At 37.5% G+C, this 1,153,433-nt stretch overlaps 4 protein-coding genes and 2 pseudogenes across 21 annotated transcripts; 4 read left to right on the top strand and 2 right to left on the bottom strand.

The window, feature by feature from the left end:
* Positions 1-490,359: 490,359 nt before the first annotated feature.
* Positions 490,360-491,175, top strand: LOC119530462 (annotated as a pseudogene).
* A 67,624-nt stretch (positions 491,176-558,799) lies between these two features.
* On the bottom strand, positions 558,800-803,972 carry C3H4orf33 (chromosome 3 C4orf33 homolog). Of its 8 annotated transcripts, none has more exons than XM_037830658.1 (11): positions 800,087-800,326; positions 791,381-791,568; positions 772,965-773,025; positions 768,209-768,260; positions 767,891-768,090; positions 761,749-761,848; positions 758,854-759,000; positions 735,012-735,095; positions 730,510-730,567; positions 725,593-725,773; positions 558,800-558,948 (listed from the first exon to the last, which is right to left on the bottom strand). In XM_037830658.1, the coding sequence occupies exons 1-7, from the start codon at positions 800,152-800,154 to the stop codon at positions 758,980-758,982; spliced, it is 690 nt and encodes a 229-aa protein (XP_037686586.1). In that variant the 5' UTR covers positions 800,155-800,326; the 3' UTR covers positions 558,800-558,948; positions 725,593-725,773; positions 730,510-730,567; positions 735,012-735,095; positions 758,854-758,979. The 8 variants fall into 8 exon arrangements, with proteins under 8 accessions (XP_037686586.1, XP_037686585.1, XP_037686587.1 ...); XM_037830657.1 differs by lacking the exon at positions 558,800-558,948 and adding an exon at positions 702,207-702,257; XM_037830659.1 differs by lacking the exons at positions 558,800-558,948; positions 800,087-800,326 and adding an exon at positions 803,886-803,972 and having other exon boundaries at positions 724,328-725,773.
* LOC119530461 lies at positions 594,988-596,209 on the top strand (annotated as a pseudogene).
* On the top strand, positions 770,056-802,107 carry LOC119529855 (regulation of nuclear pre-mRNA domain-containing protein 2-like). 3 transcript variants are annotated; one of them, XM_037830665.1, is made up of 2 exons: positions 770,056-770,471; positions 801,992-802,107. In XM_037830665.1, the coding sequence occupies exons 1-2, from the start codon at positions 770,137-770,139 to the stop codon at positions 802,062-802,064; spliced, it is 408 nt and encodes a 135-aa protein (XP_037686593.1). In that variant the 5' UTR covers positions 770,056-770,136; the 3' UTR covers positions 802,065-802,107. The 3 variants fall into 3 exon arrangements, with proteins under 3 accessions (XP_037686593.1, XP_037686594.1, XP_037686592.1); XM_037830666.1 differs by lacking the exon at positions 801,992-802,107 and adding an exon at positions 799,896-799,935; XM_037830664.1 differs by lacking the exon at positions 801,992-802,107 and adding an exon at positions 770,914-771,094.
* A 113-nt stretch (positions 803,973-804,085) lies between the features above and the next one.
* SCLT1 (sodium channel and clathrin linker 1) lies at positions 804,086-1,082,544 on the top strand. 3 transcript variants are annotated; one of them, XM_037830653.1, is made up of 21 exons: positions 804,086-804,615; positions 821,443-821,510; positions 858,981-859,039; positions 859,573-859,645; positions 864,054-864,109; positions 875,143-875,278; positions 882,633-882,755; positions 884,428-884,493; positions 894,721-894,791; positions 924,192-924,282; positions 940,408-940,499; positions 976,125-976,302; positions 979,310-979,408; positions 1,007,779-1,007,850; positions 1,011,392-1,011,466; positions 1,013,363-1,013,508; positions 1,020,563-1,020,755; positions 1,029,811-1,030,007; positions 1,075,920-1,075,998; positions 1,078,289-1,078,384; positions 1,082,016-1,082,544. In XM_037830653.1, the coding sequence occupies exons 1-21, from the start codon at positions 804,582-804,584 to the stop codon at positions 1,082,076-1,082,078; spliced, it is 2,067 nt and encodes a 688-aa protein (XP_037686581.1). In that variant the 5' UTR covers positions 804,086-804,581; the 3' UTR covers positions 1,082,079-1,082,544. The 3 variants fall into 3 exon arrangements, with proteins under 3 accessions (XP_037686581.1, XP_037686582.1, XP_037686583.1); XM_037830654.1 differs by lacking the exons at positions 804,086-804,615; positions 821,443-821,510; positions 858,981-859,039; positions 859,573-859,645; positions 864,054-864,109 and adding an exon at positions 872,671-872,762; XM_037830655.1 differs by lacking the exons at positions 804,086-804,615; positions 821,443-821,510; positions 858,981-859,039; positions 859,573-859,645; positions 864,054-864,109 and adding an exon at positions 872,929-873,155.
* Positions 1,082,545-1,091,715: 9,171 nt separating this feature from the next.
* On the bottom strand, positions 1,091,716-1,148,958 carry JADE1 (jade family PHD finger 1). 7 transcript variants are annotated; one of them, XM_037830646.1, is made up of 11 exons: positions 1,148,717-1,148,958; positions 1,131,125-1,131,202; positions 1,120,119-1,120,204; positions 1,116,764-1,116,921; positions 1,115,152-1,115,339; positions 1,112,322-1,112,533; positions 1,109,635-1,109,802; positions 1,108,233-1,108,349; positions 1,104,534-1,105,055; positions 1,099,108-1,099,225; positions 1,091,716-1,095,573 (listed from the first exon to the last, which is right to left on the bottom strand). In XM_037830646.1, exons 2-11 carry the CDS (start codon positions 1,131,174-1,131,176, stop codon positions 1,094,663-1,094,665), a joined length of 2,532 nt encoding a protein of 843 aa, XP_037686574.1. In that variant the 5' UTR covers positions 1,131,177-1,131,202; positions 1,148,717-1,148,958; the 3' UTR covers positions 1,091,716-1,094,662. The 7 variants fall into 7 exon arrangements, with proteins under 7 accessions (XP_037686574.1, XP_037686579.1, XP_037686576.1 ...); XM_037830651.1 differs by lacking the exon at positions 1,148,717-1,148,958 and adding an exon at positions 1,148,304-1,148,427; XM_037830648.1 differs by lacking the exon at positions 1,148,717-1,148,958 and adding an exon at positions 1,147,244-1,147,309.
* Positions 1,148,959-1,153,433: the final 4,475 nt, after the last annotated feature.

The following is a 1,153,433-nucleotide window of genomic DNA, read 5'->3' as shown; positions in this document are numbered from 1 at the left end:
TTTTCCCTCAATGTAAGGTGCTGGGAATACAAGGGAAGTACAGTAGACAATGGGCATTCTTTCAAGGAAATCATGCAGGTGGGGATACGGGAAAGTGAATCATGAAAGCAAGTCAAATGAGATAAATGCCATGAGAAGGGGTCTATGGAGGAAATTAACACCTAATCCAGACTTGGATAGTCGGGAAAGGCTTAAGAGAGGCAGTGACATAAAAACTGAGGTAACCCTTCTTAATAAAGGTAAAATAATATTGCTGGAGGATACAATTGTGGAAGAAAGTGCAGATATGCCCCCAAGGGTTTGTCCCTTGGCTTAATGTGAGACACACTGATAGGTCTGAGTAGGGAAAAAGAGGTTTATTTACACCAGTGAGCAGTCATGGCAAACTTCAGAAATCTGCATGCCCACAGTGATTTTTCAATTGGCATTTATACACATTAAGACAAAGAAAGATAATCACCTTGGGTAACAGGTAACAGGGTCTGGAGAACTTCATTAGTTCCTTATCTCAGTCATTTACTACTTCCTTTAGGATTTACATCCTCTCTGATACCTGGTCATGATCCTCCAAGTCTGGGGCAATAGATAAAGCTTATTAATATCTGGGGGAAGACTTTACGTTTACATATTGCTCCTTTGTGAGACTAAGAGCTCAACTTCACAACTTGCTTGCAGTTTTAAGGTTATATTTAAAAGGCTACTACTATAAAAATAGTAGAGAAAAAGGCTAAAATGTAGGCAAGGTTCAGAGGATGAAGAATATAGAAGTTGTGTTCAAGAGTTTGGATTTTTATCTTTTAGACAATCAGGAGCTGTCTAGTGATTTTAAATTAAGGAATTGCATGATCCTATTTATATATTAGGAAGACAACTATAGCTATGATACCAAAGATGAACTGAAGGGGAGAAGATGAGTGAGAAAGTATGGTAGTAAGTGATGCTGAAGTTTGTAGTGGTCTCAACAAGGAGATTGGCAGTAAGAAGGTAGAGAAGTCAATGAATTCAAGAGATGTGTCAATTTATAACCAACATGAACAAAGATGAGGAATCCAGGATAATACCTAAGTTTCTGAGTTTGGCATCTGGATGGTATAATTCTCTAAGATAAGGAATAATTGAGAAAAAGTGACACATTAAATTTGATATTAGGGGTACCCAGGGGAAAATATCAGACAAGAATTTGAATATATACTCCCAGAATTCAGTCCAGGATATAGACCGTAATTGAAACTGAGTGGTAGATGAAAGTATCCAGGGTCAGAGCACAGAGTAAGAAGAGATATGGGTATAGAACCAAATGCTAAGGAGCTCTATTATTAGAGATAAGTAAAGGAGAAAACCCTTGAAGATGACAAAAAAAGAGCCGGCCAAATAGGAGAAATGCTATACACATGTGCTGTCAGAGAAGTTAAAGGAACAGAGCATTCCAAGCAGACTTAAATAAAAAAATATTTGGGTGAATCAATTTACCACAAGTTGTAAAAAAGACCTTATGAGTGAGTGGCAAACATAAAATAAAATGACAGGAATAAAAGCAATATTCAATATTCAAATAATTGTAAATGGATTAAATACCCCACCAAATAAAAATATTTTCATTTTAAAATCCAGCTATATGCTACTTATCAGAAATGCAACTAAAATATAAGGAAACAAAACTTTGAAAATAAGAATATAAAAAGACACAGTAGGCAAGAAGATAAGAAAGAAAAGAGTATCAGCAGTACTAACCAGCATAAAGTAGAATTAAAGGCAAAAAGTAATAAAGATGAATATTTTATACTGTTAAAAGTTACAAGTCTTCAGGAAGATAAAACTATAATGAAAGTTATCCAGCACACATTATAGCATGGACATATGTCCAATATAAATGATGTATTAGAAAAATGCCATCATAGTCAAATACTTGACAAGCCTTTCTTAGTAACTAACAATTTATAGAAAAAAAGATAAAACTTGGTTGAGTAATGTAGATAGCTGTGGACAAAAAAGAAAGAATACAATATTTTTTCAAATTCCCAATAAATATTTTTAAAGTGAGCCTATATTAGCTCAGAGAAAAGAACAGCTCTACAATTTTCAAAAAGTGGAAATCACCCGTACCACATTCTTTCCCCACAATGCAATATAATTATAAAATAACAATAAAATGTGCTTTTAAATAATTCTTGGGTCAAAATTGAATTCAAATTTTGAATTATACTACTTATAACCAAAGCATGACCAGAGCAACATATGACTATCTATGGAATCCGATAAACAGGATTCATGGAAAATTGTATACCTATTGTTCCAGTTTGCTAATGCTGCCATTATGCAAAATACCAGAAAGGATTGGCTTTTATAAAGAGGATTTACTGGATTACAAATTTAAGTCCTAAAGCCATAGAAGTGTCTAAACTAAGATATCAACAAGAGAATGCCTTCACTGAAAGAAGGCCAATGGTGTCTGGAGCACCTCTGTCAGCTGGGAAGGCATGTGGTTGGTGTCTGCTGGTCCTTTGCTCCCGGGTGGCATTTCAAAATGGCTTTCCCCAAAATGTCTCTGGCCTTCTGTCTCTCTTAGCTTCTCATTTCTCTTAGCTTCTCGGTGCTCTGCTTAGTTTTCCTGGGGCATTTCTCTCTAAGCATCTGGAAGTACTCTTTTAGCCAGAGCAAACTCTGGGCTTCATCTCTTAGCTTAGGATCTCCAAACATCCTTCTGTCTGCATCTCCAAGGGTCTCCAAGCATCAGCAAGCACCTGGGTCTGCTCTTGAGCTCTCTTTAGTCCAGTGAACTAATCAAGACCCATCCTGAATGGGTGGGGTCCACACTTCCATGGAAATAATTCAGAGGTTCTACCATAATCAACAGACTAATCAGTCTGCCCCTACAAGATTGCATTCAAGATTATGACTTTTCTGGGGGACATAATATATCCAAACCCACACACCTATTAAATACATTTATTGAAAACAAGAAAAATTAAGAAAAAATAAAGAAAATTAAAGTAGAAAGTTTATAAAATTAAGAAAAAATAAAGAAAATTAAAGTAGAAAGTTTATAAAAGATAAAGACCCAATGTAATAAAATGGAAGACAAAAATAGAAGATAAAACAATAAATAATAAAATAGAAAACAAAAACAGTATTAGCCAATCCACATTTACTAAAATCTGATTTCTATTGGCTTGTGATAAGTAGCCAGTTCCTGTCCTAACTTAGCCCTGGAGAAATTATTAGCTCATTAGTTTTTGTTTCTATAATTTCATTTAAAAGTTAGTTTATTCCCTGGTAGGATTCATTAGATGCACAGGTATATTTCTAAAGTGAGCCAATATGAACTCTTAAGCTAGCAGGGTTCATCCATCAAACCCAGTGGAGATAAATACTGAATCTATTCAAACATTATGAAAATACAATAACTATAAAAACGGTAAATTCTTTGAAGGGACAAATTCTGGCAGAGTATGAATATTTCTTGTTATTAGACAATGCATGGAGATAAAATAAGTGATGTCCAGGCAGAGCAGTTGTTTCCAAACCCTCTCCAAGTGTCCTGCCCCACCCCACCCCACCCCACCCCCCCAAAAAATCACAAAAGCTTGGGAAGCATTTTCAGCCATTTAAAATAGCTCCAATGTAATTACAGTGAGAAATGGGGTAGCGAGGACAGGGTAATTGTACAAAGGAGGCTTTCTCTGACATAGGGTGATATATTTTATAAATAAAACCTTTGTGTACCTTCATAAATAACATTCTCAGGTGGGACCTACAAGAAATCTGAAATAGGAGGCAGATTGTTGTAAAGGAAAATAGTACAGATTTTTTATTGTGGTAACATAGATATAACTCAAAATTTCCCATTTTTAACTATTTCCAAGTGTGCAATTCAGTGGCATTAATTAAATTCCCAAGGTTGTGCTATCATCACCATTCATTACTAAGAATTTTTCATGACCCCAAACAGAAACTCGGTACCTATTATGCAATAACTCCCCATCTTCCTCTTCCTTTGTCACCTGGAAACCTATAATCTACCTATAATCTACTTTCTATCTCTCTGAGTTTACTTTTCTAGACATATTATAGCAGCAAAATCACAATATTTGCCCCTTGTGTCTGGATTATTTCATTCAACATAATTCTTTCAAGTTTAAGATCCTAAATATATAAGGAACTGCTGCAACTCAATGACAAAAAGATAACCAACCCAATTTTTAAAAATGCACAAAGGATGTGAATAGACATTTCTCCAAAGAAGATATACAATTGGTGAACAAGCACATGAAAAGATGCTCAACATCATTAGCCATCAGGGAATGCAAATGAAAACCACAAGATACCACTTGAAACACACTAGGATGCTTATTATTAAAAAATAGATAATAATAAGGTTGACAAGGATGTGGAAAAACTGGAAACTTTGTAGCTTGGTGAGATTATAAAATGATGCAGCTGCTAGGGAAAACAGTTTGGTGGTTCCTCAAAATTTGTATATTGAATCACCACATGACCAGGGAATTCTCTCCTAGGGATACACGCAAAAGAACTGACAATAGGAACATGAACAGATACATGCACACTAATGTTTGTAGCAGCGTTATTCACAATAGGCAAAAGGTGAAAACAACCCAAGTACCCATTAACAGATGAATAGATAAACAAAATGTGATATATACATATGTGCCAGTTTGAATGTATTATGTCCCCAAAAATGCCATGTTCTTGTGGGGGGAGACATATTAGTGTTGATTAGGTTGGAATCCTTTGATTTGTGTTTCCACAGAGAAGTGACTCAATCAACTATGGGCAAGGCATTTGATTGGATAATTCCCATGGAGGTGTTACTCCGCCCATTCAGGGTGGGTCTTAATTACATCACAGGAGCCATAAAAGAGCTGACAAACAGAAAGAACATAGAGCTGCAGCTGAAGGACACATTTTGAAGACAGCCATTGGAAGCTGACACTAATATTTTGGAGAATGCCATTTTGAAATGCAACCTGGGAGCAAGCAGATGCCAGCCATGTGCCTTCCCAGCTAACAGAGGTTTTCGGCGCCATCAGCCATCCTTCAGTGAAGGTACCCTATTGTTGATGCCTTACCTTGGAAACTTTATGGCCTTAAGACTGTAACTTTATAACCAAATAAACCTCCTTTATAAAAGTCAATCTATTTCTGGTATTTTGCAAAATGGCAGCATTAGCAAACAGGAAAAACATACAATGAAATAGTATTCAGCTATAAAAAGGAATGAAATTCTGACGTATGTTACAACATGAAGAATAGAGCACAGAAATTTAGAGCCAAGCAGACTTGGCTTTGAATCTCAGTTCTGCCAGTTATCAGCTATGTGATGTTGGGCAAGTTTTTTTAACCTCTCTGTCTCAGTAATTGCACCAAAACAATAAAGACTATAGTGGTCCTCTAGCAACATTCGAGTTTAAAATTAATGCAAATAAACCAATTAGCGTGATGGCTTGTACTCAACAAAAAGGAATTTATTATATACTATTTACAAATTCTCAACAAAAAGGAATTTATTATATACTATTTACAAATTCTAGTATTTAAATTATAATATTTGTATAAGTACATTAACATAATAAATAACATTGAGTGTCTACTCCTAAACATGCAATGTGGTGGCACTAGCAATAAAGTCTGAACCAGGCTGACAACGCCTGTCACTAGTAGGTTAAATTCTAGTCAACTCTCCCAAATCTGCAACTCAACTCCTGCTCCCAAATAACTAAACATTTTCAAAAACTAAACATTATGAAAACTGTATTGGCCTATTATAAAGACCAAACTTAGATTTTATTCCATAAGCCACAGAAATCCATCAACAGATTTAGGCCTCACAGTGACAGACCCATATCTGCATTTTAGAAAGATTATTCTAGCCGTGCATAGGGGACCAGCCAATACAGCTTTGCAATATTTGACTGAGAGATGAGATGGCCATGGGAAGGGAGAACGTGTACTGATGTAAAAATGTGTCAGAGAGAGATTCAGGAGGTCTGGTTTTTGTTTCAGATAATGGGTGGCCAATTTTATTTCCAGCCAAGGTAGTAACATAAAAGGAGGCACTAGATGGAGAGGGAACTGGAAACAAAAATTTTTGTTCTAGCAGAATGTGTTACTTTGAATTATGTACACCAGCAAACACTCCCTTAATCTTATTTTGCATTCCTGGGGATATGAACCCATTGTAAATAGGATGTTTTGAGGATGCTATTTTTAGTTAAGGTGTGACCCACTGAATATGGATGAGTCTCAATCTGTATTGGTGGAGGTCTTATAAAAAGCATCTGGAAGTCACAGAAGCTGGAAAGGAGAGGACATCACCATGTGATGGGAGGTAGAAACACAAGCCAAGGAATCCCAATGATTGTTGGCAGCCAGCACCAGAATGCTACCAACCCCAGGATAAACTGTGGTTTTGCCAATGCCTTGATTCAGACTTCTGGCCTCTGAAACTGTGAGCCAATAAATTCCTGCTGTTTAAGCCACCCCATTGTTTGGTATATGTTATAGTAGCTTGGCAAACCAAGGCCCTAAATTTCATTTGCTTTTCATTCCATTAACCCAAGAAACTTGCTGTTTTCTCAGTAAATTTAAAACTCTGTCACTTCTTTGTCTTTCCTCAACTTCTCACACAAGTTCTCCATGGTCCATCAAATTACAATTCAGATACGACATTCTCCATGAAGCCTGTTCATTCCTTCTTGAGTAGAAACTTCCCTCCTCTGAGTTCCTTGCATATTCCTTAATTATTGGCTTTCTCAATACATCATATTATATAATGCATCTTTCTGTCTCTCCTACTATACTACTGTGAGATCAGGTCTAATGTTTCATTTACACCTGTTTATCCAGTAACAGCAAAGTGCCAGGCACATAGCAGGCAATTTATAGATGCTGAATTGAATTTCTTAAGATAATTTCATATAGATCAAGATTATAATGTCATACTTACATAACTAAGTTTACCAGTGCTCTCAAAATAAATATGCAAGTGAGGTGTCTGTGGAAACTTTAGAAAAGATTTGAGTCAAAAAGCTTCATTCAAGCCACAGCTCCATCAATTTCTAGTTGTGTGACATTGAAAATATATCTTAACTTTCAGAGTAAGATTTCTCATATACAAAATAGGTATTATGATACTTGCTCATCTCATCAATCATTGTGTGATTCAAAGGAGATATCCTTAAAAGCAGTCTTCAAACCATAAACAGGCACAGGCATGAAAGCTATATATTATTTTAAAGAATAATGGTTAAAACCACCTTAGGCAATCTTTGAATAATTACTAAAAGATCTGCAATATATACATATGTTTTTGCATTTTTGTATCTAATATGCAATTAAAATTTAGGAATGACAAGAACCAATATTTGAAGATCCTCTATTCTTCATTCTGCATTTATTTCTGTAGTGAATCTGCTCTTTTATCATTGAACCTGCTAGTATGTACATATTTCTACAAAATGCAAATATCATCATGAGTGGACTTGGAAAGAAATGCAATTAATTACCACTGAAATTTATACTTTCAAACCGTAAATACATTAATTAAAACAATGCCTTTAGAACTTGATGGTATTCATTCTTTAATATCTGAGCTTTGCATCTAAAAGGAAATTATTCAGAATGTTCAATAAGAAGATGTTCAACAATTTCCAATCCCCACTGAATAAGAACTACTACTGGGTCCTTAAATTATACTTTCTATAAAGCTATTTAATTTTATCAACAAAATATAAAAATGAAAGCTATTAGCAACATCTGATTAAAATAATGGTGCAGCATACTTTATTGCATTTGCTCATTACTTTTCTTTATATTTTTCCTTGTTACACTATGAAATGAAATAGTCATAAGGGCTGCATATGAAAGTTGCAGTTAAAGGTCAAGGCTTCTTAAAATACCTTCAGTAAACATTTCTTAACGTAGTACAATTTCTTCCTTTTTTGTAGAGATTTAAAGAGACAGGTTGAGTGGAGCAATAACCATAGTGATGAATTCCCTTAAGAGAGACAAAGTGCTTTGAATTTGTTAGAAGTGTATTGAAAATAAGCTTGAAGAGATTTTTTAACCTATAAATGCATAGTTTCTAATGCCACTTTAGTGTATCTAAGAAAAAAGACATGTTAGATAACTACTTTTACTTTTGCAGTGTGCACAGTGTCCCCCAAGTAATAATTTTTCAAAGTACATTTGATGAGGAAGATAAAAGTCTAACCTTGATAATAAAACATTTTTATCAAGGCAGATAATGCTGTTCATTTAAATTGAAGGATTATCACTACTAAATTGCCCATGTATATTTCTGTAGGAGATGCATCATCTCCTATTTTTGGAACAATGATTTTCATCTTTATTTGCCTGTCAAACATCTTTGATTCAGATTAACTTGACAGCTTTATGAGACATGATAATTCTGTACAATTGAATGCAACAAGGGCAGAGATTTTCTACCAAGAAGCCATAACAATATTACAAATATCATTGCCATATGCAGCTATCCCATTAATGATATTATTTTGTTGCTAGATGACTAGATTAAAACATTGTTATGTATTTATTAACAAATAATAATACTTTCCAATAACAAATGAACACTGACTTTAAATAACCCTTCCCATCTTTCATTTTATTTGGCCTGGGATGAGAGCTACTCCTTTGGCATACTACAGCATGCAACTGCTAAAAATGAAAGGTTACCTGGAAACTTGGGCACAGGTTATGTCCTAATATGCAGAGTTGTGTCAAACCACAAGGAAGCAAATTATCCCTCACCAGGATATAGAGATTTTGCTGATCTTCTGGAAATTCTGTTTATAAGTGACATCAACAGACTTCTCAGGTGCTAAAAATACACTTTCTTATGAAAAATTTTCCTAACAGAGGAAAAATGAAGTTTTTATTTTTAAGTGTTCTTGAAAGATACACAAGTGTTTAAGACAAGATTGACTTTAGAGCTTGGTGCTTTACCTTGGCTTTGATGAGGAGTGTCAGGGAAGCTTCTCCAATACTGGCTGGGAGGCAATCAAGCCAGGACAGGTGAGGCCAAGACTTCAAAATGAAGAGCTGGTATAACTCCAGACAGATGGCCACATTGGATGGAGGTAATGAGTGACAGTGTCCTACAATGGTTACTGTTATTCTTGATGATTGTGCATCAGCCAGTATTATGGAAATAAAAGTTGCAGAGGTATTGAGAGCACAGACTTTCAGAGAACAGTAGGAGACAGGACTCTTGAGTGCAGTTGGTGCCTCCTGAAGGGTCGTCACAGTTCTACAGACAAAGAAGACAGTGGGTGGGAGTGCAAGCCTTTTAAAGACTGGTGGGTACATGGTTTCGTTCTCCTTTCCCTTTCTTTAATTCCCTTTTAGTAGTAGTGAAACAGAGTTTAAGCTTGCTAAAATATTAATATTATTAATAATAATAATAAAGAAATCCTATCAGATTGCATATTCAGATGCCTTTCCCCGGAGAGAGAACTGTTTCTAGAAACAAGATCACCTGTTAAATTGTTGGTTGTTATTAGATAAAGGGCCTATTTAGGTTTACCTTTGATGTTATTATCAGTTTTGAGAATCCATCTTATAGTGTGTGCATGTTTGTAAATAAACAATAGGATGTTTAGTAACACATCTAAGAATAAAATGAAATTTTGTAATTATTACTTTCCATTTAAGAAATTGGAAGCATTTTAGACCTATTTGGTAAAATAGATAAAAGCATTTTATTAATATATTTGGCTGAGGCCTATTTTAGATCAACCTTCATTGTTTTGAAATTTCCCATATTAAGTAAAAAAGAAAACAAAACAAAACACAAAAGTTTATAAAAGGCAACTGTATCATTTATAGAAAAGCATATCTGTTATTTTTAAATATCATTCACCAATTGTTGGTATATCATTAGCCAGTTTGAATAAGGAAGTAGTCTCACTATGTGACTAATACTGCTACCATATAATCATTTTGGTCACAAAAAGATGTCACATTCTAGGCTGAAAGAAGTGATGAGGTAATGGTCAATTAGTTTTAGTTTTCTGCAGTTGTAAATTTAAATAACATTCCCTAAAAGCATTTAAACTATCTATTTAAAAAGGAAAACATAGTAATTTTACACAGTTGGGAAGAAATTCCAAGAAAATAAGAAAGCAAGCAAAAATAAACAAACAAAAAATCCAAATTAGAATATAAACTTAAAAACAAGTCTATCCAAGAAAAAAAAATGAGCAATGACTATTTTGTTACTTAAAAAAAGTCCGTTAAATAATTCATGATCCTGAGATAGCACATCTTGCTCTCAGACTGGCAAAGAGTAAAAAACATTCATAACTGAAATGAAATGGCTGTGAGAGTGATGAATAAAACTTTATTGGAAAATAATTCGACAATATGGACCAAAATCCTTAAAGGAAAATAAAATTCTGAATACTGTTTCTCCAGCAATTCTTTCAAGAATGTATCCTGTCATAGGGGTCAGTCCTGATGCTGTCTGCAGCCTTTCCCGTGGACCACACATACATCCTGTGCTCAGGACCAGGTGTGTCAGCCTGGAGAAATAAAACACAAACCTCTAGCAGATAAGGAGACTGCTGGTACATTCCTTCCCCTATTGTCCCAAGCCTATAGAAATATTCACTGGTGAGAGTCTGGTTCTGGTGGGCATGTTTAGTGACATCCAGCTCCCACCCTCGTTGGGAGGCCATGGGGTTCCTCCACTATGGCACACAAACACAAGAGAGGGCTTCTGCATGTAATACATTTCCCAGCATTGGCCATAGGTTGAAACCCACTGGCTGTGGGGAACCAGGAGCCACTAGTAAAGCTGTCCTTGCTTTGTCTCTTCTCTATGTGAGCAAAATGTTGTCCCATCCAGTGTTCTGTGATTATTGCTTCTGTTGACGACCCCTGTATTGGAGTGGGGTGACATCTCGTTAGGTGTCTTTCCTTCTGACCTACAATTTGGGGTAGTTGGCAGAATTGCAAAATAAGCACACCATGGCACGGTGGCAGCATAAGAGGTTGTCAGTTCAGACATCCAGAGTGGTGCCGTCTCCTGAGCGGTGACAGACTAACTGAGGTGCTGGCCCCACTCTGGCCACATGGGGACGAGTGGGAGTAAGCAGCCTCCCTCTCCCTGTTAACAGGGGTGGATTGGTGTAGTGGATAAAGGCAGAGATGAGGGAGGTGGGGATCAGGAAGAGTAGGGAAACTAATAGCCCATTCTGCTGTCACTCTGGGTTGCTGGGAGCATAAACGTGGTATTTCCAACTCCAGAAGACTACACCAAAAGTAAAACCTCATGAAAAGCTGTTCATGAGGCTATAACCACCTTGACAGTTAAGGCAATAGACAGTTGGCTATATGGCCCTACCCTAGAGCAGGCCATAGATGAGATGGTCCTGTCTTAGATGCATTTGAGGGGTTCATGAGCAGGGGCCTCCCCATGGAAGACACCTTGTCCATTTTGTTGTCCCAGGATGGCAGTGGGGGAGCAGTAGAAAAGCTGCATCCTAACGTCCCACTCTTGGGTGGAAATAGCAGGGAGGAGTCTGCTATCTTCACTGAGGCCCAGCAAAGGGGAGCTGCTCCACCCAAAGACCATTAGGAGAATAAAAAGAGCTGCCACGGAAAGACAAAGGAGGGGGCAGAGCCTACCTGCTGGGCGATGTGGATTTGGTTTCTAAAGCAAAGAATAGACAGAAGCAGAAATTGATGAGATTCCTACAGAACTCTGCCGGTCCTACAGGGTGGAAGGGGGTTCTTCTAAGCTGGGGCTTAAGTCCCTGGGGTGAGGGCCATAAGGGAGCAGGAGGAAGAGGACTCATGGGACTGGAAAGATTTTGAATCCTGCATTGCTGCCCTCTGAGTAGGGAAGCAACAGTAATTAAGGTCTCCTTGTGCCCTGATCAGGACAGTGAGGAAGACAATTCTGATGTGAGCATGATGTGTCAGATACAGAGGATGATCCCTTTCACCTGTACCCCAAAATTAGTCTCTTTATGAAGAATGATTGGGGGGGGGACCAAGGTCTGGGATCCCTGCCAGGGAGATCATATATTATGGGTTTAATAAGAAAGTTGATAACTGATTATTTCTAGTATTTAAATCAGGCCAGCACTCATACCAGAGATAAATAGTGTGTATAAAAGTTGAGGTTAAAGTCTCTGGCTATCAGATAGCATCAGTTCAAATTCTAGTGTTGGGTAATTTAGGCAAATTACTTAATTTTTCAGTGTTCCAGTTCACTTATCTATAAAATATGACATTAATATTTTCCTATCTCATAGGTTTCTGAGGACAAAATAAGTCAATGTCATAAAGAACAATGACCTATACCTGGTTTGTGGTGAACACTACATAAGGGCTACAATTTTTATTCCCCTCAGTTTAATGCAGGCTCAATAAAGGCAAGTATTCTCATCTGTTCTGTTCACTGCTAGATTCCCAGAACATAGAACAGTGCCAGGCAATAGTTGGAACTAAATAAATATACAATGAATGAACACAGGGAAGACAAAGGAAGAGAGGAAGGAAGAAAGGAATCCCTTGCTTATTACTTTAGTAAGAATTATAATTGACACATAAAATCATTGAGCATTCAGATGTGGCCCTCTCTCTCTGGCTAAGCCAACTTGAAAGGTGAAATCACTGCCCTCCCCCCTACGTGGGATCAGACACCCAGGGAAGTGAATCTCCCTGGCAATGTGGAATATGACTCCCAGGGAGGAATGTAGACCTGGCACCGTGGGACGGAGAACATCTTCTTGACCAAAAGGGGGATGTGAAAGGAAATGAAATAAGCTTCAGTGGCAGAGAGATTCCAAAAGGAGCCGAGAGGTCACTCTGGTGGGCACTCTTATGCACACTTTAGACAACCCTTTTTAGGTTCTAAAGAATTGGGGTAGCTGGTGGTGGATACCTGAAACTATCAAACTACAACCCAGAACCCATGAATCTCGAAGACGGTTGTATAAAAATGTAGCTTATGAGGGGTGACAATGGGATTGGGAAAGCCATAAGGACCAAACACCACTTTGTCTAGTTTATGGATGGATGTGTAGAAAAGTAGGGGAAGCAAACAAACAGACAAAGGTACCCAGTGTTCTTTTTTACTTCAATTGCTCTTTTTCACTCTAATTATTATTCTTGTTATTTTTGTGTGTGTGCTAATGAAGGTGTCAGGGATTGATTTAGGTGATGAATGTACAACTATGTAATGGTACTGTAAACAATCGAAAGTACAATTTGTTTTGTATGACTGCGTGGTATGTGAATATATCTCAATAAAATGATGATTAAAAAAAAAAAAAAAAAAAAAAAATCATTGAGCATTGACGAAGCTTATTAGTTTTGATGAATGTGTACTTATTCAGGTGTAATTAAATGCCTGTTGTCTAATTCAGTTCCTTTTTTAAATTAAAGAAAATATAGAGGCGGGGCAAAATGGCGGAGTGGTGAGGAGCAGAATTTCGTCTCTCCCCTAGAGCAGCTGGCAATTACCCAAGAACTATATGAAACAGTGTTTTCGGGGTCTCCAGTAAACAGTCACACATTGGACACAAGTTTGGAATTGGAGGAAAAGCTGAGATCGCAGCGAACATTGTAAGTTCCCAGAACCAGGGGTCTGGCGCCCCTCCCCACCCAGACCTCACAGACTGTCTTGCTGCCGGCTCCCTGAAAGGAGGGAAAAAAAATCCAAAAAACAGCAATCTGCTGAGGGCAAGAAGGGAGGCTCAACCCAGCCTCAACTGCAGAATTAATTAACAAATTAATTAACTAACTTTGGGAGCTGGGGTGCTAAAGAAGGGCTGGGCTCTGAGAAGTGGGGGCACGAAAAGCGGGCACCCATTCCCAGACTCCAAAAAAGCCATTTTTTTTTCCCCTACATTTTGTCCCTTCTGGCTTCTCACTGATCCCTTATCTTTTTGCATTTCAATAGCCCCAGGCAGGGGTGGAACTGAAGGGGTTGGAGAGTAATTATCAGACAATAGCCTAAAGCATATCTTTAAATGCTCTATTCTGACACTGACAAAACTTCCAGGCTGGGGAAAGACTTTTAAAAGAGACTCTTTTTTTTTTTTCCTTTTTTCTTTTTCTTGATTTCTTTTCTATTTTTTTTTTTTTTTTAAATCTAAAAGTAATATATGTGGTTATTTTCTATCGGAAAGCCCAGGTTGAGGGACTAGGCTGGGCTTGGGGGAGACAGAGTACCCACAGTGTCTTTGAATTCCATATTCACTACTGAAGGCCTCCAGCCCCTTCTTTAATTGGCAACTCAGGTTGACCAAGGAATCTACCTGGAGAGGCCCCAAAGAGGAGAGGGGAGAAGGGAATAGTGCCCCTGAGAGACAACTGGAGTTCTGAGGATTGGGAGAGTGGAGGGAGGTCCAGCTCAACTGGCAGTCCTCCTTCTGGGAATTCAGACCCCAGGGGCTGGAATTCAGATTCCGGCTTCAGTCAGCCACGCCCCTGACAGGATCAGAGTTACCAGGAGAACTAAAGGCTCCATACCTCCTTACACTGGTGGGGGAGCTGCGGGCTGGCCAGCGCCACCTGCTTGACAGGAGAGGAAAAGCACCAATTCTAAAGGCCTCATAGGAGGGTCTCATTCTCAGGAAAACTCCATACCCTCCCAATGAGACCTGGGCCTCACTAGACTGGGAAAATCTGACTAGCATCGACCATATCTGAGGAGACCCACTCACAAAAAGGTTACATAGAGGCAGAGCAAGAAACAGAAAAAAACAAGAGGGGAAAAATTCAGATCAACTAAATAGAACCTAAGTTAGAGGTTTAGAATAAGTTGAACTGAGTAACAGAGGACAGAGAACAAAGCCAATCAACAAGAAAACCACTAAGTAAAAGACAGAAAACAAGCTCCAAAATAAACTAATCAAGAAAATCAGATGCCTAGACAACTTAAGATAACAAGTCATACCAGGAAACACGAAAACATGGACCAGCCAAAGGAACAAACTAATAGCTCAGCTGAGACACAGGAGTGGAGGCAACTAATGCTAAATAAATTTGATGAAATGAAGGAAGATATAGCAAAAGAGCTAAAGGATATAAAGAACACTGGCTGACCATAAAGAAGAATTCATAAACTTAAAAAAACAAATGGCACAACTCATGGGACTGAAGGCCACAATGGAGGAGATGAAAAACACAATGGAGGGACATAACAGTAGATTTGAACAGGCAGAAGAAAGGATCAGTGAACTGGAAGACAGGTCATTCGAATTCATACACACAGAAGAACAGATGGTGAAAAAAATGGAAAAATATGAGCAGGGTCTTAGGGAGCTGAGTGACAACATGAAACACACAAATATACGTGTTATGGGTATCCCAGAAGGAGAAGAGAGGGGAAAAGGGGCAGAAAGAGTAATAGAAGACATATTCACTGAAAATTTCCCAACTCTTATAAAAGACAGAAAATTAGAGATTCAAGAAGTACAATGTACCCTAAATAGAATAGATCCCAATAGACCTACTCCAAGACACTTACTGGTCAGATTGTCCAATGTCAAAGACAAAGAGAGGATTCTGAAAGCAGCAAGAGAAAAGCAGTCCATCACATACAAGGGAAGGTCAATAGACTATGTACAGATTTCTCTGCAGAAACCATGGAGGCAAGAAGACAGTGGCATGATATATTTAAGATACTGAAAGAGAAAAACCAAGAATTCTATATCCAGCAAAACTTTCCTTCAAAAATGAGGGAGAGATTAAAACATTTTCAGACAAACAGACACTGAGAGAGTTTGTGAATAAGAGATCGGCGCTACAAGAAATACTAAAGGGAGTGCTACAGACTGACAGGAAAAGACAGGACAGAGAGAGTTGGAGAAGAGTGCAGAAATGAAGATTATCAGGAAAGGTAAAAGGAGAGGGAAAAAATAAGATATGACATATAAATTCCAAAAAACAAAATGGTAGTAGAAAGTACTGCCCTTACAGTAATAACACTAAATGTAAATGGATTAAACTCCCCAATAAAAAGACACAGACTGGCAGAATGGATTAAAAAACAGGACCCATCTATATGCTGTCTACAAGAAACTCACTTTAGACACAAGGACAAACATAGACTGAAAGTGAAAGGTTGGAAAAAGATATTTCATGCAAACAACAACCAGAAAAAAAGCGGGAGTAGCTATATTAATATCAGAGAAGTTAGACTTCAAAAGTGAAACAATTAAAAGAGACAAAGAAGGACACTATATATTAATAAAAGGGTCAATTCATCAAGGAAACATAACAGTCATAAATATTTATGCACCAAGCCAGAATGCCCCAAAATTCATGAGGCAAACACTGCGATCACTGAAAGGAGAAATAGATACCTCTACAATAATGGTTGGAGACTTCAATACACCACTCTCATCAATGGATAGAACATCTAGACAGAGGATCACTAAAGCAACAGAGATGTTGAATTGCATGATAAATGAGCTAGACTTGACAGACATTTATAGAATACTACATCCAACAACAGCAGGATACACTTTTTTCTCAAGTGCTCATGGAACACTCTCTAGGATAGACCACATGTTGGGTCACAAAGCAAGTCTCAACAAATTTAAAAATATTGATATTATACAAAACACTTTCTCAGACCACAATGGAATGAAGTTGGAAATAAATAAAAGGAAGAAGGTCATAAAATTCACAAACATATGGAGGCTAAACAACACCCTCTTAGAAAACCAGTGGGTAAAGGAAGAAATTACAAGAGAAATTAGTAAATACCTCGAGGCAAATGACAATGAAAACACAACTTATCAAAACTTATGGGATGCAGCAAAGGTGGTGATGAGAGGGAAATTTATTGCCCTAAATGCCTATATTAAAAGAAAAGAGAGAGCACTGAAGAGTTAACTGCTCACCTGGAGGAATTAGAGAAAGAACAGCAAACTAACCCCAAAGCAAGCAGAAGGGAAGAAATAACAAAGATTAGAGCAGAAATAAATGCAATTGAGAACAGGAAAACAATAGAGAGAATCAACAAAACCAGAAGTTGGTTCTTTAAGAAAATCAATAAAATCGATGGACCACTGGCTAGGCTAACAAAAAAAAAAAGAGACAGCAGATGCAAATAAATGCAATCAGAGATGGGAAAGGAAATATAACTACTGACCCTGCAGAAATTAAGGAGATAATGAGAAGATACTATGAGCAACTATACGCTAATAAACTGGACAACTTCAATGAAATGGACAACTTCCTAGAAAAGCATAAACAACCAACATTAACTCAAGAAGAAATAGATGACCTCAACAAACCAATCACAAGTAAAGAGATTGAGTCAGTTATCAAAAAGCTCCCGAAAAGGAAAAGCCCAGGACCAGATGGTTTCACAGGTGAATTCTAGCAAGCATTCAAGAATGAATTAGTACAAATCCTGCTGAATCTCTTCAAAAAAATTGAAGAAGAGGGAAAGCTACCTAACTCTTTCTATGAGGCCATCATCACCCTAATACCAAAACCAGGCAAAGATACTACAAAAAAAGAAAATTATAGACCAATTTCTTTAATGAATATAGATGCAAAAATCCTCAACAAAATACTCACAAATCGAATCCAGCAGCAGATTAAAAGAATTATACACCATGACCCAGTGGGATTTATTTCAGGTATGCAAGGCTGGTTCAACACAAGAAAATCAATTAAGGTAATACACCACATCAATAAATCAAAGCAGAAGAACCACATGATCATCTCGATTGACGCAGAAAAGGCATTTGACAAAATTCAACATCCTTTCCTGATGAAAACACTTCAAAGGATAAGAATAGAAGGGAACTTTTTCAATATGATAAAGGCAATATATGAAAAACCCACAGCTAACATCACACTCAATGAGGAGAGACTGAAACCTTTTCCTCTAAGATCAGGAACAAGACAGGGATGCCCACTATCACCATTGTTATTCAACATTGGGCTGGAAGTTCTAGCTAGAGCAATTAGGCAAGAAAAAGAAATAAAATGCATCCAAATTGGAGAGGAAGAAGTGAAACTTTCACTATTTGCAGATGACATGATTCTATATGTAGCAAATCCAGAAAAATCTACAGCAAAGCTACTAGAACCAGTCAATGAATACAGCAAAGTAGCAGGCTACAAGATCAACACGCAAAAATCTGTAGTGTTCCTATACACAAGTAATATGCAACAAGAGGAGGAAATCAAGAAAAATATCCCATTTACAATAGCAACCAAAAGAATCAAGTATTTAGGAATAAACTTAACCAAAGACACAAAAGACCTTTACATAGAAAACTATAAGAAACTGCTAAAAGAAATTGAACAAGACCTGAAAAAATGGAAGAACATACCATGTTCATGGATTGGAAGACTAAATATAGTTAAGATGGCAATTTTACCTAAACTGATTTACAGATTCAATGCAATACCAATTCAAATCCCAACAACTTCCTTTACAGAAATAGAAAAACCAATAACTAAATTTATTTGGAAGGGTAAGTTGCCCCGAATAGCCAAAAATGTCTTGAGAAACAGGAATGAAGTGGGAGGTCTCACACTACCTGACTTTGAAGCATATTACAAGGCTACAGTGCTCAAAACAGCATGGTACTGGCATAAGGACAGATATACTGATCAGTGGAATTGTACTGAGTGTTCAGAAGTAGACCCTTACATCTATGGACAACTGATCTTTGATAAGGCAGTGAAGCCGAAGCAACTGGGAAAGAGCAGCCTGTTCAATAAATGGTGTTTGGAGAACTGGATATCCATTTCCAAAAGAATGAAAGAGGATGTCCATCTCACACCTTATACCAAAGTTAACTCAAAGTGGATCAAAGACCTAAACATTAGCACCAAGACCATAAAACTCTTAGAAGAAAATGTAGGGCAATATCTTAAAGATCTTGTGAAAGGAGGTGGTTTCTTAGACCTCACACCCAAGGCACGAGCAACCAAAGAACAAATAGACAAATGGGATCTCCTCAAAATTAAACACTTTTGTACATCAAAGGACTTTGTCAGAAAAGCCAAAAGGCAACCTACACAATGGGAGATGATATTTGGAAACCACATATCAGATAAGGATTTAATATCCCGAATATATAAAGAATCCTGCATCTCAATAACAGAAAGACAAACAATCCAATTAAAAAATGGGCAAAAGACATGAACAGACATTTTTCTGAAGAGGAAATACAAATGGCTCAAAAGCATATGAAAAAATGCTCAACTTCACCGGCTATTAAGGAAGTGCAAATAAAAACCACAATGAGATATCATCTCACACCTACCACAATGGCCATTATCCAAAAAACAGAAAATGACAAGTGCTGGAGAGTATGTGGAGAAAGAGGCACACTTATTCATTGTTGGTGAGAATGTAGAATGGTGCAACCACTCTGGAAGACAGTATGGAGGTTCCTCAGGAAGCTAAATATAGATTTGCCATATGACCCAGCTATTCCATTGCTGGGTATATACTCAGAGGAACTGAAACTTAAGACACAAACAGACATTTGTAAACCAATGTTTATTGCAGCATTATTCACAATTGCCAAGGGATGGAAACAGCCCAAATGTCCATCAAAGGACGAGTGGATAAACAAACTGTGGTATATACACATGATGGAATATTATGCAGCTGTAAGACAGAACAAAGACATAGATCATGTAATAATGTGGATGACCCTTGAGGACATTATGTTGAGGGAAGTTAGCCAGAAACAAAAGGACAGATTCTGTATGGTCTCACTAATATGAACAGACATTAATGAACAAACTTTGGGAGTTAAAAGCTGACAACACAGGCGACCAGGAGATAGAAAGAGGGCAGAGATCAGCCATTTGATGCTGAAGGACTACAGAATGTTTAGGATTGATTGCATAGATCCAGAAATAGATAGCATAATACTGTGTGATGGTAGCACGGTATTGTAAGTACACTGAACAGATGTCTGTGAGTAAAGCTGAAAGAGGTGGGATAGGAGAATGTATGACACCAGAGGTAAAGATAGATGATAAAGACTGGGACTGTATAACGTAGCAAAAACTGGAGTGGCCAATGACTGTTACTAAATATACAAATATAAAAATGTTTTTGCATGTGGGAAAGCAAATGAATGTCAACCATGTAAAAATTTGAAAAAGTGATGGTATTCAGGAAAAAACATAATCAAAGCAAACTGGAGTCTATGGTCAACAGTAACATTGTAATATACCTCCATTAAATGTAAAAAGGCAATATGCCAATGCTAAATGTATATGAGAGGGGGATATAGGGGAGTAATATGGGATTCTCAGTAGTGGTGTTATTTGCTGTCCTTAGTAGTATATTGTATTGTATGACATGTTATTTTTTCTTTTTATCATTTTTTCTTATTGCTAAAAAAAAAATAACAATTTTTCTTGTAGTAATCAGTATGTTCAAGTGCTGATTGTGGTGATAAATGTACAACTTTATGATGATATCATGAACAACTGATTGTACACTGTGGATAAATGTATGGTATGTGAACATAACTCTATAAAATTGTAGGAAAATATATATATAGGAGTAAAAGTGTTGGAGAAAACATGGTGAGAGGGATGATGCCTCACCAATATGGACGAACTATAATGTGTAAACTCAGAATTGAATCTTAGAACATAGCCTAACTTGGACACAATAATTGTAATAGTCCCTAGACTGTAAGCTTTTACAGCAGTTAACTCTATCCCTGAATTGTAAGGCCTATCTCTAAAATTTGAGATGCTGATCCCCTAGTGTATAACCTGATTGGTCTCTGGAACAATGCATATCTCTGAGACACCTGAAACTCAGAGCTAGAGCTCGGCAGATATGAATGTCACTATTAGTGCATACAGCCACTGTCAAAAAAAAAAAAAAAAAAAAAAGCTGAAAAAGAGCCCAGACTTCAAGTAGTGATATGAATGAAGCAGGTCTGGTTAAGACCAGGGCAAGCCAGGCCAAAGGGTAAAGGTTGAAACTGATTGTGCTTTAAAACTTCAACTTTCATATGATACCAAGGGAATAGATATCTATTTGGTACAGGATCTAAATTTTCTTAACAGTACAACTCTACAGTCGATTTGTTCAAATACCACAATTGCATGGAACTTTGAATAGGAAGTGAGATACGGTAGGTTAGTATAGGCTGGAGTGAAATAGTGACACATCCCAGAGTAATTTGGGCAGATAATAAAAAATATATTTACAGCCTCCCCCTCCCCAGCCCCAAGGATCTGGGGGAAGGTACGGATGTCTTGGACATCCTCACCTGGACTGGTGTTGATGTTGTCACAAACATTGGGACTGGCAGTTTGATGTGCTGAGCCCTCGAGCATGGGACTTGCCCTCATGAAGCTCATTACCACAAAGGAGAGTCTAAAGCTGTATGTAATGGTGCCTAAGAGTCTCCCCCTGAGTACCTCTTTGTTGCTCAGATGTGGCCCTCTCTCTCTCTCTAACTGAGCCATCTCGACAGGTGAACTCGCTGCCCTCCCCCCTACGTGGAACCCGACTCCCAGGGGTGTAAATCTCCCTGGCAACGCAGAGTATGACTCCCAGGGATGAATGTGGACCCGGCATCGTGGGACTGAGAGTATCTTCTTGACCAAAAGGGGGATGCAAAATGAGACAAAATAGTTTCAGTGGCTGAGAGATTCCAAATGGAGTCGAGAGGTCACTCTGGTGGAGATTCTTATGCACTATATAGATAACACCTCTTAGGCTTTAATGTATTGGAATAGCTAGAAGTAAATACCTGAAACTACCAAACTCCAACCCAGCAATCTGGACTCCTGAAGACAATTATATAATAATGTAGATTACAAGGGGTGACAGTGTGATTGTGAAGACCTTGTGGATCACACCCCCTTTATCTAGTGTATGGATGAGTGGAGGAATGGGGATAAAAACTAAAGGACAAATGGGGTGGGATTGGGGGATGATTTGGGTGTTCTTTTTTCACTTTTATTTTTTATTCTCATTCTGGTTCTTTCTGATGTAAGGAAAATGTTCAGAGATAGATTGTGGTGATGAACGCATAACTATGTTATCATACTGTGGACAGTGGATTGTATACCATGGATGATTGTATGGTGTGTGAATGTATTTCAATAAAACTGAATTTAATAAAAAAAAAAAAGAAAGTATAAATTTTGTATCTCTTGGATGGATATCTTTATGATTCCCTCTCCCTCATGCATTCAGGTAAATGTTGACAAATTATTGATTAAACTTAATTTTAATTTTTTTATATTATCACCAGCCTCTAGGTTCATATTTACTATTTTACTTACATGGAGATATATTTATTTTAGAGGAGAGCCATGCTGTATGTGAACAGTTAGGAGAATAAAAAGTAACATAGTGGAATTCCCTAGGAAGCAGAATTTGAAAGGTGAAGAATATTTCATGTTTTCCTTAAGGATAGGTAAATGCCTTGAAAATGTCATGAAATGATTGTCTTTGCTGGAAAGGCCATTTTCATTATTGATGAATGGTGTGTTAGAATGTTATCAGGCTAGTCGGCCTACTTTTTTATAACATTGTCAAAGAAATTAGTCATCAAATAACGATGAACCATAAGAAATCAACTGTGGACTTCCAGTTTCAAGGTGATGCAGTAACGATATTTCTGTACCTTTGCCTTAAAAATCACTACTAAAACAGGAGGAACACAAAACAGAAACAGACTCTATTTTTGGTAAAAACAGGTAGACATGCAGAAACATCTGTGACCCTGAATCCCAAACTATGAAGACTAAAAGTGGAAGGAAGTACAACTAGAAAGTACGAAATTTATATTGAAATGTCAGTGACAAAGGTACCAATGAGGAGCAAACCCATTTGCCATGGAAAAACTCCTAAAAGATTCAGGACTATAGGCCTGATGAATTTAAGGTTGACATTGGAGCCTGAAAACTGAGAGGCTTTATTGGTTTGTTTGTTTGTTTTAAATAACTGCATAAGGATCAGTTAGACACCCAAATTCTCACTCCCAGTTTGTTTTGTCAGGCAACTACCCCGACTGTCAGCCCTAAGTGAAACCAGCGATGTATAGTTTGGATCTATACAGATTCCATACTAAAGTATTCAAGGCAGGGGAAAGTACAAGCATGGAAGATTAAGTGCAACCCTGCATCACCCAGAACAGTGAAACTGCCAGTATGCATTTGGGTGAAATATCTACATAATTTTTTGGAATTATTCGCACATGAGATTTGCCTCTCCTCCCCCAATAATTTACTTAATCAATCTTTTATTTGTAACACTATGAATTCATGAATATGTATTTGATACTTTGGGTTATAAGCCAATGTTAGTTTATTTATTTTGTCTGTCAAGTTGTTCCACCTTTGGTCGTTGAGAGCCCATTCAGTTGGCTCCAGAACCCCTGTGGCATTCCTCCATCATAGGGTTGCTGTCTTTAGCACATCCTTACCTTCTGTCACTACGAGATATTCCAGACTCATCTTGTATATCCTGCCCCTGTCCTAGAGTCAGATGTTTATCCAAAGATCCCTGTTTGCTTTTATACGTGAATTGTATTAGAAACCAAGATCCAGGAACTAGTTATACCATCTTTCTGTCATTTATTTCTAATTTATTTCCATTGTGGTACAAGAACATATATGCATGATTTCTAATTTTTGAAATTTTTTAAGGTATGTTTTCTGGCCCAGAATGTGGTCTACCTTGGTGAATGTTCCATGAACACTTTGGAAGAATGTGTATTCTGCTGTTGTTTGATAGAGTATTCTGTAAATATCTATTATACCAAGTGATCAGCAATGCTTTCTTAGGTTAATCATATCCTTATTGGTGTTCTCTCTGCTTTAACTTTCAATTACTGACAGGAAGTTGTTGACGTTTCCAACTATAGAAGCGTATTTGTTTCTCCTTTCGATTCTAATAGCTATTCAGTTCAAACATACTTTGATGTGTTGTTGTTAAGTGTGTATATGTTGAAGGTTGACATGTCCTCTTGGAGAATTAATCTCTTTATTATTATGTGGTATCACTCTTTATCCTTAATAATTTTCCTGTTTCTTAAGACTTCTTTTTTAAAATTAATATAACCACTGCAGCTTTGCAGCTTTAGTTTCATTAGTGTTACCATGGCATCTTTCTATATCCCTTTACTTTTTATTTCTTTAGATATTTATATTTATATTGGGTTTCTTATAGACAGCATATAGTGGATATTTTATTCTTTTTAATAAATCTACTCTGACAATCTCTATTTTTTAATTGATGTGTTTAGACCATTCACATTTAATTATTGATACATTTGTATTAATATGAGCCATGCTTGTAACTGCATTCTACTCATTATAAGAAATTTCTTTCCTGACTTCTCTAGTTTTCATTGAACATTTTATATGATTCCATTTTTTTCCTCTCTTATAGGTCAATTATCCTTCTTTAAAAAAAGGAGTGTAACATAAGTCTACTTTCAAATAACACCCTTTCACTTAGCATGTACTGCACGTTCCTTATAACAGAATATTTCCAATTCTTCCTTCCCATCCCTTGTGACATTTTTGTCATTAATTTCACTTATCCATATAGTCTCATCACTCATCACATTGCTGTTATTTTTTATTTAAACTGTTATCTTAGATCAATTAAAAACAATAAAAACAAAGTAAATAAAACAAAAAATAAAATAAAATGGGATTATAAGTATCAGAACTGTATTGAAGGCAAATGGATTGAAAGGGGTTGTTTGGAGGCATGTGTCCCACAGATCAGCACTGCGGATGTGGATGGGTGTTTGCATGGTGTACTTCTGGGGTGTGGCACTGGTGCAGAGAGCTGAAAACAGAGTGGCATATGGAGGGGTCTACTTTTTGCATACTAGGGACTATAAAAAATTCTAAAAAAATGAAGTATTTATTTTATCTTAATTTAGTCCTCTGATGCCCTTTTTCTCTTTATGTAGATCCATATTTATTACATATTTTCTTTTGGTATTAAATTTAATATTTCTTGCATGGTAGATTGGCTGGCAATGAATTACCTCAGTTTTGTTTGTCTGAGAAAGTATTTCTCCTTCATTTTTGAAGGATAGCTTCAATGGAAATAAAATTATAAGTTGGAAACTCACTACTTCCCCAAAACTTCAAATATTTCACTTTACTTGCTTCTGGCTTGTGTGTTTCCTGATAAGAAGTCTGTAGTAATTCTTCTCCTTGTTCCTCTGTGTGTGCAGTGTTTTTTTTGTTTGTTTGTTTGTTTTTCCTCTCTACCTGTATTTAAGATCTTTTCCTTGGTGTTTAGTGTTCTGAAGTTTGAGTATGAAATACCTAAATATGTTTCTTTGTTTTTTGTTTTTGGTACTTACTCTTTTTTGTGTTTTCTCAGAGCTTTTTGGATCTGAAGTTTTAGTGTCTGTCACTTTCGGAAAGTTTGTGGCCATCATTGCTTCAAATATTTATTCTGCTCTATTCTCTTTCTTCTCCTTCTGATATTGCCATAGTAACATGGTAACAATGCAGATGTTACATATTTTGAAACTGTCATATTGTCTCTATTGATTCATATTAAAGCTCATTGATTCTTTCCTTGACCATGTCTGTTCTACTGATGAGCTCAACCAAAGCATTCTTCATTTCTGTTACTGTGTTTTTGGTTTCCGAATTCCATTTTGATTCTTTCTTGAAAGTTCTATGTTTCTGCTTGCATTACCCTTCTGTTCTTGCATGTTGCTTACTTTTTTTTACTAGAGCCCTTCACATAGTTATTTTTAATTGCTTTCCTGTTAATTCTAATATCTGTGCCATATGTAGGTCTGTTTCTGGTGCTTACTTTATCTCTTCAGACTGTGTTTTTCATCCCTTCTGGCATCAGGTAATAGGAAATAAGGTATATAGGACTCTAGTGTGAGGACTTATGTTAATCTTGCTAGGACTTGGACTGTATTTAATGTATGCTATAGCTTTGGTGCCAGAGGGTTCAAATTCCTCTATTTTCCTTGTTTTGTCTCCCCTGTTGACTGTGGCCTTCCCTAAGTGCTCCTCCTCAGAGATCTTCTTTGTCTTGCAGTTCTGTCAGCTGTAATCCACTATCATGGTACTAAATCCTTCTCAGTGTGGTGGTAAAGCGTGGGGGTGGAAAGCTTTCTATATAATCTTCCACTTAAGTCTTATTATTTCACTGGCTTGTGTATCTGGGCCTGTGATCTTCACAAGGTTTCTTCTTTTGTAGCTTCCCCTACCCATTTGTAAGACAAGAAATCTAGAGAGAAGTGGGGTGAGAGGAATGCCCTTTCCTCATGGCCCTCAGATAAGGCTCTTGTAAAATCTTTCACCTTGAAAGTCAGCCTTTGTTATGGTGAAGCCTCTTGGCACATTTCACAATGATTATGCTTTCCCTCCCCTTGCCAGAAATAGAACATTTTTCTCAAATCTTCACCATGAGAATCAGGTAGGGTTCTTGGAGCTATAGCCCCCAATGTGTGGGGGCTCCCTAAAGACTATGGCTCCCAGGAGACTTTCACTTGCATGTTAGTCAACACTTAACCCCCAGTGATTTGCCAAAATTGTCATTCAAATGTTCCAATCAGTTTGGCTCTAGTGGCTTCAACTACAGGAAAGCTGGTCTCAGCTGTTATTTTGCATTTGCCTTGCTCCAGATTTTGGGTTGGCAGTTTGCCCTGAAAACTCAGTTCTTTCATGGGTCCAAAGAAAAGCCATTGATAAGCCATTGGTTTTTAGTTTGTTCAGCTTTTTATTCCTACAAGGACAGAACCAACAATTTTCATACCCTTTACATGTCGGAGCTGACATCAGAAACCTCAATGTAAAATTTTGATGACCAAAAGTTTACAAATTAAATTTAAAAACATTCACTTCAAAATAAAACAGTCAAAAAACTATTCCTTTTGATTTTGTAATCTTGTGAAATAAATGATACGAAATAATATGCAGAAAAATTTCTACCTGCCCTAAAAATGATTTACTACCATCCCAATCACATCCATCTATTCAATTCAAATTACCTCTTGAGGAATAAAGACAGCTACAATGCTGAATACAGCATAAGCTTAAATTGTCCAATCACAAATTATAGAATAGGAGACATTTTTAACTTTTAGCAAAGTATGCACAAAGAGCAACTGATTTATGAGCACCAGTTGACTGCTTTTAGTCATTTTTATATTAGCACTTTTAAGGAAAACATATTATAAAAAATATTCCTGAAGCAAGTCCATATATCTCTTTCAAGGCTATTTTTTAAAGTTGATGTACAACTTTAGCAATAACTAGCTGATGTTAATTTTTTTATTAATAGTGGAATGAAACACTGCTAGTACAAGCATACAGATTTTCCATGATTCATTGATAGTTATTTAAGTAAGAATTATGGTACTAATTGATTACTTTTTATATTTTCTCAATGTGCAATTATGAAAAAAATAATATGCCACAATGAATCAATGAATAATGCACATTTATGACTAATATTGACACATTGGTATGCTAATGATAACAGGTAAGGGAGTAGCTATTCCCACCTATAGAAAAAACTAGTACAGATGATTCGGCAAGCTTATATCTTTAGCTTTCATATATAAGAATACTTTCTCCAAAAATACTTATGGATACAGTTAATATATAAACAAGTTACTATATTCCATCAGACTAAAAAATTCTGAACCACAAGCATTTACTAAATGTATCACAGTGTTAAGAAAGATAAGACATTATAGAATGGCACATTCCCCGTCATAAATGACCTAAAGTGCTTGGAAGATTCTCCAGTCTCTACCTTTTTTTGGAACAACAAAAAATTAATTTTGGAGAGTTTTATTTGAAAATCCAAATCGTCAGCATCTTTTGAGATATCAGAATATCAGACCACACTAAGTCAGATTTTCTGGATGGTAACAATTATCTAGAGCTGAATGTAGATCCCAGTCTATACATACCAATTTTTGAGCAGACAGTACCTTTTTTCCCAAAAACTGCCACCAAGAGCCTTTTAGGTTGTTCAAATGCCAAGTTTATGTTCACTTAGTTTTCTTGCATTGACCTGAACTGAAGGCAAGTGTTTTTGACAGATAATTTAGGCCTTGGTTCTTAGTAAAACTGAGTACGTTCTTCTTACAGAGCTATATACTAGAAGACTCAATTGTTTCTTTTTGAAAAACATTTCTTACTCTAAGCTTGTATCATTTTCTTACTTTAGTTTCCTGTCCTCTGAGGCCATTTGCGGTCAGGATCCCTGCTTTACAGTCAGAATAAACTAGGTTAAATCACAGTTCTGCCACTTACAAGTTGTAAAACTTTGGGCAAATCAATCAACCTCTTTGAGCTTCAATATAAAAAAGAATAATAAAACTGCGTCTGTCACTTTTTGGTCAGGTAAAGAGACTCTCTGTGAACATAGTGGGAATAAATCCCTCACACTTAATAGTGGCAGACGAAGGGGTGGGAAATGAGAATTTAGAATGGGAAACTGGAAAATGGAGACAATCACTAAATAATTAGCCTAAGCACTAGAATCGGTAGGCAAGTTGGAGCTCACTGGAAAATCCAAGAGTCCAACCATGTCCTGCTGCCAAAGTAGGACTATAAAGGGGGGTTTCTGGAGAGGTCTGTGAGAAGCTGTGTCCCCTGTGTAGCAGCTACTGCTTTTGTGCATCCATAACCAAGTATTTTGACATGGACCTAGTGCCACTGTTGGCCAGCAGGTCCATGAGACCAGAGACAAGTTCAATGCAGAAGGAAAGCGACAATAAGCAGGCACATATCAGACACTTCCATGTTGTCATGACCCTATGTTGTCATGACCATATCTGACTATTAAAAAAAAAAAAAAAAAAAAAAACCTGTCTCTGAGTAATGGCTGCTTCTTATACTTCTGTCCTCCAAATTTCACCCAAGTTCCTCCTTCAGCAAATTCTAACCCAGAACTGTGAAGAGAAGGGAGGAGGTTCAGAGAACATAAATCCCAGCTTAATCAATTTGACACAACACATCCAGCACAAGAGGCTACCTCATGGAGTTATGAAAATGGTTAATGTAATATTTTGTGTATAAATCCAAGTATCACTTGTATCAGAGTAATTCCCACATGTCCCAGTTTGCTAAAGTGGTTGGAATGCAAAATACCTGAAATGAATTGGCTTCTATAAAGGGGGTTTATTAGGTTAAAAATTCTAAGGCCATGAAAGTGTCCAGACTCAGGCATCAACAAGAGGATAACTTCACTGAAGAAAGGCCAGTGACATATGGGGTTCCTCTGTCACATGGGAAATATATATATAGGAGTAAAAGTGTTGGAGAAAACATGGTGAGAGGGATGATGCCCCACCAATATGGACTAACTGCAATGTGTAGACTCAGAATTGAGTCTTAGAACATAGCCTAACGTGGACATAATAATTGTAATAGTCCCTAGATTGTAAGCTCTTACAGCAGTTAACTCTATCCCTGAATTGTAGAGCCACAAGGTTTTAACAATCACATGGTAACACAGTAGAAGCTATAGAGTTATATGACCATCTTTAAGAATCAAGGCTACTGGGGTGCTTTTCAACAGTTTCAGGTATTTCCTTCTAGCTATTCTGATACACGAAAAATTAAAAAGGGATATCTGCATAATGTATAAGAATAACCTCCAAAATGACTTTTTGACTCTATTTGAAATCTCTCAGCCACTGAAACTTTATTGTGTTTCATTTCTCTTCCCCTTTTTGGTCCAGAAGACCTTATCAATCTATGATTCCAGGTCCAGGCTAATCAACCCTGGGTGTCATGTCCCACATTGCCAGGGAGATTTACACCCCTGGGAGTCATGTCCCACCTGGGGGAAGGCAGCAAGTACACCTGCTGAGTTGGCTTAAAGAGAGAGGCCACATATGAGCCACAAAAGAGGTTCTCTGGGGGGTGACTCTTAGGTTCAACTGTAAGTAGGCTTAGCCTCTCTTTTGCAGTAACAGTTTCATAAGGGCAAGCCCCAAGATCAAGGGCTTGGCCTACTAAACTGGTAATCCCCAGAGAATATCAATAATTCCCCAGGTGGGGAAGTTGAATATTTCCACATTTTCACCAGTCCCTCAAGGGGCTTTGCAAATACTTTTTATTCTCTGCCCAAATTACTCTGGGATGCACTGGGGATTCATACTAATCTGTACAAACCAACCAGATGTCACTTCCTATTCAATATTCCATGTAATTATGGTGTTTAAATAAACTGACCATACAAGTTAAATTATTTAGTGTGCTACAGAAAATATAGATTTCAAAACAAGCATCTCTTCCTTTGGTCTCACACAGAAGTTGAAGTTTTAAAACGGTCAATATCATCCTTTACCTTTTAGTCTGATTTACCTTAGTCCTAACCAAGTCCATTTCATTCATATCTCTATTTGAAGTCTGATCTCTTTTTCAGCTTCTTTAACAGTTTCTGTACAGGGTAATGCTGACATTCATACCTGCCAGACTCTGGCTCTGACTCTCAGGTGTCATAAAGATATCTGATGTTCCAAGGACTGGCCAGGTTATACACAAATAGTTCAGCATCTCAGAATTTAGAAATAACCATTACAACTTACGAATAGATGTGACTGCTGCAAGAGCTTACAATCTAGGAAACTTTACCATAAGCCTTCCCCTGAAAACCTGTGGTCTCAGATTCAATTCTGAGTTTTCACATTATAGTTAGTCCATATTAGTGAGGCATCATATTTGTCTTTTTGTTTCTGACTTATGTCACTTAACATACTGTCCTCAAGATCCCTTCACCTAATTGCCTTCCTCACAACTTCATTCCTTCCTGCCACTGCTTAATATTCCATTGTATTTATACATCACAGTTCACCATTCCATTTATCAGTCGATGTACCCTTAGGCCACCTACATCTGTTGAAAATCATGAATACTGCTGCCATAAACACCAGTTTGCATTTGTTCATTAGTGTCCCTGCTCTCAGTTTTGCCAAGTATATACCCAATAACAGGGTTGCAGGACCATATGGCAACCCCATACTTAGCTTCCTGTGGAAGCACTACACTGCCCTCCAGATGGGCTCCACCATTCTACTTCACCACCAACAGTGAACAGGTTCATACTCCCTCCATATTTTCTCCAGCACTTGTATCCTTCTGTTTATTTTTTAAACAATTTTATTCACCCACCATACAATCCATCCTAGGTAAACAATGATTCCCAGGATAATCACATAGTTATGCATTCACTACTATAATCTATATGAGGATATTTCTATTTTATTTTTTCTTCAAAGAAAGAGGAAGAGGAGGGAAAAAATGAGGAATAATACAATAAAAGATAGAAGAAAAATAAAAATAAAGACATAAAATGTAATGAAAAGTTCAGGCAACACCACCATGAATCCCATACCACTCCCTTATATTCCCCTCTTATAGACATTTAGCTTTGGTATATTGCCTTTGTTAAAATTAATGGAAGCATATTACAGTGTTACTGTTAACTATAGACTCTAGTTTGCATGGATTGTATTTTTCCCCATGCCATCCAATTTTCAACACCATGAAAAGTTGATATTCATTTGTTCTCCCTCATGTAAAATCATTCTTATATTTGTAGATATAATCACCATGATTGACCACTCTAAGTTTCAGTAAGTTATCCCAGCCCAGTCTTTATCTTCTATCATTCTTTCTGGTATCATATATGCCCCTAACCTTCCTCTTTCAATCATATTCACACTCATTTTTGTTCAGTGTACTTACAGCATTGGGCTACCACCACAGAGTATTGTGCTATCCATTTCTGGATCTACACAATCAATCCTTTGAACATTCTGTACTCTTCAGCATGAAATGCCCTATCTCTACCCTCTTTCTATGTCCTGATAACCCATGTTTTCAACTTTAACTCCCAAAGTTCACTCATTAATGTTAGTTCATATTAATGAGACCAAACAGTATTTGTCCTTTTGTTTCTGGCTGATTTCACTCGATGTAATATGTACTGTCTATCATTTTTTCTTTTGGGTTTTATATGTCATAACTTAATTTATTTTTATTTTTTCTCTCTCTGTTTCTACCCTTTCTGATAGTCTTCAGTTCTATACTCTTCTCCAAACCTCTATCCTTCTTTTCCTATCTGCCTGTACTGCTCCCTTTAGTATTTCTTTTAGAACAAGTGTCTTGTTCACAAACTCAATCAGGGTCTGTTTGAAAATATTTTAAACTCTCCATCATTTTTGAAGGACAGTTTTGGTGGATACAGAATTCTTGGTTTGCAGTTTTTCTCTTTCAGTATATTAAATACATCATACCACTGCCTCCTTGCTTCCATGGTTTCTACTAAAAATCTGCACATAGTCTTATCAAGCCTCCCTTGTATGTGATGGATCACTTTTCTCTTGCTGCTTTCAGAATTTTCTCTTTGTCTTTGATATTTTATAATCTGATTATTAAGTGTCTTGGCATTGGTCTATTCAGATATATTCTGTTTGGGGTATGCTGTGCTTCTTGGATTTGTAATTTTATGTCTTTCATAAGAGATAGGAAATTTTCAGTTATTATTTCCTTGATTATTCTTTCTGCCCCTTTCCCTTCTCCTCTCCTTCTTGGACACCCATGACATGTATATTCATGCACTTCATGTTGTCAGTCAATTCTCTGAGCCCCTCCTAGTATTTTTCCATTCTTTTCCTTATCTGCTCTTTTGTGTGTAGGACTTCAGATGTTCTGTCCTTTAGATCTTGAATCCTTTCTTCTGCCTCTTCAAATCTGCTGTTGTATTTCTCTATTGTAGTTTTCATCTCTTCTATTGTGTCTTTCATTCCCATAAGTGCTGCCAATTGTTTTTTCAGCATCAAATGTCCAGTCTGTCCCTCAGCCACTGAAAGCAGACTTTTGCTGACTACTTGGAGATACTAGCCCAGAGTTTGCCCCAAGAAGCTAAACTGAGAGACATTTTGGAGAATGCCATTTTGAAATGCAACCTGGGAGCAAGCAGATCCCAGTCATGTGCCTTCAAGCTAACAGAGGTTTTTCCGGACACCAATGACCTTTCTCCATTGAAGGTATACTCATGTTTATGCCTTTGTTTGAACATTTTTATGTCTGTAGAACTGTAAAATTATAACCAAATAAATCCCCTTTATAAAAGCCAATCCATTTCTGGTGATTTGCATAACAGCAGCATTAGCAAACTGGAACAAAGTGTAAGCTTGTTCCTCTGACTAGGCCATATCTTCATTTTCCTAATGCACTCTATTTTTTTGTTGTCTAGGCATCTGGTTTCTTTGATTACCCCACCCATATTTTCCTAGATAAGACAGGCCCAGATTTCAGGAGGAAGGTGTAATCAGTATCACGTTTCCCTGAGGATGAGAAATAGCAGGCCATCAGACTTTCTGATAGGACTCTACACTCTGTGCTTTTCCTATCCTTCCCGGCAGGTTGGACTTGTCAGCCTGCAGCTCCCCACTGGCATAAAGAAGTGTGATACCTTAAATTCTCAGCAGACCCTGTCCCTGCACCCAGGGTGACTCAAAAGCCAAGCTTATGCTGTTTCTGTTTTGTTTCCCCACCCCCCAGCTCTTTGTTTTTTGTTTTTTGTTTTTTGTCCTAGGCTCTGGGGTGTAAATTCTCTGAGAGAGGGCAGCCCCTTGATCTGGACCCCACCCCCTTCCTCTTAGGGATGATAAGCCCTTAAGGGAATTATCTCCTTCACTTGACTTCTTCGTTTGTCTCTTTGACTATCTTAACTCCACCCTTGCCTTGATCAGCACTGTCAATTGAAATTGCCTAGGCTTTCTCTAAAGAGCTACTTAGAATGAGAGAAAAAAAAAAGAAAAAATAAGGAAATTCCCTTTTCAGAGCTAGTCCCCAGCCCCCCAGTTAAGAGCTGGAATTAGTACCTGGTTCTATGAGCCCCTTTTCTTGGGACACAGCCCTTTTTCAGTGTTCTGAGCTCAGCTGACTCCCAAAGCCTTTGTTTTTATTTATTTATTTTTTCCATCATTCCAACCTCCTCTCTGCCAGAAGTGACCTCAGGGTTCCTTTCCTGCTCGTTCTGGGTTTATCTGTGCCCACAGCTTGTATTCAGTAGTCCAAATTTGTTAATTAAAACTGCAATCTGAACTTGGTTGAGCTATCTTCCCTTACTAGTAGAGACTACTTCTTTTTCCCACAGGGAATGTTCCAACTCAGCCTGCCATGCCAGTGGGTGAGGTGTGCCAGCCTCTGTTGTTTGGAGGGCTTTACTTACAGTTCTATGCCAGCGTCTCATCCTTTTTACTCAGACTGGTGTATGATGTGTGTCCATCACGGATATTCCCCCAAAATTGTTATAGTCTATTTACAAGTTGTTCTTGGCTATTTGCTAGTTGCTGTAGAGGACTAACTAAATTCCATACCTTCCTATGCTGCCATCTTTCCCTGCCTCCACTACCTTGACCCACCTAGACCCTCTTTTTAAGGACTTTCTCCTAATAAAGTTATGACCAGTCATGGTAATCTCTCTTTGGATTAAATGAAAGCAACTAATTTGGAAGCTGAATTACATCTGAATTAAACCTCCTTTGCTAAGTAATCTAATCAAGGGAGTGACTATTCTATTGGCTAGAAGCAAGTCACAGGTTCTGCTTGCCATTAAAGCTTGGGATTATACAAGGAAAGACCCACTGGGGTTCACCCTCTGGTGTTTCTTCCACAGAGGCATAAAGTGACTTGTCAGAGTCACTTTGAACTCCTTGACCCCAAAATTCTCTCTCTAAAAAAATGTATCTCCAAGAAATAACTAGCTATGCATCATCATGTTTTTATCTCTTTATGTTGTCAAAAATTAAAATCAATAATATGTTCAGAATAGAGAGTTGGTTAAACACATTATGTTCATCCATACTGTGATATACTGTGATGCCATTACTATATCACATTATAGAAGAGTATTTAGCTTAAGGCAGAAAAATATGTAGATATATTTCTAAGTGAAAAAGAGACTACAAAACAACATATGTAATTTCTTACCATCTAGTTTTATATATATATGAAAAACATATACAAAATATAAACAACTGTAGCATTAAGAAATATACAAGTAAAACTTGTAAAATAAGGAACCAGGGCATAAAAAGAATCTGCTGTTACATTGAACTCAAAAATCAACTGAGAGTGTCACTGCTGGGGAAGTCACAAACACATGCTTAGCAGACATCTCCCAGCCCTTGCCTACCCCCTACTTCTTTTCTATTTGTGTACAGATGTTTCGTTCTGTTTTCCATTCAGCAGCCCAGGGAAGATGTTAAGTCTAATGAAAAGGCCCCATAAACGGGAGACAAGCAACATCAGAAGCTTATCAGGGTGGGAACTTTCAGTGGAAGGTCCCCTCCTCTTGAGGCTGCGTAAATACTCAACAGTCAAATGGCAACATGGTTTCTCCTTTCTGATGTGAAGTTGGGTGTTCAGAACTGCCTTCTACCAGCCCTGACCTAAGCAGTTGGCCTCCCCAGGGGACAAACCATGATAGAATTTCTTTCCCTGCTCTTTTGGACCCTCTGTGATGTGTAACTCATAAAGTGATCATTTGCTGAAGGTTTCTGTTGTGCCTGAGCCTGTATTCCCATGGAGCACCATGTAGCAACTTGCTCCACAATCATTGGGACAGAAAACTGGGTGACTTCTGAGAAAAAGCAAGAATTGGATAACAAAGGTACTTACATATGCCTTTACCTAAATCTAATGGCAAAGTTTTCAACTGCACCAAAATTTCACACTTGAAAATTTAATGTGTTTTGCATTTGATAGATCACTGTTTGCTTTTTTAAGACCTTAAATATGCAACTGTATTCTGGCTCAGAGTAGACATTTGAGGCTTCATGAGGGATTGGAATCATTCTGTTCATGAACAACCTTTCCAAAACCAACAAAAATCACTTTTTCCCATATAACTACAAAACTTATCTCTTTTTTTTCCCAGTATTCTGCATCCAGTGAGTTTCTTTGCTACCTACAGTGAATAAGTGAATAATGCAAACTGGACTCTTTCTCTCAGAAAATCTTTCATCAACTTTTGGTCACCACCACTAGATTTTAGGCTGTATAAAAATAATGGATATATAAAATAAAAACACAAATGATAGAGATGTTTGGCTTTTGTGCACTTTATGAACTTGAAGGGAATTAAGAGCATAATATGGAAACTAGATGTGTGAGGAGAAGCAGTAGGGTGTCATTAAAAGCTCCCTGAACTGAGGTCAGAGCACCCACTTTCTAGCCTTCCACCTTCCCGGATCAATCTGGGATGGAAGAATCCATGTGACTCTCTGCAAACTGATAATATGAAACTAGAAGATCTCAGCATCATCTAAAATCCCATGAGATGATATAAACAGAGTATTCAAAATGTTAATATGAATTTAGACAGGTAAATGTAGTCATGAAATTTCTTTTCCTGGAGAAAAAAATGAGAAGCAGTTGAAAATGGAAAGTTTTGTGTAAAACTGATCAGCTAATCCTGGCTGCAAATATCTACTCCCCTAGAAAGGCTTCCCAACGCTCTCCATCACATCTCTCCCTTGATGTGTCTTTAACATTTTAGACATGTGCCTATTATGATACATATCATATTGTGTAATCATCTCTTACAAGTTGCTGCCCTCACTATGCTGGGAGTCCCTAAAAGCAGAACTCTTTTTTGTCTTCCTTGCAGAGTCAGCACCTAGAAATGGACATATAACATACAATCAATACATGGCCGCATTCATAAATGAATGAATGAATTATTTACTCATGCTTAGGACAATAAATAGCTACTGAGGAACAAAATACATCAATCTCTTTCCCTTCCTCATTATGTTTATTCAGAAAACAGCAAACTAGGTTTCCAAGGAATTTCATTTACTTTCATTCTCTTGATATATTATTATGCATTATTGGGTGTATATTTCTTTGACCAAATGTTTCTTTGCATGTCAGTTAAAATAATGAGAAATAAATAATCACTGCTGAAAATGTTTCAGCATCAAATATTACTGTTTTAACCCAGAAAGAACATTTAGCAACCTGGGATTCTCTTTGTACAATTTGATATTAAACAGATAATTTTCTACATCTAATTTATAAAGATAGAATGTTCCAAAGCAAGTTAAATCTTATATTTAAAAAATAGATTTTAATATCCAGTCCTGGTTATCTTGGAAACAAATTTGTAGTAGCTGGTAGTCATATAAAATATAGAGATATAGAAATACATAATGTGATTATAAAAATTGAATTTGTGAAAATGAAAGAATCATAGACAATAAAAATAATCCCTGAGCTTACAAAATTCTTTATACTATATAAGGCACTTTCTGATGCATTAACTCTTGATCTTTACAAGAATTTGGGGCATTATTCTATTTTGTCAATGCATAAACTGAAACTCAGTAATATAAATGACTTGTTGGTTTTCATGCAAATAATAGGTGGATAGTTGAGGGCTCCCGATTCATAGGTCACTTCTCTTTGCACTGTACAACAGTATATCTTTATTAAATATCAGTTATGGTAAACAAATATTTTTCAAATATGCAAATATTCTGCATAATATCACTACTAATAATCTTTCTATTTATAATACTTTCCCTGAAGAAATATTAGAATACATGAATGCTAAGTTCTTTTGGTGTAAACCAATATAAGTGCAAAGCAGTATTACTGAAACTCACAATAATAGGGCATTTAAAAATTGATTTGTCTCAATTGACAGAGAATCCAATTTAGGTTAAATAACTATGTTTATGAAATTATTTCAGAATTTAATGCCTGAAACATGATAACTCATCAACTACAGTAGAGCTTGCAGGAATTTGAGCAGAAAAGTTAATTAACAATAATTTTTAAACTGCCAAAAGCTGCTGCAAGTTCACTCTGCACTCTGTATATATAACATGTGCTGGGCTTCAAAAAGAAAGTCACTTCCTAAAACTGTTTGCTCTTATGTCATTGAACTCATTATTAAAAATAAGTGAACAGTATTGATTTGGATAGTTTAATAATTTAAAATGGTTAAAGACAATAACAGCACTGAACAGACAAATATTTCCTATTATTGTTTATTACCAACTTTAGATATAATGACTCAATTAATACAGCCATGGTTTCCCAAAGTGAATTGAAGTGCAATTATCAGACCAATAAAATGCTAGAGTCTGTAAGTTAAACTTCAGGTAGAAGGTTTTAAAAATGATATAATCAATACCACATTCAAGATGGTATAAAGCGTTGTTAATTTGCCACAGAAAAATATGGAAATTCCATTACCTTTTAAAAATTAAAATAAAATACCTCACAGTCTACTTCTGTGATATTGGTTGCACTTTGCACAACTATTTTATAGCATATATACTGTAGTAAAAAAACACCCTACATTCATATACTTTGAATGAGGACATCTACAACTGTTAGATAAGAGAACTAATCAGTCAGAAGGGCTTGGGTTTTAGAGGCATTTAATAATAGGAAAATAAGTTGCTTTATCAGTGTAAAACTACTTTTATAAATCTCTTGTATAGGAAGAATATCTGTGCATGATCCTTGCTCATAAACCCACTCATAGCCATCACATTTATTCCCTTCAATATAAAAAAGCCATTGATTCTAAAATCAAAGTTGTTTTGATTTTCGTCTATCATAAATCTTTTTAAATTTACAAAAAAGCAGAAGAATTTGAACATACCTTTGATAGAGAAAATCATGCTGTCTTCTTGGCATCTGTTTCAGTTGTCCACCTTGAGTCATGACTAATATTTTCCATGAATATTTACAATCCTCCAATTCAGAATTACTGAGGCTTAAAAGAAATGAAATGCACAAAGCTATAAATCTAACTCAAGTAAGAATTGAGACTTGATCAGGAACTACCAAGAGACAAAGAAAAATCTATTATTGGCTAACAGTGCACTAATTATTTTCCCCCAATATGAAAGCACTCTTACATCAAACCATAGAATAAGAATAACCACTAATTGGTTTTCTGCTTAGAGAGGCTTATCCTTGGTTGGCAACCAAGATATCAAGAATAGTATATTCTCCCACACACAGCTTCAAAAATGAGAAGGAAATCTGATGCACTGAATATAGATAAGAAAATCTTTCAGATTCAATAAACTAGTTGAAGAAATATTCTTATTTCCCTTTAAATTCTGATTGGTATGATGATGATTAGCATCAGATGAAAAAAGATTGCTGAAATTAAAATACCATTTCAATTTTTAATGAAGATTGGTTTAATTTGTAAAGTATGATATAATAGAAAGATATATAAATACATAATTAATATTTCCATCATGCAGCCCAATTCCAACCTCCTGAGGAGACCTATATTGGACTTTCATGTATATACTTCTGTCACTTTCTGCATGTCCATACAAACATATACTTATATATAAGGGATGTTGTCTTGCACTACCACATCCCCTTTCAGGAATGGAGGACTTATTCTCCAGCTGTTGGAAGTACAGCTGAAAAGAGAATCTCAGCTATCCGTACACTTTGGAGATTCCCTTGGCTGTGAAAATTGCCTTTTCCAAATCTAAAGTCCCATGCCAGCTCCAAAGTGCCCATGGGGTGGACGGAGCCCTTCATGGGTTTGGCATCACAGATCTCCCTCTTCCCAATCCTGTCCCTTCCCTTTCACAGGTGTGGATCTCCAGAGCACTCCTAAGAAATATCCTGCTCATTTATCCCCATCTCAAAGTCTGCTTACAGAAACCTTCAAAATATTATACTGCTTCACAAACAGGTTAAGAGCCTTAAAACAGTATGTTTTCAACAATCTGTCCCTTGTCTTTGTGCTCTTTTAGTTTTATATTACACTACCACATATTACCACAAACCATAATACCTTGTTCTTATTTTTCCTTTGAGTAGTAAATAGTCTTAAAGAGATAAAATTACACAGTAAAGACCTGTGGGAGAGAGAGGAGCACTTGCTTTGCAACTGGGAAGTCTAACCTGTCATACGAGCCCACATAGGATCATTAAATGTTGATTACAAGTTTGGCTGGTTCTTCCTTTATGGGTCTTTGGTGCATTCCCCCTCTTTCAACAGTCTTCCAAAGATGAGAGTAGCTGTAGTTCTCTTCTCTTCTATAAAGGGCTCCACACTTACTGGATTTATATTCGTTTGTATTTGTCTCTGATGGGCTTTAAAAACTATTAGTTTTTAGGCTTATCTTCCTTTTTTAGGATTGTTTGCCAAAAATGAGTCTCATGATTTTTTTACATCTATAGAGCTCTTTTTCTATTAAGAATATTAAATCTTTGTGAACTGTCATTTGAACAGGTTTTAAAGTTTTTCAAGTCAATCTGTATCATATTGATTTAAAAATGTTTAAATCTTCAATTATTTCTCTTGTTTCCTTTAATTTTCAAAATGATAGAATGATTAATTTCTTATCTTTGGAACAAGTTATTTCATTACTTAAGGAAACATCACTCTCAATAAAATAATTGTTGTCACTAAATCTGACTTATTGAGCAAAATATACAAATAGATTGTCTATATTTATGCCAGGTCACAAGACATTATTTTGGTGTATGTTTTACTGAAAAGTATTCTATGCTGGAAGAAAAAATATAAGTAAATTCAAGATGTTCTGAAATATAAAAGTATAGCCTAGTGTGTCTGTCCATACATAATGATCACTTATCTAGGGTATAATTTACACCAACCTCAGACTGCTTAAGATCTTAAGGAACCAATTTCTTGTGCTTATTAAATTCTGCCAAAAGGAATCTCATCAACCAAGTTCACTAGCACCTCAAGGCACATCATATCACAAACTCTCTCCTCCATTTAGCATGAAAGTTAGCATAGATTCCAGCAATCACCATGAGACATACTGTCCAAGTTATAAAATGTCTGCAGGCTGACAAAAGTAATTTCCTCTTCACCCACATTAACGTGAATATATATCAATACCCTTAAACCTTTCAGACACTCTAACCATAAGAAGTTCTGTGTTCCATGTATTTGTATTAGCCTTGTAACTGGAAATATACAAAAAGCATGTATGTTGTAATTTTGTTAATTTTATGTCACTGTCACAAACCGGAAGGTAAAGGTACTTCGAAATTTGATGAAGATTCCATATTCTATTAATGTGTTCCCTCAAATTATTAATACCTAATGATACAAGTCTCTTAGTGTGTTCTGGAACAAATTTGAAGCATTTCCCTTAATAGGTAATCTGTCATGGCTTTCTCCCATGTACTAATCATATACAAAAATATTTTGGCTCTGTACTGAGGTCTCTCCTAATTTCCTTCCATTAAAGAAGCAGGATTTGTCCACAGTAAAAATTCCTGAACTCAGTTAATGAAATGTCCTATGAAAATGCCTCAGTAGGAGGAAAAATAAATTTAAAAATTTGTTTCTTTTCCTACTGCTCTGACTTTTTTCATTTTGTTAGATACAAGATGTTCTAGTTTGCTAATGCTGCAGAATGCAAAACAGCAGAGATGGACAGGCTTTTATAAAACGGGGGTTTATTTCACTACACAGTTACAGTCTTAAGGCCACAAAGTGTCCAAGGTAACACCTCAGCAATCGGGTACCTTCACTGGAGGATGGCCAATGGTGTCCAGAAAACCTCTGTTAGCTGGGAAGGCACGTGGCTGGCATCTGCTCCAAAGTTCTGGTTTCAAAAATGGCTTTCTCCCAGGACGTTCCTCTCTAGCAAGCTTGCTCTTCTTCAAAACATCACTCACAGCTGCACTCTGTTCAGTCTCTTTGAGTCAGCATGTTTTATATGGCTCCACTGATCAAGGCCCACCCTGAATGGGTGGGATCACACCTCCATGGGAGTATCCCACCAAAGTCACCACCCACAGCTGGGTGGGGCACATTCCAAGCAAATCTAACCAGCACCAAAACGTCTGTCCCACAAGACCACAAAGATAATGGCATTTGGGGGACACAATACACTCAAACCGGCACACAAGACAAGTATGAAAATGAAGTTAAATACCTGACAGCAGCCTGCTGCATGAAATACTGCAATGACTAGACTTAAGATCAGTCCCACAACATAAATTCAGAAAACACAAACCCTCCTAAGTGCCTCTCTTAAGTGTTTCTTTTCCTTTAACAATCTCTTTTAAATTTTTAAATTTATAATGTGGATAAGCTTCAGTACCTAAGGGAGACAATTCTATTCAATAAGCAACTGGTGTGTCAGATATTGTTCACAAAAGGTTTGAAAATTACTATCTGAGGCTTAGGATTCAATATTTTATAAAAATTCATCCTTGTATACACCTAACATTCACATCTCTGATGTTCCCATCAATTCTAAGAAGAAAACAATACATTTTGAACATGGTTGGGATCCTTTTTGGTAACCCCATTATCTTTTTCTGACTTCTCCCATCTCAACTTTAGGTTTTGGGGGATGAGATGATTTCTTTGATGTATACCACAGTGGGATCATTATCCTCTGTAGAAGGCATGTTTCTCTTTTTGGCTGTTCAGTAACCAATATCTCCTCTCCTTAACACCCTGATCTCCCTTGAGATCTGATTGGGAGGCGGTGGCCATCTCTCGCTTCTGCAGGAGCCAGATTCTCCATCTCATTGTCCTGATACAAATCAAGATCACTTACTTAAGAACAGTTAAAGTCAGATTCATGGCCTTTAGTAGCAGTAACACACAAATCTACCTGTTCTTGGTCTATTATATACTTGGTCTGATTTTTATTGCCCAGCTTTTCAGTTGGTGCATAATCCTTCCCTGTATTCCAGCTCATTCTTCAAATTTGCTCTGATACTATGAGCTCCAATATCCTTTAAATAACTTTCTTTCAATTTTTAAATTGATTGTAAGAGCTAGTTTGTATTGCTTGCAAATAAAACGTGCCAATTCAGTGTGTTTTGAAAATTTCTCTATCCATAATAGGAGGCCCAACTGATCCAACTCCAGATGCTTCTAATGTTGATTGAGTTGCTCTGAGGACTTATATAAGACCTAGATAATGAATACAAGGACGTCATCTACATCTACTCAGCTTCAGGAGTGTAATGTAGACACCCTTCTTCTTTCTAACAACTAACTAGATTAAAAGTGTTATTTAGAGTGGATTCTATTTTTCCTTACTAGTTATTGAAGACTTAAAAAACATTTTGCTATAGATTGTTATTACTTCTACTGAAAATAATTTCTCTGCTTCTAGTTCATTGGTTGAAACATTCAGTAAATATCTATTAAGCTTATATATGTTTCCAAATCATGATTAAAACTAAGAATATAGTGAATGGGTACACTTTGATACTTCCAAGACATGCTCAAAATTCACTCAATACCTGACTTTGTTGAAACAAAAATTTAATGAATACATATTATGTATACTTAAAAAATACCCAGGGTTGGAACATACAAAGTTAAAGAACACATTCTCCTTAAGGACTTCAGAATATACAGGAGATGATGGTAGAATTAAATGATTAATTACATAATAATGTTAAGAATACTGTGATACTCATAAGACTAGGGATTTATGGCAGTAGAAGGGAAGTGAAAACACATCATGGAAATTACTCAAGAGGTGATGATACTTAAACCAAATTTTGAAGATCGACTAAGCCTAGAATGCAAGTTATTATAGCACAAAACAGGACATATGAGACATAAAGATATGACAGATGCACATGGGTAGAAATAACTATAAGAAGTTTTATGTCCACAAAGGCCTTGGGTGGTAGCAATGAAGGATAAGGCTAATGAAGACGTCCTTCAGTCAGCTGAGCCATCTGAAAACGAAGGTAAATTTCTTTCAATAGACAACAAAATCTCATACAGATTTGTTTTTATAATCAAAACGATCATACATGTAAGAATTACTTGGATGTGATTTTGGAAATTTGCCTTTATTGCATATTAAGTGCTTCCATCAAAGCCTATAACATTTTAAATATCCACCCACAAAACACAGAATATCTCTTTACCACATGTTCCTATCAGCAATAGGTATTAATACATTTATCTAATTTTTGGTAATCTGCCAGGAGAAAAACAATATTTCATCGATGTTTTAATTTGCATTTCCCCAATACTAGAGAATTTGAGTATCCTTTAAAACGTTTTTCACAATTCATGTTTTCTTTTCTGTGAATTTTCTAATTATATCCTTTGTTTTCTCTTGAGTTAATTGTATTTTATGACAATTGATAGAGCTCTTTTCATTTATTATAAAAGTTAACCCTCTGTCATCATATGCAAATATTTTTCCATATCTATCATTTGAACTTTTTTGTGTTAGCTTTTGGAAAGCAAAGGAGCTTTTAAATACAGTGTGGTTACATATGTTTTCTTTCTCTTGCAGCTTCTGTGTTTTTGGTCTCGTTCTTTTTAAAATTAATTTATTTTTAATTGTGGTAAAATATGCATAAAATAAAGATAATTTCAACAATTTTAACTGGACAATTCCTTGACATTATAATACTGCATTGATAATACTATGTAACTTTTCACCAGTATCTATTTCCAGACTATTTTCATAGAAAGTTAGCAATAACTCCCAATTTCCCCCTCTCCCTACTCCTGTTAACCACTATTCTGCTTTCTATCTCTATGAATTTGCTTATCTTTAATATTTCATATAAAAGAAATACAACATATTTTTTCTCTTATTCTGGCTTATTTCACTCAATATGATGTCTCCAAGTTTCACCTATGTTGTAACATATACCAGCACTTTGCTTCTTTTTACAGTTGAATATTACTCCATTGCATGGATATATCCATTCATCTGTTGATGGACACTTAGGTTGTTTCCACTTTTTGGCCATTGTGAATAATGCTACAATAAACATTGGGGTAAAAATATCTGCCCAGGACCCTCCTTTCAATTCTTTTGGGTACATATATATGTGTGGAATTGATGGATCATACAGTAATTCTATGTTTAATTTTCCAAGGAACTGCCAAACTGTTTTCCAAAGTAGCTGCACAATTTTACATTCCCACCAACAATGAACAAGAATTTCTATTTCTCTACATCTTGGTAACACATTATTTTCAGTTTTTTTAAAATGATAACCATCTTATAGGTGTGAAGTGGTATCTCCTTGTAGTTTTAATTTACATTTCTGTAATGGCTAATGACTTTGAGCATGTTTTCAAATACTTATTGAATATTTGAATATCAGCTTCAGAGAAATGTATATTGAAATCCTTGACTGATTTTTCAATTGGGTTATCTTTCATTTTCTTATTGAATTGTAAGTATTCCTTATATATTCTAGATATTAAACCCTTATCATATATATGGTTTCCAAATATTTTCTCCCATTCTGTAGGTTATTTTTTCACTATCTTGCTACTGTTCCTTGATGCACAAAGGTTCTTAATTTTGGTGAAATCCCATTTATATATTTTTTCTTTCGTTGCTACTGCTTTTGGTATAAAATCTAAAAATCTGTTGCCTGCTACAGGGTCCTGAAGATATTTTCCTATGTTTTCTTTCAAGTGTTTTATAGTATTAGCTTTTATATTTAGGTCTTTGATCCCTTTTGAATTAATTACTTTTTGTAAATTACAAGAGGTAAGGCTTAGCATTCATTTATTTTTGCATGTGGATTTCCACTTGTTCCAACACTATTTGTTGAAGAGACTTTTCTTTCAGCACTGAATGGACTCAGCACCCTTGTCAAAAATCAATTAGTCATAGCTGTGTGGATTTAACTCTGGACTCTCAATTTTTTTCCATTGATCTATTTGTCTATCTTTATGCCAGGACTACATTGTTTTCATTACTATAGCTTTGTAGTACATTTTGCAATCAGGAAATGTGAGTCCTCCAACTTTGTTCTTTTTCAAGATTCCTTGGCTATTCAGGGCCCCTCGCAATTTCTTATGATTCTGAGGATCAGCTTTTCCATTTCTGCAAAAAAAGACTGCTGATATTTTGATAGAGATTACATTGAATTTGTAGATCACTTTGGGCAGAATTAACGTCTTAAGAATATTGTCTTCCAATCCATGAACATGGGATATCTTTCCATTTATTTGAGTCTTCTTTAATTTCTTTCAGCAATGTCTAGTAGTTTTCAGTGTGTAAGTTTACTTTTTAATCCTAGTTTGAACAGGAAGTCTCCATTTTAATTTTCTTTAGATAGTCAATTATATAAACATTTATTAACTAGTCATTATTTTCTTTCTGAATTGAACTCTAAAATTTTCATATTTTACTTTTTATATTTTCATATTTTTACTATTCTTTTTCTCTAACATTGGATTGATTATTTGTATTCCATGATGCTTTTTTCCCTCAACTTCTTTGGATGTCACCCTAGATATCTTAGCATGCATACTTATTGCCATTTTTACTCTCCTCCCAAACTATACATCACTGCCCAATTTAGTCCCTATTTTAGTGTATTTTAATTTGCTCTTATCATTATTGTCTTTTTATCCTGACAAGACATTATTAATGTGCTATGAAACCAAAGTTTGCTTAAATTTTCTCATATATTTAATACCTTCTTTACTCACCATTTCTTCTGACATTTTAGATCTTCAATAGTTTCCCAACCTTATCTGTAAATTATATTTTTTATGATTTTTTTAGTGATGTAATTTTTGTGTAATTTTTCAAAGCTTTTATTTCTATGAAAATGGCTATATTTTGCCCATATTCCTAAGGGCTATTTTCACGTTATAAAAACCTGAGTTGTTGGTTCTCTATCTTTAAAAGACTGAGTAAAATATTTTGCTGTCTTCTGTGTTTTATTTTTACCACTGAAAAGTTGACTATCACTCTAATTGCCAATGTTTAAATGTATTCCATTATTTTAAAATCTAGCTTCTTTTAAGGTTTTCTATAATGGCAATAGTTTTAAAGTCTCATTTAGCTACATCCAGGTTTAGGTGTGCATTTCTCTTTATTTATATTGGGATGCATTGAAATTCTTGTATCTGTAGATTTTACAGATCTGGAATATTGTTAGTTTCTCCTCAGTAATTTCCTCTGCTCCATATTCATTCTCTCATTCTTCTGGGAATCTGTTTAACCATATGGCAGACATTCTCACTTGTTCCTCCATATCTTTTATACTTCCTTTAATTTCCACCTATCCTTATCTCTATATATTATATTCTATATCAGAGTTTCAGCTCCATCATCTAGTTTACTCATTATCTCTTTAGCTATGTTACCTTTGCTTCTTGACCCAATCATTGAAATTTAATTTCAACTTATATTTCACTTTAGGGTGTCATATCTGCTTGCTTATTTTTATTTTATTATTCTATGCTTATATTTTAATCCCTTATGTTATTAACTTAAACATATCAAACTTTATATTTTATCATCAATATTTCCAATATTTGATGTCTTTGTGGGCCTTTTTTAAGGTAATTTCTTCTTGACTGTCATTCGTGTTGTCTTTTTTCTTTGCGATTTTATGGCTTTTATACTATAGCTCATATTTCTCAGAAATTTTTTCTGTGGGAATTATTTGAGGACTTTGAGATGGATTTCTTTAGAGAAAAATTAGCTCTTTGTCAAGTGCCTGGGCACATTAAAAATTTAAGATGATTTCAAATTAAATTCTCAGCTTGAGACTATTTTGGACCAACCATGTAAAATGAATTCAAGCTATAAACACATGTAGGCCCCAAATAATTTTCAGGGAATATTCATTCCTCCCTATACTTGGTATCATGTGAGAATTAGCACTTTGAGACTCTAACTTTATTCAAGGGAATCTTCAATTATACTTCCTTCCTTAGTCAGACTCTCAACTTTCTCTCCTGTTTTCTGAATCCCTGAAGACATGAAAATCACAGTCCACTAAATATTGGCAGAAATAGAAGTGACTTTGAGATTTTACTTGCAATTAACATTAGAGAACATAACAGTGATCATCTCTCTTTTTATCTTTATAGAATTTTTCAGTTTGAAAATCATTTTATAGAAGGGCTTCTTTGTATTGCACTTGGGTCTAATTAAGTGATTTTTGGTTTTTGTTGTTTTTTTGTTTGCTTATTTGGTTTTGGTGTTTGTCTCCCCCAGGAATCTGTGTCCCAATCAGCTTATGTTTTCATTGTTTAACCTGTTCTTCCTGTATCTTGATGTGTGGATACTTCATTTATGCAGCTATTTTCCTTTACAGTGTTTTTGGGGCGAGCATACATTTCACTTTAGACATCTTGAATAATTAAAACACAAGGGAGTTTCTTTCTACATCAGAAAAAGAAAAAAGATCTTGTTATCTTTCCGATATTGCTTATCTGTTCTCTGACCTCACCATGTTCTTCTTAATTCAAAGATAGAATAGATAGAATAGAGTCAGCCCATCTAATCAGCTCCCTTCATAAACTACTCTGGAACTGATTTCTTATCAGTTATCTATTGTTTCACAACACACCACTAGAAAGCTGAGTGGCTTAACACAAAACAAGGGATTGTTTCTCACAAGTCTGTGGGTTGCTTGTACTAAGCTGGGATAAATGGTATTAATGAATCTTTCTCTCAATGAGTTTCTTTATATTTATTTAGACTAAACAAAGCTTCTTTACATGGCAGTGTCAAGATGGCATTCCAGAAGGCCTAGTAAGAGAATTTATCAAGTTTCTGTTTATGTCTCAGTTGCTGATGTCCCATTGGCTAGAAGTCACATGGCCAAGTCCAAATTTGATATGGGAAGGAACTACACAGTGCATGGGTAACAAGATTCAAGATTCACTGGAGCCATTAATGTGGCAATCTGTCATAGGGAAATGAGGAAGACTTAGACTTCAAACAAATATAACCAAAATATTCCTCTAAAGTTGGAAGATATCCCAACATCTGGTTCCTCAAAGGATCTGCTAATGTTTATTAGTGCTTTTTTTTTTTTATTTTGTCATCAATGACCTTTTTTATTGTGAAATATAATGTATATACAGAAAAGTGATAACTTTCAAAGTACATTTAACAAGTAGTTAGAGAGCAAATTTCAAAGAATGTTATGGGCTACAATTCCACAATTTCTGTTAATTCTTTATTGTGAAATATAACGTACATACAGAAAGATGATAACTTTCAAAATACAATTTAACAAATAGTTATAGGGCAATTTTTTCCCTTCATTTGAGCTTATTTTATTGATACTCATTTGTGGATAAAATTTTGTTACGGATTTTTTGATGCATTATAAAACACTTTTTGGTAGCAGTTGCACAATGTTTATAATTTATTTGTTTACTATACTAAATATGGCAATTTCCAAATTGCCAATGTTTATACCAGAATTTCCTTTGTGATGATGAGTGGCTCCTCTTTCTGAATTCATAAACTGGTCCATCCAGTCCATATTTTTCATGTTCCTTTACTTTAAAAAAAAAAAATCAATTTTATTGAAATATATTCACATGCCATACAATCAGCCACAGTGTATTATCGATTGTTCACAGTACCATTATATATCTGTGCATTCATCACCACAGTTGATTTTGAACATTTTCATTACCACACACAAAAAAAGGATAAGAATGAAAGCTGAAGTTAAAAAGAACACCCCAAACATCCCATACCCCCCATCCCTCCCTATTATTCATTTACTTTTTGTCCTCATTTTTGTAGTCATCTTTCCATACACTGTATAAAGGGAGTGGGAGCCACAAAGTTTTCATAGTCACATGGTCATACAGTGAAAGTGATATAGTTATATAATCATCTTCAAGAATAAAGGCTACTGGTTGCAGTTCAACAGTTTCAGGCATTTCCTTCTAGCTATTCCAATACACTAAAAACTAAAAAGGGATATCTATATTATGCATAAGAATAATCTCCAGAATGACCTCTCAACTCTATTTGAGATCTCTGTCACTGAAACTTTACTTTGTTTCATTTCTTTTCCCCCTTTAGGTCCAAGAAGTCTTTCTCAATCCCATGATGCCAGGGCCAAACTCATCCCTGACAGTCATGTCCCACATTGCCAGGGAGATTTATATTCCTGGGAGTCATGTCCCACATACTGGGGAGGGCAATGAGTTTACCTGCAGAGTTGGCTTAGAGAGAGGTGGGGTGGGGGGGGAGAGAGACCACATCTGAGCAACAAAGAGGTTCTCTGGGGGTGACTCTTAAGAACAATTTTAAGTAGGCTTAGCATCTCCTTTGCAGTAACAAACTTCATAAGGGCAAGCTCCAAGATCAAGGGCTCAGTCTTCTAAATTGGTAGCCCTCAGTGCTTGTGAGAGTATCAGTAATTCCCCAGGTGGGGAAGTTTAATATTTCCACATTTTATCCAAGTCCCTTAAGGGGGCATTGCAAATACATTTTTATTCTCTGCCCAGATTTCTCTGGGATGTATTGGGGCATTGCTTTACTTTTTATACAGATTAAATAGTAATTAAACAGATTATGGGGAAAGACATTCATTATCAGTTTTCTCTGCAAAGGAGCCCAAGGCTTCATCCTCACCTGATAGCCCACCTGGTTTAGGGGTATGCAGTAATTCAAATATGGGATTAAATCAGAAGGGGGCCACTTTCAGGTCATCATAAAATCATATTTCAGAGAATCATATTCTCTGCTGAAAGCAAGGACTTTATAAATAGCCATTTTACCAAATCCCCATTATAGTCCTATAGTTGTTCAGGTAGATTTCTCACTTATTTTAGATAATCATATCATCTTTAATCAGGATAAATTTTATTTTTTTCCAATCAAAATATCTCATCATTTTTGTAGCTTTCTATTAATCTATACAATCATTTGGTATTCTCTCCTCTAATAGGGAATGCTTTGACAACATTTTAGATTTTTTCAATAGTTTGTGGAATTTTCAGATTTTATTTTTTCCATGGTCTTCATGAAATATTTCTGATCTGAAGGATTCTTTCTGGTGAAGAATGCTTTAGAGGAAAAAAACCCTTTTTTATTTCTTCCTCAGTTATGTTTGGAATACCCATGACATTGTTTCCATTTTCAAATTGGTAGTAGGTCAAAAACTTTATTTTCATCTCAGTCAAATAAATTCTGAAAAAAAAAAAAAAAATGATCCGTGAGACTTCCAGAAAGTGTTATGAATAATTGTAGCTAATAATAAGATGGGCATTAAATTTGAAATCCTTATCTTTGAGAAAATCCCCTGGAAAGGAACAAGAATGAGACATATTCAGAACAAGAAGAAGTGGCAGCATTGAACACTGTTCCTGAGTATGGGGCTCTGTAGTAGGTTTTTTCCTCTTGGGAACCATACAAAGCAACACAAGAAACAAAGGACTGAGGGTAAACCCATGGGGAACTTAACCCAAAGAGGAGAACCTGGAGTTGGATTGAGAAGGGCAGGAAGGTAGGAAAAAGAGCAAAAGAGAATAGTGTCATGGAACCAAAGTTGACTAAACATATAGCTTCTAGAATATTTTAATAATAAATAGTGAAAATATTGCACAGAAAGCAAATAAGATAAGAGCAAAAAGTGTGCCCACGGACTCACAATGTGGAGTTGATTGTTGATATTAAGAGAACCATTTTAGTGGAATGGTAGAGGTAGAGGTTATATTAGGAGTAAATTATTCCCAACTTGACCTACAGATTCAATAAAATCCCATTAAAAATGCCAGCAAACTATTTTGTAGATATTGAAAAAAAGGTTTAAAAATGTATATGGAAATTTAAAGAACCTAGAATAGCCAACAAAATATTGAGGAAGAACAAAATTGGAGCACACACACTACCTGATTTCAAGCCTTACTCAAAACCTACAGTAATCGAGGCAGTATAGTTTCATGAAAGAATAGATGTATACAACAATGAAACAGAACATAGAGTCCAGAAATACACCCACATAAATACAGTCAATTGAGTTTTGACAAAGAAGCAAAGGCATTTCAATGGAGAAAAGAATAATATTTTCAATAAATGGTTCTAGAACAATTAGACACCTATATTTTTTTAAAATGTGAACCTATACACAGATATTACACCTTGCATAAAAGTTAACTCAAAATGTTCATAGAACTAAATATAAAATATACATCTATAAATTTTGTATAATAAACATAGAAGAAAATATACATGACCTTGGATCTGTTGTTAAGTTTTTAGATGCAACATAAAAAGCATGATCAATGAAAGAAAAATTAAGTTGGGCTCTATTAAAATTAAATACCTGTACTGTTAAGAGAATGAAATTAGAAGTCACTACTGAGAAAAAATATTTCAAAATCACATACCAGATGGACTTGTTTCAAAAATATACAATGAAGGCTTAAAACTCTAAAATACAAAAACAACGCAATTAAAAACTTGTCAAAAGCTCTGAAGATATATCATATCAAAGAAGTTATACAGTTGACAACTGAGCATACAAAAACATGCTCAACATAATTCATAATTAAAAAATAGAAATTCAACAATAATGATTCTCTACCACATACCTACTGAGAATGGCTAAAGTCCAAAAACTTGACAATGTCAACTGCTGGTGAGGAAGCAGAGCTATAGGAACTCTCATTCATTGCTGGTGGGAACACAAAATTGCACAGCCACTTTGGATGACAGTTTGGAAGTTTCCTACAAAACTAAACATAATCTTATCATATGATCCAGCAATCCTATTCCTAGGTATTTCTAGTTTGAAAACAGGCCCACACAAAACTTGGTGCAAATGTTTATAGCAGCTTTATTCATAATCATCCAAAACTTGAAGCAACCAAGAAGGCTTTCAGTAGTTGAAGAGATAAAAAAAAAAACTGGTACATCCATACAATGGAATACCAATCAGCAATAAAATGAATGAACTAGCAAGACAGCACCACCACCACAACAAAAAAGCATGGATGCATCTAAAATTCATATTGGTAAGTGAAAGAAAACAGTCAGGAAAGGTTGCATGCTATATAATTGCCCTATATGACATTCTGGAAAAGGCAAAACTACAGGGAGAATAAACAGATCAGTGATTGTCAGAGAGGATAAGGTCAAATAGAAAAGGACAGGGATTTTCTGGATGGTGAAACTAGTCAGCAACATATTGTAATGGTAGATACATTTCACTACACATGTTTCAAAACCCACTGAACTTTATAGCACAAAAAGCGAATCTTAATGTTTGAAAATTAAAACCTATTTTAGGAGGTTGAAAGATCCCAGGATGGGACGCAACCTGTGACCAAAGAATCAAACTGTGTTGCTAATGTATAAAATAGCCTCACTGAAGAGTATGGGGGGAAGGGTGCCGAACTAAGTAACTTTAGAAATGAGTGGAGTCTGTAAAACTAAAGGCAAAAGGAACTGCAGAGAAGCAAATTACTCTTCTTGGTAAAGTTGCTTCATGGAGATACAACTTAAAAAATTCTGAATCCTCCATATATGTATACTGAAATTGAATAATTAAATAAATGGATTGTGGATGTTGGGAGCCATGCTTCTCACTGTTGGAGTGGTAGGTCAGAAAAGCAAGGGGAAAAGGCTAGAATGATCCATGTGCTACTGCATTAGAGTTTAGGATATCAGTATGAGCTCGTTTAGCTTAACATAGACACAAATAGATACACATATAAATAGTTATAGATATGTTTATATAAGCCAATTAGGATCCACACATGTGTTTCCTTACTTTATCAGCCTTGAAGGCCTAGAAGCAAGAACACCCAGTAGGAACAAAGACTCCCAGAACACAACCTCATTTCTAATACCATTTTCCCATAAAATAAATAAGGCTCCTTGGAGAAATGGCTAATCCCAGGGCAGGGGCAGGAAATACACAACATGAACCTATAACATTACCTAGTTCCAGAAAGTACATGCAACAACAACAAATAAAGTGGACACAAATACAGACACACACACACACACACACACACACACACACACACACACACGATGATGGGGTATACTAAAGGGACACAGAAGCCAGCTGAAAAAGCTCTCAATGACAAAACTGGAACAATTTGAGCACTAAAATAAACAATGTAGTGTTAGATTATAACCCAATGTGTAAAATAAATATCCATGAGTCCATATAGTTATAAACAAATTACTGAATAAATAAACAAATGGGAAAGAAGTGACAAATCTCACTTGCAAAACAATTTCAAATACTTTGTGTTGATACATCCCCACTCAAGGAGATGGAGCATTTCTCGCTACCCCTTCATTGTGGGTTGCATGCAGTGACTTTCTTCCCAAGAGTACAGTATGAAAAGGGGGAAAAAAGTAATTTACAGTTAGAATTACCAACACCAGACAAACACTAACTCAATCAGGTGATTATGTTTCACTTAAATAATAAAAATTCATGTTCATAGTATGTACCCTTGATATGATAAGAATGACACGTTAGCTCTGCAGTCTTCCTCCCAAATGCCTGCAACCCCAGTGCAGTCATGCTCTACACTTTACAAAGTATCTGTAAGGTCCTCCACAAAACTGTCAAGATCATCAAACAAGGAAAGTCTGAGAAACTATCACAACCAAGAGGAGCCAAAGAACACATGACAGCTAAATGTAATGTGACATCCTAGATGGGATCCCAGAACAGAAATAGGGATTTAGGGAAAAACTGAGGAAATCTGAATAAGGTATGAACTTAGGTAATAATATTGCATGAATATTATTGGTTCATTAATTGTTGCCAGATGTACCTTATTAATTTAAGATGTTAATAAGATGTTAAGATGTTAATAATAGGGGAAACTGGGTGTGGGGTATATGGGAACTCCTTGTACTACTTTTGTAATAATTCTGTAAATGCAAAATGTAAATGTAAAAAGTTTACTAAAAACTAAAAACAAAAAATGAAAATATTCAAAATAAATAATCAATAGTGCTCTAAAGATTAAAATGAACACATAAAAATTCAGGTAGCATATCTTCCCCCATTCCCACCCTCATCATATTTTACAGAGACGATTTTCAACCTTTTGGTTGTTTTTTTCTAATACTTAACCACATATTTCTAAATAATATACAAATACTGCAATCTCATGATTCATAGACATTATCAATTGACTTCTTATTATTTTACAAAGGGATTTTCATTTACTTGCAACTGGCAGCACTTAGTAACTTCCCTCCAAAGAGTACAGGATGGAAGGGGAGTTGCAGAATAACATTACAGTGGAGAAACCTGACAAATACCATCTTGGCCAAGTGAGCAAAATTAACTTAAATAGTGATGTCATGTTGACTGTATGCGGTCTTAATATATGATAAAAATAGCAGTTTACCTCTGTGGTCTTCCTGCCAAAATCCCATAATATTTGACTACTCATGAGAAAAACTCAATTGAAAGACATTCTACAAAATAGCTGATCAATAATACTCAAAATCACCAAGGTCATCAAGGGGACGTCTGAGAAACTTCCACAATCTAGGGGAACCTAAGAAGACATCATGACTAAATGCATTGTGATATTCTGAATGAGGTTGTGGAACAGAAAAATGACATGAGACGAAAACTAAGGATATCTGAATAAAATATATGCTTCAGTTAATAATCATGCCAATTAATTGTATTAATGTAAGATGTTAACAATATGGGAAACTTTGTACAGTATATACGGGATATGTGGGGACTCTCAGTATGTTTTCAGTTTGTCTGTAAATCTAAAACTATTCAAAATTAAAAAGTTTATTAATAAAACCAACTGGAGAAAGGAATACAGTGGAGAATGTAATATGGCAGAAGCAAGAAAGAATGGATGTTGGGGTCCATGAAGATCAGTCCAGGTCAGACATGATGGTGAATTGGACTAGTTGGGTGGCACTGGGGATAGAGTGAAATCATTACTGGTATGAGGCTTCTTTAAGAAGACATCAATAGGAATTGGCATTGGAAGTTCAAGAGAGAAGTATGAGCTAGAGATTTATATTTAATTGTAATTGACACATAGGAAGTAATTGAAATCTGGCAAGAGGATGAGATCACTTAGAAGAAGAAAGTAAAGTAAGAAGAGAAGTGGTCTACAACTGAGTCACAAGGAATATTAATATTTAAGGTTAAGTAGAGAAGGTATAATTAACAAAGAAAACTTAGAAGGAGCATCAAGAGAGTTATGAGAAATACTAAGATATGGAGTAATCTCTTAAGATATGTGCAAAGGGATGTGAGGATGAAATTGAGAGGATGAATTGAGGGCAAAGATGGAGGGTTTTGCCCAGAGGAGAGGAGATGTTTATTCTATTGTAACAGGCAGATGTGTTGATGTCAATTGCCTTAGAGTATGAATGCAGAAAAGTTGAGGTAATTCCCATTTGTGATATCTATTTTCCTTCCCTTTTCAGAAGGCAAGGAGGTCATCTGTTCTAGGTAAGAGAGTTTGAGGGAGCTAAGGATAGTATAGTTTTTTTTTTTTTTTTGCTTTTTTTTTTTAATCTTCATTTTATTGAGATATATTCACATACCACGCAGCCATACAAAACAAATCGTACTTTCGATTGTTCACACTACCATTACATAGTTGTACATTCATCACCTAAATCAATCCCTGACACCTTCATTAGCACACACACAAAAATAACAAGAATAATAATTAGAGTGAAAAAGAGCAATTGAAGTAAAAAAGAACACTGGGTACCTTTGTCTGATTGTTTCCTTCCCCTATTTTCTACTCATCCATCCATAAACTAGACAAAGTGGGGTGTGTTCCTTATGGCTTTCCCAATCCCATTGTCACCCCTCATAAGCTACATTTTTATACAACTGTCTTCGAGATTCATGGGTTCTGGGTTGTAGTTTGATAGTTTCAGGCATCCACCACCAGCTACCCCAATTCTTTAGTACCTAAAAAGGGTTGTCTAAAGTGTGCGTAAGAGTGCCCACCAGAGTGACCTCTCGGCTCCTTTTGGAATCTCTCTGCCACTGAAGCTTATTTCATTTCCTTTCACATCCCCCTTTTGGTCAAGAAGATGTTCTCCGTCCCACGATGCCAGGTCTACATTCCTCCCCGGGAGTCATATTCCACGTTGCCAGGGAGATTCACTCCCCTGGGTGTCTGATCCCACGTAGGGGAGAGGGCAGTGATTTCACCTTTCAAGTTGGCTTAGCCAGAGAGAGAGGGCCACATCTGAGCAACAAAGTGGCATTCGGGAGGAGGCTCTTAGGCACAACCATAGGGAGGCCTAGCCTCTCCTTTGCAGCAACCGACTTCCCAAGGGTAAAACCTATGGTAGAGGGCTCCACCCATCAAACCACCAGTCCCCTATGTCTGTGGTCATGTTAGCAACCATCGAGGTGGGGTAGGCGAATACCCCTGCATTCTCCACAGGCTCCTCAAGGGGGCACTACATCTTTTTTTCCTTGTTTTTCTTTTTTTTTTTTTTTTTAACTTTCCCTTCTTTTTTAAATCAACTGTATGAAAAAAAAGTTAAAAAGAAAACAAACATACAATAAAAGAACATTTCAAAGAGACCATAACAAGGGAGTAAGAAAAAGACAACTAAACTAAGATAATTGCTAAACTTCCAACATGTTCCTACTTTACCCCAAGAAAGTTACCTAATATAGCAACATTTCTGTGAACTTGTTCCTACTATATCCATCAGTAATTAACAGACCATAGTCATTCCTGGGCATCCCCAGAACGTTAAATAGCTTATCTGTTCTTCTTGGATTATTGTTCCCCCTTCCTTAATTGCTCTCTATTGCTAGTTCCCCTACATTCTACATTATAAACCATTTGTTTTACATTTTTCAAAGTTCACATTAGTGGTACCATATAATATTTGTCTTTTTGTGCCTGGCTTATTTTGCTCAGCATTATGTCTTCAAGGTTCATCCATGTTGTCATATGTTTCACGAGATCGTTCCTTCTTACTGCCGCGTAGTATTCCATCGTGTGTATATACCACATTTTATTTATCCACTCATCTGTTGAAGGACATTTGGGTTGTTTCCATCTCTTGGCAATTGTGAATAATGCTGCTATGAACATTGGCGTGCAGATATCTGTTCGTGTCACTGCTTTCCGATCTTCCGGGTATATACTGAGAAGTGCAATCGCTGGATGGAATGGTAACTCTATATCTAGTTTTCTAAGGAATTGCCAGACTGACTTCCAGAGTGGCTGAACCATTATACAGTCCCACCAACAATGAATAAGAGTTCCAATTTCTCCACATCCCCTCCAGCATTTGTAGTTTCCTGTTTGTTTAATGGCAGCCATTCTAATCGGTGTTAGATGGTATCTCATTGTGGTCTTAATTTACATCTCTCTAATAGCTAGTGAAGCTGAACATTTTTTCATGTGTTTCTTGGCCATTTGTATTTCCTCTTCAGAGAACTGTCTTTTCATATCTTTTGCCCATTTTATAATTGGGCCGAGTGTACTACTGTCATTGAGTTGTAGGATTTCTTTATATATGCAAGATATCAGTCTTTTGTCAGATACATGGTTTCCAAAAATTTTTTCCCATTGAGTTGGCTGCCTCTTAACCTTTTTGAGAAATTCCTTTGAGGTGCAGAAATTTCCAAGCTTGAGGAGTTCCCATTTATCTATTTTTTCTTTTGTTGCCTGTGCTTTGGGTGTAAAGTCTAGGAAGTGGCCGCCTAATACAAGGTCTTGAAGATGTTTTCCTACATTATCTTCTAGGAGTTTTATGGTACTTTCTTTTATATTGAGATCTTTGGAACATTTTGAGTTACTTTTTGTGTAGGGGGTGAGGTAGGGGTCCCCTTTCATTCTTTTGGATATGGATATCCAACTTTCCCAGCCCCATTTGTTGAAAAGACCATTATGACTCAGTTCACTGGCTTTGGGGGCCTTATCAAAGATCAGTCGGCCATAGATCTGAGGGTCTATCTCTGAATTCTCAATTCGATTCCATTGATCTATATGTCTATCTTTTTGCCAGTACCATGCTGTTTTGGCAACTGTGGCTTTATAATGAGCTTCAAAGTCAGGGAGTGTAAGTCCTCCCACTTGGTTTTTCTTTTTTAGAGTGTCTTTAGCAATTCGAGGCATCTTCCCTTTCCAAATAAATTTGATAACTAGCTTTTCCAAGTCTGCAAAGTAGGTTGTTGGAATTTTGATTGGGATTGCATTGAATCTGTAGATGAGTTTGGGTAGAATTGACATCTTAATGACATTTAGTCTTCCTATCCATGAACATGGAATATTTTTCCATCTTTTAAGGTCCCCTTCTATTTCTTTTAGTAGAATTATGTAGTTTTCTTTGTATAGGTCTTTTACATCTTTGGTTAAGTTTATTCCTAGGTACTAGATTTTTTTAGCTGCTATTGAAAATGGTATCTTTTTATTGAGTGTCTCTTCAGTTTGTTCATTTCTACCATATAGAAACATTACTGACTTATGGGCATTAATCTTGTATCCCGCTACTTTGCTAAATTTGTTTATTAGCTCTAGTAGCTGTATTGTCGATTTCTCAGGGTTTTCTAGATATAAGATCATATCATCTGCAAACAATGACAGTTTTACTTCTTCTTTTCCAATTTTGATGCCTTTTATTTCTTTGTCTTGCCGGATTGCCCTGGCTAGCACTTCCAGCACAATGTTGAATAACAGTGGTGACAGCGGGCATCCTTGTCTTGTTCCTGATCTTAGAGGGAAGGCTTTCAGTCTCTCACCATTGAGTACTATGCTGGCTGTGGGTTTTTTATATATGCTCTTTATCATGTTGAGGAAGTTTCCTTCAATTCCTACCTTTTGAAGTGTTTTTATCAAAAACGGGTGTTGGATTTTGTCAAATGTTTTTCAGCATCTATTGAGATGATCAATTGATTTTTCCCTTTTGACTTGTTAATGTGTTGTAATACATTGATTGATTTTCTTATGTTGAACCATCCTTGCATGCCTGGAATGAACCCCACTTGGTCATGGTATATGATTTTTTTAATGTGTCTTTGGATTCGATTTGCAAGTATTTTGTTGAGGATTTTTGCATCTATATTCATTAGGGAGATTGGCCGGTAGTTTTCCTTTTTTGTAGCATCTTTGCCTGGTTTTGGTATTAGATTGATGTTAGCTTCATAAAATGAGTTATGTAGTGTTCCATTTTCTTCAATGTTTTGAAAGAGTTTGAGTAAGATTGGTGTCAGTTCTTTCTGGAAAGTTTGGTAGAATTCCCCTGTGAAGCCATCTGGCCCTGGGCATTTATTTGTGGGAAGATTTTTGATGACTGATTGGATCTCTTTGCTTGTGATGGGTTGGTTGAGGTCTTCTATTTCCTCTCTGGTTAGTCTAGGTTGTTCATATGTTTCCAGGAAATTGTCCATTTCTTCTACATTATCCAGTTTGTTGCCATACAGTTGTTCATAATATCCTCTTATAATTTTTTTAATTTCTTCAGGATCTGCAGTTATGTCACCTTTTTCATTCATTATTTTGTTTATATGGGTCTTCTCTCTTTTTGATTTTGTCAGTCTAGCTAGGGGCTTGTCAATCTTGTTGATCTTCTCAAAGAACCAACTTTTGGTGATATTTATCCTCTCTATTGTTTTTTTGTTCTCTATGTCATTTATTTCTGCTTTAATCCTTGTTATTTCTTTTCTTCTACTTGGTTTAGGATTGGTTTCCTCTTCATTTTCTAACTTCTTCAGTTGATCCATTAGTTCTTTGATTTTGGCTCTTTCTTCCTTTTTAATATATGCGTTTAGTGCTATAAATTTCCCCCTTAGCACTGCTTTTGCTGCATCCCATAGGTTTTGGTATGTCTCTATATATTTAGCAATTTCTCTTGCTATTTCTTCATTAACCCACTGATTGTTTAGGAGTGTGTTGTTTAACCTCCAGGTATTTGTGAATTTTCTAAGTCCCTTAGGGTTATTGACTTCTAATTGTATTCCATTGTGGTCAGAGAATGTGCTTTGAATAATTTCAATCTTTTTAAATTTATTGAGGCTTGTTTTATGTCCCAGCATATGATCTACTCTGGAGAAAGTTCCATGAGCACTAGAAAAGTATGTGTATCCTGGTGATTTGGGATGTAATGTCCTGTATATGTCTGTTAAATCTAATTCATTTATCAGAGTGCTTAGGTTTTCAATTTCCTTATTGGTCTTCTGTCTGGTTGATCTATCTATAGGAGAGAGTGATGTGTTGAAGTCTCCCACAATTATTGTGGAAACATCAATTGCTTTCTTTAGTTTCGCCAGTGTTTCTCTCATGTATTTTGTGGCACCTTGATAGGGTGCATAGACATTTACAATTGTTATTTCTTCTTGTTGATTTGCCCCTTTTATTAGTATGTAGTGGCCTTCTTTGTCTCTCAAAACATCCCTGCATTTAAAGTCTATTTTATCTGACATTAATATTGCTACACCTGCTTTCTTTTGGCTGTAGCTTGCATGAAATATTTTTTTCCATCCTTTCATTTTCAATTTCTTTGTGTCCCTGTGTCTAAGATGAGTCTCTTGTATGCAACATATTGATGGTTCATTTTTTTTGATCCATTCTGTGAATCTATATCTTTTAATTGGGGAGTTTAATCCATTTATATTCAATGTTATAACCATGAAGGCATTTCTTGAATCAGCCATCTTATCCTTTGGTTTATGTTTGTCATATTTTTCCCCTCTCTATTAATATCCTTTATTGTACCCATACCGAATCTCTTTAGCACTGAACCTTTCTCCAAGTCTCTCTGTCCTTTCTTTGTTTCTCTGTCTGTAGGGCTCCCTTTAGTATCTCCAGTAGGGCAGGTCTCTTGTTAGCAAATTCTCTCAGCATTTGTTTGTCTGTGAAAAATTTAATCTCTCCCTCAAATTTGAAGGAGAGCTTTGCTGGATAAAGTATTCTTGGCTGGAAATTTTTCTCACTCAGAATTTTAAATATATCGTGCCACTGCCTTCTTGCCTCCATGGTGGCTGCTGAGTAGTCACTACTTAGTCTTATGCTGTTTCCTTTGTATGTGGTGAATTGCTTTTCTCTTGCTGCTTTCAGAACTTGCTCCTTCTCTTCTGTGTTTGACAGTGTGATCAGAATATGTCTCAGAGTGGGTTTATTTGGATTTATTCTATTTGGAGTTTGCTGAGCATTCATGATTTGTGTATTTATGTTATTTAGAAGATTTGGGAAGTTTTCCCCAACAATTTCTTTGAATACTCTTCGTAGACCTTTACCCTTTTCTTCCCCTTCTGGAACACCAATGAGTCTTATATTCGGACGTTTCATATTATCTATTGTATCCCTGAGGTCCATTTCGATTTTTTCAATTTTTTTCCCCATTCTTTCTTTTATGCTTTCATTTTCCATTCTGTCATCTTCCAGGTCACTGATTTGTTGTTCAACTTCCTCTAGTCTTGTACTATGAGTGTCCAGAATCTTTTTAATTTGGTCAACAGTTTCTTTAATTTCCATAAGATCATCCATTTTTTTATTTAGTCTTGCAATGTCTTCTTTATGCTCTTCTAGGGTCTTCTTGATATCCTTTGTATCCTGTACTATGGTTTCATTGTTCATCTTTAGTTCTTTGATTAGCTGCTCTAGGTGCTGTGTCTCTTCTGATCTTTTGATTTGAGTGCTTGGGCTTGGGTTATCCATATCGTCTGGTTTTTTCATATGCTTTATAATTTTCTGTTATTTTTGGCCTCTTGGCATTTGCTGAACTTGATAGGGTTCTTTTAGGATTTGTAGACCAATTGAAGTCCTTATCTCTAATTTATCAGATCTACAACTTCGTGGAATACACTTTCTCTAACTAACCAGCAGGTGGCGTCCACGAGCCACCTGTTCTCCACAAGCCAGTACTCCCCTGCTTAGCCTTTTTGGTGAGTGGGGGAGTGAGTCTTGTGGGGTCCAATTGGTGTACCAAGCTTGCGTGTGTAGTTGGTGTTGCCCGCCCTGTATATGGGGCGTGTTTCTGGGCAGTCAGGGAGGGGGGTGGCTCTAACAATCAAATCTCCCTGGTGATCCTAGAGTTTTGAAGCTGCTGCAATAGTCTAATCCTTCAGTTCAGTCCTGCCACAGTTTGTCTCTTCCACTGACCCACAAGTCCTTGGTATTGGCGTATGGCTCCTGAGACTTGCAAGTGGGCCCCTCTTCCAGGCTGTGCACCCTGGGTCCTCTGTTGAGGGATGACTGTGCTATGTCACAGGTGAGTGCCGTCCCCCCAGGGCAGTTCTGGGCTGCTGGGCTGTGTAGTGAGTCTCCCAGTCTGCTGAAATGATGACTGAATGGGCTTTGTTAATTTACACTGCTCCACCTTCCCAACTCTGGGACAATAAGCTGAGGTTGCAGGGAAGGCTAATGTCCACGCCCAGTTTTGTGGTGTGTGCCTGTTATTTGAAGCACTTCCGTCACACTGGGTTGTGTGGGGCAGCTCTGGTCTATGAAGCTGGCGATGGGCAGGAGTGTTTCCTGTCCACCAGGATGATGGCTGTGAGCGGACACCCCCCTTTTCTTGGGAAGTTGTCGTGTTTAGTGAATTTTCTCAGCCACTGGATTATTGCCTTTTGTCTCAGAGCTCTCTTAGTTCTGCTCTTGTCTTGACCTGCCCAAATTGGAAGTCTTTGAAGCTTTCTGTATTGGGCTTCTTAGAGTAATTGTTTTAGAAAAAGAAAAAAGGATTAAAAAAAAGGGCCCTCTTCAGATATCTAATGGGCTATTGAAATGCTAAGAGACAAAGCACTTAGGGCCATTAAGGAAAGGTCCACAGGGCAGAGAGATCAGCTTTTCTTCGGGATTTGCATATGTGCCTCAGGGCCTGAGCTCTGCCCTTCCCCTTTCTATGTTCACCAGAACTCCAAAAATCCTCCGCTTTTATTTTGGAGTTTTTCATGTTGTTTTTTTCTATGCCTGTCTCCTCTCTGCTGGGCTGGCTGCTCTCAGGTTCTCTGGTGTCTGGTCTCAGTCTATCTATGGTTGGAGTTTGGATCAGTAGAATGAGTTTCTGATAAGGGCTGCCACTGCAGTTCTCCCTTCTCCTTCCCGGAGCTGACAGCCCCTCCTCCCACGGGACTGAGCCTGGCAGGGAGGGGTGCGGTCCCCTGGCCACAAAAACTCACAGATTTCGCTGATCTCAGCAGTTCCACGTTTTCATGAGTGTTGTATGAAGTATGCCCAAAGTCAGATTGCTCTGTGGTGTCCAGTCCACGCAGTTCCTGGCTTTCTACCTACTTTCCTGGAGGAGTAACTAAAACATACAGCTCACCAGTCCGCCATCTTGCCCCGCCTCAGTACAGTTTTAAAATAATTGTCCTAGAGAATAAGAGTAAGCCAACATAATGTCACAACTCAGCAGGTAGGAAGTTTATATTGCAGAAAATGAAAAATAATTGCCCCTATCAGACATACTAGGCAAGATCTTCAAATAAGAAACCATCTGGGAACACAAGCTTTAGGTAGGTGGGATAGGAACCTCTGCTTCCCTATCCCAGCTTTTGCTTTGTTTTTAAATTATAAGTAGTTTAGAAATTGTAGGACAGCAATACCAGTTATTTTACAGTGGCTCTGGGTTTGCTGGGTTGGAGGGATACTAGAAATAGCTAGTCATAAGACCACCAACTCAGTAAGTGGAAAGCTATGAATCAAGGCTTCACTGAAGCAGTCCATAAGCTAAAAATAAGCACAATCTAGAGTGTATGGTGAATATTATGGTTTTACCCAAATATGCATTGTATCATTTCATCTTGAGTATCTGCCTTTAGATTAGAGTAGATTAACTTCTTGCCTCAGCTCCAGGCACAGACTTTGATTAACCTAAACCAATCAGCACATGACATGCTCCAGCCCACAGCTAATGTTCACAGTCCAATAAACATGCCCCATGGTGGTGATGGTGGTGAGGGTGATCACCAGGGGAAGCCATCCTGAGAATGGAATTTACATAGAGCAGAGGGCAGAGCTGAGAGAACAACAGTGAAATGAAGAGAAACTTCTGACAGAAGCATAACTGAAGCATGTCCCTACCCATCTGAACTTTTCCATCAAGAGAGCCAATAAATCTGTTTATTTTCTAAGCCAAGTGGATTTTCTTTAACTAACTATATGCATTATGACAGATTTACCTTGCAAACCACATTTTATCTGGATAATTTCCTAATGTTTATTCCAAATTATTCAATGGAAAAAGTTAAGTATACAAAGAAGTGTAGGAAATAATAAATAATATATTTTCCTTTTGGAAAGCCACATAGTAAATGCTCTAAAAAATATAGCAGTAAATAAATCTGCTTTTTAATTTTACCTAACCTAAAGTTCCTCAATCTTATCTACCCATACAAATCCTGTTTATTAACAGATAAATTTTAAGATATCTGTTAATGTCTTCTCGAACACATTTTTGGGAAAGGTTGGCCTATATCCATATTAATATGAGTATTTGATTCCTTTTTTAAAATACACCTAGTATTTACTTGGTTCTGAATATACAATACAGATATATCATATACAATTTTGTTTTTACATTAGTATTAGAGTTCAAATCTTGGTTCAGCTATTTAGATCATCCTCTGTGATCCTGGAAAAATTGCCTAAACTTTCTAAATCTGTTTCCTCATCTGTAAAATGAAAAGTAATACAAGTGCCCGATAATAGCAGTGCCCAACTCACAGGAACAGTGCCCAACTCAGGGTTGTTACGAGGGTAAAAGGAATAATGTATGTAGAGTGCTTAGTGGACACCTGGCATGTAGTAAGTAATCAATAAATGTTAACTATTTCTTTTAACATCATTGCCATCTTCATTATTGTTAATACAAATAAAGCAAGAGTGGCCATTCTTGCCGCTCTCTCATTCTCACCTTTGCTCTTTTCCCACCAGCCCCAATGTCTGCTTAATAATAGAGGAAGAGGTAATTTCAGGAAGAACCAGAAGGGGACATCCAATCTCAAGAACCCTAAACTCTCAGAAAAATCAAGAGCTTTCCATTAGAAGCCTGAGTGATGTTTTTATACCCAACTTTATATAAGAAGAAAATAGCATTTGATTACTAAATTTTAGGATTTTATTCAGATTTTTTGGTAGGAAATTATATAAGAAAAATAGTTCTTCTCTGTCTCCTCATCTGTGCTTCCACAGCACACAGCATCATACTTGTATCATGTTTATTTATAATAGACTATGACCCTTCTATGGTGAGGGGCTCTGTATAAGTAAAAAACTCAGTATTTTTTCAACTCAATTGCAGCTGTCCTATAATTTCATTGCTATTTAAATGCTTTCCGTGAATAGCAGATCTTTGGACTGCATACCCACTTTTGGAGGAATCTTGAGCAACCCTCAGAAAAGAAAATCCACAGTGAATTAAATGGTATCCTGGTGGACTATAAAAGAGAATCTTTCAGCTGAAGTGCTCTGACAGCAGCATATTGTGGCTGACCAGGCCATTTCAAATGTGTGCCTAACCATTATTTTAAATTGGAAGACATACCACCATCCAACTATAGAACCCAAGAATCAAAAGTGGCATAGGAATGTTAAAAGAAAAACCATTTTAGAGAAGGCAAACACCAGTGACAATTTTATCATTTGTTCTCAGTGAGTGTCATAACACAGTGGTATCCCATAAATAATTTTTTACTCATAATCCTAAATATACCAAAATTTGTGAGATGATTGGCTTTATTTTAAAACATTGTTTTATGCATGGGTCAAAGTTATTCTTATATATCACTCTCCCTTGGTTGTGTTACAATTTGTTCTATGTGATGGGGAAAAAAAGGGACTGAATATCTGGGTACTGCTTGAGAAAATTGCTCTAAACCCCAGTTTACAGATTCATCAGTCAAATATCTTCTATGTCACGATAAAGAAACTTTTGAACTACAGAATTATGCATATAGACCATAATGCTTTTGGATTCCAGTGCAAGCAACAATAATTATTCTGATTAATAAAAGTAATCAGAAATTTAGAAAATTCCAAAGCCATTTCTATTCATTGCCGGCTTCTATTTCAGACTTCATAAAAAATTATACCATTACACAATTACTCTATCATAGTACCAATAAGCTGAGTAATGGAAGAAAACATTCCAGCTATGATCCATTCATGTTAATTGAGAATTTTTTTCTACTTTCAAATCAGGTGTATAAACCCTGGTGTTGAATATATCATAGCTTTAGCAAATCAGATGTTAATTATACATAATAATTCAATGTTTAGGAAATGAAAAAAGTTAAGTGCACAAAGAAGTGCATGAAAACTTGCATAATATTTTCTGCTCTTGGAGATCCTCTTGGAGAAATGTTCTGAAAAATCTAGCAGTAAATAAATCTGTTCAATTTCATTAAGCTAATGTTCTCCAATCTAACTTATCTATACAATAAGGGACTGATATAATTATTTATATTTTTATGCAATGTTCAGTTCACACTTAAGAAAAAGAACTGCCCAATACTTCAAAGTAACTTGGGGAATGTTTACTAAGTGAATGTATAAATTCTAGACAACAACTTGTATTCCCAATACACCAAACATTAAAATACAGAGCAAATAGAGCAAGGGATGTGTACCCTAATGAAACATTTTTGTTTTAAAAAAATTTTAGAGCAGCTTTAGGTTTATAGAAAAATTACCCATAAAGTACAGAGAATTCCCATATCCCACCCCACCACACACATAGTTTTCCCTGTTATTAACATCTTGCATTGGTATAGTACCATTGCTACAAATGATGAACGAATATTGATAATTATTAGTAACTAAAATCCACATTTGTATATTGTTGTTCACTCTTTGTATGTATAGTTCTATGGGTTTTGAAAAATGCCTAATATCATATATCCATTATTACACTATCATGCAGAACAGTTTCACTGCCCTAAAAATGCCCTGTGTTCCACTTACAGAAAGTATTTTTTAATGGTATTTTGCTAAATTTGGTTTTACATTTTTAAAAGAATACATAGAGATATCTTTCAAGAACCTAAAGGTATTTTGCAAACTGAACTGCCACAATGGGCATTAATTTCTACCACCCTCCACAAGTAAAATACCTTTAAAACTAAATTTAAAGACTTTCCTGCCCCCCTCCACCCCCTGGAATATTTGTTTCTATCAAAATTGAAGATGATTTTCTGTTCACACAGAACACTTGTTAATTGAATAAACATTTATTTATATAATGCTTCAGTTTCTATTTTCAAATGTGGTGCATCTTTCAAATATAAATCAATGTAATGTTCACTAATACCATATTTAAAAATTAATGTAAATGAAAATCATCTAAATACTGTGTTATTCCTAGCTTTTTCAATTACTTGTCACTGAAACTGTAAATATCTCATTGTAACTGTTGTATACTTAAGTGTTAAGAGCTCCGCTTTGTCTGGACATGTCTTTTTGATAGCAACCTGGCTTGATTTAAACCTCTTTTTACTATTTCACGCTGCTGTTCACGTCTGTGGCCAGGATTGCACAAAATATAAATTGCCACTTCAAATGTCCCCAGCTGCTCTTTTATATTTTGATAAGTCCAATCATTCTCAACAGGAATGCTTGATAGCTTTGGAAACCTCAGTAATACAGTGCCATATTCTTGACTTTTTTATTATTTTAAACATGACACAGGTGCTTCATTTTTTACTGGTTAAATCAAAGAATGACATTTCAATATTTCATCCTTTTCCTGTTTAGGTTAATTCTTTGATTTCTTCATAAAGTTTGTAATGTTTAATTCACCTCAGTATATATGAGCATACATACATATGTGTACACCACAAATATGCTATGAGCTAAGAGGAAATTTGTGGCAAAAAAGCTTTTGAATTGTAGGATTGAGAAATGGACCAACAAGACATAATTCCCAGAGTCACAGATTCAAGCACTATAATCAACAAGAGACCCTATTTTAAAAAAATCATATTTAGTAATATTTTTGCTTATAAATGAAAACTATGTAATTTATTATGCCCTTTAAAATAGTGATCTGCTTAAGTGGGCTTCAAAATGTGGGAGTTTCTAATTGAGATATGATATTGGAACCAAGAATAATAGTAATTATTGTTATTATTGCTATATTTTATGTTCAGTTATGTTTGTTTCCAGTGTATTATTTTGATTTAACAAAAAAGTAGCATATGGATGATACAGAAGATGTATGTGGAGTTGGCTTTTCCAGATGTGATGCTAAGTAACCCTAAACCACACTGTTTCACCTGATTTCTTCTGCAGCCAGTAATGCTAATGTCAGCAAAAATGGGCACATGCCTGCAATGCAACCAAGATTTTTCCATAAGAGAAATAAGTGAGCAGGTACGTCTGATGCAAGGATTTAGACTTATTCACATCACAGTATAAACATCCGAGCTAATAGTAGCCATGTTAAAGTGAACATTTTCTAAATCTTGATTTTTCCTATTATATATATCACAGTATTTCCTTACTGTCCTAAGTCATCATGCAACCCTAAGATTTGATGGTACAGAGAAAGATTTGAATACTACTATTTTATCCAAGGGTCTATCTTGATAGCTACAAAAGGCACACAGATACACTATAAGAAAGGTATTATTATATTCATTCTTAAGAGTGTTTGTAGCATTTCTTACGTGATACAGAGGTGCTTAGTAAAAGCCAGGCTCAAAGAATGTTTCAGATGGTGCTGACGATACAGAATTTTCCCTTTAAAAATTACATTTCTTCTCCTCTCCATTCCTTTACCCACTCTCCAGAACATTATCAGTTACATAGTTTTACCCTGGAAGTATGTCTATCAAAGTAGTACAGCTCAGTAGGTAACATGCACACAATGACCTTTCCAAAGAACATTTGTATTTGTCATAAAAATACAGTGTAATCTAATTGCCAATGCATTCTATTCTTAGAAAAATATCAATGCTCAGCAAACCATTACATTGAAAAGAACATATTTGTGATGTGCAGAACAGATGTTGGTTTGTTACTACATTAAAAACAGAGCATAAAAGAGAAGGGTATTGTATCATATGCTGTGAATTGATCATCTGCAACTGCTTGGCATGTTTGGGTCTCGATGAAGCAAGTTGAGTTTCCAAGGGGGTATCCATTTACTGCCACATAGTCAAAGCAGTTACAGCTCTCTCCTGCTGCACTCATCAGTCCTAGAACAAGTCAAATATTCTCCTGGCAGTTTAAGCAAGAAGACCCAAAGGAACCAGGCATCACACACCTCAGATTAAATAAGTATGTGAATTGCTAAAGCAAGAAGCTGAGCAATGCTGAAAACTGAGGGTAAAGGGAAAGCCTTTAAAGCACTTGATTGCACCAAGTCATCTTGTCACTTTTCCATAGAATTAATTTAATTAGCCACTCCACAGTATGGGGTATTGCTCCTAACCTTGAATAGTCGCTGATGGAAGTATGTGTCACTGCTGCCCTTATTCAATGAGCACTCTTCTGTTCTGTAATGGTGATTTGCCGCAGGTGAAAAATAGGATCACTCTCTTTTCCTATTGATTTCTGAAAAAGAAAATGCTTCCTCCCAGCCAGCATTGCACTATTATTTTTGTTATCACCTTTCATGGAGCTGAACTCTTCTCTACATAAAATTGAAAGGAAAAAAAAAAGTATCAAATTCTTGTCCATGCCCAGAGATAGAAACTAAAATCCAATTATCTAACAGATAGAAATACTTATATTATATCTTTAAAATGAAAAGGGAAACATTATTTAAAAAAATAGAATGCTATTGCCAATGATTAGTACATAATTTGTTTCACAAAAGAAATGTAAAACCACTGAAATGTAAATTAAAGTGAAATGTAGTGTTTTTATCTAAACTTACATTTTTATGGCTAAAATATTTCAATAAATTTCTACCTTCATATCCATTCAGTTTATAAATTAACAGAACTTTTGATCAATGAATCTCATATAAGAATTATCTATGAAAATAATCTAGTTCCTGGGCTCTAGATTGTTCCACATTTACTCCTGAAACAAATCTTATCTACTGTGCTGGTTTGGATGTATTATGTCCCCCAAAACTCCATGTTCTTCAGTGCAATCTTTTTGGGGGCAGACATATTAGTGATTAGGTTGGAAACTTCTGATTGAATGCTTCCATGGAGGTGTGGCCCCACCCATTCAGGGTGGGCCTTGATAAGCTCACTGGAGTCTTATAAAGGGGCTCACAAACAGAAGAACCTCAGAGCTGCAACTTAGAGAGACATTTTGAAGATGGCCATTGAAAGCAGACTTTTGCTCCAGAAAAGCTAAGAAAAGACAAAATGCCCCCAGAGCAACATATTGAAGAGTGCACCGCAGCTGAAGGACAAGCTGGAACACAATCTGGGAGCAGCAGATGCCAGCCACGTACCTTCCAAGCTTACAGAAGTCTTCTGGATGCTTATGGCCTTTCTCCAGTGAAGGTATCTTGGACACTTTATGGCTTTAAGACTGTAACTCTGTAACCAAGTAAGCCCCTTTCATAAAAGCCATGCCATTTCTGGTATTTTGCATAATGACAGCATTAGCAAACCAGAATATCGGTCTTCAAAAAAAAAAAAAAATTCTGCTACTTCAGAAATTTTGGTTAGAAAAACTGATCATTGAAAGATTTATGTATACATAAATGCAGTGCTTTACACAACAGTTAATTAACAAGTTATAAAACAATAAATTACCAAGTTAAATTGACATACAATTCAATTATCTTTATAAGAACTATAAAACCCCTAATAATTATGTGAACAAGAAGTTGTATTAAAACAAATAAGTTAGACTTTGGGTTCAAGACGGCAGACTGGTAACCGTGTTTACTTTCATCCCTTCCCAAAACTTATCAAAATGATGAAAAATAGTACAAATTAAATAAACTCCAAAAATCCTGTAAACAAGTTGGTGAGGCCATGGGCAGAGAAAAATTCAATTTTCTGGAAGATAGCAAGGGAATGGGATCAGGATCACTGTTAAGCAACAGCTCAGATAACACACCTGTGAAGACTATAGCCAAGGTAGGAGCCATTCAACTACTGGCCTTGGCAGGACTGAGGGAGGAGGAGGAAGAAACGGGGCAGAAACTAATGTGATTAAATTAAAAAGTAATTTTTGTAGAATAATCATATGAAGACTCAAATTAAAAACAGTAAATACCAGGAAGGGTTCAGCTGCAAATAGAAGAATCTCTCTTGAACAGAAAGAGTATGATACGGGAAATTAAATGGTTACAATACTTGAAAAGGGCTGGAGAGATGGGCTCAATCCCTGCTTCCAGTAACTTCCCCTTCAGGCTCCCTTGCCTAGACCCACACCTTCAAGTACAACAGTGGCATTTACTCCCAAGTTGAACCGGAGAAATTTTCATGGAATAAAATGATCAACTGTCAGGAATAGACTTGCTTAACTTTACTCTCTCCACTAAATTCTTAATTTTACAGTATAATTTTGAAAATAAATTTATATTCAAATTATTGTATATTATACTATTTAGTACCACCTAGAAGTTTTATCAAATTCCCCATATTAAGCTACTGTATCTTCTAAATGCATTTGACAGTAAATAAAAAGTAGAGACTATTGTCTGTAGCATCTCTATCCTGAGACCATTAAAAGTCTTGTGATAGACAATGTCAGACTATCTTGTTTCAGACCAAATTTTCTGCTGAGAATAACTAGAAAATCTAGACAAAATATTTTTAAACATCTTTATGTAAGCATTGAAAAGATACTAAGTCAGTAAATGTGTCCAGGTCAAGACTAAAGAGGAAGGGATCCCAGAGTGATAAGTCCAGAATTTGATACTTCTTTTTTGCCTCAAGGCTTGTGTAATTTTCATAACGAACAGAACTTTCAGGAGTCTCAAGAGAAGAGGGAAAATTTGAGGATGAATCCACCAAGGAGGACAGGGCTTGAGAAATAACAAAATGCCCATGCCCTAAAAGTTAGAGTAAACTGAAAATAGACCAGTCATCAAGGGGACTGAAGCCCAGTTTCACATCATTTCAGTCCACAGTTACACTAAGGTCACCTGAGGAATCTCAAGCAGTTAGCCTAGCTACATAGCAAAAGCTAAACCAAATTCTCTTAGAATCATTACATCATCAAAAGCCTCAAATTACCTCTACAGTATTTATATACAATGTCTGGCTATATAAAAATAAGTTTATATAAAATTTATATAAAACATAATTTTATATAAAATAACCACACATACAAGAAGATATTTTGTTGCAAAACAATAGAAATAAACCCATGAGAGATCTAGATAATGGAGTCATTTGATAAGTACTTTAAAAAATAAAATGAGTATGATTAATATATTCAAGGAATTAAGAGGCAAAGTGGAGAATTTGGAAGGAATCTACAAATGTATAAATTAACCAAATAGAAATTCTAGAACTGAAGAAATGAGTAAACGAAATGTGGTTATATACATACAATGGAATAACATTTCACGTGAAAAACACAAAGTTCTGAAACAACATGGATGAACCTTGAAGACATAATGTTGAGTGAAATAAGGCAGACAGAAAAAGACATACATTGCATCATCTCACTGATATGAAGCAAATTCATAAGAGTCTGAAACTAGAATACAGGTTACCTGAGGTCAGGGTGAGGATAAGGAATAGGGAATTAATTCTTAATTCGAGTAGTTTCTGTTTGGGGTAATAGAAAAGTTTTGGTAATGGATGGTGTGATGGTAGCACAACATTGTGAAAGTAATTAATGGCACTGAATTAGATGTTTGAATATGGTTAAAAGGGGATATTTTAGATTATATATATGTTGCTAAAATTAAAATTTTTAAAAAGATATAGGACTGAACATCACAGTGAAACCTAGTGTAAGCTATAGACTATAGTTAATAGTATAATTTTAATAATATTCTCTTATCAACTATGACAACAAAGGTACCACACAAGTGCAGAATGTTAAAAATGGGGAGTGTATATGGCATGATTTTCTGCAACCTACAACTTCTCTAAAAAAAAAAGTCAGAAAAATAGATGGAACATATAGGAAAATATATTAATGTATGGGACATTGTGAAAACATTGGATATTTTTGTAATTATATTCCCAAAAGGAAAAGAAAGAGAAAAAGGTTTAAGAAACATTGAAAGAGACACTAGCCGAGAATTTTCCAAAACTGACAAAAGACATAAGGTCATAGATTCAAGAAGCATTATAAACCTCAAGCAGAATAGTTATAAAACAGGAAACTGAACCCAGCTGCTTCATGCTAAAGCTGTTGAAAACCAAAGACAAGGAAGAAAAAATTTTTAATAGCCAGAGGTAAAGAAAAAAAAAATATGTCATCTGCAAGGAAGCAACAATAAGACTGAGAGCTGATTTCTCAAATAGAAATATTAATAATAACAATGCAAAACAGAAGACAATGTACTAATATCTCAAAAGTGCTGGAATTAAATAGCAAGTTCAATTGTAAAGATTTGTCAACATCAGATCCATTCTGTGGAAAATACTAAAGGGCATTTTGTTGGCAAGTAAACGATCCCAGTAGAAGCTCAGAAATGCAAGAATGGATGAAAATTTAAAAGGATGTAAGTATGTGGATCAATGTAAACGAATATTGACTGACTAAAACAACAACAGTAATTTCCTGTGTGGTTTAAAGTATATGTAGAGTTAAAATACGTGACAAAATGTCACATAAATTGAACTCAGAAGGGACATAAGTGAAGCTAAATTATTCTAACCACTTTGTCTGGCAAGGAATAAAAGTACTAACATGTAAGAACTCAAAGAACTTAGATTTAAGAACTTAAAAGATGTAAGTTTTAACTTCTAGGGACATCACCAAAAGAAATATAAAAAATAATTAAACTAGCAAACTAAAAGAAAGGAAAACTGGAAAAATAACAATAATAAATAATAACAGTAATTATAACAAAACTATTCCAAAGAAAGGAAGAAAGGAAAGAAAACAAGCAAACAAAAACCTCATACAGGCAGAATGGAGAGACTTAAGTTGTTGAATTAAAGGATAAACATCAACAAATTATATGTCCAACTATGTTATTAATAAAAGGAAGCATTATATATAAAAGGTACAGAAAGATTGAAGCAGGAAGACAGAAAATTGCACCATGCACATAATAAGTAAGATATAAAAGTTCTAAATTTGTATGTATAAAATTACAGTAGGTCAAAATATTTAAAATAACAGAACTGGAGGGAAAATAGACAAATCTGTAAACATATAGGAGATTAAGCACACCCCTCATGGTAACTGACTTTATCAATGTGTCTATCCAAAAAAACACAAAAAGGAATAACAGTATAGATAATTATACAAATAGATGTTGAGGAATCCAGGAGCAAAAAGGAACACTGCAGTAAGATAGATAACTGCAGAGGGCAGCTACTCTCCCTAAGGCTGGGGAAACAAAGGGAAGAAGTTGTAGTTGTCAGAACCTAGAAGCCTGGAGAAATTTGGAGATAGGGCCACATGGAACTAGACCCAGACCTTTGAGGAGAGGGAACTGCCAAGTTTCTGGCAGTACTTCAGAGCTTGGGAGAAAAACCTCACAAAACAGAGACCACCTCTGAGGAGGGAGTACAGTCCAGAAGCAACAGTTGTTTCAGGTGTTTTCGCAAGGGACTCCTGGAAAAGGAACACAGACCTATGGAAAGAGAATAGGCTAATTGCTGCTGGAACCTCAGTGTTGGTTGCATGTGGATGACTCTGGAAGTATGAGAAAAGGCTGAAATTGCAACCAACTGCTGTTGGAAGCAATTTCTGCTGCCTGGGTGAAGACAGGTTGATGGAACACACTAAAAGGAACAATCACATAGGAAGGCACCATTCCCTTCTCCCTCCTCCTGTCTTCCAATCTTCCTTTATTCTCTCCTATTGGAAAATCTAAGAGAAAGCCAGGAGGAAATGGTAACAAGTAGCTTGCAGAATCTCAGCCCAGGATTATAGAGAACAATTAAGTAGTGTTTTTGTTCTCCGAGATGCAACTACCTATTATACGATCAAGGCCATTCTCAACTGCTCCCTAAAAATGGGAGACAAAAATTCCAACTACTCACTGTATCCATTTCCGGTTACTCCTCAAATCCAGCCACAGTCACATCTGAATATTCTGTAAACCAAAGGTTGTTTTAAAGGGTAACCCTGGACAGGTGTGCATGCTCTCCTCCCTCTCTCTCTGTCTCTCTCTCTCTCTCCATTTTTCTCTCTCCTGCTCACTCTCTTGCTATATATGTTACCTAAAACTGCTTGAGGTAACAACTCTTTAATGGATTATAACATTTTATGGTGCTTTCCCTGAGTCAAAACGTCAACTGCTCAGGGTTCTTTACCTTGTAAGTTGAACCAAACCTCTATTTGTGAGGGATATGAATCTTCTGTAATTCTGCTGCTTTTTGGTTGCTCTGATAAACCTTATCTTGTAGGACATGAAAGTACCAGTAGGCACCTCAGACAATTTCCTGTGTTACAGATAGAATCTTTCCAATCTTTCCAGTAGAGTAGTCCTTTTACTTTTCTTTCTTTCTTTTTTTTTTTTTTTTTTTTGGCATGTGGGTTCAGTGGCATGAGATGTCCATATACAGGATTCAATGTATGACTGTGGTTGCATAAGCCAGAGAGAGAGCAGCCACCATGCCTAAAGACAACTAATGGACTTTTGTGCAGTCACCCCCTCTGAGAGTTTAAGGCACAGTATGGCCTTTTACCACTAGCCCATGGGACTAGGCTCTGTGAGTGGTGTGCTTGTCAATAGGAAGATTTACTCCAAACAGATTAGATGCTTTTCTGTTGGACAATTATTTATGTTGAATAGGCTATGTTGGGCTGGTTTCTGCTTAATAATGCAAAATCAGTGGAATGATTTTAGCATGGTTCACCGTAGTTTGTAGGTCCATCCTTGCAGATGCATACACCTTAGCATCGACACATCACAAGCCCTGAAATAAGTATTCTTTGTCTCCTCCTGCTTCCTCTAGTCTAGCCTATTTCTATGTAGCAGAGCAGTGAGAGCCTTTCTGGTTCTTTGTTCTCAGACTAAGGCTTGATGGTGCATCGGGGCAGGTTGATCAGCTAGGACCACAGAGTGACGTTTATCATCCATTCAGAGAGCAACTCAAACCACAGGTATAGAAAGGCCAGAATAACCACAAAAGCACCCTCCGCTGAGCATCCAGACAAGAACTTGTATAAAGACATACACACACAAACAATATTCACACAGATAGAGTCCCCAGTTGATGAGCTTTTTGTATATAACTCATGTGCTTTTAATAACATCTCCATAAGCAATCGCTGTCAACAAGAAATTTCTTTACTAATTTTAGTTTTTTCTAGTTGCCTGTGTCACTTCCATTTGGTCATTCATTAATTTATGCAACTAACAAATATAGAGCAGCATATTTATTATAAAATGTAATCAAAGTTTTAGGGCAAAGATGTTAACTCTTTCAAATTGAGTCACTGCTTCTTCTAGTGGCTTAATGAATCTTTCCCTGTGGTGATCCATCCTCTTTTCCATCCTAGCAGGACATTGAGACTCAACAAAATGTTTGCAGTAATAATAGCAAATCATAGATTTTCTTCAATTTAAGGAATATTAGAATACCTATCAGGTTACTAAAGATTTCTACATCTCAAAAACATATTGTGTAAAAACAATATTGTTTTGTAATAACAGAAATTTTTAAGAAAAGTTAAAATAAACCTACAGATTTTTTTTAACTCTTAAAAAATATTAATTTCAAAATATATTCATAGTTTATTAACATTAAGTGGTCCATTGAATGATCTAACACAAAGCCATTTACCATTAAATATGTAAAGAGAGTTAAAAAGAAAGATGTGTATCTTCTGTGTTTGAAGATTAAGTATTGTGCCGGTTTGGATGTATTATGTATGGCTTCCCAAATGCCATTATCTTTGATGGAATCTTGTGGGGGCAGATTGATTAATATTTTTGATTAGGGTGTGACCTTTTGATTGGATGTTTTCATGGAGATATGACCCACTCAACTGTGGGTGATGATGACTTTGATTGGATAATTTCCATGGAGGTGTTACCCACCCTTTCAGAGTGGGTCTGAATTAAAACACTGGAGCCATATAAATGAGCTGACAAACAGAAGGAACTCAGTGCAGCTGAGAGTGACATTTTGGAGAGCAACTGAGAGTGACATTTTGAAGAGGCACTGCAGCTAAGAGAGGACAAAATGTCCCAAGAGCAACATTGTGGAGAATGCAATTTTGAAATGCAACATGGGAGCAAGCGGACGCCAGCCATGTGTCTTCCCAGATAACAGAGGTTTTCCGGATGCCAATGGCCTTTCTCCAGTGAAGGTACCCTATTGTAGATGCCTTACCTTGGGAATTTTATGGCCTTAAAACTCTAACTGTGTAACCAAATAAACCCCCTTTATAAAAGCCAATCCATTTCTGGTGTTTTGCATTATGGCAGCATTAGCAAACTAGAACAAGTAGTTATGCTGAGGTCTTGTGGGATGGAGCTTAAAGGCCTGCATAAGTGGACAGTTATTTTCTGTTTGGATTTATACTTTATTCTATAAAGAATACTTCATTCTATAAAGAATATTTTATAAGGAATAACGTGCTTTCATTAAAAACATTAATCAAAAGGTAACGAAAAGAAAATGGAAAAATTGTTGACAAATCAGCAATAGGAGAAAATTTATCATAAACAACCTAATAATGGCTCCAAGATATTTTTAATAACAGCTACCTAACTAGTGCATCCTGAGGAAGACTGCTTACTTCAATTATTTTTGGGGAGGTAATGGTGTATTTGGAGGCAAATGCAATTACAACTTGACATTTTAATCACTATTAGTTTCTTTGGCTCCCTTGCCACTGCTAAAGGTAAAGTTAACTTTCTATGGAAATTCTGACATATCTACAATGGGTTTTCTGGGTGTTCTTTGAGACTGTCAATGATCCATATTGTTAAATGTGTGCAAAAAAATCAGGTTTAAGATGTAACTACAAGTGGTAAATAATAAGACCTAAAGTTACACTATAAAAGTTACATGCCTTTAAGCACTAAGCTAATTTTTATTATAAATGTATTCCATTTTTCTAGATTATAACTTTATATGATCTCAAAGAGTTAATATTCCAGAAAAATCTTTTTTTTTTAGGAATTACACAAAATGGCAACTAACTTTTGTATTTATACTTTAGTCTACTTTCAAATTAAGTCTATCAAATCTTTAGTCAATTTTCATTTAACATAGTTCTTAACCACAAATCAGCTTTTGTTTTCTTTTAGTAATTAGATTTTTAATTAATATTTAATTATCAACTGTGCTGAGTTCCAAATTTAAAATGGTAGACTATGTATGGCAGTTTTTCTTGCTCTTTTAGAGATCTCCTCTTACCTCCAAGAGGAATTAAAAACAGAAATGCATATTTTGTCTTTTATGAAATAAGGGGTTATCTGAAGCCCCAAAACACAAAACAGGAGGATGGACTGCCAAAAGCAGTGAAGATCAATCAGGAGAATCAATGTCTTATCATTGTCTGAATTTGTATTTCCTTGATTATTTCAAAGATTATGCTTAAATTCATTATGCTTTATAATTACTCCTGTATGTATTTGTTTTATTTTTGTTCACTTTTCTACTTAGTTCATAATTCCTTTGTTGATTTGAATGAAAACTTTATGTATACTAGATAATAATATCAATACTGCTTTTTGACTAGTTTATCTTTTTTAATTCCTTTGAAAGACTATCTTTATTAGTTACTAAATCCCACATATTTGGTTGGTTATTTCTGCACTCATATTTGTGCATTGTTGCATCAATGTTGGTACTATTATACAGTTTTAGGAAATACTTGGATTTTAGTAGGCCATGCTTACAAATAAACAAAACATCATTTTGTAATTATTTTAGTTATTGTTACATATTTATTGTTATAGTGATTTTAGAATCAATGTTCAAGTTCCATGAGGATTCCTGCTCTTACTGTTCTTGGAATTGAATTAACCTTACAGATTAGTGGGAATAGTGATTCTAATAATTAGCCTTCTTATCTGTAATGATACAATGTTTTTCCATTTATTTACAGTATTTTTTAGCTATGGGTAATATTTTGAACTTTTTCCATCATATTCCTGTACATTTCTTATTAGGTTTACTCCTAAGTATTTAAAATGTTTGATGCTATTGAGAATGCAATATTTTTCTACCATGTTCCTAAATTATTACCATCACTATACATAGAAACCTAATTTTTATGTGTTCATTTTATATTTTTCAATCTTGAAAAACTTTCCTATTTGGTTCCACAGCTATAGAATAATCCTTTTGGTGTTTTCCAGCTGACAATAAAAACATGCAAATAATGAATTTTTTTGTTCCTTCCCAATTCCTATATCAACTGCTTCTCTTTCTTGTGTTAATGCATTGGCTAAAATTCCCACTATAAGGTTGAATGGTGCCAATTTTACCAGGGATTCTCATCTTATTTCCTACTTTAATTAAAATTCATTCAATACATAAATATTTATTAGGTGTTTCTAATGTGCCAGAGTATATTCTAGACCTGGGGATAAAGTGGCAGAAAAGACTGTTGAAGTCTTTAGTCTTGTGACACTATCTTTAGTGGAAAAGACTCAGTGCACAAGTAAAGAAAAAATGTAAAAGTTAACATAACCTCAGATAGGTTAAAATTCTGTGATGAAAATAAAGCATCAATGGAATAAAGAGATCTGACAACAGGCATACATATCATTAGAAAGTATAGTCAGAGAAGACATTTATCAAATGATATTTAAGCTTCGATGTGAATGGTGAGAATTTAGCCAAGTTAAGATCAGGTGGAAGAATGTTCCGGACAGGCAGGAGGAGGAGCCAGTGCAACGGCACCGAGGGACTGGTACACTTGATGGGGATGATAGTAGGTGTTTAATGGTATTTTCTGTTTCTTTTATAGTTATTACTCTATGTAGATCTCTAATTTTGTTAATTTGTATTTTCCGACAAAATTTTTCATTTTACCTAAAATTTCAAATTTTCCACTTTAGATTTTCAAATGTGTTAAGCTGACATAATATCTTCTAATATTTTTAATCTTCTCTGTGTATATTTATTTTCCCTTTGTGTTTCTAGTGTCTTATTTCCCTCCACTTTTATGTTTCTTACTTATTTCATTAAGCTTTGCATTATCTTTGTATATCTTTAATGATTTTAAATTATTTTAAAAATATTTTTATCAAGATTTATAGTTGATAAAAAGAGTATATATAAGAAAGGAGAGAAGAGTCTAAAATACCCATTTCACTACTATTGGAAGCAAAAGTCTTAAATCATTTTTGGAAAGATGCAGCCTTCTAATTTCTTTCAATGATTTTTGACATAATTTGTGGAATGAGTATACAATAATTTTATATCAATAAAATATCAAGGAACTCAAGTGTTTGGTAATAAATAGAAAAGACTAAAATGTGGACTTATTATATTTTTAAGATTACATTTATTCATTCATTCATTTAACAAGTATTTATTTACCAAATGCCTGACTGCAATCATTTAAGCATTATACCTTTGGAAGTGTCAAAAGAACCATGATCCCTCTCCTCAAGTTATCAGAAATGAGAGACCTAAAATTGAGAGACTTGATGTAAATCATGTGTACCCACTGGATTTTAACAGAATTCAGGGAATCCTGGTGGAAGGAAAGCTTTTTGAACCTTACCCCTCCTAAAAGAATGTTTGGTTTTTAAATACAGCTTTGTTTTATTAGTCCTTTTTCCTCTGTTGTTATTACTTTATAATATCTGAACTACAGTCTTTATTTTCAACAGCCATAGGGTTTAGGAACCTCTGATGTAAAATCAGAGACTGCTTCTCCTGAATGTACGAAATGTCTTTAAATCATCATATCACAATGAGATCTAAGGGGATGGAAAGGAAAGATGATAAGATCTAGGACCAGACAAACAGTAAGAGCTTCCCCTCAAATCTCCCTTGAAAATAATTGCATCTATTAGAGTAAAGAGAAGCTGTGTAATTGGGAGAAGAATGTAACATTGGATAAATAAAATTTGAGTGACATTAATTTTTTCAAATCAGACTTATACCATTATTATACAATCACAAGGAATAGCAGACCTCATGAGCTCTGTAAAATTCTTCTTTTATTTCTATCTTACTTAAGACTCAAGAAGTCATTACAACTACAGGGATGCTCAATCTGGGCCACATAACACACTCTAATTAATAACCAAAATATACTGAGTTTATTTAAAATCTATTTACAAATGTTATATAGGAGAGTGATATCATCAACATGGTGACATAAGACATCCCCTGGAAAAATCTCCCCTCAGAATCAACTAATAAAAGGACACATCTCACTTACTTGGAACTCTGGAAGATGATAGAGAAATTTACCTGCAGAGTTAACACATCAAAATAATCACATACCCAAATGTCAGCAAAAAATTACAGGCCATGTATAGAAACAGGAATATATGGCTCAGTCACAGGGAAAAAATTAAAACTTCAAAGGAGACTCAGAATTTGGAACACTTAATCAAAGAAATTCAAGCAAATCTCCTAAATCAATTCAAAGAGATTAAGGAAAATATGGAGATAGAGCTAAATAATATTACGAAGATAATATATAAGCCTCAAGAAGAATTTGAAAGTTTAAAAAGAAGCATAACAGAAATTATGGAATGAAGACACAATAATAATGACTAAAAATACACTAGAGGCATACAACAGCAGATTTGAACAGATAGAATGAAGAATTGGTGAACTAGAAGACAAGATAACTGAAATCATACAGTCAGAAGAGATAGAGAAGAGAATAGAAAAAATTGCACAGAGTCTCAGGGCTTTGAGTAACAGTATGAAGTGCGTAAACATGCATCATCAGTGTCCCAGAAGAAGAGAAGGGAAAAGGGGCAGAAAGTATATTTGAGGAAATAATGCCTGAAAGCTTCCCAACTCTTGTGAAAGACATAAATATATATGTCCAAGAAGTACAACATACTCCAAAAGAATAAATCCTAATAGTCTTATTCTGAGACACTTACTAATCAGAATGTCCCATGCCAAAGATAAAGAGAGAATTCTGAAAGCAGCAAGAGACAAGTGATTCATCACATGCAAGGAACTATAGGACAATTTCTCATCAGATACCATGGAGGTGAGAAGGCAGTGGTATGATATATTTAAGGTGTTGAAAGAGAAAAGCTCAAGCCCAAAATTCTCTATCCAGCAAAACTGTCCTTCAAAAATGAGAGAGAGTTTAAAATATTCACAGATAAACAGAAACTGAGAGAATTCATCAATGAAAGACCTGCCCAGCAAGAATTATTAAAGGGAGTTCTGCAGGTTGAAAGGAAGAGGCAGGAGAGAGTGGCTTGGAGTGGTGAGAAGAAATAAAGATATTCAAGTAAAGGAAATTAAAAGGGTGAATTCAAAACCCAATAGTTCTGTATCCTCAATATAAAACTCTGCTGTTTAATTTCTATACCAGTTTGTATATATTATGGCCCCCAGAAAAAGCCATGTTCTTTGATGCAATCTTGTGGGGACAGACATATTAGTGGGGATTAAGTTAGAACATTTGGATTAGGTTGTTTCCATGGAAATGCACCCCACCCAACTGTGAGTGATAACTCTGAATAATTTCTATGAAGGTGTGGCCCCACCCATTCAGCGTGGGCCTTGATTAGTTTACTAGAGTACTATATAAGCTCAGACAGAAGGAGCAAGCTGTTTCAGCCAAGAGGGACACTTCGAAGAATGCACAGGAGCTGAGAGAGGAACTACAGTTTACAGAGACATTTTGGAGGTGGCCTTTGAAAGCAGACTTTTGCTCTGGAGAAGCTAAGAGAGGACAAATGCCCCAAGAGCAACTGGGAGTGATGTTTTGGAGAGAAGCTGAAGCCTAAAGAGGAACATCCTGGGAGAAAGCCATTTTGAAACCAGAACTCCAGAGCAGATGCCAGCTTTGTGCGTTCCCAGCTAACAGAGGTTTTCTGGATGCCATTGGCCATCCTCCAGTGAAGATACCCAACTGTTGATGAATTAGCTTGGATACTTTGTGGCCTTAAGACTGTAACTTTGTAACCTGCGGTCGCAGTTGACTCGTCTGGGAGGGGGTGGCAGCCGGTTGCTAAATCCTAGGCTCTCAGGATTGCTCGGAGGGTACCGGCGGCAGGGGCTCTTTCCCGGAGGCGAGGGCGAGGCGGGGGACTGGGCCCGGTCCCCGGCGGTGGCGTGCAAGGTGTGGAGGGCGGCGAGAAGGAACAGGTGGGACACGTTTCTTTGAGGGTGAAGAAGCCAAGAGAGTTTATTAGGGGAGAGTACAAGCTTATATCGGGCGGTTTAGAGGGCGGGGTAGCTGTAGGGGTTAAAGGCTTGGATTGGTTCTGAGAGGGCGCGGAGGTTGATTGAAAAGGAGCGGGAGTTGCTCCGGTAACGAAGAGGGTGGAGAGTGCGGGTAAGGCACGGGGGGGGGTTTTCTCCGGCAAGCCCTCCCCAACGGTTGTACTTTGGGGTGAGGAAATGGGGCCTGCATTCGGCTCCACTTTCTCAGGCCCCGGGGGCCGTGGAGGGCGCTACCACCCGTGCCCCACTACCTTTCCTAGGGGCTGATCAGTTCCCCTGGCCCAGGCCCGCCAAGTCGGAACTCGATAACAGTGTCCCGCATTTCCCCCTTCTTTTCTAATTAGAGGAAGAAGCTTACCGGAGAGATCCGCCAAGGGATGAGGGAAAGGGGAGGTGGGGGAAGGGATAGGGGTAGATGGTAGTTAGAGAGGCTGGAGCTCAACGTTGGTGTGGCGCCCGGGCGTTCGAGAGGGGCCTCACTGCTTGCGGGATGGACGAGGGTGGCGACGCTGCGGAAGGTCAGCTTCTTCAGTGGAGGCAAGTTGTTGATACTGGACTTGCACAAATGATGAAAAGACAGCATTGGCTTGGTTCTTAGCAAGCTGGACAATTCTGTGGATAATGCAGGGCCCTAGGGTGAGAGCTAGAATAATCATTAGTAGGGGGCCGATGAGAGGGAGGAGGTATGGGAGGAGGGGGGTAAAGATGTGGGACCAATAGTTGGTGGTTTCACGGTTTCTTTTGCGTTGTTCTAGTCCCTCTCGGACCTTTTTTAGGCTGTCTTCAGCGAGACCTGTGGAATTGGCATATACACAGCACTCTTCTCCTAGGGCGGCGCAAAGGCCTCCTTCTTTGAGGAGGAGAAGGTCGAGACCTCGGCGGTTTTGGAGCACGACCTCAGAGAGGGAATTGACAGAATTTTTAAGATGGGAAATAGCGTCTTGTAGGTGACGAATGTCCTCGTCAACAGCCGCCCGGAGGTGAGTTAGGGCGGAGCCTTGACTGGCTAATGCAGCGATTCCGGTGCCAGCGCCTGCAAGACCTAGGAGGGAGGCAATTGTGAGGGCGGTGATGGGTTCTCGCTTTTGCAGAGTGGCAGGAGCTGCAGTTCTTTCCAGGCAGAGGAAGAAATCTTCCTCGCTGTGGTATAGGACCCTAGGGATAAGGACAATTAGGAAGCAAGTTTCATTAGTTGTATTGAGGGTTTGCACATTAAGGCAGGGGGTAAGTCCTGTAGAGGAGCAGAGCCATAGGGAGGAGTTGTGAGGAATAAGAAATTTGGCAGAGCTGCTGGGAGATGAGTAGTTGGCACAAGCTGTGAGGTTGGGAGAGTTGTTTAAGCGAGGGCGGATGCATTTTCCTGTGGAGGAAACTGAATGAAAGGTTAGGGGGAAGGTTGAGGTATTCCAATTGCATTCCGAGGGGCTGTCCTCTGTGTTTTCTGAAAAGGAGAGGTTGGAGGCGACGGGCTCATACAGTGAGGAAGAGGTGGAGAGGCAAAGCCAACAAGAGGAGGTAAGATTGGGGTAGGAGACATTTAGTGAGGTGAAGGTTGCTTGGATAAGGTCGAGGAGGGGAGAGGAGTAACGAGAGGGGGGCAGAAAAGGTTGGGGTGGTGGTGTTGGCGATGCGTTGTTTGCAGCTGAGGTGCGGCTGGTTGGAGCTGAGGTGCGGCTGGAGAGCTGTGGAAAAGGGGGGTTAATGACTTTATTGGGGCCAATGCCCGAAGATGAATGTTGAGCTGCTTCCTTTTTTATGAGAATAAGGGATCCCGGATCGGACCCTGCTAGATAAATTCGGAAGCCCCAGGTTCGACCCATGAGCCAAGACGTATCGGTAGGGTTTTGTACGGTGAGCATTAGCCTTTTAGGACAAAGGTACCTGTCGAAATAGCGATTGCCTGAGTTTAGGCAAGTATAAGGGATTACTGTAAAATTTAGAAATTTGTCAGGGACAGAAGGTTTCCAGCCAGTGTCTAATGTTTCACACCCCCAGTATGCACAGTAGTACTCATAGGGGGAATTGCAGTATGATTTTCCAGGATTTGAAAATGGACACATATAATAATTTTGTATATTTAGGCTGCCTGGATAACCAATAGGTTTTGAATTAGGAGGGGGGAACAGATCAGTGGCATTAAAAACAAAGGAGGGGGATTGTGCAGGCTGCGGGGAACCCATGGGAAGAATATGCTTATTGATCTCCCGCAGATCATGGAGGAGTCTAAATTTCCAGAGGGCCTGGCGCGGGAGTGGGGGTAGGGGCAGCGTTGCCCCAAGGGTTGCCTTGAGGTGTAGAAGGCAGCCAGGGGTTGTTAGTCGGCAGGGTGGGAGGAGCGGCGGCAGCTGCCGGTATCGGCTCTGAGGGGGAGCTTGTCGAAGGGCGAGGCGGAAGTGGGAGGCCCCAAGCGTCGCAAGATGGCGGCGCGGTGGGCGTGGCTAAGACACAAGATGGTGGACTAGCTCCGCCCTGTGAAAGGGCGAGGCCTAAGGCATAAGATGGCGGACTAGCTCCGCCCTGTGAAAGGGCGGGGTAAAGCGCATGCGGTTTCCGGCCCGGCTTAGGGCTGACGTCATCACTAGAGCACTTCCTCCCCTCAGTGGAAGAAGAAGGAGGAAGTTCGCCATTTTGGAGAGGCTTAGTATTGCTTTGTTTTTGGGGGGCGACTTCGAGCGCGTTGTTAATCTGCTCGACTAAGGATTCTGTGTCCGAATCGTGGTCCACATTAGTATCGCTGTCTGAATCTGTTGACTGGGTTGATAGGGCCTCCTTGGATTTAATGGGGCCTCGATCAGCGGGGAGGGAGCCTTGAAGGCAGGAGCAGACGGTTATTAAGGTGGGGAGCAAGCCGGGAGGGAAGCGCTTGCTCTCATGTTCCATGGCGTTGGTGACCCGATCAATAAGGCGATTATAAGTAACAGGGTCCCAAAGATGGCAAGTGGTGAGCCATGGGTTAAAGGGCAGCAGGAGGTCCCAGTATACTTGCAGCTGCCGGACAGACACCTTACAGCGATGTGTGTCTAGGAGACCTGCTAGAGCGCGAACTTGAGGTGCTTGGCGTGCAGATAGACGATTACCCATAGCGGAGGGAGAAAAAAAACGGGGGGGTTGTTTATTGAGTAAAGAAAATGAGGTAAACCGTGGCCGCGAGGCCGAAGGAGACGACGAGAATAGAAAGCAGGACCCTCTGGTAGCGAGAGCAGTTTGGGGGGGGCGGTTGCAAAGAGGCACACGGCGCCAAACAAAGAAACAAAGACACAAAGGACTACAGCAAAGTGATGGAGGGGAAGAGGGAAAGCTACTGGAGGAAGAGTGTTAGGAGGAATGGGGGGACATAGGAAGAGAAGACGAAAGATAGTCGGGGGCAAAAGCCGGGTTAATGCGGGAAAGGAAGAGCAGCCCGGGCGCGGAGCGGCGTGGGAGAGGCGGCTCCGGACGTGGAGCGGTGAGGGAGAGGCGGCTCCGCGGGGCGGCGAGGGAGAGGCGGCCCTTACCTTGCAGGCGAGCAGAAGGGGAGTTGGAGAGGCGTCCGGGCGAGCGGGTGGTTTTACTGGACCGCTGCGTGGAGAGGACCGGCCCCACGTTGGGCGCCAGTTGCGGTCGCAGTTGACTCGTCTGGGAGGGGGTGGCGGCCGGTTGCTAAATCCTAGGCTCTCAGGATTGCTCGGAGGGTACCGGCGGCGGGGGCTCTTTCCCGGAGGCGAGGGCGAGGCGGGGGACTGGGCCCGGTCCCCGGCGGTGGCGTGCAAGGTGTGGAGGGCGGCGAGAAGGAACAGGCGGGACACGTTTCTTTGAGGATGAAGAAGCCAAGAGAGTTTATTAGGGGAGAGTACAAGCTTATATCGGGCAGTTTAGAGGGCGGGGTAGTTGTAGGGGTTAAAGGCTTGGATTGGTTCTGAGAGGGCGCGGAGGTTGATTGAAAAGGGGCGGGAGTTGCTCCGGTAACGAAGAGGGTGGAGGGTGCGGGTAAGGCACGGGGGGCGGTTTTCTCCGGCAAGCCCTCCCCAACGGTTGTACTTTGGGGTGAGGAAATGGGGCCTGCATTCGGCTCCACTTTCTCAGGCCCAGGGGGCCGTGGAGGGCGCTACCACCCGTGCCCCACTACCTTTCCTAGGGGCTGATCAGTTCCCCTGGCCCAGGCCCACCAAGTCGGAACTCGATAACAGTGTCCCGCAGTAACCAAATAAACCCCCTTTTATAAAAGCCAATCCATTTCTGGTGTTTTGCATTCTGGCAGCATTAGCAAACTAGAACAGATTTTGGTACCAGAGAAATGGGGTGCTGCTGCATTTACAAATACCAAACATGTTGGAATGGCTTTTTAAATGGATAAGGGGAAGGTTCTGGAAGAATTATGAGGAGCTTGATAGAAAAGGCCTAAGCTGCTTTGAAGAGACTGTTTGTGGAAACATGGACTCTAAAGATACTTCTGATGAGGACTTGAGCAGAAATGATGAATGTGTTATTGCAAACTGGAAGAAAGGCAATCCTTGTTTTAAAGTGGCAGAGAATTTGGCAAAATTGCATACTGGTGTTGGATGGAAGGCAGAAGTTGAAAACAAGCTGAGATACTAGGCTGATGAGATTTCAAAACTAAAAGTTGTGGATATAGCATGTCTTCTCCTTGCAGCTTACAGTAAAATGTGAGCAGAGAGAGATAAACATAGAACTGAACTCTTGGGTTCAAAGAAACCAGAAACTGATGGTTTGGAAAATTCTGGGCTTCCAGGGGGTGGAACCCAGAAGCTACAGCCCAACATGAGGATATAACACAAAATAGAACTTGACCACCATTCCAGTACAAGCCAAAATTGGAGATGGAGTTATCCAGAAAGGATTTGTGGAAAGTCTTATTGTCTGACAACTTTGAGCACTGTGTGCTTCATATGAAGCCAACAGAATTTTTGTGAGATCTTTATAGGTGGAGCTGCTGCTGGTCTGGACTGGAGGAGACAGACAAGGAACAAATTGAAGGAAAAATTTCTTCAAAGACAGCCATGGAGGTTGAGGTCTGGAGTCAACCGGTCTTGGGCTGGGAGAGCAGAGTGGCCCACAGGCATGGAAAGGGTGAGTTTGTCCCAGAGGTCGAGGGTGGTCCTTCCACCTCGATGTTCAGGAAAGGTGTTGCCACTTCAGGCCTCAAAGAGGGTGGAGCACATTCCCAGGGGACTGGGGAGAGCCTGGCTGCCACCCTGCTGTTCTGAAGGGGTTGAGTGTGTGCCACAGAGATGGAAGAGAATCTGGGTGCTGCCCCAATGTTTGAGGAGGGTGGAGCCGAGAAGGTGGTCTCCCCAATGTGCAGTTATGTTGGAGCACTCACCCCAGTGTTTGGAGAGAAAAGGGCTGCCATAAAGGCCCTTAGGAAGGGTTAGACTCCAGCTCTCTCAAGCCCCAAGGATAAAATGTCATTCTGTAAATTACTCTCATACTTTGAAATCTAATGGAGTTTGTCCTGTGGGTTTTAGGAATTGTTTTGGTCCCTTAAACCCTGTTTTCCTTTCAGTTTCTCCTTATGGCAATGGGAATGTTTACCTTGTGACTGTCTCTCCTTTGTATATTGGAGGCACATAACTTGTTCTAAGTTTCACAGGTAGAGAGCCACAGGGGAATTGTGCCTTAGGACCAACCATGCCTGGAATTGATTTTAATGGGATCTTATACCTAACTATTGTTACTGAAATGATTTAAGCTTCTGTGATATTGTGATGGGATGAATGTATTTTGTATATGGAAAGATCATGTTTTTCTGGGGTCCAGGGGGTGGAATGTACTATTTTGTATACATTATATCCCCCAGAAAAAGCCATGTTCTTTGATGCAATCTTGTGGGGACAGACATATTACTGGGGATTACGTTGGGACATTTGGATTAGGTTGTTTCCATGAAAATGCACCCCACCGAACTGTGGGTGATAACTATGACTGGATAATTTCCATGGAGGTGTGGCCCTTTCCATTCAGCATGGGCCTTGATTAGTTTACTGGAGCACTATATAAGCTCAGACAGAAAAAAACGAGCTTGCTGCAGCCAAGAGGGACACTTTGAAGAATGCACAGAAGCTGAGAAGATGAGAGACAGTTTGAAGATGGCCGTTGAAAACTGCCTCTTGCTCCAGAGAAGCTAAGAGAGGACAAACACCCCAAGAGCAACTGAAAGTGATATTTTTGAGGAAGCTGCATCCTAGAGAGGAACATCCTGGGAGAAAGCCATTTTGAAACCAGAACTCCAGAGCAGATGCCAGCCTTGTGCCTTCCCAGCTAACAGAGGTTTTCTGGATGCCATTGGCCATCCTCCAGTGAAGATAACCCAACTGTTGATGAATTACCTTGGATACTTTGTGGCCTTAAGACTGTAACTTTGTAACCAAGTAAACACCCTTTTATAAAAGCTGATCCATTTCTGGTGCTTTGCATTCTGGCAGCATTAGCAAACTAGAACAATTCCTCTAAGAGTCAGAATGCAATTGAACAAGGAAAAGCCATATTTCTTGAAAATGGACATGAAATATATAAGAAGGTAATGTGGGACAAAAATAGCATAATGATAAGAAACAGGGATACAGGAGCAGAGAACATGTATGCTATTGAAACTATGTTATTATCTTTTCAATTAGAGGTTATAAATGTAGGTTGTATAACCACAAAGAAAGAACTTTTTAATGCATGTACAGAAATGAGAAAAGGAACAGTCAGATATATCAAAAAAGATCAATTATGCAGAAAAGGAGGATGCAATAAAGGAAAAGAGAGACAAAAAAAAAAGATATGACATATAAAAACCACAGGACAACATAGCTAAAGTAAGCACGGCCTTTACAGTAATAATGCTGAATGTTAATGGATTAACCCCCCAATTAAAAGACACAGATTGGCAGAATGGATTTTAAAAAGCATGCTCTGGGGGAACTAAGATGGCGGCTAGCTGAGACAGGACAAAAAAAGCACCTCTGTGAAAAACACTAGCTAAAAACCAGAAAGTGACCTAGAATACTGGTTACAGTGATGCACCAACTGGATGAGGGCTCCTAGCTCCAGAGGGGCCATATACTTGGTGAAACCGGGAGTCAGCATTCTGAAACGAGTGAGTAAGCTGGCTGGAAGACCCGCAGCCGCGCGGTGGGCTGGGGAAGCCAGCGTTCAGTGTATGGAGACCAGCTGGCTGCTTAAAAAAAAAAAAAAGGAGTGGCTCCAGTAGCAATTGTGGGAACAACACAGTAAAACATAGTAAGAGGGGGCTGGTCTGGCCTCTTCCTGTCTGGCCAGGAAGATAGCCCGCAGCAGATACCCTTGGGTTTGGGGGAATGGAAGGGAGAGCCAGAAGCAGAAAGAAACCCCGCGGCTAGCAGCTAGCCCCCGGAGAGCTGGATAAACTCCTGCCCGGGGCCGTGCCCACAGCACAAAGCCCCGCCAGTTATCCCGGAGCTGGGAAGGAGGAACAGTGCAAGGAGGAGGGAGCTGAGATGCCCCGCTTGGCCATTTTTGCTTCGGGCTGGGAGTGCACCGCCGCATGGCCTGGCGGCCCGGGGCTTCCCTTGTGGGATGGCGCGCACTGATGACATAGCACAGCCTTCCCTTGGCTGAGCTACTGGAGGAGCATGGCTGGGAGGGGGGATCCACTCGGAGAACCCAGGGACGCTACGCCAAGTCCAGTGCTTTATGGATCAGCGAGAAAGAGAGGCTGGGGATGAACTGAAATGAAGGCTTAGACTTTTGCGGCGGCCTTGAATCTCTGGGATCCTGGGGGATTTGAACATTAGAACTGCCCTTCCTCCCTGGCTACCCATACACATGCCCCACATTCAGGGCGGACAGCTCCAGCAACACACCCAAACTGAGTTCTTCAACTGAACCCACAAGAATCATTTCCCCACACAAAGTGGAAATAAGGTTGAGAACTGACTCGAGGGATATAGACGACTCACAGACGCCATCTGCTGGTTAGTTAGAGAAAGTGTACGTCACCAAACTGTGTTCCTGAAAAATTAGATTGATATCCCTTTTTTTTTACAACTTGAAAGAGCCCTATCAAGCAAAACAAATGCCAAGAGGCCAAAAACAACAGGAAATCTTAATGCATATGATAAAACCAGAAGATATGGAGAATCCAACTCCAAACACACAAACCAAAATGTCGGAAGATACAGTATACCTCGCAAAATTAATCAAAGATCTACAACTGAGGAACGAAAACATGGCAAAGGATTTAAAGGACATCAAGAAGACCATGGCCCAGGATATGCGCTACATAAAGAAGACCCTAGAAGAGCATAAAGAAGACATAGCAAGAGTAAATAAAAAAAAAAAAAAATAGATCCACTATCAATATAAGGACATCTCCATTTCTTCCACAAAGAAGGAGGAAGAGTCAAAGAAGTTAGTGAGACAAAAGAAAAAGAAAAAGGAAAGAGAAAACAAGCAAACAAACAAAAAACATGGCAGCTAGGAAGCAACGAAAGGAAAGATAGTGTGCCAGTTTTAATGTAATATGTCCCCCAAAATGCCATTATCTTTGATGCAATCTTGTGTGGGCAGAGGTATCAGTGTTGGTTAGATTGCAATTCTTTGACTGTTTCCATGGAGATGTGCCCCACCCAACTGTGGACGATGACTCTGATTGGATAATTTCCATGGAGGTGTTATTCCACCCATTCAGGGTGGGTCTAAATTAAATCACTGGAGCCATATAAATGAGCTGACAAACAGAAGGAACTCAGTGCAGCTGAGAGTGACATTTTGAAGAGGAGCTGTAGTCAAGAGGGACACTTTGAAGAAAGCACAGGATTTGCAGATGAGAGACATTTTGAAGATGGCCATCAAAAGCAGACTCGCTCTGGAGAAGCTAAGAGAGGACAAATACCCCAAGTGCAACTAAGAGTGACATTTTTGAGGAACTGAAGCCTAGAGAGGAACGTCCTGGGAGAAAGACATTTTGAAACCAGAACTTTGGAGCAGATGCCAGCCACATGCCTTCCTAGCTAACAGAGGTTTCCTGGACACTATTGGCCATCCTCCAGTGAAGGTACCTGATTGCTGATGTGTTACCTTGGACACTTTATGGACTTAAGACTGTAACTGTGTAACCAAATAAGCCCCCTTTTATAAAAGCCAATCCATCTCTGGTGTTTTGAATTCTGGTAGCATTAGCAAACTAAAACAGACAGCATTAAACTAAAGTAGAATAAAGAGTCAGACAACATCACCAATGCCAAGAGTCCCATACCCCTCCCTTGTGTACCCCTTTTATATGCATTAAGCTTTGGTATATTGCCTTCATTACATTAAAGGAAGCATAATACAATGTTTCTGTAAGCTATAAAAAAAAATAGAAGATCTTATGGAAATAAAAGAAACTGTTGGCCAAATTAAAAAGACTCTGGATATTCACAATACAAGACTAGAGGAAGCTGAACAACATCTCAGTGTCCTAGAAGCCCACAGAACAGAAAATGAAAGAACAAAAGAAAGAATGGAGAAAAAAATCAAAAAAATCGAAATGGATCTCAGGGATATGATAGATAAAATAGAATGTCCAAACTTAAGACTCATTGGTGTCCCAGAAGGTCTAGAAAGAGTATTCAAAGAAATTGTTGGGGAAAACTTCCCCAACCTTCTACACAATATAAATACACAAAGCATAAATGCCCAGCAAACTCCAAATACAATAAATCCAAATAAACCCACCCCAGGACGTATTCTGATCAGACTGTCAAATACTGAAGAGGAGCAAGTTCTGAAAGCAGCAAGAGAAAAGCAATTCACCACATACAAAGGAAACAACATAAGATTAAGTAGTGACTACTCAGCAGCAACCATGGAGGTGAGAAGGCAGTGGCATGACATATTTAAAACTCTGAGAGAGAAAAATTTCCAGCCAAGAATATTTTATCCAGCAAAACTCTCCTTCAAATTTGAGGGAGAGCTTAAATTTTTCACAGACAAACAAATGCTGAGAGACTTTGCCAATGAAAGACCTGCCCTACTTCAGATTCTGAGGGGAGCCCTGCTGAAGGAGAGACGGAAAGGAGAAAGAGATAGAGAGAATTTTAACAGACATATATAGTACCTTACATCCCAAATCACCAGGACACTCACTTTTCTCTAGTGATCACAGATCTTTCTCCAGAAGGGACCATAAGCTGGGACATAAAACAAGCCTCAAGAAATTTAAAAAAAAAACATTGAATATACTCAAAGCACATTCTCCAACCACAATGGAATACAAATAGAAGTCAATAATTTTTGAACTGTAATTCCACTAGTCACTTCCTACATGATAGAAAATACACAAACTCTAAGGACAAATCAGTGGTTTTGAACTCAATGTAAAATATGTAATTTTAGACAACTATATAAAGGTGGGGGAATGAAGGAGTATAGGAACATAGTTTATGTGTCCTATTGAAGTGAAGGTGGCATCAAAGAAAAACAAGATTGATATGATTTTAAGAGGTTAATTTTAAGCCCCACAGTAAACACAAAGAAATTATCAGAGAATATAACCATAGAGATGAAAAGTAGAGTTTGGGTTAAGAGAACTGGGGGAAGGGGCAATGGGGAGTTAAGAAATGAGTGTAGGGTTGCTGTTTGAGGTGAAGGGAAATTTCTAGTAATGGATGGTGGGAAAGAGCATTACAACATTCTAAATGTGATTAATCCCACTAATGGAAGGCTAGGGAGGGAGTGGAATGGGAAGATTTAGGCTGTATATATGTTTCCACAACTGAAATTAAAAAAATAGTCAGTCTAACTAGATGACAATTGAATACTAAGGATGAACTTGGATGAGACAGGAGGATAGAGGACAGCTGGCTCAAAGGAACACAGTTGAGACATAAGGAAAAGGAAATATAGAATGTAAGCTTTTTATCATTGTTGAATCTATTGTACTTCTTAGCTGCGCTTAATGGGATTGCATGAAAGAATGTTCTTGTTCATGGGAAGTGTATATGTGAATTATAGTGAATGCTCAAGGATGTGTGCAGCTAACTCTCATACGTTCAGATGACAGAGCAATAGATGATGGATGATAGGGAGGGAAAGAAATAGCAATGTGACAGCAAGTTAAAGTTGGTGGATTGAGCTACCGGGGGAGAGGGGGTCAGGGTATGATGGAATTCTGTGTATGGGGCTAGTATTGTTTTTGCAACTGTTCATATAACTTTGAATTTATTTCAAAATAAAAAAAAAGCATGCTCTAACTATACATTACTTACAAAAGACTCACTTTAGACACAAAGACATAAATAGATTAGAAAGCAAAAGGATGAAAATAGCTATTCCAGACATATAGAGAACATTGTACCCCAAAACTGTAGGATATACATTCTTTGCAAGTGCACATGGATCATACTCCAGGATGTACTGGATGTTGGGCCACAAAACAAGCCTCAAAACCTGTAAAAAGTTTGAAATTATACAAAGCATCTTCTCTAACCATAATGGAATGAAGCTGGAAATCAACAGGCAGAAAATGGAAAACAAAAAATCCACAAATATTTGGAAATTAAATAACATACTTATAAACAATCAGTGGGCCAAAGAAGAAATAGGAGAAGAAATCAGTAAATATCTTGAAATGAAAGAAAACAAGAATACAACATATCAAAATTTATTGGATGCAGCCAAAGCAGTGCTAAGATGGAAATATACAGCCCAAAGTGCCTACATTAAAAAAGAAGAAAGAATAAAATCAAAGACTTAACTGCACACCAGGAAGAACTAGCAAAATAACAACAAACTAACCCCAAAGCAAGCAGAAGGAAGGAAATAAAAAAGATAAGAGCATAAATAAATGAATAAAGAAGTAAGAAAACAACAGAGAACATTAGCAAAACTAAAAGTTGGTTCTTTGACAACATCGATACAATTGACAAACCCTTAGCTAGACTGTAAAAAAAGAGAGTGAGAGGGAAGACACAAATAAATAAAATCAGTAATGAGAATGCGGACTTTATTACTGACCCCACAGAAATAAAAAAAGTATCATAAGAGGAGACTATGAACAACTAACTGTATGACAACAAATTAGACAATCTAGATGAAATAGACAAATTCCTAGAAACATATGGACAACCTACACTAACTCTAGAAAAAATTGAGGATCTACACAGACTAATTACAAGTAAGGAAATTGAATCAGTCATCAAAAACTTCCAAGAGTGGTTCACCATAAGAAAATAATGTAATTTGCCACATTAACAAACATAGGAGGAAAAAAACACATGACCATACCAATTGACACAGAAAAGGCATTTGCCAAAAGCCAGCATCCTTTCTTGATCAAACACTTAGAAAAATAAAAATAGAAGGAACTTCCTCAAGATGATAATGGGTATATATGAACAATCCACAGCTAACATCATGCTCTATGGTGAAAGATGAAAGCTTTTCCTTCAAGATCTGGAACAAAACAAGGACGTACACTGTCAGCACTGTTATTCAACATTATCCTGGAAGATGCAATCAGAGAGTTAGGCAAGGAAAAGTAATAAAAGACATCAAAATTGGAGTGGAAGAAGAAAAATTTTCACTATTTTCAGATGACATTATCTATATATAGAAAGTCCTGAAAAATCTACATCAGTAAATGAATTCAGCAAAGTGATGGGGTTCAAGATTAATACATAAAAATCAGTAGTGTTTCTATACACTAGAAATGAGCAATCTGAGAAAGAAATCAAGAAAAAAAATCCAGTTACAATACCAACTAAAAGAATCAAATATCTCAAAATAAATTTAACCAAGTATATAAAGAACTTATAAGCAGAAAACTACCAAACTTTGCTAAAAGAAATGAAAGAAGATCTAAATAAATGGAAGTTATTCCATGCTGAAGAATTGAAGACTAAATATCAGTAAGATGTCAATTCTATCCAAAATGATTTATAGAATCAATGCAATCTCAATCAAAATTCTGACAGCCTACTTTGCAGAATTGGCAAGCAAATACCAAATTTGTTTTGAAGCGTAAGGGACCCCAAATAGCCAAAAACATCTTGGGGGAAAATAAAATGGAGTCAGAGGATTCACATTTCCTGATTTTAAAATATATTACAAAACTCCAGTGGTCAAGACAACCTGGTACTGGCAAGAGAATAGATACATAGATCAATGGAATCAAATTCAGAGTTCATAAATAGATCCTCACATCTGTGGCCAATTGACTTTTGAAAAGGCTACAAGGCCACTTATTTGGAAAAGAAGAGTCTCTTCAACAGAAGGTGCTGGAGAACTGGATATCCATATGCAAAAGAAAAAAGGAGGACCCCTACCTCACACAATAAACAATAAATTAACTCAAAATGGATCGAAGACCTAAATATAAGAACAAGGACTGCAAAACTAGAAGAAAATGTAGGGAAACATCTTCAGGATCATGTGTTAGGTTTCTTAGACTTTACACCAAAAGCACAATCAAAAAAAGAAATAAAGAAATTTCTATTTGGACCTTCTCCAAATTAAAAACTTTTTTTCATCAAAGGACTTTATCATGAAAATAAAATGACAACCTATTCAATGAGACAAAATATTTTGAAACCACATATTTGAGAAAGGTTTAATAACAAGAATATAGAAAGAAATCCTACACTCAACAATAAAAGACAAACAACCCAATTAACAATGGACAAAAGACTTTAATATACATTTCTCCAAAGAGGATATATGAATGGCTAAAAGGTGCATGGAAATACATTCAACATCAATAGCCTTTAGGGAAATGCAAACCAAAGCCACAATGAGATACCATTTCCACCCACTAGAATGGTTACTACTTAAAAAAATGAAAATTACAAATGTTGGAGAGGATGTGGAGGGAACACTAGTTCATTGCGGTTGGCAATATAAAATTATGCAACCCCTGTGGAGATAGTTTGGTGGTTCCACAGAAATCTAAGTATAGAATTACCATAGGACTCAGCAATCCCTCTACTAGGTATATACCCTAAAGAATTGAATGCAGGTACTGGAACAGATATTTGCACACTGTTGTTCATAGTGACATTATTCACTATTTCCAAAAGATGGAAGCAACCCAAGTCCATCAACCGATGAATGGATACTAAAATGTGGTATAAACATACAGTGGAATATTATTCAGCACTAAAAAGAAGTGAAGATTTGGTTCATGTGACAATATGGATGAACACTGAAGGCATTACTTGGAGTGAAATAAGCCAGACCAAAAAAAAAAGGATAAATATTGTATGATTTCCCTGATATAAAATAATGAGAATAAGCAGAACTCTAGGGTGAGAATCTAGAATATAGGCTACCAGGGGCTGGTTTGGGGGTAGGGAATTGGAAGTGAATGCTTAATCTGTATAGAATTTCTATTTGGATTAATTGTAGAGTTTTGGAAATGGATGGCTGTGATGGTAGAACAACATTGTGAATGTAATTAACAGCATGGAATTATATATGTGAATGTGGCTAACAAGGGAAATTTTAGGTAGCATATATGCTACTAGTATAAAAATTAAAAGATATAACATAAGACTGTACAACACAATGAACCCTATTGTAAATGATGGACTATAACTAGTTAACAGTACAATTATAAACATGTTCTTTCATGAATTATAGCAAATGTACACACTAATGCAAGGTGTTAATAGTAAGATGGTATAGTAGTTTGGAGCTGTTATGTACCCCAGAAAAGGATGTGTTCCTTTAATCCATCTCTGTGGGTGCAGATCTATTGTGGGAAGGATCTTGTAGCTCAACTGAGATGTGACCCAGCCCATTCAATGTGGGCCTTAATCCTTTACTGGGGTCTTTTATGAAAGGATAAAAGTCAGAGACATTTGGAGAGAGCTTAGAGAAAGAAACACCCCCAGAAAAGCATGAAAGAACCCACAGAAACTGATAGAGCCAGAACCTAAAAGCAATGATACCTGGGACAGACGGATCAGCAAATGCCAGCCATGTACCTTTCTATGTGGCAGAGGAACCCTGGATGCCAGCAGCCTTTCTTCAGAGAAGGTATCCTATTGCTGATGCCTTAATATGGATATTTTTCATGGACTTAGAATTGTAACTTGTAGCCTAATAAATCCCCATTGTTAAAAGCCAGTCCATATCCTTTATATTGCATTTCGGCAGCTTAAGCAAACCGAAACAAATTTTGGTAACAGGAGTAGTGAAGTGCTGCAATTTTCAAATACCAAAAATGCTGGAATGGCTTTATAAATAGGTAAGGGGAAGATTCTGGAAGAATTGTGAGGAACTTAATAGAAGAGGCCTAGATTGCTTCGAAGAGACTGTTGGTAGAAATATGGACACTATAGGTACTTTCAATGAGGCTTTAGATGGAAAGGATGAATGTGTCATTGCAAACTGGAAGAAATGTGACTCTTGTTTTAAAATGGCAAGAATTTGGCAAAATTGAGTCCTGATGTTGGATGGAAGGGAAAGTTTAAAAGTGACAAACTTGAATATCTAGCTGAGAAAGTTTCCAAACTAAATGTGGAAAATGCAGCCTGGCTTCTCCTTGCAGCTTATAGTAAAATGCTTATAGTTATAGTTAAGCTGATAAATGAACTGTTAGATACAAAGAAACCAGAAATTAATAGTTTGGAAAACTCTGAGCTTTTCAAAAATGAGACCCCAGAGAATACTGCCCCATGTGAAGATTTAACCAAACCTGGAACCAGTCAGCCATTACATGACAAGTCAGCATTGGAAATGGAGTTATCCATAAAGGATTTATGGAAAGTCCTATTGTCTGATGGTTGAGACCCCTCTGTGCTGCATACAAAACCAACAAGTTTTTTTTGCAAGATCTGTAAGAACAAAATCACTGCCAGCCTAGACTAAAAGGGACAGAAAAAGGACAGATTGAAGGAAAACTTACTGCAAAGGCAGAATCATGAAAGCTAAGTTCTGGAGCCAATAAACCTTGGGCCAGGAGAGTGGACCCACCCATGCACATGGTAAGGATGAGTTTGCCTTGGACTTTGCAAAGGGTGGGCTTTCGGCCCCATTGTTCAAGAAAAGTATTATCATCCCAGGGTTCTCAGATACCTGGGGAATTGAGAGGAGCTCAGCTGCCCCATTGTTCAAGAAGAGTGCTGCTGCCCCAGAGTTCAGAGAGAATGGAACACACTCCCCAGGGATTGGGAAGAGCCTGGCTACTTCCTCACTGTTCTGAAGGGGTTGATCCTCTACCCCATAGATGGCTGAGAGTCCAGGTGCCACCCAGATGGTTAAAGATTGTAGGGCCAAGAACACAGTTGTCAACCCAAGGCTTGGAGATGTTGAAACCCTCACCTCAGTGTTTGGAGAGAAAGGATGGGACTTCCACTCTCTCAATATCTGAGAATAAAATATGGATGACTTTCAAACCCAGAAATCTAATGAAGTATGCCCTTCAGGTTTTTGGAACTGTTTGGACCCATGACCCCTGTTTTCCTTCCAATTTCTAGCTACAGTTATAGGAATGTTAATCCTATCACTGTCCTTCCTTTATATATTGGAAGCAGATAACTTACTCTACATTTCACAGATTCAAAATCAGAAGAGAGTTTTGCCTTAGAATAGACCATGTCTGTAACTGATTTTGAGGAAACTTTGTAATTGACATTGTTATTGAAATAATTAAAGGCTTTTGTGATATTGTGATAGAATAAATATATTTTACATATGGAAATGGCATGTCTTTTGGGGGTCCAGAGGGTGGAATGTAGTAGTTTGGAGCTTTTATGTACCCCAGAAAAGGACATGTTCTTTTAATCCATCCCTGTAGATGCACACCTATTGTGGGTGGGACCTTTTAGTTCAATTGAGATATGACTCAGCCCATTCAAGATGGGTCTTAATCCTTTACTGGAGTCCTTTATGAGAGGATAAAAGGCAGAGACATTTGGAGAGAGCTTAAGAGAGAAACACCCTGGAGAATCAAGAAAGGACTCACAGAAAGTGAAAGAGCTGAAAAAGCAATGAAAAAGCAATTGAAACTGAAAACTGAATTAAAACTGAAAACCAAATTAAAACTGAAAACTGAAAAAAGCAATGAAACCTGGGATAGAAGGACCAGCAGATGCCAGCCATGTGCCTTCCCATGTGACAGAGGAAACTTGGATGCCATTGGCCTTTCTTCAGATGCCTTAATTTGGACATTTTTATTTACATTTATATAATTGTAACCTGTAATCTAATAAATCTTCATTTTTAAAAGCCAGTCCATTTCTGGTATATTACATTTTTGCCACTTTCACAAACCAAAACAGATGGCATAGGGGATAAAAGATACTCTGTAATGTAAACTATGGACAATAGTTAATAATACAATTATAATATTATTTCATTGATTGTTTAACAAAGGTGACACTAATGCAAAGTGTTTTAATGGGGTATGTGTTGTATATTAGAATTCTGTATTTTTACATGGTCTTTCTCTATACAGTTAATTTCTTTAATTAAGAAAAATAAACTAGAAACGCTATATAGGAGTAAGGAGAAACCTCTTTCTGGTGGAATCCTCTCATGGAAGAAATAATATTTAAATTGATTCTTGAAGGATTAGTTAATCTTAATTAGGAAGAAACTAGAAAGAAGAGCATTCTAAGTAGTAGGAACTTTATAAAGGCATGGAGATTTAAATGATCACTTTGTGTTGGGAAAATTTAATGTTGGGAATTGGGGCTAATTTAGGAAACAGAATTCATATTGTTAAGGAAAAAGAAAGCCAGAATATAAAGGTTAAGAATGTTACTCAGAAAATGGGATCAATCCCTGAACCCACACCCTAGGAAAACATTTTGTGCATCAATCATGTTAAATAATGAAATATTGGCGGCAAGGATATTGCTTAAGAGGTTGTTAAATTTTCCGGGAAATAGCAGTGAATTTGAGAAGAGGAAAAGGATTGATAAATATTTACAAGGTGGAATTGATGAGATCTCTTTAAATAAAGCATTTATTATTGGTTTACAAATATTTCAAGTACCTACATGAGCGTGGTTGATTTCAATGCATCACAGAAACAAGAGGGCATATACTGTCAAGGATAAATATGATTAAATATGTAAATGACATATACACAATTCAGAAACTAGAAATAAAAATATTGAAATTAGCTTTTGAATTCACCAGCCTAGTGAATGTAGAATAACAAAAAAGTTTTGAAAAAAAAATTACTTTTAAAGTATGATGACAAACAGACAAAGAAATAAAGAAGACAGATGAAAGAGAAAGAAAGAAACAAGGAAGAAAGAAGTAAGGAAGGTGGGAAAAGATACACATCATTGGAAAGCAAATGACAAGACTTTAAAATTCTATTTCTCTAGGTGATAAGATTATAGATTTTTACCTTTACAAAATTATCTATCATGGATAAGTTCCATTCATTTTCTGATTTTCTATAATAGAATTCATTTAATAATTAGAGAATATATTATAAAAAGAGTGACACTACTAACTTCATTCACTCCAAAGAAAATTTACTGAGAGTCTACTAAGTGCTGGGCCCTCTTCTGGGGGTTGATAGCATGTAAAAATGAGGAAAACATAGTCTTTCTCTTCCTAGTTAAGAAGGTAGATTATATACAATTAATTGAAATAAAGTGAACTGTATTGAACCAGCTGTAACAGAGGGTGAATTCTGCATGGTGACTATAGGGAAGGCTTAAGAAGACATACTTTATTTGGATTTTCAAGAATGAGTACAAATTAATTAAACAGAGAAGGGAAGAGGGTATTTCAGAAAGAAATAATTGGATGAGCCAAGATTACAGGCATGAGTACAAAATAATTGTTTGGGGACTGGAAATCATCCAAGAGCACCAGTGCATTACAGCCCTATAACAATGTGGGAAATGATGTGGGAAAGGTAGGTTGGGGTTAAACTATGAAGGGCCATTGAAAGTTAAGCTACAGAGTACTTTTATGTATTTATATGCTGCATCTTTCTGAAACAGAATTACATGTAATCACATCTTCTATAAGCTACTTGGGTGATTTTTTTTCTTAAATAGAGATAAGGACTAAAATTTGTCTATAGGAGGAAAAAGCAAATATGAGTTCTAATAATTACTTCCAGTGGGCTTAATTTAAAAATTTTAAATATTAAAAATTTTAAAGTTAGTCTGAGCTCTCTCCATGTCATGACAGAAAGCAAAACTGCAGCTATGTAAATATCTAACGATGCACTCAAAAAAATAAGGCTAGCATATAAAGTACCTAAAGGACTGATTCCCAAATGTGGATTGAGGACTGACTGCAGACTGGTCACATCAGTTTTTCCTGGGGAGCATTTTAAATACAGATTCTGGAGGCCCATTCTCAGTGATCTTGCCACCAGGGTATCTGCCCTCTGACTTTAACCTGTAAGAGTGAGAAGTTTTGTTTGTTTGATTTAACTGTGAAAGATTAATACCAAATCTGTTCCTTACAAAGAGAATTCTGATATACAATCTATAACTGCCCCCACTTCCAATCTAGGCACACACATGCAGGGGTTTGCATTTTGTCAACCACTTTTGAAGGGTCATCAAGCCCATGATACAAACTTTTTGAAGCATGGAAAGGAAGATAATATAAAATCTAATAAAATCTATCTTAGAAAGTATCAAGCACTATTTCTTCTAAATGAGTTATTTTACCCCATTTTAAAGATTTTCAAGAGAAGACTAAATTACAGTAAACATTGCAATTTATTCTACTCTTTAGGAACCTCAAGTGGAGGTACTATTTTAAGATATTTAGGTTTACCAAGGATATAAAATCCATCAGAATATTTATTTGGTAACCAACAGGAAATTGAAGAGAATGCATAATACTCATGGAAAGCTCAGCTTCAGAAATCTAAAATGCTCAGAGGTTTTCATAAGCTGTTTGTTCTTATTGACGTTTTATGACCCTGTTACAGAGATTGAGAAGCCATGCAATTTCAGTCAGTTTACCTTCTTTGTATTTCTCTGTTACTACACTGCATTATTTTACCTTGTTCATCCAAATAAGAACAAATACTCAATTTCCTTAAACCCATGACCCTTTTGTATACAGGAAATTTGGGATTATTTTTAAGAATCAATCAAAATAATCTAATTTTTGTTTTGGAGAATAATCATAAACATGTGCATAGGTATGTATACATGCATGTAATACATATGTATTTCATATAGGTTTGCGTTATTGTGAATAAAATATATGTATTTACTTTCAAAAACACATGTATTTTAAACTGATTTCATCTTTCCTAGAAATGTTCATTTCAAATAGAAATGACAATGGTAAGCAGTGTGTGGTGGTCAGCAGCTAGTAGCTCAAAATAGCAGCTGAAAAGGCATGAAAGAGCTGCCTCAATCATATGGTTTATTCTTTCAAAGAATCTCCCACTATAATATAAATTCCTTCAGGACCGAAACAAGACAAAACAAAAACTAAAACTAAATACCAAACCTGAAACTTTTGTTACTCCTCATGCTTCCTATCTGAAATCTAGTTGAAATTTATAAATGTAAGAGCTTTCTACCAGTGTCAGATGAATGAGTTCTATTAGATTAATAATATGAAAATCTCAAAATGTTCCATACTGGATTTATATGAAGGTTATATTCACATTTCTTGTTTGGAATATCACTTATCATTATTTATTTCTATTTTTATTATTCCATAGTTAAATGTCCTCCTCAAAAACTCTCATGCATATTTTTTCTAAGACTCACAATTATAACTCTCATCTTTTACAACTTTCTCTGCATGTATCATAAGAGCTTTGAGTATGATAATGTAAAACTATGATAATGACAGTATTGAAACAAAAATGGGAATGATGAGGAATCTGAGTGCAATCAGAATACCAATTACAGCATGCTCTCATATACTCTCAATTAGATAGGGAAGGGGAATATTTTTAGACACTTCTTTCACCAAGAAGACATGACATCTAGGCAGAAGGAAAAGGACAACTTCATTTGAAGTAAGCGTTTAAATATTTCATAATGACTATAATAAGGGAACAGAGGTTACCTTGCTAGAGTTTGCCTTTTTTGTAGCAATTTTTTATGGCTTTCTAAAGAGATAAATACATATCATTCTATAGTTAAGATGATTTATATTTATAAATGTTTAAATGTTTTCATTTTAACTTAAAAAAGAAAACATTGCTATTCTATTATTTAATATAACATCATCCCTTTCATATAAATACATTAAAACAATGTTTTTCAGTGCAATATGTAGTGCTCAGCTGAAAGCCTAACTTAATTTCAGGATAAGATGTATTTTTAGAAATAATTGCCATATCTAGGTAATGCTAAAAATCATGAGGAAAACAATTTATGCCATTTAAATAAACTTTACCACAAAACTTCCTAACATAACATATTGACTTCTAGCATTAACCTTGGTTGACTTTAATTATTATGTAGATTTCCCTATCCATTCCAATGTTGATTAAGACTGCAAATTCAAAAAGATCTCCTTGACTTCCATCGAATACTACAACCTACCTGACATAAATGGTTGGTTGAATATAAAGAACAGATTAATTCTCAACCCATGTTTTCAGAACTGAATAGTGTAAGTTAAACAAAACTTTACAATAATATTTTTAAAAGAATAAAGAATTTCTGTTACCATTGGTGGGATTATTCTTGTAGTCTCTGATTTGTGATTAAAGCCAAAAGCTACAAATAAAAGATGCTAAGTACTCCATGTCCTAAATTAACAGAGTTCTTTAGGGTGAGAAGCAGCCTGCCAGCTTTAGTTTTTTCCTAGCCTTTAAATCAGCAAAAGAAATATAATGCAAGACACATAGGTAACTTAAATTTTTCAAGCAGCCACATTAAAAATGTTAAAAAGAAACAGGTGGAATTAATTTTATAATCAAGTTTAACCAGATATAGCCAAAATCTTTTCACCATGTAATTAGTATAAAAATAGTAATATTCTTTTGCTCACATCGAGTGTGTGAAATCTGTGTGTTTTTACACTTACAGCATATCTCAATTAGGACCAGTCAGATTTCAAGTACGCAGTAGCCACATGGCTATTGGCTACCAAAATAGATAGTGCAAGTGTGAACCCTCAGATTAGGGAAGAGGAGGTCCCCTTTTAAAAAAGTAGTGCTCATGAAGAGAAGCTATCATAGGGCCAAGGAAAGCTCTAACTGCTGTTATAATTTTGAGGGTGCCAGTATCCTTGCCACACATCCTCTGTCCACATAAAATTGTGATACAGGCTTTTTGATCACAGTTAGCCATTTAGGAAACATGGGCCACATGCCAGTCTCCCTCTGCTATCCAAGCAGAGAATAAATAATTGGAGAGATATGGTACAGGAAAGACTGTCAGGCAATGAATAGACCAGGCCACTCTCCCCACGGGTACCCTCAAGCCTGAGAATTGGACCTGGATGGTAGACCTTATTGGGGTCACTGGACTAGTGGAAGAATGAGCCTTGCATTTCAGCAGACTGTATCACAATGATGCCCGCAGTCAGGAGTCTGCCAGAAGATGTGGCCAAATCTTCCAAGGGACTGCAGATGCCTAAGACGCTATTCTGAAAGCCTCATAGATAGGTCAGGCTAAAGCCAACACCACTCAACAACATAAACAATGAGCCAAACAAGGAGAAGCTTCTCTGACACAATTAAGGGGATGTATGACTTTTCCCTCTTGCTCTTCCACTCCACACTGTAGGGAAGAAGCAGAGAGAGTGGGGGAGGGAGTATATAAAAAGCAGTCTTCAAACCAATCCTCATTTCCCTTTGCAAGTCGCAAGAGTCAGGGTTTTATCCTATGCTGGGAAGATGGAACTTTGGTCAGGATTGTGTCTTAAAATAAAATAAGGTTGTTAGAAAAAGAAAATAACCCAAAGTTTTGGAAGTCAGTTAATGTTGCTAAGGGGGCCGGCACCCCTAGATTAAGAATGGTTGGGGAGAGAACAATTGAGAGCATGACTGGGATTAAAAATAAATGAAGCCATTCCATCTTCATATCCCAATGAGATGCTACTTCTCAATAAACTAGCTAAATATGTTTTACTTCTCATGTAAAATGTCGTGGATGAAATGGTTAGAGTAGAACATGTGTATAAAAGTTGGAGGTAAGAGGTGGAGTTGGGAGAAAGGTAGTTAGTGGGAGATAACCATAGATACATATGTAAAGACAGATTGTGAAGGGCCTACAATACCAAGAAAAAAGAGCATGGGCATTTTTCTTAAAGACAAGGAGAGGGTAAAGTGTTTATTCAGGAAAGTGACATGATTGGATCCCTTAGAAGCATTAATATTTTGGTGATGTTGTGGAGTTTAAAATAGAATGGGATAAATATTAGAGTAGGAAGCAAAAAATCTATTATTTAGCAGTTATAACAAGCAAGACAGGATGAGTGATTGCAAAAATGAATGGAAAAGGGATGGCAGATTTAAGAAACGTTTCTGATAAGGAATTTTCAAGACATGACAACTGATTGGGTGTGGGTAGTACTTTCATGGAAAAGGGAGGAGATAAAAGCTTTTTTGTGGTCTCCAGGTTAAAAGTGCAGGAGGATAATGAACACTTGAAGCAAAAGTGAAGAGATGGTGAAATGGCAGGTTGGACATGAGAGCATACAAAGGTTTAGAAGTTTGAGGAACATTCAAGAGCCTGTATCCATTAACTAAGCATTGTAACTAAAGGTCTGAAACTCAAGAAAGATTACAGCAGTAGAGATAAAATTTCTGGAATCAACAGCATATAATGAGGGTTGAAACCATGGCAATGGATGAGAGCTCTCTAAAGGAGACTGAAAAAGAATAATCCCAGCAGGGAAAAAAAAAAAAAGACGTCACTGAGGCCAGAGCGGGGAGCATAAAGAAGAGGAAGATAAATGGTCTCAAAGCCTGCAAAGACATACTAGGATAAGGATCAGGAAGAAGTCATTAGTTTTTTGGCAAATAAAAGGTTATTTGTGACTTAGTGAAATAGTTTCAAAGATATTACAACAATGAAAAGATAATGGAACAGATTAGGAAGTGATTGGAACATGAAGTGGAGGCAGCCGTGATAGAATAACTCAGAAAAGCTTTAACAGTCCCAGGAGCTCAATTGAAAGGAGAACTTACAAGGTTCTTAGGAAATTGATCAGGGCACTAATAGAGGCTATGAATTTTAGACTAGAAATTGTCTGCAATCCAAGTTAGCTAGACATAATCTTGCCTAGAAACTGGAATGCAGAACATTTTGCTACCCATTCTAAAGCAGTGATAAATATATCACAGTCATACTAGCTTTGTTATTACAAATATGGTATTTTTTTAAAAAAGCATCTCAGATTGTATTGTGATCTGCAACTCTTAGAACTCCTGAGAACAATTTAAGTACATTTCAAAATCACTAAATTGATGAAAAAATTTGTATCGCTTTACATTAAGGACATTTCAAAAAATTGAATAATCTTCCTTTCATTCTCCCAAGATAATTGTTACTTACCTACTCCATTTCAGGCTCTATAACCAAAGTACAAAAGTTTGATGCCAAAATTTAAATAAATCAAAATTGTTTTCCTTTGTGCTACAATAATTTGAGAGAAAGAGGTGAATCATGAATTGCTTAACCTTTTATATTTTACTTGATTTTAAAACATGCCAGCTTGAATATTTACTCGGAAGGATCACGGATTTTAACTTTAACTTCTAAAAGGGAATATTTTCACCAATCTTGCTGATATTTTAAAATATTAGATATTTTAATGAATGTTTTTATTCTTTATAATTTCTGTATAAGAGAGATTACTTTTCCAAAGAATGAGATAAGTAAAAATCTAAGATAGATGTATGCTTAAGCTTTTTACTTCTAAAAAGCTAAAAGAATAGCAAAAAAGGCTTTATTTTCTCTAGTAAGAATATACCTGCATTTGTACTAACCATGACCATCCCTCTACAATAATTTCAAAACAGAAGAGAGAGAGGAACAATCAATTCAAAGAAAAAAAAATTCCAACACAAATTTGAACCATTTTAAACAATAGTCTTTTCCTTCTTACATCATTTAATGTTGTAATTTCATAGGCACTCATCTTAATGTTTCTGTTTAAAGAGATTTTAAAAATTGGGACTTCTCAAAGTAGAAAAAAAATTCAGAGCAAAGTCCAGTTCACCAGTAAATGTGATACTTAAAGCTAAAAGACAGCAGTGCACAAAAATGGGTAATTGCCATCTGTCTCATAAAAACACAGAAGCCTACACAATGCCAACCAATATGTTCTGTCAAAGAAGTGACTTAAATTATGTTCTGCTAACACTAAAATGGCAATAAGCAATTTGAAAGGAAACGTATACTTGACCAAATTGTTCCCCACAGCTCATAAACACCTCTATTTGTGCCCTTGGAGTTTATCATGGCTGTGGGAGACATTTATTGACTTTTGCTTGATCTCCTATTGCCAAAACACACCAAGGTTAACACAGTTACTCAACACCTTTGATGCAGCCCGGAAAATGTTTGACTGAAAAATGTGTGCAATTTAACAAAGCAAGCAGCAACTGCCTGCAGGAAGTTCTACAACCACAATCATTTCAAAATGTCACAGTGAACCTGGTGCCATGACAGCTGTGCCCTGCAAGCATACCTCAAGACTGTTAAGGAGATAAGTCAGCTTTTACGTAGAGTTTATTTTCACTCTTAAGTTATCCCTGGAAATTAGATCAAATATTCTGTGTAAGAAGTCGTGGAATAAAATGTGTTAGAAATAAAGCACATATTTCAAATTATTTGTATCAGATATTTAAATAATTTGGTAACTTCTCTATTAAACTAAAATCATTATGTAAGACTTTCTGTTTGACCTACAAGAAGGATAATGATGCAGTAGAATGCATATTATGTAAAAGTCATGCAATAATGTAATATTATATGAATATATAACATAAATAGGAAATTATATACAGTATATATAACCAATTCAAGAAATGAATCAGAATGCACACTAGAAAGCCTTCTAACATAGAGTGTTTGCTTATGATAATTCTTTGGTCTCCACCAATTCTTGGTAAATGACTTGGTAATTAAAACATACACACACCACCTTTCCATCGCTAATTAAGAAATCACAAAATATATGTAAATTAATAATTTTTTAAGCAACAAAAAGAGACTCAGAAGCCAAGAATTTGTTGCTACTGACTTAATGATTGATATTGGGTATATCAACCAAAATTGTACATACAAGCAGTACCAATCACTGAAGATGATTGTGGTTCAGTATTTGCACAATATATTGAATGTACTATTTTTGTTGCTACAGATGAACCTATAATGAATAATTCTGTTTGCCAGTGATTAAAGTTGATTTAAATACTAAGTGACCCTATGCCAGACAATAAGGGGTGGTTTTCTTCTATTCATGCTTATTTGCTTCTATTTCACATAAGCAGGGTAACTCATTACTACGATCAATTTAATTTAGTTTGTTTGCCTACATGTTACTGAAGACATTTTAGTCCTTTTTGTTAAGGTGTAAATTATTTGGAATTTATGCAAGAGAACTGGTAGAGTTGATATGCATTGCAATCATTTCTCCCTGCTCCTCCACTCCCATTAAAGCCTCACTTTGCAAAGAAGCCCAATTTCTAAAATAAATATTATCATTGTATAATGCATAACCTAATCCACTATATGCTAATTCCAGCAAATATTGATACAGATCCCTTTACCAGTTTCAGATGAAAGATGCTTCTGCTAAGCCATTTTTCCTATTTGCTGATGCACTAGACATAAAAAATGTTTAAGTTCATTCCTAATAGAGTATTTGAAAATTCCTAGGTCATACACTAGCAAACCACCTCGGTAAATTGGGTCAGGTTTAACTCAAGCAAAAATAACACATTCTGTTGAATGTCAAATGTTGGCGGGTTTAAGAGATTTATTAATTAGTAAGCTCATGTAAATAAAGTGGTATGAGCAAATTTAAATATTTATTTTTAGGCCTTAATGTAATATACTGGTGAAAAATATTAAAGATACACCTCATTTTATTGACTTCTATCAATTTGTTCCTATTAGCCAGTTGCATAACATCAAATCAAAAAATACTAAAACATGTTGTTTTTAATGTCTTTATTTGTCAGAGAGCTAATTAGTTGCTTTACATTCATATATAGCTGATTTCCTCTGGAATATCTTTTGTGCCACTAAAGGGAATATTGTCTCAAGTTGAACCAAAATATAATATTATATATAATTAGCCAGAGCATATTTTTAGAAAAAAAAATCCCTTCTCAGTTAGAACTGTTTTAAAAAAACACATACACATACACACAATGCACTGCCTACACAAAAATACATTCCTCTACAGGAACTGTTTCAGCCTTTCATGTGAAATTCCTGTTATGTATTAACGCATTCTAGGTTAGCAATATAAAGTATGACCAAATATTCTCCATCCCCATCGCCTAACAAGAAGAACATATATATTAAATAAACCAATGAATAAACAACAAAAAAGCAAGCTGGCAAAAATTCTTCTGTAACAACCAAACAGGCTTATTTCATAAGTTTGAGGAAAAACAAAAGCCAAAACAGAGCAACCAGATATTACTTGAAGCACGTTACGTCATGTGGCTTTCAACTATCATTCCCCAGAGCTAGTAACAAGGAAATATGGTTTGTTTCAGTAATGGTCTGACAATGTTTATTCCTATCTTCCAATTTGAGGATAAACAGAGTAAGTCAGTGATTAAGCAATCTTGACACATCAGAGAAAACTCTCCAAAGTAAAAGCTCTTATGTATTAAGGCAAGACTACCTTAAGGACATAGATTGGCAGGAAGGGCCACCAAGAATTATCATCTCCCAAGGTGCTGTGCCATAATGGATAAGCTGTTAAAAGTCATAGGAATAGGATATCCCCCTGAATCAGGACATGAAATGGATTCTCAGAAGAGAACACAACCCAGGTCTGCTCCTACCTAGGCCTGCCTCAGCTTCAGCTAAATTTTCCCTTCCCCACCTCCATAATCTGAGCCTTAGAAAAGTATACTGAAAGCCTCCAGCTTGAGAGGGAAATGCATACTGGTTCCAAATAAAGTGAGAGGGTGTATTAGTCAAGTTTTAAAGCAGTGATGCTGAGTGACAAGCTATTCTAAAACCTCAGTGACTACAAAAGACATTTATTTTTCTCACTGATGGATCTGTGAAATGGCTATAACACTTCTGGACTAAACTAGGAGATTCTTGAATTGGATCAAGGATGGAGATTAGATTTAGTTCTGCTCCACATATTTATTCTTTCTGGGACCATCAACCACACAGAGCATGTTCTTCTCATGGTGTGGAAAGTGAAAGTACAGGAGATAAAGCTGCCATGCAAACACATTTAGAGCTCAGGTCATCTTTGTCCAAATTCCACTGGCCAAAGCAAGTGGAATAGCCAAGCCCAAAGTCAGCAAGGCAGAGAATTATAATTCTCATGGAGCACAGGAGAGAGTGAACATTTGTTAACCAATAAACTGATCAATGTCACAAGGACATCAAGTTTAAAAGAGAATTAACTTGCAATATATCAAAACACCAAGATCTGGATGCAGATGATTCAATGCATCATGCACAAGATGAAAAGAAATGGTGTGAAAACTATACAAATATATGATAGAAAAAATAATTTTGGTAGGATACATAACCCAAGGGCACTGGTTGATTTCCTGAAAATGCATTGTGCTATAAAATACTGTAATAAAGAAATTCTTTTAAACTTTTAGAGATGAGTGAAAATGTGATAATTCAAAGATGAGGTGACATAACAATAGAATATAAACACAATGGATATGTCAGAACTTCAGAAATAAATTGAGAACCAAAACACAACTTTTAATAAAACTAACCTCTAAAAAACAAGAATCAGAACAGGCATGGCTAAAATCAAATAAAATCAATGTTATAGAAATGACTTGAGAAAATAAAAATGAATACAGAGAAACAGGCAAGGAGATTAGAACAACTAGAGCTATGATGATGGACATGAAAGATAGATAAAGAAGAAACAGGAGCAAGATGGCGGACTGGTGAGCAGTATGTTTTAGTTACTCCTCCAGGAAAGTAGGTAGAAAGCCAGGAACTGCGTGGACTGGACACCACAGAGCAATCTGACTTTGGACATACTTCATACAACACTCATGAAAATGTGGAACTGCTGAGATCAGCGAAATCTGTAAGTTTTTGTGGCCAAGGGAACCGCACCCCTCCCTGTCAGGCTCAGTCCCGTGGGAGGAGGGGCTGTCAGCTCCGGGAAGGAAAAGGGAGAACTGCAGTGGCAGCCCTTATCAGAAACTCATTCTACTGATCCAGATTCCAACCATAGACAGACTGAGACCAGACACCAGAGAATCTGAGAGCAGCCAGCCCAGCAGAGACGAGACAGGCATAGAAAAAAACAACACGCAAAACTCCAAAATAAAAGCTGAGGATTTTTGGAGTTCTGGTGAACATAGAAAGGGGAAGGGCAGAGCTCAGGCCCTGAGGCACATATGCAAATCCAGAAGAAAAGCTGATCTCTCTGCCCTGTGGACCTTTCCTTGATGGCCCTAATGGCTTTGTCTCTTAGCATTTCAATAACCCATTAGATCTCTGAGGAAGGCCCTTTTTTAATCCTTTTTTCTTTTTCTAAAACAATTACTCTAAGAAGCCCAATACAGAAAGCTTCAAAGAATTGCAAGTTGGGCAGGTCAAGTCAAGAGCAGAACTAAGAGAGCTCTGAGACAAAAGGCAATAATCCAATGGCTGAGAAAATTCACTAAACACCACAACTTCCCAAGAAAAGGGGAGTGTCCGCTCACAGCCATCATCCTGGTGGACAGGAAACACTCCTGCCCATCGCCAGCCCCATAGCCCAGAGCTGCCCCACACAACCCAGTGTGACGGAAATGCTTCAAATAACAGGCACACACCACAAAACTGGGCGTGGACATTAGCCTTCCCTGCAACCTCAGCTGATTGTCCCAGAGTTGGGAAGGTGGAGCAGTGTGAATTAACAAAGCCCCATTCAGCCATCATTTCAGCAGACTGGGAGCCTCCCTACACAGCCCAGCAGCCCAGAACTGCCCTGGGGGGACGGCACTCACCTGTGGCATAGCACAGTCATCCCTCAACAGAGGACCCGGGGTGCACAGCCTGGAAGAGGGGCCCACTTGCAAGTCTCAGGAGCCATACGCCAATACCAAGGACTTGTGGGTCAGTGGCAGAGACAAACTGTGGCAGGACTGAACTGAAGGATTAGACTATTGCAGCAGCTTTAAAACTCTAGGATCACCAGGGAGATTTGATTGTTAGAGCCACCCCCCTCCCTGACTGCCCAGAAACATGCCCCATACACAGGGCAGGCAACACCAACTACACACACAAGCTTGGTACACCAATTGGACCCCACAAGACTCACTCCCCCACTCACCAAAAAGGCTAAGCAGGGGAGAACTGGGTTATGGAGAACAGGTGGCTCGTGGACGCCACCTGCTGGTTAGTTAGACAAAGTGTACTCCACGAAGCTGTAGATCTGATAAATTAGAGATAAGAACTTCAATTGGTCTACAGACCCTAAAAGAACCCTATCAAGTTCAGCAAATGCCAAGAGGCCAAGAACAACAGAAAATTCTAAAGCATATGAAAAAAACAGACGATATGGATAACCCAAGCCCAAGCACCCAAATCAAAAAATCAGAAGAGACACAGCACCTACAGCAGCTACTCAAAGAACTAAAGATGAACAATGAGACCATAGTACGGGATACAAAGGAAATCAAGAAGATCCTAGAAGAGCATAAAGAAGACATTGCAAGACTAAATAAAAAAATGGATGATCTTATGGAAATTAAAGAAACTGTTGACCAAATTAAAAAGATTCTGGACACTCATAGTACAAGACTAGAGAAAGTTGAACAACGAATCAGTGACCTGGAAGATGACAGAATGGAAAATGAAAGCATAAAAGAAAAAATGGGGAAAAAATTGAAAAAATCGAAACGGACCTCAGGGATATGATAGATAATATGAAACGTCCGAATATAAGACTCATTGGTGTTCCAGAAGGGGAAGAAAAGGGTAAACGTCTAGGAAGAGTATTCAAAGAAATTGTTGGGGAAAACTTCCCAAATCTTCTAAACAGCATAAATACACAAATCATAAATGCTCAGCGAACTCTAAATAGAATAAATCCAAATAAACCCACTCCGAAACATATTCTGATCACACTGTCAAACCCAGAAGAGAAGGAGCAAGTTCTGAAAGCAGCAAGAGAAAAGCAATTCACCACATACAAAGGAAACAGCAGAAGACTAAGTAGTGACTACTCAGCAGCCACCATGGAGGCGAGAAGGCAGTGGCACAATATATTTAAAATTCTGAGTGAGAAAAATTTCCAGCCAAGAATACTTTATCCAGCAAAGCTCTCCTTCAAATTTGAGGGAGAGATTAAATTTTTCACAGACAAACAAATGCTGAGAGAATTTGCTAACAAGAGACCTGCCCTACTGGAGATACTAAAGGGAGCCCTACAGACAGAGAAACAAAGAAAGGACAGAGAGACTTGGAGAAAGGTTCAGTGCTAAAGAGATTCGGTATGGGTACAATAAAGGATATTAATAGAGAGAGGGGAAAAATATGACAAACATAAACCAAAGGATAAGATGGCTGATTCAAGAAATGCCTTCACGGTTATAACATTGAATGTAAATGGATTAAACTCCCCAATTAAAAGATATAGAGTCGCAGAATGGATCAAAAAAAAAAATGAACCATCAATATGTTGCATACAAGAGACTCATCTTAGACACAGGGACACAAAGAACCTGAAAGTGAAAGGATGGAAAAAAATATTTCATGCAAGCTACAGCCAAAAGAAAGCAGGTGTAGCAATATTAATCTCAGATAAAATAGACTTCAAATGCAGGGATGTTTTGAGAGACAAAGAAGGCCACTACGTACTAATAAAAGGGGCAATTCAACAAGAAGAAATAACAATCGTAAATGTCTATGCACCCAACCAAGGTGCCACAAAATACATGAGAGAAACACTGGCAAAACTAAAGGAAGCAATTGATGTTTCCACAATAATTGTGGGAGACTTCAACACATCACTCTCTCCTATAGATAGATCAACCAGACAGAAGACCAATAAGGAAATTGAAAACCTAAACAATCTGATAAATGAATTAGATTTAACAGACATATACAGGACATTACATCCCAAATCACCAGGATACACATACTTTTCTAGTGCTCATGGAACTTTCTCCAGAATAGATCATATGCTGGGACATAAAACAAGCCTCAATAAATTTAAAAAGATTGAAATTATTCAAAGCACATTATCTGATCACAATGGAATACAATTAGAAGTCAATAACCATCACAGACTTAGAAAATTCACAAATACCCGGAGGTTAAACAACACACTCCTAAACAATCAGTGGGTTAAAGAAGAAATAGCAAGAGAAATTGCTAAATATATAGAGACAAATGAAAATGAGAACACAACATACCAAAACCTATGGGATGCAGCAAAAGCAGTGCTAAAGGGGAAATTTATAGCACTAATCACATATATTAAAAAGGAAGAAAGAGCCAAAATCAAAGAACTAATGGATCAACTGAAGAAGCTAGAAAATGAACAGCAAACCAATCCTAAACCAAGTAGAAGAAAAGAAATAACAAGGATTAAAGCAGAAATAAATGACATAGAGAACAAAAAAACAATAGAGAGGATAAATATCACCAAAAGTTGGTTCTTTGAGATCAACAAGATTGACAAGCCCCTAGCTAGACTGACAAAATCAAAAAGAGAGAAGACCCATATAAACAAAATAATGAATGAAAAAGGTGACATAACTGCAGATCCTGAAGAAATTAAAAAAATTATAAGAGGATATTATGAACAACTGTATGGCAACAAACTGGATAATGTAGAAGAAATGGACAATTTCCTGGAAACATATGAACAACCTAGACTGACAAGAGAAGAAATAGAAGACCTCAACCAACCCATCACAAGCAAAGAGATCCAATCAGTCATCAAAAATCTTCCCACAAATAAATGCCCAGGGCCAGATGGCTTCACAGGGGAATTCTACCAAACTTTCCAGAAAGAACTGACACCAATCTTACTCAAACTCTTTCAAAACATTGAAGAAAATGGAACACTACATAACTCATTTTATGAAGCTAACATCAATCTAATACCAAAACCAGGCAAAGATGCTACAAAAAAGGAAAACTACCGGCCAATCTCCCTAATGAATATAGATGCAAAAATCCTCAACAAAATACTTGCAAATCGAATCCAAAGACACATTAAAAAAATCATACACCGTGACCAAGTGGGGTTCATTCCAGGCATGCAAGGATGGTTCAACATAAGAAAATCAATCAATGTATTACAACACATTAACAAGTCAAAAGGGAAAAATCAATTGATCATCTCAATAGATGCTGAAAAAGCATTTGACAAAATCCAACATCTGTTTTTGATAAAAACATTTCAAAAGGTAGGAATTGAAGGAAACTTCCTCAACATGATAAAGAGCATATATGAAAAACCCACAGCCAGCATAGTACTCAATGGTGAGAGACTGAAAGACTTCCCTCTAAGAACAGGAACAAGACAAGGATGCCCGCTGTCACCACTGTTATTCAACATTGAGCTGGAAGTGCTAGCCAGGGCAATCCGGCAAGACAAAGAAATAAAAGGCATCCAAATTGGAAAAGAAGAAGTAAAACTGTCATTGTTTGCAGATGATATGATCTTATATCTAGAAAACCCTGAGAAATCGACGATACAGCTACTAGAGCTAATAAACAAATTTAGCAAAGTAGTGGGATACAAGATTAATGCACATAAGTCAGTAATGTTTCTATATGCTAGAAATGAACAAACTGAAGAGACACTCAAGAAAAAGATACCATTTTCAATAGCAACTAAAAAAATCAAGTACCTAAGAATAAACTTAACCAAAGATGTAAAAGACCTATACAAAGAAAACTACATAACTCTACTAAAAGAAATAGAAGGGACCTTAAAAGATGGAAAAATATTCCATGTTCATGGACAGGAAGACTAAATGTCATTAAGATGTCAATTCTACCCAAACTCATCTACAGATTCAATGCAATCCCAATCAAAATTCCAACAACCTACTTTGCAGACTTGGAAAAGCTAGTTATCAAATTTATTTGGAAAGGGAAGATGCCTTGAATTGCTAAAGACACTCTAAAAAAGAAAAACGAAGTGGGAGGACTTACACTCCCTGACTTTGAAGCTTATTATAAAGCCACAGTTGCCAAAACAGCATGGTACTGGCACAAAGATAGACATATAGATCAATGGAATAGAATTGAGAATTCAGAGATAGACCCTCAGTTCTATGGCTGACTGATCTTTGATAAGGCCCCCAAAGTCACTGAACTGAGTCATAATGGTCTTTTCAACAAATGGGGTTGGGAGAGTTGGATATCCATATCCAAAAGAATGAAAGAGGACCCCTACCTCACCCCCTACACAAAAATTAACTCAAAATGGATGAAAGATCTCAATATAAAAGAAAGTACCACAAAACTCCTAGAAGATAATGTAGGAAAACATCTTCAAGACCTTGTATTAGGCGGCCACTTCCTAGACTTTACACCCAAAGCACAAGCAACAAAAGAAAAAATAGATAAATGGGAATTCCTCAAGCTTAGAAGTTTCTGCACCTCAAAGGAATTTCTCAAAAAGGTAAAGAGGCAGCCAACTCAATAGGAAAAAATTTCTGGAAACCATGTATCTGACAAAAGACTGATATCTTCCATATATAAAGAAATCCTACAACTCAATGACAATAGTACAGACAGCCCAATTATAAAATGGGCAAAAGATATGAAAAGACAGTTCTCTGAAGAGGAAATACAAATGGCCAAGAAACACATGAAAAAATGTTCAGCTTCACTAGCTATTAGAGAGATGCAAATTAAGACCACAATGAGATACCATCTAACACCGATTAGAATGGCTGCCATTAAACAAACAGGAAACTACAAATGCTGGAGGGGATGTGGAGAAATTGGAACTCTTATTCATTGTTGGTGGGACTGTATAATGGTTCAGCCACTCTGGAAGTCAGTCTGGCAGTTCCTTAGAAAACTAGATATAGAGTTACCGTTCGATCCAGCGATTGCACTTCTCGGTATATACCCGGAAGATCAGAAAGCAGTGACACGAACAGATATCTGCACGCCAATGTTCATAGCAGCATTATTCACAATTGCCAAGTGATGGAAACAACCCAAATGTCCTTCAACAGATGAGTGGATAAATAAAATGTGGTATATACACACGATGGAATACTACGCGGCAGTAATAAGGAACGATCTCGTGAAACATATGACAACATGGATGAACCTTGAAGACATAATGCTGAACGAAATAAGCCAGGCACAAAAAGAGAAATATTATATGCTACCACTAATGTGAACTTTGAAAAATGTAAAACAAATGGTTTATAATGTAGAATGTAGGGGAACTAGCAGTAGAGAGCAATTAAGGAAGGGGGAACAATAATCCAAGAAGAACAGATAAGCTATTTAACGTTCTGGGGATGCCCAGGAATGACTATGGTCTGTTAATTTCTGATGGATATAGTAGGAACAAGTTCACAGAAATGTTGCTATATTAGGTAACTTTCCTGGGGTAAAGTAGGAACATGTTGGAAGTTAAGCAGTTATCTTAGGTTAGTTGTCTTTTTCTTACGCCCTTGTTATGGTCTCTTTGAAATGTTCTTTTATTGTATGTTTTCTTTTTAACTTTTTTTTCATACAGTTGATTTAAAAAAGAAGGGAAAGTTAAAAGAAAAAAAAAAAACAAGGAAAAAAAGATGTAGTGCCCCCTTGAGGAGCCTGTGGAGAATGCAGGGGTATTGGCCTATCCCACCTCAATGGTTGCTAACATGACCACAGACATAGGGGACTGGTGGTTTGATGGGTTGAGCCCTCTACCATAGGTTTTACCCTTGGGAAAATGGTTGCTGCAAAGGAGAGACTAGGCCTCCCTATAATTGTGCCTAAGAGCCTCTTCCCGTATGCCTCTTTGTTGCTCAGATGTGGCCCTCTCTCTCTGGCTAAGCCAACTTGAAAGGTGAAATCACTGCCCTCCCCCCTACGTGGGATCAGACACCCAGGGGAGTGAATCTCCCTGGCAACGTGGAATATGACTCCCGGGGAGGAATGTAGACCTGGCATCGTGGGACGGAGAACATCTTCTTGACCAAAAGGGGGATGTGAAAGGAAATGAAATAAGCTTCAGTAGCAGAGAGATTCCAAAAGGAGCCGAGAGTTCACTCTGGTGGGCACTCTTACGCACACTTTAGACAACCCTTTTTAGGTTCTAAAGAATTGGGGTAGCTGGTGGTGGATACCTGAAACTATCAAACTACAACCCAGAACCCATGAATCTCGAAAACAGTTGTATAAAAATGTAGCTTATGAGGGGTGACAATGGGATTGGGAAAGCCATAAGGACCACACCCCACTTTGTCTAGTTTATGGATGGATGAGTAGAAAAATAGGGGAAGGAAACAAACAGACAAAGGTACCCAGTGTTCTTTTTTACTTCAATTGCTCTTTTTCACTCTAATTATTATTCTTGTTATTTTTGTGTGTGTGCTAATGAAGGTGTCAGGGATTGATTTAGGTGATGAATGTACAACTATGTAATGGTACTGTGAACAATCGAAAGTACGATTTGTTTTGTATGACTGCGTGGTATGTGAATATATCTCAATAAAATGAAGATAAAAAAAAAAACTTTAGGTAGGAAACACAGTGTTTACTAAGGTGAGTGGGGAGGAGCAGGTGATTTTTTTAAATGTAATACTCTCAAAAGTGTGACTTAATGTTGAAGTAACAAACCTGTCACTTAAATAAGAAAATGTACTTGGCTTAATCAGTTCTAAAGTGAAGCTATCACTGCCTTTTCAACAAGGCTTAAATCAAGGTAAATTATTTTCCAGAAAGCCAAATGAGACTCAGCTTGTACTGTACCACAATTTTCAAGTACATATATAGTTAGATTTCTACTCTTCCAAAATCTAAGTTGACCCCTACTCCTCCAGCTAATTCTTAGTTTTTCTGGGTCTATTCTTTTCTTGCCAAGCTGTCTGCTCCTTGCATTTTTTTTCCCACCTATATTCTCCCTCTATCCCCCCTCCCTCAATCCATACCTAGACTATTGCAAGAGAGAAGATTGTTTCTTAGCCACATGGTCAATTATTAACCAATAACCACTATAATGCTTTGAATTTCAAATCCTATTAGTAAAACTGATCAACTGTCATGTTTCTACTGGTCATCCCCCCAAAACTTCTACCAAGTGTCATGACAATAATAATAAAAGCACACTGTTTCAGAGTTCCACAAACCTAGAAGCTACCTGGAGGAAGAGTTCTTAAATGTTTGAGCCTTCTAGTTTTATGTTCTAATTTATAGGTGAGACATGACATGCCCAAGGCTATGTGATTAACTGGAAGCCGAATCTAGACCTATATTTCAAACTCTTTCCACTATACCACCACAACCACACATAGATTTAAAAAAAACCCTAGGTTAGGGTAAGAAAAAAAAAAAAAAAGAAGAAACAAAAGAAAGATAATTTGTATTCCTTAAGTAGAGACTCCATAAAGAATAGAAAACAAAAAAAAATAGAAAAAGCATTCATAGGTATAATATGAGAAAACATCACTGAAGGATAGAAAGACTTAAATCTGAAGATTGAAAGAAATATTCTTTATTTGGAAAAAAGTTATTTAGAAAGACTTAAATGGAAATACATCACAGTTAAAGAATATTAAGAATAAAGAAAGAATTCTTCTACCATGGTTTTTTTTTTAAGTTACTTATAAGGGAAGGAAATGAGATCAGCCTCAGGATTCCACAAAAATATTCAACACTAGGATAAATTAAAGGACTATATGAAATCCCAAGGGAAAGAAAGTGTTATCTAACAAAAGTTATTACCTATTTATCATTGAATTACCAGAATGGAAGGCAGGTATTCTCTATAATGACAAACTTAGAGAATGTTAACACTCATGAGCCCCCCTTGAAAAAATATAGTATTCAGCTATGAGATACGGCTGACAAAAATATGAATCAAATAGGAGGTCAGGAATGGAGAAGCCCTGGGAAAGGGGGTAGTGGTAAGCAGTGAATTCATTTGCATATAAAACTATGGCCAGACATCCAGGAGAATTATGGGGCAGAAAAGAATGCAAAACTATGAACTTTTTAAAAATAAAAAGTATAGGGTGGGAAGAAAGTGGTCAATGCTATTTGCTTTCTCCTTCATAGTATTATCTCTAAAATTGGAACATTTAATTATGAGAAAGCACAATGACTTAAATATTTTATTTTCTTAAATATTTTCATAATCATTCTAAGTTTAGGGGAATTTTTAAACACCTAATAGTTCTTGTGGCAAATTTTTTCCTGAAATTTAATTTCCTTCAATTTCCTTGATTTATCTTTCCTTCAAATGAATTGCAGAAAAAAATAAGATTTAATACATATAAATTTTAATAGTGTGAATATTAAATAATAGCTATTATTACAAAATTATTTTTCTACATATGCACAAATCCCTTCTATAATTCTCTGAGCTCTGCTTCCGTATGTGTGTCAGCTTTGTTTCAGACTGGCTTTACTCATGGTCACAAGATGGCTGCCAGCAGTAACCAGGGCTTCATCAGGGCCTCTGGGTATGATCATGCTCATTAGATGTGGCGTATCTATTGGGGGTACCATTCACGTTGTAGTCTATTCTTGCAGGTTGTATCAAGGTCCTAGGCTAGGCACTTCATTCACATTCAAAGATGGGGAAGAGATATTTGCTTCCCTTATCCAAAGACCACCTGAGGCTCGTATTAATTGAGCCAACCTTGAATCAAGCACTCCGGGCAGGAGAGCACCTTATACCATTAAGCTCAGAACTAGGTCACAAGCTCTTCACTGAACTGACCACTGTGGGATTGACAATCAAGGTTGAGTTAATTTCACCCAAATCATGTAAATGCTAGACAATGGACAGGGGTAAAATATATGTTTAGAAGACAATCACGATGTCCACAACAGAGGCATTTTCAGTCAGTTTTGACAACAGAGAACTGTATAGAGCATGAATTCTGTTGATTCTGTCTTTACTAAATTGAATTATCCTTTGTGACTGAAATACCTGTAACAGATGTACCTGATCTCTAGTACAGTGTAATTTTCTGAGATCTATGGATGTCTATTAGGAACAGATAAATGTTCACAAACAATCTAAGAATCAGTTAGCGCAATAACTTATTGCTAAAGGCATACTGAATACAGGAACACTGCATGTATTGATTCATGGTAAATAATCCCCTAAAGGGCTGATATTTTTGAAAGTTGAGTTTTAAAGCATAGTTCATAGGTAAATCCTTACCTGTAATGTAACTATTTTTAGGCACAAGTGCTATTTGTTAACATTAACACAAATATGCGAAATGGCAAAACCCATAATTAAAGTCTCGCTGAAAAATCCATAATCAGTCTATATACTGGGTGGCAATGAGACAAATGGAAGCAAACCCACTCTAGATCTAAAAATAAGAATCAGCATGACAGCTTTTTAAGAAGTAGCACACACACCCTCAGCAGGATGGAAGGAAAGGGTCTCAAATGACAGTGATCAATTTTGGAAAAGTGGCAGAGCAAATGACCTAGAATACCATTCCTTTTGGGAATATGCAGTTTTCAGATTTGGTAAAAGACTCATTAGCTCACTCTATTGTTCTTCCACTAGAACAATTGTGACTGAAACTAAACCATCTGTTTCTTAAACTCTTTGAGGAGAGAATGGATAGACAGGATACAAAAATCTCAAATTATTACATGACCTACAATTCTATTTTAAAATAGGATAAAAAAGGTAAAGAATGCATTGAACAGTTAAAATAACTAAATATTAAAAGGCATTTTTGTTACTATATGTTAAAAATGACAAAATTTTCTGTCAAAAAATGTACCAGGAGTTAAATGACTCATCTTACAAGAACAGAAATCTTTACCCTGCTAAACTTAAAAATGGATACAGCTAATAAATTGGGGATCCTGGAAAGAGAATCCATATTATGAGTGATAAAAGCTGAACATATTTCAAGACAGATGGTCAACATTTCTGGGAACTGATGATCTCATGATGTAATAATGAGTGACATCATCATTATAGCATAGTTACAATCACCTCTGAAACCCATCACTTCCAAAGGGGAAAATTCAATATGCATCTTTCCCATTGTCAATTTTTGTTTTGATCTTAGATATGTACTATTCAGTGTAATTATTTCTTTGTGATTTGAAACATCGGGTAATGGTTAAGCCTTGTTTGGGAAAATGATCTATATTTAGCTAATTCCTAAGTCTCTATGTGTTTTCCTTTATCATTTGCAAGGAAAAAGAAATGTCAAAAATGATTTAAAGCAAGGGTTAAATTACCTTCATATAGTTCTGATTGTTAACTGAAATTTATAAGCTTTCAAAGCATTTTATAAATATTAAAAGGGGCCATATAGAATGTTTTCAATTTAAATGGATTGAAAGCAAGCATCCACTTAAAAGTTGACTAATACTTACAGTGCATTTTTCCATAAAAACAGTATAAGGGTGTGAAACCATGCACTATACAGGAAAGGGACATGCTTAAGTTACTTATATTTTAATTTTGCTACAAAAATAACTTTGCCTAAAGTACCATAGATTATTGCTATATGAAAACCTTTTACGTAAAACAGATTCTGGCACAAAATAGATGTTCAGTAAATATTTGATTAGTAACCGTATGTTACAAAACACCTGAGGACCAAACCAGCTACACTGAATCACAGGTCCAATTACGTTACATAAGAATGTTTCTCTTAACTGTATTGTTAAATTGTCAATTGATTATATACCATGGACATGCATTATGATAAGCATTAACCCTTGTGCATAAAAGGAATTATAATCTAAAGAGAGAAGACATGCAAAACAGTGATCTAGCATTTAGGAGGGAATAAAACAATTAAAAAGAAATGGAGAAATTCTGCTAGGGTGACACACAAAAAAAATGGTGACGTAGAGAACTCCAGGACTACATCCCTCCACAAAAACAATAAGCTGGAAAAAACTGTCAGAATCAATGTTTATGGATCTTTGGAATCTAGTCAGATACTTAAAATAACCAGGACAAAGATTCATGAAAAAAGAAACAGCTGCATTGTGGTGAGAGTTGTGGTGTTTTACATCAGTTTCTTATCAGATTGTCATGAAGATGGCAGCCTGCACTCCTGGTATACACTGTTAGTACCAGAGGGAACAATATGTACCTTATTCTCAAAGAATTGTAGCTGTGTCCTTCAATCTGTCTGGCAGCTTTCTCAAAACATTTGTTTCACCTGAATCAGCATGTTCCCAGGGCTGGGTTGCCTTCCAAAGTGGATTTTGCAGAAAACATTTAAAGGCAAACATATTGGTCACAGTAGCCTGCAAGAAGGGAAAAAAAGTTGATACAAGCAGCAGACAGACTAAAAAGCCTGGGAATGAATAAGTTGGGAAAGGACATATTTGGGGAAACAAGGGCTTTCAAAAGCATGTTTCCATGTATACCAGGAAATCAGAAAGTCAAGTCCACACCCAGGAAAGACTCAAACACAGATAAAGCCTGGTAAGATGCCATGTTCCCACCTCTGGCTAATTCTCAGTTTCCATGCAAGTGGGAAGTGAAGGCTAAGGCATATGTGAACAGTCTAGTTAAGCAATGAAGGTGTACCCCAACACAGAGCCAATAAGCAAAGACTGGGAGAGGTTTTTTCTGTTCTGTTTTGTTTTTTCCTTATTCTTTTCTTGGCTCCAGACATTTAAGGAAAATCTGCTGTGAGACTAGAACCACCAAGCCAACAAAACACAGATTTCAGTGGCCATATGCAGCAAATAATATAGACTTTTAAAATAGTTTAGAAAATCACAAAACAAACAAACTGCAACAACTCTCAACAAATTGCATGAACAAGCCTAAGGGAGGGATGAGAATCAGATGTCAAGAATTGCTGTATTATATTTAAGATGCCAAGTTTTCAACAAAAATTACAAAGCATGCAATGAAGCCAAGAAAATATGACTTCATTCTATTAGGAGAATAAAAATAAATTAATACAAACTGCCCCTGAGGAAGCCCAGGTATTGGATTTACATGACAAAGATTTTTAATTGACAGTCTTAAGTATACTCAAATACCCAGTGGAAACCATGGACAAAGTACTAAAATAATGAGGAGAAAAACGTCTTATAAAATACAGAATATTTATGAAGGGACAGAAATTATGAAAAAGAACTAAATAGAAGGTCTGGACCAAAAAGTACAACAACTGAAATGAACCCAGAAGAATTCACCAGCAGATATGAATAATCAGAATCAACAATCAGAGAATTGAAGATAGGACAATTGAGATTATACAGTCAGTGAAGCAAAAAAGATAAAAAAGTGAAGAAAAATGATCAGAGCCTAAGAGAATTGTGGGACATCACCAAGCGTACCAACATATGCATAATAGAACGCTCAGAGAGAGAAGAGTGAGAGAAAGGGGAAGAAAGAATATTTGAGTAAACAGTGGTCAAAAAAGTCCCCAAATTTGATGGAATACATGAATCTGCACATCCAAGAACTTCCATGAACTCCAAGCAGGATAAAATCAAAAAGATCCATACCAAAACATATTATTGCCAAATTTCCAATATCCAAAGTTTGATAAATGGTCAGTCCATAAAAAATATATAACAAGTATAAAAATATGCACACCTAACAACAGAGATCCAAAATATATGAAGCTAAAACTAACAGAATCAAATAGAGAAATTGGTCTACAAAATATCTGGGGACGTACATTTTTCCTTCCTTTTGCTTTCTTTGAATTTATTTTGCTCTTTTTTTCTAGTTTTTTGAGGTAGACTCTTAGATTGATTTGAGATCTTTCATTACCTTTAATGTAAAGCATTAGGTGTTACAAGTTTCCCTCTCAGTGCTGCTGTAGCAGCATCATATATATATATATATATATATATATATATATATATACATATACATATTTTATTCATATTTATTGAGATATATTCACATACTATGCAGTCATACAAAACAAAGCATACATTCAATTGTTTACAGTATGATTATATATTTGTGCATTCATCAACAAAATTAATTTTTGACATTTTCATTACCACACACAAAAAATAAAAAGAATAAAAATTAAAATGAAAAAGAACAATTAAAGTAAAAAAGAATACTGGGTGCCTTTTTCTCCTTTTTTTTTTCTTCCCCCATTCTTCTACTCATCTATCCATAAACAAGACAAAGGGGAGTGTGGGTTGTAGTTTGATAATTTCAGGTATTTACTGCTAGCTATTCCAATTCATTAGAACCTAAAAAGGGTTGTCTATATTGTGCATAAGAGTGCCCACCAAAGTGAACTCTCAGCTCCTTTTGGAAACTCTCTGTCACTGAAGCTTATTTCATTTCCTTTCACATCCCCTTTTGGTCAAGAAGATGTTCTCCATCCCACGATGCCAGGTCTAGATTCCTCCCCAGGAGGCATATTCCACTTCACAAGGGGGATTCACTCCCCTGGGTGTCAGATCCCACATCGGGGGAAGGGCAGTGATTTCACCTGCCAAGTTGGCTTAGCCGGAGAGAGAGGGCCACATCTGAGCAACAAAGAGGCATTTGGGAGGAGGCTCTTAGGCACAATTATAGGGAGGCCTAGCCTCTCCTTTGCAGCAACCGTCTTCCCAAGGGCAAGCCCTGTGGTAGAGGGCTCAACCCATCAAACCACCAGTCCCCTATATCTGTGAGCACATCAGCAACCACTGATGTGGGGGAGCCCAACACCCCTGCATTCTCCACCAGCTACTCAGGGGGGCTCTGCATATTTTTTTCATTGTTTCTTTTTTGTTTCAATTAACTCTTTTTTTAAATCAACTATATCAAAAAAAATTTTTAAACATACAATAAAAAAATAAAATTTCAAACAAACCATAACAAGGGAGTCCAATTGTTCCTACTCTACCCCCAAAAACAACCAATACAGCAATATTTCTGTGAACTTGTTCCCACCACACCCACCAGAAATTAACAAACCATAGTCATTCCTGAGCATTTCCACAATGTTAAACTCACCCAGGATAGCTTATCTGTTCTTATTGTCATATCGTTCCCCCTTTACCAATTGCTATCTCTAGTTCCCCTACATTCTACATTATAATCCATTTATTTTAGGAGTGTGTTGTTTAACCTCCAGGTGTTTGTGAATTTTGTAAGTCTCTCATGGTTATTGACTTCTAATTGTATTCCATTGTGGTCAGAGAATGTGCTTTGAATAATTTCAATTTTTAAAAATTTATTTAGGCTTGTTTTATGTTGCAGCATATGGTCTATTCTGGAGAAAGTTCTGTGATCACTAGAGAAGAATGTGTATCCTGGTAATTTGGGATGTAATGTTCTATATATGTCTGTTAAATCAAATTCGTTTATCTGATTATTTAGGTTATCAGTTTCCTTATTGGTCTTCTGTCTGGTTGATCTATCTATAGGAGAGAGTGATGTGTTGAAGTCTCCCACAATTATTGTGGAAACATCCATTGCTTCCTTTAGTTTTGCCAGTGTTTGTCTCATGTATTTTGTGGCACCATGATTGCGTGCATAAACATTTATGATTGTTATTTCTTCTTGTTGAATTGCCCTTTTTATTAGTATGTAGTGGCCTTCTTTGTCTCTCATAACATCCTTGCATTTAAAGTCTATTTTATCTGAGATTAATATTGCTACTCCTGCTTTCTTTTGGCTGTAGCTTGCGTGAAATATTTTTTCCCATCCATTCACTTTTAATTTCTTTGTGTACCTGTGTCTAAGATGAGTCTCCTGTATGCAACATATTGATGGTTCATATTTTTTGATCCATTCAGCCAATCTATATCTTTTAATTGGGGAGTTTAATCCATTTACATTCAACATTATTACTGTGAAGACATTTCTTGAATCAGCCATCCTATCCTTTGGTTTATGTTTGTCAGATATATTTTTCCCCTCTCTCTCTTATTGTCCTTTAATGAACCAATATTGAATCTCTTTAGTACTGAACCTTTCTCCATTTCTCTCTCTCCTTTCTTTGTTTCTCTGTCAGTAGGGCTCCCTTTAGTATCTGAAGTAGGGCAGGTCTTTTATTAGCAAAATCTCTCAGCATTTACTTGTCTCTGAAAAATGTAAGCTCTCCCTCAAATTTGAAGGAGAGTTTTGCTGGATAAAGTATTCTTGGTTGGAAATTTTTCTTTCTCAGAATTTTAAATATGTCATGCCACTGCCTTCTCGCCTCCATGGTGGTCGCTGAGTAGTCACTACTTAGTCTTATGTTGTTTCCTTTGTATGTGGTGAATTGCTTTTCTCTTCCTACTCTCAGAACTTGCTCCTTCTCCTCAGTATTTGACAGTCTGGTCAAATATGTCTTAGAGTGGGTTTATTTGGATTTATTCTATTTGTAGTTTGCTGGGCATTTGTGCTTTGTGTATTTATATTGTGTAGAAGGTTTGGGAAGTTTTCTCCAACAATTTCTTTGAATACTCTTTCTAGATCTTTACCCTTCTCTTTCCCTTCTGGGACACCAATGAGTCTTATATTTGGACGTTTTATTTTATCTTTCATGTCCCTGAGGTCCTTTTCAATTTTTTTTATTTTTTTTCTGCATTCTCTCTTTTGTTCTTTCATTTTCCATTCTGTGGTCCTTGAGGTCACTGAGTCATTGTTCAGCTTCCTCTAGTCTTGTACTATGAGTATCCAGAATCTTTTAAATTTGGTCAACAGTTTCTTTATTTCCATAAGATCATCTATTTTTTATTTACTCTTGCAATTTCTTCTTTATGCTCTTCTAGGGTCTTCTTCATGTCCTTTATATCCTGTGCCATGCTCTCATTGTTCGTCTTTAGTTCTTTGGTTAATTGCTCCGAGTACTGTGTCTCCTCTGATCTTTTGATTTGGGTGTTTGGGTTTGGGTTATGCATATTGTCAGGATTTTTCATATGCTTTAAAATTTTCTGTTGTTTTTGGCTTCTTGGAATTTGCTTTGCTTGACCCAAGTTTGGGTGCATTGTTGGTACTGTCCACCCTGAATGTGGGGCGTGTGTCTGAGCAGTTAGGGAGGGAGGGCAGCTTTAATAATCAAACCTCCCAGGTGTTCCTGAAGATTTAAGGCTGTTGCAAGAGTCTAAACCTTCATTTCAGTCTCACCACAGATTGTCTCTGCCACTGACCCACAATCCTTGGTATTGGTGTATGGTCCCTGGGATCTCCGAGTGGGTCCCTCTTCCAAGCCATGCCCTTCTAGGGCCTCTGCTGAGGGAATGCTGTGCTACGTCTCAAGTGTGCGCCATCCCTCAAAGGAAGCTGTGGGCCGCTGGGCCATGTAGGTGTGTTCCCAGCCTGCTGAAAGGATGGCTGTATGGGACGCGTTAATTTCCCTCTTTTTGCATAGCTCCACCTTCCCAGCTCTGGGACAATTAGCTGTGGGTACGCGAAAGGCTATTGTCCATGCCCGATAATGTGGCATGTGCATGTGTTGCTGGAAACACTTCTCATTGCACTGGGATTTTTGGTGCAGCTCTGGGCTGTGGCTCCAGTGCCAGTCAGGAGTGTTCCCAGCCCGCTGAGAAGGTGGCTGCAAGGGGCATGGTTTTTTCCCCTTGTGGCTCACCTCTGTCTTCCTCACTCCAAGACACTTAGCAGTGGGTACATGAAAGGCTATCTTCCATGCTGGCTATTGAGGTGTTCGCACAGCCGTTTCTGCCACATTTCACTGTGCAGTTCTCAGGGCCGTATCTGCAGCTGCTTTTGGGTTTTTTTTAAAAGAACTAGTTCACCTCCAAATGACAACCCATGGTTTCCCCACACTGCAGTGTGGCTGCTGGACATTCAGCAAGCTTACTCACTGATTTCAGAATGCGGACTCCCAGTTTCACCAAGTACACGGTCCCTGTGGTTTTAGCAGATCTTGTCCAGCTTGTGCATCACTGGAACTGATGTTCTGGGTCACTTTCTGGCCTTTATCTAACATTTTTCATAGAGGTGTTTTTTTGCCCTGTCTCTCCTAGCCACTATCTTAGGTTCTGCTCCCCCCATCATATATTTGATATGCTGAGTTTTCATTTTCTTTTATTTCTTCAAATAATTTTATTTTCTTTGAGACTTCCTCTTTCGTCCATGATTATTTGTAGTTATGCTACTTAATTTCCATGAAATTAAAGACTTTCCTGTTATCTTTCTGCTATTAATTTCTAGTTTACTTTCATTATTTCAGAGAAATCAGTATGAATTTGATTGTTTTGAAGTTGACATTTGTTTTAAAACTCAGGATATTGTCTATCTTGGTGAAAGTTCCATTGACAGTTGAAGAAGTTGTGTAGTCTGCTGTTGTTTGGTGAAAGGTTTTTATATATAAAACATGTGGATGTGTGTTTTGTTAATTGCATTGTTCTAATCTTCTATATTCTTGTTGATATTCTGTATAGCAGTTCAATTAGTTGCTGAGAGGGTGGTGATGTTCCACAACTGTGGATTTTTTAAATTCTCCTTCCAGCTCTATCAGTTTTTGCTTCATTTATCTGGAGGTTGTGTTGTTTGTTGCCTATAGGTTTATTGTCATTTTGTCTTCCTGGAGGAGTGATCCTTTAATCATTAGGTAATATCCCCCCTTTGTCTCCAGTGATATTCTTTCTCTGAGCTCTACTTTATTAGATTTTAATATAGCCACTCCCCCTTTCTTGATGAACATTTGCAGGGTATATTTTCCCCATCCTTTTACTTTCAACTTACCTACATAAACTTTGAAATGAGTTTTGCAAAAATAGCACATGGTTGGGTTGGGTTTATTTTTTAATCCATTCTGCCCATATTTTTCTTTCAACTGGTGTATTTAGAACATTTACATTTAAGGTAATTATTATGTTAGTGCTTAAGTCTGTCATTTTTCAATCTGTTTTCTTTTTCTTCTGGTTCACATTCCTCTGTTATGCTTCACTTGACTTACTGTGGATTACTTAAATGTTTTTCTGGATTCCATCTTGATTTATTGATTGTATTTTGAGTGTATGTTTTCTCTGGATGTTACAATGTGCATATGCAACTTGTCAGCTATACTGGTGTCAACATTTTACCACTTTGAGTGAAGTGTTGAAACTACTTCCATTTCACTCTTTAACTTTTACACTTTTAAATATCATGCCTTGAATGTCCTTAATTTTTTTTTCAGTCATAAAGTATGACTTACAGAATTCATGAGGGAAATGTTAGTCTATTGTATGTAGCCATATTTTTGTTCTCTCCTTTGTTCCTTCTTTCTTCCTGATGATTCAAAATTCTTTCTTTACCCCCTTAGTTTTTGTTTGAAGAACTTCCTTTAGCCAACATTTAAGCATAGGCCTGTAAGTTACATATTTTTCCCCCTTTGTATCAGGATGTTTTGATTTCCCCTTCATTCCTGCAGGAATGTTTCATTAGATAAAGAGTCTGAGGTTGGCAGTTCTTTTCTTTTAGCACATGAAAATGTTTTGCCACTTCCTTCTGGCCTCCACGTTTTCAGATAAGAAATAAATATGTTATCATTCTAATTGTCATTCTCCTTATATCCTTATATGTAATGCATGCTTTTTCTCTGGCTGTCATCAAGATTTTTTTTCTTTTTCTCTAGTTTTCAAAAATTAATTATGATTTGTTTTGATATGAATTTCTTTGGGTTTAATCCATATGGGGTTTGCTCAACTTCTAGGATTTGTAGATTTCATGCTTTTGGCAAATTTAGGAAGTTTTCAGCCATTATTTCTGCAAATATTCTTTCAGCTTCAGTTTAATTTTCATATCCTTCTGAAACTTTTATGATATAAACATTGTATCTTTTGTTGTCTGAGGTTCGATTCAATCATTTTGCAGTCTATTTTCCATTTCTTATTCAGATTCGGTGAATTCTTTGGATTTTTCTTCAAATTCACTGACTTTATCCTCTTTCATCTCCCCTCTACTATTGACTCCATCAGCAAGTTTGTATTTATCTAATTGTGTTTTTTGGATCTGTAATCTCCATTTGATTCCTTTTCATAACTTCTATTTCTTTTCTGAGATTTTATATTTTTTAATTTCTTTTAGGAAATTTTATATTTCACTAGTGAAGGATTATTATGATAGCTGCTTTAAAATCCTTGCCAAATAGTTCTCACATATAATTCATCAAAGTATTGGTGTCAGTTGTCTTTTCTCATTGAAGTTTTTTTTTTTTTTTTTTAGTTCTTCATATGACGTGTTTTTGTTTTTGGTTTTGAGTTTTGTTTTTTGTTTTTTGTTTTTTACTATAGCCCAGATATTTTGGCATTATGTTAGGAGACTCTGGATCCTATTTAAATCTTTATTTTAGCTGGCTTTCCTGATGTTTAAGTTTAGCACACAAGGAGTCTGGGCTAATTTTATAGGCTGTAGTTCCAATGGCAATTTATTTTCAGAGTCTCTGCCATGTTGTTTTGGTCTGATTGGTATATCTGTACAGTGGCTCCCACTGGTGTCTGCTGTTGCTGCACAAGAAGAAGGATGGTGTTTCTCTGTGCTGGGCTACTGGATGTCTGTCAGTGGGGTATAGTTGTCTTATAATCCCCCTATTGGTGCCTCCAGCTGTCCTGGAATATCTGGGCAGGAAAGGGTAGTGTCAGGTACTTGGGGTCAAAAGACTTGCCAGTCCAGGATCCTTGTTTCACCTGCTGGTTCTGCCCACCAGTTTTAATGTCTCTCAGTTAATGAGTATCTCAGGCCTGGCAGGGAATGAGATTGCTCTCTGTGGTGGCTTATTGTTGGCAGATATCCCAGTTGATTCTCCTTCACCCTTGATTTCACATTGACTCACGTTCTATTTGTGTGTATGTGGGATTCGACCCTACATGGGCTGACTTCTGTTGCTATATTGGGGGTCAAACAATGCTGGGTCTGGTGCCATATCTGTTGGATTGGGGGGGAGGGACATAAAACAGATTGCACTGCATTGTTCCTCCAGTCCCAAACCAGTTTATCATCTTACTGCCTTTCTTGTTTGGTTTTCTCTGGTTTTATGTCCACAGTGTATAACTGTCCTTAGTGGGGAGGAGTAGGGAGAAACGGACCTACACCCTCTTGTCAGGTTGTCTTCAATTTGCTAATATTTTGTTTTAGATTTAAACCATGTATTTGCACAAGTCAGATTGTCCTATAATTGACCTGTTTGCATTTCGTTCAGTTTTAGTATCAGTTATCCTCATGGAGTGAAATGAGAAAATTCTCACTCTTTGTTCTGAAATGGTTTCCAAAACATATTATTTGTCCCTTTAATTTTTTCTATTAATTTCAGGCTTTATATTTTGAAATATTTTTAAACTTACAGGACAGGTAAAAAATATCTCAAATTGCATACAGAGAACTCCTCCATACCGCTATCCTTCCAGATACCCAGATCCACCAATTTTAACATTTTACCACTTCATTCCATGTATCTATCCACCAATCTATCAACCCATCTATCTGTCTGTCTGACTATCAATCCATTTTCTGGACACTTGAATGTAAGTTGTAAATATATATATATGTAATGCTCCTTGAACACTTAATACTGCATGTGCATTTCCTTAAGTGAAGTTGCCAATTTAAAAATATTAACCTTAATATAAAGCTCAAAGTCTATATTCCAATTTTCTCCTACATCAGAGTAATGTCCTTTTAGTCTTCTCTCTTTCCTTGTTTAATCCCATCCAGAATTGTGTATTTCCTTTAATTGTCACTGCATCTTTAATTGATTTGTGTGTGTGTGTGTGGAACAAATATACAACATAAGGTTTCTCATTTCAACCACTCCCAAGCATACCACTCAGTGGAATTAATCACATTTGATATGTTTCAGTGCCCTCAGTACCATTCATTACTAAAATGTCCCATCTCCTTAAATGGAAATTTTATACCTACTTTGCATTAGCTCCCCATTTTCTTTGGTGTCTGCCTCTGGAAACCTGTATTCTCTGAGGTTGTATATTTTCTAATATTTTCTTTCCAGTTACTATGTGTATTAGTTAGGGTTCTCCTTGGAAACAGAATCAATGAGAGATGTCTCTTATTATCAAATTGTAAAAGTGACTCACGCAACTGCGGGAGCGCACGAGTCCAAATTCTGCAGAGCCGTCAACAAGCTGTCAACTCCAAGGAAGACGTCCGACGAACTCCTCGGGAAACGAACCGACAACTTTGACGAACTCCTCAGGAAACGAACCGGCAACTTTGAAGAACTCAGGAAACGAACCGACAACTTTGACGAACTCCTCAGGAAACGAACTGGCAACTTCGACGAGCTCCCCAGGAAAAGCTTCACTGAGCAGCTGAAGAAGAAGTGAAGGTTCTCTAACTGTCCGGCTTATAAGCCTCCAACTGATCACCCGGACCAAATCCAGCCAATTGCATTCTCTCACTGTGGAAGCACGCCCCTTGATGAATCATCAGTCAGCTGCAGTCAATTGACTGATGATCCCACAAACCAACCAGCCTCAAATAGCCTCACAGGAATCGTCAGGCCAGTGCCCGCTTGACCAGACAGCTAGGCCACCTAGCCAAGTTGACACATGAACCCAACCATCACAGTCCACCCCTTGTCAACTTGGCAGTCGTACACATCACCCAAAACCATATCTTCAAAATGAACGTTACAGCTTATGCCATATGATAAGGGGATAAGACAGAGAAGAAAGCAAAAATATTTTCTTCACAGACAAATACAAACATAATCATCACAAAACGAGGAGGAAATATTCATATCATCATAGTCCTCGTTTCTGTAACTGGTCACGTGGCCGTAGTTCATATTTATCACGACCTTCTTCCACTACCCATTCCATGTTCCCTTTACCCTCAGCAAGCACTTCAGCTGGCCGTGGTTCTTTGCCTGGTGGGGTGACCCAAACCTTCATTCCTGAAGTTTCTTGGCCATTGGTAGTCCTGCCTGGATTGGGTTGTTGCAGTTTTCCATTGACTTGAATCACGGGGCATGGTAGTACTAAGAGACGCCCCAGGGGATCTCCTGTATTCCAGGAAAACTCTTCTTTACTTCTATTGTGTAGTTGCAGTGATATTTCCCCTTGATAGTCAGGATCAATCACCCCAGCCAGTACAGTAATCCCCTTACTTGCCTGTTGATTCAGAGGCATAAGAAGCCCAAAGTGGCCAGGTGGCAGCCTTAACTTCCAGTTCAATGGGATTATTGTTGTGTTTCCTGGTGGAAGCACTCCTCCTTTTGGAACCAAGACCTGTAGACCAGCAGAGCTTAAACTTGCAGGGACAGGAAGCAAAAATTTCCCTAGTGGATCACTAGGAGTGATAGTGAGTGGTGCTACTCCTGTTTCCACCCCTTGATTCCTGGACCCATGAATCCTGGCTATGGGAGAAACAGCACCATAGAGTGGACGCTGATTCAGAGCATACACAGCCTCCTGGAGAACACTGCCCCAGCCCTGCAAGGTATTGCCACCTAGTTGGCGCCGTAATTGAGTCTTCAATAGGCCATTCCACCGTTCTATCAACCCAGCTGCTTCTGGATGATGGGGAACATGGTAAGACCACAGAATTCCATGAGCATGTGCCCATCCCCTCACTTCATTTGCTGTGAAGTGGGTTCCTTGGTCCGAAGCAATGCTGTGTGGAATACCATGACGGTGGATGAGGCATTCTGTAAGTCCACGTATTGTAGTTTTGGCAGAAGCATGTCGTGCAGGGAAGGCAAACCCATATCCAGAGTATGTGTCTATTCCAGTAAGAACAAATCGCTGCCCTTTCCATGATGGAAGTGGTCCGATGTAATCAACCTGCCACCAGGTAGCAGGCTGATCACCCCGAGGAATGGTGCCATATCGGGGACTGAGTGTGGGTCTCTGCTGCTGGCAAATTGGACACTCAGCAGTGGCTGTGGCCAGGTCAGCCTTGGTGAGTGGAAGTCCATGTTGCTGAGCCCATGCATAACCTCCATCCCTACCACCATGACCACTTTGTTCATGAGCCCATTGGGCAATGACAGGAGTTGCTGGGGAAAGAGGCTGATTGGTATCCACCAAATGGGTCATTTTATCCACTTGGTTATTAAAACCTTCTTCTGCTGAAGTCACCCTCTGGTGAGCATTCACATGGGACACAAATATCTTCATGTTGTTTGCCCACTCAGAAAGGTCTATCCACATACTCCTTCCCCAGACTTCTTTGTCACCAATCTTCCAATCATGTTCCTTCCAAGTCCCTGACCATCCAGCCAAACCATTAGCAACAGCCCAGGAATCAGTATACAGACGCACCTCTGGCCAGTTCTCTTTCCAAGCAAAGTGAACAACCAGGTGCACTGCTCGAAGTTCTGCCCACTGGGAGGATTTCCCCTCACCACTGTCCTTCAGGGATATCCCAGAAAGGGGCTGCAGTGCTGCAGCTGTCCACTTTCGGGTGGTACTTGCATATCGTGCAGAACCATCTGTAAACCAGGCCCGAGTCTTCTCTTCCTCAGTCAACTGACTGTAAGGAACTCCCCAAGATGCCATAGCTGTGGGCTGGGCAAGAAAAGGTAAGGTGGAAGGAGTGGGGGCCACGGGCATTTGGGCCACTTCCTCATGTAACTTACTTGTACCTTCAGGACCTGCTCGAGCTCTATCTCGTATATACCATTTCCATTTTATGATGGAGTGCTGCTGTGCACGCCCAACTTTATGGCTTGGTGGGTCAGATAACACCCAGCTCATGATAGGTAACTCAGGTCTCATGGTAACTTGGTGGCCCATGGTTAAGCGTTCTGTCTCTACTAAGGCCCAGTAGCAGGCCAACAGTTGTTTCTCAAATGGAGAGTAGTTGTCTACAGAGGATGGTAAAGCTTTACTCCAAAATCCTAAGGGCCTGCGTTGTGATTCTCCTATAGGAGCCTGCCAAAGGCTCCAAACAGCATCTCTATTTGCCACTGACACTTCCAGCACCATTGGATCAGCTGGATCATATGGTCCAAGTGGCAGAGCAGCTTGCACAGCAGCCTGGACCTGTTGCAGAGCCTCATCTTGCTCCGGTCCCCACTCAAAACTAGAAGCTTTTCTAGTCACTCGGTAAATGGGCCGGAGGAGCACACCTAAATGAGGAATATGTTGTCTCCAAAACCCAAAGAGGCCAACTAAACGTTGTGCCTCTTTTTTGGTTGTAGGAGGGGCCAGATGCAGCAGCTTATCCTTCACCTTGGAAGGAATATCTCGACAGGCCCCACACCACTGGACACCTAGAAATTTTACTGAGGTGGAAGGGCCTTGTATTTTTGTTGGATTTATCTCCCATCCTCTGCCACGCAAATACCTTACCAACAAATCTAGAGTAGTTGCTACTTCTTGCTCACTAGGTCCAATCAACATGATATCATCAATATAATGGACCAGTGTGATGTCTTGTGGGAGGGAGAAATGATCAAGATCCCTGCGGACAATATTATGACATAGGGCTGGAGAGTTGATATAACCCTGAGGTAGCACGGTGAATGTAAACTGCTGGCCTTGCCAGCTAAATGCAAACTGTTTCTGGTGGTCCTTGCTGACAGCAATTGAGAAAAAAGCATTTGCCAGATCAATAGCTGCATACCAGGTACCAGGGGATGTGTTGATTTGCTCAAGCAATGATACCACATCTGGGACAGCAGCTGCAATTGGAGTCACCACCTGGTTAAGCTTACGATAATCCACAGTCATCCTCCAAGACCCATCTGTTTTCTGCACAGGCCAAATAGGAGAGTTGAATGGGGATGTGGTGGGAATCACCACCCCTGCATCCTTCAAGTCCTTAAGAGTGGCATTAATCTCTGCAATCCCTCCAGGAATCCGGTATTGCTTCTGGTTCACTACTTTGCTAGGCAGAGGCAGCTCTAGTGGCTTCCACTTGGCCTTTCCCACCATAATAGCCCTCACTCCAGGAGTCAGGGAACCAATGTGAGGATTCTGCCAGTTGCTGAGTATGTCTATTCCAATTATGCATTCCGGCACTGGGGAAATAACCACAGAATGGGTCCGGGGACCCACTGGACCCACTGTGAGATGGACCTGGGCTAAAACTCCATCAATCATCTGACCTCCATAAGCCCCAACTCTGACTGGTGGACCAGAGTGACGTTTTGGGTCTCCGGGAATTAATGTCACTTCTGACCCAGTGTCTAATAATCCACGAAATATCTGATCATTTCCTTTTCCCCAATGCACAGTCACCCTGGTAAAAGGCCGTAGGTCCCCCTGGGGAAGGCTGGGAGGAAGAGTAACAGTGTAAATTTTTGGCAGTGTGACAGGGTCCTTCTCCAAGGGTACCCTGCCTTCCCTTCATTCAAGAGGCTCTGGATCTGTAAACTGTCTCAAGTCTGGGAATTGATTAAGGGGCCGTGACTCTCTGTTTTTGTAATTCAAGGGAGACTTTTGTTCACGTGGCCTAGAATTCTTCTGCTTATATAGTTCAAACAAGAATTTAGTCGATTGCTCATCTATTTTACTACTTGGTACTCCATGATCCACTAGCCAACGCCATAAGTCTCTGCGAGTCATATTATTTTGATTGCTACTTTGAGCCTGTTTTACATTATGGTAGCCCTGTCCACCTTGTCTGTGGCGATTAACTGCAGCCACTTGGCTTCTGCTGACTCGGGACCCGATTATCCCCATTGTGTTTAAGGATTCCAGCTCAGTGACAGCAGTTCCTACAGTAATATCTGACCTACAGAGAAGGGCGACTACAGAGCTCTTCAGGGATGATGGAGCTAGTTTCACAAATTTATTCCTTACAGTCCTGGTAAAAGGTGTGTCCTCTGGACATTCCAGGACTGTGTGAGCAGGTTTTCCATGATAAATCCACTCTAACATTCCAATCTCTCTAAGCCTTTGAATCCCCTCCTCCACATTATACCAGGGCAGTTCTGGCATTTCAACTTCTGGTAATGCTGGCCACCTTTTGATCCATGTTTCAGCCAGCCACCCAAACAAACTGTTAACACCCTTTCTAACCCCTCGAGCTACAACATTGAATGCAGAATCTCTGCTTAGTGGGCCCATATCAGTAAATTCAGCCTGATCCAACCTTATATTCCTTCCACCATTATCCCACACTCTCAATATCCATTCCCACACATATTCCCCTGGTTTCTGTCTGTATAAGTTGGAAAACTCATACAGTTCTTTTGGAGTATAGCGTACTTCCTCATGGGTCACACTTTGTACCTCACCCTTTGGGGCTTGTTGGGACTTGAGCCTAGTTATAGGTCTTGAAGCAAAAACTGGTGGTGGGAGTGGGTCATAAAAAGAGTTAGAATTATCTCTCAAGCCATTCACCTCAGGGCACTCTGTTGCATTTTCATCTCTTAAAACAGGATTAGTCTCTCCAGACGAAAGAGTGAGGGCTGCTTCCTCAGGGGAGGTGATTACAAGATTAGCAGGCATTGAAGGGTCAATCTCCTTAGGTGGGAGTTGCGTGGCAGGCTCCTTAGGGCAGACTGGAGGCAGAGAAGCTGTTTCCCCAGGACAGCCCTCTACAGGTAAATCTAACAATGACCCAGCAGAATCCAGGGTTCCAATGTCCTCACTGTCATTATTATCAATCCATATGTCTCCATCCCAAGTTTCTGGGTCCCATTCTTTTCCAATCAATGCCTTTACTTTAACAGCAGACACCCTGAGAGGTTGAGATTTTAGTTTACGCTGTAAATGTGCTACTCGCACAATAAGAGACTGCGTCTGATTTTCAGAAACCTCCAGTCTGCGGGCACAGGAAATAAGATTTTCTTTCAGGGCACAGATGGAACTCTTTACATCTGTCATACGGCATTCAAGTTTTGAATTTGAAGCCTTTAGCTCATCCCTTTCTCTTACAACTGTATCCAAAGTATCTAAGAGCAGCCAGCCAACATCATTATACTTCTTAATACTGCAAAACTCTGTGAAAGTGTCGAAAACGCTGTCACCCAGAGCCTCGCTTCGTACTAGAGCACAATTAGGAGAATCAAATGGTGCTATTTTGCGTATTTCCTTTGCCAACTCCTGCCATGGACTCTTAGTACCCTCTTGATTATTGGAAATAGAGTCATTAGTGCCTCTGAATCTAATCAGAGTAGAAAACAAGTTGTAAAAGCCCATTTTAAGATTCCGTTTCTCAAGAACCACTCTCGGTACCAAGTTGTATTAGTTAGGGTTCTCCTTGGAAACAGAATCAATGAGAGATGTCTCTTATTATCAAATTGTAAAAGTGACTCACGCAACTGCGGGAGCGCACGAGTCCAAATTCTGCAGAGCCGTCAACAAGCTGTCAACTCCAAGGAAGACGTCCGACGAACTCCTCGGGAAACGAACCGACAACTTTGACGAACTCCTCAGGAAACGAACCGGCAACTTTGAAGAACTCAGGAAACGAACCGACAACTTCGACGAGCTCCCCAGGAAAAGCTTCACTGAGCAGCTGAAGAAGAAGTGAAGGTTCTCTAACTGTCCGGCTTATAAGCCTCCAACTGATCACCCAGACCAAATCCAGCCAATTGCATTCTCTCACTGTGGAAGCACGCCCCTTGATGAGTCATCAGTCAGCTGCAGTCAATTGACTGATGATCCCACAAACCAACCAGCCTCAAATAGCCTCACAGGAATCGTCAGGCCAGTGCCCGCTTGACCAGACAGCTAGGCCACCTAGCCAAGTTGACACATGAACCCAACCATCACACTATGGGACTTAAATTTAAAATCCTAAAGCTTTAACAACCTTGATTGCTTTGATACCATCTTAACTTCAATCATATTCACAAACTATTTTTCTGAACCTCTCTGTCTCCCTCACCTTTAGTAGTTATTGTCATAAATTACGTTGAGTCCAAAACCACTGATTTATCACTGCTTTCTATGCATTTGTCTTTAAGATCCTGTAGGAAGTAAAAAAGTGGAGTTACCAACCAAAAATTCAATAGTACTAGCATTTATATTTCTCATGTTGTTATCCCTACTGGAGAAACTTTATTTTCTTATGCAGCTTCAGCTTATTGCCTATTGATTTTTTTCCTTCCAAACTCTCTTTACCATGTCTTTAGGGATGGTCTAGTGGTAATGAACTCACTCAGCTTTGGTTAATTTGGGAATATATTCATCTTTCTCTCATTTTTCAAAGACAGTTTTGCCAGATATGGAATTCTTAGTTAGGAATATTTTCACTTTCAGCATTTTCAGTATGTCGTTCAACTGCCTTCTTGCCTCAATGGTTTCTGATGAAAAATCAGCATTTAATCTTATTGAGGCTTCCTTGTATGTGATGTGACATGTTGCTTCTCTCTTACGGCTTTCAGAATTCTATATCTTTGGCATTCAACAGTTCAATTATCATGTGTTACAGTATGGGTCTGTTTGAATTTATCCTGTCTGGAATTCATTGACCATCTTAAATATGTATAGTCACAGCTTTCCTAAAATTGGGGAATTTTTCAGCTGCTATTTCTTTGAATATTCTCTCTGCACCTCTTTCTGTTTTTCTTCTTCTGGGAACCCTACAATGTGTGCAATGTTATGCTTGCTGGTGTCCCACAGCTTCCTCAGGCTTTTTTCACTTTTCTTCATCCTGTCTTCTTTCTGCCCTAAGACTGGATGATTTCAATTGTATTCTCTTCAAGTTCACTGATTCTTTCTACTGCCAGCTCCTATCTGCTATTGAACCCTTTCCGAGAAGTGCTAATTTCTTTTACTGTGGTCTTCAGCTCTGTTTGGTTCCTTTTTATAATTTTTGTCTCTCTATTGTTATTCTTTTCTGTTCATCTATAGTTTTCCTGACTCCTTTAGTTCTTTTCCATGTATTCCTTTAGGTTTTTGAACATATTTAGGGCCATTTTAAAAAAGTTTTTGTCTGCTAAGTCCCAGATCTGGTCTTCTTCTTTGATGGTTTCTAATGTTTTAATTCTGTCCTCTGACTGGGTCATCATTCCCTGTATCTTTATATATTTTGTGGTCTTTTGTTGAAACCTTGGGTATTTTGATATTTAATGATGTATTGTTGCTAGAATTTACACTCTGAGGCTTCTATTCTGTAAGATTGTATCCAACTAGTGTTATGACAGTTTTCCTTAATCACCAGGATCTAACCAAAAACAAGGAGAAGGAGAAGGAGAAAGAGGAGACAGGGGAGGAGAAACAAGAGAAAAAGAGAATACCTTTTCCATTCTTTGCAGATTGACCTGTGCAAGTGTTTTTCTTCAGGGATTACCCATACAATAATTTTAGAATAGCTGTGCCAGTTTGAAACTGTTATGGACCCCAGAAGAATCATGATCTTTTAATCCAATCTTTTTGGGTGGAACCTTTGGATTGAATGTTTCCATGGAGATGTGACCCACACAACTGTGGGTAAGATCATTTGATTTCCATGGTGGCGTGACCCTGCCCATTGTGGGTGGGTCTTAGTTGGATCCCTGGAGCCCTTTAAGAGAGCTCATGGAAACAAGGTGCTCAGAGAAGCTGAGAGAGACACTTTGGAGAGAAGCTAAGGTATGTAATCCAGAGTTTGCCCTCAGGAGAAGCTAGAAGCTGACACAGACCCAAATGCTTAGAGATGCAGAGAGATGCAGACAGAAGGACATTCAGAGATGCTAAGATAAGAGATAGAGCTGAGAGTTTGCTCCAGAGAAGCTAAGAGAGGACTCTCAGATGCTTAGAAAGAAATGCTCTGGGAGAACAAGCAAGGATACACAAAGGCTGAAAGAGAGAAGCTAAGAGAGATAGAAGCCCAGAGACATTTTCGAGAAAGACATTTTGAAACCAGAACTCAGAAGCAAAGGAGCAGCAGATGTCAGGCAAGTGCTTTCCCAGCTGGCAGAGGTGTTCCAGATGCCATCAGCCTTTCTTCAGCAAAGGTATCCTCTTGTTGATGCCTTCATTTGGATACTTTTATGGCCTTAGAACAGTAAATTTGTTCAAGATCAAGGATCCATACTGGGAGCATGGGATGGCTCTGCACCAAGCTGTAGATCTTTGATTGATTATTCCATTTCTTTAATAGTTACCATTCTATTTTTAATATTTTCTATTAAAGTTTTCAATTTTTAATTCAATATTTTGAAATAAAAGACTCAAAAAATTATACTTTTCAACCTTATTTTTCAACTTACTGGCCTAACATTTTACATAGTATTTTCTCAATCTCAATGTTTTTCTTTTTTAAATTTGTGTCTTTTCCATTTTTTCTCCCTGTCTGAGTAGGTTTTTACTTATTAATTCTATTTTTAGTTTATTGATAAAATCTGAAAATGTTTGCTTGTCTGCTTTATATTTCACCCATTTCTGCTTTTATCTTCATTGATACCTTTCTACTTCCTTTTAAAGCTTTTAAAATAATTGGTTTCATCTCTTAACTTTGTGAATATCACATTTATCTCATTTGTATAATAATCTGGGTTCACATCACTATCTTAGAGTAGAACTTGACTCGTGTATCTTTTGCTTCTCCCATTTATCATTTTCTATGTTATTAGGAGGTTCACAAGGTAAAATCCTTGCCAGAGTGTTAAGTCTTCTTTCTCAGGAAAGTACTTCCCAATCAAAAGCTCTTCATTAGCTAGTCTTAAATTCTGTTCCCATTCTTTATCAAACATAGCCAACCTTGGCATAGCTGACCTACATTGATTTGACATTTAACCTTTTTGGAGCTCAGCTACTCTGTCTGGGATTTGCCCCCAGCTTTCTCTGCCCTCCTAAAGCAGGAGATGAAAGCATCTTTATGTACTACAAAAGTGGACCTCTGCCTTTCACATTTGACTTTCAATTGCCTATTAATCACTCTCTGTCTATTTTCTAGAGCTTCAGTACAGATTAGCAGTAGCCATTCAATCTCATTGTTCCTATGGATGCTCTTTTCATCTTATTTATCAAATGCTTTATACATTGTACCAGCTAATATTTTCCTTTTCACACATATATGAGACCAAATTCATCACCTTTGAAACTTTTAACAATTGAACTACCACTTGTACCAGGGGCTGTCTTTCTTCCACCTACCACTAGTGATGGGTGTCACTGTAAGCTCTGTGGTTACTCATCGAGTTCACAGTCCCTATATTTTACTTGCTTTCTTGATCATTTCTGGCATAATAGTTTATTCTGGGTTCTATAAGAAGTAGACTCTGAGGTAGAGTTTAGTGTTCAGGTTTGTTTATCAAGGAGGACCCTTGGGATCAATATCTATTAAAGGGAGAGAAAGGGAGCAAGTTTGCACAGTTGAAGTTGAGCAACACAGCAGTCCTATGGATTCATCCAACCCCATGGAGAGATCTGAAATTAAAATGGCTCATCAGAGTTGTTCCAGAGTTAGCCAAAGCCCAATCCTTTTTATTCCACCTCTACTTGTCTTTAGATTTGAACCAATCCTGGAAGGGCTTGACTGTGGGCAAGGAGACTATCTTTAGTAAGACAGTTTCTGCATGGGCTGTAAGGTGAGATCTGTTAATTGAAAGCATTCCCAGCTGCTAGTGCAAGAGTCTTTATTTGAAGGGAGAGCAGGGTGGCACATCTCATTAACCTACACAAGTGGCCAAACCAAATGCCTAAATGTAGGAGAGTTTACTCCACCCATCCAGAGTCCATGGCAAGAGTTGAGGTGTATAATGCCAACAAAGATGGACATAAAGGCTTGGGACAATTAATTCAATGTACTATATCTGTGTTGGTGATAAAAGTTTAGATTATTCTGGCCTTGAATAGAGAGAAATATCAATTACAGTGTCAGTGAAAAATCAAAGCAGAGGAAAGGAAAAAAAAGAGAGATAAAATGCCATCTAAAAGACTCTGTGGAGGAATATGACTGAAAATTATTAACTGAGCCAGTTAAATATTTATTAGCATACCCAATGGCAACTGTCTTCCTCTCAGTTTATACCCAAATTATGATGTTTTGCACTTAAGCAATTCCTTTGAGGCACCAGACCAAAGGACAATTGAAATATTGGCATTGACACTTATGTTTTCTTAATGAAAACACCATAAATGCAGGAGTGAATTTTGTTTCCTTGTCTTCTGTGAAATATGGTATTAGAATGCTCTGAATTCAGCTATATTGTAAAGTAGAGTAGTGAAGCTAATAAAGAAATTAAATTAATAACTTCACCTTACCTATCCTATCCCTTTCTTATTGTCAAAAAATGCATTGCTCCTGATATTGAGTTTCATACAGTAAAGCAATTATTATCAGTAAGAAATATTGAAGATGACATCCCTTATTTCATTTAGGAGCAAACTTTTGTCAAGGACCCATTCTTAAACCATCTTTGAAATCAGAAGATAGTTTTCACAGTAAAATATATTAACATATTTATTGAATTAAAAAATAAAACCAAAATTTTCTGGCAGGAAGTAAGTCTGATGTTGTCAAAGAGATTGACAATGAGAAATGGCTTTGTCAAATAGGTTTTATAAAAAACATTTTCCAAATTTGAATAAACTAAATCTGAACCCCTAAAAGTTTTACAAAAGTTTGTTCAATAATATAATATTATTTTATCCAAATATTATATTAGCAAGTGTTTGGGTTTACAAAAGCTGCTGGAATGCAATATACCAAAAATGAGTTGGCTTTTAAAAATGGAGATTTATTAACAAGTTATGATTCTAAGGTGGTGAAAATGTCCAAATTAAGGCATCAACAACAGGATACCTTCTCTAAAGAAAGTCTGCTGGCATCTGGGGTTCCTCTGTCACATGGGAAGGTACATGGCAATGTCTGCTGGTCCTTCTCTCCTGGGTTCTGGTTTCAGTGGCTCTCTTTCTCAGCTCCTTTGGGTCCTTCTTCCTTCTATTGGCATTTCTCATCTCTCTGCTCTCTGTGTGTGTGTTTCTACCTTTTGTCCTCTCATAAAGGACTCCAATAAAGGATTAAGACCCACCTTTAATTGGGTAGGTCACATCCCAACTGAAACAACCTAACCAAAATGAGAGGTATAATTAAGTCATGTGCTACATTTTGGTACATAACTCTAATAATTTGTAATAATTTTTTCTGGAAAGCAAATGGTTTCTAATTCTTTTCTTTGACAAAAAATAAAGGAAGACCTAACCAAGTTTTTAATTGATCACGAAAAACTTTTTGATAACAAATCTTTAGGTGGTTTTGTATTTGGCATATAATACAAACAGAATTCAAAGAATTATGTGAAATTTTTCCTGAAAAACTCTTTGTGTTCTTATTTAATTATTTATCTAACCAAAATTCCCCACTATTTATGTTGACAGTTGTGAAAATAGCATATGAATTGATGCTGACCTGTTTCATTATAGCAAAAAATAATATTTATTTGAAAAATAAGATGATGGCATCTGTTATTTTAATAAATGCATTTCCAATAAAATTTTATTGTATCTGTTTAATAAAATTTATTGATATGTTAATAAAGAACTGTTTTAAGTAGTTCTTTAAAAATAATTGTAATAATCAATCTAGAAGAAATTTAATATCTAAATCTTACATTGCCCCCAAATAAAATTCTATATGCATCTATTTGCATTTATATAAGCTCCCTATGTGTAATTTTTAAACTTTTTTTTATTTTTGTCTGTGTTAATATTAATATAGTGATGAATAGCATGTGAATATTAAGAGTTTTTACATTAAGACAAGTTCTAAGAAACATGGAATAAAATAGGAGGAAAAGGAAGAAAAAGAATGATGTAAATGATTGATAAATAAAGAAGAGCTTATTCATTTATTTTAATATAAATGATGTAGTATCATATCCCTATGATATTTATATTCCATTGGAGATATTTAAAAGAATGATGTAACCATTTTATCTTATAAGATGAATATGCAAACTGTGCCTGAAGCTATGTCTTTTGCAGCTATTCAAAGTTATAATAAGGGATTTTACATGTTAACTTAAAAAAATTTGGGAAGGATACAATATTTTTCACAATTCTTTTAGGTGGCATGTAAGCAACAAATATTTGAAGACCACTAAATTGAAACATCTACAGGGAAAAGAGTAAAGAAATTATTACAATCTAATAAACAATGAAACTAATATTTTTTGAAAGATAATATTTGGTCAGCCAGAGCTTCATTGATAATGGTGCAATTCTGAGGAAATAAATGTCAGAAAAAACTGGCAACTCATTTACTACCAGAAAGTTCCTTAAAAAGGTGTCCAAAGAAATCTAAATATTCCCTAATATTGCTAATAGTATGTTCAACAATTAGAGAAAAAAATTAACTTTCTGATATAACTAGATTATTCTGTTTAATTAAATCAAGGGAAATTGTGAGAGGTTTGAAATTGATTTAAATACACTGGGGATTGGGCAGCATGTTAGCATTTGAAAATCACAGTTGAGTAAGTGTAAGGTAATTGCACATTGTCAGAAAAAAGTTCTCTGATTCTGACTGGAAATAGATTCTCTTTGAAAACATGCACTAACCTATGTTCTGATTTTAAGTGGTTTCTGGCAAATGTTAGAATTGTAGGTAAAGAGTATTTTTCTCCAACTCTTATGAAGTCTCAGCACAGTCTAGATATACCATGGGTAATTCCACTATTTAAAATGTTTCTTCCCTCTTCCTTGCTCTTCTCCTTCCTTTTTTAGGAATCATTCTGAAATGTAAAACTAAGTTGAGTCTAAATGCCTTATCAGGCTGTTGGGAAACTTTTACGGAGAAGAAAGTGTTAGACTATGATTTTATGTGTGTGTGTGTGTGCGCGCGTGCGTGTGTGTCATATACCTAAGAGCTGGAGAGGAAGACAAAAAAAGAATCACTGCATGTTTAGAACAAAGTCCTTGAATAAGACAATAAAAGAAATAACTCCTTAATTCCTTGTTACGTATTTTTATGCATTCCGCGATGTCATCAGTCAGTCTTCCTGCCACCCCTTTTGGGACCAGAAACTATACCAGTTCATTTTGCATATTACTCAGTAACAAAGTAACAAAGTAAAGTGGAATCCTAATGAATATTTTTGGCAATTATCATTATTTAGATATCTCAGAGATCACTCAATTCCTTTTATAAAATGTTGAACTTAGTTATACTAGGTTTTTATATTTCTTATGTTCTGTTTGAAATCTTGGAGAAAACTATTTGTAATAAATAAGGAGTGTTAATTTTTCCAGATAATCATTAATTCACCAACTTTTATTGAGTCCCTTTACATGCTAGGCCACCTACAAAGCACAGATTATTATTGAAACCAAACAATGGTCTTTCCTCAAGGAACTTGCAATCTAGTGGAGAAGAAAAGCAATAAAGAAGGAAAAGCAAAATTAAACATATTGCATGATTTGTAAGTGCTATAAGAGGATCTAGCCAAATAAAGTATTCAGGAAGGGCATTGAAAAAGTGCCACAATAGGCCCAGATCTGAATTACCAGAAGATCCCATCAAGTGCTCAAACCAAATCAGACCAGCATGGCCAGAACTTTGATGGTTACAAGGAAAGTGTGAACAATGAGTTTGGAAACTAGACAGAAATTAACTTTTAAATGATTCATTTAAGAGTAGGGATTTTATCTGAAGAGTACATAAATATCATTGTAGGATTTTTAAATAGAAGAGAAAAATTATTCAGAATTATCTTTCAAAAATACTTTTCTGCTGAAATTGTGAAAGATATATTGGAGGATTTTTCACTTGAAGTACCAGAGTTGATAAAATACAAATACCATGATGCACCCACACAGTGTATGACTCTGGATAATGAATATTTCTAATGCATTCTGGGCTTGCAGAAAACAAGAGAAATCTCAAAGGGCCAAAAAAAAGGGGGGGGGGGAGCTGAACTTGGAAAAAGGAGCAGAGAATGGAAAACTAGCTTGGATACAAAGAACGCCGCTGAATAAACAAGGAGTTCCTTTTAAAACGAGAGTTTTCACCCTGGATTTGACATATCAAACCACTTACCATAAGGGTTCTGCTTTTTTTTTTCACAACAGCCAGAGCTGTTGTGAAAAATACCACACAATGTGTTGACTTAACAACTGGAATGTATTGGCTCATGCTTTCAGAAGCTAGAAGTTCAAAACCAAGGTGTCAGCAAGGCCTTGCTTTCGCCCAACTCTCTGTTGCATCCTGGTGCTGGCTTGTCACAATCCTGGATTTTCCTTGGCTTGTACCTGCTTTCCATCCTATGGCAATCTCTCCTGGGTCTGCTCTTCCAGTTTCCACTGGCTTCTGCTTCTGCTTCTGGCTCCTGGTCTTCTCTGACTGCTTCCCAAATTTCTTATGCATAAACAGGACTCTATTAACACAGATTAATACTCACTCTGATACAATTGGGCCACATCTACACTAAAAATGACATCTTCAAAAGGTCCTATTTACATGTGAGTTCACACCCATAGGAACACAGATTAAGATTACAAACAGTCTTTGTCAAGGGACATAGTTCAGTCTACCACAAGTGGTTAAAGTGATTAAAGGGATCCTGGGTTGGTAGTATAGCCTGTCACCCAGCAAAAGAAAAAGAAATAGAAAACCTCTTTGGAGTAAAGCATTCCAAATCAAATTTCTTTGTCTCTATAACTAAGCTCAGAACAATTAAAATGCAGATTTCACATCTCTGAATTTTTTGGTCCTCTTGTTCTCCACCAGAAGGGGCTTGATGCCTGGGTGGAGCTGGGCCTCCTTGAGCAGCCCGCAGCACCCCTGGCTTTCTCACTAATAGAGAAGCCCTTAGAAGTCAAATTAGCCTAGTGCCATGACTCTCATGAGCTTAATTCTTAAAGAATCTGAGAAGTTAATGGAATTCCATAGTCACCAAATGGAGAGAACAAGCCAATTCCCAGTGCTAGAACAGCTATCCCAAATAGAATGATTTTCTTAGATCCCAGAGCTTGCATTGCCAAAAACTTTAGCAGATACTCAGTTATCTAAGCAGGAAAGGGAGAGAATGAGAGAAGAGAGTGACAGAGACAGAGAATATCTTGGTTTCAGTCTCACCAGGATGCCAGTTGTTCAGAATCTGTGACCTAGAAATCTGAACTGAAATGGGAGAAATTGCCATAAAAGGTTAATTTTAGCATTATGTCTCCCAAATTTGGTAGTTAGACAAAGTGGAAAAGGGGTACAATTAAGAAATAGTTTTTTCATTCTTATGAGGTTTAGGAATTTGAAATGAGGGCGGCCCTCAATACCGGATCTTAGCTGAGGAAACTTTCTTTTTCATATAGAGTATTCCATATGTCTTAATTTCCACTTCATGGCTGAAGACTTTTTAGAGTACTACACTGCTAAGTTGGCTGGGAGTTCTCTCCAGTGTTATAATCTCCACCATTTCCCAGAGCAAATATCTTTGATCCTATGTACTGAGAAGTTTCCACTGCCTATTGATATGGAATTACTTAGATCTATGGAATCTGATCCGTATGTAAGGTTTCTCTATCATAAGTAGTTAAAAAGTCCAATGACAACTTGAGAATACATGTCTCTTGGGATTTGGAAAAATCACATGAATTCAAGTCCAGGTCTTTCCACAGTTCCATCTCTCAGCTCTGAAAACAAGACAAAAAGACAAAAAAAAGCAACAAAATTGGAGCAACTTATCTACAGCCTCTACCTAGGCCTGTAGCTAACAATTTAGATCTAGACACTCCAATCCTGGTAAGATCTAAATGCCTGTGCAGTTTAAACTGAATACTTATAGACCTGGTTGAACAATGCAGTAGGAGTGGCAAATATTATTCAGGACCCTAATATCATAATGGCTGTATCTGGAAAGACTCTTTTCCTTAGAGTTGAATCTTTGCCTTAGATGGGCTTGTTGACGGAAGTGTCCATGGCACTTTCAGCAGCTGCTGAGGTCCATGAGCAATCCAAGCATGTAGGTAGGTCAAACTGCAGCACGCTGTATCTTTTTTAAATTCAATTTTATTAAGATATATTCACATACCATACACTCATTCAAAGTGTGCAATCAATTGTTCACAGTACCATTATATAGTTGTGCATTCATCACCACAATCAATTTATGAATATTTTCATTACTCCAAAAAAAATAAAAAATAAAAATAAGAATAAAAAATAAGTAAAAAAGAACACCCAAAACAGACCATCCTCCACCACCCTCCTTTCTATTCATGCTCATTTCTCAAGATTCCTGGACCCATGCATTAGATAAGGGATCTGCAAACATTTTTTTGTAAAGGGCTAAATAGTAAATATTTTAGGCTTTATGGGCCACCTAGGTCTCTGTTGCATTTCTTCTTTGGTTTTGTTTGTTTGTTTGCTGTTTTGTTTTTAAAAACAGCCCTGTAAAAAACAAAAAAGGCCTAGGGACAGATTTGGTCCATGGGCTATGGTTTTCCAACCCCAACTCTAGATGGTAAAGTCATTGAGCCAGAGACACAAATCTGAAAATTTTCCCAGCCCCCCTAAAGGTGTAGAGTTTGTCTTATACAAGAACAGATGGGCCCTTTAAAATTAATGGCAAGGGGAGACAGAAGAAGATGGCAGCATAGAGAGGAGAAGAAGCTAGCTTGTCCCCCTGGAACAACTAATAAACAACCAGGAACAACTAGTAAATAATCTGGAATAACTGCAGGGGGACAAACATGACTGTCCACTCATCATGAACCAACCTGAATTGGGAGGAATTCCCAAGATCACAACATAAAATCTGTAAGTAAAAACTGCTGATCCAAGCTGGGATCCCCCTCACCCCATGGCCAGAACTGCAAAACCTCGAGGTGCTAGAGTGGCATTCTCCCAGCAAGTGAATATCTCTCAGCTGAGCTCCAACTGGGGTTTTAATTAACAAGTGTGGACTCCTCAATACAAGCTATGACTCCCCAACAAGCAGACAGAGGCTTTTGGTGATGACTGACCTTGGAGAGCTGGAAGGTGGCCGTGGACTGGCCCCAAAGGGGACTTTCTGTCCCTTTTTCAGCTCAATGGAGAAATCCTCAGCGATTTTCAGTTCCCAGTGCGCTGACCCAGACAAAAGCACAGTGACTTGAGGCCTCACATGGTATATCAGTCTTCTAAAACACCCTCAGGGAAACTGGCTACTATTGCCTCCTTCCAATACCTGAGCCTGTTCTGGTCCGGGAAAACCTGATTGGGGTAACCAAGGAAATCAGATGCCTAGAGAACAGAAAACTACAGCCTGTACTAAGAAAAATGAAGTTGCGGCCCAGTCAAAGGAACAAATTTGCACTTCAACTGAGATACAGGAATTTAAACAACTAATACTAAATCAATTCAAAAAGTTTAGGGAAGATATGGCAAAAGAGATGAAGCGTATAATGACAACACTGGGACACACATAATGTAGAAATTGAAAGTTCGGAAAAACAACTGGTAGAATCTATGGAAATGAAAGGCACAACACAAGAGATGAAAGACACAATGGAAACATATAACAGCAGATCTCTAGAGGCAGAAGAAAACACTCAGGAACTGGAGAACAATGCATCTGAAAGCCTACATACAAAAGAACAGATAGAAAAGAGAATGGAAAAATATGAGCAATGTCTCTGGGAACTTAAGGACCTAATCAAATGCAGGAATGTATGTGTCATTGGTGTCCCAAAAAGAGAAGAGAAGGGAAAAGGGGCAGAAGCAATAATAGAGGAAATAATCAATGAAAATTTCCCATCTCTTTTGAAAGATATAAAATTATATATCCAAGAAGTGCAGCATAACCCAAACAGAATAGATCCAAATAGGCCTACGCCAAGACACTTAAAAATCAGATTATCAAATGTCAAAGATAAAAAAAGAATCCTGAAAGCAGCAGAAGAAAAGTGATCTATCACATACAAAGGAAGCTTGATAAGATTATGTGTGGATTTCTCAATAGAAACCATGGAGGCAAGAAGGAAGTGGGGTGATATATTTAAGATACTGAAAGAGAAAACCACCAACCAAGAATCCTGCAGCTATCAAAACTGTCCTTCAAATATGAGGGAAAGCTTAAATTATTCTCTGACAAACAGACAATGACAGTTTGTGAACAAGATACCTGCTCTACAGGAAACACTAAAGAAAGCACTACAGACAGAAAGGAAAAGACAGGAGTGAGAGGTTTGGAAAACAATTTGGGGAGATAGTAGCACAGCAATGTAAGTATACTGAAGATGACTGTGAGTATGGTTGAAAGAGGAAAGTTAGGAGTATGTGGGACACCAGAACAAAAGACGAAAGATAAAGACTGGGACTGTATAACCCAGTGAAAACTTGGTGCTCAGCAGTTATAAAAAAAGGTACAAATGTGTTTTTACATGAGGTAGAACAATTGAATGTCAACATTGCAAGATGTTAAAAATAGATTGGGATGGGGGGAACATACAATCAATGCAAACTAGAGACTATAATTAACAGAAACATTGTATTACACTTCCTTTAATATAACAAAGGCATATACCAAAGCTAAATGCATGTGGACGATGGGGGGCATAGGGGAGGGGTATGGGACTCTTGGCATTGGTGATGTTGTCTGACTTTTTATTCTACTTTTGTTTAATACCATCTTTCCTTTTGTTGCTTCCTAGCTGTCGTGTTTGGTTTGGTTTTTTATTTCTCTATTTCTTTTCTCTTTTGTCTCTCTACCTTCTTTGACTCTTCCTCCTTCTTTGTGGAGGAAATGGAGATGTCCTTATATAGATAGTGGTGATGGTGATGAATACATAAATACGTGACTATACAGGGAACGAACGATTGTTTACTTAAGACGGAATATATGGTATGTGAACAAAACTATCTTAAAAAAATGGGTTGATGAAGAAGTCTTGAGGGCACTATATTGAGTGAAATAAGACAGATGCATAAGGACAAATATTGTAGGGCCTCACCGATCTGAACTAATTATAATATGTAAATTTCATAGACATGAAATATAAGTTACCAGGATAAAGGCTAAAAATGGGGAACGGTTGCTTATCATGAGCAGAATGTTCAACTAGGGTGAACTTAAATGTTTGGAAATGGACAGAGGTGATGGTAGCACATTGTGAGAATAACTAACAGTGCTGAATGGTGTGTGAAGGTGGTGGAAAGAGTAAGCTCAGAATCATGTATGTCACCAGAAGGAAAGCTGGAAGTTAAAAGATGGGAATGTATAAAACAGTGAATCTTGTGGTGGACAATGTCTGTGATTAATTGTACAAGTATTAGAAATCCCTCTCATGAACTAGAACAAATGTATGGCACTATAACTAGAAGGTATTAATGGAAGGGCATATAGGAAAAAAATGCATACCTATTGCAAACTATATACTACAGTTAGTAGTATTTTAACATTCTTTCATCAACAGTAACAAATGTACTATACCAAAACTATGAATCAACAATGGAGGGGGGGGTATAGTTAGGGGTATGGAAGGATTTGAGTTTTCTTTTTTTGTCTTTTTTCCTGGAGTAATGAAAATGTTCTAAAAATTGAAAAAAAAAGTAATTGTGGTGACAGATGCACAGCTGTATGATGGTACCATAGGCAACTGATTGTAAACTTTGGATCTTTGGATAATTATATGGTATGTGAACAATCTCAATTAAAAAAATTAAAAAAAATTAATGGCAAGGTTATGGGTACTTCTCAAGAGGGAAATAGGAGGAAGAAAGGGTTGAATAACAACCTTGGGGGTTGGACCTGAGTCCTAATGATTTATGATAAGAGAAACAATTGAGAACACTTGCTTGGATAGCCAAGTGCACTTTGGAGATGAAGGAAAAACAGGAAGGAGCTGAGGTACACATGTCCTGATCAAACTTCATAATCATTCTTGAGGAGAACTGATGGTATAGAAAGAGCCCAGGAGTTACACTAATAGAAAATGAAAAAAAAAAGAAAGAAAGTAGGAGTGGAGAAACATTCTCCCTTTTAAAATAATTATCCGTTGACGCTGGCTATTAATATCTCAAGTCTACGGTTTTTGCCTTGCAGATATTATTACAAGTTGCAACTATCATATTTGCATATGTTTTTCTTTGTTCATCTCTTCTTTATCATATGAGTTTATTGAAGGTGAGGACCATGCCCGTGTTATTCACTGTTATTCCCAAGACTTTTAGCACTATGCCTGGCACATAGTCAACCCTCAAATAGGGAAAACCAGGGAAGAGAATAGATGTTAGGAAATAGAATTTGGATTTGAATATGTTAAATTTTAAAAGCATGAAAGACATGTTTGTGAAGATTTCAAGTAGGCTATCAGAGAGACAGTGTTAGAACCAGAGGAAAGATTTGAGCTGCATTCATAAATTTAGAAGACATCAACATACTTATGGGATTATTTTGAGGGAGTTTATTGGCAAAAGATACAAGGATCTGGTACTACCTAGAAGAACTGCACAATTTTTATGTATAGGATGATTTTAAGTATAGGATAAAGCAAAGAAGATGGAGGAGGAGTGATTGATCAGAAAGCTGCTAGGAAAATCAGTATGGTGCAATGAAGAATAAGAAAAAACAGGGAAGCATTCCAAAAAGGATTGTATGGTTAGCTATGCTGACTGCCACTGAGAGATCAAATGGAATAAGAACATAATAGTGACCATTTGATTTAGTAATGTAGAGGTCAATGGCAGGACGGTTTGGGTGGAGTGGTGAGGGGAGAGGGCTTATGTATGGATGTAGTTTGGAGATTTGGAAGTTTGGAGGTCTTTAGTAGGTGAGCTTTTGTAAGCATGTGTGATAAGCAGGCACAGAAAAAGAAGGAGCAACGGATCTCACAGCTGACAGACAAAAGTTTACCTTGCATTGTTCAGAGATTACTTGAAATTCTGTCTAGAATTTAATCTAGAATTTTAGTTCTTCCTCCATTTCTGAAGAAGATGTGGTGACCACTTCTAAATGTCAGACCTCAGTTCATAAAAATCTTGAGGGATATACATATATATATCTTTATTCAAAGGATACAGTCAATGAATGGAAATTGCTCTAACTGGAGGTTACTAAGTCCATTTCTAGAGCTACATGCTTACAAAGACCTCATTGATTTTGTGAGCACTAACAACTATATTAGGCACAGAAGCTCATATAGGAGTAATTAAATTTCATGCTTCAGGGTATGAACTGATTACCTGCAGGGATAAGGAAAGAATTTTTCTCTTGGTCCCTTGCATTATCTATAGCCCTGCTTACTTGGGTAGACACATCGGAAGGGCTGAGGAAAGAAGCAACAAGGTTCACAGTCTCTGAAATGTGAGGTTTGGTCATTGCAGAGTCAAGATGCTAAACCATCTGCTATAAAAGAGCTGCAATTTCCGATATGTGAGCTAATATGTTGAAATATGCAGCAATAAATCTCCAAAAAGAGCAAACATATAGCATTGCATAATCACTTAAGAAATTTCCTCATTAATAAATAAAATTTTTAAAGCAGCATGAACAGTGAGAATCAATAATCCCTTCCACTATGGTTGTTTCTTAGCTATAAATAAGCAGTGAGGTTATAGTTGATTAGTTTCAGGTAAGCTCTGGAATTGTAGGTCAACTTAAAAGTTGTAGGTCAACTAAGTAAATCAAGGTAAAAGAAATGAAAACAAAAATTGAATTTAGCACATGCCTACACAGGCAATTGAAATGCATACAGCTTTTTTCTCTGAAATGTTCATTTCTTCTGTGAACAATTCTTTTAATGATGAAAAAATGGATTATAAAGACATTAATCATTGTCCTAATCCTATTAATATAGTTACTGTTTGAAGGTTATATGAAATATTTACTAGTAACTTTTTATTAGACTGACAATATTCAATATTTCTAACTACTACATCACTTTAACCTATTTTCTGAATATTAAAAATACATTTGCTTGTGTGTACATATTCCTGACCTTTTGTGAAATGAAAAGGATTTGACAAATACCTGAGGTATTGGAGCTGCCATTTTATCAAACCAATTAGTGAAGCTGTGCTTTCCATTTGCAGGATCAGAAATGAAATCTTATTGACACTGTGTAGGCATAAAAACAGATTACCTTAGTTTGATGCTTATAAAATTAGCAATGCACTTTGACATAAAAAGAGGAACATGAATAACAATTTTTACTTGACTGACAATTTAATAATTGTCATAGTCATCTCAAAATATAAAAGAATAATAATATAAAATATACAAGAGGGACATATCTCCTCATCTTCCTTCTATCTGATCAGACTTTTCCTTAAGCAAATTACTGTCAGTTGAAAACTAAGGAATCCAAGGGTTTTTGTGAGTGAGATTATATATTGAACAAATGTAATATAAATTGATTGCTAATGCTGTATTCTATTAATAGCCTAGGCCTGCAGAAGCGAATCATGTACATGAAGAACATAAAGAACATTGCTTTTCGGTCTCAGAAATTTTTCTCAGTTGAAAATTATGATGTGTGTCTATGATTTCCTGTTGGAATGAAGTCCTAAAATAAAGTTGAAAGCCAATACTTTCTAACTCAAAGTTGAATGCATTGAATGTTGAGATGCCAGATGGTAGTTTCAAGCAAGGGAATCAGATACCACAAATTCTGTGAATCCATCAGTAAAGATTAACTACAAAATTATATACCTAAAATTGTGTTTACTAGAAACAATGTAAAGTGAAAATTCTAGAGAATGATTAAATACTCATTAATGACTAAATCATGAAGCCATTGTTTATGTGTATGTGTGTGTGTGACAGAGAAAGACAGGGAGGAAAATAGAAATTATTATTCTAATGTAAGCAAACAAATAGGGAGCTACTTGATGGGTATGATGAAGATACTGCTGGACTAGGAGTTAGGAATGTTGAGTTCAAACCTCATGTTTAGAACCTATCTCCATAGGTTGTGTCATATTGAAAAAAATAACTAAACTTTCTCCCCTGTACACATAAAGAAAATAAAAGCAACCTCACAAGGTTACTGTGAGTGCCCAAGACATAATGGCCACAGCATCACTGGACACAGCTTCTGCCCCACAGGAGGTACCAGATGTGTGAGTCAAGTTCTCTTACTGGAAATCTCTTTCCCATGTCTTCACTCCTTATTACTGTCAGGCTCTCCTCCTATGTTCACCTATATGCCCAAAGTGAGAATTTGTTCTTCTCCTGAGAGGAAACATATTAGGGTAAAAGACACTAACTAGCTCAGGCCAGGGTCCTCTTTGATATTGGTGGCTTCTTGTGGTGGTGTATTCCTGCCTGCATTTTTAACCTGTTTCTATTCCATTTACAGAGAGTTTCGTGGTTGTAGCTACCTGGATGGATGCCTTCATCTATCTTTTTATATTGGCTTGGCACCACAAGTCTAGTTTACAGCCTTGGCCTGACACATTTCCCAACTACAAATTTTTTAACATAAGTGTATGTTGCTGCTTCTAGATCACTGATTGACAGTGCAACATGGTCTCCTGGTATGCAGAACTAAAATATTAGTACTTTTTACTATATCATTTTAAAATTCTTTTCTGTGTATAATATTAAATGTACATAGCAAATGCACAGTGGTATGTATATGGATACATAAAATACATAAATAAATTAATATCGTTATAACACTAATGAAGAACTTATCATGTGTCAGGGACTCATCAGAGCGCTTTGCCAATATTGCCATTTAATCTTTAGGACAATTCTGTGATCAGTCCCACTTTAAAGATGACAAAGCCAAGCCATAGAGGAGAGTTAAGTAACTTGCCTAGTTCACACAGCTACTATTGCAAAACACAAATTCAAACCTAGGCAGTCGGACTCCAGGCTCTAAAGTTTGTGTTCTTTATCATTATGTCAAATTATCTTTACATATAAAGGTTATAGGTTTAAAAATATATGTATATTGCATATAAAGAGAAAATATGTATGTCCTCTGAGAGGAGGCTGTGGTGATTGCCCTGTCCCTCTACAGGGTGGGAAAAAATAATACGAATTTCAGAAAAGTTTAGCCAATCAGAGAACAGAGGGGATGTGTGCTGTTGTTCTGGATATAGCTCTACGCTATGGCCTTTTCTCTCCCACAGGCGTTTGTTCTTGTTTTACATGTGCAAAGCCTCTTAAGTATCCCCAGAATCATAAATTCGATTAATTATTTATGTTTTCTTCCTTTTCTTACACTTTGTTTTCTCTATGGTTATTTTCTGTTTAACTTGGTCTTTTGCATCATGTTATTTAATTTCTTCAAATATCTATTTATCATTCTGCCATTACAGCTTATAAAACATGACTAGGCGAACTGAAGAACATAGAATATAGTACAGATCATTGGCTTGTTTCCTCAGCAGTTGGAAGCATTTTCTACAAAAGTCCTTCCCTGAATGAAAGTTCTTTCTTAGAGTGTGTTTTATTATGATTCTTAATTTATAAAGAATAAAAATTAGTTCTGGTTGGTTTACCATAAAAGTAATTTGCTAAAATGATATTAATTAAATCTCTTCCTCTTCCTTTACCTCTTCCCTTTCTTTCCCTTTCTTTTTCTTCCTGAGTAATTCAGTCCAAAAGCTATTAGGTGGAACTGAGCAAGGAAGGTACCCATGCTGGTGGACCAATAAAAGGTGCCAAAGTGGAGGTAAGTGGGCAGCGGCACAGGAGAGCAGCTGGCCTGGGTTCAGGACCTGGGCAGGGTGAGGAGGACATCCATGTTGGGAAGCAATGGAATTATCTCACTGACAAGTTAAGCAGGATTGCCCTTTAGTGAGAGATTGAGTGTGGGGCATCAAAGCCTGATGGCTTGAGAAGGGTGTCCACACAGAGGCTGAGGTGGGTGGGTACTGTCAGACTCAACCCAATGTAAGGTTTGGAGACTGAGTGAAGTGAGGAGGGAATCATGAGAAAGGAGGCGGCCCAGGACTTGGTTTTGGAGACCAAGCAAAGAGTAGAGAGTGTCTGCACCATGTGACAGCTTGGGTTGTGGTGTTGGAAACCAAGCAAAGTAAGGAGGCCATCTGTGGCCAAGGATTGGAGTGTGATGGTAGTAATGGTTAAATACATGGGAATTGATTTTAAAAATTAATATATGAGGAATAATGGGAATCAGATTTCTCACTGCTCATAAGTAGCAATATGACAGTAGCAATGACTACATCTACTTACCAAATTATTGGCTTGTAAATACTATTCCCACTAAAGAGAACAAGCTCTCATTGAAGAAAGAGCTAATTCCAAGTTTGTAACTGGTAAAGAACTAGATGAACCTGAAATCCCTCCTTGTGCCAGAAAGGAAGGAAAGGCTCAAATAATAATGGAATCATACCCATCTTACTGAAAGAGCCACCACCAAATCAGGAACAACTTGATTATCAAAATGAAAGGTAGAAAAGGTTACAACTCATAAAATACAAAGAAAGCCATGAGTCCATACTAAAATTAATACATGAAAAAAATGAAAATTTGAAGGGATCTTTATGAAGTCTCCCACATTAAATATTTATTAATTTCAAATGGTAAAAACGGAACTTCATAATGTCTGACAGACAGTACTTTATTTAAGTGTTCAAAGTTAATCTCACCAATAATGGAACACATCAAGATTGTGTGCCTCCAACTAGAATGTAAAAAGAACATAGCATGATATCAGTGATATCCCAAGAAATATACATAACATGAATCTAATCTCAAGGAAAAATCAGACATATTAAAGTTGAGGAGCATTTCTGCATAGCAATCCATTTATTTCAAAGCATCAAAATCATGTAAGCCAAAATATATATATTGAGAAAGGGTTATACACTGAAGGTGACTGTGCTGGTTTGAATGTATTGTGTCCCCCAAAATGCCAATATCTTTGATATAATCTTGTGTGGGCAGACATATCAGTGTTGATTAGATTGTAATTCTTTGAGTGTTTCTATGGAGATGAGACCCACCCAACTGTAGGTGATGACTCTGATTGGATAGTTTCCATGGAGGTGTGGCCCCACCCATTCAGTGTGGCCCTTGATTAGTTTACTAGGGCACTATATAAGCCCAGACAGATGGAGTGAGCTTGCAACACCCAAGAGGAACACTTTGAAGAATGCACAGAAGCTGAGAGACTAGCTGCAGATGAGAGACAGTTTGAAGATGGCTGTTGAAAGCAGACTCTTGCTCTGGAGAAGTTAAGAGAGGACAAACATCCGAAGAGCAACTGAAAGTGACATTTTGAAGAGGAGCTGCAGCCTAGAGAGGAATGTCCTGGGAGAAAGCCATTCTGAAACCAGAAATTGGAGCAGATGCCAGCCACTTGCCTTCCCAGCTAACAGAGGTTTTCTGGACACCATTGGCCATCCTCTAGTGAAGGTGCCCGATTATTGATGCATTACCTTGGACACTTTATGCTCTTAAGACTGTAACTGTGTAACCAAGTAAACCCCCTTTATAAAAGCCAATCCATTTCTGGTGTTTTGCATTCTGGCAGCATTAGCAAACTGGAACAGTGACTAAAGAGAAAGGGCAACTAAATGTGAAATGTGATTCTGTAAGGTATCTTTTTTCCTAAAAGGATGGGGACAATGGATAAAAGTTAAAAGGGACCTGAGTATTAGATGATAGAGGCAACCAATGCTAGTTTCATAATTTGATGGTTTTATTGCAGTTATTTAGAAAAATGTCCATTTTCTCAAATAGTGCAGGAAAAATACATTGTCCACTTCTTATAAGATCTTTTGTTTAGTTTGAGACTGCTTCAAAAATCAAAAAAGAAGAAAAGAAAGGAAGGGATGGAGAAAGCAAGGAAGGAGGGAAGAAAGGAAAGAAGGAAGGAAGGAAGGAAGAGAAAGAGAGAGAGAGAGAGAGAGAGAGAGAGAGAGAGAGAGAGAGAAAGAGAGAGAGAGAAAGGCCCTAAAAAAAGATATTAGCTGAAAAACCAGGCTGAAAGACAAGGAAAAACAATGCCCTAAGAAATGGCATAAAAGTGGTCTGGTGAGGACATCACTCTGCCACCACCAAGCACTAAGCCTTGCATCTTGCTGCAACACTGGTTGCTGGGTGTTTCCTGGCATATCTCTTCCTCTGCAGACACCTGACACCGGCGTGGCTGCAGTTTCCACTGTGACCTAAAAGGAGTGTGCCCAGTCACTGTCTTTTGTTCTGTTTCAGTTGGTTGGGTTTTTGTTTGCTTACATTATTTTGTTTTGTTTTCCTTTGCTTTCTGCACATTATCACCTACTTCAAAATACAATACGGCTGTGTTAGATTTGCTAAGCATAAGTTACAAGTGACTAGATGGAAGGGAGAGTAGGAAAGTGAGCACTTTTTATTTTTATTTTTATTTTTATTTTTTGGAGTTTTAAAACAAGAGGCTTTCATTGTCCCCCCTCCCCAAACCCATGAAGTGGGAAATTTCCTGAACATTGGTTGGAATTTTGAGCAGCCAAAAAAATTAAAATTTTCCAACAAAGGCCATTCCTTTTGGTGCCTAACATCACCATCCTTCTTCCCACATAAAAATTATTTTTAAAAAGCAATCCCACTTAATGGAATCTTTCAGAGTCAAACAAAAACACACTTTCCCTAAAAACTACATTGGTTTCTGCATCCAGTTCCTAGTCCAGGATCTCTGAGTGATCTCTATTCAGCCTTTTACTTTATTACAAACATGCCTTGATTTTCTCAAACCTGGAAGTGAAATTTAAAAAGTCAATTCTACCAATGAAGCCTATCTAAAATAGTCAAGAAGATGGAGAAGAAAGAAAATAAACAGTTAAAAATATGGACATGTGCATGGCACAGCAAGGGATAAAAATTTGATGTTACAGTTTTTGGCTCTGCATCTGTTATTGAACACAGAGTTGGCATTTATGGCTTCTTTCCTCCACTACCCATTCCCTTGGCCTCTTTATCTTCAGCCTGTCCCTCAGCTAGTAAGCTGATTTACAGGAGGGACTAATTTAATTTTCCTTCTGGAGGGCCTTGAGTCCTTAGTGCTTCCAACAGGATAGAGTCTGTAGTATCCAACTAAACTTTACTTTAGGTTATGAATTCTAACCAAGAAACTCACCTTACTGTGGAAGATCAAAGGCAACCGTATTTTAAGGCAGGGTGCTTCTCAGTAATGAGGTACATGATAAAAGGAGTGAATCCTATCAATAGTAATCTATTGTCTTAATCTCAAGCTTGTCTCAATCTTTTGTGTGGTGACATGACAAGTAGGAGGGATTCAGGAACTCCGTGGGTGATGAGGAGGACAAAAACATAGCAATCAAGGAAAGAATTTAGAATACTGCCTATTCCAGGGAGGACATATCCCTGCCCCTTCCTTTCTGGAAGAGAGCCAATGTATTCAACTTGAAACTAGGAGACTACTTAATACCCCTGCACATTTCACTAAAGAGAATGTATTTGTGACAGTGAACTAATTGCATAGTTTTGTTTTATGATACCTTCTTCCTTGTGTGAAAACAAGCAATGAATCTTCAGATGATCAACTAAGCTCATCAAGTTTATTCTATATTTAGAAAGTTACATGCTAAAGTGGACATCAGTGGGAAAAAAACAGTCCCATTTTAGAGGGGAAATCATGACATTTGGTCAACTAAACAGAAGAATATTTGAAACTTCAATACAATATATAAAATTTACCACAGACAGAAATAATTTTCACATTACTATAAAATGTAGACACAAAAATAATATAGAGAGACTTAAAAAATGAGATAAATTCAATGAAAACATTTAGCTACTGCATATAAACAAAAATACTAAAAATGCAGAAGTAATAATAATCCCATAATCCCACAGCACAGAGATATGACCTGCTAGGAAAAGTGGCATGTTTTCTTCATACACTTTACAAAATGACATTTTGCCATGTATTCTGGTTACAAAATGTTTTTCTTATTTAATGTCTAGAAAATCTCTCCTTATCATTAATAGCCTTTCAACATCATTTTAATAGTGGTCTGTTACTCCATTGTATGGTATCATATGTGCCTAACTAAATTAATATAATTTAAATAAAATAATAATTATTATGCATTGCTTCAAAAAATCATTTTAAATCATAAAATGTTTGCAAAAGAATGTTAAAATTAAATGTAGAATAAATGTAAAAACTACAAATTTTCTCAAAATCATAGACATTGAAGTGGTAATTATTAAACTTCCAACTTTCAAAGGCCTATTTTTAAGTAAGTTATGCATTTATAAGATCTCACAGTAAGCAATTATTCTGAACTAAGAAAAGGAATGCATTAAAATAGACCCCAAAATTATTACAGTTGCCATTAAGAAAGAAAAATGACATAGCATTCTTGCTAAGTAGGAATTTGGAGTCAGTGTCATGATAGGATGCTACGAACTGAAAATGTTGGCTATCACAGTAAAATGGTTAAACAGAGACTCAAATCAAACGAAGAATCAAAATCTATCTGTGTGACACACAACTGGCATTTACAAACATAAATATATCCCAGAAAAGAGATCATCCTGTTGGCATGTATTTATGTTATCACTACTTGTTTCACTCCTTACTAGTTATTCAAATTCCTAGGATAAGCAAATGGAGTTTCTCAGACCACTGAGAAAAACGGTTCTTTTCTACATTATCAAAATCTTTCCCATTTGATTTTGCCTCTCTATCGTTTCTCTCTTCAAAGTTCACTTCTTACGGAAGTAAGCCAATAATTTCATTATTGTTTCTTCATTGGATTTCAAAGTTAAAATTCCATATGGCTTGTAATTAATGATGTGAGATTACCATTCCTTCAGGTAAATTTTGCTGGGGTATAGTTTTGCCCAATCTTAGTTTTTCTTTTCTGAGAAATTTCCTTCATCATTCATAGTCCTGTCTCTTATTTATCAGCAATCAATTTTTGGACAACCAACACCTGCATCTGGTAAAGGGTAATTCCTACTAAACCAGAATTCCTCAAATTTACTTAGCTTACAAAATATCTGGGAGACTTGTTAAAAGGCAGACTCTGATTCACTGGGTCTTGGAAGGGCCTGAAATTCTGCATTTCTAACAATTCCTAGATGCTGCTGGTCCATGGACTATACATTCAATAGCAATGGTATAGTCATAAAGGAAGAAAGAGCAGCATTGTATTATCTATTCTGTGTAATAAATTGCCCCAAAGCCTAGCAACTTAAAACAGCAAACAGTATAATTTCAGTTTCTATAATTTAAGAATCCAGATATGGTTTAGTCAAGTCCTTTGGCTCAAGGTCTTTCAAAGGCTGCGAAGTGCTGGCTGAAGCTGCAATCATCTTGAGTCTCAACTGGAGGTAAACTTCTTCTGCGCTCACTCTTGCGGCTTGTGGCTGGAGACATCAATTCCTTGACACATGGGCCTCTCCAACAAGACTGACCACAACATGCAGAAAACTTCCCCCTGAGTAAGGGATCTGAGAGCGTGATAGAGTGTCCCCAAGAGAGAACTTGCTGTCTTTTCATAAACTGATAGCTTCTGCTACATACTATTCACTAGAAATAAGTCTTTAAATCTAGTTCCATTCCATAGGAGGGTACGACACAGGAGTGTGAACGCCAAGATATAGGGATCTTTGGGGGTCACCTTAGAATCTGCCTACAACAGGAGTCAAATACTGTTGTCTTGCCTTCCATTCTGAGCCTAGTCTAAGTCATGTTGGAAATAAAGGAATCTAATACACATGTTCCAGAAAATTGCTGGGGAAGTCAAGACACACACTAAGCAGCCATCTCCCAGCCAACATCTACCAGACACCACCTCTTTTTCCATTGTGTGCAGATGTTTTCAGTCTGTTTCCATTCACAGCCCTGGGGAAGATGTTAGGTGTAATGAAAAGGCCCAACCATACCTTAAACCCAGAAACTGGGAAAAAGCAGCATCAGATAACTTGCCAGGGCAGGAACTCTCACTGGAAGGGCCCCCTACCTCTGGGGTGTTTAAATACTCAACACACAAGCATCCAGGGTCTCCCCTCTCCTACACAAAGTGGGGAATGCGGAGCTGCCATCCATTGGCCCTGACCTGAGCAGTTGCCTTCCCCCCAGGGAACTGGCCATGATAAGATCCCTTCCCCTGCCCTTTGGGATCCTTTGTGCTGGGTAAGTAACAAAGTAGTCATTTTGCTGAAAGTTTCTGTTGTGCCGAGCCTGTGTTCCCATGACACATCTTGAAGCTACTTGCTCCACAAAAGTAATTGACATCTTTGGCACTAAGTGTGCACAGCCACAAATTCCAATCCTATTGCACTCATCATTTCTATTACATCAATAAATTGTTTTCAAGCTCTGTTTAATTTACGTTATAATTTTTAATTGAAATTGCAATGTCTCTGTGCTTAAAAATTCAATTTTTTATTCTCCTAAAGCAAAGTCTGTGAAGCATACATTGCCTCAATAAAGTCATTCATTCATCTTGTAAAATATAACTTTATAAAATTATAAAATCTAAATTCCTACATACTAAGTGCTTCCTTTTTCCTTGAATTAATAAGCACAACTATTTACCTTGTCTTATTTTCCATAAAATGTGAAATTCATTCTAACAAGCTATTTCAGTGCAGATGCCCATATGTTATAAGAAATATCTAAGATAGAAAAAGCATTCCTTTTAATTTCATTTTAAATATACAATTTAAACTAAATGAAGTGTTAATTTTAGCTGGTTTGAAAAGGCATTCTTGAAGTTCAGTGGCTGATGGATTAGATTTTGTTATACCCTTTCCAAATAATGCTTTAAAAAATAAAGTCTTTGATAAATGAAGAAATGGAAAATATACCTCTTTTTATTCTTGCTGAAGCTGTTAGTGAATTACTTGTGAAGGAAAAGAAATTTATAAAGTATGTTATGCAAAGATAAATGTAAAAGAAGTATCAATTCTTAAATTTATTTAAGTTTATGCACATAAAGCATGATATTTGATGAACTCCACTCATTTTACTCATTTCCCTGATAGTATTGACAAAGTATAGAAAATCATTTGATTTGCATACACATGAATCCAAGCAGAGGCCTATTTTTCTCCTTAAAACTTCAATAAATACCATTCTTCCCCTCAACATCATTTCCAAGAAATAATAAAAAAAATTAGAAAAGATATGGCTAGGAACACATATAAAACATATATGAAAATGTGAGACGAATCTGAGGTGGTATTATGAGCCACAAGGCCAGTAAGAATACACGTATTCAAGAATGTTGTTTGGAAAATTTGTCATCCAGTAGGAAAAAATATATATCTTACTCAAAGCCCTCAACAAAATAAATTCTGTATGTATTAAACACCAAAATGGGAATGAAAAATATTAAAGATTTTGGAAGAAGTTATACAATAAATCATAATTCATTTCACTAATACAGCACAGAAAAACAATTTATGAAGGTAGAGAATACTAAATTAAATTTGATTGCAATAAAAATATAAAATTTATGCATCAAATTATAGCATAAATAATTTGAAATTGCAAGCCATGAAGGAGAAAATTATTATGACATAGATAATTGACAAATGATTGATACCCAGAATATATATAAAGAATCCCCAAAAATCACTAAGCCAAAGACAAATTCAATAGAAAAGAAAAGTGAACAAATGATGAGACTAGGTAATTCATACAATCCCATTTACCAGAAAAGATATAAAAATATGTACAATCTCACTGGACAGCAAGAAAACCCAAATTAAAAAAGAGATCCTATGTCACACCCTTTTGACTGGCAAAATTGGAAAACCTTAGTTCAGAGAATTTCCACTGAGATATAAGTTATGCAATGGACTTTTCCTTTGGAATAATTGAGTTGGACATTCATGTTGAATTTTGGAAACTGTATATAAACTAAATGTATTCATTTTATCTGAAATAATTTTTCTTTTAGGCAAAATGAGGATCATTGGGAGTTTAATGGAAAATACAGGTAAAAATTGCATAAGATCAGTATCTTAGGAAAATGAACTAGTGGCATTTTATTTAAAATGGGCAAATCTGGTTTAGTGTGAAATTTTTATACTAATGAGCTAATTTTAGTGAAATATGTATGAAACTAATGCATTAAATTGTCTCATCTGATAATAGCATTTATATTTCCAATTATAGATTTTACTCATGACATATTATCAAGTGATAAAGAGTAAGTTATCTAGTTCATAAATTGAGGAATATTATTGATATCATTTTGAACAACCCAAATAAGATATTTAATATCTACTAGTAACTAAACTTAAGTCCTTATATTTACTTAAAATAATAACTTCTAAATTATATCTGCAGTATACCTTAGCTAAATTCTCTGGAGGGTATCGTCAAAATAAAGATTTTAAAATTGTCTATACACTTAAGATTTATTTCATAACAATTAACATGAATATTTAGATATTATTATTTATCTTTTTTATCAAATATTTATTACATTAACAGTCTAAGAAGTGTGAAGATATTGCTAACTATAAGAACTAAGATAAGCATAGTTTAAAAAGATAGCAGCCAGCTATGTACCTTTTGATCTTTCCTCCAAGTGTGCAGATTCATCTGTTTAAAACTTTAAGATTTTATTACACAAATAGTGCATGAATATGTTCTTTTCATATGAAGCTGAAACTTTACGTAATGATTAAAATATCCTTGACCACCATAATTAATCATTCCTCCAATTTACCTTGAAACCAGTTTATCTATCATTTTGTAAGATGTATCATGAAGAGAATATTTTGGTTAATGTTTTTTCTCCTTTCCTCATTCTCAGATAAGGTAGTTTTTAAGGCTATTTACAAATATTCAATCCCTTTCTTCTTCTGGGCACATTATTGTATCATAAACCTTGCCTTCTTAAAGATATGCATGACCACATGGCTGGCTTTAGCCAAGGAAATGTGAATGTAAGTCATTTGTGTCATCTTCAAGCAGAAACTTTAAAAGCCAGAACTTGCTTAAAAGTCAAGTTTCTTATTCTGCAATGGTGAATAAAGACCTAAACAACTTATTCGTCCATATAAAGCAACTATAATCTCTGGATAAAATATAAAAAGCCAATTATCTGAAAGCTCTGGAGTATGGAAAAAAAAAAACAGACACATTTTAGGGGGGTCAAAACAAAAGAAAGGACTAGAACAGACTGTTTCCTATTTTCATGATTTTAGACTTTGCTCATACCACAGTCATGGCACAGTGCAAAGAAGCTAAAATTTGCAGAGAAAAGACACTATATTTCTGGCCTAAAAAGCTAGAGGGAAGAACCTAAGGCAATCATAGCCGATTGAAAGTAAAAAGAAAATCTACAAAAATAGAGAAACAAATAAAGGAAGTTTTAGATTCTGTGAACAAATTCTCTAAGTCCTTGTCTAATCTTTGAACTATGAATGAATACAGTAGACTTAAAGTCAGTTTATATTTAAGGCTAAAAAATAAGAGGCAGAAATTTGGGCTTAAATACATCAAAAGCAAGATAGAATTTTCTGCTTTGGTCCAGGAAATTATGTTCTGATAAAACAAAACACTGACACTCTTTGGAGCAATATTATAGAATCCAGAGTCTTCACAACCTAACAACTACAGTTTCAAGGAAAAAAGTCAAAGTTACTTGAAATATGAAGAATCAAAAAATAAAAAAATAAAAAATCACCCAATTTCTAAGGAAAAAGACAACCAACGGAGACTAAACCTAGAGATGATTCAAATATTGAAATCATCTGACAAAGATGATAATGCAACTATCATAACAATGAACATCATATAAAATAAGATTAAGAAATATGCACACATAATAAATATAAAGGTAGGAAATAACTGTATAGAAATAGAAAATATAAAAATAAACCAAATAGAAGTTCTGTAACTGAAAATTAGAGCCTCTAAATTTTTCTATAAAACATCACTAGATGGTCTTAAGGATATAATGGATATGATAAAGGAGAAAAACACTTGAACATAAATATAGGTGTTAGAAAATATCCAACTGAATGACTAAAGAGAAAAATGTTGAAAAAAAATAAAATCATAGAGCATATGAATTGACCTCAGCTGACAACATTGTTTAAAAAATGTAATATTAAGACAATATTCACAAAGTCTGGCATACATTTAACTGGAGTTACAGAATAAAAGAAGAAAGAATTGGGAGGAAAAATACATTGGAAGAAATAATGGCTTAAAATTTCCCAAATTTAGTAATAAAAGTAAAACATAAATTTGCTTACTCAAGAAGCTCACAGAACAACAAACAAGGTGAATATAAAGAAAAACATACCCATGCACATCAATGTCAAGCTACTGAAAACCAAAAAAATAAAGAGAAAATCTTGAACACAGCCAGAGTAAAGAGACATATTATGTACAGGAGGGAGCATTTTATTTTTTGTAGACATTTCATCAGAAACTATGGAAGCCAGAAGACAGTGGAGCAATACCATTAAAGTAATGCAACAAAAATCTGAAAAACAGAAGTCTATACATAGCAAAGGTCTCCTTAATGAATGGAAACAAAATAAAGACATTTTCAAATCAAAGAAAACTAAGGTAATTCATCTCTAGCAAAATTGTGCCAAATAAGTGCTATAAGAAGTTCTTCAATCTAAAGAGAAATGATACCAGAGAAAAACTTGGATCTTCAAGAAGAAATGAAAAGTTTTGAAAAAACTAAATATAATAAAAACTATATTTTACTCTTCATTTCATTTAAATACATATGAGTGTTTAAAGCAAAATTATAATATTTTATTATGGGGTTAGTGATGTCTGTAAATGTAATACTGTATGACAACATAAAGGACAGCGGGTACAAAGATGTAAACAGATCTCTATGAAAACTCATTTTCTACATTATACGAGAGGTATTACAATATTATCTCTAAGTGCACTATGAAAAGTTAAATACATGTATAGCTATCTTACAGCTATCACTAAAATGCAAAGAGATATATCTAAAAATTTATTAGAAATTCTTGACTATGTTAAAATAACAAGAGGCAGGAAAGAGGAAACCAAAGGACAGAAAAAAAAAACAGAAAACAAATAGATAAAAACTAAAATAGACAAATCCAACAATATCAATAACTACATTAAATGTTAATGGAATTAACCATATCCTTTTAAAAGGACTTTTTCCCTAGCTGGCAGTGAAACATCATTAAAAACATGTGCACACACATACACACATACACACACATGTTCTGTAACAGATACACCAAACACATATTTATGCACAGGAACTAAGATGGCTTGACCTAAGGATTAAAGCAAAGAGCTCTATCTGACGAAGGTACTCAGTGACACAGCGGTGAGAACAAAATCCCATTATGAAAAAGAGGTAGGGAGTCTGAAAGATGAATTGAAGAGAGTGAATTACGAAGCATCAGCAGACAAGTGTCCCATGCCCGTCGAGGCCCTGGAGGTAGGCTCTTCCTACAAGGGCTCTCTCAGCCCAGGACTTGTTCACATGCATCAGTCACTCCAACTGACCAATAGGTTTCCTCCCCTTACTTTTCCTTAAGACACCAGAGTCCAAAACAGCTTCAGGTACATACAGCACGTCCCACCACTCCTCACTGCTGGCAGTTACTGAAGGTGCCACCTTAAGCCACGCAGAGGAAACTGTCTGCTCATCTGCTTAAATTTATGACAGACTCACACAAAACTGAAGTGACAGAAGGAGGTCTCTGTTGAGAGCCATCTCGACAGAGGTCTCTGCAAAGATAGATTACTGAGGAAAATTTCTAGTTGCCTGGTTTCTTCAAAATCAGTCAAGTAAAAATGAATGAAACCAAAATAGCTGTCAATCATATATACTGCTTTTTACATGATTATTCTTTAAGATATCAAGAGGTCTTGTTTTTAATGTTTCTACAGTGCAAATTTTTAAAAATGTGAATACCTTATAATAAACTAATTCAAAGAAAGTTAATGAAATTAAGTGCTTCAAATAAAAGGCAATGATTATTAGAATGTATATAGCAGTAAGACCCCATTATATGCATTTTGCAATAGATACACTTTAAAAATAAAGACTTAGATAGGTTGAAAATAAACAAATGAGAAAAGATATACCACATAAACAGTAAACATAAGAAGCCAAGAGTGTCTATATTCGTATCAGACAAAATGGATTTCAAGAATACCTGATTTGAATACAGCATTTTGTAATGACAAAAGCATCAGTCAGGAAGACATTACATTATAAATGTATATGTATCTGATATAAAGCCTCAAAATACTTGAAGAAATCTGACAGAATTAAAGGGAGAAATATGCAATTTTACAATTAAAGAAGGAGATTTTAATACCTCTCACTCAGCAGTTGAAAGACTGGCCAGACAAAATTAGTAAAGGCAGAGAAGATGTGACAACACTACCAATATCCTTGACTCAGTTAAGAGGATAGATGATACATAGATATAGATATAGATAGGTAAATAGATACACAGATACATAAAATACTACTCCTAAAAACTGCAGAATACAGAGTCTCTTCAATTATGTACGGTATATTCAACAAGCTACCTCCATCAGGCCATAAAGTAAGTCTCAATATACTTAAAAAAATTAAAATCATAAAGCATATGAATCTTGACCTCAGCTGACAACATTGTTTAAAAAATGGAAAACTAGGTAGTAAATTTGAACAGATACTTAGCTTGAAAATATATATGAATGTCCAATTAACATGTAAGATGTTGAATATCATTAATAATCAGAAAAATGCAAAATAAAACCACAGACAGATACTACACACACATTACAATGATTAACATTAAAAATACTGATGATATGACATTTTGGCAAGGATGTGGAAAAAACTGAAACTCATTCATTGCTGGTGAAAATGTAAAATGGTAAATCACTTTGGAAACTGTTTGGCAGTTTCTTCAAAATTAAACATACATCTATCATATGACTATACTATTTCACCTCTATTTACCCAAGAGGAAAGAAAACATATGTCCATACACAGACTTGTGCATGAATGATCATAATAGCTTTATTCAAATTAGACAAAAACTGGAAGCTACCCAAAGTTAAATAGATAAACAAAATGTGATAAATCCACACAGTGGAATACTATGGAGCAAGAAAAAAGGAATGAAGTATTGAGATATGTAAAAAAATGGGTGAACCACCAAAATCATTATGCTAAATGAAAGATGCCAAACACCAAAACACACATACTGAATAATGACACTTACATAAAATTCTAGAAAATACACATTAATTTATAGTAGCAAAAAGCTGATCAGTTTGTTACCAGGAATAGGGAGTGGAGAGAAGAATAGATAGTGAAGGGTCAAAAGGGTTTGATGGAAATGTTCTCTATTTTGGTTATGGCAGAAAGTATACTGGTCTAGACATTTGTCACACATTTCATTTAATACTTCAAATGGATGTACTTTATTGCATGTAGCACATACCTGAATAAAGTTTATTTTTAAATAAAAGCCCCTGTGTTTCACTATAGACAAGCACCGTTCCAGATAGAAGCTGTTCTTTGAACATGACAAAGCCAATAATGTGTAGCAGGTAAGTGGGGGCTGGGGACCCCAACTTTAGTTTTAAGCTCCTGAGATTGTGGAGTTATCACGGCAGAATTTAATTGCCCCAAATTGCTACAGATTTGTTTATTTATTGCCAGGGAATTCAGCTCAGGTATGGACCTAATTGATGTCACGTTAATTCCATCCTGCACCCATTTTGATTCAAGAATGATTATGTGTCTCAGCTGTGCCCAATATCAACAAAGGAAGTTTTTTAGAGGCTTCTTAGTAACCATGCCTTGATCTTAAGAGGGAATCACTTTTCTTCCTTTGGACTGTCCTATGCATAAATATAAGGCTAGATTAGCTGAGACCATCTTGCTACTGTCTTGAAGACTAAAGAAAATATGAGGGTAAGCTGAATTGAGTCACTAATTAAGGCAGTTAGGAAGCACTAGCACTAGACTATCAAATTTGTGAGGCAATAAATGTCTTTATTGTAGAAGTCAGTTTAATTTTTTTATTACTTAATAGCTAAAGGCACCCAACCAATTTATATATACAAGCAATGTTTGTATAGCTTCTCAATAAAATGTCTCATGCTGCCAGATGACTTCTATAGAACACTCTTACACTCTTGTCTTTAACATACTTCTCCTTCCTCTTTCAAAATGTCTTAACTCTGGTGGATTCTCTTTCCAACATCAGTATGTCTAACTCTGGTTGAAATGACATTTAGTTCCCATGCTTTCTAAAATGATAGCTAGTTATTACAGTCATTTTTTTTTTTAAACTAACAAGCCTTTTCAGGCTGGTATGTTTCAGCCCTGAATATTTATCCTATTGTTCACTGAAAATTTTGAAGCACAAGATAGAAACTACACTTTTCCCTCCAATATCTACCCAGGCCAGCTTTCTCCTCCTCTGTTCCTAATTTTGTTGTCATTACCACTCAATTCTCTCATTTTCATTTAAAATATTCTGCCATCATTTGATATATTGCCAAAATTTTTAGTTAATAGTAAAGCTGTAACTCAGTTGTCACAAATTTTGTCAGGCTATCATCTCACATATAAGACCTAGCTCATTTTCTGCCTACTCCAAACCCTTCTTTAACAAGGCAAGAAGAATTATAGGTATTTCCCACTTGATTTGTGTGATATCGCGAGCATTAATTTGTAGTTAAATTAGTTATTATTTCAATTATACTTTCCATATTATATTGTGACTCTTCTGTTACTACTGCCTGTAGTGTAGTTGTGATTCTAGGACAACTTAAATGAAGGCAAAGAGCAATCTGAATTGGAGTAACTTTGGAGATTTTATTAACCTCTAGCAGCCAATGAGCATCTTGTAAAACAGACAATGCAACACCTCAGCCTGTCTCAAAGTAAACATTTTTTATGAAGACATATGGATTCCAAGAAAGCCCTTTCTCCTCAACTCAGCCTTTCAGACTATTATCCAATTTCAGCTCCTTCCCAAAACAACACATTAATCTATATTATAGGACAGGAAGGTGAAGAAAACATTACCAGGAGAAAAGGTATTCATCTTCTTCTTGTTTGCTCTTGGCATCCTATGACATTTTAACCATTAATAAATGGCCTTGGCTAGACATTTAAGAATGGGCAACCTCTCCTATGTCCAAATACGTTTAATTGCAATTCAAGGCAATTAGTATAAATTGATAAAGCAGAATCCTGAATCTACCCAAAAACCAAAATAGTAAAAAGTGTATGAACCAGTTATCAAAAGAAAGTTCAAAATCACAGACAGCCCAAGGTTATAGAACTTAATAATAACAGGTTATATAATAGCCCCATCAAAACCAATAGCAGCGGATAAAGTACCATTCAAAAGGCAGCAGGGACCTACCAAAAAATCAACTCCATTTCTTCTGAATTTAGCTTCAGAACATCTTAGAAATTCAGGCCTAAGTGTCAGCTAGGCACCTCATCAAACCAAAAATTGCTTTTCTTTCCCCCTCCTCCAGGTCTGTTAAGATGAAAAAGTAAACCTGCACATCATCAGTCCAACAATGTTAGTTGAAATTATGGCTCAGCAAGATTGTCTCTAATGGAGGCACAAGCATACAGGACAGCATGGGTCTGGAGTTTTACTCTGTATGACTCCAAAGAGTAGTTCAACCATTCTAGAGACAAACCCACCTCTAAAATAAAGTCAGGTATGTGAAGCATGAAATAAAACTGTCACTATTTTAACAGTGCATTTGTGTGAAATGTATCCAAAGAGATCTTATCAGAACAGATGGATGCAAAGGAAAAGTCAGGATATTTTCCTAAAAGGCAATATTTCTATCTTTTAAGCAATATGAGAAACACTAGGGATAAAATTACAAAATAAATCCAAACAGTTAATTTTTTGGTTTTGAAACCCTTGTAGTTCTATTTACCAATCCTCTGTAATAAATGCTGGAGTAGGGAACAAGATCTTCATGTGATGTTTGGAATTGGGAAAGAGTCATAACATCATTAAAGTTTCTCTCCATTGAGAAAGCAGATCTTGCACAGCTAGTCCACCATTGAATACATCCCATTCTTGCTAATCTATATATGTTTGAAAAGAACAATAGATGCATGCAACCACTTAAAGAATACTAAAAATTTTACCTTTTATGACTATTTACACCATGCATAATTTTTATATGTTTATGTGTGTGTGTGTGCACATGTGAACAAGAGAGAGAAATGGAAGCTAGAGTAGTATTAAGGCAATTTCCCTACAATCCCAGTTGAACATATACTTCTTCCTTTTCTCTTTTTCATGCTCCTTGAAGCAGGAACGGCTTTCTGTTCACCCAAGAGCCACTTTCTCTCTTCCCTTACCTTTCCTCTTGATCATACATTTTGGGGAGATAGGTGCCACCTCAAAGCCTGAGAAGAATTATGATTGATATAATCCAACTATGGTGGCCCCATTTAACTTCCCAGGACTGATAAGCTTTCAGCCTTATCACAGTTAAGCAAAGGATTTAGACCATCTGAATGTATATAAACTTTTAAATGCAATTTTGGGATTTTACCTTTGATCATAACTATACTCTAACATGAATGCCTAGTCTTATTCTCATTATAGTCCATGCTGATAAGTCTTTGGTTTAAAATAAGTTTGGTTGCATTTTATCCCAAGGATCATTTAAGTACACTAATCCCTGAAAATTTTCCAAAAGGAATTAATGGAAAATAGGGGGATTGTTTGAATGACCATAAATTTATAGCTGCAAGAACATATTTTAAATATGCTTTAAAATCACAATGATTAATAAATAATAATTATTCACAAGAATAGTATTTTGTCATATTTATTTTTTATCCCAAATTATTGGATTTTCGGAAAAAGTATCAACACTTGGACTAATACTATCATTTAATGTTTGCTTTGACAATTTTGCTATAGCATATTTTTAAACTGCTACCAAATTATAAGAGCTTTGTGCAATAGTTACCAAAGATACTCATAGACATTTTGATTCATATAAACACAGTATGGAAATACTTCTGCCATGAGGCAGAACATAAACACAGTTTACAATTCACTGAGAATGTCAGCTTTGAAATGACAGATTTTTAGTATTTTTTGAATTGAGAGATGTACATAATTTCAATTTCTTGCTAGAAGTAAAATTTTAAAATATTTTATATTTCCCTATTTTAAATGTGTCCTATTAATTTGTATAATGTGAGACTGCATGCAAATTAATAAGATGCATTGAACAATTGAAGAATTTTTCTGAGACTGCAAAAGGAGGATATAGGATAATGCAGAATTACTAGTAGTTTAGCATTCACAATCAAAAGAAGATAAATTTTTTGTACAAAGATTAGCATAAAATATGCTTTTTTATATTTTGGTTTATATTTAACATAATTTTAGTTTTTCTGAATGTTTATAAATATTTCTTGACTGATTTCATGAAATACTTTTCCACTTCATGCATTCATGTGTCACAAGACAGCAGAACATTATTTTAGTTTGCCTGAGCTACTATCACAATATCACAAACTGGTTTTGGCTTAAAGAACATGAATTTATTGTCTTAAAGTCTCAGAGGCTAGAAGCTTGCTTCCTTCCTGGGTGGGTAATGTAACAGCGCTGGCTTGCCACAATCTTTGGGATTCCTGGCCTGAATTCTGCTTTACATCACATTGTTATGTCCTCTCCTTTCTTACTTCTGGGACTATCGGGTCTTCTTTTAAGCCCTCCAGTAATCCAGATTAAGGCTCACACTTTTTCAGATGGACAATACCTTAACTAAAGATATCACCTTTAATAGGGCCCATTCCCAGAGGAATGCAAATTAAGATTAAGAACATGTATTTTGAGATGGTACCTAACTCAATCTTCCATAATATCTGAATGGGGATTCCATCTCATTGAACTGCTCTCTTACTAACAGGTCCAAGTAATGAGAAATCACTGTATAAATTAATATAACTATTACCTTCTTTTATTCTGTAAAGTTCTCTAAGACGTATCTTCATTATTCTTTCCCTTGGAACACTCCGCTAGTCTTTTAGAAGGCTGACATCTGCTGTCAACCATCCAATTAATCTATAATAAAAATTTGTTTTCAACTCTTGAGTTTTGGAATTTTTACAGCCCCAAATATATATATATATATATATATATATATATACACACACACACACACACACACACACACAGACATACATACACATACATACATCTATATATACACACACAGACACATATATATAAACTGGAATATATATGTATATTTTTTTCCTAGTTTTACATCCCCAGTAAATTTTTCCAGTTCTTAACATGTTCCCAGAGTAAATATCTACTGCTTATGTTGGTCAAGAACCTTTATTTCCTGTGGGGAAAGCAATACATAAATATAGGAAGTAGATAAAATATTAAAAACTTACACAATATAAAAAAAAAACAAGATAGAAATATTTTGGATGGGAATATGCTGTCAAAAGCCTGATCAATAACACTGCCAGAGGATGCTTCCCAAGAAATTACCTCATTAGCTTTCAACAGTCTCCAGAATCAACACAGTGCATAACTTTCAATTAATCTACCAAGTTCTATATTCATTTCCTCAGGTCATCCTCCCCAAATTTGCCTTAAGGCCCATTCTTCCCAATCTGAAAGTGGCCAGTCTCTAGTTTGTCTTAGAATTCAAGGAGTTATTCCCATAAATATACTTTGACATACAAAACTTCCTTAATAATTTGGGTTTTATGTAGCTCTAATTTAACCATTTCAATATACACAACCTCTCAGGTGATAAAAAGTAGCTGTTGTTTTATTTTTCTTCTTTATTAGAGAAGTTGTAAGTTTATAGTACAATCATGCATAAAATACAAGATTCCCATATACCACCCCACCACCAACACTTTGCATTGGTGTGGAATATCTGTTATAATTGATAATAGCACATGTTTATAATTAAAGTCCGTGGTTTAATTTGGGATTCCGGTTTGGGTAGTGTAGTTCCACAGATTTTTAATTTTTTTTGTTACTGTATATACAATCTAACATTTCACCTTTCAATCATATTCAGACATACATGTCAGTGTTATTGTGTTTCCAATGTTGTGCTACCATTACCACCATCCATTACCAAAACATTTCCATCATTCCAAATAGGAATCCTGTACATTTTAAGCCTTAACTTCCCATTTCCTATCCCCACCTCATCCCCTGATACCCTATAGTCTAAATTCTGACTCAATGAGTTTACTTATTCTAATTGTTTCATATCAGGGAGATCATTCAAAGTCTGTCCTTTGGTGTCTGGCTTATTTCACTCACCATGAAGTCTTCAGGGTTCATCTATGATGTCACATGAATCAGAACTTCATTCCTTTTTATGGCCAAATAATGTTCCATTGTATGTATATACCACATTTTGTTTATCCATTCATTGGCTGATGGGCACTTGGGTTGCTTCCATCTTTTGGCAATTGAGAATAATGTTGCTATGAACATTGGTGTGCAAATATGTGTTCAGTTGTTTTTGATTCTTTTGGGTATATGTCTCTAGAGGCATTGCTGGGTCATATGATACTTTTATACTTAGCTTTCTAAGGAAATGTCAAACTGTCTCCCAAATGGGCCACAGCATTTTACATTGCCACCAACAATGAATGACTGTTCCTATTACTCTGCATCCTCTCCAACATTTGTTATATTCTGTTTTATTTTTTTTAAATAGTGGCCATTTTAATGGGTGTGAAATGGTATCTCATTGTGATTTTGATTTGCATTTCCCAGATGGCTAATAATGTTGAGTATTTTTCATGTGCTTTCTGGCATTTTGTATATCTTCTTTGAAGAGATGTCTATTCAAGTCTTTTACCTATTTGTTAATTGGGTCATTTGTGTTCATTATGTTAAGTTGAAGGATTTCTTTATATATTCTGGGTAGTAAACCTTTTTTGGATATGTTGTTTCCAAATATTTTCTCCGATTGTGTATGCTGTTATTTTATTTTCATGATAAAGTCCCTTGAGGTATAAAACATTTAGTTTTGATGAGATCCCATTTATCTATTTTTTCTTTTGTTGCTTGTGATTTAGGTATAAAGTTTAAGAAACCCTTACTAATATAAGTCCTGAAGATTCTTCCCTATGTTTTCTTGGAGGAGTTGTACAGTTCTAGATGTGATATTTAGGTCTTTGATCCATTTTGAGTTATTTTTGTATAAGGTGTGAGATAGGGGTCCTTCTTCTTTGGCCTTGTAGGATGCGTTCGAGTGTGTTCCTCCCTCTTCAATCTTTTAGAAGAGTTTGTGCAGATTTTTTTAGAATATTTGATAGAATTCCCTTGGGAAGCCATATGTTCCTGGGTGTGCTGGTTTGGATATATTGTGTCCCCCTAATGCCATGTTCTTTAATGCAATCTGAGAGAGGAGCTGGAACACAACCTGGGATCAGCAGACACCAGCCGCGTGCCTTCCCAGCTAACAGAAGTTTTCTGGATGCCATTGACCTTCCTTTGCCGAAGGTATATTTGTGTTAATGCCTTAATTTGGACATTTTCATGGCTTCAGACTGCAAATTTGTAGCCAAATAAACCCCCTTTATAAAAGCTAATCCATTTATAGTATTTTTGCATAATGGCAGCATTAGCAAACCAGAACACTGGGCTTTTCTTTGTTGGGAAGGGTTTTGGTTACTTATTCAATCCCTTTACTAGTAATTGATTGGTTGAAATCTTCTATTGTTCCTTGGGTCAATATAGGTAGTTTATGTGTTTCTAAGAATTTTCCCATTTCATCAGTGTTCTCTAATTTATTGGCATGTAGTTGTTCACAGTATCCACTTATAGTCATTTTTATTTCAGTAGTAATGCCCTTTTTCATTTCTGATTTTTGTTATTTGCAATCTCTCTCTCTCTCTCTCTCTCTCTCTCTCTCTCTCTCATCAGTCTAGCTAAAGGTTTGCTGATTTTGTTGCTGTTTTCAAAGAATAAACTTTAGGTTTTTTGATTCACTATTTTTTGTTATTGTTTTCTATTAATTTATCTGGGTTTGAATCTCTGTTATTTCCTCCCTTCTGCTTGCTATGGGTTTAGTTTTCTCTTGTTTTTTCTTGTTCTTCCAGTTTTGAGGTTAGGTCTCTGATTTGAAGCCTTTCTTCTTTTTAATGTAAGAATTTAGAGCTATAAATTTCCCTGTCAGCACCACCTTTGCTGTATCCTGTAAGTTTTGGTATGTTGTATTTTCTTTTTAATTCTCCTCAAGATATTTCCAAATTTCACTTCTGATTTCCTCTTTAATCCACTGGTTGCTTGACAGTATGTTATTTAATTTCCATATATTTGTAAATTTTCCATTTCACCCTTTATTATTGATTTCCTAATTGCATTATGGCTAGAGAGTATATATTGCATGATTTCAATATTTTTGAATTTCTTGAGACATGTTTTGTGACCAAACATATGATCTATCCTGGAGAATGAACCATTTGCACTCAAGAAGAAATTGTACTGTTTTCATTGGGTGCTGTGTTCTATGTATATCTGTTAGGTCTAGTTGGTTTAGTGTATCATTCAAGTCCTGTAATTCTTTATTGATTTTCTGACTAGATGTCCTATCCATTATTGATAGAAGTGTGTTAAAATCTCCTACTACTAATGTAGAACCATCAATTTCTCCCTTCAAATCTGTTAATATTTCCTTCATTTATTTTGGGGCTCTGCTGTTAGGTGCATCTATACTTGTAACTTCTACATCTCACTGTTGAATTGTCCCCTTTATTAGTATATAATGACCATCTTTGTCCCTTGTAACTGCTTTTGATTTAAAGTCTATTTTATCTGATATAAGTATAGCCACCCTAGGTCTCTTTTGGTTACTACCTGCATGGTATAATTTTTCCAACCTTTCACTGTCAACCTACTTGCATCTTTGACTTTAAGGTGAGTCTCTTGCAGACAGCAGATAGTTGGGTCATGTTTTTTTATCCATTCTGCCAATCTCTGTCTTTTGCCTGAAAAGTTTAGTCTATTTACATTTAAAGCCACTACTGATAATACAGGTATTTCTTCTGTCATTTTGCTATTAAGTCTTTATAACTCTTGGACCTTCTTGTCCCTCAAGTCTGTTAAATCCTACATTTCTTTGCTTCCTGTGTTCTACCATATTGAGTGCCTTCTCATTTCTATCTGGATATATTTTTCATGTTTTCCTTATGGTTACCATAGGGTTAAAATTTGACATCCTAAATATATAACAATTATATTAGATTTGATATCAATTTAACTTCAATAGCATGCATATGTACTTTTCCTTTACCCTTTTGTTCCCCCATCATTTTTTGTACTCATAACCACTTGTGTCTTTGTATTTGTGTATTTGTTATCCAAAAACCCTGATTTACCATTACTTTTTATGCATTTGCATTTTAGCACCAGTAGGAAATAAGAAGTGGAATTATATACCAAAAAATACAATACATTAGTACTTGCATTTATAATTACAAAAAAGGTTACTTTTACCGCAGGTCTTTATTTCTTTATGCTGCTTTGAACCATTGTCTAGTGTCCTTTCCTTTCACTCTGAAAAATTTCCTTTAGCATTGTTTGTAGGGTAGGTCTAGTGGTGATGTACTCCCTTAGCTTTTATCTGAGAATGTCTTAACCTCTCCCTCATTTTCTGAAAGAGAGTCTTGCTAAACACAAAAAAATTTGGCCAGTATGTTTTTCTTCAGTATTTTAAGTATTTCAACCCACTGCCTTCTTGCATCAATGGTGTGCCAGTTTGAATGTATTATGTCCCCCAAATTGCATTATCTTTGATGTAATCTTGTATGGGCAGACTTTATGAGGGATGATCAGATTGTAATTCTTTGAGTGCTTCTATGGAATGCGCCCCACCCAGCTGTGGGTGATGACTCTGATTGAATAATTTCCATGGAGGTGTTGCTCCACCCATCTAGGGTGGGTTTAAGTTGACCAGTGGAGCCATATAAATGAGCTGACATAACAGAAGGAACTCAGTGCAGCTGTGAGTGACCTTTTGAAAAGGAGCAAGCTTGCTAGAGAGGAACGTCCTGGGAGAAAGCCATTTTGAAACCAGAACTTTGGAGCAGACGCCAGCCATGTGCCTTCCCAGCTAACAGAGGTTTTCCGGACACTATTGGCCATCCTCCAGTGAAGGTACCTGATTACTGATGTGTTACCTTGGACACTTTATGGCCTTAAGACTGTAACTGTATAGCCAAATAAACCCCCTTTTTATAAAAGTCAATCCATCTCTGGTGTTTTGCATTCTGCAGCATTAGCAAACTAGGACACCCCTTTTTATAAAAGCCAATCCATCTCTGGTGTTTTGCATTCTGCAGCATTAGCAAACTAGAACAAATGGTTTCTGATGAACTATCAGAACTGAATCTTATTGGGACTCCCTTATATGTAATAACTTGCTTTTCTCTTGCAGCTTTAAAAACTCTCTCCTTGTCCTTTATATTTGACAGTATAATCAATAGATGATTGGATGTATTATTCTTTTTGTTTATTTTATTCTATTTGGTGCTCTCTGAGCTTCTTGGAGGTACATATGCATATCTTTTGCTAACTTCTGGAAGTCCTTTGTCATTGTTTCTTTGACTATTCCTTCTGCCTCTTTCTCTCTTTCTTCTCCTTCTGAGACTCCCATAATGCTTATATTGGTGTGCTTCACAGTGACTGTGCAGGTTTGAAACTGTGATGAACCCCAGAAGAGTCATGATCTTTTAATCCAATCTTGCTCAGTGAGACCTTTTGATTAGATTGTTTCCACAGAGATGTGACCCACCCAATTGTGGATGGGAACTTTGATTAAAGTATTTCCATTGAAGTGTGACCCCACCATTCAGGGTGGGTCTTGATTAGTTTATGGGAATCCTTTCAGAGACCTCAAAGAAAGAAGATCAAAGAAGTTCAGGGAGACATTTTGGAGAGAAGCCAAAATATGTAATCCAGAGTTTGCCCCCGGAGAAGCTAAGAGCTGACACAGACCTGGGCATTTGGAGGCACTAAGCTAAGAGATGAAGCCCAGAGTTTGCCCCAGAGAAGCTAAGAGAGGACCCCCAGGTGCTTAAAGAGCAACATCATGGGAGAAAAAGCAAGGATGCATGGGAGCTCAAAGAGAGAAGCTAAGAGAGACAGAATCCCAGAGACATTTGGGATACTAGCAGACTCCAGCCACATGACTTGCCAGTTGGCAGAGGTGTTCCAGATGCCATCAGCCTTTCTTCAGTGAAGGTATCCTCTTGTTAATGCCTTAGTTTGGACACTTTTATGGCCTTAGAACAGTAAATTTGTAACCCAATAAATCCCCTTTATAAAAGTCAATCCATTTCTGGTATTCTGCATGATGGCAGTTTTAGCAAACTGGAAAAATGACCCATAGCTGTCTTAGGCTATATTCACTTTTAATATTTCTTTTTACTTTCTGTTCCTCAACTGACACCTGACTCACTTGAAGTGTCTTGTCTTCAAGATCACTGATTCTTTTTTCTGCCAGCTCCAAGGAGTTTTTTTTTTTTTAAGATGGTTTTATTCATGCACCATACCTTCCATCCTAAGTAAACAATCAATGGTTCCCTGTCTAATCACATAGTTATGCATCCACCACCACCATCACTATCTATATAGGGACATTTGCATTTCTTCCAGAAAGAAAGAGGAAGAGTCAAAAAAAAAAAAGTAGAAAGACAAAAGAAAAAGAAAGAATAAAATGACAGCTAAAAAGCAACAAAAGATAAAATTAAAATTCAGTACAATAAAAAAGTCAGACAACATCACCAATGTTAAGAATCCCATTCCCTCCCTTATATCTCCCTCTTAAAGGCATTTAGCATTGGTTACCTTTGTTACATTAAAGGAAGCATAATACAATATTTCTGCTATCTATAGACTCTAGTTTGCATTGATTGCTTTTTTCCCCAATACCACCCCATTTTGAACACCTTGCAAGGTTGGCATTCATTTTTTCTCCCTCAAGTAAAAACATATGTGTACATTTTATCACAATTGTTGACTGCTCTAGATATCACTAAGTTATATAGTCCCAGTCTTTATCTTCACTCTTTCCTTCTGGTATCCCACATACTCCTAACCTTCCTCTTTCAACCATACTCACAGCCATCTCTGTTCAGTGTACATACATTATTGTGCTACCATAACCCAAAATTGTGTTCCAAACCTCTCACTCTTGTCTTTTCTTATCTGTCTGTAGCACTCCCTTTAGTATTGCCTGTGGAGCAGGTATCTTGTTCATAAACTCTCTCATTGTCTGTTTGTCAGATAATATTTTATACTTTCCCTCATATTTGAAGGACAGCTTTGCCTGATTTAAAATTCTTGGTTGGCAGTTTTTCTCTTTCAGTATCTTAAATATATCATACCACTGCCTTCTCGCCTCCATGGTTTTCACTGAGAAATCTGCATATAATCTTATCAAGCTTCCCTTGTATGTGATGGATTGCTCTTCTCTTTTGATAATCTGATTATTAAGTATCTTGGTGTAGGCCTATTCAGATCTATTCTCTTTGGGGTACACTGTGCTTCTTGGATCTGTAATTTTATGTCTTTCAAAAGAGATGGGAAATTTTCAGTGATTATTTCCTCCACTATTGCTTCTGCTCCTTATCCCTTCTCTTCTCCTTCTGGGCCTCCTGTGAAATGTACATTCATGTGCTTCATGTCGTCATTCAATTCCCTGAGAGGTTGTTCATACTTTTCCATTATCTTCTCTATCTTTTCTTTTGTTTGTAGGATTTCAGGTGTCCTGTTCTTCAGTTCATGAGGGAATCTGAGTTCTGAAGGGAGGGCAGCCACTTGCACTAGGCCCTGCCCCTCTCTCTTAGGGAAGATCCACTTGAATTACTCCTTTGTCTCTCTGACTCTGTCAATTCCACTCCTGCCCAGGTCAGCTGGGAGAACTGAAAATGCCTGAGGCTTTCTCCACTGAGCCACCTAGATTGAGAGACAAAAAAAGGAGAAAGAGAGAAAGCCCCTTTTCAGAGCCAGTCCCCAGTTTCCTAGTTTTGTCTGTTGGCCAGAGATATTACCTGGTCCCCCATACTCCTTTTCTTGGGACACAGCTGTCTTCCAGTACTCTGAGCTCAGCCATCTTCAAAAGCCTCTGTATTTTTTCTCCATCAGCCCCACCTCCTTTCCACTGGGAGTGACCTCAGGGTATTTTGCTGCATGTTAGGGGTTTATCTGTGCTTGTAGCTTGTATTCAGCAGTCCACATTTGTTAATTAAAACCACAGTTGTAGCTTGGCCAAGTTATACTCCCTCACTCCCAGGAGGGACTGCTTCTTTCTCCCACAGTGAAGTTTTACAGCTTAGCCTGCCATGCTGGTGGGGGAGGGGCACTGGTTCTGCAGTTTTTACTTACAGCTTTTATGTTGCAATGTCAGCTGTTTCTTCCATTCCAGGCTGATGTGCAATGTGTGAACAGTCACAGTGGCCCCCAACAGTTGTTCCAGACTATATACTAGTTGTTCCTGGCTATTTACTAGTTTCTCTAGAGCTCCAAGTTGCTCTTGAAACTCTCCTGGGAATTTTTCACTTCAGTTGTTGAGGTCTTCAACTCTAGTAGTTCTGTTTGGTTCCTTTTTATAATTTGTATCTCTTTACTCAAACTCTCACATTGTTCATTCATTGTTTTCCTGAAATCCGTTAGTTCATTCTCTGGACTTTCCTTCATCTTCTCAAGCATTTTTAAGATCATTTTTTAAACGCTTTTTCAATGTATCAACAGTCTCATCTTTTTCATTGCTGTGTTCTATATTTTTATCCTCTTCCTTTGGATGGGACATCATTTCCTGTTTCTTTGTTTGTCTTGTACTGCTGTTACACACAGTACACTTTAATAATTTAAAATGTTGACTGTGGGATTTACTCCCTGTGATATCTGTTTCTTGGTCTTTTAACCAGCTGGGGATCAGAAAAGATTTTCTTGAGCTTCAGCCCTTTTATCAGGAAGGACTGCCAGATTCAAATACAGTGTGCAAGGTTTTCACCGTCTTTCTCAGTCTCTGTCTTCTCCTGGACTTTTGCTTGTTGGTTGGTTTGGAGTCCCCATTTTTATAGGAGTTTGGTTGTCCGCTCTGTTTCCTGGGGACAAACCTCCCTTTCTTGGGTATTCAAAGCTGGCAGGCCTTTGGCCCAGACTGTATGCCTCTGTAGTATTTTACAGTCCTTTCCTCATCTCACTCTGCTTTTGTCTGGAGGGCAAATTCTTGGAGAGTCACCCCAGGAAGGACTTTCCCAGGTTGGTCTTTCCCAGCCAAAACATGGTCAGGGACCCATGAAGGGGGCACAGACCAGCCCCAGAGTGCCCTGTGGTGAGACTCAGGAAGGGCACCAAAAGCTTCTCTGATGGTTTCCCACAGCTGAGCTTTCCTGACCTGCCTAGCAAATGTAACCTTTTAGCTAACTGTCCCTCACACTCCTGAGGAAGCATTGTGTCTTTAAATCTCTATTGTATCCACCCCTGTATGTCTGTATGGGGAGGATTGAAACAATGGCCACCACTGGACCTCCCAATGGCTTGAGCTGAGAGTAGAAGATGGGTGCCAGTAGCTGCCTTGCTGTACGGAGTGAGCAATTTACAGTTCTTTATTGTAATTCATCAGCCTCTTCCTCCTGCTCTTCCCTGGATGCTATACAGTGTTTGTCTGGCCTTTGGAGTTTCAAAGTAGTTGTTTCTGACAGTTCCTGGCTGTTTAATAATTGTTTTGGTGGAAGAATTGAGTCCTGGAACTTCCTACTCTGCCATTTTCTCTGGAAATCAAGTTGTTTCATTTTTATCATAAGGATGTTGTCCTAGTTTCCTAGGGCGGTTGTAATAAAATACCACAGAGTGGCTTAAATTTATTATCTCATGGTTTTGAAGGTGTCCAAAATTAAGGAGTTGGAAGGTCCTTCTTCCTGTGAAGTATGTGGGATAGAATCTGTTCCAGGCCTCTTCCCTGGCTTCTTGCACTGGCTGGCAATCCTTGGTAGTCCTTCCTTCACTTGAGGCATAACTCAATCTCTTCCTCCGTTATCATATGGTATTCTTCTCTCTGTCTGTGTTTCCTCTCCTCTTCTTAGAAGAGCACCAGTCATATTGAATTAAGGCTATACCCTTTCCAGTATGACCTCCTTTTAACTTGCCTGATTCCTTCTTTAGGACATCCTTTCTAAATAAGTGTCCAAATAAATTTACATTAGGATTTCAACACAATTTTTCATGTGACACAATCAAAATCCTAACAGATATCTAAATTTTTCATAATCCATTGACATGAGTGATAAGTTTTTCTGAGGTTTTTAGGTACTGGCATGCAGATAGCACCCATTCATAGTTACTGACTCTTCAAGAAACAGGCATCATGAAAATTATCTGTGAGTAGTTTTCACAATAGTGATAGCCATTGCAATACATGTAGTCCAATATCTTTACTGATTTCCCTCCCTCACTTTCCTCCCTGCATCTATTTTGTATCTTCTTCTTCTCTACTTTACTACTAGTAAGAACACTCAAATCCAAAAGCATAAATATCTGGTTCTACCTATCCCCACTCCTGCAATTCCATGCAGAGTTATGAAGAAAAGAATAAAAGAGTGAGTGGCAAGGTACATTCTATTTATTGTATTGCAGCTGTCTTTTTATGATCAGTTTGTCCTTATGCTGTAAGTTGGGAAGCAATAAATTGCAATGATTAAAAGAATCTTCTGACAATTGCACCACTTATAGACCACAAAGCATTGATAAATCTCTCCAAGCCTCAATTTCTTCATCTGTATAATGAATATAATGATACTACCTCCTAAGGTTTTTGTGAGGATTAAAAAAGACAATACCAACAAATGGCTTAGAACAATGGCTGACATGTTATAAGCTCAATAAATTATTTGGAGAAATACTGTAAAGAATACAAAATGCAGCCAGTCTTTTGCTTTTTAAGAGAAATGCCAAGATGCTTTTCAAAAAGGCTATAGCTTCTAGGGCATTTCATGTTCTTTGGAGTCCAACTAGATAGATGGAAAGAGGCTCTCAAAGGAGACAATATCCATGCTTTTCACACTTTTATTATTCTTAGAATTCCTGACATCAAAAAATATAAGAACAGAAAAGCATGTCATAGGTTAACACATCATCTGTAATTCTGGCATTTGAAATGATATGTACAGGAGAGCTTTCTCTATCATTCTTTTACTATTTGATTCCATTTTGTTTCCTTTTTTGACCAGAAATGTAGCACTCTGAAACAAAATGCTGATGTATAGGAAATAAAAATGAAATGATAATTTGAAAAAGGAACAGGAACTATCAGTCAAATTTCTTTTTGAAATAGAGTATTTATTTCAGGCTACATGTTGGTGACAACAGGGGAGAAAATCTTGACTCCAGCACATTCCTTGTCTGATAAGAAGAGCCTGCCTAACTTTGACATCTCACTGAAAAGTAAAAGGAAAAAAAAAAAGATTCCTTAATTTAAATTGCATTGTTCCTCAATGGAAAGAGATTAGCAACATTCCCCTTCGTTTTGATTTCTGATGCCCCATTATTCCCCTGGTTTGCATTTAAGATCAGTCTTCTTTTAGGCCAGAAATTATCTTTCTCCCCAGACAGGTTTGACAGCACTCAATTCTTAACTGAATCTTATAGGAAAAGAGAAAAATTGTACTCTGAAACAAAAAAGCCTCATATCTTCCATGTTAAAACCTTTCTTTATGTTCATTCTTCAGAGACTAAAAGCTTCAGAATTGATTGAGTCTCAAACTTTTAAATGTAGCTGGTTCAGAGACCTTTCCTCGTAGGTAGTTCATCCAGGACCTGAGCAGCCTAAGGAAGCTTTAGTGCCATAGCCAGTGCTTTCACAGGCTTTAAGTGCCTATTGTAAGGTAATAGAAACAAGCTTGGAAAAATAGAAAAGCAATAACTAGAATTCTTCTTCCCAGGGAAGTTCAATTAATTCAGTTGGGCATTCAGTTGCTAAATTTTTACCAGAGCTAGAGTCTCTAACCTTATTTCAATGAAAATAAAGTAGAATACCATTAATTCCTTTTTGGCAGCACATTTGATTGTGTGAAGAGGTTTGCATGTTTCAGCTTGTAACCTATTTCCCTTGATATATGAACATTATTTTCTTCTTATTTTAAAGCTGGAGCTTAAGGCTAGGGTGTCAAATTGGTCTTTTATTTCCTAATTTTTCCCTTCTACTTTGCCAGTAGAAATACCAAAATCAAAACCTGAAAATAGCAAATTTTCCCCCCAAGAATACTTCCAATTTCAGTATTTAACCATATTCTCTCCTGTCCCCTTTTTTTTTCCCCATGGAGCATAAGTAAATGTGGCCTGGATTGTTGAACATAAATGGAAGTGATTGAAAACTAAATGATATGAAGATATTCTAAGTCATTAAGTGAATTCCCTTTAGATAAAGCATTCAATATAGAATTCTCTTTAGTCTTAGGAATTGTGCTGTAGAAGAATACTCAATAATGTAAAAAGATATCCATCACATGTTAAATGGAAGGGCAGTCTACAAAACATCATCTACTTTCTAATTACATTTGTTGTACTGCTCCATCTGCATCATTCTGCTACCATTTTCCTTGTTCTCTTTGCTTTGGCCACAGAATCCTTCTATACCTCAAACACTGGGGCAGCCCCTGGATGGGTTAGCCAAATGTCACTTTCAGCCCTCTTTTCCCTAATATCTCACTAGAAGTGGCCTATGACACTTGGCCTTTGTTTTTCTATTTTCAACAGTCACCATTCCTGCCATTCTTTCCTCAGTCCACCCCAACCTCCAGCCCCCAACCCATCACTCTTCCTTCAGCCTTATGAAATCAGAACTTCAGTGGCAGCATTTTGCTACTATAAAGGAAAAGCTTCAAGAGCAATAGTGTGTTAAATGTTTAATAGGTTTTCCTGGAGAGAATCCCTGATATACAGCATTTGCTGATTTCCATGGCATAAATACTACCACCCTGGTCTCTTTCAAACTACAAATTGAGATGACTGAACACAGAGTTAGGAAGAGATGTGCTGTAGAACACTGTTATATAGTATTTCCATCATACAGATACATTAGAAGTTTGTAACTCCAAGTGCATAAATAACAGTGAAATGTAGTGTAACAATTAGGAAGTGGTGATATTTGAGTATTTCTTACTTTTATTTATAACATAATTTGTTAGTTTATATAATTTCATTTTAAGACCTCTTTGCCTAACCCAAGGTTGTAATGGTTTTAAGATGTCACATTTGATATCTACAGATTGCTAAAATGTTTAATATCTTCCAAATTTTCCATTTTCCACTGAAATTAATATTTGATTTCACAAGTTGATATTTATTTCCATATAATCAACTGTTTAATATGTAAATCATTATATTATCCAAAATCTTTAATATTCCTTTAATTTCAGGACCTCTACATCTGAATCGTACACAAAGTCCACCATGTCACTACTATACTTTTCCCTAATTGAAGGGATACTTCACAGCTTATGAAAGTGCAGCTGGCAGGCCCAGAGGCCAAATATGCAGAGTTGGGAGGAGAATAGTGGAACTCCATGAAAACACAGTTAGGTGAACATGTAGACGAGGTTGCAGAACATGCAGGACTTTGCCAGTGTAGGTTGGAATATAGCAAATAAATAAATTTAATGAATAAAGAAAAATACTGAGGATAAAGGGAGTCATGTTTTTCACTGGCAGAAAGGATATTTATAAACATACAGAAGGCTAAAAAGAACCCAATGTGCTGGAATGAAATAGGAGGTATTAGTATAAACTCATGATTTTATAATACACATATATTACAGATTTGTACATAAGTATTACAGATATATACTGACTATACATTCATGTGTCAGGGTACCGTATATGTATATGTATATATATGTGTGTGTATATATATATTTCCTAGCACTATCCTGAGAAGCCATAGAGGCTATCATACCTCAGTAGCAATAAGCACGCCAAGTTACCAGATCCTGGATTTCCAGTAAAAGGACAGGCATTATAGAGACTTGGATGACTCCAGAGAGAGGATAGGGGAAATGCAAGATGGGCCTAGAATATTTGTTAGTACCAGAAAAGTAAGCAAATACTCGATGGATTATGGAGACAAATCAAAAAGACACAAGACCCAACTTGAAGGGGCTTCATCCTGCTGGTCAAATGAACAACAATTTGAGCAATAAATTAAAAAATGATAGTAATTGGCTACAATCCATTGAATAAATAGAAATGCACAAGTCCATATTGATATAAATAAATAAATAAGGGAGGAAATGCGCTATTTTTTAGTTTGACAGCTAACAAATGTAACAAATGTATGGTAAAAATGATGGTAGCTATCACATAAGTAGTTTATTTGGATGGGAGCTATCAGTGGATGCCATAGCTGATGGGAGGACATTTGAAGAGGAATAGAACATTATCAAAGCCTCAGAGCATCTTCTTCCAAAATGCTAATCAGGGCGGGGCAAGATGGCAGACTGGTGAGCTGTATGTTTTAGTTACTCCTCCAGGAAAGTAGGTAGAAAGCCAGGAACCGCGTGGACTGGACACCACAGAGCAATCTGACTTTGGGCATACTTCATACAACACTCATGAAAACGTGGAACTGCTGAGATCAGCGAAATCTGTAAGTTTTTGCGGCCAGAGGACCCGCGCCCCTCCCTGCCAGGCTCAGTCCCAGGGGAGGAGGGGCTGTCAGCTCCGGGAAGCAGAAGGGAGAACTGCAGTGGCAGCCCTTATCGGAAACTCATTCTACTGAATAAAACTCCAACCATAGATAGACTGAAACCAGACACCAGAGAATCTGAGAGCAGCCAGCCCAGCAGAGAGGAGAAAGGCATAGAAAAAAAACAACACAAAAAACTCCAAAATGAAAGCGGAGGATTTTTGGAGTTCTGGTGAACATAGAAAGGGGAAGGGCAGAGCTCAGGCCCTGAGGCACATATGCAAATCCTGAAGAAAAGCTGATCTCTCTGCCCTGTGGACCTTTCCTTAATGGCCCTGGTTGCTTTGTCTCAGCATTTCAATAAGCCATTAGATCTCTGAGGAGGGCCTGTTTTTTTTTTTTTTTTGTTTGTTTGTTTGTTTGTTTGTTTGTTTTTAATCCTTTTTTCTTTTTCTAAAACAATTACTCTAAGAAGCCCAATACAGAAAGCTTCAAAGACTTGCTATTTGGGCAGGTCAAGTCAAGAGCAGAACTAGGAGAGCTCTGAGACAAAACGCAATAATCCAGTGGCTGAGAAAATTCACTAAACACCACAACTTCCCAAGAAAAGGGGGGTGTCCGCTCACAGCCATCATCCTGGTGGACAGGAAACACTCCTGCCCATCGCCAGCCCCATAGCCCAGAACTGCCCCAGACAACCCAGTGTGACGGAAGTGCTTCAAATAACAGGCACACACCACAAAACTGGGCGTGGACATTAGCCTTCTCTGCAACCTCAGCTGATTGTCCCAGAGTTGGGAAGGTAGAGCAGTGTGAATTAACAAAGCCCCATTCAGCCATCATTTCAGCAGACTGGGAGCCTCCCTACACAGCCCAGCAGCCCAGAACTGCCCTGGGGGGACGTCACTCACCTGTGACATAGCACAGTCATCCCTCAACAGAGGACCCAGGGTGCAAGGCCTGGAAGAGGGGCCCACTTGCAAGTCTCAGGAGCCATACGCCAATACCAAGGACTTGTGGGTCAGTGGCAGAGACAAACTGTGGCAGGATTGAACTGAAGGATTACACTATTGCAGCAGCTTTAAAACTCTAGGATCACCAGGGAGATTTGATTGTTAGAGCCACCCCCCCCTCCCTGACTGCCCAGAAACACGCCCCATATACAGGGCAGGCAACACCAACTACACACGCAAGCTTGGTACACCAATTGGACCCCACAAGACTCACTCCCCCACTCACCAAAAAGGCTAAGCAGGGGAGAACTGGCTTGTGGAGAACAGGGGGCTCGTGGACGCCACCTGCTGGTTAGTTAGAGAAAGTGTACTCCACGAAGCTATAGATCTGATAAATTAGAGATAAGGACTTCAATTAGTCTACAAATCCTAAAAGAACCCTATCAAGTTCAGCAAATGCCATGAGGCCAAAAACAACAGAAAATTATAAAGCATATGAAAAAACCAGACGATATGGATAACCCAAGCCCAAGCACCCAAATCAAAAGACCAGAAGAGACACAGCACCTAGAGTAACTACTCAAAGAACTAAAGATGAACAATGAGACCATAGTACGGGAGATAAAGGAAATCAAGAAGACCCTAGAAGAGCATAAAGAAGACATTGCAAGACTAAATAAAAAAATGGATGATCTTATGGAAATTAAAGAAACTGTTGACCAAATTAAAAAGATTCTGGACACTCATAGTACAAGACTAGAGGAAGTTGAACAACGAATCAGTGACCTCAAAGATGACAGAATGGAAAATGAAAGCATAAAAGAAAGAATGGGGAAAAAAATTGAAAAAATCGAAATGGACCTCAGGGATATGATAGATAATATGAAATGTCCGAATATAAGACTCATTGGTGTCCCAAAAGGGGAAGAAAAGGGTAAAGGTCTAGGAAGAGTATTCAAAGGAATTGTTGGGGAAAACTTCCCAAATCTTCTAAACAACAGAAATACACAAATCATAAATGCTCAGCGAACCCCAAATAGAATAAATCCAAATAAACCCACTCCGAGACATATACTGATCACACTGTCAAACACAGAAGAGAAGGAGCAAGTTCTGAAAGCAGCAAGAGAAAAGCAATTCACCACATACAAAGGAAACAGCATAAGACTAAGTAGTGACTACTCAGCAGCCACCATGGAGGCGAGAAGGCAGTGCCACGATATATTTAAAATTCTGAGTGAGAAAAATTTCCAGCCAAGAATACTTTATCCAGCAAAGCGCTCCTTCAAATTTGAGGGAGAGCTTAAATTTTTCACAGACAAACAAATGCTGAGAGAATTTGCTAACAAGAGACCTGCCCTACTGGAGATACTCAAGGGAGCCCTACAGACAGAGAAACAAAGACAGGACAGAGAGACTTGGAGAAAGGTTCAGTACTAAAGAGATTCGGTATGGGTACAATAAAGGATATTAATAGAGAGAGGGGAAAAATATGACAAACATAAACCAAAGGATAAGATGGCTGATTCAAGAAATGCCTTCACGGTTATAACGTTGAATGTAAATGGATTAAACTCCCCAATTAAAAGATATAGATTCTCAGAATGGATCAAAAAAAATGAACCATCAATATGTTGCATACAAGAGACTCATCTTAGACACAGGGACACAAAGAAACTGAAAGTGAAAGGATGGAAAAAAATATTTCATGCAAGCTACAGCCAAAAGAAAGCAGGTGTAGCAATATTAATCTCAGATAAAATAGACTTCAAATGCAGGGATGTTTTGAGAGACAAAGAAGGCCACTACGTACTAATAAAAGGGGCAATTCAACAAGAAGAAATAACAATCGTAAATGTCTATGCACCCAACAAAGGTGCCACAAAATACATGAGAGAAACACTGGCAAAACTAAAGGAAACAATTGATGTTTCCACAATAATTGTGGGAGACTTCAACACATCACTCTCTCCTATAGATAGATCAACCAGACAGAAGACCAATAAGGAAATTGAAAGCCTAAACAATCTGATAAATGAATTAGATTTAACAGACATATACAGGACATTACATCCCAAATCACCAGGATACACATACTTTTCTAGTGCTCATGGAACTTTCTCCAGAATAGATCATATGCTGGGACATAAAACAAGCCTCAATAAATTTAAAAAGATTGAAATTATTCAAAGCACATTCTCTGACCACAATGGAATACAATTAGAAGTCAATAACCATCAGAGACTTAGAAAATTCACAAATACCTGGAGGTTAAACAACACACTCCTAAACAATCAGTGGGTTAAAGAAGAAATAGCAAGAGAAATTGCTAAATACATAGAGACGAATGAAAATGAGAACACAACATACCAAAACCTATGGGATGCAGCAAAAGCAGTGCTGAGGGGGAAATTTATAGCACTAAACGCATATATTAAAAAGGAAGAAAGAGCCAAAATCAAAGAACTAATGGATCAACTGAAGAAGCTAGAAAATGAACAGCAAACCAATCCTAAACCAAGTACAAGAAAAGAAATAACAAGGATTAACGCAGAAATAAATGACATAGAATACAAAAAAACAATAGAGAGGATAAATATCACCAAAAGTTGGTTCTTTGAGAAGATCAACAAGATTGACAAGCCCCTAGCTAGACTGACAAAATCAAAAAGAGAGAAGACCCATATAAACAAAATAATGAATGAAAAAGGTGACATAACTGCAGATCCTGAAGAAATTAAAAAAATTATAAGAGGATACTATGAACAACTGTATGGCAACAAACTGGATAATGTAGAGGAAATGGAAAATTTCCTGGAAACATATGAACAACCTAGACTGACAAGAGAAGAAATAGAAGACCTCAACCAACCCATCACAAGCAAAGAGATCCAATCAGTCATCAAAAATCTTCCCACAAATAAATGCCCAGGGCCAGATGGCTTCACAGGGGAATTCTACCAAACTTTCCAGAAAGAACTGACACCAATCTTACTCAAACTCTTTCAAAACATTGAAGAAAATGGAACACTACCTAACTCATTTTATGAAGCTAACATCAATCTAATACCAAAACCAGGCAAAGATGCTACAAAAAAGGAAAACTACCGGCCAATCTCCCTAATGAATATAGATGCAAAAATCCTCAACAAAATACTTGCAAATCGAATCCAAAGACACATTAAAAAAATCATACACCGTGACCAAGTGGGGTTTATTCCAGGCATGCAAGGATGGTTCAACATAAGAAAATCAATCAATGTATTACAACACATTAACAAGTCAAAAGGGAAAAATCAATTGATCATCTCAATAGATGCTGAAAAAGCATTTGACAAAATCCAACATCCCTTTTTGATAAAAACACTTCAAAAGGTAGGAATTGAAGGAAACTTCCTCAACATGATAAAGAGCATATATGAAAAACCCACAGCCAGCATAGTACTCAATGGTGAGAGACTGAAAGCCTTCCCTCTAAGATCAGGAACAAGACAAGGATGCCCGCTATCACCACTGTTATTCAACATTGTGCTGGAAGTGCTAGCCAGGGCAATCCAGCAAGACAAAGAAATAAAAGGCATCCAAATTGGAAAAGAAGAAGTAAAACTGTCATTGTTTGCAGATGATATGATCTTATATCTAGAAAACCCTGAGAAATCGACGATACAGCTACTAGAGCTAATAAACAAACTTAGCAAAGTAGCGGGATACAAGGTTAATGCACATAAGTCAGTAATGTTTCTATATGCTAGAAATGAACAAACTGAAGAGACACTCAAGAAAAAGATACCATTTTCAATAGCAACTAAAAAAATCAAGTACCTAGGAATAAACTTAACCAAAGATGTAAAAGACCTATACAAAGAAAACTACATAACTCTACTAAAAGAAATAGAAGAGGACCTTAAAAGATGGAAAAATATTCCATGTTCATGGATAGGAAGGCTAAATGTCATTAAGATGTCAATTCTACCCAAACTCATCTACAGATTCAATGCAATCCCAATCAAAATTCCAACAACCTACTTTGCAGACTTGGAAAAGTTAGTTATCAAATTTATTTGGAAAGGGAAGATGCCTTGAATTGCTAAAGACACTCTAAAAAAGAAAAACGAAGTGGGAGGACTTACACTCCCTGACTTTGAAGCTTATTATAAAGCCACAGTTGCCAAAACAGCATGGTACTGGCACAAAGATAGACATATAGATCAATGGAATCGAATTGAGAATTCGGAGACAGACCCTCAGATCTATGGCCGACTGATCTTTGATAAGGCCCCCAAAGTCACTGAACTGAGTCATAATGGTCTTTTCAACAAATGGGGCTGGGAGAGTTGGATATCCATATCCAAAAGAATGAAAGAGGACCCCTACCTCACCCCCTACACAAAAATTAACTCAAAATGGACCAAAGATCTCAATATAAAAGAAAGTACCAGAAAACTCCTAGAAGATAATGTAGGAAAACATCTTCAAGACCTTATATTAGGCGGCCACTTCCTAGACTTTACACCCAAAGCACAAGCAACAAAAGAGAAAATAGATAAATGGGAACTCCTCAAGCTTAGAAGTTTCTGCACCTCAAAGGAATTTCTCAAAAAGGTAAAGAGGCAGCCAACTCAATGGGAAAAAATTTTTGGAAACCATGTATCTGACAAAAGACTGATATCTTGCATATATAAAGAAATCCTACAACTCAATGACAATAGTACAGTCGGCCCAATTATAAAATGGGCAAAAGATATGAAAAGACAGTTCTCTGAAGAGGAAATACAAATGGCCAAGAAACACATGAAAAAATGTTCAGCTTCACTAGCTATTAGAGAGATGCAAATGAAGACCACAATGAGATACCATCTAACACCGGTTAGAATGGCTGTCATTAAACAAACAGGAAACTACAAATGCTGGAGGGGATGTGGAGAAATTGGAACTCTTATTCACTGTTGGTGGGACTGTATAATGGTTCAGCCACTCTGGAAGTCAGTCTGGCAGTTCCTTAGAAAACTAGATATAGAGTTACCATTCGATCCAGCGATTGCACTTCTCGGTATATACCCGGAAGATCGGAAAGCAGTGACACGAACAGATATCTGCACGCCAATGTTCATAGCAGCATTATTCACAATTGCCAAGAGATGTAAACAACCCAAATGTCCTTCAACAGATGAGTGGATAAATAAAATGTGGTATATACACACGATGGAATACTACGCGGCAGTAAGAAGGAACGATCTCGTGAAACATATGACAACATGGATGAACCTTGAGGACATAATGCTAAGCGAAATAAGCCAGGCACAAAAAGAGAAATATTATATGCTACCACTAATGTGAACTCTGAAAAATGTACAACAAATGGCTTATAATGTAGAATGTAGGGGAACTAGCAATAGAGAGCAATTAAGGAAGGGGGAACAATTATCCAAGAAGAACAGATAAGCTATTTAACGTTCTGGGGATGCCCAGGAATGACTATGGTCTGTTAATTTCTGATGGATATAGTAGGAGCAAGTTCACAGAAATGTTGCTATATTAGGTAACTTTCTTGGGGTAAAGTAGGAACATGTTGGAAGTTAAGCAGATATCTTAGGTTAGTTGTCTTTTTCTTACTCCCTTGTTATGGTCTCTTTGAAATGTTCTTTTATTGTATGTTTGTTTTCTTTTTAACTTTTTTTTCATACAGTTGATTTAAAAAAGAAGGGAAAGTTAAAAAAAAAAAAAAAAAAACAAGGAAAAAAAAAAGATGTAGTGCCCCCTTGAGGAGCCTGTGGAGAATGCAGGGGTATTCGCCTACCCCACCTCCGTGGTTGCTAACATGACCACAGACATAGGGGACTGGTGGTTTGATGGGTTGGGCCCTCTACCACAGGTTTTACCCTTGGGAAGATGGTTGCTGCAAAGGAAAGGCTAGGCCTCCCTATGGTTGTGCCTAAGAGCCTCCTCCCGAATGCCTCTTTGTTGCTCAGATGTGGCCCTGTCTCTCTAGCTAAGCCAACTTGAAAGGTGAAATCACTGCCCTCCCCCCTACGTGGGATCAGACACCCAGGGGAGTGAATCTCCCTGGCAACGTGGAATATGACTCCCGGGGAGGAATGTAGACCTGGCATCATGGAACGGAGAACATCTTCTTGACCAAAAGGGGGATGTGAAAGGAAATGAAATAAGCTTCAGTGGCAGAGAGAATCCAAAAGGAGCTGAGAGGTCACTCTGGTGGGCACTCTTACGCACACTTTAGACAACCCTTTTTAGGTTCTAAAGAATTGGGGTAGCTGGTGGTGGATACCTGAAACTATCAAACTACAACCCAGAACCCATGAATCTCGAAGACAGTTGTATAAAAATGTAGCTTATGAGGGGTGACAAGGGGATTGGGAAAGCCATAAGGACCACACTCCACTTTGTCTAGTTGATGGATGGATGAGTAGAAAAATAGGGGAAGGAAACAAACAGACAAAGGTACCCAGTGTTCTTTTTTACTTCAATTGCTCTTTTTCACTCTAATTATTATTCTTGTTATTCTTGTGTGTGTGCTAATGAAGGTGTCAGGGATTGATTTGGGTGATGAATGTACAACTATGTAATGTTACTGTGAACAATCGAAAGTATGATTTGTTTTGTATGACTGCATGGTATATGAATATATCTCAATGAAATGAAGATTAAAAAAAAAAAAAAAAAAAAAAAAAAAAGACATAATGCTGAGCAAAATAAGCCAGGCACAAAAAGAGAGATATTGTATGTTACCACTAACGTGAATTCTGTGAAAAATGTACAATGTTTTATACTGTAGAATGTAGGGGACCTAGAGATACCAATTAGTGGAGGGGGAATGATAATCTAATAAGAACAGATAAACTATGGAGGGTAATCTCAATGTTATGGGAATGCTCAGGAATGATTATGGTTTGTAAACTTTCTTGGATATAGTAAGATCATGTTGGAAACAATAGAGTTATTTTAGGTTTTTTTTTTTCTCTTATTCCTTTGTTTTCTTAGGGGTTGTTAATTTTCTTGGGGTATGGTAGGAACATGTTGGAAGCAATGTAGTTATTTTAGATTATTTGTTTTTCTTACTCCTCTGTTTGGACATGGTTTATTAATTTTCTTGGGTTATGGTAGGAACATATTGGAAGCAAAGTAGTTATTTTAGGTTATTTGTTTTCCTTAATCCATTGCTTTGTTTGAAATGTTGTGGGGTTTTTTTGGTTGTTGTTTGCCTGTTAGTTTTTAATTTTTTGATAAACAAAGTTAAAAAATTGAAAAAAAATCAGTAGAAAAATGGGAGTAAAAACTAAATGACAAATAGGGTGGGATGGGGGGATGGTTTGGGTATTCTCTTTTCACTTTTATTTTTTATTCTTATTCTGATTCTTTCTGATGTAAGGAAAATGTTCAGAAATAGATTGTGGTGATGAACGCATAACTATATGATCATACTGTGAACAGTTGATTGTATACCATGGATGACTGTATGGGTTATGAATATATTTCAATAAAACTGAATTAAAAAAAAATGCTAATCAATTACAAAAAGATAAGTAATGAATTTACATGGAGAAACCTGCAGACACAAACATGGCCAAGTGACCAAGATTAACATCCCCAGTGTTGCAACAGGATGACATCATGCATGAAGAGCAGCCTCATGTCTGTGGTCTGTGGTGTTCTTGCCAAGAATGTGGGTCCTGAGTCTCATCATGAGTCATTCTACAGAACAAAAGGTAGGTTCTAAAACTGCCAATGTCAAAAAAAAAAAAAAAAAAAAAAAAGGCAGGGAAAGATTGAGGAACTGCTCCAGGCTGAAATAGTCTAAAGAGACATGAAAACCAAATGCTACACATAATCCTGGATAAGATCCTGAACCAGAAAGAAAAAGAAGGCATCTTAGGACAGCTGGTGAAGTTTTAATTGTGTCTTTGGATTGGATGATAGTATTGTATCATCACTAATTTTCTCATTGGAGGATTGTAAGCTGGTTATAAGACAGGGTGTCCTTATTTGGTGGGAGGGAGGATATATAACTGAGTGTTTAGAGGTGATGGGACATATCCATAGCTTATGCTCAAAAGTTTGAGGAAATGACTAATGAATAGATATATGTATGTATCTATTTGTGTGTGTATTATACACATACAATACACATTTGTGTATTTACAGAGAAGGAGAGGGGAACGAGGGAAGGTGTGCCAGTTTGAGTGTATTGTGTCCCCCAAATGCCATTATCTTTGTAGTCTTGTGTGGGGCAGAAGTTTTGGTGCTGGTTGGATTTGCTTGGAGTGTGCCCCACCCAGCTGTCGGTGATAATTTTGATGAGATGTTCCCATGGAGGCGTGGCCCCACCCATTCGGGGTGGGCCTTGATCGGTGGAGCTATATAAATGAGCTGACTTGGGGGGAAGAAAGGGAGTGCAGCTGGGAGTGATGTTTTGAAGAGAAGCAAGCTTGCTAGAAAGGAACGTCCTGGGAGAAAACCGTTTTGAGGCCGGAGCTTTGGAGCAGATGCCAGCTGCCTTCCTAGCTAACAGAGGTTTTCCGGAGGCCATTGGCCATCCTCCGGTGAAGGTGCCCAGTTGCTGATGTGTTGCCTTGGACACTTTGTGGCCTTAAGACTGTAACTGTGTAGCGAAATAAACCCCCATTTTATAAAAGCCTATCCATCTCTGGTGTTTTGCATTCTGCAGCATTAGCAAACTAGGACAGAAAGAAGGTGAGAGAGAGAAGGAGGAAAGAAAAGTAGGAGGGAGAGAGGGAGGGAGAAAGAGAATGTGAGAGAGGGAAAGAGAGCAAACAAATGAAGTCGAATTTTAACAATTGGGAAATCTGAGTGAAAGCAATATGATTCATCATACTCCTAAAATCTGAAATCTTTCCCCAAATTTTTAAACTATATGTTATATTCTTAATATATTCAACAAGTGAAATAATATTAAATTTTGTCAAGCAGCCTATGGTGGCCAACTTCATTAATAATTTCATTTTAGTGGGATATAATTTATATTTAAGGCAACAAGATCTCAAAGCTTTTTGGATTCCTAGTGCCTTTACACTCTTAAAAATTATCAAGGATTCCAAACATTTGGTTTATATAGGCTTTATTCATCAACATACACTGTATTAGAAATAAAAACTGAAAATTTTAAATATTTTTCTAGTAATTAAAATAATATAATGAACCCATTACTTGTTGGCATAGATATGAATTTTTATCAAAAATAATCAGAAAAAATAATTTAGTGGGAAAGTGGCATTGTTTCTCATATTTTCAAATCTCTTTAATGTCTGGTTTAATATACGATGGCTAGATTTTTATATCTGCTTTTGCTTTCAGTCTCTTGCAATATGTTATTGTGGAAAATATGTGGAGAAAATCAACCTCATAAACATATGTACATTTTGAAGGAACATTTTGACAGCCTTTTTAGATAATTGTAGGTATTCTTTTGATATTACACTAAAACTCTTCTAGTGTTAGTTTCTTGAAGGTTTGTTGCAATGTGTAATCCGAAATCCTATCAATGAATGCTATATTTTGTTATATGTCTTGTGCTTTGAATAGATATTTATGTATGTATAATTTTGTAGCATTTGCAAAATATTGATTTATTGAGTTAAAGACATCATCCAAACATTTACATATTTCATTATACAATATCAAACAATAATATTCGTTAATATCACTTTGTTTATACCCAAAAGTGGCAGAGGTTTTTCCAAAAATGAACCAAAAAGAAATGAACAAATTCACTAATTCAGCCTGAAACTCAGTCACACCAGTGAGAAGACAACCGTCATACTTCAAAGTGCCACCAAAATGCTTTTTGTTAACTTCCTATGTTATTACCCCAAATATTCAAAGGCTGTGTACTTGGTGAGTGATCTTAAATAAAATTAATAATTTTTACTACATTATCAAGGACTTTGTTAAGTGAAACAGGAATTTTTTTTTCCTGTTTATAAATGGCCATAAAGAATGTAATGACAACTAGTACACTTAAGTGACACTGCCTTGATTCCTGCTCAGGTGTTGGTGGTTTTACCCACCAGTATTGCTATTGTAATGTCAGCACAAATGCTAATGCAGAAAAAAAATGGCAAATACCATTTTAGCGTCATTATGGAAACAGTTTTGGTCTCTCCCATTCCAAAAAAAAAAAAAAAAAAAAAAAAAAAACGGTCACATAGGCCTGCAGGGGTCTATGAACCACATTTTGCAGCTAAATATGGCTATATACACAGCCCAATCTATATAGCATAAGTACAAATCTGGGAACATTTGGGAGAAGGACTTTTCTACCTCCTTCAAGACAGATGTGAGAGGAAAACTGTTGGCATGGTATCATTCTTCTCTTAAGAGCTGTGCCAGCCATCTTGTGGCCAAATAATGACAAACATAGAAATTAACAGCTAACACTTAATAAAAGTGGTGAAACAGAAAAATAAAGAAAGAGCTTATTCTTGATCATGTTCTTGCATTGTGAGGCCAACCTTTTGGAGTGTCTGCTTTTGCAATTCTTGTTAATTAAACAATAAAGAGCTTCATGCTTTAAGAACACCATTTGTTGGATATTTTCCTTGCAACTAAACATATCTTAGTGGATAAAGACTTCAGTTATCAATTTTGAAATATCACACTGAGAATTAAGGTGAAGAACCATCATCTGTATATCAGATTTCCAGCAGACCATCTCCTGTTATTCAGTAAGCAATAAGTAAATATTAGGCAGGGATCCTAATTATTTTGGGCTGCTAACTAAATTTTACTGATACAATTGTTTCCCTAAAAGAGAAAGTAAACGTGTGTATATTTAAACAAGAAGGCCCAACTCCTCCACAGTGATAAGGCTAGCCCAGATCTGAAGGAGTCCAGGCATCCTTCCACTCTTTGGCAGCTTTCACATCCTCTCACTTTCTTTCAGAGGTGGCTCACCCTCACAGAAGGATCATTAGCACCTGGGAACACAGACTCACATAGGTTCTATTAAAAGATTGCTCTAACATGGCTGATGACTGGAAAATGAAATATGTACCCAAGTCCTATTATCTGTTCACTGAATAAATTCATTGAGAATTTACTGAAGAAAATTAGGTGCCAAGCATGATGCCAAGCATATAACAGTGAATAAGACAGTTTCCTCCCTCTTAATAATAGAAAGAGAAAACCAAAAATGAAGTAAACAGGAAACAAATCCCAAGTAGGATGAGTGTTTTGAAAGGCTGGGAATGAACTCACAGAGGAGGCGTCAGACACCTAAAATCTGAAAAATCTGAACCATGAGGAGTCGGCTGTGCAAAGCACTGGGAAGACAGTGTTCCAGGCAGACGAAAGAGCAGGTGCCAAACCCCCAAAGTGGGAGGGATATCCCAAAGTCAGGAACTTAAAGAGGGCTTTGTCTCTGAAGGATATTTTGGAGGGAGGAAATCCAAACATGAGGTAGATGACCGAGGTGAGGGCCTGGCTTTGTAAGATGCAGTAAGGAGTTTGGAATGTATTTAAAGAGAACTGTGAAACCAATAAAAGGTTTTAAACAGGAAGACACACTGTCGCATTTGATTTTTAAGGAGATGGGAGAATGGAAGAACCTTTCTACTTCATAGAATTTTTAAATATCCCCTGAATTGTCACCTCTTCATGCTTCCTTCATCAGAGGACGGAGGCACTTGGGTGGTCACTAAATCTCGATTGTGTTTTGATAAGAATCCAAGCGAACTTTACAGACTGTGGAAAAGTCATAGACAGGGCCTCAAACTTGCAACAGCTTTTTAAATGATCTGACACTAGTTGTGCTCACGATGCTTGCTGCTCACAGCCAATACTCTTCCATGTTGTAGTCACATCCTCTTATCTATGCTTCTTCTAAACAATAGCAATGGTTTCATCAACTTCCAGGCTAAAAATACTTACAGCCACCTGGATATAACATTTCCCTACCATCATTCCTAACATATATTTCTAACCTGAGAAGTTATTGCTATTATGCATGTTATTCTATGTGTGTGTGTTTGTGTGTGGTGGGGAAAGTGTTGCATAAAAATAACAAAGAAATAAACAATAAGACCTTCCTAAATATTATGCATTTGCTAAATGTATAATAAATTATTTGCTAGGCAAAGACTTTTTCTCAGGTATAAAAAGCCCATCAGCATAGTAGGCAAGAACCCTTATCCCTACCTTCATTCTTGGAATGATAGTTAAAAAAATAGCAATAATAAATAAAGTAAAGCAAAAAATTACCAGCAATTCTGAGGCTGACTGGTTTGTGTTGCTTAGGGACATGGCTTATAGCTCCAGATTTCAGGAACTCATTACATTTTCTTTAGACAGGACTAGTGATAGCCTCTTCCATGGTATGTGAGAATATGCAACACACGGTAAACCACAGCGGGCCTCTTCTTTTTGCATAAATAGCTTTTTCTTATCGCTCATCTTGAATCAGCTGCAGTTAATTTTGCTCCATATTCCAGTGATTACAGCTGGAATCACAGTGGCACTTCTTCAGTTTAGTTAACAACAGAATGCCCGAGGCTTGTGCTCAGTTGCTGTAATAGCAGCTTCGCCAGGAGCAAATATAAGTTTTCCTAAGAAACTTCTTCCAGGAGAGTCTGGGAACTGCAGAGCCAGAACAAAATCTGAGCAGTAAACTCTCTTCCTCTCCTCCTAATTTTATAGTAATTATGAAACTATACCAGCTAAATACTCTTTGTCAAAGTATATTCTTGTCTGCGAAAAGCCTTTTATCAGATTTATCCCTCCAAAGCCATTCAGGCAAATTGGCTTCGTTTTTTTTCTAATTTTAACATCCCAGCTATCAAGGCAGGTTCACCAGCTCTCATATCCAATAATAGTTTGGTCTAACAGACATTTTTCAAGATATACGTGGAATCTAAATTGCTAGTAAATTTAAAAAAAAAAAAGAGGAGATTTTGGAAAATTCCCTGGATGTTACGGGAATATAATTTTTCAATTTAAATAATCATCACAGCAAGCACACCATCTAATAATAAACACCTAAGGTAGAGTCAATCCACCATGACTGTGTGTGCTAATGCTTATAGCCTGAGTAATGGTGAGAAATCTCACTAATAACAATGGAGAAAAATGCATAATTAAGGAACATTACACAAATACAGTTTAGATTACGTGGAATGGAAAGTTAACACACTTGAAATACTTTGGAACGTTCTAAACTGGTTTTCTTTTTCTTCTTTTTTTTTTCACTTTGTTCAAATATGAATTTATCAATGTGTTGAAAGATTTACAAATAATATAAACTGCCAGGTTGGAAAGGATATAATATTCTAGAAATATCTAAATGGCTTCCTTTGCACTCCCTTAGAAGACAACTTTGCATAGTAATATTGACTTTTTGAGGATGCAGCTATTTCTTCACCTCCGTGTATTTTTTCAGTATCAGTCATTTTAATCTCAAGTTTGGAGTATATTGAAGAAGTAATTGACTGAAAAATAAGACAGCTCACCAACTTGGGAAAGTCAGTGGTGAAAAAAAGCTATCAGTCTTTTCTTGGAGAACCAAAATCCTCAACAAATAATTAATGCCTCAAGTTTCCAGATTATTTGGAAATTCCACTGGGTTTTTGATTGTGAATGGGTTTCTGTAACTGATCCCACATATCAATTATATTTGAACTTTGCATAAATTTATTGAGTATCTTTGAAGTCCTAAGATTACTATTATTTTACAAATGCAGATATTGCAAAGTCCTCAGTCTCCAAGAGTTTTTTGTTTATCAGGAAAAAAAAAATGTGGTAAATGTTATAGGTTGGCCATACTCATCTACTCTGGAAAATTCATGTGTTCAAATCTTCAGTTCCTTTTCCAGACTATGCGTAATAATGAGCTTCTTAGTGGAGGAACTAATGTAATAAACCTTCATTTTGCTAGCAGGCTGTAGGAAGAAAGGCATTTTTGGCAAGCCTCCAGAGAAATGCATGTGCATGGCATGTTTGGAAAAAAACTAAGAGTTTATCCTGATTGAAATGAAGAGTGGACCGGAAATGTTTGCCAGAAATAAATGCAGAAAGTTAGGGTAGAAGCAGACTGTGAAGGGCTGTGAGTTTGGACATTTCCTCTGCAGTCAGTGGACAGCCTACCTCTCAAGCTGTTTCTCCTGAGTCCGTTTGTGATGTTCTTCTCTTCTACCCATTCTTTTGTTTATGTTCTTTGGAATTTTTTTTTCTTAACAAATACACACTGTACCCAGTCAATTCCTCCCACTTTTAGTGTCCAGGTTCATAACTGTACTCATGAATCCCAAATCTATTCCTTTGGCCAAGACCCCTCTCCTACATTCCAGTCCTATATATCAAACTGTCTATGGATTATCCTTTTAAATATAGCTAAGTGTCCGGCGCTTCTCCGCCCCGCCTCGAGTCCTCGGTCGGCCGGCGATGGGGACCAGAGAGATAAGGGGAGAGAGGGTGCGGACAACGTCTTACCCGGAGCACTTGTGATCACTCAGGACTCGCGGTGGTAAAGCAGATGAACTTTTAATGGGACTAGGCAATCATCATCTTTACAGGTTCCACCCGGGGCGAGACACCTCGGGGGAGAACAACCTCGATGCGGCCGTCAGGTACGGCTCCTTGTGGGCTGTCTCCCCGAGCTTTGCCCGGGAACTTTCTTATAAACCTTGCGTGTATCCAATGGGCTAACGCCACGCACACAAGCATGATTGGTGAATACAGCGGGTGGTTACATACATCAGAAGCCGGAAGCAGGATGTGGGCGCCATCTTGGCACCACTCGATGGGCGGGGGGAACTCAAGGGCAGGCTGCAGCTTGTCTACTAGGCCAAATCCGGAAGGTGGCTGCTCACATCTCCCCCTTTTTTGTTTTTTATGCCCCAGTGTCTCCAGTGATGAATGTGCTCCCGTGGACCAAGATGGCCCACAACGTATTTTTTGGTGCTTTGGGGAGTCTGGACTAGGTCCCGGCCATACCAAGGTGGGACCTCTGGCACCGACCAGAATGCTCACTTCATATAGAGACCGGAGAACCCGTGAGCCGGAAACCACGTGGCCCTCCTTGCAGTACTCAGTCTCGCAACTGGGGGACAGGAGGATTAGGAGAAGGTAGCCAGTGCCGAGGGCGTCACTAGGAGCCTCTGTGCAAACGCCAAGGGTCCCGTCTGGCCACAACTAGGACTCTGCGTAAGAGGTCCACCTGAGACAAAAATTAGGGCCACTGGTACCGAATGTTTATATACGAGATTTTTTCATATACTTAGCTGCGAACCTTACCCCCGAATGCCCAGCTTCGAGTGGTTGGGATGGGTGCTGGGCAGAGGGACTATAGTTATCAGGAGGGTTACAGGCAGAGGACATGGCCATCATGGCGGTAACACGTAATTGCTGTTGTCTTTGAAACAAACGCTCCAGCAAACTCTTAACAATGATCAAACCTACTAATAACCCCACAGCAAGAAGAACCCAGTTGGTCAGATTAGGCCAAGAGAACCAGGAGGGAAAAAAGGTCAATATTCCTGGCCCTCTTCCCGGTCTGCTGGGGAGTGGTCGACACCGTCGACATCATTTGACCGCTCATCACGCGAGTTGAGGACTGGATCCAACAGGTCACGTTGGGGGTTTAACGACCCGTCAGGCTGCAGTTCTTTGGTGTTCTCAGGCGACTGCACGGTTCTCACCAATCTCTCCGGTACCCACACTGGTTGGCGTCCTGGTTCCTGGGGAAAGACACAAACAGAGCCTCTGGCCCAGCTGAGCACTGGGTCAGGGCCTTTATACTCGGGCGGGGGGTACGGCAAAGGTTGCCCCTCCCCTGACCGACCCATCGGGGTTTCCGGGTCTGGCAGCAAAGGATAATTACATTTACTGGGCATGGCCACTAGAGGGAGCTCTCGGCAAGGTCCTTTGGTGGGACCGCCCAAGGCGTCAGTTGGGAGCTGGGGTGTCCCTGGGGGTGCAGCGGTAGACATTGGCGGGGCGGAAGGCCGCGTGGGTGAGACAGGAGGCCCCTCTAGGTCAATCAGCGGAGGCGCTTCCGGCCCTTCATCTGCCTCACTTTCAGATTCTGAGTCAGAATTATCAGAACTAGCACTCGACTCCGGCGGCTTGCCCTTATGGGAGCCCTCCGCAGATGAAACAGACTGAGCCTCTTGGAGTGCATGTCGCGCCTGCAACAAGGCGGTAGGCGTAGTTAGGCCTGTGGCTGATTCTAACTCAAGTACTGCACGAACAGTCTCCCATATAAGGACTAGAATCGGGTCCAAACAGACACCCGTTTGGCGCGCTCGGTCTATATCACGACCAAGTTTCATCCAAGAGGGCAGATTAAGGCTGCCAGAACAAGGAAACCAGGGGGCAAAAGTGGCCACATCATCAAAAAATCGCTGGAGAGAGCTTCTCTTAACTGAGATACCCCACTGTTTCAAAAGGGTCTTTAAGGGGGTTAGTAGGGGTGAACTCCCGGACTGCCCCATGCTTGCAGCCGGCACTGTCTTGTAATCACTCGGAGAGCTCTTCCGAGTCCCCGGGGCTACCTGAACGCCCACGGGCCCTAGTCCTCGTATGGAAAGGGGGTGCTTACCTTCTCGCGGTGATCAGTCGCGGAGGTCAAACCACGGATCCCGGGAGCACGTCTCCGTCGGGGCGAGGGGAACGCAAATGAGGTTGCGGGTTCGAAGTGTCCCCGTACGGGCCACCACTTGTCCGGCGCTTCTCCGCCCCGCCTCGAGTCCTCGGTCGGCCGGCGATGGGGACCAGAGAGATAAGGGGAGAGAGGGTGCGGACAACGTCTTACCCGGAGCACTTGTGATCACTCAGGACTCGCGGTGGTAAAGCAGATGAACTTTTAATGGGACTAGGCAATCATCATCTTTACAGGTTCCACCCGGGGCGAGACACCTCGGGGGAGAACAACCTCGATGCGGCCGTCAGGTACGGCTCCTTGTGGGCTGTCTCCCCGAGCTTTGCCCGGGAACTTTCTTATAAACCTTGCGTGTATCCAATGGGCTAACGCCACGCACACAAGCATGATTGGTGAATACAGCGGGTGGTTACATACATCAGAAGCCGGAAGCAGGATGTGGGCGCCATCTTGGCACCACTCGATGGGCGGGGGGAACTCAAGGGCAGGCTGCAGCTTGTCTACTAGGCCAAATCCGGAAGGTGGCTGCTCACAGCTAAGCACTTCAATTCCAATAGGATGAATTTGAACTGACCCTCCTCCTCTCACCATCTTAAACCCTGTATTCTCTACTTTTCATGCCCCTAGCTACTGAATGGTGTCACTCTTCCACAACATGTGGTGTCTATCTCACCTACCACATCCCAGGAGTCCCCAAATCTAGCTGATTCTGCCTCCCAAGTGCCTCCATTTGTTCTCTCTATCATGACAGCCATCATTGGAATCTAGATGAATATCATCAATCCTAGAATCACACTGGTTATCCCCTAATCAATTGTAATTTAATGAGTAAATATTAAAAGTTATGAATGAGAGCAGGACAAAAGAAGGTATGAATGATACTAACCTTATATGCTTAGTCTCTAAGAGATAAAGAATTAGCCCAAATCCATCAGATTGCACAGCATCAGAAGTGAGAATGAAATAAAAATGTTAAGCAAAAGAATTTGTGTGAGGATGAGGACTTTATTTTCAAAAGTCTGCAAGTCTCAGACAAATATAAGCAAGGGTGTTTCTGGATTCATGTTCTACATTTTAAGTCTGTCTCTGCACTTAAGGTGCACATACTGCTCTTGGGATTGTATTCCTTACTTAAACGCCTCTAAAAAACATATTAGCCCTGTTTAGGGCTTAAGTTGGAGTGTGAAATTGGAGGTTTATTTCAAAAGAAGAGTGGTCAATTATTAGGTCAATTAACAACTGGGAAAAGGGGATTTTACAGAAATAATTACAAGTTTCTAGAGAACTTTTCAATGTAAGTAGAGAGGAACCTTGAAATGTGGCTGAAAGTAGTGTTTATATTTTTATTATAAGAACCAGATAATATGAGAGCAGCTCTTCTGCTTCTCTATAAGTTTTCTGGTTTAAACTTCACAAGAAGAGTACCTGAATTAGAAGTCTAGCCAGCCAGCGAAAACCACTGTATGGGCTAAATAACAGTTTTATCTGTGCAAAAACCAAGAGCCGTTTGTACTCTCTTTATCTGTTAAGGAGGATTGAATTAGCCACATTGCCTTTTTTTAATTAAATACCATTTTATTGAGATATATTCACAAACCATGCAATCATCCATGGTGTACAATCAACTGTTCACAGTACCATCATATAGTTGGGCATTCATCACCCCAATCTATTTTTGAACATTTTCCTTATACCAGAAAGAATAAGAATAAAAAATAAAAGTAAAAATGAACACCCAAATCATCCCCCCCATCCCACCCTATTTTTCATTTTGTTTTTTGTCCCCATTTTTCTACTCATCCATCCATACACTGGATAAAGGGAGTGCGATCCACAAGGTTTTCACAATCACACTGTCCCCCTTGTAAGCTACATTGTTATACAATCGTCTTCAAGAGTCAAGGCTACTGGGTTGGAGTTTGATAATTTCAGGTATTTACTTCTAGCTATTCCAATACATTAAAACCTAAAAAGGGTGATCTCTATAGGGCATAAGAATGTCCACCAGAGTGACCTCTTGACTCCATTTGAAATCTCTCAGCCAGTGAAATCTTATTTTGTTTCATTTCACATCCCCCTTTTGGTCAAGAAGATGTTCTCAATCCCATGATGCCAGGTCTGGATTCATCCCCTGGAGTCATATCCTGCACTGGCAGGGAGATTTACACCCCTGGGAGTCAGGTCCCAGGTAGGGGAGAGGGTAGTGAGTTCACCTGCTGAGTTGGCTTAGCTAGAGAGAGAAGGGCCACATCTGAGCAACAAAGAGGTACTCAGGGGAGATTCTTAGGCACAATTATAAGCAGGTGTAGCCTCTCCTTTGCAATAACAAGCTTCATAAGGGCAATCCCCAAGATAGAGGGCTCAGCATACCAAACTGTCAGTCCTCAATGTTTTGTGAAAACATCAGCAACAATCCAGGTGAGGAAGTCCAACACTTCTGCATTTTCCCCCAGCTCTTCAGGAGGGCCCTATATATATATATTTATTCTCTTCCCAAATTACTTTGGGATAGCCACATTACCTTTTATAACTTTTACAATATACTTAAATCCTATGAAATGTGCAATATGCTCCACCCATGTGTCATGCCCTTTAGGATTAGTGAATCAACTCTCTCTAATGCAGTTCTTCAAAAACTGGGCATCTGATCAATTTTCAAAATTGTATAGCACTATGTTAAAGAGTCTGACTATATTAAGTATTTAAATTTGGAAATCAAGTTTGAAATAGAAATTGCCTGTTCACAATCATCCACTTGGGCATATTAAGACTCAGAGCTCCAATTCAAGGAAAAATTCTAATTTAATTATTATAATGGTCTCTGTAAATGTGCCCTAAAACCAAATAAAAATTAGGTCTTTAATTTAATGGAAGTGCACAAGATTAAAAATAAATATAGTTACCCATCAATGCTGACCATTTTATTGATTTAAATATAATATTTAACTATTTAAGACATTTCTCATTTTCTACCACAGAGACTGCATTGCTGAAGTATCCATGCAGGGGTTTTCCTCTTCACTAACCACAGCATTAGAAAATTTGAACTGATTAATGACTGATTCCCCACAATCAAAATCTGGAACATTCTTAGTTCAATTTAACACTGTAGTATAATATGTCATAGTTCAGTTGTTAGGCTGGTAGGAACATAAACTTGATGTCTAATATAATGCCAAATTAACTTTTATAAATTTAAATATGTGCTCTTACACCTCAATGTCTTGTTAGCATTTTTACTGCTGTTGTACATTTTGTACCTGGTTAAAAGGCATATGGCACTCCATCTTTTCTCCTTCAGAGATGAGAATCCAAATTTGTGTTGTGCATTGCCTCAATTCATGACAATCGAATGTCATTATTTCCTTAGAAAAAGATAACAATGAGAAATATTAAGGGTTCTGCTATCATGTGGTTCTGTATGCCTAGCATGTGAAACATCATGAAAGGCTACAAATTATTGTTATCATATCTAATGACACTGCAAAGCTTAATTACTGCCATTGATGTGAACACATAATGCCCATTCATTTTCTCTTTGTCTCTGTTCTCTTTCCATTTAAATTCTAAACCATATTGTCCTTTAAACTTTGGCTTCAATCTTTTATTTTTGGCTCCAGAAACTGAAGACCTATTTCACAATCTAGATCTGTTCAAAATATCTAAGCCCATTCTGAGGCTTTTTTTTAAAATGGCCAAATAGATTCTGAGAAATCTTTTCTTCCAAATAATTTAAATGTAAAATTAAAAAAAAAAATGAGTGTGCTATTTATTTTCTTAACATGTCACTTCTTAACACAAAGAACTACTTTATCAAATACCATATGCCTTTCATCACAGATGAGTCTTTTACTTGCATATTAATTGGCTGAAATCCTAGGAGTCTTTTCTATATAATTGCATATCTATTTTCATATTTTTATAATTCCTTAGTCTTTCTTCTAAAACACGTACAATATAACTCTAGATGAACCAGTTCACTGTGCTTCCCAGACACAAAGTAACTTTACATTACAAAAACACAGAAGAACCAGGGACATTATTCTCTAATATTAAGCATTAGAATATTCCATTATCTCCTAGTTCATGTACAAATCATGCACCCTTTTAAATTAAAAATTCTGAGAGGCTGCCCATATTAACTTGTTATTTTTATTATATTTCCTAAGTGAATATAAACGTAAATCCAGCAACAAACTCCTGGTGTTTATAATTCATAGATAAAAATGTAAAAGTCAATTTCTAGCAGAATTATGTATCTAATAAAATTCAAATTAATAATGTTGATTTAATATTTTGAAAAATATTGTTTTGTTGAGACTAAACACTGATCTCCTTTTACGTACTTTCGCAATAGCTTGATGGACCGATCTGAGAGTACACACCGAAAGAAAATTCTGAAAAAAGTTAGAAGTACTATTCCAAAACTTCTTTTTTGAGAATTTACTATTATACTTACTGCTGATGAACCACTTTACAAGTTAATGCCCACAAGGACAGAATTTGTGCAATGCAAATTTGATACTAAATGACAAGGTATGGGTTTTTTGAATTCAACCCAACTAATTCTCTAGTTATTCTTCTACTGCTTTTCACTATTCAAACTAATGTGAAACTTTCTTTTATAAAATTCTTTGGACTTCCTCTTGTGAAAATGCATCATTCTTAAATTTACCACTGCTCTTTTCTCATTAGCCTGTTAGAATTACTCTGTTACACTACGCTAGTTTTGTGTTATTAAATCAAAGTCTGGATTGACTGAATAACTTAAAACTCAAGCCATAATCTATGAAAATAGCTGTTAATTGTAAATTATTGCCAAAATAAGGTTTTCTAATGACTATTACAGTAATTCCATATGTCTGCAATAGTAGATGCACAATATTAGTGATTTAATTTTAGGTTCTGCCAACTCAGTGGCAACCAGATATGCCCTCTAGTATATGAAAAGTGAATATGTTGTCACTTCAAATGACCACTGGACCCCAGTGTAATCATAAACATGAAAGTAAATGCTGGGAATAAAATCAAAAAGGAGTACTTCGTAACAGAGTAGCTGTCCACATTCTAAAATATTCTGCTATAAAGAGTTTGTCATTGAAATGAAAGTGCAAATACAAAAGTTATTTTAGCTAAAATATTTCCCCTGCAATGTAAGTCTTCCTAACATGAATTGGTCTTAACAAAATAGATTGATTTTTAAATGGAATTTGTTTTACAGTGACCACTATTAGTCAGTATCTGATAATTGAGAACATCCATGAAACAAATAGGAAAAATGTCCAGCTTAGTACCACACAATCACTTTCAGAGACTGAGTGTTCAAATTGTATATTTAATGCTTGTTTGCTATTTAATCCACCTTTGGCAATTGTGAACTGATTCCACGTATATTTTTAAACAATATTACTGTATCTTTGTGCTTTGAGGGTGATAGCAATGCATATATGTCATGATGTTCTAGCCTTGTGCTATTATAAAAACCTGCTTCTTTTGAACAAAGTCCATGTTGAAGTTCTTTCTGGGATTTTCTCTTTGGTTGAATTTGATCAACTAAAATGTTATTTGTAACTTGTGATAACAAAATACATTTGGAGCCACAAGATTTACCTCTTACCTTTCTTCAAAGCAAAATAGGTGTATTTCAGATGTAAACTCTTTGGCTCCTAATCCTTTTTTTCCCATTAAAAATGCTGTAACACAACTTTTGATAACATGTAGTTTCTTAGGTATGTAACCATAGAGTTATGGAAGAATAGAATATTGTTCATTATCTTTTTTTCTGCTTGTACATACAAGTGAACATATAAGTGAGAGAATTATTTCTAATTCTGGTTCTGTAATTGACTTGCAATGCCTTCATTTATTAGTTATTCCTACACTATCAAGGAGGAAAGCACAGCATTTTCACTTTGCCATAGAAAGTTTTCATAAAATGTTTCTAAAAATTTCAGAGGAGTTTGGTAACGTGTCCTAATGTTTTTACTTCCTTGATCATATGCTTCCCTACCTCATTTGTTATTGTCATGAGGTACCTTATATATCTCTGAGCACTGAATGTGTACATGTCATGTTCGTTAAAAATTTGTCTATCAAGATACATACTAACTCTGGGGAAATCAGCAGAGAGAAAGTGAGGCACTTCATAATGTAGTTTACATATGCTGAAATTTCCACACTGCAAGACTGTGGCCCAGTTCTAGAGAACAGAGTAACCTTTCATTCCTTCACTTAGCAGCTTAGTTCCCAGCAGAAAACATATGCTCTCTCTATTTGAGGAAGTCCCAAGAGCTTTTGCTCCCTAGCTTTCATTTAAAACTGTAAAACTCTCTATACAGGAAGCTGTAGCACCCTTCTCAGTACTGAGAAGAAAGATAAGAACTTCACTGAGAGAAAGTATAAAAAAAAGAGAGAGAAAGAAAAGAAGAGGAAAAAAAAAAGACTGGTCATTTGTCATCTCTATATTGATTACGATCAAGCTACCATAACCATATAATGCACTGACAGGGAAGAGAGAAGCTTTTACCACATTCCCTGTAGACAAATTCTTGGAGTAGTGAATAGCAATGCATGACCAATTATGTATGTCACTTTGTCAGAATTTGGAAACACATATTTCCCATAAGTGAGTGTTCTGGCAGTTATTATGTTATATAAAAGCTAATTATTCAAAAATGTTGATCATTTCAATTCTATCTTTTGCAAGAAATTTAGATCTTTGCTACTACTGCTAAACTTGTAAATTGTTCATTAATTTTGGCCCTGGCTATGACCTTAAAGCATTAAATATTTTAATGTTTCCTGATAAAAGAATAAATTCCTCTCTACCCTCAAGTGTATGATTTAAAGTTTTCTTCAATAAGCTGAAGAAAACAATTTATTAAAGGTCACTGTTAGAACTTGACTTATTTGTTACAATTGACTTTAAATTTTCTTTTATTGGTAGCAATTGCATATGAATCTGAATTATTTACTTGATGTATAAATAAGATCTTTTCCCTACAGCTGTAAAATAATGGCTGAATCATAATTGTTCTTGTGGCATTTATCATACCAGATTTAATTATGATGAATCAGCGTGCAAAGTGTGAATGTCATAAACTTTTCTCTAAAATTTTATTGTCTTAAAATTATAACTGCAATTTTTTCCCTTTTCTTTTCTTTATTAGAAAAGTTATGAGTTTATGGAACATTCATGCATAAAATACCAGATCCCCAAATACCAATCTGTTATTAGCACCTTGTGTTGATGTTGAACATTTGTTATAATTGATGATAGCACATTTTTATAATTGTGCTATTAACTATACTCCATGGTTTAACTTAGGGTTCACTGTTTGTGTAGTGTAGTGTCATGAATTTTTTTAAAAATTGTTATTGCTATCATATATACAATCTAAAATTTCCCTTTTTAATCACATTCAGATATATGTTTCAGTGTTTTCAACTGCATTCATAATGTTGTGCTACCATCATTATCATCCATTCTCAAAATACTTTCCTCATTACAAATAGGAACCCTGTACCTTTTAAGCCTTAGCTTCACATTTCCTATCCCCACCTTGCCCCTTTATAAACTATGTTCTGATTTCTGACTCTACGAGTTTGCTTATTCTAATTATTTCAATTCAGTGAGATAATATGATATTTGTCCTTTTGTGGTCTGTCTTATTTCACTCAACATGAAGTCTTGAAGTTTCACCCATTTTGTTGCCTGTATCAGAACTTCATCCCTTTTTATGGCTGAATAATATTCCATTGTATGTGTATACCACATTTTATTCATCCATTCATCAGTTGATGCTCACTTGGGTTTCATCCAACTTTTGGCAATTGTGAATAATGCCACTATGAACATCGTGTATCAATATCTGTTTGTGTCCCTGCTTCCACTTCTTTGGCATATGTACCTAGTAGTGGGATCGCTGAGTCATATGGTAATTTTATACTTAGCTTTCTGAGGAACTGCCTAATTGTCTCCAACAGTGGCTGCACCAGCAATAAATGAGTGTTCATATTTCACCACATCCTCTCCAATGCTTATTTTCTATTGTTTCCTTTTTTCTTTTTTAATAGCAGCCATTCTAATGGGTAAATGGCATCTCATTGTGGCTTTGCTTTGCATTTCCCTGATAGCTAATGATGTTGAGCATCTTTTCATGTACTTTCTGGCCATTTGCATATCTTCTTTGATAGATGTCTGCTCGTCTTTTGCCCATTTTTTAGTTGGGTTGTTTGTCTTTTTGTTAAGTGGAAGGATATATTCCAGATAGTAAAACTTTATCAGATATTTGGTTTCTAAATACTTTCTCCCATTGTGTAGGTTTTCATTTATTTTTATGATTAAAGTCCTTAGAGGTACAGTTTTAATTTTGATGAGATCCCATTTATCTCTTTTTTCATCTGTTTCTTGTGCTTTAGTGTAAAGTCTAAGAAACCATTGTCTAATGAAAGCTCCTGAAGATAATTCCCTGTTGTTTTCTTCTAGGAGTTTGATAGTTCTGACTCTTTTATGTAGGTCTTTAATCCATTTGAGTTAATTTTTGTACAGGGTATGAGGTAGGGGTCTTCCTTTTCTTTTTTTGCAAATGGTGGTCCAGTTTTGTCAACATCATTTTTTTAAGACTCTGCTGCTTTCCAGTTAAGTGGCTTTTGCCCCCTTGTCACAAATCAGTTGACCATAAATGTGAGGGTTGATTTATGAGCTCTTAATTCAGTTCCATTTGTCTATCTGTCTGACCTTGTGCCAGTACCATGCTGTTTTGATTATTGTGGCTTTGTAATAAGTTTTAAGATCAGGAAGTGTAAGTGCTCCAACTTCATTCCTCATTTTCAGTCTGGCTTTAGCTCTTTGGGGCTCTTCACCCTTTCCAGATAAATTTGATGGTCAGCTTTTCCATTTCTGCAAAGAATGCTGTTAGAACTTTGATTGGCATTACATTGAATCTAACAATTGCTTTGGGTAGGATTGACATCTTAATGATATTTAATCATCCAATCCATGAACATGAATTTCCTTCCATTTATTTAGGTCTTCTTTGATTTCTTTAAGCAATGATTTATAGTTTTATATGAACAGAATGTTCACAAAAATATTCAAAGGAATTTTGAAAAATAAGCAAATAAAGCACTGAGAACAGAATATTCCCTATCAATATCAAAATATCATTTAAATAATTAAAATATTATATTAGCATAGTGAAATAATTATAGACCAGTAAACCAGAATAATATATATATGGAATTGCATATATGAAAATCAATTTACAAGGGGAATGAACTATGCAAAAAAAAATGCTGTAAAGATAATTGGCTATGTGTTTATTAAAGAATAAAACTAAATTCATATCTAATAAAATAGATGAAAATAAATGAGCAATGGTCAGAAAATATAAAATCATTAAAAGAAAACATAGGCAAACATTTTCATAATCTTTAAGTGGGTTAGACTTTCAAAAGCAAAGCACAACATACAAAAAAACATAAAGGAAAAAAGTAACAGTTTTGAGCACACAAAAATTCTTAAACTTCAATAATTCAGATGATACTATCTCCCCTTGAATTACTTGGAAAGAGCACCTGAGACAAGAACTTCAGTGCAGTTCATTTATTTTGGAAGTGATCCCAGAAAATGAGAATGAGGAATAGGTAGACAGGAAATGAGGAAAAGTGAATATAATGGTATTGAATTTTTTTTGCGGTTGATATGGTAGGCAATGAGATCTCAATTTCCTATAATGTCTCCCTGAATCATTCATGAAAAAGATAGGAGAGTGAGCATTTCTTTACTGTTTTCTTCCCCCTTTGGTTAAGGGTAACCCTCATGGGTACTTACCTTCCCAAACTTCTGGGATATACTTGCACATTTACTGAGCTAACATGACTTCAGAAAAAAAGAGAGAAATAACAGTTCACTCTTAAAGTAACACTCTGTCAACACAAGTCTTAACTTACACAAAACTTTCCAACATACTGAAGCTAAAATCAGATGTGGACCGATGGGATGTGACTCAGCACACCAAAGTATCTGTTACAGTCCCCCTTTTGCACCACTCTTGTCCTTTAATGTCCCCTATTAAAACCATTCTGTCACTAAATGTCCAACTGCTGACCAGCCACAGTCTCTAAAACTGGCATAACACAGAAGGATCAGTGGAAAAAACTAGGGGACATAGTGCTACAGCTAAGTGCAAGGTCATAATTTTCTCTTTCCTCTACCACCATTTCTAGAAATCTAGAAATTATGCCCTACATTCTTGTCAGGCCATCACAAAGACAAACATCAATTACCCACTGATAGTTGTAACTTCAGTTGAGGTGAAACCCTTACTGTACCTCTGATAGAGATTTGTGAACTAGAGGTCTAGTCCAGTAGAGTCTAAAGTTGTAAGGATAGAAAGTGCAAATTTTCAAATTGGGTCATTGGAAGTGATATTAAGAAGGTCCAATCCTACTTCCATCCCTTCAACTTCAAATTGTTATATTCTAATTACCAAAGATATGACCTTAAATAATGGATGTATGATCAATTCACTATACTTTCTAAACATTCAGGCATTCATGCTACCTGAGAGTGGTACCCTGCACAGCAGGTAGAGTAGACAAACTCGTATCTGTAGTGGATGTCAGTTAATCACTGCCCCCAGCAGGCTAGAAAGTGTTCTTGGCTGGAACTTGGCCATAAGTAGAATGCTGGTCTGCTCAAAGATGTGCCATATCACGGACCCAGCATTGGTCTCTACCGCTGATAGGTCAGGCATTCAGAAATGGCAATAGATACATCATTGTGAGTAAAAGGAAGCCCAAAGCTGTTGAACTCCATGCATAGCCTTCATTTAAGTTACCATTGTTATTCAATTCATAGGCCCTTAGGGCAAGCAATAATGTGGCTGAGGACAGAAACTATCTGACAAGTATCGGATGAATCATCCTGTCCACTGGTTGTTTTATGCCTCTTGGGCAGTTAATTCCTTTTTTGGGGAATTGATATGAGACACCAAAGATCGGCAACTATTCCCATAGGTCCATCTGTTTAGCTTTTAAAAACATTTTCTTCCAATCACTTTTCTCTCAAACGCATGACCAGGGGTCCATAAACATTTGTTTCTTCAGACTATGCAGACTCTGCCTTTGTAGCACAAAACAGCCCTATACATTATATAAATGATATATAACATTATACAAATGAATAAGTGTGGCTATGTTTAAATAAAACTTTAATTATGGACATTGAAGATTGGATTTTGTATAGTTTTTGTGATAGTGAAATGTTAGTCTTCCAATCCATGAACATGTGATAGTAAAATATTAGTCTTCCAATCCATTTATTTAGATCTTCTTTGATTTCTTGTAGCTATGTTTTGTCATTTACTGTGTACAAGTCCTTCATCCTTAGTTAGATTTATTTCTAGATATTTGAATCTTTTAGTTGCTATAGTGAATGGATTATTTTTTTATTTCTTCTTCTGGTTGTTCATTGCTTATGTATAAACACTGCCATTTTGGGGGATGTTGCCTCTGCTGAATTCATTTATTAGACCTAGGAGCTTTGTTACTGGCACATGAACAGATACATATACCAGTGGAATGAAATTGAGAGCTCAGACATCAACCTTCACATTTATGGCCAACTGATTTTTGACAAGGTGGCAAAAATCACTCAATTGACAAAGAACAGTCTCTTCAACAAATGGTGCTGGGAAAACTGGATCTCCATTTGCAAAAACAGAAGGAGGACCCCTACATTGTACTTTATACAAAAATCAACTCAAAATGGATCAAAGACCTAAATAAGAGCCATAAACTATCAAACTCCTTGAAGAAACCTTAGGGAAGCATCTTCAGAACCTTGTGTTAGGCTATTTTTCTTAGAATTTCTACCCACAGCACAAGCAACAAAAGACAAAATAGATCAATGGGACCTCACCAAAATTAAAAACTCTTGCACCTCAAAAGACTTTAATCATGAAAGTAAAATGACAATGTACCCAATGTGAGAAAATATTTGGAAACCACATATCTGACAGAAGTTAATTACACAGAATATAAAAAAGAAATATTTAACAACAACAACAACAACAAATACTTAACAACTAAAAAATGGGCAAAAGTTCTGAATAGACATCTTTCTAGAGATGACATACAAATGACCGGAAAGCACATGAGAAGTAGCTCAACATTAGTAGCCATCAAGGAAATGCAAAACAAAGCCACAATGAGAAACCATTTCACACCCATTACAATGGCTGCTATTAAAAAAAAAAAAAAATGAAAATAACAAGTGTTGGAGAGGATGCAGAGAAATAGGAACAATTATTCATTGTGGGTAGCAGTGTAAAATAGTGCAGCCATTGTGGAAGATACTTTGGCGGTTCCTCAGAAAACTAAGTATAGAACTACCACATGACTCATCAACCTCACATAGGTATACACCCAGAAGAACTGAAACTGATATTTGTATACTGACGTTCATTGTGATATTATTCACAATTGCCAAAAAGATGGAAGCAACTGAAGTTTCCATCAACTGATGAACAGATAAATAAAATCTGGTATATACATGCAATGAAATATTCTTCAGCTGTAAAAGGAATGAATTCCTGATACATGCAATGACATGGATGAATCTTGAAGACTTGAGGTTGAGTGAAATGTCAGACACAAAGAACAAATATTGTATGATCTCACTGATTTGAAACAATTAGAATAAGCAAACTCATAGAGTCAGAATATAGAATATAGTTTACCAGGGGACAGGGTGGGATAGGGAATGGGAAGTTAAGGCTTAAAATGTATAGGGTTGCTATTTGGAATGATGGAAATTTTTTTGGCAATAGACAGTGGTGATGGTAGCACAAATTGTGAACATAATTAACCACTGAAATATATATCTGAATGTGGGAAATGTTTGATTGTATATTTGGTAACAGAATAAAAACTTTTAAAAATTAATCCTTGGAACTACACTACACAATGAACCTTATATTAAACTAAGGAGTGTAGTTAATAGTACAATTATAAAAATGTGCTATCATTGATTGCAGAAAATGATCCACACCAATGTAAGGTGTTAATAATAGGGTCTTATATGGGAATCCTGTATAATTTTATATGGGAATTTTATATGGGAATCTTGAATGATTGTTCTGTAAACCCACAACTTCTCTAATAATGAAAAAAACAAGTTTAAATGTTTTTTCCAACCATTTAAAATATAAAAACTGTTTCTAACTTACAGGCCATACAAAAACAGTCAGTGGCCAGATTTGGGTCACAGGGCATAGTTTGCCAGCCCTGCCTTTGACAAACAAGCCAAAACATCTGCCAACTCACAGGAATCAATGTATACTCTTACCTCAGGCCACTTCCCTCCCAGAAAAAGTAGAAAATTAGGCACACTGTTAGCAGCTCTGCCTAAAGAATGATTTTCTCTCATCAGTGTCATTTAGGCTACCCCTGAAGAGTCAGTAGTGCATCAGTATTCCATACTTGACCCACATAACGTATTGAGCCAACCTTCATATGAACTGGAACTGAGATCTCCTCCGCTCCATCAACTAGCTAGAGAGCACATTCCATGAAGTATAAGTTGAAGAAAAGCATTAGTAAAACAGTGGTGTGTCTGTCCTTTGAAACTGTTTGGGCCTAATCCATAATACACAATATCCATCATTCAATGACTTGCTGATGTATCTGCCAGGCCTTATGACTTGGTAGATCTGACAAATGCTGCTCTTACTTGGCAGCTCCTGTCTCATAGTTGCTTGATGTATCATGGTGATGCACTCAGTAACTACAAGGGCCCATTAACTTCTCAGGAGCTGCTTTTCAGATATGAGTAGTTTTCTGCTGCAGAAGGCATCACCTTTTCCTAGTTGCCTAAGAGTATATGCAAAAACTCTCCTGCTGGGGTTTTTTAGTCTCCACATGGTGCCCTTACTTATTTGGTTATATCTACCATCATTGGATCTGTTGGCTCAAACAGTTTAAACAGCAGAAAAGTTTATACAGCAACTGAAGAAGCATTTTCCTTGCTGAAGAAGTCTCTTTTCTGAGTCTCATTCAGAACTGACAGTCTTTCAAATAATCTGATAGTTGTTAGAGGGAATATTACCATTTATGATACACATTGCCTCCCAACTCAAAGAAGTACAAGTGTGACAAGCACTGTGCATTTTTCTAAGTGTTAGAAGGTATATGGTGCAATCATTTGTTCTTTACCTTAGAGGGGAGAATCCAGGATGCCCCCAGACATTTCTCCAAAATTTAATCAATTTGATAAGTTTCTGAATCATTATAGGATTCATCACCCATCCTCTCTTGCATGTGTGTCTTAGTATGGCATCTAGGGCATAGCCACTTCCTTTCCACTAGGTCTTATTAGCATGATATAATCAATATACTGGCCATATAATTTTGCAGAATGTCAAAATAATCAATGACTCTGCAAATTATGTTATGGCAGAGAGCTGGAGATATGATAATCCTGTGGAAAGAACATGAATGTGTACTGCTGTCCTTCCCATATAAACAATTGCTTTTAATCCTCTTTGCTGATATGGATTGAAAAGAACAATTTGCCAAATCAGTCATCACATAACAAGTACTAGAGGCTGTTTTTATGATCCCATAAGGGCACTATATCTCGTGCAGCAACAGCAATTGCTGATATCATTTGGTTAAGTTTCCAGTACCTACAAAGGTTATGAGTCACATGATTTTGCATAAACCATACAGGTATACTGAACAGGGATATGATAAAATCACTGTCCCTGTGTCTTTTAAGTTTGAGGGAAATGTTACTCTCCAAAATACCAACTGGAAACTGGGACAGGATGGTTCGTGGATCCATTTGAATTTACTGTGAGTGAGTCCATATGTCATCTCTAACCAGGGAGACGCAATGACATTCTGAATCAACTAGTATCAGTGCCAGATGAAACTTTGTATCCCATAGCCCTCAAAAGTCTAGGTATCCCCTCTTTCTTTAGTATATAGTTAACCTGGTTAATTGCTACAGGTCCACTGGGGAAGGACTGGGGAATATTTACTGCATTTCTTGCTGTGATGTTGAAGTATCCTCCTCAAAGGGCCTAGACTTTTGATCAATGGATTAAATCTGGATATAAGAACTGGATAAGTTCTTGAACCAGGCTGAGGGATTGGATTTGAATTTTTCATTATGCTGTAAGCAATCAGCTTTCTTCTTGCCAGCTATTTATTTTATATTGTATTATTTTGTTTTACTATTATAGCATTGGATTTGCAAGTCAAAAAACACACAGTTGACTGCCCTTTACTTTCAGCCTGGGAACACCATGATTTAACAATCATTGCCAGAGATCCCCATAGGTTAACACAACATGGTTGTCAATCTATCCTTATTGCCTATTATGGTAATTACATCATACTTACCTTTGATGGGGAAGAATCTCCTCCTGGCCTCTACCATTCCATTAACCTCTCACTGTCAACCCAATTCCATGGCAGTATACTCTACTGTCAACACTAGCCTTCAATGGAGAGCAACCATTGAGCTTCTCAACAATAATTAGCATCCCCTTGACAAGTCTGTTCTTCCTTGTCTCATTGAAGGACATGTCCTCTGCACCCTCTCAGCCAATAATTTATTTAGGAGGTGATCTTAGGAAGCAGGAATGAAGTGTTTGGGAAAGTGAAAAAGGAAAGGAGGAAAAGTAAACATAAGAGTCCATACAGAAGTCAGAGCTGTAGGCAATGAAGTGCCAATTACCCTGGAATATTTAAGAAGCCTACATAGTACCTCCTAGAATTGTTGACTCACAGGAAGGAGACTGAAGAGTTTATCTTCTGGCTTCTCTCTCCCAAGGACTGAAGGTTGCCCTTGGGGACATTATCACTTTTCTAGTTTCTGGGCTGCAATTACATAATGGCTGGGAAAGCTCCATGTGTTTAGAGAGCAATTGGTGTGCAGCTAAAGTGGGACACTGTCCGCCACCACTAAGGGTGAAATTAGGGTTGGACTGAGAGGAAGTATAAAGGGACACCAAAAATGTTCACCATAGACATTATTTAAAAATTACAAAATCTGGTATTGTGTTGGGATAACATATTTCAATATATTTAGTGCTCAAAGCATTTTATCCAGAATATGAGTCCCCAAACCAATAAGAATTGATTGTAAAGATACAAACTTGCAACTAGAGAAAAAGATAAAAATAAAAAATCCACATATGAAAAGATACTCAAAATCATTATTAATTAGGGAACGCAAATTAAAAGAGCAATGTGACATTATTTTCATCCATCATATTTGAAAACAAAATATTGGTATTGAGATTAGGAAAAAAAAGAAGAAATGCACTTCCATTATTGATGAGAGTTTAACTCATGGAATCTTTTGAAAAGGCAATTTGGCAAACATCTATAAAACTTTAAATTTGCAGAGAATGGTCTAGCAATTTCTCTTCTATGAAAACATGCAAAACTACTCAGAGAACTTAATATTGTTGATACAGAATATTTTAATGACAGTATTGCTTATAATAAAAATGGTTAATATTTTTGAGTACTTATGATATGTAGGGTACTGTCATAAATATTTTGTAGGTATTAACTTATTCAACTCTCACAACACCCCTTGAAGGTAGTATTATTTATTATCTTCATTTACTTCTAATTATCTAAAGTCCATAAATAGAGAGGTGGCTGCCTAAATTATCAATACTTTGAATATAATACAGCTATTTAAAAATAAAGTGGCCCTATATGTGTTAGTGTAGAAAGATCTATAAGATATATCACTAAATGAAAAATTAAAGTTGAAAAATATACCTATATTATTCTCCCATTTATATGAAAGAAACAAGGGGAAAGAGAAGGGGGTGTGTTTATATACAGGTAGCTATAGGCCAATGCATAGAAGGAGCATTTTGCAGATGTTACCTTTGGGAAATGCAGTTGAACTTTGGGAAGGAAGAAGGAAAATAGATTTTCATATTCTACTTTGTGAATTTTTATATTGTTTGCATCGTTTGAAAGTAAAAATGTGTTCATGGATTATTTTTATAACCAAAATATTAAAACTATCAGTGACATCCAACTTCTGATAATGAGTTTGCTGAGAACAAGACCGGAGAGGAAGACTGTACAGGTGTAAAATGAAAACCATTCCCTCTCGGCCTGCTCTGCCCTATTTTTTTCTTCTCCTTAGAAAGAGAAACTCACCATGTTTTTTTTTTCAGGAAACCCATTCCTACAAACACAATCTCTGGCCTTTTTTTTTTCACTTGTGTTCGAGCATCTTAGCTATATTGATGTGTATTGATAACTGTGCATGGATACATGCGCACATATTAAGTTGAGCCATATGAAAGTGCCATTTGGGTGTTGGCAATTTCCTGTGGCTTAACCTATATAACATAAAACTAATACCAGAATTGATTTAAACAAAAAGCAGTGTTACTGTCCAGCTTTCCATTTCCAGAAGGAAAGAAATCCAGATATCTTATTCCTTTTCCTAACAGATGTGGTGATCAGCTGAATGATAACCTCCAAAAGATATCAATGTCCTAATTCCCGGAATCTGTGAATGTATATAACAAAAAAGGGATTTTTCAGACGTGATTAAGTTAAGGATCTTTAAATGGGAGAGAGAATCCTGGTGTGCCCTACATGTGTTCACATGTATACTCACAAGAGTGAGGCAGAGGGAGATGTCGCATGCACACACAGAGCAGAAGGCAATGTGGTCACCGAGGCAGCGATTGAAATGACATGGGCACAAGTAAACAATGCCAGCAGCCACCAGAAGCTGGAAAAGACAAGGAACAAGTGATCCCTTAGAGCCTCTGGAGGGAGGATGCTCCTGCCAGCACCTTGGTATCAGCCCAGTGAAACTGATTTCATATTTCTGGACTAAACTGTGAGAAAATAAATTTCTGTTGTTTTAAGCCACAAGATTTGTGGTAATTTGTTAAGGCAACCACAAGAAACTAATACAGATGCCAAGATGCCAAAAGAAATTTCCAATCATTCCTCTTTAATTCATCTGCTGTTCATTAAAGCAGTCTCTAATTTTACCTTATTAAAATGAAAAGTTTATGAAATTATAAGCAAAAATCAAGCTTCAGGGCATGGTTCCTTTTTCCCCAGTTTCCTGTACTCCTCCAACAATTTTGCCTTCTACCCTACCTTAGCCACTCACTCCTGCAATTATACCTGAGACTCCCACCCCTATCTTTCCACTTCACTGCCTTTGGTATCCCCACTTCTACAACCCTTCTATCCAACCGGAATTTCTAATCCACTGATTTTTCTTCATCTCACTCACTGGATGTCATCTCTTCCTTTCTCAGCTGAAGCTCCACAGCCATTTATTATGATTCCCTTGCATTCTCACACGATTACACAAATCTCTTGGTCATTTCTTGCTTCCTCATATTCCTCTGGCTAAACCACAATCTAGGTTAAGTATCATTTTAAGCCTACTTTTTGTCTGCATCCAAGCAGCTTAAAGTGAAAAGAGAAAAATTCATAGCATGCTGTTCTGGTTCCTCTTTAAATTCACACCCACAAACCTCAATAGGCCCTTTCTGAAGCATCTTGTCATTCATGTATTTCCCTGGTCCATTCACTTCTCTATCTTAGCCCAATATTTCACACCTCTTCTGATTCCTCAAATGTCCAACACCTTCTTGTCCTCCATCACTCTCAGCTGATGACTTTTCTTCCTACATCATTGAAAAACAAATTGAGGCAATCAACAGGGAGCATCCACAAAAATGCATCCCTTTATCTACCCACCAACCAGCATCTACCCACATAACCTGCATTTCTGCCTGTTATTATCAATGAGCTCTTGGTGTTCTTTACTAAAGCCAGTCTCTCCACAATCATTCATCACATCCTCTCCAGGAACAGTCCCAGCCATTTTCCTTTCTATCTCTTCCATCAGTAATATTTCTGTTTTTCCTAAATCATCACTATCAGCATAAAGATATGCTGTTTCATTTCCCATATTAAAACAAAACAAACCAAAATTTCCTTTTCAGCCCACTTTCCCTGCCAACCACTATTCCAATTCTCTCTTCCCATTTGCTGCAAAACTCTCGAAGTTTCCTCTCTTACAGCTGTTTCTTATTCCCATTTCTATTATCCCCCATTCCTCATGTCAATAAGGTACCCAAAGACTTCCACAAAATTCCATCAGCCAATTTTCTGTTCTGTCAACATTTGGCAGGATTAATCATACCTCATTCCCTAATAGAAATCCTTCATATGACTTCTGGGACACCACAGCCTCTTGATTTTCCTCTTGCCTCACTTTTTCTCATCTTTTCTCTATTTGCTCACTAATTTGATGATCTCATCTACCTCATGATTTCAAATATCATCTATAAGCAGATAACTCCCATATTTTTATCTCCTATGTTCCATAAATCCCTTGGATTTCTGACAGACATCTCATACCTAACATGCCCCAAACGAAGCATTGAATACCCTCATATCCTCCATACTCTTCGTCTTCCCATCGAGGCAGGTCTGCATCCAGTTGCTCATGCCCCAAACCTTGGAATCACCCTGAATGCCTCTATTTCTCTCCATATATTCAGTTCAGAAGACATTCCTATTGACTATATCTTGCAAATATTTCCAGAATCTAGTGTCTTTCTGTGTGCCTTCACAGATATCACCATGGTGTAAGCTATTATTCTTTAGTTGGATTATTGCAGTAATCCCCCAAATGGCTTCCCACACTATTCTTGCAATGCAATTTGAGTGGATCCTTCTAAAATGAAACTTAGATCATATCACTCTTTTGCTTAACATCCTCAGTCTCACTCAGTTATTAAGCAAAGTCCTAGGGTTGCCTACAAAACTCTATGTGACTGAACCACTCCCCTTACTCTATGATCTCCTCTCCTATTTACTTCTCTTTCTGTCTTGCTTCTCTGTTCTAGGCCTAGAATACTTTCTAGAATACTTTCTAGAATACTTCAAGCACAATCCTACCTCAGGATCCTTGCACTGGCTGCTTCCTGTTAGAACATAGCCCTCTGAACTTCCAAATTATTAAATTCCTTACCTCATTCAGGTCTTTGCTTGGATGCTTTTCAGTGAGGCCAATCCACTGGGCCTATGGAAAGTTGCAACCTGCACTAACTCGAACACTAACCTTTCCCCTGCTCTATTTTTTGTCATCCCCATTCCACATGTTCTGTAATTCTTCTTTGTTTACTTATTGTTCATTATCTAACTCATTTACTATCATAAGTAGCAACTCATATACTACAAAGGGGCAGGAATTTTTTCCCAATTTTTTTTTCACTTATATTACCCAAATGCCTAGAACAGTACATGGTACATAGCAGTCACTGCTCTGGTTTGCTAAAACTGCCAGAAATGCAATATACCAGAAATGGATTGGCTTTTACCACTGGGGTTTATTAGTTCACAAATTTACAGTTCTAAGGACATGAAAATGTCCAAATTAAGGCAGCAAGAGGTAGATACCCTTATAAGGAAAATGCTGATGGAGTCCAGACACATCTGTCAGCTGGGAAGACACGTGGCTGGCATCTGCTGGTCCTTTGCTCCTGGGTTGTGTCGCTTTCAGCTTCTGATTTCCGTGGCTTTCTCTTTGTCTGTGGGTTCTCACTTAGCTTCTCCAGGGCAAACTCTGGACTTCATCTCTTAGCTTAACATCTCTAAACATCTGGGTCTGTGTAGGCTCTGAGCTCTCTTCAAAATGTCTCTCTGCCTTTTATCTTCTCATAAAGGATGACAGTAAAACTAATTAAGACCCACTTTGATGGTTGAGGTCACATCTCCATGGGAACAACCAAATCAAAAGATCCTACCCACAATAGGTCTGCCCCCACAAGATTGCATTAAAGAATATGGCTTTTTATGGGGCACATAACAGATTCAAACCAGCACAGTCACTCAATAAATATCTATTCAATACATGAAAGAACAACTGAAGAGGAAACCTTGATTAATATGTGATATTTCTCCCTACCTCTTTATTCTTAGAGTGTCTTCATATCATACAGAGATAATCAGCTTTTTGAGGCCTGAAATGACGCTTTGCTCAAGACAAAAAATAGTATAGAATAATGGTTAAGAGTATGTACCCAGAAGTCAGAAATGTGGAATTTATACCCCAGCTTTGCTGCTTACTGGTTGTGTGGCCACGGTAAGTTATGTAACTTTTGTGCCTCAGTGTTTCCTATCTGGAAAACAGAGAATAATAATAATTATGAAGGGTTGTTGTGAAAATAAAATCAGCTAATGGTTTTGAAAGCATTTTGAACGGTGCTCAATAAATGTTAGCTGTCATTATTATTGTCATTACCTCTGTACTTCCCCATCCAGCATTACATCCCACATAGTGCCTTGGACTTAAGAGGTGCATAATTAATTGAGTTGAATTTCACCTGTTTATTTTATTTGTTGGCATTTTAAGCCCAGCAGAAAAAAATTCTATTTAATATTTTCTCTACACCATATGTGAGCCCAACTATTACCATGGCATTTTACATTTGTATATCATTTTATAATTACAAAAGGACAGCCAGTAAAATATTTCCATTAGATCTTTCAAACATCTGTGTAAAATCAGTAAAAGTAAGCAAGACACACACAGAATTGAAGGGAGAAAAAAAGCCAGTGAGAGGTTAGAATTGTACCCCTTCTAATACATTATGCTGATTTGATTAAAAAGTGGTAGAAATTCCCAATATCAACATGACTATTCATTTATTCAGCAAGCATTGCATTCATACTACATAGCAGGCAACAGTGTTAGAAAGCAGTGAAGACATGTTCTTCTCCTACTCAATTCATTTTTTTTTTACTGATTAATATTTCAGCACATTCATATACCATTTCATTGGTATTAGATCATGCTCCCCTTCACTGCTAGTTTACCTAGTAAATTCTTCACTTACAATCAAAAACCTTCAGGTCTTCAGGTCTTCAGGTATTCTACTCTGGCATTACCTTTTCCTATCATCCTAGTTGAATAGGTACTCTAATTGATCCAAACCAAAAAAATGAAAGAGAAAAGCCATGCAATCATCCAAATTTGGGAAAAAAATAAAATAAAACTTGTAGAATTAAATACTTAATCCACTACACCATCAAAAAGATTTCATGCATTAGTATGAATATATAAAGTGAGAAGCAGTGTCAGTTGCTTCTCTTCAGACAAACAAATGATTAGCTGCTCCTTACATTTTAGTCGTGACTTGCAACATCGTTAGCCACAGCTGCCCTGCTTTTCCAGTGATCTGACAATGTCATATGATATCCGAGGTACAGCATTCTTCACCTGGGTCCTTGATATATGTGCAAAATGTGTAATCATTCACATACGCATGTTTAATGGAAGAGGATGCTTATATTTCATGTTTCATTTGAAGGGGCCAGGGCCCTAAATTGTTGAAAAATAAACAAGAAAGCCACTGCCCTGTTGATTTAACATATATTGACATGGTCTAAGAATTTATGTTTGTAGCAAATATTTTAAATGGAAGAGTAAATGACAAACAATTCATACAAATAGCATATTAGCAAGCCAGGACACTGAGTTGGAAACAAAAATCAGATTTTACATTCTGACGCTTTAAGTTTTCCACTTAATACCAGGTTTTTACAGTGGTCATTAAATGTGCTATAGCTAGCACTTCAGTGTTCTGACACATCTTTTCTCTTTCCACCAATATTTCATAACCTAATTATTTTATTTAGTCAAACTGAGGGTTAGATATGCCTAATATCTCCACACTCCATTGGTAAATACATTGTATCACTTAAGCTTATTGGTTCTTTTTGTTTAAAAATTACTGGAATTTTAAAAACAGATCTTAATATGGGCTGATCAGAGGCCAACTTTACTGTATATGAAAACCTGCCTATTCCCTTGCTGGATTCAGAAAGGCTGCATGAATGAATTAATATCTTATTATTTATATGTAAGTTACTAAAGCATCAAAGAATTTTTAGAAATAATCTTATTATATCCTTAGAAGACACCTCTCTGAAATACATATTTCTCTCCAAAATTTCAAAAATTTTCTATTTATATTCACCATTAATTTTTACAGGAAAAAAATTTCATAATCAAAACAAAAGTGAAATACTATGAGTCTAATATATTGGCAACTTTTTATATTTAATAATTCTCCATGTTGCATTGTGATGCAAGGAAATAGGCACTCTCTATATTTTTGCTAGTGGCTTCAAGGTAAATTAGATGAAAACAACTTTTGTGGACACTGACCTGGCAATCTTTATAAAAATCTTATTGACCCTGAAATTCCAAAGTGATTTTTTTTATAAGGCACTGTGAGCAATGATGTAGATAAATGTGATGTACAAAGATGTTCTTCCCAGTGTGACTTACTCATATTCATTTTGGAAAATATTAAAAATACAGATGGATGTAAAGAAGAAAGTAAAAATCATTGGTAAGAGGAGCTAAGATGGTGGCATAGAGAGGAGTGGAAGCTACTTAGTTGACCTGGAACAATTAAAAAACAACAGGAGCAACAAGTAAATAACCTGGACTAACTTCAGGGAGACAAACGTGACCATCTACTCATCATACACCAACCTGAATTGGGAGAAATGCCCGAGATTGCCGCATAAAATCTGCAAGTAAAAACTGTGGACCCAAGCTGAGAGCGGAAAGCCGAGAGCCCCTCCCTCACGGAAGTCTAGCAGAGCTAGAGAGCAACACTCTCTAAACAAGTGAATATACCTCAGCCCAACTCCAGCTGGGGTTTTAATGTTAACTGTTCAATACAGACTGTGAATCCCAAACATGCAGACAGAGGCTTTTGGAGATGACTGACCTTGGAGAGTCAGGAGATGGATCTGTCTCAGGACTGGTAACACAAAGGATTGGGTGCTATCTCTGGCTAACAGGTGAATCTGCAACCAAAGATTGACCCTGAAAAGGGGCTTTCTGTCTCTTTCTCTCTCTGTCAACCTGGGTGGCTCAGTGGAGAAACCCTCAACCATTTTTGGCTCACAGTGCTCTGCAGTAGAGAAAGCCTTAGCCATTTTAAACTGATAGCACTCTGACCTGGACAAGGCTGGAGATAGCAGAGTCAGCGAAACAAAGAATCTATTTATATGCAAATGACCTCTCTCTAAGGGGCATAGCTTCCCAAGAGAAAAGACGTGGGGCCCAGCTCTACTACCCGCCTTCCATTCAGGGCCAGACCCCAGAGCCTGGGGGAGGAGAGCTGCGGGCCACACCTCCTTACACCAGTCTGGAGTGACAGGCTGACAAGTGCCACCTGCTGGGCAGAAAAGCACAGGGTGTGTCAATCCTCTAAAACACACCATCAAGGAAACCAGATACCGAAAACTTAATGATCAGTTTATCAAACATCAAAGACAAAGAGAGAATCCTGAAAGCAGCAAGAGAAAAGTAATCCATCACATACAAAGGAAGCTTGATATGACTATGTGCGGATTTCTCAGCAGAACCATGGAGGCAAGAAGGAAGTGGTGTGATATAATTAAGATACTGAAAGAGAAAAACCACCAATGAAGAATCCTATATCCAGCAAAACTGTCCTTCAAATATGAGGGAGAGTTCAAAATATTCTCTGACAGACAATGAGAGTGTTTGTGAACAAGATGCCTGCCCTACAGGAAATACTAAAGGGGGCACTACAGACTGATAGAAAAAGACAGGAGTGAGAGGTTTGGAACACAATTTTGGGTGATGGTAGCACAGTAATGTAAGTACACTGAACAAAAATAATTATGAATATGATTGAAAGAGGAAGGTGAGGAGAATGTGGGACACCAGAAGAAAAGAGGAAAGATAAAGACTGGGACTGTATAACTCAGTGAAACCTAGAGTGCTCAACAATTGTGATAAAAGGTACAAATATGTTTTTTCATGAGGGAGAACAAATGAATGTCAACCTTGCAAGGTGTTAAAAATAGGGAGGTATTGGGGGAAAAATACAATCAATGTAAACTAGAGACTATAATTAACAAAATCATTGTATTATGCTTCCTTTAATGTAACAAAGACAATATACCAAGAGAGAGGGGCATTGTGGAGGGGTGTGAGACTCTTGACATTGGTGGTATTGTCTGACTCTTTATTCTACTTTGATCTAAGGTTATCTTTCCTTTTGCTGCTTCCTGGCTGTCATGTTTTTTTATTTGTTTTTTCTCTCTTTTTTTCTTTTTCTTTTGCCTCTCTACCTTCTTTAACTCTTCCTCCTGCTTTGTGGAAGAAATGTAGATGTCCTTAAATAGATAGTGGTGAGTGTGCTGAATACATAAATATGTGACTACACAGGGAACCATCGATTGTTTACTTAGGACAGAATGTATGACGTGTGAACAAAACCATCTTAAAAAAATGGGTTGATGATGAAACCTTGAGAGCAATATACTGAGTGAAATAAGCCAGACACATAAGGACAAATATTGCGTGGTATCACTGATAAGAACTAATTATAACATGTAAACTCATAGACATGAAATATAAGTTACCAAGATATACAATGAGGCTAAAGAATGGGGAGCAGTTGTTTAGTATGAGCAGAACGTTCAACCAGGATGAACTTAAATATTTGGACATGAACAGAGGTGATTGTAGCATGTTGTGAAAATAACTAAAGTGCTGAATGGTGCGTGAATGTGGTGGAAGGGGAAGCTCAGAGTCATTTCTGTCACCAGAAAGAAAGTCGTAGGCTGAAAGATTGGAATGTATAAAACAGTAAAAATTGTGGTGGGAAATGTCCTTGATTAACTGTACAAATATTAGAAATCTCTTTCATGAACCAGAACAAATGTATGACACTACAACCAGAAACTATTAATTGAGGGGTATATAGGAAAAAAATATATATCTGTTGCAAACTATATACTACATTTAGTAGTATTTTAATGTTCTTTCATAAATAGTAACAAACGTACTACACCAATACTAAGAGTCAACAATGGGGGGGGGGTTGGTTGGGGATATGGGAGGATGTAAGTTTCCTTTCCTTTTTTTTTCTTCTTTGTCTTTATTTCTTTTCTGGAGTAATGAAAATGCCTAAAAATTGAACAAAAATAATTGTGGTGATGGATGCACAGCTGTATGATGGTCCTGGGGCAGCTGATTGCACACTTTGGATCTTTGGATAATTGTATGGTATGTGAACAATCACAATAAAAAAATGAAAAAAAAATCATTGGTAAATAATGTGGGCTGCGTAAGAAAGTAATAGCAATAGCTTTAAAAAAAATAGAAGTTTATGTCTCTCACATACAAAAGAATTCCAGAGGTTGGTAGTTTGCAGTTAGTAGAGCAGTTCCATAAGGTTAATAGACACATGAGACCCCTTCAAGCTCACTACTTTGCCATTCCTGGGTATGATTTCTGGGATGTGGCCTTCAGTACGACCAAGACAGATCCGCAAACTCGAGCCATCAGAAGAGAATGAGTTAGTCCAAGGGCAGAGGCAGGAAAGACACCTCTATTCTACAACTTCCCAGAAGCACCAAATAACCCCTTGTTTACACCCATTGGCTAGAAGTTAGTCATACCCAATTTTAAGGGACACTAGGAAATGCAGTCTTTTTAGCTGAGTGTGTTCACTTAGATTTAGGGATTCTTTTGCAAAGGAAAAGGGGAATTGCTATAGAGAAGGAACTAGCAGACTTTGCCTCAAAAAGTTTTATGTGAAATGAGTAAATTTTTAACAAAATTCCTTCTGTTGGGTTATTTAGCTTTCTTCTAATAATTTTGTTTTTATAATAAAAATATTTTATTTTGTAATAAATATAATGTTATAAAATGAGTTTTCACATCTAAAGCACCTGGTAATTCTAATCATATTGGAAAAACTTAAAATTCAGTACAGATATTGGTAAAGAGTTGTATTTATGTTTCTTTAGGAAAAATACATATCAAGTTATAGAATCAAGTGCAAATTCTATACCTGGCACCATGGTGTTTTATGTTTTTGGAGAACTGTGGAAAGCCATTTGTTCTAGTTTGCTAATGCTGCAGAATGCAAAACACCAGAGATGGATTGACTTTTATAAAAAGGGGGTTTACTTGGCTACACAGTTACAGTCTTAAGGCCATAAAGTCTCCAAAGTAACACATCAGTAATCGGGTACCTTCACTGGAGGATGGCCAATGGCGTCCAGAAAACCTCTGTTAGCTGGGAAGGCACATGGCTGGCGTCTTCTCCAAAGTTCTGGTTTCAAAATGGCTTTCTCCCAGGACGTTCCTCTCTAGCAAGCTTGCTCCTCTTCAAAACGTCACTCACAGCTGCACTGAGTTCCTTCTCTTTGAGTCAGCTCATTTATATGGTTCCACTGATCAAGGCCCACCATGAATGGGTGGGGCCATGCCTCCATGGGAATATCTCCTCAGAGTCATCACCCACAGCTGGGTGGGGCACATTCCAAGCAAATCTAATCAGCACGAAAACATCTGCCCCACAAGACTACATCAAAGATAATGGCATTTGGGGGACACAATACATTCAAACTGGCACACCATTGTATGATATTTTATGTTTCTGGAGAACAGCAGAAAAATCAAAAAAATATAGAGATAATTTGCCCTCATAAATTGTTTTAGATAGATAGATAAATAGATAGATACTGACTTGGCAGATAATTTGCTTTTAATTTTTTAAGAGTTCCAAAATATGTTTTTCTTGTCTCAGCAGACTGATTAGCAGACATTTCTAAGTGACTTTTCTAATCACATTCAATTTTCAGATCCATTCCTCACTCAGATGTATATGAAACCAATATTTGCACTAATACAAGATACTTTCTTAAATCTACATGTTAATATATTTGAAGATAGAGGAAAAAGAAATCTAACTGAAACATTAATGTAAAGCAATCTTCCAAATAAAAATATTAAAATTCCCCAGCTTTTCCAAGTTTAGCAAAGAACAGAAAAGCACAAACAACCTCACATTCCTTGCATATTAAAGGATTTAATTCCATTAGGAAAAAACCTCAAATCAATAACTACTAATATGTTCACCCTGGTTGATAAAATATGGAAAATAAATGAATATGAGAAAAAAATCTATAGTTTTGGTTTAGCTGCTTAAATATTAATTTAGAGCCCATGGGAAAATCCCATTACTTGAACTTTGTACAAAGTTTCATTCTTCCTTTTCCCAATTTAATATCTGGTGGCACAGCCTGTCTTGAACATAAATAGTCCTTTTCATGATGCATTGCTTCTTTGGCACAGTGTTTGATGTTTTAGGATACATGATACGAATCACTACCCTGATTTTGACCTAATTTGAAGAAATTTTTAGTTCTCATAAAGCTCTTTTCATAGGTGAAATAGTAAATTTTATTACTAACTCTTACATCACTTCTCTAAAGAGCTATGATTTTTTCTAATACTGAGAGATTGGAAATTCTGATGATAAACACAAAGTCAAAACATCACTGTATTTCCTTAGTGCTGACCACTTGGGAAGTTCTCATTACAGACTGACAACCACAGGCCATTTTCCCTGTTAAACTCAGATGAAAACTAAGCTACTTTGATCCATTTCTTTTGAAAAGATAAGACTAGTGTCATGGTTAAAACCGCAGCTGACAGATTTCAAATAGGACCACAGTTTGAAGCTATGGGTTTTAAGAGAAAGAAGAAAGAGCATCTGAATCTGCTTATAACGGAGCAGCTCATTTAACGTAATAAACTGCAAGGAACCTACACTTTTCTTATTAAATGAAGCATCCTTTACTTTTGCTGGACACTTTTAATTGCTTGAGCTACTTGGTTAGGATATTTTTCAGGCTAATTACCTGTCAGTTATCATTAGAAACATTAATGGCACTTTAAAAATCACCTATTCCTCAAAGTTTCCTTTGTGGACTGTCTTACAAAATGACATCCACTTGCTGTCCCATGATAAAATGCTGTAGATAATTGTTTTAGGTAGGGACAGAGATAGTACGACCAAGTAACAATAAAATGTAAATACTCAATTTTATGCAAAAACATGTGGCTTGGTTTGTTAGTGATGTCTCAGGAATTCCCACTCTCACTAGCCCCACCATAGTCAATGGTTGCTGGAGATGCAGCCCCTTCAAGAAGGTTCTCACTTTGCATGTCCAGCCAGGGTAGCAGCATCCACCCTTAGCGATCTAATGATCTCCATCCCAGGAGTTAACGAAACCCAGTCCCTTTCCAACAACCTGTACCTAATTGCCATTCATAATTTTATATTCTTTTTTTAAAAGCCCCCACCCCTTCCACACACAAATTATATGTTTCAGGCCAATAGATTTGCTTAGGAGATTCATACATATGATATAAAAATAAAACCAAACTGAAGGTTTAGCTCCTTTAACTTAAACCTAACTTGATGAGAGCTGTGCTCCATGCCTACAAATCATTTGATCTCTGGTCAGATGGGACTGATGGGCGAGGTCTTCCCAGCTACATCATCTAAAGCATCCTCCTAACCACTCTTGTCACTCTCAGAGCAACTTGTTTTGCTTTTTTATTTCATGCTACTTGCCACTAACTAGCATTGCACAAAATATTTATTCATTTTCTTCCTCCCCACTGTGATGTGAGCTTCAAATGGGAAAGGGTGACCATTGTATGTTTTTCCACCACTGAATTCCCAGCATCGAGAATAGTGGTCAGCATATAGAACATCCCTTTCTCCTAGGCTAAGGCTACCATATAACTTATTGTCCAAAGTTTTGAGAATAAAACTTTTGAGAATAAAAAGAGCATTATTAATAATTACATCAAAATATTAGTTGCAAACTAAGCCAGTTTCAGGAAATTTTCTGTCTGTTCCGGTTTGCTAATGCAATTATAAAGGGGGCTTATTTGGTTACAAAGTTACAATCTTAAGGCCATAAAATGTCCAAGGTAAGGGGGTACCTTCACTAAAGGATGGCCATTGGTGTCCGGAAAACCTCTGTTAGCTCAGAAGGCTTGTGGCTGGCATCCACTTGCTCCCAGGTTACGTTTCAAAACGGTGTTCTCCAAAATGTTGCTCTTGGGGAATTTTGTCCTCTGTTAGCTGCAGCTCCTCTTCAAAATGTCACCCTCAGTTGCTCTCAGCTCTCTGTGTGTTCTTCCAAGTGTCCCTCGTGGCTATAGCAAGCTCGCTCCTACTGACTGAGCTTATATAGTGCTCTAGTAAACTCATCAAGGCCCATGCTGAATGAGCAGGGCCACATCTCCATAGAAATTATCTCTTCAGAGTTATCACCTACAGTTGGGTGGGTCACATCTCCATGGAAACACTCAATCAAAGAATTACAATCTAATCAACACTAATATGTCTGCCCACACAAGATTGCATCAAAGATAATGACATTTTGGGAGACATAATACATTCAAACTGGCACACTGTCCATAAGTAAGAGGAAGTAAGAGATGACTTCATATCAGAACAAGCCTCCCCTTATTTATGTTACCTTGAGACCTAGTCTAAATTGGCTTATTTTGCTAAGGGTGAGAGGAATCCTTTTAGCTGGGGAAAGCTCTTCAGTCTAACATTTCTCCAGTATTGCACTGGTTCTCAGCTGAGGCTATTTTACCAGCCCCCACCCACCCAGGGTACATTCAGCAATATTGCAAGACATTTTTGGTTGTCACACCCGGAAGGATGCTGCTGGAGTCTAATGTATAGAGTCCAGGACTCTTGCTAAATTGTCTGTAATGCATAAGAGAGCCCTTCCCTGCCCTCCTTCTGTTGCCCCCAACATCTGGCCCAAAATGTCAATTGTGCTAACAAATCCTGAAGTAACCAAAGAAGAAAAGGTCCAAGAAAATAATTATTACTATTCAGTTCCATTTTTAATTCCATTCTTCTTCCTATTAAATGTTCCACCCCTTAATATTGTTACATAATTAAGTGTCCTTGAAGGCTCCTGTTTGACCTTGACCTAGATCAGAGCTGTTCCTCCTTAGAATGGTTGAGGTAATGGAAGGAGGCAGTAAGGAAACAGTGGGTTGCAAAGAAGGGGGAAAGGTTGGGGATACACCAAATTAATTTATTAGTTTCCTCCCAGAATCTGGAACCTAGGGAATAGAGTGTGACCAACCCATACTATGCCACACTGTCCTTTATACAAAATGGAAATGTAATAATTTTACCAAATAATAGTATTGCATAAGCTTCAGAACGTATGTACACTTCGAAATTTCTTACCATGCATGGTCTCATTTGATTCTCAAAGAAAAGTTCAGGTATTATGATCTCTAATAAACAAGGGAAGAAACTGAGCCACAGAGGTATGATTTACCCAAGTTTGCTTGCTTATTTAGAAAAAGCCAAATCAGTGTAAGGACCTAAAGAAGAAAAAAAGGGGTCTGGTGGGGCCTGGAAAAAAGTTAACTTTTATCTGTTATGCAATATGTGCTCCATATTTCATGTTATTTCATGTATTCCTCACAACAATCACATGAGTTATCATTATCTACATTTTATCAATGAGTCAATGGAGGCCGTGACGTGCTTACCCTGCCCAAGGTTTAAAACCCAGTTCTCCTCACACCATATCTAAGGCTTCTTCTAGAAAATTAGGTTGCTCCTTTATTTAGATGAACTTCCTTTGCTTATTTTTATTCATTTATTCATTCATTTAATTCAACAAGTATTTATTTTTAGAGTACCCCACATTATTCTAGGCACAATCCTAGGTCCAGGGAAAACAGCCTTCAACAAAACAAAGTCTCTGCCTTAAGGGAATTTAATTGCACTTAAAAACAAAACAAAACCAAACAAACTTGCTTAGATATTCATTTCCTTCTCCCAGGGAACTGAGCCATTACCCAGTCGTTCACCCTGAGAATACCAGCTGGCACATGGTGTTGAGGGGTGTTGGGAAATTACTGCATAACTCTTTACAAATTATTTTTGTTGTGTTATGTTGTTTTGAAAGTGTTATAATGTTAAAAGAATGAGGTAAACCTTTTCAGAATTTTTCTGTAAGAATCAGAATGGCTTAGAAAACTAAATTACTGACAGTGCCATAGCTCTTTCTTTATGCGAAGTAAACTTTGAGGAAGGCCTGGGCTGTAAGAATGAGAGAAATGAACCATCAGGTTAATTGTGAATAAGCAGAGTAACCTAAGTAAAAAGTATGGGAAAGGACATGGAAAAAGAGTCTAAATTTTAGCCAAAGGTGGAACCACATAATTAAACCATGTAATCAGTTTTCCTTCAGAAACAACATGCAATCTGTACAACAGCATACATGTTATGCAAAAGCTCTCCGATTTTTGTCTGGTTTGAATAAAGTAGAAGAAAATAGAAGTTTCCTGGATTTGGAGCACATGTTTAAATTCTAATTAGAATTCTGATTGAATTCATGTATGTATGTATTATGTGGTTACTCCCTGTGCTTGTTTGAATCTATGATGTCCCCCACAAAAGCCATGCTCTTTAATACAATTTTAAGGGGGAAAACTTGGTAGTGTCTGGGAGGGACATTTGATTGAGTTGTTTTCGTGGAGCTGTGAACCCACCAAACTGTAGGTGAGACTTTTTGATTAGATCATTTCCATGGAGGTATGGACCCTGCCCAGTGAGGGTGGATCTTGATTAGATCACTGGAGTTTTTTTAAAGAGCTCATGAAGACAAGGAGCTCAGAAAAGCTGAGAGAGACATTTTGGAGAGAAGCTAAGATATGTAATCCAGAGTTTTTCCCCCGGAGAAGCTAGGAACCCACACAGACCCAGATGTTTGGAGATGCTGAGAGATGCAGATAGAAGAACATTTGGAGATGCTAAGCTAAGAATAAAGCCCAGAGTTTGCCCTGGAGAAGGCAAACTGAGAGGACTCCCAGATGCTTAGAGGGAAATACCCTACGAGAAAGAAGCAAGTACACAAGAGGCTGAGAGAGAGAAGCTAAGAGAGACAGAAGCCCAGAGACATTTTGAAGAAAATAATTTTGAAACACAAACCTGGGAACAAAGGACCAGCAGACACTGGCCACATGCCTTCCCAGCTGACAGAGGTGTTCTGGGTGTCATCAGCCTTTCTACAGTGAAGGTATCCTCCTGTTGATGCCTTAGTTTGGACACTTTTATGGCCCTAGGACTGTAAACTTGTAACCTAATAAATCCTCTTTACAAAAGCCAAGCCATTTCAGTATTTTGCTTAACAGCAACTTCAGCAAACCAAAACACTCCCTAAGAAAGAAAGAAAATGTCAAGTGATGATGAGTGCTATGAAGTTAAGGTGAGGGGGTTGAAGCAAGTGTTGGAGAGTTTTATTTTAGATGAGGTGTTAATGGAAGGATTCAAATAAAGTAACACTGAATAGAGACTTAAAAGAGTCAGCTATATTGACATCTGGAGGCAGAGGGTCCCAGAGAATGAAGTGGAATGAACACACAAAGATTTCGAGGTGGGTGCTGCCTTGGAGCAAGTATAGCAAAGAAGTCAGTGTGCCTGGAGTACTGTTTTCTATGTGAGAAAACAGTAGGAGACAAAATCAGAAAAGGCAGCAAGGGAATGACATGAAGGCCTTGAGGTTCAGACTGAGGACAGAATGAAATGGGGAGTCACTGAAGACTTTGAAAATAGGAACAATATTATCTAATGAACTTTTCTAAAATATCACTGTCTGCTGTGTGAAGAACAGGTAGTATGAGACAAGGATAGACTCAGGGAGACCAGTTAGACTGTTTGCTGGACATAGCTAGTGAAAAGTGGCTTAGTTCTAAGATGTCTCAGAATTGGAGCATTTAGGATTTAAATAGATGGAATGTGGGGTGTGAGAGCAAGAGAGAAGTCAAGAATTATTTAAAGGCTTTTGGATTAAGTAACTGGCAGAAGGCAATGGGAAAGACTTCTGGAGGAGCAGATTTTGGGAGGAAATTCAAACGTTTGGTTGTAGATGTGTTAGACTTGAGCTGCCTAGTTGGATGCCTAGATGCATATGACAAGTACCAAGTGCAGATGTCAAGTTGAAAATTGAATAGTCAAGTCCAGGGTGCAGGATTGAGATCAGTGATAGACATAAAATTGGAAATCACCATGGAGTAGATACTTTTTTAAAGCCCCAAGATTTGACAAGAACACATAGGTAAAAAAGAATTGAGGACTAAGCCCTAGAGACTCCAATATTTGAAGTTTGGGAAGTTGAGGCAAATCTAAGAAAAGAGTGAAGAAAAGGTAGGGCGAGACCTGAGAGGCATGGCTCAGAAGTCAAATGAATAAAGTGTTTCATAAAGAGGAAAGGTTGCTGATAATGTACTTGAATAAGATGTGTGGGCCATTAGATTTGCAACAGGTAAGTTATGAAACACCTTGATTATAGCAGTTCCTGTTGAATGTAGGACAAGATGTGGGAGTTGAAAGCATTTTTTTTTTTTTAATGGGAGATATTACAGATAAAGATTGTGACTCCTTAACTAAAATCCAAAATTTCCCAAATGGATTTCAGTATGTTTCCCACATAAACCTGTGCATCTCTATGGGTGGCACCTGTGGTGATTCCCTGTGTTCTTACCTAGGCCAGAAACTGGGCCTTGACCATTGATGTCGGCCTCTCTTTCAATGTCCAGTCACCAAATCCTGCTTATTTTACTCATTCATTCATTCATGCAACAAAATTTTACTGGGAGATTACAATATGATAGAAAGAGTGCTAAGCATTGAGGATAAAGGGTTAAAAAAAACACAGAAAGGGGTGCCTGTCCTCATCAAGCTGGTAGTCTAGCATGGAAGACTGACACTAAACAACAGCAAATCTAGTTAGAAAAGGGGCCTACATGAGACTGTCTCTTACCAGGAGATGGGGGTGGAAATGCCAGCTAGACAAGACGTCATTGCAAAGCCCTGAAGAATGACTTTGAAAAAGCCAGGTAGAGGAGATAAGCAGTGAGATCATTCCCTGTAGCTAAAGAACACCTTCTGGAAGGGTCCCAAGTTAAAGAAGCTTCTCCCATCAGGGGAAGCACAGGAAGCCAGATAAAGAGTAAAGAATCAGACAAAGAGGTAGGGCCAGGAGGAGGCAAGAACACAATTCTAAAAGAGTCTTATGAACCAGAGTAAACAGCTTGAGTTTTAAGCAGAAAGAGAAGCAAACAGATTTTGGTTTTTTATATTGGCCTCTGACAAGCTCTTTCCCACCTCAATTCCTTTGCATGTGGTTTTCCGTCTGCCTTAAATACTCTTCTCCCACTTTACACAAAACTGGGTTATTAGGATCCTTGAATCCCAGTTTAAACATCACTTCTGTGAACACTTGGTCTAATGTTAGGCACCCAGTGATATTATTCAGAACATATCTTTCAAAATGCCTATCATAACATGTTTTCAATGGCATAGTCTTGTAAGTTGTCTGTCTCTTCAGTATGATGAAGTCAGGGATCTCTGTTTTATTCACTACCATATCCTCAGCACTTGGCACAAAATAGGCATTTGATAAATAACATTAAATGTAAGTGAATTTATTAGATGTGTTCACAGAAGAAGAGGGAAAGTCAAAGATGTTTCCAAATTTTCTGGTTTGAGCAACAAGAAAGAGAGACAATGTAGCAAAGAAGCAAGTTTTAAGAGAAAGATGATGTGCTCATTATTGTGTGGAGTGAGTTTTATATTGCATGTTGTGGGAACACAGGCTCAGGCACAACAAAGACTTTTAGCAAATGGTCACTTTAATATTTACACAGCACAAAGGGTCCAAAAGAGCAGGGAAAGAGATCCCATCATGGCCAGTCGCCAGGGAGACCAACTTCTCGGGTCAGGCACCCTGGCTCCCATTGGAGAGGAGAGAAACCCGTATTGTCCGAGAGTGGGTATTTATAACCCAAGGAGAGGGAGGCCCTGCCATTGAGCAAAAAGCATGTATCAATCAACTTCTGTTGAAATTTTCCTGCCCTGAAAAGCAGCTGGGGCTGCTTGTTCCTGGTTTTGGATTCAAGGCAGGATCAGGCCATTCCATGAGACCCAACATCTTTCCTGGGCTGCAAAAGGGAACCATTGAAACTTCTGCACCCAAAGAAAAGGAGGATAGGTGAGGGCTGTGAGATGACTGCTGACATGTCCGTGACTTCCCCAACATATTGATATATCAGATATGAAGCTGCTAGGAGAAAAACAAGGGAAGATTGTACTGGAGGCAAAGATTTCATAGTATTTGGCACATAAATAACAGTTAGCCACGAAAGTAAATAAGCATTACCTTTGGAAAGTACAGAAAGTGAAAACAGGGAAGTACCTAAACCAAACCAATATCTGATATGAAGAGAGAGGAAGAGAAGAAACTCAAAAGTCTGCCAAATAGTAGTATGAATTAGAGGGAAAACTGGGAATATGTGGATAGAGGGAAAAGGGTATTTCAAGTGATAGGAAATGTTCAACAGTGTCAAATGCTGTGAAACCACCAAGTAAAGTAAAGAATGAAATTCCCCATAGGACTTGGGGACATGGAAGCCTTTGGTAACCACTGCTGGGAGCTTTTTTCTTGGACGAAGGCAGATTGCTGCCAGTTGAGGAGTGAATGAATGGCGAGTGTAATGGATTCCATTAAGGCAAGTGTAAGAGCTTTGTGGGTTCATTGGCAGATTAGTTCTTTTCTAAGATTGGAAAGAACAGAGTATATTTAAATTCTGATGGAAAGTTGCCCTAGAAAAAGGAGGATAGTGAAGGTTCAGAATACTCGATGCCACAAGGTCCTTGACAAGATGGAGAGTATGGGGCAAGAGGACAAGTAGGCATATTCATCTCATATAGGAAAAAAGGTACAATGCCAAAGTAAAAACAGGGAAGGAGGAAAAATTGATCAATATGCAGAAATTTTTACAGATCTCTTAGTAGAAAGTGGAGTTACTATCAGATGCCTTCTAATTTCTCTCTGAAGTAGGTGAGTGTACATATTTGACAACTTCTTTACCACTTACCCAAACCATTGCAGTAGTTTCTTAAGGCCTTCAAGCCCCCAGACTTGCCTTCCTGCAAATCAGTCCTCTCCATTTCCTCCAAATCGTCCGTGAGGCTGGCCATATCACTCTTCCACCTCCCATCCTTCTCCCCCTGCTTTATCTGTTTGTCATCTGTCTCTAAAAATGTATGTTGCCCCTATGGTATTATATGGTAACTACCTTATTATGAGGGGTGTAGTTTATTAATTTTCCCCTCCTTGATGCCTAGTCAATTATTCCACACATAACAGTTGGTCAATAGAGGTTTATTAAATATTTCACTTAACACTGAAGAAGTATCATGGCAAATATGTTCAGAAAAACCATTTAACTTGATTAGTAGATATAAACCAACATCCTTTTGTTTCTTTAAATCTTGTTCCAAATTATATTTTTATTTGTCTTTATCTTCTAGGAACTGCTTATAAAAGTTAAACAGTTATATTTTGATATATTAGGAAGCGACATTTTAATATCTACTTATGCAGTGAATTATCTAGGTCAACCAAGCCTGCTGAGGATATTTAAGATCATCTCTGTTACCCAATGATAACACCGACATCTAGTGGTTATTAGTCTGAACTTTGGTTTTCTGTTTCGTTCCTTCAAAGGACAAAACTAGTTAATTTCAAAATGTTGTATAAGCAACATCTCACACATCACAACTATTGTTAGTGTAATTCAAAAAAAAAAAAAAAAAAAACCTGTACCTTGGGGATGGAGAGTACAATTAATAGAAATCATCTTCTAAAGAAACAGAAAACATGAATCCAGAATGAGAGCTTCCCAAGCTTAACCTAGTGAGGGTTCAACTCAGCGTTTCCCAAAGTGTTTTCTGTAGAATTCTGGTGCCAAGGTGTTAATAAGTATTTCTCAGGTAAAAAGTAGATTCTGTGGCCAAATAAATATTCAAATGTTCTACCCTTTCTCCTATACCTTCACTCCTCTATTTATCTCCATAGTACTTTTCACTATCTGATTAATATTTATTTTACTTATTTATGTCTTTATTTTCTGTGTCCCCACTGGAGTGCAAGCTGCATAGGAGCAAGGATTTTATATGTTCTTTATCTTTGCAGTATCACCAGAACTTAGAAGAACGCTCAGCATAAAATTGAAGCTCAGTAAAATATTTGTGATTGAATGCAGTAAATGGAGAAATACTGGGTTAAATAAAGCTAAACAAATATATCTACTGTAAGAATTCTCAGGGCCATTAATATGCTATTGTGCATTGTGAATTCCAAAGGAAGACATATAGCATTTTCCAAATACAACTTCTCCCACCCCCATCCTAGATGTCACACAGCACTAAGGTTATACTGAACACATTTTGGCATAGGCTAGTCTGTCATGAGCCCAACACCCTAAATTCATTCACATCAAATTCAGTGGTTCTTGCCACAGCATGTGGTAGCCATATTTTAAATATTTCAAATTAACACACCACATAATACTTAAAATATACTAAAATGAAAAGAAAGCTCAGAGAACAAATTGCACCTTTGATAGCAAGCCAAATAATGCAGACTTATTCCAGTGAATGGCTCATGACAGACTATATTTAAATGATATTTATCTGAATGTCATCACCTGCTGGCCTCTGGGATTATCAAAATGGAAGTCTGAATTACAAGGCAAATAAAAGAAAGAACTTGCCATGTGGAGAAATAAAGTTTGCATGGAACAGCATACTAAAATAATTGCTCTCTTTCTTCGGAGAAATCATAGGCATGATATACAAGAAAGACAAGTCATATCAGTGGCTATTTATTCAAAGAAGCAAAAACCCTATATGATAACCTTTAGGGGTGATGCTTGCAAGAATATATAATGGAGGACAATGACCTCTTAGCATCTGAGTCCAATTTTACTTTAGCAAAGCCCTTTCTGCTTTATTCCACTCTTATTTTAGTAGCTGCATTGGGATTAGAGAGGATCTTCTAAAAAAGATTGCATGGTGTTGTCATCACAGCATGCTTGTCATCTTTCATGGAGAGAACAGGTCATTCACATAGCCACGCAGTTTGTTAAATTCCTAGGAACACTGGGAAAAGCATCATAATACTAAGGTGGTACTACCCATTTCAGGATAAAACCAAAGTCTGCACAGTGAAGCTAAATTGCCTGCCATCTTTTCACATATTGAGCTAGTCATATAGACTTTGCATTACTATTCAAGACACTGTACATTTAACAGACAGTTTCTCTGAAATAAAATAATTGATTAAAAAAAAAAAAAAAAAAAACACCCTGAACTACAGAAAAGCTGCAGGAATTTCCAAAATATGTCTACTGATTGGAAGGAATGAATAGCCATCAGTCCAGGCTTGCCCTCAAAATCTTCCCAGGAATCCTAGAAAACAGGTAGCCCAGAACAGTTCATCTTTTCCCTGGGACAATCCTCTTCTATAATTGGATGTGTGGCTCTGTGTTTTCCTGGAGAGAACATGTTTTCAAGATTAGATTCCTGGACAACTGTATTGAAGTCTAGGTCAGCCACTAACTAGCTCCCTGGTTTGCCCTATTCACGTAGACTCTTTGACCTGTATTTGCATCTATAAAATAGAAATTGCAATTCTGGCCATATCTTCCTCACAGGGTTATGGAATAAAGACATGAACACATCTTTTGAAACTGTAGATACTATTCAAAGTTCTGTGGTGCTGAGAAGTTAGAGAGAACAGAAAGCCTGTGTGAGGGAGAACATTGGAATTGCTGCACTGAGGTTAGGTAGAGTACCCTAAACAATGCATTCATCATTTGCCCATTCAAATCAATCTGTGAGCACTCTCGAAAGCAATTAGAACTTTTCCAGAGGAAGCTCATCTCCTGCCTGGGTAGCTCCTTACCACCTTAAATAGGCAAACAATGCTAATAAGTATTCCTTGTGTCTCCAAACTGTTAACACAACTACTGGCAATGTCGAAATGTTCATATACAGGATATCAAATCTGAAACAAGTGAACAACCCAGTTTGCAACATTTGACAGACAAAGCTAATTAGTTACTTTGGTGGGGGGAAAAGGTTTTCAAAACAAAATGGTTACATCTGAGCACATTTCAAGAACCTAGAAAAATGTTTTTTTCTTCTGACTCACATTCTCTTCATTCCCCAAACTCTATTACGCTCTTACTAACCTAATACTGACTCTCTCCCTTTTACACTAATCTTGAATAAAAGAGACATTACATTGGTCTTATATTGTTGTGCACATCGATCTAGTTATTTCTTACTCTGCCCCTGCAGGCTTTCTGTTAGATGGTGCCCCCTCATCCTGTAACATTTGTGAACACATGGAATTGTATTCTTTAGCTTCCAAGGCACTCTGCCTATACTACTTGCACACCTGGTTCTCTATCTTGAAAGAATATTTTCTCTGAGCAGCTCCAAGTTATCTTTAACTTCATGGCAAGTGTGCCATGAAACTGCTGCACATTGTCTCCTTTTCACAGACGAAAGCAACTAGGCCAGAGGAAATCCATTTCCTTGGCTTTTCCCCCAGATTTTCTAAGATATAAAGTGCTCTGGATGACTGTGGTTGAGCATAGGGCTGAGAGTTATGGGTCTTTTTGACATGGAGACCTAGATACAAAAGTAAGCACAATAACTGCCTCTGTTGTGAGAAAGTGCTATATTTGCTTGATATAGTGGCGAGTTTGGGATGATAAATTCATCACCATTAACTTCCATCAGTTCCCCCAAACAACTCAAGATAGTAGCAATGATAAATTTGATCTGGGTATCTGATGTTTTCTTACCTTTCCTAAAATATAAATAAAGACATTCCTAAAATTTCTACTTTTTCCATAGACGATCTAAGTCAAAACAGCATGCTTGTTCCATGAAAACACTTAACTTCAAACTAATTCTTCTAATTCCCTGGTCCCCCAAACACATTTCCCCAGGTCCCTTCTATGTATATATTAATTCTGGAGGTCCTTGATGCTATAGAACTAGCTGTGTCAAGGGCCCTTACACTTTGACCAAGAATTGAGTGAGCCTTTCTCTTGGTGTGGTGTAACAAGTGTCTGGGGTGTAGTGTGTGGAGGGAGGGATGACTCTACAAACACTTGAAGCCAAGATGACAATTAGAAAGCCATAACGTTGCCCTACTCAGGCATGATCATGCAAGCTCTCTGAATTCTCATCATGAGAGGTGCAGATCAATCTTTGGGGTCCCCAGGTACCTTTCATATAAAAGAATAGAGCTTTTTTCCTTAAAATATAACAATTGATGTATTAAAATCTCAGTGAGTTTAGTCACTTTTTATCTTTCCCCTTTAAATCTGAATGATTATACAAAGCTTTTAAGGTCTGTGCCAGCTAACTAGGGCATTTTAGTAATCTATTTTTAATATATACCAACTTCTGTTCTTTTTAGTTCTGCCTTAAGACATACTTTTATCTTTACTGGTATGCAGAGATCATCAAAAAATATAAGTTCTCCATTACATGACAACTCATAATGAGTCTTAATGAAGCTTGGGAACAGCTGTTTAAAAACTCCCGTTGAATAGCTTCCTAAGCAGCATTCGCTTATGATGGCCTCTCCGTTGCAGCACGGCCTGAATCTCAGTACTCACCATACATATAATGAGAAGGGTGAGAATGAAATCTTTCTCCAGTTTCATTAAGTATTTTATTTTAATCAGAATGCTAATACACTATTATGAAGTAGTGCATTATGAACCATCAGCTCAATGCCTTTCACCTTTTTAATTATATTCCTTCACGGAGCAGAAAAGAAAGTAAATGTTACTATGCAAATTTTTTTTAAGAATTCATGCCCTTCGTGGAAAATGACAGTGGGAGGGAGAACATAGAACAAACTTACTTTTTAATTATATTGGAAACATGTTGCAATTGCAAAATGTCAAAAATTAAGCTAAGCCCAGATGATTCCAAATAAGATCCACAATTTGAAATTTAAAGGATTTTAACTCCACTATGTAGGTTAATATGTGTGAAGAGAAACTAAAACAAACTTCCAATCTGAACTTAATCTCATTCTTTTTTTCATTTACACTTTCAAATGGACTCATCTAGCTTTCCTACTTTTTCTTCCTACATGTTAAGAACCTTAGAAGAAAAGTCAAGGGTCATGAGTGCCACTCGACTACTTACTTACTCCCTTGGGCCTCATTACTTCCCAAAACCAGTTTTTCTCTACGTGTATTATTTTTAATTCTCACTTTAACAGATTCATTTTATATCAACTGTATCTCTAGTTGAAACTGTTTCCTTTTATCTTTGGTAGAACAGAGTCATCTGCTTGATACTAAGTACAGGAATAAGCTTATAACCAGCATAGTGCCTTTCACAGAGTAGGCACTGATGGTTTGCTGATTCTAATTGAACAAGTCTCTTTATCCCCGATTTTTAGGATATGCCAAGGAGGCCAGTCTGGTGCTCAGCCCTTCAGACTCATTGTTAAGTTGCCACTGCCAACACAAGACCAAAACGTGTGACCTGTCAATGTGTAGCATGATGGCATTAAAGACTGATGCTAACTTGAAAGAAAGAAAGAAAGAAAGAAAGAAAGAAAGAAAGAAAGAAAGAAAGGAGGGGGGAGGGAGGGAGGAAGGAATAAAACGCTGCTTAAAGCATATCATAGATTTTAGTTGGCCAACTACAGAAGGCCCTGATAGATTTGCCACAGGTATGCAGTCACAGTTCCACTGTGTATTTGTTAGATATTTATGAGGCAGTCTCTTAATTGGGCTGTTCATTAACAGTGTGACAAATTTGCTTTCCTATAATCTTTACTGACCAAGTTTATGACTGCCTATTCCTCACCCTATGCATTGACCAAATTTTTTTCAGGCTTCTTTTCTTCCCACAGCTCCCTGAACTCTGCTTGCTTTCAAGCCTGCCCAAGCACAAAAAAAGTGAAATGTGTCCCCCCTTATCAGCTTTCTCCTGGGAATTGGCTGACCACAGCATGATACTTTCCCTGTCAGACCCCACTGGTCATATCCCCTTGCTTGTCCAGCTTCTCCTTAAAAGATTCTGCTTATCTCTGCTTGTTTGTCCTTACCCTATAAAAGAAAAAACTTTTTTCTGTTTGATTCTGAGACTCTTACAGCTTTCTGAAGTTGAGGCACTGTCCCTATTGTGATAGCTTTTCTTACAAATAAAGTCTTTCCCTATCTCAATTTTGACTTTTTTTAATTGAAATTATTATTTTACATCACTTCCTTTATTCATAAAATTTCCTGGATGCACATTCCAAGATAGAGATAATGTATGTCTATAAAACAGAGAAATTCCATTTTTAGTGATGAGAGACTAATGTAGGTGTTTTCTTCCTCTGAGAAATTACACAAAAACAAGAAAGAAAACAAGAAATAGAAATGCAATGCCCCTCTTTGATAAAACCAACTGACACGTGTAACTCAGATAACAATACATGAATAGAATCTACAAAATTTAGTGAAAATTAGAAACAGAGAAAGAATTCATGAGAAGACACACATGGCTGCAAGTCTCAAAGAAAAGCATCAGAGCACTATTCTCCAGATAGTCATGTACACGTATGGGTAAAATCAACAATCCCTTATTTGAGCTAATGTAAATGGGGTGTGTGCTGGTAGCAATTTATTTCCTTGATCAAGTTGGTCAAGGTCTTCAGAAGCAGGAAATACTGAGCTAAGTGATAAAACACGCACCTACACAGGCACAGGCATACACACAGGGCCATATTTAAAGGAGGCAGCCTAAGCTGAGGTAAGCAGGATGAGGAAGATTGCATTGTGAGCCTCTCTGCTGTGCTAATCACAATTTCCAAGGCTAAATAAAGGCTAAAAGTTCATTTGCACAATATTTTGTTTCATAAGGAAAATTGTTGCTACCTGAAACAGGGATTGGCAAACTTTTTATGTAAAGCACCAGAGAGTAAATATATATGCTTTGTGGGTCATATACAGTCCCTGTAGCTGGTTATTATTGGTAGTAGTAGTTTTATTACAACTTTTTAAAAATGTAAAACCTGTTCTTAGCTCACAGGATGTAGAAAATCAAGACTGAGCCAGGTTGGATTACAGGCTCTAGTTCACTGACCCCTGACATAGAACATGGATCTGATATCTCTCTCAAACAAAAACAAGAACAAAACCAGACAAATACCACACTTCATGTAAATAACTAGTCTAGGAAGAATTTGTTTCATTCAAGGACAAGTAATACAGTGACACATAATAGAAATATATACAAGATTGTGCCACCAAAAAAGTAAAAACAAAGAAGAAAATCAAATAGCAAAAAGTTTGAACTCAAAATAAAAATTTTCCATGGATCAGTAAAAATTGTGACCAAAAATATTAGTTGAATTTTGTAGAAATTTAATGAAGTAATCACTTCTATGAAAAAGGATCATAAAATAGAGATACAATAACCAACTATAATGTAAGCTCCATGAGAGAAGAAATGTTGTCTCCTTTTTCATTGCTTCATCTCTTGCCCCTATAACATTGCTTGGCACATATTAAGTGCTTCATATATGAGTGGCAAGAGAACTAAAGTGGAAAAATTTAAGCTTGGAAAGTTCAGGAAAGAAGAAGAAAAAAAAAATAAACTGACCACAGAAAGAAAGCTCACTTTGGGAGAAACAGCTAGGAAATTAGACACTGTGTATACACAGTGAAAAACATGGGAGGCAAAGGATTAAAAAGATTTTAAAAATGATATATATGGAAGACAAGCAAGCAACAGATATACAACACTGCATAGCTGAAGTCCCCAAAGAAATAATTCTAAATAATAAAACTGAAAAATATATAAATACAAAATTAAGGAAACTTTCCTAAAATAAAATATTTAAAACTTACATATTGTAAGAGCACACCCTACCTACAAAATTAAATACATATATACATACATACATATATACTTACATACATAATCAATGCTAAGATTATGATTTGTTGGGCACCAAACATAAAGAAAGAATTTGGGGGCACATCTAGAAAAAAAAATCATCTAAATAGGGAAAAATCAGACTGGTTTCAGATTTCTTTCTGAAAGGTAACACTCAATGATAAAATCCAGTGGAGCAAAGCCTATTAAGTCTTAGAGACAGACAAAGTGTGACCCAAGGATTTAATTCCTATCCTCATTATTATTCAAGTATACAGGTAATCAAAAAATACCACTAAATGTACAATACTTCAGGGAGTATATTCTCCAAGACACCTTCTTAAAGGTCTATTAAAGGCCAACTTCAGTCAGCTAAAGGGTGAATGGAGAAAAAATGGCAAGAGGACTGATGTTGAGCACTAAGTGTGTTTAACTATAAGACTAAGACAATAACAAATATAGAGATCATTGTTACAGAGAGTATATAAATGCTATAAATCCAGGAATAGGAAACATTAGAAATAGCAGAAGTTAGAAGAAGGAGAAGACAAGGTAGACAGTAGTGTAAATATACTGACTTCCTCATTTTATAGCTTGGGGTCCAAAAGCTATATTTCAAAACCTGTAAGTCCAGTTTTGAAGTACAGTATAAGAATATTTGGAAGTATAAAAGTAAATATTGCAAAACATAACATAATAAACTAAAATAATGGAAAAGAGCATAATATGGAAAGCAAAGAAGAGTTAAGTATACTCATTCTATTAATGATTACAATAGAAATGCCATAGAAACTAACAAAATAAGTGGTTAAGTATATTATTTCAAAGAAGAAGTCAATGTTAAAATAGCAATCTCTAGGGAAAGAAAATTAAAACCTTTAGAAATATCAGAAGAAGCACACACAAATCCAAACAAAAGAGACCACATAGTGAATGGTAGTTTTAATACAAAGAAGAATGCATTAAATAAGTACATGAAAATGCTTTAGAATGAAACAGCATGTAATCAACAATGAAGATGTAATAATTCTGAATATATATATGCAAAACTAAAGACCTACCAAAGCATCAGCATTCATATAACCAAAATCACAGGAAATGCAAGGAAGAATAGATAGAACTACATTATTAGTAAAAAATTTTAATTCAACCATCTTCACCCATGCAGATCAAGTAGTCAAAAAACATAAAGACCTAAATGACATAATTAAAAGCAATAATAATTCATAAGTATTGAATTTTGTTCCATGAATACATAGAGCATAACTTCTCAAACGCCCATGGAACTTTTACAAAAGCTGACCACATATAGTCTCCGAAGAAAACCTCAATTAATTACACTATGTCAAACTAATAGATACTGTTCTGTGATCACAATATAATAAAAATTGAAATTAGCCATCAATCCAGAAAATATCTTATCACCTGGGATAAACAAAAACATAAGCAAACCATGTCACCATTCTCAATTACTGGGTCAAAGATAAAGTACAAAGAAAACTGGAGGATCTAGGAAATAGCCATAATAAAATGCTTGAAAGGAAATCCATAGTCTTTAATACTTACGTTAATTTATTTTACAGTTTCATTTAATAAATAAATACATAGTGCTTATTACGTGTCAGTCAATTTTTGCTGACAACATTACCCTAAGATGTAATACAATTACAGCCTCATTTTATAGATGGGAAAACTGAGGGAAATTTTTCTAATCTCCAAATGTCAAACAATATGCCAAAGTTCACACAGTTATAAGCAGTAGAGCCATGATTCAAATTAGATGCTCTGATTCCAGCATAGTTTCTCTAAAGAACTATGCACTGCTAAATGGTAAGAAGCTAAACATCCAAGTCAAGAACTCTGAAAAAGAATAACAATGAACCTACCTAAGAAAATCATAATAAAGGAATGAATAAAGATAAAACCAGAAATAACTGAATTAGAAGACAAGAAACTTTAACTCCAAGAATGGGTTCTTAGAAGACTAAATCAATAGAATAGAAAAACCAATAACCAATTTAATTTGTTTAAAAAAGGAAACAAACAAGCAATTCACAAAACAGGAATTAAAAAATAGGGAAATAACCACAGACTCAGATAAAATGTGAAGAATCAAAAGAGGATACTCTACTCAATTCTATGCCTATAAAGATGTGTAAATGTCTAATAAGAACAATACAACAAAGTAGAAACCTAAAAATAGATAAATACATATAGGAATTTAGTAAAGGCAAACATGGCATTTCAATTCATTGAGGAAAATAGGCATAATTATAAATGATGTCAGAGCAACTGGTTACCATATGAAACAAATAATTGTAACTTAATTACTTTCACCAATAATTGTCATTGGGTTACATATTCATATGCAAAAAAAATTAAGAAAAAAGTAGTTATGAGAAACATGGAAAATTTTTTTCTTATAAAATTAAAATAGTTCTTCCAAGCATGATTCAAAACTGAGCTGTTATAAAAAAGCCTGATATATTAGACTATAAAATTCATATTAAAAAGTTCTAAACAAAGGAAAATAGAAAATTTATGAAATACTTTCATAACTCCTATCAAAGAAAAGGGCCAAATTTGTTAAATATATGAAAAGCCTAATAAGAGAAAGAAAAACAGCCCAATATGTAAATAGCCAAAGAATATGAATGGAAGTTCACAGAAAAGGATTTGCAAAGCATATATACCATATGAAAAAATGTTGCTCATTCATAATAAGAGATATAAAATTGAAAATTATGAGATATCATTTTTCATCTATAACTCTAATGAAGATCAAAATTTTGAAAATGCACCATATTGATAAAAGTGTAGAGACTCAGAGAGTACAAATGGGTAGAACTTCTGAGGGGACTAGCTTCACAATGTCATTAAAAATTTCAAATCCACATTTTTGACTTAGTGATTTTACTTCTAAGACTTGTCCTACAGACATACTTGCACATGTGTATTAGACAAATACACAATAGCATTTAATGCTACATTGTGTGTAATGCAAAATATTGGAAACAACATAAATGAGTATCAATAGGAAATTGGATAAATAATTTAAAGTATATCTATACAAGAAAATATTGTGTCCATTAAAAGAACAAGACCCTCTATGAATTTATAAAGAATGATCTCAAAGACATAACATTAAGTTAAACAAAAGCAAGTTGCAGACCAACATGTGCATGCATATACGCACTTACGTGCATCAGGTTTATATTCTAGACAATGGCACATGTAGCTGACGTCAGTGACTTTTATCAGTCTATAACGTAACTGCCCTCGTACAGAGAATCTTGGAAGCAGGGGTATGGGAATTGGAGAAGACAAGTTTTTTCAATATCCACCTTTTTGTGCCTTTCGAAATTTGTATACTGTGCATGAGCTATCTAGTCAGAAAAAAATGTATTAAATCATTTTGTAAGAAATTAATAGTTAATGCTACTAATACTAGCCCAGAAAATACTAAGATTGTTTCTACAAAATAATTCAGTTTAGAAGTGAGCCACCATGGATGGTTAGTTTGTAGTCAACTATCCACAGATTATATTTGTTGCAAACTCGGGCAAAATTGGTGTTTTAAATTATATGGATAAATTACCTTCAATTATCTACTTTGTTAAGTGGACACAATCCAATTTAGAATCCATTTATATTCCCACAAAAACCTAAAATTCCCATCCAAACTATGTACGTGATATTTAAACGTATAACAAATAAGACTTTGTTTCACGATTTGAAACTTCAGTTTTCAGTAGGGTGTTTCAGCCTGGTGACAAAAAAATACAGCTGAGTGCCTTTAGGCACTGTTTAATTGGGAATCACCAGAGATGGGAGGAATCCCAAGCCATTAGGACAAAACAGGCAGTTTCCATCACCCAGAGTTTTCCAAGATAAAAATATCATTCCCAATGTAGACAAGAAACACAAAACATGGTGGCCAATGCTTGTTTTTCCTGATTCCCCAAATCTTAGATTCCAGTAGTATAGGTTTTCTCCTGCACTTCTGGAAAAGGGTACTAGTCGGGGCACATTAAACTCATAATAAAATGTCCCAAAATGCCAAAGATTAACACTCATGTAGGAGTTCTGGTGGTTCAAATGAGGTCTCAGAGTGAGGAGGGGTTCTTGTTCCACCATCATCAGAGACCCACACTGATCGCTGCCCAGCTTCTGCAATCCATGGCTTCTAGGGATTACCAGGGCTTTGCCTTTACAATCAGCCAGCAAAGGAAAATATCACAAATATAGGGGGGATCTTTACAGCCAGGTCTGACCGTGACATATAAGGAACTCTAACAAATGTAACCCAGCTGTACCCAGGAAGAAAGCAGAATAAATTTTGTTGGACATCAATGTCTACCACCGAAGGTTAGAAAAATACAGAAGATCTCACTGACACCTATAAACAAAGACTTTTTTTTCTTCAGTTCTATTTCCATTGTGTGTGTGTGAACTTTGGCTATGCATCCAAGATAAGGTGAAGAAAGTAAGATAAGTATCTGAAAATAGAGTTCAAAATAACATTGTATGTGTTGTATCTATCCATATCACACCCAGACCCAAACTGAAAAGTAGCTCTACTACAACAAGGCTCTTAGTAAAGTGTGATTTCCCTGGTATGGAAACTCTGGGCATTAAAGTTTTCACTCCTTAATGGGATGAAGTTCTCTGAGAAAACACACTCCAGCTCTACCTCACTGCCTGTTATCTTTATGTCCTAAACTGGGGTCAGCACTGAATTGAATTTGGAAGTTGTTGTTTTTTTTTTTTTTTTTATTGCTTTTGCTTTTAAGATATGATCATGAACATTTTTGCTCAAACATCAGACAAACAGAACAAGTTTTGCCCTGCCTCAGATTAGGCAAATAAATAAGAGGAAGACAGGGACAACCCAGAGGTCCTTTTCTGTATATAATAAGAAGCAAGGAGTCCTATTTGGGAAAAAGTTGGGTTGCCAGGGAAGAGGCGGGGAATGCAAGTGTCCCCATTAGGCAAACATGAAAAATGTCAGGTCGATTTATCAGACAAGCGTAAAACAAAATCCAAATCCAAAGGAACAGACGGTTTCATATTAAATGGATGAACTGTCCAATTTGACACTTTATTTCAGTCTCTACTCATGGCCTAAGTGAGTAGTTGAGCAGCTTGGGGTTAACTGTAGCAACCCAGACAGGTTGAGGGGCTGGAGGGTTGCCTTGATACTGCAATACAAGGAGGCCCTTTTCTATTTTCACATATTTTCTCCTGGACAATTGCCAGGGAAACCAGGCTGGTCAGGCAAACATGACTGTTCAGGGCGGAACTCGTTCCAATTTGTTTGCCATTTCCTTGTATCAAACGTACAGAACTTCTCTGCTTTAAGAGGTTCCATATCTCTGGGTCCCAGAAGGGCTATTTCTACTTTTCATGTTTTGATTGCTGCCATCCAATAAACGACTTTTGCTTTAAGGGCTTTTGTGTCAAATGTTTAATTTGATTGGCTCCTTGTAGGTTAGAAGGAAAAAATAGATGGGATTTAGTGCAAAAAGCTGTAAGTTATCTCAGTAATTCAGAGCTAACTGGCCATCTGTTGGAAAATGCTGTAGTCATTTGGGCCCACTCCATCTCTAGAGGGCTGTTGATTCAGGATTTTATGAAGGTCTGGGAATGATTGAAATCCATTTATGAAATGAAAACTGTGTATATTTTACTATATACAACTTTAATCTAATGACTTAAAATATAAATGAATATGCTGGGGTGGTAAAATAAATATCCAATTTTTATTCATAGAGACCTGATGAATGAAACTCCTTAGTTCAGCTGAAGAATGGTCTTTGGTTTGGTTTTGGTTCTCTCACTTGCACTTTTAATTTTTGCTTTGGGTCTCAGTATCTTTTTGTCCCACCGATATCTACAGTAGTATATCATTTTCTTATACCAGAGATACAGAGACCCTATTACTTAAAAAATAGTTCCTAAAAAAATAATTGGTCTAAGTCAGACATTCTGCATTTGTTGTCCACTTCCTTCAGTGAAATTTCTTGGTGCTCATTCTGTCCTGACAGTGGAGAAGGGAAATATTCTACTCTAGGTCTATAACAGAAACTACTCAATTGAAGTCTAAATTAAAAACCATATTCTCCACAGAGCTGAATTGTAGAGTCCCTTAGACTTCTAAAATGCTTTTACATTTCATGTGTAAAATTATGGAGCATCCTGAGTAATTACCATAAGCTATAATAATATAAAGAGGTTATATAACTATTACTAGTTAAGGGTTTTTTGTTTATTGTCAAAAAAAAAAAAAAAGCTTCCACTGAGGTATTCCATCCTATATGTACAGACACAATCATAGGCAAGAATTTAGTTTATACATATGTTTTAAAGTTTTTCATCTAAAAGCTAATACTTCAGTAAAATATTTATTTCTATTGTATTGGGAAAACTTTTCTACATAAAGGATACTTGCAATAACTATCAAAAGATGTATCCAGTGATATGCAAAGCTTTTCTGCCTTATTTTTTTTTTTTTTTTCAGATTTCCAGATTTTTATTTCTGGAACTGTATACCAGGTATTAAAGTACAACAAATACAAAATAATGCTCAAAAAAATCAGTGTTTATGTACAAATATTAAAATCGATGCAACAATAGCAACTTCCTCTTGAACATCTGATACTAAAACTTGTTCTGATTGTCACTAATTTATCTCAAACTCACAGGGTACTTATTTCAAACTGGAATCACTGGTCAGCTAAGAGAAATATTAAGATCTACCATATTTAACAATAAAACTAACAGTTTCCTCCTTTTAGTGAAAAAAAAATAGGTACGTTTTAAAAAACATAATAACATCAATATTTTTATAAATTTCAATTTCCATTTGTAGACAATGTGCTTTGAAACTCTGGGCAAACAATATCCTTGGTGGTCAGTTTTATTTGTTAGTTTACATTCAGAGTTGAAAAATTCACTAGAGACTTTGGTTAAATTAAATAGTATCACTATGCTCTATTAGATCTGATGTTCTCAAATATTTATGACCCTCAATTTTAAAAATTAAAAAGGAAACAATTGCACAATTCTTTGACCTAACTGTACATACTTTAGTATTTTTTTAAACAGTATTCTACATCTTTTAAGTAAATTCAGCAGTTGACCATGACAAGAGGAAAACTAAACATTTAAAAAGCTAGCATGAAAAAGATGAAATATGACTAACAAAAGTAAAGTATTGCTATAATCACAGCACCAGTTACACTTCTAAATGAATCCACTGTCCTCTCAAATTCCCTGTACATAAAAGATACATCAGCCAACACTGCAATTGCTCATCATGTATTTTTGGTTTGTTCATAAGAAAATATTACAGCAAAGGAAAAAAAAGAATTCATCACAGTTTGTTATAAGAATTGTGCTTAACACTTGATAATAAAGGCATTATTGTTTCTTCATATGATTGCAAATTGGTTGTTTCATGCTCTCTAATGCAATTCTTTTAATAAACAGTAACAAATTCTTTGCTAAGATGCTTAAACAGAAAGAAAACCAGAAAAATCCAACTTTTAAAAAAGAAATACAATAAATAGCTATTTTACATGGATAAAGTCATAATGGTACAATTTATGAATGTCACATCAAGCATGCACAAAAATGGTATTATACATGGCAGAAGTAGTCAGAAAATATTGAATTAGATCTAAAAAGATATGAAGAAATTTACACATACATACAAAAATCTTGCAAATTATTGCCTCATTTTAACAAATAATTAAAAGTAAACATTACCAGCTAGCTAGCACTCTTCAAGAGGCTAAAATCAGACTGGCATTTAAAAATCTATCAAACTAGCTGGAATTTATTTCTCTCATACCATTTTCTGGATTTTGGTCAAAAATCTTTATTAAATAACCAAAGTGTCCATTCAACTTGCTGATAATCCAAACTTTAGATAAGAAACACTGTTTCCATCTTATATCAAGATCCCAGCAATGCATAGATAAACTAAATATATTACTGCATCAGCTACTGAGAATGGGCATGTTATTTAAGTGCAACTGGTATTAGCATTCAGTCATCTTCGTGTAAATTATTTTATACAGACCAGCTACTGTAAACCCAGAGTCAAAATTAAAGTTGTAACAATGGAAGATTATAACCAGTATCTTACTAAATTACAGAAAATGTACTGATTTTTAACAACAACAAAAAAAAACACGGTTCAAAGTTTAGCACAACACAGCAATAAGAAACTGACAACTTGGATAAAGATATTAGAAAGCAACATAGGGCCCAGGCTACCCATCATTCACTGTGTGCATATAGGAATGCTAGACTTTAAATGTATAAATTAGAGACTGATTTTAAGTTATTAACTTAACTACTTTTGTCCACTGGGCTATAAACTAAATTTTATAGTAAATGTGCTACTTCATAAACACGTCAAAGCAATCTTCATTAAATTGCTGCAAACGAAAACAAGAATGCACATCATCCAAAACTAAGGATGTCATTGCAGTTCACAGTTTGTATAATAAATACCCTCCCTTTCAATCAGTTCTAAGGTCCCACTATATTCTATCTACTTGTCAGCACAACCTTGAAGCAACTTATACTTACAAATATCAGCAATGCAAATAACACGTTTTTTGCCAAGCAACACAACTAGTAGAAATAGAGTTTTAATTAAGACAGCAAAAAAAAAGTGAAATTCTGTTTTAACTGTACTACAAAAGCAAAGCTTATTACATTCTAACACTGTAATATATATTGTGCGAATTCACCTTACAACTTAAAGATGCAAAATGGCCAACGTTTATGACAATGGCTTTGTTTTCACAATGCATAGTATAAAAATAAAACTAAGTTTGAGATGCATCTGAAGGTCTATCACTTTTTAAAACTTAAAGTGGTAAAGTACCAATCTATTTCACATAGGAACTCATATTTTTCTTCCAAATGTTCAAGCTAAACAAAAAAGTTTAAATATACTTCAAGGTTCTACTGCATTAGCTATAAAATCTAGAAGTCCCTCCTAAATATTAACACTTTGAACTGCAGTGCTGCAAACAACTTAAGAGGTGTCCCAAAATGTAAACCATTGAGTGGCAACATCTCAGGCTTTGTAAACTGTGCCTCCGCAAGTCAACTGCCTCAGGATAAACTAAATTATACAATGACTGGTTTGATTTTTAAGATTACAATCTTCAACAATGGTGGACAAAACCCCATCTGAATACCATTTCTTCAAATACCAAATTTTTAGCCAATAAATAAAGTTACAGTGAAATCTTCTGGCAGTAAAATGACCAATTCTGTGTAAGGTAGCCCTGGTCTAGAATTTTGAAACAGGAGCCAAGCAAGTGTCTTCATAATTTGCACACAGTTCCTTGTACTGGCTTCCATAAAGATGGACTTGCTGTTTTGTAAACTGAAGTGCTCTAGTTGAATAACATGAGAGAAGTTTCCATTTAAAAAAATCCCTGCATGTTTGTGCAGTTTAAAGAAACCTACCCTGCTTTTATTTAATTAAGAAAATAAAACCAAAAAAATGATATCGAGCAGGGATCAGGATCGGTACCTTTAAACATTGTTATTCCACTGCATCCATTACGGCAAAAGGAATTTATACAAAAAGAAGCCACTCCATTCAGTTCAGAACTTCTGTGCTGGTTTTGAGCTGGTGGCCTGTCTACAGGTTTTAAAAGTGGGAGTGCGGGCAGCAGGGAACAGAAAGTTATAGAAAAGGAAGGGAATAGGGAGGAGGTATTGGGGATAAGGAAGAGAAAAGCAGAGCTTAAAGCTGCACCACAGAGTTCAATCTTAGTTCCCACTCTGCTGATCATAGTTCATTTCCACATTTATGGATTGAAAAATGAAAATACTCTTGATAAATCAAGATATAGTTCTATACATACTGACATCACTGATGTCATAGTGAAAAAGGTTCAAACTTCCAGTGAAAGACGAAGCAAACCCGACAGCTCCCCTCAAGTTTCCTGGTCCTGCACGCCCACTGTTTCTGGGCCCCCGCTTGCTGCACTCCGAGTGGAGGGCAGCGTGCTGATGCGGAGCGTGAGCACTGATGACCATTGGTCTCGCTGGCAGACAAGGTGCCAAAATCAGCCACAGAGACAGCCATTTTGGCACTGGTGATGTGATGTGTGTGATTTTCAAAGTTCACACCCAAATTATTTATAGAAACCTCATTCATAAACGATTCAGGGACAGCAATGTCCATTTTCAATCTCTTCGCTGGTCTTTCTGACTCTTCACTGCACATGTTCATAGGGTTGAGCTCCGAGTGGTAAAATCCAGTCTCAAATAAATTAAAGCAATCACTTTCCCCATTGCTGGGCAGGGTGAGTAAGTCTTCTGTTACAACAATTCTGCCTTATTTTTAACACCTAATCTAGGCTGATGTGTGATATGTTTGCCAATATATATCATCCACATATCTTTATCATAAATATTTATGATCTCTATGCAATATATAACAAAATATTTAGCAACCAAAACCAGAGAATTCTTGTTTTAATTCTTGATTGTTGATAATTCTGTACCATTATGACTTTACTTAACGGGGGTAAGATGGAAATTCAGGCAACAGATGGAAAATACACATCTAACACAGTTGTTTTAATGAAACTTTAACTTGAAAAGGGGATCATAAAAATCATCCTTCCCATCTTTTAGCTTCAGTTTGTTAAAAAAAAAAAAAAAAAAAAAAAAAAAAAAACATGTTTAGGCCTGGCTGTAAATTAAAATGTCTTCTTATATTTAAAAAGAGTAAATTACTTTTTGGCTGAAAGCATTGAATAATTCCTCAATAGCATGTTCTGTCTTTGTGGTGACTTCTTAATATAAATCACACATTTTAATGTGTTAACTTAAATTTCCCTGGTTTATCTTAGTGTGAGTTATAGGAATAACCTGTATTCTTTACCAATTGAAAATCTAGAAGCAGATGGAAAGTTCTTTGAGTGTGTGTATGTGTGTGTATGCAGGTATACATGTGTAGGGTAAAAAAGAGTTTTTAGTACAAATATACATGAAAAAACTTAAATTCTCCTTAAGTAAGATAGTATTAAAGTTAAAATGCTATTCACTTTGGATTCTGACTCAGAGAATTGCTTGATTATCAGCAGAAAGGATACAAGAGTTAAAGCTTTTCAGACTCTGCAAGGAAAATGGAGATAGAGTTATTTCCAACACATATCTATAGTTCTTGAGAGCATCATTCACATCTGCACCTTCTCATTACCAAACATCATGTTTTGCACATAGTAGGCACTTAATATGTATGACAAATAGAGCTAAATATAAATTCTCAGATTCAAGGAGCAATAATGAAGGTAAATTCAGGATCTAATCCTTTCTTCTCTGAACTCTAGTGACAATGACTAATACACTCACTACTAGGAGCAGGGAAGGAAGAAGAAAAAATATGAAGTCACATAGAACACTAAATCAGAAGGAAAGTCTTATGAGAAAATATTATAGGCAGTATACATAAGAAAGAATCAGATTCAAACTAAAAAAAGTCCAAAACTGGATAAATAGCCATTATGAGCCATGATCATAAATAGCCATTATGAGCTATTTCATTAACTTGCAAAAATTGTAAGGTTACTGTGTATGTAAGGAAACATAGAAATTATTATTGAGGCAACATGAAAACAATCTCTATTAAAGGAAGCATTCACTGGTTAAGAAAGGAAAAAAAAAAAAGAGTTGGAAATGTGAAAATTGCAGTGAAATCCTGAATTCAAGAGTTGATTGGGTTCTGTGATTTCCTTACAGACAATAAAACAACTGACTTCATCACATCTATGTGACACCAGTTTGGTTTCCATATTTCTTACAGTGGAGGCATGAGCTATATGGGAAGCACAGAGGATAATCTGAAATGCTATGCTTACAACATAAAGTTATAAAGTTTTTTAATTGTATGTACCAAGAATATTGATGGACAGAGAGAAAAATAAGGATGGATAAGAAGCCAGTCTGTCTAACATGATTTGGTTCTTGGAGCAAATATGTGGAGATTGTTAGAAGACATGTGGAATCTTCTTTCAGCCTTCCAATTCCACCAAGCAAAAATCTAAGAACCAGGAAACCTAAGACTTAAGCTAAGCTCAACTTTGGCATTGAGTCATTGAGCAACATTGAACCTTGCCTCTCTAGTTTTCATCTTTCCTGAAATGAACATGTTGAACAGATGATACTCTACAGATATACTTTCCCTAGCATACAACTTTTCTTATGCAACTTTCAATTACATAAATTCAAAGATGTGGAAATTACAGTAATCATCCAAGTGATTTGATTAATGTTGTCTGCCAGTCTAGGTGGCCTGGGTGGAAATAATTCCATTTTCCAATAGCATTTTTAAATGCTGATGTTTGCCATGTAATTCTTGAAATTATCCTCTTCACTAACTCTGTATAGGCAACATCAGACACAGAGCAGTTCAGCCAAGCAAAAGGTTAAGCTTCCACATGGTCTGCAATCATTAAAAATATATTTTTCTTTTATAAGTGTCTGGAATTAGTCATACTTCCTGTGATATCTACACTCTTATCTTTATATCCACCTTACAATTTACTGATAGTTGCCTTTGAAAACCATGTGGAAGTGACTATCTTCTACATTAATAATAATAATATACCCAACTCATTCATAATTCTCTGTGAAATAGAAATTTCATTTGTAAATAATGCCCAAGTAAAAAGTAAGACCTTTCTTTTTGGTGAGTTCATCACTAACATTATGTTTAATAGAGTGGAAGAGAATTCATGTCTACCAGAATAAAATAATTACCTCAAAGAATACAAAGCTATATATGATTCCTAGCTATATAATGGAGTCTTAGCATTCAATTAATTTGTTCTTTGACTGTGGTTTAGAACTGGTGGATACACTGAAGTAATTAGAGCCTATCTTGAGTAATTAAATGATATGTTCGTTTAGGCTTTTTACTCCCAAGTGGAAGAGAAAGTCAAACTGGAGGTAGGAAGCTACTGGAGGAACAATGTCAGGACAAGTGACAGGAATATATTCTTTCCCAAGAAAGAGATGAGACTAGTGACTGTGTCTGAAGAAAATGGTCTGGACAACCACTGTTCAATGTTCAATAAAAATATAGGGCAAGCCATTTTCACAATTTTAAATTTTCTAGTAGTCAGAAGTAAAAAGAAATAGATGAAACTAAAGTTAATAATATATTTTTATTGAAACTAATACATCCAAAATATTAGCATCACAACACTATCATTTCAATATTATAATTTCATACTTTTCAATACTTTTAAAATTATTGAGATATTTTACATTTTTGTACTGTCTTTCTAACCTAGTTTGTATTTTATACTTGGAGCATATTTTAGTTTGGAGTAGACACATTTAAAGCGCTCAGTAGTCACATATGACTAGCGACTATAGTAGTGGAGAGCAGAGATCCCGATAACAAAGTCAAGATCACACATGCTAATCATGCTATATCTTCACTGAACTACACACACGTACACACACACACAAATTCTTGCCATCTATATCACATTGTTCTAGTGATGTCAATTTGTATTAGATAGATATTTAGTAGACTTTAGGAAGAGAGAAGGAAAAATGAATTGTTTATAGTCAAATGGTCTATAAATTCACTTGACCAGCTCAGTATAACTAAAATAGAAAAAGTAGAGTTCTATTTGGTAATGCATCCAACAGAACTCTCATTAATGCAATATTCTAGAACAATGTAGCATATAGGTTATCCGGGTACGGGATGGGGATAGGGAATGGGAAGTTAAGGCTTAAAATGTACAGGGTTCCTATTTGGAATGATGGAAATATTTTGGTAATGGATGGTGGTGATAGCAGCACAACATTGTGAATGCAATTAACAACACTGAAATATATAGTTAAATGTGATTAAAAGGGGATATGTTAGATTGTGCATATTGTAATAGAATAAAGATTCAATGAAAAGTCCATGGAACTACACCACACAGACAGTGGATCCCAAGTTAAACCATGGACTTTAGTTAATGGTACAATTATAAACATGTGCTATCATCAATTGTAACAAATATTCTACACCAACGCAAGGTGCTAGTGGTGGGGTGGTATGTGGGAATTTTCTATTTTATTCATGAGTGTTCTGTAAACCCACAACTTCTCTAATAAAAACAAAAAAGTTCCTGCTCTCACTCATTGGCCCTGCCTGTCAATTTGATTCATGTAAAGATAGTTTTATTGTTCCATGGGTATGATTTGACTCCACAGCAGTTAGTAATTTTCTTTTCAACTCATATTTTTAAAAAAGTAACTTTATTTTTCCTAATTCATGTATCTTTCTATAGTCCCTATTCCTAACTCATTTGTTTGTCTCAATAAGTATTTATTAGGCAACTGCTATGTGCTAGGTTAGGTTATAAGCCATCAGAACAGTTAAAATTCCCTACTCTCTTGAAGCACATATTCTATTGGAAGGGACACAGATAATATAAACAAAGTATGTATGTCATGGCATACATGACAGAAATTTAACTCTTTCTCACTAGGATGGTATGTAAAAGCTTATATGGAGCTAGGCACTTTCTTTCATTGCCTAAAACATTGCACAAAGCATGACAGGTACTCAATATTTTTGAATGAATAATTAACAGGTTGAGTGAGCCCATCACTTGTCATTGTCTCTCTGCATGGCATCCACTGAAATATAAGCATCACCCCATCTGGATCTCAACTGTGGTCACATCCTCTAAATTGGCACTCACCAAAATATCTGCATTCCTGTCTGCTGACTGGCCATTGGGTCCCTGCTGACATCCACGGCCAAGTCCCCCGTCACAACCATGAGATAACTGCTTCTCACTCAGTTACAGCTTCCCGAGAGCACATGCATACTCAGGTGTTCTTCTGTGACTGTTTGGGGTCATGGGATTTGATCAGGCTGCCTCAGATTCTTTCTCTTCAGGTAACTCCACCCTCTTGCCTCCAGGCAATGGTGCCTCCAGGATTCTAAATGAGAATTCAAACAGAGATTCCTAATTAATTTTGGATCCACAGATAACAGTTGGGATCATCTCTCTCTCCCTTCTCAGGAGATTAAAAGGAAGAGAGGGAGTTATCAGGTCACAGATCTTCTCTCTGGAACCCTCAAATATATTTAACTTTCTTGCTTTCCCATCTTACTTACAGAAGATTTTTATCTCATCTTCCAAGTGGAAAAAAAAAAATGCTGATGGATGACTGACCAAATGAAGCATGTTAGTCCCGCTTCTTATCTGATACACAACAATCTCATTCACCTTATAGGAAATCTTATGCTTTAAAAAATATTACTGGATTTTTTTTCCTGTTTTAATGCTTATCTCTAACCACTGAATTTGTTAATATACTGATAAATAGGAAAATAAAATAACCAAAACAGAAAGCATATTAGCTTGTGCTGATTTTTCACAAGGTGTCTACTTCAAGTAACACTGGGTGAAAGAGAAAAACTATACAGTTGGTTAGTTACCTGCAGAGGAAAACACAAAGCATTCATTTAACTCATTTTCTCTCTTAATCTATTTACCCCTTGTGAAACCATATGAGTGTATATTGTGCTATACTCCGGAGTTTATCTACTTTTCCTGTTAAAAGTATTTAATAAATCAATCCAAACATCATCCTGAATACAAGAATCCAAGTAGTAAATATAACAGTAAACTCTTTGATACATGGGGAAGTTAAAATAACACAGACTTTTGAAAGAAATGAGAGGACATATTGGACAGCTTGAAAGGAACAGGGTAAGGGAATCCATTGTGTGCAGCATCAAAAACAAGGCTAAGAGAACGACTGAAACAAGGGATGGATGCACCACAGTTACCATCTGTTCTGAAGGAGACTGGAGAGTGTTTGCAGAGGACGGGGCTATTGGACAAAGGGCTGGCATCCAGTCTTGTTTGAAGGGACAAGCCACAGTGACCTGTGTCAACTCTAGTAACACTGTTTTTGCCTTAGTAATAATGATGTCCTTCCTTCCATCTCTTCTTGATACCTCAAATACTACATTTCATCACACTTAATTATAACAAGCAAATTACATGTCCCTTTTCAAAACAAGTTCTAATGCTTAACTGTATTTACTCTATGTATTAGGAATATTAATAACTCTGGTAGCAATTGCATATTTTTATTAAGTCTTACTCTTTATAAGACTCTACAGGACTTGATTTCCACCCCAAACCTATTTTTATTGCCTGAAATTCCATAATATATTGATTTTAAAGAACACACATACTACTTTATGGGAGATATGACTCTGTATGTAAAATTCCAATACATTTAATGATTTTCATTTTTCAGCACTATTTTCCCTTAGCTCTGCCCTGTTGGATTATTAAGACATTTGTGTGTCTAAGACAATACTACACAATAAAGCAGTGTTGATTTAATAATAATTATTACCCCATAAAACTTAACTTGTATGGGTAGGACACATGGCTATAAGCTCAAATATTAAATGTGCAGAAAATTCAGCTTTTCAGTTTTCATTCAGATATTTGGTGGTGGTATGGCCTATACATATAAAACAGTTGATTCAGACAACAATAGCAAAAACAAGAAGTTATGCACACCAAACCATAATCAACAAGAATTTTGCTAATCAACCAGTAGTCAAGAGGCCTTGAAAATGCAGCCTAATCAGCACACAGCAAAGTTCTTATATCAGAGATGCACTTGCCTATTTCAAAGAATTCCATAGCAATTGTGGAAAAGAAGACTCTATTTTTGAATGCTAGCATGTATTGGAAAAAAATCCAGGATGATTAAGTCTTCTGGCACGCATTTTAACTATTACAGCTGTTTGCAATATATATGTGCTACATCTATATTTGAAATATCTGCTGTTGCCATTCACCATCTGCCCAGAGATGGCTGACAATGCCTATGTTTTTTGTTCATTTCTTATGAAACCGCACATAGCAATTTGCCAAACCTGTATTATTTTTTCTAGCCTTTTTCAACAATCTAATCAATATCCGTCAAATGGATAAGGTAAAAACCTTCAAGTCTCTTAAAACCACAAGTGTAACTTGAAACAAATTAGAAGACATCTAGGTTCCATCTCACAGTAATTTGACTACCTAATTATTACTAACTATTTAATAATAAGAAAAATCTAGGAACACTAAAGCAGTGCCACAGAATCTCAGTGTCACAAGAGAGTTCTTTATGTATTGGTATTCAATAGTGGAATCCAAACCCCTCCCATTCAGTCCCTTTTCTCTTAAGACAAAATTCTCACATTATTGTTCCCTTGGTAACTAGACTTCAGTGCATTTATGGAGTTAAAGTAGAAAGGAAATAAGGTACTCTGGAATGAGGTTCTCCTGGAGGAAGACATAATGATAGAAGGGAAAGTGGTAGCCCATGGTATGACAGCAAATGAGGAGACAGAAATACTGAAAGGCAGATCCTGAATTTTACAGAGTATGATGATTTACCATAATAGTGGATGCTCATAACAATGCTCCCGAATCGTTTTTAAAAGTTCTTATGATTAGTTACCCCCTTTTTAAAAGTAAAAGAAAATTGACTATTTTAATTTAGAGCTATTTCCATCAAAAATGTTTAAAATATATAAACTTAGGGAATTTAAAGATTAAGCTTCAGGTACCAATAAAATATACTCATTCTTATGGAAAGATAGCTCTAAGGAAATATTGTAATTTTAAATGTAATTTCTATAATATAATAATTATATAAAATATACTGCTATATTATTAATATTCAGAATTTATAACCATATGAATTGAATAAGAATCCAAAATTCCAATCTTCAGGATTCCACCTGAGATGAAAACTTCCCCTACCCACAGAAGATAGTTCTTGCATACTTTACACACAAATTATACCTTTATGAGGCACCTGAATACAACTGAAAATAAAAATCAGAATTTTAAACACTCACTCCCTTCTGTTACTGCAGAATTGTTTCTGAATATATTCGGCAATGACATAATTGCTCTCCAACAACTCAAGTTGATTCTGTAACTTCAGGATTGCATTTTTTTTTTCCCACATCACTCCTGAGATCCATTGTCAGACAGGGCAGTAATCCATTCTTCTCTCTATTCCTTAATGATTATCCATTATTAAAATCTTATCCTTAGATGATTTATGTCCATAAACACTTTCTAATCTTGTATTTGAAACAAACTTCAAAACTTCTAACTAAAGATCCAACATACTTCAATTTCATTTGTAAACAAACAAACCCCTTCTTAAAAGTGTCTGTCATATAATCATACAGTCATAACTTCCACCTTGCCTACAGTGAGTGACATAATTACAGCCTGCAGAAAAAGACAATCAACATTACAGGCACATTTTTCTTCTTTGCCAATTTTGTAAAGGCAAAGGGTTTATTTGGCAATCAGTTACTGACAGGCTATATCTATCTGATAAAGTATAAAGTTAAAACTCGTCATTCTTCACAAAATCCAGGGACTCATTCTTTGAAAGGTCAAGAGAAGTTTGTCCTTTTAAATATGCATTCACATATAACTATATTGTCTTTATAAACCTCAGTTCTAGAATTCTTAAAGAAGACTTGTCCAATAAATAAAAGAAAGTTAAGATCGTACATTAAATATTAAATAATGTTTTATATCAAGCAGGTATAAGAAATAGCTCAGTTTCCTCATGTATACTCTAGTTTTGTCTTGATAGGCAACAAATTAAAATTATTTTTAGTCTCTCCTTTGCAATAATTCAATGTTTATCATAGGCCCCTAAGTCACTTAGAGTATGATGTGGGTATGCATGTCATAGTGCCTACTTCAGTGAGAGTGCTAGATAAATCTTTGCTAAACCAAATTGAAACAACTGTGATATACAGCTCAAAAGAGAAATGACAATACACAGTAATAACTGGTCAAATAGAATCAAATAGACTGTTATGAGAAAATAGAGGATGTAGCAACTAGCAGCGAATATGCAAAGTTGCATCTGAGCACCTTCATAAAAAACACATTTATTTAGAAACTAATAGGAATAAAAACAAACTGTAAAGTATGCCTTCAACTGACTCAGGGTGGAGATTTATTTTATATTTCTGCCTTCAAGCTTTTGATTATCATTATTAACTGCTTTCAAGCTGGTAGTATTACTTGGTATAATTGGAATCATCATTGGAATTATCATTTTAGCCAAGAGGTTGTGAAATGAGAGTCTAAGAACCAAGATGAAGGCAACAAAGGGATGCACTTTGTATTTCTACAAAGCCTTCTCACTTTTTATACTCAATGTCGACTATAGATTAGAAGCAAATTTCATCCTGTCACTCACTGCTTAGTACCTCTGAAGGCAATGCAATTGTTTGGATAAAAACCCAAACTCATCCAAACGCCTGAGCAGGGCTCAGAGGACCGGTGATGGGATGGCAGCTGTCTGCCTCTGCAGCATTTTCACTTACCTTTCCCAGCTGACCAAGCTCCAGAAACGACGGCTTTCTTTCTGTTTCATTTTCTTTCTGCCTGCCTAAATCCACCTTTTCACAAGTATCCTAGAGCAGAGTTAAAGAGCCCCGGAGCCAGACTGCCTGATTGAGTACCTGATGGCATCACTCCCTAGATGTGCAACCTCTAACCACATTAGAGCCAAAGATATTTTAATGAATCTAGTTATTAATTGAAAAGCATTAAAAATGCTGGTTAGACTCCCAGGGGTGTAAATCTCCCTGGCAATGCTGGATATGACTCCCGGGGATGAATCTGGACCCAGCATCATGGGATTGAGAATATCTTCTTGACCAAAAGGGGGATGCAAAATGAGATGAAATACTTTCAGTGGCTGAGAGATTTCAATTGGAGTCGAGAGGTCACTCTTGCGGACATTCTTATGAACTATATAGATAACACCTCTTAGGTTTTAATGTATTGGAATAACTAGAAGTAAATACCTGAAACCACCAAACTCCAACCCAGCAGTCTGGACTCCTGAAGATGATTATATAATAATGTAGATTACAAGGGGTGACAGTGTGATTGTGAAAACCTTGTGGATCACACTCCCTTTATCTAGTGTATGGATGGATGAGTAGAAAAATGGGGATAAAAACTAAATGACAAATAGGGTGGGATGGGGGGGATGGTTTGGGTGTTCTTTTATTATTTTTTTTTTTTACTGTTATTCTGATTCTTTCTGATGTAAGGAAAATGTTCAGAAATAGATTGTGGTGATGAATGCATAACTATATGATTGTACTGTGAACAGTTGACTGTATACCATGGATGATTGTATGGTATGTGAATATATTTCAATAAAACTGAATTTAAAAAAAAGTACTGGTCACTATGCTTTTATGAACATGGCTAGATTAAGCAACATTATGACATGTGCTGGCCAAATGGTCAAGCTCAGAGCACAGTCTGCAATGCTAGCAGTACATTTTTACCGCTGGTAATGGTAAGCCTGTCCTGACACATGTGCCATAATACCCAAGGCTGGGGGAGGGAGAACAGCATTTAAATAAATGCTCTAGGTCTCAATTGCCCTATGCTGTAAAATGAGATGATAATAGTATTGATCTCATATGACCTTTGTGATGATTAAATGAGCTAATACATGTAAAGTACTTAAAACAGTACCTGGCACATCAGCAAGCACTTTACAGAGGTTAGCTGTCATGTTGGTTGCTATTTTAGAAGATAATCAAAAATATTTATTGAATGAATGAATCTGATTATTAATTAGAGAGATAGCCTGGCATAGTGAAACAGGCGTGGGTTTTTGGAGGCTAACAAACATGGATTTGAATGCTAGGCTGTATTTCTCTCTCTCTTTACCTCCCTCTTTTTCCCTCTCTTTGATAAACATACATGCACACAGACACACACATGCACACACACACACACACACACACACAATGCACATACATAGGAACCTTAAAGCATAGGCATCTGGAGTCATTTAGAATCAGAGTTAGGTGTCCTACATGATCTCTTAAGCACCCAAATATGCCAAAGAATACAAAGAGACGCTAATTGTGGATATCGTTTATGTCCTGTAACCTCTGTTTAAAAACTCATGGGATGTTCAACTATTTCAGACTTTCCTGTTAAAAAGTTTTAAATGAATATATTTCAGAGCATAAGGAAGCAAGCCAGACTATTATATTTCTTGGAACAGCTATCACATATCCTCTCCTGAGAAGCCTACCATGAATTGTTAGCCTTCCCCATTGTGCCAGTTTGAATGTATTATGTCCCCCAAACACCATTACCTTTGATGAAATCTTGTGTGGGCAGACCTATCAGTGTTAATTAGATTGTAATTCTTTGATTGTTTCCATGGTGATACACCCCACCCAACTGTGGGTGATGACTCTGACTGGATAATTTCCATGGAAGTGTTGGCCCCGCCTATTCAGGGTTGGTCTGAATTAAGTTACTGGAGCACTATATAAGGTCAGACAGAAGGAGCAAGCTGTTACAGCCAAGAGGGACACTTTGAAGAAAGCACAGGAGCAGCTGATGAGAGACAGTTTGAAGATGGCCGTTGAAAGCAGACTCTTGCTCTGGAGAAGCTGAGAGAGGACAAATATCCCAAGTGCAACTAAGAGTGACATTTTTGAGGAACTGCAGCCTAGAGAGGAACATCCTGGGAGAAAGCCATTTTGAAACCAGAACTTTGGGGCAGATGCCAGCCACGTGCCTTCCCAGCTAATAGAGGTTTTCCGGACACCATTGACCATCCTCCAGTGAAGGTACCTGATTGCTGATGTGTTACCTTGAACACTTTACAGTTAAGACTGTAACTGTGTAACCAAATAAACCCCCTTTTATAAAAGCCAATCCATCTCTGGTGTTCTGCATTCCGGCAGCGTTAGCAAACTAGAACAGATTTTGGTACCACGAGTAGGGTGCTTGTGCTGCTGCGTTTGCAAATACCAAACATGTTGGGACAGCTTTTTTGTTGTTGTTGTTTTAATTGGGAGTGTTCAGATACCATACAATTATCCAAGGATCCCAAGTGTACAATCAGTTGCCCCTGGTACCCTCATACAGCTGTGCATCCATCACTGCACTTAATTTTTGTTCAATTTTTAGAAACTTTTCATTACTTCAGAGAAGAAATAAAGTGAAAGATGAAAAAAGAAAAAAAAAAAAGAAAAGAAAAGGAAACTCAAATCCTCCCATATCCTAACCTCCTATATCCCATATCCCCTCAACTGTTGACTCACAGTGTTGGTATAGTTTATGAAAGAATGTTGAAATACTACTAATTGTAGTATATAGTTTGCAATATGTAAATATTTCTTCCCTATATGCCCCTCTATTATTAACTTCTAGTTCTATTGCCATACATTTGTTCTGGTTCATGGAAGAGATTTCTAATATTTGTATAGTTAATCATGTACATTGCCCACCATAGGATTCAGTTTTATACATTCCCATCTTTTGACCTCCAACTTTCCTTCTGGTGACATATATGACTCTGAGCTTCCCCTTTCCACCTCATTCACGCACCATTCAGCACTGTTAGTTATTCTCACATCTTGCTACCGACACCTCTGTTCATTTCCAAACATTTAAGTTCATCTAGTTGAACATTCTGCTCATACTAAGCAACTGCTCCCCATTCTTAAGCCTCATCCTATATTTTGGTACCTTATATTTCATGTCTATGAGTTTACATATTATAATTAGTTCCTATCAGTGAGACCCTGCAATATTTGTCCTAATGTGTCTGGCTCATTTCATTCAGTATATTGCCCTTGAGGTTTTGTCATCAACCCATATTTTTTTTAAGATGGTTTTTTTCATGCATCATACATTCCATTCTAAGTAAACAATCAATGGTTCTCTGTATGGTCACATATTTATGTGTTCACCACCTTCACCACTATCTATATAAGGGCATCTACATTTCTTCCACAAGGCAGGAGGGAGAGTCAAAGAAGGTAGAGAGGCAAAAGAAAGAGGAAAAAAAAATGGCAGCTAGGAAGTAGCAAAAGGGAAAGTAACCTTAAATCAAAGTAAAGAATCAGACAACACCACCAATGTCAAGTGTCTAACATGCCTCCCCTATCCCCCCCTTATCTGCATTTACCTTGGTATATCACCTTTGTTACATTAAAGGAAGCATAATACAATGATTCTGTTAGTTATAGTCTCTAGTTTACATTGATTGCATCCTTCCCCCCATGCCTCCCCATTTTTAACACCTTGCAAGGTTGCCTTTTGCTTGTTCTACCTTGTAAAAGAACATATTTGTACATTTTATCACAATTGTTGAACACTCTAGATTTCACCAAGTTACATAGTACCATTCTTTATCTTTCCTCCTTTCTTCTGGTGTCTCACATGCCCCAACCTTCCTCTCTCAACCATATTCATAGTTATCTTTGTTCAGTGTACTTACATTGCTGTGCTACCATCTCCCAAAATTGTGTTCCAAACCATGCACTCTGGTCTTCTCCTATCACTCTGTAGTGCCCCCTTTAGTATTTCCTATAGGGCGGGTGTCTTGTTCACAAAGTCTTGCATTGTCTGTTGGTAAGAAAATATTTTGAGCTCCCCCTCATATTTGAAGGACAGCTTTGCTGGATATACGGTTCTTGGTTGGCGGTTTTTCTCTTTCAGTATCTTAAATATATCGCACCACTTCCTTCTTGCCTCTATGGTTTCTGCTGAGAGATCTGCACATAGTCTTATTAAGCTTCCTTTGTGTGTGATGGGTTGCTTTTCTCTTGCTGCTTTCAGGATTCTCTCTTTGTCTTTGACATCTGATAATCTGATTATTAAGTGTCTTGGTATAGGCCTATTTAGATCTATTCTGTTTGGAGTCTGCTGCATTTCTTGGATCTGTAATTTTATGTCTTTCCTAAGAGATGGGAAATTTTCATTGATTATTTCCTCTATTATTGCCTCTGCCCCTTTTTCCCTTCTCTTCTCCTTCTGGGACACCAATGATATGTACATTCTTGTACTTTGTTTCATCCTTAAGTTCCCGGAGACATTGCTCATATTTTTTCATTCTTTTCTCCATCTGCTCCTTTGCGTGTAGGCTTTCAGGCATTTTGTTCTCCAGTTCTTGAGTATTTTCTCCTGCCTCTTGAGATCTGTGGTTGTATGTTTCCATTGTGTCTTTTGTCTCTTGTGTTGTGACTTTCATTTCCATAGATTCTACTAGTTGTTTTTTTGAACTTTTGATTTCTGCCTTATGTATGCCCAGTGTTTTCTTTACAGCCTCTCTCTTTTGTGAAATATTCTCTAAACTTTTTTAATTGATTTAGCATTAGTTGTTTAAATTCCTGTATCTGAGTTGAAGAGTACATTTGTTCCTTTGACTGGGCCATAACTTCGTTTTTCTTAGTATAGTTTGTAATTTTCTGTTGTCTAGGCATCTGACCTCCTAGGCCACCCCAATCAGGTTTTCCCAGACAAGAACAGGCTCAGGTCACAGAAGGAGGAAATCTTCAGTATCTGGCTTCCCTGATGGTTTTTCTTAGAGGATTGATACACCTGGGCTTTTCTGCCCGGCAGGTGCACCTGTCAGACTGTCACTGGCTGGTGTAAGAGGGTGTGGTCTGTGGCTCTCCTCCCCCAGGCTTTGGGGTCTGGTTCTGGTAAGTCGGGCAGTAGAGCTGAGACCCTCCCTTTCCTCTTGGAAAGCTATGCCCCCTCCAGAGATGTCAGCTGCATATCAATAAGTTCCTTGTTTCTCTGATTCTGCTAATCAAAGTGTTTTGATTTTAAAATGGCTGAGGCTTTCTTTACTGCAAAGCGCTGCAGGCTGAAATTGGCTGAGGTTTTCTCCACAGAGAGAGAAAGGGACAGAAAAGCTCCCAGTTTCACCTGTCTGCCAGAGATAGCCCCCGATCCTCTGGGCTCCCCGTCCTGAGACAGATACATCTCCGACTCTCCCAAGGTCAGTTGTCACCAAAAGCCTCTGTCTGCTTGTTGAGGATTCACTGTCTGTATTGAGCAGTTAACATTAAAACCCCAGTTGGAGCTGGGCTGAGAGAGTGCTGTTCTCTAGCACCGCGAGGCTTCCGTGAGGGAGGGGCTCTCAGCTCTCAGCTCTCAGAGCAGATCTGCAGTTTTACTTACAGATTTTATGCTGTGATTTCTGGCATTCCTCCTAATTCAGGTTGGTGGATGATGAGTGGAGAGTCCTGTTTGTCTCCCCACAGTTATTCCAGGTAATTTACTAGTTTTTTGGTCATTTATGGATTGTTCCAGGTGGGGCTAACAGTCTTCCACTCCTCTCTATGCTGCCATCTGAGCTCCTCTGGAATGGCTTTTTAAATGGATAAGGGGAAGATTCTGGAAGAATTGTGAGGCACTCAATAAAAAAGGCCCAAACTGCTTTGAAGGGACAGTTTGTGTAAATATGGACTCTAAAGATACTTTTGACAGGACTTTGAACAGAAATGATGAATGTGTTATTGTGAACTGGAAGAAAGGTGATCCTTGTTTTTAAGGTGCAGAGAATTTGGCAAAATTGAGTCCTGGTGTCAGATGGAAGGAAGACTTTGAAAGCGACAAACTGAAATACTTAGCTGAGGAGATTTCCAGACTATGTGTGGAGGATGTAACCTGGCTTCTCCTTGCAGCTTATAGTAAAATGTGAGTGGAGAGAGATAAACTTAGAAGTGAACTCTTGGGTTCAAAGAAACCAGAAGCTGATGGCTTGGAAAATTACAGGCTTCCAGGAGGTGGAATCCCAGGAGCTACAGCCCAACGTGAGTAAGTAACCAAACATGGAACCCAGGAGCCATTTCAGTATAAGCCAAGATTGGAAAAGGAGTTAAGAAGAAAGGATTTGTGGAAAGTCCTATTGTCTGATGGCTTTGATCCCTGCATTCTTCATGCAAAGCCAAAAGAATTTTTGAGAAATCTTTATAGACAGAGCCATTGCTGGTCTGGACTGGAGGAGACAGACAAGGAACAAATTGAAGGAAAAATTTCTTCAAAGACAGAGCCATGGAGGTTGAGGTCTGGAGTCAAGAGGCCTTGGACTGGGAGAGCAGAGTGGCCCACATGCATGGAAAGGGTGAGTTTGCCCTGGAGGTCAAGGGTGGGCATTCCGCCTTGATGCTCTGGAAGAGTTTTGCCACCCCAGGTCCCAAAGAGGGTGGAGCACATTCCCAGGGAATTAGGGAGAACCTGGCTGCCACCACACTGTTCTGAAGGGGTTGAACATGTGCCCTGGAGATGGAAGGGAATCCGGGTGCTGCCCCGATGTTTGAGGAGGGTGGGGTCGAGAAGGTGGTCTTCCCAATGTGTGGATATGTTGGAGAACTCATCCCAGCATTTGGAGAGGAAACAGCTGCCAAAAAGGCCCTTGGGAAGGGTTAGACTCCCACTCTCTCAAGCTGCAAGGATGCAACCTCATTCTGTTAATGACTCTCAGACTTTGAAATCTAATAGAGTTTTTCCTGCTGGTTTTAGAAACTGTTTTGGTCCTGTGAACCCTGTTTTCCTTACTCTTTCTCCTTATGGCAATGGAAATGTTTATCCTGTGAATGTCCCTCATTTGTATATTGGAAGCACATAACTTGTTATAAGCTCACAGATCCACAGCTAAAGGAAAATTATGCCTTAGGACTGACCATTCCTATAATTGATTTTGATGTAATCTTGTACTTAACTATTGTTACTGAAATGATATAAGTTTCTGTGATATTGTTGTGGGATGAATGTATTTTGTATATGGAAAGATAATGTCATTTTGGGGTCCAGGGGGTGGAATGTACCAGTTTGGATGTATTATGTCCCCCAAATTCCATTATCTTTGATGTAATCTTGTGTGGGCAGACCTATCAGTGTTAATTAGACTGTAATTCTTTGAGTGTTTCCATGGAGATGCACCCCACCCAACTGTGGGTAATGACTCTGGATAATTTCCATGGAGGTGTTGGCCCCACCCATTCAGGGTGGGTCTGAATTAAGTTACTGGAGCACTATATAAGGTCAGACAGAAGGAGCAAGCTGCTATAGCCAAGAGGGACACTTTGAAGAAAGCACAGGAGCTGCAGATGAGAGACAGTTTGAAGATGGCTGTTGAAATCAGACTTTTGCTCTGGAGAAGCTGAGAGAGGACAAATATCCCAAGTGCAACTAAGAGTGACATTTTTGAGGAACTGCAGCTTAGAGAGGAACATCCTGGGAGAAAGTCATTTTGAAAACAGAACTTTGGAGCAGACACCAGCCACGTGCCTTCCCAGCTAACAGAGGTTTTCCGGACACCATTGGCCATCCTCCAGTGAAGGTACCTGATTGCTGATGTGTTACCTTGGACACTTTATGGCCTTAAGACTGTAACTGTGTAACCAAATAAACCCCTTTTATAAAAGCCAATCTATTTCTGGTGTTCTGCATTCCAGCAGCATCAGCAAACTAGAACAGATGGGGTCGAGGATCTCTCCTCTTGAATCTAATGGATTTGCAACTACAGTGTAAGTAACATTATAAGTAAGTGATTTCTGATCATTAAAAAATACTACAGCTTCCACCTACTTCTCTGAGATCACTCACTCTCAGAACCCAGCCACTACACTGTAAGGAAGGTCAAGTAATCTATTAGGAAGCCAACATGGAGAGGAACCAAGGCCCCTGGCCACAACCCAAGCTGAGCACTCAGCTGACTATCGACTTGTTAATGGAAACTCCAGCCCCAACGATCATTCCAGGTGATACCACATGGAGCACTGATGAATCATCCCTGCCAAACCCAGACAAAATTGCAAGTTTGTGAACAGAATGAATGACAGTGGTTATTTTAAGCCACTAAGTTATGGGGTGGCTGATAAATAGCAATAGATAACACAATCTGTAACTATTTATTTGTTCCTTTTCTACATACTGTCTGTCTCACAAGACTATAAATTTCCTGAGGACAAAACCTATCTAGTTTTTCACCACTGCATACAAACATATGGACAAGCACATGTAAGTTTACACATGCTCTGAAATATTTGATAAATGAATAAACACATACATTGTAATCATCTATGTGGAAGTTCCTCCTCGTATCTTGTGAGTCTTAAAATCAGTGACAAGATTGTTTAAATCTTTAAATTCACTGTATTTTAAGAGAACACTGTATATCCTTAATAAATGTTTCATAGATTAATCTATAGATTAATCTAGATAAATAAAATTTTATAACTTTATAACTGGTGATAATTAATATTCTAATGACTCATCTACACTGACAACTGGTTAAAGGATTATCTCTGGAGAATATAAGAACTAAGCCGATGATCTAGGTTAGGGACTGGCAAACTTTTTCTGTAAAGGACCATATACTAAATATTTTAGGCTTTACAGGCCATATGGTCTCTTTCACAACCACTTAACTCTGCCATTGTACTACATATGCAGCCATAGACAATAAGTAAATGAATGAGCAAGGCTGTGTTTCAATAAAACTTTATTTACTAAAACAGGTGGCTGTCAGATTCTGTCTACAGGACTAGTTTGCCAACCTCTGATCCAGATAATTCAATCTGAACAAACGTTTTATTTGATATAAGAATAGCAACTAATTAGCTTGTATTTCTGTTTATTTGAATATTTATACCTTTTCTTTAGTAAAATATACTTGTTACACTCTGCTTATCAAAGGCAAATTTGCAAAGAAACATTTTCACACCTTCATTTTACACTAAGCCAAAGGGTTCATCTGGCAGCTATTTGCTTTTAAATTCCATTTACACAACCTAATACAGGCTTTGGTTTTGGACGCAGCAACCCTCTGCTGAGAGTTATTAAAATGCGTGCTCCTCATCACACCGTTTTCTGCTCACCTGGAATTTTCTAGCTGATGCCTTCTTTGCACTAAAGAAAGAACTATGACATCACACATCTTTTTCTTTTTCTTTTCATTTTTTCTCCACAAAATATCTACATCATTTCTAAATATTCACAGAACATTTGCAGTCTTCCTTCAAGATCATTAAAATATTGATGAAATCAGCAGCAATATTTCAAATTGAGCTTTTGAAAGAAGTCTTTGATTTAAATTTAATAAGACAACTATACTTTACTACCTAAAAAGAAAATCCAATCAATGGTGCTAAGATATAATGATACATTGTGCGGGACACTGTTATCGAGTTCCGACTTGGCGGGCCTGGGCCAGGGGAACTGATCAGCCCCTAGGAAAGGTAGTGGGGCACGGGTGGTAGCGCCCTCCACGGCCCCCCGGGCCTGAGAAAGTGGAGCCGAATGCAGGCCCCATTTCCTCACCCCAAAGTACAACCGTTGGGGAGGGCTTGCCGGAGAAACCCACCCCCCCCCCCCCCCACCGTGCCTTACCCGCACCCTCCACCCTCTTCGTTACCGGAGCAACTCCCGCCCCTTTTCAATCAACCTCCGCGCCCTCTCAGAACCAATCCAAGCCTTTAACCCCTACAGCTACCCCGCCCTCTAAACCGCCCGATATAAGCTTGTACTCTCCCCTAATAAACTCTCTTGGCTTCCTCACCCTCAAAGAAACGTGTCCCGCCTGTTCCTTCTCGCCGCCCTCCACACCTTGCACACCTCAGCCGGGGACCGGGCCCAGTCCCCCGCCTCGCCCTCGCCTCCGGGAAAGAGCCCCCGCCGCCGGTACCCTCCGAGCAACGCCGAGAGCCGAGGGTTCAGCAACCGGCCGCCATCCACCCAGACGATTTAACTGCGACCGCAACATTGCATTTATTTATCTTGGGTGAGTTAACATAAAGGCAATATAATGACACATTTTTTTCCACAGTAAGTTCTAAATAATATTTGCATATTTAAATTAAAGATATATTTAGAAATAGATGTTAATTCTTACAATATTAATTGAGAGGGATCCCTTTTTTTTCTGTCTTACACTGTTATACATTGATTTATACAAAATAAATTTATTTCAAGAAAATCCACTCATAAGATGCTTATGAAGTAAAGATTAAGGGTGATTTTGATTCAGCAGACAACTGCTCCTATATGATTATGGCTGTGCATGAAAAGGCTATTTCTGTTGAGACCTCTCTGAAACACACATACACTGAATGTAAAACATAAATTGGTAAACCACAGAGGAAAATCAGTCAACTTATTTGATATTTCAAAGAAAAGAAAATGCAACCTTATTCTTTGACTGAATATTTTAATATTTGATAAAAGAATTATTTTGGTAGACACTGTGAAATGGAAATGGTGACCTGAGGCAATATAGAGTAAATTATGTTACTTCTGCACAATTGTTCTAAAATATAGTCTAATCAATTGTTGCTATGTATTGTATATAAACATCATCCTCAGTGTGCATTTACAAAGGAAAGTGTAAATTGCCTAAATAGTTTGAAACAAATAACATTTGCATATTTTTCACCTGAATTTTCTACATTAATCATTTATATTTACTGAATTAATCAACCACTTGCTAAGTTCTCCCTTTCCCACAGCGACAAGCTCGAAAAGTTACGTGACTAGTAGTTGATGCCCAGGAGCCTCTTGTGTGAATGTGTCTGTGTTAGCCTAAGCACCACAGGGTGACCCAGTGTTTTTGGAAGTGAAATAAGAGTTAGTTAAAATAGTGGGAACTTCTGGAGATTAGAACATGGCTTTGAGGGAAAGAAGCTAAAAATTTACTTACTAATAGGTTCAGGAAGGTATTGAGGATGGAATGGGGCCATATAATTTATCATCCAAACTGAGTCACTTCTGTAAATGAAAGAGGACTGTTAGCAATTATGTCAAGACAACAAACATAAAATGAGACTGTCCCACACAAACAAGATGTGAAGTCACCTTGGAATAGTTTCATCTCAAGGAGATACAAAGTCAAGATCAGGATAAGAGTAAGTTACAGAAAGCATGGCTCTTTCTCAAATGCTGTCAGATAACAGAGTTCTAAATGGTTTTCTCTAGTGAGATGTGACCGGGGGTGCCATTTGGTGGTGAGTTTACCAGATAATACAGGATTCCAATTAAGTTTGAATTTCTTATAAACAACAAAAAATATTTTAACATAAGTATGTCCTGTGCAATATTTGGTACTTACTTAAGTATTTTTTTAAAGTAGAGTTTATCTGAAAATCAGATTTAATTGGGAGTCCTATTTTTGTTTTTTGGTTTTTGGTTTTTAGATTTTTTTGTTTTTTTTTTGGTTTGTTTGTTTGTTTGTTTTTGCTAAATTTGGAAACCTTAATGGAGGCCCAAAGTTTCTGCTCCTAGATAAATTTCCATGTATGCAGAGATTAACAAGCAGGGCCTATGGATGTCTAAGCTCAAGACTCCTTGCAAGAACTACATGTTTATTTTTAAGACTGGTTTAATCCGTGGTTTAAATAGGAATGTCCCTCTGATTTGTTTAGCAAAAGGTTCAGAGTCTCACAACTGCTGGTCAAAATTTAAGTCTACAGTAAATGCGTTAAAAATGACTTAGTGAGAGTATTCTCTGCTGATATCAGGATTATTTAAGAAAAGACTAGTCTGAAAGTACTCTGAATGCTTGGGAGTAAACTCCAGGAGATGAGGGCTCAGACAAGAGCCAGTACAAACTAGGGCTATGTTCTGATGAGCCATAGGAGACAGAACAAGTTGCCGAGTTCATTCAAGCAGAAAGAACTCCGTAAAACAGAGTCGTGAAGATTCAGCATCCAGGAGAAAATAAAGGCTGTTTAGGAGGGAGCAACAAGGGAATAGGCAGGTTGAGATCAAGTCCTTGACTAGAATCAGAATATCAGTAACTTACTTTTATCAATTATTGAGTGAAAAACTCATGAATATTTCTGAATGACTTTTATTTATCTTCCATCTAATATATTGTGGCTAGAATTTTTGTAAAAGGAGTAGCCAACTCTAATAGTAATAATACTGATAATAGCACTATAGCTAACATGTATTGAGCTCTTATGGCATACCCCAAATGAACTAATCTTAGTTAGATTAGTTTATTTAATTATCACAACCCTACGACATAAGTAATATTGTTATCCCAACATACCTCACTATAATTTATCTTGAAGGTTTCTAGGCAAGGTCTTACCAAGATAAAAATGTAAAAGGTAAATAAGATCCATAATAACCATTGTGTACTGCTATCATCTCTGCCATAAAGATCACCTGGAATCACACTAGCTAGGCTAGAATTTATCCTAGCTCTATTGCTTTCTGGCCCTATAACCTTAGGCAAGTAGCTTAACTAGCTGATAACCAATCACAACTTCTGTGCCAGAGGTGGTTCTTTACTGGAGTATATCAACAAGATATCTGTCACTTAGTATGTGGCTGTTAATGTGGCAAATGTCTTTTTCCTGATACACAACAGCAAGGAGGGCTGGAATCAATTTATCTTTACATGCAAGGATAGCAGTAAACATTTAGAGAAATGCCTCATACCTATGTTAATTCGTCTGTTCTTTGTCTATATAATATAGTCTGAAATAACTGGATTGTCTTTTGATTCCACAAACTATGCCTACTATATTGATACCATGCCAATGGAACTGTCATAGTAAGACATGTGCATGCTGAAGGGTGGAAAACAAGCTCCATGAATCTTCAAGAGTTTACCACATCACTTAAGATTTTAGAAGCTCAATGGCCTGGGTCATACCAGGATATTCCATCTATTGTACAAGATAAGTTAATGCACTTCAAACCTCCTAGCTCTCAGAAAGAGGTACACTGTTGTGTGGGCTTCTTTGGATTTTGGAGGCAGCATTACTTTAGATTTTAGAGTGACTACTCTTCCAACTACTCAAATAATGAACTGGATGTCTACAAAAATCAAATGGATTCCACAAAGATAGAGGGCTCTGCAGCAGGTCCAGTCCAGTATTTTTTTCCCAGGATATCTGTTTTCTGAAGTAAAATCTCAGTGTGCCAAAAAGCATAGCCTAGATCAGATTATCTATCAGTGAGGATCCCAACAAGAAATATATGACACATCCAAAATAGGATAATTCAAAAAGGGTTTGATAAAAGATTTGTTTACAAAGAGTAGCCTGGTTTAGGAAACCAGAAGGGATAGTGCCTTACTACTAACCAGTCACCACCATTAGGCTCCAAGGGAAAAAGGAAGAGAATGACTATTGGAGACCAAAAGGAGAAATTTTGTGGGAAGGTCTACCTTGAGAAGAACAATGATCTTTAAGTCATATAACCAAAAGACCAGGCTGGGAGGGGGCACGGTTAATAAAACCATGGCCTCACTCAGCACCTTTCCTCTTATCCTATGAAGAGACAACTCACTGACTTAATCTAATCAAGATCAGAGAGCAAGGGAGACCATTGATGAGCTCCATACAAGTCAGCCTTCCAAGGCTGGAAAAACAGATGAGAAAGATGGAGAACAGGTTTACAAGGGATCCTAACCCAAGTCTTACCTTTCCTCCCAATGCAGAGTACCTTCTGAGGAAGGAGGTTGGGTGCGGATGAATGAAAATGAAGTATGGGAGGTTGGAGGTAGGAATAGGTTAATGTATGCAATTTAAATAAGAATCATTTAGGATGTTGGGGATCCTGGGATGGACTATGACAAAAGAATCTAAAAGTATTAAAAGTGTATGAAATAACCTCACTAAAGGGGATAAAGGGAATGAGTTACTCAGCTAAGTAATTTTGGAAAAGAGTAGAAACTATAAGACCAAATATAAAAGAAATTGTACATAAGCACCATAATCTAGTAGATACAGTTGTTTCCATGGAGTACTCATTAACTATTCTGAAACCACTATACCACAATTGAATAATTATGCAAATAAATGTCAGATGGTGGGAGTCAGGTTTCTCACTTTTGGATTGCGTGGTTACAACAAACACAGGAGAAAGCTTGAATAATCCATACGGTGATGGATTAGATTGAGACATCTATTTGTATTCATCTTTAGTTTACTGTAAATTCAAATGCATATTTGTGTATACGAGGATTCATACATACTTCCTTGCTCTTTCAACCAAGAGGGCCTAAAAGCAATGACACTCCAGTAGCGACAAGCATACCGAACCCAAAGATCCTGGTTTCTAAAACCATTCTCCAAAATTATAAACCTGGAGAAATGGCTAATTCCAGGGCTGAGGCAGGGATTGTATAAAATGAGCCTGGAGCTTCCTGTAGTGTCAGAAATTAAAGAAGTGCTCAACAAAAACTACAATGATGGGGGTATGTCAAAGGGACCCAGGAGTCAACTAAAAGAACTCCCATTAACCAAACCTGGAAAAATTTGAGCAACATAATAAATAAAGTAGTATTGGGTTATATCTCAAAGTATAACATAAATATCCATGAATCTATACTGCTACAGATGATTGAATAACTAAATAAATGGGGAGACAGACAAATCACCCATGCAAAATAATTCCAAATAATTTATATAGATTCTCCACCCTCAAAGAGATGGAGCGCAAATCCCCAATTTGAAGAGAAGGAAAAGAAGAATAACTTAAGTTGGAAAAATATGACAAAAACTACCTCCTCCAAGTGATCAAGGTCAACATCAACAGTGCTAATCAATATTGATAACATATACCCTTGATACTATGTGATGAAAATGGTACTCTGCTTCTGTGATTTTCCTTCCCAAAACATAGAACTCCAGTCTAATCCTAAGAAAACATCAGATAAATCCAAATTGAGGGACATTCTACAAAACACCTGGCTAGTACTCTTCAAAACTCTCAAGGTCACAAAAAAAATAATAAAGAAGAGTCTGAAAAACTGTCACAGTCAAGGGGAGCCTAAGGAGACATGATGACTAAATGTAATGTGTAATATGGACGGGATTCTAGAACAGACAAAGGACATTAGGTTAAAAACTAAAGAAGCCTGAATAAAGTATGGGTTTTAATTAATACTAATGTACTATATGGTTTTATTAATTGTGACAAATGTATTATGCTGATGCAAAATTTTAATAATAGGGGAAACTCTGTGTGGGGTATATAGAAATTCTTCGTACTATCTTCACAACTTTTCTGTAAACTTAAAACTATACTAAAATCAAAAATTTATTTAAAATAAAAGGTATTATTCATGAACATTGGTTATAAAATACCTTTTTTGTTTAAATTTTACAAACCATCTGTCATCATTTATGTCAGTAGTAAAAGTAATGGTGAACTAGTAATCCACTTTTTGAGTATATTTGCCATACCACAACCTGCTCAAATGCTGGATGATAACCATCATGAAAGAATCCTTCCAGAGCATCATTCACTTTCTTGGAAAGCTTCAGAACATGAATCTCATATTATTAACTGCCTGGATCTGGCCATAAATTATTTTAAGCCAAAAGAAGTGATAAAGGCTGCATTTGAGACTTATAAGCAATGTTATCTTTCAGTAGTAAAGTCCTAAAGATTTTTGGCCAGAAGGCTAATAGTTCACTTCAAGCTAAGGTCTTAGTGCAATACCAGAGTCCTCTGCCTCTCATTTATTTAGACTGCAGGTGAACTCTTTGTCACTGAGACTCTGACTTTTATGACTGTATTATGACCAACAGCACTATTTATATCATACCAGCATAACTCTATAGTAGAGGTATGCTTGGTTTTTGTGTAAAATTGCCATTCACTCATTTGACAAATATTTCTTCAGGTCCCCTTTGTGCTACACTCTGCTGGGTAGTGGTAATAGGAAAGATATCATCCCTGTTTTCACAGAGTTCACATCTATTCAAGAAGGCATACATACATGCTTGGCTTATTAAGTCTAAACTCAATAGATGCAGAAATTGCTTTCAAAGAATGCCTTCATTCAAAAACATTCTATCCATACCCCCTCTCTCAATCACTGCCCAAGACTTCTCAGGTGGGTACATCATTTACTAGTCCCTTGCAATGGCTAGAGATTCTCAATCAAAATTCACACCCAGTTCAAAACAACTACCACCCTATACCTGGCTCAGGCCTGACCTTGGCTTAGGGACCTAGCATGGGAATGGGACAGGGGGCAGTATTTTCTTCCCCTACTCTTCATGCTGCTTCTGGCTTCTTCAGTTTGTGAGGGTGATTAGAGGAAACAAATGTTTTATGTGACCCCATTATAAACTACTCCATGTTGTCAGGCACCCTGCATGACAGGCATTTGGAGGTGCACAAGTATAGGATCTATGCCCTGGCACCACATCATCTCTTACTGCTAAGAACCCTTATCCCATTAGGAGACTCCCTTGGGAAGGAACCTTACAGATATCTTACCAGCCTGGCACCTTTCCATGGTGTCTACTTGTCCATGGGAATCTCACACATCCTCACCACATGAAGCAAAAGGACTTTACACTTCAATACTTCTGCTCTGCCTCCTCTTTTTATCATAGATGACTGTTCCAGCCAAAATCCTGCCTTAAGAATGCTCTAGATACATAGTAGGCATTGGTCTCTTGTTCATCAATGTCCTCAAACTCCAGAAACCATGAGTCAAACTCTCAAGAACTCTCTCACCATGCTCCACTCTGTTGCTTTCAGAGGAGCTGGCAAGTGAGATTTGGCAAGTATTTAGACAATGAATGATATATCAGTTTTCTCTGATTACAGATATTCCAATCTCTTGATACCCCCCTTAAATGGCTTGAAGAGAAGAAGACTGCCATTTTCCTGTCTCACAAATCTGAGATAAAAATCCAAAGCCCTTCTTCCTCTGGGCCTATCTTCCTCTCATTGACTTCCCTGTATCAATCAATTCCTGGTTGAGTGTCAGTGTGGGTTGTAGGAGAGTTTGGCATGCATAGTAAGCTATGAGACAGACATCTGTCATCTATAGGATATAGATGTACCTATTTTCTTCAGCTTTAGGAATTTAGCTGATACTCCCACATGAAATAAGTCCTGTTTAACATGCTGCTATGCAAGTAAACAGGCAATTGCAACACAGTACAGTAAGTGCTATGGTAAAGGTAGTATAGAGTGCATTGGTAACTGTTACTAAGCCAAACTGGAGGACTTGGGAAAGTATCAAGAAAAACAATGATAAGATGCTGAAAACTGAAGCATATATAGGAGTTATCTTGGAACATGGGAATGGAATGAGAGGAGAAGAAGAGAGTGTTCAAAATTAAGGGACCCCACAAAAGAAAGCTTACAATCACAGTGACCAAAGTTAGCTATGTTCATTACGTCAAGAAATACCACAATTTCATCTGGGATTTGACATTAGTAGGTATGACTCAAAAACATATCTGTTTTGTTATTTCAATTGTCAATGGCTATTTAATAAGCATTGGGCTAACCACAATACTTAGAGAATTTACTTTTGCATGAAAGCATAGACTTGAAGCTATGATCTATGAACTTAAATTTGACATAATATCAGTTAAGATAAAAGAAGATTAGCATAAGCCACGTAACTTGCCAAAATCTCTCAAACTTTACGTTAACCTGGAAGTAAGCAAGAATAATTGGTCAATGATAAATGGCTTGCCTGAACTATTCCAGACTAAGAACACCTTAATTTTGGTAAATCTCACCTTAACATGACCTGAAGGGATCTAAATTCTGTTCCAAAGTGTGGCATTGATCATCATCAGTCCTGCATACCAATTATCACCAATACTCAGAATATCAGATATAACTAAGCCAGACAAAAATTAGTTTTAATATTTAAGCAATTTTTCAAAAGGAACTGTATTCCTGTCCTATCTTATCTTGTGCATCCCTTCAATCAATCAGGCTTTGCATCAGGTACTAAACTAAGTGCTAGTGATGCAGAAGTTAAAAGGACCCTGCCTTCAAAGAGCTCACTGTTTAGAAGTGGGAAAAGGACAAACATCCAAACTTAAATATAATTACAAGCTAAGTTCTAAGGAAGGTTCACTTTATTGAGGACAACAGGAAGTTGGAGAATCGCCAGTAAGATTTGTTAGGTTTCTCATTAATCATCCTACTCTTCCTTCCTTGCCAACAAGAGTTGTCCTGTCAAATTTTTAATCCTATTATGGCTTCTTCCTATGAAAACCTAAACAGGTATTTATAAGATAAACTGCAAGTCTTCTGCAGACTGTCTAAACTACTCCATCCTTTTGTAACAAATTACTTATGCTAGGAAGTATAACGCTCAGCCAAGATAGAGTTCTTCCAGTTAAACTAGGTCAAAGACAAATTCCAAAATGTCAATGTGTTAATATTAATGAGGTATCGACCCTTGACCAATTTTTTTTAAAAAAGCCCTTTTTTTCTGAGCATCTTTACTACAACAGAACTACTGGAACCATATCTTTGGAATTAATTGATATTAATTTCTTAGTTATACCTCCCAGTGTTTCTACAGGCGCTCACAGATTGTTTATCTCTAGTTGTCCTAATTGCTAAAAATATTCAAAAGTCATTAAAAAAACATTAAACCAGGCCCTTACTTGTATATATAAAATCTAGTCTTCACCTTCAAAATTCTTAGAAAATTACATCTACAGCAGGCATTCTCTCCACCCAAGGCTATAATATACCTAATTTTTACAGTACTACCATCCTTCTCACCATTTATGCTTTATTTACACACACACAGATTGTGACTGTATGTTGTACCACTTCTGCCCACCTTATGATGCGGTGCCTGTGGATTTTTCAGAAAAACAAATGTAACTGACTAATTGGAATGATCCAAAAATTCATTAACTCATTCCACATTAGGGTCCCCGTGGTTCCTAGGTTCTGCGCTTAGAGCAGTAGCTACTCCAATGTGCAAACACAGGGCTGGTAGTGAAGAGCTCCCAGTGCGGCTGAGGGATAGATGAGGAAACGGGCAATACAGGTAATGTAAATAGTGCCAAGATCAAAGTCAAGCACAGAATACTAAAGAAGCATTTCAACTTTTATTTCTTCTGTGGGTCAAGAGTTTTTGCTCTTCACAGTTTAAGTAATGCCACCTATTACTTCATCCAGAGCTGTCACAAGGTAAACTTGATATTTGAGTGCATAAATGCCACCATTTATCGTTTGAAAAATAGCTTTTCACTGGTCGTTTTCCTAATGGCAATAGAGAGAAGAGAGCAACCTGACCTTTCTTACAATGTCTAAAACATTTACTATAATCCTCTGGAAAAATGAAGAGCAAAGGAACAGAAAATGGTGCAGACACTATAATTGTACGTAAATAAATTGTTTATATAAGATCTCAATATAGGCCTGTTCAAATAGTTCAAAATTGCCCCTAAAGGATTATCTAGCCACAAACTTGGCAAAACAAGAATGTTATAAATCAAGCCCATTTGTAGGCTTTTTAAGTTAATATCATGTTTTAGTAAATTTACAATTAGCATGGCTCAAGGACTAAAAGTGTGTCAAAATTAAAAACAAAATTATAGCTTTCCTTGGTTCTCAATTCAGTAAAATAACTTTAATAAAAAGTATCTTTCCCAGTTTTTTGCAAGGATATTGTCACTTCAAATTGAAATTTCTTTATTTTTTTTAGGTTTGTTTCCAATTATAACTCTAAGAAACGCATTTTTAAATCCACTCTTCTATTTCCAAAGAACATATTAATACAGCACCAAAAATTTAGATGAGACTTAAAACATCCAGGAAAACTTTGTTTTAAAAGATGCAGACATTTGGCATCCATTTCTGGTTTTTACTGATGGCAGCAAAGTGAGATGCAAAAAAAATGAATTTACTGGTGTGTACTAAGAGCATCCGGAAGTGGGTCAGCATATGTTTAATCATGTAAGTAGCCACTCATGTATTGAAATTTTAGAGTCAAAGAAAAATGTTTTTCTTTCCAAAATACCTCTCCCCATTAAACATGCTATTTTGCCCTTGCTTTAAATCTGTTTATCAGTTTTTCAACATAAAGCAGGATCACATAGCAGCAGGACACCCAAGGCTAGGAACATAGAAAGTGGATATATCCCCTGGTGTGTGGAAAGGTTTCAGAGTGCTGAGCAATGGACAGGAGGGAGCAGCATGAGGCATTTGACAAACTTGGGATAACATGGTCTACTTTGTGATTTGTTTAAGGCTGTCTCCAACAGGTAGAATACTAATCTTCCACAAAAGAGAACCTCATGTGGTGGTTCAGCAAGTGAGCTTTGGAGCCAGGTTCAAATCCCAGCTCTGCCACTTCCAAGCTGTGTGACCTATGGCAAGTTCCTGAATATTTCTGTGCCTCATTTTACTCCCTTATGAAATAGAAAATTACAATATCCATCTCATAGTCTTTATGAGTATTAAGGGTGTTCAGATATTCAAAATACTTTAAAAAGTATCTGACACACAGTAAATATTCAGTAAGTATTGATTATACTAGTATTACCAGAATCTTAGCATATTGATATTGGAGGTTAGGTAAGATCGGGGATAAACTGATTCCACAAAATCTGTGGTAAATGACTTGCTCAAAGACACACAGATGGTAAGCAGAAACAATCCTAATCAGGACTACAGATAAAACAAAACACAAAAGCCTTTCCTTTAGATATATGTTTTACAAATCCGCATTTTATTTGTGGGAAGGAAAGCAATTTTGTATACTGGAGCAATTTGCAAAATGAAAATATCTAATTTAAAATGCTACTCAGAGGAAGTATGATCTATGTTCCTAACTTAAGAAAATTGCAAATACAGAGATTAATATCTGGAGTTGCAGACATTGTTCCTGTTCATAGATTTTATGCTAAAGACAGAGGAAAAGAGATCTGGCATGAGCAAATATAGTAGTCTATCCTCTCTCTCTCTCTCTCTCTCTCTCTCTCTCTCTCTCTGTATATATAGTGTCAATTTGCAGGTGTTATAATGAGCCCTCTGGCACCATACAGAAATACTCTATAATACTCCTTCTATACTAAAAAAAGAAGAACCTGAGGAAAGTTAGGTAAATTTTTCCAGGTGGTAGTGTATTCTATCTCCCCAAATCATTAAAGACCCTTAATATACACGCATGTAACACAGGGCTTCTTTTGGACCATGAGACACCTGTCTCCATTTGGAGCACTCTGGTCAAGTGTCTACAAAGTAGAAATATTCCGAAGACTTCAAATTATAGCTAAATGGCATTAGTCTCTTTTTCATAAAGAGACTTAAGTTGAAAATATAGCCCAATTTTTGCTTCTATCTTCTTCGATCTCCCCATATCATATCATTTGCACGATTATAGATGCAGTTGTGTCAGCAATTTCCTTTATGCAGCCTGCTTTGCAAATGTTCATAAAACTAGTTTTTGTGGATGAAAAGTATGTTTTAAGCCAAAACACAGCGAGTAAAATTCTCATCACTTGAGAGCAATTTCTTTTATCTACCTTGAAAACATGTGATGTGAATATATAAAAAGATACTAGCTAATTTAAGGTATAAGACAAGGTAGTATAGAAAATGAGAATAGAGGGGAGGGTAAAAAAGAAATGGATCCAGAGGAGAATTTCTTTGAGATATGAAATTTAATGATGTATAGCAAAAAAAAAAAAAAAAAAAAAAAAAAAATGTACACATAATATTTGGGGACATTGAATTTAATGACATATAAAAAAGAAAGTGTGAACTTAATATTTTGGGTCCACGGAGACAAAGAAGTCTGTAGCACAACTTCCTTTAATAAGCAGACACCTAATTGAGGCCAATGTAAGAACTATTTGAAGCATGACCACATGGACTAATGTCTGTTCACAAGCTTTCGTCACATGCAAAGAAAAAAATCCGAACAATATCCCTATACTACACATATTTCTTCCTACTGCGTATATTACCACAAAACATTTCTGTTCAGAAAAGTGTGTATAAATGCAATTGTACATTTCCAATTAGTTTAAATACAATCTGAGCAAATCTGTGTGAATTAGTTTCTCAACACTAACTGTGTTTAGCTGTGGGAAAAAGGAGACGTATTATCACTATAAATTTCTGAGAATTGTGTAAGGGGGACCACAAATAGTTCAAAAAATATTAGGACTATGGCCTAAGATTCAAAATGAAAATATTTTTCAAAAAAGTTGAAGAGATCTCAAAAACCAGATTTCAATTAAGTAGTAGCAGGTTAACTCAATAATGAAGAAAAACTGGTATTGCCTTAATAAATCACTAAATCTTCTCTAGATTGCTGTTCAATAAGATCATATATTTCAATGGTATTTTTAAAATGGAATAAGGCAAAATCAAGAGAGGACTGCAGACCTGCCAGTTAGGCTGTGTTGTAGGCAGAATAATGGCCCTGAAAAGATATCCACATAGCAAATCCTGGAGCCTGTGAAAATTATTTTGCATAGTGAAAGGAACTTTGCAGATATGATTAAGATTAAGGATCTTGAGATGAGGAGAATATCCTGGATTATAAAGGTGGGCCCAATTTAATCACATAAATCTTGGAAAGTGGAGAGATCTTTTTAGTCTGTGGTCAGAAGGAGATATGACTACAGAAAGAGTCAGAGAGATGTGATGCACAAAGGACTTGACCTGGCACTTCTGCCTTTGAAGCTGGAGGAAAGGGACCACAAGCCAAGGAATGGAGGTGGCCTCTGGAACCTGAAAAATGCAGGCATTCTCCCCAGAGCCTCCAACAAGGAACTCAGGCCTGGCAACACCTAGTGAGGCTGTGCCAGACTTCTAAAGAACAGAATTGTTGGTTAATAAATGGGTGTGGCTTTAAGCTACTAACTTTGTAGTAACTTGCTAAAGCTGTGATAGAAAACTAATACAGGCAATAACCAAATGAGCTGAGGTTTAAGGGAAATTCTAAGAGCAAAGAAGGGACAATTAAAGCTGTTTTCTGGGTAGGAAATTATAAAAATAACAAGTAATGCAAGTAAGAAATAAAGAAAAAAGGAAAATGACAGAGAGAAGTCTGGACTAATTAGTTAAGGAAGTGTATATTAAAATGCTTAGTACAATGAAAAGCATTAGACAGATGGTAGTGCTATCCTTTCACTAGTTTTGGATTTCCTAGAGATCTGTGGCCAAGTCTTATTTGTCTGAATAAAGCCAATGCCTGTCACAAATTAGACACCCAACAATTTTTTGTTAAAGAAATGTTCATCTGGTATTATACTCCCAATTCTACTAGCAAGTAGAATAATCCTCAAATAAAAATCTTTTTGAAAATCATTGTCAAAGTGACTTTAAGTCACAGATCTAAATGAAACAACATCTTCTGGTCTGGTTGAATGCATTATCAGGATATTTAGGGGTCATTCACATGATACCCTTAAGGATATAAACAGAATTGGAGAGGTGGCTAGATGACTGGTTTGGATTTGCAAATTATAAACTGATGAGCTTAAGGTTAATTTTAGAAATGATTCTACTATTGAGCTGTAATCCAGTAGACTTGAATCTTGATGATGATTGTATAACTATACATAGCTTGAATCATGTGACCATGTGATTGTGAAAACCTGGTGACTGACACTCCCTTTATCAAAGTGTATGGGCAGATGAGTAATAAAATAAAGACAAAAATATATATAAATAATAAGAGGCGATCAGGGGTATGGGATGTTTTGGGTGTTCTTTTTGATTTTGATTTTGATTTTTGTTTTATTTTGGAGTAATGAAAATGTTCTAAAATTGATTGTGGCAATGAATGCACAACTGTATAATGATACTGTGAGCCATTGATTGTATACTTTGGATGGTTACATGGTATATGAATATACCTCAATAAAATTGCATTAACAAAGAAAGAAATTATTGTAGAGATGATAATTAAAACAGTTTTGAGTTAAAACATTATAGCATTTAATTATTAGAAACTGAATTAGATTCAGAAGAACAGACATTTGATTTATTTTGTTTTATTTTAGATTTTGGCCAGGTTACTATTCACAAAGTTCAGGGAAATTCTGGAGGCATAGTGTATCTGGATTTCAACAGGTATTTAACAAAGTTTCCCATCTTATGGGCAAGATAGAGAAATAAAGCCAGAGAATAGAACATTAGATGGACTTCCCGAATGGCCATCACAAAGACTAGGAATGAATGGGCACAACCTCCCTTGGAGAGAGATGTCTAAAGGATGTTCAGTAGACAATTCTCATCAAACTTGTCCTAATTAGATCAACATTTTAATAATATGTGAGATGAGGGCATTGATGGCAAGTTGATCAATTATTTGGATGGCATAAAGACTGAAGAGACAGAAAATCTAGCCAAAGGCCAAATCTAACCACATGAATTGTAATAAGAATAACAATTTATAGAAAGACAATAAGCTATCAGGTAAAGAAATATCGTTGTTTGGTTAATCGTGTCATTTCTGCCACTGTTTGGTTATATTATCTTGGGAAAGTCACCTGACCTTTCTTGATCTCAGTTTCCTAATCTATAAAATAGAATTAACAATAATTTCTACCATACAAGTTTCCTTTGATATTAAATAATATCTACATGAGAAAAGCTTATGCTATAAAAAACTAAGCATATATAATTATTGTTATTACATATAATATAACTTGCTTGAAATAAAAACAATAGAAGCAGATTTTATAGTAGTTGAATTTAATACAGTTAACCATATACAAGATAGTTGAATTTAGTAAAATTCAGCAATGGGCTGTGTCTGCTTAAATAGATAATATACCATCACCACTATCCTGAATAGGAATCCTGTACATTTGAAGATGGTAACACAACATTGTGAACATAATTAACAACACTAATATATATATATATGTATGAATGTGATTAAAAGGGAAAATGTTAGATAGTATATACGGTAACAGAATATGTTTTTTTTTAATCCATGGAACTACACTACACAATGAACCCTAAGTTTAACTAGGGACCATATTTAACACTACAATTATAAAAATGTGCTTTCATCAGTTGTAACAAATGCCCCCCACCAATGCAAGTTGTTAATCATAGAGTGGTGTATGGGATCCTGCATTATATGCAGGATTGGCTGTAAACCCACAACTTCTCGAATGAAATAAACAATAAAAAAAAAATATATAGATAATATAACCCCAAGCTTTGGTGATGGAAATACAATGTTTTGATCAAAGGTGGCCGTGGCCTCCTTCTGTGCTGGTTAGGCTATGCCTGGGGAACTGCCCTCAGTGCCAGACACTGCACTTAGGGAGGAAGCCAGACTAATTGTGGATAAGCACTCAGACTCAACTGACCAGAGTGATGAGGACAGAGAAAACACATATTATAAGGAAGATTGAAGCAATAAAGATGTTCACCTCAAAGAAGACAAAAAAACAGCCAAATTCTTACAGTTATATGACTATCATGTTTGGGAAGCTCCAGGAATAGAATCAAAATCAGATTGCAGGTCAATATAATAATAATAACAACAACAACAACAACAATGACAGAAAATACTTTATAATGCCTACTATGTACCAGACAGTGTTCTAAGTACTATATATTAACTCATTTAATCCTCACAACAATCTTATAAGAAGATACTAATATTATTTCAAATGTAAAGCTGAGGATCCTGAAGCTTGCTGAAATCACACTAGTGAGGGGCATGAACAGAATTTAAAACTAGCAGCTGGACTCCAGAGCTGTTTTGCCTTGCTTTGTAAATGTGATCTCTCTGAAATGCAAAGGATTGCCTTAAAAAAACAGTTTCATTTCACTGAAGGTACCAAGCAGAAACTGACCATATGACCTATGACCTTCTGTCCGGTAGTTGAACTAAACGACCTTTAGAGTTTTTTTCTTTTCATTCACCAACCAGTACTTCCTGGATAGCTTCTGAGCCAGGTTCTGTGCTGTGTGCTTAAGAACACCAAAATGAACCCATGATGAAGTCCCTATTGCCATGTAGTTTACAGACCTGTCTAGTATGTAGGCTTTAGCCAGATTATTCATTATAATTGCAACTAGTGCTACTAAGGAGAAGTATGGGATGGCATCAGAACATTTCATGGAGGATCCTTCTTTGCCTGGAATATCTAAGTCAGCATTTCTGAGGAAAAGAAGTTTATCCCTTATTTTGCCATCTATTGAAGCCTTTACCTTGTGACCCCATAGCTTCACTCTCTTGAATCTTGATACACGACCAGAATCCACAGAACCCAATATTAGCTTTTCAGTTTCTTTGATGGACAGTTATAACTATCTGTAAGGATTGAAATTCCGTGACATTTATTCCTTTATTCTTTCTTAAAGGTGTTTAAAAGAACAAAGAAAATTTACTTATGTATTTTAAATGGAATAAAATTTATTCTATCTCACAATTACCAAGGGGGTCCCTTAGACCTTCTTTATAAATCTAAGATACATTATATCTTGAAACAGTTTGTTGTTTATCATACTAAGACTTATTTTATCAGTTGATTTTTTTCAACACTGCTAAGACTGAAATTGTAAGAAAACAGAAACATGAGGAATCATCTAGGATGATGCAACAGTGAAATAAATCATCTCTAATGCACCATCCTTCAATTTTCATATTGAAATGACAAAAATATCATTATCTTTAAGAAGACATAAAAGAAGAATGGAGACTGTAGTCTACTTTAAGCTTTCATCAAACACAGTTATGAATGCAGAATTTTTTGTTTTCTGCTCATACTGGCAAAGTGAAGCAAATGTACGGAGGAAAATGATACACAATTATTAGATGTTTCAGAAGGTGAATGCAAAGCAACAAATAGCAGCTCTCTAGCCTCAAATGATGGTGAAATTGAAGATACAAATGAAATCTCAGCCTATGACTCTTCGGATGATGATATCCTACGCGAACTTTCTCAAACTCAAGATTTGATGAGTGAACACATTTTTAAGGACAAAGGGAAAATGTAGTGTTATTATCCACTCAGTCAGTTAATGGAAAGGACTTCATCACGTAATGTTTTGAGACAAGACCCTGGACCATCCCATTTTGTCAAAAGTACATGTGACAATATCCTTTCATCTTTTTGATGTATGGTTCTAAGCGGACAAATTCTGAACACGTGTGTATACAAAAAGGATTGGAAGAAATAGATGACATAAAATGAAAAAATAAAATGGATTTATCATTATAATTTGTGTTTAAAAAGCTAAAAATGAAAATTTTCTGCAATTAAAGAATAAGGAAGTTGGACAAACACCACAAAAGCAATATTTTGAAGAACGCACAGGAGCTGAGAGGGAGCTGGAACACAACCCAGGATCAGCAGATGCCAGCCACGTGCCTTCCCAGCTAACAGAGGTTTTCTGGATGCTAATGGCCTTCGTTCAGAGAAGGTATACTTGTATGGATATCTTAATTTGGACATTTCCATGGCCTTCAGACTGTAGATTTGTAGCCAAATAAATCCCCTTATAAGACCAGTTCATTTCTAGTATTTTGTATAATGGCAGCATTAGAAAACCAGAACAAAGGGTACAATATTTAAATAAAAGTACTTTGAAACTAAAAATTGATACAGTAAATAATATACTTAGAAGATTATTTTTATAAGCTTTGGCTAATGCTTTAATTACCTTATGAGAAGTAGAAAATAATCTAAAATTGAAGTTTGGGTGATTATATTTGCTATCTTCTATTTTACTTTTCTGCTTTTATTATTGTCTATGAAAACTTTATTTTTAATATAATTCAAATCTAGTATTTTTACAGAAACTCTGAAGTCATTCATTAAAAAAAAATTACCTAAGGTTATTTAAGTATAGTATTTCAAATCTTTTTGGAGGAGACCAAAAATGCTCAAATACTATGATTCTATCACATGTATTCTGCCATCCTCTTTTCTTTGGTTATGATTCACACTTTATATCCTAATGGGACTAGAAAACATCTAATTCTTATTTCATCCTCCATTTCAAGAACAGCATGCTGATCTTTGTCTCCTTTTTCCTCAGTGGGGATTAAACCTCACTCTGGCAGGCAATATCAAATTTGTCTGAAAATGTTCATGTCCAAGATATTTTAAAAATCAAGGGTTTTTTTGAGCATCCACATTTCTGCAGCCCAGATACTATTTTGTCCCAAATTCACCTTTCTAACCAGATAGGGATTTCCTCATGTTAACATTCACTCCCTGATGCTGTTTTACCAATGACCTCCTGTTTCCTCAGTGTGCAAGTCTCTGTAGGGTAAATTCTCAAAGTACTTTGTATGGAATAACACTCATGAATCCTGTTGACAGTAATGGGACCAAGTAAAGACTCCCCAGTGATCACTGTGAAGCCGCACTGCTCCAAATTGCTCCATGGCAACATTGAAAGGAATTTAAGCTAATATTTTTACCAGAACTGTATCAATGGAAAATAATGTTATTTCATATTTTACTCCTAGCAAGTACTCATTTTTTATTGATGCTGCATAAATTGGTAAAGAAGGAAACAGAGATCTCTTTTTCTTAGTGAAGCACGAATTCACTTGTTTAGGCTCGTGTGTTGAATGGACAGGCAGCAGGTGAAATAGTCAGTGACAAGTGACACCTTATGTTCTGTGGAGTATCTTACAATCTTTTGTGATGTTTCATATGTATTCTGCTAAATTCAACTTCAGAATTATCCCTTGCCTGGATGTATTAAGAGTGTGATCACCTTTTGCTGTCTGCTGGTGAGCAAAAAGTCCACTGGACTGAAGCATTGGCTGTTATCTGATTTTCAAGGGAAGTTCTTTGGTCAGAGATATGTATTGATTGACATCTCCATTGTATTGGGTTCTTGTGCCAATGAAAAGACTGTAGATGTTGTACTGAGCAACTGAGCGACGGGAGCATGATTACAACCCGTCTCCCTCTGTGCTGTCCAGCCAGAGGAGACCAAAAGCAACATTCAATAGAATGGATGACTTGAGTCTTGTCCTGGTAGGCAGGTAGATTTCCTGTCTTCCTAAAGAAAACACACTTGCCCAAGCAATGAGCTGGATAGTCCTCTTCTAGCATTCTGTTGCAACTACCACAAAATTCTTTCTACAAAGTACTAATGCTGTTGTTTGGGAGTTGACCTATTCATTTCAATCAACATTATGTTTATTCAAAGTAATTATAACAATAAATTAAAAAATACAAAGAGAATTCTTCATTACTTATGTGTGCAATATTCTAATAAAAAATAAATATATAGAAAAAAATACGTCCTCCAACTAAGAATCTTGCTTCATAATAATTTGTTCATTAGAATGACCACAGTGAATTGATCACTTGCTGTAGATAACAATTTTGGGTTCTGTATCACAAAAAGCAGAGACAATTCCTCATTGTGTTGTTCATTAAATAGTAGATAGTTCTCTGAGCACCTCAAAGCCCCTTCCCACCCCCTCCCCACACAAAGTAAAAGACTACTTTAGACAACCATTACATATACGAAAAGAGGAAGATCTTTTCACGATTCACATGGTTAGCTTTCAAATATCTATGTTCTTGTTCAGTGAAGTAAAACTTGGGAAATACTAAATATTTAGCTAAGATGGGAAAAATATAATAATAATCATAATCATAAACAATTATTGAATATATATGTTATTCCAACCACTACTTTGTTTGTATTAACTCATTTAATCATTTACACCTTAGAATAACCCTATGAAATGGTGTGTTGGTTTGAATGTATTATGTCCCCCAGAAAAAAATCATATTCTTTGATGTAATCTTGTGGGGCAGACAAATTAGTGGGGATTAAGTCGGAACATTTGGATTAGGTTGTTTGCATGGAAATATGCCCTACCCAACTGTAGGCAATAACTCTGATATTTCCATGGAGGTGTAGCCCCACCCATTTAGGGTGGGCCTTGATCAGTGGAGCCATATAAATGAGCTGACAAACAGAAAGAACTCAGTGCAGCTGAGAGTGACATTTTGAAGAGGAGCTACAGCCAAGAGGGACACTTTGAAGAATGCACAGACGCTGAGAGAGTAGCTGCAGATGAGAGATATTTGAAGGCGGCTGTTGAAAGCAGACTTTTGCTCCAGAGAAGCTAAGAAAGGACAAACACCCCAAGAGCAACTGAGAGTGACATTTTTGAGGAACTGCAGCCTAGAGAGGAACGTCCTGGGAGAAAGCCATTTTGAAACCAGAACTTTGGAGCAGACGCCAGCCACATGCCTTCCCAGCTAACAGAGGTTTTCTAGACGCCATTGGCCATCCTCCAGTGAAGGTACCCGATTGCTGATGTGTTACCTTGGACACTTTAAGGCCTTAAGACTGTAACTGTGTAACCAAATAAACCCCCTTTTATAAAAGCCAATCCATCTCTGGTGTTTTGCATTCCAGCAGCATTAGCAAACTAGAACAAATGGGTACTATTCTTATCTCCAATAATATATGCAGAGCTGTCTTTAAGAATGTTGCACATATTTCCATCCAATTTATTCAAAACACAATTGGTGAATATCTTAATGTTTATATTGATCTCTGTACTCTTTAAATATCTGAGTCCTCAGAAGTCATTTACCATCTGTTTAAATGTTTGGTAATCCATACACTGACATGAAAACCTCACATATAGGCAGTATGGCCCTGGTTTCATTGAGGGAAGGAAACAATATGAGGTATATGCCTTTGTAAATTTCTTGAAATGCTGTGATTAGAATCATTTCCCCTGCCCTTTTCCTTACTTCCCTTCTCTAACTGCTGCTGGTTCCCCATCATCAAACAGACTGTTTCATGTACTAATAATGATATTGTTCAATTAAATTTCTGTGACAAACTTTATTTTCCCCACTAATTATGGAGAGTTGTTGAGGCTTGCTAAGACACCATGCATGATTTTATACAGCTAATTGCCCGAGTCTACTGCAAACAAAGAAAAAAGTTGCCCCACATAATCAGCAATGAGAGTCATGTTAATACATATAGCAAGGAAAGGATAGATTTGAGTAATATTTTGCACTTTAAGTTGTCAAGTCTTGTTAACTAATTGGATATGGAGATTGGAGGAGAAGAGAGGGACCATGATGACACCAGACTTACAGCTAGGCCAGTGCTATAATCAAAAGATGATTCAGGAGAAAAGTCCTCTATATTCGGGAAAGGGGCAAAATGCCACTGAGAATATGATGAAGTGGCTCACATGTACACCTTCATTAGATTTTTATGCATACATGCAAATCAGTAATGAACTCACAATATTTGTTATATGGTCTAAATGGCTGTATAAAACCCCTGATACACACCGCTTAAATCCTATTGGCTTTACCTCTTATTTAAACTGCCACTTTAGGGGCCAGGTCAAAACAGACTTCAATAAGCTTCCTGCAGGTGCAAACTGACATCTTGCCTGGTGCTCCGTATACTTCTTGCTTTCTTCTCCAGGACTTTTTTGATGCCACCATTCAGGGAGGCCCATGGGAACCAATGTACTCACACATGGCAATCTAGAAGTACAGAAGTGCAGGGACTTTAACCTCTGTCCGTGGACTCACCCTTGACTAATGAGGAATGAGAGTCAACAGATAAATGCTTTCCCCTTTGATCCCCTGGTCAGAATTCTGAGACACATTCCATAAGGCCCCTCAGAAAATCCTATGTGATAAGATCAATGCTCCCCATAGCTGAGGCAAGCCCAAAACACATCCTTGTGTTGGCTCTTCCTCCTTCCCTGTGTCACTCTTCCTGCCCATGAACTCTTGCTCCCTGAGAAGGCTTCCCAAATAAACTACTTGCATGCTCTGCTCTGTTTCATGTCTCATGCTCTGCTTTTAGAGGAGCTAGGCTAAGCCAGTAGCCAAAGTTTATTCAATTTATATAACAAGTAAAAAGTATAAAGTGCAAACTTTTTGCCACTAATCCAACAGATTATGTTGGCTAATTCAAATTATCGAAAGGTTGAGGTTTAATTTATTTCAGGATTAACCCTGGTGCTAGTCATATGAGAATGAATTTCAAAACCTAATAATACTGCATTATAAGATGGTAAATTCTCGCCTTTTATATTTTGCTACAGACATTAGTAATTCAAAAGTGGCTGGGCATAGTATTTTTTAAAATATTGCCAATTTAATAAGGCAGCATGAATAAATATATTATTAAAATTCCTAACATGCAATATTGTATTTTCTACTTATGTCTTTTTCAAAAAAGAGAGCAGAAAATGGAAAGGCTTTCCGTTATAAGTAATGCAAAAGTCTATCATTATTATGGAGAAACCTGGTTGATTTCTGAAGATGTAAACATATTTTTTCCCTCCCTTACAAAGGATGATGAAGAATGACTATTTGGACATTTGATAGTTGATATAGTCATGATGCTGTTTCCATCTAAGCATTAGGATATATGACAAAATAATCTTGATTAAAAATGTAACAAAAAATTTGAAATTATAGCATTCAGCAATATTTGGATTAATGATACTATTTTTAACATCTCTGAATAACTCTTAGAATTTACGAAAGCTTCTAGTTGCTGCTAATATAGTTGAAAAAGAAAATCCCAGAAATTCTTAGTATTTAATGAGTTTTCCTGCCAGCAAACCTACTTAAAATAGGGCTTTCTTTGCAAGAGCTTATTTGTAAAGCCCCTTGCTGACCTTTGTATACAATCATAGATTGATTCATTTGAGGAGAGCACAGTATTGTGCTGTAAGTCTTTTGTAGAGCAACTTTTCAGTTACACCATAGCTTCAAGTGGAAAGCTGAGGAGAAATGTGTAAGCAGGTAGTGCCACTCAAGCAGACCAGGAGCCATACAATATTACTGACATAAGAGGTTAGCAACAATGTGTCAAAACCCAAATACCTTATGGTATGTAACTTCAATTCCGAACTTTGAGGAGGTTGCCACTTACAATTACCATTTCTTCTTCTTCCTAACAATCAAAACTTTCCTGGAGGATGTTACGTACAACTACCACCTAAATATAAGTGAGTTGCTAAGTACATGCACAGACACCGAGCAGAGGGACTGTAGAAGCCGCACCCTGCACTTATTTAAGAGTAGTATACATCAGCTGTGTGTTCTTTTTTCAGTACCAAACACAAATTTCATCCCAAAGACACTGAAAGGAGAAAACAATGAGATAAAGCATTAATTTCCAAAAGCTTGGGGATTTTTAAAAGTGTCAAAATGATACAAATATAATTTGGGTGTGAGGAAGGATTTTTTTAACCATACTATGAAGTCTCACATCTTAGTTTAGTGACTATACTCAGAAATGCCAATCTTGTATGTAATTCCTGCTATTTAACTGGAAAAGTTTAAACAGAATTTTGCTTTTACGGTGAATAGTTTTACAATGTTAGTTACTAAACATATTTGTGTCCTGTACAGGTCTGCCTCTCCTAGAATGAGATGATATGGATTCCTAGATTCATCCCCTTGAATCAAGCCTCAACAAGGTGTTACAAGTACTCAATTATCTACTTCTTATATTTTTAATTTCTGAGTTGTATCTATATTCATTTGAAAAAACTAAAAAGTAACTCAAAAATATGAGCTCTGTGTTTCAATTCAGTTTACACTCATAAATGTTTTAATCCATCAACTACAGCAGCTAATTATAATCCATATCTATGTGATGGCAGGAAATGGTATTTTAAGAAGTAATAGATGGTTTGTGTAGAGTTAAAATATTGCCTAACAGTTAAAGCAGAATCTTCTTCATCTCAAAACCAACTACAATAGAAAAACAAGGAAAAAGCAAACAAAAATTGACAAGAAAACTGTGAACATTCATCTTCAATAATTCAGTGTGGTCTTTTAAACCAACATATTTAGTTGCATCGGTAAAAGAGGACCATACCTTCCTCCTTCCCACACTCTTCATGTGCAAACTTACTGATGTATCATTACCTAATAGACATTTAACCAACCAAGGTGACCTAGCTCTACAAAACATGCTGTTGAACCGCCATCAAAGCCAATGAATAGCTCGTATGTACATGAGAACCCCGAAATTCCATCCATTCCCACACCTTCCACTAGTTACCCAAATTTATATCTCCAACTCTCTTCTCTCTCCCAAGTCCTAGATAAGCATTTCCACTACCCACTTGACATTTCAATCTAGATGTTCTCCTTGGAACTTCAAACACAATGCAATGAAAACCAAATTTATTTCTCTCTGTCCTCAGACCTTCACATTGTTCTCTCACCTAGTTTTAAATAATACCATCAGAATATCACAGGCAGAAAATTCAGGTTTATTTTTAAACTCTCGAACACTGACGCTGGCAACAATAGGGACATGGGGAAATGGTTGTTCTTTTTAGATGAGACATCCCTAATTTCTCTTACATTTATGTTCTACTTTCCATTCCTAGTGTCACCACTATACCTTGGTTTCCTACTATCTCTTATCTAATTTACAGAAACCTCTAACTGGCAGGTCCTCCTAGTGGAGCAGAGGAACATGGGAGTACTCCTATTTAAATCCGTCATTTCACTACTGCCAAATGAATCCTCCTAAACAGCTCTGAATGGTTCCCTCATATACTGAATGAAGGGCATAATCAGGATCTTCATTGCACAGGCCTATCCAGCATCTAAACCTGTCCCTTTACGTCCCTGTCAAGTACATGTGCTCCAGGTCAGCAGAGATTAATAAGCTTTTTGCTGTCATCTCCCACACTCCTTTGAGTGTTTTCTGGAAAGATTTCATGCGCATATTATACTCCTTCTTTTTAACACTCCAACCTCTTTAAATCCTATTAATGTTTCAAAGACATGTTCTTGAGCTACTCAACAATGCTTGATATGGTTCCATGTAGCCCACATGCAACGGGGATTAAAGTATGCATCAAAATCCTGAAGATACAACAAGCAAACCTCTCTTAACTCCAGGTCCTACACTGAGAGGTGGTGTGATGTTTAACTGAGGGAAACAATCAGAGAAGCAAGACTTTTTGAGTAATGAAGTAAAGTTTCCCAGGTAGAAATCTAATCAGAAGTTATTCTTATTTTCTCTTAACATCAGAGAGACTGGAAAAAAAATTCCTCCAATTGCAGCTGCAGTAAACATTTTTTTCTGGAGGCATTTACATGCATTTTGAAGAGCACATAAAGAACTGTCTCTCCAGCATCGTGCAATTATGTGTAGTAACAAATAGACACAGAAATAGCTAGTGCAATGGAAGTTGATGTGTCCTAGAGACCAAACTTTAACCAACTGCATGCAAATAAACTAAAAAGTCTGTTCAATTAGCATAGCACTCTGTTCTCTAAGAAAGAGACCAACACAACATGGAAAAGCCTGATTCAGCTTGAGATGTAACAAGAAATTAAAGGATGATGAAGAATCAAGACAAAGGTATTATTCTAGCAAATTCTGTTTAAAGGTTTTTTTCATAACCTAGTGATAAGAATTGGTAAACTGGACCCAAATTACAGAAATGCATGTATATCAATTCCAATTGCTTTATGTAAGTATAGATACAGCTATAGACATATCTATCAATTTCTTAATTTTAAAGCAGAATATCATCTTTTCTTACCTTCCTCATTATTTGGCAAACTGTAAAATTTATTATTATTAAATCCGGAAGATTTTGGAATTCTAAGGAAAAACAAATTTTACTGTGGATTTTATTTGATTTTTCCTGTGGTGAGCAATGGGCTATTTCAATATGGAGATGAAAACACATTTATAAGTGGTTTAAATAATAGTAGCAACAGGATTTTATAATGAACCCATTGATCCTGATCTTGTGTCATTAATTGAAAGTTAACTTTATGGACAATCATGGTACCAGAGAGCCAGGTGCCATTTTGAATTTGGTCTTCTGGAAGGCACATTCTTTTTCATTCTTGTTTTCTGCCTCAGAAATGACATTAACTTGACAAGATAAAACTGTGTTTGATAAAAGAAAGCACAAGTAGGCATGACAGTTACATCCTTGGTGTCTTAAACTTGGAGAGTTTCCAGTATTTCTGTAAGATTACTGTGGGGCATTCAGGGCCTCAGTACTTAAACACTCAAACAGTCAACAGCTGTCAGGCTGCCAAAAAACTGTCTCTTTGTGGTAGCAGCTGTGTCTGCTGTCACCGGCTTCTTTCACACAATTTTCATAAACCAATGGCAAGCACTTTTTTTGCCTGGGTTATTAGCAGATCACTGCAGGGGATATAAGAATGGGAGGGAATGCTCCTTTATTAGACAATTGAAAGAAGCAGGGTAAGTGAAAAATTAAAAGGTCTGTTATATTAACGATATTAGAAAATTATCACTGAAACTTTCTTCAGAGTGCGTGTGTTAGTTCCTAATTCTGTTGTTCATTTTTCATTTCATGGTTACAGGTAGAAATGGGGTATGAATATTCAAATAGCCAAATTACATTTTGCTTGTTTGCCATCTTTCCAACTTCAGCCAATTCACATTCCACCCCCATTGTTTCTCTCCCTTCATTCAGAATACCAACCAACCTCCTCTAGCAGTAAAGCATGGTAGCTCTTGGCCTTTGGAGAGAAACAGTAAGTTTTAAGAGATCTCTAAGTTTCCATAATAAAAATGAAAAAGTAGATAACTGGCCTCTTTTCTCCATGATATTCATCAGTGTTTTCCCCATTGATTTTTCATGCTCCTTTCTCTTTCTCAATCTATCTTCTTCTGTCTTGAATGGAAAAGGGACATCCTTTGGTCAACAAAGCAAGTTGAAGAAGTGGAGGAGATTAAACTAATTGAACTAAGGAGACAATCAAGAAATAATGCTGGCTTTCCATTTTTAAGGCCTCAAAAATAGTCTCAACATCCAATATCATAATCTGTCAACTAACTACAACACACATGGAGAACACAGAAGGAAATGATCGTCATTGGCTCACCAACTATCTTCAGGACCCCCTACAAGATTTAGAGGCAGACTTGGCACTTTCTACCTCCTTCTTACATCTATTCTTTCCACTTCCACACTGTCCATTTTATTATGCTTGTCTCCAAAAAACCTATCTAGGAAAAACTCACTTAAAAGTAACTCACTCTCCAATATTACCTCCTTCTGCTCCTGATCATTAATCAAAATTTAGATAGTGAGGTTGATCTCTACTGATATTGAATTGAGATCCTGCTAAAGCAACTGATATTAATGTTGTTCCAGGTTGGGTCTGGAAGGTAAAAACTAAAAGGAGTGCATGGACTGGACTACCTGAAAATGGCTGAGTCTATATTAGCAATTTCAAACAGTTGGAAGAACATTGTGTTATGATGCTTGAATTCAGATTTATAATCAAATCCTTTCCATGCATCCTTTTCCATGCCTTTCCACGGCAGTGCCTAAATAGGTAGCATATGAGACAGTGTCACTAGGTTGCTATAGGCAAATGCCAGGAGAGATTATTCTGGTGGAAATAATCAGTCCATAATACCCAAGGGGGCTTATAGCATTTCTGAATGAAATATTCACACAGAGCTTAGACTTTATCAGAAAATAAAACCCAGGTAAATCATACCAGAGGGAACAGTCAGAACAAAACTTGAGGCAAAATATTTTCTAACATCTGCAGTCAAGTGCTTTGCTGGAAAATGTGAAAGATGGATTCCCTCTGGTAGCAAATGAGAAATTCAGTGGATGTATTTACAACATTCTGTATATATTCATTGGAACATATGGCTCAATGAATTATTCTACATGATAAATCTCCACTGAGGCAGCCTGCTACCCACTCAGGTCCTGAACCTTCCGAAAGTGGCAGAACCTCCTGCCAAGTGGTGTCATTCAGAAGAACAGAGGGTAACAGAAAATAAATTGCATGCCGCATTGCTTATTTGAGAATGCTCCTATGATCTATATAAAGCAAGGCAAGATGATTCTGACTCCTTCTGAGAGTTTTTGGGGGTGGAGGGAGGGGGGTGCCTTTTTTTTTCTTTTTTCCTCATCAGCAATTGCAAAGAAAGCAGGTAGTGTTTGGTAGGCAGACTGGTTTCCAGACATACCCCAATCTGTTTCTGTCTATCTGGATTGGGAGCAGTCTGGACCTCTTCCAACATGCTCTTGGCTCTGTGGCCTGATTATCCTGTGCTGTGTTAATGAACAAGATGTGATGATTTACATAGGAGACACACTCTTTCAATGGGAATCTCCTTAGTGTATGACTTGCTATACCTGACTGTGAAGAGGATGCTCTCCACTGAATAACATCAGAGCAAGGGATTTGAAGAAACTGGAAGCAGGTTGTGAGAAAGACACAGCACAGTTTTCATAGGACCATAGTGGCAATCAGCCGTGCTCAGGGTCCAAAGCCAAATTTTAGATAACCAATGTCTTTATAATTTTATCATCTGTAAAGGAATTCTGATTTAATCCTCACCACAACCATATGAAGAAAGTAGTATGACTATCCCTGTTTTATAGCTCAAGGTCAGATGGTAAAGTGCCTCTCCCAAGTATGGGCTTAACTTTGGTCTTTTTCCTATGTATTTAATAATGTTTAATATGTATAGCAGACACTCGACTCTGAAATAATTAAAATGCTATACACGCTTCAGGGCATGAAAAACAGACTGCCAAATATATGGCCTTCTCAAAGTGTCACTGCTAGGATTATTGCGGAAAAATGGGAAATTATACATTTAAGTCTAATTACTAACCATTGAGTCCACTTAAAAGGGAGAGGGGTAAAATACTCTACCTTTAAATATAAACAAAAAATTAGAGTAGCAAACAGGTGCATCTATTGATTAGATTTTCAAAATTATGTTTTTCCATTAAAAACTTGTATATAAATGAAAACATTGCAATTTAGAAAGATGCAGTACTTGTAAAAACTGGAAAACATATATATTTTTCAAATTAACAAAACACTAATCCTTGAAATGGTTAGATTCCCAGAGAAACTAAATTCTATGTAGTCAAAATGGCCAGGAATGTCTGAACAATGAAGTACAATCTATCATCCCCTCCAACTATTCTCTCCTAACTAATAATAATATCAGGGATAAGAATTAGCCAGATAATTATTATCATGTTGCTACATTAGCTTCACTCCTGCAGAACTAATCTGTATTCAAATAGTCGGTTCTGAGTGACAGATATATGTAGATGCTGTAGGTGATTGTAGCAAATGCAGTCTGAAGTCTTCAGGGCAATCAGTCACATACCCTGAATTGCTTACCTGATGCCTTTAGACTGGCTTCTGTTCCCATGAGCCTTCCCATTGATGAAAGCAGTAAAGTGGACCAGTGGAGACTTGCTCCAGCTGAGTATAGATTTGTTTTGATGACCTAAACCCATTTACAAAGGATATCAAGTCATAAAGTTTAGTAAGTGGCTCAAGGGGAATGAGCTGTTTTTGAAAATCATCCTGACAATATAATCTAAGTGAAAGAACAAAGGGAATTATCAAGAGAAACTGACGTAGCTAGAGAAAGAGCAGTGCAATGAACTTGGATTTTTAAAGGTCATTTATTTAAAAATGGAAGGAGAGTCTCATAAACAAAAATGGATATGACAAATTATCACAGGCATGGTAGGGGTAGTATAAGAATATAATTAGGATGGCAAAAACCCTAACCTGAAGCCAGATATTCTAGAATGGCATCACAGAATGTATTGCTTATGAGACGAAGATTTTAAGACACAAGCACCTAATACTAAGCTTGGCTTCATTGCTTCAACTGTGTGACTTTGGGAAATTTACCCAATTTGTCTGAGTTATGAGTTCTGCATTTGAATAATGTGAATAGCAATATTTCTCATCGCATTTTTGAGGATTGGACAAAATGGTGTAAATAAAGCACTTAGCTCCATACCTGACACAGGGTCAGCACACAATGAACTTTTACTTTATTTAAGCGCTTGGAAAAAGGGAAGGCACAGACTTAGAGTTTAGGATATATGATATAGTGACAACCAGAGACAGAGAAGAAGCAAAGCTATTCAATTTCTATTTTAATTTTACCTTCTTTAACAAAGAGAATGATCCTCAAATTCAAAGTGATAAAACAAACTTGTTTACCAGGGTACTGGAGTCCAAGGTAGACAAAGAAATAATTGAAGAAAACCAAGTTGCTTTAAATTACCTTTCAGTCTCCAAGCATAGATAGAATGCATATAAGGGCAGTGATAGAACATTCATTTGCAGTTTGGAATAGCTATTAACAAATATCTAGACAATGAGAAAAGACTCAGAGAATTGAAAGTAGTCAAATTATCTCCCCAGTTTTCAAAAGTGAGGGAAAGTGGATTCCGGAAATTATAACAGTCTGTGCTCCACCAGCCTTTGTCTCCATCCCCTTATCTGCATTTGTTATGCTCCTGCCCCTCATGGGAGAACCCACCAATGAGCCCACCAGGGTCAGGCCTCCCTTCTAGAACCCGTCCTGTTGAGTCGAGATCTATGTAAAATAGATAGGATCCACTATGTCCTATCAGTGGAACCTAGAATTGATTTCCATATGTAGACCCACCTTATTGTGGTCTTTTCTGCCAAGTGTCCATGTCCCTGCATCCTTCAAATGTTTTGGAAATTGTATATCCATTTCTTGCATAATTTGAGGATGAATTTTTAAATGGATGTTTTGTGGGCAGGCTGCAGATTAAACAGTAATTACTAGGAGCTACAATGATCCCACTGAAAACAAATCATGCCATCTCCTTTGCAATAGAATCCCTACATTAGTAAAGAAGAATAACCTAGAAATAGTAAATGTGTATTTAAGAAAGAAATATGAACAATCTCCCCATGATTCCCTAGGATAATTGGAGGGCGGATGATAGTATGGTTCAGGATATTCATAGCTGTTTGCACCATATCCAAAGAGGACATTAATATATTGATATCAGCTAAGAGGTAGAATGATAGTTGAGACCATATTCTTCACCCTGCCTTTTTCCAATTTTTTAATGGTCTAATTAGGTCATATAGGGCATTTTTACTAAATGTAGGTGACTCTAAGTTAAGAATGATGGATCAATCTAGTAACAATAATTGACAATAAATTAAAAATGCTTGCTGTGTGAGAAGAGTAGATTGAAGCTAACTATGCAATTTGACAGGAACAAATATAAAAACTGAGTAGTGTTTCAAAAAATCAACTATACAATTTCAGAGTGAGAGAAACATAATATAAAAAGCAGTTTTTGTTAAAATATATATGTATCCATCATAACAAATTAATGAGATGTGTCTGCTAAAAGGCCACGGTTACCTTGGGTTGCAGATAAATACATATATGAAAATAAGGAAAAGTATACTGCACTTTTTTTTCCCTCCAAATCCAGAACACTGTGTTTTGGGTGCCCTGCATTTTTTAAAGGATACTGGTGTGCTGGAGTTATCCAGAGGATAGCAACAAAAATAATGAAGAGTCTAGAAATTAAATTATTTGAGGACTATTCAAATTAACATAGACTGGAAAAGTGAAAGCGTATCAGGAATATAAAAGCAGTCTTCAAATATTTGAAAGACTTCACAAGAAAGATTAGAATGTGTTGCAGGGTAGCTCCAAATGTTAGAACTAAAACTATAACTGTAATAGGAAGACAAATTTCAGCCCAGTACAATTTCCAAATTAATAAAGCTATAACTGTCTTACAAGTAGATAAACTCCCCAGCACTGTGATGTTCCAAACAGATTGAAATGACCACTAGCACTCATTTCAAGCATTGTAGGAAAGGCTGCATGGGGTAAATGGAGAGGTTGATAGAAGACCTAGGAACCCTGAAAAGTGAGGGGATGCTGAGGAGTAGGAAAGAAAACCCACCAAAATGACAGGAGGCTGTCATTTGGGGAAGAAGCTTTCTTCTATCCCAAATCCATCAGCCCATCAGCATTTCCCTCTCAGAAGAGACTTTTGAGTACAATCACATCCAATATTTAACTACGGCAAGCCAAGTTTCTTTTGAATTAGTTACTTTGCTCCCATAGCCCAAAGCAAAGGTGTATATTCAGAATTAAAGGAGACCCTTTATGGAATTATCAATAGGGTTTTGTGAATACCAGCCCATCTTCATAGACACTCCCAAAGAATGAAGCAGTTCATCATTCATCAGCTGTGACATCTGGACTAGTTTCTTTACTTGGAGAAAAATTGAAGTTTCACCCCATCACACTTATACTTGCTTGACTTCACAACTGCAATATGCCCCTCCAGAGAGAGGTTCATTGCTGGTCATGAGTATCGATCGATGGTATCTAAGCTGCTCCCTCTATGATTACACTATCCCTTGTTCCCCTTAAGTTTCACGGCCCAGAGCATGCCCAGGGCTCACTGCAGGCAGATTCACTCAGATCAGTGTAACACCAGCAGACAGCCTGTGTTCATAGAGACAAAGGCAGTCAGGGTCCCAGGGTACTCCAACCGTAGACAAAATTTCAGCTTTATTAGCTAACTGTCAAATTTGCCTCAGTGTCTCTTAAAATTTGAAATTGGGAAAAAATATAAATGCAGACAAGCCATGATGAGATAACTTAGCACTCTTTTGTAATAAACATGTGCACTACGAACATACATTATGGAAATCAGATGGAGAGCCCAGAGAGTGATAACAGAGTAAGAAATGTGAATGTGAAGAGATCATAAAAATCCTAAGTGTTATGTATCAGGAAGTGTTTTTCTTTTTTAAACAGCCTGGTCAAGTTTCCTGCTTAACATATTTGAGGAGCCACCCACCCTCCTATTTTCCATATGCACTATTTATTCAAATGGCACAGAAAGGCAAAGAAAGTTAGAAACCCAAAATTTAGTATACACAATGAAAAGTAGAGAAAGAGGGTGATTATGTGTGGAGGATGATCCCCAGAGGCATTTTATTATCTCCATTGTTATCCAGATATGTATATTATTGTCTTAATAGCTTTATCTAATTTCTTTGTCTCTCTTTAAAGTTCCCAGTTGTGTGTTCACTCCAAAGTATCTTTCTCTAATCATGAATTCCAAAAAGGAAAAGTCCACAATCTATATGATTCTTTTTGTATAAGCCTTAGGTGTATGTGGGGGATGGGAGAGGGGAGAGACAGAATGTTACTTTGAAAGCGGCAGGAAAACTTCTTTGGGAAAAGAAATGTGTTGTGTAGCAAATAATACCCTTGAAAAGCTATTTTAGATATGAAGAAATAGTTGCCTTACATTGACCAGAATAGACTGTGAAAGAGTCAAAAAAAAAAAAAAAAAAAAAAAAAAAACCCTCTACAAAATAAGGAAAAGAGTGTTGAGTTTCCACTAGTTGCCCTATAAGTAGAGGTTGATAGAAGACCTAGGAACCCTGAAAAGTGAGGGGATGTTGAGGAGTAGGACAGAAAACCCACCAAAGTGACAGGAGGCTGGGACATGAGGAAAGAAACAGCTAGTGGGAAGTGCTTGGTAGTGGTTTGGCCAGTTTTAGGGATAGATACGGCTACTGTACAAATATGTTGTCTATTGGGCGGTGTTGGGATCTGATGAAAGAAACACACACTCTCCTTCTAGATCCATCCCTCACTTTCAGTAAAAGTCTATTCACACACTATCTTTTGTGAATTTCAATATGAAAATTACAGCATAGGAGTTGAGCTCTATCATCCCTTTGGATCAACTCAGAACAGAATGATGGAATGGAAAAGATTAAAAAAGAAAAATAACAATGGAGAATTCAGCAAAACCAACAAATTAAAATAGAAATGATAAGAATAAATGAATGCTGCCTGAGAATCTTTGAAAATATTTATTAGGATACTATAAATAAAGTTGGGGTGGATAAAGAAATGAATCATTTTTATTTGAGCATCACATAACAAAATGACCCAAACAGCCTGGAGAACTGAGAGACATAGGAGCAGCCGAATTCTAGATTAAGCACAAAAAAATTGGCTGGTAATATACGACTCTTGGTAATAATATTGTAGAACAGCTGTTTCAACTCTGTCCCTTAGAGATGCTTTAAGATTGACATGGAGTAGGCTGAAAGGAAGAGACTCTCATTCCTATAGATACTTCAACCAAATCAAGTCCAGTCCAGTTTTACATGATTTACTACTATGAGGAGTAAATGCTTCTGAGCCAAAAACCCCAGGACCCAAACCAACTGAAATCAAAGAGATCAAACAATGATCCCGAGGAAGGACTTATTTGTTTGAGCCATGAGGCTTATTTGACTATTTGATGTAACTGTGTTTCGACTTCCCCAGAAGTATTTATCCAGGTACAGCAGGTGGTATTGATAATAGCACTAACTCCTCCTTTCTCAGCCAGCAGTAGTCAGGCACAACTCTATTACCTAAAACTATTCTAAAGATTTTTGTTGTGCGGCAAGAAGTTTTGCAGTAGACTCAGAAATTTCTCCAACTGGTAACTCCTAACCAAAGAAGTAAGAGTTCAACAAAGGAGACTTATCCAATGACACCCTGAGCAACTCACTTTTGGCTCAGGGATGTAAATTAAGTGAGGTAACCCAGAGTGAAGATTTGGACTTGTCATAAATTTCAAAGGGAGCTCCTAAGAGGCCCAGTCCACATTACCTTGTCGAATGAAAATATAACCCAAAGGTGTGCATAGAACACCAGTGAGGGTGTGATTAACCCAGTTTCCTCAGTTAATTTAAACAGTTTAGTTTTTATATGCCATTTGTTCTATGCACCTTTCCAGAGAATTGAAGGTGGTAGGGATAAGGGACAGTAACAATGCCAACGTGTTTATGGAATCTTAGTTAGATCTTTAATAATCTGCCCAGTAAAATGAGTGCCTTGGTCACTAGAAACCACTAAGGCATTCCCCAGGCAGGGAATACATTTTCTAAATGATTTTTAGCAGCTGTTATAGCATCTACCTTATGACAAGGAAATGTATCTTATCCATCCTAAGCATAAGCAGACAATGAATAGGACATAGCTATAGTTCATGGTGGATGGCAGTTGAATGAAGTCTAGATGTAAATGCTCAAAAAAGCCAGAAGTTGGCAGTGTATAACATCTAGCAACTGGCATGGTTTTTCCCAGGTTGTGCTGTTGACAAAATATGCATTTTTTGTAAATGCAGATTGCAGCCTTATGAAAACTTCTCCACCAATATTTATTTAGTATTTGAGCCATTGTGCTGGTGCTAAGATGAGAGAGGGAGTGTAAAGTTTGAAGGATTGGTTCCTTTAAAGATTCAGGAGGTACCAAGCAACTGCCCTTACTTTCCCCAAAACGCATTTCCAGATATGATTCCATTGATCTATGTCTCTCTTTATCCCCATACTTGTAATAAGTTTTAAGGTTGGGAAGTGTGAATACTCCAACTTTGTTCTTTTTCAGGAGGGTTTTGGCTATTCAGATCCCCTTACCATATCATATAAATTTTAATGATTGGCTTTTCCATTTCTGCAAAGAAGGTTGTTGGAATTTTGATTGGGATTGTGTTGAATCTGTAAATCCCTTTGGGTAGAATTTAAATCTTAATGATATTTAGTCTTCCAATCCATGAACACAGCATGCCATTCCATTAATTTAGGACTTCCTTGATTTCTTTTAGCAATGTTTTGTAGTTTTCTGTGTATTTTACATCCTTGGTTAAAGTATTCCTAGATATTTTATTCATTTAGTTGCTACTGTAATTGGATTTTTTCCTTGATTTCTTCTTCTGATTGTTCATTCCTGGTGTATAGAAGCACTACAGATTTTGCATCTTGATTTTGTACCCTACCACTTTGCTGAATTCATTTATTATCTTGTGCTGTTTCAGATGCATTATATCCCCCAAAATGCCATGTTCTTTGGTGCAATCTTGTGGGGACAGATATATTGGTATTGATTAGGATGCAGCCTTTTGATTGAGTGTTTCCATAGAGATATGATCCACCAACTGTGAGTGACACCTTTGGTTAGAGTGTGACCTCTGATTCAATGTTTCTATGGAGGTGTGGCCCTGCCCACTCAGTATGGGTATTGATTAGTTCACTGGAGTCTTATAAAAGGGCTCACAAACACCTCAGAGCTGCAGCCAAGAGAAACATTTTGAAGACAGCCATTGAAAGTAGGCTTTTGCTACTTCAGAGTTTGCCTGGGGGAAACTAAGAGAATACCCCCAGATGCCTAGAGAGAAACATCCTGGGAGAAAGCCATTTTGAAACACAACCTGGGAGCAAAGGAAGAAGATACCAGCCACATGCCTTCCCAGACAACAGAGTTGTTCCAGACACCACTCTGTGAAGACACCCTGTTGTTGATGCCTTACCTTGGACACTTTTATGGCCTTAAGACTGTACCTTTGTAACCATATAAACCCCCTTTATAAAAGTGAATCCATTTCTGGTGTTTTGCATAATGGCAGTATTAGCAAACCAAAACATACCTCTAGGATCTTTGTTGTGGGTTTTTCATGGTTTTTGGTTGATAATATCATGTCATCTGCAAATATGGGTGGTTTTACTTCTTCTTTTCCAGTTTGGATGATTTTAGTTCCTTTTCTTGCCTAATAGCTCTGGCTGGAACTTTCAGTATAATGTTGAACAACAGCGGTGAGAGGGGGCATCCTTGTCTTTTTCCTGCTCCTAGAGGGAAAGATTTCAGTCTCTCACCATTAATTGTGATGTTACCTATGAGTATTTCATAACCGCCCTTTATCATGTTGACGACGTTTCCTTCTGTTCCTGGTTTTCAAAGTTTTTTTGTTTTTGTTTTTTAATAAAGAAGCGGTGCTGGATTTTGTTAAACACGTTTTTTGCATCAAATGAGATGATCTTGTGTTTGGTTTTTTCTGTTTTTTTTTTTTTTTTTTTTTGGTTCCTTCATGCTGTTGATGTAGTGAATTACATTAATTGATTTTCTTATATTGAACCATCCTTGAATACCTGGAATAAACCCCACTTTATTATGGGGCATAGTTCTTTTAATTTGCTGTTGGATTTGGTTTGCTAGTATTTTCTTGAGCATTTTTGCTTCTATATTCATAAGTTATTGGTCTGTAATTTTCTGTTATTGTGGTATCTTTATCTGACTTTGATATGAGGGTGATGTTGGCCTCATAGAATGAATGAGGGTATTTTCCCTTCTCTTAAATTTTTTGGAAGAGTTTGAGTGAATTGGTGTTAATTCTTCTTGGAATGTTTGGCAGAATTACCCTGTGAAAGCAGCTGGTCCTAGGCTTACCTTTGTTTGGAGATTTTTTATTACTGATAATATCTCTTTATTAGTTATTGGTTTGTTGAGTTCGTCTGTGTCTTCTTGAGCCAGTGTATGTAGATTGTGTGTTTCTAGGTTTTTGTCCATCTCATATAAGGTATCTAATTTGTTCATGTATATTTGTTCATAGTATCCTCTCCTATTCCTTTTTATTTCTGTGGGGTCAGTAGTAATGTCCTGCCTTTTCAGTCATTTGTGTCCTCTCCTTTTTTTCTTCATCAGTCTAGCTACAAATTTGTCAGTTTTATTAACTTTTCAAAGTACCAACTTTTAGTCTTGTTGATTCTCTCTATTGTTTTTTCCTTAATTCTCTATTTTATTTATCTCCACTCCATTCTGTTATTTCCTTCCTTCTGCTCACTTTGGGCTTAGTTTGCTTTTCTTTTTCTCGTTCTTCCAGTTTTGAAATTAGGTCTCTGATTTGAAGTCCTTCTTCTCTTTTAATGTAAGCATATAGAGCCATAAATTTCCTTCTCAGCATCACCTTTGCTGCATCCCATAAGTTTTGGTGTGCTGTATATATTCATTTTAATTCACCTCAAGATATGTCCTCATTTCTGTGTGGTTTCCTCATTAACCCATTGATTGTACAGTTTAATCTTCACATATTTGTGAATTTTCCATTTCTCCCTTTGCTATTGATTTATCTCTTCTTTCCATTGTGGTCAGAGAAAATACCTTGCATGATTTCAATATTTTTGAATATATTAAGACTTGTTTGTGACCTAAGATAAGATCTATTCTGGAGAATGATGCAAATGCACTCAAGAAGAATGTGCATTTTATTGTTCATGGATCTGTTAATTGTTTTCTGAGATGACAGCATACAAACTCTAGCAAAAGGATATAATTCTGCTTCTTGGGCTGAGGTAAATTGAGGTAAGTTATTTTTTTCAATTAATTCAACTTGGGTTGTGACTGCATATCCATCTTTAAATTTTCCAGTAATTCCCAGGATGTAAGACACACCAACAAAGAGAATAAGGTCAAGGTTGTGCAGTGTTATTTCTTGTAAGTCAGAATGAGGAGTCATTGACTAAGAGGTGACAGTTATGAGGAGCTACTTCATCAGGCAAACGCAATAAGATGGCAGGGTTAAGGATATTGCATCTTTTTATAATTAAATTAGAAGATGAGAGTTAAAGGTTTTCATAGAACTTAAAATTGGAGGTTATGTACTGAGTAAATTCAACTTTGGATAGCATGAGGGTTTTGTAAAAATACATTGTTGCCCAGTGTTATTTCTGCACACACTTCAACTGTTTTTGAAGCTTTAGCTTCTGCTTTTAAACAAGTATGGTATGCTCAAGCCACAGCATCTAATTGTAAGCTATAATAGGCACAGGTCTTAATTATCTGCCATGTCCTTGTGTTAGTAAGCCAAGAGCCTACTCATTTCTTTCATGAACAAATTAAATGGCTTAGCATAATTTGATCATCCCAAGGCTAGAGGGTCTGTTAAAGTCATCTTCAGTTGTTTAAAGGACTGTTCATGAGATTCATCCCAAGTTTAAGTTTCAGCTGTATTGGCTTTAGATAATTCATAAAATAGTAATGCCAATAAAGAAAAATTTGGAATGCAGAGTCAACAATAACCTACCAACCTGAGGAATCCCCTGAATTGTCTTTTTGTCATGGGCTTCAGGAATTCCTACATCAGTTTTATTCTTTTGGGTGATAGGTGAACTCCTTCAGCATTTTAATCATGACCCAACTAGCAAAATCTCTCTTGAGTAAACTGCAGTTTTTCCATAGAGACTTTATGTCCCTTTTGAGCTACTTGCTGGAGTAAATAGTAGAATTTCTCAAGGAGTTCTCTTTAGTAGAGGAGCAGAGCAATAAATCATCCACATATTATAATAGAGTGGAGCCATTAGAAAATTATAGGGTGCTCAGGTCCTGAACACTTGAGAGAAATATGAAGGTACCTCTGTAAAGTCTTGAGGCATAACTGCTCAAGTATACTGCTGATTATTCCATGTAAATGCAGATAGATATTCACTATCTGCATCTACCAGAATGCTAAAGAAAGCAGAGGATTTTCTCGAGAATTTTTGCATCTATATTCATTCACATATCTATAACTGTAAACCATTTAGAATTAGGAGGAACCCAGGATAATGGGGTATTTGGATTCAGAACTATAGGAAAGCAAGGATAACTAATTTGTTAATAGCTCTTGAACAAAGCACCATCCACACCCATTAGGTTTCTTTACAGGTAAACTAGGAGTATTACAAGGACTAGCACTAGGGAATAATTAGCCCTTGAGATACTAAGTCTTTAACTACTGTTGTTACACTGGCAATAGCCTCTGGTTTAAGTGGATATTGAGGAGGTTTGGGTAAGGATTTGAGAGTGTCCATCTGTATTTTTATAGGTTGAGCACTTTGGATTCTCCCTGTGGCAGTACTAGATATAGCCCACAGAGATTCTGATATAGCGGGTAGGTCAGAAGTGTCATGAGTAATTTCTTCATCCTCAACATCTAGTAAGTTTGCGAAGAACACATAAGGTCTGCCTCACTATCCTAGGGAAATTCTCAAGAGAGTTCTTCCTCTGGGGAGAAGTGAATTATGCCTCTCATTTTTGATAGCAGGTGTCTTCCCAGGAGATATATGGGGGCAGAGTCACAAAGTAAAAAGGAACGTTTTTCAGTAGAAGGGCCTATGGATAATTGGATTGGTTGGGATATATATTCTCTTTGGGCTTTATTGCTAATCCTCACTATTGTAATTTGCTTTTAACTCCTAGCGCCCTGTTGTTTAAACAGTGTGAGGTTCAGTTTTAAAAGTTAAGGCCCCAGAATCTACAAAGAAACTTACACATTTCCCCATTTATTTTTAATTCAGTTTCACCTTGTGTATTTAAAGGAATCATGGGGAAGAGGTCACTGAGGTCCCCAGAGCCACATCAACATTTTATAGGGTATCCTTTATGCCCTGATAGAAAGTGTTTTGTTTTTCATTTTTCTGAGAGCAATTTCTCTTCCAATGGCTGAGTTGGTTGCAAATTAAGCACCTATTTCTAGGCCATTGTTTGGACGTTTGATTCCTGGACTTAAAGTTATGATTGGTTTGAAACCTTTGAATAGTAGGTCTAGTTCTAGGTCCTTGTTATTGTTTTAATTGCAAGGATATAAAATTGGCAGTTTTCTGTTTTTTATTTCTTTATAAGTTACTTTCAAAATGTTCAGCCATAATTATAAAATTAACTGTATCTGTTGCCTCCCCATCTATTCTTTGTCTTTTTTCCAAATCCCTCTAACTAGCTCAGGGATAGGTCATTTACAAATAGAGCCACCAATGCAGGCTGGGTATTGACATTTATTTCTTTAAATACTGAGTGTTTTAGGAAAAGCATTTCTAAAGTTTTAAAATCTACCACAAACTCATCCTTTGTTTGTTTAAGGTTTGAATGATCAACCAATCAGTATGTGCTGGAAAAACCTTAGGAATAGCTTTTAGTAAACCAGCCATGATTTTTTGAGCCTCTTCACGCCCATGGGAAGATGATGCCGTGCATATTATCGGGCTTTGAATGTCTTCCCCAAGCCCCAGCCAGTCTGCCTCGTGCATATATTTTTGAGCTTCTCGTGGACCAACTAACGTGGATTAATAGTTAAAGATCTAGCAGCTTGGGGTCATAGCTCTCTATAAATATTTTAAATTCCTCATAGAATTTTTGAGGATCATTCCATAGCTTGGGAAATTCCTTGACTACAGCTCATAATGGAGCCTTTGACACATGGAGAGAAAGTTATTCGTGGTGGTTCTCTGGTAATCTCATAGGGTCTAACTTTAGAAGGCAACTGCTTAACTTTCTCTTTTGGAAAGTAGGGTAACTCTGTGTGTTAGTAAAGAGGGAATATTCAGAAAAAGGTGGATAAAGAGAAAAAGCAGTTGGGGCAGGGGAGGTGCTAGCCCAGTGTTCACTGGCACTAAGGGTTTGAGCCTTTATCATTTACTTTTTTTTAAGGAGTCCTTTAAGGAAGCTATTTTAGAGTCTTGAAGTTTTTTGGACAACTCAACATACCTTATAAGGACATCAATCATTGGAATTAGGGCCCACCCTAAACCAGCATGATCTCATCTTGAGAATCTTAACTTAATTATTCAGGAACTGGCTTTTTAAGAACGCTTCTAAGATGAGCAATCTCATTCAGCTGAAAAGTTCCCCATGGGCCGTTGTAATTCTAGTTATCCTTAGTGATATTCTGCCATTTAGTTAAGTAGGCATAACTCAGCACCCCATAATTTTAAAACATGAAAGATGCTGGAGTACCAGCCAATAGAGTGCCCTTGGAATTTGAAGGGTAAGGACTCAGACCCCTCTTAGGGACCTTCCTGGAATAACTGGCCAGTTAACTGCTAGACAGGAATTCAGTGAGATCAGGGAACTCAAGCACAAAAAGAGAAGAACTCTGATCCAAAGCAACTCCGGACTCTGAGGGGACAGTGAGAAGGACAACGGGTTCCAGTAGGTACCACACCTGTAGTTCCGGTTATTCGCAGTCATCAGTAGTTTCCGGCAGATCCCATCCTCATGGACAAAATAACTGTTAAAATAGAAACTTGAGCAAACTTTGTTCAGATCTCAGAAAGTTTTGTTGAATCAATTCTTGAATTGGGGAGACTCCAATTACCATGAGTTAGAGAGGAGTTCCACTGAGCAAAGAGAGTAGCTGGTTTTTATATGCAGAATAAGCAAGTACATTGGGAGAGAATGTCTATGGTTAGTGCGTGTAGGTGGTTGCTTAGGAATGAGGTAGTTAGCTGGTGATAACTGACTGGCTATATTTAAATTTGGTTTTCTGGGCGAGCCAGGCATTTACGGGAAATAGAAACTTGCTTCGGTTTTTGGTTTTACTGACGTGGGACTTAGCACTGGTGCCCCCAAGTTGTGCCTACTAGATTTTATTTATCTGCTTCTAGTTGAATAACTCCAATCTCTGCCTCTGTCTGCACATAATCTTCTCCTCCATGCATCTCTGTGTTAAGTTTCCCTCTCTTTTCTCTCATAAGGACATCAATCATTGGAATTAAGGCCCACCCTAAACCAGCATGATCTCATCTTGAGAATCTTAACTTAATTACATCTACAAAGTCTCTATTTCCAAATAAGGCCACATTCACAGCTATGGGAGTTAGAATTTGAACATACCTTTGTAGGGGACACAATTCAACCTACTAAAGTTTATGATATCATTTATAGTTTTCCAAAGTGAAATGGAATGAAGGGAACAAGAAGAAAGGAGGATGAGGTAGAGAAGAGAAGCAGGCTGGTGGCGAATCCCTAAATTCAACTTTTGTGTAATCTGTTTTCAATTCAACCCAATTCCATCTTCTTGTCCCAATCTTAGAAGTTTTATACTTAGAAATTCTATCTCATGACCTGGCTTCACGGGACTCCCTACAGCATTCAGATGAACAAATTTTCTATTTCTTTTTCCCTGTGGTCCTATGAATATAGCACAATCCTGTTGCACAGACTGGCTGCCTGTTCACCTCTTCTTCCTGGACACAAAGCTAGATTATAATTCCCAGCCTCATGTATAATGAGTAGCAATGTACCCAGCTCTATTCAACAGAATATGAATGGGAATAAAGTTGACCAGTTCTAGGCTTTGTCCATTCCACCTGCTGGATGTTAAAACCCAGGACAACCTCATAGCTATATATCAAGGATGGAGTATCCCCATCATCCTGGATCTATAATGAATGTGTGGAACAAAACACCCAACAACTTGGAAATACCTTCCAATTTTTTGATTCATTAAAAATACTTTGGGGTTCATTTGTTACAGGAACTAATGTTACCTTAATAGTAAATTATCTGTAAGCTCTCTGATCTGTTCTTTTTTCTTTTTCCACCATTTAGCAAAACTTTAGAAGTTTTCATTAACTATGTCAATTTTTCCCAGGAACTGACACAGATGAAAATAAAATTGGCACTTATTTATAGCAAACATGGAAATAAAGTCCTGTTTCATTTAGGGTCCATACAGAAGACCATAAATACTACCAATTCACTTCATCAAAATATATTTTATGTTATGACCTATATGTAGCACTAATATGAAACTGTGAGGAAGTTGAGAGTGTCTACTTGGAGAAAGTTTTCCAGCTCTTTTTCTCTAGCCGGTTTTTACTACTCTACTAAAGTCATTTAAAGAAGGTTGAAGAATGATAAGCCTTATCCATTTGTGAAATACCATACAATTTGACAGCTGATGGTAAATCACCTCTCTTATTTTGCTGGTGAACATTTATAGTAGAGCAAAAACCTATGTTTGATATTTGGGGTATGTAGCTGGTTTGAAGCTGTTATGCATCCCAGAAAAGATCGTGTTCTTTGAATCTGTTCTTGTGGGTGCAGAACTACTGTGGGTGGGGACTTTTGATTAAGTTGTTTCAGTTGAGATGTGACCCACCCAATTCAAGGTGTGCCTTAACCCTTTACTGGAGGCCTTTATGAGAGCTCATACAGAGAGGAAAGCCCAGAGAAGCAAGCAAGGACACAAAGAAGCTGAAAGCAATGGAACCCAGAAAGAAGAACCAGCAGACTCTGGCCATATACCTTCCCATGTGACAGAGGAACCCCAGATGCTACTGGCCTTTCTTCAGTGAAGGTATCGTCCTGTTGATGGGACATTTTCATGGCCTTAGAACCGCAAATTTGTAAACTAACAAATCCCTATTGTTAAAAGCCAACCCATTTCTGGTATATTGCATTCCAGCAGCTTTAGTAAACCGAAACAGGGTGGTTCAGAAGTTCTATTTTGGAATGTTTTAGTTGTCACCCTCAATCATTGCAGCATGCATATTTGTCTTCAAATATCTCTTTTATTTGCAGTAATTCACACATATGTGAGAGCCCTTGAGTATATTCATATGTTCTAAATTGTGTTCTTTTCTTTGGGTACATTCAGAATAAACTACCTATGAAACGGTAGGCAACATTGTGAATTTTTCTTTGATAGTAAAGGAAATCTAATGGAAGGGATTAATTGGATTTCTGAGCAATATGAGATTTTAGAATTTTTCTAGAGGGCCCAGGAGAGGAAAACAGTAAAAATTTAGAGATAGCTTGTCCAAAATAATTTGTTACAGTACATTGTAGAATATTCAGAAACCAATGTAAAATGCAAAATAATACTTACATGTCACATTGTCTTTGGAGAGAGGGTTATTAAAACTGATCTCAGTGTCATTAAATCTTTATTTTCTAAAAATGATTTTATTTTAGCCAACTATTCCCTACGTAGTCTCAAAAAATGCAGAAAAAGTCAATGGAAAAAAGATATGAGAAGATAAAGCAGGTAGATACGGTTTTGAACATTTGTCCTACACTACAACCTCCACCTATAGGAACATTTTAATTTCCTAATAAGGAGGAAGGTTGAGGAGAAAAGTAAAAGGCTCTAGAATGAAATTTTAACCTTCCACTTGTCTAAAATGTATAGTGCTCATTGAATAACTTAACTTCCCTCTCTAAGCTTAGTGGAAAAATATATTGTCATTTCTTTTTGTGCAGAAGTACAAATAAAATGCCATCTAAATGGTATGGCTTTTATAGGGATTAGCAGGTAATCTCACACCAGTCTCCATTAAGACTGATTGTTCCTATCCATCTCTTTATTAAAGAAATACACTTAAAAGGGCATTTAGCTTAGAGGAGTCTAGCAATAATGCCTGTCTAATAGAAACAATTTCTTAGTGTCTTCAACAAAGTGCATAATGGCTGCAAAAGAAGTAGCCCAATGAGTAGTATCTACTGCTGATGGTGATTGATCCAGTCTCATAATGAAGTGAAAGCTTTTTTAGAGCCAAAGCAATTTTTGCCCACATCCTTTTTCAGGAGAAACCATAATGAATTGTGTTTGTTGCCAGCATTTATTGAAAATTTCTTCTTAGAATGTTGGCCAGATGTCATTATACCAGAATTAAGTGCAGCCTGAGAGCCTTGCTGTAACATACAGAATCTCTCTCCCTCACTCTTCTTGAGTTGGTTTGGGTCTGCCTCCAAATATTACAGAGACATAAAACATGCTTTAAACAACAACTGACTAAATGCTTTACACACATCATGTTTTGTCTCTTCTTTTATGAGAAATTTAATTACTTAAATCCTATTTGCAGTTTCCATGTGTATTAGTCCAGTACATGAAAGAAAAATATTTTTAAACCTAACACTGGCCTCTGATATTTCAAAAAAACATCCAGTATTGCTTGAAACCTGGAAGCTGTTTCAGTACTTTGAGATTAGATAGCATCAAAATTTGAAAGGTATAAAAATTATTCAGCATTCTAAACAGTAAATGAATACTGAAATCATCGTTGCACTGAAAAGTATTTTTGTAGGAAAAAATTCTATTTAATGGACTCTCTAGCCTAATATATTGAAATCAGGTGATCTATTCTACATTTAATTTATTTCATGTCATCAGATATAATCACTTCCCTTGACTTGATGAATTTATAGAATTACTGTCAAGTTATATTTGGCTGAGAGATATGTTTATATGAAACTGATCTGTAGTTTTACAGCTAAGTAAAAAGAAAAATCCATCTGCTGTCTGTCATCTCACCTTTTTAATGAAAGAATGCAAGATGAAGCCTAGAACATAGGAAAAAAACTTTCTTTGGCTGCTTCATTTTCATACATTAAACCAGAGTTTTCACCATGTTAGATGGAATGATCTTTCAACTATGCTTAGAGAAGCCATTAATTCTCATTTCTAATATCAGTATATGTAAGTTGACTACATATATTCAGATGCAAAGCTTTAGACAAGAGCCATGGTATAGGAAACATTATGAGTCAGACCATAGCATGTGGAATTATTCAGCCTGATTACTTAGAACTCCATTTTCTATAGGGCTTAAAAAAACACCACAGGAGTGGAGTCCTCATTTCAGGCCACTTAATGTAAGTGCATTCAATCCTAAAGTGTGACCATCCAGGTTGTCATAGTAGTATGATGACATTAAGAAAGATTTCAGGTTTAAAAGTATTTGGAGTAATATACTCATCCAAATTTAAGTGCCATCTGTTTTTAAAGTATCCTATTCTACTTTTACCTCAAACTGGTCATGTGGATTGAAATCAATCCTTAAGTGCTAGCCAAACCCATGCTTTTTGCATATTCTGATCAATGACAATTGCCTTTTTAGATTAGATTAAGAAGTACAAATCATGAAAATTCCAGAAATGTAAGACATACCATGTGTATGTGCATGTGCATGTGTACATGTGCATGTATGTGTGTATATGGTATTATTTGTGATGAGGTTGGCAGCTATAAAGTTTGCTGTACCTGATATGTTCATAACAGATTATGCCTGCACAAGCAATTGTAAGTTGTGGTGGATTCAACCAGTTCATAAATTAATTTGCTGTTTTTCTCTCTAGTCTGCTAGTCCAAATGATGGTTTTAGGATTGTTAAGGTGAAAGAGAAGAATTGACGATGTATTACATGTATGCATTAATACTTGTATCCACGAATAGGAATGTGTCTTAAACTAGGTAAAACCTATTTAAAGTGCAACATTTGAAAATTTAACATGCAACTTCCTACTTAACACTCCCAACTCAATGTCAACATTACCCCTGAGTGTGAGGAGAGCTAAGATCTACAGCTAAAATGTATAACTCAGAGCATTTCTTGGAAAAAAAAAAAAAAAATACCTCACTGCTGTGAATAAGATGCTCTCTGATACTATGACTTGAGGGAATTACTATTTGGAGGTCCCTACAGGATGTTTTTGCCAAGAAAAGGACAGATGCCTATGAGTCTTGTCCTGAAATATGATTCTATCCCCCAAATAATAAAATCTTGGATTTAATTCTCTACAAAATACTGTTTCATGAAATAACCTTTAGTCATATTTCCCCTTATGCAAGAAAGAAACACAATTAGAGAAATGAAATTTCCCCCAGTATACAAATATACACACACATACACCCAAAAGCAGTGCCTCCTCTGATGAGTGAATCCACAGACCCATACACACATGCACAAAAAAAGGAATATTGTTAACCAGGCCTTATTATCAGTTAAAAGCATTACCCTAGAGTGCTATAGCATTCCTGTACATTTTGGTTGACTGTCTCTATGCCTGTGGACGTGTATTTTTAATAGCAACCATTGCAGTCTACTTGTCTATTCTGAAAATTCATTACCATTCTTTTCCCTTCCTAATTTAGAGTGCCGTATTTCTTGAGCTTTTTAATTTTGGTATTCTTAGCACCTATAAAGAGTAGCAGGTGGTCTCTTTTGGAGGCTGAGTTCTTCTCTTCATGTGCCAAATAAATTCAGCGAGCTGTCTTCTTTCCTCTGTAGCCCCTTTCTAGAGGAACCTGGCATTAATGGTGAGAGGTTATTTGATGTCTCTTATAGTTTAGTCCCTAGTGACTCCACTCAACCTGCCTCTGAGACTCTGGGCCCTGAAATGAAGACTCTGTTTATGGAGAAATTCTCAAAATGGCCAGCTATCATCCATAAACTATTAACAGTTTATGAAGACCTTCATTTAATTCAGGACTTTATGTGAAAAGCAAAGTACAAAACTGAGGCCATTTTCCAGATAAATGAGACAAAAATGAGGGAGCTATCTGTTTAAGCTTTCTGCATTATTTTGTGTATTCAGAATAAAGGCAGAGATTTAAATGTTGTTGCTATAAAGCCCTTTTAAAAAAATATATTGTTGACCTCGCTTTGACCTCTTGGTAAGGATAGGAAACCCCCATTCTAATCTTCCTTACTCTATATTTGTGTTTCAGAATATACTTTTTTCTTTATTGAGATTGTTCACTTACCATACAATTATCCAAATATCCAAAGTGTACAATCAATTGCCCGTGGTACCATCATAGAGCTGTGCATCCATCACCACAATTTTTTTTCCATTTTTAGAACATTTTCATTACCCCAGAAAAAAAATAAAAACAAAAAAAGGAAACTCAAATCCTCCCTTGCCCCTAACCACCTCACCCTGTCCATCAATGATTCATAGTTTTGGTATAGTACATTCGTTACTGTTGTTGAAAGAATGTTGAAATACTACTAACTATAGTATATAGTTTGCAATAGATATACTTTTCTCCCTATATGCCCCTCTATTATTAACTTCTAGATACAGTATCGTACTTTTATTCTGGCTCATGAAAGAGATTTCTAATATTTGTACACTTAATCATGGACATTACCCACCACAAGATCCACTGTTTTATACATTCACATCTTTTAACCTCTAACTTTCCTTCTGGTGACACACGTGACTCTGAGCTTCCCCTTTCCACCACATTCACACACCATTCAGCACTGTTAGTTATTCTCACAATGTGCTACCATCACTTCTGTACATTTCCAAACATTTAAGTTCACCCTAGTTGAACATTCTGCTCATAATAAGCAAGTGCTCCCCATTCTTTAGCCTCATTCCATATCCTGGTAACTTATATTTCATGTCTATGAGTTTACATATTATAATTAGTTCATAAAAGTGAGACCCTGTAACATATGTCCTTATGTGTCTGTCTTATTTAACTCAATATAGTGTTCTCAAGGTTTCTTCCTCAACCCACTTTTTAAAATGGTTTTGTTCACACACCATACATTCCATCCTAAATAAACAATTGATGGTTCTCAGTATAGTCATGTGTTTATGTATTCACCACCATCACCACTATCTATATAAGGGACATCTCCATTTCTTCTACAAAGAACGAGGAAGAGTCAAAGAAGGTAGAGAGACAGAAGAAAAAGAAAAAAAAAGAGAAAAAAAAAAACATGACAGCTGGGAAGCAACAAAAGGAAACATAGCATTAAACTAGAGTAGAATAAAGAGACAACATCACTGTGCCGGTTTGAATGTATTGTGTCCCCCAAATGCCATTGTCTTTGTAGTCTTGTGGGGCAGACGTTTTGGTGCTGGTTAGATTTGCTTGGAATGTGCCCCACCCAACTGTGGGTGATGATTTTGATGAGATGTTCCCACGGAGGTGTGGCCCCGCCCATTCGGGGTGGGCCTTGATCAGTGGAGCCATATAAATGAGCTGACTCAGAGAGAGGGAACTGAGTGCAGCTGTGAGTGATGTTTTGAAGAGGAGCAAGCTTGCTAGAGAGGAAAGTCCTGGGAGAAAGCCATTTTGAGGCCAGAGCTTTGGAGCAGATGCCAGCTGCCTTCCTAGCTAGCAGAGGTTTAGCGGACACCATTGGCCATCCTCCGGTGAAGTTACCCGATTGCTGAGGTGTTGCCTTGGATGCTTTGTGGCCTTAAGACTGTAACTGTGTAGCGAAATAAACCCCCGTTTTATAAAAGCCTATCCATCTCTGGTGTTTTGCATTCTGCAGCATTAGCAAACCAGAACAATCACCAATGCCAAGAGTCTCATACCTTTCCCCCAAGCCTCCCCTCCATATGCATTTAGCTTTGGCATATTGGCTTTGTTACATTAAAGGAAGCATAATACAAAGTTTCTGTTAATTATAATCTCTAGTTTGCACTGATTGTATTTTTCCCCCAATCTCACTATATTTTTAACACCTTGCAATGTTGACACTCATTTGTTCTCCCTCATGTAAAACATATTCATACTTTTTATCACAATTGTTGAGCACCCTAGGTTTCCCTGAATTATACAGCCCCAGTCTTTATTTTTGCTGTTTGTTCTGGTGTCTCACATGGCCCTAACCATCATCTTTCAACCATACTCACAGTCATCTTTGTTCAATGTACTTACATTGCTGTGTTACCATCACCCAAGATTGTGTTCCCAACCTCTCACTCCTGTCTTTTCCTTTCTGTTTGTAGTGCTCCCTTCAGTGTTTCCTGTAGAGCAGGTATCTTGTTCAAAAACTCTGTCATTGTCTGTCAGAGAATATTTTAAGCACTCCCTCATATTTGAAGGACACTTTTGCCGGATATAGGATTCTTGGTGGGTGGTTTTTTCTCTTTCAGTATCTTAAATATATCACCCCACTTCCTTCTTGCGTCTGTGGTTTCTGCTGAGAAATCTGCACATAGTCTTATCAAGCTTCCTTTGTATAGGATAGATCCCTTCTCTCTTGCTGCTTTCAGGGTTCTCTCTTTATCTTTGACGTTTAATAATCTGATTATTAAGTGTCTTGGCGTAGGCCTGTTCAGATCTATTGTGTTTGAGTTATGCTGCACTTCTTGGATCTGAAATTTTATGTCTTTCATAAGAGATGGGAAATTTTCATTGACGATTTCCTTTATTATTGCTTCTGCCCCTTTTCCCTTCTCTTCTCCTTCTGGGACACTCATGATGTATACATTCTTACATTTCATGTTGTAATTCAATTCCCAGAGACGTTGCTCATATTTTTCCATTCTTTTCTCTATTTGTTCTTTTGTGTGTAAGCTTTCAGGTACCTTGTTCTCCAGTTCCTGAGTGTTTTCTTCTGCCTCTTGAGAACTGCTGTTGTATGTCTCCATTGTGTCTTTTGTCTCTTGTGTTGTGCCTTTCATTTCCATAGATTCTGCCAGTTGTTTTTTCAAACTTTCAATTTCTACCTTATGTGTGCCAAGTGTTTTCATTATATGCTTCATCTCTTTTGCCATATCTTCCCTAAACTTTTTGAATTGATTTAGCATTAGTTGTTTCAATTTCTGTATCTCAGTTGAAGTATAAGTTTGTTCCTTTAACTGGGCCATAATTTGTTTTCTTAGTGTAGGTTGTAGTTTTCTGTTGTTTAGGCATCTGGTATCCTTTGTTACCCCAATCAGGTTTTCCCAGACTGGAACATGCTCAGGTCTCTGACGGAGGAAATAGTATCAGGTTTCCCTGAGGGTGTGTCTTAGAAGATTGATACACCCTGTGAGGCCTCAAGCCACTGTGCTTTTCTGTCCAGCAGGTGGCAACTGTCAGCCTGTCACTCCAGACTTGTGTAAGGAGGTGTGGCCATGGCTGTTTTCCCCCAGGCTCTGGGGTCTGGTTCTGAATGGAAGGCAGGTAGTAGAGCTTGGCACCATCTCTTTCCTCTTAGGGAAGATACACCCCTTAGGGAGATATCATTTGCATTTGAATCTCTCTCTGACTCTGATGTCTCCATCCTTGTCTGGGTCACAGAACTGGGAACTGAAAATGGCTGAGGCTTTTTCCACTGAGCCTAAAAAGGGACAGAAAGGCCCCTGTTCTAGTTTGCTAATGCTGCTGGAATGCAAAACACCAGAAATGGATTGGTTTTTATAAAAGGGGGTTTATTTGGTTACACAGTTAAAGTTTAAAGGCATAAAGTATCCAAAGTAACACATCAACAATCAGGTACCTTCACTGGAGGATGGTCAATGGCATCTGTAAAACCTCTATTAGTTGGAAAGGCATGTGGCTAGTGTCTGCTCCAAGCTCTGGTTTCAAAATGGCTTCTCCCAGTATGTTCCTCTCTAGGCCATGGCTCTTCTTCAAAATGTTATTCTCAGTTGCTCTTGGGGCATTTGTCCTCTCTTAGCTTCTCCAGAGCAAGAGTCTGTTTCAATAGCCATCTTCAAACTGTCTCTCATCTGCAGCTACTCTCTCAGCTCCCATGCATTCTTCAAAGTGTCACTCTTGGCTTAGCAAGCTTGTTCCTTCTGTCTGAGCTTATATAGTGCTCCAGTGAACTAATCAAGGCCCACACTGAATGAGCAGGGCCATGCCTCCATGGAAATTATCCAATCAGAGTCATCACCTACAATTGGGTGGGTCACATCTCCATGGAAACACTCAATCAAAGAATTACAATCTAATCAACACTAATACATCTGCCCACACAAGATTGCATCAAAGAACATGGCGCTTTGGGGGACATAATACATCCAAACTGGCTCAACCCCCTTCAGGACCAATCTATGGCCACCCTCAGTTTCACCTGTTGGCCAGAGATAGCACCTGGTCCTCTGCACTCCCCCTCCCTCCCAGAGAGGTCCTCTGGCTCTCCAAGGTCAGTCATCACAAAAGCCTCTGTCTGCTTTTTGGGGATTCATAGCTTGTATTGCACAGTCAACATTTGTTAATTAAAACCTCAGTTGGAGCTGGGCTGAGGTATATTCACTTGTTCAGTGAGTGCTGCTCTCTAGCACTGCAAGGCTTTGCAGTTCCGGCTGCTGTGTGGAAGGGGCTTTCAGCTCAGGTCTGCAGTTTTTACTTACAGATTTTACACTGCAATCTTGGGCATTCCTTCCAATCCAGGTGGTGTGGACAGTCGCATTTGTCCCCCAGCAGTTATTCCAGATTATTTACTAGTTGTTCCTGGTTGTTTATTAGTTGTTCCAGGGGAACGAACTAGCTTTCACTCCTCTCTCTGCTGACATCTTCTTCCTTATTCTCCCGGAATATACTTTTAAAGTATAATTCTGAAGAAACAAATTTCTATAATGTTGTATTTCATTATGTATTAACTCTTGTTTTAGTTTCCTGGGCTGCTTAAAGCAAATACCATGAAATGAGTTGGATTAAACAATGGGAATTTATTCACTCATCGTTAGAAAATGTCCAAGTCAAGGCATCATCAAGGCAATGCTCTCTGCATGAAAGACTGTGGCCTTTTGGGCTGGTGGTCATTAGTTCCTCTGTCACATGGCATGGCACATGACAGCATCTTCTGGTCTCTTCCTTCTTTTCCAGTTTCTGTTTTAGCTTCTTGCTTCCTGTGACTTTCTCTTTTTCTGTCTCAATTTCAGTCTCCAGTAATGGGATTAAGATTCACCCTGATTGAGGTGGGGCACACCTTAATAAGTAACCTCATCAAAAGGTCCTACTTACAATGGGTTCACACCCACAAGAATGGATTAAATTTAAGAATGTTTTTGTGAAGTACATATCACCTCAAACCACCACAACAACCAAAATCATGTTGAAGTCAATGTTGTAAGATTGAAGGCATTATATTTTTTATTTCTAATTCAGAGTTTCTTGGTTATTCCAATTTCTCCTTGGTGATGTCTGTATTCCAACTCTTATTGGGTTAGCTACATTCTACAAATTTTCATATCTTTGCACTATTTTCTCAGTTTGAAAATAATCTATTTTGTCTGTTGATCACTCACAGATCACCATTTTTCTATGAATTATAACAAGTCTAGTGCTTAATTTATCATGAAATTCAGAGGTCATATTGCCAGCAAGACCACTGTTAGTTCACACAACATATTGTGCAAATTAGAAAAAGGATATCCCTTTTGAGAAAACACCTCTCCATTATGGTTTAGATCATCACTAGCATCTTCACATAGAATTAAACACACACACACACACACACACACACACACACCAGCATTCCCTTCTGCAATATTGGAGGCAGCCTTGCACTCAGAGAGCTGAGGATAGACTGCTCCTCACTTACCAAGTCAGTCAGGTGTCCTTGCACAACTGTACACATTGGCCAGTTCTATGAAGCTAAAAAATTTAAATGCTATAACATAAGCATATTTGCTTTAACAGTGAAAAAATTGAACTCATTTCAGAGGCTATTTGCTAACCAGTATCTGCTGCTTTGGAAATGCTTTCCTTTAATCATGTAAAAGACCAGTTGAGAGAGTGTAAATAAGTATAAATATATGTGTGAGACAAGGCGAGATAGTGTATAGATAGAGAAAAAGATACATAGCTATAGATATAGCTGTAGATAGAGAAAAAGAGATGGATAGTGATACAGACAGGTAGAGAGATGACGAGGAAGTTCAATTTTTATCAGTCATGGAGAAGACCAGGGAAGAGCATGTTTCAATGAAGATCAATATATGTGTATGCATGCACATATGTATAATTCCATATACTCACAAACATGTGTGTATGTGTGTGAGTGAGTGTGTGTGTGTCATGGAAAATACTAGGGAAGAGAACGTGTGTCAGTGTGTGTATATATACATATATATGGACATGTGTGTAAAAACTACCACATCCACAAAACCCATAATATTTTCTGGTTTATATAGCATCCATGACATTATTTTTATATATAAGTCACAGTTTAAGTGGAGATTTGAATAAAGAAATGTCCTTTCTTCCTTGGTTCTCAAATATTAGAGAACCAATTAATGATTGAAGCACTTGTCACATTGGTAAGAGTGTAGATTTTCAGTAGTACTCAGTCATGTGGAGCAGCATGTGGAAAAGACATTTGCTCCCTGCAATCAGTAGCTTTTATATTCAGTGTAATATTTCTAAACAAAAAGAAATATTACTTTGAATGTAGAAGCTATTGATTACAGGCAGAAAATATACTTACCAATTACTGCCTTAAAGAAGAATATAAAGTGCTCTCCAGCTGAAGTGGTTACAGCTAGTGACATACAATAAACTGCCACACCGGTGTTTCTCAGCTCACATGGTGTATCAGAAAGGTTCCAGATTCTTCTTAAACAAATGCTTTCATGTTTATTTTTTCTTTCAGGTTAAAATCCATGGTAAAGTTTCAGCAAAAATAAATAGGAAAACGTGAGACAGGGATGCCTGCTGGGAGATTGGCGGTCTAAAGAGCCTGCTATGTAATCAGCTAAGGCTTTTTACAGCTTCAAAGCTGCATTTTTTCAGAGGTTAAATTTTTCAGCCTGTATATCCTGCCCACAATTTATATATAAGACTGCCAAGGACACTGCAATGCTGCTTTGGTAAACAATAACTTTAAATACTGCAGCTGATCTAAGTCACCTTTCTGTTTTACATTTGAATGAGCACACACAAATATGCTCTCCCAGATGAAAAGATTCTGTGGTGTACACACCTCCAAGCATGCCACCATCTTCACCCTTGTAATCAGCCTACAATGAGGGACCTGGGCACTTACTGCCCTTCTCTCAGGGAGAGAAGAGAGACCTCCTCCCCGCCTCCATACCCACCTTATTGGTTGCCTTTCCAAGCCACACAGAATTTCTTTTTCTCACCTGCTGTTCCAGTTAAATGTTGTGTACTTCTGGCAGGGCCATTTACCAACCCCCCATACAGCATGGCATACCTGAGAGAAGGGCAAGACTGCCCACAGAAAAATGAGAGTGAATAATCTAAAGTCACTCCTCACCCACCCGGGGGCTAGCCCAGAACTAATTTCTAACTAGCAAGCAGTGCTTTCAGATTGCACTGTGTTTGTCACACACCACATTTCAGCCCAGAGATTTCTCTCACTACTCCTTTTCTCTCTGGCACAAACTAATTGCTGTATGCAGCAGCCAGGCTCTGTGGACTTGCATGACATGGAGCTATAAACACCTAACAGATAATAAATAAATAATTAAAAACAAAACATCTTATCACAGAAACTCTCACCATCATCACACCCCAGAACACGTTCCGGAAACAGTGTTCTACACTATCCCACACCTCCTCAGAATTAAGTAAATCTTTTTCCTCCTCATGGTAGCTAAATATCAATGTATCAGAGATGTCCTTACTTGCCATCTGGCTTTCAGACAGGCTCTGAATTTTAAATCAAGCATGAAGCAGAAAAGTTGTAAATATCAACAATCTGACAAAGCATTCCTTTAGTATTTGCAAGTTTCATTTACTTTAGACAATGTGTTGGGTAAATGAAATTATTACTTCAAACCATCTCATCTGATTTATATTGAGGCTTATCCCCTTTCTTAAAAGTTTCTCTGCTCTTAAACAATTTCTGCATCATAAGACTAAAGATATTTCTTAGGAATTGTTGCTCAACTCAGATATCTGTGTAAAGATACTTGTGACCATTAAAATGTTTATATCTGGTAATAAAAAAAAGAAAAGAAAGAAAGAAAGAAATTAACTATCATGTTATACTGGAGAGATAGACTAGTAATAGGAAGCAGATTTATCCTGGTGTGGTTAAAGCCTAATACACTACAGCAACTAAGCAATATTCATTTTTATGGTGTAGTATACAAAATATATAAACCATTTTGTTTGAGATAGAGATTGACCAAAAAAAAATATTGTCCTCATGGTTTTTATCTACACAAGTAATAATTTTCTAAAGTGAAAAAAGCAGCACTATACACCACTAGAAATATCAAATTATTTTTCTGCAAACTATTTTTTTAAAAAAGAGCATCTAAAACCTTATACTGAACCTACTTGAAATGTATACAGGTAAATAGGAATTACTTTGTAACCTCACTCTCTATCTCTCTTTCTCTCATATTTAGTCTGCAACTTCATTGAGGAATAATGGAAAAAAAAAAAAAAAAAAAAAAAAACAAAGAAAGAAAGAAAAGAAAGCCAAAGCAATTTAAAGAATATTTCCATGACTTTAGTGAGTCTTCTAAAGTGGGAATCTTCTGAAATCTCCAAAAAGATTGAGGTTTTTGAAATGCTCTTATCAACTTTTAAGATCAGGGATGTTATACACAGAGACTAGCTTTGGGGCAGTATTCTGAATTTAACTGATTTGAAGGAGGCTCATCAACTACATACTGAGAGCCGCTCTTTCTAGAGTTGTGATTGCATTTCCAGCAATGATTTCTGCCCGTTACCTACCATGCTCCACTTATTAAACACAAAACCCATCGCCCTGAAGAATCTGTTCGCAATCTCTGCAACAGTGGCATCTGCAGAGGGGAGCTCCAGCCACTTGAAACTCATTAAAACATACTTGAGATTGACAATGAGTAGAGAACATCTGTCAGACTTGGCCAAGATTTCAATCAAGTGTGATGTTGCTGTGTTCCTTGACGACATTGACTTAATAAATGAGTTGGCTGCCATCAGCACAAGGGAAGTTTGGTTGTAATTACTATCCTGTCCTTTTTTCTTTTTTTCCTGAAATGTTCTTTCACTTAAATGTTCATGTTCTATGTGAAGTGTATTAAAATGAATTTGATGGAATAACATACCATTTAGAAAAGGAATATAAGGTTCATTCTCAGCTGGCTGAATTTAATAAAATGACCACTTCTTTACTGAGATTGTGTGTATACAGCTCTGGAAAGATAGATAAAATCACCTCATCTCCACTTTCTAACAGTGTCTTCAACTGAATGAAGAATGGAGCCTTTATTTTGATCTATAGATTGAATAGCTATAATAAATGCTGGTATGTGTAAGATTAGGGGAAAATGCAAAAGCATTTCTCAATACCAAAGAACTGCTGACCTTCAATAAATAATACCTTACCTTGTACAGTGTTTTAAGACTTGTTTATATCCCACATGTAACCCACAACAATCCATTCTGCAGATGATTACACGGAGCCTCAAAGAGGTTTGCTGGTCTGCTCTACTGACAAAAGCAACTAAAGTGGGATTCCAACTCTTAAGTCTGGAACTTTCCCACTATGTTGCATTTAATATATATGCCTTTTAAAAGTGTTTGCTTGAGGGGTCATGTTTAAGTATAAGGTATTGGCTCTGACCACTATTATTTCAAAAGAATGGAAGGTAATAATTATTTGTGCTGTTAGTATGGCACTATACTATATTGGAAGGATGTCAAGTCCAGTCTTAGAGGCCAGGAAGCTCAGAAGGGTTTAGAAGAAATGATCACAGCTCAATAAGCACAAAGATGGACTTGCAACTAATTCCAGTCTTTTCTTCTGATGAATTGGAACATCCACTTACCAGGCCTGGCAAAATTGGGCTCACTGGCTGCTGGAGCTGAGCATGCAGGTCACTGGGAAAGCAGGGACTGACCACTGCCCCACTTGTCTGTGATTAGGGTGGGTAGTGCCCATTCAGTGGGGGTGCTTAGAAGGTGTCATATAGTGAAGAGATGGTATGTCTTAAACGTTCCACAGGCAGAGCATTAGTGCCTAGATGCAGAATAAAAACCTACCCTTTGTACATTAACAATAATTTCCAGTTTTAATTTTCCCTTTTGCCCATTCCCAGCAATTAAAATTTCACAGTGGCTCAGAAGTTACTGGTATGTTCCCTGTATTTGATTAGTATTCAATGTCCATGTCTCTTACCTCTATTTACCTAGCTAGAGCTTAAACCCACTGAAACTCGTGGGTTGGGATCCCATTCCAGCAATCAGCCTGCAGACACTCAACCATTGGAAAAACTTGGTATTATAAATAGGATGTTTTCTAAAGTCTGTCCCCTACAGAAGGTCAAAGTAGTTGCAAAATTAACATACCATGGTTGAGATGAGCTACGTAGCTAAGATTATCATAGTGTTAGTAAAAATGGGTCAGCCACACATAAATGTGTGAATTCTCCCTCCTCTGAACTCCCGAAGCATTTTATTTTTATCTCTCATATGGCACTTATCACTTTCTACCTTGTATTACAGTTATTTGTATGCAGGTTTTATCCCTTCTATAGTATTATAAGATCGTAAAATTCTTTTTATTCCTCACAGCACTCAGTATAGTGCCTTGCACATAGTAGGCAGCCATTAAATGTTAATGGTTGAATAGAGCTCGAAAATAACCATGGAAGGAAAACATTAATGTTTAAAAGCAACTGAACTAAACTTCCTCAGTACATTTACCCTCTTTATTTATCAAATAAAAACACATTTCCAAACAAAACAAAGCAAAATAATGGGAAAAATAACCCTCTGCTTTTCTTGTGTTCTTTCCCCGCAGGAAGCCCCCACACACATGTACATATGCACACATGCACACATGCCTGCACACACAGACACACTCTCAGTGTTTCAGCTGTACTAAATTACTTTTGCATCTCTGGTATCTTTCCCCTCCAACTCTACAAAGGCTCTTTCATCTGTCTGGACCTTGCTCCTTCCTGTTGCCTAACAGTTTCACTGGCTCACTCCTAACACTGACTCCTATTTCAAGACTCAGGTGGACAGTCCTTCTTTCTGGAAGCCTTACCTCCCTCTCTAAAACCATCCCATAGTATCTTGCTGCTGCTTCTATGATGGCACACAATGCAGTTTTAATTTGCTCTACACTGGCAGATCAACAGATCAGAATGGATCTGTGAAGCCAGGGCCAATCAGGGGTCTTTGGGGGCAGAACCACAGGGCAGCCAGACTCTGAAGTCTAGCAATGTTTCTTGTGTATTCTGTGAGAATTCCCTTTTTCTGAATTGTGGTTGATGTGTAGGACTAACTGATTCACAGGGCCAATTGCCCAGCAGATATGAACAATGCTGTTTGTTTTATACACATAAATATAGAGCACAGATTTTACACACAAATCAGTTGTCAAAAGTTTTTCTACCTTTTAGACTACTCTGATATACTATAGACCCAATGGCTTAACCAGTAATCAGTACAAGGGGAAAAATTTACTTTATTAAGACTCTTGAGTAACACCCTTCTCTTTATTTATGCTTAAAATTGGAGGAGACAGTAATAGCTTCTTTCTGAGGTGAGAAAAGGATTGAGGGTCAGAGGAGATGACAAAGGAGTTGAGTAAGATTTAACTAGATAAAGAAGGGGAGGAAACTCATTTCAAAAAGCAGATCATGAATATAGGGACATGAAAGTATCTGCATGACTAGAAAATTATGGCTTGTTTGTCAAGGTCAGAGTGTGGAAGATAGGGGTGGAGGAAGCTGGGTGTATGCAGGAGATGGGGTTAGAAAGGTAGGTTGGTTTGAGATTATAAATAGCCTTGAATACTAAGCAAAGGCATTTGAACTTAATTTTGCAGATTGGAACTAGTCATCACAGATTTCCAAGCAGGAAAGCAACATGACCCAATCTATGACTTAGAGATTCAACTTTGGTGACAAGATAATGGATAAGTTAGAGAAGGAAAAGGCTAGAGGCAAGAAAATCTAGTTGGGATGCTATGATTTGATAAACCAGTTTCAATTATTTAAGAACTGCAGATCTGTAAAGTTCAATATAAATGCTAATTTAAAACTATTATCTCAATATGATTGAATTCAGTAACCTTTAAGGCAGCAGATCTTGAGGCGGGTTATTTTGTGACTTCACTCCAAGTAATTCAGGAAAAAATAATGTACAATTTAAACATAACGACCAAATCAACTAATGAATTTATTGTAGGCTTTATGTCCTTAACCTTAAGATTAAGGATTACAGTTGCAACAGGAAGGAAAGAGAACAAAACAGTGTTGTACCTGCTGGATGCAGTGTAGATTTAAATTTACAGAATTTTTTTCTCCTCAAGTACATAAAAAACCATCTTATTAGTCAAAATTGGGATCCAATTGAAATCTATATGTGGCAGTTTACTGCAGTTGTTGACATAAAGTTCATGGTCAAAGAAGAAATTTTCTACAATAGAAAGGGATACAACTTACAATATATCCCTTAAGTCAGTTATAGTATTTGTAACTTGTACATAACTAAATTAATTTTGTGTCAGAATCACAAAAAATTTAATGTGGTCAAATCTACGGTAAATTTTGTCTAGTAAGACAGCTGTTTTTTTCTACCCACTATCCTTGCAAGGGTATGGTTACAGTGCCAGAAAAAGTACATGGTACTACAACTCAGGGCAAATAAAAAGATAGAGACATATGCCAAAATGTCATTTCGACAAAGCAATCTCTGGTCTGCAGTTCCCAACATAATAGCCAAAGTGAGAACATTTTCTCTGTTTTGGAATATTTTCTTTGTGGCAGTCATCCCTGCTTGCTTTCTTTTTCACTTACCCCAGAGAAGAAGTTAATGAGCATCTACACTGTCCTCCCAAACATGAAGAAAAGAGAAGTCATTTCAAGTGCCACTGAGTGCATGTTCTAGAAAACCCAAGTACCAGTTTTACTGAGCTATTTTCTACTAATGGTTTGAAGCTGTATGTACCCCAAAAAGGCATGTTCTTAAATTTAATCCATTCCTGTGGGTGTGGACCCACTGTAAGTAGGACCTTTTGATGAGGTGACCCACCTCAAACAGATGGGTCTTAATCCTATTACTAGAGTCCTTTATAAGCAGAATGAATACAGGGGGTGCAAGGGTGAGCACACCATGGAAGCAAAAAGCTGAAAGCAACAAAAACAATGGGAAGAGAAGAGAGACCAGCAGACATCGCCATGTGCCTTGCCATGTGGCAGAGAAGCTAACAATCACTGACAGCCAGGCTTTATGAAGAAAGCATTGCCTTGAAAATGCCTTGATTTGGACATTTTTCTCAGCCTCAAAACTGTAAGTTCCCATTGTTTAAAGCCAACACATTTCATGGGATCTGCTTTGAGGAGCCTAGCAAACTAAAACATCTTCTAATACAGAAGTTTCTGTTAATTTTTATATAAAATCTACTAAATTTCTCTGGTTGCACATCCATTTTAATATAACAGGCAGTAGTCTTAAACTTTCTGACCCTCAATAATTTGAATGCTTTCCATTCAGGCTCTTAACTCTGTCCCTTGGTCAGAATTGATCAAGACAGGGAGCCCCAAATCAAAAATAAATATCTTTTTTCCCAGTAGCATCATTACAGGATGGAAAATTACTCATCCTAAGAATTATTCATCTCCAGGTAGAGGAGGTAAAGAGATCAGTCACCACAGTATGTCACTCAGGCTTCAGATGGCATTGTTATTAAAGGAAATATATCAATGCCAACTAATTCCAGTGGCTCGCAGGTCATAATTGATTGAAGATGCATCACCCTGATGGTTTGTCCTGAATGAATTAAGCCCATGTGTCATATTTTTCATTAACACTCTGTACTATCTTGAGCCATAAGAACCATGCTCCAGTAAAATCTAGCCTTTATATCTTCTGCAGGTAGCCAAGTCATCATTCCATTATCATTCTCATGATCATGGGGTGGCAATTCTGCAGCAATCCCAACTGCAGCCATAACCTACTATTACGGGGAATTATAATACTCATATAGGGAACCATTGATAATAATAAAAACAAAAATTGGTTAACATTTATTGACTGACTCTTATGAACCAGGCATTACTTCATGGGGGATGAAGCAGTGTGACTAGTACAAAGCTCCTACCCTGATGGTTTACATAATATAATCTCAGCTAATGATAAGGACTATGAGGAAAATAAAAGTTGTATGAGGGGGAACTAAGATGGTAATTAGGTGAGACAGGGCAAAAATCACCTCCATAAAAAATACTAGATAAAAGCCAGAAAGTGACCCAGAACACAAGTTCCAGTGATGCACCAGCTGCACAAGGTCTGCTAAATCCACAGGGACCATGCACTTGGTGAAACCAGGAATCTGCATTCTGAAATGAGTGAGTGAGCCTGCTGAATGTCCGGTAGCCATACTGCAGTGTGGGGAAAATGTGGGTTGGCGTTTGGAGACAGACTAGTTCTTTTTGAAAAAAAAAAACCGAAGTGACTGCAGATATGGCAGTGAGAACCACACAGTGAAGCATGGCAGGAAAGGGCTGTGCAAGTGCCTCAGTATCTGTTATGGAAGATAGCCTTTCATGCACCCACTGCTAGTTGTCTTGGAGTGAGGAGGGCAGAGGTGAGCCAAAAGGGGAAAAAAACCATGCCCCTTGCAGCCACCTTCCCGGCGGTCTGGGAATGCTCCTGCCCGGCACCAGAGCCACAGCTTAGAGCTGCACCAAGGGACCCAGTGTGACAAGAAGTGTTTCCAGCTAAACCACGCACATGGGCATGGACAATAGCCTTTCGTGCACCCACAGCTAATTGTCCCGGAGCTAATTGTCCCGGAGCTGGGAAGGTGGAGCTGTGTGAAAAGGGGGAAATTAACACCATTCAGCTATCTTTACAACAGACTGGGAACACCCCTGCACAGCCCGGCAGCCCAGGGCTTCCCTTGAGGGACGGCACACACTTGTGACATAGCACAGCCTTCCCTCAGCAGAGACCCTAGAAGGGCATGGCTGGGAAGACGGACCCACTTGGAAATCCCAGGGATCATACGCCAACACCAAGGACATGTGGGTCAGCAGCAGAGACAATCTGTGGCAAGACTGAAATGAAGGTTTGGGAATCTTGCAACAGCCTTAAATCTCCAGGAACACCTGGGAGGTTTGATTATTAAAGCTGCCCTCCCTCCCTAACCTCTCAGACACACTCCCCACATTCAGGGTGGACATCACCACCAACACACCCAAACTTGGTGGACCAATTGGACCCCACAAGAACCAGACCCCCACACACCACAAAGACAAAGTTGGGGAGAACTGACTTGAGGGGAATAGGTGACTCACAGGTGCCATCTGCTGGTTAGTTAGTGAAAGTGTATGCCACCAAGCTCTAGATTGGACAAATTAGAGATTGGTTTCTGAACAATCCTTCATATCCTAAAAGAGCCCTGTCAAGAAAAGCAAATGCCAAGAGGCCAAGAACAACAGAAAATTTTAAAGCATATGAAAAAACCAGATGATATGGATAACCCAAACCCAAACATCCAAATCAAAAGATCAGAGGAGATGCAGTACTTGGAGAAATTAATCAAAGAACTAAAGACAAACAACAAGACCATGGCACAGGATATAAAGGACATGAAGAAGACCCTAGAAGAACGTAAAGAAGAAATTGCAAGAGTAAATAAAAGAAACTGTTGACCAAATTGAAAAGATTCTGGATACTCATAGCACAAAACTAGAGGAAGCTGAACAATGACTCAGCGACCTCGAGAACCACAGAATGGAAAATGAAAGAACAAAAGAAAGAATGGGGAAAAATTGAAAAAATCAAAATGAACCTCAGGGATATGATAGATAAAATAAAACGTCCAAATATAAGATTAATTGGTGTCCCAGAAGGGAAAGAGAAGGGTAAAGGTCTAGAAAGACTATTCAAAGAAATTGTTGGGAAAACTTCCCAAATCTTCTACACAATATAAATACACAAAGCATAAATGCCCAGCAAACTCTAAATAGAATTAATCCAAATAAACCCACTCCAAGACACTCTGATCAGACTGTCAAATACTGAAGAGAAGGAGCAAGTTCTGAAAACAGCAAGAGAAAAGCAATTCACCACACACAAAGGAAACAATGTAAGACTAAGTAGTGACTACTCAGTGGCCACCATGGAGGCAAGAAGGTAGTGGCATGACATATTTAAAATTCTGAGAAAGAAAAATTTCCAACCAAGAATACTTCATCCAGCAAAACTCTCCTTCAAATTTGAGGGAGAGCTTTAATTTTTCACAGACAAATGCTGAGAGATTTTGCTAATAAAAGACCTGACCTACTTCAGATACTAAAGAGGGCTCTACTGACAGAGAAACAAAGAAAGGAGAGAGAGAGATAGAGAAATTTAACAGACATATATAGAACGTCACATCCCAAATCACCAGGATACACATTCTTCTCTAGTGATCACGGATCTTTCTCCAGAATAGACCATATGCTGGGACATAAAACAAGCCTCAATAAATTAAAAAAAAAAAAAATGAATTTATTCAAAGCACATTCTCTGAACACAATGGAATAGAAATAGAAGTCAATAACCATCAGAGACTTAGAAAATTCACAAACACCTGTAGGTTAAAAATGAGGAAGAGATGAAAACATTCCCAGATAATGAAAAGCTGAGGGACTTCATCACCAGTAGATCAGTCCTATAAGAAATGCTAAAGGGAATTGTGGAGGCTGAAAGGAAGGTACACTAAACAATTCACTGAAACCACATGAAGAAATAAAGATTTCCAGTAAAGATCACATGGTAAATATAAATACCAATACTACTATATTTTTTATTTGTAATTCCACTATTTACTTCCTACAGGATCTAGAATACATAAAGTGTAATGATAAATCAGTGCTTTTGGACTCAATGTAAAATATGTAATTTTTAACAAGAACTACATAAAGGTGGGGGAATGAAGGAGTATAGGAACATAGTTTGTGTGCCCTATTGAAGTTAAGTTGGTATCAAAGAAAACAAGATTGTTATAGACTTAAGATGTTAAATTTAAGCCCCATGGTAAACACAAAGAAAGTATCAGAGAATATAATCATAGAGATGAAAAGAAGAGTATGGGTTCCAAGAAGTGGGGGAAGGGGCAATGGGGAGTTATTAAGAAATGAATGTAGGGTTTCTGTCTGGGGTGAAGGGAAATTTCTAGTAATGAATGGTGGGAAGGTGATGGCATTGCAACATTGTGAATGTGATTAATCTCACTAAATGGAATGCTTGGGAGGGGTTGGAATGGGAAGATTTATGCTGTATATATGTTTCCACAATTGAAAAAAAAGACAGTCTAAATAGGTAATAACAAATAAATGTGATAGATGATCCTGGATGAGATCTAAGAATACAGGAGAAAAGACTCAAAAGGAGACAACTGGGACATAAGAAAAAAATGAAATATAGAATGTAAGCTTTATATCAATGTTAAATTTCTTGAACTTCTTAACTACACTTCATGTTTTTACATAAATGAATATTCTTGTTCAAAGGAAGTGTATATGTGAATTATATTATTTGTTCAAGGATGTGTGCAACTTGCTTTTATATGTTCAGAAGACAGAGCAATAGATGATGGATGATAGACAGGGAGGGAGGGAGGGAGGGAAAGAAAGAAGTGGTAAAGTGACAAAACATTAAAGTTGGTAGATCGGGGTATCAGTGGAGGGGGGTTGGGGTATGCTGGAGTTCTGTGTATGGGGTTTGTATTATTTTCGCAACTGTTACTGTAAGTTTGAATTTATTTCACAATAAAAATTAAAGAAAAAAAAAGTTGTAAAGGGGTGCTATCTCAAATAGAGTGGCCAGAAATGCTCTCTTGGGAGGTGACATTTGACTGGAAATGTAAGGTGAACACTTGGGAGAATAGCATGGAGAATAGCATATATAAAGACCCTGGAGCAGGATGACATTCGATATATTCAAGGAAAAGCAGTTAAGCCAATAAGGCTGGAGGAGAGTGTTCAAGGAAATATGATTAGAAAATGAGAGTGGAGAGGAAGTCAGCAATAGGATTACATTTGGTCTTGTAGACTGAGATGGAGACTAGATTTTATTATCTGCATGACAGGAAGCCATCAAAAGGTTTTGAGCAGAGAGATGACATAGCATACTCCTTAAATATATCCGTGATAACTCAATTTAGCAGCCTTCGCTATCCATTTACAGGAAAATTGTCATATCCCACTTTCAAGGGCTCAAAAGGAACCTGTACAGAAGAAAAGTGTTATAAAGAAGGTTTTCTTTTCTCCTATCTCCCATTTTAAAGCTGGGCACATATTAAAAAAGTTAAGATGGCAGAACTGGTCAATAAGTAATGACAGAAAGAGACAGAGATTCACACATTGCGGATCTCCTGAGCAGCAAGCACTGTTGGCAGTGTGAATGTTTTGGTTGTCCTGTGGACACTCTGTCATTGTGGTCCTAGTCCCACTGACCCACCCTTCTAGGCTCATCCATGAAGGAATGAGATAGATTTGAGTAATGGACAGCCAGCACCACAGAAACCTGAAGGAAGAGAGATCAGGGTTTAAAGGAGCTAAGTGGCTATAGAAAGAGAGAGAGAGAGAGAGAGAGAGAGAGAGAGAGAGAGAGAGAGAGAAAGGAAAGAAAGAAAGAAAGAAAGAAAGAAAGAAAGAAAGAAAGAGAAAAGAAAGAAAGAAAGAAAGAAAGAAAGAAAGAAAGAAAGAAAGAAAGAAAGAAAGAAAGAAAGAAAGAAAAGAAGGGAAGATTAATTGGAGATAAGGTGTCCAATGAAAAGTCACATGAGGAGCCAGTAGACCTGAAATTGAAGGAATTCGAAAGAGCGAAGGAGTCCTTTTGGAACCCCACGCAGACCTCACTTCCCCTTCCCATTTAATTCTGGGTTAAAGTATCATTGTCTGAATTTCCTGTGTGTGCTTGACCAGCCAGCTGTAAGGATGTGTAACTGTGTGCTGTCCTGGCCCTCTTTTGCACTATTATAAGAATGGCTCTGAGCAGATATTCAAAGTTGCAAATCTCTTGCTTTTTTCTTTCCCAAATTAAAAAAAAAAAAGGCTGAGAAACCAGGGGGGAAGTGTTTCATGGAGCTAAGTAGGGTCATTATGAAGAATTGATCAAGGTGGTAAGCCAGAATTGATTGAATGAGTGCTTGTCATCTACTTTAATTAATGAAGCTAGACATCTTGGAAGACAGTTTATGACCAGAAAGAGTGAGAAATAAGTCATTTTAGATATATAAATAGAAAAGAAGACATTTAAGAGTAAGTTCAAAGAACCAGACAAAGGAACCAGACAAAGGAACCAGAAAGAACAGGTTTGTTTCTTGATGAAAGAAAACAAACAGTTCACCAAGAGATGGTGCAGATAATATTAACCACACAGACTAGATTATAGTCATAAAGTAAAGAAAGAGGCATAATAATTTAATACTAAGAGACAATTTTTTGGAGATTTTTAGAGAAGAGAATAACTTGGTTGCATCACTGAATGCAGTTTAGACAAGTTTTAGAAATTACTTTGTCACCAGTGATTTCCCCTCTTTCTAAAGAAGCAATGCATAAAAGGAAATAGAGGAATCTTGCTGAGGTAAATTGTCACCTAGTTGCAGGATCCAGGCTGAGAAAATGTAATGAAAATCAAATGTATTTAGAGGCAAAAATATACTGCATTATTTTCTAAAGTGGGCCAAGACTGTATAACACAAATTCACTAGAAAATTCTGAAAAGCTTTAAGAACTCTGGAAAGAGCCCAGTGGTCTCCCTCAGAGAATCACTATGCCTCTGGGAGAAAATGTGTTCCAATGAGTACAATTATTGGACTTACTCTAGGCACACTCTGCAGCAGTTTATTCCAGCCACGTGGATGCATTCTCCATCAGAATGACCCACTGGGCCCGTGTGCTCCCATTTGAAAGAAATCTCAAAGGCTTCCTGCTCTCCAGCTTCTTGTGTAATTGGGACAAGGCCTCTGTGGTCACCTGCTGTGACATTCTCACTCCCACTATATTTGAGGCTGAAGCTACTTCTTAACTAGGATTTTAAAAATCCAGTCAAGAGTTTTAATTCATCTTTCAGGATTTGCTGCCACCATGTGTGAACAGATGCCAGTTTTTTGGGAACAAGAACTGAATGGTTTTGACACCCTACAACAGTGTAAACCATTTTAAGGAATGAAATAAGATGGACTACATACTTACATATTATAGCAGAAACATACACTTAAAACAAATAACCAAAAACTAATTAAATCCCAGAAATTAGCAAAGAAGCATTTGTTCCATGGAGCAAAGGTTGTAAAACAATAGTCAGGCAACCCTTTCACTAAACTCTGCTCATGTCTTTGTATCATCCACAGGAATCCATGCACCAGGGTTCGTTGCCATCTCTGCACACTTCTTATTGATAACACTCCTGGCCTCTAACAATGCTGATATTCAAATGCCCTCTTTTTAAGTGGAAATCAAGGAATTTTTCCACTGAAGTTTCCAGCATCTTGATTTGTCACTTTCAGAAACCACCAACGTCCTCTCCATTTTACCATATGTAAAACAAAATTCATAAATTTGGCTAAAGTCAAAGTACTCTGGCAACGATTGATGACAAAAATCCTTCCAGAGCATTTCCTCCAAATAAATTATTATGTAAATTCTCAAAAGTATAAGTTTATATAAATAAATATATGGAAAAGACGTTTGAATTTATGAACTTTCTTTCATTATTTATTTATGGGGCATCCAAAATTAGATAGGTTTGATGAATTTAATGTCCCTGTTTCCTAAACATATGCTATAAAATTGGATGATATGGTGGTGAAACACTCTGCATGCATTTATTTAAATGCAGAAATAGTATAATTTCTTAAGCTACCAGTAGTTATATATATCAGGACCATTTTTTTTTTCCCACTACATAAGCTTGCTTCACTTTGAATTGAATATTTGTTTCAAAATTACCTGACCTGCCTGATATATAAAAGTCATGATTTTTAAAACCTTATGTTAACAGTGCACATGAAATGAGTGCAAATATAATTAAAAATGTAATTTTAATTTTATTCTCTTTACTGGGCTACAGTATTTGTGAGTAATCTATTCCAAAATCAGAGATCAACCCAAATCCCTTCTACCAACTCTGTGCCTCTTTTCTAAGTATTTATTTAATGTCATTGTTCAGTAAGAGACTTAGAGACCTTTCAGTCTAGGTGGAAGGAAAATGCAAATCTGTTTGTTATTTGCTAAGGTTCCTAAAGACACTGAAAACACACAGGCACTTGCAACTGTGAAATTCCCAGCAAATATAAAATCTTTGTCTTCTGGAGTATTTGCTTAACCGAACAAAGTTTACACAGCCTGAAGAAGATTAACATTAACAGTACTACAAAATTAAACCTTTGACATTCCTCCAGTTCATTTCTATGGTTGTCTCCTGTTTCTCATATCGGTTTCCCCAACTCTATCATTAAGAAAAAGAAAGGAGATTTTACAGTGCTGTCTCTCCAGACATGAAGGACTATGGTTACATTTATTAATGCCTGCATTAATTTGTTCAGTAACATTTTGAGCACAAAAATGAGCTGGGTGCTGTGTCACATAGTAAATGGGGAAGAGAAAAAAACCCTATTCAGACCTTTGAGAATTTTATGTTTTGTAAGACAGTGGGAAAGATAATGCATAATCTGTGAATTGCAGAAATATGATAAATACTATACAAGTGCCATGGGACAATAAAGACAAGAACTAACAACTCTTTTAGAGAAAGTCCAAGAAGAAATCAGGACAGAGTTGAAATCTGAGCTGAGTTTTAAAGCATCAGTAGACATTCGGTGGTCTGGAGTGAGAAAACATTCCAAACAGACAGAACTGCATGGATAAGAAAGTGAATGTTCAGTGTAAAAGTACTTGATGTGCCTGGAGTAAAGCACTAATGGACAAATGGATGGTGTGGCAGGAAATGAAGCTCTAAGTATTGTGTGGTATCAAGATTACAATGTTGAAACTCACTGGTATAAATGAAGAATAAGTGATTTAAGCATATGCCTATTTGTTGAGCAGAGTATATCCAATTTTTCCCAAATATTAAGCTGCGATGGACACCTGTCAGTTCAGCTCTTTGGCCACATATCTAATCAGTTTTTTTTTTTAATTCATTTTGTTGAGATATATTCACATACCACGCAGTCATACAAAACACATCATACATTTGATTGTTCACAGTACCATTACATAGTTGTACATTCATTACCAAAATCAATCCCCGACACCCTCATTACCACACACACAAAAATAACCAGAATAATAATTAAAGTGAAAAGGAGCAACTAAAGTAAAAAAGAACACTGGCCGCCCTTGTCTGTTTGTTTGTTTGTTTGTTTCCTTCCCCCAGCTTTCCACTCATCCATCCACAAACTAGACAAACGGGAGTGTGATCCCTATGGCCCCCCCAATTCCACTGTCCCCCCTCATAAGCCACATTTTTATACAATTGTCTTCAAGATTCATGGATTCTGGGTTGTAGTTTGATAGTTTCAGGTATCCAACACCAGCTACCCCAATTCATTAGAACCTAAAAAGGGTTGTCTATATTGTGCATAAGAGTGCCCACCAGAGTGACCTCTCGGCTCCTTTTGGAATCTCTCTGCCACTGAAGCTTATTTCATTTCCTTTCACATCCCCCCTTTTGGTCAAGAAGATGTTCTCCATCCCACGATGCCGGGTCTACATTCCTCCCCGGGAGTCATATTCCACGTTGCCAGGGAGATTCACTCCCCTGGGTGTCTGATCCCACGTAGGGGGGAGGGCAGTGATTTCACTTTTGAAGTTGGCTTAGCTAGAGAGAGAGGGCCACATCAGAGCAACAAAGAGGCATTCGGGAGGAGGCTCTTATGCACAATTATAGGGAGGCCTAGCCTCTCCTTTGCAGCAACAGTCTTCCCAAGGGCAAATTCCGTGGTAGAGGGCTCAATCCATCAAACCACCAGTCCCCTATGTCTGTGGGCATGTTAGCAACCATGGAAGTGGGGTAGGCGAATACCCCTGCATTCTCCACCAGCTCCTCAAGGGGGCTCTGCATATTTTTTCCTTGTTTTTTTTTTCCTTTTCTTAAACTTTTTTTTCCGAAATCAACTGTATGAAAAATAAAAAAAATTTAATAAAAAACACACTAAAAAAAACATTTCAAAGAGACCATAACAAGAGAATAAGAAAAAGACAACTAACCTAAGATAACTACTTTACTTCCAACGTTTTCTTACTCTACTCCAAGAAAGTAACCTAATATAGCAACATTTCTGTGAACTTGGTCCTACTATACCCATCAGAAATTAACAGACCATAGTCATTCCTGGGCATTCCCAGAACATTAAATTTACCCATGATAGCTTATCTGTTCTTCTTGGATTATTGTTCCCCCTTCCTTAATTGCTCTCTATCGCTAGTTCCCCTACATTCTACATTATAAACCATTTGTTTTACATTTTTCACAGTTCACATTAGCGGTAGCATATAATATTTGTCTTTTTGTGCCTGGCTTATTTCGCTCAGCATTATGTCTTCAAGGTTCATCCATGTTGTCATATGTTTCACAGCATCGTTCCTTCTTACAGCCGTGTAGTATTCCATCATGTGCATATACAACATTTTGTTTATCCACTCATCTGTTGAACGACATTTGGGTTATTTCCATCTCTTGGCAATTGTGAATAATGCTGCTATGAACATTGGCGTGCAGATATCTGTTCGTGTCACTGCTCTCCGATCTTCTAGGTACATACCGAGAAGTGCAATTGCTGGATCGAAGGGTATCTCTATATTTAGTTTTCTAAGGAACTGCCAGACTGACTTCCAGAGTGGCTGAATCATTATACAGTCCCACCAACAATGAATAACAGTTCCAATTTCTCCACATCCCCTCCAGCATTTGTAGTTTCCTGTTTGTTTAATGGCAGCCATTCTAATTGGTGTGAGATGGTATCTCATTGTGGTCTTAATTTGCATCTCTCTAATAGCTAGTGAAGATGAACATTTTTTCATGTGTTTCTTGGCCATTTATATTTCCTCTTCAGAGAACTGTCTTTTCATATCTTTTGCCCATTTTATAATTGGGCTGTCTGTACTATTGTCATTGAGTTGTAGGATTTCTTTATATATGCAAAATATCAGTCATTTGTCAGATACATGGTTTCCAAAAATTTTTTCCCATTGAGTTGACTGCCTCTTTACCCTTTTGAGAAATTCCTTTGAGGTACAGAAACTTCTAAGCTTGAGGAGTTCCCATTTATCTATTTTTTATTTTGTTGCTTGTGCTTTGGGTGTAAAGTCTAGGAAGTAGCCACTTAATACAAGGTCTTGAAGATGTTTTCCTACATTATCTTCTAGGAGTTTTATGGTGCTTTCTTTTATATTGAGATCTTTGGTCCATTTTGAGTTAATTTTTGTGTAGGGGGTGAGGTAGGGGTCCTCTTTCATTCTTTTGGATATGGATATCCAACTCTCCCAGCCCCATTTGTTGAAAAGACCTTTATGACCCAGTTCAGAGACTTTGGGGGCCTTATCAAAGATCAGTCGGCCATAGATCTGAGGGTCTATCTCCGAATTCTCAATTCAATTCCATTGATCTATATGTCTATCTTTGTGCCAGTACCATGCTGTTTTGACAACTGTGGCTTTATAATAAGCTTCAAAGTCAGGGAGTGTAAGTCCTTCCACTTCATTTTTCTTTTTTAGAGTGTCTTTAGCAATTTGAGGCATCTTCCCTTTCCAAATGAATTTGATAACTAGCTTTTCCAAGTCTGCAAAGTAGGTTGATGGAATTTTGATTGGGATTGCATTGAATCTGTAGATGAGTTTGGGTAGAATTGACATCTTAATGACATTTAGCCTTCCTATCCATGAACATGGAATATTTTTCCATCTTTTAAGGTCCCCTTCTATTTCTTTTAGTAGAGTTATGTAGTTTTCTTTGTATAGGTCTTTTACATCTTTGGTTAAGTTTATTCCTAGGTACTTGATTTTTTTAGTTGCTATTGAAAATGGTATCTTTTTCTTGAGTGTCTCCTAAGTTTGTTCATTTCTAGCATATAGAAACACTACTGACTTATGTGCATTAATCTTGTATCCTGCTACTTTGCTAAACTTGTTTATTAGCTCTAGTAGCTGTATCGTCGATTTCTCAGGGTTTTCCAGATATAAGATCATATCATCTGCAAACAATGACAGTTTTACTTCTTCCTTTCCAATTTGGATGCCTTTTATTTCTTTGTCTTGCTGGATTGCCCTGGCTAGCACTCCTAGCACAATGTCGAATAACAGTGGTGATAGCGGGCACCCTTGTCTTGTTCCTGATCTTAGGGGGAAAGCTTTCAGTCTCTCACCATTGAGTACTATGCTGGCTATGGGTTTTTCATATATGCTCTTTACCATGTTGAGGAAGTTTCCTTCAATTCCTACCTTTTGAAGTGTTTTTATCAAAAAGGGATGTTGGATTTTGTTGAATGCTTTTTCAGCATCTATTGAGATGATCATTTGATTTTTCCCTTTTGATTTGTTAATGTGTTGTAATACATTGATTGATTTTCTTATGTTGAACCATCTTTGCATGCCTGGAATGAACCCCACTTGGTCATGCTGCATGATTTTTTTAATGTGTCTTTGGATTCAATTTGCAAGTATTTTGTTGAGGATTTTTGCATCTATATTCATTAGGGAGATTGGCAGGTAGTTTTCCTTTTTTGTAGCATCTTTGCCTGGTTTTGGTATTAGATTGATGTTAGCTTCATAAAATGAGTTATGTAGTGTTCCATTTTCTTCAATGTTTTGAAAGAGTTTAAGTAAGATTCGTGCCAATTCTTTTTGGAAAGTTTGGTAGAATTCTCCTGTGAAGCCATCTGGCCCTGGGCATTTATTTGTGGGAAGTTTTTGATGACTGATTGGATCTCTTTGATTGTGATTGGTTGGTTGAGATCTTCTGTTTCTTCCCTGGTCACTCTAGGTTGTTCATATGTTTCCAAGAAATTGTCCATTTCCTCTACATTATCCAGTTTGTTGCCATACAGTTGTTCATAGTACCCTCTTATAATTTTTTTAATTTCTTCGGGATCTGCAGTAATGTCACCTTTCTCACTCATTATTTTGTTTATATGGGTCTTCTCTCTTATTGATTTTGTCAGTCTAGCTAGGGGCTTGTCAATCTTGTTGATCTCAAAGAACGAACTTTTGGTGTTATTTATCCTCGCTATTGTTTTTTTGTTCTCTATGTCATTTATTTAGGCTTTAATCCTTGTTATTTCTTTTCTCCTACTTGGTTTAGGATTGGTTTGCTGTTCATTTTCTAGCTTTTTCAGTTGATCCATTAGTTCTTTGATTTGGGCTCTTTCTTCCCTTTTAATATATGCATTTAGTGCTATAAATTTCCCCCTCAGTACCGCTTTTGCTGCATCCCATAGGTTTTGGTATGTTGTGTTCTCATTTTCATTCATCTCTATATATTTAGCAATTTCTCTTGCTATTTCTTCTTTAACCCACTGATTGTTTAGGAGTGTGTTGTTTAACCTCCAGGTATTTGTGAATTTTCTAAGTCCCTTAGGGTTATTGACTTCTAATTGTATTCCATTGTGGTCAGAGAATGTGCTTTGAATAATTTCAATCTTTTTAAATTTATTGAGCCTTGTGTTATGTCCCAGCATATGATCTATTCTGGAGAAAGTCCTGTGAGCACTAGAGAAGTATGTGTAGCCTGGTGATTTGGGATGTAATGTTCTATATATGTCTGTTAAATCCAATTCATTTATCAGATTGTTTAGGTTTTCAATTTCCTTATTGGTCTTCTGTCTGGTTGATCTATCTGTAGGAGAGAGTGATGTGTTGAAGTCTCCCACAATTATTGTGGAAACATTAATTGCTTCCTTTAGTTTTGCCAGTGTTTCTCTCATGTATTTTGTGGCACCTTGATTGGGTGCATAAACATTTATGATTGTTATTTCTTCTTGTTGAATTGCCCTTTTTATTAGTATGCAGTGACCTTCTTTGTCTCTCAAAACATCCCTGCATTTAAAGTCTATTTTATCTGAGATTAATATTGCTACACCTGCTTTCTTTTGGCTGTAGCTGGCATGAAATATTTTTTTCTATCCTTTCACTTTCAACTTCTTTGTGTCCCCATGTCTAAGATGAGTCTCTTGTATGCAACATATTGATGGTTCATTTTTTTGATCCATTTTGCAAATATATACCTTTTAATTGGTGAGTTTAATCCATTTACATTCAACGTTATAACCGTGAAGGCATTTCTTGAATCAGCCATCTTATCCTTTGGTTTATGTTTGTTGTATATATTTTTCCCTCTCTCTATTAATATCCTTTAATGTACCCATACCGAATCTCTTTAATACTGAACCTTTCTCCATGTCTCTCTCTCCTTTCTTTGTTTCTCTGTCTGTAGGGCTCCCTTTAGTATCTTCAGTAGGGCAGGTCTCTTGTTAGCAAATTCTCTCAGCATTTGTTTGTCTATGAAAAATTTAAGCTCTCCCTCAAATTTGAAGGAGAGCTTTGCTGGATAAAGGATTCTTGGTTGGAAATTTTTCTCACTCAGAATTTTAAATATGTCTTGCCACTGTCTTCTCGCCTCCATGGTGGCTGCTGAGTAGTCACTACTTAGTCTTATGCTGTTTCCTTTGTATGTGGTGAATTGCTTTTCTCTTGCTGCTTTCAGAACTTGCTCCTTCTCTTCCGTGTTTGACAGCGTGATCAGAATGTGTCTCGGAGTGGGTTTATTTGGATTTATTCTATTTGGAGTTCGCTGGGCATTTATGATTTGTGTATTTATGGTGTTTAGAAGATTTGGGAAGTTTTCCCCAACAATTTGTTTGAATACTCTTCCTAGACCTTTACCCTTTTCTTCTCCTTCTGAAACACCAATGAGTCTTATATTTGGACGTTTTATATAATCTATCATATCCCTGATGTCCATTTCGATTTTTTTTATTTTTTTCCGTTCTTTCTTTTGTGCTTTCATTTTCCATTCTGTCATCTTCCAAGTCACTGATTCGTTGTTCAGCTCTCTCTAATCTTGTACTATGGGTATCCAGAATCTTTTTAATTTGGTCAACAGTTTCTTTAATTTGCATAAGATCATCTATTTTTTTATTTAGTCTTGCAATGTCTTTCTAATCAGTTTTTAAAGATAAGACTTTCAAAACTGATTAGAAAGACAGAAAAGACTTCTTTTCAGAAGTGAAGTCAGTGAAGCAAATGGTATACCCATCTTGAGTGTCTTGTTACATTTACCATGTTTATTTCTAGAAAGACATTAATTTGTCATCAGCACATGAGAATACCAGTCTCACTGTCCCCTTTCCCAGAACTGCATACCAGAATTTTTTTAAATTGCCAATTTAATGATGGAAAATGGGATAAGATCTTGGAGCATCATGAATATTAGGCCCAATAACTTGAATGTAATTCTGAAGTTAATGAGAAATCCATAGAAGCTTTTTGGTCAAGAAGCAAAATATCAAGATCAGCCCTTTAGAACAATTGTTTTGCCAATCAGGAGTAGGATAATATGAGATTGGCTTTGCTTAAGAACCCAGAAAATTTTGGAAAGAGGGAGGTTTTTGTAATCTTCTAAGGCAGCACTGTCAAACTGAACTCTCTGCAATGATGGAAATGTTTTATGTCTAATTTGCTAAATATAGTAACCATTAGGCACAGTTTTCTTTTAAGTACTTGAAATAGAGCTAGTGAAACTGAGGAACTAAATTTCTAAAATTTTGTTTCATTTTAATTAATTTAAATTTTACTAGCCACATGTAGCTAATGACTACTTTATTGGATGGCACAAACCTAGAGCAACAGGAACTGAAGATAGAAAGAAACATCAAGACAGATACAAAAAGAGAGCAAAAAAAGGTGGCGTGAACAAAATCGAATATCTATATGGATTTGCAAGGTGATAAAGACAGAGAATTTAGCTGATAACAAGATCTGGAGTCAGAAGGAAAAGAAGGATGATCATGTCACTTATAGGGACTGCAAATACAGAAAATGAAAGAGGCTCAGATGAGATAATGATGAAGGGAAAAGGGGACTCTTTCTGACTCTTCTCTCTCTCTCCTTTTTTAATAGACAGCTCCCAAACTAGTCACCTGGACACTGGAAATGACAAAAAGACTTAAACCGACCAGGATCCATGGTTTCCTGCTTTTCCTAGCTGTACTGATCTATATAAAAATGTGATATGCTGTTGGAACTTAACCTATATATCAAATCTACAAATAAAAATGGGTACTCCTCACTGTCAGAAACTTTGATGAAAAGAAAACTGGCATTAACACCATCAAAAGGAGCTGAATTCCAAAAGTAAGACAGGTTAAGCACCCTGCCTCCTGAACTTTAAGGCAACATCTATTTGTGAGACTTTATGGGTCAAACTGTAACAGGAACTATATTAATAAAATTGTAAGTGTAATGTAAAAGAACAAGATTTAATAAGAGTCACAGTCCTAGCCAAACAAGTACATGTTTTATACATAAAACAAAAGAGTGGAATAAGGCTGTTAGTTAACTCTATGCTGATGACTGAATGAAGAAAAAAAGTGAAGGAAAGAATGTGTTCTTACATGACTGATCCTTCTCAACTGTAATATCTCAGCTTAAATTCAGCTCCTCAGAGAGAATTTTCCTGACCACCCAATTCTAAACACCTTCCTTCCTGTATTTATTTCTAATGTAACTCTGCTGTTTTCATTCACAGACATTGTCACATTATTTATTGATTTATTTGTTTAGGGTCTATCTCTCTATAAATGTTAAGATCCATGACAATCTGTTTTATTTATTGATGTTTATCCAGCATCTAGGACAGTGTGTGATATATAAGAAGTGTTCAGTTAATAGTTTTTGGATGAGTAAGCAAATGAATGAATGAATGAATGAATGTTGAGAATCTTTTACACAGTGGACTGAAGATCCAGTGAACCAAGAAGAACATTCCTCCAAGATCAAAATGAGCCTGCAGAATTCAATGGACCAAATGAATTCTCATCTCATGCAGCAAGAATGGGCCTTGTAGATTCACTATGACTGGCTCACAATCTCAGTCTCTGACACATAATACAACCAAGAAGAGCTTCATCTCACCTCCAGCCAAGACCCTGGATATAAGAGTGATTGCTCAACTCATCAAAACCAGAGGGACTCAAGGGATACTTATTTATTATAGGACCTTCCTTTCAAGATAAAAAAAAGAAAAATATCCTAAACTTGCTGGTTATAAAACTCAAAGGACACTGATCAAGAGAATATGAAATAAGCATAGATTAATTCATCTGAAACTAGAATTTCTTGAGGGCATTTTATTCTTTTATTCACATCTATGTAAAGTTTCTTCCAAGTTCATCAAGACTGTAGCCAACCAGACTCCACTGGTACCAGGAGAATACAAAAGAAAGAGACAGACAATGTAAGTGTACATATATATATTTGAATGGACCCTTCTGATCTGAAATTATGAACTCTGGCCTGCTTTAGATATATTATGTTCCCCCAAAAGCCATATTTTAATCCAATTTTGTGGGCTGTTTGGATTAGGTTGTTTCCATGGAGGTGTGACCCCACTCATTCAGAGTGGGTCTAGAGTCCTTTAAAAAGAGACAACACAGACCCAGATGCTTGCTGACACTTAGAGATGCTTGGAAATGCAGACAGAAGGATGTTTGGAGATGCTAAGCTAAAAGATGAAGCCCTGCTAATATCTGGAAGGAGCTAAGACAGACATCCACAGATATTTTGGAGAAAGTCATTTTGAAACACAACCTGGGAACAAAGGACCAGCAGGCGCCAGCCATGTGCCTTCCCAACTGACAGAAGTGTTCTGGACATCATCAGCCATTCTTCAGGGAAGGTATCTTCTTGTTGATGTCTTAGTTTGAACACTTTTATGGCCTTAGAACTGTAACTTTGTAGCCTAATATGTCTCCTTTAAGAAAAAGCCAATCCATTTCTGGTATTTTGCATAACAGCAGCATTAGCAAACCAGAACAAACTCTAAAACCTTTATTTTGTTGCAAGCCTTTAAAGGTTTCAAATTTGCAGAGCAATATTTCCCTTTACATATGTAAGAACGTGAGAAAGGAAAAAGCAGCCCGACATTCTCAACATTTTGTTCTCCTGTTAGACATAACACCACCATTACATCACAGAACATCAACATCAGACAACATCACTCTGAGACCATGATAAAGTGAGACAAAATAAGGACACTGTGCCTTCCACAAAACATAAAATATTCCCACTTTCACTAAATGAGGAACTGCTATTTCTTTCCCAATTACAATTTTATCCTTACTCTAGTCTGCCTTCCCCATAAAGATGATTTGCTAAGATACTCAATCATAGAATCTTCCCCAGTTTCTAACAGCACCCAATCCAGATCAGGTTCCCACTTCTTTAGAAATTACCCAACCAGAGCCCAAGTCCTAAAAGTCTCTTCTAACTCCCCAAATTGTGACAACCAATAGTTCCTCATGATGTGTGTTCTCCCTCACGGCAATGAGTAATAAACCTAATTTGTTCAATTTTAGGCCTGTTCTTGGTGGTCTTTGGCTGAAGGGCATTGAAAAAGGCAAAAAGGCAAAAAATATTCCATAGCTAAAGGAAACTCACAGGTTATTTTCAACTTGTGATCGACTAACTTTATTCTGCTCAACTTAGAGAAAGATTTTGCCCTACTCATATTGAGTACAGCTCTTTGGCCCTTTGATAGATCCATTTCAGAGTAAGAGGAAATATACGTCTCTATGCGTTGAACGGCCAAATCACATTGATGCACTATTTGGCAAGAGCAAATTTTGTTTTGAAACCACAAAATCATCAAATGTTCCAAGGTATCTTTAAAATGTGACAGCACCTATCTGCGAGTCATTCCCTCCTGGAAGATCACTGCTACAGATGTGATGAGCTGCTAATAGTCTGGATTCTTTTCAAGTGCCTCATGACTCTCATTTAACAAAACACCTAAAAAGGGGATTGTATCTAAGAGATTAAAGTGAAACAGCTAAAATCCAGACTTTATAACACCCAACTTATTGAATATCAATAAAACGAATTGAAGAGAGTTTCAATTTCTATATAAAGCCCAATTTTACCAGAGTCATTGGAATATAAAATTTTAAGAAATGGTAGGAAAAAAAAATGTATAGATCTAGGTGAAGGGTTCACAAATTATAGCCTGCAGGCCAAGTCCAGCCCATGCCTGTCTTTGTACATAAAGTTTTAGTGGAACACAGTCATGCTCATTCATTTATGAACTGCATATGGCTGTTTCCCATGCCCATTCACTTGTGAACTGTATATGGCCGCTTTCGGGCTGTAATAGCAGAGTTAAATAGTGTAGACAGACCATCCGGCCTGCAAAGCCTAAAATATTTACTATCTGTCCCCAAAAAAATTGGTGATCCCAGATCCAGACTAACAACTAGAAAAATAGATTATCAGACCTATGTAAATATTTTTAAAAATATAAAATCAAGCATTGATTACTATTTTTCTGTACCATCTTGCAGGGTAAAACATTTCTCAACTTCCAGTTTTGAACTAATAGCATGCACATTAATGTACACAAAGTATTATTACCTCGTATAACTCTACCAAGACCAAAAGACTATTAGTCCATGCTTCGAAAATGACTTTTCTGGTTGTACTGAGTTTGGCTAACTGAAAAAGAGAAGACTGTGGTGCTTACATGTTTCATGCCACCTGTTCTATGCTTTTAGCAAATCTTTTCCCAACCTGCTGCCTTTATTTTTGTTTATTAAACAACAAACTTCAATCTAGTTCTTAAATACAGGCAAGGTTTCTCTCCATCTACAAAAAAAACAAAAGGAAATATGCTAAAACTTCTATTTTTAAAGCCCTGTTATGAGTTTCAACATGGCATTTCATGTGACATTACAGACCAAATTCTTGCCCTGGTTTTGCTGAGTTGAATACACTGATTTCTCACTCAGCAATATGTGAGAAAGAAGCAGATGTCAAACACAGGCTGTGATATCAAACAGAGGTAGTAATGTTAGCCAATACCTCCGCAAAATGTTTATTCCCCAATAAGAATACAAAAGGAAGAAAAGTCCTGAGGGCTAAACTTCCCCAGGGGGCATTATAATATTAAAAATCAGTAGAAGTATATGCTCCACTGACACTGATTGTGCCATTGTCAAGTCTATTTCCTTAGAACAATTTCAGGACAGTACGCTTCCCTGAGAATTTCAGGATGGCTGTGGGTCCTGCCCCTTGACATTCCTCTTTCCAAACTCACAGTGGAAAGTGAAGACAGCCTTCTACTTTTCCTCTGGGAAAAGTGAAACTCCATCATACCAAAGGTCAAAAAGGAAATAAAATGTGCTTGTCAGGGCTACCGTCCTGGTAAGTCGGCATTTTGGTGGGAGAAGGATAAGGAACAATGCTATTTTCCTCCTCTAATTTTTTTCCCTTCATATTACACATGTGATACTAAAGCCAAGGGTCCAAGGGGAAAGGGGTCCAAAATAGTCTGCCCCAGATATTTGGGAAGACAAGTAAAAAGGTATAATCAAGCCTATCCAAGGTTTGACCCATGTTGCCAGAGCAGACACGTGCTGGATGCCAGATATCTGCCAGTGGTCCCTTTGTATCCACACTCCACCCATCTCCAGGGCCTCCTCTGCTCCAAGATCCTGATCATATGCACTACACCAAAGAGAGCCCATCATCTGGCTTAACAGTTGGGTTTCGACAATGGGGAGTCTCAGACTGGCTCTAAGCTTGAACAGAGGTCAAAACTCCTCTCAAGGAAACTATCTCTACATGACTCACTCCTTTTAGGTAGAGTAATTGCCTTCTCCCTCTTCTCTTTGGAACTATGGGTGCTAAAAGCTCCAGAATTACTACTCCCTGAGTTCACCTACACCCTTCCCACACCTTTGCAGAGTATCTTCATGAAGCCCTCCTTAATTTATCCTAATTTGAGGGGCCATATTGGACCTAGACTGAAATATGGGGCTGAAGTCCTAAGTAACAAAGAATGTATGTTTGCCTAAAGTGTCTTAATCATATATTCCTTACAAAACAAGCAAAGTGGCAGCAATGTGTAGCTTGATAAAGACGAAGGGAAAGAGGTGAATTTCCCATCTTTATGAGCAACTGATAGTAAGGAAACACATTTAGAATTTGTTGGATCCTGTTCTCTCTACCCTCTGAATTATTCTGTAAAAGTAACTTAGATTCTTAGGAAAATAGTTCATTCTTTAAAGAACCAAGGAATTTGCTACTATAATGTATGTGGGAAGAAATTGGCTAATGCAAGAATTAAGCACAAGAAGATCATTATTGCTCCACTATCTTGAAAGAAGTGCCACAGGTAGCAATGTTTAGCTTTTTTCTGCTCATAGAAAGAGCCTTCCAGTATCTGAAACTCCTCTGATCACCATGTGGTCATAACTCTATGGCAAGAGCTAAGAAAAGACTGGACAGAGTATCACTGTCACACTTATTTTGGAATCTGCCCAGCTGTAGCCAGCTGGAATCAGGACCAAAATTGTCACAGAATTATGATAATCTGAGAATTATGATAGCTCAGAGCTGGAGGTGCATTTTTTAGTTTGGGTTCTTTAAACCAACCTGTGTGCCAGATGCCTTCAATAGCACCTCTAAAAGAGTTTAACAATAACTGGAAAAACAACCGTGGCTCTAAATTCAGTGACAGAAAGGCATGCTTTTTCCCAGTGAGAGCTTTCCATTTCCTGTCAACTAATCACTAAAGAAAAATTCTATTATATTTTGTAGCCTCTGATGCCATAAATAGAGTTGGCATCTAAAGCTATCCTTTCTTCTTTTTCCATGTGATGGCCTTCAACATTCTCTCTTCATCACCCCTGTAAACCAATATATGCATGTACGCACACACATAAACACACGTGCACCACATCTATGCACACAAACTTTTCCTCTCCTCTGAGTAAAAATCCTTAATTCCTTAGCCTATTTCTCTCATGGTATTTTTCTCTAATTTTTTTCTGCATCCTCGACCCTGTCTTTTAGGCACTTTCTGGTTTATCACTGTCCCCACTAGAGCAGCTAATCCTACCACTATTTTTTATTCAGATAATGTAGCTATTCTGGGAGGGTATTGAAATGAAAATGAGCCAGATTCTATTATCCTTCATATTATCTATCTGCTCAGGTTCAATCTATCTATTAACCATTACTCTTTGAACACCACTGTTCAATTAGAGAGAATATAAAATCTAATAATGAAGAGTCTATTTTCATGATTTCATTTACACACCCAGAAATATTTAAGTCAGCTGAACTAGAAGCAGAAAGCGAAGTAAGGCTACCAGCACCTTGGAAAAAATCCCTGGGCCCATTTAGGAATACCTGGTTGTAAAGCTAAATGATGGTGAGGCCTTACCCACCCCTGCCCGCACACACACATTTCGTTTCCCATCCCAACTATCGCTCAGAGACACCTTATCTGAACCTCCCCGAACTCCCATACTGGAGACAGCTGGATTTGCTAAGGTATCAGCATATTGCTTTTCTATAAAAAGTCTTTTAAAATATTTCTTATTTTCAATGGATTCCAAAGAGACCTAGGTTTTTACGGATGCAAGCATTAAGGAAATGCCACATAGAAGAGTGTCAAAGACTGTGTGTCTGGTGGTTTGCAGGGTACAGTTTCAGAAGGCTGCTGCAGAAGCCGGAGAGGCTCCCAGAGAGCAGGTGCAAAATTCCAGAGGGGTTGCAAAGAAGACCCTTGAAAGATCTGCCACTGTGTTGTGACAAAAGCTAACAGAGGGAAAGAGGGAGCATATTACCAGCTGGGTTTTCAGCCAGCTTCATGAGCATGAAGAAAGTTAGCTTGAACACTGTTTCTGAATCTCAGGGGGAAAAAAATCTCCATGCTAGAAATAGGGCCAACTTTTTTAAGGTGAAGTCTCCACCTACGATTCTCACTTTTTATCAGCTGTGCCTTCCGGTGACAGGGAGGCCAGCAACGACTTTTAAAATTAGGTGATAAGCTGCGCATTTACCTAGGGTTTGGAATATTACTGGAAGAATCTAACAGAGAGCTTATTATTCTGCATAAAACAATTATATAATGAGCTAATTATAGATCCTTGGTGGAATTCTTGATCAGAATGCTAGAACTATTTGTAATTAACAAAATATGTTTTACCCTTTCTAAAAAGGGTTTGAAGCATTTTATAGAAATAACTTTTTTTCTTAAACAATAAGGTTCTGTTGTTGCTGTTGTTGTTAAAGAAATAGAAATCAGAGGAAAGGTAAAACGAGGGTCAATCATTAATATAAACAAAGAAAGTAAGGCAAATCTAACACTCGGCTTCTTAGTGGGGGAAGGCAAAGCAGGGAAGCAGTTAGTTCATGGCTGGATTCCAGTCTAGCTCAGCAGAGCTAGGGGTTCTCCCAAAGATGTTGCAAGGCTCCAAGAAGAGGCAGAGGGGTTGCATCCAGCTGCTAACCCTATTTTAACCAGAGGTTCTCCACTACGCAGGCATGTTTCATCTTACTTGAAGTCCATATAAAATAACATTCGAGAACATCGTTCTGGAAAAAAAGGGAAAAAAAAAATCTTCCATCAACTACACATTTAAAAACACACTAGGTATTCAGGAAAGGTGGTTTTCTTTTCTTTTTTTAAATTTTTATTGAGATTGTTCACATACCATACAATTACCCAAAGATTCAAAGTGTACAATCACTTGCCCCTGGGTACCCTCATACAGCTGTGCATCCACCACCACACTTAATTTTTGTTCAATTTTTAGAAGCTTTTCATTACTCCAGACAAGAAATAAAGCGAAAGACAAAAAAGGAAAAAAAAAAAAGAAAAGGAAAGGAAACTCGAATCTTCCCATATCTCTAACCAACCTCCCTCAATTGTTGACTTGTAGTATTGGTATAGTACATTTGTTACTGTTTATGAAAGAATGTTGAAATACTACTAACTGTAGTATATAGTTTGCTATCGGTATATATTTTTTCCCTATTAACTTCTAATTGTATTGTCATACATTTGTTCTGTTTCATGGAAGAGATTTCTAATATTTGTACAGTTAATCATGGACATTGCCCACCATAGGATTCAGTTTTATACATTCCCATCTTTTGACCTCCAGCTTTCCTTCTGGTGATGTATATGACTCTGAGCTTCCCCTTTCCACCTCATTCATGCACCATTCAGCACTGTTAGTTATCCTCACATCTTGCTACCAACACCTCTGTTCATTTCCAAACATTTAAGTTCATCCTAGTTGAACATTCTGCCCATACTAAGCAACCACTTCCCATTCTTTAGCCTCGTCCTATATCTTGGTACCTTATATTTCATGTCTATGAGTTTACATATTATAATTAGTTCCTATCAGTGAGACCCTGCAATAATTGTCCTTATGTGTCTGGCTTATTTCACTCAGTATATTGCCCTCGAGGTTTCTTTATCAACCCATTTTTTTTTTCAAGATGGTTTTGTTCACACACTATACATTCCATCCTAAGTAAACAATAGGTGGGTTCTCTGTAAGGTCACATATTTATGCGTTCACCACCTTCACCACTATCTATATAAGGGCATCTACATTTCTTCCACAAGGCAGGAGGGAGAGTCAAAGAAGGTAGAGAGGCAAAAGAAAAAGAAAAAAGAAAGAGGGAAAAAAAATGACAGCTAGGAAGCAGCAAAAGGAAAGATAACCTTAAATCAAAGTAGAGTAAAGAGTCAGACAATACCACCAATGTCAAGTGTCTAACATGCCTCCCCTATCCCACCCTCTTATCTGTGTTTACCTTGGTATATCACCTTTGTTACATTAAAGGAAGCATAATACAATGATTCTATTAGTTACAGTCTCTAGTTTATGCTGATTGCATCCCTCCCCCAATGCCTCCCCATTTTTAACACCTTGCAAGGTTGACATTTGCTTGTTCTCCCTTGTAAAAGAACATATTTGTACATTTTATCACAATTGTTGAATATTCTAGATTTCACCAGGTTACACAGTCCCAGTCTTTATCTTTCCTCCTTTCTTCTGGTGTCTCACATGCTCCCCACCTTCCTCTCTCAAAAGTATTCATAGCTATCTTTGTTCAGTGTACTTACATTGCTGTGCTACCATCTCCCAAAATTGCGTTCCAAACCACACACTCCTGTCTTCTATCACTCTGTAGTGCTCCCTTTAGTATTTCCTGTAGGGAGGGTGTCTTGTTCACAAAGTCTCTCATTGTCTGTTTGTCAGAAAATATTTTGATATCTCCCTCATATTTGAAGGACAGCTTTGTTGGATATAGGATTCTTGGTTGGTGGTTTTTCTCTTTCAGTATCTTAAATATATCACACCACTTCCTTCTTGCCTCCATGGTTTCTGCTGAGAAATCCGCACATAGTCTTATTAACCTTCCTTGTATGTGATAGATTGCTTTTCTCTTGCTGCTTTCAGGATTCTCTCTTTGTCTTTGACGTTAGATAATCTGATTATTAAGTGTCTTGGCATAGGCCTATTCAGATCTATTCTGTTTGGAGTGTGCTGCACTTCTTGGATCTGTAATTTTATGTCTTTCATCAGAGATGAGAAATTTTCATTGATTATTTCCTCTGTTATTGCTTCTGCCACTTTTCCCTACTCTTCTCCTTCTGGGACACCAATGATTGGTACATTCTTATACTTTGTTTCATTCTTAGAGTCCTAGAGACATTGCTCATATTTTCTCATTCTTTTCTCCATCTGCTCCTTTGCGTGTAGGCTTTCGGGTGTTTTGTTCTCCAGTTCCTGAGTGTTTTCTTCTTCCTCTTAAGATCTGCTGTTGTATGTTTTCATTGTGTCTTTCGTCTCTTGTGTTGTGCCTTTCATTTCCATAGATTCTACTAGTTGTTTTTTTGAACTTTTGATTTCTGCTTTATGTATGCCCAGTGTTTTCTTTATAGCCTTTATCTCTTTTACCAAATCTTCTCTAAACTTTCTGAATTGATTCAGCATTAGTTATTTAAATTCCTGTATCTCAGTTGAAGTGTACATTTGTTACTTTGGGCCATAACTTCATTTTTCTTAGTGTAAGTTGTAGTTTTCTGTTGTCTAGGCATCTGACCTCCTAGGCCACCCCAATCAGGTTTTCCCAGACAAGAACAGGCTCAGGTCACAGAAGGAAGAAATATTCAGTATCTGGTTTTCCTGATGGCTTTTCTTAGAGGATTGACATACCCTGTGCTTTTCTGTCCAGCAGGTGCACCTGTCAGCCTATCACCAGCTGGTGTAAGGGGGTGTGGCCCATGGCTCTCGTCCCCCAGGCTTTGGGGTCTGGTTCTGGTAAGGCAGACAGTAGAGCTGGGCCCCTCCCTTTCCTCTTGGGAAGCTGTGACCCCTCCAGAGAGGTCATTGCATATCAATAAGTTCTTTGTTTCTCTGACTCTGCTAGTCAAAGTGCTGCAATTTTAAAATGGCTGAGGCTTTCTTTACGGCAAAGCGCTGTGGGCTGAAGATGGCTGAGGTTTTCTCCACAGAGAGAGAAAGGGACAGAAAGCTCCCAGATTCACCCATCAGCCAGAGACAGCACCCGATCCTCTGGGCAACCCATCCTGAGACAGATATGTCCTCTGACTCTCCCAAGGTCAGTTGTCACCAAAAGCCTCTGTCTGCTTGTTGGGGATTCCCTGTCTGTATTGAGCAGTTAACATTAAAACCCCAGTTGGGGCTGGGCTGAGGTACACTAGCTTGTTTGGAGAGTTCTGCTCTCTAGTACCATGAGGCTTCTGTGAGAGAGTGGCTCTTAGCTCTCGGCTTTCGGCATGGGTCTACATTTTTTACTCAGAGATTTTATGCTGTGATCTCGGGCATTCCTCCTAATTCAGGTTGGTGGATGATGAGTGGACAGTCATGTTTGTCTCCCCACAGTTATTCCAGGTTATTTACTAGTTTTTTTGGTCATTAATGCATTGTTCCAAGGGGGACTAACAGTCTTCCACTCCTCTCTATGCCTCCATCTTAGCTCCTCGAGAGGTAGTTTTCTTGCCACTGAAACTCATACCACACCCAGAGTGGTGGAGCTGACATTATCTTCAACAACATCACTACATTTTGTGCAATAAGATTTTACACATGGCTACTTCTTAGAGCATTCCTTAGTACCAAATAATGCCAGAGAATGCCTCAGTAAAAACATGTCTAAGAAGAGTCAACATAATTCATCCAACCATATAGTTTTCAGATAATCAGGCTTGAGTGAAGGAAGCAGTTTTAAATATCTGAATTCTAGGGCCATATGTAACTAGACTGCTTTTCTCCAACAACCCTCAAACAATATTGTTTCTTATAATTATACTTTTAGACCAAAGTGTTCAAGGCAATATTACCTGGTAAATGGGTTTTCTAGGTTGTTGACCATCAGTTCATCCTTGAGTAGAAAGTAGAGCTCATATTCTCTATTCTAAAAGGTACAGAGTGGGAAACATGCCTGCACGGAAGCCCCTTCATCACCCACCCACCCCCCGCACCCCCCACACACACACACACACACCAATTATGAACCCTGGATGCTACCAGCTAGCACAGGATTTTCTCAGGAAATAGTTTTTATTCATGTGCATTGGTCTCTGCTTGATTGAAATTGATCTGCTAATAGAAATAAAAAGCACATTAATATTTAAATAGAATGGGTCCTTCATTCTAGTTAATTCACTCTGTAAATTTTAGCCAAATAAAGAACTGACCAGCAAATGTAATGTGGTTACTGATAGGATTAAGTTCAGTAGGGCCCCATGGCTGCATTACAAAGGAAAGAGAAAAAGTATGATCTTAACCAATTTTAGTAGATTTTATCCTACACACCAGAGCATAGAAAACTTTTGAATTATATACAGCTTCATAATAACCGTAGAAACCTAACAGGACCGCTGATATAAAGTAACAGCATACAGTGTCACAATATAAATGTAATGATATCTATGAGGTTTGTGGAAATTGGCATAAGGTACTTTTTAGAAATGAAGTAGGAAATGCAGTAGAAACAGTCACCAACTAATGTCCTTTCCTCTCTTTTTCCTTGCTGACAGAGCCCCAGTTTTGTTCTGCGATTTAAGAGGAAAGCTGGTAAACTTTTCCTATAAAGGGCCAAATAGTAAATAATTTTGGCTTTGCAGGCGATGTGGTCTCTGCTACTACTCAGCTCTGCTGCTTTTGTGCAAAAGCAGCATATTCCAAAGGCAAATGGCAAATAGTGGGCATGGCTGTCTTCCCAGTTAAACTTTACTTACAAAAACAGAGGGCTGGATCTGAGCCACGGGCTATAGTTTGCCAAACTCTGACTTCGGAAATGTGACATGATCCCTGGCTCTCAGATTCAAATCTACATTAGTGGAAATGCATCAGCGTGGTCCTGTTCCTTTTGCCAGCAGTTGTTGAAAGTGGGCATGTGACCAGTGCTAGCCCATGAGATACAAGGGGGATGAGGTCACCTGGAAAATTGGAAAAGGTTTTCTCACTCCTAAGAAGGAAACACCAGAAGAGAGTGTCTTTTTCTAGTTCTCCTTGTTGCCTTTGGTTATGATGCCTTGAACTAAAGCCTGCATTCTGACAAGGTAGAGCCAAGAGGCTTCTGAAAAGAGGGGCTAGAGTGCTGACCTGCTATACCCTGAGAAGCTTTATTTCTTGAATTCTTGATAGTAAGATAATAGATTTCCACATTCATTAAGCCATTCTGAATGGGGGTTAGCCTAAGGCAACCTAACTGAAACAGAAAGAAAAAGAGAAAATATAGGAATAGTTACTTTTTCCTCATCTATATCATTTCAATATACCACTGCTTAATAATTTACTTATTCATAGTATAAACATCAAAATTGAAAATATACATGAATCTGACTTCTTAGGCTAGGAAATTTACTTAAAAGTTTGAGGGTAACTTCCCATCCCAGATATCAAGAAGTATTATTTTATTTTTTTTTAATCATCATTTTATTGAGATATATTCACATACCACGCAGTCATACAAAACAAATTGTACTTTCAATTGTTTACAGTACCATTACATAGTTGTACATTCATCACCTAAATCAATCCCTGACACCTTCATTAGCACACACACAAAAATAACAAGAATAATAATTAGAGTGAAAAAGAGCAATTGAAGTAAAAAAGAACACTGGGTCCCTTTGTCTGTTTGTTTCCTTCCCCTACTTTTCTACACATCCATCCATAAACTAGACAAAGTGGAGTTTGGTCCTTATGGCTTTCCCAATCCCATTGTCACCCCTCATAAGCTACATTTTTATACAACTGTCTTCGAGATTCATGGGTTCTGGCTTGTAGTTTGATAGTTTCAGGTACCCACCACCAGCTACCCCAATTCTTTAGAACCTAAAAAGGGTTGTCTAAAGTGTGCGTAAGAGTGCCCACCAGAGTGATCTCTCGGCTCGTTTTGGAATCTATCTGCCACTGAAGCTTATTTCATTTCCTTTCACATCCCCCTTTTGGTCAAGAAGATGTTCTCCGTCCCACGATGCCAGGTCTACATTCCTCCCCGGGAGACATATTCCACGTTGCCAGGGAGATTCACTCCCCTGGGTGTCTGATCCCACGTAGGGGGGAGGGCAGTGATTTCACCTTTCAAGTTGGCTTAGCCAGAGAGAGAGGGCCACATCTGAGCAACAAAGAGGCATTCAGGAGGAGACTCTTAGGCACAAATATAGGGAGGCCTAGCCTCTCCTTTGCAGCAACCGTCTTCCCAAGGGTAAAACTTATGGTAGAGGGCTCAACCCATCAAACCACCAGTCCCCTATGTCTGTGGTCATGTTAGCAACCATGGAGGTGGGGTAGGCGAATACCCCTGCATTCTCCACAGGCTCCTCAAGGGGGCACTACATCTTTTTTTTTTCCTTGTTTTTCTTTTTTTTTTTTTTTTTTAACTTTCCCTTCTTTTTTAATCAACTGTATGAAAAAAAAAGTTAAAAAGAAAACAAACATACAATAAAAGAACATTTCAAAGAGACCATAACAAGGGGGTAAGAAAAAGACAACTAACCTAAGATAACTGCTTAACTTCCAACATGTTCCTACTTTACCCCAAGAAAGTTACATAATATAGCAACATTTCTGTGAACTTCTTCCTACTATATCCATCAGAAATTAACAGACCATAGTCATTTCTGGGCATCCCCAGAACGTTAAATAGCTTATCTGTTCTTCTTGGATTATTGTTCCCCCTTCCTTAATTGCTCTCTACTGCTAGTTCCCCTACATTCTACATTATAAACCATTTGTTTTACATTTTTCAAAGTTCACATTAGTGGTAGCATATAATATTTCTCTTTTTGTGCCTGGCTTATTTCGCTCAGCATTATGTCTTCAAGGTTCATCCATGTTGTCATATGTTTCACGAGATCGTTCCTTCTTACTGCCACGTAGTATTCCATCGTGTGTATATACCACATTTTATTTATCCACTCATCTGTTGAAGGACATTTGGGTTGTTTCCATCTCTTGGCAATTGTGAATAATGCTGCTATGAACATTGGCGTGCAGATATCTGTTCGTGTCACTGCTTTCCGATCTTCCGGGTATATACCGAGAAGTGCAATCGCTGGATCGAATGGTAGCTCTATATCTAGTTTTCTAAGGAACTGCCAGACTGACTTCGAGAGTGGCTGAACCATTATACAGTCCCACCAACAATGAATAAGAGTTCCAATTTCTCCACATCCCCTCCAGCATTTGTAGTTTCCTGTTTGTTTAATGGCAGCCATTCTAACCGGTGTTAGATGGTATCTCATTGTGGTCTTAATTTGCATCTCTCTAATAGCTAGTGAAGCTGAACATTTTTTCATGTTTCTTGGCCATTTGTATTTCCTCTTCAGAGAACTGTCTTTTCATATCTTTTGCCCATTTTATACTTGGGCTGTCTGTACTATTGTCATTGAGTTGTAGGATTTCTTTGTATATGCAAGATATCAGTCTTTTGTCAGATACATGGTTTCCAAAAATTTTTTCCCATTGAGTTGGCTGCCTCTTTACCTTTTTGAGAAATTCCTTTGAGGAGCAGAAACTTTTAAGCTTGAGGAGTTCCCATTTATCTATTTTCTCTTTTGTTGCTTGTGCTTTGGGTGTAAAGTCTAGGAAGTGGCCGCCTAATACAAGGTCTTGAAGATGTTTTCCTACATTATCTTCTAGGAGTTTTATGGTACTTTCTTTTATATTGAGATCTTTGGTCCATTTTGAGTTAATCTTTGTGTAGGGGGTGAGGTAGGGGTCCTCTTTCATTCTTTTGGATATGGATATCCAACTCTCCCAGCCCCATTTGTTGAAAAGACCATTATGGCTCAGTTCGGTGACTTTGGGGGCCTTATCAAAGATCAGTCGGCCATAGATCTGAGGGTCTATCTCTGAATTCTCAATTCGATTCCATTGATCTATATGTCTATCTTTGTGCCAGTACCATGCTGTTTTGGCAACTGTGGCTTTATAATAAGCTTCAAAGTCAGGGAGTGTAAGTCCTCCCACTTCATTTTTCTTTTTTAGAGTGTCTTTAGCAATTCGAGGCATCTTCCCTTTCCAAATAAATTTGATAACAAGCTTTTCCAAGTGGGCAAAGTAGGTTGTTGGAATTTTGATTGGGATTGCATTGAATCTGTAGATGAGTTTGGGTAGAATTGACATCTTAATGACATTTAGCCTTCCTATCCATGAACATGGAATATTTTTCCATCTTTTAAGGTCCCCTTCTATTTCTTTTAGTAGAGTTATGTAGTTTTCTTTGTATAGGTCTTTTACATCTTTGGTTAAGTTTACTCCTAGGTACTTGATTTTTTTAGTTGCTATTGAAAATGGCATCTTTTTCTTGAGTGTCTCTTCAGTTTGTTCATTTCTAGCATATAGAAACATTACTGACTTACGTGCATTAACCTTGTATCCCACTACTTTGCTAAATTTGTTTATTAGCTCTAGTAGCTGTTTCGTTGATTTCTCAGGGTTTTCTAGATATAAGATCATATCATCTGCAAACAATGACAGTTTTACTTCTTCTTTTCAAATTTGGATGCCTTTTATTTCTTTGTCTTGCCGGATTGCCCTGGCTAGCACTTCCAGCACAATGTTGAATAACAGTGGTGACAGCGGGCATCCTTGTCTTGTTCCTGATCTTAGAGGGAAGGCTTTCAGTCTCTCACCATTGAGTACTATGCTGGCTGTGGGTTTTTCATATATGCTTTTTATCATGTTGAGGAAGTTTCCTTCAATTCCTACCTTTTGAAGTGTTGTTATCAAAAAGGGATGTTGGATTTTGTCAAATGCTTTTTCAGCATCTATTGAGATGATCAATTGATTTTTCCCTTTTGACTTGTTAATGTGTTGTAATACATTGATTGATTTTCTTATGTTGAACCATCCTTGCATGCCTGGAATGAACCCCACTTGGTCATGGTGTATGATTTTTTTAATGTGTCTTTGGATTCGATTTGCAAGTATTTTGTTGAGGATTTTTGCATCTATATTCATTAGGGAGATTGGCAGGTAGTTTTCCTTTTTTGTAGCATCTTTGCCTGGTTTTGGTATTAGATTGATGTTAGCTTCATAAAATGAGTTAGGTAGTGTTCCATTTTTTTCAATGTTTTGAAAGAGTTTGAGTAAGATTGGTGTCAGTTCTTTCTGGAAAGTTTGGTAGAATTCCCCTGTGAAACCATCTGGCCCTGGGCATTTATTTGTGGGAAGCTTTTTGATGACTGATTGGATCTCTTTGCTTGTGACTGGTTGGTTGAGGTCTTCTGTTTCTTCTCTGGTCAGTCTAGGTTGTTCATATGTTTCCAGGAAATTGTCCATTTTCTCTACATTATCCAGTTTGTTGGCATACAGTTGTTCATGGTATCCTCTTATAATTTTTTTAATTTCTTCAGGATCTGCAGTAATGTCACCTTTCTCATTCATTATTTTGTTTATATGGGTCTTCTCTCTTTTTGATTTTGTCAGTCTAGCTAGGGGCTTGTCAATCTTGTTGATCTTCTCAAAGAACCAACTTTTGGTGATATTTATCCTCTCTATTGTTTTTTTGCTCTCTATGTCATTTATTTCTGCTTTAATCCTTGTTATTTCTTTTCTTCTACTTGGTTTAGGATTGGTTTGCTGTTCATTTTCTAGCTTCTTCAGTTGATCCATTAGTTCTTTGATTTTGGCTCTTTGTTCCTTTTTAATATATGCGTTTAGTGCTATAAATTTCCCCCTTAGCACTGCTTTTGCTGCATCCCATAGGTTTTGGTATGTTGTGTTCTCATTTTCATTCGTCTCTATATATTTAGCAATTTCTCTCGCTATTTCTTCTTTAACCCACTGATTGTTTAGGAGTGTGTTGTTTAACCTCCAGGTATTTGTGAATTTTCTAAGTCTCTGATGGTTATTGACTTCTAATTGTATTCCACTGTGGTCAGAGAATGTGCTTTGAATAATTTCAATCTTTCTAAATTTATTGAGGCTTGTTTTATGTCCCAGCATATGATCTATTCTGGAGAAAGTTCCATGAGCACTAGAAAAGTATGTGTATCCTGGTGATTTGGGATGTAATGTCCTGTATATGTCTGTTAAATCTAATTCATTTATCAGATTGTTTAGGTTTTCAATTTCCTTATTGGTCTTCTGTCTGGTTGATCTATCTATAGGAGAGAGTGATGTGTTGAAGTCTCCCACAATTATTGGGGAAACATCAATTGCTTCCTTTAGTTTTGCCAGTGTTTCTCTCATGTATTTTGTGGCACCTTGATTGGGTGCATAGACATTTACGTTTGTTATTTCTTCTTGCTGAATTGCCCCTTTTATTAGTATGTAGTGGCCTTCTTTGTCTCTCAAAACATCCCTGCATTTGAAGTCTATTTTATCTGAGATTAATATTGCTACACCTGCTTTCTTTTGGCTGTAGCTTGCATGAAATATTTTTTTCCATCCTTTCACTTTCAGTTTCTTTGTGTCCCTGTGTCTAAGATGAGTCTCTTGTATGCAACATATTGATGGTTCATTTTTTTTGATCCATTCTGCGAATCTATATCATTTAATTGGGGAGTTTAATCCATTTACATTCAACGTTAAAACCGTGAAGGCATTTCTTGAATCGGCCATCTTATCCTTTGGTTTATGTTTGCCATATTTTTCCCTCTCTCTATTAATATCCTTTATTGTACCCATACCGAATCTCTTTAGTACTGAACCTTTCTCCAAGTCTCTCTGTCCTGTCTTTGTTTCTCTGTCTGTAGGGCTCCCTTTAGTATCTCCAGTAGGGCAGCTCTCTTGTTAGCAAATTCTCTCAGCATTTGTTTGTCTGTGAAAAATTTAAGCTCTCCCTCAAATTTTAAGGAGATTTGCTGGATAAAGTATTCTTGGCTGGAAATTTTTCTCACTCAGAATTTTAAATATATCGTGCCACTGCCTTCTTGCCTCCATGGTGGCTGCTGAGTAGTCACTACTTAGTCTTATGCTGTTTCCTTTGTATGTGGTGAATTGCTTTTCTCTTGCTGCTTTCAGAACTTGCTCCTTCTCTTCTGTGTTTGACAGTGTGATCAGTATATGTCTTGGAGTGGGTTTATTTGGATTTATTCTATTTGGAGTTCGCTGAGCATTTATGATTTGTGTATTTATGTTGTTTTGAAGATTTGGGAAGTTTTCCCCAACAATTTCTTTGAATACTCTTCCTAGACCTTTACCCTTTTCTTCCCCTTCTGGGACACCAATGAGTCTTCTATTTGGACGTTTCATATTATCTATCATATCCCTGAGGTCCATTTCGATTTTTTCAATTTTTTTCCCCATTCTTTCTTTTATGCTTTCATTTTCCATTCTGTCATCTTCCAGGTCACTGATTCGTTGTTCAACTTCCTCTAGTCTTGTACTATGAGTGTCCAGAATCTTTTTAATTTGGTCAACAGTTTCTTTAATTTCCATAAGATCATCCATTTTTTTATTTAGTCTTGCAATGTCTTCTTTATGCTCTTCTAGAGTCTTCTTGATTTCCTTCATATCCCGTACTATGGTCTCATTGTTCATCTTTAGTTCTTTGAGTAGCTGCTCTAGGTGCTGTGTCTCTTCTGATCTTTTGATTTGGGTGCTTGGGCTTGGGTTGTCCATATCGTCTGGTTTTTTCATATGCTTTATAATTTTCTGTTGTTTTTGGCCTCGTGGCATTTGCTGAACTTGATAGGGTTCTTTTAGGGTTTGTAGACCTATTGAAGTCCTTATCTCTAATTTATCAGATCTACAGCTTCGTGGAGTACACTTTCTCTAACTAACCAGCAGGTGGTTTCCACGAGCCACCTGTTCTCCACAAGCCAGTTCTCCCCTGCTTAGCCTTTTTGGTGAGTGGGGGAGTGAGTCTTGTGGGGCTCAATTGGTGTACCAAGCTTGCGTGTGTAGTTGGTGTTGTCTGCCCTGTATGTGGGGCGTGTTTCTGGGCAGTCGGGGAGGGGGGGTGGCCCTAACAATCAAATCTCCCTGATGATCCTAGAGTTTTAAAGCTGCTGCAATAGTCTAATCCTTCAGTTCAGTCCTGCCACAGTTTGTCTCTGCCACTGACCCACAAGTCTTTGGTATTGGCGTATGGCTCCTGAGACTTGCAAGTGGGCCCCTCTTCCAGGCTGTGCACCCCGGGTCCTCTGTTGAGGGATGACTGTGCTATGTCACAGGTGAGTGCCGTCCCCCCAGGGCAGTTCTGGGCTGCTGGGCTGTGTAGGGAGGCTCCCAGTCTGCTCAAATGATGGCTGAATGGGGCTTTGTTAATTCACACTGCTCCACCTTCCCAGCTCTGGGACAATCAGCTGAGGTTGCAGGGAAGGCTAATGTCCACGCCCAGTTTTGTGGTGTGTGCCTGTTATTTGAAGCACTTCCGTCACACTGGGTTGTCTGGGGCAGCTCTGGGCTATGTGGCTGGTGATGGGCAGGAGTGTTTCCTGTCCACCAGGATGGTGGCTGTGAGCAGACACCCCCCTTTTCTTGGGAAGTTGTGGTGTTTAGTGAATTTTCTCAGCCACTGGATTATTGCCTTTTGTCTCAGAGCTCTCTTAGTTCTGCTCTTGACTTGACGTGCCCAAATTGCAATTCTTTGAAGCTTTCTGTATTGGGCTTCTTAGAGTAATTGTTTTAGAAAAAGAAAAAAGGATTTAAAAAAAAAAAAAAAAAAAAAACGGCCCTCCTCAGAGATCTAATGGGTTATTGAAATGCTAAGAGACAAAGCAACCAGGGCTATTAAGGAAAGGTCCACAGGGCAGAGAGATCAGCTTTTCTTTGGGATTTGCATATGTGCCTCAAGGCCTGAGCTCCGCCCTTCCCCTTTCTGTGTTCACCAGAACTCCAAAAATCCTCTGCTTTTATTTTGGAGTTTTTCGTGTTGTTTTTTTTTTTTCTATGCCTGTCTCCTCTCTGCTGGGCTGGCAGCTCTCAGATTCTCTGGTGTCTGGTCTCAGTCTATCTATGGTTGGAGTATGGATCAGTAGAATGAGTTTCCGAGAAGGGCTACCACTGCAGTTCTCCCTTCTCCTTCCCGGAGCTGGCAGCCCCTCCTCCCACGGGACTGAGCCTGGCAGGGAGGGGCGCGGGTCCCCTGGCCGCAAAAACTTACAGATTTCGCTGATTTCAGCAGTTCGACATTTTCATGAGTGTTGTATGAAGTATGCCCAAAGACAGATTGCTCTGTGGTGTCCAGTCCACGCAGTTCCTGGCTTTTTACCTACTTTCCTGGAGGAGTAACTAAAACTTACAGCTCACCAGTCTGCCATCTTGCCCCACCTCAAGAAGTATTATTTTAAATGAGAGAAATAGGAAAATTAGAAAATTATAACAGAGCATCTTGAGATAAAATTGGTAGATATAAATCATGACATGTGCAATGTCTCTATTACACTCCAAGACAAATTAACTACACATCTATGAAACTGGTAGTCAATTTTGATGAAATTCTCTCTCCTTACTTCAGGAGAATGTCACTTTATCCAAAATATCCAAGAAGTTTACATACATAAAACTCTGACCAGTGTTTAGCTCTTGGTGTATTTCTTTGAAAATTGTGCATTGTTAGAATTCCTTTTGTCCTCTCTTGATTTATTGTACACTGGATACACTGTTCCACTGTAACCATAGAAGGCTGGACTCATGTATATCCCATTCCGTATGCCTATACAATGTGACATTGACATTCCTCCGTAAACAGGTGGAATCTATATTCCCAGCCCTCCAACTGAGAGAATCTTGGTAACTGCCTTAGCCAACAGAAATAAAGGAAAGTGATGTTTCTTGACTCCCAAGACAATGTCATAAAAGTCAGTATGGCTTCTTCTGCTTTATTTCTCTGTCATTCTCTTAGTTTTCCATTCTGCTATGACAAATACCACACTATAGTTTGCTTTAAACGATGAGAATTTACTGGCTCACATATTTTAGGCTAGGAGAAGTCCAAAATCAAGGTAATCAGAAAGGTGATGCTTTCTCCTCAGAGTCCATAATATTCTGTTGCTGACTGCCTGTGGTCCTTGGGGTTTCTAGGCTTGTATCCCTGCCTTGCATCACAAATCAATGTCCTCTTCCTTCTCTTCTGGCTTCTGTTGACTTGCAGCTTCTGCCTCCCAGTTTCCAGCTCCTGGCTCTACCTGGTAGTTTTCTTTCTCTATGTTTGAATTTCTTCTGCTTATGAAGTATTCCAGTAATACATTCAGTTGAGCCACATTTTAACTAAAATAACTCTTCAAGAGAGCTTATGTACAATGGATTCACACCCAGAGAATTGCAGGTTAAGATCAAGAACATGTTTAACTTGGGATACCTAATTCAATCTACCCAGTTCTCTCTGTATGAAGGTTCTTGCCCTGGAAACCCAAACGTCATGGTATGGGGAAGTTGTGGCCACATGGAGTAGCCACCTGTGGGTGTTCCAGCTGACAGCTGAGTTAGATCCCTGGTCAGCCATGGGACTCTACCACCATACCTGAGGGTAAATGAAACTTCAGATGATTCCAGCCCCTAACCTTTGAGTCTTCCATCTGAGGACCCAGAGCATCACAAAGCAGAGCCAAGTCAATCCATTATGCCCTGATTGAATCCCTGACCTGCAGAAACTATGAATGATTCATTGTTATTCTAAGACTCTAAATTTTGGGATAATTTGCTGCCTGGTAATAGGTAACTAACACAGTCACTATGGACACAATTCTTGATTCATTGTATTAAACCATGCCAGTGGAAATATCAATTTTTTACTTCACTACAGAATCCCAAGAATGAGTTAGTAATTGTTTTCCTTATAAATATCAAGGAATTTGATATTTCCTTCCATTTATCATTAATATGGGATTCAGTTGCTCTGAGTTTGGTGTGGTTAATACACATGAATGGTAAAATACAACTGTATATTATAGGGCACACTTTTGTAAGGACAGAGGCAGTGCAAAGATGCCATGGTTCTCTACCTAGAGCTGATTAACTTTTGCTATTGAAACTATGGTGCTCATGTGGCTTTGTTCAGAGATCCTTTTTCTCAGATTTATAGTCAGTAGCCACAGGCAGAAAAAATTAATGTCATTTAAATAGTACACAAATATACATGGTGCAGATAGATATAGTTTTCACAACTGTCCATTTTCATCCAACGCAAGTGCTGATGCTTCCCCTCCATCAAACCACCTCTAATCTGAATATTAAGAGCCCTCACTCCCTATCTGAGGAAGCAGAGGCATACAAGTGCCTTCGATTATTAATAGGAGGAGAGTATCTACAGGAGACAATTTACTTGGGACTCAGCAAAGTCTTGGGTCCAGGTGGGCATGTTGAGCTGGCTGAGCCGTAAACAACATGCAATCTAGCTATTGCTAAACTGCAGGCATTGGCTCCACTTGCTCATTGCTCACAGAGACTGTCCATCAATGGATGTCCAAGAATCCTAACTGACCTGTTCCTCTTCAAGAGTTCTCCCCCAAATCCTCTCATTTCCCACTGTAGACTTCCTCTCAGGACTTACTCCATCATCTTTCCTTTCCCCCATGTAGCTGTCATACTCCAAAATCACAGGACAGGGGTAGGTGTAGGGGAGAGTGGTTCTTTCTATTTCTCCAAATCTATAGCTATGACATAAATCCAGTCCTGCTACCTTCAGGCCTTTCCTTTTGGTTCTCAAAACCCTGACTGGGAAGTTTTTTTAAAAAAAGAAAGATCACTGATTTCTTCTTACCATTTCCATTTCCTTGTAACCATCCTACTTCTCCCCAGAGAAGGTGGATATCTGTGCATGAGTAGAGGAAAGTTCTTGAAAAAGAAAGAGGAAAAAGGAAAGCACAGAGATTAATATTTTAAAATATTCTGTAGTCACACATGCCAATAGCTACAAAGACAACAGAGTTTAGCAAAAACAGAAGACACAGGTTGCTGGAAAAGCCACTGGAATATAAATTGAGGTCACCTGCCTCTCTGTCAAGGGTTAGTAAGTAGAATTATCATATGTTTGAAAAACAGCTTCACCTTAAAAACCTTTCTGTTTGGGATGGGGAGAGTGAGTTTTCCGGTAAACCATAGAGGTCATGGCTTAGGGGAATCATTTCCAAGTTAATTTATAGTGCTGCAATTTGTATTTCCTTCTAATTTTGTCTAAACCATATATGGGACTGGCAGGCAAGCAGATGTGTTTCTAAAACATAAAAGAAAATTTAGGTTCCTGGGGATGTTAGTGTGAATTTCTTCAAATAAATGCATTACCAAATTGTTGGTGGCCCCTCTGCTGGTGTCACACATGAAAAAGAGAGAATGGTGATGAAGAAGGGGATTTAATTTATAGGAAAATATTGTGTTGCTGATGCTGCATTGCCACCTCCACCATCATATATTTCAGCAGCTCCACACAGCTACTGGAGATCTAGGATTAGTAATTGACACAAAGTCAAGGGACCAAAAGCTCAGAATGAATTTGAAATTAGCCCAAATTTACAAATGTACTGGAAGGGAAAGGAACTTTATAGGTCATTAGCCCATCCTCCCACTCAATTGCTTGCAAAGCCTCTTTCATAGCTGGCCATCCCACCTCTGTTTTACACCCCCCATTCATGGAAAGCTCCCATCTTCCAAGGCAGCCCATTCCATTTTCAACTTGTTCAATATAACAGTGGTCTCCCTTTATTGAGCTAAAGCTTGTCTTCCTTCAGTTTCCATTCTTTGGACCTACACAAATTAAGCCGTCTCCATATTTCACACAGCATTCCTTCAATTATTTGAAGACTGTGGTCAGGTGAGAACAACAAAGGAGTCAGAAGGTAGAAATGAGGCAAGGCAAAGCAGTCTCTCGATGGTCTGTATCTTGCAGACCACCCTCTGGATCAAGTTAAAATAAAAGAATATCAGCAAGTAACACACCACCTTAGGAAGCATTGAATTATTTGCTGTGTCTTGGGGATTGAATCATGTTCCCCCTAAAGACAATTTCACATCTTAATCAGTGTTCCTGTGAATGTGAATGCATTTGTAAACAAGACATTTGAAATTGTTGTTAATTAAGATGTGGACGCATTTGTGAATAGGCTCTTGGAAGACCCTATTTAGATGAAGCCAAACTGAATCATGGAAGACCTTAATCCATAAGGCTGAAGTCCTTATAAGAAAAGGAAATCAAGACAGAGAATGACCTTGATTTTGAACTTCTAGCCTCCAAAACTGTAAGACAATAAATACCTGTTGTTTAAGCCACCCACTGTGTGGTATTTGTCATAGCAACTCTGGCTAACTAAGATACTATGTCAGTATCCAACACTTCCACCTCCTTCAGAGCCTGTGGGCATTAAGGGATGAAGGTGTCCATGATATCCTTAGAGTTTGCAAGGTAAACAAAGAGTCTTCTCCCAGCACAATCCTCTGCATGGGTGAATGGGACCTAGCTCTTCCAGGAGTGCACCATTAAGGGCTACGGCTAATTTTCTTGCTGTACGAACTTTCAAAATGCCGCGCCAAGCAAAATGGAGGCAATTTTCTTTGTAACATACCTCAAATGTATAAGGTTTTTCTAATTTTTTTCATTTGTTTTCCATTTTTAACATGACCTTTTCCCCAATATATGTACATCATATTCCTTCTCACTAAGCTTTTGTTTCTCTTCACAACTCTATTTTTAACTCAGTGTAACCCTTAAAGAAAAAAATCAACTGTTTTTCAAAAGAAACCAGTACCGACTTGTGGATGTGGGGATCGTTTTTGTTGTAGTTGTTTGTACACTAGAATTAACATCATACACTCAACTGGCTTTACAATTCAGAATGTGAATTACCTCTCTCTATTCATTGTTTCATTTCTCTAATAAGCCAGTGTTTCATTGTTTAGGCCCCAGAGGCTAGAAACCTTATTTTACAGAAAATTCAAGGATTAAAGCAAAAAGTGATGAGTAGAACATTATTAATGGGGTCCCATTTTTACCCTTCCCCACAGCTAAGAGTTATAATGCGATTTGAATGGAGAAAAGCTGGTACAGGTCAATTAAGCACGGAAGGTAAATGGGGAATATAAGAATTAAAGAAGAAAAACAGGCAAAAAATTACATTAAATATAAGTCTTTCTAATAAAATAAAAGAGGAAGAATACAATAATTCACAAAAGTCATGTGCTTGATGATTTATTCAACCTCTCTGCATTTACTACTTCTCATTAGCTTACCAAAGTCAGCATCACTCCTTAGGGGAAAAAAAGAGGAAATTTTGGCATTTCAAGGAATAAATAGAACACTGAAGAATTATTCACTGAATCATTTTTGGGGCAAATTTAGTGCTGTTTTCATTCCTTTGTATTCTTTCTAAGTCTATGTTTGTCAATGTCAATTCAACCCTCCCTGAAAACAACAGAGCTACAATTAGAGATGTAAAAAGCAGTTTGCGTGTAATTTAAATGCTGCAAACTGGCAATCTTCTCATGAAAACCACAAACAATTACTTCCATTCTCATGCACCAGTGCATCTGGTTCACCACCATTTTTTATCTGGGATTGCATATGAATTGATAGTTAATTTCACAGCTAGAAAAAAAGCTACACTTTTGACAAGGGTGAGTTATTTGCTTTTCAGTCACAGTGCATTGCCATGCTTATGTGGATAATGATTTAAATTATGCAACCAAGTAAGCAAATAACAATTCTTTTCTCTGCTTAAATCAGGCAGTTTTCCAGGGGTCACCACTACCAGGTGATTCCAACCCTTTCTCAATATTGGCCTGGTTCCTGCTGTGTTGAGAACAATCAGCTATCTAGAGCATCATAAGGATGAAGAGCCTTGAATAACACCAAAAAGGAAAAGTTATGTTTCCCTGCAGTTTGCCATCTCTGATCAGAAGTAAAATGGAAAACATTAATGTAATAAGCCCTTCTTTGAACAGACCCAAATAGGCCCATTGCACCAAAGAGCACCTTCATTAGGGGAAGATTTACAGACTTCTTGAAGGACATGTATTTGCATCTATTTAGCTTATCCATGAAGAAATCACATGTGGGGAAAACATTTGAATAAACAAAACCACAGAGATAATGAAAGCCTTGGGTACAACATTGATATGCAAGAACATCCTTCAGGCTCACTCAAGAGGAAGCGAGTTTTAATGCCAAGGCATTAGTAATGGACTTTCTATTTTCTTATTAGGCTTAACCTTCATCTGGAAGAAAAAACTTTTTTCTTCACTGTTGAATACATATTTCTCTCCAAATAATATATTCTACTACAACCTTAAGGAAAAAAAAAAGTGTGGCGCTTATATTAGAATTTATTATTCCTGGAATGGGCATTGCCAGGAACAAAATAGCTGAGAAAACTATTTACTTTTGAAAGAAACAAGATGTTTCCTCTGATCACAATGGTGTTATAGGGAATGCTAGAATTTCCTTCCCAGCAGGTATTTTCAAATAAGAGAGATTCTCCCCGTTGAAGAAGAGTTTAGGCCAAATTTGCCAAAGGCAGAAAAATGAACTAGATTACTCCTTAAAATTCATTCCAAGCCTATTCTTTTAAGCCTCTAGTTTCCAATCGCTAGTTCTTAAAACAGAGCAGTGAGTAGAAATGTGATTTATTAGCATGCTACAAGCACAGCCTAATGCAGTCTTACATGTATTTTAGTATTTTAGGCTTGAGTTCCATAATTTGAACTCAAGGCCATATTATACTATTGTGCTATCTCCATCTCTCACTAGCTTGATAGGACATAGCATGTATGGGAAATTAGATTTGTATATATTCCAAAGTATTACCAATGCAGGGCAGTAATTCCTTTCAAGACATAACAATAAAGCATAAATAAATAAGAATTAAATTAAATAATTAAATTACGTGTTTTAATAGAGCAAAGTGTGGTTATTTCTCAACCTGGATAGCTAAAGCAAAGTGTCCCTACCATTACCTTTGAATCAACATGAATACTTACCAGATTGTGCTGTTGGAATGTTAGCAAAATGTAGCCATACACTCTAATAACTTAGAGCCTTCAAGCTAAATATGAGAGCCTCCCACCCACCCAACCCTAATAGGTATCCCATAAGCCCTTCCCCAATGCCACCCCAGATATGTATAACCAATAGAGCTTTAGGGATCCATTCAGAAGAAATGACAATTGAAATTGCATGGAGAGAAACTATGAGAACAAAAGCATAAAAAGAGCTAACACAGGTATCCATGGTCCCAAAGGACCAGCAAAGATTATTTTGCGATTGACATACTCTAGGATCTCTAAATACATCAGGCTAATGTTGGGATGCAAACGTCTTCACCAAATTCTTGCCATTGCTTTAACATGCACCAGTCCTAGAATTATCACTGTTTCATAGGAGTCAAGAATTCTAATTTGACTCTACATCTGCACCTGGAATTCAATCCACTATAATCTTCATAGAGAATTTATCAAGAATCCTTAAAAAGCAGTGACACTCTTATAATCCTCTAAAGATCCTTCAAGCACATTCAATTGCCCTAGAACTAAATTTGAGAAATTTATGGCCAGAGGGATTCCTCGGGGGAAAATCCAATTGTTTGTATGAGATGCTTTTGTTTCCAGTAATTTCTTGGTGTAACAGTTGCTAGCGAACACCAATGGGCACAATCTCAGTCATTTGAAAACCTTACAAAATATGTTGTCCATGTTGAATGCTAAATGTTATACAAAACCTAAAACATAGCATTTATCCTTCAAGAGTTGATGTTTAACTGTATAAAATAAGTTTTCACTAATCTCTTCCAATGCCCGTCAATATATATATATGCATAGAACTTTCTGGCATTATATTCTGCCTTGTTATATTGTCATTTGCTTACTTGTCTGATTCTTGTTAAGTTTACAGTTCATTAATAGCATGGTTGATGCTCTTGCTTGATTTTATAAGCCCTGGAGAATGTTGCACAGTGACTTGCTCATAACAGTTGCTCAATAAATATTTGTTGAATTGAATTACCCACTGTCACAGAGATCTTGAGAACAGATAGAGCTATAGAGGGAAAAATTGCCAGACTGCCTTGTAAACATAAACTCTCTTTATATAGATGACAATATTAAGCACTTTCTCAACAGCTCTGACATTGCATTCAACCCTTGTTGGAAGTGAAGTACATTTCCAGCTTTGTCACTGGGTGCTGTCTCATGTGTGTCTGTGCTTTCCAATAAAAGCCCTCCATATATCTTCTTGTTGCTTTTTTAAATCAGGAACAGTTCAGGGAATATCTTGCTGTGATACATTTTTTCACCTATTTTACAGATAAAATCGATCAGTTTCAAGAGGACTTCAGTAGTCAATGGGAACAGTGTGAAAGCCCACAGTGGGAGAAGCAGTATTTTTGTTTTTTGTTTTCTACACACTTTTACCTGCCAAAGTTTTTAGTTGGGTTCGGTAATAACACTGTCTCTCTTTGGAAAAAAGTTGTTGCCTTCCTTAGGAATAGCAAGATGTGGATTTTTACCATGGTAATAAATATTGACAGCCATGAAAGAAGTCAAGTTACCAAAATTACTTACAAATATGCATTTGATATTCAGCATTTTGGGTCCAGAAAGCAAAATAATTAACTGTAAAAAAACTCCAAGTAACACCAGGCAGATTTCAGTGGAGCTTGAATTAGAAGTTTGCAGTGAAGACTAAGTGACACTGTCAACATGGACGCTGTTTAGATTGAGTTGAAATTCTATGCTGGTTTTATTTTTTAACATTATATAATCAGTCACCTTTCTACTTCCCCCAGGTTGCACAGACAGGAGGAGCCAGAGCAGAACACAGAAGATTAGGACCTCAGTAAGAAATAACTGCTTGGGCAAAATCTTTCCAACAGCTGGCCATCTCCATGACAATGAATTATGGAGCATCAGTCGTCTGGCTAAATCCCAGCACGCATGCGCGCACACACACACACACACACACCCACACACACACCACATACACACACACACACACACTTTTTTTTGCTCATTTTCAAAAATTACCTAGTAACAGTGATCATTCACCAAGCAAGAAAATGTGAGTAGAAAATTTACTCTGATCTCAGGTTAGAATGATTTTTTTAATTTGCATCCACAAACACATTTTTCTGTTATACATGCTCACTGATGGTTCCCACAGAAGTAGAAGAGATGATCTGAGGGGTCCTTTCCAATTCTAAGGTTCTCTTTTCTGAGAACTGAAGAGCAGCAGACCTCAATGATGGATGACAAGTTAAATCTAGGCTTCACTTTCTTTCAAACATCACAGCAATTAATTTAAAAACTTCTATAAACATCTCATAGCATGGTATTTTGTGAACTTTCAAAGAAGAGGGTATACAGGGTTTTGGTCTGGAAAGAGTTATTTTGGTTTGTTTGTTTTTGTTTTTGTTTTTGTTCTTTGTTTTTTTTGTGTGGAATATAATATAGTTACATAGAAGTGATAACTTTCCAAGTGCAATTTAACAAGTAGTTAGCAAATTTCAAAGAATATTGTGGGCTATAGTTCCACAGTTTCACTTATTTCCTTATTGTGAAATATAATATATATGCAAAAAAAGTGGTAACTTTTAAAGTACAATTTAACAAGTAGTTATATAGGAAATTTCCAAGAATGTTATGGGTTACAGTACCACAGTTTCAGTTATTTCCTTAATATGAAATATATATACAAAAAAGTGATAACTTTCAAATTATGTATTAATAAGTAGCTATATAGCAAATTTCAAAGGATGTTTTAGACTACAGTTCCACCATTTCAGGTCTTTCCTTCTAGCTATTCTAATACCCTAGCAACTAGGAAAAAAAATTATATAGAGATTCAGATTCATAATCCTTTGTTAAATTCCATCTTGTCTGTTGCTGCCCCTTCCTCTAGTTTAATCACTTTCCCAATCTTCAGGGATGTCTAGGCAGTGACCAGCCTAACTTGTTCACGTTGAAAAGGGGTGTCAACATTATGCGAAAAGGGGACACAACTGGTTGATGTTCTCGAAGAGACTGCGGCCTCTGGGTGGTGGGACTTAGCTACCATAGGAGCTCTCTAGAGGATTTAAGTTTCTGAAGATTAAACTTAGTGAGTGAAACTTTTATAGAGTCTCAGGGACCTGGATATTCTTTAGAGTTTTCGGGACTACTGTTGACTTGGGCTTATCATACTGTGGCCATTTGGAATATCTAGCTGAAGTTTACATAAGAGTAACCTCCAGGACAGCTTCTCAACTCTATTTGAAATCTATTAGCCACTGAAACCTTCTTTTATTGTCTTTCCTTTCCCCCTTTTGGTCAAAAAGGCAATCTTAACCCCTTGATGCCAGGGTCAGGCTCATTTCCAGAATCCATGTCCCATATCTCCAGAGAGACTCACTCATCTGGTGGGGGAGGGGGGGTTCCTGTTCCACATCAGGGGGAGGGTGATGAATTTATTTGCAGATTTGGGCTTAGAGAAAGAAATTCCACATTTGAGCAACAAAAGAGATTCTCTAGAGGTGACTCCTAGGCATAATTATAGCTGGGCTTAGCCTCCCCTTTACAACCATAAGTTTCACAAGAGCAAGCCTCAAGATGCAGGGCTTGACTTATTTGTTTTTAAATATAGCTTATCTTTCATAACTAGGAGTTACATATGAAGTTGGTTCGGTGGGATGATTCTTAAAACAGCATAAAATTGGGAACTCCTGTTTGGACAGTTATGTAAAAGAGAATTGAACTTTTTTTATTGATTTGTTCTATTTGTTAGAGCAGCTAGCCTACATTAACTAGTTGTATCTGGGGGATAGGCCATCCCCACAGCTCTATCTGACATCTAATTAAAAAGCCCTCTGCAAAAGATGTGGAGCAAAGAGATTTGGGGAATCTACCAATAATAGCATGTGTGGTGCAACTACTGATGGACAGATGCCTCAGGTGTAGCTGGGAGGCCAAAATGTTACAAGGACCAGAGACGACAAAAGCAAACCTCAGTGCTCCCACTGAGCACCTTTGAATCTATGGAAAGAACTTAGATCGCCAGCAGTACCCCAGCTAATAACCTTGACTTGAATTACCCCCTTATGAAGTCTCTAGGTTTGAAAGGATTTTCTCTGTTAAGTAGTCTGATTTTGTTTTTTGTTCTTCCTACAACTTTTGCCCAAGCTTAGGACCAAGCTGTTTTCTTCTTTCTGAATGGTTTTACACTATTTAAATAGAGTGGGGTGGTGGGGGGAGACCATAATTTACAAGAAAATGGTTTCACAGAGTTTTCTTGATATGTGACCATTGAGTCACAGAAACAAGACATAACACGAGACAGAATTATAATGAGAGAAGAAATCTGTGTATAAGTACTGGAGGCATTAGCTCTGGCTTAATGCCTTGTGGACATCATTGACATCATCTAGGTGCGTGCTGATAAAATTGCTGCTCTATTATCAACCAGACATTACCAAAATAGGGAGGGGGAGAGAAAGTGCCTGCTGCATTATCTGAAAATTAGCAACGACCTTGCTAATTAAAATCTAATGGTGAGAGAGTAACATGCTGATGACCCCCTTTGAAAATCTGGCATAGATCCCCACTAATTTAAAAGTTGTCACTTAGAAGCCCAATGAAATTGGCTTATTAAAATGAACACTAATGGAAGGTTTTGTTGCTCAGGGATGACAGGACAGAGGATTGAGGGGAGGAAGGAATAAATGTATATGTCTTATGTTGCCTTTCATTATCTAAGAAGAAGCCTCTGACAGCAAGAACACTGTCAGGAAGATGAAAACAAAATGAGTGTGGCAGGAACCACATTCTCCTGGTTTATTAATATGTATTATATATAGCTTCAAGTCACTGGGTGCCACAGATAGGTGGGTTATTCTATTCAAGAATATTAATTTTAAACAAGTGTATGAAGAGAGGTTCAAGGACAACACAGGTTGGTATATCTTATTTTATTTTTTATGTGTCTGTCGAGGACATCCTTTTAGTCCACCATAAGGCAAAAAAGTATATTATTCTTTAAACAACTGAAAGAGTCAATGAATGTATTAGCCTCTCTTCATAGTGAGTCTTTCAGATAACACTTCAACACACACACGCACACACACACACACTCTCTCTCTCTCTTTCCCACTTTAAAATGTCTTTTACCTTATGTTTTCCCATGCTGACTACTGCTACTTAATCTTACAGAAGCCTATGAATGCTAAGGAGTAATTCCCTATTATCCTCCTTACTCTAATGAAAGCTACATGTGAAGTCACCCCCAAAACCCCCACCCCCACCAAAAAAAAAAAAGGCATGTGTAGTTGGAGAAAGAAATATGCCTCCCATCATAATGGCTTGAATTGTTGAATTGTGTGCTCCAGTTTGGACATGTTCTTGGTCTTGGTCCACTCTGGTGGATGTGGACCCACTGTAAATAGGATGTCTTGAAGGTGCTACTCCAATTAAGGTGTGACCCAGCTGAGTCAGGCTGGGCTTTAATTCAGATTACTGAAGTCCTTTATAAGCAGAATGAAATTCAGACATAGAGAAAGCCATGGGAAGAAGCCAGAAGTCAACAGAACCTGAAGTAGAAAGGCCATGTGTATTGCCTCATGACAGAAAAGCCGTGGACCAAGGATTGCCTGGAATGCCAAAGTCTTCGGGGAGAAAGCAACACCTTGCTGACACTTCAATTTGTGACTTATCCTGGTCTCTAAACTATAACCCAATACATTCCTGTTGTTTAAGCCAACCAACTGTATGGGTATTTGTTTTAGTAGCCAGGAAACTAAGACACGAATCTAACTCAACTTAGCTTCCATCTGATTTGCTCTTAATCCACCTGCCATGTGCAAGGAACCACCATGTAGGGTCCGCACCTCATATCTGTCTAAACCCATATTTTCAAGTCCTGGAAAACCATAGACTATAGTTCAAAACGTCCTTGGCTTTGGAGCCAAATTTCTTGAATTCATATGCTGGCTCTGCCACTTTCTAAGCCATGTGATCTTGGGTAATGTAATTATATTTTCTGAGTCTCGGTTACCTCGTCTTTATAAGGATATTAAAAGTATCTTTCTCTTCAGGTTGCTGTGAAAATGTAATGAGCGAATACCTATTAAGTACTGAAAGCGGTACATTTTACATGGTGAAAATCAATAAATATTAGCCTTTACTATTACCATACCCTATTGGATAAGCCACATAACTTTGCTTTTCTTCCTTCTGCTTACCTGCAGCACAATGATATGTTGTCCTATCCACAGAATTAGTGATTGCTTTGGAAGAAGCCCTTCCTTACCCATGCTTGTAATGTATCCCACCCGTATGTCTGAATTGGTCTTCTCTTTGTCATTATATTTAAAAAGCAGTTTACTGAATCCCTTAAGGATACAATTCCTTAGCAAACTGTATATAGAGCAAATTCTATTCATAGCCTGACCTGTCCAACACAAGAGACTTAAATACAGAGAGTGAGAGAGGGTGAAAGAAAAAAAATAGGGAAATAAGTCAGACAAATTTTGTGGAAAGAAGTTGAATTTCTTATGAGATATTTTTTAAGCCTTGAACCAAATATGTACTGTGCAATGGTAGCTCCAACAATGAGATGTTTAAGAAAATTATGAGGACACACTTTGCAGAGAATTCTAGACCTGGAAACAATCTTAGAGATAAACTGTTCCATCTTAAACATTTTACAAATAAAGAATTTATACAATTTTTTTAGTTCATATAACTGTTAAGTAACATACTCAAGACTTAAACTCTACTTGCCTTACTCTTAAGACACAGTTTCTATCCCTAAATCTTTCTGTCTCCAAGGTTATGAGCCCAGAAATCCATTATACGTTCATAAGAACTATCTTTAATTCAAAGCCTTTGCCTAAGTTCTTTATGTTAAATGGAGTTTCCCTGGAATAGAATTTTCTTTTGCATTTCACTAGAATCAGATCTCAATGTCCCCAAACATCTTTTAAAGGAATTGCGGATGTACGTCATCCAAAGCAAGCTCCATTTCAGTCAGTGGAGTAAGGGGTTAACTAACTTGAACTGAAGGAGAACGAAGGTTACACATATTCAAAACTCTCTTCTCAGAAATCTTCACTGTATTTTTAATAACTTCATAGGAAAATTACTTTGAGATGAACATTTTGTTAGGTATATTCTAATCTGCCTCTTCACATTTAATCATTAGAACGTAGTAGATACTCAATATATATTTCTGAGTGAAGGAATATAATTTAGGCACTGTTATCCACACTCTCATCCTAGGGTGCTAGGAGATAGATGACATATCTGAAGTCACTAGCTGATGTATAACACATCTGGATTCCAAACCCATTTACTTTCCCATCTCCCTGACATGAATTTAGCCACTTCTTTGGGTTAAAGGCTTCATCGTCAGGAGGCGTCTGCTGTTTAGTGGACCTCGGAGCTGGAATGTATCAATCATCGTGCACCGTGAATATATTAGTGAACATTAGTGGATTGGAAGAACTAGTGGAAAGGAAGCATTAGAGGGACAAGGGCATAAAACAGGCGACTTTCGACTGAAGCGAGAGTCTGAACAGACAGGAAGCCTGAGGCTGGCCTGGCTGATGGAGCGGGCAGGTGCAGGAGCGCAGGGAGCAGCCCTGTCAAACAAAAGCTGTGCTTTGAGCATAGAGGGGAGGCGGAGAGTTACTTCACAATTCTCTGCAGACTAGCCCTGACACCCAACCATCATTTTAAATGTGAAGTGATACTTGGATCTGATTTTGAGGGTTTCGGTTTTAGGATTTCACTGCTATTTTCACTCTGAAAGGTCATTAGAGAGTACGTTAGATGGAGATAAAGCTGTCTCCAGCTCAGTGTGCTGCTTCTATAAGTGTGCCCTCCTGAAAATAAACTACATCTGGCAACCACTCGTGTGAATTACCTAAATAAAAGACTCACACTGTTAATGGAGCACTTTTGTACCAGAAAAAGAAACCATTAGATTTGATGTTAAAAGAAACTGCTACTGTCACTCACTTGATTGATTGCATCTTTTATTAGGTCTTCACTGAATTATTTTACGGTATTTCTCTTTTTAATCTGCTCCCCTTTGTTGGAATGTTAAGAATGTATATTTTGAAAGTAGTGGTAAAAAAATGTTGAAAAGTATAAGATTCAAGATCATAAAAGCCTTTTCATGGGTGGCATTATGAACGTAGCTGTCATGTGGAGTCTGGAATGTAGGTATAAATTTCAGGGAGCGAGGATTATGTTGCAAAGGGAAGTGGAAGTATAAATTGGAGCTTTAGGTTTGGTGAAAGAAAGGGTGTGAAGGCAAAGGAAAAGTAAGCATGGGACATATATCACAACTGTTAATACAGAGGCCTCATTCAGTTACGGCTTTCTAACTAATAGTTTCTGAAGTGGTATTTTCAAGGATCAGATGTAAACTGTGCTCAGCATGGTGTGCTATGCCTGGACCCCTCCCCCTTGTATCACCTTGCAAAGCCTGCGATCCACCTGGCTAACACATCAGACAGTGTCCTCGGTTTAAATATGTGTAACTCCACCATGGGGGACCCTGCTGTCATGGGTATAACTGGAGCATCTGTGTACTCAGAGAACAAGGAATTTGGCATATGATGAAACAGATCCAAGTGATGCACACAGCAAGTTGAGTGTGAGATAAAGAGCTGTTACAGAGCTCTGACTGGCTAAATGTGTACGTGGTGATTGGGCTCTGGGAGACAGCTAATAATCATCGTGACAGGCTGTCAAGCTCCAATTTTTCCCTTTCCTGTTTTTCATATTGACCCTGAAACTGGGTGGCATGTTCATTTTCTATGCCTCACCACATAGCATCGGGGCTAGGCCAGCCTCGGCTGGTAACTGTTGCTAACTAATGAGCAGGTGCCTTTGACAGATACAGCAGGATGGCACACTGGTATTTATAAATGCAGTGCACAGAGACGTGATGGTAGGCAAGGCTGCCGAGGGTGCCAGGCCAATGATGTGCAGAGGATTTCAGGTAACAGGGAGGATCTCATTAGCAAGGTCCCCCCTATTCTTTCTGCTTCACTGCCGGAAAGCCAATGAGCCCAGCAAGTAAGTATGCAGGCACAGGAGTGGTTGTTGTCCGGCCATACGTGTTGTACTGGCACAGACTTCCAACTCACTAGTCAAAACAATTGTTGAATTCAGAGCCAAAACCATTATCTTAGGATGAAATCCCTGAAAGCAGACCCAGAGAAAGCATTCTTAGGAAAGTGATATATTAGGAAATGTTACCTGGAAAAACCAGCAGGGGAATGGGGAAGTGGGACATTAAAGAAAGGAGGGTGTGGTAGACAGGACAGTGCTCTCTTGGTGATGTCTGCCTCATAATTCCAGATCTTACAAATATGCTATCTTATGTGGTAAAAGGGAATGAAGGTTGCAGATGGAATTTAGGTGGCTAGTCATCTGACCCCAAAACAAGGACATGATGCTGGATTTTCTGGGTGCACCCAATCTGATCATATGAGTCCTTAACCGTGGAAGAGGGGTGCAGATGAATACCTCAGAGAGATGGCAGTGTGAGAAGGCTCCGACACCCCGTGCTGGGTCTTAGATATCTGTCAGGGCCATGTGCAAGGGACTAAGGGCAGTCCCAGATGACAACGATAGCAAGCAAGGGAATGGTGGCATCAGTCCTGTGACTGCATAGAACTGAATTCTGACAATACCTGAGTGAGCAAGGAAAAGGATTCTTCCCTGGAGCCTACAAAAAGGAACACAGACCTTTTAGCCCCATGACACCCCTACTAGACTTCTGACCTACAGAGCTATAAAATAATAATTTTAGTTGTTTTAAGCTGCTGAAGTTGTGATAACTTGTTACACCAATAATAGAAAACCAATGCAAAGGCCAAGCAAAGATTTGATGTCACGCAAATTTCCATAAAGGGTAACTAGCTCAATTCCCTGGAGGAATTCTGGTGACAGTATAGGCTACACCTCGGAATTTTTTCTGATCAGGAACCGGAGACCTGGAGTGGGAGTAAATTTTCCAGGATTTCCCACTCTCCACATGCACAGGAAAGTGGATTCTTGTAGCTTGGGTGCAGCCTTCCAACAGAAAGGCACAAGTGCTCACACAGCAGGGAAAGAAAGCAATGGGAGCCAGTGGGCAGTAAAATGGTAAAAAGAACCAAGGAGATGTGGGCAGAATACCAATACTGTCTGGTAAAATCATCCATCACAATAAATACGTACTGTCAAAAATCTATCATGTATAGAGTCGAGAGCTCACTCTGGAGTCTATTCTTATGCATTATATAGATTTGCCTGTAAGTTTCTAGTATGTTAGAATAGCTAGAAGAAAATGCCTGAAACTGTTGAACTGTAATGCAGTAGCCTTGATTCTTGATGGTGATTATATAACTATATAGCTTTTATCATGTGACTGTGTGATTGTGAAAACCTTGTGACTGACACTCCCTGGATCCAGTGTATGTGTAGATGAGAAATAAAATAACCATATATATATATATATGTGTGTGTGTAATAAGGGGATAAGGGGTATGGGATATCTTGGGTGTTCTTTTTTATTTTTATTTTTTTCTTTACCTTGGAATAATGAAAATGTTATGAAATTGATTGTGATGATGAATGTACAACTATATGATGATATTGTGAGCCATTGATTGTATTCTTTGGATAGATTATACAGTGTGTGAACATATCTCAATAAAATTGCATTTAAAAAAATCTATCATGTAAATGAAACCATAGAAAAGCTCAGAAGACACAATACAAGCTTTGGAATCTACCGAGCATGGTTAAATCCCAAGTTTTATTTGTGACCTTGGGTGAATTATCTACTTTCTCTAAGTCTTAGTTTCTTGGGGAAGAAAATGGGAATGATTAATGGACAAATCTCTTGACAGAACTCCATGAAGATTCAATAAAAGGCTGAATGCAAAGCACCTTGCAAAATGCCTGGCAATCAGCTAAAGTTAATTCTCTTCCTCTTTTTTCCCATGACCTTGGGCCTCAGGACTAAATACACTTCATCTGGCATAGAAGGGGAGAGCCACTTTCAGTTTTAACCTGTGTCTTGCCATCCTGCCTATTTTTCTCTTTTCCTTTAGTTTATAAACATTCCCAGTTTCCTCCCATCTTCACAAAAGCATGCTCTCCTCTCCAAAACCTTCTCTGGATACTGAGACTCTTTATTTTTATAGCCAAGCTTAAGACAGTATTCTGTACTCCTTGTCTCTATCACCTCATCTTCCATTTACTTTTAAGTCCACTCACGTCTGCCTACTCTCCAAAGTATTTGTTCTTGAAAAGTATCATTCTCTTTATCAAGCCTCCTGTTTCTTGAGCTTGCCATAGTGTTTGGCATGATTGGCCCTCACTTCTGAAATGTTTTCCCCTCCCCAGTCTTAGGTCACCTTTTGTTCATGCCCCCCACCCCCACGTCACCACATATACACACTCTCCTGACATTCCTCTCCCTATGCTTCTCTTTGAAATGTTAAAAATACCTCATATTCTATCCTCTTTTCAGCTCCCAACATAGACTCTCAGTATAATAATAGCAATAATAGTAGCCAATATTTATTGGCATTTACCATATGCCAGGCATTTACTAAAGGCTTTACATGCTACATCTTAAGATCACCTATGAGATAGCCACTATGATTATGCCCATTTTACAGATAAGGAAAACAGAGATCAGAGAGGTGAGGTAACTTGCCCAGTGTTAAACAGCCCATAAGTGATAGAGCCGGAATTTGAGTCTGGGAGGTGAGACTCATGGCTACTATTTATTTGGTCTCTCTTCCTACTTACCACATCTCTACACAGGTTTCCAACTACCAAAAATTTGCCGATGACCACCAAGTCTACGTTTCTAATCAAATCTCTCTGTTGAATTCCAGACCTATGTGCTCAACTGGCTCTGAGACATGCACCATAAGCCTTTCACTCTGTGTTCCCCAACCCCACCCACATCAGGTAAGCTTCCCCTCCTCTTCCAAAAATCATATATGCCAACAACTCAGCTGCCAGGTGTCATTCTAGTCTACCAAATTCTCTACGTTCAGCCAGTTAGCAAGTCTTATCAATTCTAACACTACAACAGCTCTGGGCCCTTTCTATCCACCTTCCACCATCTAGCCTTGGTCCAAACCACCAATATTTCTGTTAGAACTACTGTGGTCGATTCTTATCTCATATCACCAACTCCACACACTCCCAATCTACCATACTGCTCAGGTCAGCTTTCCAATCCATACATCTGATTGCATTATGTTTCAGTACTTTCCGTTAACTTCACAATAAAATGCAAAGTCCAAGTCTGGCCAAGAAGAGCCTTTCAAATCTGGACATCTGCCAACTTTTCTGACCTCATCTCTTCTCTAGTCCCTCTATGCCATACCAAAAAATGTTGCAGTTCCCACAGAGGTCATGTTTTCTTGTGCTTCAGTCCCCTTGCTCTCTCCTCTGCCTGAGGCTTCTTTCCTTCCTGGAAACATCCTTTCTGGACAAATCAAGACATACTAAAATACTCAGTTAAGCACTGCCACTCCCACTTTCTCTGCTCTCACAAGTCAAGTGAGATGCAACTCCTCATGTTTCTTCTATGATTCTTTCATTGTGTCTTTTCAGAGAGGCTATCATACCAGGTTATGTAATAATTCACATTCTTGTTGATCTCCCCAACTAAGTTGTGAGGTCCTGGAGAGTAGAGACTGCATGTTATTCAGTGCAGTATAAGACATATAGGAACTCACTAAATATCTATTGAACGTAAAAGGCAAAGACAAATGGTCAAATGAAAACATATCACTCTATGGCTATATTCGTGGGTTTTCCACAAATCCCTAACAAATGCTTTTTGGGTACTTATTATCCAGAAGATGCCAATGCAGATGTTGTTCTTGACACCATATGGCAGTCACAAGCCCAAGCACCCATCAGGAAATACACACCTGAAAACACTTTAGCTAAGACACTGTCAAGAGGAGGCGAAACAGCCATCTGTGAAGAGTGATTTCCATGTCTCCCATTACAGTGGCATGTAGCTACCCAAGATATTAGCCAAGACAGTCAGACAACATTTTGCACTTCAGCATGAAATCTGAGAGGATATTAATATGAAGAGAAGAGAAGTTAAGAGATTTCCAAATGGGGCAGAGGAATCAACTGTCTTCTCAGAAAATTGGAAGAAGGATACAATTTTGTTTCCCAATCCAAAAATTAGACAAGGTGGAAAAAGGGGATTCAAGCAGTCCATCCCTTTTTAGATTCTACTCAGATCTTCCTCAGAGAAAAGTCAAAAAGGAAAAAAAAAGAAAAGAAAAGGAGGATATAAGGATTTTTCATTCTGTTTGCTCACTGTGTGGTGGCAGAAAATTGCTGGAAGTGATAGTGTTACTATATAGAACATAAAAAATAAAACAACCTGAGAAATGTCTGTTTATAGAGGCAAACGCTTGGACAACATTGCACAGCCTCCTGCCGAGGGCAAGAACACATATGGCCTATTGGAAACAGCGACCAGAAGGAGACCCGGTTCCAGGATTAACTCTTTCCTCATTCACTTCCCCAGCTAGTGTGCCACAAGATTCCATTTCCCGGTCTGCAAAAGGAGAGATGGAGCAGATGGTCCTTAACGTTTCTCAAAGCTCTAATGTCCCAAGATTTATCTCTAATTTAGACAGCAGCCATAGAGACCACTTGCCACTATGAAGACTGGAATCCAGCCAGAGGAATGCAAAAAACAAACAAACAACAAAACTGATTACCCAGGCAGTGGTGAGACAGAAGACTCAAGAATGAGATCCGCCCTGACTTCTGTGCCTGTGTCGCCACCTGGGCTGCGGTGAGGCGGGAGTGGGGAGAAGGAAGAATAGGATGTTGCTATCTCCACTCCGTCTCCCACATCTTCCCATTCTAAATTCTTGAACTCCAGACTAAACAATACAAACCAGGGAGAAGTCTGGTGTGTGGACTGGTGAGTGGCTAGCCAGCCTGTCTTTCAAACACCCCTAAGTAAAAAGTTCCTAAACTGAAACTACCATTAAAAAAAAAAAGGAAAATAAGAAAGTTAAGGCTTAAAATGTGCAGAGTTTCTATTTGGGAAGACGGAAAAGCTTTTGTATTGGATGGTGGTGATGGCAGTGCAAAATTGTGAATGTAATTAATGACACTGAATTATATATTCAAATGTGGTTAAAAGAAGAAAATTTTAGGTTGTATATATGTTACTGGAATAAAAAAATTAAAAAACAAACATGGAACTGCATGACACCAACAATGAACTTTAAGTTAAACTATGGAATATAGTTAATAATATAACTATAAAAATGTGCTTTTATCAATCATAAAAATGTACCACAATAATGCAAGGTGTTAATAACAGGGTGGTATATGCGAATTCTGTACTTTATGCACAATTGTTCTGTAAACCCACAACTTCTCTAATAAAAATTAATTAATTTTTTAAATAAAAAAAGAAAGTAAAGATAAAGAAAGATAATCTTCTTCTAGCCTGGGAAATGGTGGGTGGCAGGCACAGATTAAAAATCAGAAGTTAAAAAGAATCCAGTTATGCTAGAGTTCTGAGAAAAGAAGTCCTAGGTAAAGAAAGTCAGTAGAGTGGCCCTCCCTATACCGGATTTGACAGTGCCAGTTAATATCAACTGTACAGCAGCAAAGAAGGAACAGGTAGTTAAGTTAACAATAAGTTACTTACATTGTTTTTCAACCATATTTGAAACCATAAGTTACTTACATTGTTTTTCAACCATATTTGAAACCACTACAAATAATACTATGAGGAACTCAGAGGAGCTGCAGAAACTGGAAGGCATAAACCTTTAAAAAGATGAGGAATCTGTCTTATTACACTAAGTTCACACATTCTCAACTGTCTAAGCAATGCTCATATAAATTCTAAGCAATGCGTGTGTGTGTGTGTATATATATATATATATATATATATATATATATATATATTTCATTTTATATTTTCCTCTCCGATTGTCATCCCTATTTTTAACAGATTTTTGCATTGTTTAAACAATACATGAAAGGGAAGGACACAACAATATTAAACCAAATGATATATTGTCCCTCTTCAGTGGTGTTACTGGGCCTGAGATCATGACATACTCTTTTGCATTTTCAACAAGAAAAATAAATATGCCACAATGTGCTCTTCTATCTAACCCTTGTGCCTCCAGTCAAGATAACATGTTTTTCTATTTCATTCTCCCTTCCAAGCACCAGGATGGTTTTCCCTGAAAATCTAGTTGCTAGTTTTTATTAGGATGGCTGATTGTGCTATTTTTTTTTCTATTTCATTTTGTTGTTGCTGTTGTTAGATTGTTGGGTGCACCTGGGGGCATTCTGTTACTCAGCGATGAGGTCTCCTTTCTATGGCCTCATGGCTTGTTTCTTTGACCACCTGCCAGCTACAGTCAGCCCTGCTGTCCAGATGCTTCCTGACTTGGGGTCTTTCTCCTTCTTCCTCTCCATCCCTTGGTTCCTCAGTCCCAGACCTCCAGACACCAAGCTCTGTCTTGACACTCAATCCATGGGCATCTGGCCATTACCCAAGGCTCAGTCACTCCTTTCACGGTATCTGCATGCTCCACTCCTGAGCAGTCTTCTCTTACAATTGGGAAAGTATAGGACACACATATACACAAGCATCAGTGTAAGGCAAAGAGATTGATTTCACACATCGCATACCAAAATAAAGTCTTATTGTTTTATACTCAGAGTCTGTATGCGTGTGTTTATATTCCTATTTACATATGGATTTATAAATGTCATATTTAGATTTTTATTTCCTTCCCCTATAACTATCATTCTATTTTTAATAGATATTTCGCTTTTCAGACATGGTATGAAAAGACAGAATTATGCAGGTAAGTTGGTCTTGTTATAGAACCAGCAGAAGCCAAAAGCACAATAAAAAAAAAGTGTAACTTCAATCAAGACTGATCTTTGGGGACTATATTTTAGAAAAGGAACCCAACAAAGAGTCAAAGCTCTACAATCTAGTCTCAGGTCTGACACTTAAAATAATGACTTGGAAATGAGTATTATGGGATAAGAACCTTAGTTTCTTAGTCATTTGGGATGGGACAATACTTGACTGTGAGGGAATGTCCCACCCTTGTACTCAGATCAGGTCTTTCAGGCAAACTTAGACATTGTAATCACCCAAAATACCTCCACAGATGCCCGAATGCCCCCCAAGAGGGCTAAACTGCCCATAATTGAGAAACAATAGATGACTTTTTTTTTTATTCCATCCAAAAGACACTTGTGGAGAATGGCTTAAGATTCTCTGTGAAGTAGAAGGATATTGAGCTGGATGGCCTAGTATAGTGATTTCTAAGAAATTAACTAATCTTACTTGGAATGCTTTGGGCCCAATTATGAACAATTTGTGGCAGACTATTTGTTGGTTCCCCCAAATCCTTTCCTCACTTATTCCATAATAATAGGTATTTGTCAGTGTTGGTGGAGCATAAAATGGAAGAAGTCTAGGTTCATCAAAGACCTCTTGTAGTGAAACTGCCTTATCATCCTGGACCAGTCAGACACATCTTATAGAATAGAAACCACTGTGTTATGGAGTCTCTTTGTTATAGTATCATAACCTTTACCTTGACATAGCATAACTCATACAGAAATTATACCTGGAAGCAAGATACTACTGCAGCAAAAACCTAAAATATGTGTCACTGGGTTGGCAATTAGGTGGTAGGCAATGAAGAAATAAACAGTGCGGACTGGACTGTTGTACCCCATGTTATGCCATGGTAAAGCATTTGGTAAAACACTTACCTGCATGCCCAAGGAGCCCATGGCTCTAAAGGAAGTGGTAGGAAATAACCATAAAGTTAGGGATTAATTCCTTGCCACTTTTAGTAAGATGTTTAAGAAATAAATGAAACCAAGCAAGAATTTGTCAGTTAGAATCAGACATAGACGGGAGATGAATCTGCTAAGTGATACACTATCTGCTTGCAGTCTGCAATTGAAATTGCCTGAGAACCCAGAAATTTGAAGTCTCACAGGATTGGAAATGCAAACTGGTTCTGCACCCAAAATAGCAGAGCATAAGTCTTTAAACTGGAGCCTTTCTCAAACACCTCCCACAAAGACTTGATGGATGAGATGCTTGCAGTACATAAATTAGAAACCAGAAGAGTGTTATCTTCCAACCCAAGCCTAACTGGGAGATACAGTGGGCAGACAAGCCAACAGCAAATGAAAGGTAATCAGCAGGCATAAGAACAATTTCTAGAAAAAAAAAATTTATGAAAGATCATCTGTCAATAGAAATGACCAGAAGCAAATAGATTGAAGGCCTAAGATTTTTAGGAAATTGTATCAAAGAAATCAGAAGTCTGGAAACATGCATGTCCCCATGCTTGCTTCAGCCAGAAGCTAACTTTAAAACCTTTACTCTTTAATATCCACTTCCAACAGAGAAAATCTGATAAGTGGGACTCTTCCAAGGGATAAAGTTGGTGTCCACAGAGGAAAATGGACAAGGGAGTTATCCCAGCGAGCAGAAACCAGTGGCCAGATGACTAACTACAGAACATACTCTACTGCTAGGACAGATGTCCTTATAATTATTAGGGATGGCTAGGTTTCCATTTCTTTCCCTTTTATAATGGGAGTTTTAAATTACAGTTATCACATGTCACTCCATCATTGTATATTGGGTGTGGGGTAGGCTGATTTGTCTTTTGGTTTGTGGTCACCAGATCATGAAGAACTTCATCTGGACCCCTTGGGGAGAAACATCAAATCATCACCAGAGTTTCTAAACTTCAATCTGAATGAATGATGGGCAGGGCTTGGGACTGTCTCCCTCAGGACACAAAAAGACATTGGTAAAGAAGTGGGTACATGGATATTTAAGGGACCAGAGGCAGACTGATCATTGTTTCCCCAAATCTACTGTCACAATCTTTCATGGCCATCCAGTTGGAAATGACCTTTTCCAGCCTCCAGCAGAATGTGAGCAGAAATGATGTTTGCATTTGGCAAACTCTTTGTCACTTTGGTGAAAAGAAATTTCTTTCTTGCTCTGGACTTCTCTTCCCTTGAACTAGAACACAGTCATGGTAGTATACCAGACCTCAGCTTGGGCAAGGATGGTGGGACAAGATAGAAGAAATCTGGGTACTTCAAGGACAATCTCCTTCATGAACTACAGCTGCACCTTCCCCCAGCCCACTCCATATCCCAGCCTGGACAGGCTGAGCTGTTACATAAGAGTAGACTCTACCTCTCCAAGTTACTTTATTTCTGGTTCATTTCTTACACACAGTTTACCTTTGCCATGACTAACATATCATTCATATTCCTGTCCCTTTCTAGGGACTATGGGTCTTTCCAAATCAGGAAAAATGCAGGAAGTCAACCCAGAAACAAAAGAAACTGCCAATTCATAGAAGACAAACTGAAAAATAAAGTGGATGAAAAATCAAAGAGACCTGTTTTACACTTCAGTGGAGACTACAGATAACTACTATTTTAAGGAGTGCAAATATCTTATTGTTTTGAAAATTCTTCTGTATCTTAGCTCATGGGCCTTCTCTGCTTTCCTTTAGACGTTAGAGAAAGCAATCTCATTCAACATAGCAATATGTATTTATTGTGCACCTCCCACTTTCCAAGTGTGCGTTCTTTCCTGAGATTAGAAACGAGAATGAAGGGGAGACATTGTATCGCTACATTCAATTCCACAGTGGACAGGGGAAGAAAGAGTTGTGAGCAGCCACCTTCCGGATTTGGCCTAGTAGACAAGCTGCAGCCTGCCCTTGAGTTCCCCCCGCCCATCGAGTGGTGCCAAGATGGCGCCCACATCCTGCTTCCGGCTTCTGATGTATGTAACCACCCGCTGTATTCACCAATCATGCTTGTGTGCGTGGCGTTAGCCCATTGGATACACGCAAGGTTTATAAGAAAGTTCCCGGGCAAAGCTCGGAGAGACAGCCCACAAGGAGCCGTACCTGACGGCCGCATCGAGGTTGTTCTCCCCCGAGGTGTCTCGCCCCGGGTGGAACCTGTAAAGATGATGATTGCCTAGTCCCATTAAAAGTTTATCTGCTTTACCACCGCGAGTCCTGAGTGATCACAAGTGCTCCGGGTAAGACGTTGTCCGCACCCTCTCTCCCCTTATCTCTCTGGTCCCCATCGCCGGCCGACCGAGGACTTGAGGCGGGGCGGAGAAGCGTCGGACAAGTGGTGGCCCGTACGGGGAACTTCGAACCCGCAACCTCATTTGCGTTCCCCTCGCCCCGACGGAGACGTGCTCCCGGGATCCGTGGTTTGACCTCCGCGACTGATCACCGCGAGAAGGTAAGCACCCCCTTTCCATACGAGGACTAGGGCCCGTGGGCGTTCAGGTAGCCCCGGGGACTCGGAAGAGCTCTCCGAGTGATTACAAGACAGTGCCGGCTGCAAGCATGGGGCAGTCCGGGAGTTCACCCCTACTAACCCCCTTAAAGACCCTTTTGAAACAGTGGGGTATCTCAGTTAAGAGAAGCTCTCTCCAGCGATTTTTTGATGATGTGGCCACTTTTGCCCCCTGGTTTCCTTGTTCTGGCAGCCTTAATCTGCCCTCTTGGATGAAACTTGGTCGTGATATAGACCGAGCGCGCCAAACGGGTGTCTGTTTGGACCCGATTCTAGTCCTTATATGGGAGACTGTTCGTGCAGTACTTGAGTTAGAATCAGACACAGGCCTAACTACGCCTACCGCCTTGTTGCAGGCGCGACATGCACTCCAAGAGGCTCAGTCTGTTTCATCTGCGGAGGGCTCCCATAAGGGCAAGCCGCCGGAGTCGAGTGCTAGTTCTGATAATTCTGACTCAGAATCTGAAAGTGAGGCAGATGAAGGGCCGGAAGCGCCTCCGCTGATTGACCTAGAGGGGCCTCCTGTCTCACCCACGCGGCCCTCCGCCCCACCAGCAACGGCTGCTGCGCCTCAGAGGATGCACCTGCATCCGGTGGATGGTTTCAGCGGTTCCGTAAAGGGCCCTTATAGAGGGCTCCCTCTGGCGGACATGCCGAGTACATACCCTAACCTTCCCGCGCAATGCCCAGAATCCCCACCCGACTACGCGGACCCTCCGCACCCTTCACCCAATAGGAGGCATTTTTGGAGGTGGAGCCCTTTTACCACATTCAGACCTTTTGGCGTTCTTGGCGGCTACCGACCGCTGCTCAATGAACCCGAACCAGCCTCCGAGATGTTCCCAGTCATTATCAATCAGCAAGCTCGTAATCATGAACCCTATGATTACAAGCTCTTGAAGGAGCTGAGGCAAGCCGTCCATCAGTACGGCCCTAACGCCCCTTACACCCTGAATATGGTTGAAAACCTCTCCGCCCTAAATCATACACCTGCAGATATCCTTCAGCTGGCTCGCTCTTGCTTGCCTCCTGGCAGGTTTATCGATTGGAAGGCGTGGTTTGAGGAGTTAGCTGAGGAACAAGCCGCAAGAAACGCTGTGGCAAGGCACGGCGGGTGGAATGCGGATATGCTTTTAGGGAAAGGTGCTCACGCCCAGAATCAGACAGGATACCCCCAGGAGGTTTATGCCCAAATTTTTCGCTGTTTCATAGGGGCTTGGAAAAAATTGACAGGGGAAGGAGAGGCGCAGGCTTCGCTTAGCGGCATACACCAGGGTCCCACAGAACCTTTTGTAGATTTTGTAGCGAAAATGCAGACTGCGGCTGAGAGGATTTTCTCAGATCCAATGGTTGCAGAAACTGTGGTTAAGCAGATGATTTTTGAGCAATGCAATAGGAGTGCAAGGTTATCCTGGCACAGAATAAGGGAAAGAGCTTGACAGAGTGGGTTCGGCTTTGCAGAGACGCTGGCAGCCCGTTAACTAATGCGGGGCTGGCTGCTATGTTAGCCAGCTCCTTACAAGTAAACACAAAGGACCCCAGAGCTTTAGAGGTAAAGCCAAAAAGATGCTATGGCTGTGGCCAGTCTGGGCATTTTAAGAGAGACTGCCCCAATAAAGATCAACCGCCTGCCGTTCAGCACCTCCGCGGGCCACGTGCAGTCACTAGGCTGTGTGGCCGCTGCCACAAGGGGCCTCACCGCGCCGAGGACTGTAAGTCAGTCTTCAATGCGCAAGGAGTACGCCTTTCTGGTCGTCCTGAGCAAGATTCAAAAAACGGGCAGGGGGGGTCCACCCTTGCGGTGGGCCCCCAAACACACCAACGGACGATGCGGCCCCCATCCAGACCCGCGCATCTCCCGGATCAGCAGGATTGGACCTCCGTGCCACCTCCGGGCTCGTGCTAACCCCAGCTATGGGAGTCCAATTGGTGGGGACCTCTTTCAGGGGGCCCCTTCCAGTAGGAACCGTGGGGCTTATATTAGGGAGAGCATCCATAGCGTTAAGAGGATTAACAATTGTGCCAGGTGTTGTAGACTCAGATTTCACGGGTAATGTCCAGGTTATGGTGCAGTCTCTGCAGGGCACTCTGGTCATTGCAGAGGGCGATAGGTTGGCACAGCTTCTGCTCTTGCCCAGCCTGCATTCAGTCTTTCCAAGCAAGCCAGGACAGAGGGGGAATAAAAGATTTGGGTCCTCCGGAGAAGTTTTTGAGGGTCTTCAGATGTCCCTAGAGTCTCGACCCATGCTGACTCTTAAAGTACAAGGCCGAGCCTTCCTAGGTCTGTTAGATACTGGAGCCGATAGGTCGATTATAAGACAGCAAGATTGGCCCCCCGCTTGGCCAACGAACCAAGCGGAAGACACCATCAGAGGGATCGGCCAAATCTCAGCGCCCATGGTGAGCGCCATTACTCTCCATTGGGAGGATGAGGAAGGGCATCAAGGCAGTTTTCAGCCTTATGTGCTGGCCCTGCCTGTTTCGTTATGGGGAAGAGATATTCTAGCTCAAATGGACGTGACTTTAACCACTGGTTACTCTCCAACTTCTAAACAGTTGCTGAATAGAATGGGATATGTCCCGGGCAGGGGGCTGGGAGCCTCCTTGCAAGGGCGCATGAAGCCCATTCAGGCTGACTCTAACCCCGGTAGACAAGGCCTGGGTTTTTCCTAGGGGCCACTGAGGGTGCATACCCGCCTACACCTATAAAGTTAACATGGAAAGTTAAGGCTCCAGTCTGGGTACCTCAGTGGCCCTTACCTCAGGAAAAACTTTCAGCATTGCATGCTTTGGTGTCAGATCAGTTGGAGAGGGGGCACATCGTCCCTTCCACGTCACCCTGGAACACCCCTATCTTCGTCATCAAAAAGAAATCAGGTGCGTGGAGGCTTTTACATGATTTGAGGGCCATAAATAGTTGCATGGAGCCTCTAGGACCTGTCCAGATGGGGTTGCCCCTTCTCTCAACTCTACCGGAGCGGTGGCCTGTTGTTGTCATAGACATTAGAGATTGCTTCTTTTCTATCCCACTTCACCCTGAGGATGCCTCAAAATTTGCTTTAAGACAGACAACGGCCCGGCTTACGTTAGCAAAGCTTTTCAAAAGTTTTGTGATGTTATGGAAGTTAACCTAAAACACGGCATCCCATACAACCCTCAGGGGCAGGGTGTCATCGAGAGAGCGCATAGGACCATTAAAGAACTATTGCAAAAGCAAAAGGAGGGAATAGGTCATGGTCTGTCCCCCAGGGCCCAATTGTCTGCCGCCCTATTTACATACAATTATTTAAATGAAAACGCATCAACCATGACGCCTGCCCTACAACATACCACCCCAGGTCCTCCGCATAGAGGCCTGGTCCGTTGGAGGGATGTTCTGTCGGGGCAATGGAAAGGTCCTGACCCAGTGCTCAGCTGGGCCAGAGGCTCTGTTTGTGTCTTTCCCCAGGAACCAGGACGCCAACCAGTGTGGGTACCGGAGAGATTGGTGAGAACCGTGCAGTCGCCTGAGAACACCAAAGAACTGCAGCCTGACGGGTCGTTAAACCCCCAACGTGACCTGTTGGATCCAGTCCTCAACTCGCGTGATGAGCGGCCAAATGATGTCGACGGTGTCGACCACTCCCCAGCAGACCGGGAAGAGGGCCAGGAATATTGACCTTTTTTCCCTCCTGGTTCTCTTGGCCTAATCTGACCAACTGGGTTCTTCTTGCTGTGGGGTTATTAGTAGGTTTGATCATTGTTAAGAGTTTGCTGGAGCGTTTGTTTCAAAGACAACAGCAATTACGTGTTACCGCCATGATGGCCATGTCCTCTGCCTGTAACCCTCCTGATAACTATAGTCCCTCTGCCCAGCACCCATCCCAACCACTCGAAGCTGGGCATTCGGGGGTAAGGTTCGCAGCTAAGTATATGAAAAAATCTCGTATATAAACATTCGGTACCAGTGGCCCTAATTTTTGTCTCAGGTGGACCTCTTACGCAGAGTCCTAGTTGTGGCCAGACGGGACCCTTGGCGTTTGCACAGAGGCTCCTAGTGACGCCCTCGGCACTGGCTACCTTCTCCTAATCCTCCTGTCCCCCAGTTGCGAGACTGAGTACTGCAAGGAGGGCCACGTGGTTTCCGGCTCACGGGTTCTCCGGTCTCTATATGAAGTGAGCATTCTGGTCGGTGCCAGAGGTCCCACCTTGGTATGGCCGGGACCTAGTCCAGACTCCCCAAAGCACCAAAAAATACGTTGTGGGCCATCTTGGTCCACGGGAGCACATTCATCACTGGAGACACTGGGGCATAAAAAACAAAAAAGGGGGAGATGTGAGCAGCCACCTTCCGGATTTGGCCTAGTAGACAAGCTGCAGCCTGCCCTTGAATTCCCCCCGCCCATCGAGTGGTGCCAAGATGGCGCCCACATCCTGCTTCCGGCTTCTGATGTATGTAACCACCCGCTGTATTCACCAATCATGCTTGTGTGCGTGGCGTTAGCCCATTGGATACACGCAAGGTTTATAAGAAAGTTCCCGGGCAAAGCTCGGAGAGACAGCCCACAAGGAGCCGTACCTGACGGCCGCATCGAGGTTGTTCTCCCCCGAGGTGTCTCGCCCCGGGTGGAACCTGTAAAGATGATGATTGCCTAGTCCCATTAAAAGTTTATCTGCTTTACCACCGCGAGTCCTGAGTGATCACAAGTGCTCCGGGTAAGACGTTGTCCGCACCCTCTCTCCCCTTATCTCTCTGGTCCCCATCGCCGGCCGACCGAGGACTCGAGGCGGGGCGGAGAAGCGTCGGACAAAGAGTCCCAGACAGAAGAACAGGAGCAGACAAGCCAATCCCTGGTGAATGGGTGAGAAAACAAACATGACTCTGCTGTCAGCAATTTCAATGGCTCTGGAGAAGTAAAAAAAAAGTCTACAGCATTTACCGTCATCAAGTATTCTCCATTTTGTTTTCAATTGTCTTTTATCCTTTTTGCCCTTTTCTAACCTTCAGAAAGTCAATCGTGCTGAAATCATAGGGAAAGAAATTATAAATGTGCAGGAGGTGGAGGCAGATTGCAGTAAATGGTATTACTATATATTTGAAATCTTTACAAAGACATTTCAATAAGGGTATGAAAAACTTTCTAGAGCTACATTTAAATTTTTACAAGTGAACACCACAAATTATAGGTGGATAGGGAACAGTGAACAAAGAATTGTTTGATCCAGTAGGTTAAGTAGAAGGTAGAATATAATAGAGAATAAATTGCCAGCAGATGTTTTTTGGATCAGAGCCTGAGACTGCCATATCAGGATAAGCTGTTGGGATATTATAGAATATAAATGATTTTTTCACCTGGGGTGATTTAATTTCTCTGAGTTGAAACTTATAAATATTTTTAATGGTATGTCAAATGTAGCTTTTTTTAAGTTTTAAGAGTATTTCTTTATATGAAAACCAGACAGTGTAGTAGATGCCTTGGGGCCCCGCCAAGATCCCTCTCCAAACACTGAGTCTATCATATGCTGGAGCCAACTCTTGGCAGCAATGAGAGCCAAGTGTGAGCATCTCTTCTCAACTCTGCATTCAGTGACATCATGATAGTAACTTGAAATCAGCCACAGTGGGAGCATTTACACCATAGAAATTGGCAAACAAATCAAGTTTGTTGTTTTAGTTGTTCCAGAGAGATGGGTTCCCAGCACACCACTGCAGGGAGTATTGGCAGCTGGAAGTCTCTGTTGGATCAGGTCACATCCCCTTCCCATGGCCATGCTGTATCTAAGACTGGTCCATGTATGGGGAGTGGGTTGGTAAAAAGGCCTGCCCCCCCACTTCCTCAATTCAGGAAAACTCTGAAGGACCATTTTCGCCTTCCTTGTTGATTGCATTGCAGTGTGGCTTCCTCTTCTGTTCAATTTGCATCCTTCACTTCCCAACAAGTGTTGATCCAGACAGTGCTCCCAGGTAAACTTTCTGCACGTAAATCTCCATGTCAGAGAACCCAGCCTGGGACAGAAGAATAAGAAGGATGGAAGGCATGTTACCCAGAGCTAAAACAGAAAATTAATCATTCTAGAAAGTAACTTTAATACTATTTAGTTGTTTTTATACTGTTTTGAATGATTGATTAAAACAAGGAAGCCAGAACAATTCTAGGGTTTTGGAAAGTTTCATGGCTGTTGTTGTGGTTGTTCTCTTTTTCCAAACTTCTATTCTCCTGGGTAATATTTTTAATGTGTCATTAAATATAAGAAACAGATTTTCAGTTATGAGGAAAAGTCAACATTTGCTCTTATTGGCTTAGTATTAGTAATTTTTCAGAGGAATTGCCTCAATCGTTTTATCCTAAATTGAAAAGAAAGTTTCAAAAAGAAATCAAATCATTAAAGGAACCAAATGAAAATTAATTTAAATGACTTCTTGGGTGTAGACTATTTTTATCCCAATTACTGCTTTCAACCTTGTTTCATCCAACATCTTAGTGAGTCTCCTGCATTTCAGTTCACTTTCAATTATTAAAACACTCTCCAGTTTAAAACTGCTCCTATATCCTATTTTAATCTCTGCCCCAAATATCCCCCAGGAGAGGCCAGGCCTCTGGCTCCAGAGACTTGGGTGTGGGGAGCAAGGCAAGGTCGGATTTTCATTTCTTTTACTCAGCATCTTTACCTGGATGGGGACAGGGAGACTAATTCTTCCCAGTCCCATTTTTTCCCTGCTTTTTTTTAAATTCAATTTTATTGAGATGTATTCACAAACCAGACAATCATCTACAGCGTACAGTCAGTTGTTCACAGTACCATTATATAGTTGTGCATTCATCACCACAATCAATTTTTGAACATTTTCATTACCACACACAAAAAAGAAAAAAAATTAAAATTAAAGTAAGAAAGAACACCCAAAACATCCCATACCCCCATCTCTCTCTGTTATTCATTTATTTTTCATCATCATTTTTCTACCTATCTGTCCATATACTAGATAAAGGGATTGTGAGCCACATGGTTTTCACAATCACACAGTGACACTGTACAAGATAAATAGTTATACAATAATCTCCAAGAATCAAGGCTACTGGATTGCAGTTCAACAGTTTCAGGTATTTCCTTCTAGCAATTCTAGTACACTAAAAACTAAAAAGTGATATCTACATAATGCATAAGAATAACCTCCAGAATGACCTCCCATCTCCATTTGTGATCTCTCAGCCACTGAAGCTTTGTTTTGTTTCATTTCCCTTCCCCTTTTTGGTCCAAGAAGGCTTTCTAAATCCCACAATGCCAGGGCCAAGCTCATCCCTGCAAGTCATGTCCCATGTTGCCAGGAAGATTTACCCCCTGGGAGTCATGTCCCACGTAGAGGGGAGGGCAGTGAGTTCGCCTGCAGAGTTGGCTTAGGGAGAGAGCAAGGCCACATGTGAGCAACAACTTACAAGGCCTAACTTCTTTGTTCTTGCGGTATGTGGGAGGAGTGATGGAAAATAGGGGCAAGTTCTCTTTACTAGTTGTTGATGGCTATAGCCTCCTCCTAGATGGTAGTCGTGCTTTTTGGTTAACCTCTCTCAGGGGATGTTTTTCAGAGTTTTCCAGGAGGCCCTGGGTGGCATCTCTACTGCTCAGTTCTCTGAAAAAGGAAAGCAAGTTCTGCTTCCATACCTTCCAACCTCCCTCGCTCTCAACTCCCTTACATGATGGGTGGGGTAGAAGCTGGCAAATGCCCAGACACCCTCTGAGCTGAGGAGGGAAAAGTCGTAGCTCAAAACATAATCTCAGGAGGCCTGTCTTTCTCATCCCTGCCTTTTCCCTCCTTCCTGCAGCTGGCATGGGGATGGGAGAGCGCTGGGTTGAAGGTTAGGGCTCATGCACTAACACTCCCTAAAGGAGTGGTCCTGCCTCCATTGTCTGGCTCCAGGAGTCTCTTTTTTGGAACCTGGAGGTACTTAGTGCCTCTTTGTCCTAAGCTTGGAGAGCTGTCATCTATTCTAGGGCAGCAGGAAAATCTCACATCATCATAACTTGATAATGGACTTAAAACCAGATCCAAAACTCACGGTATTATGTTTTTTTACTAATTATCAAAGTAGTGTCATTTGTGTAATGAATCAATGTAGACCCTCTGAGTTTGAGTTTGGTACTTGAATTTCCAAAGTGTTGTCTGCATTGGTTAAATGTGCAAGAAAACTGCTACCTCATCTCTTTCCTTTGTATTTGTAGAGAGAGAAGAGTCTGATAGACAATGTAACAATGACCAGAATGACCACCTTACTTTAACACCTTATTAGTTTGGTGGAGCCTCCCACTATATGGCTTATAATTATAGGATAAGTTGCTTAAAATTTTCTGTAATTATTCTGTTTCAATTCTGAACATCTAATCCTGCTTTACATGAGATCCTGCACAATTGCAGGTCTTATTTCATAAAGAGATGCTATCATTAATTTGCTTTTATGTTACTTGAAAGTAGCTCTGTATAGCACATAGTTTGCCTCATAAAATTTTCCTAAACAACAACAAATTGCATCCTTAAGGGCATGTCAGTCAGGAGTCTATGAGCTTAAAAAAATAAAAATAAAAGAGAAAGCAGTATCAGCCCTGTTTGTTAGCAACCACAACCTTGGTCCTCAAAACATCAACTTAAGAAAGGAAAAAAAAAGCACTATTGCCAATACAGTTTGGGTTCCCTTAATTTCATGCACTGTGACTTCAGCAATTTCTCCATTTCTCATCTTATTTCTATAAAAGTAGCTTCATTTAAAAGCAGAGAAACCACATTTCATGCTCTTCAGTTTCATTAAAGTTATACAAAAGGAGCCTACCAAAAGAAGCCTTTCCTAATTAAACAGTTGTAGCAGATGAAAATATGGAAGTGATGAGTCTGAAAGGGGGCTGACATTACATATTCCCCAGAATTTTTTATCATGACATGAAAAAAGGAACTGAAAAATTAAGATCTGAATCCCAGGATGAAGTGTCACATACATCATTATAAAAAGAAGAAATGAGGTGCAGCCCACTGGCTTCTTAATGTGGTATAAGTGATGCGAGAGAACCAGAGAACAAAAGAATTTCCTCTGATTCTTCATTATGGCAGGCCCCGTGTGGCAGGCTCTGTGTGGTTCCCAAACAGGACCATTGGCAGCCCTTCACCTATGTTGGGGTCTGATCAGAGATTCCTCGTAAACTAATGGCAGTGGATGGTTGATGCAAATCCCTTCAGCTCCCGTGAGAGCGGTTCATCAAAATTCTGCCCAAGTTTTAGAGTGTGCTGGTTAATGGCCACTTGAGATAAAGTGTTACCAAGAATAAGAGAGCCTAAAGCTTAATGTGTTATCCCTCCCCTTCACAATCCACAAAATAAACTTGCTTGATTGACAGGCTCCCTTCTCAAAGCAGAAAGAATAGCAGCATGTTTCTCACAGGCTTGGAAATGACACTGCATTCTAGATGGCTTCTATCTCAACTCTGAAGGCACAGAGTGAGGTTTTAAAGCAAAGACCATTTATTCTGATCTTGGTGGTTTCGTTAAGGGGATTTCATTTCTTACAGCTGAGATTATTAACCACTTACCGAGGTTTAAGTAGTAGTTTAGAAATCTGTGAGTTTCATATGAAATTTTATATTAATGAACTTACCTTAATTAATCATTGCCTTTTTCACTGCTGTATCATTTACAGTATGTTCCTAAAAAGCACTTTTTCAAGCCTAATCTTATTAAGCTTAAGAACTAGTTAATATTTCATTAGTTATTAGTAATTTTGCTTTATGATTTCTTCAATCCTTTTAATTCTTAAAAACTTACAAAAGTTGAGGAAGAAAGAAGATGGCAGCACAGAGAGGAGTGGAAGTTAGTTTCCCTGGCACAACTAATAAACAACCAGGAACAGCTAGTAAATAATCTGGAATAACTGCTGGGGAACAAACGTGACTATCCACACGTCATACACCAACCTGGATTGGGAGGAATGCCTGAGATCACGGCATAAAATGTGAAAGTAAAGACTGTGGCCCCACACGGAGAGCCCCTCCCCCATGGCAGCCTGAACTGCAAAACTTCAGTGTGATAGAGAGTGGCACTCTCTGAACAAGCAAATATACCTCACTCCAGCTCCAACTGGGGTTTTGATTAACAAATGTTGGCTGCTCAATACAAGCTACAAATCCCCAACAAGCAGACAGAGGCTTTTAGTGATGACTGACCTTAAAGAGCCAGAGGACTTCTCTGTGCCTGGAAGGGGAGCCCAGAGGACTGGGTGCTATCTCTGGCCAAAGGGTGAAACTGGGGGAACCACGAACTGGCCCTGAAGAGGGTCTTTCCTTCCTTTTTTCTCTCTCTCAACCTAAGCAGCTCAGTGAAAGCTGGAGCCATTTTCAGTTCACAGCTCTCTGACCCAGACAAGGGTGGAGATAGCAGAGTCAGAGATACAAAGAGCCTATTTAAATGCAAATGAAAACTCCCTAGGGGGTGTATCTTCCCTAAGAGGGAGGAGGTGGCACCCAGCCCTACTACTGGCCTCCCATTCAGAACCAGGCCCCAGAGTCTGGGGGAAAACAGCCAAAACAGAAACTTAGAACTAAGGGGACTACACCTCCTTATACCAGTGAGGAGCTACAGGCTGACAGGTGCCACCTGCTGGGCAAGTTAGGAAAAGCACAGTGGCTTGAGGCCTCACAGGGTATGTCAATCTTCTAAGATACACCCTCAGGTAGACCTGATACTGAATATTGCCCCCTTCTGAGATCTGAGCCCATTCTGGTCTGGGAAACCAGATGCCTAGACAACAGAAAACTATAACCTACACCAAGAAAAACAAAGTTATGACCCAGTTACAGGAACAAACTTACACTTCAACTGAGACACAGGAATTGAAACAACTAATGCTAAATCAATTCAAAAAGTTTAGGGAAGATATGGCAAAAGAGATGAAGTGTATAATGAAAACACTGGGCAAATATAAGGTAGAAATCGAAAGTTCAAAAAAACAACTGGCAGAATCTATGGAAATGAAAGGCCAACACAAGAGATGAAAGACACAATGGAGACATACAACAGCAGATCTCAAGAGGCAGAAGAAAACACTCAGAAACTGGAGAACAAGACACCTAAAATCCTACACACAAAAGAACAGGTAGGGAAAAGAATGGAAAAATATAAGCAACGTCTCAGGGAACTGAATGTCAACATGAAATGCATGAATGTACATGTCATGAGTGTCCCAGAAGGAGAAGAGAAGGGAAAAGGGGCAGAAGCAATAATAGAGGAAATAATCAACAAAAATTTCCCATCTCTTATGAAAGACATAAAATTACAGATCCCAAGAAGTGCAGTTTACCCCAAACAGAATAGATCTGAATAGCCCTATGCCAAGACACTTAATCAGATTATCAAATGTCAAAGACAAAGAGGGAATCCCAAAAGCAGCAAGAGAAAAGCAATCCATCACATACAAAGGAAGCTTGTTAAGACTATGTGCAGATTTCTCAGTAGAAGCCATGGAGGCAAGAAGGAAGTAGTGTGATAAATTTAGGATACTGAAAGAGAATAACCGCCAACCAAGAGTACCATATATGGCAAAACTGTCCTTCAAATATGAGGGAGAGCTTAAAATATTTTCTGACAAATAGGCAATGACAGAGTTTGTGAACAAAATACCTGTGCTACAGGAAATACTAAAGGGACCACTACAGACAGATAAGAAAAGACAGAAGTGAGAGGCTTGGAACACAGTCTTGGGTATGGTAGCACAGCAATGTAAGTACACTGAACAAAGATGACTATGAGTATGGTTGAAAGAATAAGGTTAGGAGCATATGGGATATCAGAAGGAAAGAGGAAAAATAAAGACTGGGACTGTATAATTCAGTGAAACCTAGAGTGCTCAACAATTGTGATAAATATACAAATACGTTTTTACATGAGGGAGAACAAATGAATGTGAACCTTGCAAGATGTTAAAAATAGGGTGATTTGGGGGGAAAAATACAATCAATGCAAACTAGAGACTATAATTAGCAGAAACATTGTATTATGCTTCCTTTAATGTAACAAAGACAATATACCAAAGCTAAATGCATATAAGAGGGGGACATAAAGGAGGGGTATGGGGCTCTTGGCATTGATGATGTTGTCTGACTCTTTATTCTAGTTTAATGCTGTCTTTCCTTTTGTTGCTTCCTAGCTGTCATGTTTTATTTGTTTGTTTTTTCTTTATTTCTTTTTTCTTTTCCTTTTGTCTCTCTACCTTCTTTGACTCTTCCTCCTTCTTTGTGGAAGAAATGGAGATAGATGTCCTTATATAGATAGTGGTGAGGGTGCTGAATAGATAAATACGTGACTGTTTACTTAGGATGGAATGTATTGGGTGTGAACAAAACCATCTTGAAAAAAATGGATTGATGAAGAAAACTTGACACTATATTGAGTGAAATAAGTCAGACACATAAGGACAAATATTACAGGGTCTCACTGATATGAACTAAATATAATATTTAAACTCATAGACATGAAATATAAGTAACCAGGATATAGAATAAGGCTAAAGAATGGGGAGTGGTTGCTTATTATGAGCAGAATGTTTAACTAGGCTGAACTTAAATGTTTGAAAATGGACAGAGGTGACAGTAGCACTTTGTGAGAATAGCTAACAGTGCTGTATGGTCTGTGAATGTGGTGGAAAGGGGAAGCTCAGAGTCATGCATGTCACCAGAAGGAAAGTGAGAGGTTAAAAGATGGGAATATATAAAACAGCAAATCCTGTGGTGGGCAATGTCCATGATTAACTGTACAAATATTAGAAATCTCTTTCATGAACCAGAACAAATGCACGACATGAAGTTAATAATAGAGGGGCATATAGGGAGAAAAGTATACCTATTGCAAACTATATACTACAGTTAGTAGTATTTTAACATTCTTTCATCAAAAGTAACAAATGTACTATACCAACACTATAAATCAATAATGGAGTGGGGGTGGTCGGGGGGGTATGGGAAGATGTTTCCTTTTTTTTTTTTTTTTTTTTTTTGGTCTTTATTTCTTTTCTGGAGTAATGAAAGTGTTCTAAAAATTCAAAAAAAATAATTGTTTCTGTGATGGATGATGGATGCATAGCTGTATGATGGTACAATGGGCAATTGATTGTATACTTTGGATCTTTGGATAATTGTATGGAATGTGAACAATCTCAATTAAAAAAATAAAAAAAAACTTATGAAACTTGAGCTCATAAAGGCATAAAAGATAATGGTATCTTGTTATCCCTATACCTCAGATTGAATATTTCAGTCCATTATGTGAGGTTGCGTATGTTTTGTACTGTACAAGAATACCCACATTGGGGGAGAAATTCAAATTAAGTCAAAGTAATTCAGATTAAATTTATTCACATAAACGTGTGTGTGTATATAATGACTTTTTTTACATATGGCAGTAAATGTCTTGTTCAAACAAAATTAATATATTTCAAGGAGTTGAAATACTGTGAGGAGGGGATATTGCATCAGCAAGCAAGAGTCCTGAATGTTGGTGAACGAGTTCTGGACTCTACAACTTAGACACAAACTAAAGGAAGGAAGAAAGAAGAGTAAAATTCTCTTCATGCTTTAGAATCAAGCCTTTAAGGAAAAATTATCATTTTTCACATTTTACAGGTAAAGAAACAAAAGTTGTGCCAATTAGAAGTTGCTATTGAGGCCTGGGAATGGATTTGATGGTGGGATGTAGATTTTTGATTATCATGTTATGCACTTTTGTGCTGGGATGTTTTTGTGCGGGGAGGGGAGATTATCAGGTACATGCAAACTTATAAAATTTAAAAAAATTATGCATGTATAAATAACCTACTTGCTGAGTAGCTAGTTTGAGAGCACCTGTCCACAGTGGGGCATGAGCACCTGTATGTTTAAAATGCTCCAAACCTGGATCTCAGGAGCACAGAAGCCAGGAACAATTACTACCAGCAATGATGAGTTACTACAAGTTTTTGTGATCTGATCTATGTTTTAATAATATTTTTCCCAACAATTTGCTGTAAAGGAAAGAAGCATGGGGAATGGAGAACACTTAGGAAAATTCTGCAGTAGTTTAGGGATTGATTTTTTAATATCAAATGAAGAGTTACAGTTATCAAAAGTAAGTGTATAAATACAGCCTGGTCAACATTTGACTACTACACATGCTTGCTGGAATAGAGGCACATAAAGTTTGAATAGCATAAAAACTGCTGAAACAAAAATCCTATAAGCTAGAGAAGCAAAATTTCTACAAGCCAGACAATGTTTCTATTCTCTGATATATGTGATTTAAAAGTCAGGTTGGTATGGTGAAATGAGCACAAAGAATGAAGTCAACAGACTTGACTTCAAACCCTAGCTCTTCAATTTATTGACTATCTAAACTTGGATAGGATAATGAACCTCTCTAAGTCATAGATCCTCCTCTAGAAAATGGGAGTTGTACCTATCACTGAAACTACGTATCTCTTCCACCAGCCATACACTTAGGGATCGTGGAGTGATTTAAACATAAACAAAAGCCAACCTGACGCACAGAATCTTAGGAGATTTACAGTCATGAACCTTGGATTGACATAATGGAATCTATGCCTGGGTAGTTCCCACCAGACTCACAAAAGAGACAATCTGACCTGGACATATGAAGGAGCCTCCCTAAAAAACAACAGTTTCTCCTTCAGGATCAAATATTCAGTTCCAGATGCGTCCGTGAGGACCATTCTCTCCATAGCCAGAAAACATATCAACCTCCTATTTGTTGTTTCCTTTCCAGTTATGCATTTTTTCTTTCTTTATGCAGTCTCCCACTCGTGACCCTTTGCCAATGCCCTTTATCCTCACTGCTTGTATACCCTCTCTCCTAACCAAAGCAAATTCAGTGTAATGACTGCCTCTATATCCCACTCATCCCTTGGGCAAGTCCTTCTTCTCTTTATTACATGTTTATTATAGCCTTCTGCACGCTGAAATTCACTCAACATTTTCTGTTCATTTCTGATGCCTCATTCTTCCAGAGACATCTACCTTAAAGGTTGTTGTAAAAGTCACAGACAAAATGTATATAAAGCACCTAGCACATGGGAGGTATTTGACAACTGCCATTTATTAATTTTAGGTTCAAATCCTGACTCTACCCCTTAGAAACTATAGGGAAAGTTTCTTTCACTGTTTGGCTTCAGTTTCTTCATCTGTAAACTACACAAAATAATAACTACTTGAACAGTTCTTATGAGGATGAAGTAATAAACTAAGGTATTATATATGATCATGCCACTCACATACAAATGGGCTCAATAAGCATTAATTTTCTTCTTCCTAATTTCACCCCTCCAAAGAAAAGCATAATGCTATGTGACATGCCTATTGAATTCTGGAAGGCGTGAAAAGGAAGAGAGGGACTGATATGAAGGTCGCCTCTAGAGCCAAACTGTCTGGGTTAAACTTCAGCTCTCCAAGCTCTCCTGCTTTGGGCAAGTAACTTAGCACCTCTGTGTTTCAATTTCATCATCAGTACCTACCTCATCGGTGAGTAAGAATTAAACCAGATGATACTTATGAAGTGCTTAGATCAGGACCTGGCACTTGATAGGTGCTCAATGAATGTTCACTATTATTATTTTGTTTGACAACTCTTCCTCAGACTTTAGACTATGGCAAAAAGAGTCAATAGTATGCATGGTCCCTAGAGGAAATATTTCTTGTGCTTTTCCCAATTGTTGTGGGTAAAAACAGTCAGCTGTGGGATTCTTAGGTTCATCTAGTTTCAGAGCTGAACTGAATACATATTTAATATCTCTTTAGACACAAATATCATAATTCTTGATCAAAACTCTTTCAACAACATCTCCCCAAAACTCCTGAATACTGGATGAAAATGAAAAGTAAATAATCTTGCAACCATGAAAAAGACACTTAATGGCATTGCCTTTGAAAATTTGCTACAATCACCCAACCTGGGTTTTTTTGCTGTTAAAAGAGAAAAAATATTTTTAATTGCAGAGTTTTCAAAATAATAACTTCAAGACAAATATAACTGCTAAGTAACTGGCGGCTCTGCATAGCCCAAAAACCAGAAAAGAGTTTCCAAACTTTGAGATGGAGAACACAGCCTGATCTGTGTGAATGTGCCTTTGCATGCACATGCATGCACATATATTATTTGCCTCTGTGTCCCTGGAAAAGATGGAAATGGTCTGAAATCAAGCAAAACAGATGGCTGAGTGGGCCTTGTGAATCTCAGATATTTCAAGAAAGTTAAGAAGTCATTGCAGCATTTTTTTTTAAGAAGTGAAAGCTGTGAGAATTTTTTTAAGTTTATAAGCTTTATCCTATCTACCTCTATGCCGCTTAGAATATTCACATATGAGATCATCGAAGGTTAGAACTCTGAGGAAGTCTTAAAATCTAAATGAAATAGTGCAAGAGCTTCTGTTCAGGATACTCTTCCTTATAAACCAGAAATATGGTGGTGCTCCAAAATAATTGGCTACAGATGCACCTCGCATTACACTCTTAGTTATGTTTCTGAAAGAGTTTTGTAAAGCATTAAGAGAAATAAGCTTATACCCACTTGCTGTTGTCTGAAATGAATTTTATGTCTAAGTCTTCTATAAAGCAATGAATCCTGTGTGAACATTTTTATATTACATTATATATAGGAATATACATTGTTTCATAAATATAAATAATTGCTATGCTTTATGTGGAGAACTGCCCTGTATATATGTGTTAGAAGGAACACACCATGTGAGAAACATACTAACACTACCAGCCTCACCTCCCTTGAAAATATCCTATATGCAAACAACAGATCAATCTTCTTAACTTGTTACTTGGTAATGATTTCCAACTGCCATTGGGTGTCTTTCAAAAGCTTATCCCCAAATCTCTAAGAGCTTGAACATACCTTGTCATCCAGCTTGATCTTTTGCTCCTTTGATCTTTTCTGCCTGGAATTTTGCCAAATCTATCAATTCCTATCTTCATCCCAAGCATCCTTTGTGGTCCTGCTCACACATTCTCCTTGAAGTCTTCTTTGACGCACATTGCCAATATGCCCATCCTGCCACACACAGAAACTTTTCCCTTCCATGAATACCTAACAGTGTTTATTAACCCTCATTTGACTTCTCTTCTATTCTCCCTCATGGAATAGGTTAATTTTTCCAAGTCTTAACCATCCATCCAGGTTGATAATATTTTGAAGGTGGTAACATATATCCTTTCAGAGTACCCACCCCAGTGCCTTAAATAAAGCCTGCACTCACTGCTATTTGAGGATTGTTGAACTGCCCACACACTCTATGTACAGTGCTGCACTGGATGCACTAGATAAGTAAGACCCAGGCTCTATCTGAAGTCGCTTATAATCTGTTGGGAAAAGAGGAAGACTCAGGTATATACATAAGGCAGGCTGTGATAAGGACAATAAGGAGAACATGAATAAAATACCACAAGGGGAGGAGACGTGGGGACAGACACAAACTAGATGGCTTGCAGTAGTAAAGGATCAAAAAAGGCTTTGTGCTGAAGGTGGTCTTTTGGAATGGATCCTAGAAGGGCATTTGAATTTGCACAGGCCGTAAAGGAGGGCATTCGAGAAACAGACACGCTGGACTGAGAACAGGATTCCTGGTTGAATACCCCTATTTTGGTGGGAACAGAGCAATGAGCAATAGTACACAGAAAGTGATAAACCCAAGCTTTAGGCCATGTTTTGAGGACATTCAAGCCAGGCTAAGAATGTACAAAGAGATAACTCATGTTCCTCTAAATTCTCCGCTTTGAGGTTTCAAAACCCCATGTTGCAAGCTAGCTGGGTTCAGAAAGAGATTTTTGTTTTGATTGGTAACACTGGGCTTTTAATACTGGAGTTACACTGTGCCTGAATATCTAAATTAAATGAAAAGCAAAGCCTACAATAACCAAACTCGGGCACTCACATTGTTATGCCTCAAAGCCAATAAATCAGCACAAATCAGCATAGTGGGACTGGGCTCCCTACCAAACAGTGAATTGCACCTGAATCTTTCTTGGGGGAAAAAAAAAAAAAGAGTAAGCTTTCAGTTACCCCCATTTGCCAGGAGGACAGAGGAGTCATAACTGTGTAAATCTGTCTGCTCAATGTCTGGTGTATCCCTGCAAGTAGTTAGATAATTAATTGATACTTTTCTCATCATTTTTAACAATTGGCTCATTTCTAAGAGGAGGCAATAACATATTAGGCTGAAATAAATGTCTTATCCAGTAAGACAAATATCTAGTTTTCATTCCATACCTTGTATTATAGATGACAACTTATATTCATCATGCTTCACTTAGAGGCAGAGAAAGAGAATTAGAAATATATCCAATTTTTTGTGTATAGTTTTAAATCACACAAAGAGAAAAAGTGCAACAGTAAATGCTTAAAGCAAGGACCCAAATTTTCTGAAACTAGTATATGCATCTCAAACTAGAAATTTTAGATTTCTAAAAATTATTTAGAAATCCACATTTTTAAAATGGAAAAAAGTATCTTTTTGGTCACTGAATGCATTTTTCTACCAGTGAAGAATATTTCTTCTCAGTATATTTTTCTGTGCTTGGTGTAAGTGTGTCCGCCACTACTGAAGAAACTTTTATTTCCTTCCAATATTCTTTGTTGTTCTGAATGTTTTTCTGATATTCAAACTAAGCCTTTCTTTTCTCTTACCTTATTTCGGAATATGTGTTCTAACGATGCCAAGTCACAGAGGCCCACATTCTAATTGCTGAGATGTGAAGTTGTTGTTGAGTTTTCTTTTTTTTTTTTTTAATCCATTAGCCACATTCTCTTTCAGCAGTAAAGGAACAGATGTTGAGCTTCTAATAAGGAAAAGCATGAATCCCACAGGAAAAAAATTACCTCCCTGGTTCTCAAATGCAATATCAGAACAGAGGAAAGTCTCTGATATTTGACTAAATTTCGCTTAGAAAATGAAAATCCTATAGTCTATTCTGTGTATATTTGCTAATGCTTTAGTCTAAAATAAACCAGCAAGGCCTTCTTAAGGTAGAAATATATGATCTCCCAGCTGCAATGATGAAATGTGCTTCATAGCAAATGTTGGAATTTCTCTTCTGTGATTAGTTTACAGTGCTTATAAGCCTGAACTTATTACTATATATAGAGTAGGGTGGAATATAGAAGTGCATAATCATTCCCAAATCATAAGGAGTATTCTCAGTTCGTGCCATACCATAGAAAAATAAAGTTTAAAGTGCAATCAGGTGCTTTGATAGGAAACCTCAGTTCTTTGATTACTTTTGGAGAGGTATATGCATTAAAGTCAAATCTTCACTTGATGTTAAGTCCCAGATTTTTTCAATTAAAAAAACAGCTTTTATAGAGCATTAAAATCAAATAGATGAGCAGTTAAATGCTTTTGTGCTTTGTAACTCTGTCCTCCTGGTGCGTCTTCAGATGAATATAGGAATAATTGCATCCCACATTTTGAAATTGCCTAGAAATTGCCTAGAATTATGGATATTAGATCATTTCAAGATAGGGGTGTACAGGCCCAAGTAAGAGGTCAGAAAATCCATGTTTCACGCCCTTAATAGTTAGATCTGATCTTTGCTTACCCCAGCAATTAACATAATAAGTTGTATAGGGCTAATGTGCAATAAATTTGTGTTAAATGACCTAATAAATGTCAGGCCCATTGTTGCCACAGACAAGTTATTGTGACCCACCTCTGAACTTCTGTTCATGCACATCAATTCCACACTCTTCAACACAACTTCATTTCTTGATTAATAATTATAGCTAATAATGATTATATCCTTTCAGTGTTTTAGTGCTATAAGCATGTTGACTCATTTAATCTTCACAGTCCTATGACTGTTGTACAATTACTATCCCTATTCTACAGATATAAAAAAGCAGAGGCAGAGGGAGGCTAACTTTCCCAAGATTACCCAGGAGTCAGTGGCAGAAACAGGATCTAAACCAAGGTATGCTATTTCCACTGCCCATTATTTTAAGTACTACTAGCCTAATCCCTATACTCTCCTACACTTTCCTAATCACCCTCTCCCCATAAGAGTGGTTCTCAAATTTGAGTGTGTATCAGAATAACCTGGAGAGCTTGTCAAAAACCCAGACTACTGGGAGTCTCAGAGTTTCTGATAAAGAAGATCTGGGATGGGACTGGAAATTTTGCATTTCTAACAATTTCACGGTTGATGTGGCTGCTGCTGCCCTGAGACTCTCATTTTATCAACCACTGTTCTACAGCATCCTATCAATGTCTGTAGAATGTGCACTTAACCACTGGCATCCACTAGGATTGAAGGCTATGCACTTGTATCAACGAAATTCACCTATTCATAAATTTAAAGAAAAAAGTTCATTTCTCTCAGGCATGGCCACCCAGGGCAGCTCACCTCAGGATTACCATTCAGGATACAGAATTCTATTTTGTGACACTTCTTCAGCATTCCCTAGTATGTTATTTTCTACATGATCAAAGCCAGGACTTGGCTTCATGCAAGTTCTATCCAGTGGGAATGAGAAAGTACACTCAAGGAATTAAAGTCCAAATCCAGAAGCAAATCATAGAGTTTCTGCTCCCAGGCCACAAAAACTGCAAAGGAAATTTTAAAAATTTCATTATACTATACAAAAGGAACATGGAGAAAATAGATGTGGGGGTCAAAATGCAATCCCTCCTACAAATACACTGCCTTATATTTTTCCATTGCCCCTTCTATATCCATGACCTGCCTTCCTAACTATGTTAGATAGTACTTATACACTGTATATTCTCATATAGTATGGAGTAGTTGAGCATTAAACATAGTAGCAACTCAACAAACATGATGAATCAAATTATCCAGTGTAAGTTACTTAACTTACCTATAATTGTGGAATAATAAAACTATCATATATTATCTTTATGAGCTCTTGGGTGGTGTGAGACAATGCACTAAACACTTACTTAAATCATTTATTTAATCCTCACAAAAATTATAAAAATAGATATTCTTTTATCCCCATTTTTCAGATAAGGATATGAAACCATATAAAGATTAACTGACTGGTCCCAATCACACATATATCAACTGGCAGGACCACGTTTTGGACATAGGAAGATCTGACTCCAAATCATTGTTTTTAATGACTTCTGGATCTTAAAACATTAAATGGTATATTGTTTAATATATGGACTGAGCCACCTTTCAAAGATTAGGAAGTTATTCATGGCATTAATATTTAGTTTGATGATAACCTCCCAAGAGATTATCGCATGGGGTTCTAGGACTTAGCTGAGTTGACTTGGAGACAACTAATCCACTTATCCTCAAGCCTGGGTGACCACCAGAATTATCTGGGGAACTTATGAAACCTACCACTATCTGGCCTCACCCAAGACCAATAAATTAGCATTTCTGCAGGAAAACACAAGCATCAATATACTACATAGGTTTTAAATGTATTTATCTTATCAATGAAGTATATTCAACCAGTGGGTGAAGGTAGTGCTGACCCAGGGAACAGCTGGTAAAGGCCTAGATGCCAAGCCCATATCTGGAAGGTGAGCTTAAGTCCCCATCATCCTAAACCCCAGCATATTATTGCAGTATTATTCACAAAAGTTGGATGCAACTCAATTGCCCATCAACTGATGAATAAATAAATTAAATGTGGTATACACATACAATGGAATATTATTCAGCTTTAAAAAGGGATGAAGTCCTGATACATGTGACAATTTAGATGAACATTAAATAAGCCAGGTATAAAAAGACAAATATTGTATAATCTCAATGATTTGAAACAATTAGAATAAGCAAACTCATAGAGTCAGACTCTAGAATATAAATTACCAGGGGATGGGGTGGAGATAGCGAATGGGAAGTTAAAGCTTAAAAGGTACAGAGTTTCTGTTTGGAATGATGGAAATATTTTTTAATGGTGATGGTGATACAACATTGGGAATGTAACCTAAGCACTGAAATAAATATCTGAATGTGATTAAAAAAGGAAATGTTAGATTGTATATATGGTAACAATAAAAATTCTTTTAAAAATCCATGTAACTATGCTACACAAACAGTGAACCATTAGTTAAACCATTGACTGCACAGTCACTAGTACAATTATAAAAAATTCTATCAATTGTAACAAATATTCCACACCAATGTAAGATGTTCATAATAGGGTAGTATATGGGAATCCTGTATGATTGTTTTGTAAATGCACAATTTCCCTCATAAAAGAAAAAAAAGTCAATTGAAAACAACCACTGACATTTACATAAACTCAAGATACTTTTCAGCATACATTCCTTGGTTAAGTTTTCTTTTAATGAGTGGTACTCTATAACCTTGTCTCTATGCTGTGACACAACTCCTAGAAAATTCTTTTAGTACACTATTTAATGAAAATGCTTTTGGATGGGCACCAAGATAGACTTTATTTGGAATTCCTCAGGATGAGAATAAGCACAATCAAGTTCCAATATTTTTTCTGTGCTTTAAGCCTCTTTGTGATCCACAAGGATTTTTCAAAACCTTCCAACAACTGCAACTCAGATCATGTTTAAATTTTCATCTCTTTTAAGTCATCTATTGCTCTCAAGAGAAGAATTTTTCTAGAAGAAAAAAGCATTAATGATGAAATATAAATTCTGAATTTTATCTAAACTTTGATGTTTGCTCTGTAGCAGAGACTATTAAATGTTCTCGTACAGCCATGCTGCCCTTCTTCCTCAGTGATAGAACCTCTGAATATTAGCTGGGAACGTGAACGCACACACACAAAAGACTGCTTTGCCCATTCTCCATTGAAGCTATATGTGGCCCTGTGACTAGGTTCTGGCCAATGGAATGTAGGCAGAAGCAATCTGTGGAACTCCTGGGAAATAACCTTAACAAGGGAGCAAGCCTTTTTCCTTTCCTTTCCTCCTTCCTGATGCCTGAATGAGGAGACATTGACTGGAGCTCCAACAGTCATCTCAGAAAAAGAAATAGACACCGCATGTTGAGGATGGCAGGGCAATGAACAACAGAGACCCCGGAGTTGTCATACCTGCCCAGGACTGCTTATGTTTACATTACTATTATTTTTTGTCATTTTTGTCACCTGCAACTGGACCTAATCCCAATTCAATAAAAAGTCATAAATGGTTTATCAAATTCTGGAAAGCATTTAAACATTTAAAAGCAATAGTTTAAAACTGATATTTTATGATTAAAACTGATATTTTATTATATTTTATGTCTGCTCTTCCCTTGAGCTGTAAGAGGGAGAGGAAAGGTGAAATATACAGCTCTCATAGAGGGAAATGTTAGAGTTTGGAAATCATTTAATGTATGAAAAAATTGTTGCTGGGTGACCGTTGTCTGAAAGCTTGCTGAGGTGCATTGTCATCTAGAGAAAAATGCAAGTAGGAGTAACGTTTCATGAGTTTACCCCTTAATGAAGATGCTGCATTATTTTTAAATGGCCAGCTCTGGGTAAACATGCAAGAAAACAACATTTTTTTCCATGTAAGGTTAGACAGCTTTTCTTTGCAAGCAGCCACCTTCTCCAGATGGAGGAGCAGGAGCTGGCGCAGGACTGTTAATGGGCAGCTGCCTCATCGTTAGCCTGGTTCCAGGCATGCAGCGCTGCCTCCGAGACTCCAGGAGCAGCTGCCACCAAATGCAGTTTTAGCTTGTGACACCTGCCAGAGACTGAGTCACTTGGGGAAAAGGGGTTCAGGTGCCACTGGTCCTTTTGATGGGGGAGGCCCAAGCTGAATCTGGTGGCAGTCTTGGGTCACATGTACTGAATGTGCTGAAGTGGGAGCTGAGGGGAGACGCACGCTGGAGTTCTTCACGACAGCAAAGAGTGAGAACAGTCAGACCCAGGACCAATCAAAGAGCAGCAGTGGACTGCTGTCCTCGGATCAACTGCTGCTTCCATGGCCAAGAGTTTCAGATGCTGGTGGAAAAATCACTCATCCTCACTCTCCCCTTCTACCAAACCTTCCTAACAGCTCTTTCCAGCTCTGATTTTCAAATATTTCTCCCCCAAAATGCAGCTAAAACCTCCAACTGATTACAAAGGGAGACATTTGTCATTTTTAATGGTTTCTGGAACTGGGAATAAAGTCGATCCTATTAGATGGGAAAAGAAGTGGTGGAGGAAGTCAAAGGCCAAGACTTTCTGAAGCAAAAGATTCTAATGGGATTATTAGAACCTGAAAGTGGGACTATGACCTGAGAATACAGGCTTGAGCTCACCCTCCCTTTTCTCCTTCATTTCATTTATTCAACTGCTGGCTTTGACCTGTGGAGGTTTGTATGACCCCACCCAACAGCAGCCTTACTAACGATGAGCCATCGTAGTTTGAATCAGTCCTCCTTGCTGATCATCATGTACCTGAAGCCTCAAATTTTACTCTGGCCCATAGAGGTGAAAGGCAACACGTTATTGTGTCTATTTCTTTATAGTGGCAAAGGTACCCAGAATCAAAGCAAGGAGACGTTGCCCATTGGGTGAATGCAGGTCTTTTCCTGGGTTTATAATGTTTCAGGCTGCGACGTGGGAGGAGAACAAAGTGCAGGCGCCCAGCAGTACTTCCAGCAAAGCTACTGTTGTCTTCCACCAAGCAGCAGTATTTGCAGGATTGTAATTATTATTATTTCCTCTTTTAAAAGGCCAGTTCAAAAATCCCGAATAATAATTTACCTCACAAGAATTTGCTCATTATGTCGTTATTCCATCTCTTCTGCTCTTTCAAAACCTTATTTTTGTGGGTAGGCATGAAATAATCTCCCAGAGTTTCTGCAGCAGGCCTTTTTCTATTCATGTGATTGCAAACAGAAACCCCTTATTCAAGAAGGAAAAGGTTATTAAACCGAGTGAAGGTTTTTCTATATTAAAATAGAAAGTTAGAAAAGAACCGTGACTGCAATCATAACTGTGAGGCACGATGCAAGAGGTGTGAGACAAGCACAGCTCTAGCTTGGCCTGTCCAAACTGGCACATTACCAGCAGTAAATTTAAAAGTCGATTTGTTAGCAATCTTATTTGCAATGTGTTTGACTACTTTTTAATAACTGCTTATTGTTTTGCTTTTTTTTTTTTTTTTTTTGAGGTGTCCAGGCTTGTTTTCTAAATGAAATTCAAGTTATTAAAAACTTGAGTGGATATATTCTCAGACACTCATTTGGTGAGCTATCTTAATACCCAAGCAATGGTTTGAAAGTGCATCTGACACTGAAATATGAAGTAGCTCCACACTTATGCATTCTTCTTTTACTGACTAGTATAACTAATTTAAGTTCACTTAGCATTGTTTTGGGAGAAGGAGTTGATGCTGATCATATTGCAAAAGAAAATCCTATAATTTTTGCTCTTCTGTCTGTCATCTTTCCAAGGAAGTTACTTGTTGCTCCCAATTTTAGGTCACGATCTGAACAACTTTCTTTTATAAAACATAGTTAGCCAAATTATAATCCAGAAATTTTAATGATTCACTCTCTCAGCCCTCTCCTGATGCATTCCAATTGCCTTTGTGACTACAAGACACAGAAATTGCCAGCCAGAACTCTGAGCACATAACGGGTATTGCTAGGAAATAAAGCAGAAAAGCATATTAAGCCATCTTATTGGGAGTTATCAAAAAACAAAATGAACTAATTATTATTTCCTTTCTTTTCCCAATGATTTGCAATTCCTGGATGAGACCTGAATAATACTGAAAGATTTCAAGGCCACTCTTTAGAAAGTGACCTTTTGCTTTCCCCATTTCATTTGCCCTAAGTGTTAATTGACTTTGGAAAAGCAGTATATTATCTTTTTAGAAAAAAGAAAAGGATAGACCTGATTTGTGAACACCAGCATCCTACAGCATCAAAGCATTGTTTAAATCATCTCACAGCAGAGCTGAGAACAACTATCTGGGAGAGTGAGAGAACAGATCTAAAAAAGAAAGGGAGAAAAAAAAAAAAAAAGGCAAAACAGTATCCGAATGAAAGAATGCCACTGCCATCTAAAGGGAGAAGTGATAGCAGCCAACTACCAACAGGCAGGGACATGATTTTAATTATCATTCTCATTGCCACTAATTTTCTTATTCATTTGGTGTCCAGCAGTCACCTTTACTCACTCTTTGTTCTAACTTAAGCATTGATTTTGCAAGGACAGATGGGTGTGGGAGTTCATGAAATGTGGTTCTCTCCTAGCAAAACACTTCCCTGACAGGTACACAAGAGTTGGCATGGCCATGTAATTGTGTTGAACGACTCTGCTTTTGGCACTTAACGGAGCACACATAGGTTTTCCTGAGATGTATTTACCCAGAGCCAGTGTACCTATTTCCTTCCAGACCCTTACAACATTTTTCCTTTGCAACATAATTTCCCTTACAGCATAAAAAATATTTCCTTTCTTCTTTTTGCCCTCCACCTAAGTTCTAAAGATGTTTAACATATATTCTATGAAAACAGCCTAGAAAATTCTGAATACAAGAGCTATAAATATGAACAGAAAAAAAATTAACTGGGGGGCATTATTAGGCTTATAGGGGTTAAGATATGAAGAAGATAAAGGGGTTGATGTTTCCTGTTAATATTCAGGCCAGGTACAGCAGAAAAACAGAAATTATCATGGTAAGTTTTCAATTGCTTTGAACATACGTTGTTTAATTTAGATTGTATGTTACAGTTCCCATGGAACAAAACTAGTTCCTAAAAGTATTTTACCCCTTGGAATGGAAAGTAGGTTGTTTCTGTGTTAGCAGTCTTGAGGAAAAGACTTCATGTGAATTATAATAGCAATCCCTATATTTTAACATTATTATCATTACTTAGTAGTTATTTAAAATGTGATTTCTGACTTTTAGCCAAAAAGTGTTATTTCTTCCCACTGTGCCTTTGAAATTCTTTTTTAAAATGGATCCAATTTTACTTAAGTTTTACCAACATTGTTTCAACAAAGATTATTTTACCTATCGTATGAGTCTTGTTAGTATTATAATTGAATCAATAATTTAATGTTTCCTATCAATAGACTAAAGAAGGGTAATAGCACCAACCAATACCTAGTTATTTAGAATTACTACTTATTTGAGATTCAGGAAACATGGAGTCTGCAAGTATTAACCAGTTTTATAGTACAGGAAAGCAATACTTCATTTCTATAGGCCTCAACTTCCTCATTTAAAAAAAGGTAAGAACTGAACTAAATGACCTTTAATATCTCTTTTCACTCTAAGAGTCCAAGATCCTAATTATATTATGATATTGCCATTTTTTTTAAATTAGATACAACCTAAAATAAAACAGTAAACAAATATGAGTAAATATATGAATGGAGTAGATTCAACGTTTTGCCCAAGGTGGTCTTCTGATTAAGAAATCAGTTATAATTAATTACTATGGTAATTTGAAGAGATCTTTATAAATGAAAATTGATGATGTTGATATGGATAAGATATAAACTTTGTTGTCCTGAATCTAAAATATTATCTTCATTTCTGATTCTTCATTTTATCATAATGAGTCTAGATATGGATTTTCATTTATTCATCCTTCTCCTATGGATTCATTAGGCTTCTGTGATTTGAGTATTGCTATCCTTTATCAATTGTGGAAAAATTCACAGCCTTTTTTTCTTGAAATATTTTATCTCCTGTATTCTCTGTGTTCTCTCCTTCTGGAACTCTGATTAGACACATGCTTTACTTTCTCAGGTGGAATTCTATGCTCCTAACTTCTCTTTCATGTTTCCCATATGTTTGTCTCTTGGCACTTCATTCTGGATACTTTCTTCAGATAAGTCTTCCAATTCATTAGTTTTCTCTTGTTCTGCCCAGTTAAACCTGTTCACTGAGCTTTCAATTTTTAAAAAATTATTTTCCAATTCTCGAAGTTCTAACTTTTTCATATCAATTTGGTCATTTTTAATTATCTCTCTCCTTATTCATTTTTAAATACCATACTTTGTTTCCATAAACATATTAAACATAATCATTTTATAGTCTCTGTATAATAATGTCCTATCTGAATGCTTTTTTTAAATTTGCTACTGCCATCTGCTGTTTCTGCTAGCTCTTGCTCTCTTCTCTTGTTTCCTTGTATTCTTTGGGTTTGGGGCTGTGGGTTCACATTCCTTAGGATATCCGTGGGAATTGTTTGAGAACCGGTTTGAAGAAGAGTTATCCAGAGAGCATTTGCTTTCTTCTTCCACATTCCTAAAACATACAAGTCTCAGAGTACTGCAAACCTTGTGGTTTGTAGCTACAAATTCTAAAGAGAGACCTTTTTCCTTCAAGCCAATGTCAAACTTTAAGATAAGTGATTTCCCTTGCTGTTATGGGGGCAGAAAAGCAGGGAGTATTGTTTCTAGTTTTTATTGTGTCCTTATCCTGAGGGTAAAGAGATTTGGAGTTCCATTTTCTAGGGGACCCATTTTTAAGTCTCTACAGTTAGCAGACCCTAGGTGTTTACTCCCATTTCCCATGCCCTATGGGGACAGAAAAACTAAAAATCAGGTCACTGGATTTGAGTACCTCATAGTGAAAGCTGGCCTCATCACTCCACTTTTCTGAGTTTCCAATTTAACTTAGGTTTTGACCTCTGAGAATTTCTTTATTCCTTGCCAGAAAACCAATTGTATGATAATATGTGAGATGAATACATATATATATATATAAAATTCCAAAATTTTCAGTTGTTTTTAGCCAGAAGATCTGTCAAAGAATCTAGACTGGCTTTCTGTTGGAAACAGAAGTCCTTTTACAATGAATCTAAACATCAATCTATGCTTGTACTGTGTTCCCTACAGCGTGAGATACTGAATACTTGGCTTCTTGCTACATATTACTTAATGATTTGACTGGTCTTTTTAAATAAATCTTATGCTGTCACTTTCCCATTCAAACCCTTTCTATCAGCCCCTTGCATCAGGACAAAATTCAATCTCCCTAACACATCCTACAAATAAGCTTAGAGGTGTGAATAATGTCCATCTCTGTAGTGTTATCATCAACACCTTTATCATTACCACCATCATTCAACCCTACTGAATCACACTCCATATTCCTGTTCTTGAGTTCTTTGCAAGACCACTCTTCTCTTTCTAGTCACCCTTCAAGTTTTAGCTGATCTGTCACCTACTCCAGGAAGCCTTCCCTGAGACCCAAATCAGGTTGAGTGGTGCCCTTTCTTGTTCCTCAACAGTGCCTTACCCCTCATCCCCCCACCCCAGATCTGGTCACACTGTCATACAACTACCAGCTTATACTTCAGTATACAACACTGTAATGCTGGCTTTATAAAAGCAGGTATCATATTTGTTCTATTAAATTATATATTTAGCACTTAGCACAATCGCATGCATATAGTATGCAAACATTTTTATATAAAAATGAAGTATCATTCTGCTATTTCCTAATCGTAAATGAAAATGTCATTGTGTCTGGATATTTCTAAAGAATTGTGCCTTAAATTGTTGAGTAATAATACAAAGGTATAAGAATATGTATTCACTTGAAGAACACACTTATTTCAGAACCTTATTTTTATCCTCTTGAAAAACGGTCCTTTAAATACAAAGTCTGAAGCTCTGCTCATGCTGTTGCCAGGAGGGCACCAAGTCATAAAAGCTTTTGGGACTCTATCCCTATTGTCTATGAAGAATGATTTAATTTCATTATAATTCCTGCTGCATTGAAAGGAATCAAAGTAAAAGACTCATCAGAAGGTCTCCTTAACTGAAATCTTTGGAGGTTGTGGGTCATTTGACATTTACTAAAACAACAGCTAAAATGATCAGAGGTAGACAGACCTAATCTGGCCTGTGTCTAACCAAAGGGTAAAGTGCAGCGTGATGTGCTTTTAAGTTGCATAAATATTGATTCTCTCCCTTCTGCCTCCTCTGATGCCTGAGTCACTGGTTTTGTTTTTCTGTTTCTAGTCCACTGCCTTCGGGAGCCATACAAGGCCCATTTTGTCATCAGCATTAACCTTAAAGCTTGACTTAGACAGCAGTGCACACATGCTACAAAATTATCTACCATCTAAATTATTTCAGGCTGAAATTGCAGCAGCCACTATGATTTTTCTATATACAGAAGTAATTATCCATCTTTGTTTTGATAAAATCAGAGCAAAGTGTAGGTTTCAGGACATGATATAATTCAGCACAGTGGACATTGTATTTTGTGGCAAATCAAGTGAGATAGATTGCATATTTCCTATACTAGTCTCAAAAATCTAACAGGAAACTAGACTGAATTTAAAAATCATGAAGTCTGAATGTTGAAAAGCCATAATATTATCAGTGACTTGTGTGGTCCCTGGTAACTCTTGTGTCTTTTACTAGCGAACTCTTTAGAAATACTATGGAAGTAGAAAAACGTAAGAAAAACAACTTCTTTAATATTTTTGTTCATTATTTATGACCTATAAAGAATTGATTGAACTCTTGATTCCAATTCAGGATTCTTATTGTAATATTTCTATAGCTAAATTAGATAGTCAGTCTTTTCCAGGATCTTGGGCCTGGTAATAATTTATGATAAAGGTAATTACAAAAGCTGTGAAATGCCTTTTGTAAAGGAGGAATAAAGCTCTTCTTTCTCACTTTCTGAATTTAAGCACTAACTTCCTCTCTTTTCTTTGCAGATGATATTCTCAGTGCATTATTATTGTATTGGTATTGCACAGCAACCTAATGGATTCACTAGTAGTAATGGGGGTTTCAGTCTAAACCAAAAATCAAGTAAATAAGTGGTTTAAGTGTCTTTCCTGGGATCACCAGTGACAGAGAAGTCAGGGACTAATCTAATATCCAAGCATTCTCTTTCCCATTCCTCAGTTTTTTCCAATATTTGTTCAGACTCCCATTAAGGCATAATAGAGCTTTGTTTTGTTTTGTGGTTGGTTGTTTTGTCTTGTTTTACTTTTAGAAGTAACATACTATTGTATGATCACTGCTTTCTGGAAGGTACTTGTATTCATGTCAAAAAAGGATCTCTGATACAAGACCCAGAAATCTCTTTAACAGGAATCCTGCTTTCCTCTGAGGGAAGTGGACTGTGGGAAAACATACTTAGAGCTATAAGAAACAATTGTTGAAGTGGGTAACGACCTGGATCAGATATTGAAGCCAAAGGTGCTTGAGTGGCAGCAGCACCAAACGGAGGGAAGTGACTTGTGGCCTGTCATAAGGATCAGCATTAGTATTGATTTTGGTTACTTTGCTGACCTGAAAGAAGGAAAATGTACTAAGGTGGTGGAAATGTGCTGATGATACAGAGTGGAGAAATCCAGTCGATACAAGATAGGAAAGCAATAAAAGTAACAATGACTTAGGTTGGCTAGAATTATGGGATGATAAGTGTTTTATACCATTCAGTTTTTGGGACTTCTCAAATGAAGTTAATTTAAAAACAAATACATAAGAAAATAAGCTGAATCTTGGATGGGACATAGTTTCCAAATTGTTTTCCCCAGATGTTCGATGTGGGGTTATCTTTTAGTTTTCTAAATATTTAGGAAGAGGACATTGTAATGTCGTATATAATTTCATGCAAAGATCCAAATGAAAGAAGAAACCAGTAGTATTGGGATATATTACTCCTCTGTGCCAGTTTGAATGTATTGTGTCCCCCAAATGCCATTATCTTTGTGGTCTTGTGTGGGGCAGACATTTTTGGTGTTGGTTAGATTTGCTTGGAGTGTGCCCCACCCAGCTGTGGGAGATAATTTTGATGAGATGTTCCCATGAGGCGTGGCCCCGCCCATTCGGGGTGGGCCTTGATCAGTGGAGCTATATAAATGAGCTGACTCAAAGAGGAAAGGGAGCGCAGCTGTGAGTGATGTTTTGAAGAAGAGCAAGCTTGCTAGAGAGGAATGTCCTGGGAGAAAGCCATTTTGAAACCAGAACTTTGGAGCAGACACCAGCCACGTGCCTTCCCAGCTAACAGAGGTTTTCCGGACACCATTTGCCATCCTCCAGTGAAAGTACCTGATTACTGATGTGTTACCTTGGACACTTTATGGCCTTAAGACTGTAACTGTATAGCCAAATAAACCCCCATTTTATAAAAGCCAATCCATCTCTGGTGTTTTGCATTCTGCAGCATTAGCAAACTAGAACAGATTTTGGTACCAGAGAAGTGGGGTGCTTTTGCTGCTGAGTCTGCAAATACCAAACATGTTGGAACGGCTTTTTAAGTGGATAAGGGGAAGACTCTGGAAGAATTGTGAGGAGCTTGATAGAAAAGGCCAAAACTGCTTTAAAGAGACTGTTTGTGGAAATGTGGACTCTAAAGATACTTCTGATGAGGACTTGAACAGAAATGATGAATGTGTTGTAAACTGGAAGAAAGGCGATCCTTGTTTTAAAGTGGCAGAGAATTTGGCAAAATTGAGTCCTGGTGTCAGATGGAAGGAAGAATCTGGAAGCAACAACCTGGAATACTTAGCTGAGGAGATCTCCAGACTATGTGTGGAGGACATATCCTGGCTTCTCCTTGCAGCTTATAGTAAAATGCGAGCAGAGAGAGATAAACTTAGAACTGAACTCTTGGGTTCAAAGAAACCAGAAGTTGATGGCTTGGAAAATTACAGGCTTCCAGGGGGCGGAATCCCAGAAGCTACAGCCCAACATGAGGATGTAACTAAACATGGAACCCAGCCGCCATTTCAGTACAAGCCAAGATTGGAAAAGGAGTTAAGCAGAAAGGATTTGTGGAAAGTCCTATTGTCTGATGGCTTTGACCCCTGCATGCTTCATGCAAAGCCAACAGAATTTTTGCGAGATCTTTATACACAGAGCCATTGCCGGTCTGGACTGGAGGAGACAGACAAGGAAAAAATTAAAGGAAAAATCTCTTCAAAGACAGAGCCATGGAGGTTGAGGTCTGGAGTCAGGAGGTCTCGGGCTGGGAGAGCGGAGCAGCCCACATGCATGGAAAGGGTGAGTTTGCCCTGGAGGTCGAGGGCGGGCTTTCCACCTCGATGCTCTGGAAGAGTTTTGCCACCCGAGGTCCCAAAGAGGGTGGAGCACATTCCCAGGGAATTGGGGAGAGCCTGGCTGCCACCACACTGTTCGGAAGGGGTTGAGCGTGTGCCCCGGAGATGGAAGGGAATCCGGGAGCAGCCCCGATGTTTGAGGAGGGTGGGGCCGAGAAGGTGGTCTCCCCAATGTGTGGGTTTGTTGGAGCACTCACCTAAGCGTTTGGAGAGGAAAGGGCTGCCGAAAAGGCCCTTAGGAAGGGTTAGGCTCCCGCTGTCTCAAGCCCCAAGGATGCAACGTTGTTTTGTTAATGACTCTCAGACTTTGAAATCTAATGGAGTTTGTCCTGCAGGTTTTAGGAACTGTTTTGCTCCTGTTAACCCTGTTTTCCTTACTGTTTCTCCTTATGGCAATGGAAATGTTCATCCTATGAATGTCTCTCTTTTGTATATTGGAAGCACATAACTTGTTCTAGGTTCACAGATCCACAGCTAGAGGGGAATTATGCCTTAGAACTGACCAAGCCTAAACTGATTTTGATGGGATTTTGTACTTAACTTTTGTTACTGAAATGATTTAAGTTTTTGTGATATTGTGATGAAATGAATGTATTTTGTATTTAGAAAGATAATGTCATTTTGGGTTCCAGGGGGTGGAATGTGCCAGTTTGAATGTATTGTGTCCCCCAAATGCCATTATCTTTGTGGTCTTGTGTGGGGCAGACATTTTTGGTGTTGGTTAGATTTGCTTGGAGTGTGCCCCACCCAGCTGTGGGAGATAATTTTGATGAGATGTTCCCATGAGGCGTGGCCCCGCCCATTCGGGGTGGGCCTTGATCAGTGGAGCTATATAAATGAGCTGACTCAAAGAGGAAAGGGAGCGCAGCTGTGAGTGATGTTTTGAAGAAGAGCAAGCTTGCTAGAGAGGAATGTCCTGGGAGAAAGCCATTTTGAAACCAGAACTTTGGAGCAGACACCAGCCACGTGCCTTCCCAGCTAACAGAGGTTTTCCGGACACCATTTGCCATCCTCCAGTGAAAGTACCTGATTACTGATGTGTTACCTTGGACACTTTATGGCCTTAAGACTGTAACTGTATAGCCAAATAAACCCCCATTTTATAAAAGCCAATCCATCTCTGGTGTTTTGCATTCTGCAGCATTAGCAAACTAGAACATCCTCTATGAGAGAAATAAAAGAAACTATGAAGAAATTTGGATATTGAGACTGGCAAGCTAAAAGATTAATTCTTTAGGGTGATAAAACTGTTACTATGCATCTATTTAACATGCAGTCCCTTGGAAAGTATTCCTGCTGACAGAAAGCATAATGGAGGTGAAGAGAATTTCAGCTTTTATCAAATTTATGTATTTAAATTTAAAAGCAGTGACAAAAGATTTCAACAGAGAAGTAGACGACAACCTCGGATGTTCTTATTTCTAGAGTGGGATTCAGATAACTGAAGAAAAGTTGAAGGTGCCGAAGGAAATAGGAAATAAACACGGGTTAGTAGGTTAAGGGTGGGTAAATTTGTGTCCAGTGGTCTCTGATGTTGACATCTACAGCTCGGCAGTGATTGGCAAGTGGATTAGCCCCTGTACATGTCTTTGGAGTCAGTGCTGTTGCAGAGCTGTTTCTTCATAACTGCCCAATCATCAGAGCTGTCTCGCAGTAAAATATACTAAATCCTCGTATATTCTTTAGCTATTAAAAAGAAAGTTAAAATCTCAGTTCAAAAAAGAAATCTTATTTAAATTTTGTTCAAAATATTTTGTTCTGTTTAATAGATAATGGCCCTTTAAGAGAAGTATGATTGAAGCAGTTTTAATAAAAGCTATTATCAAAAGCTTCTTTTAAAGTGTGTGTAGGGGTACAGCTAAGGGGAACCAAGTGTGAAGTGTTTAATGAGTGAGCAATCTATTGCATAGAAAATAACCCACATCAGAGGAAGAAAATGGAGGGGCAGTTTCGTTTCTCCACTCCAGTGTCAGGAGAAGCACTTTATTCTAGTTAGAGGAAAAGCAGACCTAAGGTCCTCACCCCTTCGGTAGCCCCATTCCATTTATTTAGAAATTTCTTAGTTTCCTGATTTTGCTGCATGGAAGAATGGAGTCATAATAACAGCTAGTATTCAATGAATTCTCACCATTTGCCAGGCAGTAGGGAGAGTATAGCCAGAAACAGGGGACTGGAGAGTAAACGTTGCTTGACTGACTTCCCTTTGACTGTTTCTTCTTTGGTAGTTGAAAAAGGGAAAAAATGAGAAAATATTAACAGCTGAAAAAGCACAGAGGCAGTCTGAATCACCTGCTTAGTGAGTTGGAGAGGATCATGTAGTCACACACTGTATGTAAAATTAGTGTTAAAATACATGAATGGGGTCAAATTCTAGATTATTGAGAAAGACACCAAATTACACAGATCATGGTTTACTTTCCTAATTTTACAATGTTTGTGTTTGTTTTTCTTCAGGTCTGTCTTTGTGGTGTGAGTTAACATTTATTGAGCACTTATCATATTCCAAGTAAAAATAATTGGCTTTCAATTTCACACTAAATTTATGTATTAAAGTTATTAAACCCATTCCTTATATATGAAAATTGAGGCCTAAAGAGTTGAAATTGCCCACTCTAAAAAGACAGCATTCAGAGACTGGATTCAAAACCAGCCTGTTTAACCCTAAAGTGTTTCCTTTTCCCATTATATTATACAAATAGTACTAATGCACCCAGATTTTGCAAATCAAGAAAGACACTTTGTTGTAACTCCTGATAGTCCATAAAATTAGAGCACGGTTCTAGAGGAATTTGTCTACATTTTGGAAGAGTAACATATCTTGTGATATATATAAACTTAATTACTCTCCAGGATTTTTCTCCATTATACCCAATTCTGTCTTTGATTCCTTGACTGCTTCAGTCCTGTTTCAAACATTATTTCTTTTGATCCACTTGAAACTCTAATATTTATGCCAAATAAGAAAACTGTCCATAAATTTAATGTATTTTCCTTTTTTAATTTTGTGTGGAGCAGTATTTAGGTCTTTATTATCTCTTCTGACTGCCTTTTTTTTTTTTTTTTTTTTTTGATAGATACTGTAACTATCCTACCAAAGAGGTAAGGATGAAAAGTGTGAAAGGAAAGAAATGATAACCAATACTTGGCCCAAATCTGACCCACAACTGTTTGAGTTCCTGTAACTTTATACTTAGCTCTCATTTCTTTCCACTAACCTGCCTTTGGTGTTTCCCAACCTTCCCATTCTATGACACATGAAGAAAATGCAGACTTGCAAAATTAAGTGAGAGAAGGAGAAAGAATAAAAGAAATTGAGGAGTTAGAGTAAGCTGGATTAGCATTAAGAAGGGAGAAAGCAAGGAAGGGAGGGAGAAGGAAGGAAGGGAGGAAAAACTATTCCAAGAGAGGTAAAGGGGTGTGATTTTGGCTGGTTAACAGAACCCTTTAAAGTACATGTAAATACAAAATTCGAAAACAATTTCAGGAGTTCACAGACACCTCTCTAAAGCTCATTCATAGATTGAACCCTTGCATTGGGATTTATCATAAAACCATGTCTTTCAATGAAAAACAAAACTGAGAGATGATTTACAAACACATTTTGTCTATAGCCTTTGGCATACAGCAGCTCGATACACAGGGACTGGAATATAGAATACACAGAGGGAAAAGTATAGACAGAAGGCACAAAAAGGGCAGATCACATAATAGGCCACCAAAAATGCCTGAAGGACACTCTAGGAGACTGACCCAGAGTGGCTTGTATTGGTTTCTCATGATACTATTGAGCTCCTCCTTAAAGAACTCACACAGCCTATTTTCCCGCCCCTGCGGGTGGCTTGAGTCATCTGTGGCTGTAAAGAATGTAATCTGCTCTCCAACTGGGAGCAAAGGTGAATTTAGTTGTGTTCTTTTCTTCTGTCATGAATAGCATCTCTCTGACTGCTTGCTCTAATGCCAACACTTCTAGCCTCCTCAGCCTGTCAGCATCTCTTCCATTTGTTGGGGGTTGCTACAGCCAAATGGAGTTCATCCAAAAAACTACATCCATCTAGTAAAATGACGGCTGGGACCATGCCACTTCTTAAGGAATCAATTAAGAATTGGTGCATCTGAAGTTTTTAATGCAAAGTTCTGTCCAAGCACCTCTCCCTGATGTAGCATTGCATCAAGTTAATGCTAGACCTGATTTTGAAGTGAGCAAGTGCAGATAATGCTCATTAACAATAAACTGCTCAGTCTGGTGAGTTTAGTAAAATCATCAGAGAAGCAGAGAACGATAAAAGCCCCAAAATCTGTCCCATGGGCGGGTGGGCTCTTTCTTGAGAAACACCTTCAGTGGCCCCCCATTGCCTACCAAGTGAAGGGCAGCCTCCTCTGCAAGGCTCTCCAGACCCTGCACAATCTCTTCCCATTTTTAGCTTTAGGCAAACCTTGCATTTCCACCTTCTGCTTTCTTTTGCTTTGGGCTTTCCATTCTTATTCATTTATCTCATTTCCCATTTTAATCCCCACCCATCTTTTAAAATCCCTTCTACCAATCCACCCTCTCTACCAAGAAATCCTCCTTTAAGCCTCCCATCTTCATCCCAGGAAAAGAAAGTTCCCAGTCATTTGAATGGGCAGAGCACAGGCTATGGATTCAGACAAACCTGAGATTGAATCCAGAATGTGCCATTAGAAGAGTCACTTACCTCTCTCATTCTCAGTTTTCTCATCTGTAAAATTTTGGAAACAATAATACCTTCCAGACAGATTGTGAGTGGTCTCCAGCATACGGACAGTACCCAGTATATGTTAATTTCTTTCTTTAAATCCTATTGTGTTCTTTTCACAGTATTTACCACATACCCTATTCTGTGGTTGCTTATATACAAGTCTGCTCTCTTCTACCAGATAATAATTGCTAAAATATCAACTTATTAATAGAAGTCTTCCAAGACCTTTTTATTACCCACACCATCAATGTCTATTCTCCTTATCTAGCTTTTCTTTTTGCTTCACAGCAATTGTCACTACCTGTCATAGTATGTGTTTGTTTATTTGTGATTTCCCTCCAGAATGTAAGTTTCATGAGAGCAGGTACTTTTTCTATCTTGCTCACTCTTATATCACCAGCATCTTGAATAGTGTCTCGCAAATAGAAGGTGCTCAACAATATTTGGCAAATATTTGATTAAATAAGTCCCTTGAGGCCAGTGTTGATTTCTTAACTATTATAAAACCTCAAGGCTGAAAGGGGCATTAAAATCCTTTTATTGACTGCAGTGCTTCTCAGTCACGCACACACCAGTGCCCTACTCTCTCACACAAGGACTTCCTCATTATTTCCCACATTCCCTGCTCTTTAATGCCTCCCTCACTTTGAGATTCAGTTTCCCCTGCCTAGAGTGCCCTCTTCCAGCTCCTCACCTGCCTGATAAATTCAATTTCTCTGACCCCTTGAGACCCAGTGTGACAAAGAGGCAGGAGCCTGAGCTTTGGACCACACATACCTGGGTTTGATGTACTTATTAGCTGGGTCACCTTAGACAGCTTACATGGTCCCTGGGGGACTCGACTGTCTCATTTATAAAGTGAGAATAGCAGAGTAATGAGGGCAAGAGATGCTACCCATAAAGACCCCATCAGGGTTCCTCATGGTAGGCTACCTACAAAGGAAAGCTTAAAAAATGAAAAGAAAAAATCAAAAAAAGGCTCTTCTGTTTCTTTCTCTGTGAGAGCTTCTCTAACTCTGCCAAGCAAAATTGTTCATTCCCTTTGCTCTGTGTTTTGAAGAATTTTATAGATATCTGTACTATGTCAGTAATCATATTACACTGCTACTATTGGATTTCAAGTCTGTGTCCCCATTAGAATTAAGCTGAAGGGCAGAAGCCATGTCCAGATGGACCTTTGTAGCCCCAACCACTAGCACAGGGCAGTCAACACATATTTGCTCATTAAATAAATGAACCTATGAGGGTTGTGCCTGGCATCCTAAGCTCAATGCCTATGCCTTTTCCCTAGATTATTTTTCCTCACTAGAAATTTACTCTTAAGCAATGACCTCCCACTATACTTTTCCCTTCCCACTTGTCATTCCTTAGGTCAGTCAATACAGGCTTAGTGGCTGTCCCTACATATCTCCTAACAAATATAGCATGAATGGCCCTCTAATGTCCAATTGCTTCTATTAGCACTGTTTGTCCTTTGTCCACTCATTCATTTATTCAATGTGAACTTATTAAATAAGGCGAGGGCCTTGGTCATCAAGCACATCACAAAGCTCCTATTAAATGGTGTCTCTTCTTTATTTAAAAAAAAAAATCATCATAGACAAAAATCCCATAGGATAATGGCACACATTATACTCTGTCAAACTGGTTACTTGTAGATTTGCACATGGAGAATTCGTACTTTCCCTGGGCATAGTTTAAAACAAAACAAAACAAAACTTGGTGAATATTTCTTCTGATTTCCAATTAATTTTCTAAGATCAGTTTATCTATATTTATATATTGATAAGCAGCACTAGAAGAAAAAAATAATTCAGGCATTGCATTGCAATTTTTAATAGCACTATCATAGATATTATTGCCAGTTTTTTTTAAATCTAAATCTAAGCCTTCAGCATATGATAAACCAGGCAGAGCTAAAAAGCAAAGAAAATGACTCACTGGGAGCAGGTCTTCCTATGTATTAGATTATTCTCAAAAAAAGAGATGTCACCCTGACCAATCCTTCCAGTGAACAAAAGAATTTACAGATCTGGTGGTGCAAATGAAACTTGAAACTATCACCCAAAAATAAAAGATGAAAGTGCCCTCTTCAGAGGAGAAAGCAAATTGAAAATAGCATCGAGCAGGAGGGCACAAGAGGAACCATGCTCTCATTATTCAACACTGTGAGTTAGAAAGCCTAAAAGCTTCCCTTGACACTGCCTGCCACTCAGTCTGTGCATCTGTAAAATGGAGGTAAAAAAAAAAAAAAAAAAAGTGCTCCCTTCCTCGTCTTAAAGGTGTAAGGATTAATAAAACTAGCTGGGAATGCATTTCAAAATGCACAAATGAAATGTGATAGACATAAAGGGTGATGACTGCTATTCAAAATTGCTCTTTCAAATAGTCTTGATACGTGGGCAGATTTCTCTAGATGCTTGAGGCTTCGTCTACATTTGTAGGATTTGTAAAGGCCTCCATGGCAAAAACAAACAATCTGCTGTTTGATCTAGAGAGCAGAATAAGATCTCAAACCTTTGCTGGCTGCCCAGTGCTGTTTCACATGTTGTACAATATATAAACTAAAAACGTAAGTGTCTCTGCTGACCAACATCACACAATTTGGAGGAAAGACAAGAGTGCTGGATTAAAATATAGCAATCTTAAATTCTTACTTTTATTTCTTATTTCTTATATCTCTACTTGGAAAAATCATTTACCTCTTCTCTCTCTCTGCAAGGGTAGAGCATTGGGCTATAGTTGGGACTAGGGTTTGCATCCAGATTTGGTCATTCACCAAGGACAAAGTCTCAGGTACTTCAAAGTCTATCCACTCTTATCATTAAAATAGACATATATGATCCCCATAGCATGGCTGTCCCACAAAGGATGACATAAATGATAGTAAAGACACTGCAAACTGCAAGCACTAATTGCAAGAAGTTAGCCCCCCTTTCTACCACCTTCTAATCTCAAGAAGACTACAGAGAAATCTTCCGGTGGCAATTTATGGAAAATTGAGCAATGTGTGGATTCAGAGTGAAAAGAAGTTTGAAGAGAATACAAAGACCCTGGTCTCACAAAATGAATAATGTAGTTAACGTCCCCAAAGAAATTCACAGTACTAACGCTTGAGAGTCATGTCATTATGGGTATAGTTTACAGGTAAAGGTGATAGACAATCCTAGAATTCTGTAGTCAGAGGAAAGGAGTAGAATGATCATCTTGTCCATTCCATTACTGGAAAAAGGGATGATACCCAAACAGATGCAGGCCCTGTAAATGAGCAGACAAATGGCACAATTAGGGAGCATGGCAAGGACAGCAGGTCACACAGTCACACTTATTTGCATGGCTAGAAACACTGTCGGCAGCAGTAGCACCAGCAGCAACCACCTCAAATTTAAAGAACAATAATAAATATAGCTAGAGGAATAGATGAAGCTATAGTACCAAGATGCTAATGGATATTCCTGATATTCTCTGGGTGTTCATAACACACTAATCAAATCATCAAGAACAAGTGCTTTCTAACCCATAAATATATTTCTGTAGCTGGAGAAACACAAAGCAGCTGTGTGTTTATGTGATAAGCTCTCCGTATATAAAGCAGGCCAATAAGCCTACCGAGACAGGCTGATGGTGGAGAAGGGAAGAAAGTGGTTCTGGCCTGATTCCACCATTGGTGCAGCAAGGGCCCAATGTGACATAATAATCTGCACATGCATAGCACCTTTCCTACAGGGAAGAAAAAGCAATTTCCAAGCATCACCTCATTGCTCTTCATCACGTCCCCAGGGAATGGGTAGCAAGTATTATCCAATTTTGCAGGCAGTGAAAGTGAAGTCATGATTGGCTGGAAAATTTGGTAAAGGCTATAGAGCAAGTCTGTGCTGTTGCTGAGATTAGAACCAGTTCTTCTGCCTATTTCTTAAGCACGCTTTAAAATTCATTAAAATGGCAAGGAAATGTGCTCACGGAACGATGTCAAGTGGAAAAAAGAAACCAAGGATGGAAAACTTCACATTCAAAATTATCCTTAGTTATGTAAAATACATATGTTTATAAAATTAGACTTAATGGGCAGCCAGTATTAGTAACAGCTGAATTGTGGGATTAATGGTGATTCGGGTTGTTGTTTTTTTTTTGTTTGTTTGTTTGTTTTGCTGCTCTGTATTTTTCCAAGTTCAAAATTACAAGTAATCACATTTTTTGTGAAAAAAATAATTCCAAGTGTAAAATTCATTAATAGTACTTCATAGATCATAAAAATGTGAACATAAATATCAATCAATATTTTTAAGGGTTTCTATAGTAGACATAATGGATATTAACAAAGAAAAGAAAACATTTCTATTCCTCCCTTCCTTGCATCCAAACTTGCTTATGCTGCTCACTCCCTCCCCACTTTAACCCATCCTGCACACTGCCAACAGATTTATTTTCCTAAATTCCAGCTCTAATCAATGACACCTTAGTCGCTACTAAATTAAGTCCAACATCCTGAGCCCAGCATTTGTCTAGAATCTGGCCACAAACTAATTTGTTAGCCTGCTCTTGGATGAGATCCTTAACTAATCCATGCAATGTTCCCTTCTTTGAAAACATCTCTGGGTATCTTTGCTCCTGTAGTCTGAAATGTCTCCACTCTACCTCCAGTTTTGGAAATTCAACCTTCTATTCAAGGTCTCAGATTAAATATTACCTCTTTCCTTAGTGAACTCTCTCAACCAGATGCAACACCACACTCATCTGAATCCTAAATGTCATCCAGAATTTTAAAAAGTGCATTACAAAGCACTTTTTCATATTTTATATCATTTGATGCAAAATATTATCTTATCCATTTTAAATAAGAAAATTTGGCAGAGAAAATATATGCAATTTTCCAAGCTCAAACCACTGGTGTGTGGCAGGTCATCCCATCTACTATTTCCGGTTTTAAATGGGACTGCCCAAAGCCTACTGTTTCTAACTTTTGTCACTAATTATGCACTGCTTTGAATTAATTCTTATTTGTAAGCTCCTTTTGTGTTTCTCTACTGGGCTGTAAACTCCTTGCAAACAGGGACCAAGTCCTAAATACTTTTGTAACCTCAGCATTCCCAAGCAGATGTTCAACTAATCTTTATGGAATCAATGAAATAATAATCTGTGAGTAACTGATATATTAATAACAGAATGGATGAATTTTACTCACCAACACCAATCAACAATCTATAAGATTGAAAGATTAAAAACAAACCATAAAAAAAACATTTCATTCCTAACTGATGTCAAAGTATGACAGTTGTCCAGACTGATAAGATATTCAATCAGTTAATTCATGAGAAACAACTTTGTACAGAAACATTATATAACTGGTGAGTAAAATCCAGTTTCTACATTTGCCTTAACTCCTCTGCCACTTACTAGCTGTGCTATTTTAGGCAGTCATTCGCAGTGTTTTGATAAGGATTATCACCACATTCTTGCTCATTCATTTCTGCAAAATATTTTATTCTGTTTCCTACTCTAGAAAGCTAAATAGACTAGTGTTTTGCATTAATCATTTTGTTAACAAGCTGCACTTCCATTTCAATGGTTTGTTCACACTCTTTGGTCAGATCTGATGGGTTAACCCCAGTATATTTTATAGCAATTGGTCTCTAAATTGTACTTGGAATAGTACTTCTGGCCTTTTTCCTTTCTACTTATTAAAATTTATTTAAGGATTAATTGCAAATGTGTAATATTAGCAGCATACAATGTTTACTGATATTATCTCCAGCAGCCTACAGACATCCAGATTTTATGTTCAGTTATTTTACTGGGCTCTATGTGTTGCCAGTTCTTATCGTTAACTAGGTGTCCCTTTATTTTCAACTTTCATAATTATATTCTAACTGACCTCAGCCTCTTAAGAGAAGAACAACAGAGTGAAGTCTGTAGAATTTATTACAAAGTAATACATGCAATTTACATGACAAGCCACGACCACGTGCTGCTGTTGCTGAACTGGACATTTCCACACCCTCTCGCTGCGTTATGGCCACACCTTCAGCCCGGCAGAGGAAAACTTCCCTGAGTTACCGGAGACCTTTGACGTCGGCCCTGTCAGCCAGGCGTTAGGTATGTTTAGATTTGTGGGGTACACAATTCTCTGGCAAGGAGGTGCACCTGTGTGTAAGTTTGTCGCTATCTTGTATAATGACGGAAGGAGGCAGTGTGGGTAGGAAAAGGAAATCCACTGCAGGGTTTCAGGGCGTGGGAAACGAGCATTGCTCGCAAAGGAGCTTCTCCCCCTTAACATGGTACCCAACTCATCTAACCTTTAGTGCTGTCCATGAAATTAGAGAAGGCATTCCCAGGGTCCCGGCTGAAGCCCCAGGCACCATGGAAAGCAGCAATGCGAGATGGCGCTCTAACGAGACAGCTCCCAAGCCACGGCTCCGGGAGGAAACTGCATCAGGAGGCGCGCGCTCGGCTTCCCGCACGTGTAGGGAATGGTTCCGCGGCAAGTGCTCCCTGGGTTTTCTTTAAGCTCCTTTCTTCACAGCGAAGCCAAGGCCGGCACTGCTCACCCAGGAAGGCAAATCTTGGCTTAGGAAATAACAAAGATCTTTTCTGTTTCATAGCCAGAGAGACTAAAACTCAAGAAAAGATGGGGGCAATGTACTTTAAACAATTTGTAGCTATTTTGCTTGATTTCCCCCTTGAAGCAATGAATAACTGTGCTCCCTGCTGCTGGTATTTTATCAAGCTCTGTTTGTTATAACTGTGCATTATGTTCCACACAAGACAGCATCTTGGAGCTTTCTTTTCGGATTTCCCTACCGCAATTTGACTCTGTGAGGAGCCATACCAGTGGACCCGCCAGGATGAAGAAATAGCAGAACCTGCTGCTAAATACCACCGACTGAATGCAGAATTCCCTTATTAGGGACAAATGAATGCCAAGTATGACTCTCTACTGTAAATTAATGTTGTGAAAAAGTAAGCAGAATCCTCTGGATTAACAACTGCTGCTGATGGTGACCTTTGCCTCTGAAAATCCAAAAGCACAAAATAATTTCCAACACATTGTATCAACCACCCCCCTCACCCACCCACCCATTATCTCCTGAACACAGCAGTAGTAGATCTGTGAAGGTGACCCTGTTGGTTTGGCTTTTATTAAGGTATGATCTAGTTTGTTCCTCCATAAAAAGCAGAGGAATCAGGAAACACTGCCCCTTTTTTGTCATGATGACACAAGTTGCAACTGATTAAATAGATGTTTCTCAAATCATGAGACCTCTGGCATAGAATTTGACTTATCTGCTCCAAAGACCTATAATCACAATGAATGATAATTACAATTATAATTCTACTCTTCTTACTCCTTTCCAGAGTACTTGTTTACATTTCCATATTTTCATTTGATCCTTAAGGAAAAAAAAAACAAGATGTCAGTAATTATCTTCCGCAATGCTAACACAAATGGATCACTGATATTAAAAAAACTCCTTAGGTACCTCAATTTCCTCTCTGTAAAGTGGGGTTTACCAAGCATTGCTATTCATTGGACCTGTGTTAGTTCACATTACTAAAGATGAACTGCAAAACACTTTTCAAACACCGAAGGACTAGGTGAAGTTGTAAGTCTGTGTTTCAAATTCAGAAGCCTCTCTCCTTTCCATTTATGAATTAAATTCAAATGAATTATGGAAAAAGAAGACCTGACAAACCTAGGAGTGTCTGAATGACAGTGCACTGCTTAAGTAGCAAGTAGTCACAGCCCCCATAAAGCACACTGCACCCTGGGCTCTGTAATCCACACTGTCTTCCCCAGTGTTGACAGAAAAATCCTTTGCCAGGAAGAATCCATCTCTTCTGAAGACAAGAGAGTCCCGGAATTGTTACTAGCAATATGTTATTGCAGTGAGGAATGGGAGAAGCACAACAAGGACATTACTCTTTGCCATATGAAACCAGTAAATCTAGTTATAAAGACAAGTAAACTTGAGTTGTGGGTGAAAGTGTTCTCCAGCTGAAAGTCTCGGGGGGTCAATTAATGTTTTAGCATTAATAACACTTTACAGATGGAGTCTTCAACTTAGAGATTTCAAGGTGCCATTTTGTGCATAATATAATAAAGGATGCTATGACATTAAAAGTAATATAAGTAAAGGAAATGCAGCCCACAGAAGGGTCATTTAGATAATTATTTCATCTCTTTGCATCCAGAATTTTGAAATGAAATATAGTCTTTCCTCACTTCTTCTTTAATAAATCATTTACAAAAAGTAAGTGGTTTTACAAATAAACGACTGTATCTATGACTAGTCTCTCAAAATCAATAATACATTTATTGATAATTCTTTAGTTAAAGGTTCATTTCACCCTAGTATTGACATTCTGTCTCCCTTGCCATTTCATTAGATTTTAAATTTTTCATTCTTGGTAATGAACTGTAAGAAAGTTGCTATGTTAGAAAGTGGCCCCATTTCAGAGTTGGGCAATGCAACTCAATATATCATTTTCTATTAATTACCACAGTCAGTAACGTTTCTTGTTTGCTCAGCAAATTTATAGTTAGGAGTCTGGCTTCATGTTGTTAAGCAATGACTCATGACTTCTCCTTGAATACATCACTTTGCCACTCTGTAAAATGGAGCAGTACATAAAAGCTTACTTCCTGTGAGCTTCCGAACAAGAGCTGAGTCAGTTCAGCGAACACTTTTCAGTAACTACAAAGTGCCCAGCCCTGGAAGGAGTGCCAGAGATTCAAAAACTAAGATGTAACTCCTGCCCTTGAGAAGCTTACAATCTAGGGAAGCGGCAGATATATAAACAGGCAATCTCAAGATAAAGCAGCAAGTGCTGGCCTCGGGGCCAGGGCAAATGCAGCACAGAACACAGGCATTAGCCCAATGGGGTAATTTAGGGAATGCTTCCTGCACTGGGATGGCACTTAAGCCAGTTGTTAACGTTTTTAACGTGTAGACTTCAAGACGGAATGTAATACATTAAATGAGCATGTTCCACTGCATCAAATCACCAAGTAATTTAGTAAAACCATTCCTTCAATCATCCAGCATGTGACCTTTTGTGAAAATCTATATGGGAGCATCGTTATGTGTATGAGCCAGTCAGCTCCTTCGGAGGCTGATCTGTGTACAGTATCACTGCGCGGCTTCAGAAGGAAGATACAACGGGGTGATGAAGAGGCTACATAAGTTTTCATTTCCACCTTATATTAATGCTGTGATACCACAGAAATTGTTACCATAATTTTAAATGCTGGCGCAGGCTGGACTGGAATAGCGAGGTTATACTGCCATCTGCTGGCAGTACTCCATAGTGCCTGTCAAGAAGAGGGCACTGGGTTCTACGTGCAGGCTCAGACTCTCAGTTCTGCAAACGATAACTGTACAGGTAGGGGAAAAAAAATACTTACCATTAGCTATTTTACTGGAAAGCATGTGTTTAAACCTCATTTCTAATAAAATGAAGTTACCGATTTTTGAATTGAATTCTAATCAAATAAGCAAATGTTAATGGTGTTTCCTTAGTAAGTTTTAAAGTAGTAACCCCAAAACTAAACAGATTTTTTGCGTCTTTCATCTATACCTTGTTATTTTCAGTACAGTTTAATAAGAGGCACTATTGGGAAAATACTGCATTTGCTACCAGACTTTCAAATAGCTAAAACAAAATATGTTTGCACTTGAATGAAATAGACTACACTCTATTTCATATGTTGATAGACAAAATATTTAAATGCCTTTTCTTTTCTTGGCCTGAGAGCAGCTCTACTGCACCAACTCCATACACTGTGTAAGCTTCCCTGACTTTCCCTGAGGCCTCCTTTAAACTATAAAATTTTTAATTATGGCCACACACACACAAAATTAAACAAACCAGTTGTTCCATTACTTGCTAGTTTTCATTATATACTGAAACATCCATTCAGCATTTTTATCTGCTAATGTAACAGAAACTCATCTGCTCAATAAGATTTATTACTTGTTTTTTTTATCACATTTTCACAAGATACTGTTGTACATTTTGCAATGGGTCTTTTATTACCTAGTAATGATGGCTTACAAATTAAATTAGTTTTTAATGGCATAGTTAAATTCTAATTTATGTTTTGGAGCTTTGTTTAATTCATTTGGTTATAATGTAATTGTTTTCTTGCTATTTCCTTACATTACATAGAAAGAACAAAAGAATAGGGGCTCATCTCATCACATGCAGTTGTTCTGACTTTATTAAATCCTGTCACTAATTGCATACCCCCCAAGAAACTTTCAAAACAATTGCAGCACGGTACTTTGGGCAAAACTATCTGGTTGCTCAGCATTCTGTACAAGGGAGTTGAATCAAACTATTATTGTAAATCTAAGGGTTGATTAGTATTGTACTTTCTCATACTCATTATAACCCTACTGTGCTATGTAATGTACTGGGCAATTATTCTTTTGCAATAAATTCCTTTCCTGTGAGGTCTCTTTCTTTCCTGGACATTCAAGAAAAAAACTGAAACCAAAAGTGATCATTAGCAGCACAGAAAGTAATCTTTTATAATGTCTACTTGCATTTTCTTCCTTCTCAATCGACAGGACTTTCATAGACCTTCATGCAATAACCTTTTATAATATCTTTTCATTAGGAGCCACACTGCAGAGCAAAAAACCCTTAGCAAGTTTCAGTGTTTTAAACCACAAACTGGATTATAGGGCTGCATGGGAATAATTTAGGTGATTAAGTATTTCTTGAGAAGTCCTGACTCTTCCTTGGTGTTGGTAGTTTTCCCAGGAGGACTAAAGCACACAGGTGGCATTTTAATGAGGACTATCTGGGTTGTAGGCAAGTTCCCATCCAACCAAGGACAACCGTTTAAGTCAATTTTTCCTTTTTCCAACAAGAAAATTAATTTCGTATTCTAGATAATTCTTCCATTCCGATTTAAGTCCTGTGGGTATTTTTTTTTTTAAGTGGTTTTTCCTGAGTTTCCGGTGAGGTCAGTTTCTCCCAATTACATAGATTCTGCTCCTCACCCTGGCCACCTTTTAAACTTTTGGTGTTGGCCACCGAGGGTTAAAGAGTCTAAGCATCAGCAATCCATTTTCCTTTTTTAGAAAAGCAAACTCACTAGGAACCTACTAACTAGGAACCTAGTAACTAGGAACCAGGAGTAACAACTTCATAACTGAAGGAAATATTACAAGAATGTCTTGTCACATTTCTTATGAAAATAAAACAAGAATATGTGTTGTTGAGGTGAGAGGGAGACTGACTTTTTATTAGACCTTTTTTACTGTTTTAATTTTTTCTTAGATATGTTCAACTTTAATAAAAAACTTGCTAAAAACAATGATGTGATATAAACATGTTGGCTTTACTCCTGATTAATTCAGTTTGATATTTTACCTGTTAAAGAACAAGAAAAAAATAAACTGGGACATCAGGGGTCCTTTTATATGAAAAAAACAGTTCTCTAAGAAACCAAGGGAAGATAAAAGCTGCCTTAATGCTAATCCCCCATTCCCCTACCTTGGTATCTTCTGGTTCCAAAATTTGCTATTGATTATGACCAGCACAACATCTACAGAGTGGATCCAAAAGTAGAAATTATTTTTTAAAAATTACTTGTTCAGGAGATAAATCTGAGGTGAACTTGGAAAGAAATGAACATTTGTAGAAAAAGCAATGTGCTATGAAGCTCACCCCTGCTCTCGGCCACTCGTAGTTCCCATGCACTGCACATGCACTGTGTGCTGAGCACCAGATTTGGTTCACAATCAACAGTGTTTGTTCACCTCATTCTTTAGTTTGCCAGCTGTTACATAACAGGCCTCACTTTTTGACTAAGTCTCTGCTGAAGACTTCCTCTTCTTTCCCTAACATTATAGTTTACTCTGATGATGATATTGCTAGAGCCCTAGAAGAAGAAAGAAAGCTTTTAGTTCATACTTCAAAACCAAAATTTTGCAGATTGTGAAGAAAATTCATCTAAACATAAAATTCTCTTATATGTTTATTTCTACCCAGTGTAATTGTGTGTCGTTTAAACTAGAAGCAGCCACAATTTAGTTCCCTTATGAGCTCTACACTCATGGAAACCAGCAGTGTCTCTGTAGAGCCTGAGACCTAAAGCCATTGCAGCCCCTGTGGTGGAAGAGTAATGGACCCCCAAGATCTCCATGTAATACCCAGAAACTGTGAATATGTTACTTTACATGGCAAAGGAAAGTGCAGATGTGATTAAGTCAAAAATCTTGAAATGAGATTATCCTGGATTACATGGGTCCAGTGCAATCACAGGGTCCTTTATCAGACAAAAGGCAATTTGACTGTGGAAGCAGAGATTGGAGTGATGCACATTGAAGATAAAGGAAGGGGCCATAAGCCAAGGAATACGGGGCAGCCTCCAGAACCTGGTAAAGGCAAGAAAACAGATTCTCCCCCTACAGCCTCCAGAAGGTACACAGCCCTGCCAATACTTTGAATTTAACCTGGTGAAACTGACTTAGACTTCTGGTATCCAAAACCATAAGATAATAAATGTGTGTTGTTCTAGGCTACTAAATTTGTGTTAATTTATAATGACACCCATAGAAAGTGAATATAGTCCCCAATACTCCACACTAGGTTTCTGCCAGCTAGGACCCTCGTATGGCTTCCCAGTTTCCCACTGACCTACCAGAAGCTTAGCCTGGCAGCGAACAACCCTGCCATTACCACTATTTCCCACCTCCTAGAGGTAGATGGACTCAGAAGTAATTATGAGGGATTAGATTCTAGGCAATGCATGTTTCACTTGTATTACAGATTCACTGTATTTTATAGACTTGCTTGGAAAGTGAACCATCCAATTATAATACTTTTAATGTGGAAATGGTTCTAAATCTCAAATAATTGTTTTAAAAAAATGGATTTTTTGGAACTGTTCCGGTTTGCTAATGCTGTCATTATGCAAAATTCCAGTAATGGATCAGCTTTTATAAAGGGGGTTTATTTGGTTACAAAGTTACAGTCTTAAGGCCATAAATGCATCCAAGCTAAGGCATCAACAATAGGGTACCTTCACTGGAGAACACTGATAGCGTCTGGAATACCTCTGATATATGGGAGGGCACGTGGCTGGTATCTTTTTCCTTTGCTCCCAGGTAGTGTTTCAAAATGGCTTTCTCCCAGGATGTTTCTCTCTAGGCATCTGGGGGTGTTCTCTTAGTTTCTCCCAGGCAAACTGGAGCAGGAAAAGTCTACTTTCAATGGCTGTTTTCAAAATGTCTCTCTTGACTACAGCTCCAAAAAGTCAGTCTCAGCTGCTCTGAGATCCTTCTGTTTGTGAGTTCTTTTATTGGACTCCAGTGATTAAATCAAGACCCACCCTGAATGGGCAGGGCCCATATCTCCATGGAAATAATTTAACCAAATATTTCACCCTCAGTTGATTGAGTCACATCTCCATGGAAACACTTAATCCAAAGATTCCAATCTAATCAACACTAATATACCTGCCCCCACAAGAGTGCATTAAAGAACATGGCATTATGGGACATACATCCAAACTGGCTCAGGAACATAATCTGTCTAATGTAAGATCTGCCCATTTAGGGGCAGGTATATCATTTTTATTATGTCATTAAGTTTTGCCATGGAATTGAGGTGTCCAGAAGCACTCTAATTAAGAAAGCTCATGTATTTTATACGGAATGTTATCTAGTCCATGAAAATACACACCCAACAGGGAAATAAAGGAAATTTGATTTGTTTTAACCTGTAGGAAATCAGGTAGGGATATATATAAAAGTAATAAAAGAGTCAATATAAAAAGCCACCTTTTTTATTTGAATTTCAAAAGAGTCTATAATTGTGAGAGATTGAGAAAGAAAAGAATAGCATTAAAAACGTTTAGTTTTGAAGAAGACCTGCACATTTAACAGTAAAGTCTCTCAGTAAGTGTGCTGTTGTTTGATTTGGAAAAGCTGAGGTATTAACTTTTACTGCACAAAAGAGGCCACGATATCTCAAGAATTGGCTCTTTTTGTTTGTTTGTTTAATATATATTTTCAGGATACACAAACACCTCCATGACCTTATCCCCCACCCTAACTCAACCACTCTCTCATGAATAAAACCTACAGTGTTTTTCAAACTTATCAACATTGCCTTAAAATAAAGAATATATTTTACATTGTTATCCAGTACAAACAGCCCCATAAGTATTTACTCTATATGACTATTATACACACACATAAACATCATTGAAACAAATGTTTCACAAAGTGATACATGCAATGTACTCTGTTACTTTCCATTTTATCTGATTTCATTTTTTAAACACTGGTCTTGACCTACTAAACTGATTACATGGCAACTGAAACAAGTCATGGTCCACCATATAAGGGACAACCCAGAGACTCTGTCAAAGTAACAGAAACCCTGACACAGTCTTGGTTGAAGCACCTGAATCCCCAAATTTCCCTTCCTATATTTCCAGCTCATTCTTTGAGAACCCCAGCTCTTATACTTCTTCTGCTGAACCAGGACATATAATCCATTGATCCCACCACCTTTTCCTTGAACCCATCTTTTTATATCCTCAAAAACCTCCATACCAGATGAATTCCATGAGCTCTTGTTATAACCCCTTCCTTGCACTCCCTCTACCCCCTTCCTCTCTTACTTTGTCATATTGTCCAGGCAAAACCCTGGCCCTGGTTAAATTCAACTCTGTGTCCTCTGGGCCCATGAGCCAGCAGGTGAGCAGACCTGGAGGAAACCACAGCCTTGCTGCTCTCCTCACTTTAAATGCATCAGCCATGACTTCAGGTGGGCCTAGGTGCTGCCCTTGTGATCCTCATCCAACCTTGTGGCTATAAACACAGATCACACTGATGACTCCCACTTTATGTCTCCAGTCCAGGTCCTCCTCGAACTCCAGATGTGTGTATACAACTTCCTGTTTGGCAGCTCTATTTGAAGGTCTAACGGGCACTTCATGCCTAACATTGTCAAAGCCAAACTACACAACCAGCCCCAGTCTGCTTCTGCAGTCTCCCCTCTCAGGAAATGCAGCCCCTTTGCTCCCCTTGTTTTCCATCTCACAGTAAAACCAGAGATCCTACAGGAAGCCCTCCCACAACCTCACCCCATAGTTCACTCCCAGGCCTCCACTCCCACTGCTTTCTCACCCTGCACTAGTCACTTGCCAACCACATTCCACCTGAGAGCCTTCGCCCTGGCTGTCCGTCTGTCTGGAATCTTCCCTCAAGGAGTTTCATGGCTTCCCTCCTTCATATCTTTGCTCAGGTGTCACTTCTTGGTGGAACCTTCCCTGATCACCCTTTTGACATTGCAACCCACCCCCACCAAACTACTACATATTTCAAACCCATGTTTTATTTTTTTCCCTTAGCACTTACCATTAAATAACATACTATATAATTTACTTATTTATCCTATTTATTGTCTGTCTCCTCTGACCAGACTGCAAGCTCCACGAGGGCAAGGAATTTTGTCTATTTTGCTCTTGGCTATACTCCCATGTGCCTGGTACATAGTATAATAAATGTTTTCAATTAATCAATGCATGCATGCATGAGTGAATGGTGCCAGTGACTGAGCTTGGGTTCCAAAAGTGGAATCAAATGTCCCAGGGGTATAGGTTGGGATTGCCAGTCTACTTTATGTAACCTGAGTGACCGGTATGTATGGCCTGCTCTCTTTTGTGCTACTGTGAATAGAGGATCAGCAGCACTGGCCCTAGTGAAGGCATTGTCCCTGAATTACCTAGGGAAAATATACAAACACACATACACAGAGAAATATAGAGAAATGTGGATTTTCCTACATCTCAAGATTGTGATTCCATTCCTAGGTTATATGTTGGTAGATGAAAGGTTCTAGCAGATAATGCTGAAGGATGGAGAAGTACGGATTCCCAAGAATCATGTATGATTTAAATTTAAATTTGACTCTGTAAAGTCTTTCTGTCTCTGATAGGGAAGATAGAACCTGAAAGATTGCAAATTAAAGGTTCAAGAATATTTCTGTTTTGCAAGAAGTTTCAATTTCCCTTTGAAGCAGTTTTTAGGATAAACCAGTCACCCTACAAGGCCCTTTAATTGTGCAAAATATAAAGCAAAATTCCTATTCTGGACTTGAGATACATAAGTTACTGTGGCTCCAAGGAGATAAAACCAGTTAGGGGTAGCATGGAAGAGAATTTAAAAAAAAAAAAAAAAAAGTTGTTTTGGGTTAAGGGATAAAGAGCATTTAGGAGACAGAGAAGGAGGACTGAAAATTCCTCATCTGGCAGCTTGGAGCACCTCTGAACACCCATGGGGTAAAGTCCATGACTAACAGGTGAATTTCACGAGAAGATGTGGTGAGAAGCTGAAGTTCCTTGTCATCAAAGGAACAACTCATGAAATTACACACACACACACACAAAAAAAAACCAACAATTTAATGTATAATAAACACTCAAAAGTTGTTGCAATTAATAACTAGATTTTGGCATGTATAAAACTGCCTTAGTGCCTAGGTGACCAAAGATGGCACAGAACTGGAAAGAAATAATTCTCCTCAACTCTGCAAGAAGCCCAGCTCCTCCCTGCCCTCTGATGACCGGAACTTTGGGAGCAGCCACTTGACACAAAAAGTGAGTCTGCGTTAGCAGCAAAGGCCCCTGACCTGAGACTATCAGATGTGTTTGTGCAGTTCCTAATGTGGGAAACTGTGAGGGGCGAGTTCCACTTAGATGGAATGAGCTGAGGCTCAGAGAAATGTGATTTGAGCCCAAATGTAAATTAAAACCCACAGACTGATTTGACCAGGCAGTGTTTTGGTACAATGAGGTAACTTGAGAATGATTTTAAGGAACACGCTGAAAAGTTTAAATCAAATTCAATAAATGTGGGATCCAAGGTGGGCTCCTGTTTATTTGCTCCTCTCTTGTCAGTTCCCAAAAAGAAAAGATGGCGGAATTTCCTCTAAGAATTCCAAGGAGTGGTTAAAGAGCACAAGTTCATCCAGGTTTTCTATATTTCCTGAGGGTCAACTGAAGGACTTAGAAAACCCTGTAACCTCCTCAGAATGGAACCTAGGAAAGTCTCAAGCTTGGGGAGCCACTTTTAAGCAGAATGAGACCCCTTTCTCTGGTATGAAAAGGACTACCTGGGGTCATAAAAAAAAAAAAAACACCCAAAAACACAACCACCAAATCAAGATGATAACTCTACAGACTCTCTATTATCATCAGCACACAGTTTCAGTCATAACAGATAGTTCTAACACCCAAAAATAAAAAATTGAAAGAAAAAAAATGCCAAGACCCTATGGCACGACATCTTTTAAAAACTTGCATTTGTTTACAGCAAATCAAGTTATTTATAACTGAATAACAAAGTACATAACTAAAAGATTACTTCTACTTTGCAATTTACTATTCATTTATTTTCAAAACTTTAAAAGAAATGATTTCAACAATCTCTAGGACAGCAATTTTGCCACCTGGAGCCTTAAAATGTGCCCTCAATGATTTCTAATTCATGAAGCAGCTCTCAGATGAGCATTATTAGCAATGCTGAACCATCTGGTAGCTTCCTGTTTTAACCAATCATTCTTGCTAAGTAGGTATTAAGATCAGTTGTTTCTGTAATGCTGAAGGAGTGCATGTGTTGTAAATATGTAAATGCAACAATCTTTTAAAAACATTATTTTAATGTATCCTCTAAATTTTGGCACCCTCTACCCTAGTTACAGTTCTGCCCTTGAAATTTGTTGCATTGGCATTTGAACTAAAGTATCATTGGAAGGGATTGAAGAGGAGGGTATATTTGTGAATCTTTTTTTTTTTTTTGATTGTTCACAGTACCATTACATAGTTGTACATTCATCATCTAAATCAATCCCTGACACCTTCATTAGCACACACACAAAAATAACAAGAATAATAATTAAAGTGAAAAAGAGCAATTGAAGTAAAAAAGAACACTGGGTACCTTTGTCTGTTTGTTTGTTTCCTTCCCCTATTTTTCTACTCATCCATCCATAAACTAGACAAAGTGGAGTGTGGTCCTTATGGCTTTCCCAATCCCATTGTCACCCCTCATAAGCTACATTTTTATACAATTGTCTTTGAGATTCATGGGTTCTGGGTTGTAGTTTGATAGTTTCAGGTATCCACCACCAGCTACCCCAATTCTTTAGAACCGAAAAAGGGTTGTCTAAAGTGTGCATAAGAGTGCCCACCAGAGTGACCTCTCGGCTCCTTTTGGAATCTCTCTGCCACTGAAGCTTATTTCCTTTCCTTATTTGTGAATCTTTTAAGGGAAATACGGTAAGGACACATCCAAGCGATGCCAAAGAGAGATTCTCAAGATCACCAGCTACCATCAATTCACCAACAGCGACTACATTTCAGCTTTGTCACCACCAGCTCTCCTATAGACATAAAAAGCCATCTGTTGTGCAGAAGTCAACATCACACTGCATGCATACTGGCCAGAAGGCAAAAGTTAGCTAAGTAAAAACTCCATCAAGTTGCTGGACAACTGTCTACATAAACTGGGGGGGAGGGGAAACGGAGCGACAACTATCTCAAAAAAGGGAACAACTATCTCAAAAAGAAGTGCAAACTTTAGCTTTCATATCCTCATTGGTTATTCAATGTTAGGCGTGCAATTCATTGTTTGTTGCTGATTTATTCCATTAAAAGTCTCTAGCAATTTTCTCTTCTTTTCTCTACCCAGTAGGTATTTGACAGCAACAACAACAACTCAAAGACTGTTCACAGACTGACCTTCAATAACTTTTAAACTGTGCAGAAGATCCCTAGACAGTGTCAGTGCCTGAATAGCACGACAGCAAGGGAGAGAAGGTGTGGGGGCGAGAGGGAAGAGAAGAGAAGAATACACACAGCAGGGAGGGGACTCAACTGGAAAGCAGGTAAGTACAGTCCTCGGTCAAAGAGGCGAAGGACAGAATGTGGCAGAGATCACTATTGATGGGTTCACAGGACGTCGGGAGAGGCCAAAATCCTCCTGTGTTTCTCAAGGCCTGGCTTTTCTCCGGGCATTTCAATGTTGTATTTTACTAAAACAGGAAATCTTTCATTCCCATCTCATGCCATCATTCCAGTTTTTTGTTTGTTTATTTGGTAGCGGGAACACATAAAATGTACCTTCAGCTGGGAGGGGGAAGGCAACACTTTCCACTTGTTTCAGCACGTATTACAGGGATAAGAGAAAGGAACCCTTTCTACCTGCTGGGCTCCAAATAAAGCTCAGTTTATATTCCCCTGGAGCTTACATTCAGGAAAAACAATCATGTAGTCACCCTCAAAACAACCCAAAAGGGGCTGTGGGAAGACTTGATAATGGAACAGTTCACTGGGAAAGAGCAAAAGGGCTTAAGTTCCCCACTTACAAAGCTTCCTAAAGAGAGAGCATTATTCCATGCCTGAGCCATGCCACAGGCCCGGATCGTGGGCTTTCTTTTCCACGCTGAATTGTGTTTTCACATCCATTGTTGCGAATGTTTCAGGGGCGCAAAAAGCTGGAGAGTCCGGTTTCTGACACAGCTGGTGAGCAGATTGTTGGGGAATCAGGGGGACACCTTCCCTGAGGAGTGAGCCCTTTCTCTCAACACTTCAGCTGTCTCACAATCATTGGAAGCAAAGAATGCAAAGCCCTGTCATGCTGCCTCAATAGGCTGTGATTAAACCTTGGCTGAACTTCCCCCCACAAAACAAGGTATCACATAAAGTACCCAAAGTCAGGAGTATTTTGGGAAAGCAATCATTCACTTGTGCAACCAAGAAAAGGTTTCTAGATCTAATTGTTACCTGCAGTGCACACCATACAAAGGTTGCTGGTTACAAGACAGAGTTGTATAAATAGCATGACAAACAGCTGCAGATTTCAATTACTCCATGATCATCAGTGTATAGAATAAAGAGGCAATTTTGCAGAGGAGAAACCACAGGGAATACATTGGATTGACAACTGCCTGGAATTCAATTTGCCGAAGTGATATTGAAATATGGGGGAGAAGTCGCAGTGCACTGATTAAGTTTCAAGCTGCTGCATTACTAATACTGTCTCATGAACCTGTATGTTCTGTTATTGCCATAGCAACATGATCATCAGAGCAATCCTGAAAACAGGCTACACCACAGACTGTTCATTTACATTTGTGATAAACGCTGAAAAAGTCAGGTTCATTAATAAGCCAGGACTCTCATAGAACCTGGCATCCAAGAAAAATTGCAAAGAGCAGAAAGTATTGTGTTTCTATACCATACATTATTTGATAGATATAAACAAACAAACAAGTAAAAAAGATATATGAACAGGAGAGCCAAATGTTCATCCAAGAAGAAATAAAAACAGAAAATCAGTTTTACCATAGTCCTGGTGGTATTTAGATTTGCACAGAATGCCTAATGGAAAAAACGCCATGCTTTGAGTTATCTGAGGGTAAGAGAGGGGGTCTCTCTTTCTCTCTCTCTCTCTCTCCCTCCCTCTCTCTCTCACCACACACACACACAAGTAAGCTTAAGAAAATCATTTAGTAATAAATCTTTGTTGGTTGCCTTTCACATAGACATGTAAAAAACTTTGCATGACTAAAGTTCTGCCCTACAGGACAAATTTTCTGTGCTAAATGAAAAAAGGTAAGATTAAAAAAAATCATTTTTGACAAATTGGACTTACTAATCTGACTAATTATTCACATTTCTCATTCTCAAAATTTGTATTTCTGTTTCCTGAATTATAGCTGTTGATTTAAAAGGAAAAGTGAAATACAAAAATATATCATTCTGGCTTTTTATTTTGAGTAAGTAAATCTACTTATTTTCCTGATGCAGAGTATGGTACCAAATTATTAGAATCTGACTTGGAAAATATGCTCTTTTTCTGAAAAAATTAATCAGATTAGAAAAAAAATTCTCAGAGCTAAATTTTTAAATATTTGATTTTTCAGAAATAGCAAATGGATATTTCCTCTCTGGATGTCAAAATGTTTAACATTTTTTTCAAGTATTCCAAGCTAGTGTACTCTGTTTCCATGGAATGACACCTTCTTTTAGCCCCCGTCTGTCCTAAGCAATGAAATAATCTCTTCTCAGACTTACGTGGTACTGCAAATTGGTAATGAAGAAAATTTGTTCTTGGGCACTATATCCAAATCTATATATATATATATATATATATATATATATATATATATATATATATATATAGCTTGCTCATTGTAGTTCAAACAAAGTTCATTCTTAGCAGGATATTACAATACAAATCTACAGAAGCTAAGACTTGTGCAATGTATAGATATTTTATTAGAACCTATTTAGAGAGCTGTTATATTGTTACTATAATACAGGGATACAGACACTTTCATTCCTAAAAAAAAAAAAAAAACAAAACCCAATTCTCACATGGGAGTGCAGTCAATAGCAGACTCTGAAAGGTAAAGTAACAAATCCCCAATGCCTCTTTGGCACTTTTTTTATGCAATCTTCCCAGACCCTATTACCTATGAACACACACACCTCCTATCACTTTGTCAGATTTCCGAGTCTTCCAAATGCCACTTTATTCTTTGGAAAGCATCAAGGTGCAGAGGAAAACACAACAAGGGACTTGGAATCATTTGAAATCCAAATTTCCATATTTATGACACTAGATAAGTCAGTCATTCGATTTTATGGGTCTAATTTTCCTCATGTGTAATATGGATATAACAGCTTTCCCATTCAGCTAAAGATTAGACAAGATGACAAGTTGAGTGCTTAACAACAACTGCCAGGTGGTGAGTACCTGGTCAAAATTAGTTTCTTCCTCCTGCCTTCCTTCAATGCCCTAGATCCATCCATTGTGCTCATACGTTTACTCAAGTGTTCCTCAGAGCTTCCCTCTCTACCATTCTTCAAAAGAAATTCCCTCAGCAAATTTCCCAAACATGCCACTACCCTCCAAACTTAACACCCAGCTAAGCCCTGTCATCTAGACCCTTTGCCTAGGCCCTACTGAATCCCTTCTATATTACAGTCCAATGTCCCCATCACCCTTACCTTTCTCCCCCATCCTTCTAGCACATCCTATCACCCAATTCCCTTTCCTTTAAAAGTTTCCAGTTCCCTTCCCCTCCCAGAAAGATAGCAATGATTGGGAAATTTCCCATGGAGACAGTGTCCAGGATGACAAAGTTGTAAACTTAAGACATCCCTAGAAAATCTCAGCAGATTTAAGACAACTTAACACAGAAGAAAAATAATGTCAAAATAAAGCAGAGATTGGGTCCTGACCCAAGTTCTGGTGAGAATGAGTAGAAAAGTTGGAAATTGATAGTGCAGTAAAAAGCAAGATAATTCCTCAATACTGGGTACAAATTTTCCAGATGGAAGTTATTCACAAAATACTCAACTCCACTCCAGACATAAGGATTTATTTTCTCTTCACTTAACATGTACAGAAGAGAGAGCTGGAGAGAGATTAAACAGGGAATCCAATACCAGTCCAAAGAGTAGACCATGACTATCACCTTCTCTTATCTTCACCACAGTTACCACTTCTGTATAATGTTATCCCTCTTCAGAGAGAGAAAGAGACTTATTAACATTCTCCAGGTTCCCTTCATTACAGTTCATGAGCTTCCTCTCCACTTTTTCACTGTCTTCTGCTGTCTCCACTGAGTATCCATCTCTCTACCCACTTGTCTTCACTCTCCCAGTACCATGGCCTGTGTCTTCTCTCCACACTGGACACACTTTTACTCAGCCTATACTGGACTCCAACTGTCCACCTCCAACCATTGCACTTGTCCTCATTACTGCTCCATCTCCTGGAATAGCACAACCTCTTTCCTGGCCATCTGTCATTTTCCTCCACTCCAAAATGCACCAGCGTGGTGATGGTGAGAGCCTCACTGGATCAGAGGTTAGGAGACCTGGGTTCTGGCTTCAGGGCTGACACTAATTAGCAGTATGGTTTCTGGTAGGTCCCGTGAGCCCTCTAGGTCTACATGTCTTTACCTCATTGATTTTGAGCCATAGACCCCTTTGGCAGTATGGTAAAACCTGGTGAGCCCCTCTCAGAATAATGAGTTTAGTGTATAAATTAAAATACACTATACAGAAAACCAATTACACTGAAATATGTCTATCAAATATTTAGAAAACACAATTGTGATATGTTACTGTCTATGCTTCTTTATTAACTCAAAATAAAAGAATCCATTGGCAGTTCTAATAAATACTCTAATTTTGAAGTGAGGATGATTATAAATGGCATTTCAAGATATCTGTGACAAGAAAAAATACCTGAAAATATCTATGATTTCTATAGGTGACAAAGTTACAAGTACTGCAATAATACTGAGATTTGTGTCCTATGTTCATGATTGAAGAAAACCCTAAATTTCAGTTAGACGTTCGTGAAAATAAAGTTTATTTGTAAGGTAAGAGAATTCTGCTGTGATCTCTAAGATTCCTTTTGACTCTGAGATTCTGATCCCATCCTTCTCACCAAGTCATTTCATCACTCCATCTCACCCCGTTCTCCTGAATATTCATCTCCCCCTGATTACACTGGACTCCTTACCATGTTGAACCTCAGAGGAAGCTATTTTAATGCTGTCTTCATCACCATATTGGAATTTGTCACCCCTGATTTGTCACCCTAGTAGAAATTCCCAATCCTGATTACCTCGACCACCTTTTTTTTTTTTTAATTTTAAAATTTTTTATTTATTGAGATTGTTCACATACCACACAATTATCCAAAGATCCAAAGGGTACAATCAAATAATCAGTTGCCTTGGTACCATCATATAGCTGTGCATCCATCACCACAATTAATTTTTTTTTCAATTTTTAGAACTTCTTCACCACTCCAGAAAAGAGACACAGACAAAAAAAAGGAAACTCAAATCCTCCCATACCCTCCAACCACCTCCCATCCACTGTTGACTCATAGTATTGGTATAGCACATTTGTTACTGTTGATGAAAGAACATTAAAATACTACTAATTGCAATTAGTTTGCAATAGGTATATTTTTCCCTATATGCCCCTCTATTATTGTTTTTAAAGTTTCAGAATAGTATTGAATTTTCAGATATTTATAGTCATCTTATTTGATATCACAAAATACTGGCCATGTTATAAATTTTACAGATGAGGATATTGTTGCACTATTCTCATCATATATATGTTGCAGAATAAATCTGAATACACATCAATACTTGTCCTTCTTCCTCGTTTGTATATTTACAAACATGCCTACACATAACCCTTGCTACTCGGATTATTTTTATCTGAACCAAGGAACTAAATGCATTGAGATAATTTTGTTTTTTTGTAGGAATTCTCACTGTAAACTATACAAGCTTAGGGATCAGAGAGTAAATAGTTTTTTTGTTTTTTTGTTTTTTTTTTTTTTTTGCCAAACCCTCTATCTGAACTCAGGAACTAAAATAGTTCAGTATTTTCCATTAGCTATGCAATAAATAGCAAATCGTGGGTCCACAATTAATGTTCTTTTGTTTCAGTGTATGAAATAGAAGTTAATAATTACCACTTAAATTTAGTGGTTCAATGACTACCATAACAGATGTCTCTCCGTATATAAATAGACGTTTTCACCAACACTGCTCCCTATATGCCTTTGCTCTATATATCCCATGCCTGTCTCCAGACAATGGCATCTAATCTACACCAACCAACAAAACATAATTGAGAATACACATTTTTCAATGGTTTCAAAAAGTATAAGAGTATTCCTTTGGATTTTCAAAAGAAGTCTATATTTTCAGACGTAGATTTAGTAGTTTTTAATTATTTTTAGTCTAATTCCTGTTTTATCAATTAGGCAACTAAGAGTCATCTTACGAGTTAAGTGAGATGACCACATTTACAATCAGCAAGACAGAAAATTGAGGCAAGTATCTTCATCTTCTGACTTCTAGTGTTTAAGAAAGAATGCCATACCATAACCCTGAGTTTTCTATTTGAAAGAGAGTGAAAGAAATGGTAGCATGGAATAGGATGTGATACCAAGTATGTTTTCTCCTTCATAAAGTCACTATTCTGCAATGTCTGTTTATTCCTCTCTGAAATATGGAATTAAAAATAATTTAATATAGGGTTGTGTCTTATGATGACTATGATGATAAAACCAAACTTACATTCAGTGGTCACTATATGGCTTAAAAAATGCATCTTCATTTAATATTATGGAAGCTTTCTCCATATCTCTCTCTCCTTCCTTTGTTTCTCTGTCGGTAAAGCTCCCTTTAGCATCTGAAGTAGGGCAGGTCTTTTATTAGCAAAATCTCTCAACATTTGTTGTCTGTGAAAAATTTAAGCTCTCCCTCAAATTTGAAGGAGAGCTTTGATGGATAAAGAATTCTTGGTTGGCAATTTTTCTCTCTCAGAATCTTAAATATGTAGTGCCACTGCCTTCTTGCCTCATGGTGGCTGCATAGTAGTCACTACTTAGTCTTTGTTTTTTCCTTTGTATGTGGTGAATTGCTTTCCTCTTGCTGCTTTCAGAATTTGCTCCTTCTCTTCAGTATTTGACAGTCTTATCAGAATATGTCTCAGAGTGGGTTTATTTGGATTTATTCTATTTGGAGTTCACTGGGATGTTTTGTGTATTTATGTTGTGTAGAAGGTTTGGGAAATTTTCCCCAACAATTTGTTTGAAAACTCTTTCTAGACCTTTACCCTTCTCTTCCCCTTCTGGAACACCAATGAGTCTTATATTTGGATGTTTTATTTTATCTATCATATCCCTGAGATCCATTTCAATTTTTTCCATTTTTCCCCATTCTTTCTTTTGTTCTTTCATTTTCTGTTTTGTTGTACTCCAGGTCACTGATTTGTTATTCAGCTTCCTATACTGTTGTACTATGAGTATCCAGAATCTTTTTAATTTGGGCAACAGTTTCTTTTATTTCCATAAGATCATCTATTTTTTTATTTACTGTTTCAATTTCCTCTTTATGCTCTTCTAGGCTCTTCTTCATGTCCTTTATATCCTGTGCCATGCTCTTCTTCATGTCCTTTATATCCTGTGCCATGGTCTTGTTGTGTGTCTTTAGTTCTTTGATTAATTGCTCCAAGTACTGCATCTCCTCTGAACTTTTGATTTGGGTGTTTGGGTTTGGGTTCTTCATATCGTCTGGTTTTATCATATACTTTAAAATTTTCTGTTGTTTTTGGCCTCTTGGCATTTGCTTAACTTGATAGGGTTCTTTAGGATATGTATGCGAATTCAAAGACTTCTCTCTAATTTGTCAGATCTACAGCTTGGTGGCATACTTCTCTAACTAACCAGCAGGTGGCATCTGTGAGCTACCTATTCCCCTCAAGCCAGTTCTCCCCTCCTTTGTCTTTGTGGTGTGTGGGGGTCTGATTCTTGTGGGGTCCAATTGGTGCACCAGTTTTGCATGTGTAGTTGGTGCTGTCTGCCCTGAATGTGGGGTGTGTGTCTGAGCAGTTAGGGAGCAAGGGCTGCTTTAACAATCAAACCTCCCAGGTGTTCCTGGAGATTTAAGGCTGTTCCAGGAGTCCAAACCTTCAGTTCAGTCTTGCCACAGATTGTCTCTGCCACTGACCCACAAGTCCTTGGTATTGGTGTATGGTCCCTGGGATTTCCGAGTGGGTCCCTCTTCCAAGCCGTGCCCTTCCAGGGCCTCTACTGAGGGAAGGCTGTGCTATGTCATGAGTGTGCACTGACCCTCAAGGGAAGTTCTGGGCCACAGGGCTATGTAGGGGTGTTCCCTGCCTGCTGAAAGGATGGCTGAATGGGGCGTGTTAATTTCCGCCTTTTCACACCACTCTGCCTTCCTAGCTCTGGGACAATTAGCTGCGGGTGCGCGAAAGGCTATTGTCCACACCCCATATTGTAATGTGTGCGCACATTGCTGGAAACACTTCCCATCACACTGGGTTTTTTGGCGCAGCTCTGGGCTGTGGCTCCAGCACCGGGCAGGAGTGTTCCCAGCTTGCTGGGAAGATGGCTATAAGGGGCATGTTTTTTTTCCCCTTTTGGCTACCCTCTGCCTGCCTCACTCCAAGACAATTAGCAGCGGGTGCGCAAAAGGCTATAATCCGCTTCCAGGTTGTGGAGACACCGTTCTTGCTGCGCTTCCCTTCGTGGTTCTCACTGCCGTATCCACAACCACTTTTGGGTTTTTAAAAAGAACTAGTCTGACTCCAAACGCCAAGCCATGGTTTCCCCACACCACAGTGTGGCTGCCGGATATTCAGCAGGCTTACTCACTCACTTCAGAACACAGACTCCTGGTTTTACCAAGTGCATGGTCCCTGTCGGTTTAGCAGACCTTCCCCAGCTGGTGCATCATTGGAACTGGTGTTCTGGGTGACTTTCTGGCTTTTTATCTAGTATTTTTCACAGAGGTGTTTTTTTGCCCTGTTTCTCCTAACTGCCATCTTCTGGAGGTCTGAATCCACAGTTTTCACTTACAGATTTTATGCTGTGATCTCAGGCATTCCTCCCAATTCAGGTTGGTGTATGATGAGTGGACAGTCACATTTGACCCCTGCAGTTATTCCGGCTTATTTACTAGTTGTTTCTGGATTTTTTTAGTTGTTCCAGGGGGACTACTTAGCTTCCACTCTTCTCTATGTCACCATCTTAGATCCTCCTGCCTCAACCACCTTTTATAGCTAAACCTCTGTGCTTCAGTTTCTTCCTTGCAAAATGAGGGTGACAATGGTGCTTACCTCACAAATGGCGGTTGTGAGGATCAAATAAATTCATACACAGAAAGCATTTAGAACAGCACCTGGCACAGAGTGGCATTTCTCAAATGACAAGAGCTATTTAAATCTTATTAATAATATTATTCCATTACATTTGGACGCTAAATATTCCCAGAGGAAGATACAGAACATGCTACCCTGACCCATTACAAAGAGATGCCATCAGCTGGATCTCACCATGGTCTCTCAATCTTTACTCAGAGCTGGATCTCACCATGGTCTCTCAATCTTTACTCAACTCTTATTCACCATTAATTCACTAAACAAACATGTCCAGGCATTCACTATGTGCCAGGTGGTATGGTAGACACTGGAAATTGAGTCAGTGATTCATTCATTTATTCAACAATTAGGACTGAGCACTTACAGTGTGATAGGCAGTTTCTGGCATTGAGGATCTAGCAAAGAACAAAAGAGACAAGTCTCATGGAGCTTGCATTCTAGTGCAAGCATCCCCCTTTGAACACTGCAGATAATGCCCCCATTCTCAAGAAACTTACATTCTAGTCTGAGGTGATAATAGACAATAAATCACTCAGTCAAGCAAACAAATGAGAAAATATCAGGGAGTGATAAATATTACTGTGACTCTATCAGTCCGCCATTTTGCTTTCCCTTACCTCTCTTCCATACAGATGATTATAATGTTTAACACTGATTCCCTCTTGCAGGGATCTTTCTTTTCCTATGCAATTCAGATATGTGTGTTCTAGAACTGCCTTTTCTATTTTTCATCAATATTTCCTCCCAGCCTCCTATCATTTCAACTCATTCAAATTCTCCTCATTCTACTGAAACTGTTCTCTCCAGGGTCATTATTAACTCCCTTTGGTTAACAGTCCTTTTAAAGTCTACATCCTTCTAGGTTTCCCTGAATTGTTTTATAAAGGTAGTGGGGTCTGCTTCTTGAAATTCTCTTCATTCCAGAGTTACTGCTGTGTTGCCCTTGTCCCTCTATCTCTACTGTCATTTTTCTCCTGTCTTCTTTGCTGGACTATCTTCCTGTGAATGACACCTTTTAAGTGGATTCTCTTGAAGATTCCCTTGACTTACCCTCTGCTCTTTCCTCCAACTCAATGCAAATGACTTCAAAATCTGCACATCAAGCCCTTGCCCTTCACCTGTGTAGATCTAACCATCTCTATGACATTCCCATTCATCAGCTCGTCAAATGCTGCCTATTCAAAAACCAAAGACTCTCCTGTCTCTAACACAGTCTTTGCCCACACATCTCCCCTCATCACAAATTACCTTGTTCCATCTCTTTCTCACCGTATTTGTAATAGGTAGGGTAAATCTATGCTCCTTTTCTCTCTTGAATATTAATCTGAGTGGAATCAGATTCCATGAATATAACTGGGCCACAATCAGGGTTTGGAGTCACAATGCATTAATGGCTTATGGCTGTGGGTGCAGCTTCTCTCTTTGGCACTCTTCCAGCCCTTGCACTGCACAAGTTTTAGGACCTGTATTGTTGGATAAACCTAGTCATCTTTTTCTCTGTTCATGCCACTAGTGTAGTGGAGCAAGCTGGCATTCTTTGTGTCCAGGTGGAGTTAAGATCTGGAAACAGATGGAGGAAGAGCCTCATTTGGGCTGGGCCACATGCAAAGAACGACACGGTTGGCACAGTGGTGCCTCACTTACTGATTGCTGTTATTTCTTGTGCTTCTCTCCCTCTTGGGATCTCATGAGAAGAGAAGTGGCTGTGGGTTCGAGAAGGAAGATTCCTTGGTCAGATGCCAAGTGATACCATAAAATCCTCACCATAATTGCTAATAATTTTCACACTTCAAGGTCCAGTACAAATCCTTCTTTTATAGCAATGAATAGCATTAGCTGTGCATTGAAAATGCCTTGGGTATGAATCTCAACTTCACTACTTAATACCCATGTGAATTTAGGCAAGTTACTTAACCTCTCTGAGCCTCATCTGTAAAAATGGGGATTTCTTCTTAGTGAGAATTAAAAGCAATAACCCAATTACAACACTTACCACTATTCCTGACAGGTGGTAAGTGTTCAATAAATGTGCATTATAGAGTCCCAAGGTTTTTCCCTTTCCTCACCTACAACCACACTTTCAGATTTTCCTCTACCACTTAACCCATAAAAGCATGAATTTATAAACTGTTGTTAGATTTACTGTCATTTATAGCTTTATAATTTTTCATGTAGTAGTCTTCCCTCTAAAAAGAAATTTGAATCTCTCTGTGAGCTGAGATTATGGTTTATCCCTCTCCTGTGTCCCCCAGGGTGACCAGCACATACCAGTGAGTGACCATCAAGAGCATCCGACTGGGCAAAATGCTACACAGCAGCATAACCGAGGGTCATACTTTAATCATAGTGTCAATACATTTTTTTACTACAGGTCAAAAGGACGGCAGCTTTCACAGATATGCTATCAGGCAAACTTCCTGAGTTGTAGCAATTCTTACTGTGGCATAGCTCTGCATACGATGGATGCCAACCAAATACTTCCATACCTGCTAAATGGTAAGCTAAGGTAAAGCAGGAAGGAGCAAAAGTATATGATTTTGCCTGAACACCATTTTAAGTGCGGCCATGTTACAGCATCTTATGGAGGAACAGAACCAACCTAGAATGCAACCCCCAAAATAAGTTGACTCATATTGAGCATATGAGGTCACATGTACTTCAAAGCAGAGAAGGAGAGTCACAAATAGCAACAAATAGCAAATAGTTTTTGCCTCATTATATTACAACTAAGGGAGTACGCAGTACACATACCTATATAGTACCTGTCAAATTATACTGTAACAAATATTATTTAATGAAGCATATATTTGCATTCTATTAAATATAATTTCAGTTCAGCAAAATACTTTAATGAATCCTTTAAGTTGAGATCTGACCTGTATCTATATGCATGGATGGACTTGTCTCTGAGGAGCAGAAGGAAGGTGAGGATTAATAATTTCCCATTTCTGTTTTTCTCTCTTTTGCCAGTCCCTTCAACCTGAGAAACTGCCACATTCTTAAGAAAAGAATGTCTTTTTCTGACACTATGAGCTCCCTTCATTTCATGAAAGAGAACAGGTAAAGTTAGAGCTTATTCGCTTTACCATCATCAAACTGCAATTATAGGGTGAAAAAAAAAAATGAATGCTCTGGTTCAGTGTACAAGGTATTATTATTTTTAATGTTGTTATTTGGGCAATTTGCTTTCCTCTTCAGTCCTTAATCAAACTTTCATCAAGGCAAGAGCCTAAAGTAGAGTTTTGAAAAGAAAAATGGCCACATGCACAGGTACAATCACCAGTGCCTGCTGAGTAGCTCCTCTCATGTTTGGCAGATTGGGAGCCCTGATAGCACATCAGGTCTAAACTTTCTTAGTGTGGTTTCACAGCAAAGAGAAGCAGTGCAATTTTCAGCTGTGTACACAAACACATCTGTCCCAGAGCAGGGGAAGAACACCCTGATGTTGCCCTTAGGAAACATCATCTCGTATGAAATACACTATGTAGTTCCCAACCCTTACAAATCAGAAAGGTTTTGATCAAAGAGGGAAGAACTCGGAGTCACAAACATTGATGGAGGAAGGGTAGAAAGTTTTAAAAGACTGTGGCAAAATTTGTGTGACCAGACAATGACTAAGAAGAGGTATGGGGAAACATGTACAAGCATGGAGAAAGGGTAAACAGGCAGGAGAGAGAGGAATTCTTTGGGGTGCACAAAAGCAGAATAGCAGCAGTAATGAGATGAAATTGAGCAAAGGAAAGCTTAGGCTGCACATCAAGGAAAAGTTTGCTAACAGTGAAACCTATTTAGACTGCCAAATGGTCTCTCAAGGGGAGAGGTTTGAGCTCCATTGCTTGGGTCATTTAAAACTAGACTGGACAAAAAGCACTCAGCGAACACTGTCGGGGGCAGCAGTGCTCTGGCAAGGAAGAGTCAAGATGACCTACCAGTTCTTCTTCTCTCTCCCTAATTTTTGTGATATACAACATCACACCATTACATTGTCTGTAAATGGACTACTCCTTGGGCTGAGGTTATAATGAGAGTGGATTACTTAGCATGCAATGTGCTTCAGGGGAAGCATTCAGAGGACCAACCTGTAAACCACAGCTCGTTAACCAGCAGCTACTCAAATTATCCTGTGCATCTCTGGCCTCATTCAGATTAGAATTGTAGGGTTTTTCCTAACAGACCAGATGAAAGCTTCAAGTCCTCAGAATTTTACAGTCTGCTCTACTATGAGCTATGAATTCTGCATGTTTTTAAAACTTTGATTTCATCACAACATATACAGGGGGTAAAAAGTGCTAGGAAATAATTGGAAAATGGCATCTGACAAAAGCAGATTGCCTTCAGCATGGGATATAATTTGGCAATACTTGATCGCCCTTAATAGAACAAGCCCTTTCACTGGAATAAAACTTCAGTCTGTCAGTATCCTTGAAGAACTATAATATATATACAAATAGGAGGGGCCCCAGTAGTCCCTCATAATCCTAATCAATCATGGCAGCTTCTTCGTTGCTGTTCTCCTGATCCTCAGACCTGAATCATCAAGAAAATGGGAAGTTTATCAGAAAATTGGGGATCAAGTGTCTACAAGATTATGGTAGTATTTTCCCAATGTAGTTTACAGAAATGAGTCTCCATACTGTGGAGTTACACCTTAACTATGATTCTCCCTTATATGTTATCAAAACTGATTTTTGAGTGCCTAATGTGTGTCTGTCTTTTTCACTCTGCTTGTCCACCTTTTGGATTTTTACAACACTGCAATTTAATTTGTTAATGGCTCTTCCTCCTTTCCTCAGAGTGCTCTAGATCTTAAAAACTACTAAAATCAATTTAACACTCATCTGTGGCCTTAATCTGTGGACTATGATTTCTGAAGCCCATGAATTAACCACTCCTATCCCCAAACTCCATTCAATAATCCTGTCATTTATCTCTTATTTTTGGTTAGCAAAATTCCAGCTATGGCATATCATTAAATTAATCACCATCAGGCAAATATTTAAGTAAGAAAATAATATATGCCAGGCACCATGTTCATCCCTAGAACTACAAAATAGCTGCTGAAATCCCAGCTTCAACCTCCTCACAGCCTATATGAAGAAAGAAGCATGGCAAACAGGTAGAGTACAGTGTGGGAAGTGCCACAGTGGAAGAATGACAAACCGCTTTGGGTGTGCAGGGAAAGGGACAACTGACTGCAGAGATGGACAGGAGAGCATGACAGACATTTGACTGAACTTAGCTGGGTGCTTACGGGGTTGCCCTAACCCTTCCTTGTCCCTACCTCCACCCACCACCCCCATGGTACCAGTTTGCAATACCTGCATGTGGATCTTTCCAGCAGAAGCTTGTTAGATAACTTGCTGTGGTGGTTTAGAGCACTATGTACCCCAGAAAAACATGTTCTTAAACTTAATCCATTCCTGTGGGTGTGGACCCATTGTAAGTGGAAATTTTGATGAGGTTACCTCAATTAAGGTGTGACTCACCTCACTCAGGATGGGTCTTAATCCTATTACTGGAGCCCCTTATAAGCCAATGAAATTCATATGGATAAAGAGAAGGCCGCCACAGAGGGAGCAACCAGAAGCTGAAATTCAACAGGACCCAGAAGAGAAATAAGAGGCCAGGAGGGGCCACCAGGTGCATTGCCATGTGACAGCGGAGCCTGGGACAAAGGATTGCTGGCAGCCAGCCCCAGAATGCCACAGTCTTCATAGAGAAAACACCATCTTGATGATGCCTTAATTTGGACATTTTCCTGGACTCAAAACCACGAGCTAATAAATTCCCATTGTTTAAGCCAACCTATTGCATGATACCTGCTTGAGCAGCCAAAGGAAACTAAAACACTTGCCTCACGTGTCCTCTACAAAAATTCTAGCCAGAAGAGCCATCTAATAATGTATTTTAGCGACCTCATTGTTGGGATTCGCAACTTATTGTTTATAGTCAAGTTTTACTTGTAAAGACACCGATGTGAGTTTGAGGCAAGTCTAAAACTTTCAGAAATGAAAAAAAAGAGCTGACATTTCTTATGATGTAGTAGCTCTTTAAACCAGAAGCAAATTTAATTGTATATTACCAATATTTTTACCAGTTTCTCAAAAGATCAGATTCACTCTAAAAAATAATTGCATTATTTCTTTACCACTCAACTGCTCACTAGAGAGTGGGCTTGCTAGCAAGCTGCAGAAATACGTGAGACTTCTCACTTTACTGGTAAACATTTCTGTTTGCAGAGGTTCTCATTTGCTGATTTTGTAATAGCACTCCACATTTTCAAACCCTCTATGCTTTTGTTCTTACACTGGAATAGCCTCTCTTCTTCTCTACCTTTAAAAAATCTTATCCTTTCTTAAAGTCTGCAGGAAAACCATCCCCCAGTCAGGATTAAATTGTGTTGTACCGCCCACAAATCCTCTTTTCACTTTAATTCTGCTTTATATTATACATATACCAGATTATAAGCTCCTAGAAGGTATGACATCAGTCTTTTGATACTTCAGGGCCTTGTGCATTTTAGGTGCTCAACTAATTGTTGTTGCATAGATAATGAACACAGATTGCTTTATAACCTCAGTTATCAGATTATAATATTTTCATCAAGTTCAACACAAACACACACACACACACACACACACACACCATTCCACTCTCATTTAACATTTAACATTTTTTCTGTTACTCTACCCCTCTTTTCCAAACAAGGTCTGATCAAGTTCTGCTTGTGTTTAGGAATTGAGATAAAAAAAAAAAAAAAAAAAAAAAACTGTGGTGAAAGCCATAGCTGTGTCTGTGAACTGGGCCCCAATGGGGCTGCATTAAAAATCTTCAACACTAATAAAATGGTTTATTGCCTTGTTCTTTGAATTTCATGTTGAAAATATATTGTTGCATAAAAACTAAATCCTAATGCAATGAACTTCCTGAGCAGCCTTTAGCATGTGTCTTACGTGGCATCTGCTTCTTCTATCTGTTCAAACCTGCCAATGGTTACATTTCACGTTAAGTAGATACCCTTATGGCCATATCAGCATCTTCATCCCTCAGTGATTATTCAGAACTGCCTTCTCCAACAAAATTTGGAGAAGAGCAACCAAATCAATTTCCAAATATTAAGATAAAACTGATACTCTGTCACAATTAATCAAATATGCCTTTTCTATTTTGGTTTCATGTTTATTCGGTAACTTTCTAGGTGCCAAGATCTAATCATTTACTATTCGGAATTTTGATTGGATTCTCAGAGCTAGAACTTAAAGATAATTATAGTTGGTCCTTTTAGAGTTTAAAAACCATTTTCAGGGTTTATCAATTGAATTTATAGTCAAAATCTCTATACTTTACATGAATTTTCTCTACCAAATTCCAAATAAGTGGTCAATCAGTTTATTTGGGAGTATTTCCAGGTACTTGCACAGTTATTCACTGCTTATTTTGGAGGTATCCAGTTGTTAGAATGTTCCTCTGCCTAATGAATCTAATCAAAATCCTGGCAACCTCTAACCCTGGTTCTTATTTTTGACCAACCTCTAGTCCATTTCACACCCCTTTATCATGCCACATCTTCATGTCGCCATGTTTGAAAATCATTGTTCTTTCAGTTAGCTTTAGCTGTATTATTGATGTTAATAATAATAATGGCTAACATTTATTGAGCACTTACTTATGCTGGTTCTGATTCTTTATATTAAGTTATTTATATTAATTTATTTTAACACTAACAACTACCCTGTGAGTTATGCATATTTTAATCTCCAGAAGGAACCTGAGGCACACAGACACACCAGCAGGCATAGCACTTATCGGTGGCCAAGATATTATAGTGACCAGGATTCAGACTCCAGAATCCTTACTCTTAGTTACTAGGCTACGACATTTTCCTACCACCCTGCTTGCTTGCCTCAGCACATTTGCCAGTCCATCCTTTGTATCTCTGTGAGGTTAGGGTAACCTATTTCTAACTTACCCATCAATGTGTTAGGACTCCAAGGCCCATGCAAGGTGTACTGTTAACTGCATGCAGTTTGGGGATTGCAGATAGTAGGGATTCCACCCAAGACCCCTTCAATGAGACTTGGAATTGGAGTGAGCAGTGTAGGAGATGGGAGACTCAGGAACCAATATTTAAAGAATCTCAAGTAATTCTAATGTTTCTCTAGTAGGTCATGGCAAAGATTCACAAGTTTTGTGTTTAAAGAAATCATCTTAAATTCTCATCCAGGAGCATAATTTGGGGTTCAGACACTCACATTTTTATGAAGACCTACCCCAGGCAATTCTGAGTCAGGCAGCATGGAACTATGGAATTCTTACTCTTTCACACCACTCCAGTGTACCAAGGGATGGAGGCATCTGAGAAATAGGCAAAGACCTCCTACATCACCAACATGTTCAAGACCACAGTGGCCAAATTCATCTCCTTATTTCCCCACCCCAAGTGACTCAGAGGTGACATAAGTTCTTGATGGGTACAGACATCAAGTACCCAGTGTACCCCAATTATGCAAACATTGAAGGCAAGTTTACCTAAGGTGGGCACAACAGCCTACACTGAAAATATAAAAGATGCACTTTTAAAAAAATATTTACAGTAAGCTATCTTTTAACGGTTCTTAAAATGTCATCATTATGTACACATATATCTTTTCACATTCCATACAATATTTTTATATAAATAAAATCTGCTGACTTCCAGTCAAGTCAACAAATATATTTGGTGCACCTGCTAAGTTCCAGACAGTATGCTAAGTGTCTTGAGGGAAAGGAGGAAGGTAAATATGAAGATGACTAGAACATGGCCCCTACCTTCAAAAAACTCACACTCATGGACTGACCTGACTCCTTTAATTAGGGCCAGCCAGTCAGACAGTACTCCAGATGACCAGAACCGTGAAGTATATCTCTGGGCATCACAATTCACATCCAGCGGTTGTGCCTAGCCATGTCATTCCCACTCTAAACACTCACTTCTAAAACTTTCTGAGAGCTGTTTCCCTTTTCTAGCTTTATTTCTGGCTTTCAGATCTTCACCCACCTCTCAGACTCACATGGCGCCTCTGGCCCTTCTCTCTACCTATTCATATATGACCCGGATTCACCAAGAATTTCACCCATCTCTGGCCTCTCATGGCATATCCCAATCTTGGACAGCTCTATCTGTGTGAATGGGAATTCTTTATAATCAGACTCAGAGCCCCAAGATGAGTATTGAACAGTTCACATTCTACCAGGAGAGGTGGACATGTCCACAATTAATCATGACATGAATGTGCTATAATGTTATAACAGAAACAAAACCGACAGCATATTAAAGGGAAGGGTTATTTCTGACTAGAACAATAGAAGGCAGATTCATGGAAATGTGATGTTTCAGAGTGACCATAAAGAAGGATACTTTATCAATAGTTAAAAGCAATCTAGGTGAGGAAACAAGAGAAAAAGTTTGGGACACTGTCAGGCGAAAGTTCGGGACATTGTCAGATTAAGGAAATAGTTTGGGGTAAAAGGCAGGTAATTGGTAAAAAGCTCAAAAATTAGTTTGAAAAGAAGCTTGTATGGTCTTGAATTCCATGAAAGAATATTTGGATTTCAGGCTCTATGGAATGAGCCATTAAAGATGTTTCAGTAAGGATATGATATAATAGGCTATGCTTTAAGAATAATACCTTGGCTGCAGTTTAAAGGATAAATGGGAATTGAGGAAGGTGACTAAGAAACAGAAATCATTAGAAAGAGATCTATTCCTCAGGAGATGACACTCCAGGGACACTTTCCACTTCTCTGATCTTTCTCCTGGGAGACACTGCATTCCTGCTTCCCCTGACCACTGGTTTCCTATGATGTTCAGCCACTGGGGAGCACTCACAGGAGATAAGGAGGGAGAACACGCTTGAGACATGCATTTCTTCAGCTCCCTTCCTATGAGGTTACCTTGGCCTTGCTGTGTCCTGTCCCAATGTAAAGTCAAAGGTCCTGCCAGCTAGCCTGCTCCAGGCACTTCTCTCTCTCTCTCTGAAGTCCAGGAAATGCTCCTTTTCCTTGCCCCTCAGGCCTAGGGTTGGTAACATTAGCCACAGCTACTATCCCAGAGGTAGCACATTTCCCAGATGGTTTTCCCACCCCCCGTCCATACTTAAGCAAAGAATCCCTTTATCAACCTTTCCTTTCCTTCCACTGTTTCAGTGTGTCATGGCTGTCTTGTCAGGACCCTGACTGGTGCAGGCGTCACCAAGTGCCTTTGACCAGGATGATGGCCAAGAGCATGGGAAGGCAAAGGTAGTGCTCCCGAGAACACAAACCTAAAAGATTCTTCCTTGCCAAGGAGATAATAGCTATGGTAATGCAGCCATCACAGCTTAGGTAATTTATCCATTTCTGATTGATGATCCAGTCACAGAACATTTCTCAAACTCATTCCAAGTCTGATTGAAAAGAGCTTTATAGTTGTGAGATGGATTCATCACCAAACAATTTCCTTTCGAGTTAAGCGGGTACACAGGGTTGTGAAGTCAGACTAGCATAACTGGCAGATACAGAAGCCCAAGGCTAGGTAACTATGATCACAAAGAGGAGCCTTCATTTAACACAGGGGATGTGTGACTGTTTATATAATGTATGCAAAGGCTGAGTCAGAGCCTTTGAAGGAGGCACTGAGGAAAGGAAGTGTGAGATGCTGAAGCTGCAGTTCTTTGAGCAGAATTGTAGAAGAAAATGTTTGGAGTCTTCTGTGTGGGTCTATATAGCAGTCTATTCAAACAGATCAGATAATACCTAAAGGGCAGGTGGCTTATTTGTTCAAAATGCAGCAAGAGGTAATGGCATGCTTAAGTCATTTCTGCAGCAGCCTGTAATTTCACAAGTGCTCAAACATTTCCTTTGACAGCTGTGCTGTGCATTCATTATGTTGTCAATGTGAGCTCTGTAAAGGAGAGAGTGCCTGGTAGGAGAAGAGCTGGGGAGAGCAAGTGTTCAATGTTCTTTATCTCTCCAATTGGTTTAAAGCAATCAAGTAAGGCAAGAATCCTCTATCCTGAAAATATTCAAATTGCCCATTTCATACACTACTCCATATTTTATAGAAAGATAAAGTTAATCTTCCATGATTTACTTGAAGTTGGTGATTACAAGTGCCTACTTTTTGACCAGCCTTATCACATTCTCTGGGAATATATTTGAATAGAGTGCAAGAGAAAATTGAATGGCCATAGGAAGTAGGGTGTAGAATAAAAAAATACAACTCATATAAGCTGTGGAAATAGAGTTCAAAGAAATTGAAAAATAGAAGTAACTTTTCAAAATTGAATTACAAAGGAAGAAGGGACTCTTTGCCCTTGATTTCAGAAAGCAAATGTGGTAAATACCATACAAGGGAAAATGGGGTGGGGAATTGTGCTCATCTCCTGTGGGCTCTTGGCCCTGATTAATGCAGCTCAAGGAGCTGTGATTCTGGCAGATGCCAACACCCCTCTCTTCAGCTGCACAAGTCCATGTCTTTCTCAATCAGGACTGTTTCCCATGGAGAAATGAAGATGAGATGGCCACAGAGAACCAAGCAAAGCCTCTTTACTATTCTTTCCAGCCTCAGCTACAAGCACTTCCAGCTGACGATAGGAGTGAGAAGTGGCAACAAAACTAAGGTGAGTCCTGTCTGCATGAAACCAAATAACTAGAGAGAGACAGAAAAGATTTTTCTTCAAATTCTTCAAATGTGGCTCCTCCTCCCAAAAGCACACTTGACTTCTGCTTCTTTTCCAACTGATGCCAGTATATAGAGTTAAGTCCTTTTTTGTCCACCCTGACTAGTCTGTTAAAATAGTTCAATCAATTGACCTAATTTCTGTTCACCTCTTCTCAACTATTTGCCGTGTGATTGGTTCATAACTCCGACTGATTGAAAGGTATCCACAGCAGCTGGTTCCTCTGTTTGAAGCTGACTCATCCCTTTTTTCCATGTTTCTTTTGGTTTTGTTCATCTTGCTTTGATACCAATGCAGGCTCATGGTCCTTGATATTTTAAACATTTTTAATAAGTGGACTTTCAGCAAGGCCCAGCAGCCATAAGACTTTAAAGAACCCATAGGTTCGGAGACAGTTTATTCCATGTTTTCATCTTGTTTACTAATGGTACCTAATTATCTCAATTAATGCTAATTTAAAAAGTATGCTCTCTGCCATCAGTCAACTCTAATGCAAACTAATTTGGGGGTTTCTCATGAGACAGATCGAATACACTAAATTTAACTGAGGGGAGAGATAGTTGGAATGGAAAGTTTGAATTGGAGAATACTTTAGAAGAAGCCAATTAACAAATATTTACTGAGTATTTTTTATGTACAAGGCATTGTGCTAGGGCATGGTCCCTACTTTCAGGGAATGTATAATGGAATTGAGGAACCAAGATAAGGATTGCTACCCCAAGATTTTTGATTCTGTACAATTAAGTGACAATTAGGTCCTCTAATTATTGGGGAAAATGTGAGCTATGGCATGAGAAACTAACTAGAGACCTGGATACTAGATGAAAGCCAACATTTATTGAGTATGTAGTAAGTGCCAAAATAAGCACATTTTAAAGCACAGTAGATGCTATCATTAATACTATCTTACAGGTGAGAAACTTAGAAAAGGTAGGAAACGTGCTAAAGGTAAAGCTAGTAAGTGAAATGTGTGGTAAATAAACACAGGAAGGCTAGTGTCAGAGCCTGGGTATGTTTTTGTTTGTTTGTTTTTTGTTTTTATTAAATTCAGTTTTATTGAAATACATTCACACACCATACAATCATCCATGGTATACAATCCACTGTCCACAGTATGATAACATAGTTATGCGCTCATCACCACAGTCTATCTCTGAACATTTTCCTTACATCAGAAAGAACCAGAACAAGAATAAAAAATAAAAGTGAAAAAAGAACACCCAAATCATCCCCCATCCCACCCCATATGTCCTTTAGTGTTTATCCCTATTTTTCTACTCATCCATACACTAGATAAAGGGGGTGTGATCCACAAGGTCTTCACAATCACACTGTCACCCCTTGTAATCTACATTATTGTATAATTGTCTTCAGGAGTCCAGACTGCTGGGTTGAAGTTTGGTAGTTTCAGGTATTTACTTCTAGCTATTCCAATACATTAAAACTTAAGAGGTGTTATCTATATAGTGCATAAGAATGTCCACCAGAATGACCTCTCGACTCCATTTGAAATCTCTCAGCCACTGAAACTATTTCATCTCATTTTGCATCCCCCTTTTGGTCAAGAAGGTACTCTCAGTCCCATGATGCCGGGTTCAGATTCATCCCCGGGAGTCATATTCTGCATTGCCAGTGCGATTTACAACCCTGGGAGTCGGGTCCCATGTAGGAGGGAGGGCAGCAAGTTCACCTGTCGAGATAGCTCAGTTAGAGAGAGAGAGGGCCACATCTGAGCAACAAAGAGGTACTCAGGGGGAGACTCTTAGGCACAATTACATGCAAGTTTAGCCTTTCCTTTGCAGTAACGAAGAGCCTGGGTATTTTACATATTAGTAGATAATAGCATATACTAAGCCTTAAAGGGAAAACCTTCCATATTGAACTGAATGGAAATTGCATTGTGTCTAAACAGAACAAAGACCTTACGGAAGCTTGTCAAGAAATACTCTAGCAGAAGTTTCCAAACAGCGGGAGTTACTTCCACTATTCCAATAGTTTCCTACTCAACCTCAACTAGAAGCCATAAAACACTGGAAAGACATAGGAAATAGGTAGGGCACTGAGCTAAGGGCAGAGAGACCTATCTGCAGTCAGGAAGCAGTTTAGGGGAGGAAAGATTCTGGAAATGTTTACCCTATTTCACTTCTATAATATTTGGGGTAGCCTGACTTCTTAATGGCTACACAGTGAATTATGAACAATACTTACAGAAATACAGCTAACAAGTATAAAATTGCATTCCTGTGCATTCATTCATTAAACAAAACCTATTGAAAGGCTAATCTGTGCCTGGTATTCCATTAAATATTGCTGATATAGTAATGAATAAAACAGACCTGGATCTTTGAGTATGGAACCTATAGATAAACAGGGAAAACAAACATTAAACAAATAACTGCATGATAAGTGTGATAGGGGTCATCAAGAAATACAATGTGCTTGAAAGCATATAATAGGATAATCCCAGGAAGTCAGAGAAGGTGCAGTTTGAAGAACTAAAAGAAGATGCTGCAGACATATAGGCCACGATAAGTATTTTGATTTTAATCCTAAGAACACAAGAAAAACATGGAAATGTTTTCAGGGAAGGATCATCATAAGATTAAAAGATGAGTCAGAAATAAAAATAAGGATTTTCTTAAGGTAGTTCAAGAAAGAGATGATAGCTTAGATTCATGTAATGACAATGCAAATGAGAAGATGTGGTCAGAGTTAAGAGAGACTTAGGAGATGGAATTGGTGGTACTTGACAGTTGGTTATTTATGGAGATTTAGGGAGAGGAATGAATATGCCAGGAGCAAGCCAAGATAATGGTGGATGGTGGCACTTTAGTAAGATAAGGAACCCTGGAAGAAAAGCAGATTAGGGAAAAAAGATTGCATTCTATTTTGGACTTGCATTTGAGGTGAAAATAAAACAGCTAAGAGAAGACAGAGGTTAAGTTGGTGGATTTAAGGGTCAGGAGCTCAAAGGGAAAATCTAGGTTGGAAATATAAATTTGAGAAGTAGCATATGGATGGCTATTAAAGCTGTGGGAATACATGAAACCATAAGAGAAAAGTGTAAAGCAAGAGGAGAAAAGAATATAAGCCTTTAAAAGTGTCTTGTCCTAAATGCCGAGACTTTCTAATATTTAAATAAAACTGAAAGAAAGAGTAGCCAGAAAGGTAGCAAGAAGTGCAGCATCATGGAAGCCAAGGAAACAGAATGTTTCTAAGGGAAGGAGTGGAGATACTTCTGGTAATGGTCACATGAAAGGTTGGGTATTTTTTACTCCACAAAAACCAAGCCCATGGACAAACTTATTAAAACCAGCAATTTCGGGGCACTGGAAAACCACCAAAGGCGAGAAACAAACCCAGAATTGTTTACCCATGAAACCTGCGGCTGAACTGTGAGCTGGTAGCCTTCTTGCCAGAGGCCACTCCAGTCGCAGCTCGCACTGCAAAAACCAACAGCTTTACTTGTCAGAGGAGGTAGATTCAGTTTGGGCAGGCAAGAGAGCAGTTAAAATTTAACTGGGAGATTCGGGAAGTGAAAGAGCCACAGAAAATCTGAGATAACAAATGCCCCCAAACATCCCTAGATAATGTCTATACTAAGCATGAATGCAGGAGACGTCCACAGAGATCTTACCACATATTGAAAGCCTGAGGATATTTTTGTATATAATGTGCCATTGAATGCATTCCTCAATCCACGCACAGCTTGAGTTATAAAGGATATAAAAAAATTAAAAGACACTATCCCGGCCCGGCACGGCCAGGTCCTGGCAGGAGGCGGGAGGTAGAATCTGCTCAGCGGCGCGCCTCTGCACCGAGGAGCCGTCGTTGGTCCTGCGCGGCAGGAAGCGCGGCTGCACGACCGCTGAGTCTCCATGGAAGCTGAAATCCATCAGTCACCATTTTTGCAATGGAAGACACTATGGGCTGTATCCCTACTGACACATAGCACATGGCTGGACCCACATAGAACCGGTCTTTTTGGACAATGTCACAGCCTAAAGGGACTATTCCTTCTGTGTAATGCTGAATCCAAGGTAGTTCTGGCACAGGGCCCTCAATGACAATGGCTGCCCGGCGTGCTGCAAAGAAAAGAAGCCATCTGATGCCCACTCACCCCAACCTGGGGTCCTTCACCATGAACAGTGGGAGCAAGATATTTCATCCAGGAGCGTTGCTTCAGCCAGTGCCAAATCCTAAGGAACTCCTGCAGGAAAGAAGGAAGAACCCGATCCTAATAGACAAATCTATTAGTTTGTATCAACAATTTAAGAAACCATTTAGACAATATGGAAAAGTTTTGATCCCAGTGCACCTAATAACTTCTGGTGTTTGGTTTGGAATGTTCTATTATGCAGCAATAAAAGGAGCAAATGTCGTTCCTTTTCTGGAACTGACCGGGTTACCCGACAGTATAGTGAGAATTCTGAAAAACTCCAAGTGGAAATGCGCCCACGGCGTCCGCGTTCTTTAAAATTGCCACCCCCGCCAGGCATGCGGCGACTCTAGGAGGTCCCCATCCTTGGGGCGAAGCGTTTGCGTCATAGCGGCTGAATGTCAGCACCTCCCCGGATTAAGGACAGGATGAAGAGACGGAGGAGCTCCTCACTGAGAAAATGGAAGAGACGAAGGATAGGCTCACTGAAAAATTACAAGAAACCAAAGAAAAAGTTCTTTTAAGAAAAAAGTAGAATAGGATGCCTTTTATAACAGACGACAGAAAATCCATGCACTTTAACCCTTTGGAGACCATAGACAAAGATACAATCTCCTGATTATGTTTTTATTTAGCTGCCTAAATATACTAGTTCTCTGAGGGTTAAAGAACCAAGGAACCTTTTTTAAAGTTCAAATATCACTAGAAAAATCAGTGTTTTTTGAAAGGAAATAATGAACCCAATATAAGAATTTCACATCAACAGCTGCACTGAGCAGTGGTCGCGCAGACTTATAAATCAGAGCTCTTTCTCAGGGTTGTGGGAATCATCCTCACGTCATGTCTGGGGACCAGCAGTGTTGTATGTAGGCAGGCGTGGACTCAAATAACTGACATGGCCCATACCAGGATGTTAAGACTGGGTCATAATATTCATGTTGTTCATTAAGTTTTTATCTGTATCTAGTTCTCAATGTGAGACAAAATTATCATCAAAACTGCCTGTGAATAAGAAGGTATTCAAATAGTCTTTCTATAAAAACAGCACATTAACAGTTGCATATCAGATAAAATTTGGACAGTATGTGAAGAAAGTTGAATCAAATTGAGACAATACATCTTATATATGTAAATAAGATGAATTTGTTACATGTAAATGAAAAATTTACCCTTTAAAAATTATTTTTACCTGAAGCTTGTAGTAATCAATTTTTATTAAAGCAAATGCATTCACAGTTCTTTTTCAAGCTTCTATATTGGTGACAGTCACCCAGATCATAAAACATTACTGTGAACTGTGTCCTTTTTAATCTTTCAGAGGAAAAGTGAAAATAATTAGACTTTATATTTACTGTTAAAATCAGATTCTCTTAAACAACAACTCAAGTTTGTGCTTCTCAGCTGGTTAAAGGTTTGGGAGATGAGAAACTGGCATCAGGTTGCCACAGAGATTGTTCTCTCTCTTTGACTTTTGTCTCAGCAAGCTGGTGATCCTTTCCCAATGATGGAGTAAATTTTAAAATCAGAGAATTTTACTTGAATTATTGATAACAAAGCTAGGCAATAAATTATGAAACTAAAAAATAGAAACTACAATCACACAATTTAACCTATCTGACATACATAGAATACTTCATCCAACAACAGAATACACATTCTTTCCAAGCATGTGGTTACACTTTACCATTCCGAACTCCTAAGTTCACTAAACACACACACAACACACACACACACACACACACACACACACACACACAATGCCTTCCAAGAATGGTATTTTAAGAAATCAAGAAAAAGGTGCTAGATTCCATGGCTAAATCAACTCAAGCCAGATAGAACTACTGCGGGAAATAACATGAATGAGGTTGAGTACCTAAGGAACAGATTTGGGACAGGACCAAAAGAACACAAGCCCCAGTGAATTCACAGAAATATTGGTAAGGCCTTCAACTGTCCCTCCCACATGCTGAGGGGTTACAATGTTCAGGCCAATTTTATTTAAATCCTAAAGGATGAATTGATCTCAACAAGAACCTGAGTCATACCTAAATGAAGCAGAGGGAAACAAGCTAAAAAAAAAAGAAGCCCAGTAAGGAGGGCTAATAAAAAACAGGATTCTGGGGAGGAAAGGGATGCTTTAATGGTAACCAGCAGAAAAGAATGTGAGATAAGCAGGCCTATATCAAAGCCAAGGAGCCCAAAGATAAGAAGCAAATTCAAGTTTCAAGTACAGAAACAGCTGTAGTATAGTACTTGAAAATATAGCATCTGAGATTAAACTAGCTTGGAGCTGAATCCCAGCTTTAATATTTACTAGTGGTATGGCCTTGGGCAAGTTGCATGACTTCTCTGTTGCTTCAGTTTACTAATCTGAAAAAAATGAAGATAATAATAATACATACCCCATAAGGTTGTTTTAAGGATTAAATAATAAATATAGTAGAATTTAGAGTAGGACTTGGCACATACTAAGCACTCATATGTTATTATTACTGTTGTTGCTGCTATAGAAGGCAAGTAAGTTCTAAGGGTTTTGATTAAAGAAGGAAAAAACAAAGTGGGAAAGCTTTTCATGTGCCGAAGCATCACCAGGACTGTTTTTTCAAAAGGCAAGTTCCTGGGGTGATTTAGACCACAAGAATCTGATACAGTTGGCCCGGGAGGACACAGAAATCTGCATTTTTGCTTTCTCCCCAGGTGATTCTAGTTTAGGTGGTCCATTTAAGAAATACAATTCTAGATGGCTGCCCTCAGAGAGACTGTTTTGTTTTCCTGAAGGCTGAGCAATAGTTAATGTCATTAAGGGGCATCCAAAAGTTATCATCCAGGAGATCAGGTTTAGGATCCCATTAAGAGGTTATTACAACAACCGGGGCATGAGAAAAAAAATTAAGTAACAAAGTTTGACAAAGCCAGAGCTAAATACAGCCATCAGAAAGCCATATATGAACAATAAAATGATCTTTTCAAAGTAAAAACAAAACAAACAAACAAAAACAAGATCAGCCAGTAAATGTGAGGCCAGAGCACAATCAGTCATGTTGAAGAGAACTAGGGTGTTTAAGTTTGCTAATGCTGCCTTTTCGCAAAACACCAGAAATGGATTGGCTTTTATAAAGGGGGTTTACTTGGTTACAAAGTTACAGTTTTAAAGCCATGAAGTGTCCAAGGTAAGTCATCAACAATTGGATACCTTCACTGGAGGATGGCCAATGGTGGCCGGAAAACCTGTGTTAGCTGGGAAGACACATGGCTGGTGTTTGCTCCAGTGATCTGGTTTCAGAATGGTTTTCCCCCAGGATGTTCCTCTCTAGGCTGCAGCTCCTCAAAAACGTCACTCTTAGTTGCTCTTGGGGTGTTTGTCCTTTCTTAGCTTCTCCAGAGCAAGAGTCTACTTTCAACGGCCATCTTCAAACTGTCTCTCATCTGCAGCTACTCTCTTAACTTCTGTGCATTCTTCAAAGTGTCCCTCTTGGCTGTAGTAAGCTCAATCCTTCTGTCTGAGCTTATAGAGTACTTTAGTAAACTAATCAAGGCCCATGCTGAATGGGCACGGCAACATCTCCATGGAAATTATCTGATGAAAGTTATCACCTACAGTTGGGTGGATCGCATCTCTATGAAACACTCGATCAAAGAATTACAATCTGTTCAACACTAATACATCTGCCCACACAAGATTGCATCAAAGATAATGGCATTTTGGGAGACATAATACATTCAAACTGGCACATAGAGATTGGGGAGGTAAATCCCCAATTGGCCCAAATAATGGGCACAATAGAGAAGTTGGATCAGGATAGAGGGGCCAAAATCAAAGAGGAGAGTGGTCTAGGTGGATAGAGAACTAGATTAATAGGCAAACATATAAAATGAGTTTTCAAAAAACTACAATTCATGTATGACATTTCACACTCATTACTCTATACTGTTTTATACTAGTCCTAGTTGTCTCTTGTTTTTACTAATCCTGATAATCCCCTTTTACAGATAAGGAAACAAGTCTCCACAGAGCTAAACTGCTCACCCCCATCACTTAGCTGGTAGTAGAGGAGGTGATAACAAACCCAGGTCCTCTGACTGTAAAACCAGGTCACCCTCTGGTCCACCCTCTGGTTCACAGAGGAATGCAGCATGAGGGACCTCCTACCCTCAAGTCAAGGAACTTGCCTCCCTGTGGCCAGAATCTCTTTTATCACTGAATCAAGAACATTGACAAAAAATTTAGGGTTTGCATGTAAAAATGATCAACATCTATGAGGTATTTTTAATCCATCAGAATTCCTGGTGAAAACAGAAGTTCATAGTCCTTTTTAGGAATTGCCTTAAGAATTGCAGCATTAAGTTTTGCTCAATTACAGCACCTACATCTTATGTCCTGTTAACACGTCATTCTGTACCTCACTAAGGTGCTTGGCCAGTCTTTTTAAAGACTACTTTATATTTGTTACATGGGCCAATGATATCTTTCTTCTTTTCAGCCCTACAATAAGCTTCACACAGTGCTAGCTGCTAAGTTAAAGACACTTGACATGCCTTACTTAGCAAGCAAGAACAAATTGGATAAGTATGATTTAGAACTACAGTCTTAATTATAGTATTGTGTACCTGAGATAATTATTCACATGATGTAGTGGTACTTGAGACTATTATTTGTGATCAACTCAGTTAATGCAATTTGGCCTATTCTACAAGTGAAGCCAATTACCTGACAATCTCAAAAGTCTCCTGATAACCTCCTGCTGATCGTTTCAAAAACAGCTTTATGACTACATCATGTATTTTTGTAGGTATATGAATATATGCACTTGAATCTTTTTTGTATTCACTGGCTCCTGCTTAAGAAAACCACTCTCTTTCTAAGTCTAATTCTGTCAGAACATTTTTCTGAAATGTTTCTAGCAAACTTCATGGTGATCTGAGAGGAATGTGAGCGACCAAGCTAAACCTATTACTTTATGTCAGTCACTAAAAGGGGTTGGGAAGTGGACAGAGGCCCACATTCACATTCTACTGGTCAAAGGACTTCACCAAATCAAGAGCACAATCTGATGAGATGTACAGTAATTTTTCACTTATATGGCAAAATAAAGAATGTGATTACAATGGAGTTGGTTATCTCAATTGTTTAAAAACCAGCAGTTGGCTATGTATATATGAGAAAACAACACTGACCAAAATGTGTAAGTATTCCTTCTAAATTACAATAATTTGGTTGTCTAAGGTCTAATAACAGATAATGCCTTAGGGAATTAAACTCAGAATTTGCCCCTTTTCTTAGTTTCCTAGGCAGCTATAACAAAGTAACACAAACTAGGTGGCTTAAAAGAAGAGAAATGTATTCTCTCATAATTTGGAAGTCCAAAATCAAGATGTCAGCAAGGCCATGCTTCCACTAAAGTCTGTAGGGAAGAATCTGTTCTGTGCCTCTCTCCAGGCTTCTGGTGGTGACCTGCCAAAAATTACATAGTATTCTCTGCTCAGTTGTCGTATGATATTCTCCCCATGTCTGTCTGTCTGTATCCAGATTTCCTCTTCTTATAAGGAAGTCATGCTGGATTAAGGCCCTACCCTGCTCCATGTGACCTCGTTTTAACTTGCCTAATTCTATCTGTAATAACCCGATTTGCAAATCAGAGCACATTCTAGTGTACAGGGAGGGGCTCAGCATATCTTTTTGAGGAACGCAATTCAATTGATAACATCCCTCAATATGGTAGTTAGAATATAATATCATTAATGAAATATTCAAAATTCAGCTACTCCAAAGTATTCTGTAAAGTGACTTGTTTCTCTCATTTTTTGTAAGATAAATAGCACTACCCAAAAAGGAGATGATGACCCATGCCTATAATTTATTTGGTATAAATCCCCTAAACCAGGAAAAGAATAAAAATAAAACAACCTACATTTATTCAATAGATACTATGAATCAACCACTCTGCTAATCACTTTTCATGCAATATTTCACTTAATCCTCAAAACAACCTAATGAGGTAAATACTGTTGTCTCCATTTCCTTATGTTGAAACCAAGGCTTAGATATGCTAGGTGTTATGGGTTGAATTGTGTGCTGATTTGAAGCCGTTATGTACCCCAGAAAAGCCAAGTTCTTTTAATCCATTCCTGTGGGTGCAGACATATTGTGGGTGGGACCTTTTGACTAGGTTGTTTCTATTGAGAGATGACCCACCCAATTCAAGGTGGGTCTTAATCCTTTTTTACTGGAGTCCTCTATGAAGGGAATGAAAGACAAAAAAAGCCAAGAAAGCTCAGAGAAAAAAACATCCAGAGAGAGAAAAGCCCTGAAGAAGCAAGCAGGGACCCACAGAAGCTGAAAGAGCCAGAACCTGAAAGTCACAAAACCTGAGAGCAAAAGACCAGCAGGTGCCGGCCATGTGCCTTCCCATGTGACAGGGAAATCCCACATGCCATCAGCCTTTCTTCAGAGAAGGTACCATCCTGTTGATGCCTCAATTGGGACATTTTCATGGCCTTAGAACTGTGAATTTCTGGTATATTGCATTCTGGCAGCTTTAGCAAACAGAAACAAATTGTGACCTCCAGAAAGACATGTTCAAGCCCTACCCAGTCCTATGAATGTGACCTTGTTGGGAAATAGGGTTCTTGAAGATATGATTAGTTAAGATGGGGCCAGGCTGGATAAGAGTGGGCCCTAATCAGTGGGGTCCTTTCAAGAAGAGGGAAATTTTAGGCACAGAGACAAGAGAAAAGACAGCCATGTGAAGATGGAGGCAGAGAGCGGAGTTATGCTGCACCAGCCAAGGAATGTCTGGAGCATCCAAAAGCCAGGAAAGAGGCACAAAAACATTCTTCCTAGAGATGCAGATGGAACATGGCCCTGCCAATGCCTTGGTTTCAGAGTTCCAGCTTCCAGAACTATAAGACAATAAGTTTCTGTTGTTTTAAGCCACCTAGTCTGTGGTACTTTGCTACAGCAGCCCTAGGAAACTAATACACTAGGTAACCAATCCAAGGTCACTTCCCTAGTAGTGGCAGAACTTTGATTCCAGCCAAAGCCTTTCTGTCTCTGGTTATGAACATTACCTTGTAATGCCCATGGGGCAGGTTCACATAGCATCCCTGCTGATCAAGTTAGAGACCTTCTGGTCCAATGCCTCTTTATATAGGGAAAGACACCAGGGTTCAGAGAGCCTATATTATTATTAGATAGAGCTGAAACTCAGACCAATTGTTGCAGTTTGCTAATGCTGCCATTATGCAAAACACCAGAAATGGGTTGGCTTTTATAAAGGGGGTTTATTTGGTTACACAGTTACAGTCTTAAGGCCATAAAAGTGCCCAAACTAAGGCATCAACAATAGGGCACCTTCACTGAAGAAAGGCCAATGGCATCTGGAGCACCTCTGTTGTCTGGAAAGGCACATGTCTGGTGTCTTCTTCTTTTGCTCCCAGGTTGTGTTTCAAAATGATTTTCTCCCAGAACATTTCCCTCTAGGCATCTGGGGGTATTCTTTTAGTTTCTCCCAGGCAAACTCTGGAGTAGCAAAAGTCTACTTTCAATGGCTGTCTTCAAAATGTCTCTCTTGGCTGCAGCTTCTCTCCAAAATGTCACTCTAGCTGTTTTGAGGTCCTTCTGTTTGTGGGCTCTTTTATAGGACTCCAGTGATTAAATCAAGACCCACCCTGAATGGGTGAGGTTCATTTCTCCATGGAAATAATCCAACCAAACATTTAGCTTACAGTTGATTGAGTCACGTCTCCATGGAAATGCTAAATCAAAGGATTCCAACCTAATCAACACTAACACATCTTCCCTCACAATATTGCATTAAAGAAGATGGCATTTTGGGGGACATAATACATCCAAACTGGCACACCAATTGACTCTGCTTTGGCTCTCTATATCATAAAAATCATTCTAGGATTCTGCCTCTGGTTAATCTCTTACAAAAAATGTAGAGATTCCAACAAAAATACTTTGGCTTCTTAATTAAATCAACTCTGTGCTCATTCCAATTGTCACTGAAGTAGAACATTTAATAACTAGAAGTATTTGTTCACCATTGGTTTAGGGTGAAATTATAACTCTCTGTTCTACCATGTACAGCATCAGATTTCATTTTTCTTGGGCTTCAGAGCATACAGACAATATCTAGAAACTGCTTTGAGCAAAGTCCTGTAAGAATGCAAATCGATGTTCTCTGAGCATGATCAGGCTCAACTGCCTAGCAGGAGCTTAATCACAACCAAGGAAGAAAATCATTAAGCACTTAACAGTATTACTTTGAGGATCAGGACCAATGAATAAGTCAAAATAAAAGTTAATTATCATTTAAATTCAAGCCAGTCATTTTGGCAAATATTTATTACTCAAGCTATTGTCTACATTTTTCATCTACTAATTATTCTCAAAAAAAAATAAATTCTGCTTTTTCAAACTTTAAAGCATATTTCTAATCAAATATAACCATGAAAATAATGAAAAAATTAGGGATTGCTATTCCAGATGTACCACGTGCTACATATTTTGAAGGATTCTCCCATGATAGTAAAATTAAATCCTAAATAAATAAAATATTCTTAACACATTGAAGTTTATGATAAAATAAGGGAAATAAAAAACAAAGAACAGGAAAAGAACATTGAGCTGAACAGAAACATTGAGCTATAAGCAACACGAAAGCCCCAGTTTTCCATGGGGTAGATTCTTATACAACACTGAGATAAGAAAATTGAACTTTAAGGCCTCTTTCATGCTAAGGGAGCTGAAACTAACACTCCTGCAGTCAAAGAACCTGAAAGGGGATTAAAGAGATCTCAGGAGACTGAACCTTAGACGCATTTGCATAAGAGAAAAGTTGACTCTGACCCCTATAGTAAATTAAAAACTACAAAATGGACTATAGCAGTCTTAGGTAGAGCCAGGACTAGGGTGAGGCAAGAGAGGGGTCAAAGGTGCAAAATTTAAGGAGGCACTCACTCTCAGGGTCATGTAAAAGTGTGCCTTCTAAAATTTGCAACCTAAGTGTCTCACACTAAGTCCCAACCCTAGTCGCAGGCTGGTGTCACAGCTCCAGCTCTGACAAAAAATAAATACAAATTTTCTGTGAATGAAGGCATTCTCTGACCATCAAGATTCCCACAGATGAAGTTCAATCAAATAAGAGCTAACAAATATCTCTATATCCACAAGAAACAAGCACAATGATTTAAGATCAGGAGAAACCAAAATATTTTCTTGGATACACAAAACTTTAGATATTGGAATAACAGATAACTAATATAAACTATTTAAAGGTGTAAGAGATAGAATATTTAAGGATATAAAACATAGAATAAAAAATGAGTTAGTAATCAAAACAGTGCAGTACTAAGAAGTATAGTCACACAGATCTATCGATCAGAAAAGAGAATTCAGAAATAAGCATCACATTTATGGTCACTTGACTTTCAACAAAGGTGCCAAGTGGTGGAAAGCATAAACTATTCAAAAAGTGGTGTGTTTTCTTTTGATATCTATATGCAAAAAAAATTAGACTCATCTCACGCTATGCACAAAAAATAACTCAAAGTGGATTATAGACCTACATGTAAGAGCTAAAACCATAACACTTCTAAAAGTTTCTAGGAGAAAAATTATTCCTTGGATTAGGTGAAGATTGCTTAGATATTATACCAAAATCATTATCTAGGCAGGGGAAAAAATTGATGAATCAGTCTTCCTCAAAATTAAAAGCTTTTTCTCTTCAAAAGAAACAATTAAGCAAAAGGAAAGATATGCCACATACTGGGAGAAAATATGTGCAAATAATGTATCTGCTTTTAAAAACTTGTATCTAGAATGAAAAAAGAGCTATTACTACTCAACAATAAAAAGACAAACAACTTTCAAAAATGGGAAAAAAAGATTTAAACAAATACTTCACAAGAGAAGATATATGAATGGCCATAAGGACATGAAAAGATGCTCAACATCATAGGGAAACACAAATTAAAACCATAATGGAATACCACTATGGACCCCACTGGAACAGCTCAAATTAAAGACTGATGATATCAAGGGTTGATGAGGATGTAAAGGAGTTGGAACTCTTATATTTTGCCAATGGGAGAGTAAAGTACTGCAGCCACTTTGGAATATTGTTTGGCAATTTTTTCAAGTGTTAAACATAAACTTACCATACAATCTAGCAATTCCGTTACTATCTAACAAATAGAAATTAAAACACATAGCCACACAAAGGCTGACACACAAATGTTGTTAACAATGTTCATAATAGCCCAAAACTGGAAATGACCTAAATATCCATCAACTGATGAATGGATAAGAAATGTGGTATATCCAAACAATGGACTATTACTCAGCGATTAAAAAGAACAAACTACTGATACATACGACAACAAACATGAATCTCAAAACATATCCTGCTACAATGAAGAAACCAGAAACAAAAGACCACAGATTGTACAATTCCGTTTTTAAATTTCCAGAAAACGCAAAACTACAGGGACAGAAAGTGGAACAGTGAGCCTGCGGCTAGGGGTGGAAGTAAGGATTGACTCCAGATGGGCATGAGAGAACTTCCTGAACTGATGAAAATATTCCAAAACTCAGTTGTGGTGATGGTTGCACAACTGTATAAATTCCCTAAAAATCACCCAACTGCACATTCACATTGTTGAATTTCATAGCTCAATAAAGCTGTTAAAAAAAAAAAAAAGAGTAATCAGCCATGACCAAACAAGTTTTTTAAAAGAATAAAATATGAATTACTGAATGAAAAATACAATAGCCAAATTTTAGAATTCAATGGCTAGAATATGGATTAGAGATTAAATAAATGTATCAAATTAAGTCTCCAGAATTGGATAATTGTACTGTGGTATTGCAAGAGAACATCGATGTTTCTAGGAAAATCATGCTGACGTTTTAAGAATTTAAGGAACTTGATGTATGCAACCTCTCCTCAAATGGTCCAGAAATAATAAAGCGTGTGTGTGTCTTTGTGTGTGTGAGAGAGAGAGAAACAGGGAGAGAGAGAGGGAGAGGGAAAGTTAAATGATAAAGCAAATGTTCTCTATACTATTACTGCAACTTTTCTGAAATTAGAAATTTCTAATTCCCTTCTACGGCTGAATGAAATGCCATTGTATGTGTATACCACATTTTATTTATCCATTCACTGGTTGATGGACACCTGGATTGCTTCCAAGAAATGTTCTTTTTAAAGTAAATACAAGGCAAGAAACCTACTCTCACCATCTTATTCAACACTAGATGCAATAGGGTATATATAGTGAGAGATTAAAATGTATGAAATAACGTCAAAAGGGAAGAAACAAAGACAACTGATATGATTGCCAAAATATAAAACAAAAACTTCTGTAGATTTTTTTAAGTTAAGAGAATTTAGCAAGGTGTCAAAATATAAGTATAAAAAATCAAATGCATTTTTATACATCCAAAAAACAGAAAAGGTTTTATAAAAGTTACTATTGACATTTATTTACATTTACAGTGAATCAATAGGTTAAACAGAAATAAATTAACAATAAATTTGTAGGACATTTATGGAAAAAAATTATAAAAGTTTATTAAAAACAATTACAGAATGCTTATATGAATGGAAAGACTTACATGTCCATGGATAGGAAGACAATGTTGTAGAATTGACAACAAAATTCTAACAAAAATTCAGCACAGTCTCTTGAGGAACTTAACAAGGTGATTTTAAAATTTATATTGAAATGCAGAGGTCCAAGAATGGTCAAAAAGAAGAAGAATATGGGGAAACTTCTCCTGCCAGATAAGTCTTATTACAAAACTATAGTTATTAAGAAGCAGTGTAATTATAGCACAAGGATAGATAAATGGACCAAAGAAGCAGATCAGATGATAAGAAAGAGACCAAAATATAAATGGACACTTGATATACAACAGATGTGGCACTCTAGTTTACTGTGGGAAAGATGGACTATTTAATTAAATGTTGCTAAAATAATTGGCTGTCTATAAGGGGAAACAATGGCTGGATTTCAATCTCATACCATGCAGAAAAATCAGTTTTAGACAGCTTAAACACTTAAATGTAAAGAATACAGCCTTAAATTTTTTAGAAGAAAATACAGGAAACTACCTTCATAACCTAAGTACCTTTGTTACCTCAAATTTTATGAATTATTTCTTAAACAAGTCACAAAAAAAATGAGATAAAGGATTGGTGAAATTGATTAGAGTACATTTAAGAATGTATGTTCAGGAGGCGGGGCAAGATGGCAGACTGGTGAGCTGTAAGTTTTAGTTACTCCTCCAGGAAAGTAGGTAGAAAGCCAGGAACTGCGTGGACTGGACACCACAGAGCAATCTGTCTTTGGGCATACTTCATACAACACTCATGAAAATGTCGCACTGCTGAAATCAGCGAAATCTGTAAGTTTTTGCGGCCAGGGGACCCGCGCCCGTCCCTGCCAGGCTCAGTCCCAGGGGAGGAGGGGCTGTCAGCTCTGGGAAGGAGAAGGGAGAACTGCAGTGGCTGCCCTTATCGGAAACTCATTCTACTGATTCAAACTCCAACCATAGATAGACTGAGACCAGACACCAGAGAATCTGAGAGCAGCCAGCCCAGCAGAGAGGAGACAGGCATAGAAAAAAAACAACACGAAAAACTCCAAAATAAAAGCGGAGGATTTTTGGAGTTCTGGTGAACATAGAAAGGGGAAGGGCCCTGAGGCGCATATGCAAATCCCGAAGAAAAGCTGATCTCTCTGCCCTGTGGACCTTTACTTAATGGCCCTGGTTGCTTTGTCTCTTACCATTTCAATAACCCATTAGATCTCTGAGGAGGGCCCGTTTTTTTTTTGTTTTTTTTTTTTAATCCTTTTTTCTTTTTCTAAAACAATTACTCTAAGAAGCCCAAAACAGAAAGCTTCAAAGAATTGCAATTTGGGCACGTCAAGTCAAGAGCAGAACTAAGAGAGCTCTGAGACAAAAGGCAATAATCCAGTGGCTGAGAAAATTCACTAAACACCACAACTTCCCAAGAAAAGGGGGGTGTCTGCTCACAGCCACCATCCTGGTGGACAGGAAACACTCCTGCCCATCGCCAGCCCCATAGCCCAGAGCTGCCCCAGACAACCCAGTGTGACGGAAGTGCTTCAAATAACAGGCACACACCACAAAATTGGGCGTGGACATTAGCCTTCCCTGCAACCTCAGCTGATTGTCCCAGAGCTGGGAAGGTGGAGCAGTGTGAATTAACAAAGCCCCATTCAGCCATCATTTGAGCAGACTGGGAGCCTCCCTACACAGCCCAGCAGCCCAGAACTGCCCTGAGGGGACGGCACTCACCTGTGACATAGCACAGTCATCCCTCAACAGAGGAGCCGGGGTGCACGGCCTGGAAGAGGGGCCCACTTGCAAGTCTCAGGAGCCATACGCCAATACCAAAGACTTGTGGGTCAGTGGCAGAGACAAACTGTGGCAGGACTGAACTGAAGGATTAGACTATTGCAGCAGCTTTAAAACTCTAGGATCATCAGGGAGATTTGATTGTTAGGGCCACCCCCCCTCCCCGACTGCCCAGAAACACACCCCACATACAGGGCAGGCAACACCAACTACACACGCAAGCTTGGTACACCAATTGGGCCCCACAAGACTCACTCCCCCACTCACCAAAAAGGCTAAGCAGGGGAGAACTGGATTGTGGAGAACAGGTGGCTCGTGGACGCCACCTGCTGGTTAGTTAGAGAAAGTGTACTCCACGAAGCTGTAGATCTGATAAATTAGAGATAAGGACTTCAATAGCCCTACAAACCCTAAAAGAACCCTATCAAGTTCAGCAAATGCCACGAGGCCAAAAACAACAGAAAATTATAAAGCATATGAAAAAACCAGACGATATGGATAACCCAAGCCCAAGCACCCAAATCAAAAGACCAGAAGAGACACAGCACCTAGAGCAGCTACTCAAAGAACTAAAGATGAACAATGAGACCATAATACGGGATATGAAGGAAATCAAGAAGATTCTAGAAGAGCATAAAGAAGACATTGCAAGACTAAATAAAAAAATGGATGATCTTATAGAAATTAAAGAAACTGTTGACCGAATTAAAAAGATTCTGGACACTCATAGTACAAGACTAGAGGAAGTTGAACAATGAATCAGTGACCTGGAAGATGACAGAATGGAAAATGAAAGCATAAAAGAAAGAATGGGGAAAAAAATTGAAAAAATCAAAATGGACCTCAGGGATATGATAGATAATATGAAACGTCCAAATATAAGACTCATTGGTGTCCCAGAAGGGGAAGAAAAGGGTAAAGGTCTAGGAAGAGTATTCAAAGAAATTGTTGGGGAAAACTTCCCAAATCTTCAAAACAACATAAATACACAAATCATAAATGCTCAGCGAACTCCAAATAGAATAAATCCAAATAAACCCACTCCGAGACATATACTGATCACACTGTCAAACACAGAAGAGAAGGAGCAAGTTCTGAAAGCAGCAAGAGAAAAGCAATTCACCACATACAAAGGAAACAGCATAAGACTAAGTAGTGACTACTCAGCAGTCACCATGGAGGCAAGAAGGCAGTGGCACGATATATTTAAAATTCTGAGTGAGAAAAATTTCCAGCCAAGAATACTTTATCCAGCAAAGCTCTCCTTCAAATTTGAGGGAGAGCTTAAATTTTTCACAGACAAACAAATGCTGAGAGAATTTGCTAACAAGAGACCTGCCCCACTGGAGATACTAAAGGGAGCCCTACAGACAGAGAAACAAAGACAGGACAGAGAGACTTGGAGAAAGGTTCAGTACTAAAGAGATTCGGTATGGGTGCAATAAAGGATATTAATAGAGAGAGGGAAAAATATGGCAAACATAAACCAAAGGATAAGATGGCCGATTCAAGAAATGCCTTCACGGTTTTAACGTTGAATGTAAATGGACTAAACTCCCCAATTAAAAGATATAGATTCGCAGAATGGATCAGAAAAAATGAACCATCAATATGTTGCATACAAGAGACTCATCTTAGACACAGGGACACAAAGAAACTGAAAGTGAAAGGATGGAAAAAAATATTTCATGCAAGCTACAGCCAAAAGAAAGCAGGTGTAGCAATATTAATCTCAGATAAAATAGACTTCAAATGCAGGGATGTTTTGAGAGACAAAGAAGGCCACTACATACTAATAAAAGGGGCAATTCAGCAAGAAGAAATAACAATCGTAAATGTCTATGCACCCAATCAAGGTGCCACAAAATACATGAGAGAAACACTGGCAAAACTAAAGGAAGCAATTGATGTTTCCACAATAATTGTGGGAGACTTCAACACATCACTCTCTCCTATAGATAGATCAACCAGACAGAAGACCAATAAGGAAATTGAAAACCTAAACAATCTGATAAATGAATTAGATTTAACAGACATATACAGGACATTACATCCCAAATCACCAGGATACACATACTTTTCTAGTGCTCATGGAACTTTCTCCAGAATAGATCATATGCTCGGACATAAAACAAGCCTCAATAAATTTAAAAAGATTGAAATTATTCAAAGCACATTCTCTGACCACAATGGAATACAATTAGAAGTCAATAACCATCAGAGACTTAGAAAATTCACAAATACCTGGAGGTTAAACAACACACTCCTAAACAATCAGTGGGTTAAAGAAGAAATAGCAAGAGAAATTGCTAAATATATAGAGACGAATGAAAATGAGAACACAACATACCAAAACCTATGGGATGCAGCAAAAGCAGTGCTAAGGGGGAAATTTATAGCACTAAACACATATATTAAAAAGGAAGAAAGAGCCAAAATCAAAGAACTAATGGATCAACTGAAGAAGCTAGAAAATGAACAGCAAACCAATCCTAAACCAAGTAGAAGAAAAGAAATAACAAGGATTAAAGCAGAAATAAATGACATAGAGAACAAAAAAACAATAGAGAGGATAAATATCACCAAAAGTTGGTTCTTTGAGAAGATCAACAAGATTGACAAGCCCCTAGCTAGACTGACAAAATCAAAAAGAGAGAAGACCCATATAAACAAAATAATGAATGAAAAAGGTGACATAACTGCAGATCCTGAAGAAATTAAAAAAATTATAAGAGGATACCATGAACAACTGTATGGCAACAAACTGGATAATGTAGAAGAAATGGACAATTTCCTGGAAACATATGAACAACCTAGACTGACCAGAGAAGAAATAGAAGACCTCAACCAACCCATCACAAGCAAAGAGATCCAATCAGTCATCAAAAATCATCCCACAAATAAATGCCCAGGGCCAGATGGCTTCACAGGGGAATTCTACCAAGCTTTCCAGAAAGAACTGACACCAATCTTACTCAAACTCTTTCAAAACATTGAAAAAAATGGAACACTACCTAACTCATTTTATGAAGCTAACATCAATGTAATACCAAAACCAGGCAAAGATGCTACAAAAAAGGAAAACTACCGGCCAATCTCCCTAATGAATACAGATGCAAAAATCCTCAACAAAATACTTGCAAATCGAATCCAAAGACACATTAAAAAAATCATACACCATGACCAAGTGGGGTTCATTCCAGGCATGCAAGGATGGTTCAACATAAGAAAAACAATCAATGTATTACAACACATTAAAAACTCGAAAGGGAAAAATCAATTGATCATCTCAATAGATGCTGAAAAAGCATTTGACAAAATCCAACATCCCTTTTTGATAAAAACACTTCAAAAGGTAGGAATTGAAGGAAACTTCCTCAACATGATAAAGAGCATATATGAAAAACCCACAGCCAGCATAGTACTCAATGGTGAGAGACTGAAAGCCTTCCCTCTAAGATCAGGAACAAGACAAGGATGCACGCTGTCACCACTGTTATTCAACATTGTGCTGGAAGTGCTAGCCAGGGCAATCCGGCAAGACAAAGAAATAAAAGACATCCAAATTGGAAAAGAAGAAGTAAAACTGTCATTGTTTGCAGATGATATGATCTTATATCTAGAAAACCCTGAGAAATCAACGAAACAGCTACTAGAGCTAATAAACAAATTTAGCAAAGTAGCGGGATACAAGGTTAATGCACATAAGTCAGTAATGTTTCTATATGCTAGAAATGAACAAACTGAAGAGACACTCAAGAAAAAGATGCCATTTTCAATAGCAATTAAAAAAATCAAGTACCTAGGAATAAACTTAACCAAAGATGTAAAAGACCTATACAAAGAAAACTACATAACTCTACTAAAAGAAATAGAAGGGGACCTTAAAAGATGGAAAAATATTCCATGTTCATGGATAGGAAGGCTAAATGTCATTAAGATGTCAATTCTACCCAAACTCATCTACAGATTCAATGCAATCCCAATCAAAATTCCAACAACCTACTTTGCAGACTTGGAAAAGCTAGTTATCAAATTTATTTGGAAAGGGAAGATGCCTCGAATTGCCAAAGACACTCTAAAAAAGAAAAACGAAGTGGGAGGACTTACACTCCCTGACTTTGAAGCTTATTATAAAGCCACAGTTGCCAAAACAGCATGGTACTGGCACAAAGATAGACATATAGATCAATGGAATCGAATTGAGAATTCAGAGATAGACCCTCAGATCTATGGCCGACTGATCTTTGATAAGGCCCCCAAAGTCACTGAACTGAGCCATAATGGTGTTTTCAACAAATGGGGCTGGGAGAGTTGGATATCCATATCCAAAAGAATGAAAGAGGACCCCTACCTCACACCCTACACAAAAATTAACTCAAAATGGACCAAAGATCTCAATAAAAAATAAAGTACCATAAAACTCCTAGAAGATAATGTAGGAAAACATCTTCAAGACCTTGTATTAGGCGGCCACTTCCTAGACTTTACACCCAAAGCACAAGCAACAAAAGAGAAAATAGATAAATGGGAACTCCTCAAGCTTAGAAGTTTCTGCACCTCAAAGGAATTTCTCAAAAAGGTAAAGAGGCAGCCAACTCAATGGGAAAATTTTTTGGAAACCATGTATCTGACAAAAGACTGATATCTTGCATATACAAAGAAATCCTACAACTCAATGACAATAGTACAGCCGGCCCAATTATAAAATGGGCAAAAGATATGAAAAGACAGTTCTCTGAAGAGGAAATACAAATGGCCAAGAAACATGAAAAAATGTTCAGCTTCACTAGCTATTAGAGAGATGCAAATGAAGACCACAATGAGATACCATCTAACACCGGTTAGAATGGCTGTCATTAAACAAACAGGAAACTACAAATGCTGGAGGGGATGTGGAGAAATTGGAACTCTTATTCACTGTTGGTGGGACTGTATAATGGTTCAGCCACTCTGGAAGTCAGTCTGGCAGTTCCTTAGAAAACTAGATATAGAGCTACCATTCGATCCAGCGATTGCACTTCTCGGTATATACCCGGAAGATCGGAAAGCAGTGACACGAACAGATATCTGCAAGCCAATGTTCATAGCAGCATTATTCACAATTGCCAAGAGATGGAAACAACCCAAATGTCCTTCAACAGATGAGTGGATAAATAAAATGTGGTATATACACACGATGGAATACTACGCGGCAGCAAGAAGGAACGATCTGGTGAAACATATGACAACATGGATGAACCTTGAAGACATAATGCTGAGCGAAATAAGCCAGGCACAAAAAGAGAAATATTATATGCTACCACTAATGTGAACTTTGAAAAATGTAAAACAAATGGTTTATAATGTAGAATGTAGGGGAACTAGCAGTAGAGAGCAATTAAGGAAGGGGGAACAATAATCCAAGAAGAACAGATAAGCTATTTAACGTTCTGGGGATGCCCAGAAATGACTATGGTCTGTTAATTTCTGATGGATATAGTAGGAACAAGTTCACAGAAATGTTGCTATATTATGTAACTTTCTTGGGGTAAAGTAGGAACATGTTGGAAGTTAAGCAGTTATCTTAGGTTAGTTGTCTTTTCCTTACTCCCTTGTTATGGTCTCTTTGAAATGCTCTTTTATTGTATGTTTGTTTTCTTTTTAACTTTTTTTTTCATACAGTTGATTTAAAAAAGAAGGGAAAGTTAAAAAAAAAAAAAAGAAAAAGAAAAACAAGGAAAAAAAAAAAAGATGTAGTGCCCCCTTGAGGAGCCTGTGGAGAATGCAGGGGTATTCGCCTACCCCACCTCCATGGTTGCTAGCATGACCACAGACATAGGGGACTGGTGGTTTGATGGGTTGAGCCCTCTACCATAAGTTTTACCCTTGGGAAGACGGTTGCTGCAAAGGAGAAGCTAGGCCTCCCTATATTTGTGCCTAAGAGTCTCCTCCTGAATGCCTCTTTGTTGCTCAGATGTGGCCCTCTCTCTCTGGCTAAGCCAACTTGAAAGGTGAAATCACTGCCCTCCCCCCTACGTGGGATCAGACACCCAGGGGAGTGAATCTCCCTGGCAACGTGGAATATGACTCCCGGGGAGGAATGTAGACCCGGCATCGTGGGACGGAGAACATCTTCTTGACCAAAAGAGGGATGTGAAAGGAAATGAAATAAGCTTCAGTGGCAGAGAGATTCCAAAAGGAGCCGAGAGATCACTCTGGTGGGCACTCTTACGCACACTTTAGACAACCCTTCTTAGGTTCTAAAGAATTGGGGTAGCTGGTGGTGGATACCTGAAACTATCAAACTACAACCCAGAACCCATGAATCTCAAAGACAGTTGTATAAAAATGTAGCTTATGAGGGGTGACAATGTGATTGGGAAAGCCATAAGGACCAAACTCCACTTTGTCTAGTTTATGGATGGATGTGTAGAAAAGTAGGGGAAGGAAACAAACAGACAAAGGTACCCAGTGTTCTTTTTTACTTCAATTGCTCTTTTTCACTCTAATTATTATTCTTGTTATTTTTGTGTGTGTGCTAATGAAGGTGTCAGGGATTGATTTAGGTGATGAATGTACAACTATGTAATGGTACTGTAAACAATCGAAAGTACAATTTGTTTTGTAAATGACTGCGTGGTATGTTTATATATCTCAATAAAATGAATTAAAAAAAAAAAAAGAATGCTTGTTCAGAAAAAGCATTTCCAGAAGAGGAGACAAAATTCTTGGCCAGTATGTAGAACAGTAGCGGCTCTTATGCACTGCCAGTGGGAGTGTAAATTGGCCCAACCTTTCTGGAAAATAATTTAGCATTTTCTTGTACAGTTGAATATTAGTATACCCCAGAACCCATAAATTATACCCCATATACCAGAGAAATTCTCAGACATGTGCACCAAGAACTTGTAGCATTGTTCATAAAGACAAAACCTGGGAGCAATCCATATATGCATCAGCCAAAGAAAGGATAAATAAATTGTTATATTTACACAACTTGATATTACGAAGCAGTGAAAATAAATGAACATTCAACCACACAGACATGTCTAAAATATATAATATTCTAAGGGAAAAATGATGTAAAAGACCAAATATTGTATAATACCATTATTTTAAAGTTCAAAGACATTTAAAAATGGACAATATATTGTATAGGGATGCATTGTCTTTAAAGCAAGGAAATTATAAATGCAAAATCAGGATAATGTTTTCCTCTGTGCAGAAGGCAGGAGGATGGCCTTGGGAAAAGCCGTCAGTAAGCTTCAGCAATATTTGCCTTGTGGCTGGGGTGTGGACACATGAGTGTTTCTTTAATTTGTTTCATATTTACACAGACATTGCTTGTATTCTTTTGTATATATAAAATATGAAAATATTTAATAAGAGAGCAAGACAGACTTAAGAAAAACCACATCAAAAGTCCAAAAAGGGTTATTTACTCTGTTCTTTATTTCAAATTCCTTTTTTATCAAGTTTGCATAGTAGTTTGTTTTCCTCAGAAATTCACAGGATTTCTACTGGGCAGGAAATTTTCTTAACCCACTCATAAACAGGAGAACAGAAGGATACACGGATTCCAAAGATCAGTAAGAGAAACTCTAATTAACATAGTTTTAGAGCAAGTTTTGTAGGTTGACATGAACTCTGACATTCCACTTTGAGGAGCACAAAGACTAGACTAAAGTATGATCCATGTAAATGAGGTAATTCATATGAAGACACTGTGTAAGCATGAGCACATGTCAGGTTGTAAGGGCCTGGACCAAGAGAAAGTTAAGTTCAAATCTTTACCTTATTTAACTTCTCTGATCTACAACTCTTCATCTATAAAATGAATGCAGTAATACCCCCTTAAAGAGTCTTCCAACCCATGATAAAATAGCCTTAATGTTATAGATTAAAAAACAAAGCCCATAAACCTTGTTATTACATAATTCCCAATGTATATTGTCATCATCCTCAACAAATGATCAGTATAAATATTATATTTCATTTCCTTATTGGAACTAGTGAGATTTAATAGCCTTCTTTAATATTTAAATTCATGCAGTAATATTTCTTCCCCAACAGCCCCCTTGGGGAGGTCCTTGAGGAGATGAGAGAGATAAATCACTATGAGGATGAGTTTTTAAATCATAAAAATGTTGTTAAAAAATGAGTTGTGGCTGATTACAAAGGATTGTCATAAAACGCAGTAGAATCATGATAAGACCTCTCCTTTCCTGGCCTCCACACCTGTCATCTCTGTCAGCAGATATCACAAGGAAGCACCTCAGCCCCCATCACATCTCCACTGATAAGGACCAAGAGAAAGCCCCAGAGCACCACAAGTTCCTGGCAAAAACTCTCCCCACTCTCCGACACAGCCTCACCACTTGCATGGCCTCATCTTGAGATCATCAGTACTAGTCTCCTAATGACTTTCACCTACTTTGTGTCATCTCCACATGTGAATACTATACAGGTCTTTGCAGTCCTTTTTCTGACCAACTACCTAAGTAAACTCTCCCCCTGTGTTTCTTTGGAATTCAGTCACCACCAAAATCCCCTTTTCTCTCAAAATCCCTCTCACTTGATCTGAAGGAAACATGGATCTCCACTGAGAGTACTAACTTCCCCATAGCCTTCTCAAGTGGTAGCTGTTTTCTTCCTTAATAGTACTGCAGATGGAGTAGATCTCTTTCATGTTCCTCATTCTGCCTTCAGGCCACTCAACCTTCCTCTACTTTAAAAATGCCCAGCTATGGATTCCATAATCAGAATATATCTCCATCTAAACTTCATGCAGTCATCTACCAAGCTCCAAATCACTTCTCTCCTTCCTTAAAGATTTTTGCTCTTGTGTTGCTATCATGTTCAACTCCATTATACCTGTCATTCTTGTGGTTTCCATATCCATGTAAATGAGCCTTCCAATGTTCTACTTCCCCATTCCTTGATGTTGTCCTCCACACCCAATCTCAGGCACTCACTTCCATGGTCATAGCCTAGACCTACCTGGTCATTAACAATAACTGAAACCCAGCTATTGTCTATATATACATATATATACTATAATGTAAACCCAGGAACCATCTCCTCCCTTTCTGGATCACTACCTCTAGTCCTCCAATTCAATAGCCAGAGTACGATATTTGCACCGACGCTTAACTGATTCCATCACTTTTTCCACTGTTCCTTACCTCCCTCATATTCTTTCCTCCCTCCTTACCCAGTTTAAATTTTTATGGTTAATGATTATAATGACTCTCTTGGGTCACCCTCAATTCCTTGCCCGTCTCTCATTTCACTGGGTAAACCTTCAACTGGTGAATGCCAGCTCCCTACCTATGCCACACAGAACCCCTGCAGCTTAACTTGCACCTTAACCTTCCTTGCTGGTCTCATTATAAATATTTCACCTTTGGTCTAAAGTAGTCCCCAATGTTTCCCAGAAATCACCCCTTTTTTCCTGTTCTATACATGCTGCCACTCAACTAAAAAATAATTCACACTTCTTGTACAGCTTCATTGTTGACTTGCTTCCAGTTTCACTAAAAAATAAAATTAAAAATAAAACTAACAGACCTTTCTCAAGTTGTCATAACTATGTGAACCCTCCACCAGAACAGTATCTAAAATTTCTGACTTCCCTCCTATTACTCTGGATGAACTGCCTATGTAACTGGTACAGAAAAGCCTTCTATTTATGCACCATTTATGCATCCCCTTGCCTACTCAGGGGCATTAATCCAGCAATTCCCTATTTACTTGGTTTCCTACTGCATCAAATTTCCCTGTAAGCTGAAACATGCTTTTTTTTTTCTTCTACCAACTTTTGAAAAGTACTCTTTAACCCACTTACGACTCCACCTACAGCTCCATTTCTCTGCTTCTCTTTACAGCATACTTCCTAATTCCTCTCCTTGCATTTTTCCTTGAGGCCACTTGAATTAGACTCTCACACCATTTCACCAAAAGTCCTTTGTCATGGACTGGAGCCAAATCCAGTGATCAGTCCTCAGGACTCATTTTACTTCTCGGCAGCATTTGACGCAGGTGATGGCCCTCCCCTCTCTGGAAACATTTTATTTACTTGGTTTCCAGATGCTCAGTCATCTTATCTAGTTCTTGCCCATCACTGACTGTGTAACTCAGGGCTCACTCCTGGTCCTCATCTCTTTTCTATCTTCACTCACTTCCTTGATCTCCATGGCTTTAAATACTATCCATACAATGGATGCCATTCAAAATCATACTCTAGCCCTGACCTTCCTCTGAACTCGGTACTTGTTCTTGATATCTCTTCTTGGATGTCTAATCTGCATCTCAAAAATTAATTACATGTCCAAAATCAGAGTCTTGATTTCCACCCAAAATATATGTGCCTGTGCAGTCTCCCTTATCTCATTTAATAGCCACTCCATCTCTCTAGTAACTCAGACCTAAAACTACAGCATAATGCCAGACTCTTCTCTCTCTCTTCTACTTCAAAATCAGTTTATCAACAAATCTAACCATTTCTCACAACCTTTCAGTGTCAACATACTAATCCAAGACCCCATCACCACTAGCCTAATACAGTAACCTCCTAAATGGTCTCACTTCCTCCACTTTTTTCTTCCATTTTTGTTCTTCACGTAGCAGCCAGAATGATTGTTTTAAAGCTTAATTTGGATTTCAGTTATCTCCTTGAGACACTCAATCTTTGACTTTTTCCTCTGTGCTTTACCCCCAGCCACAGTGGCCACCTCTGCTGCTTCACAATACTCAGGGCACGCTCCAGCCCCAGAGCCTTTGCCTGTTTCTCTGCCTGGAATGCTCTTCCCCTAGTAGCCATTGCCCACTACTCACCTCCTTCAGATCTTTGCTCAAGTAGAACCTTCTCAGTGAGAGTTTCTCTGAAGACCTTATTTAAAATTGAAATCCACCCCTCACTCCATAACCCTCTGTATTCCATGAATTCTTTTCTGCATTATTTTTCCCTGTAGCATTTAACATCATTTATCATAACATACATTTCATTTATTTATACTGTTCATTGTTTATTTCTCCCACTAGAATGTAAGCCCTACATAATCTCTATTTTGTTTGTTGCTGTATCCTCAGCACTTAGAACAGTGTCTAACATACAGAAGGGCTCAAAAGAGAATTTTTGAGAAAATGTACGAATGAATACATGAATAGATGAATGAATGGGTAGATCCCAATTTTGCTTAAGGAACACTGTCCAAGAACCTATAGGCATTAGAGTGAGATTGTGGTCACTTTCATGGAATTATTTCATAAATCAAGTCCTCAATTTTATGTACATAAATCTCACAACTGCAGAAGTACAAAGTCTTTATTCCCAGCCTCCGGTGAGGAGTTGATTCTGCTGAATGGAGAAGAGTGATGAGAAGTGGAATTTCAGGTGAAAAAAGAAATATAGTCCTGAGAAGAATGTGCTGTGGGTCACCACCAGCATCTTTCTTGTCAAGCCTTAGCAAGTCCCAGAACAATGGGCTAGATTACTTCAAAAACAGCTGCCTGCCTAAACTTAAGATTGTTTTTAATATAGGCATGTTCTTTTATTAAGAAATTACATGCTATCCAAATGATGAGATTTTCTAAACAAGTACCTAAAATCATCTTGTATTTATACTTTAGTATAAAGGAAAAGATTGATATGATTATTTATTTAAATGTGGTAAAAAAATGATTTTACAAATACTAAACATGCTGTAAAACTGCAGTAATATTCTGAGTCTCCATTAGTTGAACTTTTCTTCTAATGATTCAGATTACAGTTAGTAGAGATAGGTAAATTAGATAATGACCTACATTTAAAAAAAATAAATTTTAATTTGAGGTTAAAAGAATACTTATTCTTTGAAGAAATTTTAGATAGATACAGAAAAACATGGGGGAAAATTCCCCAATAATTATATCACCATCTTTGGTCTGCTTTTATCTTCACATTATTTTTAATAAATATATCAAAGCTTGGATGGAAATGAATGATTTCCTTAAAAGTAGTTGACTTTGAAGTAATATTTTATAGCAATCATGATGATGTTTCAGAAAAAAAAAGGTGAATTTTCTTTTTTGGAATTTTTTCCAAGTGCACATCACAGTTTTAAAAAATAATTTCATTGTTTTCAACTTATTATTTTATGAGGAAGTATTTCATATTTGGTAAAACCAAATGCAATTCTGGCACTGTGCAGATACAATTTAAATCAGGCTTTAAGCCTATTCTTAAGTAGCTTAAAATCTATTAGGAAAAATAGGGCACGTACAGAAATAAATATAAACACAACTAACAATAGTACTGCTTTTATAGGCTGCTTTTAACCTCCGCTTTCTCATTTAATCCTCCCTGTGACAACCCTGAGATTAAAATATTATTATAAACTCCATTATAATATGAGGGAAGGGAGATCAGAGGTGTTAAATGTGTGTTTTCATAAGGCTAAAAAAAATAATAAATAGGATAGTTGAGGTTAAGTCCATGTTCTCTGAATCTCATCCTATTGCTGCCATACAAAGTTTTAGAGATCCACTCAGAAAGTGATAAATCTCATCAGAGAGACTGAGAGGTCAGAGGAAGAAGAAACTACAATCATTTCTCCTCTAATCAGGAGAAATGGAGCAGGTGACTTGAATTGGGTCTTGATGATAGGGTAAGATTTAAACTGAGATAAGAGAGCCTAGGTACAGGCTAGGTACAAGGAGTTGCATTAAGAGGAAAAGTGTTAAAATTCTTAACAAGGAAGTGGTAACCTTAAAACTGTATTTCATGAAAACTGGGATGGCAACACTACAAAATATTTTCATGAGAGAAAACATTAGAGATCGGTAGACCAGTTAACAGACTATTGTCAAATTAAGCAAGAAATAAAAGAATGTCTGTGGAGATAAAGATGGAAAATATCTGGGATACATTTTCAATCTAGAATTGCTAAAACTTGGGTACTAATCACAGGTCCACTTGAAACGGGAGAGGCTAGGGTTTCAAGCCTGAGTGAATGGAGGACAAGGTACATAACAAATAGGGATACAAACAGGTGAGTAGGCTTGAGTGGAGAAATATTTTTCCAACCTATAGTTTCCTGGCTCCCCATAGCTGGGACCATATTTGGGTCAGTCCCAAACCAATCTCCAACCAAATATGTCTTGAGGCAAGATAAAGTGACTTAGCTTCATTCCCCAAAACTTCATCCTTGATCTAGTAAGGAAAAGATATGCCACCATCTCTTTTAGGTTTATACTTCCCAGATTCTACCTGTCTACCCATCTCTTGGGACTCTTGGGTATGACTCATTATCCATGACTCTGTTCTGCCTTCTTTTTGGCATCATCTACATGGAGGGCAGTTAGTGCTTCCCATTCTGCATAACGGGATATTGTCTTACTCCTTGAACATATGACCTACTCACCCAGCTCAACCACATTTCTCCAGAATTACCCCTCTACCCCAGAATTAATGCAGGATATTCCTATCCTATTAATTTGTACCTACCAAATTACCACTAAGGCTAATTGTTTTTTAAACGGCAATTTTATTGAGATATACTCACGCACCATATAATCCATCCAAAGTATACAATCAGTGGCTCACATTATCATCCTATAGTTGTACATTCATCACCATAATCAATTTTAGAACATTTCATTAATTTCTTTTAATTTCATTCAATTTCTTATAAAATCAGAGGAAAACCAGCAATGAATGAATATTCTTATTTCTCCACATCCTTTCCAACACTGGTTATTTTCCATTGTTTTAATAATAGCCATTCTAATGGGTGTAAAATATTATCTCATTGTGGTTTTGATTTGCATTTCCATGATGGCTAATGATATTGTGCATCTTTTCATGTGCTTTCTGGCCGCTTGTGCATATTCTTTAGAGATATGCTTATTCAGGTCTTTTGTCCATTGTTTGATTGGGTTGTTTGTCTTTTTTTTTTTAATTTAGTTTTATTGCAGTGTAGTCACATACCATACAATTATCCATGGTGTGCAATCCACTGTTCACAGTACCACCCTATAGTTGTGCCTTCATCACCCCAATCCATTTCTGACCATTTTCTTTACACCAGAAAGAATAAAAATAAGAATAAAAAACAAAAGTAAAAAAGAATACCCAAATCATCCCCCCATCCCACCCCAATCTTCATTTAGTGCCTGTCCCCATTTTTCTACTCAACCATCCTTACCCTAGGTAATGGGACTGGGATCCACAAGGTTTTCACCATCACACTGTCACCCCTTGTAAGCTACATAGTTATACAATCGTCTTCAAGAGTCAAGGCCACTGGGTTGGAGTTTGATAGTTTCAGATATTTACTTCTAGCTATTTCAGTACATTAAAACCTAGAAAGGGTGCATAAGAAAGCCCATCAGAGTGACCTCTCGACTCCATTTGAAATCTCTCAGCCACTGAAACTTTATTTTGTTTCATTCCATTTTTGGTCAAGAAGATGTTCTCCATCCCACAATGTCAGGTCCAGGTTCATCCCCAGAAGTCATATCCTGCATTGCCAGGGAGATTTACACCCCTGGGAGTCAGAACCCACGTTGGGGGAGGGCACTGAGTTCACCTGCCGTGTTGTGTTAGCTGGAGTGAGAGAGTCACATCTGAGCAACAAAGAGGCCCTCAGGGGGAGACTCTTAGGCACAGTTATAAGCAGGGCTACCCTCTCATTTGCAGTAATGAGCCTCACGAGGGCAAGCCCCAAGATAGAGGGCTGAGCAGACCACACTGTCAGCCCTCAATGTTTATGAGAGCATCAGCAACAATCCAAGTAAGGAAATCCAACATTTCTGCATTTTCCCCCAGCTCCTCAGGGGAGCCATGCATAAATATTTTTGTTCTCTGCACAAATTACTCTGGGATGTGTTGCTATTTCACACCAACCTGTGCAAACATACAAGATCTCACTTCCTGTTCAAAGTTCCATGTAATCATGGTGTTTGAACAAGCTGTCTGTACAAGTTAAATTGTTTAGTGTACTACAGAAAATATAGATCCTGCTCCAGATAACGATCTCTTCCCTTGATCTCACATGGAAGTTGAAGTTTTAAAACATAGTCAGTATTGTCCTTCACCCTTTGGCCCGATTTGCCCTAGTCCTAACCAGATCTGCTTCGTTCATATCTCTAATTGAAGTCTAGACTTTTTTTCAGCTTCTTAAACAGTTGCTATATGTGCTGATGCTGTGACTGTCATATCTGCTGAGCTCTTGCTCTGAGTTTCAGGTGTCACACAGATACCCAAAGTTCCAGAGACTGATCAGGTCATACACAAGGGATCAGCATCTCAGAATTTGGAGACAACCATTACAATTCAGGAATGTATGTGACTTCTATAAGAGCTTACAGTCTAGGGACCATTACAATGAGTGTTCCCCTTATAAGCTGTGCTCTAAGATTCAATTCTGAGCTTACACATTGTAGTTAGCCTGTATTGGTGAGGCATTATAGTGTTTGTCTTTGTTTCAGGCATACTTCCCTCAAAATGCTGTCTACAGGATCCATTCACCTTATTGCATGTCTCACAGCTTCACTCCTTTTTGCAGTTGCTCAATATTCCATTGTATGCATACACCACAGTTTACCATTCTGTTCCTTAGTCAATGTACCCTTAGGCCACCTCTACACATTGCAAATCATGAATACTGCCTCAATAAACACCAGTGTGCAAATGTCCACCCATGTCCCTACTCTCAAATTGTCTAAGCATATACCCTATAATGAGGTTGCGGGACCTTATGGCACCCACATACTTAGCTTCTCATGGAACCATCATACTGTCCTCCAGAAAGGATACAACAGTATATAGGTATATCCTTCTCTCCATGTTTTCTCCAGCACTTTTATCCCTATTTATATTTTGCCCTACAATTTTATAGAGATATATTCACATACCATACAATTATCCACAGTGTACAATCAGTTGTTGATGTTATCATCATATAGTTGTGCATACCAAGGCTAATTTTAATTCATATCTATATACCAATATTTTTGTCAAAATTGTACATACTAATGAATTTCAGAAATAAAGCATTTTCTGAAACAAAGTTAATTATGCAATGTATTTGTTAGTCAATTTTCCATAAAGTATACATAACATTTCATTTTTTTTTCTATTTTCACTTATATTTAGCTAAAATTATTGTCACCAGGATCAATCATGTTTCATTTAAATTTCATAATAAAAATATACTTTTTCACTCATCTGATTTTTGCACTTCAAAATTTGATCATGGTACAGGCCATTGTGAGTTTTCTTTTCTTCTAAGTTAAATTTTCCTTAGTTAAAATTTACAGGTCTATGTTCTGTTGAGTAGATTTTATTTTTTCAACATATATTTGTCAAAAAGAAATGTTAGCTTCCAGTTGAACAAGATGGGAATGTAAGATCCAGGGTGCTGTTTCCCCAAAGAATCTTTGAACAAGCAGCAAAAACTACCAGAGCCATCGTCCTCAAAATTCCAGAAAACCGTTAAAAGGTTGCAGTAACTGAGCAAGTGCCAAATCATGAAAAAGAAGCTTTAAAAATGGTAGATATAACACATGGAACTCTTGCTAGCCCCTCTCCCAACCACTCCCCAGTGAGGTGTGGAACCAGCCTGTGCTCCCATTGTAGGTCCCTGGTCCTGTTCTGAAGGGTAGAGTAACTTCTAGGCACATACTGGGCTGCCTGTATGTCAGAGCCAACCTATCAGGTGTGGCAGCCTGAAAGACTAAACCAGGAAACTCATCTCAGATTCACCCTCCAAAAACTTGCCTTGCAGGCAGAAGCAGTTTGCAACAGTGTCAGAAACAAAATTGAACCTGCCTGGGACAAAGTATTACCTGCCTCAAATCATAGAGTAGAGCACCTAGGAGAAGAAGAAAGTCTATTTCATAGGGAGTAGAGAGGACATTAAAATTCCATAAACAAGAGAATTCCTAAGGCCAGGAGCAAGCATAGCCCAGGACAAGACATAGATTCAGAAAACATGGACAGAACACTATACTTCACATTTGTTTCTGGCTGATTTTCTTGATAGGAGGGCTAAACTCTGAAGGATAGCACCAGCCAAAGCAGAGTCAATTTACAAAGACTATGAAGATGCTTTTTTGAGTTTGTTAGTTTTTGTTAGCTCCTGGTACTCAACGAAATCTCTGTCATGTCACTATCTGTATACAGACTTGAGGAACAGACAGCTCAGGGACTAAATACTATAGTGAGCACTTTAAAATATTAAAATATACAGTGTATAACAAAAGGTTACAAGACAAACAGAAATGAGAAATGATGGTGTATTAGTTAGGGATCTCTAGGGAAACAGAACCAACAGGAGATATCTGTAAAAGTTATGAAATTTTTATAATAATTGTCTCACATGAGTGGAGGGATGTGCAAGTCCAAATTCCACAGGGCAGGCTGAAAGCTGGTAGCTCCAATGAAACTTGTCAATGAATTCCCCAGGAGAAGCTGGCTGGGTTAAGTAGAAATGGAAATTATCTCTTCTGACTGCTGAAATGATCACTTCTCCTTTTAAAGCCTTTGACTGATTTAATGAGATTTCTCTCATTGTTAACAGCAATCTCCTCAGTTGATTGTACACGTAATCAGCCATAAATGCAATCAACTTTTTAATCAACTTTTTAAAGTCCATAAAGTGTCCTCACAGTAACAATCAGGCCAGTACTTACTTGACCAAATAACTGGACTCCAAAACCTGGCCAAGTTGACACACGACCTTAACTATCTCAGATGGCCCATTGAAAGGAACAAGATAAAAATCCATAACCATAAATGAAGAGGATCAGACTTTGGACACACCAGACAAACATTTTCAAAAATGATCCTCAATATGCTCAAGGAGATAATAGAAAACACCAAGAAATAACTAAAAAATAACAGGAAAATGATCATTGAATAATATAGGATCACAATAAAGAGTTAGACATTTTTAAAGGAACCTAACAGAAATACTAGATTTGAAGACCACAATGACTAAAATGAAAAATGCCTTAATGGGATTCAACAGAAGATTGGAGCTGACAGAAGAAGGGTCAGTGAGCTTGAAGACAAGACAAATAAACTGATTCAAGCTGAGGACCAGAAAGAAAAAAGAATTTTAAAAAGCAGCAAAGTCTAAGAGATCTGTGGGACACCATCAAGCATACTTATATACACATCATGGGAGTTCCAGGAGTATAAAAAAGAGACAAATGGACAGAAGGAATACTCAATGAAATACTGACAGAAAACTTCCCAAATTTAATGAAAGTCATGAATAAATACATTTGAGAAGCCCCATAAACATCTCTAAAAGAGAACCACACCCAGACACATAGTGCTCAAACTGCTGAATGCTAAGGACAAGGAGAGAGTTCTAAAAGCTACAAGAGAAAACCAATGTGCTGTGTACAAGGGAGACTCAAGAAGATCAAATGCCAATTTTTCATCAGAACCATGGAGATAAGAAGGAACTGGCACAAAATATTTAAGGCACTGAAGAGAAGAAAACAATTGCCAAACAAGAATTTATATCTGGAGAGACCATCTTTCAAAAATGAGGAAGAGATTATGACATTCCCAAATAAACAAAAGTTTGTCACCCCTAGACTTGCCTTACAAACAATGCTAAAGGGAGTAATTTATACCAAAAGAAATGAACACTAGTCAGTAGATCAAAGTGACATAAAGTAATGAAGATCTCTTGTAAAGGGAACCATATGGGTACTCATAAATGCCAGTACTATTGTACTGTGTTTTTTGGTATTTAATTCCATTTCTTACTTCTTAGAGAGTCTAAAATGAAAATACATAAAAAGTAATAATAAATCATGGTTTGGGGCATAAAGATATAATTTGTAGCAAGTAAAACATAAAGATGGGGAAATAGAAACAATGTGTATGCATACTAATGAAGTTAAAGTGTGTGTAAGAAGGGAGCTGACTCCATCTCTCTGTTCCTGCAAGAAGTTCTTTATTTGCTTTTTAGTACAAGGTTATATAGCATAAGCATTCTTTGGACTACCTGATGGTTTTCCCATTTCACAAGGGAACTGCGTTTTCTCTAAAATCACAGGACTTACCTTTTTGCAGGCTTAGGGAACAAACTTCAGGGTCATAATAACCTTGAGTACAATCTCTTCTAGGCAGGGTGGGAAGCAGAGGCACAGGAGGAACCCAGAATCATTCCTTACCTTAGTTGCCTGTCTTCAGGGACACATGCCGTGGCCTTCTCCCAACATTTTAGGAGGCAGCCTCCCTTACTAACTTGCCAAGCCAGGAAACCTTCCGTACCTCCACAAAGGTGGTATCAAATCAAATGCAAGATGTTAAATTTTAGTTACATGGTAACCATGAAGAAAATATATGAAAAATATATTCAGGAAGAAAAGAGAAGGCATGTAATATGTTACAGTACAAAAATCACATAAGTATGAAAGTAGGCACTAAAGGAATAATTGAGGGGCAAAAAAGGCATAAGACTCAAAAAGACCAAATAGCAAAATGGCAGAAGAAAGTCCTGTATTGTCAATAATTGCTTTAAATGGAAATGGATTAAATTTTCCAGTCAAAGGGCAGCTATTAAAAGAATGGATAAAAAAGCATGACCCAAATACATATTGTTTATAAGAGACCTACCTTAAATCCAAAGACAGAAGTAGGTTAAATAGAAATGTTGGAAAAAATATACCATGCCAATAGTAACCAAAGAGAGCTGGAGTAACTAATCCTGTTATCAGATAAAATAGACTTTGAGTCAAAAACTGTTTTAAGGGGCAAAGAAGGTCATTATATATTGATAAAGAGGTTAATTCAACAAGAAGACATTTTAGGTATAAATACCTATGCACCTAATGACAGAGCCCCAAAATACATGAAGCAAATATTGACAGATTTGAAGAAATAGATAGTTCTACACTAATATATGAGACTTCAATACACTACTTTTAAAAATAGATGGAAGATCTAGACCAAAGAACAATAAGACAATAGGAGACTTGAACAGTACTATGAAACTACTACAGTTAACAGATACATAGAGAATGCTACACTCAACAGCAGCAGAATATACATTCTTCTCAAGTTCAGGTGAATCATTCTCTGGGATATACCATGTTAGGGCACAAAAAATCTCAATAAATTAAAAATATTGAAATCATCAATGTATCTCCTCCAACCACAATGGAATAAAGCTAGAAATCAATAACACAGGAAGAGCTAGAAAATTCACAAATATATGGAAATTAAACATCACCCTCTTGAATAACCAATTGGTCAAAGAAGAAATCACAAGGGAAATTAGGAAATATCTCAAGGAAAATGAAAATGAAAATACAACATATAAAAATTTACAAGATGCAGCAAAACCTCTAAATCCTTACACTAAAAAAGAAGAAAGATCTCAAATCAGAGATCTAACCTGACAGCTGGAGGATCAAGTAAAGAAAAGTAATCTAAATTCAAAGCAAGCCAAGAACAGAGCAGAGATAATGAAGTTGAGAATGAAAAAGCAATAGAGATAATCAAAGAAACCAAAAGTTGGTTCTTTGGCAAGATCAATAAAATCAACAAACCTTTAGCTAGACTGACAAATTAAAAAAAAAAAAAAGAAGACATGAATAACTAAAATCAGAAATTAAAGGGTGAAATGACTACATACCTGACAAAAATAAAAAGGATTATAAGAAGGTACTATTAACAACTGTTCACCAACAAATTAGACAACCTAGATGAAACTGACAGATTTCTAGAAATACACAAACTAGCTACACTGCCTCAATAAAAAATAGAAGATCTTAATAGACCAATAACAAGAGATTGAATCAGTAATCAAAAACCTCAAGAGAAAGAAAGAAAGAAAGAAAGAGAGAGAGGGAGGGAGAAAGAAAGAAAGAAGGAAAGAAAGAAAGAAAGAAAGAAAGAAAGAAGAAGGAGAAAAGGAAGGACGGAAGGAATGAGGGAGGACTGAAGGAAGGATTAAGTTAGGTAGTGGGGGTGGAGGGCTTTCTTTTTCCCTTCTTCTCCCTCCCTTCTTTCTTTCTTCTGTCTCCTTCCTTCCTTCTTTCTTATTCTTCACTTCTTTGCTTGCAGGGAGGCAATAGCCCAGGATCAGAGGGCTTTACTGGTGAATTTTACCAAACATTCCAAGAAGAATTAACACCAATCTTGCTAAAATTATTCCAAAAAATTGAAAAGCAGTGAACACTCCCTTACTCATTCTATGAGGTCAGCCTCACAGTAATAGTAAAGCTAGATAAAGCTACCACAGGAAGAGAAAATTGCAGACCAATATCTTTTATGAACACAGATAAAAAATTCTAAAAAAAAAAAATAGTATATTGAAGCCACATGAAAAGAAGTATACACTGTGATCAAATGGGATTTACCCAGGTACACAAGGTTCAACAAAAGAAAATCAATTAACGTAATATACCACATTAATAGAATGAAAGGAAAAAAACTACATGATCATCTCAATTGATGCAGAAAGGGCATTTGACAAATTCCAGCACCCCCTTTTTAATACTGTTTTTTATTGCTTTTTTTTAAGTAGACAAGTTATAGTTTTACAAAAAAGTCATGTAAAAATAGTGTTCCCATATATCCCCCTATTGTTGACACTTTGCATTATTGTGGTACCTTTGTTACAATTGATGAAAGAATATCAAAATAGTACTATTAAAAATGGTCCATAGTTTACATTAGGTTTTTCTCCCCTGTACTATCCTATTATTAACACCTTGTATTAGTGTCATACACTTGTTATAATTCATGGAAGAACATTCCTAAATGTGTACTATTATCCAGTCCATCATCCACAACAGGGTTCACAGTATTATACAGTCTCAAGTTTTATCTTCTAACTTTCATTCCAGTAACATACATGAACCAAAACTTCCCATTTCAACCACATTCACAAACATAATCCAGCACTATCAATGACACTCACAATAATGTGCAACCATAGTCTCCATCCATTTTCAAACCTTCACAATCAATCTAAATAGAAATTCCATACAAATTAAGTATCAGCTCCCTATTCTCTACGGCAATCAATCCCCTGGTAACCTATATCTTAGATTCTAACTATATGACTTTCTTTATTATAACTAGTTCATATCAGTAAGATCATACAATATTTGTCCTTTTGGGCCTGGTTTATTTCCCTCAGCATAATGTCCTCAAGGTTCATCCAAGTTGTTGCATGTATCAGGACTTCATTTCTTTTTATGGCTGAATAATGTTCCATTGCGTGTATATACCACATTTTATTTATCTGTTCATAGGTTGGTGGACACTTGAGTTGGCTGACTTCCATCTTTTGACAATTGTGCATAATACCACTGTGAACATCAGTTTGCAAGTATCTATTCGAGGCCCTGCTTTCGAGTCTTCTGGGTATATACCTAGTAGCAGGGTTACCAGGTCAGTTGGTAGTTCTATACTTAGCTTTCTGAGGGACAGCCAAACTGTCTCCCACAGTGTCTGTACTATTTTACATTGCCACCAGTAATTAGTGTGTTCCTATTTCTCCACATCCCCTCCAACACTTATGTTCCATTTTCATTCTAATGGGTGTGAAAAAGTATCTCATTGTGGTTTTGATTTGCATTTCCCTGATGGCTAATGATGTTGAGCAGATTTTCATGTACTTTCTGGCCATTTGTATATCTTCCTTGGAGAGATGTCTGTTCAAGTCTTTTGCCCATTTTTTAATGGGGTTGTTTTTAACTGGGTTGTTTGCCTTTGTGTTGTTAAATTAAAGGATTTCATTGTATATTTTAGATATTAATCCTTTATTGGATATGTGGTTTCCAAATATTTTCTCCCATTGTGAAGGTTGTCATTTTACTTTCATGATAATATCCTTTGAGAAACAAAAGTTTTTAATTTTTATGAGGCCTCATTCATTTATTTTTTCTTTTGTTGCTTGTGCTGTGGGTATAAACTCTAAGAAATCATTACCTAACACAAGATCCTGAAAATGCTTCCCTATATTTTCTTCTAGGAGTTTATGGTCCTAGAAAAGCACATGAAACCATTGCTTAACACAAGAACCAGAAAGCACATGAAAATCTGCTCAACATCATTAGCCATCAGGGAAATGCAAATCAAAACCACAATGAGATATCTTTTCACACCCATTAGAACAGTTGCTATTAAAAAAAAGGAAAAAAGCAAGTGTTGGAAAGGATGTGGAGAAATAGGAACACTCATTCATTGCTGGTAGCAATGTAAAATGGTAAAGACACTGTGGAAGACAGTTTGGTGGTCCCTCAGAAAGGTAAGTTTAGAACTACCATGACCTGGCAATCCTGCTTCTTGGTATATACCCAGAAGAACTAAAAGCAGGGCCTCGAAAAGATATTTGTACACCAATGTTCATAGTGGCATTATGCACAATTGCCAAAAGATGGAAACAACCCAAGTGTCCATCAACCTATGAATAGATGAATGAAATGTGGTATATACATGAAATGGAATATTATCCAACCTGTAAAAAGGAATGATGTCCTGATACATGTGACAACTTGGATGAACCTTGAAGACATCATGTTGAGTGTAATAAGCTAGATACAAAAGGACAAATATTGTATGACCTCACTGTTTTGAAACAATTAGAATAAGCAAACTCATTGAGTCAGAATCAAGAATATAGGTTACCAGGAGATGAGGTGGGACTAGGGAATGGGGTGTTGGGGTTTAAAATATACAGTGTTCCTGTTTGGAATGATGGAAATGTTCTCTTAATGGTGGCGATGGTGGCACATTGTGAACACAGCTAACAGCACTGAAATATATATCTGAATATGATTAGAAGGGGAAATGTATATATGGTAACGGAATAAATTTTTAAAAATTCATCAAACTGTGCTAAACAATGAATCATAAGTTAAACATGGACTTTAATTAATAGTACAATTATAAAAATGTGCTATCATCAATTGCAACAAATGTTCCACACCAATGCAAGGTGTTTGTGGTGGGGTGGTATATGGAAATCCTGAATTTTATAAATGATTGTTCTGTCCCACAACTTCTCTAATTTAAAAAAAATTGGTACATGCAGTGTGTTCTGGTTTGCTGATGCTACCATTTTGCAAAACACCAGAAATGGATTGGTTTTTATAAAGGGGGTTTATTTGGTTACAAAGTTACAGTCTTAAGGCCATAAAGTGTCCAAGGTAACACATCAACAGTTGGGTACCTTCACTGGAGGATGCCCATTGGCATCCAGAAAACCTCTGTTAGCTCGGAAGGCACGTGGCGGGCGTCTGCTTGCTCCCAAGTTGTGTTTCAAAATGGCATTCTCCAAAATGTTGCTCTTGGGCCATTTTGTCCTCTATTAGCTGCAGCTCCTCTTCAAAAGGTCACTCTCAGTTGCTCTGAAGTCTTCTGTTTGTGAGCCCCTTTATAAGACTCCAGTGAACTAATCAAGGCCCATGCTGAATGGGTGGGGCCATGCCTCCATTGAAATTATCTAATGAGAGTTATCGCCTACAGTTGTGTGGGTCACATCTCCATGGAAACAACCTAATCCAAAGGTTCCAACTTAATCAACACTAACGTGTCTGTCCCCACAAGATTGCATCAAAGAACATGGCATTTTGGGGGACATAATACATCCAAACCAGTACACAGCATAATCCCATTTTTAACTACACACACACACACACACACACACACACACACACACACACAGAAAAAAAGACTGAGTTATTTACCTTATTGTTAAGAGTGGATCTCTCTCTGAGTCGTAACATTACGGGTGTGTTCTAGTTTGCTAATGCTGCCGAAATGCAAAACGCCAGAGACGGATTGGCTTTTATAAAAGGGGGTTTATTTGGTTACACAGTTACAGTCTCAAGGCCATAAAGTGTCCAAGGTAACACATCAACAGTCGGGTACCTTCACTGGAGGACGGCCAGTGGTGTCCGGAAAACCTCTGTTAGCTAAGAAGGCACGTGGCTGGCGTCTGCTTCAAAGTTTTGGTTTCAAAATGACTTTCTCCCAAGATGTTCCTCTCCGGGCTGCAGTTCCTCAAAAATGTCACTCTTAGTTGCACTTAGGGTATTTGTCCTCTCTTAGTTTCTCCGGAGCAAGAGTCTGCTTCCAACAGCCGTCTTCAAAATGTCTCTCATCTGCAGCTCCTGTGCTTTCTTCAAAGTGTCCCTCTTGGCTGTAGCTCCTCTTCAAAATGTCACTCACAGCTGCAGCTGCACTGAGTTCTTTCTGTTTGTCAGCCCATTTACATGGCTCCACTGATCAAGGCCCACCCTGAATAGGTGGGGCCACACCTCCATGGAAATATCTCATCAGAGCTATCACCTACAGTTGGGTGGGCCACATTTCCATGCAAACAACCTAATCCAAACGTTCCAACTTAATCCCCACTAATATGTCTGCCCCACAAGATTGCATCAAAGAATATGGCTTTTTCTGGGGGACATAATACATTCAAACCAGCACAGGGTGACTTTCCTTTTTTATTTTTACTCAGCTGTATTTTCAATTATTTTAAAATAACGGGCAGATTTGTTGTGTTTGTTTGTTTGTTTGTTTTAATAAAGAGGGGGAGTTTTTCATTTTAAAAAGGCAGAATAGCCAACGGTGATTTCAATAAAGAACTGAAAAAATAAAAGGCAGCTGGATTTGGTTGATAGAATATTTATCACTGAGCCACAGAAGAATGATTTTTATTAAAGTGACAGGCATGGGGAGTCAGTTGTAAAATTCTGGTATCATGTTTTTAAAAAATAGTTTTGGCACTATATACTTACATCTCACATATGTACAGAATAGAGGATAGATGACGTTATTTCCTCACTATACCATTCACTGAACAAAGAGCAGAATCCTAGACATTCGTCCTGGGTCTGATGGAAGCTACTACGCTGATTGGGAGCAAATTTTTCACAAGGCTGCACTTTGTGTGGAAACACAAAGATAAATGCAAGAGGACTCAACTGCCCTCACCCCTGAATCCCCACACACACCCAGCCCCTGGCTTTCCACAACGCTGTCCTGCCTCCAGGCAGTGCAAGATCAGATGCAGAATTGTGGGCTAATTTAGGGCTTCTGTCTCACAATTCATTTAGTTTGCTTTCATCTTTCATTTCTGTGAGATTGTCATTGCTAGTGACAGGTTAATGATGATATATTTACTTCTGAATATTTTTAGATATATTCCAGATTGTAGAATAAAGTTTTATAGAGATGTGTGCAACACAGCAGGTGGTTGATATCCAAATTAGTTACAGCTGCCACATTTGAATAACAGGAGGAAAAAAATGAATATATAACAAGATAATTGTATATATGTAGATAAATACAGTGCATCAGATGACAATAAAAGAATATAAACCTTGCAATGACCTATTGTATCATTGGATGTTACCATTACCTCAATTTCAGTTCCTATTTCTAAACCTTAAGTAGGATCATTGCATTGTCCCTGAGAAAAAAAGACTTTAATCTGCAGAGTCCCTAATGCATAATACAATGCCAGAGAAACAAAGGGTGCTCAATAAATGTTAGTTGAGACTGACAGTAGAACCACATTTAGATTATTAAGTTTTATAAATCTGAATGCATGTATAATTCTTACTAAACACTAAGGATGCAACTAGTCCAAAAGGAAAAGACAGACAAATCTCCCAAGTTCCCCATTTAATATTTAGAGTCTTCTGACCCAGGGACACCTGCTAAGCCATGATAAGAATAATGCACTCTGGGCTGTTCAAAATTGTTTGACCCTATGAAACATTAAAGCTGTTTTATTCTCAAAGGGCTCTCTTATAAAGGAGTAAAAGTAACCTCATTCAACTTGCAGAGTAACTGAAAGGGAAATATTTTACACCAGCCTTCTAAATTTAACAATCAAGTTTGTCCAAAAGGGCAAAATACAATGGCCTATGGGACATCTGCTATCTTTCAGGAGTGCAAGGTGAACCATGCCTACCTCCAACACACATTGTAGGCGGCCACCTGGACAGCATGAATTAAAGGGTGCCTAAAGGTCTTCTCCAGAAACCCTTTCCCAGCCTGCTGTAGTACCAGCTCACGGAATCCTAGACTTGGAAGGAACCTCAGAACATCTTGACCAACAACTTCCTTTTATAAATGAGGAAAGAGAAATAAAACACATCTTAAGTTGAGCTTCAATAAAAGCTAAGTGACAGCACAGGAACTGAAATTCAGACTTCCTGTCAGGAAACTGCTCTTTCCATTATTTTGACTGTCTTCCTTCCCTCTAGATGATATTCCCACCTTTAAGATTACGACACAGCAGTGAGAAAACAAACTCAACAACATCTGCCCTAAAACCTTTTCAGAAGGACATTAACATAAACATGTTTACACCACTAGCTGTTGCTCCTGTGCATCCAGGAGGAGAAGGCTTCTGTCTTACTAACTCTGCTGGAGAGTCACTTCCCATGTCTGCTAAACCACTTCCTCCCCTGCTTCACCTGTTGTAGAAACCCTGTCCAACTTTTCCTAACTACTTCATGCCAAAAACAAATTCTTCCACCTCTAGATTCCTACTCTAACAAATTCACACGTAACATTTGATTCCCCCTCAATGATATAGAACTTTATTTTGTTATCTGTTTTAGGTTTCCAGATCCTACCTCTCCAATTAGTGTGCTCCTTGATGGCTGCCTCATGTATCATATTTCATTAGTGCCAAATTATTAGCTTCCCTGAAGCATGCACATGTTCTCCATCTATTCCTGGGTGGTAGATTGCATTGTTGTTCCCAGTTCTACACCTTGCCATAGAGTGTCATACACACTAGTAAGATAAATTTATATTTTTAATATTCTTTTTCCAAACAGAATTTAAGGCAATAATAAATATCTGTTGAATTTAATCAAACATGAATTCAGGAGATTGCATTTCTGAGGTGGGAAAGAAAAGATTAAGAGAGGCAGACAAGTCCTACATGACAAGGTGCACCCGAAAGCCCCAGGCCCTCACCTACTGCCCAGCCAAGCCGAGCCTGCTGTCACATTCCACAAACAGAAAAGTTTCCTCTGAAATCCCTTCATGTTTTATTGCCCATTTAACTGACACAGTAAAGTCCCCAATTGTGACATTTTAGAAACGAGTTGTTTTAAGATATTAAAAGCAGACTCTTCATAACTCATTCAGACTGTTTGGACGCATGAGGTGATGGGGTTTCCAAGGGCATGTGCTCTTTATTTGCATCTTAGGAAAAAACAAGTCACCCTGGTCTACTGTTGGTACTTAAAAGTCTAACCATGTCTTGGGTTTATTTGCATCATTTTGTTTCTGACACATATAATATCACTGAGGGACAGTAAAGAAAATATATTCAAGAAATTCCAAAATTCCTGTTTGTATTGTTAATTTGCTATGAAATCATTATGTACTTGTGGAACTTACTTAATAAAAACTGCATTTCTGCTTAAAAGGAAAATCTTATTTTCATGAAGGCAAATTAAATAGGCATTTATCAATATACTTGTTTTCTTAAAAAATAATCACAATTAATTGCAATCATCACTAAAATAATAAAATGCTTGGCTAGCAGTCTGTTTATCTACTGTAATTTGTTTTCCTTATGCACATTATTTTTTTCTCTTCAAGCTTTCAGAACTCTACCTGGTCAAATGGGACATAATTCTGAATATTGTGCTATTAGCTGACTTTTAATTAAAACCTGATATAAAAAGTTATATTTCCTGGCATGCATAAGTACATACATTCATCAAAATACACAAAATATTCCATTTTAAAAATAGTGTAGCTTGTTATATAGTATTAATTGAAAACACAGAATATACTTTTATCTCTTGATATTTTGTTTAACAGTTGAATTTTAGAAATTGTAACTATAACCACATTTCCCTAGACTACATCAATATGAAGATACAATTAAGTCCCAATTACAGTAACAGAAAAAAATGCTGCCTGTATTTCTACCTCACTCAAAATTGTGAAGTTACCAGGATAGATATTCTTGATCATAATGATATTCCACATTAATCCAGGCTGACTTACTCTTTGCCTAGAAGCAAGCCATAGCATGGAGTCTTCTCCAAATAAATAAGTCTGGCAACTGAAAAACAATTAAAGCAATTTAGATCGTTACTGCATTCTCTCAGAAACATTCATGGGACCTAGGAAAACTTATCATCTTCTTCTTCCATCTTCCTTCAAATTTCCCAAACATGGCAGGTACCCCATTGTCGTGTCTCTCTCACAACCCTTTCCAATTAAGCTCCTCACTTCTCTCTCCTGCTCTGCTTGGCAAAGCTCTACACTGTATAGATCAACTTAGCCTCACAACACCCATCTCAGCAATTATATTCACAAGTTTTGTTCAATAGAAGGTCAGAGAACTGACCCAGTTCTCTATAATCTTCCTAGCAGGTAATAGATGCCAATCCCTTTCTCCTCCCTTTCTGGAAGATTGACTCCCTCGACCTCAAGTGTTAATCCTAACATAAGCTGGTGACATTCTTGCTACTGCTTCAATGCATGGGCCCACCCCTGTTTTTCTGGTCCATGCTTCAATAGCAAGCTCATACTGCCAACGTAATGAGGCATTTAGGAATATTCCCTGACTGGCCAGTCCCTTAAATGAATTCAGGTCTGCCCCCTTGTCTGGGACTAGGAGAACCAGAGCAGGATTAAGGGAAAACCCATACCAACATCTGCATGAAGAGCCAACTGTAAGTGTGCTAAAATATCACTGAAATAAATGGTAAAATTTTAAGTTCATACCCCTTTTGCAAGTTTACAATGCCCTCAAGTCAACATTGTTTCTAGTGCAGACCTGGCTCCTCTACTGAGTCTTTTTTCAAATGAACATTTGTGATTGTATTCAGCTAAAAGTCAATTGCAATCAGTAAATTTCCAAAAATTGATTACTAAAGTATAATTTCATTTATTGCCTAAATTTTAAATATTTTCCCTCCTAAGAAGTTGACTGGCTTACAATATAGAAAAAGAAAGCTGAAGAGAAAACAACAGCCATATTAATAATTATTATATATAACCAGAGGTTAAATGACTCACCCTGGGGCACACAGCTAGTAAGTGGCAGAGCTGATATTTTAACCCAGGAAACCTGGTTCAGAACCTAATACACCATTTTTGTCTTTTTTTTTTTTTTCCAAAATATTGACTCGGGTTTGGCAAACAGAAGTAAATTACTAAGTAAATGTGTCTTTGCACAATTTGTTCTAATAGGCATTCAATTTCTCTGCACCCCTACTAAATATCTGCTAAATGACTTTTTAAAGAACACGGATTTTGAAAGGTGCCAAATTATTAGCTTCCCTGAAGCATGCACATGTTCTCCATCTATTCCTGGGTGGTAGATTGCATTGTTGTTCCCAGTTCTACACCTTGCCTTGTATCTACCCTCTGCCATGTGACTTTGCAGTTCCTCCTGCAAGATGGGGAGTTTACTTCGCAGTCCTTGACTTTGGACCAAGACATGTGACTTTATTTAGCCATGGGAAATCAATAAGCTAGCATTAATAAGCAGAGGCTTGAGAATGTGCTTGTTCAGCTCAGCTTTTCCTCCATCATAGGCACAAGAAGATGCCCGTGAAGTCCATTGATCCCAGAAGAATGAGAGAAACCTGGAGCAGACCTGAACACTACCTCTAGCCTGTTGCCAAGCCCAACCTGGATCAACTAAGCCTCAGCAAACTTGCACATGCATAAGCAAGAGAGAATTGTTTATTGTTGCCTGTCACTGAGTTTCAGAGTGTTTTTTAATCAAAATCATTGTGGTAAAAGTTAACTGATACACCCCGCTAAGACCCATAAAGCCTTACTTCCATATTTCTGTTATCAGACTCTGCCCCAAACCTCATAAAAGGCCCAGGTGAACCTAACCACAAACCACGTAAATAAAAGAACCTATTTAATGTTTGAGAGTAAAATGACTTCAATCTTTCAGCATTTATGAAAAACTCTACTTTTTTACTGTGAAAAACCAGAAAACAAAATACAAAGAGGAGTATATTTTACAAAAGGGATACTGGGGGACATCTGGGGGCTATTTTTTTTTAATTTTGGTATACTTTACTTACTTGTTATAAACACAAGGAAAAAAGGTAAAGCAAAGAAGGAAGCCCCTTAAGAAATAGGCTTTCCCCCTTATTTCAGGACTTGGAATTTAAACAAAATTATTATATGGAACTACGTAGAGGTCCAGGGAAGCAAGAAAACAATTCATGGAACACTAGAAGAAAAGAAAAGAAGGAGCACAAGCCAGGCAGGACTTAAAAGGGCTCCCAGAAAGACTCGCCCACTTGAATCAGAGAAGTTTCTATTCACACGTGGTGAAAACTGATAAAGAGTTGTTATTCCAATACATTAGAGAAAAGTTTGAGGCTGGCATCACCCAAAGTGGAACTCTGACAGCATTTTCTTGCAGGAATAGTTTTTTACATTGTGATTAATGTTAATAAAGTATTAACATTATTTTCAGTCATTCATTATACAAAACGTTATTTAGTACCCACTATGTACCAGGCACTGTGTTAATATGGTAAATGATAAGGATAAAGACATGAAGGCAGCCCAAGGAATCTAAGCCACAAGTACAGCATCATCGTTATTTGGGAAAATGAGTGCCATTATTTCAAACAACTACTTTACAAATGACCTTTCAGATTATAATCTCTCTATAAATTAGGAACTGTGCTGTTTTATATGTTTGTCCACTAAGAATATCAGAGAGGTTCAAGAAACTTGAGAGTTAAGAAGAGATATGCTGGCTAATTTCTAAAAGGAAACTGCAGTGAGAGTATTAAATGGGACTAGTAGGTCAAAACTGTAGTTTATATGATTGATAAATTTGTCTGGAATGGCTTCATTCCAACTGGATGGTATTACAACAAATACAGCTACTAGCTTTAATAGGTGCTTAGCTGAAAAGAAGATAGTTTACTTCCTGCTGTTTTGGACACCTGGTGACAATTCAGGAGAATGCATTTGAACTGCAGTCCCATCTTCAATTAAACACTGACTATATTGAGAACAATTTTCAGAAATAGCTCAAGCACATTTTAGATTTAAAAAAACGATAAATTACACCATGGAAGTGTGGAAGGCTAGGCTGAAAAATCATATACAGAAAATTAGAAAAGATTTCCAAATGCCTAACAGCTTGTTGAACTGGGGGAGTTCTACTGGGATGGTGTGAGAGAATCTACTGTCATGCCCATAACTCCTGTCCAAGGATAGAGTCTATCTCATTAGATCAAAGTGTGAATTAATTGACTCTTTCCACTTAACAGGATCTATTTCAGAGCTCGCACACCAGTTTATGTGAAAATGAGAAGAGAACAGCAGAGTAAGGTTTAAAGGACTTAAAAGCGGTAGCAGTATTCACACCACCTGAATAATAGCAAATTGAACACAAGATGGTGATTCTTAGTTTCAGAATTAATGATGCTCAGGATATCATAAAAAAGGGTCTGAGAGACAATAAATGCAGCTTTAAAGAAGTTAATTATGGCACTTTTAAAATTAATAAGCAAAGAAAAGTAGAAGTGGGTTATTTAATGAACAAACAATGATACTTAGCACCAAGAATTTAAGAACCAGGCATAATGCAAAGTTTGTAAGATTGATTATATTCCATTAAAACAGCATTGAAATAATACTCCTTTAATTATCTGTCTCTATCACTGAATGTATAAATGTTCTCAAAAAACCACTAACCCAGCAATAGACACTTCCACTCTCTTATTTGTACTAGTTCAGCTAGATTTTTTAAAAAATAATAAATGCTATAATTTCTGATGGACATATAAGACTTACATACAAATAGACAAGTAAAATAAATCATTCTGTTCTTTATAATAATATTTGTTAACAACTGTAGACATCTGTCAAAATCTTAGATGTCATTGTTCTAAAGGTGACTTTGCCATATCTGTGTTAAGCAATAATTGCTTAACAGAAAAAAAAATGCTTTCATAAACCTCTTTTAAACCAAATATATAAACTTCCAGTTAAAATTTGGTCTTTCCTGTTTCCTTTATTTGAAAGGTATGTATAAAGGATGGAACATTCCTGAACAGAAACTTTAGGTATCAAAGGAGAACTAGCTGGTACTTGGCTATCTTCTGAGACACCCTCAAATGTGTAAAGGATATTATCTCCCAACTCAGGAGAGCTGGTTTCTGTACTTATAAATAGATATTTCTCACCCAATGGGCCAGCACAGGAACAATAGACATTTTAGAAAAGACTATCGAAGACTCTGGTGTCTCCATGGAGAATAGGCTAGATTTATGAATGTATGCAGAAAAGTGAGTAGAGAATTATTTTAAAATAGTAAATAAAGCAAACAACTGCACAAAACTCATATACGAATCATTTGTTAACCAACATCTATTATTTAGTCATTCAGTCTACAAATATTGAGAGGTTAGGATGTAACTGGAACTGTGCTGTGGGGTTTGAACCAACTAATTTTGAAATTGTTTCTTCACTTCAGAATAGGCATCGCAATAGATCTGTGATCATATATGATTTCAGATTATTGGAATTTAACTGTCACTCTTTCAATAACCTATCATATGACGTGAAGCAAATAACTTTACCACAGCAGAAAAAAATGGAGGGTTGGGGCACAGGATCTCAAAGATCTCTTGTAGCACTAATATCCTGTGCATCAGTGAATAAGGGGATGAGTAAATGAAAAAGCAATTACAAGTATAAATATAGTGCTATATTTAATTTTCATATATACAATATGTGAAATAAGTTTGATAACATGGTAGCAAATTGAACAAGTGGTAGAAATTCATGTCCAGTACACATAAAAACCTAATGGCTAACCAGTAAAAATTCCCTCATATGCAGAGCAAAGCACACACAAGAAAGCTAGTTAGAAACAGCCACTCTTCAGCAGAAACTCTGAGAAACAAAACTCCAGAGAAAAACACTAACGGCTGCTTTCCCCTCCGTGGCAACAGCCACAACAGGATGCTCTTTAAACCAACAAGAAAATGAGTTTATAAATGTATGTGTTTGTGTGTGTGTGTTTTCTTTTCTCTGTGAAGCCACTTCAATTGGAGAATTTCCTTAGAATTCAGATAAAATTCTGGACTTAAATCTCTTCTGAGTGCTCCAAGCGCCACATGAAAGAACTCCGGAGTTGTGATAGCAAAGTCCTCTTCCATGTCAAATGCAAATAATCATCTGGCTTCCAATTAGAGCTCTGTTCCATGGTGCTATGCCAGTCATTTGAATGCTTTGCACTCCTTTTTATGATAAATTAAAATTTGGTAAAATATTCTGTCAAATCATGTACTGTCTCTTCTTTTGTGAAGGTCACTAAGATTCCCTAATTTTTTTAAAATGTCTCCACTCCATTTCACTGTAATACTTATAGCAATATACCCATCAAGGCCAAAATATGCCATGAAATAAAGCATCTTAAATGAAATCCCTTTAATGTCTTGAGTTGCCTGTATTTGTTATTTTAAGAGTAGCTGTAGGAATAGCAGCATTAATTATTGAACTGAAGGTAGATGAATTCTGCTTTGTGGTGTTCAAAAGCACTCCGAGAGCAGTCTCAATCCAGAATCCCTTCTGAGCACCTGAGCCTGCTTTCCAAGGCACTTTTACTATCCTTGAAATTCCACCTGACTCCTACAAAGTCCCTCTTTTTTAACCAGAGACTTGACTTGAAAGAGAATTGAAAACTCCACATGCTGCCTAACTTTATTTACCAGTGCGGTTATTAAGTCAGCAACATCCTCACGTAAACTAGTTTAGTGTTTCCAGGTGCCAAATACAGAAAAATCCCAGCTCTTTCTCAAATATATTAACCAAAAATCCTCTTTTGTTCTATTCCCAGCAAAAAGGCACTCAGGTATAAAGTTTTCTCTTTTTTGCATTGGAGGCTCTGAAAACACTCCAGTTGGAAATTAAGATATTGCCACTGTTTTCTCTGTGACTGAAATCTAGCTTCAAAACATGTTGTAAATTCCTCTTTCTAAAGAAGAGAATGGATTAGTTAAAGAATTCAGATGAAAGACGACAAAATTCCATTAACTGACAGCACACTATAGGCACACAAAGGCAAGACATGAAGAAGCAATTTCAGATTGTAAGAGAAGGGATTTAGATTAGATAGTAGAAAGACTTTCACGATGTAACAGTTATGAAAATTGGGAACACATCGACACAGTAATTGAATATGTTTTATTTATTTTTTCTAAAAAAGAACCTCTGAGATGGAATAGAGACAAAATAGAATCTTTCAAGGCCTCTCCCAATGTTGTGATTATATGATTTTCCTTCATTGTTTTCATCTCCATTTAGATCCCATTTGTGTTACAAATTAAACCAGCCTTACCTTCATTTTCCCATTGGTTTAAAGAATTTTATTTCTGAATAAGTAAGGATAATAATTTCTGTATCCAAAGAAATCCCTAATATTTACATATGGTACTTACCAATAGTTATGAAGTAGCTGACAGGCTACTGCTCAATAAATTTTGAAAGTCGTCTCTGTCACCCCATAGCTTCCTATTTTGCTTCATTTTCCTCCCTTATAACACCCCCTCCAACTTCCTCTAATATCCAAAATCTTCATATTCTCTTTTCCTCATCTTACTTTCACAGTTAAATTATTGATAGCACCTTAAGACAGCATTGCCCAAAATGTGCTGAAGAGAACATTAGATTCTTGGGAAAGTAATGAGATTTACTTGAAAAAAGGCTTCCACAATCAAATATATTTTTTCAGGGCTGCTTGGAGCTTTAATAATCAAATATTCATTATGACTCACCAGGGAAGAGATATAGTAGATGACATTTCCCAAACTTATTTGGACATAGACTCTAATTTTTTCCTGATAGAAAAACTCAGGAGGACTTTGAGTTCTATGGAAGGCACTCAGAGAAATTCCAGGGTCAGGACATGTGTTAGACTTCTGAGGGTTCTTACACCCTTAGGTTTTATGAACTCTTCTAACTATTGAGATAGGCTCTGTGTCCATGAATTGAGGAACTCAAGTTTTTTAGTTCATTCTCCTTTCTTGTGGTAAGTTGACCTAGAGGACTGAAGTAATAGAAAATAAGGGTACATTTGGATCCAATACAAAAACTGTTATGAACACGTGGTCCAGAATGAAAAGACTAGTCAGATTTTAATTTTAAATGTATTGTTTGCATTTAATGCTAAACACACCTTAGTGCTATCTTTCTGTATTAAAATTTAATTTGATTCAATATAATTTAATGAATTCAATCAAGCATTATTTAATGTGCACTATGTGCCAAACACTATGCAAGAAACTCAATAAATATTTGATAATGTTATTCATAAGTATGATAATAATATTCAATGAGATAAACTATTATACAGGTACAAAACAAACATTTTGTAAAAAGCTAACCAAAGAAAATCTTGTTAAATCAACATCAAAAACAAATCAATTGTGGACTATCTTTTCCAAAAATCAACATGAAATTTTTATTTCTTTTGGCTATTTCCATAGAAGATGACAACTTCCTTGGTAAGTACTTATTTTCTTATTTGTGTATGTTTGCATTCTTTTAACATTTATTCACATATATTTTTGTTATCTAATGACAAAAATGCCCATCAAAATAGTACTTATGGAGCCTGACACTCTTAAAGCACAATTTCTCCCCAAAATTTCATATTTTAAAAAGGTCCTTGAGTTCTTTCAGACCAAAAAATCTCCTACTCCATCCTGAAGGCAATGCATCAATTATGAACAAAATTGTTCTGGAATATTTTATTCTAAGCATATTCAATAGTGACAAAGTCCAGGCCATTAGTAAATTACTGTTTCTCTATATTAAATTAGCCTGAAAAAATTGATGCAATCTCCAACTGTGTCTAATTTATAATCTGTAAGGCACTAATATTTTCTCTGTTTGCATATAAACATGATGCTTTGCTAACCATCAAAAAATGATGATTTTCAGAATCTAAAGAAGCAATCTCTGTTGTACATTTGAAATAAAATCAAATCAATGCAGAAAACATCAGCAATGAGAAATTAAAAGAGTACTGGTGAGGCATAGAAATGGTATGTCTAGTTGAGGACTTCAGGCAGTTATTACCATATAGATTGGTCTTAAAGTCAGGTTAAAAAATTGCCATGGAAGGATGCAATTTCCACCAGGAGGACAGAGTGATATGGGAGGTCTAAATTATCTAGAAGATTCATTTCTATTACTGTAGTTCTATTGCAAAATCTACCAAACAGAATTTGAGGTCTTTTGTGCCAGGACTGTGATAAAGTATTTGATAAATTAAATGTTATTAAATTGTCATTCAACTGCATCCATAAGATATTTTAATAAGTTAACATATATGCCAGATACATAAAAACGTGTGGGTAACATTCACACTAGAAGCACTGTTCTGGTAAATATATTTTATTTGATTTTTAGAAGTGAAAAGTCTCAGCTGGATCACTCATATTGTGAACCAGAGAGGCATATTTCATCTCAAGAGCTCTGTATTTGCTAAACATTATCATTAATCCTTATAATATATCTGTCACTGCAGGGAGGTCTAGGCCTAGGTGTTCTTCTCCCAACAAGGAAAAAATTCTTAAACAGTGTCTAGTATCTGAGACTTAAATCTCAGAACATCCTAAAATTCCAGTGGTAGCTATAAAGTTTTAACAAACTCAAACCTTTTAAGTCAAAGAAATTCCAGAGTACACCTGAACTGAGCTTTGAGGGGAAAGAAACTGTGCACCCAAGAGGAGTATAATAAAATTCTCACACATGAGACTTGGCCCATCTATTAAATCAAACCAAAGAACATGGGTTAATAAAGTCCTCATGGATGTAAGGAAGCATGAATTGGTAAGGGACTTTATCTAGATCTATATACGTGCATGTGCTTTTTAAATTTGGACTATTTCTTTCTCTCTAGAGATTTCTTTTTAAAATAATCTAATCCCCATTAGTTGTGGGAGTATGTGTAGCAAGTCAAATATTCCAGCTGACAGCTCTTTGATTAACTCTCCTTTTCAGTTTGTCCAGTCTGTGAAAGGATCACATTATTTGAATGACATTTGCAGGTGAGAAGGAAGAAAATAGACCACCTAGATATGTAGGTCAATATATTTCCTGATTGTTCAGAAGCAACTAGTCTGAAAACATTTTTGGAGGGCACACTTCTAAAATTGTACTGTGATAATTATATTTCTTCTACTTTACAGATCAGCTGAAGAGGGAAATGCTACATAAGACTGTGTGCTAGGAGCTGGAAAAAGGTGAAAGGAAAGGCAAAAGATTTCTCTGTTGTCAACGAGCTCATGATTAGAACATGGTCATTCCACATTTTACATCCTTGACATAATGATTTTTAGTACTTCTGATATTTCTTTTTATTTTCCAATGTGCTAACATATTAATATTTTGTGACAAAGGCTGTAGACTTAGCTTTTGGAGATGTTAAGACTGGGAAAACAGCTTTGATAAATTGATTCATTTATTCATGCATTCTTTCATTCAGCAGATATCTATTGAGTAGTTACTACATGCTAATCAATGTGCTAAATGCCACTGATACAGTGGTTACCAAACAGAGTCCTTGCCCTCAGGGATTCCAAAGGGTGACAATAACCCTGCATATACTCAAGCAACTATATAGTGCACTCCAAATATGTTCCAGGCACTGGGCTAGCAGTGAACATGACAAAAAGAGACCTGCCTTAATGGAGCTTATATTCTAGTGGGAAACCAAAAAACAGGTAAATGAATAATTAAGATGATGAGATACAGAGTAACTCAGGGAGTGGTAGAGGACACTTTGGATAGCCTGGTCAGAAAATTCCACTCTAAGAGATGACTTCTGAGCTAAGACTGAAGATTATAATGTGTCTAGTCTGCCATTCAAAAAGTAAGGGAAAATATATTCCAAACAGAGAGAAGGGCAAGATCAAAGGCCGGTGCAAAAGAGAGCTTGTGTTCTAGATGCTCCCAAAGTCAGTGTTGAGCAAAGGGGAAAGTGGCATAAAATGTGTTGTGAGAGTTGGTCAGGGACTACATGATGCAAGGCCTTCTAGGCCCTGGTAAGGAGTTTGGATTTTATTCTAAGTGAAAATGGAAGCCATTGAAAACTTTTACAAGGAGGATAGCTATGACTCAATATATATTTTAAGAAGATTCCTATATGAAGAATAAAAGGAAGAAGAAGCAGGTGAGTGGGAAATCTGCTACTGCTGAAGTCCAGACAAAAGATGTCAGCGTAGAGAAGTGGTCAACAGTACGTGACTCCCTGGGAATAGAAGAACTACTGCAGCAACCACCATATTCTAAAGGTAACTACAGTAACACAACAAAAAATATTTACCACTGTTTAAAGCAGTTTCTGTGTACCTCATAACGTGATCTACAGATGTTAGATATTAACTCTTCCAATCCTTAAATGAGGCAAGTATTAGTATCTCTGTTTTACATAGAGTGAAACTAAGGCTTCAAGAGGTTAATCAACTTGCTAAGCTAGTAAGTGGCAGAGGCGCAATTTGGACTCAAATTTCTGACTCTAAATCATGGTCTCTTAACTCTCAAGGGAACAACTGCAATGGTAAAGATATTTAGCACACGCAGCATACTAGTTTGAATTAATAGTATTATGTTATGTGCTATTACATAGTTATATAAAATAGTGTATTGATATGAATCTATAACTAATTGTAATATGCTGTATATTTATGACTTACTAACATAAATTAGATAATAGAAATATGGAGTTATTATTCACTAGAAAAAGTATTCACTCCCGTTGTCCTTTGCTCATTCCTTTTCCTCCTCTTTGTGCTGGAGTTTGGCAAGGCTCTATCCTAGGTCCACTTAATTTCTTTTCTTTTCCTGTCTCCCTGACTAACCTCGTTCATTCTCAGAGATTAAAAACTTATTTTAGAGGGTGCGGCAAGATGGCGGAGTGGTGAGGTATAGGTTTTAGTTACTCCTCCAGGGCAGTAGGTAGAAATCCAGGAACTGCATGGACCAGACACCAGAGAGCAATCTGACTTTGGACATACTTCATAAAACACTCATGAATGCATGGAACAGCTGAGATCAGTGAAATCTGTAAGTTCTCGCGGCCAGGGGACCCATGACCCTCCCTGCCAGGCTCAGTACCATGGGAAGAGGGGCTGTCGGTGCTGGAAACGAAGAGGGAGAACTGCAGTTGTGGCTCCTATTGAAAACTCAGCCTGCTGATCCAAACTCCAAACACAGATAGACTGAGACCAGACACTGGAGAATCTGGGAGCAGTCAGTCCGGTGGACAGCAGATAGGGCTAGCAAAAACAGCAAAAAAAAAAAAAAAAAAACCAAAAACCCAAAACTAAAAAACAGACTTTTTGGAGTTCTGGTGAACATAGAACAGAGAAGGCAGGGCTCAAACAGAGTCAGGCTCATATGCAAATCCAGAGGGCGAGTTTCCTTGTCTGAAGAGCCAATTTCTCTGCTTTCTTGATTGTTCCTTAATGGCCCTAATCTCCTCATCCCTTAGCATTTCAATAGTCCATTAGATCTGCAAGGAAGGCCCCTCTTCTTTTTTTTTTTTTATCTTTTTCTCTTTTTCTAAAACAATTACACTAAGAAGCCCATTATAGAAAGCCTCAAATACCTGCAATTTGGGCCCAGACAAGAGCAGAGCTAGGAGAGCTCTGAGACACAAAGCAATAAGTCCAGTGACTAACAAATTTGATAACACCACAAATTCCCAAGAAAAAGGGGGTGTCCCCTTACAGCCATCTTCCCAGTGGGCTGGGAATGCTCCTGCCCAGTGCCAGCACCACAGCCCAGAACTGCACCAAACAACCCAGTGTGATGGGAAGTGTTTCCAACACACATGCACACACCACAATATCGGGCATGGACAATAGCCTTTCCCGCACCCTCAGCTAATTATTCTAGAGCTCGGAAGGCAGAGCTGTGTGAAAAGGGGGAAATTAACATGCCTCAATCAGCCATCCTTTCAGCAGACTGGGAATGCCCCTACACAGCCCTGCAGCCCAGAACCTCCCTTGGGGGATGGCACTCACCTGTGACATAGCACAGTTGCCCCTCAGCAGATGACTTAGGAGTGCATGGCTTGGAAGAAGGACCCACTCGCAAGTCCCAGGGACCATACACCAATACCAAGGACTTGTGGGTCAGCAGCAGAGACAAACTGCGGCAAGACTGAACTGAAGGATTAGACTATTGTAACAGCTTTAAATTTCCAGGAACACCTGGGAGATTTGATTATTAAAGCCTCCCCCTCCCTCCCTAACCACTCAGACATATGCTCCATATGCAGGGCAGGCAACACCAACTACACACGCAAGCTTGGTACACCAATTGGAACCCACAAGACTTACATCCCCACTCACCACAAAGACAAAATGGGGGAGAACTGGCTTGAGGGGAATAGGTGGCTCATGGACACCACCTGCTGGTTAGTTAGAGAAAGTGTACTCCATGAAGCTATAGATCTGACAAATTAGAGATAAGAGCCCTATCAAGTTAAGCAAATGCCAAGAGGCCAAAAAAACAACAGAAAATTTTAAAGCATATGAAAAAAACAGATGATATAGATAACCCAAGCCCAAACACCCAAATCAAAAAGATCAGAGGAGACACAATACTTGGAGCAATTAATCAAAGAACTAAAGATGAACAATGAAAGCATGGCACAGGATATAAAGAACATGAAGAAGAGCATGGCACAGGATATAAAGGACATCAAGAAGACCATAGAAGAGCATAAAAAGAAATTGCAAGAGTAAATAAAAAAAAAAAGAATTTTATGGAAATAAAAGAAACTGTTGACAAAATTAAAAAGATTCTGGATACTCATAATACAAGACTAGAGGAAGCTGAACAGCAAATCAGTGACCTAGAGGATGACAGAACAGAAAATGAAAGAACAAAAGAAAGAATGGGGGAAAAAAATTGAAAAAATTGAAACGGACCTCAGAGATCTGATAGATAATGTAAAATGTCCAAATATAAGACTCAATGGTGTTCCAGAAGGGGAAGAGAAGCATAAAGGTCTAGGAAGATTATTCAAAGAAATTGTTGGGGAAAACTTCCCAAATCTTCTAAACACCATAAATACACAAATCATAAATGTCCAGTGAACTCCAAATAGAATAAATCCAAATAAACCCACTCTGAGACATATTCTGATCAGACTGTCAAATACTGAAGAGAAGGAGCAATTCTGAAAGCAGCAAGCAAGAGAAAAGCAATTCACCACATACAAAGGAAACAACATAAGACTAAGTAGTGGCTACTCAGCAGTCACCATGGAGGTGAGAAGGCAGTGGCATGACATATTTACAAATCTGAAAGAGAAAAATTGCCCAACCAAGAATTCTTTATCCAGCAAAGCTCTCCTTCAAATTTGAGGGAGAGCTTAAATTTTTCACAGACAAACAAATGCTGAGAGAATTTGCTAACAACAGACCTGCCCTACTAGAGATACTAAAGGGAGCCCTACAGACAGAGAAACAAAGAAAGGAGAGAGAGAGATGGAGAAAGGTTCAGTACTAAAGAGATTCAGTATGGGTACGTTAAAAGACATTAAGAGAGAGAGGGAAAAAATACATCTGACAAGCATAAGCCAAAGGATAAGACAGCTGATTCAAGAAATGCCTTCACAATAATAATGTTGAATGTAAATGGATTAAACTCCCCAATAAAAAGATATAGATTGGCAGAATGGATCAAAAAAAAAAAAAAATGAACCATCAATACGCTGGATACAAAAGACTCATCTTAGACACAGGGATACAAAGAAATTGAAAGTGAAAGGATGGAAAAAAATATTTCATGCAAGCAACAGCCAAAAGAAAGCAGAAGTAGCAATATTAATCTCAGATAAAACAGACTTTAAATGCAAGAATATTATGAGAGACAAAGGCCACTAAATACTAATAAAAGGGGCAATTCAACAAGAAGAAATAACAATCATAAATGTTTATGTACCCAATCAAGGTGCCACAAAATACATGAGACAAACACTGGCAAAACTAAAGGAAGCAACTGATGTTTCCACAATAATTGTGGGAGACACATCACTTCTCCTATAGATAGATCAACAAGACAGAAGACCAATCAGGAAATTGAAAACCTAAACAATCTGATACATTGGATTTAACAGACATATATAGAACATTACATCCCAAATCACCAGGATACATATTCTTCTCTAGTGCTCACAGAACTTTCTCCAGAATAGATCATAAGCTGGGACATAAAACAAGCCTCAATAAATTAAAAAAAATTGAAATTATTCAAAGCACAATCTCTGACCACAATGGAATACAATTGGAAGTCAATAACCATCAGACACTTAGAAATTCACAAATACCTGGAGGTTAAAGTACACACTCCTAAACAATCAGTGTGTTAAAGAAGAAATAGCAAGAGAAATTGCTAAATATGTAGAGATGAATGCAAATGAGAACACAACATACCAAAACCTACAGGATGCAGCAAAAGTGGTACTGAGGGGGAAATTTATCGCACTACATGCATACATTAAAAAGGAAGAAAGACAGATTTCACGGTCAGGCAAGATGGCGGCATAGAGAGGAGTGGAAGCTAAGTAGTCCCCCTGGAACAACTACAAAAAACCAGAAACAACTAGTAAATAATCCAGAATAACTGCGGGGGGATAAACGAGACCATCCACTCATCATACACCAACCTGAATTGGGAGGAATGCCCGAGAACACAGCATAAAATCTGTAAGTAAAACCTGCGGAACCAGGTGGGGAGACCCCCTCCCCCATAGCCCAAGCTGTGGAGCCGCATGGTGCCAGAGAGAAGCTCTCTCCCAGCAAGCGAATACAGCTCAGCTGAGCTCCAACTGGGGTTTTAAGTAGCGAGTGTGAACTGCTCACTACAGGTACGCATCCCCAAAAAACAGACAGAGGCTTTGGGTGATGACTGACCTGGGAGAGCTGGAGGGTTGCCTTGGACTGGGTCTGAAGGGGACTATCTGTCTCTTTTTTGGCTCAGTGGAGAAAGCCCCAGTCATTTTCAGTTTCCAGGGCTGTGACTCTGGGAAGGGTGGAGACACCACAACCAGAGAGCGAGACCATTGAAATGCTAATGACCTCCACCTGAGGGGTCTTCTTCTAGGAGGAAAGGGGTGGGGCCCTTTCCATTCAGAACCAGACCCCAGAGCCTGGGAGAACACGGCCATACCTCCTCACACCAGCCAAGAATTATAGGCTAACAGGCATCACCTGCTGGGCAGAAAAGCACAGTGACCTGAGGCATCAAAGGGTGGAGCAATTTTCTAAGACACACCCACAGGGAAACCAGATACTGAATATTTCTTCCCTCTGGGACCTGAGCCTGTTCTGGTCTGAGAAAACCCGATTTGGATAACCAAGGAAACCATGCCTAGACAACAGAAAATTACAACCTACACTAAGAAAAACAAAATTATGGCCCAGTCAAAGGAACAAACGTACACTTCAACTGAGATACAGGAATTTAAACAACTAATGCTAAATCAATTCAAAAAATTTAGAGAAGATATTGCAAAAGAGATAGAGGCTGTAAAGGAAGACTGGACATGTATATGGCAGAAATCAAAAGTTCAAAAAACCTACTAGTAGAATCTATGGAAATGAAAGGCACAACACAAGAGATGAAAGACACAATGGAAACATACAACAGCAGATCTCAAGAGGCAGAAGAAAACACTCAGGAACTGGAGAACAAAACACCTGAAAGCCTACACGCAAAGGAGCAGATGGAGAAAAGAATGAAAAAATATGAGCAACGTCTCCGGGAACTCAAGGATGAAACAAAGTACAATAATGTACGTATCATTGGTGTCCCAGAAGGAGAAGAGAAGGGAAAGGGGGCAGAAGCAATAATAGAGGAAATAATTAATGAAAATTTCCCATCTCTTATGAAAGACATAAAATTACAGATCCAAGAAGCGCAGCATACTCCAAACAGAAGAGATATGAAGAGGCCCACACCAAGACACTTAATAATCAGATTATCAAATGTCAAAGACAAAGAGAGAATCCTGAAAGCAGCAAGAGAAAAGCAATTCATTACATACAAAGGAAGCTTAATAAGACTATGTGCAGATCTCTCAGCAGAAACCATGGAGGCAAGAAGGAAGTGGTGTGATATATTTAAGATGCTGAAAGAGAAAAACCACCAACCAAGAATCCTGTATCCAGCAAAGCTGTCCTTCAAATATGAGGGAGAGCTCAAAATATTTTCTGACAAACAGACAATGAGAGACTTTGTGAACAAGACACCTGTCCTACAGGAATACTAAAGGGAGCACTACAGGGTGATAGAAGACAGGAGTGCGTGGTTTGGAACACAATTTTGGGAGATGGTAGCACAACAATGTAAGTACACTGAACAAAGGTAACTATGAATACGGTTGAGAGAGAAAGATGGGGAGCATGTGAGACACCACAAGAAAGGAGGAAAGATAGAGACTGGGACTGTGTAACTTGGTGAAATCTAGAGTATTCAACAATTGTGATAAAATGTACAAATATGTTGTTTTACGAGGGAGAACAAGCAAATGTCAACCTTGCAAGGTGTTAAAAATGGGGAGGCATTGGGGGAGGGATGCAATCAGCATAAACTAGAGACTGTAACTAATAGAATCATTGTATTATGCTTCCTTTAATGTAACAAAGGTGATATACCAAGGTGAATGCAGATAAGAGGGGGGGATAGGGGAGCATGTTAGACACTTAACATTGGTGGTATTGTCTGATTCTACTTTGATTTAAGGTTATTTTTCCTTTTGCTGCTTCCTAGCTGTCATTTTTTTTGTTTCCTCTTTCTTTTGCCTCTCTACCTTCTTTGACTCTCCCTCCTGCCTTGTGGAAGAAATGTAGATGCTCTTGCTTAGTATGAGCAGAATGTTCAATTAGGATGAACTTAAATGTTTGGAAATGAACAGGGGTGTTGGTAGCAAGATGTGAGAATAACTAACAGCACCAAATGGTGTGTGAATGAGGTGGAAAGGGGAAGCTCAGAGTCATATATGTCACCAGAAGGAAAGTTGGAGGTCAAAATGGAAATGTATAAAACTGAATCCTATGGTGGGCAATGTCCATGATCAACTGTACAAATACTAGAAATCACTTCATGAACCAGAACAAATGTATGACAATACAATTAGAAGTTAATAATAGAGGGGCATATAGGGAAGAACTATATACCTATTACAAACTATATACTACAGTTAGTAGTATTTCAACATTTTTTCAGAAACAGTAACAAACATACTATATCAATACTAGGAGTCAACAATTGACGGGGTTGGTTAGGGATAGGGGAGGTTTAGAGTTCCCTTTTCTTTTTTTCTTTTTTCATCTTTCACTTTATTTCTTGTCTGGAGTAATGAAAAGTTTCTAAAAATTGAACAAAAATTAAGTGTGATGGATGCACAGCTATATGAGGGTACCCAAGGGCAAGTGATTGTACACTTTGGATCTTTGGATAATTGTATGGTATCTGAACAATCTCAATATAAATGGAAAAAAAAAAGGGAAGAAAGAGCTAAAATCAAAGAACTAATGGATCAACTGAAGAAGCTAGAAAATGAACAGCAAACCAATCCTAAACCAAGTAGAAGAAAAGAAATAACAAGGATTAAAGCAGAAAAATGACATAGAGAACAAAAAAAAAATAGAGAGGATAAATAACACCAAAAGTTGGTTCTTTGAGAAGATCAACAAGATTGACAAACTCCTGGCTAGACTGACAAAAATCAAAAAGAGAAGACCCATATGAACAATAATGAATGAGAAAGGTGACATTACTGCAGATCCCAAAAAATTTAAAAAATTATAAGAGGATACTATGAACAACTGTATGCCAACAAACTGGATAATATAGAGAAAATGGACAATTTCCTGGAAACATATGAACAACCTATACTGACCAGAGAAGAAACAGAAGACCTCAACCAACCAGTCACAAGCAAAGAGATCCAATCAGTCATCAAAAAGCTTCCCATAAATAAATGCCCAGGGCCAGATGGCTTCACAGGGGAATTCTACCAAATTTTCCAAAAAGAACTGATACCAATCTTACTTAAACTCTTTCAAAACATTAAAGAAAATGGAACACTACCTAACTCATTTTATGAAGCTAACATCAATCTAATACCAAAACCAGGCAAAGATGCTACAAAAAAGGAAATTTGCAGGCCTATCTCCCTAATGAATATAGATGTAAAAATTCTCAACAAAATACTTGCAAGTCGAATCCAAAGACACATTAAAAAAATCATACACCATGACCAAGTAGGGTTCATTCCAGGCATGCAAGCATGGTTCAACATAAGAAAATCAATGTATTACAACACATTAACAAATCCAAAGAGAAAAATCAAATGATCATCTCAATAGATGCTGAAAAAGCATTCGACAAAATCCGATATCACTTTTTGATAAATGTGTAGGAATTCAAAGGGTAGGAACTGAAGGAAACTTCCTCAATATGATAAAGAGCATATATGAAAAACCTACAGCCAGCATATTACTCAATGTGAGAGACTGAAAGCCTTCCCTCTAAGATCAGGAACAAGACAAGTATGCCGGCTGTCACCACTGTTATTTAACATTGTGCTGGAAGTGCTAGCCAGGGCACTCCAGCAAGACAAAGTAATAAAAGACAAAGTAATAAAAGACAAATATGTAGAGATGAATGAAATGAGAACATAATAAAAGGCACCCAAATTGGAAAGAAAGAAGTAAAACTGTCATTGTTTGCAAATGATATGATCTTATATCTAGAAAACCCTGAGAAATCGATGATACAGCTACTAGAGCTAATAAACAAATTTAGCAAAGTAGCAGGATGCAAGATTAATGCACATAAGTCAGTAATGTTTCTATATGCTAGAAATGAACAAACTGAAGAGACACTCAAGAAAAAGATACCATTTTCAATAGCAACTAAAAAAATCAAGTACCTAGGAATAAACTTAACCAAAGATGTAAAAGACCTATACAAAGAAAACTACATAACTCTCCTAAAAGAAATAGAAGGGGACCTTAAAAGATGGAAAAATAGTCCATGTTCATGGATAGGAAGGCTAAACATCATTAAGATGTCAATTCTACCCAAACTCATCTACAGATTCAATGCAATCCCAATCAAAATTCCAACAACCTACTTTGCAGACTTGGAAAAGCTAGTTATCAAATTTATTTGGAAAGGGAAGATACCTTGAATTGCTAAAGACACTCTAAAAAAGAAAAACGAAGTGGGAGGACTTACACTTCCTGACTTTGAAGCTTATTATAAAGCCACAGTAGTCAAAACAGCATGGTACTGGCACAAAGATAGACATATTCATCAGTGGAATTGAATTGAGAATTCAGAGACAGACCCCCAGATCTATGGCCAACTGATCTTTGATAAGGCCCCCAAAGTCACTGAACTGAGTCATAATGGTCTTTTCAACAAATGGGGCTGGGAGAGTTGGATATCCATATCCAAAAGAATGAAAGAGGACCCCTACCTCACACCCTACACAAAAATTAACTCAAAGTGGATCAAAGATCTCAATATAAAAGACACTACCATAAAACTCCTAGAAGATAATGTAGGGAAACATCTTCAAGACCTTGTATTTGTGGCCACACAAAGCATGAGCAATAAAAGAAAAAATAGATAAATGGGAACTCCTCAAGCTTAGAAGTTTCTGTACCTCAAAGGAATTTCTCAAAAAGGTGAAGAGGCAGCCAACTCAATGGGAAAAAAATTTTTGGAAACCATGTATCTGACAGAAGACTGACATCTTGCAGATATAAAGAAATCCTACAAGTCAATGACAATACTACAGACAGGCCAATTATAAAATGGGCAAAAGATATGAAAAGACAGTTCTCTGAAGAGGAAATACAAATGGCCAAGAAACACATGAAAAAATGTTCAGCTTCACTAGCTATTAGAGAGACGCAAATTAAGACCACAATGAGATACCATCTCACACCAATTAGAATGGCTGCCATTAAACAGGAAACTACAAATGCTGGAGAGAATATGGAGAAATTGGAACTCTTATTCATTGTTGGTGGGACTGTATAATGGTTCAGCCACTCTGGAAGTCAGTCTGGCACTTCCTTAGAAAACTATATATAGAGTTACCCTTCCATCCAGCGATTGCACTTCCTGGTATATACCTGGAAGATCTGAAAGCAGGGACATAAACAGATATCTGCATGCCAATGTTCATAGCAGCATTATTCACAATTGCCAAGAGATGGAGACAACCCAAATGTCCTTCAACAGATGAGTGGATAAATAAAATGTGGTATATACACACAATGTAATACTATGTGGCTGTAAGAAGGAATGGTGTTGTGAAACATATGACAACATGGATGAAACTTGAAGACATAATGCTGAGTGAAATAAGCCAGGCACAAAAAAAAATATATGCTACCAGTAATGTGAACTTTGAAAAATGTAAAACAAATGGTTTATAATGTAGAATGTAGGGGAACTAGCAATAGAGAGCAATTAAGGAAGGGGGAATGATAACCCAATAAGAACAGATAAGCTGTCATGGGCAAATTAATGCTCTGGGAATGCCCAGGAATGACTATGGTCTGTTAATTTCTGATGGATATGGTAAGAACAAGTTCACATAAATGTTGCTATATTAGATTATTTTCTTTGGGTAGAGTAGGAACATGTTGGAAGTAAAGTGGTTATCTTAGGTTAATTGTCTTTTTCTTACTCCCTTGTTATGGTTTGTTTGAAATTTTTTTGTATGTTTTTCTTTTTTAATTTTTTTATATAGTTGATTTTAAAAAAAAGTTAATTAAAAAAAAATGAAAAAAATATGCAGAGTTCCCTTGAGGAGCTGGTGGAGAATGCAGGGGTGATGGGCTTCCCCACCTTGATGGTTGCTAATGTGCTCAGAGACACAGGAGACTGGTGGTTTGATGGGCTGAGCCTGCTACCACAGGACTGGCCCTTGGGAAGACTGTTACTGCAAAGGAGAGGCTAGGCCTCCCTATAATTGTGCCTAAGAGCCTCCTCCCAAATACCTCTTTGCTGCTCAGATGTGGCCCTCTCTCTCTAGCTAAGCCAACTTGAAAGGTGAAATCACTGCCCTCCCCACTACCTGGGATCTTACACCCAAGGGAGTGAATCTCCCTGGCAATGTGGAATATGACTCCTGGGGAGGAATCTAGACCTGGCATTGTGGAATGGAGAACAACTTCTTGACCAAAAGGGGAATGTGAAAGGAAATGAAATAAGTTTCCGTGGCAGAGAGATTCCAAAAGGAGCCGAGAGGTCACTCTGGTGGGCACTCTTATGCACAATATAGACAATCCTTTTTAGGTTCTAATGAATTGGAATAGCTAGCAGTGAATACCTGAAACTATCAAACTACAACCCAGAACCCATGAATCTTGAAGACGATTGTATAAAAATGTAGCTTATGAGGGGTGGCAATGTGACTGGGAAAGCCATATGGACCACACTCCCCTTTGTCTAGTTTATGGATGGATGAGTAGAAAAATGGGGGAAGAAAAAAAAAAGGCACCCAGTGTTCTTTTTTACTTTAATTGTTCTTTTTTACTTTAATTTTTATTCTTATTATTTTTGTGTGTGTGGTAATGAAAATTTCAAAATTAATTTTGGTGATGAATGCACAACTGTACAGTGGTAATGTAAACAATTGAATGTATGCTTTGTTTTGTATGACTGCATGGTATGTGAATATATCTCAATAAAAATGAATTTTAAAAAATGTATTTTGCCAATAACTCCAAATGAATATAGCATACTAGAATCCATAGATCCAAGTGTCTAATGAGTGTCTCTATTTGATATCTCACCAAGCATCTCAAAAACAGTATGACCAAGAGTTAACCCAATCTTCTCCCACAAACCTGTTTGAATTCTTGGTGTCACACCTCAGTAAATGATCACTCCATTTACCATGTTTTTCATGCCATACACCAGAGAGCTTTCCTCATTTCCAATTCATAGTCCATTACCAAGTTTCATTCATTTTATCTGTAAATATATTTCCAGTGCATCCATTTGTCATTTTCTCCATTTCCACTGCCACTAACATTAGCTCTTAGATTATTGCTAGATTATTGCTATAACTTCATAATGAGTCTCCCTTTATCTACTCGTATCTCCTCCAATCCCATCTCCCTCCTCAGCAGCAAGTATATTTATAAAACTTATATTGAATCTTGTCATCCCCTCACTTTACACCTTTCAATGTCTTCCATAGCTAATAAAGTCCAAAGTCCTTACCACCATGGTCAATGCCCTGCATGGCCTAGCCTTTTCTTACTTCCCCATCTCCATCTACTGCCACTGTCACCCAGCCGACACACTACAGCCACATCAGTCCTCATACAATTCCTCAACCACAAGAAACTATTCCCAACATATTTCACTCTGCCTTTAAAACTCTTTCCTCTAATCTTCCCCTAGTGAATCCAGACTCATCAAGATCTCATCTTAGATTTTTATTTTTTAAGTCCTTCCATGATCCTTTGATCTAAATTTGGTCTCTCTGCTCTGTTCTTCTTACAACACAACATATTTTGTAATTATGCATTTAGCTTGTGCTTGTAAAATTTTTAGCTTTCCCAATAGACTTTAGCCATGTGGAACAATAACTATACCTTGGTCACTATGGTAAACCCAGGTTCCAAGCACCATGCCTGGCATATGGTGGGTACCCACCAATATTCATTGAAAGAGCAGATTAATAACAAATCATTTTATACATTTCAAGTCATACAGTATACAGTACATCCTGGATGCTTTATTGGCTAAAATAAAATATGTCTATGGTGAGCAAAATCCAAGAACTTGGAAATTATTTGGGGAGAGATCTGGCTCTAAAGAATAGTGTACCAACCAGGATTTATTGAGACAAAAGAAAACAGACCAAGTGTTTCAGGGAGGAAGGGATAAAATACAAGGAATTGAGATCTTACCAAACCATGCGAAATGCCAGAGGAAAGATCAGAAAAGGCCTCTACAGTATATCAGACTTACTGCCAGCTTTCAAGGAGGGAAGAAGTTGCAGTAACTGGAGGAAAACATTCGTGATGTCACACTGCCTCCATCACCAAAGCAGAAAAATGTACAGGGAAAATCCTGGAGACCATGGCAAGATATCATGTCTACTAAAGTCCTTGAACCTACTTGCTGATAACTGAAAACCATTAATATGTCTTTGGTTTCTTATTCCTTTCAAATTTTGCAGGAGTGCATCTCACTGGTAAGTATAATTCCTGCTAGAAAAAGTTTTGGAAAATATAGTAACCAGGTCTCCATCTCCTACAATACAGAATTCATTATAGAAGAAAAATGCTGAAGAGTTACAAACACGTAATTGAGCAGATCTACACTTTTTCTGAATGCTTCACCACTCAGCATTTATAGTCACCATTCTACCTTTATTTAACTTCCAAACTATAACAATAACATATCACTGGTTCAACCAAAGATACACTCATATTCTCTCCATAAAATGGAAATCTATCTTATTTATTACTCTCTATTTCATTTCCAATCTATCTTTGATATCCTGTAACTGAAAAATCAAGTTGTAATGTTAACCCTCTATCAATATACTTTATATAAAATAGTAAAAAGGAGAAAAAGGGAAAAAATGATTAACTTACGTGAGTATGCATATAACAAAGCAAGGAAAAAATATGCATATCTACTACAGACCTCCTTTTTACACTACTCAATCAATTTTCCCTTTTTTCTCAACCAGCACTTTAGTAAATAGAGATTCTTAAACTCATAGCATGACCTAATCCTTTACTCCTGAGTATATGAGTCATTAGTGGTCCTATCTGTATTAAGTTGATTTACCCTTCCATTAACTTTTACCACTGGACATGGAAGTACCAAAAGACTGCTCCAAAGAAGCTACTTAGTCAATAGGTTCAAACATACTCCTCTCTAATCAGTTGATCCAGTCAATGTGGTGACAATCTTCTTTGCCTGTTAGTTCATTGGTATGAGGATCCCAATGTGGATAGGGGCACAAATATTACAAGTTAATGGAATCAGTGTTTTGTTCCCTGTTGGAAGCATTTTTTCTTTGGGAAGCAAGATATCTCAATCAACAGAGCCCAAAATTGTTGACCTAGGAAGACAAATTTTGCATGTGAGTTATAAGAAGGAAAAAGTGAAAGGAGCCACTCTCACTTCCACATCTTGATTCCCACACCCATGTGTTCTGGCTGTGAGAAAAACAGCACCATATGTTTATCACTGGTTCAACATATACACCCCATCTTCATTGATATCAGAAGCATTATAGACAAAGCAGAAAAACACATATGCAAATTAAGTATCTACTTCTGTAAGGAGAAATCACTGCCCCTTCCATGTTGGAAGAAGTCCAATGTCAACAACCTGCCAAAGTGTGGCTAGCTAGTTCCTATATGGTGCCATATTTGGGGCTGAACATTAGTTTCTGATGTTAGCAAGTTAGTAGTGCAAATAGCCAGATCAGTCTCAGTGATCATTTTTAGCATGCATAATCTCCTTCCATGCCACTATGTCCATTTTGCTTATGAACCCTATGAACAAGCACTGGAGTTGCAAGGGAAAGAAGCTTACTGATTTACAGAACAGATCATCTTGTCTATCTGATTTGAAAGACCCCACTACAGTGGGTGCACTTGGGTGAGCATCTATGTGGGGTACAAATGTCCTCATATTCTGTGCCCATTCCAACCACATATCTCTCCCCAACCTCCTTGTCACTGATTTTCCAATCCGGTTGCTTCCACATCCTTGACCATTTGGCCAAACTGGTAACTACTGAATCCATGTAGATCTTTCTTCTGTCCATCTCCCTTTCCAGACTATAGGATAATCAGATGCACTGCTTAATGTTCTGTCCACTGGAAGCATTTCCTTCCCTACTGTCCTTCAGAACCACTCCTAAGTAAGATTATAATGATACAGAAGTCCAATTATGGCTAGGGCCAGGATATCCATGTATAACCATCTGCAAACTAGGAATGAGATTTTTCTTCCTAATTCAGTTAACCATAGGTTGAGGTGAAAATGCCATTGCTGCAGGAGTAACTCCCATGCTAAGCACCTGCTCATGCAATATATGTGCCTTTAGGACCTATTAAACACTGATCTCATATAAATGAAACTTCACTTGATGATGCAGTGTTGTTGCACATCCCACCTGTATTGCTTGGTAGCTCAGATAATTCCCAGTTCATTACAGGCAGCTTAGGTTAACTGCCACTTGTTCCATGGTTAGAACCCAATGCCAAATCAAGATTTTCTCAAAAAAGACAATAATTATTTGCAAAATGGGCATAAGTTTGTTTCAAAACACTAAAGTTCTGTGATGTAATTTTCCTTTTGGGACTCACAGAGACTCTAATATAGCATACATAACTGCTGCAGACACTTCAACCCAATCATATCCACTATGTCACAAGGCTGAATTGATAGAGCAGCTTGCTCTGTATCCTGAAGAATTGTCCCCACTCAAACTGGCAGCCTTATGAGTGGTTCAAAAATGTTTACTCAGATATGATATATATTGCCTCCCTAATCCAGAGGAGAATCTGCTTTTTCCTAAGTAGTAGGAGGTGCAAGGTTTTATCTTTCACTTTGAATGGGACACTTCAACATTCTCAGACTACTAAATCTCTGGAACTTTTACCCACATGCAGTTTCCTTTAATTTTTATGAGGATTTACAAAGCATTTAGGTTATTTCCTACTTCCTGTTTGCAAGTTCTAGTCAGCATGATGTCATCAGTGTAGTAGACTAGAATGATGTCCTATGGGATAAGAGGACCAAGTTGTCTTCAGACAGATTCTTAAAGAAAGTTATTCAGGATCCCTTGCAATTCCAAATGGATTTTAGGATCAGTTTTTCCATATCTGCAAAAAAAAAAAAAAAGGCCATTGGTATTTCGATAAGAATTGCACTGAATCTGTTGACTGCCTTGCACATAGTGTCATCTTAACCATATTGTCTTTCAATCCATGAACATGGGATGCCTTTCCATTTATTTAGGTCCTTTAAACTTTCTTTCAGTAATGTTCTATACTATGCAATGTCTAAGTTTTGAGCCGCCTTGGTTAAATTTATTCCTAAGTGTTTTATCCCATTCAATGCTATTGAAAATGGAATTGTTTTCAGAAATCCTTTTCATATTGTTCTCTGGTAGTGTACAGAAATACAACCAATGTTTGCAAGTTGTTATTGTACCCTTCAACTTTTCTGAATTTTTAGTTAGTTCTAATGATTTTTTGTGTTTGTGTGGCTTCTTTAGGATTTCTACATAAAGGATCATGTCATCTTTGAATAGAGGTAATTTTACTTTTTCTTGTCCAATTGGGTGCCTTTTATTTCTTTTTCTTGCCTTATTTCCCTGTTTAGAATGGCTAGAATTTCCAATACAGTGTTGAATGGCAGTAGTGAAAATGTACATCCTTATCTTCTTGTTTTCAGTGTACATGTACTGTACATATTTTGTTAAATTTATCACTAGATGTGAAAGAAGGGAGTCGACTCCATCTCTGTGTTCATGCAAAAGAAGCTTTATTCTACTCATTCCTACAGGTTTTTGTAGCATACAATGTAGTCTCCTACATGACTGTTTTCAGGTGTCTCAGGGAGGGTGCATTTTTTCTAAAGTCATGAGGATGTTACAGTATGTGTGTACAAGGATGAGACAGTAAACATGTTCTTAACCTTAAGGGATAATCTCTTGGGGGCTGTGTGGGAGACAGGAAAGTGGAAGGAGCCCAGTGTCCTTATCCTTATCTAAATTGCCTGCCTTCAGGCACACAAAATCTTGGCCTTCTCATAACCTTTTATGAGGAGGCCTCCCTGTGTAATTTATCAAGCCAGGGAAGCTTCCATGTCTCCACAACTAGATATTTCACATTTGATGCTATTGTAAATAATATTTTCAATTTCCCTTTATAATTGCTTGTTACTAGTATATAAAAGTACAACTGACTTTTTTATATTGGCCTTCTGTCTTGAAATTTGCTGAATTCACTTATTCATTCTGTGAGGTTTTCTATAGATATCTTAGAATTCTCTAATTCATTACTATGTCATCAGTGAATATAGAGAGCTTCACTTATTCCTTTCCAAATCTGTATGGTTTTGATTATTTTTCCTAGCCTTAAAGCACTGGCTAGATCCTCCAGTATGATGTTAAATAAAAGTCTTGGTAGAGTAGACATCCTGGCCATGTTCCTATTTTTAGTGGTAAAGCATTCAGTCTTTTACCATTAAGCATGATGTTAATTGTCAGTTTTCATAGGTTTCTTTTATCCATTTGAGGAAATTCCCTTCAGTTTCTAGGTTTTTGAGAGTTTTTATCATGCATGGTGGTTAAAGTTTGTTAAATTATTTTTCTGCATTGATTGAGAATATGTGTTTTCTCTTTTACTCTGTTAATATGGAGAATTGCATTGATGGCTTTTTAAAATGTTGAACCAATCTTACAATCCTGGAACCAACTCCACTTGGTCATGACTTATTGTCACTTCTCTATATTGCTGGATTTGATTTGTTAATGTGGGGGGCATTTTTGTATCTATGCTCATGGAGGATACTGATAATTGATTTTATTTTCTTATAATGTGTTTGTCTTGTTCTTTTAATCAGGATAATAATGGCATCATAATTCAAACTGGGAGATGTTTCCTCTGCCTCTGTTTTCTGAAAGATTTGGTGTAAGATTGTTCTTATTTCTTTGCCAAATTTTTGATAGAATTTCCCTTGAAGCCATCTAAGTCTTGAGTTTTCTTTGGGGAAAATATTTTAACTCTGAATTCAATTTTTTAAAAGATAAGTGGCTATTTATATTTCCTATTCTTCTTGAGACAGTTGTATTTTTCACATAATTTGTTGGATTTTTTAATTTATGGGCATAAAGGTGTTCATAACTTTCCCTTATTGTCCTTTTATATTCTGTAGGATCTGTGGTGGTGGCTTGTCATTCATTTGTGTTTTCATAATTTATATTTTCTCTTTTTTTTTTCTTTCACTTCACAATTCTAGCTTCTCAAGGTAGAAATTTAGATCATTTTTTAAACCTTTCTTCTTTTCTAATATAAGCACTGTAAGCCATAGATTTCTATCTGTGATTAAATGCCTGATTTAGACAGATCCTACTAATTTTTATGTCTTCATTTCATTCATTTCAAACTATAATTTAATTTTCTTCTGACTTCTATTATTTAATAAAAAGTGCCATATTTAAAATTTTATTTTGAATTAAGTAATTATAAATGGGGAAAAAATTATTTACCATATATAGTTGCTGAATTTGATTTCTATTTTGACTCATTGGTTATTTAGAAATGCATTGTTCAATTTCTACATACTTTGAACCATTAGAGACATCATCCTTCTATTGTCGATTTCTAATTCATTCCATTGTGATACAAGATTATCTTCTACATAATTTCAATCCTTTTATATTTTTTGAGAGTAGTTTTAGTTTCCAATATATTGTCTATATTGGTCAATGCTCCATTTGTGCTTGAAAAGAGTGTGGTCTGCAAACATTGGGAATAGTATTCTGTAAAAGCCAATTAAGTAAAGTTAGTTGATAATGTTGCTTAAATCCTCTAAATCTTCATTGATTTTCTGTTTATTCTATCAATTCACTGAGAGTGGATGTTGAAATCACCAATTATAATTTAAATTTGTCAATTTCTTCTTTCCATTCTGCCAGTTTTGCTTCATTTTCTGAAGTTCTGTAACTAGACAAAAACATGAAGAACTGTACATCTTCTTGATGAATTAAAATTTTACCACTATGAAATACTCCACTTAATCTCTGTAAATATTCCTAGTCCTGAAGTCTATTTTTTCTGATATTAATATAGAACTCCTGATTTCTAAGGATTAGTGTTGCATGATATCTTTTTCCAGCCTTTTACTTTTAAGCTACCTATGTTGTTGCTTTCCTTTTATTCTTTTAGACAATCTCAGACTTTTTACAGAGTGTTTCAGTGTATTTCTCCTTATGATTGGACTCAATTCTATCATCATACTGTGTGCTTCCTATTTATACCTTTATGGTTTTTTGGGTAATTTTCCAACTCTTTTCTTTCATCCTTTTGGATTAATTGAATAATACTTTTAGCTTTTCATTTTGGCTCCTCTACTGGCCAAGTAACAGTATCTTTTAGTGGTTACTCTAGATTTTATGATATCCACCTTTAACATATCACAGTCTACCTTCAATTAAGATTATAGCATGTCATGTGTAGTGTAAGGTGCATGCTTCTATCATGTTTTTAGCTATTTTTGTTATATATTTTATTCTAAATGTTAGAAGTTCCTTTTGCTGTATTTTCCCTCTTTTTTTAATTAGAGAAGTTGTATGTTCACTGAAAAATCATGCAGAAAATACAGTTTCCATACACCCCCTCCACACACACATGTAGTTTTTCCAATTATTAACACTTTTATTACAATAGATGAAACAATATTTTATAATTATGCTAGTATCTATAATCCATGGTTTATATTAGGGTTCACTGTTTGTGTTGTTTAGTCCTCTGTTATTTTTTATTTTAATTTTTATTCTAGTAATATGTATATAACCTAAAATTTCCCTTTTTTAAGCACATTCAAATACATCATTCAGTGAAGATAACTACATTCACAATGTTGTGCTACTATCACCACTATCCATTACCAAAACTTTTCCATCACCCAAAACTGAAACTTGGTACCAACCCAGACCCTGGTAAACTATATTTACTTTCTGACACTGTGAATTTGCTTATTCTAATTATTTCATATCAGTGAGATTATACAACTGTGTACTTTTGTATCTAGCCACTTAATTGTTTTTATTATCTTCCATTTCTTTCCTCACTATATCTATGTTTGCTTTAAACCTTTGCACATATTTATAATAGCTGTTTTAAGATCACTGTCTGCTAATTTCATTACCTTTATCAATTCTAGGTCTGCCTCTGATAACTCATGTTTCTCCATTTTCTTGCTTCTTTGCATGTCTAGTAATTTTTACTGGATACTAAACTTCATTTTGTTCCATAGTTCAAAGTGTATACTCTGTTGAATACCTTTAAAAAGTGTTGAGTTGGGATTTTTTGTCAGGAAGTTATTAACATATTAGCTTGATCTTTTCAAGCCTTGTTTTTAAGCTTAAAACTCTGGGTACTAAACAAAGTCACTCCACTGTCATTTGTCAGAACTAAACTATACCAGGCCCTGTGCAAACTCGGGGAATTATTCAACTTAAAGCTCCCTACCAGTTGTCCTTTGCCAAGGATCATGAAGTCTCACTCTAGGCATGAAAAGCCTGGTATGTACCCCAGAAAAACATGTTTTTAGCTCTAATACATTCCTGTGGCTACAGACCAATTGTAAGTAGGAGCTTTTTATGAGGTTACTTCAGTTAAGCTGTGGTCCAGCCCCATTAGGTCTTAATCCTATTACTGGAGTCCTTTATAAGCAGAATGGAATTGAAAGAGAGAGAGACAGAGAGAGAGAGAGAAAGAGAGCCACAGGAATCAAGAAACCATAGGAGAGGGGAGAGACCAGGAGCCAGGAGACACCTCCATGTGCTTTGCCTTGTGGCAAACTAAGGACCAAGAGCTACCAGCAGCCAGCCCCAGAATGCCACAGTCTTCAGGAAGAAAGCATCACCTTGATGATGCCTTGATTTGGACTTTTGCTTGGCCTCAAACTGTGAGGGAATAAAAATTCCCATTGTTTAACCTGTCTCATTTCATGGTATTTGCTTGAAAACTAGGAAACTAAAACAGATTTTGATACCAATAGAGTGGAGGATGCTGCTATTGCAAATGCCACAAAATGTGGAGATGGCTTTGGAATTGGGTAATGAGTAGGGTTTGTAAATATTGTAAGGTGCTTGACAGAAAAGGCCTAGATTGCTTTGAAGAGACTGTTGGTAGAAATATGGATGCTAAAGGTATGTCCAATGAAGCCTTAGAAGGAAAGGATGAATGTGTTTTTGGAAACTGGATGAAAGGTAATCCTTGTTTTAAAGTGGCAGAGAACTTGGCAAAATTGAGTTCTAATGTTGGATAGAAGGCAGAACTTGAAAGTGATCAGCTTGGATACTTAGCTGAGGAAATTTCCAACCTAAGTGTGCTATTTGCAGCCTGGTTTCTCCTTGCAGATTATATTAAAATGTGACAGGAAAAGAATAAGCTGAGAACTTAACTTCTGGGCACAAGGAAACCAGGAATTGATGGTATGGAAAATTATGAGCTTTTGGAAAGTGAATCCCCAGAGAATAGTGCTCCAAGTGAGAACTTAACTGAACATGGAACAAGTCAGTCATTTCAAGGAAGTCAGGATTGGAAATGCAGTTATACAGGAAAGACCCATGGAAGTCTCTGTTGTCTGAAGGTTTGGACTCCTATGAAATATATGCAAGGATGACAAGATTTTCCATAATTTGTATGAATGGAACCACTGCCAGCCTGGATAAAAGGGATAGAGAAGGGAGAAATTGAAGGAATAGTGATTTCAAGGGGAGAAACATGGAAGCTGAGGTCTGGACTGAATATACCTTCTTGCTCCAAGATAATAAGCCCACCCATGTGTATCAAGAGAGAGAGTCTGCTCCTGTGCTTGTAGAGGTCGAGCCTTCTACCACATTGTTCAGGAAGAATGTTACCACCCCAATGCTCAGAGAGGGTGGGGCTTGTGATGGTTTGAATCTGTTATATACCCCAGAAAAGACTATGTTCTGTTATTCCATTCTTGTGGGGGCAGACCAACTGTGGGTGGGAACTTTTGGTTAGGCAATTCCAATTAAGATGAGACCCTGCCCATTCAAGATGCAACTTAATCCTTCACTGGAGTCCTTTATGAAAGGATAAAAGGCAGAGATATTTTGGAGAGAGCTTAGACATAAGCCAAGAGACATTTTGGAGAAAGCCACAGAATTGAGGAGCTAAACCTGGGAGAGAAGGACCAGCAGACTCCAGCCATGTGCCTCCCATATGACAGAGGAACTCCAGATGCCATTGGCCTTTCTTCAGAGAAGGTATCATCCTGTAATGCCTTAATCTGGACATTCATGGCCTTAGAAGTGTAAATTTGTGAACTAATAAACTTCCATTGTAAAAGCCAACCCATTTCCGGTATATTGCGTTCTGGCAGTTTTAGCAAACCAAACCAGGGCCTATGTCCCAGGGTTTGCAGAGAGCCTGGGCACCATTCCTATGCTTGGAGATGGTGGAGACTTCACCCCAGTGTTTGGGGAGTGCATAGCTTTTGTGCAAGCACTTGGAAGAGATAGGACTGCCTCTTCTTCAGGACCAGAGGATAAAACATTGATTCATAGATGACACTCAGACCTTGAAATCTATTAAGTATGCCCTGCAGGGTTTCAGAATTGTTTGGGACCTTTGACACCTGTTGTCCTTCCAATTTTTCCCTTCTGGAATAGAAATGTTTCTCTTATGCCTGTCCCATCATTGTATATTGGAAGCAGATAACTTGTTCTCTAGGTTTCACAGGTCCACACCCATAACCAATTTTGATGAGACTTTGTATTTAGACTTTCTAGTTATTTGTATTTCATTCATTACTGAAATGACTTAAGCTTTTGGGATGTGGTGATGGAATGAACGTATTTTGCATGTAGAAAGAACATGGTTTTTTGGAGGTCTAGAAGGTGGAATATGGTAATTGGAGGTGCATGTATCCCAGAATAGCATGTTCTTAAACTTAATCCATTCTTGTGGGCATGAACCCATTGTAAGTAGGACCTTTTGGTGAGATTACTTCAGCTACGGTGTGGCCCAATTCAATCACAATGGGTCTTAATCCTATTACTGGAGTCCTTTATAAACAGAATGAGATTTAGAAGAGAGAGAGGGAGAGAGAGAGAGAGAGAGAGAAAGCAAGAAGCTGAACAGCAACAGAAACCAGAAGAGAAGGGGTGAATTTCCATCTCCATTTTACCTAGCCAGCTTCTCCTAAGGAATTCAATGAAAACCTTTGTGCCAGTTTGGATGTATTTTGTCCCCCAAAACTCCATGTCCTTTAATGCAATCTTGCGGGGGAAGATGTATTAGTGTTGATTAGGTTGGAATCTTTGGGTTAGGTTGTTTCCATGGAGATGTGACCCACCCAACTGTAGGTAATACCTTTGATTAGATTATTTCCATGGAGGCATGGCCCCACCCATTAAGCGTAGGTCTTGATTAGTTTACTGGGGTCCTTTAAAAATGCTGGCACAGACCCAGATGCTGGCTGGCTTAGCTCAGAGATGTTTAGAGCAAGGACCCCTGACATTGGCTGCAGCTGAGACAGACATTTTGAAGATGGCTGTTGAAAGCTGACGCTGACATTTTGGAGAACACCATTTTGTAATGCAAGCTGGGAGCAAGCAGACGCCAGCCACGTGCCATCCCAGCTAACAGAGGTTTTCCAGATGCCAATGGCCTTTCTCCAGTGAAGGTACGCTATTGTTGATGCCTTACGTTGGACACTTAATGGCCTTAAGACTGTAACTTTATAACCAAATAAACCCCCTTTATAAAAACCAATTCATTTCTGGTATTTTGCTTGACGGAAGTATTAGCAAACCGGAATAACCTTCATCAGATTTTCCAGATTGCAACCTGACTTACAGAATTTGGACTTGCCCATCTCCACTGTCACGTGAGCCAATTCCTATAAAAACAAAGCTCATAAGAGTTACTACGTATCTATCTACCTATCTATCTATCTATCTTTCCTTTCGGTTCTATTTCCCTAGAGAACGCTGACTAATACAGAGAGTTAGGAAGTTTCAGAAACCTTAGGAAACTAAAATCAACAGAGCAATGAGCATCCACAACAAAGGCAAGTGATTCATAGTAAAAACTCGAGACCACCACAAAATTTCATGTCTGCTGAAGCCCATGAATTTCTCTACCAATGCCAGAGGAACAAAAATATAGTGTCTTTTTCTCATCTACCTTCTCTATTTTCAAATGTTTCTCATTTGAAGAGAGAAGGGACAGCATAAAAGGGGGTGGTGCTAAGTTTCTAACAGATAATTGACATAAATAGAACATTTGATTCAGAGCCAAAAATCTCTGTTCAAATGCTTGATCTGTCACAATCATCTGCATGACCATAAAAAGTCTCATAATCTACTTTGTCAGGGGGTCCCTAAAATTACCCTCATGCTTGATGATTTGCTAAAACTACTCACAGAACTCAGAAAAGCTGTTATACTTATGGTTATGGTTTATCACAGCAAAGAAATACAGAGTAAAATCAACAAAAGGAAAAGACTAGAGTCTAGGAGAAAGCAGGTACAAACTTTCAGTTGTCCTGTCCCAGTGGAGCCACTTGGACAGTGAGCATTTAATTCTTCCAGTAACATGTGTGACAACACATCCAAAGTGTTGCCTAACAGGAAAGCTCACCCCAACCTTGGTGCACAGGATGTTGGTGTACAGTTAGTCAGACCACAGCCCCCCAGAGGTCAAACAAATATAGCATAGCCCAAAGCTGTAAGCATACAAAAACAGGTATTTACCATAAATCAGATTGCTGGCAAAAACTACCTGGAGTGGTCCAAGGTCTCAGCCATAGAAAGGCACTCTTGTCAGGCAGGATATTTCAAGACTTCAGAGATCATTTTCCAAGAGCTGGGCCAAGGGCCAGTCCTGAAGTCCTTGGGAATGTGCAGAGTTTGAACAGGCTAGGCCTGCTAAATTAACTGTTTCCTGTACACCTCCCTAAGCTTAGGTTTCATTATCTATAAAATGGGGATTGCTGTGAAAAATAAATGTGATTATGTATTTAGAAAGCACCTGGCATATGAATGCTAAGGAATTTATATTTATGCTTTTATTTGGTATCATTCGAAAAAGAAAAAGGACCTATATAGCCTTTCCAATATCAAAATATCTGGTTGTACATAGCAAATAAACAGATAATTGATTCTCACCACACAATATTATCTGTTCAGTATGGTTTTCCAGATATATTAACACCTAATAGAGGCTCTTCTAAATTTATGCCATTTGTACTATATAATAGAATCCTGCTATTCATGGTAGATTCATATCATGTGCAGTTTGTGCCCTGTACAGTGGCACCCATCTGTGGGGTCAAGAAGGGACTAAAATACAGCCTAAGTTTTGCTTTCCAACCCACCTGCCACATCTACCTAGGGGCATGATTTTTTTTCACACACAGGCCTCTTACTGCTAGTGGTAGCCCTGCCTCTATTGTCATTTCCATGTTACAGTAACAAAGTTGGTAATTTGGTTAACAGTCACTTAAAACTTTGAGTCGAGATCACAGTCATGGATTTATTTGAGGAGGTGAGGCATTATAAATATTTACCACACTAACTCTAATTACTATTTTACTGAAGACAAAATAAGATACGTAACTCACCTAATGAAACAGTGTGCTCTGTGATGTATTAAAACACTTTGATTTGGAATGGTAATCAGCAATTGATATTCTTCTGGGGAAAAAAAAAAAAGTGCACCAGGAAAATACTCCACATCAGACCACTTCCAAAAGCTACACAGCAGAGATGCTGCTCCAATCCCCTGCTGTTTATTTTAGCATTAAAGCCATTAGCTCTGATTATTAGATCCTCAGAGGAGATGGAAAGGATTACAGTTAATCGTAGGTGGTGTAAATTACCACATATGATGATGACATTCTAATGTTCATGACAAATCCAGACAAATCTTGTAGGCTTAGTTGGATTTACTGGACTAATTTATGTAATTGTCAGAATATAAAACTAACTGTGAAAATCTGGTCTGACACCAATGAATGACTTTTGTCTAAAGCAATTGATTACTTACCTGCCATTCCGTTAGAAACTACTGAGGATACAATAACTTGATGTCAAGAACTCCATTTTCTTAGCAAGATTGTAAATCTTGAAAATTGAACCAGATTTACAAGTATCTGTTTTTGATGGATCATATTTGTTAGAATTTCATGTTTTTCCTTCTTATATTCTCCTTTCCTTTTCTTTCTGACGCAGGAGACATTTGTCTAGGTTTTTCTAGGCTTTTCTTACCTGAACCCCATCTATCGTCCCAAAATTTTTGTCTTTGACAAAAGAACAGATATTTATGATTTCACTAATGTGAAATAACTAGAATATGTGAACTCAAAGTCTTAAAACATAGAATACAGGGTACCTAGAGATAGACAGAAGCTAGAAAAGGGGGAGCGATTACCTAATATGTACAGAATTGTTAACAAAGTTGAATTTGAATGTCTGGGAATGGATAGAGGTGATGGTAGCTCATTATTGTGATTATAAGTAATAGTGCCATACTGTAGCTGAATTTGGTTTAAAGGAGTGTTTAAAGTCATGTACATCACCAATTAACACCACAAATATAAATAAGTTCTTGCATGAGCTACTACAAAGGTACAACACTTGTACAAAGTGTTAATAATAGAGTGGTATAGAGGAAAAATTACCTATTGCAAGCAACAGACCATAGTTAACAACAATACCTTAATATTCTTTCATCAACAGTAACAGATATACAACGCCAATACTAGAGGTCAACATTGGGAGGGGGGGTGGTGTATAAGGGGTATGGGGTGTTTGGGGTTTTCTTTTTGTGTGTCCATATGTTAGTTTTCTCTTTGGAGCAATGAAAATGGTCTAAAATTGAGTGTGACGATGATTGCACAACTAAGTGATGGTGCTGTGAGACACTGTATACTTTGGATGGAATATATGGTATGCAATATATCTCAATAAAATCTGCAAAAACAATTGTCTTCATAGTACAGGTCATGAGCAATGGATTGGCAATTTTATAGACTTCCCATTTCAAGGATAAGGCTAGAGTGCATAAAAGGGAAGCAAGGATGAAAATAAGGACTCATATTTCAGTCACCAAAGGACTTTTCTCTCTGTTTCCCTGGCTTATATGCCAAAATGACCTAGGAAATAAAAGCATTGCTCTGATACAGTTTCCAATTCTCTCCAACTGTCCCCAATCTCCAGGCATATTCAGCCCAGCAGAGTGAACTGCCACAACGTGGGAAAGCAACAACCAGCATTCAACTCTTCTATTTTTCAATCATATTTAATCAGTACAGCTGATATTATTAATTGACTCCCTAAATCTCATTATCGCCTCTTTCTCTGAAGCAGAATCAAGATCTGACTTGTGAAGCATTCCCCAGATTTCCCAGCAAATACAGCAATCTAGTGCTCAATAAGATATAAAGTGAGAATTACTGGAAAGCTATGATTTCCAGGTGCAGGCACTGGTTCTCCCTACTTCTTTCCTTCTTCCTGCCTGGGACCAGGATGGATTCTGGAGGTGCAGCAACCGGCTTGCCACCACCGATTTCTATCATTCTACACACAGAATGACAGAGCATGTTCAAGCACTGCGGTAGGGTTTTTGTTATTTGCAGCCAAGCACATTCCTAACCAAAGGAAGCAACAGCTCTGTCTACCAGTCTTACACAGAAAAGATACTCCAGTAACAGTCTTTAATACAGCAGCGAGGCAGCCCATTCTCGTGACAGCACTGTGTCTCCAGAATTGTCAGATGAATTAGAATGTGGTTAACTGTTACATAATGTTCCCAAAATAGGACTATTTGGTGTTTATGTTAAAAACAAAGCTATCAAGATGATTGAGCAGAGACACAAAAACACCCCTAGAAGGGACAAAATCATTATCATTAAGCCATGCCTCATCGGAAAAGGGCAGTTGCTGGTCCAATCATACTTTATGGTTAGCACTGCAGTGGCAGGACAAGGGGAGAGGGGTGGCAGATTAATTACTGGACTAACTCACTGGCTTTTAAATCTATTTCAGTAAGTCTTCAAATATTGCTTGTATTGGTACCAAGTGCAAGCAGACACTGCTGTGGCGTACGAATGAAGAATCACAGTGCACACAAGAATTTTGACAAGCACTAGGAAACATTCTGTGGTAGTAAAGAAAATATTTGGCTAGCTTCTCCCACAGTAGAGCAACATTTCCATACCTTATTTACTTCTTCTCAAGAGAGTAGACAATTTTTACACTGAGTGAGAAAAGGCAATACTAAAAATGGTAATTGTGACACTCATCTGTTTCTCCCAAATCAATATTTGTTCAAAACCTCCCCACAATCCCACTGCATGTGAATTAGGCAATGCCAAAATTGCTGCCACTGGGAGAGTGTTAGTGTGTGCTGACAGTGATTCCAGATCCGACGTTTGCATCGGTCTCTCTCTGCGGAGAGAACTGTCACCACGTGAGCCTGACAAGGAGAAGCTGGAGTCTCCAAAGTATGACGGCATATATGGTCATCAGCACTTACTGCACAGCCATCTGTCATAGGCAAGCAGAAATGTTTCAATTAAAGCGACATTATGAAAGGAACCGTTGATATACTGGGAGAGACTGCTTGCCGAGAGTATCCATCCGCACCAAAATAAACATCATGTTGTTAATTGTGGCTGACACACAATTTGCAAAAACATTTTATGTGTATTACGAACAGCCATCTGAGGTCTTATTTTATCTCCTTAAATCTGCTGCAGTTTTCTGAATGAATGTTTATGGGCACATTTAAGGAAACAATTAGAAGTGCAAATAACGAATTCGCTAACGTCCCCCTTTCCTTGTTTGATCTGAACATTCCTAAAAAAATCCTTTGACAAGTTCAGGTGCTTCCTTCCACCTCCACCTCACCGTGATGATAAACCAGTCTAGTAAAGAAAAAAGTGCAGCAAACTTATCTGAATTTTCTCCTTCTAGACACATTATGGAACATTGAAAATTAATCTTCCCATCTTATGATGGTTTCCAAACTTTCTCTTTGTTTAGTCTGTGAGTTTCCCTATCAAACTGGAAGTAACAAAATTTTCAGGAAGGCACTATGATCCTTTTGCTCTACAATTGGAACTGAGTTTTTTTTTGTATTCTAGTCACCATTCTTCAGGTTCTCCTTACAACATTATTATAGGTACTTGAATTATATGTATCTGTGGCATTTAAGTTTATTCAAAAAGCTATTGTCAGTGTTCTCAGAAAGTAGGGCCTTTTATAAATATGCTCCATATAAATGTAAAAATAAGAGTTGAATATACTGCACTAGTCCCAAGAATGACAGAGAATCAATCGCCAACCCTGCCCTCGAGGGAGACGAGACAGGTACATAAATAACAATAATGCAAGTAGAAGTTTATGTTTCATAAGAGAAGTAAAAATGAAGCAGTAAAGGAGTTCAGCTGGAGAGAGGCTCCTGCCTCAGGGCTGGGGCATCAGGAAAGGCTTCACACCACTTGGAGGGTCCACCTGAGGGAATCGGCAGGTGAGCTTTAAACAAGTGGAGAAACAGGGCCACACCTGATACAGGGCACAGGGTGAACGAGAGGAGAAAAGGTGGGATAGCAAGAGAAGTGAACAAAGACCGCAGATTGTTGGGAAAGTAGAGGGTATGAAGTGGTGTAGTAGAAGATAAGTTTCAACTGAAAGGATAAATCAAGTGAAAGTCCCTAGCCTGGAATGGGGTCTCTGTACACTTTAGGGAATGGAAATTTGTGTGTAAGGTGGGGTAAATCAAATTAGAGCTAGTCACAGAGGTCCTTGAAAGCCAGTCTTGGGCACTGAATCCTTAGTTGGTAGATAATCATGACAATATTTATGACACAACAACGGTGTCATACCAAGGCTGGAATTACAATCTGGAAGGAGCCTCCAATGCTAACGTGCAGATGAGTGACTCTGGGCAGATCACAGAATGTCATCAGCTTACAGTGCTGCTCACAGGCCACTCATCATTTGAGGTCTTTTTCTCAACCAATCCTGCAAGAGTCTTGATATTTACTTTCCTCCAGAAAAGTAACATACAAATCAATGGAGCAACACAACTCCAAGTTAAGGGGCTCATTGGTTCCACCTTCTATCCATGGCAATTTAAAGACTAGAATAAGGTTTTCTCCATACAACTGGGTTAGTTTGTGAGGCTTCAGAGTTGCTGACTTCTTTAAGCATAAAGAATATGCCTAAATGATATGATTTCTCCAAGTTTCCCCATAGTTCTCCAGCAAATAGCAAAGATAATGAATAAGAGATCTTCACACAAAAGGGCAGCTAAAACACATCAATATAATTAAATTACACAGAATCTAAAATTATATATATATATATATTCATTAAATACAATGCAATTCAAGTTCCTTAAATACTTGACAAGACCTATTTTCTGAGATTTCTTGCTAACAGGCTCTCAGTCACATTAAGTGCTCACAAAGTGCATGGAAGTTGTATTTTATCGCTCAGCCCTAATTGAGCTGTCTAGGTTAAAGAAGCTGAATGTTACAGAAATGTTTATTATACAAGCACATGTAATCTGAAGCTGGAAAGGAACATTTCTGTAGCTTCGGGTGTAATTTATCCCTGCAAAAGGCAAGGGAAAAAAAAAAAAGGCCTTTTATCACCCTCTCATTTCAGTGAATTATGTTTATGGAGTTCTTCTACTGCTATGAATCTGGTTTCACTCCAACGTGAAGAGAAGTTAAGTCCCAAATACCTCTCTGTTGAATCTCATTATGTTACTTGTCCCTTGTTTCCCATCAAGACATATGCCTTCACTACCCATACAGTGCAGTCACAGTCATTTATACCTGCTCTTATTTATAGCAGCCATTTATTTTTATCAAGGAAAACAGAGTACAAATCTTAGTATCCAGAGACATTTATTGTTTCAAATATTTTTGTTTCAGTCAACTTTCCATTGGGATATAGCTCTTTCTTTCTTTTTTCTTTTCATTTTCTCGTGTTTTATTGTGTGTGTGTGTGTGTGTGTGTGTGTGTGTTTTCTCAGTTGGTGGGACAAAGTAGAGGAGAGTCTTCATTTTGCTAAGTTAATATTTTCCTCATCTTTGATTCCTTTCCATCTTAATATCAGGGCGACAATAGTAGCCAATGAGCTTAAATATATTCAGTTAAGAATGGAAAGTAGAATTAAACAATTTTCCTAATTTTTATTTTGTTCTACACTAAACTTTAAAAAATAAGTTCATCAAGATGAACAGTATTGCTTAAACCAAGCTATTTATTTGTCTCATCTTAACAAAGGAAATATTCTGTATTTATAGATGACAGTATTGTTTTCAAAGCTTAAATTTATTTTAAAATTTAGAAAACAAAATATTTCATGATTTAATTTGAAATACACTTCATACAATTGTTTATTCAAATTTCCAGTTGAATAGCATTTAAATTCAAGTAAAAATTAATAAAATTTCGTGATGAAATCATTATTTCCAATAATGGAAAAAATCTAGCTCTCACATGAGTATGTCATAGTACTGAGTAATTAATTAATTCATACAACAAACTTTTTTTGAGTCTACAATGCTCCAAGCACTCTTCTATGTCCTAGTTACAAAATCCAGTAAACAAAACTGAGAAAAAATTCCTGTCTTCATTGAGCTTAAATTCTAGCCAGCTGAAAACCATTCACTAAAAAATGAAATAAAAAATATGGGAGAATTACAAAATCGTCTGAAAATGATTAATCTTAAAAATTTGTATTAATTTTAATAATGTTGAAACAAACATTCAGAGTAACAATCTCCTCATCCAGTGACACCACAGACACTTTTCTTAGAGCCATCTTTCTCTCACAACCCTGAAAGAGACATCACTGTTTCAGCAAAGACCTATAATAATAAAATCTCTACTCCAGGAAATACAGTAGCATTAGAGAATGGCCAAGACTTAAATTACTTTAACAGACTGGACAGTTAAGGTGTAGTAAAAGAAATTGAGGCTCATAGGTTAACAGTCGCACAACCAGAAAGATGGGATTCAAAGCCATAGATAACTCTCTCCAAAGCTCTTCCCACAACACCTTGCTGTGGTGGAGAAACTGTGATGGAGACTCAAATACAACTACTGATACAAAAGTTTCTTAAAACATATAAAAATTAAGTTAGCATCAAGGAAAGTAATCAAACACCAAACAATTTTTCTCCAAGGCTAAAATTTTCCTTATTATGTTCAAATCTATAGAGCGAAAAAGCAATAATACACATACTCGAAGTAAAACAACAAAATTCCCTTTTTTAAATGACAAAAATGGTGTATCATTTTCAGATGCTGGATGTCATAGCCCAAGGGAGCTTTGCCAGTCAGAAGACCAAAGAAGACACCGAGCATTTTCTGAAACATGAACTTTATTTGGGGCTTACTCACAAGGAGGCAGAAATCAGCAGAAATCAAAGGGCTTTTTTCTCGCCAGGCAGGTACTGCTTTCACAGGGAAGTTGGCTGCACGATTGAAAGAAGACAGCAAGCCAGTTATAAGGGTTTAAGACAAAGACATTCCTAAGGGTGGGAGAGCATCCTGTAACTTGGGGGTGGTGCAGGAAGGAAAGAATTATAGGATGGGGCTTTGTAAATAACCACAAGAGTGATAACACTTGGGGGCCAGGAAGCAGGTAGACTAGATTAACATTCTTGTTCTTTCATGAGACCAAGAGTTTCTCACCTCCTGCTTACTTCCCATTTAAAGTTACAATTTATCCTTTTTATCTTTACTTGTTTACAAAGATGACAGGTTAAACACTATCTGCCTAGGTCACACAGACTGCTGTGTACCAAGGTCTGCAGGCCTGTTTTGCTCAAGCCAGGGGCTGTCACACTGAATATACAGGGTCAGTGGGTATAGACAGGATGGTGGAGAACTCCTGCCTGCTCTCTACACATATCCTGAACTTAGTCATGTTCCTGCCTTTGCTCACAGTTCCACAGAACTCCTATGACTCCACATATTCAATCCTTCCCTTGTGTATTATTGTCAGCAGGGAAACAGGCTCTTTCTATCCTTCCAGTCTGCTCTCCTCAGTTAACAGTTTCATGGGAAGACTGGTTTTCCTTGTGGTTGCAGGAGTACTGCCAGTAGTAATTGAGGCTAAATGCTTCCTTGTTCCCATCTGATAGAAGAGAGTCATTTCTTCTTCCCAGAAGCCTCGAGCCATTCCTAACATCTTATTGGCCCAAACTGTCATGTAACTATCCATCTCTGAACCAATCCCTGGCAAAGGACATGGAATCCCACAATGTAGGGGGAGGGGGCAACACAAATCATCTGAGGTAGATTGGGTACTAGGTAATCAGCCACTTATCCCCCACACTATCTCTCAAAGCCAATCCAATTAACATTTTTGCAAAGCTTTCCTATTCCTTTTCCCCTCCTCCCTCCACCCCTCAACTAGAAGTAATCTTTCACTCCTCAGACCTCCGATAACATCTCTTCTGTACTTTGTTTATGCCAATGATCAAATTAACACTTCTTATATTTATTAAATTGTAATCCAAATATGACATGGAATCCTTTGGACAGTGTCCCCTTGCATCCTGTGTTCACTTGACACCCAGCTCAGTACTTCTTCACATAACTGTGTTTAGAGCTCCACCACAAAAACCCAATTCCAGATGTACTGGTAAGTAGTAATGGCAATTTTATCCATGGGTTCACAGAAAGAAAAGGAAAAGAATTCATCTCATATGTTTCATACAACACAGCAGCTCCTTCCAGGCCTCTAGCCCCTGTGCACACTCTGCCAGACAGCTGCTTAGCCCTATTTCCAAGACCCCACGCTCCTGGTTTTATGTGTATAATTTCCTGTCCAGTCTCTTAAAGCAAGAGACAGACTCAGCAGGGAGTTTTTCTGGACATGATTACTCTCATCATCAAATTTTGTTGCTTTTTTCCCCCAATATTTTATCCATGGGAAAAAAATGGCATGGGCTATTTCCTCACTCTGAAAGTCATATCAGTTTCTTGCTTGTGTCTGCCTGGCCCTCCTCTTCAGTCCTAAATAACAATAAATATAACAATAAGAATAATTTTAATGCTGCCCCCAATGTCCTTTGTCTATAACCTGACAAATGCTGAGAGGAAATGATTTCTCTGTTCCTTTCAAAAGACTTCATCTCTAGCCATACTGATGAGTGGAGGGCAGAGGTAATAATTTTTTTCTGATACATTCGTATATATTTTATCTCCCTCCAAGAATATAAGATCCTTGAAACAGACTCAATTTCTCATAGACCTTGAATATCATATACAATCTGTCAATCAATGTTAAACAATTGAGAAGGAAATTACGTATATAGAACAGTCACTAAAGGAATCCTAAGATAAATTGTACCTCATCCCCACTTGTTCTACAATGTTCCACCCTTGTTTCCAGATAGAGCCCTTCCATTCTGGGTCTAAGAGCAAATGAGTCCGAATATAATTGGATTTTATTGGCTTATAGGCCAATTGTATTTATAACATCCTCATCTTATATATTTTTCATCAATATCAAGGGGATTTAGGAAGCAGATCAAATGTAAAAATTAGAAAGGTCCTCTGAGAAGATATTAATGGTGCTGTTTACTCCATTTTAGGAAAATTTCATTTTTAAATGTAAAATACCTCTAGAATGAAGTGTTTTATAGAATGGGAATGGCAAAATCTTACTCCTGAAAGTCATTGCATATGCTTCTTACTGCCTCTGCCTGGTGAGCTTTAGTCCTAAATAACGACGACAACAATAATATCTACCATTTGTCGAGTGCTTACTATGTGTCAATCACTGTCCTAAGTACTTTGCATGCATTACCAAATTTAATTGAAACACTACCAAATTTAATTTTATATCAGATAGGTATGGTTATTCTCATTAAATACGTGAGGAAATTGAAGTGCAGAGAAAATATTTGTTCAAGGGACTAAATAGAGCAAGACTGAAATCTAGCTTTAGTCTAAGATTTCTGTAGACACCAAGTAAGGGCCTGGATATAGGCTGTTGTCCCACACCTGGTGAGAAGTCAGCCTAGAATGATCTAATCCCCTGGGCCACCAGTCACTCTATTTCAATCTAATTATGTGCAGAGTTTAAATAGATCTGCCTGACTTGACTTCTGTCTTGGCTTTTATCCAGTTCTCCTTTGGGATCAACAGTGGAATGAGTAACACAGGTATACCGTGATCCCCTCCAACCCCCACTTTCACACCAGTCTCCCCCACCCCCAAGACTAGACCCTGTTTCCCATAACACCTCAGTCACAGATTAATCACTGAATTAAACCAAAAGACCCTGGAAACCCCTGGGGTTGGGAAATTCACCCTGGGGTTGAATTTGCCAGTATCCCAAAATGAGTCCAAGGGACAGAAGGAACAGGCTTCCCAGGGCTGTAAAAGATGTTTTGCCTTCTCATGGATTTTAAAGCTAAACCTTAAAGGAAATTGGGATAAGGAGATGTAAGTGATGAGTGAGTCCATAAAAACGCTTACATTCCTAAAAACAAAAACCCAATATGCAAACAAACAGGATAGCAATAGCATTTTACACATCTAAAATTAGCAAAAATAGGCACTATACAATTAATGCCTATTTAAAATAACTTATTCAATACAAATAATATTTTTAAGTTTTCCCTCCTCTGCAGTGTTTTGTGTCATGTATATAATTCATTTCAAATGGAATATTTAACTAGAGGAAAAGACTTGCATGATATTTAAAACCAAATAAACTAGCCCAATCAAGATTTAAGTCATCTCTTTAAAATATATATAACAAACAAACATGGAGACAGCAAACATAATTTTTTGAAAGCCAGAATTTATTGAGTGCTGAGTACATGTTTGGCATTATAATTATTGATGTTGCTGTATATTGTTGTTGCCACTTTATAGATGAAGAAAATAAGGTTCAGAGAGGTTAAGTAACCTCCTAATGTACAGTATGTGGCATGTGGGAAGCAAAAGGAAAGTTTGTGATTAGCTAGAATGCCTGGAGGTCTTGAAACTCCATCCAGAAATGGTCATAATGCTATGACCAAGGTTATACAAAAACACAGAGCCTTTGGAGGACTTGGCAGTTCAAAAAAGGGTGAAATGAGAACTGAGAGCAAAAAAACTGAGACTATTCCAAGATGTATAACTAGAATTTGAGGTTGCCCCTCAGTCTGCTGAGAAATGCAGAGGAAGCACTGGTGCACCAGAGCATGTGCAGCAGCAGCTGAGGCATAAATCTAATGGATTAAAAAAAAAAATTTTGACCTAGTACCAAGATGACTTCTTCCCAAACTGGGAATACCACCTAAAGAATCAGTTATCCTGGATTTTCAGGAAAAAACCTTTTTAATTTATTTTTTTAATTAAAAAAAAAAAAAGAGGGCAATGCTCCCAAGAATCTAAGAATTATGGAAAATCTTAAATGAAACCAGGAAAAACCTAATTAATATTCTAAAATCTGTGCCAAACTAAAGAAACAACTTCAAGGTGCATCCTGTGATTTGATGAAATTGAATTTATGTTACATATTCTCATCTCCATAGATAAAAGCAAAAAGAAGTAGTCTTGAATCTTAGGCATTAGTGCTAGGATTGTGGGCATAGAATTTAGGGTGATGAAAATCTGAAACTAAGAGGGTCAGGAATTCACCAAATTTGGAAAGTTATGAGCTAAACAGTGAGTTAGCAATAAGGCAGGCAGCCAGGATTCCAGACAGACTGTACATCAAAGGTCAAGCAAATGCGGTGACTTAGGAATCAGGCAGACAGACCAAAGGCAGAGTCTCACAGATCCCAGGCAAACACAAGGTCACCAATCAAGCAGGCAGGCTACAAACAGGGAAACATAACCATCACGGAGCAAGGGAAAGTAGATGCTCCAGGCCCTGGACAGACAAGGGAGGACCAGAGGTTCCACAGAGAATGAAGGGAGTGGGCAGAGTGGGTGAGTAAACAGATTTATAGGCATGTATATATTTATGACATATCTGTGCCTCTTTAGGCAAAAAAATACAGAAACTGAATATTGATTCTAAATGATGTCAGCTATTTAGCACTGAATTCTGAAGTTTTCGTTTTTTATGTAATTGAATGTACTATTTAGTAAATGCAAGCATTATATACTTTCTCAAATAATAAATGATTGAAAATACTAGTTTGAGAAAGTTTTCTGCTGCTTGATAAGGAATCACTGGTATTTCCTAAAACTGAATTGTCACAGTAAAATGTGAATAAGGATGGTCTTCAACAAACACTTTTCAAGATTCTAAATTTTGTCCACTACAATCTCCATCCTCACACTTCTATATAGTCCCAAGTATATAATATCTGTACACACTCCTTACTGTGAAGAAACAGCAAAATAGAAATTAATAAAGACATGGTTTTCATGAACATGCAGAGTAAAATCTATTCCCACTGAAGATACAAAACAAGAAAGAGGCACTGAAGTTTTTATCTGAAGGATTTATTTAGATATTTTGAATGGCAGCAAAACACAATGGAAAAGGTTACTAGACAAAAAATTAGAAAATCGGGGTCTACTCTTTGTTATGCCTTGAAGTTGCTATGTGTATTAACCTCTCATGATCACAGACCCCTTATTTTTAAAGTAAAATGATTATGTCTTCAGCTCTAAATTTTTATGTTTCTAAGAAAGATTAAGCACTCTAGAAGCTAATAACTGGAATGTTTTAAAGAAAGACTGCAGATTATCTTTCTCTGGAAGTCTTTAAATATAATTAGAAAATTCCAGATGGACCAAAGATTTAAATGTAAAAACATAAAAACAACGAAGGACTAGAAGATATCCAAAGTCATATTTTACTTTCATTTTGAGTGCAGAAAGTTTTTCTAAACATAACACAAAAATCACAAAGGAAAAAATTATAAATTTAACACCATGAATATTATAAACTTCTATATAACCACATATGCATAACATGGCATAAACAAAGTAAAAAAACAAATCAGAGAAAATGCAATACAGATCACAGACTAAAGATTGATTTCCCTAATATACAAAGGGGTCTTACAAATAAATAAGAAAAAAATGCTAGCACCCCAATTGAAAAAATGGCATAGGACATAAGCCAGAAATGCTTGGAAGAAACACAAATGCCACTAAACACATCAAAAGATGTTCAGATTCACCAATAGTTGGGAACATTTAAATTAACCAGTAATTAGGTATAATTATCCACCTCCCAGATTGGCATTTTTTAAAATAGTATCACCCAGTATTTGTTGAAGATGTGAAGAAACAAGTATGCTCATAAACTAATGGTTGAAGTATAGATTGGTACAACTTTTTTGAGACTGACCTGACAACATGTATTACAATTTTAAATATGTACACCCTTTCTCATCTCAATTTTCCTCCTATACTATATCTTATAATAATATTTGATCAAGTTCAAAAGATAAACATGTAGCATTGTTTAGAAAATTGAAAATTAGAAATAACTATCAATCAGAAGGAAGCAGGTTATATAAATCACATTTCTTCTGTTCAATGGAAAAACATACAGTCAAGAAAAAGAAGGATAGACATCTCTATATTACTTATAATTTTTATATTATTTTTATAATACTAAAAATAATGTGATAGATTGAGTTAGATGATAGAGACATAGTAAATGATGATATAGATAGATGATAAGTATTCTCTGTTGTATAATTTAAGTATAATTTGACACCCATTTATTCATTCATTTATTCATTCAACCAATATTTTGAGTGCCTATTCTCAGCAATGCAAGATTAGCAGACAGTTGTGTAAACACCTTCTCAAGTTCCCTTCTAGCTCTTTTAGTCAAATTCCTTACCACCCACAATGAAAATGGTGATTTGCAGTATTTAAGAAAACTCAAGAAGTTGACATTCTGATAAAACAGCAGAAATAATCTACAGTCTAAAAACCAACAGAAAGTAGTGACACAGGTAGAACTGTTACAGGCTGGTTATGAATGATTAGTTATGGAGTTGGAAAGGAATGTCAGACCATCGCTTCCTGCTGTCGCCAGGGCACACACAGTTTTCTAGCTGGGAAAGAAGAGATGAAAGTGGAAAATCATTGCCTCACAACATATATACGTGGTCCTAAAAACAATAGGCCTTTCTTTCTTTCATTACATAACTTAAGAGGAAAAGATAAAAGAGATTACCTGCAGCTTTATAAATTAACATTCAGAAAACTGAGACTTGACAGGACTGAAAATCACCCAGTATGCACTGATTGAGCTGATGAGGCTGTCAGCAAACTAAAACCTTTTCTTAATGGTTGACATGAAATCACTGTTGGAGTCCCACAAACACCCCCATAGCCCATTCCCAGGATCCCCAGGCCCACCCATGATACAGCCACTAAGGGCCTAACGCCAGGGCTAGGGCTGGTGTCCATTCTGGAGGGTCAGCACCACTCCTCACCAGTAGGGGAACTTTCTAAATAACACCCCTGGGGAATGACATATGTTTTGACTTCTTCCTTTTAACTGATTGGGACATCATTGCCTTTGAGGGTGTTCGGGAACTCCCTGAGTAGTCACCAACCCCACCATCATTGTCGTTGGCCAGCTCACTTTGGGGTTTGTGAGTTCTGGGTTCCTTAGCAGAGAACATTCTAGAATCTCTCTGCTTCTATCCCTCTGTTGAACCCACCCTGCACCTGCCCTCCCACAGCAACACACATAAGGCAATGACTGCTGCCTCCCCAAGGCTTTGACAAAACTTTGGATCTTCCTATTTTGACTAATAAGGGGTAAAATTTAGATGAATTGTGGGAGGTAGGAATGAAAAATGAAAAAAGATTTGGGCCTAACCTGTGGGTCTGCACTGATCACAAAAGAAAAGCAAAGGTCTGCGTTTCTTTATCTTTTGTAAAGAATTAATTTTCATTTTTATCTTACTTAATCTTTTACATCATTGAATCTTCGTTCTGTTCTTAGTTTTCCAGTTTTTTACGTGATTTTGAGCATTTTCCTCCCCTTATTCACTTTCTAATTAAGACTCCCATTACCCCTCCGATCTATCCTTTCATTAATATTCAGAGTCCGCACCAGGCTTCCACTTTGATTGACTGAGTGGTTTTTCCCCATGCCCGTGTTTGGCAGGCATTTAATAGCAATTAAAGATTTCTCTAATCTATTCATAGGGCTCGCTGATAATCAACAAGAAGTCACTTTGACTGATAGTCACTGTCACAAAACTGGGAAGGCAAGACCTCTTAACAAATTTCCATGAAGAAAAACTCAGTAGATGAAATGTTCCAAATGAATGTCCACCTATTTAACCTCAAAGCAAGGTTATTTAAAAGGCCAACATGAGCTTTTATTGTCTGGCAGCCCATATCAAAGTGAAGCCTGGAATAGAGATTCTGAGTGTCCCTGAGGCCTGAAAAGGCCCCTGAGGTTCCTTTCCTCCTCCTCATTAACTGGAACTCTTTGGTAGTGTGAGGGATCAACTAGAAATCTATAGCAATAAAGCTGGTGCTGAGACCATCCTGGCAGGTGAGAAATTAAGATAGGAAGTGAATCCTGTGGGCTTTAAAATAATGAGGAGAAATGGCAAAACCAACAGCAGTGGGTAAAGGGCATGAACAGCTAAAGAGTCTCCGTGGGTCATCATTGGAAAACATATTATTTCAGTATATATTCTCTTGATTTAGTGCCTGCTGCCTGAGGTCTGTGGTACCACTAAAGCTAATAAATCATTGCTCTGGATGACAGCCTGAGCACCTGTGTTTTATCATACAGCAGGAAACCTTGTAAATTACCAGGAGAAGCAACTAGTGACCATGCAGCAGAGCTATGAGAATCAGTCAAAGCCTCAGTCCATTAAGCCCATTTCATTTTATTTGCAGGTGCATTAAAATAAATAGGGAGCACTGCAAAACGATGGGCCCCAGTCTTTTGATTAGTGTTTAATGGGAACGACACAGAGCTGCTGGAGCAGACTCCTAATGGCCTACAGATGGAAGATGTCCACAGTGGGACCCCACCTGCTTCTCTCTGCCCATTGGCTATGCTGAGATTTAGCTTATAAAAGCAACAGGACAACTTCAAGGGAGTGGGTTTGCAGCAGGCACAGAAACCTTGCTTTGTGCTTTGTGCCTTTGAGCTTTGTTTTGCAGACAAAGTTAGCCTATGAATTTACTCGGTGTGTCACTCTTTTCATAATTTTTGGTTCTATAACTTCCTCTTGGACAAATTGGCCAGAAAAAAAAAAAAAGATTTTTGAAAGTCAGATATATCTTTCTTAACAAATTCATCAAAGGGAGTAAGTTCACTCTTTTCTACCTCTGAATTTTTACTCGAACTACTTCTCTCTTGTTATAACCTATTTCCCAGTATTGACTAGAGGTAGAAGTAACAGAAAGCTTGCTACTAAGGGAAATCTTTCCACCACTCACTTAATGGAGTCATCAGCCATAAGATACACATCCACAGGGGACAAGCTGGAATGGTGCTTTCCTCCTCCTAGCACTCTTGATTTATAGTCTCTTGTCATTAAAAGAAAATCTAGTGCTCCTAACTTAGGTCAAGATGACATTTAACTCCGTAAGGCCAAGTTTCTAATTATTCAAAGATCACTTATTTGGATTGAATATATGCAGTGGTATTCTGAGGTCACATTTCTTTATATGGACGGACTCAGAATGCACCTGCTTGGCTTCCAAATACAAGGCCACAAGCTCAAATTTCAGCATGCCAACTTCTGGAAGACAGGAGAAAGGGAGTTGTGATTATCTATAATTATCTGTACTTATAATAGCCAGATGGCCATAATTCAGCAAAAAAAACAGCAGCTCTCTCTTCTCGGACATCCTTTTAGAAACAGTGAGCTGGACAGAGAGGGAAGTCATGGATCTTCCCTTCACATGCTCCCTCCCACATGAATATGGAGAGCAATTTCTGCAAGCAAAGCTGATGGAAAGATCCCCCGCTTTGTGCCTTTTTGTAAGTGACTGTTCTGCCAGTTCTCAATTATGCAGGAAGAAGTCCTGCCATATTCTGGATAATTTTCTTTCTGTGTATCCTTCATACTCTATCATCGTCTCTTCACATGCTGTCTACTATTTCTGGTTATGCCAGTGCTGGGTGACAGGAAGAAGCATCACCCATCAGCAACCCCCTCCCCACCAGCCGGGCCAACAGCGCTTCAAGCAGGGCTGCTAGAGTAAGTACTCCATCAACTTCCATCTCTCAAAGCTGTCAGCCCAAAATGATGTATCTACAAAGAGATTTCAGAGCTTTATAAGCAAATAATGTCTCCTCCAAAGCACATATTAACTGAGCAAACAATACGCCTTAATTCAGAGTGTGCATTTGCATATTTACACAGAAGCCCCTGCTGCTTATTTGCTTAAGATAATGAAAGAGCATCCGAGGAAACTTCTGCACCGGAGTCTGAGCAGAAAACATGATGGGATGATTTAAAGTTTTAATTTCCTTTTTCTAGGAGGCAGCGTCATCATTTGGATTAATCTAGATAACCCATAGTATCTGGTAAAAAAGGAAGTTGCCTTGGATAGAAACTCTTATCGATCTCTCTCTCTCAATCTCTCTCTTTTTTTTTTTTTTTTTTGCACTGCTGCTTATTTATTTCAGTTCATTTTACAACATTTTCTTCAGTTTTAAATGAGGTTGCTAATACCTGTAGAAAGACAGTGAAGCCTAATGATGTGAAAAGATATGAGGTTCACCAAGGTTTTATAGTAACATGAAATCCTAACAATGGAAATCAGACTAATAAAATATCTCTACTTCCAACTGTCCACAGCGCAAATGGTTACTCATATTCCCTCTGGGTGTCTGGTCTGAGTAGCATCAATAGAAGTCACCTTTCTAGAATTTCACAATCTTAAGGATTTTCCTTTCAGTAAAATATTTCTGAAGATAGTTTCTGCAGTACATCCTAATTAGGCATGCCCCTTCAAATCCTTTTTTAGACTGATAAGCAATAGAAATAATCAAATGTTCAACAAGTCTTTTTCTCAGGTAAACTGAGTTTAGCTTTTAATATAAAATCAGCAATTGCAATTGAATATAGAAAAGTATCAAGAATAGACAGGAAGAAATAAAACTGTCCATTTACAGACTAAATGATTGGGAATATAGAGAATCATAAGGAATCTGCAGAAAAGCTACTAGAAGAAATAATACATAAGTTTAGAAAAGTAAGGCTATAAGGTCAACATACAAATAATCAGTTGTATTTCTTGAAACTGGCAACAAACAATTGGAAAAGGTAATTTAAAATCAGTATCATTTACAATAGCATCAAAGATCAAGACAGTGTGATATTGGAATAATAATAGACAAATAGAATATTGGAACAGATTGTAGTATTCAGAAATAGACCCATACATATATGGTCAGTATATTTTCAACAATAATCCTAAGGAAAGTCTTTTCAACAAATAGCTCTGGAATAACTGCCTTAATACATGAAAAAAGAAAAAGAACTTTGACCCCCTTCTTCACACCATACACAAAGTTAATTTGAGATGGATTATAAACCTGAACTTAAAGCTGAAACTCTAAAGTTTTTAGGAGAAAAAAATAGGAGAATATTTATGTGACTTTGGGGTAGAAAAATATTTCTTAAGGAAGACTAAAAGCCCTAACCCATAAAGAATAAATTGATAAATTTGACTTCCTCAAAATTAAAAATCACAAAAAGACACTATTAAGAAAATGAAAAAGCAAGCCACAGATTGGGAGACAATATTTGCAATACTCTCATCTGACAGTGGACTTATATCCTAAATATATAAAGAACTCAATAATAAAAAGACAAACAACCTAATTAAAAGGGTGGCAAAATATTTGAACACATATTTCCAAGAGATATAGACTGGCCAATAAACACATGAAAGAATGCTCATCATCATTAGTCATTAAAGAACTGCAAATTGAAACCAGAATGAGTTATTACTTCATACTCGCTAGAATAGTTAAAATCAAAAACTCTCATGAATTGGTGATAAAAGTGAAAAATGGTACAATCACTTTGGAAACTGTTTGACAGTGTCTTATTAAGTTAAACATACAACTAGCCTATAGCCTAACAATCCTATTACTGGGCATTTACCAAAAAGATATAAAAACATTCCCAGCCAGTTCAGGGACCAAATCTCAGAGATAACACTTTAAAATATTAAAAAGTTCAGTGTGCAACAGTAGAGTGCAAGACAAATAAGCAAGAAATGATAGCCCATCCAGAGGAACAAGGTAAAATCTAGAAACCATCAATGAAGAAGATTAGACTTTAGACATATCAGACAAAGATTTTTTCTTTTAACCATCCTCAGTATGCTCAAGAAGATAAAGGAAAGCAGAGAGAGAACTAAAGATATCAGGAAAACAATGAATGAGCAATATGAGAATCTCAGGAAAGAGATAAAAAAAATGTAAAAAGGAAACAAACAGAAACACTAGAGTTGAAGGCCATGATAACTGAAATGAAAAATTCCCTACAGGGTTTCAACAGCAGATTGCAGCTGACAGAAAACAGAATTAGTGAACTCAAAGGCAAGACAATTTAAATGATTTGGGCTGAGGAGCAGAAAGAAAAAAGAATTAAAAGAAGCAAACAGAGCCTAAGTGACCTGTGGGATACTATCAAGTGTACCGATATACATACATTATGGCAGTCCCAGAAGGAGAAGAAAAAAAGAGGGGGGGAGACGGGGCACAGACAGAATATTCAAAGAAATAATGGCAAGGCACCACTGTTCTGGAGCTTCTGAACACCTCTGTTCTCATCCACCCCTCTCAGTCTAAGCAGATGACCTCATTTCTCATTTCTCTAGGAAAATAGAAACCATCTTATGGGCACTTCCCCAGCTTGCAACCACCAAACCTAGATGCCTACCTCTGTCCATTTCCTCTCCTCTTTCCCCATGGTTTACATCAGATATTCTCTCTTTTCTGCCTAATGGTAATTCTCTCCATCTAGGTTCTAGACCCCTTCTAGCCACTCAGCCACCCACACACCCACCACCATCACCACCTTTCCTGGAAGCCCCACTAAATACATCATCATATCATTTACCCATATTTTCAAGCTCTCCCTCCCTGTTGACTCATTCCCATTACTATTTTAAAATTCTTAACTTTCTCTTATCTTTTTTTTTCCCCGTTTTTTTTCTTTTATTTTTTTTTTAAATAAATTTACAGAAAATTATAGTACAGGACAATTGCAGTAGTCAAAGAATTCATTTTTTTCTGAACCATTTAAGAATAGGTTGCAAGATGATGATCCAATACCTGTTTTTTGTGTAATCCTGTAACCAAGGACGTTCTTCTCTATCACCAAAATAGGTTCATCAAAATTAGGAATTAATGTTGAAACATTGCTATGGTCCACAGACACCATTCCATTTCCCCAATTGTCCCAATAATGTTCTCTATTGTAAAAAAAAAAAAAAAAGATCTCTTGTTCTGCATTTAGTTGTTGTCTATCTCCTTCAATATGAAACATTCTCTGGCTTGCTTTCATGACCTTGACACTTGTAGACTCTGTCAAGTTGATGTTTCCTCATGGTTTGATTCAGATTATGCATTTTTGGTGGGGATATCAGAAGTGTTGCTGTGTTCTTCCCATTGCATCGTGTCAGACTGAATTTCCCCACTTTGGGTGACATTAACCTTGATCACTTAATTAGGGCGGTGCCTGCCAGGTTTCTCCACTGTGAAGTTAGTAATTAGTATTTTAAGGAAGTGGTTTGAGATTATATAAATATTGCATTCCTTAAACTTTTATCCCCTGGTTTCAGCATCTATTGCTGTTTCTTGGCTGAATTATGATGGTTGCTAAGTAGTGATTTTCTAATTTCATCTACTTTATTAGTTATTCTAGTGTAAGGAAAATCTCTTTTTTCCATTTACTTATCTCAATGTACACTCATGAATTTCTATTTTATTCAGTGGTTACATCTGTTATTATCATTTTGATGCTCATATTGCCCAGATTTGGCCAGTGGGAATTCAAACTGTTTTCTCTGACCTTTTGACATGCTCTCTTATCTTTTAAAACAAAAACAAAACAACAACAAAAAACTCTTTGTCACCACACCTTTTAGTTTATTCTATTTCATCCCAGCACAGCCAAACTTCTTCATCAAGTTATCCATAATGGATGGCTACATTTCCTCCCATTCATGTCTCAGTCTGATTTCTACCCCCACCATTCCCTCCAAAGTCACAAATGTCATTTTTCATCTGCTACATCACAAATTAGTGGCATTTGACTCTTAACATTTTCCTTTTTCAATTGATCTCTTTCCTTCTCTGCCACCCTACACTTTTCTGGGTTTTCCTCCTATGAATCTGTAAGGTCCTTCTCAATCACTTTGCAGGCCTTTTGCCTCTTATTGATGTTCCTCAGGTACTGCCCAGGGCCTTATAATCTTCTCACTCTATACAATATTAAATGGACATGAATACTACATGAATACAAGAATGGGATGTAAATCGCAAATCTTGATGCCTTGATTTTGTTCTCCCTTAAACTGTGGATTCAAATATCCTGGTATAGATCAGACATCATCACTTAGATGTTTCACAGACAGCAAAACTTAACATACCCAAAAATGAACTCGTGATCTTCCCCACAAAACTTTCTTAATATCCATTATTCCCTATGCAATGAATGGTGCCATGATTCAGCTCCATTCCAGAAATGCAATTGCATTCCTCTCTTCCCCTCCAAAAAGTCATCAAACCAATCATTCAGTCCTTGTAATTCTCAATATGTCCTCTTGACATCATCCCCACTGTCCCTCCTTTCATACTGGCTATGACTATCTAGCACTTAGATTACTTCTTAGATTACTAATTGTTTCCCCTGTCTCCAGTTTTGCTCCCTCCACTCCAATCTACACAATGCAGTTATGGTGATCATTGTAAAAGGCGAATTGAATAGCGCAGTTTTCCCTTGTGAAACCCTGCAATGGCCCCATATTTCCCTCAGAATTATTGGTATAGCTATACTCTTTTCTTTCCAGCTTCATCTCATGTGATTTTCTCCCTCACATTAAAAAAAAAGAAGAATGCCGACACAAAGACTTGGGCAGAATGTTCATAGCAGCTATATTAATAACCCAAAACTGAAAATAACCCAAATTGCTAATGGGAAAATGGATAAACAAAACATGGTATGCCATACCTTGAAATACTAATTATCAATAAAAAAATGAATTATTGATAATGCAACAACATAAATGAATCTTAAAAACATTATGTTAAATGAAAGAAGCTAGACATGGAAGAGTACATGCTCTATTAATCCACTCACATGCATGAAGTTCAGGAATGAGCAAAACTAACCTCTAGTGCTAGAAATCAGAGCAGTGGTTGCCTACCAAGGGCTAAGGGTTTCATGGAAGGGGACTCAATAGAATTTTCAGGGACAGTGGAGATATTCTATATCTTATTCAGATTTTTGGTCACATGAATATATGCATTTATCAAAACTCACTGGCCTATACCTTTAAGACTTAAACATTTTGTTGTATGTAAATCTTACCTCAACTAAAAGGGGAAGAAAAGACAAAAGAAAGAAAAATAAGCAAGTGGAAAATACAAGGGATCACCTCCATATTGCCCATGACCCAAAACATAAAGTGGCATCTATAATCTAATTGCAAACTAATAATATACTTAAATACTCATTAAACATTTTCTATGTACTAGAAATACTGCTAACTGAGCACATTTAGGAATTTTTTTTTTTTTTACCCATAAGAGGGTACATTCTGTTATCATCACCACCACCTTACAGATGAGGAAATTGAGGCTCTAAGAGATTAAGTAATTTACTCAGGATCAGAGCTAATAGGCAGAGCCCAAATTTGAGCCTGGCTGATAACTATAGAACTGAAGCTGTAAACACTGCAGATCATCTGAAAAGCACTCATTTAGAAGTTTGGAATGGGTTCAGTACTTATGTCTGAATTGTTGAGAAATGTTAATCAGAAAACTATGTATACATTGTATCCAAAAAGTTAAAAGTTTAAAAGAATAGAATATATTAAGTTAGTAAATTCAGGGTAATATTGATCATGATGATAATAATAGCTAAGATGTATTGAGCACTATCTATATGTCTGACATCTTCTAAGCATCTAAGTTTTAATTGATTCAATCCTCAGAATGACCCTCTTGGGGTAGGTATTCTTGTCCTCATTTTTATAGATGAGGAAACTGAGGCAGGGAGTGTTTTAATCATTTGTTCCAGATACACAGCAAGTAAGTGGCAGAGATCAGCAAGACATTGGGGGAGAACAATATAAAATAAAGAGGCGGAATCTTCAGGATGTTTGCATCTCAGCAAATTCAGAAATGAAAGTTTATCAACCAAAAACACAGTTGAAAGTTTTCCATGTTAACAATGTCATAATGAGTGATTAGAGAGTGATCAGGGACAGAGCAACATATGTTACAGCTATCATGACCTTAAGGGAAGGCCTGAAAAGATACCTGGGAGGGATATCTGCATCCGATAAAGGATGAGACCACAAGAGGCTGATCTAAAGTTGTATGTCGTGATTACACTCTGCGTGCCTGGAGAACTTCTTGGGTACCATTGACCCATTGTAGCACAGAAAGATGACATGATCTTTGTCTTCAACGCAAATGAACTAGGTATTTGTGAATTCACATAACTTCACTTGTTCCATCGGTGACTATTGCTGCATGAGGTAAAACCCCAGGTCTAGATGACAGTAAAGCACCTTCTCCTGATGGATGGCCATTTGGGCATGCCACTGCCATGACCCTCTCCCTTGGCCTAGCTGCAATTTGAGACCATTCGATGACAGGTAGGGGAACAAATACAAATGTGAGAGTGTCTTCTATTAAGAGACTATAAAATAAGCCCAATCAAATACAAAATTCTGAATCAAAAAATCAAATGCTATGAAAATCTGCCTTAGGAATATCCATCTGAGGGTTGAAAACAGGTCCTCTTCCCCCATCCAGCTCAACTCTGCCTTCTGCCTTACTGACAGGAACTTGTATCACTTCTCCAAGAGCTGATATTGACCAGGAAGATTGGCAGCAAAGGAACCAAGCACAAATGTTACCCTAATAGCTGAGCAAGAGGACAAATGCATTTTGTCTTTTCTTTACCACTTACACTAGTCTGAAGGCTGAGGAAGAAACTTCATCCCAGTAAGTAGCTGAAAGCACTGCAGCCTTTTTTGGCTTTCCTACTCTAACAAACCTGGGTGAACATAAAGACATGTTTTTGATACACTAACAGAGAAATGGGAGACTGAAAAGTCAGTTCCAAAAGTAAATATTTAAAATATTGATAGGCTACCTATAACCATATGCTCTAGTCACAGAATTGAAGAACTATCTAATAACAGCTATTTTCATTTTTATTAGGAAATTTGAGAAACTGTTTTTCACCAGTTTGGGAAGGAAACTATATAAAATGACGTCTAGAATATTGGGTTTTACTTCTGTGTATTTCTTAAATATACAAAAATTCATGTCTTGAAGAAGCTCTCAATAATAACAATGACAATATAATATATTTTGCTTTGATCATTGCAAGGATGAAACAATACTCCCTCAATTATTTTCTAACTACTAGAGTTACCTGATGTAACCAGGTACATCTCTAATCTAAAACATATGAGTGTTTCCTCTGTAAAATGCCAGTACATATATATAATGTGACACTGGAGGTAGCATGGCAATTAAGGGCATAATTACTGTAATTACTGATGGAATTACTCATATTCCTCTATGCTACTTCTTCTAATTATCTTGGTTTAATGAAAATCTGTATTTTGTATTGAACAGGATGTGGCCCTCATTTGGCTGCCTGCCTGGGATGATATGCAAGTGTCTGTCCCTTGAATGAACATAGAGCAGAGAGGTCACCACTTGTTTGCAGGAAGAAGAGGTTTCTAGAACACACAGGCAATTTAAATGCATGTCATGAGCATCCTGCAAAAGCTCACAGATGGGTTTCATTGGAAGAAATATAACAGTAGGGGGGACATTATCTTAGAAGGAGCCCAATAGCTTTACAGTCTTTAGACTTTAATGAGAATGACTTGTAAAAATAGTACAAAGGTTTCATACTGTTTGTCCATTCTTATTCTAGTCTCTGACTCAAAAATGGATTCAAACAGCTCCATTTTTCCTGGTTTTGTTATACTCTATCACAAATGTGAGGCCTAAAAGATTGGTGCTTTAAGCTTTCTGAAAATTGCAGGACTTATGAAAGAAGACTGCTCTCTCTCTCTTTTTACCTCTTGTATTTTAAATGCCTTGGAAAACTTAATTGGCAGGCTAACCTGCTTATTTATTTATTTGTCACCTGCTGGATGGAGGTTAAATAGATACCATTGAACAAAGACTATGAGGTCATTCAAAACACACATCTGAAATATTCAGTTTTTTCTAGGAGTAAACAGTACATTGTAAATCCAGATACGTATTGGTATCACAGCCACTTAGCATCATTAATCAGAGGCATATACTGTTTACTTTATTAAGTCTGTAACAATCATCTAGAAAGAAAAGACAAATAAAACCGGGAAAACTGTCTTGATTAACCACTCAACAAGTCTAAACATCTGCTTTAAGGTTCTGTGGTAGTTTTGTATTGCTGCCTTAATATATTGCCACAGACTTACTGTGTTGAAACAATTCGAACTTCTTATTTTGTGATTCTAGAGCTCAGAAGTCTGAAAAGGGTTAGCAGGACAGCGTTCCTTCTGTAGGCTATAGAGAAGAGTGTGGTTCCTTGCCTTTCCCAGCTTTTGGAGACCATCCACATTCCTTAGCTTGAAGCTAAATCACTACAACCTCTGCTCCTCATCGTACCTCCTTTCACCCTCCTGCCTCCTTCTTCCAAGATAATCTTCCCATTCAAAGCCCTTAACTTCAGTACTTTTTGCCATCTAAGGTACCAAATTCACAGGTTTTAGGATTAGGAATGTGAACATCTTTCGAGGGCTGTTATTATTCTGCCTACCACATGGTTTCTTTTTTATTTAAAGTGGAGGGCTTTTTTACCTCCAATTTTTTTAAAAAGTCTGCAGCTTCTGAAGGGAAGCCACTTACCATTGTTATTTACTCAATATTTATAGAGCTAAAATGTTTGGAAAGTACATGTTTAAGACTCTGTTATAGAGTTAATTGTTACTCTTCTACTTTCTCTTTCTGCCTAGTCAGCGGATGGTTGCTTTCATCATGAATAACAGCACCAAGAGAATATATATCTACATATGTGTTTCTAAATTAAATAATCTAAAATCCATAACTGAATTTAAATTATAACCATCCACCTCTGTGGACTGACAAAACCATTATGTCTCTTTACCTCATCATCAGGTATTTCACTCTTCTACTCTCAGTCTTCTACCTTTTGAAATCCCTTATCCCCTTCATACAATGAAAAGGAGCCTTCATTGGGGCTCCTTTTCATTGTATACAGGCCCCCTCCCCTTCAAGAAAGTTTGAGCCCATGGTGATCCCAAACTTTCCCTTTTCTCATTGAATGCAGAGCTAGTAGTAAGCAAAGCAATGTTAAGCCAGAAATATCGGCTCCTTGAGGGTAGCCACTGCTATCTCAGTGTATCCTTTGTATCCTAAAAGGCATTCTTATGTGAGTCAGGAATGAAATAAGGATACACAGTTCCACAATAGGAAAAGAGTTCCTGAGCAGAAGGATAAACAGGATTTGATAGAGCCACACCAATGTAACAGTCCCTCTGCCATTGGTCCCGTCTACCCAATGACCATGCAGGAACTAAATCCATCAGCATAGATGAAAAAGTAACCAGTATATGATGAGTAGTCAGAGGGGTCATGACCTAACTGTACACCAGCTCAGATGAATAAAAAACAAATAAATCCTTTTTTCTCAGGATGGTAAAGGCTGTGTACCATCACCGTTACTATGAGGAAAGAACAGTAGGTAGAGGGTACAGAAATACAGAGCAACAAAACCTTTAACCTGGAGAAGCAAAACCAAACTCCAAGGAAGCATCATCAGCATCACCACCCACAGCAACAGCAGCAGCAGCAGCAGCCACCACCAATAACTGCAAATGGGCAACAGGCCAGCAGCCAAATGAAAGCTCGACTATTGACCTGAAGAATTTTAGGAAACCAGGAGAGATGACCTTCACCCAACATAGCCATCTCTTTGTGGGCAATCTTCCTCCTGACATCACTGAGGAAGAAATGAGGAAACTTTTCGAAAAATATGGGAAAGTAGGTGAGGTCTTCATTCATAAGGATAAAGGCTTTGGCTTTATCTGCTCGGAAACACAAACCCTAGCGGAGATTGCCAAGGTGGAGCTCAACAACATGCCACTCCGTGGAAAGCAGCTGTGTGTGTGCTTTGCCTGCCATAGTGCATCCCTTACAGTCAGCAACCTTCCTCAGCACATGTCCAGTGAATCTCTGGAGGAGGCCTTTTCTGTGTTTGATCAGGTGGAGAGGGCTGTAGTCATCCTGGATGATCAAGCAAGGCCCTCAGGGAAAGGGATTGAGTTCTCAGGGAAGCTAGCTGCTTAGAAAGCTCTGGACAGATACAGCAAAGCCTCCTTCCTGTTAATCACATTTCATTGACCTGTGACTGTGGAGCCCATGGACCAGTTAGATGGTAAAGAGGGACTTTCCAGAGACGCTGGTTATAAAGAACCAGCAATTTCACAAGGAGCGAGAACAGTCACCCAGATTAGCACAGCCTGGCTCTTTTGAGTATGAGTATGCCATGTGCTGGAAGGCACTCATTGAGATGGAGAAGCAGCAGCAGGACCAAGTGGACCGCAACATCAAGGAAGCTCGTGAGAAGCTGGAAATGGAGATGGAGGCTGCTCACCATGAGCACCAGGTCATGCTGATGAGGCAGAATTTGATGAGGTGCCAAGAAGAACTTTGGAGGGTGGAGGAGCTGCACAACCAAGAGGTACAAAAACTAAAGCAACTGGAGCTCAGGCAGGAGGAGAAGCACGGGTGCCGTGAGGAAGAGATGCGATGGCAACAGGAGGAAATGATGCGTCGACAACAAGAAAGATTCAGGGGAACCCTCACTGATGAAAGAGAGCAGGAGATACGGATGGGCCAGATGGCTATGGGAGGTGCTATGGGCATAAATAATAGAGGTGCCATGCCCCCTGCTCCTGTGCCAGCTGGTACTCCAGCTCCTCCAGGACCAGCCACTATGATGCCAGGTGGAACCTTGGGATTGACCCCACCAACAACTGAAAGCTTTGGCTAAGCTGCTACAGTGGAAGGAATTGGGGCAATTGGTGGAACCCCTCCTGCATTTAACCGTGCAGCTCCTGGAGCTGAATCTGCTCCAAGCAAACATCACTGATACTAATGAAGTGACAGTGTCTAGTTTCCCAAAACCCTGAAAAGAAGGACCCTTTTTGGACTAGCCAGAATTCTACCCTGGAAGAGTGTTAGGTTTTCCCTTTCTGTCCTCCTCTAGGGAGACCTAGGACAAGGGAGGGAGGGTGGTATTTAACAGATCAGTTCAGTGTGGTATATTATTTAACAAATCAGTTCTGTGCGGTGCATTCCTGAAGTCTCAAATGTTATTGATGTTGACAGCCTGGGAGGAACCATGGCAAAAATGGATTCAGTTAGAGTCCCATTAATCTTGATCATTCCATTCTTTGTCCATCGTGTTCTGTTTGCTTTCTTATCTTTATACCCCCTGTTCCCCAACCTGAGACACTGCCACATATACCACAAAAACCAAATGTCACCCAGTGATCTTAGACCCATTATTTCATTCACTCCTGGGTCAGAATTCAGGCAAATGACCACAGAGATCACAGATAGCATACATACGGTTCTGTTATATCCCATATATTACCCCTTCATGTCTTAAAGAAGTTTTCTCATAGGTTTTCATTTTAGTATATCTTTAAAAACATCTTGTGTTAATTTGCATCCATCTTTTTCTTGGGTGAGGACTGCCCAGGAATGACCCTTTCTGTGTCTATGATGTTGCTGTTCACAGCTTTTCTTGATAGGCTTAGCGCAATCTTAGGAACAGGGTTGCTGTATGCTGAAGGTCTGACAGTAGCTTTTAGCCTTGCCTATCATAGGTAGTTATGTTGTGCAATTTTTATTGGTGTACCATGTTTGATTTGTCTCTGATACCTTAAATTTAGAGTTTTTCTGAGAAATGGAACAGTTATGCAGCATCAACTTATTAAAATACATTTTAAGCCTTTAAAAAAAAAACAAAAGAAAGAAAGGGAAAAACAATACTCAATAACAATACACAAAGAGGGTCCTGTGTACCCTCTGTGTGCTAGGATAAAATGATAAGATCAAATAATAAACTATCTTAATTTTACATCACATATTTTAAATGCTTTGGATACTTAGCTGGCAGGCTATATTACTTATTTATTCATTTATCAGTCTACAAAACACTAACATCCGTTATAATCTAAATACTGTTGCAGTGAGAATGGATTTTGTACACATTTCCATGATGCATGACATGCCACATTCTTTCAGTTCTCTAAACTCATTCATTCAGCATGTATTTATTGAGTACCTGCTATGTGCCAGTGGTTATTAAAAAAAAAAATCAGAAAGAAATCCCTGCCCTCAAGGAGGGCTAACACTCTAGTGAGACATGCACGTGATGATAAATAAATAAATGAAACATAATATATTAGATAGTGTTACATACAACATGAAACAGTGAGAAAAATAAAACAAGGAATGTGTGTAAGGAGATTAAATTTTGGACAGGGAGGTCAGGGGTGGCTGCACTGAAAAGTAACTTTTAATTAAGACAGGAAGACAGCAAGGGAATTAGCCATGCTAGTATCTGGAAGGAGAGCAAGCCATGCAGAGGGAGCAGCAAATTCCAAGACAGACTCTAGGGCTGCAAGTAGAAGCAAGAAGGCTGGTGTGAAGGGAGCTCAGAGAAAAGGACAAGAATGGCAGTAATAAATCAGAGGGATAATGGGGAACTAGATGCCATGGGGCTTTGTATGCTGTGGTTAATACTTTGGCTTCTTCTCTGAGTCAAATAGAAAGGCATTTATATATTCTGAACAAAGGGGTGACATAATCTGATTTGTGCATGACAGGGTCAGTCTGGCTGCTATGCTGAGAATAAATTAAAGGAGGGTAAAGGAAGAAGCAGGGAATGAATCCAAAGACTGTTGCAACAATCCAGAAATGAAGGTGGCTTGGACCAAAGGAAAATCCGTGAGGGTGGTAAGTGTTCAAATTCTGATAGAGGATAGCATCAAAGAGAATTTGCTGACAAACTAGTTATGGATTGTGTGAGAGAGGGGAAACCAAAACTCCAAGGTCTGGCCTGAATGACTGGAAGCATGGAGCTGCCATGACTGAGATGGAAAAGACTGAAGGAGGAGCTGATTTGAGGGAAAAGTCAAGAGCTCTGTTTTAGACATGTTTAGGTCAAGTTGCCTATTAGATAGCCAATTAAAGGTGCTGAGAAGCCAATTGGTTCTCCAGAGAAACAGAATCAGCAGGATATATATATGTAAATATTGTGAGATTTATTATAGGAATTGGCTCACTTGACTGTGGGCATGGGCAAAGTCTGAATTCTGTAGGGCAGGCTCCACGTTGGGAACTGTGATGAAGGCTTCAATGAATTCCCCAGGAGAAGCTGGCGGCTGAAGTAGAGAGAGAAATTCTTTCTGACTGCTAAAAATCATAGTTCTCCCTTTAAGGACTTCAACTGATTGGATGAAACTTTTCTCATTGCTGAAGGCAATTTCCTTTGTTGACTGTAGATGTAATCAGTCATAGATGCAATCTACTGACTAATGATCTAAATCTACAAGATACCCTCACAGTAAGAATCAAGCCAGTGCTTGCTTGACCAAACAGCTGGACACCATAACCCAGCCAAGTTGACGCATGATTTTAACCATCACAGACATGATATATTCAGTCCTACCTATCTGGCTGGCAGGGTATCCAGTCTCAGTCATAACCAGGATTACTTTCTTCTCCATTGGATATATGAATCACAGGCTTTATGGTATGCAGAAAATAAGCAAGAAACCAGGTCTTTAGTCCACAGTGATTCCAAATAGTGACGTTGGTCCACATGCCTCCATCAAGAACTGGTTCTCCAGCCCTCAGAGCAGTTTCCTCATTGATCACGAACTTATCCACAGAGAGACACATGTGGCCTTAAGGCCACAAAGCAAGTGTCCCCTCATTAAGGGCTCTGGCTCTGGCTTCAGACCACCATGTTCAAATCAACTAACTTTTTGACTTGAGCAAGTTTTTTTTAACTCCTCTGTGCCTCATATTTGTAAAGTTAACAGAATATACCGGTACCAAATATACCACAAAGGATTTTTGTAACTCTTAAATTTATTAATACTCATAAAGCACCCCAAAGAGTGCCTGGTACTTGGCAATTATGCAATAAAAGATAGCTATCACTCACATCATTACTATTAAAAGGATCTGCAGCTGTCCCCCGTCTAGGATATGCTACACAAGTGGGGACAAAAACTCCCCAAACTGCGGTTAGATTCATTCTCCCACTCCCATTCTCCAAACTCCCATCACCCCCCAAACCTGGCCACTTTTTCCCCTGCATTATAAACACTCCCTCTAGCACCTCCTTCTCAAGGATTCTGAAGCAAAAAAAAAAATCTCTAGAGTAGGAGAAGGGTAGTTAGGACTTTACAATGGTCTTTGCTGAGAACTTTCCTTCGTGGGGTAGGAATGGAGAAAAGTGCTAATATTAGTTTATATATACATATAAAATAGCTCACCCTATTCTACTATGACTATGCACATCAATAAATATACCCTTCTATTTCACCATAATAGTTCACGTTTATAGGTCTATTGAAGTCTCTCAGTTTACGTGAGTACCACTTTGATTACACAATGATGAAGAAACAAGAAAGCTCAGATGACATTTAGACAAGCTCTTACCCAACAGCAAACTATCTTTGGGTTAAATGATTTCACAAATACATAGCACCCAAATTTGAAGCCAAGCCTCCAGGATTTTCTTTTGATGTTCCTTTACCTTATCCCAAGTTGTCTCCCTCAAGCCAATAGATGGGAATGATTTATATTTAATCCATCAAATGTTTGAAAGCAAATGAATGCTTCAGAACTTTCCATATATGCTGGTTTGGATTTTTATGTCCCCCCAAAAGCCATATTATTTAATACCATCTTGTGGGGGGCAGATTTATTAATCTTTCTGATTAGCATGTAACCTCTTGATTAAATGTTCCCATGGAGATTTGACCCCACCCATTCATGATTGGTCTTGATTAGTTTACCGGAGTCCTTTAAAGGCAGCTCACACAGAAAGCAGACAGATAAAAAAATGCCCCAGGATACGCTAAGCCAGGAGACCCAGATGCTTGCTGATGCTTTGAGATGCTAGCCCAGAATTTGCTCTGGAGAAGCTAAGAGGACAAAACACCCCAAGAGGAGCTGAGAGACACATTTTGGAGATGGCCATTGAAAGGAGATGCTTGGAGATGCTAGCCCAGAGTTTGCTCTGGAGAAGCTAAGAGAGAGAAGCCCAGAGACATTTGGGAGAATGCCATTTCGAAATGCAACCCAGGAGTAAAGGAACAGCAGACGCCAGCCACGTGCCTTCCCAGCGGACAGAGGTGTTCTGGACGCCATCGGCCATTGTTCAGTGAAGGTATCATTATGTTGACGCCTTAGTCTGGATTCTTCTATGGCCTTAGAACTGTGACTTTGTAACCTAATAAATCCCCTTTATAAAAGCCAATCAATTTCTGGTATTTTGCATTCTGGCAGCATTAGCAAACTGGAGCACCATATCATATAAACACAGAATAATGCTTCTGGTATATCTCCAGTTAAAAAATCAAGCTCTTGTTTGTACCAAAATGGATTATACTAAATGAATACTCTGACCCAAACCAACTTGATCAATTCATCTTATTTGTCTGTTGGCTGAGAAAGTGAATATCCTTCTATATTTTTAATTTTATGTTCAAGGACTAATGTTAAAAATATTCAGTCATCATAAAGAATGTTCTTTTTTCCTTCATCTTAAAAATAAAAATTACTTCAAAAATATTCTCAAAGGATGGTTATTCATTTTAGCTGAAAAATACTGGATCTTTAAATAAAAAACCTTCATTTAGCTTCCTCCAAAGCAAAATTTCTTATAGTACTCAACAAACTTGTAAAATATATTACTCTTATATAAGCTCTTACTGATTCCAGGCAGCAGTATTTTGACAAACAAGTTTAGCATTGAAACCAACAGTTGCAATTCAGTAGAAAGAAGTTCTCTCTTTTTCATTTTAATAACATTTCTACCTGAATTCCAAAACGAGAAAGCCCCTTTTATCCTGGGTACAGTGCTCATTACTCATGTCTGCAGGGGCATTATTGGATGTATACTTTGGAATAAAGAGGGCTTTTACAATGTCTAATATGATGTCCTTTGCAATCTGTTATTAGCCTGTGCATTGTCTTGCCAGTTAATCATCCCGTTATAAATTCTGAAAATCTGACAACCCAGAAAGATTGAAATGCAGTGTGCTACAAGAATAGAAATAGCTATATGAAAATGGAGTAAGGGTAACAAATGCTATAGATTGATACATAAAGTAAAGGCTTCAAAATTTCTGTTCTGGAGATATATCAATACTTTTAGCAAAAAAGAAACAAGGGCAACAAAAAAGCCGGGAGAAAGGAGAGCTTAGGCCTTGACCACAGGTGTGGAATAAATGAAAAGCAGCAGTTTGTACAAGATTCTTTGGAAACCACCCAACATAATTAAAACTCAAATTAATACATACATCAGCCCTATTTACCTGCCCTGTCACTTTGAGCAGGAGAGGCCGGCGCATCTCGTCAGAGCCATCCCTGGGACTGTGCAGCACCATTAATCTCACCACTTGTTTATGTGTTGTGGTTGTTCCCCTTGCTTCTGCGTACTTTGCTGCCATCTCCAGGAAACTGTGATGACAAGAACAGCTCAGCCTGGACAGTTATTATAGCCCTAGAAAGAGTCTTGAGATTTTAAAAAGTGATTGTATTTGGAAGCATCTTTAATAGCAAAGCCCTTGAAAATTTAAAAATATCTGTGGCTCTCAATGGTTAGTAGATCACAGATGCAATACCTATTGGTTATTTATTTGGAAATAAAATTCTTTAAAATGAGAGTTTCATTAGCCAAATGTCAAATTCAGAAGAAATCCCATTAAAATAGCACCTCTAATTTCCACATCATTAAAGATAAAAGAAATACGGTTTGTCTTGAATATCAGTATTACTATAACAATCCAAAGAATGAATGGCAAATTGGTCTGCATTGAATATATTGAATTACTATAAATTCAAATCCTTTTTTAGCAAACAATTTCTCTAAAGGAGATACTCCACATCCATTTGCTAGTGACTATAAAACAGTAATAAAAAAGCTAAAGACAGGCAGAAAGTCATGTTTTCCTTAGAAACATCCCAAATCAGGGGGGAGTTCTGAGACTTTCAAATTTACTATGCTGACTGTAGGTTGGTTACTGCTAGAATAGGCCCCCTTCACTGGCATGTAAAGAAAAGAAAAACAGTTCTTAAAGCCCTCAGGGAAAGCTCAAGGTAATTCTCTGCCATGAAGTTGAAGCAAGTGCACTGAAGTTTAATGCTGTGTATAATAAGGTTCAGACTGTTCGCAATGTCAAGGTGTAGTGAATACTAAGGACGTGACTGAATAATTTTAAAAAGAAAGAGTGCCTTCTTTGGCTTCAATTATTTGTATTTAATCATAAAATATGTTTGATCAAAAACATAATTGCAAAACTCCTTATTCTATAGACAATATTCAATTCATGATCAATACACATCTATGCTTAGAGATAAATTGACAGATATATGATTAGGCATTTCATTTTTAATAAACGGTGATAGACTAATCCTTACATGCTCTGATTAAAAAGTGTATCCTAAGTGTCCAACAGAAAAGAATAGAACATTTTTGTATATTCAAGGAACTTTCAACATATGAAGTTTAGATAGCCCATGCTGAAAATCAGAATTTATTACATCTTTTCCTCCTGTTGGACTGTAATATCCTTACACCAGGGACAGTATCTTTTTATCTATAGTCCTATCTCTCAGCAAAATGTGTAGCACAATAGACAATCTTTAAATTTTTGTTACACTGAACTAATATTGTGTGTCACTAAAGTTTTTTGATGAAGTTTTCTAAATCTTCCAAAATAATATTTTTTTAATCCTTGGGACAATTGTCTTCAGATTAAAGCAATTTATTCCACCTGAAGGAAAAAAAATAGTTCATAAGCAGATTTCTATGAAAATTAAACCACTGTCAACGTGAAAATAAATATTCTTTGGTCAACAAGCCTTCAAGTGAGAGTGGCACAAATTAATGGTAACAGTTTTTCTACTCTTGTCTTTAAGGAAATACTAAAAATATCTAATAATTAACTCAATTTGCCTGAAAAGAATGAGGGCTCAAAAAAATGAATCATACAAAAAAAGAAGTCAACAGAGAGAATGAAAAAGTCCCTCTTTAGAATAGACTAAAATTGACTCAGAAAACAAATAAATTAGAATTAGGTAAGAGACACCATTACAGCAACAGACAATATGCAACATCAATATACAAATGGGAAGCAATGACTCCACTGCACAATGAATTAGGGAATACCTGAAAGGGAGACCTAATGGATCTACCAGAAGAGTTCAGAACTTTTTTAAAGACTAATGGCTCATGTATTTGAAAAGTATACAAGCTTTGCTTACTATGAATAGCAAAATCAAATTTACTTTGTAAGCAAAGCTGTCTACATCACCCAGAGTAAGGAAATGAGCAATTCTTAAAGTAGGTCCATACATATTTTTTTTGTCCACTACCTTTAGACTAGACCAGAAGTATGGATACGGCAGCTCCCTGCATTATAAATTAGTCTAAAATATAATCAGACTCTGGGCTATCATCTGTCCAGAATTCAGGCCTTCCTGCAGCTCTGCCAGCTGCACTGGCATCTATAAATGGAACTCTGTTGAATGAGTGAGGTGAGGGGCCAGTCCTTGTCCTACTCTGATAATTAGCCTCCATCCCATTAAGCAGCCACAAGGCACAAGAAGGAGCAGAGTACCATAATTCTAGTTCACCAGCTGTTACATTTACTACAGAAAGAATACTGATGTCTTAATGCTGATTTTAGTAGGCATGAGAAAAGCAAATCTTTTAGTATATCAGTTGGACAACAGAACCTGTTTACCAACACTTGTGCACAATTATTCTGTGAAAAATATTAAATATTCCTATAAAATATTCATTGACATACCCCAAAACTATATGTTCAATGAATGCATGTGTAGATTTTCAAGATTTACAACATAGACACTTCTACAAGATATCAAAATTCCCCCTACACTCTTTAACTTTCTCAAAAATTAATGGCATGAAAGTGAAATTCAGCTTTGAAAGTAATTTTTCATTAATTAGACTTCTCTTCCTGTCTATTTTTCCCTTTTGTGCAATAACATTAGTCTAAGTTTTTCAAGTCAATAATTTCATAGATTAAATAAGATAACGTCTATATGATGTGCTTATAAATATAAAAGTATTATACAAAAACTAGTTTTTATTTTTATTGAGTTGAAAGTGAGTGCTCCCCAAACTCTTCAGACTGCCAATATTGCTGCCACAAAATACAATCATTACTAAACTAAACTGCTATACATGTCTAAAATGATGGTATTGTAGAGATAAAAGGCTCAAAATGGAGTGACATTTTGGGTCAGCTGGGGTCCTCTAAGGCAACCTCATACAGACAAAGCAGAAAAAGAGGCTGGAGCAAGAAGTCCCCACTAGGTAATCTTTGGAGGTCTAAAAATACTTTTTATAATATATTTTCTCTTTAAACTATCCAGTATTCCATTTCCCAACTGTTCCTTTTGACTTATTTGAACCTAACTCATCTTTGATGGTAACACCTGTAGTTCATTCTCTTGACCCTGCTCTGATTCACAAAATAATTAGAGGGATGACCTTCTTTATGTGCTTATGGCACTCAATGCTTACTTTTAAGTGACTTTCATCCCACTGAATTAAAATTATCTGTGTATTTGTCTATTTCCCCACTGTGAGTTTTTGAGATGAGGGCCTTTCTCTATATATTTTATTCTGACCTCCAATCATAACTCTGTCTACTAGCATGATATCTCTGAAGGTCATTAAAATTATAATGAACATCTACTTTGAACCCTATAACCTCCCAATTTTGCTCATGCCTTAGATGGGCAATTCATACTGGGTGTTGCCTGATTCCTGAAGTTCCTTCTGTGCAAAATGACTGCCTAGAAACCAGAAAATCCTGATGAAGACAGTATGCCAAATAGAACACAGACACACCCATAAACATGTATTAAATTAAACATGTTATATAAACTAGATCACCCTTTCAAAAATATGGATCACAATAGATTTTACTGGGAATTTTAGAGGACAGCTGACAAATCAAAGATAATTGTAGATTCGGGGATCCTACAGTATGTCTTATGCAGGAGGAATTTAGGAAGAAAAAAAATTTTGCCAGTTTCCCAGAAGGAAATTCATTTGACTTGTTCTTCTATGATTCATTCACTCAATAGACATTTATTTACTCACCTACAGTGTAGAAGCATTGTGTTGGGTGCTGGTGATCTTTGAGAATACATGACGAAAGCTTAGAAGGTTTACAGAGGTCTACCATGTTATTGCAAAACCTATTCAGGTTGCAAAACTGTGACTTAATGAGTTGTTTCATCTAAACCCTATTTCAGTCAATGAGGTACCTCTCTCCAATTATGAGGATTTCTGTCCTCAGTAGCAGTCAAGTGCCTGGGATTGTCAGCGTACTTCCACCTTCTCAGTGATGGATCATAGCTGAACTCATCAGAAACTTCCTCGGGATGAGTTATTATTATCCAAAATCTGACAGACCTCATACTTTACAAGGGCTAATTTGTGCTTGCTAGAGTACCAGCACATGTGCATCTAAAAAAATTAACTTTCACCACCACCACTACCCCCCTGCTCCATTCATCAGGAAGTTGGGCCATTCTTTTAGAAAAAACGAAAAGAAGAAGGATCTCTTTGTGTTCCTCTAATGTTAATGATAGGTTCTTAGAAATAAAAACTTGGTCAAGAAGTATTTCTTTGGCTGCATTACTATTTTTAAGAATCCCCCCCCCCACAAAAGAACTTTAATTGTAGAGAAACACAAAATTTTGCCACTATTTTACTCTTCTCCCCCTCAGTTTTCTAAGCTATTTAAACTTTAAAGTTGAACTAAGACTAGATTTATTATAGAACACCTGATTCTAAGTACTGACTCATCAGATTTAGTTTCAATATAAGTATAAAACTCTACTGTATAAGATATGATTTCAAAAAGGCTGGCCCAGAATCAGGAAGATTTATAGAAGGACTTCCTTATATTTTGCATGGTTCTTTGGAGTTTCAGAGTATTTGGGAATAAATTATTCTGTTTGACCCATACAATAACACTGGGACATTTATTAGACACATTTTTGCAAAACAAGAAAACAGAGGTTCATAGAAGAAAAGTGACTTATCCAGGTTCCTAGAGCTAGGGAACAGCTGAGACAATGGGCACAGACACCTCTCTTAATTTCCATGGTTTAACTAAAACAAAGCTGCAGATTTTTAAAAGATGTACTAAAAGTTGGGGAATAGCAGAAGGTAGGCAGATCCCAGAGTAAATATGCCTGCTCCTCTGGTGTTGCTGTGGGACACCTATGGCAGCACCAACCCAGCCCCATGACAGAAGCCTTCAAGAATGTCTACTCTACCTGGAGTCCAGGAAACCAATAGGAAGGGAAGCCCCCTACTCTACCCTCACACTCACCTTCTAAATTCCTATTTCCTTTCCCAGGATCAGCCTTTTCCAGGTGTAATTGTCCACTTTCTCTAACCAATAATTCTCCCCAGGAAGAAGACTTGTTACCTGATTGTAAAGTGGGTGCTTTCCTAAATACATACTGTTTTTCCAAATCTGAGTGTTCAGTTCTGCCTAATAATAACTTCTATAAGACCCTAGTGATATGGTCCTACCTGATCATACTAAGTCTGCCCAATCCATTCCCTTTTAATAGGAAGAGAACAGGCTTACATGATCATTCTACACTCTTTAGAATCTTTGCTAAATATCCTAGAAGCAGTTGTTTCAAGAGGAACTTGCACATGTCTTTCCAGAACAATGATAACATCCATGGAGCATCCTAAAGCTGTACTTAAAGAGAAAAACAATTGTCTCTATCCTCATCCCTTTCCCCTCCAAAATCCAAAGGATTTTCAGAAACTTAATATTGGTAAATATATACCCAATTTATAGTACCACAAACAGAACACTTACATTTTTAGCTTAGAATACCTGTGTTCAAGTTGCTACATATAGTCTCCCCTCAAAACAATTTATTTACTTTCTAAAACTAAAAGTTCTATTATTGTTTTTATTGGGGGGGAGGGGGTTTGATCAGATTTTCCCCCAGAGCAAATAGTCTTCTTCAAAAGGGAACTTAAATCCCTTAAATCCTTTCTCCAAAGGGGAGCAGAAAACACTTGGAAATGGAAACTTTTCCATCTTCTCACTATCAAGGCCTAGTTTCAGCCCAGGCATTGCTTTGCAACAGAAGTTTTCAGATGTATTCCTTCTTGCATGCTACTGACAGAGTTCCAATTGCCTTGAAATGTGCAACGTAAGCAAAGATTAAAAGTGGTAATATGTGCATCTGGATCCTTAGGGTCCTCAGCATCTTGCACATTGCAGACATTGAAGAAATTCAATAATTGTGTGATGGATGGTTGGATGGATGGAGGGAGGCAGGGTGGGAGGGAAGGATAAGTGGATGGATGGACAAATAAATGAAAGAATGGCTAAACTCAGCATAACTCCCCAGTGTCAGTAAACTCTTACTCTACGGCTTGAAACAAATTGATTTGTTATTTCTTAGGATTATGTGGGCTAGCTGGGCAGTTTTTCTTTTGGTTTTGCCTAGACTCCTTCATTTGGCTGCACTTGGCTGCAGGATCACCTGGGATGAAAGATACAAGATGGCCCCACTGAGATGTCTGGCAGTTGGTGTTTCCTGTCAGCAAAACACCTTGGTTCTTCTTCACATAACCTCTCATCTTCTAATAGAGTGATGGGCTTCCTTACATGGTTGATTCAGAGCAGCATTCCAAGAGTTTGAAGGCAGAAGCTGAAAGGCTTCTTGATTTCTAGGCTTCCAAACTCACACAACATCTCCTCAGTTACATCATCTCAATCAAAGAAAGACATAATGCCAGGCCAAATTTAAGTGTAGGGTAATATATTCTACCTCTGGGAGGTAGGAGCTGCAAAGAATTTGTGACCATAATTAATCTACAGCCCACCTCTGGCCATAATTGTTTATATTCCTTGCACATGCAAAATTTCCTCACCCCCCCCCCCAAGACCTCAAAATGTCTCAATCATAGCATCTGGCTCAAATTCCAGTGTCTAGAATTTGTAGCCCTATTTGATCCACCACCCACTTATGTACCATTGTGACCAGCAACTAGTAAGAGAAGCGTAAGAGCTCCAGCCAGCTCTATTCATATCCAACCTCCTGGACTACATCACCGTACTCTGCCTTTGCACCACTTCTCCCCAAATTGACACTGTATTGCTGCAACTCCAACTCTTTCTTTGCCTCCCACTTTTATCCTTACATTTATCCCTTCTCTCAGTTGATGCAATTTGTTTGGCATAATCCTAGGAATCGTCTCCAAAATGTGTTACTCCCTCTCTGATGCCATTCTATTTCCATGTCTCCTGGTAGCTAACCCATCCTAACTACCTTCACGTAGCTAGCAGGGGGTTGAGACATAGTGGAGGAATTAAACTAAGTTTTTGAATTATATATTAAGTTTCTTAAAAAATCAATGCAGTCAAATCTGTTTATGACTTCAATAATGATTTGTAGCTTAACACTTCAGTGCTGCATTCACCTATCTATGAAACAGAATGAACAATTTGCCTTTCATCTATTTACAATTTTTTTACTGGCAGGATTTCCAAAGATATTACTGTATAATTTATCTTTTCATTCCACTGAAAAATCTATACTTCTTTACAGTCATCGTTCCTTTTAATTGACAAGTTTAATTGTATAATACAATCAAGTGCTGAACCTCACCTCAAAATGGTTTAATCAAGAAGAAACACTTTTATTGAATTTGACAGAAAACTCACTTCACAATTAGCTTTCTAGAGAATAACTTCTGTTTTAAAAAATGGCTATTTGTGTTCCATTTTGCATTCATTACAAACTTGGCCATGATTCATTATGATAAAGAGAACTAAAAATGACTATATTTCTTTCTTTTCAAACTGATTTCTTAAACATTTGTTTCACAACCTAAAGCAAGCCAAATGAGGTAACCAAACCATTGCTGTAATTCTTTCTGCTAAAAACAGAGTCAAAGCAAATAAATGAACTTCTTTTCTCGAGTGTACTATGTTAGTCTCCCTAATCCATGGGCTTTGCCCAAAAGTAAAACACTGTGTGAAAGGATGTATAAATGCTAAAAATAGCACTTGTTATTTTCTGTGCTTAAAATATTCCAGATGTGCAATATCCCATACCCCTGTCTTTTTGATTTTCACTTTGATATTCTCTACTAAAAAACTCTCAAAATTTCATACTCAAATGCTATTCTTAAACATCACTTAACCTCTGGTTTTCTTATAGCTATTTATACAGAATAACTATTGAGATATCATGAATATTATTCAAAACATACATTTCGTATGTATTTTAAACATTTCACTAAGTCATACATAATTAATTCACTTATTCAACAAATATTTAACTACCACGTGCAGGAGACATAGCCATGATAAAACAAAGTTGTTGCCCTCATTGAACTTACATTCTAGTGTCCAAAGAAAGTCAGTAGATAAGCAAGTGTAGAGGGTACTAAATGGTGATTAGTGCTATGGGGAAATACTAAAACAGGATGAAGGGGGGAAGGAGGTTACTATTTTATGTAGCAGTAATGCCCACTAGATATAGATCAGCATATATCTCATAAATTTATTTCAGCCCAAGTAACCGACCTCCTGAATATATTTCTAACTCTGAGCTCTGCCTTTCTCTCTCCAGGATTTTGTGACAGATCAGTGCCTACTTTGCCTCACATGTTAGTGATCTCAGCACATCAATATTGGACAATCATCTGCATTTCTAACCTCCTGGCACCTGCCTTAATACCACTGGGTTTAATTATCATAAAACAACGAATGCAAAGATTACATTTTCTCCTTAGAGCCTCATCTTTGAAACTATTATATTCTGGAAAGCAGTTAGGTCAGCCTATTTGAATTTGGTAAAATATCATTTGGATAAGAGATCAAAGTTCTTTGCTGAGTTCATCACTATTTTTTTCCTTCAAAAATGGATCAGGTCTTTTTTCTTTTCTATCCAAAGCCAAAAAAGATAACTAAAAAAATTCCAAAGGCCAAAAAATAAACAAGAAAACCAAGAGAAAATTACAACCACCAAATGTGGGAATAATCTGAGTTGCCATCAAAATTAAACTACCGGTGTCTTTTACTTGATTTGGAGACATATCTGTTATATGCAGGTTATCTTGCATGATCATTTGCATTAATTCTTAGCCAAAACCTGTTATCTCTCACTAATTGCCATTCTCTCCACAAAGTCCATCAGCAGGGTTTTAGCTATTTAAATCCTACCTGTGTTTCTGAAATTTGATCCTTTTCAGACCACCAGCTTAATTGTTTTTCAGTTGATTGCTTTCTGTGTAGTTGTTATAAACTTCAAGGAGAGTTGGTCTTCTGATCTCCTCTTCTTCCCCACAGGGACTGAAATCATAACTCTGCTTATCCTTATGATCCACCTTGAGAGATTATAATTTTTGGATTTGATTTTCCATTTCTAATCCTAAATCTTGGGACTTTTATGAGTATTAATCAGTGTGTAATATTGCACTGCAGTAATACTGAAAGCACAGGGATTGTAGAGTATATTTCAGTTGGGATCTATGAAGGAGAAATAATCCTAAACTGTAACCATTCAGTTTAATTGAGAGTACAGCACTATAGGTAAGTATTTTTTCAAGGAATGGAAAAGATTATGTGAATTGCTCTGGAAAACCAGTAAAGCTTCTGACTCCTATGGTTATGCTTAGTCTACCAGCTTGCTCTGTTTTCCACTGAGGTACGCCTGCAGATAAATACCTTAGAAGAAACGTTAACTCTGGGCTTTTGCTGGATCACAACCACAAAAGTGATCAACTAGAACAGAGAAAATTAAAAAGTTTAAGGATTAAAGAGTTAGTTAATTTCAGGGAGAATGTATATTATGAATACTAAAAACTTTTCTTAATGGAAAATGGCTTTTGAGGTAGAGAAGCTTTAGAATGAAAATTGCTATTCCCTCCTACTCTCCTTTTTCTCATTGTATGATAAATGGTAGTCAGGTTTGCTGCACTGGCCAATTTCCATATTTTTGAGATATTTTCTGGTGGTCATTGTTATGCAAAGTCAGCTTATCATCTAAACTACTCATTGATTACATTTCTTACTTTCTCTTTTTGCTCCTTTTTTTTGTGTCTGTTTTTTGGTCGGTAAAATATGTGCAATATGGAATTTTTTAAAACTATACTGTTATTTGAAAGTTGAATGTTCATTATCACATTATTATTATAAAGACTACCTAGTCAAAAGGCAGCTTAGAAATGTGCTCCCAACCTAGCAGAGAAATATGAAAGATTAGCACTTGCCAGGAAATTAATTAGTTGCTTGATTTTGTTTCTTCAGATACAAAGAAGAAAACAAAAGGTAGAGAACCAGTAGACTGAACAGATAGGTATGTATATGACTAGAACATTTTCCCCATACCATCAGATAGAGTTTTCACCCTGCATGAACTTATTTTAGTTTGTACCTGCTTAGATTTGTAATCTCTAAGGAATGAATGATATATAAGGGTAGTGATTTAACCATAACCAATCCTCTAAGTTAACAAAAAATAGGAGCCACTGTGCTCTGGGAAAATTTATCTCTTCAGAGAAGACATACTAAAAAGTGAAAGAAGAGGTAGCTGATTTTCATTCAAGAAAATTTTACTATGGTGAACTTTGCTTCCTCAAATTTAATTTAGTATTACTCTAAAATAATATATGACAACAAATTCTCCATGCATTTCAGCCTATATGAGACTCCTCTAAACTGCTGAGAGGATCCATTCCTTGGATGGATTTTTGATACTTTGGAATCAGTGAAATAGGGATAAGATATAATACTCATGTTTTCACTTGTTTCTGGTGAATTTACTGGTTTTGACTAAACCCAAAGCACTAGTTGCTAAGGAACCTACAGGAAAAAAAAGTATTGAAAGCTAGTAATATTTTTAAATTTTTATTTATTCAATTATTTAGCATGCTTAAAATATTAAAATCATGACCTAAATACCTAAGATTGCCCTGTCCCTCTATCTTAGGGACCAAGTTTCAGCAAGGGAAGATACAGAATTTGCAGACATATTGTAAAGCATGACTGCTTCTCCTGCAGCTTTCTGTGCCACAGACTGGATTAGTTCCCATGTACATCATATCATCCATTTATTTGAGCTATTGTACACTAAGCATGTATCCTTTGTTTTGGGAGAAAGATGCACACACTCTCTCTAATTATCAGAGTGTTTCAAAACGACATTAATACAGTGATTGTCAAAAATGCAAGCTAATATTTGCCTCATTCTCCTTATTCATATATATTCCCTTAGAACCTAGAGCCTTCTATGGACAGAAATCATGAGACTTCTCTAGAGATGACTAAGTGTGTGGCCTTAAATAGTTAAAACAACTTCCAAAAGTTTTATATTTAAAACCAAAGTGTACCTAAACCACTGGGAAAATCTGGCTCAATTTGTATTATCATTTTTCACCATACCACTTTATGCTTGGTCTCTCCTGAAATTGTCTTCTGAATTACAGGCAAAGTTCCTGTCATTAGAGGACTACCATTGTGTGAAATCAGCAAATGCATTTCAAACTTTAAAATATGCATTCAATATGCATTAAAGGAATTATGTTTGCAGCATGCTTTAAAACCCTGGCCTAACAGGTTCAAGGACAATGCTGTAGTGGGATTTGTAACACCTACTTGCTATAACAGCTTTGTGTAAACATGATCAGCTCAAGTAAGTGTTCATTTCATGACTTCTGCTGTCAATACTCAGTCTACTTGATTACCAAACACTACCAATAAGCCCTTCGCCTCACATGTTCTTAATTGATAGGTAACACCAGCTTGTTATTTATTTGGTAGCTATATTGATTTAAATTCCTTTTCTACTTCTATTTATATGTGCAGATAAGAATGATATTAGCTCAGATTTTTGACAAAGATATAATGAACAGCTTAAAGTGATCACCATGGGATCAATCTATAAGGTAAAAGGAAAATGGAGACATATAAGTATATTGAGGTGTGTTTATCATTATTCTTAATTTAAACCAAACTGATTGCATGAATGTAAATTTCCAATACAACTAATACATTCTTCTCAGACAATAAAGAAACTAATCCTGTCACTCAACAAACATTTTTTGAGTTCCAACGTGTTTGCCACTATGTTAAGTTTGAGGATGTAAAGATGAATAACACATGCTCTTTGTTCACAGCCTAGTGGAGAAAAGAGAAATCTTTTAAATAATCACACTACAATGTAGTAAGTATTAATGAGAAATAAAAGATTTGAATTTTTTGTTTGTTTTTGGTTCTTATAGTCACAACTTCCTCCTCCTTTTAAGAAGAGCCTATAAAATAAATGTTCTTAATGAGATTGGGTAGGCAAGTTTAAGAGGAACCTAAAGAGTTAAATTGCTTTGCATAATAGAGGAAGAAGAATTTGGCAATCCAACCATATTGAACTTCTTTCAGTCTATCAAATATGTTCCCCACTTCAGGGCCAGTAGCAGGGGCTATGCCTTCTTTATTAAACAGGTACTCATGTTTAGTAGTCTATATGCATGCCCTTCTTCTAGGAAGTCTTTCCAAGGGCTCCTAAGTGTAATGTAGAGTCCCCTGTCCCCTGACTTTGTAGTTCTCTAACACCCTCTATTTCCCCTTCCTCTTAGAATACTGTTTGTAATTGCCTAGGAATGTGAGATTTTCCCAGTAAAGTATTTTATTCATTAATACAAAGTGTAACTACATCTATCTTTTCCTCTGTGGTTATCTCCAGTACTTACCTGGTAAAGTACTCTAAGTACTGAGTACAAACAAGGTCCTCAAAAACTATTTGTTGAATTATTAGCTTGACTCAGTCTGCAGAGTCTGGACTGTTAGAGATATCAGAGTGTTGTATTGAGTAAGATTACTATAACAGTCCATCTAATAGTAAATGTTGAAAGCCTGAAATAAGGTAGGAGTATTAATAATGGGTGGGAAATGCATGAGATCTAGTTGAAAGATACTTAGAAGGTAAATTTGACAATGCTTGGTGATTAACTGGATGTTGGAGTTGAGGGGAAAAGAGTTAGGGGTAACAGTGTTACCAATAAAAGAGACAGCAAGCTCGTGGGTGAGGAAGGCACAGTAGGATTATGGAAGAGTGAGATCAGTTTTGAACACATTTAGTTTGAGGGAACTTTAAGGCATCTAGCTGCTGTGTAAGGACTTCCAACCTGAAATAAAGTTCTGAAAATTCAGGAGAGAAGCAGGGATTAGAGATACAGAGTTCAGAGTCATTGATCTGTTGATGATAGTTGAAACTACAGGAATGGATAAAATTGAGAAGGAAGACTATGTGGAGTGACAACTGGGACAGGACAGGCTCTTTAACAAATGTTGCTGTGAGAACTGGATATCCATATCCAAAAGAATGAAAGAGGACTCCTATCTCCCACCTTATAAAAAAATTAACTCAAAATAGATCAAAGACCTAAATATAAGAGCTAGAACATAAAATTCCAAGAAGAAAATGTAGGGAAACATCTTCAAGATCTTGTGGTAGGAGCACAAGCAAAGAAAAAAAAAAAAACAGATAAATGGAACCTCTTCAAACTTAAATACTCTGGTGCTTTAAAGGACTTTTTCAAGAAAAAGGCAGACTATACCTGGGAGAAAATATTTGGAAACCACATATCCTATAAGGGTTTAATATCCAGAATATATAAAGAAAACCTACAACTCAACAATAAAAAGAAAACCCAATTAAAAATGTGCAAAAGACATGAATAGACATTTTTTCCAGAGGAAATACAAATGGCTAAAAAGTTCATGAAAAGATGCTCAGGTTCACTAGCTATTAGGGAAATACAAATCAAAACCACAATGAGATAAATGAGATATCATTTCATACCTACTAGATTCCTGCTATTAAACAAACATGAATCTACAAGTGTTGGAGAGGATGTGGAGAAATAGGAGCACTTACTTATTCATTGCTGGTGGGAATGTAAAATGGTACAGCTGCTGTGGAGGATGGTTTGGCAGGTCATCAGGAAGCTAAGTATAAAGTTGCCATATGATCTGGCAATCCTACTACCAGACATACACTCAGAAGAACTGAAAGCAGGGACACAAACAGACATTTGCACACTGATGTTCATAGTGGCATTATTCACAATTGCCAAAAGATGGAAACAATCTAAGTGTCCATCAACTGAAGAATGGATAAATAAAATGTGGTGTATACATATGATGCAATATTGTTCAGCTGTTAGAAGGAATAAAGTCCTGATGCATGTGACAACATGAATGAACTTTGATGACATTATGTTGAGTGAAATAAGCCAGACACAAAAGGACAAATATAGTATTATCTCACTGATATAAACTTATTATAATAAACAAACTTTTGGAGTTAAAATCTAGAGTATAGTTTACCAGGAGATAGAATGAGGGTAGAGAATGGGGAGTTGATTCCTAATTTGTACAGAAATTTTGATAAGGTTGATTATATATGTTTGGAAATGGATAGAGGTGATGGTAGCACATTACCGTGAGTGTAATTAACAGCACCAAATTATGGGTGTGATTATTGTTGAAAGGGGAAGTTTAGGGTCATGTATGTCATTAGAAGGAAAGCTAGAGGATAAAACAGTGAACCTTTGTTGGATGATGATTGTGGTTAATTGCGCAAATGTAAGAATGTTGTTCCATGAACTAGAACAAATATATGTCACTATTATAGGGTGGACTAATAGGGTGGTATATAGGAAAAAATACAACTAATGCAAATTATGGACTATGGTTAACAGTAATATTGTAATATTCTTTCATCATTTGTAACAAAGGTACTATACCAATGCTAAGTGGCAATAATGGGAGGGGGGATACAAGAGGTATGGGATTTTTCTTTTTGGAGCAATGAGAATGTCCTTCAAATTGACTATGGTGATGAATACACAACTCTGTGATCATACTGAAAGCCACTGATTGTACACTTTGGATGGATTGTGTGGTATTTGAATACATCTGTTTCCAAAACAAAAAAGAATATGTCAAGTGAAAAGGGAAAGGCAATGAGGAGGGTATCTGAGGAGCACCAATTTCTTTTTTTATGTGTCCAAGAATTATTTTTTCCCGCAATTTTATTGAGATATAGTCATATACCATACAATCATCCAAAATATACAATCAATTGTTCACAATATCTTCATACAGTTGTCCATTTATCACCACAATCAATTTTTGAACATTTTCATTGCTCCAAAAAATAGGAATAAAAATAAAATAAAAAGAACACCCAAAACTCCCATTTCCCACAACCCTATTATTCATTTACTTTTTTGTCCCCATTTTTCTACTTATCTGTCCATACACTGGATACAGGAAGTGTTAGCCACAAGGTTTTCACAATCTCACAGTCACCCCATGTATGCTATATATTTATACAGTCATCTTCAAGAATAAAGGCTACTGGATTGCAGTTCCACAGTGACAGGTATTTCCTTCTAGCTATTCTAATACATTAAAAACAAAAAAGGGATATCTATATAATGCATAAGAATAACCTCCAGAAGACCTCTCTACTCCATTTGAAATCTCTCAGCCACTGAAACTTTATTTTGTTTCATTTCTCTTTCCACTTTTGGTCCAGAATGCTTTCTCAGTCCTACAATACTGGGTCCAGGCTCATCCCCAGGAGTAATGTCCCACGTTGCCAGGGAGATTTACACCCCTGGGAGTCATGTCCCAGGTAGGGGGGAGGGTAGCGAGTCCACCTGCCAAGTTGGTTTAGAGAGAGAGGCCACATCTGTGCAACAAAAGAGGTTCTCTGGGGGTGACTCTTAGGCACAATTATAAGTAGGCTTAACTTCTCCTTGGCAGTAACAGGCTTCACAAGGGCAAGCCCCAAGATCGAGGGCTCAGCCTTCTAAATTGCCAATCCCCAATGCTTGGAATTCCCCAGGTGGGTAACTTTAATATTTCCACATTTTTCCCCAGTCTCTCAAAGAGGGCTTTTCAAATGCTTTTTTACCTTCTGCCCAAATTACTGTGAGATGTATCAGGGCTTCATGCTAACCGGTATAGGCAAAACAGATCTCACCCCCTTTTCAAGTTTCCATATAATTATGGTATTTGAATAAACTGACCATACAAGTTAAATTATTTAGCATGCTATAGAAAATATAGATTTTGCACCAAATAAACATCTCTTCCTTTGGTCTCACACAGAAGTTGATGCTTTAAAACACAGTCAACATCATCCTTTGCCCTTTAGTCTGATTTACCTTAGTCCTAACAAATCCATTTGATTCATATCTATAACTGAAGTCTGATCCATTTTTCAGCTTCTTTAACCTTTGCTATGTGGGGTAATGTTGACATTCATAGTTACTGAACGCTGGCTCTGAATCTTAGGTGTCACACAGATACCCAAAGTTCCAGGGACTGACCAGGTTATACACAAAGAGCTCAGCATCTCAGAATCTAGAAATAACTGCTACAACTCAGGAATAGATATAACTACTGGAAGAGCTTATGATTTAGGAAGCATTACAATAAACCTTCCCTTGATAACCTATGCTCTCAGATTAAATTCTCAGAGTTTGCACATTATAGTTAGTCTACATTAGTGAGGCATTATAATGTCTGTCTTTTCATTTCTGGCTTATTTCACTCACCATACTGTCCTCAAGGTCCATTTACCTAGTTGCATACCTCATACCTTCATTTCTTCTTGCAGCCATTCAATATTCCATTGCATATATACACCACAGTTCACCATTCCATTCATCAGTCAATGTACCCTTAGGCCACCTCCATCCACTGCAAGTGGTGAATTCTGCTGCCATAAACACCAGTGTGCAATGTCCATTTGTGTCCCTGATCTCAGATCTTGACCCATAATGAGGTTGCAGGACTTTATGTCACCCACATACTTAGCTTCCTGTGGAACCACCACACTGCCCTCCAGATGGGCTACAGCTTTCTACTTCCCCGTCAACGTGATTAGGTACATGCCTTTCTCCACATTTTCTCCAGCTCTTATACCCCTCTGTTTGTTTTTTAAACATTCAATCCTAAGTAAACAGTCAGTTGTTCCAGTATAATCACATAGTTATGCATTTACCACCACAATCCACATGCAGACATTTCCATTTCTTCCATACAGAAAGAGGAAGATGAGAAAAAAGAAAAAAGAAAAAAATGACAAATAAAAAGAATAAAAGAAAACATAAAATAAAATACATTAAAAAATTCAGACACCACCACCACCACCAAGAATCCCATACACCTCCCTTATATCCCCCTTATAGACATTTAGCTTAGGTACATTGCCTTTGTTACAATTAGTGGAGGCATATTACAATGTTACTGTTATCTATAGACTCCAGTTTGCGCTGACAGTATTTTTTTCCCCAATACCATCCCATTCTCCACACTTTGCAAACTGACATTCATTTGTTCTCCTTCACATTAAAACATTCTTATATCTGCACATTTAATCACCATCACTGACCGCTTTAGGTTTCACTAAGTTATATGGCCCCAATCTTTATCTTCTATTTTTCCTTCTGGTGTCCTACATGCCCCTAGCCTTCCTCTTTGAACTGTACTAGGAGCACCAATTTTCAATAATTAGTCCAACAAAGGGAACCATAGTACATCTGGTTAAAAAAAAAATAGCAATTGAACACATTCATCTATTTTCAGTCCCTCCAGAAACCACACTAAAATAAGAATACAATTATTTTTATTTAAAAGTATAACTCATAAAGACAGGGAGAAAAGGAGTGAGATAAAAGAGAACACAAGAGCATAAAACTTTGGAATCTGGAGACATTCGGACAAATAGTAAATAAATGAGCAAGTGGGGGATAAAAACCTTGAACCCTAGGGGAATACTGAAGATGGCCAAGAACCAAATCAATTTACCAATTAGCATCCCAAAAGGCTCAGTATGAACTGGCAGCACTGCATAATTTAGAAAGTGGGGGTAAACCTCCACCTACTTGCTCAGTGCTTCATTTTAATTTTTTGTTGCCAAATTTTAAGATCACAACCAAATATTGCCAGACAACAGAGGAGAGCTTATACTATGAAATACAAAAATCAAAACATATAGTTTGATAAAACTTGCAGGAGACAGAATTGGCAAAGAGAAGAAAGCTCTGGAAAAGAAAACAATTATTTGTATCCTTAGGAAGAAAATAAAATAAAACTTCGTGACATGAGCAAGAGCAGGATACCATTTTTAAAGGGGAAGAAGGAGAAGGAGGAGCAGGAGCAGGAGGAGGAGGAGGAGGAAGAGGAAGGGGGGGATAGGAAGAAGCAGCAGCAGCAGTTGTGGCAGCATGTTCCAAGAACAAAAAAGAAAGGGGTAGGGGGAGCAGGAAGTTAGAAATTTGATAGCAGAAATGAAAAACTCAAAAAATAAGTTAGAAGACAAATTAAGGAAATGCCCTGGAAAGTATAGTAAAAAGAAAAAGATAAAATAAATGTAAGAAAATTGAAGATCTGATCAAGAAGTTATAATATCTGAGGATAAGAGTATCACAAAGAAAGAAGAGAAAAAAGAAAAGGGTAAAAACCTTCAGTGAAATAATTCATGAAAATTTCCCACAACTGAAGGGCCTGAGTTTGGAAATTTAAAAGATACCTGACCTCCCAGCACAGAGATGAAAACAGAGCCACAATAAAGCCCATTATACTGAAATTAGAGAATACCAGAGAAGTATGAAGATCTTATAGGCTACAGGGCAAATCACCAATGACTTTATTCTTCTCATTAGAAGTTAGAAGGTAGCAGTGCAAAACTTCAAATTTTTAAAGGACATTATTCCCAATGAAGTACTCGATATCCGACTAAACCATAAATCAGCTGCCATTTAGTGTAATATTGATACCAAAACTTGACCAAGACACTACAAGAAGTTAAAATTAAAGGCCAATAATGCTCATAGATTAAAAACTCTAAATAGAATATCAGTAAACAAAAACCTAGCAATGAATTAATAGGATAATGCATCAACACAAAGTAGTCTTTATTCCCAGAATGTAAGGTTGGTTTAACATTTGAAAATAATGTATATTACCACATCAAGTGAAAAAGGAGAAAAACAATATAAGTACCTCATCAGATAAAGAAAGAGCAATTGACAAAATTCAACATCCATTCATGATAAAAACTTTCAACAAACTAGAACTACAAAAGAACTTTCTCAATCTGATAAAGGGCAACATAGAAAAACCTACAGCTGATAATGTACTTAGTGGTGAAATATTGAACACATTCCCCCTAAGAACAAACAAGTAAGAAGAAGATGAAGAATGTCCATTTTTACCATTTCTATTCAACAGTGTATGTGAGGTTCTAGTCAGTATAGTAAGAAGGAAAGGAAATAAAAGACATTAATATTAGAATGGAAGAAGTAAAACTGTCATTACATGCAGATATTATGTTTGTGTGGTTATAAATACAAAATAATCTGTAAGTTATTTGGATTAATAAATGAATTGAGAGGTTACAGGATGCAAAGTCAACATACAGAAATTAATTGTATTTTACATATTTGACAGTAAACAATTGGAAAATGAATTTTTTTTAAAAAGTACCATTTCTAAAGCAGCAAAACCATCAGATACATAGAAGTAAACCCAATGAAAGTTGTACAAGACCTCTACACTGAGAACGACAAAACATTGCTGAAACAAATTAAAGAAGTCCTAAATAAATGGAAAAACATACCATATTTATTAGAAGAATCAATATGAATAGAATGTCTATTCTCCCCCAAATTGGTCTATAGACTTGATTCAATCCCAATTAATATCCTTTTTGTTTTTGTTTTTGTTTTTCTGGTGGACACTGACAAGGTGATTCTGAAATCTACATGGATATGCAAAGGACCTCGAACAGCCAAGACAAACTTGAAGAAGAATTAAATTGAAGGACTTACACCTCCAGATAACAAAACTTACTACAAATCTATGGAAATCAAAACTGTGTTAGTGGTTCAATGATACACAAAGAGGTCAATTGAACAGAATGCCTATCTGATTTACTTCAAAGATGTCACTGTAATGCAGTGGGGCAAATTATGTTCTTTTTCCAATGAATGTTGCTGACTATCAGCTATGGTAAATCAGGTCTGGAAAAAAAAAAAATGACTCTTGACCCCTACTTTGAAACATAGAGAAAAAAATAATTTTAGGTGGATTATAGACCTCAATGTTAAATGTAAAAATTTTTAGAAAGCTACCTGAAGAAAATAAAAGAAAATATTTTGTGGCCTATTCATACACTGGTACTAAATTTAGTGGTACTAAATTGCAATTTAAAAATGAACACACTGTTGGAAACATGATAATATGAATGAACTTCAAAAACATATTCAGTGAAAAATAAAAATTCAAAGAGTATATAGTATATGATTCCATTTTTATGAAGTTCAATAAGGCAAAATTAATCTATAACCATCGTAGCAAGAATAGTGGTAATCCATAAGCTGTGTGTATTGACTGTCCTGTGGCACAAAGAAAACTTTTTGGATGATGGAAATGTTCTGTATCTTAATTTGGGTGGTGCATATATGAGTATATATATATGTAAAAGTTCATCAAACTGGGGGGAGGCGGGGCAAGATGGCAGACTGGTGAGCTGTATGTTTTAGTTACTCCTCCAGGAAAGTAGGTAAAAAGCCAGGAACTGCGTGGACTGGACACCACAGAGCAATCTGTCTTTGGGCATACTTCATACAACACTCATGAAAACGTGGAACTGCTGAGATCAGCGAAATCTGTAAGTTTTTGCGGCCAGGGGACCCGCGCCCCTCCCTGCCAGGCTCAGTCCCGGGGGAGGAGGGGCTGTCAGCTCCAGGAAGGAGAAGGGAGAATTGCAGTGGCTGCTCTCATCGGAAACTCATTCTACTGATTCAAACTCCAACCATAGATAGACTGAGGCCAGACACCAGAGACTCTGAGAGCAGCCAGCCCAGCAGAGAGGAGACGGGCATAGAAGGAAAACAACAGGAGAAGCTCCAAAGTAAAAGCAGAGGATTTTTGGAGTTCTGGTGAACACAGAAAGGGGAAGGGCGGAGATCAGGCCTTGAGGCGCATATGCAAATCCCGAAGCAAGGCTGATCTCTCTGCCCAGGGCACCTTTCCTTAATGGCCCTGGTTGCTTTGTCTATTAGCATTTCAATAACCCATTAGATCTCTGAGGAGGGCCGTTTTTTTTTTTTTTTTTTTTTTTAAATCCTTTTTGCTTTTTCTAAAACAATTACTCTAAGAAGCTCAATACAGAAAGCTTCAAAGAATTGAAATTTGGGCACGTCAAGTCAAGAGCAGAACTAAGAGAGCTCTGAGACAAAAGGCAATAATCCAGTGGCTGAGAAAATTCACTAAACAACACAACTTCCCAAGAAAAGGGGGGTGTCCGCTCACAGCCACCATCCTGGTGGACAGGAAACACTCCTGCCCATCGCCAGCCCCATAGCCCAGAGCTGCCCCAGACAACCCAGTGTGACGGAAGTGCTTCAAATAACAGGCACACACCACAAAACTGGGCGTGGACATTAGCCTTCCCTGCAACCTCAGCTGAATGTCCCAGAGCTGGGAAGGGGGAGCAGTGTGAATTAACAGAGCCCCATTCAGCCATCATTTGAGCAGACTGGGAGCCTCCCAACACAGCCCAGCAGCCCAGAACTGCCCTGGGGGGACGGCACTCACCTGTGACATAGCACAGTCATCCCTCAACAGAGGACCCGGGGTGCACAGCCTGGAAGAGGGGCCCACTTGCAAGTCTCAGGAGCCATACGCCAATACCAAAGACTTGTGGGTCAGTGGCAGAGACAAACTGTGGCAGGACTGAACTGAAGGATTAGACTATTGCAGCAGCTTTAAAACTCTAGGATCATCAGGGAGATTTGATTGTTAGGGCCACCCCCCCTCCCCGACTGCCCAGAAACACGCCCCACATACAGGGCAGGCAACACCAACTACACACGCAAGCTTGGGACACCAATTGGGCCCCACAAGACTCACTCCCCCCACTCACCAAAAAGGCTAAGCAGGGGAGAACTGGCTTGTGGAGAACAGGTGGCTCGTGGACGCCACCTGCTGGTTAGTTAGAGAAAGTGTACTCCACGAAGCTGTAGATCTGATAAATTAGAGATAAGGACTTCAACTGGTCTACAAACCCTAAAAGAACCCTATCAAGGACAGCAAATGCCACGAGGCCAAAAACAACAGAAAATTATAAAGCATATGAAAAAACCAGACGATATGGATAACCCAAGCCCAAGCACCCAAATCAAAAGACCAGAAGAGACACACCTAGAGCAGCTACTCAAAGAACTAAAGATGAACAATGAGACCCTAGTACGGGATATGAAGGAAATCAAGAAGACCCTAGAAGAGCATAAAGAAGACATTGCAAGACTAAATAAAAAAATGGATGATCTTATGGAAATTAAAGAAACTGTTGACCAAATTAAAAAGATTCTGGACACTCATAGTACAAGACTAGAGGAAGTTGAACAACGAATCAGTGACCTGGAAGATGACAGAATGGAAAATGAAAGCATAAAAGAAAGAATGGGGAAAAAAATTGAAAAACTCGAAATGGACCTCAGGGATATGATAGATAATATGAAACGTCCGAATATAAGACTCATTGGTGTCCCAGAAGGGGAAGAAAAGGGTAAAGGTCTAGGAAGAGTATTCAAAGAAATTGTTGGGGAAAACTTCCCAAATCTTCTAAACAACATAAATACACAAATCATAAATGCTCAGCGAACTCCAAATAGAATAAATCCAAAAAAACCCACTCCGAGACATATACTGATCACACTGTCAAACATAGAAGAGAAGGAGCAAGTTCTGAAAGCAGCAAGAGAAAAGCAATTCACCACATACAAAGGAAACAGCATAAGACTAAGTAGTGACTACTCAGCAGCCACCATGGAGGCGAGAAGGCAATGGCACGATATATTTAAAATTCTGAGAGAGAGGAATTTCCAGCCAAGAATACTTTATCCAGCAAAGCTCTCCTTCAAATTTGAGGGAGAGCTTAAATTTTTCACAGACAAAGAAATGCTGAGAGAATTTGCTAACAAGAGACCTGCCCTACTGGAGATACTAAAGGGAGCCCTACAGACAGAGAAACAAAGACAGGACAGAGAGACTTGGAGAAAGGTTCAGTACTAAAGAGATTCGGTATGGGTACAATAAAGGATATTAATAGAGAGAGGGAAAAATATGGCAAACATAATCCAAAGGATAAGACGGCCGATTCAAGAAATGCCTTCACGGTTTTAACGTTGAATGTAAATGGATTAAACTCCCCAATTAAAAGATATAGATTCGCAGAATGGATCAAAAAAAAATGAACCATCAATATGTTGCATACAAGAGACTCATCTTAGACACAGGGACACAAAGAAATTGAAAGTGAAAGGATGGAAAAAAATATTTCATGCAAGCTACAGCCAAAAGAAAGCAGGTGTAGCAATATTAATCTCAGATAAAATAGACTTCAAATGCAGGGATGTTTTGAGAGACAAAGAAGGCCACTACATACTAATAAAAGGGGCAATTCAGCAAGAAGAAATAACAATCGTAAATGTCTATGCACCCAATCAAGGTGCCACAAAATACATGAGAGAAACATTGGCAAAACTAAAGGAAGCAATTGATGTTTCCACAATAATTGTGGGAGACTTCAACACATCACTCTCTCCTATAGATAGATCAACCAGACAGAAGACCAATAAGGAAATTGAAAACCTAAACAATCTGATAAATGAATTAGATTTAACAGACATCTACAGGACATTACATCCCAAATCACCAGGATACACATACTTTTCTAGTGCTCACGGAACTTTCTCCAGAATAGATCATATGCTGGGACATAAAACAAGCCTCAATAAATTTAAAAAGATTGAAATTATTCAAAGCACATTCTCTGACCACAATGGAATACAATTAGAAGTCAATAACCATCAGAGACTTAGAAAATTCACAAATACCTGGAGGTTAAACAACACACTCCTAAACAATCAGTGGGTTAAAGAAGAAATAGCAAGAGAAATTGCTAAATATATAGAGACGAATGAAAATGAGAACACAACATACCAAAACCTATGGGATGCAGCAAAAGCAGTGCTAAGGGGGAAATTTATAGCACTAAACGCATATATTAAAAAGGAAGAAAGAGCCAAAATCAAAGAACTAATGGATCAACTGAAGAAGCTAGAAAATGAACAGCAAACCAATCCTAAACCAAGTAGAAGAAAAGAAATAACAAGGATTAAAGCAGAAATAAATGACATAGAGAACAAAAAAACAATAGAAAGGATAAATATCACCAAAAGTTGGTTCTTTGAGAAGATCAACAAGATTGACAAGCCCCTAGCTAGACTGACAAAATCAAAAGAGAGAAGACCCATATAAACAAAATAATGAATGAAAAAGGTGACATAACTGCAGATCCTGAAGAAATTAAAAAAATTATAAGAGGATATTATGAACAACTGTATGGCAACAAACTGGATAATGTAGAAGAAATGGACAATTTCCTGGAAACATATGAACAACCTAGACTGACCAGAGAAGAAATAGAAGACCTCAACCAACCCATCACAAGCAAAGAGATCCAATCAGTCATCAAAAATCTTCCCACAAATAAATGCCCAGGGCCAGATGGCTTCACAGGGGAATTCTACCAAACTTTCCAGAAAGAACTGACACCAATCTTACTCAAACTCTTTCAAAACATTGAAAAAAATGGAACACTACCTAACTCATTTTATGAAGCTAACATCAATCTAATACCAAAACCAGGCAAAGATGCTACAAAAAAGGAAAACTACCGGCCAATCTCCCTAATGAATATAGATGCAAAAATCCTCAACAAAATACTTGCAAATCGAATCCAAAGACACATTAAAAAAATCATACACCATGACCAAGTGGGGTTCATTCCAGGCATGCAAGGATGGTTCAACATCAGAAAAACAATCAATGTATTACAACACATTAAAAACTCGAAAGGGAAAAATCAATTGATCATCTCAATAGATGCTGAAAAAGCATTTGACAAAATCCAACATCCCTTTTTGATAAAAACACTTCAAAAGGTAGGAATTGAAGGAAACTTCCTCAACATGATAAAGAGCATATATGAAAAACCCACAGCCAGCATAGTACTCAATGCTGAGAGACTGAAAGCCTTCCCTCTAAGATCAGGAACAAGACAAGGATGCCCGCTGTCACCACTGTTATTCAACATTGTGCTGGAAGTGCTAGCCAGGGCAATCCGGCAAGACAAAGAAATAAAAGGCATCCAAATTGGAAAAGAAGAAGTAAAACTGTCATTGTTTGCAGATGATATGATCTTATATCTAGAAAACCCTGAGAAATCAACGATACACCTACTAGAGCTAATAAACAAATTTAGCAAAGTAGCGGGATACAAGATTAATGCACATAAGTCAGTAATGTTTCTATATGCTAGAAATGAACAAACTGAAGAGACACTCAAGAAAAAGATACCATTTTCAATAGCAACTAAAAAAATCAAGTACCTAGGAATCAACTTAACCAAAGATGTAAAAGACCTATACAAAGAAAACTACATAACTCTACTAAAAGAAATAGAAGGGGACCTTAAAAGATGGAAAAATATTCCATGTTCATGGATAGGAAGGCTAAATGTCATTAAGATGTCAATTCTACCCAAACTCATCTACAGATTCAATGCAATCCCAATCAAAATTCCAACAACCTACTTTGCAGACTTGGAAAAGCTAGTTATCAAATTTATTTGGAAAGGGAAGATGCCTCGAATTGCTAAAGACACTCTAAAAAAGAAAAACGAAGTGGGAGGACTTACACTCCCTGACTTTGAAGCTTATTATAAAGCCACAGTTGCCAAGACAGCATGGTACTGGCACAAAGATAGACATATAGATCAATGGAATCGAATTGAGAATTCAGAGATAGACCCTCAGATCTATGGCCGACTGATCTTTGATAAGGCCTCCAAAGTCACCGAACTGAGCCATAATGGTCTTTTCAACAAATGGGGCTGGGAGAGTTGGATATCCATATCCAAAAGAATGAAAGAGGACCCCTACCTCACCCCCTACACAAAAATTAACTCAAAATGGACCAAAGATCTCAATATAAAAGAAAGTACCATAAAACTCCTAGAAGATAATGTAGGAAAACATCTTCAAGACCTTGTATTAGGAGGCCACTTCCTAGACTTTACACCCAAAGCACAAGCAACAAAAGAGAAAATAGATAAATGGGAACTCCTCAAGCTTAGAAGTTTCTGCACCTCAAAGGAATTTCTCAAAAAGGTAAAGAGGCAGCCAACTCAATGGGAAAAAATTTTTGGAAACCATGTATCTGACAAAAGACTGATATCTTGCATATACAAAGAAATCCTACAACTCAATGACAATAGTACAGACAGCCCAATTATAAAATGGGCAAAAGATATGAAAAGACAGTTCTCTGAAGAGGAAATACAAATGACCAAGAAACACATGAAAAAATGTTCAGCTTCACTAGCTATTAGAGAGATGCAAATTAAGACCACAATGAGATACCATCTAACACCGGTTAGAATGGCTGCCATTAAACAAACAGGAAACTACAAATGCTGGAGGGGATGTGGAGAAATTGGAACTCTTATTCATTGTTGGTGGGACTGTATAATGGTTCAGCCACTCTGGAAGTCAGTCTGGCAGTTCCTTAGAAAACTAGATATAGAGCTACCATTCGATCCAGCGATTGCACTCCTCGGTATATACCCGGAAGATCGGAAAGCAGTGACACGAACAGATATCTGCACGCCAATGTTCATAGCAGCATTATTCACAATTGCCAAGAGATGGAAACAACCCAAATGTCCTTCAACAGATGAGTGGATAAATAAAATGTGGTATATACATACGATGGAATACTACGCGGCAGTAAGAAGGAACGATCTGGTGAAACATATGACAACATGGATGAACCTTGAAGACATAATGCTGAGCGAAATAAGCCAGGCACAAAAAGAGAAATATTATATGCTACCACTAATGTGAACTTAAAAAAAAAAAAAAAAAAGGAAAAAAAAAAAAGAAAAGTTCATCAAACTGGGTACATTTAAGATTTGTGCAACTTTATATATGAAATTATGCCTTTGTAAAATTTTTAAAGACTTAGTCAAAAAACTTGTTTAGTCTAAGAATAGAACAAAAACATTTTTTGTCTTGACAAATTACAAAATCTTTGCTTTTTTATGAAATCTACTCAAGGATATATTCTACAAAAAGGGAGAGTAAATGGACAAAGAGGATGACTTGGAACAGGGAAAACAGGAGATCTAACGAAGAAGAGAAGTTGACGGGAACCCAGTCTGGTGATGAGTTTTGATCCCAGAATGTCAGCTGCACCCCAGTAGTGGAGGGAAAACAGCCCAGATTGGAGCAAGCTCCAGGAGTTGTGCCTCCAAAAAGATTAACTTGATAGAATACCTGATATATGTGAACATCAGAACAGAGGAGATTTAAGCTCCTGAAAAGAGTTTGAGTTCAATTAAAGATAGATAGATAGAAAGCCAAACAAATAATATTAAACAATTATTTATTTCAAGTAAAACCAAAAGTTGTATAGGAAAAATAGCAGAAACATTGTTTGCTACCTATCTCTGCTCTCTGAACAGCATTTACAAGGCTATGATCATGCAATTGCTGAATATTTATGTAACCAACTTTAATGTATATGTAAACGTATGTATACATATTTTATGTATATATAGTTTTTAACATATATGTATTGGGAGGCTGGCTAGGTTGTGCATGTGTGGTGAGGGAGAGGAAAGAAAAAGAGAGCTAAAACCTCATTTTTTGTGATAGGAAGGTAAGAGATAATGCCTAAATGAAAAGTCAAAAGCAGCAATATAAACACTTTATTTAGTCACATCAGGAAGATAGCAAAAACATCACCTTGGAGGTGAAAATGGTTGCTTCTAGGGTGGCGCACATGGTGGGAAGAATGTCTTGGGATTGATGTTTTTATAGTAAGCTTTGCAGAATATTTCAACTCTTTAAATGATGAGCATGTACAATTTTGATTTAAATAAAAACTTTGAATTTTTTCCAAGAGAGGATGGGAGTGATGCAAAAAAGACTAGGAGGAAAAGATCAGAGTCAGGACATGAACTTCAGAAGGACTAATGGTTGGATTGAGTGATAGATGGCTGCTGCTGATGTTCTAGATGGAATATCAAGGTTTTAAAATTAAATTTTCAAGGCTATAGCTTTGTATTTTAAACCTATCATTTTTCAAAGCAAGACAACCCTTCTTTTTAAAACTCCTTTTTTTAAATGCCAAATGTTTTAAATAATTTAGGAGGCATGCTATCAGCATTTTATGCTTGCTAGGAAAAGAAATTTTCTTCTCTTTTCCTCTTATGTCTATCTCTCAACACATTCAGCAGAGAATTTATTACTTATTAAAGCAGATGATATTCCCTAAGAGATTTCAAGAATTGTAAACAATTACAGGAAAAAGGAGAAGTGTTTCCATTACTAAATAGGCAATAATGATGGAATCCACTATTGAATATGCCAGCAAGATCACAAGGTTTAGAGAGCAAGCACAGTGTTTTAACCTTTATTCTAGCTGATAGAAGATGATGCAGTATTCTATTATCCACAGTGACAAGTGATTTATTGGGATACTTTCTTTTCTTCCAAACTGTTTTAAAGCATTGTTTTTTTCTCCAGTTGCACTGATTTTTCATCTTAGTGCATATATGGGGCTGTTAGCATTTGAGTGGTCATTTTTTTTAAAAACGTAACATTCTCAGCTCTAGTGATGTTCGCTTTGTTAATGCTATGCCACAAATTGAGGTTTGCCTTGTTGCATGCCAGAGCAGCTCTTATTTAGTCACAGTTTTTTTAATAGCCTTGTCTAAACTAGTCACCAGTGTAAAGTCTTACCAACATATCTGAAGAAATCTGTTTTCTCAGATCTTGTTAGGGAAAACAGTTCTGTGGGGAGCCAGATATTTTGGGGAAAGAGAAAATTCTTTTAAAATAAGATGCCCACGCGTTGAAGGAAACGGGGAGCAGATTAAAGGCTGATGGTGGGACTGTGATGATTACATATGTGCCATTTTTCAGAGATGAAATAGTGGTGCACTTTTCCCTAGCCCTTAAGGGAGGCGAGATCATTGGTCTTGTGGTAATGGATCAGAAAACCATCAGAAGAGCCGTTTTGCTGAGGTTCTGAAACAAGGACAAACATTTAAAAACCCTCCCTTTTAACGTTCCTCTCCAATTGAGAGAGAGACCTGTATTTCAGGTCACTGCTAAAATGGCAGATTATTATTTAGTTTTCAGGTAGGGAGTTGGTGGGGAGGAGTAGAGTGCTGAGTCAAATGGTGCCTTGCAACACTGATATCTTTTTGACAAATTGCCTAGATATCATGGTTAATGAGCCATGGTACTCTGTAGATGTACAAAATTCAAGTTCTGAAAGACTAAAGATTGCTACCCTAGTGCATTTTCCATTATCAGTTGTCCTTTGTAATTTTGTTACATACTAAAATTTAGAACTTCATATGCATGAAACTGGGATGAGGGATATTTAAAGGAAGAATGCTTTATTAAAGCTAACAATCAGTATAGTTTCCAGTAATTTTCTATCTTAAAACATGTAATCTAGCATACTGAAAATCTACAGTGCTGATATATAGATCCTATGTTAGGAAAAAGACAAGGAATTGTGTTCTAACTATTTAACAGAGTGATTTGAGTAAATTACATAACCTTTGTGCATTTAGAGCTTTATCATCTGTCTAAAAAATAACAAAGAAAAAGACAAAGAAAGATTAATTCTCAAACCCTTCTAAATCAAAGTTTTCTTTTCAAAATATCAAAATTACTATGTGATATTACTCTAAGATATTATCTGCTTTAAATTAATCCAAGATATTTTATATATCCATTTTATGATTTCTTCAATTGATTTTTAATATTAGTCTTTTGGTTTACATAGATTTTTAAGACACATACATTAAGGATATTGGAATTATTTGTCAATAATCAAAATGTTCTTCAGGTGTATTGAAGTGTTAAGTGCAAAAATAAATGAATAAAACTATATATAAAAGTCCCAGAATATAGATGAATATGAATATAATCTTGATTTCAAGAATATTATTTTAAACATGACACCAAGGCAGAAATTACAAAGAAAAAAGTTCGATAGCATTGACTAGAAAATTATTTTTTAAAATTTAAAGACAAAATTCTTGCCTTCTGTGCAGGAAAAGATATTTTCAAAATCAATACATGAGAAACACTTCAACTATTAACATGAGTAAAAAAAAGGAGGGGAAATAGTACAACCTTACTTGACATCAGTAAACTGTAAATAAATATGAAAAACATTTTACATATGAATTGGTAAATTTTTAATGTTTTGTAATAACATTCAGTGTGGGTAGCGATTCAGAGAAATGGATACTCATATACTGTTGATGACATGTTAAGTGGAAAAAATTTCTGGAGGGTATTTTGGCAATGGGAGTCAAAAGTCTGAGAACCTTACATTCCATTGGATCCACCAATTCCATTTTGGAGAATATGGTCTAAAAAATGATCATGGGCATGCTTTTATCTGAATGAGATGGATGCCACTGGAGGGTTTTATGCAGAGGACTGAAATTATCTGATTGTTGTGTTTAGAACAGACTGTAAATGGCAAGGTGAGAAGCAACGGGGCAAATTAGAATGCAAAAGGTAATGATGGCTTGGACTCGGAAGAAGATATTAAAAGACAAGAAAAAATGTTCACAATTTACTACTGAGCACAAAAAAATGAGTTAGGTTACAAAGCACTACATACAACCTACTTCTATTTGTATTTAAAATATAAATATACCCATGGATAACAGATTATTTCTGAATAAGATGTTTTCTTTCTTTTCTGATTTTTTAATATCTTTTTAAAATTCATATATAAAACCATTTTAATTACAAAAAATAAACAAAATTATTTTAAATATTTAACTGATGTATTCATTTTTGTTCCCATAAGCTAACTAATTGATTTAACAAAGTATGAGGTTAATCTTCATCTCTACTCTTCAGAAAAAGAAAAATTAAGTCCTATGAAACCAGGTTTCTAGGGTTATTTCTGATTGCTTCTACCCAGTATTCCCAGGGGTATTACCAGCTGGAATCAGGCTTTAGGTTAATTTCTCAAACTATAAACCACCTAGATAGTGCAAAGTTGAGTTCCAAATGAATATGAAGGCAGGACTATATTTACAAATTCTCAGGTGAAAAATTCTGCTACCCTGAACCCCTACACAGTGAGACAAGTTATTGTTTAATTGGTTTCCTGTGCCAGAAGGTAAATATTTTTTTGGTTCACCCTTGACCTATTCATTAGTACCTCAACCTTCTAATAGTTTTTCATTTTATTTTCTATTTTATTTAAAACTGTCTCACATGGATCCATGGCATCATTTTCTGTAACTATAGGGACATTAAATTTCAATTCCTAGTTCCCAAGAAATGAAACTAATCCTCACTCCTGCCTCCCAAGGTAGCTGCCACATCAGCTTTTGCTCTGGGGTTTTGTTTCCTCATTGCTTGTCTACCTTGGGACTTTCCAAATTCTCTTATGAGTATTTAAATGGATAGTTGTTATACTTTATATACTGTTTCTAGATTTTAAAAAACTGAATCTATTTCAGGTTATCTAACCCTCACTATCCAAAAACGAAGTCCTTTAAGTAGTTTTCATAATAGTCAATAGTGGATATTATTTTTAATATACAATTCAGTGATGGAGAAAATTTTATGATTATTAAAAATGAAACCAAATATGCCATATATGATTCAGTGAGAAATCTTTCTACTGTTGTCACATTCACAATGATTTCAGCTCTTTCTTAGATCTACTTTTTACCTTTTTTTGCAGAAGCCAAAAATGAAGAATTTGGTTGCTTTCAAAGATCTATTATTTAAACTACATATATATTATGATTGTTCAAGTCATTTTATATTTTCTTGATTTTCTTTGACTACCATCTGTCATGATTTACAAGGATTCAAAACACCAGTCCAGTAATTTTGTTGAGTTTTTCCACTATTTCCCATACCTAGCCTACACCACAGTAAAGCAATCTGGATGGTATATTCCATATACAAGTGTTCTGGTTTGCTAATGCTGCCATTATGCAAAATACCAGAAATGGATTGGCTTTTGTAAAGGGTGTTTATTTGGTTAAAAATTTATAGTCCTGAGACCATAAAAGCATCCAAACTAAGGCATCAGCTCTAGGACACCTTCACTGAAGAACGGTCAATAGCGTCTGGGACACCTCTGTCAGCTGGGAAGGCATATGGCTGCCATCTGCTGGTCCCAGGTTGTATTTCAGCTCCTCTCTCAGCTCCTGTGCATCCTTAGTTTAGCATCTCCAAACATCCACCTATCCGCAACTCCAAGCGTCTCTAAGCATCTTAAGCATCAGCAGCATCTGGGCCTAGAGCTCTCTTAAATAGTCCAGTGAACTAATCAAGACCTACCCTGAATGAGCAGGGTCAAATCTCCATGGAAACATTCAGTCAAGAGGTCACACCCTAATCAAAAAGATTAATGTCTGCCCCCACAAAATTGCATTAAAGAATATGGTTTCTGGAGGGACATAATATATCCAAACCGTCACAACAAGTAAAACACTTTTCTGCCTCAGAGCCTTTGCATATGCTTCCATCTATCCACATGTCCTCACTCCACACTCCTCAAGTCCAACTGTCAAAATCCTATACATCCTTCAGGACCTAACTGAATGTCTGTCATCTTCATGAAACCTCTTCTTATTGCCGCACATATGATCTCCAGTCTCATCTGCATAACTCTTATGATTCTCACCATATTCTATCTTGTGTTATTGTTTTATTGAAGTTTCAATATTTGTTTTAGCAAAGAAAATAAGAGATTGTATTTTTTTTTAATTCTTATGTTCCATGGAGTGCTTTGAGAATTTGTAGAAAATGAATATATATCCATCTAATTACAAAAAAATATAAAAGGGGTGACTTCTGGGAAGATGGCAGAATAGGTGAGGCAGAACAAACTTCATCTCCATGAAGGAAATTAGAGAAGGGCCAGAGGATGCCCAGGACAATGGTTTCAGGGTGCAAGTGGCCACAGAGGGGCTTCTTCAATATGTGATGGGACTTGGATGAAAAAGTGGAGAAACTATCTCAAAGGACAGGTGCGTTTATTCAGACAGGACTGTTGCTGGGGGCTGGCAGCAGTAAGATAGCCATCAAGCAGGGGACTGAGCAGCTCTCCACTGCCATGTACCCTTCTCAGCAATTAGCTGGGGAATTGATCCTCTACAGCCACACAGCCAAGAGCTCCAGTGTGGGAACCCAGCAGGCAGTGCACCAGTGTTGACACATTTACTCTCTCTCCATGCAAGTCCATGGTGTGCATGGACAAGAGACAAGAATAAGCAAGGGTGCCACATAGAAGCACCAGGAGTCCCTGTTACACCCCAGAGGCTCATGGGTGCATGGCAGGCAGAGAGCAGGGCACATCTGAGTTGGAGGGTGAGATGCACACCCACACAGCACAATAATGATCCACTCGGAGGCCTGAAAATCACCAGACATGTGGTGTCCTTAAGTGGATTTCCTGCTGAATTACACGGGACCCACACCATACCCCCAGGGTTGGTAGACTCCAGGACAAATGGAAAACTGGTTTACATATTGGATTTTTCACCCAGTTTGGACCCCACCCAGCACACAGGCAAAGCTGGCTTGAGGGAGAGATATGGATCAAGAAAACCTTCTGCTGAGAAGACAGGGAAAGTGCATTCCAGCAACCTGTGGCTCTGCCTATATATATATATTTGAATATATCCTGTATTTCTGAAAATAACCTTATCAAGATAAGCAATTGCCCCAAGGCCAACAGAAAATCATAAAGAACATGAAGAGGTCATCAACATGATGACATATACAGCTACTGAAAACTTCTCTCCAGAGATTCAATGGGAAAAAGAAAAATTCTGAATTGTTTGAAACTCTGGAGGAGGATATACACTGGAGTAAGACCCTGCAAATGCTGAATTGAAGAAAGGAAAGAAATATCGGGTAGAAATTTTCTGTCGCAGACCAGCTGGTCGTCTCTCATCCCTTTCAATCAGTCTCCATGAAGGAAAGACACATAAACAATAGACAGGACCCCTTCCACCTGAAACACAGATTTTAAAATCTCACAGCAGTGAAAAATACCTTCACTGTTTGAAGACCCGGTGGACAGGAGAGGACATTTCAAGGCCCTGATCAGGAGGGTCAAAGAGACTGAGAAAATGCAGACAGAGACACATTTCCAGTCCTGGGTCTGAAAGCCCTTCCCCCACCCTTGAGGGAAGCAATGGCCAGCAGCCTTTTCCTTGTCTTGCAGACAGCTGGAGTGCTGGATTGGCTAAAGGCGTACTTTGCCACAGAGAGGCAGCAGCCAACAGCTGGTTCCTTCCCTTGGGGATCACTGGAGTGCTAGCTCGGCTGGGGGGAGTGCTGTGCTATGGATAGAGCTTCACTTTGAGCCGGATTTTGGCCAGCAGAGCAAGGACATAGGAATTCTGCAGTTTTAACCCGGCTGTGCTCCAAGGCAGAGCAACCTCTGAGGATGATTAAGTTACTGAACAGCACCATCTGCTGGACAGTCCAGAAAGTGAAAGGACCCTTTCTTAGGAACACAAGAGCTAGTCTATACACCCTGTATGGAAACCTGGCCCTGTTTGGGCTGAGAAATAGGGAAGACCCAACTGTTAAAGCAGGGACCCAAAACAAACCTAGGTTTTTCTAGTTGGTGGAAAATAGAGCGCCACTGGAAGCCAGCAGATTTGTATTATCACACACAACAAACTGCTGGGTGACCAGTGTCTACCTCCCACCACTGTGGGAGGCCACAGTGGGCATCTGATTTGGGGGAGAAGATGGAGGGCAGAGCCAATCTGACAACTGGCCAAGGAGAGAAACAAAGAAAAGATAGAGATCAAAGTCAACCAACAAGAAAACCTTACACAAAAGAGAAAAAACAACCTCCAGATTAAACCAATCAAGAAAACCACATGCCAAGAGAGCAGAAAATCACAAGCCACATCAGGAAATGGGAAGATATGGCCCAGTCAAAGGAAGAAGCTACCATTTCAATTGAGATTCAGAAGTTGAAACAACTCATTACAGATGTTCAAACAAATCTTTTAAATCAAATCAATGAGGTAAGAGAGAATGTGACAAGTGATAAAAGAAGACACTGGGTGACCATAGGAAGAATTTGTAAGCTTGAAAAAACAAATGGCAGAACTTATGGGAATAAAAGTCATAATAGAAGAGATGAAAAACACAATGGTGACATATAACAGCAGACTTGGAGAGGCAGAAGAAAAGCTCAGTGAGATGGAAGACAGGACATCTGAAATCCTGCACACAAAGGAACAGATAGGGAAAAGAATGGAGAAATATGAGCAGGGTCTCAGGGAACTGAATGGCAACATGAAGCACATGAATATACATGTTATTGGTGTCCCAGAAGAAGAGAAGAGAAAAGCAGCAGAAGGAATATAGAGGACATAATCAATGAAAATTTCCCAACTCTTATGAAAGACATAAAATTACAGGTTCAAGAAGCAAAGCATACCCCAAACAGAATTGATCCAAATATACCTACTCCAAGAAACTTATTAATCAGATTTTCAAGCATCAAATACAAAGAGAGAATTCTGAAAGAAGCAAGAGAAAAGCAATCCATCACATACAAGGGAAGCTCAATAAGATTAAGTGTGGATCTCTCAATAGAAACCATGGAGGTGAGAAGGCAGTGGTATGACATATTCAAGATACTGAAAGAGAAAAACTGCCAACCAAAATCCTATATCTGTTAAAACTGTCCTTCAAAAATGAGGGAGAGTTTAAAATATTTACAGACAAAAAGACACTGAGAGGGTTCATGAACAGGAGACCTCCTCTACAGGAAATACTAAAGGGAGTGCTACAGACAGATAGGAAAAGACAGGAGGGAGAGGTTTGCAGAAGAGCATAGAAATGAAGATATCAGGAGAGAGAAAGAGGGTAGTGATTGGACATTTGATGTTGAAAGAGTATAGAGTGTTCTAGAGGATTGATTGTGTAGGTCTAGAAATGGATAGCACAATACTGTGTGATGGTATCACAATATTGCAAATATACTGAAGAAAGATGACTATGAATACAGTTGAAAAAGGAGGGTTAGGGGTCTGTATGACACCAGGAGGAAAGATAGAAGATAAAAACTGGGACTGTATAGTGAAACTAAGAGTGGTCAATGTGTATCACTAAATGTACAAATATAAGGATGTTTTTGCAGGGGGGATGTACCAGTTTGAATGTATTATGTCCCCTCAAATGCTATTATCTTTGATGTAATCTTGTGTGGGTTGACCTATCAGTGTTAATTAGATTGTAATTTAAGTGTTTCCAAGTAGATGTGCTCCACCCAACTGTGGGTGATGACTGATTGGATAATTTCCATGGAAATGTTACCCCACCCATTCAGGGCGGGTCTAAATTAAATCACATATAAATAGGCTGGCAAACAAAAAGGTCTCAGTGCAGCTGAGAGTGACATTTTGAAGAGGGACACTTTGAAGAATGCCCAGGAGCTGAGAGAGGAGCTGCAGACGAGAGACTGTTTGAAGATGGTTGTTAAAAGCAGACTTTTGTTCCAGGGAAGCTAAGATGGGAAAAATGCCCCAAGAGCAATTAAAAGTGACATTTTTGTGGAACTGAAGCCTAGAGAGGAAGTCCTGAAAGCCATTTGAACCCAGAACTTTGGAACAGACACCAGCCACGTGCCTTCCTAGCTAACAGAGTTTTTCCGGATGCCATTGGCCATCTTCCAGTGAAGGTACCCAATTGTTGATGTATTACCTTGGACACTCTATGGCCTTAAGACTGTAACTGTGTAACCAAATAAACCCCCTTTATAAAAGCCAATCCATTTCTGGTGTTTTGCATTCTGGCAGCATTAGCAAACTAGAACAGGGGAGCAGCAAAGAAGAATGAAATTATGAAGTAGGCGTTGAAGTGAAAGGACTGTGAGGAAAGTAGGTTGAGTGAAATAAACCAGAAATGAAAAGACAAACATCACAATGCCTCACTAATATAGACTAATAAAAATGTGTTAACTCTGAGAATTGAATCTGGGAGCATGGGCTATAACAGGAAGGCTTATATAAAGGTTCCTAGATTGTAAGCTCTTACAGCAGTCACATTTATTCATGAGTTGTAAAAGTTATTTCCAAATTTTGAGATTCTGAGCTATTTGTGTGTGACCTGGTCAGTCCCTGGAGCTTTGGGTGTCTGTGTGGCACTTGGGACTCAGAGCCAGAGTTAGGGAGCTGTGAGTGTTTGCATTGCCCCATAAATCAACTGCTAAAGGGGCTGAAAAGGAGATCAGACTTCGATTAGAGATATAAATGAAATTTACTTGGTTGAGATTGGGGTAGAGCCAACTAAAGAGTACAGGATGATACTAACCATGTTTTAAAACTTTGACTTCTGTGTGGGACCAAAGGAAAAGATGGTTCTATAGTGCAAAGTCTATATTTTCTGTAGCACACTATATAATTTAACTTGTATGGTCAGTTTTCTCAAATGCCATAATTACATGGAATCTTGACTAGGGAGGAAGACCTTATAGTTTGTACTGGTTAGCATGAAGCCCTGATACAACCCAGAGTAATTTGGGCAGAGAATAAATAATATTTACAAAGGGTCTGTTGGAAAACATGGAAATATTAAACTTCACCAGCTGGAGAATTCCTGATATTCTCACAGGCATTGCAGACTACCAGTTTAATAAGCCAATCCCTCAATCTTGGGGCTTGTCCTCACAAAGCTTGATACTACAGAGGAGAGGCTAATCCTACTCATAGTTGTGCCTAAGAGTCACCCCCAGAGGACCTCCTTTGTTGCTTAGATGTGGCCTCTCTCTCTAAGCCAACTGGGCAGGCAAATTCACTGCCTCCCCCCTACATGGGACATAATTCCCAGGGATATAAATCTTTCTGCCAATGTGGAACATGACTCCTGAGAATGACCCTGAACCCTGCATTGTGTGATTGAGAAAGTCTTTTGGACAAAATGGGGGTGAGAATTGAAACAAAATAAAGTTTCAATGGCTGAGAAATTTCAAATGGAGTAGAGAGGTCATTCTGGAGGTAACTCTTAGGCATTATATAGATATCCATTTTTAGTTTTTCATTTATTAGAATAGTAAGAAGGAAACATCTGAAATTATTGAATTGCCATCCAGTATCCTTGATTCTTGAAGGTGACCATATAACTATATAGTTATATGTGATTGTGAAAACCTTATGGCTCACATTCCCTTTACCCAGTGTACAGACAAATAAGTAGAAAAAATGAGGACAAAAAGTAAATGAATAATATGGAGAAGGGGGACATGGAATGTTTAGAGTGTACTTTTTACTTTTATTCTTATTTTTATTTTTTAGAGTAATCACAATGTTCAAAAATTGACAGTGGCAGTGAATGCACAACTATATGATGATACTGTGAACAATTGTTTTACACTTTGGATGATTGTATGGTTTGTAAATTTATTTTAATTAAAAAAGTAAATGGGGGAAGAGGGGTATGGGATGCTTTGAATATTCTCTTGTACTTTTATTTTTATTCTTATTTTCATTTTTATTTTTTGGAGTGATGAAAATGTTCAAAAATTGATTGAGGCATTGAATGCACAACTATATGATGAAATTGTGAACAACTGCACACTTTGGATGATCGTATGGTATGTGAATATATTTCAATAAAACTACATTTATTTAAAAATGTAATGGGGAAAAAAAAGAACATGAGGAAACATTAAGATATGGACAAGCAAATGACCAAATTAAAAATCCAGAGGACACACACAACTTGGAGCTATTAATCAAAGTACAAACAAATCTCCAAAACAAATTCAGTGGATTAGCTAAAGACGTAAAGGACATCAAGAAGACTCTAAAAGAACATAAAGAAGAATTTGGAAGAGTAAATAAAATAGCAGCTCCTATGGAAATAAAAGATACTGGTCATCAAATTAAAAACATACTAGAGACATACAACAGCAGATGTGAAGAGGCAAAAGAAAGAATAAGTGAACTAATGGACAGAGCAATTGAATGCAAATGCACAATAGAACAAATGATGAAAAAAATTGAAAATTTTGAAATGGATCTTAGGAAATGATGGGCAAGATGAAGCACAGAAATATAAGAATCATTGATGACACAGAAGGAGAAAGAAGAGTAAAGGGCTAGGAAGAGGTGAAGACATAGTTGAGGAAAACTTCCTAACCCTTCTAAATGACATAAATATGCAAATCAGAGATACCCAATGAATTCTAAATAGAATAAATCCAAATAAACCCTGTCTGATACATAGACTAATCAGATAGATTGTCAAACCCTGTCTGATACATAGACTAATCAGATAGTCAAATGCTGAAGAGAAAAAGAAAGTCCTGAAAGCAGCAAGAGAGAAGCAATTCACCATATACAAGGGAGACAACATAAGACTAAGTACCGAATACTCAGTGGGCACCATGGAGGCAAGAAGGCCTTATTTAGGATTCTGACAGAGAAAAATTACCAGCCAATAATTCTTTATCCAGCAAAGCTCTTCTTCAAAATTGAGGGAGAGTTTAAAATGTTCACAGACAAACAAATACTGAAATAATTTGTTAACAAGAGACCTGCCTTGCAAGAAATATTAAGGGAGTTCAGTCAGCTGAGAAAAAAAATGGAGAGAGAGGTCTGGAGAAGGGCACAGAACTAAACAGTATTAGTAAGGATAACTTAAAGAAAAAAAAGAGGGCAGGATATACCTGATGAATAAAAATGAAAGGATAAGATGGTTAGTTCAAGAACTTCCTTCACAGCAGTAACATTGAATGTGAATGGACTATACTCCCCAATTAAAAGACACAGACTGGCAGAAAGGATTAAAAAGTGTGATCCATTGATATGCTGTTTACAACAGACTCATCTTAGACCCAGTGACACAAAGAGATTGAAAGTCAAAGGATAGGAAAGAAAAATTCCACACAAGCTGCAGCCAAAAGAAAGCAGGGGTAGCAATACTAATTTCAGACAAAATGGACTTTAAATGTAAACATATCTTAAGAGATAAAGAAAGACACTATACATTAATAGAAGGGAAAATTCACCAAGAAATAAAAATCATAAATATTTTATGCCCCAGTCAAGGTGCTCCAAAGTACATGAGGCAAGCATTGGCAAAACCAAAGGGAGCAATAGATGTTTCAACAATAATAGTGGAAGACTTCAATACACCACTCTCTTCTATAGATAGAACAACCAGACAGACCAATAAGGAAATTGAGACCATAAACAATGCAATAAATGAATTAGACTTAACAGACATTTATAGAGTGTTTACATCCCAAATTACCAGGATATACATTCTTCTTTAACACTCATGGAACATTCTCTAGGATAGATCATATATTGCAGCAAAAAACAAGCCTCAATAAATTTAAAATATTAAAATTATTCAACACACATTCTCTGATGATAATGGAATGCAACTAGAAATCAATAACCACCAAAGAACCAGGACATTCACAAATATGTGGAGGTTAAACAACACACTCCTAAACAATCAATGAGTCAAAGAAGAAATTGCAAGAGAAATTAGTAAATATCTCAAGATGAATGAAAAGAAGAACACAACTTATCAAAACCTATGGGATGCAGTGAAGGTGGTGCTGAGGGGGGAATTTATAGCTCTAAATGCACACATTAAAAAGGAAGAAAGAGCTAAAATCAGAGACCTAACTGAACAACTGAAGAAACTAGAGAATGATCAGTTAACTAACCCTAAAGAAAGTAGAAAAAAAGAAATAACAAAGATAAAAGCAGGATTAAATTACATGGAGACCAAAAAAAAAAAAAAAAAAAAGAACAAATAAAACCAAAAGTTGGTACTTTAAGAAGATAAGCAATATTGACAAACCCTTAGCTAGACTGAGAAAGTTAAAAAGAGAGGACCCAAATAAAGACATGAGAAGAGGGACATTATTGTGGATCCTGAAAAAAAATTAAAAGTCATAAGAGGATACTGGGAACAACCGTACTTCAACAAACTAGACAATTTAGAGGAAATGGATAATTTCCTGGAAACATATGAATAACCTAGACTAACTGGAGAAGACATAGACCTCAACAAACCAATCACTAGTAAAGAGATCCAATCAGTTATTGAAAAGCTTCCTACAAATAAAAGCCCAGGGCAGATGGCTTCACAGGGGAATTTTACCAAATTTTCCAATCAGAACTGACACCATTCCTACTAAAACTCTTTCAAAACTTTGAAGAAAAAGGAACACTATCTAACTTGTTTTATAATGCTAAAATCACTCTAATACCAAAACCAGATAAAGATGATACAAGAAAGGAAAACTACAGGCCAATATCCCTAATGAATATGGATGCAAAAATTCTCAAGAAAATACTTGCAAATCAAATCCAAAGGCACATTAAAAGAATCATACATCATGCCCAAGTGGGTTTCATTCCAGCCATGCAAGGGCAGTTCAACATAAGAAAATCAATCAATGTAATATAATACATTAACAAATTGAAAGGGAAAAATGAAATTATCATCTCAATAGGTGCTGAAAAAGCATTTAACAAAATTAAGCATCCTTTATATTTTTATATATATATATATATATACACATATATATATATACGTATATGTATATATATATGTGTGTATATATATATATAATCACTTCAAAAGGTAGGAATTGAAGGAAACTTCCTCAATATGATAAAGGACATATATGAAAAACCGACAGCCAGCATAGTACTCAATGGTGAGAGACTGAAAGCCTTCCCCCTAAGATCAGGAAAGAGAGAAGGATGCCCTCTATCACCACTATAATTCAACATTGTGCTAAAAGTTCTAGCCAGAGCAATATGGCAAGACAAAGAAATAAAAGGCATCCAAATTGGAAAAGAAAAAGTAAAACTGTCATTATTTACAGATGATATGATCACATATTTGGAAAATCCTGAGAAACTGATTACAAAGCTACTTGAGCTAATAAAGTGAGCTAATGAACTTCAGCAAAGTGGCAGGATACAAAATTAATATGCAAAAGTCAGTAATGTTCCTATAATCTAGAAATGACCTAACTGAAGAGATACCCAAGAAAAAAAATTCCATTCACAATAGAAAAACAAATCTAAAAACTAAAAATATCAAGTACCTAGGAAAAAACTTAACCAAGGACATAAAAGAGCTCTACACAGCAAATTACAAAACTTTACTAAAATGAATCAAAGTGGACCTAAATAGGTGAAAAAATACTCTACGTTCATGGATAGGAAGGCTAAATGTTGTTAAGATGTCAATTCTACCTAAACTAATCTACAGATTCAATGCAATTCCAATAAAAATTCCAAAAGCCTGCTTTGCAGCTTGGAAAAGCTAGTCATCAAATTTATTTTGAAGGGAAAGGGACATTGAATTGCAGAAAACACTCTAAAAAAGGACACTGTGGGAGAACTTACACTTCCTGACTTTAAGCCTACTATAAAGCCACAGTGGTCAAAACAGCATGGTACTGGCACAAAGATAGACATATTGATCAATGGAATCAAATTGAGAGTTCAGAAATAGACCCCCAGATCTATGGCCAACTGATTTTTGATAAGATCCCCAAATCCACTGAACTGGGAGAGAACAGTCTGTTCAACAAATGAGGTTGGGAGAACTGGCTATCCATATCCCAAAGAATGAAAGAGGACCCCTACATCATACCCAGTACAAAAATGAACTAAAAGTGGGTTAAAGATCTCAGTGTTATAAAGGGTACTATAAAACTCCTAGAAGATAATGCAGGGAAAGATCTTCAAGACCTCATATAAGGAGGTAGTTTCTTAGACCTTACACCCAAAGCACAAGCAACAAAAGAAAAAATAGATAAATGGGAAATCTGAAAATCAAAACTTCTGTATCTCAAAGGACTTTATCAAAAAGGTGAACATGCAGCCAACTCAATGGGAGAAAATATTTGGAAACCATATATCTGATAAGAGGCTGAAATCCTGCTTATATAAAGAATTCCTCCAATCAATAAGAATAGTACAATTAGCTTATAAAATGGACAAAATATATGAAAAGACATTTTTCTGAAGAGGAAATATAGATGGCTAAATAACACATGAAAAAACGTTCATCTTCAACAGCAATTAGGGAAATGCAAATCAAAAGCACAATGAGATATCATCTCACACCAATGAGGATGGCTGCCATTAAACAAAAGGAAACTACGAATGCTGGGAAATATATGGAGAAATTGGGAATCTTATTCATTGCTGGTGGGAATGTACAGTGGTACAGCCACTGTGGAAGACAGTTGGGCAGTTCCTCAGAAAACTAGATATTGAATTACCCTACGATATGGCAATTCCACTTCTCGGTATATACCCAGAAGATCTGAAAGCAGTGACATGAACAGACATTTGCACACTGATATTCACAGTAGCATTGTTCACAATTACCAAGAAGTGGGAACAACCCTAGTGTCCTTCAATAGATGAGTGGATAAACAAAACATGTTATATACAAAATGGAATACAAGAAACAAGGTCCTGAAAATATGACAACATGGATGAAACTTGCAGACATAATGCTGAGAGAAGTAAATCAGACAGGAAAGAGAGATAGTGCATGTTATCACTAATATGAACTCCATGAACAATGTAAAATCAGTGTCTTATAATGTAGAATATAGGGGAACTAGAGATAGAAGCTAATGAAGGGGGACTGTTTACATAATCTGTACAGACATGTTAATGGGGATGAACATAAGGTATAGGAATAGGCAGAGGTGATGATAGCTCATTAAAAGGATTAGAAGTATTAGTGCCACATTGCAGGTGGATATGATTGAAAGGGCTTTTTTAAAGGTATGTATCCTACAAGTGCTTGCATGGTCTATTTCTAAGGTATGACACTGGTAAAAAGAATTAACAACAGAATAGTACAAGGGAAAAACTACATAGTGCATATTATAGACTATATCTAATAGGAATACCTTACCAGTACCACACAAATACTAGGGATAAGTAAGTAGGGGCTCATAAGAGTTTTGGGGTGTTTGGGGTTAACTGTAGACTCTAGTTTGCATTGATTGCATTTTTCCCTTGTACCATCCAATTTTCAACACCTTGCAATGTTGACATTCATTTGTTCTCCCTCACGTAAAAATATTCTCATTTTTGTACATTTAAACTCCATCACTGACCACTCTAGGTTTCACTAAGTTATGCAATCCCAATCTTTTTCTTGTATCTTTCCTTCTGGTGTCATACACCCCCTAACCCTCCTTTTTCAACCATACTCACACATATCTTTGTTCAGAGTACTTACAGTATTGTGCTACCAACACACAGTAATGTGCTATCCATTATTCTGGATCTATACAATCAATCCTTTTGACCCTTCTGTACTCCTTCAGCATCAAATGCCTGCTCTCTAACCTCGTTTTGCGTCTTGATAACCTGTATTCCCAATTCTAACTCTCAATGTTCACTCATCAATGTTAGTTCATATTAGTAAGACCATACAGTATTTGTCCTTTTGTTTCTGGTTAATTTCACGCAACATAATGTCTACCGTCTATCATTTTGTCTTTTGGATTTTATGCCACATTTTATTTTCTTTTTCTTTTTCTTTTTCTCTCTTTTTACCCTTATTGATAAACTTCATTTCTACACTCTTCTCCAAACCTCTCTCTCCTTGATTTTCCTATCTGCCTGTTGTGCTGTCTTTAGTATTTCTTGTAAAGCAGGTATCTTATTCACAAACACTCTCAGTGTCTGTTTGTCTGAAAATATTTTAAACTCTCCCTCAGTTTTGAAGGACAGTTTTGCCAGATATAGAATTCTTGGTTGGAAGTTTTTCTCTTTTAGTATCTTAAATATATTACACCACTGCCTTCTCACTTCCATGGGTTCAACTGAGAAATCTGCAAAAAGTTTTATCGAGCTTCTCTTGTATGTGATGGGTCACTTTTCTCTTGCTGCTTTCAGAATTCTCTTTTTGTCTTTGACATTTGATGATCTGATTTGTAAGTGTCTTTATGTAGGTCTATTCAGATCTATTCTGTTTGGGGGTATGTTGCACTTATTGGATCTCCAATTTTATGTATTTCATAAGAGATGGCAAATTTTCAGTGATTATTTCCTTCATTATTCTTTCTGTCCCTTTTCCTTTTTTCCTCCTTCTGCAACACCCATGACACATGTATTTGTGTGCTTTGTGTTGTCATTAAATTCCTTGAGGCCCTGCTCATAGTTTTCCATTATTTTCCCTATCTGTTCTTTTGTGTGTAGGATTTCAGATGTCCTGTCCTTTAGTTCATGAATTCTTTCCTCTGCTTCTGAAAACCTGCTGTTGTATGTCTCCATTGTGTTTTTCATCTCTTCTGTTACATCTTTCATTCCCATAAGTTCTGCCAATTGTTTTTTCATACTTTTGAGTTCTTCCTTATGTTCACCCAATGTCTTCTTTATATCCTTTATCTCTTTTGCTATATCTTCCCTCAACTCATTGATTTGATTTTTGAACTGATTTAGCATATTTGTTTAAACACCTTTAATTAGTTGTTTCAACTCCTATATCTCATTTGAAGTGTTAAATTTGTTCCTTTGACTGGGACATATCTTCATTTTTACTAGTGTGACCCATATTTTTTTGTTTCCTTGGCATCTGGTTTCCTTGATTACCCCAGTCAGATTTTGCCAGATCATATAGGCCCAGGTCTCAGTAGGAGGGTGTAATCAGTATTAAGATTCCCTGTGGATGAGACCTAGCAGATTGTCAGACTTTCCTGTGAGGCCTTTAGTCTTTGTGCTTTTCCTATCCTGACAAGCAGGTGGCATTTGTCAGCCTGCCAATCCCCACTGCCATAAAAAGGTGCCATGCCTTTAATTACCAGCAGACCATGTCCCTGCCAGGTACCAAGGGTGAGTCAGAAGCCACACTTAAGCTGTATCTGGTTTTATATTCTCCCAGGCCATGAAGTCTGAATTCTCTGAGAGAAAGCAGCCAGGTGAGCTGGACCCCCCCCCCACCTTTTCTTAGGTAAGATACTCCTTCACTTGACTTCTTTCTTTGTGTCTGTCACTATCTTAATTCCATCATTGCTTGGGTCAGCACTGACAATTGAAAACACCTGAGGCCTTCTTTACTGAGGTACTTATAATGAGAGAAAAACGAAAAGAAAATGAAAGAAATCCCCTTTTCAGAGTGAGTCCCTAGCCTCCCAGTTTCACCAGTCAAGAGCTAGAGTTGGTACCCAGTGCTATGTGCCCCTTTTGTTGGGACACAGTCCTTTTCCAGTATTCTGATCTCAGCTGACTCCAAACACCTGTTTTTTATTTTCAACTTTATCCTATCTGTGTCTTTATATTTTTCTTGCAATTTTTTTGAGATATAGTCTCATACCATACAATCATCTGAAGTGTACAATTGTTTACATTTCCATCATTTAGTTGTGCATTCATCACCACAATCAATTTTTGAACATTTTCATTACTCAGAAAAAAGTAACTAAAATAAAAATAAGAATAAGAATAAAAGTAAAAAAGAACACACAAAACATGCCATCCCTCTTTCCCCCATATTATTGATTTATTTTTTTGTCCCCATTTTTCTAGTAGTGTGCCATACACTGGATACAGGGAATGTGAGCCTCAGGGTTTTAACAATCACATGGTCATACTGTATAAGCCATACAGTTACATGCTTATCTTCAAGAAGCAAGGCTACTGGGTTACAGTTCAACCATTTCAGGTATTTCCTTCTAGCTATTCTAATACACTAAAAACTAAAAAGGGATATCTATATAAAGCACAAGAATAACCTCCAGAATGGCCTCATCTCCGTTTGAAATCTCTCAGCCACTGAAACTTTACTGTGTTTCATTTCTCTTCCCCCTTTTGGTCAAGAAGGCAAAAGCCTTTGTTTTTATTTTTTTTTCCATCAGACCCACCTCCTTTCTGCTGGGAGAGATGTCAGGGTTCCTTTCCTGCTTGCTCTGGGTTTATCTATGCTCATAGCTTGTATTCAGCAGTCCAAATTTGTGAATTAAATCCATGATTGGAGCTTGGTTGAGCTTCCTTCCCTTGCTCCTAGAAGAGACTGCTTCTTTTTCCCACGGGGAAGTATTCCAACTCAGCCTGCTGTGCCAGTGGGGGAGGGTATGCCAAGACCTAACCAGCAGTAGTCCCAAAAAAACTAAACAATACCTAGGTCCCTGTCTGAGATGCTACAAAAGTTTCACTCACTAAGTTTACTTTTCAGAAACTTAAATCACCCAGAGTGTTCCTATGCCAGATAAGTCCCAAAACCCAGAAGCAGCAACCTCTCCGAAGAACATCAGCCAGATGCATCCTTCTTCCCCATAACATCAACACCTTTTTTCAATAAGAACAAGTTAGAGTGGTCACTGGCTGGATATCCCTGAAGATTGAGACAGTGATCAAATGAGAGAGAGGGGTACAACTGACAAGATAGGATGGACTACAAATACTGAATGTTTATATATTTTTTTAAAATTTCTACATTCTAGAATAGCTAGAAGGAAATAACTGACATGGTAGAACTGTAACATATAACATGCTTAGAAATTTGCTCTACAGCTACTTGTTAAATTATTTTGTGAAAGTTATCACTTTTCTGTATAAATGTTATATTTAACAATAAAGAAATAACTAAAATTGTGGAATTGTAACCCATAATGTTGTTTGAAATTTGCTCTATAACTACTTGTTAAATTGTACTTTGAAAGTTACCACCTTTCTATATATATGATATAGTTCACAATAAGGAAATAACTGAAATGGTGGAATGGTAACCCATAATACTCTTTGAAATTTTCTAACTACTTGTTAAATTGTACTTTTAAAGTTATTACTTTTCTGTCTATATATTATATTTCACAATAAAAAGTAAAAGAAAAAAATTATTTTAAAAATAGTTTGAATATAAAAAATAAAAAAATCACAGTTTTTTTTTTAAGTTGAACAAATAAAATGGAAATGATAAAGCTTTGTGACAATCAAAACAAAAGATCCTTTGCAATTCAAAATAATTGTTTTAAATAATTATATGAAGTGTAATTATTCAAAATATAAACACATGAAGAGAAGATTCAGAAGAATTACATGCTACATAAAAGGTGTGACCAAATTCAAAGAATAAACCTCTCTGGATTCCTATTAGAAGGAAGGATTAGACTTGATGACTCCTATGGTTTCTTCCATATCTAGTATGTTCTGATTTATCTACATACCAACAATGAACATTTGGAAAAGATATCAAGAAAACAATTATATTTATTATAACAGCTAGAAGAATAAAATATCTAGGAATAAACAACCAAGGGTATAAAGAACTTCTATCCACAAAACTTTAAAACATTGCTGAAAGAAACTAAAAACCTAAATAAATTGGAAAACACCTCATGTTCATGGATTGGAAGACTTATATTGTTAAGATGTCACTACTACCCAAACAATTTACATATTCAACATAATCCCAGTCAAAATTCTAACAGCCTTCTTTGCAGGAATGGATAAGTCAACAATTAAATTTATATGGAAAGGTAAGGGACACTGAATAGCCAAAACTATCTTGAAAAAGAAGAACTAAGTTGGAAGATTCCCACTTCCCAATGCCAAAATTTATTACAGAGATACAGTAATCAAAGCAATGTGGTACTGGCATAAGGCCAGACTATATCTATAGATCAATGGAATAGAATAGAAAGTTCAGAAATAAAGACAAACATCTATAGCCAAATGATTTTTGACAAGGGTACCAAATTTACTAATGGGAGAAGAATAATCCCTTTGCAAATGATGCTGGGAAAACTGAATATCCATATGAAAAATAATGGAAGTTGATCCCTGCCTCACACTGTATATAAAAATTGATTCAAAATAGATCAATGACCCAAATATAAGAGCTAAAACTATAAAATTCTTAGAAGAAAACATAGGAAACTATCTTGTATTAGGCAGGATATTCTTAGATTTTTATACCAAAAGCACAAGCAACAAAAGAAAAAATATATAAATCAGATTTCACCAAAATTAAAAACTTTAGTGCAGGAAAGATTTATGTTTTCTTTTTTCTTTTTGTTTGTTTTCTGGAGTAATGAAAATGTTCTAAAATTGATCATGGGAATGTCTGCACAACTATATGATGATACTGTGAGCCAGTGATTGTATACTTCAGGTGGTTTGTATAGTGTGTGAATGTATCTCAGTAAAATTGCATTTAAAAAAAACTGAGGGACACTTCCATAACATAATAAATATAAGCCATCAAACAAACAAAAAACCCCACAACTTTTGTGCATCAAAGGACATTACCAAGAAAGTGAAAAGACAGCCTACAGAATGGGAGAAAATATTTGGAAACCATGGATCTGATAAGGGTTTAATATCCAGAATATATAAAGAACCTTACAACTCAACCACAAAAAGACAAAACCAATTTAAAAATGGGCAAAAGACATGAAGAGACGTTTCTCCAAAGAAGATATAGGGCCAATAAGGACATAAAAATATGCTCAACATCATTAGCCTAAGGAAATGTAATTCAAAACCTTAATTAGATACCACCTAAGGCCCACTAGAATGGCTACTCTCCAAAAAAAATGAAAAATAACAAGTGTTGACAAGGATGTGGAGAAACAGAACACTTTCATTGGTGGAAATGCTAAATGGTGCAGCTGCTGTGGAAAAAATTTTTGTGTTTCCTCAGAAAGTTAAACATAGAATTACTATATGACCGCCAATCCCACTTCTAGGCTTATATCCAAAAGAATTAAAAGCAGGGATTCGAACAGATATTGCACTATTCACAACAGCCAAAATGTGAAGCAAACCAGGTGTCCATCAATAGATGAATGGATAAACAAAAGGTGACATATACATACTACAAAACATTATTCAGCTATTTTATATATAATTATATTTTACATATAATTTCGGAAATGAAATTCTGATATATGCTACAACATGGATTAACCTTGAAGACATTTGCTGAATGAAATAAGCCAGACATGAAGTTACACATATTATGTAATTTCACTTATATGAAATATACACTATGCAGAAATTCAAAAAGACAGAAAGTAGACTAAAGGCTACAGGAGGGTAGGAGGTTGGGAGGGCATGGGGAGTTAGTACTTAACTGGTACAGAGTTTCTGTTCAGGATGATGAAAATGTTTTTAATGGATGGTGGTAGTGGTGGCACAACACTGTTATTGTAATTAATAACACTGAATTGCATACATGAAACTAGTTGAAATGAAAAAATGTATTTATGAAAATTTAAAAATATATATGTTATGATGATTCATCAATCTCATATACATTTTCATATATACATGTGGCAGGGTGCATGGTTCTGTGCTGACAGTGAGGTGATCACTGGGTCAGAACCATGATTGCAAGCACACCAAGGAACTGCGTGCTGTGGGTACAGGGCCAGGAGCCAGGGCCACCAGATGCCCCACACTCACACCGCTGGAGGCCAGACAAAAGAATCAGGAAAAAGGCAGACAGAAGACACTGGAAACAGGAAGAGAAGCCCCTTCTCCTACAATGTCCTTTCAGAGTCCTGTATCAAACAAGATTGACACTGTGCATGTGAAAAGGAGAAATTATTACAGAATCTGGCTCCATTATCACAAAGCAGACAATGAAGGGTGGATTTGTAGCTGAGAGGCAATAAATTGATAACTGGCACAATATGGACTATAGATTTCATTTCATACATTTGAAATTTCTTAATTTGAGAGCAGATTTCTTAAAGTCTAAAAGGTAGGTGTAAATGTTACAATGTGATATTGTAGGAGGTAAATTTGGATAAGAAAATTATGTAATTCTTCCCAATCACTACAGTATCAGTTAATGAACTACAAATTTTAGTATATTATATTGTAGTGGAGCAGTTCAGTGCATTATATGATTTTAGCTTACACCATGTATTAGTTTGCTAATACTGCAGAATGCAAAACACCAGAGATGGATAGGCTTTTATAAAACAGAGGTTTATTTTGCTACACAGTTACAGTCTTAAGGCCACAAAGCGTCCAAGGTAACACATCAGCAATTGGGTACCTTCACCGGAGGATGGCCAATGGCGTCTGGAAGACCTCTGCTAGCTAGGAAGGCAGCCAACATCTGCTCCAAAGCTCTGGCCTCAAAATGGCTTTCTCCCAGGACGTTCCTCTCTAGCAAGCTTGCTCCTCTTCAAAACATCACTCACAGCTGCACTCACTGAGACCCCTCTCTCTGAGTCAGCTCATTTATATGGCTCCACTGATCAAGGCCCACCCTGAATGGGTGGGGCCATGCCTCCATAGGAACATCTCATCAAAATCATCACCGACAGCTGGGTGGGGCACACTCCAAGCAAATCCAACCAGCACCAAAACTTCTGCCCCACACAAGACCACAAAGATAATGGTATTTGGGGGACGCAATACACCCAAACCGGCACACACCACAATTTCTTAATTGGAGAATATATTTCATTTCTCCATATATGTTCTATTTTGATATTGGAGTCCATTTCAAATAAATGCCATGAGTGACTTCATCAGGGGAAAATGCAGACATCATAGTGGTTAAATGCATGAACTTTAGAGCTGGACTAACTAGGTAGGTTTGAATGGGAAACTTATTTAACTCTTCCTTTCTGTTTTGTGATCTGTAAAACAGGGATAGGGCACAAACCTCATAGGTTTTTTTGTGTATGTATTATAAGAATTAATACAGGTAAAATGCCTAAGAATTTGCCTAAAACATAATGTTCAATAAATCTTCTCTATTATTGTTCTTCTTCCTACCACCATGAGAATAACTCTCAAATAGCTTTGATTGAAGAAACAACTAATTTCCTTCAGACCCACACGTCACCACAATGGAGAATGGATGGATAAATCTAAAGTAAACTCTCTCTCCCTTTAGAATTCCAGATGCATTTAACTGTTTCTTCAAAAGAGGACCAAATGTATTTTTATACCTGTCCTAGCCACCTTGTCAAATAGTCATAACTGATTTATCCCTATCACCCAAAATTCCAAACTACCAATATGCAACATGTTATATATGTTTTTATTTATACATTTCCCCACCCAATTGATGCACAGAATAATCTGCTAAAGCTCAGGATAAAATTCCTTGGATTTCTGATTTTAACACATTAAATTTTCTGTTTCAAGGCATTTATAGGAATGCCAAGAAATTTATTCATAAAAGTTACTTTAAAGAATAATCTTATCTGGGAATGTGCTGCAGAGAAGACACATGGCAGATGTAGGTTGAATTTTTCCTGCCAGTCTTAATACTTTCATGTATCCAGTAATTCAGTTCACAATCATTTAATAAAATGAACATTTGTAGATTTAAATATTAAGAAAGAAACAGGCTATTAAAAGTTAAAACCCTACTGCACTGAGCTATGTTAGAAAAAAAAGTAACCCCAGGAATATTGTAATAAGGTCTAGGCTTAGGAGCAAGTATTGTGCAAGCTAATGTAAGTAATGAACCTCTCGTGTGAAATGATGTAGTGTCACAACTCATTTGCATCCCACTTAAAGTGTAATTAAGTTTCCCTGACAGCATAGCTTATGGCTGAAAGAACAGACCTGGCTGCTAAATTAATCCAGAGTCCCTCAGTTAATAACACTCAGCAAAGAAAACTTCACACACACTTTCATTTAAAGTTCTCAAGCTCCCATTTACAGAAGTGTATGACAAGACAACTTTACAGAGAAACCTCTGTATAAAATTGACAGTCTCTCTCTAGACAGATTCTATCAATCAAAACACTGGAAAACTGGACTTTGATGAATGAGGACATAAAAATACATTAGTTTCACCCCATCTGGGAATGCTGGTGGTCTAAAGGGGGTGATTTCACATTTAGATTTTGCCACATCGTATATTTAAATGATAGTATGTTTTCAAACTTAAACCTGAAGTGTTGGCAATTTTAAGATTTATAACAGAAATGGTTTACTATAATATGTGCTCAGAAATCATGGAAATTCTTCTTATTTAATTTTTCAGGGCTTAAATACTCCGCACAAGTTTCCAAGAGAGGTTATTACTCAATTCATTCTCTTGGATTTTTTGTTTGTTTGTTTGTGCCTGTTGTTTCTTTGTTTTGTTAAGAATATTCACTTTTTCCAACCCCCAAAGCTGATTTTGATATTGCCACAGGAGTAGAGCTACACTGTATTACTTAGAACAAGCTTTAATTAAGCAAGCATTCAATTCATAAATAATCTAATTCTCAGGATCAGGCTCCACTTCCCTGTCAGGGCAATGTAATCTTTGCCCAGCAGTTACCTGTGGATGCTGCTTAGTATCTGTGGAAGCAGATGTGAGACTTCCAGTAACATGGTGGAATAGGTGAGGTGGGACAGGCTTCTTCTCCATGAAAGTAACTAGAAAGGGGCCAGAGTACACCAGGAACTGTGGTTTCAGGGTGTGACTGGCCATAAAGGGTCCTCCACAGTATGTGGAGGGGACACTAACAAAAATAGGAGGGATGGAAGCTGGAGGGACACTGTAAGTGTGTTCCCATTGGATGGCCTCCTGGCCAGCAGCAGCAAAACCACCACTGGGCAAGGGAGTGAGCAATGGAACTCCACTCCCAGGCACCTACCTTGACAGTTTGCTGGGGGGTGTTCCTCCACAGACAGTGGGGAGGTCCCATGAGGGAACCTGGCAGGCAGTGTTTTATCTCCCCCCATGGAAGTCCAGGGGGTGCAACAGCAAGAAGCAGGGAAGGGAAAGCTGCCATACCAGTGATCAGGAGCCCCTCCCACATGCCAGAGACTTGCAGGCACATAGCAGGCAGAAAGTGGGCAGGCAGTGCCCACATTCCATCTTCAGAGTGCCCTTGAGTGGACTCCCTGCCCAGCTGCCCAGGGCCTGCCTCACAGCCCCAGGACACGCATTCCCCAGTGCACATGGAAAATGGGTGCACTAATTGCTTCCCCACCCAGTTTGGAATCCACCACCACACAGGAGAAGTTTGGGGAAGACCTACCTGAGAGTGCCTCCTGCTGGTAGGTTAGGGAAACTGCACATCAGCAAGCTGTACCTCAAGAGCACTACCCACTGGTAGGCTAGGGGAACTGCACTCCAGAAAACCAAATTATATATACATACTCAAATAATTCTGCACTTCCCAAAATAACCCTATCTAGAAAAGCAAATACCCCAAATCCAACAGAAAATTACAAAGCACTTGAAGGATCTAGAAGATATGGACAAGCCAAATGAACAAATTAAAAAGCCACAGGAGACACAAAATTTGGCACAATTAATTAAAAAAATACAAACAAATCTCCAAAACAACTTCAATAAGATGGCTAAAGACATAAAGGATATCAAGTACACTCTACAAGAGCATAAAGGATAATTTGAAAGAGTAAATAAAAAAAACAGCAGACCTTAGTGAAATAAAAGACACTGTAGCTCAAATTAAAAATATACTAGAGACACACAATAGTGGATTTGAAGAAGCAGAAGAAATGATAAGTAAACTTGAGGACAGAGTATTTGCATGCAAACACACAAAAGGACAAATGGGAAAAAAAATTGAAAAGGATCTCAGATAAATGATGGACAACATGAAGCACACAAATATAAGAATCATTGGTGTCCTGGAAGGATAAAGGGTTAGGAAGACTGTTTCAAGATATAGTTGAGGAAAACTTCCAAAATTTCTAAATGACATAAGTAAGCAAATCAAAGATGCCCAACAAACTCCAAATAGAATAAATCCAAATAAACCTACTCTGAGACATATACTGATTAGATTGTGAAATGCTGAAGAGGAGAAACTTCTGAAATAAGCAAAAGAGAAGCAATTCACCATGTACAAGGGAAACAACATAAGATCAAGTACTGAATACTCAGTGGGCACCATGGAGGCAAGAAGGCAGTGGTATGACATATTTAAGATTCTGAAAGAGAAAAATTGCTGGCCAAGAATTCTTTGTCCATCAAAGCTCTCCTTCAAAACTGAGGGAGAGTATAAAATTTTCACAAACAAATAGTGAGAGAATTTGTTAATAAGAGAGCTTCCCTGCAAGAAATACTAAAGGGAGATCTACCAGTTGAGAAAAAAATGAAAGGAGAGATAGGTCAGGAGAAGAAAACAGAACTGAAGAGTTATTAATAAGAATAACTTAAAGGAAAAAAAGACAGAGAAAAAATATATATCTAAAAGCTAAAAACCAAGGATAAGATGGTTAGTTCAAGAACTATCTTCACAGTAATAACTTTGAATTTAAATGGATTAAACTCTCCAATTAAAAGATATAGACTGGTAGAATGGATTTAAAAATATGACCTATCAATATGCTGTTTACATGAGACTCATCTTAGACCCTGTGACACAAACAGACTGAAAGTGAAAGGATGGAAAAAATATTCTATGCAAACTACAATCAAAAGAAAGCTAGGTTAGCTATACTAATATCAGACAAAATAGACTTTAAATGCAAAGATGTCATAAGAGACAAAGAAGGACAAAATATATTAATAAAAGGGATAATTCACCAAGAAGAAATAGCAACTATAAATGTTATGGACCCAATCAAGGAGCTCCAAAATACATGAGACAAACATTGGCTAAACTGAAGGGAGAAATAGACACATACACAATAATAGTAGGAGACTCCAATACACCACTTTCTTTTATACCTAGAACAACTAGACAGAGGACCAATAAGGAAATTGAGAACATAAACAATATGATAAATGAATTAGACTTAACAGACATATATAGAATGTTATATCCCAAAGTACCAGGATATACATTCTTCTCCCCATGGAATGTTTTCCAGGATAGATCATATTCTGGGGCACAAAACAAGTCTCAATAAATTTAAAAAGTTGAAATTATTCAAAGCACATTCTCTGACCACAATAGAATGCACCAAAGAGCCAGATCTTTCACAAATATATGGAGTTCAAACAACACACTCCTAAACAACCAGTGGGTAAAAGAAGAAATTGCAAGAGAGATTGGTAAATATCAAGACATGAATGAAAATGAGAATACAACATAACAAAACCTTTGGGATACAGCAAAGGCAGGGCTGAGGGAAATTTATAGCTCTAAATGCATATATCAAAAGGCAAGAAAGAGCTAAAACTAAAGACCTAACTGAACAACTGAAGAGCCTAAAGAACAATTGGGCAAACTAACCTTAAAGCAAGCACATGAAAAAGAAATAACAAGATTAAAGAAGAAATAAATGAGTTGGGAGAACAAAAAACAATAGAGAGAATAATAAAACCAAGAGTTGTTTCTTTGAGAAGATCAACAAGATTAACTACCTTTATCTAGACTGACAAAGTCCAAAAGAGAGAAGACCCAAATAAACAGAATCAGAAATGAGAAGGGATAATTACTACAGATCCCCAAGAAATAAAAAAAAAAAAAAACTCATAAGAAGGTTACTATGAACAACTGTATGCCAACAAGCTAAAAAATTTAGAGGAAATGGACAATTTCCTGGAAACAGATGAACAACCTAGACTGACCCAAGAATAAATAGAAGACCTCAAAAAACCAATCACAAGCAAAGAGATCCAATCAGTCATCAAAATCTACCTGCAAATAAAGCCCAGGGCCAGCTGGCTTCATAGGGGAGTTTGCCAAACTTTCCAGAAAGAATTGACACATTCCTGCTCAAACTCTTTCAAAAAATTGAAGAAAAAGGAATACTTCCTAACTCATTTTATGAAGCTAATATCATTGATATCAAAATCAGATAAAGACACTACAAAAGAAGAAGACTATATGTCAATCTCCCTAATGAATATAGACAAAAATCGTAAACAAAATACTTTCAAATCGAATCCAAAGGCACATTAAAAGAATTATACACCATGACCAAGTGGAGTTCATTCCTGGCACATGAGGATGGTCCAACATAAGAAAATCAATTAATGTAATTCAACCCATTAACAAATCAAAAGGAAAAAAATCAAACGATCATCTCAGTAGATGTTGAAAAAGCATTTGACAAAATTCAACATCTCTTTTTGATAAAAACACTTCAAAAGGCAGGAACTGAAGGAAACTTTCTCAATATGATAAAGGGCATATATGAAAAACCCACAGCCAGCATAGTACTCAATGGTGAGAGGCTGAAAGCCTTCCCCCTAAGATTGGGAATGAGACAAGGGTGCCTACTGTCAGCTCTATTATTCAACATTGTGCTAGAAGTTCTAGCCAGATCAGTTCTCCAAGACAAAGATATAAAAGGTAACCAAATGGGAAAGGAGGAAGTGAAACTGTCATTATTTGCAGATCATATGATCTTATATTTGAAAAAATCCTGAGAATTCAACTACAAATCTACCTGAGCCAATAAACAAATTCAGCAGAGTGGCAAGACATAAGAATAATGCACATAAGTCAGGAATGTTCCTATACACTAGTAATGACCTAACTGAAGAGGAAATTAAAAAAAAATTCCACTCACAATAGGAATTAAAAAATCAAGTACCTAGGAATAAACTTAACCAAGGAAATAAAAGACCTCTACAAAGAAAATTACAAAATTTTACTAAAAGCAATAAAAAGGACCTAAATAGGTGGAAAAATAGTCCATGCTCAAAGATAGGAAGACTAAACATTGTTAAGATGTCAATTCTACCCAAACTGATCTAAAGATACAATGCAATTCCAATCAAAATTCCAATATCCTACTTTGCGGACTTGGAAAAGCTAGTTATCAAACATATTTGGATGAGAAAGAGGCCTTGAATTGCCAAAAATATCCTAAAAAAGAAGAACAAAGTGGGAGAACTTACACTTCCAGATATTGACGTCTACTATAAAGTGGTCAAAACAACATGGTATTGGCATAGAGACATACTGATCAATAGAATCGAAATGAGAGTTCAGAAATAGACCCCCAGATATATGGTCAGCTGATTTTTGATAAGGCTCCCAAGTCCACTGAACTGGGACAGGACAGTCTCTTCAACAAATGGGGCTTGGAGAACTGGATATCCATATCCAGAAGAATGAAAGAGGACCCATACATCATACCCTATACAGAAATTAACTCAAAGTGGATCAAAGATCTCAATACAAGAGATAGTACATAAAACTCTTAGAAGATAATGTAGAGAAACATCTTCAAGACCTAGTTTTAGAAGTCCACTTTATAGACCTTACACCTAAAGTACAAGCAACAAAAGAAAAATAGATAAATGGGAAAGCCTCAAAATCAAAAGCTTCTGTACCTCAAAGGAATCTGTCAAAAAGGTGAAGAGGCAGCCAACGCAATGGGAGAAAATATTTGGAAACCATGTATCTGATAAGAGACTGATATCTTGCAAATATAAAGAAATCCTACAATTCAATGACAATAGAACAAACAGTCCAATTACAAAATGGACAAAATATATGAAAAGATATTTCTCTGAAGAGGAAATATAAATGCCTAAAAAACACATGAAAAAAAGATTCATCATCACTAGCTATTAGGGAGATGAAAAGCAAGACCACAATGAGATATCATCTCACACCAATAAGAATGACTGCCATCAAACAAACAGGAAACTACAAATGCAGGAGAGTATGTAGAGAAATTGGAACTCTTATTCATTGCTAATGGGACAATATAATGGTTCTGCCACTCTGGAAGACAGTTTGGCAGTTTCTCAGAAAATTAAGATATTGAATTACCCTATGATCCAGCAATTCCACTTCTCGGTATATACCCAGAATATTTGAAAGCAGTGACATGAACAGACATTAGTACACTGATGCTCAAAGCAGCACTGTTCACAATTTCCAAGAGATAGAAACAATCCAAGTGTCCTTCAACAGACAAGTGGATAAACAAAATGTGGGATATGCGTATGATGGAATACTATGCAGCAGGAAGAAGCAACAAGGTCCTGAAACATATGGCAACATGAATGGTATAATTCTGAGTGAAACAAGTCAGCTACAAAAGGAGAGATATTGTATGTTACCACTTCTATGAACTATCTGAACAATGTAAAACCAATGTCTTATAATACAGAATATTGGGGACCTAGTGATAGACAGTAGCTAGTGAGAGGGAATAGTAATCTAATATGCTCACATATGTGAATGATGGTGAATTCAAAGGCATGGTAATGGATAGGGGTGACAATTTGTTGTTAATGGGATTATAAGTACCAGAGTAGTATTGCAGGCAAATAGGATTGAACAGGGTTGTTTAAAGGCAAGTTTCCCACAGATCAGCACCACAAATATAGATAGGTGCTTGCATGATATACTTCTAAGGTATGACACAAGCACGGAGAGTTGACAACAGAAGGGTATATGGGAAAAATCTACATATTGCATACTGGGGACTATAATTAAAAGGAATACCATACTAGTATTATACAAATACTAGGGACAAATAATTAAGGGCTGACAAGAGCTATGGGATGTTTTGGGTCATGAGAATTGTTTAAAATGGAGGGTGATGAGGATCATACAACTAAGTGATGATAATGTGAGATATGGATGGATTATCATGAGCATAACTTATGCAATGTGAATTTAGGAACCCCCTACTTCATTAGTCAAGCCCTTGATATTAAGGCTTGCCCCAGTGAAACTTATGGTTATAAAGGGGAGGCTAAGCCTACCTATAATTATGCCTAGGAGTCACCTCCAGAGAACCTCTTTTATTGCTGAAATGTGGACTTTCTTTCTCTAACCTAATTCTGCAAATAAATTCAATACCCTCCCGCCAACGTGGGACAAGACCCTCCAGAAGAATGAGCCTTCCAGGTGATGTGGTACATGGATTCTGGGAATGAGCCTGACCCTGGCATCGAGGATTGAGAATGCCTTTTTGACCAAAAGGGGGTGCTGTAGTTTGCTAATACTACCAGAATGAAAAACACCAGAAATGGATTGGCTTTTATAAAAGGGGGTTTATTTGGTTACACAGTTACAGTCTTAAGGCCATAAAGTGTCCAAGGTAATGCATCAACAATTGTGTACCTTCACTGGAGGATGGAGGATGGCCAATGGTACCCGGAAAACCTCTGTTAGATGGGAAGGCACGTGGCTGGCATCTGCTCCAGAGTTCTGGTTTCAAAATGGCTTTCTTCCAAGATGCTCCTCTCTAGGCTTCAGCTTCTCTCCAAAATGTCACTCTCAGTTGCTCTTGGGGCATTTTTCCTCTCTTAGCTTCTCCAGGGCAAAAATCTGCTTTCAGAGGCCATCTCCAAAATGTCTCTGTAAGTTTCAGCTCCACTCTCAGCTCCTATGCACTCTTCAAAGTGTCCCTTTTGGCTGTAGCAAGCTCACTCCTTCTGTCTGAGCTTATATAGTGCTCCAGTAAACTAATCAAGGCCCATACTGAATGGGTGGGGCCACGCCTCCATGGAAATTATCCAATCAGAGTTATCACCTACAGTTGGGTGGGGCACATTTCCATGGAAGCAACCTAATCCAAATGTTCCAACTTAATCCCCACTAATATGTCTGTCCCCACAAGATTGCATCAAAGAATACGGCTTTTTCTGGGGGACATAATATATACAAACTGGTACAGGGGAAAAGAAAGGCAAAAAAATAAGGTTTCAGTGGCTAAGGGAATTCAAATAGAGTCAAGATGTTGTCCTGAGGTTACTCCTACACAAGCTTCACCTAGATATGCCAAATGACCACAATATGATAAGCCCAAGTCAACAGTAGTTCCAAAAACCCTAAAGAATACTTGGATCCCTATCTGAGACTCTATAAAAAGTTTCACTCACTGAGTTTATTCTTCAGAAATTTAAATCCTTCAGAGTCCTTCTATGCCAGCTAAGTCCCCAAACCCAAAGCAATAGGCCTCTTCAAAAACATCAACTAGATGTATCCCCTTTGCTCACGTGTTGACACCCCCTTTCAACATAAACAGGTTAGGGTGGTCACTACCTAGACATCCCTGAAGATTGGGAAAGTGATTAAACTAGAGAAAGGGGTAGCAGCAGAAAAGATGGAATTTAGCAAAGGATTATGAATACTGAATCTTTATACAATTTTCTTTTTCTTAGTTGCAAGGGTATTAGAATAGCTAGAAGGAAAGAATTGAAATGGAACTGTAACAGCATCCTTTGAAATTAGTTCTATAGCTACTTGTTAAATTGTAATTTGAAAGCTATACTTTTTGTATATATGTTATATTTCACAGAAGGAAGTAACAGAAACTATGATACTATAACTCATAATAACCTTGGAAATTTCCTATATATCTACTTGTTAAATCATACTTTGAAAGATATTACTTTTTTGTATGTATGTTATAATTCATAGTAAGGAAATAACTGAAACTGTGGAAATGTAACCTATAATATTATTTGAAATTTGCTCTCTAACCACTTGTTAAATTGCACTTGGAAAGTTATTGCTTCTATGTATATATACTATATTCTACAATATAAAAATGTGATCAAATAAAAGCAGATGTGAGAAGAAATACTCTATCTTTAAAGAGATGGCTTCAAAAACGACCATGAATAAAATGGTTTCTCAGTGAGTGAAAATGTCAGTAGATACACCTCTAACATACAGGACATTCCTGAATTCTACAAGTGCCCAAACTGATAATGCCTAATGCACTTACTCCAGTCCCCTAAACCACTAATTTTCAGGCTTCATTCAGGCTAAATTAGCATTTATTCTGACAGATGACTTGCATGCCATGCCCACCACTAAGTGTCATATTTAGAAATTAGATCATGTATTAAAGGAAAACACTGAAGAGAAGCTATAGCCTCCTCCATGCATTTGCAGAGCAAAAGTACAAAAGTACAAAATTTGCAGCAGCTCCTTTTTCTAGATCAGGTCTCAGTACTACACAATGTATCACTGACATTTTAACAGAAGCAATGCATGCCCTTTCCTGATTTTTCAAAGAACTATTTCAGGGAACAGAAACTTGCTAGGAAAGAAGAGTTGATGGGAAAGAAGCATCCTAACCATTACTATCTCTTCTCATTTATTAAAAGAATGATTATATAGTAAAACACAAGACTAAAAGTCATGTTCAATTAAATGATTTATTTTTGGCATGTTGTTGGAACATTCACAGTGATAGTGCACTAAGATTTGACTTCAGCTATTCAACTGAGGCCTAAAGGTGGTGGTACCTGGAGTTCTATTTGTTAAGTTGCCTTTCTTTGTGAATTATAACCCATGTAGTCAGAAAGTAAAATATCACAGCAATGCTCCTTCCACAGCTCTGAATGTGGCTGCTCCCAGTTATCTCCCATAATCCACTTCAGATTGAAAGGTTTAAAATATTCAAGGCAATGGCTTAAAGGACAACTGGAAAAAAAAAATTCAAATTTTAAGTATTTTACATACTTTTTTTTTTCTACATATTTTGATTTACTCATTCCCTACAAGGAAAATTTAGAAAGAAAAAAACATTTTATATATATACTTTACTTTAGAAATTATTTATTAATATAATATCTGTCTTACATTATTTTAAATGATATTTATATAAATTATATACATCATTTATATATATATTATTTTTCTTATGTGATAGTAGGCAGACTTTGCCACAATATTCACTGAGTGAGACACCTTCTATTCTGATCTAATAGTATATATATATGCATAATACATATATATTTTAATTTGAATCTCACTTTTAAAAGTGTACATGAGCAGTTTATTGCACTCACACTTGAAGCCATGTCAGGATGCTCCAAGTCATGTTTTCAACTCATGTCCTATCTATTGCTGTTTTCTATGAGTCCCTGATAATTCCAAAACATGCTGACTCAATCCAAACGGCAGCGCTGTATACTAATTATTTTCATTCACAGAGAACTATTGTAAAATGAGCTTTACCTATAGATTATTAAAGTGCACGAGCATTCCCCACCAGCAGCAATGTTACTACTATTATTCAGAAAAGCAAATAGGAATCATGCAGTCCTATACAGAGGGACTGGGTGACCCTGATTACCTACAAACCCTGGTAATAGAACAGCCTGAAGAAGCGGATTCAAATCCACTGCCATATAAATATTCATTTTCAGTTGGCTGGGAGTTGATCCAAATGATAGAGCAGTTAAATTTAAAAATATAAAAAGTAGCTGAAACGGCAAGCTCAATTGTTCTCTATATTAAAAATATTTAAAACTATATATCTATATATAGTATATAGATACACATATATAATTTTATATGCATATATAACTTTTAAAATTTTTTATGCGCTATAAATAATAATGAATGCCTAAAGTATCTTCCCCAAAAGTTTAGTATCTGTAATGACCCATGTCAAACCAAAAAATTCAAATACTTGTAAAATATAATACATAATAGATATTTGCAAAAGATATACTATGAATGTCTTACATCTGGATTTTTGGTTGTGGTTATGTATAATGTAATTATACAAGAAAGGTTACTTGGTAGATTTAATTCCACATTTAAAAAGCTTAAAAAGTCTAGAATTGTCCATTGGCATTCTCAGTTGCTATTTGCTTGTATTGGTCATATAGTGTAAGGGGAAAATATTTCAGAATATATTTAGTCAAAAATCTCATCTATTTGATAATAGAGCCATTTATTCCTGTTATTTTAAAAACGATGAAGATCTTTCTTGTGCTGGTTTGAATCTACTATGCCCCCCCAAAGTCTTTTTCTTTTATCCAATCTTGTGGATACAGACTTATTGTGGGTGGGACTTTTTGACTAGGTTGTTTCCATGGAGCTGTGACCCCACCCAAGGTGGGTCTTAATTAGTTTACTGGCATCCTCTACAAGAGGCTAAAAGGCAGAGACATTTTGAACAGAGCTCAGAGACGCTTAGAGAGAAAATACCCAGAGCTGACACAGACCCAGACATTTGGAGATTCTAAGCTAAGAGATGACGCTCAGAGTTTGCCCCAGAGAAGCTAAATGAGAACCCAGACACTTAAGGAGAAAGCCACTGGAATCAGAAACTGAACACAACACAGCCCGAGAGTCAAGGACCAGTAGAAGCCAGCCACGTGCCTTCCTAGCTGACAGAAGGGTTGCCGACGCTATTGGCCTTTTCCCCAGAGAAGGTATCTATTTCTTGATGCCTTAATTTGGACATTTTCATGGCCTCAGAACAGCAAATTTATGAATTAATAAACTCCCACTGTAAAAGCCAATCCATTTCTTGTATATTGCATTTCTGGCAGCTTTAGCAAACCAGAACACTTGTTTATTGAAAAACTTGAATTTCCAAACTTTTTTGTTAAAGCACTTATTGCCCTCTAACAGTCATGTGTAGCTAATAGCTGAAAGTAAAAATGTAATCAAACTATTATGGCATACTCACAAATTAGGGCCTCGTCAATCCTCAATCTCTTCAAGCGGTATTGAATAAAGGGCTTCATAAATTCTTCCTATCCCAGATCCATGAGTTGCATATGAATTCATCTTGTCAATACTAGGTGGAAAATATTCCCAAGGAAGAACTGCAATCCCTTTTCACTGGTTTCCAGTAATGCTGGCTTTAAATTGTAAGCTCAGATCTTTCTTTCATGGTTCAGGGGAAATAACCAAAGACAGCACAATTTAAAATAGGCTGATTTCATGTGTTAAGCAAAGAGAACCAAGGATTAAATTAAACAGTTATGGCTCCTAGGTTGAAGAACCATTAGCATTGCCATTGGGGAATCACCCTGATCATGATTTATTATTTATAAAAAGTTAAAAGTATTTATGGTCCAATATAAAACATATAAAATGTCAGATTCACTTTGTACAAATGACTGATTTTTAAAGGGGTCATAATGATATTGCTGACCTGGACAATGGCTCTTCATGCTTGTTGCTCAAAGGAAAAGCAAATGAAAATGCTTTTCATCAGCCCTAACTTTCTTGCATGGTTAATATCCATGCTGATCCCTCGCAGGCAGGCCCAGATTCTGGAGACCTGTTAAGCAGCCACTTTAGCCCAAGGAAACTGACCTGATTCACAGAGACAATATCTAACGGACTTTATATTCCCATAGGTGCCTGAGTTAATCATTTTATCCTTTCTCATGCTCTAAAAAGCTGATTCTATTTATTATATCAGTCTCATTCACTCACTCATTAACATTTATTTTAATAATTTATCAGTTATGCATATTTTTAGTAAATATTCTTTTGCTGATCTTATTTTTACTTTTTAAAAACTGTTATCTGCTTATTAATGCTTATTAATTCTTACTAACATAATCTTTTAACAGGTATAAGGAATCAAAACAGGTAAGATGGGTAGGACAGTTCCCCTGGAATACTGTCTTGGCCAAGTTTGCCTGACTAAGGTCACAACAGTCTTCTATCAATCAGCAACACTTAATAGAAGGCATGCACATAGCAGGCTTGCTGTTGCTTCCCACCGTGCATTTTCTGTCATATAGTTCTTATCACAAACCCAGCTAAGATCATCTATATTCAAAAGGAATTGATTAAAGTAGTTATTTTCCAAAATTTTGTCTGATTGCAAACTTACCCACAGTACTTGTAAGAATACAAATTCCTGAAATCCATTCAAGAGCTCTTGAATCTGAATCTCAAAGGGCATTCCAATGCTAAGAACAGTGCCTGGCCCATAGTCAATGCATGATAAGTATGTTAGATGGTTCAGTGAATGGGGTTTTGGGCCCCATATTGTCATACTGCAATAGTTAACTTCCTGAAGACAGACAATTCATTTTGTGAGATAGTCTCTATGATTTTCCCCACTCACACTCTTCACTAATCTAAATTTTCTCTGGAATGTGAGAACCTTGAGAAGAAGGAGCTTGACTGCCTTGTTCACACATTTAGCCCCAGCCACAAGAACAATGCCCTACACAGGGGAGATGCTCAAAAAATATTTATTGAATGAATGTTCTATGAACATATAAAACTCCATATAGAATGCCAAGAGTGTTCAGCCAGATTAGAATTTAAAACATAAAACACAGGTGAATCCATCCCAGAAATAAAAGTTGCCATCGATCATTTCAACGCATTTTAATGGCCTTCCATTTCTCTTTATTCAAAAAATAATACAGTGCTTTGGGGAAAGATTGGGATATGTCTCAATTAGAGATCAAATTCTTTTCATTAAAACCTATATAAAACCTACAGCTAAAAATGTAAAACATATTAGTGTGTTAACATTGCGGCAGATTTTGGAAGTGAAGCAAGTATTTCAGTACACTTCTAAGTCAAAGAGCCACTCTAGGAATAAAGACTCGAAGATACAGTCCTTAACACAGAAGAAAAACATTTTTTCCTTTCAGAGCTATGCTGGTCCGAAGCTATTATGTACCCCTGAAAAGGCCATGTTCTTTTAATCCATTCTTGTAGGTACAGACCTATTGTAGACAGGACCTTTTGATTAGGTTGTTTCAGTTGAGATGCAACCCACCCAATTCAAGATGGGTCTTATCCTTCACTGGAGCCTTTTATGAGGATAAAAGACAGGAAAAGCCCAGAGACCTCAGAGAGAAATACCCAGAGACTTAAAGAGAAACACCCAGGGAGCTCACAGAGAAACACCACAGAGATGCTAAGAGAGGACCCACAGATGCTCAGAGAGAAAGCAACTGGAATCAGAAGCTGAAAGCAACAGAACCCAGGAGCAAAGGACCTGCAGATGCCAGCCATGTGCCTTCCCATATGACAGAGGTGTCCAGATACAAGCAGCCTTTCTTCAGAGTCCCGGAATCATCTTGTTGATGCCTTAATTGGGACATTTTCGTGGCCTAAGAACTGCAAATTGTAAGTTAATAAATCCCCATTTTAAAAACCAACCCATTTCTGGTATATTGCATTCGGCAGCTTTAGTACACTGAAACAAGAGCTAAGAAAACTTCTCTATTTAATAGATTCCCAATGTAGTAGCATAACTTGCTGTTGTTAGTGTTTTGTTTTGCTTTGCTTTCTTTTTCTTTTCTTTTTTTTTTTTTTCTGGTATTTCAAAATAGAAGCAGAGATATTTAAAGTATATATAGAAAAATACTCAAAAATTTGGAGAAAACTTGTTTGTAAGAAACCCAATAAATGTTAACTAAATCAACAAAACATTTGAAGAGATGAATATATTTCATTAGAGCGAAAGCTCCAAGAGAACATTATTTGACTTTGTATCCTCTACCCCTACCACAATGCTGGGGCCATAACAGATACTCAATAAATATTTGATAAATAAATCAATGAGAGAAAGAGAGAGAGAAAAAAGGAAGGGAATAGGGGAGAGGGAAGGGGAAAGAAGGGAAGGAGAGGAAAGGAAAAAAGGAAAGAAAAAGGAAGGAAGGAAGGAAGGAAGGTAGGAAGAAAGGAAAGAAGGAAGGAAGGAAGGAAGGAAGGAAAGAGATACTGAACAATACATTTCCATAACTAATTTTGTTTTCATTAGTCAAAGTCACTTTTTAATCTGGTAACATACCACTTTCAGTAGGAATTTGCTTGATACTCAAGGGCATACAGCTTTTTTCACATATTAAGACAAAAATATGCTCCAATTTTCAGTGTTGGCTATGCTAGATACTACAGTAGTATGGTGCCAAACCCTTTGAAGACTGTAGCAAAAGTACTTAATTCTATTTGGCACTTAAATAGACAGCAATGTTAAATCCATTTCTTTGTTTCTGTTACCTCACTAGTGTTCATGGGATTTTAATGCAGTTGGGATCCACTTAACAAACAATATACCCACGGTTCTCAATTTTCTGTATTTTTCCCCTTTGACAAAGTAGAAAGCCAAGTGGTAAAGTTAATAGAGCTATAAAAAATATAGTACCAAATTTATTTTAAAGACAGTGTGGGTGTCATTGATTTAGGACTGCTGCTCTCTGCATAAAAAGAGATTTGGTGTCTAACAGCTGTACAGGAAAAGTGAAAGGCAGTGGTCCATTGCTGGAGCTTGAAGACCTGTGGCAGACCACCGTCCAGTTTAGGATTACTGGTTTCAGCCACAGTTCCCTACAGTTCAGAAAAATTGCCCAGCTGCTTTTGTATGCAAAGGCTCCTAGATCGATTTCTTACTGGAATGAATTCCTCACAAACAAGGATAATCCTTTATTTGAGGTTTAGTCACTTGAATTCCACTCTGTATTCTTCACTGTCAAGCTTTGCAATTTTTATTTATTCTTGGTAGAATGCACTTACGATTGTAGTTATGGTGCTTTCCACTCTAAGCCCCTCTCTTTCCAGGGCCTTACAGAAAGAAATGCCTTTAGCTAGAAATTTCTCACACTTGCTGACAGTCTGGAAATGATTTATTTTAGAAGAGAGTAGAGGTGAAAGAAGTAGAAAGAGAGATCATTTATTCCACCATCTTTGAGAATGTGATTATCAGTTAATCTTAGGTTTATTTCTAAATGAAATGTGATGGCTTTCAACATTTAATTTTATTGCTTTTATCTTTGTTTAAGAAGTAGTACTAAGACAGTCATGAATAACATAGATCCAATAGGGTAACCAATTTACTTTGGTTAAATTAATCTTAATTTATTGTCTCCCATATTAATATGGTAAAATGGATTACTGCAACACTAGACAATGCAAAACATGTTTTAACTTTTATATACTTACAAATGTATTTATATTTATTCATATATGAATCTATATATGAAGCAATATTTATTTATTCTGTGCATGTCCTTTCAGATGTTTTTAACAACTAGCTTATTGCACACAGACAAGAGTCCATAATAATCGGAATTCTCACTCTCAAAAGCCTCTATTTAATATACCGACATTTTAATACATTGCTTTCCAAAGCTCTCTCTATATATAAGAATTACCACCTATATTCTTATGCGTGTATTATATGATGGTTCCTGAAACAATTATTCAACAGTATTTCAAATCACATCTAATTCATTCTGGGCCCTCTGATTTTGTTACATAGAAATAAAATATTTAGACTAATTTCTTTAGAGAATAGCAGGATTAAAAGCAATCTGTTACTCTTGTGTCTTCTTTTTCTAATAAAAGAAATTCTTCAAAGTAAGTTATTGCCAATTACTCACAAGCTATCCAGGGAGTGGAAGTGAAAGGATAGTGGATTTGCTTAAAAGACTATTCTGACTTCCCAAGTGTGAGGTTTTCAATGCAAACTATTAAATAGTAAATGACAGAAATTAGATATAACTATTAAGAATCTAAAGAAAACTTGTCATTTTCTTAATTAAATGCAAGAACAGGCTGTTTATAAAAGCAAAGCCCTCTATACTTATTTCTGATTTCTTGTGCTAACCTTCAAGACTCTACAATGTATAACACCCATTGAAATAATGAATGCCCACACAGATAACAATTTCTCAAAAGCAAATATATATACCAGAAATAGAAATAGGAAAAAGAAATTAAACAAAAATGTTAATCTAAATATTGTGCTTATTATTTATTTTTATCACTTAAGCCCCAGAACTTGAGTTTGTCTCAGATTTGCAATTCCAAATGTAAAATTAAATGAAGAACCTGTATTTTTCCCTGAAAAATGTTTGACTGAGGGTAGGACTAAGAGTAGACCATTACTAAAATGTAAATTCCCCCTTCTTCCCCTTAAGGCAGACCAGTAAGTAAATGGTAAGCTGGACACAAGCATAGTAAGTCAGGAAGTCCATACAAGGAGCACATCACATACAGGCTAGAGCTCACGCTGTTATATAAACATTACACTGGAAACAGCCTCACAGGAACTGGAGTTGCCAAGGCAGGCCCATAAGCAAAGCACATAAGGAAAAATTCTCTCCTTTCCTCCAAACTCAGAAGGGCTCATTGATATCACCTTCCTGTGTAAGAGGGAAGACAGAAGTGACTGTTGCCTAACTTCCCATATTGAAAACTGTTATGCTCACTTGAAAAATATTTTGTCAGCACAAAAGCAATACTTCTCACAAATTCTCAAATGGTATATAATTTATGTTCAATCAAACATTATTATTATTGTGTATGGACCACAGTAGGACCATCTGGCAGGCATATTACTTGGGACGCAAATCCCAGCGGTGTTTTATAAAAAGGAATTGAGGGTGGGGTGGGGGGGGCGGATTACATAAAATGCTCAGTTAGCTGTTAGCCAGGGCTTCAAATGAAAACATATGCTTGAGCCATTCAGAACTTACAAATAAATAAAAACGGGAAGGTCCCAGCAATAGCCTTTCTTCCTCACTGTCACTAAGCCTTTGAAATAAGTCTAGGAAATGTATGCAGGTGGTTTCTTGATTAATTTGATAGAGGTACATCCATGGAACCAATTTACCAATGATTTTCAGGCAGGCTGGCATTACTGAAATAAACGGTGCTATTACTATGATTTATGCTACTATTCCTAACACAAATGATAAAGTGAAATTTACAGTCCTTAATTACCACCATGAAAAATTGGGCGGGAGATAAAAGCAAAGATTGGCAATTTGCAAATGTGTCAGTAAGGCAAAATGCAAAACTCCACTTGCTTTATTAAAAAAAAGATATTGTATAAATGGTGCTTGCTATATTATCAATCTTTTGGGGATGGGGGTGGGGGTGGGGAGTTCAGAAAACAAATGACCTGAGCTTAACCTTGCCAAGCCAGGAAGCATGCATGGTTTAGGAAAGCAGCTGACATATTGGAAATCTGTTAGACTATTCAAAAACATTTACAGAGGCATTGTCCACAGAGTGCTATCTTCCTGTGAGAGATGGGTTCAAGCACTGCTGTGTCAAGAGTTTGGGGATAATGTAAGTGCCTTGTTGGCTGGGACCATGGTCCATTCCAACCTCTGTCTTCCCTCATTTCCTGCTTCCACAGTCAAGCCATGCTTTATTTGCAACACCGTTTCCTTGCATGATGATCCAATCATGGAATTTCTAGGGCTCTAACAGGCTTTCTAATCAGTACTTGCAAAGCTTGTTTCAATCTATGGTAATTCCATGCAGGGGTCATTCACATGCTTCACAGACTGATTCACAACAAAACTGCAGGAAATTTATGAAGCAAGGTGATTGATTTGGATACCAGGGGAAAGGGAAATGGAAGAAATAGAAATGACAGAATAATCTTGTCTGCCTGATTTGGAAAGCAATGGTGCAAAATTTTAGTAATAGAGAAGACAGAACCAAAACCTGGGAACTGATAAGTTAGGTTTCTGAAATGTTAAGTTCAGTTGCAGGCAGGACATCCAAGTATAGATACCCTCAGGAATGTAAGACTAAAGCTCTGGCAAGAGGTTAGAACCAAAGATGTAGACTTGGGAATATGAATAAAAATGAAGGTTTAAGGCATAGAAGAGAATCAAATGGCCATAGGAAAGAACGTATAGGCAAGGGACCTGAGTGCAAAAATGAAAAGAGAACATACTTAGAGGGCCAAGAGGAAAGAAAAGAATGAGATCAAGAAGGGATAATCAGAAGAGAATTAGAAGAATCCTGAAAAGAATCAAAAAAAAAAAAAGAAAGAAAGAATGACCATCAATGTCACATCCTATCAAAATAATGAGTAGATTCCATTAAATATGGTGATCAAGATAACTTCAATAGATTAAAAACAGAACTACAAGGGCTTAAGAAATAAACACATTTAGGAAAAAGGAACAGCGAGTGCAGTTTTCCTACTAGAAACAAAACAGGAAAATACTTAGGAGAACACTTTGGAGATGGACTAGAAGGCCTTTTAAATAGTAGACATCAGAATTTTTATAAGTATCTTACTGACTTCTGATTTTTTGCTGTTTTGTAAAAATTATAGTTACTTTCATATGGAGACTCTATAGCATCAAAAGTCTTCAGATAAGTCTTTTATGGGATTTACCCTCTTTCTACATTAGACCTCATTGATCATGATGGACTTACTTTTTCCTTGCCTTGTTCCCAATTGAAAAGTCCACAGCCAAGTAGTCTTTCCATTTCTACTTCCCTTGAGTTGAGGCTTCACTTCCACTCCATACCATTTCAAAAAAAAAAATTGTTGAAGCAGCATTTTCATTTTAATCACTTTCCTCCTGAAATTTCAAATTCTAATAAAATGTCCACATTTTGTTTAATAACCCCCCTCACTTCAAACTCTTTAATTTTGTACTTTTTTTCCTCTGGAATTTTCTATGCCTCCATTCACCTGTATTTGCTAATATCTCCTCTTTATAATCATGATTTTAGGTTATGTTTTCATCACCATACTTTACATGGATGACATAAACTCTGAGTGTTCTGTTTCTTCTAATTTATAGATATTTTCTTCAATATTTAATATTAACTACCGTTTGAGGGCTTGCTCTATGTATTAAACATTATGCTAAATACCTGACATTCATTATCTCATTTCATCATTCCCCCAAACCTGTGAAGTGAATATTTTCATTCTATCCACAAGGAAACTGAGCCCCAAAAGGTTAGGTAACTCATTCAAAGTCACACTGCAAATAAGCAGCTGAGCTGGGGTCTGAACCACATCCATGTGACAACAATGCACATAGTCTTCTTTGTAAAAATTCTATCTCAATCTGTTTAGTCTTCATTGTAAGAATATTAATTATAAATCAATACATTTTAATTATTAGTCCACTGCACACAAAAAATTAAATTCTTATTCGTGAAAGGAGGCATCAGTTTGTCAGTTCCTAGTTCATTCTATCACAAAATACTCAGAAAGATAAAATTCAATAATTGGTTCCTGTTTCATCTTCTAAAATACATTTAAGGTTGAAAGAAAACTTATATTTAGGGAAAAAAAAGGAGAAAAAGAAGATGACATCATGCCTCTATCTATGTGCTATTTTACTGCAGAGTCCAATATAGTAGCCACTAGGAACACATGGCTTTTAAAATTTAAATTTGAATTAATCAAAATTAAGTAAAACTGTAAATTCACTTTCTCAGTTGCAATAGGTACATTTGAAGTGCTTAGTAGCCACATGTGGCTAGTAGATACTGTCCTGGACAGTGCAGCTACAGAACCTTTTCATCATTGCTGAAATTTCTATTAAACAGGGATGTTCTAAAACATTCAATAAATAAGACAATCTTCAGTATGTTTTGCTATTGCTCTTAAGAATATCTTCTCTCTTACCTTCTTTCTTTTTTACAGCCAACACTTAGGTCCTATGAATTTTTCTACTAACTACCACTTTGCAATAATAATCCCAGAAATAGTTAATAATGTGAGATCAATTATGTAAATGTATCCAAATTCAAAAAATATACCATGAGTTGTTCTTAAACAAAATAGCCAATAAATCTTGAGTCATTTTTTTGTCATTTCTCCTTTCTCCAAAAAAATAAATAAAACAAGCCTTTCTAATAGAGTGCAGTCCTTTATAAAATCCAGCGTTGAGACCATCTGTTCCTGGGGGCTGTTCCTGCTGAGAATTTTGTTTCTAGGGTTGGAAAACAACTCTTCAATAGTTTGTTATATTTTCTATAGACAGGTCATTATTTCAGAGGAGGATTCATCTCCTGAATCCTATATTTCTACCACTGTCAGCAACTCTACAATAGGTTTCTGGTTTTTTCCTTGTTTCCTTATTTTCTGAGAAAGCCTGGAATGAATAAATACATATGTGAAAAAGCTGACAGAGGTTAGGGTTTAATCTATAGTCATGGAGCACACAAAGGATAACCGGCCAGCACATAGATTCAATCTCTCATCTTGGCCTTATTAGCACACAAATTTTGATGGAGATATCGTTAAAGACCTTGTACAACAAAAAGTTTAAACTTCTTCTGAATTCCTGTTATAGGAAAGAGATATATCATACTATCATGTTTTTCTTTTCTTAAATATGAAGAAAATAAGCTGTCAGCATATTTTCAAAGTTTTCAACTAGATGGAGGAGAGGAAACTTAATGACTTAGCACAGCAGAAGTCTTGCAACTTAAGTGCATGTAAAGGGAAAGGACAGAACCTCAGAAAGCCTCAGACCTCAGTAAGACACCAGGTGCTTTGAAAGGCAGAAGTGAGGCTCAGGGGTGAGCACAGGAGGTTAGTTCAAAGTCCTTAGAAAGAATGGTTAGAATCCCCAGATCTCCTCCATAAACATAAGAAATCAGATATACCTATTCCAACCCCAGGAGACCATTCCCTTTAGAGAATTAAACAAGTGGGGTTCTTAACCTTAGTGACGAAAGGCAGAGTGTTAGAAGTTAAAAAAAAAAAAAAAATCCAGAATGAATGTGGAAGGGTTAAATGAAAGTCAACATACTGAATGATAACCCCAACCCCATTTGTCATCTTGCTCAAAGTCCTGAAGACAACTACCTAAAAAAGAGACTAAGAGATTCTTCTAAGAAATCACTTACAGAAACTGATTATCCAGGGTCTTATAGTAAAAAGTCTATGCACTCACAGCATCTTCTCTCAAAACAGAGAGCCAAGAATCATCAGGCATTGGAAGAAAATCTCTAACATGAATGGCAGGCATAAGAACAAGCATAGAAACAGAACTCAGAGAAAATAGAGGAATAAAAGTGGCAAAAAAAAAAAAAAAGACAACTTTAAAAGTTACCGATAGTCTCCATATGTTCTGAGAGATGAGAAGAGATATTGCACACATTTAAAAATTACAGGATATTATTGTTTTTAAAGTGCATATACACAGAAAAAGTAATAACTTTTTGAAATTAAAATTCTGGTTGCCAAAGTAAAAACTTAAACATAGAAATTTGGGAAATGAAGTCAAGGAAATCTCAGAGTGATAAAAAAATTATAGAGAGATAGAAAACAGGAGGATAAATTTTAAAAAGAGAGAGAGAATTAATCCCCATGGCCCAGCAACTAATCATGGAAAACAAAATAGAAAGGAGAAAATGAATAAAGAAATGATGGAAGAAAAATTTCCCAGAGTTAAAGGACAAGAGTTTCCAGACTTAAAGGGCTGACTGAATGCCTGGCATTGTACATGAAAAGAGACCCATACCAGGTTAAAGTACATAAACTTTAAAAATAGCATGGAAAGATCATAAAACCTTTTGTCACACAAAAAATACTAGAAATCATAACAGAGTTGAACATCTCATCCACAGTAATGGAAGCTAGAAGACTGTGAAGCAATGTTCTTAAAATCCTGAGGGAACATGACTATCAGCTTTAAGTCGGTATTATTTTCAGATAGAGAATGAGCCAAAAATTGGACAATCCACATCCCTTTCCTTAGATGATATGCTTCAGCAAAGCAGGGGAGTAAACCAAGTAAAAGGACTATCCAAGAATTAGATCCAACACAGGAAAGTACTAAAGGGAAGCTGCTGGGTGACAACTGTGCAGAAGGCCTGAGAGTAGCCAATCCAAAGCAGAACAAAGGGAACAAGAGCTACAGGATAAAAATGAAATTGATATTTGGAACTGGATTTGAGCATTTGGAAAAATTACTAATATGTTTATGACAGAGCCACAGGAACATTTGGGAGAAACTTGATCATAGGCAAATAGTAAACTAGGCAAAGGGAAAAATAAGACAATAATTAACTTCAGGAAAAAAGTTGTGTAATAAAGTAAATGTTATTGAACACACTACTTGACTCTGTGGTAGGGAACAATATTTACAAAGTCTTAGCAAAGACACTGATAATTTGAGCAGACACTGTGATGTGACTCTGGTAGGCAGAGAATGTGGTGAGAAAAGAGAGCTAAATAACAGGAATTTATTAGATAAGATTTAAAGTTGATAAATTAAACAAGACCATTATGTGTAAATTATCAGAAATATGGAAATAAATAGAAGAACAAACAGTAAAAACTCTTGAAAGAAGTTACCTCTGGGAAATATGAATGGAATGAGGAGGACTAGAGCAAGGGAATGCTGCATTTAATCATAAGACCTTCAGATTATTTTTAAATTGTGCACCTTTCTTTAAATAATTTTAAAAATAAAATTGTTTTTAAAAATCTATGAAAACAGTGGAGTCAGAAGAAGATGGTGGCATAGAGAGGAGTGGAAGCTAGTTAGTCCCCCTGGAACAACCAATAAATAACCAGGAACAACTAGTAAATAATCTGGAATAACTGCTGGGGGACAAACCTGACTGTCCACACATCATGCACCAACCTAGACTGGGTGGAATTCCTGAGATGGCAACATAAAATCTGTAAGTAAAGACTGGGGACCTAAGCCAACAGCCCCTCTCCCATGGCAGCCCAAACTACAAAGCCTCATTGTGCTAGAGAGCAGCACTCTCTGAACAAGTGAATATACCTCAGCCCAGCTCCAACTGAGGTTTTAATTAACAAATGTTGACTGCTCAATATAAGCTACAAATCCCCAACAAGCAGACAGAGGCTTTTGGTGATGACTGACCTTGGAGAGCTGGAGGACCTCTCTGGGAGGGAGGGGAAGCCCAGAGGGCCAGGTGCTATCTCTGGCCAATGGGTAAAACAGAGGGTGACTGCAGACTGGCCCTGAAGGGGGGCTTTCTGTCCCATTTTTGGCTCAGTGGAGAAAGCCTCAGCCTTTTCAGTTCCCAGTGCTCTGACCCAAACAAGGGTGGGGATATCAGAGTCAGAGAGACTATTCAAATGCAAATGATATCTCCCCAGGGGATATAACCTCCCTAAGAGTAAAGAGGTGGTGCCAAGCTCTACTACCTGCCTTCCATTCAGAACAAGACCCCAGACCTGGGGGAAAACAGCCATGGTCCACACCTCCTTACACCAGTCTGGAGTGACAGGCTGACAGGTGCCACCTGCTGGGCAGAAAAGCACAGTGACCTGAGGCATCACAGGGTGTACCAATTTTCTAAGACACTGGTGGAAACCAGATACTGGACATTTCTTTCTTCTGGGAACTGAGCTCATTCTGCGCTGGGAAAACCTGATGGGGTATCCAAGAAAACCATGCCTAGACAGCAGAAAACTACAAACTACACTAAGAGAAACAAAGTTATGGGCCAGTAAAAGGAACAAACTTACACTTTAACTGAGATACAGGAATTGAAACAACTAGTGCTAAATCAATTCAAAAAGTTTAGAGAAAATATGCCAAAAGAGATGAAGCATATAATGAAAACACTGGGCTGACAAAAGGTAGAAATCAAAAGTTTGAAAAAACTGGCAGAATACATGGAAATTAAAGGCACAACACAAGAGATGAAATACACATTGGAGACACACAACAGCAGATTTCAAGAGGCAGAAGAAAACACTCAGGAACTGGAGAACAAAACACCTGAAAGCCTAGACACACACACACACACACACACACACACACAAATGAATAAATAACAGAAAGAAGAATAGAAAAATATGAGCAGCATCTCTGGGAATTGAATGACAACATGAAGCACAGGAATGTACGTGTCATGGGTGTCCCAGAAAGAGAAGAGAAAGGAAAAGGGACAGAAGCAATAATAGAGGAAATAATCAATGAAAATTTCCCATCTCTTACGAAAGACATAAAATTACAGACCTGTGGGAAACTAAGTCTTCCACATTGCCTGAGGCATATCTGGGGTGGTGACTTGGAACGCTGAGCCGCAGGCCTGCATAGATGCCATGCAGGCTCGCCCTGTAAAGATGTGTGTCTTGTGACTACCATTGTCTTAAACCTAGATTGTATACACCTGATGTAAACCTAGATTGTATACACCTGATGTAAACATAGGTATCTGGTGGGCTCTCCAAAGCCTGAGGACCTTTAGCATATACACCTGATCTTCTGAAATAAATAGCTGGAGCAAGGATGTATTGGCATCCACTTAGCATGAGATGCAGTGGGCCCCCTGCTCCCTTAAGTCTTAAATTTGTGTCTGTGTCTCATTCCTGCACCACCCTGTCAGCAATAAGTGGCGCCCGAACAGGGACATTAAGAACTGGACCTGGTTCCTGACAGAAGAATCGCTTGAATGACTGAGGTACAGCGGCGCTGGAACTCGGGTGGAGGTGATGGCTGTCTTTTGTATGCTTTCCTTGTAGAATGACCCCGAGCATTATAAGCAGAGTAATGGGTAATGTTGAAGGACACAATAAATATGTTTCCTATATTTCCTTCTTATGGCAGCTGCTGTGGGCCAGCGGTGTCAAGGTGGGGGAGTCACAAATCTTAGACTTGCTACAGGTTATTGAAAAATACTGCTCTTGGTTCCCTACCCTTGGCTCCCTTGAACTGCATGACTGGGAGTGGGTAGGTAAGGAATTGAAACAAAAACATATGCAAGGAGATTTAGAGGCACGAATTACTGTTGCTGGCCTAGATTCCCCTCAGGGACTTATGCAAGGTGTTTGTACTTTGCCTTGCCTTGGCCCTGAGGGACAGAAGGCCACCTTACAACATTATGTGGCTGCTCTGCCTCTTAATCTTTGGGGCAGAGACCTACTTGAACAATGGGGTGCTACTGTACATATCCCTCCTCCTAGTGGAGTGTACAGTATTCAAAGCCACAACATGATGGCAAATATGGGGTATGTCCCTAGCCATGGGCTTGGAGTACATTTGCAAGATACCCCTTCAACCACCCAAGTCTCACCAAAATGTGATCAATTTGGTTTAGGATATAAACCTTTTTAGTGGCAGCCGCTGTTTATTTGCCTCCCCAACCTGTCCCATTAGTATGGACTACAACAAAACCGGTATGGGTAGAGCAGTGGCCACTTATAAAAGAAAAATTAGAGGCTTTACATGAATTGATTCAAGAACAATTGTCCTTGCAGCATATCGAAGAGTCTTTTAGTCCTTGGAATTCTCCTGTGTTCCCAATAAAGAAAAAGCAGGAAAATGGAGAATGTTAACTGACCTAAGAGGTGTTAATGCTGTCATTCAGTCCATGGGACCTTTACAACCTGGGCTCCCCAATCCTAGCATGATTCCTGAAAACTGGGCTTTAGTGGTCATTGATATTAAAGACTGTTTCTTTTCCATCACTTTATCTTGATCACCTGATCAAGATAAGGAAAAATTTGCTTTTATCATTTTGTCCCTTAACAATAAAACCCCTTCTAAACAATATCAGTGGAAGGTTTTACCACAAGGTATGCTAAATAGTCCTACAATATGTCAATATTATGTCAACCGTGCTTTACAGCCTGTCTATTTAAATTTTCCTAAAGCTTATATAATCCATTATATGGATGATATTTTGTGCTCTGCACCTCAGGAGACTGAAGTAGAAGGTTTGTTCTATGCTGTTCAAAAGGCTTTACAGAATTTAGGGTTGCATATTGCTACTGACAAAGTGCAACGTACTTTACCTGTACAGTATTTGGGTTCTAGTATCAATAGACTTACAATTCAACCCCAAAAAGTACAACTCCACAGAGATGCTGTTACCACCTTAAATGATTTACAAAAACTACTAGGGGATATTAATTGGCTTTGCCCCAAAGTAGGTATAGCTAACTATGAATTTTCCAACCTATTTTCTCTCCTTTGTGGAGATTCTAAATTAAATTCTAAATTTAACTTCAGCTGCAGAGAAGGAATTACAATTAGTGGAAGCTAAAGTTCAACAAGCTCAGATATCCCATGTTGATCCTACACAACCTTTATCTCTACTTATCTTTTCCACTCCCAAATCCCCCACAGGCTTGCTTTTGCAAAATGATAGGCTTGTAGAACGGATCTTCTTGCCCAATTCTTCCATAAAATCCATTTCCCCTTATCTAGATCTCTTAGCTACTTTAGTTGCTCAAGCCAGAAAAAAGGCAAAACAACTCAATGGTTTTGACCTTCGTTTAATTGTGCCCCCTATAACTGCTAAAGAACTCTCAGTTATTTTGCAACAACATCTAGCTTGGCAAATTGCTCTAGCTGACTATGTTGGCCAGGTGGATAATCATTATCCAAAAAATGATCTTTTCCAGTTCATTCGATGTTCACAATGGATACTGCCTAAGTATACTTCTTGTAAGCCTTTAATCAATGCTCCCATTGTTTTTACTGATGGGTCATCTAAAGGTCGAGCTGCCTATACTGGCCCTAAGTCCAAAGTTTTAGATCTTCCTCATTTCTCTGCCTGGCAAGCTAAACTGGCTGCTGTAATAGCCATCTTAACAGATTTTTCTGGGGCTGTTAATATTTTATCTGATTCTGCCTATGTTGTTCATATAGTTAGTAAAATTGAAACAGCATCCATTAAGCAACAGTTGCCTCCTTGTTTATTTAACCTTTTTCTTGAGCTACAATCAGCTATTCACGCTCGTGTATCTCCTTTTTATATTACCTATATTCATTCCCATACCAACCTCCCAGGCCCTTTAGCAGCTGGCAATGCTGCTGTGGATAAATTATTACTGCCTGTTATTTCAGAAGCTTCTCATTTTCACTCACTTACTCATCTTAATGTGCACCCTTACTAGAACACAAGCTAAAGATATTGTTTCTTCTTGTCCTAATTGTCAACTCCTTACTGCTCCACCTTTGCAGGATCCTGGTATTAACCCTCGTGGTCTAGCCCCCAATGATTTATGGCAAATGGATGTTACTCATATCCCTTCCTTTGGCCTCTTAGCCACTGTTCATGTCAGCACTGACACATACTCTGGCTTTCTTTGGGCCACAGCACAAACCGGTGAAACATTTCGACATGTTTGTACTCACCTTTTTGCCTGTTTTGCCTCTATGGGCTTGCCTCATGCTTTAAAAACTGACAATGGCCCAGCCTATACATCTGCAAAATTTGCTACCTTTACTACGACTTGGGGCATTCGTCATACCACTGGTATTCCTTATAATCCTCAAGGACAAGCTATTGTTAAGCATGCCCATAATACTTTAAAAATTATGTTAACAAAACAAAAAGGGGGAGATGATGGAACTCCCCATGAACAATTATCAAAAGCTTTATTTACTTTAAATTTTCTAAATTTTTATGAAAACCTGGGTGGCACTGCCACAGAGCAACATTTTCCAGCTGAAAAAACAACACTGAAACATTATTTCCAGAAAGCACCTTCTATATGGTGGAAGGACATGCTAACTAATGAATGGACAATGGGTACTTTATTAACATGCGGAAGAGGTTATGCTTGTGTTTCCCCAGGTGATGGATGAGCACCACTTTGGATACCGGCCTGACGACTGAAGCCGTACCATGAACCCAGCAAAGAAAAGAAAATTCCTATGGGACATCAAGCCACCAGTGATGCAGTTCCAGGGTCTGACACTGAAGACAACAGTGATTGGGCCAACACCCCGAACTAGGGAAGCCCGACATCCAACTTGTGGGCAGATAAAGAAATTATGTCAGGATGCTGAAAAACAAGTCCAATGAGACAAGCTGCCTATGACAGGTTCTAACCTGATGGCAGCAATGTTGGCTCTTATTGCTATTGCTGTGAGTATATCTCCGGCATGTGCTCATTCTGGAAATTATACCTATTGGACTTATATTCCTAACCCCCCATTGCTGCAACAAGGCAACAGTTCGTTCAGTTTTCCCTCCTCCTTATTTTGGCTGCCTGGGTCCAAACCATTGTTGGGCATGGAGGCCACGGGGCATAGGCTGTCAAGGAGACAAAACTAACCCTCTTGGGGGGTGTTGCCCCTCCCTTACATCACCCTGTATGGCCCCGGAAGATGGCTGATTAGCCAGAGACGGGTAAGTTTCCTCAGGGAAGGAACAACCTAAGACAGGCACAGTCGCAGAGGGGCCATCAGGAGAAAACTTGGGGGCCAACAGAGGTGGGGCACAGAACCTCACCCCCCCCAGCTTTGTGAGGGTCTGAACCTTTGTGGAGAGCCGCTTCCCGGGTTGGGGCCTAGTGAACGAGCCGCGACCTGCTCTAGAGTTAGGGCCTGTTGGACACGCCGAGACCTGCTCTCGAGTTACCCCCGCCCATCGAGTGAGCCAAGATGGCGCCTGCATCCCGTTTCCGCATATGACGCTTAGGGCGGCGGTTGCCTGCTAGCCTATTGTACACGCTTACGTAGTGCCTGCACATTGGTTGTAACTATCGTATATAAGAGAGTGCCCGCGCTAGCCTCGGAGAGACAGCCCACAGGGAGCCGTGCCTGACGGCCGCATAGAGGTTGTTCTCCCACGGGGTGTAAAGCCTCGTGTGGAATATGTAACAGAGAAAGTTTTCTTCCTGGCTCCAGTAAAAGGCTTGCATTCACTGCCACTGTGTGCCTCAGGTGTCAGTTTGTCTGTGTCTCTCCCTCTTTCCCCCTGTTCTCCTTGCCGGCCGAGGACAGGACGCGTGGGACCGAGCGGGAGGGCGCCGGACAAGTGGTGGCCCGTACGGGGACTTCGAACACTCGACCAAGCTCTGACCAGCTGAGCTGGTGGTGGACAGCGGACTTCCTGCGCCCGGCCAGCGCGAGAAGGTGAGTGCTCCTTTTACGTGAGAGTCAGGGCCCGTGGATTCTCAGGCGGTCCCGGGGACTCGGAAGAGCTCTCCGAGTGGTTGAAAGTACAGTGCCGACTGCAAGCATGGGGCAGTCTGAAAGTTTATCTTTGTTAGCTAAAAGTACAGTGCCGACTGCAAGCATGGGGCAGTCTGAAAGTTTACCCTTGTTAGCTCCTTTAAAAGCCCTCCTGAAGCAGAGGGGTATTTCAGTTAGGAAAAGCTCCCTACAGAAGTTTCTTAATGATGTTGAAATTTTTGCCCCCTGGTTTCCCTCCTCCGGCAGCCTCGGTCTGCCTTCTTGGCTGAAGTTTGGTCACGATATAGATTGGGCGCGTCGGACTAACGTTTGTCTGAATCCACCTTTAGTCCCTATATGGGAGACCGTTCGCGCGATCCTTGAACTGGGGGTTGGCCGCGAGCCACCCGGGAGGCGAGAGTGTGTGCAGCGGTCCAGGCACTTAGAGGAAGAGAGAGCCGGCGAGAAAGGGTGGACTGGATGCAGATGGGAGCTCCCGCCTGGGCAATGTTTCCTTGACATTGAGAGCACACTGCTGGGGGCAGCCACGTTCTTGGAGTTGTGTTCCGCGTGTTGCTTGGGAAACTCTCCTTTCTTACGGTGGGCATTTCGATGCTGTTGACTGGAATGGATGCATTCATGTTGTGGTGCTGCTTTGAGGAAAGACTACATAATTTTATTCTCAGGGAAACATAGTTCATGATGACAACCATATAGAAGAGGTGCTGAGTATATAAATTATATAAACAAAAATTTGATCTGGACAAAGGAGCCACGTCTTTCAGTTTGCTGTTGAATTGTACTATTAAGAAAATTTCCTATACTAGTAAATAAAACAGTATTTGTCTGCTCATACTTTTGACTCCATGTAGGACTGGTCGGGTGCGGTAGTGAGAAGGGGGGAGGGAGTGGAGCAGGGAGATCGGTCTGTAGCTGACTGTGAACAATCGATTGAGATAACTCACTGCCTTCGGACTGTCTATTTGCATAAGAGAAGGAAATGTCCTGATAAAGAGTTTGAGGTCTTGCTTTCCAGAATTGTCTTTAAAACATAACATAAAACAAAACAAAAACCTCATTTTACTATCACAGTGCAAATCATTTCCATAACATGCACTGGAAAGTTTTTCCCTGATGGATTGTCTTTAGAGTTTAAAGGAATCTTATCATATAGCTGCATGCACTCTGTACTAAAATGGTGAACTCTTTTAATTTACAGATCTTTGTTTGCTGATAATTTTATTTTGCAGCGGCATAAAAATTTAAGATTGTGGATTAAAAGAAACTCTATAAGGTGGAAAAGGAAAAATTTGCTCTGAAATAATATTAATTTGATTTAGAAGCATTTAAAATCTTTAGGAGACATAACAATTCGAATCAGGGCTCTGGTTCAAATATGATTTTGATATAAAGCACATGGTGAGCTTTCTGTTTGAAAACAACCCTGTGTTGCTCCACCATTACTTAGGTTTTAAAGCTATAATTAAAGGCCTTAGCCATGCCCCAGATTTTACGCTGGCCATCTTGTAATTTCACAAGTATCCAAAATTAAGCTCCCCTTAATAATAACCTTTCCAGGGTAGAAGTCTCTCCCTGAGAAAAATGTTTTTCTTTTCTCTTCCAGCGCATCAATAACTCGTGCTATAACCCATCCGGAGACATCCAGTCCGCACACAACCGGAAGTGGAAAGCAGTCCTGCTTACAGGGTCCTATACCACAGTGAGGAAGACTTCTTCCTCCGCCTGGAAACAACTGCAGTTCCTGCCACTCTGCAAAAGCGAGAACCCATCACCGCCCTCACGATTGCCTCCCTCCTAGGTCTTGCAGGCGCTGGCACCGGGATTGCTGCATTAGCCAGTCAAAGTTCCGCCCTAACTCAACTCCGGGCTGCTGTCGACGAAGACATCCGTCACCTACAAGACGCTATTTCCCATCTTAAAAATTCTATTAATTCCCTCTCTGAGGTGGTGCTCCAAAACCGCCGAGGCCTCGATCTTCTGCTCCTCAAAGAGGGAGGCCTCTGTGCCGCCCTAGGGGAAGAGTGTTGTGTGTATGCCAATACCACAGGTCTTGCAGAGAACAGTCTAAAGAAGGTCCGGGAAGGACTGGAAAAACGTAAAAGAGATCGTGAGGCTGCCAGTTATTGGTCCAGTTTCTTCGCTCTCGTCCTCCCATATATCCTTCCCTTTCTTGGCCCCCTAATAATAATTATTCTAGCTCTTGCTTTAGGACCATGCATCATTCGCAGAATCGTCCAACTTGTGAGGAAGCAGACCGGTGCTATCTTTTACCAGCAACTCGCCACCTCTGATGACCACTGCTCCGGAGGACCAGCCAATCCTCCGCGACCCCGTCGCCATCGGTCGGCTCGACGGCCACGAGGCTTTTCTCGGTCGCAAAAGCATCGCACCGACGCCGCGCTCCGGCTTCTCTGAACTGTTGGACTTTGAACCTCCCTCCGCCTGTGATTCCTTCACCTAGCCCGCAGCAGCTAAGCCATCGACAATCGACAAGACGCTTTGTCACTGCTGAGCCCCCGACTCGCTGAACTATCGTTGATTCCCTTTACTCCTCCCTCATATTGAACAGCAGGCTCTCGACTGATCGATCCCCTTCGGGGTGGGGCACTCTGGGGCAGGGTTCGCGGCAGAGTCCATAGCCATATCCCGGATTTAGCTGATAGTTCCAGCAGTCTCAAATTTTGTCTCAGGCGAGTCTCGTAGGCGGGAGCCCGGTGACGGCCGCACGGGGCTCTGGCCATTGCACAGAGACGCCTAGTGACGCCTTTGACACTGGATGCCACTCTCCTGTCCCAACTATCACTACCCAGTTACAAGGCAAAGTCCGGTAGGGAGAGTCACGTCGTTTCCAGCTCACGGGCTCTCCGGTCTCTATATGAGGTAAGCATTCTGGTCGGTGCCAGAGGTTCTGCCGTGAAATGGCAGGGGCCTAGTCCAGACTCCCCAAAGCACCAAAACATGTAGTGGGTCACTCAAACCCACGGGAGTACACTCATCAATGGAGACACTGGGTGAAATATATAAAAAAGGGGGAGATGTGGAGAGCCGCTTCCCGGGTTGGGGCCTAGTGAACGAGCCGCGACCTGCTCTAGAGTTAGGGCCTGTTGGACACGCCGAGACCTGCTCTCGAGTTACCCCCGCCCATCGAGTGAGCCAAGATGGCGCCTGCATCCCGTTTCCGCATATGACGCTTAGGGCGGCGGTTGCCTGCTAGCCTATTGTACACGCTTACGTAGTGCCTGCACATTGGTTGTAACTATCGTATATAAGAAAGTGCCCGCGCTAGCCTCGGAGAGACAGCCCACAGGGAGCCGTGCCTGACGGCCGCATAGAGGTTGTTCTCCCACGGGGTGTAAAGCCTCGTGTGGAATATGTAACAGAGAAAGTTTTCTTCCTGGCTCCAGTAAAAGGCTTGCATTCACTGCCACTGTGTGCCTCAGGTGTCAGTTTGTCTGTGTCTCTCCCTCTTTCCCCCTGTTCTCCTTGCCGGCCGAGGACAGGACGCGTGGGACCGAGCGGGAGGGCGCCGGACAAACCTTCACCCCTTTTTAAGGGAGGTCTCCTGCCCCCATGGCTAATTTGTTTCCCACACCCGGCTCAGATCAGAGCCCAAGTGGCAGAGATCTGACCAGTGGCTAAAATAAAAAGGGGAACATGTGGGAAACTAAGTCTTCCATATTGCCTGAGGCATATCTGGGGTGGTGGCTTGGAACGCTGAGCCGCAGGCCTGCATAGATGCCATGCAGGCCCACCCTGTAAAGATGTGTGTCTTGTGACTACCATTGTCTTAAACCTAGATTCTATACACCTGATGTAAACCTAGATTGTATACACCTGATGTAAACATAGGTATCTGGTGGGCTCTCCCAAGCCTGAGGACCTTTACCATATACACCTGATCTTCTGAGATAAATAGCTGGAGCAAGGATGCATTGGCATCCACTTAGCATGAGATGCAGTGGGCCCCCTGCTCCCTTAAGTCTTAACTTTGTGTCTGTGTCTCATTCCTGCACTGCCGTGTCAGCAATACAGACCCAAGAAATGCAGCATACCCCAAACAGGATAGATTTGAATAGGCCTATACCAAGACACTTAATAATCAGATTACCAAACATAAACATAAAGAGAGAATCCTGAAAGCAGCAAAAGAAAAGCAATCCATCATATACAAAGGAAGCTTGATAAGACTATGTGCAGATTTCTTAATAGAAACCATGGAGGTAAGAAGGAAGTGGAGTGATATATTTAAGATGCTGAAAGAGAAAAACCACCAACCAAGAATCCTACTTCCAGTAAAACTGTCCATCAAATATGAGGGAGAGCTTAAAATATTCTCTGACAAACAATGACAGAGTTTGTGAACAAGATACCTGCTCTACAGGAAATACTAAAGGGAACACTACAGACAGAAAGGAAAAGACAGGAGTGAGAGGTTTGGAACACAATTTTGGGAGATAGTATTACTGCAATGTAAGCATACTGAACAAAGATGACTGTGAGTATGGTTGAAAGAGGAAGGTCAGGAGGATGTGGGACACCAGAAGGAAAGAGGAAGGATAAAGACTGGGACTGTATAACTCAGTGAAACCTAGGATGCTTAATGATTGTGATAAAAGGTACAAATATGTTTTTACATGAAGGAGAACAAATGAATGTCAACATTGCAAGGTGTTAAAAATGGGGTAGGATTTTGGGGAAACTACAATCAATGCAAACTAGAGACTATAATTAAGAGAAACATTGTGTTATGCTTCCTTTAATGTAGCAAAGGCAATATACCAAACCTAAATGCATATGGCAGGGGGGGATATAGGGGAGGGGTATGGGACTTTTGGCATTGGTTATGTTGTCTGACTCTTTATTCTACTTTGGTTTAATGCTATCTTTCCTTTTGTTGCTTCCTAGCTGTCATGTTTTTTTTTTTTTTCTTTTTCTTTTGTGTCTCTACCTTCTTTGACTCTTCCTCCTTCTTTGTGGAAGAAATGGAGGTGTCCTTATATAGATAGTGGTGAGGGTGTTGAACACATAAATATATGACTATACAGGGAACCATTGATTATTTAGGATGGAATGTATGGTGTGTGAACAAAATGGTCTTTAAAAAAATGGGTTGATGAAGAAAACTTGAGGGCACTAGATTGAGTGAAATAAGCCAGACACATAAGGACAAATATTGCAGGGTCTCACTGATATGAACTAGTTATAATATGTAAACTCATAGACATGAAATATAAGTAACCAGAATATAGAATGAGGCTAAAGAATGGGGAGCGGTTGCTTGTTATGAGCAAAATGTTTAACTAGGGTGAACGTAAATGTTTGGAAGTGGACAGAGGTGATGGTAGCACATTGTGAGAATGACTAACAGTGCTCAATGCTCTGTGATATGGTGGAAAAGGTAAGCTCAGAGTCATGAATGTCACCTGAAGGAAAGTTGGAGGTTAAAAGATGGAATGTATAAAACAGTGAATCTTGTGGTGGACAATGTACGTGATTAACTGTACAGATATTAGAAGTCTCTCCCATGAACTAGAGCAAATGTATGACACTATAACTAGAAGTAATAGTAGAGGGGCATATAGGAAAAAATACATGCCTATTGCAAACTGTATACTAAGTTAGTAGTATTTTAACATTCTTTCATCAATAGTAACAAATGTACTATACCAATATTATGAATCAATAATGGAGGGTGGGGGTTAGGGGTATGGGAAGATTTGAGTTTCCTTTTCTTGCCTTTATTTCTTTTCTGGAGTAATGAAAATGTTCTAAAAATTGAAAAAAAATGTGGTGATGGATGCACAGTTGTATGATGGCACCATGGGCTATTGATTGTACACTTTGGATTTTTGGATAATTGTATGATTTGTGAACAATCTCAAAAAAAACTATGAAACAACCTAAATGTCCTTAAGTTGAGGAACATATGAATTCTATATATTAGAATAGAATACAGCAATTAAAATCGATGAATCAGAGCTTATGTATCTATCTATCTATCTATCTATCTATCTATCTATCTATATAAACTTCAAAAACATAATAAAGTGGATAAAAATGCAAATCTTAAAATATATGATCTTTGCTATATGTGTGTGTGCACCCTAGATTCTGTCATTTACAAAAACATCTCAGTTAATTACTCTCTCCAATTTATTAAGAATATGATACCATTTCAAAATAAACAAAACATAGCCATACATTTACAGATGCCCATATATGTGAAAGGCCTGAAGACACTATGGAAGTGACACAGACCAACTTTATAATAGTGAAAGTGGAAAATGCTGAAAAGGGGAACAGGGAAAGCAGGAAGGAAGAAAAAGGGATAGGAAGTGGGGTTTTGACTATGTATATAATGTTTTATTTTTTAATTTTTTAAGTCTAGGTGGTGAATGTTAAATCTGGGTGGTAGGTGTCATATTATTTTCTGTACTTTTCCAATCATTTAAAAATATTTCACATTCAATTAATTTTTAATTTTGTTGAAATTGTCCTCAGTTTACAGAAGATTTTCCAATCAAATACACACTATTGTCTGTAGTTCCTTCTAGGAGGCTGAGTCAAAACTCAATTCCCAGAAGAGCAGTTATCATTATTACTCCAATGTTCAAGGACACATGTGAAACAAGTCTTATTAATGACCCACCCAAAAACAATCCAAACTGGTGGTTTGCTTTAAGAAATTAGCCTTGTGCACACCTGCCCTATTCAAGATCTTGAATGCTCTTATTTTGCTTACTTTTTCCAATTTTGGAGAAGAAAATGAAGGTTAAAAGCCTTAATTCTAGTAAGTACTCAAATTACTAGAAATATATAAGTATTCAAATTTCCAAAAACATTTAAACCTGCATTTTAATATACATAGAGTCATTGTAAAACAAAGGTCAAATGATTGAATAAAGATTCGTATTACTTACTGCAAATACATTGCCCTTTGAGAGCAAGAGGATTAGGTACTGTCTGTGCATATCCAAACAGAAGAATCATGATAGAGTTGAAATTAGACAGTTAGCTCAGACTTTTAAAAATTAAAATATCATTGAATTTTAATTTTTATCTTATCTTATGCATGATCTTCCAATATCTCATTCTCAGAAAACTTCCAGCTGTTTAACTGATTGGAGTTAAAAGCAAGTAACAGTGGGACAGACAGTATTTGTATTTACATACTTAAAAGAAAGTGGTTTGTGTTTTTCCATTTGTGGAGATTATATACATGGCTTCAACTTTTTAAAAACCTGCTATTAAAGGTGTGTTTAAACATTGTCCATAAATCTAAACTTCATTTAAATTTTAGGTTTTATTTCTGTTAACAGGGGAAGCTAATTACCAGATGAAAGAAAATCAATTTCAGGACCAGCTATTTGGATTCATGTTAATAATGCTCAACACTCTATACATAATATGCCAAAGTATTCTGCTCACAAAATAGGGTGATGACAATGCACCAGAATCTACCCAACCCACAGTCTGGTACCTTTCACATGCAAGATATGTGCATTTCAAATGAAGTCTACATTAAGTACACGCTTGCCCAATGTCATATTTACAAGGTCAGCAACCAAACTGCTTCATCAGAAAAGTAAAAGAATGAGCATCTTAGAGATTTCTTTTAAGGATTAAGATTTCCAATAATGATGTTTTAAAAAAAACATTAAACTAAATTAGTAATATTTAAAATTTGCAAAATGAGCAAATTAAATTGCAGAATTTTAATTTTACTTCTTTAAATTTTATATTGTCAAAAGAAATGAAGTCATCAATATTATCAAAGCTGCAAGTTTATTGAAAGAGAAACTGCTCAAGCAGAGAGATCTCAAACTGGGGGAGTGAGAGACTCAAAACAGGGAGCAGGTTACAGCGGCTAACACAGGCAGTTAGAGGATATTCAAACAGAAGTTACAGTAATTGGTTGACCTTTAAAGTTTTTCATCATATAAGAGGGGAATGTGAGGAGATGGGGCAAGATGGTGGATTGGTGAGCTGTATGTTTTAGTTACTCCTCCAGGGAAGTAGGTAGAAAGCCAGGAACTGCATGGACTGGACACCGCAGAGCAATTTGACTTTTGGCATACTTCATACAATGCTCATGAACATGTCGAACTGCTGAGATCAGCGAAATCTGTAAGTTTTTGCAGCCAGGGGACCCGTGCCCCTCCCTGCCAGGCTCAGTCCCGTGGGAGGAGGGGCATTCAGCACTGGGAAGGAGAAGGGAGAACTGCAGTGGCAGCTCTTATCGGAAACTCATTCTACTGATCCAAACTCCAACCATAGATAGACTGAGACCAGACACCAGAGAATCTGAGAGCAGCCAGTCCAACAGAGATGAGACAGGCATAGCAAAAAACAGCAAGAAAAACTCCAAAATAAAAGCGGAGGATTTTTGGAGTTCTGGTGAACATAGAAAGGGGAAGGGCAGAGCTAAGGCCCTGAGGCTCATATGCAAATGTCAAAGAAAAACTGATCTCTCTGCCCCTGGATCTTTCCTTAATGGCCCTAATTGCTTTGTCTCTTAGCATTTCAATAACCCATTAGATCTGCAAAGAGGGCTTTTTTTTTTATCTTTTTTTTTTTCTGTTTCTAAAACAATTACTCTAAGAAGCCCAATACAGAAAGCCTCAAAGACTTGCAATTTGGGCAGGTCAAGACAAGAGCAGAACTAAGAGAGCTCTGAGACAAAAGGCAATAATCCAGTGGCTGAGAACATTCACTAAACACCACAACTTCCCAAGAAAAGAGGGGTGCCCACTCACAGCCATCATCCTGGTGGACAGGAAACACCCCTGCCTGTCACCAGCCCCGTAGCCCAGAGTTGCCCCAGACAACCCAGTATGACGGAAGTGCTTCAAATAACATGCACACAAAACAAAATTGGGCGTGGACATTAGCCTTCCCTGCACTCTCAGCTGGTTGTCCTAGAGTTGGGAAGGTGGAGCAGTGTGAATTAACAAAGCCCCATTCAGCCATCATTTCAGCAGACTGGAAGCCTCCCTACACAGCCCAGCAGCCCAGAACTGCACTGGGGGGACAGCACTCACCTGTGACATAGCACAGTTACCCCTCAACAGAAGACCATGGGGTGCACGGCCTGGAAGAGGGACCCACTCGCAAGTCTAAGGAGCTATAAACCAATAACAAGGACTTGTGGGTCAGTGGCAGAGACAAACTGTGGCAGGACTGAACTGAAGGATTAGACTATTGCAGCAGCTTTAAAACTCCAGGAACACCAGGGAGATTTGATTGTTAGAGCCACCCCCCTCCCTGACTGCCCAGACACACACCCCAAATACAGGGCGGGCAACACCAACTACACACGCAAGCTTGGAACACCAATTGGACCCACAAGACTCACTCCCCCACTCACCACAAAGGCAAAGCAGGGGAGAACTCGCCTGTGGAGAACAGGTGGCTCATGGACGCCACCTGCTGCTTAGTTAAAGTGCACTCCACGAAGCTGTAGATCTGATAAATCAGAGATACGGACAACAATTGGTCTACAAATCCTAAAAGAACCCTATCAAGTTCAGCAAATGCCACGAGCCCAAAAACAACAGAAAATTATAAAGCATATGAAAAAACCAGACGATATGGATAACCCAAGCCCAAGCACCCAAATCAAAAGATGAGAAGAGACACAGTCCCTAAAGCAACTAATCAAAGAACTAAAGATGAACAATGAGACCATAGTATGGGATACAAATGATATCAAGAAGACCCTAGAAGAGCATAAAGAAGACATTGCAAGACTAAATAAAAAAATAGATGATCTTATGGAAATTAAAGAAACTGTTGACCAAATTAAAAAGATTCTGGATACTCATAGTACAAGACTAGAGGAAGTTGAACAACAAATCAGTGACCTGGAAGATGACAGAATTGAAAATGAAAGCACAAAAGAAAGAATGGGGAAAAAAATCAAAAAAATAGAAACGGACCTCAGGGATATGATAGATTATATAAAACGTCTAAATATAAGACTCATTGGTGTTCCAGAAGGGGAAGAAAAGGGTAAAGGTCTAGGAAGAGTATTCAAAGAAATTGTTGGGGAAAACTTCCCAAACCTTCTAAACACCATAAATACACAAATCATAAGTGCCCAGCAAACTCCAAATAGAATAAATCCAAATAAACCCACTCCAAGACATATTCTGATCATACTGTCAAACACGGAAGAGAAGGAGCAAGTTCTGAAAGCAGCAAGAGAAAAGCAATTCACCACATACAAAGGAAACAACACAAGACTAAGTAGTGACTACTCAGCAGCCACAAGGGAGGCGAGAAGGCAGTGGCACGATATATTTAAAATTCTGAGTGAGAAAAATTTCCAACCAAGAATACTTTATCCAGCAAAGCTCTCCTTCAAATTTGAGGGAGAGCTTAAATTTTTCACAGAGAAACAAATGCTGAGAGAATTTGCTACCAAAAGACCTGCCCTACTGGAGATACTAAAGGGAGCCCTACAGACGGAGAAACAAAAAAGGAGAGAGAAACTTAGAGAAAGGTTCAGTACTAAAGAGATTTGGTATGGGTACAATAAAGGATATTAATAGAGAGAGGGGAAAAATATACATGACAAACATAAATCAAAGGAAAAGATGGCTGATTCAACAAATGCATTCACGGTTATAACGTTGAACGTAAATGGATTAAACTTACCAATTAAAAGATATAGATTCGCAGAATGGATCAAAAAAAAATGAACCATCAATATGTTGCATACAAGAGACTCATCTTAGACACAGGGATACAAAGAAATTGAAAGTGAAAGGATGGAAAAAAATATTTCATGCAAGCTACAGCCAAAAGAAAGCAGGTGTAGCAATATTAATCTCAGATAAAATAGACTTCAAATGCAGGGATGTTTTGAGAGACAAAGAAGCCCACTACATACTAATAAAAGGGGCAATACAACAAGAAAAAATAACAATCATAAATTTCTATGCACCCAATCAAGGTGCCACAAAATACATGAGAGAAACACTGGCAAAACTAAAGGAAGCAATTAATGTTTCCACAACAATTGTGGGAGATTTCAACACATCACTCTCTCCTATAGATAGATCAACCAGACAGAAGACCAATAAGGGAATTGAAAACCTAAACAATCTGATAGATGAATTAGATTTAACAGACATATACAGGCCATTATATCCCAAATCACCAGGATACACATACTTTTCTAGTGCTCATGGAACTTTCTCCAGAATAGATCATATGCTGGGACATAAAACAAGCCTCAATAAATTTAAAAAGATTGAAATTATTCAAAGCACATTCTCTGACCACAATGGAATACAATTAGAAGTCAATAACCATCAGAGACTTAGAAAATTCACAAATACCTGGAGGATAAACAACACACTCTTAAACAATCAGTGGGTTAAAGAAGAAATAGCAAGAGAAATTGCTAAATATATAGAGACAAATGAAAATGAGAACACAACATACCAAAACCTATGGGATGCAGCAAAAGCAGTGCTGAGGGGGAAATTTACAGCACTAAATGCATATATTAAAAAGGAAGAAAGAGCCAAAATCAAAGAACTAATGGATCAACTGAAGAAGCTAGAAAATGAACAGCAAACCAATCCTAAACCAAGTAGAAGACAAGAAATAACAAGGATTAAAGCAGAAATAAATGACATAGAGAAGAAAAAAACAATAGAGAGGATAAATATCACCAAAAGTTGGTTCTTTGAGAAGATCAACAAGATTGACAAGCCCCTAGCTAGACTGACAAAATCAAAAAGAGAGAAGACCCATATAAACAAAATAATGAATGAAAAAGGTGACATAACTGCAGATCCCGAAGAAATTAAAAAAATTATAAGAGGATACTATGAACAACTGCATGGCAACAAACTGGATAATGTAGAGGAAATGGACAATTTCCTGGAAACATATGAACAACCTAGACTGACCAGAGAAGAAATAGAAGACCTCAATCAACACATCACAAGCAAAGAGATCTAGTCATCAAAAATCTTCCCACAAATAAATGCCCATGGCCAGATGGCTTCACAGGGGAATTCTACCAAACTTTCCAGAAAGAACTGACACCAATCTTACTCAAACCCTTTCAAAACATTGAAGAAAATGGAACACTACCTAACTCATTTTATGAAGCTAACATCAATCTAATACCAAAACCAGGCAAAGATGCTACAAAAAAAGGAAAACTACAGGCCAATCTCCCTAATGAATATAGATGCAAAAATCCTCAACAAAATACGTGCAAATCAAATCCAAAGACACGTTAAAAAAATCATACACCATGACCAAGTGAGGTTCATTCCAGGCATGCAAGGATGGTTCACCATAAGAAACTCAATCAATGTATTACAACACATTAACAATTGAAAAGGGAAAAATCCAATGATCATCTAAATAGATGCTGAAAAAGCATTTGATGAAATCCAAAATCCGTTTTTGATAAAAACACTTCAAAAGGTAGGAACTGAAGGAAACTTCCTCAATATGATAAAGAGCATATATGAAAAACCCACAGCCAGCATAGTACTCAATGGTGAGAGACTTGAAGCCTTCCCTCTAAGATCAGGAACAAGACAAGGATGCCCGCTGTCACCACTGTTATTCAACATTGCGCTGGAAGTGCTAGCCAGGGCAATCCAGCAAGACAAAGAAATAAAAGGCATCCAAATTGGAAAAGAAGAAGTAAAACTGTCATTGTTTGCAGATGATATGATCTCATATCTGGAAAACCCTGAGAAATCGACGATACAGCTACTAGAGCTAATAAACAAATTTAGCAAAGTAGCGGGATACAAGGTTAATGCACATAAGTCAGTAATGCTTCTATATGCTAGAAATGAACAAACTGAAGAGACACTCAAGAAAAGATACCATTTTCAATAGCAACTAAAAAAATCAAGTACCTAGGAATAAACTTAACCAAAGATGTAAAAGACCTATATAAAGAAAACTATATAATTCTACTAAAAGAAATAGAAGGGGACTTTAAAAGATGGAAAAATATTCCATGTTCATGGATAGGAAGGCTAAATGTCATTAAGATGTCAATTCTACTCAAACTCATCTACAGATTCAATGCAATCCCAATCAAAATTCCAACAGCCTACTTTGCAGACTTGGAAAAGCTAGTTATCAAATTTATTTGGAAAAGGAAGATGCCTCGATTTGCTAAAAACACTCTAAAAAAGAAAAACAAAGTGGGAGGCCTTACACTCCCTGACTTTGAAGCTTATTATAAAGCCACAATTGTCAAAACAGCATGGTACTGGAACAAAGATAGACGTATAGATCAATGGAATCAAATTGAGAATTTGGAGATAGACCCCCAGATCTATGGCTGACTGATCTTTGATAAGGCCCCCAAAGTCACTGAACTGAGTCATAAAGGTCTTTTCAACAAATGGGGCTGGGAGAGTTGGATGTCTATATCCAAAAGAATGAAAGAGGACCCCTACCTCACCCCCTACACAAAAATCAACTCAAAATGGATGAAAGATCTCAATATAACAGAAAGTACCATAAAACTCCTAGAAGATAATGTAGGAAAACATCTTCAAGACCTTGTATTAAGTGGACACTTCCTAGACTTTACACCCAAAGCACAAGCAACAAAAGAAAAAATAGTTAAATGGGAACTCCTCAAGCTTAGAAGTTTCTGCACCTTAAAGGAATTCCTCAAAAAAGTAAAGAGGCAGCCAACTCAATGGGAAAAAATTTTGGAAACCATGTATCTGACAAAAGACTGATATCTTGCATATATAAAGAAATCCTACAACTCAATGACAATAGTACAGACAGCCCAATTATAAAATGGGCAAAAGATATGAAAAGACAGTTCTCTGAAGAGGAAATACAAATGGCCAAGAAACACATGAAAAAATGTTCAGCTTCACTAGCTATTAGAGAGATGCAAATTAAGACCACAATGAGATACTATCTCACACCAATTAGAATGGCTGCCATTAAACAAACAGGAAACTACAAATGTTGGAGGGGATGTAGAGAAATTGGAACTCTTATTCATTGTTGGTGGGACTGTATAATGGTTCAGTCACTCTGGAAGTCAGTCTGGCAGTTCCTTAGAAAACTAGATATAGAGATACCCTTCCATCCAGTGATTGCACTTCTCGGTATATACTCGGAAGATCGGAAAGCAGTGACACGAACAGATATCTGCACGCCAATGTTCATAGCAGCATTATTCACAATTGCCAAGAGATGGAAACAACCCAAATGTCCTTCAACAGATGAGTGGATAAATAAAATGTGGTATATACACACGATGGAATACTACGCGGCAGTAAGAAGGAACGATCTCGTGAAACATATGACATGGATGAACCTTGAAGACATAATGCTGAGCGAAATAAGCCAGGCACAAAAAGAGAAATATTATATGCTACCACTAATGTGAACTTTGAAAAATGTAAAACAAATGGTTTATAATGTAGAATGTAGGGGAACTAGCAATAGAGAGCAATTAAGGTAGGGGGAATGATAATCCAAGAAGAACAGATTAGCTATCATAGGTAAATTTAACGTTCTGGGAATGCCCAAGAATGACTGTGGTCTGTTAATTTCTGATGGGTATAGCAGGAACAAGTTCACAGAAATGTTGCTATATTAGGTAACTTTCTTGAGATAGAGTAGGAACATGTTGGAAGTAAAGTAGTTGTCTTATGTTAGTTGTCTTTTTCTTACTCCCCTTGTTATGGTCTCTTTGAAATGTTCTTTCATTGTATTTTTTTTATTTTTTTTTTATTTTTTATTTTTCATACAGTTGATTTAAAAAAAAAGTTAAAGAAAACAAGGAAAAAAATGGGAATGGATATACATTTGTTAGTATTGTGTACATGTCTATTTTTAATAAACTATTCCTACTGGACCAAGACCATCTTATAATTAAATGTTGCTCAAATTGCAGCTCATCAGGAATGCTCCACTTTTTGGTCTGTATTCATCTGTGGTCAACTTTTATTTTCTAAAAGGTCTCTGCCATTTCTTGGGCAGGAGCCACTCTGAGCAACTCCTAATGCAGGTGGTCATTTTATTTTATTTAATAATATCTTTTATCATGTTTATTTCATTTACAATAAAAAACAATGACACTCAATTTAGTATTCTTTGACCTCAAATTTCCTATGTCTTCGTGTGACTTTTATGTTTAGTTTTCCTGTTTTCCATATGTAGCATTTCTACATTAGTATTTATTTGCCCCTGCCACTTTTTAATAACAGAGACCATTAGGTTTTGGCTGGCCTATGTTAGCCTGGCTAGAGGTGACATTTCCCAGCCTCCCTTGCAGCTGGATGTGGTTCTGTGATTTGGTTTTGACAAAATTTATCACATTGTTGAGAAATAATACTTGTTTTACTAATCTAAAAAGTATAGGAACAATAACTAGCAAGAACATAGGTGTGAATTTCAATAAAATAAAAGAAATTACTTTTAATGTCATTTTTTAGAAGTTATTGAGCTTCCAAACTAGGTTTTCTTTTCCAACAAAATCTGGATAACATATTACACCAATGAGGTGGAAGGAAATATTTCTGGATTGAATAAAGTCTCTTGAAGCCCTAATATTTTACAAATTCTGTGCCTTTTAGGAGAAAGAAACTCAGTCAGGAGGAGGGAGAAAATGTTGGAAGGCAGGACAAAACATCAGGAGGCAATGAGACAAAAAGAAGAAGTAATGAAAAGGCAACTTTTAGAATGAACAAATTTATAACCAGGTTATAGATTACTGAGAACTGTGTCTTAGTAACCAGAAAAAAAAATGTTCTCTATAATTATAATTTCTTCTACAATGCCAAGTCCCACATGGCCCTACCCATTTAAAAAAAAAAAACAAAAAGTAACCACAACATCTGTCAAACAGAGTATGTTTGAAAATCTAGAGAACAAGCACTAGATTTGGAGTCTAGAAGTAAAACTATGTCTCAGGCTTTCAAAATTAATTTGATGGGAATTGAAAATCCCTTTCATTCATCATTTATAGAAGCATTTTTAGACTCCTTAATTGATTCATGCTCCAGTCAGGCAGTAATTTACTATCCTAATTTATAATGTGATATCTGTTGACTTTTGCCAAATTTATATTTATGTCTGACCTCGAGTCTGTCACTTACAAACATCTCAGTTAATGGTTCCCTCCAGTTTAATGTTTAATGAAAGCGAATAAGGTAAACGACTATGTCACACATATCTTTGCATCATCTCTAGGGCCTAGCACAGTGCCATTGTTGTAAGTGGGGCTCAGAAATACTTTTATTTAACAAGCATTTATTGAGCCCTAAGATTGTACCTGCTGAGGACCTAGGTGCTGGAAGCAACACAGCTCCATGGTTAAGAGTGTGGGCTTCCAAGCCAGACAAATCTGTGTTTGAATCCCTGCTCTGCCATTTTGTATGGCAAGTCATTTAACCTTCTTATACCTCAGTTTCCTCATCTGTAAAATGGGTAAAATAATAATGCTTCCTTTCCAGGTGAAAATTGAATAAGATAATATGTGCAAAGTGCCTAGCACTGCCTCCCATGTAATAAATCAACTACATAATATTTACAAAAAAGATGATAATTATACAACCATTCATATTATGATCCATGTATTATAAATCATTGAATAAAAGTTCCATGAGGAAAGGACTTTTTGCCTAATTTTTTTCCATTGCTTTAACTCCAGTGATTAGAACACTGTCTGGAACATAGTAGGCACTCAAAAAATATACATATTTTGAATGAATCAATCAATAATCAAGATACATTTCTACAGAAAAATGATTTCATTTTCTTTATGACAAATATTTATTTCAAGAATAAGAATGAAGCATTCTTCTGCATGGAAGAATGCTCTACTAAGAATCAATGAAGCAGAACTTCTAACATATCACATAATCTAGTTCCTTCCTTGGTCCTGCCTTAAGAATACAAGATCAGTTATGATAAATAGACAGTAACTAGTTACATTAAAATGCCTACCTAAATAATAAAATCTTCAAATTGGCAAGAAATATTGTGGGTTAATTCAGCATACATGTTAGGCACTCAGAGAAGCCATAACATAAAACATTTTAAAACCCAAAATGATTAACTCTTGATATTCTTTTTAATCTCTGGGACTATGCAAAACAAGAATTTTTACAGAAAAAATTAAAATGTCAAAAATTTCAATTTCATCTCCCAACAAATTTTAGTAGTTCCTGGTGTAAGGCAAAGTGGCTTATGCATATTTAATTATTTTTCCATTCGCTACTCCAGAAAAATGAGCAAAAGGTAAGATTCCACACAGAAAACAAGAATGAAAAAGTGAAGAACTTGAATAATCCATTAGGATTTATATTTAAGGATTATAAAATATACTGGAGGTGAGAATGCTAGTCATTTCTCTTTGCCACTATTCTTTCTCCCGTTTTCTCAGAACCCCCACTCCCTTTGGGGAACTGCTCCTCAACCTTCCAACAATGTGATTCTGAAAGGGCTGCCAATTTCAGTGTCACACTCTCCCAGACCGAGATGAACAGGAGACCCAGGTTAGATAAGAGCCCAAGCATTCCATTCGTGTGGCCATGGGTGATTAGTCTAAGAAGTGAACATGTTACCCAAGCAGGTCCAAGGATAGTCCTTCCTTGGTGGACTACTGAAATGGAAAGAAATCTCTGTTTCCTCTAAGCCAGGATTGGTACAAATTTTCAACTGCCTGAGTCATTCTACTTACCACCATCACATGAAGGAAGCTTGTCTCTACAGAAGGAAAGTATAAATTAAGACAGATACTCAGAGATGTGGAAGAGATGTGGAGATGAATGGGAGGAAGGGTGTACTGGAGTGAGAAGGGAATAGTGCAGAGAAATGCCTGTTGACACCACTATAGTCTTTGGATTGAGGCAAGCTTGAGGCCAACTAGTCCATCTTTGATCTTCTCAAGTATCTGAGCCAAAAATTCTGTTTTTGCTCAAATTTCCATTAGTTTACCTTGTGCACTTATAATCACAAGAATTCTGATGAATACAGTGAACTTTCAATTCACTCAAGTGTATTACACAGGGTTCTCTAGGGAAACAGGAGATTATCTGTAAATATGAGATTTATAAAAGAGTCTCACACAACTATGGGAATTCATGAGTCCAGTCCAAATTCCATAGGGCAGGCTGCGAGCTGGCAATTCCAATGAAGGTCTTCGATGAACTCCCCAGGAGAGGCTGGCTGGCTGAAGAAGTGAAAGTTCTCTCTTTTCCCTTAGCAATCATCAACTGGTTGGACTAAATCCAACTGATCATATCTGCTCATTGCAGAAGACACTCCCTTAGTTGATTGTAGATGTAATCAGCTACAGATGCAATCAATTGACTGATGGTTTAATAAACCAGTTCTCTGGTTTATTAAACAGCCAGAAAATGTCCTGGAAGTAATGGTTAGGTTAGTGTTTGTTTGATCAGACATCTGGGCACCATCACCTGGCCAAGTTGACACATGAACCTAACTATCACATTCCACCCCTTGTTAACTTGGCAGCTACATGCATCACCTTAAACCATACTTAATCTCTGAATAGAACACAATAAAAAACATGTTTTGCCTAACAATACTCAACTGTCCTGCTTACAATCAGAAACACACTAAATTTCTCCAGAATAGGGTACAAGTCCTTGGGTAACATTCACTCTTAATCTTGATATCCTATAACTTAAATACTATGAAATGAACAATACAACTTATATCACTTGATAAGGGTATAAGATAGAGGAGAAAATAAAGATATTTGCTTTATGTACAAATGCAAACAAACTCATAACAAAACAAGGAGGAAAACTTCATACTATCACAGTCCTCATTTCTGTAACTGGTCACATGGTTGCAGTTCATATGTAGCACTACCTTCTTCCACTATCCATTCCAAGTTCCCTTTACTATCTGCAAGTACTTCAGCTAGCCATGGTTCTTTGCCTAGAGGGGTTACCCAAACCTTGATTCTTGAAGTTTCTAGGCTATTGGTAGTCCTGCCTGGATTGGACTGGGATTGGATTGTTGCAGTTTTCCATTGACTTTAATCATAGGGCATGGTAGTACTAAGAGACACCCTAGGTGATATCCTGCTTTCCAGGAAAACTCTTCTTTACTTACATGGTATAGTTGCAGTCCTATTTCCCCTTGATAGTCAGGATCAATTACCCCAGGCAATACAGTAATACCCTTCCTTGCCTATTGTTTCAAAGGCATGAGAAGCCCAAAGAGCCCAGGTAGCAGTCTTAACTTCCAGTTCAGTTGAACCACTGTTGTATCTCCTGGTGGGAGCACTCCTCCTTTTGGAACTAAGACTTGGAGGCCAGCAGAGCTTAAGATTGCGGGGACAGGAACCAAAATATTCCTAGTGGATCAATAGGGGTGTCAGTAAATGGTGTCACTCCTATTTTCACCCATTGATTCCTGGACCTGTGAATCCTGGCTATGGGAGAAATTGCACCATAGTGGATACTGCTTCAGAACAAACATAGCCCCTGGAGAACATTAACCCAGCCCTGTAAGGTATTGCCACCTAGTTGGCACTGTAATTGAGTCTTCAAATGGCCATTCCACCAATCTATCAATCCAGCTGCCTCTAATTGGTGGGTAATATGGTAAGACCAGAGAATTCCATGAGCATGAGCCCATTCCCACACTTTATTTGCTATGATGTGGTTTCCTTGATCAGAAACAATGCTGTGTGGAATACCATATGGTGGATAAGGCATTCCATAAGTCCACAGATGGTAGTTTCAGCAGAAGAATTGCATGCAGGGAAGGCAAACGCAAACCCATAGCTGAAGCATATGTCTATTCCAGTTAAAACAAATCATTGCCCCTTCCATTATGGAGTGCTCTAATGTAATCAACCTGCCACAAGGTAGCAGGCTGATCACCTCGGGGAATGGTACCATATCAGGTACTGAGTATGGGTCTCTGCTGCCAGCAGATTGGGCACTCAGCAGTGGCTGTGGCCAGGTCAGCCTTGGTGAGTGGAAGTCCATGTTGCTGAGCCCATGCATAACCTCCATACCTACCACCATAGCCTCTTTGTTCATGAGCCCACTGGGCAATTACAGGAGTGGCTAGGGAAAGAGGTCTACCATTATCCATAGAATGGGTCATCTTATCCACTTGATTATTAAAACCTTCCTCTGCTGACATAACCCTCTGGTGAGCATTTACATGGGACACAAATATCTTCATGTTTTTTGACCTCTCAGAAAGGTCTAGCCACACACTTCTTCCCCAGACCTCTTTGTTGCCAATTTTCCACTCATATTCCTTCCAAGTCCCTTACCATCCAAACCATTAGCAACAGCCCATGAATCAGTATACAAACACACCTCTGGCCAGTTGTTCCAAGCAAAGTGAACAACCAGGTGCACTGCTCAGAGTTCTACCCACTGGGAGGATTTTCCCTAAACATTGTCCATCAGGGACATCCCAGAAAGGGCTGCAGTGCTGCAGCTGTCCACTTTTGGGTGATACCTGCACATCATGCAACCATCTGTAAACCAGGCCCAAGTTTTCTTTTCCTCAGTCAACTGATTGTAAGTAACTCCCCAAGAGGCCATAGCTCTGGGCAGAAGTGAGGGCCATCCAACTTACTTGTGCCTTCAGGACCTGCTCAAGCCATATCTCGTATATCTCATATATACCATTTCTATTTTACGATGGAGTGCTACCATGCACACCCAATTTTATGGCTTGGTGGATCAGACCACACCCAACTCATGATAGGCAACTCAGATCTCATGGTAACTTGGTGGCCCATGGTTAAGTGTTCTGTCTCTACTAAGACTCAGTAGCAGGACAAAAGCTGTTTCTCTAAAGGAGATGATAAGGCTTTACTTCAAAATCCTAAGGGCCTGCATTGTGATTCTCCTATAGGAGCCTGCCAAAGGCTCCAAACAGCACCTCTATTTGCCACTGACACTTCTGGCACCATTGGTCAGCTGGATCATATGGTCCAAGTGTCAGAGAAGCTTTCACAGCAAGCCGGACCTGTCGCAGAGCTTCATCTTGTTCTGGTCCCCAATCAAAACTAGAAGCTTTTCTAGTCACTCAGTAAATGGGCCAGAGTAGCATACCCAAATGAGGAATATGTTGTCTCCAAAATCCAAAGAGGCCAACTAGACATTGTGCCTCTTTTTCAGTCATAGGAGGGGCCAGATGCAACAGCTTATCCTTCACCTTAGAAGGGATATCTTGACATGCCCCACACCGCTGAACACCTAGAAATTTCACTGAGGTGGAAGGTCCCTGTATTTTTGTTGGATTTATCTCCCATACTCTGACACACAAACACCTTACCAATAAGTCTCAAGTAGTTGCTACTTCTTGCTCACTATGTCCAATCAACATGATAACATCAGTATAATGGACCAGTGTGATGTCTTGTCGGAGGGAGAAATGATCAAGATCCCTGCAGACAAGATTATGATATAGGGCTGGAGCATTGGTATAACCCTGAGGTAGCACAGTGACCATATACAGCTGGCCTTGCCAGCTGAAAGCAAACTATTTCTGTTGGTCTTTACTAACAGCAATTGAGAAAAAAAGTATTTGCCAGATCAATAGCTACATCCCAGCTACCAGGGGATGTGTTGATTTGCTCAAGCAATGATACCACATGTAGAGTCACCACCTGGTTAAGTTTATGATGATAATCCACTGTCATCCTCTGGGGATGTGGTGGGAATCACTACCCCTGCATTCTTTAAGTCCTTAAGAGTGGCATTAATCTCAGCAATCCCTCCAGGAATTCAGTATTGCTTTTGATTTACTATTTTGCTAGGCAGGGGCAGTTCTGGTGGCTTCTACTTGGCCTTTCTTACTATAATAGCCCTCACTCCATGAGCCAGGGAACCCCAATGTGGGGATTCTGCCGGTTGCTGAATATATCTATTCCAATTATGCATTTCAGAACTGGGGAAACAACCACAAAATGGGTCTGGGGACCCACTGGACCTAAGGTAAAACTCCATCAATCATCTGACCTCCATAAGCCCCTACTCTGACTGGTGGACCAGAAAGACATTTTGGGTCTCCTGGAATTAATTTCACTTCTGAGGCAGTAGCTAGTAATGCCCTAAATATTTGATCATTTCCTTTTCCCCAGTGCACAGTTACCCTGAAAAAAGGTTGTAGGTCCCTTTGGGGAAGGCTGGGAGAAAGATTAAGGGTATAAATTTTTGGCAGAGTCCTTACCCAAGACTTCCCCTCATTCAAGAGTCTCTAGGTCTGTAACCTGTCTCAAGTCTGGAAATTGGTTAAGGGGCTGTGACTCTGTTTTTGTAATTCAAGTTAGACCTTTTGTTCACTTGACCTAGAATCATTCTGCTTATACAGATCAAACAAGGATTTAGTTGACTGCCCATCTATATTACTTCTAGATACTCTATGATCTACTAGCCAAAGCCATAAGTCTCTGTGAGTCAGATTATTTTGACTGCTGCTTTGAGTCTGCTGTCCATTATGGTAGCCACGCCCACCTTGTCTTTGGCAATTTACTGCTGCTATGTTGCTTCTGCCAACTCAGGATCCAATTATCCCCATTGTGTTTAAGGATTCCAGGTCAGTGACAGCAATTTCCACAGTAATATCTGACCTACAGAGAAGGGCAACTACAGAGCTTTTCAGGGATGTTGGAGCTAGTCTCACAAATTTATTCTTCACAGTCCTGGTAAAAGGCGTATCTTCTGGACACTACTGGGGTGTATGAGCAGGTCTTTCACGATAAATCCACTCTAAGATTCCAGTCTCTCTATGCCTTTGGACCTCCTCCTCTACATTATACCAGGGCAGTTCTGGCATTCCAATCTCAGGTAAGGTCGGCCACCTTTTGATCCATGTCTCAGCCAACCACCCAATCTGTTATCACCCTTTCTAACCCCTCAAGCTACACTGAATGCAGAATCTCTGCTTAGTGGGCCCATATCAATAAATTCAGCCTAATCCAACTTTATATTCCTTCCAGCATATCCCACACTCTTATTATCCATTCCCACACATATTCCCCTGATTTCTGCCTATATAAATTCAAAAACTCATGCAGTTCTTTTGGAGTATAGTATACTTCCTCATGGGTCACACTTTGTATCTCACCTGTCAGAGCCTGTTGGGACTCTAGTCTAGTGTATAGGTCTTGAAGAAAAGAGCTGCGGTGGGGGTGGGTCATGAAAAGACTTAGAAGTATCCTTCAGGCCAATTACCTCTGGACATTCTGTTGCAGTTTCATCTGGTGGAACAGGATTAATCTCTCCAGACAGAGTGAAGGTTCTTTCCCCATGGGAGGTGATTACAGGTTTAGCAGGCAAAGAAGGGTTACTCTCTTTAAGTGAAGGTTGGATGGCAGGCTACTCAGGGCAGACTGGAGGTTGGAAAGCTGTTTCCTCAAGGCAGGCTGGAGATTGGATGGCTCTTACCTCAGGGCAGGCTGGAGGTGGGGAGAGGGCTGTTTCCTCAGGGTGGACCATTACAGGTATATCTAGGAAAGACTCAGCAGAATCCAGGGTTCCAATGTTCCCACTGCCATCATTATCAATCTATATGTCCTCACCCCAATTTTTAGGATCCCATTCTTTTTGAATCATAGCCTTTACTTTAACAGCAGATACTCTGTGAGGTTGAGATTTTGGTTTATGTTGTAAATCTGCTACTCACACAATGAGCATCTGGGTCTGGTTTTCAGAAGTCTCAAGTTTGTGGACACAGGAAATAAGAGTTTCTTTCAGGGCACACACAGAAACCTTTACATCTTTCATACAGCATTTAAGGTGCAAATTTGAAGCTTTCAGCTTGTCTCTTTCTCTTAAAACTGTATCCAGAGTATCTAAGAACAAGCAACCAACAGCATTATACTCTTAACTCCATATAACTCTGTTAAGATGTCAAAAACACTGTCACTCAGGGCCTTGCCTCATACAAGGGTATGATTAGGAGAATCAAATGGTGATATGTTTCATAACTCATGTCATGGACTGTCAGTCCCATTTTGATTATTGGAAATGGAGTCATTAGTGCCTTTGAATCTAATCAGAGTAGAAAACCAATTGTAAAAGTCCATTTTAAGATTCTGTTTCTCAAGAACCACTCCCAGTACCAAGCTGTATTCTCTAGAGAAACACAACCAACAGGAGGTATCTGTAAATATGAGATTTATAAGTGTCTCATGCAACTGATCCAAATTCCATAGGGAAGGCCACAAACTGACAATTCCAATGAAGGTCTTCAATGAACTCCCCAGGAAAGGCTGGCTGGCTGAAGAAGTGAAAGTTCTCTCTTCTCCCTAAAAGGTCTTCAACTGATTGAATTAAATCCAACTGATTGTATCCTCTCAATCAAGTTTTTTTTTTTTTTTAATCATCATTTTATTGAGATATATTCACATACCACGCAGTCATACAAAACAAATTGTACTTTCGATTGTTTACAGTACCATTACATAGTTGTACACTCATCACCTAAATCAATCCCTGACACCTTCATTAGCACACACACAAAAATAACAAGAATAATAATTAGAGTGAAAAAGAGCAATTGAAGTAAAAAAGAACACTGGGTACCTTTGTCTGTTTGTTTCCTTCCCCTACTTTTCTACACATCCATCCATAAACTAGACAAAGTGGAGTTTGGTCCTTATGGCATTCCCAATCCCACTGTCACCCCTCATAAGCTACATTTTTATACAACTGTCTTCGAGATTCATGGGTTCTGGGTTGTAGTTTAATAGTTTCAGGTATCCACCACCAGCTACCCCAATTCTTTAGAACCTAAAAAAAGGTTGTCTAAAGTGTGCGTAAGAGTGCCCACCAGAGTGATCTCTCGGCTCGTTTTGGAATCTCTCTGCCACTGAAGCTTATTTCATTTCCTTTCACATCCCCCTTTTGGTCAAGAAGATGTTCTCCATCCCACGATGCCGGGTCTACATTCCTCCCCGGGAGTCATATTCCACGTTGCCAGGGAGATTCACTTCCCTGGGTGTCTGATCCCACGTAGGGGGGAGGGCAGTGATTTCACCTTTCATGTTGGCTTAGCCAGAGAGAGAGGGCCACATCTGAGCAACAAAGAGGCATTCAGGAGGAGACTCTTAGGCACAAATACAGGGAGGCCTAGCCTCTCCTTTGCAGCAACCGTCTTCCCAAGGGTAAAACTTATGGTAGAGGGCTCAACCCATCAAACCACCAGTCCCCTATGTCTGTGGTCATGTTAGCAACCATGGAGGTGGGGTAGGCGAATACCCCTGCATTCTCCACAGGCTCCTCAAGGGGGCACTACATCTTTTTTTTTTTTTTCCTTGTTTGTCTTTTTTCTTTTTTTTTTTTAACTTTCCCTTCTTTTTTAAATCAACTGCATGAAAAAAAAAGTTAAAAAGAAAACAAACATACAATAAAAGAACATTTCAAAGAGACCATAACAAGGGAGTAAGAAAAAGACAACTAACCTAAGATAACTGCTTAACTTCCAACATGTTCCTACTTTACCCCAAGAAAGTTACATGATATAGCAACATTTCGGTGAACTTGTTCCTACTACATCCATCAGAAATTAACAGACCATAGTCATTTCTGGGCATCCCCAGAACGTTAAATAGCTTATCTGTTCTTCTTGGATTATTGTTCCCCCTTCCTTAATTGCTCTCTACTGCTAGTTCCCCTACATTCTACATTATAAACCATTTGTTTTACATTTTTCAAAGTTCACATTAGTGGTAGCATATAATATTTCTCTTTTTGTGCCTGGCTTATTTCGCTCAGCATTATGTCTTCAAGGTTCATCCATGTTGTCATATGTTTCACCAGATCGTTCCTTCTTACTGCCGCGTAGTATTCCATCAGTGTGTAGAGTACCACATTTTATTTATCCACTCATCTGTTGAAGGACATTTGGGTTGTTTCCATCTCTTGGCAATTGTGAATAATGCTGCTATGAACATTGGCGTGCAGATATCTGTTCGTGTCACTGCTTTCCGATCTTCCGGGTATATACCGAGAAGTGCAATCGCTGGATCGAATGGTAGCTCTATATCTAGTTTTCTAAGGAACTGCCAGACTGACTTCCAGAGTGGCTGAACCATTATACAGTCCCACCAACAATGAATAAGAGTTCCAATTTCTCCACATCCCCTCCAGCATTTGTAGTTTCCTGTTTGTTTAATGGCAGCCATTCTAACCGGTGTTAGATGGTATCTCATTGTGGTCTTAATTTGCATCTCTCTAATAGCTAGTGAAGCTGAACATTTTTTCATGTGTTTCTTGGCCATTTGTATTTCCTCTTCAGAGAACTGTCTTTTCATATCTTTTGCCCATTTTATAATTGGGCTGTCTGTACTATTGTCATTGAGTTGTAGGATTTCTTTGTATATGCAAGATATCAGTCTTTTGTTAGATACATGGTTTCCAAAAATTTTTTCCCATTGAGTTGGCTGCCTCTTTACCTTTTTGAGAAATTCCTTTGAGGTGCAGAAACTTCTAAGCTTGAGGAGTTCCCATTTATCTATTTTCTCTTTTGTTGCTTGTGCTTTGGGTGTAAAGTCTAGGAAGTGGCCTCCTAATACAAGGTCTTGAAGATGTTTTCCTACATTATCTTCTAGGAGTTTAATGGTACTTTCTTTTATATTGAGATCTTTGGTCCAGTTTGAGCTAATTTTTGTGTAGGGGGTGAGGTAGGGGTCCTCTTTCATTCTTTTGGATATGGATATCCAACTCTCCCAGCCCCATTTGTTGAAAAGACCATTATGGCTCAGTTCGGTGACTTTGGGGGCCTTATCAAAGATCAGACGGCCATAGATCTGAGGGTCTATCTCTGAATTCTCAATTCGATTCCATTGATCTATATGTCTATCTTTGTGCCAGTACCATGCTGTTTTGGCAACTGTGGCTTTATAATAAGCTTCAAAGTCAGGGAGTGTAAGTCCTCCCACTTCGTTTTTCTTTTTCAGAGTGACTTTAGCAATTCGAGGCATCTTCCCTTTCCAAATAAATTTGATAACTAGCTTTTCCAAGTCTGCAAAGTAGGTTGTTGGAATTTTGATTGGGATTGCATTGAATCTGTAGATGAGTTTGGGTAGAATTGACATCTTAATGACATTTAGCCTTCCTATCCATGAACATGGAATATTTTTCCATCTTTTAAGGTCCCCTTCTATTTCTTTTAGTAGAGTTATGTAGTTTTCTTTGTATAGGTCTTTTACATCTTTGGTTAAGTTGATTCCTAGGTACTTGATTTTTTTAGTTGCTATTGAAAATGGTATCTTTTTCTTGAGTGTCTCTTCAGTTTGTTCATTTCTAGCATATAGAAACATTACTGACTTATGTGCATTAATCTTGTATCCCGCTACTTTGCTAAATTTGTTTATTAGCTCTAGTAGGTGTATCGTTGATTTCTCAGGGTTTTCTAGATATAAGATCATATCATCTGCAAACAATGACAGTTTTACTTCTTCTTTTCCAATTTGGATGCCTTTTATTTCTTTGTCTTGCCGGATTGCCCTGGCTAGCACTTCCAGCACAATGTTGAATAACAGTGGTGACAGCGGGCATCCTTGTCTTGTTCCTGATCTTAGAGGGAAGGCTTTCAGTCTCTCACCATTGAGTACTATGCTGGCTGTGGGTTTTTCATATATGCTCTTTATCATGTTGAGGAAGTTTCCTTCAATTCCTACCTTTTGAAGTGTTTTTATCAAAAAGGGATGTTGGATTTTGTCAAATGCTTTTTCAGCATCTATTGAGATGATCAATTGATTTTTCCCTTTCGAGTTTTTAATGTGTTGTAATACATTGATTGTTTTTCTTATGTTGAACCATCCTTGCATGCCTGGAATGAACCCCACTTGGTCATGGTGTATGATTTTTTTAATGTGTCTTTGGATTCGATTTGCAAGTATTTTGTTGAGGATTTTTGCATCTATATTCATTAGGGAGATTGGCCGGTAGTTTTCCTTTTTTGTAGCATCTTTGCCTGGTTTTGGTATTAGATTGATGTTAGCTTCATAAAATGAGTTAGGTAGTGTTCCATTTTTTTCAATGTTTTGAAAGAGTTTGAGTAAGATTGGTGATCAGTTCTTTCTGGAAAGTTTGGTAGAATTCCCCTGTGAAGCCATCTGGCCCTGGGCATTTATTTGTGGGAAGATTTTTGATGACTGATTGGATCTCTTTGCTTGTGATGGGTTGGTTGAGGTCTTCTATTTCTTCTCTGGTCAGTCTAGGTTGTTCATATGTTTCCAGGAAATTGTCCATTTCTTCTACATTATCCAGTTTGTTGCCATACAGTTGTTCATAATATCCTCTTATAATTTTTTTAATTTCTTCAGGATCTGCAGTTATGTCACCTTTTTCATTCATTATTTTGTTTATATGGGTCTTCTCTCTTTTTGATTTTGTCAGTCTAGCTAGGGGCTTGTCAATCTTGTTGATCTTCTCAAAGAACCAACTTTTGGTGATATTTATCCTCTCTATTGTTTTTTTGTTCTCTATGTCATTTATTTCTGCTTTAATCCTTGTTATTTCTTTTCTTGTACTTGGTTTAGGATTGGTTTGCTGTTCATTTTCTAGCTTCTTCAGTTGATCCATTAGTTCTTTGATTTTGGCTCTTTCTTCCTTTTTAATATATGCATTTAGTGCTATAAATTTCCCCCTTAGCACTGCTTTTGCTGCATCCCATAGGTTTTGGTATGTTGTGTTCTCATTTTCATTCGTCTCTATATATTTAGCAATTTCTCTTGCTATTTCTTCGTTAACCCACTGATTGTTTAGGAGTGTGTTGTTTAACCTCCAGGTATTTGTGAATTTTCTAAGTCTCTGATGGTTATTGACTTCTAATTGTATTCCATGGTGGTCAGAGAATGTGCTTTGAATAATTTCAATCTTTTTAAATTTATTGAGGCTTGTTTTATGTCCCAGCATATGATCTATTCTGGAGAAAGTTCCGTGAGCACTAGAGAAGTATGTGTATCCTGGTGATTTGGGATGTAATGTCCTGTATATGTCTGTTAATCTAATTCATTTATCAGATTGTTTAGGTTTTCAATTTCCTTATTGGTCTTCTGTCTGGTTGATCTATCTATAGGAGAGAATGATGTGTTGAAGTCTCCCACAATTATTGTGGAAACATCAATTGCTTCCTTTAGTTTTGCCAGTGTTTCTCTCATGTATTTTGTGGCACCTTGATTGGGTGCATAGACATTTACGATTGTTATTTCTTCTTGCTGAATTGCCCCTTTTATTAGTATGTAGTGGCCTTCTTTGTCTCTCAAAACATCCCTGCATTTGAAGTCTATTTTATCTGAGATTAATATTGCTACACCTGCTTTCTTTTGGCTGTAGCTTGCATGAAATATTTTTTTCCATCCTTTCACTTTCAGTTTCTTTGTGTCCCTGTGTCTAAGATGAGTCTCTTGTATGCAACATATTGATGGTTCATTTTTTTTGATCCATTCTGCGAATCTATATCTTTTAATTGGGGAGTTTAATCCATTTACATTCAACGTTAAAACCGTGAAGGCATTTCTTGAATCGGCCATCTTATCCTTTGGATTATGTTTGCCATATTTTTCCCTCTCTCTATTAATATTCTTTATTGTACCGATACCGAATCTCTTTAGTACTGAACCTTTCTCCAAGTCTCTCTGTCCTGTCTTTGTTTCTCTGTCTGTAGGGCTCCCTTGAGTATCTCCAGTAGGGCAGGTCTCTTGTTAGCAAATTCTCTCAGCATTTCTTTGTCTGTGAAAAATTTAAGCTCTCCCTCAAATTTGAAGGAGAGCTTTGCTGGATAAAGTATTCTTGGCTGGAAATTCCTCTCACTCAGAATTTTAAATATATCATGCCACTGCCTTCTTGCCTCCATGGTGGCTGCTGAGTAGTCACTACTTAGTCTTATGCTGTTTCCTTTGTATGTGGTGAATTGCTTTTCTCTTGCTGCTTTCAGAACTTGCTCCTTCTCTTCTATGTTTGACAGTGTGATCAGTATATGTCTCGGAGTGGGTTTTTTTGGATTTATTCTATTTGGAGTTCGCTGAGCATTTATGATTTGTGTATTTATGTTGTTTAGAAGATTTGGGAAGTTTTCCCCAACAATTTCTTTGAATACTCTTCCTAGACCTTTACCCTTTTCTTCCCCTTCTGGGACACCAATGAGTCTTATATTCGGACGTTTCATATTATCTATCATATCCCTGAGGTCCATTTCGAGTTTTTCAATTCTTTTCCCCATTCTTTCTTTTATGCTTTCATTTTCCATTCTGTCATCTTCCAGGTCACTGATTCGTTGTTCAACTTCCTCTAGTCTTGTACTATGAGTGTCCAGAATCTTTTTAATTTGGTCAACAGTTTCTTTAATTTCCATAAGATCATCCATTTTTTTATTTAGTCTTGCAATGTCTTCTTTATGCTCTTCTAGGGTCTTCTTGATTTCCTTCATATCCCGTACTATGGTCTCATTGTTCATCTTTAGTTCTTTGAGTAGCTGCTCTAGGTGCTGTGTCTCTTCTGGTCTTTTGATTTGGGTGCTTGGGCTTGGGTTATCCATATCGTCTGGTTTTTTCATATGCTTTATAATTTTCTGTTGTTTTTGGCCTCGTGGCATTTGCTGAACTTGATAGGATTCTTTTAGGGTTTGTAGACCTATTGAAGTCCTTATCTCTAATTTATCAGATCTACAGCTTCGTGGAATACACTTTCTCTAACTAACCAGCAGGTGGCGTCCACGAGCCACCTGTTCTCCACAAGCCAGATCTCCCCTACTTAGCCTTTTTGGTGAGTGGGGGAGTGAGTCTTGTGGGGCCCAATTGGTGTACCAAGCTTGCGTGTGTAGTTGGTGTTGCCTGCCCTGTATGTGGGGCGTGCTTCTGGGCAGTCGGGGAGGGGGGGTGGCCCTAACAATCAAATCTCCCTGATGATCCTAGAGTTTTAAAGCTGCTGCAATAGTCTAATCCTTCAGTTCAGTCCTGCCACAGTTTGTCTCTGCCACTGACCCACAAGTCTTTGGTATTGGCGTATGGCTCCTGAGACTTGCAAGTGGGCCCCTCTTCCAGGCTGTGCACCCCGGGTCCTCTGTTGAGGGATGACTGTGCTATTTCACAGGTGAGTGCCGTCCCCCCAGGGCAGTTCTGGGCTGCTGGGCTGTGTAGGGAGGCTCCCAGTCTGCTCAAATGATGGCTGAATGGGGCTTTGTTAATTCACACTGCTCCACCTTCCCAGCTCTGGGACATTCAGCTGAGGTTGCAGGGAACGCTAATGTCCACGCCCAGTTTTGTGGTGTGTGCCTGTTATTTGAAGCACTTCCGTCACACTGGGTTATCTGGGGCAGCTCTGGGCTATGGGGCTGGCGATGGGCAGGAGTGTTTCCTGTCCACCAGGATGGTGGCTGTGAGCGGACACCCCCCTTTTCTTGGGAAGTTGTGTTGTTTAGTGAATTTTCTCAGCCACTGGATTATTGCCTTTTGTCTCAGAGCTCTCTTAGTTCTGCTCTTGACTTGACGTGCCCAAATTGCAATTCTTTGAAGCTTTCTGTATTGAGCTTCTTAGAGTACTTGTTTTAGAAAAAGCAAAAAGGATTTAAAAAAAATTAAAAATAAAAAAACGGCCCTCCTCAGAGATCTAATGGGTTATTGAAATGCTAATAGACAAAGCAACCAGGGCCATTAAGGAAAGGTGCACAGGGCAGAGAGATCAGCTTTGCTTCGGGATTTGCATATGCGCCTCAAGGCCTGAGCTCCACCCTTCCCCTTTCTGTGTTCACCAGAACTCCAAAAATCCTCTGCTTTTATTTTGGAGTTTCTCGTGTTGTTTTTTTTCTATGCTTGTCTCCTCTCTGCTGGGCTGACTGCTCTCAGAGTCTCTGGTGTCTGGTCTCAGTCTATCTTTGGTTGGAGTTTGAATCAGTAGAATGAGTTTTCGATAAGAGCAGCCACTGCAGTTCTCCCTTCTCCTTCCCGGAGCTGACAGCCCCTCCTTCCCTGGGACTGAGCCTGGCAGGGAGGGGCGCGGGTCCCCTGGCCGCAAAAACTTACAGATTTCGCTGATCTCAGCAGTTCCACGTTTTCATGAGTGTTGTATGAAGTATGCCCAAAGACAGATTGCTCTGTGGTGTCCAGTCCACGCAGTTCCTGGCTTTTTACCTACTTTCCTGGAGAAGTAACTAAAACTTACAGCTCACCAGTCTGCCATCTTCTCAATCAAGTTTTAATAAACTTGCCTTCTGGTTTATTAACCAGCCATGAAATGTCCTTGCAGTAACAGGCCAGTGTTTCCTTGACCAGACAAATGGGCACTATCACCTGGCCAAATTGACACATGAACCTAACCATTACACTCAGTCACAAAATATCTAGAGATACAGTGTAAGTTTATAAATCAAAATATTTCAGGTCTTATGAATATTCAAGATTTTCAATTATGGGCACTATTTTTTTGTTTTCTGTTTTTAATATATTTTATATATTAATATGATTAAAAATGAAAAACACTTCGGTTTCACCCATTAGAACTACTCTTCTCTTGGAGATGTGAATTTCCATGCAAATAATGAGTGAAGAAAATAACTAATGTATTTTAAAGAAATTATTTTAGCAACTCAAGTTAATATAATTAAGAGTAAGTTACCAACAGAGACAGTATAGCAGAGTAATTAAAAAGCATGAACTCTGAAGCCAGACTGCCTGGATTCAAATTTAGACTCTGCCACTTACTAGCTTTAAGAACTTGGAAAAGTTATTCAACAGAGATACATGTTCCTCATCTGTAAAATAGATTATTTTGTGGTTACAATGTAAAATGTGGAAAAATGTTTATAGAGTAAGCATGACATTTTTGTTGGTCATTTTTGTTGTTATCCAAAGCAAATGAATTTGCAAAAAGCAGTTCCCAGTTCACATCAGTGTAACTTGGCAATAACACTGAAGTGCTTTAAAATGCCTCATTGATTGGCTCATTTTATCACCTCAAACTTTGCTTCAATTAAAGAATAAGGATCAGAACTGTCACATAGTGCGCAACAGTTCAGATACACAAGTTCAAACTGAGAAGCATTTCAGTAATATTAGTAGTGACAAAGCCAAGAATAGCAGGGTGGTTCCCTTTGTCATATGCCCTTTTCCTCTGTGGGAGAAGAATGCAATGGGAAGCAAATTATCTGACTGGGAACTTGGGACTTGAGACTGAAAGAATCTATTGATGGTTGTTCCTGCTTATTTTCCACAGTATGTGCTCAAAAAAAATGGTGGACTGTCGTTTGGGTTTGCTAAAGCTGCTGGAATGCAGTATACCCAAAATGGATTGGCTTTTACAATGGAGGTTTATTAGCTCACAAATTTACAGTTCTAAGGCCATGAAAATGTCCAAATTAAGGCAACAAGAAGAAAAGCCGATGGCATTCAGGGTTCCTCTGTCATGTGGGAAGGCACATGGCTGGCTCTGCTGAAACTTCTCTCCCAGGTTAGGTTTTGGTTTCAGTGGCTTTCTCCAAAATACCTTTGGGCTTCTGTCTCAGCTCCTGTGGGTCCTAGCTTCTCCTGGAGGCAAACCCTGGATTACATATTTTAGCTTCTCTCAATTTCTGTGGGTCCCCCTTACTTCTCCCAGGGGCAAACTCTTGATTACATATCATAGCTTCTCTCTTAGCTTGTCTCTTAGCTTCTCTCTTAAAGGACTCCAGTAAAGGATTAAGACCCACTGTTCCTGTTTGCTAATGCTGCCTTTTCGCAAAACACCAGAAACGGATTGGCTTTTATAAAGGAGGTTTATTTGGTTACACAGTTACAGTCTTAAGGCCATAAAACAACGGGTATCTTCACTGGAGAAAGGCCATTGGCATCTGGAAAACCTCTGTTAGCTGGGAAGGCATGTGGCTGGCATCTGCTCCAGAGTTCTGGTTTCAAAATGGCTTTCTCCCTAGACATTCCTCTCTAGGCTGCAGTTCCTCAAAAATGTCACTCTTAGTTGTTCTTGGGGCATTTGTCCTCTCTTGGCTTCTCCAGAGCAAGAATCTGCTTTCAACAGCTGTCTCCAAAATATCTCTGGAAGCTGAAGCTCCTCTCTCAGCTCCTTTCTCAGCATTCTTCACAGTGTCCCTCTTGGCTGTAGTAAGCTCGCTACTTCTGTCTGAGCTTATATAGTACTCTAGTAAACTAATCAAGGCCCATGCTGAATAGGTGGGGCCACACCTCCATGGAAATTATCCAGTGAAAGATCTTGCCCACAGTTGAGTGATCACATCTCCACGGAAACATCCAATCAAAAGTCTCCAACCCAATCAATAACAAACATTTCCTGCCCACACAAGACTGCATCAAAGATAATGGCATTTTGGGAGACATAATGTATCCAAACCAGTACACCCACCTTGAGTTGGATGGATCACATCTCCACGGAAACAACCTAATCAAAAGGCCCACCCACAATAAGTCTGCCCCCACAAGATTGGATTAAAAGAACATAGTCTTTTCTGGGGTACATAATAGATTCAAACCAGCCCAACTGTGATTCCAGAAGTCCCATGCCAAATGTGTAGAAAGCCAGGCCTGCACTGTAACTGCAAGAACCACTCTGGATATGTTCTAGTTTGCTAATGCTGCCAGAATGCAAAACAGCAGAAATGGATTGGCTTTTATAAAGGGGGTTTATTTGGTTACACAATTACAGTCTTAAGGCCATAAAGTGTCCATCAACAAAGGGTACTTTCACTGGAGAAAGGTCATTAGCATCCAGAAAACCTCTATTAGCTGGGAAGGCACGTGGCTGGTGTCTGCTTGCTCCCAAGTTCTGTTTCAAAATGGCATTCCCCAAAATGTCTGCATCAGCTTCCAATGGCCGTCTTCAAAAATGTCTGTCTCAGCAACAGTTAGCTATGAACTCCTTCTTTCTGTACTTATATAGTGCTCCAGTGAACTAAACAAGGCCCATGCTGAATGGGCAGGGCCACACCTTCATAGAAATTATCCAATCAGAGTTATCACCTACAGTTGGGTGAGTCACATCTCCATGGACACTGAACCAATAGGTTCCAACCCAATCCACACTAATACGTCTGACCCCATAAGAATGCATTAAAGAATATGGCTTTTTCTGGGGGACATAAATATACAAACTGGCATGGTGTATAAGCACTCAACTTCAAAATTATAAAGGCTCTGCAGGCAAAAAGAAAAAAAGAAAAAAATATCTGCTGGCCATATTCAGCCATTGAGAAGCCCAGTTGAGACACCTGGGCATACATCCAAAGATGAATAGTGATTTTATGTGGATAGTAATATTTTTAGTGTGTGTACTAGTTTGTATATATTATGTCCCCCAGAAAAAGCCATTTTCTTTAATGCATTCTTGTAGGGGCAGACATATTAGTATTGATTAAGTTGGAACCTTTGGATTAGGTTGTGTCCATGGAGATGTGACCCACCCAACTGTAGGTAATAACTCTGATTAGATAATTTCCATGGAGGTGTGGCCCCTCCCATTCAGCGTGGGCTTTGACTGGTTTACTAGAGCACTATATAAGCTCAAACAGAAGGACCAAGCTTGCTACAGCCAAGAGGGACACTTTGAAGAACGCACAGGAGCTGAGAGAGGAATGTCCTGGGAGAAAGCCATTTTGAAACCAGAACTCTGGAACAGATGCCAGCTAACAGGTTTTCTGGATGCCATTGGCCATCCTCCAGTGAAGGTACCTTATCTTGGACACTTTATGGCCTTAAGACTGTAACTTTGTAATTAAATAATCCCCCTTTATAAAAGCCAATCCATTTCTGGTATTTTGCTTAACGGCAGCATTAGCAAACCAGAACATTGTGTATGTTATTTTCCGTGTGTTTTACAATGTATATGATTTCCTCTTGTCATCAAAAGATAAAAAATATGTGATTTTTAAAAAATTACAGGTTCAGTGACTCAGTTACAACTGATTAACTGAATTTACTAATTTATTTCCTCTGAGAAAATCACACAGGAGGTCTTATGAGAAGAGGACAAAAAGAATAAACACTTTAAGGAACAAGTTTTACTGAAAAAAAGAGAGAAATCTATGGTTGAGAGTAATTTGAGGAGGCAAAGAACATCCTTAGATGTTTGTCTGTTATAGAGAAAAGTCCCCAGCACGGACAGCATTTACAATGGACAGAATTTACAGTGGTTCAAAGTGTCTGAGTGTTGTAACTGCTTTTTTTTCTGTCTCTATAAATTTATTTGTATATACATTTTATATTAATCATATAATATGTAGTACTTTGTATCTGGTTTCTTTCATTTAGCATGATTTAAAAAATTTTTTTTCATTAGAGATGTTGTAGGTTTACAGAAAAATCATGTACAAGATAGAGCATTCCCATATACCCTCCTAATATTAACCCTTTGCATTAGTGTGGTATCTTTGTTACAATTGATGAAAGAATATTAAAATATTACTGCTAACCATAGTCCATAGTTTACATTAGGCGTAAATTTTCCATATATAGCTTATTATTAATGCCTTGTAATAGTGTCATATATTTGTTATAATCATGAAAGAACATTCTTATATTTGTAGTATTTGTAGTATTAACCACAGCCCATTGTCCACAACAGGGTTTATTTACTGTGTTGTACAGTCTCATGTTTTATCTTCTAACTTCCCTTCTAGTAACACATCCAACCCAAAACTTCCCCTTTCAACCACATCCACCAACATAATTCAGGGCTGTTAATTAGACTCAAGATAATGTGCTAGTATCACCACTGTCCATTTCCAAATGTTTTCAATCAACCTAAATAGAATTCTGTACAAATTTAGCTCTGGATAGTAGTATTTAGCATCAGCTCCCCTTTCTCTAGTCCCATTCTGTCTCCTGATGACCAACACTGCATTCCCTACTCCACCATCTTCCCTGGAAGTTCTCTTCCAGTAACTGCTTTTTAAATGCAGTGAAATTATATTTGCCAAAAATGACTATCTAAAGAATTATTTCTTTCTTTAAAGCTGTAGCTATGCAATGCATCTCCAAACTGTAAAGGTTGACTAAGCGTCCTTATAGATATCAATGTTATTTGTCCATCAAACACCAGAGGAAATGTTACAACTTGATGAGGGCTAGAAGAATTCCTATCTCTGTATAAACTTTGTGTATAAAGCCCAGGGGTATGGTTCCCTGGACAGAGCTGAATGGATCACTATAAATTTTAACGTTTCAAAGTTTTAAACAAAGGTTTTGGAGCTCAGAGCTAACTTCATTAAGAAATTCATTTGTTGACTCTTAGACAAAGCATATAAACATAAGGTGTGCATGTGAGTGTGTCTGTGTGTGTAAAACTCATTTAGTGGAGTTGAGTTAGCATCATAAATACCCTAAAAATATTGGGAATCATAACTAGACTAAACGCTCTCTACAGTTTAGAGATGCATGAAACTAATTTCATGAAAAAGCCCCAGTCATGATGAACCTAAATCAGGAAGTGCTTTACCCTTAAGGAAACATCATACTCCAATCTTCTGTGTGATTTTACATCTTGGAGGAAACACATAGTTAATCTACTTTAATGCTTCTAACTTTGTATGATGTCTACAACAACAAATATGGCTGGGACTCAGGCATATTCTGCAAACCAAACAGGATGTTTGAGAATTGAATGATTTAATAACTATTTGGAAAGCTAGCCTAAAGCTGTGAGCAATTTTTAATAGGCATTAAAAGAGAACTTACAGGCAAAGTTCTACCTTGAGGTACTGTTTAGTCTTGCTGTTCAAAAAAAAAAAAAAAATGATTCAACAACTGTAAATAAATAACAATAATTATATTGAGAAATTTGATTCTGAAAGAGTTAAGAAAATAAACATTTGTAAAGGGTCACCCTTTGAAGAAGGCAAGTCCAGTACCTTATCAAATGAAAGGCTTATATTCAACATTACTACAAACTATTTTAAGCAATACAACATCCTCAGAACCTCAAGAAAGAATTTATCTGTTGCCTTTCATTGTTCCCCAAAGTAACATTAATTCCACAGAATTTCTATCAAGATAAGGCAGTTAATGTGGAAGGTAGTTTAAATAGTTAAAAATGAGTACTCTACATTCAGGCAAGTTGAGTTTGAATTATTGGCTACACCACTTAACTATGTGACCTCAGTTTATGCCTCAGTTTACCAATCTGTGAAATAGGGGTGAACATAGTATTGCCCCATAGGTTTATACATAAAGTATTTAGAACAGGGTCTGGCACATAGTAAGCACTCAATAAATGGTAGTTGCTATTGTTGTAGTATTAATATTACTGTTAGGTGATAAAAAGGTACAGTAGTCAAATATGTTTGGAATATGTTGGATTATTAACAAAGTTAAACAGATTTCTCTTCTGAAGGATTTTGGAGTTATTAATATGACTCCCCAAGGGACAGATAGAGCTAACAGTGCTTACCAAACTTATTTCACTATGGAAATTTATTTTCCTCAGCATATTTTGTAAAACTAATGTCAATGAATAGACTTGAGGAAAATAAATAAATAAAAAGGATATTTCAAATAAGAAAAATTGTTAAAAGATAATACAAACTAATCTTTCTATTGTAATCATTCTAGTTAGGAATTTTCTTTTATGCCCCAGAGCCTAGCACAGTGGCTGAGAGTTTTCGCTCTAAAATCAGGCAAAGCAACCTGACTTGAAGTACCACCGCCATTCCTTACATACTGTGTGATCTTGGGCAAGATAATGAATTTCTCTGGGCCTCTGCTTCCTCATTTGTTTTTTAAAAAAAAAAACAGGGATAGTAGCCATACCTACCTCACAGAAAGGAAGTGAGGCTCAAATGGATCAACACTTGCAAAGCACTTGCCAGAGGCTGTCAAGCTGGGAGACAGCGATTCTGCTCAGGGCATCCTGTGTACTGTCTGTGCCCGCATCTCCCATGCCCTCTGCCCCCCACACCTTGAGCCTGTGACCTCCCACTGCTGTTTGACTGGAGAACCAGGAGAATTCAGATGTCTGCAAATATTTCAGGTTAAGAACATGATATTGCTAGCATAAGAGTTTCTTGGATAACAATTTGTGTCCCAACCATAAAGGGCCAGGGTACCACAAGTCATTCAGCCTGTCAGAGCTGTGAAGACTCAGCCCCACTGGGAATGTGCCACTGCAGGGACTTGGAAGGCCAAGAAAAGTTGCGCTGAGATATCCTGTATTTTCTCCTGCATTGTGTGCCCTTACTTCTGTTAGATTTCTCTGTTTTTGTTATCATAAATCAAGAAATTAATGTAATTAATTATATTTGGGTTGGGGACAGTGGGGAAGGGGAGTTCTTTCTGACTATCTCTAGCTAAACAGAAATACTATAGCAGAAGAGTGCCTCAACAGGAAACACACAATGAATATTAACTATTATATATTATTCCCAATCCAGAGTGGATCCAGGTTTTGTGGGGCCAGAAGCTTATATAACTTGGGTGACAGTCTGAAAAAAGAGAAATATAAATAATGAAAGCAGAATTACACACAGACCTTAGAAGAGACCGATGCAAGTAAGGGACCTTGAAGCACAAGCTTCATTAGCTTCACCATAAATCCCTCCAGTTCACATGTCTAGACATAAAATATTGCAACAGCTACTCAGGGGACAGAAAATACATGCTGCTGCCTTCAAGAAGTCATTTCCCTTCAAGGGAAATAAGACAGTGCCTAAAAGTTTAAACAGCAATAAATTCACATGAATGTCACAAAGCAGTATATAATAAATTTCCAAATGAATGAGTACAGCTAATATATATTGCAGGAGTTCAAAAGATACAGTAATTACTGTGAATTGGAGTTATCTTAGAAGTCTTCACAGAAGAGGTGACATTTTAGGCAGGCCAAAAAGGGCAGATTTGGGTAGCCAGAAAGGAAAATTTTCTGTATACAGAGGTTCGGATCATTTAAGTAAAAATGAACTGACCGGCTCCTGGAAGGACAGTAGTTGGACACAGGTTGGGAAGCAGCCAATTAAAGGCACTGAATATCAGTCGAACAACTTTAGGTTTAACCATGCAGGAGAAATGGAGCTTCTCATGTTCTTGGAAAATCAGAGTGCCATAATTGTCGGAAATAAAGCGGTACCTGTAAGGGAATAAACGCTCACTCGGTTTTGGAGGAGAAAAGAATTTATTTACGATCTTGCAAGACAGGGCGTCCAGCCAAACACATGGAAGGCTGGCGCGCCAGAGGAAGAGAATGGCGATCTTTAAATTTCCTACTCCTAATTCGCAAGTCCCTCCCCTGTTTCCCCATTGACTGGGTACTACAGAGGTTACAGCCTATCCGAGAACACTAACTAATTCATCTTTTGAGATTTTAATTTGTACAGCCAATCCCAGAGAGCCAACTAGCTCATTATTGAGATTTTGAACTGATCAGCCTATCCCAGAGAGTTCATTTAGTTTAAAAAAAGTTTTTCTTTTTGCTGTGAGTTCCCTCCTCTGATTTTACCTCATATTTCTTTACATTCCAGTAACCATGGTTACTTTTCCATGTAAGGGGCTGGCAGATTCTTCTCTTTATCACGGGGCTTGTTTAAACTGGTTTTGCCTCCATTTCCCTTATTCCATGCTGTCTCTATGTGAAAAATAAACTTATCCCTTTCTTACAATAATCAAAGTGGTGTTTTAGGACAAATAGCCAGGTCATTGTTCATGCCATACACAGGATCAACAGGAACACCATTTGAACACATATGTTAATGGTCTAGCCAGTCCTCAGGAAGTAAGAAATGTCCTCGGGGAAGAAATGAAGGAAGAAATTCAAGGGACATTCCCAAAGAAGAAACAACATGATTTGATATCTGCTTTGTGGGGAAAGAAAAAGGAAGAGATCAATTATGATACCATTATCTCAAGTAGTAACTTGGCGAATAGCTTAATAGAAACAGGAAAGTCAAAAATAAAAGTGACCTTGTAGAAGAAGGACTTCAGGATTAGGTATATAAAGCTTGGGTTAAAGAAAGAATATTCAGATTTTCAGGTTCACATGGAAGTTGTAAATATGGTTTCATGAGAGATTCTGGAGAAAGAATTTCTAACGATTAAATTATAGTAACTTAAGGAATTAAATTTGTTAACAGAATAACAGTATATATTAGAATCAATAGACCTCAACTGTAGACACACATATGTATAAGGCAGCTGAACTATAAGATCCCCTACAGATTGATGCAGGCTGAGTTCCAATATGCTATGATTCCTAGAAAAGGTCACCTTATTTTCCCTAAATCATTTAATGAAATCTATAAAATACAAAAAACATAAAATATTTAGACATAAAATCTTTATTCAAAGCATATAGCTAATTTTTAGAAATAAGTGTCAGAATACTACTGTAAAATAAAAAGCTTCCATTTAAATTTAGTTTCTAGAACTTAGAGAACATTGTCAATTTAAATCCAATGATGCATGCTTTATAAATACCACTCAATACCTGAAATAAAACAAACATCTATATTGATTACTTGAACAAACATTTCATTATGAATTTCTAATTAATATTGTTTCAAAGATATTTTTTTAAATGCCTAAAAGATATAAACTGCCCACTCCACTTAAAAGTTTTCAAAATCTGAATTCTAGATCACAGGATTTTTGACCCCACCTTTCCCTGTCATGCAACTTCCAGACACTCAGGTTGAGTAGCACAAGGTACTTGGAAACTGAGAAGGGCAATCAATATTGTAAGAAAGTGCTGGCATTTATCATAATGTGAGCACCTCATTCATCTCAGCTCTGGCACTTGAAAGGGAAAATCTCTCACCTTTATACTCCCAGAGTCCACTGAAAGGTTGCCCGGCCGCTCCTGGTGGTGCTGGGGGGTCATCAAAGAAAGGAGCACTCACTTCCATTATCAAGCCTTGAGTCCCAGGTTTAAATCTGACAGTTACAGGCCTGTGCATCACTGGGACACTAGCCCATGCTTTGGTGATTCTATATTCCAACTATGGAAATGAGACAGAAGAGCAAATGCCATGACAGAAGTAAAGCAATGTGTTTCTTGCTCCCCTGGTTGTTATTAAATTAAGCTCAAATAGCATTTTTTTACTAATATCCCTAGGGCAATAAATACTCCATTAGGTTTGAGGGAATTCTATTAAGTGCAATAAAATGTTTTTATGTAGTAATTACCCATGGAAAAATTTGTACGAAAATATTTTGAGGAATTTTTGTGACCTACCACACAAAGTATATAGGTAGTATTTTCAATATTGAAAGCATGAATTTCATTTTTATTCATTTCACAAATAATTTTTGAGTGTATACTATGTGTGTAATTTCTCACTAGGTCCTGCAGAGGAAAGTAGGAGATTTAATCCCTGCCCCAAAAGAGCATATAAACTTCATGATTAGAAATAAAGACAAAACAAAAATCTACAAACCAATGAACGGTTCAATGAAGCATAGATTAAAAGCCTGTCTGGATAACACAGAAGAGTAATTTAAATATGAGATAAATATGAGATGGAGTACTCAGAAAATGCATCCTGGGATTTGAGAAAGGAAAATATATGTGTTGAGTATAATTATCTTGTGGATTTTGCCTAATTTAATTTCAAGATTTTGGGGAGCTAAAAACAATGACATCAGTTTGTCAGTATTTATTGTTCACATTCCATCCTAGGTTCTAACTTCTATGTATTTCCCAAAAATGTATTAGAATGTTGTTCATACCAGGTATTCATTAAATACTTGTAAGTACTAATCACTTAATGTAACAAACATTTATTGTGTAATCACCATCTGCCATGTTCTGTGCTAGATGTAGGAGATATAAAAACAAGACATTTTCCTTGTCCTCAGGTCACTCACAATCTAGAGGAAAACACAGAACTGTGGACAACACATGAAAAAACAGTGTAAAAAATGCTTTAGTAGAAATATGGTAACACAGACCAAGAAGTCTCTAGATCTAATGATGAGAATTGGAGAACTGTCAGCAAAGAATTAATAGAAGTTACGGTTGAGGTCTTGAAAGCTGTGAACCACTGAAGAGCTTTTAGCAGGGAATTTACTGGCAAGGTTTATGTTCCAGAAAAGTCATTCTGGAAGATGTATAGAGAACAAAACTATTCAAAATTTATTTTTCTATCCCAATTGCCCCTTACTAGACTGGTAAGTTTTTATTTTCAAACTTAACATCTTTATTTCAAAGTTATCTTCATTTCATTTTTATGAAATGTCAGAAAGAGAAAAGGACCTTGAAGAATAGAACTGAATTCAATTCAACAGCAATGGAACTCTTTATTCTCTCTCTTCAGCACAACACTTCTTGAATCCCTGAATCTCCTAGTGCTAGATGCACTCATGCCTTCTCAATTATTCATTTCTCACTATATAAAGAATATTAACCAAAGTGATTCTGAGTGAAGGAAAGAAAGCAAATATTTACAGCCCAGATTTAACTACTATCAGCATTAAAGGCTATAGGTTTAAAGCACCATTTAGAAAACTACGCTGTCATAAAAGCAAATGAAATTCATCTGTTCCAAAGTTTAAAACTCCATATATTCAGTGATATGATTGTTCTTTTTCTCCTAAGTATTCTCAAATTATGTCTAGCTTTGAGCTACTTTTACTTAGAAAAAGAGTTGGAGCAATTTTTTTAATGTATTATGTTAAGCTTTTTTTCCTCTCTATAAATAGACTGTTCTTTCTGATATCCCCAAATGGTCAAAGGCATTCCTCTGGTAATTTATAAATTTTGATGAAAAAAATGTCACCGTTAGTAAAAATTCAGTGTTGAAAATAATCTTCATTTTTAGTAGGAAATTACAGTTGTTCTGTCATATTGTTTAGAAATATCAAATGTCAACAAGAAAATTCTTATTTGTGGTACAAAATAAAGTGAGTGTGTGGACAAGCAGCATGCCATTAAAAAATTATTTTGACTTAAAAATGTTCTATGGTATGGCACATCTTAAGAAAGATTCTCATTTTTAAAAATCCACTTTGAATATAAAGTAAAGCTTTAATGGAAAATAAAACATACTCAGCATTTTAGGCAACTTGATGCTCAATAGCTGAGGTAATTATGATGTCAACCCCTTTCTAAAAGAGCTGGATGTTTACCAAATACTCAGCTGCTTAAAATCTGCTTTCTGTTAAACTTGTGAAATTCCCATTTGATGCCTGCACTACATAGAACAGAATTTGGCCTGATAACTTTTTTTCTTTTTTGTCAGATTTCCACAGAGGACTAGTATACCACTGATAATAACAGAGATGTTCTGCCAAAATTCTATGAACTCTGAAAGGGAAAACTAAATTTCTCTAAACTGGAAGAAACAAACTTCTAAAAGTCAATCGAACAGCAGAGAATTGTCTTTTAACAAACATGTTTTGCTTAGCTGTATAACCTGTTCTTGATAACTTTCTTTTTTAAAACTGTCTGTAGGAAAATCACCAATGATTTTCAAATGATAATAATAGAAACCAAGCTGCATTTAAGATAAGACTGAGTTACATCAGTACAACAAATAGTTGTATCAAAGAATTCTATTTTCTAGATTTTCTACCTGCATCTATAAAGAGCAAAGACAACTGGGCAATTATATGAAACCAACAGAATCAATGTGAACACACAGTCTGGGTAAGTAGGCCTAAAAACTCCTTGCTGTATTGTTTCTTCAATTACAGGGTTTAAAATTTTCACCCAGCTTTGTTCAAATAATTGCCTCTATTCTCTACCTTGCCTATATAGATACGGCCCTAAAAGAAAGCCAGTGATTCATGTCAGCTTTTGTAGCTATCTTTTATCCTTCTGATAAATACCCTTGAAATTATATTTTTCCTGATCCAATACTACTACTGAGTTACATTTTTTGGAAGATTTTAATTGTAGATGGGCAGAAAAGTGATAAAGTCAAGCTGGTGTAATTCTCTTTATAGGGAGAATTAGCTTATATTTTTAAAGGTATATAAAGAGTCAACACAATATAATTATTAGTTTTATCTAGTAAGATCCAAACTTGACTAATACCATGTTATATGCATATTAAAATCACTGTGATTATTATTTGAATTCAACTAAATAATGTATATGTAGCTATTGATACAAAGTTGCTTTGTAAAATAAAAAGGTATTTATAATTTTAATTTTTTCATTTTAAATCTTATACATATACATATATATATTTCTAGGTAATCTAGTAATCCTATATAGTAAGCATCTCACATATATCAAGTTTAAAGAGAATTTAATGCATAGCATTCTTACCCTATTAAGATATAAAATAAAATTGGATTTTAAGTTTCAACTGCACCTTACTTGGAAGCAAGGTACAGAACAAAGTAGGAAATCAAGGCTTCAAATTACATTCAGTCTCCTACATACATTTCTAGCAATTAGGATAGTGATGAGCTATTTACATGATTTCTTATAGGAATATAGAATCTGAATTTGGAAAAGAAAAAGTTACAAGTTGTCAATGAATTTTACAAAACTGTAATAATATACAGCTTGCTCCACCATAGAGCAAGGTGATCTCTGAATCTACAAGGCAGTGAATTGAGGACTATAAATAGGAAATATTACTTTATAACCTTTAGTTAACCTGTAGCTACACTTCCATAGGAGGTCATAAAATCAAATTCTGTAGTTGGATTTAAAAGCTGGATAATTTTATAGCTGCTCATAATATCAAGGATCAAGCTCATTGCCTTCAGCGACTGGAATAGAATTACTTGATCATTCATATGAATTGACTGCTGGGTATGAAGGTAGGTAGTACTCTATGTTGTCTTGACAGTTAAATAGTGGTTCCTTGGAGTCAAATGATGCCATTTACCGCCCTGGTCTCCTTTCTAACTTGCTTGAGAGTGGTGAAGGAGGGTGGAAGCAGCAGAAAACTGCCTTCATAGAATTTGAAACTCTGTTATGGAGTCTCCCCATCAACTTGCAGACCCACGTGTACGATAAGCCTACATCTGACACCTCCATTAGAAGGCTGCTGGCATGCCCATGTCCAGGGTCTTTCATCTTACAGAATTTTCTCATTTGGAGAGCAGAATGCCCCCTCCTCTTCCTATTGTGCTTTAGCTTGTGAGGGTACTTCCTATGTAGGTCATCTGCTTGAAACTACAAACTGTCTATTCAAACTTTTTTTTTTTTTTGTCTTGTCTATTCAAACTTTTAAATTGCTCTTTAAAATGTACTGTCCGCTCATCTTTAAATATTGTAAAGCTTGCTATTTTCTACCCTGTGCCTTTGCTCCTCCTGCCCCTAGCCATGGAGTGCCATTCTCTACCCCTCCCACCTCCAGGACTCATGTAATGCCCATTTCTTCATGAAGCCTTTCCTGATCTCCTTGGACGAAAGTGATATCTTGACCATCCTCCCCACCCACCCCGCACCATCCAAAACACTACATCCGTATTTCTGACATTTATACATTTCTACCTTATTCTAAAAGTATGTATAAAAATATTTGTGCTACTTCATGCTTTGTTCTCTTTTAGAATGTAAAAACCTCATTAATGAGAAATGTACCTAGGTCATCTCTTGAGTGTTTCACAGCACCTAGTCTGGTGTCTTGAATATACTAAGTGCTTAGTAAATATGTGTGATATGAAGGAACTACTGAATGAATGAGAGGGTGGGGGCTTCTTTGGACAATAATACAAGCTAAGAATTGCTTTGTGACACACCTGCTATCAATATCTTTATATAAATTCTTACCTCTCCTCTTCCAGCCAGTAATTGTTTTCTTTCTTGGTTACTTTGGAAAATTCCAGTCCTTTAAAATAATAAAAAGAAAATTAATCTCTGCAGAAAAATACCTCTTAGAAGGAGGATTCACATGAAAAAAAATCAGCAGTAACAATAGATAAAGAGTACTGGGACTGCCATTATTTTAAACACAATTTTGTGGTTGTTTCTAGATAGAGATGAATGAGCACCAAAAATATCATTTTGTTAACCTGCTTCTTCCATCTAGTGGCAAAAGGCAGTAAGAAACTTGTCCTAGAAAAGCATCATGATCAGATGGCTCTAAACGCCATTTCAGGAATTACTCACAGTGCGAGTTCAATATCTAAGGTTTAATTATAGGTACATAATAATTATAAAACATAATTTTTCCAAATTAGCAAAGTTCAGCTGGGAGAGCTACCAAAGTTACTTTAATTGGCATGTTTGTTTGCACATCTTAACAAAGACATTTGCTACATATGGTTGGGTATGTATCACCCCACACCAATTTGGAGGGGATTTTCTTTGGTATAGATAGTTACATGTCTCTATCAAGCATTGGATAACTTTTTAGAATTTCATTTCTTCTTTGACAAAAGGGCAGAGCTGAGCTGTTAGAAGTTTCGAGAGAGCTCACACTGAGAAGTCACTGAAATTATCTATTGCATTGGAATTATCAGTTAAAATACTTTTGCAATAATGGGTAGTGAAACATTTCATGGCTTGAGAGGGGACTGATCGAGCGGATAAGAGGCAAAATTTAAAAGGAGGTAACATTAGTTCCTCTGCATTGAGAGAACTGCTTCAAAGTAATTAATGAAAAGAAAATGCAGTGCACAAGATAATTGTGCGTTCTTTGCACTCTCAAAGGCTACTGGCTTATCCCTAATATATGAGGTTGACTGTCCTTGTAACACTTGCTCTAATTAGGTATAATTAATCTAACATAAATGTAATTAACACTTTAAAAGTTAAATGTGGGTTACACGTAAATAGAAAGTTCCAAAAAACAGCAAACTTTCCCCTTCCCCTATTCAAATGAACCACTTAACAATATGTAGTAGTAACCTAAGAGTTGTCAAAGCTATTAAATATATTATGAAATTTAAGTATGGGGGAAATGTAAGTATAAACTCTTCATGAATATTTCAAAATCCATAGTTTGTTATAATAAGAAGATAAACTTTTTTTGTTTGTTTCCTAATTTTCAAGAAGAGAAAAACACTGCCTTAACACCTTTGACCCCCAAAGCAAATTGAAGTATAATAGGATAGGCTGTTGGTTCCTTTCTCCCCCTAGACACTTTCCCCCTCAAATGAGAGCAGGCTAAAGTTTTACCTTCTGCTTGTGGGCATAGAGGTGACTGGTATAAAGGGGAGGATGAGGTGAAGAAGATAGAACATAGCGCCCTCAGATGAGAGCAGGCTAAAGTTTTACCTTCTGCTTGTGGGCACAGAGGTGACTGGTATAAAGGGGAGGATGAGGTAAAGAAGATAGAACACCAGGGAATCAGGAGGCAGAAGTTTTCCATGCTCCTGGATTCTTGTGACCAATCTCCCTGGGTAGAGCCCAGAAAATGGCACCAACTCACTGGGAGATTGTGGGACTCACCATCACCATTTAGGTTTCCCAGTAGTCACAGGCCACTTCAATAATTAAATTGACACAAACGTCTGTTTGTAGTATGGTGCCAGCAAGAGTGAGGATGAGGATGGAATCTGGTGGCCCAGCAGAACCTCTGGCACCTGTGGCAGAACCTAGCCTTATACTGGTCATTTCATTTACTTTACATCAGGTGTCCCCACATTATGGGCAACTGACTTGTGTGGACATCTCTTACGGTGTTACAGTGTAGTTTTAGCAAAGCTAGAGACCACAGTATTTAAAATTTTCCTTGTTCACAGTGAACAATTCAGTTCCTGAGAAACCAATTTCAGACAAACTAACACCATAGTCACTGGTACTAATATTTTTTTCATTATTTTGGGGGATCAATCTTATATCAGATTGAAGGGAAGAAGTTGTTTGGTAATAAGTCACAAGAGTGAATGCTGTAGTGCATTTTCCAGGGTTTAAGTCCCAAATCTGTCATGTATCAGCCCTGTGACCCTGGGTAAGTTATTTAACTTCTTTGAGCCTCAGTTTCCTTAACTTTAAAATATAGGTGATGATAATACCTACATGATAAAGTTGTTTTGAGGAACTGAATGGGAAAATGCATATAAAGTACCTGGCAAATAGTAAGGGCTTGCTAGATACAAAATATTATTATCCACTGGGTACCTAATATATACCAAGCATTTTGTAATACATTATCCTGCCTATAATGTGGCTTCTGCCTCAAAAACATTTATTTAATACATGTTAATGAAATACATATTTCCTCTTATGGATTACTCTTCTAAATAGGTCTGGTGATTTGGGTAAGCAATTTTCAAGGCTGAATTCAAGTCTTTGGGTACCCAACAGACAATTACAGTTATTATAATTCTGTAAAAATCTGTTTGTTTCTTTTCTTTTTTGAATTTCTTAGTAAATCTTTTCTGAAGAGCTCAAGATAAAAGCAAGGAAACTTTAAAATATATAATTTAAAACAAAACATGCAGGTGACTAAAAAAGAAATAAACACTTATTAAAGGACAAAAACAGGAAGATAAAATGGTCATCAAAAACTTTTAATCACTAATGAATAGAAGCTATCATGAATTGCTAGAAACATTGCAGCCTATATTTTGTATAAAGCCATGAGCCCAGAGAGTTTTAAAAAGGGAGCAGGGTGGGGCATTCCAAAGGACTCAGTTCTCCTGTCCCATGTGAATCTGAATTAGAGTCAGGCTGTAATATGGTAAATTTTTCTGCAAAAACATTTGTAGGGAACAGAGGCGTATTCTCATACTTGGATAGAATATGTGCATTACTAAACCCCTGTTAAAGGTTTGAAATTTTATTCTTGGTAATTAAGGAGAAGAAAAATAAAAGGAACTTTTTGTCATAATTTGCTCACTTACTCTTCTGAAGCAAACTTATAATTATTAGCTGCTCGCCTTTAACATACACGCCACTGTCACCAGACCAAGGCAGTGGATTCTTTGCCTGATGCACTCAAATGATCAATTCCTGACACACAGGGGTTTGTTTTATTGCTAGGCACAAAACCTATTGGCCCAAAATCTGTCTCCCTGATCTGCAGTAATTCTGATGGTTTTATATTATCAAAAGATGGGCAGGTTTTAGGATATTGAGCACAACGGCTCCAGATGATATAATTAGAGGTGATCTAATTATTGAGCACGTGCAGATTGATTACATACTTAGTCATAGAATGTGTATAAGAAAATGGTGGTCTTAATATGATGATGGGCATGATTTTTAGTATTATAATGAAATATAGGTGACTTTAGGTTAAAGTCTAAGCTACTGCATATGTCATATGGGCCCATTTTGGTTAGATCCAGCTTCGATTATCAAGATAACTTTGGACTTGGGGTGTGTTAGTTCTGGGCTGACCCAAGGCCCTTCATTAATAAACATTATGGGCTGTCTTAGTGATCATAAGACTCTAAAGTTGAAAAACTGGATAAATGGGTACAAGTGAAGGTTAGTCACAAGATTTTTACAATTACAAGGGCACAAGATAAAGCTATGCAATCATTATCAAAGATCAAGGCAGCTGGATTACAGTTCAGAGATTTCAGACATTTCCCTCTGTCTACTCTAATATACCAGAAAGTAAAAAGGAATCTCTATATAATGATTTAGTAATTATAATCATCCCTTGAATCCTAACTTCTTGGTTACACTACGATTCATGTAAAATATTTCTGAAGGACACCCAAGACCACAAAAATACATGGCAACTCTAAAATATTTTAGGCTCATAAGTGAAAGGTTTTATTTGTATGTCACATATTTGCTTTTTCTTTCTGAGTCTACACATGGTTTTAAAATCAGAAGTAATAGTTGTGTTCCAATTTTGACTCTTAAACCACTGGACTTTAATGTAGAACTTATTTACTGAACTTTAAATCTCTCTTACTTCATCTGCACCAATCTATATGTCTCATGAAACACAAAGCTCTGTGCTGAACATTCTTCAACATTTCCAAATTGTTCTGCTAATATTCACTAGCAAAAGGGCCTCTGGCAGCCAGCTTTCTTCCTCATCTTTAGAAATGCAATTCTTTTTCTACAGCAACTCCTTATAAAGATTGATATCTCCAGTACTTAGCTCAACTCAATAACCATTCAAATGTATCCTTTCAAAGTAAAACTTCATTTATTTATCTGAAATGCTACCAATTAGAAATATGCAATTACCAGTGTAACCAATATATTCTGTTTCTCCAAAATGTCTAATTTTACTATAAATGCATGGTGAAAAAGAAAAAAATTCTTAAGCAGAATTTTCATAAGAGAGGAAGAACTATGACCCTCCCTAACCAATAGTCACTTCCCTAAAGGTTGAAAAATGATAAAAATGAGCCAAATACCTTTTAGGTAAAGAGTGGCATACAGGGCCTCCACAGCATGCTGCAATAAGTGTTAGAATCAGGATTGCCTTCATTTTTGAAAGCCTAAAACAAAAATACAGCTCTATGATATTTACACTCTAATATATCTTATTAAGGTTAAGACATTAAGATTCATTATTTATTAGAGAGTTTATGATTAATAATATTTACCATCCTTGGTTATGTTCATTTATTGATAATGGTGACAGGTAAGTATGACAAATACAAGGCAAGGTCAAGGTGGACAGACCAATATGTCACAGCCTATCTCTGAGAGGGCTACTTATAGTCAATATAATGCTTACTTCTTTTTAGGTTGCTTTTTCTTTTAAAATATCAAGAGAACATTACTAACAGAGAGAAACTTTCTGTTTATCTTCTCAGTATTTGCAGAAATCTAGAGGAAACATTTTCAGCAATCCTTACAATCAGCTTCTAGCCTTAAGTATGACATTTGTTACATCTACTGAGCAAAAATTGGAAACAGATCTTCATTATTTAAATTATTTTCATTCACTCAATAAAATTTTTAGGGCCTACTGTTTCCAAATCACCCAGCCTGCATTGTAGTGGGGAAAAGGCAAATTAGGCACAAATCCTGTTTCCAAGGAGCTTACAATTTAGTCGATGGGTTCACTAAACAGTTAAGACAGTGCAAAAATGAAAAAGTACATTATGAATGATCTACATAGAGAAAGTTCTATGGAATTTGTTTACTAACAGAAGAACATTGATGTTTGGATAGGATCTAGGCATCTGTATAATTAAGGAAAAGCTTTAATTCATTCATATATTCATGTTTGGGCCAATTACTCTATTGGGACACTAATTTAGATTTGTCCACCCTGTGTAAGGAAACTGAAAAATAAAGAGTGATATCCTTCCCCACTAACCAGAACATAGCCAGTCTTTGTGATCTATTCTGAACTTCCTGATTCTTGTGTTGCAGAGCCTAAAGCAGAAATTCCCAGGAACTCACTACCGGAGTCACCAGAAACTAGAGATTAAAGCTTCCAAACCAAGTAGTGAACAGTTTTCACCTTTAGAGGTGAAGAAAAGCTACCTCTGGTGGATGGTAGTCACGTTAAAAAAAAATGACCTCCTTTTATCCTGTATGAGTGCCCATTACCCTCAAAAGGCACAACACCCAAGCTGGCATACATGTAACAGAGCACTCCTTGAGAGAAAGCAGTATGCTAACTCTCAGCAAGGGAGAAACACCAGGTTAGGCTGTCATGTGGCAAATAGCAGCCCCAGAAGCCAGTCCTCAATGACTGGCACAATGTCAATGTTCACCTTGGCTCTGAGTTTTAACATTCTTGCTGGCTGCATGGGTCATAGGCTTATTTACTGACCCATAAGACCTCACAAACACATGCTCAAACAGTATTTGGCTAATCCTAAACTTGTATCTAGGAGTGGGACAGAGGAGATTGCTGGCTGTCACTCCCAAACCACCTGCACCACAAATGCCACTGAGCATGGCTGATGACCACAGCTTTCCAACCTATATATCAAATGGGTCCACTGGCATCAATGCACAAATGATTCTCAATCCAGGCATAACCTAAACAAGATTCTTATACAAAACCAGTGGCCTCATGAGTATGATCAAATCAAACATGCATGGCAAATTTTCTCTACCCCAACATGTCAGACATACTATTCTAAGACAAGAGCTAAAATTGCAAAGACGGTCTACAAAACTTAACACCCAGTTGGCACATTCCTGTGGAGGAATTGCAGGGGCCACATGGGAACACACAGCCAAACACACAGACGACCCCCTAAAAGTCATGGAGCTCTATGACCACAATCATTTTTACAAAACCTACAGAGATATCATGACTAGCGCTGCCCAATGGTATTTAAAGGCCCATAACAAAATTCCCCATCCTTTATGGATTGCTCTGTGAGAGGGATAGCCACCCCCAGGTTGGCCCCAGAGATCACCACCTCAGATGAAATTGATCTTCTTGGACCTATAAATTCACAGTTTTAATTGAATTTGGAAAGCTTTTGGCCATTATTTTTTATTATTTTAATTTTTATTGAGATTGTTCACATACCATACAATTATCCAAAGACCCAAAGTGTACAATCAGTTGCCCCTGGTACCCCCATACAGCTGTGCATCCATCACCACATTTAAGTTTTGTTCAATTTTTAGAAACTTTTCATTACTCCAGACAAGAAATAAAGATGAAGAAGCAAAAAAAAAAAAAGAAAGAAAGAAAGAAAGAAAGAAAGAAAAGGAAAGGAAGGGAAAGACAAATCCTCCCATATCCCTAACCAACCCCCCTCCATTGTTGACTCATAGTATTGGTATAGTACATTTGTTACTGTTTCTGAAAGAACGTTGAAGTACTACTAACTATAATATAGTTTGCAATAGGTATATATTTTTTCCCTATATGCCCCTCTATTATTAACTTATAGTTGTATTGTCATACATTTTTTTCCAATTCATGGAAGAGATTTCTAATATTTGTACAGTTAATCACGGACACTGCGCACCATAGGATTCTCTTGACCTCCAGCTTTCCTTTGTGTGACATATATGACTCTGAGCTTCCCCTTTCCACCTCACTCACACACCATTCAGCACTGTTAGTTACTCTCACAATGTGCAACTAACACCTCTGTTCATTGCCAAATGTTTAAGTTCATCCTAGCTGGACATTCTGCTCATACAAAGCAACCACTCCCCATTCTTTAGACTCATTCTATATCTTGGTAACTTATATTTCATGTATATGAGTTTACATATTATAAATAGTTCCTATCAGTGAGACCCTGCAATATCTGTCCTTATGTGTCTGGCTTATTTATTGCCCTCAAGGTTTCATCATCAACCAATTTTTTTTAAGATGGTTTTGTTCACATGCCATACATTCCATCCTAAGTAAACAATCAGTGGTTCCCTGTATAGTCACATATTTATGTGTCCACCACCCTCACCACTATCTATATAAGGACATCTACATTTCTTCCACAAAGCAGGAAGAAGAGTCAAAGAAGGTAGAGAGGCAAAAGAAAAAGAAAAAAGAAAGAGAAAAAAAAGAAGAAAAATGACAGCTAGGAAGCAGCAAAAGGAAAGATAACCTTAGATTAAAGTAGAATAAAGAGTCAGACAATACCACCAATGTCAAGTGTCTCACACCCCTCCCCTATCCCCCCTCTTATCTGCATTCATCTTGCTATATCACCTTTGTTACATTAAAGGAAGCATGATACAATGGTTCTGTTGGTTATAGTCTCTAGTTTATGTTGATTGCATCCCTCCCCCAATGCCTCCCCATTTTTAACACCTTGCAAGGTTGACATTCGCTTGTTCTCCCTCATGAAAGAAGATATTTGTACATTGTATCATAATTGTTGAACACTCTAGGTTTCAACAAGTTACACAGTCCCAGTCTTTATCTTTCCTCCTTTCTTTTTGTGTCCAACATGCTCCCAACCTTCCTCTCTCAACCATATTCATAGTTATCTTTGTTCAGTGTATTTACATTGCTGTGCTACCATCTCCCAAAACAGTGTTCCAAACCATGCACTCCTGTCTTCTCCTATCACTCTCTAGTGCTCCCTTTAGTATTTCCTATAGGGCGGGCGTCTTGTTCACAAAGTCTCTCATTGCCTGTTTGTCAGAAAATATTTTGAGCTCTCGCTCATATTTGAAGGACAGTTTTGCTGGATAGGTTTCTTGGTTGGCAGTTTTTCTCTTTCAGTATCTTAAATATATCACACCACTTCCTTATTGCCTCCATGATTTCTGCTGAGAGATCTGCACATAGTCTTATTAAGCTTCCTTTGTATGTGCTGGATCACTTTTCTCTTGCTGCTTTCAGGAGTCTCTCTTTGTCTTTGACATTTGATAATCTGATTATTAAGTGTCTTGGTGTAGGCCTATTCAGATCTATTCTGTTTGGAGTATGGTGCGCTTCTTGGATCTGTAATTTTATGTCTTTCATAAGAGATAGGAAATTTTCATTGATTATTTCCTCTATTATTGCTTCTGCCCCTTTTCCCTTCTCTTCTCCTTCTGGGACACCAATAATATGTACATTCTTGTATTTCATTTTGTCCTTAAGTTCCTGGAGATGTTGCTCATATTTTTCCATTCTTTTCTCCATCTGCTCCTTTGCATGTAGGCTTTCAGGTGTCTTGTTCTCCAGTTCCTGAGTGTTTCCTTCTGCCTCTCATGATCTGCTGTTGTATGTTGCCATTGTGTCTTTCATCTCTTGTGTTGTGCCTTTCATTTCCATAGATTCTGCAAGTTGTTTTTTTGAACTTTTGATTTCTGCCTTATGTTCACCCAGCGTTTTCTTTATAGCCTTTATCTCTTTTGCCATATCGTCTCTAAACTTTTTTAATTGATTTAGCATTAGTTGTTTAAATTCCTGTATCTCAGTTGAAGTGTAAATTTGTTTCTTTGACTGGGCCATAACTTCGTTTTTCTTAGTGTAGGTTGTAATTTTCTGTTGTCTAGGCATCTGACCTCCTAGGCCACCCCAATTAGGTTTTCCCAGATGAGAACAAGCTCAGGTCACAGAAGGAGGAAATATTGAGTGCCCAGTTTCCCTGATGGTGTGTCTTAGAGGATTGACACACCCTGTGCTTTTCTGCCCAGCAGGTGGCACCTGTCAGGTCATGGGCTGGTGTAAGGGTGTGTGGCCCACAGCTCTCCTCCCCCAGGATCTGGGGTCTGGTTCTGAATGTAAGGCAGGTAGTAGAGCTGGGCTTCTCCTCTTTCCTCATGGGAAGCTGTGCCCACTAGAGAGAGATCATTTGTATATAAATAGATTCTTTGTCTCTCTGGCTCTGCTATCTCCACTGTTGTCTGGGTCAGGGTGCTGCAATTTTAAAATGGCTGAGGCTTTCTCTACTACAAAGCACTATGAGCTGAAAATGATTGAGGATTTCTCCACTGAGCCACCCAGGTTGATAGAGAGAGAAAGGGACAGAAAGCCCCCAGATTCACCTGTCGGCCAGAGATAGCACCTGATCCTCTGGGCTCGCCATCCTGAGACATACATCCCCTGACTCTCCCAAGGTCAGTCATCACCAAAAGCCTCTGTCTGCTTGTTGGGGATTCACTGTCTGTATTGAGCAGTTAACATTAAAACCCCAGTTGGAGCTGGGCTGAGGTACACTCACTTGTTCAGAGAGTGCTGCTCTCTAGTACTGCAAGCCTTCTGTGAGGGAGGGGCTCTCGGCTCTCAGAGTGGGTCGGCAGTTTTTGCTTAACAGATTTTATGCTCCATCTTGGGCATTCCTCCCAATTCAGGTTGGTGTATGATGAGTGGACAGTCATGTTTGTCTCCCTGCAGTTATTCCAGCTTATTTACTAATTTTTCTGTTGTTTATGAATTTTTCCAGGGGGACTCACTGTCTTCCACTCCTCTCTATGCCACCATCTTAGCTCTTCAAGTGTGACCATCATTTTTAAAAGCATTTTTTTCTGTAGTAAATGTTAATGGAAAAAGAAAAGGCAAGCCATACTAAACACTGGGAGAAAATATTTTCCATACATATATCTGATGAACAACTAAATTATAAGAAGATAAACAAGAAATGTGCAAACGATTTGAACAGATGTCATAAAAGAAAATATATGAATGGCCAATAAGTACATAAAAAGATATTCAAAATCATTGGTCAGCTGAGAAATGCAAATGAAAAACACATTGAGAAACCAGCACACCCACAGCTGAAGGTTTAAAATTAAAGACTATAGTACTAAAATTTGGTGAAAATGTCAATCAACTAGAACTGTCACATTTGTTGGAACTATAAAGTGGTAAAACCATTTTGCAAAATAATTTGCCATTTTCTTGCAAGCTAAACATATAATTGACATATAGCTCAGTAATTTTGCTCTTTGATATTTACCAAAGAGAAAATGAAAACTTATATTCACAAAAAGACTTGAAAGTAAATGTTCATAGCACCTTTATCCATAATAGTCAGAAACTGGAAGCAACCCAAATGTCCATCAACAGGTGAACTGATAAATAGTGGTATATCCATTCAATGGAATACTACAGAGCAATTAAAAGGAACAAACGACTGATAAATGAAACAACACAGGTAAACATCAAAAACATTATGCTAGTAGCAGAATTGTGCTGGTTACACATAAAAAAACTGGAATCATACTTGATGGTTGCTCGTATATGAGATTCCTAGAAAGGGCAAAACTATAGGGACAGAAAATAGATCAGTTGTTGCCTGGTACTGGGGGTGGGAGCAAAGATTGACTGCAGACAGGAACAAGGGAAATTTCAGAATAATCAAACTGAACATTTAAAAAGGGAACATTTTATTTTATGTAAATTTTATCCCAATAATGTTGATTATTAAAAAGTAGATTCTGGCTTCCAGGTAGGGAATAGACTTTCTGGGGTAGGGGCAGGACTAGGGAAGAAGCAGGGAGACCAGTTCAAAGAATACTGCAATATTCCAGGGTTGCAATAATTCAAGGAAAATGATAAGTTTGGGATAGAGTGGTAGAAGTGGGGGGTGTTAAGAAACGATAATATTCTGGATATATTTCAAAAGTGGAAATGAAGAGATTTGCCAGTGTATTAGACTTGGGTTGGGTGAAAGAAATGTTGGTCCTGAGCTACAGAAAGACTTGCAACTTACTAAGCTAGGAAAGACTGTGGGAGGATCAGATGCAGTGGCTGAATACAGCTCATTTGGACATGTAAGTAAAAGATGCTCATTAGACAACTTAGTGACATAATCAAGGAGAGTGTATCTTCCCATAGACCTTAGGGGAATGAAGATATATATTTGGGAATAATTAGCACATACATTGTATTTAAAACCACAGTACGGAATGAGTGAATATATAAAAAGAAGACGTCTAAGGATTGACCCTTCAAGAATTCCATTTTTCAAGTTTGAAAAGAGAAGGATCTAGCTGAGAAGAATTAGACGGACTGAGAAAGTAATACCCATGAGCCAAGTGAGGGAAATGTTTCTAGAAGGAAATGACTGACATTGTCAAATTCTTCTAAGAGTATAAGTAAGATGACACCTGACAAGCTTATAAAACAGTAAATGCAAATTATCTAAGATATAATTTCTCACTTATCAGACTAACAAAATCCCAAAAGTGTGATAATGTGCACTGTCAAGAGGCTGTGGGAAAACAGGAATAGCTGTACTTTGCTGGTAGCAATTCAAATTTCCCAAGGGTGGGTAATTTTGTACTATCTAGTAAAACTGCATATACATTTACCCTTTGATACAGCAACACCACTCCTAGGAATATAGATATACTGGCAAAAACACAAAAGACTTTGGGAAGCCAAGGGAAAGTAGCATGTCAGCAATCCATCTCTTCTTTTACTTGGGGATGTCATGGGAAAGAACAAAGGTGATCCAGTCAAATCTTCTTTTAAACCACCTATGACAAACAAACTAATAATGTTTGATAGCAGAAGAGTCTATAGAATGCTTTTAGCTGGATGTGTTCAGTTGGTTTAAGATTGCTTATGATTAAAAAAACCTGGATGAGGATTTATAAAGCTTAGCTCCTTGGAAAATGTCACATAAACAGCACAATTATCTGCATATAAAATGGAGATATTCATTGACTAAAATATAGCCTCCTTTGGTGTTAAGTCCTGTAGCTGGGAACAAGGGAAATATTGCCTTTGTACTTTTCACTGGAGATATTGGCCAAGTCCTCTCTTCATTTGATTTTGATTGGCCATGCTGAATGGGAAAGTTTGGAATTGCCTGAAACCTCCTCAGTAGTAAACATTAGGCAATATAGAATTCCAGGAGGGCAACAACAGATTACTTTATAATTAAGGAAATTGTTGGAGTGGGAGTTTTGATTCCCAATAACTCCCTTTTTAACAGTCCTTCTAGATTCTATATAAGGCAGACGTTTCCTAAAGGTAAACAATATACTGTCAGGTGTCAAACAAGGTGGTTCCTCTGATTGCTTCAGATCTACAAATAAGGTAAAGACTCTAAAGGACATGTAAAAGGCTATGGGGGCTTGGTACGCCATCATACACCTTCTTTTCAATCCCAATTTGAGAATCCAGCCAGGTACACCTTGCATTTTTATGGAATGAAAATCAGTATACATTTACTGTATTGCCATAGGGGTATTTGAATTTCCTGGCATATTATTATAATTTAGTGAGACAGGACTTGGACTTAATGACCATTAAGAGCAAGTTAGTACAATGCATTGATGCAATCATGCTAATTACCTCCTCCAAAGAAGAAGTTCAAGAGGAATTAAGAACCATAATCACCTTTATGAAAAATAGAGAGTGGTTGATAAATCCAGCTCAATTCTAGTCCAAAACAATGTGAGAAACTCCTGGGAGCAACCAGAGCCATTCCTCAAACTGTGAGAAATAAGATATTGTTTCTTACAGATCCTTCCAACAAGCAAGAAGCTAAGAGATAGCAGGGTTATTTGGATTTAGGCAAAATTATATTCTTCTTTTAAGAATCCTTATAACAAAATTTTCAAAAATAAACTTTATTTCAAGTGGAGGTCCTCAGGAGAAATAAGCATTAAAAGACTTGCAGAATTGTGCAGTCAACTTCCCTGTGAATGTGATGCCCGCCCAGCCTGAAAGAGTCATCATGATCTCTCCATGACTTCTCACCTTGTAAGTAAGCCCTAAATAAATGTTTATGTATCGGGAAAAAAAAAAAAAAAGATTTTCAGCAGGTGATGACCCAGGGAAATCCACTAAGACATGTTATTCAACTACTCAGATTATACTAGAATATCTGCTTCTAGAGCATGTGCAGACTGAAGCCTTTGGGGGAAATCAAATAGGGCTGCTCAACAAAGAACTCTTGGGTCTTGAACTTGAAAACTAACTCAGTAGCTGCTAATTATAGTCCTTTGGAAAGACAATTTCTAGACTGTTACTGGGAGTTGGGCAAAACTAACCCTACCACAGAAAGGCATCAAATAATTCTGAGACTAAACTCTTCATGTCTTGCATGATGTTGGAGAGACATTGAGTAGGGTACCACAGCAGAGCACAGCAAAGGTCACTCGCTGATCAAGAGAAATGCTATATTGAAGTTCAAGAGGAGTGTTGTGCATACACAAGCAAGTAGCCCATGGAGCTAATGAGTCATTTGAGGATCTCTCTTCCCCACATGGCTGGCTCTGTGGTCCAAGCCCAGCCAAGACTAAGCAGCTGCTTGGTTCACTGATAGAAGTTGCTACCTTGAAGATCACATTACTTATTGGAAATTGGCAGTTATACACCTTGCTGATAGACAAAGCCCTGTGGAAAGATGGAGCAGGCAAGTCTGCAAATCTGGTAGAATTGAGAGCTGCTTATTTAGTAGTGGGAGAAGAATTAGGCTCCTGATCTCAAAAGAGCATTTGGATATTTACTGTACAGACTTTGGGCTGTAGCCAATGGTAAATGGGTCCGAGATGACTAACAATGAAGAATACCCCTATAGGTGGCATTCAATTATAGAAATCTCTATGGGAATTTAGAATAATTGAAGTGGGTCATGTGGATGCTCACCAAAACAAAAACAAAAACAAGAACAAAAAAACAAAAAACAGTTCCCAGCTCAGATAGTGGATTGGATTACTAAAACAGATAATTTAATCAGATTTCTGATCTAGCTAGTTCTTGAAACCAGCAGGTGTGTAGGTTCAGATAAAGGAACAACACCATGTCTTCTCTATAGGGGGTAGATGTTACATAATGACACCTGTAAAAACCTGTACTTTAATAGCTGGAATAAGCCAAATGGAATCCAGAATTTATTGAACAATTTAGTCACCACCCTGATGATTAGGAATGAGTAGTAAGTGGGAAGAGTTTACTTCTGATAGGAAGGGATGGAATGACTCTATAATATAAACTAATGTAAGGTATGTCAAACATTAATCTCTCTTCAACAGCTATATGGTAGAAAAAAGAATTTTTTAATTTATTTTATAATTAAATAAAAACAAGATATGTAAATAATGATTCCCAAGGTAACAGAATATTTCAGGAAGCTGATTTATAGCTCCTAATTGATGTCAGACCTATTAAAACTGACTGACGAGAAAAGGAAATGAATTTGGTCTTAGAAAAATTATGCACTCAAATTAAATGCCTACATCAACACATTATAAAGAGTTTCAAATAACTGTGGGTAAAGGAGAAAAAAAGAAGAACTGAGTTGATAAAAGAATATCAGAAGACCTGTGAAGCAGTATAGTCATTGTTAAGATGCTTTGTAGAGGGAATTCTCACTCCCCATTAAATTGGTTCAAATCCTGGTAGTCATCAGAGTTTATAGGCTTATTCTTTTATATTAAAATATCACAGAAACCATTAAAGGCAAATAATGAAAAGATACCTGAGAAAATTGTGGCAAAGAGATATTGACTGAGGTCAGAATGCAGTCTGGGATAAAGGAATTAAAGCTGCTGGCCTGTGAAGGGGAACACTTTCTGGGAAAGATAAAAGGCAGGCGTCCCAGTGTAATCTTCCTGTAAACATGCAGATACTGACTTCTTTAGGATAAAGATATTTGCTAGCAAGAGTGTTCTTATCTGCAGATCACTCTTAGCAGGATTGTCCCTAAAATGGATGGATTTATAAGGCCTGACTCCTGGGAAAATGTCACATAAGACCTGTAACAATCTGGGTATAAAATGTAGACATTTCATAACCTAAACATCCCCCACTGTATGAGGTCATCCACAAACCTCATTTAAAAACCTTATTTATTACTCTGTGCTAGAGAGGATGCCCATGGCCAAAACGAAGGACCAAGGTAGTCACACAGTATGGACCAGACCTCTTCCTCCTTTGCCTGAAACTTTTGGTGGTTTATAACCTTAAAATTATTAGTAAGCCTTGATACAGGGTAAGCTCCCTTACTAATATACTTCTAATTTGACCATCCAATCTTTGTTAGCTCATAAATGCTAATCTATATTGAAGAAGGAAGAAGAGGATAAGGCTATTTATACATATTTGCCTATATTAAAAAATGGAAGCATGAACTATAATTTTTTAATCGTTATCTATAGGGGAGGAAGGGAATGAGTTAGAGAGAACTAGAATGGAAGCCAGACTTCTCTGAATATACCTTGATTTATAGAATTTAATCTGGAACCTTGCAGGTATTTTAAATTATTTTAAGTTTTTAAAAATTTCTAATAATTGAAAGGGGAATGAAACCAATAAACCTAATTATTCTGTATTGAGTATAGTGGTATAACACACAAACAAATTATTTTCAAATGTCTGTAAAATAGCAATTTAGCTATATATACTTGGTGGGATATACCCTAAATTCAAAAAAAGTTGCAAAATAAAAATAATATATGCTTTAAACTCTTTTCTAATATCATATTGTTGGTAATAGTGCTGTTATTTTATTGTCTGTTGTACGTCTTTTGCAGGTAAAGAAAATGAGAAATTATGTTGAAATCATTGAAAATGATTCATTTCAATAATTTTCAAACAGATGTAAGATGTATCAGAAAGGAAACAGATGTAAGATGAATGATGTTAAATAGGAAGTATCAAAATGAAATCATGGTAGCTTTTCTCTGTAAAAGACCTAGAAAAAATGCTCAACCCATTAGCAATGAGCACTCCTAATGTAAAAATAGTGGTTTCTAAATATCATTTGCCACTAAGGCCAACAAAGATTTACTAAAGAACTGACTAGCTTTATGTCTATAGCAAGCAATGTACAAGATGAGCTTGGAACATCTTTTTATAGCAAATTAGTTATTAAAGGCTACTAGGCTTATGTCAAAAAGACTAAGGAGCCAATTTAAGGAGACTCCATGGGCCAAAGATGAACCACTTTGAGCATCAGTAAGAAAAATGCAATGAATTGATACAAATCAAGTATTTTTAAAACCATAAGTTCAAAAAGATACTTTAAAAAATCTATTTGGTCATCTTTGGAGACCTTTAGAGAACCAATATTCTTAAATAAAAATTACTTTACTTAAAATATAAAAATTATTTATTTTTTTAAATAAAAAGAAGGAACCAAATATTTGCCCTGCCTTTCCTTTAAAATCAGTGCTTCATGTTATCCAAATTGTTGAGTCAGGAAAGTTTTTATTTACAGAATTATCCTAGTTAAGAAATAGAGAGGTAATGACAAAATTAGAATACCAACATTTTGCAAACTCCAGTGAATTCATGGATGAAGGCAATGCTCATCAATGGCTCCTAACACCACAAAAAGGGAGACAACCAGATGTTACATGTTCCTGATAGAACACAATACTACCTAGCAAACATTCTTACCAAAAACTGAAACTGAATGTGATCAAACTTCTACATCGAATTCACAGGAAACACAGCAAATAGATGAACATCTGAAAGCATGGGAATGCAATTATCAAAATTCAGTCTGCAGAAAACTCTATAGGGCAAAGATTTTTAAAACACGGAGACAATATCTAGAATGGTGCTGGATTCTGTGGTTTGTAATTGTAATTGTAAACTGGAACAGCTAAAGTCATTTGTATACATGAAGGGAAGTTGTTTTCTATTTGTCCACATGGATGAAGATGACTCAGAAGATGGGACAGCAAGTAAGTCAGGTATGAATGTAGCCAGAGATCTGATGACACAATGAGATCATCAATCCCTGGATCAAGCTCTTCCAGAAGTCCACCATACCTCATTTTATTGTTTAAGTTGGTTTGCGTTGAGTTTACTTTTACTTATAACCAGTAGCACCCTAATTACATTAGGGAAGGGGTTACATACTGTGAAAAGGGTCCTCTTCCAAGAATTGGTTTAAAATGTGAGGCTTTTTATATGCAAGTCATATCTCTCTACATAAAATCTGTTTTATTCTTAATTTAGAAATAAAATAAAAGTGAAGAGGAGAGGAAAAGGCCAGATTTTTCTCTTCCTTAGTCTTAAAGCTGCATTAGAGACACATTAAGGAGTCAGTTACCCCTCCAAGTCTTCTCCAGCCACTAGCATATTAGCTAATTATCCAAAAGATAGCATTATGAAGAAAAACAAAAGTGTTTAAAGCTTGTTTTCTGTAAATAGTCTTAATTGATGGATTTTGAATTTTTGTGACAAGATCCAAAGTAAGAACAAAACTGTTAAAACAATACTTACCCTTGATGAGCTGATATTTTCAAGTCTGTTATTAATTGCTGATTCCAACATACTATATAACTTCCATAATTCACTCACTAATGGGTTTGTAAATTACAGTTTGAAAATCACTAATAAAAAATGACTCTACTCCATTATTTTTGAAGGAAGACAGTCCTCTCAAGAGAAAAAAGTTGCACTGTCATTGTTGCAAAAAGTAAAATATTAAGGACAGGGAAGCAGATCCATTCATAATCTTTAGGTTTTCTGTACAGGATGACAATAAGGGGATCATTTAGAATAAATTACTGCTAAATTCAGCAGTATCTGATATGTAGAAATAAAAGGCCATTATACTTATTGCAAGTTATTCAAGGGGGTTCTCTTCCTCTCCAACAGTCTTCTACACTATGATTCATTACCTAATCATGATAAATCCTAAGAGTGTTGCATTGATATTGGCCAAGAGGGCACCACCAAAGGACACCAAAGGCAATTTGCATGTACGTCTTTGCTGCAATACATGATTGCCCTGGAGGGGCTGGAAAAAAAGTGAATATGTTTCTCTTAGCAAGTGGCTTAGGAATAAAAAGTGGTTTGAATGCTTATCCTCTCTGTGGGTGTACCACATAAGAGTGAAGGGTTAGTAAATCTCTTTTTTTTCCCCATGTTATTTATAAGTACAGAATCAAGAAGGAAGAGATTTTGATTCAATATCTCAATTTTGTAGATGAGTAATTACATTTGTTAGGGTTCTCCAGAGAAACAGGACCAATGAGAGGAGAGGGAGAGAGAGAGAGAGAGAGAGAGTGAGAGAGAGAGAGAGAGAGAGAGAGAGAGAGAGAGAGAGAGAGAGTGAGAGAGAGAGAGAGAGAGAGAGAGAGAGAGAGAGAGAGAGAATAGACAGTAGACAGACATACACATACAAAAAGAGGTAAATAGATATAGATAAATATGCATACATACATACACACACATGTATATATATAAGATTTATTATAAAGAATTGACTCATATGACCATGGGAGCTGGTAAGTCAGAACTCTGTAGGGTAGGCCACATGTTGGAAACTCTGATAAAGGTGGATAACAGGATACTATAAACAACCGTATGCCAATAAACTAGACAACTTGGATGAAATGGACAAATTCTCAGAAACATGCAAACAACTTATACTGACCTAAATAGAAATAGAAGACCTCAACAAACCAATCACAAGTAAAGAGATTGAATCAGTCATTAAAAGCTTCCTACAAAGAAAAGCCCAGACTAAATGGCTTCACAGGGGAATTTTACCAAACATTCAAAGAACTGACACCATTACTGCTCAAAATTTTCCAAAACATTGAAGAAAAGGGAACACTACCTAACTCATTCTATGAAGCGAATACCAAAACCTGATCAAGATACTACAAGAAAGGAAAACTACAGACCAATATCTCTAGTGAATATAGATGCAAAAAAGCCCAACAAAATACATGCAAATAGAATCCAACAGCACATGAAAAGATTTATACACCAGGACCAAGTAGGTTTTATTCCAGGTAAGTAAGGGTGGTTCAACACAGAAAAACCAATTAATGTAATACAACACATTAACAAATCAAAAGGGGTAAATCGCATGATCTTGATTGACACTAAAAAGGCATTCAACAAAATTCAGCATCCTTTCTTGATAAAAACACTTCAAAAGTAGTGATCAAGAGAAACTTCCTCAATATTATAAATGGCATATATGAAAAACACAAAGCTAACATCATACTTAATTGTGAGAGACTGAAAGCCTTCCTTCTAAGATCAGGAATGAGACAAGGATGCCCATTGTCACCATTATTATTCAACATTATGCTACAAGTTCTAGCTAGAGCAATTAGGCAAGAAAAAGAAATAAAAGGCACCCAAATTGGAAAGGAAGAAGTAAAATTCTCATTGTTTGCAGATGACATGATCCTATATTTGGAAAATCCTGATAAAACTATGACAAAGCTACTTGAGCTAATAAACGAGTTCAGCAAGGTAGGGGGATAAAAGATAAACATGCAAAAATCCATAGTGCTTCTAGACACTAATAATGAGCTATTCAAGGAGGCAATTAAGAAAAAAAAAATTCCATTCACAATAGAGACTGAATCAAGTATCTAGGAATAAACTTAACTAAGGAGGTAAAGGATCTGTACATAAAAAAAACACAAAACATTGCTAAAAGAAATCAAAGAAGACATATAGGTGGAAAGACATTCCGTATTCATGGATAGGAAGGCTAAATGTCATTAAGATGTCAATTCTGCCCAAACTGATCTACCAATTCAAGGCAATACCAATCAAAATTCCAATAACCTAGTTTGCAGAGTTGGAGAAGTTAGTTATCAAATTTATTTGTAAGGGAAAGGGACCTCAAATAGCCAAAAATAACCTGAATAAGAATGAAGTGGGAGGACCCACACTTCCTGATCTTAAAGTTTATTATAAAGCCATAGTGGTCAAAACATGGTCCTGGCCTAAAGATAAACATATTGATCAATGGAATCAAATTTAGAGTTCAGAAATAGATCCTCAGACCTAAGTTTAATAAATTTTTGGCAATGCCCTAAAATCCAATGAACTGGGAAAGAACAGTCTCTTCAATAAATGGTGCTGGGAGAACTGGATATTCATATCCAAAGGAATGAAAAAGGACCCCTACCTCACACCCTACACAAAAATTAACTCAAAGTGGATCAAAGACCTAAATATAAGACCCAGTACCATAAACTCCTAGAAGAAAATACAGGAAACATTTTCAGGAAGCTAGTGATAGGAGGTAGCTTCTTAGATCTTACACCCAAAGCACAAGCAACAAAAGAAAAAATAAATGGAACTCCTCAAGATTGAATACTTCTGGGCCTCAAAGGATTTTGTGAAAGGGTGAGAAAGCAACCAACTCAATGGGAGAAACTATTTGGAAACATATCTGATAAGGGTTCGATATCCAATATATATAAAGAAGTCCTACAACACAACAATAAAAAGACAAAAAAAAATTATAAAATGGGAAAAAGACATGAATAGATATTTCTCTACAGAGAAAACACAAAGGGCTAAAAAGCACATGAAAACATGTTCATCTTCATTAGCTAGTAGGGAAAGGCAAATCAAAACCAAAATGAGATATCATCTCACACCTAATAAAATGGCTGCTATTAAACAAACAGGAAACTACAGTGTTGGAGAGGATGTGGAGAACATTTATTCATTGCTGATGGGAATGTAAAATGGTACAGCCACTGTGGAGGACAGTTTGGCAGTTCCTCAGAAAACTAAATATCGAGTTACCCTATGTGGTTAGGTTCATGTGTCAACTTGGCCAGGTGACAACTTACCCAGCTGTCTGGTCAAGCAAGCACTAGCCTAACTGTTGCTGCAATGATGTTTGTGGCTGGTTAATAAACCAACAAGCTGGTTTATTAAATCATAAGTGGCTGCAGCTGTGACTGATGACTCACTGAAGGGCGTGTCTTCCACAATGAGAGAATGCAGTCAGCTGGGCTTAATCCAATCAGTTGCAGACTTTTAAGTGAGGCAGATAGAAGACCTTCACTTCTTCTTCAGCTGACCAGTGAAATGTTTCCTGAGGAGTTCATAGAAGTTGCCAGTTCGTTTCCTGAGGAGTTCATTGAACATCTTCATTGGAGTAGACAGTTTGCTACCTGCCCTAAGGAATTTGGACTGATGCTTACCCACAGTTGCATGAGACACTTTTATAAATCTTTTATTTATATATATCTCTCATTAATTCTGTTTCCCCAGAGAACCCTAACTAATACAATTTGGTACCAGGAGTGGTTCCTGAGAAATAGAATCTTAAAATGGGCTTTTACAATTTGTTTTTTACTCTGATTAGATTCAAAGGCACTAATGACTCCATTTCCAATAATCAAGATGGCACTGACAGTACATGGTGTGAGTTGGCAATGGAGATACACAAAACAGCACCATTTGATTCTCCTAATCACACGCTTGTATGAGGTGAGGCTCTGAGTGACAGTGTTTTCAACACCTTCACAGAGTTTTGCAGAATTAAGAGGTAAAATGATGTTGGCTGGCTGCTCTTAGATATGTTGGATAAAGTTATAAGGGAAAGGGATGAGCTAAAGGCTTCAAATTTAAAACTTAAGCACTGTATGACAGATGTAAAGGTTCTATGTGTGCCCTGAAAGAAAATCTTATTTCCTTGCTGCAGACTTGAGATTTCTGAAAACCTGATGCAGACTCTCATTGTGTGAGTAGCAGATTTAAAATGTAAACTAAAATCTCAACTTCTCAGGGTGTCTGCTGTTAAAGTAAAGGCATTAACTGAAAAAGAATGGGATCCTGAAACTTGGGATGGGGACATATCAATTGATAATAAAGGCAGTGAGGAAATTGGAACCCCGGATTCTGCTGAGTCATTGTTAGATTTACATGTAATGGACTATCCTGAGGAAGCAGCCCCCCCACCTCCAGTCTGCCCTGAGGAAACAGCTTCCCAACCTCCAGTCTGCCCTAGGGAGCCTGCCATCTAACTTTCACCTAAAGAGATTAACCCTTCAGTGTCTGCTGATCCTGTAATCAGCTCCCCTGAGGAAACAGCCCTCACTCCTCTGGAGAGATTAATCCCATTTTATGAGATGAAAACGCAACAGAATGTCCTGAGGTAAATGGCTTGAGGTATACTCTAATTCATTTTATTACCTACCCCCATCACCAGTCTTTGCTTCAAGACCTATAACTAGACTGAAGTCCCAACAGGCCCCAAAGGGTAAGGTACAAAGTGTGACCAATGAGGAAGTACGCTATACTCCAAAAGAACTGTATGAGTTTTCCAACATATACAGACAGAAACCAGGGGAATATGTGTGGGAATGGATATTAAGGGTTTGGGATAATGGTAGAAGGAATATAGGGTTGGATCAGGCTGAATTTACTGATATGGGCCCACTAAGAAGAGATTCTGCATTCAATGTTGTAGCTCAAGGGGTTAGAAAGGGCATTAACAATTTGCTTGGGTGGCTGGGTGAAACATGGATCAAAAGGTGGCCGGCATTACCAGTGGTTGAAATGCCAGAACTGCCTTGGTATAATGTAGAGGAAGGGATTCAAATGCTTAGAAAGATTGGAATGTTACAGTGGATTTATCATGGAAGGCCTGCTCACACACCCCTGGAATGTCCAGGGGACACACCTTTTACCAAGACTGTGAGGAATAAATTTCTGATACTAGCTCCATCATTGCTGAACAGCTCTGTAGTCACCCTTCTCTGTAAGTCAGATATTACTGTAGGAACTGCTGCTGCTGAGCTGGAATCTTTAAACACAATGGGGATAATCAGATCCTGAGTCAGCAGAAGCCAAGTGTCTGCAGTTAATCACTGCAGACAAGGTGGGCATGGCTACCATAATGGAAAACAGGCTCAAAGCAGTAATCAAAATAATCTGACTCACAGAGACTTATGGCATTGGCTAGTAGATCATGGAGTACCAAGTAGTAAAATAGATGGGCAATCAACTAAATTCTTGTTTGAACTATATAAGCTGAAGAATTCTAGGTCAAGTGAACAAAAGTCTCCCTTGAATTACAAAAACAGAGAGTCAAGGCCCCTTAATCAATTCCCAGACTTGAGAGAGTTTACAGATCCAGAGACCCTTGAATGAAGGGAAGGCTGGGTACCCTTGGGGAAGGACCTTGTTACACTGCCAAAAATTTATACTGTTAATCTTCCTCCCAGCCTTCCCCAGGGGGACCTACAGTCTTTTACCAGGGTAACTGTGCACTGGGGAAAAGGAAATGATCAGATATTTTGTGGATTACTAGACACTGGTTCAGAAGTAACATTAATTCCAGGAGACCCAAAACATCACTCTGGCCCACCAGTCAGAGTTGGGGCTTATGAAAGTCAGGTGATCAATGGAGTTTTAGCTCAGATCCATCTCAAAGTGGGCCCAGTGAGTCCCTGGACCCATTCTATGGTTATTTCCCCAGTGCCAGAATGTATAATTGGAATAGAAATACTCTGTAACTGGTAGAATCCTCACACTGGTTCCCTGAAGCATGGAGTGAGGGCTAATATAGGAAAGGCCAAGTGGAAGCCATTAGAACTGCCCCTGCCTAGCAAAATAGTAAACCAGAGGCAATAAATATGGATTCCTGGAGGGATTGCAAAGATTAATGCCACTCTTAAGGACTTGAAGGATGCAGAGGTGGTGATTCCCACTACATCCCCATTCAACTCTATTTGGCCTGTGTAGAAAACAGATGGGTCTTGGAGGATGACAGTGGATTATTGTACACTTAACCAGGTAGTGACTCGAATTTTCCAACTGCTGTTCCAGATGTGGTATCACTGCTTGAGCAAATCAACACATCCCCTGGTACCTGGTATGCAGCTATTGATCTGGCAAATGCTTTTTTCTCAATAGCTGTTAGTAAGGACCACCAGAAACAGTTTGCATTCAGCTGGCAAGGCCAGCAGTTTACATTCACTGTGCTACCTCAGGGTTATATCAACTCTCCAGCCCTAAGTCATAATATTGTCCACAAGGGTCTTGATTTTTTTCTCCCTCCACAAGACATCACACTGCTCCATTATATTGATGATATCATGTTGATTGGACCTACAGAGCAAGAAGTAGCAAGTACTCTAGATTTGTTGGTAAGGTATTTGCGTGACAGAGGATGGGAGATAAATCCAACAAAAATACGGGGGCCTTCCACCTCAGTAAAATTTCTAGGTGTCCAGTGGTGTGGGGCCTGTTGAGATATCCCTTCTAAGGTGAAGGATAAGCTGTTGCATCTGGCCCCTCCTATGACCAAAAAAGAGGCACAATGTTTAGTTGGCCTCTTTGGATTTTGGAGACAACATATTCGTCATTTGGGTGTGCTATCCCGGCCCATTTACCAAGTGACCAGAAAAGCTTCTAGTTTTGAGTCAGGACCAGAAAAAGATGAAACTGAGACAGGTCCAGGCTGCTGTGCAAGCTGCTCTGCCACTTGGACCATATGATCCAGCTGACCAATGGTGCTGGAAGTGTCAGTGGCAAATAGAGATGCTCTTTGGAGCCTTTGGCAGGCTCCCATAGGAGAATCACAACACAGGCCCTTAGGATTTTGGAATAAAGCTTTACCATTCTCTGCAGATAACTACTCTACATTTGAGAAACAGCTGATGGCCTGTTACTGGGCCTTAGTAGAGACATAATGCTTAACCATGGGCCACCAAGTTACCATGAGACCTGAGTAACCTATCATGAGGTGGGTATTGTTTGACCTGCCAAGCCATAAAGCTGGGCATGCACAGCAGCACTCCATCATAAAATGGGAATGGAGATAGAGTTCCAGCGGGTCCTGAAAGCACAAGTAAGTTACATGAGGAAGTGGCCCAAATGTCCACGGCCCCCACTTCTTCCATCTTACCTTTTCTTTCCCAGCCCAGAGCTATGGCCTCTTGGAGAGTTACTTACAATCATTTGATTGAGGAAGAGAAAACTCGGGCCTGGTTTACAGATGATTCTGCACAATATGCAGGCACTACCCAAAAGTGGACAGGGGCAGCACTGCCGCCCTTCTCTGAGATGTCCCTGAAGGACAGTGGTGAGGGGAAATCCTCCCAGTGGGAGAACTTCGAGCAGCACACCTGGTTGTTCACTTTGCTTAGAAGGAGAACTGGCCAGAGGTACATTTGTATACTGATTCATGGGCTGTTGCTAACGGTTTGGCTGGATGGTCAGGGACTTGGAAGGAACATGATTGGAAGACTGGTGACAAAGAAGTCTGGGGAAGAGGTATGTGGATAGATCTTTCTGAGTGAGCAAAAAACATGAAGATATTTGTGTCCCTTGTGAATGCCCACCAGTGGGTGACTTCAGCAGAAGACGATGTTATAACCAAGTGGATAAAATGACCCGTTTGGTGGATCCCAATCATCCTCTTTCCCCAGCCACTCCTGTAATTTCCCAATGGGCTCATGAACAAAGTGGTCATGGTGGCAGGGATGGAGATTATGCATGGGTTCAGCAACATGGGCTTCCTCTTGCCAAGGCTGACCTGGCCACAGCCACTGCTGAGTGCCCAATCTGCCAGCAGAAGAGACCCACACTCAGTATCCAATATGGCACCATTCCCAGAGGTGATCAGCTACTTGGTGGCAGGTTGATTATATTAGACCACTTCCATCATGGAAGGGGCAGTGATTTGTTCTTACTGGAATAGACACATACTCTGGATATGGGTTTGCCTTCCCTGCATGAAATGCTTCTGCCAAAACTACCATCCATGGACTTACAAAATGCCTTATCCACCATCATGGTATTTCATACAGCATTGCTTCTGACCAAGGAACCCACTTCACAGCAAATGAAGTAAGGGAATGGGCACATGCTCATGGGATTTTCTGGTCTTACTATATTCTCCATCATCCAGAGGCAGGTGGAATGGCCTGTTGAAGACTCAATTATGGTGCCAACTAGGTGGCAATACCTTGCAGGCTGGGGCAGTGTTCTCCAGGAGGCCGTGTGTGCTCTCAATCAGTGTCTACTCCATGGTGCCATTTCTCACATAGCCAGGATTCATGGGTCCAGGTATCAAGGGGTAGAATCAGGAGTGGCACCACTCACCATCACTCCTAGTGATCCACTAGATAAATTTTTGCTTCCTGTCCCTGCAAGCTTAAGCTCTGCTGGCCTACAAGTCTTTGTTCCAAAAGGAGGAGTGCTTCCACCAGGAAACACAATAATCCCATTCAACTGGAAGTTAAGACTGCCACCTGGCCACTCTGGGCTTCTTATGCCTCTGAATCAAAAGGCAAGGAAGGAGATTACTGTACTGGCTGGGGTGATTGATCCTATCAAGGGGAAACAGCACTGCAACCTACACAGTGGAAGTAAAGAACAGTTTTCCTGGAATACAAGAGATCCCCTAGGGTGTCTCAGTACTACCATGCCCTGTGATTAAACTCAATGAAAAACTGCAACAATCCAATCCAGGCAGGACTATCAATGGCCAAGAAATTTCAGGAATGAAGGTTTGGGTCACCCCACCAGGCAAAGAACCATGGCCAGCTGAAGTGCTTGCTGAGGGTAAAGGGAACATGGAATGGGTAGTGGAAAAAGGTAGTGATAAATAGGAACTACAGCCACATGACCAGTTACAGAAACGACATGATAGCATGAATATTTCCTCTTTGTTTTGTTATGTTTGTATTCGTCTGTAAAGAAACAGTTTTGCTTTCTTCTCTGTCTTATCCCCTTATCATATGACATAAGCTGTATTGTTCATTTTGTGGTATTTAAGCTAAAGGAAATCAGTTTTAAGAGTTAGCATCACCCAAGGACATGCACCCTATTCTGGAGAGATTAAGTGCATTTCTGGTTGTACACTGCATAGCAGAATATTGTTAGGCAAAATATATGTCTATTATTGTACTCTACTTAGACATAAAGTATGGTTTTACGTGATATGTATAACTGCCAAGTTGACAAGGGGTGGTCTGTGATGGTTAGGTTCATGTATCAACTTGGCCAGGTGATGCTACACAGCTATCTGGTCAAGCAAGCACTTGCCTAACTGATGCTGCAAGGAAGTTTGTGGCTGGTTAATAAACCAACAAGCTGGTTTATTAAATCGTAAGTCAATTGGCTGCAGCTGTGACTGATGGCATCAATGAAGGGTGTATCTTCCACAATTAGAGAATGCAGTCAGCCGGGCTTAATCCAATCAGTTGAAGACTTTTAAGTGAGACAGATAGAGGACCTTCACTACTTCTTCGGCTGACCATCGAAGCATTTCCTGAGGAGTTCGTCAAAGTTGCCAGTTCATTTCCTGAGGAGTTCATCGAACATCTTCATTGCAGTTGCCAGTTTGCTGCCTGCCCTACGGAATTTGGACTCACGCTTACCCACAGTTGTGTGAGACACTTTTATAAATCTTATATTTATAGATATCTCTCATTGATTCTGTTTCCCTAGAGAACCCTAACTAATACACCCTACATCCCAGCAATTCCACTTCTTGGTGTATACCCAGAAGAACTGAAAGCAGGGACATGAACAGACATTTGTGCAATGATGTTCACAGCGGCATTATTCACAATTGTGAAAAGATGGAAACAATCCAAGTGTCCATCTACCATAAACGGATAAACAAATGTGGGATTACATACGATATACTATTATTCAGCAATAAGAAGGAATGAATTCCTGAAGCATGTGACAATGTGGATGAACCTTGAGGACATAGTGCTGACTGAAATAAGTCAGACACAAAAGTACAGACAAGTTAGTAATAAATTGGTATATGGGGAAAAGTACCTATTGAAAGCTATGGACTATAGTTAACAGGTAACAGTAATATCTTAACATCCTTTCATCAATAGTACCAAGTGTACCATACCAACACAAAGGGTCAGTAATGGGGGGGATAACAGGTATGAGGTGTTTTGGGTTTTCTTTTTTTATGTCTCTTATTGTTCTTCTTAGAGCAATGAAAATGGTTAAAAACTAAATGTGATGATGATTGCACAACTAGGTGATAACACTGTAAGGCAGTGAGGATATATTTTGGGTGGACTATATGGTATGTGAATATATCTCAATAAAATTTTACAGACAAAAAAGTTAGGCCAAGAAGATGTGAGGTGACTGAAAAAGCTTTCCAATACACAGAGGAGTAAGTGTTCTGGTAAAGCAATATCTAAAATACTCACGCAACTTGAATGTGAAAGAGGAGATCACCCTTGGGCTTGGAGTCACGTGTAGGAGTGCTGAGGGTTTACTATAATTGCGAGTTACTTTTTGTTTTTCTTTTGAAAACATCAGATTAATTGTATTCATTATCTTCTGTCCCCAGAAACCTACATTTCAAGAGAAGAAAAAGAGGAAGAAGGGGAAGAAGGGAAAAAATCAAGTATATTTGTTTGTTTGCTTCAGATAACCCAAAATTTTTGGAAAAATTTCTTGTGGCATATACTTTTTATAATTTTTTAAAAAAGTATTTGGGGGCTAAAAAATAAATATGTATATATATATACATTTCACTCTGGACTGTGACTTACACTTTTTTGGAATTGGAAAAATGTGTGATGAAGCACCTGAATAAACACATGTGATGTGTAATCTATTTAGGTGGTGAGAAGAGAGAATCTGCTTGATACTGGAGTGAAAAATTCAAAACACAGCAAGGAAATGCATATACATATTTTAAACAAAAAAAAAGGTTACTCTTCCCTGGCCCTGAAGTTGAAAAACAAATTTGAAATATCTATTAAAACGCCTACTCTTAAATATGAAGTTTCTATAGGATACATTATTTGTATCTTACTAATGGATAAATTTTCCAGAATTCTATGGTTGAACTGCATGTCCTTGTCAAAAGAAAAATTTTAAATAATGTATTTTTGCTTTCAAAAATATGGTATTAGAAGGAAAAACACTTCTTGTCTAGAAGAAAGTTAAGAGATGTTTAACGAATGTCTAAAAACATAGATAAAAAGAGACACATACTAGGTTTTAGAAAACTCAGGAACCACAACATTCATATTCAAAATTTTATATGGTGTCATTGTATCTAAAAATATTTGAGTTTTTATTTTCTCCCACATTATAAATAGTTATTATTTATATCTGAACCCTTGATGCAGTGTGATCGGATCACTTCTAAAATCAGGACAACCTAAAATATATCTGATTTTTTGACAGTTTTATATACATTTATAAAATTATTTCATGTTATTTATAAATAAACAATCCTATATTATTTTAAATGTCTTTCCTATCCCAAACTGCCAGATTATCATATCAAATTATTAGTTGCTATTAACAATTTTAAAAATAATTTCTAAGTTTATCTAAAATGTCTAACACTGCCACCAAGGTAGATAGTTATTAAGACGCTTTAGTGCCCTTTGTAAAAGTCTTAGACCAGCTTTCATTTTAGATAGATAATATATTTAATAAAAAAGTTAGTTGATAAGAAATATTTAACTAGCACTAGTGAGTGTAGAAATGAGTTGTTGTGTATGTAATGTTCAATGGAACACCGATACGAATTTCAAGATAGCTCCTTCATTTAATTTAAAATCATAGTCATATAACAGTATTTTATTAAGGTTTAATTAACACCCAGTAAAATCACAAATCATAAACATACAGCTTCAGGAATGTTCACAAATGTATGGAACTGAATAATCACCATCCAGGTGAAGGTACAGAACATTTCCATCACCCCAGAAAAATCTCTCATGTTCCTTTTCCAAGTAATTTGAATCCCCTATCCTACCCAGAGTAACTGTTGTCCTGATATCTATTATCATTGTCCAGCTTTGCCTATAATTGATTTTCACATAAAAATAATCATACAGTGTATTGTGTCTGGCTTCTTTGACTTAACATATTGTTTTTGCGGTGCATCTATGCCGTTACATGTATCAGTAGCCTGTTCTTTTTTTATTTGAATAATATTCCATTGTCTGACTACACTGCAGTTTGTCCATTCTCCTGTGGATGGAAGTTGGACTATTTACAGTTTTATGCTATTATAAAGCTGCTATGAACACTCATTTCTCTTATGTGTATATCTAAAAATGCAACTGCTGAATCATAAAGTAGATGTGTGTTTAACTTTAACTTTATGATAGGACAATTTATATTTTTAAAGGAATTTAGGGAAATGTATTTTTATGCAAAGCCCCTAAAAAAAAATCAAGTTCTGTTAGTAAAGAAGAGGAGAAGTTGGATAGGAAACTAGGTATCACCACTATAAGTAAAAAGACAAGACTGCCAATTTCTGAGTTAAGGAGGCTGGAGAAGGACTAAATTGGTAGAGAAGTTCATAGATGATCTACAAGATTGCTTCAAGCTCTGAAATATTGTCTTATAACAAAAAATTTAAAAATTCTAGGTCAGGAGTGTTTGATGTTTACAAAATAAAACGGAGATAATTTTGACATTTTTTAACAGCATTAAAAATTTTTCATTTATTCGTAAATGAAAGCAAAGTTCATTGCCTAAATTCAAGACTGTTCGTTTCATTTCCTTCTACAGAGTTAAAATAGCCACAAGACAGGAAAAACAGGTGGATAAATAACTCATGTATCTTAATGAAGTCTTAACAGCTGTAGATCTCCTGTTGAACTGAAAGAGGTAACTGTTTTCTGCTCATTTCAAGAATGGACAGAAGATTCCTAGTAAATACCTATTGTATACTGCATGGAGTTAAAATAATGTAAATAAGGAGGTTACAGTCTCAGGTAACTGGTTTTAGGGAAGTATAGAAAAATAATGACTTTGGTTAACAGAGATAGAGATATTTGGGATGATTGTGATGTAAGGCAGAAGGTAGAACCCATAGATAGGATGGCTCCTGGGGCTAAGTGATTCTGAGAAACATTTCAACTTTAAAGATAAAATCTCCTATACACTTTTTATTTTCTTGTTAATTCATACACAATTTGCCATAGAGACACTATATTTTCAGTGACATCTATGAAAATATTTGTTGTTGAATGTGTTCATGGTATTTTGAAAGAGATTGATACTTATTCTCAGTTTAGTTTAAAAGGCATAGAGAAGAAATGATATGGTTATCTACTATACTCCCATACATCAGGTTTCTCTATTAGCCACAGGTCTGATTCTGGCTGCTTCCATTCTTCTCCAAGAAATGTGTTAAAACTGAAAGGCCTGAAGTATTCCAGACGATGGCTAAAAGCAAAGAAAAAGAAGGTGGGAATTGAAATGAATTATGCATTTGTGAAGCAGTTGTCCTAAAGGTCTATTTATTTTGTCACATATGTGGTAAGACAACATGCTATTTTAAGAAATACCAAATAAGTAAGATGTATTCTTATATGCACAATTTTCTTACAATTTTCAGCTCTGAAAACATTCACCCACATCTCCAAGCACTCGCCTTTCAATTCTGCAAATAGATCCCTCACAGCTGAAGGGAGAAATAAAAAATCAATGCTCAAAACCTGCCTCATTCCATCTAACTTTAAACAAATCATATATTCTTGCAGATGTTTTTATATTCTGTGGATGTTTTTATGCTTAATATAATGTATAACAGTCATATAAGCAATCTTTTTAAAAAGTTTCATCTCCACAGATCAGGATAGAATTCATGTTTCCCTCCTTTGTCAAAGCAAGGGAGATAATATAAAAGAATGTTAATCCTAGTTCTTTTCTTTTAAGGAAGGCCATTTAACTATTACAAAAACTCTCCCTTTTGGCTAAATGATGAAAGAAAGGCTTACCTAACACACTACATTGGGACTCAGCTCTGGAGGAGACCTATCTGCCTGGCTTGGTCCTGGCCAATGCATAACCATAGTTCACCCAGGGTAAGGCATGGATAGAGAATTTGAATACAGGCAGGCATTAACTGGTGAACAGACACAGAGACAAGCTATCTTGTTATTGGTGCCATGAGTCAGCTGTGTCTAGAATCCTGTCCTGTTCTGCCCACGTGACCAGGATGAACCAGTTTTAGAGTCACAGCTGTCAATCCCTGATTAAGTGGTTATGATGACAACAGTGAAGAGAGAACAGATGGCTAGACAGAAAGAGTCTGAACTGGGAAGAAAAGCAAAGAGAAAAGGCAAAAGTGTATCAGACACAACACTAGTATAGGCTAGAAGAGATGAAGGCAAAATAGAGTGAAGTAAGAGAATGACAGAAGAAGAGCTAACAAGGAGAAGAAGGCCAGTATAGCACTTTCCAAGGGTAAAATCCAGGAATTTCAGTCTACCATGTTACAATACCCACTAGGATGTCTCTCTTAGGCTCTTCTAAAAATTCAGACTCACATTATACTCAGAGAGATATAGGGAAAGAATCACAGCTTGTCACAGGATAGCATCTGGCTTTCATCCCCACGGGAGTAATTCTTGCAGTAGTTCATGAATCATTCAGTGGCCATCCAGGTGCTATATTCTTGCTAGGTGATAGCTTCAGGTGCAAGGAGACAAGACTCAAATTGGGAAGGCAAAGGAGATACCTTGACTTAAATGCCTGATGCCCCATAGGAACTAATATCTCTTGTAATAACTCTACAGGTATAGCTTCCAGGTTCCTTCATGAAACATGTCTGTTAAAAGGAAGAACAAAATTACACTCTCCCCATCAGGTTTTTATAGTTGCATCTTGGTCCAGATGCAAGTTACCAACCAGGGGTCATTGTCATCATAAGTAATGATGCCTATAAAAGTAGTTGACATTTTTATCCTTATGATGTTAGAAGAAAGCTAGAGAGTAAACTGAAGGTCAGATTCTCCTGCAACAGGAGAAAGAATTTATTAACCCTTTGCTCACACCAGGAAACACTGATGGCTCCAGCCATTTAGCTCTGAAGAGGATCATAAATGAATCTGTGACCATCCTTCTATATCAGCTGTTGCAACACTCATCAAGTAAGACTTTTCTCATACTATTATGGAAATATGAAAACTCTACTGACAGTAGAGAGTGAGATGATGTCCCTTCAAAATCAATCTAGCAAGGAGGGTGGGGCAAGATGGCGGAGTGGTGAGGAGCAGAATTTTGTCTCTCCCCTAGAGCAGCTGGCAATTACCCAAGAACTATATGAAACAGTGTTTTCAGGGTCTCCTGTAACCAGTCACACATTGGACGCAAGTTGGGAATTGGAGGAAAAGCTGAGATCACAGCGAACATTGTAAGTTCCCCAGACCAGGGGTCTGGCGCCCCTCCCCACCCAGACCTCACAGACTGTCTTGCTGCCGGCTCCCTACCAAAAAACAGCAATCTGCTGAGGGCAAGAAGGGAGGCTCAACCCAGCCTCAACTGCAGAATTAATTAACAAATTAATTAATTTTGGGAGCTGGAGTGCTAAAGAAGGGCTGGGCTCCGAGAAGTAGGGGCACGTAAAAGTGGGCACACATTCCCAGACTCCAAAAAAGCCATTTTTTTCCCCCTACATTTTGTCCCTTCTAGCTTCTCACTGATCCCTTATCTTTTTTGCATTTCAATAGCCCCCACCAGGGGTGGAACTGAAGCTGTTGGAGAGTAATTATCAGACAATAGCCCAAAGCATATCTTTAAATGCTCTATTCTGACACTGACAAAACTTCCAGGCTGGGGAAAGACTTTTAAAAGAGACTCTTTTTTTTTTTTTTAATCTAAAAGTAATATATGTGGTTATTTTCTATTGGAAAGCCCAGGTTGAGGGACTAGGCTGGGCTTCGGGGGAGACAGAGTACCCACAGTGTCTTTGAGTTCCGTATTCACTAATGAAGTTCTCCACCCCCGTCTTTAATTGGCAACTCAGGCTGACCAAGGAATCTACCTGGAGAGGCCCCAAAGAGGAGAGGGGAGAAGGGAATAGTGCCCCTGAGAGACAACTGGAGTTCTGAGGATTGGGAGAGTGGAGGGAGGTCCAGCTCAACTGGCAGTCCTCCTTCTGGGAACTCAGACCCCAGGGGCTGGAATTCAGACTCCTGCTTCAGTCAGCCACGCCCCCAACAGGATCAGAGTCACCAGGAGAACTAAAGTCTCCACACCTCCTTACACTGGTAGGGGAGCTGCGGGCTGGCAAGCACTACCTGCTGGACAGGAGAGGAAAAGCACCAATTCTAAAGGCCTCATAGAAGGGTCTCATTCTCAGGAAAACTCCATACCCTCCCAATGAGACCTGGGCCTCACTAGACTGGGAAAATCTGACTAGCGTCGACCATATCTGAGGAGACCCACTCACAAAAAGGTTACATAGAGGCAGAGCAAGAAACAGAAAAAACAAGAGGGGAAAAATTCTGATCAACTAAATAGAACCTAAGTTAGAGGTCTAGAATAAGTTGAACTGAATAACAGAAGCCAGAGAACAAAGCCAACCAACAAGAAAACCACTAGGTAAAAGATAGAAAACAAGCTCCAAAATAAATGAATCGAGAAAATTGATGCCTAGACAACTTAAGATAACAAGCCATACCAGGAAACACGAAAACATGGACCAGCCAAAGGAACAAACTAATAGCTCAGCTGAGACACAGGAGTGGAGGCAACTAATGCTAAATAAATTCGATGAAATGAAGGAAGATATAGCAAAAGAGTTGAAGGATATAAAGAAGACACTGGCTGACCATAAAGAAGAATTCATAAACTTAAAAAAACAAATGGCAGAACTCATGGGAATGAAGGCCACAATGGAGGAGATGAAAAACACAATGGAGGGACACAACAGTAGATTTGAACAGGCAGAAGAAAGGATCAGTGAACTGGAAGACAGGTCATTCAAATTCATACACACAAAAGAACAGATGGTGAAAAAAATGGAAAAATATGAGCAGGGTCTTAGGGAGCTGAGGGACACCACGAAATGCACAAATATACGTGTTATGGGTATCCCAGAAGGAGAAGAGAGGGGAAAAGGGGCAGAAAGAGTAATAGAAGACATACTCATTGAAAATTTCCCAACTCTTATAAAAGACAGAAAATTAGAGATTCAAGAAGTACAACGTACCCCAAATAGAATAGATCCCAACAGACCTACTCCAAGGCACTTACTGGTCAGATTGTCCAATGTCAAAGACAAAGAGAGGATTCTGAAAGCAGCAAGAGAAAAGCTATCCATCACATACAAGGGAAGGTCTATAAGACTATGTACAGATTTCTCTGCAGAAACCATGGAAGCAAGAAGACAGTGGCATGATATATTTAAGAAAAAAACTGCCAACCAAGAATTCTATATCCAGCAAAACTTTCCTTCAAAAATGAGGGAGAGATTAAAACATTTTCAGACAAACAGACACAGAGAGTTTGTGAATAAGAGACCGGCACTACAAGAAATACTACAGGGAGTGCTACAGGCTGATAGGAAAAGACAGGAGAGAGAGAGTTGGAGAAGAGTGCAGAAATGAAGATTATCAGGAAAGGTAAAAGGAGAGGAAAAAAATAAGATATGACATATAAATTCCAAAAAACAAAATGGTAGTAGAAAGTACTGCCCTTACAGTAATAACACTAAATGTAAATGAATTAAACTCCCCAATAAAAAGACACAGACTGGCAGAATGGATTAAAAAACAGGACCCATCTACATGCTGTCTACAAGAAACTCACATTAGACACAAGGAAAAACATAGACTGAAAGTGAAAGGTTGGAAAAAGATATTTCATGCAAACAACAACCAGAAAAAAGCGGGAGTGAGTATATTAATATCAGACAAGTTAGACTTCAAAAGCAAAACAATTAAAAGAGACAAAGAAGGACACTATATATTAATAAAAGGGTCAATTCATCAAGAAAACATAACAAACATAAGTATTTATGCACCAAGCCAGAATGCCCCAAAATTCGTGAGGCAAACACTGCGATCACTGAAAGGAGAAACAGATACCTCTACAATAATAGTTGGAGACCTCAATACACCACTCTCATCAATGGATAGAACATCTAGACAGAGGATCACTAAAGAAACAGAGATGTTGAATTGTATGATAAATGAACTAGACTTGACAGACATTTATAGAACACTACATCCAACAACAGCAGGATACACTTTTTTCTCAAGTGCTCATGGAACATTCTCTAGGATAGACCACATGTTGGGTCACAAAGCAAGTCTCAACAAATTTAAAAATATTGATATTATACAAAACACTTTCTCAGACCACAATGGAATGAAGTTGGAAATAAATAAAAGGCAGAAGGTCATAAAATTCACAAACATATGGAGGCTAAACAACACCCTCTTAGAAAACCAGTGGGTAAAGGAAGAAATTACAGGAGAAATTAGTAAATACCTCGAGGCAAATGACAATGAAAACACAACTTATCAAAACTTATGGGATGCAGCAAAGGTGGTGCTGAGAGGGAAATTTATTGCCCTAAATGCCTACATTAAAATTGAAGAGTTAACTGCTCACCTGGAGGAATTAGAGAAAGAACAGCAAACTAACCCCAAAGCAAGCAGAAGGGAAGAAATAACAAAGATTAGAGCAGAAATAAATGCAACTGAGAACAGGAAAACAATAGAGAGAATCAACAAAACCAGAAGTTGGTTCTTTGAGAAAATCAATAAAATCGATGGACCACTGGCTAGGCTAACAAAAAAAAAAGAGAGAGCAGATGCAAATAAATGCAATCAGAAATGCGAAAGGAAATATAACTACCGACCCTGCAGAAATTAAGGAGATAATCAGAAGATACTATGAGCAACTATATGCTAATAAACTAGACAACTTAGATGAAATGGACAACTTCCTAGAAAAGCATAAACAACCAACATTAACTCAAGAAGAAATAGATGACCTCAACAAACCACTCACAAGTAAAGAGATTGAGTCAGTCATCAAAAAGCTCCCAAAAAGGAAAAGCCCAGGACCAGATGGTTTCACATGTGAATTCTACCAAGCATTCAAGAACGAATTAGTACCAATCCTGCTCAAACTCTTCAAAAAAATTGAAGAAGAGGGAAAGCTACCTAACTCTTTCTATGAAGCCAACATCACCCTAATACCAAAACCAGACAAAGATACTACAAAAACAGAAAATTATAGACCAATTTCTTTAATGAATATAGACGCAAAAATCCTCAACAAAATACTCGCAAATAGAAAATCAATCCAGCAAGTATTTACTGAGGACCATCAGGGATCCTAGGACCATGCTAGGTGCTTGTACACTTATGTCTCCTTTTTGACAGAAAAATATAACTACTGCTCTACTAAGAATTCATTTCCAAAAAAACACGTAAAGTCAGAACATATCTTCATTCATTTTATACTTACAAATCAGGATTTTGTCCTTGCTGCAGTTCATGCTGAGGTATAGGGTAAAGAGCTTCATAACTTCTTTTATCTTTTGATCCATGAATTGCAAATGAGTTGAATTTTGTCACATTTGGTGGAAAATAACTCCAAGGAAGATATGCTTTGCCGTCCCATTTTTTCTCTCCTCTGGACACTTTGAATGATAGAGGAAGTTCTTGCTACCAGAAACAATATGTAAAACATGAAAGATAAATTCAGACATACTTTAAATATATACATATACATACAAAACACTTGTGCACTGAAAGATTCTGTCTCATAGTTTTATTTACTCACTTTCCATACATTTCTTCTTCCAGAGAGTAAAAGCACCAAATGCTGTCCATGGCTGCCAAAATTAAAATTTCTCATGAGTGTTTGAAAGAAAGAAGCAGTTATTTTCTTCAGCATCTTTTATGTCTGGAACAAATTTCCAAATAATAAAAGATGGAGTTTGATTATTGCCTAATTGGGAAGACAAGAGTGCTCAATTACTTAGCAGTGATACCTTTGGGTATATCGTTTTCCAGAGAATGAGTCTACTTGTGACCACTGCAATCGAATGCATAAAGCTAAACATGCTTTTTGTATTGTTAAATGAGAAATTATACAAAATACTTCATTTGATTAAATGTTGCAAAGTATGAAAAAGGGAAGGAGGATATTTTACAGCTTACAACAAAACCAGTTTCAAAAATGGAAGTGTCCTAGGGGAAACTGGCACCAATTTCCAAGTCTGAATCTAACAACTTGACTAAAAGTTACTTCTGTAACTTTTGCAACTCATTTGAAAAATACAAAATATAAAACATAGATTATCTAGATTAGTCAACAGGCTGAAGATTTTAATTTGTCTCTATTTTCTCACATAAGTATCCTCAACCTGTCTGTCTCTTGCATTTTCCTGCTTTCTTAACTCAGTGTTAGTTCAGATACTGATGTCACATTTTCAAAGAGAAACACAATATATACTTGAAAAGGAAACTCTAAAAATTGTGCATAACTGGGATTGGCCAGATCATTAAGAATCAGTATATCGGAAAAGTAATTACATGAAGTAATTTATTGTGTCCAAAAAGACTATATCTAAACATTTTTACACAGATGGCGTTTTGTGAGTTTTTCAGGAAGGATTTCCTTTAGTAAACTACTCTAACAGAAGAAAAATTCTTTTCCATTTTTAGTAAGAGCAAAAAAGTCCTTTATTTTTATTGTTATTATGCAGGTTTAAAGAATATCCTAGGAGGAGTTAAAATTCTTATAAATTGAAAAGATATTCTTTACGTAGCTTTCCCAGAGGTTAACTAACTCTTAACACGTTACAGACAGGAGTTGACAGTCCGAAGTAAAACCATGATTCTTGATTATGCACCTGTCCTGATGGTGCGTGTAATACCAAACTGCTCTGTGGAGTTTCTTAGCTTTTCATATTTATTAATTTTATATACAATGATTACTGTGCCATTTCTTTAAAAAAAGAAAATCTAAATATGATTCTATTCATCCAGTGTTAAGTCTTCACTTACTGAAAAAGATCTATTATCCAATAAAATTAAACCAAGGATCAAACTTTAAAATTCTAGCAGACACAAGTTCTTTACTGTCTTTTAGACAAGTTATAAATCTGTTTGCCTTATTTTTCTCACCTGTATGGCGAAAATCACTGCACAAAAACTGAAATGTTCTTACCTCACAAGACAGTTTATAAGAACTAATCATATTTTTCAGATTTTATCACAGTAGCTGAAAGGTGACACACAAAGATATATGACTAGTCTTCTTAAAAAAATAATTGTGAGCAGCTAGATTTTCCACATTACAGGTGGCAAAAAATCAAACTAAGAGAAGATAAAACAATATCCTAAAATCTCATTTAAATCAATTGTTGGGGACTCTCTGCCCAGTCTATTAAGGAACAAAGGTTACTGAATATTAGATACTAAGAGGCATTTAAAGGGAATTTAACATTGATTATGAAAATGTAAAGAAATATTTAATTATTAGACATTTTACTAGTTTAAAATTTGCTATAATTTAGATGAAAGGTAGGTGTTAAGTTTACTTTTCACATCTACAGGAAAGAAATGATTGTCAAGCAGGTAAAATGGGTTCCCAACAGAATGTTTAAAATTAAAGAGGCAGTGATTGTTTTGCCCGCTGCCGCCGCCGCCGCCGTCGCCACCGCCGCCGCCAGAGGAGCAGCAGCGCTTGTGTAAACCGGGAAGATGGCGGCCGGCGGCGGCGGAGGCAGCAGTAAGGCCTCCTCCTCGTCGGCCTCTTCGGCAGGGGCTCTGGAGTCCTCGCTGGATCGAAAATTCCAGTCGGTAACTAACACCATGGAATCCATTCAAGGCTTGTCGTCTTGGTGTATAGAGAACAAGAAACACCACAGTACTATCGTCTACCATTGGATGAAGTGGCTCCGGAGATCTGCCTATCCCCACCGTTTGAATCTCTTTTACCTTGCCAATGATGTCATACAGAACTGTAAAAGAAAAAATGCAATCATATTCCGTGAATCATTTGCTGATGTACTTCCTGAAGCAGCTGCTCTAGTGAAGTAAGTAAATTTTTATTGCTCTTTGGGATCTAAGCTTAGAAACTTCAGATTTTCATTTTCTTTTACCCTTCAATAAGAACTGTAATAGTTGCACCTGCTTGAAGATCCAAAGATGTTTTTCCCACATGGTTCCTTGTTTTAACTTTCCTATTAATATACACATTTTCCTTTTAAAAACTCTTTATTTCCTTTTTCAAAAGCTTTTCTGTTATTTATTCTCTTCCTCTTTTATTCTGTCTTGACTATATGTATCTCTTGATCATATTCTGTCTTTGCTTCTTTCAACCATTGCTTCTGTTTGTTTTGTTTGTAAACACATTTCCTTTCTTCTTTAAGTACCTTCTGAAATCTTACCCTTCCATGAAACCTGTGTAATTAAAGAGAAATCGAAATAACTTATGCCCAACTCCATATTGATTTACTCCATTTTTGTGCTTCTTAGCAAATTTTGTATCCAGCATTTCCCAAGATGTATTTCATGGAATACGAGTGTTATGAAGTGGTCAGAGAAAGAAAGGTTCTTTGCCAGTTTGGATGTTAATATGTCCCCCAAAATACCATTATCTTTATTGCAGTCTTGTGGGGACAGACGTATTAGTGTTGATTAGGTTGGAACCTATTGATTGAGTGTTTCCATAGAGATGTGACTCAATCAACTGTGGGCAAGACCTGATTGCATAATTTCCATGGAGGTGTTTCCCCACCCATTCATGGTGGGTCTGAATTAAATCACTGAAGCCATATAAAAAGCTGACAAACAGAGGGAACTCAAAGCAACTGAGAGTGACATTTTGAAGAGGAGCTGCAGCTAAGAGAGGACAAAACGCCCTGGATTTGGGCTTGGGACAAATTAAACAATTGTAGTATATTTTGCAGAATTGGTAATCAGTGTACTTTTAAGGTTGTCCATAATTTTAGGATATTATGAAAAAAAGATTTTTTTTAACCTCCAATAGAAGGAATAAAAAGCAACTATAGCTACGAAATTGCAGTGGCAAAATCTAGTATTATTATCTAGTCTAGTCTTATTCCTGATGACTTTTTGAATCAAATAAATGCAATTTTATTTTGCTTAAGTATGTCCTCTGTAAATTTGTGCAAGCTTACTGATAAAATAAGCTATTATTATAAGTACATTCTCAAAATTCCTCTTAAAAATAGCATAACTAGTGTGAAATCCCAGTGCATCTGAAAGCAATTTGGGCAGAGAATAAAAATGTATTTGCAGGGTCCCTGTGCCAGTTTGAATGTATTATGTCCCCCAAAACACCATTATCTTTGATGCAGTCTTGTGTGGGCAGACGTATTAGTGTTGATTAGTTGTAATTCTTTGAGTGTTTCCATGGAGATGCAACCCACCCAACTGTAGGTGATAACTCTGATTGGATGATTTCTATGGAGGTATGGCCCTGCCCCATTCAGCATGGGCCTTGATTAGTTTACTGGAGCACTATATAAGCTCAGACAGAAGGAGTGAACTTCCTACAGCCAAGAATGCGCAGGAGCTGAGAGAAGAGCTGGAGCTTACAGAGATACTTTGGAGATGGCCTTTGAAACCAGACTTTTGCTCCGGAGAAGCTGAGAGGACAAATGCTCCAAGAGCAACTAAGAATGACATTTTTGAGGAGCTGCAGCCTGGAGAGGAACGTCCTGGGAGAAAGCCATTTTGAAACCAAAACTCTGAAGCAGCTGCCAGCTACGTGCCTTTCTAGCTAACAGAGGTTTTCCAGAAGCCATTGGCCATCCTCCAGTGAAGGTACCCGATTGTTGATGTGTTTCCTTGGACACTTTATGGCCTTAAGACTGTAACTGTGTAACCAAATAAAACCCCTTTATAAAAAAAAAAAAAATAAAATAAAATAAAATAAAATTAAAGAAAGCCCAAGGTTAATATTTTTAACAAGTCTATAAATAGTTATGTGTAACCTAGATTTACACCTGGCACTGAATGCAAAATGACACAGTATACACTCCATAAATGATGAATAAAGGAAGGAATACATAATTACGTGATACGTAGAGTGAAAGTTTAATAGTCTTTTAAAAATGCCCTAAAAGAAACATTTTCATAAACAATTTCAATTACCTATACCTACATGTGTCACTTTATTTCTGAACAGCTAATATATAATATTGCAAACATAGAGTAGGGAGTAAATAATGAGGGATGAATATTTGTTTTATAATGATTTTTATTTTGGCAAAAAACTTTCTTCAAACTTGTTAGAAAACCAACTCGCTTAGTGAATTGAAACTAACATCAACACAACAATATTTTCAAACATTTAGATTATATATGCTTTAAATATGTGCAGTGTACTTGAAAATAAGGGATTATATAAAAGTACATAATTCAGATTAATTTAGATTAGCATCCCTTCTACTTAGCTGGTATTAGTGAGCTTTTACTATGATTATATGATTAATATATAACCAGAAAAAAATATGTTCAAATTATATCGCAATGATTAAGGAAAAATATTTTATACTCACGGGCAAAGTTCAACTTCTAAATACTGCTCAGTTATGTCATTCAAAAAAAATGCTTCTACAACTTTTGAAAAGAGAGATATGACATATTAAGAAATTTAATTTTGCTTCAACAATAAGTAATTTGTTTATTCCTTTAGAATACAAAATGAATTAACTAATCATTTTTAATTTTCAGTTCTATCCCCAGTAGGAAAATGGGCAAAGAAAATAAACAGATTTTGCCCAGAAACAGAAATACACAAGAAATAAATCACCATCAAATTTCTCCCTTATCAGAATGCCATATATTAAAAAGATTAATAAAGCCTAGTGCTGGTGAGACTGTAAAGAAATCAACATTGTCACATACATAGACTCTAAGCCAGTTATCTTCTTCTAGGAATTTATCCTGAGGAAATAATCAGACAGCAAGGAAAAGAAGTTAAGTACAATGCTGTTCACCAAAGTACTGCACAAAAACTGGAAATGATATAAATGATTATCAGTAAGAGAACTGATAAATAAATTATGGAGCATCCACGGCAATTCAGTCATTAAAATTAAAGAAATAAATATTTAGTGACATGGGAAGAGATCCATGATATTTGATGAGTAGGCTGCAGAATAGTAATCAAATGTACATGAAATGAGAATGTACACGTGCACCTGTGTTTAGATAGCTGTGAAAGGCATATGAAAACTGGCTATCTCTGATGGCGGAAAGCAGATAGGCTAGATCTCTTTTCTTCTTCACAGTTTCCAGAATTTCTGTGCTTGTGTTATTTTTAACATGGTTTAACTATAAAGTAATACATGCTCCTTGTACAAATTGAAACAACATAAAAATATGTTAAGTAAAAAGTCAGTCCATTTCGTCCTGCTTTGGCCTAAAACCTGCAAGGACTTTTCTATGCTTCTACAAACTATTTTACCTGAATAGATTAAAAAAAAATAAATATGGAACCATACTTTCTTATCATTTATTTTCACACACACACACACACACACACACACACACACACACACACACAAACTTTCCACAAATAAACACCTTATCTTGTTAATGGCTGCAAAGTATTCTATGGAATATTACTATAATTTATTCACCTAATCCCTTATTGACAGACATTTAGGTTGTTTCCAATATTCTATGTGCTATTTTTATAATAATAAAATAGTTAAGATATAGACATAATTCCTCCAATAACTGAGAGTCTTACTGTTGCTTTCTAAATCTTTTACCTAAACAAATGGGAGTGTCTTCTGATCTCTATTTTTCATTGTCACCTTATAAACATTTTTGCAGTTTTTCTATATTAAGCACTGTATCAGTTGTTGGGAGTACTTTGGCTTACAATCCAATCAGCATATTAAAATGGATAATTTTAATAAAAAGACGGAGGGTTATACGGTGTGTTATAGGACAAAGGAAAACAGACATCTACCTCCAAAAGGTAATTTAGGGAAGGTTTCCTGGAGTCAGTTGTATCTACACTCCATCTTGAAGGTGATTTGGAGCTGGGTGAAGAAGAATGATGGAAAGGGCACTGCAGAAAGAGGGAGAAGTATAATCAAAGGTACACTATTAGGAAATATTGTGTCATGTTTAAAGAACTACAGGCAGTTCTTTCAACACAGGAAGAACTGGTGATGCTGGAGAGAGAGTAAGAGGTTAGGTCCAGGAAAATCTTGTATAAAGATGATATAAAGAAGGATTAAAATTTATCCTGAGAAGACAGTGAGCCTGAAAGGCTTTTAAGTAGCTGAATGACAAGTTCAAATTTTCAATTTAGATAGATCACTCTGGCTTTTAAGTGAAGGATGGACTTAAAGACAAAAAGACTAGTTAGGAGTCTCTGCGCTAACCCAGGTTAAAGAGGATGAAGGCCTAACGTACAATAGGGATGGCAGGGGTGAAGAGGAGGGTCCGAATTGACAAATACTTAGGAGGCAAAATTCTTAGGACTTAGTAAGTAAATTCAAATATGGAGAGTGAGGGAGAGGATATCTTAGAAAGATCTCACATTTCTAGATTTGGTGATGTGATGTATTGTTACAGTCACTGATTGGGACTAGACCATTAGGGAAAGAAGCAGCTTTAAGAGAGAAGTGTATAAGATGAGTTTAAGACTTGTTGAGCCTGGCACTTGTAGTACTTCAAAGAAGATAAGTCACATTGGTGTAAATATAGTTGGTATATACCAGCTAAGAGGTAAGGAATGGAGATGTACATGTGGGGGTCAGCAGATGTATGTGGTAGTCAAAACAAAAATTGCCCCAGAAAGTACCCAAAGAAAGAAGAGGATTCTAGCAAGCTAGCTAGACTAAAAGCCTCTTACCCAAGCCCATGTCTTTTTGGGAAAAGGCTAAACAGAAACACAGGCAGAAAAATGACAGCTAAAAGCAGATACTCTTCAGTTTGGGTGGGAGAGAGCACAATCATTACACAACGGATAATGTGGATTACAATTTAATGTAAATATTTAACTCAAGTGTGAAATTGGCTTGAAAAATTAGGAAGAAAGGAAGGAAGGAAGGGAAGGAGGGAAGAAGAAAAGGAGATACTTGCAAAATAAAGGCAGTTAATGCCCATTTGGTTTATATAAACGAGTAATTATTATATTCAGATACATAAAATAAATTATTTTTGTTAATAATTTAGTATCTGCTCCAGTGAAATTCCATTTGATATCCACAGAAAACACTGGGATTTAAATGTCCAAAGGAGGCAAATCATGAATTAAACTGCTTCACTTACCATAAAATGGCACAAATAAAATAACTTTAATGGTTAATTTTAGTAACAATAATATATAACAATAAAATTCAAATGATAAGCTTCATTTTCCTGGTAAGTTATAAAAGCCAAGGTAGGGACTTCTGGGAAGATGGTGGAATAGGAAGTTCCAGGATTCAGTCTTTCCACCAAAACAACTATTAAACACACAGGAATTGTCTGAAACAACTATTTTGAAACTCCAGAGGCCAGAAGAACACTGTACAGAATCCAGGAAACAGCAGGAGGAAGAGTTGATAAATTACGGTAAAGAATAGTAAAGTGCTCTTTCCATGTGGCAGAAATAGAAATGAGAAGACATTCAATATGGTAAAACACAAAAAAACAAATAAACAAGTAGGCATTAATGGAAGTGAGGGACAAAAAAGGTATAAGACTTACAAAGGCTAAATAGCAAAATGATAGAAGAAAGTCCTGAATTATCAGTAATGACTTTAAATATAAATGGATTAAACTGCTCAAAAGGCAGACAATGGCAGAATAGACAAAAATGCATGATCCAACTATATGCTGTCTGCAAGAGATTCACCTTCTATTCAAAGATACAAGTAGGTTGAGGATGCAAGGATGGAAAAAATATACTGTGCAAGTAATAACCAAAAGAGAGCTAGGGTGCCTATACTAATATTGGATAAAACAGATTTTAATTGAAAAATAGTTATAAGGGATGACGATGGTCATTACATACCGATAAAGGAGACAATTGAACAGGAAGATGTAAAAATTATAAATATATATGCACTCAAGAGCAGAGCCCCAAAATATATGAAGCAAACTCTAACAGACTTGAAGGGAGAGACTGATAGTTCTACATTAATAGTAGGAGACTTTAACAAACTACTCTCAATAATGGATAGAACATCTCGTCAGAAGATCAGTAAGGAACTGCAAGACTTGAATGACACTATAAACCAACCAGACCTAATAGAAATATATAGAACACTTCACCAAACAAAAAGAGAATACACATTCTTCTCAGATACACATGAATAATTCTCTAGGATACACAATATGTTTAGTCCCAAATCAAGACTCAACAAATTCAAAAATACTGAAATCATAAAATGTATATTCTCTGACTACATTGGAATGAAGCTAGAAATCAGTAACAGAGAAATGGAAAATTCACAAATAAGTGGAAATTTAAAAACACACTCTTAAACAACCAAATGGTCAAAGAGGAAATCAGAAGGAAAATTAGGAAATACCTTGAGGTGAATAAAAGCGAAAATACAACATACCAAAACTTATGGGATGCAGCAAAAGAAGTGGTGAGAGGGTAATTTATAGCACTAAATGCTTACATTAAAATAGAAAAAGACTTCAAATCTGATACCCAATCTCAAGAGTGGAGAAACTAAAAAAAGAAGAGCAAACTAAACCCAAAGTGAACAGAAGGAAGGAAATAACAAAGATTAGAGCTGAGATAAATGAAAGAGAAAACAAAAAACAAAAGAGAGAATCAAGAAAACCAAAAGTTGGTTCTTTGAAAAGACGAATAAAATTGACAAACATTTAGCTAGACTGATGAAGAAAAAAAAGAGGGAGAATACAAATAAGGAAAATTAGAAATGACAAGGGGGATATTACTACTAACACTGCTGAAATAAAAAGGACTATAAGAGGAAACTATGAACAACTGTATGCCAATCCATTAGATAAACAAAATGAAATGGACAAATTCTTGGGAACACACAAAATACCTACACTGACTCAAGAAGAAACAAAAGCAAATTACTAGTAAAGAGACTGAATCAGTAATTCAAAACCTACCAACAAAGAAAAACCCAGGACCAGATGACTTCACAGGGGAATTCTACCAAACATTGCAAGAAGACAGAACTCCAATCCTGTTCAAACTCTTCCAAATAATTGAAGAGGAAGGAACACTCCCTAATTCATTCTACAAGGCCAACATCACCCTTATACCAAAGCCAGAAAAGATACTACGAGAAAATAAAAATGCAGATTAATCTCATATGAATATACATGAAAAAATCCTCAACAAAATACTAACAAACTGAATCATGCAGCATATTAAAAGAATTATACAATTGGGAACTGTATAATTGTATAATTGATCACATGGAATTTATTCCTATATACAAGGTTCGTTCAACATAAGAAAATCAATAAAAATAATATACCACATTTACAAAATGAAGGAAAAAACATGATCATCTCAGCTGATGCAGAAAAGGCATGTGAAAAAATCCAGCACCCTTCCATGATAAAAACACTTAGAACACTAGGAATAGAAGGAAACTTCCTCAACATGATAAAGGGCATATATGAAAAACCCACAGCTAACATCTTACTTAATGGTGAAAGACGGAAAGCTTCCTCTCTAAGATAAGGAACAAGACAAGGATGCCCACTGTCACCACTGCTATTTAACAGTCTACTGGAAGTTCTTGCCAGAGCAATTAGCAAATAAAAAGAAATAAAAGGCACCTAAGTTGGAAAGGAAGAAGTAAAACTTCCTCTATTTGCAGATGATATGATCCAATATTCAGAAAATCCTGAAAAATCCACAAGAAAGCTCCTAGAGCTAATAAATGAATTCAGAGAAGTGTGTGTGTGTGTGTGGGGGGGGGGGTACATGATCAACACCCAAAATCAGTACTACCTGTATACAAAAGCAGTGAACAACTGAAACAAGAAATCAAGAAAAAAATTCTACTCACAATTGTAAAAGACTTGTATACAGAAAACTACAAAACATTGCTAAAAGAAAGCAAACAGACCAAACAGATGGAAGGATATTTCATGTTCATGGATGGGAAGACTAAATATTCAAGATGTCAATACTACCCTAGGCAATGTATAATGTAAAAATTCCAACAGCTTTCTTTGCAGAATTTTTTGGAATAGCCAAACATCAAATTTATATGGAAGGTTAAGGGGCCCCAAATGGCTACAATCATCTTGAAAAAAAAGAATGAAGTTGGAGGACTCACACTTCCCAATTTTGAAATTTATTGCCAAGCCACAGTAATCAAAACAGCATGGGACTGGCACAAGGACAGACATTTAGTCCACAAGAATAGAACTGAGAGCTCAAAAATCAACCCTCGCATTTACGTCCAACTGATTTTTGACAAAATGGCTAAGAACACTCAATTGGGAAACAACAGTCTCTTCAATAAACGGTGCTGGGAAAACTGGATCTCCATTTGTAAAAATAAGGAGGAGCACCCCTACCTCACTCCATATACAAAAACCAAATCAAAATGGATCAAAGACCTAAACATAGGAGACAGACCTATCAAACTCCTGGAAGAAAATGTAGGGAAGCATCTTTAGGACCTTGTGTTGGGCAGTGGTTTCTTAGACTCTACACCCAAAGCACTAGCAACAAAAGAAAAAATAGATAAATGTGGCCCTCATCAAAATTAAACCTTTTTATGCCTCAAAGAACTTTATCATGAAAGTAAAATGACAACCTACACAATGGGAGAAAACATGTGGAAACCATATAGCCAATAAAGGTTCAGTAACAAAAGTATATAAAGAATCCTTCACTAGAACAACAAAAAGACAAATAACCCAATTTAAAAATGGGCAAAAGACTTGAACAGACATCTCTCCAAAACAGACACACCAATGTCCAGAAAGCACATGAAAAGATGCCTAACATCATTACCCATCAGGGAACTGCAAATCAAAACTACTAATGAGGAGAGGGAGTCTGTCTCCTGCTGTGCAGCAGTACCCCCAAGACATTCTTCAAGTCCCCGCTTGGTAGACAGAAAGTTTGATGGATTCAAGTGTGGATGATGATGGGAGAAGGTTCCCAAGAGACCCTCTCTCCTGCTCAGGTCGCTGAGGTACATCCGTAGGGAAGGAAGGAAGGACTGATAGCGAGACGTGAGCAAACCCATCAGAAACCCTCTGGCAGGAGGGGGAGCCTGCACAATGAAACAATTTCTTCTTCGGCCTTGTGGCCCCATGCCCCGTGCTCATGTCTGTGGAGGACTGTACAGCACAGCCTGAGATCTGTCTTGTTGCATTACACGTCATCTGTCGGGATGCACAGGTAGTCTCCCTCCACCCCGCGTGATGTCTGCATTCCATTCTCCAGAGCCCCCTTTGGTTTATTGGTCATATCATGAATGACAGAATGAATGAATGAGGGAATGAATGAGTTTGTTTATTTGTTCTTTTATTGTTGTTGTCAATGGACCTTGTAAATCATTCATTATGAATGTTATCAACAAACACTGTGGTTATTTATTATTGTGGTGGTGGTGTTCTGAAAAAAACAAACAAAGTCTCTGGTGATCAAAGAGGGGAAAAAACAAAAAGAAAAACCACAATGAATAGTGAACTACCGGGGGGCGGGGCAAGATGGCAGACTGGTGAGCTGTATGTTTTAGTTACTCCTCCAGGAAAGTAGGTAGAAAGCCAGGAACTGCGTGGACTGGACACCACACAGCAATCTGACTTTGGGCATACTTCATACAACACTCATGAAAACGTGGAACTGCTGAGATCAGTGAAATCTGTCAGTTTTTGCGGCCAGGGGACCCGCGCCCCTCCCTGCCAGGCTCAGTCCCGTGGGAGGACGGGCTGTCAGCTCCGGGAAGGAGAAGGGAGAACTGCAGTGGCAGCCCTTATCGGAAACTCATTCTGCTGATCCAAACTCCAACCATAGATAGACGGAGAACAGACATCAGAGAATCTGAGAGCAGCCAGCCCAGCAGAGAGGAGACAGGCATAGAAAAAAAAACAACACGAAAAACTCCAAAATAAAAGCGGAGGATTTTTGGAGTTCTGGTGAACATAGAAAGGGGAAAGGCAGAGCTCAGGCCCGAGCTCAGGCCCTGAGGCGCATATGCAAATCCCGAAGAAAAGCTGATCTCTCTGCCCTGTGGACCTTTCCTTAATGGCCCTGGTTGCTTTGTCTGTTAGCATTTCAATAACCCATTAGATCTCTGAGGAGGGCCTTTTTTTTTTTTTTTTTTTAATACTTTTTTCTTTTTCTAAAACAATTACTCTAAGAAGCCCAATACAGAAAGCTTCAAAGACTTAAAATTTGGGCAGGTCAAGTCAAGAGCAGAACTAGGAGAGCTCTGAGACAAAATGCAATAATCCAGTGGCTGAGAAAATTCACTAAACACCACAACTTCCCAAGAAAAGGGGGGTGTCCGCTCACAGCCATCATCCTGGTGGACAGGAAACACTCCTGCCCATGGCAAGCCCCATAGCCCAGAACTGCCCCAGACAACCCAGTGTGACGGAAGTGCTTCAAATAACAGGCACACACCACAAAACTGGGCGTGGACATTAGCCTTCCCTGCAACCTCAGCTGATTGTCCCAGAGTTGGGAAGGTAGAGCAGTGTGAATTGACAAAGCCCCATTCAGCCATCATTTCAGCAGACTGGGAGCCTCCCTACACAGCCCAGCAGCCCAGAACTGCCCTGGGGGGATGGCACTCACCTGTGACATAGCACAGTCATCCCTCAACAGAGGACCCGGGGTGCACGGCCTGGAAGAGGGGCCCACTTGCAAGTCTCAGGAGCCATACGCCAATACCAAGGACTTGTGGGTCAGTGGCAGAGACAAACTGTGGCAGGACTGAACTGAAGGATTAGACTATTGCAGCAGCTTTAAAACTCTAGGATCACCAGGGAGATTTGATTGTTAGAGCCACCCCCCCCCTCCCTGACTGCCCAGAAACACGCCCCATATACAGGGCAGGCAACACCAACTACACACGCAAGCTTGGTACACCAATTGGACCCCACAAGACTCACTCCCTCACTCACCAAAAAGGCTAAGCAGGGGAGAACTGGCTTGTGGAGAACACGTGGCTCGTGGACGCCACCTGCTGGTTCGTTAGAGAAAGTGTGCTCCACAAAGCTGTAGATCTGATAAATTAGAGATAAGGACTTCAATTGGTCTACAAATCCTAAAAGAACCCTATCAAGTTCAGCAAATGCCACGAGGCCAAAAACAACAGAAAACTATAAAGCATATGAAAAAACCAGACGATATGGATAACCCAAGCCCAAGCACCCAAATCAAAAGAGCAGAAGAGACACAGCACCTAGAGCAGCTACTCAAAGAACTAAAGATGCACAATGAGACCATAGTACGGGAGACAAAGGAAATCAAGAAGACCCTAGAAGAGCATAAAGAAGACATTGCAAGACTAAATAAAAAAATGGATGATCTTATGGAAATTAAAGAAACTGTTGACCAAATTAAAAAGATTCTGGACACTCATAGTACAAGACTAGAGGAAGTTGAACAACGAATCAGTGACCTCGAAGATGACAGAAGGGAAAATGAAAGCATAAAAGAAAGAATAGGGAAAAAAATTGAAAAAATCGAAATGGACCTCAGGGATATGATAGATAATATGAAACGTTCCAATATAAGACTCATTGGTGTCCCAGAAGGGGAAGAAAAGGGTAAAGGTCTAGGAAGAGTATTCAAAGAAATTGTTGGGGAAAACTTCCCAAATCTTCTAAACAACATAAATACACAAATCATAAATGCTCAGCGAAACCCAAATAGAATAAATCCAAATAAACCCACTCCGAGACATATACTGATCACACTGTCAAACACAGAAGAGAAGGAGCAAGTTCTGAAAGCAGCAAGAGAAAAGCAATTCACCACATACAAAGGAAACAGCATAAGACTAAGTAGTGACTACTCAGCAGCCACCATGGAGGCAAGAAGGCAGTGGCACGATATATTTAAAATTCTGAGTGAGAGGAATTTCCAGCCAAGAATACTTTATCCAGCAAAGCTCTCCTTCAAATTTGAGGGAGAGTTTAAATTTTTCACAGACAAACAAATGCTGAGAGAATTTGCTAACAAGAGACCTGCCCTACTGGAGATACTAAAGGGAGCCCTACAGACAGAGAAACAAAGAAAGGACAGAGAGACTTGGAGAAAGGTTCAGTACTAAAGAGATTCAGTATGGGTACAATAAAGGATATTAATAGACAGAGGGGAAAATATGACAAACATAAACCAAAGGATAAGATGGCTGATTCAAGAAATGCCTTCACGGTTATAACGTTGAATGTAAATGGATTAAACTCCCCAATTAAAAGATATAGATTTGCAGAATGGATCAAAAAAAAATGAACCATCAATATGTCGCATACAAGAGACTCATCTTAGACACAGGGACACAAAGAAACTGAAAGTGAAAGGATGGAAAAAAATATTTCATGCAAGCTACAGCCAAAAGAAAGCAGGTGTAGCAATATTAATCTCAGATAAAATAGACTTCAAATGCAGGGATGTTTTGAGAGACAAAGAAGGCCACTACATACTAATAAAAGGGGCAATTCAGCAAGAAGAAATAACAATCGTAAATGTCTATGCACCCAACCAAGGTGCCACAAAATACATGAGAGAAACACTGGCAAAACTAAAGGAAGCAATTGATGTTTCCACAATAATTGTGGGAGACTTCAACACATCACTCTCTCCTATAGATAGATCAACCAGACAGAAGACCAATAAGGAAATTGAAAACCTAAACAATCTGATAAATGAATTAGATTTAACAGACATATACAGGACATTACATCCCAAATCACCAGGATACACATACTTTTCTAGTGCTCACGGAACTTTCTCCAGAATAGATCATATGCTGGGACATAAAACAAGCCTCAATAAATTTAAAAAGATTGAAATTATTCAAAGCACATTCTCTGACCACAATGGAATACAATTAGAAGTCAATAACCATCAGAGACTTAGAAAATTCACAAATAGCTGGAGGTTAAACAGCACACTCCTAAACAATCAGTGGGTTAAAGAAGAAATAGCAAGAGAAATTGATAAGTATATAGAGACGAATGAAAATGAGAACACAACATACCAAAACCTATGGGATGCAGCAAAAGCAGTGCTGAGGGGGAAATTTATAGCACTAAACGCATATATTAAAAAGGAAGAAAGAGCCAAAATCAAAGAACTAATGGATCAACTGAAGAAGCTAGAAAATGAACAGCAAACCAATCTGAAACCAAGTACAAGAAAAGAAATAACAAGGATTAAAGCAGAAATAAATGACATAGAGAACAAAAAACAATAGAGAGGATAAATATCACCAAAAGTTCGTTCTTTGAGAAGATCAACAAGATTGACAAGCCCCTAGCTAGACTGACAAAATCAAAAAGAGAGAAGACCCATATAAACAAAATAATGAATGGAAAAGGTGACATAACTGCAGATCCTGAAGAAATTAAAAAAATTATAAGAGGATACTATGAACAACTGTATGGCAACAAACTGGATAATGTAGAGGAAATGGACAATTTCCTGGAAACATATGAACAACCTAGACTGACCAGAGAAGAAATAGAAGACCTCAATCAACCCATCACAAGCAAAGAGATCCAATCAGTCATCAAAAATCTTCCCAAAAATAAATGCCCAGGGCCAGATGGCTTCACAGGGTAATTCTACCAAACTTTCCAGAAAGAACTGTCACCAATCTTACTCAAACTCTTTCAAAACATTGAAGAAAATGGAACACTACCTAACTCATTTTATGAAGCTAACATCAATCTAATACCAAAACCAGGCAAAGATGCTACAAAAAAGGAAAACTACCGGCCAATCTCCCTAATGAATATAGATGCAAAAATCCTCAACAAAATACTTGCAAATCGAATCCAAAGACACATTAAAAAAATTATACACCATGACCAAGTGGGGTTTATTCCAGTCATGCAAGGATGGTTCAACATAAGAAAATCAATCAATGTATTACAACACATTAACAAGTCAAAAGGGAAAAATCAATTGATCATCTCAATAGATGCTGCAAAAGCATTTGACAAAATCCAACATCCGTTTTTGATAAAAACACTTCAAAAGGTAGGAATTGAAGGAAACTTCCTCAACACGATAAAGAGCATATGTGAAAAACCCACAGCCAGCATAGTACTCAATGGTGAGAGACTGAAAGCCTTCCCTCTAAGATCAGGAACAAGACAAGGATGCCCGCTGTCACCACTGTTATTCAACATTGTGCTGGAAGTGCTAGCCAGGGCAATCCGGCAAGACAAAGAAATAAAAGGCATCCAAATTGGAAAAGAAGAAGTAAAACTGTCATTGTTTGCAGATGATATGATCTTATATCTAGAAAACCCTGAGAAATCGACGATACAGCTACTAGAGCTAATAAACAAATTTAGCAAAGTAGCGGGATACAAGGTTAATGCACGTAAGTCAGTAATGTTTCTATATGCTAGAAATGAACAAACTGAAGAGACACTCAAGAAAAAGATACCATTTTCAATAGCAACTAAAAAAATCAAGTACCTAGGAATAAACTTAACCAAACATGTAAAAGACCTATACAAAGAAAACTACATAACTCTACTAAAAGAAATAGAAGGGGACCTTAAAAGATGGAAAAATATTCCATGTTCATGGATAGGAAGACTAAATGTCATTAAGATGTCAATTCTACCCAAACTCATCTACAGATTCAATGCAATCCCAATCAAAATTCAAACAACCTACTTTGCAGACTTGGAAAAGGTAGTTATCAAATTTATTTGGAAAGGGAAGATGCCTCGAATTGCTAAAGACACTCTAAAAAAGAAAAACGAAGTGGGAGGACTTACACTCCCTGACTTTGAAGCTTATTATAAAGCCATAGTTGCCAAAACAGCATGGTACTGGCACAAAGATAGACATATAGATCAATGGAATCGAATTGAGAATTCGGAGATAGACCCGCAGATCTATGGCCGACTGATCTTTGATAAGGCCCCCAAAGTCACTGAACTGAGCCATAATGGTCTTTTCAACAAATGGGGCTGGGAGAGTTGGATATCCATATCCAAAAGAATGAAAGAGGACCCCTACCTCACCCCCTACACAAAAATTAACTCAAAATGGACCAAAGATCTCAATATAAAAGAAAGTACCATAAAACTCCTAGAAGATAATGTAGGAAAACATCTTCAAGACCTTGTATTAGGCGGCCACTTCCTAGACTTTACACCCAAAGCACAAGCAACAAAAGAGAAAATAGATAAATGGGAACTCCTCAAGCTTAGAAGTTTCTGCACCTCAAAGGAATTTCTCAAAAAGGTAAAGAGGCAGCCAACTCAATGGGAAAAAATTTTTGGAAACCATGTATCTGACAAAAGACTGATATCTTGCATATATAAAGAAATCCTACAACTCAATGACAATAGTACAGTCGGCCCAATTATAAAATGGGCAAAAGATATGAAAAGACAGTTCTCTGAAGAGGAAATACAAATGGCCAAGAAACACATGAAAAAATGTTCAGCTTCACTAGCTATGAGAGAGATGCAAATTAAGACCACAATGAGATACCATCTAACACCGGTTAGAATGGCTGCCATTAAACAAACAGGAAACTACAAATGCTGGAGGGGATGTGGAGAAATTGGAACTCTTATTCATTGTTGGTGGGACTGTATAATGGTTCAGCCACTCTGGAAGTCAGTCTGGCAGTTCCTTAGAAAACTAGATATAGAGTTACCATTCGATCCAGCGATTGCACTTCTCGGTATATATCCGGAAGATCGGAAAGCAGTGACACGAACAGATATCTGCACGCCAATGTTCATAGCAGCATTATTCACAATTGCCAAGAGATGGAAACAACCCAAATGTCCTTCAACAGATGAGTGGATAAATAAAATGTGGTATATACACACGATGGAATACTACGCAGCAGTAAGAAGGAACGATCTCGTGAAACATATGACAACATGGATGAACCTTGAAGACATAATGCTGAGCGAAATAAGCCAGGCACAAAAAGAGAAATATTATATGCTACCACTAATGTGAACTTTGAAAAATGTAAAACAAATGGTTTATAATGTAGAATGTAGGGGAACTAGCAATAGAGAGCAATTAAGGAAGGGGGAACAATAATCCAAGAAGAACAGATATGCTATTTAACGCTCTGGGGATGCCCAGGAATGACTATGGTCTGTTAATTTCTGATGGATATAGTAGGAACAAGTTCACAGAAATGTTGCTATATCATGTAACTTTCTTGGGGTAAAGTAGGAACATGTTGGAAGTTAAGCAGTTATCTTAGGTTAGTTGTCTTTTTCTTACTCCCTTGTTATGGTCTCTTTGAAATGTTCTTTTATTGTATGTTTGTTTTCTTTTTAACTTTTTTTTCATACAGTTGATTTGAAAAAGAAGGGAAAGTTAAAAAAAAAAAAAAAAACAAGGAAAAAAAAAAGATGTAGTGCCCCCTTGAGGAGCCTGTGGAGAATGCAGGGGTATTCGCCTACCCCACCTCCATGGTTGCTAACATGACCACAGACAAAGGGGAGTGGTGGTTTGAGGGGTTGAGTCCTCTACCACAGGTTTTACCCTTGGGAAGACGGTTGCTGCAAAGGAGAGGCTAGGCCTCCCTATGGTTGTGCCTAAGAGCCTCCTCCCGAATGCCTCTTTGTTGCTCAGATGTGGCCCTGTCTCTCTAGCTAAGCCAACTTGAAAGGTGAAATCACTGCCCTCCCCCCTACGTGGGATCAGACACCCAGGGGAGTGAATCTCCCTGGCAACGTGGAATATGACTCCCAGGGAGGAATGTAGACCCAGCATCGTGGGACAGAGAACATCTTCTTGACCAAAAGGGGGATGTGAAAGGAAATGAAATAAGCTTCAGTGGCAGAGAGATTCCAAAAGGAGCCGAGAGGTCACTCTGGTGGGCACTCTTATGCACACTTTAGACAACCCCTTTTTGGTTCTAAAGAATTGGGGTAGCTGGTGATGGATACCTGAAACTATCAAACTGCAACCCAGAACCCATGAATCTCGAAGACAGTTGTATAGAAATGTAGCTTATGAGGGGTGACAGTGGAATTGGGAAAGCCATAAGGACCACACTCCACTTTGTCTAGTTTATGGATGGATGAGTAGAAAAATAGGGGAAGGAAACAAACAGACAAAGGTACCCAGTGTTCTTTTTTACTTCAATTGCTCTTTTTCACTCTAATTATTATTCTTGTTATTTTTGTGTGTGTGCTAATGAAGGTGTCAGGGATTGATTTGGGTGATGAATGTACCACTATGTAATGGTACTGTAAACAATCGAAAGTACAATTTGTTTTGTATGACTGCGTGGTATGTGAATATATCTCAATAAAATGAAGATTAAAAAAAAAAAAAAGCACATGAATAAGAGCAGTTTCGTTTGAGTGATAGGAACATGAGTTAGATTAGAGTGGGTTAACGAGAAGTATTGGAGAAGTGAACTGATGGGGGCAGACAACTATTTCAAGAACACTGGTTATTCAGGTGAACCAAGAAATGAGTCAAAAGCTAAAGGCGAATATGACATCAAGGAAGAATGTTTTAAAGATGGGCTGTACAAATGGTAATATTCCTGCAGAGGGGAAGATATTCCTGATATGTATCTCTACCACTGCTGGCAAGGTGTTGATTCTGACATCAGTCAGGAGTCAGGAGATGGGCACAAGGAGACCTTATCAGCTTGAGCTCCCTCTCAAATAGCCTGAAATAGCTGCTGACCAGTCTGATCTTACAGTATAATGAAGGAGAGTGAGGGAGGAAGGTGGGAACGTAAGTGAAGAAAATATACATAAGAAAAAATGCATCCTCCTACTGATAGGCCCTCATCATCTCTTGCCTGGACCAGTCTACTTGATAAATGATTGAGTAGGCATTCATATTGCATCATCTTTTAAGGGAAAACAACAAAATCTACTAAATTGGAATATAACTATTAAACAGTCTCTAAGTAAATTTTGTTTATTATAATAAGAATATTCTGGTTTTACAATAGTTTTTTACCTCTCCATTACTTTACATTTATGTTTTTCATAATGAGATAAATGATTCCAGGACTGTCATTGTGGGGATACCTAGTTTTAATCCTTTAAAAAAGTTTTTTTTAAATCTAGACAAATTCTTATGAGATACATTTTAGTAATAGAAGTGAAAACTTAAAATTCTAAGCTATTGAGAAATAATTTATTTTTGTTGTTTGAATGAAATAAAATACATACTTACTCTGAAAAAAAAAAAAAATAGTGAACTACCATATGACCTGGTAATCTCTCTACTAGGGATATACCCCAAACAATTGAAAGCAGGTACTTGAACATTTATTTGCAAACCAATGTTCACAGAGCCATTATTCACAAATGCCAACAGATGGAAGCAACCTGAGTGTCCCTAAAAAGATGAGTGGATAAATAAAATGTGGTATATACATACAATGGAATATTATTCAGCTATAAAAACGAATGAAGTCCTGATACATGTGACAACCTGGATGAACCTTGAAGACATCATGTTGAATGAAATAAGCAGACACAAAAGTACAAATATTGTATGACCTCACTGATTTGAAACAATTAAAATAAGCAAACTCATAGAGTCAGAATTTAGAATATAGGTTTCCAGGGGACGGAGTGGGGATAGGGAATGGTGTGATGGTTTGGAAATTTTACGGACCCCAGAAAAGATTATGTTCTTAAAGCTAATCCATTCCTGTGGGTGTAGATCTAGTGTGGGTGGGACCTTCCGATTAGGTTATTTCAGTTGAGGTTTGCCCCAGGTGGATCTTAATCCTCTAACTGGAGTCCTTTACAAGAGGATGAGAAAAAGAGACATAGAAGCTGAGAGAGAAAGACACAGAAAACAGAGGAAACCACTGAAGCCAGAAGCAATGAAACCTGAATGAGAAGGGAAAGACCAGCAGATGCCAAGTGCCTTGCCATCTGATAGACAAGTCCAGATAGCAACTGACGATGCCTTGATTCGGACATTTTTATGGCCTCAGAACTGTAAGCGTGTAAATTAATAAATCACCATTGTAAAAGCCAACCCATTTCTGGCATATAGTATTTCAGCAACCTTAGCAAACTAAAACAGGAAGTTAAGGCTTAAAATGCATGGGGTTCCTATTTGAAATAATGGAAATACTTTGGTAATGGATGGTGGTGATGGTAACACAACATTGTGAATGTAATTAACAGCATTGAAATATATATCTCAATATGATTAAAAAGGGAAATGTTAGATTGTATATATGGTAACAGAATAAAAAGTTTTTTAAAAATCCATGGAACTACAGTATTCAACCAGTGAATCCTAAGTTAAATCATGGACTATAATTAATAATACAATTACAGAAATGTGCTATTACCAATTGTAACAAATGTCTCACACCAAAGCAAGGTGTGGTGGTAGGCTGCTGTATGAGAATCCTGTATGACTAATGATACTGTAACACTTGTGCTTGCTCTGCTTTCTCTGCTATTTTAGTGTAAGTTAGAACTAAAGTATATTTTCACTGAAAGGTAGATGGCTTTAAACAATTAAATCATTCCAGATTATAAAGTATTTTAGCTGTCATTTTCATTATTTTAAACATTATTAAACATACATCTTTTTTTTAATGATTTGGCAGAACCATCAGATTTTACGTTCTTTCAAAGTCATCATTTTGCATATAAATTATGACATTGTGACCAGATAAGAGGATGAGTTATCAGGGAATTCTGGTTAAAAAAGGCCAGGTAATAACAAACTGTATAATACAGTTCCCTGTATACCAATATCTCTGAGTCCTATTCAACTTGAACTCTTGTCTAAATCTGCAACACACATGACACACTGGTGAATGGAAGAAGAGTTCCTAGGCTCAATAAGAATTTATTGAAAAGATAAGACACACACACCTGACAGCACATTTCTGTATCAATAAAAGGCACCATATGTTTAACCTATGACAAATTAACCCTAACAAAATACATACTATACAACTGGCATAGAAAAAGTAAAGGTTTGAATGAACTAGAAGAGTCATCAAAGGCTTCTCCGGAGAAATAGGGCCTGAAATAGATAGACCTTGAACTACGTGCATTCCAGCAAGGGGAATGGAATGAGAAAAGGAACATGGGTGAAAATATGAATGGACAATAAAACCTTAGCTTTCAGAAGTCAGGAACTTTTGATTAAACGTGATGGCACAGTTCATTAGTATCCTGAAAGCTTATAGGAAGGGTTTGAAATACTCCTCAGGAATAGTAATGGTTTGTGAGCTGGGAAATGAATGGCACAATGTAAAGAGTATTTCTAAAAGAATAATTTACGAGCTTCATTAGGATACCTTATAAGGGGATCATATAACAAATCTGAAACAGCGTAATTTTATGATGTCTTTTAAATTTATTTTGATATGTGAGATTACTTGTCAGTATAAAGTAAAAACTGAATTTCATGTTGAAGTTGATGGTGTTTCTATAATAAGCAAAACACTCCAAAACTTCCACGAAGAAGGTTTATAAGTTTAAAGCAGCAATTTGAAGATAGTTAAAGACAAAAAAGCAATGCTGAACTCATCTTAAAATAGGTAATAGAAGTAAAGGAAGGAAATATGGCAGCAATCTAAAAATCTGGATTTGTAATTGCCATTTTTCACTGTACTAGTTACACTGTTGAAGTCACATAGATAATGGAGAAAAAGTCAGAATGAAAGATTGGTAGGAAATATCAGAAACTGTACATGTCAGTTGCTCAGAAGCACTCACTTCATAACAGCAAGATAAAATAATAGTTCCGTGAGAGGTTATTATAAAAAGATTTATGTTTGCAATAAAAGGCAGTACTTCCACTTACCTTCATAATCCCACAGTTCACTGAAAGGCTTTCCTGGTTCTCCAAGTGGGGCTGGAGGCTCATTGAAAAATGGAGCACTTACTTCCATCATCACTCCTCCATCACCTGGGTTCAGCCTGAGACACACTGGCTCATGCTTCACTGGAAAACCATCCCAAGTATGTTCAATCTTAAAATCCATCTGAAGACTTGAACGGAAAAAAAAAAAAACATATTAAAACAATCTCTGTAACAATATACAAATGTTTCCTTTAGTCAGAAATTAAATGAAATTAAAAATTCAATGCCAGGCAGGAAGGCAGCAGAGCAATAAGAATATGATCCTGGGAGTCAAAAGGCCATCTGTGTTGTGGCAAATCCTAGACTCCTAGTTCTGTTGTAAAACAGGTGGTTGGATCCTAAAACTTGAAGACTTTAAGTCCAGATCCAGCTCTAGCTCCTTCGTAAAGAAAGCATCAAAATCATAAAAATTGTAATTAAGCCCATTGCAGAAAATGTTCAAGCAGTTAACTACAACTATACACTATGAGTTTATATGAGTTTATCCTCTGCTTTTTCTTGTAAAGCATGCTGATATCTCCTACTGGATCCTCTGGGTATCAAAATCTTAATAATAAAATTCAACTCGATAAATAAAATCTCCATAAATCAGCTGAAGCAGTACTGTCCACAACTGCTCTTTTGATTAAACACCTTTTCTTTGGAGTAGTGGGAGATTTGGAGGGGTGAGATATAACCCTTTGAAGGTTAGGAGAGTTGAATTTTGTCTTCCTCGATCCCAGTGTATATATACTTTCTTGCCTTTCAATTTTTTATATTTCAGGCATTGAATGACTCCTTGTTTGGTTAATCCCTTCTCTCCAATTAAAAAAGGGAACAGAATCTGCCATCATTTAAAATTTGAAATAGACTAAATAATTTGAAATGAACAGTGCTTGCATTTTAAATTGTTTCCCTGAGTCTTAAATGGAAGGACACAGTACTACGTTAATAAAAATTTTGTTGAACACTATAGATCAGGCATTTTATAAACATTATCTGATTTAATTTTGCAGCAAATTTGCAGAGGAACTATTATTATCCTCATTACAAATGAAGAAACAGAGTTGTCCAAGGTAACATGAATGGCATATTTGATAATTAAACCAATTACCAGCCATGTTTTCTCAGAAGAAGACATTTCAGACATCTGTAAAATGAAAATTTTATTTTAGGAGTGGTGGAGTCTCCAAATAATACTAAGTCCTTATGCTTTATCCCAAAGATAGTTCTGATTTAGTAACGGATAATATTTCCATACTCTAATGTCCCTTATTCGAAGTCTGAATGCATTCCCTTGCTTTACCTGTCATTGTTACTGCTAGTAATGAAGTCAGTGATTTTTAAATACATTTAATTCAATGAATATATATTGAGTGCCTACTATGTGTCAAACAGTAGGAGATCCAAATATAAAAGTTCCATGTCATAAAGAATACAATCTCTGAAAACCTTTTTTCTAAAGTATCTAGCTTTTCTAATTTTCACTATATGCTAACAAACCTAACAGACAACCTCTAAAGTTAAAAAATAGCATTGATAGTGCAACCCATTTGTAGAAAACTAACAACACTGCAAAAGAAGATTATGTTCAGCAATTCATAGTCTTCATTATTGAAATAAGCTCAGTGAGACATAAGACTGTATAAATTGATTCTCCAATCCCTTGATCTACTTGCATTACAATAGCTGGCCAAGTTGGATTAAACACAAAGTGGAGAAACCTTCCTCTTTCTTGATGAGGTAAATGTTTCTGTAGGGTGAGTAATACACAGGAGCAAGCTGCAAGTTAGTCTCTATCAGTCCATTAGACATGGAGCTTTAAAAGTCACTAAATACTTCAGGTAACTTCAGAGCTCCCAAATGTTAAAAAAACTTCAATTTTATGTGATGTAAGGCATATATTTATTTAAAAGACTGCAACAGTAGAGAGCAATTAAGGAAGGGGGAACAATAATCCAGGAAGAACAGATAAGCTATTTAACGTTCTGGGGATGCCCAGAAATGACTATGGTCTGTTAATTTCTGATGGTTGTAGTAGGAAATGTTGCTATATTATGTAACTTTCTTGGGGTAAAGTAGGAACATGTTGGAAGTTAAGCAGTTATCTTAGGTTAGTTGTCTTTTTCTTACTCCCTTGCTATGGTCTCTTTGAAATGCTCTTTTATTGTATGTTTGTTTTCTTTTTAACTTTTTTTTTCATACAGGTGATTTGAAAAAAGAAGGGAAAGTTAAAAAAAAAAAAAAAAAAAAAAAAAAAGAAAAAAAAAAAAAAAGGGGAAAAAAAAAAAAAAAAAAAAAAAAAAGATGTAGTGCCCCCTTGAGGAGCCTGTGGAGAATGCAGGGGTATTCGCCTACCCCACCTCCATGGTTGCTAACATGACCACAGACATAGGGGACTGGTGGTTTGATGGGTTGAGCCCTCTACCATAAGTTTTACCCTTGGGAAGACGGTTGCTGCAAAGGAGAGGCTAGGCCTCCCTGTATTTGTGCCTAAGAGTCTCCTCCTGAATGCCTCTTTGTTGCTCAGATGTGGCCCTCTCTCTCTGGCTAAGCCAACTTGAAAGGTGAAATCACTGCCCTCCCCCCTACGTGGGATCAGACACCCAGGGAAGTGAATCTCCCTGGCAACGTGGAATATGACTCCCAGGGAGGAATGTAGACCTGGCACCGTGGGACGGAGAACATCTTCTTGACCAAAAGGGGGATGTGAAAGGAAATGAAATAAGCTTCAGTGGCATAGAGATTCCAAAAGGAGCCGAGAGGTCACTCTGGTGGGCACTCTTATGCACACTTTAGACAACCCTTTTTAGGTTCTAAAGAATTGGGGTAGCTGGTGGTGGATACCTGAAACTATCAAACTACAACCCAGAACCCATGAATCTCGAAGACAGTTGTATAAAAATGTAGCTTATGAGGGGTGACAATGGGATTGGGAAAGCCATAAGGACCAAACACCACTTTGTCTAGTTTATGGATGGATGTGTAGAAAAGTAGGGGAAGGAAACAAACAGACAAAGGTACCCAGTGTTCTTTTTTACTTCAATTGCTCTTTTTCACTCTAATTATTATTCTTGTTATTTTTGTGTGTGTGCTAATGAAGGTGTCAGGGATTGATTTAGGTGATGAATGTACAACTATGTAATGGTACTGTAAACAATCGAAAGTACAATTTGTTTTGTATGACTGCGTGGTATGTGAATATATCTCAATAAAATGATGATTAAAAAATAAAAAAATAAAAAAATAAAAAAAAAAATAAAAAAAAAAAAAAAAAAAAAAAAAAAAGACTGCAACAAATCCTACAGGTATTTTTACTTTAAATACAGTAGTAATTATTTTTGTAAATCTATGAACGGATGCAAAATGGAGCAGTTAAATTATAAAAGTTAATGAATAAATTTTTTATGTTCTCTATTTTAGAACAATTCAAAGATGAATTCTACAGTATTTCAGTTTTAAAATCATATAAGTCCTGATTTGCATGGAATAAACTACCTCAATAATAAATTTATCTTCTTAAATTGAAATATCAAGGGGCATACTACATAAATAAATGTGTAAGCCTCTCTCCCAAATGTTGATTAATAAATATGCTCTTTCAGTATAGAGGAGGAAATGAGAATAAATCAAGAAGTTAGAAATGCTGATTACTCTGATTCTGGCACCAATTTGCTTAGAGAATATGCTTTTCTCCTAACTTGAAGTTTGACAATTCCAGAAGCTTTTGGTAAATTTACTTATTCCCCCAAGCACCATATCCACAAAAATATTGCACACCTTAAAGGGCTCCTTAGCCTAATCAGTGGGTCCCCATTAGGGACCTTTCAACTCCCAACCCTTTCAGGCAACTGCAGAGGACCAGTGCTTCTATGTCTAAACAGAATAAAACTAAATCAAGTGATGTGCTTCTAAAAGTGGCCTACCACTTCCCTACATACATGGTGGATCTCATGGTCAGAGTGGGGGATATCTTATAGGTTTCAAATTTCTTCAAAAAGTAATCTTATCTGGAAGACAACAAATGATAAGGGCAGAGTTAGTCTTGTTGAGAGAGTACAGGGTGGCTGTACTCCAAGCCTTTCCACTGGTTCCTTGCACCTTCCCCCTAAGTTACTTTGAGCTTTGTTTAAAAAGTACTGTAAAAAATATTGACTGGACTTCCACAAGCAGGAGAGTATGGTCATGGCTGAGATGTTCAAGCGAAGAATATAACTTTGGCTTTAATTGTGTAGGATGGCTTTAGTTTTTAATTGGAATGACAAATTTGTTCATTTTTTTTTTAGTCCCTGATTCATGTTGCTTAAAGAACACTCAAGTCAATCTAAGTGTGCATAACATTTTTAACGATAGTAACCTAAAAAGCATAGTCCTGCCCACTAGTTTGCAATCTGTTTGAAGATAGCATGTGCCCAGACAAAGACAACTGATTCTTCCCTAAACTACCTGGGTACTAAGGAATCTCCTGAATCTTACTCCTTACTCCTTTAAATTTAGTTGTCAATAACCTTCACAATCTCAGCTAGTGTGCTTCCTTGCAGCACTCTGAGAAGCCAGAAGCTGTCACATATAGGAAGAGGTCACTTAAGCTCCTTGGTAACAAATACAGTCTTTCCTGGTTATTTGGGGTGGTTATGTTCTATAGTGTCATTGTGAGCAACGGATTAGTGAATACTGATGGATTTCTACCAGGAGGAAAACAGGGATAGGTTCCCACAAGCCTCTGGTCACAGATCAATACAAAATCTCATTTATATGTGTTTCTGTTTGCTTCCTCAAATTTGTATTCCATTATTCCCTAGGAAGTTCTTTGTTTCACTAGCCTTTTAGAGACTGCCCCCATTTAACCCTATCTAGAAACAGTATCATTGCCTTCAGAGCATTAACAATATTTAAATAACACCTTTGAACATAAATTTAAGCAAGTTTAATTATAAATCGCACTGGGGGCAGGTCACTGGAAATCATGAAATAAGGTGTTGATTCATTACCATTAAACTCACAGCTAACTGCACTATAACTCAGGTCTGAAGGAAGTTCATCTAACACACGTATTTTCTCCAGAAGGCACATCACAGCTTTCTTGTGCTCAGGAACCCTAGACAGCATTACAGCATTTCAGCATTTCAGCATTTCAGCATTATGTTTGTGGGCTATTTTAAACAAAGAAATTACTAACACCACCACCAACAACACAAACAAAACAAAGCAAGCACAAAAATGCAAAACAAACAAACATGGCACTAAACATACTGTGAAAAGGAAACTTGTTTACAGTATGAGATGAAACGACCATGTGCATTGGGCAACTCAAAATTTTCACCACTCAGTGCATGTCTGCAAATAACAGCAAAAGCACCACAAATATTGATTTGGCAGTTAGAGATAAATGTTAACAAGTAGGCAAATTCATAAATACAGAACTAGAGAATATTGAGGATTGACTGTATCCCCTTTACCCACTTACAAGTAAGGCATGTTCTCAAAGTAGATATTTGTCCAGTTAGCAGAAGAGTGAGGAGAGACTAGATGAAAGCTTCAAGAGACCTGAATTTTATAATAAAAACCCAAATCCTTATAATGGTTTACCTGACTTGATATCAGCACTGTCCTGTAGAACTTTCTTGCAATGATGGAAATGTTCTATGTCTACACAGCCCAATATTAAAGTCAATAACCACATGTGGCTATTTGGAATGTGGCTGAGGAACTGAATTTTAATTTTATCTAATTTTAATTAATTGTGATCAGTGGCTACCATCCGGGATAGTGGAGCCCTTATGATCTGGTCCCCGATATCTCTCAGTCCTGACTACCTACCGCTCTTTCCTAGCTCACCTGGCCCCAGCCATGCTGGCCTCCTCCATGGAAACTCCAGGCAGCTCCTACAGACTTGTACTTTCTGTCTGAAACACTCTTCCCTGGATCCAAGGATATGCATTCAGCTCATTTTCTGTTTCTTTAGGATGCCCTATCATAGACGCCTTTCCTGACCACTCTCCAAAGACTCTCTTAAACCATTCCCTATCATTTTCTACTGCCCATACACTGCTCTGGTTGATTCACAGCATTCACACCATGACATTATATATATGCCCACCCCACCTCCCACCACTGTCAGCTAGAATGTTTCTCAGTAACAGGAGCTCACTATTTTATTTTTGAATGAATAATTGGTTTATACTCTGTATCTTAAATTCTATGATTCTAAGATTTTGTGTAGAAGAAAACTGCTGTATTAGTGGTATCATTATCCATTTCAACTCTGTATAGCAATACAATGGAAAATAGCTACAAATGATATAGAATCCCCAGTAATGTCCTTTCAATTTAGTTTATCAAGTGTTTATTTAACATTCACCTTGTTTCAGGCACCATGCCAGTTACTGGGGAAATAAAGTATAAGAAGTCTAGGGAGAGTTGGATAATTCTCATTTAGCTGATCAAACAGGTCACCACTTTAATTATCAGTTGGTTCATTTTGCAGTCCAATTTAATAAAATTGGATCCCTACACTAAACTTAGTTTTAGATGAATCAAAGATTTAAACATAAACATCAAATCATAAACATTTAAAGGAAAAATAAAGGAGGGTATTAAAAAATTATATTAGGGAAGACAGTATTTTAAAATATAACCCAAAACTGAGTAGTCATAAAAGAGTGAGACATTTCACTACATAAATTAACAAAATTAAAAGCAGAAGTCTGCCACACCTGAAAAAAAAAATATACACCATTAACAAAATCAAAAGATAGTATGGAAAAAAATATTTGCAACTCATATTTCAGACAAAGAACTAATTTCTTTAATGCATAAAGGGGTCCAAGAAATCAATATGGAAAAGATCAACACCCCAACAGAAAAATGGGCAAAAGATATGAACAGCCAGTTCACAGAAAAAAAAAGTGAAATGTTCCACCTCACATATAATAAGCATGCAAACCAAAACAACAACTTACTATTTTTCACTTAAATTGTGAAGGATCAGAAAGTTTGCTAAAATGCTGTGTTGGTAAAGACACTGAGAAACAATCATACATTGCTGTTTGGGTATAATTGGTACAGCCTTGTAAAGAGCAATATGTCATTATCTATCAAAATAAAAAATGAAAATATCTTTGACTCAGAATACTAGTTCCAGGAATTATAACTGCACATACCCAAAATGACATATGCATAAGGATATTCACTGCAACATTATTTACAATGACAAAATACTGAAAGCAGCTTAAACACCCTTCAGTACAGGACTGGCAAAGAAATTATGCTATATTATACAACGGAATACCATGTAGCTGTTTAAAAGAGTGAGGGAGCCCTATATGTATACCTAAAATACACTAAATAAAAAAAAGCATGGTGCAAAAAATATGCATTTATTTAGTAAAAAAGAAAGACTATATTTATACATGCTGATGATACATAAACTATAGCAGGAATCACATACAAGAAAATAGTGGCAACAGTAGTTGCCTCTCTAGAGGGTATTTTCTGCCTAGGATGGGAGACAATGTCACTTGTATCACTTTTTTGTACCTACTTGAATTTTATACTGTGATATACATGATTTACCAATTCAAAATGAATAAATAGTTAAAAATATTTTTTTTAAAGCCCAATATAAGGCTAGATCTCTTAAAGAGCATATGATGACTTCTCTCCTTTATATTATTTTACCCAGTGGACCAGAAGAACTTATTTTACCTTACCTTACTTGGCTAAGGGTAGACTCCTAAATGTCATTCTAAGATACTTGTACTTATGGTTATTTATGGCCTTGGAATTTTATAGAAATTATTGTATAAATGTATTTTTCTCTAGGAAGCATGCTTTCATCAGCTATTCACAGGGGTCCATAATCCTCAAAATGTTAATAACAACTCTAAAATACTTCTAATATTATCTCATTAAGCAGTAAGTAAATAATTTTCCTCAGGAATACTGAAACTTGGAATTTTTTTTCTCTAGCAGAATTATAAAATTGAAATTCACAATTCAATTAGTAAATTTTAAATCCATTTGATTTTAATTAGATTCTTATTCGTGCTTCTGTTTTTTGCAGGGCTTGAATATTTCTAAAAAGGTTGAATGTATATTCTCAACATAATCACCGCCCTGTTAAGCAATTTCCTTGTTGGCTGTTTAGACTTTCTTAAAAGAATGTTTAATGTTAATCAGTATTTTGCAACATTTTAACCTCTATTCTTCAAATTAAGTTTTCATAAAAGACTTTTCAATTTTTTTGTTTTAAGTTGTACTATGGAAAGGCCTTTTGGAAGGAAATGAAGGAAATGAGGAGAGAGAACCCTCCTTCATTAAAAAATGAGAGAGGGAAAAAAAAATCTACAAAGGTTAAAAGAAGGAAGTTACGGAAAACGTGTTTCCTCAGCAGAACGTTCGGCAAGGAAAACTTCCAAATTCATCTATTCACAAAATTTTCTTTCGTTTTACCACAGTAATTATTTCTTTGCAGTTTGCATTCCCCCTCCCCCACTTAAAAGAGAAACGGAGATACAGGGAAGCCAGCCTCAAAGTGGGAAAAAATAAACTGAACCAGCAAGAGGAGGCCCCTGAGAACTAAAATACCAGAGAAAATGCTATTAGCAAGATTGGGCAAAGGTACAAGGTATGACAGAGTGAAGCCGGCACGAAGAGAACACAGACCGGGAAGCTCTTCTCAGTCCAAGACTGGCTGCCGCCTCCGCGGAGGTCCCTAGAGAGGACTCAGCCATAGGCCCCGCCCAGCCGCCCCTCGCTCCGGGGGAGGGACTTGGACGGCTGAAACAGTGCCCCGATTTTCTAGGGCCGTAGAAAGGACAACGGCGAACACATGAAGTCTTTTAATCATTGCACCAAAGTTGAAGCAGTTCTCTCCAAAAAGAAGGAAGAGTAACAACAATATTAATACTGTGCAACAATTTGTAAATCAATTGTAAATTATTAAGATTACAGTAGAACATACAGCATAATTCATTTAATACAACTAAAGGCTAACGGGATATATAGGCGAGAACATGAATTATATTATAATAGATGTAAATTCTATTACACTAATGAGGAGCATATACATAATGGTTAAGAATTGTGACGTTGGAACCAGAAGGCCTAGGTCGAAATCCCAACTCAGCTACTTTCTAGCTGTGTGAATGTCAGCAAGTTACTAAAAAAAAAAAAAAAAAAAAAGGTTTTAAAACAGCACCTAGTTTCTGTGAGGATTAAATGAATTAATATATGTATAAAGCATTTAGGACAGTGTACAGAGTAAGTGTTCAAAAAAGATTAGCTATTATTATATTAAAGTATATAGATTTGCCTAAAGGGAATATTCTTTGGTTCAAATAATCAAAACTACATATTTCTGAGGTAGTTTTATTTATAGAAAACTAGACTATGAGACAGGATAGTGTAACTGACCCTCGAGATCATAAAATATGGTTAAGTACCCTAGAGACAGAGTTCCTGGTTCATCGTTCTTGTTGGTTCAATCTTAACTGTCCCAGTAGTTACAGCATTTGTCAGCTTAAGTGTCTCTTTCGCTCAAGACAATGTGGAATTATTTTGTTTCTGTATAGGATTGGATATAAATTCATAACATTATCCTGTATAAAGTTTTCAACTTCTTAAGAAAAGGTGGTAAGTTACAGAACTGTAGTATTTCCGAATAACAGAATCACTGTATTTTGGTTACTGACAGCTACCAAAACTTTTATAGGATCAGTGGGCTTTAGTCAGCAATGAGTCACAGCATCTGAACTTCACAGCTACCTCGAGAAGAATGTGCATATTCCACATGCTCAAGTGAAGTCACTATCATCTTCTCTCAATCTGCAAGAGCAGATATTACATTGGTGTGTTGCCGTTATACAAATATTTTCAAGTAAATATTAAGCTAAATCATATGAAATTGCAGAAAATAGGCAATTTCATATGGTTCAGCTTAAATGTATTGTTTATAACATTATTCTTAAAACATCCTTGGGGAAAAACAGATTTTGTGTTTGTTAGTTTACCAAAACAATTGTTTTTGTTTTATAAAATTACTTTTAAGGAGGGGTATGGGTTGTTTTGAGTGTTCTCTCTTACTTTTATTTTTATTCTTATTTTCATTTTTATTTTTTGGAGTGATGAAAATGTTCAAAAATTGATTGTGGTGCTGAATGCACAACTATACGATGAAACTTTGGATGACTGTATGGTATGTGAATATATTTCAATAAAATTACATTAAAAATCACTTTTAAGAGTTTTCATTATATCAGAAAAGGTTAAATACAGTTTGACCCTCATGTTTACTTTGAACTTTGTATTTTTTGTGATGCTCTGCACATAGTACAAGGAGCTCAATGTCAATTTATTGAATAAATTAAAATAGGTGAAATATATCCATTTTAAGAGATTTCTTTTTTGCAGAAAAATATCTAACATGAAAACATGAAATAGTGACTTGAGTATTCAACTTCCTGTTCCCTGTACTCAATTTACACTAATATATACTTTCCATGCACATTCACTGAATACTTTAAATTAATTCCTTCACCAGATATTTATTGAGCCCTTTTTATGTTCCAGGCATAATGATGGAGCCTCTAGAGACAAACTACAAAACAATATGACAAGGATTGTAGCAAGGTACCTGAAGTGAGTACTAAGGGGGAAACTGTCTTGGAAGAAGTGGGTGAACTCAGGGGAAGTTTTAAAAAGGAGAAACATTAGAGGGAATATTTTAAGGATAAATGGACTCATAACAATTTTGATTCCTCATGATGAAAATTATTTTGAAAATTCCAAAGTTCAACCAGTAAAATTATAAGCACACACAGAAAAACTATGACTTGTATTGACCATGATCATCCAAGGCAAATAATTCAAGTGTAGTCATAAAAATTCCAGTGCTGGATATTCAATTTGTACAATGCAAAGACCACTCATCATTTATTTCCAGAAAGTACTCTTTGCTTTCACCCACACCAATATATCTCATCAACTTTTAGTGTAAATGTAGACTTAACTTTGTAACCACTTGATTGATGTCAAGCTGCCACTGATTTTATTTCAGATTAAATTTAGGTAGTATCTCTACTTGCTGGGTAAGGAAATATGTTTTAATTTGTCAAGAGGACATCAGGCAAGATCATAATCATGTGCTTATTGTGGGAAAAAATAATTTAATATTGGCCACCTGAACTGCAACTTTGTATTTTCAAATGCCTACAAACATTTTTATTTGGAGGTCCCAACATAACATGAACAACATGTTCATTCAATTAACAAATAACAGAGCACCTTCTAAAGCTAGACACACAGAGGCAGAGAGAGCACACTTAAAATCACAATATGACAATATACAAGGTTCAGCCCAGTGTAGGGGAAAGTACAAGCACGTCATTGGGGAGGCAGTGAGAGATTCATGAAGAAAGTAATAAACTGGAGTTCAAAAAGAGTTGGAACTTGCCCTCTCAATTTCTGCTTCCAACAAGTTTGTGTGTTAATCTCACGGTTACTAAAGACCAGATCAAGTTCATCCTTCTCTGATCAAAGCTAAATCAAACCTTTTGATGCCTATTAACTACACTTTCATATTTAACTGCTATTCTTTAGAGGAAGTGATTATCTCATTCTCTTATTGGGAGTATGGATAAGGCTCACAACAGGTCTTCAAGTGCCTAATTGGACACAACTGGACACATCCTTTTAATTTCTTAATACATTTTGCTAACATTACTTAGATTATCTAGCATTATAAGTACAAGAAAACAAAACCAAACAAAAAGGCCAAATCAAACTGCATCTATAACATGTCTAATTAGTGGAACTTTAATTCAATCCACAAAAATAAAATAAAATAAAAATACATAATTGATTAAAAAACACTGAATTTAGCGGCTAGCTTCAAGTCAGGCTTTTATTGCTAGTGTTGAGACTTCCTGCAATGTTACTGTTAAATGAAACCCATAAAGTTGAACCCAGACAAAATCAATTTATAAAAATGGGGATTGTAATCCATTAAGAAACGTAAAATTTTGCCGAATTTTTCCTTTCAAAAAAAATGTAGCTTTTCTCCTTCCTTCTTTTTGAGGCTGCTAACTTAACTCGAAATAAATGCTGAATTTGAAGAATCTTTCGAGTAACTCTAAACTGCATGCCTCATTACCCCAGAGTTAAGTATAAACAAGAACTGTCATCCTACCTCCAAAAACCTTTTTAAGGGGCGATTTCTGCAGTACGGCTTTTAGCTCCTGGAGATTGCCAAATCCATACCCACAAATCTTTCAGAAGGTTAATGTGGGTGCGGGACTCGGGTTTCCGCCCCCAACCGCAGGAATCTTTACCCTTTCTACACACTCCGCATTGTACAGTAACCCAAAGATACTGGGGGCCTTAAAATTATGTATCTGATGCACTACCCATGTTTACATTTTTAGAATTTTTCTTCAAACCAAACCAAACCAAAAAGAAAACCGACCAGACCCGGTCACACGGAAACACTGGCCCGCGAGGTTGCCCGCGGTGCAGCGGGGGTGGCTCAGTCCACTGTCATACAGGTTCTCACGGCTCCGCCCGTCGCTCGACAGATAGCCAATGGTGGACGAGGACTCCAGGAAGCGTGATGCCGTCAGTGCTTACGCCTGCGTGATGACGAAGGCGGTGTAACCGTCTCCAAGGAGCGGTCCGGGGCACCGGTTTCAAAGTCGCAGAGCGGGTCGAGTGGACTTCCGCGGCTGGATCCGGGCTGCCTGGCCATTCTGGCGGCGCCGCGCCCTCCACGGAGGACGCCGCCAGCAGGCTTCCCGTCGGTTTCTACGACGCTCGCCTAGGTGGCCTGACACAACCTCCAGTGAGCCGTGGGACGCCTGTATCGGTCCGCGCCCCCTTCCCAACCTGACGGGATTCGGATGAACGTGGAAGAGAGTTAACTTGGCGCGTCCTCTGCAAACCTGAACGCTGAAGTCTAGCGCCTGGGCCAAAGAGTCGGCTCGGAGTCGGACGAAGGAGGCACGGCTGGACTGTTGACGCCGCGTGGGGAGGATACTGATTACACCGCTCAAGTGCTTGACAACCTCTGGAGCGTTGTCTTAGTTTTGTTTTCTCGCATGGCGAACTCGGTGTCATTCTGAGGGAGGCAAAGGTGGTGAAAACTCCTAACTAAAATTAGATCGAAATGGCCACAGAAATCGACTTTCTGAGAGATCAAAGTAAGATCCATATTCCTTTATTGAGAATTCATTTAGGTAATGTTTAATATCGTCATCGTTGACCAACTGATATTTTTTGACTGCCTGTTTTGTGCATGGAAATTTGTAACAACCTAAAGAAGTTAGCATCAGAAAAACCTTGGTGGCGTACATTAAGAATGTATATATACTTGAGCATGACAGTTCTGTAAATACTTGTAGGTTTCTTGAGCTTACATGGGACTCCACTAGAACTAGACGTTTGTTAGGCTCCTCGCATGCTCTGAAGAAATTAGAGGCCAGAAAGAGTTTCCAAGTGTGCTGTTAGAACTTTGAGGCACTGCTCTGGCCATTCATTGGAATGATGTTTATTGAGCTCCTTCTGCTTCTATTTGTAGCATAGCTGCTACAAAGATGAAGAGGACAATTCTACCCTCCAAGAATTTAATTTGGGGAAAGAGATATATAACCCTCATGAATACATTGAAGTGGCAGCAATTGTTAACACTTTTGTCTGAGTTTCCGAATTGGGTTGTTGGAAAGATTAAATGAACGTTAAAATACATGAAGACTTTAGAATAGTATCTGACACATAGTCAATGCTAGACAAATATTAACTATTATGGTGTTGTTATAAACTGTGTTCAGGAAAGGTTCCATTTGAGGTGAAACTTGAGGTATTAATATGCATGTACTAGATTTAAAACTGTGTGGGCATCCCAAATAGAACAGTGTTTGCAACATCAAGGGATGAGAAATATGCTTTGTTAAAGGCTTGCAAGAAGGATGACTTGAATGAAACGTGGAGGTTTATAAAAGAGGATGGCAGGTAATGCTGAAGGAGTAAAATGGGGCTAGATACTAAAGGGCCTTGTTTGCTATGTGTTAACGAGTTTGGACCATTGCACAGGTTATAGGAACCACTGAAAGAAATTAAGATTGACATGACCAAATTGTGATTTGGAAAGCCCAGTCTGTCTATTAAAAGGAACATACATTTTGGCAGAGTGTACTTGGCTAAAGAAGCGAACTAAAATAGGCATAGTGAGATTGGAAATCAGGGGATTTCAGAGAAGGAGATAGAGGGCAACTCAAGTTTTTAGCTTGAGCAACAGTGAAGTTAGGAGAAAGTTGAGGTGGTGAGTTCCCTTTTAGAGGATGTATTATAGACCAATGGTTAAGAATTCAGCCTTTGGATTCAGTTCAGTCTGCCTGGAACCATATCCAAGCTCTACCTCTTTTTAGGTCTTTGACTTTGGGCGAGTTACTTAGCTTCTCTGTGCATCAATTTTCTCATTTATAAAATGGGTATAGTAACACAATAACTCTCATGGGGTTGTTGTAAGGATTAAATAAGATGACATAAATAAAGCATTTAGCATGATGTCTAGCACATATTAAGTGTACTGTATATATTACCTTAAATTATTAATGACACACTAATGACACTAGAACATTACCAGTATTAGGTTTGAGGTGGGAAGATCCCCACCCAATAAGGACTAGCTGGCCACCATGTGAGTGGCATGGGACAGGAATTGGGTGGTGAGGAGCTTGGATAGGGTGAACAAAGTACCTGAGGTAGTCAGAAACTATGAGTTTTAAAGGAATGAGCAAGCCAGAATTCTTAGGTATAACTGTGGTCCAAAAATACCTGAGAGAACCAAATGAGACAGACAAAGCATAGTAAGTTATTCCTTGAAAAAATGTTTGGTAGTGCACTAGAAAACAAGTGTGAGAATGGAATCTCAGACAGAGGGAGCAGAAGGAGCAAAGGTTCAAATGCTTGAAATAATAATGCTTATCCATAGAATGATAAAGTTTGCATGAAGAGATGAGAATGAATGTTCAGTGTCTATGAACTTCCCCATTTTTCCCCTTTTATTGGACCTAGCTTACCCCATAAGGCAAACTACTGGAACACCAGCTTAGGTAAATGTAGATGGCTTGCTTTCCTCCCACTATCTTTGACCATCTCTACATTTACTTCTTTTCTTTTCTTTTCTTTTCTTTTCTTTTCTTTTCTTTTCTTTTTGTTTTTTTTTTTTATTGTGAACTTTAACATATATACATAACAGTGATAACTTTCAAAGTACGATTTCACAAATATTTAGCAGATTTCAAAGAATGTCATGGGTCACAGTTCCACAACTTCAGCCATTTCCATTATTGTAAAATATACATACAGAAAGGTGTCAACTCTGGATGTACAGCTCAACAAGCAGTTATGTAAGTAATTTCAAAAATTGTTGTGGATTACATTCCACAGTCTCAGTCCCTTCCCTATTATGCAATACAAGGTATATACAGAAAGGTGAAGACCTTCAAGGCACAATTCAACCAGTAGCTGTAGAGCAAACCCCAAAGGATGCTATAGGCTAGAGTTCCACCATTTCGTTTACCTCCTTCCAGCCCTTCCAAAACCCCAGCATCCAAATATATATATATAATTACATAAAAATTCAGTATTCATAGACCTTTGTTAAATCTTATCTCGTTTGTTGCTACCCCCTCCTCTCACTTAAACAAGTTAGGGTGCTCACTGCTTAAACATAGCTGAAGATGAAGAAAGAGATTAAGTGAGAAGAAGGGGTAGCAACAAACGAGATAAGATTTAACAAAGGTCTATGAATACTGAAACTTTGTATAAATTATATTTTTTTGGATGCTGGGGTGTTGGAATGACTGGAAGGAGGTAAATGACATGGTGGAACTGTAGTCTGTAGCATCCTTTGGAATTTGCTCTATTGCTACCCCTTCTGTATTAGTTAGCGTTCTCTAGGGAAACAGAATCAATGAGAGGTATCTATAAATATAAGATTTATAAAAGTGTCTCACACAACTGTGGGTATACATGAGTCAAAATTCCATAGTGCAGGCAGCAAACTGGCAACTCCAGTGAAGATGTTCAGTGAACTCCTCAGGCAACTTCTATGAATGTGTTCAGTGAACTCCTCAGGAAACAAACTGGCAACTTGGACAAACTCCTCAGGAAATGCTTCGTTGGTCATGCGAAGAAGAAGTGAAGTTCTCTATCTGTCTCGCTTAAGAGTCTTTATCCAGCTGACTGCATTCTTTCATTTTGGAAGACATGCCCTTTGTTGACATCATCAGTCACAGCTGCAGCCAGTTGACTGATGATTTTACAAACCAGCCTTCTGGTTTAGTAAGCAATGACAAATGTCCTTGCAGTAATGGTTAGGCCAGTGCTTGCTTGACCAAATACCTGGGCACCATCACCTGGCCAAGTTGCACATGAACCTAACCGTCACACCTTCCTCTAGCTTAATCTCTTCCTCCATCTTCAGGGGTATCTAGGCAGTGAGCACCCTAACTTGTTCATATTGAAAGGGGGTGTTGACAGTATGGGGAAGTGGGCTGCATCTGATTGTTAATCTTAAAGAGGCTGTTGCCTCTGGGTTTTAGGACTCGTCTGGTATAGGAACACTCTGGTGGATTTAAGTTTCTGAAAGATAAAACTGAGTGAACCTTTGATAGACTCTCAGGTAGGGACCTAGGTATTTGGGGACTGCTATTGGTAAGGGCATGGCAAACTGTGGCCATTTAGGATGTCTAGCTGGAGCTTGAATAAGAGAAACCTCCAGGATAGCCTCTTGACTCTATTTGGGATCTCTCAGCCACTGTGACCAAAGCTTGTTACCCTTCTCTTTTCCTCCTTTCAGTCAAGTAGACATTTTCAATCCCTCGCTGCCAGGGCCAGGCTCATTCCTGGATGTTATGTCCCACATCACCAGGGAGATTCATTCCCCTGGGAGCCATGTCCCTTTTGGGGGGTGGGGGTTAATTAATTTATTTGCTGAGTTGAGCTTAGAGAGAGAAAGGCCACATCTGAGCAACAAAAGAGGTTCCCTGGAGGTGCCTCTTAGGCATTATTATGGGAGGGTTCAGCCTCCTATTTACCACCCTAAATTTAACAGGGGCAAGCCTTACAGACAGGGCATGATTTATTAAGAAGTGGGTTCCTAACTTCACTTAATATATATTCTATCCTAGGATAAACAGTCAGTTTCTTAACAATATCTTCACTTAGTTGTACAATCATCATCACTCTCAACTTTAAACAGTTATCGTAACATAATACATCCCAGAGCTTTTATCAGCTGCAAATTATTCATCCCTAATATTGTAGAGTTGGCAAAATATTCCTATTAAATATATTCTTTAAAATGTAATGGGTAGTTTTTCCATACCGCTCTGTTGTTAACCTTCTGCACCAGTGTCATACCTTATCAGTATATCATGCTAACAATTATTTAGGTTTCTGGTGCTACTCTTTGGGTTACATGCCTTTAACAACCGTTTACAGACATGTTCGCCTTCAGTGCATCAATGATACTTATAATCCCATTAACGAACCTTAGTCACACCTGACCATTCCTATACCATTAAGATCACGTTCATTATCATATCTGTACATATTAGATTATCATTCCCCCTTCCCTAGCTTCTGACTATCTCTAGGTCCCCTGTATTCTACATAATAAGACACTTATTTTACATTTTTTTACATTTTTTTACAGAGTTCACATAAGTGGTAACATACAATATCTTTCCTTTTTTCTCTGGCTTCTTTCACTCAGCATTATGTCTTCAGGGTTCATCCACGTTGTCATATGTTTCATGACCTCGTTCCTTCTTACTGCTGTGTGCTATTCCACCATGTGTATACCACATTTTGTTTACCAACTCATCTGTTGAGGGACATGTGGATTGTTTCCATCTATTGGCATTTGTGAACAATGCTGCCATCTGTTTGTGTCACTGCTTTCAGATCTTCTGGGTATATACCGAGAAGATAAATTGCTAGATCATAGGGTAACTCGATATCTAGTTTTCTGAGGAACCACCAAACTGTCCTCCAGAGTGGCTGTACTATTATACAGTCCCACCAGCAATAAATAAGAGTTCCAATTTTTCCACATCCTCTCCAGAATTTGTAGTTTCCTGTTTGTTTAATGGCAGCCATTCTTATTGGTGTGAAATGGTATCTCATTGTGGTCTTGAGTTGCATCTCCCTAATAGCCACTGAAAATGAGCATTTTTTTCAAGTGTTTTTTTAGCCATTTGTATTTCCTCTTTGGAGAAATGTCTTTTCATATCTTTTGCCCATTTTATAATTGGGCTGTTTGTACTAGTGTTGTTGAGTTGTAGGATTTCTTTATGTATGCAAGGTATCAGTCTCTTCTCAGATACATGGTTTCCAAATATTTTCTCCCATTGAGTTGGCTGCCTCTTTAATTTTTGACAAATTCCTTTCAGGTACAGAAGCTTTTAAATTTGAGGAGTTCCTATTTTTCTGTTTTTTCTTTCATTGCTTGTCCTTTGGGTGTAAGGTTTAAGAAGTGACCTTCTAGTACTAGGTCTTGAAAATGTTTCCCTACATTATCTTCTAGGAGTTTTATGGTACTGTCTCTTATATTGAGGTCTTTGATCTACTTTGAGTTAATTTTTGTACAGGGTGTGAGTTAGGGGTCCTCTTTCATTCTTTTGGATACGGATATCCAATTCTCCAGCTCCATTTGTTGAAGAGACTCTTCTGCCCCAGTTCAGTGGATTTGGGGGCTTTTATCAAAAATCAGTCAACTGTAGATCTAGGGGTCTGTTTCCAAATTCTCAATTCTATTCCATTGATCAGTATGTCTATCTTTGTGCCAATACCATGCTGTTTTTACTACTGTGGCTTCACTATAAGCTTCAAAGTCAGGAAGTGTTAAGTCCTCCCACTTCGTTTTTCTTTTTTACAATGTTTTTAACAATTCAAGGCATCTTTCCCTTCCAAATAGATTTGATATCTAGCTTTTCCAAGTCTGCAAAGTAGGTTGTTGGAATTTTTATTGGAATTGCATTAAATCTATAGATCAATTTGGGTAGGATTGACATCTTAATGATGTTTAGCCTTCCTGTCCATGAACACAGAAAATCCTTCCATCTATTTAGGTTCCCTTTTATTTCTTTTAGTAAAGTTATGTAATTTTCTGTGTAGAGGTCTTTTACATCCTTGGTTAAATTTACTCCTATGTACTTGATTTTTTTCCATTGCTGTTGAGAATGGAATCTTTTTCTTGAGTGTCTCTTCAGTTAGGTCATTTCTAATGTATAGGAACATTACTGACTTTTGTGCATTAATCTTGTATCCCGCCACTTCGCTGAATTTATTAGCTCAGGTATCTGTGTTGTTAATTTCTCAGGGTTTTCCAAATATAAGATCATATCATCTGAAAATAATGACAGTTTTACTTCTTCCTTTCCAATGTCAATGGCTTTTATTTCTTTGTCTTGCCAAATGGCTCTGGCCAGAACTTCTAGCACAATGTTGAATAATAGTGGTGACAACAGGCATCCTTGTCTTGTTCCTGATCTTAAAGGGAAGGCTTTCCATCTCTCACCATTGAGTACTGTGCTCACTGTGGGTTTTCTTCATATATGCTCTTTATCATATTGAGGAAGTTTCCTTCAATTCTTCCCTTTTGAAGTGTTTTTATCAAAAAAGGATGCTGAATTTTGTCAAATGCTTTTTTCAGCATCTATTGAGATGATCATTTGATTTTTCCCTTTTGATTTGTTAATGTGTTGTCTTACATTGGTTGATTTTCTTATGTTAAACCACCCTTGCATGCCTGGGATGAACCCCACTTGGTCATGGTGTATGTTTTTTTAATGTGTCTTTGGATTTGATTTGCAGTATTTTGTTGAGAATTTTTGTATGTATATTCATTAGGGAGATTGGCCTTTAGTTTTCCTTTCTTTTAGCACCTCTATATGGTTTTGGTATTAGAGTGATGTTAGGTTCGTAAAATGAGTTAGATAGTGTTCCATTTTCTTCAGTTTTTTTTTTTTTTTTTTTTTTTTTAAGAAGAGTTTAAGTAGGGTTGGTATCATTTCTTTTTGGAAAATTTGGTAGAATTCCCTGTGAAGCCATCTGGCCCTGAACTTTTATTTGTAGGAAGCTTTTTGATGACTGGATCTCTTTGCTTGGGGTTGGTTTGTTGATGTCTTCTACTTCTTCTCTGGTCAGTCTAGGTTGTTCATGTGTTTCCAGGAAATTATCCATTTCCTCTAAATTATCTAGTTTGTTAACATACAGTTGTTCATAGTATCCTTTTATGATTTTTTAAATTCCTTCTGGATCTGCTGTAATGTCCCCCTCTCATTTATTATTTTGTTTATTTGGGTCTTCTCTCTTTTTGACTTTCTCAGTCTAGCTGAGGGTTTGTCAATCTTGTTGATCTTCTCAGAGAACCAACTTTTGGTTTTATTTATTTATTATTCTCCATATCATTTATTTCTGCTATAAGCCTTATTATTTTCTTCTACTTGCTTTGGGATTAGTTTGCTGTTCATTTTCTAGCTTCTTCAGTTGTTCCATTAGTTCTCTGACTTTAGCTCTTTCTTCCTTTTTAATGTATGCATTTAGAGCTGTAAATTTCTCCCTCAGTACCACCTTTGCTGCATCCCATAAGTTTTGATACGTTGTGTTCTTGTTTTCATTTGTCTCTAGATATTTAGCAATTTTTCTTGCAATTTCTTCTTTGACCCACTGATTGTTTAGGAATGTGTTGTTTAACCTCCAGATATCTGTGAATGTTGTAGATCTTTGATGGTTATTGACTTCTACTTGCATTCCGTTGTGGTCAGAGAATGTGCTTTGAATAATGTTACTCTTTTTAAATTTATTGAGGCTTGTTTTATGCTGCAGCATATGATCTATCCTGGAGAAAGTTCCTTGAGCACTAGAGGAGAATGTATATCTTGGTAATTTGGGATGTAATGCTCTTTGTATATCTGTTAACTCTAATTCGTTTATCACGTTGTTTAGATGCCCAGTTTCCTTATTGATCCTCCATTATTTTGGAAACATCTGTTGCTTCCTTCGTTATGCCAGTGTTTGTCTCATGTACTTTGGAGCACCTTGATTGGGTACATAAACATTTTTGATTGTTATTTCTTCTTGGTGAATTTTCCCTTTTATTAGTATATAGTGTCCTTCTTTGTCTCTTATGACATCCTTGCATTTAAAGTTTATTTTATCTGAAATTAGTATTGCTACCCCTGGTTTCTTTTGGCTGTAGTTTGCACGGAATAGTTTTTTCATCCTTTCACTTTTGGTTTCTTTGTGTCACTGGGTCTAAGATGAGTCTCTTGTAAACAACATATTGATGATTCATATTTTTTAATCCATTCTGCCAGTCTATATCTTTTAATGGGGGAGTTTAATCCATTCACATTCAGTGTTACTACTGTGAAGGAAGTTCTTGAATCAGCCATCTTATCCTTTGGTTTTTATTTGTCAGTTGTATTTTTTCTCCTCTCTCTCTCTTTATTTCCTTTAATATACCCTTACTAAAACTCTTAAGTTCTGTGCCCTTTTCCAGACTCCTCTCTCCTTTTTTTTTTTTTTTTTTTTTCCTGAGATGGTAGATCTCCCTTTAGAATTTCTTATAGGGCAGGTCTCTTATTAGTGAATTCTGTCAGCATTTTATTGTCTGTGAAAATTTTAAGATCTCTCTCAATTTTGAAGGAGAGCTTTGCTGGATAAAGAATTCTTGGTTGGCAATTTTTATCTTTCAGAATTTTGAGTATGTCATACCACTGCCTTCTCCCCTCTATGGTGGCTGCTGAGTAGTCATTACTTAGTCATGTTGTTTCCCTTGTATGTGGTGAATCACTTCTCCTTGGCTGCTTTCAGAACTTTCTCCTTCTCTTCAGCATTTTACAGTCTGATCAGAATATGTATCAGAGTGGGTTCATTTGGATTTATTCTATTTGGAGTTCGTTGGGTATCTCTGATTGGCATATTTATGTCGTTTAGAGGGGTTGGGAAGTTTTCCTCAAAAATGTCTTTGAACATTCTTCCTAGCCCTTTTCTCTTCGTTTCCCTGAGATCCATTTCAAATTTTTTTTTATTGTTTTTCAGCATTCATTCTTTTGTGCTTTCACTTTCCATCACCCTACCCTTGAGATCACTAATTTGTTCCTCTACCTCTTCCAATCTGGTGTTATGTGTCTCAAGAATATCTTTAATTTGATCAACAGTATCTTTTATCTCCATTAGATCTGCTATTTTTTTGTTGTTGTTGTTATTACTCTTTCAAAATCTTCTTCATGCTTTTCTAGAGTCCTCTTCATGTCTTTTATATCCTGAGCCATGATATTGATGTTTGTGTGTACTTCTTTGGTGAATTGTTCCAGCATCTGTGTCTTCTCTGGCTTTTTAATTTGGACATTTGGGTTATTCATATCTTCTGGTTTCTTCATATGCTTTATAATTTTCTGTTGTTTTTGGCTTCTTGGCATTTGCTTATCTTGATAGCATTCTTTTAGGATATAAGGATTATTTGAACATTTATCTATAATTTTACAGAGCTACAACTTGGTGGAATGCACTTTCACTGACATACCAGCAGATGGCACTCCTGAGCCACCTCTTACCCTATGCTCGTTCTCCCGGTTTCTTCTGTGTACTGAGTAGGGGTCCAAATCATGTGGAGGTCCAATCAGTGTACCAGTTTTTCATGTGCACTAGGGACTTCCAGCCCTGTGGGTAGGAAAAATGGCCTGTGCAGTTTGGCAGGGAGTCCTGGCCATTCCTGGGTCCACAATGGAGTACTCCGGGGCTGCAGAGCTACACATCTTACTTTCCAGTTCAGATGCCCTACAGTCCCTCTCTGCCATACGCCTAAAGTCCCTGGGATTGCGGGAGGGCTCCTGGCACTTCTGTGTGGCACCCCAGCCTGTAGGCTGTGCACACCATGGACTTCCATGGAGGAAGAATGGATACCATCACAAGCCTGCCAAGTCCCTAATTCCCTCAAGGAAGCTCTCAGCTGTGGGGCTGTGAAGGGTTGTCTCCCAGTCAGCTGCAAAGTTTGCTGCATGGGGCATGGAAAGTTACCCCCTTCCACGATCATCTGCTTGCTCCAATGGCCAGTTCCTGGCATGGGGGCTCTTGGCTGTGGGTCTGTGAAAAGTTATCACCCATGCCAGGTACTGAGGAGGGTTCCCAGGGTATAGAAGGCTACTCCCATGCTCGCCGTCAGCTGGCTCCAGCCACCCATTCCCTGGTGATGTTCCAGCCAAACACTTAAACTCGGTTTCTCCAAGTGCACACTCACTATGAATATAGAAGTCCCTGCCCAGGTGGTGGAACCCTGGAACTGCTGTTCTGGAGCACTTTCTGTCCTTTATCTACTATTTTTGATGAAAGAAAATTTTCTTCTTTCTCTCCTAATCTGCTGTCTTGGATCCCTGCCCCCCACCCCCAACTTCATTCTTTTCAAATGTCCAAGCTCTGTCTTCCTTTTTGTTTTCATATGGTCTTCTTCTTCAGTGTTGTGGGAAATTGTTATTTGCATGAGCATACTGGTGATTCACAGGCACTATATGTTCCCAGCTCTCTGTATCAGTTCTGGAGGGCAGAAGTCTGCTGTGGGTTTTGCTTGGTTAAAATCAAGGTGCCAGCAGGGCTGTGTTCCCTTGTAGAGACTCCAGGGAAGAATCCACTTCCTTGCCCTTTCCAGCTTCCCTACATTTACTTCTGTTGATCTTGATTGCCTTTTTTATTTGTTCTATTTGGATTTAGTAGCCCAACTCAAGACAGTTTGTTTTGGTACTTCTCAGCTGGCAGCCCCATGTGACCTTGCCTTTGCTAATTACTGTTTCAGGTATACACATCATAGCCACAGGCAACTCCGCATCAACCAAACTTTGACTAGAATAAAATTCTAACATTCTTCTCCCTCCACCTGAGAAAGGAGATCTGATGATAGTTCTCACACCAGTTCAAAGAGGAACTTGCATAGCAAGCTAAGGAACAAAGTCTTCATTCTGGTAGTGGTGGTTACGAGTAGTGGTGGTAGAGTATTTCTTTTCATTCTGTTAGTGTTGTCTTTCTCAGCACAGATGTTTTTAATTTTGATGAAGTTCAGTTCATCAATTTGATCTTTTATGGTTCATGCCTTTGGTGTTATATCTAAGAATCTTTGCCTAACCTAAGGCTGCAAAGATTTTCTTATGTGTTTTCTTCTATAAGTTTTATAGTTTTAGGTTTTACAATAAGATTTTTGGTCCATTTTGAGTTAAATTTTGTCTGAAGCACAAGATGAAGGTCAAGGCTTATTTTTTTTTGCATGTGGATGATGAATTGAAAAGACTGTTGGTTCTCCATTGAGCACCTTTGTTTAAAATCAGTTGTCCAGGCCCTTCCCTGATCAAGATGACAGAGTAAGACACCTCAGAGCTCACTGCCTCCACAGAAGCTTCGAACAACAAGCAAGAACTGGCTCCAGAAAAGAGTTAAAGTACTGCAGTAACAGGGCAAGCACCAAATCAATAAAAGTGGTTGGATCTTATGGTGCCCTGGCTGAACTCTTCTCCCCTCTCACTGGCTCAGTGCAGAGCCAGCCCATGCCCCCAGTGGGATCCCTGGTACTGGTTCCACAGGTAGCAGAGTAACCCTCATGCACTTAGTGGGAGCATGTGTGTCTGGCCCAGTCTATCTGGTGGTGGCCTGAGGGACTCGCTATCTCAGAACTTGCCCTGCATGTGGAAAGCAGCTCACAGAACTCTCCTACAAAATGCTGTGGAGAGAGTCATGTTCTGCTGCCTGGGGCTGGGACCATGAGTAAACTGTTTTAGAGAAGAGGAGACATCTGGAACTGTGTAAATGGGGGATTCCCAGTGCCTCCTGTACATACTGTAGACAAGTCACATGCACAGAAAGAATAGGGGTCCCATATGGTTTGTCCTGGAGCTATTTTCTAATCTCTTTGTGTGGATAAGCCCTGAAGGAGGACACTCACACAGGTCAATCTGCAAAGACTAGGAAAACTGTTTTCTTTTTCCCTTCTTCTTCTTAATTTTTTTTGCTAGCTCCTGGCATTCAAGAAAAGCACTGTCATAACACTAGCTGGATACAAGCTTAAGGAACAGACACTTCAGCCTAAATTCCAGTAATAGCACATTAAAATATCAAAATGTCCAGGTTTCAAAAAAGGTTAGAAAACATAGAAACAGGAAGTGATGGCTCAGGCAAAGGAGAAAATTAAAGCATTAGAAACTGTCAATGAGGAGGATCAGACCTGGGATGTACCAGAAAAAGACTTAAAAAAAAAAAAGATCCTATATATGTTCAAAGAGCTAAAGGAAAATGTGGACAAAGAGCTAAAGGAAATCAGGAAAACAATAGATGAAAGCAAAGAGAATATCAGTAGAGAGATGGATGTTATGGAAAGGAACCAGAGCTGAAGACCACAGTAACAAAAATTAAAAATTCCCTAGAGGGGCTCAACAACGGATTGGAGCTGGCGGGAGAAAGAATTAGTAAGCTTAAAGATAAGACATTTGACATCATTCATTCTGGATGACATCATTCATTCTGAGCAGAAGGAAAAAAGAATGAAGAAAAGTGAGCAGAACCTGAGGACTCTGTGGGGCCCCATCAAGTATACCAGTATACACATTGTGGGAGTCCCAGAAGGAAAAGAAAGAGAGACTATTTAAAAAAATAACCACTAAAAAATTCCCAAATTTAACCAGAGACTGGAAGAATATACATGTCCAGAGGCTTAACAACGCCAAACAGGAAAAAAAAACAAATATATCTATGCCATAGCATATTATAATCAAACTTTCAAATGCCAAAGATAGAGAATTCTGAAAGCCACAAGAGAGAAGCAACATATCACATACAAGGGAGCTTCAATAAGATAAAGTGCCTGTTTCTTATCAGAAACCACGTAGGCAAGAAGGCAGTGTGTGACATATTTAGAGTGCTAAAGGCAAAAAACTGACAACCAAAAATTCTGTATCCAACAAAACTGTCCTTCAAAAATGAGGATGAGATTAAGATATTAACATATATACAAAAGCTGAGGGAGTTTATCACCACTAGACTGGCCCTATGAGAGATACTAAAGAGAGTTCTGCGGGTGGAAAGAACAATGGACAATAGATCAAAGCTGCATGAAGAAATAAAGCTCTCCAGTAAGGGTAATGACATGGGTAAATATACATGCCAGTTCTATTATATTTTTGGTTTGTAACTATACTTTTTACTTCCTACAGGATCTAAAAGGCAACTGTAATTTGTTATAAGAGGTACATGAAGGTGGGGTGATAGCGGAGTATAGAAACATAGTTTGTGTATATTATTGAAGTTAAGTTGATATCAAAGCAAACAAGATTGTCACAAATTCAGGATATTAAATTTAAGCCCCATGGAAACTACAAAGATAATATTGGAGAATATGCAAGCTCATAGAGATAGAAATTAGAATATAGGTTGCCAGGGGTGAGGGGTAGGAACAAGGGGGAGTTAACGAATATTGAGTATAAGGTTTCTTTTGAGGGAGATGGCAAAGTTTTAGTAATGGAAGATGTGGTGGTGTGGAGCTGTATGTAACTCAGGAAAAACATGTTCTTAAACTTAATCAATTCCTGTAGCTATGAACCCTTTGTAAGTAGGACTTTTTGATGAGGTTACTTCAGTTAAGGTGTGTCCCACCTCAGTCAGGATGGATCTTAATCCTTTTACTGGAGTCCTTTATAAGAAGAATGACATTCAGACATATAGAAAAACCATGGGAAGTAAGAAGCTGAAATTTAGCAGAACTCAGAAGAGAACTGAGAAGCCAGGAGAGGCTGCCATGTACATTGCCATGTGATAGAGGAGCCAAGGTCCAAGTATTGCTAGTAGTCAACCCCAGAAAGCCACAGTGTTTGGGGAGAAAGCATTGCCTTGATGATGCCTTGATTTGGACTTTTTCCTGGCCTCAGAACTGTGACCCATGAAATTCCCAACGTTTAAGCCATCCTTTTGTATGGTATTTGCTTGAGCAACTAAGGAAACTGAAACAAAAGGTGTTGAGACTACTATAACATAGTGAATGTGATCAACCCCACTGAATGTTATGGTTGGAAGCGGTTGAGATGGGAAATTTTAGGTTGTGTATATATTACCATAATAAAAAAAAGGGGGCAACTAAAAAGACAGTTTCAAGTAAAGGCAGTACATGATCCTGGATGAGCTCAAACAAGGGAGGAGAGAAGACTTAAAACAACATTACTGGGACATATGGAAAAAATTGAATAGAGGTTATAAGCTTTTATCAATTTAAAATATCTTGAACTTGGTGTCTGCACTTAAGGTGGATATGTAAGTGAATATCCTTTTTCTTAATACTATACGTGGCAATATTAAGGGTTCAAAGAGAATGATGTATACAACCTACATTCAAGTGTTCAGAAAATATCTTGATAGACAGTTAGATGGATTGATAGAATGATGGATAGATAGCTAGAATTATATAGCATAAGTGGAAAAATGTTAAAATTGGTGGATCTGTATGTATCTAGGGGGGTAGGGGTATGCTGGAGTTCTCTGTATGGGGTTTGTATTATTTTGTAACTGTTCCATAAGTTTGAAAATATTTCAGAGTAAAAAGTTTTTTAAAAAATCGGTTCTCCATATATGTGTGGATCTGTTTATGAGATCTATTCTGTTCCACTGATATCCTTGTCTATCTGAGACCACTACTCACTCCACTATTTTGATTACTGTAGCTTTATAATAAATCTTAAGATAATTAGCCTTCCAAATTTTTTCTTCTTTTTCACAGTTGTTTTGGCTATCCTAGGTCCTTTGTGCTTCCATGTGAATTTTAGAATCAGCTTGTCAAGTTCTATAAGAAAGTGTCTGCGATTTTGATAGGCATTCAGCTAAATCTATTGCTCAATTTGTGGTAGAATTCACATCCTATGATACTGAGTCTTCTGACCAATGAAAATTATATCTCTCCACTGATGTATTTCTTCTTTAATTTCTCTCAGCAATATTTTGTAGTTTTTAGTATAAAGGTAAAATTTCTAACCTCTGCATAAGTTTCACCACAAATTCAAAGCTGAGATTTTAACTCAGGCAGTCTTGTTTCAGTATCTGTGTTATCTCTTACCCAACAAAGACATTTGCAAAAAATAAAAATTAATAATTCTGTTCTTCTTAACACAGAAACAAAAATCCTAAATAAAATAATAGCAGATGGAATCCAGGAATGAGTATGCCCATGTATGTGCATGTATCTGTGTGCTTATGTACACCACATGGTCATCTTCCTATAGGATTCATCCCAGCAATGGAAGGATATTTTAGCATTAGAAAATCTATTCATTTATAATAACTGCATTAACACATTGAGGGGGGGAGAACCTGTGATAATCTCAACTGAAGTTGAGAAGGCATTTGATAAAATTCAGTACTTGTTCATGGTAAAACTTCTTAGCAAGCATTTAGTAAATGAAAACTTCCTCAAATTAATTAATGGTGTTTGCAAAAATCCACAACAGTCATATGTAATTGCAAATTTTAAAAGCATTTTCTTGAAAGGAACAATCCAACATTGTATTAAAGGTTCAAATCGACATAGTAAGACAAGAAAAAGAAATAAAAGTTCTGAGCATTGAACAAAAAATGTCAAAATGCTATTTGTAGACAATGTGATTGCTTGTCTAAAAATTTTAAGAAAATTAACAAATTATTGGAACAAATAATAGAGGTCATCAGGGTTGCTGGGTTCAGTAAACACAAACATAAATAATTTGTGATCCTGTATACCAGGAAAATAAATTAGAACATATAATTTTAGAAAGGCACCATTAGAAATAGCAACAGAAACTTCAGATACCTAGGAATGAGTCTAACAAAAGATGTGCAAGCTGTTTATGGAGAAAATGATCAAATTATTGAGTGCATAAAAGAAAACCTAGAAAAATGGAAAAATATAGCAAATTTACAAATTGGAAAATGCAATATGGTAAACATGTCAGTTTTCCCACAAATGAATGGGTATGTTCAATATAATACTGTTCTGGTTTGGTAATGCTGCTGTTATGCAAAAATGCCAGAAATGGATTGGCTTTTTTAAAGGGGGTTTATTTGGTTACGAATTTAGAGTTCTAAGGCCATAAAACTGTCCAAACTAAGACATCAACAAGAGGATACCTTTACTGAAGAAAGGCTAGTGGTGTCCGGAACACTTTTCGGCTGAGAAGGCAGAAGGCTGACATCTTCTGTGCCTTTGCTCCCGGTTTGCATTTCAAAATGGCATCTGCTGGTCCTTTGCTCCCAGGTTGTTTCAAAACAGCTTTCTCCAAAATATCATCTTTGCTTCTTTCTCCCAGGGTGTTTCTCTCTAAGCGTCTAGGGGACCACTCTTAGTTCTCTGGGGCAAACTCTGGGCTTCATCTCTTAGCTTAGCATCTCCAAAGGTCCTTCTGTCTGCGTCTCCAAGCGTTTCTAAGTGTCAGCAAGAATCTGGGTCTATGTCAGCTCTATTTAAAGCACTCCAGTAAACTAATCAAGACCCACTCTGAATGGGCGGGGTCTACATCTCCATGGAAATAATCAAACTTTTCCACCTAATCAAGAATAATACGTCTGCCCCCACAAGATTTCATTAAAGAAATGGCTTTTGGAACATAATATATCCAAACCAGCAAAAAATACCAAAGTTTTGACAATATTTATTATAAATACCTTATTATGCTACATTGGCAAATAGATCGATCGATCGGTGGAATAAAGTAGAGAGCACAGAAATACAACTACACATCCAAGAACACTTGTTATATGAAAGGACTTAGTTGGCTTAGGTGCATTTAGAAGGCTTGTTCTTAAACTGTAAGAGGATGTGTTGAAACTGGTGATTCATCTTATTTTGAGAAGCAGTGGAAACTAAAGGTTTAGCATAGGTTATATCAAATCATAACTAGTGTATTTCTAGTATTTAATTGAATATTACTCTGAACTATAGTTGGTTTTTCTCTTTGTTTCAGATCAGAGACTAAATGAAGTTCTTAGGCGGTATCAAATGGAAAATTTTTCCAAATATTCATCTGAACAGGTATGTAAATTACTTAAGTTATAATGAACTAGGTTCAAATTTAAGTGTACATATATCAACATAAATATGAATGCAAAACAAATTCAATTTAGGATTATTCTCATGTGAAGTTTCCTGTAACACTTTTAAATTTTGATTACAACTTTCATTCTAGTAAGTGGAAAAGCTTGATGATTTTGTTTAATGAATGTAAATTCTTTGACCATAGAAATTAACTTTTTTTAAAAAATCAGAATTAGAGCCTACATGTTATATACGATGTTAAAATGTCTGCATTCTAAAGTGAGAATTCATTCAAGTTTTGAAACATCCTAAAATTGTTTCTTAAGATAGATCCAGTTGTATACTTTACTCTCTGAATGATCAATTTATGACAGAAGCATAAATTGGCAATGAATAGCATATGACATGGTTTTTAACATTTATTTCCTTAGGTATAATGTTTTTATTTAAATGTTGTTAACCACAATATTATATTTCTTATATTATTTTGTTATGCATTCTTCAACTAAGAGGTATAATCATTTAAATAGAGAATATTTCATAATTCAACAGGTTCTAAATTTTACCCAGATTCTTAGGTTCTATTTCTTCTGCTTAGTGCCTCAGTGCCCAGGCCTGAAAGAAGGATTCAAATAAAAGATTGATTTTAAAGCCCAAGATGGCAATGGTATTGCAGCATATCTGCTGGAAGCTATGGCTGACTTGGTTATGAAAGATTGTTTTTCACAGATAGCATAGCTATGATTCTAACCAGCCCTTCAGATATGCCTGCATTATGCATTGTGATTATGATTAATTAAAGCCTAAAGGTGGTAGGACAAGTAAGGACAAGTCTTCCTTTGCTTATTAGCGTACACTTCAGTGAAATTATAGCTCCCCTAATTTTCTGGAAGTACGTGTTCTTCTCTTACATGTACAATTTTTGTTTCCAAAGAATCAAATCTTGGTTCCTAACTTTCATTTTTGTCATAACATATTGTTACTGCCTGAGATTCCTCTGCAGTCTTCCATCTCTTCTGCAGAACTGTTTATCTTGACTGACATTGCATGGGTCATGACAGTGAGAGGGGAGGTAATATGAAATAAGAGGGAAATAAATCTGCTTTGTAGCAGTAATGCCTATATCCTTGACAATATACAATGCATACCTTGTGGTTCTTCATGACAATAACTTTATTCTGGTTCTTGGAAAACATATTCAGGAGAATTTTCTTTTGGTTTGTTTCTGTTTGCTTTGTAGTGAAGGAAGGTATAGATGTATGAGGAAACCATTATCAAAGGATATGAGGGACCCAGGAACACTGGTCAGAGCTCTTAGTCACTGTAACTTTAGTCATTGCTGCTAGCAACAGAAATCCCTCATAAACTTAGATTTGCCTTTTTTTTGTTTAAATGTGTTTCCCAAATGCCTAAAACATTCCTTATCAGTAGATACTGAATGAATATTTGTTGAGTGAATGAAATAACTATGTCCTTCCTCTCTTTCCTTCCCACCTATCCATCTTCCAACATCATTTAAGCATCTATTGTACCAAATCCTTTGGAAGTCTTGGAATTGTGAGGGTCATGATCAGCTTGGGAAATACAAGTATTTCATACCTTTTAGTTTTATTTCTCAAAATGAAGTCCCAGTGAAATGCCTCCCCCTTACACTAGATGGTATAAAATTGCCAGAACTTGTGTTCAGCAGACATACTTTTTGAGACATTTTTCTAATCTTGGAAAAGCAAAGCTGCAGAAGTTTGATATTTATTTCTTGTATTTTAAGTTGGATCTTCAAACATGATTTCTACAGACACTATGTTATATGTGATGTTTAAAATTCTTTTGTCCTGTTACTATATAATGATCATTTAGGTTTATTTTGGATAAGAATAAGTTTTGTGAATTGGTGTAAGGATAACCATTTTGTAGACTATGATTTCTTAGAGAAATACATGTTACCTTTGGTAACTCTACATACGTTCTGTAGACATAAACTGAAAGTTGGAGTCTTCCAATGTGTTGAATAGCTTATATATTTAATATTTAATTCATTATAATTTCATAACTCATTAATCTTCAAAAATCTTTTCCCTTCTTTATAGTTGTATGTAACCTTCTAAAGATATTTTAACAGTTTCTTGAATGATTCCTTCAGAATTATTGTGAAATTTAGTTGTCTTTATATGATTACTTTGTGCTTTCAGTATGAGTAAAAAGTATTTCAAGTGGCAATTGCTCTCTGAGAGTGTAGTAGTAGCCACTGCATGAAAAGTATTCAAACCTAAGAAAATGATTTTATTCAAGAAGATAAATGGAAAATTTCCCTCTCTTGCGCTACTTTTTTTTTCTTCTTTTCTTCAGTCCCTACTTTTTTTTACACCTGGGCTAATTGAATCTTCTTTTTAATCTATGCTACACTAATACCTGTCTTAATAGAGACCACTGAGGGATTGGGTTAGTCTTTTGGTTCTCTTGGTACTTACTGGGGGATAGGGTTGGATATTAAAAAGAAGTTTATTTTCTCTGAAAGTCCTCATAAAAATATTTTACTCTTCTAGCTTGAGGAATTCTCTTTCTACTCAAATTTAAAAATTTAAGTTGAGATAAATAGTCTACTGGGGAAAAAGAAATGTATAGCCTGGAATAAACAGGAAAGAATAAATTAAAAAATATGAAATCATAGTGCCAAGGAGGTATGGATTGGCTCTGGAGGGGAAAGACAGTCACGGTGAATTTATTCATTTAATTCAACAAATTTTATTTCTTCATTCAAAAAATATATTTTGGTACATGCCTATACTACATAAGCCCTAGAGGCCAAGCTGTGAATAAGGTAGACAAAGAAGCCTCCTTCAGTAGAAGAGATATGAATGAATGAATCAATTAATTATAATTGCAGTAAGTCACATCAAGTATTAACGTGTATGTAGTTGTGTTGGCAGGGATGGGGTGGTTGCAGAGACCTATTTTGGGTAGAATGGTCATAGAAAGTCTCTCTAAGAAAGTAGCATTTAAGCTAGCTTGAAAATGAAGAAGAAGCCAAGGAATGTACAAAGAAGAGGCCTTTTTGGCGTGTCTTGTGCGATGTGTAGGAGCTGGCCCCAACTGTAATCAAATAATAACTATTTGAAAATTAGGTTGAATGGAACGTAGTAAGGATAAGTTAACATATGTGTCAATAGTTAAAATTTAACAGTCCACTTGTACTTTTTAATGACTTGAGTCAAATTAGCACTATCCAATAGAACTTCCTGTGATGATGGAATTGTATAATTCTGTACAATCCATTATGGTAGCCACTAGCCATATAGGGTTTTTGAAGACTTAAACTTAAGCTAGTGCAATTAAGGAACTGATTTTTTTATTTTTATACAGCCGCATGTGGCTTGTACCTGTCATATTGGACAGGGCAGTTCTAGACTCTCAATCTGAGGAATTGCTCAGGTAAAATCTTGAAGTGATTTTGCATCATCCTATGATGATATGTCAGGAAATCGATGATTTACCACTTAGTAAAGAGTTCACCTATAAAAGTGTAGCCATTTCTTTTGCTGTACATCAATTTTTATTGATGTATGTTGAAAATCAATATCCTTATAATACTGTATGATTTATTTATGAATGAAAAACTTAAGGGGTTTGCAGCAATCCTCTAAAATGTGCAAGGAGACCTTTACAAAATTCTATTTTCTTCCAAAGGATGTAGGAAAGGATGGCATTTGCATATTCCATAGCTGGTAGTGCTGATTAAAGTCAGGGGCACAAGATTAAACATTCAGAATTGTTTGACAAAATAAACAATTAGAATACTGAGAGAGTATAGTTTTGTTAGAGTAAGAAAAAGGTCCAGAGAATTTGTTTACCCAGCTGTGATCCAGTATTACTGATATCCTTACTGTGATACACAATCAACATCATCTCTGGAGATCATCTTGGGACCAAAGAGTAAGAGAAACTAATTGTTCAGTATCCATTATTCAAGAGTCAAGATATATAAAATTCTGTAAATCTTTCTTTTTCTTAGTGCAGTTTGCTTAATGTTTGAGTTTGCTAAAGCTGCTGAAATGTAATATACCAGAAATGGGTTGCCTTTTTTGGTGGGGGTTTATTAGTTTGCAAATTTACAGTTCTAAGGCCATGAAGATGTCCAAATTAAGTCATCAAGAGGTAGATACCTTCTCTGAGGAAAGGGTTCCTCTGTCACATGGGAAGGCACATGACAATGTCTGCTGACCATTCTTCTGGGTTCTGGTCTCACAGTTTCTGTGGGTCCTTCTTGCTTCTCCCTGGGAGCTTTATTTCTTAGCTTCTTTCTACTCTCTCCAAAAATGTGTCTTTGCCTTTTATAGAGGACTCCAGCAAAGGGATTAAGACTCACCTTGAATGGGTGGGGTCACAGCTCCATGGAAATAACCTAATCAAAAGGTTCCACCTACAATAGGTCTGCCCTTGCAAGACTGGATTAAAAGAATATAGGCTTTTCTGGGGTACATAACAGATCCAGACCAGCACACTTAAATTTATTTTAGAGAATGCAAAAAGGATATTTATAAATGCATTTATAGTTCAATTGTAGTCTTATTCTCCAAACCTGATTTTTTTCTACTAGGTCTTGAGTTATTAATTAATGGAGTCTCCTATTCTAAGAGTTCCACTCACAAGTGGGAAGGGATTGCTGAATCTCTATTTTTATTCTTCTTTCAAAGATTTATCTATGTTTTAATCTATGTTTTATTATCAAAATCTTAGAACTTCTATAATTACTTTGGATTATTGAGTCATTTATTTTTAGGCTTATATTTCCTTAGCAACTGTCATTATAAAATAGTCTTGGAATAATGTCTTCACAAAATTCAATTTCACAGAATTCAATGCACTGTACCAAGAAGATTTAGTGATATGAAGATGAGTAAGATAAAATTACCATCTCTTAGGAGCTTAAAGACTAATAAAAATATGAAATGAGACAAATATTAAATGACTAAACAAATGGCAGATTATATATGTATCTTAAGGACATTAAAACCAAATATGGGTATTAAGGTCAAAAAGGAGATCAGATGTAGTTGGAAGACTGGTTGAAGCTTCTCGAATGATTTACCATCTGATGGGCATTGAAGGGAAGATAGGATTTCAGAATAACTTAGTTCTTGGGCTGAAAGAGGGCATGGTGGGGAGCATTTCAGATGGATCCATTGCCATGATCAGAAACCAAAGGAGGTGAGAAAGTGAGAGTTGTATTTAGGGAATGAAAAGTACTTCAGTTTGTATAGCATGTTTGTCATATATGAAGGAAATAATGGAAGAGAACATTAGGAAGGGGTAAATTGTATCTGTATCACAGAGGACCTTGAATGGTTAAAGTTGAGGAGTTTGGATTTTAATTTAATAAGCATTGAAAGAACACTAAATATTTTTTAAAAGAATGACTTTCCAACTAATCTTGCAGAAATTCATTTGCCTATGTATCACTAATTTATTATGAATCTATTACAAATGAGACACTATATTAGACTATGGGAATATAATAGTGAATAGGACAGACATGGTGCTTTGCCCTTATAGAGCATTTAGTCTGTGATCTTTAAGGTAGATTAAAGTGGAGAGAAATGTGATAAGAGTAACAATTAGAACTCTTATCATTGATTTGTAGAAGTTTAATGAAGGCTTAAATTACTATTTAACAAAATGTCATCCACCACTAACTACCAGTCATCCCATTAGTTGAAAGTACTTGATTTTATAAAAATTCCTAAGAAATGTAAGAATTGTTTTTAAGGTTTGAACTATTTAGTTATCCCAGATAGCTTCTTAATGAACTTTTGAAAAATTAAAAAATTGAAATATCACTTGTCTCTTAATTAATCCTTTTAAAAATACTATAACTATTTTTTCAGTAGTAGGCTGGTAAATCGCTCCCTGGAATTAAATAGACTACTGGATGCCTTTATTCTTTTATGTATTCATATATTTATTGCTGCATGAAAGTTAAGCAGTTCCTTTTTTTAAAAAAAATGTGATCTTATTGAGATATAGTCATATACCATACAGACCATCTGAAGTATACAATTACTGGCTCACAGTATCATCACAAGTTGTGCATACATCCACATGACCAGTTTTAGAACATTTTCATTATTCCAGAAAAGAAAAAAAAAAGAAAAAAGAAAAACCCAAACCCTCCTGTACCGCTTATCCCCCTCTATTATTGACTCATAGTATTGGTGTGGTATATTTGTTACTGTTGGTTAAAGACTATTAAAATATTACTGTTAACTATAGCCCATAGTTTGCAATAGGTACATTTTTTCCCCATGTACCACTCTATTATTAACTCCTTGTATAGTGTGGTTCATTTGCTGTAGTTCATGAAAGAACTTATTTATATCTGTACAGTTAATTACGAACATTGTCCACCACAAGATTCACTGTATTATACATTCCTATGTTTAACCTCCACCTTTCCTTCTGATGGCATACATGACCCTAAATTTTGCCATTCCACCACATTCACACACCATTCAAGACTGTTAATTATTCTCACAATGACATCCTACTGTCACCTCTGTCCAGTTCCAAACGTTTAAGTTCAACCTCATTAAACATTCTGTACATATTAAGCAGCTGCTCCACATTCTTTAGCCTCATTCTATATCCTGGTAACCTATATTCTATATTTTGTATTTATGAGTTTACATATCATAATTAGTTCATATCAATGAGATCATACAATTTTTGTCCTTTTGTGTCTGTCTTATTTCCCTTAACATAATGTCCTCAAGGTTCAGGACTTCATTCCTTCTTACTGCTGAATAATATTCCATTGTATGTATATATCACATTTTGTTTATCCATTCGTCTGTTGATGGACACTTGGGTTATTTCCATCTTTTGGCAATTGTGAATAATGCTGCTATGAACATAGGTGTATAAATGTCTCTTTGGTCCCTGTTTTCAGATCTTTTGGGTATATCCCAAGTAGTGGGATTGCCTAGAGAAGGGCAACTCTATACTTAGCTTCCTGAGGAACTGCCAAACCATCTCCCACAGTGGCTGTGCCATTTTACATTCCCACCAACAGTGAATAAGTGTTCCAGTTTCTCCATATCCTCTTCAACACTTGTAGTTTCCTGTTTGTTTAATGGCAGCCATTTTAATAGGTGTAGACAATCTCTCACTGTGGTTTTGATTTGCTTTTCCCTGATAACTAGTGAAGCTGAGCATCTTTTCATGTGCTTTTTAGCCATCTGTAGTTCCTCTTTAGAAAAATGTCTAGTCATGTCTTTTGGCCATTTTTTTAATTGGATTGTTTGTCTTTTTTATTGTTGAGTTGTAGGATCATTTTTATGTGTTCTGGATCTCAAACCCTTATCAGATATGTTGTTTCCAAATATTTTCTCCCATTGAGTTGGTTGTCTTTGCCTTTATTCTTCAACTTACCAGGGTGCTCTCTGGAAGATTACTTTTTCATTTTAACTAATTCATAAAACATCTTCTGGAACCATGTGAACATGTCCTTTGAGGTTTTGCATTTTGAGAGTTAATCCTGGGAGGCGGGGCAAGATGGCAGACTGGTGAGCTGTATGTTTTAGTTACTCCTCCAGGAAAGTAGGTAAAAAGCCAGGAACTGCGTGGACTGGACACCACAGAGCAATCTGTCTTTGGGCATACTTCATACAACACTCATGAAAACGTGGAACTGCTGAGATCACCGAAATCTGTAAGTTTTTGCGGCCAGGGGACCCGCGCCCCTCCCTGCCAGGCTCAGTCCCGGGGGAGGAGGGGCTGTCAGCTCCAGGAAGGAGAAGGGAGAATTGCAGTGGCTGCTCTCATCGGAAACTCATTCTACTGATTCAAACTCCAACCATAGATAGACTGAGGCCAGACACCAGAGACTCTGAGAGCAGCCAGCCCAGCAGAGAGGAGACGGGCATAGAAGGAAAACAACACGAGAAGCTCCAAAGTAAAAGCAGAGGATTTTTGGAGTTCTGGTGAACACAGAAAGGGGAAGGGCGGAGATCAGGCCTTGAGGCACATATGCAAATCCCGAAGCAAGGCTGATCTCTCTGCCCAGGGCACCTTTCCTTAATGGCCCTGGTTGCTTTGTCTATTAGCATTTCAATAACCCATTAGATCTCTGAGGAGGGCCGTTTTTTTTTTTTGTTTTTTTTTTTTTTTAAATCCTTTTTGCTTTTTCTAAAACAATTACTCTAAGAAGCTCAATACAGAAAGCTTCAAAGAATTGAAATTTGGGCACGTCAAGTCAAGAGCAGAACTAAGAGAGCTCTGAGACAAAAGGCAATAATCCAGTGGCTGAGAAAATTCACTAAACACCACAACTTCCCAAGAAAAGGGGGGTGTCCGCTCACAGCCACCATCCTGGTGGACAGGAAACACTCCTGCCCATCGCCAGCCCCATAGCCCAGAGCTGCCCCACACAACCCAGTGTGACGGAAGTGCTTCAAATAACAGGCACACACCACAAAACTGGGCGTGGACATTAGCCTTCCCTGCAACCTCAGCTGAATGTCCCAGAGCTGGGAAGGGGGAGCAGTGTGAATTAACAGAGCCCCATTCAGCCATCATTTGAGCAGACTGGGAGCCTCCCAACACAGCCCAGCAGCCCAGAACTGCCCTGGGGGGACGGCACTCACCTGTGACATAGCACAGTCATCCCTCAACAGAGGACCCGGGGTGCACAGCCTGGAAGAGGGGCCCACTTGCAAGTCTCAGGAGCCATACGCCAATACCAAAGACTTGTGGGTCAGTGGCAGAGACAAACTGTGGCAGGACTGAACTGAAGGATTAGACTATTGCAGCAGCTTTAAAACTCTAGGATCATCAGGGAGATTTGATTGTTAGGGCCACCCCCCCTCCCCGACTGCCCAGAAACACGCCCCACATACAGGGCAGGCAACACCAACTACACACGCAAGCTTGGGACACCAATTGGGCCCCACAAGACTCACTCCCCCACTCACCAAAAAGGCTAAGCAGGGGAGATCTGGCTTGTGGAGAACAGGTGGCTCGTGGACGCCACCTGCTGGTTAGTTAGAGAAAGTGTACTCCACGAAGCTGTAGATCTGATAAATTAGAGATAAGGACTTCAACTGGTCTACAAACCCTAAAAGAACCCTATCAAGGACAGCAAATGCCACGAGGCCAAAAACAACAGAAAATTATAAAGCATATGAAAAAACCAGACGATATGGATAACCCAAGCCCAAGCACCCAAATCAAAAGACCAGAAGAGACACACCTAGAGCAGCTACTCAAAGAACTAAAGATGAACAATGAGACCCTAGTACGGGATATGAAGGAAATCAAGAAGACCCTAGAAGAGCATAAAGAAGACATTGCAAGACTAAATAAAAAAATGGATGATCTTATGGAAATTAAAGAAACTGTTGACCAAATTAAAAAGATTCTGGACACTCATAGTACAAGACTAGAGGAAGTTGAACAACGAATCAGTGACCTGGAAGATGACAGAATGGAAAATGAAAGCATAAAAGAAAGAATGGGGAAAAAAATTGAAAAACTCGAAATGGACCTCAGGGATATGATAGATAATATGAAGCGTCCGAATATAAGACTCATTGGTGTCCCAGAAGGGGAAGAAAAGGGTAAAGGTCTAGGAAGAGTATTCAAAGAAATTGTTGGGGAAAACTTCCCAAATCTTCTAAACAACATAAATACACAAATCATAAATGCTCAGCGAACTCCAAATAGAATAAATCCAAAAAAACCCACTCCGAGACATATACTGATCACACTGTCAAACATAGAAGAGAAGGAGCAAGTTCTGAAAGCAGCAAGAGAAAAGCAATTCACCACATACAAAGGAAACAGCATAAGACTAAGTAGTGACTACTCAGCAGCCACCATGGAGGCGAGAAGGCAATGGCACGATATATTTAAAATTCTGAGAGAGAGGAATTTCCAGCCAAGAATACTTTATCCAGCAAAGCTCTCCTTCAAATTTGAGGGAGAGCTTAAATTTTTCACAGACAAAGAAATGCTGAGAGAATTTGCTAACAAGAGACCTGCCCTACTGGAGATACTAAAGGGAGCCCTACAGACAGAGAAACAAAGACAGGACAGAGAGACTTGGAGAAAGGTTCAGTACTAAAGAGATTCGGTATGGGTACAATAAAGGATATTAATAGAGAGAGGGAAAAATATGGCAAACATAATCCAAAGGATAAGATGGCCGATTCAAGAAATGCCTTCACGGTTTTAACGTTGAATGTAAATGGATTAAACTCCCCAATTAAAAGATATAGATTCGCAGAATGGATCAAAAAAATGAACCATCAATATGTTGCATACAAGAGACTCATCTTAGACACAGGGACACAAAGAAATTGAAAGTGAAAGGATGGAAAAAAATATTTCATGCAAGCTACAGCCAAAAGAAAGCAGGTGTAGCAATATTAATCTCAGATAAAATAGACTTCAAATGCAGGGATGTTTTGAGAGACAAAGAAGGCCACTACATACTAATAAAAGGGGCAATTCAGCAAGAAGAAATAACAATCGTAAATGTCTATGCACCCAATCAAGGTGCCACAAAATACATGAGAGAAACATTGGCAAAACTAAAGGAAGCAATTGATGTTTCCACAATAATTGTGGGAGACTTCAACACATCACTCTCTCCTATAGATAGATCAACCAGACAGAAGACCAATAAGGAAATTGAAAACCTAAACAATCTGATAAATGAATTAGATTTAACAGACATCTACAGGACATTACATCCCAAATCACCAGGATACACATACTTTTCTAGTGCTCACGGAACTTTCTCCAGAATAGATCATATGCTGGGACATAAAACAAGCCTCAATAAATTTAAAAAGATTGAAATCATTCAAAGCACATTCTCTGACCACAATGGAATACAATTAGAAGTCAATAACCATCAGAGACTTAGAAAATTCACAAATACCTGGAGGTTAAACAACACACTCCTAAACAATCAGTGGGTTAAAGAAGAAATAGCAAGAGAAATTGCTAAATATATAGAGACGAATGAAAATGAGAACACAACATACCAAAACCTATGGGATGCAGCAAAAGCAGTGCTAAGGGGTAAATTTATAGCACTAAACGCATATATTAAAAAGGAAGAAAGAGCCAAAATCAAAGAACTAATGGATCAACTGAAGAAGCTAGAAAATGAACAGCAAACCAATCCTAAACCAAGTACAAGAAAAGAAATAACAAGGATTAAAGCAGAAATAAATGACATAGAGAACAAAAAAACAATAGAAAGGATAAATATCACCAAAAGTTGGTTCTTTGAGAAGATCAACAAGATTGACAAGCCCCTAGCTAGACTGACAAAATCAAAAAGAGAGAAGACCCATATAAACAAAATAATGAATGAAAAAGGTGACATAACTGCAGATCCTGAAGAAATTAAAAAAATTATAAGAGGATATTATGAACAACTGTATGGCAACAAACTGGATAATGTAGAAGAAATGGACAATTTCCTGGAAACATATGAACAACCTAGACTGACCAGAGAAGAAATAGAAGACCTCAACCAACCCATCACAAGCAAAGAGATCCAATCAGTCATCAAAAATCTTCCCACAAATAAATGCCCAGGGCCAGATGGCTTCACAGGGGAATTCTACCAAACTTTCCAGAAAGAACTGACACCAATCTTACTCAAACTCTTTCAAAACATTGAAAAAAATGGAACACTACCTAACTCATTTTATGAAGCTAACATCAATCTAATACCAAAACCAGGCAAAGATGCTACAAAAAAGGAAAACTACCGGCCAATCTCCCTAATGAATATAGATGCAAAAATCCTCAACAAAATACTTGCAAATCGAATCCAAAGACACATTAAAAAAATCATACACCATGACCAAGTGGGGTTCATTCCAGGCATGCAAGGATGGTTCAACATCAGAAAAACAATCAATGTATTACAACACATTAAAAACTCGAAAGGGAAAAATCAATTGATCATCTCAATAGATGCTGAAAAAGCATTTGACAAAATCCAACATCCCTTTTTGATAAAAACACTTCAAAAGGTAGGAATTGAAGGAAACTTCCTCAACATGATAAAGAGCATATATGAAAAACCCACAGCCAGCATAGTACTCAATGGTGAGAGACTGAAAGCCTTCCCTCTAAGATCAGGAACAAGACAAGGATGCCCGCTGTCACCACTGTTATTCAACATTGTGCTGGAAGTGCTAGCCAGGGCAATCCGGCAAGACAAAGAAATAAAAGGCATCCAAATTGGAAAAGAAGAAGTAAAACTGTCATTGTTTGCAGATGATATGATCTTATATCTAGAAAACCCTGAGAAATCAACGATACACCTACTAGAGCTAATAAACAAATTTAGCAAAGTAGCGGGATACAAGATTAATGCACATAAGTCAGTAATGTTTCTATATGCTAGAAATGAACAAACTGAAGAGACACTCAAGAAAAAGATACCATTTTCAATAGCAACTAAAAAAATCAAGTACCTAGGAATCAACTTAACCAAAGATGTAAAAGACCTATACAAAGAAAACTACATAACTCTACTAAAAGAAATAGAAGGGGACCTTAAAAGATGGAAAAATATTCCATGTTCATGGATAGGAAGGCTAAATGTCATTAAGATGTCAATTCTACCCAAACTCATCTACAGATTCAATGCAATCCCAATCAAAATTCCAACAACCTACTTTGCAGACTTGGAAAAGCTAGTTATCAAATTTATTTGGAAAGGGAAGATGCCTCGAATTGCTAAAGACACTCTAAAAAAGAAAAACGAAGTGGGAGGACTTACACTCCCTGACTTTGAAGCTTATTATAAAGCCACAGTTGCCAAGACAGCATGGTACTGGCACAAAGATAGACATATAGATCAATGGAATCGAATTGAGAATTCAGAGATAGACCCTCAGATCTATGGCCGACTGATCTTTGATAAGGCCCCCAAAGTCACCGAACTGAGCCATAATGGTCTTTTCAACAAATGGGGCTGGGAGAGTTGGATATCCATATCCAAAAGAATGAAAGAGGACCCCTACCTCACCCCCTACACAAAAATTAACTCAAAATGGACCAAAGATCTCAATATAAAAGAAAGTACCATAAAACTCCTAGAAGATAATGTAGGAAAACATCTTCAAGACCTTGTATTAGGAGGCCACTTCCTAGACTTTACACCCAAAGCACAAGCAACAAAAGAGAAAATAGATAAATGGGAACTCCTCAAGCTTAGAAGTTTCTGCACCTCAAAGGAATTTCTCAAAAAGGTAAAGAGGCAGCCAACTCAATGGGAAAAAATTTTTGGAAACCATGTATCTGACAAAAGACTGATATCTTGCATATACAAAGAAATCCTACAACTCAATGACAATAGTACAGACAGCCCAATTATAAAATGGGCAAAAGATATGAAAAGACAGTTCTCTGAAGAGGAAATACAAATGACCAAGAAACACATGAAAAAATGTTCAGCTTCACTAGCTATTAGAGAGATGCAAATTAAGACCACAATGAGATACCATCTAACACCGGTTAGAATGGCTGCCATTAAACAAACAGGAAACTACAAATGCTGGAGGGGATGTGGAGAAATTGGAACTCTTATTCATTGTTGGTGGGACTGTATAATGGTTCAGCCACTCTGGAAGTCAGTCTGGCAGTTCCTTAGAAAACTAGATATAGAGCTACCATTCGATCCAGCGATTGCACTCCTCGGTATATACCCGGAAGATCGGAAAGCAGTGACACGAACAGATATCTGCACGCCAATGTTCATAGCAGCATTATTCACAATTGCCAAGAGATGGAAACAACCCAAATGTCCTTCAACAGATGAGTGGATAAATAAAATGTGGTATATACACACGATGGAATACTACGCGGCAGTAAGAAGGAACGATCTGGTGAAACATATGACAACATGGATGAACCTTGAAGACATAATGCTGAGCGAAATAAGCCAGGCACAAAAAGAGAAATATTATATGCTACCACTAATGTGAACTTTGAAAAATGTAAAACAAATGGTTTATAATGTAGAATGTAGGGGAACTAGCAGTAGAGAGCAATTAAGGAAGGGGGAACAATAATCCAGGAAGAACAGATAAGCTATTTAACGTTCTGGGGATGCCCAGAAATGACTATGGTCTGTTAATTTCTGATGGTTGTAGTAGGAACAAGTTCACTGAAATGTTGCTATATTATGTAACTTTCTTGGGGTAAAGTAGGAACATGTTGGAAGTTAAGCAGTTATCTTAGGTTAGTTGTCTTTTTCTTACTCCCTTGCTATGGTCTCTTTGAAATGCTCTTTTATTGTATGTTTGTTTTCTTTTTAACTTTTTTTTTCATACAGGTGATTTGAAAAAAGAAGGGAAAGTTAAAAAAAAAAAAAAAAAAAAAAAAAAAATAAAAAACACAAACAAGGGGAAAAAAAAAAAAAAAAAAAAGATGTAGTGCCCCCTTGAGGAGCCTGTGGAGAATGCAGGGGTATTCGCCTACCCCACCTCCATGGTTGCTAACATGACCACAGACATAGGGGACTGGTGGTTTGATGGGTTGAGCCCTCTACCATAAGTTTTACCCTTGGGAAGACGGTTGCTGCAAAGGAGAGGCTAGGCCTCCCTGTATTTGTGCCTAAGAGTCTCCTCCTGAATGCCTCTTTGTTGCTCAGATGTGGCCCTCTCTCTCTGGCTAAGCCAACTTGAAAGGTGAAATCACTGCCCTCCCCCCTACGTGGGATCAGACACCCAGGGAAGTGAATCTCCCTGGCAACGTGGAATATGACTCCCAGGGAGGAATGTAGACCTGGCACCGTGGGACGGAGAACATCTTCTTGACCAAAAGGGGGATGTGAAAGGAAATGAAATAAGCTTCAGTGGCAGAGAGATTCCAAAAGGAGCCGAGAGGTCACTCTGGTGGGCACTCTTATGCACACTTTAGACAACCCTTTTTAGGTTCTAAAGAATTGGGGTAGCTGGTGGTGGATACCTGAAACTATCAAACTACAACCCAGAACCCATGAATCTCGAAGACAGTTGTATAAAAATGTAGCTTATGAGGGGTGACAATGGGATTGGGAAAGCCATAAGGACCAAACACCACTTTGTCTAGTTTATGGATGGATGTGTAGAAAAGTAGGGGAGGGAAACAGACAGACAAAGGTACCCAGTGTTCTTTTTTACTTCAATTGCTCTTTTTCACTCTAATTATTATTCTTGTTATTTTTGTGTGTGTGCTAATGAAGGTGTCAGGGATTGATTTAGGTGATGAATGTACAACTATGTAATGGTACTGTAAACAATCGAAAGTACAATTTGTTTTGTATGACTGCGTGGTATGTGAATATATCTCAATAAAATGATGATTTAAAAAAAAAAAAAAAAAAAAAAAAAGAGAGTTAATCCTTCCCATGTTGGGTGAACACTTATAATTTATACTTTGGTAAGCCAATAGATTTTTTCCCCATATTGAGAAAAAAATAAATTTAAATAAAAGAACTGATATTTATTAAGAACTTTCTGCCTGTCAGGAATTATGCTAAATGCTTTACATAAATTATTAGTCATTTAAAAAAATTTATATATTACAGACATACAGAAAAGAATAGAAGATAATAAAACTAATACCAGTATGCCCACCATCCAACTGTATCAATTCTTAGCTTTCTGCCATAATTTCAGGTCTTTTTCTTTTTTTAAAGAAATAAAATGTTAAAGAAACAATCGAATCCTTCCGTGTACTTCTGTCCCTTCTCATTTTCTCTGTCCCTTCCCAGTTGTAGCCACTATTGTGAATTTGGTGTTTTTCAATACTGTATATGCTTTGATACTTTTATTATAAATGGTTATATCTGAAATCATTTTATTGTACCATTTGACATGTTTTAAAACTATGCCAGAGATTGAAGGGAAAAAAGGCACAAACCACCTATATGGTATAGGTGAATATGAATGGTATCATATTGTGTATGTCCTTCTGCAACACTTGCTTTTTTTGCTCAATATTATTTTTTAAGGTTTTGATACATATGTGACCAGTTCGTGCATTATGACCATTGCCTACTAAATGCCATTGTATTACTGTATCACAATTTTTTTATCCATTCTCTTATTAAAGGACATTTAAATTTTTCTTTATTTTTGCCATAATGCTTGAACATATTCTTGAGCGTGCCTTTAAATATACCTCTGAGAGTTTCTTTGGGATGTATACCTAGAGTTGCAGTTCCTTTTCTGCAGGCTTACTAAAAATTGCCAAAGGGCTCTCCAAAGTTATGCTGATTTAAATTCTGATTCATAGTATATTGGAGTACTCATTGTGAAATATGTTACACATTTTATTTTTGTCAATTTGATTGGTGTGAAATGATATCTCATTGTTATATTGTCTTTCCTTAATTAATAATGAGGTCAAGCTTGTTTTCCTTTTTTATTGCTATCAGATTTCCCCTTCTGTATTTTGCCTAATAACACCCTTTGTTCATTGATACATACGAAGGTCTCAGTTTGTGGGCTTTCATTTGTCTTGTGTATGTGTTTTGTAATAGAGAAGTTTTAACTTTTAATAAAGTTAAGTGTATCAAAGTGTTTCTATTGTGTGCATTATGCTGTTGAGTCTTAAGAATTCCTTTACTAGCATAAAGATATTCTGTTTTACTTTTTATATTTAAGTCTTTAATCAACTTGGAATTTATTATTGCATATTGTCAAGGAAAGGGGTCTGGTTTTGCCCTCCCCCCCCCCCCAGTGTGAATAACCAGTGGTTTCAGCATTTATTGGGTAGACTTTTCCCGACAGACTTATCATACATCAAGTTATTGGATCACAGCCAGGCTGATTTGTTTACATAAGGTCTAGGGATGCTTTTGTGCTATAACAGCAGGGTTGAATAATTGTAACAGAGACCATGTTACCAGCAAAGCCTAACATATTTACTGTCTGGCCTTTAACAGAAAATGTTTGCTAACTCCTGTTCTAATTCACCTGTCTTGTGAACAGTAATTCCATTAAGTGTCAATGAACCAAATACTCCAAGTATTTAAAACCTATGCATACAAATCCAGCTACATGAACATCAGAAAGATGTAAAGTGAAGAGAATAGAAAAAGTTACATTATGCAAATGTTAACTAAAATAAACAGTAACACTAATTAATATTCTTTCATTAATTGTAACAAAGGCACTATACCAAAGCTAAATGTCAGTAATAGGGGGATATAAGGGAGGGGTATGGGATTCTGTTTTTCTTTCTTTGGGGAAGAAATGGGAATGCTCTCATATAACTTGTGGTGAATGTGTAACTATGTGATTATACCAGTAACTATTGATTGTGTGGTGTGAATAAAACTGTTTTAAAAAAATGTTAACTAAAAGAAAGTAGATAAATAGCTCTTGTAATATCAAAGATAAAGAGGGACATTTTGTAATGGTGAAGGTGTTAGTTCACCAGTAAGTTATAAAAATTTTAAGCTTATATGCACCCAAATTACAGAGCTTCAAAATATGTAAAAGAAAAACTGGCAAAACTGAAAGGAAAAAGAGGCAAATATATAATTTCAAGGGAGAATAGCTGCAAAAACAAGCAAACAGAAAACTAGTAACAATATAGAAGATCTAAGCAATACAGTTTACAAACTTAACCTAAACGACATATATAGAACACTGTACTCATAAAAAAATAGACTACACATTATTTTCCAGTGCAAATGGAACAGTTATCAGAATTAACCATAGCTGAATCATAAAGCCAGCCTCAACAAAATTCAAAGAATTCAAATCCTCAGAGATTGTTTTTTGACCATAGTGAAATTAAGGTATAAATCAACAACAAAATGATAACTAGAAAATCTTCTATTACTTAAAAAATTAAGCCATATATTTCTAATGGCCAACTGATCAAAGAAAAATTATAAATGAAATTAGAAAATATTTTGAACTTAAGATAAAATTTTGACATATCAACTTGTACTATGGACTTCCACTTTCAGTCAGATGGAATACATGTACTTTTCCCTATTCCTCCACTAACTGCAACTAAAAACCCTGAACATTATATATAAAACAAAAATAAATCTCTGAAAGGCAGAGAGAAGAAGGCAGGCAAGCCAGGGACCTAGGGATACAAGAAAAAAACATGGTGATGTATTCCCTGGGTTTTCTTTTTGCCCATATATCCCAGACTTGGAACTGAAGATACCAGCAACCTGGAAGTGCCAATAGGTGCAGAGAAAGCAAGTAATAACAAAAGAATACTCCCTCTAGCCACAGGACCCAGAAGGGGGCAACATAACAAGACAGAACACTTTTAGATAATAACTGCTGTACTCCATCCAAATACCACAGGAAAAACGGTGAGCTCGCCCCCATTGCCACGAGCACAGGCCAAGTGGGGAGTCTAGACTTCTAGCCTCTCCAGACTGTAATGAGACACCCCAAACTCCTCACCAGTAGAGATCCAGAAATGTTGTCAGAACCAGATGGTAATGAAGTCCGCTCCACATGCAGTGTCACTGACTACAACCTGGATAGCCTGGACTTCTATCCACATGTGGCAGTAATGAATCCCTTCTCCCCATTTCCTGCTGGCATGGTGTCAGTGAAGGCCTAGTGGAGAGTCATGACTTTCACCATGACCTAGTAATGAGGTCACTTCTACCGTGGTATAAATAGAAAGTACGTGGAGAATCTAGAACCTCCATCCCTCCCCACAAACAAACAAACAATGACAACAAAAACAAGGAATCATTCCCCTTGGTTGTCAAAGGAGGCCAAGTGAGGAAACTGGACTTTTATCTCCAACAGGCAATAATGTGGTATGTCCCTTCTTCCCCTGCATCAGTGGTGTCAAAAGAAGCAAGCTAAACTAGGTTTAATAAGATGCAGAGTCCGATAACATACTGCAAAAAGTGTCAAGATTTCAACCAAAAATCAGCCATCATACCGAGAACCAGGAAGATGTCAAACTGAATGAGAAACACAATCAATCAATATATTACACGCTGTGCCAGTTTGAAGCTATTATGGACCCCAGAAAAGCGATGATATCTTAATCCTATCTTGTGGAATGGGAACTTTTGATTGAATGTTTCTATGGAGAAGTGACCCACACAACTGTAGGTGAGACCTTTTGATTAAATTATTTCCATGGAGGTGTGAACCTGCCCATTCAGAGTGAGTCTTGATTAGTTTACTGGAGTCTTTTAAGAGAGCTCATGGAGAGAAGAAGCTCAGAGAAGCTGAGAGAGACGTTTTGGAGAGAAGCTATGTAATCCAGAGTTTTCCTCCAGGAGAAGCCAAGAGCTGACACAGACCCAGGTGCTTGGAGACACTTAGAAATGCAGATAGAAAGACATTTGGAGATGCTAAGCTAAGAGATGAAGCCCAGAGTTTGCCCTGGAGAAGTAAGAGAGGACCCCAGATGCTTAGAGAGGACCCCAGATGCTTGGAGAGAAACATGTCCTGGGAGAACAAGCAAGGATGCCCAGGAGCTGAGAGAGAAGCTAAGAGAATCAGAAGCCCAGAGACATTTTGGAGAAAGCCGTTTGAAACCAGAATCTGGGAGCAAAGGATCAGCAGATGCCAGCCACATGCCTTCCCAGCTGACAGAGGTGTTCCGGAAGCCATCAGCCTTTCCTCAGTGAAGGTATCCTCTTTTTGATGCTTAGTTTGGACAATTTCATGGGCTAGAACTATAAATTTGAAACCTAATAAATCCCTTTTATAAAAGCAAATGCATTTCTGATATTTTGCATAATGGCAGTTTTAGCAAACTACAACACATTTGAACAATAAGATGACAGAGCTTGATATAATTATCTGACAGTAATTTTAAAGCAGCCATCATAAAAATGCTTCCATGAGCAATTATGAACACACTTGAAACAAATGAAAAAAAATTGGAAGTCTCAGCAAAGAAATAGAAAGTCTCGATAGAGAAATAGAAGATATTTAGAAGAACTAAATGGATATTTTAGAACTAAAAAATAAAATAACAAATTAAAAACTCAGTGGATGGACTCAGCAACAGAATGGAGGTTAAACAACAGAGAAAAAATAGAATGAAAAAAAATGAAAGAGCCTCAACACCTGTTAGCACTGTAACAAAAAAATCTTATCTTTTGTGTCATTGGAGTCTTGGAAGGAGAGATGAGACAGGACGGTACTGAAAGAGAACGTAAAGAAATAATGGCCGAAAACTGCTCACGTTTAGAAAAGACATAAACCTATTATTCAGTAACTTAAGCACACTACAAATAGTATAAACCCAAAAAAATTCACTGCAAATTACCTCCTAATCAAAATTCTAGAAAATAAAGATGAAAAAAGCATTTTTAAAACAGTGACAAACAATTATCTGTGAAAGATAAACACTTTGAATGACTGAGAATTTCTCATTAGAAACCATGAAGGCCAGAAATGATGAAGGCCAGAAGGAAGCAACACAAGTGCCAAAAGAAAAGAGCATCAAGCCAGAATCGTGTATACAGTAGAGAAATCCTTCAGAAATGAGGGTGAAATCAGGAATTGTCAGATTACCTAGATAAATCACTAAAAAAATCATACAAAGATAAATACTCAAAAACACTATAGAGAAATCAAAATGGAATTCTAAAAACTCCCAGAGTAAACCACAAAAAGGCATGAAAAAGAGAACCAAAAAAAAAAGAAAACCTACAGACAATAGAGAAAATCAGTAAATCAAAGAGTTGATTATCTGAAGAGATCAATAAAATCAACAGACCTAGCAAGACTGATAAAGCAAAAAAACAAAAAAAGACACAAACTACCAATAACAGAAATGAAATAGGGAATATCACCATAATGCTGCAGATAATCAAAAGGATAATAAAGGGGAGTACTATGAACAACCCTTAACATATGTTTGATAACTTAGATGAAGTAGATCCTTTACTTGAAAAGCACAGACTACCCTAAGTCACCCAGTATGAAATAGAAATTGTGAGTAGCTTCTGTAACTGTTAATGAAATTTAATATGTAATATTAAAAAAAATATGTAATTTAATATGTAATATTAAAAAAAAAGTGAAATCTGTAGGCCTAGGTGGTTTCATTGGACAATTCTGCCAAATATTTAAAGAAGATTTAGCGCCAATTCTACACAATCTCTTCCAGAAAATAGAAGAAGAGGGAACACTTCCCAATTTATTTTATGGAGCTGGTATTACCTTTTAAAAGACAATATAAAAAAAGAAAACAACAGACCAATATCTTTTATGAATATATATGCAAAAATTCTTAACAAAAAATTAGTAAATTGATTTATTGATATAAAAAGAATTATAGAAGATGGCAGCATAGAGAGGAGTGGAAACTAGTTAGTTCCCCTAGAACAACTAATACACAACAGGAACAACTAGTAAATAACCCAGAATAACTGCAGGGAGGCAAACGTGACTGTCCGCTCATCATACCCCAACCTGAATTGGGAGGAATGCCCAAGATCACAGCATAAAATCTGTAAGTAAAAAATGCGGATCTGAGTGGAGAGCCCCTCGCTCATGGAAGCTTCCCGGTGCTAGACAGCAGCACTCTCTGAACAAGCGAGTGTACCTCAGCCCAGCTCCAACTGGGGTTTTAATGTTAACTGCTCAATACAGACTGCGAATCCCCAAGAAGCAGACAGAGACTTTTGGTGACGACTGGCCTTGGAGAGTCATGGGACATATCTGTCTTGGGATCAGGAGCCAAAAGGATCGGGTCCTGTCTCTAGTCAATTGGTGAATCTGGGGGCCATAGACTGACCCTGAAAGGGGGCTTTCTGTCCCTTTCTCTCTCTCTCAACCTGGGCGGCTCAGTGGAGAAAGCCTCAACTGTTTTCAGCTTGCAGTGCTCTACAGTAGAGAAAGCCTCAGCCATTTTTAAACTCACGGTACTCTGACCCAGACAAAGGTGTAGATAGCAGTCAGAGAAACAAAGAATCTATTTATTTGCAAATAACCTCTCTTTAGGGGGCATATCTTCCCAAGAGGAAAGAGGTGGGGCCCAGCTCTACTACCCACCTTCCATTTAGAACCAGACCCCAGAGCCTGGGGGAAAACAGCCATGGGCCACACCTCCTTGTACCTGTCTGGAGTGACAGACTGACAGGTGCCACCTGCTGGGCAGAAAAGCACAGGCTGTGTCAGTCCTCTAAGACACACCATCAGGGAAACCAGATGCTGAATATTTCCTCCTTCTGGAACCTGAGCCTGTTCTCATCTGGGAGAGCCTAATTGGGGTGGCCAAGGAGGTCAGATGCCTAGACAAACAGAAAACTACAACCTACACTAAGAAAAACAAAGCTGTGGCCCAGTGGAAGAAACAAACTTACACTTCAGCTGAGATACAGGAATTTAAACAAATAATGCTAAATCAATTCAAAAAATTTACAGAAGATATGGCAAAAGAGATAAAGGCTATAAAGAAAACACTGGCAGAAATTGAAAGTTCGAAAAAACAACTGGCAGAATCTATGGAAATGAAAGGCACAACACAGAGATGAAAGACGCAATGGAAACATAAAACAGCAGATCTCAAGAGGCAGAAGAAAACACTCAGGAACTGGAGAACAAAACACCTGAAAGCCTACACACAAAGGAGCAGATGGAGAAAAGAATGGAAAAATATGAGCAACGTCTCTGAGAACTTAAGAACAAAACGAAATAAAATAATGTATGTGTCATTGGTGTCCCAGAAGGATAAGAGAAGGGAAAAGGAGCAGAAGCAATAACAGAGGAAATAATCAATGAAAATTTCCCATCTCTTATGAAAGACAAAATTACAGATCCAAGAAGCACAGCGTACTCCAAACAGAATAGATCTGAATAGGCCTACGCCAATACACTTAATAAATCAGATTATCAAACGTCAAAGACAAAGAGAGAATCCTGAAAGCAGCAAGAGAAAAGTGATCCATCACATACAAAGGAAGCTTAATAAGTCTATGTGCGGATTTCTCAGCAGAAACCACAGAGGCAAGAAGGAAGTGGTGTGATATATTTAAGATACTGAAAGAGAAAAACTGCCAACCAAGAATCCTATATCTGGCAAAACTGTCCTTTTAATATGAGGGAGAGTTCAGAATATTCTGTGACAAACAGAGTTTGTGAACAAGATACCTGCCCTACAGGAAATACTAAAGGGAGCACTACAGACTAATAGGAAAAGACAGGAGTGAGAGGTTTGGAACATAGTTTTGGGTGATGGTAGCACAGCAATGTAAGTACACTGAACAAAGATAACTATGAATATGGTTGAAAGAGGAAGGTTAGGAGCATGTGGGACACCAGAAGAAAAGAGGAAAGTTAAAGACTGGGACTTGTATAACTCAGTGAAACCTAGAGTATTCAACAATTGTGATAAAATGTACAAATATGTTTTTTCACAAGGGAGAACAAACGAATGTCAACCTTGCAAGGTATTAAAAATAGGGAGATATTGGGAGAAAAATACAATCAATGTAAACTAGAGACTGTAATTAACAGAATCATTGTATTATGCTTCCTTTAATGTAACAAAGGCAATATACCAAGGTAAATGCAGATAAGAGGGGGCATAATGGAAGGGTGTGAGACTCCTGGCATTGGTGGTGGTGTCTGACTCTGTATTCTACTTTGATCTAAGGTTATCTTTCCTTTTGCTGCTTTCTATCTGTCATGTTTTTGTTGTTGATGTTGATGTTGTTTTTCTCTTTCTTTTTTCTTTTTCTTTTGCCTCTCTACCTTCTTTGACTCTTCCTCCTGCTTTGTGGAAGAAATGTAGATGTCCTTATATAGATAGTGGTGAGGGTGGTGAAGACATAAATATGTGACTATACAAGAAACCATCGATTGTTTACTTAGGATGGAATGTATGGCGTGTGAACAAAACCATCTTTAAAAAAAATGGGTTGATGACGAAACCTCAAGGGCAATATACTGAATGAAATAAGCCAGACACATAAGGACAAATATTGCAGAGTCTCACTGATGGGAACCAATTATGATATGTAAACTTATAGACATGAAATATGTTACCAAGGTATAGAACAAGGCTAAAGAATGGGAGCGGTTGCTTAGTATGAGCATAATGTTCAACTAGGATGAACTTAAATGTTTGGAAATGAACAGAGGTGATGGTAGCATGTTGTGAGAATAACTAACAGTGCTGAATGATGCGTGACTGTGGTGGAAAGGGGAAGCTCAGAGTCATGTATGTCACCAGAAGGAAAATTGGAGGTTAAAAGATGGGAATGTATAAAATGGTAAACCTTGTGGTAGGCAATGTCCAAGATTAACTGTGCAAATATTAGAAATCTCTTTCATGAACCAGAACAAATGTATGACAATACAACTAGAAGTTAATAATAGAGAGGCATATAGGGAAATATATATACCTATTGCAAACTCTATACTACACTTAGTAGTATTTCAATGTTCTTTCATAAACAGTAACAAATGTACTATACAATTACTATGAGTCAACAATGAAGGGGGAGGGGTGGTTAGGGATATGGGAGGATTTGAGTTTCCTTTTCTTTCTTTTTTTTTTTCTTCTTTGTCTTCATTTCTTTTCTGGAGTAATGAAAATGTTCTAAAAATTGAACAAAATTTAAGTGTGGTGATGGATGCACAGCTGTATGATGGCACTGGGGGCAACTGATTGTGCACTTTGGATCTTTGGGTAATTGTATGGTATGTGAACAATCACAATAAAAAAAAATTAAAAAAAGAATTATATACTGTGACCAAGTAGGATTTATTCCAGAAGTGCCAGGCTGTTTAGTGTTCAAAAACCAATGTTCTAGTCAATCAGGATGGTGGTGTTGCATGCTACAACGTGCTCTCCCCCAAAGATAATCTTCATTTATCTTTGAAAATTAGCAAAAACTTGCAGAGCCATCATCTTCGGAAATCTGGGAAACAGTTAAAGGGTTGCAGCAACTATAGGAGCACTGAATCAAAAAAATGCAGCTTTAAAAAATGGTAGGAGAAACTTGTGGGGCTCTTACTTGGCTCTGTACCACTCCCTTCCTGGCACTCTGTGCACCACTTATGAGTCCCTGGCCCTGTTCTGGAGGGAACAGAGGAATTTATGCACATACTGCAGTGTCTGTATGTCAGTGGCAGTCTATTGGGTGGCAGCCTGAAACTCTAAACCTAGGAAATGCATCTCTGCCTCACCCTCCCAGAACTTGCTCTGCAGGCAGAATGTAGCTTTTAAACTGCCAAAACAGTGTAAGAAACAATTAAGTGAAAGCTGCTGGGGAAAGGATTAAGTGCTTAAGTCATATAATAGAGCACACATGAGGCGGGGGAAAGTCTGTTTCATAGAGAGTATAAGGGGCAAAGTTTCTCTAAAGGGAGGAATTCCTAAATACAAAAGCAAGCAAAGCCCCAGAACAAGATCAGACTCAGAAAAGATGGAGAGGACCCTCCACTTCACATTTGCCTTGGACTGATCTGTGATAGGAGGGCTAAACTCTGAAGGAAGCCATCAGCCAAAGCAGAGCCAATTTGCAAAAACTAGTGTTGTTTTGTTTGTTTTCATTATTACTTCCTGGCACTCAAGGAAATCTGTCATATCACTACCTGGATACAAACTTAAGGAACAGACAGCTCAGGGATTAAATTCCAGAGTTAACACATTAAAAAATTAAAATGTACTGTGTCAATAACAGATTACAAGACAAAAAAAAGGAAATGATTGTCTATCCAAAGGAACAAGATAAAAGTCAAGAAGCCATCTAGTTTTTGGACATACCAGACAAAGATGTAGGGGAAAATATCCTCAATGTGTTCAATAATATAAAGGAAAACACAAAGAAAGGTCTAAAGGATATCAGGAAAACAATGAATGAACAATACGAGACTCTCAGTAAAGAGAGAGAAATTTTTTAAAGGAACCAAACAGAAATACTGGGGTTGAAGACGACAATAACCGAAAATTTCCTAAAGGGTTTCAACAGCAGATTAGAGCTGGAAGAAAAAGAATAGGAAACTCAAAGGCAGGACAATTGGAATGATTCAGTCTGAGAGGTAGAAAGAAAAAGAATGAAAAAAAGTGAACAGAGCCTAAGAGACCTATGGCACACCATCATGTGTACCAGTATATGCATTGTGACAGTCACAGAAGAAGAAGAAAGAAAATGTCAGAAGGAACATTCAAAGAAATAATTGCAGAAAACTTTAAATTAAAAAATCAAACAAACAAACATGGATATGTACATTCAATAAACCCAGTGTACTCCAAACAGGAAACACTTGAATAGAACCATGCCCAGACACATAGTAGTCAAACTGTCAAATTCTAAGGACAAGAAGAGAGTTCTGAAAGCTGCAAGACAAAAGCAAGGTGTTATTAACAAGGGACTCCCAATAAGATTAGGTGAAAATTTCTCATCAGATAGCATGGAGACAGGAAAGCAGTGGGACAAAATATTTTAATACTGAAAGAAAAGAATTGCCAACCAAGTACTTTATATCTGGTGATACTGTCTTTCAAAAATGAGGGAGAGTTTTAGAAATGCCCAAACAAACAAAAGCTGAGGTATTTTGTCAACACTAGACCTGCCCTACAAGTAATGCTAAAGGGAGTTCTTCAAACTGAATGGAAAGGACAGTACACAGTAGATTGAAGCGCCATAAAGAAAGACCTCCAGTAAAGATAGCTATTTTGGTTTGCTAAAGCTATTGCAATGCAATAACAGAAATAGGTTGGCTTTTGCAATGGGGATTTATTAGCTTACAAGTTTACAATTCTAAGGCCATGAAAATGTCCAAATTAAGGCATCAATAGGACAATATTTTCTCTGAAGACTGATTACCAGTAAGCGTGGGCTCCTCTGTCAGATAGCAAGATACGTGGTGACATCTGCTTGTCCTTCTCTCTAAGGTTTCATTGCTTCCAGCTTCTGGCTTCAGTGGCTTCCTCTCAGCTTCTCTGCGGCTTTCTCTGTGATCTTAATTTCATCTCTTATAAAGGTAAAAGGATTGAGATCCTCCTTAGGGCAACTTCTCAATTGAAATAACCTAATCAAAAGGCCTCACCTACAGTAGGCCTGTACCCATAGGAATGAATTAAAAGAAAATGATCCTTTCTTGGGTACATACAGCCTCCAAACTACCACAGTAACCATATAGGTAATTAGAAATACCAGTACTATTGAACTGCATTTTTGATATGTAACTCTACATTTTCCTTCTTATAGGTTATAAAATGGAAATGTATAAAAAGTAATGATAAATCTGTCATTCGTACATTGTATGATGATATAGTCTTATATTAGAATAGCTATTCAAGCTCTTTTGGGTTGCTAGTTGCATGGTAAATTTTTTTCCATCCTTTCCCTTTAAACCATACTCGTGTCTTTGAATTTATGGTGAGTGTCTTGCATACAGTTGGGTCATGTTCTTTATCCATTCTGCCACTCTCTGCCTTTTGACTGGAGAATTTAATCCACTTACATTGAAGTAACAATATACAATGTACAATGTGGTATATACACCCAATGGAATATTGTTAAGCTGTAAAAGGGATTGAAGTTCTGATACATAGAACAATAAAGATGATGAAGACCTCATTTTGAGTAATATAAGCCAGACACAAAAGGACAAATATTGCATGATATCATTGATAAGTAATTAGAATAAGCAAATTCATAGAGTCAGAAACTAGAATACAGATTACCTGGGGCTGGAGCAATGATAGGAAATGGGAAGTTAGTGCTTAATTGGTACAGAATTTCTGTTTAGGATGATGGAATGTTTTGGTAATGGATATTGCTAATGGTAGCACTACACTTTTAGTGTGATTAATACCATGAATTATATGTTTGAATGTTGTTAATTGGGTTAATTTTAGATTATATATATGTTACTAGAATAGAAATTAAAATAGAAAACAAAATATAATTGGGATAATGGATATTAGTGATGGTAGTCGTACAACATTGTGAGTATAATTAATATTATTAAGCATACACTTGTTTGTGGTTAAAATGGAAAATTTTGTGCTTTTTATTTGTTAATGCAATAAAAAATTTAAAAACTCAAGTTAATCCACAATGTTAATTGCTAAAGTAAAATCACATGATCATATCAAGTGATGCACACATACCATTAAACCAAATTCAATACCTATCAGGGATAAAAACTCTCAGAGAAATAAGAATAGAAAACTACTTCCTCAACTTGATAGAAAATATCTATAATAAACCTACAGCTAACATTATATTTAGTGGTGAAAGACTGAATGCTTTCTCCCTAAAATCCAGAACAAGGCAAGATGTCTGCTTGTACAACTCTTATTTGTTATAATACTGGAAGACCACAAGGTAAGAAAAGGGAGTGAAAGGCATACTTATTGGAAAGGAAGAAATAAAAGTGCCCCTGTTTGCAGATAATAAAGTTGTTTACACAGAAATTCCAAAGGAATATACCAAAAAAAAAAAAAAAAAAAAAAAAAATCTCCTAGAACCAAAAAAGGAATTTTGGCAAGATTGCAGGATATTAAGATAAACATGCAAAAATCCATCATATTTCTAGGTACCAATGATGAACATGTGGACAATGGAATTAAAAATAAACTTCTATTTACATTTGCTCAAAAAACAAATGATATTATTGGGTGTAAATCTAAGCAAAGAAGTATAGGATGTTGTTTTAGTTTTCTCTCAGGGTCAGGGCTGGCCTGCAATCTTTAGGTTTTCTTGGCTTTTCCACCGCATGGTGTTGTGGTTTGAAGCTGTATGTAACCTCAGAAAAACATGCTCATAAATTTAATCCATTCCTATGACTGTGAAACCATTGTAAATAGAACTTTTTGATGAGATTATTTTGGTTGTGGTTTGGTCCACCTCAGTCAGGATGCATCTTAATCCTATTACTGGAGTCCTGTATAAGCAGAATGAAATTCAGACAGAGCAAGAGAAAGCCATGATAAACAAGAAGCTAACTTCAGTGGAACCTCAAAGAGAATGGCGAGGCCAGGAATGACTGCCATGTGCATTGCTATTTGATAGAGGAGCCAAAACCAAGGATATTTGAAGCCAGCCACAGAACACCAGTATTCAGGAAGAAAGCACTGCCTTGATGATGCCTTGATTTGGAAACCATAAGCTAATAAATTCCCATTGGTTAAGCCAATCCATTGCATGGTATTTTCTTAAGCAGCCAAGGAAACTAAAACACATGGCAGTGCACATGGCAGCATTTCTCCTTTCTCTCCATTGACTTTGCTTCTTGCTTTTTCCATGGCTTCTCTCTATGGCCTTCTCTATAAGGCCCCCAGTAAGAGGATTATGATGCATCCTGAGTCAGCTGGCCACACCGTAAGTAAAAATGTCATCTTCAGAAGTTACTATTTACAGTGGATTCATATCCACAGGAATGGATTAAGATTTAAAACATGTTTTCTTGGGTACTTAATCCAATCCCCAACAGGCATGTGTGGTGAAACACAACACTGATGAAAGAAATGAAAGAAGCTCCAAATAAATGGAGAGATATATCAATTTCATGCTTCTGAAGATTCAACATTTTAAAGATGTGAATTCTTTCCATATTGATATACAGATTTATTGTAATTCCTATCAATATCCCATTAAGATTTTTGTAGAGATAGCTAAATATTCTAAAATTATGAGGAAATGGAAAAGAGCTATAATGGTTAAAACAGCCAAGAAAAAGTAGAATAAAGTTGGGGGAATCGGTCTACCCTATTTTAAGAATTATTATTTGCTACAGTAATCATGACTATGAGTTATTGACAGAGAGATAGACATACAGATCTATGGAACAGAATAGAGAAACTAGAAATAGATTCAAACAAATATACCTACTGATTTTACAAAGACAGGAAAGAAATTCAGTAGAGGAAAGAGCCTTTTCAACACATGGTACTGGAGTCATTGGACATCCATAGTTTAAAAAAATAACATCAACTGAAACATCTTATACAAAATTAACTCAGAGTTGATCACAGACTTAAATAAAAGATGTAAGATTATAACATTTATAAAACAAAAAATTGGAGATTAATTTGGGATCTAGAGTTAGGCAAAGAGTTCTTCACACCACAATCATGGTTCATAAAAAGAAACAGAAAGAATTGAAAAATTGGATCTCATCAATATTAAAAACTTTTGCTCTGCAAAAGGCCCTGTTAAAAGGATGAAAAGACTTAGTACAGACTTGGAGAAAATATGCAAGTTATATCTGACTGAATTCTACTATCGGAAATTTATATATGCCATTCAGAACTCAGCAGTAAAAAACCCAACAATTTAATTAGAAAATGAGGAAAAGAAATGAAGAGTCATTTCACTGAAAAGGATATACAATTGCAAATAAGCACATGAAAAGATGTTCAACCCTATTTATCAGTTCCCTGTTGCTGCTTAACAAATTACCATAAACTTAGTGACTTAAAATAAGACAAACTATTACCTTATCTGGAGTCAGAAGTTTAAAATGAGTCTCGGTAGACCAAAATTTGTACTCTCTCCACAGGCCATAGAGGAAAACCCAATTCCTTGCCTTTTCCAGTTTTTAGAGCTGCATTCCTTATATTCCTTGATTTATGGCCCCTTCCTCCATCTTTAAAGCAAGCAATATAGCATCTTCAGATCTCTCTTTTTCTGTCTTCATCTTGACTTCTGACTCTAACTGCTTTCCCTCTCACAAGGATTCTTGTGATTACATTGAGTCAACCTGGATAAGCCCAACGTCATGATTCTTAACATCTGCAAAGTCTGTTTTGCCATATTCCATAGTATATTCACAGTTTCACATATTAGGACCCAGACATCTTTAGGTGGCCTTTATTCAGTCTACCACAATTAACCATTAAGGAATTGCAAATTAAAACTATAACAAAATGTCACTACATAACTTTCAGAATGGCTAAAATAAAGCAAAGTGACAACACCAAATGCTGGTAAGGATGCAGAAAAATTGAATCACTCATACATGGTTGGTCAGAATGTAAAATGATACAGCCACTCTGTAGAACTGTTTGGCAATTTATTTAAAAAAGAAAACATGCAAATACCACACAACCCAGCATTTGCACTCCTGAACATTTATTGCAGGTAAATGACAACTTATATTTACATAAAAAACCTCTACCTGTATGTTTATAATAGCCCCAATCTGGGAACAACCCAAATGTCCTTCAGGGGATAAAGGGTTAAAGTGTGGTACATCCTTACCATGGAATATTATTCAGTAATAAAAAGGAATTAACTGTTGATACATGCATGAATCTCCAGGAAATTATGCTGATTGAAAAAAGCCAATCCCAAAAGATTACATATGGAAGGATTCCCTTTCTGTAACATGTTTGAAATATAAAATTATATAAATGGAGAACAAAATAGTGGTTGCCAGGATTCAGTGATGGGGAGATGTAGGAGGTAAGTGAATGTGGCTGTAAATGGGCAAGGTGAAGGGTTATTGTGGTGGTAGAACTGTTCTAGATCTTGAATATAAATATCAGTGTCTTGATTGTATAATTATACTATTATTTTTCATGATGTTACTATTGGGAAACTGAGCAAAAAATATGAAGCATCTCTATAATTTCTTACCGTTACATGTGAATCTACAATTATCTTAAAATTAAAAGACTAAAAATATTGTATAAAAAACTTGTAAGTTATGGCTAAAGCAATGCTTAAAGGGAAATTTATAGTCATAATAGCATGTCTTTAAAAAAGAGAAAAGATAGAAAAAACAGAGAAAATTAAAACCCAAAGAAACAAGGAAGGGAAAAAGTAGGTAGAAGTCAATGAAATAGAAATTAACATAACGATGGGAAAAACATCAAAGCTAAAAGTTGGTTATTTGAAAATATCAATAAAATTGACAGACCCCTACCAAAGTAGATTGAATAAAAAGAGAAAGCAAATATTATAAAGATCAGATGAAAAAAAACTGACATCGTTACAGATCCTACATACATTAAAAACAATTATAATATATTTTGAAGTAATTTACTTCAATTACTTTGGCAATTTAGGTGAAATGGGAAAATGCCTTGAAAATCACAGCTTTCATAAAATGGACACAGTAGAAAATCTGAGTAGTATTCATTTATTTAAAAAATTGAATTTAATATTAAAAACCTTCCCACCAAAACAAACCATAGATCCAGAGGGCGTTACAGTGAATTCTTCCAAACATCTTAAGGAAAAAATAAATCCAATCTCACATTTCTTCCAGATAATTGAAAAAGGAGAATCCCTTTTTTACTTAATATTTGGCCACCATAAACTTGATAGCATAATCTGCAACAGACATTACATAAAAGAATATTTACAGGCAGTCTTGCTTATGAACTTATTATATTCAAAAAGCTTACACAATCTTCCCAATCTTAACACTTAGTAAAAATACACAGTCACAAAACAGCATGGTACTCGCACAAGGATAGACATGTAGACCAATGGAATCTGAGAGTTCAGAAATCAACCATCTCATCTGTGGTCAACTGATTTTTAACAAGGTTGTCAAATCCACTCAATAGGGAAAGAACACTCTCTTCAAAAAATTGATACTGAGAAAACTGGATATCCATATGCAAAAGATTGAGTGTGTACCCCTCCCTCACACTATGTACAAAAATTAACTGAAAATAGATCAAAGACCTAAATATAAGAACCAGAACTATGAAACTCCTAGAAGAAAATATAGGGAAACAACTTTAGGTCTTTAGGCAAGGGTTTCTTAGACTTTACACCAAAGGAAAACAACAAAAGAAAAGAAACAGATAAATGGGGTCTCATCAACATTAAAAATTTTTGTGCATCAAAGTACTTTACCATGAAAGTAAAAAGATAACTTACACAATGGGAAAAATTATTTGGAAACCACATATCCAATAAAGGTTTAATATCCAGAATATATAAAGAAATATATAAAGAAATCCTTCCACTTAACAAAAAGAGAAACAACCCAATTAAAAAATGGGCAAAAGACTTGAACAGACATCTCTCCAAAAAAAGATATACAAATGACCAGAAAGCACATGAAAAGATGCCGAACATCATTAGCCATCAGGGAATTGAAAATCAAAACCACAATGAGGAGGGTGAGTCTGTCATCTGCCAGGCAGCTGTTTGGCAGACAGAAAGTTTGATGGACTCAGGTGGTAGATGATGATGGTAGAAGGTTCCTGAGGCACCCTCTCCTCTGCTCAGATTGCTGAGGTGTATCTGTAGGGAAGAAAGGAAGGAGTGATAGTGAGATGTGAGGGGGCCCACGAGGGACCCATTGGCAAGAGGAGAGCCTGCATGATGAAACTATTTCCCTTTCAGTCTTGTCACCCTGTGCCTGTGCTCATGTCTGCAGAGAAGAGTAGAAGCATGGCCTGAGGGCTACCATGACTTAGCATTCAGATCTATTCTGCTTCCTTCCACACCATTCCACCAGGTGCCCAGGTGGTCTCCCTCCACCCTGTGTGATGTCTGCATTCCATTCTATCTTTTGGAGACATTTCTCCAAAGAAGATATACAAATGGCCAAAAAGTACATGAAAAGATACTCAGCATCATTAGCCATTAGGAAATGCAAATCAAAACACAATGAGATACCATTTCACACCCACCAGAGTGGCTAGTATTTAAAAAACAAAACAAAACAAAAAAATCCGGAAAATTGCAAGTGTTGGTGAGGATGTGGAGAAATAGGAACACTCATTCGTGGTTGGTGGGAATGTAAAATGTTGCAGCTGCCGTGGAAGACAGTTTGGTCGTACCTCAGAAAGTTAAGTATAGAATTACCATATGACTCAGCAAAAGAACTGAACAGATATTTGCACACTGATGTTCATAGTGGCATTATTCACAATTGCCAAAAGATGGAAGCAACCCAAGTGTCCTTCAATTGATGAAAGGGTAAACAAAATGTATTTTTTACAGAGAATGGAATATTATTCATCCATAGAAAGAAATGAAAGTCTGATACATGTGACAACATGGATGGATCTTGAAGACATCATGTTGAGTGAAGTAAGCCAGACACAAAAAGACACATTGCATGATTTCACTAATATGAAATAATTAGAATAAGTAGACTTGTGGAGTCAAAAACTAGAATATAGGTTTCCATGGGCCAGTTGAGGGCAGAGAATGGGAAGTTAGTGCTTAAATAGTACAGAGTTTCTGTTTGGGTTGATGGAAAAGTTTTGGTAATGGGTGGTAGTGATGGTAACATGACATTGTGAATGTAATTAAGAGCATTGAATTATATATTTGATTGTGGTTAATAGGGGAAATTTTAGGTTGCATATATGCTACTAGAATAAAAATTAAGAACAAAATAACATAGCAGGGACTGTATAATGGTTCAGCCACTCTGGAAGTCAGTCTGGCAGTTCCTTAGAAAACTGGATATAAAGTTCCCTTCGATCCAGCGATTACGCTTCTCAGTATATACCCGGAAGATCTGAAAGCAGTGACATGAACAGATATCTGCATGCCAATGTCCACAGCAGCATTATTCACAATTGCCAAGAGATGGAAACAACCTTAATGTCCTTCAACACATGAGTAGGTAAATAAAATGTGGTATATACACACGATCGAATACTACACGGCAGTAAGAAGGAACAATGTTGTGAAACATATGACAACATGGATGAACCTTGAAGACATAATGCTGTGCGAATTAAGCCAGGTACAAAAGGAGAAATATATGCTGCCACTAATGTGAACATTGAAAAATGTAAAACAAATAGTTTATAATGTAGAATGTAGGGGAACTAGTGATAGAGAGCAATTAAGGAAGGGGGAATGATAATCCAGTAAGAACAGATAAGCTACCGTGGGTAAATTTAACGTTCTGGGAATGCCCAGGAATGACTATGGTCTGTTAATTTCTGATGGGTATGGTAGGAACAAGTTCACAGAAATGTTGCTATATTAGGTTACTTTCTTGGGGTAGAGTAGGAATATGTTGGAAGTAAAGTAGTTATCTTAGGTTAGTTGTCTTTTTCTTACTCCCTTGTTATGGTCTGTTTGAAATGTTTTTTTATTGTATGTTTTTTAATTTTTTTAATTTTTATATAGTTGATTTAAAAAAAAAAGAGTTAATTAAAAAAAGAAAAAGAATGAAAAAATATGCAGAGCCCCCTTGAGAGAGTGCAGGGGTGTTGGGCTTCCCCATCTTGATGGTTGCTGAAGTGCTCACAGACAGGGGACTGGTGGTTTGATGGACTGAGCTCTCTACCACAGGACTTGCCCTTGGGAAGACTGGTGCTGCAAGGGAGAGGCTAGGCCTCCCTATGGTTGTGCCTAAGAGCCTCCTCCTGAATACTTCTTTGTTGCTCAGATGTGGCCCTCTCTCTCTCTCGCTAAGCCAACTTGGCAGGTGAAATCACTGCCCTCCCCACTGTGTTAGATCAGACGCCCAGGGGAGTGAATCTCTCTGGCAACATGGAATATGACTCCCAGGGAGGAATGTAGACCCAGCATCATGGGATGGAGAGCATCTTCTTGACTAAAAGGGGGATGTGAAAGGAAATGAAATAAGCTACAGTGGCAGAGAGATTCCAAAAGGAGCCAAGAGGTCACTCTGGTGGGCACTCTTATGCACAATATAAGCAACCCTTTTTAGGTTCTAGTGAATTGGAGTAGCTAGCAGTAAACTGTCAAACTGCAACCCGGAACCCATGAATCTTGAAGACGATTGTATAAAAATGTAGCTCTTGGGGGGGGGGGGTGTGACAATGTGATTGGGAAAGCCATATGGACCACACTCCCCTTTGTCTAGTTTATGGATGGATGAGTAGAAAAATGGGGGAAGGAAAAAAACAAACAAACAAAGGCACCCAGTGTTGTTTTTTACTTTAATTGCTCCTTTTCACTTTAATTATTATTATTGTTATTTTTGTATGTGTGGTAATGAAGATGTTGGGGATTGATTTTGGTGATGAATGCACAGCTATGTAATGGTACTGTGAACAACAGAATGTACGCTTTGTTTTGTATGACTGCATGGTATGTGAATATATCTCAATAAAATGAATTTTTAAAAAATACAGACCAAAAAAATAACATAGCAGTGTACAACACAGTGAACCCTTATGTAAACCATTTTTATGATAGAACAATTATAAAAATATTTCTTTTATCAGTTGTAACAAATATATCACACTAAGGCAAGGTGTTAATAATAGGGTGGAATATGAGAACTCTTTATTTTATGCATGATTTTTCTGTAAATCTACAACTTTTCTAATAGAGAGAAAGGTTGGGGGAGGGGTGGAGACTTTCTCTATCCCAAGGAATAATACATTTTTTAAAACTTTAAAAACACTTGGATCCTTAATCTATCTGTAATTTACTTTTCTATTTAGTATGTGCTAGGATCTAATTTTATTTTTCTTATCCACACTATTTGTTGAAAAGGAGAACTTGGCCCATTCAATTATAATGCTACTTCTTATGTATATCACATACCCTAAAAGCTTGAATCTATTTTTGGACTTTCTATTCTGTACTGTTCTGTTTGTTACTGTGTGCATACTGTACTTTGTTAATTATTCTAGCATCACAGTGTTTTGATACGTGATAAGGTAAGCCCTTCCCTCCTTTTTCTTTTTTGCCAGAATACCTTGGCTATTCTTGCCCATTTACTCTTTCATAGGAAGTTTACCATCTGTGTAGGATTAAATTTCATGAATTATCCTGTTGGAACTTTTTTGGAATTGCATTGAAGTTGCAGTGAATTTTCAAGCATTGACATACTTATGATGTTGACTGTTCCACAGGTTAAAGTTAATTTTCCCAACAAAGTTCTTGCACTATTTTTGTGTTTGATTCTCAGGCAGGTGTTATCTTTCATTATAATAGCAAATTGGATATTTTTAACTGTTATGTTTTCTAATTATTGCTGGTGTTTGGGAAATCTCTTTTTTTGTTGTTTTTTTTTAATGTTGATTTATCTGGTGACTTAGTGTACTCTCTTATTAGTCCTAATAATTGGTAGATTGTATGCAGATTTCTAGGTAAATAGTCAAATTGTCTGTAAATAATAATACTATTGGATCTTCCCTTTTCAACCTTTAAATTCAGGACTCCCTTCCCAACATACTGAACCCCTAGTACAATATTGAATTTTAGTGGTGATATTGAGTAGCCTTGTATTATTACTGAATTTAATATAGTGCTTCTGATATTTCACCATGAATAGTGGTGGTAATATGTCAGGTTTCTGGTAGATATTCTTTATTAAATTAAGAAAATTTCCCCCTATTTCTAGTTTTCCAAGAGTTTTTCTTATATATGGATGTTAAAATTTGCCAAATGCATTTTCATTATCATTTGGTATGATTATTTTATCTATTTCTCTCTTTGAATTATATTAATAGAGCTTCTAAGGTTATAAAACTTTTAACTATATTTAATTTTAAACCATTGTCACTTTTTGCTAGAGTGATGTGCAAAAACATTTTAAGATGCAATATTCTCTGTTGTAGAAAGTTGTCTTCAAAGGAGATGGAGATGACACATTAGGAAACTCAGTAGTTGACCAAAGGTAAGTGTGGCTTACCAGAAAAACATTTTTTATTGATATATTTAAGTATTGTTAAAATAAATCCTTTTATGTTAGAAATTTTTATTTTATTGTCTGTTCTAACTAGGTCTAAATGATCTGTCTTCAAATTAACAAGATAAAAGCAAAATATTATAGAGTATAAGATAGTGACTCTTACCTGGAGGTGATTTTGCTCCCTAGGAGATATTTGGCAATGCCTGGAAACATTTTTGTTTGTCACAACTCAGCTTGTATTTGGGGTGTACTGGCATCTAGTGGGTAGGGAGGGGCCAGGGATGCTGCTAAATATCTTACAGTGAACAGGCCAGTCTCCCGAAACAAAGAATTATCCAGCCCAAAGTATTAATTGTGCTAAGGTTGAGAAACCTTGGTTTAGAAAAAAGGCAAAGGTTTGTTCCTATGGATAAATTTACCATAAAAATTTTTATTTGTTATTTGTTTCACGTGTTGTACATTTATGGAACTAGATAAAATAATACGCCATTGTTTTTAATTCTTTATTTTTTCTTTAGCTTTTTAGCTCCTCTTATTACTGAGTATGATAAACATCTGGAAGAGCTAAATGGGCAGCTGAAATATTATCAGGTATGAAATCATAGTTATGAAGCATTATGTAATATACAGGAGAAGTAAAATAGACTTCCTTTCTTTTTAAAAACTTGATGAGGAAGAAAATATTTAGTATAATCAATTCTTGGCTCTCTGTTAGTATGTGCGTGTGTTTGAGGATTATCTTTGGTTTTGTCTTTTCATCCAGTATTTTCTTGATCCTGCTGTCTGCCAATCCCTTAGAAGCATCCCTAATCTCATTATTGTTTGCTTCTTTCTTTCACCCCTCCTCCCAGGAAGACCCCAAATCATCTCACATCCTTTTAGACCTTTCTTCTTGCCCTGATTTTATCTGCTTTCCCCTTTATTTACAGAATGGATTTTGCTTAATTTCAAATATTATGTCTTATCAGATTTTAGATGCTATTAATCTGCTTCTCATATAAATTTAAGCTGTGGCAGCTTTTTTTCTAAAATAGTAGTGCCTCTCAGTAATAGGAGTTTATTTTAAGGTAATGAAGAAGCTGTGAAAGCTACCTGTACAGACACACTATTCTGGGTACCCAGGTTTCTAAGACCTAGGATGAATAGCAAGCTCATTGAGAACTAGAATAATAGAACAGTATTTTGGGGGGTTGCAACCTGAGTTTCAATAACATCCTTTTTTTTTTTTTTTTTTTTTTAGAAAAGATTTTTTTCCTTGTTAGAGAAGTTGTGGATTATAAAACATAATGCATAAAATACAAGATTCCCATATAACACCCTATTATTAACACTTTGCATTGGTGTGGAACATTTGTTAAAATTGATGAAAGCACATTTTTATAGTTGTACTATTAACTATAGTCCATTGTTTAACTTAGGGGTCATTGTTCTTTTGTTTTTTTGTTTTTTATTGTGGAATATAACATATGTACATAAAAGTGGTAACTTTCAAAGTGTGATGGATCCATTTGTGCATGATTTTTGATGTGTTTCTTTGATTTGAAAACATCTTTTATATTTTCCCCCAAATTTGTGATATTTGGATGACCATACAATAGAAGCATTTCTTAAATTGAAGTTGTTTGTCTCAAACTAAGCCCACCAGGAGGCGATGACCTCTCTTTCATAGAGCTTGAATATAGTCATGATTGTATTTGACTCAGATACCAATCCCTGAACTAATTTCAGTTGTAGCAAGAGTAACAGTATTGACTTCATGTAATGCAAATGGTAGAAAATATAATAATTGTATTAAAAAAAAACTCCTCTTGAGGCTGATTTCTTCAGAATGGGGCTGTGGACATGGCAGACACTAAGAACTTTATTTATATCTCTGTTATTTACTTTCCTCTTCATGCATGGACTGGAAAGAGACCCTAGGATTTGCTTTGAAGTCTAACATATAGTGGGCCTTGAATATTTGACAAATGAATAATCGTCAGGGCTTTGAGGAGCAAGATGAATTAGATCTAGTTTAAAAAACTCCTATTTATAAATTAGTGCATTGATGTGTAGCTTTATAAAAGGAACATGGAATGCTTAATGATTTATACTTTCATTTCTATGGTTATTATCTAATATATAAACTTATATAGTGATCTTCTAGACCTAAATTTCAAAATCAAACCTCTCCTTAAATTGAAGTCTCTGTTTTATTACAGTTTAATTAAATCTTTTCCTAGTCTTTACTTCATGCTTTTAAAAAATTTTTAGCCTGTGGTCATTTAAATTTGAGCCAACCATAGTAATGTCTTTTAATCATTCTGACAATTAAAGAGCAACAGAAAGCTCTCTTATGCACAAATGACATTTTGCTTTTATTTTTAGGACTAGGGAGTCTAGTTTCTGCTGAATTCATGCTTTCTGAGTTGCTATAATGACATTTTGTGGTTTGATTACTTTAACATGGAATAACTGGTTATACTGAACTCTTTAAATTTCTTTATTTTTAATAGTCTATCTGATTTATAGTTCTTTAATCAGCTATTTAAGGTGTTTAACTTCATTTTTCATTTGGCCTTCTCTACCACCTAGGGATGATTTTTTTGTTAATTATGAGAAGCAGCTATGACAGAAAGCCAAAGTCTGTGATGATAAGAATAGTTGCTACTTCTTATATAGAGAAAAAAGATCTCGACAACTATTTATAAGAATAGTTGCTCACATAGATATTAGTGATTAGTAGAACTGTTCTTGTGACTTACCTTATTGACCCAGTCAAAAAATAATATATCTTGAAAGCAAGAAAAGTACTGCTGCAATTCTCTATATGAAACATTTTCTGCCAGAAAACATAAATAACAGGGGAAAATCTGATCTGAGAAGTACTGCTTAGATCTTGTTTCCTTCCAGCTATTAAATATTTTGAAATATTTTAGAGCAAGGAATTTTTATGTAACTGTAATGCTCCGTCTTTAATTCTAGCTAATGTATATTTATCCTACATAATTATTTAGGAGTAAGAAATAAATTTTAAGATACACTAACGTTTTTGTAACTTTTAAGGATCATTTTTTAAAAAATTATAAAGTTGCTCTAATTGCCACATTAAAATCCAAACTTCTTAGTGAGCATGGCATTCAAAACCCTCTACCTGCCTTTCCAATTTTATCTCCCACTGCATTCTTCCATATATGATCATTTCTCAATTATATGGTAGTGAATTAATTCATTTTTAGATTAATTATAATTCAGGCACAGCAGGAATCTGGGAATTGTTCACTATACAAGCCAACTTTGTAGCTAAACTTGGCTGTTACCGATTTCCTGAACCAAGCTGCTTTGAGTTTCTCCGGTTGAAAGGGGGAAAGAAAAGTTTGGAACACTGCCTGGTCCACCCTCTCCTTTTCAGCTCACTTCAGGCTTGGCTCCACTCCTTTAGCCTAGGGTGCACAATCCAGACTAATGGATATAACAGGAGTTGATTGCAGTTTTGTTTTAAGTGATTTTACATGGTCTCCCTCGTGCTTCCATTCTGCCTATTCACTCTTTTTGATAGCGGAGTTCTGTACTATGCCTGGTTGCCTAGTATTTTTCCCTCTTTGTGTTTATTCATATTTCTCCCTGCTTCAAATGCCCTTCCTCTTCTGTTTAAATTTTAATCCTTTGATTCTCTGAGAAAGAATTAGTCATATCTTCATCTCATTCCCTTCATGCATTTTGTTTTTTGTGTTTAGTAGTGTTCTAGTTTGCTTAATGCTGCCAGAATGCAAAACACCAGAAATGGATCAGCTTTTATAAAGGGGGTTTATTTGGTTACAAAGTTACAGTCTTAAGGCCATAAAGTATCCAAGGTAAGTCACCAACAATCAGGTACATTCACTGGAGGATGGCCAGTGGTGTCCAGAAAACCTCTGTTAGCTGGGAAGGCACGTGGCTGGCGTCTCCTCCAAAGTTCTGATTTCAAAATGGCTTTCTCCCAGGTCCTTTCTCTCTAGGCTGCAGTTCCTCAAAAATGTCACTCTCAGTTGCTCTTGGGGTGTTTGTCCTCTCTTATCTTCTCTGGAGCAAGAGTCTACTTCAGTGGCCATCTTCAAACTGTCTCATCTGCAGCTGCTCTCTCAGCTTCTGTGCATCTTCAAAGTGTCCCTCTTGGCTGTAGCAAGCTTGCTCCTTCTGTCTGAGCTTATATAGTGCTCTAGTAAACTAATCAAGGCCCATGCTGAATGGGTGGGACCACACCTCCATGGAAACTATTCAATCAGAGTTATCACCCACAGTTGGGTGGGGCACGTTTCCATGGACACAACCTAATCCAAACTTTCCAACTTAATCCCCACCAATATGTCTCCAATATGTCTGCCCCCACAAGATTGCGTCAAAGAACATGGCTTTTTCTGAGGGATATAATATATACAAACTGGTACAGGTAGTGATCTTTTCCCATCTTTCGTACTAGAGGATATGTTTTTAAGATAGTGATTATTTCCCATAGCAACTTTGTATACTGCAGTAATTATATATTTAAGAAAGGTGGTAAATCAGGGATGGAACAAATAACTGTTAAAGGGCTCTGTTTTCTTTTTTATCATTAATGTTTTACCTTTTGTAATAGTACAAAAATACAAATGCTTGTATGGGCTTCACCCAAATTGAGGTGTATTATTTAAGATATATAGTCAAGATGCAGGGATTTTCAGGAATTTGTTATAGTGACATACTGAGAAATATCCTTCATCTGTTTTTCAAAATCTAAAAATCACAGGAATTACATTTATAAATGTTTCTCAAGGTATATGAAATATTTTTATTTTATTTATATTCTGTTCAAAATGAATGTTTTATTATGTACTGTGTATCATTAAAACATCTATATTTAATATTGTTTGTTAGAAGTAAAGAGTAATTTTTTATTATCAGTAGCCTAATGTCATAGAATCTGATTGCTTCATATGAGTGGATTACTTAATGGAGATCCAATTGGAAAATTTATGTCTACAAGCATATTTTATTCTTTCAGAAACAGGTGGGTGAGATGAAACTACAACTTGAAAATGTCATCAAGGAAAATGAAAGGTGAATCAATTAGCTCTTGGTTCTTTCTTTTATTGTTATCTTAGGTATCTTTTTATTTGTTATTTGTTATTTGATACATACAAAGAGTGTGGATTCTAGAGCCTGACTTCCTCTTTGACTTCTGATTCCTTTACTTATTAACTATGTGACCTTGGACAAATTACTTAACCTCTTTAGTTTCCTCATTTATGCATTGGAGGTATTAATAGAACCTATTTCTTAGGGTTGACCAAAAAGTATATAATAAGTTCTTAGAATAAGGTACATAATAAACATCTTGTAAATATTAGCATTTATTAGTATTGCGGTATAAAATATATATGCATGTTATACAAAAATGAAAACCTTTCAACCCACCATTCAGCTTAAAAGGTAAAATGTTACCAATACTGGTGTATCTACCCATGTCTCTCCTCCATATACCAGCCCTCTTTCCCTCTGCCAGAGATAAATGCTATCTTGAATTTTGTGTTTATCATTGTCTTGCTTTTTACATTTTTTGTGTGTACCCTCAAACAATACTTTGTTTAGTTTTGCATTTTTTTAACTTTATAAAAATAGTAACATCCTGCATATAGTTTTATGAGATTTACTTTTTCATTCAGTATCATGTACAAATACAAGGTTTCAAGGGATGAAATTGCCAGGTCTTAGGTTATATGAACATTCAGTTTTGCAATATAATGCCAACTTAATTTCCAGAGTGGTTTTAATTTGCGTTAGCATTTTCCTGAATGCTAATATGGTTGACAATTTTTCATGTTTATTTACTCATGGTTTTCTTTTCCTATGAAATACCTGTGAAATGTTGGTTTCTTTTCCCCATTTTTCTATTTGTTTACTTTTTATTTGTTAAATTGTCAAAGTACTTCATATAATATGTATTCTGAATATTTGTTTGTATACCAGTCAATGTCAGTGCGGTAAACAATAACCATTTTAGAAATTTCAAACAAGAGGGATGTAATTCCCTTACACTTCAATGCTACTAGATCATTGGTTTCAAGATCACACCTTAGAGGCTGCTATCCTGAGGTCAGCAGTTTTTGCTGCTGCTACCACTTCTGTTGCCCTCACTACAGCATCATTTCTGTGACTCTGGAGACGTGGCCTGGAAAGTAGGGCATGGAGAATGATTACAAGAGATCCTCATTCTATCCAGTTTTGCAAGAAAAATGGTCTCAGCCTCACTTCTGCCTTCCATATTTCCCTCAAGTGGCTCTCTTTGGTGGAACTTTAATCTCATCCAGAACTCTAGCTGTAAGAATATCTAGAAAATATAGTTTTGGTCTTTCAGCCATTGTGATAGATGCAGGAATATGGAAGATGGCAGGAGTGAATAATAAGTGCCAATGGTCCATGCAACACATGAAGTAATGGGTGTTTCACTTTCTTTTCTCAGATTGTGGTGTGTTGGATGAACGTAGTTTTTTTGTTTTAATTTTAGGGGAGTTGAGTCTATCAGTCTTTTCACTTATTGTTTTAGTTTGTAATGCTGCTGGAATACAAAACACCAGAGATGGATTAGCTTTTATAAAAAGGGGTTTATTTGGTTACACAGTTGCAGTCTTAAGGCCATAAAGTATCCAAGGTAACACATCAGCAATCGGATACTTTCACTGGAGGATGGCCAATGGTGTCTGGAAAACCTCTGTTAGCTGGGAAGGCACGTGGCTGGCATCTGCTCCAAAGTTCTGGTTTCAAAATGGCTTTCTCCCAGGACATTCCTCTCTAGGCTGCAGTTCCTCAAAAACGTCACTTTTAGTTGCACTTGCGATATTTGTCCTCTCTCAGCTTCTCCGGAGCAAGAGTCTGCTTTCAACAGCTGTCTTCAAACTGTCTCTCATCTGCAGCTCCTGTGCTTTCTTCAGTGTCCCTCTTGGCTGTAGCAGCTTGCTCCTTCTGTCTGATCTTATATACTGCTCCAGTTTTAATTCAGACCCACCCAATGGGCAGGCCAACACCTCCATGGAAAGTATCCAATCAGAGTCATCATCCACAGTTGGGTAGGGCACATCTCCATGGAAACACTCAAAGAATTACAGTCTAATTAACACTGATAGGTCTGCCCACACAAGATTACATCAAAGATAATGGCATTTGGGGGGACATAATACATTCAAACTGGCACACTTATGGTTGTTGCTCTTTATTCTTCAGGAAAGCCTTTCTCAGCCTAAGAGCATAAAGATGTTCTTTCATATTTTCTTCTAATAATGTTACTCTTTCCCAAATTCCTTAACTTTGAGCTTTAAGAAGGTCATGCAGCTGGATTGAAATCTGATACATTTTTTGTTGTTGATTTGCATAACTAAACCAAAAAACAAAGAAATCAAAATTTTGAGCTATAAATTCATTCAAAATATGAGCACTTTTAAAATTTGGCACTCTTGTTTGCATTCCTCTATGTTCAATAGCAGTTTCCTTTTTTTTTTTTTATATTCTATTTTGGTGTAATTTTATTTAAGATACATTAATGCATGTTCTTAGAATAATATAGAATACCATGGAATTACTATACCTTGTCCTTGACTATTTTGTCATGTTTCTCTACCATTTTTAAAACTATATTTCTATTAGTTCTCTTCCATTCTAATTTCTGACAGGTTCATATATTTGAGCTATTAGTGTTTGCTGAAGTGCAAAATAAAGTAAATCTTTAATTGGGCTTTCAGTTTTTCTCATTTATTTTTGTGTTTTTTTCAATGGGAAAATTTTTCTAACTTTAATTTTTCATGATTTACTATTCTTTTCAAAGCAACTGTTAAAATGATTTATGCTCTTCCTAGCAAAGAATATTACTAAGATTTCTGAATTAGCAGTGTCTTTAGATAAATGTCTTTATGTTCGGGTGGTGGTGAAGATATTTTATGGTTGGGATAATTATTTATTTGTTCCTATATTTGGATCCACACTCTTCCTTTCATGTCCAGGTCTTTTAAGGTCAGTATTTTCAAAATCTACCTTCACTTGTTCAACAGTAATAGTCTTGTCTCATGTATGTATTTATTCCCAGTACAATAGGAAAGTGAGAAAAAATGGATTCTTAATAAAGGCATTTTTGGTAACTCAAAAATGTTATCACATTTTTAGATGAGCTCTACTAAAAGTAGTCTACCTTTAATTATATATTGCTGCTAAGGACTACAAAATCTAGAGTTTATCATTTTTTAGGAAGATATCTTAAAATATGTGTATGTGTGGTCAGATCTGAATAATGGAAGTTAGCAATGGCATAGATTATGTTATAATATGCAATTTCTCATTATTTTTATTGAGTTTTGGAAACATTTTAATACTTGCATTTGTTTATGGGTATATATTTTCTGGGAATTGACTAAAATAGGAAATAATGAAGTCAGTTTGTAAATATCAGGCTAAGAAAGAGGTGACAAGATATTCATTTTATCATCTTTCCTCCCATTTTAAAGTTATCTATTCCTGGAAATTTAGTTCATGTTGAGAACATACTGTTTTCCTTTTGTTTTCTTTGTTTAGTTTTATTCTTCTAATATTATCTTTTCAATATCCTGCCAGAGAAAATAAATTGGGTAAGGCAATTAAATGAGTGAATACATGTACAGCACTTTCTGGCACTTAGTAAGTACTAAGTAAATTTTATTGTCATTATTTTTTAATTTTATTATTGAAGGTGTGGAAGACATCATTTATTGCCTCCCCAAAAGTCATTTTTCCTTTCTGCCACAGTTCATATAACCCTGATTTTGTTCCCATGGCAAGGTAGGTAAGCTTCTTTCACAATCTCGGGATAAATCATTGACTTACTCCAGTTTCCATTTCTTTTTTCCAGGGATTGGCCTATGGGTGGTCGTGTGACCCCTTTTTAGTCAGTGAGCTGAAAGGGAGTTTTTTGTGAAACTATTGGAAAAGATTTTTCTCCCTGATAAAAAGAGAGGCAGAGAGAGGAACCTAAGATGGCAGCTAGGTGAGACAGGATGAAAAAACACTTCCATGAAAAATACTAGATAAAAGCCAGAAAGTGACCCAGAGCACCAGTTCCAGCTGCGCACCAGCCAGACAAGGTCTGCTGAATCCACAGGGACCATGTATTTGGTGAAACCGGGAGTTTGCATTCTGAAACGAGTGAGTGAGCTGGCTGAAAGTCCAGCAGCCATGCTGCGGGGTGGGGAAACCATGGGTTGGCGTTTGGAAACGGACTAGTTCTTTTTTTAAAAGAAACAAAAAACAAACAAACAAAAAACCCGGGAGCAGCTGCGAAGTCCAGCGGCCATGCTGTGGTGTGGAGAAACCATGGGTTGGCATTTGGAAACGGACTAGTTTGTTTTTGAGGCTGCAAATACGGTGGTGAGAACTGTGCAGTGAAGTGCAGTAGGAACGGGCTGTGCCAACACCTCAGTATTTGGCATGGAAGATAGCCAGGAGGGCAGAGGGGAGCCAAAAGGAGAAAGAAATCGCATCCCTTGCAGCCATCTTCCCAGTGGGCTAGGGATGCTCCTGCCCGGGACCAGAGCCACAGCCCAGAGTTGTGCCAAGGGTCCCAGCATGACGGGGAGTGTTTCCCACAACACCATGCACATGCCACAATATCGGCCGTGGACAGTGGCCTTTAGAGCACCCACAGCTAATTGTCCCAGAGCTGGGAAGGCAGAACTGTGTGAAAAGGGGGAAATTAACATGCCCCATTCAGCCATCTTTACAGCAGGCTGGGAACGCCCCTGCACAGCCCAGCAGTCCAGGGCTTCCCTGGAGGGCCGGTGCACACTTGTAACGTGGCACAGCCTTCCCTCAGCAGAGGTCCTGGAAGAGCGCAGCTGAGAAGGGGGACCCACTCGGAAATCCCAGGGACCCTACGGCAATACCAAAGACTTGTGGGTCAGCAGCAGAGACAATCTGTGGTGAGACTGAAATGAAGGCTTAGACTCTTGCAACAGCCTTAAATCTCTGGGAACACTTGGGAGATTTGATTATTAAAGCTGCCCTGCCTCCCTAACCACTCAGACACATGCCCTTCATTCAGGGCAGACAGCAACAACAACACACCCAAACTTGGTGCACCAATTGAACCTCACAAGAGTAAAACCCCCACACACCACAAAGACAAAGTTGGGGAGAACTGACTTGAAGGGAATAGGTGACTCACGGATGCCATCTGCTGGTTAGAGAAAGTGTATATCTGACAAATTAGAGATTGGTGTTTTTCATATTCTGAAAGAACCCTATCAAGTAAAGCAAATGCCAAGAGGCCAAAAACAACAGAAAATTTTAAAGCATATGATAAAACCAGATGATATGGATAACCCAAACCCAAACACCCAAATCAAAAGATCAGAGAAGACACAGTACTTGGAGCAATTAATCAAAGAACTAAAGACAAACAACGAGAGCATGGCACAGGATATAAAGGACATGAAGAAGGACGTGGCATAGGATATAAAGGACATGAAGAAGACCCTAGAAGAGCATAAAGAAGAACTTGCAAGAGTAAATTTAAAAATACATGATCTTATGGAAATAAAGGAAACTGCTGACCAAATTAAAAAGTTTCTTTAAGTACAAGACTAGAGGAAGCTGAAATCAGTGTCCTCGAGGACCACAGAACAGAAAATGAAAGAACAAAAGAAAGAATGGGGAAAAAAATGGAAAAAATCAAAATGGATCTCAGGTGTAGGATAGCTAAAACATCCAAATTTTAGACTCAGTGATGTCCGAGAAGGGGAAGAGAAGGGTAAAGGTCTAGAAAGAGTAGTGAAAGAAATTGTTGGGGAAAACTTCCCAAACCTTCTACACAATATAGATACACAAAGCATAAATGCCCAGCGAACTCCAAATAGAATAAATCCAAATAAACCCACTCCAAGACATATTCTGATCAGACTGTCAAATACTGAAGAGAAGGAGCAAGTTCTGAAAGCAGCAAGAGAAAAGCAATTCACCACATACAAAGGAAACAACATAAGACTAAGTAGTGACTACTCAGCGGCCACCATGGAGGCTAGAAGGCAGTGGCATGACATATTTAAAATTCTGAGACAGAAAAATTTCCAACCAAGAATACTCTATCCAGCAAAAGTCTCCTTCAAATTTGAGGGAGAGCTTAAATTTTTCACAGACAAACAAATGCTGAGAGATTTTGCCAATAAAAGACCTGCCCTACTTCAGATACTAAAGGGAGCCCTATCAACAGAGAAACAAAGAAAGGAGAAAGAGATACAGAGAATTTTAACAGACATATATAGAACCTTACATTCCAAATCTCCAGGACACACATTTTTCTCTAGTGATCACAGATCTTTCTCCAGAATAGACCATATGCTGGGACATAAAACAAGCCTCAATAATTTAAAAAAACAAAACAAAACAGTTGAATATATTCAAAGCACATTCTCTGACCACAATGGAATACAAATAGAAGTCAGTAATTTTTGATTTGTAATTCCACTATTTACTTCCTACATGATATAAAATACACAAACTCTAATGACAAATCAGTGGTTTTGGACTCAATGTACAATATGTGATTTTTGACAAGAACTATATAAAGGTGGGGGAATGGAGGAGTATAGGAACATAGTTTATGTGTCCTATTGAAGTTAAGTTGGTATCAAAGAAAAACAAGATTGTTATGGATTTAAGAGGTTAATTTTAAGCCCCACAGTAAACACAAAGAAATTATCAGAGATATGACCATAGAGATGAAAAGTAGAGTATGAGTTATGAGAAGTGGGAGAAGGGGCAATGGGAAGTTAAGAAATGGGTATAGGGTTTCTGTTTGAGGTGAAGGGAAATTTCTAGTAATGGATGGTGAAGGTGATAGTATTATAACATTCTAAATGTGATTAATCCCACTATCCCACTAATGGAATGCTAGGGAGGGGTTGGAATAGGAAGATTTAGGCTGTATATATGTTTCCACAATTGAAAAAAAAAAGGCAGTCTAAATAGATGACAATTGAATGCCAAGGATTATCCTGGATGGGATCTGAGGATGGAGGAGAGGCGGCTGAAAGGGACACAGTTGAGAAATAAGAAAAAAAAAAAAAAAAAAAGGATATGTAGAATGTAAGCTTTGTATCAATGTTGAATTTCTTGAACTTCTTAGCTGTGCTTAATGTAATTGCATAAAAGAATGTTCTTGTTCATGGGAATTGTATATGTGAATTATAGTGTTTGTTCAAGGATGTGTGCAGCTTGCTCTCATATGTTCAGAAGACAGAGCAATAGATGATGGATGATAGATAGGGAGGGAAAGAGAAATGGTGGTGTGACAGCATGTTAAAGTTGGTGGATCAGGGTATCAGGGGAGGGGGGTCAGGGTATGCTGGAGTTCTGTGTATGGGGTTTGTATTGTTTTTGCAACTGTTCCTATAACTTTGAACTTAATTCAAAATAAAATTTAAAAAAAGATCAACACAGTGTTTAAATTATCTATGCCAAGTTTCTGTTGATTATTTGTGATAGTTATAATTTCACTTACTGCAGTTACTGGCAGTAATATAGTACAATATTCATTTTCTTAAAAAATACTTTTAGATTAATTAGAAATATCTTTACTCCAGCTAATAATCAATGCCAAGAGTTTGGGAAAGCTGTTTCTTTTTGTGTTGCTCATATTATACCTGATGTAAGATACAGTAGAAGCCTGTCTAGATTAGTAGTTGGTGTGTTGATTGAGTCACATAAAACAGGGAATCAAAAAAAAAAAAATACCTTTAAAAAAATTTTGACTCTGACTTAAACAATATAAATGTGAATTTATTCTTTAATATTTTTTTTAATGATGCCAAGGTCTTTACTTGGAATAGGCCTGCTGAAAGTAGCTTTTTGTTGCCTTTCATGCATAAACCATATGTGATGGTTAATTCCATGTGTCAACTTGGCTAGGTTATGGTGTCCAATTTTTTGGTCAAGTGAGCACTGTCCTGGTTGTTACTGTGAGGGTATTTCATGGATTTAAATCATTAGTCAGTTGCTTGCATAAAAATGGCTGATTACATCTACATTCGACAAAGAAGAGTGGGTTCCGCAATGAGAGAAGTCTTATCCAGTTGAGGGCCTTAAATGAAGTGATGATTTCAGCAGTAAGAGAGAATTTCCATCTCTACTTCAGCCAGCCAGCTTCTCCTGGAGAATTCATCAGAACTGTCATTGGAGTTCCCAACTTCTTGCAGCCTGCTCTGTGAAACTCAGTTTTGCCAATCCCCACAGTCAAATGATCCAATTCCTATAATAAATCTCGTTTTATCTATGTATGTGTAAATAATATATATATTTACTTATTCATTCTGCTGGTTCAGTTTCTCTGGAGAACCCTTACTAATATAATTCATTGTTTACAATTTTCAGTTTCAGTTTCTGTGAAGAAGAGCAACAACTTAGAGATCCTTTTGAAGTGTAGAATAGTTTTATAATTTTTCTGACTTTTTATAATTATCTACTTCTAATTTAACAGCAGTTTTTAAATTCATCTTTATTGGACTTTTCACATTCAGTTTTGATTTTATAGAAAAAAATAACTCTTTGTACTTATATTTATATCACTTTGGGTGGTATATTATTAAATTGTGCAATTTACAATTTACAGCAGGCTGTGGCAGATATGGTAGATTGGTTTAACATCTGTTCCAGGCTTCCTGTACTGAAGAGGCTGGAATACTAAAAACTAGTTCAAGATGTGAGTTAGCTTCTGCTAATGATATGTACTTGTAAGAACTTGAATTGGGTGCTAAATGGGGTGAGAGGCTGTGCCTGAGGCATCAGTTTTACAGATGCAGCTCTAACAAGTGTAGTGTGGCTGGCTCTAGAGCTGACAGTTCTGGCAGCATCTTCTGACAAAGCTAAGTCTGCTTATCCTGCAGGCAGCAGCTTTGGCAGTAATTTCCTGATCCCAGGATCTCAACTAAAGAGGTGTGATCCTGGAACCAACACTTGATATAACTGCCTCCTGATTGTCCAGCTTCCTAATTGTGGCAAAAGTAGCTGTTCCTTCAGAAAAATTACAGATCTTCCTCTTATAGAATAACTCTGACAACTGACTTCTGATTAACCACAGCAGAACCCAGAAAAGGTAACTAGAAAAATATGCTTAAAATGGCCAAACAAAAAGAATCATCAATTTTTTAATGGAGATAAAATTCACATAAAATTCACCCTTTTACTTGTACAGTTCAGTGGTTTTGCTATATTCACAAAGTTGTGCAGCCATCTACACCATCTAATTTTAGAGCAGTTCATCACCTCCAAAAGAAACACCATGTAACTTTTGCCCATTATTTCATTTCACCTTGCTTTCACACTGCTACCATCGCCACTGCCTCCTCCCCATCCTCCTCATCAGTATTATACCTTGTGTATGGTCAGTGCTTATTTATTATTAGTTTAAAATTACTAGGAAAGTAGCCAAATAGATACAAATAGATACAAATATCTATAAAATGGAATATTATGTTACCATTAAAATACAGAAAACTTTTCATAATATGGGAAAATGCATATATTTAAGTAATATAGTTAAAAAGTCAGATTACAATATTCTATTAATATGATATATCTATTTGCTATTTTTAATGGAGATTAGGTTCTGCTAGAAAACATATTACAGCATTAATGGAGGGTTTTCTCTGGGATTTGGGTTTTTTTTTTTTTAAATTCAGTTTTATTGAAATACATTTGAACACCATACAATCATCCATGCTATACAATCCACTGTCCACAGTATGATAACATAGTTATGCGTTCATCACCACAATCTATCTCTGAACACTTTCCTTACATCAGAAAGAACCAGAACAAGAATAAAAAATAAAAGTGAAAAAAGAACACCCAAATCATCCCCCCATCCCACCACATTTGTCCTTTAGTTTTTATCCCCATTTTTCTACTCATCCATACACTAGATAAAGGGGGTGTGATCCACAAGGTCTTCACAATCACACTGTCTGGGGTGTTTTTTAAAACATTTTTCTGTATATTCATTTTCTTCTATTTAAGCATTTTAAAAAAATATATGGTTACATAGGTAAAAATAAGAACCTTTATTGATACTTCTAAGTACTTATTTTAAACTAGAGAATAATTAGCAAGCACTGTCCTTTCCTTATTGAGTAAATAGTTTTTTGTTGTTGCTGCTAGCAGTAGTTATTGTTAGCTTTGTTGTATTTGATGAACATGATTTCCAATAAATGTGTTCTAAAAATTAAGATTAAATTTTTGTGGCTTTAAAGGAGATTTTCTTTAAATGTTTTAGGTGGATAGAAGTAATGTCTTTGGGTAATTTTCACGGTTGGAAACTGTATATTATAAATAATATTTTCCCTTCTAATTATATGAAATTTATTTGAGTTTTTCTGATATTAAATTATAAATTTTTTCCTCTTAGGTTTGTATCACTAAAGTAAAACACTTCATCAGTTCTTTTAAGTTGTACTTTCCTATCCTTTTTTTTTTTTTTTCAGTATTTGTTTTAAAATACAAAATATCTATAATGTAATGGTAAAACTAAAGTTGCATTTAGAACTTCCAGAAATATGATCAAGCTCATGTAAGAACTACTGAAGTATAAAGCTTGGTTTCAGAACTAGCAACCATTTATTTTACTCTGTTTATTAAATAGAACTAGTAAGAAGTGAAATGAGTTTTCTGAAATACAAAGAAAAAAATAAATAATTCTATAAGGTTTAATATCCCATTTCCATTTAATGACTAGTTGAAACCACTATTGTACTTTATAGATTTTTCTGAATGACCTGTTTTATCAGTGAATGTGGTTTAATATCTGAATTTTACCTTTCTGAAAAATTTAAAATCTTCCTAGGGACAAACTGAATATACTTGAATTGATTATGACAAATTATTGCATTGGAAATTATTATATAATCTTTTTACCCTCACAACATATTATTTAATAGTTATTAAATAAATGCTTTTAATTTTGGGCTAAAATGGTTCTCTGTAAAGAATGATTTTGACCCAATGTTTATTTAATTGACTCTGAAATAATAATACTGTTACTAAATGAATTTAGATTATTACTGTGTTAACTGTTTGTTTCAAAGGTTACACAGTCAATTAAAAGATGCCATTGAAAAGCAATTGGAGGCCCTTCCCTTTGGCACAGAGATGGGAAACGATATATATATAGATGACGAAACCATCAAGAACCTTCAAGAACAATTGCAACTAGCCAATCAAGTAAGTCGACATATATTTTAAATTATATTTTGAATAAAGAATTTTTAAAAATCACAATCATTATAAGTGAAAACAAAATAAAAAAATGTTAGCACTTCATTTTCTACAATTTAAAAGGTCTCTGATGCTGTCTTTTCCTCAGGTAGTAAAACTTGTAGTGAATATTCTCACTATTTATTATAAATATGGTTGACAAATATGTATTTAGTTGAATCATAAAGACTTTTGACATGATTTCTTATTTATTATAAAAATATTTTAATGTCAAAAGAAATTTTTAAAGAAAGTTTAGTCCACTTGCCTTACTTTTTTTTTTTTTTTTTTTCCATTTTTCTGTGTTTCCCTGTGGTACTATCTTTTCTTCTGTTTTCAAAGATTAGGGAATTATATTTATCTACAGTTATACTTCTGCTAGAATTACACATTTTCTTTTTTTTCCATCCTTCATAGTAATTGAGATCTTTGGGAAGCTATGTTGTATACTTCCTGATTTTCAACCCTTAATTGTTTGTGAATTTATACATAAGGGAATTTATTTTAATTCATAATTTAAAGTTTAGGTGTATTATATCTTGAATTGGTTTGGATCTCTATTCTACATTCTAGCTGTGTGATCTTAGAAACCTTCTTTGTGCCTCAGCTTCCTCATTTATAAATCAGAATTAGAAATTCTGAATCACATTTAGATTTTAGAGTTATCTGCTTTTATGCCTTGGAAATTTGGTTTTGGAAGCCTCCATTCATGAGAATAATACTTTAGGTTAATCAGAGTGGTTAAATTTAGTTTGGTAAATAACATTATTGAACACTGAATTAAAAAGGGAAGGAGTTAAAAAGTAATAGAGAAAAAAATGAGAAGAGTATGTTCTTTACTGTGTTGTTGACTAGTGTTATCGAGAAGGATTTATATAAATATAAAGAGAAATTACTTACAAGTAGATTTGTAAATGCTTTCTAAACAGATATTAAATGCTTCTTTCAAAAGTTGGAGCACAATACGCATTTATTATTACTCCTGAAAAAGATTGTAAATAGGCCATGTATTAAAGGACTCTATCTGTAAAAGCATCTCTGTATTGTACTTTACAATTGTGTTATATACTTAAAGTTTTCTTTGTAATTGTACACATATAAATAATTTATCTTCTCTGTGCATTTCTCCTTTGAAAATTACACTCACAGACTATAGGTTAGTAAATACTATCCTACTGATAAAATAAGTAAAATTTACTGATCGTGAGGTATGGCTCATCCTTCATTTATGTAACTCATCCTTTTTTATTTCTAAGACCAAATGCCTTTTGTAGAACTACCCGTCTCAATGTCTGTTCATCCCAAGACTCCTGTTTCATTTTTCAGTGCCACACTGTAAGAAAGGTGGACACCTTAGACAGTTAGCATTGATATTATCACTTTTGTTGTTGATATTAAAACTTGTAAGTTACTTATTCTTGTTTTTTACCACGTTCCTCTGCCATGATTTTATTTTGGTTTATAGAGTGGAAAGAAAGAAAACTATGTGAATAGGACAAGGGATCTGTGATTAATCACATGTTCTCCTTTGAAATCTCATGAAAAGAATATTGTATCATATGAAAACAATGGTAAATTCAGAAATAGTGTTTGACTCTAATGCATATTGCCCATTACTGTATATACTTTTCTCTCGTTTTTCACTCTTTCTCCTCTTATATTTACTGCTCCTTTCTTTGCCTTTCTCCATCTACAACTTGCTCGGTTTCCTATGTGTCTGAAGATTGTCCTACTTTTTGCTAAATTTGGGGTTTTGGTGAGGTCCAAGCTTGAACAGTCAAAAGAGAAAAGCAAATTGACTAAAACCAAGTTTCCCACAAAATCTCTAGTGTACTTTGTGTATAAACAGAATTATTTAAAAAATTGGAGCTTTTGCAACTTTTGTATGACTAACAGAAAATGTTAAAAATTCTATAAAAATAATGTTAGTTAATCCCATTTATTACTTATATCTACAGTGTTTATGTATTAATGGTTTTTTTTTTTTTCCCCCACAACTTCAGCCATTTCCATTATTGTAAAATATAACATACATACAGAAAGGTGTCATCTCTCAAGGGACAGCTCAACAAGCAGTCATATAGGTAATTTCAAAAATTGTTATGGGTTACAGTTCCACAATTTCAGTTCTTTCCTTATTATGCCATATAAGGTATATACAGAAAGGTGAAGACCTTCAGGGCACAATTCAGTTAGCAGCTATAGAGCAAATCCCAAGGGATGCTATAGGCTACAGTTCCACCATGCCATTGATGGGTTTTTAAAGGTCTGGTAAAACACAATTATATTTGGATCTGTCACTAGATTAAGAGATCTTCGTGCCATGCATGAAAACTGCATGAATCCAAACTGTATAGATAAAAGCTAAATTAAATAAAGTGGAAAGTAGAAAATTGAGAGAAAAAAATACCTTACTACAATATTTTTTATCAATGTAAAAAGCATAAAAAGTTTAACCAGCTGTTCAGCTATCTTCAGTGGTTCCACAAATATTTGTTAGGTGTCTGTTATATACCAGACAATGTACCAAGTATTGAAGATACACTAGAGAATTTTGGTTCCTGCTTTCAGGGAGCACCCAGACTTTTGGATAAATATAGCAAGGTGATTGAATGTTGCGTTCTGAAGTCAAACTGTTTTGAGTTTGGTCCCCATTCTGTTTTCTAGCTCTGTGATCATGGCAAACTTCTTTGTGCCTCACCTTCCTCATTTATAAATGGGGATTGTAAAAGTTCTTAACTTATGGGTTTCTTATAGTAATTAAATTTTTTAAATGCCCATAAAGCACTTATCATAATGCCTAATACATGTGTTAGTACACATTGCCTATTATTTTTTATCATTATTATTATTGATCAGCCAGACAGGCAAATAACAATTAAAATTAGATGCAGAAGATATGTGCAGAGAAAGTGTATTGATTTGGGAGCTAATAGCAATAGTACAATATTAGGCACTTAATATTGTTAGTACAGAGTATTTTCTCTTATGGTAATATGACTTGTAAAATCTTTCTGGAAGACTTTTGTCAGTAAGAGCCTTAGAACTATTCTTTAACCACATAATTCAATTTCTGGGATCTATCCTCTGGAACTGTATGTAAAGATTAGTGAATAAGTGTGTTAATTTTAGTATTATATATGATAATGGAAAAATTGGCAATAGTTTAAATATCTAAAAATATGGAACCAGTTCAATTGTGGTTTACCCAAATAATGGGTTATTATACCAGTTTTAAAAATAACGTATTGGAGATAGGACAAGATAGCAGCATAGGGAGGTGTGGAATTTAGTTAGTCCCCTAAAGCAACTAGTAAATAGCCAGGAATAACTAGAAAATAGTCTATAACAACTGTTGGGGGGACATCTGTAACCAGACACACATCATACACCAGTCTGGAATGGGTGGGACTGCTGAAATCGCAGCATAGAACTGTTAAGTAAAGCTCCCCAAACTGCGGAGCTGGCACTGCTCCCCCACCAGCACAGCAAGCTGAGTTGGAACACTTCCCTTTGGGAAAAAGAAGTACTATCTGCTGGGAGCAAGGGAAGGTAGCTCAACCAAGTGCCAAATTCAGTTTTAATTAACAAATTTGGACTACTGAATACAAATTATAAGCACAGATAAATCCAGAACAAGCAGGAAAGGAACTCTGAGGTCTCTCCCAGCAGAGAGGGGGCAGGGTTGATGGGAAAAAAAATAATAAATAAACAAAAACAGAGGCTTTTTGAGTCACTGATCTCAGAACACTGGAAAAGGGCTGTGTCCCAAGAAAATAGGGACATAGAACTAGGTACCAACTCTGGTCAACCAGTGAAACTGGGGAGTTCTGAAAAGGAGATTTCTTTCTTTTTTCTTTTTTTCTCTCATTCTAAGTAGCTCATTAGGGAAAGCCTCAGGCATTTACAACTGTCAGCACTGACCCAGGCAAGGGTGAAGTTAAGACAGAGAGACGAAGAATTCAAGTGGAGAGAATTCCATAAAGGGCTTATCTTCCCTAAGGAAAGGGGCAGGGCCCAGCTCAAGTGGCTGCCCTCCATGAGAGAATTCAGACCCCAGGGCCTGGGGAGAAAGAAAAAAGAAAAAAAAAAAAAAAACAGGAACAGCTTAAGCTTAGCTTCTGACATCCTTGGCCCCTGGCCGGACAGGGTTCCCTGAAAATTAAAGGCACTGAACCTCTTTACACCAGTGGGGAGCTGTGGGCTGACAAGCACCACCTGCTGGGCAGGATAGGAAAAGCACAGAGTCTAGAGGCCTCACAGGAAAGTTTGACAATCTTCTGGGTCTAATCCTCAGGGAAACTTGATACTGATTACAGCCTTCTCTTGGGAACTGGGCCCTTCTGATCTGGGAAAATCTGATTGGGGTAATCAAGGAAACCAGATGCCTCGACAACAAAAAATTACAATTCACACAAGTAAAAATGAGGATATGGCCCAGTCAAAGGAAAAAACTTACACTTCAAGTGAGATATAGGAGTTGAAACAACTAATTAAAGATCTTCAAACAAATACGCTAAATCAAATCAATGAGCTAAAGGAAAATGTGACAAAAGAGATGAAGGATGTAAAGAAGACACTGGATGACCATAAAGAAGAATTTGTAAGCTTGAAAAAACAAATGGCAGAACTTTTGGTAATGAGAGGCAAAATAAAGAGATGAAAAACACGATGGAGACATAAAACAGCAGATTTAAAGAGGCAGAAGAAAGGATTCATGAACTAGAAGACAGGACATTGGAAATCCCTACACACAAAAGAACAGAAAAAATACAATCAGTGCAAACTAGAATCCATAGTTAGAAGTAACAGTGTAAGAGCTTCTGTTAATTGTAACAAAGGCAATATACCAAAGCTAAATGTCTATAAGTAGGAGATATAAGGGAGTGGTATGGGATTCTTGGTGGTGGTGGTGTTGTCTGACCTTTTCATTTTATTTTATTTTAGTTTAGTTTAGTTTTATTTTCCTATCTTTTTATTTTTTTATTCTTCATTTTTTTCTCCTCTTCCTCTTTATTTGTGGAAGAAATGGAAATATCCTCATATAGATTGTGGTGGTCAATGCATAACTATGTATACCAGGAGTCATTGATTATTTACTTAGGATGGATTGTATGGTGTGTGAATAAAACTGTTTAAAAAATAAACAGAGGGATGCACGTGCTGGAGAAAATGTGGAAAGAAATATGTACTTATTCCCTGTTGGTGGGGAAGTAGAATGGTGCAGCCCATCTAGAAGGCAGTGTGGTGGCTCCACAGGATGCTAAGAATGGGGTTACATATGGTCCTGCAACCCTGTTATTGGGTATATACTTAGAAGAACTGAGAGTAGGGACATGAATGGACATTTGTCCTCAAGGTCCATTTACCTAGTTGCATATCTCACAGCTTCATTCCTTCTTGCTGTCGCTCAGTATTCCTTTGTATGTATATGCCACAGTTCACCATTTCATTTATAAATCTGTGTACCCTTAGGCGACCTCCATTCTGAAAATCGTGAATACTGCCACCATAAACGCCACTATGCAAATGTCTGGTTCCATATTCTGTGTTTGTCTGTAGTTTCTTAAACTATGTAAGCTTTGGGCAAAACTAATATAATATGGTGTTAAAAGTCAAGATAATAGTACTTTGGGGTGGAGGGAATGGTAGTAATTGGAGGCATTCACAAGAGGAGCATCTGGCTTTCTGGGTGCTGGTAATGTTCTATTTCTTGAACTGGGTGCTGGTTACATGGGTGTGCTCATTTTGTAAAAATTTATAATTTTTGCATTTTCTGAATGTATGTTTTACTTCAATAATAATTCATTTAAAACTTATTTACTAAGAATTATTTTAAAGGTCTACGCGTTATGTTAAAAAAAATGCATTTCTTTTCACTATACTGTCTTACCTTATTAAAACTAAGTGGGTGGATTATCTCTGACCTGGGATTTGAAAGTTTTGGCTTCAGAAACAAACAGATGAAGGATTCTTCCAGACTCTGCCAACAACTGGCTGAAGGACCATAGGTAAATTGCCTGAGCCTCAGGTTTCCCTTCATTAAAAAGAGAATAGTCTCTACCTCCTAGGTCAGCATTTCTCAGTCTTTTTGGTTTCAGGACCCCTTTACACTCTTAAAATGTATTGAAGACCCCAAGGAACTTTTTGTTTTTATGGGTTATATTTCTATCAATAATTATCATATTAGCAATTAAAACCGAGACTTCTTTTTTTCACATAAAAAGGAGCATAGGTACACGTCCATTAACCCTTAGAATGATAATGACATCACACATCATGTAGCCCTTGGAAAATGGAAAACGATACTGCATGCTGGTGAGAGAATAAGAGTGAAAAAGACAAATAATGTCTTGGGATTACTATGAACATTATTTTGACCTCAAGAGCTCCTGTGAGTCTTGGGGATCCTAAAGGTCCTTGTAACAAACTTGGAGAATTGCTCTATTGAAAGAATAGTCATTGACCTGAGAAAATTCTCATTATAAAATGCCAAATGAAAACAGTATACTGCAAACAATATTCTATATGATTCCCTATTTTGTTGAAAGAAAGAACACAAAGCTCTAACCTAAAACCACATTTATAAGTATGAATACATACAACATTTATTAAAATGCATTTCTTTTCACTACACTGTCTTACCTTATTAAAACTAAGTGGGTGGATTATCTCTGACCTGGGATTTGAAAGTTTTGGCTTCAGAAACAAACAGATGAAGGATTCTTCCAGACTCTGCCAACAACTGGCTGAAAGACCATAGGTAAATTGCCTGAGCCTCACGTTTCCCTTCGTTAAAAAGAGAATCGTCTCTGCCCCCTAGAGTTACATTCAAACGTTATCAATATTTACTAGCAGTTGGTAAAATTGTAGCTAATTCTTATTTTCTTCTTTATTCCTCCTTATTTTCCTGATTTTCTACAAGGAATATTTATTACTTTTACAATCAGAAAGAAAAAAAAACTTGTACTTTGCAGTGCAGGCTGGGGAGGGAGTTTTCTTCAGTAATTTCTAAGGCTACACTTCCTTGTAGAACAAGCCTAAAAGTTTAAATTTGTAACTGAATTAAGGCCCTTTTAACTATGAAATCTGAGTAAAAAGACAATTTCAAAGTAAGGAATTTTTCATCTTTAGATTTATTCTCTAAATTTATTATATACAAATTCATATCTTCAAAAATTATAGCTATATTCCATCTTTTCATAAGTTCTGTTTTTATTTGTGACTTGATAAGAATTTGTTCTGTAAAAGAATGATTTATTTGTACTGTGCAGTAACCTGCTAATAATTTAATCAAGTATTGTCTACTTTTGTTTCATAGGAAAAAACTCAGGCTGTGGAACTCTGGCAAACTGTTTCTCAGGAGTTAGACAGACTACAGAAACTTTACCAGGAGCATATGACTGAGGCTCAGATTCATGTAGTTGAAAGTCTGAAGCAAAAGGTAATCCTGGGTTTCATGTTTTTCTTGTTATCAGTAAGAAATTGCATTCTGAAGGAAATCTGATTTGAAAGGAATACCTAAGTTTCTGTTCTGCTATTTATATTAGCAATGACTTTGATGATTAGACAGCTCTTGAAGCAGATAAGATGGTTAAAGCAGTACCTGGTATATACTGGGTTCTACAATGTGGTTAGCAGTAAAGTTTTTAGTTCTAAGATGTAGCTATGTGAAATGGTTCAGATTATTATGTATAAATGGATCTCCAAAACTTTTATTTGCTTGATTCCCTGACTGGTTTAAAACAAAACAACAAAAAACCTGTTCATTAGATCATAGCCAGTGAAGAAACTTGTGCAAATATAATGGACAATACTGTGTAAAATGAAAGTGGTAACACCCTTAAATGTGACCTATTACTAAAACGAATGTCAAGTTTGTCTAACATAAATTTATCAGAATAGAGTTTTACAATAGGAAGGAATCTTAATGGTTATTAAGGTCTTCTTTCTATCCAAAGCAAAAATCATTTAATATTCTTTCTGTTAAGTGAGCACCTAGCTTTTGCTGTACAACTTTATTGAAAGTCAGTATCTCACAAGGCTATCCATTCCATTGGAAAATCTGTCTTCTTTATTCTTCCATTCATTCTTTTTCTGCTAGGTACTTGAGCAAAATGGAGGAATTCCAATTCTAATCAGTTTTCTGTGGTTTTCAGAAAGCAGTTGTTTAAATAAGTTATGCCTATATTCAACTCTCATTTAGACTTTTCAGATTCCAGTTCTGACTGTTCCCATTATTATCATTATAATTAGTGATTTCTACCTAAAAAAAATCATAAAATACTTATATAATGCTTTGCAGTTTAAAAGTTGATTTTTCTTAACATGTACCACTTTAAAAATAACCCACATGTAATCTGATCCAAAGGACTTTTACAACTCTGAGATCTGAAAAACACTTTTAACATAGTTCTCTAGGTATATTTCCTCATTTAGGTCAATCAACTTTAAACTGATTAGTTGTTTATTTTTTCACCTGAGTAACATCAGTCTTGTACAGTAGCTATGCAGTTAGTTTTCTTCTATAAAACTTTGTATTTGTCCTTATTTCCCTAATTATCTATTAATCTTTAATTTTGGCTTCTGACATATTAATAGCCCCTTCTAATTTTGTGTCATCTGCACAAATATATGATTAATAGGACAAGAACAGGTAATCAAACAATTGAAAACTTGTATGACATTCAAGCCATGAAAATTTTTTTTAAAATATGTTGGGGGGTGGGGTGGGAGTACTAACTCTTTGTATCATGCTTTGTATTATATGTCTTGAATGGGTTTGAATGCAGTTCTCCAATCTTGGACAAGGTCTTTCTACCATATATATTTACTAATGGGTTGATTTCTTGAAGTAATGGGCTACACACAAGACATAAATGGCTGCATTACTTTCAACATTGCCACCTTACTTAATTTTTTAATCATTAAAAAATAATTTCTTCAAGTATTAATTCATATAACAATAGTTAGAAAAAACAACTGATTTCATCTAGGCTCAGGCATAATGATTTTAGACTTGAATTTATTTTGATTTTTAAAAATTTTAGGTACAGGTTGCGAACAAAATGTTATTTACTATACTCCTGCCCCTCCCCCATACTTTCCGGTTTTAGGATCAGCTGACCAATTTTCGACAGTTGACCAAACAACTTCATGTTACTAATGAGAACATAGAAATGGTAAGTGGAAACATCTGTTCAGTGTAATCGTTTATATAAACTATAAATTGTTACTATAAATAAACATTTATTTATTTATGCTAATATTAATCAACAACAAAAAGAAACATGTTGCATTAAGTTAAAATAGGCAGTACTCTTTTCTGTTTGTCTTTTTTTGTTTCACATTCAATAGCACATCATGGCTCACAGTACTTTTTGGAGATCTAAAAGCTGACATCTATCAGAAATATATCCTAATATGAAAATACTTTTAGGATCCTTAGTAAGATATCCTGAGAGTAATCTAGACTGTGAAGTTCCTCAAGAGGAGGGCTCATGCGTTATTCTTTGTATTTTGTCTGGTATATTGCTAGGCATATAATAAGAATAGTGTGAATGTTTATTAAGAAATGAAAGGCCCCATTCCTTTAAAAATACATGGAAACCAGGAAGCATTTGTTAGTTGATTGACCACCAGAGCTAACTTTGGTACAACTAAATTCCTTGTAACTTTTTCATAAAAAAATAATTAGTCCTCCCAATTTGCTCTTAACCTTTTTTCCTCTCATTTTTCATTCTTTTGTTTACCTTCTTAGAATTTTATTTTTACCTTATTGTTGAGTAATAGCATTATGACATCCCAGATAATTCCTCTTTTTCCTTCCTTCATTCTTGCTTAGCTACTGTGCTACTTCTTGTTTGTACCTAATGAAAATCTCTTTGTATAAGGGTAAAAGTGCATTATCAAAAGTAAGTTATCGAATTTCATTCCACTTAAATTTTTTTTTCCTTCAACCATGTAAAAATTTATTTTAAAAATCTCTCCATATTCTATTTGTATTAACATGTAGGAGTTTCCAGTCACTTAATTTTGATAATATACTTTAAAAATATTATTAAAATACTCCAGAACAAAATGACTGATTTCCATAAATAAGAAAGGCATTTTTAACTGAATATATTTCTACATGGGATAATACTTTAATAACAGAACCCCACAGTTTTTCATTCTTTCAATTTATCTCCTAGAATTGTGGGAATTATATAATCCTTTGGTCTCTTACACCACAGAGCCCCTATTTTATTATAAACAACCCTGAATCATCAAGTAATCAAGTAATTCATGGGAAGAAGGATGTTGGAGCAGTCACAAGATTTTCTAAGGCACAAGAATTCATAGTTTAAGGCCAAAAGCTAAGAATAATATATTACAGGTTAAACAAATTTGATGGAATGACAAAATGTATAAAAGAGAGTTGTGCTATAAAGAGCAAAGCAAGGATTACACAGGTGGTTAAAATAAAGGAAAATGGTTAAGAGAAATTTTAAAACTTGTGTTTTTCCTAATGTACTTAATGCATATCAAGCAAGACTGCTAAGTGTAGAAAGAGTTAGCTAAGTGATTAAAAATCTTGAACATCTCAAAGAATATTCAAAGTGTAGTCAGAAGAGCAGATTTGGGTCAAGATCAAAGTAAGAGTTTAAAGACTTGAAGAAAAGTGCCCATAAAAAAAAGCAAGAGGGGGACTGTGCCCACTTGTGACATAGAACAGTCTTCCCTCAGCAGAGGCCCTAGGAGGCCATGACCTGGAAGAGGGACCCACTCGCAAGTCCCAGGGACCATACACCAGTACCAGGGACTTGTGGGTCAGCAGCAGAGACAAACTGTGGAAAGACTGAACCGAAGGTTTAGACTCCTGCAACAGCTTTAAATCTCCAGAAACACCTGGGATTTTGATTATTAAAGCAGCCTTCCTTTCCTAACCACTCAGACACATGCCCCACATTCAGGGCAGGTAGCACCAACTACACATGCAAACTTGGTGCACCAATTGGATCCCCACAAGGCTCAGACCCCCACTCACCACAAAGACAAAGTTGGGGAGAACTGACTTGAGGGGAAAAGGTGGATCGCAGACGCTACTTGCTGGTTAGTTAGAGAAAGTGTACTACACCAAGCTGGAGATCTGACAAATTAGAGATAATTGTTCTAATAAGTCTACATATCCTAAAAGAACCCTATCAAGATAAGCAAATGCCAAGAGGCCAAAAGCAACAAAAAATTTTAAAGCATATGAAGAAACCAGAAGATAGGATAATTCAAACCCAAACACACAAATCAAAAGATCAGAGGAGGCACAGTACTTGGAGCAATTAATCAAAGAACTAAAGACAAACAATGAGATCATGGTACAGGATATAAAGGACATGAAGAAGACCCTAGAAGAGCATAAAGAAGAATTTGCAAGGGTAAATTTAAAGATAGATGATCTTATGGAAATAAAGGAAACTGTTGACCAAATTAAAAAGATTCTGGATACTCACAGTACTAGATTAGAGGAAGCTGAACAGCAAATCAGTGACCTTGAAGAGGACACAATGGAAAGTGAAAGAAAAAAGAAAGAATGGGGAAAAACATTGAAAAAATTGAAATGGACCTCAGAGATATGAAGGACAATATAAAACATCCAAATATAAGACTCATTGCTGTTCCAGATGGGGAAGAGAAAGGTAAAGGTCTAGGAAAAGTATTCAAAGAAATTGTTGGATGAAACTTCCCAAACCTTCTAAACAACATAAATACACAAATCATAAATGCCCAGCGAACTCCAAACAGAATAAATTCAAATAAACCTACCCCGAGATATATTCTGATCAGATTGTCAAATGCTGAAGAGAAGGAGCAAGTTCTGAAAGCAGCAAGAGAAAAGCAATTCACCACGTACAAAGGAGACAGCATAAGGCTATGCAGTGATTACTCAGTGGCCACCATGGAGGCAAGAAGGCCTCTGAAAGAGAAAAACTGCCAACAAGAATTCTTTATCCAGCAAAGCTCTCCTTCAAATCTGAGGGAGAGCTTAAAATTTTTCACAAACTAATGCTGAGAGAATTTGCTGACAAGAGGCCTGCCCTACTTGAGATACGAAAGGGAGCCGTACTGACAGAGAAACAAAGAAAGGAGAGAGAGATATGGAGAAGGGTTCAGTACTAAAGAGATTCAGTATGGGTACATTAAAGGACATTAAGAGAGAGAGAGAAAAAAAATATATCTGACAAACATAAACTAAAGGACAAGGAAGCTGATTCAAGAAATGCCTTCACAGTAATAACATTGAATGTAAATGGATTAAACTCCCCAATTAAAAGATATAGATTGGCAGAATGGATCAAAAAATATGACCATCAATATGTTGCATGCAAGAGACTCATCTAGGACACAGGGACACAAAGAAATGGAAAGTGAAAGGATGGAAAAAAATATTTCATGCGAGGTACAGCCAAAAGAAAGCATGTGTAGCAATGTTAATCTCATGTAAAATAAAGTTTAAATGCAAGAATGTTATGAGAGACAAAGAAGGCCACTACATGCTAATAAAAGAGACAATTCACCAAGAAAAAATAACAATCATAAATGTTTGTGCACCCAATCAAGGTGCTGCAAAATATATGAGAAAAACATTGGCGCAAAACTAAAGGAAGCAATAGATGTTTCCACAATAATTATGGGAGACTTCAACACATCGCTCTCTTCTATAGCTAGATCAACCAGACAGAATACCAATAAGGAAACTGAAAACCTAAACAATCTGATAAATGAATTTGAATTAACAGACGTATATAGAACATTACATCCCAGATCACCAGGATACACATTCTTCTTTAGTGCCCATGGAACTTTTTCCAGAATAGATCATATTCTGGGACATAAAACAAGCCTCAATAAATTTTTAAAAATTGAAATTATTCAAAGCACATGCTCTGACCACAATGGAATGCAAGTAGAAGTCAATAACCATCAGAGACTTAGAAAATTCAAAAATACCTGGAGGTTAAACAACACACTCCTAAACAATCAATTGGTTAAAGAAGAAATAGCAAGAGAAATTGCTAAATACAGAGAGACAAATGAAAATGAGAACACAACATATCAAAACCTATGGGATGCAGCAAAAGCAGTCCTGAGGGGGAAATTTATAGCTCTAAATGGATACATTAAAAAGGAACAAAGAGCTAAAATTGAAGAACTAGTGGAGCAATTGAAGAAACTAGAAAATGAACAGCAAACTAATCCTAAACCAAGTAGAAGAAAAGAAATGATAAGGATTAAAGCAGAAATAAATGACGTAGAGAACAAAAAAATAATAAAATAAATAACACCAAAAGTTGGTTCTTTCAGAAGATCAACAAGATTGATAAGCCCCTAGCTAAACTGACAAAATCAAAAAGAGAGAAGACCCAAAGAAACAAAATAATGAATGAGAGAGGTGACATTACTGCAGATCCCAAAGAAATTTAAAAAAAAATTTATAAGAGGATACTATGAACAACTGTACACCAACAAACTAGATAATGTAGAGGAAATGGACAATTTCCTGGAAACACATGAACAACCTAGACTGACCAGAGAAGAAATAGAAGACTTCAACCAACCAATCAGAAGCAAAGAGATCCAATTAGTCATCAAAAAGTTTCCCACAAATAAATGCCCAGGGCCAGATGGCTTCACAGGGGAATTCTACCAAACTTTCCAAAAAGAACTGACACGAATCTTACTTAAATTCTTTCAAAACATTGAAGAAAATGGAACACTACCTAACACATTTTATGAAGCTAATGTCACTCTAATACCAAAACCAAGCAAAGATGCTACAAAAAAGGAAAACTACCGGCCAATCTCCCTAATGAATATAGATGAAAAATTCTCAAAAAAAAAATACTTGCAAATCAAATCCAAAGACACATTTAAAAAATCGTACACCATGACTAAGTGGGGTTCATTCCAGGCATGCAAGGATGGTTCAACATAAGAAAATGAATGTATTACAACATATTAACAAATCAAAAGAGAAAAATCAAATGATCATTTCAATAGATGCTGAAAAAGCATTCAACAAAATCCAACCTCCCTTCTTGATAAAAACACTTCAGAAGTTAGGAATTGAAGGAATCTTCCTCAATATGATAAAGAGCATATATGAAAGACCACAGCCAGTATTGTACTCAATGGTCAGAGACTGAAAGCCTTCCCTGTAAGATCAGGAAAGAGACAAGGATGCCCACTGTCACCACTGTTATTCAACATTGTGCTAGAAGAGCTAGACAGGGCAATCTGGCAAGACAAAGAAATAAAAGGCACCCAAACTGGAAAGGAAAAAGTAAAACTGTCATTATTTGCAGATGATATGATCTTATATCTGGAAAACCCTGAGAAATCAATGACACAGCTACTAGAGCTAATAAACAAATTTAGCAAAGTAGTGGGGTACAAGATTAATGCACTTAAGTCAGTAATGTTTCTATACACTAGAAATGACTGAAGTGAAGAGACACTCAAGAAAAGGATACCATTTTCAGTAGCAACTAAAAAATCAATTACATAGGAATAAACTTAACCAAAGATGTAAAAGACCTATACAAAGAAAATTACATAACTCTACTAAAAGAAATAGAAAGGGACCTAAAATATGGAAAAAATTCCATATTCATGGATAGGAAGGCTAAATGTCATTAAGATGTCAATTCTACCCAAACTCATCTACATATTCATTGCCATCCCTATCAGAATTCCAACAACCTACTTTGCAGACTTGGAAAGCTAGTTATCAAATTTATTTGGAAAGGGAAGATGCCTCAAATTGCTAAAAACACTCTAAAAAAGAAAAATGAAGTGGAAGGACTTACACTCCCTGACTTTGAAGCTTATTGTAAAGCCACGGTACTCAAAACAGTATGGTACTGGCACAAAGATAGACATATTGATCAATGAAATAGAATTGAGAATTCGGAGATAGACTTCCAGATCTGATGACTGATCTTTGATAAGGCCCCCAAAGCCACTGAGCTGGGACGTAACAGTCTTTTCAACAAATGGGACTGGGAGAGTTGGATATCCATATCCAAAAGAATGAAAGAGGACCCCTACCTCACATACAAAAATTAACTCAAAATGGGTTAAAGACCTCAACATAAGAGGCAGTACCATAAAACTCCTGGAAGATAATGTAGGGAAACATCTTCAAGACCTTTTATTAGGCTGTCACTTCCTAGACCTTACACCCAAAGCACAAGCAACAAAAGAAAAAATAGATAAATGGGGACTCCACAAACTTAGAAGTTTCTGTATCTCAAAGGGATTTGCCAAAAAGGTGAAGACAGCCAACTCAATGGGAAAAAATTTTGGGAAACCATGTATCTGAGAAAAGACTGATATGTTATATATACAAAGAAATCCTACAACTCAATGACAATAGTACAGACAGCCCAATTATAAAATGGGAAAAAGATATGAAAGGACAGTTCCCCAAAGAGGAAATACAAATGGCCAAAAAACACATGAAAAAATGTTCAGCTTCACTAGCTATTAGAGAGTTAATAGATGAGATAATACCATCTCACACCAATTAGAATGGCTGCCATTAAACAAACAGGTAACTACAAATGCTGGAGAGGATATGGAGAAATTGGAACTCTTATTCATTGTTGATGGGACTATATAATGGTTCAGCCACTCTGGAAGACAGTCTGGCAGTTCCTTAGAAAACTAGATAATAGTGTTACCCTTCGATCTAGCAATCACACTTCTCAGTATATATCCAGAAGATCTGAAAGCAGTGACACGAACAGACATCTGCACTCCAATGTTCATAGCAGCAATATTCACAATTGCCAAGAGATGGAAACGACCCAAATGTCCTTCAACAGATGAGTGGATAAATAAAATGTGGTGTATACACACAATGGAATACTACGCGGCAGTAAAAAGGAATGATGTCATGAAACATATGACAACATGGATGAACCTGGAAGACATAATACTGAGCAAAATAAGCTGGGCACAAAAAGAGAAATATTATATGCTACCACTAATGTGAACACTGAAAAATGTAAAATAAATGGTTTGTAATGTAGAATGTAGGGGACCTAGCAATAGCAATCAGTGAAGGGGGAATGATAACCTAATAAAAGCAGGTAAGTTATCATAGGTAAATTTAACATTCTGGGAATGCTCAGGAATGACTATGGTTTGTTAATTTCTGGTGGGTATGGTAAGAACAATTCACAGAAATGTTGTTAGCTTAGCTTATCTCTCTTATTCCTTTGCTTTGTTATAGTCTGTATATTTTCTTGGGGTAGAGTAGGAACATGTTGGAAGTAATGTAGTTTAGGTTAGTTCTGTTTTTCTTATTCCTTTGTTTTGGTTTGTTTGAAATGTTTTTTTTATTGTATGTTTTTTTTGTTTTATTTTTTGATATAGTTAATAGTTAATTTAAGAAAAAACAATGAAAAAAATCAAGAAGTTTCCATTAAAAAGTTTTATGATTACATGAATAAACTAAATGAATAGGTTCATGTAGATGTATAATAAATTCATGAGTATGCAGTAAATCAATGGAACTATTTCTCATTACCAGTGTATGTTAGTAATATGCAGAAGGCAAATTGTATAAAGTATGCTGGCTTGAATGGTACCTAAAAGTGCAAGTTTATATTTCTTTACTATGCCTATAGATACAATGAGAGTTTGCATATCTTAGTGATTCTCTTTACTAAAATTATGTTTTTTGAAGTTTGCTCATCTCTGTAAAATTACTGAAAAATATCTGTTAATTGCACACCATGTTCTTTGCAGTATCATAGGTTCTCTGAATTGCAAAAGAAGTGTCCATGTACCAACAAAGCCTCTTTCTACTTGGATAACAGTACTAACATGAGTTAATCAGTGACTAGATGTTAAAATAGACAGTTATTGAAAAGGATGCCCTCTAGGCCTTTATGAATTTCCAAATTCTAGAATAATAGTATAATACATAATTTTCTTTGTTATCATAATTACAGAACAACTAAGTGATATTCAGATGCAGTTGTTACATTCCTATTAGGCTTGCTAGTAAGTTACGTGCCTTTGTTCCCAACATTAGCTTCTTAAAATGCGTAAGTATAATTTTATTCCTGCTAATTACTCTGTCATTTATCTTTGAGCTGCTCCCAAATAATCATAACATAAACGTTAATTATGCTGACACCAAGAAGGTATATAATAAAGTACTAATTACACATTACAGATAACTGTAGAAATCAGAAACATAAACCAGTTTGGGCTGAAGTAATTGAAATCACTTCACCAGATAATCTGAAAAGAGATTAGAGGTCTTCCATACCCCCAAATGATATAGACATCCTTCTATTAAATGCCTTTTAGTTAGATGATCATCTTGCCTCTGCTTGAATATTCACTGTAAGATTTTATCACTTTCCCAAAGAGCCTCATCCTTTAAACCCTCTGACTAATAGAAAGCTTAAATTTTTCTGGTCAAATTTCCTCCCATTGATAGACAGTTTTATCTTCTGGAGCAATACAAAACAAGTACTCTTCAGGAAACCTTAAGTTGTTTACATATATACATGATGTCTCCCCTGATTTCTGCTAAATATTATACCCAGTTTTTATTTTTTATTTTTTTAACCTTTCTGGTGTTGTATGATTTACCTACTTATTCTTTCCTTCCTTTTCTATGTACAGTAGTTGGTCTACTAAATTCTGGTCTGCAGTTGTCTGTTTCCCAAGATCAAGATGCAATCCCAATGCTTTCTTTCATGTCTTAATAAAAACACTGGTTCATTCATTACTCAAAGGTATAGGTGCCTCAAATGTACTAAACCATGTGCCAGGCGCTAGAAGTTCTGGGATAAGCTGATCCTCAAAACTGTTCACATCATAGCCAGGAATACATAAACTTTAAATATGAAATTTAAATGTAATGCAGTGTGATCAGAGATATTACAAACGTCTGCATAAAGTTTTAACAAAATGCAGAGAGGAAACAGTTAATTCTGTCTGAGAGTGAGTGACCACAATGGGAAGCCTTCCTTACACAAGTAACCTTGAACTGGTAGATGTTGAAGGATGAATGCAGGCATAATGAGGACATCCCAGGCAGAGGGCAGTACGGTAGTAAATAATTTAATAGCAGGAATCTCGATGGCATGCTAGGGAATGCAGGGGGTTTAAGCTGGAAGGTTGCTTAAATCCAGATTATAAATGTCTGAATGTGCCGTAAAACTTTGAGTATGTGTTTGGAAGCCACTGATGGCTTTTAAGCAAAGTTGTGACATAACATAAATGTATGTTAGAAAGATTGCTTTAGTAGTAGTAATGTAGGATAGAGGCATAAGAATTTTGTAGTAGTCTAGAAAAGAAATAATGAGGGCCTGAATGTAGAGCCCAGGCTATTATGATCAATATAATGCTTATTCCCTCATAAGCTCATGGTGCATTTATGTAATAGGTCCTTAGTACTTCTTGATAAATTTATCGGCTGAAAATTAAGCAAAAGAGTTTAACTAGATGTGTTAAAAATATGAAGTCAATGAAATTGGGAAGAGTATGTGAGAAAACATAATGGAAGCTGCTTCAGGGACTCTAGTGGGAGAGATGTATATATGATCTATTGTGATGGAAGAGATTGACATTAAGACCATGAGTTAGGAAGTTAACTATAATGTATATGTTAAGTGGTAAGGGATTTGTACCATGATGGTAAGACCAGCACTTAAGAATGAATTCCCTTAGAAAATTTTTTCTACACTTACAAGACTACTTAATATCTTTGGATTCCTCCACAAGCCAACCCTGAGAAAAGGATTCCAAAGCATATAATTTATTTAGGAGGTAATACCAGGGAGCACCAAAGAGAGTGGGGAAGTGAGACAAAAAAGGGAAGGGAAGGCAGCCAACAAACAATAAAGGGTTTTAAAAAATCAAGTTAACACCAGGGGGGACTGAAATTAAATCCCACTACTGAACACTGGAAGCCCGTGTAGAACATAGGCCTCAGAGTTATCACACCCATGGGGTGAGGGAGTTTGGGGTATTTACAACTCCCTAGCAGTCATTGGTCTGCCCAGTGCAGGGTGGGACATTAATTCTGCACCTGTAGCTTTCTGCACAGGTGGGTGAGCAAAGTGGGCTCAGATTGCCAGAGAAAGCTCTAGAAAAGCCCTCACGTAGGTGCAGGCAGTTTGGAGTCAAGCAGGTATCCACTGGTAGTGGTAATGAAGTTAAGCAGGTACCAACTGTAGTGGTAAAGGTGCAGGGAAAGACCATCAGGGCTATAGTTCACCAACAAAAAATCTAATCGTCACGAGTTTCATTTCACTTTTTCTGCTTATATGCCTTATGAACATCAAAGATCTAGTTCTAGAATGTTCTAATGGTGAATGTTTCTATTTTTTTTCTTGTGACAGACCAATCAACATTTTCTGAAAACAGTAACTGAGCAAAATGTGGAAATTGAGCAACTACGAAAACAACTTAGGTATTTTCAAAACTGAATTTTGTTATTTTATTATTATTTTTCTTCAGGAGAACTAATGATAGCATAATTTTTCCTGAGGTCATTTTTTTCTTCCTTTGATTAAGTTTCTGTCAGTAGCTTTTTGTAAGTATGGTCTGTTGAGATGGGAAGAGTCAAAAGGGCTCAGGCTGTCAGGAGGTAAGTATAATATATATAAAAGGAATAAGGGATGAACCATGATGATAAAATCAGCAGTTATAGAATAAAATGAACTTCCTTAGAAGAAAATTTGTCTACATGTAGAAGACTACTTCATATCTTTATTTGGATTCCCCCCTTAGCAGACCCTGAGAAAAGGGTTCCAAGCATGTAGTTTATTTAGGGAGTTAAACCAAAGAGCACCAATATAGGAGTAGGGAATTACGACAGGGAAGGGAAAGGGAGGAGAGCCAGTAAAAGAATTCTCAAAATCAAGCAACTTAATACTGTACCTATATATTTTGGCCCAGTGGTTTATAATAGACTTCACAGGAAAAAACACCTAATGACAAAAAATATATATATTTTTGACTTTTCACTCTCCTGAGTCATAATACTTAAAATTTAGAAAGTATAATTGTTCTGGTTTGCTAATGCTGCCATTATGCAGAATACCAGAAATAGATTGGCTTTTATGAAGTAAGTTTTATTTGTTTACAAAGTAACAGTCCTGAGGCCATAAAAGTATCCAAAACAAAGGCATCAACACTAGCGTACCTTCACTGAAGAACACCGATGGCATCCGGAAAACCTCTGTCAGCTGGGAAGGCACGTGACTGGCATCTGCTCTGGGATTCCGGTTTCAAAATGGCTTTTTCCCAGGATGTTTCTCTCCAAGCAAGCATCTGGGGGTGTTCTCTTAGTTTCTTTTAAGCAAACTCTGGGCTAGCAAAAGTCTGCTTTCATAGCTGTCTCCAAAATGTCTCTGGGTCTCTCTTAGCTTCTCTGGGGCAAACTCTGGGTTTCATCTCTTAGTTTAACATCTCCAAACGTCCTTCTGTCCACATCTGCAGTAATCTCTAAGTGTCAGCAAGAATCTGGGCATTGGCTTAGCATATCCCAGGGCATTTTTCCTCTCTCTGCTCTCTGTGGAAGTTCCCTTTAAAGGACTCTGGTAAACTAATCAAGACCTACCCAGAATGGGTGGGGTCAAGTCTCCATGGAAACATCCAACCAAAGGCACACCCTAATAAAAAAGATTAATCTGCCCCAACAAGATTCCATTAAAGAATTTAGGTTTTTCTGGGGTACATAATATATCCAAACTGGCACAATAGTCATATAAGGTTTTGTTCTATGATGCAATCATTTTAAAATATCCTTAAAATTATTGTGATCTTTGCTATTTCTTTTATATTTTTCCCATAATTTGTACTTTTCCATACAAAATAGAGTATTGTTTTCACAAAAAGGATTTTAGTTTTCAAGATTTTATGTTCCTCTTTTTATATTTTTATTTTATTACCTTCATCAACTTTTAAATTTAATTTAAATAAATTTACTTTTTAGTCCATAGATATTTCTACTAGTGGGTTCTTATTTGATCCTCCTTAATTTCTTTAGATGTTTTTGATTTTACAGTTTAAAAATGTAATGATTTCTTTTCAAAATGGAAGTAGTTTTTTAAATTATAAAAGAAATTTAAGCCCATTATAAAAAACTTTGGTCTTAAATATATCAAATGGAAAATGAAAAATCTCATAACTTTATTCTTAAATATATCAAACAGAAAATGAAAATCTTCTAATTCCATTATTTAGAGACAACATTTGTTAACTTTTAAACGTGTAACTTAGGGTTTTTTTTTTGTATTTTAGCAAAAATGGAGTAATATATATGCTGTTTAATAACCTCATTTTCACTTATCAATATGTGAACATCATATCAATGTTATCATTCTTAATGCTGCATAGTATACTATTATATGGGTACTCCACATTTATAACATGAATTCTTATATGCTGACCACTGTTATACTATGTTGTCTTTAGTAGACTAAATATTAGAAGTAGAACAGTATTGGAATGGCAAATACATGATACATGCTTGAAATTCATCTTGGCTATTTCTGTTATTCATTGTTATTGTTAAATAAAATTTAATTTATTACTATTCAAAAAAATTAAAGTGAAACCTGTCTGATTTAGAACAGTAGAGAAAGAACAGCTTGGTTGAATGGTTGCTATAAAGTATTTAAAAGTTTACTTTTAAAATTGGTTTTTAATGGAAACACCAGACATGAAAGAATAAAACTGACAAAAATATAAGGCATGGTAGATAACTCCACAAACATAGGGAAAGATTTTAGCTGTCTTGGTAACTGTTAGAGCAAATAAATAAAAAATGGTTAAGAATATAGATGTCAATTATGTGATTAACAATTTGATCTAATAGGCATCTATAGAATATTAAGTTTATTCATTTATTGTATAAATATTTAGTGAACATCTACTATGTACCAGGCTCTGTTCTTGGTACATGAAGTACATCAATTTACAATAGAGTTTTAGACCTCCTTTTGGAACTTACATTCTAGCAGGAGCATACAGGCAATAAACAAACACAGTATCTAAGTAAGATATGTAGTATGTTAGGAGATCATAAGTGCTTCAGAAAAAGAAGGAGAAATATCAGGATAAGAGGGATCTAGAGTGCTAGAGGTGGTGGTGGGTTGCAACGGTAAATAAGATAATTAGAGTAGGCTTTACTGAGAGGTTGAGATTTGAGCAAAGACTTGAAGGAGGTGAATGAATTACCCATGTGTATAGCTCAAGAGTATTCCAGGTAGAGAACTGGCCATTGCAAAGGTGGAAATATCTTGAGTTAACATCAAGAAAGCTGGATGTCTTGGTTATATATTTCTGAGTAACAAAATATTCTAAAACTTTGTGGCTGAAAACAGTAACTTATTAAGATTATGATTTGGGGGGGACAACAGAGAAGGTTTTTTGGTCTGGCTCTCCTGAACTAATCTCTGCTGAGCTTGTGTCTCTGGCCTGGGGAGGTATGTGGGTGGCAGAATGGTCTGATGGTTGGCAATGGATGGTCAGCCTGTGGAAGTTGGCAGACTCTTAGTCTGGGCAACAGGACTGGTCCAACTTCACTTCGCCATGGGAAGTGAAGAATAGCAATGTAGAAGTTCCCAAGAATAGCAAGATAGAAAATTCCAATGCACAAATCTTTTCAAGCCTCTCTTGAATCATGTTTGTAATACCTGATGGCAAAGCAAGTTACCTGGTCAACCCAGATTCAAAGAATGTGGAAAAAGACATGCAACAGCATGTTTCAAGGGTATGGATGGAAGGAGGGAAGAATTTGTGGCCATTTTTACAATGTATCACAGTAGTATAGCTGGAGCAGAGTAAGTGGGGAGGAGAGTAGTGTGAGATGAAGTGAAAGAGGTTATGGAAGATGGGGGCAAGATGATATGGGGCCTTGTAGACTGTTGTAAGAACTTTGGTTTTTACTGTGGATGAAATAGGAAGTTTTTTGTTTTCGTTTTTTTTTTTGGTAGAGATTGACATGTTCTTACTTATTTCAATAGAATCACTCTGGCTGCTGTATTGAAAATGACTATAGAGAGGCAAAAATGGAAGTAAGGAGTACAGTGAAGAGACTGTTGCAATACCCAGGACAAGAGATTATGTTGACTTGGTCCATGGTGGTTGCAGTGGGAAATAGTCAGAAGTGATTAGATCCTGGATGTGGTTTTCTTTTCTTTTCTTTTCTTTTTTATTAATGTTTGGTATGTGTTTTGGTTTGCTAAAGCTGCCAGAATGCAATATACCAGAAATGGATTGGCGTTTAAAATGAGTATTTACTAGTTCACAGATTTACAGTTCTAAGGCCATGAAAATGTCCCAATTAAGGCATCAACAAGATGATACCTTCCCTGAAGAAAGGCCAGTGGTATCCAGGATCCTCTGTTACCTGGGAAGACACATGGCTGGCTCTGCTGATCCTTCTCTCCTGGGTTTAACTTCTGGTTTCAGTGGCTTTCTCCAAAATGTCTCTGGGCTTCTGTATCAGTTTCTCCGTGCTTTTTCCAAAATGTCTCTGCCTATTTATCCTCTCATAGAGGACTGAAGCAAGGGGATTAAAACCCACCCACCATGAATGGATGGGGTCACAGTTCCATGGAAACAACCAAATCAAAAGGTCCTACCCACAAGATTAGATTAAAAGATCTTAGTCTTTTCTGAAGTAGAAAACAGATCCAAACCAGCACAGTATGGTAGAGTCAAGAAGATCTCCTGATAGATTGGATATAAGCAACAGAGACAGATATCAAGTCATCAAGGATGACACCAAGATTTTTTCCTGAGCAGCCAGAAAGATGATATTGCCATAGACTGAGAGAAGGATATGTGTAAATGGACAGATTTGGTGGAGAAAGTCTATCTGGTGGTGGAGAACTGAACTTCTCCCTGCCTTGGGGGTCACTGAAGTCCTGGCAGACAGCTTGGACTTGAACTCCTACTAGCAGTAATATGGTGACTACCCTCTTCCCTAAAGGAACAACGTCAGAGGATATTAAACAATATCCAGAGTCTTGTAACATAATACCCAAAATGACCAAGTTTCTGCCAAAAATCACTTTTCGTGTCAAGAATCAGGAAAATCTCTACTTAAATGAAAAAAAAAAAAAGACAATCAGTGAGCACCAACACCTCAATGACAGAGATTTTAAAATTATTTCACAAAGTTTTTAAAACAACTGTCATAAAAAGGCTCCAACCAGCAATTTGAACAAGCTCAAAATGAAAAAAAAATAAAATTCTGAACAAAGAAATAAGAAGCCTCAACAAAGAAAGAGAGGATATATATAAGAGCCAAATGGAAACTTTAGAAATAAAAAAAAATACAAAAAAAAAAACAAAAAAAAACCTCATTCTATGTGATCAGCATCAGAATGGAAGGGAGAGAGGAAAGAATCAGAACTTGAAGATAGAGTAATGGAAATTACCTAACCTCAACAATGGAGGAAAAATAAAATAGAAAAAAAAAAAAAAGAACAGAGCCTCAGAGACCTGTAGGATTATAACAAAAGATGTAGCATTTCTGTCATGGAAGTCAGTCCCAGAACAAGAGGAGAAATAAGGCAAGGTTGAAAAAGTACTCAAAAAATAATGGCTGGAAGCTTCCCAAATTTGGCAAAAGACATAAACCCTACAGATTAAAGAAGTTAACCACAAAAGGAATAAACCCAAGAAAATATACAGCAAAATGTGTGATAGTCAAACTATCTAAAGACAAAGAAAAAAATGTTTAAAGCTGTAAGAGAGATGACACCTTATCTATAGGGGAAAAACGATTTGAATGATCATGCTTTTCTCATCAGAAATCATGGAGGTCAGCAGGAAGAGGCCAAACTTTTTCAAATATTGAAAGAAATGAATTATCAAGCTAGAATTTTATATCCAGCAGAAATATCCTTCAGGAATGAAGGGGAAATCAAGACATTCTTAGAAAAAGGTGATTTGTTTCCAGCAGACTACCCAAAATGATGGCTAAAATAAATTCTTTGAACAGAAAGGAAACAATAAATGAATGAATCTTGATATATCAGGAAGGAAGAAAAAACAATGGAAAGAGTAAAAATATTGATAAATACAAAAGATGGTCCTTCTCTTGAGTTTTATTTTAACAAGTGAGAAACTGAAACACTGATATACTGAATGAATGTAGAGGAAATATTTAAGACATTATAAAGAGGGGAGGAAAAGAAACTTAAGGAAGGTAATATTTCTACACTTCACTCAAACTAGCAAAACGAGAGCAGTAGACTGAAAAATTATGTATAAATAATGTAATGCTTAGAACAACCACTAAAAAGGTTACACAAAAAGATATACATAAATCAAAATGGAATTATAAAAAATGTTCAAGTAGTTCAGCAGTGACAAGAAAATGAAAACAAGGGAACAAAAGAGAAAAACAGAAAACAAAAAATAAAATGGAGGAGTTAAGTCTTAAAATACCAATAATTATTACACCAATTGAAAGATGAGATTGGATGAATAAATTAAAAACCTTAACCAAACTTCATGTTTTGTACAGGAAACTAACTTTAAATGTAACAGTATAGTAAGTTGAAAGGAAATGGAGAAAAAAATATATATTATACAAACATTAATCAAAAGAAGGCAGGAGTAGATATATTAATATGAGATAAAATAAACTTTAGAGCAAAGAAAATTACCAGAGACAGAGTGGGACATTACATAATGATAAATGGGGCAATCCATCAAGAAGACTTAGGAATTATAAATGTATATACACCAAGGAACATAGCTGTAAAATACATGAAAGAAAACTGATAGAACTGAAAGGAGAAATAAATCTACAATTATGGTTGGAGATTTCAAAAACCCTCTCTCAGCAATTGATAAAAACAACTAGTCATAAAATCAGTAAGGATATAATATAACTCAACAACACTATCAACCAACAAGATATAATTGATGTTTATATTATTGATATTTGTCTGTCTCAGTATATGGATATGTACCAATCATGGTCCATAAAACAAACCTCATTTAACAGAATTGAAATAGTATAGAGTGTGTCCTCTGACCATAATAGTATCAAATTAGAAATCAATGTTAGAAAGATAACAAGAAAGTCTTCAGACACTTGGAAAATAAAGCAGCTAGTTCAGCTTGCAATTCAAACAATGTTGCATCTATGTCAAAAAGGAAGTCTCAAAGGAAAATAAAATATACATTGAACTGAGTAAAAATGAAAATTCACTGTATTAAAATTTGGGGGCATAGCTAAAGCAGTGCTGAGAGGGAAGTATATAGCACTGGAAGCATACATCAAAAAAAAGTGTCAAATAAATAGTGTACGCTCCTACCTCAGGAATCTAGTGAAGAAGAAGAAGAAAGTAAACCCAAAGCTAGCAGAAAGAAGGGAAAACATATAAAATGAGCAGAGATCTATGAAATCGAAAACAAAAAGACAATAGATAAAATCAGTGAAACAAAAAGTTGGTTCTTTTAAAAGGTCAGAAAGTCAACAAACCTGTAGCAGTTCCTAGATAGGCACAAATTACCACAACTCACCCATTGTGAAATGGATAATTTGAATAGCCCTGTAACTATTAAGGAAATTTCATTTGTAATTTTAAGATTTCCAAAAAAGAAATCTCCAAGTCTAGGTAATTTAATGGAGAATTCTGTAAAAGTTTTAAAGAAGAATTAACACCAATTCTTGTATAAACTCTTCTGAAAAATAGGAAAGGAAGGAATATTTCCAGTTCTGGTTTGGATACCCAAACTGGGTGGAGACAGTACAAAAAAGAAAAAAAATAGCACTATAATCCAATATCCGTCATGAATATAGACACAAAAATCCTATTATTCAGCAATATATAAAAAGAATTATATCCTTTGACCACGAGGATTGTATTCCAGGGATGAAGAGCTGGTTCTGTATTTGAAAATTAATCAGTATAATTCTCCATATTAACTGCTAAAGCAGAAGAATCACATGATCAAATAAATCAGCATACAAAAAATATTTGAAAAAATTCAACACCCATTCATAATAAAATCTCTCAGAAAAAGTAAAATAGAGAGGACCTTCCTCAAGTTGACAGAGGGTCAACCAAAAACCTACAACAAACATTATACTTGTGAAAAGCTGAAGGCTTTCCCCGTAAGATCAAGAGCCAGGCAAGGATGTCCACTTTTACCATTCTTGTTTAACATGCTATTGCAAATTCTAGTCAGTACAATAAGACAATAAAGTAAAGTGACAGGCATATAGATTATTTGCAGATGACATGATTGTATACATAGAAAATCCCAAGGAATCTACAAATGCCTCATAGACTAATAAGTGAATTCGAGATGGTCATAGCATTCAAAATATACCAAAATCAATTTGTGTTTCTGTATTTTAGCCATTGACATGCTGAATCTGAAATTAAACATACAATAGTTTTTATAATCTCTGAAAAGAGAATCAAATACTTAAAGTGTAAATCTAACAAAACATATACAGGACTTTTATGCTGAAATCTCCAAAGCACTAAAAAAAAAAAAAAAAAAAAAAATCAAACAAGAATAGAGCACAAAAGCCAATCCCAAGAGGTTACATATTGTATGATTCTGTTAATATAACGTTCTTAAATAACAAAATTGTTTGAGCAGATTAGCAGTGGCCAGGAGGTAATAGTGGGAGGTGGGGAGGAAGTAAATGTTATCAAAGGACAACATAGAGGATGAGGCATCCTGGATGATGAAATGTTCTTTATCTTGATTGTATCAGTGTCAATATTGTGATATTGTACTATGATTTTGCAAAATATTATCATTGGGAGAAACTGGCTAAAGAGCACATGTGGTCTCTTGTATTATTCCTTACAATTGCTTCTGAATCTACGAATCTCAAAATAAAAAATTTAATAAAAAAAGTAATTAAAAAATCAATGGCAAGTTTAGTTTGTTAGAGAATTATCAGTCATTCAAAATAAATCTACATAAACTGATATAAGCGTCAGCATATTTATTATACAGAGCTGATCTAATTTTTAATTCTTAATTCCAGATTTTTAATTTTTTCTTATTACATAGCAGATTTTAATATGTAGGAGCAGTTTTTAATATCTAGGATGTATTAAAATGATATTTCTAGAAATTCATTAGCTTGCTTTATGTTTTACAAATAAATTTTGTGATCCTATTCTAATAATTTATTGACTCATGGTAATCTTTTTTTTATTTCTTCTTTATACCCTTCAGTTCTCATTACAATGCCTTTTAAGGCTATTTTGTCCTAAAAGACATTTGAATTTTTGAAAGTTTTCATTATAAGCCATTGGAACAAGTTTTTTACATTTCCTTTCACTCATACTTATTGAATAACTACTCTTCGTAAGACCTGGCAGTGCTTAGTATGCGAGATGAAAGGTAGCATGGAATACAGTCCAATCTCACTGAAAAATTGATTAGACAACTAACATATATTAGAAAGGAATAAAAATGTAAAATAAATAAGTTACTTAAGAAATTAGAACAAAAGAATTGTAAAAAGTAAAAAATTGGAAAAAAATGGTGCTATAATTAATGAACTAAAAAACAAGGAGCAGTGGAGAGGATTAACATGTGGCAGAACTTATGTGAATGCAACTCTCAGTAGAAGAGATGAAAAACACAGTGGAGACGTACAACACCAGATGTGAAGAGGCAGAAGAAAGGATAAGTGAACTAGGAGACAGAACATCTGAAATCCTACACACAAAGGAATAGATAGGGAAAAGAATGGAAGAATATGAGCAGGCTCTTAGGGAACTGAATGACAACATGAAGCACATGACTATACGTGTTATTAGTGTCCCAGAATGAAAAGAGAAGGGAAAAGGGACAGAAAGAATAGTAGAAGAAATAATCACTGAAAATTTCCCAACTCTTATAAAAGACATAAAATTGCAGATTCAAGAAGTGCAGCATACCCCAAACAGAATAGATCCCAATAGACCTACTCCAAGACAGTTACTGATCACATTCATTGTCCAATGTCAAAGACAAGGAGAGAATTCTGAAAGCACCAAGAGAAATGTGATCCATCACATACAAGGGAACCTTGATAAGACTATGTACAGATTTCTCCCCAGAAACCATGGAGGAGAGAAAGCAGTGGTATGATATATTTAATATAGGAAAGAGAAAAAGTGCCAACCAAGAATTCTGTATCCAGCAAAACTGACTTTCAAAAAATGAGTGAAAGGTTAAAATATTTTCAGACAAACAGACACTGAGAGAGTTTGTGAACAAGAAACCTGCACGTCAAGAAATACTAAAGGAAGTGCTACAGGCTGATAGGAAAAGACAGGAGAGAGAGGTTTTGGGAACAGTGTGGTAAAGAAAACTATCAGGAAGGGTAAAAGGAGAGAGAAAAAATAAGATATGACATATGGAAACCAAAGGACAAATGGTAAAAGAAAGTACTGCCCTTAGAGTAATAATGCTAAATGTTAATGGATTAAACTCCCCAATAAAAAGACACAGACTGGCAGAACAGATTTAAAAAATATGATCCCTCTATATGTTGTCTATAAGAAACTCACTTCAGACATAAGGACAAAAATAGGCTGAAAGTGAAAGGTTGGAAAAAGATATTTCATGCAAACAACAATCAGAAAAAAAAGCGGGAGTAACTCTGTTGTTATCAGACAAATTAGATTTCAAATGTAACACAATTAACAGAGACAAAGAAGGACACCATATATTAATAAAAGGGACAATGCATCAGGAAAACATAACAATCATAAATATTTATGCACTGAGCCAGAGTGCCCCAAAATACATGAGGCCAACACTGACAACACTGAAGGGAGAAGTAGATACCACCACAATAATAGTTGGAGACTTCAATACACTGCTTTCATCAATGGATAGAACATCTAGACAGAAGATTAATATAGAAACAGATGTTGAAATGTATGATAAATGAACTAGACTTGACACTTATAGAACTCTGTACCTCACAACAGCAGGATACACATTCTTGTCACATGCTCATGGATCATTCTGTAGAATAGGCCACATGTTGGCTCACAAAGCAAGTCTCAACAAATTTTTCAAAATTGATATTATACAAAACACCTTCTCGTATCATAATGGAATGAAGCTGGAAACCAATAACAGGCAGAATGTCAGAAAATTCACAAATATATGGAGGCTAAATAACAAAATCTTAGACAATCAGTGGGAAAAGAAAGAAATTACAAGAGAAATTAGTAAATACCTTGAGGCAAATGACAATGAAAAATACAACATACCAAAGCTTATGGAAGCAGCAAAGGCAGTGCTGAGAGAGAAATTTATTGCCCTAAATACCTATTTTAGAAGAAGGAGAAAAAAATTGAGGAATTAACTATTCACCTGGAAGAACTAGAGAAAGAACACCAACTAGCCCTAAAGTAAACAGAAGGAAAGAAATAACAAAGATTAGAGCAGAAATCAGTGAAATTGAAACAGGAAAACAGTAGAGATAATCAACAAAACCAGAAGTTGTTTCATAAGAAAATCAATAAAATCGATTGACCCTTAGCTAGGCTAACAAAAAAGAAAAGAGAGCAAATGCAAATAAACACAATCAGAAGTGGGAAAAGGGACATAACCACTAACCCCACAGAAATAAAGGAGATAATGAGAGGATACTACGAGCAACTATATCCTAATAAACTAGACAACATAGATGAAATGGACAACTTCCTTGGAAAGCATAAACACCAACATTGACTCGAAAAGAAATAGACGACCTCAACAAACCAATCACGAGTAAAGAGATTGAGTCAAAGCAAAAGCCCAGGACCAGATGGCTTCACATGTGAATTCAACCAAGCATTCAAGAAAGAATTAGTACAAATACTGCCCAAACTCTTCAAAAAAATTGAAGAGGAGGCAAAGCTACCAAACTCATTCTATGAAGCCAACATAACCCTAATACCAAAGTTAGACAATTTTACAAAAAAAATAAAATTATAGACCAATCTCTTTAATGCATATAGATGCAAAAATCCTCAACAAAATACTTGGAAATCAAATCCAGGAGCACATTAAAATAATTATACACCCTGACCAAGTGGGGTTTATTCCAGGTATGCAAGGCTGGTTCAACACAAGAAAATCAATTAATGTAATACACCACATTTATAAATCAAAGCAGAAGGACCACATGATCATCTCAATTGATGCAGAAAAGGCATTTGAGAAAATTCAGCATCCTTTCTTGATGAAAACACTTCAAAGGATAGGAATAGAAGGGAATTTTCTCAATATGATGAAGGCAATATATGAAAAATCACAACCAGCATCATACTCAATGGGGAAAAACTGAAAGCTTTCCCTCTATGATCGGGAACAAGACGGATGCCCACTATCACCATTGTTATTCATCATTGTGCTGAAAGTTCTAGCTAGAGCAGTTAAGCAAGAAAACGAAATAAAAGGCATCCAAATTGTAGAGGAAGAAGTAAAACTTTCACTATTTGCAGATGATGTGATCCTATAAGTAGAAAATCCAGAAAAATCCACAGCAAAGCTACTAGAGCTAATTAATGAATACAGCAAAGTGGCAGGATACAAGATCAACACGCAGAAATCAGTAGTGCTCCTATACACAAGTAATGAGCAACAGGAGGAGGAAATCAGGAAAAAAATCCCGTTTACAATAGCAACCAGAAGAATCAAGTGTTTAGGAATAAATGTAACCAAGGTCGCAAAAGACCTATACAGAGAAAACTGCAAGAAACTGCTGAAAGAAATCAAACAGGACCCAAAGAAATGGAAGAACATACCATGTTCATGGATTGGAAGACTAAATATAGTTAAGATGTCAATTCTGCCTAAACTGGTTTATAGATTCAATGCAATACCAGTTAAAATCCCAACAACTTACTTTGCAGAAATAGTAAAAAACAATTACCAAATTTATTTGGAAGGGCGGGGTACCCCCAGATAGCCAAAAATATCTTGAGAAAGAGGAACGAAGTGGGAGGTCTCACACTACCTGACTTTAAAGCATACTACAAAGCTACAGTGGTCAAAACAGCATGGTACTGGCGTAAAGATAGATATACTGACCAATGGAATAGAATTGAGTGTTCCAAAGTAAACCCTCTCATCTACAGACAATTGATCTTTGTTAAGGTAGTCATGCCAAAGCAACTGAGACAGAACAGCCTCTTCAATAGACGGTGTTTGTAGAACTGGATATCCATATCCAAAAGAATGAAAGAAGACTCCTGTATCATACCTTATACAAAAATTAACTTGAAATGCATCAAACACCAAAACATTAGCTTAAGACCACAAGACTTTTAGAAGAAAATGTAGGAAAATATCTTAAAAATCTTGTGAAAGGAGGTGGTTTCCTAGACTGTACACCCAAAGCACAAGCAGTGAAAGAAAAAATAAATGAATGGGTTCTCCGTAAAATCAAACACTTTTGTACTTCAGAGGACTTTGTCAGAAAAGTAAAAAGACAGCCCACACAATGGGAGACAATATTTGGAAACCACACATCAGATAGGGTTTAATATCCAGAATATATAGAGAGATCCTACAACTCAACAACAGAAAGACAGAACAACCCAATTAAAAAATGGGCAAAAAACATGGATAAAGACTTTTTTAAAGAGAAAAAAACAAATTGCTCAAAAACATATGAAAAGATGCTCAACTTCACTGCCTATTAGGGAAATGCAAATTAGAACCACAGTGAGATATCATCTCACACCTACTAGAATGGCCATTATCAATAAAACAAAATTACAAGTGCTGGAGAGGATGTGAAGAAAGAGGCACACTTATTCACTGTTGGTGGGAATGTAGAGTGGTGCAGCCACTCTGCAAGGCAGTGTGGCAGTTCCTCAGAAAGCGAAGTATAGAATTGCCATATGATCCAGCAATTCCATTACTAGATATGTACTCAGAGGAACTGAAAACTAAGACATGAATGGACATTTGTAAACCAATGTTTATAACAGCATTATTCTCAATTGCTAAGAAATGGAAACAGCCCAAATGTCCATCAATGGACAAGTGGATTAACTGTGGTATATACATATGATGGAATATTATGCAGCTGTAAGAGAGCAAAGTCATGGAAGATATAATGTGGGTGAACCTTGAGCACGTTATGTTGAGTGAAGTTAGCCAGAAACAAAAGGACAAATACTATATGGTCTCACTAATATGAACTAACATTAATGAGCAAACTTTGGAGCCAAAAGCTGAGAGTACAGGTATCAGGAGATAGAGAGAGGGTAGAGATCATACATTTGATGCTGGCGGAGTATAGAATGTTCAGCAGGATTGATTGTACAGATCCGGAAATGGATAGTATAATACTGTGTGATGGTAGCACAATATTGTAAGTACACTGAACAAAGATGTATGTAAGTAAAGCTGAAAGAGGAGTCCTAGGGGCAAGTATGACACCAGAAGGAAAGATAGACGATAAAGACAGAGACTGTATAACTTCTTGAAATCTAGAGTGGTCAATGATGGTGACTAAATGTACAATCACAAAAAATGTTGTTACATGTGGGAGAACAAATGAATGTCAACCTTGCAAGGTGTTGAAACAGGGATGGTGTGGGGAAAAATACAATCAAAGCAAACTGAAGTCTATGGTTAACAATGACATTGTAATATGCGTCCATTAAATGTAACAAAGGCAATATACCAAATCTAAATGTCTAGGAGAGGGGGATATGAGAGAGAGGTATGGGATTCTTGTTAGTGGAGTTGTTGTCTGACCTTATTATATTGTATTTTATGGTATTTTAATTTTTTTATCTTTTTATTTTAAAAAATTATTCTTGAAATAATGAATATGTTCAAGTGCTGATTATGATGATGAGTACACAACTGTATGCTAATACTGTGAACAATTGATTGTATACTGTGTATGATTGCATGATATGTGAATATATCTCTATAAAATTGCAGAGAGAAATATAAACAGGGATACAAGTGCTGGTGAAAACATGGAGAGGGGGATGTACCTATTTATTGTTGGTGGGGAAATAGAATGGTGTCACCTATCTGGAGGACAGTGTGGTGGTTCCACAAGAAGTTAAGTATGTGGGTGCCATAAGGTCCTGCAGCGTCATTATGGTGGATATACTTGGAAGATCTGAGAACCGGTACATGAATGGACATTTGCATACCGATGTTTTTGGCGGCAGTATTCATGATTTGCAATAGATGAAGGTGACCTAAGGGTACGTCGACTGATGAACAGAATGGTGAACTGTGGTGTATGCATACAATAGAATATTGAGCAGCTGCAAGGAGGAATGAAGCTGTGGTGAATGGATCTTCAGGACAGTATTTTGAGTGAAGTATGCCAGAATGAAAAGACAAGCATTAAAATGCCTCACTAATACGGACTAACTGTAATGTGTAAACGCTGAGAATTGAATCTTAGAGTACAGTTTATCAAAGGAATGCTTATTGTAATGGTCTCTCTTACTGTAAGCTCTTACAGCAGTGTTCCAGTTTGCTAATGTTGCTGTTATGCAAAATACTGGAAGTGAATTGGCTTTTATAAAGGGGGTTTATTTGGTTACAAAGTTACAGTCCTAAGGCCATAAAAGTGTCCAAAGTAAGGCATGAACAATAGGATACCTTCTCTGAAGAATGGCCAATGGAGTCTGGAAAATGTCAGCTAGGAAGGCACATGGCTGGTGTCTGCTCCAGAATTCTGGTTTCAAAATGGCTTTCTCCCAGGATGTTTCTCTCTAAGCATCTGGGGGTGTTCTCTTAGTTTATCAGGCAAATTCTGGGCTAGCAAAAGTCTGCTTTCAACATCCATCTCCAAAATGTCTCTCAGGTGTAGCATCGAGCTCCTTCTGTCTGAGCTCTTATAGGGCATCAGTAAAATAATCAAGACTCTCTCTGAATGGGCAGGGCCACACCTCCATGGAAATTATATCTAATCAAAAGTATCACCTACAGTTGGGTGATTCACAGCTCTATGGAAACAACCTAATCAAAATATCCAATAAAATTGGATTAAAAGATGATGGCTTTTTCTTGGGGGACATAATATATCCAAACCAGCACAAGCTGACACATCTATTCCTGAGTTGTAATGGTTGTCTCTAAATTCTGAGATGCTGAGTTCTTTGTGTATACCTGGTCAGTCTCTGGAAATTTGGGTATCTGTATGACACCTGAAACTCAGCGCTAGAGCTTGGCGGCTACAAATGTCAGTGTTACCTACCTCCTACAGCAACTGTTAAAAACTCTGGAAAAGAGTTCAGACCTCAATTAGAGATATGAGTTCACACTCACAGGAATGGATTAACTTTAAGGACATGCTTTTCTGGGGCACATACTTTTCCAAACCAGCACATTGAATTCAGCCTCTGGACCCCAAAAATTCATGTTCTTTCTACATGCAAAATATATTCATTCATTCATTCACAAGATCCCAAAAGCCTTAAGTCATTTCAGGAACATTGCTTACTACAAAGTTTCATCAAAATTGGGGATCGTTGTGATCTGTAGACCTATGAAACTAGAGAAGAGATTATCTGTATCCAGTTATACAATGGAAGGACAGGCATTAAGATGAACATTTCCATTCCAGAAGCAAGAAATTGTAAGGAAAATGGGGGTCCCAGGTCCCAAACAATTCCAGAACCCAGCAGGGCATACTCCATTAGATTTTAAGTTCTGAGAGTCATCTCTGGATCAATGTTTTGGCCTCTGGACCTGATGAAGCAGCAGCCCGACCCATTCCAAGTGTTTGCCCAGCAGCCATGCTCTCCCCAAATCCTAGGGTGAAGGCTCCACCCTCTCCAAGCATCTGGTGGCCAGACTCTCATTGAATTCAGGGACATAGGCTCCACCCTCTTCAAGCATTGAGGTGTTGGCCAGGCTTTCTGTAATCCCCAGGACACAGGCTTCACCCTCAGAATACTGAGGTGGTGACCTGTGGTGGTTTGGAACTGTATGTACCCCAGAAAATCATGTTCTTAAAGCTAATCCATTCCTTTATTGGTGTAAATCTATTGGATATAGACATTTTGATGAGGTTACCTCAGTTGAGGCATAGCCCAGGGCAGGTCTTAAAAGCTTAAAGCAATGGAACCCGGAAGAGAATGGAGAGATGAGCTGATGCCCCCATGGGTCTTGTCATAAGACAGAAGAGTCAAGGATCACTGGCATCCAGTCTTCAGGAAAAAAGCATCACCTTGATGATCCCTTAATTTCAACATTTTTTTTCAGCATCAAAACTGTAAGCTAATAATTTCCCTTTGTTAACCCAGTCTATTTCATGGTATCTGCTTTCAGCAGTGTAAAACAGATTTTGGTATTGGGAGTGGAGTGCTGCTATTGCAAATACCAAATATGTGGAAACAGCTTTGGAATTGTTTAATAGGTAGAGGGTGGAAGAATTGTGAGCTTTTTGATAGAAAAGTTTAGATTGCTTTAAAGAGACTGTTGGTGGAATATGGATGCTAATGGTACTTATGATGAGGCCTTAGACTGAAATGATGAATGTGTTATCACAAATTGGAAGAAAGATGATCTTTGTTTTAAAGTATAGAGATTTTGGCAAAATTGAGTTTTGATGTCAGATGGAAGGCAGAATTTGAGAAGGACTAAGTTGAATATTTAACTAAGGAGATTTCCAAGCTAAATGTGGAAAGTGTAGCCTGGTTTCTCCTTGAAGTTTAGAGTAAAGTGCAAAGGCTGAGGGATAAGCTGAGAAGTGAATTCCTGGGCACAAAGAAACCCAAAATTAATGGTTGGAAAATTCTGAGCTTCCAGAAAATGAGTCCCAAGAAAATAGCGTTCCATGTGAGGTGAACATGAATCCAGTCAGCCGTTTCAGTGCAAGTCAGGACTGGAAATGCAGTTACCCAGAAAGGATCTGTGGAAAGTTCTTTTGTCTGATGGTTTGGATCCCTGTGTACTACATGCAAAACCAACAAGTTCTTTGCAAGATGTGTATGAATGGAACCACTGCGAGCCTGGAATAAAAGGGACAGAAAAGGGACAGATTGAAGGAAAAATGACTTCAAAGGTAGAACCATGGAAGCTGAGGTCGGACCGAAGAGAACTGAGGTTGTGCCAAGAGAGCAAGCCCACCCATGTATGTGGAAAGGGTAAATATGCCATGAAATGGGTTGGTTAAACAGTGGGAATTTATTCACTCATGGTTTTAAAGTCAGAAAAAGTCCAAATACAGAAATCATCAAGGCAGTCATCAAGGCAATGCTTACTCCCTGAAAACAGATGTTCTGGGGCTGGCTGCCAGCAATCCTAGCTCCTCTGTCACATGGCAAGGCACATGGTGGTATCTGCTGGTCTCTCCATTCTCTTCCAGGTTACGCTGAAGTCAGCTTCTTGCTTCCATGGCTTTTTTCTCTCTCTATCTGAATTTCATTCTCTTATAAAGGACTCCAGTAGTAGGATTAAGACCCTTCCTGTTTGGGCTGGACCACACACACCTTAACTGAAACACTTTAACTGAAGTAGCCTCATCAAAAGTTTCTGTCTCACAATATTCATAGACAACATTATGGAAGTCAAGAATGAAAGTTGATTGGTAAAGAAAGGATGATGAATGCCTGCATTGATTTTTGACATCTGCTTGGAAGTTTCATTTAATTTTTGGACATTTGGGCATAAATATAATAAATTGAGATTAGAGATTGATAAAACTAGTTGTGGTTTTCTAAAACCTAAAAGGTCTTAAGTGTTCAGTGGTCCATAAGCAATTTTGGCATAGTATTTACCATAATATTCTATAACTTAACATTAAGCAGTTCAGAGTTGTATACATAAAGCTGTGCTTGCCTCGCCTGCCACAGATTTGAAAGAACATAAGGATAAACAGATGCTTCTTTTAGGGAAGAGGGTATTGCTTTAAAGTTTGACAAATTTTGAATGATGGACATATTGACATTACCAGAATTTTAGTTTTGAGATGCCCTATAACCATGCCAAGAATAAATAAGTTAGAAACTCTTTAAACACTAAGATGAGTTTGTGCCTACATATTAGGCACAATAATTTGAAAACATATTAGTTCCATTTGTTGTCTGATATTATGGTGGGAAAAGATTAAATCATGAATAGATAATTAAAGCTTTTATCATTTTTCTTCTTAAGAGTTTTTCGTGATGCCCCGTTATAGTAGAGAAGACTCTTCAGTCTAGTTTTTAAGAACCTGTTCCTCCCCAACCCTCCAGTTATATCAGATTGCTTCTTAGTACAAACTGCTCAAAGTATCACTTTGCTGTGTCTCATGGAAGAACTTTTGGTTCTTTCCTTTTTGTCTTTGATCATGAATCTGTTACTCAGGAAAGTTTTAACTTTCTAAACTTGGCTAAAACTTGCCTTCTCCAGGAATACTTCTCTAGTTCATTCACCAAATACAGCCAATTAGACCTTCCTTTTTACCTCACCTGTGGACTGCACAAACATCTGTCATGGCATTTTGAAAACTTCATTGTACTCAATTGTTTACAAATCAATCTGTCTTCACTAGTATTTAAACTCCTTGAAGGTACGGATCATGATTTGGTCATTTCTGTCTGTCATTGTCTAGCACAGTGCTAGACACATGGCATGCACTCAGAAATTATGTTGAGTGATTAAGTTAACTAAATAATTACTTAAATATTTAATTAAATTGCACTTCATTGATAAGGGGCAAGGCCAAAACTAATTTATTTGTTTGGATTATCTTATTTTTGTCCTTTGCTTTTTGATCATTTTGGGGCACAATTGTTCTTTCAAAAAGAACTTTCATTATTTAGAAAAATTATTTAGTTACATTCTTCAGGTATGCAGAAATAGGTGGCCATTTAGGAGTTTTGATTTCCAAAACAAAACACCTGAAAAAATCATTTTTAAATATAATTAATATTAACTTTGCATGAGTGAAAAGATTTTCAGTATTTCCCATTCTGAATCCAGGCCAAAGGTATATTAATTTTTAAATTTGTTTTTGTTACCTGTAATCTCAAAGTCTGAATATTTGATAGAAGCTTAAGGGTTCTTTTTATGTTTAGTGCTCTCTCCATTTAAATATGAAATTAACTCCAAGAAGTCTTTAAAATGTGATAGTGAAATGATTTATAAATAAATAGTGTTATTGAAGAACATAAAGTCTGATATAATAGGAATGCAATTCATGATATCACTCTATCATATTAAACACAACAAAGATAAATTATATAAACCACAATTACTGTATATTATATTGTTTGTAGTTCATCTTTTTTACAGATGCATACCTTTTAACTCAAAAGTTATTATATGTGCTAATAATTTTTATATAATATCTTTAAAAGGAGTATGTACCTTTACCAGGTAATAGTTTTATTATAGCTGAGACAACAGATTTTTCTCAGATGTTTCATGTTCCAATTTGAATAATATTGTGTCTTCTATTATGAAAATGCTATTGAAATCTGGAATTCATGAATTACTAGTTTTGAATCATAGTGTCTTTTGGAAGCTGTCCCATGTGAGAAATGGCCCTGAGCAGATGTGCTTAGTCTTAACATTGCCAGACGGTTCATTATGTGTTGGCAGCTAGTTTTCTGAACACAGGAAACATGTTTTAAGATAAGAAATAGGGCTTTGCTCTCATTTTCCTATTTTTCACACTGCTTTACTTTTGTATAAGGAGGTGACTTATAGCCACCCTTTATTCAAAAATGTTTCTGTTTTTCCCTTTTCATCTCTAAGGAGATGTAAGAAAAATATTAGCCTTTACTTCCAGAACACATTGGTCCAAAAGGAGAAACAAATCCATAACTTCATTGTTTTGGAACTTGCCTCTAATAATCGATTATCAGTTTATTTCAAAATATGGCTTTAGTTTTGTATTCCTACTTGAGCAGGTTGCTTGACTTCATGAACTTCAGTTTCTTCATCTCTGTAATGGAAATTAAATGACCTTCCTTGCAGTGTTGCAATGTACTATAACTCTTATCATTTCTCTACTCCATTCTACTTTAGTATGCAACTTATATGGGCAAACTTGTGTAATATTTACAAAGTAGATGCTAGTAAAGTTGGGAATTGATAGTGATGTTGTGAGAAGTAGACTGTAGATTATGTACTGTCCTGGATGTGGGAAATCAGTCTTACTTTTCTTCCTGCTGCTGTAGTTTCTAAGGCCAGAGGAAGCATTGCTTTCCTTTTCCCTCCTTTCTATTAAGTTGTATCACTCTTCCTTGCCTACTAGTAGGTCCCAAATCCTTCCTATTTCTTCTTGTATTTGTATTTTTTCCATCAGTTATATATTCTTCTTTCTTGAAATCTTGGTCTCTCTCTTTTCCAAAACCTCAGCTACGTAGATTTTCCCTTCCCATTCATTCAAATTCTTTCTCCTGTTAAGAAGAGTCTGTATTTGCTATAGTCACTCTGAAATTTCTGTTATTCTTGATTTAGCCCCACCTCCCTTTCTCCTCAAGATTACTTGTACCTTTTTTGCCAAGTCAAATGGCCTTTAAAAAAATTCCTCCATTCTCCTTGATTAATTTTTTATTTTTCTTTCCTTTTTGAACATTTCTCTACTAAAGTCGTTTGTGTTTGTGTCCTGATTTCTTCTCTGACCTTTGTGGCCATTTCTTTGATTATTTTGATTTCCCTCATTTCTTTATCCTACCTACTAATTGTAGACCTTTCTTAAATTTCTACCAGTGTTGCACACTTTTTTTCCTCTCTTTAGATTATCACACCTACCCTCCCCAGTTTGAACTTTCTCTCTCAATAGTAATGTTTCCCAAATATGTACTTCTAGTCTTGATTACTTTGTTGAGCTCTGTTCTTGAACTGCTAGAGGAATGGTTTTCAAACACTTTGGATTTTAGCAGCAGAACCCTTAAAACAAACAAACAGACAAGCAAGCAAACAAAGCTATAGATAGAGCCCTAATATATAAAAGTTATAAAAGTGGAACTACTATGATTGAACCAAAGGGTGGAGGTCTTCCCCATCTTAGTAACTGGTACATCATCAAACCTATGAATTTTGCCTGATTCCTCTCACTTCATTCCCACATCCAAGTCATATTGGCTTTATGCCCAGATTATTACAAATCCAGTTATCATTACTTTCTACTCTACCACAAGCCATCACTTTCTCTCATTTGCAGTTGCCCCCTAACTCCTCTCTGCTTTCACTCTTATCCTACTGCAGTTCATTTTCCACACTCAACCCAATGGTCTCCCCCAAAGTATAAAACAGATCACATTACTCACCTGCTTAAAACACTTAAGTGGATTTTCATCATAATTGGAACAAATTCCAAAATTCTTACTGTGTCTGAAAGATACTTAATGTGATCTGCCACCTCCCTTCTTCTTTGATTTCATCTTCCACTTTTCTCTTTGTGATATATTCCTGCCTGATTGCCATGTTTGTACTTTTCTCAGCCTCAGCATTTATTATTAGTTCTCTCTGCCTGTAAGTCTTTCATCCTATATTTTCTTAAGTTGAAAATACTTTGTTGAATATATTTACTGTGCCTGGCATATTATAAGCATTCAATATTTGTTCAAAGAATGAATGAATAGAATCCCTTAATTTTACCGTTAGTAAAATCTACTCCATTCTCCCAGTGTATTGACATTGCTGTAGTTTAGGCCTTTCTTACCCCTTGGTCATCTATTACAATATCTTGGTTAAAGAGAGACAGGACTATAATTCTAGTTCATTCTTTTTCACTAATGTCAGGACAAAATCTCTAAAGTGCAGCTCTGGTCTATGATTTGGTCTGTTCCCTATTGCCTTTAAATTAATAGTTTATTTAATTTACCACTTCAGGCCATTGACATTGTAGCCCCCATGGTCTTTTCATTTTTATTTCCCAACTTTTTTGAATAAGCCTTATAATTTCTTTGCTTTTAATCTTTTGCGGGGCTTAAAGTCTGCTTTGTGTCTTCCTAAAGTTTACTGTATCCCACCTATCACATATGTGTTTGGTACCACCTTACCATGGTGTCTGAAACTTCGTGGACACATGATTAACATATATGGAGAAGGTCCATTGCATGAGGGGTTTGGATAGCCTACTTAATAATAGAACATGAATTAATATTTTATCCACTTTGTCAAACCAAAGTTCTGTGATTCTAAAACTACATTTATAAACATTGTTTATGAAGAGAGTAACATATCAATAGTGCAGTTATTCTGTAAAATCTAATACAGTGGTCCTCAATTCTAGCTGCACATTAGAATCACCTCTGAAAAGCAAGAGATGACCAGGTACCACCCCCAGATATTTGAATGAATGAATCTGAGATAGAACCTACACACTTATAGTTTTAAAAAGTTCATACACAGAAAGGGTAGAGAACTACTGCTACTAAATGATAGAAAATTATACCCTGCATAGAAATTAAAATTTTGAATTACCTTATGTTGCATATAATTTTGAATCAACTTAAATTGTGTATAATTTAAAACTGTACACAAGTGAACTATTTAAAGACTTAAGAGCCACTGTTTTAAAAAGTTTTGATAGCTCAATAGAGAGATTATTAATGTCCATTACTATCAGAGCTTCTTCCTAAGACTCCTATATTTTGACTACGTTTAATCGTTAGACTGCCTCCTAAAGGTCGGAAAAGAGAAAAAAACTAAAATTTCTTCCAGTTTTGCTCCTTGCCATGAGTTTCTTAAAATCTATACTGATTTTAAAAGTTTAGTACTTTGTCTAAAATTATGTTTGGGGATACTGTAAGGTTTATAACCATAAATGATTGGTTTTATTACATTGGATAATTACAGAAGTATTTATTAAAAGTACCTTAATATATCCATTTTTCTTTGATTTTAAAGAGAAAAACATGAATACATATAAAAGCAGTAAAAACTGAATTTTATTTCTCTCAGAATCTTAACACTTTTCATTGTATGAAAGAAATATTAGAAACATTTTTAGTATTCTTCTGGTATGAAACTATAAGAAGAAACAAAAAAATTATCTTAAAATAAACTCATTGTGTTTGATGTTGAATCTACAAGAAATGTATTCATAATTAAGGCATGTTCATTTCTACTCCCATGCTATGGTTTCTATAAGGCTAGTAGTATATCCTGTCCTTTATGTTATAATAATTTGGTTATATTTTGCTTAGCAGAACAAAGTTTTGTATTTTAAGGATTTAATTCAAATCTCTTTAATATTATAAGTAATGAAAAATTACATTAAAGAGAAAGACAATACATTTTAAATTGGTTGACAACAAAACATACCTGAAATGAAATAAGATGCTTTTTAAAAATAGTCCTTTGGAGGAAAAATAAAATATTTGATAATTCAGACATCAAGATTGTTAATATTTAGCTAGTTGTTCTCATTTTTAAAATCAAATTGCTTTTTTAAAAATGAAAACTGGTTTTGACCTTTATAAAATTATATACACAAGCAGACATATATCTGAAACATTTGCATGTAGATAGTATAAACATATAGTTATTAAAAGTTTATGTAAAAACCTGATTTGGATAACCAAGGAAACCATGCCTAGACAACAGAAAATTACAACCTACACTAAGAAAAACAAAGTTATGGCCCAGTCAAAGAAACAAACGTACACTTCAACTGAGATACAAGAATTTAAACAACTAATGCTAAATCAATTCAAAAAGTTTAGAGAAGATATTGCAAAAGAGATAGAGGCTGTAAAGAAAACACTGGGCATATATAAGGCAGAAATCGAAAGTTCAAAAAAACAACTAGTACAATCTATGGAAATGAAAGGCACAACACAAGAGATGAAAGACACAATGGAAACATACAACAGCAGATCTCAAGAGGCAGAAGAAAACACTCAGGAACTGGAGAACAAAACATCTGAAAGCCTACATGCAAAGGAGCAGATGGAGAAAAGAATGAAAACATATGAGCAACGTCTCCGGGAACTCAAGGATGAAACAAAGTACAATAATGTACATATCATTGGTGTCCCAGAAGGAGAAGAGAGGGGAAAAGGGGAAGAAGCAAAAATAGAGGAAATAATTAATGAAAATTTCCCATCTCTTATGAAAGACATAAAATTACAGATCCAGGAAGCGCAGCATACTCCAAACAGAAGAGATGTGAATAGGCCTACGCCAAGACACTTAATAATCAGATTATCAAATGTCAAAGACAAAGAGAGAATCCTGAAAACAGCAAGAGAAAAGTGATCCATCACATACAAAGGAAGGTTAATAAGACTATGTGCGGATCTCTCAGCAGAAACCATGGAGGCAAGAAGGAAGTGGTGTGATATATTTAAGATAGTGAAAGAGAAAAACCTCCAACCAAGAATCCTATATCCAGCAAAGCTGTCCTTCAAATATAAGGGAGAGCTCAAAATATTTTCTGACAAACAGACAATGAGAGACTTTGTGAACAAGACACCCGCCCTACAGGAAATACTAAAGGCAGCACTACAGAGTCATAGAAGACAGGAGTGCGTGGTTTGGAACACAATTTTGGGAGATGGTAGCACAACAATGTAAGTACACTGAACAAAGATAACTATGAATACGGTTGAGAGAGGAAGGTGGGGAGCATGTGAGACACCACAAGAAAGGAGGAAAGATAAAGACTGGGACTGTGTAACTTGGTGAAATCTAGAGTATTCAACAATTGTGATAAAATGTACAAATATATTGTTTTACGAGGGAGAACAAGCAAATGTCAACCTTGCAAGGTGTTAAAAATGGGGAGGCATTGGGGGAGGGATGCAATCAGCATAAACTAGAGACTGTAACTAATAGAATCATTGTATTATGCTTCCTGTAATGTAACAAAGGTGATATACCAAGGTAAATGCAGATAAGAGGGGGGGATAGGGGAGGCATGTTAGATACTTGACATTGGTGGTATTGTCTGATTCTTTATTCTACTTTGATATAAGGTTATTTTTCCTTTTGCTGCTTCCTAGCTGTCATTTTTTTTTCCTCTTTCTTTTGCCTCTCTACCTTCTTTGACTCTCTCTCCTGCCTTGTGGAAGAAATGTAGATGCCCTTATATAGATAGTGGTGAAGGTGGTGAACACATAAATATATGACCATACAGAGAACCATCAATTATTTACTTAGGATGGACTGTATGGTGAGTGAACAAAACCATATTAAAAAAAAAAAATGGGTTGATGACAAAACCTTGAGGGCAATATACTGAGTGAAATAAGCCAGACACATAAGGACAATTATTGCAGGGTCTCACTGATAGGAACTAATTATAATATGTAGACTCATAGACATGAAATATAAGGTACCAAGATATAGGACGAGGCTTAAGAATGGGGAGTGGTTGCTTAGTATGAGCAGAATGTTCAACTAGGATGAACTTAAATGTTTGGAAATGAACAGAGGTGTCGGTAGCAAGATGTGAGAATAACTAACAGTGCCAAATGGCGTGTGAATGAGGTGGAAAGGGGAAGCTCAGAGTCATATATGTCACCAGAAGGAAAGTTGGAGGTCAAAAGATGGGAATGTATAAAACTGAATCCTATGGTGAGCAATGTCCATGATCAATGTACAAATACTAGAAATCTCTTCCATGAACCAGAACAAATGTATGACAATACAATTAGAGGTTAATAATAGAGGGGCATATAGGGAAGAAATATATACCTATTGCAAACTATATACTACAGTTAGTAGTATTTCAACATTTTTTCATAAACAGTAACAAATGTGCTATACCCATACTATGAGTCAACAATTGAGGGGGGTTGGTTAGGGATAGGGGAGGATTAGGGTTTCCTTTTCTTTTTTTCTTTTTTCATCTTTCACTTTATTTCTTGTCTGGAGTAATGAAAAGTTTCTAAAAATTGAACAAAAATTAAGTGTGGTGATGGATGCACAGCTGTATGAGGGTACCCAGGGGCAAGTGATTATACACTTTGGATCTTTGGATAATTGTATGAGCTCTGAACAATCTCAATAAAAATGAAAAAAAAAAAAAGACAAAAAAAAAGTTTATGTAATAAAATTAGGATAATTTTTGTGTTTCTTCAAAGATTTCACAAATTCAGATTTTGAAAGGACTGTTGACTCCAGAGCATACTTACCTAAGGTTTCTATTTAAAGGAAAGGGTTAATGTACAGCAAGAGAAAGAGAGCATTAGCTAGCATGGGAAGTCCAAGTGGCATCCAGACACACACTCCCCAGAGTCTTGTTTTGCACACAGACATACTGTGTCTCCAGATTGAAACACCAAGATCTGTGCAGTGAATCTTGGCTTCAGGAGAGCTCAAGCTAGAATTTCCCAGTGGGGTCTTTTTATGCCCCTCTGATCATATAGTCCAGCCTGGCTGTCTAACCAGTTACGCCAGGTAAAAACCTTCAGTACGCAAATGAGCTCTGTGAGTCGCCAGAGGAGATTCAGGCTTTAAACAGCACATCATAAATCCCACTGCCCGTATGTTGTCCTAGACATTCAGACATCCCCAGAGCTTTCCCAATCCAACTGTAAAATTAACTCTGTCCTGCACAGTTCTTGACAACTTAACCTAAATAAGGGGCTGATCATGGTGATAGCTTATATTTGTATACATTACAATAAAATTAATAAAGTGCTTTAATATGTATTAACTTATTTGAGTTTTATGATAATCCTGTGAGCTATGCAGGGGAATTGTTTTTATCTCCATGTTACAGATGCAGTGTTGAAACTCATCGAGTTAAGCCATGTGAACTGGTGGTAAAGCCCGGTCTAGCTCACAGGGCTTTTGACTTTTATTCTATAATTTTGTTTTCAGTATGTCATGCCTGAAGTAAATACCAAAAACTGTTATTTTCTGGCTACTTTGTGAAACAATGTGAGAATAATTAAATATGTATAAAACTACTTATTTTCCCTCCAAAACATAGCATTTTGTGTTTTAGGTTATATATAATATAGTTTAAATGCTTTCAGAGTATTTTCTCTTTTTATGACTTACAAAATTAGGTCTAGGGGTAGTGCCTGAGTCTTTTCTTTTTGCTTATGTTGTAGAAGAGAGATTCTGTTTCAAAGGATATGTATAATATATTGATATGTTTCCTATAAGATATGTAAGATATATGTTTGGAAGATTATTTATAAAATTATTAGTCTATGATTTTCCACATGTGAAGATCAAATTGGATGTGTAAGATCTAAGTAAAATCATTAAAATATAGCCAAACTTGTGACTATCTGTCTCCTTTCCTCATTCATGATATACTTACTTATGTTTCAGACATTGTGCTAGCTCCTGAGGGTTTAAAAATGCATAAGATGTGATCCTTTAATGATTTTACGTTCTATATTTTTTGATGTACTAACAGTTCTATGAGGAGAGTCCCTAGACTACTGATTATAATACAGAGTGATTTGTTAATATACGAAGTATTACATATTTTAAGAACTGGGTTCATAGGGTCTTTTTCCTAGGTGAAGTTAGGGAAGACTTGAGATGGAGAGACTTTTGAGCTAGGTGTTGAAGACTGTTGAGGAATTTGTCAGAAAAAGAGAAAGAGGGCCAGTTTAATGAAATATGTAACAAAAGAGAAAAGGATGTGTTTAGGAAACAGTAAGTTAGTAGACTGTTATATCTGGACATAAATTACAAAGAGGGAGACTCTTTGAGGCTACATGGTAACTGGCTTTATATGTCATGCAGAGGAATTATGGCAAAAGAAGAGGGGAATCCAGAAATCATTTTTAAACAGGAATTTTTATGACCAGATAACTTTTTTTTACAGATAAGATGCATTTTAGAGAATGAATTAACAAGGAGACCAGTAGTGAAAAGATCAGGTTTGGAATCTATGGGAATAGGCCTGAAAAGTGATGATGGGGTCTGAAGATTGTAGCATGGAAGTGAAAATGGAATATATAATTGAGAGACAATTTAGAAGTAGACTCATTAAGAAAATTAAATGGAAATGAGGGATACAACTGTTACAGAGTTTTGGTATTGGCAGATTATCTGATCCACCTCCCTGTTGTTTGATATGAGGTCACTGAGACCCAGCGTGGTCAAGTTAATTGCATTAGTCCACATTATTAGTTACTGACAGAACTGGATTCAATAGTACTAATAAATGAGTTGCATTTATAAATGAGTTGCATTTATAAAAACATAAATATAAATTTATAAACATAAAATAAAATTAAGAAATAAACAGAGGCAGTTCCTACGCTAACATAAGCTTACTTTCTAAAAACGTATTTTTTATATAATTGAAGTATTCTGTATTTACTTAATTGGTGTGATTTTAAAAATGTTTTATGCTGTTTCAGAAATTCTTGTTACATTGTTCTAAATTCATTTCCTGTGGGTAGTCAAAGAGATACTGAAACTTATTTAATACTTTCAGATTGTTTTAAAAATTTGTCATTTGGTCTTTTGCACCTACAGTCTCTGAAGAAAGTAAATATTATGCCATCATGGGACAAGTCTTTTATTATGTTAATAGGTTACATAAATACATACTTCTGGTGTTTAAGGAATGACTGGGATATTGAACCTTATGGTCACGAAAAGGCTAATCTACAATACTTCTCTAACTTTATAACTTCAGGAAATTATAGATATAACTGTATTCCTATATTCTACTTTGTTCACTGGCACTGTTGTTAGGTAACAAAATTCTTTTTCAGGAAGTGAATTATTTTAATATAAAATATAATTTACCAGAATGAAATATTAATGACTCCCACTTTGCGCCACCATCGTCATTCAGCTATCCCACATATATTTTATTAGTAATAAAGGAATCATTCAGAATTTACCCCTTAGATCCATTTTTAGGTACACAATAGTACTGATTTCGCCAAATTTAGATTTCTAATTTTTTATTCTTTATGGTCTGTGAAAGCATTGTTCATTAATTAACTTTCTTTTTTAGGCAATCCAAGTTAGATCTGAGAGTTGCAGCAGCGAAAGTGGAAGAATTAACAAAAGTGACTGAAGATCTTCAAGAACAGATGCAAAAGAAGGTATTTTCTTTTTCTAATACAATTTGATACCTGTGACTTAGTTTTCTAAATATTTGATTGTTGATATGTTTTGGATTAGGTGTTAAAGAGTGTTGTTAGAAGATGCATTGATTATTTTATTGCCCCAATATAAAATATGATATTGGGAAATTAAATTATAATATTGGAAATAACTTTATAAAGCATATTTATTTATATTAATTGATTAAATTTAAATAAATTAAGTTTAAGTCAATAAAACATCATAGTCATCCATAAGATCATTACTGAATTCAATTAATACAAGATCAAGTTTCACTTAATTGATTATGTATAGATGGAAGAGAAGCATTTAATACTACATTTTGTTCAGTACAATATTTTGTATTAACTATTAAAATATTTATTGGCATAGTAGCCTCTGGTCCTTTATATGTGTAATAGAGAAATACTGGGAGGGTGTAAAGGAAATATCAGGCTTTAGGTTTAGGGGGCTCTAAGTATTTAGAATTCTAGCACTGACAGTTATCATCTGTGTAACTTTTCTAGTCCTTATTTCCTCATCTGTAAAAAGTTGATGATAGATTTCTAGTAATGGTAGAGTTCTGAAGTGCTTGAGTGAACCCACCTATAGATAATAATTATGAAAACTGGATACATTTTTAAAACACTGGAAAGCATCCCAAAACAGAAAGAGGCTATAATAGTTAAGAATTGTGAGTTTGTGGCTTTCTGACCTGAGAGCTCTCCCAACCCCCACACCTATGGCTTCAGAAACAGCCATATATGGGTTAAACATGCCAAAGATCGGCATTTAGGGCTAGAAAGCAGTTGGAAATTTAAAGATGAAATCCTGACAGTGATGAAAGATGAAATCCTAGAACCACAAAAAGAATGAGAAATAAATTATGGGTGTGAACTCTGACCACATTCATGGCTGACAGCTAACCTATGTATATGAGATTATGAGGTGAGATCTCAAAGGAACTCGGTGAAAAAGCAGACAGACACCTTAGAGTGTCTGTCTTGAAAGATAGCACTAAATGGGATTAGATATTTGAGTCTCCTGCTTTTTATAAATGAGCAGGTGTGCAGCTTGAGAGCAGAAAACTGAAACCTTATGGGTTTGAAGTAGCAGAGGACAGTGCTCCAAACTGGAAGAGTAGCTGGAAGTTGCAGGAAAATTCTAGGAGCAAGGAAGAACAAAGAGGATGATCCTTACTTCTGCCCAAATCTGTGGTTGATCCTCAAATTATGCAGGCACACTGGGAGATTTTCCGGGGCCCTAGCTAAAAAGGCAACAGTGGAAAGAAATAATAACTGATCACAGACACCAGTTTCTGCCATACACATAGCAAAGCATGAGTCCAAGCAAGATAATTGCCTATTTGAATGAAAATGCCAATATTCATTCAAAGAACAAAGTAGACTCTACAATTCCTGGAATATATTATCTACAACATCAATTTGTTAACCAAAAATTATTAGGCAGGAAAGTGAGACCCATACTTGAATCAAAAAAGGCATTCAGTATAAAGTGACTTTGAGTGTTGCCCAGCTGTTAGATTTAGCAAACAGAGCCTTCAAGTCAGCCATTAAAAATAAGTTCAAAGAATTAAATAAAATTTGTTTTTAAATTAAAGTAAAATATGGCATCAGTGGAGCAACAGATAGAGAGTTTTAATTGAAAGCTAGAAAATAATTTAAAAGTAGAAATTCTGGAGTTGAAAACTACAATAAGTGAAATAAAAGTCCATTGGATGGGTTGAAAAATAGATTGGAAAAGTCAGAAGAAATAATCAAGGAACTTGACATATTAACAGAAATTTCCCTATCCAAAGAACAAAGGTTTAAAATGTTGAAGAAAAATGAACAGGATCTCAGAGACCCTTTAGACAATATGAAGCAGCTCAACATACATCTAATTGGATTCTCAGGACGTGGATCAGAAAAAAATACTTGAAGAAGTAATGGCTGAAAATTTCCTAAATTTCACTAATTCCACTGAGATTCAAGAATCTCAGTGAAGTTCAAGTAGGATAAAAAGAATATAAAAGGATATAAAGAAACTTGTGGATATATCATGATCGAACTGCTGAAAGCCAATTTAAAAGGAAAGTATTGAAAGAAGCAACAGAAGAATGGCATATTATATAAAGAGAAAAACCATAAGATTAATGGTTGATATCTCATAAACTGGAAGCAAAAAATATTGGACAAATATATTCAAAGTTCTGAAGGAAGAAAAATGTCCATAAAGAATTCAATTTCTAGTGAAAAATATTTCTAAAATTGTCAGTGAAATAAAGGCATTTTCAGATGAGCAGAAGCAGAGAGAATTTTCATCAGCAGACCAGCACTCAAAAAAATGCTATTGGAAGTTCTTAGGCTGAAAAAAAATGACACCAAATAGCAACTCAAATATAGGAAGAAAGTAAAAGCAACAGAAATGGTAATTTGTGGGTAAATATAAAATAATGTATTTATATATTTTCCTTTTCATTTCTTTAAAAAATGTGACTGCTTAATACAGGACTTATAACACTGTATTTGATGGATTTGTAAAACATGCACATGTGATATATTATGACAGTAACTCTAAGGAGTGGAGTGGTAAATGGAAATACAGTGTTGCAAGTTTCTAGTGTTATATCAGAATTAATGAAATCTTAACTTTAAATATATTGGGATAAGTTAAAGATGTGTATTGTATTTCCTAAGCAACCACTAAAAAATGATGCAGACATATAGCTGAAAGCCTATAGAGGAATTAAAATGACATTGTAAATAATGTTTGTTTAACACAAAAGAAAGCATGAAAGGATGAACAAAGGAATAAAAGAAGATGATAAAAATAAATAACAAAATTAAATATATAAATATAACCATATAATTATATATAATGGATAAACACTGTAACAGAAGTTACAGATTATAAGATTGAATTAAAAGTAAAAAGAAAGAACCAATTATATGTGCTCTATATGAGACACTTTAAATACAAAGAAACAAAGATTGGAAGTAAACTTCTAGAAAAAGATATATTATGTAAACAATAATTATAACAAAGCTAGAGTGCCCATGTTAATTTTTTTAAAAAAATTGATTTCAAGATAAAAGGGACACTTGAAAATAATACAAGGGTAAACACATCAGGAAGAAATAAAAGTTATAAATGTATATGAGCCTAATAAAGAGTTTGAAGCAGAGCTTGAAATTAATATGGAGCATATCTGAAAAACCTAAAGGGAGTAATAGACAAATCCACAATAATAGTTGGAGACTTCACCACATTTCAGTAATTGACAGGATAGTGAACCAAAAAAAAACAAGTAAGAATATGCAATATCTGAATGGCACTTTCAACTATCTTAAGCTATTTGTTAATTATAGAACACTGTTTGCAACAACTGCAGAACATACATTTTTTTCAAGACATCTCAGGAGATTCACCCAGGTAGACCATATGCAGGACCTTAAATAAGTCCTAATTGATTTTAAAAGATTGAAATCTTACTGAGTATGTCTGATCACGTTGGAATTAAATTAGATTTTTAAAATAATCAAATATCCAGAAAAGTCTCAAATATCTGAAATTAAACCATGGACTAAAAAATAAATTCCAAAAAAGTTAGAAAATATTTTAAACTGAAATGATAGTGAATGCACACAGATTAAAATGTGTGGAGTGCAGCTAAACTAGTGCTTGGAGAAAAATTTGTATTTTCAATTGTTTATGTTAGAAAAAAGGAAGCCTAAAATCAGTGATCCAAGCTCCTAATTTAGGAAGTTAGTGGAAGGAAATAATTTCTTAAATGAACAGAAATCTGTAAAGTACAATAGAGATGAATAATAGAGAAAAAAATCAGTGAAACCAAAAACTCCATCTTTGAAAAGATCAATAAAATTGAGGAAGATGTGACCAAATTTCTTAAGAATAAAAAAAGAGTACACAAATTACCAATATCATGAATGAAAGAAAGGACGCTGCTGCAGAACTTACAGACATTGAAAGGGAAACAGTGGAATATTTTGAATGTTATGCCATTAAATTTGGTAAGTTGGATGAAATGGATATATTCCTTGAAAATACCATAATGGTTAATTTTATATGTTAATTTGGCTAGGCTGTGATGTCCACTTCTTTGGTCAATCACTAGCCTAGATGTTGCTGTGAAGGTATTTTGTAGATATCATTAGATCTGCAATCAGTTGATTTAAGTAGGAGATAACCCTCAATAATGTGGGTGGGTCTCTTCCAATCAGTTGAAGACCTTAAGAGCAAATACTGAATTTTACTGAAGAAGAAGAAATTCTACCTCAAGACTACTGCTTGACTCTTGTCTGAGTTTCCAGACTGCAAGCTATCCCTACAGATTTCAGACTCAAGGTTGCAACATTTGCTGTAAGGAATTTCCAGCCTGCTAGCCTATCCTATAGATTTCAGACTTGCCAGGCCGCTCAGTTCTGTGATCCAATACCAGAAAATAAATATCTTAATATATTTATACATATATACACACATATGTCCTGTTGGTTCTCTTTCTCTGGATAGTCATGGCTGTTACACATTTTAGTATCGACAATGGTTGTAGAGGAATAGAATCTTAAGGATGAGTTTCCTGAATCACTTCTGAAGTTTGGGGTATTGTTTCTTTAATCGGATTGATTTAAAGGCACTAATGACTCTATTCCCAATAGAGATATGTGATATGGCAATAGAGCTCTGCAGAATATCACCATTGGCTACTCTGAATCAAATACTTTTCAGAGGAAAGGCTCTGGATGACCATGTCTTTGACAGCTTAGAATATTTTGTTCATCTAAGGAGTGTAATGAGATTGGCCAGTTGCTCCTAATTATACTGGAGAAAGTGAACAAAGAAATGAATGTGCTTAGAGCTTCAAATCCCCAGCTGAAGCGCTGCATAAATGAGTTGAAATTTTCTGTCTGCCTTTAAAGAAACCCTTATCTCCTGTAGCCACAGAGTTCAATTTCTAACAACCAAACCCAGAGTCTCATACTGTGAATGATTGAATTACATCACATACTGAATTCCCAGCCTTGCAGGGTGTCTGCTATTAAAGTGAGAGCATTGATTGGGAAGGAATGAGATCCAGAAAATTAGAATGGGAACATATGGATAATTCCTCATGAAGCTGGAGACATTGAACCTCTAAATACTGCTGTGTTTTCTTTGCCAGTACAAGCAGCCATTTCACCCCCACTTTGCTGGATGAACCTGTCATGAAATCCCCTGAGGTAGCTGACTGGCAAGACACTACTAATTCTCTTCAGGACCCACCCTTACCACCACTCTATAACTATACCTATAACTACACTAAAGTCCCAGCAGACACCAAAAAGTGAGGTACAAAGTGTGACACATAGGTAGGTATACTTCCCCCCAAACAAGCTGGATGGTTTTTCCAATTTATGCAGACAAAACTGGAGAATACATGTGGGAATGGATATTAAGGTTGTGGGATAATGGAGGAAGGACTATAAAGTTGGATCAGGCTGCATTTATTGAGATGGGCCCTGTGCTGGTTTGGATGGATTATGTCCCCCAAAACGCCATTATCTTTGATGCAGTCTTGCGTGGGCAGGAAAACATATTGGTGTTGATTGGGATGGAGACTTTTGATTGGATGTTTCCATGAAGATGTGATTACTCAATTGAGGGCGAGATCTTTCATTGGATAATTTCCATGGAGTGGTGGACCCATCCGTTCAGCGTGGGCCTTGATTAGTTTACCAGAGCACTATATAAGCTCAGACAGAAGGAGTGAGCTTACTACAACCAAGAGGGACACCCTGAAGAATGCCCAGGAGCTGAGAGAGGAGCTGCAGATGAGAGTGACATTTTTGAGGAACTGCAGCCTAGAGAGGAATGTCCTGGGAGAAAGCCATTTTGAAACCAGAACTTTGGAGCAGACGCCAGCCACGTGCCTTCCCAGCTAACAGAGGTTTTCCGGACGCCATTGGGCACCTCCAGTGAAGGTATCCTATTGTTGATGCATTACCTTGGACACTTTATGGCCTTAAGACTGTAACTGTGTAACCAAATAAACCCCCTTTATAAAAGCTGATCCATTTCTGGTGTTTTGCGAAAAGGCAGCGTTAGCAAACTGGAACAGGCCCACTAAGCAGATTCTGGGTTCCATGTTTTAGCTCCAGGGGTTAGAAAGGGCTCTTATAGTTTGTTTGGTTTTGGTCGGGCTAACACATCAGCCAAAAGGTGGCCTATGCTAAATGAAGTTGAAATGCTAGAAATTCCTTAGTGTAATATAGAAGAAGCTATCAAAAGGCTTCAGAAAATTGGAATATTAGAGTAGATTTATCATGTAAGACCTGCTCCCCTACCCCAGGAGGGTCCAGAGGACATACCTTTTCACCACAACTGTGAAAAATAAATTTTTGAGGGGAGTCTCAGCTCTTGTAGGAGCCCTGTGGCTGCTCTTCTCTGTAAGTCAGGAATTACAATGGCAACTGCTGCCACTGAACTAGGATATTTGAATGCAGTGTGCATTATTGGATCCCAGGGTGGCAGGCCAAGTGGTGGCAGTTAATCACTGAACACAAGTAGGCATGGTTATGATAGTAGACAGCAGAGTCAAAGCATTTAATCAGAATACTCTGACTCATAGAGACCTGGGACACTGGCTAGTTGATCCTGGTACATCTAGAAGAGAAATAGGTAACCAGTCTAATTTATACTTGCTATGTATAAGCAGAAGTGTTCTAGGTCAAGTGAACAGAAGTCTAACTTGAATCACCAAAGCACAAAGTAACTTCTCCTCCATCATTTCCCAGACTTGAGCCAGTTTACAGACCCAGAACCTTAAAATGAAGGGGAAACCAAGTACCCTTGATTAAGGTTCCTGCTACACTGCCCAAAATTTATACTGTTAAATCTGTTACCCATTCTTCCCCAAAGAGACCTATGGCCTTTTATAAGGCTTATTATAATGAGGAAAGGGACTGGACACTGGCTCTGAACTGACACTAATTCCAGAAGACCCAAAATGTCAGTGTAGTCTGTGAGTCAGAGTTGTCCATTATATGGCTAACATTATGCTGATCAGACCTAATGAGAAAAAAGTAGCAACTACTCCAGGCTTATTGGTAAGACATTTGTGTGTCAGAGAGGGGCGGGGTGGGGGGGAGGGATGAATCCACAGACCCTTAGGATTTTGGAGTAAAGCTCTGCCATCCTCTGTGAATAACTACTGTCTTTTTGATAAATAGCTTTTGGCTTAGCATCTGTCATAAGTAGAGACTGAACTGTTAAGCATGGACCATCCAATTACCATGTATCCAGAGTTACTCATCACAAACTGAGTATTGTCTGACCTACCAAGCCATAAAGTTGGGCATGGAGAGCAGTACTCCATCATCATATAGAAGTGGTATATACAAGATCAGGCTCAAGCAGGCCCTACAGGCACAAAAATATTACAGAAGGAAATGACCTAAACGTTTATGACCCCCACTCCTGTCACATTACCTTCTCTCTCCCAGCCCATACCTATGGCCTTATGAGAAACTCACTGCAATCAGTTGACTGAAGATTATTGGGCCAGCGCCACCCAAAACTGGATAGCTACAGCACTATGGCCTAGGACATTACATTACTGAAGGACAGTGATGAAGGGGAATTGTCTCAGTGGGCAGAAATTCAAACAGTGCACTCAGTGGTTCAGCTTACACGGAAGTAAGGGGACTGCAGCAAGTGGTTTGGTTGGATGGTCAGAGACTTGGAAGGAACACATTTGGAAAACTGGTGACAAGGAGGTTTGGGGAAAAGTTATGTGTATAGAAATATCTGAATGGGCAAAAAGTGAGAAGATATTTGTGTCCCATGTGAATGCTTAGCAGAGGAGGATTTTAATAATCAAATGGATCAGATGACCTGTTCTGTAGTGAGTCAGGCACTTTTACTAGTCATGCCTGTCATTGTCTATCTTAGTTTGCTAGAGCTGCTGTAACAAAGTATAACAAACTAGGTGGCTTAAACAACAGAGTTTATTGTCTCAGAGTTCTGGAGTCTAGAAGTCCAAAATCAAGGTTTGATGGGACCATGCTTTCTTGGAAGTCTGTAGGGAAGAATCCGTTCCATACCTCTCTCCCAGCTTCTGGTGGTGGCTTGCCAGCAATCTGTACTATTCTTTGCCTCAGTTATCACATGGTATTCTACAGTATTCTGTGTGTCTGTGTCTTAATTTGTTGTTGGATTGAGGGCCCATCCAGTACAGCCTCATTCTAACTTGCCTAATTCCATCTGTAATGATGCAATTTCCAAATAAGAACATGTTCTGTGGTACAGGGTAGTATGACTTCAGCATATCTTTTTGGAGGACACAATTCAATTCTTAGCATTGCCCAATAGACTCATGAATGAAGTGGCCATGGTGGCAGGGATGGAGATTAAGCATCGGCTCAACAACATGGACTACCACTCACCAAGGCTTACCTGACTACAGTCGCTGCTGAGTGTCCAGTCTGTCAGTAGCAGAGACCAACACTGAGTCCAATATGGCACCATTCTTCAAAGTGATGAGCCAGCTTCCTAGTAGCAGGTTCATTAAATTGAACTGCTGCTGTCATGGAAGGGGCAGCATTTTATGCTTACTAGAGTAGACACTCAAAATATGGATTGGCCTTCTCTGCATGCAATTCTTCTACCAAAACTACAATGGTAGTTTGAAGCTATAGATACCCCAGAAAGACATGTTATTAAATTTATTCCATTCCTGTAGTTGTGGACCCATTGTAAGTAGGACTTTTTGACAGTGCTACTTCGGGTAAGGTGTGACCCACCTCATTCAGGATGGGTCTTAATCCTCTTACTGGATTCCTTTATAAATGGGATGAATACAGAGAAACAGAGAGAAAGCCATGGAAGCAAGAAGCTGAAAGCAATGAAACCTGGAAGAGAAAGGGGAGACCAGGAGACACCGCCATGTGGTGGAGGAACCAGGGATCGCTGGCAGCCGGTCTTTGGGAAGAAAGCATTGCCCTGATGATGTCTTGATTTGGACATTTTCGTGGACGCAAACTGTAAGCTAATAAATTCCCATTGTTTAAGCCAGCACATTTCATGGTATCTGCTTTAAGGGGCCTAGGAAACTAAAATAACTACCATCCATGGAAGTACAGAATGCCTTATCCACCCTTATGGTAGTCTACATAGCATTGCTTCTGATCAAGGAAATCACCTCATAGTAAATGAAGTACTGCAGTGGTTCCATGCTCATGGAATCCTGATGACGTTCCCCATCATCCTAAAGCAGCTGGCTTCAAAGAATGGTGCAATGGCCGTTTGAAGACTCACTTCAGTACCAGCTAGAGGCAGTACCTTGAAGGGCTGGGACAGTTTTCCAGGAGGCTGTATATGCATAAATCCGTACCCAATATATGGTGCTGTTTCTCCTATTTCCAGTGATACACTAGCAAAAGTTTTGCTGTTTCCCCATGACCTTATGCTATGTTGGTCTAGAGTATTAGTTCCAAAGAAAGGAATGCTTCCATCAGGAGGCACAATAATCATTCTATTGAACTGGAAGCTAAGACTGCCACCTGGCCACTTTGTGCTCCTCATACCTCTACATCAACAGTCATAAAAGGTACTTACTCTACTGGCTGGGGTGATTGATTCTGATTACTAAGGACAAATTTGATTGCTACTATGCAGTAGAGGTAAGGAAGAATATGTCTGGAATGAGATGCCTTAGGATGTCTCTTAGTCCTACCTTGCTCTGTGATTAAAGTCAATGGGAAATTACAACAACCCAATTCATGCAAGACTACTAATGGCCCAAACCCTTCAGGAATGAATGTTTGGGTTACCCCACCAAGCAAAGAGCCACAGCTAGCTGAAGTGCTTACTGAGGGCAAAGGGAGTATGAAGTGTGTAGCAGAGGAAGGAAAAAGATAATTATGAATACCAGCTATTACTACATGGCCATTTGCAGAAACTAGTACTGTAATTGTTATGAATATTTCTTCTTTATTTTCTTAAGACTGTGTGTGTTTATGTATGTTTATCTTTGTTTTTTCCCTATCTTATCCCCTAATCATGTAAGATAAGATGTATTAACTTTGTATCATAGTATTTAAGTTATAGGATATAAAGGAGAAGAGTAAACATCACCCAAAGGCTTTGCATCCTCTTCTGGAGAAAGGCTTAGTGTGTTTTCAGTTGTACTCAGAAAGACAAGGAAACCCTGCACACTGCATTCACTTTGGGCAGACCTTCCTGATAGGAGAGCTGAAGCTCGAGAAAATCTGTCTTATCATCAGCTGGTTTCAAAATCAAGAACTAGTCATCTCAGAGAATAAATCCCCGAGTTGACATTTTAAACTGTTAAAATGTACAGTGTACAACAAGAGTTTAACACAGAAAAAGGAAATTATGGCCCATCCACAGGAAGAACATAAAAATTAAGAAAATGCTAAAGAAGAAATCCAGAATGTAGACAACACAAACAAAACCTTTAAAAGAATGAACTTAAAGATGCACAAGGAGATGAAGGAAAATACAGAGAAAGAACTAAAGTGTGTCAGATAGACAATGAATGAGCAATATGAGAATGTTAGAAAAGAGATAGAAATTTTAAAAAGGAAGCAAACAGAACTACTGGAATTGAAGACCACAATAACTGAAATGAAAAATTCTTAGAAGGGTTTTGAGAGCAGATTGCAGCCAGTAGAAGAAAGAAACAGTGAACTTGAAGACAATACACTTGAAAAGAGTTCAGGTTGAGGAGCAGAAAGAAAAAAAGAATTATAAAAATTGAAAATAGCCTGAGACATCTCTGGGACACCATAGAGCATTCCAATACACAGGGGTCCCAGAAAAAGAAGAGAGAAAGGAGCAGAAGAAATAGTCAAAGGAATAATGACAAAGAACTCACAAAACTTAGTAAAAGACATGAATATGCACATCCAAGAAGCCCAGAAAACACCAAATGGGGTAAACATGAAAAAAAATACAGCCAATCATATCTTGATCACACTACAGAATGCAAAGGACAAGAAGAGCATTCTGAAAACTGCAAGAGAAAAGCAACATTTTATGTACAAGGGAGTCCTAATTAGTTGGAGTACCGATTTCTCATCAGAATCCATGGAGGCAAGAAGGCAGCGGGTTGAAATATTTAAAGTGCTGAAAGAAAACAACTGCCAACAAAGAATTTTATATCTGACAAGGTGTTCTTTCAAAAATTAGGGGAAGATTAAAACATTCCCAGATAAACAAAAGCTGAGGGAGTTCATCAATACCGGACGTGCCCTACAAGCAACACTAAAGGGAGTTTCAGACTGAAAGGAAAAGATGCTAGACAGTAGTTGAAAGCAGTGTAAAGAGTAAAGACCTGCAGTAAAGGTAACATTTGGAGTAATTATAAATGCCATTATTATTGTAGTGTATTGTTTGGTATGTAACACCACTTCTTCCTACAGATGTGAAAATGCAAAAAAAAAAAAAAAGTAATGATAAATCTATGGTTTTGGACATCCAATGTAAAAAGATATAAGTGGTAACAAGTGTGAAAAAAGGTGGGGGACTGGAGGGGTGTAGGAAATGTATATGTGTATGCTATTGAAGTTAAATTGCTGTCAAACCAGATACAATTGTTATATATTTAGTATGTTAAATTTTAACCCCATGAAAACCACAAGAAAAATAGATGAAAAATATATCCAAATAGAAAAGAGAAGGCACTCAAAATGGTACAACACACACAAAAAATCAAATGAATATAAAGGTAGGTATTACAAAAGAATTGATGTGAAAAATAAATAAATAAAGGTATAAGACACACAAAGGCTAAATAGCAAAATGACAGAAGATAGTCTTGCATTATAAATATAAAGAGGCTGCAGTGTATTATTTTCAATAATGCATAGACCATGTAGTCAGAAAATCAATAAGGAAATACAAGTCTTGAATGATACTCCAAACCAACTAGACCTTACAGGCATATATAAAACACTTCACCCAACAAAAACAGAATATACATTCTCCTCAAGTGTACATGGATCATTCTCCAGTAGGAACCATATTTTAAGTCAAAAGGCAAATCTCAATGAATTCAAAAATATTGAAAACATACACTGTATGTAGGATTTATCCCTGGTATGCAAGGGTAGTTCAACATAAGAAAATCAATTAATATAATACACAGCATTAACACATCGAAAGGACAAAACCACATGGTCTTCTCAGTTGATGCAGAAAAGAACATTTGACAAAATCCAACACCTTCATAATAAAAACACTTAGAACACTAGATATAGAAGGAAACTTCCTCAACATGGTAAGGGACATATATGAAAAGCCCACAGGTAACATCCTATTTAATGGTGAATGACTGAAAGTTTTCCGTCTAAGATCAGGAACAAGACAGGGTGTTCACTGTCACCACTGTTACTCAGCATTGTACTGGGAGATCCTGCCAGATCAGTTAGGCAAGAAAAAAGAAATAAAAGGCATCCAAATTGGAAAGAAAGAAGTAAAACTTTCCCTATTTGCAGACAACATGATCCTATATACAGAATATCCTGAAAAATCCACAAAAAAGCTCCTAGAGCTCATAAATGAATTCAGCAAAGTGGAAAGGTACAAGACCAACACTCCAAAATCAGTAATGTTTATATACACAAGCAATGAACAGTCAGAAGAAATCAAGAAAAAAGTTCCGTTCAGAATAGCAACTAAAAGAATCAAATACCTAGGAATAAATCTAACCAAGGATGTAAAGGAGTTGAACACAGAAAACTACAAAACACTGCTAAAAGAAATAAAATACCTAAATAAGTGGAAGGATAGTCCACGACCATGGATTGGAAGACTAAATGTCATTAAGATGTCAGTACTACCCAAAGCAATTTATAGATTCAATGCAATCCCAATCAAAATTCTAATAACCTTCTTTGCAGAAATCGAAAGCCAATCATCAAATTTATATGGATGGGCAGGGGTCCTGAATAGCTAAAACCATCTTGAAAAAGGATGAAGTTGGAGGACTCACACTTCCTCACCTGAAAACTTATTACAAAGCCCAGTAATCAAAACAGGAAGGTACTGGCACAAAGACAGGCACATAGACCAATGGAATAGAATTGAGATCTCAGAAATCAACTCTCACATTTATAGCCAACTTGATATTTGAGAAGCAGGCATAGACCACTGAATTGCTAAAGAGTAGGCTCTTCTAATGATGCCAAGTGTACTGGATCTCCATTTGCAAAAAAAGGAAAAAAAAAAAAAGGAGGACCCCTATCTTACACCTTATATAAAAATCATCTCAAAGTGGATCAACATGTAAATTTAAAAGGCAGAACTATCAAACTCCTAGAAGAAAATGCAAGGAAGCATTTTCAGACCTTGTGTTCAGCAATGGTTTCTTCAGACTTTACACCCAAAACACAAGCAGCAAAAGAAATGCAACCTCATCAAAATTAAAAATTCTGTGACTCAAAAGTCTTTATTAAGAAAGTAAAACAACCTACATTCTCCATTTCTAGTGGAAGAAATTATTTGGAAACCACATATCCTGTAAAGGTTAATATTCCAGAATATATAAGGAAATCCTTCAACCTAACAACATAAAGACAAAAACACAGTTTAAAAATAGGCAAAAGACTTGAACAGACGTCTCTGAAAAGAAACTAGACAAATGACTAGGAAACACATGAAAAAATGCTTAACATAATTAGACATCAGGGAAGTGCGTATCAAAACCACAATGAGATACCATTTCACACTTTAATTAGAGTGCCTGCTATTAAAAAAATAAAAAAATAAAAAAACAGAAAATAACAAGTGTTGAAGAGGATGCAGAGAAGTAGGAACACTCGCTCATTTCTCACGGCAATATAAAATGGTGCAGCCGCTGTGCAAGACATTTTGGCAGTTCCCCAGAACTGTAAGTTCTGCTAAATATAGAACTACCTTATGACCCAGAAATCCTACTATTGCTATGTATATACCCAAAAGTAGTGAAAGCAGGGACTCGAACAGATATTTGCACACCAATGTTCATAGCAACATTATTCACAATTGCCAATAGATGGAAACAACCCACGTGTCCATCAGCTGATAAATGGATAAATAAAATATGGTGTGTGTATATATATTTTCAGCCCTAAAAAAATTGAAGTCCTGCTATATGCAGCAACCTGGATGAACCTTGAAGACATCATGTTGAGTGAAATAAGCCAGACACAAATGGACAAATACTGTATGATCTCACTGATTTGAAATAATTAGAATAAGCAAACTCATAGAGTCAGAATCTAGAATAAAGGTTACCAAAGGACAGGGTGGGAATAGAGAATGAGATGTTAAGGCTTAAAATGTACAGGGTTCCTATTCAAAATGATGGAAATCTTGTGGTAAGAAATTGTGGTGATGGTGGCACAACCTTGTAATTGTAATTAGCAGCCTTGAAATATATATCTGAATATGTTTAAAGGCAGAAATGTTAGATCATAAATATGATAACAGAATAATGTTTTTTAAAAAAATCCATGGAAGTACAGTACACAAACTGTTAACCCTAAATTAAACCATGGACTACAATTAATAGCACACTTCTAAGAATATGCTATCATCAGTTGTCACAAATGTTCCACACAAATGCAAGGTGTTAATAGTAGGGTGGTATACAGGAATCCTTTATTTTACATGATTGTTTTCTAAACCCACAACTTCTCTAATAAATATATAAAATAAAATTTAAAAAACCATGGGAAGAAGAAATACTTTCCAATTCATTATACATGACTAGTGTTACCCTGATACCAAAGCCAAAGACATCATAAGAAAACAACAAAACATAATCCGCAGGAACATAGGTACAAAAATATTTAACAAAATGTTAGCAAATTGAATCTAGTCAGGATTCCAAGTGTATTGGCCCACTGCTATATTTCATTTACTTTGAAATGATTTCTTTGATGAGAAACAATACTGTGTGGAATAAGCCTCACATTGTTATGATGTGTATCATTTTTTTTACATTTTTCAGATATATATTGATGTCTTTCATTTCAAACATGTTGTGTTTGTATAGAAAATCCTAAGAATTCTACCAAAAAAAAAAGGAATCAATAATATCCCAGGATAAAATATCAGTATATAAAAATCAACAGTATATCTATATAGCCAAAATGATAGGAAAATGAAATAGAAATACAATTCCACTTAATAGCATCCAAAAACTTGAAAAGTTTCATGATAAATTTAACAAAATGTATGCAAGTCCTATATACTTAATAACATAAAACATTTCTGGGAAAAATTAAAAGGAGTCATATCTCAATAAATGTAAAGATAGACCATGTTCATGGATTAAAAGACTTAATACTATTAAGATGTTGATTATCCCTAAATTGATGTATAGATTCAATGCAATCTAAATCAAAATTCCTGGAATTATTTATGAAAATAAAATTGAAACCATCAATCCCAGATGTTTTTATGTATTTCATTCTGAAATAATTTCCATGTTATATAAATGTTCCAGGCCATTTCAAAAAGAAAGTATCTCAGTTTATCTCATGACACTGTTATAATATGGATACATAAATCTATCAAGATTGCATAAATACACGTTTGGCCATAGTCATGTAAATGGATGCAAAAATCTGATAATAAGTTATTATTTGATTTTATGACTTTAGGGAGTTTACTCTAGGAATATGGAAATGCTTTAGGAAATCTGTTAATACAGTTCAAAGCATAATTATGTCAAAGGAGAAATCTCCTGAGATCAACATGATAGATATTGATAGGCAGTATAACCTGGTTAAAAGAACAAATTCTAAAGACAGACCATCTGCTTTGTTTTATTAGACTTGCACTGAAGAAATAGCTTGAAATATTTGCAGAAATCTATATACAGTGATTGTTTTAATTATTTTTCTAATACAGGATTGATGGTGAGGTCCCCCCTCCCTTTTTTTTTAGTATACATATAGTTGTTTCCAAATTTGTGTTGCTTCTTCAAACTCATATTTATTAGAATTCTAGCAATATAATAATTTTATATTATAAACTATTTTCTTTATACTATATAATGGTGTATTCAGTTTTCACATGTTCAGACTAAGTCTCCAGGTTCCTTTTTTCCTTAGGAGGAAGATATGGTTTCTGCCCAAGGAAGAGAAGAAGCATCAGATAGACGTTTACAGCAATTACAATCTAGTATAAAACAATTAGAAACAAGGTAAATGTTTAAATACATCTAGCTGTTTCTATATGCCTCAGAAGACATTCCACATCAGAATATTGGTGTATGGTATTTACTAGAATATGTGTTTTATAAATGCTAAATCAAACTATAGACACTGGTTTAAAATCTTATTTACTGGGCGTGTTTCAAAAAAAAATCATATTCAACAATGTCTTAGTTTGCCAGGGTTGCTTTAACAATTATCACAAATGTTTTGGCTTAAGCAATGGAATTTATTTATTGTGTGGGATAACTGGAAGCCCAAATCAAGGCCTTGACAGACAATGCTTTCTCTTGGAGTCTGTAGCATTCTGTGCTGGCTAGCTTCAGTCCTTGGGGTTCCTGCACTTGCATCTCTGTCTCTGTCACAGCCTTCTTCTCCTGGCTTCTTCTGCTTCTACTCAGTTGTCTGTGTCACTGTCTAGATTTACTCTCCTTGTAAGGACTTCAGCCATATGTAAGGTCCACCCTGATTTAGTTTGGCTTCATCTAAATAGGATCTTTGGAGTTCCTATTCACAAATGAATTCATAACTTAACTAATAATAACATCTTCAGAGGTTCTGTTTACAAATAAGTTGATAGCCACAGGAATGCAGATTAAAACTAAAAGACATGTCTTTTGTGAGGGACATGATTCAATCCCTGTTTCAGTTTACTAAATCCGCCAGAATGCAATATACCAGAAATGGGTTGGCTTTTACAATGGGGATTTATTAGTTATAAATTTACAGTTCTAAGACCATGAAAATGTCCCAATTATGGCATCAACAGGATACTTTCTCTGAAGAAAGGCTGATGGCATCCAGGGCTTCTCTGTCACATGGGAAGGCACATGGTGATGTCTGCTGGTCCTTCTCTCCTGGGCACTGGTTTCAAAATGGCTCTCTCAGTTCTCAGTTTCTATGGGTTCTTCTTTTCTTCTCCAGGGCATTTTCTTTCTCTGCTTCTCTGGGCTTTTACCATCTTTTTTCCTCTCACAAAGGACTCCAGTAAAGGATTTTAAACCCATCTTGTGTGGGCTGGGTAACATCTTCATGGAAACAACCTAATCAGAAGGTCCCACCTACAATAGGTCTGTCCCCACAAGAATGGATTAAAAGAACATAGCCTTTTTAGGGGTACATAACAGCTCCAGACCATTACAATTCCCAACAAAGAGAGCATATATTTTGACCATATATTCAAAGATCATTTGTTTAATAGGAGTCTAGACCCTTTACTGAGTGCATTAATTCATATCATAACTTTGAAAGAGATCAGTTGAACAAAATTAAGTCAAGCATGTTTTTGAAAAGGAATAAGACTCTAGATAATCATGCATTTTTGTATCAGTACTGCAACACAAAGTGCACTTTCATTTTCATTCCCTTTGACATCACCTTACAGATTTGGGAGTGAACCTTAGCTGTTCCTCAGGAGCCTAAAATCCTTCTTTACCTCTTTTTCTCGAGAGCAGTTAAAGTTTTATAATCATTGTGCCAGAGAAAATTTGATATTTCCTCAACAATCCCTCCATAATTCTGTGCTCCTACAAATCATGCAGTTACAGCAGAAATAAACCTTTGAAATAAAAAACAAAGAAAGGTTTATGTCATTTTTTAAAATATCATTTTTTTAAGAAGCATGAATCATAAACCCTGGAAAAAGATTAGCTCCAAGTGCTGAGGATTTTGAATTCTTTTTGCATTGTGGGCTCAGTATAGCAGGAAAGCATTGCAAACTGAAGCCCCCAAAAGGCAAGCTTCCTGTTTACCAATGCTCTTCTATCCTGTGTTCTCAGGAATTCTAATCTCCAAGATTGCCCTTGGCATCTCTTTGCCCCAATCACTGTTCTCTTCTCTCACAGCCATCATCAGTTGGTGCCGTGTTCTCAATAGGGCTATGGACTTTTAGATGAGACAATTCTTAGTTGTTTGGGGTTCTGCCAATAATTATTGAATCTTTAGCATGTCTGGCACCAAACATAAAATTCTAGTTGTACCTCCTATTGTAACCACCAGAATCTCCCCATGTATCTCAAAAGCCAGTACCACTGCAGTTGCGAACCATTTTATATAGATGCCTCAGGATGAGGAATTGTAAAAGGACACTGTGTTAAATTGGTCTCCCTCAGTGCTCTTTTTCTTTAATCCTTTTTCTGTGTATGGGCTGAGCAACAGGGTTTGAAATTAGATTGCAGGTCTTATGTTAGGTAGGGAGAATATATATTTGACCCTTTTGGAAATAAGGAAGTGATTTTCAACATGATGCCAAAAAAGATGTCTCGTTTTATTTATCAGTTGAGTATTCTTAAGTTAGTAATATCCACATGCTTAAGCTGCTTCCCTCTGTCACCCTCTTAGACCAAACTTGAGCTTTAATGGTTGAGGTTTTAATGAAGATATTTTAAAATCAAAGCTCATAATACAATGTATAAGAACTGGTGATACATGCCAATATTTCAATTATTTCTTATTTCATTGTAACACTCCTTTGAGTGTTTATATTGGTATATGTTGGTGGTGTTCTATATAAAAGAGACCTTTTTCAAATGCTTTGATGCTTTTGTTATAAAATAAATAATTTATCTTTTTTATAAAATATTTTCATATGATCCTATGACTATAATAATCAAATTTGACAGTACATATATGTTCTCTTCCCCACCCAAACCTCAACATACCTTTTTTGTGCTAAAAATTTTACCACCTAAGGTTTAGAATAACTCAAATGGGCAGAAGGACATTGGTAAGACACTTGAATATAATCATTACGTTTCAGAAGGGAAAAAAAGTGAGATAAAGTTGTATTTTTGTTTTTGTTTGTTTCGTTTTGGTAATTTTGTTTTGGGCAGGAGAAAGAAGGCATATACTCCTATGCCTATTAATCAGGAGTAGTAGAGAAGGTCTAAGAGGAAACTGAAATATATCCCAAAGGGATGGTTTACACTTCCCCAGGCATTGTCAGGAGAAAGGTCTTTAAGACTCCCAGTTGAGAGTGACTTCCATATTCACAGGTGAAACATCATATATTCAACCTGTATTGAGCACCTACTCCATACCAGTCACTGTTTTAGGTTCTAGGGCTCCAGTGGTGACCACTGTCTGTTGACATCTTATTGTTATCTCCATAGATGATGGAGAAAAGTCATAAACTACAATACCCTTTAGTTTAAATAATACAAAGAATATTCTGAAGTAAACATTGAATGTTCACTAAGTTGTCTTACATTGTAGTCAGTAGTGAAAACACACCATTTGGGTACTGCAATTAAATGGTTTTTTTAAAGATAAATAAAAATTTAGGATGAAGTCTGATTTATATTCAATCTCAAAATTTAGAATGAATTCTGCAGCACTTACTTGAATAATCAGCCCCACTCCCTTCTGACATCTATCATTCATATGCTTAAATTCTCAGGGAAAGCAAGTTGCATGACAATATGATTGGCTCTTTGTTGGCTGCCACTGTCAACCTCAGTTGATGTTGGGATTTCTCCCTTATTTACCAAAGAATGCATCTAGATTTTCACATCATTTAATACTTAATCAGAATCCAAGTCACTTTTTTTCTTTTTTCTTCAGCAAATATTCACTTCCTAAACTGAAGACATTTTAAAAGTTAGGTGTGGGGGGGGGGGTGAGGAGTTGGGGGGTGTTTGAGAGCATAAAAAGGAATAATTTTATGCAAGCTGTTGCAATAGGGAGAATGTTCATTAATGAGGAAATGTCTCAAATAAAACGAAGGGTCTTATAGATATCATGAGGAAGGATGGAAGTGAGTCTTATCTCAGAGTATGCCAGGGTAGGTCCTATGCTGTTAGACCTTTCCTCAACACAACAGGGTGGGGTTAGTACAGGGAAATCCAAAATTGTCAGTAAAAAACAAATAAAACAAAAAGTTTTTCAAGTATGCTACACCAGTAACATCTGTTCTCAAGGTCTGAGGCAGATTATGAGTGAACCAACCATTCACTGCTGCAGACCAGAAATGAAGGAGACAGAAATATTGATTCATAATGTACAGACTATTCTAATTGTATAATAGGAAGCCAAATATTCTGAAAAAGCCTCTCAATGTAAACATCTCAGTGGGAAATTACAACAAACATTTTATTATGAGTTGAGCATTTAAAAGTAAACGAAGTGGGAGAACCTAAGATGGTGGCTAGGTGAGACAGGGCAAAAAAAAACAGCTCCATGAAAAATACTAGATAAAAACCAGAAAGTGACCCAGAACACCACTTCCAGAGTAGCACCAGCCAGACAAGGTCTGCTAAATCTACAGGGACTATGTATTTGGTGAAACCAGGAGTCTGCATTCTGAAACGAGTGAGTGAGTCAGCTGAAAGTCCCTCAGCCACGCTGCAGTGTGAGGAAATGGTGGGTTGGCGTTTGGAGACGAACTAGTTCTTTAAAAAAAAAAAAAAAAGTCCAGGAGTAGCTGCAGATACGACAGGGAGAACCCCACAGAGAAGCGCAGTGGGAGCGGGCTGGGCTAATGCCTTGTGTCTGGCATGGAGGATACCCCTTCCCACACCCGCTGCTGACTGTCTCAGGCCCAGGGGAGCAAAGGGGAGCCAAAGGGAGAAAGAACCACACGACTTGAAGCCATCTCCCCAGCGGGCGGGGGACGCTCCTGCCCAGGGCCAGACCCACAGCCCAGAGCTGTGCAGGGAAGCCCAGTGTGAAGAAGTCTTTCCCGCAGCACTGCACACACACCACAGTGTCGGCCATGGACAGTGGCCTTTAATGCACCCACGGCTGATTGTCCCAGAGCTTGGAGGGCGGTGCTATGCAGAAAGGGAGAAGATAACGCATCCCATTCAACCATCTTTGAAGCGGGCTGGGAACACCCCTGCACGGCCCAGCGTCCCAGGGCTTCCCTGGAGGCCAGCGCACACTTGTGACGTGGTGTGGCCCTCCCTCAGCAGAGGTTCTGGAAGAGCACAGCAGGAAAGGGGCAACCACTTGGAAATCCCAGGGAACCTTCCCCAATACCAAGGACTTGTGGGTCAGCGGCAGAGAACAGCCTTAAATCTCAAGAACACCTGGGAGATTTGATTATTAAAGCTGCCCTTCCTCCCTAACCACTCAGATACACACCCCTCATTCAGGGCAGACAGCACCAACAGCACACCCAAATTAAGTGCACCAACTGGACCCCACAAGAGTCAGATCCCCACACACCACAAAGACAAAGTTGAGGAGAACTGACTTCAGGGAAATAGGTGACTCACAGATGCCATCTGCTGGTTAGATAGAGAAAGTGTATGCCACCAAGCTGCAGTTACTGACAAATTAGAGATCAAGTAAAGCAAATGCCAAGAGGCCAAAAACAACAGAAAATCTTAAAGCATATGATAAAACCAGACAATATGGAGAACCCAAACCCAAACACCCAAATCAAAAGATCAGAAGACACACAGTACTTGGCGCAATTAATCACAGAACTACAGACAGACAACGAGAGCATGGCACAGGATATAAAAGACATAAAGAAGACCCTAGAAGAACATGAAGAAGAAATTGCAAGAGTAAATAAAAAAATAGAAGATCTTATGGAAATTAAAGAAACTGTAGGCCAAATTAAAAAGACTGTGGATACTCATAATACAAGATTAGAGGAGGCTGAACAACAACTCAGCCTCCTCAAGGACCACAGAACAGAAAATGAAAGAACAAAAGAAAGAATGGGGAAAAAAATCAAAAAAATCAAAATGGACCTCAGGGATATGATAGATTAAATAAAACATCCAAATTTAAGACTCATTGGTGTCCCAGAAGAAGAGAAGGGTAAAGGTCTAGAAAGAGTATTCAAAGAAATTGTTGGGGAAAACTTCCCAAACCTTCTACACAATATAAATACACAAAGCATAAATGCCCAGTGAACTCCAAATAGAATAAATCCAAATAAACCCACTTGGAGACATATTCTGATCAGACTGTCAAATACTGAAGAGAAGGAGCAAATTCTGAAAGCAGCAAGAGGAAAGCAATTCACCACATACAAAGGAAACAACATAAGACTAAGTAGTGACTACTCAGCAGCCATCATGGAGGCAAGAAGGCAGTGGCATGACATATTTAAAATTCTGAGAGAGAAAAATTTCCAACCAAGAAGACTTTATCCAGCAAAACTCTCCTTCAAATTTGAAGGAGAGCTTACATTTTTCCCAGACAAACAAATGCTGAGAGATTTTGCTAATAAAAGACATGCGCTACTTCAAATACTGAAGGGAGTCCTACTGACAGAGAAACAAAGAAAGGAGAGAGAGATATAGAAAATTTTAACAGACATATATAGAATATTATATCCCAGGTCACCGGGACACACATTCTTCTCTAGTGATCACGGATCTTTCTCCAGAATGGACTGTATGCTGGGACATAAAAACAAGCCTCAATAAATTAAAAAAAAAAAAATGAATTTGTTCAAAGCACATTCTCTGACCACAATGGAATACAAATAGAAGTCAATAACTGTCAGAGACTTGGAGAATTCACAAACACCTGGAGGTTAAAAATGAAGGGGAGATAAAAACATTTCCAGATAATCAAAAGCTGAGGGACTTCATCACCAATAATCAGTCCTATAAGAAATGCTAAAGGGAGTTGAGCAGGCTGAAAGGAAGGGACACTAAGCAATTGACTGAAACTACATGAAGAAATAAAGATTTGCAGTAAAGATCACATGGTAAATATAAATACCAATACTACTGTATTTTTGATTTATAACTCCACTATTTACTTCCCACAGGATCTAAAATACATAAACTGTAATGATAAATCAATAGTTTTGGACTCAGTGTAAAATACGTAATTTTTGACAAGAACTACATAAAGGTGGGGGAATGATGGAGTATAGGAACATAGTTTATGTGTCATATTGAAGTTAAGTTGGTGTCAAAGAAAAACAAGATTGTTATAGACTTAAGATGTTAAATTTAAGCCCCACAGTAAACACAAAGAAAGTATCAGAGAATATGACCATAGAGATGAAAAGTAGAGTAGGGGTTCCGAGAAGTGGGGGAAGGGACAATGAGGAGTTAAGAAATGAGAATAGGTTTTCTATTTGGGGTGAAGGGAAACTTCTAGAAATGGATGGTGGGAAGGTGATAACATTGCAACATTCTAAATGTGATTAATACCACTAATGGAATGCTAGGGACGGGATGGAATGGGAAGATTTAGGCTGTATATATGTTTCCACAATTGAAAAGAAGAAAGAAAAAAAAAGACAGTCTAAATAGATGACAGTTAAATGCCAAGGATGATCCTGGATGGGATCTGAGGATGGAGGAGAGGAGACACAAAAGGACACAGATAGGGCACACACACAAAAAAAAGGAAATATAGAATGTAAGCTTTGTATCAATGTTGAATTTCTTGAACTTCTTAGCTGCACTTAATGAGATTGCATAAAAGAATGTTCTTGTCCATGGGAAAGGTATATGTGAATTATATTGTTTGTTCAGAGGTATGTGCAGCTTGCTCTCATATGTTCAGAGGACAGAGCAATAGATGATGTATGATAGATAGGGAGGGAGAGGGAGGGAAAGAAAGAAATGGTGGTGTGACAGGATGTTAAAGGTGATGGATCAGGGTATCGGGAGGGGAGTCTGGGTATGATGGAGTTCTATGTATGGGGTTTGTACTGTTTTTGCAACTCTTCCTGTAAGACTGAATTTATTTCAAAATAAAATTTATTAAATAAAAAAAAAAAAAGTAAAGGAAGTTCCCAAGGTTCAAAAGCAAAACAACAACAACAACAAAAAGAAGCTAAAACCAGAGTGGTAAGTAAATGAGGAACCAGGGCTGGACCTACACAAGGAGGCAGGAAGCTGAATCTCTCTCCAGCCTGCCCAAAGGTGATGCCCTAATTGAAAGGGTGGGCTAGGAAAAATATCTTTCTCTTGGCAAAGGCAGCCACCGTGGAAAACTATTTCTGCCATGCTACGAAATGAGGAAGAAAAAAAAACACATAATAACCATTATATTCTTCTCTGAGAATGTGTAACCATAGCCTTGACTTCCTACAAGTCAGTTCAAATTTTTACTACCTTTTCAATTGTAAACGCCAAGCCAGAAAATTAAGTGCTACCAGATGGCAGCAAGTTCTTGTACGTGAAAGTAGCAAAAGCAAATCCCTTTTTGGAGAATGTATTTTTCAACCTAGGACCCTCAGGATTCCCACAAATTAAGTTCTCATGAATTAAGTTGATTATCAGCTTAATCAAAAAGTCACAGACACATGAGAAAGCAGGCAAAAAATGACATGAGAAAAGCAAGCAAGAGATTTAGAACCTTTCCCACTCCCCCAAAAGAACTTCAGATAATAAAATCATCAAATATAGAATATAAAACATGTATTGAATAATTAAAGAAACAATGAGCTGGGTTTTTTTTTTTTTAGTATAGAAATAACAAGAGAGCAGAGAAGTTATTTTTTACTGTCTTTACCTTTTCCCAAAAGCAGTCATAGTCTATTTTATTCAACCCCAAAATTATTTAAAAATTTTAAAAATTATTTAAAAAAAAAAAAGAATAATGAAGTTGGGTAAAAATGATATAGAAAAAATTATTTTTTTTACTATTTGTTAATTTTACAAACACCACCCCCATTCCTGCCCCTGGTAACCTCTAATCTACTTTCTATCTCTGCAAATTTGATATTTCTAGTAGTCTATTATAGATTATATCATACAATATTTATCCTTATGTGCCTTGCTTATTTCACAGAGCATGTTTTCAGTGATCTTCTATATCCCATAACTTCATTCTTTCTTCTGGCCAAATAATATTCCATCATGTATATGTACTACATTTTGTTTATCCATTTGTTGATGAACATTTATTTCCTCTTTTGGCTGTTGTGAGTAATGCCACTATAAACATCTGAGACCCTTTTTTACTTTCTTTGGTTATATACCTAGAAGTGGAGTTGCTGTGTCATATGGTAATTCTATATTTCACTTTTTAAAGAACCACCATGTTGGTTTCCATAGTGGCTGCACCGTTTTACATTCCCACCAGCAATGCACTAGAGTTCCATTTCCTGAGCATACTCCCCAAAACTTATTTTCCGTTTTTTTTAATGGTAGCCATCCTTGAGGGTATGAAGTGGTATCTCATTGTGGTTTTGATTTGCATTTCCCTGATGGCTAGTGATGTTGAACATCTTTTTACATGCTTCTTGGCCATTTCTGTATCTTCTCTGGAGAAATATTTATTCAAATCCTTTGCCTATTTTTTAAAAAAATTTAAACACCTTTATTAAGTGATAATTCAAATGCCATACAGTTCACCCATTTAAAGTGTACAATTTAGTGGTTTTTAGTATATTTATAGATATTTTCAACCATCGACATATTTAGCAATTGTGAATAATGCTGCTATAAACATCAGTGTGCAAATGTCTACTCACATCTCTGCTCTCAGTTCTTCTGAGTATACAGTATACATAGTGGCAGGATTGCCAGATCATATGGCAGCTCTATACCTAGCTTCCTGAGGAATTGCCAAACTATCTTCCACAGCAGCTGTACCTTTTTACACTCCCAACAGCAGTGAATCGGTTTTCTTATTTCACCACATTGTTTCCAACTGCTATAGTTTCCTGTTTGTTTAACAGTGGCCGTTCTAGTAGGTGTGAAATGTAATCTCATGATTTTGACTTGCATTTCCCTAATACCTAGGGAAGATGAGCATCTTTTCATGTGCTTTTTAGCCATTTATATTTCCTCTTTGGACAAATTTCTGTTCATCTCTGTTGCCAATTTTTTATTGGGTTGTTTGTCTTTTTATTGTTGAGTTCTAAGATTTCTTTATGTATGCTGGATAACAAATCCTTATTGGATATATGCTGTCTGCCATTGAGTAAGCTGTCTTTTCACCCTTTTGACAAAGGCCTTTGAAGTACAGAAGTATTCAACTTTGAGGAGGTCCCATTTATCTATTTTCTCTATTGTTGCTTGTGCTTTGGGTGTAAGGTCTAAGAAACTACACCCTATCACTAGATCTTGAAGATGCTTCCCTACATTTTCTTCTAGAAGTTTTATGGTACTGTCTCTTATATTAAGGTTTTGATCCATTTTGAATTAATTTTTGTATAGGATGTGAGATAGGGGTCCTCTTTCATTCTTTTGGATATGTATGTCCACTTCTCCCAGCACCATTTATTGAAGAGATTGTTTTGTCCTGGTTGAGTGGACTTGAGAAACTTGTCAAAAATCAATTGACCATACATCTGAGGGTCTATTTCTGAATTCTCAATTCAATTACATCGATCAGTATGTCTATCTTTATGTAGGACCATGCTGTTTTGACCATTGTAGATTTAAATACTCTTATAATATCTTTATCAGGCTTTGGTATTAGGGTGATGTTGGCCTCATAGAATGAGTTAGGAGTGTTCCCTCCTCCTCAGTTTTTTGGAAGAGTTTGAACAGGATTGGTATTAGTTCTTCTTGGAATGATTAGTAAAATTCCTCTGTGAAGACATCTGGTCCTGGACTTTTCTTTGTTGGTAAGTTTTTGATGACTCATTCAATCTCTTTACTTGTGATTGGTTTGTTGAGGTCTTCTGTTTCTTCTGAAGTCAGTGTAAGTTGTTTGTATGTTTCTAGGATATTGTCCATTTCATCTAAGTTGTCTAGTTTGTTGGCAGACAGTTGTTCATAATATCCTCTTATGATCTTGTTTTTTTTCAATGGGGTCTCATTTCTGATTTTATTCATTTGCATCTTTTCTCTTTTTGTCTGTCAGTCTAAGGGTTTGTCAATTTTATTAATCTTTTTAAAGAACCAACTTATGGTTTTATTGATTCTCTCAATTGTTTATTTTCAGTTTCATATATTTCTGTTCTAATCTTTATTATTTCTTTCCTTCTGCTTGCTTTAGGATTATTTTGCTGTTCTTTTTCTAAAGTTTTTCCAGGTATTCAGATAGGTCTTTGATTTTAGCTCTTTCTTCATTTTTTAATGTAGGCATATAAATTTCTCTCTCAGAACTGCTTTTGCTGCATCCCATAAGTTTTGATATTTTGTGTCCTCATTTTCATTCATCTTGAAATATTTACTGATTTCTCTTGCAATTTCTTCTTTAACTCACTGATTGTTTAAGAACATGCTATTTAACCTCCATATATTTGTGAAATTTCCAGTTCTCCGGCTGTTATTGATTTCCAGCTTCATTCCATTATGATCAGAGAAAGTGCCATGTATAATTTCGGTCTTTTTTAATTTATTAACATCTGTTTTGTGCCCTAACATGTGTTCTATCCTGAAGAATGTTCCACAAGCACTTGAGAGTATATATCCTGCTGTTTTGGGGTTTATATATGTCTGTTAGGTCTAGTTCATTTATCGTATTATTTGGGTTCTTTGTTTCCTTATTGATCCTTTGTTTAGATGTTCTGTCTGTTGAAGACAGTGGTGTGTTGAAGTTTCCCACTCTTATTGTTGAGATGTCTGTTACTCCTCTCTGCTTTGCCAGTGTTTACCTCATGTACTTTGGGGCACCTTGATTAGGTACATAGGTATTTGTGACTATTATTTCTTCTTGGTGAATTGCCCCTTTTATTTATATATATTGTCCTTGTCTCTTACAACATTTTTGCATTTAAAGTCTATTTTACCTTACATTAGTATACAACCCCAGCTTTTTTTTGGTTATTTGCTTACATGGAGTCTCTTTTTCCAGCCTTTCATTTCCAACCTGTTTGTATCTTTTGATCTAAAATGAGTCTTGTAAACTTTGTTAAAAAAAAAAAAAAAGGGTCTTTTTTTTTTTTTATCCGTTCTTCCAATCTGTGTCTTTTGATTAGGGAGTTTAATCCATTAACAGTCAATGTTATTACTGTTAAGGCAGTACTTACTTCAACCATTTTATTCTTTGGCTTTTATTTGTCAGATCTTTTTCTTTTTTCACTTTTTATCCTTTTTTATATTCTTTCTAATAATCTTCATTTCTATACTCTCCTCCAGGCCTTTCTCTCCTTTCTTTTCAACTGCCAGAACTCCCTTTAGTATTTCTTTTAAGGCAGGTCTCTTGGTAATGAACTCTCTCAGCTTCTGTTTATCTGTGAATATTGTAAACCCTCCCTCATTTTTGAAGGACAGCTTTGCTAGATAAAAAATTCTTGGTTGTCAATTTATCTCTTTCAGTATCTTAAATATATTGAAACACTACCTTCTTAACTCTGTGATTTCTGATGAGAAATCAGCACTTAGACTTATTTAGCTTCACTTGTATGTGGTTAATTGCTTTTCTCTTGCTGCTTTCAGAATTCTTTCTCTTTGACATTTGACAGTCTGATTAGTATATATCTTGGAATGGGTCTGTTCGGATTTATTCTATTTGGAGTGTGTTGGGCTTGTTGTATTTGCATATTTATGTCTTTTATTAGGGCTGGAAAATTTTTGGCCTTTGTTTCCTCAAATATTCTTCCTGGCCATTTTCCCTTCTCTTCGTCTCCTGGATACCAGTGATGCATGTGTTTATGCATTTCATGTTGTCGGTTATTTACCTGAAACCCTATTCAAATTTTTCTATTTTTTTCATCTGTTTTTTTGTCTATTCGAATTTGGTTGCTCTGTCTTCTATCTCACTTATTCTTTCTTCTGACTCTTCAAATCTGCTGTTGTGTATCCCTAGTGTATTTTTAATTTCATCTGTTATGTCTTCCATCTCCATAAGATCTCTCATTTTTCTTTGTATTCTTTAAATTCTTCTTTATGCTCACCCAGTGTCTTCTTAATATCCTTTATCTCTTTAGCGATATCCTTGAATTGGTTAAGGAGATTTGTTGGACTATCTTTGATGAGTTCTTCCAAATTCTGTATCCCTCTTACTTTTTAATCTGTTCCTTTGACTAGACCATATCTTCCCATATTTTAGTATGCCTTGTGATATTTTGCTGATATCTGGTCATCTGATTATCTTATGGTTTATTTTGAAGGTCAGTTTTTCTCTCTTGTCTAGGTCTTTATTGTGGATTGGGTTTGTATTAAGTCTCTTCTTTGACAGTGAATTGCCAATATTTCACAGCTGAAACAGGGACAGGTACCCATGCAGAGGCGTGTAGACCAGATCCAGTGGTCCCTGGGAGAGGGTCTGTCAAGACTCCAAAAAGCCCTTTTTACTTTTTTTTTTCCTTTCTTGTCACCAAGCTGCACTTTCCACCCTGCCCAGCAAATGGTGCTCTTTGGTTACCCCTACAACGGCAGGTTGTTATGGCTTTTTGCCAGTTCCACCTCTGACAGAGTCAAAATAGTGGTGCCCAGTGGTATCTGATTGGGACGAGCTGAAATTGTGGGAATCCCTTGTTCTACCTTTGCTGGTGAATATCTGGCTCAATGTTGGGCTGTGTCCCCCTCTGTACTTTGGGCGGAAGACTCCCATGGTCATTCCAGTCAGCAGCCATCCCCCAGGCAAGGATCAAGCTGCTCTTAACTGCCTCCCTCAAGGGTGGGTGGTGGGCACCAGGAGCCACAGACAGAATTACAGTCTCTGACCACATTTTCTCAGACTCTTCATCACACGTCTCCCTGGGTATTGTACTGACCTTCCCTGGTCTCTGGATCCCCAAACGGTTGATTTGGACAGTTTATTCCTGAAAACTCACTGCTTTTGGAAGATAAGTAAATTCTCTCCATTTTGGAAGCTCCTCCTGGGGGTGCTTTTGTATGCTGCACTCCTCAGCGGCTTCTGTTCTTCCCCGGATCTTTGTGGACTCGGGTCCCTGTATCTACTATGCATGGGGTTCTAACTCACCACTGTGAGTGGCTTTATAGTCTGTGTCCAGTGGGAAGTATCTGTACCTTTGCCTCTGAACACTTTCCAAGCTGTGTGGGACTGAGTGAGTGGGAGGGAAGAGTACCAGCTTGTCTTCTTTTATATGGTCAGTCCAGGACAGAATTTTCCTATCTAATATTTTTCTCTTTCTTTGAGTCAGCATTTGTGGAGTTCTTCTCCGGTCTCTGCCATCTTCCAGAGTTCTAAGCAAGTGTTATTTGTTCTCTTATTTGCTGAATCTCTGGAGAGGTTTTTTTCGGGAGATATCCTAGGTTGCCATGTTGGTGGTGTCCTGCCTATTTTTTAATTAGGTTGTTTTTTGATGTTCTTGCATTGTAAAATTCTTTATATATTCTAGATATAAAGTCCTTACCCGATATATGGTTTGCAACTATTTTCTGCCTTTCTGTTGTTTCTCTTTACATTTTCTTGGTAGCTTTCTTTGATACACAAAAGTTTTTAATTTTGATGAAATCAAATTTATTGCTTCTTTAGTTGCTTATGCTTTTGGTGTCATACCTAAGAATGCATTGCTATATCCGAGGTCATGAAGATTTGTCTCTATGTTATCTTCTAAGAGTTTTATAGTTTTGGTTCCTATATTGAGGTCCGTGACCCATTTTGAGTTGATTTTTGTATATGGTATTGAGGTAGGGATCTAACTTCATTCTTTTACATGTAAATATACAGTTTGCCCACCACCACTTGAGACTATTCTTTCCCCATTGCAAGTACATAGCACATTTGTCAAAAATTAATTGCCCCGGGACAGAGGGGGCAAGATGGTGGCATAGAGAGGTGTGGAATTTAGTTAGTCCTCTAGAGCAAATAGTAAATAACCAGGAACAACTAGTAAATAGTCTGGAACAACTGCTGAGGGACAACTGTGACTGTCCACACATCAAACACCAGCCTGTAATGGGTGGAATGGCTGACACTGCAGCATAAAAGCTGTAAGTAAAAACTATGGACCCATGCTAGAAGCACCCTCCCCCAATGGCAGGCTGAACTGCAAAACCTCACTTGGGAGAAAGCAGCAGTCCCTGCCAGGAGCAAGGGAATATAGCTCAACCTAGCTCCAGTGGGGGGTTTAATTAACAAATGTGGACTGCTGAATACAAGCTACAAACACAGATAAACCCCTAAAAGCAGCAAAGTACCCTGAGGTCGCTCCCAGTGGAGAGGAAATGGGGGTGACAGAAAAAAAAAAAAATACAGAGGCTTTTGGAGATGGCAGTGCTTAAAATACTCCAAAAAGCATGTGCCCCAAGAAAAGGAGCGCAGAACACTGGACACTGTCTGGCCAACAGACAAAACTGGGGGGCCAGAGACTGGCTCTGAAAAGGGACTTTCTTCCCCCTTTTTTTTTTCTCTCTCAATCTGTGTGGCTCAGTGGAGAAAGCCTCAGGAATTTTCCGTTTTCACTGCTCTGACCCAGGCAGGGGTGGAGTTAACAAAGTCAGAGAGACAAAGTAATTCAGATGCAGAGGATAACTCCCTAGGGGGTGTATCTTCCCTACAAGAAGGGAAGTGGGGCCCGGCTCAAGTGCCAGCCCTCCCTTCAGCACTCAGACCCTAGGGCCTGAGGGAAAACAGTCAAAACAGAGACAACTGAAGCTGAGAACTAAAGGCACCACACCTCTTTACACCAGTCAGGAGTGAAAGGCTGACAGGTGCCACCTGGTGGGCAGGTTAGGAAAAGCACAGCAGCTAGAGGCCTCACAGGAGAGTCTGTCAATCTTCTAAGACACACCCTCAGGGAAACCTGATACTAAATATTGACCCCTTCTGATACCTGAGCCCATTCTGGCCTGGGAAAACCTGATTGGGGTAACCAGGGAAACCAGATGCCTAGACAAGAGAAAACTACAAATCACATCAGGAAAAATGAAGATATGAACCAGTCAAAGGAACAAACTTATACTTCAACTGAGATACAGGAATTGAATCAACTAATTATTAATCAAACAAATCTCCTAAAAATTCCAAAAATCAAATCAACAAGCTGAGGGAAGATATGGCAAAAGAGATGAAGGATCTAAAGAAAACATTGTGTGACTATAACGAAGAACTAAAAAGTTTGAAAAAACAAATGGCAGAACCTATGGAAATGAAAGGCACAACTCAAGAGATGAAAAACACAATGGAGACATACAACAGCAGATTTCAAGAGACAGAAGAAAACATTCAGGAATTGGAGAACAAGATACCTGAACATCCTACACACAAAAGAACAGATAGGGAAAAGAATGGAAAAATATGAGCAATGTCTCAGGGAATTGAATGACAACAGGAAGTGCATGACATGTCATGTACTTGTCAAGTACTTGTCATGGGTGTCCCCAAAGGAGAAGAGAAGGGAAAAGGGGCAGAAGCAATAATGGAGGAAAGAATTACTGAAAATTTCCCATCCCTTATGAAAGGCATAAAATTACAGATCCAAGAAGCACAGTGTACCCCAAACAGAATAGATCTGAATAGCCCTACACCAAGACACTTAATAATAAGACTATCAAACATCTAGATAAAGAGAGAATACTGAAAGCAGCAAGAGAAAAGTGATCCATCACATACAAGGGAAGCTTGATAAGACTGTGTGTGGATTTCTCAGTAGAAACCATGGAGGCAAGAAGGAAGTGGTGTGATATATTTAAGATACTGAAAGAGAAAAACTGCCAACCAAGAATTTTATATCTGGCAAAACTGTCGTTCAAATATGAGGGAAGTTTAAAATATTCCCTGACAGACAATGACAGAGTTTGTGAACAAGACATCTGTTCTACAGAAAATACCAAAGGGAGCACTACAGACAGATAGGAAAAGACGGACTGAGAGGTTTGGAACACAACTTTGGGTGATGGTAGCACAATAATGTGGGTACACTGAACAAAGGTGACTGTGAGTATTGTTGAAAGAGGAAAGTTAGGGGCATGTGGGACACCAGAATGAACGAGTGAAGGGGAAGACTGAGACTGGATAGCTTAGTGAAACCTAGAATGGTTAATGATTATGACAAAATGTTCAAATACGTTTCTATTTGAGGGAGAACATATGAATGTCAGCCTTGCAAGGTGTTGAAAAGGGGGTGGTGTTGGGGAATAAATGCAATCAATGCAAACTAGAGTCTATATTAACAGAAACATTGTATTATGCTTCTTTAATGTAACAAAAGGAATATACCAAAGTGGAGTGCCTGTAAGGGGGATATAAGGGAGGGTTATGGGATTCTTGGCATTGGTGATGTTGTCTGACTCTTTTATTGTACTTTATTTTTATCTTTTCTTTTGTTGCTTTTTAGCTGTCATTTTTTTTCTCTTTTTTTCATTTTCTTTAGTCTCTCTACCTTTTTTTGACTCTTCCTTTTTCTTTGTGGAAGAAATGGAAATGTCCTTATATAGATAGTGGTGGTGGTGATGAATGCATAATTACCTGATTATACAGGGAACCATCAATTGTTTACTTAGAATGGAATGTATGGTGTGTGAGCAAAACCATCTTTAAAAAAAAGGGTTGATGGATGAACCTTGAGGACATTATATTGAGTGAAATAAGTCAGACACAAAAGGACAAATATTGTATGATCTCACTGATAGAAACTAATGATAATATGTAAACTCACAGATGTGAAATATAGGTTACCAGGATATAGAATTAGGCTAAAGAATGGGGAGCAGTTGCTTAACATGAGCAGAATGTCTAACAAGGTTGAACTTAAGTGTTTGGAAATGGACAGAGGTGACAGTAGCATGTTATTGTGAGAATATCTCACAGTTCTGAATAGTGTGTGAATGTGGTAGAAAGGGGAAGTTTAGTCATGTATATCACCAGAAGGAAAGTTGGAGGTTACAATATGGGAATGCATAAAACAGTGAATCTTGTGGTGGACGAGGCCCATGATTAACTGTACAAATATTAGTATTCTCTTTTATGAACTAGAACAAATGTATGACGCTATAATTGGAAGTCAATAATAGAGGGGTATATAGGGGAAAATATGCCTATTACAAACTATGTACTGCAGTTAGTAATATTTTAATATTCTTTCATCAACAGTAACAAATGTACTATACCAATACTATGAATTAATAATGGGGGGGGGGGTGTTAGGGGTATGGGAGGACTTGAGTTTTCTTTTTTATTTTTATTTATTTTCTGGAGTAATGAAAATACTATAAAAATTGAAAAAAAATCTTTGTGGTGATGAATGCACAGCTCTGTGGTGGTGCCATGGGAATGTATAACACAGTGAATCTTGTGGTGGACAATGTCCATGTTTAACTACAAATATTAGAAATTTCTTTCATAAACTAGAACAAATGTATGACACTATAACTAGAAGTTAATAACAGAGGGGTATTGTTCCGGTTTGCTAATGCTGTCATTTGCAAAACACCAGAAATGGATTGGCTTTTATAAAAGGGGGTTTATTTGGTTACACAGTTACAGTCTTAAAAGGCCATAAAGTGTCCAAGGTAACACATCAACAATCTGGTCCCTTTACTGGAAGATGGCCAATGGTGTCCAGCAAACCTCTTAGCTGAGAAGGCACGTGGCTGGCATCTGCTCCAGAGTTCTGGTTTCAAAATGGCTTTCTCCCAGGACGTTCCTCTCTAGGCTTCAGCTCCTCAAAAATCTCACTCTTAGTTGCCCTTGGGGCATTTGTTCTCTCTTAGCTTCTCCGGAGCAAAAGTCTGTTTTCGAAGGCCATCTCCAAAATAACTCTGTAAGCTGCAGCTTCTCTCTCAGCTCTGTGCATTCTTCAAAGTGTCCCTCTTGGCTGCAGCAAGCTCGCTCCTTCTGTCTGAACTTATATAGGGCTCTAGTAAACTAATCAAGGCCCACGCTGAACGGGCAGGGCCACACCTCCATGGAAATTGTCTAATCAGAGTTATCACGTTTAGTTGGGTGGGTCGCATCTCCATGGAAACAAAGAATTACAACCTAATTAACATTAATACATCTGCCCACACAAGATTGCATCGAAGATAATGGTGTTTGGGGGGACATAATACATTCAAACTGGCACATTCCACCCCTTGGACCCCAAAATAACATGATCCTTCCATATACAAGATACTTCATCCCATCACAATATGACAAAAACTTAAATCATTTCAGTAACAATAAGTAAGTACAAGATCCTATCAAAATCAGTTACAGACATGGTCCTGTCCTATTGCAAACTATGTACTACAGTTAGTAATATTTTAACATTCTTTCACCTACAGTAACAAATGTACTATACCAATGCTATGAGTCAATTATGGAGTAGGGGGGTCAGGGGTATGGGAGAATTTGAGTTTTCTTTTTTATTTTTATTTCCTTTCTGAAGTAATGAAAATGTTCTAAAATTGAAAAAAAGTTACTAGTGGTGATGAACACACAACTATATAATGTTACCATGAATAACTGATTATACACTTTGGATGATTGTATGGTATGTGAATAATCCCAATAAAAGTGAATTTAAAAAAAAAATTAATTGGCCTGGAAGATGGCTAAATAGAATAGGCAGTGCAAACTTCTCTGTGAAAAAAACTAGCGAAAAGGCAGAAAACACCTAGGACAGCATTCCCAGGGTGCGAGCTAGAGAAGAACCTCTACAATCCATAGTGGGGACTTGGATGAAAAAGCGGAGAAATTATGTCTGAAAAGCTGAGGTGAGTTTATTGAACTGGGACCACCACTGGTGGCTGGCAGCTGGAGCAGGCTTCTGAGCGGGGGTGGGAACAGCTCTACACTCCCCATGCACCCATCTCGGTAATTAGCTGGGGAGATAACCCTCCAAAGCCCCATAGCCAGAAGTTCCTGTGATGGAACTTGGGATTCAGCAGACCCCTGTTGACATTATTTATTGTTCCTCCATGGAATCCTACTGTGTGCATGGGTAAGAAGCTGGGAGAGGCAAGGGTACCACACGAAAGCACCAGGAGCCCCTCCTTCACCCCAGAGGTTCACAGGTGCACAGGGACAAGGACTGTGCCACACAGATGCACCAGGAGAACCTCCTCCACCTGAGGCTCACTGATGCACAGCAGGCAGGGACCAGGGTACATTTGAACTGGAGGTTGAGATACACAGCCCCACAGCCTGAGAGTGATCCACTCAGAGACGTGGGAATCACCAGACTTACTGTGCCATTTAGCGGATTCCCTGACCAACTGTACAGGACCAGCACCCGCCCCTCCAGGACTGAAAGTCCCCAGTGCACATGGAGAACTGGTGTGCTGATTGAAGACCCCGCTCAGCAAGCAGGCCCAGATGGGGAAAAGATGCCTTGAGCGTAAGAGGTGGCTCAAGAACACCATCTTCTGGGAAGACAGGGAAAGTGCACTCCAAACAAGCTGTGGTTCTGCCAAATTTTAAATAAATGTCCAGGTAATCCTGCATCTCCCAAAATAACCATATCAAGATAAGCAAATGCCCTGAGGCCAACAGAAAATCACAGAGCACATAGAGACCAAAGTAGATATGGACAAGCCAAATGACCCAATTAAAAAGCTGGAGGAGACACAGAATCTGCAGCAATTAATCAAAGAAGTTCATACAAATCTTCAAAACAGCTTCAGTGTGTTTGCTAAAGACATAAAGGGCATGAAGAAGATGCTAGAAGACCATAAAGAAGAATTTGAAAGTGTAAATTTAAATAAGAGCAGCTCTTATGGAAATAAAAGGTACTGGAGATCAAATTAAAAATATGCTAAAGACACACAACAGCAGACTTGAAGAGGCAGAAGAAAGAATAATTGAACTAGAGTACAGAGAAATTGAATGTGAATGCACAAAAGAACAAAAGGTGAAAAAATAAAAAAATTTGAAATGAATCTCAGGGAAATGATGGACAGCATGAAGCAAACAAATAGAAGAGCCATTGGTGTCCCAGAAGTAGAAGAGAAGAGTAAAGGGCTAGGAAGTGTATTTGAGGACATAGTTTGGGAAAACTTCGCAACCCTTATAAATGACATAAATATGCAAATCAAAAACCCCAATGAACTCCAAATACAATAAATCCAAATAGACCCACTCCAAGACATATACTAAACAGATTATCAAATGCAGAAGAGAAGGAGAAAGTCCTGAAAGCAGCAAGAGAGAAGCCGTTCACCACATACAAAGGCAACCACATAAGACTAAGTACTGACTACTCAGCATGCACCATGGAAGTGAAAAGACAGTGGTCTGCAGATTTAAGATTCTGAAAGAGAAAAATTGCCACCCAAGGATTCTTTATCCAGCAAGGCTCTTTGAAATTGAGGGAGACTTTAAAAGTTTCACAGACAAACAAATGCTGAGAGAATTTGTTAACAAGTGTCCAGCCCCGCAAGAAAGACTAAGAGGTATCCTACTAGCTGAAAAAAAATAAATAAATAAAAGTAAACAGAGGTCTGGAGAAGGGCACAGAACTGAAGAGTATTGGTAAGGGTAACTTAAAGGAAAGAAAAACGGTGGCGAATAGATCTATTAAAAACCAAAGGATAAGATGGCTGATTTAAGAACTGACTTTACAGTAATAACTTTGAATGTGAATGGATTAAACTACCCAATTAAAAGATACAGAGTGGCAGAATGTATTAAAACGTATGATCCATCAAAATGCTGTTTACAAGAGACTCACCTTAGACCCAGTGACACAGAGATTGAAAGTGAAAGTATGGGAAAAAATATTCCATGCAAGCAGCAAACAAAAGAAAGCAGGGGTAGCTCTACTAGTATCAGGCAAAATAGACTTTAAATGCAAAGATGTCATAAGAGACAAGGACACTATATATTAATAAAAAGGACAACTCACCAAGAAGAAATAACAATCTTAAATGTCTAGCACCCAATCAGGTAGCTCCAAAGTACATGAGACAAACATTGGCAAAATGAAGGGAGGAATAGACATTTCTAAAAAAATAGTAGAAGACTTCAATACACCATTCTCTTCGGTAGATAGAACAACTAGACAGGGGACCAATGAGGAAACTGAGAACCTAAACAATGTGATGCATGAATTAGACTTAACAGACATATATAAATCATTATATCCCAACTTACCTGAATATACATCTTTCTCTAGCACTTATGGAACATTCTCCAGGATAGATCATGTGCTAGGCCACAAAACAAGTTTTAATAAATTTGAAAAGATTGAGATTATTCAAAGCACGTTTTCTGACCATAATGGAATGCAACTAGAAATCAATAACTACCAAAGATCCAGAACTTCCACATATATATGAGGGTTAAACAACACAGCTCTAAACAATCAGAGGGTCAAAGAAGAAATTGCAAGATAAATCAGTAAATATATAGAGAGGAATGAAAATGAGAACACAACATATCAAAACCTATGGGATGCGGCAAAGATGGTACTGAAAGGAAAATTATAGCTCTAAATGCATACATTAAAAAGGAAGAAAGAGCTAAAACCAAAGACCTAACTGAACAACCAGAGAGGCTAGTAGAAGACAAGGAATAACAAAGATTAAAGCAGAAATAAATGATCCGGAGAACAAAAAACAAAACAAAACATAAAAACCATAGAGAGAATAAATAAAACCAAAAAGTTGGTTCTTTGAGACGATTGACAAACCCTTAGCTAGACTGACAAAGTCTAAAAGAGAGAAGGCCCAAATAAACAAATTCAGAAATGAGAACAGGGTATTACTATGGATCCTGAAGAAATTTTTAAAATCATAAGAGGATACTATGAACAACTGTACACCATCAACTAGACAATTTAGGGGAAGTGGAAAATTTCCTGAAAACATGTGAACAGCCTAGACTGAACAGAGAAGAAATAGAAGGCCTCAATAAACCAATCACAAGTAAAGAGAGCCAATCAGTCACCAAAATTCTTCCTACAAATAAAAGCCTAGGGCCAGATGGCTTCACAGGGGAATTTTACCAAACTTTCTAAAAAGAACTGACACCTTTCCTGCTCAAAGTCTTTCAAAAAATTGAAGTAAAAGGAATACTACCTGACTCACTTTATTAAGCTAACACTACCCTTATACCAAAACCAGGTATAGCTACTAGAAGAAAGGAAAACTACAGGCCAATCTCCCTAATGAATATAGATGCAGAAAATTTCAACAAAATACTTACAAATCGAATCCAAAGGCACATTAAAAGAATTATACACCACAACTAAGTAGGGTTCATTCCAGGCATGCAAGAGTGGTTTAACGTAAGAAAATCAATTAATGTACTATAACACATTAACAAATTGAAAGGGAAAAATCAAGTGATCATCTTGATAGATACTGAAATAGTGTTTGAAAAAATTCAGCATAGCTTTTTGGTAAAAACACTTCAAAAGTTACAAATTAAAGGAAACTTCCTCAATATGCTAAAGGATATATATGAAAAACCCACAGTCAGCATAGTATTCAGTGGTAAGAAACTGAAAACCTTCCCACTAAGATTGGGAATCAGACAAGAGCCAGCTGTCACCACTGTTATTCAACACTGTGCTAGAAGTTCTATCCAGAGTAATTCAGCAAGACAAAGAAATAAAAGGTATCCAAATTGGAAAGGAAGAAGTAAAACTGTCATTATTTGCAGATGACATGATCTCATATTTGGAAAATTCTGAGAAATTGATGACAAAGCTACTTGAGCTAATAGACAAATTCAGCAGAGTGGCTGGATACAAGATTAATGTGCAAGTCAGTAATGTTCCTATACACTAGTAGTGACCTAACTGAAGAGGCAATCGAGAAAAAATTCTATTCACAATAGCAACTAAAAAAATGAATTACCTAGGAATAAACTTAACCAAGGATGTAAAAGACCTCTAGGCAGAAAATTATAAAACTTTACCAGAAGAAATCGAAGAGGACCTAATTAGGTGGAAAGATATTCCGTGTTCATGAATAGGAAGGCTAAACTTTGTTAAGATGTCAATTCTACCCAAAATGATCTGCAGATTCAATTCAATTGCAATCGAAATTCCAACAACCTACTTTCCAGTCTTGGAAAAGCTAGTTATCAAATTTATTTGGAAGGGAAAGTGGCCTTGAATTGCCAAAAACATTCTAAAAAAAAAAAAAAAAAAAAGAATGGAGTGGGAGGACTTATACTTCCTAACTTAAAGCCTACTGTAATGTCAGTGGTCAAACAGCATGATACTGGCACAGAGACAGACATACTGATCAATGGAATCATGCTGAGAGTATGGAAATAGACCCCCCAGATCTATGGTCAACTGACTTTTGATAAGGCCCCCTGTCCGAGTTTGCTAATGCTGCTGGAATGCAAAACACCAGAAATGGATTGGCTTTTGTAGAGGGGGGTTTATTTGGCTACACAGTTACAGTCTTAAGACCATGATGTGTCCATCAACAAAGGGTACCTTCACTGGAGAAAGGCTATTGGCTTCCAGAAAACCTCTGTTAGCTGGAAAGGCACGTGGCTGGTATCTTCTTGCTCCTAGGTTGTGTTTCAAAATGGTATTCTCCAAAATGTCTGCATCAGCTCCAACAGCCATCTTCAAAATGTCTGTCTCAGCAACAGCTAACTGTGAGCTCCTTCTATCTGAGCTTTCATAGAGCTCCAGGGAACCAATTAAGGCCCACGCTGAATGGGCAGGACCACACCTCCATGGAAATCTTACAGAGTTATCACCTACAGCTGGGTGGGTCACATCTCCAGGGACACTACCTAATGCAAAGGTTCCAACTTAATCAACACTAATGTGTCTGTCCCTACAAGAATGTATTAAAGAATATGGCTTTTTCTGGGAACTGGGACAGAATAGTCTGTTCAACAGATGGTGTTGGGAAAACTGGATATCCATATCCAAAAGAATGAAAGAGGACTCCTACTTCACATCCTGCACAGAAATTAACTCAAAGTGGATCAAAGACCTCAATATAAGAGACAGTACCATAAAACTCCTAGAAGATAATATAGGGAAGCATCTTCAAGACCTAGTAATAGGAGGTAGCTTCTTAGACCTTACACCCAAAGCACAAGCAACAAAAGAAAAAATAGATAAATGGAAACTCCTCAAAATCAAGAGTTTTGGTGCCTCAAAGGCCTTTGTCAAAAAAACGGTGAAGGGGTCTCCAACTCAATGGGAGAAAATATTTGGAACCCATGTATCTGATGAGAGACTGATATCCAGCATATATAAAGAAATCCTGTATCACAACTACACTGTACAAATAGCCCAATTGTAAAATGGACAAAAGATAGGAAAAGACATTTTCCTGAAGAGGAAATACAAATACTGAGTTAATTTTTGTTCAGATGGTCTTTTTTAGTGAGCCATTTTTAATCACTTCCTTTTTATATATATTTTAAAGATACTTTATGATTACCATGGCAATTTAACATCCAGAATCTGTTACAATTTAGTTTGTGTTGATACTAACTTGGCTTCAATAGCCTATGCATACTCTGTTCCTTTACCTCTCTGTCCTTCCATTTTACATTGTTCTAGTCACAAATTACCGCTTTATACATTTGTGCCCAGTAAAAAGGTTTATGCTTGTTTTCATGGATTTGAATTTTAAGGCATATAAGATGTGAAAGATAACATTACTATGAAAAGTGCAAAATTACTGGCATTTATATTTACCCATACTTTTACCTGCACTGCTGTTTACACAGAAGTAAGACAAACAAGCAGCCAATGACAGTGTACTAGCTCTTTAGGTCTCGGTGGATGCTGATGTGATGCAAAAGCTGCTGCTTTCCAGAGGTCCAAAACTGAGGCCAGCCTCTTACTTTGGTCCCTCAGAGATTGCCCCAGACTTACCTTGACCCTCAACCCCAACTTTTGGAGGACAGGGCTTCTTCTGCTTACCCTGGCCCCATTCAGCCACTCCTGGCATTGCATAGCCACTGCCGTTTCCAAAGCTGAGAAATAGGGGCTGATCGCTGGTTTGGGCTTTCACTTACAAAAGCTGAATTCGTGGCAGCCTCTCACTTTCTCTGGCACTCCTGTAAGTTGTTCTAGGTGTCCATTTTGCTTCCAGGGTTATCACCTAGTTAAGTCCTATCTCTTTTTCCAGCTCATTCGTTTTTCTAATGGAGAGAGTGATCTGTAAAACTTTCTACTCCACCATTTTGCACTTACACAGTCTGAAAAAAATTATTTCTTCCTAAGTAGATACACAAGAAAAAAATACTTGAAAAATTATTATAGCTGCTTTCCATTGAGTTTTCTGGAGTGATAATTTCTAGTTGCCTTTGATGGTCTAGACTACTTTTTAAAAATATTCAGTAGCTTTGTCTTTTTTTGTTTGTTTGTTTGTTTGTTTGTTTTAATCATCATTTTATTGAGATATATTCACATACCACGCAGTCATACAAAACAAATCGTACTTTCGATTGTATACAGTACCATTACATACTTGTACATTCATCACCTAAATCAATCCCTGACACCTTCATTAGCACACACACAAAAATAACAAGAATAATAATTAGAGTGAAAAAGAGCAATTGAAGTAAAAAAGAACACTGGGTACCTTTGTCTGTTTGTTTCCTTCCCCTATTTTTCTACTCATCCATCCATAAACTAGACAAAGTGGAGTGTGGTCCTTATGGCTTTCCCAATCCCCTTGTCACCCCTCATAAGCTACATTTTTATACAACTGTCTTCGAGATTCAAGGGTTCTGGGTTGTAGTTTGACAGTTTCAGGTATCCACCACCAGCTACCCCAATTCTTTAGAACCTAAAAAGGGTTGTCTAAAGTGTGCGTAAGAGTGCCCTCCAGAGTGACCTCTCGGCTCATTTTGGAATCTCTCTGCCACTGAAGCTTATTTCATTTCCTTTCACATCCCCCTTTTGGTCAAGAAGATGTTCTCCGTCCCTCGATGCCGGGTCTACATTCCGCCCCGGGAGTCATATTCTACGTTGCCAGGGAGATTCACTCCCCTGGGTGTCTGATCCCACGTAGGGGGGAGGGCAGTGATTTCACCTCTCAAGTTGGCTTAGCCAGAGAGAGAGGGCCACATCTGAGCAACAAAGAGGCATTCAGGAGGAGACTCTTAGGCACAAATATAGGGAGGCCTAGCCTCTCCTTTGCAGCAACCGTCTTCCCAAGGGTAAAACTTATGGTAGAGGGCTCAACCCATCAAACCACCAGTCCCCTATGTCTGTGGTCATGTTAGCAACCATGGAGGTGGGTTAGGCGAATACCCCTGCACTCTCCACAGGCTCCTCAAGGGGGCACTACATCTTTTTTTTTTTCCTTGTTTTTCTTTCTTTCTTTTTTTTTTTTTTTAACTTTCCCTTCTTTTTCAAATCAACTGTATGAAAAAAAAGTTAAAAAGAAAACAAACATACAATAAAAGAACATTTCAAAGAGACCATAACAAGGGAGTAAGAAAAAGACAACTAACCTAAGATAACTGCTTAACTTCCAACATGTTCCTACTTTACCCCAAGAAAGTTACATAATATACCAACATTTCTGTGAACTTGGTCCTACTATATCCATCAGAAATTAACAGACCATAGTCATTTCTGGGCATCCCCAGAACGTTAAATAGCTTATCTGTTCTTCTTGGATTATTGTTCCCCCTTCCTTAATTGCTCTCTACTGCTAGTTCCCCTACATTCTACATTATAAACCATTTGTTTTACATTTTTCAAAGTTCACATTAGTGGTAGCATATAATATTTCTCTTTTTGTGCCTGGCTTATTTCGCTCAGCATTATGTCTTCAAGGTTCATCCATGTTGTCATATGTTTCACGAGATCGTTCCTTCTTACTGCCGCGTAGTATTCCATCGTGTGTATATACCACATTTTATTTATCCACTCATCTGTTGAAGGACATTTGGGTTGTTTCCATCTCTTGGCAATTGTGAATAATGCTGCTATGAACATTGGCGTGCAGATATCTGTTCGTGTCACTGCTTTCCAATCTTCCGGGTGTATACCGAGAAGTGCAATCGCTGGATCGAATGGTAGCTCTATATCTTGTTTTCTAAGGAACTGCCAGACTGACTTCCAGAGTGGCTGAACCATTATACAGTCCCACCAACAATGAATAAGAGTTCCAGTTTCTCCACATCCCCTCCAGCATTCGTAGTTTCCTGTTTGTTTAATGGCAGCCATTCTAACCGGTGTTAGATGGTATCTCATTGTGGTCTTAATTTGCATCTCTCTAATAGCTAGTGAAGCTGAACATGTTTTCATGTGTTTCTTGGCCATTTGTATTTCCTCTTCAGAGAACTGTCTTTTCATATCTTTTGACCATTTTATAATTGGGCTGTCTGTACTATTGTCATTGAGTTGTAGGATTTCTTTGTATATGCAAGATATCAGTCTTTTGTCAGATACATGGTTTCCAAAAATTTTTTCCCATTGAGTTGGCTGCCTCTTTACCTTTTTGAGAAATTCCTTTGAGGTGCAGAAACTTCTAAGCTTGAGGAGTTCCCATTTATCTATTTTCTCTTTTGTTGCTTGTGCTTTGGGTGTAAAGTCTAGGAAGTGGCCGCCTAATACAAGGTCTTGAAGATGTTTCCCTACATTATCTTCTAGGAGTTTTATGGTACTTTCTTTTATATTGAGATCTTTGGTCCATTTTGAGTTAATTTTTGTGTAGGGGGTGAGGTAGGGGTCCTCTTTCATTCTTTTGGATATGGATATCCAACTCTCCCAGCCCCATTTGTTGAAAAGACCATTATGGCTCAGTTCAGTGACTTTGAGGGGCTTATCAAAGATCAGTCGGCCATAGATCTGAGGGTCTATCTCTGAATTCTCAATTCGATTCCATTGATCTATATGTCTATCTTTGTGCCACTACCATGCTGTTTTGGCAACTGTGGCTTTATAATAAGCTTCAAAGTCAGGGAGTGTAAGTCCTCCCACTTGGTTTTTCTTTTTTAGAGTGTCTTTAGCAATTAGAGGCATCTTCCCTTTCCAAATAAATTTGATAACTAGCTTTTCCAAGTCTGCAAAGTAGGTTGTTGGAATTTTGATTGGGATTGCATTGAATCTGTAGATGAGTTTGGGTAGAATTGACATCTTAATGACATTTAGCCTTCCTATCCATGAACATGGAATATTTTTCCATCTTTTAAGGTCCCCTTCTATTTCTTTTAGTAGAGTTATGTAGTTTTCTTTGGATACGTCTTTTACATCTTTGGTTAAGTTTATTCCTAGGTACTTGATTTTTTTAGTTGCTATTGAAAATGGTATCTTTTTCTTGAGTGTCTCTTCAGTTTGTTCATTTCTAGCATATAGAAACATTACTGACTTATGTGCATTAATCTTGTATCCCGCTACTTTGCTAAATTTGTTTATTAGCTCTAGTAGCTGTATCGTTGATTTCTCAGGGTTTTCTAGATATAAGATCATATCATCTGCAAACAATGACAGTTTTACTTCTTCTTTTCCAATTTGGATGCCTTTTATTTCTTTGTCTTGCCGGATTGCCCTGGCTAGCACTTCCAGCACAATGTTGAATAACAGTGGTGACAGCGGGCATCCTTGTCTTGTTCCTGATCTTAGAGGGAAGGATTTCAGTCTCTCACCATTGAGTACTATGCTGGCTGTGGGTTTTTCATATATGTTCTTTATCATGTTGAGGAAGTTTCCTTCAATTCCTACCTTTTGAAGTGTTTTTATCAAAAACGGATGTTGGATTTTGTCAAATGCTTTTTCAGCATCTATTGAGATGGTCAATTGATTTTTCCCTTTCGAGTTTTTAATGTGTTGTAATACATTGATTGTTTTTCTTATGTTGAACCATCCTTGCATGCCTGGAATGAACCCCACTTGGTCATGGTGTATGATTTTTTTAATGTGTCTTTGGATTCGATTTGCAAGTATTTTGTTGAGGATTTTTGCATCTATATTCATTAGGGAGATTGGCCGGTAGTTTTCCTTTTTTGTAGCATCTTTGCCTGGTTTTGGTATTAGATTGATGTTAGCTTCATAAAATGAGTTGGGTAGTGTTCCCTTTTCTTCAATGTTTTGAAAGAGTTTGAGTAAGATTGGTGTCAGTTCTTTCTGGAAAGTTTGGTAGAATTCCCCTGTGAAGCCATCTGGCCCTGGGCATTTATTTGTGGGAAGATTTTTGATGACTGTTTGGATCTCTTTGCTTGTGATGGGTTGGTTGAGGTCTTCTATTTCTTCTCTGGTCAGTCTATGTTGTTCATATGTTTCCAGGAAATTGTCCATTTCCTCTACATTATCCAGTTTGTTGCCATACAGTTGTTCATAATATCCTCTTATAATTTTTTTAATTTCTTCAGGATCTGCAGTTATGTCACCTTTTTCATTCATTATTTTGTTTATATGGGTCTTCTCTCTTTTTGATTTTGTCAGTCTAGCTAGGGGCTTGTCAATCTTGTTGATCTTCTCAAAGAACCAACTTTTGGTGATATTTATCCTCTCTATTGTTTTTTTGTTCTCTATGTCATTTATTTCTGCTTTAATCCTTGTTATTTCTTTTCTTCTACTTGGTTTAGGATTGGTTTGCTGTTCATTTTCTAGCTTCTTCAGTTGATCCATTAGTTCTTTGATTTTGGCTCTTTCTTCCTTTTTAATATATGCGTTTAGTGCTATAAATTTCCCCCTCAGCACTGCTTTTGCTGCATCCCATAGGTTTTGGTATGTTGTGTTCTCATGTTCATTCGTCTCTATATACTTAGCAATTTCTCTTGCTATTTCTTCTTTAACCCACTGATTGTTTAGGAGTGTGTTGTTTAACCTCCAGGTATTTGTGAATTTTCTAAGTCTCTGATGGTTATTGACTTCTAATTGTATTCCATTGTGGTCAGAGAATGTGCTTTGAATAATTTCAATCTTTTTAAATTTATTGAGGCTTGTTTTATGTCCCAGCATATGATCTATTCTGGAGAAAGTTCCGTGAGCACTAGAAAAGTATGTGTATCCTGGTGATTTGGGATGTAATGTCCTGTATATGTCTGTTAAATCTAATTCATTTATCAGATTGTTTAGGTTTTCAATTTCCTTATTGGTCTTCTGTCTGGTTGATCTATCTATAGGAGAGAGTGATGTGTTGAAGTCTCCCACAATTATTGTGGAAACATCAATTGCTTCCTTTAGTTTTGCCAGTGTTTCTCTCATGTATTTTGTGGCACCTTGATTGGGTGCATAGACATTTACGACTGTTATTTCTTCTTGCTGAATTGCCCCATTTATTAGTATGTAGTGGCCTTCTTTGTCTCTCAAAACATAATCAGCCACTGGATTATTGCCTTTTGTCTCAGAGCTCTCTTAGTTCTGCTCTTGACTTGACGTGCCCAAATTGAAAGTCTTTGAAGCTTTCTGTATTGGGCTTCTTAGAGTAATTGTTTTAGAAAAAGAAAAAAGGATTAAAAAAAAAAAGGGGGGGGGTGCCCTCCTCAGAGATCTAATGGGTTATTGAAATGCTAATAGACAAAGCAACCAGGGCCATTAAGGAAAGGTCCACAGGGCAGAGAGATCAGCTTTTCTTTGGGATTTGCATATGCACCTCAAGGCCTGAGCTCCGCCCTTCCCCTTTCTGTGTTCACCAGAACTCCAAAAATCCTCTGCTTTTATTTTGGAGTTTTTCGTGTTGTTTTTTTTTCTATGCCTGTCTCCTCTCTGCTGGGCTGGCTGCTCTCAGATTCTCTGGTGTCTGGTCTCAGTCTATCTATGGTTGTTATTTGGATCAGTAGAATGAGTTTCCGATAAGGGCTGCCACTGCAGTTCTCCCTTCTCCTTCCCGGAGCTGACAGCCCCTCCTCCCACGGGACTGAGCCTGGCAGGGAGGGGCGTGGGTCCCCTGGCCGCAAAAACTTACAGATTTCGCTGATCTCAGCAGTTCGACATTTTCATGAGTGTTGTATGAAGTATGCCTAAAGACAGATTGCTCTGTGGTGTCCAGTCCACGCAGTTCCTGGCTTTCTACCTACTTTCCTGGAGGAGTAACTAAAACATACAGCTCACCAGTCTGCCATCTTGCCCTGCCTCTCAGTAGCTTTGTCTTAAATTGTAGTCTTATTTCTTAAGTTCACTCTAGAATCTTTTGTTGGTTCTGCTATTGTTTTTTTCCTAGCTCTTGTCCTCACTGGATGTTCCTTTAAGGAACTTGAATATTGTCAGCAGTAATCTATTAAAGATACAGTGACTACAGCCTGTAAATTCATATTATTCTTTCTACTCTGTATGGTTGCAATTACACTTAGAAACAGTCTACTGATCTACATCAAGAATTGAGATCTCAGTTCTAGTCACAGATCCATAGCTAATTTATTGTATGTACAAAAAAACTCAGTATCTTTGAGGATGTTGAAGATTATATTTGCTTTACTTACTTTAACTTATGTGAAGTACCTTGTACAAAGAAAACCCTGTACAAATATTTGCTATTATCATTGCTATTATTATTAGAGAGAGGGAACTTGGCCCAATTTTAGTAAGTTGACAGAAAGGGCACAATTTGGCTACAGAGGGTATGGGAGTGCCTGATGGGAGTAAGAATAGTAGTAATACATCTTTTATGTTATTAAATTGTGGAAACCTCTAACCTAGAAAGCTGATGATCTGAATATGCTTTACTATAACTCTACTTTTAACACTAATCTGCCTTTTCAGAGCTAAATGTCTTCTGGGGCTGCTAGATGGTTGAGTGCATGTGAAACCTTTTGTTCTTTGAGACTTCTTCTGGGGAGTAATGTTGCAGGGCTTTTTCTGACATGGGTTGAGTGGGTGTCAAAGAGCCTTGACTGAGTATCAGAATTCAGAAGCCTGAAAAAATCTTTCCCCACTGAAGCCCATGGACCCTTGGGAAATGAAATGACAGAAGCCCTTCATGAGTATGCCTACTCTACCTGGCTTCCAAGAGACCACAGTGAAGCTGAAAGGATTGAGCTGATTCTACTGAATCGCCAGGCATCCTGAGATTAGGGAAGCCAGGGAAGTGTCCTCTGTGGTAGAGGTAGAAACTGCTTCATATTCTACTACAAAGGCTTTAACCAAAGTAAGATAGAATAAATATCATGTATATAAATCATTGCACTAAGGCAGAGACTTTCAGATTTTGATTAAAAACAAAGTCCAGTAATATGTTAGTTTAGAAAATACCTAAAACAAAGACTGAACTAGGCCAGAAATACCGGAAAAGAAAGATAATCTCTTTTAAATATAAAATAAATGTATTAGTTGAGAAATATCAGCAACTATAAACAAAATGAAAGCCAAATAGCAATATTAATATCAAGCAAAGTAGGGTTTAGTGTTAAAAGCAGTAAACAAGATAAAGAAGGATCTTATGTAATGAACAAAAGCACCATTTTGAAAAAAATATGGTGGTAGTAAACCTCAATACAGCAAATAGCAGTACAGCTAAATATACGAAAAACAAGGATGCTTTTGTAAAAATACAGGTATGGTTGGTAGACAAGGGTCATCTGCATCTTGACTCCCTTCCATGTTTGGGAAATTCCCCCAGTTATAGTTCTTCATGGGAGGCTGTTCCAGTTTGCTAATGCTGCCATTTTGCAAAGCACCAGAAATGGATTGGCTTTTATAAAGGAAGTTTACTTGGTTACAAAGTTACAGTCTTAAGGCCATAAAGTGTCCAAGGTAAGGCATCAACAATAGGGTACCTTCACTGAAGAAAGGCCATTGGCGTCCAGAAAACCTCCTTTAGCTGGGAAGGCACGTCACTGGCGTCTGCTTGTTCCCAGGTTGCATTTCAAAATGGCGTTCTCCAAAATGTCAGCGTCAACTTTCAATGGCTGTCTTCATATGTCTCTCTAAGCTGCAGCAGCTCTGGGCTTGTGTGGCTCTTTTTAAAGTACTCCAGTAACCACTCGAGACCCACACTGAATGGGTGGGGCCACACCTTCATGGAAATAATCCAGTCAAAGGTATTACCTACAGTTGGTCACATCTCCAAGGAAATAACCCGATCCAAAGATTACAACCTAATCAGCACTAATACGTCTGCCCCCACACGATTGCGTTAAAGAGCATGCGCTTTGAAGGGCATAATATAATTCTGTGGTGGTTTGGGCATTTTCCTTGCTACAAAGCTTCAAAACTGGTTCTCCAGCTGTCCCAATGAGTTTGAACTAACCAGTACCCTTTTTAATAAACTCCTTTCCTGCTTTACTTAGAATTGGCTTCTGTTGTTGGCAACCAAGAACCCAAACTAAAGTAGCAATAGACTTTAATGTACCTCATTCCAAATTGGACAGATTTATTGGACAAAATAAAAAGTTTAAAATTTAGAGGAATAAGATAAAAAGTAGGCTAAGTTCTCAATTCCCAATGCTGGAAGAGTGCAAGGTGTGCTGAGAGTAGGGAAGCTTCCTCCTGGTGTTTGTGTTTGTATGTGGGTGGGAAGATGGGGAGAAAGTAGAGACTTCTCCTTCCACCACTCAGGAAAAAGAAATGCTCAAAAATAAACAAAGAAAAGTATGAAATGGGAGGAATGGTTGCATTACTGGAACAAATCAGAACATGTTATAAAGCCATTGTAATCAAATTAATATGATTTGGGCATAGAATAGACAAATGGATCAGTGGATCATGATAATCAAATCCATAACTAAATCATGACATTTGCATATTTTAGGCATTATAAAAGGAGTATTTCAGTACATCAGTTACTAATGGTACTCTTACAACTGGCCATCAGTCTGGAAGAAAGTTAAATTGGACTTCTCTCTTATACCTCATTCAGAAGCAAATTCCAGATGAATTAATGACTTAGGGATAAAAATTTAAAGCCACAGCAATCTTTTGAGGAAATCTAGGAAATTACGTTAGCAATCTATGGATAAAAGAGGTCATCTTTACAAAGACTCAAACCCCAGAAGCTGTTAAAAATGAAACAAAACCACGAACCAGGTAGTCAAATTTAGCATTATTAAAGTGAAAAATATTAGTGTGGTAAAATTTCTACAATAGGCAAAAAAAAAAAAAAGAAGTTAGATTTGGGAAAATATTTGCAGCATGAAGGACAGACAGAGGTTTAATATCTATAACATTCAAAGAACTGTTTTAAAGGAACAAGGAAAAGTAAATAACCTGTCAGAAAAAAACGGGCAAAGGATATGAAGGGGCGATTAAAAGAACAAAATTCACGTGGGTAACAAACTTAAGAAAATATGATTAAATTCTCTAGTACTCAGGGAAATGCAAATTAGCAGTGAAATGAGGTCACATCTATTGGACTAAGAAAGGAATGAACTTTTGAATGTATTGCTTGAAGGGATTTCCACAAGACATTATTGAATAAGAAAATCAAGTGCAGAAAAGGTATATGCTGTGATCTTAATATTTATAAGACAGAAAAATTATGTTTAAAAACCTTCTTGGAATAGATGTATGCATATTACATGTGTATATGTATGTGTATATATGTATATGATTATATAGACATGAAGAAAAAATATATATTATATATATATAAAATATATTTCTATATATATATTGGTAAGTTAATATGGATTGCCTGGGTAGAGAGTAGGAAGAGAGTAGTAAAAGAGAGCCATGCAAGAAAAAAAGATAGAGAAAGAGGACCATATAAATATGAAGAACAACTCATTCCTTAAGAATTTGCTTCAAAACATTGTCATGTAACTGTATAATGCAGTGTGATATAAAAGAAACAATTACAGTCAGAATATCTAGGCTCAGTCACAGCCCTACTGTTTTGTTAGTCATATGACCCTAATCAAGTGATTAACCTCTCTGGATCTGTTTGTTGTTCTTCAAAATGGGGATAATGAAACCTGCTTTACGGAACTGTTATGAAAATCAAATGAGAAAATATATGTGAAAGTAACTGGCACAATGCCTGACCTGTAATAGATGATTAGTAAATCTCCTGTCTCCCTCCTTGCCTTTAAAAAAATTTAACTTACACAATGTGATTATTAATTTCTAGACTATGTGTGGCAATCCAAGAAGCAAACCAATTAAGAACAGAAAAAACACATCTGGAAAAACAGACAAGAGAGTTACAAGGAAAGTGTACCGAGTTAGAAAATGAGAACTACGAGGCTATTGTAAGAGCCAGAAATAGCATACAACTCTTAGAGGAAGCTAACCTTCAAAGAAATCAGGTAAGGAAACTAGAAAATGTGTTCAAAAATAACAGAATTCTGAACATTCCTAATCATAAGAAAATCAGTAGATGTAAAAGAAATGCATGAAATCAAATTGCTACACTTTCCATTAATAGGCATAGTTTTTGGATGGTAAGACTTAAAATCAGACAACATTATAAAATGTCAATTCTCTCTCAAAAGTAATGTATAAATATCAGACTTTTCTTATGTCCCCCAATCCCTCTGTAACTAATCTTTATACCCTGGGGTCGAATGCTTTAAAAAGATCTGTTATATAGCACTTTCCTGCAGTATACTCTATATTTTATTGAGTTGAAGCATATGAATTTTATTCATCTTTATTTTCCCCTCAGCACCTACACAATTAACCCTGGTAAAGGAGAAGCTTAATTATAAGGAAATAAATTTAGCTATAAAGATTTATTAACAGGACCTTCATGTCACTGTTCTTTTTTTTTTTTTTTTAGCCCTCTAACAACTGTGATTCCTAGGCTATCATATGTCATCTTTTTTGTCTTATGCCACATCCATAGGAATGGTATAGAGTTTATAGGAATCCCAAAGTGGATAGATTTGATTTGTTTTTAATGTTTTTGCCTCCATTATGTAGAGACCATTAATCATTAACTCATTTAACCACATTTATTGAATACCTAGTATATCCGTAATACTCTGCTGGGACATATGGAGGGTAAAAAGAAAATGCTTTATGTTTTAGTTTCCTTGCTGCTAAAGCAAATACCACACAGTGGTATGGCTTAAACGATGGGAATGTATTGGCTCAAGATTTTGAGACTAAGAGAACTCCAAATCAAGGCAATGTTTTCTTTCTGAAGACTGACATTCTGGGGTTGGTTGCCAGTGATCCTAGGTCCTTGGCTGCCCTGTCACATGGCAATGCACATGGCAGCTACTGCTGGCCTCTCTTTTCTCTTCCAGGTTCCATTGACCTTCAGTTTCTTATTTCCAGTGGCTTTCTCTCTCTCTGTGACTTTCCCTATAAGGTCTTCAGTGATAGGATTAAGACCCATCCTGGGCCATACCTTATCTGAAGTAACCTCATCAAAAGGTCGTATTTATAGGGGTTCACACCAACAAGAATGAATTAAGTTTAAGAACATGTTTTCTGGGGTATATAACTTCAAACCACCACACTTTGTTTTTTTTATTTTTCCTTTTTTACATGGTAGAGGGTTTTTCAAGAGAGTTATTAAAAAACAAAACAAGCTATATACATTGACTGTAAAAGAGCTAATAAGAAATGAAAAAGAAAAAATTATCAAATCCATACTATAGAAAGGCAAAGCTGTTAATCATGCTTTTCAGCTGGCCTTCCCATCTATGATCTGAATACTGTCTTTTAGAATGGTTAAAGACAAATTATACATAATATGCTTGGGAATTGCTCTAAACACCTAAATTAGCTAGAAAAATTAAGGGTAGACAAAATTGATCTCACCCTCCAAAGCCTAGATGTAAGAGCATTCTTAACATCAGGTTCCTAAAAAGGAAAACATTTTGAGTGGGTCACAATGGACAAAGAAGAAAGTAGTGACACATTACCTGCTCCCTAAATCTCACCCAAGTCCTAAGACTCTCATAGTGACTGTCTATGACTACAATATTAAGATTCCTTTTGGCTTATTGCTTAATTGCTAAAGAGTTCAGTTGCTTGTTCAAAGAAGGCAGGGATTCTCTCACCCCATCATATAAACAAGAAGGAAGCAATCCTAGTATTCCTTCTTTTTGACCCCCTAGGCTCAGCTCTCTTATGGTGCTTCCCCTTTTCCTCATTGTCATATTCTCCCCACCCCCCACCCCAAGATTGTTACATCAGAACCACAGTTACCTCTCACTAACTTATTTAAGTAGGAGGATTTTGTTTAAAAAAAATTTTTTTTTAATACAGAGTGTAATATGTATGGTATCTATGAAAGACAATGGTGTGGAACACATGGCTACTTATTATGTAGTGATAAAAAAAGACATTCAATCAGGCCTAACTGGAGAAGTTCAGGCTCTGAAAGATGTCTGGCTTAGACAGGTAAATTTTGGAATTGTCCATATAGATGTGATATCTAAAACCATGAAAACCGGTTAGATCATCAAAGGATGAATTTAGATAGAGAAGAGGACCAAGGAGTAAACCTCAGGTATTCTAATAGTAAGAGGTTCCAGAGAAGAGGAAGAGCCAGCAATGCAGTCTGAAAAGAAATTATCAGTGACATAGAAGGAAAACCAACTCTGGTGTGCTGAAAGCTAAAAAAAGAAAGTGAAACAAGAAGAAAGTAATTATCTCTAGTGCTACTGATAGATCAAGTAAGATAGGTACTGAAAATTGATTCATGGATTATCCATATGGAGATCATGGGTAGTGAAAGCCTGATTAGAATGAGTGTAAAAGAGAATGGGAGGAAAAGAATCAGAGGTAAGTGAGTGCAGACTTTAAAGGAGTTCTGCTGCATGGAAGCAAAGAAGTAGGGTGTGACCTGGCAGAAGAACTAGGATTGTGGGAATATTTTTTTAGGTGGGAGATGGAAATAATTAGAGGGGCAAAAAAACATCAAGGAGACTAAGTAGTTGGTGTCTACAGTGATGTAGGCATGAGGTGATGAGAAGCACAATTGAAAAACAGAAAAAAAAAGAAAAGGAGATCAAGGGATTTTACCAAGGATATAGTATCTCTTTAACGAATAATTTTGTATAGGGACTGAAGGAGAAGGAAAATTCAAAAATGAGTCTAGAATTTCTCACTGTAGAGATTAGATTCAATTTCAAAGAATAAAAACAAGTTTTTAGTAGGGCAAGGGCCATGAGGAGGTTAGAGAAAATAAATGTTATTCATGACTTAGATCTCCAAGTGGAAGTGTTCCAGCAATTTGCAATAAGGTGTTTACTTTCAAGAAATTGATTAGTGGATAGGATTTTACTCATATATTGTTATCTTTATTAATGATGATATGATCTATAATAACATGAAATGATTATTTTTTTTTTGAAGGCCCTGCTTGAAAAGAAGCAAAAAGAAGAAGATAAAGAGAAAATGAAAGAAACTACTTCTCGACTTGTACAAGATGTTACCATAAGAACCAGGAAAGAAGTAAGGGTTTTTTAATATATGTAAAATCCAAAATTTAAGTCACAGCTAAATACTCCCTAAGTTTTTGTCTGATGAACTTAGCTAATTAACAGTTATTTGCATTAATTGTGCTATATTTTAAGTGAAAAGAATTTCAGGATAGTAGCCCCTACTATTGAGTGGAGAAGGGAAAGGGGGATTTAGGTTAGGAGTATAGTAAAAACTGTATTGGAAATGCGAGTATGCTTTCATACAAAAAGAAATGCAAAACATATATTTCCCTTTTCCCCAGTGTGGATATGAACCAATTCTTAAGTGGTGAAAGTATAAATGAAGTTTAGTTGGAATAAAACACAAAAACCCATTTTAAAGACAAGAAAACTGAAATGCAGAGACATTAAGTAACTTGCTTAGCTTCTATCTCTAGGAAGTAGCAGCCCTAAGTTGGAAATGCAAGTTTACCAATTCTGGAGCTCTACTCTAGATCACTGTGAGAGATTGTTTCCCATTAGTTTTGTATTTTTTTATTTTTAGACATTTCCAAACCCATAGAAAGATTGAAAGAATAATACAGTAAACATCCATTTACCCACTCACCCAGATAACTTAGAATGTCTTACAACACCCTTTCCATCTCTCTTTATATACATATACACACTTCCCTTTTGCCAGACAGTCAATGTAGGCTGTCATCATACACTTCACTCCTAAATACCTTAGTATCTCTTTCCCCTGAAAAGGGGCATTTTACGACACAAACCCACCTCTATTATCCTACCTTAAAAAAAAAAAAAAAATCAAGATTACTTCAATAAAATCCACATTCAGATTCCCCCAATTGCTTTAAAATATCCTTCATAGCTGTTTTTTTTTTTTAATCCAGGATCTAATCAAGGTTCATACATTGCATTTGGCTACTATGTCTCTATAGTCTCCATCGATGTATCCCAGTTCTCTGCTTGCCTCTCTGTATGATATACAGTCCTTGAAATCCACACTAGCTGACCTGCAGAATTTCCCACACTCTGGATTCATGTGACTGTTTCTTCATGATCAGATTCAGGTCATTTCTGAAAAGGTGATGATGTGTTCCTCTTACTGCATTACATCAGGATGCTATAATGTCAGGTCATGCTTCTATTAAAGATGCTAAGCTTGACCACGTGGTTAAAATGGTAAAACCATGTCTCTCCATTGTATACTTAATAAGCAATTGGGGGAGATACTTTAAGACCATGCAGATATCCTTTTCTTTTTTTTTTTTTTTTTTTTTTTTTTCTTGTTAATTTGCTTTTTTTTTTTTTTTTTTAATCATCATTTTATTGAGATATATTCACATACCACGCAGTCATACAAAACAAATTGTACTTTCGATTGTTTACAGTACCATTACATAGTTGTACATTCATCACCTAAATCAATCCCTGACACCTTCATTAGCACACACACAAAAATAACAAGAATAATAATTAGAGTGAAAAAAGAGCAATTGAAGTAAAAAGAACACTAGGTACCTTTGTCTGTTTGTTTGCTTCCCCTACTTTTCTACACATCGATCCATAAACTAGACAAAGTGGAGTTTGGTCCTTATGGCATTCCCAATCCCACTGTCACCCCTCATAAGCTACATTTTTATACAACTGTCTTCGAGATTCATGGGTTCTGGGTTGTAGTTTAATAGTTTCAGGTATCCACCACCAGCTACCCCAATTCTTTAGAACCTAAAAAAGGTTGTCTAAAGTGTGCGTAAGAGTGCCCACCAGAGTGATCTCTCGGCTCGTTTTGGAATCTCTCTGCCACTGAAGCTTATTTCATTTCCTTTCACATCCCCCTTTTGGTCAAGAAGATGTTCTCCATCCCACGATGCCGGGTCTACATTCCTCCCCGGGAGTCATATTCCACGTTGCCAGGGAGATTCACTTCCCTGGGTGTCTGATCCCACGTAGGGGGGAGGGCAGTGATTTCACCTTTCAAGTTGGCTTAGCCAGAGAGAGAGGGCCACATCTGAGCAACAAAGAGGCATTCAGGAGGAGACTCTTAGGCACAAATACAGGGAGGCCTAGCCTCTCCTTTGCAGCAACCGTCTTCCCAAGGGTAAAACTTATGGTAGAGGGCTCAACCCATCAAACCACCAGTCCCCTATGTCTGTGGTCATGTTAGCAACCATGGAGGTGGGGTAGGCGAATACCCCTGCATTCTCCACAGGCTCCTCAAGGGGGCACTACATCGTTTTTTGTTTTTTTTTTTTTTCCTTGTTTGTCTTTTTTCTTTTTTCTTTTTTTTTTTTTTAACTTTCCCTTCTTTTTTCAAATCAACTGTATGAAAAAAAAAGTTAAAAAGAAAACAAACATACAATAAAAGAACATTTCAAAGAGACCATAGCAAGGGAGTAAGAAAAAGACAACTAACCTAAGATAACTGCTTAACTTCCAACATGTTCCTACTTTACCCCAAGAAAGTTACATACTATAGCAACATTTCAGTGAACTTGTTCCTACTACATCCATCAGAAATTAACAGACCATAGTCATTTCTGGGCATCCCCAGAACGTTAAATAGCTTATCTGTTCTTCTTGGATTATTGTTCCCCCTTCCTTAATTGCTCTCTACTGCTAGTTCCCCTACATTCTACATTATAAACCATTTGTTTTACATTTTTCAAAGTTCACATTAGTGGTAGCATATAATATTTCTCTTTTTGTGCCTGGCTTATTTCGCTCAGCATTATGTCTTCAAGGTTCATCCATGTTGTCATATGTTTCACCAGATCGTTCCTTCTTACTGCCGCGTAGTATTCCATCGTGTGTATATACCACATTTTATTTATCCACTCATCTGTTAATGGACATTTGGGTTGTTTCCATCTCTTGGCAATTGTGAATAATGCTGCTATGAACATTGGCGTGCAGATATCTGTTCGTGTCACTGCTTTCCGATCTTCCGGGTATATCCCGAGAAGTGCAATCGCTGGATCGAATGGTAGCTCTATCTCTAGTTTTCTAAGGAACTGCCAGACTGACTTCCAGAGTGGCTGAACCATTATACAGTCCCACCAACAATGAATAAGAGTTCCAATTTCTCCACATCCCCTCCAGCATTTGTAGTTTCCTGTTTGTTTAATGGCAGCCATTCTAACCGGTGTTAGATGGTATCTCATTGTGGTCTTAATTTGCATCTCTCTAATAGCTAGTGAAGCTGAACATTTTTTCATGTGTTTCTTGGCCATTTGTATTTCCTCTTCAGAGAACTGTCTTTTCATATCTTTTGCCCATTTTATAATTGGGCTGTCTGTACTATTGTCATTGAGTTGTAGGATTTCTTTGTATATGCAAGATATCAGTCTTTTGTCAGATACATGGTTTCCAAAAATTTTTTCCCATTAAGTTGGCTGCCTCTTTACCTTTTTGAGAAATTCCTTTGAGGTGCAGAAACTTCTAAGCTTGAGGAGTTCCCATTTATCTATTTTCTCTTTTGTTGCTTGTGCTTTGGGTGTAAAGTCTAGGAAGTGGCCTCCTAATACAAGGTCTTGAAGATGTTTTCCTACATTATCTTCTAGGAGTTTTATGGTACTTTCTTTTATATTGAGATCTTTGGTCCATTTTGAGTTAATTTTTGTGTAGGGGGTGAGGTAGGGGTCCTCTTTCATTCTTTTGGATATGGATATCCAACTCTCCCAGCCCCATTTGTTGAAAAGACCATTATGGCTCAGTTCGGTGACTTTGGGGGCCTTATCAAAGATCAGTCGGCCATAGATCTGAGGGTCTATCTCTGAATTCTCAATTCGATTCCATTGATCTATATGTCTATCTTTGTGCCAGTACCATGCTGTTTTGGCAACTGTGGCTTTATAATAAGCTTCAAAGTCAGGGAGTGTAAGTCCTCCCACTTCGTTTTTCTTTTTTAAAGTGTCTTTAGCAATTCGAGGCATCTTCCCTTTCCAAATAAATTTGATAACTAGCTTTTCCAAGTCTGCAAAGTAGGTTGTTGGAATTTTGATTGGGATTGCATTGAATCTGTAGATGAGTTTGGGTAGAATTGACATCTTAATGACATTTAGCCTTCCTATCCATGAACATGGAATATTTTTCCATCTTTTAAGGTCCCCTTCTATTTCTTTTAGTAGAGTTATGTAGTTTTCTTTGTATAGGTCTTTTACATCTTTGGTTAAGTTTATTCCTAGGTACTTGATTTTTTTAGTTGCTATTGAAAATGGTATCTTTTTCTTGAGTGTCTCTTCAGTTTGTTCATTTCTAGCATATAGAAACATTGTTGACTTATGTGCATTAATCTTGTATCCCGCTACTTTGCTAAATTTGTTTATTAGCTCTAGTAGGTGTATCGTTGATTTCTCAGGGTTTTCTAGATATAAGATCATATCATCTGCAAACAATGACAGTTTTACTTCTTCTTTTCCAATTTGGATGCCTTTTATTTCTTTGTCTTGCCGGATTGCCCTGGCTAGCACTTCCAGCACAATGTTGAATAACAGTGGTGACAGCGGGCATCCTTGTCTTGTTCCTGATCTTAGAGGGAAGGCTTTCAGTCTCTCACCATTGAGTACTATGCTGGCTGTGGGTTTTTCATATATGCTCTTTATCATGTTGAGGAAGTTTCCTTCAATTCCTACCTTTTGAAGTGTTTTTATCAAAAAGGGATGTTGGATTTTGTCAAATGCTTTTTCAGCATCTATTGAGATGATCAATTGATTTTTCCCTTTCGAGTTTTTAATGTGTTGTAATACATTGATTGTTTTTCTGATGTTGAACCATCCTTGCATGCCTGGAATGAACCCCACTTGGTCATGGTGTATGATTTTTTTAATGTGTCTTTGGATTCGATTTGCAAGTATTTTGTTGAGGATTTTTGCATCTATATTCATTAGGGAGATTGGCCGGTAGTTTTCCTTTTTTGTAGCATCTTTGCCTGGTTTTGGTATTAGATTGATGTTAGCTTCATAAAATGAGTTAGGTAGTGTTCCATTTTTTTCAATGTTTTGAAAGAGTTTGAGTAAGATTGGTGTCAGTTCTTTCTGGAAAGTTTGGTAGAATTCCCCTGTGAAGCCATCTGGCCCTGGGCATTTATTTGTGGGAAGATTTTTGATGACTGATTGGATCTCTTTGCTTGTGATGGGTTGGTTGAGGTCTTCTATTTCTTCTCTGGTCAGTCTAGGTTGTTCATATGTTTCCAGGAAATTGTCCATTTCTTCTACATTATCCAGTTTGTTGCCATACAGTTGTTCATAATATCCTCTTATAATTTTTTTAATTTCTTCAGGATCTGCAGTTATGTCACCTTTTTCATTCATTATTTTGTTTATATGGGTCTTCTCTCTTTTTGATTTTGTCAGTCTAGCTAGGGGCTTGTCAATCTTGTTGATCTTCTCAAAGAACCAACTTTTGGTGATATTTATCCTTTCTATTGTTTTTTTGTTCTCTATGTCATTTATTTCTGCTTTAATCCTTGTTATTTCTTTTCTTCTACTTGGTTTAGGATTGGTTTGCTGTTCATTTTCTAGCTTCTTCAGTTGATCCATTAGTTCTTTGATTTTGGCTCTTTCTTCCTTTTTAATATATGCGTTTAGTGCTATAAATTTCCCCCTTAGCACTGCTTTTGCTGCATCCCATAGGTTTTGGTATGTTGTGTTCTCATTTTCATTCGTCTCTATATATTTAGCAATTTCTCTTGCTATTTCTTCTTTAACCCACTGATTGTTTAGGAGTGTGTTGTTTAACCTCCAGGTATTTGTGAATTTTCTAAGTCTCTGATGGTTATTGACTTCTAATTGTATTCCATTGTGGTCAGAGAATGTGCTTTGAATAATTTCAATCTTTTTAAATTTATTGAGGCTTGTTTTATGTCCCAGCATATGATCTATTCTGGAGAAAGTTCCGTGAGCACTAGAAAAGTATGTGTATCCTGTTGATTTGGGATGTAATGTCCTGTAGATGTCTGTTAAATCTAATTCATTTATCAGATTGTTTAGGTTTTCAATTTCCTTATTGGTCTTCTGTCTGGTTGATCTATCTATAGGAGAGAGTGATGTGTTGAAGTCTCCCACAATTATTGTGGAAACATCAATTGCTTCCTTTAGTTTTGCCAATGTTTCTCTCATGTATTTTGTGGCACCTTGATTGGGTGCATAGACATTTACGATTGTTATTTCTTCTTGCTGAATTGCCCCTTTTATTAGTATGTAGTGGCCTTCTTTGTCTCTCAAAACATCCCTGCATTTGAAGTCTATTTTATCTGAGATTAATATTGCTACACCTGCTTTCTTTTGGCTGTAGCTTGCATGAAATATTTTTTTCCATCCTTTCACTTTCAGTTTCTTTGTGTCCCTGTGTCTAAGATGAGTCTCTTGTATGCAACATATTGATGGTTCATTTTTTTTGATCCATTCTGCGAATCTATATCTTTTAATTGGGGAGTTTAATCCATTTACATTCAACGTTAAAACCGTGAAGGCATTTCTTGAATCGGCCATCTTATCCTTTGGATTATGTTTGCCATATTTTTCCCTCTCTCTATTAATATCCTTTATTGTACCCATACCGAATCTCTTTAGTACTGAACCTTTCTCCAAGTCTCTCTGTCCTGTCTTTGTTTCTCTGTCTGTAGGGCTCCCTTTAGTATCTCCAGTAGGGCAGGTCTCTTGTTAGCAAATTCTCTCAGCATTTCTTTGTCTGTGAAAAATTTAAGCTCTCCCTCAAATTTGAAGGAGAGCTTTGCTGGATAAAGTATTCTTGGCTGGAAATTCCTCTCACTCAGAATTTTAAATATATCGTGCCACTGCCTTCTCGCCTCCATGGTGGCTGCTGAGTAGTCACTACTTAGTCTTATGCTGTTTCCTTTGTATGTGGTGAATTGCTTTTCTCTTGCTGCTTTCAGAACTTGCTCCTTCTCTTCTATGTTTGACAGTGTGATCAGTATATGTCTCGGAGTGGGTTTTTTTGGATTTATTCTATTTGGAGTTCGCTGAGCATTTATGATTTGTGTATTTATGTTGTTTAGAAGATTTGGGAAGTTTTCCCCAACAATTTTCTTTGAATACTCTTCCTAGACCTTTACCCTTTTCTTCCCCTTCCGGGACACCAATGAGTCTTATATTCGGACGTTTCATATTATCTATCATATCCCTGAGGTCCATTTCGAGTTTTTCAATTTTTTTCCCCATTCTTTCTTTTATGTTTTCATTTTCCATTCTGTCATCTTCCAGGTCACTGATTCGTTGTTCAACTTCCTCTAGTCTTGTACTATGAGTGTCCAGAATCTTTTTAATTTGGTCAACAGTTTCTTTAATTTCCATAAGATCATCCATTTTTTTTATTTAGTCTTGCAATGTCTTCTTTATGCTCTTCTAGGGTCTTCTTGATTTCCTTCATATCCCGTACTAGGGTCTCATTGTTCATCTTTAGTTCTTTGAGTAGCTGCTCTAGGTGTGTCTCTTCTGGTCTTTTGATTTGGGTGCTTGGGCTTGGGTTATCCATATCGTCTGGTTTTTTTCATATGCTTTATAATTTTCTGTTGTTTTTGGCCTCGTGGCATTTGCTGACCTTGATAGGGTTCTTTTAGGGTTTGTAGACCAGTTGAAGTCCTTATCTCTAATTTATCAGATCTACAGCTTCGTGGAGTACACTTTCTCTAACTAACCAGCAGGTGGCGTCCACGAGCCACCTGTTCTCCACAAGCCAGATCTCCCCTGCTTAGCCTTTTTGGTGAGTGGGGGAGTGAGTCTTGTGGGGCCCAATTGGTGTCCCAAGCTTGCGTGTGTAGTTGGTGTTGCCTGCCCTGTATGTGGGGCGTGTTTCTGGGCAGTCGGGGAGGGGGGGTGGCCCTAACAATCAAATCTCCCTGATGATCCTAGAGTTTTAAAGCTACTGCAATAGTCTAATCCTTCAGTTCAGTCCTGCCACAGTTTGTCTCTGCCACTGACCCACAAGTCTTTGGTATTGGCGTATGGCTCCTGAGACTTGCAAGTGGGCCCCTCTTCCAGGCTGTGCACCCCGGGTCCTCTGTTGAGGGATGACTGTGCTATGTCACAGGTGAGTGCCGTCCCCCCAGGGCAGTTCTGGGCTGCTGGGCTGTGTTGGGAGGCTCTCAGTCTGCTCAAATGATGGCTGAATGGGGCTCTGTTAATTCACACTGCTCCCCCTTCCCAGCTCTGGGACATTCAGCTGAGGTTGCAGGGAAGGCTAATGTCCACGCCCAGTTTTGTGGTGTGTGTCTGTTATTTGAAGCACTTCCGTCACACTGGGTTGTCTGGGGCAGCTCTGGGCTATGGGGCTGGCGATGGGCAGGAGTGTTTCCTGTCCACCAGGATGGTGGCTGTGAGCGGACACCCCCCTTTTCTTGGGAAGTTGTGTTGTTTAGTGAATTTTCTCAGCCACTGGATTATTGCCTTTTGTCTCAGAGCTCTCTTAGTTCTGCTCTTGACTTGACGTGCTCAAATTTCAATTCTTTGAAGCTTTCTGTATTGAGCTTCTTAGAGTAATTGTTTTAGAAAAAGCAAAAAGGATTTAAAAAAAAAAAAAAAAAAAAAAAAAAAAAAAAAAAAAACCGGCCCTCCTCAGAGATCTAATGGGTTATTGAAATGCTAATAGACAAAGCAACCAGGGCCATTAAGGAAAGGTGCCCAGGGCAGAGAGATCAGCCTTGCTTCGGGATTTGCATATGCGCCTCAAGGCCTGATCTCCGCCCTTCCCCTTTCTGTGTTCACCAGAACTCCAAAAATCCTCTGCTTTTATTTTGGAGTTTTTCGTGTTGTTTTTTTTCTATGCCTGTCTCCTCTCTGCTGGGCTGGCTGCTCTCAGAGTCTCTGGTGTCTGGCCTCAGTCTATCTATGGTTGGAGTTTGAATCAGTAGAATGAGTTTCCGGTAAGAGCAGCCACTGCAATTCTCCCTTCTCCTTCCTGGAGCTGACAGCCCCTCCTCCCCCGGGACTGAGCCTGGCAGGGAGGGGCGCGGGTCCCCTGGCCGCAAAAACTTACAGATTTCGCTGATCTCAGCAGTTCCACGTTTTCATGAGTGTTGTATGAAGTATGCCCAAAGACAGATTGCTCTGTGGTGTCCAGTCCACGCAGTTCCTGGCTTTTTACCTACTTTCCTGGAGGAGTAACTAAAACATACAGCTCACCAGTCTGCCATCTTGCCCCGCCCTCCTCCAGATATCCTTTTCTACCAAAATCTTTCACTCAGTGATTTTAGCATCCTTTAATGATTCTCACCTGGGCGGGAGGTTGAAAATGATTTTATTCTAATTCTTACATTTCTTCCATTCATTTAATAGCTATCATTTTTCTGCAAAGAAGAACTCCCCCCCCCTTTTTATTAACATCACTATGGTTTCGTGGATCTTTTAAATTTTTAATAAGTTATAATCCATTACAGTCAATATTCTTTTTTAATCTCAAATTGGCTCCCTGGCTTTCTTGCATAAATAATATTCCTGTTTCATCTTATACTTTACCTGACTCAGACCTAAAATCAGCCACTTCTCCAAGAAGCTCTTATTGATAATTATTTTAATTTGATATTTTTGTCAGAAACGTGAATTAGCAAGCAGAATTTGCTGTCTCCATTTTTACTGTAATATTTACATTGAAATGCTTACCTACATAATCATAAATACTGTCTTAGAAATTATTAACATAAATGAATTGAAAACCAATATTCCTTTCCTTTAAAATGAGCCCCTATAGGATAGTTTGGATATTTGGATATACCATATAGTGCTCCACTAAATAAAATTGTGTTACTTTTTCTCTTAACCATAGTTTCCTTTGGGAAAAATTTCCCTCCGAGATAGACTGAAGTAAACTGATTTTTAAAAGCCTCATCAGTTTAAAAAAATAAGTTAACGTGTCTCCTTTCTCCCAAGCAACTAAGTGGTAGATTTTTCATTCCTACAAAGCCACTGTAAAACATTTTGTTCTGAAAAAGTATTTTTTAGAAATCCATTATATTGTCACCACCTGACTGAAACTAGATAATCTCCTAATATAAAATTTCTAATTTGAGGCAGAGTCCAAACTAAAGCCTGTTGTTTTTGTTTATTACTATCTTGTTTCTCTTCTCTGTAAGAACCCTTGTCTTATTCTTAGAGATGAGAGTATTTTAACTTTGGACTGTGGCCTAAAATATTCTTGATGACATATTTAAAAATAGATATTATTAAATTTTGTGGCTTTTAACAACAAAAATGTTTTATCAAAGTACCCATGGTATGGGTACTCCTCCAATTGTATTTCCTAATCATAAATTCACATTGATTTTATGGTTGATGAAGGTTGACTTTTTTTTTAACTTTATTTATCGAAAAATTAAAACAGAAAAACAAACAAAAAAAAACACATTTCAAACAAAACAAAGCAAAGGATTAAGAAGAACAAATAATCTAAAATAACTACATTGCTTCCTATATATTCCTGCCATACCCCAAGAAAATTAACAAACCATAATCAAAGAAAGGTATAAGAAAAACCAAATAACCTAAAATAACTACAATGAAGTTAATTTTTTAATTCAATAGCTTTTTTTTTACTTTATCAAAAAGTTTAAAAAAGAATTCAAACAAAACAAAGAATTAAGGAAAACTAAATAACCTAAAATAACTGTATTGCTTCCAACATGTCCCTACCATAAGCCAAGAAAATTAACAAACCCTAACACAACAAAGTAATAAGAAAAGTAAATAACCTAAAATCACTACATGGCTTCCAACGTGATCCTACCATACCCAAGAAAGTTTGCAAACCATAATCATTCCTGAGCATTCCCATAACATTGAGAGATGAAGGTTGACTTTTGCATGAACCTTTAAATAATCTCAGTGTAATTTTCAAAAATCTTATCTCTATGTTCAGTCTAAACCTTTGAAAACATGACTATTCAGTCCCCTCCTAAAATGTAGTTATCTCCTTATCTAAATGGTCCTGTTAGGCATCTGAGGCTCAACATATCTGAAACTGAATTTGCTTTCTTACTCTCACATCTGCCCTCCTCATGTGTTACTACTGATTTTCATATAGCCAGCTTTTTCCTGCTATTCCAATTATAACTCCAAGAAGTTTTTATTGAGCATTACCTGTCTGCGAAGAACTTTGCTGGGTCCCTTTCCCCTCTGAGTTTCCCACAGTTGCTAAGGTGACATTTTTAAAGTAAACTTTTCTAGTTATTAATAGTAATACATGGTCCATTCAACCAAAACAATGACATAAAATGATCTTGGGTGCCGTTCTCCCATAGAATCCCCCACAACTAGAAAAACTGGCAAAGCCATTCTTCCTCAGAACTCTGGAAAACAGTTCAAATATTGCAGTAACTAGTAAAATGGATCAAACCAAGAAAATGCAACTTTAAAACTGGTAGAAGACCTTGGGAAGACTGTTGCTGCAAAGGAGAGGCTAGGCCTCCCTATAATTGTGCCTAAGAGCCTCCTCCCGAATGCCTCTCTGTTGCTCAGATGTGGCCCTCTCTCTCTACCTAAGCCAACTTGAAAGGTGAAATCACTGCCCTCCCCACTACGTGGGATCAGACACCCAGGGGAGTGAATCTCCCTGGCAACGTAGAATATGACTACCGGGGAGGAATGTAGACCCAGCATCATGGGATGAAGAACATCTTCTTGACCAAAAGGGGGATGTGAAAAGAAATGAAATAAGCTTCAGTGGCAGAGAGATTCCAAAAGGAGCCGAGAGGTCACTCTGGTGGGCACTCTTACACACAATTTAGGCAACCCTTTTTTGTTTCTAAAGAACTGGGGTAGCTGGTGGTGGATACCTGAAACTATCAACCTACAACCCAGAACCCATGAATCTCGAAGACAATTGTATAAAAATGTAGCTTATGAGGGGTGACAATGGCATTGGGAAAGCCATAAGGATCACCCTCCCCTTTGTCTAGTTTTTGGATGGATGAGTAGAAAAATAGAAGAAGGAAACACACAAACAAACAGACAGACAAAGGCACCCAGTGTTCTTTTTTACTTTAATTGCTTTTTTTCACTTTAATTATTCTTGTTATTTTTGTGTGTGTGCTAATGAAGGTGTCAGGGATTGATTTAGGTGATGAATGTACAACTATGTAATGGTACTGTGAACAATCGAATGTACAATTTGTTTTTTATGACTGCATGATATGTGAATATATCAATAAAATGAAGATTTAAAAAAAAAATCAAAAAAAAAATTGGTAGAAGAAACTTGCAGCACCCTTATTGACCTTTCCTACTACCGCCTCCCTGCCACAGTGTGGAGCCTCCCTATATTCCTATTGTAGATCCCTAGTCCTGTTCCCAAAGGGAACAGCGTAATCCCTATGCACATTCTAGTGTGCATGTATTTCCATGCCAGTGTGGCAGGTGGGAGACTGAAAGATTGAAACAGGAAACTCATCTCCAGCTCACTATCCCAGAACTTGTGCTGCAGGCTGAGCAGCTTGTAGAAAGTTAAAACACTGTAAGAAACAATTAAGTCGTAGCTGCCTAGGGCAAAGAATTACCTACTTTGTCATAGAAGAGAGCACCCAGAAAGGGGAGAGTGTCAGTTTCATACAGAGTAGGGAAGGCATTCAAATTCCTGTAAAGGGAGGAAATCCTAAGGCCATAAGCAAGCAAAGCCCAGGAAAAGAAACAGGCACAGAAAAGATGGAGAGGACCCTGCACTTCATTATTAGCTTAGGTTGATCATCTTGATAGGAGGGCTAAATTCTGAAGGAAGATATCAGCCAATGCAAAGCCAATTCACAAAGATGGTGAAAGATGTTATTGGCATAGGTTTGTTTTTGTTAGCTCCTAGCACTGAGGGAAATCTCGGTCACCTCACTAGCTGGATGCAAACTTACAGAACAGACAGGTCAAGGGCTAAATCCCAGAGTTGTCACTTTGAAATATTAAAATGTACAATGTACAACAAAAGTTTACAGACAAAGAAACAGGAAATGATGTCCCATCCAAAGGAACAAGATGAAAATCCATAAATCACCAATGAAGATCAGACTTGGTTGGGACATACTTGACAAAGACTTTTTTAAAAGTAATGCTTTTTTTTTTTTTTCAATTTTTTTATATAGTTAATAGTTAATTTTTTTAAAAAGTAGTTAATTAAAAAAAAATGAAAAAAATATGCAGAGCCCCCCTGAGGAGCTGGGGGAGAATGCAGGGGTGTTGGGCTTCCCCACCTCGATGGTTGCTGATGTGCTCACAGATACAGGGGACTGGTGGTTTGATGGGCTGAGCCCTCTACCATGGGATTTGCCCTTGGGAAGACTGTTGCTGCAAAGGAGATGCTAGGCTTCCCTATAACTGTGCCTAAGATTCTCCTCCCGAATGCCTCTTTGTTGCTCAGATGTGGCCCTCTCTCTCTAACTAAGCCAAGTTGGCAGATGAAAGCACTCCCCTCCCTCCTACATGGGATCAGACACCCAGGAGAGTAAATCTCCCTGGCAATGTGGAATATGACTCCCAGGGAGGAATCTAGACCCAGCATCGTGGAATGGAGAACATCTTCTTGACCAAAAGGGGGATGTGAAAGGAAATGAAATAAGCTTCAGTGGCAGAGAGTTTCCAAAAGGAGCCAAGAGGTCACTCTGGTGGGCACTCTTAATCACAATATAGACAACCCATTTTAGGTTCTAATGAATTGGAATAGCCAGCAGTAAATACCTGAAACTATGAAACTAGAACCCAGAACCCTTAAATCTTGAAGATGATTGTATAAAAATGTAGCTTATGAGGGGTGACCATGTGATTGGGAAAGCCATGTGGACCACACTCCCCTTTGTCCAGTGTATGGATGGATGAGTAGAAAAATGGGGGCAAAAAAAAAAGCACCCAGTGTTCTTTTTTTACTTTAATTGTTCTTTTTCACATTAATTTTTATTCTTATTATTTTTGTGTGTGGTAATGAAAATGTTCAAAAATTAATTTTGATGACGAATGCACAACTATATAATGGTACTGTGAAAAAAAAAAAAGTAATCCTCAATATGCTCAAGAAGAGAAAGGAAAACACAAAGAAATAACTAAAAGATATAAAAAAAGACAGTGAATGAATGAGAATCTCAAAAAACAAAAAAAGATACTAAGCCATAGAAAGGTATGAAATCTTGATACATGCAACAATTTGGATGAACCTTGAAGACATCATGTTGAGTGAAATAAACTAGAGATAAAAAACAAATAATTTATGATCTCACTTAAATAAAGTAATTAGAATAAGCAAATTCATAGAGTCAGAAGCTAATATGTAGGTTACTGGGGGCTGGGAGTAGGAATGGGGGTAGGGTTAGAGAATGGAAAATTAATGCTTACATTTTACAGAGTTTCTGTTTGGGGTGGTGGAAAAGTTTTGGTAATAGATGGTGGTGATGGTAGCACAACATTGTGAATATAATTTACAGAATTATATATTTGAATATGATTAAAAGGAAATTTTCAGAGGTATATATGTTGCTAGAAAAAAAGTTAACAATCCAACAAAAACAACCATAGGTTGTGCAACCCAAGCAGTGAACGTTCATGTAAACTATGAACTATAATTAATAATATACAATTATAATAATATTCTTTCATCAGTTGTAAGAAAGTTACCAAACTAATGCAAGATGTTAAAAATGGGAACAAATATATGAGAACTCTATATTTTCTGCATGCTCTTTCTGTAAATCTATAACTTCTCCAATGGAAAAAAAAAAAAAAAAAAAACTTCATTCCAAAACAAAAAAAAAAACAAGGTGGAAGCAAACCTAAGTGTCCATCAGCAGATTATGGGTAAATACAATGTAGTATATACATACAATATATATTATTTAGCTGTTAAAAAGAAAGACATTTGATACACCCAACATGTGAACCTTGAAGACATCATGTTGAGTGAAATAAACCACACACAAAGGATAAATATAGTGTGATCCCCCGATATGAAATAATTAGAATAAGCAAATTCACCGAGTTAGAAACTAGAATATAGGTTAACAGGAGCTGGGATGGGGGTAGGAATTGTGGGATTGATCCTTAATTGGTAGAGAGTTTTTATTTGGGTTGATGAGCAAGTTTTGGTAATGGATGGTCATGGTGATAACCCAACATTGTGGCTGTAATTAACACCACTAAATTATATATTTGAGCGTGATTAAAAGACAAAACTTTGGGTTGTATATATGTTACTAGAATAAAAATTTTTAAAAATATATAAAAAACATAGGAGTGTTCAACACAGTTAACCATAATACAAACTGTGGAGTTTAAAAAACAATAGTAAGAACTATTGAACTAGTTAATAGTACAATTATAATACTATTCTTTCATTATCTGTAACAGAGTTACCACAATAATGCGGTGTTAATAATAGGGAGGATATATGGGAACTCTGTATTTTCTGCATACAAAAAGTACAACATCTCTAATAAAATTATTATTTTAGAGATGCATGAAGTTAGAAAAAAAAGCAATACAAGCTCATTGTATAAAAAAAGGGAAAATATATAGAAGTATATAAAAGAAAATTAAAGTCACTTATAATTACACTAAGCAAAGATATCCACTATGTTTAGCATTGTCCTTTGAGCTTTCAGTTTAATCCCAAGTTAACCATGATATGGAATAATTATGTGTGAAACAAAAAAATTTTGAATAATATCCACCAACCTGTGAATAGTATTAAGAGTAGAAGAATGAATAATGAGAGATCTTTCACTTTCTAAACAATATATTTCTGCAGTGTTTGGAATTTCAAAAAGTGGGTATTATTTTTATAAATATATAAATACATATTTGTTATATATTATATTTTATGGAATATATATATTTGCTTATATCCATTTATATTTCAAATATATTTAAAAGTGTATATATGAACATTTTCAGTAATGTTGGTGATAATTGCTCTCTTTTTTACAGTTTGACAAGTCCTCTATATGTGTAGAATTATCCTATTGAATTGAAGATAATTTACCTCTAATGACTGTACAAGTCATGTGTTTTTCTCAACTAAAGTAAATATAATTAACAAATTGTCACATATTTCTGTTTGGGCTTTAAAATTGAACAAAAATTTGAAAATAGCTTATTTCTTTAAAATATGAAAATAGCTATTGCTAAGACATCTCTCAAACAAATAAAAATTTTTGTGTGAAAACACTGTGTCCTTTATTTGTTATTTTAAATCATGGCTTAAAATTGGTGATCAAAATGATATTTATCCTGTTAAGCTATATTAGCAGCCCCATCACTGGCCTTTTCAAGTACTATTTCATGTTAATTTACCTTACTATTTAGTTTATGAATGTACTTACAACAAAATTATGGAAGAAAGTTTACATTTAAAAGTAAGGTTAGCTCAAGGGGTGGGACAAGATGGCTGAGTAGTGAGTTGTGGGCTTTAGTTACTCCTCTGGGGCAGTTGGTAGAATGCTAGGAGCTGCGTGGACCGGACACCATAGAGGAATTTGAGTCTGGACATACTTCATACAACACTCACGGATGCGTGTAGCAGCTGAGATCAGCGAAATATGAAAGTTCTCATGGCCAGGGGCCCCACGCCCCTCCCTGCCAGTCACAGCTGTGAGGGAGGAAGGGTCGTCGGTGCTGGGAACCAGGAAAGAATACCACAGTTGCAGCACTGATTAACAAACTCAAACTGCTGAATGAAAGCTCCAACCATACATAAACTGAGACCAGACACCAAAGAATCTGGGAGCAGTCAACCCAGTGGAGAGGAGGCAGGGCTAGCAAAAACAGCAAAAATAAATAAATGAATAAAAATAAATAAAAACAGAGACTTTTGGAATTGGGGTGAACATAATACAGAGAAGGGCTGGGCTCAAACACAGTCAGGCACATATGCAAATCCAAGAGGCCAGGGCCCCTCTCTGAAAAGCCAGTTTCTCTGCTTTCTTGATTTTTCCTAAATTGCCCTCAATTCCTTGTCTTTTAGCATTTCAATAGCCCATCAGAACTGCAAGGACTATAAATAGTCCATACCCTGGGCCCTTTTTTTTCTTTTTTTATCTTTTTCTCTTTTTTTTTTCAAATAATGATTCTAGGAAGCCCATTACAGAAAGCCTCAAAGACTTGAAATTTGGGCCCAGGCAAGAGCAGAGCTAAGATAGCTCTGAGAGACAAAGCAATAAGTCTAGTGGCAGAAAAAATTCATTAAACACCATAACTTCCCAAGTAAAGGGGGGCATGGCTCAGCTCCAGTGGCAGCCCTCCTTTGGGGAGCTCAGACTCCAGGGACTGGAATTCAGAAACCAGCTTCAGTCAGCCATGCCCCCAAAACGGTCAGGGTCACCAGGAGAACTAAAGGCACCACACCTCCTTACTCTGGTAGGGGAGCTGTGGGCTGGCAAGCGCCACCTGCTGGACAGCATAGGAAAAGCACCAAGTCTAAAGGACTCACAGGAGGGTCTCATTCTCAAGGAAACTTCATAACCTCCTCCTGAGACCTGGGCGTCTCTGGACTGGGAAAACCTGACTGGGGTTGACCATATCTGAGGAGACTCTCACACAAAAAGGCTACATAGAGGCAGGGCAAGAAACAGAAAAACGAGGTGAAAAACACCGATCAGCTAAATAGAACCTAAGATAGAGGCATAGAATAAGCGGTACTAAACATCAGAGGTTAGAGAACAAAGCAAACCAAGAAGAAAACCCTATGTAAAAGAGAGAAAGCAAGCTCCAGAATAAACTAGTAAAGAAAGTCAGATGCCTAGACAGCTCAAGATAATGAGCCATGCTAGGAAACATGAAAATATGGGCCAGCTGAAGGAACAAACTAATAGTTCAACCGAGATACAGGAGCTGAGACAACTAATGCTTAATCAGTTCAATGAACTGAAGGAAGAACTAATTAAAGATGTTCAAACAAATCTCCTAAATGAATTAAAAAATCAAGTCAATGAACTGAGGGAAGATACAGCAAAAGAGATGAAGGATATAAGGAAGACACTGGATGACCATAAACAAGAATTCATAAACTTGAAAAAACAAATGGCAGAACTTATGGGAATGAAGGGCATAATGGAGGAGATGAAAAAGACAATGGAGGGATACAACAGTAGATTTGAACAGGCAGAAGAAAGGATCAGTGAATTGGAAGACCAGACATTTGAATTCATACACACAAAAGAACAGATGGTGAAAAGAATGGAAAAATATGAGCAGGGTCTTAGGGAGCTGAGTGACAACATGAAGCACACAAATAAATAAATGTTATGGGTGTCCAAGAGGGAGAAGAGAGGGGAAAGGGGGCAGGAAGAATAATAGAAGAAATAATCACTGAAAATTTCCCAACTCTTATGAAAGACAGAAAATTACAGATTCAAGAAGTATAGTGTACCCCAAACAGAATAGACCCCAATAGAACACTCCAAGACACTTACTGATCAGATTGTCCAATGGCAAAGATAAAGAGAGAATTCGGAAAGCAGCAAAAGAAAAGCAATCCATCACATACAAGGGAAACTCAATAAGACTATGTACAGATTTCTCCACAGAAACCATGGAGGCAAGAAAACAGTGGTATGATCTATTTAAGATACTGAAAGAGAAGAACTGCCAACCAAGAATTCTATATTCAGCAAAACTGTCCTTCAAAAATGAGGGAGAGATTAAAATACTTTCAGACAAACAGATACTGGGAGAGTTTGTGAATAAGAGACTGGCACTACAAGAAATACTAAGGGGAATACTACAGGCTGATAGCAAAAGACAGAAGAAAGGTTTGGAGAAGAGTGTAGAAATGACAATTTTCAGGAAGAGTAAAAAGAGAAAGAGGAAAAAATAAGACATTACTTATAAAATCCAAAAGACAAAATGATAGAAGAAAGTACTGCCCTTACAGTAGTAACACTGTTAATGGATTAAACTCCCCAATAAAATGACACAGACTGGCAGAATGGATTAAAAAACAGGACCCATCTATATGCTGTCTACAAGAAACTCACTTTAGACACAAGGACAAAAATAGGCTGAAAATGAACGGTTGGAAAAAGATATTTCCTGCAAACAGCAACCAGAAAAAAAGCAGCAGTAGCTACATTAATTTCAGACAAAGTAGACTTCAAAAGTAAAACAATTGAAAGAGCAAAGAAGGACACTATATATTAATAAAAGGGTTAATTCATCAAGAAAACATAACAATCATAAATATTTATGCACCAAGCCAGAGTGCCCCAAAATTCATGAAACAAGCACTGAGAACACTGAAAGGAGAAGTGAATAACTCCACAGTAATAAAGACTTCAATACACCGCTCTCATCAATGGATAGAACATCTAGACAGAGGCTCAATAAGGAAATGGAGATGTTGAATTGTATGATAAATGAACTAGACTTGACAGACATTTATAGAACACTACACCCCACAACAGCAGGGTACACGTTTTTCTCAAGTGCTCATGGAACATTCTCTAGGATAGACCACATGTTGGGTCACAAAGCAAGTCTCAACAAACTTAAAAATATTGATATTATAAAAAACACTTTCTCAGATCGTAGTGGAATGAAGTTGGAAATAAATAACAGGCAGAAGATTGTAAAATTCACAAATATATGAAGACTAAACAACACACTCATAGAAAACCAGTGGGTAAAGGAAGAAATTACAAGAGAAATTAGTAAATACCTCAAGGCAACTGACAATGAAAACACAACATATCAAAACTTAGGGGATGCAGCAAAGGCAGTGCTGAGAGGGAAATTTATTGCCCTAAATGCCATATTAAAAGAGAAGAAGGCAAAAATTGAGGAATTAACTGTCCACCTGGAGGAACTAGAGAAAGAACAGCAAACTGACCCCAAAGCAAACAGAAGGAAAGAAATAACAAAGATTAGAGCAGAAATAAATGAAACTGAGAATAGGAAAACAGTAGAGAGAATCAACAAAACCAGAAGCTGGTTCTTCAAGAAAATCAACAAAATTGATGGACCCTGGCTAGGCTAACAAAAAAAAAAAAGAGAGAGAGAGAGAGAGAGAGAGAGAGGATGCAAATAAATGCAATCAGAAACGGGAAAGGAAACATAACTACTCACCCTGCAGAAATAAAGGAGATAATGAGAAAATAAGCAACTATATGCTAATAAACTAGACAACTTAAGTGAAATGGACAACTTCCTAGAAAAGCATAAACAACCAACATTGACCAGAGAAGAAATAGATGACCTCAACAAACCAATCACAAGTAAAGAGATTGAGTCAGTCATCAAAAAGCTCCCAAAAAAGAAAATCCCAGGACCATATGGCTTCACATGTGAATTCTACCAAGCATTCAAGAAAGAATATCAATCCTGCTCAAACTCTTCAAAAAAATTGAAGTGGAGGGAAAGCTACCCAACTCATTCTATGAAGCTAGCATCACCCTAATACCAAAATCAAAGGTACCACAAAAAAAAGAAAATTATACACCAGTGTCTTTAATGAATATAGATACAAAAATCCTCAACAAAATATTCACAGATAGAATCCAGCAGCACATTAAAATAATTATACACCCTGACCAAGTGGGGTTTATTCCAGGTATGCAAGGCTGGTTCAACACAAGAAAATCAATTAATGTAATACACCACATCAGTAAATCAAAGCAGAAGAACCACATGATCATCTCAATTGATGCAGAAAAGGCATTTGACAAAATTCAACATCCTTTCTTGATGAAAACACTTCAAAGGATAGGAATAGAAGGGAATTTTCTCAATATGATAAAGGCAATAGATGAAAAACCGACAGCTAACCTTGTACTCAATGGGGAGAGACTGAAAGCTTTCCCTCTAAGATCAGGAACAAGACAGGGAGGCCCGCTGTCACCATTGTTATCCAACACTGTGCTGGAAGTTCTAGCTAGAGCAATTAGTCAAGAAACAGAAATAAAAGGCATCCAAATTGGAGAGGAAGAAGTAAACTTTCACTGTTTGCAGATGACATGATGCTCTATGTAGAAAATCCAGAAAAATCTACAGCAAAGCTATTAGAGCTAATCAATGAATACAGCAAAATAGCAGGCTACAAGATCAACACATAAAAATCTGTAGTGTTCTTATACACAAGTAATGTGCGACAAGAGGAAGAAACCAAAAAAAAAAAAAAAGTCCATTTACAATAGCAACCAAAAGAATCAAGTATTTAGGAATAAACATAACGAAGGCCACAAAAGGCCTATACAAAGAAAACTACAAGAAACTGCTAAAAGAAATCGAACAGGACCTTAAAAAATGGAAGAACATACCATGTTCGTGGATTGGAAGACTAAATATAATTAAGATGTCAACTCTACCTAAACTGATTTGTAGATTCAATGCAATACCAATTAAAATCTCAATAACTTACTTTGCATAAATAGAAAAACCAATAACCAAATTTATTTACAAGGGCAAGGTGCCCAGAATAGCCAAAAATATCTTGAGAAAGAGGAATGAAGTGGGAAGTCTAACACTACCTGACTTTGAAGCATATTACACAGCTACAGTGCTCAAAACAGCATGGTACTGGCATAAGGACAGAGATACCAACCAACAGAATTGAATTGAGTATTCAGAAATAGATAATTGTCTATGGACAACTGATCTTTGATAAGACAATCAAGCCAAAGCACCTGGGACAGAACAGCCTCTTTAATAAATGGTGTTTGGAGAACTGGATATCCATTTCCAAAAGAATGAAAGCGGACCCCTGTCTCACACCTTATACAAAAAATTAACTCCAGATGGATCAGAGACCTAAACATAAGCGCTAAGACCATAAGACTCTCAAAAGAAAATGTAGGGCAATATCTTCAAGATCTTATGATAGGAGGTGGTTTCCTAGACCTTACACCCAAAGTGTGAGCAACCAGAGAACAAACAGACAAATGGGATCTCCTCAAAATCAAACACTTTAGTACATCAAAGGACTTTGTTAGAAAAGTAAAAAGGCAGCCTACATAATGGGAGACAATATTTGGAAACCACATATCAGATAAGGGTTTACTATCCCGAATATATAAGGCAATCCTATGACTCAACAACAGAAAGACAAACAACCCAATTAAAAAATGGGCAAAAGACATAGACAGACACTTTTCTAAAGAGGAAATACAAATGGCTCAAAAACATATGAAAAAAATGCCCAACTTCACTGGCTATTAGGGAAATGCAAATCAAAAACATGATGAGATATCATCTCACAGCTACCAGAATGGCCTTTATCCAAAAAAAAAAAAGAAAATTACAAGTGCTGGAGAGGATGTGGAGAAAGAGGCACACTTACTCATTGTTGGTGGGAATGTAAAATGGTGCCGCCACTCTGGAAGATAGTGTGGAGGTTCCTCAGGAAGCTAAGTATAGATTTGCCATATGACCTGGCTATTCCAGCTCAAAGGAGCTGAAAGTTAAGACACAAACGAACATTTATAAACCGATGTTTACTGCAGCATTATTCATGATTGCCAAGAGATAGAAGCAGTTCAAATGTCCATCAACAAACGAGTGGATAAACAAACTGTGGTATATACACATGATGGAATATTACACAGCTGTAAGACAGAACGAAGACACGGAACATAAAATAACATGGATGAACCTTGAGAACATTATGTTGAGCCAGAAACAAAAGAACAAATACTGTATGGTCTCACTAATATGAACTAATGTTAATGAGCAAACTTTGGGAGTTAAAAGCTGATAACACAGGCTACCAGGAGATGGAAAGAGGGTAGAGATCAAGTATTTGATGCTGAAGGACTACAGAATGTTCAACAGGATTGATTGTATGGATCCAGAAATAGCATAATATTGAGTGATGGTAGCACAATATTGTAAGTACACTGAACAAAGATGTTTCTGATTAAAGCTGAAAGAGGTGGGATAGGGGAATGTATGGCACCAGAGGTAAAGATAGATGATAAAGACTGAGATTGTATAAGTTGGCAAAAACTGGAGTGGCCAATGACTGTTACTAAATATACAAATATAAAAATGTTTTCACATGTGGGAGAACAAATGAGTGTCAACCATGCAGACAGTTGAAAAAGGGATGGTATTTGGGAAAAAATATAATCAAGGCAAACTGGAGTCTATGGTTAACAGTAATATTGTAGTATGCTTCCATTAAATGTAACAAATGCAATATACCAAAGTTAAATGTGTAAGAGAGGGGGGTATAAGGGAGGGATATGGGATTCTTGGTAATGGTGTTGTCTTCTGTCCTTACTATTATATTGTATTGTATGACATTTCATTTTTCTTTTTATTATCTTTTTTATTCACAAAAAAAAACTTTTTCATAGTAATCAGTATGTTCAAGTGCTGACTGTAGTAATAAATGTACAACTATATGATGATACCGTGAACAACTGACTGTACACTATGGATAGTTGTATGGTATGTGAATATATCTCTATAAAATTGTAAGAAAAAATATAAATAGGGATAAAAGTGTTGGAGAAAACATGAAGAGAAGGATTTACCTATTTACTGTTGATGAGGAGGCAGAATGATGTAGCCTTTCTGGAGGTCAGTGTGGTGGTTCCACAAGAAGCTAAGTATGTGGGGTCCATAAGGTCCTGAAACCTCATTATGGGGTATGTACTTGGAAGATCTGAGAGCAGAGACATGAATGGACATTTGCACACTGGTGTTTATGGAGGCAGTACTCATGATTTGCAATGAGTAGAGGTGGCCTAAGGGTACACCAACTGAGGAACAGAATGGTGAATTGTGGTGTATGGAATTGTGGTAAATGGAATATTGAGCAACTACCAGAAGGAGTGAAGCTGTGAGACACGCAACGATGTGAATGGATGCTGTAGACAGCATTCTGAGTGAAGTACACCAGAAACAAAGGCAAACACTATAATGCCTCACCAATATGTACTAACTACAATGTGTAAACTCAGAATTGAATCTTAGAGCACAGCTTAACAGGGAAACAATTATTGTAATGGTCACTAGATTGTAAGCTCTTAAAGCAGTCAAATCTATTCCTGAATTGCAATGGCTGTCTCTGCAACATTGGATATCTGTGTGACACCTGAAACTTAGAGCTGGAGCTTGGCAGATATGAATGTCAGTGTTAATGCATACAGCCAACTGTTAAAAAAAAAAAAAAAGCTGAAAAAGAGTCCAGACTTTACTTAGAGATATGAATGACGCAGATCTGGTTAAGACTAGGGCAAATCAGACCAAAGGGTAAAGGTTGAAATTGACTGTGTGTTAAAACTTCAGCTTCCATGTGAGACCAAGGGAAGAGATGTTTATTTGGTGTAGCATCTATATTTTATAAACAATAAAACTTCTACAGTCAGTTTGTTCAAGCACCACAATTACATGGAACTTCGAATAGGAAGTGAGATATGATAGGTTTGTATAGCTTAGAGTGAGATAGCAACACATCCCAAAATAATTTGGCAGAGAATAAAAATACATATTCAGGGGCCCCCTGAAGAGCTGGGGGAAAATGCGGAAGTGTTGGACTTCCTCACCTGGATTGTTGCTGATGTTCTCACAAACGTTGAGGAGTGACGACTTGGTATGCTGAGCCCTCTGTCTTGGGGCTTGCTCTTATGAAGCTTGTTACTGCAAAAGGAGAGGCTAAGCCTGCTTATAATTGTGCCTAAGAGTCTCCCCCTGAATGCTTCTTTGTTGCTCAGATGTGGCCCTTCTCTCTCTAGCTAGACCAGCTGAGCAGGTGAACTCGCTGCCCTCCCCTCTACATGGGACCTGACTCCCAAGGGTTTAAATCTCCCTGGCAACGCAGGATATGACTCCCGAGGATGAGTCTGGACCCAGCGTCATGGGATTGAGAACATCTTCTTGACCAAACAGGGGATAGGAAAGGAAACAAAATTAAGCTTCAGTGGCTGAGAGATTCCAAATGCAGTCCAGAGATCACTCTGATGGACGTTCTTACACTATATAGATAACACTTTTTAGGTTTTCATGTATTGGAATAGCTAGAAGTAAATACCTAAAACTATCAAACTCCAACCCAGTAGCCTTGACTCTTGAAGATGACTGTATAACAATGTTGCTTACAAAGGGTGACAGTGTGATTGTCAATACCTTGTGGATCGCACTCCCTTTATCCAGTGTATGGATAGATGAGTAGATAAATGGGGACAAAAGCTAAATGAAAAGTGGGGTGGGATGGGAGGGATGATTTGGGTGTTCTTTTTTATGTTCGTTTTTTATTCTTATTCTGATTCTGGTATAAGGAAAATGTTCAAAAATAGATTGGGGTGATGAATGCATAACTGTATGATGGTACTGTGAACAGTTGATTGTACACCATGGATGATTGTATGGTATGTGAATAATATTTCAGTAAAACTGAATTTAATTAAAAAAGTAAATAATAGAAATTATAAAAAAATGATTGGGGTGATGAATGCATAACTATATGATGGTACTGTGAATAGTTGGTTGTACAGCATAGGTGATTGTATGGTATGTGAATATATCTCAGTAAAACTGAATTTAATTAAAAAGAAAGAAAAAGATGGCAGAAATGCTTAAAAAGGAGTATAACAGAAATTTTGGAAATCAAATTAAGAATTCAAAAGATGAGTTTTAATAACAGCTTAGGTACAGCAGAAACAAGGATTGATGAGCAGGAAGACCCACTCTCAGGAAATCCACATTGAAGCATAGCAAGGAAAAAGGATAAATAAGCACAAAAGATATTGAGGGAAATGGACATAATGAGAACATTGTGCATATTTGCAATTGGTGTCGAAGCTAGAAGGTGCAGAGATAATGAGAAGAAGCCACCTTTGAAGAAGGCTGGCAAGAAGCTTCCAAAGTTGATGCAAAAACATTAAACCACTGTTTCACAAATCACACCAATAGCAAGCTCTGGATTAAAATTGACTTAAATCTTACTTTCTCTTTGTAGATTACATATACATGTGTGCATATATTTTATCTATAAATATACGTATATATGTATACATATGTTATCTTCTTTCTCTACTCCACTCCAATTCATGGTCTTGTATCTTTACTTGGATGTAAGTGAAGTGTTACACTTTAGAGAACATTGATTTAAGTGACCACTATTAGGGCTATTTAAAGTCAAATACTCATTCTTGACAGCTCAGAATTAGACATTTTGTTGTTGTCCTATTAACACATTTTACAAAAAAAATCAAAGTTGGATCATAATGTACATTTCTTACAATACTTATTAAATATGTGAAAAACTAAAAAAAAAAAAAAAAAAAGTGAGGTGAGGGTGAGAGAGTGGTATTAGTCCCTTTACAGGCTTCTGAGCCCCAGCCACAGTAAACTACCTCACAGACATGTGTATTTGCTCACATAAAGAAGGTTTAGATTGTGTTTCATCAGATCCCAACCCTAGAGAATTTTCTATGACCTTTGGATCATAGAAGTTCACTGACTCTATACCATCAGTGTCAGTAGTCTTACACGGTCTTTTAAAAAAGTGTGAACAGTTTAATTTACCTGACTTTATCATTACTGAAAAATATTTAAAAATACATACCTTACTGTCCTCTTACACCTGATGTTAGCTGCATCATTGCTAGACACAAAAAAGAATACTTTTTAAAAATTTTCTCAGAAAAAGATATAGCTAGGCTTGTAAGAATCAAAAATTTGGTAATGTTGAAACTTTCATGGCATAATTTCTCTGTGTCTCAGTTATCCTCATAGTGGAGATAATAACTAGCTTGTCAATTACAGTATTGTGAGAGTTAGAAGAGGTACTGGTACATAAAGCACCCTGAATGGTGCCTAACACACATTAATGCTCAATAAATGCTAACTTGATTATTTCTGACCCATGTACACAGTAGATTGATCTTTAATATAATTATAAATGAGAAATGCCTATATCAAATTATAATCTAAAACAAAGTAAAGATGGATCCTTATATAATATGTTTGGGAAACCGTCAAAATAATAACCTATATTATCAACCAAATAAAGTTTATGGCAGTGTGGTACACATGCTCTAGAGAAGGTTTACATTGTATTTTAGAAATAATCCATTTTGTAATATACTCACCCTAGAAAATTCCCAGGGGCCTTTGGATGGTAGAAGTTTACTGATGATTTGTCACTGGTATCAATATTCCTACACAGTCCCTTTTTTTAATATATTAAACAGACATTATTTTTAGGGCAGTTTTAGGTTTACAGAAACATTGAGCAGAACGTAGAGTTCCCATATCCATCTCTCTCCCTGCACCCAGTTTCCCCTATTATTAACATCTTCCATTAGTGTGCTATATTTGCAACAATTGAGGAATCAATATTAATACATTATTAGTAACTAAAGTCCATAGTTTGCATCAGAGTTCACTTTGTGTTGTACGTCTCTATGGGTTTTGACAAATGCATAATGTCATAGGTCTATACAGAATAGTTTCACTGCCCTAAAAATTCCATGTTTCACCTATTCACTCTTCCCTCTGTCCCTGAACCACTGGCAACCACTTATCTTTCTATTATCTCTAGAGCCATCTTTTCAAAAAGAATGCATAGTTATTAGAGAAAGATATTATTATAGGAGCCATCCTGATGAGATGTGACTAATTCGTCAAAATACCTTGTGCACATTAATTTCTGCAGATGTTTAAAATCTTGATTCAAATGAGATATTCCTTACAAAGTAATTTACTTAGCATGAGGATGTGATATGTAAAAAATATTCTATTTAAAACAAGAGTACCTTAAAATTTTTTAATTACACTTTTGTGTATAATTCTGTTTTTCTCTTGACTCACCTGTAATGGCAGCATTTCTCAGAGTATGTATGGTTTAGGGAATCTACAAGGACACACCTACTTTTATAATCATAGTAAGACATTGTTTGCTTTTTTCACTCATTCTTTCACCAGGGTGCAGTGTTGTTTTCCAGAATCTACATAATATGAGATAATTCAGCAGGTTGAATACGAGGCAGATAAGAGAGTCTGTCTTTTATTGAGCCAGACATTAAAGAGATTTGCAAAAACATAAAACAATGCTACTGTTCTCAAAAGTTTTTCAGAAAACATTATTTTTCATAAAATATTTTGTTAGCATCTAATTAATTTATTGTTATTTTTAAAGGATTTAGTAAGCAAATGTTTTTAAATTTTCTGTTTTCACTTCTAGTTGTAAATATGGATAGAAACAACCCATTATAAACAAAAGCTCTTTGTTTTTATAGTGTAAAAGGATCTAGAGACCAAAAAGGTTGACAACTGCTGTTCTTTTTCTTATATATAGCATCCTATTCAGATTCCTTCTACTCTCATGCAGATTCCTGGCTGTTTAATATGTCCTGTGCTTATTTTTCTTTTATTCCCTAAAGGTTACAGTTTTATTTTTTATCAGAATAATCCTAAATATTTTATCAGATATTAATCATTTTTATTCTGGACCTAAATAATTTGTAAACATCTTTATTTGCAGGTTGAAAACATAAGAAAACAATGTAATGTGCAGATTTCTCGATTAACAGAAGAACTATCAGCCCTTCAGATGGTATGTTAGAAGACCATCTTGATATTTCCTTCTGAATGTTGCTTATTTTAGAGGCCAAGATATGTATTTTGGGCATTCATTCATTCAAAGGATACTTACAAAACTAGGATCTACACCAGATCCTAGAAAAAGAGTGAAACTCAAGATAGACATGTATTATGAGGCCATGGATATTATGGTCTAGCAGGAAAAATGAATGGCACGTACATTTTATTCATATTACCTAACTATGACAGAAAGCTCAGGGTGCTTCTGAAGCATCCAGCTGTATCTCCTACCGTTTGCTGGATTCATCTGTGAAACCAGAGAGAAAGAAAAGGAGAAAAAATAGTTTATATGCCAGTGAGAAGAAAGAAAAACAGGAAGCTTCCTGAAAGAAGTAGGATGGTCCCTGATGAGTAAGCAAAGAAGGGAAAGGAAAAGGAATTTATATGAGTAGAGGTAGAATTAAGAATATAAATTTAACTTGAAGATTTGATTAAATGGAACTTGCTTACAAGAGAAGAAAAGTCTCAAGATTTCCAGGGAGATAATTTAAAACTTCACAAACTCTCATCTTTTCAGAATCTCTGTATCACTTTCAATCTCCATGGCAAAATTTAGCAAAGAATTATGTCTTGTAATAAATAGTATGTTTTAATGTATGTATTCTCTCTCATCTCCCTTTCTCTCCCTCTTTCTCTTTCTCCCTCTCTTCATTGTGAGAGTCTTATCTCTCCAGTTATATTGTAAGCTCCTCAAAGTAGAAGAGTATTATACCCTCATTTTTTCCATTGTGTATGTTTCATACAGTAATTTTAATAAATGTATATTGCTTAATTGATATTTAAGCACCTTTGAAAGAGGAAACATGTCTTTTCCACATTCTACAAACTCCCTAGTATCTACATGATAGAGCTTAATAATTGTGTCTAGGTCCTGAGTATAATAAAACAAGAAAGTTACTTTTTATTCATTTGTTTAATGTCAATTTGATTTTGTGATATAGATGCATTAAGTAAAATTACTGGGATGCAGTGTAGCCAATTCATGTCTAATTCTTTGGCATTTTTCAGTTTTGCTTCCTCTTCTGTCACCTTGCTATTTTACTTGTTCTCTTTCATGGGCTGATTAGCTATCAAAAGATTCACATCTTTGTGGGAAAAAAGGAATATCAGGGACCTACTCCAGTCCAGGATCACTTAGTGGATTGCAGACTCTTCAAAGGCTAGAGCATTTGTTCTGTTTTCCCTGACTAAACTACCTGCAGGGATTTTTAAATTAATTGTTAGCTACTTTTACAAACACAGCTATATAAACTCACTTTAGAGTAAAAAAAAAAAAAAAAAAAGAAAATTGTGACTATTTCATATTATTGCAGAAAATGTTTCTTAAACTTTATAGTAAAACAATTCTACTTCATGGTTAAGTGAATTTTTCTAAAGATTTGAAATATGATATATTTATTCTGTGGGGAAAACTGTACTCTAAAAGTGTTCGAAATAAGTATATTAGAAAATATATTCTAGAAGTTGTATTCAACTACTTTTAAAAAAAAGGTTTTCTCAGGAAGCTAAGATTTTCTCATGCTAAGTTTTGTGAGAGGCATAACAACATGATGCCTGACTACTGTTTTCTGTTATTAGGTCATAGTTTTACTATCTAAGCTATAAAGATGAAATCTGATAGAGATGATAAGCATACTTTTAGCTGACCCAAAATTAAGTTATGATTACAAAAAGAGAAAAATTTGTATTTTAAGTTAGTGTGCAGATGTTTTTTGATAAGTTTAAGAAGGGCCAGGGTCAGTGTATCACCAGCCACGTATCTGCCTTTGGAGAGCAACACACCCCTCACAGCCTTATTTTCTCCTACCATTCTCCTTAAGAATCCTCAAGATTTTAATTTTGCCAAATAGCGGAGATTGCTGTTAATCTATAGCAAATGAGGGAGAAGATTAGTTATAAAATGTCCAAATTTATGCAAGTAAAATTCATTATGATTGTTTCTTTGATCCATGAATTTTTTCAAATTCTGTTTTTGAATTTCCAAATACACAGGGGTTTAGGCTGTCTTTTTATTTTGATTTCTAATCTGGATACATAGGGCTTACAGAACATGGTGCATACAATTAATTTGTAGTATTTGTAAAAACTTCCTTTTTGATACGCTATGTGGCATGATTTTGGAAATACTCCGAGTACTTGAAAAAAAAAATCTGTTATAATTTTGTTAACATTTTCCCCAAAAGGTAGGGCATATCAGTGGTAGCCAGTGTAGCTAGTATCTGTGAAAACTCCTTAGCAGTTATTTAATCTAAATATTTAAATGTAATTTAATGTTTGCTTTAGTATTATAGTGCCTTTCTAATAGAAATAGTATGATACTTCTCTGTAGAGGTTTCAACTTTTCTGTTTTATTTTACATTTGTTACTTCAGTTTAACCAAATATCTTCCAGCTGTCATCATTTGGCAATGAAATGGTAGATTGGGTAGAGAGGGATACATAGCATACATATATGTTATTTTTATATGTCATTCACCAGACCCAGAAGTGAGATCCTACTTTATTGGCCTCTACCTTAAAAATCACATGGGAGGAGTTATAACCAGGAGAAATCACAATTCCCTACCATGAAACTACTTTTTCGTAGATTAAAAGGTGTACTTCTTATACTTTAAAGAATCTATCTTAAAATGTAAATTAATCATCTTATTTGTAATGCAGGATTATAGATCATTGTTATAATCAGAGGTGATTATTTTTGTTGTAATTTGGAAGCTTATTTTATAATGTGAAAACATATTGAAATAAACTACTGCTATAAAATAAAGATAATTAAATATCACTAGTATTGTACTGTCAGCAAAGTGGGTTCATCCAAAGCATGATTCACAGTTAGTGAAAAACAACCATGCCCATTCTCTAAGTTGTAAAAAAAAAAAAAAAAAAAGACTGAAGAACCAATAATTATAGTGAATTTTTTTTGTTTTAGTCTCCTTAGTAAAATATTAAACTTTTTGACTGTTATACTTGCTGAATTTGCTGATAAAACCTTTTGGGCAAAAATGTTTTGTATTCATGCTTATAAAACATTTTTAGAAGTATTCCCATTGGCTTTTTGTAAATTTTGCAAAGAAAAAATTAAACGGTTTAGGATTTATATACCTACGTGCCACAAGTTGTCCCTCCAGATGTTATGCTGCTGTCTAGTTCTGTGTTTCCATTTCAAAATAATGTGATCAAAGTTTATGAAAAGAAAAGCTGTAGTTTGAAAAAGGGGTCCTCTTTGTTTATTATTACTTTTTCTTTCTAGACTCCCCCAACCTCTTTAACCCCTACCTAGTCTGCTAAATTAAAGCTCCTTGCATTCTGTAGCTGGTAGCAATTTCTAAAATCCTAAGACATATGACTTTTTGAAGGTTGAACTTTTTTCTTCCAGTATGGCCTTACTGTATTGATAGAGTGTGGTATTCTCCTTATGAACAAATAATTTTATTTCTCCATTCTTTTCCCATTTGCTCTTATGGTTTTACTATATGTCTTTATTTGAATTTATAGGAGTGTGCAGAAAAACGAGGCCAGATTGAACGAGCCATTAGGGAGAAAAGAGCAGTGGAAGAAGAACTAGAAAAGGTAAAAAGAAAAAGGAAAAAATAGCTACCTAAAATCCAACTGCAAATATTCAACATTACTATCTGCTTCCATCACACTATCTACTAGCAACCCTTTATTTATAAGTATTCTCCTGGTGAGTGTTTTGATTTTCTTGGAATATATTCAGAGTCTGCATTTACATACTGGTATTGCCTGCAAACATTTCTTTCCAAGAGTGGACACATTCTTTGAAATTTGTACTTAAAGGTTTAAATTTTATGAAATTGCTATCTTGCTTGCTTGAACCACATCCCAATAGTAAATTTCATTTTGTCTTTCTAGTGTATTAGAATTTTATGCCAAGTCTTATTGGATTTAGGCCATCAACAAAGATTAGCAAGTATGTAAAACAAGAAAATTGTAATATTTCTGTGATTTTTACCTTTTTAAAGTACAGATTTTTACTTTATAGTTAGGAAAAATAGTTAGCACAATGATATTTGAGAAAAATTGTTGCCAGATCTATAGTTTGGAATTTATTTGTAATTTACATAATTTTTCATTAGCAGTAGATATCCCATCTTTTAAAGTACTTGGGAAAAGAAAGGGAGACTAAATTTGATTGAGTCCTTTCTGTGTTTTAGGCACTGTATTAGGAACTTTTACACAGAGGTTAAGTAATTTGCCCAGCATTAAAAAATAGTAAATGATTTTGATTTTCAAAGAAAAGCAATGTAATATAAAAATGAAGTAATATATCTATATTATTGACGTGGAGAGATCATAACAATATCAATCAGTAAAAGAGTAATTTACAAAGGAGAACATTGTGTCTGATTACATTTATGAAAAAAAAAAGTATACATGTTGCATCCAAGGTAGGAGTTTTATGGTCACCACTGTCCTGTGAGGTGGGTCCCTTCTGGGTTTCCATCTGTTGTGTCAGGTAAGTTCCATTTAGGTTGCTGCCTACTATACATCAGAGTTTGGGATGAATTTGTAATATCACATGACATAAGTTAAGGAATAGGCTTTATTGGAGAAATGAAAAACTTACAAGGCTAAAGGCAGCAGGTAGAGAGAAGGCAGAGGTCCCTGTTATCCCACTTCCCACAGACAAGCATGCTGAGATCAAAGTACTGTTGAAACCACAATGCAGGTCTGTGTTCCATTGATGGGACATTGGCATGCTGATATTCTACCTTTTTATAGAGCAGGAGTAACAAAGCAGTGGAGGAAGACACAGGTTACTCAACCAGACAGGCCATATTTAAAGGGGCTAAGTGAAGGATTTGTCTGAAAGCGTGAGCTGCCTAGCACCCGGAAACCTTGGGACCCTTGGGATGTTACAGCTCCCATGCTGTGTGTGGGAGGAAGTCTACTGTAGCCTCATGGGAAGCTGAGCTTGAGTACATACAACCCCTCCTGCTGGGAAAAGAGGAAGCCCCATCCCAGCTAGACTGTTGTCCAGGTAACCTAGAGTAAGATTCTGGAGTCAGTTCAGACTGTTCTATTCATTGCACCATAGCGTCTATCTGTATTTTTGAATATTGATATTGAAAATTATCTTAAAGGTATTAATCAGAGAATCAACAATGATTATCTCTGTGAGATGTGACATTTAGAGTGTTTTTTAACTTCAGCTATTTTTCATTTCCATATTAGTTGAATAGTTTACCATAAGCTTGAATAATTTCAAAAAATAGGCTATTTTATTTTGTGTCAGTTTTCAGCATTTTATTTTATAAATGTACAACATCCAGAATTAATTATTAATATGTTTTAAGTGTTAGAGAGTGGTAACAGATGAAAGCCTCATCATGGGTATTATTCTGTAGTTTTTATTGTTCATGATTGCTTTCATTTTCTAAATTGTATAATTTATTAGGGCATTTTCCTTCTGTAAGGTAATATACATATGAGCTTCTTATGCAGATTTACCGTGAAGGCCGAGGAAATGAAAGTGACTACAGAAAACTAGAAGAAATGCATCAAAGATGCTTGGTTGCAGAGGGTTCAAAAGATGATCTTCAGATAAGACTTAAGACAGCAGAAACCAGAATAAAACAACTTGAAATTAAGTAAGTTTTTTCTTTGGATTTTCTCTGGTAACTTCTTTAGAATTCATACAATTCTTGGTGGAGTCTATTTTTTCTTTTTTGGTGGGATTCATAGTCATGCCTTAGGTTGAAAAGAAAAATTTTTGAGGACCAAGTAGAACTTTTTTCAAGGTTATTGCTGAACACTGATTTATTAAGGAAGAAAGGATTTAACAGCAGTAAATTATTTTATTTTAAATTTATCCTTCTGGCGTATGCTTTAGGTAGACTGTTCATAAATTGTTTTTTCCATACTAAATATGCAGCTATTATAGTTCTTGCTTATTCTTATTGCTTTTATACTCAATTTATATTTAATAAATTTCTTGTAGTATTGAGCATTCTACATTGATCCATCCTGTTTATAATAATATTCATAAAAATAATAAACTTGTAATATGGTATATCCATTCTGAATATTTTTCTTCCTTTTCCTCCAAGAATGTTACTTAATATAGTAAATCTTACTTACTCTAATTGCATGAAATCCCAATCTCTATCATGGAATATGTTTAAAAGATATTTTTTTAAATACAGACAAGTTTATTACTTTCAAATGTTTACTGTTAAGTTACTTAATGAAGTGTTGTTTTTTTCAAAAAAGGATTGTGCAAGTTTCAATAAATGTATCATTTTCAATAACCTATTCAGATTATCTACTCATGTGATTACTTCTAAAGCAAGATTGCAGGCAATGCCAGTTTATTCCAATATGAATTCTCTTGTACATAGTAGTTCAAGGGTCATACGTGAAGGCTTCTCCGAATACCATACATTCGTAGGGTTTCTCTTGAATGTGTATATCCATGTACCTCTTAAGAGAAGAGTATTGAATAAAAGCATTCCTGCATTTTGTTTAATTCACAAGGCTTCTCTGCAGTATGATTTTTTTTTTTTATATGTGCAGGAAAAAGAGGAATCAGTGAAGTCTTTATCACATTATAATATTCCTTATATTCAGACTTTCTCTCCAGAGTGAATTCTCTCATATTTTTTAAAGGATGTAGAGCAACAGAAAGCTCTGCCTATTCCTTTTATTCCTGGGGTTTCTTTCCTTTATGAGTTCTCAAATATCTCTTAACTATCCAGGGAAAACTGAAGGTTTTCCCACATTTCTTACATCTTTGAGGTTTCTCTTTAGTTGTGTGTTCACAACTCTCTAAGGGATGAGGAGAAAATGAATATTTTTCCACAATTCTTATATTTATAAGGTTTTATTCTACTGTAAGTTCAATGGAGAATTTTAAGATATGAGGAAAAAGTAAAGGCTTTTTTCATATTATTATGATTTCTCTCTAGTGTGAATTTTTACTTGCTTCCTAAGGGAAGAGTAAAAATTTAAGACTGTTCCATATTCCTTACATTAATAAGGTTTTTCTCCAGTGGAAGTTCACATATGAATATTAAGTTTGTGTATATGTTTCTTAAGAGATGAATAACAAATGAAGGCTATCCCATATTCTTTGTATTCATAGAGTTTTTTTCTAAAGTGTAAGTGTGCCTACTAAGATTTGAGGATCAACTATAACTTTTCCATATGCCTATCTTGTATAGATCTGCCTTATACTTTGAGTTTATACATGTTCATTAAAGAGAGTGGGATATCTAAAGCCTTTCCTACATTCTCCAGTGTAAACATTAGGTAATGTGAAAATTTTACAGTTTTCCCACATTCATAGTGCTTCTTTCCTGTGTGAGTTCTTATGTATTGAGTAAGAGATGAGGAATATCTAAAGACTTTCCCACTTTTACTACTTTCATAGGGCCTCTCTCCAGTGTAAATTCTTACATGTTAAGTAAGGTGTGAGGATACTCTAAAGACTTTCTTACAACTATTACAATAATAAGTCTTTCTTGTATGTATTCTTACATATGAAGTATGAGGAATGTGTGAAAGACTTTCCATGTTCATTACATTCCAAAAGGTTCTCTCAGGATTAATTTTAAACATTCATTAAAAGATAAGAATTAGCCCATGTTCTTCTGTAAATTCTTTACAGTGTCTCTCTCCGGTGTAAGTTCTTGCAAATTCAGTAAGGCATGAGAAGACAATGAAGCATTCCTATATTCCCAACATACAGGGTTTTAACCTGGTGTGAATTCTCATATGCACTTTAACAAGGCATGATTGATGAAGGCTTTCTTACAGTGACTTCATTCAAAGAGTTTCTTGTGAGTGTGAATTATCTTGTTCTGTTCTGGTTCCATATGCTAAGTATGCTATATTTCTTAAGTTTCCTGTCCTTTAATCTATAGGTATTCCCCCTTCTCTATTTTTTCCCCATAAATAATTTGTTGAAAAAACTGAGTTGTTTGTATTGTAGAGTTTCCACATGAATATATATGATGCCATTGAACTTGTTTCTGTGTCTCCGGTAGTTCCTAAAAGCTAATAATTAGATCAAGTGACTTGGTCTGATCTAGCTTTCAACTTTTTTGTAAGAATTCTTCATAGTTGGTATCTTAGTTTGCCAGGTTGCTATGACAAATACCACACAGTGAGTTGGCTTAAACAACAGCAGTTTATTGTCTCACTGTTTTGAGGCTTGAAGAAATCCAAAATCAAGATATCTGCAAGGCTTACTTTCTCCCAGAGTCTAGCGTTCTGGTGCTGTCCGCTAGCAATCCTTGGGGTTCCTTGGCTTATATTTCTGCCTTCAGTCACATGATGATATCCTCTCCTTTCTTGATTCTGTGACTTCCAGGTTCTCTTTATAAGGCCTTCAGTAATATGGATTAAGACCCACCCTAATTCAGTTGGGTCACACCTTAAATAAAAATAACATCATTAAAAGGTCCTAATATGGCTAACATGACCACAGACATAGGGGACTGGTGGTTTGATGGGTTGAGCCCTCTACCATAAGTTTTACCCTTGGGAAGACGGTTGCTGCAAAGGAGAGGCTAGGCCTCCCTGTATTTGTGCCTAAGAGTCTCCTCCTGAATGCCTCTTTGTTGCTCAGATGTGGCCCTCTCACTCTGGCTAAGCCAACTTGAAAGGTGAAATCACTGCCCTCCCCCCTACGTGGGATCAGACACCCAGGGAAGTGAATCTCCCTGGCAACGTGGAATATGACTCCCGGGGAGGAATGTAGACCCGGCATCGTGGGATGGAGAACATCTTCTTGACCAAAAGGGGGATGTGAAAGGAAATGAGATAAGCTTCAGTGGCAGAGAGATTCCAAAACGAGCCGAGAGATCACTCTGGTGGGCACTCTTACGCACACTTTAGACAACCTTTTTTAGGTTCTAAAGAATTGGGGTAGCTGATGGTGGATACCTGAAACTATTAAACTACAACCCAGAACCCATGAATCTCGAAGACAGTTGTATAAAAATGTAGCTTATGAGGGGTGACAGTGGGATTGGGAATGCCATAAGGACCAAACTCCACTTTGTCTAGTTTATGGATGGATGTGTAGAAAAGTAGGGGAAGCAAACAAACAGACAAAGGTACCTAGTGTTCTTTTTTACTTCAATTGCTCTTTTTCACTCTAATTATTATTCTTGTTATTTTTGTGTGTGTGCTAATGAAGGTGTCAGGGATTGATTTAGGTGATGAATGTACAACTATGTAATGGTACTGTAAACAATCGAAAGTACAATTTGTTTTGTATGACTGCGTGGTATGTGAATATATCTCAATAAAATGATGATTAAAAAAAAAAAAAAAAAAAAAAGGTCCTAATAGCAATGGGTTCACACCAACAGGAACACAAATTAAGATAAAGAATATGTGTTTCTTGGGGTACATAAGTCAAAGGTTGTGATGTTATTGACTTCTATCAGGAAGCATATAATGTGTTGTTTTCCTTTCTGATCTTATTATCCTTTGATGATCATTGCCTAAATCCATCATTTCGTTAGAAACTTTATCAGTCAAGATTTAGACTGGAAAACAGAGCTACAAGTATTATGGGAATAAGAGACTTAATGTAGGAATTAGCATTGATAAGAATGTAGGAGGAGCTAGGAAAGCAGTTTTAGAAGGGCAGAGTAGAGGATCAGAGAAACAGTCACTAACCATGTGTGCCTGAAGCATTTGCACATATGGGTAAGTCAGAGCTTGCAGGAAGATTCAAGAAGCCATGATTGTTAGGCTGCCAAATAGGGCTATAAAAGAGTAATTCATTCACTATTTGGAACTTATTTAAGAATTTCTCTACTTGCAAGGAACTTTCAGCCAGTAGTTATCTTAAGCTGTAACAATATTAATAGCATTTATGTATTCCCTATGACATTTGTTGACTAGGAAGTATTTGACATCTATTGAGCAGTGAATGTTCACAGTGATTGATTTTCTGGAATTGAAAGAATAGAAATTAAAAAGGATAGGGATGGGAGGCGGGGCGAGATGGCGGCATAGAGAGGAGTGGAAGCTAAGTAGTCCCCCTGGAACAACTACAAAAAACCAAAAACAACTAGCAAATAATCCAGAATAACTGCGGGGGGACAAACAAGACCATCCACTCATCATACACCAACCTGAATTGGGAGGAATGCCCGAGAACACAGCATAAAATCTGTAAGTAAAACCAGCAGATCCAAGTCGTGAGACCCCCTCCCCCATAGCCGAGCTGCAAAGACTCGTGGTGCCAGAGAGAAGCTCTCTCCCAGCAAGCGAATATAGCTCATCTGAGCTCCAACTGGAGTTTTAAAGTAGCGAGTGTGAACTGCTCACTACAGGTACGCATCCCCAAAAAACAGACAGAGGCTTTGGGTGACGACTGACCTTGGAGAGCTGGAGGATCGCCTTGGACTGGGCCTGAAGAGGACTATCTGTTTCTTTTTCTGCTCAGTGGAGAAAGCCCCAGTCATATTCAGTTTCCAGGGCTGTGACTTGGGGAAGGGTGGAGACAGCAGAAGCAGAAAGCGAGACCATTGAAATGCTAATGACCTCCACCTGGGCGCTCTGTCTTCTCTAGGAGGAAAGGGGTGGGGCCCTTTCCATTCAGAACCAGACCCCAGAGCCTGGGGGAACATGGCCATACCTCCCCACACCAGCCAAGAATTATAGGCTAACAGGCATCACCTGCTGGGCAGAAAAGCACAGTGACCTGAGGCATCAAAGGGTGGAGCAATTTTCTAAGACACACCCGCAGGGAAACCAGATACTGAATATTTCTTCCCTCTGGGACCTGAGCCTATTCTGGTCTGGGAAAACCTGATTTGGATGACCAAGGAAACCATGCCTAGACGACAGAAAATTACAACCTACACTAAGAAAAACAAAGTTATGGACCAGTCAAAGGAACAAATGTACACTTCAACTGAGATACAGGAATTTAAACTAATGCTAAATCAAATCAAAAAGTTTAGAGAAGATATTGCAAAAGAGATAGAGGCTGTAAAGGAAACACTGGGCATACATACGGCAGAAATCAAAAGTTCAAAAAACAACTAGTAGAATCTATGGAAATGAAAGGCACAACACAAGAGATGAAAGACACAATGGAAACATAGAACAGCAGATCTCAAGAGGCAGAAGAAAACACTTAGGAACTGGAGAACAAAACACCTGAAAGCCTACACACAAAGGAGCAGATGGAGAAAAGAATGAAAAAATATGAGCAACGTCTCCGGGAACTCAAGGATGAAACAAAGTACAATAATGTACGTATCATTGGTGTCCCAGAAGGAGAAGAGAAGGGAAAGGGGGCAGAAGCAATAATAGAAGAAATAATTAATGAAAATTTCCCATCTTTTATGAAAGACATAAAATTACAGATCCAAGAAGCGCAGCGTACTCCAAACAGAAGAGATATGAATAGGCCTACGCCAAGACACTTAATAATCAGATTATCAAATGTCAAAGACAAAGAGAGAATCCTGAAAGCAGCAAGAGAAAAGCGATCCATCACATGCAAAGGAAGCTTAATAAGACTATGTGCGGATCTCTCAGCAGAAACCATGGAGGCAAGAAGGAAGTGACGTGATATATTTAAGATACTGAAAGAGAAAAACCGCCAACCAAGAATCCTATATCCAGCAAAGCTGTCCTTCAAATATAAGGGAGAGCTCAAAATATTTTCTGACGAACAGACAATGAGAGACTTTGTGAACAAGACACCCACCCTACAGGAAATACTAAAGGGAGCACTACAGAGTGATAGAAGACAGGAGTGCGTGATTTGGAACACAATTTTGGGAGATGGTAGCACAACAATGTAAGTACACTGAACAAAGATAACTATGAATATGGATGAGAGAGGAAGGTGGGGAGCATGTGAGACACCACAAGAAAGGAGGAAAGATAAAGACTGGGACTGTGTAACTTGGTGAAATCTAGAGTATTCAACAATTGTGATAAAATGTACAAATATGTTGTTTTACGAGGGAGAACAAGCAAATGTCAACCTTGCAAGGTGTTAAAAATGGGGAGGCATTGGGGGAGGGATGCAATCAGCATAAACTAGACTGTAACTAAAAAAAAAAAAAAAGGATATGGATGAAAATTAGCAGTATATTGAAGCAACAGACATGTTTAGAGATTGTCTCACCCAATAAGTCATTGCTCAGAAAATCCAAGAAATACAACCTATTTAACCTATGATAAAACAACTGGAAATTTATAAAATCTATTTCAAAGACATGTAACAGGAGAGTATGAAAATAGATCCTATCATTATAATTGCATACTGTAATAAACTTTTGTGTTTTCCTATGTTATTTATTTGAAGTAGATGTTTTCATTATTACCTACTTGGTCTTCTTTATTATTAGCTTCAGTTCAACCTCTTGAATTCTTCCTCACACAGTGATTCTCAGTGTCAGTAAAAATTTGAAAGAGGTTTCACACTGATTTTTTAGGTTAAGTGATAACCACATCAATTTATCTATTCTTATTTAAGATTGCTAAGTTGTGTATATTTGCCTAATATAACATATTTTGAAAGCATAAAATGTAAGTCTCAGCTGCAGAGAAACGTCTTGTAAAAAAAGAAAACAAGCCTGTACTGTAAAATATAGACAGAATCATGACTTTTATTGTAGGTCATTAAATTTAAAGGTTCTTTTTGTTTTGTTTTTTAATCAGTTCCTCAGAAGAGATATCACGTTGCCAAGAAATGATTCAGAAACTTCAAAATGTATTGGAGTCTGAGAGAGAGAATTGTGGACTTGTCAGTGAACAAAGGCTGAAACTTCAGCAAGAAAATGAACAGTTACAGAAGGAGACTGAGGATTTAAGAAAGATTGCTCTGGAGGCCCAAAAAAAAGCTAAATTAAAGGTATTTTCTGGACTAGTTGGAAATAAGGTATACTTATGAAAATTGAAACATAAAGAATATTTAGAGAGATCTAGTAAAACATTTTAAGTGCCTCCCTCTTTCTTTTTTTTTTTTGCCTGCTCATCAGACAGCACTAAATCATAATTCAGAGTGTTAACCAGTCATTTCTGTATTGTAGAACTTGAAAAGCACACTTGAAAATGATTGCTTTCACTGTCCACCAAAAAAAGAAAAAAATCTTTTCCAATCATGAAATAAATACTGATATTCCTGCCAAAGCAATTTAAGCAGCACTAGCAAAACTGTGTATTAGATGACTTTACAGACTGTCATCTTCCCTTCTCCAGCTATAATAGCCCCTCAGAAATTGAACTTCTCCAAAACTAACTCTACAGGAGACACTACATCACTATGCTCTGAGAAACTCATAACTCTTCTGAGAATTCCATGCTAAGAAGAATGCAAAACAAAGGCTCATCTTATAAAAATAAATTTTCCTTCTATTATTTTCTCTCCCTTGTCGCCCTTCCTTATTCTAATGCTTGCATGCTTTTGCAGTAGGAACATGATAACCTGTTTAAGGGAGTTTCAGGAAGCATCGACATCAACATTTTGCTTACCTTTACCATTCCATGAGATTTTTGTAAAAAGTGGCACTAATACTTAATGATGAAGAGTTACATCTTCCAGTTCCATAGTAAGGCTGTGGGATGGTAGTGGCAGTGTTTTACTTTGTTCTTACTACAAGGACTCGTAAGATTTAGACCTCTTTTGAAATCATATTTCAACCTAATTCATAGCAACATAAATTTATTGCATGTCCCTCACTGCAATTATCCAAACACTGTAGTGTTTTGTTATCAAAATTGAAAGTTTGAAAAACAGACCTTATATACCATACAGAGAAGTTTGTACTTTATACTTTAGACTGTGGAAGGTCTTTGAAGAACAAAGAAGAACTCACACTACCACATATCAAGATTTGTTATAAAGCCATAGTAACTAAGAAAATGTGTTATGAGCATGAGAATAATCAGCTTGATCAGTGGAACAGAATGGAGTCCAGAAACAAACCTATCTATGTATAATTACCTGATTTACAACAAAAGCACTACTACAGTTCATTGGGGGAAGAACTGTCTTTACAATAAATGGCACTAGGTCGATTGGATCCTTATTTTTAAAATGAGCATTGACCCCTATCTCACACAACATATGCTAATTATTTTGAGCTAACTTATAGAACTACATGAGAACTGTAAAACAATGGAGCTTCTAGGAGAAAATCTTGACCTTGAGAGGAAAAAGTTTTTTAAAGAGAATGCAAACAGCACTAATCATAAAGATAGATAAATTGGATTTCATTAAAATGAACATATTTTGGCCATTAAAAAACACCACAAAGAGAGTGAGAAGTAGGAGAAAGTACTTATACTATATACAACTAAAGAAAGATTCATATCCAAAATATAAAGAAATTCTACCAATAATAAGAAAAGGGGAAAAAAAGAACCAGCCCATTTCCAAAAATGGCAAAAGAGTTAAATAGGCACCTAAAAAAAGAGGTATTCAACTTCATTAGTTATAAGAAAAATGTAAATAAAGCTATAGTGAGTCCTGGCCCAATGAAGATGGTGCAGTGAGATGGTTAAGGACTCCCATTCCACCACAGAAGCTTTGAACAATCTGTAAGAACTGACAGAAACATCTTTCTCAAAGCTCCAGAAAACAGTTAAAGGACTCCAGTAACAGGGCAAGTGCCAAATCAAGAGAAAGGCTACTCGGAAGCCATAGGTTCTTGTGGCACTGTGGCTGGCCCCTCCCTCCACCCCTTATCAGTTCAACATGGAGCTGGCCTGTGCAGTGCAGATCCCTGGTCCCGATTCCAGAAGGAGCAGAGTATCCCTCATGTATCTACTGGAAGCATGTATGTTTGGCCCAGTCAGTCTGGTGGTGGCTTGAGGAACTCACTGTCCCAGAACTTGCCCTGTATGTAGAAGACAACTCATGGAACTCTCCTACAGAACACTGTAAAGGAGCAGTCAAGTTGTGCTGCCTGAGGCAAGGGATTACTGGCTGCAGCACATACAGTGCAGGGCACAGGACCATGAGGAAACTGTTCCCTAGGGAAGAGGGGACATTCGGAGCCTTATAAACGAGGAAATTTCTAGGACCACATACAAATCCTCAAGACAAGATACATGCACAGAAAGGATAAAGGAGTCCCCTATGCTTTGGCCAAGAGCTATTCTCTAAATCCTTTGTGTGCTTAAGCCCTGAAGGGAGTACTCACACATGTCAATCTGCAAAGACTAAAAAGCGTGTTTTCTTTTTTTCCTTCTTAATTTTTTTCATTGTTAGCTCATGGCATTCAAGGGAAGCTCTGTCCTAAAGTGAGCTGGATGCAATCTTAAGGAACAGATGCCTCAGAGTCTAAATCCCAGCAATAGCCCATTAAAATATCAAAATGTCGAGGTTTTAAGAAAAGGTTGCAGAACATATAAAGAAACAAGAAGTGGTGGTTCAAGCAAAGGAGATTAAAGCTTTAGAAACCATCACTGAGGAGGACCAGACCCAGGACATACCTGACAAAGACAGAAAGAAATGGCAAATGTGGCAGATATTTAGATTGGTGCATCTGGATATCTGTATTATTTCTGTCCCATAGATTTGAAAGTATTTCAAAATAAAAAGCTAAAAAAATAAAAATAAAAATAAAAAACTTAACTACACAGCTACCTGAATAGCTAAAATTAAAAAAGCAGTATCAAGTGTGGACAAGGATATAAAGCACTTGGAATTTTTTACCTTACTGCAGTGAATGTAAATTGGTACAGCTACTGTTTAGCAATATCTTTTAAAGCTGGACATACATATATCCAATATCAAATAATCTTGCTACATACCCTATAGATAAGAGTGCTCATGTTCACCAAAACATGTACAAGAATATTCATAGAAGCTTTAATCTTAACATCAAAAAACTGAAAATAACTGAAATGTCCATCAATATGAGAATGTATTAATAAATTGTAGTAGATTCATATAATGGAATACGTGCAGCAGTGGAAAAGAATGAACTATGTCTGCAAACAATAGTGAATTAATCTCAACAGACATAATGTTGAACAAAGAAGCCAAACATCTTTTTAAAATGCTAATAGTCTATTATTTCACATATGAGAGTGAAGAATAGGCATAATAACCAATGAGGGTAGGGTCAGAATAGAGGTTACCTTTTGAATGGATAACTACTGACTGAAAGGAACTGTGCTCCTGCAGGATCTAAATCTGGGTGGTGATTTTGTTGTGCTGATATGTGGGTCAAAATTAATTGCGGTATGCCATTAGGGTTTATGTACTTATTTTGAGAAAAAGATAAATCTTGGCAGAAGAAAATGGTTAGGAATATAGATGAGACAAGGTTGCTACCTATGTACTTATAGAAGCCTATTATACTTTTCTTTCTCCTTTTGTATGCTTGAAAGTTGCCCTACAAGTATTTCCATAATTTAAAGAAAACAGTCATTGTACTTTGGTGAAAAGATATCATATCCTCATATCTAACTACAAGTTCATATTATAAATTTCAAATGGATTAATAACTTAAAAATTTTAATGGTACTATAAACCATTAGTAGGAAATGTAGGTGAATATTTAACTGATAGCAAAAGACTTTCTAAGCCAAAGAAAAAATGGAGAAAATTCCGAGGAAAATGTTGATAGATTTTAATATATAAAATTTTAAATGTTTAAAATTATTTTTTAAATGCTTAAAATAAATAGCTGGGGGAAATAGTTTTAATAAATATGATAAAGGAATAAAACCATTTAGAGAAGGAGCTTTAAAAATAGAAACACTTGTGACACAAATAATGGATTAATAACTTAAAAATTTTAATGATACTATAAACACATTAGTAGGAAATGTAGGTGAATATTTACTGTGACACAAGAGAAAACATTTATGAGGCATAAACAGTTCACAAGCTAAGAAAAACAAATGGCCAATAAAAAGTCTTCTAAAAGTTCAAAATCATAATTAATTGCAAAGTAATCTGTGTGAGTGAATGTACTATGAAATGAATGAGTACTCATACCTTGCAACTAAAAGTATAAAATGGTTCACATTTATTTAAAAGAATCTAAAATCAATCATAAAAAAAATCTCATAAATAAGTTCCCTGTAGTATTGTTCTATAACAAATTAAAAACAACCTAAATATCTAGAAATAAAGGAATGATTAAATTGGGGTACACCTGTAAAATTCTCTATTAAGCTGTTAACTAAAAACCATGTTTGCAAATAATTTATAATGCTTCTATAGTGCTGTGTCCTAAGTTAAATATATGTATATGTTTAATCCTATATACAATATAATCTCAATTAAGATAAATTTTTTATTGTTAGAGAAGTTGTATATTTAAAGGAAAATCATGCAGAAAACACAGGGTTTTCATATTATGCCCTACCCCCACCCCATTATTAACACCTTGCATTAGTGTGGTATATTTTTTACAATTGATGAAAGAATATTACATGTATTTTATATGTATATATGTATATATATTTTTACAGTGTAATCTCAACTTAAAAATCTTTCAAAAAATCATGTAGATGCTCAAAGTTGTTATCTCTCAGTGGTAGGATTACAGGGACCTTATATTTGTCTTTTTAAGTTTTTGTATTTTCTGTAATTTTATAATATGCATATATTTTGAAATTTTGTTTTTGAAAATGAGGGGTGGAAAATCAATATATTTCCCCTACCGGGTATTGTATTTGATTGATTTTTAACAGTTCAGAAGGACAGTAACTAATGTTATAGCCAACAAAAGGGTTGTCTACCCAACATGTTCCCATTAAAATGCTCCTTTTTTTGCCAAATCTATGTTTGGCTTAAGAAAAGAATCATTGGTAAATAATGGACAAAAACTCCTTTTAGCTAACTAAATAGCTGTAATTCTATTTTTTTTTTTTTTTTTTTTAATAGTAAGGCTGGCAGATAAACTGCTGCTTTGTAGCTGATTCTTTATTTGCACTTTTTGCTTCATTCCTCCATCATGGGAAAAGAATGTGATCTTAGGTAGGTAAATAGAAAGAGCCAAAAAAGATGAAAACTGTTGGATACTATGACATCAGTTGGCTGAGAACCTTAGCATACGAAGTTTTCAAGACACTGCATTCCTTTTAGCCCTAGCTGTCTTCTTTCCTAATTCCCTCTTTATTTCTGCCAAGGATCACCATTTCTTTGTAGTTTACATACCCTCATAATAGGTATCTAAAATGAGGAAATGGAGTCATGGAGTCATTTTCAGCGATCCTACTGTCTATTTGTGGTTTAGGTAGTTCTATTCAGATGAAGGGCACATGAAGAAGAGAAGGAGAACATAAACCCTTTTTTCCTACCCAGCATTCTGAATTTCATCAACAAGGACTTTGTAACAGGAGACCCAATTATTGTGACCTTTAGCCTTCCAACAGCACTGCAGGCTTGTCCACTTTAGCAGTCAGAATTGAATTAGCTAAATTAAATGAGGTTTGTTTAAAGACTGAATTTTGACACCAAAAAGCTATCATTCATTCAGCCTGCAAATATGTTTTGAGCACCTTACTGTGTTCCCAGAACTGTATGAGGTGCTGAGGATGAAATGGTGTACAAAACAGGTATGGTCCCTGCCCTTAAAAGCTTAGAATTTGTGTAAAGATGGGCAAACTTTAAACATATAATTACAACTAATGAATGCTCTTCAGGAAAAGTATAGGGCACTCTGAAAGCTTTTGATAGAGGAACCAGACTTTGTCTAGATGGATGGTAAGAGAAAATTTCCCTTGAGAAGCAATAATTGAGTTTTAGAAGTTGAATAGAAATACTGAAGATAAGCAGGAAGGGAAAGATTATTCCTTCCAGGCAAAGTGAAAAATACCCAAGTGACAAGTACATGTGAAAAGTACCCAAGAATGAGAGGGCAATGTGGCTGAAACAAAGAAAGGGAAAAGAAGAGTGGCACTACACAAGCTTGGAGAAGTAGGCAGGGACCAGATTATCATGATTTTTCCCGGTGGTATTGCTAGGCAGGCAAAGTTCTAAAACAGAATAGATGTGTAGGTCAGTTTTTAGTGTGTGTAAGAAGGTAACAGAGACATATACTGATTGAGACTGGAATGTTTGTTTTCTATCCAAGATGTTAGAACATGGCTTCTCCAGAAAAAGTGGAAATTGAGACAAGGAAGGAGGAGGAGCAGATTCAAATCTGAATTTACAGAATCCAATAATACAAAAATTATTAAAATAGCAGGAGTTAAGCAGCCTTAGGAGGCTTGCACAATAATACTACACAAAAGTAATAAATCTAAGGTTGTTTTTCCAGTATCTGTATTCATAAAGTATTAAATTTCTACTTGCGTGCCTATTTGAAGAAGTTTAAGAGTTTTAGGAAGCATGTTGCATTTAGCAGGATGGCAAGGACAAGGTGTTTGCAGTTTTCTTCCGTGAGCCGTGGATTTTGCTGCTGTTGGCCTTTGTTTTAGTATTTGGGAATTGATGAAGTTGATTCCCTTATTCATTCTTTTTCTGATTTTGAAAGTAACCATATTTAATGAATTACCAGAAGCCAAGCCAGCTGTGACTATTTTAAAAGCACATTACTTTAAAATATCATAAGATCTCCTTTTTTTTACTATTTCCTTAGTATTCTTTATAATACACCAAAGAATTCAGATGACCTTACAGCCTTTCTCCACCAGGGTTTTTCATCTGAACCACAGAACAGAAAGTAATTCCTTTAACTATTTACTCAGTTGCCCCAATAATAGCACCTAAGTAATTCCATTTTAGATGTATGTAAGAGAAGGTCATTCATTACTTATATTGAATGCCTTGGGGCATTAGGGCTCAATTCTCTTCCTGAACCCTAGTCAAGGAAGGCTGCTGGAATATTGCAATACAATTCTGACACTATCTGGAGTTAGTGTAAATGTATAAGTTAAGGGCACAGTCCTCCACAAAACTAGACATCAGCCACAAAATCAGGGATTCCCAAGTCACCCTCACGTCTGACCAACTGGCTACATGTTTGGAGTTCCCAACCACCCCCTCAGGTTAGATAATTCACTAGCATGACTCATAGAACTCAGGAAAGCACTATGCTTATGATTAAAGTTTTATTACAGCAAAAGAGATACAAATAAGAAGGAGCCTAAAGAAGAAGCATACAAGACAAGGTCTGAGAGGGTCTCAGGCACAAAGCCTCTGGTGTCCTCCCCCCATGGAGTCAAAACATGCATGTCATCCCCCTAGCACATTAATATGTGTTACCATCCAGGGAGGCTCACCTGAGCTTCATTGTTCAATGTTTTTATTTGGCGTTTCATTACATAGGCATGATTGATTGAATCAGTGACCACATGGTTGAACTCAGTCTCCAGTCTACCTCCCCGGGAGGTCAGGCTATCACGCGGTTGGTCTTTCTGGCATAGCATATACCCACCCTAAAACTACAGGTGTGTGTATTTGTGCCTAAGAGTCTCCTCCTGAATGCCTCTTTGTTGCTCAGATGTGGCCCTCTCTCTCTGGCTAAGCCAACTTGAAAGGTGAAATCACTGCCCTCCCCCCTACGTGGGATCAGACACCCAGGGAAGTGAATCTCCCTAGCAACGTGGAATATGACTCCCGGGGAGGAATGTAGACCCGGCATCGTGGGATGGAGAACATCTTCTTGACCAAAAGGGAGATGTGAAAGGAAATGAAATAAGCTTCAGTGGCAGAGAGATTCCAAAACGAGCCGAGAGATCACTCTGGTGGGCACTCTTACGCACACTTTAGACAACCTTTTTTAGGTTCTAAAGAATTGGGGTAGCTGGTGGTGGATACCTGAAACTATTAAACTACAACCCAGAACCCATGAATCTCGAAGACAGTTGTATAAAAATGTAGCTTATGAGGGGTGACAGTGGGATTGGGAATGCCATAAGGACCAAACTCCACTTTGTCTAGTTTATGGATCGATGTGTAGAAAAGTAGGGGAAGCAAACAAACAGACAAAGGTACCTAGTGTTCTTTTTTACTTCAATTGCTCTTTTTTCACTCTAATTATTATTCTTGTTATTTTTGTGTGTGTGCTAATGAAGGTGTCAGGGATTGATTTAGGTGATGAATGTACAACTATGTAATGGTACTGTAAACAATCGAAAGTACAATTTGTTTTGTATGACTGCGTGGTATGTGAATATATCTCAATAAAATGATGATTAAAAAAAAAAAAAAAAAAAAAAAAAAAACTACAGGTGTGGCTGGCCCCATCCTGACATTTGTTTAGGGGTGTGAGGGGGGAGGCACCGTGAATAACAAAGACACTCCTATCACTAAGAGATTCCAAGGAGTTAGAGGGTATCTCTGAGGAATTGGGAGCATTGCCAGCCAAATTCTTAATTATACTAGTTATCCTAAGAACATTTACTTGTGTATTCTTTCTGCATCAAGGAATTTTTACTATAATAACTTAAGATACCCAAAAATATACTGAAAACATTTGCATATGAGATTCTGAAAATTATTATTTATATAATATTGTTTTTTTCCCTCAAAAAAGGATACATCATTCATTGATAGATACTGTGTTAGAAGTGCTAAAGGAATTCTTGTGTATAATTTTCTTTGACTTTACAAAGCTCTGTGAAAGACCATTGGAAATTTAGAATATAAATCAAAAGTGGCATGAATAACACCCTAACTCTTACTGAGAGCATGAGCACTTGGCATGTCTGGCTTCTAGCAACAAAGTTAAGAGTAAAGAGAGAAGTTTTATTTTAGATGATAAACTTTTTTTCTACTGGCATTTGAAGGTGTGAGGGGAAATGTTGCAAATATTATAGTCCGTCATAATTCTGGTTTTGTTAAATTTTCTTTATTAGATAGGATGTCTTCTCTTGTGGACAAAGACAAATCATACAACACAATTAATGATTCCTTTTGTGTATATCATTGATCAGTATAGCTCCTAAAATAACAGAAAAAAAAAAAAAGAAGAAACTGTGTTCATTTTATTCCCTAGATCAGTACAATGGAACATGAACTTTCAATAAAGGAACATGGGTTTGAAGTTCGATTGAGAGAAATGGAAGACAGTAATCGAAATTCCACTGTTGAACTGAGGCATCTCTTACTGACCCAACAGAAGGCAACCAATAGATGGAAAGAAGAAACAAAGAAACTTTCTGAAAGTGCAGAAATTAGGATCAGTAATTTAAAGTAAGTTCAGTAATGAGTGTTTGATTTGTTTTACAAGAGTGATTTAACCTGTAGTTTAATGTCCTTGCCATAGTTATTTTATAACATATATAATTCTGAACCTTATACTTATTTTTTTATCCAACTAATATTTATTGAACTGCTATGATATTAAGCATTCTAAACTAAAACTAATGTTGTATATATTTGTAAATATTATGCAAATTCCACAAGATACAATGATTGTTGGTTGGACATCGCAGTTTAGAATCTTAATACTATTTGCATAAAGGTATAGCATCTAAATGTTTTATACTTGTGACAGAATCTGTTTGGCTTGCAAAAGCTAGAATATTTACTATTTGGCCCTTTAAAAAAAAGTTTGTCAACCTTTGCCTAATAAGAACTTGAGATTTCATGCTGAATGAAATGGAAACTACAGGAGGTTTTGAGCAAAGTGGTGCCATCAGACTTAATCTTCAAAGGATAACTTTGCTGGTTGAAGAACAGACTGTAGGGGGCAAAGGTAGAAGGGAAAAGAGAGACCATTCTGTAATAGTTCAAGTATAAGATGATAATGCTTGGACTAGGGTTTAAAGAGTGGGGATTAAAAAAAAAAGGTTGCTTTGGGCCATGTTAAGTATGAGCTGCCTAAAAGACATTTAATTGGGGTTATCAGTTTATCAATTTAGTATGTAAGTCTGGAGTTCAGGAGAGAGCTATAAATTTGGGAGTCATTAACGTGCATGCACTTTTTAAAGCTGTAGGATATGAACATTTAGAAAGGGAGTATAGATAAAGAAATGAAGATATCCAAGGACTGAGTTCTAAAATTTAAAGTTGGGGAATATAAAGACTCTAGTGAATGAGACTGAGAAGAAGTGTTTAAAAACAAGAGAGAAAGCAAACTTCTGCTTCTAGTTATTAGTGAACTAGGCAATTTGGACCAAACTTCCACAGCTAAACCAGTTAGATGGATTATAAAAAACATCTACTAAGAGCCTTAAAAAACTCACAACAGCAACAAAAAATACATTACTACCATTTGGCTTTTCCCATGAGTTCAAAGTTGATATAACATTAAAAATAAATTTATATAATTTATCACCTTAACTTATTAAAAGAGAAAAATCATAAGATGCAGAAATTTAATATCCATTTATATAATTATTTTTTAAATTATATCAAAATGAAAAATAATACCTAAAAATCAAAAGTAGAATTAAACAAATGAACTTAATTGTGTAGGAAGTTGGTGGCTTAACTAACTTAACAGATGAATTACTTCAAGTGACATTAAACATAGTAATTAGACTATATAGCCCCTAGTAGGATGAATCCTAAGAGTAAAAAGAACTGAAAAAAAAATCACAAACTATTTTTTAATAGTAATGTTGTTAGTAATAATACTGACATTGTTAATTTGAAGCTCATAATTATAGGATAAAGCAATTGAGTAATTATATAAATGTCTTTGAGAGCCTAGTTTTTCAGCATAACAGAGAACAAACTCAAAGAATTTAAGTAAAACTTATAATTCTAAATTTGAATTGGAAATAGTTTATAAATTCATGGTATCTTTACACTTTAAAAATATGTATTTCCTAGCTCTGTCCACTGATAGGACCTAGACACAATGACCAATTCAGTTTCAATGGAAAGTCCCCTAAAAGAAATCTGAGACAGGAAAGTACAAGGTGAGCCTAGATAATACCTAGTCATAGCAAAAAGCAAGGAAAATATCAAGATTACCGGGGTCGTATCAAAAGTACTCAGGAGCCAACTTGAGGAGGCTCCCAGTGGCCCATATGCAGACTGTTTGAACACCAAAAGGAATATCTGAAGTAAATTGAAACATATCAAATATATTAAATTTCCATGACTTCAAAATGATATTAAATAAAGAAAAAAACTCTGTCACCTTTTGAAGATACTATGGAACCAATTCATTCTGAAAAAAGATGAATTAAAGGAAAGAATCACACATTTATTCTACCCTGCCTGTACTCATGGTACCTCATCAAATGCCACTTGGTCTTTCCTACCATAGTAGTCCTTACTTTACAAGTCAAAGAATCAATATAGGGATTCTTCCTGTTGTTGAATGTGTCTATTCCAATTGTGCGTTTTAGAACTGGAGCAATAACCACAGGGTAAAATTATAGATACTGTGGGCCAAATGTGAGATAATCCAGCTACCCTCTTTGATGACCTGACTTACAGACCTTAGGTAAACCTCTTCTCTGTTTGGTAGACTACAGTGGCTTTTGGAATCTCCAGGAATTTTTAGTTTCAGCATTTAAATTATGAGCAGCAAATGTCTGTATTTCCCTTCACCATTGCATGGTCACCTTGTGAAATGTTCATGGGTCCTTTAGGGGAAAACCAGGAGGAAGTATATATGGATGTGTAACAGGGTCCTTCATCAAAGAGATCTGCACCCCCTTTCTTCATTTAAAGGGTGCTGAGTATGTGAACTGGCTGAAATTTGGTTAAGGCCATGTCACTCTCTTTTAGTGACACAGTCAGACTTCTGTTCACCAGACCTAGAGCTTCTCTACCTCTACAATCAAATAAGACTTTAGGAAGTGTTAGGGGTTGAATCATGTATCCCACAGAAGGCATGTTCGGGTCCCAACCCCTGCTCCTGTGGGTGTGAACCCATTTTAAACAGGACCTTTGAAGCTGTTATTAGTTAAGGTATGTCCAAACTGAATGAGGGTGGGCCTTAATCTAATATGACTGAAGTCCTTATAAGAAAAGGAAATTGGACGTGGAAAGAGAAGCCACAGGATATTGGACATGGAAAGAGAAGCCACAGGGAGGACCCAGAAGCTGTAAGTCAACAGAACCCAGGAAAGAAGGGAGAAGATGCCACCACATGCATTGCTGTGTGACAGCAAAGTCAAGGAATCCCCAAGATTGCCAGCCAGCCCCTAAAACACCACAGCCTTTGGAGAGAAAGCATCACCTTGCTGACACCTCAATTGTGGACTTCTTCTAACCTCAAAACCCTGAGTCAGTAAATGCCTATTGCTTACACCAACCCATTAAGTGGTATTTGTTTTAGCAGCTAGAAAACTAATACAGAAAGCTAGCAATGGTCAACTAGCCAAAGATTTCTGCAAGTCAGCCTCTTTTGATTATAGCAGAGTTGAAGGACAGTTCACATACACAGTGCCCTTTAAATGAAGAAAGAGGGAGCAGATTATTATTCCAATAACCATGCCCACATTGTCTTTGGAGAGTTATGCTGCCACTGCAGTTTTGCCATCCAGAATCCCATCATCTCTATTGAATTCAGGGAGCCCAGTTCTGTTGCATCAGTCATCTCTGGCCTATAGAGAATAACTACCACAGTCCTCTTCAGAGATGCCAGGTCTTCCTTCATGAATGGGGGCATGGTTCAGGGATGGGTGAGCTGGTTTTACATGAAAAATCCACTCTAGCTTTTCAATCTCCCTAAACCTTCATATAACTTCTCTACACCAGTAGTTCTCAACCAGGGATGATGATTTTGCCCCCCAGGGGATACATGTCTGGAGTCACTGGAGGGTACTACTGGCTTCTAGCACATAGAGGACAGGGATGCTGCTAAACATCCTGTGATGAATTCGACAGCCCCCTACTACAAAGAATTTTCTGACCCAAAATGCCACTAGTGCCAACAGTGAGAAACCCTGCCCTGCAGTGTAAAAGAAAGTACTGACATTCCAATATCATTCAGTATAGGCCAATATCATTCAGTTGATGCCAGAATACATTCAACCAACCCAGCTAACTGAGACACTCAAGCTAACACATCAAATTCAGAATATCTGCTTTGTGAGTCCACATCAGTAAATTTGGGCTGATCCAACAGTTTATTCCTTCCACTATAATCCAGCACCCTTTAGATCCATTCCCCAAGATTCTGTCTACATACAATTGATAAACTCATATATTTATTGTATTCTGCCTCCTTACAGGTCACACTTTGTACCACATTCTCTTAAGCCTTTTAGACTTGAGACTGGCTACAGGGCTAGTGGCAATTAGTGATGGTGGGGTAAAGCCTGAGGAGAATCATCTGTCCCTTGAGAGGCAACTACCTTATGGGTGATTCATTATAGATGCTTCAGGCAAGGGAGACTTACCTTCCCAAATAAGGTAGAAGGACTGCTAATACTGGCAAAGGAGGCATGGCAGAATTTAGGGGTTCAAGGCACCAGCCTCACAGGAGTCTGCTCACATATCCTCATATAAATTTTCAGGAGAAACAAAAAGGACCCTGCAAGGTTGGGAATTCAGTTTGTGTTGTAGTTCACATCCCTTATCTTTATTTCCAACATCCAAAAACTCTGAAAGCAGGCTATACCTAAGTTAGCAACCCACTCTTTGGTTGCAGAATCTGAATTGAACTGATGTGAGGCTATTTATGGTATAGGTGGTGTGTGTGTTTATGTAGTATGTATATACGTACATACACGTATATACTCATTAACATATTCCATTTATTGTGCCTATTTATATGTTTTACTGGGAAATATGTATGATTATTGTGATCTCTATCCTGCTCTAAACCCCTAAAACGTTTTTCTTGGGTGTCTTCATTTATGCTATTTTTGTATATGTAACTTGTGCATGCAAGCTAACTGCACCATAACTTCCAATAAATTTAATAAATTCCTTAATGATAGTAAATGTGTTTTGTTTTAGTTTATATTCCCTGAAGCATCAAACAAAGTGCGTTGTACAAAAGAAGCACATAGGATGTTAAATTGAATTGCCTTGAGTCTACCAAACTAGTTTCAATATATCCCTGCCTGTTGCTTATAGCCTGGGCTTGAGAGACTCTTGGGGACCCTTTATTTTATAACTTGTGACTTCAGAATTTCTACTTGACTTTTTGAAAGATAATTTACCTCAATTATACACATTTAATGGTCCAGGAAGTTTTTACATCATACTTCCCCTGATGTGCCCTATTATTATATAAAGGTCTGTGAGTTGTGAGATTATCCATATTTTGGGTAAGAAATTATTTTATTAGTTAAGAAAAATCAAAGAATGTTCTTTAAAAAATAACAGAGATCTTAGATTTTAGATTTTAGAGATCTTAGATTCTTAGTACATGAATATTTTAATATGTAGGGTTAAATATATTTGACTAATAGACACCTTAACTTATATAATATATAAGTATCTATAAAATGAATTATTACAACTAAAATCTTGTTTTAAATGCTCTAAGACAGTTCATATTTTTAAAATAACCTGTAAGTAAGTACTCTAGGGAGGAAAATCTGTTCAGCTCTGTTTTCAGTTGTAGTCAAATTGATGATTCACATGAATTATTTTCCTGCAAAGCATGACCTGAGACAGAGATATGACATGGATGTAAAAGATATGTGCCCCCACATGTGGCATATCCAAAAGATCAAAACAGAGTGGAGATAAAAAAAGGAGAGTGAACTTCAATCTTAGAAGAAAATAGAGAGCATATAGCTGATTTTGAACTAGATGTGTTATAATCATAGAAAATATGATAAAATTTCATTAGTGAACATAGAGTTAATATCAAAACATGAAACTTGGGTAGTTGTGGTTATTTGATACAATCACTCAATTCATTTTGTTATCTACTGATAACGTTAAGGTGCTACTAGACTGAAAAGTCATCCATCTTTTGGTAAAACTCCTTTAAATGAGCTAAATCAAGATAACAAAAGTCTTCATTGATTGCTCAAACCTAGATTTCAAATAATGAGAATTATAATAGATTCTAGTAATAAACATATTGATCTGGCTTGAGAGTTGAAAGTAGGAAATACATTTCAGAAGAAAAGATTCAAAAGTTCAGCAGTGAATAACAGTTTTGGAGGAACATATTTAATGGAACATAAAGACATTGGTAACCAAAACTGAATAGTGAATGACAACTTTAATGATCCCTGGTTTATATATTCTGCAATAGCAAATGTTTATATAGTGAAATATATCTGCATTTGTTTTTTAAGATGCAAATCTTGACAATAAAAGATAATTGAATGCTGAGATCTAAGGAAGAAATATCACAAGAGGGAATTCTTATTTAATCATATTATGGAATTACTATTCCCACAGAAATTATTTTGATTTAATCTTCTCTGTTCAGAACTTTCATTATCAGCTTCATTGCTGATTTACTGATCTCTCCTAAAGCTTTCAATCTGGCCCATTTGAGAGAGAAAAAAGAAATTTATGATTTCTATTCCAAAAAACTATTTGCTCACTCTCTGGCTCACTTTCTCACTCTCTCCCATTTGTATCCTGGCTTTCTTTCCTTCCCTCCTTCTCCTCACCCCCCTTCTCTTTGTTCTTTACAGGGTTTTAGATGTCTGTGCCAGTGTTTGGAGTGAAAACGGTTCTTCTTTCTCTTCTGTCCCCTCATGTCCTTCTCCCCCTATGTTTAATTATCAAGCTTATTTTATCCAGCTGCTTCAATAATTTTTCTTTTACTTTTTCTCTCTGTATTCACGTATAAAAAGCTTTAAAGAACTAGGCCTTCTGATTTTCTCAAGGTATTTTCTTTAAAGGGATATCCATTCTTAAGCTGTTAATTATCATCTCTCTGTTGATGAATTCTCCACTGCAGCTCCATACCCTACAGCTTACTTAATATTTGCCCTATGTTTATAACTGTCTATTGGACATTTACTATATGTTATATTACTATCTTAATTTCTACATTTCCAAAACCTAATTTACAATATTAAATGTTCCAAATAGATTTCTGCTTCTATCAGTCTTTTCTTGTCAGTACCACTCTTTCCCTAATCTGCTTGGTATAAAACCTCATAGACATCCTTGGCTTATTCTTTCTCTTTACCTTCTTTTAATAACAAAATATATTTATTCTTCCTTTGAAATGCCTCCTGTCTATTCCCTTTCTCTCCATTTCCACAACCATGACAATAGAACTGCATTAGTTATTTCTTGCTACATAATAACAAATTACTCCAAAACATAGTGGCTTACAACAATAAGCATTTGGTATCTGTTCTAGTTTGCTAATGCTGCAGAATGCAAAACACCAAAGATGGATTGGCTTTTATAAAAAGGGGGTTTATTTGGCTACACAGTTACATTCTTAAGGCCATAAAGTGTCCAAGGTAACACATCAGTAATCGGTTACCTTCACTGGAGGATGGCCAATGGCGTCCAGAAAACCTCTGTTAGCTGGGAAGGCACATGGCTGGCATCTGCTCCAAAGTTCTGGTTTCAAAATGGCTTTCTCCCAGGACGTTCCTCTCTAGCAAGCTTGCTCCTCTTCAAAACGTCACTCACAGCTGCACTGAGTTCCTTCTCTTTGAGTCAGCTCATTTATATGGCTCCACTGATCAAGGCCCACCCTGAATGGGTGGGGCCATGCCTCTATGGGAGTATCTCATCAGAGTCATCACCCACAGCTGGGTGGGGCACATTCCAAGCAAATCTAGTCAGCACCAAAACGTCTGCCCCACAAGACTACATCAAAGATAATGGCATTTGGGGGACACAATACATTCAAACTGGCACAGTATCTAATAATTTCATGGGTCAGGAAATTTGGAAGTATGTTAAGCTGGGTGGTTCTGGCTCAAGGTTGCTTATAAGTTTGCAGTCAAGATATAGTCTGAAGGCTTGATGGGAGCTGGTGGATCTGCTTCCAAGTTCACTCATGGGCTGTTGGCAGAAGGCCTGAGTTCCTAACTGGTTATGGCTGGAGACCTTAGTTCCTCACCTCATGGGTCCTCTCCATAGAGAAACTTGAATGTACTCATTCATGTCTTCCCTCAGAGTAAGCAACCCAAAAGAAAGCAAGAGGAATATGCAGTGCCTTTGATAACCTAATCTCCAAAGCCACACATCCTAATTTCCACGTTATTCTATTCGTTAGATAACAGTCACTATGGCCAGACCATATTCAAGATAGGGAGAGTTAGGCTCCATCTATTCTGGAGAGGAGTCTCAAAGAATTTGTGTACATATTTTTTAATTCAATTTTATTGAGATATATTCACATACCATACAGTTATCCAAAGTGTACAATCAGTTGTTCACGGTACCATCATAGAGTTGTGCATTCATCACCACGATCTATTTTGTGAACATTTTCCTTGTATCAGAAAAAGTGATAATAAGAATAAAAAATAAAAGGTAAAGAAGAACACCCAAAATACCCTTCCACCCTATTTTTCATTTCATTTTTTGTCCCCATTTTTCTACTCATCCATCCATACACTGGATAAAGGGAGTGTGATCTACAAGGCTTTCACAATCACACTGTCACCTCTTGTAAGCTACATTGCTACACAATTGTCTTCAAGAGTCAAGGGTTGCAGTTTGGTAGTTTCAGGTATTTACTTCTAGCTGTTCCAATGCATTAAAACCTAAAAAAGATTATCTATATATTGGGTAAGAATGCCCACCAGAGTGACTTCTGGACTCCATTTGGAATCTCTCAGCCACTGAAACTTTATTTCATTTCATTTTGCATACCCCTTTTGGCCTAGAAGATGTTCTCAATCCCACGATATTGGGTTCAGATTCATCCCTGGGAGTCATATCCTGCATTACCAGGAAGATTTACACCCCTGGGAGTCAGATCCCATGTAGGGGAGAGGGCAGTGAGTTCACTGCCAAGTTGGCTTAGCTAGAGAGAGAGGGCCACATCTGAGCAACAAAGTACTCAGGGAGACTCTTAGACACAATTATAAGTAGGTTTAGCCTCTAATTTGCAGTAATGAGCTTCATAATGGCAAGCCCCAAGACAGAGTGCTCGGCATACCAAACCGTCAGTCCTCAATGTCGGTGAGAACATCATCAGCAATCCAGGTGAGGAAGTCCAACACTTCCGCATTTTCCCCCAGCTCCTCTGGGGAGCCCTGCATGTATATTTTTATTCTCTGCCCAAATTACTTTGGGATGTGTTGCTATTTCACACTAACCTATACAAACCTACCTTATCTCACTTCCTATTCAAAGTTCCATGTAATTATGGTGTTTGACCAAACGGACTGTAGAAGTTATATTTAGAAAATATAGATCCTACACCAAATAAATATCTCTTCCCTTGGTCTCACATGGAAGTTGAAGTTTAAAAGCACAGTCAGTTTCAACCTTTACCTTTTGGCCTGATTTACTCTAGTCTTAACCAGATCTGCTTCATTTATATCTCTAATTGAAATCTGGGCTCTTTTTCAGCTTTTTTTTTTTTTTTTTAAAAGTTGCTGTATGTGCTAATACTGACATATCTGCGGAGCTCTAGCTCTGAGTTTCAGGTGTCACACAGATACCCAATGTCCCAGAGACCGATCAGACCGACCAGAGTTTGGAGATAGCCATTACGATTCAGGAATAGATATTACTGCTGTAAGAGCTTACAATCTAGGCACCATTACAATAATTGTTCCCCTGATAAGCTGTGCTCTAAGGTTCAATACTGAATTTACACATTGTAGTTAGTCCATATTGGTGAGGCATTATAGTGTTTGCCTTTGTTTCTGGCATACTTCATTCAGAATGCTGTTTACAGGATCCATTCACATCATTGGGTGTCTCATAGCTTCACATCTTCTCATAATTGTTCAATATTCCATTGTATGCATACACCACAGTTCACCATTCTGTTCCTCAGTCGGTGTATCCTTAGGCCACCTCTACCCAATGCAAATCATGAATTCTGCCTCCATAAACACCAGTGTGCAAATGTCCATTCATGTCTCTGCTCTCAGATCTTCCAGGTATATATCCCATAATGAGGTTGCATCTCTTGCAATCTTTTCATAAATGAAGTTCTTATTTTTAATGGAGTCAAATGTATCCATGTTTCCCTCTATGATTAGTGCTTTGTTTGTCTTAAGAAATCCTTTTATGTACTGAAATCTAAAGAAATTCTCTCATGTTTCCTGCTAAAAGCTTTATAGATTTGCCTTTCCTATTTAAGTCTATTTAAACTAGAATTGATTTTGCATATAGGTTATGTCAAATTCCATTTTTTCCATATGGTGGTTATAATTTGTGTCCATGTATGTGTGGGTGTGTTTCTGGGCTCGCTCTCTATTTTTTTTTTTTTTTTTTTTTTTTTTTTGCTGTTTGTCTTTTTTGTTAATAATACAGCGTTTAAATATTCAATTAAGATTCGGTACACACCATTTTTAATGAAGATTTAACATTTATACTGTGTAAATTATTGTGTGTATTTTGCTTAAACAATGCAACCACTTAAACAAAAAGCAATTTTTGAGTTTGTCATGTCTACATTTGTCTTATTACAGTTGGGTAAACTCTGAAACATCAGAATACAAATTATCTTCTCTGCAGTGATATACCTTAGCAGCAATGCATGCAGTTGGGGAAAAGGACAGACTTTGTGTCGTACTTCATTAACTGTGTGATCTTGGAGAAGTTACTTAATCTTTCTGAGCCTCAGATCATTCATCTATAAAATTGGGAAATAAAACTTAGTCCTAGGGTTTTTTGAGGATGAAATAATATTGAGGTATTAAATGTTTAATACCTCAATAGAAGGTGGTTTTAGGTAAAGAGGTATATGCTTTAACTTATAAAATTGTCTGGGCTGTCTTTTATGTTCCATTGTTTGTTTACATATTCTTTTGTCAATATCAGGCTGTCATGTTTATTTTAGGTTTATTTGACACCTTTGGAAACAAACACAAACTTAGAGAAGTGACTTGATATCAGAAACAGTCACTCCTCTTACCTTGTTTTTTGTTTGTTTTTTTCCCAAAATTTTCTTATCTATTCTTGGCCACGGGCATTTCCATATTCATTTTAAAATTACCTTGTCAAGTCCTATCAAGAAATCTGATGGGATTTTGATTGAAATTGTATTGAATTGATAAATAAATTTAGAGCAAAGTAACATAACATTTTTACAATATTGTCTTCCAATCTATGGACATGATATATCTCTCCAATTGTTTACGTCTTCTTTAATGTCTTTCAATAAGGTTTATTAATTTCCTTGTAGAAGTCTTACACTTCTTTATTAGATTTATGCCTAAGTGATATTTTCATGCTATTGTAAATGGTATATCTTTTTGTTTAAAAAAAGCACAGCTTTGTTGAGATAAAATTCATATACCATACAGTTCACCCATTTAAAGTGTACAATTCAGTGGTTTTTAATATATTTATAGATATGTGCATCCATCAACGAAGTCATTTTAGAACATTTTCATCACCTCAAAAAAGCAAAACTCTTACCCTTTACTTACCAGCACCCCTATCCCCCCAACCTTAAGCAACCAATAATCTGCTTTTTGTCTCAGTAAGTTTCCCTATTCTAGAGTTTCATACAGATGGAATCACATAATATGTGGAATTTTGTGACTGGCTCTTTCACTTAGCATCATGTTTTCAGGGTTCATCCAAGTTGTAGCATGTATCAGAGCTTCATTCCTTTTGTGACCAAATGCTACATCCACTTGTCAGTTGATGGACACTTAACTTGTATAGTTTCCACCTTTTGGCTTTTTTGAATAAAGCTGTTGCAAACGTTCATGTACACATTTTTATGTGAATGTCTGCTTTCAACTATTTGGGGTATATACCTAGGAGTGGAATTGCTGGATCCACTCCAGCAATTGTTGAGGAAATACCAGACGTGTTTTCCAAAGTGCCTCTACCATTTTACATTCCAGCAGTGTAAAAGGGTTTCAGTTTCCCCACATTTTTAACAACACTTGTTATTATCTGACTTTTTTATTCTAGCCATCCCATTGGGTATAAGGTGGTATCTTGTGATGACTAATGATGTCAAGTATCTTTTCATGTATTTATTGGTATTTGTATATCTTCCTTTGGGGAAATGTCTATTTAAATCATTTGTCCACTTTTTAATTGGGTAATTGTTTTTTTTTGTTATTGAGTCATAAGAGTTTTAATATATTCTAGATACAAGTCCCTTATAATATATGATTTGTATTTTGTGAGTTGTCTTTTTTTTTTTTTAGCATTATGTCTTTTTTTTTTAATCTTCATTTTATTGAGATATATTCATATACCACGCAGTCATACAAAACAAATCGTACTTTCGATTGTTCACAGTACCATTACATAATTGTACATTCATCACCCAAATCAATCCCTGACACCTTCATTAGCACACACACAAGAATAACAAGAATAATAATTAGAGTGAAAAAGAGCAATTGAAGTAAAAAAGAACACTGGGTACCTTTGTCTGTTTGTTTCCTTCCCCTATTTTTCTACTCATCCATCCATAAACTAGACAAAGTGGAGTGTGGTCCTTATGGCTTTCCCAATCCCCTTGTCACCCCTCATAAGCTACATTTTTATACAACTGTCTTCGAGATTCATGGGTTCTGGGTTGTAGTTTGATAGTTTCAGATATCCACCACCAGCTACCCCAATTCTTTAGAACCTAAAAAGGGTTGTCTAAAGTGTGCGTAAGAGTGCCCACCAGAGTGACCTCTCGGCTCCTTTTGGATTCTCTCTGCCACTGAAGCTTATTTCATTTCCTTTCACATCCCCCTTTTGGTCAAGAAGATGTTCTCCGTCCCACGATGCCAGGTCTACATTCCTCCCCGGGAGTCATATTCCACGTTGCCAGGGAGATTCACTCCCCTGGGTGTCTGATCCCACGTAGGGGAGAGGGCAGTGATTTCACCTTTCAAGTTGGCTTAGCTAGAGAGACAGGGCCACATCTGAGCAACAAAGAGGCATTCGGGAGGAGGCTCTTAAGCACAACCATAGGGAGGCCTAGCCTCTGTGAGTTGTCTTTTTACTTTCTTTTTTTAATTCAATTTTATTGAGTTATGGTCACAAACCATACAGTTATCCATGGTGTACAATCACTTGTTCAAAATACCATTATATAGTTGTGCATTCATCACCACTATCAATTTTTGAACGTTGTCATTACACACACACAAAAAGAATAGAAATTAAAGTTAAAAAGAACACACAGAACATCCCACACCCCCCATTCCTCCCTATTATTCATTTACTTTTTGTCCTTATTTTTCTACTCATCTGTCCATACTCTGGATAAAGGGAGTGGGAGCCACAAGGTTTTCACAATCACATGGTCACACAGTATAAGCTGTATAATTATACATTCGTCTTCAAGAATCAAGGCTATGGGGTTGCAGCTCATCAGTTTCAGGATTTCCTTCTAGCTATTCCAATACACTAAAAACTAAAAACGGATATCTATGTAATGCATAAGAATAACCTCCAGACACCCAGGGGAGTGAATCTCCCTGGCAACATGAAATATGACTCCTGGGGAGGAATCTAGACCCGGCATCATGGGATGGAGAACATCTTCTTGACCAAAAGGGGGATGTGAAAGGAAATGAAATAAGTTTCAATGGCTGAAAGATTCCAAAAGGAGCCTAGAAGTCACTCTGGCAGGCACTCTTACACATGATATAGACAACCCTTTTTAGGTTCTAAAGAATTGGGGTAGCTGGTGGTGGATACCTGAAACTATCAAACTACAACCCAGAACCCATGAATCTCAAAGACAGTTGTATAAAAATGTAGCTTATGAGGGGTGACAATGGGATTGGGAAAGCCATAAGGACCACACTCCACTTTGTCTAGTTTATGGATGGATGAGTAGAAAAATAGGGGAAGGAAACAAACAGACAAAGGTACCCAGTGTTCTTTTTTACTTCAGTTGCTCTTTTTCACTCTAATTATTATTCTTGTTATTTTTGTGTGTGTGCTAATGAAGGTGTCAGGGATTGATTTAGGTGATGAATGTACAACTATGTAATGGTAGTGTGAACAATCGAAAGTACGATTTGTTTTGTATGGCTGTGTGGTATGTGAATATATCTCAAAAAAATGAATTAAGAATAACCTCCAGAATCACCTCTCTCCTCCATTTGAAATATCTCAGCCACTGAAACTTTGTTTCATTTCTCTTCCCCTTATTGGTCCAAGAAGGCTTTCTCAATCCCAGGATGCCAGGGCCATCCTCATCCACATGATTCATGCCCCACCTTGCCAGGGAGATTTACACCCTTGGGAGTCTTGTCCCACGTAGAGGGTAGGGCAGTGAGTTTAGCTGCTGAGTGGGCTTAGAGAGTGATAGTGTCATTTGAAGCACGAAGGTTTTAATTCTGATGGAGTTCAATTTATTTTTCTTTTGCTGTTTATACTTTGGTGACATATCTAAGAATCCTTTTCCAAATATTAGGTCATGAAGATTTATCCCTGTTTTATTCTAAGGATTTTACAGTTTTAGATATTATATTTATATCTTTATCCATTTTGAGTTAATTTTTGTATATAGTGTGAGGTAATGGTCCAACTTTGTTCTTTCACATGTGGATATCCAGTTATTCTAGCACCATTTGTTGAAAAAGCTATTCTTTTCTCATTGGGTGGTCTTAGCACCATTGTTGAAAATCAGTTGACCAGAGATGTGTCGGTTTCTTCCTAGACTCTTAGTTCTGTTCCATCAGTCTATAATGTCTATCCTTGTGCCAGTGCTACACATCTTAGTTATTACTGTTTTATGGTAAATTTTGAAATTGGGAAGTATGAGTTCTCCTACTTTATTCTTCTTTTTCAGGATTGTTTCATCTACTCTGGGTCTCTTGCAACTCTTTATGCATTTCTACAAAAAAAAAAAAAAAATAGCTGGGCTTCTGAGAGGGAGTGCATTGATTCTGTAGATTAGTTTGGAGAGTACTGCCATCTTAAAAATGTTAAGTCTACCAATCCATGAACATGGGGTGTTTTTTCCATTTAATTAGATCTTCTTTAATTTCTTTCAAGAATGATTTTGTTTTCAGAGTATAAGTTTGTACCTCTTTTTAAAAATGTATTCCTAAGTATTTTATTGTTTTTGATGCTGTGAGTGGAATTGTTTTCTTAATTTCATTTTCAGATTGTTCATTGCAAATGCGCAAAACTATATAATTGATTTTTCTGTCTCACTCTTGTATCCTGCAACCTTGGTGAACTTATTATTTCTAATAGTATTTTTAGTGGATTCCTTAGGATTTTCTATACATAAGATTATGTCATTTATGAAGAAATAGTTTTACTTCTTCCTTTCCAATCTGGAAGTCTTTTATTTCTTTTTCTTGTGTAATTGGTATCTCTCTAATTTCTTTTTCTGTTCATTGCTTACATACAGAAATACAGATGACTTTTTATATTGATTTTTTTAACCCATGAACTTGCTCAGTACAAAAGTTGTAGATTCTTTTGGATTTTGTTTACATGTAATTTGTCATCTATGAATATGGCAGTTTTATTTCTTCCTTTCTAATCATCACATTTTATTTCTTTCTTTTCTTGCTGCATTGGCTAGGACCTTTAGTACAATGCAGGTTCAGAGTAGTGATAGTGATCTATTACATAAGTTCTCTTTTTTATGTTGTCTGCTGCCAGATATGACTATTGAGTTATTTTATGTTTTTATGTCTAGAAGTTCAGCTTAACTTTTTTCAAGTCTTCTGTTTTACATTTGTATAGCTTCTTGTCCATACATATATTTTCAAGTTTTCCATGCTTTTCTTTAAGAATGGTAATCACTATTTGAAAGACTGTATCTGATAATTCTAATATCTGTTATCAGACAGGTCTATTTCTGCTGGTTGCTATGCATATTGTCTGATTTCTCTATTGCTTCTTGGTAATTGCCCTTGAAATATTTTGTTGTTGTTGTTTTGGAGCATCCATAAAGAAGCTTTGTTTTTGCTTCTGCCAGGTAACTGAGAGCACTACTAGTTGTGAGCATCTCAGCCAAGGGTTGAGGCCTACACTAGGTATTTGTTCTTTAAGGCAAATCTGTAAGATGACTGGTATGTAGCCACAACTTCTCAGAAATGTTTTTTCTTTTCTTTTCCTGATTTTCTCATACACAAATTAGTTTCTCTATAGTCCTGTGATTTTGAGAGGAGGGGCCTAGATTCAGATAGGGTTTACCTTTACCTTGAAGGGGGTACCCCTTTGGGGACCCAGATCAGTGGTGAGGAGGATCTCCTCTATGTCTCTCCACCACATGCCTGTCTTTGAGTGGTAAAAGAACCAGATCCCAAATGTGAGGTATTACACATGCCATCCAGGGCATGGGAAGTGTTGGTACTCCAATATTCTGCTTACTTTTCCTATTTCAGGCTTTTGTTTGAAAATTGTCTTGCAACTTTCTCACTATATTTTACATCTCTATAATGCTTTCAAAGTGTTGCAATATATTTTTTACCCATTATTTTTTGTTGTTAATTGGTCGATTAATCTGAATAACCTAACTTGCCTTTATTAGATCCAAACTTATACTTTTTAAAAATATCCCACCTCAATTACAACAATGATTAATATACTATATCTTCATAAACACTCGGCTTTAGATAACTTTTGTCTTCTACAGTTTACATGTGTCTGTGGCCAATTACAGCATCCTGGAAGTTGAAATGGACTGTGGTATCAAAACAAGCCACTAAAACTATTGCAGAGAATCAGCATCAGGGACATTAGAACCAATGTTGTACTTATTATATATTTTACTTTTAATTAAGAGACATTAGCAATTGATCTTAGTATTATTTTTTAAGTAATGGAAATATGGTGTATACCCTTGAAGCAACTAAAAGTATGGGATCCTAAGCCTAGGATATGAGGACACATTGTTCTAATAGGCCAGAAGTACCTAACCAAGGTTTGTTTGTATCACAATGTTGAAATGGTAGATTAAAAAGTACCTGATGTATTGGCAGAGATCTTAAAAACATCTTGGAAAATGCCGCATAATTTATGCTTCTTGCTTAGTAAAGGACTACCCATGATGAGGATTTAACATCCCATTTCTATCATAATAGCTTTCTCATCAGTCAGTATACCATGATAATTAGAAATACAAATTTATTCATAGAAAGCTTTCGTCACTTGACAGATATTTTCTGTCTAGTTTAAGAGAAAGGCAGAATCACCTCTTTGTGGATCACATTACTTTTGATTTTCCCATAGCTCTCAGGAGAAAAAAAAAAAAACAAATAAATCAGTTTGATTTAACTTTAACCAAAATAACATGTGAGTGATGTTAAAAATAACATGTGAGAGATGTCATCAGCATGGCAACCTGAGACATCCCCTGGAAAAGTCTGCCCTCAGAAACAACTAATAAAAGGACAAATCCCACTTGCTTGGAACTCTGGATGATCATAGAGACTGGAGAAGGATTTCACAAATGCTGGATCAAAGAAAATGGAACAAAAACCTACCAAAAAGATAAAAAGGTAGGAAATCTGTGACCCAGACCTGCCAGTCCAGATCCCTCCCCATCACCCAGTCCTGCATAGCTTAAGATCACACGGAGGCAGCACAACCTGGGTCTCTCCTGCAGTGGATTCGCAGCAGTTAGTTAGAACCCCACTTATATCCAAGTCTGCAGAGACCAAGGGCAGAACACAAGCAGCTGGCGAGTGCATGCATACAAAAGGACCCCCAGGAAATAAAAGATACCATAGCTGAACTGTTGGCAGGATGTGCACACATGCACACACCCACCCAGTCTGATTGCTGGATCATGTAAACAAAAAAAGAACTCTTTTGAACACAGGCTGCATCTGGTTCCCAGGGTTGGGCTACCCTAATGGAGAAGTAACCAGAAGGAGAAAAGCATCACAGAAAAAAAAAACATGGTGGGGGGGGACTGAACTACTGTAAGGCAGGACAGGTGCCAGAACTGAAAAGTATAATGAAAAGGGAGCACTGAGTGAGGAAGAGAAGTTAAATCTTAGGAGCTGGGGAGAAAATTCCACACAAAAACAGAACAGATCATCATTCCCAGAAAAGGAACAGAGGAAAGGAAGCTTTCTCCTGAAGGTAAAACAGTTGCACATAAAAGGGCAATCTTAAAACTTGCATACCACTTGTCCAGGATGAGAATTAGGTGAGAAAACCTGAGAAAATCTGAACAGTGAAACACAGGCTCCTCCAAATGTCCAGTATAAGTTGGACTAAGCATCAAAGAAGAGCCTGAGCACAAAACCAATCTATAGTAAAACCTTAGGGAACAGGGAGAAGCTTGTTTTCAGGGTTAACACATCAAAATAATCAGGTGACCAGACATCAGGAAAAAATTACAAGGCATACTAAGAAACAGAAAGATATGGCTCAGTCAGAGGAACAAATTAAAACTTCAGAGGAGACACAGACTTTGGAACAACTAATCAAAGAAGTTCAAACAAATATCCTAAATCAATTCAAAGAGATGAAATAAAATGTGGATAGAAATAAACTAATGATGGATAGAAAGCTAAAGTATATTGAGAAAACAATGCATGAGCAAAAAGAAGAATTAAGAAGTTTAAGAAGAAACATAACAGAAATTATGGGGATGAAAGGCCCAATAATGGAGATTAAAAATAAGGTCAGACCCAGGGAAGTGAATCTCCCTGGCAACGTGGAATATGACTCCCGGGGAGGAATGTAGACCCGGCTTCGTGGGATGGAGAACATCTTCTTGACCAAAAGGGGGATGTGAAAGGAAATGAAATAAGCTTCAGTGGCAGAGAGATTCCAAAACGAGCCGAGAGATCACTCTGGTGGGCACTCTTACGCACACTTTAGACAACCTTTTTTAGGTTCTAAAGAATTGGGGTAGCTGGTGGTGGATACCTGAAACTATTAAACTACAACCCAGAACCCATGAATCTCGAAGACAGTTGTATAAAAATGTAGCTTATGAGGGGTGACAGTGGGATTGGGAATGCCATAAGGACCAAACTCCACTTTGTCTAGTTTATGGATGGATGTGTAGAAAAGTAGGGGAAGCAAACAAACAGACAAAGGTACCCAGTGTTCTTTTTTACTTCAATTGCTCTTTTTCACTCTAATTATTATTCTTGTTATTTTTGTGTGTGTGCTAATGAAGGTGTCAGGGATTGATTTAGGTGATGAATGTACAACTATGTAATGGTACTGTAAACAATCGAAAGTACAATTTGTTTTGTATGACTGCGTGGTATGTGAATATATCTCAATAAAATGATGATTAAAAAAAAAAAAAAAAGGAAATGTATATGTCTAGATTAAAATTTTTAGAGTTAGGAGAGACTTAAGAGTTCATAATATTCAAGTCTCCTTTTTATAGAAAAAAAAGGTAATCAGAGTATCCCAGATATTAAGTAAAATAAATAAGAATGAAATCCAAAAAAAAAAAAAAAATAAGGTCAGGAATAGACCTTCAAATCTATGGTCAACTGACTTTTGACAAGGCCCCCAAATCCACTAAACTGGGACAGAATAATCTCTTCAATAAATGGTGTTGGGAGAACCAGATATCCATATCCAAAGGAAAGAAAGAGGACCCCTACCTCACACCCTACACAAAAATTAACTCAAAGTGGATCAAAGACCTTAATGTGTCACTACCATAAAACTCCTAGAAGATAATATAGGGAAACATCTTCAAGATCTAGTGATAGGAGGCAGTTTCCTAGGCCTTACACCCAAAGCACAAGTAATGAAAGACAACAGAAGTAAATGGGGGCCTGTGTTTCAAAGGACTTTGTCAAAAGGGTGAAAAGTTAGCCAACTAAATGGGAGGAAATATTTGGTAACCATACATCGGATAAGGGTTTGATTTCCAGAATATATGAAGAAATCCTATAACTCAACAATAAAAAGACAAGCAACCCAATTATAAAATGGGCAAAAGACATGAATAGACATTTCTCCAAAGAGGAAATACAAATAGCTAAAAAGCACATGCAAAGGTGCTCATCCTCTTTAGCTATTAGGGAAATGCAAATCAAAACCACAATAAGATATCATCTCATACCCATTAGAATGACCTCCATTAAACAAACAGGAAACTACAAGTGTTGGAGAAGATGTGGAGAAATAGAGACACTTATTTATTGCTGGTAGAAATGTAAAATGGTGGAAGTCTGTTTGGCAGTTCCTCAGAAAAGTAAATATTGAGTTGCCCTGTGACCCGGCAGTTCCACTGCTTGGTATATACCCAGAAGATCTGAAAACAGGGACATGAACAGACATTTGCACACCGATGTTCCATAATGGCATTATTCACAATTGCCAAAAGATGGAAACAACCAAAGTGTTCATCAAACAATGAATGGATAAACAAAATGTGGTACATACATACAAAGGAATATTATTCAGCAGTAAGAAGGAATGAAGTCCTGAAGCACACGACAACATGGATGAACCTTGAGGACATAATGTTGCATGAAATAAGTCAGACACAAAAAGACAAATATTGTATGATTATACTAATATGAACGAATTAAAATATGTAAAAATATTTTAAAAGAACTTCTAGGTAATAAACCAGCCAGTTACTTCTCTTTGTAGTAACAGGTTGAGGGTGAGGAAAGATATTAATTTAATAATTGTTTTGCCATTATTCAGCAAAGAATTGTATCTTTAAAACGACAATAGCATCGAACATACAGAAATCCCTGCCTTCATGGATATTTCATTCTAACAGGGGAGACAGACAGTAAGCAAAGACAAATTAAGTATATAGTATAACAGATTGTGATAAGTGCTAAGCAGAAAAAGAGAAGAGGCAATGTATATATTTTTGTGAGAGAGGTGCGGTTTTAGAAAGGGTCAGCAGGGATAATCATCCTCAACTCTCCTCCCCTTCTCTTTTTCCTTGCCCAAATGCCACCTTGGTTAAATCCAATTCATTGCCCTCTGTACCTTTGCCATGCAGCTCAAAAAGGTTGGGGAAAAAACAGAAAATCTCACTTTAAATTCAAGATCACAAAACAGACCCTTAATGCTGCTAGGCAGTCATACAATTCATTCTGCTGTTCTTTGTGACTATTTCATACTTTCTTTCTCCTCAAATCTTTTGCAACTCCTTCCCCATCACCACTTTCAGTAGATAACCTCAGTGCCTATTTCACTGAGAAAAGAGAGCAGTCAGAAGAAAACTTCCACAGTTCCCTTCATGTGAGAACAAAGTCTCACATTATCATTTCTGTATACTGATGCAGTAATACACAAACTTGTCATCCATTAATTGTGTTAAGACCCTAGAAGCAGAAATATTGGAGGTGCTCAAGTACCACGTTGTCAGTAATTTTACATAACCTTGATAGGGCACATTTGTATCCCTGTGTGCATCTGTGCCCAAATGCTCTGCTGTAATAGTAGACAGCTGTCATGCCTAGTGTAAGGCCAGTCTCTCTTTTTTTTTTGTCCTGCAGATCCCATCTCCACTTTGCTCTACTACCTCCTTGTTGGATTATCAATTAAAGTACAAAGAATCTTTTTTTGAGAACAATTTTCCATAAAACTAGAATGCATAATATAGCAGTATCAAGTGGTTAACTGCCCTGAGAGAAATAGAAATAATCCATGAAATAAACCATTTAAAACCAAACCAACAACCCTCTGAGGAACTTTCCTACTTAAATGAAATCTTGGTTTGTAAATTTATTTGCACTTTCCACCATTGCTGGTTCACTATGATCAGATATATGCTCAGCAGTTTATATTAGGTAGCAAACTCCAACTTTGCCTAAATAGTCAAGAAACAGTTTGTATCTTGACTTCAGCTGTATCCTTGAATCTAGTAATTACAACTAGGGTTTTTTCAATCTTTTTTTTTAGCTTCAAAGCTTACTCCCTTTTCTGCCCAGTCTTAAAAAGTAAGTGTTGGTTGGTAAATGACCTTTCAAAACCCTACATAATTCAAAACTACTAAGTTTCTAATAGTTTTGTGAGTATTTTTTACCCCTTAAACAAAAGAGGGGGGAGGCATGGAGTAAATAGAATATTTAGTTCATCATCAAAAGAATAATACCATCACTTGAGAGCAAACATGGGTAATATTATTGTTTTTCTTATATTTTGCCGTTTTTCAAGAATAGTTTTTGACATCAATTCAAAAGTAAACAAACATATCTCTGCCCTCAGAGACATTATATTATAATTGAGAAGTCAAAATGTAAAGATCTGTACTCATGGAAATTTACCCTGGTACCAAGTTTTGAGCAATTTGATCTTTAATTTTAGTGAATTAGCTCTTTTACTGTATCTATGTATTAGAATTTATGTCAAACTCAATTTGTAGATCATTGCTAAGGACTTACATTATTCTCAAAGCTTATTAAATAATGTTTCAGAATTAATATAAAATTTTCAGATCATCCATTTAGCACAAGCAAGTCAAGGGATTATGTTCATTTTATTTCCAGTTTACGTAGAATCCTAGAGTATAGTATATGTCTTCCCAAAATAGTTTCTATTCTAAGAGATGCCCTCAGAGTTTTATGCATAACTTGCCATAAATTTGCCAGCCTTTCACCAGATTGAAAACATAATCACATATTTATCAAAGACCTTAAACAATGAACAAATACCAGTTTTAAAGACCAAAAAATTTTCTTCTAATTATGTGTGATGACTGACTTAAGTTGTAGTGTAGGTCCATTGGGGTATATAAAAGGCTAAAACACTAGATTGAAGTCACAGCTCTGTCCCACAAATGTGATTATGTATGTCACTTAATTTTACCAAGCCTCAATTTTATCATCTGTAAAAAGAAAAACCACATTGGGTTGCTAGGATTATCAAAGTATCGTATAAACTGTAAAGCATTGTAGTGGTTTTTTGTGTGTTTTTTGTTTTTTTGTAGTTTTGCTGTTAAGGGGCATGCTATCATGCCTCTTTATCTTTTTTTTAATGTAATTTTATTGAAATATATTCACATACCATACAGTCATCCAAAGTGTACAACAGTTCACAGTTTTCATCAGTATAGTTGTGCATTCAATACCACAATCAATTTTTGAACATTTTCATTACTCCAAAAAATAAAAATGAAAATAAGAATAAAAATAAAAGTGAAAGAGAACAAAGCATCCCATACCCCTCCTCCCCCTCTCATTTACTTTTTTTTAATTTTTTAATTGAAATATATCCACATACCCTACAGTCATCCAAAGTATAAAACAGTTGTTCACAGTATCATCATATAGTTGTGCATTCATTACCACAATCAATTTTTGAACATTTCCCTTACTCCAAAAATTAAAAATAAGAATAAAAGTAAAAGTAAAAAGAATATCCAAAATGTCCTCTACTCCTTTCCTCCATATTATTCATTTACTTTTTGTCCCCATTTTTCTACTCATTTTTCCATACATGGGGTAAAGGGAGTGTGAGCCATAAGGTTTTCACAGTCACACGGTCATACCATATAAGCTATATAGTTATACAATCGCCTTCAAGAATCAAGGATACTGGATTGCAGTTCAACAGTTTCAGATATTTCCTTCTAACTATTCTAATAAACTATACTAATAAACAACTAAAAAGGAATGCCTATATGATGCATCAGAGTTACCTCCAGAATGACCTCTCGACTCCATGTGAAATCTCTCAACCACTGAAATTTTATTGTTTCAATTTTCTTCCCCCTTTTGGTCCAGAAGGCTTTCTCAGTCATTGTGGTGATTTGAAGCTATATGTACCCCAGAAAAACATTCTTAGATTTAAATTTCTTTAAATCCATTCCTGTGGGTGTGAACCCATAATAAGTAGGACTTTGATGAAGTTACTTCACTTAAGGTGTGGCCCACCTCAATCAGGACGGGTATTAATTGTATTACTGGAGTCCTTTGTAAGCAGAATGAAATTCAGACAAGCAGATAGAAAGGCAAAGGAAGCAAAAAGCTGAACCCAAAAGAGAAAGAAGAAACCAGGAGACAGCACCATGTGCCTTAACATATGGCTGAGGAACCAAGGATCAGGCAGCCAGCCCCAGAACACCACAGTTTGTGGGGGGGAAACAATCACCTCAATGACACTTTGATTTGGACTTGCTTTTAGCCTCAAAATCGTAAGCTAATGAATTCCAATTGTTTAAGCCAAACCATTGCACGATATTTGCTTGAGCAGCCTAGAAAACTAAAACAAAAATATTGCCAATATATAATTATTAGAATGAGAAATAGTTTATACTCAGATTTTAGTTGTTTATCTTACTATTCTTGAATTAGTAGTCCTTGACTGTCCTTGAGATCATTTTCAACATCCTTTCCAATTCTTATCATGTTCTTATCTTTTTTCAAGTTCAGATGCATATAAATTATTGTTGTTGCTTTTCCTTCTGCCATTCTAGTTCAGTGTAATATAAGGTCTTAATAAATCCACAGTAACTACATAGGGAAAGAATTCTCCTTTGCATTCTCTTATTAAAAACAGGAGAAAATGAACTGAATTTTCCTAGCCATCATTTCTCCTGATTTTATGACAGTCTGGTCTGTTGTTAATTTTCATTATATTTTAAAATCCCCATATTCTGTGGCATGTTTGATGGATTTAGTAGGTTGAGGAGGATTACTTAAACATAAATTGCTCTGTGATTACACTAAGAGCCATTGATTGTAAGCTTTGAATGGATTGATTGTATGGTATATGAATAAAACTGTTACCAAAAAAAAGACAATTTAATTGGTTATGAAAAATAAAAGTTTAATTAAAAATAAAATAAAATTGGGATTTTTAGATTTAGTCACATTTATTTAGAAATTTTTAAAGGGAATAATTATGCTTAAATATGTTTACAAAGATCATGATCTATCCTGGGCTTGTTTACAATAGAGTCCATATTGGGCATTAGCAGTTTTATGTATGATGCGTTATACCAACAGAATACCAGATTAACTGCTAGTTGCTACTTCATGCATACATCTTTTGGGGAAGTATTTGCTTGCTCTACCTAGAGATGCTTTTATTTATCACAAATTTATGCATTCTACCATTCATATAAAAAATGTTATTAATAGCTTTAAAAATGAGCTTCTTCAGGTTAGGGCCCAGCACCTTGCTTTTCAGTGTGCTGTGGTTGATTTATTAAGCATCAAAGCTTTGCCCTTGAAAATATGTCCTTTAAAAATTTAGTACTACCTGCTTATGTGTTGCCTCACACTGTATGTGATTGTTTCTTTTGTTAAGCAGCACTTATATTTAGACAGTGCATTTCCAAACATGTTGAGCACTCAAAGTGTAGTCAACAGTGAGTTCTTTTAATGAATACCAGTTTTATTTTATTGACTGCCATGGCCTTAAAAATATTCTGTACAAAATACTGCGCTGTGTTGCACAGACATTATTTGTTTTTCTCCATTCACATTTTTATGAATAGAATCTGGTCTTTTAAAATTCTGTTGTTATCCTTTGAAGCATGTTGCACACTTCCCTGTTGGGTAAATGAAGGGATATTTAAACTTGCTATGTCTTTCAACACCATTAACGGTCACGGAACCATTACAAAGAATTGGCAGTTTGCTTGTGCCTAAAAGGAAGAATCAGAACTAGAATGTGTAACTTTGTGGAGACCTCAGAGGTTTGTTAATTGGCCTATAGCTAGATTTTAATGTGTTTGTGTGTCTGTTCGTTGCTTTCAGCATTTCAAGACATCCAGACACTACTATCATCATTTTCCTGTGCATTAACTTCTGCATGTGAAAACTTAACAGTTACTGAACTTTGTAAATATGTGAATTTTTTTATTTAGGTGGCTGCATTTTTGTCTGTTTACTGCTCTTCTCAGCTTTATTCAATAAACTTACATTTTGAGGGTTGTATTGGCGATTTTAACTTAAAAGGTGCATCATGATGGAAGGTGCTGACTTTATTGGAAGGTGATGGAAAGATAAAAGGTCCATAGACTTTGTGCTAGAAAGAAATCAACTCTGCCCTCAATGAATTGGGTCTGTGGTCTATTTAAAATATAAATAAACTTTTAAAATATAAAAAAAAAAAAAAAAAAACAAAAAAAAAAAAAAAACAAAACAAAACAAAAAAAAAAAAAAATTTAGTACTAATATTACTTTGTCTTTCAAATAGGTTTTACTCTCCAAATCTCGAAAGTACTTGGCTGTTTGCCTCTGTCCTCTCTACTTCATAACATTTAAATTCTTACAACTTGGCCATTTTGTTGCTTCCTACTTGTCCACCTATTTCCTACAATAAGGAGAATATTAGAGAGAAATCCAAATACAAGTATAGCCATAAAATACTTAGGACACTAGAGTCCACTCTGAACTAGTTATGCTGCCTTTAGAAACCTCTTTTTCTGAAAAATAACAAATATGATTACCAAGTACCTGTAATCATAATTATGATATGATTTACCCATAAGCAACTATAACCATAATTAAGCATAACACAAAATAATTAAATAAAATAGTTTTCCCATTGGAGGTAATCTTTCATCTTACAAATATCAAATATCAGAAGCTTTGTAAAAAAATTGGGCTCCTCTATGATATCTTATTTTACTTTGTAGTTTCTTTTAATTTATAAATCTTTATTAATTTATCTATAATTATACCCTTTTAGTTACTCTTTTATCTTGAAATGCATGTAACCCAGAATAAACAGCAACCAAGAATAAACAGTTGTTGATAGCTACTTACTCATATGTAACATCTGTAAATGTAATGTATCTCTATTAATCTGACTTAAATAAGCTTGTTGTTAATTTTTATAGATAGAATCAAAAACCTCTTTTGGGAAAAAAAAATCAGATGGGATTTGCCCTGCCAGACATCAAAATATATAAAGCTGTCTGGTGGTATTGACACAGGGATGGATAATTCTGAACAGAATACAGGAAAACAAAAACAATGTAAAATTGGTAATTTTGCTTCTGGTAACAATGGTATTTTAAATCATTGGTGAAAGGATGGTGTTGAAAAAAACTGAAAATCACTTAGACTATTCCTTATGCATAAAATAAATTCCAGATGGTTTAAAGAGCTAAATATAACAAAGAAGCTATTAGAATAAATCAGATTATTTTTATTATCTTAGAATGGAGGAGTCTTTCTAACCAAAACACAAAGCCCAGAAGCCAAAAGGAAAAGATTGAGTGATTGGTTGATTTAACCATAAAAATTAAAATTTTATATGAAGAAAGATACTACACAAAAATAAAAGACAAATGACATACTGGGAAAATAAAGCAAACCAAGGATTAATATGAATAAAGAATTCCACAAATTAAGAAAAAGGTTAGCAACGTAATAGAAAATGGATAAAGTATGTGAACTGGCAACTCCTAAGAGCAGAAATACAACTCTCCTTTAAACATATAAAAGAAGGTTCAGCCTCATTAATCATTGAAAAAAAAATGCAAGTTTAAACATTAATTTTACTCAGCAAAAATCTAAAAGATGGTTAACATCCAATGTCTGCAAATGCATAGGAAAGAGGAACCATCATACAATAAGATAATATGGCAATTTCAGCTACAGGACTGTGTCCTACAGAAGTGTTTGCACATGTGTAAGCATGCAGTAACATACCTGTCCCTGCTGTAAGTCAGCCCCTTCATCTTTCACCATGACTGTTATAGTAGCCCACTTCCCTCTGGTTTCTCTGGTCAGTTTCTCTCCCACTCTACTCTATATTTCATAAAACTGTCAGAATGATTTTCCTAAACAGCAGATACGATCCTGACCCTACCTACTTAAAGACTTCTGTTTTAATATTGCCTATAGGTTTTTCACAATCTTTCCTCTGCTTTATTTATTATCAAGCCTGCCTCTCCACTTCTTTCAGTCGTGTTCCCAGTGCTCCAACCCCAGTGAACACCCCACTCAATAAACCAAACATGCTCAGCTAGACCTTTTACTCAGTCTTCACACTTCATTTACTCACCACATATTTATTGAGCAGGCACTGTTCTTTAAGTGCTAGGGATATAGCAGAAACAAAAGTAGACAAAGTCCCTATTTTATTAAAAATAGTATCCAAAGTAAGATTTTAGAAGGGGAAGAGGAAATTATCACAGAATTAAATATATGCATATTTGGAAGAAGATCATGGGAAGATGGTAGAGGAGGAAGCTCAGGAATCAGTCCCTCCACCAGAACAGCTATTAAAGAGACAGGAACTGTCTGTCTGAATCAACTGTTTTGAAAATCTGGAGTCTAGCAGAACACTGTACAGCATCCAGGGAAGAATGGTAGAAAGAGGCTGGTAAATCATCATAAATACCAATGAATTGCACTCTCCGTGTGGCAGCTACCATCACCCATTGCCCGGTCTTGCAGCTGGCAGTTGTGAGGTACTCAAACCCAGCCCCTGATATGGTGTGTTGGTGCCAGGGTGGGACATAAAGATGTAGTTCCAGGGAAATATGGTTCAATTTCTGATGACTGCTCTTGATTAGCTACTTCAGATCACTGGGCATCCAGCTCTGAGGGTAGCCATTATTCCAGCCTACCCTGGGCAAAGGCTATGGAGGAGATTTGGAAATGGTATGCTTCCTCAGAGCTGCAGAGGAAGCATATGCTGGGCAGGTGTCAAGTCAAAGCTTTGGGGAGCTGTGTGAGAAACTCCTGGTGCCCTTCCTGTCTTCACCATGAGCCCCTCCCCAGGGGAGATTTGAGACAGTACTCCTTTTATGGTTCCCTAGCCTTGTTCTGGTCAGTAAACACTGAGTTGGAAAACTTCTCTTTAGCATGCCCTCCCTCCCAGAATTTGCCCTCCAGGCCTAAAAAGCAGCTTGGGACCACAAAAGCAGAGTAAGAAGTTGAATCAGGGGCCTGGGGCAAAGGTTTACCTGCTTTCCATCCTGCAGCATAACACCCAGGAAAGAGAGAAGATCTATTTCCTGGGGGTAGAGGGGACATTCTAATTTCTTTAAATAGGGGAAAGACAGGCAGTAGCAAGCACAGCCCAGGACAAGACATAATCCCAAAAAACACAGAGAGGACCCTGCACTTTGCATTCACTTAGTGCTGACCTTGATAGGAGGGCTGAACTCAGCCAATTTTGCAAAGACTGAAAGGTGTTTATTGCTTAGGTTTGCTTGGTTTTGTTGACTCCTGACACTCAAGAAAATCTCTCTCATGTAAGTAGCTGGATACAAACTCAAGAAACAGACATCTCAGGGAATATATATCAGAGTTGACTTTTTAAAATATTAAGATGTGCAGTGTGCAACAAAAGATTACAAGACAAACAAAGAAACAGGAAATGATGACCCATTCAAAGAAGAGGATAAAAATCCAGAAAACTTCAGTGAAGATGACAAGATTGTGGACATAATGGACAAAGACATTAAAAAACGAGATCTTCAGTATGTTCAAGGAGATGAAGGAAATTATAGAGAAAGAACTAAATGATGTCAGGAAAACAATGAATGAACAATATGAGAATCTCAGTAAAGAGATAGAAATTTTAAAAAGGAACCAAGCGTAAGCTTGTAAACTAATAAATTCTCATTGTTAAAAACAAAAAAAAAAAAAAAAGGAACCAAGCGTAACTACTGGAGTTGAAGACTACAATAACTGAAATGAGAAATTCCGAGGAGGGCATCAACAGCGGATTGGAGCTGGCAGAAGAAATAATCAGTGAACTCAAAGACAAGACAATTGAAATGAGTCAGGCTAAGGAGCAGAAGGAAAAAAGATAAAAAGCAAAAATAGCCTAAGAGACCTTTGGAAGACTATCAAGCAGACCCCAAAGCAGATATACACTTGGTGTGTTTGAAATAAAAGAAATAGTATCCAAAATGAGGCAATAGTGGTACAAGATGAGGTCACATTTAGGCAATGTGTTATGTTAAAGAATGCCAACTGCCGTAGCAAACAGACTCTGAAATCTCAGTGGCTTAACACAAGAAACATTTTGTTCTTGCTTATGTCACATATTTAAGGCAAGTTGGCAGGAGAGCTCTGCTGATAGAGGTTCTATCATCTTGTCATGTGGTTTTCTGATACCACTGTAATAAGGGAAGAGGGCTGTAAGAGGGACACTGTTCTTAACTAAGCTTTGGAGTGGTATATATTACTTCTTTTCACTTCCATTGGCCAGAACAAATCACATGAACCTATCCTAACTATATAGGAGGCTGGAAAAGTTACAGAGCACCTGGAATGTTTTGTGATCACTGATCATGTCTGCTGCAGACAGAGACCTAATCATGAAGGGTTTTATAAGCCAGGGTAAGGGACTGTAAATATGAATGAAAGCTACTAGACAGTTTTAACTGGAGAGGTCACCTGATCTGATATTTTCTTTAAAAATCACTCAGGATGTTGTGTGGAGAATCAAAGTGAGTGAAAAAACTGGAGAACAACCATCAACAAAGTGAAAAGAGAAGCCACAGAATGGGAGGAAATATTTCCAAAGCTTGTATCAGATAAGGGACTTAAATATAGACTATATGAAGAACTCTTACAACTCAGTTAACAAAAAGACAACCCAATTAAAACTGGGCAAAGCATCTGAATAGACATTTCTCCAAGGAAGATATACAAATGGCCATTAAGCACAGAAAAAAATGCTCAAGATCATTATTCATCAGCAAAATGCAAACCAAAACCACAATGAGATACCATTCATACCCCGTAGGATAACTGGAATCTAAAAATCAGATATTAACAAATATTGGCAAAGATATAGAGAAATTTGAACCCTCGTGAACTGGTGAAATGTAAAATGGTGCAACTGCTTTGGAAAAGTCTGAAATTTTTTCTAAAAGTTAAACATGGTGTGATAGTTATGTTCATGTGTTAACTTGACCAGTTTATGGTGTCCAGTTATTTGGTCAAGCAAGTACTGGTCTGATTGTAATTGTGAGGATATTTCATGGATTTAAATCCTCAGAATGTTGATTGTATCTATGACTGATTACATCTACAATCAACTGAGGAAATTGCCTTCAATAGTGAAAGGATTCTCATCCAATTAGTTGAAGGTTTTAAAAGGAGACATGATGATTTCACATCAGAATAACTAGGGAATTCATTTAAACCCTCATCGGAATTCCCAGCTTGAAGCCTGCCCTATAGAATTTGGACTCACCCATCTTCATAGTCACATAAACCAGTCCCCATAAAAAAAAATCTCATAATATTTGCATAATATATATGTATAGTATATTTACACAAATATGTATATCTCCTGTCTCCTTAGAAAACCCTAATACACTTGGAGTTACCACATGACCCAGCAATTCCACTCCTAAATGTATACTCAAAATAGTTGAAAACACATGTTCATGCAAAAATTTGTATACAAATGTTCACAGCACCATTAACAGTCAAAAGGTCAGATGGATAAATGAAATGTCATAGATCTATACAATGAAATGTTATTCAGCCATAAAAGGAATGAATTGATACATGCTACAACATGGATGAACCTTAAAGACATGGTGCTAAGTGAAAGAAGTCAGTCACAAAAGACCATGTGTTATGTGATTCCATTCATATGAAATGTCCACAATATGGTAAATAGATACAGAAAGAACAATAGTGGTTGCCCAGGACTATGGGAGGTGTGTGTATGAGAGACAGAGAGAATGTACATGTGGTGGTAGTGGGGAGTCATAGCTAAATGTAGAGGGTTTCTTTTTGAGATGATGGAAATGTTCTAAAATTGACTGTGGTGATGATTGCACATATCTGTGAATGTATTAAAAACCATTGAATTTTGCATTTTAAATGGGTCAATTATGTGGTATGTGAATTACATCTTAAAATCAAGTTCCTTAAAAAATAGATGAAGCAATTAGAAGACTATTGCAAGAGTCTTATTAATACGTGATGGTGGCTTAAACTAAGAAGAGAGAAATGTGGATTAATTGGGGCTCTTTTTTTATTTAGAGGTGATAGAGCTTGCTAATGGATTGGTTGTGGAGTACAAAGGAGAAAACAGGAGTCAAGGATGATTCTGGGAGTGGTTTGCACGTGCTGTTTCTTTCTAGGGATGCTCTTCCCCCACCTGAAAAAATTTTCTTCCTTCCAAACCCAACTCAAATATAATTTTTTCTATAAGGCATTCTTCATTCCCCAGACAGATTGGGTCTTTCCTTTTCCTATGATCCCATACTATGCTGCTCATTCTGCTATTATGGCACTTACTGAATTTTAGGATAATTATCATTTATTTCTGTCTCTTTCAAAAGACCGTGAGTTAACATCCTGCCTGGCATGTGTGTTCAAGTAAAATTTATTGAGTGAATGAATGATATATAATATTCATTATTTTATAATGGAATATTAATATTCATTCAGTATTTTGTATATTTTAATGAAGTACACAGTATTTGAGCCCTAAGGAATTCTCTTTAATTTCTAAAATATTATTCTTTAGTTGAACATTTGCAATGTTTGCTGCCATAACTTCTTTCTTTAAAAAAAAAGGCTTTTTTTTTTAATTAACAGGATGAGAGGCAGCTGCAGGTACTGACAGATTACAAAATGCATAATTACTAAAAGTAGCTGGAGCATATTAAAGTATAATTCAACAGAAAAAAAAAAAACATCTGGCACATACTATGTTAATTTGTTATAGGAGACTTTGGAGAAAGCATTTGCCACAGCTGGCAGATCCATCATTTTGCTGAAATGAATGGTACACCTTTTGTTTTTAATTATCTCATATAATATAGAATAAAGACACATGTGATTTAATCTTCAGTCATCTCTGAAAGATTTCATGCATTGAGGAAATTTTCTCTTAACGTTGTGTCAACCAAAATCTACATGACTTATCCTTACTTTAAACTGTGCTTCAGTAATACCAGAATGATTTGATGAAATTAAAGTAATTAATTATATAAAGTCTAAGATATTGGCCCAAATTTAATCTCCCATGTCTTAGGAACGTAACTCTCTTACTTGTTTTATTTATTTAAAGCATTTGTTGCGTTTTCAAAGAGACTACGCATGGTAAGGAAAAACCTTGCACTTAACCTCAAAATCATACAATTCATTTATTATATATGTCAGTGATACTGAAAATCAAAATACATTTGTGTAGAAATTTGTCTCTTTCAACATGGATTAGGATAATCCATTTCTATGATAGAAACAAACAGTGAAGGGACTAATTATTATTATAAAACAACTTCTAATGCAGACATTTTTTGAGATAATCTATATCTACTGAACATTTCTGTACACACCTCAAACTCAATACTGTGTATTCAAAGCTGAACCAATTATTTCACCCCATAGCCACATTTTATCTCATCCTTCATTTCTTATTCCATTAACAGTAACAATGTCCTGCCCAGTTGCTCAAGAAAATATCTGGTTGTCATCCTGAACTCTTCTTTCTCCTCACTCCCCTAAATCAGGTGCTACTAATTCTGCCTCCTGAGTAGCTCTTGAATCTACCCATTTCTTTCCAATTACTGTAGTTCAGGCTATCACCATTGCTCATCTGGATTACTGCTTTAACCACCCCCCCCCCCCCCCCCCCCAATTTGACTACACAATCTTATTTCCTTATAGTCTATTTTTCCTGCTGTAATCTACAGGATCTGCTGTTATTATAATTTAATGATGTCACTTCTCTGTTTAAAATATTTCAGTGCCTCCCCACAGTATTTAGGATGTGGTCTCAATTTCCTTTCATGACATATAAGATCCTTTGTGATCTGTCTTTCCTTACAATTCCAGCTTCTTCCTCTCTCACCCCTGCTCCTGTCTCCTAGTCTCGTCCATACTGAGCTTCTTTCAATTTCCTAATTTTATTATCCTGTATTTTATGGGCTTTACACATAGATTTGATTATCTGGAACACTCTTCCTTTCCTTCCCTTGCCTTTGTCAATCTAACTTACATTTATCTTTCATATATCAGCTTAAAACTCTACTTCATCTGGAGAGACAGCTCTAATCCTCCAAGCCTCTATATGTGTTCCCACAGCATCATGAACTTTTTATAGCATTCACCACCTATATTGTAGCTTTTCTAGTAGTTTGTAAGTTCTTTTATGGAATGGACCTTGTTCCCCATTGTCCCCATAGCACCCATCTTAGGATCTATCATTAAACATTAATTTCAGTATTTACTGAATGAATGAACTTGATAATTTCCCCAATCTTATCTCAAGATAAGCACTTAAAATTAGGTGTTGTGAGGAAATTTTGTCTATTGCTTTTTAACTTTGAGCTCATTCTTCAAATAACTTCTTAAAATTAGCTTTATATGAATAATCTGTATTGATAAAGCTTTATAATACAACTATATTGGATTTCATAGCAGTAGTCTCCCGATTTTATTATACCAATTGGCAGCTACTTTGAAATGTAATCACTGAATTATCTTATTGGTTCTGTTACGAGAGCAGGTAGATAGCTAAAACTTTGAAAGAGCAATATATAGAATATTAGAAATGTTATTATTGAATTGACTAGTTAACCGATTCTGTGAAATTAAATAAAATTTGCCTAGGCCAAAAACCTCTTTCTGTTTACCAGGCACTATTCTAAGCCCTGTAGTTGTAGCTTCCCTTTTGGAGCTTTCATTCTAATAGGGAGAAGTAAATAATAATGAGGTAAGCAAACCAACAAAAAAGTAATTTTAGATGTTTTAAGTGGTATGAAGAAAATAAATTGGATAATGTGATAGTAACTGTTATGAGGGTGGGGATTGGAAGGGCTGGACTATTTCAGAAAAAAAAAACAAAAAACAGTTAAAGACGGTGATATTTAAAGTGAGACCTGGAAGAAAAGAAATTAGCTATACAAAAAAAGCCAGAAAGATATTCCAGACTGATGACTGATGACTTGATATCATGATCTTTGCAATTACTGACCATCTTACCACATACTAGGATTAATATATATATATATATATATATATGTATATATATATATATATATATAAATTTTTTGTTTGTTTTGTTTTTATTGTTTTTTTTTTGTTTGTTCAGAGAATCTTCATTTTGCCTTTAGGTCTTGATATTATATGATGCCACAAATATGCTTTACTAACATGTCTTGTAATTATTAGGCTTAAGGTGAGAGACAATGTGATTTATTTCAGAGAACATTTTGATTAGCAGACTGGGTATGGATCCCATGTTTTCATTCAATCACTGTGTGACCTTAGGAATATTAAATTACTTCTCTGGGTCTCAACTCCTTAACTTATAAAATGAGAGTAATAACTATTCTGCAGCCTTGAAGTAAAGATTAAAGTACAGTGCAAACTCTCTTGGTTGACGTCTACTTAATCATTTTGCCAGATTAACCAGTAAACAAATTAACCCATGCAAAGTATGCTGACCAATGTCCACAGTATCTTACCTACCTCTACGTGATTGACAGCACTCAAGAGTCCTTGTCTCTCACTTGTTTACAATTTTCCATTGTGTTTGGTCCCAAATCAAGTTATACCAGTTGTAGTTGTTTGGGAAATATGTAATTTAATTAGCATTCAGTATACCAGTGTTATAAGAGTACACAAAGAGAAGGTTATTTCTTTTTAAACTAAGTTGAATACTTTGGAGGACTTGCTATTGAATTAGGTGTGTACAAGCCAACTCTAAAAGAATAGAGGAAATAATGTAAAAATCTAGAAGAATTTTGTGCTCCAATTGCTTGCCAACTGCCCTTAAACTCTTATTCTACATAATTGAAATGAAAATTGGAAATAATTGTAGATGGTACATATGGATGTGGTTTGTATAAGAAAGACATTGAAACACTTCAGTGTATCCATACTAGAAAAAAAATCTAAAACTTTGTATATTCCAAGTGAAAAGCCCAGACAGATAATCCTTATCCTTCTTTAGGTCTCAGACTTTTTAGAAAATCCAGAAATCTAAGCACTCTTTTCCCAGACAGCTGCACAAACTCACAAGGTCTTGATATGGTGTCAGGGTATTCATGGACATCATGAAGCCCGTCCATGACCCACAGATTGAGAACCCTTACCTTAGCCTCTCACCCATCACCTGCTGACACTTTGGATTAGAGAACTGCCAATTTTAAACCTGTTTACTAAATAATGTTGGTATTAACCTACAAATAGTCTAATTTGATGACTCATCAGTGCTGCTTGTGGTATTTTGTTTATTAAAGCACTTAATGTTTTCCTAATAAATACAGCATAAATTGCTCTGTTTTATAAGTTATTTCATGAAATTTTACTTACACAAAAGAACAAGCCCAAAAGGTCCCATGTTAAGAAGGAAACTTGCATGATTAAAATATAGTGAGTGAAAATGAGAGAAGTAATTCAATTATGTTTGATAACCATATTTCTAAATTATGTTTGAATAACATGCCTATGATTTTTATATCACATGAACATAAATTATATAATGAATTAAAAATGTTTGGGGCACTGTGGGCTAGGTAGTTCCCAGTTCTACCATAAAGGATTCTTGTTTCTTCTATACTTTAAAATTACCTTAAATCTTTTAACACTATATATCATGCGCCAGAGATTATAGAAAAATTGGGTACAGTTTCATTTAAATTTTTTATTTCTTGTGAAATACTCTTTTAAGTACAATAATGTCATACAGAAACTGGAAATGTCATCTATTTACATGTCTTCTGGCAGGCTCAACTTAAATTATCCCTAACTAAGAATCTTTCTGTTTTTAAAAGATTTCCAGAGAAGAGATTATATAGTTTTACTTGGCAAGTGTTTCAACTGTAATACCACTGTGAAACTTTCTGGAAAGTCTCTTTTAATGTTTATGCTCAAATCATCATGATATAGGTAACTCTCAATTATGTTCTCTAATGAATGGAAATTTTCTCATAGATAATCTAGAGTTGGACCATCCTCCTGGGTCTTTCCATTATCCCTGCAATGAAATATCCTGACAGAAAGATAAGGAGTTACAGAGTACTGACAGGCAGGCTCTAGGAAAGTCTCTGGGGGAGATAGAGTTGGCTAGATCACTTTTCTTTTCAGTCTTTGATGCCTTCTAAGATTACATTCAGAAGGTAACTGTGAGCTTAAAGGAAATTCTTAACTGAAAAATAACCTTTTTTAGCATTTAGATATTTTTTAATTCCTTTATAGAAAGGAGTAGAATATAAATAAATCTGAATAAATTCAAATAATCTTTATCTAAAATAATGTTTTTGTGGTGGAGTCCTTCAGTAAATGTTTGTTGAGCAAATAAGGAATAAAATTTCTGATTGCTAGGTTTTCTGTAAAATTTTAGCCATAAATCAGCAAATGTTTATTGAATCCCTATGTGTAAAACACTGTAATAGATACAGTGGAAACTAAAACCAATCCCCTTTAAAAAGTGTCTATTTGGGAGTGTGTGTGTGTGTGTGTGTATACATACATGGTGTATGTATGTAAACATACACTCATGCATACTCACACTTATAAACAACTAATTAGCATTATAATACGGGATTGCTAAATGTCTTATACATAAAATAAGTATCAAAAGGTTTGATGTGGGAAGAAAACCCTGTGGATTGAAATGAACTAGGAGGGGGCATGGAAAGAAGTGGGGTAAGGTTAGAGTCTAAAAGAATGGGCAACTCCCACAGGATATGACTCCCTGGCATGAATCTGGGCCCAGCATCATGGGATTGAGAACATCTTCTTGACCAAAAGGAGGATGTGCAATGAAACAAAATAATGTTTTGTTTGAGATTCCAAATGGAGTTGAGAGGTCACTCTGGTGGGCATTCTTATGCAATATATACATAATCCTTTTTAGGTTTTAATACATTGGAATAGCTAGAAGTAAATACCTGAAACTGTCAACTGCCACCCAGTAGTCTTGACTCTTGAAGACGATTGTATAGCAATGTAGCTTACAAGAGGTGACTGTGATTGTGAAAGCCATGTGGATCACACTCCTTTTATCCAGTGTATGGATGGATGAGTAGAAAAATGAGGACAGAAAACTGAATGAAAAATAGGGTGGGAAAAGGGGGGTGATTTGGGTGTTCTTTTTCACTTTTATTTTTTATTCTTATTTTCACTTTTTCTGGTACAAGGAAAATGTTCAGAAAATAGATCGGGGTGATGAATGCACAATTCTATGATGGTACTGTGAACAACTGATTGTACACTTTGAATGACTGTATGGTATGTGAATATATCTCAATAAAATTGAATTTAAAAATAAATTAAAAATTAAAAAAAGAATGGTCAAGATTTTAATTGAAAAAATAAGCAGAAAATGACATAAACATGGCCCTAAAGATGAGATATATATGGTTTGTTTGCAAGACAGAGCCTAACAGATTAGGAAAGTTCTATTGGAGATAAGGTTGGAAGGATAAATCGCAGAAATTTTGTGGGGCTTTGAATACCATTCTTAGGAATTTGGACTCTACTTTGTCCAGTAGCAAAGAGCTGCTGAAAATTATTGCTCAAAGATGTAAATTCTTAGTGTTTTAGAAAGAGAAATCTGCTGGTAATATGTGGATTTCAGAGGGAAAACCACTATATTAGTTGATCACTTCTATGTGAACTGTGCTGGGTACTTTACAAATATTTTTCACTTGATATTAAGGAACCTGAGCAGTTGGCTATTGCAATAAATCCAAGAACTAAATTATAAGAACTTGAGTTATGATGGTAACAGTGAATAGAAATGAAGAATAGATGCAAGAGACATTTCAAAGAAAGAATCTATTTAGGGGCAAACTAGATGTTATAGTTAAAAGAAAGTGAGAAATCAGAGATGGCTTTAACCTAGGCAACTAGAGCAGAGATGTAAAAATTGGGCGGCAGGATGAGAAATAGGTCTGCAAGTCAATGCAAAAAGTATGTTCAATTTGACTATAGGGTGGAACTTTTGGGAAGTCGGTAGACTTACAATCAATTAGGTTTCCAAGTAAATATGTAAATGTTTATATTCATAGAATGCCTAATATACCCCTCACACATACATAGTATTTCACTTATTCATTTAGCCAACATTTGGTGATTGTCCTGCCATGACGCAGTACAGGAGAGTAGTTAAGAGCACAGATTGTGGAACCAAAGGGCCTAGTTTTCTAATCTTGGCTCTATACCTGACTAGCTTTGTGACTCCAGGCAAATTACTTAACTTTATTTTTTAATTTCTGACTTTTAATTTTCTCATATGTAAAATGGGACTATCGTAGGTTGTCATGAAAATAAAATAAGTCAAACAGTGCCAGTGCTTGGCACATAGTAAGCACTATGAAAATATTTGCTGTTATTATTACCATCACCATCATCTTTACTTTATTTTCCAAGCTCTGTCAGTACTAGGTTATAAGGATACAAAGACGAATAACAAAGTTGCTCACCATGTGTTCTGGTTTGCTAATGCTGCCAGAATGCAAAATACCAGAAGTGGATTGGCTTTTATAAAGGGGGTTTATTTGGTTACACAGTTGCAGTCTTAAGGCCTTAAAGTATCCAAGGTAAGACATCTACAATAGGGTACCTTCACTGAAGAATGGCCAATGGCATCTGGAAATCCTCTGTTAGCTCCAAAGGCACATGGCTGGCGTCTGCTTGCTCCCAGGTTGCGTTTCAAAATGGCATTCTCCAAAATGTTGCTCTTGGGGCATTTTGTCCTCTCTCAGCTGCAGCTCCGCTTCAAAATGTCACTCTCAGTTGCTCTGAGGTCCTTCTGTCTGTGAACTCCTTTATACAACTCCAGTGATCCAATTAACACCCACCCTGAATGGGCAGGTTAACACCTCCATGGAAATTATCCAATCAAAGGATTCCAATCTAATCAACACTAATACATCTGGCCCCACAAGATTGCATCAAATAACATGGTGTTTTGGGGGACATAATACATCCAAACTGGCACACCATGCAATAGGGATGGGGAGTGAGTATACTCACTTTTGAAGAGGGGACGGAGCTTGATATACAAAGATAAATATTTACACAAATAAAAATTAACTTAAAAATCTGTTTTCAGTTAATATGTAAGTTTATGATCTTACATTTTGCAGAAAATTATTATTAGTCATTATTCAGATAAATTGCCATGGGTAAGTAAACAAATATTGGAGGCACAAATTGTGCAATAGATGTTTTCCTCAAAAAGTTTTGAGAAACTGAATGTTTGTAAATCTGAGTTAGCTTTTTATATAATAATGTAAATGTTACTATAAACAGTAATTGTATCAGCAGTAATTCAGTACATCATAATTTAGTGCAGATCAGACCATTTTATTTTATAAATATATTTATTTACTATGCAGGAAAGAAGACTCATAGCAGATCTAAGACTGCTAGATTGGTGTGATGGCTTGAAGCTGTATGTACCGCGGAAAAACTTGTTCTTAAGTTGTCACTTTTATGTATATATGTTACATTTCACAAAACAACAAAAAAAGTTAAAATAAAAAAAAGCTTATCCATTCCTAAGGGTGTAAACCCATTGTAAGTAGGACCTTTTGATGAGGCTACTTCAGTTAAAGTGTATCCCACCTCAGTCAGGATGGATCTTAATCCTATTACTGGAGTCCTTTATAAGAGAATGAAATTCAGACGCAGAGAGAGAAAGCCACAGGAAGCAAGAAGCTAGAAAGCACAAGAACCCAGAAGAGAAGGGAGAGATCTGGAGATGCCATGTGCCTTGCCATGTGACAGAGGAGCCAAGGATTGCCGGCACCCAGTCCCACAATACCTTGTTCTTCAGGAAGAAAGCATTGCTTTGATGATGCCTTGATTTGGACTTTCTTTTAACCCCAAAACCATAAGCTAACAAAGTCCCTTTGTTTAAGCCAACCTGTCTCGTGGTATTTGCTTGAGCAGCCTAGTGCAGTGCTGCTATTGCAAATGCCAAAAATGTAGAAACAGCTTTGGAATTGGGCGATGGGTAGAGGTTGGAAGAATTGTGAGGTGCCAGGTAGAAAAAGCATAGATTGCTTTGAAGAGACTGTTAGTAGAAATATGGATGCTAAAGGTACTTCTGATGGGGCCTTAGAAGGAAATAATGAGTGTGTTATTGGAAACTGAAGGAAGACAATCCTTGTTTTAAAGTGGCAGAGAACTTGGTGAAATTGCGGTCTACTATTGAATGGAAGGCAGAACTTGAGAGTGATGAACTTGTGTGGTAAGCTGAGGAGATTTCCAAGCTAAGTTTGGCAAGTGCAACTTGGTTTCTCCTTGCAGCTTATAGTGAAATGCAAGAGGAAAGGGATAAGTTGAGAACTGAATCCCTGGGCACAAAGAAAACAGAAAATGATGGTTTGGAAAATTCGGGAAAGTGAGTCCCCAGAGAATAGTGCTCCCTATGAGGGTTTAACTGAACATGGAACTCGTCAACCATTTCAGTGCAAGTCAGGATTGAAGATGCAGTTGTCCAGGAAGGATCTGTGGAAAGTTATTTTGTCTGATAGCTTGGACCCCTGTGAACTATATGCAAGAATTTTTTTTGCACAGTTTATATGAACAGAACCACTGCCAGCCTGAGGTAAAAAGAAAAATCACTTCAAAGGCAGAACCATGGAACTGAGGTCTGAACCAAAGATATCTTCTTGGACCAAGAGAGTAGCCCACCCATGGGTGTGGAGAGGGTGAGTCTGCCCCAGCATGTGGAGAGGGCAGGCCTTCCCATTGTTCAGGAAGAGTGCTGTTACCCCAGTGCTCTGAGAGGATGGAGCCTGTGCCCCAGCAGTAGCCGAGAGCTTGGTCACCATCCCAATGCTTGGAGAGAGGGGAGCCTTCACACCATTGTTAGAGGAGAGCAAGCCTACTGGGCAAGCACTTGGAAGGGATGGGACTGCCGCTTCATCAGGCCTGGAAGGTACTAATGTAGTATGCCCTGCAGGGTTTCAAAATTGTTTGAGATCCATGATGCCTGTTTTCCTTCCATTTTCTCCCTATGGGAATGGAAATGTTTATCCTATGCCTGTCCCTTCACTGTATATCAGAGGCAGATAACTTGGTCTCTAGGTTTCACAGGTCTATAGATAGTGTGCTCCAGAACAGACCACACCCACAAACGATTATGAGGAGACTTTGTACTAAGCATTGCTTCTGAAATGACAAGGCTTTGGGGATATTGTGATGGAATGAATGCATCTTATATATAGAAAGAACATGTCTTTTGGGTGTCCATAGGGTGGAGTCTGGTGGTTTGAAGCTGTATATACCCCAGAAGAAAATTATGTTCTTAAATTTAATTCATTCCTCTTGGCTTTTGGCTGGCATCTAGGAAGTTGTGTTTTAGGAGGTGTCCCACCATTCCAAAAACTAGCAAGTGTGGTTCACTTTGCCTAACTGTTTGCACAGATAATGTGGTTTATGCTGAACACCTGCTTTCCTTCTGGGCATCTGGAATTTTGGTGCATGCTAGGTAGAGGGTGCCTTTGTGACTAGCCCAAATAAAACCCTCTTAACAATACATATAACAAAATATCCAGGAACCTACTAAACATCCTCATATGGTACATTTTTAAATGTAGTTAGCCTTGACTTGACCAGAAGAAAGAGACTTGGGCATAAAATCTGTTGGCGCTATTACTAAGAAACATCTTTTACTTCTGTTTCAACTCTTTACAACGGTGTCTCTGCTGGATAAAAGAGGTTTTCTGCTTTCCCAGTCCCTTTTCTAGTTGATCTTTTCCTAAACTAAAGAGTTTTAGTTATCTGGCCTGGAACTCTTCCTCTTTTTCAAGATCTCTGTCCTTCTGTTTGGGATCTCTTTTGTATATATATATGGTTCAGTAGTCAACCGAGGATTTGGATGGGGTTATATGTAAATTTGACATTCAGCTACTCTGTAGCTCCCTTTCATCTAGAATTTCACTGCTAACTTTCCAGCTGTTGTGCTGTTGTTGTTATTGTTTGACCCATATTTTTCTGGCATTTTGTTGTGCAATGTGTTTTAAAAATGAGTGCTGTGGCTGATATCAGGGAGGTATGCAGAAATGGTTATACTTATCAAAGAGTCATGAAAATTTTTCTATCCTCTGGCCCTCCATCTCTTGGGAACTTGACCTAATAATTTCAGAGAACAGTTTGCACAGTAGTAAGAGTCTGGGTTTTGATCCGGAGCACTAGCCTTTAGATTCAGATAGCCCTGGGTTTGAGCATCATTTGTGTGATTCTGGGTAAGTCCCCCATCTTCAGATTCCTCAAGTGAAGACAGTAGTATTTGTGAGAAGAGCTCTTGAGATAGTGTAATGTATACAAAATTTTCGCATGGTGGCTGATTCAATGTTAGCTATTTCAGCCCATAAGGGAAGGCACAAATATGATCCTTCTTACCATCCTCACAGTCTTTATCTAGACACAATTAATTTGATCTTTGTATATCAAAACTCTTTGGATCCCAGACCTTGATAGGGACTTTTGTCTCTAGCCACTCAGGTTTTGATATGTATCCTGGCTCTCTCTCCACAATGAATCTGATTTCTCTGTTTTATTGTTTGGCTTAGCTACTTATATATATTTTTTAATTTTTTGACATTTGTTTTTTTTAATTTTTTTCTTTGTTTTTCTGTTTTCACAAACATTTCCCCTTCCTCTTTCCCCTTTCTCTCCACCCTCCCAGTAAACTCTAATCTGCTTTCAAGCTCTGCAAATTTCTTAGTCATCTCTTATAAGTGATGTCATACAATTTCTGTCCTTACATAACTTGCTTACTTCACCAAGCATGTTTTCAAGGTTCTTCCATGATGTAGCATATCTCAAAATTTCATTCTTTTTTTTTTAATTTTATTTTGAAATAAATTCAAAGTTAGAGGAACAGTTGCAAAAACAATACAAACCCCATATACAGAACTCCAGCATACCCTAGCCCCCCACCCCCGATACCCCATCCACCAACTTTAACATGCTGTCACACCACCATTTCTCTTTCCTTCCCTCCCTCCCTATCATCAATCGTCTATTGCTCTGTCTTCTGAACATAGCTTCATTCTTTCTTGCAGTCAAATAATATTCCATGGAAAATGTACCACATTTTGTTTATCCATTCATTTTTTGATGGGTACTTGGGTTGTTTCCACCTTTTGGCTATTATGAATAATTCTGCTATAAACACTGGTGTACAAATATCTGTTTGAGAACCTCTTTTTTCGCTCTTTTTGGGTATATACCTAAATGTGGGATTGCCAGTTCATACAGTAATTCTATATATAACTTTTTGAGCAACCACCATACCATATTGCTTTGCACCGTGACTGCAACATTTTGCATTCCCACCAACAGTGCACCAGAGTTCTCGTTTTTCTGCATCCTTTCCAATACTTATTATTTTCTGGGTTTTTTTTCTTTGACAATAGTTTGTGGGTATGAAGTGGCGTCTCATTGTGGTTTTGATTTGCATTTCCCTAATGACTAATGATGTTGAGCATCTTTTCATGTGTTATTGACCATTTGTATAGCTTCTTTGGAGAAAAGTCTACTCAAATCCTTTGCTCATTTTTTTTTTTTTTAATTGGGTTGTTTGTCCTTTTGTTATTGAGTTGTAGGAGTTCTTAAATAATCTGTATCTTCAGCCTTTATGTTATAAATGGTTTGAAATATTTTCTCCCATTCTGTCAGTTGTCTTTTTGCTTTCTTGGTCATTTCCTTCTATGCACAAAAGTTTTTAATTTTAATGAAATCAAGGTTCTCTATTGTTTCTTTTGTTACTCATGCTTTTGATATCATATCTAAGAATCCATTGCCGAATCCTAGGTCATGAAGATTTGCTCCTCTGTTATCTTCTAAGACTTTTGTAGTTTTAGCTCTTATATTTAGATCCTTGATTTGAGTTGCTTTTTATGTATGGTTTGAGGGGTGGGGGTCTAAATTCATTCTTTTGCATGTGGATAGCCTATGTCCTATTGACCCTCATTAAACGCTTAAGGAAACTGAAGTTCCTTTGAGAGTTTTTCTCTCAAACTTGCTATTTTCAACAACAGCATGATGGTTAACTTTATAAATATGATCATTGGTTCATCTTTATTTTATCTCAGTAGAACTCACAGGTTATTTCTCATCAGCACTAATATGTATAACTTTTACCTTCAATTGCATTTGACGTAGAAAACTTGCCACTTCAGCCATTTCAGTTTTCTTTGTGTTGTTTTGGATGGAGGCAGTAATTTTAAGATGCACAAGATACCTTAATGAAAACACAGTAATTTATTCTGCATTATCATAACCACCAAAATAAAGCTAAGATAAAACATTTAGGTTTGTCTGTCATAGAATCAATGATAGATATTCAAACTCCTCATTGTCAGTGAACCTGAATTGATGAAGCCACCAAGTTAGAATAAGCTGTCTCCTAATTAGTCTGTAAGTTTCTTGATGGCAAGGACTATATATTTACCCCTACATACCTTGCACCTGGCCCATAAAGAGTGTTCAGTAAATAGTTGTGTGATTAATTGTTCTGTCATATATATATATATATATAACCTATCCAGAAATTGCTTGCCAATTTTAACAGGTATTACTCAAATATAAGACATCTGAGGAATTTAAGTTTTTAGACTAGATGCATGACTCATTTGAAAAAAATCAAATTTTGGAAGTGTTAATTTGATGATTGCTTTAAGAAACAAAAGTAAGGTCAATCCTAAATTAACTATTTTCATAGAAATTGATTTTTGTTCTTGTTTTATTTTTTTTCCGTTATTTTTAAGACTACAGTGTATCTACTCTTAACCTGCAACTCTTGAGATTGATCTTTGGTCAAAAGCAATTTAATGCTTATGTATTAAACAACATAAAAGAAGACAGCTTCTTTGTATAAGATAATTCCAGCTAATGAAACATAAAGAATATGAATACATAAAATGTAGAACATATTCAACCATAAGTAGACTACAGTAAGATAATGTTGGAATGATTAACATTACCTCGAATTTCCAAGAGTTGTGTTCCTTTAAGAAGCATTGAATATGAATCTTGAAAATGCATTCTGTGATAAGAAGCACAGTAGCCTATGAGATTTTGTAATAACAAATGGTGTGTTGAAAATGAATTGACTTTAATTTTAATGCCAAATAATATCTCCAGATAATTTTGAAGATACTTGCACATTTAAAATACGTATGCATTTTATTTTTAAAATGAATGAATCCTTTGAAATATGGTCTATAAATGAGCAACTTTATTTTGCATATCAAAATACTTTTGTTCAAAACTTGAACATGTCTTGCTAATAAAGATTCTATTTTGTTAGCTTTTGAACAATTAATGGCATTTTAAAAAATTTTTGCTCTCTCTTGATTAATAGGAGTGAGCTGAGCCGACAGAAACTTTATACGCAAGAGCTGCTTTCTCAGCTGGAAATGGCAAATGAAAAGGTAGTTGAGGTAAGATAGTCACTCTCCCAGGAAGTACTTTCTGCTGCAGTTTGATAAACATATTATGGAATTTTACCTGAGCCAAGTCCAAATTAATTCTCTACTTGGAAATGTTGGTACAGATGTATTTCTTGTAGAAATCATCCATAATCCTAAAAGTCCACACTTAATATAATGTGAATAAAAGCTTTGAAAATCAGTGACTCATCATACATAAATGATAAAAGGTAGAGCTCTTATTTTAACTTTCCAGTGCAACTTGTACAGTACTTCACAAAATGTGATGGGATCCTCTTTATTCCTATTTACGTCTAAGAATATTCTTTTTAAGCCCATCCCTATTATTTTGTTTTAATCCATAACAAAAGCATGTAGAAAATGCATTTGCCTATCGGAATATATTAAAATACCCCTATAAATTGATGCCTTAGAACTAAATACAGCAAGAGTTCATCATTTTTTTTCCTTTGAGGCTTCACAAAAGTAAACAATTTATAGATTATTATTAGGGCTTTCTAGAACTCTAGTTCTTCATTGATGTTCTAACTTTCAATGTGTTTGTTGAAATTCTCTCTTCATGAACTACTACAGGAGCCACAGTAAAATCATTACGCTTAAGCATTGTAGCATTATAAAGTGATAAGTTAGAAAACAGCTAAACAAGAGTCATTTAAATACTCTTTTAAGTATCTCCCACTTCCAGGAATCTTTTTTAAGGAAATGATTTAAAATATGAAAAATTTTAAAGAAAGATATTCAACACTGTAATGTTAATAAAATTGGGAGGTCAAAAGCAACCAAAATGATCAATTGAGAAGGAATAGTTGCATATATTATATTATGATATACCCAATATGGGCAGTTCCTTAACCATTGTGGTAGCAATATGGAAAATTGTACATGTTATGTATTCTTATGATAACTATGAAAATTATTATAAATAATGGAGTTTTTTTGCCCAGGTTTTCTCTAATGTTATGGTGATCCTCTTAAAATTTAAGACCACATATTTAAACATTTTGGTAAATTGGAAGAGCCAACATAGTTCCCTTATAAATTTTAATTTTTGCTTCTGGGTATAATAAGAAATGTAATAAACTCATTTTACAAGGATGCTGTTATTTTAATGTTTTATATTGCTAGGCATGACATTCGTTGTTATCACTTGTATATTAGGACATGGAAACTATCTAGTTCTTCATAAGAAAGTATGTTTTTCTTGCTAGTCCTGTGATTGGACTTATATTTTTCTCTCAGCTCAGATAAATGTCAGCAAAACCGTTTAACAATTCTAGTTGTAAGAAAACATTTTTATCAGGAAAGTCCGTGCATATAATGTGGACTTGATATATACAAGCAGTAGTGCCATTTAAAGTGGAACCAAAGGGCAAGACCTAAAAGAAATCCAACACAGCAAGAAAAAGTTCAAATAAATACTTGTTCTTAGAGCTATGTCACTAATGTTATATACTGCTTTTGGCTTTAATATGTACTATCATCAAATGCACTATAACCAGGCTAGTAAGTATGGAGATGGCTAGTACATTTTTTATTGAAGATTCTTTGAACTTGTCTGCATGATAGCATGTTGTGACAAATTTTCATTCATGATGCCAGATAACTCTGTTGGCCCTAATAGCCTCTGGACTATACAAATGTATTAGGGCACATACAGAAATAGAGTTATTCCCTTTTTGTATTTTTAACATATAAATCATTTGAGACAAGGCTAACTCTTTAAAAGTCAAGATTTCTAGAAGGAATATTTTCTGTTCCTTTGACTTTGATAATGATGATTTCACAATGTCCCCAGATGCTTGCTTTAGCACAGTGGTTCTCAAAGTGTGGTCCCCATCCCAGCATCAGCAGCATCACCTAGCAACTTGATAGAAGGGCAGATTCTCAAGACCCATCCCACCCCTACTGAAGCCAAAGTTCTGGTGGTGAGGCCCAGTGTCCTATGTTTTCAGAAGTTCTCCAGTGGTTCTAAAGCACTGAGCTAGCATCTCAAGGTTAACAGATCAGATCAAAAGGTGGAAGTCTTTTTCTTAACTTCTGATTCACTTTGCTTTTGAATTTGTTAATTCACTTTCTTTGCTAGCTCTGTAGGAAAAAAGCAATGTAGTCGGAATGTAAAACCCACATTGTACCCTGAAGCTCATAACTTGAAATGTAAATTTGGAGATATCTTTGCATTTTATAAGTGGTAAAATGATGTCCAGATTTTTCATTGATTATTCCACAAAATATGTCACATATGGATTTCTAACTTGTTTATTTTGTTGTTTCCCCTTAATAGAATGAAAAATTAATTCTAGAACATCAAGAAAAAGCCAACAGACTTCAAAGGCGTCTAAGTCAGGCAGAACAGAGAGCTGCTTCAGCATCACACCAGGTAGGGAGCGTCCTCATTATCCCTGGGTGAGAAGTGGTCTGAGTAGATCAAAGATTAGAAAAGTTCCTCAGTTGTTCCCAAAGAACTAGTAGTTTTCTTTTTCCTTGGTTAAACTATTTAAAATTAGTCCCTTTAACATTTGAGGTTGAAAAAGTAAACTTTAAGAATAAACAATATTCATCCTCCAAATTGCCACCTAAATCTAGAATGGCCACTAACCACAGATGGCTGTTTAGATCTAAATTAATGAAAATTAAATAAAATTTAAAATTCAGGTCCTTGGTCACTAGCCACATTTTGAGTGTTCGATAACCTTATGTAGCTGTGGCTACCATACAGGACAGCATAGACATAGAACATTTATATCATCACAAAAAGTTCTATTGGACAGCACTGCTCTAGAATTATGTTCTGTCTAAAACTAGGCAAATATTCACTCCAAATTTGAAAGTAGATAACATTACTTTGAATGTAATATTTCAAAATGCACTACCTTCCTGTTTTGTTTTGTTTTGTTTTGGTAGTTTTTAAATGACAAAAAAAAAATTCTTGGCTTACCAGTTAACTTCAGTGTAATGCACATTTGTATATGAACATATAAATCTAAAATACAATATTACAGTTGTCCAATAGGGAGTAAAGTAGAAAATGCAGAACATGGGTGAAATACTAAGGGATAATTTCTCATAATGCACAAACACATGATATAAATGAAATAGACTATTTGTTCTAAAGTGGAAGCAATAATCCCTCATATTAAGAAGAAAGTGAGACCAGTTCAGTTGTTATAAATATAGGCTGGAAACAGACAGAATACATAGGTAGATAAACAAAAACAAACCAAATTACTATTATTAATCACATTTGCTTATAAATGTACTATTTCAATCAAAATTAGGGTTTTTTAGCTACTATAGCATCTTAAACACAACTAAGTAACTCTAAATACTCACTGAATTCAGTTTATATTACTGATGTTTATAGATTTTTTTACGTTTCACTTCTGGTATGAACATGGCATGGCACTTAAAGAAAAACCAATAAAAATTTGCCCTTCTATTCCCCTCCCTTTTGTGAGTAATTATAACCTTGTCAAATAATTTTAATTTCCTATGAAGTGCATTTAATTAATCATTCATGAATTCATTCATTTCGTTTACATTGTAAGGTAACAGGATCAAGATGTGCTGGACAATGTCTTGAGAGTATGTGTTTTTGGTGCCATGCAAATCAACCTGGTGCCATTAAGTAGCCGTGTGACTTTGGGCAAATCTACTTCTCTAAAGCCTTAGTTCCTCCTGTTTAATACAGAATATTGATATCACTTTCATACAGTTTTTGGAGAATCAAAAGAATTAATACATGTAAAGCATTTAGCATAATCATAAAATGCTAAGTAGTTAGGTAGATATTTAACAAATTAAATTTCTGTTTAACAGTCCTTAAAGTTTCAGGTTTATCTTTTTCTAAGGAAGATGCTAAAGAAAATACTTACTTAAAATCAACCTACCTTTCATTCTACATAATAAAAGGGTACAGTTAGAGGACCTTAATTAAATCATTTATTTGGCATCTAGTTTAGCCTCCCTCCTGACAGAATTAAACCTAAACAGTCCAACTCAGGTGTTTCTCCTGTTGTTTAAGCTACTGTTATTTAAAGTCTCCAATGGCAATATTCCACCATTCTCCTTTTTTATTAATGTTTTATCAGTAACCACAGATTTTTTTTAACAAATTTTTCCTTAAGCTGTTCTCTTTCAATTCTGTTTTTACTTGAAGATAAGCACAAAAATAAACTTCTTCTCTGAAGAAGTTTTCTACTTTAAATGAGTCAAGACAGGTCTTATAAACTTTCTTTGTAAGACATATATACAATTTTTATGCCTTCTGTGAACCCTTTCTAATTTTCCCATTTTCCTCTAAAACTGGATGCTGATATCAGAAATAATTTCCTACTAAAGGCTGATAGTTAATGAAATGAAAGGAATTAAAATATTATTATTGTTTCTATTATGTCATACTTACCATGATGCAGCCCAGCATCATGTTATTGGTTTAAAACAAGCCCTACATCATAATGTCTCAGTTGTGCTCTGAATGTGCTGTTCTGATTGACTTTTCCTATACATTCTTCATCCGTCTATGGAGTATGGGTATGGGTTCTAAGCGTATCACTCTGAACTATTGAATGCCATACTGAGTTCTTTTAGACAGTATGGCATTTTTAAAAAGCAATGTGTGGTAGAGCCTTTCTAAGCAAGAACACAAACCCTAGAAACTATGGGAGAAAAAAAGATTAATAAATGTGACCACATAAAATTTCCTACTTCTGCACAGAAAAAGAGTCACAAAGCCAAATGACAAACTGAGAAAAAAATATTTACAACACATATGATAAAAAGCTAATATCCTGAATACTTACAAAGAGTGTCTAAGTCAACAAAAAGAAAGTTCTGCAATCCAGTAGACAAATGGGTAAAGGACATTCACAGAGAAGGAAAGTCAAATGGCTTTTAAACATTTAAAGAGGTACTCATTCTCACCCACACTAAGACAAATACAAATTTAAACTGTAAACATATAATTTTTCACCTATCAGATCATGATGTTTGATAATGCATGTGCTAGCACTTTCACACATCGCTGATGTAAGTGTACATTAGTACATTTTCAGAGCTTAATTTGGCAGTGTATCATATCTCGAAAATTGTAAATATGCATAACCTTTAACCCCACAGTTATAAGAATTTATTCCACGGGTGGTGTGCTTGCAGCTGGGCAAGTCTGTGCAAGGAAGCATATAAAAATATTTCATTGTCCAGAATTTTAAAAGATTGGAAACCGTTAAATGCCCATCAGCAGGGGACCTGTTAAATTATGGTGTATCCATACAGTGGAATAGTGTGAGGTCATTAAGAAGAATCAAGTGGATCTAATTGAGAACTATATCTAAGGTAGATTGTTTAGAAGGAAAAAACAAGGTGAAAAATGTGTATAGTACTTTAGCATTTTTTAAATAAAAAGGGTTGAGAGAATATATACCTATTTTCTCATTTAGAATATTTCCAGAATTGTACTTAGAAATTGGAAACAGTGGTTGTATCTGGAGAGAGGCTATGGAAGGAGAGACAGTGATGGGAAGAAGACTTCCTTTATCCTCTATTCTCTTTTGTACTACAGTATTTGATTTTTTTTACCATGTGTATATATTACCAATTATAATTAATATTTAAAGATTATTTTTCTATTAGACTTTTTTTTACTATGATTTATCATTATCTTTTTATTGCCAGTTCCGCATTGTGCTGGCCCACATTTAGTTTATGTTTTAGATACTTTTTTAATGAACTTTTATCTAAAAGTTTTCATCCACCTGTGAGGTATGTTTTGGAATTCTAAGTATATCATTCTGAGGTATGGAATGTCATACTGCCCTTTGACATGCATTTCTCTAACATAATATGGACATTTTAAATTCTCAATTGAAAAACAGAAATGAATGTAAAAAGTGACCTTTTCCAATAAGAAGATTATTTTCAATTATTGTAGGTTGTGATGCATTATACTTTGTATTAGTATAGGATTTCCATAGAAAAAGTAACTTCTTAATGATTGTTTATTTTAATTGCAGCTCAATGTGATTTCAGTACAGAGAAGAAAAGCAGCCTCCATGATGAATTTGGAAAATATTTAAAAATATACACAGTTCATTCACAGAACTTTAGAGTTGGGAAAGCTGTTGGACTAGAAGTTTATTGAAATGGTAAAGCCTGCAGAGAATGGTTAAGGCTTTGTCATTTTGCATAAGCATTTTCCATTCTGTTTTGAGGGTTATTGGGAAACAGAACAGTGGCAGCTTCCTGTAAGTAAATAAAAAATAATCCTATATTGAGCTTCAGTGGAGAATAAAGCCAGCTGAGAAGAACTCATTGCCTTCATCAACGTGTCTATTTTTTAATTCTCCCTTTTTTTCCTTGGAAGAATGTAATAATTTCCAATCTATGCTAATTGTGAGAAAGAGGTTTTGAGAAAACTCTAGAATTTTTTAATTTCAGGTTCCAAGATTTAAGAATTTTATGTCTGTTACTCCTAACTCATTTTTGAAGTTCCTAAGTATCCATTTTCCATTATGAACTCATAAATGTAATAAATTATGTGCTTTCTAAAATTATGCTTTCATGTATTTTAATGTATAATTGTAGTGATTCATTTTTAACTTAATATGGTTCCCAGTTTTTATAAAACTTGATGTCTAAGAATTTGAAAGGATTGTTTTTTCCCCAGTACTCAAAGCAGTACTAATCAAATGGAATCTTAGGTTCTGAGAATGCGTGGGCATTGAAGATCACAATCATTGATCTTCATGCATCCATATATCACTCTCAGCTCCTGGTGTGAACTTGGTGCACCCTGATTTCTAGTGACTAGAGTGGATAGGTTTGCATCTGGGAGACCAGTTAGGATACTGTTACAGTAGCCCAGATAAAAGCTAATGAGTTTGAGTTTGAGGTGACATGAAAACCTCCTTGTGTAGATATTCAACCAACAGTTGGAAGTTTAGGACTAATGCCAACAAATTGCAATAGTCATAGATGTCTTTGGCATGGACCTGAGAAGTGAAGCCATAGGATCTTGCCTTCGAGCCTTGACGTGATGTCTTTAGCTGCCTCTTCAGCTTCTTCCTACACTACTCTTCCCTTCCATTTCTTGGACTCTGGCTCTGATGACATTCTTTTAGTTCCATCAGTACATCACCTTCCCTCCCACCTCAGGGTCTGTGCATATCCTGTTCCATATATACATTCTGTAGCTCTCTACTCAAACATCGCTTCCTCAGAGGAGGCTCCCAGAGTAGGTTAGGTCCCCTTGTTATATTGCTCTTAATAGTGTGCTTCATTTTCCTTCATACCACTTAACCCAAATTTGTAATTAATTCTTTGTAATTTTTTCATTAATGTCATCTCCTCCCCAGTAGACTGCAAGGTCCCCAAAAGCAGAAGTCATGTCTACTCTCATTCATCATTGTATCCTTAACAGTCAACATAGTTCCTGGCACATGTGGGTATTCATTAACTGTTCCTAAAATGAAACAGTTTTTAAAGCCGGGAAGAACCTTAGGAAATGTCTTTTGTTTGTTGAACGAGCTCAGAAAGAGGAGTCATTGGCAGACTAAATAGGACCAATGAGAGAGAGTTGTAACCAAAAGAATCCAAATGGTAAAAACTAAAGGAGGGAGGAAATCTGATCTTATTCACTAGATGGGAGCAAATGGTTCATAGTGTCAAAAGCAATGATAAGACCAAAGAGTACAAATATGGCAGTTAAGTGGCAATTAGATGGAAGGCACTTCCATTTCTTAAAGAATTTTTCATTTGAGTCTCTCAAGTAAATTCCTTCTCATATCATTCATAGGCTGATTTCCATGTAGCAAGAGTTATGTTCATATTTCTGTTTATAGGTATAGAATTTATTTTTAAAAGCTTTTCATTAGAGAAGATAATAGAATTATGCCTGACCAAAAAATAAATAAATAAATAAGACATAGGAGAAAGCATTGCAGAAACTAACATCCTAGATAAATGGAATATAACTAGTATTATTATTATTATTTTCACAAAGAAAGTCTGACCTCCCAGACTCATTTCAAGGTAAAATCTCTGAACATGGCACTTGCTCCAAACTCCAGCCACAGGCAACAGCTCTTCAAATTCTAATATGAATAACCTCATCCTCCAGTTGGGTCCCATTTTTGCATACTCAGGTAGTCTCCATGGAGAGGCTGTGCTACTAATATACAGAGAATATGTCTCTCTGACCTCTGTTGAATTTGAGCAGACTTAAGCTGTGTTTAGCAACAGAACTGAGCAATGTATGGTTATTTTTCTTTCAGGAAACTGAGTGAGTAAATAATTTCTAATGTAATAATGTATGGAGTTTTTAACATTTCTCCTATTGGTCAGCCTTGACTTCATTTACACAGACAGTATATCATTTATTCTGTGAACTGTTTTTTTAGGAGGAAGGGAAAATGAAGAGGTAAGAGAGAAAGGAAATTATATAAATCTGAAATTGTTGTCCACACAGCTAGTTCATTTTATTTATTCATGTTTCTTTATTGCATCTCCCTGAAGAAGAAAGGAGATATGATTACCTCCTTTTCTCTTTGTATACAAATATGCAAATTGGGACAGCCAGCAATCTTCTAATTTCTCCTCCGGGGTGAGAACTATAACTACCCCAAATATGGGAGAACATTAGCAACAATTCAGTCATTCGTTTTTCAGCAAATATTGAATATTTCATAGTGTACAGTCTGCCAAACCAACTTTTAGACAAATCAAGGAAGAATGAAAAACTCTGTAAGCATTTTACTATAAATTCTGTTTTTTAACCACAATGTGCTTTTATCAATTCTTCCAAAATAACAAATGTGTAATAAGCATTTTTGCAAAACTTTTTATCAAAAAATCATAAATTTTTTGTTTTATTTAAATATATATACTCACAAAAATACACACACACACTCACATAAATACACACACACAGAGAGAAAGCAATACCCTGAGGTTCCATATAAAATCTGTCTCTTACCAGACCTTAAAAAAAAGTGTGACTTTTGTGACAATATTATCTTAGTATTTATATAAGAAGGAACCAAATAAATAAATGTTTTTCTAATTAAGATAACAAAAATCATAGAATTGAAAGCATCTTCAAGGTAACCCTTTACAACCCTGGCACCCTCCCACCTACCAAGAAAAAAATCTTTACTAAGTAAGTAGTCCTCTAGCCAAGTGTCCACCACCTTGTTTACAAATCTTCACAAAATGTTCACATGTGCCACAGGCTCCCATAGCCACTCCCAGTGGCTCTAACCCCACTCTTGTCACTTGCCCTCAAAAGGTGTATTGGAATGTAAACAAATGAGAATGGCATTAGAGATAGAACTTTGAATCTACCCTAGTTTATTTCTTTTTAAATACATGTTATTGAAGTTCAGTATTTTATTTTTAGTAACAAATTACCATGGCTATTGTATACAGCTGTTGAAATTCATTGAGGGGCAGCTCACTCCCCCTTGAGATGGCCCAATCCCCTTTCATCATCTTTGCCCATTAGAAAGGTCTTCCTTTCATTGAACTGAAATTTGTCTCCCTCTCTTAGTTCTACCTTGTGCAACAGAGTAAGTCTAAACCATCTTGCACGTGGCAGCTCTTTAGTCTTTTGAAAGTAATTATCATGTTCTCTCTGCATTTAGTAAACATCACGGTTTTGAGTCCTTGCACTGGCCTAGTCACTGGACCCTGAAGTACCTCAATTTGCATATGTTCTTCTTCATTCATCCATTCAATAAATATTTATTGAGCACCTCCTTTACCACAGGAATATTTGGGATGCATTAATCTTATGCCCAGAATCAAACATTATTTTCAAGGTATAGACTCTTGTTCTAGATCATGATTGAGAAGGGTGGGAGGAGGGTAAGTGGTACCTGCCTGAGTGTGGGGGACACATATAGACTGTCAGGGGTTGGAGTTGGCTTCAAACTACAAACCCTTTCCCTTTCTCCATTCCAAGAAGTGTCTGACATATTTTCTTAAAAGAGCATGCTTTGAGAGTTACTACAGGTAATATTCATGGAAATGTACATATATATAATATTTCTCATAAGTGTTCAGGATGAGAAAAATGAAAATTACTGTTGCAGAGTACTTCTACATTTCCATTAATGCAGTTTAAAATCATGTTAGCTGTTTTGAAAGTTGAGTCACACTGTTAGACAGATATTGAGCATATTATCAACAATAAAGTTTTATTTTTAAGCCAAATCTTAACAAGCCAGCCAGCCTGTACCTGTATGATTGCTATTTTACCCCAGAAACAGGACTGGCCATTTATCTCTATTAAATTTTTTACATTATTATAGCCTGCTAAGGTCATTAAATCCTTATCCTCTCATCCACTTTGTTAACTATAAGGGTAGGACCATGTCTGTTTTGTTTTATTTCGTTTTGCTGCTATATTTCTTGCACCCAGGACAGTGTTGATTTACAATGAATGCCATCTGCAGATTTGATAAACATGCTATCCATATCTTCATGCAAACCATTGAAAAGATGAGGACCAGACCAGACACTCTTAAAGCATACCAGCCGCCAGCTCTCTTACTCAGCAACTAATCAGCACCCTTCAGGCATGGACATTCAACCTGTTTTTCATCTGGTCCATATTGCTACTTGTACACTATTGTAAAAACATCAAGAAAGACCATGCCTTCTGCCTAGCAGAAGTTCAGTTATGCTGTACCTGTCATATTTTCCAGATACACTAATCTAGTAATCCTGTACAAGAAAAAAATTAAGTTAGGGGAATTTCTTCTTAGTAAATCCATGTAGCATCCTAATAATCACTGTGTGTTCTTTTTGCATTTATTAAAACATAAAATTCCTTTGATATTGCATCATGGAAATTTTCATCCAATATTTTCATTCAATGGCAGCATAATCCTTTCTTTAAAGAATTTAAAAAGCCATCAGAGCAAAATATGATCTATAAGAAAATCTGTTAGCACTTATATCTGTAAAGATTTAAAATATGAGACTAGTATCTCCTGTCATATTAAACTATACTCCAGGGGATAAAAGAGAATAATAGAAGTTATAATCATATTTCTATAAATAACAGCTGTAAAAATCCACTGGAGAATCTTTCCCAGGATTGCAATCAGCATGCTGGTCTGTATTAATAATGTCTTTTTACTGAGTACCTATCATGTGCCAGGTGTTGTGCTGGCATTTTGCATTTACCTGATATAATCCAACAGCACTGCTAGGTAGCTATCACCATTCCCTTTCAAAGTATGTAAAGTATCACAGAAGTTAAATGACTTGCCCAGGGTCATATAGATGGAAAGTGGCACAGCTGGGTTTCAAATCACAAAAATTTCTTCAGTGCACCATTACTTTTTTAGTTTGCAGAATCCATACTTTTGACACCTCTCCCATTTTCTGACAGTGATTCGGCAGTTCCCTTTAAAGGTTTTCTGAGTGTCGTCTGGGTCAGGAGGCCTGAACACATTGTGAACAGCTAGATGTTCTTCTACAGGTGCTTCACGTATCCTAAACTTGTGACTCTTACCTATGTCCATTCTGCCCTTTTCAGTTCAAGCATCAGTGTTCTTAATGGAAAGTACAGACATAAAATAGCATTTGAACAAATCAACTTCCCCTTTTTCATTCATCAACTTTATAACAAAAAGTCAGAGCTGTGAAACTTTTTAGCCTTTTCTGACTCTTAACCTAACCCCAAAAGCCCTTTCGATTGTCAAACTATTTGCATTACATAGAAAACTTCCTAGAAAGAGTATCTTCATATCTAACAGCATTTAGTAATTTTTCCAAACCTAGAATAGAAATTGACCATAATCTAAAATTAGACCAAGTAACTTCAGTAGATAATATTTATAGATACATATAAGCAAAGAACATTATAATAACTAATGGATATCTCCCCTGAAGTTTTCCAGATTTGTTTAATGGGGTGATGACAATTTCATCAATTTTAATATACCAAAAAAGATCATAAAGAAAGATGCATCAAATTGTATTTAGCAATCATAAAATGATTTATGTAATATTGGATGATTTCCTGCATCAAAATAAGCATGGTGCTTTAAAAGCCAACTTGAAATGGTATTTACTCACTTTCATTGAGTACTTGTGACTAGTTGAGGCAAAGATATCATCACAAACATCTGGTATAAAAAAAAAAGAAAAGCTCAAACAATTCGAACAGTAAAGATGGAGCAGAGCCGAAATGGGCAAGAAAAAAGAAGGGAAGCTTCTTTTGAGGCTGCTACGTGGTGGGGAAGAATGGAGAAAAAGACATGCTTCATGAAAAAAAAAGTTTCATAATAATCATCCTGATTATTAGAACCCATATTAGTGGGTAAAATAGCCACATTAACCCATAATTATAAATGTATTATTTAAAACTCAGCCATTTATAAGCTGAGTAATAATTTTATGCTGATAACAATTAGGAATGAGAGTGCACGTTACTTTTTTGTTTTATCTTTGCAATTTAACTTGGCATTGTTTGACTTTTTTGTAAAAATAACTGGATTTATTATAAATGTTTTGTATTTACATCACAAGAAATGCTGATTTGGAGGTTTCTCGTAGCTTCCATTTAAGGTCTCAAGAAATCACAAGAAACTATGTGATTTTAAGTATTTCTCTTTAACTTTCCAAGCAGTATGTCAGGATATAGTGGGAACTAATTTATTCTCATTGCTCACTTCTGGTAGCAGTGTTATTTTATCTTTGATCATATATGCATACATTTCATCTGTATATTTGTGTATCTATGTGTGTGTGTTGCATCAATGTTTATGTGTTTAACCGTTTTCCCTAGCGTAAGGCAGGGACTAACCAACCACAAGCAGACTGTGCTGCTCAATATCCATTAGGTTATGTTCAGTCTTTTAACCAGTACATTAATATGTTTAAGCCAAAATTATTAGCTATATTTTATAGGAATTCACTGAACTAAAATGCATATGTATAGTCCTCAGATACTCAAAAACAGATGAGTTGCTTTATGTCAACTATTTCTGTATTACAAAAGGCAGTAGAGACAAGGGTGCCCAGACTGGCTGATTGACTCCCAGCTCTGCCACCCACTGACCTTGAGCAAATTACTTAATTTCTCTGTGCCTTAGTTTCCTCATCTGCAAATTGGGAGTAATAATAGTACCTACCTCACATGTTGTGATGAGTAGACAAATTAACAAAGATCAGTGCCTGCCAATTGATAAGCCCCTTGTAATTGTTAGCTGTTGTTCTGCCAAACAAAACCATTGGCCTATTCATTCTTTTATTGGCACCCAATGTTCACTGAGTTTGCAAATATATTTTGGATTCAATTATATCAACAGAAGTCTCAACAGATGGTTAATTCTTGCTTTACTCTTGGAAAATGGAACCTTAGCATCAAGCCACCTCACTGTTCTTACAGTGTCAGCTTCCTGTGATTCTCACCATTCCAGGCATTGTTACAGGCAGAGGGGATGAAGACAAGTGAGACATGGTCCTTGCTCTCAGGGAAAATAAAAATGCAGCAGTATGCTGCGAAGAATGCTGTGACACTAGTTATCTGGGCACAATGGAGCACAGAGGGGAGAGGTGCCTACCCAGGAGTGATGAAAGTTCCCAGAGGTGATGACAGTTGAGCTGTGCTTGAAAGGCAAAAGGTGTTCTCTACACAAAGAAAAGGAGGGTATTCTAGATAAAGGGAGCAAGGTAGAAAGTCATAGAGAGGAGAGCATAGCACACTGAGGAAACTGTGTAATTCAGTCTGTAGTTTTGGAGTTGAGGGCTGGGAGGCCTTGAGCCCCATTCTAAGAAGTCTGGAGTTTACCCTGAAGGCTATGTAGAATGACAAAGTCAGTTTTTATTTCAGAAGTTATCACTGTGGAGATAGCATTGACAAGGTTGCAGCTAATCCCTGATTTGAGTCAGGGAAACCAGATTGCTGCAGTAGTACAGGCAGGAAATGACGAGGGCTGAGCTATATGGCAAGACAAGTGGCAGTCGGATTAGAGGAGCGAAAAATGTGGGGGACATGTTAATTAAGTATAATACAAAGACCATGACCACCATTTGGCTGTGGGGATTCAAGAAGAAAAGACTCACAAAGGACACTCGGGTTTCAAGCTTGGATGACATTCTCTAAGACAGGATATAATAAAAGGCTGAGTTCACAAATCCCAAGTACTGGTATACATCAAAGAGGAAATGCCCAAAAAGCAGTCTGTTCGAGTTCAGGAGAAGCTGGATTGCAGAGAAGATATCAAACTCAGCAGCATAGAGAATCATTGAAGTCAAGGAAGTAGATGAGATAAAATTGGATATGCTTTTATCCTCTTTTTCAATGACCAGACAATCGAAGCTCTTCTACTCTTCCCTAGACTGGAACACATCATCTAATGCAGTTCTGATTATTAAAGGGAAATCATATTGAAGATTTCAACTTCGAAGTTAGTTGCAAAGTTTGTTGCAGATGGATGTTTCAAAGTCGACCCAGTTTTCTAAGTGACTTGGGTGAAAACCTGGACCATGAGTCCCTGATGCCGCATTTCCCATCATAGATAGCAGAATTGCCAATGATGGGCCCTTCCTTTGGCTTCTGGGACTTAATTTCCCTAGAGAACAATTGTGGTTATTCAAATTTAAGACCTTGTAGGAAGAATCAGTTATTTCTCTCTGGTGTGTTACTGAGAGTAAGAAACAAGGGAGTAAATAGTCACTAAGGAGGAACAAGAAGAAATAAACAAGCTTTTAGCCAAATGAATGAACAATTCATATTAAATTGGAAAAAAAAGGCCCAATTTTTACAAAACTTATAAATTAGACCAGGAAAACATCACTACTTATGATGTTCATCATAATCTACATGAGGATGGGAAATCCACACCAGCTCTGCTATTCCCAATACAAAGAAAAATGCATTTCATTTTATGTTAAATTCCGCAAGGAGCGGTTGTGTAAGTTTCAGGCAGGGAGAACACCAGAAATCCTAACTAGGCCTCAGGCCCAGTTCTGCCAATGCCTAATGTGCTGTGATCTTTGGACAAGTCTGTTAAATGCAGGGAATACCTGTGCTTTGTCTAGTATTCAAGTTCTGGGGTCAAATGAAAGCATTTAATGAAACTTCTCTCTCAAAAAAAATGTTTTTAAGTACCTTATGAAGGAAACCTTCCCATCATTCAGGAACATTTTTACCTCAGAATCCTCAACATTTAAAATTATGTTGTAAAAATCAGCCTTCTTCCTAATAATAACAGTAATAATAGGCTACCATTCCCTGAATTCCGTGTATGATTTGTTCTATGAACTTTCTTTAAATACCACAAGAATCCCAGTAAGATGTTCCCCTCTTTTTCGAGATGGGAAAACAAGCTCAGAAAGGTTAAGTGAGTTGACCAAGGTCACCTGACTGGTATATTGTAGTTCAGCATTTAAACCCAGGTCTGTCTAACCCTCAAGTCTATGTATTGCTTCAAAAACTAGTTTTCAGATCCAAAATTGTATTCTGGAAAGAACTCTAGGTGGGAAAGATTAAACCAAAGTATATCACTTTTCACAGTCTCACCATGAGACTGGAGCCAGAAAGCAACCCAGTGAATCTGTGCTCTTCCACAATCTTTATATAGTTCCCTACAGTTCTTATTCCTGATCTAAATTGAGACAGTAAACATACCAATTCAGGACTGCTACGTCATATATTTAAATATTTAGCAAAAGCAAATTTCAAAAGACACTTAAAAATGTATTGCAAAATGTACAGCATTTATTCACATACAGACAAAAAGGCACAAATTCTACTAAATAGTTGAACAAAAAAATACAGCTGTCCTCAACTAGTTTTATAAATACTTTCAAAAAGGGGATAGAAATAAATACAGGATTGGGCCATGTAATATAAAATAGTCATCTCTACATATACTTTGTTTAATTTCTGATTTTTAACTCTTCATGCACCTTTTTTTTTCAATTTTAGCTGAATGGACACCAAGCTAGGCACATAGTGAAAAATTCTCTGTACAAGGTTACAAATGTAATGACAAGTTTGTCCATTTCAAAATAATTAAGATTTGTACACAACACATATAACCCTTCATTTAGATTTTGTGTTTATAACCTAACAAATGACATTCCAGGCAACTTTACAAAAGTTTAACTAGTCTACACTTTGACATAATACATTGATCATAATCAAAGATATTTCTTGGTCAGGATGCACAAGGAAAGATAAAGCTTTAAAAAAAAAAAAAAAGTAAATGGTTCCATACTAATAGAATGCAAGTGGGTAGGTAGGATTGGTTGCTGCTTGTGGCCACCTCATACAGAGTTCCCAGCATGACATAAAATTAACTTACAAAGCTATCATTTTACTGTCAGAGAAACCATGCTCTATACCAATTGCATTTTGAAACAGGAATAAAAACTGTGGGGCTTTTTATTTTGTGTGTGTTTTGCATGTGGGTTTTTGTTTTGCTTTTCTTTTGTTTTGTTTTTTTGGTTCAGCATAACTTGGAACATTTGAAAGCTTTTCAACCTAAATGTGGGGAAAAACAGGTAAGGCATTATTTTTGCACAAAACTAGCATTCCTAATAGTGCAAATAAATCTGGTACCTCTTAAAATGGTGAGAGGTCATACGTTCGCTAGAATTAATTTTGTTTTTCTTTCTATGGCTTGACAGATCATCCCTCTATAAATTCTATTCTCACCCAGAGCTGTTGCTATAGTTAAAGGATAACTGTACATAGAGTCCACCTTCTCCTGTATCCAGAAAAAGGTTTTGGCTCATATGCAAAAAATCTGATTTTTAAATTATTCTACGAGTGAATATACAATTTGGATTCATAAGAACCTTCTAATATCTGTAGCAACAAGCTTATCAGGACAGCAGTCTTTGAAAATGAGCCCTATAGCTTAAAAATAGTCAATCTTTTTAAAAACCTGGGTCATTCTTTCCCCTCCCCTGAATTAGCTACTAAACTGTACTTGAAAAGTTAAGACTTGGTTTTGAAAATGTCATACATACAATGGGGATGCATCAGATCTACTATTTGATCATCTGATAAAACTTGCATAGCAAGATGGAATTCAATAAGCCTTTTTGTTGTTGACAAGCATCTGGAAGACTTGAAAGTTAACTACAGAACTGCAAAGTGTTTTTCATTAAGTATCAGAATGTCCCTGCCACATGGAAACAGATGTATAAATGAATCAGGAATCTGAATACTGATATTAACAAACTAAGGGGCAGTTTAGGGGAAGCTGGGCGTGTTCCAAGTGCCCATTTAAATTTCATTGCTATTTAAACTCTCCTTCTCTTAAGTTTGATTCACAACTACATTGAATTCCAAACAAAAATTAACATGACCTTAACTCTATCCACTATCAATACATACGCACTACACTGAGTGCAAAAACAAAACATTGTACTCAAATTTAATGCTAAATTTATTATTGCTGATAACTTACTAATTATTGCCATTTGCAATTAGAAAGTACAAGTTGCGAATTAAGAGCTTAGAACTCTTGACTCCAGAAAACCTGTTCAAGGAGACACTTCAATCTCTTTCCTGTGTAACCTTGACCAATGGTAAGATCTTATCGCAACTTATTGCCTTTCTATTGTTTTTAAAATATAACCTATTTCACTTTTTTAAAATTTTCTTTTTTCCCTTTTTTTTTTTCCTTTTCTTTTCTTTTTTTTTTTCTTTTTTTAAGGAATCTGTTTATGTTGAGAACTCAGATTCCCCAACATATGCACTAGTGGTTGGCTCTGGAAAATACAAGTCACCAGAGTCTAGAAGTTCATCGCTTGAACTTGAATAGCGATTTTATTGTTGGAAGCCAGATGGCCAGGTATTGCCAATGGTGAGGGAAATCCCCAGCTGGCCTAAGGGCCTTGGTCAGGGAAGAGAAAGGTCAAGAGGACTGGTAAAACTGGACTTTTTAGATAGAGCTCTCCTAAATGGCTTCACTCTCCACCAGTCTATATCCACAACCCACTCAAGGGCTTCAGGCAGCAGGACCTTGTGCTACATTTACCCTAAATCTCCAGCTGCAGCAGCTCTACCCTGCCCCTTCAGCTCTTCCAGCAATGACCTTTCTCTAAAAAATTCTCTCTTCCCCATCTGCTAAATTTACACATGAACTCCCTAGTTACTGAAGCTTCAGAGCTGCTACCTATATACTATACTGCAACAAAACAGCCTTGTAAGCCGAATATAAATGATTTCAAGATCTACCACAGTCCTAGAAATAAGTTTTATGGGCTATTAAATGGTAGATTAGGGTTTCTTAGGAACCATGTCTGATTCCATATGTATTCAGGTAACCAAGTTTGTGCTTTGGAATAAATGCAAGGGGCAATAAGAACTCACGAGGCTTATTTAAGCCTTGCCCTCTTTAAAACTCATCTCGTTCATTCCTGTTTTAGTGTTGAATTCAGGTTCTAGTCTTAGCAGTGTCTTATGGTTACAATCTACTCGTGTTTCCTTAACAAGTTGCAAATAACATAGAATTCTCACAACGGTTTAGAAATGACTCTGAATAAAAAAAATAGGTCTGAACTGCGAGAAAATGTGTTTGTGTAGCTCCGGTGTAACGATGGGTCTCCGCTTATCCACCATGGCAGAGCTTTCCTCCAGCACACCCCATCACAAGCTGGCAGCGCTTCCTCTGCCATCTCTGTTCCATCAAGAGGCCAAGATGCTTCTCCTGATAATGTCTGTCCTCCTGCTGATAGTGCTGCTGGCATGTATACATTTTTTTTCTGATGCCTCACTCTCTGAGTCACTCATTTCTACATCAGGGGCATACCCATCATTCTCATTGTCGGATTTTAATTTGCTTTTTGCCCTTTCCTTGGCTGGAACCCGGCCTAAGCCCAAATATGGGTAGTCTGAGTGCTGGTGGCAGGCCCCCTCATGGGCCTCTCCCTGCTGCTGCCGCTCCCCCTTCTTTGGAATCCGGAATCCTCCCCAGTTCTTCACTGGGCTGGCAGGTGTTGTAGGCACTTTGACTGCAGTCTGATTATAGTTTACTTTGATTAGGGAGCCGTTGCACTTGGGCACTATCTCCTTCCTTGTGCCAGGTGCTGACAGCCCCACTCCAGGGGAGGTGGCAGCTCTTGAGTTGTCCAGATGCCTCTGGGACACGTCTGTGGACCTAAGAGGCTTGTGACTCTGTTTAAAAGGTTTGTCCTTTAAGTCTCCCTTAATGAGATCACAATGAAAACGATTGTCTCTTCTTTTCCCATGGTCTGACATCACCACACCATTTTTCTGTTGTGCTGATATGATACGTGCTTCTGCAAAGGTCTTCTCAAAACTCAAGAAGCTCTCCGGGACCACCATCCCCTCCCTTCTACCGCACAGGTCTGGCTGCTTTAGCAGAGTTTTGCCTTCACTCCCAGAGCTATTCTGCAATGGATCTCGCTTATGGGACTTCTTCAGTGAATGAACCAAGGAAGTTCCCATTTGTTTCCTGAAGAACGCGGAATGCCACTTCAAGTCCTCGATCTTGGGAGCATCAGGGCCCACAGAAGGACTGTTAAACAAAAGTATGTTTTCCAGTGAGGAAGAGGAGCAGGAGGAAGAAGGCACACCTATGAATATAAAATCACAAGTAAAGAAAAGTTAAAGCAGAAGCAAATCCAAAAGAATAAAATTCTAGACCCATACCATGGCCTTATTTATGCAAATTTCCCACCCAAGAGCATATATAACCTATACCACTCAGTTCATAAAACTTCAGTTTTTATAGTAAAAATATGACCCGCCTTGAGTATCTGCATGTTCTCTGCATACTCAATTTAATATGCTACAGTTTTTAAAACAGCTAAAGTTCACATAATTTTTTGATGAAACATCTTTTCAAGGAATCCATTTTCCTTCAAACAAAATAACACATCTGGTTTTCAAAGGGTAACTCATGCAGAACCAGTCTAGCGTCACTCACTCCCTCCTTGACCACTCCACCTGGTTACAGGGAACCACTCATCTGCCTCCCCTCCCACACTGGGAGCACCAGAAGGGCAGGAACCAGGGCTTTTAAGTTTCTTTCTCCAAAGTGTCCATACCTTCGCAAGGTTATTGTGAGGATTAAGTACAAGTGTTTAAGATAGTTCTTGACACACAGAACATTTTTTAAAAAAGATGTTTACCATTAAATACAATAACCCATTTGTGCGATTCAACTGAATGGTCACCCAGCTTGAGGGGTAAGTTAGTGTTTTTCAAATTCTTTTGATGCAAATCAGTAAGAAATTTCGCAATATAACAGTATGAAAGCTCACGCTTCATGAAATAGTATTAACCCTCATCACCTGATATGCACTCTGATATTCTCTATTCTATTCCACTTGTTTTTAATGCTGGTCATGACCCACTGAATTCATCTCACAATCTAATGAGTCATAACCCATAGTTTGAAAAACACTGGATGAATTCATAACACACCGGAGTTTACCAGGATGACTGTGTTTGTACAAAAGCCTCAAGAGCATCTACAAAAAGCAGTTTATATGTTTTCTGTCTTCTATACAGTATGAACCACCAGCAAAATAAGGTGCAGCCCCCCAAGTAGGAGACAGGAGCCCACCATAGGAGAATTTACGGCTGAGCAGGCATGGACACTGAAATCAAATGAAACCTAACTAGCACCTCTGAACTTACAAGTGTCATGACAACAGGTGACAGCATCTATTTTACAGTCTGCTGGTTTGGAAATGCCCATTTTCTCAATGATCAAACATTAGGGTAAATCTTAATACTAAAACAAGAGAAATATTTATTTCTCTTAATGACCTATCATGGGAAAACAGAAAGGTAAGAAAGAGGGGCTAACAGCTTCTGAAGTGTGATTTCTATTCGACTTGGGATTCATATCTCTGAGGAGCCTCCCCAATTCGTGACCTCCCTTAAACACTGTCTCCACTGAGGACTCACTCTCATGCAGCTGAATGACCCTGCCCAGAATCGCTTAACAGGGTTTAAATCGTGGACCCTGAATGACACATAGAAGTCATGGCATGTGCTCTGCTTCACTTGGAATCATCTATCGTACAAGTCAGAGACTAAATTTGGGCGTGAATAAGAATGCAAATGAAAGTCTAAACCTGGGAAAAGAAAAAGAAAAAAAAAGGGCATCCTAAAGGGTTGACTTCATTCCCTGTGGCAACTCATAGGCAGATTAATGTAGCTTTCAACCAATCCTACCACAGAGTGAAGGGAGGATTTGTTTTCCTTTTCTGGAATTGCATAGGACTCCCAATGCAGATCTATATTACAGTTCTGTTACACAAAACACTTCCTGACCTGGTTATGAATCTCATTCACTCACCCAAATAAAAACCTCTGCCATGAAATACAAAAAGCTGCCTGTAACATCCATGAAAAATGACCCTTAAGTGAAATCAGATGAGAATGGTCTTTATAGCTTATTTTTATAGGTAATCACTCATTACATAACAACTTAACAAGAGTCCCAGAAAGCCCTCCAGTGGCAGTTCCACAGGCACAACTTGCATTAATGATACCAGATGACAGCAGCTCAGTTTCTGCTGGCCAGAGGCTGGGTGAACTGCACCAGAGGCCTTCCATGTGAGCGACTGACATAAGGACACAAAGGCATGGGATAAAATAAGATCCAACAGATTCGTATCCAACTAGGTATAATTAAGAGAAGGAAGTTCACTTCAGTAAAGAATCTGAATAAAAGTGCTTTTACATATGATATCTCCTTATAAGAATTTAATTTAAGAGAAGAGGTTTACAGGTAAACTCCAAACTCTAGCTAATGATATATGCTTGAAACATCTGGAAAATATTTCATCCTGGGGAGAAAATATCTAAGATGATATTATTAATAAGTTAATGCAATTAAAATTATGCAACACTTGACTATCATTTAAAACTCCCTAAGTGCTTTTGCTCTTTGTTCAGCTGGCCAGTTTACCTCGAGTCACACATAACTGATTAATCACAGATAAGCCAGAATTTGGATTTCAACATAACAGGTTATAACACCATCATTGTTATTTCTATGTGTCATAATAATCTATTACAGAGAATAAAAGGCACAAAAACAGAAAAATAACAGAATAAACCAACTGGGAATCTCTGTACAAGGCAAAGACTGAGAATATTGCTGCTAGTTTAACTTTACAGGGCAGACCAAGGCAGAAGAGAGAAGCCCACTTACATCCAGCGATGGACCAACCTGCGCCATGAGTCCATCATTCTGACAGATGCACACACAAAACATCTCCTCCTCTGAAATCCTGTTTATAACCTACTTTCTGGTGCTTACGGTCACAGAATGTCAGTGCTGACAGGCACTTGGGAGGTCAGGATTCTGGACCAAACCTCTTTTGCAGATACACTGAGTCCCAGAGAGGTTAAACAACTTGGCCAGCTTTGCATTTTTATTTAACTATTTCATATCATGATGCATTCCCCAGAGCACCGGAAAGTATGTATCTTTGCTTTTCTTCTTCTCTTTGCCTAGCATTGTACAATAGAAGGCATTGAATAAATGCTAAGCGTCAATCTTAGAGATACTCAAAATTCCATCTGCACCAACAAAGTCCACTGTGAATGTTATCTAAATGTACTTGGGCATGTGTACTTAAGTACATACTCTTAAGATATATTTATCATATGTTACAGATAAATCCAAATGCTAGTTAAGTTATAAATCTTTTTAGGTACCCTGATAATGAATCTTCACATTTATCAAGTGCTTTGCAATATAAAAGCCACTGTTTCATTTCAGCCTCACAGCACTCCTAGGAGATGGCCTGAGATATCTCCACTTTGCATCTGAGGAAAATTGAGACTCAGAAAAGTTGAGTCTTGTTTGCGTGTGGCCTGTTAAGTAGAGGATACAGGATTCAACCCATATTTGGGGCCAAATTCATAACACTTTCCCCTATACCATGATGTCACAAATGCCTGTGATTTTCTTTAAATATGAAAGCCTGTGTTTCTCAGATTTCTCTGTAGAACAGAAAAATTAGAGAAATTAGAGAAATTCTAAAATTAGAGAAATGATTTTGCCCTAACAGAGTTATGTATTCTAAGGCTTACAAACCCCTGCCCTATTTTTTTTTTTTAATCTACAATGGCTTAAGGCATACCTGAAACTCTTTCTTGCTCCAAGAGCTTAGTGTAAAGATTGAATATCTGTTCCTGGACTTTGCACACAGATCGTTTAATCTTTTCCCTGCGGGTCACCATGTAAGTGAGGTTCCGAACCTAGAATATAGAGAATAAAGATTCTAAGTAAGCATTACATCGTAAGAGTTCTTTGGTGCTTTTTTTTTTCCTTTACCTGAGAGAATCTGTTCCTACTTGGGCCTTACAGACATTTAAAATCAAAATGTACTTTAAACATTTTATCCAATCTCTAATTTCCTTTTGGGTGGCTAACAGGATTCAAAGTATACCCTTCAATTTAGAAAGCAACAACACAGGAGGAGGTTAGATTTTGGGAGGGATGCCCACAGAACTCATACAAAAACCCTGCCTCCTCCAACACACCCAACCTGTGGCCCATCCCAACAAACAGAAGGTCATTGTTGTCCAAGTCAGGACTTGCTACCTCTCGCCAAAAGACTTCACTCACCACCCCTCGTTTTATCTTCTAGAGGTTTTAGAGCAGTTCAGAAGCCACCTCTGCTGCACTTTTCTCAAGCATCTTCTGAAGGTGGAATCAGGTAAACTCAGGGTCAAAGGCCATTAGAGGAGAAGCCCCTGCCCAGTCCAGCCCCAAGAAATGTCCTCACACAGGGCCTACTAGCAGACCAAACAGCCGAGAATCCAAGAAAATTTCTTTGCCAACTGGTCACAAATGCCTGGAGCTAGCAGGACGCTAACATGTTCCATAGGGAGGTGAAATGCCTAAGGAACTTCTTCTGGCTTTGTCAATGATGTGCTGTATCAACATCTCAAATCCAGATCTCTGTATCACCACTTTTTAAAACGGAGGAAGTGGTAGTGCCCTCTTCCTGGCCCATGTATAAGTAACTGCGGAAAAGCCCCAAAGTGCTAAGAGCTCCACTTTGATCTATCTGCGGCCCCACCACCGGGGTCCACGTGAGAATGCTCACTAACCACATCAATACTTAGTCATTCCCCATTTTTAAAGCCATCTGTGATCAGTCAATACAGAAACAAACTTTAGTCAGTAAAACCCCTTAATCCTTCAGTCCCAAAATCTTCTATTGGTAAATTTGACTAGATTACATGGGCCTGAAAACAGTGTCAAATGCCCAACATACGGATTTGCAATTAAGCCTTTCCTCGGCAAGATATGGACAAGACATACCAAATTATCTCAGTGGCAGGAGTGAAAAGGACCCATCCAGCTCCTACTATTAACGGCATGACAACACTGCTAAAAATCTCATCTGCCTATGCTTGGGCAATCCCTTCCTTACTTTAAAATGGCAGACGTTCAAAGGTCACCAGACTTCTTTGGCAGTGAGAATGGCACCAATCCATGCATACAGGATTCTGCACTTTGGCTTAAGTACAGACACCTCCCCTAAGGTCTTCAGTTCTTTCTGAACCCTAACAATTGGCAGTTGTTCTTCCCTGACTTGTGTTCCAAACTGCAGGAGGCACGAGAGAAACAAAATGGGTTGGCTGGCTTTCACATTGGCATCATGGTGTAATTTTCCAGCTTAGATCTGGAACACCAAGTTAGACTTCTGACCCTAACCAATTCATTCACTGACTGTCATTTTTTTCCACATAGATTCTTTATCTTACTATCACTTTTCTTAATAAGAAAATGGTATTAAAATTAAAGACTTAAGATTAAGTCACTCTCCCCATCACAGATTATTATTTTAGTGCCATTCATCCTGGTTAAGGCAAGTCCCTTGAAAACTTCATACCCCCAGGCCAGGAAGTAGATGTCCTTTATAAAAATAAACCTTAACTGATTTGGGGATGGAGGTGGTTAACAGACTGTTCTTTTGGATAAATGTCGTCCAAGTCAGATGAGATAGAGTTGAAGGTCAAAGAGAAAGAGGCAGGACCTCAACCCCTAACAGTTTCTACATTAAAACAGAGAATCAGACATCTGTAAATAGGAAATAGAGACAAAGTCTCTAACATCCTAGGAGTATACAAGGTTATCCTCATGTTCAAGTCAAATATAGAGACTTATCTCTTACTTGAAATTACCCACGAAAATTGAAAAAAAGGAAATCAGGGGACCTGAAATTCGTGGATTATTCAAACTGAGTTTTGGTAGCTTCAACCACTTTCCCCAGGAGTGACTTCCCCAGTGCTGCTAAGTGGGAAAATCCCATTTCTGTTCCCCATGACCTCTGATGAGAAACCTCTATATAAACCAGAAAGCAAAGGTCTTGGTGAATTTTCACTTGGAACAAATCAGGTCCTAAATAATTCAGGACTTGCTGACCATACTTAATAGCAAGCTAAACCTTACCTCCCTTGTGCACCAAAAAACTCCCCTTAAAGGACATGAACTGAGGTTCTATTATCCTCAAAACATATCCACTTCCTGAATACTGCTTGACCAAACTCCCCCACTTCTTCATCTCCCCGTTGCCAGCAAGGAGTACCCAAAAAAGCCACCTCATGGATGCGCTCTCCTGCCATGTTATTCCTGGGAATCACACTTTCCCCTAAAACAGTGGTTGTCAAAATGGAGCATGTATCAAAACACCTGGGGGCGGGAATTTAAAACACAACACTGGCCTCCACCTGCAGATTCTGGAGTTAAGAGGTGGTGTCCAAGAATCTGCATTTCCAGTAAGTTTCCAGGCAAAGCTTACCCTTTGAGAACCACTGCCCTAAGGAACCCAAGAATGGTTCCAAGGGGTTTTCTTGAATCCCCAAGACTGCTTCAACAATGAAGCATTTTTACAGGGGAGAACTGTAGCCTCTATGAGATTTTTAAAGACTCTCACAGTGTCGAGTATGGCAGTCCCTGGGGACTCGGCCCCTCTCTTTCCGTTATCACTAGCCAGAAGCTGAAGAGGTAGCAGGTCTTTATCAACTCACTTGCTGGCCTCACGTTAACTGCTTCTTTCAGAAGCCCATGGTCAAGGAAAGAGAATCCCACCAGAGTGAACTGGTAGCCTTGAGGACTTGGCGTGGCCACCCACCAAGTTTGCCATCATGTCTGTAAAATCTGGGGTTCCCAAACTCTCCTGCTAACCATTCCTGTCATCTAACTTTTTCATCCGGAACTGGTACCCCAGGTGTACAATACCCCCAGGTGTGAATTTGCAGGGAAGAGCAATTATCATAATCATTCAGGGTTGTTGACATTTCCAGTAAAAGCTACTGGCCTTGTTGGTTCAGGAATGGCCAGAGGCCCAGTCACATGTGTTAACTGATTCTGCCTATCTGCTTATGTTGACACTATTGTGAGAATGAGGCAGAACTTGAGAAAGCAAGTAAGAAGTAATTTATGATTTGTTATTATTATTGCCCCTGCCCTGATGAGCCTAAAATGCTTATTATTTATTATGACAAAGAACAGTGCAACTCAGGAGTATGGCAGAGATTTCAGTTGTTTTTAAGCCTCCGCCATCACATTTTAAACTACCACTAAATTCCCTAAAATCTCTTTAATAAAGTAAATGTAAGTAATGCCACACACACACACACAAATCCTGATTTATTCCCTGTTTCTCATACATCGTTGGCATCATTCTACTTAAAAAGCAACAGTGATGACTCCAAAAAATGTTTAGAATTTAATCATTAGTGCGTGTTAATCTGATGACTTAAGTACAGAAAAGAGTTAGTACACCACAAGCATTTTCTACACTTTTATTTTGTGGTGATTTTGAGACAAACAGTCCAAACATTAGACTTCTCGTCCTCCCCTCCGGAGGACTATCTGCCTCCATAGCTGATGCACCCCAGTTACAGCCGTTGTCGGTTTGGGATAATGGCTTCTCACCAGGATTCCAATTTATCCTTCCGAATCCCTTTCTCATCTCTTAGCAGAAATGCCACACATACTTGTGGTTGAGAGGCAAGTCTTCTTTACACTCACCACCAGGGGGTGTATGGAAGCAAAAAAGCCTCACAAACCCATCTCCCGCTCCTGCCTCTGGCCTCTCCCTGAGGCCACAGCCTTCCTTGAATGAACCTGGGCCCGGCGGGGACACCACCTCAAGCCAGCCGTCAGGTCATAGCCTGAAAGGGTCTCTAATGGACACATAAATTCTTTCAATTCTGTGCCTTCTCTAACAGGGCCATACAGGTCTCTTTATGAGATCTGGACCTTTCGGTTCACTACTTCTCCAGTTTATCCCTATTCTTTGCCCACTTTCTCATTCCAGATCATCCGTGAGTCAGATCCTCTCCCAGGCAGATGAATCACTCCCCACTAATAAGTCGGGTGCTTGAGGGGAGTGCGTTGACTGCTGCGGCCACTTGGGTACCTTTCGGTGCAGGCTGTTTCAGGCCAGAACGCATCAGTCCCATCTCCCTTGCACTAATGAATTTAATCACAGTCCACAGTCAGGGGAGTTAACGCAGAAGGTAGGCACCCCCAATTAGCAAGCCTCAGTCAGAAACTACCTACAGGGAGCGCAAGGCCCTGGCGGATAAGGCAGTGCACTCCTAATTACTCCGGTAGCAAGGAGGGTGATCCAGCCTATCGGGACTCTGAAGGTGATAGAGACTGGGGGAGAGAAGCAAAGAGCTGAAGGAAGTGCCATCAGCTGAGGCTCCAGGCACTGAATTCAGCGATCCAGTAGTGTGACAAAACAACCTATCTGTGGTGTGCTGAGCGTCATAGGGGCTCCTTGGGCAGAGCTGATGCCCCTGTGCCCCGGGAATCTCACCCCACACCCACACAGACACTACACACACACACACACTCTACACACACATACAGTATATACATAGCCTCAGTGATGACTTAGCACCTCGCTGCCAGGAGTATCTTCTGTAACAGATATGCTCGTGTCTGTAAGTTCACGCACACGTATCAGCACCCATACGTGCTCTGCTCCGTGACAGCACCAGGAATGCCTCCGGGAATGAGCCAGTGAGAGGCAGTACTTAGCACTCCCTCATGTGCCCATCACCAGCACCTAGTAAGTATTTCCCCAGGCTGAACAACAGATTCCCCTACTTTTGCCCCCATAAATTAAATCCATCTTGTAAACAATGTTGAGCCAGCCAATCCCCTGGCCATTTTCCTCGGGCTCAGGTCCCTCTAACTGAATGAAAAAAAAAAAAAAAAGAAAAAGAAAAAAAAGACATGCCCCATTTGATCTTACAGAAGAACAGTAAGGATTAATGGGAAAGTGTTAAAAAAAAAAAAAAGGAAAGAAAAGAAAACATCACAGAGAAAAACTCCCCACTCTGTGGCAGTGTTGCACATAGGTACAATGAGTTTACCAGCCCACAATTATATTTAACCAACACAACCTCATGCTGCAGTATGTACAAGGGTCTGGGAGTAAACGCAACTGGCTATCATTTCTTGCTCGGGGCAAGTGTTCGCCTCTTTGCAATCTTCTTCTCTAAGTCACTATAAGGTGTCAGTGTCAATCATTACCCTCTCCAGGTCCTGCCGCAGGTGAGTGAACAGCTGCAGCCTCCTAAACAAGACATCCTGCTCCCGCTTCGCTAGATTGTCCTCTTCGTCTTTCTTTGGAGTGATCAGGGGCTTGTTGAAGTTGACCTTCCTCTTCAACTTCCAGTACTGGTACAGGAAGTCCACCACTTCCTCGGGCAGCCGCAGGGCCCTGGCCACATCCAGCAGGTTGACGAACGTGTAAAACTCGTCCTCCAGCTGTTGCAGCTTCTGCTTCCGGACACTCACCCGGTGGGCCTCCTCCCGATTCTGCTCCAGGCTAGCAAAGGGCTCCAGCGGATTCCGGGGGGAGCACTCAGGAGCCCCATTCTCCTGAGTAGCCCCCTCACTGAGGCTCTCCTCGGGTTTCCTATGTGAGCTGTGCTTCGGGCAGTAGGACTTGAACTTGACTTCATCGTTCTCCGCCAAGATGGTCTTCATCTCCAGGCCCCGATCAAAAGCACAGGTCACATGGAAGGCAGTGCGGCAGTTCTTCACAGAGCACTAGGAAGAACACAGAGAACAAAAAACAAGACCATTATGGAGCAGCAACAACTGAAGCCCCTCAGCGTTAGGTGTCCCCATACATATATGCACAAAGAAGAACTGTGCTTCAAGCGTTTGCTATGACAGAAAAGTTTTACATGGGTTAACCCTAGCAGATCGAACCATGTTGTTAATAAATCAAGGCTTGGGATTTAAGGGAACACCTCAGCTAAAAGGTTTTGTAAACCAAACCATAGCTTGGTTAGAAAAGTAACCTCATTCAAATCCCCTCTCAAAGCAGATGGAATTACACCAATGGCACATGTAGATGAAGGCAGTGACACTCGGCTTATACACAAAATACGCAGTGCATTACTTTCAGGCATTAATTTAGCTTTTCTTATAGATTTGAGCTCTTCTAGTGTTTATATTAAAAGTTTGAATGGTAAGAATCTTCTCAGCTAGAATGACTACTAGTCAAGAGTTTCAAAAGGAACATGAGCCCTCGTTTTCAAACCCCTGGCCAGGAAGAGTCCCCCACACAGTGCAAAAATGGATGGCTTGCTTCCTCGAAGCAGCATCCAGGGCAAAGAGCTGGGGACGGTCAATAAAAACACCCCAGGACTGTGAGACTGCGGGCAGAAGCGTGGAAAACAGGAGAAGGGATGAACCAAGCACAGGAAGGCAGGGAGGGCCTCGGCACCAGTGAGCAAGCTTCCCTGGACACAGACTGCTCCCGGGACCCAGGGGAGGGCTCCCAGCTCCACAATCCTGGCAGTGCTGGCCACTCCCGGCATCCTGCTGGACTGACTGAAGAGCAGCTGCAGAATCATGAGGGCCCCACTTCCTGTGGGCAATCGGAAGGTCAACCTGGAAGCCAGGCATGATCAAGGTGCGCTTTCCCTCCTTGCTAAACACCTCCCCTCTCACTGCTTAATCGCAGCTACAATTTAGTGCCTTTGATCCAGAAAGCAAGCCAGAGGCCTAACAGGAGAAAAATGATTCAGGTCTCCCTGTCTGATGTTGCTGAGCCAATCCCTGGAAAGAGGTTCCTGTGGCAACTAAGGCCAGTCCCTTAAAAGCAACACTATTGTGTAAAGCCAAGTGATCCCCTGGGCACACCAGGGCTGCAGAGAGGAGCAAAACCCAGTTGCTCCAGGCCAACGGAAAAGCTTAATTAAACTCATTCAACAGACCCTGAGTCACATTACAAACGGCAGAGGCTAGAGTTGGGGCTTTCTCCCCGTCATTTTAGTATTTAAAGAGATGACTCCACTGCCAGCCACGATTTCTTCCGTTACTATAAAGTCTCTCTCTTACACTCAGAGGACAGAAAACCCAGCTCCCTTCACCATTTCCCCCATTACAAACTGCTAAAGCACATGTACTAACATAAACTGGTAATTTTATCTGAATAACCTCAAGCCCAAAAAAATGTGTGAAATAAGCTTTGGTGGCAGAACACATACATACACACCTGGCCACTATCATTAAAAAGCAACGTGCTCCTCCCTTTTAACACACAGCCAAGTGGGAAGCAAAAGTGGAAACAAATGACTGAGACGCTATCTGTGTACGGCTTAAACTACACTTAACCCAAGTGCTCTAACCTTAAAGAGAAATGAGCTGCAGCAGAATATTTATACAGGACTTTGTAAAGATGCCAAATGGCCTTCCTCTGGGTTTTCCTATTCAGGTTGACTCAGCAAACAGATGTTACAGAAACGTAAACCAGAGCCTTCACAGCTGCACACATTTCAGAGAGGAATTCTTTAATAAAATCAATCCATTCTGTGAAGATATGAAAAATCATCAACCTTCCTTCCTTCCTTGGCCTCTTTTCCTTCAATTTAATGCTCTGGGAAAAAGAGGTCAATGGCAACAACAACAAAAAAGAGTCATTAGATCATATCTCTTCAGAAGAGAAAACAAAGATCTCATTTGCCCGCCTCTTTTAAACATCATTTAAGGACCAGGATTGGCTTGCTGAGGAAAAGACATGAATTCTATCCCTCAGAAGAACATCAGGTAACTTGGAAGAAAGATTATTTCTGCTTTTCTTGGTTTGCAGGAGCTTGCCTCCGGCTAGTGTACATGCACACCACTAACACCTTTTTTGAAACTGTACCTGAGGATCTCCTCCATTCTTCCTCAATCCAATTTCTCAAAGCTCAGGCCAGAGGTTTTTGTCATGCTTTAGTTTTAAACAGATTTTGTTCACATCCAAAAAAACCCTCAGTGTTTTCGAGTACTCCCCAACCAAATCCCACCAGCTGCCCTCACGCCCCACCCTCCAGAGTATTTCTGTTACATTTTAGATTCTTGAACACCAGTGTAACTGATAAAGAAAGTTGAGCCACTTGGCTTGTCAAGAAATCAAAATCTAAAAACCATGAGCCAATGAGTACCTTACCAAAAGAAGTATTTATCAGCCAGAGCACAAACTGAGTTCGCCAAATGAGGTTATGTTTTTTAAAAACCCCAACTGGCAGTTTGACCATGTTCATGGAGCTTGTGCTTAGCTGTGTGTTTTATGCATCAAAAGAGAAGCGGCCCACAACAGTGCCTCTGCTCTCAGAGTGCAATGAGGAAACTAGGAAGAGCCTATGTCCCTGCACTGGTACATACCCAAAAAAGGGCCCGACTCAACCTTCAGTGTCAATGCCAATAATGCAACACAGAGAACCCGTGGTAGAACAACACTGCAGCCTCTCAAATCACAGTTGTCTAGATGCCAATAATGTGAGGCCCACAAATTAACTTTTCAGGTAGAGAAAAAAGACAGCAAAAGCCATCTACAATCACTTCTTAATTCTTTCTACCTCATAACTTTCTACAGTTTTCTGTGTCTGGACATAGAAAATGCAGGCAAAATTTTTACATGTAAGCCATTTCTCTCTCTCTCTCTCTCTCTCTGTCTGAGACAACAAGAACTGCCTCACAGTTTAGGCAGATTTCTGAACTACCTTTGTGACTGTTAACGCTGGGTTTCTGGTTACATGGGATGCAATCAGCCCAGTAAACTGTTCATACCCACGGAGTCACCCTGAAGGAACCTCAGAAGGGCTGTCCAAATCTTGCCCTGCACTCTGGATTCCAGTCCCATCTCCAGCCCCTCTGATAATTCAGGGCCCCTCATCCCACTCCCCACAGCATAGAAAAGGAAAATGAAGCCATTCTCACTCAGCTAATTACCTGTATGGAGGCCCCAAACTTCTCATTGCAGAGGCTGCACACTAAAGCCCACCGACTGCTGGGGATGTGAGACACCTTTGTGATGGGCTCCATCTTCTCTGGGCTGCCAATGCTCACCTAGAGGACCAAGAAATAGGACAGGGTGGCAGAGGCCGTCAGACAGAGGCTGAAATGGAAAGTAGAGATTTAAAAATCCGTTATTCCCCTGTATCCTTCCTCCCACCACACAAGTGGCAAGGGATGCTCACCCTCTTGGAACAAGCATATCCCTACTTCAAAACCATCAGGACAGATCCAAGGTCAACAGCAGTGGACGGCCCAGAGCCCCACCCTGCAACTCCGGGCCCTACATATGTCCACGGAAATCCACATTTATAGAAATAGTCAGGTAACTGAATGCTCACGTCTCACTGCGTTAGGCATGAGAAGTGAGATGTGCTTATGTATCAGGGCAATGCAATCTACTATACGTTCTGGCTCACCAGGAAGTCATCAAGACTATATAGCATCTTAAATATATTTAAATAGGTTGTCAACAACGGAGTGAGTAAATATAGGCTATGTTTCTATCTCTCTCACTAAAGAAAACCATTCTCTTCAGTCAGAAAGCATTACTACATTCAAAGTGGAAAACTACCAAGATAAATAAGGTATCATCTCTTTATTTGGCCTGGAATGCCAAACTGTAACCATGAGATTGGTGCCACCAAGATTCAAATCACAACCGCCTCTTCTCAGCCTCAATCCAAATCATCCCCATGTAATTTTACTCAGGAGGAAATATGCACCAAAATCACACACCAAAAAAATGCTGAAATTTGAATCACAAATGATATTCTCATGGGGAGCCATGCAAATTACGTTAATCGAGGTCTGGGATTTTCAGTAAATTACACCAGACGTGAAATTTAACAGACGTGAAATTTAAAAGGTTGAGGCTAAGTAAGAATTTAAATAAAAATCACAAACACGTGACCCAGAGCAGTGGTTCCTAACCAGGAGCCGGGAGTGTGGCTCAGCAAGAGCAAGGATTTCCAGCCAATCCTTACGGAGGGCAGATCCTTAAGGAGGGCAGAGCTAGGGCACAGCCACATCCAGGCCACTGCTGGTAAGCAAGCCGGGTCGGTTCCGGGAGTGCACGTCAGGAAGGGGCAGTCAGCAGTGATGGATATCTGAAGCCAAGTTTGCACACCACCAACCTACAGTCCAACTCACTGCTGCTTCCAGTTAATACTTCCACAAATTTACAAAACATGAGATTCAGTTTTAAAAAAAAAAAATAGGTAGCAACTATAATATGTCTTGTTACCCATCAGCTGCCTATTTATGAATGCTGCCCCCCACCGCACCCAGTCCCACAACCTCCTGAGATCAAGTTCTCCTTGGTAAGAACCACACCTACCTCGGGGATCCACAGAGCGCAGCTGACATGGACCCACTTGGTCCCACTGCGGGTGGGCTTCATGGCTCCACCTTTCTTGGGACACAGTAGACACTTTGGCTGAACCCCCAGGGCGCAAGTCCGGCACAGCCAACTGCCCTCGGGAACCTTGAGGATTCCGTAACAGGCCTGAGGCACCACAGCACATCACCAGGAAAAGAGAGAAAGAGAAAAGATCATTTTTCCCATTATATATAACTCTGAATTTTAAAACACCTAGAAGGATTTTAACAGAACCACCACCAAAATAGAGGCACTGCCCTGTCCACTACAGAGGTCAGGAAAAATGACAGCAGCCTGACGGTGGCGACAGGAGGTACCTGAGACACAGTTCATGCTCATCTGGCAGGAAGGGCTTGCTCCTGAAAACTACCTGAGGACAGAAAGATTTACAGAACACCTGCTCTTGATGTGCTGCTGCAGAAACCTAACTCTACCAAATTTACAAATATTAAGCAGTAAATCGTCAAAACAGGGTACAGGGTTAAGTGGGAGGAATCCGCTCCCCTCCGCTTTACTGATGGGGAGGGGGTTGGAGGACACAAAGGGAGGGAAAAAAACACAAAGCAGTTGAGAAACTCTCCCAAAGCTATTAAACAAACAGGAGTGTCTCCATTCCCCAGGCTACACAAACGCTACTAACTACGTCACAGTATTCTCTCCAGTGAACATAACAGGCACAGAAAAATGAGACATTCTAGACAAAAAGAGAATTTAGTCTCTTTTGGTGATATTTGAAACAAAGCCAATTTTGCACAAGATGGTAAAATTACACAAGACGGGAGAAACTGCAGAAATCAAGGCTTTCACAACTTAAGTAATTAAGGTGGCTTGAAGAGAGAAGAGGCAAATGATAATTAAGTGAAGAAACAAAGCCAGGATGGTACCACAGACACACTCAGAGCCTTTTAAAACCAAACTGTTCAGAATTTTATCCTTAAATGAACTGGAAGTCAGGAAGTCGAGAGTTACAGTAACATAGCCCAATTCTCCAGACAGAAAAAACACAGCCACTATGCAACCTGACTATCCAGGGCACAGAAAGGAAGCCACAAGGAAAAGCATCGAGTGAAGTAAAATGGCACTACGACTGGCGCTCAGGAGGGTACTATGAATGAGCCACTGTCAACACAAATGTCCTGGAAAAGAAAATTTTAATTTTTTCGTAAGGTTTCAAATACCATAGGTGGCTATACATTGTCTCTAACAGGCATTCTTAGAGGAAGTCACATTTGAAGAGAGAATTTTTTTAAAACGTCTAAGCTAATTAAAATATGCTTAAAGACAAGCCATGAAGGACTTCTAAAAAGGAAAATGAAGTAAATGTTAAGGAAAATGAAAAGAGACAACATGGTGGGGCAGAAAGAATATAGGGTCAGGAGCCCCGAATTCCAATCCCAACTCTGAAGAGCCAGACCCTGACACTGGCTCTTTTATAAAAGAGAGGGTTTTATAAAATAGAGGGTTTGGCTGGTGGTTTTCAAGCCTTTTTTGCTAGAATGCTTCTATGTTCCCAATCTCTTCACAGGGGAAAAAAAAAACAAAAAACTAAAGTGGCAGGAAAAAGACTGAAAAGTCATCCACCTAAATAGGAGAAGCACCAGCAACAAAAAAGCAACAAATAGCAGCCACATTACACATGATCAAGATGCAACAAACCCACTAAAAGAATCCTCCGTTATCATAAGAAAACTCCCTAGACAATTTGAAAATTCAGAGCTACAAGATGGGCAACAAAAGGACTAACACAAGAGAGTATGTCCTCGAGTCTTCTCCAATGAGCAGGGACAGGCCACGGTAGAGAAGTCTTCAAACCGAGGTCAAGTCCAAGAGGTAGACAAATCATAAAGAAAATGATAGTCAGGAGCTTCGCAGAACAAACTTGATTCTTCTGGTTAGGTTACTCAAGCAACTAATCTCTCCGTCTTTTTTTTTTTTTAATCTCAGCATCAGCAGGTAAGTCAAAGGAAGTACCTCAGAATAGCTTTTTAAACCATAGGAGCATATGTAGGCCCATGTCCCCACACAAATCTGAATTCCTTCTTTAGTGCATTAACAACAAAAGAGGTAAGAGCAAATGAGGCTGTCAAAAGCTTTTTAAAGTGCCCAGTGCCCAGCCTTGCTGAAGTCAAAGGATTTACCTCTCTATGGATGGGAGAAAGCAACCACCAAATCGTACTTGGCATCAAGGATGCCAGGCAATGACCTTCAAGAAAAATGGTCCCTTTCCTATCCTTTACCAGCTCTGTTTATATATTAACACATCTTAGCAAACTAACCATCCTTCCAAGGGATTTTTTTCCCCAGTGTTTTTGATACCTAAATTCAGGTGTTATAGCAGAACAGAAGGGGTTCATATATTCTTTTTAAGTAAGCCTGACTTCTGTGGAAAGGAAAACACAAAGTGAAGGATGAAGACTTCCACAGAGGATCCTAATCTTCAGGTTCTAAAAGCAACAATACTTCAAACACTGTAAGAAACCATTACGGGGAGTGGGGTGGGGGACATAATGTTGTCTATGGGGCACATTTCTTTAATTCACTGAGGCCAGAGGGAAAATGGGCCCAGTTAGGAGGACAATCGCTGGGTCTCTGTCGGCAGGTGGGTGCAGGCCACAGAGCGCTTCTGTGCCACACTGTCCACACACCTGGTGCACGCAGATGTTGCATTTGTCACAAAACACCATCTCATTGCCGTCCTCACCGTCCGGCGACTGGCACACGTCACAGACCACATCTTCGTCATATTCAATCCCCAGTCCCTCTTCGGTCTCTATAGCATGATTCATATTGTCATAGCATCGCTGTTCAAACTCCTCTAGGACCCTTTCCATGGTATATTCATCGAGTTCTGGCATTCCTGAAGGAAAAATACCACACAACCCATTCCTATTTATCCATGTTAATAACTACTATAAATAATATTGATTTGTTTGTATTTATAAATAATTTTACAATTAAATAATATTGTAATTAAATGCATCCTTGAGTGTCCCAAATATTTTCTACTGAATACCAACAGAGACCCATCCAAGGAAAGATCTTTACATTAAAAGGCAGAAACAGTCTTCTATCCAACAGTTCGTTCCTTATGGTTGGACTCTGAAAATGTAGCAGAGTAAACAGAAATGCAAAAGATAAATCTCAAAGCAGTTCAAGGATATTAAATTCATTTACTGTAAAATAAGTCACTACTGTAACTATTATACATAATAACTAACATATAAGTGATTTCAAAACCAGGACCACATACTATGGGTTGGGTATTTGTTTTTTTAAAACATTCCTTTGATGGTGCTTAATACGTGCTCTCAAACCAGAATTCACTCTGAGCACTCAAATGTTGTTAACTGGGTTACTGAATGCATAGTTATTCAGATACATGACAGACAGAAACACAAGGAAATGTCTGAAGCAAAGGAGACAGATCATTGTGAATCAAATAAAACACATTCTTATGCAAGAATGATCAAAAATAAACTTCAAGTGGTTATCCGGGTTATAGTTAGTGGGGGGTATTACAAGACTTTTATTTTCATCTATTTGTGAATATTTTCCAAATTTCCAGTATGAAAATACTTGTGCAGAGAGAAAAACAGGTTACCAGAAATATACTAAAACAAAACATTTAATTGACAACTAATAATGGAAATGTGATTAGAGCCAATAATGAGTTTAGTGCATTATCATGAATTTTGAAACCATCACATTAGCTCAAGTTTTTAAAAACAGAATACCTTAGGGCTAACACCATGATAGGCCCTCAACACACATTCCAAGAAGCCTCCTACCATCTCAAACCCTAAATAATTAGGAGATGGTGTCCGCACAGCTAGGCACTTTCTATTCCAATTCCTTTAATCTGTTTTGAAAAAAGGCTTTGGAAATATAATACTATGCCCTTTAATTAATTTTTTACTGAAAACAAGACCAATAACAGCTAAGATAGGTGTCTTTAAGCATATGTTTAACTTATTAGTTATACAACTGCACAATTTATTCTGCCAAAATAATCAGCAATACCTTTAAATCAGATGAGTTAGCCCAGTACTTATTTTTTAAACCATTCACAAAAGCCCCAAGTGTCTGTGGCTCTATCCTGCAACTTAGCATAGGACACCTAGGGTCAGTCAAGTGCATTAAACTGGTCTTTACAAAGCAGAGCTTTATAACCAAAGAAGTTAAAATACACTATTGAGTTCCAAAACAGCTCTGAAAAGTTAGTTCTGAACAGATTCTATAAAACAGCCTCCTGGCCTGCTAACTTTCTGGCCACTGATACATAAAAGCAAGGACCAGGAGAAAGGAAATCAATGTTCAATCTACCAAGTTCCAGAGCAACCAATCAAGTAGAAAATGACAACATTCTGGTTCAGTCTACACCCCTGTACAGTGCCGTTCCCACTCAACAAGCTAGCAAGCATCAGAACAGGACGACGACAGGCATCTATACATGCCAGGCCCTGTGCATGGTTCTATGGAATCAACTCAAAAAACACAACAGACTTTGCTCTTCAAAGTCTGGAAATCCAGCACCAAACATTTAGTAAAGCATTTATCATGTGCTACGCTGTAAACAAATAGCATATGCCACCAGGTCCCCAACCTGGACCCACAGCACACAATGCTAGTTAATCCTCGTAGTCTTGTGACACTGAGCCCAGGTTTAGCCCAGAATTCCTCCTCACAATACTCAAGGTAACCCTTAGCAATCAGAACTGGCCTGCAGGATGAGACCTATGTGACATCACGGTCTCAACACAGTGAGATGCAAGTAACTGAGAGGCAGAAGCCCTGACTTCTACGTGCACAAAAATGAGTAACTTATAGAAAAGAGATGGTGATGGACTGAACATTCAGCAAGGGTAAGGCTTCAGTGAAGGAAAGCCAGGACAGAGACAAACAGGAAAACGACTTCAGGGTTGGAGAAGGACTTACAGAAAATCATGGAAGAGAAAATGCAAGTGATGGATTTGGAAAATAGCGAGCATGGCAAGAGTGGCATTCATTTTAAGAAATAGCAGGCCATGGCTGAAGAAGGGAATTTAGAATAACACTGTAGATGGTAAAAAAAAACTAGAGCAGGATATTGTATAGACCAGACACTTCCGTGACCTAGGGGAGACATTAAATTTCTTTGGCTTCAGTTTCCTCCAGGTACATGAGAGGGGGGTTAGATGAGAGCAGGAATAGTAAATCTAGGGCACCTGAGCCACTAGGAGCCCTGTGCCCATGCTCCTGGAAAACACCCCTCAGCAATCCCACCACTCTCCTACTGAGCCACATGCAGGCTCTGAATCCATCTCAACACATCTCCACCTCCAGACAAGCTCATCCCTAAAAAGAGACCATGATACCATGACTAACTGAAGCTATGAGGGAGCTGGTATCAGACAATGATGAGCTTTTACTACTCACCCGTATGCCTAAAATACTTCATCATGAGTTAACACAATAATGTAATACATAAACTCTCACCCATCTCCTTAAATTCTTCATTGGTCAGCTCTAGCCACGCAGCATCCATGTCATTGAGGTCATAACGACACACGCTGTCAGCCAGGGTCCGGATATCCACGTAGCCCAATTCTGGAGGCTCAGAGCCCGATGAAACAATGTATTTCTTGGGCCTGATGAACATGAGGGATTTCTCTTCAGACACGACCCTAGTTCACAAGAAAACAAGGCAGCCAGGTTATCTTTTCTGCCACAAAAAAAGAAGTTTGTCAGAAGGCTTTCTCCAACCCTCAAAACCCCAGGTCATCTCACAGAAACCACCACAGGAGGACCCAGGTTAATAAAAACCCAAATATCACTGCCAATTAAACTCTAACTAGTAGTACTCCAAGTCCTCCCAAAGGGAAACTGATGTAAGTGAAAAACACTGCAAGGAGCAAATGTTTCCAAAACTTGGCTTCTCAGGACACCACGGTGCCCTGCCACTATCCATGGCAGCAGTTGCTCTGGCCTGTTGGCAACACCAGAAAACAGTGACCCCTGTTTCAAGGGCTAAAAATTAAATCACTTTCCATTAGTCAGGCCTGCTCATCCCCACTGGAGGGCATTAGGCCCAGACTGCTTGCCAAGCACTGGGTTTTCAAGAGCATCTGAAGAGGCAAGAGCAGCCACACGAGCCACATAAGCAGGGGCTACGCAGAATGCAGGGGGACCAAGGGAAGAAGCCTGTCAACTCCAACCTTAAAAATAAAGAGGGAGAGAGAGAGAAAATCAGGCCTTGGCTGTTACTAAGAAGTCTAAGAATCAGCATCCCAGCCAAGTAAGGGACTTGACCAACAGACACTATGGTCCCAGGACAAGAGCACAAGTTACATGGAGACAGGTGTGTGTTCTCATACTGCTACACACTCTCCCCAAACCTCTCAGCACCTGGAGAAGTGCTTTCTCAAAATCAATGACAGCTCATGACAACATCAAATCACTCCCTCCTTGGAATGAAAGGTCCTCTCTGCTCAGAAGACACTCAAGCCTCTCTCCCTAAGGTGAGCCTCCAGGTCAACATGGGGAGGAAATGAACAAACAAGCTCCAACCTTATTCTGAGCCAAGTCAGCGAGAATCTAACTCGCAGGCACTCTTAAGGGGATGAGCGATTTGTAAGTAAATCCAGAGAAAGTACTTCCTCCAAAAGAGTGAACCACTGCAGGACCCAAGAGGCACCCTTGCTGATTTCCAGCAAGTCCAGACACTTCTCTCTGGTAGAGCCCCCTCCAGGGTGAGTAGGGTCCAGGGGAGGAAGCAAGTGCAGGAAATGAGGAAGCAGCCACGTGGACGTCCACATGTCCCTCCTCCAGCCAGTCACTTCCCAGGAGGTCTTGGAATTGGGCCTCCTTCTAAGAAAGCAGCACCTTCTCAAGATGGCTGTGATGTTAAATTTGGCAGTGCAGGGTCCTCAAATCACCAGCCTTTGGGCTTGAAGTGTGTTTCTACTGTATGTCTATTTCTACATGAGACCACACATTATTTTACTGCTAACTCAAAAACGGCCTCCTCTCAGGCACCATCTATCTGCCCTGGCTGTCACGGAAGAAGGACAAGGGGGTGTGGGCATGTCTCGCCCTGAGGCATCTTTACCTGGCCACAGGCTGAGGGATGGTCCCGGGGCTCACAGGCACCTGGACACCTTTCTCCCACTCCTGCCTCCAAGGGTCTGCCAAGACATAGTACTCATCTGGGTTCAGCTGGTAAGAGTCATGCAACTTCATAGCAGTGATCAGGTCTGTCCTAAACACCTGGAAAGAGAGAAAAGGGGACACTGACATTTGATATTTGCATTCTTATATGGATTGCTGGCAGCCACAGGGTAACCATGGAGCTGCTGTGTAACAAGGTCACTGTATCAACATAAAACAAGCCTGACCTATTACAGAAAAACCCTTAGCCTAGCAAGCCTTTCACCTCACTCAGGCTTGGGTGGCAGCACTGACAGATCCCTGCCCTCTCACTCCCTCATTAACACCACAAGACACAGAAGTGTCTGCTCATCAAGGACAACAAAGAAATCTGGCTGTTCTGCTCTGAAAAATTTCTGAGCTTCTCAGATTTACCAAGACAGCTGCTAAAAACATGAACCTGAGAACCTGTGGAGGGTGATATTTCACACAAGGGTGCTCTTTTGGTAAATGTTTAGAAATAAAACTACTCTAACTATATAACAACTTCAAGCCAACCGCTTCTATAACCACCAGGGCCTTGTCTTCAACATGCTGCTCAGTTCAATGCTCACTCAAAATGCCACACACACACACACACACACACACACACACACACACCACAACACAACCTGGCCTCCCAGGACACCAGGGCTTAAGCAAAGTGTCTGGTGAGGTCAAGCTCCTGGTTGGCTAATGCCAGGCAGAAGCACCGACCTGGAAAAATGTGGGAGACAAGCAACAATAGACTGCCAGAATGCCAAGTCAGAGGACAGGTCTGTAAAGAACATACTGTTCACACACCCTCACCTGGCATAAGTTCTACATGGGAAGCAGTATTTGTGGGTAAAGGCGACGGAAGGGGGGAAAAAAAGCCACTACCCTCTTCTCACCCTGCCAAAAAACAAACAGACCCATAAGGCTCAAGAGCACCACTCTGCCAAGAGAACTACTCAATTCCCCATCACAGGCCAAAAGAAGAAAACCACAGGCAGGGTGCCCTCCCAGCGCCTGCTCCTCGGCTCAGCAGCCTGTGGCATCTGTGGTAAACAAAGCCCAATCAGGCAGGGAGAAACAGCAGGATCACAGCGCCTTCCTGCAGCCGGGGATGCACACCAGCTCCCTCTCCAGCCTTGTCCTCAAGTCTAAGGGCTACATAAGGGAGCGCTGACCTTGGCATTAGCACCGGCCAAAAGTTGTGTTTGGCACAGAGCGAGCCTGCATCTGTAAGCTACACTCTGTGTTTACACAAGTCACAATACTGAAACCTCTCTTCTCAGGACAGGGAGTTCTTTCTTGTGCTGCTAAGCACAGTTCACATTATATGCCTGCTAATAGGTCAATGTTTGTTTTTCCTGGTGGCTTTTCAGGGTGGTGATCACTTTAACAAGCGTCACCATAATGGAGTCTGGAGCAGTGTCTGAATAAAAAGGCCGTTTGTCCAGACTCCCGTTTTTGACACCGACTCTTCTGCAGGATGCCATTCCTCCTTTCTAAAGTTCCAATAATGAACAAGAACCTGGCCTTCCACCTTCCACAAAATCTGAGTAAGATGGGGATCCCTCAAAGCGATGAGCCCCTGGAGCAGGTGCCCAGTGCAGGCAGATGTCACCTTCATCAGCCCTACTCTTCCCCACCCCTAAAAGGAAAGTTCTTTGATACGGAAGTCACAAGTCTAGCAAAAAGCAAATAAGCAAATCTGTCAAAAACATACTCCAACTAAGTCCTACAAGTAAAAAATAAGGAAGTTTGCCAAAGAAGGAAAAGCAAACTGAAGCAAAGAGATCAGGAAAGGCAGCCCATCATTCTTTTACTTAAAGACCCAGATGAGCAACTGACAAAGAATTGAAACATATGCCTCAAGAGGGGGTAAATTCCTGAGTCCCTGGCCGAGTTCAACACAACTGCTTCAAGTATAAAGAAGTCTGAGCTCAGGGCCGAACTCAGAAGTCTTAGAAATAGATCTGGACCAAAGCAGGGGTCCCGGTCGAGGCCAGCGCACTGATCCCTGCTGCTCAGCCTCCTCCTGGCTGCTCGGTGCGGCACAGAAAGGACGGCTCCAGCTATGCTCCCGGACAGGGGTTCTCTTCCCATCAAATAACAGCTTATTTCAGACCCCCTTGTATTCCTGTGCTGAAATAACAGGAGCCCGGTGTCAACATCAGGAAAGTATTCAGGGGGCTGTGCAGACAACACAGGGAATTAAAGAAGAAATTAAAAAAAGGAGCAGCAGAGACACCCCAGTACCACAGGAGAGGGAGGGAGCCCTGAAGGTTCAAAAGGACTAAAATAAATCAAGGTGATAAAAAGCCACCTTCTCATGAACATGTTTAAGTGGTCTTCTATAATTCTAAAGGATGCACACTGCTTCCTCGTGGAGGAAGCTATTCCACAACTAAAAAACTTCTACTCTCCTGGCATCCCCCGCACATCCTGAGAAAAAGAAGTCCTCCAAGGAATGCCTGCCTCGCTTCACCATTATAGGATGAGGCTGTCTATGAAGTCATCCCATTAAGAGACAGCACAAAACCAAAGGGTTTAACAGAAAATTCCTTCCCATAACCTGCTCACTTGAACACTAAATGTCATTTTCTTCACTGATTTAAGTCCTCAGAGCCCAGCAAAGATTTTCAGAGAAAACACATCTCAGGACTGGTAGGGTCCCTTAATCAACCAAGGCCAGCAGAGGTAAATGCACCTGAAAACAATTTTAAACAGATAGAAAAATAAATAAATAAAATATAGCGGAGCAGGGGAAACATTAAGATGAGAAACAAATTGGGAAAGTAGGGAGAAAAGCCCTAGCATAATCCCCAAAACAAAACTCCCAGAATTACACTGGGTTGTTGACAAATAAGCCACAAATGTGTGGCTAAAACTAAGTTGAGGCTGCAGTGACTGGCAGCAAACTTGCTGATCTAATAACCAGAGGACAAGTTGTTGGGAGCCAGCAAAGATGGAACAGAAAAGGAAAAAAGGAATATAATTAATAATAATAGCTAACATTTACTGAGTACTTTTTACGTGCTACCAACTATTCACATGCTTGCACGTATTAACCTATGTATTAGCCCACTTAATCCTCACAAGAGTCCTGAAATAGACACACACCTGTGCAACCCTCATCTTACAGATTTTGAAACTGAGGCACAGAGGTTGAGTAACTTGCCCAAGATTGCACAGACAGGAGTCAATCAAGCAGGTGTGCATGTGTCAATAGATGTACTCACGCAGGCACGTGTATGACATGCACAGCCACACAAGCATTCAGGAAATACCTCTGAAGGCTTTCGATCTTCATGTCTGGAGCACGAACTCCTCCTGTGCTGTGATCTGGAATTCTGGGACCAAGTAGTTGACAGACCTAAAAAGACAAATATCCAAATAAGAACAATTAAAAGCTGCACAGACCACTGGGTGTTCACAGGGTGTTTTGTTTTTCTTTTACCCATTCACCTCAGCAGCGCACCACAGATGACCCGAGATGCCCTGCCCCCATCTCTACTCCTCCCCTCCACCACTGACTTGACACTCATACCCCAAAACAAGCCCAACAAGAGCAGTGGGGCTGCACTGTGCCCAGTGATGCTGCATCCCAGGTACAGCACACAAGAGAGATGGAGCCTTCATCCGTAAGCCTGCACTTTTTAAGTTAAGGGGTTCCAAGTCTCAAAAGGGTAAATACAAATTGAAAAACATTTTACTGACTTTTCAGTAAGCTTTCTAACTGTTAGGATCATTAAGCTAAATCCTAACCTAAGCCCACCCAAAACACAGAAACAAGTTATTACTCCCCAAAGCATGAAAACTTAGTATTCCCTACAGGAGGTGGAACCTCAGACCAATAGTAGAAATTTCTTCAAGTGCTATTGCCAATAACCTTAAAAATTTTCTACTCTACCCTCCCATGAAAAGGCCAGCTGGCTCTTTTCCCTAAAGTGCCCTAATACTCTGCAGTCTGGCCCCTTAGCCACACCAGCCTGCTGCCACTGGACCCTACAAGGAGACCATGCTTCCCAAGGGCCTCCAAATTTGTGCTCTTCCGGACCATAAGACCTCTCTGTAACACCAACTCCATCCTGCTTGAAATGCTCCCTCAGCCTCAGTGACACTTCTATTTTCCTGGAGTTCCCACTCTACGGGTTCCTACTCTCCCGTGTGCCGTGTAAACACTGGGGTTGATCTCAACGCTCTCCTCCCCCCACTCCCTAAGGAGCCCCCATTCATGCTCACTGTCTTACCCAGCACACCCAGAGGACACTGGTCTACATTCCTAGACTAATCTCCCTCCCAAGCTCCAGACCCAGTTTTCACCTTCTCATAAGACACCAACCCTAGGGTGGTTCCCTAGATCTGCAAACTCAGCATTACAAAATCTGAGCTCACATTTTTCCCAAACCTGCTCTTCCTCTTATATTCCTACTTTGACGAATATCACCACCATTTCTACTTAATCAGAAATATGAGTTATCTGAGACTCCCCTCTCTTAGGACATACCCAATCAATGGCCAAGTTGTATTAATTCTACCTCCCAATACTTCAGAATTCTGGCCCCTCTTCTCCACTGCTGCTGCTGCCTCCTGTTATTTTATGGACAACTGCAACGGCCTATTTGTGGGTGCCAATCCTGCTGCTAGAGATCCAAAACTGCCCTCAATCACCTGTAGTATCCGTTTAACTTCCTAATAAACTCCCCTCTGCCTCAAACCAAGACCCTGAAAATCTAACAGTACTGTTTCCCAGAATTAACAAGCACCCTGCCCCCTGCAAAAACAAGTTGAAAGCCTGAGAGAACAGTCATTCTCCCAGCAAAATCACCTGTCACTCAAACAGGAAGCCCTTATCTCTGGATTCCAGGGACAGGCACACAGAATCAAAGCATCCATAAGACCTTGGAGATATTACGACATAGATCCTGCACATAAGCCTATCATCAGATTTGCGATGACCAAGACTAAAGGGGATTCCCAGCCTCCCTCTGATGGGAAAGATATCGTTGCTACCCTTGATCACCAGTTCTGAGGTCCATTACCGGGTCAACTTACTGACTGTTGTACATCAGCCAGAATTAAGATTTCTGACAGGTGGCCTCATTCCTGATACAATTGCGTATCTCAGAAAATATTTTAGAAAATTCTTCCAAAAAAAAAAATAATAAAGCATGTCTCTTTATAGTCCAAACGAACAACAATGTTTCACTCCCACACTGCAAAAAATGTTCTGAGCACTCAGAAAGAAATATCCTGGGTGAGCCCAGCTTGCAGAAGTTCTAAATCTAGTCGTTTCTGGCAAAAGGGAAAACAGAAGCCAACTTAGGAACCTGGAGACGAAGGTGGTTGGGTAGCTCACAATGTCTAGAGGCTTCTCTTTCACCCTCTGATTCTGGAAACCACCTCCAGCCGATACACAGCCCGAGAGAAGGTAAAGACAGGGAAGAGCATATGTCACATCTGGTTGGGACTCCTAGAGGGTTCAGGGAGTGAAAAAGAAGAGAGCAGGGCAGAAAGAGATGGACCATTTACTTTGAATTACTATGGAAAGGGTTAAAGATAAATGATAAGGAGCAAAGTCAGAAACTCAAAAAGAATCATTCCATGGGTATACTTTAAAACTTAACATGGGGGAGGCGGTTCCTTATAGTCAAATATTTTCAGAGTTAAAGCAGAAACAAATTTGCTCTTCCTTGTTTTCTGTGACCCTTTTGCCTCTTCTTAGGGATCTGTCAGGATCCTCCACAGGTCATTTCCAAAGTTCCCAGGAAGCTTGCAGCTTTCCTGGCACAGAATACAACCCAAGTAATGATAATTATTTAGAAACTTTTCCTAGAACTGCCTTTATAATCTTGTAAAACAGTGTCTGCACCATGTTTGCTTTTTTTTTAAACTTTATCGAAAAAATTAGACAAACAAGCAAACAAAAAAAACCACACACTTTTCAAACACAACAAAGCAAAGGATTAAGAAAAACAAATGATGTTTGCTTTTAATAGTAGTATCCAAACATGCTACAAAGTTGGCGGATACAGTATTAACCAAGACACACTGTGGTCCATCCAAGAAGTCGGTTACTCTTCCTTTGATTTACCTAGTGTTGATATTCTTAAGGAGGAAGAGAAACAAAAATGAATTCTATTCATGGGGGAGTTATTGCCTAATGGGTATACCATTTCTGTTTGGGGTGATAAAAGTTTTGGAAATAGTGGTGATGGTTGCATATTGTGAATGTAATTAATACCACTAAATCGTAAACTTAAAATGGCAAATTTTATGTTATATGTATTTTACCACAAAAAAAAAAAAATTTAATGGCACACACTAAATTCACTTTGCAGAAAGGGGAAGACTGGGGAAGAAGTTCAATTTAAATTATGACTGATATAAGGAACAATTTCAGCAGCTTTATTTGTAAAAGCCCTAAAATGGAAACAGCCTGAATTTCCACCAACAGACTGTGAATAATTAAACTAATCATGGTCTATCCATGCAATGGAATACTATCCAACAATAAAAAGCAATGAACTCCCACTGAACCAATCATAGCATAGTCCATTGATTTGATCTGGTTTTTGCAATGCTTACGTGGTGATTTGGAGATGTATGTACCCAGGAAAACATCTTCTTAAACTTAATCCATTCCTGTGGGTGTGAACCCATTTTAAATAGGACTTTTTGATGAGGCTGCTTCAGTTAAGTTGTGTCCCAACTCAATCAGGATGGGTCTTATTCTATTACTGGAGTCCTTTATAAGCAGAATGAAATTCAGACACAGAGAGACAAAGACATTGGAAGCAAGAGGCTGGACATCAGCAGAACCTGGAAGAGAAGGGAGACCAGGAGATGCTGCCATGACAGAGGAGCCAAGGGTAGCTGGCAGCCAGCCCTGAAAGTCAGTCTTCAGGAAAAAAGCTTGGCATTGATGACGCCTTGATTTGGACTTTCTTTTAGACTCAAAACTGTGAGCTAATAAATTCCTATTGTTTAAGGTGATTTAAAAAAAAAAAAAAAAGCAATGAACTACTAATACATACAACATGGATGAATTATTTAACTGTGTTGCGTGAAAGAAGCTAGACACCCCCCCCAAAAAAAGAAAGTGCATACTGTATTGTCCAAATAATATACAAGTCTAGAAAATGCAAACTATCTATAGTGACAGAAAGCAGATCAGTGGTTGACTGGGAAGAGGTGGGAGGGAAGGATCCCAAAGGGACACAAAAAAACTTTGCGAGGTGATGGCCATTACTGTCTTGATTGTGATTTCATGGATGTAAATATGTCAAAACCTATCAAACTGTACATTTTAAATATATGCAGTCAATTATATAATGATGTCAATTATCCCTCCATAAAGCTGTTAAAAAATTACCACAGAAAATAACTGATGACTTTGTATCATCCACTAACAGTAAAGGAAAAGAAAATGTTCTATTTTACTTTACACAGACAGAGATGGTTTGTATAAAGCTTTCAGTATATTGCTGAACCAGGTGGAAATCGGGGATGGGCAACTAGAGAATCAGAGGGGCAATGCTCTTCCTTCCATTTCCAGTAGAGCCATTTGTGCTCATGATCTCTTCCTTCTGATTTACATTCTCCTACCAAAAATTGTTACTCTCTCAGGAGCCACTGATACCAGACACAGAATGATGATTTAGAATATACAGTGCACCTAAGTCAGTGCTGTGCACACAGCAGATTCTAAATAAATATTTTTTGAGAAAGGGAGTGGACAAAAATGTAATGCACAGTCAGTCATGCTCAACGAGAACCATCACTGTAACCCTAGAACTGAAGACAACAGGAACCAAGAATATACTCCTGATTTGCCTATCGAAGGTATGCTTTTGAGCTCAAGGAAAATGAGTTAAAGGAAACTAAAGAAATAATATATTTAAAGAAATAATTGGTGGGGCTACTGTTTCCTGATTAGAATGCAACTACATCTACAGAAACACAACTAAAGACCTTATTACTATACCAGCACTTCTCCCCAGAGCCATGCCCTCTCCAAATACTCCCCAATGGTCCAGAAGCTCTCAGAATATTATCACAATAAAAATAATCCATATCCTTTTAATTAAAATTAAAAGCTATGTTATAGATTCTTGATGATAAGTGTATATCTATATAGCTTTTATCATGTGGCCATGTGATTGCAAAAACCGGGTGACTGACATTCCCTTTACCCAGTATATGGGCAAATGAGTAACAAAATAATGACAAAATATGTATATAAAAAATAAGGGGGGATAAGGGGTATGGGATGGTTTGGGTGTTTTTTATTTTTATTTTTTTCTTTATTTTGGAATAATAAAATGTTCTCAATTTGTGGCAATGAATGCACAAGTATATGATGATACTGTGAGCCACTGATTGTACACTTTAGATGGATTATATGGTATGTGAGTACATCTCAATAAAAACGCATTAAAAACTTTTAAAAAGTTATGTTATAAAGCATTTTTGGAAAGCAATGTGGGAAGAAAATCCAAATCAAAAAAGGACTAGAAAATAGTGATTTATGTTATAGCAGAACACCAGCTGCTTGTCATTTTAAAAACTGTGTGCTAAAATTATGCTTGGTAGGTGCTGCATTTTGTTTTTGTTTTCAGAGTGCTAGGAATTTAATGACAAACTAAGGATATGACAAGTAAAACTGTTTTATTTTTGTTTCTGCTTTTCAGGTGAGGAGTTGGGAACTCCAAAAATTTGGTATCAATGTCTAAAATTATATGTGACCCACACACAAGTAAAATTATTACCTCGAGTTTTAAGTCCACTCAAGAGACACATTTGACTTAAAAAAATTCTTGACATGTATACTGTTTGAGTAAGAACAATCTTTATTAAATACTGAAAAAAGGAAAAAATGGTGGTTTTTGTTTTTTTGTTTTGTTTCATTTATTTGTTTTGCTATCTTCTACGCCCCTCATTAAAATAGAACTTTTTGGAGTAATGCAAATACATGAAAGGCTCATACACTGCAGCATTATGAGCATTTTCAAGCAAATGGGACACTGCTCATGCATAACATTCTGTACTCTGCTTTCTGGTCTCGTAATAACATAGACACTAGAATGTGCTCCTTTAAAATATTAAAAATAGCCAAGCTGCCTTTGCCCTACATTTAAAAGAAGGAAAAACCTCAAGAGTAAACCTAATACATATTGCATAAACCTCCCATATTTGATAGTTCCTGTGTGTTATATATCTCAGGTTGCACAGCACGAGAGGTTCAAAAATGAGAATGAATGGTGGTCTCAGTGTTCACACCACCACAAAATTCAAACTACCCAAGAATCTGACCACTGACCAAACAGCAAAACTCCTCAGTTCTCCGACACAGCCCCAGGACACTAAATAATATGCTGGTATGGTATTTTTAGGAGTGTTAAACTAGCTTGACAAGGAAGTCTCTAGTCCAGCAAGCAGGTGTCACAGCAGTGGTGCCCAGACATGCACTCAGGCAACCACAAATTCCGTAAAGGATAAGGCCATTCCTCTGCAAGGAAAGCAGAGCCATATAAATTTCTATCTAGAAGTTCGCAAATTTAATCTAGTTACCGCTGCTTTATAAGTTATTACTTTCCCTCTCTCCTTCCCAATAACGGAATGATAGAAGGCAAGTCTCTAACACAACCACATCTTATCAGGGGCTGACCCTTATATCCCAGCCCCATGGCCCAACTCACTTCCAAAAATGTTTAACAAAGGCAAAGAACATACATTCAAAGAAATGGCCCAGAAATGTTTCAACCTTAAACACACTTGGGCCTTCAACCAATTAACACGCAAATGCTTCATAGTCAACCACCACTCCTGCTGAGTTCCAAGTCCAAGGGCCACAGAAGAGAAGATTAATCCATTGACTAGATCATTTTGCGCTAGCTGTTTGCAAGTCCAAGAAGATGCTCTGCAGCCAATGTCAACACAAAGCCACAAGACAGGTTTGAAAACAGGCAAAGTCATCTCCATGTGCCTTGAGGAGATGTGGGTACAATACGCACTCTGCAGTACTTGAACCAAAACTCCAGTATTTCAAGAATTCCTCCACAACTCCTTGGTGTGATAAGATGTAATTGATGGGGGAAAAGGAGCAAATTAGAGGCCCAAGTCAAACAAGAATAGAACTGGAGGCAAAAGAGAACCCACCAAAAACTTGTGTGAAGGTGACAGCACAGAGTACATTAAAAAAAAAAAAAGTTATCAAAAAATGTAAAGGAATTAATTGCAGTGAGATATAAAAGGGTCCAAAGCAGAAAGTATGTCTCACCAACAAACATTTTTGTCTGTCTTCCTTGTTTGCCTGTTAAGGCCAGAGAGAGCCCAGAAAAACAAAAAGTCCTCACATAATCCCCAAATATCATGTTTGCCACTCATTAACCTGTACAGCGGAGTGGCAAAATTTGTAGGTTTGAATTTCACTTTTCTGGCCATTTTTATCACAACTAGTGGAGCAGAGCCCAGCTCTGATAACTGGGGAAGACAGATGTGTTTCCAGGTGTGGAGACCACGACAGGGAAGGCCCCAGATACCATACTCCAGACTTCTTCCCACTAGGAGGGCAATGCAGCCCTGTAATTTAAGAAATTAAACAAGAAAAGGAAGCCTTACTTCACAACTTTAGGAAAAACTTCAAAGTAACAGCACACTTCGATCATTCCTCATAGAAAATAAAGGAACCAGTTTCCCTCTGGATCTTTGAGAGGCATCACATTTTAAAACAACCCAAATGAACAAAAACACCATTCACAACTCATTCCCTCTACTTCTGCAACTTATCCTAGCCAAAGACCGCATGTTTTGAAAACAATCTGCAAACTGAACAGTATTCAGTAAGTACTATTTAATTCTCAGCCTTATTTTTATAGGAAAAAAATATAAGGTTGCTAATCAGAGCTAGTAATTGGCCTGAGATAACCAATAATGTATAATTCCTGCCAAAAGCAGGGACACAATGTTTTAATTAGCCTCTGCAGATTTACTGAGGATAAAATGCAACCTCCTTTAAGTGCTGGAAATACTAAAAATGGCTAGTGGACCCCATTCCTGTATTTGCTGAAACCCTTAAGGACAGAGGATCCTGGGCTGAGAACAGGACATTAAGGGCTTGTTTCCCTGGGCCACACCCTGGCACAATGTGTAACTTCAGAGATTGAGTGGGCCACCCAATCACAGGAGCCTAGCAATCACACACGCAACCTGCAAGCACCTCCGAGCCATGCCATCCAACTGCAGGGCCCGCCCTCCAGGGCAACTGGAGAATGACTTCAACAACTACTGCAGCTTGATGCGGGCTTGCACCTGGCACAGAATATGCTCCTTTATCCCCTACTGTAAATACCACACTGGTATTCCCCAGGACCAGGCCAGAAAACAAAGCAAAGGGCTCCAGACCAGGAGGCCAGCCCAGCTCAGCATGGCTGCGGCTGGTGCTGTAGACCCATGTTGACGTCTGCAGCCGCCTCTCCTCCACTTGGACATGCTCTACATTGGGCTGGGAGCTGCTGCCAAAATTCTGTCAGGGCTGCAGGCTGGTGAGTGGCCACTGCACAGACCCACTCCTTCTTACAAGCAGAGATTTCCAAATGTTCAGACCTGGCATGAGGGAGGGCAGGGTGTGATGAGCTTCCCAAGCTTGGAAGGCTCACTTCTGTGGATATGACTGGAGGGGCAGAAGGCACCCCCCAACATACCTCCAAAGCCACTGTGGGCCTATATAAAAGGACTGGCTCCCACTGAAATAGGCGGGCTGGTGGCAGAAGCCTACACTGTGAACCAGCTGTCCTCAGAGAGGGTAGAAACGGGTGTGTTCTGTGGTGTGGAGATGTGTGTATTTTTATAAGGCCCAGCATTCCAAGGGTTTTTAATGAGAGCTGTTTATTTACCACTCTCATCACCCAGCATAATTACCAAATCATTAAGCCTATACCAACAGAGTACAGCCATAAAGGATCAACATATGCTTTATACTGAACTAACTGTGACAAAGGACAGCCTACCATCTACCAGCAACCATCATCCTACTCCCCTCCCACCACCATCAGATTTCCACATCCAGCCTAGGAGCTTCGCAGTCTGTCTAGGTTAACCTTCCTGTATCCCATAAAGATTTGCCTTAACCCCTCTGCCCCCACAATGTCCTCAGGGAGGCCAGCACAGACATGAAAATAATAGAAAGAGGAAGAAAACGCCCCATCACAGAGACAGAAGGTAGCAGATGAAGTGACTTTTGGGTGACTTTGGGTGCTTTCTACCTCCCTTTCTAACCAGCGTTCTGGGTGGAAATACTTTTTTAAGGATTTGGTCTTCTGGGGCCTTTGGGGGTACTAGGACCCTCTGGCCAAATCAGAAAGTCTAGACTAGGCCAGGGTCCAGAACTACCATCCAATACCATAGCCACTATCCACATGCAGCTGTTTCAGTTAAAATTAAATGAAAAATCCAGGTCCTCAGTCACACTAGCAGATACAGAATATTTCCATCCTATTGGACAGCACTAGCAGGTCCAGAAAGAGAAGGGGGGAATGACTGCTCTGTAGCCTACTCTAACCCAGCTCTCCCAAGGAGAAGTGAGGCACAAATAAGAGCAAAAAGAGTAAGCATAAACCTGTTGTTCCACACCAATAAATAAAGAAATAAATAAATAAATAAAATAAAATAAAATAAAACAAAATAAAACAAAATAAAATAAAACAAAACAAAACAGTAGATCTCAGCCCTTTATGGAGTATCATTAGTATGCAGAAGAAATTCATGAAACCTTCTTCTAATTAAAACACAAGATTTTTTTTTTTTTAATTGCTCCAGGACAAAATAAAGCAAGCAGCAAGCATGTATTGAGTAGTTACAAATCATCAGGACACTTTGATAGGCACCACAACAGGGCAAAAAAGAAATGCCCCTACTCCTGGAGTCTCTCCTTCCCTCTCCCAGTTCACACCCAACATCGGTGGCTCCCACTGCCTGCCCAAATGTCCTGAACCCTTGGCTCCTCATTCTAAGACCTTCAAGATCTGGTCCCAGCTTACCCTTGCACATACCCCAACACCTAAACCATCCCCTCACCACCCATTTTATTTCCCACTGCTTCATGTCTGCCCTAAAGTTCCAACTGAAATGCCATTGTGAGTTCTTCTGTGCTTCATGTTTCTGGTCCCCTCCCACATTTCCCATGTCTGTCAGTGTGCCCACCCGCCCTTCGCCGCCCTACCCAGCCCCACCCACAATAGCAGCAAAACCTTGCTTTCTAATTGGCAGCTTTTAATCTGCTGAAAACTTAAGAGACCAGAAAACTAAAAACAACCCTGTTCACCTAAAAACTAGTCATCCTTCAGAACCAGCTCAATTTTCATCTCCTCAGTAGGTCTCTCCCTGGCCCTCCCCTCCTCTGAATGAGTACCTGCATATGTATAATCATCACAGAGCATCAAAAAGACATCTCTATTACTACCCTGACAACTTTATACCAGAGCTACTACTTTTTCTGTATGTCTAAGACTGATTTGAAAGTAGGCCCAATTCTTTTTCCATCACACAGTCCAGCAAGCACTCATTCAGAGTCTCTTGAGTTTACTTCGTGATGTAAAACATAGCTCGTGGGCTGAAGTTCAGGCACTGTGCTAGGTACAAAATTTCCTTCTGGTGTCTGGGAGGGGAGACCCTTCTCTGAGTAGTCTGTGAGCTTCTCAATCCACAGATGCTGTGACATTTATTTTGACTGCCTAGAAGCCAACTAACTTCTGGTTCTCAGCTGCACTGTGAAACTATGAGGTTGCCAGAGAGCTAAGATGCTCTCAGCTGAGTGGTAGCTTTAAACATAGTCAAGTCAAAATCAAATGAAGAGCACAGGCTTGCAACCTATTAAAAACCTCTACCTTCTATTTTCACACCACACAAGGCAGTCCTCTCTAACTCCTTCTATCTAGTTGAACTATTTAATAATTAACTGGTTTTCAGTTCCCTTTTCATAAGTAACAAATATGGAGTACCCTAAATGATGTTTAGGAAAATCAGACACACCAGTGACTCTGGGAACTGGATTATTCATCCTTGGAAAAAAAACAGGAACCCTTGGGCGTGACTGCCTGCAATCCACCTTACCAGAAAGGTTTGGTTACAGACCTGCAGTATCACACTCAGATGTGTTTCTCCCGGCTTTGGCTTTCTCTGACCTGCCTGCTATGCAAAGGGCCTCAGCTATTTAGAGCATTACATTAAAAAATCATGTTTTTACACTGACCCAAACCCCAGCAGACTCCAAGCACAACAAAGCAGGACTTACTGCCATTGTCGTCAGAATCCTCACTGCTGCTAGGAAGGCGACCTCGTTTCATGATCTCCCCAGGAAACAGCAGGCAGCCTGCAAAGCAATGAGACAGCACTTAACCCAAGATGATAATACACAATCATCAAGTTGTGCTTCAGATGGCAGCCCAAGATTTACAGCATACAAAAGCAAACTAACGGCTTTAAGTAGCATTTGAATTGTAAACACTAAAAAGACCCAAGATACATAATTAGGTACAATCATTAACAGACAGGTCAAAATAAAAGAGAGGGAGAGAGAAGGCAGTCCCGTATCAGTAGGTCTTCCAGAGGTGCCAGGTTTCTCTCTATATTCCTATGACATTATTACTACTTCTCCAGGAGTCTTTAGCTGACTGGCAGCAACCGCTGCAGAAAAAAATCCACAGCACTGAGCACTGTACTCCCTCACTACAGCCAGATTCATATTTTATGGGTATATGTATGGAGTGAGGAAGGAGGGTGGAGATAAGGGTTGTGTACCTGAGAGTGTGAATATCTACACTGCTCTCGGCATGATGATGCTTCTTGGGCAAATTTTCCTAAAATAATCCTAAAAGCAGAATAACCTAGAATTCTAGGAACAAAACACACAGGGCAATGGTAACACAAATGTCTCCTCCAGCCAGCTCCAACCCCTCAGCTATCCACAGATGGAATGTGACTTCATTTAGAATCCAAAATCCTAGGACAGGAAGGGACCGCAGATATACAATTCTGATCCAGAGCCCTCCCCTTTTACTCATTAGGAAACTGAAGCCAAAAAAGGTGAAGCAGCAACTTGCCCAAGGAAACTGTGGGTGGGAGCTTCTAATTCTAAATCCAATGCTGCTTCCACACTTCACCGTGCCTCCTTTCAAATCAGGTAGAGCCAAATCCAGTCAAACTAAGAAATCAGCTGGTCCACTATGCCAACTCCATCCAGGTAACTGGTGGTAACAAGCCTCCACACCCACGAAGTAAGAGCAGGACCACATTTAGGAAAGAGGGCAGTGGACTGAGGGGCAATGGCCAGTGAACTAATAATGATCCCATGTTTATTCTCACAGGGCAGCTCTCTACATACATCCAAAACCTTTTCTAAACTAAAATTACTGATCGCCTTGACACATTCAGGGCCTGCTCTTACTGCCAAACAATGATTCTCAATGAAGATTCAGAAAAGTATGGGAGCCCATCACTTATCCAACCATCCCCTCAGAAAAGAACATCCTAGCCTCCCCCCCCCCCACTGAGAATCACACCACACATAATGTGGTGTTTCCAATGGCAGTGCAGCACAAAAGGAACAGGAATAGTGTATAGAACCACTGTGCTAGAACAAGATTGTAAATAAAAAAACCAAAGTTCCAAATTAAACAGACATGTAAAACAACAATCAAAAATAAACAAAAATTTAGTGCTTAAACTGTACAGTTTCTATTTGGGATGATGGAAAAGTTTTGGTAATGAATGGTAGTGATGGTAGCACTTCACATTGTGAAAGTAATTAAAAGCACTGATTTATTTGAACATGTTTAAAAGGGGAAATTTTAGGTTGTATATAGGTTACTAGAATAAAAATTTTTAAAAAAATCCATGGGACAGTACAACACAGTGAACCCTAAGGTAAGCCATGAACTATAGTCAATAGTACAATTATAAAAATGTACTTTCATCAGATGTAACAAATGTACTACACTAAGGCAAGGTGTTAATAATACGGTGGCATAGGGGAACCCTACATTTTATGCCAGATTTTTCTGTAAACACAACTTCTCTAATAAGAGATAAACAAAATGCATTGTACAATGCAGTCCATTCCCACTTACGAAACACACCTATATGATTCATTGAAATATTCAGGTCCCTAGTCTATAATTCTGATATTTTAAATTTACTTTCAAAGAAACTCACCCAGTGTGGGTGTAAAAAGTTTGTAGGTATTTGTTTTCCAATGGTTCTTCAAAAACCATTACAGGAATTTACTAAGAGGAAGCCTGGACTTGAGTCCTTAACTGAGTCATAAGCTATTTAAGGACGGGGGTGGGGGGGCTAGGGTTAAGATACTGTGGACAGCATCGCAATCCTAAAAGGCAACCCTGCTCCCTTTCAGCGGAGCCCCATTAACCCATAACTCTAACACCCAGCAGCCCACAAATTAGCCTGAGCCAGGCCCATTTCAGCCAAAGCCTCCATGACTGACAAACACTGTGGCCCACTCCTCACTTGAAATGACTGTTTCCTAGCTTATGGTGGTGCAGGAAAAACATCAAATGCTGACACCTAAATTCTCCTCCAACCTTCTAGAGAGGGCACTGTTCCCCTCTGGACCCATCAGGAGGTACAAGGAGAAAAGAGAAAAGGTTAAAGCAAAAGACTATTCATTCCTAATACAAGCTTCAGCCTTATGCTATAAACAAGGTTAAAAAAAAAAAAAAAGAATAGAAAGTGCCACCAAAAGAGGAATTCCTTAAAAGTAACAGTGTGATGCAACCCAGCAAGGAGAATGCAGTTTGCCACCTCATGAACGGGTGTGAGAACTATGGGGAATAAAAGGCTGAGAAAGCCCATAAAACAGTTTCCGACTAGAAACAATGAAACAAATGCTTATTACATCTTCAATGATTCAGACAACTTAAAGTGCCTAAACAGAATAACTTGGAAAACTTAGATCTTTTTGAGTCAAAATGCCTTCCTCCCAGCTCTCAAACACAACTCCCAGGGAAACCACTTCAACAATCACTGAATGAAAAATGCAAGCTTTGGCCAAAATAGAATGAAGTTCCCAAATACATATATATACGCTCTCAAAAAAATTTTCTCAAGTAAAAGAAAAGTAAAAAGTATCTTCCTTCTAATGAATTCCATTTTCCACCACCCTGAAAGATCTTGAGTAACGAAGGCTAAGAATACCATACTTTACTTTTCTAGGGAGCCTGGCACAGTAACGGGGGGTTAGTGCACGGCAGCATTTCCTCCTCTGTGGCTCTAATGTACTTAAACCTTGACTTCAGGCTGATTTATCTCACCCAGGGTTACTTACTGTATCAAGAAATCAAAGTACATGTTACTATCTTTAAGATACACAATACAGTGGTTATATACTGCAAACATCTGTCCACTACAAGCCAGCAAGCCAAGCAGAAAGCTCTCTGACTCCTTTCCCGACTCCTTCAGGGCAATAGCTGATTATTATCTAAATGGTGGTAGGATAAAGAATAGTCAATTAAAAGGGCTATTCATAACACTCCAGAGAAAACAGCAAGAGGATATAGTAGCATATAATGTATGCTACTATATCCTCAAACATTTAAATATCTAGTATCTTAGGACATACTGAAAGAAAATGATTGTCTCTGACCTCCGGGAGCTTCTGGTCTAGTCAGGGAGACAGACAAATCAACAGGAATTCAAAATAGCAGTAGTCAGCACAGGTTCTAAGGGAACACAGAAGTTGACATGGCAGGGAAGGACTGATTCTGAGCCACATCAGAACAAAAGGGAGGTAGCCAGAAAAGGGAGCACAGCATTTCACACAAAGCACTGTAATACAGAAGGATATTCATATCACCTAGCATATTGCCCTGGGCAGTATGTTCTTACTCAGAATCTTTACTAACCTCCATCCCTCCTTACCAAGTCTTGTTGGATCATAATGTACAACCCTTTCCAGTCCCTCTACTGTTCCACGAGTTTGAACCTCAACCACCTCTACCTAGATTGCTTTAAACATCCTTCCATTCTGCAAGCCAGTAATTTTTCCCCATTTCTAATTATTACAAGTTAATCATCCCTAGCAGGTGACTTCATCAAGCCACTCCCTATGCAAACCTCTTCCCTCTGTTCCACCTGTAACAAGTCTGAGTCCAAGCTCTCCAGTCAGAAACTCAGAGGTTTTCTGCCATCTGGCCCCTCCCGGCTCTACCCAGCCCTCTCGCCTAGCAAGACCCCAACACTATCCTGCCTCGGGTGGGCCAGGCCTCTTCCCCACATGCCCCCTGAAACACCCCGTTCTCTCAGTTCTCAGCCTCCACTAACGCTGCTCCTGTTGCCTTTTCCTCTTGACCTATTCCAATCCCACCTCTTCGCCAGGGCTCAGCTCAAAGCTCACTAACCATCATGCCAATGACAAATACTCAGATTCTGAACCACTTGGTTTCATCTTTTTTCTTACTTTTACAACTTTTTCAACTTGTTTTTTAGTGGACTATTTTCTTTAATAGTCAATCAGCTCCTGCCTTGCATCATTACCTAAGTGTTCCATACGTGCGTCTCTAAAAGATTATATTAAGTTTCTGGTGAACAGAGATTCCCTGAGTTAAATATGAAATAAAGACATCACAGAGAGGGGCCAGCTGGTGGTCAAAAACAGGGCCTCACAAGGTGGCTCCAACGGATGCCCCTAGAACGCTGGATCCAGACCTCAATACTGCTCGTCCTGACATTCTGTCTGGCTTTCACAGAAACTGATGAATCAAGAGATTCAATTTACAGCAGCCTTGCCTGTCCTTTTACCATGAGAGGCATATCATCCAGGTAGACAAAAATACTAACTAATGGACAATAGGAACCTTGACCAAAAAGGGGAAGACTACCTAGGAGGTCAGATTATAATCAAATCATAATCAGAATGTTGTCTGGAGGGCAACATGGAAGAAGTAGCTGGCCAAAGACCAGGGCAGGATCAGCCAAATGATTACCTCCCTGGGGCCTCCATCTCCACTGTAGGGAGAGACCACCAAGACAAATGGGCCTTTGTGGTGGTTGCTCAGGGCATCATGCAGATCACTCTCCTTCAATCCCTTCTATCACACGGGTTAAAATGTCATGGACGAGCATATAATATTAATCCTACTGTAATTTTATCAAGTTACATGCCAGAGATGTGGTGAACAAGATGGAATGCCTACTTTCCAGGAGCTTCTGGTCTACTTTGGGAAAAACCTTAAGAAAATAACTAGACAAGTAGCTTCAGTGTGGTAAATACTATGAAGCGTACAGGCTTACTGTTTATGGATCACAGTGGGACATAAGATGAGTATTTGAGACAGCAAGGTACTTCAAAATATTAAATGTTACGTTTCCTTGGAGTGAAATTGTGAAAAACCAGCATGAAATAAATTAATAGTAGCCAGTAGCTGAGGGTGGCACAGGAACTTGAGAGTGAACAAGTTCACTGGGCTGGGTGTGGCCAAAAGGAGGCAGGACAGGTATATGATTCAAACTAAGAAAATGACAAATGACCTCAGGAGGAGAGATGGGCTTGTACAAAAAAATAAGCTGGTTAAAAATTTGAGGAAGTTTATTCAATGCTATTCCAGGGAAAGAGGGAAACAAACCATCCAGATACTAGAATTACTCTCTATGGTGGAAAAGGGACCATTTATCAGGCCATAAACTCTACAGCTATAATACAGAGTACACCCTAGTGGTTTTAATTATCTTATGGCTCATATGCAGAAAGGCTGGTTTCCTACTCAAAGTATCAATTTTACCCACTATGTGTTCATTCTTATTTATTTCTCTCTCAAGAAGTTCTAGAAGGTACCCAATTAAAGACTTGTCTACACACTTATATATATCTATCACCTAAAGCAATCCTACATGTTACATAAAAGTCTACTGCATGAATGACTCAGTCCCAGTATACACTTAGTTTTTACAAACTAGGTCCGATGCTCACTGGGCTTTATGGAATTTAAGATGCTTTCACTTTAACATTTAATTGACCTTTAACTGGAGTAAGTTCTATTACATTAGCTTTAAACTTACTGGTCTCCTTCCATTCTGTCAAGCAGTTAATAATCTAATACCTAATTGTACTATATTTAAAAGTGTATTTTCAAAAACCGTGTGGTCTTACATAAAGCTATAAGTATGGTGTAATGAGCTACCTCTTTCTGTTTCTGCTTGCTAAGTTCACATAGTTTGAACATTATTTTTGAAACACTGCAATTGATTAATTTGATTCCAAATTATTGATCATAGAATTCCTTTCCTCAAAAAAGATAAATTAAAAAGTAAATCAACAATGGGGGGAGGGGGGAAGTGGAATGTTTTGGATATTCTTTTTTACTCTAATTTTATTTTATTTTTTGGAGCAATGAAAATGTTCAGAGATTGATTGTGGTGATCAACGCACAACTATGAACAACTGACTGTGCACTCTGAAGGACTGTATGTTGTGTGAATATCTCAAAACTTGCATTTAAAAAAAGAAGATAAATTACGTTTTCTTAATAGCTCACTTTCTTGTCTTCTATGGAGTGTGTAGTTCTCCAAGTACCCAAATAATGGCCTATACTCTCAAAGTAATTTCCTGTTCATAATAAACGTAAAGGGAACCCAGCTGGTTTCTTACCTCAGTTCTTAAAGTAAACATTAATCGCCTAGAAAGGAAGTTTTCAAAATGGCATCATTATTTAATTCATATGCTCACAGAAATGGTCTAAAAATTCTAGTGTGACTGTACCTTAAACTCAGATTTTTCCTCAGTTTAACCAAAGGATTATAAATGGTGAAAAAAAGAAGTCATAAATTTGATTTAACTGACAAATAGTTTAAATCTTAAGTGTTAAAAGTTTTAACCTTGTCTAAATATTTCAACAAAAAAATGGGACTTTTAAAAATATGTCCTTTACAACGTCATCCATCAAAATTTGCTTAAAGAAAATGATGCCCAACCTTTGGAACCTTTGAAAAGATGTCCAATGTGAAAAATATTCAGCTGAAAGGAGTTTATAATAAAGTGCCACCAAAAGAAAAAGATTATGAGGACTACCCAGATAACCACAACTATAGTATTTACTCCTAGGAACACTACTAATTACCAATAAAGTCCACGTGCTATAACACATTTTAGCTCACTGTTAATTCTTTTTAAATTATGTTTGAACTCAGATTTAAAAGTCAGTAACAGCATTTTTCAAAATTTCAAGGAATTTATAAATTTGAGCTCTGAACGAATCACAAGCAGCTCCCGATTACCAATTTCTAAATAATCTAGTTACTGCTAATGAGCCTTAAGACATCTATCAAACCCTTCCAGGTCTCTATAATTGGTGACTTAACTAAAGGAAGAATGAGGAAGAGCCATCCTGACAAAACATTCCAATCATTTGTATTTGGTATGCATTCTTTTTTAACTTCCCTTGGCCTGGGATAAATGAACTCACACCCAAACAATAAAAATTGTCAATCACCTCAGCCTCCTATCTTGAGCTTATATCCCTATTTCCATCTACTCAGAATTCCTTTCCATTAGATCTGTCTGCTCAGATGTGGAAAGACAAGAGATATTAAAAAGGAGGGAGAAACAGGCAAAACACAGGGAGAAAAAAAATGAGTTATATCATCTGTGAATGTATCTCAATAAAACTGCATTTAAAAACAAGCTCTAGGCCCACTTTATATAGAAAAGGGGAAGGAGAGAGAATACATACACCAATTGCTTTCATGGAAAGCATGAAAAATTTCTACAAGAACATACAAAAAAAGGTACAGTGGTTATCTCTGGGGAATGGGACCAAAGTGTTCAGCTAGAATGGTCTGGGAACTTTTAATTCTCTTTCTGACCTTTTAAATGGTTTTAATTTTTTACCATGATCTGTACAGCTCTTATAATAGCAAAGATTTAAAACACAAAACCTTCTTTCCTGCTCCCCACCATAAAAAAGACCCCCATGTGAGCACCACTTCTTGGCCCAATGCAAACCATCAGCCTAAAATGAGCAGCTATTGATAAACTATGTATCTTCCATCTCCTTCCTGAGATGGGGTCTCAAAAGCCTTGTTCTGCTTTAAAAGAATACCTGATAGAAAGATGCAGAAAGAAAAACTGGAAAAGATAATAGGATGTCATAAAATACTATTATCACCCACTCTGCCTGATTAGATCATTATGAACTAAAGCAAAAGATGTGCCACTGAGAGGTCACTAAAAACATATGCTATGTATATTTTTATATAAGAATGGAAATAAGAATAAGAATAGAATAGGAATGAAAAGAATGGAAAAAACTGACCGACAGGAAAACTAAGATACAAACTACCTTTAAATAAAAACCCTCAACTTATTACCTATTTCAAAAGTACTACTATATTGGAAAAAAATTAAAAAGCTACTTCGAGAGATGGCTAGTAATATGCCATTCCCTCCACCATGGCAGGCATGGTTAACCAATTAGGTCATGTTTTTGCACAAGCTCAGACATGACTTCAGCATCCTTCTTAACACAGTGCTACCATCCAATAAGAATTAGTACAAAAGATGAAGCCTACTCGTCCTGCATGTTTTGTTCCTCTTCTGACATATTTTTGATAATTTATCAAGGAAGACTAATCTCAGAACATACGAAAATAAAGTTTATTTTCTAAAACATGTCATTAAAATCAGAAGAGTACATTTCATTCTGCATTGGAATCTTGAATCAGATTGTAATTTATGTCATACACACACACTCAAAAATTTTCAGGTCAAACTACAAAAGTTCATTAGAGAATGGCGTTTTAGAAAAACCAAGTATTAACAGAAGAGTTTCTGCATGTTAAGGGTAAGGATTGGAAAGGCATCTACAACCCATTATTCCACCCTTGGTGGTATAAATCAATAAATGCAAAGTGCCTACAGGATAATTTTTGAAGATTTTTAAATGCTCAAACCAGATGTTCTTATATGGGTTATACAAAGCAGCTTCTGCAGAAACTAGACTCAACTAGTTAATGACAATTACAATGCACACAGAAATGCAGCTGTTTTTGAAGAACTTTGTTCCTTGATTATAGGTGGTTGTCAAAAACCATTAGTTACCACTAATGATGATAAAATTTTAAAATACTACCCAAAAAAGAGAGGGAGACTCAGAATGTGCAACATTAGAAGACCTAGGTGACACACTTAACAAAAACTGCATCTACACATCACCTGAATTATGTATTTTCCCAGCTGCTAAAACAAATACCATACAATGGGTTGGCTTAACATCAGCAATTTATTGGCTCACGGTTTCAGAGGGCTAGGAGGCTTGCTTCCTCCAGGGTCAGTCTCTTCCAGCTGGCCAGCAGTCTTTGTTTCTTTTTCTGTCACATAGCTGGCATCTCCTTTCTCTTCCAGATTTCAATGACTTCCAGCATCTACCTGTTCCCATGGCTTCCTCTTCCATGTCCAACTTCCTTTGTTTATAAGGATTTCAGCCATATTGGATAAGGCCCACCCTCATTCTGTTTGGGCATACTTTAACTAATAACATCTTCAAAGGTCCTATTTTCAAATGGAAAGGAGCAGGGGTTGGGACCTGAACATGCCTTTTGTGGGGGGCATGATTCAATCCTCAACACATATGAAAACAAACTTTTCATCAGAATGGTATGAGTCTTGTTATTACAGTAGGGAAACATAAAATAGTCTCAAAACCTAGCAGCAGGTCCTGGGAAGTATTCTCTGAGGCTAAAGTTGAAAGAGTCTCACATCATGGAAATCTTCCCAAAAGAAATGCATAAAAATCATAATTGCATTAATCCACCTTTCTTGATTAAAGAATAGTACACTGAATTCTGGAGATGTTAAGCTATTTGAGCAAAGTTGCACAGTTGGTTCTGGGGCAAAGCCAGTAGCAGAACCAAAGACCAATTCCCAAGCAAGGCAAGCACCTCCTCCCAGGTGCCTCTGACCTGGCTTCCCCCTCCGGGGCATCCACTGGGATTTAGAAAGAGGTTCTCTGTTAGATTATGGCCATGCACTCACTATGTTACTAGGAAGCAGACAACTGAAACGTAATCAATGAACAACATTCTGTCAACTTGGAAAATGAAACATGGTTTCCTGGCAAGCAGATGTGAAGACGGTTGCAACTGCTACTCTGCCTGGGGGAGCATATAAAAAGCTGGGGCTGGAAGCAGAATGTTAGTAGCTCCCTGAGCACTACCACAAGGGTATGAGTCCTCTGACCAGCAGACATTAACTTCTGACTTGTGCAGCACAAGCACTCTCTACTTGGAGAGACATTATATCCCTCAGTTTATAATGCATATAACCTTACCCAGGCCTTCTTAACCTGGCCCCTAAGGAGGGCATGATTACTACCCAGTGTGCTTTCCTAGGTATGCAGGTTCCCATAATACACATTCTATTCTCAAAATGGATCTAGGAACCAAAGAGTTAAGAACCACAGCCTTGCCAACTCATTCCGTATTTATCAAACTTTCATTTTCAACTTTTTTTCCAGTTCCTTCCAAAAGGAAACTCAGCCATCAGCAGAAACAAGCAGTAAGTCGACCAGGTAATGCTGTATAAATCAGCAAACTATAGCCCATAGGCTAAATGTGACCAACAGCCTATTTTTCTACAGCCCCTGAAATAAAAATGGCCTTTACATTTTTAAATGGTTGTGGGGAGGGAGGAAAATCAGAAAAAGAACATTTCATGATACATGAAAATTAAATAAAATTCAAATGTAAGTGTCCGTAAATAAAGTTTTATTGGAATGTGGTCAAACTCATTCCTTTACCTTTTGTCTACGATAGAGCGGCCGAGTTGGGGTAGTTGCAAAAGAGATTCCATGGCCTACAAAGCCTAAAATATTTACTGACAGGCCCTTTATAGAAAGTTTGCTGATCCTGCTATAAATCAAGACTGGCAGTATCATTTATAAACCGGCATCGTATCCGTTTAGTTAAACGTGAATCAATTACTAGGTCCTGGGAACTGACAAGTACCTTAAAGCTTACAAAATTAGGGTTCAGACCCACTCACTCCTTTCCTGTCCCTAAACAGAACAAACACAGTCAAGAATCCAAAGGAAAAAGGAAGATAAGGGGGAAGAAGGTGCTCCAAGAAACCAGAATAAAAGCCATATCTAGAAACCCATGAATTTTTCTCAAAGGAAGATCCCTAAAGCTCCTACTTGGGGCCAGTGTACACTAAGTTATAAAAATTAAAACTTATAAAACAAGCTTATGAACAAGCTTCTTAGATTTTCAAGTCAATAACCAATAAGAAAAATGACTGTTCTAAACAGGCAATTTAACCACAATACATAGAACAGTGACAGTAAAATGATCAGAGAGAAAACCATAAAAAGCAGTCACCAGAATTAAACACCTAACTGGAACCCAAGGATGTGCCTTGAACCCTTGAAATGCATATATTTCTGTGCAACCCACATTTTCTGGGGAGAGGATCCATAGGTTTTAAATTTCAAAGGTGTCCCTGACTTTTAGAAAAAGTTATGAACCACGCATACTCAGCCTACACATCTTAAGTGCATCATTATATTTCAATACTGAAATAACTGAGGCTCATAAAGATGACCATGAGTAATCAAGATTCTAAATTATGTTTAATGTACTTTGTGCAGAACAAAGGCAAACCATGCAGCTCAACCTCAAGCAACCCGCTAACCTTGTCATTTCTTGCTTCTTACCCTGGAGAACAGAGTATGGGGGTGGGGGGAAATGACCATTAGTATCTTTCAGTTTGGATCCTCACCACGGAAATCTTCACTTAAAATAACTGCTTAGAAATTGGAAGCTGTCATGAATTTTCAAATTAATAAAATCTCCTGTGCTGACACTATAAACGATCAGTATTTAAAATGTTTTTGCCAGTTCTGAATGCTTTCAAACAACAGAAGATTGTAGTTTAATTCCCTCAACAAGTAAGCCCAAAAGAACCTAGGGTTTTTAAAATGAACTTTTTTCAACGGTCCTCAACCACCTGACTATGCATTGACTCTACCTGCAGAACCAAAAGCAAAAAATAAATTCTGGACTGCTTTTAGAGCAATGAAAACTTTGGTCTTTGAACATCTGTAGAGTGTGCACATCATATATACCACTGGTCTACCATTAATAAAGACATAAAAATGAAAATACACAGTCCCTGCCTCACTAAGCTTTCCACTCCAAGTCTGATAGTCTTTGTATATGTTGCTTTCAAGGCAAGGAAAGACATCCTTAATAATCATTCAGGTCCTAGGCCAGATGAGACATGAGCAAGCCTAATTAGATTTTTGCTCTGCTTCATGACACTCAACCCTAAGCTAACCTTACAGACAAGGTGTCATTTCCACTTCCAAGTAAGTCCTTCAGGGTCATTCCTGCCTTCATTTGGAATACAGTCACTTCATCAGAGCCCATCAATTGTGAAAAGACCACAATATATGCTCTCAGATCATGAACCAATATTTTTGCATAAGAAATACACTAGGCAAATGACAAGACTCTCAATTAAATGTCAACTTTCTGAGATACATTCTACAAAGATAATAACATAAACCAGTATCATACAAATTTTAAATACATGAAGATTTACGAAGTGCTCTTGAAGAAAATGGAGAAAACAGACTGAACACCAAAACTTTCAAGGAAACAACTTACATGTCTCAGGAATCAAAATACTTTTCCAACTAGGGTGTCCACCAGGCTTCTACCAGCTTCCAAGAAACTAACAACTCCAAACAAGCCCACCCTTTATTTTGTTAACAATGGTATTGTTAAAAATGGTGCAAATTTTCTAAGTTATAGGCTTGGACAGGGGGAGGAAAGAAGTTTAAAACTGGTAGAAAATTCTCACTGTTTTAACAATCAAGACAAAATTCTTAATGACAATCCATATTTAAGGAAAAAAAGATGTACTGGCTAAGATTTTCATAATGTCATATTTTTCTCTAGAGGAAGTCTATTTTATAAACCCTATGGAAAAACAGGGTTTACAATGCAAATCTGAACAGACCATTAGCTGTAATGCTGTTAACAGGTGTCCCATAACATGAAACGACAGGGAAGAGTTTCACAAACAGGAAGGAAAAGCAGCAGAATTGTGAGATTCTTATACCTCCTCCTCACTCCCTCCTGACAAACCCTCAAGATGTGGGATATGATCAGTGTTTGGTGTCTTGATGTTTGCTGTTCCAACCACCTAAGTACTGAAACAAACTTTTTTTAAATTTATTTCCCAATTAGTCTGTGAATAAATACATCAAACATTATTTCTTTAAAATATTTTTCAAGCAGACGATCTCCAAATCTAAGACTTGCAAATTACAAGAAAATGCTATTTTGATTTCAACCTTTTTTTTCCCAATCCAGCCATGATTTCTGAAGGCTTGGCTCCTTAGTGTCAGATGTTCTGTTAAAAAATTACTAAAGATTACAAGCTACTTAACTGAGATAACCAGATGTAAAACATGGTTCTCCACTGGCAGAGTTTGGATAAAGCCACCCTGCTATATTTTGGGACCAACTGGGAAAATCTGAACGTCTCAGCAGTGGACAAGATGAAAACTTACCAACTTGACAGAAAAAAGCTTCTTAAAGAACTGCATATACAATATGATCTCATTTTGACTTAAACACATACGCCCACGTGCATAGAAAATCATCTGTAAAGTGATATAGTGGTGATGTCTGAGTGGAGGAATATTATATTTATATTTTAATGTTTGTTTCTCTGTATTTCCTAATTTCCAACCATGTGCATGTACAACCACTTCTGCAATACTTTAAGCTACTAAGGGCTACTTCAAGTCAAAATCAACATTTATTCAGACACATGGTCATCTGTTTTTATTCTCACCAAGTCCTCCAAGTTTTTTTCAGTTAATCCTTTTCCCCCAATTCTCTCTGGACTAAGGAACAGTTCATGTTTCTAAAATACAACATTTCCTTAAATATTTTCTCTCTGGCCTCGCTCGTGGCACAGGTATTATTTTTCATTGTTTTCCCTTTACAGGTACTCTTTCAACCTTGGTAACTAATATAAATAACATACCCGTTTTATAGACTGAAAGCCTGTCATGTGATGGAGGGGGAAATAATAAGGGTTGTCTTTTCCTTTTAAGAGAACATCTATCCAGCTTTGTCAAAGTTTAAATCTCTATGGCAACCCACTCAACTTTTCTTACTAGAAAGCAGCCTATGGTCTATAGAAGGAATCAAGTTCAAGTTACACTGCATGTCCAGGCAACCTCCTCTTATCTGCTAGTATAGGGATGAGGAGAAATGCACGGAAACCTAACGCTTAAATAGCTAAAAATTATTTGTTTTAGACGTTAAAATGAAAATGCCAGGTCAAATACAGATATATAAACATAAAGTTACTAACAACCAGGTCATCCAACTTAAAAGTGACACTAAATGGAGCTGAGATCTTTTGGATAAAAAAGCAATGAAAATTGCAGGTATCTGCTAGAAAGCGTTCTTCACAGACCATTCCATTTATCTCCCCTACATGTGTTGCCCACCCCCCCTAAAAATTACCGTATCAAAAATGCTAAGTCAGTTTAAATATGGTTATGTAGCATCCTTCCTTTAGGTGATTTAAGTCTTCATGAGCTGTGATTTGATCAAAATGCAATTTACTACAACAATCTCTTAACCATTGGTGGGTCACTACCTAAATCTGCTTTCAGGAAATCATTTCTCTGTGTCTTAAAACTAGTTCATTAACATTAAAAGGTATTAGCCTTGAGCTACAAATAGCTAGAGAGCTAGCCTTTCACAGCGGGTTTTGTGAAAAGGAAATACAGTTCACCTAATAAAAACCTTTGGGAAAGAACCCCTAAGCATTCCCTTTAATGAAAACCCCAGATCCTCTCCTACTTTCCTAAAACTGTAGCTCTGTCTTAAGTCCTTTATTGTAGCTATAATTTTACAAAAAGAACATTTAAATTCCCTCTTGGCCCGGGTAAACTGAGAGCAACAGACCCTCGTCCCCGCCGAGAGGAGGCGGGGCGCCTGCCTCCGGGTTACTAGAAAGCCAGCGAAAGCTGCCTTTAAACGGTCTCAGGGTGACGACGCATTCCTAACGGGTTTCGAAGGCACGTTTAAATCGCCCGCTTTTTTTGTTCGCTCGCTCCATTCACCCGCGCCGGGACTGCGGCCCACCCCGCGCGCCGGGGAGGGGGAGCCCGGGGTGGGAAAGCCAGGGTTGGGAGCGCCCAGGCGGGGGCAGTCCAGGGTGAGGGACCCTAGGATGAGTGAGCCCGGAAAGGGAAGCTTGGAGAGCCTGAGGTGAAGGGGACTAAGATAGCCGGGATGAAGGACCCCAGGAAGGGGGAAGACTAGGGTGGGAAGCTGGGCCTCCGCCCCGCATCGAAAAACCCACCGCGCGGCTCCTGCCACCCGCCGGGGTGTGCGCAGGGCCGCGGCTTCGCGCGGCGCCGCCCCCTCCCTCCCTGCTTGTCTCCCTCCCTCCCTCCTCTCCTCCTCCCGAGGCGACAGAAACAACAGCGCGGGAGGAGGGGAAAGTAACTCCCGGCACCTCCGCCGGAATTAGCCCCGGTGCAGTGATGACACCTTCTCGTGGGGCAACCAAGCCCCGCTCCCTCCGCAGCAGCGTCCCCGCCACCACCCTCTCCATTTGAAAGTGGCCACCCCTCGCCGTCGCCGCCCCTCCCGCCCGGCCGCCGCCAGCTGCACCAATCCGCTCGGCCCCAGTTGCAAATCAAACGCTCTCTTCTCATCCAGAAGCCACTTGCGCCGCTGGAAACGGCCGCGCCATCCCCCTCCCGAGTCTCTCCCAGGCGGCACCTTCGGGTTGGGGCTAGCGCGCCGGCGAGAAACGGTTACGATAGAAGCAGCTACGGCGAGCAGCTCCGAGTGGGCTCGGCTCCCACTCCCGCCCCCAGACAGTTCTGGAAACTGTGTATCACCTCTGTCACAGGAAGCCATCCGACCAGGAAGGCAGCGCGGAACCAACAAACAAACGCCTGCGGCCGCCCGCCGGAATCTACGCGGGGACGGCGACCGGCTGCGGGCCGTTCCCGGGGCGGGGGCGCGGCGTTCGCCCCCGCGCCGCGGGCTTTGTGAGGGGCTCCCGCGGCGCGGGCGCGGTGGGCCGGCATCCCCGCCTCCGCAGCTCCCCACCCCAGCTCCGGGCGGCGCTGCTGGGACCGTTAGGTGAGGCTCCGGCCGCACTAGCGGTCGAGAAACAGCGCCTTGACCACAGCCCACCCCCATTCCCACCCCGGGCCGCCTATCTTCCAACGCCAGAGGCGGGCTACAAAAGTTGGCCCCGGGGCCACCCAGCACCTGCCCACGTGCCGCGGAGGCTCGTTCCTGGGTCCCCCCCCTTCCCCTTTCCCCCGCCGCCCTCGGCCGCCAGGTCACCTATTACCGGTGGGAGGGGAGAGAAGCTGCTATTTAAACGCCCGCGGAAGTTGAGGCACCCCCACTGGCGGGTGCCGTGCACCTGCCTCCCGCCGCCGCGCTCCGCCACTTTGAGCGGCAGCCGCGTCCCGGGCCCCGCCTCCTCCCCGAAGGCGGGCGGGGGGGAGCGGGAAGGAGGTGAAAAGGATCGAATTTCTCCAGCAAATGGGACCGTTCCGACAGGATTAGGTTCCCCGGTCAACATTCCACATTCCATCCCTCTCCTGCATTTGCAAGCCAGAGCCGAGCAACAGAGAAAGCCTGCTGGCTACCGAACAACAGCCCCCAACTCACAAACACACACTCACAAGCACAAGACACGTGCACTGAAGGGCTTTGCAACTTGCAGTCCGGGAGCACACACTGCACGTTCATTTAAGGCAGCAGAGACTAAGCGACCCCACCCCCACAATTTGCAGAAGGTGCCAAAGGTTGCAATTTGCAGTCCATTTTAAGTTCATGATTAATCGGTACTTTGCTCTACCAATGCAACTCCTTCCTAATTTCACCGATGAAGGGTTTTATACTTTCTAGGCAGTCTCGGTCGAAGTAAAAGGTCTGATCACTGGAGACCCAATTTGGAAGAATCTAATTGCCAAACTGTCCCTCCACCCCCTACTCACTGCCCTTGAATGGATGCAATGAATATTTTGGACATGTGGTGACGCGGTGACAACAGACAAGGCTGCGGTCACCTAACACAGATGTACCTACACACACACCTATGTATGTAGAAATATAGTCCCCCTCCTGACACCGTCACACACACTCTGGATTCATATATGTACGCGGACCTGCGTTCTGCCATTGCCATCTGTCTACCAAGTTGCTACTATGCTTTCCACTTGCATGCAGCCCGATGCACTTTGGCTTTTTTCTTTTTAATTCAATAAACTAAAGCCAACTAAACTGAGCTTCTGCTCCTGAACACGTTTAATTGATGATTCTTCGCAAATCCAGAAGAAGAAAAAGCTCTAAAGCCCCACCACCACCACCAAATAGAAAATAATAGTAATAATAAAACTTACTGATCCAACATAGATCAATTCTCAGGAACCAAAATTCATCCTGTCCTCCTCCTCCTCCGGCCCCCCGCCCCGGCAATGCCCAAGTTACTGGTGGGATAGTAACGTTGCGCCCGGCAGCTGCCTCCCTCCCTCCTCGCTACATATCGAGAACCCAATCTTTTGGCGCCATATTAATGACGTACTATATTATTTCCACTAGGCAGCGACCTTCGGCATTAAATTACTCCCGAGAACTCCCGAGCAAAGCAACAAAACCATCAAATATGGCTGAGCCTACTCGGCTCGTCCTGCAGCCGACGCCGCCACCACCACCGCCGCGGGATCGGAACGCGCACACGGACCCACACGCGGACACGCGCGGTCACACGCGCGGCGCGCCCACCCCGCGCGCCCCCCGCTGCCCGCGCGCGTACCTGCTGCGGAGGGGCTCGGCAGAGGCGCTGGGCTCCGCGCCGCATGAGTTGGGGCCGCTGCGGGCTGGGAGCCGGGCCCCTGCTCTCGCCGGCTCGCACACACCCGGCACTCGCGCACGGAGGCACTCTCAGACGGACGTTTGGCTTCTTATGGAGGAAGGACCGTGCGAATCAAACTCATTTCTGGGTCACTGCTGCCACAGGGGGGAGCACTTTAATCCCTTGCCAAAACGAGAGGGTGGGGACAGGAGAGGGGAGGGAGCGCGCCGAGAGTCCTCAGCTGGGGGGCTCGGTCCGTGATTAACTCTTGGCGGCCTTCGCCGCAACGGGCTCGGCCTTTGAGGGCGCCGTCCTCCGTCCGGCGGGGGCTAGGAGAGAGCGGCAGTGCTCAGATCTTAAAATCTCTTCCTGCTCCCTTGACAAACTAGAAATTCTTGAGGTGTCTGCAGGCAAGGAGGCGGATTTTTTAAATTGCCCTTTCAAATTGTCCCAGTTCCAACTCTTGCCTAACATCGCTGCACCTAAAAATGGATTATTTATATTAGTTTTAAATTATGTGGATTAAAATATGACTTTTAAGACGTGTTATTTGGGTGTAAAGTTTTTATTTTTAGGTGACTGACAAAATAAGAGGTTCTTTTGTGGTAACAATTTTAGGGAGTTGTGGGTTAGAATGACATTTTCATATACAGAGAATCCGATTCTTGAGCCTGAGCACATCTTTACCTAAATTTATCTCGAATCAGTCATTGCAAATAAGTATTAATCTGTTAAAAATAGTAATTATTTATAAATTGAGCCACCTTTATGTTACACAGTACTACAGAACTGGAAATCTCCTTCCAAATATGAAAATTTAGCTTAATGCTATTATTGAAGTTGCAGACTAAAATAAAATCAGTCATCAGAGATTTCTTTGGGGGATATTTGGGTGTAAAACTGAGTGGTTACTGGTTTTCCACAGAATACAAACTTGATCATTTATGTGGAGGTAAACATACTTCTTTCATGGACCACCTAAGAAAATAAGGGCATATATGACAGTTTCAAAAGAAAAAAAGATCTGAGTACAGATAAAAACCCATTCAGTAAATAGGGAGAGTGATCCCAAATTACAATATCAAGTATCAAACCAAAGAATTCTGAATATATCATCAGGTTTGATTTCACACAATCGCACACCAACCCATCCACCCAAATCCAGAACATAAAAATCTGATAAATGTGGCCAAACAAAACTAATTGAGCCTTTCTATTATTTTGCAGAAAACAGCCAAAGGAAATCTTAAGTATATTTCCTCTTCCGCCACTGTTTCACTAAGGAGAAGTACAAAGACTCCCTACCAGTCCTACTCATGTGCTCATTTAATCCTGCTCAAAGACATCATTCGTGTAAAGCGCTGTTAACTATCATTAGTAATAGTACTACTTGCTACAGTTACTGTTATTTTCATTGGTTTACCTTACACATACTCTCTTGTAGAAGTAAAAGTACGAAGTCTTCACAGTCAGATAGACCTGGATTGGATCTGGCTCTACCAGTTCCCAGCTTTTATGACTGTGGGGTAAGCTACAGAACTCTGTTACAGAACTCAGTTTCTTCAAGGGTAGTAAAATGAGGTCAACATCCCCTAACCTGAAGCATTCTTAAGAGGAGTGAGATAACCACGTAAAAGTACCTAGCAGGAGGCACATGGGGGATATCGACTCCCTCAGCCCTCCCTCCTGTATGTTTTTCTTGGTGTTCTCTCCATGGAAAATGCAACTTTTCTACATTCCAGCCAGACTTACTTCACTTATTCTTTCTAAAACAACTTTAAAATCACATTTATCACTTACTATTTTCCTTGTTTTTTTCTGATCATCCTCTCCCCCAAAACCTCAGGCAACAAAATGAAAGTGTATTGAATAAATGGTTGATAAAAACAGAGAGGTAAGATGGTACACAAACTCCCCACACCAATACATTGATTAGAACGGATAGTCCCTGAACATCCTCTCAACTGTGCCATGTCTTCAGAATACTGATGAGCTGAGAGACAGTGCTGTGTAGTAGAAACAGCAGACTAGAACTCAGGAGACTCCCACAAACTCACAATCTGACTCTGGACAAATCTGTTTGAGCCTTAGTTTCCCCACTGTGGTGATAGACAAGATGAGGTCTAAGGTCCCTTTCCTCTTGAACATTCAATAATTTCTGATTATTCCTACCAAACTTAGAAAAGTGATGATGATTTGAAGAAATGAAGGACAACTTGAATCCATAAGGCACATATAAAAACATTTTGTCATTAATGATCAGCAGTTGGCATTTCTTAAATAATAGGTGTCTTTTGCCATCAGACCAAAAAGGAAACTTTTATACAACCTATTTCTAAAATGGGAAAGGTAGTAACATGGCTTGCCTTGTGGCAACACAGATAGAATAAGAGGTACTGAGCTGGCAATTAGGAAAATGAGTTTCTAGTTCCACCCTGTCACTTATTGTCTTACACTGGCAAATCATTAAGGATCTACATCTCCTAGTATCAGGAATGGTTCCGTTAATTCACACTTTATTATCAGAAATGAAAGGATATTGAAGAAAATAGCTACAAAGTGGTCATTGTAGCTGAAATACCAAGATTTTAGTCTTTCCTATTCTGATCCACATTACTGGTGATGATTAAAATTCTATGTATTCCCTACATTTTGCTGTAGTCATACAGAGTTTGTTTTTTGTTCCATAATAATGAATTTTTATGGACTAAAAATTTGGATATTTATACTCATATTCCTGATTTTAAAACCATACATGATGAAATCTATGCATGTTTACCTAGACATTTCTTCTTCTACTTCTCTGTAGGTGAAGAATGACAAGTCCTTGACAAGACATTCAGAATTGTTCTTATTTGAAATGAAGTTGATGCCTATACTAAAGTCCTATATTATCTCATTTCTTTAGGAAAATGAGCAAGAACTTCGTAACTGGCAAATACTATTGCCCGTTGGTATACACTGCAACAGAATTTTTTGTTGAACAAGCACTCTCCTGGATAACACAAGTTATTTTCTAAAAGTTTACCCTATTTTAATTTTTTGGGACTTTGAAGTTTTACCCCCAAATAAACCCGATTATAAACAGGAATTAGGTTGTCAAGTAGTTTTTTTTTTAAATAGTTCTAATGGTTAAATGATAGAAAAGAATAGCATTTATTAATGTTTTTGAATATTATTTGGGAAAAAAAGAAATTTAGTCCAAAGAGGCACAAGTACGCATAACTGTGAATTAGAAGAGTAAGGTTGGGAACCATATCCTGAGAAGAAACAGGATGTGGTGGGTGAGAGATCATAATCTCTCGAGTTCCCTGTCTGACGAGAGGGTGAGGCCATCAGTCCTTAACAGTCTTGTTTCCCTCCAGATACATCATTACAACCTTCACATACTCCTAATACTTTCTTGTTGGTGTCAGCACCAACTGAAAGAAAAACAAATCTTTGAGGTCTTTCTTCCTTTACTTTTTGCTTTCTTTTTGCATGTTGATGGGTTCAGTTATTTTAATTTTGTTGATTTTCATACTTTTAGTACAAGTTAAGATGTCAAAGAGAAACCAGTCTGACATGGGGACAGGAGAGGAAATAATCAATTTAATTCAGCCAGGCCAGATGGAGATGTCTGAGCCTGAGGTGCCACAAAATAATAAAAGCTTTTCCCTAATCATAAAAGGAATGCATGAGCATGGAGAAAATTTTGAAATCCATTCATTGGGATAACTTACAAATATTGCCATATATTCTTTCAGTCTTTTTTCTATGCATTTTAAGAAGATTGCAATGATACCACACATTCCATTTTCTCTTTTTCACATAGCATCTTTCATTTTTTTATCTTGGTATTGTCCTTTATCATAACATTTTTCAGGTATTTGACCTCCTCCACACTATACCTGCATCTACAGCCACTTCAACCATCCATTCTTGTACCTAGTCCCGGGATTTTGTCAACTATTAGAAAGCTCTGCTGTCTTTAATATCAAATTCAAATCTCTCCCATTCTTACCACAACCTCCAAGCCTCCCAAATCCTATGCTTACCACCCACCTTTCTTTTTATCTGGGAAGCACCCTCATATACCCCTGAAGCCTTCTTTTCTTACTAGAGGCATAGCAGTGGTACTCAAATGTAATCACTGACCACCACCGGCAGCAGCAGCACCTGGGAACTCTTCAGAAATTATTTCCAGACCTTCTGAATCAGAAATTGGGATCCAGTAATCTGTTTTGACAAGCCCTCCAAGCAATTCTGATCCACACTCAAATTTGAGAAACACTGGTAGGTCTTACTTCCACCCACCACACTCAGTACTGTGTTCTTAACTTTCCTGCCTAATTTTCCTTCACTTACTAAACAAATATGTATTAAGCAACTATTGTGTTCCAGGCCCAGGGCCGGACACTGGAGATAAAGTGGTAAAACAGACCTATTCTTTGCCCATAGCTCAATAGAAAACATAAATGTTTACAATAAACTATAGGGTTTGGGGAAGTGTATAGTAGCACGATGTGTGTGTGTTGGGGGGGGGGGGTAAAGAAGCCTTCTCAGAATAAGCGACAGTAAAGCTGAAACCTGAAAGATGATAGGTGTGAAGAGGAGGTAGAGGTCAAGTGTTCCGCGTGTTTTACAAAACCCCTGGCTGCTGGGTAGAGATTGCGTGGGGGTGTGGGCAGGGGGGCGA

Source organism: Choloepus didactylus, chromosome 3 (genome assembly GCF_015220235.1).
Source record: "Choloepus didactylus isolate mChoDid1 chromosome 3, mChoDid1.pri, whole genome shotgun sequence".
Lineage (NCBI taxonomy): Eukaryota > Metazoa > Chordata > Mammalia > Pilosa > Megalonychidae > Choloepus > Choloepus didactylus.
This window is presented reverse-complemented; position numbering and strand designations above follow the sequence as displayed.

Coding starts and splice junctions, on each gene's coding strand:
- C3H4orf33 (XM_037830658.1), bottom strand. CDS start 800,154: ATGGCTGAGTCCTCTCTAGGGACCTCCGCGGAGGCGGCAGCCAGTCTT. Junction 761,849..767,890: donor CAAGGACAAAATCCTGATTT/GTAAGTATAAAA, acceptor CTTTGCTTTTAG/CCATCGTCTGGAATACTTCA. Junction 759,001..761,748: donor GGCTAATAGAGAAACCTGAT/GTATGGGAGTAT, acceptor CTTGAAATGTAG/GTTTCTGGGGACAGAAGATA.
- JADE1 (XM_037830645.1), bottom strand. Junction 1,115,340..1,116,763: donor ATCCCTCAGCCTGTGGCCAG/GTAAAGATGCCT, acceptor CTTGTGAACTAG/GGTCGTGTCTGAAGAGAAAT. Junction 1,105,056..1,108,232: donor AGTTTGGGGCCTCCATACAG/GTAATTAGCTGA, acceptor TGTTCTTCCTAG/TGCTCTGTGAAGAACTGCCG.
- LOC119529855 (XM_037830664.1), top strand. CDS start 770,137: ATGGCGGCCGGCGGCGGCGGAGGCAGCAGTAAGGCCTCCTCCTCGTCG. Junction 770,472..770,913: donor GAAGCAGCTGCTCTAGTGAA/GTAAGTAAATTT, acceptor TGTGCTTCTTAG/CAAATTTTGTATCCAGCATT.
- SCLT1 (XM_037830653.1), top strand. CDS start 804,582: ATGGCCACAGAAATCGACTTTCTGAGAGATCAAA. Junction 864,110..875,142: donor GTCATCAAGGAAAATGAAAG/GTGAATCAATTA, acceptor TTTGTTTCAAAG/GTTACACAGTCAATTAAAAG. Junction 894,792..924,191: donor CAACTACGAAAACAACTTAG/GTATTTTCAAAA, acceptor TTTCTTTTTTAG/GCAATCCAAGTTAGATCTGA.